Source organism: Rhynchophorus ferrugineus, unplaced genomic scaffold, assembly GCF_030347505.1.
Source record: "Rhynchophorus ferrugineus isolate W39M unplaced genomic scaffold, kcgeb_rfMv2 rfM1, whole genome shotgun sequence".
Classification (NCBI taxonomy): domain Eukaryota; kingdom Metazoa; phylum Arthropoda; class Insecta; order Coleoptera; family Curculionidae; genus Rhynchophorus; species Rhynchophorus ferrugineus.
This window is the reverse complement of record NW_027472580.1, coordinates 36,694,713-37,791,598: the sequence shown is the minus strand read 5'-3', so window position 1 is coordinate 37,791,598 and position 1,096,886 is coordinate 36,694,713. Positions and strand designations below refer to the sequence as shown.

General features: G+C 32.4%; 27 protein-coding genes, 7 long non-coding RNA genes, 1 other non-coding gene and 1 pseudogene across 62 annotated transcripts in view; 15 read left to right on the top strand and 21 right to left on the bottom strand.

Annotated features, from left to right (window-relative positions):
• The window catches only part of LOC143193811 (odorant receptor 49b), a 9,828-nt gene extending 570 nt beyond the window's left edge, over positions 1 to 9,258 (bottom strand). Inside the window, exons 1-3 of the mRNA XM_076400214.1 lie at positions 8,482 to 9,258; positions 5,265 to 5,364; positions 5,112 to 5,210 (exon numbers count right to left, since the gene is read on the bottom strand). Of these exons, the coding sequence (XP_076256329.1) occupies positions 5,112 to 5,210; positions 5,265 to 5,364; positions 8,482 to 9,236 (954 nt within the window). The 5' untranslated portion in view covers positions 9,237 to 9,258. The remainder of the gene's footprint in view (positions 1 to 5,111; positions 5,211 to 5,264; positions 5,365 to 8,481) is intronic.
• A 15,022-nt stretch (positions 9,259 to 24,280) lies between these two features.
• On the top strand, positions 24,281 to 38,775 carry LOC143196722 (lactosylceramide 4-alpha-galactosyltransferase). 2 transcript variants are annotated; one of them, XM_076404672.1, is made up of 5 exons: positions 24,281 to 24,483; positions 27,737 to 27,898; positions 31,943 to 32,129; positions 34,883 to 35,125; positions 38,307 to 38,775. In XM_076404672.1, the coding sequence occupies exons 1-5, from the start codon at positions 24,330 to 24,332 to the stop codon at positions 38,575 to 38,577; spliced, it is 1,017 nt and encodes a 338-aa protein (XP_076260787.1). In that variant the 5' UTR covers positions 24,281 to 24,329; the 3' UTR covers positions 38,578 to 38,775. The 2 variants fall into 2 exon arrangements, with proteins under 2 accessions (XP_076260787.1, XP_076260798.1); XM_076404683.1 differs by lacking the exon at positions 27,737 to 27,898.
• Positions 38,776 to 40,902: 2,127 nt separating this feature from the next.
• Positions 40,903 to 58,330, top strand: LOC143196717 (lactosylceramide 4-alpha-galactosyltransferase). The gene is made up of 7 exons (XM_076404642.1): positions 40,903 to 41,024; positions 41,078 to 41,302; positions 41,683 to 41,871; positions 43,143 to 43,304; positions 43,379 to 43,565; positions 52,724 to 52,966; positions 56,035 to 58,330. The coding sequence occupies exons 3-7, from the start codon at positions 41,688 to 41,690 to the stop codon at positions 56,333 to 56,335; spliced, it is 1,077 nt and encodes a 358-aa protein (XP_076260757.1). The 5' UTR covers positions 40,903 to 41,024; positions 41,078 to 41,302; positions 41,683 to 41,687; the 3' UTR covers positions 56,336 to 58,330.
• On the bottom strand, positions 58,324 to 59,220 carry LOC143196721 (uncharacterized). Its single transcript, XM_076404656.1, has 2 exons — positions 58,813 to 59,220; positions 58,324 to 58,761 (listed from the first exon to the last, which is right to left on the bottom strand). Exons 1-2 carry the CDS (start codon positions 59,195 to 59,197, stop codon positions 58,397 to 58,399), a joined length of 750 nt encoding a protein of 249 aa, XP_076260771.1. The 5' UTR covers positions 59,198 to 59,220; the 3' UTR covers positions 58,324 to 58,396.
• Positions 59,221 to 71,074: 11,854 nt separating this feature from the next.
• On the bottom strand, positions 71,075 to 78,479 carry LOC143196575 (para-nitrobenzyl esterase). The gene is made up of 11 exons (XM_076404353.1): positions 78,328 to 78,479; positions 78,141 to 78,275; positions 77,922 to 78,080; positions 77,732 to 77,867; positions 75,370 to 75,564; positions 75,112 to 75,320; positions 74,918 to 75,056; positions 73,306 to 73,475; positions 73,118 to 73,247; positions 72,930 to 73,062; positions 71,075 to 71,342 (listed from the first exon to the last, which is right to left on the bottom strand). Exons 1-11 carry the CDS (start codon positions 78,370 to 78,372, stop codon positions 71,150 to 71,152), a joined length of 1,644 nt encoding a protein of 547 aa, XP_076260468.1. The 5' UTR covers positions 78,373 to 78,479; the 3' UTR covers positions 71,075 to 71,149.
• A 42-nt stretch (positions 78,480 to 78,521) lies between these two features.
• Positions 78,522 to 88,414, top strand: LOC143196581 (uncharacterized). Its single transcript, XM_076404383.1, has 2 exons — positions 78,522 to 78,690; positions 88,039 to 88,414. The coding sequence occupies exons 1-2, from the start codon at positions 78,619 to 78,621 to the stop codon at positions 88,270 to 88,272; spliced, it is 306 nt and encodes a 101-aa protein (XP_076260498.1). The 5' UTR covers positions 78,522 to 78,618; the 3' UTR covers positions 88,273 to 88,414.
• On the bottom strand, positions 80,288 to 95,696 carry LOC143196569 (pyrethroid hydrolase Ces2a-like). The gene is made up of 11 exons (XM_076404340.1): positions 95,562 to 95,696; positions 95,374 to 95,511; positions 95,155 to 95,313; positions 90,162 to 90,297; positions 89,910 to 90,104; positions 81,848 to 82,056; positions 81,643 to 81,781; positions 80,971 to 81,143; positions 80,794 to 80,923; positions 80,606 to 80,738; positions 80,288 to 80,547 (listed from the first exon to the last, which is right to left on the bottom strand). Exons 1-11 carry the CDS (start codon positions 95,607 to 95,609, stop codon positions 80,352 to 80,354), a joined length of 1,656 nt encoding a protein of 551 aa, XP_076260455.1. The 5' UTR covers positions 95,610 to 95,696; the 3' UTR covers positions 80,288 to 80,351.
• On the top strand, positions 91,690 to 93,343 carry LOC143196583 (uncharacterized). The gene is made up of 2 exons (XR_013005771.1): positions 91,690 to 92,043; positions 93,289 to 93,343. It is a non-coding gene; the product is annotated as an uncharacterized LOC143196583 (long non-coding RNA).
• Positions 95,697 to 99,604: 3,908 nt separating the features above from the next.
• On the bottom strand, positions 99,605 to 113,555 carry LOC143203180 (uncharacterized). Its single transcript, XM_076415350.1, has 22 exons — positions 113,397 to 113,555; positions 109,937 to 110,071; positions 109,717 to 109,881; positions 109,524 to 109,656; positions 107,120 to 107,314; positions 106,873 to 107,066; positions 106,672 to 106,810; positions 106,446 to 106,618; positions 106,258 to 106,387; positions 106,075 to 106,207; positions 104,197 to 104,386; positions 103,381 to 103,446; positions 103,186 to 103,320; positions 102,961 to 103,125; positions 102,758 to 102,893; positions 100,971 to 101,165; positions 100,703 to 100,908; positions 100,510 to 100,648; positions 100,281 to 100,453; positions 100,099 to 100,228; positions 99,909 to 100,041; positions 99,605 to 99,852 (listed from the first exon to the last, which is right to left on the bottom strand). Exons 1-22 carry the CDS (start codon positions 113,442 to 113,444, stop codon positions 99,660 to 99,662), a joined length of 3,306 nt encoding a protein of 1,101 aa, XP_076271465.1. The 5' UTR covers positions 113,445 to 113,555; the 3' UTR covers positions 99,605 to 99,659.
• A 9,887-nt stretch (positions 113,556 to 123,442) lies between these two features.
• Positions 123,443 to 129,921, bottom strand: LOC143196579 (carboxylic ester hydrolase-like). The gene is made up of 8 exons (XM_076404367.1): positions 129,795 to 129,921; positions 129,605 to 129,737; positions 126,185 to 126,379; positions 125,937 to 126,133; positions 125,738 to 125,876; positions 125,510 to 125,682; positions 123,633 to 123,764; positions 123,443 to 123,574 (listed from the first exon to the last, which is right to left on the bottom strand). The coding sequence occupies exons 2-7, from the start codon at positions 129,717 to 129,719 to the stop codon at positions 123,639 to 123,641; spliced, it is 945 nt and encodes a 314-aa protein (XP_076260482.1). The 5' UTR covers positions 129,720 to 129,737; positions 129,795 to 129,921; the 3' UTR covers positions 123,443 to 123,574; positions 123,633 to 123,638.
• On the bottom strand, positions 129,774 to 130,139 carry LOC143203094 (para-nitrobenzyl esterase-like). Its single transcript, XM_076415255.1, has 2 exons — positions 130,014 to 130,139; positions 129,774 to 129,959 (listed from the first exon to the last, which is right to left on the bottom strand). The coding sequence occupies exons 1-2, from the start codon at positions 130,137 to 130,139 to the stop codon at positions 129,774 to 129,776; spliced, it is 312 nt and encodes a 103-aa protein (XP_076271370.1).
• Positions 130,140 to 136,440: 6,301 nt separating this feature from the next.
• LOC143196564 (cilia- and flagella-associated protein 43) lies at positions 136,441 to 153,598 on the bottom strand. The gene is made up of 21 exons (XM_076404327.1): positions 153,336 to 153,598; positions 153,122 to 153,281; positions 152,853 to 153,063; positions 152,686 to 152,805; positions 152,490 to 152,622; positions 152,282 to 152,427; positions 151,985 to 152,227; positions 151,606 to 151,926; positions 151,326 to 151,554; positions 149,277 to 149,747; positions 149,046 to 149,223; positions 148,754 to 148,991; positions 148,522 to 148,704; positions 148,228 to 148,464; positions 144,839 to 145,140; positions 144,587 to 144,781; positions 140,302 to 140,533; positions 139,961 to 140,236; positions 137,759 to 137,902; positions 137,420 to 137,703; positions 136,441 to 137,361 (listed from the first exon to the last, which is right to left on the bottom strand). The coding sequence occupies exons 1-21, from the start codon at positions 153,565 to 153,567 to the stop codon at positions 137,223 to 137,225; spliced, it is 4,674 nt and encodes a 1,557-aa protein (XP_076260442.1). The 5' UTR covers positions 153,568 to 153,598; the 3' UTR covers positions 136,441 to 137,222.
• Positions 153,599 to 153,986: 388 nt separating this feature from the next.
• On the bottom strand, positions 153,987 to 163,523 carry LOC143196513 (guanine nucleotide-binding protein G(q) subunit alpha). Of its 9 annotated transcripts, none has more exons than XM_076404251.1 (10): positions 163,342 to 163,504; positions 162,716 to 162,822; positions 161,796 to 162,494; positions 160,681 to 160,865; positions 160,038 to 160,192; positions 158,454 to 158,582; positions 157,234 to 157,363; positions 157,028 to 157,181; positions 155,692 to 155,799; positions 153,987 to 155,159 (listed from the first exon to the last, which is right to left on the bottom strand). In XM_076404251.1, the coding sequence occupies exons 3-10, from the start codon at positions 161,911 to 161,913 to the stop codon at positions 155,077 to 155,079; spliced, it is 1,062 nt and encodes a 353-aa protein (XP_076260366.1). In that variant the 5' UTR covers positions 161,914 to 162,494; positions 162,716 to 162,822; positions 163,342 to 163,504; the 3' UTR covers positions 153,987 to 155,076. The 9 variants fall into 9 exon arrangements, with proteins under 9 accessions (XP_076260366.1, XP_076260405.1, XP_076260373.1 ...); XM_076404316.1 differs by adding exons at positions 155,423 to 155,534; positions 159,261 to 159,389 and having other exon boundaries at positions 155,038 to 155,159; positions 161,796 to 163,504; XM_076404290.1 differs by lacking the exon at positions 158,454 to 158,582 and adding an exon at positions 159,261 to 159,389 and having other exon boundaries at positions 162,716 to 163,523.
• On the top strand, positions 163,460 to 166,464 carry LOC143196504 (ATP-binding cassette sub-family F member 1). The gene is made up of 8 exons (XM_076404239.1): positions 163,460 to 163,736; positions 163,789 to 164,470; positions 164,543 to 165,001; positions 165,062 to 165,299; positions 165,372 to 165,546; positions 165,603 to 165,781; positions 165,845 to 166,078; positions 166,136 to 166,464. Exons 1-8 carry the CDS (start codon positions 163,571 to 163,573, stop codon positions 166,394 to 166,396), a joined length of 2,394 nt encoding a protein of 797 aa, XP_076260354.1. The 5' UTR covers positions 163,460 to 163,570; the 3' UTR covers positions 166,397 to 166,464.
• Positions 166,465 to 167,504: 1,040 nt separating this feature from the next.
• rdx (BTB/POZ and MATH domain-containing protein rdx) lies at positions 167,505 to 204,852 on the bottom strand. Of its 4 annotated transcripts, XM_076404165.1 has the most exons (10): positions 204,508 to 204,852; positions 204,018 to 204,051; positions 203,193 to 203,426; positions 175,098 to 175,251; positions 173,529 to 173,650; positions 171,761 to 172,040; positions 171,523 to 171,700; positions 171,123 to 171,301; positions 170,919 to 171,061; positions 167,505 to 169,665 (listed from the first exon to the last, which is right to left on the bottom strand). In XM_076404165.1, the coding sequence occupies exons 3-10, from the start codon at positions 203,204 to 203,206 to the stop codon at positions 169,521 to 169,523; spliced, it is 1,215 nt and encodes a 404-aa protein (XP_076260280.1). In that variant the 5' UTR covers positions 203,207 to 203,426; positions 204,018 to 204,051; positions 204,508 to 204,852; the 3' UTR covers positions 167,505 to 169,520. The 4 variants fall into 4 exon arrangements, with proteins under 4 accessions (XP_076260280.1, XP_076260288.1, XP_076260297.1 ...); XM_076404173.1 differs by lacking the exon at positions 203,193 to 203,426; XM_076404182.1 differs by lacking the exons at positions 203,193 to 203,426; positions 204,018 to 204,051 and having other exon boundaries at positions 204,508 to 204,621.
• Positions 204,853 to 205,068: 216 nt separating this feature from the next.
• LOC143196492 (post-GPI attachment to proteins factor 2-like) lies at positions 205,069 to 207,039 on the top strand. 3 transcript variants are annotated; one of them, XM_076404217.1, is made up of 5 exons: positions 205,069 to 205,383; positions 205,432 to 205,527; positions 205,647 to 205,752; positions 205,804 to 206,022; positions 206,079 to 207,039. In XM_076404217.1, exons 1-5 carry the CDS (start codon positions 205,216 to 205,218, stop codon positions 206,225 to 206,227), a joined length of 738 nt encoding a protein of 245 aa, XP_076260332.1. In that variant the 5' UTR covers positions 205,069 to 205,215; the 3' UTR covers positions 206,228 to 207,039. The 3 variants fall into 3 exon arrangements, with proteins under 3 accessions (XP_076260332.1, XP_076260323.1, XP_076260342.1); XM_076404208.1 differs by having other exon boundaries at positions 205,432 to 205,593; XM_076404227.1 differs by having other exon boundaries at positions 205,221 to 205,383; positions 205,458 to 205,593.
• Positions 207,025 to 208,053, bottom strand: LOC143196486 (surfeit locus protein 6 homolog). The gene is made up of 2 exons (XM_076404194.1): positions 207,882 to 208,053; positions 207,025 to 207,829 (listed from the first exon to the last, which is right to left on the bottom strand). Exons 1-2 carry the CDS (start codon positions 207,997 to 207,999, stop codon positions 207,057 to 207,059), a joined length of 891 nt encoding a protein of 296 aa, XP_076260309.1. The 5' UTR covers positions 208,000 to 208,053; the 3' UTR covers positions 207,025 to 207,056.
• Positions 208,054 to 208,496: 443 nt separating this feature from the next.
• On the top strand, positions 208,497 to 213,683 carry LOC143196451 (nose resistant to fluoxetine protein 6). Its single transcript, XM_076404134.1, has 12 exons — positions 208,497 to 208,728; positions 208,832 to 208,984; positions 209,044 to 209,246; positions 209,300 to 209,564; positions 209,616 to 209,812; positions 209,868 to 210,031; positions 212,353 to 212,521; positions 212,576 to 212,769; positions 212,822 to 212,951; positions 213,003 to 213,192; positions 213,242 to 213,384; positions 213,447 to 213,683. The coding sequence occupies exons 1-12, from the start codon at positions 208,626 to 208,628 to the stop codon at positions 213,546 to 213,548; spliced, it is 2,013 nt and encodes a 670-aa protein (XP_076260249.1). The 5' UTR covers positions 208,497 to 208,625; the 3' UTR covers positions 213,549 to 213,683.
• Positions 210,191 to 212,210, bottom strand: atms (RNA polymerase II-associated factor 1-like protein antimeros). Its single transcript, XM_076404144.1, has 4 exons — positions 212,016 to 212,210; positions 211,290 to 211,955; positions 211,056 to 211,231; positions 210,191 to 211,001 (listed from the first exon to the last, which is right to left on the bottom strand). The coding sequence occupies exons 1-4, from the start codon at positions 212,090 to 212,092 to the stop codon at positions 210,277 to 210,279; spliced, it is 1,644 nt and encodes a 547-aa protein (XP_076260259.1). The 5' UTR covers positions 212,093 to 212,210; the 3' UTR covers positions 210,191 to 210,276.
• Positions 213,684 to 221,240: 7,557 nt separating the features above from the next.
• LOC143196636 (apyrase) lies at positions 221,241 to 262,655 on the bottom strand. Of its 2 annotated transcripts, XM_076404508.1 has the most exons (10): positions 262,534 to 262,655; positions 262,390 to 262,477; positions 240,182 to 240,401; positions 239,910 to 240,107; positions 235,253 to 235,463; positions 234,995 to 235,192; positions 234,776 to 234,933; positions 230,282 to 230,372; positions 230,062 to 230,220; positions 221,241 to 221,634 (listed from the first exon to the last, which is right to left on the bottom strand). In XM_076404508.1, exons 2-10 carry the CDS (start codon positions 262,425 to 262,427, stop codon positions 221,312 to 221,314), a joined length of 1,596 nt encoding a protein of 531 aa, XP_076260623.1. In that variant the 5' UTR covers positions 262,428 to 262,477; positions 262,534 to 262,655; the 3' UTR covers positions 221,241 to 221,311. The 2 variants fall into 2 exon arrangements, with proteins under 2 accessions (XP_076260623.1, XP_076260615.1); XM_076404500.1 differs by lacking the exons at positions 262,390 to 262,477; positions 262,534 to 262,655 and adding an exon at positions 243,139 to 243,329.
• Positions 244,955 to 245,614, top strand: LOC143193806 (uncharacterized). The gene is made up of 3 exons (XR_013005104.1): positions 244,955 to 245,026; positions 245,114 to 245,320; positions 245,377 to 245,614. It is a non-coding gene; the product is annotated as an uncharacterized LOC143193806 (long non-coding RNA).
• Positions 262,656 to 262,888: 233 nt separating the features above from the next.
• Positions 262,889 to 456,068, top strand: LOC143196663 (uncharacterized). 6 transcript variants are annotated; one of them, XM_076404580.1, is made up of 6 exons: positions 277,617 to 278,142; positions 278,765 to 278,866; positions 307,066 to 307,213; positions 307,269 to 307,357; positions 394,177 to 394,351; positions 455,929 to 456,068. In XM_076404580.1, exons 3-5 carry the CDS (start codon positions 307,071 to 307,073, stop codon positions 394,209 to 394,211), a joined length of 267 nt encoding a protein of 88 aa, XP_076260695.1. In that variant the 5' UTR covers positions 277,617 to 278,142; positions 278,765 to 278,866; positions 307,066 to 307,070; the 3' UTR covers positions 394,212 to 394,351; positions 455,929 to 456,068. The 6 variants fall into 6 exon arrangements, with proteins under 6 accessions (XP_076260689.1, XP_076260682.1, XP_076260695.1 ...); XM_076404574.1 differs by lacking the exons at positions 277,617 to 278,142; positions 455,929 to 456,068 and adding an exon at positions 262,889 to 263,141 and having other exon boundaries at positions 306,976 to 307,213; XM_076404553.1 differs by lacking the exon at positions 307,066 to 307,213 and having other exon boundaries at positions 277,994 to 278,142.
• TRNAT-AGU (transfer RNA threonine (anticodon AGU)) lies at positions 271,408 to 271,481 on the top strand. The gene has a single exon. It is a non-coding gene; the product is annotated as a tRNA-Thr (tRNA).
• On the top strand, positions 455,934 to 737,135 carry rdgA (retinal degeneration A). 5 transcript variants are annotated; one of them, XM_076404422.1, is made up of 24 exons: positions 455,934 to 456,073; positions 548,959 to 549,343; positions 577,451 to 577,800; positions 577,860 to 578,043; positions 588,722 to 588,951; positions 635,197 to 635,335; positions 645,490 to 645,693; positions 661,110 to 661,239; positions 668,889 to 669,016; positions 677,383 to 677,526; positions 677,595 to 677,804; positions 685,540 to 685,750; positions 694,776 to 694,968; positions 695,025 to 695,127; positions 711,175 to 711,261; positions 717,883 to 718,084; positions 718,144 to 718,269; positions 718,328 to 718,526; positions 718,586 to 718,729; positions 720,520 to 720,570; positions 720,747 to 720,810; positions 723,764 to 723,918; positions 732,128 to 732,291; positions 736,744 to 737,135. In XM_076404422.1, the coding sequence occupies exons 2-24, from the start codon at positions 549,026 to 549,028 to the stop codon at positions 736,791 to 736,793; spliced, it is 3,786 nt and encodes a 1,261-aa protein (XP_076260537.1). In that variant the 5' UTR covers positions 455,934 to 456,073; positions 548,959 to 549,025; the 3' UTR covers positions 736,794 to 737,135. The 5 variants fall into 5 exon arrangements, 4 of the variants coding, with proteins under 4 accessions (XP_076260537.1, XP_076260554.1, XP_076260567.1 ...); XM_076404430.1 differs by lacking the exon at positions 455,934 to 456,073 and adding an exon at positions 456,444 to 456,506; XM_076404439.1 differs by lacking the exon at positions 711,175 to 711,261.
• On the bottom strand, positions 489,159 to 489,949 carry LOC143196705 (uncharacterized). The gene is made up of 3 exons (XR_013005797.1): positions 489,812 to 489,949; positions 489,448 to 489,745; positions 489,159 to 489,295 (listed from the first exon to the last, which is right to left on the bottom strand). It is a non-coding gene; the product is annotated as an uncharacterized LOC143196705 (long non-coding RNA).
• Positions 591,762 to 592,160, bottom strand: LOC143196708 (uncharacterized). The gene is made up of 2 exons (XR_013005801.1): positions 592,032 to 592,160; positions 591,762 to 591,972 (listed from the first exon to the last, which is right to left on the bottom strand). It is a non-coding gene; the product is annotated as an uncharacterized LOC143196708 (long non-coding RNA).
• Positions 602,766 to 618,527, bottom strand: LOC143196713 (uncharacterized). Its single transcript, XR_013005802.1, has 2 exons — positions 618,444 to 618,527; positions 602,766 to 602,840 (listed from the first exon to the last, which is right to left on the bottom strand). It is a non-coding gene; the product is annotated as an uncharacterized LOC143196713 (long non-coding RNA).
• LOC143199904 (uncharacterized) lies at positions 695,348 to 701,926 on the bottom strand. Its single transcript, XM_076410033.1, has 3 exons — positions 701,512 to 701,926; positions 700,239 to 701,422; positions 695,348 to 695,401 (listed from the first exon to the last, which is right to left on the bottom strand). The coding sequence occupies exons 1-3, from the start codon at positions 701,924 to 701,926 to the stop codon at positions 695,348 to 695,350; spliced, it is 1,653 nt and encodes a 550-aa protein (XP_076266148.1).
• Positions 737,136 to 740,856: 3,721 nt separating the features above from the next.
• LOC143196624 (mannosyl-oligosaccharide 1,2-alpha-mannosidase IA) lies at positions 740,857 to 836,194 on the bottom strand. Of its 2 annotated transcripts, none has more exons than XM_076404477.1 (10): positions 835,594 to 836,194; positions 834,035 to 834,232; positions 748,406 to 748,624; positions 744,601 to 744,780; positions 744,331 to 744,544; positions 744,051 to 744,275; positions 743,854 to 743,992; positions 743,651 to 743,795; positions 743,477 to 743,593; positions 740,857 to 742,479 (listed from the first exon to the last, which is right to left on the bottom strand). In XM_076404477.1, exons 1-10 carry the CDS (start codon positions 835,945 to 835,947, stop codon positions 742,360 to 742,362), a joined length of 1,911 nt encoding a protein of 636 aa, XP_076260592.1. In that variant the 5' UTR covers positions 835,948 to 836,194; the 3' UTR covers positions 740,857 to 742,359. The 2 variants fall into 2 exon arrangements, with proteins under 2 accessions (XP_076260592.1, XP_076260600.1); XM_076404485.1 differs by lacking the exons at positions 834,035 to 834,232; positions 835,594 to 836,194 and adding exons at positions 748,905 to 749,317; positions 749,562 to 749,771.
• Positions 786,065 to 800,583, top strand: LOC143196648 (catalase). Its single transcript, XM_076404519.1, has 9 exons — positions 786,065 to 786,196; positions 791,802 to 791,935; positions 792,001 to 792,135; positions 792,989 to 793,044; positions 794,599 to 794,792; positions 794,849 to 795,181; positions 795,237 to 795,476; positions 800,103 to 800,342; positions 800,398 to 800,583. The coding sequence occupies exons 1-9, from the start codon at positions 786,140 to 786,142 to the stop codon at positions 800,539 to 800,541; spliced, it is 1,533 nt and encodes a 510-aa protein (XP_076260634.1). The 5' UTR covers positions 786,065 to 786,139; the 3' UTR covers positions 800,542 to 800,583.
• LOC143196655 (15-hydroxyprostaglandin dehydrogenase [NAD(+)]) lies at positions 820,181 to 825,892 on the top strand. The gene is made up of 5 exons (XM_076404532.1): positions 820,181 to 820,473; positions 820,525 to 820,771; positions 821,164 to 821,336; positions 821,456 to 821,607; positions 825,592 to 825,892. Exons 1-5 carry the CDS (start codon positions 820,266 to 820,268, stop codon positions 825,763 to 825,765), a joined length of 954 nt encoding a protein of 317 aa, XP_076260647.1. The 5' UTR covers positions 820,181 to 820,265; the 3' UTR covers positions 825,766 to 825,892.
• A 28,472-nt stretch (positions 836,195 to 864,666) lies between the features above and the next one.
• LOC143196592 (fibrillin-1) lies at positions 864,667 to 1,029,459 on the top strand. The gene is made up of 45 exons (XM_076404407.1): positions 864,667 to 864,869; positions 879,740 to 879,897; positions 922,934 to 923,016; positions 923,077 to 923,187; positions 926,738 to 926,842; positions 926,908 to 927,003; positions 927,080 to 927,274; positions 927,334 to 927,585; positions 927,657 to 927,812; positions 927,867 to 928,085; positions 929,348 to 929,590; positions 929,649 to 929,798; positions 929,852 to 930,096; positions 930,150 to 930,318; positions 930,374 to 930,552; positions 931,753 to 931,978; positions 932,034 to 932,342; positions 932,402 to 932,743; positions 932,805 to 932,960; positions 934,527 to 934,751; positions 934,803 to 934,878; positions 934,939 to 935,105; positions 935,160 to 935,353; positions 935,412 to 935,563; positions 939,189 to 939,349; positions 942,894 to 943,142; positions 943,199 to 943,404; positions 943,463 to 943,712; positions 943,768 to 943,926; positions 944,114 to 944,422; positions 944,481 to 944,621; positions 944,678 to 944,940; positions 946,737 to 946,978; positions 947,031 to 947,170; positions 947,230 to 947,522; positions 947,583 to 947,715; positions 949,706 to 949,954; positions 951,982 to 952,179; positions 952,233 to 952,358; positions 952,416 to 952,655; positions 958,348 to 958,512; positions 972,703 to 972,908; positions 1,005,135 to 1,005,374; positions 1,024,559 to 1,024,762; positions 1,028,578 to 1,029,459. Exons 2-45 carry the CDS (start codon positions 879,752 to 879,754, stop codon positions 1,028,800 to 1,028,802), a joined length of 8,595 nt encoding a protein of 2,864 aa, XP_076260522.1. The 5' UTR covers positions 864,667 to 864,869; positions 879,740 to 879,751; the 3' UTR covers positions 1,028,803 to 1,029,459.
• On the bottom strand, positions 964,634 to 965,223 carry LOC143196701 (uncharacterized). 2 transcript variants are annotated; one of them, XR_013005792.1, is made up of 2 exons: positions 964,902 to 965,223; positions 964,634 to 964,839 (listed from the first exon to the last, which is right to left on the bottom strand). It is a non-coding gene; the product is annotated as an uncharacterized LOC143196701 (long non-coding RNA). The 2 variants fall into 2 exon arrangements; XR_013005793.1 differs by having other exon boundaries at positions 964,634 to 964,818.
• A 3,988-nt stretch (positions 1,029,460 to 1,033,447) lies between the features above and the next one.
• Positions 1,033,448 to 1,035,613, bottom strand: LOC143196618 (phenoloxidase 1 pseudogene; annotated as a pseudogene). Its single transcript, XR_013005776.1, has one exon. The product of XR_013005776.1 is annotated as a phenoloxidase 1 pseudogene (transcript).
• A 9,078-nt stretch (positions 1,035,614 to 1,044,691) lies between these two features.
• On the bottom strand, positions 1,044,692 to 1,062,981 carry LOC143196444 (nose resistant to fluoxetine protein 6). The gene is made up of 13 exons (XM_076404120.1): positions 1,062,739 to 1,062,981; positions 1,056,112 to 1,056,296; positions 1,055,826 to 1,056,061; positions 1,052,293 to 1,052,369; positions 1,052,031 to 1,052,242; positions 1,051,807 to 1,051,976; positions 1,051,549 to 1,051,714; positions 1,050,106 to 1,050,290; positions 1,049,528 to 1,049,657; positions 1,046,795 to 1,046,978; positions 1,045,035 to 1,045,177; positions 1,044,864 to 1,044,984; positions 1,044,692 to 1,044,803 (listed from the first exon to the last, which is right to left on the bottom strand). The coding sequence occupies exons 1-13, from the start codon at positions 1,062,935 to 1,062,937 to the stop codon at positions 1,044,709 to 1,044,711; spliced, it is 2,103 nt and encodes a 700-aa protein (XP_076260235.1). The 5' UTR covers positions 1,062,938 to 1,062,981; the 3' UTR covers positions 1,044,692 to 1,044,708.
• Positions 1,062,982 to 1,074,209: 11,228 nt separating this feature from the next.
• LOC143193799 (uncharacterized) lies at positions 1,074,210 to 1,076,234 on the top strand. The gene is made up of 2 exons (XR_013005101.1): positions 1,074,210 to 1,074,344; positions 1,075,860 to 1,076,234. It is a non-coding gene; the product is annotated as an uncharacterized LOC143193799 (long non-coding RNA).
• The last annotated feature ends 20,652 nt before the right edge of the window (positions 1,076,235 to 1,096,886 follow it).

Sequence of the window (1,096,886 nt, the reverse complement as noted above, 5' to 3'; positions counted from 1 at the left end):
TCGTCTAGTTTATAGGCATTGCAGAGGTGCAGGAAAATATTACCTACCATTAATTCTGAAAAGGTAGTTATTTGGGAAAGTTTTGTACTTACTACACCTGAATGATTAGTTGATAACGAAGAATAATCTGTCAAAATATCAAAGAAGACAAAAGCAGATGTAATAAGAAATAAAAGAAAATAGTTGAAAAGTATATATATATATATATATATATATATATATATATATATATATATATATACTTTAAAAAACGACAAAATATTAACATCATTGAGTTTTTAGATAATTGAGTCTTGATTTCATTAAATACGGTGGTGATTTTTTAGTGCGTAAACCATTTTTCAATTAAATATATTAATCTTGCCTTTATTTGGAAATATGTTCTATTGCAAGTTTTATTGTATTGTGTTTAATTAGTAAATAATAGTGCGAAAAGTATAAAGGAATGTATCTACAAATTACAAAATTTTATTTATATATAATACATTTGCATTATCCAAATATGTGGTAGTTTAGTAAATGTTTATAGCATAGTCAAGTTTTGTTATTTTATATCCTTTAATTTATAATTAAAAATTTAATATTATGGTATATTTTTCTTTTTACCTCCTATAAAATGTTTTGTAGATTAATGTCATCTTACTGTTTTCTAAAAGTCTATATATATATTCTCTTTCTAGGTCTTTTTATATATATACTATATATATATATATATATATATATATATATATATATATATATATATATATTATATATATAGTATATATATATATATATATATATATATATATATATATATATATATATATATAGTATATATATATATATATATATATATATATATATATATATTATATATAGTATATATATATATATATATATATATATATATATATATATATTATATATATATATATACTATATATAATATATATATACTTTACTGTTTACTAAACTACTTACTGTTTGTTGTTACTGTTTTCTAAAAGTCTATATATATATTCTCTTTCTAGGTCTTTTTATATATATACTATATATATATATATATATATATATATATATATATATTATATATAGTATATATATATATATATATATATATATATATATATTATATATAGTATATATATATATATATATATATATATATTATATATAGTATATATATATATATATATATATATATATATATATATATATATATATATATATATACTTTAAAAAACGACAAAATATTAACATCATTGAGTTTTTAGATAATTGAGTCTTGATTTCATTAAATACGGTGGTGATTTTTTAGTGCGTAAGCCATTTTTCAATTAAATATATTAATCTTGCCTTTATTTGGAAATATGTTCTATTGCAAGTTTTATTGTATTGTGTTTAATTAGTAAATAATAGTGCGAAAAGTATAAAGGAATGTATCTACAAATTACAAAATTTTATTTATATATAATACATTTGCATTATCCAAATATGTGGAAGTTTAGTAAATGTTTATAGCATAGTTAAGTTTTGTTATTTTATATCCTTTAATTTATAATTAAAAATTTAATATTATGGTGTATTTTTCTTTTTACCTCCTATAAAATGTTTTGTAGATTAATGTCATCTTACTGTTTTCTAAAAGTCTATATATATATTCTCTTTCTAGGTCTTTTTATATATATACTATATATATATATATATATATATATATATATATATATATATATATATTATATATAGTATATATATATATATATATATATATATATATATATATTATATATAGTATATATATATATATATATATATATATATATATATATATATATTATATATAGTATATATATATATATATATATATATATATATATATATATTATATATATATATATACTATATATAATATATATATACTTTACTGTTTACTAAACTACTTACTGTTTGTTGTTACTGTTTTCTAAAAGTCTATATATATATTCTCTTTCTAGGTCTTTTTATATATATACTATATATATATATATATATATATATATATATATATATATATATATATATTATATATAGTATATATATATATATATATATATATATATATATATATTATATATAGTATATATATATATATATATATATATATATATATATATATATATATAAGAAGAAGAAGTTTGGTTATAATTAATACAGTGTTACCCACGATGTTCCAAGCAATAATGAGAATATTCAAATATTTCTAACAGTGGGGATGCGCCAGTGCAGTATATTCAGTCTACCGGACTACGATGATTTTTAATGTATCCTCGCTTTACTCTGCGCTTGTCGCGGGAAATTTCGTCATTGCACATCACAATATTAGATTTGAGTAGTCAATCCTCCACCGCCCGTAACCCGAATTTACTACATAATCCAAGATTTATGCTGGTCCGTGTGCATATAAAAATCAGTGCACTTGTAGCTCGTGGATGTAATAATCTGTGCCGAAATGGGAATTTTGATAAAATGTAAACGATGTAAACAATAATCCATCGGACCATACCACATTTTTTCAACCATCAAATATTCAGGTTATATGATGTTCTTTTCTTGCTTAGTATTGGCTTTTGTTATAAAGGGATTCTCAATCGAAGTCCCTTCATGAATGTTAACTTTGTGTTGTTGAAACAGTGTTACTGGAGTGAGTGCTGAGTTCTGATGTTATTTTATCATGGTAGTTTAATTTGTCAGTATATAGTCGGTCTTTGTCAGTTAACTTTGGGTTTCGCCTATTATTCCGCTGTACTAGCGATAATTTACCATGTTTTGTGTATATTGTCATTACAGTGGTTACTGTCGCTCGTGAAACGTTAAATAATTCACTTTATAGCACAGATGCTTCCGCTAACCAATCACCAACGATTTGCCCTCTTTCGATACCGTACATCGTACGTAATACATTCACCAATCGTTTCTTTCAACAGAATAATACGTATAACATACACTGCGATCTAGTCTGCAAGACTTGACATGTTATTGGGCAATACATATGCGTCGAAATAGTTACACAGAAGCGACATGCAATAATATATATTCTCTATTCAAAACATTTGTGACGCACGTCATCAAAATGTACCTATCGAAAGTTGTAAATTCGTTTTACAGTCAGGCAATATTTTCCTTCCCATTTTATTCTATTTAAAAAGAGATAAAATGCTGTTGGACAAGTTTGAACATGTAACAGAATGAGCCCGCAAAAGTTGTCCGTGAACGGGTGATCAATCAGCTGTATCAGAGTTGAAATAGTCGAAATATATAGAAACAGTAAGTAATTTTTTTCAATCGAAACATAATTTAATATAATTATTTCTGAGAAAATTGTTAGTGTGGAAAGTATCCATAAAAAGCCAAAATATATGCAGCTATTTGAGGGATATAGAACATTCCTTCATACACTGTTGGGTAATATAAGATTTAAGTGGTGTAAATATAACTCACGAAGGGATTTCATGGAAATTCCAGATATTGCTTTTAAAAGAATACAAATTTGGTACAATGGGTCATTCATGGCAAGATAATAAATATAGTGTAAAGACAACAAAAGTTAATGGAAAAAGGTAAACGTTGGAATAACTATTGATTAGGTTTTTTTTGGCATAACATTTATTAATAATTCATTGCAGATCTATAGTTCTTCATGCTGGAAAAAGGAATAGTTTTACTCCTGGTGCAGAATTAGTGTTTTCCTCTAAGTCCAAGGGTGCCTAGCATGGAGAAATGAACCATAACTTTTTTGCAGTAGTTTGAAAATCAGGTTTTAAAGAACTTGGAGGAGCTATCAGTTATTGTTATGTACAATGCACGATATCATCGTACATTGGTGGACAAGATCTCAATAAGTACGTCAACAAAGGCTGCAATTTAAGAATGGTTTAATGTACATCAAATAAGTTTCGAAGAAACCACGTTAAAAAGTGAACAATTTCAAATTGTTCCTCGGTAAATATAAACGAAATATTTAATTGAATTTTATGTAATTTACTTTTTTAGAAATCAGCTTGAGAAAAGATACATGGTAGATCAGATGGCTGAACGTTATGGCCACAAAGTATTTTGTGTTCGTCCCTAGCACTGCAAATTTAATCCAATTGATATTGCAAATAATTATTACAATAGATATTCCGGTCGAGGTGGATATTCAAAACAGAACTGTCTGGATGTATGCAAAAAGGCATTGTCGAAAATAAGACCTTCACTTTGGATGAGCTCGATCAGACACATTGAAGAAGAAATTGACAAATTGTAGAATCATGAGTAAGTTTTTGATAGATTGAAAATAATCATGATGTTATTCATTGCTCACAATTACAAGTACAGGAAATGAATGAAGAACCAACTAATATTCAGTATACAATTAAAGTACTTTAACTTTGTAGGAAATTATATATGATATAATATATGAGTGGAGTGTGAAAGCTTTAGCATTAAGGAGGATGCAGTTATTAAATGTAGTTTTATCAAGAAAGATGTATGCAGATAGTAACAGGACAAACTAAACATAAATATAGTAATATCATAATGACTTTACAAGGACACATTGCATCGAAAGAAACAAGAACTAAGCGTAACACATAAATATCCTCTCTAATGAAAGTAAAATACATTACTCAGACATACAATTGTTAATTAAGTGGATTAGGCCTTCGGGGGATACCACTACATAAAAAATCACGCCTAGAACTCTACCTTTACTAGTATGGAAAAAAGTTCAATGTAAATATAATGAAACAACTCTAACCTATAAATTATTGTGGTTGTATAATTAATTATAGTTTTAAGTTCTTCCATAATATAGGCATTAGATGTACTATAATTTTATTATAAATTATAATACATAACATTTTTGTTTAATTATTTTATTTAGATTAGAATTTTGTTATATGTCAAAGACAAAGGGTACTAAAACTCAGAGTTAATGCGGTAACATTGCGACGTTTTGACAGGTCACGTGGGTACACTGCTGCTTTGAATTGAATATACTATATTGCATTTTGTTCATGTTATATGTATTTCATATTATGTTAGCTAACCCCTGTATATATTTATTCATTAAATCTATGTTTAATTTGATTATTAGACTACCAAATTACCTCTAATTTGACTTCATTCGAGACCCACGCCAATGCAAACACTTGCAACAATTGAAGACTTAATAAAAGTATGGCGTAGAACAGATACACTGATTTTACCTAGAGAAAAATGTTAATTAGATTTATGGCACCAATTTATGTTAATTAGCTTACCGTTACTAAATAAAATAGTACAGATGCAACGTTTGCTGAATTTAAGAGAAAATCGATAAATACCACATATCTTACCGATTTATTCAAGTTATCTACAAATCTGAAAAAAAGAGTTGAAATATCTTTCTTTATAACATCTTTCTGTGTTAAATTGTCTTAAAATTTATTATTAAAGGTTCGTTTCTAGTTACTAGTTTTGATCATCTAGGAAATATTTAATTTCCAGAGAAATGAAGAACTTTTCTGAGTGAAGTTTTTAAGACTGACTAGTATTACTCGGTTAAGTAATGTGGTCGCGACAGAAAGAAGTAATAGAGGCAATAGATAATTACGAAAAATCTTATATTAATAATCGACCCAATTACATAAATTCAAATCCATTTGATTGTAAAAATCCTCTAATGAAGCGGTACCTTCTTTGCCACAATATGCATGCATGTATAGCGACCGCTACGACCTGTTACGCAATAACAAGGCAATTAGTGATTATACACAAATAAGTAAATACTAAATATACATGCTACATTGGTGGCTAAATAGAACTAAACAGACTATTGCACGGAAATAACACAGCAGGAACTCATGGAACACCATTTGGTCGACATTTCTATAAGAATATGGATGGGGATACTTAGACCCTAATAGTACAGAACAACACTGCATGGACATGCGTGTACCACTTAAGCCGTAATATGTAAAATTGAAAACTTGTAGGTACATGTTGTAGGTAAACTACAGAGAATCTTCCAGACGAAACACCTACTAACCTGAAGTGGTATATATGGAAATTTTCAAATTTTCCCAAATAAGGATGGATTCATTTTCCCCCAGGCAGTCATTGATTCACTGTTATTGGTCATTAATTCTGAGGTGCAAGTATATGGGTACAACAGGTTTAACAAAAGTTCAAACACAGATACGTTCCGTAACAGCTTGATTTTGAGAGGACCGTCGAGTCCGACCTTTGGAGCTACAACCATGTTACCAACTATTAGTGTTATGTAGTTATGGTTTAACAAGTGAACATTAAGACGATCAAAATGAAGAGCTCTTATAAGACCTCTTCAAGTTTCTTTCAGGTTATGGTATCCTTTTGTACTCCATCATTCTCATGGCCCTTTTTAACATCCATCCAATGTACGGAAGTCTCCACTATCTACTTGTGCTCCACTACACAGTTGTCCATCTCTCATTCAAATAAAATCATAAAAATAATAATCATAGTATCATAAATACTCTTCTCATAACAGGAAGTCCTATATAACATAAGATGTATTTCTTCTAAGCGGACGCATTAAGTATTTTCCTTCCACTTTACAATACTCCAAAATTGGAGTATTGTAGAGAGAATGCTACAACCCGTTAGCCAATCAGACATTCACCAGCATGGAACCGGATATTGGTAATATGCATGGAGTGGTAGAGTGTATAAAAGGCCAGCATGACTATGTATCTGTTTCTTTTTTTTGCTATTTCCGTTTTCCTTATTCTCTATTGTGCACATGGTGGGATCAACAAGATGTAGTAGATGATTAGATCAATAGATGCTCGTTGACGTCTATTCACTCAGTGTTCCCACCATATATTGCGCTCTCTGATTAGCACTTGTTGTTAAGTAAATAAGTTGTTAATTAATCTATGCTATACAATTTTATCAACTGAAAAATTATTAAAATACATGAAAATATATAATAATAAATTGGTATATTAGTATTTGGTTTAAAATATGATAAGTAAAGTATTGTCTCTACCGTTGTTTCGACAAATTGTCACTTCTTTCCGTTAAAATAAAACGATTTAAAGGTAAATTAAAAAATTGTTAAATTCATTTATCAATTGCATATATTAGTTCTCATTTAACTCCTATAGCCTAGAGTCTTCATATACGTTCTGCAATGTTAATTATATTTGATTTATTTGTAGTATTTAAACTAAAAAGCAACAATATACAAATAGAAATCATAGTGCGATTATATAACAGGTGGCAAAAGTCCTGCTACCATTTTGACTCCGTGTCATCTTGGTTGTGTGACTCAGTTTCGCTTTAACCGTTGTGCTGTGTAGATATCCAAATTTTATTATGGATAAATATACGCCACAAGAACGAGCAGAAATAGTGACAATATTTGTTGAAAATAGTCGTTGCATTATTGCCACTCAGCGGAAATTGCGTCAAAAATATCTTGATCGTCCAAAGCCTCACAAAATCACAATCTATCGAAACTGTACGACAGCCGATAGGCCTCGTTCTGGAAGACAACGGACGTCTCGTAACACTAAAAAAGTACTTCTCGTGTGCGATAGTGTTGCAGAGTTTCCCAGTTACATATTTCTGCACTCAGTTTAAGGCGAATTTTGAAAACTGATTTGAAAATGTTCTCGTACAAAATCCGATTAGTCCAAAAATTGTTACATAAGTACAGTAAGACAATTCTAAGGTGTCTGGTGAAATTTAAGATTTTTGGTCTAAACTGATAATGAGCGATGAAACCCATTTTTTTCCCAGTGACCATGTCAATAAACAAAACAGTCAGGTTTTGGGAAACACAGAATTCCCAATTAATTTATGAAAGATCATTATATCCACTAAAAACAACTGTATGGTGTGGTATTCATGCTGGAATAATCATTGGTCCCTATATTTTTGAAAATGACCAAGGTGTTGCTGTTACTGTTAGTGCTGAACAGTATCAAGATGTGATTTGAATTTTTTTTGTGCCTGAAATGGAAGAGCAAGGATTAAAGGACCTGTGGTTTCAGCAAGATGAGGCCACAGCACACCCAGCTCGTTCAACAATTCTATTATTTAATGACGATTTTCCACGAAGACTAATTTCGCGAAGTTGCGATTTAGCATGGCCAGCCAGATCTCCGGATTTAATAACACTTATGGTATAACAGACTTATTTTTATGGTTTTTTTTAAATCAAAAGTTTATGTGAATAAGCCCAAAGACAATATTCCTTAAAATGAGCCGAAATCGCGGTCAGCATTTAGCCGATATAATTTTCCAATCATAACGAAAAAAATCTATAAAGGCCAAATAAACATTTTATGAAAACCAGGCTTACTTATTTTTCTTTGAACAAATTTATAGATAATCGAAATGGTAGCGGGACTTTTGTTCCACGTTGTATAAAACGGGCTATGCATAATCAATACGACGTGAATTTAAATCAAAATGGATTTAAAGACAAAAATAGTGTTCTGTACTTACTCTATTGATTTTTGATGTTGTTTAATTATAACCTTTAGGGTTGCTTGAATATCAGTACCATATATGCCGACGAAAGTATGGAATTTCTTAATACGTAAAGACAATGTCGACAATTGCAAAGCGGAAAATATTATTAACGTGTACATAGTTATCAAACACATTATATTCAATACTCCTCCTATTGTTGCGGTATATAAATTATAAAATAGAACGACGACAATGTACTTTTTCATGTCGAAAGGAACGTACAGTTCATACATGAAGCCAGCTTCATTCAAGTCCCATTCAGCTACACCAACTTCCCATAATTTTGCAAGATGAATTATCACAAACGAACTTATGGTAAAAAATGTTGCAATAATAACGCCAATATTTAGATACCTATTATTTTTCAGAATTTTTCGGTAAAACATCTTCACTTCCGCATCGTCTGACGATTTTAAATCAGCTTCGAATTCCAAAAGCGATAAGAACATTTGCGGGACTTTATTTTTCAGGTAGATTATCAGCTTGAAGGAGAGCAAGATTATTGTCACCACTAGAGATCCACTGCTGGATACTCTTCCAGCCGCCTTATGGTACAAAATTAATCTTACCCATTCAATTGTTAACGATAGGGTGATGGAAAATACAAAAATAATCAGAATATACTTGTGAATCATGTACAGTCTCTTTCTAACGGGATTTTCTATCAGTTCTGAAGGCCATATCCCTATTATTAACATGCATATCTTAGGAATAGAAACAAGACTCATGTTTCTATTGGCGTAAAATTTAATCAACACTAATAAACATTAATTGGGTTTTAATATCTCGACATGCATTATATAGTCTTTCTTTGTTGTCTATTATTCAATTAATTAAAGGTGTCAGACAGTGTGAATTGTCATTAAAATTGAAAATTATATGTTAAATACTGAAGTTAATATATATCTATACTAAACTTTCGCTAATAACAGTTTGACAATAAATAATTTCATAAATACTTCATATAGTCGTGAAATTAACCGATGTCTTAATGCTGAACGTATAATAATTACTGTATATAACTATTAATTATTAAGTTGTTGGAGACATTATAAGCAACCTTATAATTTTTGGATTAATAAAGGTACTGTTTGAAAAACAAGATGTCGTCGAAACCTCATATCGTATAATTGGACAACATTCAATAATACACACGCACGCACACATATTATAAGTATGAGATAATAAATAAAGTTATGATAAGGAAAAATATACCAATAAGATTGAAATCCAACTAGTTTGACGATTATGGTAAGAATATATTTTTTTTATTAATCTTTTGGAACCTCAACAACCTGCCCGTGGCAATAAGTATTATTGTTTGATTTCTGTTATATAATATAACCATCCTAACATGTAGAAGATCACTTCAGTAAGTGATCTGCTGTACAACTTATAATCTAAATCTTATTCGAGATACTATTCTAACTTCTTTTAAAGTCCATCCTAACTTACTCTAATGACTATTCTAACTTATTCTAGAAATTATTAAATTTCACTGTGTCTATTAACCAGTTCGTATGGTAGTTTGCGTTTGAGCCTACGCACTTCACTATCATCGCGCACATTTAACTGTTTGGCGAGTGCATTAGGGTGCACTAATATTCTTTTAGAGTACTTCGCACTAGTACCTCAAATCACACTCGTTATAGGTTTTATGTCGATATCGCGTTGAAGCAGTTTGGACACGTAATATGGGGCATCGACGATGACTCTTCTGGAATCTGTGGAGGATATCTATGTTAGATTTGCTAGTACTACCCCACAGTTCAGTACCATAGGTCCAGATGGGCTTAAGTATTGACTTATACAGCAAAACCTTGTTATCTAATGATACTTTAGATTTACGCCCCATTAGCCAATACATTTGGTTTAGTTTAAGCCCAAGCTGTTTGTGTTTTGTCACTATGTGTTTCTTCCAAGTCACACGTCGATCAAAATGTATTCCCAAATATTTAACGCTGTCTGCTTGCGGAAATTCATGATTATTCAATTTTATTGAGGGACATGTTCTTCTGCAAAGGGTGAATGTCATATGGATAGATTTTGTCTCATTTACTTTGATACGCCACGTTTTCAAAAAAAATTGAATTTATTAAGATGGAGTTGGAGGTTTTTTGTGGCTGATATTGGATCCTCGTGTGATGATAAAACCACTGTACCGTCAGCGTATGTTGCAATAGTAGTGTTTCGTGAGGTGGGTAGGTCAGCTGTATACGTAAGATATAACAATAGGCCGAGAACAATGCCCTGCGGAACACCCGAATATATGGGCTGTAGGTCAGTGTATTCATCACCCTGTTGTACAATAAAATGTCTGTCTGTTACGATTTCAGCAATTGAAAGTGCGTATGGGGCAAAAGCTTTTTCAATTCAACGTGCAGTCCAGTGTGCCACACCTTGTTGAAGGCCTGAAAAATATCGAGAAATGCAGCGGAGCAATATTTTTTATCGTTTAAGTTTTTGTTAATTTTTTTGACTACTCTATGTATTTGTTCTATTGTTTCGTGTTTATTACGGAAGCCAAACTGATGGTCTGGAATAATACTTCTCTCCTCTGCGATTAATTTTAATCTCTTAATGTATAGTTTTTCGAAAACTTTTGAGATGACTGGTAAAAGTCTTATAGAACGATAAGAGGAAGCATCTTCTGATTTTTTTCCAGCTTCCAGAATCATAGTAAATTGAGCCACTTTCCAACTGCTAGGAAAATAGTTAAATCTTAGCATGGCATTAAATATGCATGTTATTAATTTGATGGACTGAGAGCTCTTTCAAGATTCTTCAGTAATTAGGTCAAAACCAGGAGCTTTTTTATCATTGATTTCATTAAGTATTGTTTGTTTTATTTCCTTAACAGTAAATTTCTTATGTGGCAGATCCATTTGAAACGGAGTGTTAAGAAAGTAAATTATATTATTTTCTTCTCTTGCGGGTATTTCAGATGGGTACGGATTAAATACGGTTTTTAAGTGTTTAGAGAAAACTTCCGCTTTATCTTTATCATTCCTAGCCCAGATATTGTTGTCAATTTTAATGGGTGGATTATGTTGTTAAGGTTTTTAATCTATTTTGTTACTTTACATAGAGAATATTCCGTTGCATCAGTTGGCATGGTAAGAATATATCATAAAACATTTATGTTTACACAACTTTAGTATTCTATTTATATATTTCTGAAGAGATTTCAAATCTTTACAATTCTGCTATAACCACAAAATCATCAATAATTTTCAGAATATATATTCAGTACCAAGGGCCTATAGTAAGTATATATGTGAAAATTTCATTGGATGGACAGACATATTAAAACCATAAATTAAAAATATTACCTATATTTAATGGCATAAGATGTTTAATGGAGTCATCAAGTAATTCATGAGTCAGTGATGAAGACAAGTATTATATAGAGAGGTAAAAGTAAAAGTATTAATAATATGATTACTACTTTGAAATTGAAATCTTTTTTAACAGTTTTGAAATTATTTTAGAAAAATTTAAAAGAACTATCAGAAAAGGGTAATAAAACTATTAACATTTAATACTATGCTACGAATTAATTACTTCCCTAGTATCTGGAAAGTAGCTAAAATATTAATGATTCTTAAACCAGGAAAAATATCAGAAGATGTGACCTCCTACCGATCTATAAGTTTATTAACGATAATCTCGAAAGTTTTCGAGAAATTATACATAGAAAGCTAAACTATATATTAGAAAAAAGAAAAATTATTCCAGAACAACAGTTTGGCTTTCGCAATAAGCATGGGACAATAGAAAAAGTGCATAGATTAGTAAACAAAATAAACGCAGATCTAAATGCCAAAAGATATTGTTCGGCTGCTTTTCTAGACATATCTCAGGCTTTTGACAAAGTATGGCACACGGGCTTGCAGGTTAAACTAAGGAGACTTCTCCCTCATCCGGACTATCAGTTACTAAAATCGTATCTCACTGATAGACATTTCATTGTAAATCAAGGCGATGAACATACCGAATTAAATCCCATATATTCAGGAGTCCCGCAAGGTAGTGTACTGGATCCAGTACTGTATCTTCTGTATAGGGCTGATCTGCCCACCACAAAAATAACTACTGTGGCAACATATGCAGACGATACATGAAGATCCAGTCACAGCATCAATAAACCTACAAACCCACCTGGAGCAAATACAATTATGGTTGAAGACATGACGCATTAAAGCCAATGAAACAAAATCCACGCATATAACGTTTACCCTGCATAGAAGAACATGTCCACCAGTGAATATCAATCATCGTCAACTCCCCCAAGTAGATCATGTTAAATATCTTGGTATGCACTTAGATCGACGCCTAACCTGGAAGAAGTACATACTCTCTAAACGAAACAACGGGGTCTAAAATTATATAAATGTATTGGCTCATCGGGCCCAAATCCAAGTTATGATTAGATAACAAGGTATTGCTGTATGAGTCCTTACTCAAGCCCATTTGGGCATATGGAATCCAACTATGGGGTACCGCTAGCAAATCTAATATATGCATCATTCAACGGTTCCAAAATAAGGTGTTGCGTGCCTTTGTTAATGATCCGTACTGTATTTCAAATAAAGTGATACAACACGATATTCCTCTAGAACCTATAACGAGTGTAATTCAACGTGTTTGTGTGAAGTACTTCCAAAGAGTGTCAGTGAATCCCAATATACTCGCTAATCAGCTAAATATGCGACGTTATAGTGAAGTGCGTAGACTAAAACGTTTAACACCACCTGATCTGATTACTGGACATATGTAGACTTTAGAATAAGCTTTAGAATAAGACTAATTAATTAAGATAATATTTTATACAGAAGATTGCTTAATGAAATGATTTTCTACATGCCGTGTATATATAATATAGACATAAGAAATACTTATTGCCAATTGTGGACTCACGAAGAGTAATAAAAAAAAATTTGCTAGAAAGATAGGAGAAAGTTGTAGAAAATGGCGGAAAATGTTTTGACGAAAATATATTGTACCGATTTTTCTAAATACATATTTAAAGCAGAATATATTGCGTACTTTTTTCTTTATATTCAGATTTCTTGGCAAATGGAAACATCAAAAACGTTATGGAAGTTTATTTTCCAGTATTAACTTTACAAATAACTTGATTGTCTCTTTCATCCCTCAACATATCTAAAAAGTGACAAATTCTATCTTCTTCCATCCAACTGAATTTGAGCGATAGCCTCAATTATGTTGACCTTAAGGGTATCCGTCGATTACAGCTTATTGACATGAACATAAGACTTTGTAAAAATCTCACAAGAAAAATTCAGAATCAGGTCAATCTCGGTGCAAAATTTCCTACTGGAACCATATATGTATATCGTGTGGTGAAGCTCGTGTCGTTTAGCATCGTTCCACATATAGCAATTATATATCAAAACTTAAAAACGTAAGCTTCGTCGCTAAATACATTTTTTAATAAAATAGAAAATTATAAATACTTAATGCCAAATTAGTGTATTTAGTTAATTACAATTTTAAAAATACAATTGAAACGGAAAGCTCTAGCTATCTAGCTCTCAACTGACATATAAAGATCTCTTATAATTTCTGGCAATTCTTATTCAGTAAAGTGCAGTGAAGGAATTGTGACTTTACCAAAATATTGTATATTAATATTTAGAATAAGACTAATTAATTAAGATAATATTTTATACAGAAGATTGCTTAATGAAGTGATTTTCTACATGCCATGTATATATAATATAGACATAAGAAATACTTATTGCCAATAGGGCAGATGTGGACTCACGAAGAGTAATAAAAAAAATTTAGACGCTAATATAAGGGCTAATAGCTTGTAAAATAATAAACTAAAAAATAAACTTGTTAACAAGTACTTTGGATCATAATATATGTTTGAAGAAGTGGAATAACATACTGATAGCACAATGATATGATAACTGATGTCAAAAAAAATAACATAGGTTAGTTACTAAAATAACTGTATTTAATAAGTTTTTACCCTATATTTTAGGTAGAAAGTAGATACTCAAGAATATGTGGTGTTATTCGTCCTTAACAGTATTATTGTTTAGAATGAGGGCGGTTCTTCCACTAAGAATTGCTCCCGGTCATTCTTTAATCTGCAAAAATTAGCTGCAGTCTGTAACTGAAATTGACTTCCCTGGAGATAATGTAAGGCAAAGAGGTAGTGAATCCCGGCATAATTATGGTAATGATTTACTAGAATTATTGTAGGTGGTATCATCAAATGGTGATATTTTTCATAGAGTATTGCAGTTTATTCTTTCTAATTTTTTTAAAATTATTTATTAAATCTCCATTTGTTATTTTCATTTTATCATTCTTTATTTATTATTCTGTATATCTTATTTTCTATTTATTAAATAATAATATAATAATAATAAAATAATTCATTATAATAATTTATCTTTACATTAATTTTTAAATTAAGGAAAATTAAAGATAATAGTTTTATGGTTTCAACTGTAAGGTATAAATTATAACTATTATCTTATTTAACAGGCCAATTGAAAAGCCTCCGGCCTGATACATAGATGGCGGCACTAGAAATCAATCCATATGTTTTTTAGTTAGTTTTTTTTAAATAACCCTCAAAAGATGCGTGTATAAATTTGACAGCTATCGGATCATTAGTTTCTGAATTATAGCATTTTGACTTAAGCAACTTTTGTTATTGTAAAAAAATGGATAAACAGGAATATCGCGTGTTGATAATTGTGGATACTGCTGGATACTGCCCCAGGAAACTCAACCATCAAGGATTGGTATACTAAGTTTAGTGATGAAATGAGAATCGAAGACGGTGAACGCAGTGGACGCCCAAAAGAATTTGTTACCGATGAAAATATTAAAAATATCTACAAAATGATTTTGAATGACCATAAATTGAAATTGAATGAAATAGCACACACTCTAAAGATATCAACTTAACGTGTATATCATATCATTCACGAATACTTGGGTATTAGAAAACTCTGTGCAGAATGGGTACCGCGTGAGCTCACTTTTGACCAAAAAGAACGACGAGTTGATGATTCGGAGCAGTGTTTGAAAATGATCGAGCGTAATAAACCCGAGTTTTTGCGTCGATATGTCACAATGGATGATACATGGCTCCATTTCATTTCACTCTGAAGTCCATTCGACAGTCATCCGAGTGGTCTCCATACGATGAACCCGCTCCAAAGCATGGGAAAAAGCAACAGTCGGCTGCCAAGGTTATGGCGTCTGTATTTTTGGATGCGCATGAAATAATTTTCATTGACAGCGACTATTACATAGCGTTATTGGACCGTTTGAATCACGAAATCGCCGAAAAACGGCTGCATTTGAAGAAAAAGAAAGTGCTGCTTCACCAAGACAATCCACCTTGTCACAAGTCAGTGAAAACGATAGCAAAAATTCATGAATTATGCTTCGAATTGCTTCCTCAATTACTGTATTCTCCAGATCTGGTCTCCAGCGACTATTTGCTCTTCTCAGATCTCAAAATAATGCTCGCTGGGAAGAAATGTTCGTCCAATGAAGAGATGATCGCCGAAACTGAGGCCTATTTTGAAGCAAAGGACAAATCGTACTACAAAAATGGTATCGAAAAGTTGGAGGGTCGCTATAATCAGTATATCATCCTTGAAGGAATTTATGTTGAATAAAAAAAATTGCCAAAAAAAGACTGACTGAATTTGACTGAAATTTGACCGAAGTTGTTATATCTGCTGGCTCTTGGTGGTAACGTATAAAGCGAGTGACCTTTGACTTTTTCTTTGTGCGCATTGCCCATTCATAATAGTAAGTACACAATAGTAAGACTATTGTTTATTTATTTATTTGAAATTTTGGCTTTATTCTAGCGAGGCCTACTAACTCTAGTGTGAAAATGGGATTGGAATAATGATCCCATATATATTTAATCGTATTTTAATATTCGGAAAATAACAATGACATAATATAATAAAAGTCATTATATTTCATTTCTATTTCATTCCAATATAGCGTTACTATTTTTTTTCCAACCCTGGCATAAGTGAGATGGTGAATCAATCTGTATGAACTATTTAACCATTGCATCCTTTTTAAATACAATAACAAGTTTATTTATCTTTATTAAGAAATATTTTATTATTGGGAATATTATTGTTCGTTGAAACTTGAGTAAAATAAGTTTTGACAATCAAAAGCCTTGAACAAATATCAAGAGACTTAGAAAATTTAAAAAAGTCAAAAAAGACCCAATAATTGCCAAGATATCATAAAAGAAGTCCTAATAATTTTTTTATTTATCCATTAAAGTGTTGTTCTTTTTACCTATTACGTTAATAAAGAATCTTGAAAAATTGAGTTCCAAAATATTAATGTACCATATATTATTATTTCTAATTCTACTATAAATAAAGCATAAAATCATATATATTATATATAAATCTATTATTTAAGCATACATTTGGCACATTATTTTCAAGATCGTGGCTAGAATGGGAAAGCCAGAACTAAAACCAGTCGAATGAAACTAGTAGGTCTGAAAATGCTAATTGACAGTACACAACAGTTGGTGGTAAAAAGTAGTCAATTACTAAACAGTCGATAGTTCTCAACGCTACTATTAGGATTAAACCTTGGTTGTTAAGATTTATGGATTTGTTAGAAGTTTTCCAGTTGGAAACAAGGATGCTTATTTCCCATATGACGTTAAATAATTTTTTATAACATCTTTATTAGATACTTTTCATTATTACTCCTTTTCATTTGCACTGGGATTAATTCACAAGCAAGATGAGTGCGACAAAATACATCAATATGTATTCTTCAATTATAAAATTATAAGAACTTATAGCTATATATTACATTAGAGTATGATTTAGTAATCTTCTTTCGTGTTTCAAGGCGAAATCTTGGATAACTTCGCAAATTCATTTGATTTCCAGGTCATTGTGCAATTCTTCGTTGATTACGTAGCGATAGGCATTGGTAATCAATCGTAGAATCGTTTTTTGACAGCGTTGGATGACTAGTTGATTTGATTTTTTAGTGCAATCCCATATTTGTACCCCATAGATCCAGATTGGCTTTATAATTGTCTTATAAATCAACCTCTTTGATTTTAGATCAAGTTGAGAGTATCTACCGACTAACCGGTATAGTTGTTTTGTTTTGGTTCTAATGTGTTTTGTTTTTTGTTTAACGTGATGTTTCCAATTTGATCTACGGTCAAGATGCATGCCGAGGTATTTAGCTGATTCTGCTTGAGGAATCGGACACCCATTGAGTGATATAATTAAGTTTTTATTATTTCGCCGCAATGCAAAATTAACGTGGACAGATTTGGAGCTATTAAGTTGAATTTTCCAATCTTTCGTCAATTTGTTGATTTTGTTGACTGTTACTTGTACATTTTCTATTACCCTAGGCAGATATATGTCGTTTGCCATAACATTGCGTCATCAGCAAATACTCTAAGTAGTGTTTCTTTTGTTGTTGGAATATCAGCAGTGTAGAGCAGATATAGGAGAGATCTTAAGACGCTACCTTGTGGAACTCCAGTAGAAATAGTTTTAAATGTTGAGAACGCCATTTCGTGCGATACTGTATACTTTCTTCCTAAAAGATATCCTCGAAGGCTTTTTCAATAGCCGCAGTTACTATGTGCACTTGATCGATTGTTGAATGGTGATATCGAAAACTAAATTGGAAATCTGGTATTATTAAAATGTTTTTAACACGTTTAAATATTTTATTCTATATTTATTTCCCAAATAGTTTTGATATTGTAGGTAGCAGCGAAATAGGCCTGTAAGATTCGACTTGTTCTGCAGGTTTGTCAGGTTTGTTGAGTATAATTATTTGTGCTACCTTAAAGCATCCCGGAACATGCTTCAGTCTGAAACAGGCATTAAATATATATGTTAACATGATGAATGCTTTTCGTGGCAGTTCTTTCAATAATCCAGGTAAAATGTCATCTATACCAGGTGCCCTTTTAGGATTGAGGTTACCAAAGGGTTTGACGTCTTAAAATTATGCGCCTTAATATTCATATTGCCTGCCAATAAATTAACTCGTTCGCTATTATAAAATAAAAAATATATGACTTTTCAGTTAAAACATGTCAGTGTAGAATTATTTCAATTCTCTTTTGAAAATTATATAGCTGGTGAATGGAGGTAGGATGAAATAAAATTGTTATGATTTACATGATGTGATCGTTATTTATTGAGGTTAAATATAAATATCAAATATAATAGAAATAGCAAATAGATAAAAGGCAGTTTTATCTGAACAGACGCCTGGGCAGTCAATTGTGGCACATCTGAACTGAACCTGGTCAGTGACTGAATGATACAAAGTACCCTTCAATTGGTTTTGGTCAAATGGTCCTTTGCTGATTTTTGTTTCGGGTTCACAAACGGGATGCCTGATTCTACGTGAATATTCCCGTTTCTCGTAAACCATGGAGCAATTAGTACGCATTTTTTCGAATGGGAACACTTGAAGTAGTGCTAAATAATGCTAAGTTGTCTCTCGGAGGTGTACTTGAACCACACTTGTGCTCTATTAAGACTGATCGGACCAGCATTTTACATAGAGTCGTTTTCCGGAGGATAGGAAGTTTACTTCATGTTCCAGGTATGAGTGAATTAGGGACTCTTCAATGAATATCTTATATTATAAATTCATGTTTGTTGGTATGGTTTATATAAAACTGCAATTTTAATTAAAATAGCCGTGTGGCCGAATCGTGACCATTATGAACCCGGACAACAAAACGAGTCCTCACTGTATCACTTGTGAATCGAGAGGGCGTTTTGTTATCACCTGTTCATATTAAACTCGACATTATTAAGATTTTTTTAATATCAGGGGTAATCGCGAAGGACCGCCTTTCCAATACTTGACTAAGTTGTTTCCAAAATTCGAATCACACACAAAAATCAAAGAAGGAATATTTTGACAGGTCTGTCGTAAATGAAATTTAACGGCTGATACAAAGTTTATCTATAAATCATCGGTTTACAAAGACGTAATATATGATTTGTTGTAAAATTACCACAAGATCAGAGTTAAAATGTTTCTCAAAATACATTTTCTACATTCATATCTGCATTTTTTCGCGTGATGCGACGAGCAAGGAAAGCGGCTAGATATAGCAGAAATCGAAAGGGGAGGCCAAGGATTTTGGGACGAAGGCGTGATGGGCGATTACTATTGGACTATAAGGCCAGGCGCAAATTGAACGCAGCTTCGTGAAGTGACGCAGTGATGGCCACTGTGGGATAAAACTGCCAGACACCGAAACAGCGCAAATACGGTTGTAGTTTTCGCCTCGCGGTAAAGCTGTACACAGTAGTAGGCTAGGTACAATGGCAATTGATACTTGGCACTAATAACGACTGAACTGGAATTTAGTTCTGGACCTGATTCAGAAGACGGATTCGAATCTTAAATGGTAATATTTATCTGCCAGATGGCTAGTAAAAGGTAACTGAGAAGTTGTATCTAAAAAGAAGAAATAATCACAGATAGTTTACTTTAAATAAAGAATTTAGTCAAGGATTTTAATAAAAAGAATTTAATCCTCATCTAGTTTGCACGACTTGTATCGTACAAAAATTTTTCGGTAGCTATAGTCTATTCAAAGTTTTTTAGTAATAATGCATCATGGATATTTGTGACATCGAAATATTGCAATGTTGCCGAATTAACTCTGAGTTTTAGTTCAGTTTGGCTTTGACATACAAAAAATTCTAATCTAAATAAAATAATTGAATAAAAATGTTATCAAATATAATTTATTTTAACACTATAATTTATAGGTAAGGGTTAAAATCTCTTATCACTATTGCTTCCAAGAATTTTTCATCGCCGCCTGGTTGTTGGATGTACGCTAAATTATTCAAAATATTAGTTATAATTACTACAGGTTATAAATCGGCAAACATTATTTTAGCCTTTTGATTATTTTGATAATTAAAGTCGCTGCGTAATATATCATATTACTTTGTTTGAATATGCCGAAAACAATAGATATTCAGGGATACAAATTGATTGCGGCTTTAATAGGTTATTTCGAAAAGGAAGGAGATAATGGAGACCCCCTTTTGCTGGTAAATTCCGTTAAAGAGATTGATGATATTAAATAATGTGTCACCACAATTTTATAGAAAATGTTTTTTAGCGGGTTGCTGCCGGGCTAAATATGACTGTGAGTACTGTGTGTACATCGCTTACAAAATGAAGAATAATACGTTAAATTCACCCAAGAAAACCCGCCTACATACAAAGTGGGTGATGAATTTTGATCATCTTGATATTGGCTCTATTCGAGACCAAATATACGAAATGTATAAGAAAATTGTAAGTATACAAACTATTTTATTACAGACATTACCTTAAAAATAACTAAATTTTTAAAGGCATAAAATAAGACCAAGGAAGATAAACTATTTGAATTTATGTATCTTGATGAAACTTGAATATTTCAAAATGGTTCACTATGGCACTCTTGGCAAGACGGTAACAAAAAAGTGTAAACACAACAAAAATTGGTGAAAAAAGGTAAAGGTTACAATAGCATTCGATTAGGTTTTATTGATCATTATATTTATTAATAATTAATTGCAGATATAATGTGGTCGAGAAAGATATTCCATCAAAAACTATTTGGATATGTGGAAGAAAGCATTGTCAACCATAATACCTTGGGTTTGGAAGGACTCGATTAGATATACAGAGGAAGCAATTGATAAACGGTGGAATTGTGAACATGTTTCAGACAGATTAGAAATTAACTCTCGAATGAAAGTAATATACGTTTCTCAGATATACAATTTTTAATCAACTGGATTAGGCCTCCAGGGGGATACCACTACATAAAGAAACGCGCCTAGAAACTCTAGTGTGGAAAAGAGTTTAATGTAAGCAAAACAAATCTAACCTACAAACTTCTAACCTACTTACATTATAGCTTCGATAATATATGTATTAGATTTACTATAATATTGAAATAAATCATATTTCATAATATTGTTGTTCAATTATATTATTTAGATTAGAATTTTCTTGTATGTCAAAGCCAAACTGAACTAAAATTCAGAGTTAATGCGGCAACATTACATTATTTCGACGTCACAAATTACCATTACGCATTATTAAAAAAACGTTGAATAGAATACATTATTCCCCAACATTTCCAGATTTGGCGTACGCGCACTCTCCTGTATATAATAAATCATAGAACAGAATAAACTATATGGAACTATGTTGTCTTTTCCAACGGCGGTCTGTTCTTTTCGAGTCGGTCGATACGGTCGAGATCAAAACAACTAACAAATCTAGAATATTTAGATTTTGTGTTACATTAATAATTCTATATTAATAATTATTAAATTGTTGTGTTATTCTTGGTGGTCAACATATATTGGTTTTAAAATATGAATGAACAAGAGTAAGTGCAGAATGTTAAGGTTAAATTTTTAAAACTTATAAAGTCCATACAGCATTAATTTTATTTATAGTGGGAATTTTAGCTGCCAAATTTATAACACATCATCTTCAACGACCTGGAATAGGTCATATACGTCATATATATATGTCATATATGTCATCAACATATGTCAAAATTTAATGATATTAAGAACAGAGAAGAAAATGATACTTGTTGTGTTGGAATCAAGTCATTAATGAGGTTTGTTCGTCAAGTAGCAAAAACTGTAGTAATTGGTAATAATTTGTGTTTCATTTTAAATAGAATATATTTTAGTAATTATTTAAATTTTGTTTTATAGCTAGGATGTAGCTAGAATTTGTTGAGTGTAAAAGTCGAATAATCTGAAATTCAGAGAATCAGAGAATAAATTAGACAGCATTTTGCTAAGGTATAGAGCAGTGTACCGTGATACTTTGAAATAATTAAATTTGCTAACAATGATTAATCAATGACATCCTAGTGATCTAATGTCAAGGAAAATACAATGCATTATTATATAAGAGTATAGGTAAATAAATTATTGTTTTGTAAAAATAATGATGTAGTGACTGAGATTTCTTTCATTTTAAGGGTAAATGTATAATATGTTAATCGAAAGCTCGAGGTAGTCAATTTATTGTTTTTGTTGGTTTGTAGATCAAGAATATGTGTTACTTCAAAAAATTTCAATGTTTATCTCTCTCCTTATATAGAGTTTCAACATTAAATCAATTATTTATCATATGTGTGTTTTTATTTATAAAAAATAATGGTAATGTGTAATGATGTTTTTATAAAACTCGAATAGTTGGATATATATTAATTATATTTTTATTATTTCGTTCTATTCAACACTTTTTTAAACAAAATGTGTTATTTCCAAAATTTTACCATTTTTATTTACCTCCTGAACCTATTTACCTGCTTAATATATTCAACATTAATTCCAATAATTGCTATAAAACATAAATAAATAAAGCTGTATATACGCATGCGCCAAACTCGGATTTCTCTTCGTATCTCCGAATAATGTATCCTCACAAAATCTCGCCGTGACTCACGATGCATCACCTCACCAAACTGCTTCTCATTTTGCACCTGGCCTAATGTGTGAAACAGATCTCAAACAGTATAAAAAACTCAGTTCAACCTCCGTTATTATCTGATTTATACTCAAGTCAAAAATAATTAAATAATGAATTTATTGAATATTTGGAAAACTAATTTTAAAAAAACAGGCTGCTGATTTTTTAAATTTTTTAAAAATATATTTTAAAATCTCCTTTTATCGACTATGGGTTTATCTGGACTGGACCTAAGTTTAACGTGGGCTCCGAACCACGGTCCTCAGCATTAAAGCTTACCGACTGGCGAGTGACCGACTTACATGTCAGGATAGTTATATTATATAACGGAAATCATGTAATAATAATTATTGTCATCGGGAAGATTGGTAAAGTTCTAAGAGATTAATAAAAAATATATTTTAACTAAAGGAAAGCATGCATTTTGTCTAGCTCTGTTACCTCAGTCATTATGAATTCGGCTAGAAATTGATATAACATAACTTTATTTTCTGATGAAGAATTACAAGGAACTAAATGGCAATCACACCACTAATATATGGTAAATATACTATACTATATATACTATATATTGGTAATAGTATAATAATAACAAAAATTATCTGGAAGGACAGGTACTAGACTGGTATAACCTTCGCTGATGATAGAGCTTGATATATAAAATTAACGTCTGTGCTTAGAAAACCCATAAAGATCTTTATATCTTAAGGTCTCCTTTTTATCAACGAGGTTTTGTCTGGACTGGTGCTCAGCATTAAGCCTACCAACTGGCGAGCCACGATCTTACCCAGTCTGGTTACTGGCGTGACTGGGATCATTTTCCTTGTCGAATTTTACACTCTTGCCTAGAACATTTATATATAAATTTTAAACAATCACAAACATAAATTTACGACCATGCCCCAGTAGGATTCGAACCCGCGGTTATCGCAACAGTAAGAGGACTGTCCCATCGCCTTTACCACTGCGCCATCAAGCCGTCTGGCTTCTGGTTTGAACTCAGCATATTTGTACTCTCCCTTCACAATTTACCATATAAACAGTTTTTAGTTGTTGACATTCAGAACCATAAATACTTACGTATTTGTGTAATCAGATCATATATCACCAATTTGATACTTAAAGTAATGAACAAATATATAAGTTTCGCTTATCATAGCATAAAAGATAACAAAAGTATACAACTATGTATTATATTTTTGAGTCGGTTGTGATAAGTATTTATAAATCCATGCATCGAAGTACATAATATGTATTTTCGACGGACGTGTTTACTGCGAATATTTGTTATTTTATTTCTTATTTTGAACATTTTTTTGTTGTATTTGAGCAGAAAAATTTATATATACAATCAGTATTATTGCTATTCATTAAATGAGCTTGACGAAGTACTGGATATTCAAGGTAAATACATTTAAATATTTGTTTTGTTAATGAAGTATTTTTAGTTCGAATTACATGTTAGTTTCTAGGAATAATATTACAAAACATAGTACCGTGAGTATTCTCGCTGTAACAGCTGTTGAAATTTTAAAAACAAACATTTTTAATTATTCTTTTCCCATACAAATGTTACATGTTTTTTATATGTATTTTAAAGTCTCCTGTTACCAACTATGTGTTTATCTAGACTGGACCTACCGTTTAAAGTGGGCTCCGAACCACGGTCCTGAGCATTAAAACCTACCGATCCCAGAAGACATCCGGTCTTACCCAGCCTGGTTACTGGCGTGACTAGGATCATTTTCCTTGTCGGATTTTACACTCTTGCCTAGAATATTTACAAATTTCAAATAATCACAAAAATAAATTTACGACCATGCCCCAGCAGGATTCGAACCCGCGGCTATCGCAACAGTAGGAGGACTGTCCCATCGCCTTTACCACTGGACTACCAAGCCGGCAAAATGTTTCATGTTGTTATAGTTACTATATGTTTACTATATTCATATATGGCACAGTATTCAATAATTTTACATCATTTTGAATGACTGAATAAGCATATTAAGTTGTTCAATGAGTTAAATTAAAATTTTGTTCATGCTTTTATGAAGAGGAAATATTAACATTACTGAATTTTTAGTCTTATCATCAACATATTTTACATAAACAATCTAACTCAATATATTAAATTCGATGATTTTGATATTTCTTTACATAAAATAAGTGCTTTCCATATTATATTACCGAGTTTTTCAATGAATATAGACGCGAATCAGGGAAATCTCAAAACTGCATTTTCAAGATTAATTATTTTTGATTCGTTTGTTGATATGAAGAAATCTGCTGCAGAAGCCCATCAAATACTTGATGAATAAACTGTTTTTTGACATGTTTAATTTTGAAAATATTAATTAATTTCGAAATGACTGAATATATATATATATATATATATACCCATATCATAAATACTATATGTTTTATTGCAAAGAAAAAGATATTTTCTCTAACTGGCGATGAAAAATGGATCTACTACAACAATACCAAGAACAAAAATTAATCTGTTAGTCCAGAAGAGCCATCTATATCAATATGAAATATTTATAACCATAAAGTCTTGCTGTGGATTTGGTGGGAAAAAGAAGGTGTAGTATATTACAAGCCGCTAAAACGAAATGAACTTATTATTACAGATGTATACCGATGCCAATTGAATAAATGAAGTAATATATTGTTTCAAAAATTACTAGCAATAGCGAGTAACCGGGGCAAATTCACCCTCTTGGATACGTTCCAAGATTTCTCTTTTCTGTTCTGGCTTGATACTACTATTACTACTAACGATGATACTAAACCAACCGTTCCACAGCTGAACAGAGATTGCTATTGCTTCAGCTTAGTTTTCGGAATATGGCACCCGCCAACAGCCGTTATGGCACACGAGGCCCCGACGGAATCTTTCTAATAAACTAACCGTGATTCCGAGAACTTGAGTTTATCCATGGCGGGGTAGTGTCGTGTGGGAGAAAAGTTAGAATTACAACGACAGAAAAAAGATCGTTGCAGTCTGGAAAGAGGGGATGTATAGCGGTGAGGCATATCCAGCAAATCTACTAGCTAAGTATGTTCTCTGAAGATATGAAGCTGAGTTGTTGTTTATTAGAAGCGTAAGCATCAAGTTAGACAAAAAGCAAAACACATTAGAACCCAAATAAAACAACTATACTGGTTAGTCGGAAGATACTCTCAACTTGATCTAAAATCAAGGAGGTTGATCTATAATACAATTATAAAGCCAATTAGGACATATGGGGTGCAAATATGGGGTTGCACTAAAAATTCAAATCAACTAGTTATACAACGCTGTCAAAACAAGGTTCTTCGATTGATTACCAATGCCTATTGCTATGTAACCAATACAGAACTGCATTATGACCTGGAAATCAAATGGATTTGCGAAGTTATCCAAGATTTCGCCTTGAAATACGAAAGAAGATTACTAAATCATACTAACGTGGAAGCAATACAACTGCTGGACAGCGCGCAGGATGTCAGGAGATTGAAGCGAACAAATCACATGAACTTATATAAAGTGTATACATTTAGTGTAAACTATAGCTATAAGTTAATAATTAATATATAATTATAATTTTATAATTGATGAATACATACTGATGTATTTTCTCGCACTCGTCTTGCTTGTTAATTAATCAATTACATAGGAAAAGTAGTAATAAATTAATTGCAAATTAAGATTGTACTAAGCGTATCTAATAAAGATGTTATAAAAAAAATTAAAAACGTGAAACATGAAGTGCATGATTTCTGAAGTGTCAGTTTCTTTGTGAATTGGATAATTTCTGACAAACCATGAATCATTGAAAATTCTCTTGAGAAACTTATTTTGGAAAACTTGAAGCCCTTTAACCGTGTTTGATATCATAAAATTAAAATAGACATTAGTATTAATATCTTTTACAATAAGCATTTGGTGGATCTGCTTTTTTTGCAGAGAAGAGTAGATAACAGATTTGCTATTTCTGATCTGCGAGTACAGACAGTTGATTCGTCAACTGCTAAGTTGTGCGATAATATTTTGCGAATTTGAGCTGGGTTTTCATCCAATAAGTTTTGCTATTCATTGTTTTCAAACTTCAGGTCATTCTTTTATTAGCAGTAAAATCATCACGTTTAAATAATTATTACAAAAACCCACAACTGGAATATAACAAAACAGTATCAGCATACTTACTAAAAGTGTTCGATGAACTTCGATGAAGTCAATTGTCTTCAAATCAAACATCAAAAGTAATTAATGTCGAAAATCAAAAATTGAGCATTCCTTTATTAGAATCTAGCGAAAAGTTCTATGTAATAGTTCGGTTAAGTTATTTAAGAGTTGTTTTCGTTAACATTTCACCAATAGATACTTAATATAAAATTCAATACATTTAGGACATTTCTGATTTCTTCCTTTCTTACGAGTAGGGATGCCGAAAAAATATCGATATTTTTGCCCGATATTTTTTTGACCGATATATAGATATGTTTTTCAACCGATATTTATTAAACATTGTAAAGCATTGTAAGATTTTTAACGGTTTTTTTGTATTTTGCTATTTAATTTCAAAGGTTTTTTTTATAAATATCTAAAACGATATATCGATATATTTCTCGCCAGCCCACGTCCCTACTTACGACTATGTTGATTTTTTAGATACAGACGTGAAGAACGACTCAGTCATTTTTTTCTTGGATACAACTTGTGATTTATTCATAAATGAAACAATTATGATTAGATCACGCCAAGCGTGCGCTATAGAAAGTGCGGCTTTAATGAACCCACAAAAAACAATTTATTTACTTCATTCTTCACCTGGTAGGTATAATACGAGTACAGTTAACGATCTTGCATTATCAATTTTCACGTAGCATTAATATTTTTTGGCACGAAAATTTAGTTTGGAAGCTTTCTCGACTTTCGTCGAATTGCAACCTGAATTGCCAAATTTACACCGGTAGGGAATAGGGTTTTATATACAAAAAAGCCGATCGAAGTGCATCGATGTTAAAATTTAAAATGTATTTAATATATCATAAGATCAAGATATCATCATGAATATCAGCAGATTATCATGAAATATAAGCAGGTTTAGTGTAAAAACAAATAATTTTATCGATACCTTTTTAATGTTTTGATAATCTTAATATTATTACGATTTAACTGCCACGGAGTGGGATTTGACTTATTATTAACAGTAGAAGGTAGTGTAAAAGATTAGAAAGACATGTGATATCTTAATCTTGATAAAAAAAAGGTCAAATAATTTAACTTCCAAACAACTTTTTTGCACATATGGTAGGTACAATAAAGATATGCGCAATCTCTTAAAAAATATCGATTGTTCTGAGCCGTGACATTTATTTTTTTTTGTTCCAAAACCTCTATTTTTTAATAAATAAAACTAATTTCACATAAAAAAATACTGTAAATTCAAATTAGTCATCATGCTGATATTTTTTAATTACATTGATTTTTAACGGAAAAGTGTTTCTATAATAATTCTTATTACTCTTTATTCACGAGTTCGAACGGTAAGGAACAGTGGTGAACATTTATGAGTTAGTTAAATAAAATCTAGGAACTGAAAGAAACATATTAAAAACTATTTTCTATACATCGATTTAAACAAGTGAAAATCAGAAAATGAGATGTGGCAGAACTTTTCTTACTCAAGTGAACAATATATCCTTTACAGTTCTTGCAACTTGCAACTGAGTGTTATCATGGAATATGTTGATTTGACGCTTGTTACTCGCTATTGTTGATATTTTTGAAGCAATATATTGTTCAATTATACAATTGATGTCGGAAGACAATTGCAATAATTGTTTTATTCAGTTTTAGCAATTCGCAATACCTTTACCTTATTGATCCCACTCTATACATAGTAAGATTTTATACCCTATGCCCGATGGTTCTTCAGTACTAACCCAAGGTTTTTTACCAGCGTTAGGATCTATCCACTGGAAATGATTATCGACTATTTATTAATAGAGTACCTTTTTCTATCGACTGTTTCAGTTGCTGTTTTTGGTCCGACTGACTTTACTACTTTTTACTAGTGATTTTTTCAATTCTGCACCTTTAGTTACTATTTTCGGTTCTATTAGCTCCATTCGATTAATTTTTAACTTTCTAGATCTGTCGTATTAGCCGCGACACTGTAAATAATGTATTGAATTTATGCTTACATAGATTTATGTTGTAATATATATAGTTTTATGTTTCTTTTTGTAGTTTGCTTATAAATAACAATATATTGTACATTAATGTAGCATCATTTTGGAGCGCTATTCTTCAATAATATTACGAAATACGATAAAAAGGGTAAAATTGTGAATGATAAATAGTAAAATGCTTTTGACTATTTTTATGGCAATAATAGGTATTTGTTTTATTGTCCTTTTCGTTCCTATCTAACTCTCTCAATTGTTGTTCAAGCCTTTGTTGTTGTTTGTCAAAACATTTTTCCTAAAATCTTGAAAGCTAAATTTAGTCTTTTTTTTCGTTTCTATCTAGCCTTTTTTTTCAAAAGATTCCACAAATTTCATCGGTTCGAAACAATTTGAAGAAATTTTTCCAGTAGCAGTTGTTAAATTTCGTAAAAAATATTAACAGTGAAGATGTATTAAACTATATTCAATGTTTATACTAACTACTTCTAATACATTCATTTTCTGATAGAAATTCTTGATAATAATTTTTGAAATAAAATTCTATAATAAATATAGATAATACAATGGAACTTAAACAAAACCTAAAAATTAAAGATGTACAATAACCATAACCAACCAAATACTAAATAAAAACTAAGTGTATACCTACCTAATCATAGAAAAACACTAATCTATGACATAACTAAAAATGATCGCACAATAATCACCAGACCCTTTTTAAATTAAATAAAAGTTTTATCTTTTATTTAACGGAAATATTTTCCTATTTAAAAAATTAAATTGCCAAATTTTGAAAAACTCTTTTCGAGTAACCCATATTATTCAGGTAATATCATTTTATTAACCCAATAAATGGCATTTCCAAATACTGCTTAAATTGTAAAGTTATTATAGTACCTGGTGTAATTATTTCTTCCATTCTAATTACTTTTTTTTATCAAAATATTTCCATATGTCAATATATTCTGCGTCATTAGTTGTGTCTTGTATTTCGAGTTGCGGAACTGTATTTGTTTTTTTCTGTAATAATTTTTTAAATCGCTTCAGCATTATCTGTAATACCAAATCCTGCTTTTCGTGTTAATTTTTAAAATTGTCAGTCTTTTATTCATGACACAAAATTGCAGATAGCAGAAGTTGAAGGTTCTCTTTCAAAATATTCCCAAACCATAGAACGTTTCGCTAAACGCATCGTTCTACAGAAACTTAATAAAATAATAAAAAAGATTTATCTGTCTTTCCTGCTGATGAAATAAATCTTAACCAAAAAGCATCGCGAACATCTATTTTTTGTATTTTTTTGATAGTCATGAAAATAGATTCTTAAATAATAAAGAAAACTTTTCCTATCAGAAAATTTATTTATTAGAAATATTTAGTATAAATATTGAATATAGTTTGTCACCTCTTTATCATTAATATGTATTTACAAAATGTAATTGCTACTGTAAAAAAAATTTTAAAATCGTTTCGAATGGTTACAATTTCTGGAACATTTCGTTTTTAAATTTATTTTTCAGGAGTTTAGGAAAGAAGTTTTAATATATAGGTTAGAATATATATATATGTATATATATATATATATATATATATATATATATATATATATATATATATATTAAACATATATCTATGTAAGCCTAAATCGGCACATTTTTGTCAAGGTAGCGTCTATGACGACAAAGCCAGAATATTAAAAAGCTTTTAAATTAAACTAATATAACAGAAAATATTAACAGACTGAAAATAGTCGAATGAAACAGTCAAAATAAAAAGTAGTAAATTATTAAACAGTTCATAGCCATTTTCAATTGATAGTTCCAACGCTACGTATTTTATCTATTTATATAATATAAGCACTACTGCTTTTTGTAAAAGTGTATACATTTATAACGATCATTTTATTCTTAACACTACTGTAATATGTCTACGTTTTATTTATATATCTGACTATTAATTTATTGATTATGTTAATTATATGTTTGTTTAAATAATTATTATTTGCTATTAAATGATACAAGTAAAAGAGGTTAATGCGAGAACTCATATATTTACGAGTTCATATTCGTACACCTTCGTCTCGATTACTTTTTGTCTATCGAATGATTTGAATGCTTTCCGACTATTAGCTGTTTCCTTTCGATAGTTACCAACTCCAATACAGACCGGCATATCTAGACAGTATTTCTGAATTATGCGATGATAATGCATCATCTGAAACAGTAATGGTCACTCTTCATATTGAATTGAACTGAACACAGAATCGGTAGTTATATTTATATTAATATTCTTTATTCGATACATTGAACACTATGTGCTTCTAGGTATTTTCGAGCTCAAAATTAATTATTTAAGAGAATGGATAATCAAAATTATGTTGACGAAGCCTTATTAAAATGATATTCCTAAAAACAGCTGCCGAATACTGTTAAGTTAAAAAAAATACTGAAAATAAATACAACTCTGAAAACTCTTATTCCTCGTCAAACATTAATTTTCTTTGAAACTTTGTATCAAATATGTAGAACAGATGTTATAAATAAAAAGTAAAGTGTATTGCTACTGATGTTAAGTCGGAGACAAATATTTTAAAAAGGGCAGAATCATATTTGTAATTGTAAGAACTATTGTCAGCAATATCAAGAATTTTAATGATGATTGTAATACAGAAATATTGTTTCAGGTTGGCTTATTGAAAACGAAACCATATCCAGCCAATTGCTAAATTCCCTGACGCAATATTCAAATATAAACATTCGACATATAAATCTAGATCGTTTCGCTAAAGACTCGCCAGTGGAAAAGCTCTGGAAAAGCAATGAAGTTTACAAATCGAACTATCCGAGAAAACACATTAGTGATATCTTTGGGTAATTACTATTTTTAATTCATTTTTTAAAATGTAAAACTTATTAACACAAGACTGTTACTTTTTGTCAGTAAACATTTTTACGTTGAAAATGATTATCTTCATCAAACAAAAAGGTTTATCTACGTTCTGTTTTAGTGTTATCCACATCTAGTTTCAATAACTCGATATTTGAACTTAAAATTAGCCTCTCCTGCGATTGCGATTTTCTTCATTTTCTAAATAACAGTCGATATCTGATTATTTTGGTAACTGAAATTATTTTTATAGTATATGGGGTACATCTACCGTACTTTAATCTAGTTGCTTTTATTCTCCAAGTCTGGGTCCAATTATTTATATTGTCAATTGACAGTTGTAATTCTCAAGTTAGTTTCTTCATTTTGTCTTCAATAACAAGTATCACAGAATAGTTTGCAATTATATTTATGATAATCAAATAAATGGCCCAACATACATGCTTTAATATATTGTATTGTTAAGTCTTATTTGACTAGATAAAAATTGAAACTTGACTTGATTTGAGTAGAACAGGCATTATTTTGAAGGCAAAGTAATGTGTATGTGTCAGAATTTCTCCCTATAAATATTTCCAGTTTTTTCCGAAATATTTTTTTTTACTTGATTTACCAAATCAATCCTAAATCGTAAAATGTTGAGAGTAATTTAATGGTAAATTATGTTCAAGTTCAGTTTTATATGGTTTAAGATTTCCTCCTCCTAATGGCCAGCGAATGCTTCAGCTTTTTGCTAATCGTTGATGGCAATTTCCATACAGGTATCTTATAAGTAGGTTGTTCAAATTTTATCGATTTATGTTACCGCGGATAATTATTTATGAATTTTCAAGTTTTCCAAATTAAATGCTAAGCTAATTTAAGTACCAGCTTACGATTTAAGTACCACTACTTTGGCTATCAAGCCATATTCATAATAATGAAAAGATTTTACACAATATTATTAATTTATCAAAGGGTGTAAAAATATATTTGAGATAATGGCGCCTCCTTATGTGCAGCTGCAGTTCTTATCTGATCTGAAACCAAATGAAAAATAATAAGAGGATAAATATATTTAAAATAATTTTAAAAAGTTATAAAATTAAAAATCTAATAAACTATTTCATCAAATATTTCATTTTGTATCTACTCTTATTGTTGATATACTATAGTCTTTGAATAGTCGTATCATTTTTAAATTAACTTTTAATAAAGGTTTCTGAAAATGTAGTTTAGACATTCTTTCAAACCGCATTTCAAAGTTTCGGTATATAAATACAACTACTTTCAGTAATTTACCGACCAATCTGCGGTTGCTGGATGGTATAAAGGCTTTTAGCTTCATCCAAAAACTGCTGATACTGTTTTCAAGCTGTACGAGAGTTGAATTTGTCTCTGAAAGACTGCTCCGGTTCTGGCTTCATCTATGTTGCTAAGTATGAAAATTTCGAGATAGGTTCTAATAATGAGACAAATCATGATGACCCCAACAAATTACTCGAATTTGGTAAAAACGTAAAAGAGTTTCTTCAACATTTCATTCACAGATGAATTAACATCACATATATATTAATAGAGCAATCCACCAAAAACTGCATCGCAGTCTCCCAAGTCATTTGTCTGCTATATCAAGTCAAGGAATTATTTTCACATAGTTGTTGGAGGACATTTCAGTACAGACGCAATGTGTACATTCCGAATACCTTATAATAATAGGTTATATGGGAAATGCGAAAACTGGAGTAGTCATAGCGGAAACAAATCTTTCATGAAGATGGAGCAATTAATAGCCGAAGCAAGGAAAGAAGAATAAATAGTAGCCGAGCCAGCATCGAATGGCAAACGAGAAGTACAGATCTAAATACAGCAGATTTATTTAATCTTTTGTCGTAAAATTCACTTGAACAGAAAGAACATAATGACAAATTTAATGTTCAAAATTATTGTTTTCTATAGGTAAAAATGTAATTTTGGCGTTTTAATTTGTTAAATTTTCGGTTTTGGCACAACCTAAATGAAATTCTTTAAATATTTGTAAAGTGTTTTTCCCTCTTTATAAATGATTTTATAATCAATTAAAATATAAAACGACCCGACGAAACGACGAAGCTAGGAGTTGTATTTTTTATGGAGCGCAAAACTCATTTTTATATACACATAATAAGTTATAACTATAAGCACTATAACCCGTCCAATAAAATATTCTAGTCGTGTCATAGATAACGTCAGAAATATTGCCAATTGCAGTTTGTAATTTGTTTGTTTTAAATTTAGAGTTATACATTCTACCTAGGTTAGTTCTGGTCGGCCATATACCAAAGCTTTGAAAAATTCTTCAATGCATTGGTGCTAATAATAATTAGAGGTTATAAACTGGCAAACGTAAACTAAATTTAAAAGCCGATGCGGCAACATTGTGACGTATTGACGTCATAAACTTTGATAGCATGACTCACTCATTTTATTGGATCGCGTATTCTATTATAAAAAAAAAGATTTATTCGGTTACATGTTCCGACGCATCGGGCAGCATTTTGTCTCTTTCTAATTAGACAAAATGAGAAGGAAAAATCTGCTCCAAGTTTAAAACGAATCTTATATTTTTACTCAATGCAGAGCAAAATAATGTGTGTTAATTGTTTTATTGAACGTGGTATACATATTATATATAGAATTATTTTTTATCAATTAATTAATATATAGTATAATCATTTATAACGATAACATATTAATAGTGATATCAAAACTATTTTAGAGTATTATTGCTTTGGAGATACGGTGGTATCTATATGGACCTAGATGTAATTGTTACTAAAAATTTGGAACTATTACCAGACAATTTTGTTGGTGCTGAACCAAATTCTGATGTTAATAATGATATAATTGGTTTCGACAGCCAGACTAATGGTCATGAATATGCTCAGGCAGTTTTAAATGAGTTGGCGGAAAATTTTGATAGCCAATCGTGGACCGGTAATGGAGCACGTATATTTAATAGGTAAGACGAGTAGTGTACGGTAATAACTTATTTTAAGTTGATAAGTTTCAGACAATTTTATGTTCAAGTGATTTTTTAAAAGTTCTATCATAGCAATAAACAGTATCTTATCACATAAATAGGATGGGGGTTATCTATGAAACAGTATATCGCATAAATGACTACCATATATTTGCCTGCACATACATATTTTTAATAAAACAATTTCATGACTATAAGTATTGCTTAAGCCAGCTTGGTTGGCACAGTGGTAAAGGCTATAGGATGGCCCCCATACAGTTGCAATAGTCGCGGTTTCGAATCCTGTTGGGGCATGGTCGTAAATGTAAGAGTGCAAAATCCGATAAGGAAAATGATCCCAGTGTGCCAGTATCCAGGCTGGGTAAGAACGGATGTCTTCTAGGTTTCTAAATTGGTGACTCGCCAGTTGGTAGGCTTAATGCTGAGCACCAGTCCAGACAAAACCTCGTTGGTAAAAAGGAGACCTTAAGATATAAAAAATAATTTTGCTCATATTAGTTGATATAGTCATGAATATCCTTCTTCAACAGACAAATCGTTATGGGTTTTGTTAGCACAGATGTTCATTTTAAATATCATGCTCTATCAGCGAAGGTCATACCAGATATTTTTGTTATTATTATACTAATACCAATATATAGTATATATAGTATAGTAGTATATTTACCATACATTAGTGGTGTTATTGCCATTTACTTCCTTGTAACTCTTCATCAGAAAATAAATTTATGCTATATCAATTTCTGGCGGAATTCATAATCACTGAGGTAACAGAGCTGGACAAAATGCATGCTTTCCTTTAGTTAAAATATATTTTTTATTAATCTCTTAGAACTTTAGCAATCTTCCCGAGGACAATAATTATTATTACATGATTTCCGTTATATAATATAACTATCCTGACATGTAAAAGATCGCTTCAGTAAGTGATCTGCTGGACAACTTATAATCTAAATCTTACTCTAGATACTATTCTAACTTATTATAGGGATTATTAAATCGTATGTGTCTATTAATTAATTCGTATGGCAGTTTGCACTTGAGCCTACGCACTCTCATCGCGCACATTTAACTATTTTGCGAGTGTATTGGGATACACTAATAATCTTTCAGAGTACTTCACACTAACACTCCGAATCACACTCGTTATGGGTTCTATGGGGATAACGCGCCGAATCAGTTTGTTGAAGACGTAATATGGGGCATCGACGATGACTCGCAACACATTATTCTGCAACCTCTGGGGAATAGCTATGTTAGATTTGCTAGTAGTACCCTACAGTTCAACATCATAGGTCCAAATGGGCCTAAGTATTGACTTATCAACCAAATCTTGTTATCTAATGGTAACATGGCTCAACACACAATTTGACTTTGACTTTAAAGCATTAAATTCCAATTCTTTAGGCCGTAATTAGACGAAAAAAAAATGGCATGAATAAGTTTGCTTTTTTATTTTGGAAACCGCTTGAAAGATATTTTTCAAAATCTATGATGTTAATTTTTAATTGAAAATGAAACCATTTTAATGAACATTTTAAGTTTTACTATCAAAATAACTTACAAAAAAGGAGACGCTTTTACTTTTTCTTTTATGTTCATAGGTACTATTTCTTAATAAACCCCAAATATGGTTTCCCATCGTGTTTTCATAACTCCTTGATAAGGTTGTTCGAAGCTCATAATGTCCTGTTGAAAACATTCTCCTTGCTCTTCTGAATACGCTCCCATATTTTTGAATTTATTTAAATGAACATGCAACTTTTAATGACATCTTGTAGCCCATGGCATATATTTAACTAGCTTTTTGTAGTTTTCCGCTTTCCTATTTCCTAAAAATCCAGAAACGACTGCTTTGAAAGTGTTCCAACTCGCTTTTTGATTACGGTTCAACAGCGTTGGAAATTTCTCATCGGCGAAAATCTGCCTGATTTGCGGACCAACAAAAACCCCAGCCTTAACTTTTACTTCTGATAATTCCGGAAAAAATTTCCTCAAGTATTCAAACGCTTCTGAGATTTGATCCAGTTTTTCAACAAAGTATTTAAATAGAAATAGAATTTAATATGTCTGTTATATTTTATTCACTATTTAATTAAGATTTACTGATGACCTTCCAAACATCTTTTACAATTATTACAAGCAACATGTGGAGCCCATGCTTCGTAGGCTTCACAGAGAACGTAAGATTTATTTAGTTCGTAATTTAGATTTAGGCCCTATCAGCCAATATATTTGGATTAGTTTAATTCCAAGCTGTTTGCGTTTTGTCACTATATGTTTTTTCCATGTCAAACGTTGATCAAAATTTATTCCAAGATATTTAACGTTGTCTGCGGAAGTTTATAAAAAAATATAAATAAAAATCAAAATATAAATTTCAAATTACAATATCGCATGTGTTTAAAGGACAAAATATTTTAAATTTTAATTACTTTCATTTAAAATCCAAATAAAATCAGGTGTTAGGTTATGTAAATAGAATAGGATTAGTCGAGGCAGCAAATTAACCAGTAAAAGAGGAATTTTCCTTAATGAACGCTAAAATTTTAGATATATTATCAGACTAAATATATTCTAGGTCCACATTTTTAATGGATAATGATGTCCTTGCTTGCAAAAACAATAAAATCATCATCTTGTTACTACCAGGCATTATTTCACGTTCTTTTTTCTAATTTGATTTTCGAAGTATGTATTGCAAAGCTTTGATTTTCTGTCATCTTTTCTGATGCATGACGTCAATATGGCTCGATTTATTCCAGGTGACAGTTTAAAAAACTTATCAAATTTTCTTTATAAGGTTTATTTTAGTTGAGATGCTATAACAGTAAAATACTTGTAATTGCTATCCTAAAGCTGTTCTAATCTGGTTCCTGTAGATTTTCTGTCATCTTTTCTGATGCATGACGCCAATGTGGCTCGATTTATTCCAGGTGACAGTTTAAAAAACTTATCAAATTTTCTTTATAAGCTTTATTTTAGTTGAGATGCTATAACAGTAAAATACTTGTAATTGCTATCCTAAAGCTGATCTAATCTGGTTCCTGTAGACGTCAAAGTATTAATCGGAATTAATTAGCCATATTACGAAAACTAAATATATTTACAATATATAAACAATTATACAATAATTTAACTTAATTTTTTTCATTTTTAGGTTATTGAAACAAAGGTGTGACCAAAAGATTGAACCTGCCGCCGTAGGAAAAAATCGCAAATGTTTAAATGTGTTACCACAAAATACTTTTTACCGCTTTAAATATAGCGAAGAAACCGACTATATTAAAAAAGAAATTGAAAATAGTTACGTAGTTCATTTTTGGTATAATCTCAGTGATAACACAAATATATCTCTCTACAATGATTTACTTTACATGGAACTAGCATCTAATTATTGTCCTGAAACTGCACGTCTCTATTATTTCTAAGTTTTGTTAATTATAATTTAACTTATATGAACTATTCTGCAATTATTAACTGATTTGATTTGAAGCTCAGAAGTGAATGAAGAGTAATGATAATTACAGACTGAACAGAAATCTATATTAATTAATATAAATAACTCATTATGAAATATTGTTATAATATGTTTCTTTTATTTATATGAAATAAAAATATTTATTCTAGTAGAAAATTCAATCTCATTCCCTCATCATCAAGTGTACAATATAGTCTATATAAAATAACCTTACTACTCTGATCAAAAAAAAAATAGTAAGAATTTTTATATTTTGGAAAATACATACTACTATATTAATATCGAACATTCCTTTCTTGTATATTAATGCAAATACAACAGAACAGTAGTAATAAATTAATTTAAGATTATACTAAGCATATCTAATTTAAGATATAATTAGTAGAACAAATTATATAAAACGTGAATCGATTCTGAATTAACTCTCTTAAAACTGTTAAACATTAATGAACTATTAATAAAGAAGCTATAAATATCTACAAAAGCAAGGCTGTTGAAATATTAACAAGCATTTTTGTTGGACAGCCTTCAGTAATATGAAGTTAAATCAATTAAAATAATGTTGTAAAGTGAAAATCGGTATTGTGATTGGCCTTCTTACATTCTTATAAAACATACCGAATCATACTACTCGCACCATGGTTGTCCCTGGTGCTTGGAAAGAAATTCTGGGGAATACTTGCGTTTGTCTTACCAGTTAAGTTACAAGTTCTCCTTTTTCTTAAAACAAAGGACAATCTTAATACCTAATGGTGAAATTGAAACAAATTTTTACATAATTCACTAAAACATACTTGTATTTGCACGATCATTTAATAGTACATATATTGGTATTAGGTTGCAACGCCACATTTGTACTCACCGGATAGCCATGTTCGACTATTTATTCCAGCTTCTGCAAAACTCTCTTAATGGCATTAAGCTGACTTTAAAACGTCCTTATGAAATTAATTTGCTTAATTTTTCATCTAAGAAATTCAGTGATAGTTTAAAGAAAAAAGTGGAAAATGAATAAGTATTAGTTGTGTATTTGTCATTATATTAGCGATATTTTTTGTTGAAAATGGAAAGTGTCAACAGTTTAAAAGATTTTTATGTTAATGACGAAAAATGGCCTGAATAATCAACAAAGTTGATGACACTGAATTGCAAAGGACAAAATCAGAGCAAAATTCAATGGACCATTGCGTAGCCACTTGATAAGATCGATGATTGCGTGGCTGTCAAAACAGCATCGTTATTTTGACAGGGTTTTGCCATAATATCAGAAAGATGCCAAAACATAGCTAAAGGATATAAAGATACATATAGTACCTACCAACTTTTCTTAATAAATGCATTTTGAAAGTTATGGAAAGTGAAATTCATAAGTGAAGGTTGTTTTTGGTCAAAAGTAAGCTCGCGCGGCACCCTCTTTGCACAAACCTTTCTCATACCCAAATATTCTTGAATGATATGATGTAAACGTTCAGTTGACATATTTAGAGTGTCTGCTATTTCATACAATTTCAATTTACGGTCATTCAAAATTACTATGTGGATTTTTTTAATGTTTTCGTCGGTAACAACTTCTTTTGTGCGTCCACTGCGTTCACCGTCTTCGGTGCTATATATACGCTATACATATACGTTCATTTCACCACGTCTAAACTTCGCATACCAATTCTTGATGGTTGATTTTCATGCACCAGTGTCCGGAAACTCGGCACCAAGCCAAGTTTTTCTTTCAATTGTATTTTTTCCGTTGAAAAAGAAAATTTTTTTCAACACGGGAAATTCCTTTTTAACCATTTTTTCACAATAACAAAAGTTGCTTCACTGAAAATGTTATAATTCACAAACTAATGATCCGACAGCTGTCCACTTTTCAATTGACCTAATATTTATGTCTATGAGAGCACCCTCAATCCACCTTTTGCCACCCTACAACTTCAATTGCGATACTTTTGCACAAATGAACGTCAAACGGTCTTCTTTTCTTGATAATTAATTTGATTCCGGTTAATACAATTAATTCTAAAGAAAGCAGCCGTATTATCTCTATAGAATCCACCCGACTGCAGTAGATATGAAATATGTAGGGTGTAAATTGATGATACACACAATTACATAATTCGGATAATTTAGAATTTTTAACTTCATCAATCTATTTTGAAAACAAAGTCAAAGTACTAATCGAACAACACATAATGATTATACTATCGAAAATGCAATATAAATGACTAATATCGATTACAATTTTGTCTCTACACTTATAACAAGTATTTATTTATCTTCGAATAAGTGGGTTAAAGAACCACAGGTGAACCATTCGATTTTCTTCGATTGGTGCTAACAATTCAAACGATCGAATCAAACGCATTGAAAAAGCGGTCGTAGTGTTTGGCCGTGCAGAAGGTATCTCCAAAGTCAGCCATTTAAGTTATATCTTTATCATTATCTAATTGTAGCCAAAGAGGTGTCATTTACGAGCAGCTGGTAGCTATCGGCTAATGAAATAGTGAGTGAGTCAACCAACAGAACTGTCTTCAACTAATTCTTCAATTGAAGGCTAGCCCTTCAAAAATTATATAGGGCCACTCTTTGATTTCTTCTTGGTTGATTCATTAATTTTGTTGACCCGTTGTTAGAAGTTTGGAAGCTTTGGAAATGTTGGAGAATCTCCAAACCTTAAGGTAACACTAATGATAGTAACAGTAACCTTAAGATTAATCACTGCTCGTTACGAGGAGACTCTAAAATATTTGAATATATGTTATTATATATATATATATATATATATATATATATATATATATATATATATATATATATATATATATATATATATATATATATATATATAATTAAAAAGAAATCAATTCAAAATAATCAGAAATTATTAGTGGTTCTGATCTTAAATCATTATACAAATAATGTACAATAGGTTATCTGATACTAATATGAGATATATACCATATCAAAGATAAAAGTATCGTTGGTGTTAAGGTATTCGATAAATAATTTAGTACACTGTGAAACAGTTAAGTTTTTGTTAATATTATTTTCTGTTTAGAAATAATGTACTTTCGACGGCCACCTTCTGTGAATTTTTTGTGCGCTGGATTTATAATTATCTGCATTTTGATATTATATTACAATCGGACTTCTTACATGTATAAACAATATTACAAAGTTGTTAACTCAAAGCATGAATTATATTGTCATTCATTGGATGTGCTCGATAAATTGGTGGATATTCAAGGTAATTTTTACTTGTATTTTTATATTATTTTCATGTATATTTATGTTGGTTTTTACAGTAATTTTATTATACCTGCTCATAAGGAATCATGTCGAGCACTCCCTAATATTAATAGGATTTTTTAATTTTATTTTTAACGCTAATACTGCGATTATTTAACAGGTGTTTTCTAACTGATGTCGTTAGGGTTAAGTATGTAGTGTTATTACTTGATACATATATCATTTTATTCTACGACACCAAGCTTCAAAGACACACATATTATATTTTGTGGAAGGAAGACCTTCATAGATTTATACCTCTTTGAAAATGACAAGTTCCGTGTCTGAATAGGTGTATTTGCGGCATTATTTTTCTTATTTGATTAAGAGGAAAATGCCGCTGAAAGTTATCGTTTGCTGGTAGAAAATTATAGTGAGATTTAATACATAGTAAGACCATCTGTTATAAATCCTTTAAAAATTTTTTAGTTTTCTATAACATGCATGGCGGTACCATTTCGAAAAAACGCTGTAGCCAGCCAAGCCTTACTGTATAGATGAGAACATGTAGTAGTCCGAAGGTGATATGTCTGGTGAGCACGCTATATGTGAAGATCATCTTATTCAAGCTTTTTTTGTAACAATATCCCATTCATTTTGTTGAATTGAAAGTTGTTAGCACATGTTGGTAGAGAGCTGCCAAAAATATTCTGCTTCAGTATCGATGTGAATGGCTTTCATGGATGAACTTTTGACTTTTTGTGCTTGGAATTGTCATAGTAGATCCATTTTTCATCGCGGGTTATAATACGCCACAGAATTTTTTTTCTTTTTCTTGCCGAGCAATAAATGCGCCATGTTGAAACGATTCGAAATGTCACTTTCATTCAATTCGCTTATTATCCATCTTTGTGCCTTTTAGAACTTTCCCATCGCATGTAAACATCTCAAAATAGTTTATTGGGCCAGCGTGAGCTGGGTTTTCGCCCAATAATTTAAAATTCATTGACATTATTGAACTTGTTTGATCCTCCGGGTCGTCCATTTTCAAATCGTTGAAATCAAAACTGATATTTGGGATATAACAGAGCAGTCATATTGGTATCAATATTGGTTTTGGAAAGTGTTTGGTGAACTGCAGCAGATTTTTCATTCAAAACCATTAAATTAATAGTTACGTTGGATTGTTTTAAATTTGCTTACTTGATATATTGAATTTTCGTTAACAGTATATTATTTTATTATTTATTATTAGTTATTTTATTATGAACTTTGAACTATCTTTTTCAGATACACATGTAAAAAACGATTCTGCTATATTTTTTCTGGATACATCTTGTAATTCGTTTATTAATGGTAAAATCACCATCACAGCACGTCAAGCTTGTGCTGTAGAAAGCGCAGCTTTAATGAATCCATATAAACAGATATATTTATTGCATTCCTCACCCGGTAGGTAATAAAACATTTAACGAGTGAACGAAGAATTTAAAGAAATAAGAGATAACTCTCCATTGTTATTGCAGGTTTGTTGATCGACGATAAAAGTGAATCGACTCAAATACTAAAATCCTTGGGATCCTATTCGAATATCAATATTTTACACATAAATTTAGACCGTTTTGTTAAAGGTTCGCCGGTAGAGGAACTCTGGAAAAGCAAAAAGGTTTACGAATCGAAATTTCCATTAACTCATATAAGTGATATTTTCAGGTATGGAATAATTTTATCCTTATATATACTATAGTAAGAGGTCATTGGAGGTATGTAAAATATAAATCTTGGCGTTAATAGACTTTTTATGTTATTATCATGAGATATTGTTATTTAACAAAGTAATGTAATCAGTATTTTAGCGAAAGTTCAATGGGTCTCTAGCATTGGAACAAAAGCCCTTTTGAATGCGATTATGTATGCTTTTTTCTATCATATTTTTTCTATTTCTATTTTTAAAGATATTTATTGCTTCTGCGGATTAAAGTACATAATTGACACAAGCTATGTGCATTCTAATGCAATAATGTATCTAATCTTCAAATATTTCTGATTAACGATAGGTAATATATGATATTAGTTTACTTAAAAAGGGCGAGATAGTTTAAACAGTTGATAAATATTGATTGAAAAAATACGATACAAGTATTTAGGGATAATTACTCCATTCCTCTTTACAATCAAGTCAAATATATAAAACATAAAAATAAATTTACATCATTCAAAATTAACCTTTCCTTTTGAAATTAATAGAATCCAGTAATTAATCCATTAATTAATTCATAGATCGAGTCTTTTCTTTCCCAAAGAGAGTTCAAGAAAGAATATGACACGGTTGAAGGAAAAAAAAATTAGGCGCATCTTGGAATGAGAAATAAACTATAAAAGTCATAAAATAATTACTTTTATTATACTCTATCATTGTTACTTTATAAATATTAAATTACATACAGTTATCTCTGTCCATTTCCCCCTCATAATTAATAAGGCAAGGAATTCATACATCTTCATGTCTTATTACGAATATAAGAATAGCCGATTCGTGCATTTGACTAAAATAGTAATTACTATTTTCACTTGATGTTTTTTCGACTATCGGCTAGTTCCACTGTTTTAAGTCAATAGTTCAAACACTAAAAGAAACAATAAACCAGCAGACTCATTTGATAAATGGCGTCGGGCATATTACAAATTGCAGTTTCTAAAAATGCAAAATCCCTTTCAAACCCAAAATAGATTTATACTTCTTATCTTATCCTTCTTAAAATGAAGTATTTTTCAGTAATAGGTACGTTCCAATTCCGAGTCCGTACATATTCAAAATAATAGAGAATTTTTACCTAATATTTTATTGTTGAGTTATCTATTTACATTTATTAAAACGAATTTCTTATTTTATGACGGATATTAATTTTATTGTTGCTACCTTTTTTGTTAAACAGGTACCTATTCAAAACGGAAACGCTTTTCTAATTTATTTTATATTGATACTAGCAGATCCGATAGAAGTCCTGTCCAAAAATAATTTTTCGTACCGAGTGATGTGATCAATTTCTTTCGATAACCAACGATTTAAATTTGTGCTTAGACATACGCGCAGTAATGCCACGTCGATGCTTCGATATTTGATCTGGCAACAATAACATATTAATTTCATCCCAGTTTGGATTGCACGAAAATTTGATAAACAAATCTAGGTGGATTACCAGTATATGATGATGGCAGTATATATGCAACGCCGATCTTGTGGATATCAGTTGTTCCATGTAGGTCATTGATGTTAGTAAAAATGTATACCATTCCCAGAACGAAGTAAGAGTGTTGACCATCGAAAAAAATATTGATATATCGCTGTATCGGAGAAAAAGAATATCGATATATATTTTGCAACAAGTATAAAAATATCGATATTTTACAAAAAACATGTCTATATTTTAAAGAAAAATTAAAAATAGTGAAATATTTTTAAAACCTTTAAAATTGGTACTTTATTAAAACTATATTTAATTTATTTTCAAAAAATATCTAAAAATATCGGCTAAAAAATTATCGATATATTTTCTGCATTCTTAGAACGATCGCCTCTTAACTTAATATCTTATCGCCATAACTTAATGTATCGCAATCGCTTACTTTCAATTTTCGCACACATATCTACGATGTATTGAGGAAATAGATGGCGATTTCGGAAAATATTACTATTTTGATTGCTATTATATTTAATATTTCATTGGTACGCATCATTGATCGGTATACGTACAAGTTCATAGCTCTAACTTTCTTGTTAATTTCTGCGCTTGAACAATGAAAATTTAAATAAGATGTAAAGAAATTACTTCTACAAAAATATAGTGTAAATGTTATATTGTTACTTATATATATTGGACCTGTCCTTGAATTCCCTTGCCTTATGTTTAAATAGCAGCTATCTTCTCCTTTTCGAAATATTAATAGATATTGCTAAGCATTGTAAGAACGATGAGCCTTAACAATTGAAACTTCATTAACAGTTGGTACATGGTATCTCCTAAGTTCTCCCCATATGGTACTTTGTTTGGTTTAATGATTTCTCTGGTGATTTTGTAATCTATTAAAAATGTTATAATATAACTGGACCAATTGATTTTATGATGGTTATGATGTTATGATTTTATGAAAACATTCCCAAAGGTATCACAACTTCTTTCCCCCTTCTGCTCAATGTATAAAGAGTATGTGTTAAATTCACCCACAAAAAAGATATATAAATTTTTTTAATTGTTATATGGCATAGAAAACAAGGAAAGAATTTGATGGTCCACTTGACTCTGAATCTTGATGTTGATTCAAAATTAAAACCACACACTTTCAATTTGTGCTACTACAAATGGTGTCATTTGAAAGCAGGAATTATTTATATGAATTTTATGAAAAAACAATTTCGATTGAGACGATTTAGATTGAGCTAATTTTGTATTCAATTCAAATGATACTTTTCCTGATGCACAACAAGGGCCGTCCGATTCAATTTTATACTCGAATATATGGCAATGTTTGAATTTGCTCCATAATGCCAACGACAACTTGTGCACATAACGAATAGTCTATTTCGGCGTCATTTTTGAAAGTAAAGTGACTCTGGTTGTCTCAATTAGCTCGAAGACGTTGATTGTTTTGCTCTCTCTTACTGCATTATCTGTAAGTCGACCAATATTTCCTGTTTATCCTCAAAGACTTGGCATTTTGTTACAATAAATACATAAAAAAATAAATGCAAGTAACCCTTTATGTTAAAATTAACAACAATGTACACGAAATATCACTAATATAACTAAATATAATGGGATTAATGCTGGCAATGAGTATTAATAATAATAAGTAATACTTTAAAATATTACCACATGTTGGAAATGTTATTTTTGGTTCTTAATATATTACTGTAAATTAGCACACACATATCTGAGAGACCGGATTTTTTTTATTACTCTTCGTGGAAGTATTTCTTATGTCTATATTATATACACATGGCATATAGAAAATCACTTCATTAAGCAATCTTCTGTATAAAATATTATCTTAATTAATTAGTCTTATTCTAAAGCTTATTCTAAAGTTTGCATATGTCCAGTAATCAGATCAGGTGGTGTTAAACGTTTTAGTCTACGCACTTCACTATCACGTCGCATATTTAGCTGATTAACGAGTACATTGGGATGCACTGACACTCTTTCGAAGTACTGCACACAAACACGTTGAATTATACTTATATATATAGGTTCTAGAGGAATATCGCGTTGTATCACTTTATTTGAAATATAGTACGGAGCATCAACAATAGCACGCAACACCTTATTTTGGAACCGTTGAATGATGGATATATTAGATTTGCTAGCGGTACCCCATAGTTGGATTCCATATGCCCAAATGAGCTTGAGTGTAGACTCATACAGCAAAACCTTGTTATCTAATGATAACTTGGATTTGGGCCCGATGAGCCAATACATTTGATATAATTTTAGTCCAAGTTGTTTCCGTTTAAAGAGTATGTGCTTCTTCCAGGTTAGACGTCGATCTAAGTGCATACCAAGATATTTAACTTGCTCTGCTTGGGGTAGTTGACGATGATTGATATTCACTGGTGGACATGTTCTTCTACGCAAGGTAAACGTTATATGCGTGGATTTTGTTTCATTGGCTTTAATGCGCCATGTCTTCAACCATAATTGTATTGGCTCCAGGTGGGTTTGTAGGTTTATTGATGCTATGACTGGACCTTCATGGGATGCTAAAATTGCTGTGTTGTATGCATATGTTGCCACAGTAGTTATTTTTGTGATGGGCAAATCAGCCGTATATAGAAGATACAGTACTGGACCCAGTACACTATCTTGCGGAACTCCTAAATATATGGGATTTAATTCGGTATGTTCATCGCCTTGATTTACAATAAAATGTCCATCAGTGAGATACGATTTTAGTAGCTGATAGTCCGGATGATGGAGAAGTTTCTTTAGTTTAACCTGCAAGCCCATATGCCATATTTTGTCAAAAGCCTGAGATATGTCTAGAAAAGCAGCCTAACAATATTTTTTGGCATTTAGGTCAGTGCTTATTTTGTTTACAAGTCTATGCACTTGTTCTATAGTCCCATGCTTATTGCGAAAGCCAAACTGATGTTCTGGAATAATTTTTCTTTTTCTATTATATAGTTTAGCTTTTTTATGTATAATTTCTCGAAAACTTTCGAGATTATCGATAATAAACTTATAGATCGGTAGGAGGTCACATCTTCTGGTTTTTTTCCTGGTTTAAGAATCATTAATATTTTAGCTATTTTCCAGATACTAGGGAAGTAATTAATTCGTAGCAAATATAAATGTTAATAGTTTTATACTCTTTTCTGATAGTTCTTTTAAAGTTTTGCCAGTAATGAAGTCATAACCAGGAGCTTTTTTAATATTAATCCCTCTCATTATTGTTTTTGACCGTTAATTTCTCGTGCGGTAAATCCATTTGAAATGGCGAATCTAGAAAGCTAGTAATTTTATTTTCCTCATGTTTATGTAGTTGAGACTGGAAAAGTTTAAAAACATTTTTTAAGTGCTTTGATAAAATGTCGGCCTTCTCTTTATTGCTTCTAGCCCAATTATTTTCGTTTATTTTAATGGATGGGTTATGCTGCTGGGATCTCCTAAGCTTTTTTGTTGCTTGCCAAAACGAATAGTCTGTAGCCTCAGTTGATGTCAAGTTTTCTAGGTATTCTTGAATGCCTTGGTTTTGTTCAATTTGGATTAGTTCTTTCAGCTCTTTTATTGCCCTATTAAATTTTCTTTTATTCTCTTCAGTCCTTTGCTGTTGCCAATTTCGTCGTAACTTTCTTTTTTCTGCTATCTTGTTCTGTATTGTACATATAGATATATGTGTATTTTTTCTTGAAAATGTTTCACTGTTAGGAGTCGCGGAATATGCTGCCTCTTGTATATTTTTTGTAAGATTTATTGCTGCTATTTCTATATCCATTTCAGTTAGTAACGGTAAGTTTAGAGAGATATTTCGGTCTAAGTTTTCTCTAAATGAGGTCTTTGATGGTAATTTTTGAAGAAATTGTTACTATTATTGGTGAATGATCAGAAGACAGGTCGAAACATGATTCTACCTGACACTTTTTTACATCAATATTTTTTGTAATACAGAAATCTATTTATCTGGCTTTTTATTTTTGTCTGAAGGCCAATATGTTGGTTCACCAGTAGAGATATGTTGTAAGTTATCTGTCTTTATTGCTTTTAGCAGTTCTCTACCTTTTGAGGTTATTATTCTAGAAACCTACATTAAATGTTTTGCATTATAATCTCCTCCGGCTATAAATCTTTTACCTAGCGTACTGAAGAATTCTTGAAATTGTTCTGCCTTGTTGTTACGTTTGGGTGGGCAATAAATCGCAGAAATTGTTAATGGTCCATGGACTTCCTCTATGGTTATACTGGTGGCTTGCAGGTAGTCTTTGCGGAATTTTTCTTTTTCGAAATGCTTTATATCATCTTGAATTATTATGGCTGTACCTCCATGTGCTTTATCATCGGGGTGATTTGTATGATAAAGTTTATATTTAGGAATTTTCAAATAATTTTTGTCCGTAAAGTGTGTTTCGGAAACTATCATAATGTCAATATTTTGTTCAGTTACGAATATTTTTAGTTCCCTGGCGTGTTGTTGGAGCCCATTGGCATTCCAGACGGTGATTTTGTAGCTATTGGTTTCAGGCATTAAGCAAATTTGCTGACGACAGTTGTGAGTAGACCAAGCATCGTACTCATTTGATCCATTAGTTTGGCCATCATGTTTTCTAATCTAGAGATGTTGCTAGTTTCGGTAGGTTGAGAGGTCGTCTCTCTATTTTGTGCTGAACCATTTTCAACCATTTGGGCATAAGTTATGTCTGATTGACTTGGTCTGGTGGGTAGACCGGTAGGTGTAGATTGTTTTTGTTGCTGTTACAGTTAACAAATTTCACTTTTTCATTGCGAACTTTACGAGTACAATTTCCTGTTTTGTGTTCTCGTGCACATTTTACGCATCTATATGATTTGCGACAGTAAGTCTTTGTGTGCTCGTACGCTTGAGACCTCGTGCATTGTGGTATAATTCTTTTTATGTGTGGTGGTTCGCATTTAATAATATTATTTTCCAATTTGGTGATTTCATACACCGCCTTATTATTTCCGTTAAGTTTTATATCAATATAGAATATAGGCAGAGGTTTTTTTGTTGCGCAATGTCGTATATTGTGAACATTTACGACCTCGTGGACTTTTTCAGCTAGTGCTAACTTGATGGTGTTAAAGTCGGTCCCGTGATGTAATCCTTTTAACACAAATTTAAATGTTCTCTCGGATTTTGGCTTGAATGTATGGTATTGGGTGTCTCTTTCATCTAATTCTTTTACTAGAACTTTAAAATGCTCCGCTTCGAACAATTGAATTTTTATTGTTTCATAGCTCACTCTTTTAATTGTGTAGTTCGTAGTAATGGTTTTCAATAGGACATGGATGTGTTTTATTACTCCTACCTTATAGACTGTTATTGGTGGTGGTTTGGGAACAAATTTTTCTGGGCTTGGTTGTATATTCTGTTCAATTTCTTCCGACAGGTTGCTAAAGCTGTTTTTTGTCTCTATCGGTTTTTGTAACCTATAGTCACTGATTCTTGTTTGTTTCCTCGCGATTTCTTCTTCTGCTCTTCTCAATCGTTTTTTGTTAATGACTGTAGTCCATTCTGATGGTGGAGTTTGCGTAATTGGTGATTGTTCTAATCTTGTATCAAAGTGTGCAGGTGATTTGGTTGAATCGCTGTTGTTTGCCATTTTTAAATTTTTAATAATTTATTTTATTTACTTCCAGAGGATAAAAAATAAAATAAATACATTGTTTATTTCACGCACTTCATTTTTCACTTACCTTATTTTTTGCACTAGTTTTTGACCAGAAATACTATAAATGAATTTCAAAAGACTGTTGTAAAATAAGTGGAAATAAGTTTAAAACACTAATAAAAATGAGATGCAGTCTTTTTGTCTGGTCACGTAAACACGTCTTCACTACACTTTAGGTCTGTTGAGAGACGGGTAGCCGCATCTGTTATGCGTTTTTAACACTCAATTAAATAACCGTAATAAAATACTGGGTTTTTATAAAAAAATGTATATTTCTAGAGCTTGGAGCGTATTGAAAATACGTCTTCTCCCTATGAATTTTGGAACCGGACTGACAGACCAGATAAAAACATTAGTGTTATGGGAATTAAGTTCAATTTTACTGGATGTGTTAAATACGGCATATTTTACTTTTAATATTACAAATAACATATTAATACAATATAATATTTCATTTATTCAAAGTAGAGCCACCGCAAACGTTGATGCGGCAACATTCCGACGTTTTCACGTAATTCATACATTTAAATACGTATTTATGAATGAATACGTAAGTAACGTGATATTAAAAAAACAAGTAAATTTGAAATTTATAAAGATATATTTCCTTATACTGCATCCAAATTAAACGACATGACTCAACTGAGCCGGTACCTAACAGAAGATAACAATGTTATGGCTAATATAACACGATTTATTCTCTATTTTCTCATACATATCCAGATCCTGTCAAGTTATTCTTAACCGAGTTATGCTAGGACATTGTAAATTTACCCATTCCCATGCTGCTGACAGGAAGCCCCCTTCTTCAATGCCCTCGCTGTGATTTTCCATACTCAGTATGCCATATACTTTTAGAATGTAACTCTGATGACATTATGAACCGAACTTAACTCCCTCACTCTCACTGTCTACCAGGTTTGAACCTCACCTCGGAAAATTTAAGTTTCTTAGATTCCTTGAAATCTTTAATCTACAACATGATATCCGATTACAAATTTTGATATTCAAATCCACATTATACAGATGTAAGTACAAATAATAAATAATAAATTAATTTTACAAATGGCACTTTCCAATAGAAACAAAGATGTCATAAAATGTTTTAAACAAATTATGAGTGCCCTAATTAGTAATAGAGGGATATTGAGGAATACGTATTAATGTATTTATCTCACACTCGTCTTGCTTGTGAATTAATCCAAGTACAAATGAAATATAGTAATAAATTAATTTATAATTAAGATTGTACTAGGTATATCTAATAAAGATGTTATCAAAAAAGAGTAATAGAGGGATGATTGGAAGACTAATGTATTTTTTCTTTTTAAATATATTGGTACGTATTACTTATTACCTAAAATATGAAGAAAACCGTTAAATACAGCAATTTTTACAAAGGCCACTTATTTACATATGTTATTCTTTGGGCACTTATCATTGAATTGTCCTTTGTTTTTGTCCAATTTATCTCCCAATAATGTGGTTTGCCTTTTTAGTGCATTACTTAAAAAATATTAAAATAATATATACTTGACTTGACTGTGACTTTTCCATCCAAATTATTTTATATGATAAATGATACAATGGAATGACTGCCAAAATAATATTATTATATAGATATACCATATAACAAATATACATTTATTCCACTCTATATAATCCTTCGAATTTCAATTGTGAATTTTGTACTCCCATGTAACGGTAATATATTTATTTACAGTTTTTTTATTCTCTTATCTTATACTGAAATTTCCACGTATCTATATTCAGCCTTTTCCCTAGAAGTGAATATATTTTCTGGTCGAAAAACACCAAAATTGTATAAACAACAGAGTTTTATGAGACACGAGTGTGTATATATATTTGAATAAAAGAGTTTTTAAAAATTTAGTTATGGGTTTAAAATAGTTTCCCATTTTTTGTTCTCTTATTTTAAATTTAAGAGTAAATTGACTTTTTTCAGAGTATTGTTGCTTTGGAGGTATGGTGGCATATACATGGATCTGGATGTAATCGTAACTAAGAATCTGGAATTGCTACCCGCAAACTTTATCGGTGCCGAGTCAAAGTCAGACCTTAACAACGATGTTATTGGACTCAGCAGCAAATCTGTTGGCCAACAATTTGCTCAAGAGCTTCTAGAACTACTTAATAAAAATTATAATGGACAGTCATGGACGGGTAACAGTGTATCCATATTTAATAGGTAAAATAACTGTTATAATATTAATTAAAATATCCTATAAATTAAATATTTCTCTGCATATTTATTCTAGTTTATTTTACTTTTAATATTTATATCGCTGCATATATGAATATTTTATAGTTCAATCGCTAATTAACAGGTCAATTAAAAAGTCCCCTACCTACCATAGTAAAACGTAGTTTTTTTTTACTCAATATAATTCCTTTCGAGGGTGAAGCACTGATTATAGCGACCCTCCAACTTTTCGATACTATTTCTGTAGTACGATTTAAACTTTGCTTCAAAATAGGCCTCAGTTTCGGCGATCACCTCTTCATTCGACGAAAATTTCTTCTCAGCGAGCATTCTTTTGGGATATGAGAACAGGAAAGAGTCGCTGGGGGCCTGATCTGGAGAATACGGTGGATTAGGAAGCAATTCGAAGCCCAATTCATGGATTTTTGCCATCGTTTTCACTGACTTTTGACACGGCGATTTCGTCCTTCAAACGGTCCAATAACGCTATGTAATAATCGCTGTTGATGATCCTTCCTTTTTCAAGGTAGTCAACGAAAATTCTTCCATATGCATCCCAAAAAATACAGACGTCATATACTTGCCAGCCGACTGTTGAATGGCGTTTTCCCACGCTTTGGAGCGGGTTCATCGTCTACAGTCCACTCGGATGATTGTCGATCGGACTTCGGAGTGAAATCATGGAGCCATATTTCATCCATTGTCACATCGACGCACGATATCATTTAGAGTGTCTGCTATTTCATTCAATTTCAATTTACGGCCATTCAAAATCATTTTATGGATTTTTTAAATATTTTTGTCGATAACAACCACTTTTGTGCGTCCACTGCGTTTACCGCCTTTGGTGCTCATTACACCACGTCTAAACTTAGCATACTAATCCTTGATAGTTGATTTTCCTGGGGCAGTGTCCGGAAACACGGCATCAATCCAAGTTTTTACTTCAACTGTATTTTTGCCCTCCAAAAATAAATTTTATCAACACGCTAAATTCCTTTTCATCCTTTTTTTCCACAATAAAAAAATTTACTTCACTCAAAATGCTATAATTCACAAACTAATGATCTGAGAGCTGTCAAATTTATACACGCATCTTTGAGGGTTAACGCTAACTAAAAAACATACAAATTTGTTCGAGCTTAGAACTATTCTATTTCTACATTGCGAGAATTTTAACTTTAATTAATATTTTAATCAAATGTATCTACACAATTATGTGATAAACAAAGATAACTGTTAATTTTTAATCGCCAAAACACTGTCCAATTTAATGTCGATTATATAGTTTGTGCTTGGGCTGCCAAACATACACATGTATTTCTCTTCGAATGAATTTCTTCCATGCCTCTGGGTTGTTTTTATCAAATTTCCTAGTTGGTTACCACACCAGTCTTCATAACTTGCTCCTTCAAGTCCACTTCCGCCTTACATTAGTCCATGGTCTTCTGGCATCACTGAGGTATCATATTAATTGGTCACCACTATCCCAATTTTTTGCTTCTAATATTGTACTCAATTTTGTTTTCTCCAGTTTTCTAACTTTATCACCTTCACCTATTACTTTAAACTCAATCATTCACTAACATGATTCTGCTTTATGAGCTTTCTTCTGTTCTTTATCTCTATACTCCAAATCAATTATTAATGGGTGTTCACCTTTGTTTTTTCTTTTCTTTTAACATTCTTCACAGTTCCCTCTGTTTTATTCTTCTTTTCATTTAGACCAGATTCATCAGAATCAAATCCTATTATGTTTGTTATTTCCATTATTATCAGATTCATTATCACTCCATTTCTAATTTGAAATCAGAATCTTTTTAATATAACCCAGAATGGTCTAAGTGCTGTTCGTCTTTATCATATCTTAAATATTTTTGCTTAGGGTTTTCTTCTTCGTCTTCGGATAAAGCTAATCTTATCATTGACTTGTTTTAATGAAAACTTATCATCTTCAACTGTTGGTGTCTTTTCTGTTGAAATAAGCAGACAATAGGAGACATATAGCTTATAGTCGTCTAATTTCCGAAATTAATTTCCGTCTGTTGCATACAGCTATCTTGTGACTTCCACTTTCTTTCATGTATATATATATATATATATATATATATATATATATATATATATATATATATATATATATATTATACCGAACTAAAAACTTTACCTAATCTCCATTCCCCTGCACTCTCCGTCATCACCCTACTACTTCTCATTTAACTAACTCATGATCTTTTACGATTCACTTATGAATCTGGACGAGACGGAATTAATATACCACTTATGGCCTTGGAACAAAAGAGAAACTTTATTTTGATCCCTGGTAATACTCACTCGATACAAGTCACAGCGTCCTCTACTAACTTTTCTTTCTCCTTTCTATACTGGCTCTTGTATCGAGACAAGTCATATATTTAACAGAAAGGATTAGCGACCGATTACGGTAATGGGCAAAATCCGAAAGACGGGAAGCTGGGTGCTATATCAATGGAATAACCGGCAAATGGAAAATCAAAAAATCGTGTTTTAAATTCTACTTAAAAGGTATGACAAACGGAATTATTTGGAAATCCCTAGCGCAAAAAATTATTGTTATTACCATACAATAGTAAAGCCGGCCGATCGACTTCAATACCAAATCGTTTTGGTTGCCAATACTTTGAATAAATCAATTTTTCCATTTTCTTGAATATTATGATTTTTTTCCAAAAAAAATCGATAATAACTTTCCTGTTCATTTGCTAGTTGAAGTCTTATTATATGACGTTTAAAATTAGAATATTCTGTATTACTTAATTAGCGGTGTGAAAGAAGGTAATTAGTGGGTAGTTAAATTTAAGAGATTACTTCTTCATCAAAAATCGCATTAAGATCATCTATACACTGTTGTTGAATACGTCCAAAGTCCTAACTACAGCAATCCCAAAATACAAAAGGCGCACTATGCATTTTAAAATGAAATAAATTATAATTTTTTACGATAATCGTAACCTGTATTAATCATCACATTTTACGTTAATAGACAAATAAAATTAATAGATTATCCTTTTTAGGCTGGCAAAAAAATGGTGTGACAAGAAAGATGTATCAGCTACAGTTGGAATGAACTGCAAAAGCATAAATATACTCAAGCAAAAGGTACTTTACCCTATTGGATATAAGAGCTGGAAAAAGTTATTTGATGATAAACAAGTAGACGCTTTCAAAAAGGATATCACGGAAAGTTACGTTGTTCATTTCTGGAACAAAATGAGCGGCGACACAAAAATACCGATTTATAGCGAAGTACCTTATTTGCAGTTAGCACGGGAATATTGTCCAGAAACTCTTCGTAATTCACTTTATTATTTCTAGAATATTACTCGACTATTTATAACGTACTTAATATTTTGTGGTCTTAACAATTAAAATATTATTTGTTATTTATTTGTATTATGAAAACGTAAAATATAGGTGTAAAATTACAATTATTTACAATCTCGCAATATTCTACTTTATATTCCGCAGAAAGCTCGCCAGATATGTCCGTCGATTAAAATTGAAAATCTTGAACGTGGGATTGAAATTAAGACGACTATTATATAATACATATAAAATAAATAAATTCCTATAATTCCTATTCCAGAATGACAATAAAATAAAATATATAGTTAAATGTAGAGAGTACTTTCAATATTCTATTGTAACATTTCATGCACAAAATACTGCAATAAAAGATTTGATAATATCTACAAATGAAGATTTAAATAAGAACAAGAATTTTAGGAAGAATAATACTCAAGATTCTAATACTATATAAACATAGACAACTCTGACTTAAAATATTCCTTATTATTTCTTACAGTGATTTTAAAACTACCAAAACGTCGCAATATTACCGCAGCAACTCTGAGTTCTGGCTCTGACATATAACAAAATGTTAATACAAATAAAATAATGAAAGAAAAATGTTATGTATTAGAATGTATTTTAACATTATAGTACATTTAATGCATACATTATCGAAGAATTTAATACTACAATTAATTATACAGCCACAATAATCTATAGGTTAGAATTGTTTTATTATATATACACTGAACTTTTTTCCACACTAGTATAGATAGGGTTCTAGGCGTCTTTTTTTGTTTATATTGTAGTATCCCCCCAAGGCTTACTCCACCTAATTAACAATTGAATAACGAGTAGTGTATTTTACAATGAGTAATGTATGTTACTTTCATTAGAGAGCCTATTTATGTTTTACGCTTAGTTCTTATTTCTTTCGATGGAATGTATCCTTGCAAAGTCATTATGATAATAATATATTTCTTTTTAGTTTTTTCTGTTACTACTTGTATACATCTTTCTTGATAAAACTACATTTAATCACTGTATTTTCCTTGCCATATCTGCAAAACAGTTAGTATTATTTCTCTTCTCATACATGTTAACCAAATGTTCATATATATTCTGAACAAAAACATACATATTCATAAAGATTTCACACTCTATAATACAATTTCTCACAATCAAAGTATATTAATTGTAATTGTCAGCATTGAATCATAAACCAACATTCATAAAGTTTTATTCAATCACTGTTAGTTTCAGAAAGACTAATCAAGTTAATAACTAAGCTGTTTATTTCCATTCTATCAAGAACCTGCTCAAAATTTTACCATTTATTAATTTCTTCTTCAATGTGTCTGATCGATCTCGCCCAAACCGAAAGGTGTTATTTTCGACAATGCTTCTTTCCATAAATGCAGACAATATTTTCTCTCTACGAGGTGCGAGGGTTGCAGGTGATAATTTCAATAATATAAATTATTTGTCAAGACTTTTACGAAACATTCTCTATGGGAATCAATTTGTTAAAATGGGCATTTCCAACTTTTTCGACGGTCAATTTATCAATAAATTATTTGGTACTGGTCCCGCTAATGCTAAAAACAGCCTTAATTCTACCTGAATAATAATATATTTTAGAAAAAATTCATAGATTACATATTAATAACTTTTCTGAATACTAAACCAAAAAGAGATATCCCTGGAATCAGTCGATCATCGATTTTATTAGATTTATCTCGAAATGACTCGCAGGGAAAAGAAAAGAACATGAATAACATAAAGCTAAAATAATTAACTGAATGAAGAAAAAGAGGAACAGTTTACAATTAAATGAGTAACACTTGAGAGGGAAGCACAAGAGGATGACAGGCTAAAGGAAAATGACAAGGCTAATATCTTATTTAATGCATTATTTTAAATATTATTTATAATACTACTTACATAATACTACTTGTTTTCTACATTTTTATACAAATAAATTAAATTTTTGAAAGTAAATTATATTTAAATTTCCAACACCACGATAGTTTTAATTAAATCCCGTAAATAATACATTTATACGATAACATATTATGACTTATATTAAACAATTATTCCTCCACCGAGCGCTGGTTCTTCGCGCAAATGCATGTTTAATATTTCGTCCCATATTTCTCTCATGAGTGCATTAGAAATAACTTGAGGTTGTGCTAAAAGGTTGGTTAAGCTATTTCTAAACATTGTACCTGATCTTAAAGTTGATAGGGAATAGCTCTCATTTTGAATGGCTGATTCGACTAAGGCGTGGATCTGCTTTAAGCTAATGGGACCTGAATAAGAACACTTTCTCTGGGCTTCTTCCTTAGATCCTATCATCTTGAAAAATTTACTAGATCGTATCGTCGTTTGGGAGAATATAAATTGATTAAGTTTCTTGCACCGTTTTATAAGTGAACACAAAACTTTTCCTTGAATTACATTAGATGTAAGACTGCCCCAACAATTCTTCACTACAATACTTTTCAGATTAGGATTGCATTTTCCTACTTTATCAGCTATCAGATTCATATCATCCCTGTCTACAAAACAAACGTGTTCCAATAAAGGCGAGTGTTCCAGCCATCGACACAATATGTTTGTGGGTATATTCTTGTCAGCTAATATTTTTTTCCATAAGGTAGGCGTAGATACAATACTATTCCATCTTTTACATACTGGCTTCACATTCTTATATAGTTGTTCGTGCGGTAAAAATGAAAATATATACACTAATATTTCGTCAGGCAAAAACGAGAAATGATTTGTATATCTCAAACGTTTCGTCGGTACTGGATCTGCTCTATACGTTTCTTCGTTTCTTAGCCTAGTTGATCGAGTTATATATGTACGTTTCATAGGATTCATATTTAGATATTAATATTGACAAGAATTTGGCACAACCGAAATAAAGTTGACTCAAAACGTCTTTGTCAAAAATGTCACCCTTATTTGTCCGTGTTTATTTTTTCTGCATCTGCTGAAAGACAAAATGCACATTTCATTAAAGTGTTTATTAAAATAATCAAAATTCAATTTATAGTGAACCAACTTACATTAGGGTTAATAAATTGCATTAACATTAAGTAAAATAAATACGAGTAGTTAAACTTACCAGGTCAGAGATGATACGTTTTTTCTGATTAGAATTTATCCATCCGAGTTTGTTTACTTAATCTGAATTTAACGAAGAATACCTGGATACGAACAGGAATGTTACACTTCATACACTGTTCTTGTCTTATCTTGGACAACTTGTAGACTCTTTTAGTTGAAAAGAAAGCTCTACCTATTCTAGTGAAAGGTGATGCCACTCTATTGCTTTATACTGGTACGGATTATGATACTCCCTTCTTAGGTACCTGGTGGTGGTTTAGTAGGTTGGGCCAAAGAACCCAGGCCTCTAATTCGTTGAATATTTTCAAGGGGCGGAGAACACCTCAAAGCAAATTATCGGAAGTTCAATTCATTAGACTCAACTAGTGTTGGGAACTATCGGCTGAAATCGACTATCGACTGTTTATTAATTGACTTCTTTTTACTATCGACTGTTTCAGGCGTTATTTTTGGTTCGACCGATTTTACTACTTTTTCGGCCCAATTGATTTTGTTTCTATTTACTATCGACTGATTCAGTCGTACTAGCAGAGACCTTGACAGATATGTACCCAATTTATGCTTACATAGATTTATACGTAATATATGTAGTTTTATGATTTTTTGGTAGTTTGCTTGTAAATAAAAATATATTGTATATCAATATTATAATATTATATATATATATATATATATATATATATATATATATATATATTATATTTTGGAATGATATTTTTCAAGATTGTTAATGTAATAGGGTAAAATTGGTAATGATAAATAGTAAAATATTTTGACTGTTTTTCTGACAATAATAGGTAAAATTTCGATTAATCTGTCGATTTTTCTTAAAAAATATTTCCGTTCAATAGTAAATAAAGCATTTATATCATCTCATTCAAATCATTTTCAATTATATCATAAATTAGTTTTTGATAATATGGTTGGGTATTTGTTTAATTTTTATATAGGTTTTATGGTTATTATACATCTTTAGAACTTTAGATTTTCTAGAAGTTCTATTGTGTTGTCTATAATTATTATAGTGTATTATTTGAAAATAGCAATTAACACATAAAAATACAATAAAATATTTGTGGAGTATTATTCCATTCCATAGAAAAATTGCATTCCTATTTACACATCCACAGCACATTCAAATATAAAAGTAATTCTACTTCGTATAAAATTAAATTATAAATTGCATGTTATATATAAATATTATAATAATATTCAGTAATTATTTTTTCCCTCTATCTTTTAAGTTAGTTTGTGAAGGAATTTATACATCTCCATCTCGATTATACTATCGTTGGAAAATATTAACACATATATAATTAACTGCCACAAGCAATTGTCTCCGTTCTTTCCTCTCCCACAATTTATACAGGAAAGGATTCGTACATCTTCTTCTGACATCACGAAATGAAAAAAAAACATATTCCCAATACCATTATAGTTTATTTGCACCCATATTACGTAATAAACTTATTGTACATAATATAGTAATAAATGCAATATTCCAATTCCCCGACAAATCCCCGCAAGTCTTTCTTTATACTATGAATATTTGAAAGTTTTACTATGTACATATTTATACACATATACATTATACCTTTTACTTTGAACTAAACTGTAAATACAATAAATTTTAAATCAACTTTCGATAATTATTATGTTGTAAAACCAATGAACAAAGAAAGTGAAAAAGAATTTGGCAAATAAAACACAATATTTTTTTGTGAATTTACAAGTGAAAAGGGTATATTCTAAAGAAAAATATTTTTGAAACTTTTTCTATTCGTAATATTTAAAAAATGGTAAAAAATTGCTTTTTTTACTTTGATACAATAGAATGTATAGAAAGGCTCGAGTCTTCCAAGAAAAATGTGTTTAAATTTTCGTTATTTTTTATATATATACTGCGTTACTAAAAGAGATGTGTTTTTTAATTAGAATTTAGTTTAAAATATTTCATTTAAAATGAATTCTAATTTTCATATTTACTAGTCTTTAAATAAGTTTCCAGCACTTCCTTTACTATTGTAACTAATGTAATAATTTTATTAATGTTTGAGTATTGCTTTTTAATTTCATAAGGCTAAATTTCTCCGTCGCGTAACGATATACAAAGAAATATATATTAGAGAAAAGTTTTGAACACCAGTTATAAACAAGATATATGCGCTTGCGTAGAGCTTGTCACGAGAGCGCTTGTTCACTCAGACTATTAATTGAAATAAATGAAAATGAGCATGTGCTAAACTGAAATTACCTTCAATTTACAGTATCCTTTTGAAAATCAAATGCGAGTAGTTTTCGGAAGAACAGGTAGGCTGGGTAGACCGGACACGACCGTTCACACCGATAGAGGGGTATCGCAATATCGATGTGAACGGTCGTGTCCGGTATACCGGTATAAATTTTAACTAATTTAATTTAATTAAAATTTAAATTTTTATGGTTATTATACATCTTTATTAATGTTATATGTTATATGATTAATGTTGACGTGAATTGAATAAACAATTCACGTCAACACTTCACTTATAAAAGAAAATTTAAATTGTCAGAAAAATATATCAGGATTGAAGTAAAAGTTTAATTTTTATCAGTTTTTCATCGCCATTTTTGCTACTATTTTTGATGGACACACCCCAGTAATCAATCGACCACCGAACTGATTATATTTTAATTGAAGGACTGTCATTTACTAACCAAAAATAAATGGATGGTTAATTACAACAAAATGTGTATAAAATTTATAATTGTCTTTAATATTACTTATAATATAATTGTATATTATTTATCTCATACATCGTTTAATATTCTCACTATAAATAAAATTGATGCTCTTTGGATATTTTAACGTTACAAAACTTAACCAATGTATGTTACAATACTAAAAATAACACAAAAATTTTATTGTTATTAGTATAAACTTGTTAATACATCAAATATGTATAAAGTCAATATATTTTTTAAATATCTAAATGCTCTAGGTTATTTGTTTTCACTCAATCAACGGTTAATTTTAAAATGGCCGAATATACACTGTAGGTGGAGAAAGAGACAGTGCAAATAGCTGGTTGAGCCTACCTGCTCATTCGGGGCTCGGATTTGATTTTCAAATGATCGACTCATTAATCGCTCTTACCAGCACCTTTGCTCATATATCTTAAATGTTTGTAAACGTCGGAAAGAGCTTTACAAGTGGAACAATGGCGTCTTGAACGTCAGACACATCACCGCCTCCAGAAAGTCGCCCCAGCTCTCCAACAACCGAGGAATTACCGGAAATATTGGACACACCCACTAAGGATCTGCGAAAAGAGAATACAAACCTGAAAAATGAGATCATACAATTAAGAGTACAGCTCAACAAGTAGGGAGACGAACTCATCCCAATGCGGATGTTGTTACCCTGGCCGGACCTACCCCGACCCAGCCAGTATATCAGCCTCCAATGCGACGGGAAGAGGAAGAAAGGTTCCATCACTCCGCCACAGCCAAGTCAGTTGCCGAAGGCCGTCAACAAGGAAAGACAGGCTGCTGCAGTAAAGCGAGCGATCAAGCCGATTACCTAACCCAACCAGCAGAGAATCAAGGTTAACTTGCAGCCATCCACCAAACTAATGAAGCTCCCATATATATTGAAAAGCATTCACTTCATTCCTTCTGTCCACCGTCTGAAAAGGCAATCCGTGTGACCATCCGCAAGATCGCCAAGGCTTTCATCCAACATATTTTCAAAGATAGAAACTCATGTCAGGAAAAGTTATTCAGGTCGTTGGGCCTATTGAAGAAAACGACCTCAACAACCTTACCAACATATGTCCATCAATCGTGAAAGTGAAAGAACTCCAGAGAGGCAACGATCAGTCTGTAGCTGCCAACCTGCTCCTAGGAAACCCAAACCAACCAAATCCAGACCAGCTTCTGCTAACACAAATTCTGCCTGGAGTAATGACGGGTGCAGGAGAATAGTCCAAAAGCTTTGCTTCTCTAGCCCGACTAATCCCACCAATATCCCACTCCAGCTCAAGTGTAACTTCCTGCACTGGCGGCGGGTCTACCAACTACCTTCAAGCTGCACCAGATGATCAGCATACTGTAGTTCTTTAAATCATTCGGTCTTTCAATAATCCCTTGCCAATATAGCCGCCTAAGCATCAACTCCCATCTGTTCTTGAATTCGGTTCCCATCTAACTATAAGCAGTCTTTTACTCGTCGTAGTGGCTGTTTCCAAAGTGCTAAAAATCATATCGTGGAACACCAATAGCATACGCAATAAAAAACTGAATCTGAAACTCACTCTTTCTTTTTCGGACATCGATATATCGATCCTTATGCAGAATATTTTTCTAAAACTCTTCCACCGTTTTTCTCTTTTTGACTATATATGGTATATAGGAATGAACATGTCCCAGCTAGCGGCGATGGAACCGCTATCCTAGTTAAAAAAGGAATCAAACACAACCTCCTGCCTCCACTTGTATTGTATTATCACCAAACATTGAATCTATCTCTACTCGTCGCCTCCTTGTACTCCCGTCACTTCCTTGTAAAGGAAATAGTCCGCGCACGAACTTGCATCCGTCCGTGCATAAACTTACAGCTCGATCTCGCCCTACCGGACGATCCTATTCATCACCCCGCTATTGGACAACGCTACAGTCCCAGTATTCTGTACTATTCATTCTCCAGAATATCAATCGTCTTTCTAATGTACAAGTTATCGTCGACACACTCTTTACACTCGAGCCATCGTCCGATTATATTAACTCTCAGGGACTTCTGCGCAGTGGAAATCTCTTCCACCGAAAGTTTAGGTGGAATTTCCAGATACAAAAGTCCCTCCAGAAAGATCAATGTATTGTCAATCTGCCGTTCCCGCTCACCAATCGGGCCAGCCGACTTTATCTTTCAATAAAATCTCACCTGTACAAGATGCTGGCTCGGTCGATCGTTCTATATGGCTCCAGTGTCTATCTCACTCTTGGTCATGTGGAACCGCTTCAAGTTTTTCAGAATAAAATTCCCATGAGAACAATTATTGAAATAAACACCTTTATCGAATTTCCCGCACAGACCAGACATTATATACAATATGTATGCAACAAAAATGCCAATGCATCGATAGTGCTGAGAGATTTCATCATTGTGTTTTACAGTTAATGAGTGAATACAAAAACTTGTAATGTTTAGTTAAACTGAAATCCTTCGTCAAAAACATCACCAGGCATGTCAGCTATCTATAAATGCCTAAGTTTTACCAGCTTATCAGCAACTGCATTACGTATGAAATGATGACATTTATCTATATGCTATCCTTTACGGTACATTGGATTCACAGACAACTTAATAGTGCTGTAATTATCGTTAAATAATAATTAACGACTCCTATTAATTCAATCATTAAAAAGCCCCAACCGTAGGTTAAAGCTTCAAAAACTTCCATATATTCTCCCTCACTGAACGACAACGCATTGATTGGAATTTTTAAATAGTATAAAACCCTCTTAGCTTGTTTATAATGAGCTTCATCGAAGCAATTATAAAATTGACTTAAATAACTAACCGAATAACTTATACCAGGTCGCGTCAAAACAGTAAGACACATTAATGAACCAAACAGCAATTTCTCATTATATGATTTTTCACTTTTTCCCAGGTTAATGCTAACATCTATTGTCGTACATGCCGGTTTACAATCTGACATATTGAATCGTCTTAAAAGTTTATAAATGTACTGTTGTTGGTTTAAACAAATTCTATTCTCTAATTTTATTCTTTTTCTCGATATTCAGACTCATACTTGTCCTAGATCTATAAATTTGAAATGCTGCTCTAGCTCATATTTTAAAATATTGATATCTGCAACATCATTAGCAAAAAATAAAAAACTATTAATATATAAAGTTACAAAAGTCAATAAGCTACCTCTAATTTTCGTACATAAACAAGGTTCTTGTTCACACTTTTCATATTCCAATTTTTTAAATTTATTGTCAAAATAATTTTTTCTTCTAAACAACCACTTGCACTGCACTATTCTCTTTTTATCATGATTATCAACTAGGCCACATGCCTGGTCTTCATGATTCAAGACATGATGCGAAAATTTCTTATGCCTGAAATGGAAGAGCAAGAACTAGAGGACGTCTGGATCCAACAACTGCATTACGTATAAAATGATGACGGTTATCTATATGATTAGATATTTTATGATACATTGGATTCACAGACAACTTAATAGCCCTGTGATTTTCCTTAAATAATAATTAACGACTCCTATTAATTCAACCATTAAATAGCCTCCTTTAAAGCTTCAAACACTTCTCTCTATTCCTCCTCACTGATCGACAACGCAATGATTCTTTGCTTTCTGCATTCCGACGATATCATGGAACCATAAAGTTTGCGATCATTTGAATCTGCAGCTTCAACAAAAAATTCCGTATTAACTCCTTGGAATTTTAGGCCATGCTGTTTGGTACATTTCAAATAGCGTAAAACCCTCTTAGCTTGTTTCCAATGAGCTTCATCGAAGCAATTGATAAATTGACTTAAATAACTAACCGAATAACTTATATCAGGTCACGTCAAAATAGTTCATATTTTAGCAAAACATAAAAAGTCATTAATATATAAAGTTACAAAAGTCAATAAGCTACCTCCAATTTTCGTATATAAACAAGGTTCTTGTTCACACTTTTTATATTCCAACAACAACATCAACCTTTATATACCATGCTCTGACAGACTGCTTTAGATCCTATATAACCTTATTTAATTCTAAACACTTATTTTTAGTTTTAGTTTTAAATTTTTTAAGTAACATCATATACACATTTTCCTTTAAAGTTCCATTCAGAAAAGTTGTTGCTGTAACATCCAAATATATAATATCCAGATCTTGTTTCACAATCTAAACACCCACCTGCACTGCACTATTCTCTTTTTATCAGGAATGTCAACTAGGCCCCAACTAGGTCTTCCTCAAATTAATTCAGCTCATATTCCATACCTTTCCTCCATTTATCACCATCAGGTTGTTGCAAGGCCCCCTTGACAGTTTTTGAATCTAAATGTGATCTTTTCAGATACATACAAGTGCAGTAGTTTTTGAACTTCTTGGGTTTTAGAATCCTTTACGATCTTCTTAATACTGGTACACTTTCTTATTCAGAAGTGAATCACTTTCATCGCCTAAATAATCATCCTTAATATGATTAAGATTATCTGAAGGTATACCTTGGATATATCATCAACAATGCGAACTCCCACTGGGATTGATTTTTGGTTATTATTTGCTTCTGGGTTTACTTCAGCAATATTCTTCATGATGTTCATATTTCTGTTAGTAAAAACTGAATTTTTTATAGGATTATATACTCGATTACCTTTAATTTATGTATCATAACTTACAAAATACATTTTCAGCCTTCTTGACTCATTTCCATCGTTTTTCTTTGAGAACGTGAACCATGACTTAGCTGCCAAACATTTTTACGTTTTTAACATCAGGTACTCTCACTGTTCACAGCTCCCATGGAATTTTACTCAGCCCAGAAGTTCTCTAATTTTGTAACAAATGGCATATATTAAGCTTTTGAGAGTAGGGTTCTCTTAATTCTCTCGGACATGTCATTCTGTTGAGGAGTGTAGAGATTTGTCTTTTGATGAATTAAACCATTCAATGCCAATTTTTGCTCGAACTTCTTGCTGCAGAATTCACCACCATTGTCTCACCTCAATATTTTTATTATTTGTTTCCGTCATCTCTCTTTTCGTCATTCGCACCATGTGTTTGAAAATCCTAAAATATTCTATAACTTAATCTTTCGATTTTAAGAAGCATACAACATCCATTCGTCCAAAATCATCATTAGAGTTTATGAAATACTTCGATCCACCTAGCGAAAGTTTTTCCATTGGACTACATAGATCCGTTTAAATTATCTCCGACAATTTCTTAGCTCTGTGCCCTTAATCTTTAAATGGTGCTCAATTTTACTTATACTCACATCATACTTGACAATTTTGTTGTCTTACGTTTAAAATTCCTGCATAATTAAGTCCTTCAACAACACTACACTGCTGCTGCAATGCTGACAATAAACACCTATTAGCCTTCCATCTGTTGAATGTATAGACATCTCACAAATCTGCTGTCCCGACTAATCTGTTCTGCTTGTTAAATACAGAGTTAAACTTAACAGAGATTCCATTTCTAATCAGTTGACTAACTGACAATTGTATTTGTAGCTAGAATTAGGACACACAACAAATTTTTAATGGCAATATTCTACTTATCCGGTCCTACAACTGTCGTTAGATTTGTTTTCCTTGAACAAATCACAGGAACCTTTGTTTTATTGCCCACCATTATTTGTTTCAATTCAATCTGGCTCTGAACGTACTTCAAATATACAATTGCAGCAGAATCTATATACCAGTCTGACTTGCTTAACGAGCCATTCAGAAAATATGCACTAAAAGCATTAGAACTATTCTTCGCCTTGCCATCATCTTTCTCCTTATTGGAACATTCATTTTGGAAGCGTTCGATTTGTTTGCAACTATAAGACTTTACTTGCTTTCTGCTTGTGCCGAATTTTGAGTGTTTATTTGCATTTCAGTTTTCCGCTAATGCTATTTGCTGGCAAACACGCTTCCACTGCTACTGGCATCTACTTCAGTATTCAGTAGTCTGTTTTATAGAGTCTGTTTAATCTTCATCCCAAACTGCTCTTTCGTTATTATTTAAAATTTCAAATGGCAATTTCTTTGGTAATACAGCTAGCAATAGTAATCCGATCAATTCATCATTTATATCGAATACAGTTCTTCTTAATTTCTGTCCTGTCAAAACATTTATTGTCAGACAATGTCTTCTTCAACTTGTTCGAAAGCACTATAGTCATTCTCGCTGCTTGGATATGAAAGTATAGGGATCGTTTCCTTCCGTCGATTGCCAAAATTAACTTTGTCTTGGCGACATGTTCTTCTATAATTTCCGATATACAATTGGAAAATTACTACAAAATCAGATAGTTCTCCATATCGAACGTTTACTCATCATAATTTTCTCTTCCTTTCAGATTAGGAATATTTATAGTGTAGCTAGCAGCCATTCTTGCGCAATAATTTTAATTTTAAATTACTCCGAAATTGTACAGTCACAGAAACACGTGTTTTCAACTTTTAGAGGTTAGAATAGTTTACAAAAGGCCTAGGCCCATAAACTATTGAAATGAAACACCTTTGTCGAATTTCAGGCACAGACTAGACAAAATGTACACAAAAAGAAAAACCGATGTGTCGCTAGTTCTTTCTGATGGCCGTCATTAGGACATTAACACATCCAACTCTTCTTGACCTTATTCCATCGCAGATGATACCACTTCGCCGTAGTCTTCCTCCCATCGTTCTGACCTTTTCCATCGAACGATTAACTCAGACAGTAAACCTCATGCTGTGGTGACGACGCCATGCCCTCATATGCCTCTTAATACTGTTACAGGTCACGTACACTCTCTTTACCAACAATACAAAGTATCAGCTTATATTGTGGAGTTTAGTAGGCAGCCTCTACATAACCAGTCCAAGTCCATTATTCCTGCGGGTGTCTGAGACTGCGTATCCGTAATAGGATTCCGTTTCCCGATTTCAGCAAGCAAAAAAACTTAAGTCAAGAATGATACAAAAATTCCAACGCAGTTCCAACCTTCCAACCGACAGGCGCAGTTTCAGATATGACCTTTTCATTTTAAACAAGGTATATTATTATGTAATTGTATAGATATATTATTTTGCGATTTTATAGATATATTAATTATTATATGATTGTAAAGATAAGTGGAAGCTTGTTATTTGAATCTAAGGGGGACATCACACAAGAGAGTGGGCGTAAGAACTCTACCTGATGGGAGGTATGGAAGAGAGTTTATCAGATGTTTTTATAGAAATAAGAAGTGGGGCAAAAATCCCGCTAATACTTTGATTGCACTTACACGCCATCTCGGTTGTGTGACGTTGAGCTTAGTTTCGATTTAACCATTGTGCTGTATATACGTCCAAATTTTTTTATGGATAAATATACGCCACGAAAACGAGCAGAAATAGTGACAATATATATTGAAAATAATCGTTTCATTATTGCCACTAGACACAGTGCCTCATAAAACCACAATTTATCGTTTATATAAGAATGTTTGAGAGTACGGCACACAGGCCTCGTTTTGGAAGACAACGGACGTCTCGTAATGCTGAAATTGTGGCTCTGGTACGCGATAGTGTTGCAGAGTTTCCAGAAACATCAATTCGAAGACGTAGTTACCAGTTAACACATTTCTACACGTAGTTTAAGGTCCATTTTGAAAACTATTTGACAATATCCCCGTACAAAATTCAATTAGTCCAAAAATTGTTACCGAGAGGTCCTGATCAACGAGTTGAGTATAGTAATGTAGTCCTAAGGCTGTCTGGTGAAATTGAAGATTCTTCGTCTAAATTGGTAATGAAGTATGAAGCCCATTTTCTTGTCAGAGTCCTTATCAATAAACAGAACAGTCGGTTTTGGGGAGCACAGAATCCTTAATTAATACATGAACATTATTGCATCCACTAAAAACAACTGTATGGTGTTGTATTCATGTTGGAAACATCATTAGTCCCTATTTATTTGAAAATGACCAAGCTGTTAGAGTTACTGTTACAGCTGAACGATACCAAGACATGATTTGAAAATGTCTTGCGCCTGAAATGGAAGAGTAAGGACTAGTGGACATGTGGTTTCAACAAGATGGGGCCACAGCATACACAGCTTCTTCAACAATTCACGAAGACTAATCTCGCGAAGTGGCGATTTAGCATGACCAGCCAGATCTCTGGATTTAACAGCACCAGACTTTTTCTTATATGGTTTTTTAAAATCAAAAGTTTAAACGAAATTGGAAAAATTCAGTCTCAGGTGTTGCAGAATGTCATGAAAAATGCCTTAAAAAGAGCCGAAAGTTGTATAGCGAATCGCGGTCACCATATAGCCGATATAATTTTTCAATTATAACGAAAAAAAAACGTAAAGACAAAATAAACTTTTTATGAAAAACAATATGTTGTATAACTTTGGTTTGTTATTGTAATGTTTGTATATGTAATAATAAACACATTACAATTGTTATCTTACATATTATTTTATTTTCTCTTAAAATTATTTTAAAATATATTTACAAAAGTTTTTTCATATTACATTTATTATATATTATAGAAGATGAAAATTGTTTCAAAAAAAAAAATTTGGGAATTCAAGATAATTTATTTTATTTATATTAAATTCTTCAAATATACATACAATTTACATGAACTGCCAAATTCAAATTATTGTGGGTATACCTGGCGTTTCTACGACTAGCCTCTTATAATTTATTTTTATGGAGCTAGTGGCAATATTTGGAAAATGCGGTTAGAAGAGATTTTCAGAAACAGTTTTATATATTTATAACTAAACACCTAATTATGAATGATATAATCATCACTAAAGTGGGTGTATCAAAACTTCCCAGTTAATATCTTAATTTTTGTAGAGACGATGAAGATATATTATTTGTTAACAGAATATACAAATAAAAATATATCTAAAATAGGTATAATTCCATAACATTTAATAGTTCAATAAAATACATAATAAAACGTTTGTATTCAGTTTAATGGCACTTTTAGAATGTATTATATGGCCTATATGAATAAGTCTCCCATATACTGTCCCAGAATGGTATATCTTTCATTTTAGGGCCTGCGTATATTTCCATGTCGTCTCCGATATCCAGTACTTGAACGTTGCTAGGTGTTGTAACTGGCCATGTGATATTTTGAAGCACATCGGAGTTTGAACCATCTGGTGTGGGATTTCTAAAATCATTAAAAAATTATTTAAAATCAAGTGTTACTCAAAATACTCAATAAGATACTAAAAAGTATAAATTATTCTCTCACTGTTTTGTGTATTCATAATGAAAATAATATGTCAAAAACTAATAGTAGCAAAACATTCTTTATTTTAAGTATCAATATATTATACAATATAATCAGAAGGTACTATGCTTGGTGAGTGCGGCAGAACTTCCCATTTGACCTTCAACAGCGTATTCTTCACTGCTCTGGCAACGTGTGATCTAGCGTTGTCATGCTAGAGGATGCAACAATACATCGTTCAATCAGGTTACAGTTCATCGAAATTATTCAATTGACATCTGTAGACATCTGCAATCAGTTTCATTTGATTTTAGCAGCTTGCAATACACCATACCTTGCTGATCCCTCCATATGTACAAGACTTTATAGCCATTCTACTTGGGTGTAGATGTTGAGAGCCCTCCTGGGCTAACCGTGACTTTTTGTGCATGGAAATGTCGTAGCATGGCAAGCAAATAAATTGCGATATTGAAACGGGTTGAAATGCCATTTTCTGTCAATTTGTGTGGCAGTCATTTTCCCTCCTTAGGGATCTTTTCCACCGCATATAAATAACTGGAAACAGTTGATCAAGTGGTAAACTGTCTGAAAACTCTTTGAAAGCGTCAGTTGGATATTCGTCCAAGACATGCATTTCATTATATTCGACTTTCTTGACCTTCCAGGCTGATCTTTGCTATTTTCATTGAAACCAAAACCTATAATTATGATATGACGGAGCAGTATTGTTTCTGTTTTTAAAAATATTTAATAACTTCTCTCTTTAACTAAGACCACAAAAGCAATGGATGTTAAAAATACACTTTTCAGCACTCCATGATTATTGTTTGTTATACGGAATAGTTCACTAACACTAACTTAAAAACTGTTATTTTATGAAAAGCAATTTAAAAACAATTGAGTTTAAGAGTTAGGTTAAGTTATTTAATAGTTAGTTATATTAATACTTATTACCAATAGATATCGCTGATATGTGATATATGATTTTTACTTTTACAAGCAAACATAGTGTATTAATATATAGTCAAAAATATCGTCACAAAGTTTTGAAGCTTAAAAATATCGTTAAAAATATAACTATACAAACGTTAACTCTGTCTTCAAAATACAACGCTTTTATCTAGTGCTACTGCTATTTGAAAACACATACGTAGAGGAATTTAATTTTCTATTGGAGATTATTCTCAATAAATAATTTGTTAACGTTTGTTAATCCAAGGGAATAAAATGGCGAGTGGTTATTAGGCAGTTCTGCAGCATTCATACATTCATCTATATAATTCATCATATCGAACGAATAGTTAAAGTTCAAATAGATTCAAACACTAATTATTTGCAATTTCACAAATGAAAAAAACGGGACAGCCTTCCTAAATCTCGTCAGGCTTTTCGATAAAAAATAAAAAAATAACCCAAGCTTAGTTTATATTGATAATATAAAAATTATCGAAATAGACTTAGGGTTGTTCTGTTAATTCAGACGAGAAATTGTAAAGTGGATTTCAGCGATTAATAATTACTTACAAAGTTTTGACAAAGTTACTCCACAAAGTTACCATACGCTGTCTTGTAAGGAAATCTTCATTTGTTTTAAGTGGGCTTACAGTGATATTAAAAAAATACGGGACATCAGCACCATGCGAAACTTTACCAGCACCTAGAAAAATTGACCATACAATAACTATAGTAATGCTTATATCATTTTTTACTACCTGGTATCAAAAAATGTCCTTTACTTGGCGTACCATAAAAAGACAGTCTATAAAAGTATACTGGCACGTACTTTGATTGAAGAAGTGCCTGCTTGTACGTGGTCCTGACGAATCTATCATCACTATACCACTAGAAGATCAATATAGACGAGTTAATAGAGATTCGCAAAAATATGGCTCAAACTTACATTAAGAACTGCAGCCAGGTTACTACTATAGTTTCCATCGCCGACATAAATGTCTTTAATTTTTTCCCCAATTTCTTGTCGATCGACTCCATCTTTTAGTGGCATGTTGGGTATCAAGAGAGAAGGAGACGCGTCAATAGAATCAGCATTATTTTGTAAATCATCTTCCGCTGCAAAAATCAAATAATATATTTAAACTCAATTTTAATGAAAAGAAATGTATAAAAAATTATATAAAAAGCTATATTGTTAAATTTTATCACACAATAACAAATGTACATCAAAAAAGATCAGCAAAGAGTGGCGTGATCAGTCAAGAAACATTCAATGACGAGGAATTAGGATATTAAAACGAGAGATAACTGAGTGCAGCATTTAAAGATTGAAAGAAATACATATTTTAACCCGATCACCTACTGTATACTACAAAATTCGTAATAATCTATATATCATATTCAGATATTTCTAATTCCCGATTTAACTAACGTTAATCTATTTTTATTATCAATATTTTTAAAACAGAGGTTAATCGGTTGGCGCAGGGGTAAAGGCGACAGGACGGTCCACCTACTGTTGCGATAGTCGCAGGTTCGAATACTGCTAGGGCATGGTCATAAATTTATGTTTGTGATTGTTTAATATTTGTGATTATCCTAGGCTAGAGTACAAAATCCGAAAAGGAAAATGATCCCAGTCACGCCAGTAACCAAGCTGGGTAAGCCCGGATGTCTTCTGGGATAATTGAACAGAGGTTTTTTAAAAAACAATGCTTATAATAGTTTCAAATTCAAGAATAGTGGGATAGAGTAGTAACTAATGATTGAAAACACAAAACACACACAAGAAATGACAATGTTCGCAATAAAGCAATGAGTTTACAAGAAAACTTCAAGAAGCAAAAAAAGTTAGTTCACAATCAATGTAATATATAAGACATAAAACTTGGGACCAGCGTCAATTCAATAAATTGAGCGACTTATTGTCAGAAAGACCAACGGTAACACGTTGCAAGAGTTGTAAGGGATGCACTGTTGCAGGCCGAATACGAAGTTCTAGTGCACCCAGTCTATTCATCAAACATAACGCCATCTGATTATCACTTGTTCAGATCGAGGCAACATGACTTGGCTCGTACACGGTTTCGAACAATAATATAATGCTGCAGCATTATCACATTTGATGAAAGCACTTCATCAAATAAGCGATCACAATGCGAAAATGAATCGATGGTTAGATTTCTGCTGTACCAACATAATTCTTTCGACACGGTATCGCCGTTGTGCCAGAAAGATAGGAAATAATTATAGAAAATGATGGAACATATTTTAGTTAATCCATATTGTATGAATGTGTTTCAACAAATGCCGTTTTAAAGTGAAAACATCATCAGAATACATGCATAATAGGAACTTGACCTATTATTAGGCGCTTGTCTGAATAACTAACTTAATAACTAACAGAGTCTACTTTCGATATTATAGACAACTGCAAAAAATAGTTTGTATATAGAAAGAAATATTATTTAAATTCACAACCCTCAAAAAATCTGCAATCAATTTTGATAAGCTTCAATTCTAAGTATTTTAAGTTTTAACTAATATAATTATTTTACTGCTATAAAAGAACAAGGATTCTTCCGAATTGTGACCGATTATAATAGGAACTTGGTTAAAGTTTCCACTCTCCAGTACTTCGTACATTGGCTCGGTTAGGAAAGAATCTTCCGATTCTACTTCCAAAATGGTGGTGAACTGCAAAAGATATTTTTAATATAAAAACAATTTTTATTTAGACTTTTAAACTCACAAGAACTCCCAGATCGTTAGAATACTGCATAAAGTCATCAGCAGAAACTGATTGCAGAACTGCTTTAACATCACTGGAACTACTGCTGTCCGTTATTGATGAATTAATCCTACTAGCTATAGCATAGGCAGAAGATCTGGCTTGTGTGGGAACTTTAAAGAAATCGCTTAAAGAGTTTCCGCTTTGCATTATAGCTCCTCTAAACAATCCTGAAATATATAATCTGCAGATATGGTAAGAAATATTAATATTTTCTACCTTTTGATTTTGGACTGACAATCTGATAACCAACAGACATAGCACCGGCGCTCTCACCCATAATCGTAATTTCATCAGGATTTCCTCCAAAATAATGGATATTCTCTTTGGTCCATCTTAAAGCCAAGTTCTGATCTTTTAAACCAGCATTGCCTAGTATTACATCGTCGTTTGTTGACAGAAATCCAAAAGCACCTAAACATAATGAACAATAAGCGAATATTATATTTAGATTTCCAGAGAGAAGTATTTAGAAATTTCCGGTAACGTTTTGTCATCAATCGATATACAATAATTACGCGGTAACATTTATAATTGATATTAAAAGTGGATTATAAAAATGTTACCATTAATGATACACTACATCCGAATATAAGCCCCGGAGTTTTCAAATATTAATCTAGTGTTATGTTAGTAACTGCCATGAAATTTATTTAAAATTGGGTAAGTAAATACCATATCAATTAGTTATCGAGAAATCATCACGTATGTTATATTACGAATGTAATTGATAAAATTTCTAAGAAAAAGGAGATTCGTTGATCATTAAGATAATAGGTTAAGATTAGAATAAGTGATAATTGCTTCTAGAGTGATTCCATATGCGAACATAACAAAACACTTGGACATAATCTATGAGGATGCCAAACACAAGTGAAAAAGAAATGTTAAGAAGAAACGAGCAAAGCTTTGTATGGGGCTCAAAATTATGTGAGAGTTATTTGGACGACAATCCGAATTATCATCTCAAACAAATTATTATTATATATACAAATTATTTAGCTAACATATTTCAACCTAATGATATAGAATCTACAACGAATACATCTCGTGTTTATCAACCCGATGTAGATCTAAATCTAATTTCTCCATTGGAAGTTGCCACTGAAATTGATAATCTCAATCCTAAAAAGGCACCTGGAATAGATGACATTTTACCTGGATTATTGAAAGAACTTGTACGAAAAGCATTCATCATGTTGACATATATATTTAATGCCTGTTTACGACTGAAACATGTTCCGGGATGCTTTAAGATGGCACAAATAATTATGCTCAAAAAACTAGCTATCCAACGCTGCAAAAACAAAATTCTTCGATTAATTACCAATACCTATCGCTACGTAACCAACGAAGAACTGCACGATGAGTTGGAAATCAAATGGATTTGCGAATATATCCAAGATACCCCTTAAAACACGAAAGAAGAAGATTCTAGCGTGGAAGCAATACAACTACTGGACAACGTGCAGGATATCAGAAGATTGAAGCGGACCAAATCATACGAACTTATATAAAGTATATATCTTTAGTGTAAACTATAGCTTAAGCTATTATAATTTCATGATTGAGGAATACATATAGATGTATTTATCTCGCACTCGTCTTGCTTGTGAATTAATCCAAGTACAAATGAAATGTAATAATAAATTAATTTATATTTAAGATTGTACTAAGCATATCTAATAAAGATGTTATCAAAAAAAAATATATATATACAAATGTTGAAGCCATTGTGGACTTACGGTATGCATCTCTGGGATTGCGCAAATAAATTCAATATTAATATGATTTAAAAGTATCAAAACAAGGTTCTTTGCTGTAGCATTACATCCACAAAGACTTAAGGCTACAAACAGTCAGCGGAGAAGCTATGTGTGAAAACTATGCCTTGTTCTAAACTTATGTGATGTGGAAACCAGTGGGTGTGTGTACTCAGTAGAGTGCTAATTAAAACTGGATCTTAAATCTACACTTTAAAACCAACATTAAGAAAAAAAAAATAATTAAATAATTTTTAAAAAGTAACTAAAGAAAAACAATTAAGAATTATTTTCTTAGTATTCGTGAAACTGATCCACTTTTTGATTGTTACGACTTAGGAGATCAAAAATAGTTATCTTGTATAGCTATAGTAGAATCTGTCGAAGTAGAATTTAAAAATAGCCGACTTGGTGATGATCCCAGTCACACCATTAACCAAGCTGGGTAAGAATGTCTTCTTGGACGATTTCTAAGTTGGTCACTCGCCAGCCAATAGGCTTAATACTTTGGCACTTTGGAAGATTTAATCAGATTTATATATTTATAGCTGAATAAGAGGTATTTTCTTATTCCGTTACCATATATAACCTCAGAAAACACTCATTGCGTTGAACTATCTACTCCCTATATTTTTATAGGTTGCCATTTATTCTTGTCTTTGAGTGATCTCTGGCCTAGATCGATCCTTGTTTGCTTTTAAGGATCAACATTTTTATTATCGTTGAATATTAACACTTTTAGAAGGCCAAAAAATTATATATGCATTAGACAATGAGTTATTATATAATTTAGATATGTATTGGTGTAATCTACGTACCTACTCTGTAGTTAAATGTGACTACAATGATACCCTGTTCAAGAAATGCAGTCGGATCGGTATTAATGAAATCACCAGAACCTGTTTGTAAGGATCCGCCATAAATCCAGAATAATACGGGACGATTTGTGATACTCTGAAAAAAAAAACAATTAATATTAATGTCTTCAAGGATTATGTTGTTTGCCACATTATTGTTAATGTCCTCGGGAGAATATACATTAACGAAAAGGCAATCTTCGCTATGACCAGCTGGTATTGCCGGCCACTCTGTCCAAGTAAAGTAACATGCAGCCCTGTCTTTGCTACCATCCAAAATACAATCACATGGAGTAGCTTTGACAGGAGGCTGAAATAAGTTTAATTTTAAATAAGTTATTAGATCGATTCGGCACTAACATAATAATACCATAAACCTCAATTCTCCCACTGGAGGTTCACCATAAGGTATACCCCTCCACGCATAAAAGGTTTGTCCATTGGTAGAAGCAAAAGTAGTGCCTTGTACCTTTCCAATAGGTAAATCAACAATCAAACCTGCAATCTATCGGAAATATTGTAAGAAGGAATATTAAAGTCAGCATTATAATACTTACACAATAATCTAAGAGAAAGGCAGCCAAAAATATTTTTAAAACCATCTTCGATATTCTCTTAAAACAGAACTGTGCACATTCCAATAACGTATACTTTATATATCGTATTGTAGAGTCATATTGCAATTTTAATATCCCCACTGTCACTTTATCTACAACAAAATCACATTAAAAGTAAATATCAAAATAAAAAATTATCTGGTCAATTGTTACTGATAAGCATGAGAAACTTTAATAATTTTAATTTTATAATCAAAGTATCATAATTATTACCTATAACAATACGAATAAATGGATATTGTGGTCGCAGAAAAGAATATCCTTCAATTCAATCTCGAAACAGGCCCAAATTTCGACTTTCTAGTAAGTTAAATGATATTTCTGCTTTTTAATTATATAGCTAATAGCCACGTAAGCCACGGATATTTCCGAATTACTTACTCTAAACAAAGACAAGCGGTAGCCTTTAATAACTCGTCAAAACTGTGAGAATTTTGATGGGAAGTTTTAATATATCTCACATATATTTCAATCCCTGTAGAACCATCTTTATTAAGTTAAGCTCATTTGAAAAGGAATCTATTAAAATCATTTGATTTGGTTTTCCCATTATGGATCTGCCCGAAATAATTATAATATAACAAAATATTATCGATAACATATTTGGTTTAAATAAATTTATTGTCACACTATATAAAACCAAAACAGTTTTACTAAAAATGCCCCAAAATTTTTCCTCTTTTTAATTTTCGTATGTTTTTTAGTCTAAAAATGTACTACGCTTTTATTAAAATTGTACCTACTTTTTCATATTATTTTTAATTATCACCACTATATTATAACACATCATTTAGTATATGTTCTTTGCCTATATTTCGTTTTTGTTTGCGTCACAATTATCAAAATAAATGTTAGTTAGAGTTATTTAAACAATATTTAGAGACGAAGCCGTATATTTAGATGAATGCTGTATATGATGTTGCTGCATATGGCAATGCATTTTCAAAAAGTTGCTGCTTGTTATGGATTTTATCACTCGGTGCGCTCAAATCGACGACAAAAATTAGAAAATTAGTTAATTAGTTATGGTTTATTTATTTTAATTTCAATACCAACCCATTCTTACACTAATATTTCTATCAGTTATTTAATTTTTTTATGTTGGTACAGAGTAGCATCAATATCAAAATGATGCGTAATATCACTGAAATATAGATTATTTATATGAGTTCTTGTTTGATTGGGTTTACATTTCATATCTGTTATCCATTCTTCCTCCAAAAACATACTGTTCGCAACTTTCTAATGGTAACCGAGCTCATATGCTATTCGTTTATCTCGCTAAAAGTCAACAACGGATTCCCTTCCCTTTAACACAGGTGTAGTGTATAAAAAATTTAAAAAAAAAACAAAAGATCAATCAAAACTGATTCATATATAGGAATACATATATATGAAGATTCGAAACTGTTTCATGTTATTACATCGCTTTGCCACACCATATAGCTTTGAATTAATAAAATGACTAAAGCATTGATAAGTGACGGTTTGCCTACTGTTAATCTCAACAGCATATAGTCAGAACAAGTAGAGCAACTGAAGTACTTGGGATTTGATAAGATGGCTCGTGTTGTGGAAACCAGCTCCTATAGCAACTTATTATACCAATTCTGTCAGAATCAGAAACTTAAATACTGTAACATTTTAGCATCTGTAAGCTTAATTTTTTTCAAATGCCATGCTTAAACCAAATTCTACATATTTCTGTCCGAGATCGTACTGGAAATCAAGTAATTCGATTAACATATGACATTCAGCGTAGATTTAGACTTCGACAGGTCAACATTGGTCAAGATCATGATCAGTGGCGATATTTGGTGAAAACTTCCACCAGCGGCAGCGTATTCACGATAAGTAGACACTGTCCAGTTATGGATGGATGATAATGATAATCATATAATAAACAAAAATGAAATTAATTTATTTAAATATTACTGTATTCCAACAGACTTATTTATATAATATTAAAAGGTATTATATGGTCTGTAAGAGTAAGTATTCCATATGTGATCCCAAAATATTAATTCTTTGACCTTCTTGCTTTTCCTTAACACTAATTTGTCACCGATATCTAGTTCTTCTACATCACTAGGTGATACAGCACGCCAGACGATGTTTTCAAGTATATCAGCTGCTGGACGATCATCAGGAGTAGGATTTCTATCAATATGATAACTGTAACAATTTTAGATAACTTACCAATATCTTAAATACTTACGAAGTTTTTATAAAATTACTCCACAATGTTACCAGACGTTGTCTCGTTATGAAATCTTGCTCAGTTTTAAGAGGAACTCTCGATACATTGAAGAAAAAAGGTACATCTGCACCATGTCCCACTTTTCCAGCACCTAAGATCATTATTGTTAGCAATTGTTCAAGCACAAAGACAAAAATTAACATTACCTGGTACAGAAATGTGTATAGAACTTGGTGTACCGACAAATGAGAATCGATAAAGGTAAACAGGCACATATTTAGACTGCAGCACTGCTTGTTTATAAGTTGTCCGTACGAATCTGTCCTCACTTTGCCACTAGAAGCTTAATTTTGAGCACTATTTACTCTAGAAAATGTACTTACCCTAAGGACAGCCGGTAAATCATCAGCAAAAGATCCATTCTTTCCAACATAAAACTCTTTAATTTCTGCAGCTACTTCTTTTTTGTCTATATTATCTCTTAGTGGCATATTTGGTACTAGTTTCTTATAATCTTCATCTAATGTTTGGCCTTTTTCTTTTAAACTGTTTATGTCTATAAATTGAAAGTATAAAAAATTGGTAATTTATATTGGTTTGTTACGAAAAGTTCATTCATTATTACTATTATTTCAAAAGAAACAATACCGAGAATGTCAAGAATACTTGGGGAATATAACATAAATTGAGGCAACAGACTATTCATATTCATGGAATTCTGAAAAGGCACCATCAGTATATATATATATATATATATATATATATATATATATATATATATATATATATATATATATATATATATATGTATGTATATATATAATTTTATGTAGGTAATATAGCGATGTAGCTGAATTAGGTCTTCACATTTAAGCCATTCAATACGAGTTTACATATATTGCAAAAATGAAGTGCTCCGTTTTTTACTTATTCCACCACCAATTTCTTCTCAATACTTATGTTAGACAATTGTATCAATTACAATTGATAGCGATATCTCATGAGATTCAAATTTTAATTTTTGATATCATTTTATTGTAATTTTATAAACTTACCATCGTACCAAGCCAAACACTCTTCTGAGTTGTATCCAATGATAGTAGGAACTCTAACAAAGTCTCCATTTTCCATAGACTCGTATACCGGCCTGGTTAAAAATGAACTCTCAGATTCCACCTCCAAAACGGTGGAAAACTTTAAAAGATATTAAAATTATTTATAATTACGTTAAAATAAATTCTTCCGAAATAATTGCCTCACCCGTGGCTTTATTCCGTTGGCATAGCGTATTATATCTTCAACAGGTGCCGATTGTAGCAAATTTTTCACTTCAAGTGAGCTATTGGCTTGAGTTATCCTGGGATCAATTTTGCTTGCCAATAAATAGGTTAGGTATTTGGCTTGTTTAGTCGTTTTAAAGAAATCACTCAAAGAATTTCCACCTTGCATTATAGCTCCTTTGAATAAACCTAGAATTAGGCAGAACGTGTTACTATTACGTGCTTGTATGTATTTTGATCAACGACACTATTGGTGTACATGTGGAGTAACTGTTCACTACGATAGTTTTGACATTTGATATAGTTTGACACAAAAAATAACAGTTTTTCATTTAGAATTAATGATTTATTCAGTGTATATAGACGCTAATCATGGAACAAAAAATTGCATTTTCGACATTCATTACTTCGTTATTTACAGTAGTTTAAAAATTTATAGTGATGCTGTTCCATCTATTCTCGGTTTTGATTTCAACATTTTAAAAGTATGATTGTTTTAATTAGATGGATTTGATGAACCGAAAAAGGCAATGAATTGCAAGACCTATTGAATGACAACCTAGCTCAAACTCTTAAAGAAGGTTTAGGTAGCTTAGTAATAGATGAAAAAACTGTTTTCAAAATGGAGGCAATATAATTTTTCCAATAGTTTAAACAATGTGGTCTCATAGCCTGAAAAACAAAGAAAGAGTACGATGGCATTTTCTATGACGATGGCAACTATGACAATTCCAAGTGCTAAAAGTCATGAGTTAGTTCAAGATAGCCATCCACATCGCGGTATGATGTGGAGGAATCAATAAGGTGTAGAGTGTTATGAGTTGCTAAAACTGAATGATATTGTAAAAAACGTATTGTAAAAAATCAGCAACAGTGAGTAACATATGCAAAATAATAATCTTTCACAGCTATGTTCTTCTGCATATTACATATCTGCATATCTGTGGGGAAGCATTGTTGCAGCTCGACTAAGAAGTTCTGCCGCACCTAGATACTCACTAAACAGAGCATCATCTGATTACCACTTATTCAGATCAATGTACCATGTCAGTCATGGCAAACTGTTTCAAAATGCAGAAGAAATGAAAAAATAGATGGATGATTGCATTACTGCCAAACCATTATCATACATGCAATATGGCATTACCAACTCTTGCCAAAATTTTTATTAATGTATATATTGTACCAGTTTTTAACTGTCTTTCTAAGGTGAAAAAATGATCAAAACGTACGAAAGCATCTAACATTGATCTGTCCACAAAGAGCGAGAATTTCATTCAACAACTGTATCCACTCCATAAATAAATAATGTAAAAAATGGGTTTTACTGATTTTAATCAAAAATGTACTCAATGCAAGAATTGCCTTTTATATATTGGGATTTCCTAACAATCGACCTTTAAAAACCATTAAAAAAAACGTGAAAAATGAGCGATTATTTTCAATTACTTTCGATGTAGACTAATTGAACAACACTGCATTGATGAAATTTTTGCGATAAGGAACCATCAAGATCTTTTACCTCCCTTATGGACAAATAAACACGGAACAAAATCTATATTCCGACAGATATAGATTTTAGAGAAATGTTTTTGATATCTAACATAATTAAAAAATAAGTAAATGTGAAAATAGGAAAGGAAAAAATACTATTAATGTCGTAGTTATTTGTTATATATACATTGATTTTTAACATGAATAAAATTTCTTTGTTTTTACCAACTAGGATTTATCTGGACTGGACCTACTGCTTAACATGGGCGTCCTCGACACATCGCCGTCCTCGACATTAAGCCAAAGGACTGGCGAGTGACCAACTTAGAAATAATTCGAAAAGATATCCGGTCTTACCCAGTCTGATCACTGACATAACTGGGGCCATTTTCCTTGTCGGATATTGCACTATTGCATTTTGGACAATCACAATTATAAACAATCACAAACATAAATTTACAATCATGTCCTAGCAGGATTTCAATCCGCTACTATCACAACAGTAATAGGATAGTCCTGGCGCCTTAACCACTGCCCCAACCAATACTGCTAAATACTCACTTTTGATGGATGTTGAGCAGAAATGAGCATTTTTGTTTTTCAAATTAGTTTTATCTAAACTTTCCAAATGTTACCGAATGAGTTTTGCGGGCATAAGCAAATGGAAGTTGAATTTTTATGTATAAATATTAAAAACAAAAAAAAACTAGCAGCCATTCCAGAAAGAATATGGAAATATAATTGATGTACTTTATGAGAAATGTTTGAATGGAGTGGAAGAAATGTTTTACAAAATGGTTCCAAGCATAAACATATTGATTTTTCATAAAATCACTCTGATATTAGGTTGATATTGGTTAGCTTTTAACCAGTTCAAATCTGAATCCGGGGTGATGATGCATTGTATTTTTATGTACTAAATCTGTAGATTGTTAATCCCAAGCCTTTTAAGTGTTAGTTTATTATATATATGATATATATATTGGATATAAAATAAGTTATATTTTATCATATATATGAATGTTCCAAGAAACATAATATATTGTTTTTCTTTCGATAAGAGATTACTACAAGCACGTGTGAAGTTTCATGTAGATTTATCTACTCATTCATATGTTTACAGATGTTCAAAGTTCACATGTCTCCTGTGTCCGCAGTATTTTTATACAATGTTATTTATTTGGATATTTTTAATGTCGTTCAAACTATTATTAGAAATATATAGATAACTCATCTTCGATCGGAGGAGTTAAAATTATAATCGTAAAAATAAAAATCCTAGTGGAAATAACGAATATAACAGGTCAATTGAAAAGTACCCGGCCTGGCACATAAATGGCGCTACTAGAATTAAATCCATATATTTTTTAGTTAGCCCTAGGGTTAGGAAAAGATGCTTGTACAAATTGGACAGCTGCCTGATCATTAGTTTGTGAATTATAGCGTTTTCAGTGAAGTAACTTTTGTTATTGTGAAAAAAACGAATAAAAAGGAATAGAAGGTGCAAAAACTTGGCTTGATGATGAGTTTCCGGACAGTGCCCCAAGAAAATCAACCATCAAGGATTGGTATGTTAAGTTTAGCGTTAGTTATTAAAAACAACGACGAGTTTATGATTCGGAACAGTGCTTGAAGATGATCAAGCGTAATAAACCCGAGTTTTTGCGTCGATATGAGACAATTAATGAAGCATGACCCCATCATTTCACTCCGAAGGCTAATCGACAGTTATCGGAGTGGACTGCACACGATGAACCTGCTCCAAAGCGTTGGAAAATGCATCAGTCGGCTAGCAAGGTTACGGCGTCTATATTTCGGGATTCGCATGGAATAATTTTCATTGACTACCTTAAAAAAGAAAGAACAATAGCGTTATTGTGCTGTTTGAAGGACGAAATCGCCGAAACACGGCCGCATTTGAAGAAAAAGAAAGTGCTGCTTCACCAAGACAATGCACCGTGTCAAAAATCCATGAATTGGTCTTCGAATTGCTTCTTCATTTACCGTATTATTCAGATCTGACCCCCAGCTACTACTTCCTGTTCTCAGATCTCAAAAGAATGCTCGCTGGGAAGAAATTTTCGTTAAATGAAGAGGTGATCGACGAAACGGAGGCCTATTTTGAAGCAATGCACAAATCCTACTACAAAAATGGTATCGAAAAATTGGAGGGTAGCTATTATCAGTGTATCACCCTTGAAGAGAATTATGTTGAATAAAAAAAATTTGCCCAATAAATATGTTTTACTATGGTAGGCCGGGGACTTTTCAATTGACCTATTAAATAAAATTTATCATCATCGTTCATCGAGGAGAGATTTCATCAGTAGCAAAATTCGGCGAAATTTATTAGACAATGTAAATGGTATTTCATTGATGGAATGGCACAGAAATGTGTCTTCAACTAGATCTTGATTTACTGACATCATTTAATTGATGATATTTACAATGTTGATGATCCACAAGTTGACAGATACTAATACATAACTATGAAATAGTATTTTTCTTATCAAACAGTAATATTTATTGAACATAACAAGCTGGAAATACCAGGTTATTATTAGTTTGAAAAAAACAAAACATAGATAACATATTACAAAACAAATAACATCAAGTATCATTATACATGGTACGGAAATATTAGATCTCGTGAAATTCTAAATAGAAATATCTTATTCCCCATCTTTGTTATTTGAATAAAATTAATATATTTTAAGACTCTCTATAAATAATTAAATGTATGTTAATTAAGTATTACATTAAAAAGTAAATATTATCATTGAATATATTGTTTATTTATTAGATATTTGCATATACTACAATCATTTAATCACTTTAAAGATGCATTTCTTGAGATATGTTAATACAATAATTAATTAATCAAAATATTTACCTTCGATGTCTTTTTTCTAAATACTTTTTGTCGCTCTTTACAATACGCCACAAAAATGTCTCGTTTTTTACTCGACAAGCAATGAAACTGTAAAGTTGAAACACTTGGTAATGACATTTTTGGCCAATTAGTATGGTAGTCATGGCAGCCAGGCTCGTATCTTTTGCATCTTTCCCATCAATTAATAATCTGTCTAAATGGTCTTTCCAAATTTGAACTATGTTTTCGTGGAATAAATCTTGTAATTCACTGCCTTCTTGCCTCTGAACTCCTGAACTTTCTTGATTCTTTGGACTTCCTTTTGTCATTGACATCAAAATCGAAACCAAAACCAATAATTGGGATATGATGGAGCAGAATTACCATAAGTTTCTAAAAGTGTTAGATTGGTTTCCGATAGATTTCTTCTAATAAAATAACAAAACTAATTAAAATTAAACTTGAAACATTGTTGAACAATTTTGATTAGCTTTTGTATACACTGAAAAACTCAATAATATTTAATGGAAAACCATCAAATTTAGAAATTAGATTAGTTTGTTTAATAGATGCTTAAATTGATATTTCGTAGTTTCACCAGTAGATGTTGTTAATCTATATACATAAAAATGAATCGTCGTTCATTACTCTCGCTAAAACTCGAGAACGGCTGGACCGATTTGGATAATTTTGGTCTTGAATTATTTGTGGAAGCCCAGGGAAGATTTAAAAGGTAAATAAATATGAAAATGCTTGAAATTAAAAAAAAAACAACAATTTTGTTTTTTCTTTCATGAATCCCCCGTCATTCAGAAATCAAATAGAAAGAATAGTTTAAAATGAATAGCTAATTAGAATTTTTATAACTTTATTCTCAGAAGGTAAAAAATAAACTAAATTTTAGCTAACTACAGTTGTTAACTATCAGATTATTTTTATGTGGATTAACTACAGTTGTTAACTATATATCATATTATTTTTATATCTTTTGGTCACAAATTAAATTTCTAACGGCTACCATAATTTTTGACATTTGAAAACCAACTAATATGTCGATCCATCTTCTATGTCGATCGATACCTCAGACAAAGGGTGCATCCTTCTATATTTTTGAGTGACGATTACCACTACGTCCGCGAGAACTTTCTTAACTTCGCTGATCCTTTGTGATAATGACAATTCAAATTGACATATTCAAATTCAATGTCAGAATTGCGTTCTTTAGAGAGTGGCAATGAAGTAGATAGGCTTAGAATACAACGAGTTTATGCACATCAAACAGAACAACAACGAGCACGACATAATGAAATTGAGCGATTATGCAGACACAGTGCTCCTGTTATCCTGGAACAAGCTGCATTTCACTATGATGCGACAATAGATTATTGTGCCGACAAATCGGTAAAAATGGAGGAAATGACAATAATTTGTAAATATCGCAAGGCGTTAAAATACAGTGGTGAATCTAGTGGATTATGTTGTGCTGGAGGCAAAGTGAAATTGCCACAATTGGTTCCACCACCAGATCCCTTATTCTCTTTAGTGTCTGGGATTGGAAATAGTTTTATGCACTTCTTGGCCAACATTTAGAAATATAACAGCTGTTTCCAGATGACATCATTTGGCGCTACACATATTATATAGGACAATTTCATGCCTACTTTCAAAGTATACCATAATATTTTATCTTATTAACTATGTATCTTCATATCTTTGTTACTTATTGATGTAGAATGAAGTATTACAACCATTTTTTATAATATTCAAGTTCAAATAATTATAGGACAAATCTTTAAAAATTACAGATACAAGGACAAATTTATCACTTACTGGGGGCACTGTTACCACTACCAGATGCAGATCATCAATTTTTACAAATATATTTTATGGGCAATTCAGATACGGAAGTTGATAAGCGTCGTGCTCATAATCCAATAGTGAAGAGAACCATTGTCCAAGAATTACAAATGTTTCTTCGTCAGAACAACAATTTGGTAAACATTTTCAAAATAGCATTGGATCGAATGCCATCTGACTGACAGCCACAATATTGTAATTCGAGCTGATCGAGCACTTGCCAGTTAACACACAAGGAGGTTTAATTCACTCACCATTGACGAAGTGGCTGTTGTCATTGTGGGAGAAAATTTACAATCTAGAGATATTGTGCTTCATCGTCGGAGTAATAATTTCAAACATGTATCAAAAACACACAGAACTTATGATGCGTTACAATATCCTTTGATATTCCGGCAGGGAGAAGATGGATACCATTTTAATAACAAAAAATGGTAAATCAAGTAACAGGTAACTAGAATGAACAAGATTAAATAATATTTTTAAATTTAGCTCATCTAAGTAACAAATTAAAAAATATCATTTTTGATTCCAGGTGCTGAAACCAACAAAAAGTTTTAGTATTTTGAATTTCTATTCATGCAGGCTCATGATCCGTGAAGATGAAGTAAATCATATTTTGATGTGTCGACGACATTTTCATCAATTTGCAGTTGACATGTATGTCAAAATTGAGACTAAACGATTGACATACAGCCATTTGAACCAACACCAGCTTCAACCAGAGGAATACATTCATCTCCGCGATACTATAAATACAGATGACAATGTGAATAATGTGGGAAGAATGACAATTTTGCCAATAATAGGAAGCCCGCGCCACATGCACGAATATACTCAGCATGCTATGTCATATCAGGTCTTTTATTTATCGATTGAGGCAGTACAAAGTCTGCCCAGTCAGCTAATAGATTTATAATAACCTAGTTCATATATAAAGTAAATAATATATTATATGTTCAATAACAACTGTTAAACACTAATACTAAACTTCTGATTAAGTTTCTGAGTAAGTCATCGAACATCCTATATTCATCAGCAATAGAATCAAAGTTTCGACGGCTTTTTAACAGCACCTAGACCTATCATAAGAATATAACCTATGTATGTATATATAAAATAATTCTTTGTTTGTAAATTATTTAAGAACATCTTATAATGATTAAGTATAAAGGGTTTAAAAGCAATGGAGATGCATAACAGAATAGTAAATATGTTGTACAAAAACAATGTGTTGTAAATACAATATTATCTGTGAAAACGAATATAATAGTTCTATTCATTTCATTAGATACAATGAGCAAAACTGTATGCCTCTGAATGTTACGGTCATTGTCGCATTCGCTAATTTTTAAAATCGATTTCGTTTTATAAAATCGAATTAAAAAAGTATCACTTATCACTCAAGTTCCGTCTAATTGGAAAATCATTAAATTCAGATTATTATTAGAACTGTTTGGACTAAGAGGTCAATAAGATAAAGCACCTACTTACACAATTCAGAAAACCATAGCTCAATTCATAAAGTAAAGCATTAAATTTCAACTTATTAGCCAAGCTTGGCTCCACTTCATTTTCGACACTTGCTATACCCCAAAAAACTAACTCATGGAAAACCATTTTCATCAAACGAATGAAAAACGGTTGAAATACTATGAAGAGTTCATTGAAATAATTGTATTAAAATTAGAATATATATTTCTAACTATAACTTCGCTTTTTATTTCTTTCATTGATCAACATATATTTATACGCTGCTTAATTTTGTTACGTAATATAAATATAATTAAAAGATAGAAACATTTATGCGCTACTTTACCTTTTGATTTAGGACTTATTAACTGAGATCCCACAGATATTCCTCCGGCACTTTCACCCATAATGGTAACGTCTGAAGAGTTCCCGCCAAAGAATTCGATATTATCCCTAGTCCACACTAAAGCCAGCTGTTGGTCCTTCAATCCAGCATTACCTAATACGACGTCGTCTACTGTGGATAAAAATCCCAGCGCAGCTATTAAATTGAAAAAATCCAAGAAATTACATTTAATAGGAATATTGAATATCATACTTAAGCGATAATTTATAGTTACAACAATCAGTCCTTGTTCAAGGAACGGTGTTGGATCAGTGCAAATAAAGTCGCCGGATCCTTGCTCAAGGGCACCGCCATGGATCCAGAATAATACGGAACGATTTGGTTTAGTCTAGAATGATATTAAATATATCAAATTATAGAACTAGAACCTTTTTATGTACAGCCGATTATGATAGTACTTTAAAACTTTTCTACGTATCCACTTATGCACCTATTTTTTGGTGTCTTCATAAGAAATAAAGCGCTAGTCAGGCAGATCACGACACATATGTCGGAGTAAGTAGTAATCAGGAGGCGCAAGGTCTGTAAAATACGGCAGGTGGGGTGCACTTTCCATTTTAATGTTTCCAAGTATGTGTTTATCGGTTTTGCAACATGCGGTCGAGCATTGTAATGCTGAAGAATCACTTTGTTGTATCTTTGCTCGTAATCCGGCCGTTTTTCGCACCGTGATAAGCTCAAATGCATCAATTATATTCGCTAGTGATCCCCATTGGCGGTTTCATCAAGTAATGTCTTCATCAAATTATTATCTACAAATTTTTTAACTGTCCAGGACGCTCTTCTGTATCAAAATCACCACATTGAAAATTGTAATTGCATTTTTATTATTTCATTTTATTCAAAAATTGTTTAAGATGTTATTTCAAAAAATTTTTCAATATTTATTTCCTTCCTTATATATATTTACAAGATTATATCAAATATGTATCAAATATATAAGTATTTTAAAAAAATAATTTATATACAAAAAGAAGCCAGTAACTGAGGGTGTATAAACCCATGCGTTAAACTCGAATTATTGTCTGATTTCAAAGTTAATGGAGCACAATGTAATGTAATGTAAGTAATGCATGCTGGCATAGCGATTTATTGAAACATCATCGTATTACGAATTTTATTGGTGACGTTATGAAAACACCGCTCATATACAGCTCGGAGATTTGAAACTTTCGACATTTAGAAACAAATGTCATTAGGAAGTATATTCCACATTATATTCCGACCACCTAGATCAATTAGGTAATGACAGTCGATAAATTTCGGTTGTTTCCGCCTGATTTTGCGACGTTGCAAATTATAAACGATCGAGAAGTAGAATCCTGTATACTACGGCAGCCATTATTAACTCTGATACTAGTCACAGTTTTAGAACTACTTGACTGTTTATATCCAGTGTTATTATATTATATTTATTCTTAATTAAAATGCTTACTTTTTACATTAAATTAGCTTAAGTATTGTATGGTTTTGTAACATTAATAATTTTTTTGTTTATAGATTATTTGTTATTGTGTTGTTCATATTTCGTTTATAAATAGTAGGCAGTAATGCTGCGTACAGACCGGGCCAACCAATGAGATTCGGCGTTGGATACCGAACATTCATTTACCTTCGATAAAACGTACATATTGCATTTGTTGTTACGAGCAAAGGTTCGTTGGGCGTAAATCCGAATTTTTTAGCGACGGCGGCGATTATAGTATATATATATATATATATATATATATATATATATATATATATATATATATATATATATATATATATGTATATATATATATATATATATATATATATACCTTCGGTCCACACCGCATTCGTCGATCCGCATTCATTCATTTCTTTTGATGTTACCGACACAACGGACTGTAATAAAATGCCAAAAAAACCTTCGTTGGCCGTTGTCAAACCGTTCAAACAGAACTAATAGTGTCCCAACAAAGAGCGTTTTCCGGGATGCGGTACCGACGCGGCACCTAAGCGGCACAGACGCGGCACCTAAGCGGCACAGACGCGGCACCAACGCGGCACAGACGCGGCATCGACGCGGCACAGACGCGGCACCGACACGGTACAGTATTTTTTTTTTAATCATTTTATTTTATTTTATTAGTATTGTCCCATATAGAAGAGTGATTCTACTAATTCAATTAGTGTTACAATATCATATTTAAAGCTAGACATTTTCTTCTTTTAACCTTAAAAATATCTCTGTACACAATAAAAATCGGCGTCTACACGAGTGGAGCGATTGTTGCTCGCCGACATGTCGTTTCCGGCAACGACACGATACCGACATATCGGCGAGTGTGAAAGGGTTCCATTTGTTTACGTGAGATTACGGGTCGACCGATATCGGTGTCGTGTCGGTGTTGTGTCGGTGCCGACAAATGTGAAAACCCCCAAATTCATTCGTTGTCTTTCATTGGCTCGGTCTGTACGCAGCACAATGGCTAAAACATATATTCATGAATATTATCAAAAACAGTGGCAGTAACGGTTATGCATGCTGGCATAGCGATTTATTGAAACATCATCGTATTACGAATTTTATTGGTGACGTTATGAAAACACCGCTCATATACAGCTCGGAGATTTGAAACTTTCGACATTTAGAAACAAATGTCATTAAGAAGTACACATTATATTCCGACCACCTAGATCAATTAGGTAATGACAGTCGATAAATTTCGGTTGTTTCCGCCTGCTTTTGCGACGTTGCATTGTATAAACATGTATAAACACATCCTGTATACTACGGCAGCCATCATTAACTCTGATACTAGTCACAGTTTCAGAATTACTTGGCTGTTTATATCCGGTGTTATTATATTGTATTTATTCTTACTTAAAATGCTTACTTTTTACATTAAATTAGCTTAAGTATTGTATGGTTTTGTAACATTAATAATTTTTTTGTTTATAGATTATTTGTTATTGTGTTGTTCATATTTTGTTTATAAATAGTAAGCCGTAATGCTGCGTACAGACCGGGCCAACGAATGAGATTCGGCGTTGGATACCGAACATTCATTTACCTTCGATAAAACGTACATATTGCATTTGTTGTTAGGAGCAAAGGTTCGTTGGGCGTAAATCCGAATTTTTTAGCGACGGCGGCGATTATAGTATATATATATATGGTCCACACCGCATTCGTCGATCCGCATTCATTCATTTCTTTTGATGTTACCGACACAACGGACTGTAATAAAATGCCAAAAAACCTTCGTTGGCCGTTGTCAAACCGTTCAAACAGAACTAATAGTATCCCAACAAAGGGCGTTTTCCGGGATGCGGTACCGACGCGGCACAGACGCGGCACCTAAGCGGCACAGACGCGGCACCTACGCGGCACCGACACGGTACAGTATTTTTTTTTTAATCATTTTATTTTATTTTATTAGTATTGTCCCATATAGAAGAGTGATTCTACTAATTCAATTAGTGTTACAATATCATATTTAAAGCTAGACATTTTCTTCTTTTAACCTTAAAAATATCTCTGTACACAATAAAAATCGGCGTCTATACGAGTGGAGCGATTGTTGCTCGCCGACATGTCGGTGCCGGCAACGACACGATACCGACATATCGGCGAGTGTGAAAGGGTTCCATTTGTTTACGTGAGATTACGGGTCGACCGATATCGGTGTCGTGTCGGTGTTATGTCGGTGCCGGAAGATGTGATAACCCCTAAATTCATTCGTTGTATTTCATTGGCTCGGTCTGTACGCAGCACAATGGCTAAAACATATATGCATGAATATTATCAAAAACAGTGGCACTAACGGTTATAATGTGGCGAGACATATGAGAAAATTTCATGCAGAACACACAAACTTCTTTATATTTTAGATATAATTAACTTTATAACACAAGTACGGCATGAAAATGACTTTTGTTGAATTACCTGGTGTAATTCACTAAATAATTTTCGGAGCGCTGGTTCGAGTTAATAAATAAGTCCTTCTTAAATAAGTCAGTGACTTACGAAACTGGCATCATTTAAATTCCTGGGTATTCTTTATCTTTCTTTTAATATTCTCGGATCAATTACTTCAAGTTCCATCTCGTCTATTATCAATCACCTTCAATGAATTTATAGGTGTTTTCTTGAAATAATTAAGACTTAAAAAAGACTTAAATTCATCTTCAATGAATCGATCATCATTTCGATAGATTGATATGGATTGAATTCGCCTGCTATTCATCAATTAAACTTTCTAAATATGTGATTATGATACAATGTTGACAATTTCGAAGATAGGGTGATGAGAGTGGAAACAACTAAAGGTGTGTATATAATTAATATACGATAACTGTAGGAAGTTGTATTGTAAAGTGTGAACGATGTATGTGCAGTCGTTTAGAATTATATATGAGCATTAGTTTAGATTGTATGAGGATAGAATGAATACTAATAATACTGTTTTGTAGATATGGCAAATGTATTAATGAGAATTCAGTGAGTAATTTTATCAAGAATGGTGTATACAGGTAGTAACAGAGGAAACAAAAAATACAGTGATAACAAAATGACTTGCCAAGCAACTACACCATCGAAGGAAGAAGAAACGTAAAAAAGCAAATATGCTCTCTAATAAAAGTAAAATACGTTTCTCGATATGATATTCTACGATATACAAATTGTTGATTAGGTAGGTTAAGCTATCAGGAGATACCATTACATAAAACAACGCGCATAAAACTCTACAGTATGGGTGGTGTAGAAAAGAGTTCAATATAAATATAATAAAATAACTCTAACCTTTAAACTTTTGTGACTGTATAATTAACTGTAGTTTAAATTATTCGATAATACATGCATTACATGTACTTTAATGTTAAAATAAATTATATTTAATAACATATTTACATCAATATTTTATTTAAACTAGAATTTTGTTTGACGTCAAAGTCAAAATAAACTAAAACTCATTGATGCGACAACGTTACGACCTTTTGACGTCATAAATTGAGATGACATAGGTTGACTGCTTCTTTGGATATACTATAGTTATTAAATGTATGAATGTTAATAGCCACTATATTAATAATAAATAGATTTAATTCAGGTATATCCGATTCTTTTTAATTTTACTATATTGAACTAACACTTTCCCTAAATATAAACAGCGGCACCCAAAATACATTAGAGGAAAATATAAAGCTTCTTTACCTTCTCGTCAACCTTTTCTGGCGAATAAACATTGACAAATAAGCAATCTTCGCTACAGCCAGCTGATGGTTTAATAAATGGTTTTCCAACATAATAACAACCTTTCCTATCTGTTGTAGCATTAAGAATGCCTTCCCATGGTGCTACTTTTACTGGGGGCTGTTAAAATTGTCGATCATAATATAGAATAAAATTAAAGATTTGATGAAATGAACTTACCATAAATCTTAACTTTCCTAAAGGAGGCTGTGCATACGGTATTCCTCTCCATGCATAGAAAGTTCGCCCGTTCGATGATGAAAATGTGGTGCCTCTCACACTCCCGTTAGGTAGATGCACCAATAATTCATCTGCAAACTAAACACTACACTAAAATTATTGCAACATTAACTCTGAATGCAAATTACACAAGAATAGAATATAAGCAGGAAAACGAAGCTACCGAATGAGTTCATAATGGATAAGAAGCATGTGGTTATATTAATTGAATAATTTTAACAACAATGTCTTATATTCAGTCTGTGTGGTTACATCATATTCTGCTAATTATCAAAATTATCAATATTAAACAAAATAACTCGAAAGCTCATTGCTCATATGGCCAGATTTAAATAAACAATTTCAAAATTAAAAAACAACAAATCTCAAATTAGCAACAAAGTAACGAAATCGTTCTAAATATAAATATTTCTCTTTCTGTTATGCTTTAATTATCTATTGATTAAAAAAGTATAATAAACTCTACATAGTGATACCAATTTAAAATTGTTTTTTTTTAATGTTTACGTATTGTGTTTGTCCGCAAAGTTATATCATTAAAATTCAATAAAACGGTCAATTCCTATCAGTTTTAAAAATTTATGACGTCGCCACGTCGCAATGTTGCCGGATTAAATCAAACGTTTGTACTATTTTGATTCTGACAATTAACAAAACACCAGTTTAAATAAATATTCAATAATCAATTCAAAATAACAGTGACACGAGTGTCAATATATGTCTAAAGTTGTAAATTAATTTTACAGTTAGACAATATTATTCTTGTCATTTTATTCTATTTAAAAAGAGATAGAATGCGGTTAGAGAAGTTCGAACATGTAACGGAATGAGCCTGCAAAAGTTGTCCGTTTGTCAAACTTTTTAAAATTCTTCAAAATATTATAATTACGGGTTATAAACCGGCAAACGTTGTTTTAATGCATTGTTTTAATAAATTTGAAATTGCCGCGGTTTTTATTGAAAATATTTTTTGCACCTTGCAGCGGCACTTTATATTAGTACGGACACGGTCACTAAAATTAAAAGAAACATAAAAATCAATATAACCTTAAATTTGCCAAAAAGAAACCGTGTTTATTTATTGTTTAGTTATTGTTTCAGAGATCAAATATACGAAATGTATGAAACAGTAAGTAGTTTTTTTCAATCCAAACATAATATAATACAATTATTTCAGAGAAAATTGTTAGTCTGGAAAGTATAAACAAAGATTCAAAAGATATACAGCTATTTGAGAAATGTAAAACATCCGTTCATACATTGTTGGATAGTCTAGGATTTAAGTGGTGTAAAGATAAACAACGAAGTGGTTTAATGGAACTTCCAGAGATTGCTTTTAAAAGAATACAATTTTTAGAAAGATATAACAATATCAAGAAAGAATCATATCAATTTATATATTTAAGGAGCCATGAATATTTCAGAAAGGTACATTAGGTTGCTCATGGCAAGATAGCAATGATAATAAATATAATATAAAGACAACAAAGGTTCATGAAAAAAGGTAATCGTTGCATTATCGTAACCGTTGAATAACTATCGATTAGGTTTTTTAGTAACATTTATTTTATTGCAGACATATAGTTCTTTATGCTGGAAACAGGAATGATTTTATTCCTGGTGCAGAATTAGTGTTTCTCTAAGTCCAAGGGTGACTACCATGAAGAAATGAACCATAACTTGTCTTTGCAGTAGTTTGAAAATCAGCTTTTAAAGAACTTAGAGGAACCATCAGTTAATATTATGTACAATGCACCATATTTACCATATATATATATATATATATATATATATATATATATATATATATATATATATATATATATATATATATATATATAGTACACTGGTGGAGAAAATCCTAACAAGTTCATCAACAAAGGCTGCAATTAAGGAATGGATTAAAGTACATAAAATAAGTTTCGAGAAAATCATGTTAAAGAATGAACTATTTCAAATTATTACTCGGTAAATATAAATGAAATATTTAATTGCATTTTATGTAATTTACTTTTTTAAAATTAAACCTGAGAAAAGCTATATAGTAGATCAGATTACTGAATGTTATGGCCACAGAGTATTATGTCTCCCTCCCTATCACTGCATTTTTAATCCAGTTGAGTTGATATGGGGTGTTGCAAAGAATTATTACAATAGATATTCAGGTTGAGGAGGATATTCAAACCAGAATTGTCTGGATTTATGAAAAAAGGCATTGTCGAAAATAATACCTTCGGTTTGTATGAGCTCGATCAGCACATTGAAGAAGAAATTGACATATGGTAAAATCTTGAGCAAGTTTTTAATAGATTGGAAATAAACAGCTTGGTTATTAAATTGACTAGTATTTCTGAAGGTGTATTACCAAGACAGGGTCATGAAAGAGGAAACCACTGAAGGTATACAATTAATATACTTTAATTGTAGGGAATTGTATTAAAGAGTATGAAAGCTTTATGAACATGTGTGTTATTGTTCAGAATATACATGAACGTTTGGGTTAACATATATGAGTAGAGAAATAACACTAACTGTTTTGCAGATATGGCAAATGTATTAAGTGATTAACTGATGATACAGATAGTAACAGGACAAACTAAAGAGAAATGTAATAATATCATAATGACATTACAAGGATACATTGCATAGAAAGAAACAAGAACTAAGCGTAAAACATAAGTATGCTTTCTAATGAAAGTAAAATACATTATTTAGTTCTACAATTGTTAATTAAGTGGATTAGGCCTTCGGGGATACCACTACATACCAAAACGTGTCTAGAACCCTACTCATACTAGTGTCAAAAAGTCTATCCAAAGTTGGTGTGAACCATAAATAAAATAAGGAGACAATAAAACGTTATCAAATATATATAATTTATATCAATATTATGGTATATCTAATGCATATATTATCTAACAATTTAAACAACATTTTACAGCTACAGCCACAATAATTTATAGCTTAGAATTATTTTATTATATATACATTAAACTCTCTTCAACACTACCCATAAGATATTCTAGACGCATTTTTTTTTATATAGTGGTATCTCCCTGGGTGTCTAATATACCTAAATAACAATTGTATATCCAAGTAATGTATTTTACATTAGAGAAATTTGCCTGATGATATTTACGTTTAGATCTTGTTTCCTTCGATGGTGTGTTTCCTTGTCAAGTCATTATTATATGAGTGTATTTTTTATTTCTTTTCCTAATACCTTTGGAAACCTTTCTTAATAAAATTAATCACTGAATTCCCCTGAACGCATTTGACATATCTACAAAACAGTTTATGTATATTCTCTCCTAACACATTTGAACTAAATATTCATGTATATTCAGAACAATTACACACGACATAAATCGTTCACACGCTAGAATACTATTTCTACAATTATCATATATAACGTATGTACACACTTTTTTATGTTTCCACAATCATCACCCTGTCTTGGAAATAATAAGCTTTGAATCATAATCCCATATTCAGAAAGTTTCACTCAAGTTAATAACTATTATATAACTATATAACTATAGCTATTCATTACCAATCTATCGAACGTGTGTTCACGACTTCATTATTTCTCAATTTCTTCTTCAATGTGTCTTATAGAGGTCAGGTCATCCAAACCGAAGGTGCTATTAACGTTTCCTGTTTCAAGCTTGAAGCATATATTATGACTAATAAAACCTAATTAATTGTTCTAACGTTTACCTTTTTCTATTAACTTTAGTTGTCTTAACACTATTTTTATTATCATTTTGCCATGACCTGCCATGACATGAGTGACCGTTGGATTATAAGATTAACTAAATTTAAATAAACAATACCAATAATAACAAATAATTTTACCTACTTATATACTTCATTTATTTAAAGTCAGTACTACAAATTTAATAAATATTTAAAATATGATGATCAGTTATGTATTAATTATTATTATTAATTAATAATTATTAATTAATGATCAGTTATTATGTCATGATCAGTAATTTATTAACTATTGTTATTTATTATTCTTTTACAATTCAGGAAGCATATCAACCAGCAAAACAACACCTGTTTCACTAATAATCCAAAAAAGCAACATAATTCATACTATTGCCGAGTTTTGTATCGTTTATTATCTTAACAAAAAAATTAACGCAATAAAACAAACAAGAGATATACACAACAGATATAATTCGTGTTATAATATATCGTTCATTTATATAACAGAATTACATTGTATAATAAGGTCTGTAAGAATATCTGTCCCATACGGAATCCCAAAATTTCGTTTCTTCTATTTTCCGACTTGGTTTCATAACGAGATCATCGCCAATGTCCAGAAACTGAACATTATCAGAGGTGGTCACCTCCCATGTAACATTTTGAAGCAGGTCAGAAGACGCATCGCCTGGGGTAGGATTCCTGAAACCCAGAATATTATTTAAAAAATATAAAATCCATTAAATCATTTAACTCACAGAGTTTTGGCAAAATTGGTCCATAATTTTACCATTCTCTTTCTTGCCAAGAAATCAGCATCGGTTTGTAACGGAGACACTGATATATTGAAGATATAACCGACGTCATCAGCATGCCCAACCTTACCAGCACCTAAGGCATCAATCGTACAATAATGTGTGTTCAGGTGTTTATTTATAGTAATATTACCGGGAATTTTAACATGATTTTTACTTCTTGTACCATAAAAAGAAAACTGATACATATATACCGGTGTATAATTAGACTGAAGAATGGCATGCTTGTACACACTTCTCACGAACTGATCATCGCTCCACCACTAAATCAAGAAACATGGAATATAGAAATTATCTCTAACTGTTCTAACTCACATTAAAAAAAGCCGCCAGATTCGATTCAAAAGATCCTGATACTCCCGTGTATTCTTCGATTATTTCCTTGCCAATCTGTATTGGATCCGTACCGTGCCTTAATGGCATATTAGGAACAAGCAATTGTGGGTTCGTTTGGTAATAATTAGCTATTGTCTGACCTGACTCCAAATCTAAAAAATATATTTTAATCAAAGGCCATGGATACGATATACTAGTCACCGCTAACCAGTGACATATGAACATGTCTCTTCTGAATTATGTCCTATAATAATAGGTACCCTAGCTATGTCACCTTTTTCTACAACTTCGTACATTGGTTGAGTAAGGAACGCTTCCTCGGAATGCTCTTCGAGAATAGGTCTAAGCTACTGGACAAAACAAATTCATAAATAACTTATATAAAGTTAGTTAAATATTACCGCATATCCGGAATCAATTGTAACATTCAAAACTAAATCAGCAGGAGCTTGTTGAAGAACTGATCGGACCTCTTCTGATGTGTTGGATTCTGTTATAGAAGAATCAATAACTTTAGCCAGATCGTAGGCGATTTTTTTGGGATCGTCAATGGTAAAATAATTGGTTAATGGGTTTCCACTTTGCATTATTACTGCTTTAAAAAGATCTGTACCAAAACATTGGTTATGATGGCGGCAGAAGAATAATTATGTATGATATGATACGCACTGCGTGACTTTGGGCTCACGATGTGGTAACCTGAAGACATGGCGCCGGCGCTTTCACCAAAAACTGTAAGATCGTCTGGGTTTCCTCCGAAGTAGATTATATTCCGCTTAGTCCATTTCAGAGCCAGTAATTGATCTTTCAAGCCGGCGTTACCTGGTATTATTTCATCTTTGGTTGAAAGGAATCCAAAAGCGCCTTTAAATACAAAATAATAATTATAAAATATAATAATGATAAGTTAACTCCTCATCAATCGTATTCTAACTGATATGGTGACTTCTGCTTAAACAAGTACCGTAGTTTCTACTTAAAACACTACTAATTATTATATTATATTATTTATTATATTATATTACACTGCTAAATTAATTTAGTAAATTAATTATTAAGTGGTATTTTCATCAGAGATATCTATTGATGAAAATGCGTATGACGTATGCGTAAAAACTATAAATTTAAACAACTATTTCTAACGATTCACCCGAACTGCTAAATTATATAGTGACATTTCTGTGCATAAAGTAACAATTTTCCATTTGATGTTATAGAATTATTCAGTATATACAAACATTAATTATGAAAGGCTCAAAATCGAATTTTTGAAAATCTGCTGCTGAAGAACATTAAAGTTCGAGAACAATGAATCGGAAGATTTATTTTTTCAGCCCAAACACTCAAGAACTTTCAGACAGCTTAACAATTGATCAGTCAAGTTTTTCTGAATTTAGAATGCTATGCTAGATGGCTAGATACACTTTAATTATTATGGACAAAAATTTAAAAGGATAGAAAATGACTATCGCACAAATTGAGTGAAAATAGCATTTCCAACCGTTTCAGAAACGCGATTTTATTGATTACCTGTCAAAAAATAAAAGTTTTCAGTATCGTATTGTGACTGACGATAAAAAGTAGATCCAGTACGACAATCGCAAGTGTCAAAAGTCATAAATTGTTTCAGGACATAAAGTATTTCTGTGCATATGATGGAATCAGGAATTTGTAGTTTATTACGAGCTGACAAACCCGGATAAAAACGTTTCTACAGCGAGTAAGAGACTCAAAATCATCCATTTGTATGGCAATATGTTCTATGCGTTGCAAAAGGTGTGAAGCATACACTATTACAATTTTAATGGGAAGTTCTGCAGCACTCAGCGTATTGGAGAATAGGAAAGTATTAAACATGGCGCCTTTCGATTATCACTTTTTCGAAAGGATGCAGCATTGCTTGACTGGTATATATTTTCGAAATACTGAAGAAGTGCGAAAATGGATCGATGATTGGATCGCTGTCAGACCAGCATCCTTCTTTCATCGCCTTGTTACCTGAAAGATAGCAACAAGTTATAGAAAATTATGGAAAATATTCTAATTATTATATATTATATTAATTGATGCCTTTTTAAAAGTCAATCAAAGAATTTTTAAAGTTAGAAGTAGGTCAGAATACATGCAAGCATCTAAAAATATTGACTGGTTACATAGTTACACCAACTGGGCTAATCTTTTCTATTTCTAAGGAGAATCTATTGAGGTGAATATTCCCCTTTCCTATTTCTATAATCCAGTTTTGTTCCCCTCTTATTGTCAACAATAAACAGCAAAAAACTTAAATACATTAAATGTAATATATCCCATATTTCATAAGAACGTTTTATGTCACTTGAAATTTATCCCTATGCCATATATTCAAATAGTAAACATTAGGAAAAAATATATTTGGAATCCCTTATATATATATATATATATAACTATTAAATATTTACTAACTATAAAATATTTACTTAAACGGTAATTAAAGGTGACAACAACAACGTCTTCTTCTAGAAGAGGGGTAGGATCAGTGAAACTGAAATCCCCTGATCCACTAACAAAACCTCCCCCGTAAATCCAGAACATGACGGTGAGATTGGTACTGGCCTAAAACAAGGGTTACTTCTATAGTAGTACTATGAGTATATATAAAAAGTTATTGATAATAGCCTACATTTTTGCTGACATCAAATGGTGTATATACGTTGATGTAGAGGCAATCCTCACTGTTACCGTTTGTCGGTGTAGGATCTCCGTCATAGCTAACAGCGAAAAGGCATGCAGGGGCATCTTCAGTACCATCCAAAATATCATCCCAGGGATCTGGTAATTGTGGTGCCTAAAAGAAGAATATCTATAAAATATATTCATACAATATATAAAACTTTTTACTACTTACCAAAAATCGCAGATCTTTTAGTGGTGGTTTGGCAAAGGGTATCCTTTTCCAAGCATAAAACGTTCTTCCACTTGGAGTATTTATGGGAATCCCTCGTATTTTACCATCAGGGATTTCAACAATCAAATCACCAACCTCAAAAACACACATTAATGTAAAAAAACTAAATTTGCCTAAAATAAAATCACATCTTACCCCAAAATGAACTAGAAAACCTAGGATAACAAAATAATAAAACTTCATTATTTTAATAATGTTAGTGTATTAGTAAATACTATTTTTAAAATATTTTATTATCATCGGTATCAAGGGTTTTGTTTACATAATTTCTCCACTTTAAATACTAATTAAAGATGATAATATATATAATCTGTAATAACGTAAAATTGATTATTTTGAATAATAATGTTAGCTTTATGATTATCTATTGTTGATTATTAAAATTTGATGTTAACGACAAAAAATTACCTGGAGGATTAAAAAAGTCCGAGATCAATGAATTAACAAACTTATTACAGTTATTAAAGCTGTAGAATAATATCAATGTACTCTCTAGGGAGTTCACTTTGATTACCACTTGTTCAGATTAACATGTAACAAACAGTGTTGCTACAGATTTTTGTAGCAAGATTGTTTTTGCGATATGATATTTCCACGTTGCCAAAAATATAGAATAAAGTTGACGAAAATGATGAAGAATAATTTGATTAATAATAATATTAATTTTACCAGTAAGTTTTATTATGCAAAAGCAAATACTTAATATCTGGGTTAGAATAGATGTTTTTTTCGAAAGGACAGTTTCACAGGGTACATCAAATATTTCTCACATTATGTGAAGGTAATTTTTTTCTTAGTTGCTGGGGTTGGTTGAGCAAGAGGGTAACGTAATTTACGTAACTTCTGGGATATATGGCCATAGAATATAATTAAAATATACAAACATGCATTTATTATTGTTTAACAACACAACAGCATCATTTGTTTTATTAAATAGATGTTGATAACCTAATAGGTATCATATGGTCTATCAGCGTAGGTTTCCCAGATGTTATCCCAAAATGTCATCACTTCAGCCTTCCTGTAAGGCTTCATTTGCAGTTCATCCCCAATATCTAGGAGGTTGATGGTATCAGGAGTCACAGGTTCCCATTTAACCCCGGCCAAAATATCCGAAGATTCATCATCTGGAATTGGATTCCTAAAACAACACTTGCTTAATCAAGTAAGTCGTGAATCTAAACTAAAATATATCAAGTAAAATTATGTGGGTTTTGGCACATATGGTAATGCCACCTCTATTGACAGATATGTTAGTATCACTTTTGTCTCAGAATTAGGAAATATTGAATAAATATTACTGATATGTTTGGTTGCAAAACAACTCTGTGAATAAAACATATTTAAACCTGGAAGACCACAAATGTACATGTAGTGATAAAATCATCTAATGAGGATCTTGAAATGGCCACATGTAACTGAAAAACTATGGAACTATATTTCATGAAGATATGTTAAGAAGTAATGTTACAAAAATAATCCACAAACTAATGAGGTACTTAAGGAAAATAACCATGGAGCTATTTATGAATAATGTTATTCATTATCAATAATATGCTACAAGGCTTACATTATGAATTTTTTAATATTAATTGGGTATATATTGGAAAAAATTGGTTTAATATATTATAATCAAAATAATCAAATTTTTGCATTTCTTCGATTCGTTCGCGGTTCGATTTGTTAAATTCACGTCGACAGCCATTTGTATTAAAAGTTTTATACGATATGCGCAGCAATGATCATCAATATTCCACTTCGGTGTCAATATGGATGTCTCCGTAAAGATTTTTCTATCATATCGAATTACGCATCTTACACAGCGGTCTTCACAATTCCCAAAAAATATTATCCCAAGTTCTGAACACGTACGACATACCAGCAGCGACGTCCAATAAACAATAATGATGATTTGGCCACCCCGAGACTGAGTACTGACCATCATTCGATTCAAATGTACCACCATCATAGAAAACACTATTTCTATATAGTTTATACACCAACAATGAATAACGGTCACATCATGTAATTATCACTGTTTTATTTCGTTCTACCTTCATTCACCGAATCATAACTCTCAAAGCTCTCCTGGACAGATCCATGATTACTTGCGATTGAATTTGTAGTAGTAGAATACACAATTGAAAACTCTTCTTTTTTTCTGATAAAGAATAAAATTCTCAATTTGCAAAATAGCTATTTTATCTGCCTTTAGATCTTTCCAATTGCATGTAAACGCCTCGAAACAGTTAATTCATCCAATCAAGCTAGCCCTTCGTCCAATAAATATTGCAATTCATTATCTTCGAACTTTTTTGGTCCTTCGTTAGGCCATTCTTTTTGTCAATGATACCAAAATCACCAAACCAATAATTGGGATATTGCAGAGCAGCATCACTACTAAACTGCCAAAAGGTATTTTATGAGCTTCGACTGAAAACTCAATTTTGACCGTTCTATTATAAGCACTCAATAATACTAAATTGCAAACTATTATTTTACTTAGGAAAACATCAAAATCATCTAATAGAACAACTATATATCAGGGCAATAATATGTCACCAATAGATATTGCTGATCAAAATGCATACAAGTATAATACTGTATTACTAATATATTGGTTAATATAAGGCAAACAATGACCTCAATATTCTGATATAGTTCTATTAATCTTTTTTTATGATTTTGATTAAATAATTATCAACTGAGACAAAAGACATGAATGTATCAATACTGTAGATATTAGAACTCAGTTGTAATTAAAGTTAAACCAACAAACTAATAGGAAACCTATCCCATATAAGTGTTAGTAATAAAAATATGAATTACTGATATTTAGCAAAATTAGTCCAAAGTTTCACCATCCTGCTTCTGGTTAGGAAATCAGCCTCAGTTTGCAGAGGTATTGTACTAACATTGAACAGGTATGCCAAGTCATCAGCATGGCCAACATTTCCAGCCCCTACAAGAAATATTCCAAGGCTCCTTTCAATTTATTATTTAACTATTTACCTGGAATTTCCTCATGACTCTGACTGGTAGTACCATAAAACGATAACTGATACATATATACCGTAGAATATTTTGACTGAAACATGGCATCTTTGTAACAACTTCGTAAAAACATATCGTCACTCTTCCACTGAAACCAAGTTGATCTGATAAAAGTTCGAAGTCAATTTGATTTAGAGTTAATTTACATTTAGTACTGCTGCCAAGTTGTCGCTAAAGTTTGCATTTTCTCCAGCATACTTGTCGTGTATTTTCTTGCCGACTTCCGTTTTATCAACACCATTTTTGAAGGACATGTAAGGCAATATAGTTGTTGGATCGGAGTCCATTGACGCTGCCGTTTGTTCTAGTATAGCTCGACCTACAACCAGACAAATATTTTTTATTTCATTAAGAATACGTTGCATAAATTACTGGGTAGGAAAGTAATAGCCTCCTCCAAATTATGTCCTACTATTACGGGCACTTGGTTGTATCTTCCCGATGCCAGCAGTTCGTATCGCGGTTCGGTAATAAATGCTTCATCTGTTTCAACTTCCACTATTGGAGCAAACTAGCAATTAAAATGTTACCGCTATCACTAGGCATATCAATTTGGCTGTATAATAAACTTACAGAATAAACTGAACAAGCATCACGTAATGTTTCAGCTTCGATACTCTGCAAGACTTTTATGACTTCGCTAGACGAGCTGCTGTTGGTAATCGATGAGTTAAAACTCTGAGCTATACTATAAACCGTTTCAGATGTTGCAGCATCAATATAAGTCAAAGCTGTACCGCTCTGCAATATGGCACCTACATATAAACCTACAATAGCGAATTGTTTATGATATTGATTTAATTAAGATATATCGAATAACCTTTGGTCTTGGGACTAACTAAATGGTTACCGACAGACATAGCACCAGCACTTTCTCCAAAAATCGTAATCTTGTTGGGATTTCCTCCAAAATAGGCGACGTTGTCCTTGGCCCATTTTAAAGCTAACAGCTGATCCTTCAATCCAGTATTGCCAGGAAGTACACTATCTCCAGTTGAGAGAAATCCAAAAGCGCCTATTTTATATAAAATAAATAAGCTATATCACTGCTGTATGTCGTAATATAATTAAGGTGTAACACTAATATTTAATAACTTGTTAACTTTATTTAATTATTTTATTTTATAGATTTATTTTCCTGACTGTATCGTCGAAGATCTTTTTTATAATATAATTTTAAAAAAAGGTAGAGAATTGCTAATTTCATAAGAGTAATTGAAATATAATTTTATAACATCTATATTACGTTCTAACGCAAGCACTTATTCATCGTCATCAAATAATTCCTCTGAGAAAGGCCCTTCCAAGTGAACGTTAGAAATTACCGCTAGGTAGGTGAGACATAGCAGCATCCCTTGAATACACGTTATTACGTTTCTGACGATGACAGAGCCTTATTTAAAACGAACTGTAGAGAATATCTCAATAAGATTACAGAAACGAAAATTTTTCATGCATCAAATGGTATAACAGCAAACCATCTTAAAAACCTCACTAACAGGCATCTATCAGAACTTGCTAACATCATCAACTAGATCCTGAGGTTAAAGCATTTCAAAAAGAACTGGAAATTTGCGCTTGTCGCTGTCATTCCTAAAAAGGATGCCAAGTCCACTCCATCTGACTATACACCCATCAGCCTGATTAGTTCACTTTCCAAACTTGCCGAAAAAGCGATATTATATGCTTTAAACAACTTCACAGACGCATATCACATAATCCTAAACGAACAATTCGGTTTTCGTGCCAAACATTCAAGCCTTCATTAAGTAAGCAACAATCCACCAGGCATTAACGGTCGAAAAACTGGAGCTATCTCTTTAGATGTGTCCATCGAGAGCTCAAGAATGGCACCACGGTCTAATATTCAAAGCGAAACAGCTTGAATCTACCAAATGACCTAATCTCCCTGATAGATTCATACTTGGAGCGTGAGGATCCGTAGTCAGTCTCCTCTCGTGAAGAGATTTCCGCAGGAGTCCCGCAAGGGACTCCAGTAGCCCCAACCGTATTCAACCTTTATATGGCTGATTTCCCACTCCACAAACATTCCCACACAGCATTTTATACAGATAATACCGCTTTTTACACAATCGGTTATAGTCTCGACGCTATGCGCAACAGACTTCAAGACCAACTGAACCAGGCGATTGCGTGATACAAATTCTGGCGGCTGCAGATAAACCCGAGCAAAACTCAAGCTATTCTCTTCCACGACAAGGAGTGAAAGGAGTTCCACGCCTATCGCCTCGAAATTGATAAAGTCCCTATCCCTTGGCTCCAGAAAGTTTCATATATCCGTCTCCAGTTCGACCGCAGATTTCAATGGTCAGCTCAAATACAGCATACTATTTGCAAAGGCAATGACGTGTACAACCTACTATTTCCACTCCTCTGCAGAAAAAGTAAACTTCCAACCCCCAGAAAGCGACTCTGTACAAAATGCTGGTTCCTCCATAAAGCTCTACACGAGCACAGGTATGTCTCTGAGAAACAACTTGAAATACTCTCGAAGTGTTCAAATTCAAAAAAATCCGCTCGTTACTCAATGCCCCGTGGTTTATCAGGAACGTCAACACTTACCCCAAATCAGTCATCCTGTTTGTGAAGAATTTCACGAACATGCTCAGTGTCAGGCTCTCCATAGGCGCCTTAGAGCACGACAACACCTTGATTAAATCCCTACCCATCCACAAACCTCGGTAGTAAACCAACTACAACAAACCCAGTCGTAACCCAGGGTGTCTGTCGTCCAGCAAAGGATCATTTGGTTTTAACTGGTCATCATGGAATAAGAAAAAAATGTTCGCAAGCATTCAAGATCACTTCACAATAAAGCATTCACGACAAAGCATTCATGAAATATTCACGACTAGTTATTAGCCAACTTTGTAAAACAAGATCGATCCGTTTGATCAAAGATAGTACGGGTAATTTATAATGTTACATTGTATTGTAGCTGTATACACATGTAATCTATGTAATTAAGAAACTGTTTACTTGTATTTAAAGAGAGATCCCAGGAACAAATCGATGTCTGTTTCATAAATCACTGACAGCTTTAAAAACGACTTATTTTTGACCCTATCGAACCAGCGTTCCGAAAATTATTTAATGAATTAAACGAGTAATTCAACAAGATCGAAAATAAAATGTTTACAACAAAGTCTTAAATATATAACGATAAATATACAAAAATTGTGTTTGTTATTAAGCAATATTACCAAGCCTGTAGTTGCAGGTTACGACAATAACGCCGTCAACAAGGAAAGGCGTAGGATCGAAGAAGTTAAAATCACCAGTCCCAGATGCGTAACCACCACCATGGATCCAGAACATTACTGGATATCCAGAGGGCTAAAAAAATAGTAAGTTAGTAAGTTCATTTAACACAATACTTCTTTATTTAAGACAAACATCATTCGAGGGTAATCTGGGAGCGTATACATTGGTAGTCAGACAGTCCTCACTATTTCCGGAAACAGGTAAAGGATCATTTGGAAATGAATAAACGAATATACATGCTGGACCACTAACAGTTGCGTTTAGAATTCCTTCCCACGGTTCTGGTTTCTGAGGGGGCTGAAAAGTACATTGGCGATTGGTTTTAACTAAACAATTAGATTCATAACGTTACCAGAAATCTCAGTTCTCCAACAGGTGGTTTGGCATAAGGAATCCCTCTCCAAGATCGAAAAATTGCCCCGGTGGGTGTCTGGTATTCGATACCTAATACCGCACCATCATCAATCTTTACCACCATATCGGAAGCCTATTCAAAATAAATTAATTTCAAGTGTAACTCCTAAAAATACCTTCTAGTTACAGATGATAAAGAAATAAAGTAAAAATCTATAACAGAAAACGTAAAAAGAAGGCAATATTGATAAGTCTTGAATGATAATTGAGATACATCGTTTAATTTTTTAATATGCCAATGAGAGTATAATAATATATTCATAATAAATAATTTTTAATAATTAAAAGTGCTAATAATAAGAGGTATAATAGGTCAATTGAAAAGTCCCTGTCCTGACACATAGATGGCGCTACTAGAGTTAAATCCATATGTAGCCCTAAACCTCTCATCCTAAAAGATGCGTGTATAAATTTGACAGCTGTCGGATCAATAGTTTGTGAATTATAGCATTTCCAGTGAAACAACTTTTGTTATTGTGAAAAAAATGGATAAAAAAAATTTCGCGTGTTGATAAAATATTGCTTTTTGAAGGAAAAAATACAGTTGAAGCAAAACTTGGTTTGATGCCGAGTTTCCGGACACTGCCCCAGAAAAATTAACGATCATGGATTGGTATGCTAAGTTTAGACGTGGTGAAATGGGCACCGAAGACGGTGATCGCAGTGGACGCCCAAAAGAGATTGTTAGCGATGAAAACATTTTAAAAATCCACAAAATGATTTTGAATGACCGTAAATTTAAATTGAATGAAATAGCAGACACTCTAAAGATATCAACTGAACGTGTACATCATATCATTTACGAATATTTGGGTATGAGAAAGCTCTGTGCAAAGTGGGTGCCGTGCGAGCTCACTTTTGACCAAAAACAACGACGAGTTGATGATTCGGAGCTGTGTTTGAAGACAATCAGGCGTAATAAACCAGAGTTTTTGCGTCCATATGTGATAATGGACGAAACACGGATGAGTCACCCGAGTGGACTGCACACGATAAACCCGCTCCAAAGCGTGGGAAAACGCAACAGTTGGCTGGCAAAGTTATGGCGTCCGTATTTTGGGATGCGTATGGAATAATTTTTATTCACTACCTTGAAAAGGGAAGGACCATCAACAGTGACTATTATATAGCGTTATTGGCTCGTTTGAAGGACAAAATGGCCGAAAAACGGCCGCATTTGAAGAAAAAGAAAGTGCTGCTTCTCCAAAACAATGCACCGTGTCACAAGTCAGTAAAAACGATGGCAAAAATCCATGAATTTGGGATTCGAATTGCTTCCTCATCCACCGTATTGTCTAGAGCTGCTCCCCAGCAACTATTTCCTGTTCTCAGATTTCAAAAGTATGCTCGCTGGGAAGAAATTTTCATCCAATGAAGAGGTAATCGCCGAAACTGAGACCTATTTTGAAGCAAAGGACAAATCGTACTACAAAAATTGTATCAAAAAGTTGGAGGGTAGCTATAATCAGTGTATCACCCTTGAAGGGAATTATGTTGATTAAAAAAAACTAATTTTGCCAAAAAAAATGTTTTACTATGCTAGGCCGGGGACTTTTCAATTGATCTGTTTTAACAAGTGCCTGGCGTTAACAAGAAAAACGTACCTAAACACACAATTCTATTGAAGAGTATGCCACATGTTTTCAGAAAAGAAATATTTTGGTACCAAGTTTCCATATTTTCAATGTTAATGAAAACATAAGACGTTTTAATGTAAAGCCAAGGAATATGTTATAAAATCTAATAATTGGATGTCAACCTCGGGAATATTGCTATAGGGACGTCAGCGACCAAGATTATTAATTCTTCTAATGTCGATTTTTCCCTTTACACCATAGTTAAAGAAGTTAAATAGATTAACAAGTTGTTTCGGTATTTTCAAGCTAATAAACAAAGTAAACCATGCCAGGTTTATGCCAAAACTTTGCACCTCAATGATAAAGTATTAATCTTATCAATAGGCTTCGTACAATTAACTTTAATATAATTTGATAAACTATATTAAGTTCATAAAATAGAAAATATGCCAAGTACACTATTTTATTCATAGATATCATATCGCGTCATTAATAAAAAATTTGAAATATCAGAAAATGTTCTGAAAAGAATCAAACCATCTAATCTTGTGTAGTGTTGTGTAGTGAGGTGCATGTAATAAAAAATACAGCAGTGACATGTATAAACAATATTTCACCAGAAACTGAGATAGGTGCCGATGGGTCCTCCTAGTTATATACCTATATTTAAGTTATCATAAAGACAAATTGTAAGCTAGACGGAAATGACTAGTAACAATGTAATAATTAAATAATAAAATAAAAAAATCTAAAAAATTAATATAAAATAATCTCATTTTAAAAATTGCTAATTACTGAACTGTTTCAATTAGTGTGATACAATGGGCATTAATAAATTTAATTTAAACTAAATTTATTTAAAATTATTTTAATAATTTATTTTAATTATTTTGATACTTGATAAAATAAATATTAATTTAAATTTTAAATTAAATATCGATATCAAATTTTATTAAATAAAACTAATATCAATTTACAAAGATTGTGCATTTAGTAATGATTAAATTTGTAAATATATTGTTCCGACACATATATTGATATTTTCCAGACATAAAAATGACAAGAACCAGAAGAAAAAATATTTCTAGACATAAAAATTATATTCATCAATACGATTTCCCTTGTTTCAATGAATAAATGTGTTCTCTATATTATTTTAAATTTCTGATTTTCTCTTTTCTGGGGAGGTATGTGTGCAGCATACCTTCATGATGTGCTAAATCTGGCGAATAAATTAGACTCAACTCAGTGTCTAAATGGTACTCGAAAGTATATTTGTTTCATGATGAGGCAGCACAACTTGACTGTTCAATATATGATGGTACGAGGGGGAATCAAATATAAACGGTAATTTAACTAATTAGCTTAGCACATAATTCCGGGCTAGATGATTCGATACTCGAATGTTCTTTGATTTATGAGGAGGGTGGAAAACCTTCGTTTGTTACACAACACATTATCATAAAGTTTTTAACCAATGAAGGCGTTAAACCATCTGAAATTTTCACTCATTTGAAGGTACAGTTTTGAGATTAATTATAATTATAAATTATAATATTAAATTAATTATAAATTGTTTAATTTGTGTATACCATTCATCAATAAATTTATTTTACAAAATTAACGTTTATATTTAATTCCCCCGTATTATGAAATTAAAAAAAAAACGCTTTTTATGTAATGTAATATAATTTAATATATTATGTGTTTAAACATATACATTCTATAAAAATGCTTAAAATTTTCTAATAAATAGAATAAATGAATATTGAAAAATATAAGTCATTTTACTTTCTAGCAAAATTTATCAGGATAACTTACATGAGCTCCTAATATAAAAAATGTTGCACAGACTAGAATGACAATCATTTTGCTATTGATATCCGTATAATAAAATCTACGTTATTATTCTCCAGATCTGTACGTTCAGTGTTATATATTATACAATAAAATCAAAATGTGTGACGAATATTGTTTACATATAATTTTATCAACATCCACTTTCAAATTGCGACTAGAAATACCGAGAAAACCAAAATAAAATTTCGACTTCACAATGAATAATAGATTATTCTATTAGAAATTAATTAGCTATTGCTTTTTTCAAAAAAAAATAGTGTTTTTTTAACAAATAAATGGTATCCGGAATTTTACATAACATTTGAATTTATCCACTATACATGCAGTAAAGTGTTGTAACTCAAAATACAATATGACAATTTACATATGTGATCTAAAAATGTGATATGTGTCTGTCAAAAATTGTAAATTTTACAATCAGACAATATTTTCCTTCTCATTTCATTCTACTTAAAAAGAGATAGAATGCTATTTGACATTTTCGAACATGTAACGGAATTAGCCCGTAAAAGTCGTCGGTTTGTCAAACGTCTACAAAATTCTTCGAAATATTATGATTATGGGTTATAAACTGTCAAATGTAATTTTAATAAATTTCAAGTCGCCGCTACTATCACAAAATATTGAGAATCTGTGTCTTGTCTTGTGTCTGCGTTTTATGACTATTAGTAATCCTATTTAAAATGTCAAAGCCGTTTCACAGTCAGAGTCAACAACTTATTGCGTCTGTAATATGTTACTTTGAGCAAAAACGAGATAATGGGGGCCCCCTCTTGCCATTGAACTATTTCAAATTGTTAATCGGTAAATGAAATATTTAATCGTATTTTATGTAATTAACTATTTTAAAAATAACCCTGAAAAAAAGATATATGGTAGATCAGATTGCTGAACTTTATGACCACAGAGTATTACATCTTCCTCATTATCGAGATCGAGAAGGGTATTCAAACCAGAACTTTCTAGATTTATGGAAAGAATCATTGTCGACAATAACACCTTCGGTATGGATGAGCTCGATAAAACACATTGAAGAAGAAATTAACAAATGATGCAATCGTGAGCAAGTCATTGATAGATTGAAAGTAAGCAGCTTACCAAGACAGGGTGATGAGAGATGAAACAACTAAAAATCAGTAAATTATTAATATATTTTCACTGTAGGAAATTGTATTATAGAGTGTGAAAGCTATATGTGCATGTGTGTTATTATTCAGAATATACATCGACGTTTGGTTAAAATGTATGAGGAGAGATATAACACTAACTCTATGGCACTTATGGCAAATGCATGAAGGAGAATGCAGTAACTAAAACTAGTTTTGTCAAGAAACATGTATAGAACAGTAGTAACAGAACAAACTAAGAAGAAAGACAGGAATATCAAAATGACTTTGCAAGGAAACATTGCATCGAAAGTAACAAGAACTAAACGTAAAAGGTAAATATGTTATCTAGTGAAAGTAAAATGCATTACTCAGATATACAATTGTTAAATAGATGGATTAGGCTTTCGGGGGATACCACTACATAAAAAACGCGAGTAGAACTCTACTTCACGGGTGGTATGGAAAAGAGTTCAATGTATATATAATGAAACAGCTCTATCCTAAAAATTGTTGTGGCTGCATAATTAATTGTAGTTTTAAGTTCTTCGATAATATATCCAATAGATGTACTATAATTTTAAAATAAATTATATTTAATAACATTCATGTTTTCTTATTTTATTTAGATTAGAATTTTGTTATATGTCAAAACTAAAATGTACTAAAACTCAGAGTTGATGCGGCAACATTACATCATAAATTTAGGTCACGTCTGTCATTGCTGTGCTCTCAATCAGGCAAAATGGTTGTGCAAGAAATTAGACTCATCAGACAATAGGCTCATCATATTAGCTTCGGAAAGTTTATAGTTAGTAGTTTAGTTGTTTATATGACATAAGATATTCAAATGTCCTTTTCCATTATACTCATCATTACTTCAACATTAAAGCTGATAAAAAAGAGATGGTAAATGAACTGACAACCATCTTTAAATAAAGATTTTACAACTCGGTTCCAACTTTATGAATGGTTGTAGAAAAATACTTTTGAAGTCTACTAAAGATTTTCTTGGATCATGTGCACCATGTTATCTCTACACTGTACATATATCTCGACATTTATATGGGTCGCCAGCCATAACAAGTGGAACCATTAATGGTTGATACATTGCATCTTCCAAAGTGCTCTCCATATGATACTTTGTCTAGTTTAGTGATAATCACAATTTCCAATAGATAACAACTATCTATTGGAAATTGTGTTGAACAACTGGATCAATTGCGTTTTTTAATTTGAAGCACCTCGCTAACCTTAAAATAGATTTACAAAATGTTCGCATCGGGCATTCATACAAAGAACTTATTTGGGCCTGAATCTTGAATGGTGATTTACGACGATGTTAATTGGATGCAAGAATTGAATTTACGAAATTTACGCAAAAACAATTTCTATTGAGATGTAACTCCAGCTAATACTGTTTTCAGTGGTTCTGGTGGCATATTTAAAAATGGAAGTGAAGATTTTGCTGATGCGCAGCATAAACCAGTCGATTTGCCTTTGTATTTAAATGACACTCTTTACATTTTATTTTCTACGTTGCCGATGATGACTTGTGCATGTGACGATTTCGAAGTCACATTCGAATGTGCTTCTTGTTTTTTCAATTTATTAGCTCCAAGTCGTCCATTGTGTTGCTCTCGGCTTCTATTTAGACGTGTGTTTGCAGCTGTCACCATGAAAGTATTGCTCTAACAGATGAAATGAAAAATATTTTTTTTAAAATCCTGGAACCTTAAATATGTTAAAGACCGGCATTCGAAGGCACGAGCACACGGACAACCCAAAAACGGACCTCAGAAACGGACATTTTTGTTATGTTGTTAGATTGTATATATTGTGCAGTTCTTTAGTACTATTCGGGGAATAAACTACTGTAAAGTAAAATCTATTAAAGTTTTATTTCTGTTGAGTTTAAAAGTTTACATCAGAAGTGGGATTAAGAACAATGCGTTCACAGTGAATTATAGTGACTGTACATGTTGTTTAGAAGTAGTGTTTAGTGTGTAAACCGATGCAAAATAAAATCTATGGGACGAACAAGCATGAAAATAATCGTTTCTTTAAATTCTGAAAAACATGGGGTGGATTATGATACAAAGGCGGATTTGGGTTCTTACACAAATCAGTAGACATGACAATGAGGCACACCAGCAATTTGGCTTGATGTGGAATAGCAACAAATTGGCTGTCTACATAGAGATCAACAACTTGCAACTAACAAGCGACAGCCAAGGGAACAACGACCATAGTAGCTGCTCATGGTCAGCAGAGACCTTGGCCAACGATAGAATGAAAACGAAGATTAATCATCTGGGTCAATTTCAATTTGCAAATAATTTTTGCCTGATTATCTAATTTTACTGGATCATTTTTGTAATAATATTTTAAAAAAGTTAACGGATAATGGGCTCTATCAAAATGTCTATAGAAGTAAAGTACATAATATACATAATTAAGTACATAGTAACTCTGAATTTCTGTTCGAGCTGTGTCTAATCAAAATGTATAGAGAAGTAAAGTACATAGTACCTCTGAACTTCTATTCCAGCTGTGTTTGATCAAAATGTAGTCAATATAATGGCAAACCAGCTATATAATGTTAAAAAAAATTAAATTACTAGTTCAGACAAATTCTCTTGGGTGTTGTTGTTTCAGTTTCGGCGCGATGACGCACCGGTAGCAGGATGGCGGTGTAAGCAGAAAATATGTTAAGGACCGGCATTCGAAGGCATGAACACGCGGACAACCCAAAAATGAACCTCAGATATGAAAAAGGGGAGTCGACAATAATCCGGCGGCGAGGCGGACGTTTTTGTTATATTGTGTATGCAGTTCTTTAGTCTGCTGTAAAAGTTTATATATATATATATATATATATATATATATATATATATATATATATATATATATATATATTTATTTATTTATTTAAACATCAATATTAATTATTCAACAATTTGATTGACATTGTTGCCAGATTGCCAATCAAGACTGTAATTTGCACAGAAAATATTATCATGAGCATATTAATTCTAGAAGCTGAGAGCAATACATTTGCTGTGTAATACCCATTTGCTGATATATTTTAAATATCTTCACCTGATAGTGATTACGTATTTACAATTTTTTCTTTTAATTTGGGAAATACATACCGATATATTAATCCTCTACTCGCCTTATTTGTGTATTGATGCAAATACAACAGAACAGTAGTAATAAATTAATTGTAAATTAAGATTGTGCTAAGCATATATGATATAACATGTAATTATTTTAAAAAACACTATTTAATTTTAAAAATAAGATGATGGGGACGATTATGAAGGTCAGTACAATTGATATAAAAATCATTAAGATTAAGTGGCCCATCTCGAAATAATAAAGCAATAGATCTATATCAATATGGATAATATTTAATACAACTAAAAAACATATTTTATCTCGAGTATATACTATTAAATATATGATATATTGTTTACCGAAATTCTTCACTCAGAATTCGATTTAATGAATGATTCGTTTAATATAAAAAACTTTTTTAAAAGGAATTGAAGCAACCAGTTCAAAACTCAAGTATTAAATTACTGATCTACATTGAATACACTTAAAACGACACTGAGTATTCAGTTGAATTTTTTTTTAAATCATGTAATTACGGATACTGTTATTTTATGCAGAGAAATGACAAAGCATCGAATATTAGGTTAGATTGATTAATAATTCCTTACATTGATACTTCGCGTTTTCACAAATATGTATCGCTAATATATAATATACTAACCTAACAACGAAATAATAGGTCGGATATAATTCCTGGAAGATAATAAGGCTGTTCTTTTTTTAATTCATTCAATTAATTGGAATCAAATTAATTATCAAGTAAAGAAGGCAGGTTGCGTCGGATTGTCAATGGTTCCGCAAATGAGTGGAAAAATGGAATTCGGGCAAAATATGGCAGCTGAAGCTGTAAGCTCACAAAAGGTGTGTTGAGGGTGGTCAATGATCACTAGTCATAAACTATTCCAAGTAAGAAACATTCAAGCTTTGAAAAATACCCCTAGTCCAAGTATTCCCGGCATATGCATCGCAGTTCAAGGTGTAAGGCCCACTGAAGTTGGTGTAAATTTATATAGTTTACTGGAATTTTAACAGAGGCTTGCACTTCAGGGCGAACGGCTACCAAATGCAGATTGTAAGGGGATACCATGGAAATTTCTGTAAAAACGGTGCCATTTCGAGGATCGTTAAAAAACTGGCGGACGAAGGTATAGGTGATACTCAAACATAATTTTACAAAACTGTAAGCTGTGCAGACGGAATAATAACCACGTACATCCCTGTAGCCGTTTCTTTAGAAGGGGGGTGTTATGTAATATGGTCCAGACTATCTGTTTTTCTACTTACCTGACTGATGAAGTGAGAATGGAGTTGGTCTGAAAACCGACCAACCTCAGCGTCGCTTTATATCGCCCTTCAACCAGTCCACCCATAATTGTTGTTATTGTTTGAAACCATAGAGTAATAGAGATGCAACTCAATAGGGGACTCTGGCGCAAAGTTGTGTTTTACCCAACATCCAGGGGGCGCCATAATGGGTCATTCAAATAATTTGATTGGTCAATTTAAATCCCCATTATAGGTACCTGTAAGAAAAATATTTTACTATGAAGACATTTCATTGGCTCATTAGTAATGTTTAGCACGTGACAGCCTTGACATCATGTTTAATGGACCAATGAAATTTAAATAAAAAACATTTTTTTCTGAGTTAAATTTATTAAATAAAATTCAATTAAATATAACTACAATATTTAAAAATAAAGAAATATAAATATAATCTATAACAATAAATATAAGTATATAATGTAAATGTATCTACAAAATATAAATATAATATAAAAATAAATATATCTATAATATATAAATATTATATACATATATATAAAACCGTAAGCAAAGAACTTTGGTGCATTGCAAATCGAAATAATCTCTTCCGTCTTTTTTCTTTTTTATATTTGTTTTGTGCCATCAATTTAATAGGATCTATCAGAGTATTTCTGTTTTCTTATACTGAAAATAAACTTTGAGTCTTTCCCTCTTAATATTCTGTTCACCTGTTTTACTCAAAAATATATAGCACACCTTGTTAGTACTTTTAATATTTTATCCCAAAGTTCATTATGGAATGTACAATTCAAGGGTTTTAAATTTACTTTTTTTAAACATTTGACAAAAATTTTGTTATATTATCGACGTGGCAAAATCGCTGAATAAAATAAGACATAGCTCAAAAACCTACTGACTGATAGTAAAGCAGTTTTGTTGGAGTCTGGGACACGAGATATTGTCTTACCTCTATAGAATCAGACTCAATTTGTGGGTTTACTGATTTATTCATAATTATATGTCACACCTAATTTCTTTTTTTAAAAGTTTTACTAAATAACCTGAGATGTACACTGTAAAACTTTATATGCTCTTATAGGAACATCAGGACTGAAGTTATAGCCAAGTAATTAACGGTAAGAATGAGCAGAAAGGGGAATACTAGCTGAATGAATACAAAGTTTACCATTATTTTCTGGAATTTGTTCAAATGTCGATGATACTTGCTTCGAACACCCTGGCTGTGGGCCTGGAACGATGAAAATAGGAGCACTACAAAAAAAGTAAGACACTTTAGAAATTAATGGTAACAATTATGAACAGAAATGTGACTGATCCCTTCAATTTACCTTCTATATCGTTTTGATTTTGATCCACTTCCATTTGTACATATTCTGGGCTCGTGGTATTATTTTCGACATCACTAAATTGTTTATAAGTACTTAAAGGAAAGTTTAAATATATCACAAAAATGTCTAACATGGTAACGATCATAAATCTGTTTCATGTCTAATCCAACCAGTTTAGGTTTTTTTATGTAACAAAATAATAATTATTTTATATAATAATTATTTAATAATATATACGTTATAAATATCTAAGCACACTGTTCTCTATATAGGGCACATTGAAAATGGTGTAAAAAATAAACAAACTGTAAAACAATATGAACCAATCAGATCACGTCGCGGATCTTAGTATAGCGAATAAAACAAGTAATATGTTAAAGGTAGCGACATCTACATGTTTGACGTCGCGAAACATTTCGCCAAAATTTCGTATGAAGTTAAATCTCTATTTCTTAAATTAATTTCTTTATCTCTATGTCTAAAACCCTTTCATATAATACAACTTACCATGAATATTTCAAAAAGGAGTCAAGGTAAATATCTTGTGCGATTACGTTTCACCAAACAAGATTCATTTGGACTCCTAATTATTTCGGCACTTTATATATTGCAAAATAAATATAAAAATGGAGGAGTATGAAATTTCGAGAAAAAAAAAACGTATACCCAGAAATATTTAATCAAATTGATTTTTCTAGCTTTCTTGCAAAGTTGTTCAATATATTTGGAGTACAGAATATAGATTGATAGAGATTAAATTATAAATAACTAAAATGAATCGTATGGATGGTCAGCATAAGTTTCCCACAGATTGTCCCAGAATTCTGTTAATTCGACCTTCCTGCTGGGCTTCATTTGCAATTCATCACCGATATCTAAGAACTGAACATCATCAGGACTCACTGGATCCCAGGTTACGCCGCTAAGAACATCCGACGTTTCATGATCAGGAATTGGATTACTAAAAAGTATTTGTAATAAATATAAATATTACACAATAGAGCAACAAATGATAATTAGCGAAAACAAGCACAAGTGAAGTAGTGAACAGTTATCATATAATCTAGACTATCTAGACTTTGATTTTAACAATACATAATTGTACAAACTATTGTTAATTCTTTATGCCAAATATATAATTTGATTTCCATGGTTCCTTTCTGACAAATCTATTAAAACTGGAGCTGTGAATTTTCATTGGTTACTGTTTTATTCTTAAGTGTTTTAATTATAGCCTCTCTATAATCCATAATAATTAAATTAATTTTGTAATAATGTTTAATAACATTTTACAAAAATTATATCCACTATATATGGCTTTACACAATTAAAAATCCAAAAGTTTTATTTGTTTATGTTGTTCAGTATGCCAAAGAGATAGATTAGTAAAATTGTTAAATATGTTTATAAAACTCCTATATTTGTATTAAAAAATACCGTTTTTATAAAGTTTTTATCTGCCTTTTTAGAGCTTTATGACGGTATTCTGGGTCTCTCTGGAAAGTCAGTTCTTCACATTTTATTGCCGTTGCCTGGTCCCTAGCTGATTTAGAAAAGCAAAGCAAAGAAAAGCAAACCCTTATAAGTAACTATTGGTTCCAACAAAATGTGATTAGCAGACAATATACTTTCAGAGTGGGTGTGACATACACGCCATCTTAAATAGGGCAAACTACGACAAGTTTATATTCACGTTAAGTTTTTCAAATAAAATGGATCCGTATGATCGAAGATAATTGGGCTATTTTATTGTAAATGTAAGAATAATTAAGATAAATGAATAACGAAAGTGAGTTTATCATCAGGAAATATATCGCAATACTCCCCAAATATTCCGAAAGGAAAACTGAAAATCCATTAAATTTTTACCTTTTCCTTTAAATTCCAACTTTTCTTCGTAAGAATATTTAAAAAATTTCTGGGCATTAATTGAATTAAAGACCACTTCCATAGTCACAGTTGATATTGTTATTATTGACTAACCGAAAGTCGCGTAAAATTCCGATACAGATAACCGACATCACATACCATACGGCGCTGGACTAAATGTAGCGATATCTCCATTTAAATATCGGCCTTGTTTTAGACCGTTTTGCCGGTCAGGGGGTAGCGGAGCACCGCGCGGGTGTTTGAAGGAGCTGACAGAGCACGATTGTGTGGCCCAGATAAATAATAGCGATAGCGTTAATCGGTTGCCTACCGACGGTATGTTATTGCACTGCTACACATTATTGCACTTATCCAAGTTCTTTATCATTTAGTATAATAATAATTCGCGAATGCTAAGTGGGGTATTTTAGTATTTTATTAAGGTTACATAATTATTTTTTGGGAGCTACTTTAAATTTTTTTTTGGAAACACTGCAGCACTGCATACACTAGCCGCAACTGATTGCAAAAAAATAGCGAATACCCAGGAACAGAATCACTTATTTATTGACTCTATTGAGCCAGTGTTCAGAAAATTATTTAGTGAATTACACCAAGTAATTCAACATATGTCAATATGTTATAATTCAATATATGTAATATTTCAAAATTTATTTTAACATTGTACAGTAAAAGTTTGACATAGCGTAACTAACGAAATAACATATTCGTCAAAAATAAACCCTAACAGATTTCACAATATCTCATAAGCAACTAAACAAACATTGGTACAATATATATTGATCAAAATATTTTCCATCATTTTCTACAGATTTTTTACATATTTCTGGCGATACCGTGTCGAAAAAACATAACGATCCAATCATCGATCCATTTTCGCATTTCGAAACCGCATACCAGCTAAGCCACGCAGCATCGATCAGACCAAATAGTAACCAGAAGGCGCTATGTCCGATAACCACCTCAGAGTCAGCAGAATTTCATTAGAGCTACAACAGTATATGTACAACTCTCGCATTGTCATGCAAGATGATGATTTTGAGCATCTGTTACTAGCTACTATTAATCTTTCTTGCAACAATACGTCCAAAAATGCAACTTTAAGCTATCTATATTTTACATCAAAGAAATGTTAAAATCATCGAATTTAACAATTAGGATAGATTATGTGACAGATGTTTATATTGATACTTCGCTTTTTCAACAAATGATTCGCGATTAAAAGACAAAAGCACAATTTTAGTACTCATCAACTTTACAAAAATACTTTACTGGTATTTAGCAAAATTAGTCCAAAGCTTAACCATTCTACGTCTCGTGAGAAAATCAGCTTCAGTTTGCAGAGGTAGTGTACTAACATTGAATAGATATGGTATATCGTCAGCATGTCCTACATCTCCAGCACCTTTTATATTAAATATTGTTTACAATGGTTGCCGCATTGTTGAAGTTTAAATACATACCTGAAATTAAATCACGACCGCGACTTTGACTACTAGTGCCATAAAAAGATAATTGATACATATACACTGTGGAAAAATTTGGAGTATTACATCCTTGTAGCAACTTCGTACAAAGTAAGTGTCGCTCTTCCACTAAAAATAAGTTGCTCATTTAACAATAACACAAATTTGAGTTAGATTTTGAACCCGAGCAGATGAGAACGGTTCTTAACCTTATTTGACTCCCTGAACCCGAAGATATTCAAGCCGTGTGTCAAGATTGGTTCTAGTTTTTATCTCGTGCGTAGTGCATAGTGATATCTCGTGCATAATGGCAGCACTGCGCTCTTATCACTGCTCTCAGCTGACGACGTTGGATTAAACATTATTTGGAACTTATTTTTCTGCTATGATTGTGCTTCGGAACGATTTAAATTATTTTTGTAGATGTTCTATGCTCGGTAAACTGAAAGAGGTGTAGTAAACACTGACAAGTTATATCTATCAAAATTGTTTTGTAACGAATTCAGAACAAGATTGTACGTGTGGATACTTGGTACAGCTGTTACATAGATGATTACTACTTTTGCTCGAATGTCGTCGGTATAATTGCAAAAATAACACAATATAAACAGCCTGATATATCATCTGTATCAAAGCCAATTCAACGCATGTAATGTAACTGTAATTATAATATCATTTAATTTGGCAAAGTAAACCGATTTGGTTCGCGATTTGAATTTATGGAAACAAAAGGCAGAGTTGCTTGCATCACGATTGCAGGAATGGAAACATCTTGACACTGAAACACAAGTCATTATATACAGAAATAGAAAGCACGTGATTTCTCAGTTCTACAGAAAAAAAATAACATATGTTTTTACAATGCTATCCAAGGTTTATTTGATGTGGTGAATACACCATATGATCGAATTGAATGGCGTTTGTTCGTAGATGATTATAAGTACAGTGTACAGAAGCTCCAAAAAAACATCCATTCCGATTACTCATGCAGTATAAAGTGCGGAACGCTACGACACAGTCAGATTTGGTCAAAATCAGATACAATGATAAATTAATGGATCATTTGTGGCGATCTAAAGGGCGCCACTAAGAAATATTGAGAAATACATTTATTTTACTTAATTTCGAAATAGTAATCTATTGGCTGAGATGTAAGCTGGATTCACTAAAATTTGTTTGTTTTTGTATCGCGACCCATCCGTGCATTCATCATCATTTTATGAGAAATGAGTAGACGAGTCATACCAATTATGAGTCAGGACAACAAAACCTGTTCTCTACGCCACATGTGAACCCATAGGACGTTTTATTACCACCTTTACACATTAAATTTGGCCTTATTAAGAACTTTGTAAAAGAGCTCATCACAGAATCGGCTTTCGAGCACTTAGACAAGTTTTTTCCAACACTATCATACCCAAAAATCAAAGGAGGAATATTTGTCGGACCTAATATTCGAAAATTGATGTCTGACGCAAGTTTACAAAATGTTTAATGCCTGATAAAGCAGCAGCATAGGCATCGTTTCAAAGTGTGAATAACACAGTGTTATAATATGAGCGTTTACTACTAGATCTTAGTGCATGAAACAAATAAAATGAGAAGCTGTATAAAATACTCAGTTCAACCTCTGTTCGTTTCTGATTTATAATTTTCAATTCAATATGTGACCGTTAATGGTCAAAAATAGTAAAATTATGAATTTATTGAATATTTCGAAAACTAGAACCAATATTAAAGAACGAGTTGCTGATTTGGATTCAGCCTTCCAATTGACCTTATGAATGAAGGAATAGCTTTTTGTTGCTCAAGTCCAAAACCGTGTATACTTGTATACGTATAATTATAAAGGTATCAGTAATAGCAGAGCTTACATTAAGCACTGCTGCCAAATCGTCACTGAAACTTCCATTCTCACCAACATAAGCTGCATGAATCTTTTCGCCGATTTCTGTTTTATTAACTCCATCCTTCAAAGGCATAGTTGGTAACATTGTGCTTGGATCGGAGTCTACCGATGCAGCAACTTGCTCGACAAGAGCAAGAGCTACAATAACATTAAATTACAGCTACTCCTACTAAAGAGAAAATATATATATTACTAGGGAAAAAAGTCCAACTTTCCTCCAAATTATGTCCTAAGATAATAGGTACTTGATTGTATGCTCCTGATGCCAGCAATTCATATCGAGGGTCGGTGATAAAGGATTCATTTGTTTCCACTTCCAACAATGGGCCAAACTAAGACAAATTATTACTTTGTGAGCAATAATAATCGGAATTGTTAATTAATAAACTTACACTATAGCTTAAAGCAGCATCTCGCAATGTATCAGCTTCGATGCCTTGTAGAACTTGTATAACTTCTCTAGAATCACTGCTACTAATAATAGAAGAATTATAACTATGAGCCAAAGCATAAGCATTTGTTCTAGGCGTTCCAGAACTGATATAAGTTAAAGCGTTACCGCTCTGCAATATAGCAGCAGTATATAATCCTAAGAAAACAGTCCAATAAACTTCCTCATTTCAAAAAAATATCTAATTACCTGTAGTTTTAGGGCTGACTAAATGATCACCAACAGACATCGCACCAGCGCTTTCACCAAAAATCGTAATACTATTGGGATTTCCACCAAAATAAGCAATATTATCTTCCGTCCATTTCAAAGCCAACAGTTGATCCTTCAGTCCACCATTTCCAGGAAGTACACTATCCTCAGTAGAGAGAAATCCGAATATACCTATATTAAATATATTGAAGTTAATCAGTGTTACTAGTTAAATTTACAACATGATTAAACGACTTAAGGGATGAGTTTCAACATTTACTGATATCAGTTGTATAAATATCAAAATTGAATCAAAAAGAATTGTTAGACAGATATTTTCTGCCACAAAAAGAAACTTATAATATATCCAAATAAGTTTTGTATATACGTCATCTATATTTGTGACGTCAAAACGTCGCAATGTTGCCTTATCAACTCTGAGTTTTAGTCAAATTTAGCTTTGATATACAACAAAATTATAACCTAAATAAATTAATTAAACAAAAATACTGTTATCAAATATAATTTATTTTAACATTAGCGTAAATCTAAAGCATATATTATCGAAGGACTTATAACTATAATGAAGTACACAGTTATAATAGTTTGTAAGTTACGGTTATGTTCGATTATATTTACATTGAACTCTTTTCCATATCACCCATGAGTTAGGCGTGTTTGTAGTTGTATGTAGAAGGCCTAATCCAAGTAATATATTTTAGTATCATTAGACAGCGTACTTCCTTTTAACTCTTAGTTCTTGTGTCCTTCAGTACTGTGACCTTGTAAAGACATTTTGATATCAGCGTATTTCTCCTTATTTTGTTCTGTCAATACCTGTATACATCTTTCTTAATAAATTTAGATTTAATTAATGCATTATTTTTAATTCATTTGCCATATCTGCAAAACAGTTAATATTTTTTCTCTCCTGACACATTTTAACCAAATGGTCATGTATATTCTGACAATTACACACATATATGTGGAGATAAATCTTTTACACTCTACAATAATATTTCCTACATTTATCATATATTAATTATATACGTACCTTTACTTGTTTCCACTCTCATCGCCCTATCTTAGAAATTGGCAGCATTGAATCATATCATATTTAGAAAGTTTCTTTCTAGTGAATAACTAAGCTGTTATATATCTAATATTTGTTCACAATTCCATCATTTGTCAATTTCTTCTTCAATGTGTCTAATAGAGTTCATCCAAACCGAAGGTTTTATTAATCATTCCTGTTTTCAGCGTGAAATACGATATATCTGCAATGAATTATTAATAAATGTTATGACTAATTGAATTTAAATCAATTGTTATTCCTACGTTTACCTTTTTCCATAAACTTCTGTTGTCGTAACATCATTTTTGGGTATATTAGTCCCATTCTGAAATATCCATCTCTCATCTAAATACATAAATTGAAATAATAAGTCTTCCTTCATTTTATTATATGCTTTTAAAAATTGTATTCTTTTAAAAGCAATATTCGAAAGTTTCATTAAACATCTTCCATACTTTTCAGATAGTTTCTTTTGAAATAATTGTATTAAAATATGTTTGTATTGAAAAAATACTTACTGTTTTTATACATTTCATATATTTAATATCTGAGTTCGGAATTTTAAGTTAAGTTAACTTAAGTGTTTAAGTTAAGAGTAATAATAAGCAATAATTTAAAAAATGTATCAAAACAAGCCAAGTATTACAATAACTTTGGCCGGTTTATAACCTCTTATCACTATTGTTTTGAAGAATTTTGAGAATGTTTGATAACCGGGCGACTTTAGCAGGCTAGTTCGGTTACACGTTCGAACTTATCAGACAGCATTGGGTCTCTTTTTATGTCTCTCATTGCCTGATTCTAATACGAATTTACAAATTGCAGTAGGCAATACATTAAACATCTTGATGACGTATGTACAAAACTTCTTTGGATGGACTATAAATGTTTTCTAACACACATAAAGGCGAAATTACTTTAGAAAGTCAAAAAAAAATATTGTAAATCGCAAAATCATCATGATCGTTTTACTTGGAATTTATTCCAAGTAAAAATACTCGGGTTTCCTTTTTTTTTCGAACAATCGAGATGCTGAAATTTTTAGCGAAGGAAATATTATCCTCTCACCAATAACATGTGGATAGCCTTATGAACTTGGCAATTAATTGTGAAATTTCATAAGAAGCCAGGACAAGATTATGAGCTTGAGTTTCTTATGAAAAAATAGACTCCATATTGTTTTTTCCTATTATTTAACTCTCCCTTCTTATTTACGAAGAATTCTTTTGGCTTTTCTTTATAGTCAGGATGTTTTAGTTCCAAATGCCGCTGCAACTTTTCAAGGTTTCATTGGTTCGTTGGATAGTTCGACATTGCAAATTACACATAACGGTTCGTTATCTGTGCCCTCCATGTGCCAAAGCCGAAGTGGGTGTAATATTTAAGATATTGTCGGATCCATGACCCCTTTTTCTTTTTTGAAGATTCATTTACCTGTTCACCGTGTACCCGTTTGTTGGAATCAATATTAGAACTTGTATTTGGCTGTACTAACTCACTATCACTCAAGAGTTTACTTGTGCAGTTCCCGGAATTGGAACTTTGTTTTATTACTCATTTACTGGTTACGAATATTTACGATGCGTCGATAGATTGTAGGTATTATTTTAAAACAAGGTGGGAATGTTGTAACCTGATATTTTATTTTGATGGCCCGATACCGGGTCTAAAGTCCCTATACCCTGGCTCCAGAAAGTTTCATACCTCGGTCTCCAATTCGACCGCAGATTCCAATGGTCAGTTCAAATACAGCACCCTATTTGCAAAGGCGTGTACAGCCTACTATTTCTACTCCTCTGCAGAAAAAAATAAACTTCCAATCCTCCAGAAAGCGACTCTGTACAAAATGCTGGTTCCTCCAGTCTGCCAAGAGCACAGGTGTGGTACAGGTATGTCTCTGAGAGACAACTTGAACTACTCCAAGTGTTCAAATCCAAAAAAGTCCGCTCGTTACTCAATGCCCCATGGTTTATGAAGTGTAAGGTCCTCCATAGGCGCCTTAGAACACGACAACACCTTGATTAAATCCCTACCCATCCACAAACCTCGGTAATAAAGCAACTACGACAATCCCAGTCGTAACCCGCAAAACACTCACTATCCCAAACCCGAAGCGACATCAGCAAAAAACCATTTGGTTCTAGCTGGTCATCATGGAATAAGAAAAAAAAAGATACTGGGTCACGATCCCACAAATGGGAATATTTGGTCTAAATTATAGACTTGCAAATCATCTCAAAACAAATTCATTATAAACAATTTAAAAAACTATTTTCATTAAATATCTCTAGGATATTCAACTAAAATCGGGTTTAAAGTTTAAAAGGTAGAAGCAAATTTACCTAATCTATAATTACATGTCACAACAATTACGTCTTCGACCAAGAATGGCGTGGGATCGAAGAAATTAAAATCACCCGTGCCAGATGCAAAACCCCCACCATGGATCCAAAACATCACCGGATATCCAGATGGCTGAAACAAGTATAAAATTAACTGATTCGTTACGATTCACGGTGGGCCGAAACGAACATCATCGGAAGGTAATTCAGGTGCATATAAATTGGCAGTGAGGCAATCCTCACTGTTGCCAGATACAGGTGTTGGATCGCCTGAATACGAATAGGAAAATATACATGCCGGTCCATTAACAGTTGCATTCAAGACTCCATCCCAGGGATCTGGCTTCTGAGGAGGCTGAAAACACGTCAACCTTCACGGTTCAACCAGAACTGCAAATTGAAAACTCACCAGAAATCTCAATTCACCAACCGGCGGCTTCGCATAGGGAATTCCTCTCCACGATCGAAATACTGCGCCAGTAGCGGTCTCATATTCGATACCTAATAAAGCGCCGTCTTCAATCTCCACAGTCATATTGGAAGCCTATAAATAAAAAAGAAAATTGACATCGTCAGTGTGAATATTATATTTAAATTAAATCAAATAATTATAGTAATTTACATACATAATTATTTTCGTGTTTAAATAACTCAAAAATACTAAATAAAAGCTCGTGCAGGTAACAAGATGCTAATAGATACTTGTGCTTGATTGTGCTGGCAAGCAGGTGGCCTATTTTAGGCAATAGTCTCTTGGCCTTTCTAATTCTGGTCAGATTAATATGATCCATAATATATTTTCAACAAAAAAACTGAACCTATTTCAAAAAATAAATAAGGAATTCACTAAAAGTTAAAAACATAATCAAACTTAGATTTTTAACAGAAAAAAAGAACATTTTAAAATAAAATATGTACATAATAAGCTTTATTATAACTATGCTAAATAAAAATAAACAAAACCCTTATTTAACCTATCTGCTACAGGTATTTCAATTTCTACTATATAGACACAATTTAGCTTAATACACACCGAAACCTATTTTTCTAATTACAATATTATTTTAACTACTACCTGACTACTTTGAAGTCGGTGCCGAACCCAAACAGTTATATTAATTTCGATTTGTTTCGTTGGTAATTTAATTTTTTGTATATGTCCCAAAATTATATTACTATGTTTGTATTTTTTGAGCTCAACTTCAAATTCCAAGTTTGATTATTTTTTAATTTTTAGTGAGTCCCTTATTTATTTTTTGAAGTCCGTTCAGTTTGTTTGTTAAAAATATTTAATTTTTTCTTTTTAGTGTTAGATATTTACTCAATAAATTACGCAGTTATTTTATTTAATATTACAAGGGGTAGGCCAAGTAAAAGTGCAGCCGGTATGAAGAAAAATAGGAATAACGAAACAATGATTGAAAATAAGAAGTGCTTCAGGCCTAGGGATCCGCTACCTTGTCTAGGTGATTTGACAAATGTTCTATCTAAACAACAAAAAGTTATTCCGACCTCCGTTTGGGAGCAAAACACTTTAACTAGTACACCATAGAAGTAGTTGTGTACTGTATTTCTATGACGTCATTTAAGCTACAGTTTGTGCTTAATAAACAAACTAAGTGGCTTTTGCACTGAACGATATCCGATTTTCCGTCACATCAGCTGACGGAGAAATCAGTGAACATACATTTTAAAAAAATATACAGCCGAACATAGAAACTTCTCCTTTTTCGAAATTGGTTAAAAATATATTATAATGATCAGTATAGTTAAAGATGTACCTGAAAACTGACTGTTCAGAAAATTATAAAATTAAAAAATTGTTAATAAATTTTTGTAATTATAATATAAATTTAATTTGGAATATTATCCGGTGTGAAGAATCATGTCAGTCAGACAAATCGATCCTGTTCGAATCACTATAGGAAAAGATTCAACAAGTTCTCATACACGTTATGGATCTACGTGACTATTTAGCCAACATAATATTTACTATGTAGGGCAAACAAATAATTTGTAAACCTAATGGCGTCTGTCATATGTATCATCGTTTTCCAACTTGCTTATAACTACTCCGTACAAACTAATGGTTCGATCGGTTCATCTGTAGGAAGTCCAAATATGGTTGAAACATATTAGCAGCAATACACTTAAAGAGATTCAGAAGTTACAAACAAGGAACAATACTGAATGCACTTTGGTACATCAAGAATTTTAATTAAATAATTAATAAATCCGCGATTACTTTTCCTCAAACCCTTCTGTTCATGAGATATTGAAAATGATAATAAAGCATACAATAAGTACTATTGCATTATAATTAGGGATATTTTAAGAACTTATAACAAATTCGAATGCTTTTAAAGGATTTACAAGAGATTGTGTTATTATGTATTAAATCGCATTGGGTGCATCCAACTTCATTTTAAAACCTCACTGGTACGCTTTATTTTTCAGTGTATGTTATTTTATCGAAGCGTAAACAAAAAATAATTTCAGCGCGTTTAAAATGTCTTAATTTTTAGTTTTCATTTTAAGTTTTACATTTTTACTCCAATACAAATTCTTCAAAAAGGCGACTGAAGGTCATTGAGTGCAATGTGAGACTTATTTTTCAGTGTATGTTATTTTATCGAAGCGTAAACAAAAAATAATTTCAGCGCGTTTAAAATGTCTTAATTTTTAGTTTTCATTTTAAGTTTTACATTTTTACTCCAATACAAATTCTTCAAAAAGGCGACTGAAGGTCATTGAGTGCAATGTGAGACTTATGTCAACCGTGCTCCATCGATTTCAATATGTGAATATTGGTTTTAAAATTGGTGATTTTGATTCCGAAGACAAAGAGCGTTCTGGACAGTCAAAAAAATTTGAAGCCGAGGATCTGAAGGCATACGTGCATGATGATCTTTGTAAAACGTCATTTCCAATCACTTGAAAACCTAACCACATGTTGCAAATTAAAATGGGAAGTGTTACCCCATCCGCCGTATTCTCCAGACCTTGCTCCTTCTTATTACTACTTATTCAGACATATGAGTTACGACTTGTCTGAGCAGCGTCTCAGTGCTTACGAAGATACCAAAAAATGGGTCGATTCGTTGGGAAAAGTAGAAATCCTTTAAAACTTATTTAGAAGCCATAGTTAAATCAAGTTATGGAAGGAATAAAATTAGGTCTACATACTAATTTTGATAGTAAAGTTTAATCAATTCTACTCGTTACTCAACACTAGTATTCAAAGTTACTCACACAACAAAAATTTTTGGCAACCATAATTTAACCAAAATGACCACTAATTCTATTAAAATTCAAAGGCCTTAATTGAAAAAGAACGTACGTACTAGAACTCTGCGCTTTGCGTAGGATTCAATTTCCATTGAGGTTTGGGCTTGTAATGTTGTGGTTACTGGTCCGTAATATTATAAAAATATTCTTGATGGAGCCATCAACGGTGAATATATTATAGTTCAAAAATTTTGTGTTCAAAAAATGTAATTATCAAAAAAATTCTTTACAGAAAATTTTACTTAGTAGAGTATTTCAAAAAATATAACTTAATTATTACTAATTCCAACTTTTAAAATGCTGTTATAGAAGATACAACAAATATGTAGAATATTCGTAAAAACCTACCGAAATAATAATGGAATACCAAGCAGTTCTATTGATAACTTACATGAGCTCCAAATAGGAAAAATGCGGCACAGATGAGAAAGAACAGAGTTGTCATTTTGGTACATTTATCACTATAACCAAATCAAACTTACTACTTCTCTGGGTGTCGGTATCGGTTATATAAATCAAAGTATGTGACGATCTGTGTTTACATTAAGTTTTTTGATAGCCACTTTGCAAATGTAACTGGAAAACATCAGAATGAGTAAAAAACAAATATTATTAAGACTACGTGGTGATTATTTAAGGATTGTCTGATTCAATATTTACTTTAATGTAATAACTAGACCGACATCAATATATAATGGTGACCAATAAGTCTGGTGAAATATTATTAAATGAACAGTTAATTCTTGATTGCCAGTAACTAACAGTAACTCATTAACTACCAATAGAGAAATGGAAAATAAAAAATATAACTAAACAAACATTAACAATTGCCGGCGACGAACTAGTTACAGAAGTCGTGATCCATCTAATCCTTAAACAAATAACAAAAATTTTATGTGGTTCGTGTTTTTGGCCGCATTAAAAAAAATGTTTTTCAGCTATTTTTGAAAATAAGCTTAATTAATCCTATTTTCTACAAGAACTCGAATTGTTTTTGGTAAGTGATAACATTTATAGCATTAACATGCCAAATAATTACGAAAGTATTTGTTCGAAAAGTAGTTGTGATTCTTAAAAAAGATAGAATACACAAAATGTGTCGTTTATTAGATCCATCAGTATGTGTCCTAATTTATTTCATTGAAAAAGAGTGATGTTTTAACGTTTTAGGTTCATTGACCAAGACTGAAGCCAACGAAGAAATTGAGACGCAAACAGCTACCTAAGATACGTGAATTGTTAAATAAGCCGTTGAATATCCAAAAAAATGGCGGCTATAGCATCAAAAATGTTGTAAGCAGCATCAGTCCCTAAAAAGACTTTTGTTTAACAAATGGATGGAGATAAATACTGAGTTGAACTAAATTTATAGCACATCTACTCCTCAATAAGGTAAATGAATTTAAATGTATGGCCTTACGTTCACAAAACATGAACGTCGTTAAATATTTCTAGTAAAAAGGACAGGGAAGTGGATAAAAAGAACTACCCCCAATTTGAATAGCCAAATTCACAATATCGTCGTCAAATTAAAGTGCAAGAAGCAATTGAGGCTACAAATGTAGCACATGGTCCAGTACCTTCAATTTCCATTGATTGTGACTAACAGTAACAAAAATTAACAAGACCTGGTTATGATTTTACATACATTAATTTGGTATATATGACTGATATATTGATTGATTGAGTGATATTTTATCAAAATTTAAAAAAAAAACAATTATAGCAAATCTGAGATGACAAATCAAATGAATCCCAGTAAGTTTCTGAAATTCATTTTAAAACGTAATAACAATTAAAATATGAATAAAAACTATTATATATTCTAGATGTGACAACATAAACAAAATAGGATCATTTTCACAGCTTAAATAATGATGGAGAATGTAAAATGTATCTTGTGTTAGAACCGATTTGGTGAAGGTGTTTGGGCAATTAAAACACTGGATTCAACTGAGTCTCTCTCTATTTATTTCGACAAACATATCGGCCAAAGCCCCAACACAGAATGAATCAAGATGGCGGGATCTTCATCCTGCCCGGATGGCATTAGTACGAGCATGCGCCGTAGCGTTTATTATAATTTACAGGAAACTACTAATCGGCTATGCAACCATACATACATCGTCAGAGGATGTCAGATGTAGGCGCACCCACCGAATTATTTATATATCCTACACTTGTTATCTAATATTAATACGCTACGTTAAATTTGCATTGCATTTTCCTCTATTAATTATATCTCACCTTTAGTTGTTTCCACTATCATCACCCTGCCTTGAAAATTTTCACAATTGAATCATAATCCCATATGCAGAAAGCTTCATTCAATTCAATGTGCCTGATCGAGTTCACCCAAACCGAAGGGGTTATTAACTATTACTGTTTCCAGCATCAAGAACAATATGCAATAAATGAAATGAAAAATGTTATGACTAATAAAACCTGATCAATTGTTCCAACCAACCAACTTTTACCTGTTTTTCTTATTCAATGTTTTTTATATATTTGATCTCTGATAGAGCTAACATCAAGCTAATCTTGATTCGTCATCCTCTTCGTATAAGAACGGTCTCTTTTTCAGTGAATCCAAGATTATATTTTTAATTTTTTCAGATATTTCAGTGACCCTGTCCATACTAATATTCAATGCAGCTGAAATATAGGTCTTATATAGATGTTAAAATTAATTTGAAGCATCTTACAAGACAAATTAATTAACATAGCATTTCGTTATTTTCCTCAATAACATTATACATTTCCCGCATTATATTTTATTTTAGTTATCTATATCTTAACTATTTCATAACAGAAAATCACTACCGGCTATAAATTATGCTTTTTAATTGAAAGAACAACGATCTCAGTACTCTATAAAACAATTTTTCAACCCAAAAATACTAACACGCAATTTTTAAAATCGGTTACAAATTATTTGGAAATATTTAAATGGAAAGCCCTACCACATTCATCGTATTTTCTAGATTTTACTCCTTCTAACTACCTCTTTTTAAGGTTAATGAAATATGATCTGTCAGGGTGAGAATTCTTCAGAGTTATTTTGCAACAAAATAACTGATTACATTTAAAGACGGGAAAGTATTCTGAAATAAATATTTGAAGTATTCAAGTCGCTTCTCACGTATCTTTCTACTATGCCTAATATCAATGTGACTTTATGAATCTCGGTGATACTCATTGTTCTGTAACATCAGGACCACTATGGAATCAATCAATTCAGGAAACCATTATGAATATTAATATTTGTTAAATATAAACTTTTATTCTTATTTATCAGTTAGGTGTTATAACCAAAAATATATTTGGGCGCATTCCTGCAACTAGGCGTATGTTCATACAACCTTATTAAAGAAAAATATTTATATCAAATACGCTATCAAAATTCAGCCATACTGAATATCAGGAAAGTAAATAAACGTTTCTCGTAAAGATTTACAAAAAAACATTATGCTCATTATGCTATTTAATATATTGCTTTGCGTTGTGGCTATGTTATGGAAAGTAAGGAAAGAAATAAAAAAATACCATGCGTTAAATATTCGTTTTTATTGTTACTTCTAGTAACTCCTGAACATCTTTCGTAGATAGTGGTAATAGTAAATTATTTATATTTTATATTTTCTCCATTATTCCCATTTTACATATACTAACATCATTACATCACATCGTCAAATTATCTAACGTAACATTAAGATGATATTGCATTGAACATATAGGATTAAATAGAATTTGTTTTTACAGTCACTTAAAACTAGCTATACATCTAGAGAATCCTTACAGTAATAATACTCATGTGCTAATTAAAAACGCTGTTTTTTATAAAATGCACTTCTCTTCAAAATATCAACTTGTGTTATTCTTTTGGGCCTGTGCCCTAATCGATTTTTGCGAAAAGTTGCATTAATTCAGTATTAATAAGGGAATGGAGACTGTCCACCTGTCTTCTAGCGGTACTATTGACTTCTTGAGTAACAGTCAGTAACTCTCAAGTAAGTCAGTAATTATATTAGCTAACTCACGCAAAGTCACTTTTCGATCATTAAAACAGATTTTGTGTGTTTTTTTTTATGTTTTCTTGTGTTCCGCCGTGTTTGGATATCCCTAGGTTCTGCATCATTGAGTAACAGTCAGTAACTCTCGGTCTTGGTCTCGGTGCAAGTAATCACCTGAGTGCATCTAAGTCATTCAAGATAAATCATGTATCTCTCAAGTATGAGGAAAAAGCACTTTAAATGTTCTATAACCTATATATTAAAATGTACTATAAATAACAGCAACATATGCATGTGAAAAAAGATTTCTTAAAAGTTCAATCCAGGATTTTGTATTTAAACGTGGGGAAGGTTCTAAGCCTGAGTAGCTCCAGTTCGGTTTGAAGCACAAGAATCTCGTTGTGGTTCTCCTGGATTTTCTGTACCAGCACATTTCTCCTCAGCATTGCGGATAACCTAAAAGCACAAGAATAAACCAATATGTTATTCATCACTATTGGTCGATTAAGCTTGCCTTGCCCGTAATACTTGTTGTTCTTTAGCTTCGACCTCCCAATCCTTTAACAAATTAAAATGTGACACGTCCATATTTACTTTCTTGATGGCCTCGTCTAACTCCTTATTGTTCTCATTGTACTGCTTCAATTGCTTCATGATTTTTTTGTATTTCGCTTTCTTATCATTAATTCTGTTCTCGTAGGCGCTGGCCAATAATTCGATTTCCATTTCATATGACTCGACCTCCGGTTTCCTTCCCAGTGATTTATTTTTTAGATAAATCTGCATTTCCTTGGTAAACTATTCAAAAAAAATTAGTATTTATCCAATATCGGTGTCAACTAACAAACCGAACCTTGACAGTATCAATATCCTTTTTCTGCTCTATGAGATCGTTGATCTGCATCCTGATTTTCATGTGTTCCCACTCCGTTGCCATCATAGCTCGTTTGAAATGCATGTTCTTTTGTATAGTTTTCAACTTCAGGTTACCGGCGTTCTAAACGAAAATAAAATGAAAATAAATTTATTTCAAAAAGAGGATTTTAATATTCAGTTTTGAAATGAATTCATAATGTTTTCCAAAAGAAGTTTTATTTAATTTATTACATCGTTACTAGTCCTTACCGCCTAACCTATAATTTGCCTTTACGATAACTTAAATCTAGGCATACATTTAGGAGGGCCCATCGGTCCTACCTTAGTTTATAGTGTAATAAGGTTTATGTATTAGCACTGCTGTGTTAATATCAAATGCACCTCGGTACCACTAAATGGTTTAATTCTTTTGAGTGTGTCCTCATATCTCCTTGCAATTCTCTTGATTTCCTGAGTGACAGTTAGCATCTGAAGGTCTCGGCGTAAGTAATCAGTCCTGTAGTATCTCGGTGCACTTACAATATTTTTCAACACTTTGTTCAGGAAAAATTCTATAGTATTTATATGACTTTTCGAGGAACATCCCCATAATTGCATTTCGTATGTCAATATACCGTAGGTTTCAATACTTGCTTGTATAATACCAATTTATTATATACTGATAAATGTGATTTTCTTCCAATTAACCAATATATTCTCCTATATTTTATATTTTAACTACAGTTATTCTTTTACTACTCTTTTTTACATATTCCTTCCAGCGAAGTTTTGCATCAAGATTCATTCTGAGATACTTAGCATTGTTGCTGTATGAAATAATAGTATTATTTATTGTCATTGGTGCTTATGCGGTCTGATTATACGTGAACTGCAAATTAACAGATTTATTTTCGTTAATTTTTATTTTCCAAGTTTGGATCCAATTATTTATACTGTCACTTGCCTGTTGTAATTATTCATGTGGCTTCTTCGCTGTTGTCTCCGAAAGCAATCGCAAATCGCTATCAGAGTAGGTAAAGAATTGGCTTCAATACACTTCTTTGTGATACACCTGCTTTAGCTTCTTTTATTGTGGAATAGGCTTCCTGTTATTTAATTCTAAATGTTCTAGCAATAATGTAAGACTATAATAGTTCAGTATATTGTTTTGGTAACATTTTATGTAGCTTATGATACCTTATTGAAGGCTTGCGCTAGAGCTAGGAATAGAAAATTAATGAACATACATGTTTACCTCTATAGGCTTTTTTAATTACATCTATTATTCTATGCACCTGGTCAATATTCAAATATTTGTTAAAAAACGCAAACTGATGTGTAGGTATTAGGTTTTTCCTCTCTATAATTCCAAAAGTAGATAATACAGTATTTAATTGTTCCCTCTGGTCACTATATTAAGCATTCATTTCAATATATTTCATTTAGTTACAGAGTATTGATTAAAGTTAATCTAAACTTATTTGATTAAAGATATATACTTTACGTTACTGTTTTTGTTTTGATAAAAAAGTACTATTACAGGTTGAATTATATTTTAATGGAAATCATGTTCAAATCCAGTAAACCAGTCCAAAAAATGTTGCACCTTTTAAAAGTAATGATTTTGAGTTGCTGGTAACCAACCAAACCAACCTGGATATCACCTCAACTATAGACAAATATCCAAAAACAACTGAAACTGATAAAAAAATAGAGGAAATTTGCTCCTTCGGGAATTGAAACGCAGGGAGACTGGGAATCTTTTTTGTTACCTAACCTACAGCGACAACAAAGGAATTAATTCAATAATTAATCAGATAATCTTTGATCTACCGATCTATCAAAACAATTGCAAGTGTAGAACCGCTAATATAATTCCTTATGAACTCTTAACATCAAACTATAGAATAACCGAATATCACTACCAACTACAATTGATACGATCAATCCGTGTATTGAAAGAGAAATGATCGGAATATTGCCAAAGATACGCTATCCTGCATGTCTCAAAATCAGCCTAAAAATATATAAAAACACTAGAATAGGAAGTCTACCAACCGTATTCTCCCAGATTTTGCTCCGTTCGCCGACCATTTGTTGCTAGCGATGGAAAATATTACTAATAAAAATGTCATCAAAAAATAATATAAACTAATTCCAACATCCAATAAAAGACGGCAGTATTCATTCGATATCTTACTATAATCAGATTGTTAACGTGTTCGATCTCAGATCGCTGTATTAAGATGGCATCATCGAAATCGCTGAATAGATCACCAGTTAAAGGTATCTCCACCAATCCTCTTCGCAACACCACCTGCACCTGTCTGTTGTGCATCAAATACAACCTAGCCGCCCTCGTATCTTCCAGCTCTTGATTCAGAGAGGCAATTTTCTCTTTTTCCGTAGCCATGCGCTTCTGGAAGGTGGATATGGTGGCCTCCCCATCCATGATTTGAATTTGTGCAGCTCGACACTAGGATAACTATTATTATATTATCTTCGTATAGTTTGATGAAAAAATGGAAAATTGTATCATACCCGTATATCATACTCGATTCTCATTCGCCTCTGCTTGCAAATTAACTGCCAAGTGCTCTCGTCTATGGTTGGTGGTAATCCGACAAATTGATCCAACTGTTCTAGGGATTTCAAATAGTCTAGACATTCCTGCGTCATAGCTATGGTTGTTTCGTTAGTCATAATCCCCTTTGCCAATTCGTTCAAAACAGTTGCTGTTGATATATTTCGAAAATTCACCTTTGGCCGCCTTCTGTTAAAAGCAAAAAAATACATTCAGTATTGTTATGTTGTTTTAAACCAAAAAATCCTGTTTTAACTAATTTATGATAAAAAGAAAATAAAGTCCCAATAACATTTTCTTATTACCTATAATAATTCTAATCTATTAAGTGCTTGCGTGTATTTTGATCATCGATATCTATTGGTGAAAATTCGAAATATATATTTATAACTTTGACATGCGAAGTTTATAAGTTATAATATATAAAAGGGTTAATTGGCTTTAAAATGCTATTTTATTTAAAAAAAACCCAGGGTCACTTCGGCTACTGCATGAACGACACTCTGTTCACAGACTGAAGAAGACTACACCCTGGGAACTTGCTGTGCAAATTCCAGTAGACTGTGTTAGTTCACAGAAGGTTCAGTCCACCTTTAGTAGACTTGACCATGAATTGTTATGCTTGCGCCGAGAATCCAAGAATTAGAAGTGTTTTTCAAACCATGAACGTTTTCTAATTGGAATATTTTATGACTAGGGATCATTCAGCATCTTGAATTCAGCTTTTGTGACCTTACAGATTCAGCTGCCATACTTTTGCCCATACTTTTAACTACACTATGAATGATTCAAGTAACTGCGGAACGATTACCAATCCAAACTCAATATGTCTTATTTTATTAATAATTAATTTGATTTCGGTTAATTGAATGAATTTAAAACAGAAATTACTTTAAATTGTTATTTTATTTAAGAAAAGAAGAGGAGGCTAGTTAAAGATAAAAAGAGCGATACAAAACGGCACTGAGGATTTAAATCTATTCGAACATAAACCAAACCGTTTATCTCTATATTTCACTCATTACCGTCTTAAATGTAATTCACATTTTGCAAAAATGCGAAGTATTATTATAAACAACTGTTAAACAATATAAACTAACACATGGGCTGAAAAGTCCCAGGCGTAACAAAGAAAAAGCGTTTTTTGTTCAAAATTGGCTAACGTAATCTCCATCAAGAGCCACACAATCATTCCAGCACAGCTCTAACATTTCACTACCACTTTTGTAGAACGATTTATTTTTTGCCTCAAAATAGGCCTGTCACCAGTTGCTGTCTACTTAGATGACGATCGTTTTGATTCTGGAGTGAAGTGATGGTTCCATGTTTAATCCATTGTAACATATCGACGCCGGTTTGTTACGTTTAAACATGGCCAAACACTGCTCAGAAACATCAATACGTTTTTTTTTAATCAATAGCGAGCAAACGCGGCACCCACTTTGAACAGAGCTTTCTCATAGTCAAATGCTCATGCAATATAACACCAACTCGTTCTTTTGATATCTTTACGTGCTAACTTATATTAGCTAACTCACGCAAAGTCACTTTTCGATCATTAAAAAAGATTTTGTGTGTTTTTTTATGTTTTCTTGTGTTCCGACCGTGTTTGGATATCCCTAGGTTCTGCATCAGTGGTGTCTCTACAACGACGTTTGGAGTCAGCAAATCTGATTTTTCAAGCAATTGCTTCCATCGAACGGTATTTTTCCCATCAAAAAGCAGTGTAAAATTAAAACACAAAATTGTTTTTGATCCACTATTTTGAAAACAATAAAAGTAGTGTCACTCTTACCACAATAACTTACAAATGTATGAGTAAAATATCATAAGCCCATTTGGGCATATGGAATCCAACTATGGGGTACCGCTAGCAAATCTAATATATCCATCATTCAACGGTTCCAAAATAAGATGTAGCGTGCCATTATTAATGCTCCGTACTATATTTCAAATAAAGTGATACAACGCGATATTCCTCTAGAACCTATAATGAGTGTAATTCAACGTGTTTATGTGAAGTACTTCGAAAGAGTGTCAGTGCATCCCAATGTACTCGCTAATCAGCTAAATATGCGACGTGATAGTGAAGTGCGTAGACTAAAACGTTTAACACCACCTGATCTGATTACTGGACAGACTTTAGAATAAGACTAATTAATTAAGATAATATTTTATACAGAAGATTGTTTAATGAAGTGATTTTGTACATGCCATGTATATATAACATAGTTATAAGAAATACTTATTGCCAATGGAGCAGATTGTGGACTCACGAAGAGTAATAAAAAAAATTTAAAAAAAAAGAAAAATGTCATGAAATTTTAATAGCTTTCTTTTGAATGTAAAAGTGGTAAATGCAATAAAACTAGCACCTTCTATGTGTTAGGCTCGGAATTTTTTAAGTGTTACGACTTCAATCGCTGGCATTACGATCTTTCGACTGAAATTGACTATCGACTGTTTAGTAATTGACAACTTTTTACTATCGACTGTTTCAGTCGCTATTTTTGGTTTGACGAATTTTACTACCTTTTACTAGTGACTGTTTCAGTCGACTGTTTTCAGTCGCAATTTTCGGTCCGATTGATTTTATTACTATTGACTATAGACTACTTTTAGTTTCATACTTAGCTTTTTAGTACTTTTAGTTACTATTTTCGGTTCTACTAGCTTCACTCGACTGATTTTTAACATTCTAGTTGTTGTTCTTTTGATTGTCAAAACTTATTTCCTAAAATCTTGAAGACAAAATTTAGATTCGGAAGGTTCCAGAAATTGAATCAATTCAAAAAGATTTGAAAACGTTTTTACAGTAGCAATTAAGTTTCGTAAAAAATATTAACCGTAAAGAGGTTCAATATTTATAATAAATAAATGTATGTAACAATGTATTTTCTTGGCTATTAAAAAATGCAAGAAAATAATGATGGCCGCGACACTTTTTAGTTTATCAGATTTATTTTATCAGCAGTTAAGGCGGAGAAATCTTTTTTACAATCTATTTTTATTATTTTATAACTTTTCAGTAGAATAATGTATTCAGCTAAACATTCTATGGTTTGAGAATAGTTTGAAAGAAAATCCTCAACTTCTGCTGTCTGTAATCCTCGATTTAAAGAATCAGTATTTGGTATTACAAATAATGCTGAGGCGTTACAAGAAATTATGACAAAAGAGACATATTCCATTCCAACTTTAAAAAATGCAAATATAGTACTACAACTCGAAATTCAACACAAATACTTACGAAGAATGTATTTCATTTGAAGACATTTGGATACTCATAAATGCTCATTTGGATACACACTGGCATGCTCATAAAATGATATTACTGGATTTATCAGCTACATTAAAAATATTCTGCTATACCTTCTATACCCTCCAAATAAGTTTTTTCAAAATCTGCCCAAATTATTAACAATCAAAGAATTCTCATCACCGAATGAACATGTATATTATATTTTTAAATAGTGATTAAAAATATTTCCGTTCAATAGTAAATAAAGCATTTATTTTATATAAAAAAGCTATAGTAGTTATTGTGCGATCATTTTTAATTATGTCATGGATTGGTTTTTTTCTATGATTAGGTATATGTTTATCTATATCGTCCGTATATCTCCGTCGTCTTTCCTCTCTCACAATTTATGCAGGAAAAAATTCGTACAACCCCGTCTGACATCACGAATGGAAAAAAAACAGTTGAACAGTGCATTTGTGATTGCTAGTTTTTTGACTATTGACTGTTGCGACTGTTTTTAGTCGATAGTTCCCAACGCTAGTTTTGACCTTCCGCTACATAAATTTTTTTCAGTTTTAAATTAGTGTTATTGAATTATTCACTGGGTACAGACGCTAATAATGGAACGCTCAAAACTAAATTTTGAACGTTCATCACGTTGTTTGATTTGAAGATATCTGCTGCTACAGCACTTATCGGACGAAAACTCAGCTCAAACAAACAAACAAAACAATAACTCTATTTTAATTAGGAGTTAATATCAATGACAAAGAACGACCTGAAGGATTAAAAAAATCGAAGAGAACGAATTGCCTTTGGCATTGCAGTGCACTTATCGAGCAATAATTCAACTCAGACTCTCAAAGAATTTTCAAAAAATGATCATCATATACGAAAGCACATAATAGATCGATCTTATCCTTATGTTGATATACAATCAATACTATTCCACACTTTAACATTTAAAAATAATAACTAATATAATACAATTCACATACCTGTATAATTTGTAGGACTGTTCCTGTACTACAGGGGACATATCCTGAAACTCCTTCCGGTAGGCCTTCTCCAAATTCTTCTCTTTGGACTGCATCATGTCCAGATTGACTTTGCACTCATTTAAAGCTTCCTGCATAAAGGCAATCTTCTTCTGGTTCTCTTCCACGGCACACTCATACAATTTAATATTGGCTCTAAAAGTATTAGCAAATCAATTAATCTGGTGCAAACAAGAAGGAATTAGTACTGACATTATTTGAGCTTCTTGCTCGTCGAGTTTTATCCGTTTGTTTTGATTGAACCTAGCTCTGTTCACCTGCAGGTTCTCCTGATTCATACCTGAGTCGATGTAGAACTTATACCTCGTACACTCATAGAGTTTCTGGTTGAATTTCCTGATGGAATCGCGGACGTTGGTAGCAAGTTTAACAAACTCCGCCTCCAGCAAGGTCTTGTACTTTTCCCTTTCAGTTTTCAGCTGAACCACCTTTTCCTCGTAATCTCTTATAGCTCTCAGGTCGTCCTCGTTATATTCTTCTGGCAATTTTTCTAGCTGTTAAAAAAAGATAAATTAGCACTGTAAATAAAATACACGCCTACGTATAGATCAAAATCAGTTTGCATGGTCTAACCAGTGCTGGCTCGGAGACTACTTTTTTGATTGGTTCAATTAAATTTCGCTACAAAGGCATTTGATGGGCTAATTTCTCTAAACCGATTGTTTGTTTCTATGGTTTGTTTAAGGCGCCATTTTTGTGTGTCTGTCATTGAGTACGATCAGCATTATTGTGCCTTAATTATAATCACTATTACTTGATTATAATGTAGGTAATGGATTATAATGTATCTTCATTCTCAAAACTGTTATGTATCCAGCGTACGTGCGAAAATAAAAAAGAACAAACATCGTTTTCCTTGGAAGAAACAACCTAAGTTAGCTAGATCAAGAATGTGTGTGTGGCCTAGCATTGCTTTTATCTGGTATATATACAATTATTTATATAGAGCATTTGTATTCATATATATTGTTATTTACAAGAATACAGGAATAAAAGGTGTCCAAATTGTGCAATGGCAAAATAACATTAAAGGTAAATGTGATTATACTACATGAAAAGTTTTGTTATTTTCGTGTCATTAATTAAAAACTTAATTATTTTGAAGGGGTTCATTTAGTCGAAACAAATATATATTGGTTAAGATACTTACGAATAATTAACATTTTGGCTTAAGGCTCCTTAACCAAGATAACCTTTTTAACAAGGATGTTAAAAAATACATTAATATAAAATAAAATAATACAATTTTGTGACTAACAAGATGAGCTTGTTTTTATAGACAAGAGATTATCTCATGATTTTTTTATTATACTGTTAATAGATCCTTAAGTTGTCTGTTTAACTCCTCGATTTTACCATAATAAGAGCACAGCAGTAATTTTGATATATATCATACATTTTCATTTTTTGTTGCTGGTCTTTAAAGTATTACTTTTTGGTATGTTTTCTCCATTCTGATGTATATCATACAATTTAACCGTTTTAATTATCCGTTCCACAATTTTCACAACCACATTGTAAAAATAATTGTAACTTTCCTCATTACATATTTGTGTCGAACAAGTAAGTAAAATATTAACAGACACAGACTTCCAGCTGGGTTGCTTTTCTTTCAGTATAAGGGAACAAAAAGATAGACACTTTAATACATCTTATTTAAATTTATAGCACTAAAGAAAAATGAAAAAGGGAATAGCGCTATAGACAATTTTGATTATATTTGCCAGGAGATATGTTGTGTTTTCAAACAGTTAGCATCATCTACATGATTTTTTCTGTTTTCTTCTCGTTGACATAAAAAATTACATACATTACACAATATTACACAACTTATACAGCTTATTCTGTTTCAGTATTCTGTCGATATTTATTACAGCAAAACCAAAGTACTGCAAATGAATGCGTTTGTCACGATTTTTCCACGTTTGCTGAGCATATGCTGCTGAGCACCACACAAAAAAGTAACAAAAAAAACTTTGAATCGACTTTGCAACGTTGTCTTTGCATCTGCACACGTTCCGAAGTACAATCACAACACAAAAACAAGTTCCAAATTATGTTTAATACAACGCCGTCAACTAACAGCCGTCATAAGACAACAGTGCTGCCACCATGCACGAACCCGAAAACTGGAACAAACCTTGAAACACGGATTGAAAATCTGATTTCAGCATATCAAACAAATCATCTGCCGATTTAGTGGCGCAGTGGTAAAGACGATACGACGGTCTTCCTGCTGTTGCGATAGTCGCGGATTCGAATCCTGCTGGGGCATGGTCATTATGTATGTGATTGTTTAACGTTTGTGATTGTCTTTAGGCAAGAGTGCAAAATCCGACAAGGAAAATGAGGCTGGGTAAGACCGGATGTCTTCTGAGATGATCTCCAAAGTTGGTCACTCGCTAGTCGGTAGGCTTATTGACGAGGATCATGATTCGGAACCCATATTATACAATAGGTCCAGTCCAGATAAACCCTAGTAGATTAAAAGGAGACTCTAAAATATATTTAAAAAAAGATAAATCATCTGCTCGGGTCCATATGTTGACCCAAATTTGTAAACTTGTGTAATATATAATAGTATCATTTCAGTCATTGCTTACTCTAAAGGATAACAGACACCCACAGAGATATTGTACATCAAGTACAGAAGAAATAAGTGAAATTAGTAGAGCGTAGAAGACCCGGATCCAGCCATCTAGTCCATCTTCCATAATGCAGAAGATCATAAGCATCTGGGTTAATATATTTAGAGTGTACTGGTACAATTTATGTTAATCAAAATACCATCATTTTATACAAATGTTCGCATCTTTCTTGGTGATGGCGATATAGTATTGAAAGTACTATGTTGATTTGGCAGTGATCCAGTCATTGATGGATTTTCGCACTTCTTCGACATTTCAAAACTGTATGTCAGCCAAGCCATGCTCCACAGATCTGACATACAGGTACCAGTGATCGTACAAATGGTAACCAAGAGATGCTACACAATACGTCACAGAAAAATATTTTTTTGCCTGGAAAGCAATGAAACGGCAATTTTGAACATTTCGAAATGAGATTTTCAGTAAATTCATGATATTAACCTATTGAATCTTTCCCATCGCATCTAAACCTTTAGAAACAGTTTTTTCATCAACTGCAAATCTGCGTCAAAGCTGTTTCTTTGAGATCTTGAACTGAATTTTCGTTCAGTAAGTCTTGCCATTCATGGTATTTCAACTTTGTTGGTACTCCAAATCGATTTTTGTCAAGAGCATCAAATTTGCTACTTTTAAATCAATTGTCATAACTCAATTACTTAATAATATTAAATGAACATCTGTTATTTTATTTAGATTAGGTTGTTTAAAAGTTGGTTACATTGATACTTTCACTAATATCTAGTGCTGATTAAAAAGCACGCAAACATCAAATACATGATAGAGAACGAACTAAAAGATAGAAAAAATAATCTACGGGCTAGAATGTTTTCCAGAGATGTCTCTGAACACTATGTCCATACTCTTATGCTGATACTAACTTCCGACATGTACTTATGATCACTATTGATCACTTTACTAATTTTGTTCACTTACCATGCACTTGGGTTTGGAGACATCTTTCTTAAGCTCGTCCTCCCATCGAATCTCCAGTACACCATTCATCATAGCCATCAGGGCTCGTTCCCGAAAATCATCCGCAAGAAGCAACAACCGCAAACGTTCCTCTTCAGCTGCTTTAGCATCCAGGATGGCCTGTTCACTGGGTGAGACGTATGGCCTAATTGGTATCTCGTCCTCGGTCACTTTCAAAATTGTTTCTGGATTTTCGGTCTAAAGATATGACCGTCGGTAAAATACATCAAGACATCCGACTTAGATCAAACTGACCTGATTCCAAACTGGATCCTCAATATTTAAGCAAATTTTATTTTCCGAAAAGTAGTTGTACTCGGAAAGTATGTGCTTCAGACGGGCGTTCTTCTCTTTCACGTTGTATACTTCTCGTTCCTTTATTGCTCGAGTGTTCCTGAAGCACTTGTTATAATTCTGCTTCAGCTTGGTTACCTCGATCTAAAAACACCATTTTAACACAAAATTCCTCCAAAAACAAACGACGTACCTCCGCCACTGCCTGCTGTAAGTCACATTGATAGAACGATGTCAACTGCCTCTGTTGATAGTGTCCAGGGCTGATGTCAATGTACAGTTGCGATACCGAACCGGCCAAAGCGATCTTAGTTTCCAAAGATTTGGTGGAATCGATGTCGTCAATATCTTTCAATCGCCTTAATGCCGACAGGCCTGAATAGTCCTCTTTAGGTGCGGTTGGTCGTTTATTAAGCGACTCTAATACTTTTCTGAAAGAGAAACACGATAAAAAAACATATTTATTCCCCGTCGCTTATGCATACTCCTTAGATAACCAGACCCAAGGCTCAAAAGTGTCCTGACTGCTAAGAAATTGCTCTACTTTTCTTTGCTCCTCAATCCAACTCAACCTACTTAATTTCTCATAATTCTCTGGCAGTAGACAATAATTGGTTGCTTTGACAGCACTGAATATACCAAGTATATTTTCCCATTGAACTCCTAAATTAACATCAAAAATCACATAAAAATAGATATGAAGAAAATTGTTATACCCATTTTTTCCCAATAATTTTTGATGATGTAACTGGATACTTTGTCCTGAGCTACGACGAGACATTTGAGATATATCTCTGTCTTCTTGCAGTCATCTTTGTTCTGTTGCTGTTTTTTATTGTACAACGTCGTATCGAGATAGAACTCCAACAAATCCAATTTTTCATTTTCGGCCGCGTCTAGATTCTGATCTACTAGACTTACTAAAGATTTCTGGATGCTATGAAATTCCTTTAGTATTTTATGCTTTTCCACGCGGCATGTCTCCTCTTCCATCTCAATCCTCTTCAACCGCTGAATATCTTTCCAAGACTTATTGCCAAAACGACTCTCCACTGTAAAACCGAGGGTGACTCGTTTGAACATCACTGCTATTTTTGGAGACCTTAGCAACTGATTGATGCGTTGTTTCATGTCCATATCGTCAGGATCGTTTCTTATAAGAGTTCCAGTAAGGACATTGTCAATCCCTAAAATGTTTTGCACATGTTAATAAAGTTTTAAATTTACTGAATCAACGGAAGAGTCGTATTGGTTCTTCAATCTTAAATAAAATAATTTACAGTTGATAGAGAAAGTCATATGGACACCATGCAATATATAGTCTATTCAAAGTTTATTTGTATATGCGTCATTGAAATTTATGACATCAAAACGTCGCAATGTTGCCACATCAACTCTGAGTTTTAGTTCAGTTTGAGTTTTAGAACACCTTGTTGCATATTGGCAACACTGTTTCCTTGTAAAAAATGCAAGGCGTATGTATTGCTTAGTATACATGATAAGGATTGTAGGTTATATTTCAGTGTATTCACGCTTTGTTCCGCGACGATTAAAATAAGCGATCGGTGAAATATGTGATATTTCAGACTTCGAAAGAAGGCAAATGATTAGTGCTTGATTACAGGATATTTTTTACGAGAACAGCAGAGTTGTTTAACGTTTCACAAGCGATAGTATCCATAGTAATGACATACACAAAACATAATAGATCATCATGGGCGACCAGAAACAGTGGCTGAAACACAAACTTAAATGATAGCGACTGACAGACTTTATATAAAAAGGATTGTTGCCAGACAAAAATTGCGAAAAAAGTGACAGCAGAACTCATCACTCACTTGAGTAACACCGTTTCGACAAAAACGCTATAACTAGAGCTCCACAAAGCTAATATTCAGGGAAGGGCTGCGATCACAAAATCCTTTATAATGGAAACCAGTGCTAAGTTACGGAAGATGTAGTAGAACGGTCATAAAACAACTACACACGTTCGTCGTTTTCAGTGTTCCTATAAAGGGCCGAGATAATATATGAAAAACCCCAATAGAAGCCTACTGAGGAGGTTCATACCACTCATTCATATCACTGTCATTACTACTACCAATACTGTACTCTCACAATATCTCGACATCCTAAATGAAGTTCTTATTATGACTACCAAGCACTTCCATATTTCAATGAATGACTTAAAAACTTAAAAGCTTACAAACTTGAAAACTTAAAGCACACAATAAAAACTGGTAGTTCAGACAGAGAAAAATCAAAAACTTGGATACGTTGGGTGTACTGATTACCTAGCAGTAAAGAAATATGGGTGAAATTATGACGAGTAATAAAAGGTATATTTTCTTGGGTTTCTTGGGACGGGTAATCCCAAATATAACAGATCATTTGTACATCACCCCACTATTTCAGCGCCATAACAGAATATCCACTCCACATTCATACAAAAAAGTGTATCTGGCTTCACAAAATATATGTGGCGGAAAATGGTGTACTTTATTCCACACTCTAATATTGGTCAGCTATGTGTTGCCTACAGCCAATAATTAAACTGTCATTTACCGTCTTCAACACTTGATGTTGGTCATTTAAGTGCGCTGTTATGCAATCGATTAGCATTTTTAGCATAACAAAAAATGTTTAGTACTAACAATTTTTCTTATGACTAATTCAATTAGTTGTCATTAGTTATCACCAGCGTTATGTCAGTAGGAATAAATTATTTTATTATTCCGTATTTATCATCAGTCCTATTAACTGACCTAAAGATACAACGATTGTTCCAGTAGGATTTACTACAGTCTTCTTGACACCCTGCAAGTAGCAGTGATGCGGCAAACACATCCCGATCTGTTCACGGAATTCGAAACACCGTACTATTATAAAACCATCGTAGCCCCAAGTGATCCCGTAATGCTCGCTGATTCCGACAGAAAAATGCTTGATTTGATGACCGCTTTTAATTGTTTCTACGGTAGTCATAAATGGTGACTAAAAGTAAACCTACAGTGGAAATAACAAACAGAACCATCAAGAAAATACCCCTCTTTTAGTTTCCACTATTTCAAAGTATCGGGTGTTGATCGGTACAAGATAAAAAACTCGATCCTTTTGTGGTCCTCTCTTGGGAAGTATACTTCTAAAAAGACGATCGTTCTCCTCGAAAGTGTACTCTTTCTCATTCACCACCCGATCATCCACAATGCAATAGCGAACCACCTTGTTGCCAGCATAGAACTTGTTCGATGTAATAGGTAAGGTGAAAAAACGTATCATATTCTGTGAGTAAACCATGAAGAAGTCGACTACTTGTACATTGGTTTCTAAATGAACAGCCACATCAACCTGAGTTCCCGGAGTACCCTACATTAAAAAAGTAGATTTAAGCATGTCATTACTATAATAAATAATTCTCACTCACCCTAATAATAAAAAACTCTCCAATATAATGATTTCCAGTAACAAACATATAACCCTTTTCGAAATAAGTGGTCACCACCAAGGGGTTGTCTGTTAAGTATAAATTGAGAATCACTTCTGGTTTATGTACATTGTACAATGACACCAAATTAACCTTTCCATCTTTGGTACCGATAGCGATACAAGGAAATTCCGGATTAGATGCCAATGAGCAAACTGGGTAGTTCAAAGTCAACTTTGATATCTACAGAAACAAATCATAGAATAATATGTTTTAGTGACAATTTCGTTCACTAACAAGTTCCCCATTAGCGACATTATAAACCAAAAGAATAGAGTCTTGGCAAAGTGTTACAACGTACTCTCCTGCAGGATAAATCAAACATAAATCCATAAAATTTGACTCATCTTCTTTCACGATTTTTAGACTATCAGAGCTATTGCCTAGAAAATTTTATTTTTTGCAGAAACCAATATATATTACAAAAGAATAAATATATACTGACCAAGTTGTACAATTTCATAATTTTCTGTTAAAGCGACACATCTATCATGTTTGTTACAAAATATTCCTAATAATTTTCTATTAATCTCATATTTCCAATCACAAACCCACTCCCCTGAAGACTTCTTGTAATGCTGAAAATCGCTATATATCTTATCTTAATTCAGAATCACAATATCAATAAATTCCGTTCCAACCTTTATTTCCATATTAGGACCCATAATAATCAATCCATGTAAAAACCAGCCCATGAAAGTTTGTAGTGAACCTTCTTCAGTAATTTCCATTACTTTTTCCAAATAAAAATCACGATCATACTGAAAAAGAACTTGATATGTTTGCATTGATAAAATGTTTCACTCACTGTATAAACGTTTCCTTTGGAGTCGATAATATAACAAAACCCATCAGAAGTCCATAGGACATCCATGAATGGTGCTGGTTTTAATTCTCCAAATTTTACCTCGTGCTTACTAAAAATCGATGATTTACAAACTGTAAAAACGTCCCAAATAAATAATTTGTCAGATCCGACACCTAATTGTGCTAGATACATTGGTCGGCCATAACTACATCTACAAAATAATAATTTTGTCCAGAAAAGAAAATAATGGAACAAAAAATTAAAATTACTTCACAATTTGGTTGTCGTATATTAGCTCATTTTTAGATTCGGCAAACTTTTCGAGTGTCCTCCAATTCCAAGCAGTAACCGTATAATTAGGCATATCACCGAGGGAAAACAATAAAGAGGTCTCTGAAAACTCCAAACACTTCACACCCTCCTTAGGTCCTATTTATATAAAAATAAGAACAAGCTTGTGTTGGTATATTCACAAAATCAAACCTGAAAGCTTGGCGACTACATGAAATTCAGGATAACTCCTAACAAAGATGAATGGTTCCTGGCACAGTTCAGCATATGCAAAGATAAAAAGATTGCAATGTCCTGTAACACATTTGATACCATCACCATCTTTCCAATGGTTATTAGACATCATTTGATGCCGCTCTCCAGTTGAAAGATCGATAAATTCGATGAAACAACCTCGACTATAGAGAAGAATACTTTTTCCCATAAAATGAACATCTTCTATGAAACCAATCTTCGCCCACCTTAAATTATAACATATTAACGTACACTTTTCGAAATTATTTAAATCTTACAAAGAACGACTGTCAGAAGCTTTCATGTTGCAAATTATTTAGTAATGAGTTGTTATTTTTGTCGCCATAGCATCCGATAGTTCGAAAAATCAATTTAAATAGTACCGACCCTACGAAATTAGTCTGTTTAGAATTGCATCAACTTATTGAAGTTGAAATCAACAAATAAAGCCCACACTAATAAATAACAATTATATATTTTATTAAAAAATACTAAGTAAACACAATTTCATCATTTAATAATTCATTTGAATCACCATATTTCATAAAAACTATCCGTGCTATTGATATCCAGATATCCACAAATACTAAATAAAAAAATAAAAAACAATTCAGAAAAAAAATCTATATTTCGACAAGAAATAATTTTACAAATCATGTTCTGCCATTCACCCATCATCTCATATTTTGGAATTTTTCCAATGATCCTCTTATCCGTATTACACAAAAACCAAGCGTCTATATATACTTATAATTTGCCTTTTTTACTGAATGTACGCAAACAAAGCTCACTAACATTTTGTTTTTCCATTTTTTTAACGATTTTGTTGTTACAATAAAAAAAAAGGAGACAAAAAAGGAGATACAGTTATATAAAGATACAGTCAGAAAAGACTGATTCTAAAATGTTTTCAATTAAGAGAAAGGGGAAAATTAATTAGGCGCACTTTTAGCTAAGTTGGGGAGCGGGGATTGTTATGGTAGGGAGGGACTTGCTGCGATTTCCTTTTGGTTGAATGGTAACTTTGTGTGACGTAAAAAAGTAGAAAAAAAATTAATTGTTTGGAAGGAAGAAGGGTGTTGGAGGGGCCACTTGTATAAAAATCATTCCGTCCATTGCAAACATCCCTTTATAGCAGCCTTTAGTGCAATAACAAAATAAAAATAACAAGAACAGAAATAATAATAAAAAAATATACAATCATAATAATTGATTGCTAAAAAAAATTAAAAAATAACAGCCTGATAAAAGGCTGCTATACAAAAAATTCAGGAACTTGCACTTGATTTTTCTTTTTTTTTACTATTATGACCGAAAGTTTTGTTTTTCTCCTTACAGGCTATATTTCTACATTAATTTAATATAATATATATAACAATACTATTTATAATGAATCAAGTCAAGATTCGCACTGTTAAATAAAAAACACTGGCTTTAATCCATATTCCTGACCATTTTTCTATGTGTATAAAAATGGCACACTAAGCTAAGCGCACACATGACACATATTTTTTGATAATCGACAGTTATTAAAAACATCACAATAAGTTTTTGTTTCAAGTTTGGTGTCTTCTCCCCCTCCTCGAACAGATGGCGGTTCCGTCGCAGGGGGCAAAGGGGGAGGGGCGATTAAAACAGATCACAATTTTGTTTGTTTCATTCTTTTTTTTCTTTGAATTTTTTTCTTACAAAACAGCTCCTAGACCAAGTTATATTCGCGCAAATTGGACTGTAAAATTGTATCTTTAACAGCTGCAAATACGAATTTTATATTTTCCGTATCTGAAAAAAGTTAAACATTGTATTAGAATTTTAGTTGTAACTATAATAAAAATGGCACAGAAATGAGCATTTTTGTGAGTCTGAGATAAAATAACATTAGCAAGCAGCACAATTGTTGAACAGATCATCACAAAAACGCCATTTTTCCTAATAAACACAAACAGTAATGCTGACAATAAATGAGAACGTGCTTTATGATCAAAAAGATGATATGACATTTTTTGAAAGCAAATATTTGAATTCTAATTAGTTACCATGCTAACCTGATCATACCTGTTGAAAATTTCTTTACTTAAGCTAAATTAAATTCTTTTAGAGCTGTTTGCATGATGGTATCCTTAACAGCACAAAACACAAGTTTGATATTCTCAGTATCTATATGTGTTCAAATTTAAAAACGTGATCCATTTCATGAAAGCATGCAAAAAAAGTTTAAAAAACACCATTCAATAAAACCATATAATTAAATAGGGAATTGAAGGAAGCGAAAAGCCACATGCCACCATATCCACTACTAAATAAAAGCAAATACCTGTAGCGCAAGTAAAATGGGAATAAATAATTTTTTCACTATCCGGGTTTAAATCCACAAACATCCTCAGTATGAATTCTCTAGCGGCAATAGCATCTCTTTGCGGACCTGTAGAAATCAAGCATTAGTATAAAAAGCACTTTTAACTATTAACTCTAAGGACATTTCCTCACATTAACAATAATTCATTCATTCATAAATATTTCAAAATAAATTAAATCTTAAAATCTGCTATCTACTAGGACTGTGATTTGATTTCGAGGTATAGAAAATTGATACTTTATAGAATCGAACATTCCTATGATAATTGTCATGACGAAGTGTACACAACATTTTAACGTTAAAATTTAAACGTTCAAAACTGTTTAATTGTTTCCAGGTTCAAAATTCAAATAAAAAAAAAACGATGGACCATGTGTACGTTAAGTAATTAAGTGATTTTAAGGCTCTTTTTGAATTGCTAAGAAATGTGAATTTCCACACAATTAACAAAGAACTAAACTGATCAACAGAAAAATTTCAAACAATTGGAATCACTACGAGTGATCATAAGTAATGCATTTAGGCCGATCATCAACAGAAAAAGTTATAGGCAAAGATGGAGCGACGAGATTATGGAATATATCAACACTCGGCCACGTGGAGGCGTTTAAAGGGGTACTGCCACTTTACCTGTCATATTTACTAGACATATACACGTGGTTTTTGAAGAATACTATCACAACTATCATTTTTGAAGATAACTGAAAATGAGGCGACTCTTAAATAGATCTATTTTCCTAATCAAAATTGAAATAACACACAAGTTCTAACAGTAGTGTTAAATATGGAAAACAATCCATCTAAATCAATTCAGTAATTTAAAAAGATGCCAAACTGTACTAATTATGCCCAGAAAACATTTTGAAAAGGAAAAGAGGTTTGCAAAGTTTTAGATTTGTGCAAAAATTACTGCATCGATTTTACGTTGAACCTAAAGTAATTCGAAAATTTATATTATTAAACTTACAATTAGGAAACAAATTGGCTGACAAATTTTCTATTTTGCAATTTTAATAACAAATAGTATATTTAATAAATACACTGCACATACTAAAATAGCTTTTACTTAATGCTGCTGCATATTCTAGCCAAAAAAATATATGGAAGTGTTTAACCTGTCGCAGTTGTAAAATGAGAATAACATTGCCGGTCAGGATCAGGATTTTCCTTGAGATAAACCTTCAGGATGTATTCCCTGGCAGCAATGTGGTCGTGTTTAGGACCTTTCCAGCAATTGACATTGTTTTTAAAAACACATTAAGGAATAAAATTAACATATAAAAAACATATTTACCATCATATTCTGGAAAATAATCCACGAGATGCGAATACATAATTTTCTCCTCTAACAGATCTTTTTTGTTCAAAAACAAAATGACTGAAGAATGTTGAAACCAGGGATAGGTGATAATTGTTTTAAAAAGAGCTTTAGATTCCTCCATACGATTCTAAAAAAGAAAAACAATGAAATATGTTTTTTCTTCAATATAGTGATCTTACCTCATTCTCAGACTCAAACAAAATCTGATCGTATTCACTTAAAGCTACTAAAAATATTATGGAAGTTACATTTTCGAAGCAATGTATCCATTTTCGTCTTTCGGATCTTTGTCCGCCCACGTCTACCATCCTAAAACATACGGATTTTTTGAAATACTATCAATATCAACTGTTTTGTGTTGTAACAGTAACAAATGTCAGTACATGCACTGGAGTTTAATGTAATACCGCGTAGCATTCAATCAATATTATGATTAAATGCAAGTCTGTAGATACATAAATCCTTGTTCATAAATGTCAAGTCGATTTATATATCCACAAATTTGGTTAGTGTTAATGCAAAGTATATATTGTTTAAAACTACATCTATTCCTAAAAATAAACACAAAATTAATACGTCTAAGAGCCAATTAAAAGTTGCGTCCATCTAAAAGCGTCCAACAGAAAAACGAAGCAAAAAAAGCGTCAAGCGTAAATCGATTTGTACAAAAACTGAAGACATTCAGTTTTATACAGGGGGAGATTCGTTTCTACCGTTGAGCAAATCAACGAATTCGATCGCGACGTATTATCCAATTGTTACCATTCTATATTTATGAAAGAATATTATTTCGAATACGCTTATCTAAACTACAGATGTATACATTAAATAGGCAATTTTATGACAAAAAAATACTGTGTTCACAAAAATACTAGCAATAAAAATAAAAGCTGATACTTTGTGGTTTTATTTACGGTAAGATGTTTTGAATATTCCCAATATTTTTTTCATAAACAAGGCACATATCACAATATTTAAAATGGTTTGGTTATCAAACAATTGATAAAATCACCACATTAACATATACATCTGTCTTTTTACTTTAACTAGATTGGAAAGAAAGAAAACATATTTCTGTTTATTATATATTAGATTAAAAAATTTAATGATGAGATATATTTAAATGATTAGTTGTAAGTTTAATAATCGGAACTACAATTAATGTATAACTAAAACTATGATTGGCCAGAAATATATAGCAGTTGCACTAATTATTTCTTACCAATCTAATAAAGACATATTATCATTAATATGACTCAATGGAACTTAATGTAGTTTATCCGTCAAGAACTCCAAAACAATTTTAGTAATTTTGATTTAACTTGTTCTATGATCACAAACTCTGACTAAGAAGAAGTAAAATGTTACCCCACCATTAAATATTTATTCAATGTCATACCTAAAGATTATGCTGTCTAGATCGAATGGGTACTCGATGATGCCAGTGGTTGGTGCCCTGGCCCTAAGGATGTCCTGTTCGGTAGGCAGATACTCGGGCGCCCTTATTCGCTCCAGATCGCTAAGATAGCTGTAACCAACACAACAAAAGCATGCCACATGCAAAACTTTCAATGTGAGGAGAGAAAAACCGTCTAATTCTAACGTACGTTTACTATCTAAAAACAGTTCTTTTCATCCTCGCTAAATTACAACAGTACTGCTTGATATACCAGTATTAGGTGTAGGCAAGAATTTCAGTTCTATTATTGAGTTTAAATGAAATGTAAAGTAAAATGAAATTTTTGCCATTTATACATACATACAGAGGTACGTATGTATATGGTATATTAATATTATCCGAAATAATAGAAGTTAATTAATACATGGATATTAACCGTACCGTAAATCTCCCGCCTTAACTACCGTAAAAACCTTCTGCAAATTGCGCTGAACACATTGAAAAGAAAAAAAAGTGCTAAAAACATCGAAAAACACATGGTTTGTGGGTATCACAAAATCCAATACAGCAGAGGGAAAGAAAAGGCCATACAATGTACAAATATCCTGTTTGGTTATTGAGATATATTATGCATCTGTACATTGTATCATATCGTCTACTATGTTGAATATTGCGACCATAATAGTGATTTATTCAGCTCATGCTGTGCTCAGAGTTTGTTCTGTATATTTTGCAGCCAGTCTACATCGAGTTAAAACAAAAAAAAACAGATATATAGTGAATATTTCTCTGTCGCAGGAACAGTACCTAAACCTGATTTCATCTAAATCGAAGGGGTATTCAATGATGCCTGTAGTGGGTACTCTCACGCGAAGAATATCCTGTTCAGTGGGCAAATAATCGTAGCTGGCGACTCTGTCAATTTCCATCAAATAGCTACAAGACACAGGGTGATAGTGAGTTAGAAAAAGGCAATCAAATCTTTCTTTTAGGTTGTATATGGTGATATACCCTCTTGAACAGTTTTACAGCAAAAATTACTCAGAAGAAAAGGCTAAAGTAGGAATAATACTAAATATTTACTAAAATGTTACATACCATAAGTTTTTTTCATAAATTAATGAATATTGTAGAACGATTTAAAATAAAATACAAAAAAGTAGAAGTTTGAATTTGAACTACACCTGTTAAATTAAGGAATAATTTTGATGCTAAAGTTATAAAGCAGTTGAATTAGAATTTCAATCATATTGAAAAAATATCTGATTAAGTTTTAGTATTTAGCAATCAATAAGGAGTTAGAAATACCCAGTTCCAAATCCAATAGGCAAAACGGATTAAAAAGGGAAAGAGTAAGCTGGAAATATAAGAAAGTTTTTGAACTGCAGGAAATTACGAACGGCTTTAATCCAAAGAACAAAATCAAATAGAGGATATCCCATCCACAAATATTGTATGATAGTACCACCTATCAACATGACACATAATGAATGACTCCCCTCATTAAGAAAATCGCAATTGTTGATGGTCCCTTAAAATAAAAACGGCCGGTAACGGAGGAGGAAGTAACAAAACGAAACTTACTATTTGGCCGAATCTGTTAATTGGTACTCTCGGCGGCGGTCGTAGCATTCTTGTATGCCACTGTCGTTCCAAAGATCCTTTATTGCATCTACAAACGGAGACTCAAACGTTGTCACTGTTTCGTAGTCAATGCTTTTTATCAGTTCGGCTTTTTCCTGAAACAGAAAAATAAGAGTTAATATGATGCTAAATATAGTCAAAGCCATGAAATTAAAAACATTCACTAATTCGTATTTTTTAACTTCTTGGTTTAAAATAATAATACATACTAATAAAACCTGATATCATGTGTTTTTATAATAAAGTACTACTTAAATTAACTTTATTATATTCTTACAGAATAATTTGACTACATACCAAAAAGAAATGACAGGTAAAATAATTTTTAAAAAAATTCTGTATTGATCATTTGAAGTAAACGTTTTGCAAAAAAAATTGAAATTATTAACTGAATATAATTCAAAACAAAAAAATATTACATCTTACATGATTTTATCACGCAATTAATTTAAGTAAAATATAATACGTAGGTATGTATGCAATTCGGGAAAGATAAACAAAACGATCGCGCTCAATTTCTAACATGATTCACCATTACTAAATATAATGAAAACATTCCCCTTATATTTATAAAACTACTTACCGGACTAGATGGCTCTGCATACTGGATTTTGAGTAAATCCATGGCCTTGATCATACTTTGCATAGCCATAAAGATGTTTTGGAAAACGAGCTTAATAAAGCCCCTCTTGTCTTCATCCGAATAACCCGCACCGTGGATAATTCTCATCTGCTTGATGAATGTCGATTTTCCAGATTCTCCTGTACCTGTAAATTAAAGATCATTTTTATAACTACAAAGATATGGCTTTATTTTTTAAATAAATTAGGTCGTATTATATATATATATATATATATATATATATATATATATATATATATATATATATATATATATATATATATATATATATATATATATATATATATATATATATATATATATATATATATATATATATATATATATTCGTATTATAAATTTGTTTTGTATGTTCTGTAGGTGTAAAAATATATTGTGATAAAAGTATATATACAGACATGATACATTAAAATGTATTAACCGATAGGTGATTTGATTTTTTAAGTTTTCTTAGATGTGACACTAATGTATAATCATCGTGTTCCGCGTTTTAACACGCTAAAAAGGTCTCGTGGTAATTTTAACACAATTAATAACTTAATCTGACCTAGGTCAAATAGTGATAAGATAACGCATTTTGTTGCTATTGCTAGAGCTGATTAACGAGTCTGGGAATGTGTACCGATACGAAATAGCTTACACGAATCTACATCTATATTTTTGTAATTAAGGATATTATTATTCATTGCTGTCCGAAAATCGGAAAATCATCACTAATCCCATGAAACTTAGTAAATTTTAGAAAATTTTAATTTGATAAAAATGTGAAACCATATCGGACGTAAATGATCTTGACATATACAAAAAAAAAACAAGTCAAACTACGTTTTGCAATTTTGAAATAGTCCAATAAAAACCGCAACAGTGTACATAAATCATCCAGAAGGTTATTTTATTTCTCATATGAAATGTTTTACATTCATCTAGTTGTCTAAATATTCGTCAACACTTTTTTGCATTTTGCAATTATAAAGAATGACACTGTGAGTGGTATCGTCGAAAAGGGTCACAGGATTTAGAATCAAGGGCCTGGGAAATTGAACTGGACTACGTACCAAGTAGGAGAAGCTTGAGCTCCCGGCGGGCATCTCGCTTGTCCCTGCGGAGCTGCTTCTCGATCTCGGCATTAATTCGTTTTTGCTCCCTCGCCTCATCTGACTGACAACACTGCATGGTAGATGGGACCTGGCACTTCTGCTACGGCTACCATCCACGCCAACCAATGAAAACACACCCACTACAGACTGACACTTCCTGGAACAGCCATCGTTGACGGGCTCTGGGTGTGGTGGACAATTCGATGGCTTTATAACGACCTTATTCCCTGCTTAATCCAGTTAATCTAACGAGATTTGGGAAGCCACACGAAACGTTGTCCGAACGTAAAGTCGATTAGAACGGCGGGCGGTAGCGGCACTGAACTGGCAAAGCGGAATCGGTCTCGCTGATACAACGATTCCGTACGGTGAGTTTATGGAACGCGCTACAGTTTCCAGCCGAGGAATTCAGTCACGAACGCTCGCAGACGACGAAATTGTCCATCATTTCATTTAACACTGCTTTTAAAACAATTACACCTTAAAAAAAAACCCATTTCACGAGACGGATACAGACAGCTCTTGTCAATATGGCGCTGCCCTGGCCGCTTAACGAGCTCAATGCGCAAGACAGGAAATGCATAGTTCCTTTTTTGGCGCTTATTTAAAAATTAAGTCACAATCTACTTCACTCATTGCCAGGATCATTTCTTTAAACTGCAAAATTGTTTTAGAGAAATATAATTACTAAGAAGTATTTACTCTATGAATCAAACATAATACTATATACTCAATTAAAAAAAATAATAAAAAATTATCCCATAAAAAGTGTATATAATTTGTATTTTTTTTTCTTTTAAGGAATAGGTAATTTCCTATATATATTAAAGAATTCTATCTCATAATTTTAATTTTATGGTCATCCTCAACATCTCTACCTGCCTTTTTCAAATAGCAAGGACACGTTTTATATGCAGCTGTCAAAATTGATACATTTGTGGTAGTTTCCATAACAACGCAATGTATTTTTATCTGTGGAATATATCTAGGGCAACTATGTATTACTTGTTGTTCATTTTTTATAATTGATATTCCATTTTTATTCTATCTTGCATTTATAAAAAAAATAATTAAATAGTCTATAAATTGTTTACTAATTTGTTATCATAATTGTCTATATTAAGATTGCAACAAACTTGGTTAAACTATGGTTTTAATTGTATTTTTGAGAATTGATGAAATAAACTTATTAGGAAAAATTAATGCCAATTTTATAAATAATAACGTTAGATGTCACTAGTTTATATGTAAATATTTAATAATTAACTTCTAGTAACGTACCACAGATTTTTAAAATAAAATTGGCATGTCATATTTTAAATGTATGCTATATTAATAATGAAAAACCAAGTAAATGAAATACTTCTTTTAATGCCATTACATTAGTTCCCCAAATTTGAATAAATGTTTGTATAAAAGTTTTAAAAACTTTTTAGATATTTGTTTGTAATTTAAATATGATGTTAAGATTTATTAATATTAGTTTAAATCGTATCAATTATACCGAAAAAGCAACAGCTGTTTAGATAGTGACTATCACAAATGCCAAGATATAGTGTCTATCTGTCTATCTCGTTTCATTCAATACACAATCACAATTATAGAATAAAGAAATTCTGTATTCTATGATCACAATACAACGCAGAAAATGCACAACAATTAATACTGACAGGTCAGAGAAACCCTAACCTTCTTTTTAGGTTCAACGTTTTCCATACAAAAACGCTCCAAAAATGTCGAAGAAACGTGGTAACAAGAAAAATAAGGACTTTAGTGAAGATTTTGACACAGAAACGTCGGCTCCCATTGTTGATAATAACACTAAAAATAAGCCTAAAGTTGGTAAAAAAAATAAAAAGGGTAAAATAGATGATTGGAGTGACGAGGATGCAGAAACAAGTGAGTTAAGTTCCTCCTTACTCTAAAATCTTTTAAATGTGAATAATTTTAGAATTATCATTACCCGACGATGTCGAGGAAACTCCTAAACCTGTCCAGAAAAAGAAAGCAGGCAAGAAAAGTAAAAAGAAGGATGATGATTGGGCTGACAATGAAGCAGATGTTGACCTAGATATACCTGCAGATGAACCAGAAATACCTCATCCAATAAAGAAAAGCTCTAAAAAGAATAAAACAAAAGCTAAAGAAATATTGAGTGAACTGGATAATATTTCTGATGCAGAGGATGAGGAAGAATCTTTTAAATATAAAGTTAATGGGGAACAAAAAACAGTTGAATCAACAGAGATTAAAAAGGAGGCAGTAGTTAGTAAGACATCCAAAACCCAGGAAGATGAGGTAGATGATATTTCTGATCAAACTAAAGCTATGGAAATAAGCGAAAAGGAAAAGAAAATTACCCATAAGGAAAAAAAAAAGTTGAAAAAACAGCAAGATTATGAAAAACAAATGGAAACTATGTTAAAAAAAGGTGGCCAAGGACATTCTGAACTAGATAGTAACTTTACTGTTTCACAAGCTCAAAAAACTGCTGGTCAATTAGCTGCTATGGAAAATGCTGTAGATATTAAGATTGAAAACTTCAGTATAGCAGCAAAAGGAAAAGATTTGTTTGTAAATGCAAATTTGGTTATTGCCAATGGTAGACACTATGGTTTAGTAGGACCTAATGGGTGAGATTAGTTGTTCTTAAGCTTTAAATGATATTGACTGAGTTAATACTAAAGCTTATAATTTAATTTTAGCCATGGGAAAACAACATTATTACGTCACTTAGCTCAAAGAGCTTTTGATATTCCTCCAAATATTGATATATTATATTGTGAACAAGAAGTAGTAGCTGATGACTTTTCAGCTGTAGAAACTGTCTTAAAAGCTGATGTAAAAAGAAATGAATTACTATCAGAACAGAAAAAGCTGGAAGAACAATTTAATGCTGGTAAACTTGATGTCCAAGAAAAGCTAAATGAGGTTTATGCAGAAATGAAAGCTATTGGGGCTGATTCTGCTGAACCTAGAGCAAGAAGAATTTTAGCTGGTCTTGGCTTCACTAAAGAGATGCAGGACAGAGCAACTAAAAACTTTTCTGGTGGTTGGAGAATGAGAGTTTCTTTGGCAAGAGCCTTATACATTGAACCAACTCTTTTGTTGTTAGATGAACCTACAAATCATCTAGATCTAAATGCTGTAATTTGGCTGGACAAGTAAATTTTTTTTATATAAATTTTTATAAATATTATATTGTTATTATATTTTAATTTCAGTTATCTGCAAGGATGGAAAAAGACATTACTTATTGTATCTCACGATCAGTCTTTCTTAGACAATGTGTGCAATGAAATTATTCACTTAGATAATCAAAAGTTATATTATTACAAAGGCAATTATTCAATGTTTAAGAAAATGTACATGCAAAAAAGAAAAGAGATGATTAAGGAGTATGAAAAGCAAGAAAAAAGACTAAAGGAGATGAAATCTTCAGGATCTTCAAAGAAACAAGCTGTAGGTTATTTTAATTAATTATTAGTCGGTAATTAATAATTTTCTACGTTGTTAACAATGTTGTTGCTTTAGGAAAAAAAACAAAAGGAAGCGCTTACTCGTAAACAGGAGAAAAATCGAAGTAAAATACAAAAACAAGAGGAGGATAACCAACCAACAGAATTACTTCAAAGGCCCAAAGAATATCTCGTTAAGTTTAGGTTTCCTGAGCCTCCACCTTTGCAACCTCCAGTTCTGGGTTTACATAGTATATTTATAACAAATTTCCCTCTATATTTAACTAAAAATTAATGATTGTTGTAGATGTTACATTTGCATATCCAGGACAAAAACCACTTTTTATTGATGCTGATTTTGGTATTGATATGAGCAGTAGAGTAGCTATAGTAGGGCCTAATGGCGTCGGAAAATCAACGTTTTTGAAACTTCTAGTCGGTGAACTATCTCCACAAAAAGGCGAGACACGTATGAATCATAGGCTGGTAAATTTAATATATATCAATGTTCTTTCACCCAGATAAGTTACAGTTTTTATTTTATAATAGAGAATAGGACGATTCGATCAACATTCAGGTGAACATCTTACAGCTGAAGAGACTCCTTCAGAATACTTAATGCGATTGTTCGATTTACAATATGAAAAAGCTAGAAAACAGTTAGGTACTTTTGGTTTAGCTAGTCATGCTCATACTATTAAAATGAAGGATCTTTCTGGTGGACAGAAAGCGAGAGTCGCAATGGCTGAATTATGTCTTAATGCACCCGATGTTCTGATTTTGGTAACAGCTGGTGTAGTTTAAATTAATATTATGTATGCATAAATATATTTGTTTTAGGATGAACCTACCAACAATTTAGATATTGAATCCATTGATGCGCTGGCTGAGGCAATTAACGAGTTTACTGGTGGAGTTATTATTGTGTCCCATGATGAAAGACTGATAAGGGAAACCAGTTGTGCCTTACACATTATAGAGGATCAAACAATCAACGAACTAGATGGAGATTTCGACGATTATAGAAAAGAATTATTGGAGAGCCTTGGTGAAGTTATCAATAGCCCTAGTATTGCTGCCAATGCTGCGGTCAGTCAGTAGTCACCAGATTCAAACTTGTTATACCCTAAATTTTATAATGAATTGAATAAATGAAAGGTGAAAAATTACGCATTATATTAATGATACTCGTTTTATTTAGTGAACTTAAATCCGCAAATTAAATTGTGGTCAATTTTTGAGAGAAATTATTTTAAGGCAAATTTAAAATGTTTCTATTTTTCTTCTATGATCTTCTCATTACTATGATTTCCTGATATTTTCGGGTACAATTACATATATCAAGACATCAGAAAAAGTTTCCTGCAAAATGAAAATTTTCACCTCGAACCTAATGTCAGTCCTCTTTACAGTACGTGCAACTTCTACTAACCTGTTATTAATTACAATCTTTTCATATGCAATAGAACGACATAACAATAAGAGAGTAGTGGGGTTCTTTCTTATTTATTTCTAAACCAAGTGTGATGTAAAAAATATTAAGGAATTACAAAATTATGAGTAATACCTTCAAAACTGTACTTCACTAATACATGTACACTTCTGTTCTTCTAATAATTCTCAGAATTATTTACATATGCCAGGATATCATGAAATTAAGAAGATAAATTTTACCTAGAAGATACGATAATTATCAGGAACAAAAATTCACCTCCTTAATAACCTATTTTCCTGATTTATTTTGGTAATTTCTCATGTATTAGGCGCGCATAACTTGCAGAGAGAAATTTACATAGTCACAATTTTTTTTATTTTAAATGTTACATCAATAGTATTAGTAAACTTACAATAATCGGCAATTATAAGTTTAGTAATACAACTAATTTACCTTTCATAAATAACCATATCAAAAATATTAGCAACCACAAAAGCTATAAGAGCTACGTAAATTTTTTTAAACTACTAAATACATCGTTCTTATTAAATTATTATAGTTCCCAATATTTGTTATATTGACAGTATAATTATTATTAATCATCTTAAGCAAGATAAGTATAAGGAAGATTTAAGATAAGAATTAATTATTATAAGGTACGGGTTTTACAAAAAAATGTTACCCTGTTCCATAAACTATGATCTGTGGAAAAAAAATGGAAAATAATGCTTATAGTAAATAAAAAGGTATTGGTATTGTATATCAAAAAGCAAATTATTTATAGAGAAATTTATTTATTAACAGTTTCTTTTAACAAAGATTTTCACAAATACACTCAACAAAGCAACAATAACGACACCCGCTTGATTTTTATACAAAGAGTAAAACAATTTTTTTTAATTTGAAGCTTTATACATACAAACAATGCGGCTGTTCACGTTTCTTTTCGATTATATTTGAAAATTGTAAAATGGCGTCTGAAAAGCTGGATAGACAAGAGTTGCCCACTGTTGTTGCTTTGTCGTTCAATTACGAAAAAAAATGTTCGAACTCAACTTCGACGTACGTTCACTCGTCCACAGCTCACTATGATCGCGTTGATTAAATAACACTAGCACGGTACAAAGTGACTTATTTTTCATTTGTTTTCCTACTAGCAATAGAGCCGGTTATAATTTCTAAACACGTATTATTTTCAAGTTCGAATTGTAAATTTATTTACAAGGAAAAAAAATAAACAAAAAAAAACGGGGATCGTTTTGCTTTCTCTAAATAATCATATACATATATATACCACAAGAGATCATGAACAATGTACATAGGAAAGCGGAGGGTTTCGATCGAAAGCCAAATATGTACAAAAAAAAATTGACGCTAGACGTCTAGAGAAATTTTACAACGTCGATCGATGTTCCATCCGTTTCTATTATTTTTTATTTCTTTTAAAACTTAAATAAATGAACAAAACATATATAGGGGGAGATAACAAGTCCCATTGTTAGGAACAAGGTGTGGTCATTTATATCACATATCTGTTAACCCTTTTCTATAAGTTTAGACAGTGAGCTATTTCACATCACAAGAAAGCCTGCTAAAATTTCAATACATTATTTTATATATAATGAATGATAATATAATCAAATATGGAAGAGTTCTATTATTTTGATAGTTATTATTGGTAGTCCCTTGATAGATAACTTAAAGATTTTTTTATATTAAAGCAGGTTTGATAAACATCATCTTAGTAATATTGAAAGGCACCTATAAAATTGCTTCTACAGTAATAGATCAGAAAAGAAATTTCAACTGAAAATTGGTAAACTTATACAACTAGAACTTCCCTAAATAAGTGAAGTTTGTTTAATATCCTTAAGTATATTCACTGGTAACTTTGTTTCTATTTTCAATATTATCAGTCGTTTTTATTTACATTTTTAGTAATTTGATTTGTCTGGTACCTCAATTTTTCAAATGTAATGAAAATTAGGAATCAGTAAGAATATATGTATTGTGAACCCTGTGATTTTTATTTTAAGAGGCTTCCTTGTTTTTTGTTTTTTTTTTGCAGAAATTTCAACAACTACACAAAAACTAACAATGCAAATAATTTATCTTTGATAAAAATGTACAACAGGGTTGATGCTTGAAAATGACATCTAAACTGTTCGATGATAAGAGTTTAGCAGAATCGAAGCGAAATTCATCTAAAACAATAAAAACGCGAATTTCTCACACGATGTAGGCGCATAATAAAACCAAAGAAAGCCAAAATTTCTTCTATTGAACGCAAAGCGGTAGACTAAAACGATCGACTCAATAAAGAGAACAAACCGATATTAAGGGAAGGGGCGTGGCGCGGGAATAGAAAAAACGCAAAATTGAGGTAGCATCGTTGATAAAGTCTGTTTGGGTAATGCGAATAAACGTATATTGAGATTTTTATTTCTAACTCAACACGGGTCAGCTCACTGTCGCGAACTCGCACAAACGACTCGTCGATTTTTCCTTTACTTCGAAAGTCACAAAAATCTATTTTTATAAACACTAAAAGCTAGTTGTACAGAGGAAGGGGGAAAGAGGTCCATCGTTTTCTGAATGAATTTTTGTTGTTCTGAAAGCGATAGTAACGCTTCATCCGTACATTCGGTGTCGCGTTTAAGGGGCGGAAGGGGGTAGGAGGAGATCGCCCCGGGTACGAACGGGGTACTATTAGTTTGGCGATTGATTCCAACCCCCTGGATTTGAACACATTCAAGACAGTCAATTCGGGAGGCTGCAGTCTCGGGGGTTTCAGCTCTGCTTCACCCGCTTTCGGGGCGGCCCTATGGGCGGTATCTGTTGGGTGGCTAGGGCTCTGAACGCCTCTGCAATGAGGTGAGGGTGGGTTTGGATCATTGATTTCCAGCCGGGGGTATCCATGACATCTGTGGCGTGACTAGAAAAAATATGGAAATATTTTTGAAATAATGGTTTGAACTATTTGTGTATTTATATATAATATATACATACTAACCATTTACAACTTTTAGAAACACACCATTTTTGGCTGACTAGTTTTAGTTTTTAGTAAAAATAATAAACATATTGATATTGGTGTTTATTATTTTTACGACCCTGCTTACAATAACTTAACAATAATCAACAAAATGTATTAGTTCTTTATCAATTGTCGCTTATTTTGAAAATGGCTCATGTATCTTGCCTATGTACTCTCTGTACATCATCTGCCTATGTACTCTACATCGCCAATTGTATTAGGCTAAATTGAAGTACTATCTGTACTTTGAACCAGAAAGGATATTTTATGCGCCAAATTGCAGAAATGATCCGAGTTATATTTGGAAGTTGTATATTATAGTCTTATATGAAAGCGTGGTACTGATGGAAATCAAGACCGGAAAAGATATTTAAATGAAACATGAAACAAACCGGTTTCAGCGACAACTGTAAATAAACATTCACTATCTGCTAACCTGAGAGGTTGCGTAGTAGCCAAAAAAAGAGACTAACTAGTACTAAGAGGAATAAGTGTGCTAAAATACAGAAAAATCTGGAGAAATATCCTATGGACGGATGAGTGCAAATTTCAAAATGCGGAATCTAATAGACGCGTTTTTGTGCGCCGATCAGGAGGCGAACGGGATTCAGTAGGTGGTGGTGGTGTTATAATTTAGGTAAGCTTGGCCATATAATTGAAGCTGGTGGAAAATTGAATAAAAAAGGCAATTTAATGAAGTTCTTATTTTCCAGTAAAGCAACGACCCTAAACATTCGCCAACTTAGGGATTATTCAGGGATTTGTATAGCAAAAACCAAATGAAAGAAATGTGAAAATAATAGCCAACACAATCGCCAGTCCTTCTACAAACGCGAATCGAGCTCAGCACAGTTGTGGGAATACACCGGACTACGAGTACTTAAATAAGTTAATAAAAATGATGAGTAACATTTATGAGTGGTAGTTCATATATGCACATAGAAATTAAGAATTATATATTTGGTGGAATGGTTAAAACAAAATAATAAAGACAAATTTACTTCCTTAATCTAACTACGATAAATATACAATGTGTTAGGAACAACCATATCCAACAGAAACCGTTAACATTTTTGTTTTCATAGTATATTCGAAAACAAAATAGAAACCGTGCGCTATGTTATGTAACTGAACAAACGGTATGTACTTACGTATTAATGAAATCTATTGCTTGGGCTTTCAGCTGATCGGCACTATGAAGGTCGGCCAAAATTAAAATTTCGGCTGCGTTTTCTATCGACAAGTTCGTACAAAGCGCCTCTTCGCACATCACCTTTAGCCTTTCCAATGCATACTGTGAAACATTAACAAGATTATCGATAAATGATCAATAATCAATCAGTTCATTAGCTTACTTTATCTGCCGCTGCTAACAAATCGTCAGCCATTTTTTCCAGGTTCGACGCCTTGCCTGTGTATATGAATCTCAGCATCTCTCTTAATACTTCATGGTCTACATCAGTGATGTCTACCCTATTATGCTTTCTTTCTTCCATTTCATGCTCGAACATTGCTTGAAAGACTGGACTTCGGGCTGAAACAACGTTTTGAGGAGATCAGTATGTGAATTTTAAGTGCAATAATTATTAAATACGTTTAATAGAAGTTGAATGAAAATGCCATTAATCATCTTTATCCTGCACATTTGATTAAGTTGAATACACTTCGGTAAATTTTTCGCAATTTTGTTGATAGTCGACAATTCTAGGATTTTCGAAACATTATTGATATTCGTTTTCATCATAGGTTACTCACCTGCTAATATCGCTTTATGTGCTTGAAACTCCCTCCCCGCCACTGATAACGTCACATCACTGAACTTCTGATTTTCAAATAAAAGTCCTAAATCATCAGACAGTCTACATTCTGGCACTTTAAACTGTATCGTATTCGATTGTCCTGATATATTTACACTATCAGCAACAACGCTCACCTATAAGGACATACAACAATTAGTATTTTTATTTTCTACATAAACCGGAAAATTAATTACTTCGCAAAATATCGTGAGTTTGTCATCTGGTAGCAAACCGTTTGCTTCATCCAGCAAGAAGTCTCTCCTGATGAACTTCTTGAAGCCCCAATCTTTGCCCTGGACGAACCGATAGGCTCGCTGGCTCTCCATGGCTTTAGTTTCTTCCCTCTTCGCGTTCAATATACTAAACTTGAACTTTGCACGAACTTCACTTTTATTACAAGATACCAAAAGTAAATAAAGGGAAAGGTAATCTTTACTTTCTTCGTCTAAACCTTTGGGATTTACTCGTAAACACCTACACAAAATAAATACAAAACAAATTAACATATAGTTTAGTTAGATACGTCTTTATATTTCCTGGTATATTTATAGCAACGTTATAATTAATGTTATTGACGTTCAATTATAATGTATTTTGATGGAAAACTAGTATTGAGCATAGTCTAAATAATGGATTACTTTGCAATATGAAAAGTTGAATAGCAGCCATATTTTATATAATAACATATCTAAAGCCGCTTCATATAGCACATAAAACTAAAAAAATGTTATGCGTTGCCCCATCGATTATTTCGATTATATCCTAGACTATAAAAAAAACACAGATTTCCATAAAATTATAAAAGAATAAAACTGATTATATTACTTTAAAAACACAAGTGCCATTGTGTTATCTGTTGTCGGGTTAATTCAATCGATTTCGAAGAGGCTATTTCAACCGGAAAGATAAACAATTCAAGTCAAACAAAACACAGCATTAAGCCCCAATCCAGAAGCTATGGGTAGACATAGGCCACAGTAACTTAAAAACAGAAACATTCATTTTCACGTATCACAAAAACAAATATCCAAAGACTGTTGTTCGTGAAATTTTAAGATTAATCAATTTCTTCATAGAATAGCGATTGATGATGAAAAGTGGTCGAATTCTGATAATATTAATGTAAATTTTTTTTTGTTTTCATATTGAAGTGTTACAGGATAGTCTTGGAGTCTTTTTTTGTGTATTAAATATCGTATTGCTTATAAAAGACCAGACAATAATTTTGTTAACAGTGTTTTATTTAACTGCATCAATCAATTTAATTGACTGACAGTCAACGAAAAAATTCAAGATATAAATAATCACAGAAAAGCAACTGCGGCTCAATAAAAATCGCAAGGCCTCAAACGTACCATAGTAGTCATTCTTGAGGATAATTAAATATATATTGATAATTTAATGTATGTGTTCTATCCAGCATCAATAACAAGAATTATAAGGGCATGTGGCACCAATCGGAACAAATGAATCCAGAAAGGTACGATATAATGGCCGTTTATTATAAGGCTCCGTTGATATGAACCAATCGTGATGAAAGGATTAAAAAAACACATAATAAACTATACTCAGCTGGTTCTAAAAGACCCTTCATTATCTTCACTATTAAAATTAGTGTTTGGACATAATGGATTATCTGAATACATTAGAAACTAATGTAAATCTGATCCTAACTTTTAATAATAAATTCTAACTGAAATGGTAATATAAAATTGTTAATTATATTCATTATCCAATATTCAAGAATGATAGGTATTGAATTTTAAATTTGCCATCATTAGTTATGTGGCTATAACTATTTGTTGGGTAACTTTTAAATTAGTATAATCAGTTAGTAAAATCATAATATGCTCTTTTAGTTACTTATATAATTGCAGAATAATGTGATTATTTTGTTATTATTTGTTCTGTTCCATATAATAAGAATGACGAGGTCTAAATAAAAAACTGAAAAAATCTTACCACTTCAATTTGTCGTTTGCCCCGGCCGAAAAAGTTGAAGATTTCAGCACCTCACCCATTTCTTCTCGACAGAAGCTGAAGTTGTTTATAGTCCACATATAACTAAATTTTACTACTTTCACCTGTAAAAAAATTATTAATATTTATTAATTAAATTAGAATTAGATTAGAATAAAAATTGCTGGGACCAACAAGTCGCCAATACAAAGATTGTTGCTATCAAAGCGATCGTAACACGGAAAACGGAATCAAATGGACGATGAAGTGAAAGGAAATCGGAAAGATAAGTTACGAGGATGCCGATTATCAGGTTAATAAACGCAATGGAGAGAAACGTGACCGCCCATTTAATGTTACTAAAGCTATCTTTTTCATTTTCTCCCGTTTATATATCTGCTATTTTTTATTGTGCCTCTGTACGGAATTGTTAACCTCAACGATGGTCATCTAATACAATAATAGAAACCAGTTCACGTTGGATATTTTGGCCGTGATTATTACTCGCCAAATCTGCTGGTCAGGCAGGCTTCCTGTAGCGTGAATGGTGATGGTCTCGTGTTATGACCATGTGTTTCGCAGTGCGTCAGATTGTCTTTCGCACTACCGTTGTTCAATCATGTGTTGACTCAATTTCCTGGCTATCGGTACGCGTGAATCTGGGATAGCGCAAAATATGTTTCATTTATTCCAACGGATAATTTTTATTTATCTGAATTGAATCTGTTGTCCCTTCTTTATTCCCAATATTTTCGTTCCTCTTTTGTCCTGTGCAACAACAGATTATTATCTTGTTCCGCGATCGACAATATGAATATTTAATATAAAAAATCTTTAAATTTATGAAGGGAGTATATCTGCAATAAATATACATGAAGTAAAATATTGGTATTGGATCCTCACTATTACCACACCCGGGGCATGTGTGTGTTTTACCGCATTCAAGTCTGTTGATGCATCAGGAAAATATTCGTTGCTTATAGTGTATAGGAAATGATCCCATTGAGACTTATAGTGGTGAGATACGATGAAATACCAGAATCACGAAAGACTAAAATTGTTTAAAACAAATCACTAGTAAGAGAATATTACAACTCGGATATTAAAGAATAGTGTGAATTTATCCATTTCATTGGTGTCCACATTTTCTCTTAAAGTTTGGAAGCAACTGTTTGCAACTGAAGCAACAAAAAATTGATATATCAAGTTAAACTAGTTTTCTAAAAATTGCAGAATATATTGTTCAAACATTAAAACAAATCGTTTAAAACGTTTCTATACTATCGCTGCTTATGAATCTGTATTTCCGTAGTTGAACACCACACATTCATAGAATACCAATAGAACTGTTAATGTCCATTCCTGTAGTTTAATCTTAATACAAAATCTAGAGTTTCTCTCCAGTAGTCAACAAATTTGTGAGTTTAATATTTAATTTATTCTGTTCTCTCCTCGCTTGTTTCATATAATTAACAGAACATTTTAAAACATTAAAATGCTATAAAAGAGTATACACATTATTACGCATTACACATTACTAAGCATGATATCACATCTATGATCAATACTAACCTGAGTATAACACCAATTCTCAGCAACTGGGGTGTTGACTTCTTGGGGTGGCGGACTGGGCACACGGCTTACCGCCATCGTACTCGTCGGGTGCAGGTTGGAGGTTACCCGGGCGTTCTGCCCGGCACTGGCACAGTCGCTCACCCCTGGCAGCCTGTAACATAAAAATACTTTATAGTCTATTCAATAATGGTTCAGAAAATATCATAATAAGAAAGAGAAAAAGGTTGAATCACCATTTTAAATATTAAGATAATGTATATATATATATATATTCTACTTCAAGTTTAATATGATAATGTAATCATATTAAACTTTAAGTGTTCTATTCATTTGGAACATTTAAATATATTTTTTGTGTAGTATATACATTTAGGTATTGGTTATTAAAAATAATATAATTGGGAATATTAATGTAAAATATAGTATATTATTAGTTATTACTGATTAATTGTACTTAATTAAATGTTAAAAAAGAATATTATGACAATCACCTATATCTATTTTTGTAACTTGTTTGAGCTAACATTAAGAGAAAGGCATAACCCTAAATTATTTTCATGCTAGCTCATGCTCATAGTTGATTAGATATTGAATATTTTAGAAAGTTTTGCACAAAATGTATATCTATAGTTATAATTTACGTAAATACAGAGCGGAAACGTGGTTAGAAATTTTAAGAAAGTTTTATAATAAAATTTAATTTATTTTAGGTTTGCAAAAGGTGCAAAATTTTTAGACCAGTTTTGCATAATAAGACTTCCGGTGAAAAATTATACTTTGTGCTTTCCACCGATGAAATGTCAAGCTGCCAGAAATATGCTGTACCAGTTGCTCAAGAGCATTGAGTGATTGGATTGCAATGATCTAGGGTAAAGTGTATAACCTTAGAATCATTAATAATTTAACGGAGAAATAACGATTTTCTGAAAATATTATTGAGGACTCGAAAAAAACGTTGTATATTAACGCGAATGAATCTCCATGGATTTAAATTAATATAGTTTAAGGAATAAGATAGTTAATGTATATTGCGACCTAAGAATGGGATTAACCCAAATCGAATAAATATGTGAAATGTTTATTGCAGTTAATAAACATACCGGGACACCTTTACTGATAAATAATATGATTAGATACTGTAACCCAGTTAACAGCAGCAAGAAAAAAAATATCTTCGAAATGTTTGTACATATTTGTAGAGTTATAGTAGAATATATTATATATTTACAAAAATCATACATATGTTGATTTCATTTTTAAACAGCTATCAAAATGATCAATACTCATATTGTTCACATCCAATTTAACTGCTGGAGAAACCGCTCTATAACGGCCTCCAAGAAACCGAAGAAATCCATGAGACTACAACATTGATTAGCGGCGACTAGGTGGAGCGAGGACCCTTTTTCGGATCATTAGCCGGTAGCCCTGGGTCCTCTTGCGCCGGCTGCGAGGCCTCGTCAACGCCGGTCACGAACGCAGCAGGAACGTTCTTGAGGGACCCGAATTCCTAACGTGGCTATATACCTATACGGGGAGAAGCGAAAAATTCTCCAAAGCGCGCGGTTCGGACTGGAACCTGATTATCGAACAAAAGGTGAACCTCACCGCCGGACGTCCCCAAACAAGGATAAAAGAACGACCTCAACACGTAGGAAGTCGATTATTTGGCGTGAAGCCGGACTATTGAGAAAACCAAAGCTTTCTACGATGAAATTTTAACACTTTCTCTCGACGGATTATATACTTAACCGAATAAGTGTGTCCTTTTTCTTGCTAGTTACATCCACACATAACAGTTACGCGAATAACGTTGTCAACATTAGAAATATATCTTATGTGACAAAGATGGAACATTCCAACTAATACAAAAATAAATCATCACTAACATTCTTTTTGGACAATTACTACTGTTTTATTATGACTTCATCAACAAATATCAAGAGGATTTTGTTAATCGCAGTAGATGTTAAAAAATCTTCAAAAACAAAAATTAATTATTCGTCAGTTACACGAAACTAGACAAGGCCAAAATATTTCAAGGATATTTTACATTTCTTAGCCATCAGTAAAAGTTTTGCAAATTTGGATGCCGACTTAAAAAAATAGACTTAGAAAATTATTTAGCACCATCCTCTCGTGTTTATTATTGTACTATATTAAAAAACCAATGCTAAACACAAAAATCAATTATTCTTTAGTTTTAGACAATTTAAATGAAAACAATTAAAGGATCTTTTATATCAGTAGTTTCGTAAATGTAGACAGAGATCTGATGAACAATTTGAATTCCGTTCCACAAATTAAATAAAAATAAAATTACTTACTACCGCCTTCTCGTATTAGTTTATATTTTCTTATCTGCTATATTTAATCACGTATTACTTAGTTTATTTTGTTCGAAATTGAACTTAGTTTAATATGTTAAAATTAAGTATTGTGTCTACCTACAGTTCTTTGTTCTTGCTCTATTGTAATTTATTGATCCCACTGATTCCACTGATTTTTTAAGAAAGCTATGACTGAAATGTAAAATTGTACTTGTAATTATATGGTGATTATTCTAGCGTCAAATATACCGAAGCTGCTCAATAAAACAGAAAAAAATGCAGTACATTGCCAATTTCATAAGCGCTCCGTTGTTTTACTTTAAAAACATCGCGTTTCCAAATTTTCGCTGTTAATGTAAGCGTAAAAGTCATCATGTTAGGTAATCGACACGCACACCTACGAAACACAAAACACCACCGTGTCCTACTTTGTCTAATATCTGGGACGGTACAAGCTATAATTTCGTTTTTGGAATATCTTCTGTTATTGTTTTTCGGCGACCTTAACGTTCAGTTCCTCTAATTGTGACCTCAAAACCAGAATTAAGTACAACACACCAAACTGCTATTTTTCATGCTCGTTAAGCGTTCATGCGATGTCGCTCAAATCGAAAAATAACGGGACCGACCGATCCAGTTCTGACTCCCGACCGATTCTGATGATTTGGGATATAAGATCAAGTACTTGGTAAGAGTGTCTTTTAGATATATTTCAGTTGTTACGTCATTGTATTGAATATTTTATAGTTTGGTTTGGAAACCATAAAATAAGTCATAATCTATAGTTTCATTCAGAGAAGATGTTTATGCGACAATTTTATGTCTTTTATGTTATATATTTATGAAGAACGCAATTTGGGCATAGACAAATCTACGCTTTTCCCATAGGAGTTCGATTTAACGGCTAAGTTAGTCAAGCAAATCCTTCAACTTTTAACCCTTTAAAACATGTAACTTTTAAATAATCTAGAAATTAATGAATCTAATCAATACCTGTATCAGATAACACCTAGGGCATGTTAGTTATTCATCAACTGAATAAACGCATCTCCCATTTAAAAAAAAATATGTTATACTAAAACTTTCAGGTAAAATATCAATAACATATAAATTTATAATCAACTTTCAATCTACAGCTGTTCATGTACGTTTTTACTTTTAATGATTTTAAATGTTAACATTTAACAATTATAAATTAGGTGAACCTTGATAATACATGCACAAGTACCATTTCAGTCGTTCATTGCAGGACGAAGGCCTCTCGAGCCTAGTTCCAATCTAAACGCTTTCCTTTGCCAACCAGGTCTATTCGATTTATTTCGCAAATATCAATTCACCTTGTCTTCAATCTATGGATGTTTGAATTTGGTATTATTCGTCATTTAATAAGAAAAAAATAATTAGCATTTTCTTTTGTTATTTCAATACCGGCCAAAGGGGAAGGTGAGCTGAGCTGAAACGATTCGGTTTAATTGAAATTTCAAACTCAACAAAGTGCTCTTTAAATTTAATTATCCGCCTTATTTGCACGTGTGTATATTCTTTAAAAACGAAATGATTATTCAAAGAGAAAGTATTGGTGGGAAAAAATAAAGGTTAACACTTTATATTGATAAAAAAAACCGGCTACTGCTTTGTGCTTTATTTTGACACGTGTTGCTACGTTATGGTCACGTGCATCGATGAACCTTTCATCATTTATATCCTGTTAATAGTCATCGAGAGAACAGCTCCAATGACTAATTCGATTGGAACAAGGAAACGGGCGAGGAAATCTGGCAACACCGCGACTAGTATGCTCGATTATCTCACACACGCACACGGCCACGCTTGGTTTGAGCAGCGAGACAGCGGAGTGAGAGGGGGCGACCCGTAAGACACTCCCACTGGCCGTTGTCATGACAATCGCCGAGCGTCGAGCCTCCACGAGGATGTCACAACCGTACGGAGGGGATGCTGACATTTTATTGCATTAAAAGGGAGAGGGTACCTTGGGATCGTATGGTTCCCTTCTCCTTTTAACCGTCGGAACCACAAATCTATGACATGGAGGGCAATGACAGCTACAAGGGGGACTTTTTACATGGAGAAATTTATCGATATTTATGGATACTTTATAGCAGTTGGATTGAGTTTAGAGATTGAATATCAGATATGACAAGGAGATAAACGATATTTAAACAATAATTTGTCACGAGTGGTTAATTAATCGGTACGATGTACGAATTTGAGTTGAATATAAGGTCGTAGGATGGCATTGGACTAATTTTGGCCAAGTCTGATAACAGTTATTTTTCCTAATAGAGATCTGAGTGTTCAAGGTAACTTGGAAGGCGTCTATTTCGCACAGGCCACTAATTTTTGCTTATTTTGACTATAGCTGGTTATTCGATTGCGAATATATGCCAACATATAGTTAAGGTTAAATGTTAACATGGCCAAATAGCAAATAGTAATTAGCTCAGTATTCAAACGAACGTAACTGCTTTAATGTAGAGTAGAAAAGTTTAGTTACATTAGTAAGTATACATAAAAAGAGCAGGCTAATTCTTACTAATAGTATTGTTATATAAATTTAATCGATAAAGCTTTCACTTTAAATCATCCATTATTTTTAATTGAATAATTCAATGTTAATATCTAGAATAATACATTTTCCAATATGTTATTCCCAATATATTACTTAATATTAATTGCCCCTCAACAACATATACGTAGTTATAGAGACAGAACATAATACGATAATTTAATATTATATTATTCCAGGAATATAGTTCGATAATATATTTATACGACTTTCACATAAATAAAGTTAAAAGTAGATAATGATAATCGAACTAAAGGAAAAATAATTTAACATTCATGATTGTCATGCTAACTATTATAGCAGTATATAGTTCTAATTACTTTTAGATTGAGGAAATATAAATATAATTAAAATGTGAGAAAAACCATACAAATGACAAACTATTCAAGCATCATCATTTAAATAAATCAAACGAAATACTACTTGAACTTTTTACATTCCAACAATTCGAAACATTTTAATTAGTGAAAGTGAGTGAATCAAATGCAGACCAAGAATAAAAGCGGATGGTTAAAATGAACCGTCTATCGTGCTCATAAAATAAATAATAGTCGCGATCGTTACTGGTTTGACTCCTCGGACGTTAGTTTTGATTTTTACTTTTATTGTGGCCGTCACCAGACAGTAATGATTTGAAACTTGTTCACACGCTCTAAGAAAAACTTGATTTTTTTTAATCCCCGAAGGAACGCCTTTGCATAAGTTGGTGCGTAAATTTGAGTTTTGTTTAGATTCCCGGCGAACAAACGCCGGCTACGCTATTCTCCCCCAATTTTAAACCGCCGCGTTGGAACAAGAGGTGCCGTGCCTCTTTGTTACCTTGGCCGGGTCCTTATTGAGCGAGGGTCGCAGTTCGAACCCCTTTCTCTACTACCCCTCAATCCGATGCCGGCCTGTCTTCCCCCAAGACGATAAGGGGTGGATAACCGTTCGCTTTAGATACGCAGGTTTTGCTCGACGAGACTGTACGAATGAAAAATAAATTCGTTGGCATGTTGGAAACAAAATAATAGATAATTAAACACTTTATTTACAATTACATGTTATTTTATAATTCTATTTACTGATTAAGAAGCAGAAATCAAGAACCTTTTTCCAAAATTGTTTGGTACAAAAAATTGCAAACAAATTACAAAAAATATTTTGTTATGTATATCAGATATTATTTTCATATAACTAAAAGTAATCTAAAAATAATATATAAAATCAGGCTGGTGGGATGGCAAATGGACGCAAATGCGGTAGATGAAGAACAAACCTATAATGAAATATTTTGATATTCTTGCCTGAAGTTATCTGTTATAATATATAACAATTATTCTCCATGATGGAAATAAAAAAACATGTAAAATATTTATCTTGCTTCTAAAAATAAGGATAAAAGGAATAAAACAAGGTCAATAATAGATATTTTACATTTTTTATTATCTAGACCAAAATCTTGAATCTTGTTTGTTTCGAACTTGGATTATATTTGAACTATGGCTTGAAATTTAGCAATCAAAACTCTTCAAAATCGATATATTTCATGAGGTCTATTTAAATGTAACTGGATGAAAAACATGGAATCAGTCGAATATTTAAAACTGACTACTTTGGCGAACAGTTATTAAAAATGTTAGGGCAGATATGAACAATCAATATCTGTCGATTCTGTAGAGCCCAAAATTAGAACCATTATATTCACTGTACCTGTAAACATGCGTACGACGGGGAACAAAGTGATACACCGGACAAAAAGTATTTATCATATTATGGTTAGTAAGTATGAATTAATCAAAATAAATTAGGCAAAAAGATTTTTTAGCCAACTTAGTGATATTGTAAACGCAGAACTTACATTAAGGGTGAATACTTGCTGCATAACGTGAACATTGCCAAAATGGTAAAGCCAGTAAATTTATCATAAACTCTACATAGCGATTCTGATCCGATTGTGATTAAATTAGGGCTCTTAAAAGCATGTAAATTACAAATTTTGTTCCAAAATTGACTTTTTGACAATTCCATAAAATATATGCAGCAATCATGAAGTGATAATGCATGTAAATAATCTAAAAGTTATTCGAACATTTTAGTGATTTATGATACGGAAAAGCAACACACAGAACAACTCCCCCATTCCGATTTGGAGACGTAGCAAACGATAACATCATAATAATGGCTAATTACAGCAAAATAAAATTAAAACATAACGGCACCCACGCGACTTCGTCGATACTACCGCACAAAAAACAATCGACCTTCTAACCTTGCCGCCATGATTCGCGAGAGCTTTCGGCCTTGTATTAATTCGCACTAAGATAATTTTTAAATAGTTAATTCATTTGTTTGTTCCTCGTGTACCAGCGGAGCATCCGCCGCCGATCGGCACAGGACGACGCGGTATAGGATGACGGTGGCAAATTGGTGGGGGTACTAGGCTTAAACAGCTGATATCAGTATTTAATTCTGTTGGCAGCTTGAAATTAGTTTTGTTTACGAATTGAATATATCTAGAAATATAGACATACGAATATACTTTTCATTCAAAGTTGAAATTAGGAAAGAAAACAATCCCGGAATTAAATAACTCGATTTAATCAAAACAAAATTCCCAATAAGCATTTCGGTATATAAGTTGGAAATTATGGAAAATAGGAAGAATTGATCAAGAAAAAATTCGATAATTTTTCTCAAAAATCGATCGACAAAAATACTTCTTGCTGGTTCAAAACTAACTGAGATCTTTCTATTTGTCCAGCAGGGAAATTTTCAACGAAGGAATCTCAGCTTTGTTGCTTTTTATGCACGATGTGGAAAAAGATGATGAGAACCTTAAACTACATACTTTTAGCCGAAAAAAGCTGACGTCGAAAACGTTGTAAAAATTATATGTTATTTCAACTTAAAATTTCAATCGTGTCCTTCTCGAAACTCTATTTTTGAAGTTGGTGGAAATTATTTCTTAAAAAGCTATGAACTGATTTAAAGCCGGTTAAAATTTCACAATTTTTTCAAAATAACACTGTCTAGTGTTTGAACTAGTTTGTCTAGTGAGTGTATATTTTATCGCAACTGCAATCGTATTTTTTATCGTTTTCATCAACGTGTTGAAAATTTGCCCAAAAATGCATTTTTTTGATCAGAACTCTGCCAAAAATCCTAATTTCAATTATTTTCCTTTGAAGTACGAGATGTATACATCTAATAAAAATATTTGTTTTTTATTTTCAGAACAAATTATCCTAAACCACGATGAGAACTTTTTTTTTGGTGGCTAAATTTTCAAAAGAAAAGCACAACATTTCACAATGGATTTGTTAGATATTTATCTTTGATTTACTAGATTGTTTGAAATAAATATTTGATTTTATACATTTAAAAAAAAGTTGTAAATTTTTTTTTAGTCTTCGATACCCCCCCAACCCTTCACGTCAAAAGCCAATGAACAAAACGTTTATAAGTCTACACGGAATAAAATTCATTCAAACAAAGTACTTTATTTCAATTTACCAACGCTGTGCAGCAAGGACAACTTCAAAGTGACGGTTCTAAAACAGTCGACAACGTCCTCGCTTGAATCGAGATAGTTGAAGATCTGATGTTCTGATCTGGAGAATTGAACGAAAGAGTCATGTTCCGTTTCGAATATTATTTTACAAATTTGTACATAACAAAACGTATTGATAGTGACACATTACATATCAAAAAACTACAACAATTAGCAATGCAATAGCCCTGGAAAGTAGAGTATTTTAGTACACTGACATTCAATTAAATTAGAAGATTTTTTACCTGCAGATGCATGAACCACATGGCAAATCGAAGATACGGTGTTCAAACGAAAAAAACTAACGACTCTTGCGCTTTTCAAGAACTCCCATTCATCTCATCAGATTCTGATTATTGTACAAATCTTACAGAAAAATGTAACAGCGGCTTAAAAAAGCGTTGCGATTTAAAACACCCCTTTAAGCCCATAACGTTAAGGGTTCTCCTTAATTTACCGTAGGCAGCGCTCTTTCACTTTTAAACTACAAATGGCACATCTATTTAATATTCTTAATATCCATAGCTAATTGTTGTGTTCGAGCATCTAATTGAATGACAAAAAGACGATTATATAGGAAAAATGTGATTTTGCTAAGACGTGACGATCGACCAACTAACCCGATTATTATTTGACTTAATCGATGCCGCATGGCCTAGCCGAGCAGCTATTTTTTTTTTAATTTTTATAAAGGTACCCGAAATCATAAACAGTTTATTTGGTTATAGATGGATAGTTAATCTACATATTTTATTTATAAATGGATGAATATTGGAAGCTCATGTTAGTAAATGAGGCAAAAGTTGGAATAATACATGTTTTTCTGATATTCCGTACGCTTGAATAATTATAAGAACCTTTTCCGACTCATAAGAGGTTAAATTTTATGACACATCACTTAAGATCATTATGGAAGAAAATGGTAACTGTTCCAAACAATTTTATGGCTGTTTCTTTCGGTTTAGTATGTGATGTGGGTATATCGTTCGAGATAGTTTCAGTGCAACCCTGGTAGGCGCCGAACTTACATTGCGCCAGCCGCATGACCCCGATCAGATCAGAAAAGCTATTCAACAATGTCGGTAGTTTCACTTTTACGCGTAGGAGGGCACTTTTTGTTGGACATTTCTTCTGCCGCGCTCGGCCGCTCACACTCTTTCTAGCCTACTTTCCGATCGATCACTATGACAGATACACAAAAAACTAGGCTAGGTTATTGGGCAACGTCCTGTTTAAAGTTAAAACAAAGCGAAATATTCGTTAAACTCAATTTGAGATTTTTTCCAGCAACGAAAAGTATACAAAGAAAACCAAAGTCCTTGTCATTGCGGAATTATAATTGGTCTAAAATATTGATATATATAAAGACTAGATGATTTATTTATATAAATATTGATTAGGATATTTCATTATAAATTTACATGAAATAATAGCAATACAAATATCTGATTATTTGTCCTGACTCATACATGGGCAATACAATAGGCTTATAAAAACCGTAGTGCGTATTTCAAAATCTATCATCCGCATTTAATAAAATAACATTTGTAATTGATTCCAGTATTACTATAGAAAACGATATAAAATTATTACGTACCTTTATTACAATAATATCATCATTCCAATTATTGTTTATTCAAACATTTTTGTAATTTAAACATTTTATCATAATAAAAATATGACTAATAAAAACAGCAACAGTAATAATTCAATATTCATACTACATTAGGACAACTACAGTCTGTTTTTAATTTAATATTATAAAATTATTTTCTTGTCAACCTCTATACATAAAAACAGAAACCTCATCCAATTCCAGACACAAAATTAGCCAAAAAGGACACAGAAAAGATGATTAAACTAGACCATTAGGGTGAATCACACATGACAATTAAATAGATTAAGAAAGATATAAACAAATATTCAGAATACACTACAAAATTACACATAATAAACGCTAAGACCACATCGAAATAAATCAGATCAAAAACGAGACAAATCAATCGACTCGATTTATAGAATCAAACGGTTTACCTTACAGGCACCCTAAATATCGATGATAAAACCATGTCGCTCAACATGATCGTGAGCCACCTACGCGGTACTTCGCCACCGAACAGATTTGAATCAACTGAACGGGCGGGCCTGTGAAATTTGCGATTACCAAGGCTGTTTGTTATCTGGCGAGATAACACAGGTTTAGTCCAAAAAGAAATAATAACGGAAATATATAAATTATGCTTAGGTATTAAAAGTAAAGGAGGCTAAGCAAATAAAAATAATCGTGGAGGTTGATATATATATATATATATATATATATATATATATGATATGATGAATTGTGAACCTTCAATTCGCCATTTACTATGACGACATGAACAAATCAACGAAATTCTGGTAAAAAAACGCATTATTTTATCTTAATTCCAAGTAAACATATAGACACAAAATTGTTGGTAATTTTGTGAATTGTATAAATTCTCGGTAAACGTGATTCAATGTACAATTTAACATTTTTTCTATACATAAAAATATTTTAATTAGGAATGTGTATTGTTATTAGGACGATATTCTGGGTGTTCTAACACGTAGCGTCGATGCAATAGCGCATCTATTGATAGATAATAAAGTAAATCTATACAATTGAGTACTTGTAGCCTTTTACCACGCTAAATCTCTCGAAAACATGACTGACTGATTGATTTCAACTGATTAAAACATTGAAACCAAACTACTTCAAAACTAATATTACGATGATATAAAAATCGAAAATGTTCATGTTTAAGTATTGGTGGGACCAGCCATATCACATAAATAAAACAAAAACATGGTAGATTACAATCTATCGTAGCTCTTTAGTCGATCATTGAAAAACTAAAGACTATTAGTAGTTAATATAAGCACATGATAATGGAGCTCGATGGTATAGAAAACAAGAGATTTATGGAAATAGAAACGATATCAGTGCCGTATTTTCAGTGATGGTAAATTTAAAGACCTTGAAACCGCTTCGACTAGGGCAAATACACTGAAACTTGAACACAAACCTCATATAAACAAGGTAATAATTTCTAAACATACAGTACTGTGTCAACGAATAAAGAGAACTTGAAAAATATATATTCAGTCACAAGAGAGATAATTAAAATAGATGCTTTGAAGTAAATATTTTTAAAGGTAGACATTATAGGTAACACGACCATTATCACTACTACGATCAATGAGCTAGATGACTATTTTTGAAAAATTACTTTATGGCCATTCTACGTATTTACTTTAACCGGAATAAAAGTTATTTCTGAGAAAATTGAAATGAAAGAAGAATTGACGTTGGAAATAATGTAACTGCACTGGATGGTAAAATATAAATTAAATAATCCAAATAAAATCGAAACATGTTAAAAAGTTCAAACGGAATACGACAATGATGGTTAGGGAACGGCAAGTGACGTCAATATTTCCTAGCGCTTCTGATTGGTGTTTGACTTAACATGTCGAATTTTGAAATTTTGTGTCTTTATTTCTGCTAAAATCCTAGTAATCCCAGTTTTAGATTTAAAATAAATCTATTTTTAATAATCTCTCTATAGTATATTATTATTATAAATCAATATTTTTGTGATTATTCTATTATTCAACAACTACCGTCAAACGTAAATATTTTGATTGGGTGTAGGAATTTAATAAAAAATTGCTTCTCTTCATTGCAAAAATATTTAATGATACTTTTGTTTAAATTTGATAATTTCAAATTTGCCTTATTTTCGACACGATATAATAATAAAATGTTACAAGAACATTTACATTGCCATTACATTGGTAGTCATATTTCTTAAAGTCCTACATAAACATTGAAAAAAAAAAAATAAAAAAAAGAGTTCAGTTCATTAGTAAATGGGATGCCAAACTCAGCCTTCAACAAACCAAGTGTATAGTAGAATTGATTTTAATATTATTAAATAGAAAAATCAATTTTATTTTTGATAAAGTGAAACTAAAACATGGGGTTTTGCCTCTACCAATACAACTCTACTTTCACACTCATATTCAGACCACCCTTGAGAAACACAGAATACTGATGTAGTCGAGAAGAGAAATATAGTTAGAAAATAAAGACTTACCGTGGCTGAAGCAACAGCTCGAACACGCTATCGGAAGACGACACCATGACACTCACAGAAACACACTCACAAGAATAAACCTCGCTACGACACTGAAAGGAATTGGCTTCCAAAAAGGTACTGAGTGACAAGCTACAAAGTTGCCACGGTCTAAAATGTATGCCTTATGGCCTACCTAAAAAAGGGATACCTTTATATTATAAACAAGATCTAGGTAATTTGTAGAATTGCTTTTAAGTTTTATGATCAATGCACACAACGATTTAGAAGAAACAACCCAACTCAGCAATAAAAAGTTATTTTGGGGACCATCACAATGTGGTAATATAAATTTACAAATAAAATGGCAAATAAGAAATCGAATTAAATTTAGGAGAAATATCACCCAACAATATCAACAGCCTATTGTAAAATAAATACATAAGAATATTTAAAATATGATAATAATAATAAAATAACAGAGTTTCAATTTTATATTAAGTCTTAGAAGCACAAACCCATAAACTTTAGTACCTTTAACAATGAGTCTGTTAGATATTGTGATGGGCACAATCAATCTATCCCTATTACTGTAAAAGAAGGCGGGGTCAATCAAAAGGCCACATTTTTACGGAATATTGGAGACCCTAAGAAAAATACCTGCACAGAAACTATTCAAAATGGGAGAAAACCCAACCATGCTCGTACGGTATGACAATAAGATTATGAAAGTAAAAAATTTCAAAGTTTGAAAACGAAATAGAACATAAACAACAAATGTAACGAAGAAAACAAATTTACGAAAAAAATAAAGTGGAATTAATTGCGGATAACTAAAATAATTTTGAAATATAGGAAATTACTTATAATCAATTAATGTAAAATTTGCTAACATGATTCTCCATTATATATTAACATTTGTAAAAATATAAAATATACAATTTAATAGTTGAATAAGAAAAATTATTGGGCAAGCAAACCTATTAAAATAATTAGATATTCAGTCTGATAGTAAAAATAATAAAAAATTAGCTATCATCTAAAAGATGATGTCAAGTGCATGAAACAAACGAAAAAATAAATCAGCAAGCAAGCAGCGAAATGATCAGTAAAAATAACAATAATGATTCATTATAATTAGTTACTGCAAAAGTTTTTAACTTTCTCTTTCACAATAAAATCAATAAATACTGAAAACAATCAGTCCGAATATTGAATAACTTCGAGAAAGAATTAGAAAATGTAGGTTGGATTAAAATGAGTAATACACCTCAAACACAAAAAATGTCGCCGTTTTGATTTACAAATGACATCTCAAATACAAAATCTTCAAAATCATGAATAAAAATTATCGACTAATTTTTAAGTTGGTCAGGAAAAGGTCATTAGATGACTGTTAGATGTCATTAGATGAACAGTAATAAAAGGTTATATTTTGTATATTTTAAAATATTTCAGTGGTCTCTCCTGTTTTGCGTTGATTTTCGCTAGTTATGCAAAAAACAAATGGACAATAGTTAGTTAGCAGAAAGAAATGCCTACATATTTTTGAAAACGCATTTGTCCGCTGATTTAGAAAGAAAACAACTATTAATATTCAAAAATTTCAAAATCCATTTTGAAACGAAAAAGTGAGGAATATTGTAGAAAATTATATAGACGAATGTATTATTTATCAAGAACTTGTCAAGAACAATTTTTTTTCTACTCTGCATGGTGAAAACATCGATGGTCGGGGAAAAGTCGCATTACATAAACACTAATCGAAACCGAACGAAATTCATTAACGAAAAACAAAAGACGATCGCAATCGGTTCGATCTACCTTATTATTTTTAGAAATCGTACTGGCGGCGACCGGAGAAAGTGGGTATATCTAATGTTGGAATAGACCAGAAGAGATTTCACTAGGTACACGAAAGTACCTAGGCAACGTGAAAAATTGTCCCTTCTAATGAGGAAACAGAAAAAAAAAGGCGGTCGACGAGCGAGCGAGCGACCACTGCTCTCTTCGCGTTTCACGTGTTCGTTTTTAAACCGAGCTCTAACTGATTTTCTATAAAAATTCAGATAGTTTATATTTGGTGCACGGGAAAACGAGAACACCACGGGCGATTTGCTGCAGATAATTGTTTTACATGATGCATATGAGTTCAAACATCTGCCCTAATATTAAGAAAACATATGCGAAGAGAAAATTTAACGCTTTACTCTACAGTTTTATAGTGCAATCTACCTTGACTGTTTGAATTTAATGTGACTCAGGTTTGTTCATAATAAGACAAACTTTGAAGATACTTGACTGCAAATTTTTAAGATAATATAATTAGAGAAATATAAAGTTCTGTCATTTTACTGAAAGGTAAACAACATCTTTTTCTTAAATACGAAGATGATGCTATCAAAACACGAAGGCCATCAAAGGCCATACCAAGACTCACAGTAAACATACCCAAATGATAACTAACTACAAAGAAGGAATGTTCTGATAAACCGAAGGAATTTGAAAACCAGGAATTGGTTCAAATCAAACGAATTTATCGCGTCAAATTACTATAGCAAGATACATTTAAGAAAGCAAAATTTAATAATAATACTAATATTAGGCTGACAAAAATAGTTTGGTTTTGAAAAACAAAATATACTATGCCCTGAATGTTTTAACTGAAATTGTGAACGATAAGTTCACGTTTACATGAAGTATAATGAGCATATTATACAGACTACAGAAAAAAAATGGTTTTATTTTACGGGAAGAAGAGGTGATTATTCAACGGCGATTCAAAAGGACACTAAGGATTCTATTAGATCTGTTAGAAAACAGACCAACCAGTCTCACTCGTTAAGTCAGGACTGTATTACATAACATATATAGTACGTTTACTACTTTTATAATAATGTTGGAATATAGATCTTTCTGAAATTAATTCAATAAAAGGTCAATCAGAATACAACTATATACGGCACATATTAAAAGATATTAGTAGGCTATCGATAAAAGTAACCTATTTTACATACGGATGGCGTTTATTTGAAAAAAAATTGATCGAAAATATGAACTATACCAACATAAAATTTAATAACTTTTACCGAATTTCCACAAAAAGAAGCGTTTTGATTTACAACAATAAATTATTGAGCGGCAGAACTTAAACTTGGCTGTATGCGCTATTTGGCAAAATACAACAGTTACAGCAATTGGAAAGACAAGTGACAAAGATGACATATCACAATTTTTATTATCTGGACTGGGGCTCTCGGCATTTTATGTTAAGCCTATCGACTGGCCTAAATTTAGAGATCTCGTCTTACCCAGCCTGGTTATTGGTATGACTGGGCTACTAAATTGGAAAATTCAAAAGATTATTTAAAAAATGGACTCTCTCCGATTATTTTTGCTATTAAATCTTAAAAAAAACTGATAGATAGAATATTTCAGTTGGCGATGGTCTTACTACACTTTTTGCTATATACACACACATGTCATTGACGTCACTGCAAATAGTGTAAGGAGTTAAAATGTACATAGTCTATTAAAAAAAACATTTCCCTTCAATTATTTTATTTAGATTCGAATTTTGTTGTATGTCAAAGCCAAACTGAACTAAAAAACATTGCGACGTTTTGATGTCACAAATTTAGATAACGTATGTACAAAATAACTTTGAACAGACTATATATACTCTGTCCAATAAAATAGCCAATGCACGTCATCAAAATGTATGACGTCAGCACGTTGCAATGTTGCCGTATCAAAATGGAATTTTGGTTTAGATTTATCGGTCTATAACCTCTGATTATCACAAACTTTTGAACAATTTTAGATTCATTTGGTTACATGTTCCGACACATAAGAGAGTATTTTGTCCCTTTTTAACTAAGGTAAAATGAGAAATAAATATCGGCTCCGAGTTGAAAACGAATGTTATATATTTACAAACTCCGTCTAGCAGTATATTCGACGAAGGACTATATAAAATATTCATGTAAATCTGTTATAATTTTATTGTTTCTCGATTTAAGTCGGGTATTTCTCAAATTACACTCGCATAATTTATTGTTGGGAAATGTTGTAGCAGAACTAGTCAAACTAATATTATTAATTGATGATTAATTACGTCAAACGTACCTTAAGTTGAATTAATTAAACTATACATGCAATATTTAATAGTGCACACTTGCACAAATTACACTAGCGACATATATTTAAGAAACCAAAATTTGCATTAAAGAAAAATCATCGTTATAAAAACAGAAATGGGAAAAAAGCAACCTGGCTTTTACATATAAAAAAGCTATTTTTCATGGTGCTAATATTAAATACTACAAGACCTAAACCATAAACGTGAAGGTAAAATGCCTCAAAATTAATTCACAGTCAATCTTCTCTTCACAAAATACATTAATATTATGTAAATGTACATAATGGAATATTCTATGCTGTTACTTCGATATTGAAATATACCATATTTATAATATAGATCTGTTGATGCAAGCTTGATTTTATTTTGAGTTAATTTGAAATCCATTAATTTTACTAAACTATTGACAACTGGATTTACATTGTGATTAATTGTTTTTCAAAAAGAAACCTTAGCCAAATGTATTTCTCAGCTAAATACGATCCACAAAAAAGTCAAACATCACCAAACTAAATGCATTTATTATTCATTTTATTTAACTGCGTCTGTGCGCTCAACCACTCAATCAAATATTACATATTGTTCACTTCTCTGTAGTATTTGTTATGCTAAATACTCTTTGCAAAGCGGAAAAGGAACAAAGGTAGTAATGATTAATACCAAAATGAATAAAATATAAAAATAACAATACCAAATTACTAAAATTACAAAATAATGTTAGTGAGATAATAATACACTAATGTTTGGTGACTTATACGTCATTCCAGACTGGGTAAGATTCAAGTCGCAACTACAATACATTTCGGTATCGAGTTGCCCGAACTGATATCCGATAACTATTACTCTGAGAACTTCCGCATGAAGTTTCATATTTCTTTCAACAATTATTATTGAATAACTATGATAAAATTATATTGACCCGAAAAATAGAATAAAAAACATTTTATAATTCCAGATATCAGAAGATAATTATTAGCTGATATAGAGGGAAATTTTTACAAAAAAACAACGCCCTACTGAAACTCAATAACGAAATTATTTGATTTCTAGTAAATTTATAATACAATTTACGACGGATAGTTAAATGTCCTTCCTGAAATGTAGCATAGGAACGATAATTCAATTTAAAAATTTTGACCTAGTAATACTTGACGCCAATTGATACTAAAAAATCAACAAAGAAGTACTCATAGTTAGATTGTCCGATTTGCCCGATTTTAGCCCGTTAGATTTCAGAAGTCGTCACCGGATCCACTTCATGCATCACTGGTGGCGGATAAAGAGAAGTAGAAGTAGAAAGAAGCACTTGTTGGGAAAAAACAACGAGAGCGCCGCCATCGTCGGTACTTCGTCGAAATCGATCGGCAGTGAGCGTCGATAGTTTTCGAGGTTTTTGGAACGGCATTCTGAATGGTTGGCTTTCTATATTGGTGCTAAACTAAATTATTTCGTTAATCTGCAAGAATCGTTCACTCGAAACGCATTCCAACAAATTTTTCATTCATTCCGGTAATTTAGTCCCCATTTTCACGTTAAATATATGCATGAGTTGAAATATTCTTGGCCTGATGAAAAGTCAGCTTTGTTTTTCAGTTAAAGTCAATTTATTAATACAGTTTTCAACAAGAAAAAGAATGAAAGCGTATCTATTTGGTATCTGATTCAATTGATATAAGTTTGCTATAGTCAAAAATAATAATCGCTCTAAATCACTGTCAAACATTTGTTACATTTATCTTAGTAAAATAACTTCATCTGATGAATTCAATGATATACCATAGAGCTCTTTAGAACATAAAATAAGAGTTGAGTTATTGACAATAAGTTCCTTATATATCCGTGGCAACGTTAGTGGCACCTATTTCTGTATCAAAACGATATGTGCATAATATTATAAATTCTACCTCTGTACTGACTGAATCACTTAACGTCTTGAAATGGAAATAGTATGTATATAAGGTTAACAATAACAAATTAATGGACCAGAAAAAAATATCAGCGGACACTTAACAAAAACGTGGAAACTCACCTACACTGCTGATTTTCATTGGTTAGGACAAAGCACTGAGCACGTACTGTCATCACACAATACGATATTTATTTTGAACGACGGACTCACTTGAAAAAACACGATGAGAAACTGTTTATAGTTTTGGTATCAACGAGCAATAACTAAAAAATAACCAATCGTTCATTTCGGATATTGACCTGTACGGCGACTGATAAATTAAACATCCAAACTTCTAATGGATAGACTAGATTTTAAAAATCCTACAAGTTTTTTTAAATAACTTCATTAAAATTTCCAAGAAGAATTACAACTGTAATAAAGTTATCAGTACAACAATTAGGCTAATACCGAAGGTGTATTTAGTATAATTACTGTTCATTCCATTTTCAAGTTCATTCTATCAGTCTAATTTTCATTATACTAATGGTCTGTGTCTATACGATAACATCTAATATCTAATAATTTGGTATAATAGTCCTGACATACAAATAAATGTGATTATATCATTTTCAAAGCCATATAATTCAAATTTTTATTGCTATTAATTATTAAATTCTATTTACTTATATTTCATTACTTTAGTTTATTTACAGTTGTAAAGGAAAACATATTACGTAAGACGATGTTTTCTAGTTTTTGACTTCTCCCCACTATGTAAGAAAAATAAGGATAGGTTGGACGACTCCTTCCCCCCCGGTTTAATATTTATTATGTGAGAATCTAAAGGAAATAAAATACAGGTTTGGTTTGTTGAGAACTATCAAGACCCGTCCCATCCCTATTATTCTATCAGCGATAATCAGTAGGGTTTTTCCGATATAACCCGTTCGATCATTTATTGAGCCCATTTTCGGCCAGCGTTCTGTAACGATGTTAACCGATTTGCCCAAACTGAACAATATGCATGTGAACGATATGTGACGAATAAGCGGAAGTCATGTGAATATTCTACATGAATGATTTGGCCCTTTTCGAAGACTTCTTTCTACGGGTTTTCATTATCACAGTCACAGTAACCACTCGATGTAAAATTGCGGCTATAAGTTGATTCTGTACGATGGATAGGTTATATAGCGGAATTAATAATTATAATCATTATTAATAATATCAGTTGAAATTTATTAAAATCGGACAGTGGACAACACTTTAACAGCACCAAGTTTCAACAAGTATGTAATGACTTTCAAGGATAACTTAAAACACTGCTACTCAAACAAATATGTATTTTAGCTTCCATTGAAGATTACGGTACGATATATAGTTTCTAACAAGCACTTCGCATCGGCTATTTAGAACAAAATTATATTGAACTTTGTTTAAAGCTGCTAATCTAATATCAATATTTAAACAATATTTAAACTATCGTTCCGCATTTTCAAATGCAATATTAGATTAACAGAAACGCAATAATCTTGTCAACAGCGAAGAGCCATCTAGTTTGGATAATTTTGTCGAGCAAACATAAACTTAGCCCTCCAGTAACGGTAATAACACGTTCGAAAATGCGTTATTTAATTCGGAAAACGAAAAAATGTGTAAAAGTGTGTTTTGTACATTCGACCTTCCCAGTAGATTCGGCCTATCTGTTTATTTTAAATATTATATTGACCTTGGTCATAATACACTATTTATAACGCACTAAGAATAATTATCATAGGCGCGAATATTTTTATTAAACGAAAATATCGACAATGACGATCAGGAAAAAAACGCGTATTTGTTTGAACTAACACGTTATATATTATATTAATAGACTATTGCCTGTATTTTTGAAATGAAATCGTTTTATTCGTGGTATTACCTCATATTTTGATGTTTCGCGGCGGCACTTATTTGTTGGCCAAGCATATAATGCAATAACTAGATCACAATATATTTTGATTTATATAATATATTTAATATAAGATACTCATTTTACTTCTCTTTTATTTTGAAATATCAAATATAACTTGTTCAAAATTAATAATAGGCATACAGTTTTTGTATTTTGTTTTTGTACACACACGTCCAGGAATTATAATAGTTATAAGGGAAATTTTGTTCTATATAAATCATTTCAAAATCTAATCATTTGAAAACTTCAAAGAAGTTTTGGAATTTTAAACGATCGATCAATAGAAATAATAAAATGTGATGTATCTCATGAAGTTTAGACCATTGGCCATTAAATTAACACATTTGAGGATCATGAATAAAACATTAAAGACTCAATTAGTTTGTGTATATATAGTACGTGTACTACTTTCATAATAATGTTGGAATACTGATATTTCTAAAACGAGTTCATTAAAGGGTGAATTGAAGTACAAGTTTATACAGTACATATAAAAAATATTAAACTGCCAATAAAAGTCACTCATTTTACATGCGAATGGCAGTTATTTGAAAAAAAACATGATCAAAAATACCAACTACACCAAAATGAAATGTAATAGCTCTTAACGAATTTCCATGAAAGGCTGCGTTTTCAGTTACAACAATAAAATATTGAGTGGCAGAGTTTAAACCTGGTCGTACGCGCGACTTAGCAGAATATTACAATAGGAAAGTCAAATTATCAAAATAAAATATCATTCACATAATGGTTTAAAATTATGGACCATCAGGCTTTACCCAGACTGGTTACCGATGTAGCTGAGATCTCACTCACTGATCTTACTCGTAGCACCATTCAAAACAGATGGAAACGAAAGAAAAAGCCACAGGGATGGATGTGGCCGTTATCCCGGACAGTTTATAGTTCTAATAAAATTATGAGGATAGCCTGTACCTTCGCCCACCCGCAAAAAAAAACTATGATCGAAAATAAGAACTACACTAACATAAAATATAGCTCTTACCGAATTTCCTCAAAAGGTAGCGTTTTAATTTACAACAATATAATATTGAGTGGCAGAGGTTAAACTTAGCCGTACGCGCCATTTAGCAGAATATAAAAATTGGAAAGACATATAACAAATATGACATGTCAGAATTTTTATTATCTGGACTGGATCTCTGTGGCATTTTAATCATATCAAGTGGCCTAAACTTAGAGAATATTTGGTCTTACCTAGCCTGGTGGTAGTGGTTGGGATGGTTGCATTAACCACAACGGCTGCCAAGCCGTCAGAAATTGTGAAAAAAATCAACAGAAAAATGAAAATCGCGAATATTTCAATTATATCGAATTATTTATTTAATGACTCCCTTTTTGATTATTGTTGCTATTCAAGCTTTAAAACCGATAGATAGAACACTTCAGTTGACGATGCTCTTACTACACTTTTTACTATACACACAGATATCATTGAACGCCACTGCAAAAAGTATAACAAGTTAAAATGTATATATATTATGTCCAATAAAACAGCCCAAGCACGTCAAAAAAATTTATGTCGTCAGCACGTCGCCACATAAAATTAAACTTTGAAATTGGAATCCAACATTTGCCAGTCTGTAACCTCTAATTATTGTCACAAACTTTTGAAGAATTTTATAGATTGATTCGGTTACATGTGGGACATACAAAACAGCATTTTGTCCCTCTTTAACTAGGGTAAAATGAGAAAGAAAATACCGCTCAGAGTTTAAAATGAATTTTAAATGTTTACAAACTGCGTTTGTAGTATATTCGACATCATCTATGACGTAGATTGGCTGTTTTATTGAAAGGACTTCATAAAATGTTCATCTAAATGTTACATTTTTATTGTTTCTCGGTTTAAGTCGTGTATTTCTCAAGTTACACTTACATAACGTTTTGTTGGGAAAATATCTAACAGAACTAGTTTAAACTAGTATTAATATTATTATATGATTTGATTAATGTTGGTCAAACGTACTTTAAGTTGAATTAAATAAAATATATACGCAATATTTATTAATGCACACCTTATATAAATTCGCATGACGTATCTTATTCGTCCAAAGATGACGCTCTGTTGGTTGTATCCGCTATCGGTCACTGGACGATATTTAAAACCGTTTTAAGTACAGTACTTAATCCAACCGTATTTGAATCTGCCCGGTTTCTGACGTAAAACGCCGCTTGCTTAAAAATCTGTCCAGGTCCACACTCCTTGCGAAAGGATCGCCGTTGGTTGCCGTTTTATTGTTTAAATAATTTCATGCCAAGGTATAAGTCACATCTTTTGACCGGAAAGCACCAAAGGTTGAACGAAGGTCAATTTCGAATCGCTAAAAATACACTGACAAAATCGTACACACACTCAAACAAAACGCGAGAGCGTCCTTTCGAAAAAAAAAACAATAATCGACGAGTTTCGATAAAAACGTAATGGTGCTATAATGTGGGATTTCTAAGGTTAACGAGTATAAATTTAGTTGATATGGTGGAATTCAGTAAACCGCGTGGTGATGAATAATATTTTTAAGGTTTTCTTCTAGTAAACGGATACCGCAAGACGGAAAGGAGTATGGTTAATATAGAACAACATCGATAAGAATAATAATGTACAAATAAGCTCCTTTTCAAACATTTTTTCAATATTCAAGGTAATTTAAAAGGCAATATTTTTGATAAATTTTGTATAGCCTAGTATTTATAACTAATAATTTGGTTAAAATAAATATAATTTAATAATTTTTCAACTCATCTACTTCATATTTCAAAGCATTATAAAAGTACAATGAATAGCTTTCTATTAATATTACGAAATCTAATTCATATCAATTTTGTAACCAGTAATTTAAAGCATATTGACTAATCATAATTTATCAATTTATGTATACAATATATTTGAATTATTATATCACAAATCAATAGCTTTTTATTAATTTTATGAAATCTATATTTATATCGCATTATAGACAAAGTATACATTGCCTAATATATTAGAGCCATAAATTAGTTTAAAAGGATTTGTTTTAATTCAAAGCTTTATTGTGAAAAATCCCTACAATGTATTTTATTGAAAGTATTGTCAATCGATAGCCACTACTTTTTTCCTTTCAGGCAATTTACGGATTCCATCTTGAAAGAACAATGTATATTCGGGGGTTATCCACGAATCGACTATTTCTCGATATCTTAATAAGAAGTGAAGCGCTGTTAGAGCAGGTCACGGAACAAGTAGTAAATAGAAAGAGTAAGGACTGGAGAATATGACGGATGAGGTAGCACTTCCCATTTTAATGTTTGTAAGTATGTTTTCTCCAGTTTCACAACATGTTGCTATGCTGGAGAGTAACATTGTTGGGTCTCTGCTCATATTACATTAATTAATTGTAGTCGATAGCGATTACCATTGATGGTTTTTTCAATTATTTGGCTGTCCAGAACGCATTTTTTTCGGTGTCAAATTCATCATTTTTAAAACGTCGAAACCAGTATTTACATGTAGAAGTCGATGGAGCATGGTTGCCAATTTCTTCATGCGATTTACTCTGTACAAATTGAGAAATTTTCAGTACACTGAAAAAATTGTTGCTCGCACTTCGACGAAATGGCACTTAGTGGAAAGTGAAGCCTGTCAGTGATGCTTCAACATCAAGTTAGTTGCATATGAACCTGATGCGATTTAAAACATTAATTTATTGAAAACATAGGTTATACATATACAGTGAATAAATAATGTCTAGTTATATAAAATATAAGCAATCTATATTATTTATTTCAATCTGGCCCAATTCATATAGTCTTTTTCAAGTTCGCTCATACTTTTATTTAAGTATATATTATAATGTTATAAACTTATCTAATTTCTTTTATTCTAAAATATATAAATAATACAGTTAAAAGTCATTTTTTATGTATTACTAAATTTGTAAAAATGTTCTTATAAAGTTAAATGAACTCATTCACATGTAGTCTAATATTTTACTTCCCATGTTCGGCACTATATTATGTACAATGGGTTTATAGTCAACCAGTAAAAACGCTGTGATAAAACTTGAGGTATTTAATACATACATAATCATATTATCTAATAGTAATTAATGTTAAATATGAAATAATTTTGTATTTTAAGAATATAAACTTTTAATATTATAGTTAAAAATGTATTTTAAATAACAAAAAAACTTAAAATTGTTGGTGTGACAATAACTGTCGCAAATACTAGATTTTAGGGATTTTAAAAAAATGTAGCTTGTTATTCCTGACCATACAGTACATTTGTCTTGTTAGATAATTTTTTTTTTGAATAGCAAAAAATTTATATATTTATAATCCATATGAATGAATGCATATAAAAGTGATAATTAATAGAGATGTCATATAATTTGGTTTTAGGAAGGTCCTCATATTATGGATTATCTTATTTTATCACCAATGTTTCCTTGTTAGTTAATTCTGTTACAAAAATTAGAGCAGATAATTATTTAAACAATAATAATGGGGTGGCACGAAAATAATTTCTGAATTCTAAAAACGAAGAACGAATTTTAAAAACTGTTATCTACTAGGCCGTAACACTATCTAGGCAAGTTCTACGAATCCCCCAGCTATTTCGGCAACGTCGCATCGCTGTCGTATTGTTCTTGGGGCCGATGGACTCCCAGAGGGTCTCCAAGGCCTTCGTGGCCGGTCATCGTCCGCCGATGGCATCTCGTGCCATCTTTTCCGCTTATTCCGCCCGTTTAGAATTAGAATCATGTTCAAATCTCGAGCGTTCGCCCAGGCTCCGCGATCTTAGTCGCATTAAAACCTACGATAACAGATAAGGCGAATATTTACTATGGGCTCGAAAACAACAACACGGAATTGAAGAGACGTTGCCAACAACTTCCGTCCGGAATCGCTGGGCGGTCGATTCTATTACAACAATGTTCGAGATTATTTTTTGAAATTTGAAAGTCGATCGCCTCCACCGTCGGTGAAATCTGTGAATCAGATTTCACCTTTTGCCACAGAAGCGCGTAGAAATCGCGAAGAGGATTCGTGGATTAATAATCGGCTTGGATCGTTTCGAAAAAGGTTTCATCGAGGGGTTTCCATCGGATTTTCTCCGAGTGGCGACGACAACATATAGAGAAACGCCTATAGAAAGCAGCAACACAACTTTTAAATAATTTCAGTTGCGTAATTAAGAAATTACTCAATTAGAATTATTACTGCAGCAATATGGTAAACTATGGTCTATTTTTCATGGAAATGAATAAAATTACAATCAATATTACTCCAATGACACACAACCAATTCGTTGTCTTAAGAAAAATGTCGAGATTGATCCAGTCGTTGAACAGTCGAGTCTGACCGAAAACCGGGTCTTTTATTGTAAATCTCCCTATCCAATATCCCATCCATATATCAATTACTATATTATTTATGAGTTGTTCTACCAGTTGGGAGGTAATCCATGAACACAATTTCTTTTATTTCCGAAAAATTTGTTCCACGTTACTCCTTAGCTTCTAACTTTAACAAAGGTAATCTCTGTAGCCAAAGTCTCATCAAAAGAGAGAAAAAGGCGAACAAAAATTATTGTTTAAAAATAATATTGTGTGTTTACTTAAAATAGTGTCTAGTAAACAGTATAACAATCTGTTACAGAGTCTAGTACAAAGCCTAATTAAAGTGTCTAGTCTCTAGTAAATTTGTTAAATCTTTTTATTTTTGGAATATAAAATTTGGTCAAGAGAAAGGGCTACTACCGAGCTAATAATGAATGATTTTTGTTCTATTAAAAATTAGTAAATATAAAATATAGAAACAATCAAAGAAGTCTTACTGGGTGGAATATTTATAAGATACTGTCTATAACCACAGAAAATAATGGCTAATGACAGGTAATACTTATAAATTAAATCAAATGTATACAATTTATCGCAATAAATAATAATGTTAAAATTAAGTTGTACATATATACAAAAATTAAACAAAAGTATCCATTTTTAGAGACAAATGGTGGCGTTATACACAGTATGTTTTGATAATTTTTTGCACATATACAATTTATTTCTGTAAATCGTCATTTAACTCCGGAATAGAATCAATTGCGTTATGAATTTTTATCCGCCATCTATATTCACCTGACCTCGGGGTCACAGAACAGCCCGTGGGAAAAGATTAGCGTGTCTAAAAATTAAATAGATCTTATATGAAGAAAAATGATAAACATGTTGAAAAAAGCTGTGCCCCTAAAAAGAAATTATATTAAAAGATATGCCAAATAAACAGGAATAATTAATGTCCGTCATATCAATAAATAACATATTATTTAGTTACCGAGATTTCCAGTGGCATTTTAAAAATAAATTTAGAAAAAAATTGAGATTTCTATTATAATACTGAATAAAAACGTTTTACAAACTTTTGGGTTTAAATTTGAATAAGATCTACCTGAGTTAAGGAGTAGAGAGTTAGGTGCAGCTGTTATTCAGCACCCCCAGAAGAAAATACATAACAAATAATAAAAAGAGATGCCAGGTGAAATTACATTTATGTAAGGAGAGTAAATCAAGGTTAAATGTGTGCCTTACTCGTATTTAGTTCTTAACTAAATATTGCCCTTTTTGAATGCTTATTCAGATTTATAACAGGCACAATATACAATATATTTTTTATAAAGACAAATTGAATAGTTTGTAGCAAAAAGGTTATCATTGTTACTATATTCTTCGAAAGTGTTAATTTCTCATTTTTTTTATTGAAAGACATTTATATAAATCGAGCGAGTATGACATTAAACGCTAATAGATTTTTTTATTGTTAAATTGGAACGTCCTTATCTAGAAATCGAGAAAGTCAATGTAGGCTAAGCCAACATCAAAAATAAACGAGATTTTATAGTTGAAATTTAAAAAAATCGTACATCTCCGTCACCATATGATACACGTTATAAAATAGAGCCCAGGTTGTTAAATAGCAACTGACAAGTTGCTAAAACATATATATTACTTGACAATCCCTTAGAACATGTACACACATACATTCATTGAATTGCACGCATAAATAAACGAAATAAAAAAAATTAAAATCTTCGAAACTAGAACAACTGTATTTAGGACACCGTGTAGTAACCTCGATCTGTTCGAACGGAGACACACAAACGAGAGCGACAAAGTGAGAGAGCGGGTCCACTCCATGAGAAGAAGAAGAACACAAAATACACAGCAGACAGGCGTTTCGATTACCATTCACCCCCAAATTCGACCGAGGGTTACTTTTTAAATGGTTCCAATCGAAATGAGGTTATGTATGAACCGTAGTATTTCTTGAATTATGGTTGGCATCATTGGAAGCAAGAGAATCGCGTCGACCCTCGACTATATTAAAAAAATTAGGCTGTGACGAGGTCAGGCCAGACGGAATGTGCAGGAATTAAGGAAAATAATGATTTGTTTGGAACCGAGAGTCCGCGGAAAACAATTGTTTTAATTGTCAAAATAATACTGACAACTCTGGAAAAAATTGTTGAGTGAATAAAATAAAATTTCAATAATTTACCTGGCTAAGGCCATCTTGACAAGGTAATCCACAGCAGTAAAAGGATTAATACACTGGGGCTCTTCGGACGACACAATTTCTGGTATTTCAATCAGCACTAGCACAACCGGGTTAGACTAAGTAAACTATCGATAGGACAACACTATTAATTCCTTTAGGCGACCACAACTTCCCGAAGCGGCAGATCGGATCTGCTCAGACGTTCTGGCACAAGGACAAGCCACATCCTACACTCTATATTAAATGGAAACAACTGATGGTAAACTGATTTCCTATACAGCCAGACGGAACACGCGTCTTGTTCTCCCCCACTACCAATAACCGAACATCAACGAGAGTGAGACGTTCGGCTTATTGCCACAATTCGTAAATAGTCCTAGCTATTATTGACGTCATTGCCAAATTTACCCCAAAATCCTAACACTTCAGAATTTCTTCGTTACAAATAAAGTAATATATAGATATTTCCAAAAATATGTAATGTTTAATAATAATTGTATTCCACTAAACTGCAATATAAAACATAAATTAATAAAATACAAGACAAGAAAAATGTAAAACCAAATTATTACAATTTAATATTAATTATTATAATTAAAGAAATGTTATAAAATTGAGATTAAGCATCTATTTGATTAAAAAACAATAAATAATAATATAGACATGACGTTTAGTGCGTGTTATTTTTTTCTAGTTATCTAAACCATATGTTAAAATTAAATCACCATTCTTTTTTTAACAAATGCAATAATAACGCTCTCTGAGATAGGTAAATATAACAATCTGATTATTTATATGGAGTAAAGAAATCAATAATAAACTTACTATACTTTTTTCTTGAAATTCATTGCTGCTACTCCTAAAACAGAAACAACCTTATATAAAGATGAATAAAACATTGATTTATTCCGACATACAATTGTATCGTATTGTTTAACATTATTTAATTGAAAATCGTACAAAACATACGTTCTCATTTATCATTGAGTTGCAAAATAAACACAATTTAGCTTTTCTTGACAATGCAGATGAAACGAATTTAGTATATATTTATCGGTGTTTTTCTGTAACAATATATGAATTAAGAATTCTATAAAATCGCTATTTTCCGGTCCCCACCCCTGATCCAGTACCTTTCTTGTAAAAAAAACACATACAGACACAAAGGGCATATTCGGACTGTTTCAAAATAAACTTTCACAAGAGGTAATGTTTTAAATAATTAGCAAGTTGTAAATGTTTATTTGCCACTTTGTTCAAGCTGTATTAATGAATGCAAAGTTAACCTTCAAATAAAGTATTAAATCCTACTCACCAGTTGTTGCATAAGGCCCACTGCTACGATTGTACAGTGAAACTTGGACAACTTTCGCGTGGCACAGTTTAATAAAAAAACTGTTCCAATTTTTTATTTACCGATAAAACTATTCCAAAACTGCGAGTCAACAGATTATAGTTCTAAATTTAAAAATATATACACCACACAAACAAAAACTTTGTCGTTTGACAGAAGTAATTGTGACTGACAGATATAAATCAGTAAAACTTTTGTTTATTCTAAACTAGACACTTTTATAACAAGTTTATTATGAATCAAACTTAATTTCAAAAGTTGCTATTAAAAGACAACAACAAAATACATCATCCCTTTTTAATGATTAAAGTCAAATGTCATTTCCAAAAATCTATTTCCGAACGTACTAAGAAATTAGAAAAACCGTAAGAATAATTAATATATAAATAAAATCTCGGTTTTCGAACTCAAGCTGTTATGTTGATAAGAATAAGTATTTACTGAGGGATAATTGATTTTTTAAAAGATTCGGAACACACTTAAAGTATTTCTGTTACCGTTCCAACCGAATTGTTACGTCAATAGCCCAATTTTTGTTGACATTTATTTAAAATTTAAGAAAATTATGTTATAAGCAAAAATGTATTTTTAGTCATATAAACATGTTACGCTTATAGCTATTAACGTTTTATTTATTTGAATTTGAACGTTCGAAAGATTCTTAGAAAAATGGAGGTTGAAACAACAAAAAATCGAAAAAATGTCCTAGTTCACTATAAAATTAATTTTAAATATGTATGTCTATGTACAGTTTCTATACCTCTAGGAGCTCTTATAGTTTGTTTCATATCTGCGTATATATTTCAGTATGATGATGTTCATGAAACCCATTGTAAAGTAAGTATCTTTCAAGATTATAAAGGTTCTTTTATAGGAAGGTTGTAGGTTTTTAATATTGTACCTTCCATAAGTGCAGTGACTGGTATCAGCCCTCAGAAGTATATTTGGAGAATCAGTATTGCACTTCATATTGGACCAAGGGTAATAATATCTGCTGTGTATAAAGCATATCAATTTAACATGATTAATCCACTAGGAGATCCTACGGTATTTTTTAAGTCTGAAAATATTGATATTAATAAAAATTATTTTCATTTTAGCTGCAATATAAAGCACAACTTTGGTTAAATACTGCATATTGTTTAAATTTAATTGAGGCTGCAGCATTATGTGGCGTCACTTATATATCTAACCGAGAAAACTATCGTAAGTAGACATATTAAGAAGGGGAAATAGATATACAAAAGTATGTTTTAGCTGTACATGAGAAGCTGTTCATTACCTTTATGGTGAGTAGTTTAGGACATATGATTGCCTGTATTAAAGGAACCCAGTTTGCTGCCAGAACAAGACAAGGCATGGAATCAGTTAAATCTGGATTAAAATATAAGAAGGATTTGTTTGTACTCTCTATACTGTGTACTATTGGCTTAATATTCTTCTTCCTTCAGCATCGTTTATTCTGCTTCCGAATGGGTATGGGAAAATTGAGTTACTTAGATAAAATTTATTGTGATGTAATATTTTCCTAGCTTTCAGCATGTTTGCTCTATGTGAATATGTCATAGCAGCTGCAAATATGGCTTTTCATATTGCAGTAATCTCAGATTTTCCTACTGAAGATTTAATGGTTGCCAAACTCTTGGAGGAAAATTCTAATGATACCAAAAAATTGTCTTAGAACCACATATTTGTGTCTAAAATCATTTGATTTACTTGGAATAAAACCAAATACGAGCTAAATAAAGCAGAAATTTTGTTACAGCTTTACCATATACTAAAGAGATTCAAATGCACAGTATTATAGTATGATTAAAAAATACACAATCCAGTAAGGATTACCTGTAGTGCATAGTGTACATATAATAAGGACATCCTTAAAAATGTTCTGCTTTATTTCTCAAGCAATATATAATGAAATGTTGGTAAGTGAACAGCTGGAAAATATTTGATTGCCGTTTTGTTTTAAACCAAAGATTATGTGATATTTTTGAAACTTTTCTAGTCTACTTGTTTTGTAAGTAGCAATAAGATTTTGTGATACCTATTTTGGCTATGTATTTATTTAGTTAGAGTACCTGATATGTTAAGAATTATGGCTAACTGCTTTTCTGAATGTTTAATTTAATTGGAGCAGTAGCCTAATATATAAAGGCTTCATTTTTAATATTAAGTTAAACCATCTGCTACAGTGGTTTACAAATATCCTTTTTTGAAAAATTTCACCCTAACATAAGACACTGTTTAGATAAAGCACCTGTTATATAGGGGTATGCATTATTTGGAAACCACTAAACTGCGTCTAACTGCTCTTGTAGCGATATAGATTCTTTTCATTAAAGAAAAAAGTAAACATATAAAGGAATATTTAAAAAGTCTGCATAATAGGGACTTCCATATTTATAGATCTTACATTTAGGTGTTGAAGGTGTTTATTAAAACATACTTAATTCAAATTTTTTGCACAATAAAACTCCATTTACAAAAGAAAAACTTGTATTATTTATTCTTTAAAAACCTGGTATAATTTTTCCTCTCTTAGCTGCATTTTTCATCTTCTTCACCTTTTTATCCTTCTTCCTTCTGTCAATGTTTTCTTTCCTTTTCTTTTGTTTTTCTTCTTTTGCCTTTTCTACACCTTTAATTCTAGTATCCCATTTTTTCTTACTGGATTTCACTTTTTGATCTTTCTTTTTTACTGACTTTTTTAATAGTAAAGGATCATCTTTAACTTTTTGTCCTTCAGCTTTGGCTAATGCATTTTTCCAAGCTGTTTTCTCTTTAATCTGTACCACTTCTGCTATGTTACCATCCTTTTCGAGTCTGTCCAATTTTTCTTTTTCTTCATTAAGTTTCTCTAATATTTTTTTTGGATTCTTCTCTTGTTTCTTTTGTTTTCTTTTTCCTAAGTTGGCAAAATCTATTTTGGAATAAACCAACTTATTTTGACTATTAAATATAGGCCTGTTGTCTTTTTCCCCTTTAACTTTGCTCTCAGTTTTCATTTTTGACTCATCATTTTCATTTTTGGCGGTTAATTTCACAGCTCTCTCCAATTTTAATCTGGCATTCCTCTCATCTTGTTTATTTTTCTTTTTAAGACGATTTTTTAGATTTTTCTTGGTCAACTTTTCTTTGTAGGATAGCTTTTTCTTATTACTTGTTATGGCTTTAAGTCTTTCTTCTAGTTCCTGTAATGATTTTGCTCTTGTTTTATTACCAGAATTTGTTAGTTTAAATTGTTTTTTACTTTGATTGTCATCTTCGTTATCTTCATCTTCGTCTAAAATTATAAGTATATAAGTATATATTTGAAATGAAAATATATATAATACCTCGTCTTTCTGGAACTGCTGCTATTGATAACAAATTCGTTATGAATTTATTTTCACTACGCAATATTTCTTCTATTTTCTTTACGTCGAATTTCATTTCTTTTTCCAGTAATTGCATTTTGTTGTTTATGGGAAACGTGGAAGATAAACATAAATTACTTATAGGTTAGAATATGAATTTATTAAATCCCACTGGTGTTTCTTTTCGGAACTAAAGTCAGAAAAAAATATTTTAAAATTTTTCTTTGACTATTTTAAAGTACATATTGTATTTAAAATTATTATCAGTTATTATTATAAATAATGTACTTAAAAGAATTGCATAAATTCTAAATTTATTTTCCAAATATTGATATTTCTACTTTATTGTTTCCTTTTATTTCTTTCTTTGCGAAATAAAATAGTATATGATTTATATGCAAATGTTGAAATATGTTTAGCTGACATTATAGGATATATTTAAATTAATCTTAGAATTAGCTATGACATTTTGGAACATTTGTTCATTAAACTAATAAGATTAAATTATCTAGAAGAATAATAGGGTTTAAACGAACAAATTACAGTATTTTGCTAATATTTTTTTTTAATTTAAAGCGGTACAGCATTACATTCAATATTAAAATAGTGTTTTGAAATAATTTAAGGAAAGTTGTACCTAAACGTGGTATAAAGCTATACGCCTTTGCGAAATACACCTCTTACGTTTGCAGAAGTTTTAAGTTTGTTAAAAACATTTACAGAATGCGTTTCGTGCCGCTGGTTGTTCTTGCGTTTTTTTCTTGTCCATATTCTGATGCCTTGCGACATCACCCGGGCCTTGCGTTGGTGAATGGGACATGCAAAAGTAAGTGAAGGGTATATAGACGTTACAATTATGTATATTTCTCATATGGATTATCTAATAGTATTGAACATTAATAAACGTTATTCATTTTAAAATATTTTAGAATTACCTAAAGGCAAAATCGATATTTATAAGCAATGGTTAACTTTTCCTTTAACTATATTTGATAATGTTAGGAATATATCACGAACATGTCAAGAAAGCTATGAAGAGTATCTCAGTGGCTTTTATGAAAATGATCTATTATCTATGAAAAGTATAAGTTATATTGAAAATTCTTAATAGGCATAGAACTAACATGTAATAATATTACAGTGTATGATGCTTCAGCTAAGGTACCATCCGGTATTTTAAGAGGAAATGTTAATCAGTATGGTGATATGGATGAGTGTTTGGAGGTACCAAAAGCATGGTACTGCTTAGTTGATATCGATTTGAGAATATTTTGGAAAGGAAGCTTTGCTAAATATGAATATTTGGTTCAGTCCTTTTATAGCATCAGAGATACATTTTATGACGTATGATCATTATACAATTTACATTATTTTATTAATTATTTATATTTATACAGCCGGGTCATAGGGTTCCTGGGTTTACTTTTGTAAAATGGGGCTTGTGTGTACCTCGTAATTGTACTCCTAATGACATTATGATGGCTGTGAAACAGAAGCTCAAAGTTGATTCAAATATAAGAGATGGTTTATGCCAAGACACCTTTAAAAACCACCAATGTCATTCTTTTGGTTGCTTGGCCACTTTAAAATTATTTATTCTGATACTATTTTTAGTGTCTACATCCACATGTTTTTATCAATTTAAACCATCCATTACTACAGGTAAGTATTAATTTACGGTTTATCTTAGTTATATTTTTACTATCGTTTCAGATAATAAAATTATGCAGCTATATTTTGGTTTTGCTTTACAAAAGAACTGTAAAGCTTTAATTACAATAGATTCTAATGGTACCGGAATTAAATGCGTCCATGGCATTAGAGCATTGTCTGCACTTGCTTTATTGATGTCTCACAAAACTATGGCTTTGCTATATAATCCATATATTAACAGAAATTATTTAGCTCAAGTATACATTTATACTATTACGAGTGAGTAATTAAAAAAAAAGATAAATATTTTAGACGCAGGCCATGGCATGGTCTATTATTGGACGAAATGCTATTTTATACACGGATTGTTTTCTATTAATTAGCGGTCTCTTGAACGCTATAACTGTTTTTAATGAGATGGATAGAAATAAGGGGACAATCAACTTCAAACGGAGATTAATTTCAAGATTGTTTAGGTAATTGGTGTTTAATAAAATCATATGGAATTACATCTATCTTCATAATTCATTCTTTTAATTTTTATAGTAAGTCTATGAGTCTCGTTAAATTCATATATATCACATTCATTATATGTAATTCCTTTAGTATGTACAGATAATTTTGCTTAAACAATATTAATTTTAAAAAGTATGATTTATTTAAGTCTCATGTTAAAACATATTACATTGAAAAAATCTTCATATCATGTTATATAAAAATACTATTCACTTTCGGATCCTGAACCTGAGCCAGAACGAGATTCAGAACCTGATCGAGATTTGGAGCCTGATTTAGACCTTGACCTAGATCTTGAAACTGATCTAGAAGGTGATCGACTTTGTGACTTGCTCTTGGATTTTGAACGAGATCTGGATCGTGACTTTGAAGGCGATCGTGATGCGGACTTCGAAGAACGTGATCTGGATCTGGACCTTGATGGAGATTTTGAAACTGATTTGGAGCGTGACCTTGACTTAGACCTCGACGCAGACCGTGAACGGGATTTGGAACGAGATTCCGAGGGTGATCTGGATCTCGACCTGGAGGCAGATTTTGACTTTCTTGATGATCTGGATGATGCTCTGGATGTCCTGCCTTCTGCATTGCTCTCATTTCCACTTTCTTTAGCTTCCTGTTCATGTTCCTTATCCTGTTCTTGATCAGATTCACCTTGGCTTTCATTGCCTTGTTGTTCATCCTGTTCTTCCTGCTGTTCTTCTACCTCCATTTCTTCATCCTCCTCTCCTGGTGGTTCCAGCTGTTTTTCTCTATATCTTTGCATTCGGAATTCATTAGCATTCATTGGTCTGTGTTTGACAACAAGTCTGGTGTTACTGGGGCCTTGACCAACTTTCTGCCTTCTCTTACTGAGTCTTACACGCGTTTCCAACTCATTATAATATATACCATCCTGTCGGACCACAAAGAAGTAATTTTCTTCATAACCTGTTAAAAACTATACTTAGACACAGCAAATATTTAATACATTTAAAACCATACCTTTACTAGCTTTACTTTTAACATTCCAGTTATACTCTCTGGCCATTTTATACTCATACTCTTCGTCATCTTGATATGGAACATTGTTGGTGAAATCTTCTCTGCGTTTGTTCAATGTATCTTCAGTTGGTAGGAAATAAGCCACAAATTGTTCACCACTTTCGTCCATCACACCTCTTTGGTGAAAGAAAATATGGTTTTATTAAAGTTTAAACAGAAGAGAGAAAAATTTACCTTATCATAGCTTGGGACATTTCTTCTATTTGAGCAGGAACCTGTTTACCTACCGGAGCTGGATCTGAATCAAATATAACTTGTGCACAAGGATATTTCCACAAATTGAAATCAGGATATAAAGGCAATATTTCAACCGGCGTAACATTAGGTTTACTATAATGTTTTTCAATAGGTATTTTAGAGTCCGAGAATGTTTTTTCAATAGCACCAATCTGCGAATCTCTGTCCATGTAAAGTGTTTCATTGTTAAATGACTTTTTAATACTGAAACCAACTTTGGCTTCCACTTTGTCCATAGTTTGTGGTTGAAACCGGGTTTGTTCCGTGGAAATATATTCAGTTCTACGCAGCCATGAGACAGATTTTGCATGATGTCTTGACCTTTTTGAATCTTGAGGTGTTAAAGTGTCTTCTTCAAGCAGTTTTTCATCTGCAGCATCTAAGATTGCTTTGGGCTCCACAGCATAAATGTCCTTGTTAATAAGATCAATACTAACACCTAAATCATGCTCTGTTAAAACTTCATACCTATAATTTCTTTCTAATGAAGTGGGATTATATTGAATAAATCTTGAAGATTCAAAGGGGTATGATATAAATTTTAAATCGAAAGGAATGTCCGGAAGTGTATTGCAATATTTTACTTTGCATATTAAGTCGGACCTAAAATTAGAAAAAATATTTTCTAAAAGGTACAGGTAAAGTAATAGGAATTAAACTTACCTTTTTTCAACTGGTTTTGTGGGTCTTTCTGGACGCTTTTCTACCGGATTGGATCCATTCTGAATTGTTGGAGGCATTTTTCTCTATTTATTTTTATTTCACATTAGAATACGCCTTTATCTTTCGTTGTTAAAGAAAATTTTTGATAGATACGATAGATGCTAAATACTAGGTTAAGTTATTTTCTTCTTCTTTACGGAAATGTAGATATATTGAAAAAAGCGCCATTTTTTAAATTGTACAGTATCCACACAATTATGTTTCCGACTTGTTTATATTGTATCATTTTTTAAATAATTCTATTAGACAGAATACCTCAAGTTAAATTTTATTTTAGAATACTTCCCAGTTTATTTAGTATTATTTTGATATGTACGTATTTATTACCTCTTATGGGCTCAGGACCTTTATGGCCTTTAGTAATAAATCACCACGCAGAGTTGTGTAAAAAATATATGTACAGGAATATTTTGTTTATACATAATTATTTCGGCTTTGACAATATGGTAAGTTTTGAATTTATCAATTTATTATATTGCTTATAATAATATTCATTTAAGTGTTTGACCCATACACACCAAGTGGGTATAGATATGCAATTATTTTTGATTACACCCTTTATTGTTAGTCTCTTATATAAATTTGGACGTAAAGGCGTTTATATAATAGTTTTCCTTAGCGCTGGATCAACAGCATTACGATTTTGGAGTATTGTCAAATATAATTTAAGTTATATTGTACATTTTGGAATACCGTAAGTTTTGGTTAAAATATACAAGAATGTTACTGAAGAGAATCTTATATAGTGTTTCAAGAATGTTTCGCACAGCAGATTATTCTTATATTTTACCTACTCATAGGGCAACAATATATTTTTCTGGTGTTCTTTTGGCGTATACTCTTCGTACACATAAAAGTTTCTCCACAAGGTCTAAAGTAAGGATTACATGAAATAGAGAACGGTAAATTAAAATACTATGATTTTAGGGTAGACATCTTTATATTGGAATTATTATGTATATATTAGGTTTTTTAACGTGGTTTGGTCCATTTAATACATCATTTAGAGACTATAAATATAATCGATGGGAAGCCGCGTTCTATGGCGCAGTGGCTCCAATTACATGGGGTACAACAATTGCATGGATCATTTTTTCAACCGAAAAGAAAGTTAATGGTAAGTGAGTAATATTTACTAAATGAAAGAGATGACGGTGTGTTTCAAGGCCTGTTCGAATACATATTAACATGGAAATATTTTCAATTTTTTACGAAAATTGCCTACGCTGTATATCTCGTTCAGTTTCCAGTGTTTTTTTACAATGTGGGGATTACTAGACACGTGGGAGAGTTTAAGCACTCTTTTATGGTATTTTTATTTACTTTTATTTGTTGTTTGATTTTTTGACGCATAATGCTTTAATGTTGTAGCTACCACCTGGAGAATTAAGTATAATCCTATTGTTGGCAACTATTTTAACTCTCTGTGTGGAACTGCCGTTTCAAAATATATTTAGGGTGTATTTTAAATAGTATAATTCTATCTACGTTGCTTGAAAATTAGTTTTACTGGCTGCGGTGAAATCATTAGATGTTATAATTAGTACATTGTTAGTCATTAACTTATAAAGTATATTATTTTTTTGAATAATAAACGTATTAATTGTATTGTATTATTTTTATTTTATCTTCGAACTATTGCTCATTTTCTGTCATGCTTTTATTCTATCAACATATTGGATTTACAAGAGATAATGTTACTGTCTATTAAATCTCATCGAGTAAATCACATTTGTGGGCAGTTTTACTTAAATTTCAAGAAAAACGAATGCTGTTTGAAGCGTATGGCAACCATGTTCCATTGATTTCAATAGGTTAATATTGGTTTTGACTTTTTAAAGATGGTTATTTTGACACTGAAGATAAAGGGTGTTCTGGACAGCCAAAAATATTTAAAGGCATTACTCGATGATAATCCGTATAAAACGCAAGAAGAATATGCAGAATTGTTGGGAATAACACAAAAAACCGTTTCTAATCGCTCGAAGAACATGGGAATGATCCAAAAGCTTGGCTATTTTGTGCCGTATGAACCAAAGCTAAGAGACATTGAAAAGCGTTTGGTCATTTATTAAATGCTGCTTCAACGGCAAAAATCGGAAAGGTTTTTAGCATCATGTCATTACTGGTGATGAAAAATGGGTTCACTCTGATAATCGAAAGCGAAAAAACTTATGGGGACCACATGTCGTGCATCAACATCAACGGCAGTTTAAAATGTATTTATAGGTCTAATATTATGTCAGTACTGTTACTACTATTTTTTGTTAATTGAGAAAATTAATTTTCAAAGGGAAATTGGTAAAATGAGATTGGAATCCGCAGTGCTCAAGGTGACAGGCTCTTCTACTGCTGTAATTGTTTCTTGTGTACAATTCGTTAGGTAAAATCATCCGTCACTCCGTCAAGTTGGGCAAGATTGGTTAAGCAGTAGGTGCAATTTGCCACTGGGCATTCTAAGAAATCGGTTAGGTGTCTGCTGACGTGATGACATTTTGGGGCCTCGGTTATATTAGTGTGGAACTGAACTGGAAGTATCGTCTGAACCAGCGATTCAGTGATTTCTTCCATGGCCATTTCTCTTCGATAGCTTAAAGTAGATTTCAAGTAAATTAAAAGCTTTTGTTTTAGCATCCTATACGTTTGATAACTCATATCCGATTCTTTCTAAGATCCAAGACTTGTCGATCTTTGTTGTATTATTATGGACTATTGAAAAGTAATTTATTTATTTTTAATTTTAAAATTTAGAATGGTTAAAAAATTGGATGGGGTTACAGGTTATCAAAATTTAGCGCTAATCTCTCAAATTTTGTTGAGTCATAAAGATATATGTTGTTTATTTTGAGGCTTATGCTCCAATCGCATTGCATTTGGTAGAGGAGAGTTGAGTTACTGGTTACGAGAGCTCCACATGATGAACATTTTCTTTTTGAATCCATCAAATACTTTTCCGTAATCGTTCGTTCGTTTCAAAAATTACTTGATAATAGTTCGTGTCAGCAGTTATCAAAAAATGAAAATTCAGCCTTTTAAAATTCTTATTACTAATTGTTTTATAGTGGACGTTTAGTTCCGTAGCGCTTCATTTTACGAAATATGTCGGTTTACCCCGCTTCATCTTTACCATTTACAACCATAAACACTACATACTTTTCGATAGAAAATCTCTGGTGCTTCCTTGAAATTTTTTTTTTATTACTCTTCGTGAGTCCACAATCTGCCCTATTGGCAATAAGTATTTCTTATGTCTATATTATATATACATGGCATGTAGAAAATCACTTCATTAAGCAATCTTCTGTATAAAATATTATCTTAATTAATTAGTCTTATTCTAATGCTTATTCTAAACTCTACATATGTCCAGTAATCAGATCAGGTGGTGTTAAACGTTTTAGTCTACGCACTTCACTATCACGTCGCATATTTAGCTGATTAGCGAGTACATTGGGATGCACTGACACTCTTTCGAAGTACTTCACACAAACACGTTGGATTACACTCGTTATATATTCTAGAGGAATATCGCGTTGTATCACTTTATTTGAAATATAGTACGGAGCATCAACAATTGCACGCAACACCTTATTTTGGAACCGTTGAATGATGGATATATTATATTTGCTAGCGGTACCCCATAGTTGAATTCCATATGTCCAAATGGGCTTGAGTATAGACTCATACAGCAATACCTTGTTATCTAATGATAACTTGGATTTGCGCCCAATGAGCCAATACATTTGATATAATTTTAGTCCTAGTTGTTTCCGTTTAGAGAGTATGTGCTTCTTCCAGGTTAGGCGTCGATCTAAATGCATACCAAGATATTTAACATGCTCTGCTTGGGGGAGTTGACGATGATTGATATTTACTGGTGGACATGTTCTTCTACGCAGGGTAAACGTTATATGCGTGGATTTTGATTCAGTGGCTTTAATGCGCCATGTCTTCAACCATAATTGTATTTGCTCCAGGTGGGTTTGTAGGTTTATTGATGCTGTGACTGGATCTTCATGGGATGCTAAGATTGCAGTATCGTCTGCATATGTTGCCACAGTAGTTATTTTTGTGGTGGGCAGATCAGCCGTATACAGAAGGTACAGTACTGGACCCAGTACACTATCTTGCGGAACTCCTGAATATATGGGATTTAATTCGGTATGTTCATCGCCTTGATTTACAATAAAATGTCTGTCAGTGAGATACGATTTTAGTAGCTGATAGTCCGGATGAGGGAGAAGTTTCTTTAGTTTAACCTGCAAGCCCGTATGCCATACTTTGTCAAAAGCCTGAGATATGTCTAGGAAAGCAGCCGAACAATATCTTTTGGCATTTAGGTCGGCGTTTATTTGGTTTGTCCAAATAAACATAAATAAACATAAACGCATAATATCCATGTTTGGAAGTCTATGCACTTGTTCTATAGTCCCATGCTTATTGCGAAAGCCAAACTGATGTTCTGGAATAATTTTTCTTTTTTCTATTATATAGTTTAGTTTTTTTATGTATAATTTCTCGAAAACTTTCGAGATTATTGGTAATAAACTTATAGGTCGGTAGGAGGTCACATCTTCTGGTATTTTTCCTGGTTTAAGTATCATTAATATTTTAGCTACTTTCCAGATACTAGGGAAGTAATTAATTCGTAGCATAGCATTAAATATATATGTTAATAGTTTTATAGCCTTTTCTGATAGTTCTTTTAAAATTTTGCCAGTAATTAAGTCATAACCAGGAGCTTTTTTAATATTAATCTCTCTCATTATTGTATGTTTAACTTTTTTGACCATTAATTTCTCGTGCGGTAAATCCATTTGAAATGGCGAATCTAGAAAGCTAGTAATTTTATTTTCGTCATCTTTATGTAGCTGAGACTGGAAAGGTTTAAAAACATTTTTTAAGTGTTTTGAGAAAATGTCGGCCTTCTCTTTATTGCTTCTCGCCCAATTATTTTCGCTTGTTTTAATAGGTGGGTTATGCTGCTGGGATCTCCTAAGCTTTTTTGTTGCTTTCCACAACGAATAGTCTGTAGCCTCAGTTGAGGTCAAGTTTTCTAGGTATTCTTGAATGCCTTGGTTCTGTTCGATTTGGATTAGATCTCTCAGCTCTTTTATGGCCCTATTAAATTTTCTTTTATTCTCTTCAGTCCTTTGCTGTTGCCAATTTCGTCGTAACTTTCTTTTTTCTGCTATCTTTTTCTGTATTGTGCATGATATATGTGTATTTTTTCTTGGAAATGTTTCACTGTTGGGAGTCGCGGAATATGCTGCCTCCTGTATATTTTTTTGTAAGATTTATTGCTGCTATTTCTATATCCATTTCAGTTTGTAACGGTAAGTTTAGAGAGATATTTTGGTCTAAGTTTTCTCTAAATGAGGGCCAGTTAGTTCTATTATTGCACAGAGAAGGGGGTTTATCTTTGATGGTAATTTTTGAAGAAATTGTTACTATTATTGGTGAATGATCAGAAGACAGGTCGAAGCATGATTCTGCCTGACACTTTTTTGGATCAATATTTTTTGTAATGCAGAAATCTATTGTATCTGGTTTTTTATTTCTGTCTGAAGGCCAATATGTTGGTTCACCAGTAGAGATATGTTGTAAGTTATCTTTCCTTATGGCTTTGAGCAGTTCTCTACCTTTAGAGGTTATTATTCTTGAACCCCACATTAAATGTTTTGCATTATAATCTCCTCCTGCTATAAATCTATTACCTAGCGTACTGAAGAATTCTTGAAATTGTTCTGCCTTGTTGTTATGTTTGGGTGGGCAATACATCGCAGAAATTGTTAATGGTCCATGGGCTTCCTCTATGGTTATACTGGTGGCTTGAAGGTAGTCTTTGCGGAATTTTTCTTTTTCGAAATGCTTTATATCATCTCGAATTATTATGGCTGTACCTCCATGTGCTTTATCATCAGGGTGATTTGTATGATAAAGCTTATATTTAGGAACTTTCAGATAATTCTTGTCCGTAAAGTGTGTTTCGGAGACCATCATAACGTCAATATTTTGTTCATTTACGAACATTTTTAGTTCCCTGGCATGTTGTTGGAGCCCATTGGCATTCCAGACGGCGATTTTGTAGCTATTGCTTTCAGGCATTAGGCAAGTTTGCTTACGACGGTTGTGAGTAGACCAAGCATCGTACTCATTTGATCCATTAGTTTGGCCATCATATTTTCTAATCTTGAGATGTTGCTAGTTTCAGTAGGTTGAGATATTGTCTCTCGTTTTTGTGCTGAACCATTTTCAACTATTTGGGCATAAGTTATGTCTGGTTGACTTGTTCTGGTGGGTAGTGGTAGATTGGTAGTATTGGATTGTTTTTGTTGATGCCTTTTTTCCCTTAAGGCAGGATAGAGTTTCTGCTGTAGTTGCTTGTGAACTGCGCAACCCTTGTAGTTCGCTGGATGATTTCCGTTACAGTTAACACATTTCACTTTTTCATCGCGAACTTTACGAGTACAATCTCCTGTCTTATGTTCTGCTGCACATTTTACGCATCTATATGATTTGCGACAGTAAGTCTTTGTGTGCCCGTGCGCTTGACACCTTGTGCATTGTGGTATAATTCTTTTTATATGTGGTGGTTCGCATTTAATAATATTATTTTCTAATTTGGTGATTTCATACACCGCCTTATTATTTCCATTAGGTTTTATGTCTATATAAAACATAGGCAGAGGTTGTTTTGTCGTGTGATGTCGTATATTGTGAATATTTATGACCTCGTGGCCTTTTTCAGCTAGTGCTACCTTGATGGTGTTAAAATCCGTCCCGTGATGTAATCCTTTTAATACGAATTTAAATGTTCTCTTGGATTTTGGCCTGAATGTATGGTATTGGGTGTTTCTTTCATCTAATTCTTTTATAAGAACTTTAAAGTGATCCGCTTCGAACAATTGGATTTTAATTGTTTCATAGCTCACTGTTTTAATTGTGTAGTTCGTAGTAATGGTTTTCAATAAGTCATGGATATTTTTTATTATTCCTACCTTATAGACTGTTATTGGTGGTGGTTTGGGAACAACTTTTTCAGGGCTTGGTTGTATGTTCTCTTCAATTTCTTCCGACAGGTTGCTAAAACTGTTTTTTGTCTCTATCGGTTTCTGCAACCAATAGTCACTGATTCTTGTTTGTTTCCTCACGATTTCTTCTTCTGGACTTCTCAATCGTTTTTTATTAATGACTGTAATCCATTCTGATGGTAGAGTTTGCGTTATTGCTGTTTGTTCTAATCTTATATGAAAGTGTGCAGGTGATTTGGTTGAATCGCTATGGTTTGCTTTTTTTTTAATTTTTAATATTTTATTTAATTTACTTCCAGAAGATAAAAAAAATAAAATAAAAACATTGTTTATTTCACGCACTTAATTTTTCACTTATGTTATTTTAGCACTAGTTTTTTACTATAATACTATAAATGAATTTCAAAAGGACTGTTGTAAAATAAGATGAAATAATTTTAAACACTAATAAAAATGAGATGCAGTCCTTTTGTCTGGTCACGTAAACACGTATTCACTACACTTTAGGTCCACTGAGAGATGGATAGCCGCATCTGTTATGCGTTTTTAACACTCAATTAAATAACCGTAATAAAATACTGGGTTTTTTTAAAGAAAGGTATCTTTTTATAGCTTGGACCGTATTGAAAATACGTCTTCACCCTACGAAGGTTGGAACTGAACTTCCTTGAAATTTAACTGACATTTTATTAGTAAAAATGTTGTCTATTACTAGCGCCCATATCCTGAGTCTCTTGAAGATCGAGTCATTTTTTCAGTCATCATATGGTAGGGTAGTAATGAAGAGAGTTTCATAAAGTGGGATAAGTTTTGAGATTCGCATAAGTGTCATTTTCAGTTTTGATTTCATTATGTTTTTGTAGTTCGCCACAGAAGCGAAGTTCCCATAAGGGTTGGACTCGAGTAAGACATCTAGATCATATTTGAGTTCATATTAAATCACAATCTCTTTATTGGTAGCTCCCTTTTCATCTGATATTGATTATCCGCATGCTATAGTTCCGATAAAGGTATCCGTATATATCTATGAATAAATGATATCCGATGAAGTTTAACGCAAGTCTTTATTGAGAAAGAAAGAAATTCTATTCTTTATTATTGCAACTTTTTAACTTTTTTTTTTCAGAAAAATTGGTACCATATATATTAACCAAAATGTTTTCCATTATTTTAACCTCGCAATTTTTTTTTCAGAAAAACTAGTACGATGTATATTAAACAAAATTTTTCATTCATTCTCTACAATTTTTTCCTGTCTTTTTGAAAAAGCGATGACGAAGAGCGATGTTGGGTTGGTAGCAATGCAATCATCACACTTCCTTAGAATTTGTAAACCGTGTGCTAGACAAGCAATGTTGCACTGATCTGAACAAATGGTGATCAGAAGGCGCTGTGCCTGGTGAGCATCCCGGGTGCGGTATTATTTCCTATTCGAACTGCAACAATTCTTGCAACGTGTAGCCCAGCATTGTCATGCAGGAGGATTACTTTGCGTATGTATGTAATGATACGTCATTCAACTTGTTGACATAGGTAAACATCTGCAGTAACATTCTCGTGCGGTTTTAATAGCTCTTATGCATTACATCTTGCTGACACCATCATATGCATAGCAAGATTTATGAACATCAATAATCTTCTCCGGAGCCGATATGAACTTCTGGAGAGACCATCATTTTTTTTGTCAGTCACAATAAACCATAGAAAACTATTTTCTTTAATACCTCCACGTATGATTTGAACGCTCTAACCATTGCACCATAGAAGTAGTTGCCTGCGATATTTTCACGACTTCTCATATGATATGGTTAGTATTTAAAATAGCAAACTAAATGGTTTTTGTACTGAACTACTTCAACGAATCAACGAAGGGAAAGAATGTTGAAAATGCAATTTTGAGCCTTCTATGATTAACATCTGCATATAGGATTAACTCGATAATACTAAATAGAAAACTGTTATTTGTTATGTGCATTGTTTGTGCTACATCAGAATGAGATTGTCAAAAAGTTGCCACTACTTTCCACTAAAATAAAACAGTTTTAAAGTAAATTAAAAGTATTTATAAGTTTTTATATCTATCAATTTTCTAACTTATATACAGGGAAAGACTGAAATAAAAACAAATATGTACAAAGGAAGATTTTTCGTTTTACTTATTTTATTCATATTTATATAACAATTTAGGTTTTATCAATAAATTTAATCATTAGCTTTATAGTTGATATTGTTATTACTGATTACGGTTATTCGTCCTTCTTCTTCTTGAAATACCGGAGACCGACTGGCTAAGAACTTGGTGAAAATATCCATATCCATTTGACCAATCACCACGTTCTTCAAGTTATTGGATAAAGCATAAAATCCATCACCACCTCCGGTAACGAACGAGGGCGTAATTATGTTGTAAGTGGCTTCTAGATCCAAGTTTTCGTACACCGGTACATCACATTTTTGACAACGTACTTTAACGCTTTGTACTCTGTTGCCTTGAGGACGAGTTAAGTTGTAAACGACGTGTATGCCTAGAAATAAATGTTAAGTCAATCTAGATAAAATATCTAATTTATTGGTTTTCCCCAAGAATAATGGCGATTGTTTATTTTTAATGAAAATATTTGTTTTATTGGTTGAGTTTATAAATAATAACTATATTCGAAAAATTGATAATCAGAATTCGCTGATGGATACTATGTTGATAATCCAGTTAAATTTGACATTAATTCGTTCTACAATGAATGTCAACAATGAATTAAAAAATATTTTTAACAATAAAATTCAACCGTCTTCAAAAAATAAATAAGGAACTCACTGAAAAAAACAGTAAAAAAATTACTAAGAAAGTAAAAAATAATAAAACTTCAATTTTTAACAGAATAAAAAACGTATGTACCTAATAATCGTTATTATAACTGAATAAAAGTAAACAAAAACCTTATTTAACCTATCTACTCTACGTATTTTATATTCTACTATATACACACAATTTATCTTATCTAGCTAAATCTATTTATCTATTTACAATATTATTTTAGTTACTACCAAGTTATCACTTTGAAGTCGGTTTATTTCGCTAAAAATATTTATTCTCTTTTTAGTTAGATAGTTACTCAATAAATTACGCAGTAATTTTATTAAGTATTACAATGGGTAGACTAAGTAAAGGTGCAGCCCCTATGAGGAAAAATAGGAATAAAGAAACAATGTTTGAAAATGTTTCAGGGCCCGGGGCCCGCTACCTAGCCTAGGTGATTTGACAAATGTTCTAACTAAACTAGAACAAAAAGTTATTGTCCTCGCGGTGAGTTGAACCATTACACCATAGAAACAGTTGTCTACTATATTCCTACCAGGTCTTATATGCTATGGTTAGTGCCTAAAAAGCAAACTGAATGGCTTTTGCACTGAACGACTTCCGATTTTCCGTCACTTCAGCTCGGCAATAACAGTAATACACAAACATCTATTTATTTTAGATAAAAAATAATAGTTTGCTATTGTAAAAATCAACTGAATCCAATTATTTATTCAAGTATTTGACATCAGTAATCCAGCAGAAAAAGTGACATCTACCGCCGAAGTCGTAAGCCGAATTGACCAAGTTGCTGTAGCCTTTGTTTCTCAAAGATGGTACATGTGGAACAGCTTATCTTACCAATTCTTCTGTATGGTTGTGAGGCTTGGACTCTGTAAACTTGAGTTCTTTTAGATGCGGTGCTTAAGGCAAATTCTGCATGTTTTTCTTCGTGATTATATTAGTAACAAAGTCGTCCGTTTCAGATGTGACAATCAGTGCACAGTTGAGGAATAAATTCAGAGACGTAGTTTGCCATGTCTATCGAATGAAAGGTGAATGCATTCCTCACAGACTTCGGTGGTTAAATCGCCCTTATATGTGGAAGATACGGAATAGCCTCCAAAAAAGATATGGATCAAAAGATAGGGGAAAAGCATTGTTAGAGGCTAGAAAAGCAACAGCAGCCTATTGGTTGAGAAGTATGATGCTGAGAACATTTGTAGAATGGATATTTAAATTTCGTGACTGTATGTAATTGATGTCCACAAGAATGGATTGGGCTGGGTAACCTGTTAGTTGTTAGTGTTTCGAAATGTATATTCGAACTATATGAGAAAAGCAACCTAGATACATTTGTTTGAATCATGTTTTACGTGTTAGACACTAATGGTAATTCTGTCACAATAGACTCTAAACATTTTAGGCAGGTCTTCTAGGAATAGCATGTTGGACGTTCTAACTAGAGGATTCGATCTTGGCACCCTGAATCTTGGAATAGAATCTGCTATACCAGCCACGAATCTTGTATGATTACATATGATTGATTTACATCTTCTGGGATTTTAACTCCGGTTAACAAACATTTTTAAAATCGCTGAGAAAATATTGGCTAAGAGTTATTGAAATTAAATTCCTTGAAAGGAGTTTAAATTCACTCCCCCTTAAATTCTAAACATTGAATATATTATTCCTATTATTTGTTGGATTTTATTTTCACAGTACGAAAGGTTAAGAGATTTAAGTGGCATATTGTTGAAATTTAATTTCGTTTGGTTTATATCGACGTTATCCTTGAATTATCTGTTAACAATTCCGAAATCCTGAAGTTAGAAGAAATAACAATGATATAATCATCTAATATTAACACAGAAAAAGAACATAGTTTTATCTCTTATATCCCAACGGTGCTGTTATCTTTTCATTATTTGATTTTTACGCTCGTTATATCTTTGTCTCTTTAGGCAATTGGCAATTTTCAGATTTTTGTCTTATTCCAACGCTATCATTCGTTGGGGTTCTGTGCGGTTGGTATTGCAATACACAATATATATTTATATCTGCTTAATGAATGAAATTTTTCTCTAAAGCATATATTTTTTAAATCATATTGAAATTATTGACTATTATTTGAATTTCCCCGCATACTTACTTGATATACATACTTTATATTACATAATTTATAGCTTACTTGAATATACAAGCAATTTGTAAGAAATAATTACCCACGTTGCCTATTGATTTGATAAACTTAATAAATTTTTATAGTCAACATTATTTTCAATCCACCAAGACATAAAATGACAAAACAATATAAAGATATCTTTTCAAAATGGTTTTATTATTGGTGGAGACTTTAATGTTAAACATACAGCTTGGGGTTCACGAATAATAACACATGGAAAAGGAAACGAATTAATCAAAGCCATTAACCTTACAAATTGTAATTATCATTCAAGGCGCGAACCCACTGGAGGAGACCTGCTGGATTTATACATTTTAAAAGGGATCTTATTAAATCAAATTAGTACAGAAAGCTTGTGCGATCTAACATCTGATCACACTCCAGTATTGTTGTTGAGAGTATTGTTAACACTGGGCGCGACAATCCTAAGAAAAACATAAAAGCCTAATGTTACCAACAAATATAGTAACTGGGACAAATTCAGATTAATACTGCACGAAAAAATCAGTTTAAAAGTAAGACTTAAAAGTATAGATGATCTTGAGCAACAAACCAAAAATATAATTGAACAAATTCGGTCATCTGCAAAAGATGATACCCCAATGGCGATAAGAAATCAGAATATGAAGTAATTTAGCCGCTCCAAATTAGAGAAATGATAAAAGAAAGGCGAAAAGCTAGAAGAGTATGGCACGGAACCAGAAATGCTGCAGACAAATCTACTTTTAATACGATTAGTAATCAGACGAATCAAAAGATCAAAGAATATGAACAGAATTGCTTTCAAAAATATGTAAATGAATTAAGCCAGGAAGCAGACAAAGATTATTTGCTATGGAAAGCAACTCGAAGAATTAAAAGACCAATTATTCGAGTACCGCCAATTAAAAATGATCGAAATGACTGGGTTCGTCATAGCTAACATATTTCAACCTGATGATATAGAATCTACCATGGATACATCTCTTGTTTATCAACCCGATGATAATTTCTACATTGGAAGTCGCCACTGAAATTGATAACCTTAATCCTAAAAAGGCACCTGGTATGAATGACATTTCACCTAGATTATTGAAAGAACTGTCACGAAAAGCAATCATCATGTTAACATATATATTTAATGCCTGTTTAAGACTGAATCATGTTCCGGAATGCTTTGAGGTGGCACTAATAATTATGCTCAAAAAACCTGATAAACCTGCATAACAAGTCGAATCTTACACGTCTATTTCGCTGCTACCTGCAATGGATGGATGGCAAATCAAATGGATTTACGAAGTTATCTAAGATTTCGCCTTGAAACACGAAAGAAGATTACTAAATCATACTAACGTGGAAGCAATACAACTGCTGGACAGCGCAGAGGATGTCAGGAGATTGAAGCGAACCAAACCATACGAACTTATATAAAGTGTATACCTTTAGTGTAAACTATAGCTATTAATTAATATTAAGTTATTATAATGTAATAATTTAGGAATATATATTGATGTATTTTCTCGCACTCAGCTTGCTTGTGAATTAATCCAAGTACATAGGAAAAGTAGTAATAAATTAATTGCAAATTAAGATTGTACTAAGCGTACCTAATAAAGATGTTAATAAAAAAAATATTTTCATAACATTAGGTTGTTTAATAGGTTCGTGTAACGTCAGTTTTTCTGATATTTCTTTTTCTTTATATCAGGTCCTTAATATTTCAACTTTCACAAGAACCAGAATTTCATGTCAAAATGAAATAAAATTCGAACATTTTAAAAGCACAAGTTGTGTGCACAATATTTGTTAACCAGCAAAAATACTTTCTAGTGCGACTTAAAAAGAATTAATAGTATTTTGAGTGACGTTTTATCACTAGTGATAACGAGTGTTCGATCTACCACATTAATACTAACAAGGTTACGAATCAGACAAGCGAACATAGCTGCGAACCAAGCTTTCGAACTCCAATCAAAAGTTGGCTAAGAAAGTTAATTAATTTAGATCATAGATAATAGATAATCAAGAGTGAATTATTTGAACATGACTTTACATGTTACATGAACTCTTACTGCTACAATATTCTTATGCAGGACTTGCCAAAGTTTTTGTTGAGTACAAAAATTGGTGGACAACAATTAATATTCACAACAATTAATATCCTCCATAGTGACAAACGTCTACTGTGTAAGGAGAATGAGGACTTCATCATTCTACTAGCCGACAAAAGGAATGCTAGGATCGTCCTGTACAAACGGGAATACATACAAAAAATGGAAGACCTCCTAACTGATAACGGCATTTATAAGCTTTGGAAAAAGTATATAGTAGTATTTTCCTAAACTAATACGATTTTGAGCAAACAATTACAAAAATCTTATCTCCTCGAGATTAATTTAACCGCGTTTCGCCAAACTTGCAGAAACATCGAATCTACGAGTGGTAAAACCTAGAATCTCGAATGGGGTCTTAATCTCGCTAAATACCTAAATGAATTTCTACAGGAACTAATAGATATCAATCCGTACCAAATTAAAAAGTCTGCACGGTCACAAACGAGATTCTTGTTAGTTTTGATATAGTCTCCCTTTGTACCAAAGTTTCCATAAATGACACCTTAGAAATAATCGAAAAATTAGTATATATATCAATAACATTTTATTTCACATATCACTTTAAGTTACCAAACGAAATAAAAGCCTGTAGACATATAACAGTGCGGCCAGTAGTATCTAAGGTTTTTGAAAAACTTCTGTTGAAAAGAATAAAACAGATCATAGAGAGAAAAAACCTAATACCAACACACCAGTTTGGATTTATTAACAAGCATTCAACAGTTAACTAGGTCCAGAGAACAACAGATGTAATTGAGAAAGCCTACGAAAGTAAAACAGTATGCTCAGCTGTATTCTTAGATGTAGCACAAGCCTTCTATAAGGTTTAACATGAAGGCCATGTTCATAAACTACAGAAAATGTTACCAAAACAACACACCGAACTACTAAAATGTACTGGGGCCTATACACTTTTGATATACCACAAATGGAGAATATTACGATGGCTACATTTGCTGATGGTACTGCGATTATAGCTGTCGGAGACAATAGTGAAAAAGCTACACGAAAATGACAACAGACAAGTGACAGTATAAATAATTGGACACAAGCTTGGAAAATAAAAATTAACGAAAGTAAATCTGTGCATGTGCAGTTCACCTACAATCAGACCATACAAGCACCAATAACATTAAATAATGCTATCATTCCATATAGCAACAACGCTAAATATCTCGGAATGAATATTGATGCAAAACTACACTGGAAGAAACATATGAAGAAGAAAGGAAAAGAACTGGAATTGGAAGAAAATCACAATTATCAGTACATAATAAATTGCTATTATATAAGCAAATACTGAAACCTATATGGACAGACGGAGTTCAGTTATGGGGATGTCCTGCAAAGAGTAATAGAAACAAAATATAAATTTTTCAGAACGGAGCCCTGAGAAGTATTGTGGGAGTACCCAAATACTACAGGACTGATTACCTATATCGAGACCTTCATATACCCACAGTCAGTCAAGAAATCAAGAGAGTTGCAAGGGGACATGAGGAAAGACTCCATTCTCATGAGAATATTGAAGTATTGCAACTTTTGGATAGAACCGGAGTAGGACACAGACTCAAAAGAATCAAACCATCTGGGTGTATGTAATAAAAAATACAGCAGTGACATGTATAAACATTATTTCATCAGAGACTGAGGTGGGGCCGATGGGTCCCCCTAATTATATACCTAGATTTAAGTTATCATAAAGACAAATTGTAGGATAGTCGGAAACGACTACTAACAATGTAATAATTAAATAATAATAAAAAATCATTTTTATCTTTCCTATAAAAGCCAACATCTTCACGAAGCATGTTAAAAACAAGACATTTGCCAGTAAACTTCTACTTGATTAAGAAATGAAGGCACGGTTTTAAAATTCAATATCCAATTTACCATAGGGAAGGAAAATAAATTCGAGATTCCTTTCCTAGGCATCTTAGTTAGACGAAAGAACTATGTTTAATGGGTATATCAACTTTACAGGACACCAATGCATACTGATATATATTTTGAGGATACGTCACATTATGATCCATTCCCCTCATAGTTCATTAGCCTTCATTACATCCAAATTAGATTCAAATAGAAATGGAACTCAAAACGGATACAGCTTGAAAGATACATAAAAATATCTTCCAAATGAAGAACAATATTCAACATTCACCTACTACAAAAAGACCGAAAACAGAAATAGCTTCTGTTCAGTTCTTCTGTTTATTCAAGGAACAGTATTGGAGACAGATTGAGACAGTATTGGAACGATACTAAAGAAACATGTTATTAAAATTATATTTAAATCACACACGATAATATCTCAGGCGTTCGCTAATCTCAAAGCTAAAAGGGATCTGTTAAAGGTAGGTGTACAAAATCCTCTATGAATGTAGGAAAATATATATAGAAGAAATTTGGAGGATCATCAGTACACGGATAAATAAAGTCAAAAATGTGCGAGAGACGGACACACCGTCCAGTTAGCTAAACCCCGGATGGATACTGGCCACTACATGACTGAGGCTGTCACTGCGCAAGGATTTTCCGCTCTATTTTGAGAGGGTTTTGAAATGTGCCACTCCTATAAACTCATTTTGTATAATTAATTCTAGAAGAAGAACATATGGTGTTACTGTGTATTAAATCGCATCGGATACATTTGTAACTTATTTCATACTGAAGCCTCACTGATTGATGACTGAAGCTTCATTTATCAATATGCATGGAATGCGAACAAAGTTTTTTTTGCCATTATGCTGAATGTGTCGTTTTTTCGATCGATTTGAATATGTGTGGTGGTTTTGACACTGAAGACAAAGATCAGCAGTTCTAGACGGCCAAACAATTCTTAAAACTAGGATTTGAAGGCATTACTCGAAGAAACCATCAGTGCGAATGGCTATGAACTACATTGATGTGTTTGAGGCTAGTACGGTTGGAATACGAGTAAACATACAACAATATTATTGTTCAGTATGACAACGCTCGACCTCATGTTGTGAATCTGGTGAAAACATGCTTGGAAAATTAAAATGGGAGGTTCTACCTCACCCGCCGTATTCTCCGGACCTTATTTCTCTTGATTGTTACTTATTCCGATATGTAAGTCGTGACATGGCTGAACAGGGCATCACTTCTTAAGATGATATCAAAAAACTGGACCGATTCGTGGACAACCTCAAAAGATACTTTGTTCTTTCGAGATGGAATCCGTAAATTGCCTGAAAGAAAAAAGTAGTGGCTATGGATGGATAATAATTTGAATAAATTACATTGTACCGATTCTTTACAACAAAGCTTCACACTAATATTAAAAAATATCAAAATTATTTCAAAGACAAGGGTTGTAAGACCAATTCGATCCCAAGCCACTCGCCAAACAGTTAAATGTACGCTATGACAGTGTAGTGCATAGGCTCAAACGCAAACTACCATACGATCTGATTAATAGACACACACAGAGTGAGATTTAATAATCTCTAGAATAAGTTAGAATAGTATTTAGAATAAGTTAGGATAAACTTTAAAATAAGTTAGAATAGTATCTAGAATAAGATCTGGATTATAAGTTGTACAGCACATCACTTAGTGAAGCGATCTTCTAATGTCAGTATAGCTATATTATATAACAGAAATAATGTAATAATACTTATTGCCCATGGGCAGATTGTTGAAGTTCTAAGAGATTAATAAAAAAATCGGACTATAAAAAACAGACCAGTCAGTACAGGCCTTACGCCCTGATGATGTCGATGAAGTCACCAAGTTGATTAATCAATTTACTTGTTAAGTAATATGTCTTGACAATAAATATTATTATATTGTTTTTATTTTTGGCGACATTACTTTTGGGACAGTTAAAAAATGGAAAAAGCATATTTTATACCGGAGACTTGTAACAGTTTCAAATCTGACGTGACCCTCTGGGTTTGGTACTGTTCGGTGGTTTGTTCCAACACTTCCTTAATGTACTTTCCTTGGAGTTGTCCAAAATCCACTGTATTGCTGAAGGGTTGTGCCGTTAATACGTCGCTGTAGGTGATATCTGAAAGAGTAATCGAATGAGACCGTCTGTGAAAACAAACGTGAAAATAAATCGCATATACTTCCTATTTCGATGGAGTCACGTAATCCGCCCGCGTTTATGAACGCTATGGCCGCCTTAGTCCACGCTCCGGCCGGGGCGCTTTGGGCATACTGAAAATATTTATTTTAATTATAGAGATGCCTGCGAATAGAGACGTAGTTATTTGGTTGTTTTTCTTGGACTATCGTGAAATACTATGCGTTTTGCGTTATTTTTATATTATGATTTCCATAAGGATTGTAAATTTATTTCGAGAATTTTTTTTTTAATTTGGCTTTTATTTTGAAAAAAATCTATAGTCTATTCGTTTGAGAATCAGACAATGTTTTCCTTCTCATTTTGTTCTGGTTAAAAAGAGACATAATGCTGTCTGATTAGTTCGAATACGTAAACGAATGAGCCTGTGAAAGTCGTCCGGTTATCAGAGGTACGCAAAATTATTCAAAATATTAGTTATAATTACTACAGATTATAAACCATCAAACGTTATTTCAGACATTGGATTATTTTGATAAATTTTAAATTGTTCCGTAATATATCATATCAATTTGTTTGAAAATGCCGAAAACAATAGATATTCAGGGTCACAAATTGATTGCGGCCTTAATAAGTTATTTCGAAAAGGAACGAGATAAATTATTGATGATATTAAATACTATAAGTTGCTGCAATTTAATTGAAAAATTTTTTTAGCGTGTTGCTGCTACTCTGAATATTAGTGTGGGTACTGTGAATAACATCGCTGACACACTACAAAATGAAGAACAGTACGTTAGATTCAACTAAGGAAACTCGTCTACATACGAAGTGGGTGACGAATCTTGACCATCTTGATTTTGGCTCAATTCGAGATCAAATGTACGAAATGTATAAGAACAGTGAGTACACATACTATTTTATCGATATAAACATCATGTAATAAAATTTTTTCAGAGAAAATTGTCAGTCTGGAAGGTATACATAAAAGAGTTAGGGACATCCAGCTTTTTGAGGGATGTAAGACATCCCTTCATGGTGTAAAGATAACCCTAAAGATAAATTTTATGAATTTGTGTATTTTGATGAAACTTGGATATTTCAAAATGGTTCATTGGGGTACTCTATGCAAGACAGTAACAAAAAAAGTGTAAACAACAATTGATGGAAAAAGATAAAGGTTACAATAGCATTTGATTAGGTTTTGTTGGTCATAATATTTATTAATAATTAATTGCAGATATATTGTTATTCATGTAGTGAATGAGAATGGTTTTATTCCTGGTGCAGAATTAGTGTTTTCCTCCAAATCCGAGGGCGACTACTGTGGAGAAATGAACTATAACATGTTTTTGTTATATTTTCAAAATCGATTGTTAAAAAACCTAGAGGAACCATCAGTTATTATTTTGGACAGTGAACCATATGTACACTGGTGGAAAAAATCCCAACATAGCATCAACAAAGGCTGTAATGAAGGAATGGCTTTCAAAACATGAATTGAGTTTTGACGAGACCATCCTAAAAGCTGAATTGTTACTTGGCATAAATGAAATATTTCATTACGTTTTTTTTTGCTTTTTTACTTTTTTTATAAATTATCCCGAAAAAGGATATACAGTAGATCAGATAGCTGCACAATATGGTCACATGGTCACACACATAGTATTATGACTTCCTTTCAGCCACTGTATATTCAAGCCAATCGAGTTGATATGAGGGGTAGCAAAAACTCATTATAATAGACATGCTGCTCGAGAAGGATATTCCTGAAGAACTGTTTGGATACGTGGAAGGAAGCATTGTCGACCATAACACCTTCGGTTTGGATGAACTCGATAAGATATACAGAGGATGTAACTGATAAATGGTGGATCGTGAACATGTTTTAGACAGATTGGAAATAAACTGTTTAACGGTTGACTTGGACAGTAACTCGGAAAGTGACTAAAGGAAACTTTCAGGATATGTGATAATGCTGTGCAATGCTGCAAATTTATGAAACAGAGTGATGGGAGTGGAAAGAACTAAAGGTATGCACATAATTAGAAAAGCATAACTGTAGAAAATGGTATGGTAGGGTATGGAAGATTTGTGTGCATAGATATTATTGTAAATGTTCAGAATTAAATATGAACATTAGGTTAGAATGTATGAGGAGAGAGAGAGGATGATGAATACTGACTGCTTTGTATATATGGTAAATGCATTAGGCAGAATTCAGTGATTAATTTTATCAAGAACGGTGTACACAGGTAGTAGTAGAAGAAATAAAAAATACCGTGATATCAATATGACGAAGCAAGCACACCATCGAAGGAAACAAGAACTAAACGAGAAAAGTAAATATGTTCTCGAATGAAAGTAAAATACGTTTCTCAGATTACAATTGTTAATTAGGTGGATCAGCCTACAGGGGGATACCACTACTTAAAAATATGTGCTTGTAACTCTAACTCATAAATGGTGTGGAAAAGAGTTAAATGTAAATATAATAAAGCAACTCTAACCTATAAACTATTATACATGTGTTCTTAATTGTAGTATTAAATCTTTCGACAATATATGCATTAGATGTTCTATAATCTTAAAATAAATTATAATTGATTATTATTATATAGATTAATATATATATTAATCGGCTTATCGAAAATTTGCCTCCCATTTTGAAGAAAATAGGGGCACCTGGAGGCGTGTAATTTGCCATTTTTAAAGCTTATATCGTGAAATATTTTTAGACCTAATAATTTGTGTAATATGAGGAATAAATAAATATATTCCAATAAAATTAAAAGCGCCCAAATCGAGCAACCTGGAATAGACGTTAGATGAGTGATGCAAAATATATATACACAAATCCGGTGGGTAGCCTTGTTGGCTAAGAGTTTGGCTTACAGACAGACGTACTGGAGTCGAATCTCGCTTGGGGTTAATTTCTTTTTTAATTAAAATAATTTATAGTATTCGTTAAAATGAAGTGAATGTTTGTCTTTTAAATTTGAAATGATATTAGAACGGAAAGTAAGTTATTAAAACATTTAATTTTAGGCAGTGTTTTGTGTTATTTTTTGTTATTCCCATATTGTTGGAATTATGTCAAGTTTGGATAACAAATGATTAAAAATAATATGGTCACATAAAGTTATATTTTACGTTTTTTGCAGAGAAAACAAATTAATGTGCCCGATTTATCGGAAAGTATATACAGCTATTAAAGAAACATCCGATGTATGTGAAAATATTGTCCCTACATAGATTTATTCGAGAATAACAAGAATCGTCTGTTTTCTTTGCTTACAAGATATTCAAATTTTCGATATCACAATATTGATTTCATTTGATGTCTGGTGAAGAAAAAGAAAAAAAGAAAAATTGTTCTTGCTTCTTAATTAAGTTAAATTGATGTTAAGTTTACCGGGAGAAGGCCAACATTTTCTCAAAACACTTAAAAACTGTTTTTAAATCTTTCCAGTCTGAGCTACATAAAGATGATGTATACGGGCTTGCAGGTTGAATTAAACAAACTTCTTCATCCGGACTATGTTACTAAAATCGTATCTTACTGATAGACATTTTACTGTAAAACAATGTGATGAAGATACCGAATTACATCCAATATATTCAGGAGTTCCGCAAGGTAATGAACTGGGTCCAATACTATATCTTCTATATACAGCCGATCTACCCACCACAACAATAACTACGGTGGCAATATACGCAGACGACACAGTAATCTTAGCATATCATGAAGATCCAGTCACAGCATCAATGAATCTAAAAACCCACCTGGAGCAAATACAACTGTGGTTGAAGACATGTCCACCAGTGAATATTAATCATTATCAACTCCCCCAAGCAGAGGATGTTAAATATCTTGGTATGCATTTAGATCGACGCCTAACTTGGAAGAACCACATACTCTCTAAACAGAAACAACTTGGACTTAAATTATATCGAATGTATTGGCTCATCGGGCGCAAATTTAAGTTATCATTAGATAACAAGGTATATCTGTATGAGTCTGTACTCAAGCCTATTTGGTCATATGGAATCCAACTATGGGGTCCCGCTAGCAAATCTAATATATCCATCATTCAACGGTTCCAAAAAGTGTTGCATGTAATTGTTGATTCTCTGTAATATATTTCAATAAAGTGATACAACGCTATATTCCCCTAGAACCTATAACGGGTGTAATTAATTCAACGCGTTTGTGTGAAGTACAAGTTTGTGTACTCGCTAATGAGTTAAATATGCGACGTGGTATTGAAGTGCGTAGACTAAAACGTTTAACACTATCTGATCTGATTATTGGACACACATATACTTTAGAATAAGCTATAGAATAAGACAAATTAATTAAGATAGTGTTTTATACAGGAGATTACTTAATGAATGATTTTCTACATGCCATGTGTATATAGTATAAACATAAGAAATACTTATTGCCTATTCGGCAGATTGTGGAAACACTAAGAGTAATAAAAAAAATGTATCGGAAATACTGTTATAAATATTTTAAACTGTAAATTCTTACCGCATATACATATGCATCGGTAACGAAGTTACCCAAACTGCATTCCCGATAGTAACATCCGCTTTTGGATAATTTCACCAGAGTGGAGCCTAACTGTACCGAACCTTGTAAGTCTACTATTTCCTTCCAAGGGCCCAATGCCTCAGTCGTAGCTTCATCTATAGTGATATTAAAATAATTTTTATAATTGATTTATTTATGGCGCATTAATCTGAATACCTTGAACGATATCGTTATCGATAAATATAGGCGATCCATCATACGTTACCACCTCGCCATCATCTCCGTAATACACAGATATATTTCCGACATATTTGGTATAGGCGGATACCTGTACGATAAGAACGTCTTTATTGTTTTTGCTTTTTACCACGGTGGGGTAGGGTCCTGCCGGCGTATCGGGTCCAGGCGGATTTTCTGAAAACGTCCAACATCATTTCATCGACATCATACTTGTCTACAATAGAATTTTACTACCTCCAGTATAAAGGAATGTGTGAGAATGGCCTCCCACGATCAGACCAATCTTTTCACTGGCATTGGCCGCGATTATCTGATCGATATCGTATCCGACATGGGATAGGACGATGTTCGTGAACACCCCCTCCTCTCTGACCAAACGTTCGGCTTCCTCGTTGACGCTGGCTGATTCTGGATAGAAATTCAATTTGCCAGTTGAAGATATTTCCTGTAACAGTTATTATTTATTAGATTTTAAATTCCAAATACGTTTCACAAGGCCTGGAGGTGAAAATAGAAATTGCATAAATTGCAAGAGGTTTATCTTGAGTTTGATTGTTATATTGAGGTTATCTAGAAAGACTATAAGACGTATTCTTGTATATTCTTTAATTAATTATCTGTCATTTATATTTTATTATTTTTTGTGCCTTTCGCTTACTTGTATAGAAATTTTTTAAGCCAAGTAAGAATTTAATTAGTTTTATTTAATGTGAGTTTTATCAAAAATATTTTAATAGTTTTGTAAACATAAATAAGCTATTAGGTTTTATGTATTAGTCTGTATCACCCAATAGCATAGCGAAAGGTGGGGGAGGGAGCAACATTTCATAATAAATAATAATAATATCCTGTAAATACTATTATAATAACAGGTCAATTGAAAAATTCCCGGCCTACCATAGTAAAACACATTTTCTTGGCATTTTCTTTATTCAACATTATTCCCTTCAAGGTTAATAGATTGATAGCGACCCTCCAACTTTTCGATACCATTTTTGTAGAACAATTTCTCCTTTGCTTCAAAATAGGGCTCAGTTTCGGCGATCATCTCTTCATTCAACGAAAATTTCTTCCCAGCGAGCATTCTTTTGAGGTCTGAGAACAGGAAATACTCGCTGGGTACCAGATCTGGAGAATGCGTATGAGGAAGCATTTCGAAGCCCAATTCATGGATTTTTGCCATCGTTTTCACTGACTTGTGATACGATGCATGGTCTTGGTGAAGCAGCACTTTAATTTTCTTCAAATGCTACCTTTTTCGGCGATTTAGTTCTTCAAATGGTCTAATAACGCTATATAATAGTTACTGTTGATGGTCCTTCCTTTTTCAAGGTAGTCAATGAAAATTATTCCATGCGCATCCCAAAATACAGACGCCATAAACTTGCCAGCCGACTTTCGACGCTTTGGAGCGGGGTCATCGTGTGCAGTACTCGGATGACTGTCGATTGTATATCAACTCGTTTTGAAGTGAGCTCGCGCGGCACCCACTTTACACAGAGCTTTCTCATACCCAAATAATCGTGAATGATATGATGTATTGTCAATCAAAATCATTTTGTAGAATTTTTTAATCTTTTAATCGGTAACAACATCTTTTGGGCGTCCATCACGTTCACCGTCTTCGGTGGTCATTTCACAACGTCTAAACTTAGCATGCCAATCTTTGATGGTTGATTTTCCTGGGGCAGTGTCCGGAATCTCGGCATCAAGCCAAGTTTTTGTTTCAACTGTAATTTCTCCCTCGAAAAACAATATTTTATCAACACGCGAAATTCCTTTTTATCCATTTTATCACAATAACAAAAGTTGCTTCATTCAAAATGCTATAATTCACAAACTAATGATCCGACAGCTGTCAAATTTATACACGCATCTTTTGAGGGTTAGGGCTAACTAAAATACATATGCATTTAATTATAGTAGCTCCATCTATGTCTCAGGGGACTTTTCAATTGACCTCATATATATTTTTGATTCACCTACGATTCGATCCAACTGAAATGAGGATAAAATCTGAGAGCTGAGAGTGTCGATATTGCAATTATAAAGGTAAAAATTATGATAAGGTCGTTGTTATGGTTGCAAAGCATTCAGGAGGTCGGTAAAGAATTAAAGAATTTCAATTCGTACCCTGCTCACATAATTCATTAAACCTGGTAAGTTTAAACTTTACCACATTTAAGTCGAGTTCAGTACTCTATTCGATACATTAGAACGTTGCTATCCATATTTTCCGTGTCCACACATGAAAGAGACAGGCAAAGGCTTAAACACACGATCACACACTGTAACTTTGCCAGTCAGCAAATGCAGTCATTTTCCTTTCTATCTTTTCTAGGCCTCTGGACATCGATGCTACATGAAGTGAATGATGCTCAAACATGTTTTCAAACAATAGGACTTGATATAAGATTGTGCGCCCAGAAAGTAAATGATTTGCACTTGTTACTGATAGTGAAATGAGAGAAATTGACAAATGGGCCTAAGTTATGCAAACAAGATGTGAAGAGCGTGGCATTTCCTGCAGATTTGGACAATACTAAATGTAATCCACTATATATTTACTGTAGACTGTCATTGCTATGTCATTGCAAAATATTTATTGTGAAATTCAAGTTGATATATAACCTATTCAATATTAAAATGTTGCTTCGAATATTCTTGACAAATAATATTTGCAATGCTAGCTAAGATATAGCTTTTTCAAAATTTAAATTTATTAAAAATTATTTAAGATCACAGTAAATTAAGGTTAATCAATCTGGTTATCTTGTTTGTGGGGCTAAACGTGCATTGCTTTAGGTATTGATAGATCAATAAAATACTTTGGTCTTATAAAAGGCGACGAATAATGTTCTATCAAGATATTTAAGTTCATGAATCAAGGACAACAGTGGGTAATTTAAGGTTAACCAATATGGCTATCTTGTTTCTTGAGCAAGAGGTGTGTGATGTCATAGATATTGATAGAGCAATAAAATACTTTGGTCTTAAAAAAGTCGACGAATAATGTTCAATCAAGATATTTAAGTTCATGAATCAAGGATAACAGTGAGTAACTTAAGGTTAACCAATCTGGCTATCTTGTTTCTTGAGCAAGAGGTGTGTGATGTCATAGATATTGATATAGCAATAAAATACTTTGGTCTTAAAGAAGTCGACGAATAATGTTCAATCAAGATATTTAAGTTCATGAATCAAGAACAGCAGTGGGTAATTTAAGGTTAACCAATCTGGCTATCTTGTTTCTTGAGCAAGAGGTGCGTGATGTCATAGATATTGATAGAGCAATAAAATACTTTGGTCTTAAAAAAGTAGACAAATAAAGTTAGTTAGTTAAGGACAGAAGTTTTGTTTTAATTCTAACAAGTATATTATTTTTCAATAAAAATAATAATTATTTGTAATTTGTACGGTAAATAATAATGACAGTTGAAATACCAAAATAAGAGGGCGGCAAACATTATTGCTACGCCACTGCTTTAATAAATGGGACATCAATGGACAACATTAATTATCATAAAAAAATTTTAAATGGTCATCTTGGTCAATCTAAAAAATCAGTTTAGTATATCAGATCTAGACACCAGGACTATAGTTTACAAGGTATTAAAGTAAGTTAATGCTCTATCTTATGTTTTAAATAGTTGATTGATTGGTTAATTTTATGACCGGTATTACGAAAATACGATTATTTTAAATACATTGCTTTATGTAATCTATTCCGGCTAAATATAGGAAGCTTGAAGTGCAGCGTTTATCATTTCTTCGAAGTGTAATCATATTTTTGATATGTAAAGTGTATTCAATATGATTTAACAGCTGAGTGTAAATATTATTTTTTAAATCAAAAAATCATGAGTACTTGCTATCACTTGCAGATGTTTACAAAAATACTATGATAAAAAGGCAGACATAATACTTTCGAATATAATAAAACAATACGTTGTTCAGCGATATATTGATGTGATTGACGATATATTGTCTATGAAAGCCTATTTGGAAATATTCAAATAAAAAGTTCTATCACACATCTCAGTAATGTATACTGAATGCGAACTTCCTATTTGATCTATCACAGTGCAAACAAAAATCTTGCAACGCGTGGCCGAATGTTATCATGCAAGAGAACGATTTTACGTTTGTTACTTGCTATTCCTGCTCTTTTTTGTAACAATACATAGATCAATATGTTCGTCGGTAGATAACTGCAGTAACAGTTTTACTCTGTTTTAGGCTCGTTTTAACAATACCTTGCTGTTTTCTCTATATATACAGCGAGATTTTATTGTTACGAAGTTTCCACTTTGGTGTCGATGTAGATGACCCATGACTTTTTCCACATGGTACTGTTGTAATATTGGTATTCTACTACAGTGTTAGTGCAAAACGTCAGAAAAGATCTCTCCTTTTTTTCCTAGGAAGTAATGTAACCGCAATGTAGAAACGGTTCTAAATAGCATTTTCGTCAATTCTTGTGGTTCCTACTTTCTCTCCATTTGGATTATACCTATCGTATTTAGATGTCGATAACTAGTCGGTTACTGAAGGATGTTTGAGAATTTAAATTTGGTTTTCGTTTAATAAGTCTTCGAACTTTTTTGATTCTTCAGACTTTTCTTTGTAATTGACATTAAAAAAAGTGATAAATCATTAAAAAAAACTGATAAAAATTATAAATAAAAAATTGATTAAATCACCACCTTTTAATCGTTGAACCAATAATTAGAATCAGCTCAGCTTTGGCAGCAGATATATCAAAATCATCCAATTTAACACTTGGGTTTGATAGTTTAACAGTTGTTTACATTAAACTTCTCATTTTCACTAATAAATATCGCTAATCAAACTACAGTTAAACACCTAATAAATATTTTAATCATCTTACATATGTTTTTGCATAGAGGACACCGATGATTCCAATTTTTTTGCCATCTCTTTCCACCACTACGCTCTTAGTGTAGATGTTTTGAATGTCCGGCTCATCACTGTCATCGATGTTGGCGCAAATCACTGGCGCCTTCAAGCTTTTAATGAATGGTACGACACCCGGTATGCCATCATCGAATTCGTGGTTGCCTAGTACCTGTTACGAGAACAATTATACTAAATACTAATAAATACTAATAGACTAAATAAAGTATGGTTGTTAGTGCTTACGATAGCATCGAATGGTAGTTTATTGAGGAACTCTTGGGTGATGTTCCATTTGAACAAGGTGTAATACAAGGTCCCCTGAAAATTATCCCCTCCGTTTAAGAGAACAGATTTTGGTTTGGCAGCCAACAATTCTTCTATTTGTGTGGTGACTCTGGCGAATCCTCCTATGCAAGTGGAGGCGTCATGGCATACGCCAGAAGATGTAGTAGTTTCTTCAAACCTAGAAAAAGTGTGCATTGAATTATATTTGCTTTAGTAGTAGATGGTTGAATAAGAATTGCAGGTATGTCGTTTACGATGATAATATTTATAAACAAAGGGTTTTTATATTTAGACAGGACAAATTTAACAGTTTGCGACGGTATTGTACTTCTTGCGGGGTCTATTTAACCTATTGTTCATTATTAAGTCATTAGTGCAAAATCACCATGGAAGGTCAGATGATTCGTATATTACAGAAATGCTAGAACAGCTGAGAATATCGTGAGTCATTTCCTCGTGATGCACAAGCACTCGACCTTTTACATTTTCAACTTGGTGAATCTTGCGTTCAGTTGTAACAAGAAAAGTCCTATTGACGCATGAAGCCAAAATCCTAACCATTTTTTTACCTAACCAGTTTTAGTATTTTTCTGGGTCGTACGCAACAGTCCTATTTCAGTTTCGAATGTGTCGACTTAGGACCCAACAAATCACCATTTCTAGAAAGTGTTACTTTTGCTATTTATTGAAATAAAGTATTGCAGTAAATCATCGAATTCGGTCATACATTTACCAGTTATTTTGATACAACATTCTGACAAACCAAAGAAGGTTAAAGATGAAGAATTTCAAGTTAATGCGCTAAAAAAAAATAAAAATAAAAATAAAAATAAAAATCCGACGGAATAAAGGTGTTTTATAGCATTATAAACTAATTTTTTTAACGTAACTATGTTCGACCACTTAGTACACCACGAGTAGTACTTACATATTTTTGAATAATATAATATGTGGAAACAAAATATTTTTTTTCCAAAGTCTGGGACTTTCAAAAAAAATTGCTGCTTTGATTCATAGTCCTTATAGAGACTAGATTAAGAGGAATAAGAAACAGACACTATGCTACTGTGATCAATAAGTGAAACAAAATGCAAATGGGTTGATTACTACTTTTAATCAACTCAAAACAAAGCCCTAGAAATGTTTTTAAAATTTAGCCAACAAATTAATGCATTAATGTGTGCGTAGGTTTATTATTACGATGGAAATCTCAAAAATTATCAACCTGTGTATCTGACCTTTTGAAACGAATAATTATCATATATTGCGGAAACGACGTATGACACTAATATTTCTTAATGACAGGCCCAGCGAAAGGAGCCCATAATAATCCAAATCAGGATAATTGAATTTTTGTATATGTTAATTTGACGTGCTTTCGTTAGTTTGCAGTTTCTGAATCGTATCCTTATCTAATATAATCCTTATCTCATTTGTTGTAACAATACACTTGATGACGCTTAATTACAGAACACAACGCGTAATAAATCTATGGTTTGGCTCTTAAAAAGCAGATGACCGTTTAAGATTCAAGTTGTCTAGATTGAGTTAATCCAAATGATAACGTATCAGTGGTTGTATGTGGTTTTAGCAAGGCCTGTAATTATCGCTAGACCATTTCTCGGCTTCAGGCTTCGTTCGTTGCCCTCCACACGTTTTCGCCTTTCCTTCAGAAAATTTATACAATTGTCATCATAGAAGATCCACTTGTCATCACCAGTCACAGAAAATTGTTCTTTTTTTGACTGGCAAACAATGAAACTGCGATTCGAAATGGCATCGAAATGGCTCGGTTCATCTGGTAGCCATTTTATAAACTCTAACTGGATTTATCCCACCTCTTGTTGACTTTTAGAAACAGCAAATAATTGCCGGTCTAAAATATTTGCTGTAGTTAGTTAACCACCAATAAGTGCTTTTTATGATTTTGAATGTTTTGGACCTGAAAATTAACCCACACCATGGATACTTCTAATTTCGTCAAATAGTTTTCCAAATTTACAGTTTCATTTTAATTGAAGGAATAAAATTATACAGTTTTATTTCATTGGACATTATTCGTTAAGATAAAACACTCTAGGACTACTCAAAAACGTGATTTTTGATACAAATACTTTAAATTAAAAAAAATGCACGCACCTGGCATGGAGATTGTTGATATGAACAATGAATAATATATATGGAAAATTTCACAATAAATAATAATGATATCTTGTAATTATCTGAAGAATTTGATATATTTGACGCAGTTACGATTCGGGCCAAGCTTATAATAAGGCTGTTGTTACGATTGGAAGGCATTAAAGAAATTAATCCCAAAATTAAACCTGGTTTGTTTACATGCTGCCTCAGTTGGGGGGAGTTCTGTCACTATTTTCAGCACAATAGAACGTTACTATTCATTTTTTCCATGTTCACAAATCGCCGTGACAGGTGCAAGCTTCAGAAGCAGGAATGTCAGGCGATGCAGTCATTTTCCTCTCTTTGTTTTCTGTGGCTCTGGTAGCCGATGCTGCATAAAGTGAACACAAATATATTTGTACACAAAGGGACAAAAGAGAATGATGTAAATGCTTTACAGATAGTACTGATAGAAAAACGAAAGGATTGGAAAGATGACGTTGCAACTTTTTTGTTGAATTTTTTATTATTGTTGAAAATCGAAAAACATATTCTCATTGTTGAACGAATGAGTGCAAGTGAATATTATTATCGACGCTATTATATTAAAATTTAAAACAGAGCAAACAATCCACCTATTAATAATTTTGTCCAATATTTTTTCAAATTTATAGAAGCCTTTTAATTAATCGAATAAAACTACGCAGTTATAATTCATTGGACGTTATTCATTATGATAAGACACTACTCAAAAACGTGATTTTCGATATAAATACTTTAAAAAATGCACTCACCTGGCATGGAAATCGTTGATATGAACAACGGATAACTCGAACAGATTATCTTTGACGGGAATGGCCAGAGCAATACCAAAAAATATAAAAAATATACTGGTCCGCTCCATGTCCCAGGTAATTTTTTATCGCACTGCAACGACGTCCGAGTGGTTAATACATCATCGTGGCGATCAGTTCGATATATATTTCAAGTGATCGTTTTTTTCTCTCTCGATGATAATTTCTAAAAGTTCCTTATCGAGCGTTTCTGTTTATGTTCAGATAAGAATCTTGTAGTAAAATCGGGCGGATTGTTTTAATTAATGACACGAATTTTGTGCGATGTCGACAACACATGTTTTTATGACTGATGATAATCTCAAGTTATTACTAACGTATTTGCCCTTCATAGAAATATTTAACAAAAATTAACATATCGTTTAAATTTTCTACAATTGTATGTCGATACAAATAGTTTTTTGTTCTATCACTGTTGCTGGTTTTCAATTATTAATAATTCAAATTTCCTTAAATGCTAATCATTTCTCTTCATGAATAAGAATATTTTGTTTCAATAAAAAATTGTTCCTTATTATATGTTAAGGATTGTTAACTTTCTTCTATAATTTGCAGATTCCGATGTGCAAAACAACTAAATAATGAATCTTAGACTTCGACCGATCATATAAGTCAGAAAGCGAGGCCTGTTGTGGTCTCCGATTTGCAAGTTGCAGAATCGAACGTGAATATCGGACGTGGTATTTGGAATATTAAGCGAAAAGAGTAAATGTCGACAATGTTTAAAAAGTGGATGAAACTTTCGCAAAGTCGTATGACGAGCATGTAGTGTTATACCCCTTTAAAATCATTACCCAAAGAAGGCGTAACAACTTGACCAATAATTGAGATTCCAGAAACTTTATTATTTAATTATTGGACAAATTACTATTTGATGATTTTTTTTTGAAATTACGATGATTCGCCTTCTGTCCACGTAAATTTGACAGAGAGAGAATATAGAAATAAACCATAATTATTCCGAAATAGAATAAATGAGGCGCTAAAAATTCTAAAAACTACAAAGGAATGTTTTTTTAGCAATTGTCAGAAAGAGCAGGCAAGATCTATACAGAATCGCTAACCGTGTATATAAGATTTTCAAAATCTGTCAGCTTATAGAGGAACGTATTAGATGAAGAAAATATGTGACTATTGTTGTAGCAGATGTTCTCTTCGCCGACTTTCAATTTACTAATGGATGCAATTGTAGTAAAATTATTCTATATTAGCTACGAGGGTTAATTTTACAATTTAGCTTAGCACGTAATTCCGATCTAGAGGATTCGATGCTCGAGTGTTCTTTGGTTTCTTAGGAGGGGAGAACTGGTGTGAGTAGCAGGTGGGCTCAGGATACATCGCTTAACAAATATCTCTACCTGCGCACTATCCTTAATAGAAATCCATAGAAAAGAATAAACAATGTTGCCTTCCTTCATTATCTAATAGTGGTACATTCTTTTCGAGTCGATCGGTGCGGTCGATCAAGTCAAAACAACAAAAAACTTTAGAATATTTAGATTTTGTGTTACATTAATAATTTTATAGTTATAATAATTAAATTCTTGTATTATTCTTGGTGGTTTAACGTACAATGGTTCTAAAACATTAAAGAACAAGGGTAAGTGCAGAATGTAAGGATAAATTTTTAAATGTTATAAAATTCAAACAGCAATTAACTGCCAAATTTATAACACATCATTTTCAACGACATCGAATAGGTATTAAGATATGCCAAAATTTAATGATAATAAGAACAGAAAAGAAAATTATTCTTGTTGTGTTGGAAGTAGTCAAGTTATTAATGAGGTTTGTCCATCAAGAATAGTAGCAAAAATTGTAGTAACTAGTAATAATTAGACATTTATTTCAAACATAATATATGTAATTTTATAGTAATGAATTTTATTGTAATGATTTAAATTTTATTTTATAGGTAAAATAAGATGTAGCTAGAATTTGTTGAGAGTGAAAGTCGAAGAATGTGAAATTCAGAGAATCAGTGAAGAAGAAATTAGACAGCATTTTTGCATTTGCATACAAAAGTAGACCTGGATCAAATAAACAAAATATAAAACTATCAACGACATCCTAATGATCTAATGGCAAGGAAAATAGAATGCATTATTATATAAGGGTATAGGTAAACAAATTATTGTTTTGTAAAAATAATGATGTATTGACTGAGATTTCTTTCAGTTTAAAAGTACGATCATTCATTCGTTTTAGGCTAGTAAATGTACAATATGTAAATCGAAAGATCGAGGTAGTCAATTCGAAAATGGGGTTTATGAATCAAGAATAGTAGCTATCATAGATTCATATTTGGAGATTTTTAGGAGAATTTCACTGTTTTCATATATAGTGGTTGCTTTTTCGTTTGGTTTTAACTGTTTTGGCTAGGTTTGAACCAAACGATGTTGATCTTTTTTATGGTAATGCTTATTTATATAGTTCTTTGAGTTCTTGTTAATTGTTCAAGTATGTAAATTAATTTAAATATGGTGTTTTTAGAAAAAAATAGAAAGGCATATAGAAATTATTTTTATTATTTCATTTTATTCAATAATTTTTTAAATAAAATGTTTTATTTCAAAACTTTATTTATTAAAAATTTTAATAATTTATTTATAAAAAATAATTTATATATAAAAAAGGAGTAAGTAAATGAAGTTGTATATACGCACAAGCCAAACTTCTCATTCAAGTATTCTCTGTTTGAAACATAAATAGAGCCCAGTAAGCGCATGCATCAAATCCGGAGATATATGTGGAATAATGTATCTTGCTGGGTTCGGTTCTGTCTGCAGTACAGCCATAACTGAGCGTGAGTTACTTCCGTCGAGATTCGTTGCACAACGCATTTTCATAGAGTTTTTAACCAATGAAGGTGTTAACCCATCGGACGCACAAACAAGTCTCACAAATGACAACATCCGTGCTGTTCGAGAGCTTATTGAAGATGATCATCGGTTAAGGATTGAAGAAATCTCATCTTAAATCGCGCATCGAAGCAAATGACGAGGTATCCCTATTCGAGACGTCATTGTATTCATGACAACGCCAGACCACACGCAGCAGTTTTAACTAGGAATAAATTAGAAGAAGTACCCTCGAGTAGCCTCCTTGTAGCCCTGACTTGTCATCTTGTGATTATTTTTTGTTTGTGCCTTTGAAAGAATCACCAGGAGGCAAATTATTTGAAAGCAATGAACAACTAAAGGAGTAATTGCGCAACTGGCAGAAAACTCACCCTCACACTTTTTTTGAAGAAGGAATATTCAAGCCTCCAAATCGGCAGCAAAAGTATTTAGAGGATGAAGGTGACTACATTGAAGAATGTAAAATGTTTATTTTGTATATAGCATTGATCGATACATTTATTTTACAAAATTACCGTTTATATTTGATTCTCCCTCGTATATTTGCGCTCTCATTATATTGGTGTTTAGGCTTTAAATATTTTTCACTTTATTCAAATAGTACATCGAGGGATAGTATTTATAACTGATCCTGCCACTGTAAATCTCAACGGCATTCAGTTAGAGCAAGTTCAGCAATATAAGTACGCTTTCTCCCCCCTAAGATACAATGTGTTGGAGCAAAGAAATATTATAATCAAGATTAAAATTCTGCTCTTCCAACCAGAAAATCCTTCTGTATGGATCTTTTATTGACTTGAACACTATCATAGTTCTCTTCACATCTCCAAGCTTGTTTCTCTTTGAGAAACCAATCCAGAGATGCTGTGGTTTAAGCATGACTGTCGCATTTAAGGGGCATGAATTCCTCCCTATTTTGTGGCGAAATTTACCACTGTATTATATTGAAAGATTTTCGGGTCATTTTCCTTTCTTCAGAATCTTTTTCATAGCTAGTTGATCTGTAGAAGTTATTGTCATGTTCTTTCATAAATTCGCTCACCATTTCTATCATATTATTTATATTGAAATTATAATTTATTCGCCATAAGTTTGAAGAAGAAAGCTATTATCTTCAGTTGTAAGTTTCTTTTAATAATTCTAAAGCATAAAATTGATGCACTAGTTGTAATGCTTTTTTAGAGGTCTTTAATAATTAATATGACATGTAATAGATTAAATCTGATAACCTGTTCGTTTTGAAAAGATAAGCATATTGTAAGACAGCCAGTTCAGTTAGCCCACTTCATTTGTTCGCGTTCAGTAGTATTCAATTTCAATAAGAAGTGCTCTGTATTGATAATAGAATTATCTTCGGACAGTTAAGACATTTTTCTTGATTTGATGTTCAATTTTTCTTCGTATGCGTTTAAGTTTAAGTTGATTATTCATATTTTTATTCTACACTCGTCTTGCTTGCATATTTATGCAAGTACAAATGAACAATACTAATAAATTAATATTGTATTAAGCATATCTAATCTAAGGTTTAATTAATAAAAAATATTTTTATTCGTGTTTTTTTGTGAATGGATAAATATGAAGATGTTTTTTTCCAATAACAGTCAAGGTTTTTTCTTTCGAATGTACGTTTCATCTAATTATACAAATTAAATTTTTTACAGTATTTGCAATAGAATTTGAAATTCAATATTAATAATAATAGTGTCTTTTTTTACATTATATATTATTGAGGGATGATACAAGTGTTGCTTTTTATTCAACTTTTTAATTTGATGTTCAACAATTTCGAGAGCGCCATTTCGATTTTCGGTATTATTTGTTTTTTTGGTTATGCTTCTCATTATACTGAAGTTGAACTGGTTGTCTTTGATACCAACTGTTCACATACTGGAGTTCGGTTATGAGTCATTGAATTTGATTGACCTTGTCATGCTTTATTTCTTGTTTATCTTTATTTATGTGTTGTATGTTGGTTCTGTAGCGACCTTGAGGCATGTCGAATTTTACATAGTGGAATAACGGTCTTCAAAATACCCAGAAATATAAACCCAGATGTTGAATACGGGCGGGGTGCCAGCAGCGCCAACTAGAACCCGATAACGAATAGCTGACAACCCCGAGACGTTTATCTGGGATGTTATTGAAGGGTATTTCCATTCCTTCAGTACTCGACCATCGTTTGGTTTAGACAAGCTTCGTCTCCAGGTAACACCGCTGCCATCCGTTTTATCTATTTTGTATTTTCCACATTTTTATATTACTTCAATAAATAACGGTCACATAATGCAAAACACCATTGTTTAATTTCTTTTTACCTCAATTCACTGAGCCATGTAATTTACCACATTTTTATATTAAACAGTATTTTCCACATTTTTATATTACTACAATAAATAACGGTCACAGAATGTAAACACCACTGTTTCATATCGTTTTACCTCCATTTCTGAGCCATTTAATTTACTCTAAAGTGGTGACCCCGACTTGATCTTTCGCAAAATTGAGTTTGGACTAGTGAATGGAGGGTACGTGTAACATGGTGTATTTTACGTGGCCGTTATATTTTTTGTTTCAACATTTTCAATATTTTTAAAACTATTCTACTTCGATTTTACTTTTGTTCCTTCAACATTACATTCATTCAAAAATTTGTTCCTCATTGAATTTTATTTTAGTGCTGGAACAATGAACCTTAAAATTCATTTCATATTTTTAAAAATTTTTGTCCAAATTTTATTTCTTTCACAATGTTTTGAACTCTTAGAGATTTTTACATTACTGTTTAATCATCAGCGTCTCGGCCAAACATTTCTTTCGGCACTATGTTTAAATCATAATGTCTTCCTTCGCTCGCCGTCTCAGTCATAATGGCAGACATTTTGATTTGAAAGGCTTTGGGCAGCTTCGGTCGGATACCGTCGTTAGTTGTTTTTTCTGAATTACCGTAACGTATGTGACTACGGATTAGTCACGGAGCCGCTCCAGAAGCTAGGTACCGATTGCAGTCACCGTAGACTCGTCATGTCTTCGCCGAGGTACCAGAATTGCCAGCGTCTCGTCGTTGAAGAAAATAAGCTACCACGTCGTCGAACAATCGATCCTCCCACAGCTTCGATTACGGGAGCCTTGTCCGTAAAATAGCTGGTTTTCAACGTCGTCAATGGACCACATTCAAGTGCCAAAGCGACGATGAAGCAACAGTATCTGTAAGACTGGAAGATTCAACGGTCGTACCAGATCGCAACCGTACCAACCACAACCGTTTCGATTTATCATGTTTCAAAGCCCTTTTCATGTAGCATATTTTGTTTGGTATATCAGTAATTTGTATTTGATTTTTTTCATACATTTTTGTATTTTTATTTGCCTAAAATAATTATATGTATTTGTATGGCAGGGGAGTATTGTAGCGACCTTGAGGCATGTCGAATTTTACGTAGTGGAATAACGGTCTACAAAATACCCAGAAATATAATCCCAGATTCCGGTAATCCCCTGGCAACCACGAGACGTTTATCTGGGAAGTTATTGAAGAGTATTTCCATTCATTCAATACTCGACCATCGTTTGGTTTAGACGTGCCACCATCGACTGCCCAAGCCTCGTCTCCAGGTAACACTACTGCCATCCGTTTTATCTATTTTGTATTTTTCAGATTTTTATATTACTTCAATAAATAACGGTCACATAATGTAATCACCATCGTTTCATTTCGTTTTACCTCCATTCACTGAGCCATCTAATTTACTCTAAAGTTCTTTATGTCTTGTTTGGTTAACTCCGCTCTCTTCTAGCCTTGTGTTGAACTTTTCGGATATTTTTGTGTTGTTAAAATTAAATTCTGTGCGAGGTGATTTTGATGACTAACGTGAAGGTTATAAGTTAATCCCGGAAAGTTATTCACATTATATTGTCTTGTGTAGACACCGAAGCGGAGTATCATAGTCACAATGTTTTGCTGTGCATATAGTGGCATCAGCAGAATGTAGTGTATTACGAGCTGCTGTAACCGAATGAAACTCAGACTGCAGATATGTACGACGTCAACTAATCACATTGAATGAAGCATTGTGAAAAAAAGGATCAGTAATATACAAACGCAATACGTTATACATTATACGTTATTTTCTTATCTCGCCCACTAGGCTCACCAGACAGTGTCTTCTGATCACGACTTGTTCAGGCCGATGCAGTATATCTTGGTTGGCCCACGGTTTCCAAATTCTGAAGAAGTGCGAAAACAATTTGTTGATTGAATTAATTGATAACGGGAGAAATTTGTAGAAAATGATGGAATATATTGTAAATATAGTAAAATCAAAACTGGGAATCACATCATATATAAAATAAAATACTTGAGAACATAGGAGTCTTATACCATTTATGAAAATATCTTATTTAATGATTTAATGATGTATTATCTTAAAAATGAAAAAAAAATTATTAAATTTATGTTAATATTTTGAATAATATTTTTTGATTTTTCTATTTTTATTTCTTATATTATCTTATATTTTTTACTTTTCTCAAGTTTTTTAAAAATGAAAATGTAACAACCTAACAGTTTGAGTTAAAATAATTATTCAAAATGATTAAGTTTTATGTGAAATATATTATTTACCTTATTGAAATTTGTAACATTTTGTAAAAAAGCTCTTTACGGGTGTAACACTAGTTAAATATATAGCGAAAACAATAACAAAACTTTTTCCAATTCTATTATGGTAAATAAATATGGATAAAATATTTAATAAAGCTGAAATAGACACAACTGTAGCGACGTGGAAATGTGGTTACAACAAAATAAACAATTACAGGTCACTATAAAGTAGAGTAAAACTTAAATTAAATTGGCGTCAAATCACTTAATTTTGAATAGAAGATATTTGTCCATTTAGAGGTATTGTTTGACATTTAAATATTCTAATATTGATTGAAAAGAAAAACTATAACAGAATCAGCCGAAACCTATCGCGCGATCCTTAGGCTTTCGACTCGATAAAAACTAACTGAGTGCTAAAGATCCCGACAATTAAATATTTACGATGTTCATAGGACATTAAAAAACATAAAATGAACTTATCTGATTTAATAAAATCAATTTAAACGTAAAAAAATGTGCGCAGATTTACTTCCAAAGAATTTAGAATGGTTTTTCCTGAACCCGATATATATGCAGACTAATCACATTTGTGGTATATCTTGCATTGATATTAGTAATTATAACGTAAATATGTAGTTTTTAACAAAATAAGGTCATGTAGAACTGAATTTGTAAAAAAAAAGAAAAAATAAATTAGCGCTTTAAATTTTAATTAGTAATATATTAAATATAATGATTTTGATAAGAAAGGTGTAACTTGAATTGTAGTGTTATATACGAGAGTTGTTCAATTAGAACCTAGTATTGTTTGATAGACAGAATATATTTTAAAATACCACGTATTTGTTATATTCTCTCTAAAAAATACAAGCCGAATTTAGATAAGTGTTCGTTTCAGTACTTCCAATTATTGGAATATTTGGAACTACTGAACAATCGTTATTTGTTAAATCTTCCGAAATTTATCCGGAATGCTGAGGTAATTTATAAGTTAATTAATATTGTTTAGCAATGTGGATAAGCACTGATGATTTAATATATTGTAACAGAAACATGTAAATTTTTACAAAATAATTCCATATAAAAAAGTCTGTGATTTAAAATTTAATTACAATTATTTTAGATACAATGAGTTTAATGTGAATGATAATTGGAACCTAGTATTATATGGACATGGGACAAAAAATATGAATAAAATTTCTTTTACTTTTCAAGGCCACCTATTTTTTATATTAGAAATAAGAAGACTATTTTTCTTAGAGTTTCTAAACTCTAAAAGCTAAGTAATTATAATCATAATTTTGGTGAGTTTGAAAATAATGAACATTCAATAGATACTGAAACTGCCGAATTTTATTAAGAATGCAAAGGGTATTATATCTAATCCTTTCACAATACATCAAAAAAAGTTTAAAATTAAGGTAACGGCCAAAATAAGTTTCAATAATCTTACAAAATGCATTTGATTGAAGGGGTTATGTATGTCATTTGTCAAGGATACATTATATGGCAGCACTATTGATGAGATTTGGGTCTATTAAATGATCCTGAGTTAAAATAGGAGGCTAGCGAGTGCTAATGATGTTCATCTTGTACCTCACAAAAATATAATTTATCGTTTGCATGCGAATTTTCGACAGTACGGTACGTCAGCGGACAGGATTCAGTCTGGAAGACAACGGACGTCTCGTAATGCTCAAAAGGTGGCTTTGGTGCGCGGTAGTGATGCAAAGCCTCCAGAAATACCAATTTGGAGACGTGGTTCCCAGTTACACATTTCTGCACGCAGCTGAAGACGAATTTTGAAAACCGATATGCAAATATTCTCGTACAAAATTTAATTAGCCCAAAAATTGCTACCGAGAGATCCTGATCAACGAGTTGAGTACAGTAATACAGTCCTAAAGCTGTCTGGTGAAATTGAAAATTTTTCGTCTAAATTGATAATGAGCGATGAAGCCCATTTTCTTCTTAGTGGCCGTGTCAATAAACAGTCGGGTTTGGGGAACCCAGAATCCTTAATTAATTCATAAAACATCATTGCATCCATAAAAAACTATATGGTGTGCTAGAAACATCATTGGTCCCTATTATTTTGAAAATGACCAAGGTTGCAATTATTCTTGCTGCTGAACGGTACCAAGTCATGATTCATAATTTTCTTGCTTCTGAAATGGAAGAGCAAGGACTAGAGGACATGTGGTTTCAGCAAGATGAGGCCACAGTATACACAGCTCGTTCAAAAATTCAATTGTTGAATGACGTTTTTAGACGAAGACTAATTGCGCGAAGTGACGATTTAGCATTGCCATCCAGATCTCCTGTTTTAAAAACACCAGACTTTTTCTTATGGGTCTTTCTAAAATCAAAAGTTTATGTGAATAAGCCCCAAACGATTCAACATCTTAAACACAAAATTTGTCACGAAATTGAAGAAATTAAGCCTCAGATGTTGCAGGATGTCATGAAAAATGCCTTAAAAAGAACCGAAAGTTGCATAGCGAATCGCTATTTAGCCGATAAAATTGTTCAATCATAACAAAAAAAAAATGTAAAGACCAAATACACTTTTTATGAAAACTAAACTTATTGTTACACGTTGTAGATAATATAAAATTGCAAAATTTGCAAAATTTATTGTAAATTTTCAGTCCATCGCTTTTTTAATATACGATTCATAAGCCCTTTTGATCTTGTCTTACATATATTCATTCACTGATATATACTGATGACCGATTCATTGATTTATATCATGATATTGATTTATTTCAAATTTTCAATAATTTCTGTGCTTCATTTGTATAATATAGAAAATCTTCACAAAGCTTCGTCTTTAACTAATCTCCAATAAGACCCGATAATAATTGAAGACACTATTAAATTGCAGCCATTTTTGTCTTAATGCAGTATCAATATTTCTTGTAGCAACGTAGTTAACTTGTAGTTAATGACGGCATTTTCTAATTAAAATAATTATTTTATTTTGACTAAATCAGTATTAATATGTACCCTTCCCAAACATTATTTTTTTTCGTCTCTGTTCTGTACATTGGTTAATCTATAGAACAATAAGCCACTGTGTTGTCCATCTTCTAAACTGTTTAATTTAATCGTTTTTTAAAGTTCTTCAATTTGTGGACACAGCTCCTATCCCTCTATGTGAATCTGTTGCTAGAATAAGGATTTTGCATCTCTTGAGCGTTATGTTCTGTTGTTCTTTAATTCCACTAACCGCCAATGCCAGTTCGTTTGCGTGTTGCACAATACTCTTTTGATACTTTATACTAAAACTAGCGACCCGCCCCGGCTTCGCACAGGTGCAATGCTGATACTAAATTAAATACACTACAGAAAAAATATGAACGTTGTATATAAAAACATAGCGGCCCGCTCCGACTTTGCACGGGCATAAAATATATATGCCTATGTCACTCAATGAAAACATGATTAAAATCGATCTAGTATTTTTGGTTCATTCATTACTGCCCTTGGCCTGCACGCATTAAATTTGGAGTAAAACAATTCCTCTTCCCCTATACTTACTATGAAGATTTCCTGCTATCTTTGGAATATCTAAATTCATACAATTTTTATTACATTACACATTTTTAAACGCAAATTTTAAATTTGTAATATCTCCGAAAATATTTGTTTAATTTACATGCTGTAAGGAACCATATTGATCTATATTAATTGGACACTGGTAAGGATTAATGCCGTATTGCTTAAAATAGCTTCGTAAATAAGCCATTTTCTCACGTAAAAAGTAAACAATAAAAATGGTTAATGTGGGTTATCCCTAAAAGATAAACATATACCATCGCGGACTTTTTTGTAGACCTTTTTATGGTGTACAATACTGTAGTACCTTAATTTGATCTAACTCGTAGGGTTAGGCAGCGTTTTTGCTAATTGCTAAATAAGTCTAAAAAAATAGGTTAATTTACGACATCACGTTAGAAACGTCTAAAATTAGCAATGTTGCCTTAGTATATTATGCATGTATTATACATATAAACCTTCCTCTTGAATCACTCTATCTATTGAAAAAAACCGCATCAAAATCCGGTGCGTAGTTTTAAAGATTTAAGCTCACATAGGGATATAGGGACAGAAAAGGCGACTTTGTTTTATACTATGTAGTGATGCATTATCTCTTGCTTTACTGTTCGTACACCGAGATCCAGATACATATACTTATTGAACATGTCCCTTAAAGCCTCACTCTTGAACATTTTCAATATTTCTATATAGCTGTTGCTTGCCATATTTGTTTTTTGTTGTGTAATTCAATTGTATTTAGATAGTTGTACAGTAACAAAAACGGTTTGTTTTTTCTTTCTGATTGCAGATATTTTAAATCAATGAAAATGACAATGAAATAATTTAGAGTTTGTTTTATATAGGATGTCCGAAATGTCTCATATTTTTTAATTGAATAATAAAGTACCTATTACACATGTACTATTTTGTTTAAAAAACTGTATAATCACTGTGGATAATTGTGTCTAGTTATGTGTTGGTTTCTATAGACATTTTATTAAATTGTTTCATGGGTTGTATTTCTTGTGGAATATGCATGCCATATGTCTAAGCTTTCGTCATATTACCTGAAGAGCAGTAATATATTGAGGATAGATATATTTTTTTTTTGATGATCATTTAAGATCTTTAAACATCATACGCAGCAATTTCGAATGTTGGATGTACCATCAATGTGAAAATAAGCTTCGTTGTTGTTAGAAGTACAGTAACAAAAAATAACGTTCAATAGTTCAGTGGTAATTCAGCAAAAGCACCCGTAAGTAACACATAAAAATATTCTTAATTACATTGCGTGCACTCAGAATATGTTTTAATTTGAATGCAGCAAGTACTGAATTTTGTCGCACGCTATTATAATAATTTTATTTATCTGAGTTGTTTGTATGTTGTTGAAGGGGGCAATTTTTGTTTCCGTGTTAGGTTGTTCATATACAAAATGTTGGAATAAGTGTATTGAAGCTTATATTATATTTTATTTGCAAATATTTGAGATTGGAGTATTTAAAAATATAATCCAAACCATAAAAAATTGGTTCAAACTATCATTTATCATGATGCCTTGTTTACTTCTTTGAGCAGTAAATGACATTTTCAAGTCGATTGATAGTTGAATGCAGTATTCTGCAGTTATCCTGCCTTGAGTCTCCAGGAGTTTCGTAATAACGTACTCACTATATAATCAAGATAAGCTTGTTTTTAAAGAAAATGTGGATGTTTTGGCGTTCATACCGTTGGTTGCTCGGGTATCTACCCGCTTAATTTGTTACAGTTAAATATTTTTGTTATAGTTATGTTATAGTCAATACTATTACCACTCTTTAAATATATAATAGCTCAATTAATCTTGCCAAGAAAATAAATTAAATTATATAACTGTAGAGATATTTTATAACATATGCTAATAATATTTTCAAGCAAGATATTTCTGGACTGATTCCTATTTTTTTTAAAACTTTCTCAGATTGTTAAGGTGGATATTTTCTAGCGTTGGAAACTATGGACTGAAAACAGTCGAAACAGTCGATATTCGCAAAACAGACGAAACCATTGATGGTCAAAAAACTAGCGACTATAGTAATTACTATTTTCAGTCAAATCCAAGGTTCGACTATTTTTTTAATTTGTGATGTCAGACGAAGATGTACTAATGCTTTCCTTTGTGGGAAATTGTGCGAAATTGTGGGAGAGGAAAGGACGAAGATTATTGCTTGGGACAGTTAATTTTATATGTGGTTATATCTTCCAACTCTAGTTAGTATAAGCGAGAAGGAGATGTATAAATTCCTTCATGAACTAACTTTAAAAAAGAAAAGGAAAAAATAATTGCTGAATACTATAATAATAATAATACATAACATGCAATTTATAATTTAATCTTAAATGAAGTAGAATTACTTTTATATTTGAATGTTCTGTGGATCTGTAAAGAGAAATGGAATTTCCCTATGGAATGGAATAATACCCCACAAATATTTTATTGTATTTTAATGTGTTAATTGATATTTTTAAATAAAATACTATAATAAAAAAGACAATACAATAGAATTTAAACAAAACCTAAAAACTAAAGATGTATAATAACCATAAATACTATATAAAAATTAAACATATACCTAACCACTGAAAAAAAATTAATCCATGACATAATAAAAAATGATCTGAATGAAATGATATACAATATATTGCTATTTACAAGCAAACTGGCAAAAAAAATCATAAAGCTACATATATTACATCTAAATCTGTGTAAGCATAAATTGGGTACATTTTTGTCAAGGTCACGGCTAGGACGACAGAGCCAGAACGTTAAAAATCACTTGAGTGAAACTAGTAGAACCAAAAATAGTAACTAAAAGTACGATTGAAACAGTCGATAGTAAATAGTAACAAAATCAGTCAGACCGAAAATAGCGATTGAAAACAGTCGACTGAAACAGGCACTAGTAAAAAGTAGTAAAATCAGTCGAACCAAAAATAGCGACTGAAATAGTCGATAGTAAAAAGTAGTGAATTACTAAACAGTCGATAGTCAATTTCAGTCGATAGTTCCCAACACTAATATTTTCTTTATCTCACATATATTATGAATGTTTTTGTATTTCATTTATAATTTGCTATATCTTATACAACAATTTTATAAAAAGTCTGTAATATTTGTTCCATATGGGACATGTCGAATTTTACATTTTGCCATAGCGGCCAACAAAATATTCAAAAATATTATCCCATATATTGAACACGTTCGGAGCGAACCTCGAGGTATTATCATAGGATGACATTTAAGGGTACCTACATTTAAGTGCCTCCATCGACTGCCCAAACGTCTACCAGGTAATACTACCTCGATCACTATTTTTGTGTTTCTATTCATCTTTGTATCAACACTAAATAACGGTCATAAAATATCACTTTTTATATCATCCTACCTCCATTTACTGAGTCATAATCCTGGAACATTCTTTAAATAGACGTTTTGTTTTGGCATCCTTGTATTAGCTTGTTGGTGTTTTCACACATAGACTATAGACAAATATTGCATGTTGTCTCTTTTTCAGAAGTTTTTTTAAATAGCCTGAAATAAGACTAAAATACAATATTAGACTCTTGTTTTCCTCAGAGCAAAATTCTCTGGAACTGAAAATATAGACTCAACTGGTGATTTAACAATCTCAAGTGGTACTAGATCTCCCGTTAAAAAAGAATATAAGTTATTTACCATGTTCATCTTCTTCACAATTTTCTCCAGGAGAATGATGTGAAAAAATTGAAGTGATGAGCCCTTTTAAAGATTTCTCGAACATACTAGGGGAAGGATGCTGTTTCTACCTTCATGACCTCTAATTGATCCAACAAAATTCTTTAAACAATCTTGGTTAAGATTTGTTAAACAGATGTAGTTATTTATAAATTTAGACAGAATAGATTTCTTTAAGGTAATAAATTACCTAAAAGTAGCAATTAAATTTTTAATTGATGGCACCATAACAAATATTTTCTTAACAAGGCAATCAAATTTAAATATATAATTCCTCTACTATAAACGAACAACTTGGTAGATTAATTGAATTTTATTACTACTAACATCTTCATAAGGTTTTGATTTTCCGTAAACAAACAATATATAAACAGACACGTAGTAGATAGATAATTTTATATGTACCTGATAAAACCAATGATGGATATGCATTTACCCTAATACCTGTTCCTGAAGGAAGGGTAATTCTAAATTTTTCACGAAAATGTCCATAACAGACACCATGACGTTGATATATTTGCATTGTGGTTTATCCAGGTAACTTACTACTATTTACTTAATCAACCCATTTTTGGAAAGGAGCGAGATCATTCTTTGGGAAACGATGTTTAATTTCCGTAGTAGATTTTTACCCCGGTACACTACATCTTTTACTACAATGACGCATTGTCATCAATTTTTATATTATTACTCCATAATAATTAATGTAAAACAGAAAATATGCATAACGTAAAACGAAAATTTTGTGAACAAAACCAAACAAAAACCAAAACTTACAAACAACACACATAAAAATGGACGTCCATAGAAAATGCTGACTTCACATAATTTGATCGACCAATCCCGTTTCGTGTTAGTGGCGGCAACAGGAATTTAAACTAGCCAATCACCATTTGCGATCGCAGCGCTACAGTCGATTGAACTAAACAAAACATTTCCCCAAGGTAGCCTATACCGTGAAATTTCTATTTTTTCTATGTCATGCATCTCCAAACTTTTGAGACAATTCAAGGTGTAGCTGGTCATTAAGATTAGAACCATGCCTTCTAAAACGATTTTATTAATTATTACATGTTCTATAAGACGCAATGCCCGCATCAAAAGTGCTACAAATGGATTCTCTTGCTTAAACATATTATTGTCATTCGTTGTTGAAAGTTTTGTTAAATATATGACTTGTCTCGATACAAGAGCCAGTATAGAAAGGAGGAAGAAAAGTTAGTAGAGGGGGCTGTGACTTGTATCGAATGGGTATAAATTACCAGGGATCAAAATAAAGTTACTTTTTTGTTCCAAGGCCATAAGTGGTGTATTAATTCCGTCCTGTCCCGAATCATAAGTGATTCGTAATAGGTTATGGGCCCAGAATTCTCAGTGTAAATGAGAAGTGGTAGGGTGACCACGGAGAGTGCAGGAGAATGTAGATTAGGTAATTTTAACTTTAATTAATAATTTAATCAAATGAATCTTCACAATTATGTGATAAACAAAGGTAACATTAAATTTTCTTCTTAAAAATAATTCTCTCTTTGAACAATCATAGAAATAGTCGCCAAAACACTGTCCAATTTAATATCGATTATATAGTTTTTTCTTGGGCTGCCAAACATACACATGTATTTCTCTTCAAAGGAATTTCTTCCATGTCTCTGGGTTGTTTTTATCAAATGGTATGAATCCATTAAAACTTCCTAGTTGATTACCATACCAGTCTTCGTAACTTGCTCCTTCAAGTCCACTTCCGCCTTACATTAGTCCATGGCCTTCTGGTATCACTGAGGTATCATAACTAATTGGTCACCACTATCTCCATTTTCTGCTTCTAATATTGTACTCAATTTTGTTTTCTCCAGTTTTCTAACTTTATCACCTTCACCTATTACTTTCAACTCAATCATTCACTAACATTATTCTGCTTTATGAGCTTTCTTCTGTTCTTTATCTCTATACTCCAAATCAATTATTAATGGGTGTTCACTTTTGTTTTTTCTTTTCTTTGAAAATTCTCCACAGTTCCCTTTGTTTTTTTCTTATTTTCATCTAGACCAGATTCATCAGAATCAAATCCTAATATGTTTATTATTTCCATTACTATCAGAATCATTATCACTCTATTTCCAATTCGAAATCAGAATCTTTTTAATACAACCCAGAACTGTCTAAGTGCTGTTAGTCTTTATCATATCTTAAATATTTTTGCTTAGGGCTTTCTTATTCGTCTTCGGATAAACCTAAATAATCAGGTTCTTGATCCATTACTTTATTTAACTTTCTCATATCATTGATTTGTTTTAATGAAAACATATCATCTTCAACTGTTGGTGTCTTTTCTGTTGAAATAAGCAGACAATAGGCGATATATATCTCATGGTCGTCTAATTTCCTTTCTTCTAGTATTGGTTTCCTCCAATTTAGACAAGATAGGTTCATTTTTATCAGGTTCGTCATCACTGTCTGTAATCTGCTCATACTCACATTCTTGTTTTCTTCTTCCTGTTGCAAAACTATCTGCATCGGTTTACTCACAGATTCTTCTTTGAAATTTTCTATGCTCGCCTTATATTGGTCTCTCTATATATTTTCTAAATGGTATATCTTTAGTTATTTCTTCACTATTATCCATATTGAAGTTGACTTCCATTGGCGTACCAAATTAATATGCTTAGATGCGATCTTGTAACTAACAAAACTTATATCCTTTAAATTATAACTGTAAATTATTTCTCCACTTTTGCTGGTGTTCATATTAATTTCAATTGGTGTAACAACCTTCTACGTAGAATTCCTCAAGCAGTCGTTAAATTATGTGTTTTTGATGAATCTTAATCTCTTCTATCGCTGCTTTTTCTATTCCAATAAATTGCTTAACTTCATAAAGACTTTCCATTAAGTCCACTATTTGTTCTTCGTGTCCTTTTAATAATGAGCCATCAATGAACATAACGAGATGAACATTATCTCATTTCGTGTTCCAACCTTTAGATGAATTTCTCAATCCATACAAGGCTCAATTTAATTTATGGTATCTTCTTTCATTTATAATATAATCAAACGTCAATTTGATTTATCTTTCACTTTGGATCTAGTTGTGTTGAATTGATATTTATATCAAATTCTAATGTTTTCTAACTAAACTCTTCTTCATTGGGTTCAACAGCTTTTCATTCTACCTGTAATTCTGTTGGACCCCTTGTTTCTATACTTCTCTGGTCTTTGCAACTAACACATGGTTGATTTTCTAAACTCTTCTCCATTACTAATTACTTTATTGATTACAATATTTCTTTATCCTACCGATAATTATGTTGGATATTATACACATGATTAATTTTCTAAACTCTTAATTACTCCATTACTATTTACTACCTTGATTACAATGTTTCCTTCCTTCTTACTGATAACTCAAGATCACATGTTTCTAGTTTTCTGATGTTCCTTCTGATGGTCATTAATCATTGAGTGCTCTAGTGCTCCGAAATTAATTTCCGTCCGTTGTATACAGCCATCTTGTTATTTCCACCTTCCTTCGTTTATATATAATTATATAAATATATATATATATATATATATATATATATATATATAAAAAACTTCAACTAATCTACATTCCCCTGCACTCTCCGTCGTCACCCTACTACTTCTCATTTACACCGAGAATTCTGGGCCCATAACCTATTATGAATCACTGACGATTCGGGAAGGGACGGAATTAATACACCACTTATGGCCTTGGAACAAAAGAGAAAGATTTACTTTTAACCCTGGTATTTTATGCCCACTCGATACAAGTCACAGCGCCCTCTACTAACTTTTCTTCCTCCTTTCTATACTGGTTCTTGTTTCGAGACAAGTCATATATTTAACAAAATCAACTATTTTTAGGCGGTTACAAGCGACTGTAAAGATTCAAAAGGAGGGGAAATGGCTGCTAACTGAATTCACTAAAAATACCATTTTGAACTGTCTGTATATAGCGGTTTCACTGCTTGCTAGGCAAAAAAAAATTCATGGGTTAATTCAGGAGAGACATCCACATCGACACCGAAGCGGATTATTCATGGCCATATGATCTTGTTGTGCACAAGAAGAGTAGTAATCAGTAAAGTATAGGTATTAAACTATTACTGTGGATGTCTACCGACGACAATTGAACAAATTGAAAACACCACTAATAGCGAGTAACGGACATCATATTGCTTGACACTGTTACAGCTCGAATGGAGCTTTCTGTTGCATCCAGCGTGCTCATCACACATAGAGTCTTCTGATTACCATTTGTTCGAAGTAGTGAAAATTGAATGATGCCGGGATAATAGTTGTAGAGAATGATGGAACATATTTTGATTAATTTATCTTGTACCATTTATTCTCGATAACTGCTTTTCTATAGTGAAATAATGATTAGAGTACATGCAAGCACTTACCAGAAAATGTTATTAATGTTATAAAGAATGAATAGCATTTCAAATCAACAATAACAAATGTCTTCATGACAATGTGAACTTAATTCAACTGAAAAAAATTAAATGTGATTTAATTTAATTATTTTTAATTATTTTAAACGTTACCTTGACCTGATCGTCGCTACTTTTGAACAGTTTAACAGTTCGGCCTTAACAATTTCCCATTTAACGAATCTATTAGCAGGAGAGGCGTCGATCTTATCGTTAATTAAATGCCAGACACACAGATTGCCTGACATAACCGGCCGATGCTCACCATCTCTTTACGTTAAATAATCTTTCAGTGAAAGTAAACCAATGTACAATTGTATAATAACCGTTACGTCACGGCACGATGTAGGCCGTACGAAATTCTGACGCATCACTGCGAAATTCTCATCTCGCCCGTCTGCCTTACCAGCCTTCTCCCATCGTCATCATGAACAATAGCAGTATCGCTATGCACCTCTGGGTAATGTTTATATTTATTAGAATCAGCGGCGGCACCGGTACTATTATATGTGGTAAAACTGAAGACCTTGAAGGTTTTTCGCTGCCGTGGAAACCATTTCGCGGTCGCCGATGTAAAAAATCTTTTTTTAATGGTGTTTCTGGTGTAACTGGTAAGCGGTGACGCTGTACAACTGGTGCGGTCCTCTATACGAAGAACCGACGTTTTCGATTGTGGTGGTCACATTGATAATGAAGCTATTTTGTTGTTTTAAAGTGTATAGGTAAGTGTGCTTTAATTTCAGCCTAGACAGGTGGAATTGACAAATTATTTATTTGATTTTGTCACAAATTAAATATTGATTTAGTTCAGTTACTTTTATTCCCATTATTATAGATGTACGCAAAATGCCACAAAACTTATTTATATATGAGATCGTTGGATATATTTTTTGAATAATATATAATATATCGAAGATAATGTTTTTGAATTTGGAGATTTTGCTCTACAAGATTAATAGTTTTAACAAGTTAAGTTTTCCCTTAGTTCTGACTGGTTCGAACGGCACAGTGCGCTCTTGTTGTTTTGATACATGCCTCGAGTTAAGTCTGGACGTGCTTCTATATTCATGTGATTTGACGTCATTTTAATATTGCGTTTTTTATAAACACCTGGAAAAATTGTTTAAATACAGGGTAAGTTGTGTGTTCTCCTATACATTTAGCTTGTTGTTTTTTTTTAATTCCTCCATATTATTTTATTCTTATAGGAAATAGGGGTTTAAATCCCCTCCATACACTTTTTGCAGCATTAAAAAATACTAACGCGTTAAAGGGACTGTAAACCAGACATAAACCAACCACGACATGTTCGAGTGCGAGTTTAAAGGTCTTGAATTTTTATATCTTGAGTTTTTTTAATGGAAAAAGAGTTTCGTTCAAAAATTGCTTTTAAACTAGCAAGATAATAACGAAACATAAAAGTTCCTGAAAAGCAAAATAAGTTTACGTGTAAAAAATAATTCTTCATTAAGAAAAGAGGTCACAACATTCACTTTATTTCCTATAATTAGGGCCTTTTAACTTCTGGCTCTTTTCAAAGCACTAAATATATTTTAGTCAAATGAAGAGCTAACAATTGTCATACAATGGCGACATCTGTAAATTTCGTTTCACTTTAAAAACTTCTACTTTCTTCATTGTGCTGCGATGTATCCTTTTTTTCAATCATTAAATGAACTGTTAATTAAATTGATTAAACTGCCGTATTATATCTATATTGTGGTGGTCAAAACTACAAAAAGATCCATTTTAAGATTGGATTCGTTGTTGTTTAGATACTTCTAATAATGGAATTTAATTAATATTTGATTAAAATAGTATTATAGCCAATAGCTTGAAAGCTACCATTTTTAGCAAGAAAAAGCAGTATCTCGATCAAGTTAAGCATCACATTTTACATAAAACCTGCAATTTTCATAAATATATCTTTAGTAAATCCACCCTTATGAGAATAAGTCTGAAAAAGGCATAAAATCGTCAATTTTCCTGAGTATGTTTGTCATGTATGTTAATTGTCCTGACATGGAAAAAGTGAAAAAAATTATTAGATCCCAAATTTACTTTAAACTGCCATACTATAGCAATATTGCGTTGATAAAAACGACAAACAGATCCATTTTAAGATTGGGTTCAATGTTGTTTAGATATTTCTAATAATGAAGTTTAATCAATATTTGACCAAAATAATATTATAACCATAAGCTTCAAAATTACCAATCCTAGCAAAAAAGCAATATCTTCATGAAATTAAGCATCAGATTTTATACCAACCCTGCAAATTTCATCAATATAACATTATTTTATTTAGATATATATGAGAATATGTTTGAAAATGGCCTAAAATGGTCAATATTTCAAAATTACATCCAATAATTTTTAAAATACCTTCATTAACAAAAATTAAGAACGACTGTATCATAGATAGATCATATAAATAGCTCTAATATCATCAGTATGTATTTGTCAAAATAACATTAGCTCTCACTTTCTCATTAAACATCAAATGGTATACAGAAATCTCAAATATCATCAGGATATGCGACTCGATTCATTTATGTCTTTTGCTTATTAACATCGATAACACAATTTTGCTATGGAAGCACAATCTATTGTAAATTTTTAGTAATTCCGTGATATATGAGTAAGCTTCAATATACGGGTGGTTGCGGCTTTGTTAAACAACGGTAATACTCTGTATATATATTAATTTTTATGTGAAAATTATATGTGAGTATATTTAAGTAAATTTGTGTAATGTTTTAGCATTTTTTCGCCAGATTTGGGTCTTTTCACGCTTTCAAAACACATAAAAATCTCTAAATCAAATGAAGAGATCTGTAAATTGGAAGACAATTGCAATATGTATACCGAAGTGAGCGAAATTATATTGAAAAATAATTATTTTTAATATTAAATTTGTTTTATTCACTTCTATTTCCTAAAATGTTGGCATCTGCTCGTAAACTTTTTGATCTCATTCTCAGTCATAGGAATCTACGGGTAGAAGTAAGGCAATCAATTCTGACTTTAAATTTCATAGTATATTTTGAACAAATACGTATATCACAATTTTCCTTCAAAAATGTACTTTAATAGAATAATTAATAGAATAAATCAGATTGTCGCCTGATTGACAAACATCTTTAACAAACATATATAACGTTGCTTGATTACCGCTGGTATATGATACGCTTCTTACGCACATACATAATTACAGATGATGTTAATTTATGTCTATTCATTCAATAGGCTATTTATTTTCTAATTTAGAAAATTAAAATCGAATTTTAATGATCATTAAGACAGAAAATATTGACGTTGATATTATTTTAAGTAACATTAAAATCAACAGTAAATAACAATCGCATCGAGAAATATTTGTGTCATATGGTGGATTCGATAATATCCAATGAAACGCTATTGTTTTGTTATGAATCTTTAATGTATATGGTATTAAAACAGGAGTGAATTCACCAAAGGGGTGCACCAGTTTAAGTCATAACTTTAGTAGGTTTGATATGCTGTATCTATTGTGCAGACCTTCTAGAATAACAAGTCAATTGCAAAGTCCCCGGCCTACCATAGTAAAACAAATTTGTTTGGCAAAATTAGTTTCTTTTATTTAATATTCTTCGAACTTTTCGATACCATTTTTGTAGTACGATATGTATTTTGCAATAGGCCTCAGTTTCGGTGATATCCTCTTCATTCGACGAAAATTTCTTTCCAGTGAGAATTCTTCTGAGATCTGAGAACAATAAATAGTCGCTGGGGGCCAGATCTGGAGAATACAGTTCATGAGGAAGCAATTCGAAGCCCAATTCATTTTCGCCATCGTTTTCGCTGACTTGTGACACGGTGCATTATCTTGGTGAAGCAGCATTTTCCTTTTCTTCAAATGCGGCCATTTATCGACGCTTTCGACCTTCAAACGTTCCAATAACGCTATAAAATAGTCGCTGTTGATGGTCCTTCTTTTTTCAAGGTAGTCAGTGAAAATTATTCCATGCGCATCATAAAATACCGACGTCATAACCTTACCAGCTGACTGTTGCGTTTTCCCACGCTTTGGAGCGTGTTCATCGTGTGTAGTCCACTCGGATGACTGTGGATTGAACTTCGGAGTGAAATGATCGAGCAATGTTTCATCCATTATCACATATCGACGCAAAAACTCCGGTTCATTACACTTGGTCATCTTCAAATACTGCTCCAAATCATCAACTCGCCGTTGTTTTTGGTCAAAAGTGCATTTTGCACTTTGCACTTTGCACAGAGCTTTCTCATACCTAAATATTCGTGAATAATATGATGTACACGTTCAGTTGATGTCTTTAGAGTGTCTGATATTTCATTTCAATCTTCAATTTCAATTTACGATCATTCAAAACCATTTTTTAGATTTTTTAAATATTCTCGTCGGTAACAAACTCTTTTGGGCGCCCACTGCGCTCACCGCCTTCGGTGCTCATTTCACCACGTCTAAGCTTAGCATACGAATCCTTGATGGTTGATTTTCCTGCGGCAGTGTCGGGAAATTCGGCATCAAGCCAAGGTTTTGCTTCAACTGTATTTTTCCCTTCAGAAAGCAATATTTTATCAACAAGAAAAATTCCCTTTTATCCATTTTTTCACAATAACAAATTTATACTCGCATCTTTTGAGAGTTAGGGCTAACTAAAACACATATGGATTTAATCCTAGTAGCGCCATCTATATGTCAGGCCGGGGACTTTTCAATTGACCTGTAATTGTTGGAACTCTCCCATGTAGTTAGTATGTAGCAAACTAATAACCGGATTAGTTTTATTCTCATTAATCAATATTTTACAACATTGTTAAGCATTATTTTTTATTCTTAATTGGTAGAGTATCAAGTTTTAATTATAACATATAATCATGTCATTATAGTTCAATGCAGGGTGCACTTTTAAATATGTTGTTAAAACTATGTGGTTTTACACCAACAAGTGACTCATTGTCCAAGAAGTCATAAAAATATGGTTGTATTAGTGATTAATGGCATTGCTGTAAATGAAATTTTGGACTCAAAATTTTAATAAAATTAACCCAGTAATGGTACATGTATACTAAAGCCAAGGCCAACTAAACAACAAGCAACACACACACTACAACCCGGATGTTATGCTATGACATCACAGAACGGAAGGATACACTACTATTATTAGACTACATCAACTCGCTAAATAATTTCACGAATAAGATAATAATTGACAATCATCTCATCAAGGGAAAACAGTACCACAGTCAGTTAAACTAGGAAAATTGTTTAGTAGCACCTTTCAGTATATAAAGGTTGCTGCTTAGTAATTGCTAATATCTTTGTTAATAATTTTAATGTATTTTATTAATGAAAACATGTATAGTAATATATTACTAATTCTCACCTGTTTGTTTATCTTTAACGTCGTTTTAAAACATGATTCACTTCAAGTGTTTTGATACTATAACAAGTTTGTAACATATATTTTAATTAACATAATTTTACATATCTAATAGTTTGAAAAGTGAAATTTTTACTGTGGAACACTGCTACAGGCAAAAACAAATGCCTATTTCAAAAATTTGGTCGTAGTAACTTTAGCAGATCAATTGAAGCATATTATATGTTAAAGCAATTATTAACATACTACCAAGAGTGACTTTTTGTTATTGATTTCGAGATGTTACAATCAGGCCTCTTTAAAATATTTTGAATTGTTATTGTGTTGCGTAATTTTATAGTATCTGATTTTTATATATGCTACTGACGCAATAATTTGTAGCTCTTTTTCAGGCGGCCAGACAATTTCGAAGTTTTACCTCGAGTGGGTTGAAGTTCAAGGTGTCATCAAAAGAGGTTGAAACCTTCGGAATTATCAGTGTGCCTCGAAAACAACTTTTTTTAGTCACCTAAATAATACCACATAAGCTAATGGTTAATATAAGTTCAAAATTTATATAAGGACAGAATTTATAGTTAAAATTTAATATAATTAAAAGATGTCTGGGCGGGGTTTACCACTATGTTAAAGGTTTCTGACAGCTGATTATATGAATGATTATATTATCTTGTAAAAATATCGAAACTGGTGCTTTATAGTACAAATCTTCTTCAAAGAGCCACATATATCACAGATACAGATTGTTGCCGGTCAAAGCTACTTTGGTTGACTTTTCGTAATAGCCTATTATCCTTCAATACGAAAATGTCGGCTGGTATAAAAAGATGTACTACTAATACTACTAATGATATAATACATAATTGCCTGCGAACATTATTTTGGTGAAATTTAAAGTTTTTAATATAAAAGGATGAAGTAATAATTATGGAGTATATAAGGCATTCAAAATACATGTTTGTTCATTAGAATCAGAAAAAATTAATTTTATTTAAAAAATCGAATAAAATATTTTTACATTAACTCTTTAGACAAGTGATAATCTGTTTAAAATCCAAACTTCAAGTATAGGGTTTTTCAATTTAGGCGAGCCAATGCTGATAGTGACCGCTATTTTGACATTTATTATATAGTATTTGTTTTAACAGATGTCAAGTCATCGGAAATGGATTTCGAATGAGTGAATCCAAATAAAACAAGTTTGTTATCTAAATGAATCTTCCCTTGTGGGACATCGCACGTATTGCAGTAATTTTATGATAGTCGAAAGTTTTGTAACTAAATTCACGACGAGCAGTTCGATCAGCAATCAACCATCGTTGTGAAATCAGAACAGCTGAGGATAATGCCTCTTGAATGTGTACAGGAAAATTTGAAGCAGTCAATTTCTGGTCTTGTATAATAATTTGGACAAGTTCCAACTGGCTCAAGAGATCCTGCGCTCTTCAATTTTTACTGAAAAATCATATTTAGCAATGAGTGGCATTTCTCTGATGATGTTACATAAATATCAAACATATGAAGCTATGCCACAAAACACCTGGTTCATCAAGTAGCAATGAATCCCTAAAAAATAATGGTATAGATCTATTCAAATGAAAAAAAATCGTTTATACCTCATATATAACATAGTTTGTTCAATTTTATTTCAATGTCGGTCCACCCTTATTGAAAAGCTTCCTTTTGGATCATCTTATCTTTTCATCATCTTATAGCAACTTATGTTATCTTGTAACAAACTATAGAGCCCTCAATAAGTGGTATATCTTGTACATAACGTGAAACGAAAATATAACTGTATTCATCATAACATCTGCGATAAACTTATATTTTTAAACTCGTGAAATTGACTGAAGAAATTTAATTCTTAAAAAATCTAAACATAATTAAATTTATGTAACAAATTCTTCGAATCACAAACATAAATATAAATTAGAATTTATATGGCGGAACTAGATCAGTGTATGTACCTTGACCAATATATCTTAGTGAAACTAAGATTAAAATGCGAGGAATGCTTTGGCCAGGTGTTGGGATCATTTTTAAGAACATTGTATATTGTGATATAGTAAGTTCAAAGTCCAAATAAAAAATGACTTGAGTACTTGTACTGTTGATTTTTCCTATTAGCAGATAAAACATCATTCAATAAGCCCTACATTTGACAAACATGTCAATTGAAAAGTCCCCAGCCTGACACATAGATGGCGCTACTAGAATTAAATCCATAAGTTTTTTACCCTCAAAAGATGCATGTATAAATTTGACAGCTGTCGGATCATTAGTTTGTAAATTATAGCAATTTGAATGAAGCAACGTTTGTTATTGTGAAAAAAATTGATAAAAAGGAATTTCGCGGGTTGATAAAATATTGCTTTTTGAAGGGAAAAATACATTTGAAGCAAAAAATTGGTTTGATGCCGAGTTTCCGGACGCTGCCCCAGGAAAATCAACCATCAAGGATTAGTATGGTAAGTTTAGACGTGCTGAAATGAGCACCGAAGACAGTAAACGCAGAGGACGTCCAAAAGAGGTTATTACCAACGAAAACATTAAAAAAATCCACAAAATTATTTTGAATGACCGTAAATTGGAATTCAATGAAATAACAGACACTCTAAAGATATCAGCTGTACGTGTACATCATATTATTCACGAATATTTGTGTATTAGAAAGCTCTGTGCAAAGTGGGTGCCGTGCGAGCTCACTTTTGACCAAAAACAACGACGAGTTGATGATTCGGAACAGTGTTTGGGCTTCGAATTGTTTTCTCACCCGCCGTATTCTCCAGATCTGGTCCCCAGCGACTATTTCCTGTTCTCAGATCTCAAAAGAACGCTCGTTGGGAAATTTTCGTCGAATGAAGAGGTGATCGCCGAAACTGAGGCCTATTTGGTATCGAAAAGTTGGAGTGTCGCTATAATAAGAGTATCACCCTTGAATGATTATGTTGAATAAAAAAATAATTTTGCCAAAAAAATGTGTTTTACTATGATAGGCCGGGGACTTGTTAATAAAGTAACAAAGACACTCAACTAGGACACTCACTCAAAATAGGATTAACTTTGGCAATTAGTATTTGTATGAGTTCAATTGTTTTGAGTTCAATTATTCCAGTTGCCCCTAGAACATTGTTTTGAGCTCTCGAAATAGCGAGTAATCAGAGAAGGTTTTTACTGTACGGTGGATGGCAAAGTACGATTCGTTCGAACTGTTACTTAAAATAGAGATTGTCTGTTATTTTGTGGACAAAATATGTATGGTAATGCAGTAAGAAAACAGTAAGTAAATTTTAACAACAATATTTGATAAACAAAATATTGTATTCTTCCTCTTTCATTTCATCCTTTCTTAGTTAATATTCTAGTTAGTGTATTTTTATGTTAATTTATGAATAAAATTCTATATATACATTGCATTCTCTACATATTGAACTTGAACTTTATTTTGTTTTGATTTTATCGAAATAAAATTTTGAATGTCAATTGAATGTCAATGAATTTTATGGTAAATAATTATTAAAAATATTGGATTTATTTATAAATGTCTATCTTTAATACTTGTGTGTACTAAACGCTTAAACAAGGCGCCGTGGCTTAGTTGGTTAAAGCGCCTGTCTAGTAAACAGGAGATCGTGAGTTCGAATCTCGCCGGTGCCTGTGATTCTTTTTTAAAATTAAATTATCATTTTTATATGGACAAAGGCAGACCAGTAGCTATAAACAATATAGTTGATATATCGTTCATTTATTTAACAACGTTTTGTACTTGTTTATGTACATATTTTGCGTTAGCGTAAATATTTATTTGGAATATTGTGCATCAAATTAGTGTCTATTTTTTATTTAATTTAAAAAATAAATACGTTCATATAAAATATTATTGGAACTGATGATTAACGTTTGATTAAACTTAGAACTCGATAAAAAATAAAAGAAACAGCTATTCTTTTGTTATTGTTTGTTTTTGTGTCCTAATTGTTCTCCGTAAATGATAAGAGTTTATTGTACCCTGCGCACCTTTGAGCGACTTTTCCTTTCCCTTTTGTATCGTTTAAAAATTAAAATAATGATTAAAGTTAATCGATCTTGTGTAAATAATGCGTGACAGTGTGAATGAACCCATAAGATAATAAACCACGTGCCGTCGTTTTATTAAAAGTCGATTGGAACGAACTTGAAGAACCAGGAGGGGGCTTCTTCCTTGTTCCGTCATTGGATCCTTATTCGGAATAGGATGGTTTTCAAATTCTCTGAAAAAGGTTTTGTTTAATTTAGAGAAGTCATATCTTTCATATTGGTGGTTATGTCAATAATTTTTTAAATTTTCGCGTAGGGCATCGACAAATTAATTATTTATTAATTTGTTTATCTGGGTGACATAATCTTATTATATGTAGTATTAACGGTAACATCAATATAAACTTTATTAAGGAAGGAATTTAAAATATATTGCGTATTTTTTAAATATTTTAGTTTTTAATTTGATATATTTTTAGACATATTTAAATTTTAAGCTTTGTAGTGAAAAATCGATACAATATATTTTATGCAAAGTATTATCCATGGATACCGCTACTTTTTCATATCTTTCAGGCAATCTACGGATTCCATCTTGAAAGAACGATGTATTTTTTCATATTATCCACCAGTTGGTCCTTTTTTGGTATCTTCACAAAAAGTGAAGAGCTGCTCAGTCTGGTTACGATTTATATATCGGAACAGGTAGTAATCAGAAGGAGGAAGGTCTGGAGAATACGGCGGATGAAGTAGAACTTTTCATTATGTTTTCACCGGTTTTATGCAATAAAATAACAGTGCTGTGTCTTTGGTAATATTCTCGCTGTTTTTCACGCAACACCCGGCTCAAACGCATATATTTTAGTGGATACCGCATTAAGCTGATCTCATTAAATATAGAGCATTAGCTTGGAGCTATGGATATTCGGCTTTGTTGTTAATGTTAATACATGACCAGGTGAACCCATGATTGTTTCGCTTTGGATTATTTTAATGGATTCACTTTTTCGCTTGGCTTGGCTTCTATTCATACAGCATGAAATATCCAAGCATTTGGATCATTATCATAAAATGGTTTCTCGTGTTACTCTCAACACTTCTGCATATTCTACTTGTATTTTACATGGGTCATCATCGAGAAGTGCCTTTAAATCCTTGTATTAAAATGTTTTGACCGCTCAGAACGCCCTTTTTCTTTGGTGTTAAAATCATAAAATCATCATCTTTAAAACGTCGAAACCAGCACTCACACATTGAAGTTGATGAATTATGGTTGCCATAAGCTTCACGCACCACTCGATGACCTTTTTTTTATCTGGTCTAAAATCAGGCGATGGAATGCATAACGCTTACTTGGTCGCGGAGACTTGCCCTGGAGTGACAAGTTGGACCGGGTTATGTGGGACTGCCTCTGGGCTTACCAAACATTAAACCGAAACCGCCTCACAGATGACACTTGTGGGTCGCTACTGCTACTACATTAAATTTGCGGATATGGCACCCGCTGATCAGACAGCCGTTATTGGGCACGAGGGCCCGGCAGATAGTGAACTAATTATTGATTCGCAAACTTGAGTTATACTGGATACAGTCGTATGGGGCCAAAAGTTATGACTGCAGCGACGGATAAGGTGGTTTCGGTCTGGAAAAGGGACTTGATGACTTTCAGCCTCCTTTTCTTCAAACTGAAATAAAATAGTAAAACCTCCGGAAATGCGAATGATATATAAAGTTGGTTACAAATGTACCCGATACCGTTTAATACACAGTAACACCATTTGTTGTGAATAATCTAAAATTAATTTATAGGCCTGATAGTCTTACATTTGCGGTGTTTCGTAATTGAGTAATAGATAATTTAATCTAATAATATGTCCTTTTATTTTATTAAACTAAAATTAAACAAGCTATTATAAACTACCGAATGTTTGCTATGTTTTGTGGTTGCTTTGGGCGAGTTCCACAGGGTTCTGTCCACTCAGTTGAAACTTTTATTTAGGTGTGTAGTGGTAGATTTTAACTAACATATCAGTTAATAAGTTTCGAACCTTACATCCATATTACGCCACATCTAAATCTAACCTAGTAGCTCTAACTTTCAAACGTCACGTGTCAAAATTTCATGAATAATTTGGCGTTTAGATTAGCAGACACAGTGGTTTTTGGTGATATTTAATTTCATTAAGTATCACCAAGAAAAGTGATATGACCGCTTGAATTATTCCTATACTCAAAAAGGAGATAATAATACACTATAATAAACATTGTAAAAACTATCGATTTATAAGTATAGTATCAGTTATTGGGGTAGTATTTATAAAAATCAAACAAATGGGACTTCAAATAATTTGGTGAACGACAAGCCGAGAAGAGTAATCGGGATTTAAATCGAACCCTGGATAAGATTTGCGCACCTTTTGCCAGTATAAATACAGAGGAATGTGTTAGACGTAGAAAGCCTGAGATAATCGTTTTTATTTATTTTTGCTCTGTTTTCGGTTGGGCCTCAATTTGGTTAATTTTGGAAGCTGAACATGGTCCCTTAAAATTACTTCTTCAAGCATCTTACGATGGTTCCATTAGCTGTGTGCGAGTGCGAAATCTTTCTTAAGGAGATATCTCTATATAGATTATAGAATAGACATACTTAGAATGCGATTTCCCATCGTATAATGTTTTCTAAACTAAATCGGACGTCCTCAGCGAGTTTATTTATTATATGGGAAAATTAAAAAAAAAATATTAAAAATATTTATATCACAGGGTAACAGAATTTTAATGAAATATTTAATTTGAATACTTGTTAACATTTGAATGTCATATATTTTTTATGGTCACTATCCATATTATATGTCGCCATGTAATTTTTTTATTTTTGCTGTCCTATTTACTCTTTCATCCGTCAGAACAAGCAACGTCTAATTATTATTTTTCTTATTACATTGTTTTTTTCTCAGGATGTTGTACACAATTAATCGTTTTTAAAAAAATCACCATTTGCTGACATAATATCTGAATGAGAATATTCGTTAAATTTGCTTTTGTTCAACGTTTATCAAAAAATTAAAAGATCTAGAGAGACTTCTTCGCACACAAACGAATTGAACCTTCTTGTTCAAAAACTTGATGCAGGGGATCATAAGAGGTTTATTGAAGTTTATCATTATTTGCTTCACAAAGATGTCACAAGCATTTTGGTTACAAGCATGTTTACGGTTATGCCCATTTAAGTTCCCATTCTATATTTCTATGTTTTGTGAATAAAGCAATTGCTACTTTGAGAAAACCTCAAGTACATTAACAACAAGAAATAATGAGAACATAGGGTAATAAAGAGAAAACTCAATCTTAAGGGGTCTCTGGAGAAGAATTTTGCTACGTCTAATATTTATATGGGGTTATAATTGCCAATTCAATTTGTAATTTGATTGGTCCATATAGATACCTGTAAGGAAAAAAATTGCTGCGAAGACATTTGATTCGTTCTTATAAAATTAAAGATTGCCACACAGATTTGCCACATGGCAGCCCTGACGTCCCGCTTTATTGAGCAATAAAATTTTAATAAAAAACAGTTTGACTTGCGAAAAAATAATTAAAATATGAAAATAAATATATATAAAATGTAAATTTATCGATAAAATATAAATATAATATCAAATATCTTTTTTATATTTGTTTAGTGCCTTCAATTTAGTAGGATCTATCACAGTTTTATAATTTTAACTTTAAAGAGCTTTAAGTGATTTTTCAGATATGCTTGTTAGGAAATGTATATTCCTGAATCTATGAACTCTAATAAATTCAGAAACATTTTTTCAAATTATCTTTGTTAAGTGGTCAGTTCGGAAATTTTAATATTACCGATCCATTTTTTAAAGACTCCGAATAATTTTTCAAAGGAAAACATGTTGATTTTTTTTGATATCTGTGCATCCGGGTACACAACACTTTCTAGATCTAAGATTCATTATACTTATATTGTACTACGGACTAGTATTATAATAACTAATGACTAATAATGTAATCACCAAACCGTATAAAAAACCTATACATAATTTTGTATGTAGATAAATCGAAACAAAATAAACCAATTAAATACCTTCGCGACTCTTAGAATAGTCATTAAAACAAGTAATAAGTTCAAAATACTGAAATCTAAATATTGGACGTTACGAAACATTTCTCCAAAATTGTGTATAAAGTTAAATCTTTATAGTCTATTCAAAATAACAGTGAATTCACGTCATCAATATGTTTAATGTATTGCCTGTCGCAATTTGTAAATTTGTTTTAGAATCATACAATATTTTCCTTCTCATTTTATTATAGTTATATAAATATTGATATAATATATTATATATTTAAAAAGAGATAGAGTGTTGTCTGATATGTCTGATAAACGTTGTTATAACGCTTTGCTTCTTTTGATAAATTTCAAATTTCGCTGCTTATTAGTACTGTGATTGAAAATGCCTAACTCCAATCAGTTATTTCGAATAGGAACAATATAATGGAGGCTTTCTCTTGCCAGTAAAATGTTAGAGAGGTAAGCATTTTTGCTCTTAATTAATAAATTGCTGCGGTTTTTATTGAAAACCTTTTTTAGCGTGTTGCATCTATAGAAAGCTTAGAGATATGCAGCTCTTTGATAGATATAGAATATCCCATCATACACACTTGGGTAATATATGATTTAAGTTGTGCAAAGATATACAACGAAGTGACATGATGATAATAAAAATGGTATTAAGGTTACAAAAGTTGGAATAACAATTGATTAGGTGTTATCAGTCATAACATTTATTAATAATTAATTACAGATGTATTGTTATTCATGCTTTTACAGTTTGGATGAACTCTATTAGATACATTGAAGAAGAAATTGATAAATGAATAAATCATGGACAAGTGTTAGATAGATTAGAAATTAACAGTTTAATTATTCTCTTAAATGAAACATTCTGCATGTGGAAAGAAAAGAATATCAACTATTTTGCAGATATGGAAATGCATTAAGATAATGCAGTGATTAAATCTAAATCTAAATCAGGTAATAAAAACAAACTGAGATGAAATACAGTGATATTAAAATTACTATATAAGCAAATACTGTAACTAAGGCAACAAGAACTAAGGGTAAAAGGTAAGTATGCTCCCTAATAAAAGTAAAATACATTACCTGCATGTACAATTGTTAATTAGGTGGATTAGACCTCCAGGGGAAAGCCTTATATAAAAAATTCGCCTAGAACTCTACCTACTTAGTTCATTGTAAATATAATAAGACATATTTGTATAAATATTGTGTATTAAGTGTACTGTAATGTTAAAGTGAATTATATTTTAGATTAGAATTGAACTAAAACTCAGAGTTAATGCGGCAACATTGCGATGTTTCAAGTCATCAGTTTAGATGACGCGAGTGTACTATTTTATTGAACGGACTATATTTTCTCTGTGAATGAGATTGACATGACAGTGTCTCGGGGTTAACGGGCATTGTTTTAAAATCGTTTGTTCTTATTAAAACGTGAGATTTTAACATTTTTGGGATACCTTTATATGTCACATAGTTACAGAAGCAATATACTTAATTTAATTGAATAAGCTCTTATCATTTTATTGAATCAAGTGGGACGATCCCCGTGGCAAGACGGTCGAGCGTTTGTAAATTAAAAACGTTTTTTTAATGTTCGCTTTTGTTTTATATTTAGATCGGGACGATTCGCATTTGAATCCCGCCTATCTAAATATAACAGTTATGCGACGGTTAGTTTGACAATAATTCGAGAAGTAAACAGTCGCGATGGCCGAAATTGAGGCGTGTGGCTCGCGTTTCTCTCGGTGTCTGGCTGGTAAAATGCTCTTTCCTTGGTCGTGCAGTGTTTTTGTTGGACGAAACAACTAAAATCGGGAACAAAACCGGCATGACCGTGAATCAGTTTGTTTGTCGTTTGTTTCACGGATTTTCAGGTTTCCAGAGTAGAATAAATTTGTTCCTTGTACATTTTTGGTTCTAGTAGGTTGCCGTTTTGATTTGTTAATCGAATCAAAACAGAGGCATCTCAAACCTTCCGAACAAGACTGTCGTTTCGCTGGTTTTATTAAAACATCATTTATTCCAGATTCTAATCAAGTTTCGTGACATAATTCACATAAGTTGTCTTGCTAAATTATCGTTTTCCTTCACTTAATGATATATTTCGATGAATAAGAATCGTGATGTGAAGTGTATACTGAAGTTGCTTTACATGAACGGCGTATATATGTTTTTGACCAGAAAATGTGGTCATTACGGGTAAGTTTCAGCACCGCCATTAATATGTCTCGACTGTGAGATCAATTCGATTTTGTTTTTTCTGAGAGCCATCTCGAGGTTTCAGCTACTCGTCGGTAATTTTATTGCCAATTTGCGAAAATTCTTTGATCGTTCCCGAGATTTATTTATCGAGATTCATTTATCTTCGGGGAAATTCACGGCATACTTTAATAATTATCGGGGAAGCGCAAATTGATTAGGAATAAATAATCCAAACAAAATTAGCGGTAAATGTAAGTTTTGTTATTTATATTACTTAAGAAATTATTTGCGGTCATGTGTATTTTATGAAAACTAGCCATACTTGTAATATTTGGAACTGTAGCTGGAAAAATATATAAATTTTTTAACCTTTCGAGGTTGATAAAATCGGTTTTCAAGGAAATTTAAAAGCGGGTCAGCATCGTTAAATTGTGCTTTATTTCTGTGAAAACCAATTAAGCTATCAGGTTTTTGTTGTTTTGCGTTTCAAGAGAAACTAAAACGGACCTGTAAATAATATGCGAAACTAAAACTGACCTGACTGACTCCCATTCGTTATGATTAAAATTATGTTTTTGACGAAATTATATTTATGCTGACCTTGTTCGTTTTGTTGCAGAATGAGCGATGGGAAACATGCAGGAAACATGGGAATATTTTCGATACAGGAACAACATCCACCGGTTCGACTGACTGGACACAGATGGCGCGATTCACGCAGGTAATAAATCATACGGCATTATGATCGGTTGATGTATAGAGCCTAATGTTTTATTTTAAGTTTAAAGTTGGTCGTCATTATATCGATGTATATCGATTATATTATGTTTTTTAATAAAACTATGTATTCATCATTTTATAGAATTTCTTCGTAATATACCGCGTCAATAAAACTGTGTGTAATGTATGTTTTGAGGTCTGTTTACCTATTTTCGCAAGTTCGGATAGTAGGAGTATGTTACATACCCCTTGTAAGGTTTAATCAAATCTTGCAATACAATATAATTGCTTTCGATTTATTATTCGCTATTAATGACCTTGCCAGTGACAGTCTTTGATTAAAATTGTTCCACGTAAAGATTGGGTTTTAACTCTTATTGTATCATATTTGTTATGCCGCTGATTATTCTTTCTTCTTCTTTTATTGCTCGGCAGGAAATAGAACGATGATAGCAAGGCGATTTACAAATTACCGTTTTAATGGATTTCAACCATCAATTCTAAGTTCTTTACATGCTTGAGCTAGATATATTGGATTCATGTTCAAAAAGCTTGTGACAATTGTCTAATAATGCAAGAAACTGTCTAAGAAGTTTTGAGTTTTTTTTTGGTTTTGAGAATTCTGTTTTCAAAACGTTATTCGTTAAATTGAATGGTTCCGGCAGTTGATTTTTTAAAATCAAAATTGAAAAAGTTATTACGTTGATTAACCGTGGGACATTAATTGGGTGAATTATTTTGGGCGATTTATTTTTAGCTAATATAAATTATAAATAAAACATTAATACAACAATAACTGACTTAACAAAAACTATTACTTGGGAAATATTGATTTATAACAAACTAATATACAAAATGTCACATCTATTAAATTGCGATTATTTTTTTGTTGCCAATTCTTCACAGAGAGAACCCACTGTCTTCAAATTTCTTCCTACTGAGTTACCTCTATCAATTAGTACTAGTATTATGCAATAAAAAAGTGAAAACTAAATCGAACATGTCTGAAAAATGATGAATATTGCAGATTCTTAGCATATGATTTTCAACAAAAGTCAGCTCGAGTTATATTGTGCGCGTTTTATTTACAGAGTGTGTCCGTAATATTTCTGTGTATTTTATACCTCTGTATAGTAGTGCTATTTTGCTTGCCTAAGGTAGAAGGGTCCCATAGGTTAAAAGTAGAAAGTTCTAGTTTCTCATCATCATGTCGATAAAATATTAGCGCAATCCCCAGACCTCAACATAATTGAACCGTTATGGGGAGTTTTAGAAGAGACAGTGTAAATATAAACTAGTTTGCTCGTCATTGTTGGAGAACTTCTTCGATAGCTCCCGTAGTAAATTACCTTTGGAACCCTTTTTATTTTTTTAAATTTTTAGCACTAGCGATTTACAGACTGACGCTAACTTCAATTTGAATTTATTACTCACAGCTTACGTTTTCAGCTAGACTTGGATGCAACTAATAAAGCACTCACCGTACTTACTAGTAATTCATTAATTAACTTATTTACACTCTTCTCAACTGGACCTCTTCGACTTCGACCTCTTGAACGTTAATATTTCACACGATGCTCTCTAGCTGCATTGTAACGTGACTCCCCTCCACTTGAGAGAATATTATATTCCCATCAATGGATTTACAAATGTTCCCAGTAAATACTCATTAACTCTGGAAAGTATTTTCTATGAAAGAACTAAGATTCGGGATATGGCGGCGGTGGTAAAAAAATGACATAAAAAGGGTACTCAATGCCCTAAATATAAATTTACAAATATGAGCAACAAAGGCCGTTGGTCCATTAATAGACTCTTAACATACAGTGAGAAGTTTCTACTCACGATTTTTAAATCAAGATAACAAAAAACCTGTTAGAATATTCAGTGTCATATTCATTGGTTTGACTTTTGTCTAACCAACAACAAGTTTAACACCCACTTTTGAAGAGTCGATCAAAAAGATGTACGGAGCTTTTGTTCCGGATGCACATTTTTAGTTGTAGTAACACTATTTGTGAGTATTGATAATACATTGATGAAATTTATTCAAATTTAGTTTCAATGTCCCCATATTCCGATGCTTTATGACTAACCATCTGAGCCACTTCAATAGGCAATTGGTATTTGAGTACCCTTCGCTGTAAACCTGTCAAAATTCCGGTAGACTATAGAACAAAACATGTTTCCTCAATTTCCTCGAAAACTTGGTTTTGACAAAATTTTATTCAATAGTCAATATAAGTACATCACAGACAAGAAGACGTTTGATAAATATCAACAGTAGCCGTAGTAGCAATATTTTGCTAAAGGATTCGTTTGATTATAGGTTAAGTGTATAGAAGATTCATGCTCCAGACAATTAATCTAATATTTCTGAATATAAATTAGTGCAATATAATATTAGACTCTATATATTGTTGGTCATTATATAATTTCTTCTACGTTTAACATGCCTACATCTATTTTAGTCGTGTTTTATCACAGAAACAAACTTTGGTTGAAACATCTTAATTCCGATTGAGATTTTTTAATGTTGTATTTTCTTAACAGATCAATTGAAAAGTCCCCGGTCTGACACATAGATGGCGCCACTATAATTTAATCCATATGTTTTTTAGTTAGGCATAACCCTCAATAGAGTGTATAAAATTGACAGCTGTCGGATCATTAGTAGTGATTTATAGCATTTTGAGTGAAGCAACTTTGATTATTGTGAAAAAATGGATAAAAAGGAATTTCGCGTGTTGATAAAATATTGCCTTTTGAAGGGAAAAATACAGTTGAAGCAAAAACTTGACTTGATGCCGAGTTTCCGGACACTGTCCCACGAAAATCAGCCATCAAGGATTGCTATGCTAAGTTTAGACGCGCTGAAATGAGCACTGAAGACGGTGAACGTAGCGGACGACCAAAAGAGGTTACCGAAAAGTATTAAAGTATTACCGACAAACATATTTAAAAAATCCACAAAATGATTTTGAATGACCATAAATTGAAATTTCTTGAAACTGAACATGTACATCATATCATACGAATATTTGGGTATGAGAAAACTCTGTACAAAGTGGATGCCGTGCGAGCTCACTTTTGAACAACAACAACGACGAGTTGATGATTCGGAGCAGTGTTTGAAGATGATCAAGCGTCCAATCGACAGTCAGCCGAGTGGATTGCACACGATGAATCCGCTCCAAAGCGTAGGAAAACGCAACAGTCGGCTGGCAAGGTTGTGGCGTCTGTATTTTGGGATGCGCATGGAATAATTTTCATGGACTACTTTGAAAAAGGAAGGACCATCAACAGCGACTATTATATAGTGTTGTTGGACCTTTTGAAAGACGAAACCGCCGAAAAACGGCCGCATTTGAAGGAAAATGATGTACTGCTTCACCAAGACAGTGCATCGTGTCACAAATCAGTGAAAACGATGGCAAAAATCTATGAATTGGGCTTTGAATTGCTTCCTCATCTACCATATTCTCCAGATCTGGCCCTTAGCGACTATTTCTTGTTCTCAGATCTCAAAAGAAGGGAAGAAATTTTCGTCGAATGAAGAGGTGATCGCCGAAACTGGGGCCTATTTTGAAGTAAAGGGCAAATCGTACTACAAAAATGGTATCGAAATGCTAGAAGGTCGCTATAATCAGCGTATCACCTTTGAAGGGAATTATGTTGAATAAAAAAGACTAATTTTGCCAAAAAATATGTTTCACTATTGTAGGTCGGGGACTTTTCGATTGACCTGTTATCTTTGTATAGTTTTACTATATGCGAGACAGTTGAATATATTGACAATATTAGTAAGTAGTAGTAAATAATATAAAAATTTTAACTACCGCTAGTTTATTTAGGTATTATTATATCTGTAAATAGAAAAACCAGAACATTATAGTACATTGACAGTGTTGCTCTGATTACCGGAACAAGGTTACCAAAGGACAAAACCCATCAACATAATATGGCCATGATATAACTGCTTCTTTTATGATATGTAATATAATTATGTTTAAAATTTTATTTAATTGCCAAACGTTGTAATATATTCACTACTACAAAAATAATATAAGCCGGCTAGTTGGCGCAGTGGTCAAGGTGACAGGATGGCTTTCCTAGTGCTGAGGCAATCGCGGATTCTAATCCTGCTATGGTATGATCGTAAATTTATGTTTGTAATTGTTTAGAATTGTTAATGTGCAAATGGCAAGAGTGCAAAGTCCGACAAGGAAGTTATTTTCACGCCAGTAACTATACTCGGATCGGGTGTCTTCTAAATTAGGCTCTCTTAGACTTAATGCCGAGGATCATGGTTCGAAACTGACGTTAAGCGGTAGGTCTAGTTCAGATATATAACAAAAACATATAAAAATTAAATTGAAATTTAGAAAAAATAATTTTTTGGTTAGATTTAATAGTTAATAAGAATCAATTGCTTATGTTCATACAAAAGTGAGAATCTTGATTTTTAAAGCTTCTTGACTCTTAAACTATTTATTGTATTTTTTTAATGAGAGATATTCAATGCATGGCCGCAGCTCCCATGCCTCTGAGACTAGCGACGTCGTATCTCTAGAGCCTCACGAGATGTTGTCCTCTTTTGTATGGCACCAACAAAGCTAATTTGTATGCTTGTGGAAGTTTTGCACACCGAGGTCCAGATACATAAATCTGTTGCTCAAGTTTTGAGTAGTATTGAGGATTTTCCTTAAAGCCTTGCTCTGGAATCTCTTTAATATTTCAATATTGCTGTTGCTGGCTGTCCCCATAATTGAATGCCGCGTATCCAGGTTGGATTGATGATGTATTTGTATACCATAACTTTGTTCTCATTGCTTAAATTGGAGTTAAATGAAATTGGTATTGTTAATCAATTCACAGTAAGGAGTTTGCTATTGAGTTCTTTACTCTTGATCCAGATGTACTTCTTCCAAGTGTGGGTCCAAAGTTTTCGTTATATAATTTTACCGACGGAAAAGTTTCATTTCTCAGAGTGTAAGTAACATGACTCTCTGGTTTGGTTTCGCTTTATTCTGCATTCTTTAAACCATTTCTAGAATTTATTTGCACGTAGAATGCATTTTCAGTCAATTTGCGTGCTAACCATTTTCCCTCCTGTTGGATCTTTGCCACATCTAGAAACAGTTGAATCATCATCTGCCACAGCGCCTGAAGTTTCTTTCAAAGTTTAGCCTGGGTTTTTGTGGAATAATCTTGCAATTTATTGCCTTCAAACCTTGTGGGCCCTTCAGGCCACTCTTGGCTATTCACATTAAAATCGCCATGACCGAATCACCATAAGTTTATAAGCATTTTATGAGCCTCAACAAAACTTTGAACGTTCCATGACTAATGTCTGTTTATATTCAATTACTCTTATTATGAATAATACTAAATGGAGATATGTAAATTTATATTAAGACATATTAATGGATATTAATTATGATTAATCAACCTGCTGATTTGCTACATTGTTTCGATTTGATTGATTTCTTTAATTTTATATATCGGTTGATCAATATATATATATATATATATATATATATATATGTATATATATGTATATATATATATATATATATATATATATATATATATATATATATATATGTATATATATGTATATATATATATATATATATATATATATATATATATATATATATATATATATATATATATATATAAAACGATCAAAATGCACTTAATATTTACAAAATAGTTACTCAGTTATACAAATATACACATTAGACGTTCTACAAGGTGATTTGAAAATATAATAAATCAGTATTTTGAGCATTACTATTCACTATCACTGATTGCGGTAGTGATATGACCGAAATAGAAAGAGATGATAAATAAGACAAGTTTACAAATTCGGATCAACTTCTGGACCCGAGCAGATGAGGACTATTCTTAACGTTATTTGATGCTCGGAACTCAGATCTTCAATCCGTATGTTAAGATTGGTTCTGGTATTCGAGTTCTATAACTGCTATAACTGCTGACGGCGTTGCATTGAACATCATTTGAAACTTATTTTTGTGCTGTGATTATGCATCGCAACGTGTGAAAATGCAGAGATAATGTTGCAAAATCGAATCAAAGTGTTTTTGTCTTACTTGTGGATGTTATATGCTCGGTAAAAGTGGGTAAAAGTAAAAGTGGGTATCGAAATTATTTTGTGATGCGTGCATTACAAAGCTATACAAGTGGTCACTTGGTGAAAATGTTTATTTTCATTTCTGTGTCAATATTATAGAGAGAATAGAAAGCTAATGTAGATGATTGGTATTTTCGCTCGATGAATGCCCTCAATGTAAATACAAAAAAACACAATATAAATATCCTGACGTACCACCCATTGACAATATGTCCACATACAAGTGCAAGAAATGCAAGTACCAACTATACAAAATGTTTAACATTTCATGAAGACGTAGATGGACATCATTTCAGCAATTGTTTTTCAGAACTTTCTCGGTAACCAAAAATCACCGGATTATAATCACGTAATCGACAATTTGTTGTAAACTTGCCACAAGATTCGAACTCGTATATATCTCAAAATACATTTTCTGCATTCATATCTTGATTTTTTCCTCAAAATTTGGGTGACACGAGCGACAAGCAAGGATATCGATTCCACTAAAATATAACAAAAATGGAAAGACGATACCATAGATTTTGGGACAAAGGCATGATGGCCGATTACTGTTGGACCCTAATGCGTGAAACAGATTCCAATCATTATAAAAGACTTAGTTCAATCTCTGCTCATTTCTGATGTATACTGTTTAATTCATTATAGTCAAAAATAAGTCATAAATGATTATATAAATAATACATCAGTCTCCAATTTATCTTATAAACAGCTCTTGATTTCTCAGGTCTAAAATCATGTACTACTTATGGTATAGGTGGAAAATAAAACTAGTGGTAAATTAATAAATATTTCTGCTTTGTTTTATAATTGATTGAACATCTTCTACCAATAAAGCCTCTATATTTTTTCTTGCATCTAATTTATCTTGTAAAAATTATCGATTAAGCTGATATGTTTAAACTGTTTGTTATCATGTTATATTAGGGTAATAATTGACGTAATAATGCGTATTAAATTTTTCTTTCGGTCGATCTTGATTAATTAGGCATTATATAGATTGATAGATAGCCAACATTATTTAATACTGATATAGGATAATCGGTATATTTGAAAAAAGAAATCAAAATAAATAAATTGAAATCTCCCAAATGAATGGGTGATGAGTAACGTTGGTTTGGAGATTTTTCGGGTTGTTTGTTGTTTTCATTCTCAGACGTCTGCAGGAATTTACGAATGTCAGATTTAAGAGTTTGTTTATCGTCCAGTTGGAATATTTTGCCTTTCTATTTATGATGTGTACACGTTCGTTTTTGCCATTCGTTTTATTTCAATCTACTTGCGTTCGATACGCGGCCTTGTTCAAGTGGGTCTATATTTGATTACTGGTGTGGTCTGGATTTTTAGCTGGATTTTTAGCCATGAAGCTTATCACAGAGCTTGAAACATCTAGGTCTGACAAAAACTAACTGGAAACTCGATGCTAGGTTTTATTCTATTAGGTGATTAAAGATTAGATTTATTAGAGAGATTGGTACAATATGTAGGGCTAAATTTAAACCCAGGGTGTAAAATGAAAGTGATATTTAAATTAAATAACATAAAACAATCTTACATTTTAAATTAAACAATCTAACATAATTTTATATCTTAAATATAACAAAGCAGATATTAAAATAAATGATATAACAGCTACTTCACTACATAGTATAAAACAAAGTCGCCTTTTCTGTCCCTATATCCCTATGTGCGCTTAAATATTTAAAACTACGCAACGGATTTTGATGCGGTTTTTTCCAATAGATAGAGTGATTCAAGAGGAAGGTTTATATGTATCATATATGCATAATATACTAAGGCAACATTGCTAATTTTAGAGGTTTCTAACGTGATGTCGTAAATTAACCTATTTTTTTAGGCTTATTTAGCAATTAGCAAAAACGCTGCCTAACCCTACGAGTTAGATCAAATTAATGTACTACAGTATTGTACACCATAAAAAGGTCTACAAAAAAGTCCGCGATGGTATATGTTTATCTTTTAGGGATAACCCACATTAACCATTTTTATTGTTTACTTTTTACGTGAGAAAATGGCTTATTTACGAAGCTATTTTAAGCAATACGGCATTAATCCTTATCGAATTAAGTACCTTAAATACAGTGTGCAATTAATATAGATCAATATGGTTCCTTACAGCATGTAAATTAAACAAATATTTTCGGAGATATTACAAATTTAAAATTTGCGTTTAAAAATGTGTAATGTAATAAAAATTGTATGAATTTAGATATTCCAAAGATAGCAGGAAATTTTCATAGTAAGTATAGGGGAAGAGGAATTGTTTTAATCCAAATTTAATGCGTGCAGGCCAAGGGCAGTAATGAATGAACCAAAAATACTGGATCGATTTTAATCATGTTTTCATTGAGTGACATAGGCATATATATTTTATACCCGTGCAAACTCGGAGCGGGCCGCTATGTTTTTATATACAACGTTCATATTTTTTCTGTAGTGTATTTAATTTAGTATCAGCATTGCACCCGTGCGAAGCCGGGGCGGGTCGCTAGTACACAATAAATGGCAAAATAAATAAAGCAAATTCTAAGCTTGCGAGATCTTGATATCTAGGTGGTTAGGTAACTGTTCTGAAAATGTAATCAAAATGTACCTGGTCTACCAAGTTTTGTTGATAAATGTTAGATTGAACTACCTATGAAATATAACAAGATTTGGTAATTACATGATGGTACTCACAGTTAATATGACTTCGAGTAATTTTTTGTGCTGTTGAATCATAGTACTGATAAATAATTGTACCGACATGTATTGTTATTGCTAATGGATGGTATTGATAATATTAATAACACACACTATAATTACTAATTACTACAATTGATGCGTTTGAGCCAAGCACTGTGCTAAAAACGGCTGGAATACAAACAAAGACACAAGAATGTTATTCTTCAGCATAACAATGCTGAAATGCTATCCCATTCTCCATACTTTGCTCTTTCCAGTTATTACTTGTTCCGTCATAGTTCGATTGGGACGGAATCTATAAATTGCCTGAAACTTGGCTAAACAATAGTTTCAATAAAATATGTTAACAGATATTTTACAATAAAGCTTTAAATTAAAATACACCCTTTAAAACTAATTTAGAGGCCAATAATCTCTATAAATAATAGTGAAACTTGTGAAAATAAGCAAGAGCGTAAAGGACCATCATTTCAGTTAAGCCAGTAGCTGGCTTAGAATGAATGTTTTCTGAAATGGTCTGTAAGTTGGCTATTCCCCAGTCGTTAGACTTAATGCTGAGGATCGTGATTCGAACTCTTCATTAGGTACTTTGGCATCGATCTTTAAAAAACCCCAAGGTTTATGAGACTAAAATCTATATATTCATTTTTCTGTTATTATTACATTATTAATATATTACTATTTCAGAAATAATTATTGGTTTCCCTTCTAAATATTTTGGAAAATCTATACCCTCAAAAGACAGACATATTTAGTATTTAGTCTTTAGATATCCTGGATTCATAGAAAAAAATAATATATTTGAACCTGTTGTAAGCTATAGCATCAAATATAATATATAGTTAATTCAAAATAGCAGTGACACGGGAGAACTGTCAAAACGTCGCCATGTTGCCGCATCAACTCTGATTTAATACATTTTGGCTCTGACATATAACATTTTAAAATAAATAAAATAATTGAACAAATATTTTATTAAATATAATTTATTTTAACATTATAGTACATCAAATGCATTTATTATCGAAGAACTTAAAACCACAATTAATTTTACAGCCACAATAATATATAGGTTAGAGTTGTTTTATTATATATACATTGAGCTTTTTTCCGCACTACTATCGGTAGGGTTCTGGCTAGTTTTTGTATGTAGTGGTGTACCAGGAAGGCCTAATCCACATAATTAACAATTGTATATCTGAATAATATATTTTACTTACTTAATTTACTTTTACTTAATGAATAAATGTTATGACTAACAAAACCTAATCGATAGTTATTCCAATATTTACATTTTCCATCAGCTTCCGTGGCCTTTAAAATATTTATCATCAGCTTCCGTGGCCTTTAAAATATTTATAATCATCTTGCTATGAGCAACCCAATGTAACATTCTGAAATATTCATGCCTCATTTAAATCTATAAATTGATATATTTATTCCTTGATTTTGTTATATGTTTTTAAAAATTGCATTATTTTAAAAGCAATCTCTGTAAGTTCCATTAAACCCCTTCGTGGCTTATCTTTGCACCACTTAAATCCTATATTATCCAACAATGTATGAACGGATGTTCTACATCTCTCAAATAGTATATCTTTTGGATTTTTATGGATACTTTACAGACTAACAATTTTCTCTGAAATAATTGTATTAAATTATGTTTCCATTGAAAGAACTACTTACTGTTTTATACATTTCGTATATTTGATCTCTGAAACACCAAGCTGATCTTGATTCGTCACCTGTTTCGCATAAACACGGTTTCTTTTTGGCGAATTTAAGGTAATATTGTTTTTTGTTGAGATATGTTTGTGACTGTGTCCGTACTAATATACAGTGCAGCTGCAAGGAGCAAAAAAATATTTTCAATAAAAACCGCGGCGATTTCAAATGTATTAAAACAAAGAGTTAAAACAACGTTTACTGGTTTATAACCTGTAATTATAATATTTTGAAGAATTTTCAGATATTTGGCAAACGGACAACTTTTGCAGACTCATTTCGTTACGTGTTCGAACTCCTCTAACAGCATTCTATCTCTTTTTAAATAAAATAAAATGAGGATAAATTATATATTGTGGATAATATTGTCTGATAGTAAAACGAATATACAACTTTAGACAGCCACATATTGACACTCTTATCACTGCTATTTTCAATAGACTATATTTGTCATTCAGAGCCTAATGTTGAATAACAAAATAATGTTGTTAATAATGAAATAAAATAGTTGCAAAAACGCAACAAAATCTTTGAGATGTTAGAACCTTTTACATAAAATCTTATAAAAAGATATTTTATTTTAAGCATATCTGTTATTGCTAACAAAACATATTTGGCAATATGTTGTAAATTTAAAGCTTTTTGTGTTTATAGCTGCATCACAAAACCTTGATTGTTTTTTAGCATTTATTCCACTTGTTTCGTCACAGGTTCTTTTAAATTATATTTTAGTCTCCTTTGAATCTCCCTTAAGATAAGCGCGCTGCGCCGTTGGGACGAAGCGTATTTTTTTGACATTTTGTATTCATTATATATTTATCATATGTACTTTTTACTTCAATTTGGTAAATTTTGTAAGGTGGAACACACACGACTGTCAGATACATTCATTGCATTATTATTCAAAATAAAAATGGTAATAGCACTATTGCAAGCCGAATAAATTATTAGATATTCCAACGGATTTTGTAATATATCTGAATTAGTTTTCATAAAATCTGACGAATATCGAATAATATTGCTTTAATGTTGTTAGTTCTCAATAGTGGTAAGGGCTTATCAACTTATTTCTAACACTCTTCTAAAATAGAGCCAATGTCAATGCAATGCACAACGTCACAAAGTTGCATTGTTGCCGCATCACATTTAGGTTTTGGTTTATTTCGACAGTCGAAAATACTAATACTAAAAGTCGATCATAAAATACTAATATAAAATAATTGGACAAAAATAACCTTATAAAATATAATATTTATTATAGTACATTATAATAACATTATAGTACATTATATCTAATGGATAACATGTCAATTGAAAAGTCCCCGGCCTGACACATAGATGGCGCTAGAATTAAATCCATATGTTTTTAGTTAGCCCTAACCCACAAAAGATGCATGTATAAATTTGACAGCTGTCAGATCATTAGTTTGTGAATTGTAGCATTTTGAAAGAAGCAACTCTTGTTATTGTGAAAAAAATGGATAAAACGGAATTTCGCGTGTTGATAAAATATTGATTTTTGAAGGGAAAAAATACAGTTGAAGCAAAAACTTGCTTTGATGCCGGGTTTTCGGACGCTGCCTCAGGAGAATCAACCATCAAGGATTGGTATGCTAAATTTAGACGTGGTGAAATGAGCACCGAAGACGGTGAACGCGGTAGACGCCCAAAAGAGGTTGTTACCGACGATAGCATTAAAAAAATCCACAAAATGATTTAGAATGACCGTAAATTGAAATCGAATGAAATAGCCGATACTCTAGAGATATTTATTGAACGTGTACATCATATCATTCACGAATGTTTGGGTATGAGAAAGCTCTGTGCAAAGTGGGTGCCGCGCGAGCTCGCTTTTGGCCAAAAACAACGACGAGTTGATAATTCGGAGCAGTGTTTGAAGATGAACAAGCGTAATAAACCCGAGTTTTTTCATCCATATGTGACATTGGATGAAACATGGCTCCATCGTTTCACTTCGAAGTCCAATTGACAGTCATCCGAGTGGGCTGCACACAATAAACCCGCGCTAAAGCGTGGGAAAACGCAACAGTCGGCTGACAGTGTTATGGCGTCTGTATTTTGGGATGCGCATGGAATCATTTTCATTGACTACCTTGAGAAAGGAAGGACCATCAACCGTTTGAAGGATGAAATCGCCGAAAAACGGCCGTATTTGAAGAAAAAGGAAGTCCTGCTTCACCAAGATAATGTACCGTGTCACAAGTCAGTGAAAACGATGGCAAAAATCCATGAATTGGACTTCTAATTGCTTCATCATCCGCCGTATTCTCCAGATCTGGCCACCAGTGACTATTTCCTGTTCTCTGATCTTAAAAGAATGCTCGCTGGGAAGTAATTTTCGTCGAATGAAGAGAATTCGAGAATGAAGAGATGATCTCCGATGAGGCCTATTTTGAAGCAAATGACAAATCGTACTACAAAAATGGTATCGAAAAGTAGGAGGGTCGCTATAATCAGTGTATTACCCTTGAAGGGAATTATGTTGAATAGGAAAAAACTAATTTGGCCAAAAATAATGTGTTTTACTTTGATAGGGCGGGGACTTTTTAATTGACCTGTTACATCGAATTATATAGAGTGATTCGGTTACATGTTCTGACCCATTAGATAGACATCTGTCTCTTTTTAACTAACTAATAATACTAATTTGTAAACTGGCAAGGAAAAATCCATTTTGAGTTTAAAATGAATTTTACGATTTTACAAACTTAATTGGCAGTACATCGAGGTTCATTTATGATGTGCATTGGCTGTTTTATTGAAAGGGCATCATTTTAAAATGTATTTTTCGATCGAGTTTATTTCTAGATTTTATTTATTTGTATTTTTCAATTCGAACCATTAATTATTAATCTACTCGATTTCCTTCGGATTGAGTGGATATTGGTTACCTTGGCCCCGGAAGCCTTCAAATACGCCAACTAAATTTGTCCCTTAACAAGATTAAAGTCGAATTAAAAACGTTCTAATCTTATTTGGCTTAATCCCCAACGCAAGGACGCGTCTGGCGTGACTTCGAGCAAGACATATCCACTTCTCAGTCGCTGTAAGTTTCCAATCGTTTGTGTTGCCTATCCTGGCCATCATGGACGATGAAAATACTCTTCAAGTTCCCGAAGCTGTAGAGAACGGTAGTCACGAAACCGAAGACGAAGCCGAAGAAGAGAATGAAGACGATGGGTCAGTATACCGTTCGCGTAGCGAGTATTCATTGTGGAGAGGTTGAAATTCGGATCATTCTTAATTTTGTTGTCGTTGTTATATAGATTGCTTAGTCTGGCAAAAATCGGACGGAGAGTTATATTCGATGTCAATACTAAACCACTACCCGTAGTCAAAAAGTAAGAGTTGAATATTGTTCATTGTTTTCAGCACCTTTTGCGCACCTTAAGATATGAGTCTAGTAAGTCACCAGCATTCATCCATCACGTATCACTTTTTTCATGTTCATAATACTTCAGGTTTCATGTTTCGGTTGATAGTTTTTTCGACATATATTTTTAGAATATTGATATTTATAATTTAGATGAAGCGAGAAGTTGTTTAGAAGAATATATGTATTTATAGTTTAGATGTATAACCCGGTGAATTTCATATCACCCAATTATCGGCGAATTAAACCAGATGTTATGTCAGATGACATCCGATAAAATGTTATTTGAGCATTTTAACCAAATTGTTGTTCTTACGAAGAAAAATTTGTAGTTCTTGGAAAATAGCTTGCTTTTCTGGTGGATGGTGAGCACAAGGCCTATTTTTTGTATATTTTAAAGTCCCCTTTATACCAACGAGAGTGTATCTGGACTGGGCTTACAGTTTAACGTGGGCTCCAAACCAGGATCCTCGGCATTAAGCCTACCGACTGGCGAGTGACCAACTCTGGGGATCGTCACAGAAGACATTCGGTCTTACCCAGCCTGGTTACTGGCGTGACTGGGATCATTTTCCTTGTCGGATTTTACATTCTTGCCTAAGGACAATCACAAATGTTAAACAATCACACATAAATTTACGACTATGCCCCAGCAGGATTCGAACCCACGACTGTCGCAGCAGGAGGACCGTCCTGTCGCTTTCACCACTGCGCCAGCCAAGCCAGCACAACGCCATAATATATATTTGTAAGAATTCATGATTTGCATTTGGTGGTAAATGCGCCCCTGATAAATGACAACTTTGTTCTTGTATCAGCAATTATGTTAACTTAGTTGTAAAATGAATTTGAATGTTGCCATAACACTTTTATTGTATAATACTTTGAAAATGAGTATGAAATTGTCCTATACAAAATGAATTGTTCCAAACGACGTTATTTGGAAACAATTAATACATTTTTAAATGTTGACCAAGAAGTGGTTAGAATCATTATCTACTACAGAAACTAATGAGTGTAATAAACCTGGTGGTGAGACCAATTGTGGCGATTTTACTCTTCCACTGGCACAACATAATCAATTTCATTTACCGTTGTATTTTAGTACCCTACCTCAAATATAAGTCATTTGTTGAGACCATAATCTATTTCCAGATTTTAGTGGAATACTATTCTTTCCCAGCTATCAGGGGTGCTGCGGAATTGCTCAATCCACTTGATTTCCAGTTAGTCCCTAATCTTTAGATGGTCATCTGTGCAATTAGCATGCTCGTTGCCTGTTTGATTGACTTTGAAGACTTACGTTAGAGCGTCTCCTTCTTGCTATTGCTAAAATAAAGGTAAAGAAAGTTTTCGCGTACAAAATTTGTGACTAAATAGTGACAAATATGAAATATATTTTGAAAATATGCGTTACCATAAGCAGTCACTAGATATTTCAACTCTATTTGTGGTAAATGTTTACAACATCAACTAGAATTCGATTCGATAGTCATAGAGTAGTAGAGAGAAATCTCCATAGGGGCCTTTAGAGCAATACAACGTCACGATATTTTTAAAAACACCTACGTTTGTATGAAATATAAATAGTGGTAAAGTATTAAACGGCCAGTACCAAGATATTATCTAGAATGTTTAAATGTATTATATATTCTAATCGCGGTTTGTTAATAGTAGCCGGTAGTTTTAATCTCTATTCAATATTTTTAGTCACAAAATAATTTTCCGGGTGTAGCCATAAATATTTGACAACCAACAAAATTGTCGATCCTCTGTGACAGTCACACCTGGTATGGGTAAACAGACTTCTTATTTATACTATTTCCTGGCAATTATTCTATATTTTATCACCGTAAAACTTTCCTTGGACTCTTACAAATATTTCAAAGCCAAAATTAGTCAAGTCGTTTCAGCGGTTTTCGAGTTATATGCCAGACAAACGAAGAGCAATTCATTTTTATATATAGAAGAATATTTAAAACTATTTGGAATAACTATTTGGAAAATTGTTAATGTGTCAGTATTGTTTTAGAATGATATGACAATATTTTAACTTTTGTCTATATCTGGTCTATATAGTAGGCAATAAAAATTCGTAGCTCAATTCGTCCAATTTCATTTGTATTATATCGTCAACTTGTAATACGGTGCATTATCTTGGCGAGACCGCAGTCGATCCCATAACACCATATAATATTCCCTAATAACAATTTTGCCATCCCGAAATACAGAGGTCAGAACATGGCTGACGTTAATGTTTTTGGTCGTTTTCGACGGCTTTCACTGATTGTTGTTTACTCAGCTGACGAGTCTCTGGTTCATGCGTATTGTAATGGATCCCTATTATATATTAGGGTAAAAAAATCTGTTCCTTTCGCTTAAATAGAGTTCAAGGTAGAACTTTATATAATCGATGCTTTCATGTCATTGCCAAAAAATATTGTAAATATTGAACGTTTGATTTAAATACAATGGCAAGTATGATTCTAAGGTTAGAAATACTAGGTTAGATTTACGAAAATTTGAAGGCGGTGTCATCTAGATGTCAGATCCGGGAGTTATTGACTGATATTTTAATTCTTAATTTTTAACAATTAATTATAATTTTAATTTTTTTTTCAAAAATAATGTTTATATTCATTCATAAATAACAACTAATGATGTTGTGTTATTCTTTGTAACGTTTGACCATTTCTTTTATGATTTCGGTTGATATGGTTTCAATATAAGATAATTGATTTAGGCACTCCGTTATTGGAACCACGGAAACTTCTAGTTATATTCACACTTATTATATATATTGATAATTTCATATTATTTTTATTCACAGTTCTTCTACCTTTCAGTTCCTCCTGCAGTCTTCAAACTTGTTCCAGACCCTTTTCTAAAATATATATTTTTTACAATTTTCAGTTCGAAAATCTATTAGCAATTTTCTATATAAATTAGAAATTTTATTAAGCCTATAAATTATTTTTTAACGATATTTTTTAATTTGAAGCTTTATTGACAAAAATCTATATAATAAATATTATTTAAAGTATTGTCTGTACATAGCTGCCATTTTTTCCCATCTTTCAGGCAATTTACAGATTCCCTATCATTTTTTCCCATTTTTTACTTATTTTTTTATATCTTTATAAAAACTCAAGCACTGTTCCTACATATCACGATTTATATGTCGGTAATCAATTTAAGAAGTAGTAATCAAATAGAGCTAGGTATGGAGAATAAGGCGGGTGGGGCAGTACTAGCCATTTGAGTGTTTCCAAGTATGTTTTCAATGGTTTTGCACCACGTAGTCGAGCGTTGTCATGCTAAAGAATAACATTGTTGTGTCTTTGCTCAAATTCCGACCATTTTTCGGATACTTCTCGGCCCAAACGCATCAATTGTAGTCTATATCGATCCCCATTGGTGGTTTAATGGAGTAGTTCAAGGCCTTCAAGTTCTCGTTTTCGAAATTTTTTGGCTGTTCAAAACCCTCTTTATCTTTGGTGTAAAAATCACTACTTCTAAAACGTTGAAACCAGTATTCACTTGTTGAAATCGATGCATTCAGCATTCGATGTCCTTCAGCCGCCTTATTAATATTGAAGTAGAAAGTAAATGTTTCCACAAATGCGATTTACTCGATGCAAGTTCAAATAATTACAGCGCACTGAAAGCAGTTTTGATAACTCTTCGACGAGATGGCATATATTGAAAAGTTAGTGAGGCTTCAACATGAAGTTGGTTACAAATGTACCCCATGCAATTTAATACCAACAATTGTCTGCAATTTTTGCAACAAGCAATTTAATAACATCATGTTGTAAATCCTTTAATATTAATTGAAAGGCTTGATAAAGTGTCTAAATATGTCTATGAAATTTGATGTTCCCTGTACATTTACGGAGTTATCTGATGATTTTCAGAAAAAAATATATTAGAAATACACTAGGAGAATAAAATTGTCTCTAAATGATGATGATAATGTAAATGTACATGTAAATGTATGTTATTTAATATCGTCACACATTTGCTATCCAACTTCCAACAAAATTATATTTAATAAAAGTTTAACAGTGCAGTTCTGATATTAATATAGTCGCAGGAGTCTACGATGGAATATAACAAATTTATGTCACCTGTTTTAAATATTTTAAAATCATTTGAAAGTCCATATATTTATTTATATACTTTCGATATACAGTACTGTTAAGATACGTTTAAGATTAATATACGTTAAGATTTGTTTAATTAAATTTAATAATAGTCTAACTATACAGTTTTAACATTAATATAGTTACAGGAGTCTCCGATGCAATATAAAACATTTATGCCATCTATTTTAAATATTTCAAAATCATTTGACAGTCCGGACATTTTTTTATATACTTTTGATATACAATATAGTTAAGATGCGTTTCAAATAATTGTAAGCTGAACATACTAAATATAAACTCCAGTTCTAATAACACAAGTCAAATATAATAATATATTTTTAATAATTATAATACTGTATTATTAATTATCGGTTAAATATCATCAATTAACCTAAATGCAATTTTTCTGAGCCTATGGACTAACCATAGATTCTATAATTCCAATCGAAATAAAAAAATAAAATGCGAATTGATTTTTCCTTTATCATTTTGTTCCCCTGGATGAGTTGAATGGACGGGATGGCCTTCGAGCTTTTTTTTGATGAATGTAGTGGAAAATTTGACGTCACGAGCTCGACGCAGTAATAAATGTACAGATTTGTCAATGGATACGATAAACTTCATGTCAGTCTCGTGATTTGTGTACTGAATAGATTTCGTTTCGTTGACTATACCGTCATAAAATGGAAATAGAAATAAAGGAAATAAAAATGAATGATAAAGATAGAGAATAGAAATATTTTTATGTTCAAATCGATTTTATTGTTAATATTCGATCGATTTTCTAGTAATGAATGAAGATGATTACTTGTGTTAGTCTGAATAATGCGGGATGGATTAATTTTTTTTATTTAATTCTGTAGTTTTGTGATCTAGAAAAAAGTGGTAGTATCGTCTTTTGTTATCGGTCATTGGTCTATCTATTTTTTGTTTTTTTATATTAACTGTGAAATTTAGAATAATTTTTTCCATTGAAAGGCAGCATTTACTCAATTTTTCCTTATTTGACGTCACTTCCACTCTAGATCTAATATGTACCCGCATACTGCTAATTTTATCTTGCTTATGTTTGCAATATTCTTTCGAACTAATCTATAGTCGCGCTTTATATTTATGGAATTTATGGAAGTTTTAGTAACAGCTTAGTTATGAAACAACGAATTAGTTAATTCCAGCGGTGTTTTTTCATCCAATGTTCTACTGGTGAAATATGGCTGTAAATATTCCTGTTTATAATTCTATTTATTTTACGACGTAAATCTTTCTATATCTTTTCTGGCAAGTATGGTAATTGCCATTTAAGTTCAATGGTAGATTTAATTTTATTTTGATGTTAAAGTCTTTTTCGATATTATCTTGAGTAATCTTAAGCTATAGTAATAATTTTATAAATGAGTATTTCTATTTAGAACGAGATCAATGACTAAATTCATCAATAATTTCGGTGTATGCCAGATATTACTTACTATTAAATTATGATTAATTTATATATTAGATGGTTGCATGTATTCCGATAAATTTTTCACATTAAACATTGATTTATTGAGAAAAATTGGTATTATGTGTACTAATCAAAATATTTTACATCATTTTCTATAGATTTTGTCCATTTTCCTTCTAGTACGGCGATAAGGTATTTGAAGAACCAGACTGGTTTGAAAGCGAGCCAATAATCGATTAATTAGCTAGCCAAACTGCAAGGGATCGACTTTATGCGACTGTTACTAGCTGTTGTTGTTTTTTTTTGCTACAATACATCGTTTAATTTGTTCTGCTGACGTTAGTAGACATCCGCCGTAAAAGTTTCATTCATGAGTTCGAGAAAGTTCGTTTTATGATTCTTCCAATTGTCGTAGTATATCCATTTTTAGAAATTCTTCTTTTCCGTCTGGCTGGAAATGAAACCGACACGTTGAAAAGATTCAAAATGACATTTTCAATCAATTCTTGTCGTAACCATTTAAATCCTTGTATTGTTAGGCTGACTGAAATTACTTAGATAGTTTGAGCTAGTTTTTCAACTAACCAAGTCTTGCAATTCATTGTCTTCGAACTTTTTTGGCTTTCCAGGCCGTTCTTTGTTATTGACCTCCAAATTGCCACTTTTAAATTTTTGAAATCAAAATATGTATTTGATATATGACAGAGCAGTATCACTCTAAGCTTCAAAAAACATTTTCAGTAAATGTAATGAATGATTGATTAACATTTGTATACAGTGGATAACTCACTAATACTCAATGGGATAGTGTTGTCTTATATAGAGAAATGTGTGTCAAACCACTATGGATAAAACTTGTACTGTTAAAATAATTGTAATGAAGTTATAATGAAAGTTCATTTTTACAACTGTAGATCTATTTTTAATTTCATAAAATTCATAGAATAAAAATTCAGGTAATGACCATTTCATTTACCCATTGAACAGTCTAATATTGCGTCACTGTGGTATAGAGTTATGGGGACTTCTATCTTTCATATGCGCTCATTATCTGGAGCTAAATTATATTTTATTAACCTTTTTTGTGTTTGTATGTATATGCATATGTATTGTATGTATATGCATACATCACGTCAACCTCTTGCGTTTTTAGTGACCGGACCTACAGCTACATGGGCTCCGAATCACGATCTTCGGCATAAACCTACCGGCTGGCTAGTGACCAACTCGGGCATCATCCCAGAAGACTAGTCTAGTCTTACCCAGCCTAGTTGGGATCACTGATTTTTATCGAATTTTTTAGTTTTGCCTAAGGATACACAGAAATGTTAAACAATCACAAATACACATTTACGGTCAGGCCCCAACGGGATTAAAAACCTCGACTATCGCACTAGTAAGAGGAACGCCCTGTCGCCTTTACCACTGCGCTAAACAAGCGGGCTCTTTCTTTTTAGTGTTGTTTCTCGTCATCTACACTATTTTTGTGGGTTTACAGCTTTTTATTTTATTACAACCTAATTGAAGTATGTCCCCGTCTGTTGCCTGTTATCGGGAATTGCCCTATTATAGGAATTTCATTTTCTTATTCAGAATAAAGTAGTAAATATATTTTAGTAGTAATAATATTTTTGAACATTTAGTAAAATCATTTTATACACTGCAGAACTAATTTTGGAGCTGGAAGTAAATAAGTAATAGAATACATGTTTTGTCTGATAGGATTGATTTATAATATATTTCCAATTCTTTTTATGATACTTTATTTAAATTGTACTTATTAATGGTGTAATATTTGTGAGATTACCAGACGCCGATTTTAAACTTCCCTTTTACATTTGTACTCGCTCATGCCTTTTTTAAGAAAGAAATATATAAATATATGTAAGATAAATAGAGAAAAGAACGCTTAAGAAATATCGAATATATAAGATTAATTCGCCATATTTTATCATTCATTAGAATATAACCAAAATTACCATTCAGATTCCATTAAAATAGATTTGAAATTTTTAGATACAACAATCCACACATGTGCACAATTCTGACTTAGACCTATTTCGCGTCTAGAACAACGCAAATAAAGTGTTACCGTCAGTTTGTGAAATTCAAATTAAATTTTATTCTTGGATTACCTCCAAACTAACAAAAAACACTAAAATCAGATTATTATTGAAACTTTTTCAATCAAATGGATGGCAAATGATTTCGCCAGTGTGACAAATTCAGTAAATACTTTAATTCATTCAAATATTATTTCAGAACAGGTTATTTGCCATATATTATGAAACTATTTAGCTCAATTTAATCTTATAACCTAAAAATTCTTTTGTTGAAAATTATTTTTCAGAGAGGAGCAGCTATTTTACAAACCCATTGGAATATCACTACTTAATTCTCAAACCGGACCATCTTTCGAATATCACTAGAGATATTCTACCAAAGTTTGAATTGAAAAACCTGGCAATAATTATTCCACGTTTTAATTTTACCCATGTGAATTCTTTTTTTTCGATACTTCATATATTTGTTCTTATTAGCATGGGTTGATAAACTTCGAATATACACTGTTCATAACATTCATAACATTTACTGTTCTTCTATAAGTCCATTGGAGACATATGCAATTATACAAATTTTAACTTACCTACAAGACAAGTTGTTACTTTTATAACGAGGAAAACATTAAATTTAAAGTCTAATTATGATTTTAATCTCCATTATTTGTTCCGGGAATCTGCTTTTATATTTTCCTATTATCAGGCAACGGAATAATCTCGCATGTTCATATGCGTCCGCTGAAAACAACAACAAAAAAAAAAACGATACAACAAAGACTACCGTTTTAATCCTCTTACGGCCATTATCGTGTTTTCGTTTTCGTTTTATATTTATTCGATCCTCTTTTTGTTTTCTTGTTGATTCTTTTCGGGATTACGTTCTGTTACATGCAAATTGCTTTATGATTTGCGGTGGGTCTGGAGGGGGATTGGTTCGTGTGCGGTTGAAGCCGTCTGGAGCTTCGCTGACAGCAAATTGAGGTTGGTTAGGGTGCATGAAAAGACCGGCAAATAGTGCTATTTACGTTACCTTTCATTAAATGGTAATTGTAATGAAAACGTGGCTTTCTGTGCAGTCTATCGTAAGCTATGAAGTTGGCAAAGCCATCACTAGTCGGATTTTGAACTCATATATTTTCTGTGAGTTTGACGTATAGATTTTGTTCAGTGAATTCAAGCTATCTGTTATTACGCAAAAATATCTAATTATATTTAAATAAACCAAATAATACTTTTATTTTTAAGAGAATAGCGCGAACACAGGTCACAGGTTGTTTGTTAAAACTTAATACTTGAGAATATTGACAATTTGGATTTGAAACTCTGTCTCTGTCATAAATATTGAAATTTAAATATACACATATATATATATATTACTGTGGTCAAGAATAATTTTTTAAATATTTTAAAATCTCCTTTCTACCAACGAGTCTCTTCCGAACCATGGTCCTCGGCATTAAGCCTATCGACTGGCCGGTGACCAACTTGGAGACCATCCAAAAAGATATCCGGTCTTTCCCAGCCTGGTTACTGGCGTTACTGCGATGGTTATTTCTTGTAAGATTCCAACCCGCGACTACTATACCAAAAGTAGGAAGACTGTCCTGTCGCCTTGATCACTGTGTCAATGAAGCCGGCACGAATAGTTTTGTTACCCTTGAGTTAAAAACATTTATGTCAATAATTTACGAAACTATGAACAATTTTAGTGTGTTACCCCTGTTTCATTTTAATCTTCATTTTGATATTGTACTAAGTATGAAAACAAAATAAAAAGTTTATTCTTATATATGAAGTTGTTACTCAAGATTATTACTAATAGTTTTGTTTTAGCACTTAAAAGAAACTATATAGAAATTGAAAAATGTTACAATTCTGAGAAATATAATTTATAAGCTGGTCGTATATATATTTTTTAACATTAACCTTTTTTTAAAGCCGTTAATCCATCATGATATGACGATCTTATCTACCTTGATACCTTTCTTTCAGCAATTTTACATTCTGGTGGAAGCGCTCTCCTTGTTCCTCACTATAATATCCCAGGTTTTTAAGAAATCTATCCAAGTAACTCTGTAGAAAGCGTAACTTTATGCTTATATTTGAGTCCCTAAATATTTGAAGTTTGTCTATATTTTTTTCTCAATTTATTTATAATATAGAAACTCAAGTTTCAGATTCAGTTATATCATCTATAAAGTCTGTATCTCTTATCAATGTCCGAAGGCTATTAGATTTGAGGGCTTTTAGATATTTCCGTTTTTATACGCAGCTCACCTCAGCTTATTCTTATTCCTTGTCCAACGCTTTGTGGATCATTTTGGTTGAGATCATACCAACCCTTTGAGGCTTTATCAACAATTAAAAATTCTCAATTCTCAAGAGCAGCATATCTTGTTTCCAGTGAATTTGCTTCGCTCTAATATCTGTCTAGTAAATAAATAAAGCAAAGTTATTTTGTGTCTTCACTTTGCTTACTAAGCAAAAAAAGATCAATCAACGTAAAGCGACCATTTATGTTTATTCTAATTATTTTTTTGAAGAACCATTTCAATATTTTGATATTTTTACTTGAGTATAGTTGAATGTGCAATTGCTATTGATGCTACTCGATTTCAGTTATGTTTTGTATATTTTAAAACATACCTTTTCAGCAGTTACCAATGAAGAGCTACTAATCAGTAGATTTATATTCCATTACGCTCATATATAAAAGCTGTTAATTTTCATTAAAAAATGGTAATATTTCACCTTTTCATGTTCTATATACTGTAATTGTAACATTCGGCCAAATAAATTATTTTTTCCGGTTTTGAAGCTTTATATTCTTGTTTTAATAAAATTAATTTTGTATTAAATCGTTGAGCTTTTTTAAGAAATCTGCCATGACGCAGATGTTTCATCCTCGTTCTTCTTGTAGATTCTCATGATAATCCAAAACTTCTATTTTTCCAAGGATCTATTTTTTCAATTCTTAATCTTAAATAATCGGTATAACCATCCTTGACTGTCTGTGATATTTCGTGTCTCTTTTGTTGTATGAATAACAGTTAAATAACAGAATATTAGAATATTTATCAAGGCTATATTGGCTTTTTCTAATAAATTTATTTACAAATATTTTTTTACAATTTATATAATTAAAATTAATCTAAAGTTGTAGAATTATAAATTTATCTGAAAGCGAGACATATTGCGAGATCACATGATATATTTATATGTGATAAATCAGATTCACACAGATAACAAACACGTAATAACAATTCGTGTTTTAATGAGTCGATTTAGACTATTGATTATTTTAAATATAAAATAAGCCAAAATCATAAATATACGAATAATTCAGTACTTTCAGGTTGAAATGCTACATAAATCTGTAAACATGTCAAGTGCAACAACAATAAATTGTTTTTCAGTTTTTCTTAATACATGGATTAACTAAGTTAAATGTAAAAATAATTTTGAAAAGTTTTTTGAGTGTCTGGACGGCAGTCGAGCCATGACTGACGAATATAAAAAAATATGATTTGATAGGAAGAAATGTCGCAAGTAGTTTAGTGAAATCTTCTTTCGAAGATAAGAAAACGAAATGTTTATTTTTAGTATTAATTGGTATATGTGACTGGTCATGAAAAATTGCACTAGTTTTATAGTCATATACAGAAAACATGAGAATATCTACTATCTACAAAGTAAAATATCTATAAAGATTGTAAAGGTTAATAATTGCAGTGTATTTCGAGCAAAAGTTATTAATTTAAATTTAATATATTATATATTTCATGTATTTTTTTAAAGACCATGTAATAGCGAGTTTATTTCTATTTTTCATTCCGTCAACGTCATAAAAGTACATAAAATGATTGCTGAGCTAAATAGATTAAATATAGAAAAGTTATTATACACCAAAATGTTTATTTGTTATATAACGTAACCTAAAAATGTTTTTCATCCAGCGTGTAAGAAAGCATATAAATGTAAAGTACATCAGGATACCTTTGCACTGTAAACAATCTTTGATGTCACTTTTGGGTTATTTGCCTTTTAGTCCAGGCTATCGGGGAAATACTTCTAATATTCCTTGCGTATACAGAGATCAAGTTTTTATTGAAACTTAATCATTTTCGTTTAAAGTTTGTGCGAGACTTGAAAGCGAATTTTGTAAGTATTAATATGTATTTTGTCACATTCAAGTGACTTAGATAGACTTGGTATATGACTGAATGTTTATGCTGATATATGGGATGAAAAATATAGTGGCTTATGTATATATATATATATATATATATTTATTTATTTATTTATTTATTTTCATCATTTTATAAAACTATAAGATTTTTCTCGTAGTGTAGGCCTTTTTTATCGGGTGTTTTTTCCAATTGTATCCGAATTGTTGAGGAGGCCAATTTGTATCTATTGATAAATTTGGCGTAACATCGTAGCTGGAAGGAAACTGGAATGTCTTGGGAACAAGGGATCGACAGCCAAGGAATCGAATAAAACGAGATTTTGGCCGAGTCTTACTTTAATTTCTGTCCGATTTCGGCCAATTTTGATTCGATTTCGTCTAGATCGAAATAGCGCCAAGGCTATGTATGAACTGGGTTTGGTATTTTAGGATACAATATTAAGTTTATTGTAATAAATCAGTTATTGAATTAGAATAATGATACGGCTTCTATTATTAGAGTGCTTATCGTCAATTTTAAAAATTAAAACATAACTGTTTATTTTTATTAATATTTAACGGTTGTTATTTATTGAGTATAAGAGAAATTTCTTACTATATTTTTGACCGGTCAATTTAGATATGAATTGAAGCTGTTTGTGATGTTTGGATGAAATTCTTTTTTCACATTTTTTATGTTTTATTTAATTTTGATTAATTTTACTTAGGTTGCCATTATGCATAAAATATATTGTTCATATATCTGATGTGGCTTCCAAAGCTTAGTAGTGTGATACGGATATGTGTCATGTAATTCTTAATGACTACTAGCCGCATAGATCCAACTTTAAAGGTTTGTCAAAAATGTCACTACTTTTGAAAACGCTTAGAGAGTATGTTTTTTTTTTGGGTAGATATATCAATATTTTTATTTTCAAAATATCGACGTATATTTTATAAAATATTGATATTTTTCTTGGTTGTTGAAAGAGAAATCGATTTTTTCCTCCGATATTTTTCTCGGCGGTCCATATCCCTATGTGGTAGACCTACGACATATGAAAAATCAACATAGTATTTACGTGCTAGAAACATTTATTTCTGATTCACATTTTCAAAATGTCCAGGTTGTTCTGCGTTTTGACGATGATGAAGTTACCAATGTTGTTTCTGTGGATGTTTTGCCGGTTTATTGCATATATGGCAATTATATTTGTTAATAGAGCTATTCCTTGTTAAAATATTATCATAGCGTCTCTTTAACTTGTCTATAGTATTTGCTTTGAGTTCAATTGGATCTTGTGTGAGTGCTAGTCAAAGCCGAATTATGGTGCATGTCGAGGAGGTGACTGTTTTGGGTTCTTCTGTAATCTTTCATGGATCAACTGTACTGAAGTTAACACTTCATGTATAACGCCGAAATCAATATTCGCGCATCATTATTTACGGAAAATATTCATGATAAATTTATAGCTAATAAAACTAAATTAGTAATAATACAGTGCAGTAATTCATTAGCTAGAAGTTGGTTTAAATTAGGTATTTGAACCAGCATTACATTATATTTATAACATTTAATTTTAATATTTATTATTTAAATTTTAACGTTTTTTATTTATTGAGGAATTCATATTGCTGTATTTATCTCGCACTCGTCTTGCTTGTGAATTAATCCAAGTACAAATGAAATGTAGTAATAAATTAATTTATAATTAAGATTGTACTAAGCATAATAAAGATGTTATCAAAAAAAAGGTTATTTAATATTGGTGTATATATTGATTCAGCTTCATGAAAACGTTATTTTTTATAAGTCAGTTCGTTGTCGTGACAGTGACAATATAATTCCAGGAGTTTCGATTTCTCCATCGACGGCCCTTAGTCTGGAATAAGGAATAAAATCCGTTAGTACGGTTTGTAATATTTTGCCTCAAATTTGAAACCAGTCAACTAGGAAAACTTGATGATCTTTATGGCTAGAATCTGATAAAACATTTTATTATAAAATGGAACAAGCAGAACGCATACATATTCTGGTATTGTACAGTTTCTCTTTTGATAAGTGACATGCTGTATGTTGTGCTCTGTGGACTCCATCTTCTTATACTAACAGAAAAGTATTACAGATTGTCGCATTATATTTTGATATAAACATTGGTTTTACCTCAAAATTCAGTTCAGAAATTCTACAGTATTTTAGAATATATAACAGATATAATTTTTGTTTCATACTGTTCAAGTGTTGCATATAAATTGACATGATTAATCAGGTAAAAATAATAGATAATGCTTGTTCTTATTGTTTCAGGTGAGTTAATCCGCTTTAAAACGAGATATTTAGATGTAAGTAATAGATGAATTAAATATTTTTGATTTGATCTTGTTATGACCTTTAAAGATGAAATGATTCTTACACTAAATGCACGAATTTTCACAATCGATGCGTATTTGCTACGTTTAAAACATTTAGCGACGATATCGATGGTTTGTCGGAAACTTCTTAAAAGCTTTTTACTGCGAATCGAACAAACTCTGTCGGCTTTCAGGTAAGGACTGTAAATTATTGTCGGTATAAGATGGCTTGATCCGATCTATTTTTAGTTCTTTTCGTCGTTGGGAGTTTGGAGGACGTCGCGGACGATGTGGAGAAGTTTGGGAGAAGTGGAGGCGATTAGCGGCGACAAAGTTCGGTAAGTAGCATTCGTGATACCGTTTACGAGACGTGTTCAATAAGTTAAATTTAAGATATTGTTTAAAATGTTTATAAAGCAGTTCATTACTCATCTTTTTACGTTCATATACTCCGATGAATCCATAGTAGATCGAATTTTTGTTAGATATATTATCTACTTCTAACTGGTATATTTTCTTATTCTATTAGAAAGAGAAAAATACTGCATAGGGAGACTTTCTTTTCAATTGATTCACTTTAAATATAACTGTGTTATAACTTAATCGTTTTGACACTTCTTTACACACATTAACAGTTTTCCATTTGGTATGATTGAATTATTTAGAATATACCGACGATAATGACGATAATCAACGCTCAATATTGAATTTTCAACATTTATTATTTTGTTGTTTGAATGGAGGTCAAATAAAAATATTCGATGAAGTGCTTATTGGATAAAATCCTAGCTTAAACTCTCAAAGACATCCGAAAGGAGCGACAATATATACCATAACATCTCAGTGTTTCAAAATCGCGTATTTATTGCTTACCATGCAATGAAGAAGATGAGTATTGTTGCAAAAAGATCAGCAATAGCGAGTAACAGACGCAACGTTCTTATTTCTTAAAATAATGCTCGGCTCAAGCCTAACAACACATTGAAAGAGTTGTGAAGCAGTACGAATTGCAAATTCTGTCATATTTATATGCTAAAGAAAATTGATATATGATTAAACTGCTGCCAAACCAACATCTTTCTTTTGATAGAGTATCGCCATATTGCCAGAAAGATGGAAAAATGTCTTGGAAAATATATATATTGTTAAATGTGAAAAATTATCAGAATACATGCAAGTACCTAATAGATTACCCTTTTCTGATATATAAATATACAGCACGTGTTTGAACCATTTTGCAGCTCATGTTGATGGTATTTTGGGTTCAATCTATTACTTTCTACTGATTGACTGGCTAATATAATGATTTCGAATATGTAGATTTTTAAATCTAAACAGTAAGTTAAAGGTTGGAATTACACGTACCAAAGGAAAAACAACCTTTTAAAACAAGGATACACCAATTCACAAACAGATTAAAATGTTTAAAGGTTAATTGATAAAAATGCAATATAAAATAGAAAAATAATAAATAGTAATAAAGCAAAACAATAAAAGAAGATTTGTACAAGATTGATCGTACGGAATCGATCTAATTTAGGAATGCAATTCTGATCTAGCGGAATATTGAATATTTTACGAGATCAATCCCGGAGCAAGAATTTGTGAATGAATGAATTTACTTAATTTAGGCGCTTGCTCTATATTAACTCTCAATATTTTAAATAATTCTTAAAGCGTTTGACCCAAATTCTCCTGTAGCAAGTACATTTCTATTTCACCATTTTCCACCATATATATATATATATATATATATATATATATATATATATAGAATCAAGATCATATATAATAATAATATAATATCAAGAATAATATCATTATATCAAGATCATAATAATTAGAATAAAATAGAAAAACTACAACTAATAATATTATAATATTGAATATAATAAGTCCAATATTGGATGTTTCTTGCTTAAATGTTGGATTAAAAATTTGATGTTAAATAACTTGCTTTAATATATTTACTATTCACCAAGTAGGTCTGTTCTTTTAATTATTTTAGATTATTAATTGCTTTATTTTATATAGAATTTTCTGTAGCAGTGATAATTAATACATTTATCAAATCGGTACTACCATTTTTGTAGGTAGTGACAAAGTATTGTTGAAAAATTCAGTAACACTTACTATATCGTTATTATATCAAGGTAATACCGAATGATAAACTTTGTGATAACATAGTAAATATACTGAAGTAAGTCAATATAGATGTATTTTGCTTTGTTCTCTAATGCTCTAATATTCCACCTCATTCAAATTCTCCAGGAAGGGAGTGTTAGGCTATAATATGTTAGTCCATAAGTGTAACTTATGCGATTTCAATCATGAATTTCGGACTATAATAAAACGTTAAACATAGTTAGGTTGCATTGACTCCTAAGTATATATGCTGTAGGGATAATCTAAACTATATATATTTTAGGGTACAGGTGCGGTTAGATAAAGACAATATCTTTGATGATTTATTTCCGTTCAAATGGAATATAATTATATGCAGAAACACTATTAATTTTTGACGAGCAGATATTATACAATAAACCAGATATTAAACACTAAACCAGATATTATACACTAAACAAAATCACACTATATGAATATAAAAATAAAGAAATGCACGTGGCAGGGTTACCTTCAGATGTTACGAACAGTGGCACGTCTGATCACTCTCGGGATCAGTCGGGAACGGAAAGAACATCGAGGCGTCGCGTCATCCCCTAGCTTCACCACCCGAGGTTGCCACGTCGTACCCTCTGTCAGTACCACTTGTTGCCACCTCACCGTGGGTGCTAACTTCAGGTATGTGCAACGCCTCGAGTAGATCTGTGGGCTGCTGATAATTGCGGGAAAATTCGAAACATCTGACGGTCGCTACAGTACTCCCCCACCAGAATTTTACCGACAATGATTATACAGATTACATATACGAATACAAATACACAAATACCTACAAACGTACCCTAATACCTTACATATATTACCTACGTAATACTATATTAACCTAATAAAAATCTCGATACAAATAAAACAACATCTATCTATATCTAACGGATGAGCAATATATGTCACCTAATACAAAAGTAATATTAAAAGAATGACATCCTAGCGATAATTCTAATTGCGTAATCCTAATTTGTGATTAAAAAAAAAACAAACAAACAACAAAAAAAACTATTATCTAGACAAAAGGACCCTACACCCATATACTGTACCATTAGACATTTCTACCTGGGTTGATTATGGATACCCCGCCTGATACCGATCGGGAAATCGAACCCGTCTTGCTGATCGTCTCAGTTGTGGAGGGGAATGGGGGTCTGGATTTTGTTGCGTCGCCACGATCACTATTCCGTCATCATCTAGATCGCTTTCTCGTGGTCTGAGGTTGTCGTTGATACAGTATGCTGGTTTCAATCTATCGATCGACACCGGGACTTGTTTTCCTCGCATTAAAAGTATGAAGACTTTTTCACTGCGAGAAATTACTTCGTACGGTCCATCGTAGGGCATTTGCAGTGGCGTTTTGGGGCTGTCGTGACGTACGAAGACGTGCGTAGCTGTGGCAAGGTCTTTGAAGACGAAAATCTTGTCGTCGCCGTGTCTTGTTCCTTCAACTGGTCGCAACAACTCGAATTGCCTTCGTAAATTGCGCACGAACTCGACGGAGTTGTCTACCTCCTTAGTGTTGGTTACCAGGAATTCGCCTGGCAGCCGTAATGGTTCGCCGTAAACCATCTCTGCTGTAGTGGATTGTAGATCCTCCTTCCACGCAGAACGAATGCCCAGCAAGGCGGTTGGGAGGGCTTCCGTCCAGCGGTCAAGTTGGAGGCACTTGATCGCGGATTTTAATTGACGGTGTAGGCGTTCGACCATACCGTTGGCAGCTGGGTGGTAGGCCGTTGTCCGCAGGTGCATGGTTCCCATGAGATGATTAAGGCAACGGAAGAGTCGAGATTCGAATTGTCTGCCCTGATCTGTAGTAATCCGAAGTGGAACACCGAACCGCGCGACCCAGTTGCTGTAGAAGGCCCTTGCTACGGTCTCTGCTTCCTGGTCTGGTAGGGGAATCGCCTCCGGCCACCGAGAGAAACGGTCACCGTGGGAATACGGCATTACAACCAAATCTACGTGGACATGTTCGAATCGGCGAGAAGGCATTTGAAAGGTGCCGATCGCAGAAGAGACGTGTCTGGTGATCTTAGCTTGCTGGCACTGGGTACAAGCGCGAGCCCAGGTGCGACAATCATTATCGATGGATGGCCATACGTACCGTTCCTTCATTAGCCGTACTGATGCTCTGACTCCAGGATGTGACAGCCCATGAATTGCGCTGAAGGCTATCCTGCGGAAAGCTTTTGTTAGAAATGGTCTAGCGGTTGGTGTCTTGACATCGCAGTATACCGCTGTAGTTGAGCCGGGGATGAGAACTCTTCGCATGTCCAAGCCCGTGTTATCATTTTCCAAGTAACTGCGTAACTCCTCGTCTCGTTCCTGGGATGCTGCTAAGGCCTCGAAATTGACTGTTGGTGATGTAATCTCATCGATGCGGGAAAGTGCGTCAGCTACGATATTATCCTGCCCGGAGATATGTTGAATGTCTGTGGTGAACTGACTAATGAAATCGAGACGCCGGAACTGGCGCGGAGAACATTTGTCGGTCTTCTGACGGAATGCGAATGTCAGCGGTTTGTGGTCTGTTAGTATCGTGAAGTGGCGTCCCTCTATCATATGACGAAACCGCTGCACAGCACTGTAGATCGCTAGTAATTCACGATCGTACGCACTGTATTTACACTCCGCTTGGTTAAGTTTTCTTGAAAAGAAACCAAGCGGTTTCCAATGGTCTCCTGCGCGTTGTTGTAGGGCGGCTCCAATGCAGTAGTCTGAAGCGTCGCATACCAGTGATATTTCTGCCCCTGGTTCTGGATGTGCCAGTAAGGTTGCTCGGGAAAGCTGATCTTTGCATTCCTCGAATGCTTTTTCTGTTGCATCATCCCACTTGATCGGTGTCTTTCCTTTGATGTTGTTCTTCAGGAGTTCGTTGAGCGGTGCTTGGGTTCTGGCTGCTCTGGGTATAAATCTCCGATAAAAATTAATCATACCCAGAAATTGTCTTAACCCTCTCGCCGTTTCTGGCCGTCCAAACTCCCGTATAGCAACCACCTTGTCTGGGAGCGGCTCGGTCCCTTTTTCTGAGACCCGATATCCGAGGAAGTGAACTTCGGCTAGTCCAAAACAGCATTTACTGGGATTGATCACCATGCCATATTGCTGCAGACGCTCGAACAGAGTTTGAAGATGTTGCCGATGTTCCTCCTCTGTTGTTGATGCCACCAGGATGTCGTCGATGTAGGCATAGCAAAAATCAAGTCCCAAAAGTACCTCGTCAATGAACCGTTGAAAGGTCTGTGCCGCATTTCGAAGACCGAAACCCATGACTGTAAATTCATACAACCCGAAAGGAGTTGTAATGGCGGTTTTCGGGACATCTTCGGGTGCCACGGGTATTTGATGGTATGCTCTCACTAGGTCGATGGTTGAAAATACCTTTTTCCCGTGGAGTGTCTGTGTAAAGTCTTCAATATGCTTAACAGGGTATCGGTCTGGGATGGTGCGTGCGTTGAGCGCTCTGTAATCACCGCAAGGACGCCATTCATCGCCTTTTTTGGGGACCATGTGTAACGGAGAAGACCAGCTACTCTGTGACGGGCGGCATAATCCTAGTTTCAACATGGTCTCGAATTCCCTCTTGGCGTCTCTTAGTCGGTCTGGAGCCAAGCGTCGTGGTTTCGCAGCTACTGAAGGTCCGGGTGTCGTGTTTATATGGTGTACCGTCGCGTGTTTTATGGCGGCAGTTTTACACGCTCCATCGGGTCGAGTGATTTCCGGGAACTTCTGAAGGATGTCGTGATATCGCGAACTGTTGTTTATGAGTTTTATACTCGCGATATTTTCGTACTGCGGTTGTCTCCCGTTGACACTCATGCGCGTATTACGGTCCACCAATTTCCTGTTTCTCAGATCAACTAAAAGGTCGTAGTGAACCATAAAATCAACCCCGATAATAGGCCGCGACACATCCGCGATAACGAAACTCCATGGAAAATTGCGTCGTAAACCGAGATTTAACGTCATTGTCTTAAAACCATACGCCGCTATGATACTGCCGTTCGCCGCAGTCAGATCGTAGTTCGTTTTTTTCCGATGTCCGTTCACCAACCGCCGCGGAAACACGCACAAATCCGCTCCTGTATCCACCAGGAATTCGTGGTTGCTGTTCCGATCTTTGACGAACAGGCGGCGCGTGATATGATGGCCGTCACTTGCCGCCATTAGTGACCGCCCGGCTGGTTTCCCGCATTCGCGCTTGGGCTTCTATCGTAACGGCACCCCGGTCTGCACTTCCGTGCCCTTTCGGCGTAATTGTAATGATACCAGCACAAACCATCGTAGAGCTCGCCACCGCGAACCCGAGACCGGTCGCGACTTGAAGAGCGCGACGATGCCCGGGTACGGAACGACGCGCGTTGGTGCTCTGCTACCTCGTCAACTTTGGCTTGCAGCCCGTGAATCTGCAGCCTCAACCGCGCGAATTCCTCCGCCAATTGGCTCCCCGAACTATTCGTCGGTGCCGTACCGCCTGCTGGCCGCCACGAGCCTATGGAGTCTTTGATGTTGTCAGCGATTTTCGCCAGGTCTTCCAGCTTGGTGCTCCCTTGCTGCGCCGCGATACTAGCTCGGGTAATGGGGTCTAGTTGGCTCATCCATATTACTTTAATTATATCCTGGCCCGCTGCGTCCCCTGCTAATGACTGTAACCGACGGAGAAACTGCGACGGGGTGCGGTCACCGATTTCTTCCCGTTCGAGGAGTTGCCGTGTCCGGTTCTGGATTGACAGCCCTAAGCATTCCCGGAGCGCCTCTTTTAATTTGCTGAATGGATCTTCAGCTTCCGGTGGGGGATTAAATAAGAGGCCGCGCACCTCCTGAGTATAGATGGGGTCCAGTGCTGCCCCTACGATCTCAAACTTTTCGGCACTTGTGGTTATCCCTGCGTGTTTCAAGGTCCCACAGAACCACATCTCTGGATCGTTCGGATTGAACGCAGGCAATCTGATGTTTGAAGCCGACATGATGCTTTACAACGAGTAAACCAGACAACAAAATGGCGTCGCAAACCAAAAAAAAAAAACTAAACCTTCAAGAATCGAAAATAAACCAGAAAAAAAAACGAAATGTGGAATATAACACGATATCGCACGTCGTGGTCACCAATTTAGGGTACAGGTGCGGTTAGATAAAGACAATATCTTTGATGATTTATTTCCGTTCAAATGGAATATAATTATATGCAGAAACACTATTAATTTTTGACGAGCAGATATTATACAATAAAACAGATATTAAACACTAAACCAGATATTATACACTAAACAAAATCACACTATATGAATATAAAAATAAAGAAATGCACGTGGCAGGGTTACCTTCAGATGTTACGAACAGTGGCACGTCTGATCACTCTCAGAGTCGGGAACGGAAAGAACATCGAGGCGTCGCGTCATCCCCTAGCTTCACCACCCGAGGTTGCCACGTCGTACCCTCTGTCAGTACCACTTGTTGCCACCTCACCGTGGGTGCTAACTTCAGGTATGTGCAACGCCTCGAGTAGATCTGTGGGCTGCTGATAATTGCGGGAAAATTCGAAACATCTGACGGTCGCTACAATATTATAAATGCATATATGAATATTACTTTCATATCTCAATATAAATTTGACGTTTTTAACAATTTTTAATTAACAAAACCGAAACGAACGAAAGAACTCGACAAGCGTTCTTTTTATAGTCAGCTAACAATGGGAATATAGGCAGCAGCCTTTTAAAACTCCTTCCACATTATCTACGGCATTATTTTTGGTCTTATTTTGTTCGATGGAGAGCCCTTTATATTTTGCAACGTTTCCTTTTAGTTTAGCTAATGGATACTGTACCGGTTTTACATCAGCAAAATAAGAGGTTCCCGATAAGAATGGAGAGAACAGAAAAAAAATGGCCACGAGAGTGAAATGCGTCCGGCATATTTTCGAGAAAAGACCAGTCTCGGGCGGTTTATTTTCCTTCTCTCGGTATTTTTCCATTGTGCCGTTATCGGAACAAACACTGCAACAATCACGGTCTCTCGCAACCTCGTAGAAACATAATTAAAACCAAACATCATCCGAATCTAACGAATGAATGCCGCCCGTTGCAAGATAGTCCCTGTTTATCGGCTCGAAATCATTAGTCTCCATGCTCACTCGAACGGATAATGGAAAATCGATGGATCCGCCTCGACGCAATGTTAAGATAAATTATAATGGCTTAACAGATGTGGAAATTATCTGGGTCTTTCATCATTCAAACAGGCGCCGAGCTCCTTTACGCTGAGATGACTTTTTAAATTTCCATTGACATAATTTCCTCTTTCGTCGAGGAAATACATAAATTTTACCGGCTGAATACTGAATGAGTTTGTTGTACATCGGCAAAAATATGTCGTTACTTTTGGAATAGAGAATGGATAATATCTAGTAGTCTCAAATTTGGTGCTGTTTTTATTGCAGAATGGGAATATGTAATATGTCGTTGTAGTACTGCTGTTTAATTTTTTTTGCATGGGATGTTTTATTATAATGTTTCTTTTTCTTTAGGCTCTGACATAAAACAAAATTTTAATATAAATAAAATAATTGAACAAATATTCTACTAAATATAATTAATTTAGCTTTATAGTACATCAAATGCATTTCTTATCCAAGAACTTAAAACTACAACTAATTTTACAGCCACAATAATTTATAGGTTAGAGTTGTTTTATTATATATACACTGAGCTTTTTTCCACACTAGTATCAGTAGGGTTCTAGACGCGTTTTTATATGTAGTGGTATCCCTCGAAGGCCTAATCCACTTAATTAACAGTAACATTTAAGTATATCTGAAATATTGTAATTTACTTTCATTAGGGAGCATATTTGTTTTATGCTTAGTTTTTTTTCTTTCGATGCAATGTATCCTTGTAAAGTTATTATGATATTACTATATTTCTCTTTGGTTTGTCTTGTTACTATCTGTATACATCTTTCTTGATCTGTATACATGTTTCTTATGAAACTACATTTAATCACCGCATTCTCCTTAATGCATTTGCCATATCTGCAAAAGAGTTAGTGTCATTTCTCTACTCATACATGTTAACCAAACGTTCATGTATATTCTGAACAATAACACACATGCTCATAAAGTTTTCACACCCTATAATACAATTCCCTACGATTAAAGTATATTAATTGTATACTGACCTTTAGTGGTTTCCTCTTTCATCACCTTATCTTGGTAATTGTCAGCACTGAATCATAAACCAACATTCATGAAGTTTTATTCAATCACAGTCATTTTCAGAAATACTAGTCAAGTTAATAACCAAGCTGCTTATTTCCAATCTATTAAAAACTTGCTCAAGATTCTACCATTCGTCAATTTCTTCTTCAATGTGTCTGATCGAGGTCATATAAACCGAAGGTTTTATTTTCGACAATACCTCTTTCCATAAATCCAGAGAATTCTGGTTTGAATATCCTCCTCGACCTGAATATCTATTGTAATAATTCTTTGCAATACCCCAGATCAACCCAATTTGATTCAAAATGCAGTGATAGGGAGGGAGACATAATACTCTGTGGCCATAACATTCAGTAATCTGATCTACTATGTAGCTTTTCTCAGGCTTAATTCTAATAAAGTAAATTATATAAAATGCAATTATATATTTAATTTTATTTACCGAGTAATAATTTGAAATAGTTCATTCTTTAATATGATTTCTTCGAAACTTATTTTATGTATTTTAAAGCATTCCTTAATTGAAGCCTTTGTTTATGAACTTGTTGGAATTTTCTCCACCAGTGTACTATATATATATGGTGTGATATGGTGCATTGTACATAACAATAACTCATTGTTCCTCCAAGTCCTTTAAAAGCTGATTGTCAAACTACTGCAAATACAAGTTATGGTTCATTTCTTCATGATAGTCACCCTTGGACTTCAAACTTGAAATAGAGAAATATGTCTGCAATGAATAAATTTTATGACTAACAAAACCTAATCAATAGTTATTCCAACGTTTACCTTTTTCCATGAATCTTTGTTATCTTTACACTATATTGATTACCATCTTGCCATGAGCAAGCCAATGTACCATTCTGAAATATTCATGGCTCTTTTAAATATATAAATTGATATAATTCTTCCTTGATTTTGATATATGTTTTTAAAAATTGTTTTCTTGTAAAAGCAGTCTCTGGAAATTCCATTAAACCCCTTCATGGGTTATCTTTACACCACTTAAATCCTATATTATCTAACAATGTATGAACGGATGTTCTGCATCTCTCAAGTAGCTGTGTATCTTTTGGATTTTTGCGGATACTTTCCAGACTAACAATTTTCTCTGAAATAATTGTATTAAATTATGTTTCGATTGAAAAACTACTACTGTTTTATACATTTCGTATATTTGATCTCTGAAACACCAAGATTGATCTTGATTCGTCACCTGCTTCGCATAAACACGGTTTCTTTATTGGTTAAATTATCCAATAATTTTAGGTTATATTATTTTTTATTTTTTGAGATATTTTAGAGACCGTGTTCGTACTAATATATAATGCACTGAGCTGTAAGGTGCATTTTTTAAAATGGTAACCGCGGCGATTTAAAATACATTAAAACAAAGCGTTAAAACAACGTTTGCCGGTTTATAACCCGTAATTATAATATTTTGAAGAATTTTCAGACGTTTGGCAAAAGGTCAACTTTTGCAGGCTCATTCCGTTACATGTTCGAACTTCTCTAACAGCATTCTATCTTTTTTTAAATATGATAAAGTGACAAGGACATATTGTATGATTGTAAAACCAATTTACAACTTTAGACAGACATATATTGACACTCGTGTCACTGCTATTTTGATTTGACTGTATAATTTTCAACATATTATATAGCGCTAATTGTAAATCTACTCTTGTTTTTTTCTTGGAAACGTTCTACATTTTATGAATTGATCAGATGGAGTACAAACTGAATTACAAACGCCTTAAAATATATAGTTTGGTAATGTTGAACTTGGTTGTGAAGATTTCAATCCCAAAAAATTGCTAGGCTGAGTTACGAGTATACGTTCTCATTTAGATTATATTTTAATCTATTTGGCAGTACCACCAGTTAGCCAAAGTTCGTCAAATTCAAATTAAACGGTGTAAATAAATAAAACCGTATTTTAATACACACACACACACACACACACAAATCAGAACCTAGATTCCTTATATTTGGTTTAACTTGACTTGATTTGTCAACGACTTTTACAATGAAATATCAACAAAAAATTTTTTATTTCTCAACATTTTCTACCTTTTTAGTTCTTTCCAATTAATTCTTTCAAGTAATTTCTCGGGTCCTCCAAAATAAGCGCTTTTTCATTGATCACGTCTTCATTCGAGCCAAATCTTTTACCGTCCAGCCATTTCTTCAGATATAGAAACAGGAAATAATACGGATAAACAGAAATAACAGGGTGATAAATCTGGAGAAAGTTCTGAATGGCCTGGAAGTTTATAGCCCAATATATGTATTTATGATATGGTTACTACATATGTATGCACCGGTGCATTTTTTTGATGGGACAACTCTATTTCTTTGCCAAAAGCAGTCCTTTGTTTCAAATTAACATTGTATTTGAAACTCTGAATAATATTATCCGGTGATAATTTAACCCTTTTTAAGATAATTCATATGAATGACACTGCGTTTGGGTTTGATTTATCGACAGACAGAACTCGGAGATACCTACTCTTTTGATTGTTTGTAGGTCTCAGGGGTTTTGTGATGTATACACGTCTACAAAACGCTAATCAGATGATTGCGATTATGGGTTTGTATAAGTAATCACATTAATACAAAATAGGATGTACAGCTTTAGCTGTATACATTTTTAGATCTCCAATATCATTTCATACATTTTATCGACGATTTCTAGTGTTTTGGCGTTATTTGTGCTGGTAACACTTCCACCAGTTCATCATAATAAATTACTTATTAACCACTGAAATTGATGTCTTTCGGTGATTTTTGCGCAAAAATCAATTCTTAATCAAAACTGCCCGAGAAACACAAACTAATTGATGCAGCTTTTCCAAAACTTGACGGTAGTTTGTCGATAGACGGCAGTTGAAGGAAACAATGACGGATTTAAAGTTGCCTCGCTGGAAATTCAAAATGTCACTGACTTATCAAACCGCCCTCCCATCCGAACTTCATTCTCTTTGTTAAAAAATCTAACTTGATTCAAACTTTGTTAAAATTTGTTCTTGACTTGAACTAGATCAAATGAAATAGTCAAATGAATTAAAAATAAAATACTGAAAATATTAAAAATTCTGTTATTAGGAATATTTGTTATGATATGTTAATATATCTGAGATCATCAAAAGAAAATGTTGCGACTCAGAAGATTATTTTAGTAATGTATAAATATATTAGGAATCCTCACACTATCAATACACATTAGAATCTCTAATTATTACGTAAAATTATTAAAATAACGTATAAATTGGTGCTGTGCCCATACAAACCGTACAGTGTGCAGATTTCGAGCATTTTGAGAATGCAGTTAAAATTACAGTGTTTCAAACGTAAATTTTTCTTTCAAATCCATTTTTGTTTCGCAGAAATAATTTTTAATCCGGGTGAAGTAAATACGTAAAACTGTGATAAAGCAGTTTTTCAAAAGTAGCCTATTCAAACACACAGAAAACACGAAATCATTCGTTAATAATGTTCAATAATAACATATATTGTCCTTTAGTAACAGGTCAATTGAAAAGTTCCCGGCCTGACACATAGATGGCGCCACTAGAATTAAATCCATATGGTTTTTAGTTAGCCCCAACGTTCAAAAGAAGCGTGTATAAATTTGAGAGCTGTCTGATCATTAGTTTGTAAATTATAGGATTTTGAGTAAAGCAACTTTTGTTATTGTGAAAAAAATGGATGAAAAGGAATTTCGCGTGTTGTTAAAATATTGTTATTTGAAGGGAAACAATACATTTGAATATTTTGAATGACGGTAAATTGAAATTGAATGAAATATCAGACACTTTAAAGATATCAACTGAACGTGTACATCATATCATTCACGAATATTTGGGTATGAGAAAGGTATGTGCAAGGTGGGTTGAGCGAGCTCACCTTTGACTAATAACAACGACGGGTTGATGAGTCGTAGCAGTGATTGAAGATGATCAAGCGTAATAAACCCGAGTGTTTGCATCGGTATGTGATAATGGATGAAAGATGAGTCCATCATTTCACTCCAAAGTCCAATCGACAGTCATCAGAACTCAAAAGAATGCTCGCTGGGAAGAAATTTTTGTCGAATGAAGAGGTGATCGCCGAAACTGAGGCCTATTTTGCAAAAGCAAAAGACAAATCGTACTATAAAAATGGTATCCAAAAGTTGGAGGGTCGCTATAATCAGTGTATCACCCTTGAAGGCAATTATGTTGAATAAAAAAAATTTTTGTTTTACTATGGTAGTCGGAGACTTTTCAATTGAATTGTTATAACAACTAGTTACTATTTTATTTACGTATTCCGAGGTTTTGTGTGGTTATAGGTATATTTTTCAACGGTGTTATAGTTAATATTTGATTATTTTATCATTGCTCTGTGTTTTCTCGGATATATGCCAAGTCTGCAATCATTTAAAATACATGATGCCCGTTCTATTGTTCCTCTCCGATTAGCAGTGGTAGTCAAACGTGCAGCACAACCCTCGCAGCCACCTTCCCCGCGCCGCGTCTCCTTCTTAACTGTGTACCTTCTCCCCGTCGTGTGGGTCGGGGGAGGCAGCGGCGATATCCCCTCGCAGGGCGCAGGACTGCCATGAGTCCTGCCGGTCGACACGAGACTGAAACCTCAGTCAGTGTCTGTGTTGTCGAGCGCGTTGAGCTATATTCCGAACGGCGAACACGATACATCGAGAACGAAGAGGATCGGAAAGGATCACCATCCACTGGGGTAAATATCCATAGCACTGTTATAATAAGATCTGGCGCGCTAGGAATAGGGTGGATATTGGAGGGTCGGGGGGGACTATGGCGGGTTTCGGAAGTTTCGTTTCCTGTCTCTCGGTGTGATTTAAGGGCATTTTACCAACGGGGGATTCCCTACTGGTTGTTATTTAAATAACGCGACATTTAAATTCTAAAGTGAAGTTTCCAATATATAATTTGCTGGGTAATTAAGATCGTATAAATGGATTAAATAAGTCTGTTTCCTTTTTTTTCTGTGTTGTCATCTGCAACATGTGGTTGTACATAAACTATACTGCTCTATCGAATAATGAAGTTTTATTTGTATTCAAGTCAATGACTTTCTTTGGAGATTTTTTTGATATTTTGTACTGTAAATATTCTCTGTTATTATGTCTTCAGTATCAAAGGCTTTTGTTCAGTTATCATTTGTTTATATCTTGTTGCATTTTGTTATTTATTATAACGTATATGAACTACCAATACTATCTGAAATTCTATTGTCTCTAATAGGGTTTTTATTTTTTAAATGGACACCAGAATATTTTTAAATTATGTATCTGATGTGTGACCTTTATAAAAATAAAGTCGTGAATAATACAAGAGGATTACGAAACGAAAAATTATCTGTTAATTACAGGTTAAACACTCATCAATTTGAACTCGTTATTAATAGAATTGCTAACATTTTTCGAGAAACTAAAAAAAATGCATTATATTTGAATTAATTATTCGTAAGGGTGTGCTAACAAATGATAATAGTAAATTTATCCAAAAACTGAACTATATCTAATCATATTAAATAAATGGCAAGTATTTTTTTCTAGACAATTTCATATAATACTGGAAATATTAATAATAAAGTCACTGGGTTGTGCAAAACTATTCTAAAATGGTTATTCCATAAGAAAAATTTAATTGTAAATAATATCTTTATTCAGTAATTAGAAAAAAATGCTCATCTTGTTTTGTTTAATCAAGATTTTTTCAGTTATCATCAGTTTATGTTTTGCTGCAGTTTTATTACAGTGTATATTAATATAAAATTGTAATTGAGTTTTTCTATTTTTTGAATACAATCAGAAAACAATCAGAATTCAATTAGAAATGTGATTTGTGGCTATTTCAAGAATGGAGCCGTGAATATTACAATTGCCTTAAAAACTGTTATTTTAGGCTTTCAGGAAAATATGTTTTCGGAAAATTATATGATAATTACAGTCTAAGCGCTAATAATAATAATAATAAAAATAATAATAATAATAAAAGAAAGAAATATCTTGAAAGCAATGATATAACACTGGACAGTAAAACCACTGGGCGATGTAAAACTATGCATTTTCGGAACGGTTATTGCATCATAAAAATTCAATTATCAAGGCCAACCTTAAATCTATTTAGTGTTATTCAAGAATTAAGAACAAAACGCTAAATCTTGGATGAGCTTTTATATGTTTCTATTTAACTGGCTGAGGTTTCCAATTCATTGATGATTAATTAACTTAATTGCTTAAGGTTATATTTAATGCATTACAATTATATTACAATACACATTACAATTATAATGTAAGTTTAGTGCTGTTTGGGTTAACAAATTAAAAATTTCACATATATTTTATAATATTTCCCATTAGACAGCATATCATATTAGATATTTTGTCTTTGTTTTGTTGTGTCGTTTTAAATCGTCGTTTCTTTGTTAAAAATAGGTACAAAATGTATGTGTAGGTAATTATTTATTTAAATTAACAATTACTTTAGACTATTACAAGTTAATACTTGATATAAGTTGGTCCATACATATTGTTAAGAATGTAATTGAAGGTTTAATTCAACGGTTTGAGGAGCTTATAACAAACATCTGATATATCAGATCATCAGATAATCAGATAATTTCACTGTGTTGATGTGCTAGGCATGCCTAGAATTTTTTTATAGTTCATGTAGACCATCTATTATTTATTGTCAGCTACTAAGGAATGCAAGTTTGTACTGTTTTGTCTTAAACTTACAAGTTAAAATTATTATATTTGAACCTATATAAATCTGTGTATTATACTAGAGCATGTTAAAGAATGTACCGTATTAACATTTTATTCCACCTTGGGAAAATTATTATTATATTTGGTTTTTTACATATTTTCTAACAAGAAATTCTCTTGTGTAATTATTTTTGTGTAAACGCAATCAAAACTTTTTGAGTAATTAGTTATTCTGTCATTATTATGAATGAGTCATCAATGTTTAATATTTAGGCGTATTTTCATTAAATTTGGAAAACTTTGAACATTAACTTTTGGGCGTAGTCTTCTATTTTCTACCACTAGATAGTTCTCTATTATCATATTTCTGCACTGCTCTGATCCAAATTTTCTAAAACGTGCCTCATTTCACTTCTTTGAAAAATCATTCTGAAAAATGTTTTATCCATTCTTTTGCATGTTAGCTTTGTGTAATTGTAAAAATTAATTAAGTGATATAGGTTTGTTTGTGCGGATGCAGATAGGTAAAGGGGATGGTTGCCTAGGTTTCCCACCGGAGTAGCATGGCCGCTGATTCTCTGGTAAATAATAGAAACATTTTATTCGTTGACATTATACATGAGGTAAATCATGTTCTATTAACTCAACATGAGTTTTGTGTAAATTTTTTTTGTGAAAGCTTACTTTTTATATATGTTAAATTGTGCGATTATTACGGCTGCGAGGACTGTCTACTTGACGATGAGATGGCGTGTTTATGTTAAGACGCATGATGGCGTGATGAGTGATACATCTAGATCTAGGGGTTTGGTATGGTTTGGTATATAATGTTGGAATATATTTAAACCCTCGCTATAGTTTTGTGCTTCTAGCTGTTCAAAAAGTCCCTACATAGTCTTTCCATAAAATAGAATACTATTTAATTTAAATAGGTAAATGGAAAGTTTTTGTTGTTTTAAAAGTAACACAATACAATAGATCTTATTAAAGTACAAACATTTCAATGAAATATTTGCGTAATACATTAAAAAATAAAATTTACTCTTAGTTTTTGCAGTATAATTGTTATAACTATAAATATGAATAACTTTGCATTGACCCGCTCATATCACTTGAAATGGGCATATACTCAACTAAATAATATAAGTTATATAAAAGAATTTTTATTTCTGAAACTTTTCCTTTGTTATATATTGTAAATATATAGTTCAACTTTATCCACATTATATTTGAATTTATTTATGCATTTTTTTATTTTCCCCTTTTGACATTCTTGAGAAAGAAGGCAATAAGAATATAATATAAGGCAAGAAATAAATAAGAACAGCCGAATATAAACATACAGAGAACTGAAGAATTTTTTTCCCGAAAACTACTTTATACTCTTAATGATGATTAGTGTAGAAATAATTACTAAAAGCCCTAAAATCAGCTCTATAGTAATTTGGCCAACGTAGCTATACAAATCTCTAATGTTCATAGTGAAAACCCCATTTCATATACATTTAACAGCTATTAACTTCATATTTAGGGAAAAACGGAAAACTGAAATTACTTTCTCGCTAACCTAATACTTATATTGAAGATTATCTTAATCTAAATTTATATATGCCCTAAAAATCGAGCAATAAATTTAGTTAATTGACTTTTACGTGTGTTTCGTTTTATCCTCTTGGATATCCAGTTTGATTTTTTCGTAGTGAGACTTTATGGTTCAACCACATCGGGATCATTCGACGAACCGTTAAACGTTCAAATTTCTGAACAGTTTCGAGACGGTTGAAGCTCCATAAAATTACCCGTTGACGAGCTATGAATAAGGTTGTAAAAGTTTACTAGACGTTGAATAATATTACATAATAATATTTTTTTCTGCCGCTGAGGGACTATTGTAAAATTTCGATACGAAAGTAGAAACGGGCTGACAAAGAAGTATTTCCGTTTTACCGTATTTCTATGTTTACTTAATTTCTTATACGAGTCTTGTTATTCTAGCTTTTAGTGTGCAGTGATCAAGATCCTCGGGAAGGTTATGAAGACCTTTCTTAACTACAATTCGGTATATTGTTGCACATTGTGAGCATGACAGTATTCGTGTCGGAATGGTCCTAATTAACCTATTATGTGTTCCATTTATGAATAATCTTATTCTGTTTGTGAATTTAGAGACTAATGACACCGCCGTCTCTCAGTTGTTTCTGGCAACTGTTCAACATCTTGTTTTTGGAACTGTTTAAAGCAAGATTAATACGGGAATGGCTGAAGACTTTATTTAATTACAAATTGGTATACTTTTGTAAATTGGAAAATATTACTGAAGTATGAATTAACCTATTATTGATGCCGGAAGCTCCGTTTATGAATCTTTCGGTGATTGTGATCATGAATTCAGCGACTAATGGCACCTTCATTTCTTGATTATTTGGTCGGTTCTGACCATGTGGTCATTTTAATTGGGAATTTTTGCACAGGGGAGGTTCTCAATAGTCACTGGAAACTTCCGCACTGCTTTGACGGATTTGATCTGACGGAAGTTCAACGTATATAACTTTTTGTGAGGATGAGAGCTCTTTTAATAAGTAAATTGGTTTCAGTAGGGGAACGTTTACTGTAGAAAATTATCGCTTGGGTTTTTTTGTTGATTAATTTGCAGCTTCCAAAATTTGGACCCTTTGTTATATTTACATGCTTTTGAAGTTTGAGGCGGTTATTTTTGGTTGTTTGGTACTTTTCATTTTCTTTTACAGTATTTGTGTTTCTGCTGGTAATATTTTGATATCATACAATTTTTTTAATCATAATGATTTGAAGAAGACCGCGAGGTAAGAAAAAATGTGAGATTGAGGTTTAGGTATTTCATATCATCATTGCCTGTGTTTATAGGTAATATATAAGTTATTCCGAATAAAGGCGCATGTTGTCCGGTGGTATATATAAAAAAAGTCTTCTGTTTAACAGCTGGTAAAATATCAATTTGTCTTAATCGCCATTATAGTGATATTCACACCAAAGACAACCAAGATAATTCAGATTATTCTTGTAGTGAGATCAATGTTGCTCAATATTGCTAAAAAAGGTTGTAAAGTTGGTTGATAAGATGAACTGATAAAAATTTACCAACAACTAAATTTTCATATTCACAAAAAACCATATAGAAATATATGTAGAGTACAGGAGAAATATTACCAACGAAAACATTTATTTAAGAAATATTTTTTTTATGAAATAAAAGACGTTAGAACAGTTAGGCGGCCAATGCTATATCGAACAAATATTGCTTGACTATTATTTTCAGTAAAGTGTCATTATGATAATACATTACCATATAGCTGCTGTAACTTTTCACTATATGTTTGAAAATAAAATTAGTTAATGAAAAAGCAGTCGATATCCTTCTTATATTTTTTTAAATAATAAAATAATTAAAAAAAAGCTTATTATATAACAGAAAATGTTTCAAATAGAGGAATATATTAATATTTTTATTAGGCTTTGTTTTAGTAGTATTTCTAAGGATATCTGACTGTAGGCTCTTACATTACATTAGAGTTTAACTCTTTTTTGTATGATACTATATATTAGGTCTCGTAAGTATATTATAATAATAAATTATAAGTGCAGCATTTTGCAAGTGTTTTGAATGGTTTCTTCCTTTCTTGCAAATTTTTTTAAAAATGGAATTCAATTTTTGTGTGTTCAAATTGTTGTGTATCAATATATACTATTGTATCTGCCGGACCTGATATTTAGTATTGCTATTTGATGATTTGGCTATAGTTTTGATTTTCTCATCAAAAGAAATATGAAGATTTACCGCATATTAAAAACATTGATTTAAAACTTACATTTCCAATCCAATTATTATTTAACATATTTTATCCCAACTGTCACAATTTTTAAAGTTTTCTCTATTAACACAAATTATTTCAATGTTAAATAAAATTAAACTAGTTAAACTAGTTTTATAAATAGAGAAAAAACCCTCCTTGTTAAAATAATGGATTTACAAAACTTCTTTGTGGCGTGATGGTTTTTACGAAATTAATTAAGCACTTTAGATGTACTCAAAGAGAAACTTGTAGTCTTTAAAAATTAGTTATTTTTTTAGGTGGGAAGTCCGTTTTTGAATAAGCAATTATGTGTTTTAAAAATAATTTGATATCAGGCTTTATAACAGATGGTGTTACTGTGTATTAAATCGCATCGAGTGTATCAACTACAGGTTGAAGCTTCACTGATAAGCTTCACTTTTTATAATGTTATTTCATTCTTTTGTCGAAGTGTGAACAAAAATATTTTTCAGTGTGTTGAAAATGTCTGTATTTCTACAGAATAAATTGCATTTGCAGGAAGTTTGACTTTTTACTTCTATTTGAAGGTCTCCGATTGCATTATGAAGCTTATGGAATCCATGCTTCATCGATTTCAATATGTGAATACTGATTTCGATGTTTTGAAAGTGACGATGTTGACACCGAAGACAATGGACGCTCTGGACAGCTAAAATAATTTCAACACGAATTTTTGAAGGCATTACTCGATGAAACCATCAATGGGGGTCGAAATCAACTGCAATTGAAAAAACTGTGTGAAAATATACTTTAAAATGGGAAGTGCTAGATTCTAGTGAAATATTTTCCAGACCTTGCTCCTTGACCTTGCTTCACTTCTTATGAAAGTACCAAAAATAGATCGATCCGTGGATAGCTTCAAAAGATACATCGTTATTTTGAGATGGAATCCGTAAATTATCTAAAAGATGGGAGAAAGTAAAGATCGATGGACAATATTTAGAAATGAAATACGTTGTACGAATTTTTGGCGATCAAGCTTCAAATTAAAAAAAAAACCTTTAAAACTAATTAATAGCTTAATATAATTTTTTGTCTAATGAACATAGTTTACTTGAAAATTAATGTCGCATAATGACATGATGGTCTTGGTTTATTAACAAAAATGTTCGCAAGAAACCTAAACGTTTTTATTGAAATATCACCAACAATAAATGATATTTCTTCATCTGCTTAGTATTCCATAGCATTCAAACATGTTATTTAAAAAGAAAAATGCGTCTCCTCTCCCCTTTACCGTATTAAATCTCCCAAAAGCCTCACCATTTCTCATTGTGTCATATTGTTCATCTTCCACGAAAGCCTCATATCTTTCCTTGTTCCTTCTTTTCTCGCTACAGCTCGTACGGTGAACATACCCCAGTAATTTGAATCGGTACGATACGACCGAATGTCCTTACTTGGTGGGGAACGACAATCCGAACAACTCCCCACGTCACCTTCTTCCCTTATGAATTATTCCGTCGGTAATTTTCATCATGACTTGTTTCCGAAAAAAAAGCCGGAATTTTTGCCGCAGTGGGTTATATAGTAGGAGGAACACGTTTCTAATTATCAGCGTAAAATCTTGATTGATTATAAAATATCAGTTGATTGATTTTTTATAATTTGACGTCTCCGAATTAGGAGAAAAACTAGATGTATGGGGAAATTAAAGTTTCCCTCTGTTACCTTTAAATGGTGAACACTCATTATAAATCGAAAGTCCCAGCATTGATTTTTGTTTTTGTTATATTTATTAGAATTACTGTTTAACGTTGCCTCCAAACCACATTAATCGATATTAAACCTACCCATTGGCGAGTGACTAACTTAGAGATCATTCGAGAGTACATCCGGTCTTACCCAGCCTGGTTAATTATGAGCAATCACAAAAATAAATTTGCAACCATGCCTAGCAGTATTCAATTCCGTGACTATCGCAACAGTAGAAGCACCGTTTCGTCGCCTTGACCACGGCGCTAACGAAGCTGGCTAAATGGTTATAATTTAACATTTCGTCCTTAAATATTTAATTACAGTGGTTCGGAATTGTGATATCATCCTAATTATATTCCCGAATAAAGGTTAATGTTCAGTTCAAGCTTATTTAACAGAACCTGATGGGTGACAAGAAGCCATTGAAAATAAATAATCTCTTTTAACGCCTAAGTTTAGCAAATACAGTACTTCACAAATTGCTCTTGCCTCTTACAGTACGCTAAAAGTGCGGTAATTACTGAGGGAACTGAAATAATTGATTACTGAAACATATGATTACTAATTGAAGATTATAGCCAACTTGGATGATCGTTTGAAATAATTTTACAGACTTGTTAAACTAATACAATTTAAATTTCTTGTTTAGCTACTTTATTTTGTCTTTTTATTAATATTTATACTATTTATACCTAACTGACATTTTTATTTTTCCTATATATATATATATTCTATATTTGTTGTTGTGACTATGGAGTATTTCGATAAGGGTGTCTTGATGAAACTTTTTTTATTTAGAAAACTTGTCTAAACCATTTTGTACGGAATATTACATCATTTAATTATTTGTAGCGGTCTCTGATGGTGGCTCGGACCTGAGTGGTCCAATTTTCAGTAACTCCGACGTATAGACCTCGCTGAATTTGAGTGATCTGAGTTTGAAGCTTATGTTGCCTTTATAAGCATTAGTATTGCAACTTGTTTGACTTTAAGATTTTGGAAAACCCCACAAGAAATAATCTAGGATCAGATATCACTATTTTGGTACGTTGGTTCACAGTTCACGTTATCTCAGGAAGTGTTAACCATACTCTCAAATCGTTTATGCATGCCAATCTCGGCGTTCTCTAGATGGCAGCACATAATAAATTATTTTTAATTTAACATTGTTTCTCAATCCAAAACCCCTTTCCAACTGGATCAGACCGGATGTCATCTGAGAAGTTTCTGATTTAGCCATTAACAGTCGTAGGCTTGTCAAGAATCATGCTTCAGAGTTCCGTTTCAGCAATAGACGAAGATAAACCTCGTTGGTAAAAAGAAAAGCCTTCTTTTTACAAATTACTTTTTACTTTATTTTACTTTTATATTACTTTTTTCTTTAATAATAAAATAAAGAAAAGAAATAATCAACATCGCCGTTTTGATTTGGATGTAGATTCGGAGAGAATGTCAGATATTATTAATAATAATATAATTATAATAAAATATTATGCAAAAAATCATTGGGGAAAATATTACATTTTGTACGTGTCGTTTGTACATACAACGTATCGCTGGTATCGTTGCTTGCATATTTGATGTTATAAAGGAAAACAAAAGATTAACGCATATAAACAGAGTTGCTTCGAAAAATATGTAACATAAGTGAATTAAGCCCGGAAGCAGACAAATATTACTCGCTTTGGAAAGCAACTCGGAGGTTTCAAAGACCTATTATTAGGGTGCAGCGTATAAAAAATAATAAAAATGAATGAGTTCGACCCAACGACGAATTATTCGCAGGACATTTAGCTAATGTATTCGAACCGAATGATAATTAATCTACAATGGATATAAATCCTGTTTATCAGCTCGATGTAGTGCCCTAAATCTGATTTCATCAATTGATGTTGTCACAGAAATTGACAGCAACCTCAGGCCTAAAAAGGCTCCTGGAATTGATGATATTTCATCTGAATTATTAAAAGAGCTACCATGAAAAGCAATAATCATGTTGATATATATATTCAATGCCTGTTTGAGACTGAACCATGTTCCAGAATGTCTTAAGGTTGATCGAATAATTATGCTAAAAGAAACTTGACAAACCGGCAGGACAAGTTGGATATTACAATATGAAATATATACTGATGTACTAATCCTGTACCCGTCTTGCATGTTTATTAATGCAATTTGTAAATTAAGATTGTACTAAGCTAATATTTAATGTTTTAACCAGGCTGGGTAAGACCGTATGTCTTCTAGCATAATTTTTAAATTGGTCACTCGCCAGTTTGTAGGTATATATATATATATATATATATATATATATATATATATATAACAAATTACTCGCCACGATGATCGATACGCTCTTGCATATGCTTAAACCAATTTTCAAGGCATTTATTCCATTCTGAATGAGGTATGTTCAAAACATTATTTTTGAACGCTTTAATAGCTTCTTCGGCCGATGAAAATCGTTGACGCAGTTTATTCTTCAGGGATGGAAACAAAAAGAAGTCATTGGGTGCATTCTCTTGTTTGAGAGCTCGCATTGTCATGAAGAAGAATAATCCAGCGTATCTTGTTTGTTTTTCTTATTTCACCGAAAACTTCTGGCAAACAAATGGTTGTGTACCATTCAGAATTTACTGTTCTACGATCCTCTAACGGCACTATTGCAATATGACCATACACTCGACTTTCGCTTACATTCGGGCTCAAACGAATATATTTATGATTTGTCACCTGTCGCGATTTTATAAACGTCTTTCGAAGCACTGTGATTGAATTTCTTAAGCATTCTTCTTTGCACCAATTGACACGAGCCTTTTTTTGAGCGATTGTCAAATTGTGTGGGATCCAACGCGAACATAACTTTCGCACATCTAATTTTTCATGTAAAATCGCTTATATGCTTGTGGAACTATTACTTAGGGATGCCTGAATCTCATAATAGGTGACATGACGATCTTGCCTAATCATTTCACACAGCATCGATGTTTTCTGGCACCACAGCCGACAAGCCACAGGCGAACTTCACGAAACTCGGCCAGCGGCCAGCGAACTACGACCACGATTGAATTCACTAAACCAGCGATATATGGTGGTTTTTGATGGAGCTTCATTGCCAAAAGTCAAACTAAGTTGATTGATTCACTCTTGTTGTTCGAAAATGCTCACGATTCAGTTCCATTTTTTGCCGAGACGAAACTTTCATCTAAATATAAAATAAACAAATATCGTCCGTGCGACAAAATGTTCTGAGTACTAATACGAAAAATAAAATGGCTATATTGGACACACATATAAGAAAAGCGTTTTTCACAGACTATTATATCGGCGAATAAATTGACGTTTATTGAAAAAATAAATATGGTGGCTTTTCAACCCATTTGTTATATATGCATAGGTCTTCCTTATCTTTGTCGCTGTTTATTGGGGGTATATGCAAATGTGAAGTCGTTAAATGCGATGCTGTTTTGTTTTTCAAGTCGTGGTTTATGTTTGAAATATATCAGGGCAAGTATGCGTTTCCCCTCCGGATTCGAGGTCAAAAGGGGGGTTACTGTATAATTATACGGTCTGGTACAGTTGGAAAATTATGGGTATGAAACTCATTTTAGTGTCGCAAGAGTTGATTAAAATTTGTGTGTCTTTTGAAAGAGACTACAATGAAATGTATGGTTTAAGAAATATTATAGTGGGTATGTTTTATTTCATTTATATTTTTATCTGAAAATTAGCACTGGAAGTAACTATATTTTAATATGATATTCCAGGTCTTTTTTAGATAAGTCTTCTCTAGATAGAAATGTTTTAGATTCTAAGACCTCTTTAATATAAGCCATCGATTCCTTTAAATTAAGTAATAAATTTTATTTATGATTAATATTATTTAAACTAAGTAACATTTTGCTTTTTATGTTATTCTTTTGTATGTCACATAATACAAATATTCTTTAACACATGTTGAAGTTCGCTCCTAAATAGACGTTAAAAAATAACAATCCTGAATATCCCTATAATAAGTAAAAATATGCAATATTATCGAAAACAATAAAATTTGGAGTTATTACCTAGCCAAATGGTAGTTGGAGTAAAAATTTCATACGTATTACCATGTAAAAAGTAGCATTTGTCTTTTAGTTAATGTATTTATGTTAACTAACAATGCACTTGTTAGAGTTTTTCGTCGTTTTTAAGTAACGGTTGTAATAATTTTATCAGGATTTAATATTTCCATTATCATGTAAACCTTCTAATGTAAACAAGTATAAGTTTGCAGTATAAATACTTTGTTTTGGTATCGATGTTGATGTTGATGTGGATAGTATCCCTTTTGATTTTATTTCTTATTTTTCATTATGTAGTATATATTGAAGTAGTTCTTTTGCTTGCAATATTCAGCAAATAATACTTTCTAGAATAATAAATGAAAATATAACGGAGAGAATTTCCATTTAATGCGAAAATGAAACGAAAAGTGTTGTGTGAAAAATTATAGTTGAAACCAGAAGAAACTTTACAAACGTTTGGAAATGGAAAAAGCATTGTTCATCATCAGCTTCTTGAAGTTGGCCTAACCAGTAACTCTTTACTGTCAGCTAGTGATGTAATTGAAGCAGACGATTAAAAAAATAACCAGAATTTATTAATAGAACTTGACCTATACTTATAGGATTAACACTAGTCCACACATATTTCTCATGATTTTTCAAAAATAGAGAGTGACTTATTGGGAAGTTTCGATGTATCCAGTGTATATCAATAAATACTGCTTGAAATTTATGTGAATAAAATTACCTTGAACAACATTGAAGATACCGACATTTTTTCCCCAACCCCTTATATTTTATATTATAATTAATAAGAGTTGCCGGAAATTGTCTCCGTCCAGTCTTTTTGAAAGTCAATTACGACAATATGATTCATTTATAGAACACCGAAATTCTACCGCTGGCGGTAGTCGCGCGCTAACGGGATTTTTTAAAACTCAGTAGGACAATTTAATTAATTAGATAGACCGTTGGCTGTAGTCATGCAATTAGAAGTTTTGTTAGCAAGCGCTACCTGAATTGTTTGATTCATAAATTTTACGAACATTGTCTCTCTTTCGCTTGTAAATACCGCCTTTTTTTAAATAACTGGTGCGCTTTATGTTTTAGTGAGCTTTTTAAAAATTTCGCCGATGTTTGAGTAATCAGTGCAAATTAATTGTTTTAAATTATTATGGTAAGCACTAATTAGGGAGTGTTCATAATAAAGTTGAGTCTTTTTTAAAATTAATATATTAAATATTATAATATTAGAATGATGATGTCATAGAATATTTATTTTGCTTTTTAATCGAAGTTTTTTTCTTTGATAACATATTTATTAGATACGCTTAGCACAATCTATATATTATAAATTAATTTTTACTATATTTTATTTGTACTTGGATTAATTCACAAGCAAGACGAGTGGGAGAAAATATATCAATAAGTGTTCCTCAATTATAAAATTGTAATAACTTAAGCTATAGTTTACACTAAAGGTATACACTTTATATAAGTTCCCATGGTTTGGTTCGATTTAATCTTCTGATATCCTGCGCGCTGTCCAGCAGTTGTATTGCTTCCACGTTAGTATGATTTAGTTCTTGGATAACTTCTTCCTGGAAATCAAATGGATTTGCGCATTTGATTTCCAGGTCATCGAGCAGTTCTTCGTTGGTAAACGTAGCGATAGGCATTGGAAATCAATCGGAGAGACTTGTTTTGACAGCGTTGGATGACTAGTTGATTTGAATTTTAGTGCAACCCCATATTTGCACCCCATAGGTTTAAATTGGCTTTATCATTGTCTTATAAATCAACCTCTTTGATTTTAGATCAAGCTAAGAGTATTTTCCGACCAACCAGTATAGTTGTTTTATTTTGGTTCTAATGTGTTTTGCTTTTTGTCTAACATGATGTTTCTTAATTGAAGTGTGTATAAAATATTTTCATAAATCTACACTACCGGAAATTCAAGTAATTTATATTTGAATATCTCCTGTGTTCTAACATTTCTATGCAATAAAAAATACGTAACAGAAACAACTAACAGAAATATTCGAACAAAATAATTAAATTAAAAGCTATTCGAATCGAAGTGTTATGATAAAGAGAATAGAAGTTTTATTAATGATTAATTTCATCTGAGATTTATACAAATTAATTTTAACAGAAAAAATTGCATAATTTCATTAAAAAATTTTTTTTTATTACTCTTCGTGAGTCCACAATTTGCCCTATTGGCAATAAGTATTTCTTCTGTTTATATTATATATACATGGCATGTAGAAAATCACTTCATTAAGCAATCTTCTGTATAAAATATTATCTTAATTAATTGGTCTTATTCTAATGCTTATTCTAAAGTCTACATATGTCCAGTAATCAGATCAGGTGGTGTTAAACGTTTTAGTCTACGCACTTCACTATCACGTCGCATATTTAGCTGATTAGCGAGTACATTGGGATGCACTGACACTCTTTCGAAGTACTTCACACAAACACGTTGAATTACACAAAAAAAATTAAATATAGAGTTAAATCCTCAACTCAAATCTAGAATAATAATAATAATTATAATATATAATAATATTTTAAGAACTTCTATTTATAATATTAATACAAAATTAATGCCAAAGAAAATATCTAATTTTATATTGGAAAACTACTTATTTTCGAGCTATAATCTTAATAATAACTTGGAACCTTCTGGTTGTAGTTTCTACAAGGCAAGACTTTTTTCTAAGGTTTGGTGGCGCAGTAGTAAAGGCAATAGGACGTTCCTCCTACTGCTGCGATAGTCGTGGGCTCGAATCCTGCTGCGGCATGGTTGTAAATTTATGTCTGTGATTGTTTAAAATTTGTGATTGTTCTAGGCAAGAGTGTAGAATCCGAAAAGGAAAATGATTCCAGTCACGCCAGTAACCAGGCTGGTTAAGACCGAATGTCCACGTTAAACTTTAGGCCCAATCCAGATAAACCCATAGTTGGTAAATGGAGACTTTAATATATATATATATATATATATATATATATATATATATATATATATGTAAATATAATATTATATATATATATATATATATATATATATATATATATGTAAATATAATATTATATATATATATATATATGTATATACGTATGTATATATATAAAGACTTTTTTCTATAAGAAACGGTTTATGTGAAACAAGTTATATGTGGAATATTAACAAAATTATTTTTCGGATATAAGACCCATCTATGCTTTTTATGGAATATAATTGGAATGAAGCTGAGTAATTCTCAAGGACTATATCGCATAGATCCAGCTAGTCAGAATTTGAGCGATTGCCTGGATTATGTTGACTTCATCTTCATTGGACCATTGCCGGTTATTAGTAAATATCTGATTTAACGGACAGAGTGGAAGGGAATAGATCACGGGGGCGTTAAAATGATCTTGGTGGTTAATTTATGTATAAAGGATGACGTGATAGAAAAGCACGGTCTAATGATGAAAACAATTCTTAGATGCATTGAAATTTTATGAAGCTCGTGCAGCTTGGCATGGTTTCATATATGGGAAATATATTTGTTAACACTAATTTGATAAAAATGTATGGTGACTTATAAGAACTATAAATAATAAAATATAAATATAATAAAAAATAATAGAGATGCTATCAAGGCAATAAAGCCACCACAGGCTGCAACATCTGTAAACATAAAAACAATATTTGAAACATCTAGAGCGAATTCTTTTGAGATTTGAGAACAGGAAATAGTCGCTGGAGGCCAGATCTGGAGAATACGGTGGATGAGGAAGCAATTCAAAGCCCAATTCGTGGTTTTTGCCATCGTTTTCACTGACTTGTGACACGATGCATTATCTTGGGGAAGTTGCACTTTCTTTTTTTTCAAATGCGGCCGTTTTTTCGGCGATTTCGTCCTACAAGCGGTTCATTGACGCTATGTAATAGTCGCTGTTGATGGTCCTTCCTCTTTCAAGGTAGTCAATGAAAATTATTCCATGCGCATCCCAAAATACACACGCCATAAACTTGCCAGCTGACTGTTGCGTTTTCCCACGCTTTGGAGCGGGTTCATCGTGTGCAGTGCATTTGGATGACTGTCCATTGGACTTCGGAGTGAAATGATGGAGCCATGTTTCATCCATTGTCACATATCGACGCAAAAACTTGGGTTTATTACGCTTAGTAATAATTAATTAGTATACCGCACCAAACTGATTCCATCAAATACAGATGCATGACCAGCTGGTCTTCATGATTCTTTTTTGTTTTAGATTATTAGATTATGGATCTGCTTTTCATTGCTAGTAACAATACGATACAAAAAACATTTCCGATTTTGTCGTTAAAATAGGATTTCATACATGACCAAATTCTTTCCAACGTCTTTTGGCTTCAATTCACAGGAAAATAAATATCCAAGAGATTTTCCCTCAAGAGATTGGAAATGGATTTTTATGTTGCCCCAAAAATTCTCGATATTGTTTACGAAATTAGTATTCTCATGTTGAGATCGATGGAGTACGGTTACCATAAGCTTCACAGAGCATTTGATGATATTTAGTTACCTTTTACTTCAGATTTAAATAAAATGTAAATCTTCCCGAAAATGCGATTTTTTGTTCACACTTCGACGATATTGAAAAGTGAAGCTTTCCACCGAGGTTTCAATATGAATTTGGTTACAAATGTACCCGATGCGGTTTAATACACTATAACATCATCCAGTTTAAATCCTTTAAAATTCGTTTATACGCCATTATATTTTCAAAACATGAACAATTATTGTCTTGTTCCATACTGTATTTATCCGATTGTCAAATATCTTTGAACAGAATGTAAAACCATTAAAGTAATTTTTCCCTGTGGCTTTGATCATTTTTGTCATGTCATTATTAAGAAATGATTAAGAGAATATATTAAGATCTTTTATTAAGATTATTTGCATTAAGAACTCTTTTCATCGTTCTAGTTCTCTCAATCATCTAAGTGTTTGGTAGAACGTTCGATATTCACGTATCGATGTGGCAACTTTCAAATAGACGGCTTTACTATTTCAGTAGGCTTCTCTTTCTATAGTCTATACAAAGTAGCAGTGAACCTATGTAATCTCAATTCATGACGTCAAAACGTAGCAATTTTGCCACATCAACTCTGAGTTTATTTTCGGTTTGATAATCATATATTATCGAATAATTTATACTACAGTTAATTATTTTTTATGTAGTGGTATCTACTGGAGGCCTAGTCCACCTAATTAACAATTGTACATCCAAGTAATGTATTTTACTTTCATTAGAGAGCCTTTAAATTGAGATTTACCTTTTAAAATTTAGTTCTTGTTTCCTTCGATGGTGTGTTTCCTTGTCAAGTCATTTTGATATCAATTTTTTTTGTTTCTTCTGTTACTACCTGAGTACAGTTACTACCTGTATACACACATCTATGCACATAAATCGTTCACAATCTAGAATACCAATTTCTACAGTTATCATATATTAATTATATACACACGTTTAGTTGTTTCTACTCTCATGACCCGGTCTTCGAAATTGTCAGCATAATCCCATATTCAGAAAGTTTTCAGAAAGGTTAATTCAAGTGAATAGTTAAGCTGTTAATTTCCAAACTACCTAAGATTTGTTCATGATTTCATCTTTGCCAATTTCTTCTTCGATTTGTTTGATCGAGTCAGTCGAGTCCAGTCAAGATCTATACCAAAGGTGTTATTTACCATTCCAACTCAACAATTCTAAGAAGAACAAGAACAATATATCTGCAGTGAATTACAAATAAATGTAATGACTAATAATACCTAATCAATTGTTATGCCAACGTTTACTTTTTTCCATTAACTTTTTTTGTCTTAACACTTTTTACTCATCATCTTGCCATGAGTTTCCCAATGCCCATTTTGAAATATCCATGTCTCATCTAAATACACAGATTGAAATAATGAGCCTTCCTCGATTTTATTATATGCTTTTAAAAATTGTACTCTTTTAAAAGCAATGCCTGGAAGATCCATTAGGCCTCTTCTGTATTATCTTTACATCATTTAAATCCTATATTACCTAACAGTGTACGAAGGGATGTTTTATATGCCTCCAAGCTTTATATCTGAAACCTCTAAGCTATCTGTGGATACTTTCCAGACAGTTTCCTGTGAAATAATTGTATTGTATTATGTATATATTGAAAAAACTATTCACTGTTTTTATACATTTCATTTATTGGATCTGTGATAGAGCTAACTTCAAGCTGATTTTGATTCGTCACCCACTTCATATGAGGACCGTTCCTTTTCGGTAAAAACAAAATTATATTTTTTATTTTTTGAGATATTTTAATGACCGTGCTTATACTAATATTCGCCTCAACACGCTAAAAATAATTTCAATAAAACCCGTTGCAATTTAATATTTAACAGTAAAAATATTTACCTCTTTAATGAAATTTATTGCCAAGAGGGGTCTCCATTATCCCCTTTCTGTCCCAAGTAACTGATTAGAGACGCGATCTGTTCTGTCTGGCTTCAGCATTTTCAATCGGAGTAATAATAAGCAATTTGAAAGTTATCAAAACAAGTAAAGCGTTAAAACAACGTTTGTCGGTTTATAACCTGTAGTTATAACTAATAATCGAGTAATTTTGCAGACATTTCACAACCGACGACGAACGACATTCGTTTAAGTGTTCCAACGTATCAGACAGCTTTGTATCTCCTTTTAACTGGAATAAAATTAGAAGAAAATTATTCTCTGATTCTAAAACTAATTTACAAATTACGGCAGGTAATACTGTAAACATCTTCATAACGCATGCTCATTGATACTTTGGATAGACTATAGCTTTAGTCTTCACCTAATATATCTATTTAATTTGCGGCATTTCTCGACATAGATGAGTTTTATTCTTTTGAGTTCTCCATCTGTAAATATTCATCGGTGGTAGCAAACTCAAAATTTGTTTCAGATATTGTTGTTTCAATATATGTATCATTTAGAGGCTCTTGTACCTCGAATTTATATGTTTTTTTTATCCGAAACTTCTTCTGATGCTTTAACTCATGATTACTGTCTCTCATAGGATTAATCCTTTTTATTAGATGTATCATCAATACTAACCCTTTTAAGAGCAAATACGAGTAAATATATGCTGGGTTAATTAATCTATTTATGTTTTTCGTTATTTCGTTTTCTTGCAAAATATCTAAATATCTATCTCCATTTCCAATTCTGTTGTTCAAAAGGCTTATCGGATATTCCGAAAATGTCACCTGATACCTTTCTAGACAAGCAAATAATCTCCAATTATTCGACCCTTCGTTAATCCAGCAGCGGGTGAGTCCCGTAAAAATCGGCGTCGGCAAGAGTTAGGGCTAAGCGTTTAATGCGCTAATCGAATCTTGCTCGGCGACGATTCGTTTTTGTTTATTTTAAGATCGCTCTCGAGAAAAAACATTCGAATATCGCGATCGATCTGTACAATGTTTTGCAATAACAAAGGCTCCCGGTTGGTAGGTGGCTTATTAACTGTCGTGTTTATTTGCTGTCGCTGATCCTGTTTCAATCAAAATATTTCGGCTGGTTTTGCCGGGAATTTGCTGTAAATAATTTTTTATAGCGAATTTCAAATTAAATGTTGTATAAGGGGGGGGGGAGGTTGGAATGAAATTTGTATTGTACAAACATAAAATAGAGAGAACTTAAATAGGAATTTTCTATACACAAGTGGTCTTTACAATCTCTACTAATCAGTTATATACTAAGAGAGTCGGTAATTACTTTCCGACTTGTGTAACTTGTGTTGCGATTTGATACAAATGTCATTTTAATCTTCTGATTTTGACCTCAAAACTAAAAATGAAAATGTCACATTTTGTGCCTGAAAAGGTGCATTTGCACTACTTTTCTTGTTTCACCAAACCAAAAAAATCACTGAAAGTCATCGTTTGCTGGTATATATTTACGAAGAGCATGCTTCACCCACAAGCACATATGAAACGTAGTTTCGACTAATCAAATATTGTAATATCAACGTTTAAGATCCATAATGTCCTGTTTGGACGAAAACGCTTCAACGTGTTAATTTGGAGGGGTTATCAATTCAAGTCACAACACCAAATCCAACATAATTATCAGAAAGGTTCAATTTGAAGAATCGAAATTTGTGATCGATGACAATCAGTGAGAAAGATCTAAAAGATGGAAAGATGAGTGCAACATGAATTGAATGATAGGAAATTAGATAATCTAAAAATTCGAATAAGAAAATCAAATCTGAAATGCTTGATATTGCATGTATGAAAGGAAGGCATTTCTGCAACGAATAATAACGGGCTATGTAACACAAGACCTTGTATATGGTAGGACCAGGTTGGTATCGAGGGGTTGGTATGATGAACTGTTGAAATAGTAACTTTTTAAATAGTAGAGATTTGACACTAGCGTAGTATGAACTATTTAAGAAAATATTAGATGTCTTAGACCGATGGGTGGATTATGTGTTATGTGTTGGGTTGGCATAGGTTTTGAAGGAAATACAGAAATAGAATTCATTTACGGAAAAAAAAAGTATAAGTATATATAATGTAGTAAGTAAGTATATATATATATATATATATATATATATATATATATAATATATATATATATATATATATATATATATATATATATATATATATATAAATAACGAAAGACTAAATATGGAACTCAAATTGCCCGAATCAGAATATATAAAAATAAATCCCTTATATAATGCTGCCGAAAAGGTTGATTGAAATTGTAAGAGATAAAAGAGGAAGTATTCATATTGGAAGTAAATAGATACAGAATTAAATTATTACAGAGTTAAACATATTAAAATTAAAATTATTAATTAATTTTTTACCTAACTGTTTTAAAGTTTTGTCGCGTTGTATGGGTATCAAATCTATAGAAAATAGCAAAACTATTATATAATTAAATAAGTAATAATAAACAAGTAATTGTAATATAATCTATGTAACCTTTGTAGTATTTACATGGATAGCTTTTAGATTCTACAACTAAAAGCTAATTATTTATTTTTATTAAGAGTTGGAATGAGAAGGCTGTAGTGTGTTAAATTTTTGTCGGAAAGTATATTAGGAAAAACTGAAAATACTTTTTCGCCAACCTAATATTGTATATACTAATTGCATTGCATTGAACATTTTTATAAAAATTTTTCTACAGATATGTTAAAAAACATTTTTTAGAAATTTATAATTTTATTACATATTTATGTTTTTCTTAATTTAGAAACAGTCAAGAAGAGAATCATTTTTTTTTGTCATCACATTAACTATTACAAAACAAATATTCAAGACCTGGTTTGTTTCGTTGTTTTTATTGTATATTAATTGTGTTTGATGTATTTTATTTCAGTGATGAACGAGGAAATTAAATATTTATTATAGAGAAAATATAGCATTTAATCCCATAATTGTATTATTTTAATATTGAACCTTTATTTCCTTTCATATATTTTGAGAATAGTATTTAATGATCACTATAATAGCTTTAGTTTTTGTTTAATGACTATCCAAACATTAACTAGGTAAGATGTTTTACTGAAATTTATTTTAACATTAAGGCTATTATAATAAATAATATTTATGATGTTTTTAGATAGGGGAACGAAATTAACGATTGTCCATTAACATATTTCATTAAATTGCTGTATATTATTTCATTAATTGCTAATAGCCTAAATAAATAATATATAATCCCTCTAATTAAACAGCCAATCCACGTCATAGATGACGACGAATATATTGTCAAATGCAGTTTGTAAAATGTATAGTTGTTTTTAAAGTTGGAACGGATTTTTCTTTCTCATTTTACTCTAGCTAAAAAGAGACTCTTCGATAATAATTGGGGAAATAAAATGCACACATTTTGATTTTGAAGATTATTTTAATAAAAACCTTAGAAATTTGTACGTGCAACTTCAATACTTTATTAAGTAATGTACAAATGGGATTTTATTGACACTTGTTAAAGGCTTGAATTTAATTAAAATTTTTCTTTGTATATTGAGAATATATGATCGTTTAGTAGTGAAAAGCAGTGAATGTGCAGTGAATGTGGGTTAGAATTTCATTCTTTTCTGTTTAGCTGACACTGGAAATTTATGGAACTAACAGGTCAATTGAAAAGTTCCCGGCTTACCATAGTAAAACACATTTTTTTGGCAAAATTAGTTTCTTTATTCAACATAATTTCCTTCAACTGTGATACACTGATTATAGCGACCCTCCAACTTTTCGATACCATTTTTGTAGTACGATTTTTCCTTTGCTTCAAAATAGGCCTCAGTTTCGGCGTTCACCTCTTCATTCGACGAACATTTCTTTTCAGCGAGCATTCTTTTGAGATATGAGAAGAGGAAATAGTCGCTGGGAGGCAGATCTGGAGAATACGATGGGTGAGAAAGCATTTCGATGCCCAATTCATGGACTTTTGCCATCGTTTTCACTGATTTGTGACACGGTGCATTGTCTTGGTGAAGCAGCGCTTTTTTTTTCTTCAAATAAGGCCGTTTTTCGACGATTTCGTCTTTAAAAAGGTCAAATAACGCTATCTAATGATTGCTGTTGATGGTCCTTCCTTTTTCAAGGTAGTCAATGAAAATTATTCCATACGCATCCCAAAGTACAGACGCCATAATCTTGGAAGCCGACTGTTGCATTTTTCCACGCTTTGGAGCGGTTTCATCGTGTGCGGTCCACTCGGATAACTGTCGATTGAACTGGAGTGAAATGATGGAGCCATGTTTCATCCATTGTCGCATATCGACGCAAAAACTCAGGTTTATTATGCTTGATCATCTTCAAACACTGCTCCGAATCATCAACTCGTCGTTGTTTTTGGTTAAAAATAAGCTCGCGCGGCACCCATTTATACAGAGCTGTCTCATACCCAAATATTCGTGAATGATATGAGGTATACGTTCAGTTAATATCTTTAGAGTGTCTGCTATTTCATTCGATTTCAGCAATTCAATTTACGGTCATTCAAAATCATTTGTTGATTTTTTAAATGTTTTCGTCGGTAACAACTTGTTGTGGTCGTCCACTGCGTTCACCGTCTTCAGTGCTCATTTCGCCAAGCCTAAACAAAGTCTAATAAAGTTTTGTTTCAACTCTATTTTTTCCCTTCAATAAGCAATATTTTATCAACACGCGATATTCTTTTTATCTATTTTTTCACAATAGTTGCTTCGCTCAAAATGCCATAATTCACGAACTAATGATTCGACAGCTGTCAAATTTATACACGCATCTTTTGAGCTATCTTTTTGCTAACTAAAAAACATATGGATTTAATTCTTGTGGAGCCATCTATGTGTCAGTCCAGGAACTTTTCATTTGACCTGATTTTTGACCTTGATTTCATGAAACATTTTTTTGCTTTAGAACGAGTATAAACAAATAGTCTGGAGCTTATAACGATGTAGAATTACATTAGGGGCCACGGATATGTCATAAAATGTGTAATTATAAAACAAAATCATTAAACTAATGTATAATTACAGGTATTGTACCTGATTCAATAGACTTAACAACCCCCTCCCCCTCAATTGCGATACTTGTACCAGAAATGCATAGAGTACGGGCGTTTCTAAAGCATAAATGTTCCTTAATTCTAATGGTTTACGGAAATGGGACTTTGAGTCCCTTCAGTCCACGTTTGGTGACCACAGATCTTAAACTGCGATACCTTAACCTGCCATTTGCTATGTCAAGAAATACTTCGAAACTGTGGAACTTTTAGTTAAATGTAAAATGTTAAATGTAAACACATTACTCGTTACAATATATCACCAGCATTACGGGCAATGCATATTTGTTTATACTGTGATGGTAGTGTGTCAAATGAAAGAAATACATACGACAATTAGAAGAAAAACAGAGAGAAATTTTCTTACTTCTCGAATGTACAAATACACTTGTTTGGAGATTTTATCGGTGTGTAATTACATTAGGAACCCTCACACCATCGATATGCAATAGAACATCTAAATATGAAACAAAATCATTAAAATAACATATAAATAATACCTGTACCTGTTATAGAGTGAATTTAAACTAATGCTCTCATCCATTTTTTGCAGATCCGGATAAAGTAAATGTGTAATAAATAAGTTTTTAGAAATAATAATCTAGCCTATTCAGCTTAAGCTAGTCTAATGCATTAATTCCGCACTCGTCCAGTTTGTGAATCAATCCAAATACAAATGAATTGATTTTCGTCTTAAAAACTGAAATAAAGTTGCTAAATCACAGCAACGTGGAATCAATTCCACCAACTGGACAACAGGAAATCAGAAGATTGAGCGTACCAAAGCACACGAATTTGTTTAGTGTGTAAGTGTATTCTTAACTTTAGCTTAATTTAGTTTTATTTTAATTTGGGAAATACACTGATGTATAAATCTCGTACTCGTCTTGCTGGTGTATTGAGGCAATTGTAGGAATGTTCGTCTGGTCGGTCGTAATATGTGGCTGTCTATGCTGTCGTTTGTCCGAACACGTACTATTATTTTGTGGAATTCGCATGGGAGCTGAAAACATTGGTTGAATAAAAACTTGTTTACTTCATGTTAAATGTAAATGAACTACGGAAGCGCTATGGAAGAGGTACTGTTACAAGGGGTACGAGACGTTTTTTTTCTCTTTTTTGCTGATCATACCGTCGCTTCGAGTTTGCTGGGATTGTCGTAGTTGGTTTTCTACCGAGGTTTGTGGATGGGTAGAGATTTTATCAAGGTGTTGCTGTGTGTTGTTGGTGTTTTTGAGAACCATACACTGAGCATGTTCGTGAAACTGTTCACAAACGGGATGCCTGATTCTAGGTGAGTGTTGACGTTCCTCACAAACCATGGGCCATTGAGCAACGCGCGGTCTATTTTGGATTGGAACACTTGGAGTAGTTCAAATTGTCTCTCAGATGCATACCTGTACCACACCTGTGCTCCGTAGAGGCAGACTGGGCGGACTAGCATTTTATACAGAGTCACTCTCTGGGGAATTGGGTCGCTCTTCCCACGTCGTCGTGGTGCTGTTTTATAGCCGGGAACCGCATGGTACCAATCCACCAGCGTTGCCAACATTTCAACCTAATGTAGGTGAATACGTGGTGGTCTAAAGGGTCGTTGCGGTCGCGAAACATGTACAACAGAACAGTAGTAATAAATTAATTTATAATTAAAATCATCAAAGTGGATCTAATAAAAGGTGACGATAATGCCTTCTTACTAATCTGACATATTACCAACAAATGATTTCGTGACAGATACCAATTTCAGACAACATGGAAATGAAAGCGCGTTTTTTTATTATCATGTCTGTAATATTACATGTTATTATTACAAATCATGTAGCTAATTAGTTCTGAAAACGTAACGGTTTCGCAGCGGTTGTTCGATATCGATCATTCGTAACCCATATGCTGATCGAATCGGCGGCGAAAATGAAATGAAACCCAGCGCGTGATTTAATTCGAATAGTTTTAGTTTCTTCGCCGCCGCCCTCGCATTCAATCAAAGCGCATTTACCGAAGACGGCAAATTTCGGCAATTCGAACAATCCCATTAGACACGGGATCGTTCGCGGGAAACAAGAGTTAATAACAAGAAGTGTGGATGTCGGGCGGGAGGCGAGGTTGTACGGCAGCATTCGTTCGGTGCCGGGGGAGCCACGAGTTATGGTCAGGGGGTGGCGGTGGTGTACCGTTCGTGGGGATCGTTTAATTAAATTACCGCGAAAAACTTCCGAAAGCCCACAGAAAGAGGCGGAATAAGTACGTGCCCGCAGGATGGATTTGTGGCATAAATAACGAATATAACCGCAAAAATTTCGCTACGATTGTGCGCAAAGTACAATACTTCGTCTTCTATCTCTGTCTTCGTCAGCAAAATTACAGGTCTAGATTCAAAGGGATCGGGAAGGAAAAAACGGAAGAATAATTGAACGCGCAGATTTAAGGGCTTAAGAAATACTTATTTCCATTATATATATATATATATATATATATATATATATATATATATATATATATATATATATTTAATTATTGTCTGAAGTGATAAAAAAAATCATTTCATACCAGTTTGGATTGCGCGTAAATGTTATGAACAGATGAACATAACTCATGGCGTTTGGAATATATCCATACATATGACATGGATAACCAATATAATAATGGAAGAATATATGCGGTATCGATGTTGTCGTTATCAACTTTTCTGACAGCGAACGTTTCGGTAGACCGAAAAAGTTTGACGAAGCGAAACTGCAACAGTTATTGAATGAGGACATAACGTAAACTAAAAAACAATTGGCAGAAACATTAAATGTAGACCGAGAAGCGATTAGGGACCGATTATGAGCAATGGAGAAAATTAAAAAGATGGGAAGATAGGTGCCATCGCAATTGAATGACAGGCATATGGCAAATCGAAAAATTGCTTTTGAAATGTTGCTTCAAATGTTTGATCGGAAGGCATTTGTGCATTGAACGATGACGGGCGATAAGAAGTGGATTTATTTTAAAACCCTAAGTGCAAAAAATCATCGCTATCACCTGGCGAAGTGGTGGGACCAGAATAGCGTGGTTTATTACAAATTGTTGAAAGGTGATGAAACAGTTAATAGTGATCGCTATCGACAAAAAATGATCCACTTGAAACATGTATTGATCGGAAAATGTCCAGAATAAGCCCGAAGTCACGGTAAAGTGATTTTACAGCATCATAGTGAGCCGTCTCATAAAGGAATAACTTTTCACACCTGTCGTACTCTCCAAATCTCGCCCCGTTCGTTTATTAACTTTTCCCATGAATAGGACACATGCTTTAAGAGTAGCACCTCGCCAATTTCGAGTAATTAGAAATTGGCTCGATGAATGGTTTTGGTGTAAGTACAAACGGTTTTTTTGGTATGTCATCTATAAATTACTTGAAAGATGGGCAAGATGTATAGAATCAAATGGCCCATATTTTGAATATGTAAATCTTTTCATCTTCTTGAAAATTGTATAGATTTTTCTGAAGAAAAAAAAACGGTAATGACTTTGCTGTATACCTGGTATGTTACTGATGATGGCCTCATGCAAATGTATGTTTCACAGAAGGAAGTTCCACTTCATTAAACTTGCGCTGTATACGTGTATTTCGACGTTTAATTGTGGATTTCCTGCCATAACAATTGCAACGTCATTAAGAGTAGATACATTATATCTTTCTACAGGTTCTCCATATGGTACTTTGTCTGGTTTAATGATAATAAAGAAGTTATCATCCAGTTTTGCTTCTCGTTATCCATAAAATGGATTTGTAAAATTTTGAATTGGCATCAGGCATTGATAAAGAACATCGGCAACAAAGAATCAATTTGATGGTACACTTGACTCTGATGTTGATTCAAAATTACAACGATTTTTCTAAATGATTTTTGTTGCTCCAAATGGTGTCATTTGGAAGCAAGAATTCGATTGAGATGTGGCTACTACTATAATGGAAGTGAAACCGTTCCTGATGCACAGCAAAAATTGACCGATTGACCATTGTACTTGAGTATATAAAAATATTGGCATTTTTTCCATATTTAGGATGACGACTTGTGCACATGACTAATAGTCTATTTCGGTGTCTATTGTAACGTGACGTGTCTCTCGTTGTCTCAATCTATTGGTTAGAAGACGTTCATTGTGTTGGTCTTTACTTTCATCTAAACCTTTTGTAGTTGTATTTAGCTGGGTAACTATTTAAGTTAAAATTAACAAGAATGTAGAAGAAATTTTGCTAATACAATTAAACATGTTGAGAATAAAGCTGTTAATGGGAAAATTTCAATATGTTATATTATATTGGCAAAGTTAATTTTATTATTCAATATATTACTGCTAATAACACACACACTGTATAAAGTAACATATATAATGAAAGGGCTAAATGGGTAAATAACTGCAAAGCCGGATGATTACATTAGTGATCTTAATCTGAACTTAAACGAAGACAGAACGATTTGCTTTTAATATTACAATTAATATATCAATATAATTTAATACTAGTGATCGCCGTGTGGTCGAAATTCGATCACAGTTTATTTAATTAACCATGTTTCTCGCATAATCGAGTAAAAGGACTAATTTAAAACTTATATGTTGCTAAAACTAGTTTTGACAGTATTTTCAGTATGAGATCAGAAAAGTTTTTGATACATAACATAAAGTAATAAATGTAACACTCACTAACATTTTTTAAATTGCACTTAATTAAATCTAATTTTTATTAACTCTTAATAATCAACAAAGGATTAAAAGTGTAAATTACTATGCTACTAAACATTATAAGAAGGTATCATAAGTAAGATTAGTTTTAGAACTCTAACAACTTCGGAGCATCAAATATAAGTATACGTGATATTTCTTTACTTTTCAGTTATAAACAAAAAAATGGAATAATAAATGAAGTAATAAATACCTGTATAGTGATACAGAAAATATATGAATGAATCAATTTCGAAATTGATATTTGATTTTACCGTGTATATTAGAACAATAACGAAAACAATACGTAATTTATTTTTACAATATAGAAATGTATATTGAAGGAATGTATTTACAATCATTAAATTTTCTGACTGATTTTCTAACTGATTTCTGACTGACTACTGATTTTCCAATTTCATCTTTTATCCATATTTCTCACCTAAAATACATATTAACAAGAACAAAATATACACCTGATCTGGCTGATTAAAAGAGTAATATCTTTACCTAAATTTTTTAATAGAAATGCTTTTGCTTGTTTATTTTACTGTTCGATCTCGCTCTTGCAGATATCGCATCTTTAGTTTGTCTTCTATAGCTTTCATTTATCTATTGCTTTCTACTTTGTCTTATGCCCAATGTGCCCCAATTAAAATTATATGAAACTATTTTATAATTTTTAATATTCTAGGCAATATTCCTTTTAACTCTTGTACAAATTAACGTATTATTACCTGCAATATTCGGTTAGTGCTTTGTTAAGAAATGCATTTACAAATGAAACATATTCAGACTGGCTTTTTTTATATAAGTATATGTTTATTTGCTTGCTAAGATTAACAAAATATGACTTTTGCAATTGATTTTCATGACTTCTATTTGAAATATATCGCTGCGTAATCAATGAGAATTTGGTTACCATTGAGCCCAAACGAATGTAGGACGCGAACCTTTTTTCTGTCGAATAAGGGACGTTACATGCTACACAGAAAACAAGGCTAACGGCGTCCCTTTCGCTACAGCTTGTTTACGTAGGCGCCTATATTATTTTCTTCCTTTCCATCGTTGCTGTAAATTAAATATACTCAGGTTGAGATTTATTGTTTTGAAGACGGTCAAATTTTCTCCCAGTTTTGTTTGGTCAAAATGCGGGACTCAAATGCGAGTGAATTGTTTCAACACTACGCACAACATATACATTGGATCGATTTTTCTCTTTGAAGGATATTTATTGTATTGTTTTTTAGTGCAATTCTGTTATACGAAAAGTTATATTATGCAGCATATTTATGTATGATTGGATATATTTATATATATATATATATATATATATTCTACTGACAGCAAGCTTCAACGATATACATATTATGTATTGTGAAAGTAACACCGTCATAGATTTATAACTCTTTGAAAATGTCAAGTTTCGTGCTTGAAAGCGTGCATTTGCGGTACGCATTACTTTTCTTATTTAATCAAACGAAAAAAGTTGGTGAAAGTCATTTCTTGCTGGTAGGAACGATGAGCATGTTCAAACCTTAAAAACATTTGAGGCGTGGACTCGACAATTCAAAAGAGGTGATTTCGATGTGCAAGAGAATGAACTTTCTGGTAGATCGAAAAAGTTTAAAGATGCTAAAATTGGATGAAAATCCAACCCAAATTCAGAAACAATATATAGAAGCATTAAATGTGGCTCAAGAAACGATTAGCGACCGATTACGAGCAATCGGGAATATCCAAAGGATAGGTGCTACATCAATTTAATAACAGGGAAATGGAAAATCGAAAAATCCTCTGTGAAATGCTGCTTCAAAGGAATGATAAATAATTTCTGCATCAAATAGTAAAGGTGATGAAAAGTGGATTTATTTTGAACACTCTAAACACAAAATATCATGCTTATGACCAGGTGAAGTTGGCCGATCGACTGCAAGGTGAAATCGTTTTGGTCGCATGCTCTATGTTTGGTGGGACTGGAGTGGCGTAGTGGATATTAATTATATTACCGGGTTTGAACAATTCGTCATCATTAAATTTTTCAAATTGATCATTTATTGTGGATAGAGATCACTATCGTGATCGAAAAAACGTCCAGAATGGGCCTGAAGACACGGTAAACGGTATGTCTCAAAAGTAAAACCGATCAAGGAAACACTTGGATGGGACATATTATCGAACCTGCTGTTCCCTTCAGTCCTTGCACCGCCTGACTTTCAAGAAAGTGTTATTTTATGCAGAGTCGCACTTCGCCAATTTCGAAGAAGTTAGAAAATGGCTCGATGAATGGTTTGGTTAAGTACAAATTTTTTTTTTGGGATGGCATCATTAAACTGCCTGAAAGATGGGCAAGATATATAAATAGAGACAAATGACCAATTCTTTGAATAAATACAATTTTCCATTTACTTGAAAATGATGTAGTTTTTTTCCGAAAAGAAAAATTGGAATGAATTTCCGGTTTAATTGAATTTTATAGGTAGGGACTTTTTTGTAGTGGTGTAAAATTTATTACGGAGTGAATTTAGATAAACTTAGAGTAGATTAATATTGTGGTTTAAGATGACTTATTTATGAGTGCTGACACTTGCTGATGCGGCGTAGTTCTAATCAGACATAGAAAATATGCCATACAGCCATGCTAACTGCTACCACAGAATGTGCGATATTGGTCCATTTTAGTGATTTACGATTATTAAAATTGCAATGTATACGCTACGCACTGATACTATCGGTCCCTTTCTCTTATTAAACAATTATTGGATCAGTTTCAGAAATAAATTTTAATCTGGATAATCTTTTGAAAATATTTGAAACAACTAAAGAATGAAATGAAAATAGCCTCTTATTAGTTGCTTCTTACATGAATTATGGCCATATTTTCACTTTACACAGTCACTTATATATAGGTGCAATATAATAGGTCAATTGAAAAGTCCCCGGTCTACCATAGTAAAACATATTTTTTTGGCAAAATTAGTTTTTTTATTCAACATAATTCCCTTACTTAAAGGATGATACAATGATTATAGCGACCCTCCAACTTTTCGATACCATTTTTACAGAACGATTTGTTCTTTGCTTCAAAATAGACCTCGGCTAGTTTCGGCGATCACCTCTTGATTCGACGAAAGCTTCTTCCCAGCGAGCAATCTTCTGAGATCTGAGGACAGGAAATATTCGCTGGGGGCCAGATCTGGAAAATAGGGTGGATGAGGAAGCAATTCGAAGTCCATTTCATGGATTTTTGCCATCGTTTTCACTGACTAGTGACACGGTGCATTGTTTTGGTGAAGCAGTACTTTTTTTTTCTTCAAATGCGGCTGTTTTTCGGCGATTTCGTCCTTCAAACGGTCCAATAACACTATGTGATAGTCGCTTTTGATGGTCCTTCCTTTTTCAAGCTAGTCAATGAAAATTATTCCATGCGTGTCCCAAAATACAGACGTTACAGTTCCCACGTTTTGCATCGTGTGCAGTTCTGTCGGATGACTGTCGATTGGACTTGTGAAATGATGGAGCCATGTTTCATCTATTGTCACATATCGATGCAAAAACGCAGGTTTATTATGCTTGATCATCTTCAAGAACCGCTCCGAATCAACAACTCGTCATTGTTTTTCGTCAAAAGTGAGTTCGCGCGGCACCCATTTTGCACAGAGCTTTCTCATACCCAAATATTCGTGAATGATATGATGTACACGTTCAGTTAATATCTTTAGAGTATCTGCTATTTCATTCTATTTCAATTTACGTTCATTCGAAATCATTTTGTGGATTTTTTATATCTATTTTCCTTGATGTTGGATTTTTCACATCTAAAATTCCAGAATCTGGAAGTTCATTGAGACCGTGAGCTGGATTTTCGTATAGTAAGTCTTTTTGTAGAATTTACTGTCTTCGTACTTTTCTTGGTTCTTTAGATGTTTCGTGTTCATTGACATTGAAATGACCGGTTTTTAATCGTTGAAACCAAAAACGACAATTGGGTTATGTTGAAGCAGTATCGACAAGTTTCGAAAAGCGTTGGATCAGTTATGACATATTTCAAATGAAACAACAAAAGGCATGAATGCCGTAGATGCATTTTGATACATACGCTGAAGAGTTCAATTCGAATGAAATATTAAGATTAAGTTAGTTATATATCAGTTGTTTCAAATTTTCACCAAATAAAATATGCATAAGCACGTAATAATTCTCTGTAGAGAAGTGGCAATTGGATTTTTAGAAATTAATGTTGCACCATTTAAGTATTATGAATTTTGCATTTTTTTGAATGTTTTAACTATTAAGTTTTTTGTTTATGTGCCGTCAAAAATAAACAAAATTCGGACTGAACTAAAATATATTATAACATTTAGAATAGTAAATCCCTTGTGTAAAGGATGTGAACGATAACGGTTGATGATGGATATATCGAGATAAACCTAAAATGCATTTCAGCATTCCAACAGTTGTAAACGTCAAAATATGTCGACCAAAACGCTTTACCGTCGACAACGTTCAGTTATATAACGAAACCAATTCTTTCTCGAAAAAATGTAACAATCATCCATCTAACTGACTGCTGTTTCGTGCTTTAGCGGCATGTCGGGAGATATAACAGCGAACTCGAAATATTTGCAAGACAAAACGTCCGGCTGCTTTGGAAAACCCATCATCGATATGCTGAGCATATACTTCACGCCGGCGACGACTCCGCTGTGGAGGCGGTGCAGTTACTCACAGGAATTTTTCAGGATAATATTAACATTCTCTGTAGTTTCAGCAAATGGGTTTTGCTATATATATATATATATATATATATATATATATATATATATATATATATATATATATAAATTCTATATATATATATATAAATTTTGAACTATGATAATATACCGAAAAATCTGTTTAATTTATCCTTATAATCAAATTAAATTAGGTGACATAAAATATATCAAAAGTGGACCCTACGGGTTATAGTATAGTTAGGAGCAATATTATATATATATATATATATATATATATATATATATATATATATATATATATATATATATATAATTAGAATTAAGTAATTAATTCTAATTCTGTTTCCATCTTTAGATTTAATTTATTATATTATTTTGTTATTAAATTACGAATAACGAATTAAACTCTTCGATAATGTGTGACAAATCAGATATTACAGTTCTTGTCTTAAGGTTTAAGTCCACGACTAGAATCACCTCAACTAATTTAAGTTCTTCAGTAATGGTTAAGATCTAAAAGGATGCTTCGGCAGCTTCACATATTTTAAAAACAAATCAAAAGAAAGGTGATGTTAGATGATTTGTTAGGTCAACTGTATAGTCAAAGTCTCCTTACATTCATGAGCCTTCAAACGAGGGCTTTTTGATAGTGTATTAAGTGACAATAAGTGAACGTTTTCAAATATGACAATTTACTCAAAATTAAAAACCTTAAATTAAAAGTGGCTGTGGCTACTTCTGCTTTCCTCTTTTCCGATTTTTTCCAGTCCCGATTTAAAATTGTATAGGTTAAACTCTCTAGTAATCTATGATAAATATGACTTTACAGTATTTTTCTTTGAATTATTATTAGATGACGGCATGTATTTTGATCAGCGATTTATATTAATGAAAATTAATAAAATCAATGAAAAAACTTTCTTCCCTATAGTAACAGTTTGTCATTTAGTATTATTGAGTTATTTTGTGTATATAGTTTCAACATCGTGAATTAATCGTTTACTAAAATTTTCTGTGATGTATTGTGAGTGGCGATGAAAAACGGGACTCCTATGAGTTATTCTGTGTGCAGATGCTAATCATGATACGCTCAAAATTACTTTCTTCGACGTTACTGTACCTTCTTCTCTTTCTATTGTTTGACTTGAAGAATTCTGTCGAAGCGCATTATATACTTTTAAAAATTATGGCCATTCTACTCTTTCATATTCCAATTGTCAGTTTTGGCTCCAATTATTTAAAAGTAGGACTAAAAAACTTCGAATATAACTAATTGGAAGGTTTATTGGATGCAAACCCATCTCAAACTCTCAAAGAGCTTTCAGACAGGTAATCAATAAACTTTTTCCCGAAATTTACAAGCAATGAACATAAAAGAGGGAAAACGGTTACCACACGAATTAACCGAAAATGTCCTTTCGAATGGTTTCATGATTGCGATTGTTTGCTTATTACAAAAGTTTTCTCAGGTTTGTTGTTAATGGCAATGAAAAGTGGATTTACTACTATAATTCCCACTCAAAAAGTTATGAGCTACGACCATTACGAATTGGTATGGCCAACTGTAACAATTAACTATTTGCATTGTATTGCGGCAAATCGACCAGCAATAGCGAGTATCAGATGCAAAATCATTCGTGACCACGCTTAGCTGTACGTTGCTAGAGTTGTGAACGATATAGTGTTATAGTTCGAATGGGAAATTCTACCATACATAGGGTAATCATTAGACATAACGTCTAATTACTTAATCATTTAATATTACAATTTTATTTTTGTTTTTAACAATATATGTATGTGTGCTATTCGAAGCATAAAAATTAAGAAATAATTATTATATGCAGAAATTAATGTCACATATATTATATTATTAAGCGTTAACAAATAACAATTTCTTCAGTAGTCAAATTAATTAAGTTAGATTTTCTTTCATCAAAACATTATTTTCAGGGTAGCTATGCAGACGGTCAGTGACAATATTTATTAATTAATATACGAAATATTTTTGTTCGTTATTCGTCGTAAGGCCCAAGAGAAGAAAATTAACAACTTTCATCGGAAGTTTATGTCCTACATTTTTATTTTAAGAGAAAAATATACTCGACAGATAGATTATGCGTTATTTACATTTATAGCATTTTATATAACACTTAATTTAATGCGATTAATGGTTGTTAATAACAATAATCTGATAGAGCATAATGTTTACATCATAAATTCAGTTTCACTATTGATGGTGGTATAATTGACGGTATTATAAAAACGCAAATAATTTGGCAAATACATCATTTGCCAATTGACTTCATTCTTGTTTAAAATTTGTTTTTATAAGATAGAGTAGTGCTGATATTATATTTTAGATCAGTCTGCCGATTTGATCTTTTAACATAAATTTTAGTATTCCATTATTAACTTTTCAACAAGTAACTGAGCAACTTGTGTGGATCCTCAGAACTATTATTACGACAGTATTCTCTTGACGATGTGGGCCAAGGGGATTTAAAAAACTTAAAAGTGAATATTTCGATTTACATATTATAGTTAGTGGCTTCTTCAACTTCGGCTTTGCCAAATTCCAATGGTCTACGATTGAATTCAATTAAGTAGCACTTCAATTAATTTCAGTTTGTCAATAGTATTCTAGTGCAGTATTTATAAAGTAGTCTAAAATGGTCACTGCCTGTGTAACTTTATACTGTTTTCGAATTTTTCCAATCTATGGACTAGGAGCATTTTTAAAAGCAGATTATTTAAGCATATTTAGCTAGCCTTTTGCCGCTATACAGTTAGCTTAATGATGATCGGATCCGTAAAAGATTCATGAAATTGAGCTGGATGAAACTATTTTTCCAATTTGGAGGATACAGGTGCGCTATTTTGCATGAACAATGTATATGTATTATGCATTTTATATATTTGGATTACATAATACGTTTCGAATGTCTCTTTAGATTTATTATCTATATATTATCTACCAAACGATGTAAAAGCCACCATATTTGTCGTAAAATGGATACAATGTGTCAAATATTTTATCATTTGCTCACCTGCTTAAATGTCTAATAAACAAGTAATTCAACAGAGCTCTATTTATTTAATATACACATTAAAAATATATTACCCTTTATATAGATTTTACCTTTCCAAATATAGATGTATAAATTATAATTTGACGAAAATAAAAAGTGATGAAAAATATATAACAACATGTTATAATAACGATCGACACACAAATTTCTCCTACTAATTTAAATAAATTTTACGCTTGTTGTATCGTATAGTGTGTTGGTAATCTTTCCATTAAATTTTCGGGTGACAGATCACCAAAAAACCCTACTACCAAATAAATTGTATTTTAACATATTTTGACAGTTTATTTTATGTACTTTAAGCCATTCCTTAATTGCAGCCTTTGTTGATGAACTTGTTGGTATCTTCTCCACCAGTGTATTATGATATGGTGCATTGAATAGGACAATAACTGATTGTTCTTCCAAGTTCTTTAAAAGCTCATTTTTAAACCACTGCACAAACAAGTTATGGTTCATTTCTCAATGGTAGTCACCCTTGGACTTAGAGGAAAACACTAATTGTGCACCAGGAATATAACCATTCCAGTTTCCAGCATGAAGAACTATATGTCTGTGATGAATTACTGATAAATATTATGATTAACAAAATCTAATCGATAGTTTACCTTTTTCCATCAACTTTTGTTGTCTTTACAACTATATTTATTATCATCTAGCCATGAGTGACCCAATGTACCGTTCTGAAATATCCATGTCTCATCTAAATATACAAATTCAATATAATGATTGAATGTCTGGAAGTTCCATTAGACTCCTTCGTGGGTTCTCTTTATACCACTTAAATCCTATATTACCCAATAGTATATGAAAGTATGTTCTACATATCTTTCATCAACAGCTGCATATCTTTCAGCTTTTTATGGATACTTTCTAGAGTAACGATTTTCTCTAAAATAATGATATAAAACTATGTTTTGATTCAAAAAACTGCTTACTGTTTTTATACATTTCGTATATTTGATATCTGATACAGCTAACATCAAGCTGATCTTGATTCGTCACCCGTCTCGCATAAAGACGGTTTCTTTTTTCGCGGATTTAAGGCTATATTGTTTTTTAATTTTTGAGATATTTTAATGACCGTCCCTGAAGTAATATTCAGTGCAGCTGCAAGATGCTGAAAAATATTTTCAATTAAAACCGCGGTGATTTGAAATTTATTGAAACAAAGCGTTAAAACAACGTCTGCCTGTTTATAACCCTTAATTATAATATTTTGAAGAATTTTGCAGACGTTTGACAAACGGACGACTTACCGTTATTCTAATTAATGTTGAAAATATTGCTATAAAATTATATTAGAATAGGCGCAGAATATTGGTATGTGTTCGAAGACAGAATAAATAGTCCCTAATTACGAGTATAAATACGCATAAGAAATTCTTTCCTCCCGCCGTTATAGAGGACGAGGGTGTACTTCTCACATGGAGTATTATTGTTACCTGTTATTAGGGACGAAAGTACGTACTTTCGACCGAGGTATGAAAAAAAATGTTTCATCATGATAACACATCGTTTCATTTAGCAGTGCAGTCTTCAACTTCTTTAATGCTGTGACGAGAGTGAATCAGATAGTCTCATTCTGATAATAATTTTTATAGACATTGACTAAATGCTTATAAACTATAGGAGAGGAGAATGTTTAAGTATGTTATTGTGAATGCCGATTACTTTAAACTTATTTAGGATAATATAAGATATTTAAGATAATTATGAAAAGCTATATCGAATACTCTATTCTTAATAATCCTAACTAATAATAGTTTTGTTTTTTTTAATGGAAAGCTAAAAGCACAAATCGAAAAATGTTAATACATATTTTACAAGTCTTGAACAATATTGCGAAGACAGAATCGGGACCTTTAGCAATGGGTCTAGAGTGAATACAAGCCAAGTGGTCGTTACGAACTAAAGCTGATGAGTCAACCTGAATGGTAAAATGAAAGCCCGTGTTAACTTTTTTACATGTTTTTTGTTTCATTGTTTTTTCTGCCACGGTGGATCGCAATTAAGCAAAATTGTGTCTGAAATTACCGAATAGAAAAAAATCGCAGGATAAGGACGTCATAAATGGTCGGCTTTTATCAGGCGGGAGACATATCCGAGCAAATTCGAGAAGAGTACCAGGGAGCGTTTCACTGTTGGAAAAAAACTTTTTCAGTTAAGACAAAGCTGAACGTAATGGCGAGAAAAGCGCCATCGTGAAGTACGTGCGAGACGGCGCCGATTTTGGAAAGTTTCTTTTTTCCGCGCCTTCCATCAACAGATTAAAACTCGCGTTTTTCTCGGCCTTTTCAATCTCGACCAACGTATTAAATCTGAGCTTAGTGGGGAATTAGGGCGTCTTCGACTGAGAAATTATATTTCCAAGACGACTATAATAAGGTTAAAAAATCTTTAGTGGCTGTCTGAATGTAAATTTTATTCGAATAAAAAATATAATTATATATAATGGCAATTAAAAAAAATTATATATACATTTTTTAATAGAATTTTTTTTAATTAAAAATTATTTTCTATTATTTGGGGTAAAGAGATGGTAGTGCATTGATCAAGGTCAACGCGATAGATCTGTGTTCGAATTTTGCCCAGAATGAGGATACCTTTAACCTATTCACACCTAAAATAACATATTTTGACACAAAAAATTGAACCGACTTGACCCAAACAGTTATATTTATTTAGATTTGTTTTGTTGGTAATTTAATTTTTTGTGTGTATGCTAGAGAAGATTAATTCTTTGAGGCTGATGTATTTGATGAACAACAAAAGTTTGCCAGTACTTTGATTTAGTTGTGAATTTTGGTATTTCCGATGAACCTGATATGTGTTAATAAGCTGAAATGATATTGAACAGTCAATGAATGATAATGCCGTAATAGCGGCCATTTTTCCCTAAACTTATGTGCCAACGGAACAAAACAAGATCGTTAGAAAGTTGTTGCGAATAGAGCGCAAAGTAATTTCCGTTTAATGTCTCATTTCGAATCGCGGGAGGGACGTCGTAAACTTTTAACGTACCGACATGACGACGAAAATAACTTTTCAAACTATTAGTCGGTTTTCTACCGAAACTATTGCGCATTCTGAGCGAAATTGATACTTTCAGTCGGCAACTTGCCATTCTTTAGTGCACATTTTCCCAATATCTGCGATATCAAGGACATATATTATTGTAATTAGCCCGGGCGGGGGAAAGGCGATAGAATTACTGTGGTCTGCTTGTTTACAAACACTTTAGTCTATAGACATTTATATCAGTTAAGTCATGGCTCATAATTCATTTTAAATATAAATTTATATTAGTATCGATTTGAAGCTTAGTTTCACGGTTATTTTAAATGTATTGAAATAAATACAATATATAATAAATACTAGATGCTTGTACGTATTTTGACCAACGATATCTAATGATGAAAATGCGAAGTACCAATGTAAACAACTGTTAAACAACACCAGTCTACAACCTAGAAATTAGTATAAGAATAAGAAATTAAAAACCAACTCAATAAAAATTCATGCAATTTGTACATAAACATGATTTATTAAAATTCCATTATATCTTGATGGATTATATCTTGATCGTTCCCCTTGTTCTTCTGAATTAGTTTTCATGTTATTCTTAAATTTATCCAAAGAAGAATGTAACATGTGCATCTTTAGAGACATTCTAGATCTGATGACGTAGAAATTCAAAATCATGTCAGTAATCAGCTCGTGAACTACATTCTTAAAACTGCTCCAGGCTTTCTTTCTTCTCATTGCTAAGTAATCTCGGGAAAATATCACAATACAACACATTTTTTATTTGAGGGCCTGAAGGTCTTGAAATATTTGAAAGCTTCGAATTCATGATTAAGAACCTTCACAAATTGTTTAATAAGATCGAATTTAATATGCAATGGCGTCGTTAATGTATTTTGAGGATCGATAATTTTCTCCTATTTAATATTGTATTTTCCTATTTCGTACTTGGTACGTTCAGGTCAATATTTTCGGCAGTAGTGACCTGCATCATTCCTGCCATTACACAGGCAAATATAACAAGAGTATTTAGTGTATCCATCTTATAGTTCAGTTTAAAATACACAATCTTGAAGTCTCCAATGACTTCTCATTTGTATTCCATATATCTATTAGCAGTTAATAGCATTATAATACTGTCGTAATTTTCTTTGAGATATACGGAATGTGTCAATGGAATAGATCGAAGTTTTTTTCATTGTCTTGTAAAACAACATTTAGAGTTTTTGTTGAACTCTCAATAAAAAGGTCCCATTCAGTTGTACGAAAAGGAATACTAAGTTCTTTAAATAAATCTTGTCATGACAAAAACGTCGTTTTCTTTCGGGGGATTTTACAATTCAAAAATAACAATCTGTATGATAGTGACTTGGTTCCCTCAGAATTATTGACACTGTAAACTTTATTGGTCTTTTTTCACTTCTGTACCAGCCTACAATAAGATGTCCCATAAAATTAAAAGATAAAAGAAAATAAACTAACCGTCCAGAACATATTTTTAGTTCCATGACACATATGGAGCCAATCTTTTGACTTTTAACAGGTAGATTAAAGTAAGCTTGATAGGCTTCTTTAAATTTGTACTTGAATTGTACTTTTTTTCTCTTACTTTAATAAATTCGCCGCAAATATAGCAAAACGGGTCAGCGTCTCGTTTACAAACTCTCAAATATATCAGAATATATTTGTCTACTGCGACTAGCCTATTTATCAGATATAGCGCTTTCTGATTTCTGTACAACTGAAAAATGGATTCACTTCAATTCAGATAGTTCAATTAACTTACAGTACCTTAAAAGTTGGTTGCTATCTAACAGGTTAGATTTAAATCGTATATATTTGGAAACGATTATTTTTTAAAGGAATGTAATTTTAATCCATCCAACTAAAGCACATCAGTAACCTTAATTTTATATTTGTTGAGATAATAACCTTAATGAATAATGTTTATCGATAGTTTGTCATCTTGATCGAATCACCAGCAGAATTAATATTTTTTGGACATTTTTTTTGTTTTATTTTGTTTTGTCTTTTTTATCAACGAGGGTTTATCTGGACTAGACCTGTTGCTTAACGTGGGCGGCTCCAAAACACGGTCACTGGCATTAAGCCTACCGACTGGCGAGTGACCAACTTAGAAATAATCCCAGAAGGCATTCGGTCTTACCCAGCCTGGATATGGGCATGACTGGGATGGGTTATTCCTTATTAGATTTTCCACTGCTAGCTATAAAGACGTTTACAATTGCATTCACAAACATAAAGTTCATCCATGCCCCAGCAGGATTCGAACTTGCGACTATCGCAACAGTAGGAGGACCGTTCGACTCAGCATATCTAAATATATAAGTATGGAATATTATGGCACATATGTAAGTATGGGGTTTTAGGCTACCGTTCAAAAATTATATATACGTTATTATTAAATTAACAAATAATTAGTGAATTTAATATGTTCCAGAATTATCCCGTAATCATATTGAATAATTTTGTTATTAATAATTGAAAAATAAAAAAATAAAAAATATTCGATTTTAAGAAGAAAATTAAATATGAAAAAAAAAATCGAAGGTTTACTAAAGCCCTTGGTTTTTTCTTTCTGTAACTTCCTCATTAAAAGCTTGTTAATCTGATATATTACTACCGATAGTGTTATCGATCAGGAGTATTCGAAAACAACAAAGCACATTTTCCGGGATTTGGCGACGATGTCAAAATATTACCGACGGGGAAAAAATACGAATCCAATTTTTGGTTCGGTTAAGTTGACTTACGACCCAGTGTAAATGGGAACGTCTAGATACACTCGTTGCGAGCTTTAGGCTTTTAGCCGCCACGATAAATCCAAATAACAGATGAAGATCTACATTGACAGCTTTTACGACGAAAATACATTGTATGAATAAAACATAATTGTATTTGGCGTAAAAAATATGTGGAATTTCTTTTTAATTTAAAGACTAGCTTAGTCAACATAGTCTTCGATATATTCACATTTTTTACCGACATATTCGATCAACGATTTCTTACAAAAATATTTTTCCAGATATATATGCCGTTGTATCGAATAACAATAAATTCGCAGATTTAGTTCGTAAGCTAATTCATCTGCTCCTTCGAATATCAATATTTTTTCTTATGCTCCAAATAGAGATGCCGAAAAATATCGATATATCGATGTTTTATTTAAAATATGTTAATATTTTTGGCCTATATATTGATATTTTTGCAGATTTGTGGAATACTTTACTTTTCTTGCTTCACCATAAGTAAATTACGGTAAGCATGCTTCTACTCTAAGAACATGTGATACATGATTTTGACGTGATTCCAATGTATTAATTTTAACGTCTAAGGCAAGGACTGTTGAAAAAACTGGAAAGAAAATGTCTATACATATTTTAAACATATAACTCCTCATATCAGCCAGAGCAATCACCTTCCTCCTGAAGAAACGGTCAAGCGGATGTACGTGGTTAGGTCTGGGCATCTTACAGTTGTAGTTAAATTATTTGTGAGTATCGCCTATAGTTTTTCTCGCATTGACTAAACAGTTAAAAGCTACTATTTAAAGAATTTAACATTCAGAAAAACTTTATTAAATAGTCAACCAGAGCAATATCTTATTTCAATCACATACCTAAAGAAACGGCTATCTATTCACAGAGTACACACATCGAAGACTCTGTTTTCAATTAAATTCATTTTGTTGAATTAATTAGTCAATATTCTTATTTTTAAATTATCTTTTAAATATGAACAGGTTGTCTTTGGTCATAAGAGATAAAATCCAAACGGTAATAGAAAGAATCTTGAAAAAGTGAATATTTCACCTTTTTGAACTATTACGTATGAAATATTGTTATTTTTTTAGAATAACATCGGATCTGCCTGCAAATTTGTGCTTTTTATTTAAGTGCTTCTTATGACAATCCTTCACAATTTTAATGTCTCCCAGAGTCTTTTTTAACCTTTCTGGATAAAATAGGAATCTAATCACGATTATTCTATATTTCAATGTAATGTTTTTAAATTTACAGCATGTCGTTTATTTATCTGGAATGACGATTAATTGTTCCGCAAAATGATCTTTCATTATTTTCATTAAAATGTTTATTAATTGTTCTACTACCTAAATATCGAGGCAATTCCCAATTAAGCTTGAAATATAAATAGTTAGTTGTAACATCTTGACTGGATATTGGAAAGTTTAAGATAAAGTATATTTTATATGATACTGCCTTATGTATAGATAATCAGTATATTGTTTATTACAATTTGATATTTGAAACCATATTTGAAGGTATCATTAACACTAATGTTGTATAAATTATTGATGATATTTTCAACAATAGGGTATTACAGTTCCATAAAGAAACGTTTCTTATTATTTGACAAAACTTCACAACATCAACTCAATTATTTTCTTTCTTACAATGTATTTACCTTCTAAAATGTCTAAAGAGTCACCGGAATATCGAGACAATATTTTTATTTTTTATTTTTGTTCTGTTTACTTCAATACTTTCGGTTGAACTTTAATCAACTTTGTTGACATTGCCTGCTGTTAAATTAAAAAAAAGTTTTCAATAACAGAGAAAAAAAAACAAAAGGCTTTTAGCAAAATTCATAAATCATCCTCGGCGACAACAACGAATAAATTTTGCTTGGCCCTGATTAAATTAATAACAAAAAATAAAGGACAAGCAGAGACAAAAAATATCCAGAAAAAAACAAAAGCATTGTCAATTATTATCGGACAGTATTAATAAATACTATTAATAATTTTATCATTTTTTAAATTATTCATAATAATACTTTTTTATATAGTATATTACTGTGAGGGAAGACGTAAAATTGGGGTTGTAACTCATTAAGAGTTCCCGAAGCTGGCTTGATTGGCGCAGCGATTAAGGCGACAGAACGGTCCTCCTACTGCTGTGATAGTCGCGGGTTCTAGTCCTGCTGGGGTATCGTCGTAAAATTATATTTATGGTTGTTTAATATTTGTAATGTGTCCTTAGTAAGAGCGTAAAATCCGACAAGAAAAGTGATCCCAGCCACGCCAGTAACCATGCTGGGTAGGACCGGATGTCTTCTGGGATGATTTCCAACTTGGTCACTCGCCAGTCGGTAGGATTATTGCTGAGGACCGTTGTTCAGAGCTCACATTAAACAGTAGGTCCAGTCCAAATAATAACTCGCTGGTAATAAAGCAGACTCTAAAATATAATTTTAAAAAAATAGTTCCCACAATATTGTGAATTATAAAAATATAGTGCGAACTACTATAAAAATGCAAAATTGAAAGTTCAAAGAAATCGAATTATCATGGGACATAACTCTCATTGTGTATTTTTATTTAGTTATTACAACGATTATTATGTATATATTTTATTTTAAAATGTTTTTTGTTCTATTAAAAATATCAGTTTGATTAGTTTTTAATTTTTAGTGAGTTTCTTATTTCTTCAAGTCGGTTTAAGCCTTTAATCTGCGATGCCTCTTCTATGCATTTGGTACTTAACTTCATGGTTTTGGCCTCCTATAAAGCGTTAAAAGCTCGTAAGACTTCATCGTCGCACTTCATCGTCGCTTCTGAGTTCAAAGGCTTCTGGATCAGTTATGATATCTATAAGATCTTCATCTAAAATAGCAATGAAAGTTTTCGTTAAAAATGCAAACTGCTATAAAGTTTCACTACACTTTTAAGTTGCTGCTATTTCAATCGTTTGAGGTTCAGTATGTTTTCAGCCAAATATAGGAGCAAAAGTCCATATTAATAAATTCAGTGATTCACTATTATTTTGGGTTTCTGAATTTTAACTTTTATACTGTAAATTCTAAGATCATAAACTATTGTCAATCGGCGTTCTTTATTTTTGTTATATTTTAAAGACTCCTTTTTACCAACGATAGCTTTTCCAAACTGGACCTACTAACGTGGACTGCGAACCAGGGTCCTCGGTATTAAGCCTACCGACTGGCCAGTGACCTACTTAGAAGAAATCCGGTCTTACCCGTCAGTCTGGTTACTGGCGTGACTGGGATTGTTTTTCATTGTCGGATGTTCCACTGTTTATAAAGATTAAATCGACTTTCTATTGGTATTTCTTATAAAAATACTGTTGCTTTTTCGTCAATTGTTCGATCCGTTACGGCCGAACTGGCTTAGAGAGAGCGTTACTAAAACAGCTATACCTCAGAAAATAATTAAATTGTGAAAATTCCTCTTAAGGACATATTTTTAAAGGGCTCAGCTTTGAAAATATGAGAAGATCGATTTTTCAAAATTTCTAAACAAAAATTCCCCTTAATTATATTGAACTTGAAAAAGATGTTTGTGTAAATTTAATTCTGACATAATCAACACATTCGTTGCCTCTGGTGATTTATGTTTATTAACCTTCACGCACCTTCAGGTTAAACCTTCACGTACGTTAACACTCGAACAATATACCTACTATAACGCCATAGAAATATTGTAACGTATAACGGTATTCTGTTGCGGGCGCCAAGTAGGCGTCCTTAGCACCATAGTAAACAATTGGCGGGCGCCACCGTAGTGCCAGACGTATCGAATATGTTAAACAGTATTTTTCAAATATTCGGAAGTGTACTCTTTCGAATAAAAAAAGAATTTTGAAAATCGGTCCATAATTGACGGAGAAATCGGCGAACATACATTTGAAAAATATATATACAGCCGAACATAGAACCTCCTTATTTTTTGAAGGTGGTTAAAAAGGGGGCAAAGTCTTGTAGTCTAAGCGTATTAATATATAGAAAAATTGGCATCAAAGTAAATGTTTGGAGCTAAAAAACTCTTAGTTTATTGTTATATCTTATATTATTTTATATTATTATATTATGCAATAACAAATATTCTTTCGTTTGTAAACATCTACATAGGCCATAAAGTAATCATAACTTTTAGCTAAACACATTTGAATTAAAGTTGTTATAATATTAATATTTTATATATATATATATATATATATACCAACTATGGGTTTATCTGGACAGGGCCTAAAGCTTAACGTGGGCTCCGAATCAGGGTCTTCAGCATTAAGCCTACCGACTGGCGAGTGACTCATCCCGGAAGTCATCCGGTCCTACCCAGCCTAGTTACTGGCGTGACTGGGATCATTTTCCTTGCCGGATTTTACACTCTTGCGTAGAACATTCACAATTACTATTCACAAATATTAAACAATTACAAACATACATTTACGACCATGGCCCCAGCAGGATTCGAACCCGCGGCTATCGCAACAGTAGGAGGACCGTCCCATGGCCTTTACCGCTGCGCCACCAATAATATTAATATTAATTTTATATACTCGTTCATATATAGCTTCGATCAATTTTTTAAGTGAGGACTTGTATAAGTAGGTTAATTGTAAATCAATAAAACTTAATGGTTTTTAACACAAATTTATTACACTGAATTTTGTTTTAGTATATTAACGACACAATGAGAAATTAATAATTGTAATGTAAATGAGTGATGATTAATGACAATTTAATTAAGTGTAAACAAAAACTATTCCAATCAAAATACTATGTGTACTAATAAATCATGTTAAAATGATTTGATGTAAAATAGTACATCGTAAGATTTTGTGTCAGCATATTCTTAAAAATCTGTTTGAATTTTGGCTCAATTGCTCAAATTGCAAGTTCAATAAAACTTAGATAAGAGATTTTGAATGAGCTGGAAATGTTCAAGGTTAAATTGAGATAGTGATAAAAGTAAATAGAAAGTACAGTGGAGAGATAATTGTCAATAACGTACGTTGAATAGATTCCATGAATAAAATCTTGAGCATATATGTTAATAAAGTTATTAAAACAATATTATAATATGTAAAAATAGTTAGTTAGTGAGCTAATGTATGAGAAACACACACGTATATTATGTTGTCTGATACTGACATAACAGCTGCAATTTTTAAGAATAAAGTAAACATAAATTTAATCTAAAAAAACCATCTGACGTCATTACTCTCGCAGATATCATGTGGAACCTAAAGATTGTCAAAATATATCGATATTTTTCATACAGATATAGTATCTATATATCGTCTATAGATATATTTTTAGCAAATTAATATTTTTTCCGGCCCAATGAAGATTTTCTTGATCTTCAGTACAACAAACCTAAAAAATATCTCCATATTTAAGCGCCCATGCATCGATATATGAAAAATATATTGATATTTCTCCGATTTCTTTGTACCACCTCTCACTGCAATGACATCTAGGAATGCAGGAAACTGGAGCATGCGCAAAGAGTAAATCGGTAATATCACTAGTGAAGCTTACTGTACGCTCTGGTTTTGAAATGAATTTTTTCATGTATTCTATTTCCTCGAAAAATGGAATTTCTTGTTTTCATAAATATTTAAATAAGTACACGTATGTTGATTGAATATAGATGGTTCTGCTAACTAGTAAGTAATTACTCTATTGACTAAATAAATAACAATATACAAGATAAATCAGATACGCTATATTCATACATAAATTGCACATATTTTGTATTGTGGATTACAGAATAGATTGAAGTTAACTCTAGCGCAAATTTCGCTTATGGAAAAATATAATTTATTTTCACATTATGATGATTTATTTTCTATGTTGTGCCAATAGATATATTGTAATAGTAAATGTAATTTCTGTTGCTCTTTGATTTTCGTAGAGTCTATTATCTCGAGTAATATTGGTATACCATATATACGTTCCATATATATCTTTATTTTGAACGCATTAATGTTATTTGATTTATTTGCATATAACAAATGGAACAGTTTATCTTAGTAATAATGGTTCAAATGAAAATACTCTAGATGTTTTAAGGTTATAAACAGTGATACTACTGACGGAATAGTGAATTGAAATGAAGTGAATTTTTTATTGTGATATTATTGTTGTAGAATATTAGTATAGGGTTGTTTTAAAGTCACATTTCTTTCTTATCTTACATCATCCAGTATTTCTCAGTTATTTAAAAAAGTTTTAAATAATTTGGCAAATGTCAGGGACCATGATATGTCAGCTATCACATGTTGAAGTCCAAATTCAGTCATATTATGAGAATGACTGAAAAATAAGCAAAGATCAATGTTCAATGATCAATCACCACTATTCCACATTTAACCAAATTGCCAGTTTCTACTACATCCCAGATATATGGGTTGAAAGTAGAAAATGGCAATGCGGAAGAAGCTTTCACTATTCCAAGATACTTGCAGGGTATGGCGAAATTTCTTGAGACAGGGCTACAATCATGGACCCTTCTACAAAATGTTGCCAGGATATCTTCAAGGGAAAAACTTCTCGTGAGCCTCCATTTCGTTTTTTTTGTAATACATGCAACAGTTAGGTTCTTTTGGAAAATAACTTAGAATATAATTTTTTTATGACGTTATGTTTGACTGATAAGCCAGTTTCTTTGATTTTAGGTCAAGTTGAGATTATCTTCGGACTAACCAGCACTGTTCTTGATTTTGTGTATGATCTGCTCTGCTTTTTGTCTAACATGATGTAGAATGTGTAACTAAAATACCACCATACTTTAAAATTTTAATCCATATAATTTAAAAGAAACTAACAGCATATGTATAACATAAAAACTAACAATTCTGGCTTTGTCGTATTTGGTGTTATTAATTAAGATTAATTAAGAATATAATTAAGAATACAACTAAGAGATTGTTGCCTTGACTATAATTATTAAATCAACTTTTTTATTTTGAACTATTTTTCAACGGATATAAAGATAATTGATTGTCCAGTAATATTTTAGGTTCTTATAATGAATTATTGTTTCTCCTCTCTGATTTCCATAAATAAACCATTTATTTTCTTAGGCAATATTTTACTGTATAATATTTTCATTTTTTATTAGCTTTTTTAGTCCCAACCGAAAACTAATTTTCTTGTCTCCCTCGCCGCCTCCACCGTTTTTAATTCGCCCGGATTTCTCTTTTACTTTTGTTCCGTACCTCCCGTCGCCCAGTTGAATAACTGAAAGGGCGGCACCGGTGCCCTATTGAAATATTCAGCATTGTAATTTTGTCCCAGTTTTTGGGGTTGGGAGGACATCGGAAATCTATACTGGGATTCGTGGCGAAGCCTTTCTTTATGTTCGGTTTTTATGCGTTTCTTACGGATGCCATGCTTTTTTCCTGTCGGTATTCTCGTTATATTGGCGCTGGTTTAATATTAAACGAGTCCTTTAATTATGCAGTATTGCAGATAAAGTTTGCGTCGATTTATAGGTAGTTATATCGGCATGCCGTTCATTTTTTATTTACTAGTCTTCAAGTACATTGTTATAACGTATTATATATTCTTTTCTTTATTAGATAGATTTTTTCGCTATCGATTCAGTGTCATTAAACCAGAATATCTATATTTCGTCAGAAACTGTTATTGTGTGTTTATACAGATTCTCAGAAGCCAAATGAGCCGTTCGATTAAATTAATTTAATTAAACATCAAATTCCCTGAGATGTGTATAAGTTATGAAATATTAAAGGCTAAAAGAACAGGAAAAACGTTTATTTTACGTTTAGGATCTAACAGGTCAATTAAAATGTCCCCGGCCTGACACATAGATGGCGCTACTAGAATTTAAACCATATGATATTTAGTTAGCCTTAACTCTCAAAAGATGCGTTTATAAATTCGACAGCTGTCGGATCATTAGTTTCTGAATTATAGTATTTGGAGTGAAGCAACTTTTGTTGCTGAATTTCGCGTGCTGATAAAATATTGCTTTTTGAAGGGAAAAAGTACAGTTGAAGCAAAAACTTGGCTTGATGCCGAGTTTCCGGACACTGTCCCAGGAAAATCAACCATAAAGGATTGGTATGCTAAATTTAGACGTGGTGAAATGAGCACCGAAGACGGTAAACGCAGGGGACGCTCAAAAGAGATTGTTACCGACGAAAACATTTAAAAAATACAGAAAATGAATGGTTCAAAAATATCAACTGAGCATATACATCATGTTCACGAATATTTGGGTATGAGAAAGCTCTGTGCAGAGTGGGTGCCGCGGGAGCTCACTTTTAACCAAAAATAACGACGAGTTGATGATTCGGAACAGTATTTGAAGATGATCAAGCGTAATAAATCCGTTTTTTTGCATCGATATGTGACAACGGATGAAACATGGCTCGTTCAGTAAAGTCCAATCGACAGTAAACCAGCTCCAAAGCGTGGGAGAACGCAATGTGTGCGGGATGCGCACGGAATAATTTTCATTATATTTTCATATTATTATTCATTTCATTATTCATATTTTTCATACCTTGAAAAAGGAAGGACAATCAACAGCGACTATTACATAGCGTTATTGGACTGTTTGAAGCATTAAATCGCCCGAAGAGCGACCGCATTTGAAGAAAGAGAAAGTGCTGCTTCACCAAAACAATGCACCGTGTCAAAAATCCATGAATAGGGCTTAGAATTGCTTCCTCATCCATCGTATTCTCCAGATCTGGCCGTCGGCGACTATTTACTGCTCTCATATTTTAAAAGAATGCTCGCTGGGAAAAAAAATTCATCAAATGGAGAGATGATCGACGAAACTGAGCCCTATTTTGAGGCAAAGGATGGAGGGTCGCCATGATCAGTGTATCGCCCTTGAAGGGAATTATGTTGAATAAAAAAAACGAATTTTGCCAAACAAATGTGTTTTACTACGGTAGGCCGGGGACTTTTCAATTGACCTGTTATTTTATTTTATGGAAGTGGCGATTTCTTAAATGGGTAGAGCCATTACGACACTGATTGTTTAAGCCTTTTAGAGATTATCTAAACTCCTATCTCTAGACGTCTCACTCATTACAATATCCAGTCTTGCATAAAAGACATGGTCTCATTTTAATGAATTAATCACGCGATACAATACGTCCATCCTAAAGAAGCGACCAAATGTATGTATGTGGTTGTTGTCTCGTTTGCACAGTTTGTTAGTGGTTCTAATAAAATTATTTTTGAGTATCGCCAGTACCTTCGTCAGCCAGTTTTCGAAATAGCACTGTTTCTATCCATATTTCTATGGCATACCCTGTATGCAATGAACCAATATTATTCGGCTGATACATTAAACTTTATTCCACTTTTGGTGACCTTACACACTGAACTGTAATGGCTGTGTTGGTAATTCACGAACTAGGGGTGTCTTTCAAAGCCTGAATGTCTCCTAATTAGAATGGTTTATGGCTAGCGTTCTTGGTGCACTTTCGATCTACTTTTTCTCGAAATTTTTTCTCTGTTTGCCCAAACTCCACTTAACAACACCTAGGAATGTTTCGAGTAACTGCGGAACGATTACCGATCCAACGTCTACCTACCTTCTATTTATTTCCAGGAAATAAAATAATTTTAAAGTAAAGTACATTTTTGTTATAAAAATCACATTCCATACATAAGGCTGTTGTTTTTTGAATTCGTTCGATTAACTGGAATCAAGTTACTTACTGTGGAGTAGCAGAATCTGTAATAACTTGTTGTTACAGGCTATTAAGACTTGGAAAACCATTCTATAACATTAACATTTGGGTGGAATAAAAATAGTGGTATTCTGAAGTTCCTCAAATGCAAATTGCAGACGAGAATCTACAGGCAATATTCACAAATAATTTTACTCTAAACTGTCTAGAAAGGCCAAAAACCACCTAAATCCCTTTGAAGAGGGATGTATTATATTGCGCTACTAATACGACTTTAATTGCAAATAAGACGGTGTGTGTTAATATTATAATGAATGATGTGATTAGTGCGTTGTGTAGATATAGACGTTTGCTTGAATATGATTAAGCCACCAGTATCGTTTGTACTCTGGTCTATTAAGCCGACGATTATTTTAGTAAAATAAAATAGTTCTAAGTAATATAAAACTGTTTATTTTAAAATTTTACGCATTTCATAGTTTAAAAGATACTCTTTAATGTATTTTATCTTTGTTCATTGTTAACTTCAACGTTTGGTAATTATCATTTGGTATATATGTTGTATTCGTTTGTGTTTGATACATGTCGTATTTGTTGTTAAGTTCTTTAGTTAGATTTATTTTATTTTTACCATTTTATTTTCTATAGAGAAATATATTACTGAAAAGGAAGCCATAACAACAATATGTTTCCTTTGTAACGAATTAATAACGTTGGAAACTATTTCATCCACTTCTATTCGAGAGTTAACAGCGCAAAATACAGAAAGAGCTATGGAGTCAAACGAGGATACTTCGTGAGAAATTAGGATTTAATGCGACTGTCCAAACGCGAGAATGGAATGCGATAGAATGTTCTGCTACAAAGTCAAACTTTTAGTTGCCTAATGTTGAAACTTTGTGTTATTTATGGATTTAAGAATAGTTATTTATCAAATAAAGCTAATTGAATAAAATACGAACGCTAATAGAACTAATGATATTTAAATATTGTTTAATCCATAAAATATAGATTACATCAAATATTTATAAAGTATATTCTAGAAATTCATTATAGAGGCACTTATTTCTTAATACGCAGTTTTTAGTGACTTTGCCATTAGTGAAGAAAAGAGTCCGTCAGCATGTAATATTCAACGAGTCACCTTGTCTCAAAATACACTTGTATTTCTCTCCTATGTCAGCCTCTTTGATTTTTTTTCTCACTGGCCTTGATGCTTAGGTTCTGAGACACAATCCTCAGCTGAAAGCCAATCAATATCCAAGTGACCAACTTAGAATCTATTCCAGAAGGAGATATCGGGTCTTATTCAGTGTGGTTAGTGACGTGCCTACGGACAATCAAAATGACGTAATTGGTATTTTCATAATTATAATTTTATTTATATTATCATAATTTTATAGAACTGTCTTGTCGTTCTAACCACAGCTGTTTTCTTTTGGTGATAAATCAATTAGGGTGACTATTTTTTATGCTATTGTGTAGATAAATTAAGGAATAAAATTAATTCGCTGTCAAATTATTCGACGTATATATATAAAGGCCACCGTATTGTTGATAGTAAATACTACTGGAATATTTTTCTTTGATAAGGGCCATTGTCTTTTGAAATACAGCTGATCTTTTTAGAGGATAAACCATAACAAGGGACCTAATTGAACATTGATATGAAGTCTAAAATATTCTCAGATTAAATTACCCCTTTCTTTCCTTCCCTTTCTTTTCCTTGCCAGGTGGTAAATATTTGAATACCGAATATACATTTTTTATAGAAATATTATAAAGCTCGTTGGATCTTTATTGAATTACATTTATGGTGTTTATATTCTTAGATATTTTTATATCGTCATTTGAAAACTATTTACTATACGTTCTTCACTTGTCCAAGAAGGTGTTGCGGCTGAAGTATGATATCACTACCACTTTTTCAAATGTCCTTAGTATTTTCTAATTTTATTTGCGGATCAAAAAAAATCGTGTTTAAAATTGAAATTCACTACAAATAATTTTGAATTTTGACTCCCATTTGGCCATGTTTCACTGAAGTCGAACTGAAGAGTTTCTTATAACCTAGTAGTTTAAAATACAATACTACATGCAATTATCAAAATACGATCTGAATAAAAGAAATTGTTAAAGCAAATATTGTCAACTTATAAAACATATATAAAGAGTGTTTCTTTTATATCATTTACAAGTTAGTATGATAATAGATTTAATTGTCAGAAAAATTTTATGGTGGAAAACATCCTCTAGTAATTTTTAACGGAATTTTCTAGTTTATTGCCAAGCATTTTAGGTATTTTAAGTGAACTAAAAGAAAACAGGATTAACATTAACTATTTCTTACTAGATATGTATTAATGTTTAAGGAATACATGAAAAAGTGAAATCTGAATTCAAAAAAATGGAAAACTCGAAAACTCTTATTATGGAGAAGCACAAAGAAAAAGTAAAAAAATGATTTGTTTGTCAAACTACGGCCGCTTGCAGAAACGTTTGCATTTCCAAATTTTTTATAAGTAGTAAAAATCAAAATAACTTTAGTTTACTTTGTACCATAGAAGAATATATACAGAGCACACATTAAAGTAAATCGGTTGACTAGAACTTGAGATTGAGTAGAATTTTTTCGAGAAAATCACGTTTAAAGTTTTGTTTTTAGATTCCAAAGTTTAGATGCCATGCTTTTTAAACAGCTATATCTCCGGAAATAATGTAAACTCAGAGGAACCCTCTTAAAAGCATATTCTTAAACCATTAAGATATTAGTTAAAAGAATATGAAAAGAAAATCAATTTTTAAAATCTATAATACAATACCCTCTTGATGTATGTTAATATGTTACTTGGACAATCATATGAACTCTTGTTCTCCAACTAAACAATTTTAAATGTTGCTGAGCGAGCAGTCGTGAGGTCTAAGGGTATAGCTTGCTACAAGAACTTATTAGAATTGAGCCTCACCAAAACTTTCTTGGGGCGAATGTAACTCTTTTCTTCCAACACTCAACTATCTGCGCAATGGTTAATTTTATGTTATTCTATGTGTCTGTTAATTAGTTTGGATGGTAGTATACGTTTTAGCCTACGCACGTCACTGCATCGCGCATATTTACCTGATTGGCTAATGCATTGGAGTAAACTAACACACTGGGACTTTCTCTGAGTACCTCATACTAACACTTTAGATCATACTTGTTATAATTAAATACATGGGATTGACGATGGTACGCAGAACTTTATTATGGAAATTATAGATAAATTTAAACAAGTTTTAAAATTTCTAACCTCTGTTGCTATTGTATACATTTTCAGTTGCATCTAGTACTGATATCAATTATAATATGAGATTCACGTCAAGCGGATCCTATTTGATAGTTTGCAAAACAGCTTTAAGGTGTTCAAGTATCGCAAACCCAAAAATGACATCTTAATAAATGATCTGACGAAAATAAGTTCCGAAAATGATATAATCATTAATTTATCGTTAGTTTTTGCATTATAACCTTCATTAAATCTATTGAAATAAATATTGTTTCTTAATAAAACTGTCAAGAAGTTGAGCAATTAATTGAGGATTCCTCTGATGTTTGAGGCCGGCTTGGTTGGCGCAGTGGTCAAGGCGTCAAGACGGTCCTTGTACCGTTGCGATAGTTGGGGGTTGGAATCCTATTGGGGCATGATCGCAAATGTATGTTTATGATTATCTATAATTGTTACAGTCTAAATAGTAAGAGTGCAAAATTCGACATGGACAATTATCCAGTCGCGTCAGTAATCAGGCTGTGTAAGACCAGATATCTAAGTGATTTCTAAGTTGTCACGGAGCCTGGTGCGGATTCCGCGTTGAGCAGTAAATCCAGTCTATATAACAGGTCAATTGAAAAGTCACCGGTCTACCATAGTAAAACACATTTTTTTGGCAAAATTAGTTTTTTTTATTAAACATAATTCCCTTCAAGGGTGATTACTGATTATAGCGACCCTCCAACTTTTCAATAACATTTTTGTAATACGATTTGTCCTTTGCTTCAAAATAGGGCTCAGTTTCGGCAATCACCTCTTCAGTCGACGAAAATTTCTTCCCAGCGAGCATTATTTTGATACCTGAGAAACAGGAAATGTCGCTGGGGACGAGATCTGGAGAATACGGTGGATGAGGAAGCAATTCGAAGCCCATTTAATGTATTTTTGCTATCGTTTTACTGACATGTTACACGGAGCATTGTCTTGGTGAAGCAGCACTTTATTTTTCTTCAAATGCGTCCGTTTTTCGGCGATTTCATCCTTCAAACGGTGCAATAATACTATGTAATAGTCGCTATTGTTGGTCCTTCCTTTTTTAAGGTAGTCAATGAAAATTATTCCATGTGTATCTCAAAATACAGACGCCATAACCTTACCAACTGACTGTTGAGTTTTGCTACTTTTTGGAGCGGGTTCATCGTCTGCAGTCCACTCGGATGACGGTCGATTGGACTTCAGAGTGAAATGGTGCAGCTATGTTTCATCCGTTATCACATATAGACACAAAAACTCGGGTTTATTGCGCTCGATCATCTTCAAACACTGGTCCGAATCATCAACTCGTCGTTGTTTTTGGTCAAAAGTGAGCTCGCGCGGCACCCACTTTGCACAGAGCTTTCTCACACCCTAATATTCGTGAATGATATGATGTAGACGTTCAGTTGATATCTTTAAAGTGTTTGCTATTTCATTCAATTTAAATTTACGGTCATTCAAAATTATTTTGTGGATTTTTTAAAAGTTTTTGTCGGTAACAACGTCTCTTGGGCCTCCACTACGTTCACCATTTTCGGTGCTTATTTTCCCACGTCTAAACTTAGCATACCCTTCAAAAAGAAATATTTTATCAACACGCGAAATTCCTTTTTATCCAATTTTGTCACAATAACAAAAGTTGCTTCACTCAATATGCTTTAATTCACAAACTAATGATCCGACAGCTGTCAAATTTATATACGCATCTTTTGAGAGTTAGGGCTAACTAAAAAACGTATGGATTTAATTCTAGTAGTGCCATCTATGTGTCAGGCCGTGGACTTTCCAGTTGACCTGTTGTATATAGTAGCTAAAGAGTGGGTAAAAGGATGTTCTAAAAGATTACAAACAAGAAACATCTAATGTAAAATCCTCCACGATTTTAAATAGTTATAATAATCAATAAATATTTTAAAAGAGCTATATATACAATTTGGTCTGGAACGTATCTGAATAGATATTTTTATATTAGTATTTATTCAGAATTCTATATTTAACGAATACCAGCCTTATCTAGAAACTAATTGGTCTGCACTTAAACTCGTTATCGAAACTATTTGTCAATAATCGATAGACACCCCCGCATGAGACATCGAGCCTATTAAACATGCAATAAAAATAATAACACACATACATACCAATAACTAGAAAGGACGCCCATATTTACACTGTCTAGATAACGAAATATCTGGTTAATCAGAGAAAATTAACAAATAAACCGATTTTTTTCTTTGACATTGCCATATGGTGTAATGCGTATACGACACGGAATTCAAAACATCAAAGAAATACGACTGAAACAATATTTTAATAATATATTATTTTCATGACATGTTCCCTTTCTCGGTAATGATGCAGAAGCTACGGAAATATGTACTGCTTTTTACGGAAATATAATTACGTCAGGGAGGGTCGAGAAGCAAATTCCTTTCAAAAGTCGCAGAAATAACCTTGACAGATTCTTAAATTTTATGTATTTTTGGTATATTTCAATGGATATTTGGAAAATAAGATCCATTTCGTGTCATATAATCCACGTGTCCGTGTCCAGCAATCATTTCATTTCGTTTTATTAGCTTTTTGTTTCATTATTTATTTTAGACCGAATCGTGGTTTTGTAGATACGATTTTTGCAATTCGCCAATTTTTGAAGAGAAGCATTAGATGTATATAGCGTGCGATTATCGTTTCTATTGATTTTTGCTTTGCTTTTGACATATTCTTATTTTGTTCACCTTTTGTAGAGGAACTTCTTCAGACATCTTACGACAGTTCTATTAGCTTCATGCGAGTTCAATGAAATTTGCCAAATTTATTTGAGACCCGAGTCAGTATTCACCGAGGAGATATCCCTACACTGTTTATTTAACATAACATAATTGTCCACTAGAATTATGCGAAAATATTTTACGAAGTTGAAAAGTTTCTAAGATCTGATGATCATTGATGATAGTGACTTACCACAATTTGTTGATACATAAGTTGAGGCTTCTAGTATTTGTTTATAGTATTCTTCATGGTATAGTTTGCATAATGCTTGAGAATAACACATAGGCTGAAAAGTCCCGGGCTTAATACGTAGATAGCGCTAATTTTATTGTAATCGCTATTTTTTCAATTAGTACTAGCCTTGAAAAGAAAGCTGTTAAAATTGTATGATATTCTCCTCATAAGTTTGAGAGTTATTGTAATAAGGATGACAGCAGTTTTGTTATTTTCAAAACAATAGTTCAAAAATAATTTTGTGTTTCAATTATACACTACTTCTTAACGGAATAAGATATCAAAACATCATGTTGGTTTTATACTGCATGAGCATTTAACTATGAGAAAGCTCTGTTCAAAGTGGGTGCCGCGTTTGCTCACTGTTGACCAAAAACAAGCACGTGTTGATGATTCTCAGTACTGCTCGGCCATGTTTAAACGTAACAAAACGGGATTTTTGCATCGATATGTGACAATCGATGAAATATGGATCCATCACTTTACTCTGGAATCAAAAGGATCGTCATCTGAGAGGACAGTAACTGGTGATAGGGCTATTTTGAGGTAGAAAACTGGTATTAAATTATTAGAGTGGCACTTGAATGATTGTGCGGTTCTTGATGAAGATTATGTTCATGAATAAAGTAAATTTTGAATTAAAAAAACCGTTACGCCCGCGACTTTTCAGCCCATGTGTTAGTTGATAGAAAGACCAAGTAAATTCTAATGAGATCCAGTTAGATCAAGTACAGGAGTTTAAGTACTTGTGTTGGTGTTGAGGGTTGTGTTACTTCGAGATTGACATGAGATTGGAGTCTGTCCTTATGTCTCCTTGCAATTCTCCTGATTTTCTGGATGATAGTCGGTATCTGAAAGTATCCGTGTGAATAATCCATCCTGTAGTATAATGGTGCATCCACAATACTTTTTTGTGGAGAATTTGTATTTTATTTACATTAGTTTTCGCGAAACATCCCCATAATTGAATTCGGTATGTCCATATAGGTTTAAATACTTGCTTATATAATACCAATTTTTGTTATCTGATTATTGTGATTTTCTGCCTATTAACCGATACATTTTCGTATATTAACTCCAGTTCTATCCTTTTCCTTTTTACATGTTCCTTCCAGCGCAGTTTTTATCAAGATTCATTCCGAAATACTTTGCGCTGATGTTATATGGAATCATATTATTATTTATTGTTATTTGTGCTTGTGTAGTCTGGTTATACGTGAACTGCACATGCACAGATTTACATCCGTTAATTTTTATTTTCCACGTTTGGGTTCAATTATTTATACTGTCACTTGCCTGTTTCAATTTTCACGTGGGGTTTTCGCTATTGTCTCCGACAGCAAAAATCGCAGTATCATCAGAAAATGTAGCCATCGTGATATTTTCCATTTGTGGTATACAACATGTATAAAGTAGGTAAATAATTAACCCCAATATTCTTTCTTGTGGTTCACCTGCCTTGGCTTCTTTTATGATAGAGTATATTCTGGCTGTAACGTAAGATTTAAATAGTTGATAGGATAAGATAGAATATAGCTGAACATACCTTTTTACCTTCGTTTTCTATGCACCTGGTCATTTGTCGAATGTTTGTTAACAAATCCGAATTGATGTGTAGTTATTAGGCTTTTTCTATCTATTATCAGTTTTATCTTTTCATAGGGCCTTAGATATTACAGGTAACATTGAGATCGTATCGGCTTTTATTTCATTTCGTGACTTTTCAGGTTTTGGAATCATGACAATTTCAGCCATCTTCCAAACGTCTAGAAGTGTGGTCCCTTGCTAGTTTTTGCAGGAATTGTCCTGTTATTAAGTCATAGCCTGGTGATTTCTTTGGATTAATGTCAACTTTGGTTACTTTTTTCAGCGTGATTAATTCAATCGTCGAATTTTCGCATTCTGTTACCAGCAAATTCTACTCAATATTAGTTTCATTATTTTGAAGATTTTCTCTAGATGGTCAACAAATGTTTCTGCTTTTTCTTTATTGCGTTAACGGTGGTGGTAGAATTATACAATAAAATAAAATAATGTAGGCTTCTATACAAATTATATTAAATTAATTAATGTCTTATTTTGAATATATTATCATTAATTTGAATAAAACTAACGATTTATCCCTAGCAGTTCGACTTTATGTAGACAACTGGTATAAGTTCGTGGTGACTACTAAATGTAAACGGAAAACAGAGGGATGTAAAAAAGGCGAGCGCGTGAACTTGTTGTGGGAACAGAATGGAAACAGGCGATGCGGAAAATTGTTGGTCGAAAATTGAGATCAAAAGGAAATGTAATTATATTCGGGGAATATTATTTCTTGCGTGTGTGCTGTCTGTTTTTTCCTCTCCTCGTATTGTTTTTTATTCCTGACGCGGTTATTTTTAGCACAACGTTTTTCATTCCTCCTTCGTGCGCCGTTCTAATTGACCATATAAGTGAATATCATCAAAGAAAACCTTTAATGAGTTTTTTTATTATTTTTATTTTCGCGTAATTAATTAAGAATCTGGGAGCGAGGCTGCCACCAATAAATCATCTTTAAAGATCCTGTCTCATAGCCGCTCACGCTCGGGGACTAAACCAACAAACACGTCGTCCCCCGCTGTCCTGGCCTCGTTCACTCTCACCGCCTCACTTGTCCGTCCCGCAAAACGGTCTTAAATATAATCCATCAAAGTCTTAGAGCGCCACCATCCTTTCCAGTTTTTATTCCGTTCCTCCCGCCTTTCATCTTGCGCTCTTACGGTCATTACGCGATAAATAAAGTTACATTTTAGGTCTATCGATTTTTCAGCTTCAAGACAAGCCTGAAGTAGGAATTCGTTGTTTTTGTTATTTGTCGGTGCTACGATTATGGTCTATCCAAAGTTGGTGTGAACATACGTCATCTCAATTTATGACGTGAAAACATTGCAAGGTTGCCACATCAACTCTGAGTTTCAGTTTATTTTATCTGTGACCTATAACAAAATTCTAATCTAAATAAAATAATGAAACAAAAATGTTATCAAATATAACTAATTTTAACATTATAGTACACCTAAAAACTACAGTTAATTATACAGCCACAATGTTTATGGGTTATATTTATAAACTATTATCTACTATTGTTTTCAAGAATTTTGCATACGTTTGACAACCGGACAACTTCCACAGGCTTCTTCGTTTATGTATTCGAACTTATCAGACAGCATTGTGTTTCCTTTTAACTATGTAATTGATTAACTATTAATTAATTAATTAAATGAATAAAGTGAGAAGGAAACTATTGCCTGATTCTAACGAATTTACAAATTGCGATATGCAATACATTAAATAATTTGATGACGTATTATATTTCAAAATATAAATACTCTTCGAAGATATAGCAGCCTTTGCCTTTTGAACAATTTTAGTTGTAAACAATCACGAACATAAATTTATTACCTCGCTCCTGCAGTATTTGAATCCGCATTTGAAGGACTGTCCTTCAACGCACTTCTTCTAAAAGGGTGCCGTTAAAATCCCCAATTGCGGGTGATTTATCTCTTGTAAGTAGTATGGTCTTTTAGCGTTTATTTCTAAGTCTTAGTTTATTCTGATGTATGTATTTATGTATTATCTTGTATGTATTCTCATGATTTTTTATTTTAAAAAATCATATATTGACAAAATTCAGTCTTTTTCGACAACTTTCCAAATTTCTGGTAATATAACAATGGGTCGATTTGAACAAGTAACAATTAGAAGGCACTCTGTCTGGTAAGTATACAGCGTGGGACAGAATTTCCCTAGTTGAATTTTTTCTTTATTTTTTCTTCTTTGTTTCTCTTCAAAGTTCTTTGAAAGTTTGAGTTGTAGATTCGTCCATAAGTCTTTCAATTCATTCTTGTCATAAGATTTTAAAAGTGTTCGATATATTTTGGTAGCAAAATTATTAAAAATAAACAATCGAAATACAATTTTGAGCGATTCAAAATGCTCTATATACCGAATATCTCAATAATACTAAATGGAAAACTATTTTTGTTAGTGAAATATCAAAACAATCGAGTCTAACAGTTAATATAAGTTCCTTATATTGAACAATATCGTGAGTTCTATCAATGAACTTTATCAACAAATTACTTATACCTATTATGTGTAAGTCAAGTATTATCAAATTTAACCAATCGATAATATATTAATATGCTTAATAAATGATCAGACTTGATTTTTAATTAGTTTGGGTCAGTAAAGGATTCTTAATTAGGAAGAGGAAGGTCATCAATTTAAATTAAGATTTTGCGAGATGACTGACATTTTTGGAGATAGTTTGAGTCCCAGGATCTACTACTACTTTAAGCATGAAGATGTAGCTCAGATAATTGCATCTAATATAGTATATTACAACAATTTATGTTCATTATCCTCATCTATATCATATATATTGGCTTGTCCAGTGCAAATAGAAGTTATCACTATATAACAATGTGTTGTTGTACGATCAATATTTTCATTCAACAGTTGAAAATAAAGATTTCTGTGCCATTGTTAACGATTTATACTATGTCACGTCTAATGAAGTAATGCAGTGCGATATCCGTTAAGAATCCATAAGGACTGTGTTTCAAAGTGTTTGTTTTAAGTACTTCGAAAGAGTGTTAGTGCACCCCAATGTATTCCATACTCGAAATCTCAAGATCTATATCTATATGTTCAGGTACAAATAAGTCAGTCATTCGAGTGGTCCTTGTATATAAATAGTGAAACTATCTTAATATACCTAAAAGAATTTGATCATTATTAATGAAATGTATTCAAACTCAAAACTGTTCAAATTGAAACCCACTTGTGATGAAAAAGTAACGTTGCTGACCATAAGCAACAAGTGTCAGATACGATAGCCTATAAATACGCCACCTATAGTTGTAAATCCCGCAAACTATTACTAATTCCTACAGTCCTGCTAATAGTTAATACTCCATTATCTCCGTAATCTGTACCGCTAATCCGACAATACCATTGTTGTTATTTATTGATAAACACCGATGAACATAACTCTTGAAGTGTGAAGATCCGTTCCTTAAAATTAATGTTATAGTTAAACCCATCTTGATTTCTATCGTTCAAATAAACCATATCCTTACACCCACAGTCTCCTCGTCGCCTTTATCGCACAAATAATTTATTGATAAATCCTTTTGAAGTCTACCTCTTAACCATCGGCGTTGTTTACGAATCCGTGTTCGATTAAATTGCGGTTTTATCCGGGGGAACATCGGGTGTTGGACGTTTGATTTATTTGCGTTTTGGTTTTGGGTCCTGTTGCGCCAAATTTATCGCCATATTGCCCGACGGCCTCACCTTTGTCTTCTCCCGGTCGGATCAGTTTCGATATAGATTAAACCGCAAACGAAAAACCAGCTAAACGCGTTTGAAATTTGAATCGAATGGATTTTCTAATTATGTTTTTTTTATTAATTACATCTTACATTAGATATGCTTAGTACAATTTTAATTTACAAATTAATTCATTTCTACTGTTGTGTTTTACTTGCATTAATACACAAGCAAGGCGAGTACGGGATTAAAGCACCAGTAAGTATGTCCCAAATTAAAATAAGACTAAACTACTTAAGCTAAAGTTAAGAATATACTTACATATTAAATAGGTTCGGGTGGTTCAGTTCGCTTCAATATTCTGATTGCCTGCGTGTTGTCCAGTAGCTGAATCGTTTCCACGTTGCTGTGTTTTAGTAACCTTATTTCATGTTTTAAGGCTAAATCTTGGATCACTTCGTATGTCCATTTGATTTTAAGGTCATCGTGCAGCTCCTCATTGGTTACTTTGCGATATAATACGTAGAACTTTTTTTGGGTGCGTTGGATTTCTCATTAGTTTAATGTTTCAGTGCAACCCCATGTTTGCACCAATAGGTCTAATTGGCTTTATTATTGGCTGGTAAACCAATCTCTATGATTTTAGATCAGGTTCTTCCGACTAACCAGTACAGTTGCTTGGTTTTGAGTCTAATCTGCTTTTCTTTTTGTCTCGGACTGTACTGTCTGGACTCTCTGTATCACTTGACGGATATAACTAGGTTTTTGTCATTTCACTGCGACGTAAAATTAACATGGACAGGTTTCGAGCTATTAAGCCGTATATTCCAGTTTCTAGTCCATTTGTAAATCTTGTTGACCGCTTCTTTAATTTTTTCTACAGCCTTAAACTGGGATACATCTTTTGCCCTGATGACAGTATCGTCGAAAAATGTTCATATTTTATGTTTTTTTGTTGTTGGGATATCAGCAGACCCAAGATACTACCCTGGGCATCTACAGCCGAAATAGGTTTAAGTGATAAGAATGCCCTTGTGCCTTGTGAATGCCTAATTTAATTATAGTTTTCAGAATTTCGTAAAAAGCTACAGTGGAAGGAAAAAATAATACGAATACATGATATATACACAATCTTTAACATAATTACTTTTAAGACAGCTGTAATTCTTCTGGAATATATTAGTAGAGTATGTGAATAGTTTCCAACGGAATGTTTTCTCATTCTTGTAGCAAAATATCCGCCAGTTTCTATAATGATGTTGAGGAATGGAAAATTGAAATCTGTTGATGTTTGGAAATTATTCTGACTAGGAAAAATGTTTAATAATTTTCTAATGCCTTTTAAACCAAGACTGAACCATAACTGAGCCGCCTAAATCATACCTGAAATGAACTGCATGGGAGAGCATGGTATGAAGCAGGCAGTCCGGATTATAGACTTCTTTTGACGTACCATGTTCTCGGTATGCTGTCATTATATCGATCATGGGAATTAGAAATAAATAAAAAGAAGGAAATTATTATTTTGTAATGTTATCTAATGACCGAATAGTAATGTCAGACGATTTCTGAAATATCTAAAGCACATAGCAAGTCGTAATTACAAACACAATACATTATTTTTAGTTTTATATCTTGCTAATTTCTTATTTATCAATTACATATAGGGATTACATATAGAAATTACATATAGATCACTATGTCGGATTTTTTTTTTCATTATGAAGATGGATATTATTGGTGAACAGTATATTACAACATATTCAAAATATCTTTCTTTTATTTATCTGATTCTTAATTGTTATTCAATTTAATATTCTGATATAATAATATATGAATAAAATTATTTCCCATTATTTTCTAGAACTTTTTTCCGTATTTCTGGCAACATAGCGATACCGGGTCGAATAACGATATTGGTTTTGCAGGATTCCAATAATCTATCGATTTATATAATATATAAGCAGTTGCTAGGTGTTTCCCAGAACGAACTTGCTGCATATATAAAAATATTTATTTTTCATTGAGAAAACGGAAACTACATCTACCTAACTCAATATGTTATTGGTTAAGAGTAACGTTTATCTCTACATGTTAAAACAGATGCACATGCCATAATTTTTCGTATAAACACCGTGAAAAGTTCCACGAATATATTATCAAAATTATATTAAGTTCGCGCAATGGATTAAACATTGAGCCACTGCACACCATAAACCTTCTCGATTACGCGTAGCGGCTGTTTGCCGCCGATTGCGCACGCCATTGGTCGAAATGTATTCAGTACGTCAATAAAAGCTTTTACCCGTGCCTAGATCGAACAAATTTAGCAGCATAAGGTCATCTCCACGATGCAAGACCTCTCTCTGGTTTATACCGGATTTATCTTTTACGTCTCTTATTTCTTTGGCACGTGGAAACGTTCTACTTTCGCTCTTATGGTTCCTGTCTTATTCTTTTTTTTTTGTTCGCCCGTCGTTCGTCCCGTCCCGAAATCAAGTCACGAAATATCTTTTGAATATATTACGGATAAATTCCAAAATAAATGCGTCTCGCTTTATATTAAAATATCTAGGTGATGTTTGGTTCTATTATTCCGGTGGTGTAGTCTATGATCAAATGACAGAAACGAATGCTTTTTTAACGATTTCTTTTTGACGCACAGAAACTATCATTTTATGTTATTGGTTTTTTTATTACATTGGAAGACACACTCGAGATATGATGATTTTTGTTAAGTAATATACTGAAATATTAATATCAAATACTTTTCTTGCCTTAATGCCTTACTTCAAATGAATTTTTGTTAGCAATAAATGTATTTGCTTGATTTACCTGAAATTGGTCGTGTCTAATTGTTTTTATTAACAAACTGATTCTTTAAAATCAATTCCTTTAAAATAATTCTTTTGGTGTGTTATAGATAGCGGTAATAAACCATACATTATTTTGCATTTATAATGATAAAAATATCAAGTAAATAGTTTTGAAATGCCTCAAAGTAGAGTTACGTGACATAGCTGATACCTTCTTCAAGATATGAGACTGGAGTATATTTATAATTTAACATTAAAAATTAACCATGTATAACATGGAACGATCGAATCGATGTTGGAACCGCGTTAGTTAACATCGTACTATAAATACATTCGCCCATGATATATTGCACTGTTTCCATATATCAGCGAAAATAATCCTATACTAACTTGTACTAAAATATGTACTCAAAAAATCATCCGCTCAGTGGCAGCAGCAAATGACAACTTTCCAAGGGAACAAAACAATAATAGTTCACTTATTATACATCTACGGGTTAATGTTGGTTCACAATAATACACCATATAGTTGACCGCCGCAATTGACGTCGGTAGGAACTACAGGAACCTACAGGAACAGTTTCATTCCGTTCTAGCATCTTGTAATACAATACCCTTTGTTGATCCCACCATATGCGCAGCAAAAATTTATGGCCAGAATATTCCGCTCCGGTTTCGATGCGGCTGGCTTTTTTGGGACATAACTTTTCTAAAACTCTTTAATGAACTTTAGCATCAATTTTTTTCAGGTTAAGCAATACAATACAAATAATCATTGTCGAAAATACACTTTTGAGAGTATAATGTCTAGTGTATTTTTACATACATAAATAACTCAATAACAATACATGGAAATCTGTTATTGTTTGTTGCGTTATATTATGTTAGGTTGTTTAACAGTAATTTATATTGCTATTTATTTCTTTTATATGCTATGTCTATCAAAATACATATCATTAAATTACAATTAATTATTAATTATAATATAGTACATTTAATTAACGACAATATTTTGGCAAAATATAAATGAAAACATCCGTATATCAATAACAATTTACGGGTATTGGAAATGGTCTATTCTCAGGAATTGGAAATGATAATATCGAAAATTTTATTATTTAACGTCATTTATCAGTATTAACAAACGTCAAGTCCACTCATATAATAATTAAAACGTTAGTATGACTTTTTGTTTATAGCCATTTAATAATAATTCAACCGACACACCAACCTGTTTTTAATCAGAATCAACCGAAACATAATTAGTATTACACACAATTTCGGAACAATTTATAACTTCTGTAATCGCTCGTGGAAAGCTTACCAATATGTCAATAGCAATATCATATAAATTTAAATATTATTGTATCATAAAATACCTTTTAAGTAATTTATTTTATGTCATAATTAGACTTGCTATGTATCTATCAACTTTATACATAATCATCATAATCATCCTTCATTCAAATGTACCTTCTCACCTTCCTTCAATAGATTATTGGAATATTTTCAAATAAAATTCATATTAAAGATAGAAAAAGCGCATATTCTAACTACCGTCGAATAAGCCTTCCAAGTTCTTCATAGAAAAAATCGAAACGTCATCCAGCACTTATCAATCCATCAAATCGCAAGGTTATCAGGTGAAGTAAACTGTACTTTTCAAGAAAATAGCCCAATGGGAGTTGTCACTTTAACAGAACAAAAGGCCTTTGACAAAGTATGGCATCATGGTTAAATTTGACATAGCCAGTATTCTTGTAAGCCTGACACAGTCATATTTGGAAACCCGTTCATTTCAACCCAAAGTCGGTGATTCTTCTTCTGCTAAGAGATTCAAGTACTCTAGGTTTCCTCAGGGTCCCTCACTTGCACTAGTATTGTTTAAATTGACATGACGCTAAATCTACAGTTGACTGAAACTTGAAGCTGTCAAATGGCTCAATTTTCAACAATTAAAAAACCAAGCAAAACTTTTCCACCATAAACGTTTTCGTACTGAAGCCAATTTAATTGAAAAAGCTCTCTAAACGTTTAGAATTGAGTTAATTTAATTATGAAATTTTGGTTATGATCCTATGAAAGATGGAATACTAAAATGGTATCGAGTTTTTAGTTTGATGAATAGATGATATTTAACGAATATCAGTAATCTAGTAGAGTATTGTTAAAAGGCCACTTAACAGAAATAACAACACATATTTAACTGAAAATATAAAAGCAATTTTTTATCATTCTAATAACTTTTCAAATTTTTTTTAAATTGATTATATAACAGATTTTTACTCTCAAATAAAAAAAATGATCTCCAATTTCGACGAATTTGGTTTAAAAAAATGTCAGGCGACAATAATGGATATTACCTCTCAGTATAATCGACAGTCCTTCATTTTTTAAATGATGTTTCCATTTCCGATGGAAACTCGCTTAATTTAGATTATTTTCCTGATGGATTTGCTTTGGGATAATGGGAGTAATAGACTAGACAATTACAGATAAGCAAAACAATAAAATAAAATATTAGAGTACATGGACTGTTGGAAAATTTTTAATTATATAACAGATCAATTGAAAAGTTTATATAATAGGAACGGATATAATGGAAATGAATAGTAAAAAATACATGTATAACCATTCGATCCTAATACCTCGTATGTCCATAATTAAATATTGTGTTACGGTGGGTTTAGTGATGTCATTTTAATATTTTCAAAGTTAAGGAATAATTATTTTATGAGATAGAATGTTGTTTAAAATGTTTAGACGCTACGTAAAGGGTCAATTGAAAAGTCCCCGCCCTACCATATTAAAACACATTTTTTTGTAAAAAATTTTTTTTCAACATAATTCCTTTTAAGGGTGATACACTGATTATAGATATATACTTTTCGATATCATTTTTCTAATACGATTTGTCCTCTGCTTCAATCGGCGATCACCTCTTCATCGAGCATTCTTTTGAGATCTTTGATGATCAACAGGAAATAGTCGCTGGGGGCCAGATCTGGAGAATACGGTGGATGAAGAAGCAATTCCAAGCACAATTCATGGATTTTTGGAATCGTTTTTACTGACTTGTGACACGGTGCATTGTCCTGGTGAAGCAGCAGCTTCTTTTTATTCAAATGCGCCCGTTTTTCAGCGATTTCGTCATCCAAATGGTCCAATAACGCTATTTAATAGTCGCTGTTAATGGTCCTTCCTTTTTCAAGGTAGTCAATGGAAATTATTCCATGCGCATCCCAAAATACAGACGCCGTAACCTTGCCAGCCGACTGTTGCGTTTTCCTATGCTTTGGAGCGGGTTCATCGTGTGCAGTCCACTCGGATGACCTCTTTTGGGCGTCCACTGCATTCACCGTCTTCGGTGCTCATTTCACCACGTCTAAACTTTGCATACTAATTCTTGATGATTGATTTTTCTGGGTCAGTGTCCGGAAACTCGGCAGCAAGCTAAGTTTTTGCTTCAACAATATTTTTTCCAAACGCAAAATTTCTTTTTATCCATTTTTTTCACAATAACAAAAGTTGCTTCACTCAAAATGCTATAATTCACAAGCTACAGCGACAGCTGTCAAATTTATACACGCATTTTTTGAGGGCTAACTAATAAACATATGGATTTATTCTACTAGCGCCATCTATGTGTCAGGCAGGAGACTTTTTAATTGACCTGTTATATATATTTTGTTTTGATAGGGTTATTTTAAATATCAAAGTTATTTGTTATTGAATATATAAAAATAATATAGAATAATAGAAATTATAGATTAAAGATAAGGTTAAAATGGATATTCTATTTATTTATTCATGAATAATACTATATATTGATGAATGAAGTAATGATTGCACAGAACTATTTGTCATTTTAACATTTTGGAACATCTTGTCTGTATAGATTTACCTTCTACTATGAAATCCAATTATTTATCCTAATTTCGTTATTAAAAATTTTAGATGGGATAACAATATTGAATTTGAGTAAATGACAAATAGTTAACATCCAATTGTCATATGTTGCTAAATAACATTGGATAAAACCTTAGCTGATACATTAGTTATATCCATTTTTTTGAATCTCATATTTTCGTTATATATCTGTCTGTAATCATCAGCTAAATTAATTTTTGTCAGTCTGTAATATTTGCACCAACTCACAAATATATTTTTTATTCTTAATAATGCTTTCAGTAGAGAGGTGTTGTTATGTTATGTTTGGAATAACATTGTTGATTCATTGTAATATTTCATGCAATAACCCATGCTGGATATATTTGAGAAATACATTAAATAAACAGTGGTACCTATTTTGAGGTCATAAAATGTACTGTAAATGTTTGAAACTGAATTTTACGTTTCTATGGTCCTTTTTCTAAAACCTACCTGCAAGATAAATAGAAATAGGACGATTTAAGATAAAAAAACAAATACTCCTAGATTAATAAACTAAAATTGAACGGCTATTCATATTACCTTTCGTACAAAATTTCAAAATATGTCCATTACTTGAATATTCTGTTCATGTAAAAAAATTCGGAAGCGATAGATGAATGAAACAAGACATCCAGCTTGATAGTCCTGTCTCCGTTGTTCCCAGTTCTAAGCCGCTAACAACGTTTGACTCGGTCAAAGCAATTTTCTATAATCAAGTTTTTTTCAAATGATCTCTGGAAAAGGAAGGAAATTGGTTTCCAAATGTTAGTTTCTCTTATTTTTTAATATATAGAGTAATATCGTTGCTATAAATAATATATTGAAATAAATAACATAATCTGAATAAAACACAATTTTTATATCTGTTTTTTTATTGGTGATAAGGTTCAATAATCGACCCTGAAGTAATAATATTTTACTATATTTCTTATGTAAGCTGTAACCTACATCCTATTTTGTAGTTTATATGTACATTTAATCCAATAATTAATTTGAGTTCATTATTTTACTGGTATATACTCTTTACATCCTCTTGTATTTTTTAAAAGCCTATTTGATGACTTTTGTTGGAAAAGTACACGGCAGGAAGCACAGAGCAATACACATACACATCAGTTGTCCAGAAAACTGACATGAACTACCGAAATGCATTTAAATATTTTCATCACGTGTAGCTAATAATGATATATAATTCTGAGGCTGAAAAATAAGAATAGCGGATACTTTACCAAAATTCTAGAAGAATGTAGTCTGTAGCTAAACAATACCTCTTGGCATTTAGGCTCTTATTTATTTGTTTGTTAATGATATGTTCTAAGCAAGATAAAAGTTACATGTAGTCTATCTAAAGTTATTTTGTAGATACGTCATCTAAATTTATGACGACAAAACATCGCAATGTGGCCGTATTAACTCCGAGTTTTAGTTCAGTTTGGTTTTATCGCAATATTTTAATCTAAACAAAACAATTAAAACAGTGTTATCAAATATTATTTATTTTAATATTATAGTGGAACTAACGCATATATTATTGAAAGACTTAAATTTACAATTAAGTACACCGTTATAATAGTTTATAGTTTAGGTTAGTTAATATTTACACTGAACTCTTTTCCATACTACCTATGAGTTAGAGTTCTAGGCGCGTTTGTAGTTGTATACACTACATCCCTAGATACACCACCTAATCCACCTAATTAACAATTATATATCCAAGTAACTTATTTTACTTTTATTAGATAGTTTAATTATTTTTTTACGCTTAATTAGTGTGACCTTAGGTATAGTGTTTCCTTGTAAAGTCATTTTGATATCGCTGTATTTCTCCTTGGTTTGTTCTATTAATATTATTTTTTGACCAAACTAGATTTAATTATTGCATTATTCTTAATGTATTTGCCATATCTGTAAGGGGGTTACTATTCTTTGTATCTTGATACAGTTAAACAAATGGTCATGTATATTCTGAACATTTACACACATATCTGTGCACATAAATCGTTTACACTCTACAATATCATTTCCTACAATTATCATATATTAATTATATACCCACATTTCGTTGTTTCCATTCTCATCAACCTCTCTTAGAAATTGGCAGTATTGAATTACAGCATATTCAGAAAGCTTTATTCAATAACTAAGCTGCTAATTTCCAATCTATCTAACATTTGTCTAACATCAACACTATTTTTATTATCATGTTGCCACGAATGACTGTTGGGTATATTGGTCCCATTCTGAAATATCTATGTCTCATTTAAATACATAATTTGAAATAATAAGTCTTCCTTCCTTTTATTATATGGTTTTAAAAATTTTAATCTTTTAAAAGCAATATCCAGAAGTTCCATTTGAGGCTCTTCGATACTTTTCAGACTAACAGTTTCCTTTGAAATAATTGTAATAAATTATATTTGTATTGAAAAACTACTCACTGTTTTTATACATTTCATATATTTAATCTCTGAGTGAATACCAAGCTGATTTTGATTTGTCACCTGCTTCATAAGAGGACTTTTTTTTTCGGTGAATTCAACATCATATGTTTCATTTTTTTAGATATTTCAGTGACCGTGTCCATGCTAATATTCAATGCAACTGCAGCACGACCTAAAATATTTTCAATAGCAATTGCAGCAAATTAATATTTAACAATAAAAATGCTTACCTCTCTAACAAATTTTACTGACAAGAGGGAGCCTTCATTATCTCGTTCCTGTTCAAAGTAACTGATTAGAGAAGCAATCTGTTCTGTCCGGCTTCGGAATTTTCAGTCAGAGTAATAATAAGCGGAGATTTGAAATTCAAAACAAGCAAGGCTTTAAAATAACGTTTGCTGGTTTATAACCTCTTATCACTATTGTTTTAAAGAATTTTGCATACGTTTAATAACCGGACAGCATGGACAGGATAATTCGGTTGCACATTCGAACTTATCAGACCGTATTTTGTCTTGTTTAACTAGAATAAAATGAGAAGGAAAATATTGTATGATTCAAAAATGATTTTACAAATTGCGGTAGGTAGTACATTAAACATCTTGATGACATATGTATAAGGAAACCTTGGACAAACTATACGTAGATTTTGATCATTGACACGCCGGAAATAAGTTTTCAGTTGCAGAGGGTTTTTGATATTATAATTGTAAATAATAATAAATAAATATAATTGATAAATACCCTTTATCAAAGTATGAGATGTTATAACAGAATCCATCAATATCTCTTAACATTTAGGTCTCTATTTGGATCGATAATCTATGTATTTATTCTATAGTTCTCTGTCTATTGTGAATCCAGTTATATTCTGTTTCAAGTTTTTATATGACGTTATCACTTCTTGTGTATTTTTTTATTATATATATTTACTTATATGAACTATGTAATTCTAAATGTATTCAATTAGCACTCATTATTGTTATTTTGTTAATGTAGTTTATAAATTTGTTATATTTTTATTTCATTTTTTTTTAAGGCAAAACGGCAGCATTTTTGGTAACATCCAGTTAGATGGCCTGGTGGAACTAAGAACTAAACACTTCGTCAGGAATATGTGATCGATTTGGACATAACCAAAGATGTGACCAGTTCGATTCTGATATATTTTGCAAAACGGCCCAACATTTGCAAACCTCGAGGATATTTTGGCGGTAAGTTTAAGTCCTATTTCTGAATAAAAACAAGAAAAATTGTAAGTGTATATTAATAATTTTTTCATTAAAATATTAATTATTTTACAAATGGAATAAATCAAGAGGTTCTCCGTATACTTTAAAGAATTAATGCTAACAAACGCCGGCCTTTTCGAAATTTATTTCGAGCTGTGTAAATCCAAACATTTTCCGTTTCCGGTGAAGTTTAATAGCCATTAAAATTGCAAATTGTACGATCCCGCGTTATAAAGGATATCTGTGCGGTGTGCGCGGTCTCTAGCAATTGCATTTTTAATTAAGCGGACCATAATTAGTCGCAAATTGAGAATAGTGAAGCCAATTAATATCTAATGTGCTATAAAATTAGGGGCAGGTATCTTAAATTGGAAAAGTTTTGCGACCATTTTGTTCTTTTCTACGAGTCGCAGGGAGCAGGAAGAATATTGTATCTTAACAATGGCTTAAATTTAATGAGCTGTCTTAATGTTCAACATTGATTTTATATTAATTAGCCCTTAAACTTCTTATCTCTTCTCAACTGCTCTATTATTCAGGAAATATTTTTATAACACTATTTTTTTATATAACAGGTCATTTGAAAAGTCCCCAGCCTAGCATAGTAAATTATAGCATAATTTTTTTGGCAAAAAAAGTTTTTATTTTATTTAACATAATCCCCTTCAAGGATGATACACTGATTATCCAATTTATTATACAATTTAAAGCCCTCCAACTTTTCGATACCATCTTTGTAGTGCGCTTTGTCCTTTACTTCAAAATAGGCTCAGTTTCGTGGATCACCTCTTCAGTCGACGAAAATTTCTTCCTAGCGAGAATTCTTTTGAGATCTGATTACTGAAATAGTCGCTGGGGGGCAGGTCTGGAGAATACGGTAGATTAAGAAGCAATTCGAAGCCCAATTCATGGATTTTTCACACGGTGCATTGTCTTGGTGCAGCAGCACTTTTTTTTCTTCAAATGCGGCCGTTTTTCGGCGATTTCGTCCTTCAAACGGTCCAATAACGCTATGTAATAGTCGCTGATGATCCTTCCTTTTTCAAGGTATACAATGAAAATGATTCCATGCGCATCCCAAAATACAGACGCCATAACCTTGCCAGCCGACTGTTGTGTTTTCCCACGTTTTGGAGCGGGTTCATCGTGTGCAGTTCACTCGGATGACTGTCAGTCGGACTTCGGAGTGAAATGATAGAGCCATGTTTCATCCATTGTCACATATCGACGCCAAAACTCGGGTTTATTACGCTTGATCATCTTCAAACACTGCTGCGAATCATCAACTCGTCGTTGTTTTTGGTCAAAGTGTCGCCATGTTTTTTTTAATATTATTTGTAATTTTAAAAATAAAACATGCTGAGTTCGACGGATCAAGTTAAACTGAACTGAATAACATATAATACTTTTAGTTAGCTCTTTAATGGGATATAATGTGTGTTAATTTACATAATGAGTAATAATAATAACATTGCTAACATATACAAGAATTGATATTGACCACATCGGTACTTGCATATATTCTTCCATTATTATACTGATAATCCGCGTTATATTCAAGATGCCATGACTTTTTTGTGCACATACGTTAGACCAGATCTCTTCATAATATTTTCGTGCCATCCAAACGAGTTGCAGCCAGGTCACTGCACGTCTGTTCAAACAAAAATTAAAATCGTTGATAAAATTACACATCACTCGGTATGAAAAATGGCGTTTGAACCGGGCAATCTCTGTCCGCTTAGATACAAAATCATGGTTTCATCAAGCTTTTATCCTGTATTAACGGATAATACCTATCTTGTATTAGTATGTTATGGTACTAACGGTAATATCTAAACTCACGTATAACATTTCTAACAAGACGGTGGACAGTATTATATTAAAACCTTTATGAGCACTTCATCTGAATTTTGATCTCAAATGGGTTATAATATTTGAGTTTTTTAAGATCTTGTAAGGATTTCTCGTTCATTTACTTTCAGTGGAGATTTTATATATATTTCAGCCTAATTAGCTTTTGTATTTAAATATAGTTCATAATACATATGTTAGCCAGTACTGTCAATAATGATCAATTATAAAAAGATTACAATTAAACAAATACTATAAAAATAATCAAATATAGATAATGAACTTTTAATATCCGGATGATTATAATAGTTGTTGTGTGACATATTTTTATCATTTTGAAGTGGATTTTTAGATTTAAAATAATCACGCCATTGATTAAATATTTTTTAAGTTACTTTTATATGTTTTTAATTAAAAGTGAAACTTAAAGTTCACAATTTAAAACTCTACGCCTTAATTTTTTCTTTTCTACGAATCTCTTTGCATGAATTTAAGTTGCATGTCATTTAAGAACACGCTAATTGACTGACTTCACCAGCAGAAATTGCCGAAGCGACACACCATAATAGTGGACCTGCTCCTATGTATTTTGATTAACTGCATGTTTTGGTACATATACAAAATATCAATATACATAATTGTTAAACAACCTAACCTATTTATTAAATTCGATAGTTTTGGCATTGATGACTCTACACAATAACAGTTTTACAGTCTCTTGATGTTATAGAGTTATGGTTATAAATTAAAATAAAATTTTCGACATTAATTATTATGTTATATTATTTGAAAAAATCTACTGCCGAAGCCCATTAAACACTTTTAGAATTGTACGATGATGCTCTGGCATATTCCAATTGTTGGTTTTGGTTTTAACAATTTAAAAGATTTTAATGTCACTGACAAATAATGGTCTGGAAATTGCAGAGATTGTAAAAACAATTGAAAATGATGAAAAAATCAGGCCTATAAATTAATTGTAAAGAATCGAAAACAGATGGTGGAGATGATTGATAGGCTTTACTTTTCAGTATGTGTCATTTTTGTTGAACTTTGAATAACACATTTTTTCAATGCTCTGCATTTATACCGAATAAGTCGTGTTTGTAAATAGTTTTACTTTTTTACTTCAGTATTAAGAAAAATGCGACTGAAGGCTATCGACTGTTGTGTGAAACTTATGGCAACCATTCTCTATCGATTTTAACATATTAATATTAGTTTAGACGTTTTAAAAGTGCTGATTTTAACATTGAAAACAGAGAGCGTGCTGAATAGCTAAAAAATCTAAAGACGATGGTTTAAAGGATTAACCGATGAAATCATCAATGCAGCATTGCGCGATAAAACAGCAGGAATATGAAAAAAAAACACAAGAAAAAATCTTTCAGCCGAACTATGCTCGACTAGATATTGCAAAACCGATGAAAACATATTTGGAAATATTAAAATGGGTGTGTTACCTCATATGCCGTAATCTCCATACCTTGCTTCTTCTGATTACTAGTTTTTCGAATATGTGAGTCGTGACCTATCTGAGCAGCGCTTCAGTACTTTTGAAAATACAAAAAAATGGTTTGATTCGTAGATAGCCTCAAGAGATACATTGTTTTTCGAAATCAATCGGCCAAATAATATCCCTCCACTAAGAAAATTGTATTGTAAAACTAGATATCTATTGTTTGAATTTTTGTTTGTTGTGATGAATTTGTTTGGTAGTTTGAAGTACTACTATTTCGTAGAAGGAATTTCCACGGCAACACAAAATACTGATTGATTTGAACTCATTTATTTATGTGATAAAGATACACGTGGCTGATAGGATGACACGATATTAGGTTAGGTTAAGTTTGTACGGAACTGGTAAGTCAAGGAATGAAATGAGAGAGTGCCACTCTTTTTGGGTTGATCAAGTTACCCAACTAGTACCAAATGGCCTTTTACTGATATTGCTGTTGATTGAAAGAATATAAATCTATGGGCGACAGAGAGCATGAAATACGACTGAGACTGCCACTTTTAATAGCCTATCGCAAATGCTGAAGGGTAGGGCTTTGATCACCGAGTTTTGGTGCTGAAAGGTGCCTTACGCTTTTGCCGTATTCTTCATACATTGCTTATTATAATTACTACCACTTCCAACATATGAATCGTGACCTATCTGAGAAGTGCTTCGAAACATATGAAAATACCAAAAATCGCAAAATCGCAAAACAGCCTCTAAAGACACATTCGTTTTTCGAGATGGAATCCACAAATAGCTTCAAGATGGGAAAATGTAGCAGCTATCGGTGAACAATAATTTTAATAAAATACTTTGTGTCGATTTTTCACAACAAAGCTCGAAATTAATAAAAATCCTTTAAAACTGCTGCATGGGCCACTCTATATATAAGGTATGTAAATCTTGTCTAGCAGCATTGTTAAATATATATGCTAAAGTAGCGCCGAACAAACAAAATTTCACTAAATAAATTGGATCTAACAGATAGTTTACCAAAGGCTCAATTTATATTTCATCATTAACGGCATCCAGCGAATAAATTCTGCACTTATCCTGCTCGCCCACGGTATCAATGAACATGTAAATTAAATGAATTATCGGGATATAATACAAAAATCCTTTTGATTTCGATTCGGCGGTGGTCAGTTTCGGGTATCGGCCGGATCATATTATCCTCGGGGCGAACCGGCGGTTTAGTAACGGGATATTTTTTTGCATAAAAGGTAAAACATAACCGAAACTATTTGCCGTCTATTGGGATGGGTTCTATTACGGTAAGCCTCGTAATGGAGAGATCCAGTAAAAATATAGTGTTTACCTATCCATTTAACGAATTGATTTGGAGAAGCTATTGAACTATTGATTACTTACTTGGGATTTACAGGTTTACTCTACAAATTCGAGGATGACTGTTCACAATCGCATATAACATAGAATGATTATTGATTTATCACCGCTCTAAAAAAATCTAAAAAAAAGAGTTTTACTTAATATGTTCTGATAAAAATAAAATAAAAATAAAAATAAAAATTAAATAGCGAAATTAAAGATTTGCGAAACCTATCAAGCATACTGCAATCTACCGTTGAAAGTCAAGACTTTTGCAGATATGTTTTTGAGTTTAAGTTAATTTTCTTTTCTTTTTTCATTGTATGGAACCATTCATTAAGTTGTGTGTTACGTCTTATTGTAGGGTGAACTCGTAGGGTGTTAACTCTGAAAATCTCAAAGATATAATAAGAAACTTTTTTGTACCAAAAAATAAAGCAGTTATTGCCATCGCGGTTAAAACAATGGAATTTATTTAATTCTGATGCTCAAATATCCAGTACACTGAAAGTATGATGGGGGTTATATTTGGGTGTTGAGAAAATAAGATAAGATAAGAGAAGCTTCTGTTGAATATGCCAAGAAAAATAAAACTGTCAATTTTTAAATATTTGGTCTCTATTTTATAACAAATAAATCATATTTTTTTATAACATCTTTATTAGATACGCTTAATACAATCTTAATTATTATTATTATTACAATTAATTTATTACTACTTTTCCTATGTGCTTGGATTAATTAACAAGTAAGACGAGTGCGAGAAAATACATCAGTATGTATTCCTCAATTATAAAATTATAATTATTTATTAATTATTAACTTATAGCTATAGTTTACACCAATAATATACACTAAATGTTCACACAAGTTCGTATGGTTTTGTTCGTTTCAATCTCCTGACATCCTGTGTGCTGTCCTGCAGTTGTATGGCTTCCACGTTAGAATGATTTAGTAATCTTCTTTCGTGTTTCAAGGCGAAATCCTGCACAACTTCGCAAATCCATTTGATTTCCAGGTCATCGTGCAGTTCTTCATTGGTTACATAGCGATAGGCATTTGTAATCAATCGAAGAATCTTGTTTTGAACAGCGCTGTATGACTAACTGATTTGAATTTTTAGTGCAGCCCCATATTACCACCCCATAGGTATAAATCATAAATGGATGTTCGTTATTTTTTAATAAGTCATTTTTATGTATTTTTATTGAGTTGATTTTTAGATATTTTTCACACATTAAATCAAATGCAGAACAATTTCTTGTTCTTATTCTTATTTATAGATATAGAAGCAACAAAAATTAGATACACATGTCCCATGCGCAAAAATGCTGTAGACCGGTGTGAACTTTGGAAATATCAATAACCATTCTATTACAAGTCCAAATATATATATCTACCGATCCGCCAAATAATATGCTCCCACTAAGAACGTTGTATTTTAAAACTAAATATCTATTGTTGGAATTTTTGTTTGTTGTGATTAATTTGTTTGTTAGTTTGAACATACACTACTATTTCGTACAAGAAATTTGCACGGCAACACAAAATACTGATTGATTTAAACTCCTTTATTTTTGTGTTAAAGATACATATGGCCGATAGGATGACACCATATTAGGTTAGGTTAAGTTTGTACGGAACTGATAAGTCAAGGAATAAAATAGAAAAGAGAGAGATACTATTTTTGGGTAAATAAAGTTATCCAGTTAGTACCAAATGGCCGGGTGACAGAGAGCATGAGATACGACTGAGACTGCCAATTTTAATTACCTTTCGCGAATGATGGAAGGGTAGGACTTCGATCAGCGGGTTTTGAGGCTGTAAAGTGCCATACACTTAGCGTATTCCTAAAGCTTTTCACTAATGGGATATCTGATTCGAGGTGGGTATTCACGTTCCTCACAAATACCTGGGGGTAGGCAAGTTGTTCCTCAGAGACGTACTTGTATAGGAGCTGATATGTTTGAGTTGAGATAAAAAAATAATATTATAGAAGCCAATGCTATAAACTCACTTAGCAATATTATAACTACAGGTAGAGACTTATTTGTATTGTAAAAAAACAGTGCATTTTTCGACTAAAGATTTATTATAATAGGTAATATAATAAAAGCTAAGTAACCTAAGATAGTGTTCGTAATTTTCAATTATAACCGAATATAACTAGGTTTATATTCTTATTTTTCCTATATTTTTAACTAATAAAATCTTTAATCATCAATTATTTCTTCAATAACATATAATTAAACAAATTAGTTTTTGTTACTGTATCTATATTTCCAACTAATGAACTCAGTATCTTTATAAAGTCTCATTTGGGAAGGTTGAATTAATATGGTAACATTTTAGGGTTAATCTTTTCATGTAAAAGGGCCCTTAAGCACATCTCGGGTCATAGCTGTTTTGGGTTTTGAAATGTTAGATGGTTTAATATTTGAATAAGTATATTTGAGTGTAAAATATCACAAATTATTTCGCAGGATCATTATAAAATATTCATTTTGTGTAAATTTTTAATTTCTTGAAATTGTGCAACAAAGGAAAGCGACTTAAAGTAATTGGTGGATTTAGATTGACTGTCTTCGAGGTATTGGAAAATGGATCAATTTAAATGTTCTGCGTTTATAACCATTTAATAGAGCGATTTTTCTCTTTAAATTTGTTTCTAATGATTTGGTTCAGATAAAATTTTTGTTTAAAGTCGGTACATGTAATTTATTGTCGATCTGCGATATATGTTATCTGTTAGTTACATAAGGAGCTCTATAATACAAATTTGAGTTAGAATGTACTTTTTTGCAAACAAAATTTGAAGTATATCGGGGGCTTTAAGAAGTTCATATTGTACATTGGAATACAATGGTCAAGTAGTGTGTTTTCATTTTCCCAATTTTTTTATTTTATTATTTATATTTGGTTTAATTACAGCTTACTTATACTTTTTCCGTATTTGTATTCATTGAGTAAATTCACCTTTTGCCTTAATGATTTATCTTCTCTTTTCCTTGATTCTGTTGATATGTTTGTTATGTGTCTAATGAGTTGTTGTGAATTTGTTGTTGGATTTATTTATTGATTTTTTTCGATGAAGCCATTTTGATTTCTTTCGTTTGGTACGTTCAATAATAGAGGATTTGATATCTTGTTGTAACATTTTTCACTTTTTTATTCTTCGTCGTATTTGCGCATTACGATATATTCAAGTATACATATGAAGATTGATAGAAATATGCTTACCAGTAAATATCATGGTACTTCCAGATTGGACTACTTCCGGTTTACAACAGTTTCTAGTTTATAATCTCTAATTAATATCATTAACGTTTTGAATAATTTTGTAGACATTCTCTATGGACAAGTTGGACCGAGTTATGTGGCATTGCCTTTGGGCTTACTAATACACTAAACCGAGACTGCTTCACAGTTGACCCCTCTGGATCGCTACTGCGACTGCATTAAATTTGCTGATATGGCACCCTCTGATCGGGCAGCCGTTACTGGGCACGAGGACCCGGCGATTCTATTTACTCGCGAACTTGAGTTAACGCACGACTGGATACTGTCGTATGGAAGCAAAAGTTATGACAGCAGCGACGGATGATATCGTTTCAGCCTGGAAAAGGGGGAGGTTAGCGGTGACGCGGTGCTAAGCTCCCAGCATGTCCACCAGCTCGCGTACAAGCGCGTTTTCAGAAGAACATGAGCTGAGTTGTTGTTTGTAGAATTATTGAGATATGAAGTGTTTGATTTCTGGAATGTCAGATTCTGCTTATTTAGGAAAACTTGAAGCTGTTTCGTCTGGTTATGTGTAACAAATTTGAAGTAGACATTAGATCCGTCGAATTAACATCTTGTATAATAAGCATCTGATGGAGATGGGAAGCTTGCTAAAAAGGCAGCTCAAAGAAGATAGCAGGTTTGCTATCCGAACCTTTCTGGATTGCTTTCTGGATTTGGGAATTCCAACCCAACCGTCTGTCGAAGTGAAGACCTATATACGTAACGTTATCCAGCCATGGAATTTTTGCGGTGTCGTTACAGTTGCGAGACGCCCAGTGCGTAACGCTTCTTATGGAAAATGATGGCCTGGGTTTTCAGTTGGTTGATTTGAAACCTCCAGAATTTGAACCACTTGATCGCATGATCGAGCTGCTTCTGTAAACGTTCATGAATCATAACTTCAAATCTGACTTCCGTGAAAAAGCATTGTCGTCAGCGTAAAACGCGACGTCAGTGTACTCTTTTCTCGGCAGACCTTTTTTAACTGGGTAATCGATATTCCGTCGAAACCTGGAGATTTTCTCTAGAGGCATTAGACACGAAATGATTGAGGAGAAAGGCTGGGGTTTCTGGTCTTTTGATGGAGTTGGATTCGTTGATGACTGTGCCTTTTTCTTTAGATTTAGTGTTCTCAACGGGGCAGAGGTATTTCATCTGAGCCTCGTAGGTTTCTGCGAGGAGCTTGACTTTTTCTTGGTCAGTAACTGCGAAATTTCCTGTAACCGCTGACTTCAAAGGGGAATGACAAACATGAATGAATGTCTTTCCCAAGGGGGGCCGTCCAGTATTTGGTGCGCGAGAAATGAGTTCCATTTCATCGCTCGCCAGGTCGAGACGGCCTCCCTTACCCCTTGCATGCTCTATTCACCTCCCTTTTGTCTGCAGCATCAAGGGTGACTGCATAGACCATTTTTGATGCAAATTTCATGTTTAAGAGAAGCGGGAAGGTTGTTTCTCCACGGTTGGGGTTGTGGTGAAATTTTGACTGTGGCAGATTCGCGAGCAGACTGAATATCACGAGTTATCTTAAGTACAGCTTCCTCCAGCTGTTCTTGAGTATTAATTTTTGGAATTGAATCGGACTCCAGTAGATATTGGTAGTGGAAGAACTGCCAATCCCCGGCGTTTTTCCTGAATCTTGTGAGTGGGACTTGAGTGGTGGCGTAGTTTCCGAGTTTGAGACGGACAGGACGATGATCAGAGTCTAGTTCGTCGAGGACTCAAACTTCGGAAGGACGATTTACATTTTAAAGAATAAAGAAATCGAGGACTCTTGCTGCTTCTTGAGAAGCTGCACTGGGGTAATGTATAATCAGGAAAACTAAAACATACTGCATGCGAAAACTAACAAGAGCTTAAATAACAATGGAAACATTTTATATTATATATTTATTTTATTAAAATAAATACTTCATTAATATACTGTTTCATAATGTTTACCATTAATTTATTTCGCATTAGCAGTTTGTTATGCAAATATGATATATATCTAGTTATGCCAGTCACTATTGCTATTAGGCGGTTAATTTTTTTGTCATGGTACTTGGAAGTTCGAGACCTGTCCATTGTTTGAATTTCCAGCGATTTGAAAGTATAATGTCGGCAGCTAGCGTTTTGTAAAGCTTTTCCATGGACTGATTATTTTATTATATCAGATATGATTTCATGCAGGTAAAATAGCCACTTTTTTTCTCAATATTATTCATATATTGTTCGTTACATATATAGCATACATGTCAGGCGTGTGTGCGACGGGGGTGAGAGGGTGGTAACGCTAAAACCGACTCCAAAGAGATTTTATTTCACAATCAAGGTAGCGTGTATCACGTAAGTTTTGAATATTTATTATCGGAAAATCGTACGTGGCGCAGTTTTGGTATCCTAGAAACGGACGTTTTAATTTTTCATGACGAAAACTAATTAGTAACATGACAGAGAAAAAATAATCATTAGCGAATAAATTATCTTTTAAATAGGTCATTATTGGAAGGGCGACGCTGAAGGAAAGGTTCCTGGTGATTAATAATTTTAGGATTGATAAGGGTCTCGAATGATGACCGACGAGAAATGCATAACATGTCGTTAATGATCACATTCAATGATCATATACTGGACTATTAAATTTTCTTCTTCTCGTTTTACTAATTGTAAAGTGATTCAGGAAATTAATAATTTTTTTTTCTTATGTTGCGTTAGATTATAGATTTTTTATATTGTCCTATATAGCTAACAAATAACGTTTATCAGTTTGCAATTATTAGGTCATTATTAGGTCATTAAGACATTAGGCAATTATTAGGCATGTATGCTGATCAGTTTTTCACTTTGCTTTTACTGAGAAATCTTGACAAAATATATATTTATCAAAATATTTTCCATGATTTTCTATAATTTTTCTCATTTTTCTCGATACCGTGAATAATGTTGCTATATTGGTAGCGATCGACCCATTTTCCCACATTTTCAGCCAGCTGAATCTATCTAAGCAAGTGATAATCAAAGGATGCTGTATCTGATAAGTACGCCGAGAACACTAAAACTTCCCTGTCTGCTGCTCTTTTTAACCGACTTCGAAAAAGTAGGAGGTGCTATGTTCGGCTGTACATATATATATTTTTATGTATGTTCGCATATTTCCCCGTCAAATATGGACCGATTTTCAAACTGCTTTTTTATTTGATAGAGTGTACTTTCGAGATGGTTCCATTGGAACCAAATCAGAATCTATTGGGGGAAGAGGGGGAAACCAACGGAAACGCTCAAATTTCAAAGGCACGTACGAGATTTTCATATATCTTTTATCTAAAATAATCAGGTACTTGTTTATAATGTTATTGCTCAGCTGATGTAACGAAGAATCGGAAGTAATTTAGTGTAAAAATCATTCAGTTTGCTTTCTAAGCACTAACCTTATGATATGCCCAAACAGTAGATAAATAATAATAAAATTTGGTGACATATACACAAAATTAAATTACGAACAAAACAAAAAAACGGCACCGACTTCAAAGAAATCTCTTGGTAGTAGTTAAAATAATATTGTAAATAGATAAATAGACTTAGGTAGGTATTAAGCTAAATTGTGTGTATATAGTAGAATATAAAATACTTGTAGTAGATAGGTTAAATAAATTTTTTGTTTATTTTTATTTAGTTATCACTACGATTATTACATACATATTTTATTTTAAAACGTTTTTTTTTGTGCTAAGAATCCAAGTTTGATTATTTTTTAATTTGTAGTGAATTCCATATTTATTTTTTAAGTCGGTTCAGTTTTCTTGTTAAAAATATTTTTTTATATCTGTTAAACTGCCTGAAAGTTAGTTGAAAATTTGAGCTGGATTTTCATCTTTCAATTTATTGTCATAATTGTTAAAATTCATAAATTAATTTTTTTAGTCCTACAAGGCGTCCTTTTTCATTGCTATTAAAATCAACATTTTTACAGTGTTGAAATCAAAACCGACAATTAGGATATAACGATGCAGGATCATTATAAGTTTCAAGAAATGTTTGATAGGCTATGGTAGGAGATTTCTTTCAACCAAACAACAAAACTAATGAATATTCAAAAAACTTGGATCTTCCATAATTATCCGTCTGTATGCTCGGAATAACTCCAACAGTATTAAATGGCAAACTGTTACTTTATGTAGAGAAATATCTAAACCATCGATTTTAACAGTTAGTTTAGGTTGTTTAATAGCTATTTATATGGATACTTCGTACTCAATATATTACATATACATTTTACCTTTATGCAATATACTTAAAAAGAGATCTAATTCCTATATATAAACACGTTTCAATTGCATTAGAATTTTAATTCCTTTTCATTTTATTAATTTCATTAGCAGTAAAATTAAAATTAAATTACATCCGGGTCTATTCTCGTTTATACAGTTTTTTGTTATATGATTTAATTCATTTCTGTCACTGTAATACGATAGTTCGAATTTTTTTTCAATGTGGATACCAAAGTTTTAATCGGTAGTGTCGGTATTATAATTTGTAGCTATTGATATGGATGTAGAATAATAACGAATTCCATATTGAATAAGTAAAACAATAATTGTCCGAGGCCGTAAAGGTTGGAAAAGAAAGCGATGTTAGTGTTTAAGATAACTATTCCGATTTTATGGCGGTGCATTTGGAATAATATAAGCAACCCAAAAATTTCAATTTTTTCTCAGCCGCGAAATTTGGATATAAAATCATTGGATAAAGGGAGAAAACACGTTATTTGAGATGCCTTTTTAATGTTTCCCAGAATCTCCGTTTAACTTAATCCGTATTATATTATTGCAATTATTTTTTGCGATATCAAAATGGGACTATGGTCATCTATTCATTATATTTGTACTGTTTTTCGTCTTCTTATTATAAAGTTACTGATGTCCAAATCCAGTGAATAAGCTGTATATTTAAATAATTAGAATTTTAGTCCCATAGTTCCATAAATTTTTTTTTGGATCTCCATTTTCATTGCCGAACTATTTTAGTTTCCTGGCGTTCTCGAAGCCCCCTTTTTTTTTAAATATAATTTAGTCACCCTTTTACGTTTTACACAAAATTTGAACGCAGAAACTTTCGACTACAGGATTGTAGTTGTTTTCATTGTTATTCTTGTTCGAATTGTGGATCGTTCAAATACATATGGTGAAAATATAAACCATCTTCATTTTTTTGCTGATGTATGGCAATATTTATAATGTCATTTGCCTAATTGTAAGCAGCTGTAAATACTCCACTCAACTTCGCTTTAGATGTTATTCTATGATATGTGATATAATACATTTACTAAAAAAAACCATTACGCCGCTGCAAGTTTCACCTTTCCGATTTTCTAAACGACAAATGCATGTGGAAATTGATGATCCAATTAATTTTATTAGATATTGGTCAACAGTTTATTGATTGTTGTCATATTTTTTTACCGCCGCATAATCTATGTTCATAAACTATAGTGTAGCTTCTGTTCCGAATAACATATTACTATTGTTGGTAAATGTCAATGTAATTTCAATTTTATGTCAATTTCATGCTATTTCTTTCGAAAACATTCTGGAAAACACTACACATGCTCGTCTGTTCTCTATTTGTGGTTGTTCGTCGATCTATATTGCCCATATGTAGGCTCTATCACGCCCACCATACATTAGTCGTGATTATCATCTACTTATTACTCGTTATGGGACTATCTAAGCAACACGTCACATTGTAACTACTTAACGTTGCAACTACTACTACTACTACTACTACTTGTCAATTGTAACTGTCTAAACTTCGATAGATTTTTAGAGCCTAAAAAACAAAAATATTTTAGTACAATAAATGTTTCTTTTTTCATTAAAAAGGAGACCGTATTAGTTTGTACTTTCAATACATGATACACTACTTTATTTATTTACTTCTTTCGTCTGTGACCATATCTCAACGAAAATAGGAGAGTGAAGAAGAAGAAATAGACAGAAACATAGAACACATAACTGTTATACCATAAAGTATTTTTGGTAATATTCAGACTGGTGTCAGAAATAAGTTACATAATTTTAAATAACTGTAGATACAGCGACAAACTTATCACTTACAATTTACCATATGCTAACCAATTCCCAGAAATTTATTTGAGGGACAGTCTGGATGTGAAAATTGATAGGCTTTGTACTCACAATCCAACAATGAACAGAACTTTTGTTCAAGAACTACAAACTTGCCTTTATTAGAAGAACAATTTAGGAAAAATATTCAAAATATCATTTGATCCGATACCATCTGATTGCCACAATATCGTCACCAGACAACTTGACAAAGCATTTGGGTTACACAAGTGGCTATTGTTATTGTCGGAAAAAATTGCAAGATAGATGTAGGTGTTACGAAGTTCCCCGGGTCATCTAATATTACACATAGATGTTAACTTTCTACACTCCGAGCATCCCATATTCTATAGAGATAATAAATTTGGATCAATTTGTAGATAACCTCCAAAACGAAGAAATTCTTGTATAAAAAAGGGTTTTTTTGTTTAAAAAGGAGACCGAACTACTTTATACTTCCAATACATGATACGTTTCCTTTATTATTTATTTCCTCTGTGAAGATGCCAAATGAAATAGGCGAGAAAGGAAGGAGAGGTAGAAAAAAAGTAGAATGCATATTGCAAAGGGCGATTTTTGCAAGGTAATTGCAGATACAAGGACAAAGTTATCATTTACTAGTTGCACCATTACCACATACAGATTCTTAGAAATATAGTTGATGGATAATCCGGATGTGGAAATTGATAGGTTTTTTGCTTACAATCCAATAGTGAAGAAATTGTCCAAAAACTACAAACTTTTCTTTATTAGAAGAACGATTTAGTAAAATATTCAAAATAGCATTGGATCCGATACCATCTGATTGCTACAATATCGTCAAAAGTGCTAACAAAACACGTGGTGCTATTATTATTGTCAGAAAAATTTGCAAGTTAGATGTGGATGATACGAACTTCACTGGGTTATCTAGTATTAAACAAACATTTTAGCTTTCTGCTCTGCGGGTATCCCCCATTGTATAGAGATATTACTGTTTGGTAAATATGTGGACAGACTTAAAAATTATGAAACTCTTGTACAATAAATATTTCTGTTTTATTTAAAAGGCAGTACGAACTAGTTTGTATTCTCAGTATATGATATGTTTCTTTCTATACCTATTTCTTTCCTCTTTGACGTTATCTCAACGAAAATAGGCGAGAAAAGAACGATAAGTAAAAAAAAGTAGAAAGTACTTGTGTAGGTGTATGATAGCGTCACCACCTGACCCATAGCTGACCCGTTAACAATACGCTTCGACCGTATCGGCTTCGTAGACGAACACAGCACAATTTGTCATAAAGAAACGTGTTCGTTATTTTTTCGTTTTTTTTTCATCTAATGTACCCTCTCTGTTTCTATTGTCACCTTTCTGGGGCGGCAATTATTCAACGAAAAAGGCCCGGCCACCGTATCCTAATTTGATGCGGGATTCGAAATCTTGACGGTGCCTCTTTATCGCGATCTAGGAGGCGCTGATTTAAAGATCGAGGTTTTATTTGTCTCTTCGTGTTAGAGGAAGTGCTTCATATAATTGAATTGTTCTTTTTCTCGCGCCGAAGGTTCCCTTTCTGCTTTTCCATCCCCTCTAGCTCGTACATTTCGAAAATGGTGTTTGCTCTCCTATAAGTGCCACTTATAGACGTTAGGGATCCCTGCAGCTTTTGTAGTTAACGCTAAAGAATAATAAAACGATAATACCTTCCTCGTTTTATCTCTTTTATCTAAATTATATAATCGATGTTAGTGATTCGGTAACTCATTTCACATGATTTATTTGATACATATTAGGTTGTTCAATAAGTTCATGTAACACTGTCTTTTCATCAACCTAGATCTAAATATTTATATTATTTCATCTTTCGTATGAACATAATAAAAATTTCATTTCGACATTATATCGATATATCGAAGAAAAAAAAGTATTAAAGTTTTTTGCAATAACAGAAAAATTTTTAAATTGATTTAAAATTAAGTACCAAAATGCACTAAACCTTTATAATTAAGGACCAATTTTATAATGCCTAATAGATAAATTTTTAGATACAATTTTAAATATTTACAGATTTAATAGGTTTAACAACTTTAGGTATAATATTTAGTAATACAATAATGCTGGGTAATATGACAAAGTTTCATTGTGATTGTTAAATAATTTGCAAAAAACTGTATTTTCAGGGGTATATGGAGCTAAAGAGTAAGATTTACTACGCAGACAAATGATTGATCGTTGAAATAACCAATAAATACTAATGGCTCGGTTTGTTGCAAACATATGTGTATATTCGTAGTTAGTGTATTTTCAATAATTTAGCTATCAATAATATATAATTGTTGTTGCGTATCTCCATAGGACATATAATATAACATAACAAATTCCAAAAATTTTTGTGTCAAGCATAACAATAATAATCTGGTAGTGATATTCATTATTAAAAAAATATATATATTTGAGAGTTTTGGGAAAAATGTTTCCAATAAAGATTAGCCCTATAAATTACATCGATGGCCGCTACTTCTTTTGTCAGCTTTTAAGCAATCTGTGGATCCCTTCTCATAATAGCGATGTAGTTTTTGAGTCTATCTATGAGTCGATCCATATTTTTGGTATCTTTAAAAATGAATAGCTGCCACTATAGAGCTCACCACTCATGTCTCAACTAATAATCAGAAGGAACAAGATCTAGAGAATAGTTCGGGTAGGATAACACATGCCATTTTAATGTTTCCAAGTATATTTTCTTGATTATAGTCTTAACTCGTATTCCTGTCATATTTCGCAGTGTTCGGCCTAAACTAAAAAAATGTACTCGAGACCGATCACCATTGTTGGTTTCATCCCCATGATTATTTTCGCTTTAGATTATCGTAATGGATTCACTTTTCACCACCAATGACAATACTATGCAAAAGGATTTTCGATTTTGCCATTAAAGCGGCAATTACATAGATACTTTTCAATGTCTCTTGATTTCGATTCATACGCCACGATATATCCAAGCTTTCGGATCATTCCTATGTTCTTTTGGACACACTTCGAGAAGATGTGTTCCGTATTCACTAACAATGGGACATTGAAAGTATTGAAATACCATTTTAAATATTACTTAAAATATTTTGTATATGGTTTCATTACTACGTACGAGAACTGTTTTTACCACCATAGTCCTCAATCAAAATAAAATGAAGATATGTGGAACTAATATTTAGTCTCCGAAGTGACTTTATGTCAAAAGAAAATTCTCATAGATTTCGTGGAAATATATTTTATCAAATAATGGGTAATACATTCTATAAAAGTTACCTTGAATGATAAATTAATTTTGTGAAAGTAATAATGTATGGCGCAAATAATCCTATTCTGTAAATATATACATATCAAAGCTCCATAATATATATATATATATATATATATATATATATATATATATACCGCTGCTATGAGAATGATTATGTCGTTTAATATTCGCTTTGAGTGAAGACTCTGCTTTGTACAATTCATTGATGATTGATTCTGTATAAGCAATTAGAATGGATACTTTTTCGATTTAGTCCGACACATTGCGTTTTATTCTTAATAATCTTCCCTCGGGTTCCTGGTGTTTATTTAGAAATCTGGATTAAAATGCATTTCTGCCACCTGACATGTTGAATTGTCTGGAAAAGAATTACACAACTGTTTCTTCCTTAAATGTTTAATTAATACCTAATACTTATTAATACCTAATACCTATAATTAATGTTAAATTAAGTACCATATTAAGTATAATTCACTTAACTCTTTTTCCAAAAACTAAAATAAAAAATACGTAATTTTTGGCATAAAAAAAGCAATGCTGCTAGACAAATTATTTAATAGCAAAGTTCTAAGAAATCTTATTTCGAATAATGTAGAGACTATAGCTTCACAGAGAATTCAGTAGGCATTAATCGCTGATATATACGTATTAAGAATGTCTGTTATATGTGCATATCCCAGTAATCCCCCTATCGATTCATAGTGATGAAATGCTTTGTACAAAGATAGGAATCTAGTCAATTGTATAGGCACGTCGTGTTTGTGACGTGAAAACTACATTTGTACTTTGCCGGAGGAAATATTTCAATAATTTGACTACAATTGGGAATATCAGAAAACTCGAATACCTACGGGGTGTTTTTGTTTAAATAAATTAAATTTAAGAAAGATTAATTATTGTATTATAAGTGTATTGTATGAAGGTACGATATTTATAAGGAAATTCTTCATAACCTAAGAGCTACACATAATGGTATTATTAATACACAAACATAAAAAACAAAATGTCAGCCTGGAATATTATTTGATGTTATATGTCGCTTGCGTGAGATTGTTTATTTCAAGAAGTCAGAATTATGAAATTATCATTACATTGTTTTAATTATGAAAATGGATGTTTTCGCGCAGCCGTTCTATTTATCTGTTTTAGATCAGTTTTATTTTTGACGAAAGACGATGACGATGAAATATTTTCGAATGATGAAATAATTTGTTTTTGTTTCAAACCACTATTTTGGTTTTTACTAAATAATATTTTAAAGTTAGAATCAGATTGAGTTTCGACTTCTTTCGAATTTTTTGTTTGACAAAAGGCTAGACAGGGAGGGAAATAATTATAATAATCGCATCGCTCTTATCCAAGGCTATCACTTTTTCACCTTAGTTTCACTTTAACAGACATACGGTTGCTCTTTATCATTGAGTAACAAAACATATTTTCAAATATGTTAATGAAATCTGTTTTTATCAGGTATAGAAGTTTAAGGTGGATTCCTTCATTTATGGTTTTCTAGTTATAGTAGTAAGCTCTAGTACATTTGACAATCATCTATCGGGGAATAAGTGAAGTTATTATATTGCAGATTTCATCACATGGGGTTTGTTTTGAGGTATTATTTCGGCATAATTGGCGTGAAAAAGGTTCAGAGGGAAGATATAACTGTACACCTTCATTTATGTTTCTGGATGAAATGCTCTATTGAGGCCTCTTTGAACCAGTTTGACACTATTAAGCTAGTTGTACAGAGATCGAAATAAACAGTAGTTGGAGGAGGTAAGGTCCGAATAATACGGCGCTTTTCTTATTATTTATTGTCGTTAGTTTTAATCGATTTTTCAACTGTTTTTGCTATTGTTGATATGTATTATTTGTATCGATGTCGTGAGATCACTCATGTTCTGTAAATTCCTCTCCAAAGCGCAGTAACTTTTGATGGAGTAAACGAATTACTTTACCTCTATATTTATGGTTTCACATACTTTTATATATCAAATGTGCTCTATATGGCTTCGTCATTGTATTAACTAGAGGTGTTCAACTTCATCTCCTCTTATATTATAAGTAGGCTCAGAGCTTAAAATATATACTCTACACCGTACTGTATATCTGATCAATTTGAAATTATAAGGCACAAAATTAACATATATAAATATATGATTAAGATGTCGAAACCATAAGAACGGAAATGCAGGCGGGAAAAGAATATTTAAATAACAATTAGTCATTCAAAATAAATTGAACGTCACACAGACTTGTATGGAAAGCAGACAAAGGTATAATATATGGTTCATGAATCAAAATATCTCGTTCTTGGTATATAACGTGTATACAATATTTTTAGATCTTATAACGATTTTTTCTCAATATTTCTGATAAAATTAACATATTACGTTTATGATTTAATCATAAATTTTTCAACAAATTTATTTCGTATAAAAAACAAATAATGAAACGTCTCCTGGAAATATTACTTGTATATACGTAACTAGTACTCATTGATCTTGGTTGTCACGGGAACACAAAAAACGTTACTTTTATACTTATTTTATTTGCTATTGAGTTACATACAAGGAAAAACGTTTAAAAAATTATCCATATATCGATATCGGCATTTTTGGAAAATATTGATATATCGATATGTCGAAGAACCATAAATATATTCGCCGGCTTGATGGAGCAGTAAAGGTACAAGACGGTAGAAGCGATAGGAAAGTCCTCCTACTGTTGCGATAGTCGCGGGTTCGAATCCTGCTGCAGCAGGTCGTAGATTTTTGTTTGTGATTGTTTAACATTTGTGATTGTCCTTAAGCAAGAGTAAAAAATCCGACAAGAAAAATGATCCCAGTCACGCCAGTAACCAGGCTGGATAAGACCGGATGTGTTCTGGGATTTCTAAGTTGGTCACTTACCAGTCGATAGGTTTAATGCCGAGGACTGTGGTTCGGAGCCCACGTTAAACTGTAGGTCCAATCCAGATAAATCCTCGTTTCTAAAAAGGAGGCTTTAAAATATATATATATATATATATATATATATATATACACAAAAAAAATATATATATATATATAAAAAACAAAAAAAAAATTATATATATATATATAAAACAAAAAAAAAAATATATATATATATATATATATATATAAAAAACAAAAAAAAAAAAAATATATATATTTATAAAACTTGATGACATTTTTTTAAATTTCAAAACAGAAGGTCAATATTTTAAAAAGCTCTAGGTTTCTGATATCAATATTTTAATTTAAGACTCGAATTCGATACAATCTTTTACAGTTATTGAATTTTTTTTAATATGGAGGAAAAAACGATATATCGGGCAAAAATAGAATATTGATATTTTTTGAATATTTAGTTATATAAGGTTGACAGGAGGATGTATAGGATAGTTGGGTTAAGGTTAAGATTGTTCCGTAAATAGTTAATGAAATAGAGATGCAAATACGTCTTGGTCCTTCATACGCCCTGAGTATATAGCACGAATCTAGGCGTACTCTCCAAAGAACTGATTCTGGTTCTTTGCTGGTGTATATGCGGTTGCCTAAGGAGTCCTAGCGTTCTCTACATTTTATATATCACGGCTATATTATATTCTATGACTAACATAGGTCAGTTATACCATTACAGCAGAAAGAAATGTTCAGTCTTTCATACTATTTGGTGATTTTACGCGCGTTGTCTTTGAACTATTTGTACAATAAGGCGCCCAGCATTGTTAATCGCTAAAACTTCTCAATTTCATGTCGAGCATTGTCATGGGGTTTTACTTCTTCTGATCAGGCTCGTCGCTCGGTTTGTTAAATTATTTCATTATATACCTCGGCATATTTAACTTTCTGGGACTGTACAAGGCGCGATATTTCATTTCAACTGATATAATCACTTTCAAAACTTTTATATTTGTAACTATAAGTTTTATAAATCACATCGGTTCTAAAAACGCTGAAAATATTTTTCCTGATTTAGAAAGTTACGTAATTCCTGTAGATGTTCAGTTTAAAAAAAGTACAAAATTAAGTCATGAAAAATTCGAGTAATACTGTAAGATATGGAATAAGCGCAATAGTTGAACAATATTGAAAGTAGATTTATAAGGTTAGATATTTAGATATATTCAGCTCATTCTCGATAAAATATGGTCTATACAAAGTTATTTTGTACATATGTCATCTAAATTTGTAACGTCAAAACGTCGCAATGTTGCCGTATCAACTGTGAGTTATAGTTCAGTTTGGCTTTGACATACAACAAAATTGTAATCCAAATAAAATAATTGAACAAAAATGTTATCAAATATCATATATTTATACATTATAGTACATCTAAAAACTACAGTTAGTTATACAGCTACAATAGTTTATAGGTTTAGGGCTGCAATCTCTTATCACTACTGCTTTCAAGAATTTCTGACATGCATACGTCTGACAACGGGACAACTTTGACAGGCTTATTCGTTCACGTTCAAAGTGTACAATGGACGTAACCAAATTTATGACGTCAATACATTGGTTTTGCATTTGGTTACAATGTTGCCACATCGACTTAGAAATTTGAATTACAAAAGTTTGCCTGTTTATAACCTCTAATTATTATGTATAATATTTTAAAGAATTGTGCAGACATTTAGGGACATGGCCTGTCAATACCAACTCAAATTTAATTTTATAGGCTGATTCGATTACATTTTTCGACATATCATTTATCGACAGACCAGAGCATTCTGTTTCTTTTTAAATAAGATTAAATGATAAGGAATAATGCGCTCTGTGTTTAAAACGAATTTTATATTTTTACGTTTGTAATTTAGCGTTTTGACAATTTGACGTCATCTATGAGGTGCTTTGACTGTTTCATTGAACTAACTATAAGATTGCATATGGAGTATGTTAATAATTGTAAATAACAGTACGAAAATTTAAACGCATAAATAATATCTTTTGTCTATAGATAGCCAGTGGAATTGTTTGCCAATGACCTTTGTTTAACCCTTTATTTGCATATTTACTCGTATTGATAAAAATGTCAAATTGTTAACATTTGTTCTACCCACCCAATTTTTTTATGCGGATATATTTCGAATGTATTGGCAACATTTTTAAGGTTATTGACTAGTGCGGTTGCTGATGCGCAGAAAAAGTTTCCTAAGTAATTTGTATAGGTACTTGCCTCAATATGTATGCTTCAAGAAATCTACAACAAAAGCTGCAGCAAAGAAATAGTTCGGTAGTAGAAATAGAATCATTTATTCAACTTGTGGAACAGCTACTGATAGAGCTCAACTTATCTGTTGTTAAGTTTGTCATTAATTATTAATTAGACTACGCCATTGAACTTTAGTTGATTTAACTTTAGAATTTTGTAGTATTATAGTATATTTAATCTATGTTAGTACAAATGAGACTGAAAAAGAAATATAAACTTATTTAACACAATATTATTATTTAACGCTGCTGAGATAATTTTCTTATTTATTTTTTATTATTATTCGGGACTTGTTAAGAGTTATGGAAAGATAACAAATAGCTAAAATTAATTGAAACAATCTTCGGTTTAGAAAATATATTTTCATCATTGATTATGTTTCATATCTTCTATTTGTGTATCATATCTTAAGGTTAGATTTAGGTTAATAAAGAATATAATATTAAGTGAATGCTTGTAATATGTAACATTTTCCTTGAATATTTCAAACTATACCAAATGTATGACCGTTTAATATTTTTCCAATACACGATATTTCATCGTTTCTGCAATTAAACCATTGTGTGTATTTACCATGCAGTTGATATTAGTTTTTGATATTTGTTAATAATGTTATGTACAATCTGCATACATTAGCTTTTACCTTGTAATTTTCTAATTCATTATTTGTATTAAAAGTAATACAAGAATTTATAGATGAATTATCTGTTGTTCATGGTCACTTATAATTAGGAATTATAGGTTATTGTTTGTAATTATTCAGAATTTAGTTCGTTGTTCATTAATTTCTAAATATCTGAATTCATTTGCATTCATTCATTTACTGATTATTGATTGGCTCCAATCATTATTTTCAGTTTTTAGCGACTAAAATTTTTGACTGTATGAATGCTAGAATAGAAACAAATGTATCTACTAATACGTTTTGCACATTCATTGAGCCTATATTTTTTGGTAATTTGGCTGCGTTGGTATTTAATTTGTTAGTTCGGCACATGCGCACTTAAATACAACCAATAACATTTAAATTTTGTTGTGTTATGTATGTTGTTGCGATTGTTTCTCGACCAACCAATATTTCCATAATTTCGTCGAAAAATAAATTCGACAATATTGTTTATAAATTTGTTAAAAATATCATTAGGGTTGTTCCTTTTTCAAAAACAATATTCTTAGAGTGATTACAATTATTCGTATTTTAGTACAATTAGTGGAAGGGAAATATTTAAATATTAAATTTATTGTTATTTTGTAAATATACTAGAATTGAAATGATTCAAATCATTATAAATCAAATTATGTATCATTATTCTATTGCTTAAATTTATTGACGTGCTTTTTTCCTCAGTAGATAACATAAAATCATTTAAAATATTATTACAAATATTAATGTCAAAATATTAATGAAAATGGATAAAAATGAAATAATATTGTTGCCTAATATGATAACACGCAATAACAAAGTAACAGCTAAATGTACTCTATAAGCCTGAATTCTGTTGCTGGAACTTCATATATTTGATCTTGTAGCATCCATGTAATTTGCATACTCAAATTTGTATAATATTATATGCAAGGTTGTCAGTATCCATATATATAACTTTTTGTTTGCGCAGTAATAGAAACACATGTTTATTTGACTCAAAAAAATTTATTTCAAGAAGAATTTATGGGGGCTGCTTTTATGGGGTCGCATTTAAAAATACAAAAAAAAACTTGCAAAGGAAAATGTTTTTCCTATATATTATTAAATATACCAGGTTACACATCATATATCTTGATAAACGTTGTGAAAAATATCAATACTATTTCCAATTAGTCTTGTACGAGTAATATTATATATCCCTTTCAAAATAACAGTGAACTAATATCATCAAAATTTATGACGTCATAACTTCCAATGTTGCCGCATCAACTCTGACTTTTTAAATTTTATTTTGACTTTGACTAATGAAAATTAAATAATATAGGTTGGGCAACATATAGTGTACTAATAGGTATTTACAGCAAGTGTTTCTAATTATTTGAATTCATACATCTTTAATGATTCAACAACTACATTTGTGTTCATCAACGTCATCTTTATGTATTATTGTGGTCCCATTTTTAACTGACTTCATTACAATAATAGTACTTCGCAAGCAAAGTAGTGGGCGTAACCTCAATCAACTTATCAAGATATGATAAAATTTACCAAGGAAAGAAGACAAAATAACGTTGGATTGGTAATCGCTTCGCAGTTACTCAAGTTGGCATAGTTTTCTGGCAAATATATCGCAGTTTAAGATATAAAGTCGTCAACGGTAAATTGAAAGTGCAACAAGTTTTCTAGCCATAAACTAGAAAATTTAGGAAACATCCATGCTTTGAGACTCCCCTAGTCTATAGATTCCTGATACAAATATCACAGTTCCGAGTAAATATGCCGAAAAAATATCGATATTGCTGTTGACCAATTTTTATCGGTATTTTTTCAAAAAATATCAATATTTATCGCAGTAGACCGATATTTCTTGTTAGTTAACGAATATTTCTTGCTGCATATAAATAACTTAAAGATATTTTTTAAATAATATCGATACTTTTCTATCTATTTATCATCTTTGAAATAAATTTTTTGGTACTTACTTTTGTACAATCTCTGGCTTATTAAAAATATCGATATTCTTTTTTTTGATATATCTATACATTTTTTAGAATATTGAAGCTGATATATCTATTTATTTTAAAACATCTGTAACAGGTAGTGTTATGTGTGTGGTTAAAGCAACTTAAAACATTTTATTCTTAAACACTAGGCGTTTTACAATTTATAATCAACACTAAATTTGTGACCTAAGCCTCGATATTATTTTTTAGTGTCCTTTTACATTGCAAATAAAAATCTAGTGTTTCTTTTTTATTTCTGAATTTCATTTTTGCAATAATAAATAAGAAAACAAGAAGTTAAAACAAAATCATGAAATTTGCAAACAATAAAGATGCGCAAAATGTTTGAGAATCACTACCGTAGAAACACTCTCTCGAAACGCCTCGACATTTCACGCTGAATGACTTGTTATAGGATGACCAGAGTGCCGCAGTCCTGACAAATGAAGATTAAACTGTCACTTTCCACATTTAGACTTCATTGATTAATCGAAACCATTTGTTGGGGCCATTTAATACGGCTACTGTAATTTCTCCCGGGAAGGAAAGGGACATTTCCACCTTTTTCCGTCTCCTTATTTATTCGATTTTTTACGTCTTGTTCAGTTTTGTTTGTAAACTGACACTGGTCGTTTTTCGTCGCCGTTTTTTTGACCCGGGCCGGTCCTCATATTTAGTCTGCTGCCTGGAAGGAAACGCAAGAACGCAATAAAACTTTATTGTCTCTTGTCCGGGTTTTTTTTTATTTTTTCCCTTCTGGTCAATTATTCATCGGTGCCCTTTTTTTATGACCAAAGTAATGACATATAAATTTAAGTGATAGCGTCCTCCGATATACTCACAACTAACAAGGAGAAAAACGTGAACCCCTATAAAACAAAAAATGGCTGTCGTAATATGTGGTAACCGTCCAGAAACCTGTTACACCATTTCTTCTGTTCCCTATGTAATTTTACTGTAAAATAATAATCCGCGTCTTTCTTCCAGTTTATTTATAGTAGATGATCCCGTAAACTTCGTATAAACGTATCTCGCAAATTTACTCCGACAATAATAACAGTTACTTAGTCGATTTTCGGAAAGTTAAACCTTCTCATCAAGTGTGTTGACGACATTATTGTTGCCAAATGACACCTATGAAATTTCAAATATTTTGACCAAATCGTTATTCTGATGATGAAACATTTATAGTTTTTGAGCAACAGTTCCTTTAACTATCGAATTGTGAGGTGATCAACGCCTATCAACTTCCGTATTCAGATTACCGATAAAATACATTTGTAAGAATTGATGATCTGCATCTAGTTATGGTAAGAGCGCTCTCAGTTTGTTATTAATTTATCTTTGTATTTGCAATTATTTAAGGATTTGTTAGTTTATTTCTGATAGAATTTTGAATATTACCAAAAAACTTTTATGGTATAATATCTAATCGTATAATCGTAGCGATGTCATTTCCAATCACTCTCGAACTCATTTGTGATATACTAATACGACTATTATCATTTTCTGTCTCGCTGGTCAGTGTGGTTAGCACATGGGCTAGCTCGTTTGACTTCGACAACCCAAGTCAGGACGTATTGTTCTTAGAAAAAGATAGACCTACTAAGAAATACCTATATTTGTATGAAATATAAACCGTCGTAAAGTTTTAAACTGTAAGAGGCGAGATCATATCTTCAGAGTTTAGTAAATTATATATTCTAATAGAAGTTTGATAATAGTGATAGGTAGTTTTCATCAAATATTCAAATGTCTTGGCTAAAAAATAAATTTGCAGGCGCAGTTCTAAATAGTTGAAATCCAGCAATAATGTTGATTCCGATCCTGATGATAGTGGCAGTAACACTTGTTTAGATTAACAAAATTGTTGCTTTTTTATTTTCATAGCAATTATTTCATATTTTCTCACCATATGAAGTATATATAACATAAAACTATATAAATCACAAAAATTTAAACTCTTTGTGTAAACTTTTGTAAACAATAACTTTTGTAAAGGATAGCCAAATTTTAATAGGTTTATATTTTAGGATCTTTAAACATATTTTAAATATATTTCGATTATAAGAACATTTGACAACAAAATCAATAATTGTGCATTAGTGTAATAATCTTATAGTATTTGTTTTATGACTAAAATACATTATTTCATCCAAACAAAAGGACAAGACATCCTCTTTTGGGTGTGCTAGAAAGTATATAACTTATAAAACATGTGAGTTTAAAACTATTTTATTTTGCGGAAGTTGATACTTGAACCGACATCGAGAGCGATACTGTCGACTCAACCCTATCCTAATATAAACTCATCTCATAGCTGACGATTTCAGCTATACTTTCTTGAGAATTGATGAAACACTTAACGTTGCCCTACTTCATTTATTTGCACTAATTATAAGAGAAAAGTGAAAATATATTTGCCAGTCATGTTCTCTGCTAGCCAAAAGGTAATCATGAAGGTTTTTCCATATCCCAAATAAGGTAGAGGCAAACAAAAGGTCACAAAACATGATCAAATACTGACCGACAATATGCCACAGAGACCTAAATACCACCATAAAGCCATAAATATACAGATATTATAAAAGCGGTATTTTGAGAAATTACTATTAGAATGACATAATTAACGATTTTACTCACTTATCTCTCCGAAATCTTTAACATGCCGTGTATAACATATGTATTTATTACAGTTTATAAGAACTACTTTCAACCTCTTATATAAATCGAATAGTTACATGTTTTCTACTCTCCTTGTTCTTCTAGATGTTTTATTTTACTCTTTATAATCATATATAGTGAAATATGTACCAGCACCTGCTTGGAAACGGCAACAAATTTTCGACCATCATAGAAATTGTTTCTAATAAAATACATAATGTATCAAATAAAATAGACTTGCTCCTTCGCAGATTCGTTCATATGATTCGAACCGATTGATTGAATATTCCGCCATTGTGAAAACTCCACAATTTTCCAATCCACGTGTGTAACCTTATTTCCTACTAGAAAACAATTTATTCTATTCTTATCCTTAAAACAATATATTTTCCCTCCAATCTAGAAAATATCTTCCAAGGGTCCTTTCTCTTCTAAAATTCAATTTTAATTTAATTTATTTCGATTGAACTTGTGCTTGGCTCATTATTTATTTATTATTATTTCTAGCTAAACCTTAATAAGGTACCCTAAAAAATATTCCAAGCAACATAGATTTAGAGAGAAAGCTTCATTTTTCCAACTTAATATATTTTTCGTTGCTGTGGCTACATTATGAAATGTAACGAATAAATGAAAAATTGTTTTTCATTAATTTTTCTTTCTCCAACGCCTAAATAAAGAAAACAAATGGTTTAACGTCTCCGGAGCACGCGATGTATATCGGCCTATGAGAGAAGCATTTGTTTCCTTGCATCTCCTGGCCGATAAATTTTCTATCGGGTATAAAAAGTTCGAAGTCAATGGACATTGTATATCTAACATAAGGAAAAACACAGTAATAAGCAAATAATACAAATATTAACCAATTTAAAATATATGTCGGTACAAAATAATATAAAGATAAAGACAAAGCAAAAACTTCACTCACTAAAATAGTTATTTTTGAACTCAATAGTGAGATACTGATACGACTATTATCATTTTCTCCCTCGCTGGTCATTTGTGCGATTAGCACATGAGGCAGCTCGTGGCGTATTTGACTTCAACGACCTAAGTCATACCATCTTATCTTTGGAAAATGGTGCAAACATCGAGAAACACCTACATTTGTTTGAAATATAAACCGTCGTAAAGAATTAAACGTTTAGTGGCGAGAAAATATTGTATAGGGTATAAAACGTTCGAAGGCAATGGACATCGTATATATAACGTAAGAAAAAGCACAGTAATAAGCAAATAATACAAATATTAACCAATTCAAAATATATGTCGGTACAAAATAATATAAAGATAAAGACAAAGCAAAAACTTCACTCACTAAAACTGTCATTTTTGAACTCAATAGTGACATACTAATACGATTATTAACATTTTCTCCCTCGCTGGTCATTTGTGCGATTAGCACATGAGGCAGCTCGTGGCATATTTGACTTCAACGACCTAAGTCATGCCATCTTATCTTTGGAAAATGGTGCAAATATCAAGAAACACCTACATTTGTTTGAAATATAAACCGTCGTAAAGAATTAAACGTTTAGTGGCGAGAAAATATTGTATAGGGTATAAAACGTTCGAAGGCAATGGACATCGTATATATAACTTAAGAAAAACACAGTAATAAGCAAATAATACAAATATTAACCAATTCAAAATATATGTCGGTACAAAATAATATAAAGATAAAGACAAAGCAAAAACTTCACTCACTAAAGCTGTCATTTTTGAACTCAATAGTGACATACTAATACGATTATTAACATTTTCTGCCTCGCTGGTCATTAGTGCGTTTAGCACATGAGGCAGTTCGTGTCATATTTGACTTCAACGGCCTAAGTCATGTCGTCTTCTTTTTGGAAAATGGTGCAAATATCAAGAAACACCTGCATTTGTTTGAAATATAAACCGTCGTAAAGAATTAAACGTTTAGTGGCGAGAAAATATTGTATAGGGTATAAAACGTTCGAAGGCAATGGACATCGTATATATAACTTAAGAAAAACACAGTAATAAGCAAATAATACAAATATTAACCAATTCAAAATATATGTCGGTACAAAATAATATAAAGATAAAGACAAAGCAAAAACTTCACTCACTAAAGCTGTCATTTTTGAACTCAATAGTGACATACTAATACGATTATTAACATTTTCTGCCTCGCTGGTCATTAGTGCGTTTAGCACATGAGGCAGTTCGTGTCATATTTGACTTCAACGGCCTAAGTCATGTCGTCTTCTTTTTGGAAAATGGTGCAAATATCAAGAAACACCTGCATTTGTTTGAAATATAAACCGTCGTAAAGAATTAAACGTTTAGTGGCGAGAAAATATTGTATAGGGTATAAAACGTTCGAAGGCAATGGACATCGTATATATAACTTAAGAAAAACACAGTAATAAGCAAATAATACAAATATTAACCAATTCAAAATATATGTCGGTACAAAATAATATAAAGATAAAGACAAAGCAAAAACTTCACTCACTAAAGCTGTCATTTTTGAACTCAATAGTGACATACTAATACGATTATTAACATTTTCTGCCTCGCTGGTCATTAGTGCGTTTAGCACATGAGGCAGTTCGTGTCATATTTGACTTCAACGGCCTAAGTCATGTCGTCTTCTTTTTGGAAAATGGTGCAAATATCAAGAAACACCTGCATTTGTTTGAAATATAAACCGTCGTAAAGAATTAAACGTTTAGTGGCGAGAAAATATTGTATAGGGTATAAAACGTTCGAAGGCAATGAACATCGTATATAAAACATAAGAAAAAACACAGTAATAAGCAAATAATACAAATATTAACCAATTGAAAATATATGTCGGTACAAAGTAATATAAAGATAAAGACAAACCAAAAACTTCACTCACTAAAACTGTCATTTTTGAACTCAATAGTGACATACTAATACGATTATTAACATTTTCTGCCTCGCCGGTCATTAGTGCGGTTAGCACATGAGCCAGTTCGTGTCATATTTGACTTCAACGACCTAAGTCATGTCGTCTTATCTTTGGAAAATGGTGCAAATATCAAGAAACACCTACATTTGCTTGAAATATAAACCGTCGTAAAGAATTAATCGTTTAGTGGCGAGAAAATATTGTATAGGGTATAAAACGTTCGAAGGCAATGGACATCGTATATATAACTTAAGAAAAACACAGTAATAAGCAAATAATACAAATATTAACCAATTCAAAATATATGTCGGTACAAAATAATATAAAGATAAAGACAAAGCAAAAACTTCACTCACTAAAGCTGTCATTTTTGAACTCAATAGTGACATACTAATACGATTATTAACATTTTCTGCCTCGCTGGTCATTAGTGCGTTTAGCACATGAGGCAGTTCGTGTCATATTTGACTTCAACGGCCTAAGTCATGTCGTCTTCTTTTTGGAAAATGGTGCAAATATCAAGAAACACCTGCATTTGTTTGAAATATAAACCGTCGTAAAGAATTAAACGTTTAGTGGCGAGAAAATATTGTATAGGGTATAAAACGTTCGAAGGCAATGAACATCGTATATAAAACATAAGAAAAAACACAGTAATAAGCAAATAATACAAATATTAACCAATTGAAAATATATGTCGGTACAAAGTAATATAAAGATAAAGACAAAGCAAAAACTTCACTCACTAAAACTGTCATTTTTGAACTCAATAGTGACATACTAATACGATTATTAACATTTTCTGCCTCGCCGGTCATTAGTGCGGTTAGCACATGAGCCAGTTCGTGTCATATTTGACTTCAACGACCTAAGTCATGTCGTCTTATCTTTGGAAAATGGTGCAAATATCAAGAAACACCTACATTTGCTTGAAATATAAACCGTCGTAAAGAATTAATCGTTTAGTGGCGAGAAAATATTGTATAGGGTATAAAACGTTCGAAGGCAATGGACATCGTATATATAACATAAGAAAAAACACAGTAATAAGTAAATAATAAAAATATGAACCAATTTAGAATACATATCGGTACAAAATAAATAAAGACAAAGAAAAAACTTACGTTTCAGGAAACGGTTATTTTAATGTCAATCAATCGGCCATATTGAGCAAGACCGGACATAAAAAAAGACCTGCCAGTTCCAGATTTATATATCCTATATTTTTACCCAAATTTGACTGCCATGTTCCATTTCAATCCCTCGGTCCTTCCGAAAGACGCAGAAAACCAGTTGGTAAATGTATACCCATCATCAATTCGTCGTTAAACTAACCTCATTCGGGGCCGTTATTCAATCCAGAATAGAAACTCGGGTCATTTGCCGATCGATCTCTCGCGGTACCGATATTTTACGTTCTTTTTTTTTTAACCGGATCGATGGCCGGCAATTTAATTTCATTAGGGACAATACAGGCAAAATCGCTTAAGATGATTGCATGTAAATCAGATGGATTCTATTAGATAATTAGTGATGATATTTTTTCTTAACGTATTTAATATTAGGTATTTGCATGTATTTTTATCGGCGATATCTAGTGATATAAATGTGAAGTATACATGTAAACAACTCTCTGTATATAAGATAATAGGTAATTTTTTTTATTTGATTTGATTAAATCTGCTGCTTATTAAACACTTTTAGAAACCTCTAATGTTGCTCATTTATGCCCCAAATGTCGGTTTTAACATTTCAAAAGTGACGATTTTGATCTCAAGCAAGAAAGGCTTGCAGGGCGAAAAAATCGAAGGTAGTGGATTACAGGACTTTTTAGACGAAGCCCCAGTTAAAACACTCAAATAACTTTCAGACTTTACACTTGATGACTCAACTGTTTCCACACTAATTGGCGAAGATACAATTAGGAATCGTGGTTTACTTGCTTGTCAGACAAAAAGGAGTTTACTGTAACTTATTGTGAAATAAATCATATGTTAATCTACGAGAGTGATACGCATCCGACAACGAAGTAATATTCATGGATATATAGCCTATTGATATATGCATATGGTGAGATCAGCAAGATACAGTCATAGGTACTTTATGCTTGTGATTAATTAGACTGTAACATCTGACAAGAAAGAACCCTCCTAGCAATTTTATTATAAATCTTTGTAGAAAAATCGATCTTTGTAATGGAATTTAAAAGGAGAATATTTTTATACAACGGCCACTCACAACAAAATCATGGACTACTACTAGAGAATCATTTGAGGAAGGGAAGATAAATTGTCTCTCAGGTCAGAACGGTTGTAGCTGATTGCCAGCAATTGAAAATTCTGAAAAATAATGTTCGTACTGCAGAATTATTTTATACATTAATAGATCACTTTGTGTCACAATTTTTAACTTTCGATTGGTGGATGAAGTTTTAATACACAATTACGGTATATGTTATGTGTCTGCATGTATATTGTTGATTTCTTAACATAAAATGGACATTTTTATTTTTATTAAAAATATTGGATACAATATAACAGTTCAATTGAAAAGTCCCCGGCCTACCATAGTAAAACATATTTTTTTGGCAAACATTAGTTTTCTTTATTCAACATAATTCCCTTCAAGTGTGGTACACTGATTATAGCGACCCTTCAGCTTTTCGATACCATTTTTGTAGAACGATTTATTCTTTGCGTCAAAATAGGCTTTAATTTCGGCGATCATCTCTTGATTCGACGAAAATTTCTTCCCAGCGGGCATTCTTTTGAGATCTGAGAACAGGAAATAGTCGCTGGGGGTGAGATCTGAAGAACACGGTGGATGAGGAAACAATTCGAAGCCCAATTCATGGATTTTTGCAACGTTTTCACTGACTTGTGGTAAGGTGCATTGCCTTGGTGAATCACCACTTTCTTTTTTTTCAAATGCGGCTGTTTTTCAGCGATTTCGTCCTCCAAACGGTCCAATAACGCTATATAATAGTCGCCGTTGATGGTCCTTACTTTTTCCAGGTAGTCAATGAAAATTATTTCATACGCACTCCAAAATACAGACGCCATAAACTTGTCAGCCGACTGTTTATGGCTAGCGTTATCCCACGATTTTGGAGCGGGTTCATCGTATACGTTCCACTCGGATGACTGTCGATTGGACTCGATGGAGCCATCTTTCGTCCATTGTTACATATCGATGCAAAAACTCGGGGTTTTTATGCTCGATCATATTCAAACACTCCTCTAAATCATCAACTCGTCGTTGTTTTTGGTCAAAAGTGAGTTCGCGCGGCACCCACTTTGCACAGAGCTTTGTCATACCCAAATATTCGTGAATGATATGATGTACACGTTCAGTTCATATCTTTAGAGTGTCTGCTATTTCACTCAGTTTCAATTTACGGTCATTCCAAATCATTTTGTGGATTTTTTAAATGTTTTTGTTGGTAACAACCTCTTTTGGGCGTCCACTGCGTTCACCATCTTCAGTGCTCATTTCATCACATCTAACTTAGTATACCAATCCTTGATGGTTGATTTTCGAAAACTCGACATCAAGCCAAGTTCTTGCTTCAACTGTATTTTTCCTTTCAAAAAGCAATATTTTATCAACATGGGAAATTCCTTTTATCCACTTTTTTTCACAGTAACAAATTTACTTCACTCAAAATGTCATAATTCACAAACTAATGATCCGATAGCTGTCAAATTGATGCACGTATATTTTGAATATTAGCGCTAACTAAAAAACGTATGGATTTAATTCTAATAGCGCCATCTATGTGTCAGGCCGGGGACTTTTCAACGCATGACTTTCTACGCGTAAAATTGCCGTTGGAGATCCATTTTTCCTTCACTATTGTGTTTTTTACCCAATACTAAAAGGCATTATCAGTGCATTTGTCTGGCAGCTATTTTCACCCCTTCTGAATCTTCCTTGGTTTTTTGTAAATATCTGGAAATAATCGGAATATTATTCAACCGTTAAGCTGTTAGAAAGTTGTTTGACAGTTTAACTGGGATTTTCGTCCAATAAGTCTTGTAATTCATTGATCAATGACTCTCTTTGCCACTGATTTAAAAATAGCTACTTTTAAGTCGTTGAAACCAAAACCTTCAACTGGGATATCGCGGACCAGCATCACCATAATCATCTTAAAATATTTGATACGCCTCGGTATAGGATTTCTTGAAATAAATATACTAAAGTAATTAATGTTGAAAATTTAATTAATAGCGTTTCATGATTAGCGTACACATATTTCATGATAGTTGAAAACTGTTATTTTATGTAAATATATCGAATTTAATTGTTATTATTGTTAGTGTTATTATTGTCGTGTTAGCTTAACATTTGTTGTGCTTTAATACATCGAACTTGCACCAATTTTTATCGCTGATTAAAATATATGCAGACCCCTAAAATAAAGTGTAGCTCGGGGACCGTAATTTCTTTATTGCACGTCCGATTGATAAACCTATTTGCTGATATGGTTGTTAAGACATTAACGTTATCAATTATAAAAATTTGTATTCGTCTAGAGATAAATAAAATACTAAAGTTGGTTAATATATTTTATATAAATTTTTGTCATCAACACTTGAAAGATGCATTTCGTCATAATAGATAATAGATTTGATCGAATTGCCGGTGATCTTCCACATGACCGATCTAACATAGATATCTAGAAGTACTAATTCTAGTAATTAGTTGAATCATCTAAGCTACTGGAGCATTTACTTCATTAACAATTAAATTATACTTAGTATTTTTCTGACTGACATTTATACAGATAAAACTTGTTGTTATTGCAAAATAAAAAGAATGGAGAGAAGTAAAAAATGACTGAATAATGGAGTAACTTGAAATATCGCCCAGAAAAATATAAAGTTCATGTATTCAAATTTATGCATCAAAATTCAGCACTTACGCGTTTGAAATTTGTCGATTTTCAAATTCAGCTCTACTGTTGTTTTAAATTGGTGTGCTTCAGTGAGCAGCCGACTCGTTTTGTTTATCTCGACCGACAAAAACATTAACAGATAATAGATAAACATTGATCGTCGTGTTTTTGTTTCAGTCCTACCGCAAACATTTCGATATAACAAATTTAGTATAGTGACATAAAGGACAGTGGATAAACCAGTTAAATTTTTGTTATTTCTAAATAAGTGAATTAAATTTTTTTCTGTAAAGTTCTCGTCTTCCTTGTCACACTTAACGGTTGTAAACAGATCTAAACAATGACTTTGCAGTAAAAATTCGGTTTATTATTATTTATATATTTTATATTAGATAATATTCATAAAGAGCATAGATGACACAAATGATTTCTATTAAAAACAATTTCTTTTTCTACTTTTATATTTTATTTTTACATTCATTCACTTATTACATTTACATGTTTATGACTTAGTGAAAATCTTGCTTGCACAGAGCAAGAATTTTTTAGTATAATATTTTTATATAATTTGAGCTACAAATAATAAAGAACAATGTTTGTTAAAATTAAGAGAGTGTTTGTTTTTTACATATGAAACTATACTAAAACGAAAAATGACTGTGTAAGGCATTATCAAATGAAGTTATTTTATTTTAAGCAGTGTTATTTCAGATTTAGTGTTACTTACGTTTATTCCCATATTTTTGGATTTAATAGAGTTATGGCGAGTTTGGAGAAAAACGATTAAGAATAATTTGGTCACGTAAAGTTGTATTTTATATTTTTTTGCACAGGATACAAATTAATGTGTTCGCATTATCGGAACTTGTATACACCTGTAAAAATATAAGTCGACAAATGTAAAAATTTGATCCGCAACATAGATTAACACAGTTCCAGAATTTTATATTTTTTTAAGTTTTATTCTTTGAACCTTGTATCAATTATTTTCATTATTTACTTTATAAACTTAAGTTTTGCAAAATCTATTTTTAACTTAGTAATAATATTAAAGAAATAAAAATTTTAATATAAAAATAAAGAAAGACATATACTTTTATCTGATGCTCTGAAGTTGCTACAGTACTTAAAATAACATTAATTATGATACTTTGTTGTAATGTTCAGTTAGTTTGTTGATTATTGAAAATATATGAAAATGGGATTAATTTAAATGCGATTTAAAAAAAATTAGTTATTTCTTGAGATAGCTTGCACATATTTTAATATAAATAAATTTATTATATTAACTAATGTTATATACCAAGTACATTTCTGCTATTATATTGAAAATACTGAAAATACAAGTTTTAGTAACATATAAGTTTTAAATTAGTCATTTTACTCTATTAAGTTGTATACACCTGTAAAAATATAACTCGACAAATATAAAAATTTGATCCCAACATAGATTAACACAGTTCGAGAATAACAACAATCGTCAGTTTATATATCATACATACATACATATATATATATATATATATATATATATATATATATATATATATATATATATATATATATATATATATACCACTGTCGTAATATATTGAATTGCATTAATAACTGAAACCTAGATATGTACTAAATAAATTAAGGATATAATTTATTTAGTTTATCCTTCGTATTATATATAACAAATTTCTTATCGAATATGATTAGTGAATCCCTTCTCGAGGAATTGCTTCATATATCATATGTAGGCTGCTTATAAAATAGAACGAAATCCATCAAGTCGAAACGTAGTACAAATCGCTTATTCTCATTAGGTAACAGTTATAAGTAATGATATGAAACTCAACTAATTATATGGGAAATAATTGAACACAAAAATGTCAAGTCGTACAAAATGTGTTTTGAATTCATAAAATATTTACTAAATACAAAAAATTTATGAGTTTGATTGGCTTATACTAATATAATAAGTATGTTAAATATTTTAGTATGTATAATCTTTTAATTTGAGAAACACTGTAATATAAGAAAAAAAAATTGATATTTTTTGATCTAATATTTTAATGCAGGTTTTGATATGGGAATAAAATTCGTTCTCGGACGAGTATTGATTAGATTTTAAGATAAATTTAATGCAATAAATTCTCGTTATTAATTAATGTTTTGAATCAAAATTAGCTAAAATGATCATTTTAGAATTAAAATTAGGTGACTTAAACGGCTATGCTGCCATTTCTTTTTCTAATTATATTGTCTTTATTATTGCCATTTTCCCGAATCACACATACTTAATTAATATTTAACAACTTACTAGTAATAATTAGCAACAATTTGTATATAAAAATGAGATTTCATTTTGAACTTTAACTAACCTTAAACTTTAATAATGACTGTAATTTTTTCTCTTTATATATATATATATATATATATATATATATATATATATATATATATATATATATATATATGTTTATGTCATGTTTTCTTCCAGTGAGCATTCCTTTGAGATCTGACAAAATTAAGTAGTCGCTGGGGGTCAAATATGAAGACGGTGGTTGAGGAAGCAATTCGAAGCACATTTAATGGATTTTTGACGCGGTGCATTGTCTTGGTGAAGCAGCACTTTCTTTTTCTTCAAATGCGACCGTTTTCGGTGATTTCGCCTTTCAAATGGTCCAGTTACGCTATGCAATAGCTGTTGATGGTCCTTCCTTTTTCAAGGTAGTCAATGCAAATTATTCCATACGCATCCTAAAATACAGACGCCATAATCTTGCCAAGCGACAGTTGCGTTTTCCCATGCTTTGGAGCGTGTTTGTCATGTGCAGTCCACTCGGATGACTGCCGATTGGACTTCGAAGCGAAATGATTGAGCTCACACGGCACCCACTTTACACAGAGCTTTCTCATACCCAAATATTCGTGAATGATATGATGTACAAGTTCAGTTGATATCTTAGAGTGTCTGCTATTTTATTCAATTTCAATTTACGATCATTCAAAATCATTTTATGGATTTTTTAAATGTTTTTATCGGTAACAACCTCTTTTGGGCGTCTACTGCGTTCACCGTCTTCGGTGCTCATTTCACCACGTGTAAACTTAGTATACCAATCCTTGATAGTTGATTCTCCTGGGGCAGTGTCCGGAAACTCGGCTTAAAGCCAAGTTTTTGCTTCAACTGTATATTTTCCTTCAAGAAGCAATATTTTATTAATATGCGAAATTCCTTTTTATTAATTTTTTTCACAATAACAAAAGTTGCTCGAAATTCTATAATTCACAAAGTAATGATCCCACAGCTGTCAAATTTATACACGCATCTATTGACTATTAGGGCTAACTAAAGAACATATGAATTTAATTCTAGTAGCGCCATCTATATGTCAGGCTTTTCAATTGACCTGTTATACTAATGCAAGTGTGTAGTATTTACTGTTACGCTTACCGATCATATGACACCTAAAACGTTTTGACAACGTCAAACGTCAAACAATATGAATTGACTTTGCAACGCTGTGTCTGAATTATCACAGATTCTGAAGCACAATCATAGCTCTAATATTATTTAGAAATAATATTTGATATATTGTGGTCAGCTGAGAGCCATATATAAGAACGCAGTGGTCCCATCATGGCTGAACTCGAAAACTTGAGTCAGTTTTGACACATAGTTGATGATCTGAGTTCAGGGTAACAAATAACATTGAATCGAGCTAATCCGCTCGGTTGTTGACCAAAATATTGCCCAAATGTTGACCAGAATTTTTATAATATACTAATAGTTTTAACAAGAGAGGTTGATCCCGTGATCCCGTTTAATTTACGAACATAAATTGTACAAAACGAAACGTTTAGTGCAAATCGATCCGATCGATTGCTCTATTTTTCCTTATCGTATAAACTTTAAATTCGACGTATATATCACGGCAAATAACTAACTGAAACCTAATTGTGCCACCTCCGTTACGAACAGGCTTTATCGGTTTTAATGTCACTTTAACGACAACAATACATTTTCGAGAGATTTTCGTTGCGATTTATTCCCTCTCTGTTATCCGCGAGCTATACGCAATCATTACAGATTACTCCTACCCGAAACCGCGACAGTTAAAGATCCCCAATTACGTTTTATTACGATCCATTAATTATTTTCGGTAAAGAATTGATTGAAGGCAACTGTTTAAACATTATCTTTCGGTTCATAAACATTCGTTACAATTAAATGAGTATAATTAATATTGGGTATGTTATATATGTTTTTTAATGTGCGAAAATTTTATATCGTTTTTATTCGTAAGTTAATAAACGTAATATTGAAGACAAAAACTTTTATTTTACTTGAACGCTATTTTATTTTGGTAGAAATAAATAGTGACTCGTTAGATCAGGGGTTCTCAACCTTTTCTTGCTTAATGACCTTTTTTATATTATTTTGGTTAGCAGAGGCCACTATGTAGGTATAATAAAAATAAACTATAATAATCAAACTGAAAATTTAATTAATAACACAATAGGCAATTACTTAAAAAGACAGTACACAAATTAGACACTTAACATATTCAATTGTTCAATTTATCTCTGTGCTCTACACACTTTTGTCACCGATTTGGACACATTTGAATATTCCTTCTTCATAAAAATTTGAGGGCTAGTTGTCAATTGCGCACATACTCGTTTACTTCTTCATTTATTTCAGATATTGTGCCTCCAAGTAATTCATTCAAGGGCCCAAACAAAAAATAATCAAAAGGTGGCAAATCAGGGCTATAAGGAGGGCGTTCGAGGGTTTCCCAATGTATTTCTTCCAATTTATTCATTGTCAACACTGCGGGGTGTTCTTTTAAAGCCAATTCGATTGGTGAAGAAGGACTCAACACTTCCATTGCAGATACCCAATTTTGATGAGATTTCTTCAATCCTTAACCGGCGACCATCCTTAATAAGCTCTCGAACACAGCACGGAGGTTTTTATTTGTGAGACTTGTTCGTGGGCGTCGATCATGGCTTTAATTTTCGACAATTTCTCGCCCATCTAAATTCTTTGACCCACGTATACACTCGATTCTGAGACAGTGTAGCATCACCAAACTGTGCCTTCAAACGAGTGAAAATTTCTGATGGTTTAACACCTTCATTGGTTAAAAATTTTATGATACTGCGTTGTGCATATGAAGGTACCTCGCACTAAGTCATGGCTGTATTCCGGACAGAATCGAGCACAGCTGCTGCCAACACCGGTCCCCCCCCCCCTCATAAACTAAAGAACACTCGAGCATCGAATCCTCTAGATCGGAATTACTTGCTAAGCTAAATTTTGTTATATTTGATTGCGATCGAATTTGATTGGTGAGCTTGCATCTTCGGCACCAGTCCCGCTATCCTAGGACTCACATTGTTACTCAAAGCTACACATAAATCATTAGATCTGTCTGTCAAACGATTCCTTCATAGGTTTTAATTACCAACAAATCAGATCCTTGTTCACAAAAATAAGTTGTTGAGAAATCCATAAAATAGCGCAAGGCGATTTCTCTAAGCTTAGTATAAGTAATTGCTTCTTTGCACCAACACGAATCAAGTGAATGCGATTTAAAAGCATCCTTGCAATTTATGCCAATTTGGAATTCATTGATTTCTACTGGATTTCTTCAGTAACGTCACCATCATTCGTGGTAAAAGGGTTACGAATTGGTTTTTGATCAACTTCTTCGGTATATTCTGGGAAGTAAGGATTGAATTCATGAAACAACCTTTCTAAGTAAGACTTGTTATTGTTTTCTTGCATATTTGCTTTACAAGCTTCATATTTTATGTCTTCTATAAATGCTTGTAATGTCGCAAATGCAGAATAATTATTTTCTTCAATTTTACATAACCACAACTGAAGTTTGTAAATAAAAGCGCAAAGTTTATCTTCAAGAAAGAATATATTTGCGACGTTTTATATACATGCTCAGTTGTAAACAGATTACATACGCTGTACTGTCTTCATTGTACTCGCTCATTGCCCAGCAACCAACAGCTCACGATCCTCTAAAATCATTCCGAGACCATATTTTGGTATCTGCGGACCACTGGTTGGGTGTAATTGGGTTAGACCGTACAGACAATACACAGTTAAATCCCAGCTGAATTTTAATATAAGTGAAACCCTTATAATATAGGTACTTCATTTATCACATTTCACATTCAAACGTATCGCAATAAAGCAATAAAGGTATAGTTTGAACAAATAAGTTACTGTAATCCTCCATTAGACGCCTTATACCAAGGATTGCTTTGCTGGTGGCCAGAATGAGTTCAAAAGAAAACACAAAAGACAGCATCGAAAAAAAGAAAAACCACTAACTAGTTGACTGTATCAATCACGTTTCATATATATTTATTGTAAATATAAGTTTATTGTTTATTGTTAATTATTAATTATTAAAACAAAAATGAATATTGAATATATTATTGAGTAGATTCCACATATTTCTTTTCACCTATAAATCACTAATTAATAAGAAGGTAGGTATGAGGTACAGAGTAGATGGAATGGAACATCCCATTTACTAATTTTCGAATAATTTTAAACTGGTCGCTTAACATGCGGTGGAGCACTATCATAATGGAGAATTATTATCCCATCTCGGTCGACTAATGTGTGGGTAGTATTGTAAATTTACTCCAGTAGTGGCAATATGACACAAAAGCAACATTTCTTGTCTCTAATGCAATATCACCTCTTACGCGATTATTTATTTGCATTCTATTTCCTGTATGATATTATTCTATGTCTGACCCATCAAATAAAAAGCTATCCCTATATATAATTTATTAGAAACAGAGTAGTCTTCTAATTCATTTAGAATATGTATGCATTTTTTTTATTAGAAAACAATCCTATTTCATTTTTTGTCCAATACCTTATGTTATTTTTGGCAGGAGATTTACTTTCAATAATGTAAGAATATAAATAATAACATAAGAATTGTTACCTTTTGGTAACATTTTGCAGACTGAAATGGATCAAAAGAAATAATCATATTCATAATCAAACAGATAACCAATATTTATTTAAAAAATTACATTAATTTGATTTGTAAAAAATTAATATACGCTATGTCTGGACTAACGCTGGATCTAAGCTCGCACTCTGACAATGAGTAATGAGTGAGGAGAAGCGAATTGAGGGATTACTTCAAATAATTTTGTGGCGATATTAGCCTTTTAGATGGAAGCAGTTCTGGACAAGACATGGATCAAGATCATGAAAATTTATATAAAATATAGTAGGCATTGTCCGAGGTTAGAAAAGTTGCGAACATCTATCAACTGTTGCGGGATTTAAGTCCCGTGGCAATAACAGCGGCATATTTGTTAAGAAAGAGCGCTAGATTGACGTTGTTGATGATGACGTGAAACATCTACGAACGTAAGAAGTAACCTTCCAAGTAACCAAGTCTAGGAGGTATGTTCAAGTTTCTTTGTTTTGAAGACTATTTTAATGGTTCTGGTCAATAATTTTAATTCTCGAAAGCAACAGAAGCAAGCAACTTGAATAACAATATTGTCACCATATCATGTCACAAATATATGATTGTTAACTGCTACTATTCTCTTTTATATGTAATGTTATACGAGTGTAATATTTTTTATGGAAAGTATATTATAGCAACAAAATATCGTTAAAAATTAGACTTTGGATTGATTCCTATTTTTATGTCTATATCAAAATAAAAAATCAAAAAAGAAATGACTACTACGTTTAGTATAAGTTAAAAAAATACAATATGTTTATTTTTTATTATAAAATAATATATCATTATAATACATTGAGAGTCTGAAAAATTAAGATTATGCTTGGGGATAATATTAAATATTTTCTCTATAACGTGTTAATGTAAGCTACTTAATTTTACAACTTCGATGTTTAAATATATCTTTAAAATATATTAGATACAATATCTGTTACCATATCTAAATAGCTATTCTATACTTAACTAGTTAGTTGTTGAGTTGGGGGTGTTATTGATCCTAAATGTTCCTCAGTACGAATACATTAACCTGGGGAACACGTTTTGAAAATTATTGCATTTTGCATAACCCTCTTAAACCGACGATTCTACTACGCGTACAAGTTTTAATCCACCCCGAGCCACCATAAGCTCTCCAAATTAAATTTTATAGGCGCATATAGTTTCTTTGATCAATTTTATAGTTTTATGGGCGAACATTTTCCGCTTAGCATATGTAAACTTCCTATGTTATATCAGATAGGATGAACTCATATAAGGTGCCTGAAAAATTATTTTTAATTATTTATAGTTTTCACTGCTTTCCATCATTTTCTACAATTTTTTCTCAACTTTGTGGCAACATAGAGATAAATTGTCGAAAGAAAAGTGTTGGCTGGGCAGTGATCTAATCATCGGCAAGTCATAATCAGAAGGCGCTTTACCTGGTGACTACACTGGCTGACGCAGAACTTCCCTTTCAATCTGCAATGCTGTATCTCTCTTGTTTTTGAATTCATGTAAACTATGGACGAGCGTTGTCATGCAAGATGATATCTTTGCCTCTGTTACTCGCTGTTGTTATTTTTTTTGCAATACGTTATGCACTTTATTAGCATTGGTAAATATATATGTAGTTGCATAAGTTCATTCAGTTTAAGTAGCTTTTAATACACTTTTCTGATTTCATTATAAACACAGGCCAAAATCTGGCCATGAATATTTCGGTATCAATGCGAGTAGCTCTGCTGAACCAACCAACGACATTTTGCATTTGGTTTTTGTGATTTTGGCGCTTTTTCTTATCGTAAGAGATTGCATGTCACACAATATAGATTCAATACAGTTGAGTTCCTTGAGTCGAGACAGTCTGAAAGTTCCTTGGGAATTTTTATTTTATATAGAAAAATATCAAAACCATCGAATTTACCAGTTAGGTTAAGTAGTCTAACACTGATCAAAATACATGCATTTATTACATATTACATAATACACATTTACATAGTAGTGAAAGAGTAATTCAAAACTGGGGCAATTGTAAAAAATCGCACTGGTATTTGAACAGTGTTACAGTTCCTAGGTAATGACATATATGGATACTTCAGAAAGTAATTTTGTTAATTCATCAGACCTTGTCGAAATAAAATATACAACTAGATTTTAGGTCTCTCAATTTAAAAGTGGTAATGAAAACTTATAAAGATAAAGATAAGCTACATACCGGTAGTTTACTTTGTGTAATATGTTTTTATTACTTTAATTTATACGTTATATATAGGATGGGGCGATAGTTCCACCACCATTGACGCAATTTCCGCTGAATGGCAATAATGAAACGATAACTTTCAATAAACATTGTCATTATTTCTGCTCGTTTTTATGGTGTATATTTATCCATAATAAATTTGGTACTACACACAGTCTACACAACAGAATAGTTAGAGCGAAACTGAGCTAAACGTTACATAACTAATATGACGCGCAATCAAAATGGTAGCGCGAGTTTTGTTCCACCCTATATAATATAATAATATAATTACAATAAGTATTATATAATTTAAGAAGTATAAAAATATGAAGAATGGAGAGTTGCTTACACCACCACTAATTATTATTTGATTTAAGTTATTATTAAATATATTAAAGATACATCCTTATAGAACTAAATTGAGGCAATGTATCCAATCTGTCTTTGGACAATCCATTTTTTAGATTTTTTTTATGATTATGGTCCGTATCTTTTTCGGAGCTGATCGGTCCAAAAGGAAGGTTTCATCATAGAAGTCTGTAAATAATTCGTTTATTTTTCTTTCGAAAAAGATGTCCAAGTCATTATAATCTGCACCTCTCAATTTGTCCCTTTTTATTGATTACTGCACCTTAAATGATTTCACTTCTAAAAGATCTCGGACAGAAATATGTAGAAAGTACATTAAGCATCGAATTTGAAAGACTTCAAGCTTACATATATCAGTCTGAAGCAGTGCTTAAGTCTAGGAACCACACAGAAGGATTGACAAGATAAGTGTGTACTGTTTCTCTCTTCCACATTCTCTAAGCACCTGAACTCCTACGCCTGCTTGAACTACATGTCGTCTCGGTCTTTTCTTCATTAATTCTTAAGTCATAAGAAAAGTCGCCTTTTCTGTCCCTATATCCCTATGTGCGCTTAAATCTTTAAAATTAAGCAACGGATTTTGATGCGGTTTTTTCAATAGATAGAGTGATTCAAGAGGAAGGTTTATATGTATAATACATGCATAATATACTAAGGCAACATTGCTATTTTTAGAGGTTTCTAACGTGATGTCGTAAATTAACCTATTTTTTTAGGCTTATTTAGCAATTAGCAAAAACGCTGCCTAACCCTACGAGTTAGATCAAATTAATGTACTACAGTATTGTACACCATAAAAAGGTCTACAAAAAAGTCCGCGATGGTATATGTTTATCTTTTAGGGATAACCCACATTAACCATTTTTATTGTTTACTTTTTACGTGAGAAAATGGCTTATTTACGAAGCTATTTTAAGCAATACGGCATTAATCCTTATCGAATTAAGTACCTTAAATACAGTGTGAAATTAATATAGATCAATATGGTTTCTTACAGCATGTAAATTAAACAAATATTTTCGGAGATATTACAAATTTAAAATTTGCGTTTAAAAATGTGTAATGTAATAAAAATTGTATGAATTTAGATATTCCAAAGATAGCAGGAAATCTTCATAGTAAGTATAGGGGAAGAGGAATTGTTTTACTCCAGATTTAATGCGTGCAGGCCAAGGGCAGTAATGAATGAACCAAAAATACTGGATCAATTTTAATCATGTTTTCATTGAGTGACATAGGCATATATATTTTATGCCCGTGCAAAGTCGAAGCGGGCCGCTATGTTTTTATATACAACGTTCATACTATTTCTGTAGTGTATTTAATTTAGTATCAGCATTGCACCCGTGCGAAGCCGGGGCGGGTCGCTAGTGTACTTATATTATGAAGAAAGCCAGACTCAACCTCCGTATTATAGAATATCACGCTATCAGCAACGAATATAAGATCGGTCAGGGTTTGTAGCACCATATTGAAGTGAATAACTTTTCATATAATTAGACATGCTCAGAATTCAAAACTGCCCAAAATAAGTATCAGTGTATACAGACCAAAACTAAACTAAAATCAATATAAACCAAAATCGCAAACTTTCTGTTCTTCGGGGGCTCTTTCAAGTTTTAACCAATAAACCAACAATTGATAGGATACTTACACCTCGATAATTTAAAAAATATTTAGTATCTTCTTAGTACCGAAACAATTATCGTTTTCTTCCATACTAACGCTACATCCCCACATCTCCAAATATATGTGAGTAAAACATGAAAAAGAATCTTCAGTTCAAACAATAATCCGTTGAAATAACCTTTTCATACAGACCTAAATATTTTATATACCGGAAAGACATTCAACTGATGCCAAGCCTAAAAGATATACCCATGTTATACTTTGCAAAAGCAACACCGCCATAAATTTATACCTCTTTGAACATGTTAAATTTCATGCCTGAAAATGTGCATTTGCATTCCTTTTCTAATATAATGAAAAATTCGACGTTTAGTTAAATTAATCTCAAAAATTCAAAAGTGGTGATTTTTATGTTAAAGACAAATAAGTTTCTGGAAAATTGACCTGATATCAAAAATAATTTGCAGAACCGTTAAATGTGGCACAAGAAACTATTAGCGACCAATTACGAACAATGGGGAAAATCCGAAAGATGGAAAGATTGGTACCACATCAACTAAATGAATGAGAGGAAAATGAAAAAATCATCTGTGAAATGCTGCTTCAAAGGAGTGATCGGAAGTCATCTGTGCCTTGAGTGAACGGTGATGAAAACTGGATTTATTTTGAAAACTCTAAATTCAAAATGTCGCCTGGCAAAGTTGACCGATCGAGTTCAAGGTCAAATGGTTTTGGTTGCAAAACAATGCTCTGCGTTTGATGAGACCTGAGTGGCGTGGTATATTACAAACAGTTGAAGCCTAGAAAGCATGAAAACACTTGGATGGAACATACTATCGCACCCGTCATGCTCTGCCGATCAATGGGACACGTCCTTGTAGAGTAGCACATTCGAAGAAGTTAGCTCGATGAATGAATGGTTTTGCTCAAAGGAAAAACAGTTTTTTTGGGATGGCATCCATAAGTTACATGAAAGATGGGGAAGATGTATAGAATCAAACGGCCAATACTTTGAATAAATACACATTTCCATATTCTTGAAAATCATGTATTTTCTTTCCGAAAAATCTTTCCGAATGCAGAAACTTCAGCTAAAATTACTCTGGTCATATGTTTCCTATTCTATGTTTGGTATCTGAACGCTATATTTTTTATATCAACTTTTTTATTTTTTTATATTTGAATAAATCATTGATTGAAAATCAGTTTTTTTGGTCGTTTTAACATTCTATTTGCTGAATAATCGATGAAAATATCGAGAGCATTGAAAATAATTCGATTTTTTTAATTTGAGTTCAACTTCAACACAAAACCGGTCGAAAAACTCGAATCATTTTTATCGAACAAATGAAACTCTACTGATGAACAGACTAATGAAAGCCACCGGTATATTAGTATCACTGTTTTGTTCGTTCTTCGAAACAATGAAAGCAATATTGTTATCGTTCCGATGCGAAAGCCATTGATTTTATGTTGTTCTTGTTATTGTTCGTTAAATAGACCACGAATCCAATTTCGAGTCACATATCTAAATAATCGGCCACGTTAAAAGTACCTTTAACAAAGGGCATAAATTATCGATATTTCAATTTCGATGGAGGGCAGAATTCCACCGGGAGCTGACCTACGTCGCGGGAAAAGGGTCCGAGATATATGGTTCGTTAATCCGGCTGCTGGTCCGACCTTGTCCGTTGCGTAAGTTAAGACCGAACGTGGTCCTTTATATTTTTTTTTATTTACTAGCATCTAACGGATGGAATCTCCTTGTGTGAAAAATTATCTCCAGCCATTTGATTTATAATTAGTCCTCCGGTTTTGGGGAGGTAGTGTGGGCAGGTTTAAGTTGGCGGTCGTGGTCTCGGGGGAAATTCAGCCCTAACGACATTAACAAGGCTTAGGCCCGAGCCGGCGTCCTTCAAAGCTTGGCCGCGCAAAGGACCGAGGTTTAACTAAGTTTTTTAATATTTAGCATTGCTGCATTGCTGTAGCTCTCGGCCGGACTGCCTATCTGCGGTTCTCTTCGCTTAATTGCTAGTGCTAGCGGTTATTTTATATTTTACTCGCTTTGTAGTTGAACTGATACTTTCAAAGAACATAAGAATTAGTATCAAGACTTTATTGTTAATTAAGACTTTTTTTTGTTTCATAATTAACTTAACATCTCCTTATAGTGTTCCAGGATCATATAAAGGAAAATTAATTTGTTTTTATATATTCTCTAACATGGCCCTTCTTGAAATGTAACTTTTGGTTTCAAGTTTTTCATGATTTGATGATTTTCAATCATATAATATACATAGAATACGATCTCCTATAATTGTGGAAAGATTTATTCGACTAAACCATCTCTGGGCACAACAGGGGGAAATTAAAATATAATATTAAAATATTTATATTATAGCGAGAATTTGAAAAATACAATTTTAATAAAACATTTTATTTAAACACTAGTTAACATTGGCATAAAACATTTTCAAAATATATAAAAAACAACATCTAATCTGACAACTGATAACATATTTTCTAGTTGTACATTGTTATTGCCTTAAAAATTACAAATTATATTATTATTCAATATTATAATTAAATAATAATTTGTCTAAAAATTACATTTTAGATTAAGAATTTTTTAAATAATGTTAATTGGTACTTAATTAGATACTATCCATACTATATGTAGCTATGCAAAATTTTTCATGTTGGCCCTTTACAGTCATATTAATTTTTTCATTTACCAGAACAAGCAACACCTAATTATTATTTTTTCTTATTACATTACCTTTGCTAGGGAGGTTGTACCACAATTAATCGTCCTAAAAAGATCACCATTTTGCTGACTGAGATGCTGTCTAAATGCGAATTTTCGTAAAATTTGGTTTTGTAGAATATACATGTTTGCCAATAAATAAAAAAGTCTAAAGATAGTTTCGCACACAAGCGAATTAAAATAGGTTCTTCATACCGTTAAATAAAATTTAATAATATAACATAATAGCAGAATCATAAAAATATATATAACAATTGTTGGTTACAATATTACCGCATATACACTTAGTTCTTCATATTTTTGTTATTATGTTTCTATATATGTCATGACTTTGTTTCAAAAGAATCTGCGAAAAAATGTGTATTATCATTTTCAATTTTCGAACCTCTTAATTTACTTTTTTTGACAAAAATATTATATTTTCATCCATAATCATCTGGTCGATATGAAATGCTGCTAATAATTCTTCATATTCGGAAACTTGACGTAGGAGATCATAAGAGGTTTGCTATTGTTTATTTTTAAAAGTCGTTTCTGCACTAGAGCATAATCCTTCCGAGAATAATTAACTTTATTTAAACTTTTACGTCCTGGAAAACAACACTTATGTTTTGGATTTAAACAAGTATTATTTACCTTAAATATAACAAAAATAAAATCATAATTACAAATTTTCTTATAATTATACACAAAAATAGAAAAAAAGTCTTTTTATAACTTATGTTTTATACAATTACTGTAGCAATTGTTTTTCTCACAGGAAGCATGAAGTTCTTCTGACTGCCCCTTTGATTATTAAGATTAATTGATGAAATAGTCTACGTAGTCATATATCTCATATCAAAATTAACATGCATAATTTTTCTTGTTCATTAATAACTTATCTTCATTAAAATTGATTGAAGATTTGCCACTATGTTCATAAAAAATATTCGTGTTTGTAATCACAACTAGGTCGAAAACAATACTTTTTTGAAGAACACACACAAGATTGATATATATATATATATATATATTATTAAAAATTCTTAATATTTAAATTTATTCAGTTAACCATGGGCGTTAAAAATCAACTATATAGAAACCAATGTTAAAATGTTAAATCAATACACGCATGTTTTTTGTCGATATTTGTCATACAATATCGCAAAATTGTTTTTATTGCCTCGTTATTGAACATATTTGGAAGTCTGAAATATATTAATGATACACGTAGTAAATTATTTCAACAAAATGATATATAATAACGTAAAAAATATAATGAATGAATTTTGATATAAATATAGTTAGAGAACCATCCTAAATACATATGCACCTATATTGTAATTGACGAGCACTTATATTAATTTAACTGTGTTTAACTGAAGGATAAATTGTCGGGCGAATTTATAGTAGTCGCTGGAGGCGGAAGGTCAGTTCGAATGCGTCGCGTTAATGGAAGTGTGAATGACATCGTCGTCAGTCTCCGCTCGGTTCGATATCGACAATCGTAAAGTTAATGGACGACGTTTATTTTCAATCGATTGAGGTTTGGAATGGTCGCTGTTCGTTTTTGTTGTAGTTGGTGAAATCGATTGGTGCGATATTGCTTTTTCTTAGTGGTAGTGGATGGTTTTCAAACAATGAAATAATATAAGGACTTATTAATATGCATTATTTGTTAATTTGATAATTTGAAATTTGGTTTATTTGGTTATTGAACGAGTTCTCTGATTAAGATATTGACATCCAGTCATATTTTTTGTTAATGTTAGAATGTATTATGTACTAGCACGTATTTTGATAAGCGATTAATGTAAACAAATATTTTAAACATTTTTCTATATAAATTCTCCATTTCATAGCATTGAGTTATCGAGTGTATACAGACGCTAATCACGGAATGCTGAAATATGCTCTCATTAGATTTTCGACATTAGTTACTTCTTTTGTTTGAATTGGGAAAAATATGCTGCTGGAGTCTCTCAAACAATTTTGGACATTTATGGTGATGCCGTTTATTTTAGATTAGTATATGAGAGCAAGCCTCATCGACATCAAATAGAATAGTAGACTGTTTTTTTGTTCCGGTCTAAAACCAGGCTGTGGAATGTATAGCGCATACCGGGTCGCGGATACTTGCCTTGGAGTAACAAGTTGGACCGGGTTATGTGGGACTGGGTGGGACCCCTGGGCTTATCACTACACTAAACCGAAACCGCCTCACACTTGACCCCTATGGATCGCTACTACTACTGCATTAAATTTGGGGATATGGCACCCGCTGATCGGGCAGCCGTTATTCGGCACGAGGACCCAGCGATTCTATTGATTCGCGAACTTGAGTTAACACACGACTGAATACTGTCGTACAGGAGCAAAAGTTATGACTGCAGTGATGGATTAAGTCGCTTCAACCTGGCAAAGGGGGAGGTTAGCGGTGACGCGATGTTAAGCTCGCAGCATGTTGACCAAGTCCCGAACAAGCGAACAAGTCTTCAGAAGAACTTGAACTGAGTTGTTGTTTGTGGAATGATTGAGATGTAAAATGCCTGATTTCTGGAGTGTCAGTTTACCTATGAATTTGATTATTTCTGACAAATCATGGAGCGGTCAAGATCATTCTGAGGAGGTTATTTCGGAAAACTTCTTGGATGTTTTTTAACTTGGTTGGGTGTAACAAACTTGAAGTAGACATTAGATCCGTAGAAGAGTACGGACCGAATTAACATCTGGTAAAATAAGCAATTGATGGAGATGGGAAGTCTGCTAGGAGGGCAGATCAAAGAAGATAGCAGGTTTGCTATTCCCGAACCTCTTTCGATTGCTTTCTGGATTTGGGAATTCCGACGGAACCATCGGTCGTTGAACGACGTATTGTTGCAAAAAAGAAGTAGCAATAATCAGTGATAGACGCAAAGTTATGACAATGCTCAACCACACGTTTCAAGATTTGTGAAGGATACATTTTCGCTCACCAGACATGGCGCCTTCTGATTACCATTTGTTCAGGTTAATGCAGCATAGTTAAAACTGCGAAAATGAATCGATTGCTGAATAGCTGCCAAACCAACATCGATCTTTTGACACTTTGCTCTGATGTTTCCAGGAATATCAGAAAAATTGTGAAAAATTATGCTTTAATGCAATTTAAAAATTCTGCATCTTCAGTATTTCGAACGTGCCTCAGTTAACCCACGACGTATTTATAATCGCAACAGTGTATACTTCACAACACTTACAAAATGTAGCTAAGCATTTTGTAGTAATATGTTTGGGAATGACTCTGGACACTATTAAATTCCTGCAAAAAATATGTCGAAAAATATTTCTTTACACCGGCATTATACAATAAGTTAATATATTTAAAATGTTTTATTTTGGTGAGTTTACATTATTTAGTTTGTATGTTAGGTGCTCGTATTCGTATGATCGTTTTCGAATTTACGATAAATATACAATACTTTACCTTTGATCTTCTGTAAAATTCTTCCAGCCAACATGCTAAGTATCACCTAAAACGTGAGTAACAGCTAGCTCAATTGTAAATTATTTGGATTAAAACTTATATATATATATATATATATATATATATATATATATATATATATATATATATATATATATGTATATATGTATATATGTATATATATATGTATATATGTATATATATATGTATATATGTATATATATATGTATATATGTATATATATATGTATATATGTATATATATATGTAAATAAGGTATTGTATATTCGGCATGTGTAACGACTCGAGAGAGGTCTATAATGGAATTTCAGCCATTGGGAAAAATTAGTTTACGAGCATCTAGCGACGCCAAATAGGAAATGAAGCAAGACCGAGGACGGGGATTTGTCGGGGCGGATCGGGCGGTTTTCGGGCGGCGACACTGGAGATTATCCAGGAATTGGGAAATGTATGGGATCGTGAACTTGTTATTTAATTGAAGCCTTATCGGATGAAGAGGTCGAGCCGGACCTTTGCGGGGCCGTCTTAAGTGTGTTTTTGTGTCTTTCTTGCCGTTCTCCAACTATTTACCTCATATTCGGGATTAATGGAGTTTCGGATGACAAGAAATGATATTTTGCGGTGATGACGTTGTGCGATCTTTCAACATAGGTATGGGCATAACAAGAAAATTATTTAGAAAAATAGTGTTTAGACGTCCAAGTGATATTCAATTATCATGCACGATGGACTTCTAAATTCTTCTTCCTCTTCTTCTCATAAACAAAACAATTTACACAGCTTTTAAAAAGTTTTTATTGAGTTTAAAAAATTAAAAAAAGAGAAAGAACGTTTTGTTTCATACTAACGTTATACAGTAGCCTAAATGTTGGGTACAAAACCTAGCCAAACGACATTCATCAGTTGTCATCAATTGCCATTAGTTGATAACTGTGGTCGTCTTTTGATAGCTTGTATTGCAAAATTGATGAAAATGGAAATAAATATGTTATTACAGATTTTATTTTAATTTTATCTAGGCCTGATTTATATATCTATTAAAAACGCTTTATTCTGCTTGAGTTTGGAGTAACTAAAGAATTCATTTGAAGTAATTTAATTTAAATTGTGATTAGTATATAATCTTAACGATAGTCATTCTAAGGAGTTTTTGAAAATACGTCATCTAAATTTGTGACGTTAAAACGTCGCAATGTTGCTTTATTAACTCTGAGTTTTAGTTCAGTCTGGTTCTAATATACAACAATATTCTAATCTAAATAAAACAATTAAACAAAAATATTGTTAATAGTTATAATATATTTTAATAAATCTAATGCATATATTATCGAAGGACTTAAAACTACAATTGAGTATACAATTATAATACTTAGTTATAATAGTAGGATAAGATTGTGTTTGATTATATTTACATTAAACTCATGAGTTAAAGTTCTAGGCCCATTTTTTTTATGTAGTTGTATCTCCTGGACGCCCAACCCACCTGATTAACAATTTTATATCCAAGTAATACATTTTACTTTCATTAGAGATCATATTTACCTTTTACGCTTAGTTTTTGTGTTCTTCGATACAGTGTTTCCTTGTAAAGAGACTTTTATATTATTGTATTTCTCATTGGTTTATTCTGTTAATACATGTATACATCGTTCTTGATAAAACTAGATTTAATCATTGCATTCTCCATAATGCATTTGCCATATATGCAAAAGATTTACTATTTTTTCTATCGTGGCACATTTTAATCAAATGCTCATGTATATTCTGAACAATTACACACATATCTGTGCACATAAATATTTGACAGTTTACAATAATATTTCCTAGAGCTATCATGTATTAATTATATACTCACCTTTACTTGTTTCCACTCTTACATCCTTACAAATTAGCAGCATTGAATCATATCATATTCAAAAATTTCATTCAAGTGAATAACTAAGCCTGTTAATTTCCGAGCTATCTAACATTTGTTCATAACTCCTTCATTAGTTAATTTCTTCTTCAATATGACTGATCGAGTTCATTCAAATCGAAGGTGTTATTAACCATAACCATTAACCAGTTTCTAGCTTGAAATATAATATATCTGCAATTAATTTTTAAAAATGTTAAGGCTAATTAAACCTAGTCAATTATTATTCTAACGTTTACCTTTTTCCGTCAACTGTAAATATATAAAATATGTAAATTCTATATTTTTCAGACTGTCAGTTCCCTTTAAAATAATTGTATTAAATTATGTTTGTGTTGAAAAACTTCTCACTGTTTTTACACATTTCGTATATTTAATCTCTCATAGAGTTACATCAAGCTGATCTTGATTCGTCGCCCATTTCGTATGAGAACGATTTATTTCGGTGAATTTAAGATTATATTTTTCATTTTTTGAGATATTTTAGTGACCACGTCCATACTAATATTCAAAACAATTTATAATATTCCAAATTAATATTTAATAGTAAAAATGCTTACCTCTCTAACGAATTTTACTGGCAAGAAGAGGCCTCCATTATCTCGTTCCTATTCAAAGTAACTGATCAGAGACGCATTCTGTTCTGTCTGGCTTCGAAATTTTCAATCAGAGTAATGATAAGCAGCGATTTGAAATTTATTAAAACAAGCAAAGCATTTAAATGACGTTTTCCGGTTTATAACCTCTTATCACTATTGGTTTGAGGAATTTTGCATACGTTTGACAACCGGACAACTTTGACAGTCTAATTCGGTTACACGTTCGAACTTATCAGACAGCATTGTGTCTCTTTATAACTAGAATAAAATGAGAAGGAAAATATTGTGTGATTCTAAAACGAACTCACAAATTACGGCAGACAATTTAAACATCTTGATGGCGTATGCACAAAATTTCTTTGGATAGACTGTATATTAGAGACTTATACTTATAGACTGTATGTAGAGCTCGGTTTAGGAATTTTCAAATATCAAACCCAGCTTTCAATGCAATACATTGCATATGACTAAAATGTACTACATTTAAAGCTACATTAAATAATTAAGATATTATAGTTAAAAGATTCAGTGTAATAATGGCATGTAACTTGTAGTAATTTAATTGTGTATATATGTGATAAGTTGGTATGTTTTGGAACTTGAAACATTGTTTTCTCAAGCTGTGTGCTGTGTAACGATCTCAAGTCAAAAGTTATTTTGTGGGGCGTTATATTCGTGGAATAACTCATCATCTATAGTTATAATAATTGCCTCATATTATACTAGAGGCCCCGATAAACTTCGTATCTTGTATATTTTCTCTGCCAATAACAATAGTCACTTTGTGGATTCTCGGTGACGACTTTTAAATTTTTGTTGACTCCATATTAATAGTCTACGATTACAATCTTTGGTAGCCGTTTGGTCTGGCCGTCTGGCTTTGGTGACCTTGAATTGTAATCTTTTGTCCAAATTTCAATATAATATGTTAATTTGCAATAGCTTCAGTCTGCCTTTGGTGGGTTTACACCTTCAACTAAGATGCATGTGCCGAGAATCCACGCGCTAGGGTTGTTTTCCAAAGCTTGATTGTTTCTTGCTTGAAGAAGCTTACGGCTAGCGGTCATTCAGCACCTTATCTCGACCTTGTGTGACTCTACAGCTTCAGCTGCAATACTTTCGTCCGAGCTCCACTTAACCACACCAACAAACCACCCTCAAACGCTTTGAGTAACTGTGGAACGATTGCCAATCCAACGTCAACCTGTCCTCTTTTCTTGATAATTATTTTTATTCCGGTTAAATGAATGAATTCGAAAGGGGACAGTCTTATGATCTTCCCGAAATCCTACCGACTGCGCCATTTATAGTATATGAAAGGGTTATTAATCACAAGAACTGTTAATTTTTTTGAAAAACTTTTTTATTTTACGGAAAGAAGTGACAACTTGTTGAATTACGACATTGAGGATTCTAATCCATTAGAATACAGACTAAGTTATTTCACTTGTTCACCATTTAGATAGCTTTAAACCAGATAGCCGTATAATCAGTCACGTATTACATAACACGTATATACGATAAATCTTATATTATAAATCTTTATGAGAACGGAGAGGAAGTTTCTGATTTTTCACCTCCAGTCGCTTTGTTTAAAGGCGTGTTACAGTGGCGAATCAAGAATTTTGATACTCTGTTTAATAAATATAAGTACAAATATTGAATAAGATCCAATTCAATACTATAATAATTTTTGAAACCATCATTAGCCCTTCGAGCGACTTTGGATTGACTTGGATAATTCTTGCGTTAACCTTTTATTTTAATCCATGTTTTTTTTAGGCTAATTCATCATAAAGGCTTCTGAGAAAGTCGTTCTTCATTCCACAAGCATGTGCAAACTATTTTTGTTGTTTTTTAAATCCTAACGATAGTATGTAATTGTATACGTTTTCATCAGTTATATCATGTTTGATATGATTTATTTAACATTTAAAAAAAGTAGATATTGACTATAGCGATGGTCTGACCTTGCCGTCGTCCCCAGTTGAGTGCCGTTGTCGAACGGCAATCAGCGAATGCGGACAGGAGAAAAATGCCCAGTCATTTTTCCCGCTGGGAAAGCTCAATTTTTTTCGCCATACCTGTTATTTTATTAAACGTTGAAAAACACCATGGCAATTATTTTTATGAATAGCCAACGGAACAAGTGATCGAGGGAGGACGCGGCAGTTGGCGTACGTTTCATTAAGGTTGATTAATTGACCGGAACATCATTAGCATATCCGATGGATTTTCGGCTTTCCGCCCGTTGATTTTCCACGACGATTCGTATTTTCTTTTACCCTCATGTTTTTTTTTTGAGACAGCGTGTCTCAATCGACGACTGACAAAAAGGCAATTGTGCGACACGAAAAAAGATGTTAGAGAGCGTTTTTATCGTTTACGATGTCGTCGTGATAGAGTCCATTTTCACTGTTCGACGAAAAAATTTCAAGCTGATTTCATCGAAATATATTCCTTTAACGGGCCTTGAATATTTTTGGCCATTAAGGTCTTATTTCCACATAATTTGGAACTAAATCTATTATAGAAAGTACCTTGTAACTGTGGTAAATGTAGCTACCTTTCTTGCGGTGCGAATTTTTTGTTATTCAATAATTGATATCAAATCATCAGCAAGAACAAATCATAATCTGTGTTACAATGTAATACTTATCACTAAATATCAAACAGAAAGTTGTTAAATTATTGGGAGCTGTGCCATTGCGAGAGAGCTATATTTATCTTGCACATTTTTTCCGATAATAACAATTATCATTATCGATTGTCAAATGCTGATAAATTAAATCTCTTCCTCCTCGCAGAGCTCACCAGCAAGTGTCAGGTCTGATGAGGATATTATGGCTTTAAAATGGCATCCGATCCAATGATATTTTGAATATTTCGACTAAATCATTATTCTGATGAATAAACATTCGTAGTTCTTAGACAATACTTCACTTCACTGTTAGATTGTCAACAGAAGACTTGTCCATAATATACACTAGTAAGAATTGAGAATCTGCATCTAGTGTTAACAGTGCTTCTAGTAAATGTTCTAGTGGTTATTAGCTTATTTCTGATTCAAATTTGAGTGTTACAAAAAAGTAGTCATTGTTCTGTACAAAACTGTTGCACCAAACTACGTAACTTGGAATCAACTGTTATATTTTGGATCGTTAGCCAAGAAGTAGTTAAAATCATTTCCCATCATAGAAGCTGATTATTTGATGGTCACTAGTGCGATTAGCACTCTTGATTGACTTCGACAACCTAAGTCAGGTTGTATTTTAATTGACTTTATTAAAAACAAAGGCATAATAGCAGTTCTGAAACACAAATGACTAAATAATAACATGGCACATTGACACATGACTAGATCATATTTAATAATATATGCCATTATTTTTCACTTATTTCTCACATTATTGAATGTGTCTAGCAGAAAATGATTTAATAATAGCGGCAGGTAGTTTTAATCGGTATTTAATATTTTTAGTCAAAATAACTTTTCAAATACACCAATTAATATTTGACAACCAATTGGTGTCCATCCTTTGCGATTGTGACAGTTAGCATAGGAAAACGAACTTTTATTATTTTCGTTTCAATTTTCCGTTCAGAAATTGTTTTAGTTTTAGCGATATTAGCGAATAAAAATTCATTTATATATATATATATTATTTTATATTGTATATATTGTATTTAATATCATTTATAGACATCATATGGAGATATATTGTATTATATCTCTATTGAGGTTTTTTCCCTTTGCCTTCAACTACATTCCAGTTTGTGTTCTTTGTAGAAGATACTAGATAGTCTATTATAGCCTAAACTTATTTTCATTTTCTTAAGTATACTACTGTAACGCAATCTCAAACGATAAAATATCGATTAGGGACCATTAACTTACTGTGTGAAACTTCGCTCATGTGGCCTGCCTCAGAATATGTCAAAGCATCCGATCACTTTGCATCTTTGATGAGGTGATCACAGAAGTTGACCCCATTCAAGACTATTTCTTACGATTTTTACTATCCATTGGTAAAAATTATAGCAAACACAAATGTATATTTTATTCGCTATAGATTCTTACATTCAGGCAGACAAATGAAAAATAATGTTTTAGTAATGTCTGTAATAACAAATAACGTTTTAATAAAGAGGTTGTTCAACCTAACAATTTTTGATTTTACATAATATTGCAATGCTTGTAAACAATGATTCCATTATCGAATCTAAACTGTTAGCTTGAGTTTGACGTTCAATTAAAATGGGTGAAAACAAAATTTGTATAAAAAACGAATTTTCCTAGAAAGATCGAATTCTTCCTTAAGAATCAGCATTCGATGAGTTCTCATATTCTTTTAATGATAAATTGTCCGCAATCAGTAAAAGTTCTTTCATTATACACTATCTATCCGCTGTGGTAAATCTTCTAGTTGCTGCTCTTTGGTTGTTAGCTTCATCGACTTTAGGCTATGAGACGGTCAATGATATGTGCGCTCTCCTTTTAGCACACCTTTCTGTAGCTATTGCAATCATCTGACAAATGGTATTTGACATTGTTAGATAATATCATGCTTTAACAACAGGGGAAAGATAAATTAAAACTTGGTTGGGCTGTATAATATTATATATTATTAGTCACTCGAAATATTATTTTCAGAATTTTCATTGTTCGAATAAAACATTCAATAACCTTTAATAAACCTTAAGGGTATTGAATAATTTTGGTGTGAGCCTTCTCTATATATTGTTAGATACCGCCTCTCTGCTATTGGATGGGCACCCTCTCCAATACCATGGATAGTCCTACTCTTTCCACTCCTGCAGAAAAATCAAATTCCCAATCACCCAGAAAGCGACTCGGTACAAGATTCTAATCCATTCAGTTTGTCTCTACGGAGCACAGGTGTGGTACATGTACGTCTATGAGAGACAACTTGCCCTACTACAAGTGTTTCAGTCCAAAAACATCCGCGCATTACTCAATGCCCCATGGTTTATGAGGAACGTGAACACTCACCTCGAATCAGGCATCCCGTTCGTGAAAACTTTCACGAACATGCTCAGAGTAAGGTTCTCCCTAGACGCTTCAGAACCCGATAACAATCTGATCAAACCCCTTCCCATCCACAAACCCCGGGAGCCAAACCAACTGCGACAATCCCAGTCGAAACCCAGGATCTCTGTCTCGAATCCGAAGCGACATCAGCAAAAGAATATTTAGTTCTAACTGGTCAATCTGGAATATGAAAAAAAAATAGTACAAGCAGTTGTCCTGGTACCATCGCAGCGATTAAATTAGATTGCACTATTAGTTCTACCGGTCCTTGGTATTTTCCTGACTAAAATCTAACAATATTGTTATATCATATTGAAGTAAAAAAAATTTAAATAAATTTGAAGAATGACGGTTGCTCGAAAAAAAAATTTAAATCAAATCGAAAATCAAATTATTTTTTGAAATGATAAAAATCAAAATTTCAAGTAAATCGGTTTAGTAGAACATGAGATGAGTTCAGAGTTTAATTTTTTGATGCCGCGCCAATAAAACATATATACCTCAAAAATAATTTAAATAAAAAAAAATTATCTTAAAGGCATTTAATACAAGAGTTATGTTTTGATAATGTGAAAAAATCCGTTTTTTTTTTAATTTCTAGACCACATACCCTCTTAATTATTTGCTCATATATTCATCCGATAATACACTTTTATTTAGTTAACCATATAATTTTTTATTTTTGAGTGAAATTATTTGAATTATTATAAACTAGATTAATAAACGGATTAAGTATATATTAACATTACATCATATGCAACATACATATATGGTAATAAATATTATTCATAATATAAATAATTTTCTGTATATATTTTCAGGTCAAAATGATATATCCTGCCAATCCGGGGCCCGGTACCGGTTCCGATTCGCAGGACGCCGACAGCATGCAGTATTAAAATACTCCGATGGCCCTTGCGGTCATTGTCGACCACACCTGTGGCTCAACACTTTGGCAGCATAAAAGTGAGTAAACCGATTGCTTTATAAAAAGGAAAACCTTTCTGTTATTTTCTCTTTCTTTTTTGTTATTCCGGGTTTTTCCGAGTTCGACACAGGAAACAAAGGGCGCGGGACGAGGGACGGCGATGTGTAGCGGAACCGCGCAAAGCGAAAGCGTTCCAGAAAGATTTATTCAAGTTTTTTTTTGCTGGAAAACTTTATCCCCCTTCGCCCTCCATTTTGCCTGCTACCGTAGCCGCTCCAGGATCAACGATACATTATTCTGGCCGTGCGGCGAAATTTTGCAGAGAAATGTTTTTGTTGTCGTATAAAATATTTGATGGAAATTTAATAAGTTTGTCGGAATAACGGGGGCGCCTCTTTTTTCAGCTGCAGGGAATCAACGAAAGAGGGAGAACATCGAATCTGGAACGAATAAAAATTATTTTTATAAAAGGTATACGTTTTTCCCTGTTATTCATATCTTTTTTCAATTACTTTTAATACCTATCCTGATATTCCACAGTTGTCGCATTGACTCCCACGTCTATTTTGTTTCCGTTCTTTAAAATTTAAGCATATTCTAAATTTGGCATATTTTAGCAAATCCTTAAACATATTATTTTTGATAATATGCAATATTGAAGGTATATTAACAGTATTTTTCTTAATATATTATTCTTGTTCTTGTTACTTAGATCATGTCTATTTCATGTTTATTTCAAAATATTTTATTATGTCTACCTCTTGATACCTAAAATTATTATCTCACAAGTGGTGCAAAAGTCCCGCTACCATTTTGATTGCACGCCATCTTGGTTGTGTGACGTTTAGGTCAGTTTTGCTATAACCATTGTGTTGTGTAGTCGTTAATATTTTATTGTGGATAAATATAGGCCACAAGAACGAGCAGAAATTGTGACAACCTTTATTGAAATTAATCGTTCCATTATTGCCACTCAGCGAAAATTGCGTCACACGATACAATGGTTAAAGCGAAACTAAGCAGAACCTCACACAACCAACATGGCGTACAATCAAAATGGTAGCGGGTCTTTTGCCCCACCTGTTATAATAGTTAATTACTAGTGATCGCTCTGTGGTTGATGTTCGACCACAATTTATGAAATTTCTCTCATAACAGAGTAAAGGAAATAATTTAAAAACTATATGTTACTAAAAAGTGTTTTCACATTATTTTCAATATGGGGTCAGAAATATATTTGAAATCTAACATTAATTAAAGTAATAAATGTAAAATAAATGTCTGCATATTAAAACATTAAAATATATGCAAACTATCTCAAGAACTAACCCACACTAATGTTATTAAATTATATTCAAGTAAACTTATTTCCATTAAGTTCTAATAATCAACAAAGTATTTATAAGTTTAAATTGATACATGACTGAACATTATCAACAAAGTGTGTATTAATAATCTTTCTTTACTTTTTTGTTATAAACATAAATATGGAAGAATAATACATATAAGTAATTTTTTTTGTATACTAAAACCCATAATAGATGAATTAAACAATTTTGAAACTGATATTTCAATTTAGCATGTACATTAAATAAATAATAAAAACAATTAGGTAATTTATTTCATTCAATTTAAATTGCAATATATATATATATTAAAGGAATGTATTTATAATCATTAAATTAACTGTTAATTTTTCAAAATTTAAGTGTATAAAGTAAATAATCAAACTAATTGAATTAATTAATATTTACCAAATTTACTATTAATAAGTCATAATTTCTTTCACTTGTCCTATGGGTTGCATCTGTCTAAATTAAATAGTGAGTTTCACTTTAACTCCTATATATCTTCATTACTTGATTTATGTATCCATATAGTCCTTATCTCTTATCCATATTTCCTACCTAAAACATATATTGCAAGAACAATAAATATACATAGGCTGATTAACAGAATAATTTCTTTACATAAATTTTTAAATAAAATTATATCATTTTACGCATTTATTTAACTTTTTGACATCTATAATTGTTAATATTTTTGCGGCAAATTAAATCTTGATGCAAAAATTAACGTAATTATTACCTGCAATATTCGGTTACTGCTTTGTTAAGAAATGCTTTTACTAAGGAAACCAGAAATGAACCACCTAAGTTAGTACCATATTTACAGAAAAATATTAAAAACCTTTAGAATTACCTCTAGTATAATGATATATTATGTGTCCAGAACTATATCAATAACAATCAGTCCTTCAGAAGAAACAATTTTTCTTAGTAATTCTCTGATCATCAGACATAAAACCAAATCAAAAGCTGATTTCCAAAATCTAAAAATTTTGTAAACAACGAAGACAGACGATTCTTGCTATTCTCGAATTTTACATTAATAAAATGCTGCGATTACATTTTCGCACATGTCGGGTTTTTTCTTTCACAGCTGTATATAACTTTTAATAAAGCAGACGCAAAAAAAATTAAAATATAATTTTACGTGGTCATAATATCCTTAATCGTTTTATACCTAATCTTGTTATAACTCTTTAATAGTTTCCACAATAGAGGAATAACCCAAAATAATACAAGATCCTAAATAACATTTTTAAAATTAAATAGCTTTATTTAATAATGTTCTAAGACATTTTCCATTTTAACGCCGTTTTAAATGTAAGTAGGGATTTGCCTTGCGATTCAAAATTTCCTGCCGGCATTTTGCGGTACAACGTTGCCATATTTTGATTTTAAAAATTAGTCGTCCATAGTTGATTTACGTACAATAGAAACGACGAATAATCTACCGTGCAAGAATGGGAGCTGGCATCACGTTAGCCGTGTCCAGTGAAAATAAAGCCACAAATATTTGTTTATATATTTTGTGTCACTGATATAGCCGCCAGCTATTCTTGGTGGCTTGATTTGGGTGTATTTCGCTTTGTTGGAATTTCTTTATTTGTAGCGCATATTACATAAACATTTTATACCTAAAAATTCTTCCAGATGAATTTGTTTTCCCTAAGAAGGGTGGAAAAATTTTTGTAAGTCGGTTAAAATATAAAAATAAAAATATTAATATATCTCGGTAATTTTGATGTAGTTATACTGAGGATTCACAGAATATTTTAAATTAACTCACTTCATTTTATTTATAAAAGGTTCCCAAATTCAATGGTTTTCCATACACTCTTATATTCCACTCAAAGAGAAGTCTTGAAGAGCGCCAATGGTTCTCGTTTGGTTTAGTTGCTGTTCGCTTGAAAGAAGTTTCGCTTGTTTACATAGCATTTTAAGTTAACTAGGGTTTCATTACTGGGCGTCATGCTATTTAGTTAACACAAGAAAAACTACCAGTATTCTGTCAGTTCAAGTTCTTATTAATTTTTTTATGTTGAAATGCAGGTATGACAGAAAGGGTACAGTCCTTGGTTTACTCAGTACAGAAAGATTCCGGATCTGCTATCCATTTTTGTACTAGTTCAACGCTAGGTACATTTGTTTGTTAGCTAATATTGTACTGAGCACTAATTTAAAATGTGTAAGATAAAAAGTAAGGAATGCTCCTAATGAATACCCTGTATATATATTCAAGGATCAACATTCAGACAAACTTAAAATTAATTCAATTTTATTTCAAGTAAGGCAACGGAAAATTGTATTGTAGCGGTTAAAAATTAAATTTTAGAGCAACATAAAAGCAAGCGATAACTGAAAGATTTCAATAATAATCCTTCAATATAACAATGTTGTTCATTTGATTATCAACATCGGCCAAAATCACAAATTCTATTTAAGTATGATCGTGTCCAAGAAATATATTTCGATGTTTGTTGAATATTGCGGAAATATGAAATATTTAACGACATTGTGGAGGTAGGTCAAAGAATGTATGCTTTGGACTGAAGTCAAAAATGTTGATGATTTATTGCGCCTGGAAAAGTCCCAATTTATTTTAAATAATTATTTTACTTTTTCTCCTGTGCAGTGTAGACTATGTTCCAAGTTTAGCCTAACGACCCTTAATTAGCAAAATTGTTATTTCAATTCTTTTATTTAATTGACTCTGGAAAAAATTGTTGACTATTTCTTGAACTTTTCTATTTATATTCTATGTTAGTGGGGAGATATTTTCATCAATGTATGATAGATGTTTTCGTCAGTGTATGTGTATCATCAATATTTTCATCACATATCTTGTTTTTTTTTGTAGGGAACTATACTTTCTGAATAGTGAGTCGTGCGGATACTCTGTAATCCATCGATCATTTAAACTCTGAACGATTTTAGCTCTCAGTGTCGACTTTCTAAAAAAGTTTTGTTAAATGGGTTCTATTTTAAATGAACCGACGCAGATATCTGCACTTATTCTTTAGAGACAAAGCTTAAATAATCTAAGAATTAAGGTTGTTATACAGTCTAAAGATAACTGTTCACTGCCCGTTCCTCCAGGCAGTAGATATAGGTGGAAAAGATTTGGACGGCATTTTATACAATATAAATAAAACCCGCAGAATTTATGAACATTTAGATGTAACCCTGTAAATATTTTCAAGTATATACAAAAGTAAAAGCTAATTCTATTTTATTTGAAATAACGCAACGGAAAACTGCATTTCAACAGTTAATATTTAAATTATAGAACAACATAAAACCAAACGACAACTGAAATGTTTAAATAATAATTCTTCACTATAATAATGTTGTTCATTTGATTCCAAGTTCGAAGTCAAAAATGTTGATGATTTATTGCGTCTGGAAAAGTCCCAATTTATTTTAAATAATTTCGGGGATTATTTTACTTCTTTTCGTATGTAGTATAGAATGAACGCATTACATCAGCCTAACGATCCCAGTCGTTCTAGCAATCTTTTTAATGTCTTAATGGTGTCCTTATTTAATGGTCCCGTACCCGAAAATTCTTTTCAAGATATTCTTCACAGGTTTACACGTTGAAAGGGAGTCAATACTTTTAGGGAAAACGAGAAAAAAAACAGTTTCGTTTTTTATCGGACAAGGAAACAGTCACAAAGGGATAGGGAGCGCGCGCGTGTGTGTGTGAGGTGGGAGCGTCGACGACGACCCAAAGGACTACATAAGGCTTTATTCAGATTATTTTCTGTGTTGATATATATCGTCACGGAGACAGTATTAAAATATTTTCTTCAGGGTTGCGGCTATTTTCCGAACCGCTCGTATTTTTGTTGGTGGACGTCGTTAAAACGTCGCCAGGAAATTAGGAATATTTAACGAGTGAAAGGCGCGTAAAATGGCAAAATATTATTTTTCGGGGATGGTCGCTTTTCGCCTCCATTAGGGAAATCGGCCGGTTAATATATACGCCGTTTTTCTGTTCTCTTGCTCTGGCAGACTGTGTCCATTAATAAATGAATCAGTGATTAGTTGATTTTCTTCGTCCTTATTTTTACAGCAGAAAGTAACTAATGGTCGTTGATTTACATTTTATACGGTATTGTGAAAAGCTGATTGGCCAGAATATTAAATAGCGGTTTTGATTGCTCTTTGACAATTAAGGTTAGTAAATGACATTTGTAGAGGTATAAATTTTAAGTTGACAATATTATTTTCTATGAAGGCAATTTTGAGAACTGCGAAATGATTCATGTTTAGTTTGGTTTACCATTTCATCTATATGAAGAATACATCGCCTATCACGTCCTTTTTATTTTCAATTCAACCTAAGTGACAGTTCACAACCACAAGACTTCGTACAGTGCCTACAGGAGGGGTAATTGGTTCTACAAGCCGTATTAGGGAGGAAGACCTGAATGAGTCAGGTTCATCCGCCGGTGTACACATGAATAACATCTGTGTTAATTGACTTTATAAGAAAATTGCGGAAAGATCTAGGTTTATAGGGTTACCAACTCCTACACATATCCTAACCAAGATTAGTACTGAATCAGATGTTCATACAATTTTTTTATTCCAAATTCTATTTGGTTGAATCGTTACGTCGTCAAAACTGTCAAATTTCGTCAGCGTAAGTAAAGATAATTCCTCCAGAATGTTACAGCAAATGGTGACCTCCTGAATTAAATTACTTGGCTTTGTCCGCCCGGTAGCAGTAGTTGTAAAGGCAACAGGATATACCTCCTACTATTGCATAGGTTCGAATTCTGCCGGGGCAGGTTTTTAAACATATGTTTGTGATTCTTTCTAATTGAAATTTACCATGTAGGAATAGGAATGTCAAATGCACCAAGGAAAATCACATTATATCACTTACCAAGCTGTGTAAGACCAAACGTCTTCAGAGATCGCATGCTCATAGTCACACCTCTCATTCAGAAGTTTATACGTTTGCAAATCGGTGGGCTTAATGTCAATTCATTGGAGATAACTGTAGGTCCAGCTGGTGTTTGTATGACGAAAATCCATATACATCTACATATTCTTGGATGTGGAAGATCTGTGCTTTTAGTTGGGTACTGCACTGTGCTCGTAAAGGAATAATTTCATACTTCAAAATTATGTACTGGCCTCCAAAATTGACCAATAAAATACCGCTTTTCTATATTTGACGGGTTATCTGAATCTGAACAGGATTACCAGCACTTTATTACTGATATACGGTTCCAAATGTTGCTAAGAGTTATCAAAGATCGGAACTCCAGATTAACCAAATTCAAATGAGAAATCAGATTCAAATAAATGTGTTTAAAAATAAACCGTTTAATAAAACAGATAGTGAAGGTCATAGATGACGCCGAATATATTACCTTTTGCGGTTTGTAAAGATATAGAAATCGTTTTAAACCTAAGGCTGATGTCTGCAATATGTAATCGAATCAGCTCATAAAATTCGATTTGTGTTGGTAATAGGGGACCATGTTGCCAAATGTCCGCCAATATCGTTAACGTATTAATGATAATAATTAAAGTTTATAATCCGACAATCGTTATAAGCCAAAATTCTAAGTTGATGCGGTAACGTGGTGACGTCATAAATTTTGATGCCGTGTATTGACTGTTTTATTGGAAGGGCTACAGTTTATTTGTATTGCCAATATGCCAATATAGATATTTATACCTGTAAAAACACGTTTATAAACATAAAATTTTATATTTTTAATGTTTATTCAACCTGATTAGTGATAATTCATTATTAAATTATCTAGACATGTCGATGTCTCTATAAAAATAAAGTAAATTAAACTTATATAATATTCTACTTTTTCTTAAAATGTATGTTAAATCTATCTACAAATCATTTAATTTTGAGTGGACGTACTATGGCTTTGATCGAAATTATAGTTGTAATTGGAAAGGAAATATATTTAATACGTATTATGAAAACGGTAAGACTTTTTAAAAGTTTTCAAGTATGTTATATAACTTTGTTCAATAGTACGAATTTTACCGTTAATCCCACCAAACTATATTTCATCCACCATCAATATTTGATTTTTTTTATAATTACGTATGATGAAGTTTTTATATTATTGCATAGTAGAGGTATTGGCTACCGAAAAAAATATAGGTATTTCGATATTTAAAAAAATATCTATATATGATTTTCGATATTTTTAAAAAACTATCGATATGTCGATATATTTTCTATAAGTATAAAATATGGTGATATTTTTCAAAAAAAATATATCGATATTTTCTCAAAAAAAAAAATATTGATATTGTTTCTGCATCCCTATTGCACAGTACTTGGCAGTATATAATTTGTTTGGTAATTCCGCGGCTTAACGACGAAAAATGTTATTTCCAGTGTGTTTTTAAATATACTTTAAAGTCTCCTTTTTATCAACGAAGATTTATCTGGATTGGACCTACTGTTAAACGTGGCCTCCAAATTACTGACTGGCCGGTGACTAACACAAAGACCATCCTAGAACGCATCTGATCTTGAAATTTCTAAGCATACATATTATATAATGAATCATATTTTTCATTGTATCAAAAAACACGTTTTAATTGCAAACTATGAGAGTAAGAGGTTGAAATAGGTTTAAGAGTTTTTTCCTTATTTAGTAATAGTAATAATTTCATTTGTTAAAGTCTATTATAAATGCATCATTTTTAAATCAATTTTCAGTAAGGTTAAAATAAATTACATTAGAATTAATATGTATATTTTTCTTGGAGTTTGTGATGAAAATTTATGAACAACAGTGTACAATAATGCGGCAAAGGATTACATGACTATTTATAAGCGCAATGAAAGTTGATATAGCCCGAGGGTAAAAAGTAAACACAGTCGTGTTTAATTTCGTTTTTTTTTCGGAAATATTTTCAGGGAAACGTGAGCTGAAAAGTTATATATTTGCACCCACTATCTGGGCAAATAAGGGCTGTGGTGGTAGAAGTGCCCCCAAGGGGAAGGGAAGGGGATCTGACCAAAAAATGTTTATGCTCAAAAATTAATTACAGTTTGCTTTTGTTGGCGACCACTTCGGTGATTAAAGCTACTCGCAACTAGGTTTAATTTGTTTCCTGCTATTTTCGTTTAACTATTACATTAGCGCTAACGAACGGTATTGTGTTTTGTACTGTGTTCATAATTCTTCATGGTTTAATCAGGTATTATTGATTTTTAATATATTAACATACAAGCACACTATTTTTAATTTTAATACATATACTATTTATTTACTCACAACTATGTCTTCGCAAGAAATGATCAAATAGATGTACGTGGTCATTGTCCTATCTGGATGGCTACCCAGCTTACTGTTGTACCAAAACTATTTGTGAATATCAATTGTACCTTCCTTGTACACACATACACAGTAATCCATGGACTAAAATGCTTTTCAAAGCATGGATGTTTCCCAATTCCAATTATTCAAAACTAAGCTACACTTTGATTACCTTCAATCTACTTTTGGTGAGCTTACAATTTGAATTATTGTAAGTTAATACTTTTACCTCTACTTCACTTAACCATTTCAAGGAGTATTTCGAGTGATGGCTGAACGGTTGCCAATGTAACGTCAACTTATTTAATATTCTCGATAAATATTAACATCTTCTATTTACATATTTTAGAATAGGATACATTCTTTTCACGCATTGGTGTTGTGTTGTAGTGTTGTTCTAGTAATTTGATGTATGTGAATATATCGTCTTAGGTTATTTGCTTGCAGACTGAGCTGTATTGATATAAGTTGGTGAGACAAAAACATAATATCGTACTGTTTTATATTGCTACTAATGGAACCTATTAATATAGCAGCCATAACTAAAGTCAATTTGGAGATTGTATAAATTCTTCGTATTCAAATTACGGGTTGATGCCATTCTAGAATTTTGTTCATTAACTTGATCATTAAAAACTGGATATACTGGTTCAGGATGTATTTAAATAAAAATCTGAATTATAAAACACACATTATAATTCTCAACTCTGCACCAAACCGTCGGTACATCGATGTAAGCCTAAACTAAAATTAGTAAAAAAGCGGCCCAGCACCGTATTCCATCCCAAGGACTCCCACTGCAAAGGTACAGAACGGAAAATAAAGAACAAACTACCGAACGAGTTGGAACACGTCTCATATTTCGGATGAACTGTGACCGATAGTCGTGGGAAACGTCCGATAAGACTATAGTTCCCGACAATCCTCGATTCTGACTCTAAGTTCGACCTGGAACTTTTAGAATTTTAGAAGGACCCAGGACCAGCTAATGGTTGTTGTTTTATCAGTCAGCCCAGCCTGGAGCTCGTAATTTTTGTTTTGTCAATCATCTTAGCCTGGAGCTAATAATTTTTGTTTTGTCAATCATCCTAGCCTGAGGCTAGTAACTTTTATTTTGTCAATCAGATTAGCCTGGAGCTAGTAATTTTTGTTTTGTCAATCATCCTAACCTGAAGCTAGTAGTTTTTGTTTTGTCGATCAGCCTAGCCTGGGGCTAGTAACTTTTATTTTGTCAATCAGCCTAGCCTGGAGCTAGTAATTTTTGTTTTGTCAATCATCCTAGCCTGAAGCTAGTAGTTTTTGTTTTGTCAATCAGCCTAGCCTGGGGCTAGTAACTTTTATTTTGTCAATCAGCCTAGCCTGGAGCTAGTAATTTTTGTTTTGTCAATCATCCTAGCCTGAAGCTAGTAGTTTTTGTTTTGTCAATCAGCCTAGCCTGGGGCTAGTAACTTTTATTTTGTCAATCAGCCTAGCCTGGAGCTAGTAATTTTTGTTTTGTCAATCATCCTAGCCTGAAGCTAGTAGTTTTTGTTTTGTCAATCATCCTAGCCTGGGGCTAGTAACTTTTATTTTGTCAATCAGATTAGCCTGGAGCTAGTAATTTTTGTTTTGTCAATCATCCTAACCTGAAGCTAGTAGTTTTTGTTTTGTCGATCAGCCTAGCCTGGGGCTAGTAACTTTTATTTTGTCAATCAGCCTAGCCTGGAGCTAGTAATTTTTGTTTTGTCAATCATCCTAGCCTGAAGCTAGTAGTTTTTGTTTTGTCAATCAGCCTAGCCTGGGGCTAGTAACTTTTATTTTGTCAATCAGCCTAGCCTGGAGCTAGTAATTTTTGTTTTGTCAATCATCCTAGCCTGAAGCTAGTAGTTTTTGTTTTGTCAATCAGCCTAGCCTGGGGCTAGTAACTTTTATTTTGTCAATCAGCCTAGCCTGGAGCTAGTAATTTTTGTTTTGTCAATCATCCTAGCCTGAAGCTAGTAGTTTTTGTTTTGTCAATCAGATTAGCCTGGGGCTAGTAACTTTTATTTTGTCAATCAGCCTAGCCTGGAGCTAGTAATTTTTGTTTTGTCAATCATCCTAGCCTGAAGCTAGTAGTTTTTGTTTTGTCAATCAGCCTAGCCTGGGGCTAGTAACTTTTATTTTGTCAATCAGCCTAGCCTGGAGCTAGTAATTTTTGTTTTGTCAATCATCCTAGCCTGAAGCTAGTAGTTTTTGTTTTGTCAATCAGCCTAGCCTGGGGCTAGTAACTTTTATTTTGTCAATCAGCCTAGCCTGGAGCTAGTAATTTTTGTTTTGTCAATCATCCTAGCCTGAAGCTAGTAGTTTTTGTTTTGTCAATCAGATTAGCCTGGGGCTAGTAACTTTTATTTTGTCAATCAGCCTAGCCTGGAGCTAGTAATTTTTGTTTTGTCAATCATCCTAGCCTGAAGCTAGTAGTTTTTGTTTTGTCAATCAGCCTAGCCTGGGGCTAGTAACTTTTATTTTGTCAATCAGCCTAGCCTGGAGCTAGTAATTTTTGTTTTGTCAATCATCCTAGCCTGAAGCTAGTAGTTTTTGTTTTGTCGATCAGCCTAGCCTGGGGCTAGTAACTTTTATTTTGTCAATCAGCCTAGCCTGGAGCTAGTAATTTTTGTTTTGTCAATCATCCTAGCCTGAAGCTAGTAGTTTTTGTTTTGTCAATCAGCCTAGCCTGGGGCTAGTAACTTTTATTTTGTCAATCAGCCTAGCCTGGAGCTAGTAATTTTTGTTTTGTCAATCATCCTAGCCTGAAGCTAGTAGTTTTTGTTTTGTCAATCAGCCTAGCCTGGGGCTAGTAACTTTTATTTTGTCAATCAGCCTAGCCTGGAGCTAGTAATTTTTGTTTTGTCAATCATCCTAGCCTGAAGCTAGTAGTTTTTGTTTTGTCAATCAGATTAGCCTGGGGCTAGTAACTTTTATTTTGTCAATCAGCCTAGCCTGGAGCTAGTAATTTTTGTTTTGTCAATCATCCTAGCCTGAAGCTAGTAGTTTTTGTTTTGTCAATCAGCCTAGCCTGGGGCTAGTAACTTTTATTTTGTCAATCAGCCTAGCCTGGAGCTAGTAATTTTTGTTTTGTCAATCATCCTAGCCTGAAGCTAGTAGTTTTTGTTTTGTCAATCAGCCTAGCCTGGGGCTAGTAACTTTTATTTTGTCAATCAGCCTAGCCTGGAGCTAGTAATTTTTGTTTTGTCAATCATCCTAACCTGAAGCTAGTAGTTTTTGTTTTGTCAATCAGCCTAGCCTGGGGCTAGTAACTTTTATTTTGTCAATCAGCCTAGCCTGGAGCTAGTAATTTTTGTTTTGTCAATCATCCTAGCCTGAAGCTAGTAGTTTTTGTTTTGTCAATCAGCCTAGCCTGGGGCTAGTAACTTTTATTTTGTCAATCATCCTAGCCTGAAGCTAGTAGTTTTTGTTTTGTCAATCATCCTAGCCTGAAGCTAGTAGTTTTTGTTTTGTCAATCAGCCTAGCCTGGGGCTAGTAACTTTTATTTTGTCAATCAGCCTAGCCTGGAGCTAGTAATTTTTGTTTTGTCAATCATCCTAGCCTGAAGCTAGTAGTTTTTGTTTTGTCAATCAGCCTAGCCTGGGGCTAGTAACTTTTATTTTGTCAATCAGCCTAGCCTGGAGCTAGTAATTTTTGTTTTGTCAATCATCCTAGCCTGAAGCTAGTAGTTTTTGTTTTGTCAATCAGCCTAGCCTGGGGCTAGTAACTTTTATTTTGTCAATCAGCCTAGCCTGGAGCTAGTAATTTTTGTTTTGTCAATCATCCTAGCCTGAAGCTAGTAGTTTTTGTTTTGTCAATCAGCCTAGCCTGGGGCTAGTAATTTTTGTTTTGTCAATCATCCTAGCCTGAAGCTAGTAGTTTTGGTTTTGTCAATCAGCCTAGCCTGGGGCTAGTAACTTTTATTTTGTCAATCAGCCTAGCCTGGAGCTAGTAATTTTTGTTTTGTCAATCATCCTAGCCTGAAGCTAGTAGTTTTTGTTTTGTCAATCAGCCTAGCCTGGGGCTAGTAACTTTTATTTTGTCAATCAGCCTAGCCTGGAGCTAGTAATTTTTGTTTTGCCAATCATCCTAGCCTGAAGCTACTAGTTTTTGTTTTGTCAATCAGCCTAGCCTGGGGCTAGTAACTTTTATTTTGTCAATCATCCTAGCCTGGAGCTAGTAATTTTTGTTTTGTCAATCATCCTAGCCTGAAGCTAGTAGTTTTTGTTTTGTCAATCAGCCTAGCCTGGAGTTGGTAGTTTTTGTTTGTCAAGCAGAGTTTTTAATTGTTGCTGTATCAAACAACTGGTGTTAAACACACCTTATAATTCTCAACTCCGCACCAAACCGTCGATACATCGGTGTAACCCTAACCTAAAACTAATAAAACCGCTGCCCATCACCATATTCCGTGCCAGGGTCTTCCACTACAAAAGTACAGAACGGAAACTAAATAACATACTGCCGAACCAGTTAGAACATGCCTCATATTTCAAATGGACTATGACCGATCGTCGTGTGAAACGTCCGATAAGATCATCATTGCCGACAGAACTTGTTCAATATTGTATCAGAGAACTATAGTTTCTTAGCTTATTAACCAGGTTTTAAGCCTATACTTTGTAGAATACGAATTAAAAACATTCCTTGAATATTTAGGACACCGAACCACTTTCGAAATCAAGTTCCGGACTTCGGAACTTTTCGACTCTATTTGCTTAGAACTTGTTTTGGCTGTACATGATGATTATCTTTTTGATCGAGTGTGTAGTAGTAGGTTCATGATTTATCTATTATCGTAAATGTAAGAAGTCTATTTTAATTTATATAATTATGCTATATCTATGTATTAATTCTGATTGGTGATATGAATGGTCGATAGGTTGTCGGTCTTATTAACAGATCTAATGTGAAATTTTAAACGCCGCACCCTTTAATATTTGTAGATTGTTATATATTTCAGGCAACTTTTAGTACCAACTTTATATGTTGTTTTGAAAAGAACCAAAGCAATTTCACTATAAACTTACTGTGACTTGTAAAAACTGTATCCTGTAAATAATGGAACGTTATATAGTCTACCCAAGGCTGAAGTGAACATGCGCGATCTCAATTTATGACGTTAAAACAATATTGCCACATCGACTCTGAGTTTTAGTTTATTTTGTCTTTGATCTATAACAAAATTCCAATCTAAAAAAAATAATGAATCAAAAATGTTATAAAATTTTATTTATTTTAACATTATAGTACATCTAATAACTACAGTTAATTATAAAGCCACAATAGTTTATAGGTTAGAGTTATAACCTCTTACCACTATTGTTTTGAAGAATTTTGCATACGTTTGACAACCGGACGACTTTGACAGGCTGAATCGTTTACGTTGTTCAAACTTATCGGACAGCATTGTGTCTTTTTTTAACTAGAATAAAATGATAAGAAAAATATTGTCTGATTTTAAAACAAATTTACAAATTGCAGCAGGCAACATATTAACCATTTTTATAACGTAGGTTCACAGCAACTTTGGGTAGATTATATGTATCAAACCGAATATTTATTGAGTGATAAAGTCTACCAGTCGGAGTTGAAGTTTTGCGATTACTATTTGAATGACATATTAAACTAAATATCTGTTTAGAAAAGTTGAAAAATCGTAGAATTAATGCTTCCGAAGGTAATTTATTATTAACTATATATTTAATCTGTTTTAGATTGAGGAATAATAAGAACCATAATAATTTATTTATTTTGTATTATAATATGTTTTATTATTTATATAATAAATAGTTGTTATTTATATAAAGTGCTTTATGTTTAAATATTAAAATTTTAATTTATCTATCTCATGGATCGAAATTATTACAATGTTTTTTCTAGTTTATTTTTTTGGTATTCTATTATGAACGTGTCTAGTAAGCTTTGCTACTATGTTTTTTATTTATATACGGAAAATTAACCCAAGTTGCCATTTCCTTGAATTGATATATCTAACCTCATTTTTCTATTATGGTTTCCTTTTGTCGCCACTATTATATATTTACTTGAAGTTTCAGGAAATGCTATTCTTATAGTATTTCTGATTTATATAACAGGAAAGTTTGTGGTATGTCTACTCATCGTTATTTTTCTGGTTCAATTCTTTTATATCCGCATTATTGTATAGGAGACTTAACTAGAAACCAAGAAAAGTTCCTTTTGCAACAATGCTTGTATAAAAATTGAATTGGTTTAATTTAACAAATCAGGAAAACTATTTTGTTGTTTTGTTTGAGTTGTTATTGTTTTGTTATCGTTGAGTTTTTATCGTTTAAAATATGCAATAAGTATATTTCTAAACCACAGTCTCATCTGATGCCCACGCTATTAACTCACTATTAGGTATACAAAACAATTATGTTTAAAAATTAATATAGTTACTAGTTTTTTAAATTTATATAAATAAGATTTATATTATATCTTAATAGTAGCGTAAACTTGAAAAAGTTAGAAAGTTTAGTTTGCAATTTAACAGGTCAATAGAAAAGTCCCCTGCCTGACATATAGATGGCACTACTAAAATTTAATCCATATGTTTTTGGTTATCCCTAACCGTCAGAAGATGCGTGTATAAATTTGACAGTTGTCTGATTATTAGTTTGTGAATTATAACATTTTGAATAAAACAACTTTTGTTATTGTGAAAAAATGATGAAAAAGGAATTTCCCGTGTTGATAAAATATTGAAAATTGAAGGGAAAAAATACAGTTGAAGCAAAAACTTGGCTTGAACCGAGTTTCCGTACACTTCTCCGGGAAAATCAACCATAAAGGATTGGTATGCTAAGTTTAGACGTGGTGAAATGAGCAACGAATCAGAAGCGAAATCAGTGAACGCAGTGAACGCCCCAAAGAGGGTGTTACCGGCGAAAACATTTAAAAAATCCGCAAAATGATATTGAATGACAGTAATTTGAAATTGAATGAATAGCAGACACTCTAAAGATATCAACTGAATGTGTAAGTCATATCATTCACGAATATTTGGATATGAGAAAGCTCTGTGCAAAGTGGGTAACGTGCGAGCTCACTTTTGATTGCTCATATTGTTTGAAGATGATCAAGCGTAATAAACTCGTCTTTTTGGGTCGATATGTGACAATGGATAAAACATGGCTTCATCATTTCACTCCAAAGTCCAATCGACAGTCATCCCAGTGGACTGCACACGATGAACCCGCTCCAAAGCGTGGGAAAAAACAGCAGGGCAAGGTTAAAGCGTCTGTATTTTGGGATTCGCATGGAATAATTTTCATTGACTGCCTTGAAAAAGGAATGACCATCAACAGCGACTATCGCATAGCATTATTAGACCGTTTGGAGGACGAAATCGCCGAAAAACGGCCGCATTTGAAGAAAAAGAAACTGCTGTTTCACGAAGAAAATACACCCTGTCAAAAATCCTAGAATTGGGCTTCGAATTGCTTCCTCATCCATCGTATTTTCCAGATCTGGCCCCCAGCGACCAGTTCCTGTTCTCAGATATCAAAACAGGGTTCGCTGGGAAGCAATTGTTGTCCAATGAAGAGGTTATCGATGAAAATGAGGCCTATTTTAAAACAAAGGGTAAACGTACTACAAAAATGGTATCGAAAATTTGGAAGGTCGCTATAATCAGTGTATCACCCTTGAAAGGAATTACATCGAATAAAAAAAACTAATTTTGCGAAAAAAAAAATGTTTTACTCTGGTAGGCCGAGGACTTTTCAATTGACCAGTTAATTACCCATATTTTATATCAACTAGTTTATTCAACTAGTCAAAAGTGGTGCTTTTGATGCCAATAAAAAATAACGGCTTGGGGACGAAAACAATGAAGTGCAATACATATTCGGGGAAAACTCAACACACGGTCTCAATGGGCTTTCCGGTAACTTAACAGTTGATGAATTAACTGTTTTCAAATGTTTATATGCGATGTGTGAATAGCTATCATACAAATTGACTGAAAACGCATTTTTGAAGCTTTTCAACATCGGGCAACAAAAAACAGTTTTTCTTTGGCGTATTGTGATTGACGATGAAAAGTGGATGTGATGTGACGATCCCAAGCGCAAATGGGTTAGTCAAGGACCCATCGATAACGAGAACGTGGAATAATTTTGGCAATGAAGCCCTCGTGTCCATATAATGGGATAGACCAAGTATTACAAGTTGCTAAAACAGAACAAAACTATTAGTGCAGATGTCTACTGACGTCAGTGAAACAAATTGAAAGAGGACTATTAATAAAGAGTACCCGAGGTACTCATTGTCTACCACGAACCACACCACAGTCAAACATATGTTGCAAGAGTTGTGAAGGATACTCTTGCAACTCGAAAGGATTCTGCTGCAGGTGATTTGGCAGACACAAGGCTTCTAGACGCTGAAAAAGATCAACATGAATCGATGAAATACAAATGAGAAAATTGTATAAAAAGTGATTCTCAATAAATGCCCTTTCAAATCGTACTGATGCTTAAGCTTCAAATATTACTTTTTGATTTTCCCGCATACATTGTCATATTGACAATGGACTTATAGAAAATAGGGAAATCCTACGACAGTAATATCTAATGGCCATAATTAAATTTAAAAACACAGATATAATAGCACATAAAACATACAAAAGTTGGCTCACTACGTTTAGTAAAAAGCTGAAAAAGGGAATCATATTATATCATGATAATAGCGACCCATGCGGTAGTAATAAAGTATTCATACACATGCTTCTTCATTTGTCCGAGCTATCTGTGTTAGTGTCCGAACTCAAGCTAATTCATGTTAATAGGTTTAAACAATTTGTTTCAAAATGTCGTTTGGAAGTAAAAAGGCCATTGAAAATGACACGACGTGAAAATGTATATGAAGATGCTTAAAAGAGGGCCCATCCCATTCACCAAACATTGCTCCTTGTGTGACACCACTTAATTTTTTACAAAAAAGACAAACATTTGGTCGATCCTTGAATTACTTTAAATTACTAGAAATTCTCGAATCTCGCTATCTCAAGAAAAAGTCATAGTAACCCCTGGAAATATTTTGAGCTAACCATTGTACCCTATTTAAAAAAAAAAGAACAAAAGCACTTATTTCTGCACCTTATATCTATATTTATCTTAGTAATCAGCACTTTATGTTATAATTTATGTATTTAATAAACCTAATGCTGTGTATATTGACTATCAGTTACAAGGCAACCTTAATGCACGATATCATATTGTACTTCGTACAACCACAGAAAGTTAATTTACAATTACATGGGGACTTCATTTACGTAGAACGCCATAATAATTAACTTTAAAGCGGTTAAAATATCAAAGGTCATAGCCAGAACCTCGATAAATTCTCTTGATTTATCTTAGTACGATACAGAAACTTTAAAATTATGTAGCACTCGTATTTGTGGCATTAGATTCGCATCGGACCGAACTACGTAAATTATACTATTTTCTGACCTCAAAACTTCTGTTTTTCTTTCGTTTCGTTCAAATATTATTAGGGAAAATACTGCAAAAGGAACCGAACCAAAGCAAAATGAGATTTTTTATAAAAGTTTTTTTATGATAGTTGTGAATAAGTCTGTATTTTTAAGTTAATATTTTCAATGTTTAGATACGAAACCAATACACTAAAGGTTTCTTTTTTTGTGTTTTTTATTCCAAATTGGGTATTCCACGTAGAAAGAATGTTTTTTCCTTTTTTATAAGTTATATTGACTTGACCCCTTTAAACAGTTTTCTTAATATTATATAATAATTACTATAGAATACTTCGTTTCCTTTTGTCTTTAATTGTGGACTAAATTGACATTTTTTCTCAGTTTAAAACCCGTGATTGTATTATGGCATGTGTGAATTATTACAAACTTATCTAAAAAGTCTTTCAATTAAAAAATATATTATATTGTTTTAGTCATGTCAACCTCTTGGATTTTTTAGTGACTGGACCCACAAGCTTAACGTGTGCTCCAACCCACGGTCCTCGGCAATAATCCTACCAACTAGCGAGTCACCAACTTTAGAAATCATTCCAGAAGACATCCGGTCTTACCCAGCCTGGTTACTGGCGTGACTGGGATCATTTTCATTGTCGAATTTTACACTTTTGTCCAGGTCAATCACGAATATTAAAAAGTGACAAACACGCCCCAAAACTTACGACCATGCCCCAGCAGGATTCGAACCTGCTACTATCGCAACAGTAGGAGGATCCTCCTGCTACCTTTACCACCAGGCCACCAAGCCGGCTTGTCCTTCAACAAAAGATGCTGTTTCCTATTTTATTTTCTAAAAAATGACCCTATTTTTTAACTTGTGTGATAGTAGTGAATAAGTTTGTATTTTTAGGTTAATATTTTCAATGTTTAGATACGAAACCAATACACTAAAGGTTTCTTTTTTGTGTATTTTATTCCAAATTGGGTATCCCACGCTTGCCGCCAAGCCCGACTTGTCCTTCAATAAGAGATGCTTTTTCCTATTTTATTTTCTGAAAAATGATCCTATTTTTTAACCGACTTCAAAAAGTTTCTATGTTCGACCGTGTATTTTTTTTATTTTTCTCGATCAATTTCCGATTTCCCCATCAATTATAGACCGATTTTCAAAATCCTTTTTTTATTCGAAAGAGTGCACATCCGAGGTGTTTCCGTTGGAAATTATCAAATTTCAAGGGAACGTACAAAGTTTTCACATATTTTTTATCTAACATAATCAGATATTTGTGTGTAACGTCGAAAATAATGTTCTGAAATGATGTGTCGAAAAATTGGAAGTAGTTCAGTATAAAAACCATTTAGTTTGCTTTTTAAACCCTAACATTACCATATGAAAAGCCGTCGAAACATTGTAGGAAACTGTCTTAATTGGGTAACTGTTGAAATGTTTCAGCTCGCACGCGTATAGTCTCTGTAATTGGTAATGATATCTTTAGATATTTCTAGATGGAGTTTGTAAACAATTAGCACTGTAGTTGTGAATTTGTCGTTGTAATTTAGACATGGAATCTATAAATTAGACTACAGGAACAAGTTTATATTAATATAAATTTAGAGATATATTGAATGTTAAAATATATTACAAATTATATATTTTCATGTTGTTATTAAGCGTAGATTGTATTTTTTATGTATATTTCATTTGGACCATCCCATCAGAAGTTTTTTATTTTGCTATGCCTAACATAATTGCGCCAAATTGTCAAGATTTTAATTTAGAGCTTTTCTTAAGGAATTCTTTATTGATAATCCTTCTTATTATGGATTTAAGCCTTTGATCTAATAGTTCGGGAAAATATGTTGAATTGAAATTCCCTGGAATAACATATTTCTTAGTGTTTTATATAGAACATTTTGTATTGGTAACCTCAAATTAGAATCATCTACGCACAGAAAAATCACACAGTGTCATTTTCTTGTAGAATTTCTGGAAGTTTATACATACTAGTATGTGTATTCTAGCAATGAAATGTTTCAGACCTTTCGAACAATACTTACCTACAGACAATGTATGAATCTAAATGTTGTCACTAAAGTCAATATTACAAAGTAATTTGATGTAATTGCGGATTCACATTTTCGTTCTACAGAGCAACTTAAAACTTAATAAAATAAAGTTTCCATCATTAATTATATATAATTCAAACCTTTTTTTGTATTGTACTTACTATTAACTAGGTAAAATGAATATTTTAATTGCCCAGTGAAATATATTTCCATCTGTATCTTCTCAAATTATCACCGTAATATTTTTTAGGTATGCCGTCGATGCAATTTCGGTTTATCTTAAAAAATATGGGTTAAGTGATTTCAATAATACTATTCTCATAGTTTCCAAGTTGCGATTGTTCTATTATTGGGCACTCTTTAAAGTCATTACCTGCCTTTATTAATTTCCTGTTAACTGTTATACTGATTATATTTTTACTTAATGTTCTACCACATTTCATCGTTAATGTGTCTGGAATACTGACTCAATTAGGTAAGAGTTCTAGTATTCTTGTTAAAATTAGTTCAGTTAGCGTCACACAGTACATTATCGACGACTGGATTCTAGTGCTAGGTTAGGTTATTTGTCTTGATAAATCCCAGTTAAATTTTTTCATTTATCTTTTCTTTCCGTGGGTTGCACAAAACAAATTATGAAATATAAGATAAATAATCCAAATAAAATCGAGGCGCCCTACAAAGTTCAATCGTTAGAATGTGGACATGATAGTTAGGAAACGGCAAGTGACGTCAATGTTTTGTAACTAACTTGACTTTGTATGACGAATTCTGAAATGTGTTTTTATTTCTGGTAAAATCTTAGTAATATCTCTTTTGATTTTAATATAAATGCATTTTTAATAATCTCTCCATAGTTCATTATTATTATAAATAAATATTTTTGTGATCTTTGTTATAGTCATCAAGCCTATTATCTGTTTTAGTATGAATGATTTAAAACTGGTAATTTTTTGATGTCACTGACCAAGAATGTTCGAAGGAAATGAATTGAGAGCACTTATTCAATTAGATTCATCATGGTAAACGGTAAAAAGATGCTAAATATTTGGTGGTATCATGTTTCAGTTGTGAAGTATCAGACAATACTGAAAATCACTTTCGTATTCCAAGCAGGTATTTTTCTAAATTATTCCAAGTAAATTAATGATAAAGCAAAGGTCGGCTATCACTTAGACCTGTTTTAGTAATATTAAACTTTCAATTAAGCTGATTTCCGGAAAAATCCATTAAGAGAATGGATTTTAAAATAACTTCTTTCAGTACTTTACAAAAGAACAAAGGCGAAATATTAATGGCACAATGGTTCTGCTACAAAAAAAATCATCATTGGTCAAAATGCCACATAGATAAATAAAGCCGATTTCAATATAAAAACACGATGAAAATTTAGCGCAGAAAAACCTCAACGCTTTTTCGTCGACCCAATACGTACGTGACTTTTTCTGTGGTTTGTTTTTGCAGTAATGTGAACAAATTTGTTTTTTTTTTACATTAACGTTCGGTATCGATCGGTAAGCGACGATTCTTCCGAATTTTTTAACATTTTTCTAAAAGCAGGTCGACATTATAAAAATTAGATTTTAACCGCCCATATATTATACAATAGTCGGCATGTATCTTACGATAATTTAAAACATCGGATGATTGATGACCGGCCCTTTCCAGGAAAAGTGATGAAATATACTTGGTATTAAGGGGAGTAATGTACGTAACGTGTTTTTAAAAATAGGTTGTTCCGGGTAGCGTCGATTTATAGGTCAGTTTTCCTTGAAAACGCCGAGTTTTTTGATAATGAAAGTAAAACTCGTTCGCCTAGTTACTCCACTGCGGACGCTTGTTAATTGATCTTGTTTTAATGTGATTTTCACTTTTTCTGTTCTTTCTTGATATAAACAGTTTTTTCAGTTATCAGAAGAATATTGTATAAAGGACGATAATTTTTTGAGAATTGTCTTAAGAATGGAATATAGATGGCAATTATTTTGTAGACATTAACAACAGATCATTAACAGCAAGAAAAAATAGCCTTATACAACTTTTCGGCCCACTATTAAATGGCTTTGTTCAATATTCTAGCTTTAGAAGTTTTTTTCTGTTTTCTGGGGTATCCTCACTGATATCTTGGCAACATGTTCTCCGGTCCATTTGTTTGTCTCATTTCCGTCCTTCCTTCCCGACCTGTTTTGTCTCTTTCATACTCTGTAAATGGCCCCTCCAACAAAGTTGTCTCTTTTCTATATATTCTATAATTTTTCAGTTTGAGACCTATTCTTATTACTAGCCTTCTATCGATTTGTTATTCATTTATGGTATTTCATTTCCACTAATTAGAAATTATCTTCTTTTCTTATCCGAACGTTAAAATCGATCTACGTCGTTCTGTGCATTTAAATTTTTATTTTGTTTGATATTTTTAAATATATTTACTATTCAAGGTGAAGTATAAATGCATAGCTTTTCCAGTTCTTGTATTGATATACTTTTCCTGGCTTCCATTATGTTCAATTTCAACTTCCCGATATTTAAATATATTTGTTTTATCTTTAATTTTTCAATTTGGATATTAAGCTTTTAAACAGACTATTCGCAACCATCTGTGTAAATGTTAGTCGACAACAAAATGAACATCTTCGAGCTAATATTGTCACAATTAGAATATATGGAAAAAAATAAAATGTTATCATATAAAGGTAAATCTGCACACCAGGAAAAGTTTCACTTCCATTATTAAGTGTGAAGTATAAATGCATAGCTTTTCCAGTTCTTGTATTGATATACTTTTCCTGGCTTCCGTTATTTTCAATTTCAATTTTCAGATATTTAAATTAATATACTTGTTTTATCTTTAATTTTTCAATTTGGATATTAAGTTTTTAAAGGGACTATGTCGCAACTATCTATGTAAATGATAGTCGATAGCACAATGAACATCTTCGAGCTAATATTGTCACAATTAGAATATATGGAAAAAATTAAAATGTTATCATATGAAGGTGAATCTGCACACCAGGAAAAGTTTCACTTCCATTATTAAATATACCGCCAGAATAATTGAAAACACTATGCTGGGGTCACATTTAAATCAGAATTGTTTTACTATGCTTTGCAATATCCACTGATATTTTGAAAGAAAAACATGGATAAATTTAAGCATTAACGAAGCAATCTAGTGATAGGTACAATATATACATTATTTTATTTTTATTTTAAAGTATGTTTTTTAAGTTTTATTTTAAATTAACTTCTCTCTATATTATTTACTTTTTATGCATTCAGTTCATCAGTACATCACCATGATTTCACAGCAATGTTTTCAAATTAGAAGTAAAATCGTAGCTGGGTACAAAAATGTTATCCCTCTATAATTATTACAATTCCTTTGTGTGTTCTTTTATGTATCGGAATGTGGCATTTACCAACTTTGTAAAGATCAAAGTATTAAATACAAAAATACTTATAGAAAAGGATTGTTTTTTAATAATAATTGCACACTTCTGAAACTGAAGGGCTAAAATCGAGACTAAAAGGACTAAAAAATAGCATCAAATAGTTACCTTTGGACAGTGTAATAATGTTTCGCGATTATCTTTTATAACTACTAGCCTTGCCAGTTTTGGTTGGTTAAAAAGTTTATGTGATTAAGCCCCAAATATTCAACATCATAAAGACAATATTCGTCACGAAATTGAAGAAATTCAGCATTGTAGGTGTATCCTGCAATACATGTCATGAAAAATGCCTTAAAAAGAACCGAAAGTTTACCATTCAGCAGATATAGTTTTTCAATCATTGAAAGAAAATCTAAAGACCAAATAAAATTTTTATGAAAACCAAAGTGTCTTACCTTTTCTTTGAGCAAAGTTATAGGCAATCAAAATGGTAGCAGGACTTTTGCCCCATGTTGTATAACTGAGTTTCTACTACATACTGTTTTAACTCGTATTTCTATTGGTTGTAAATGTCAATAAAGATATATAATATACTAGTAATATCGTTATTATACACTTAGATTTATCATAGGATTCACAAGTTTGTTGAGAAAAGCTACTCAAAGTTGTGAGTATATTACCTAAGATTGGTCTTATAGTCCTCGTATTATTTGGGATAGTTTTGGAATTAATAAAACTTTAAACTTTGTCGATGTTTTCTGTCGAAATAGCTTCCTAATGTCGTAGAGAAGAATGTAGAGAAAACATAATAGATAGAAGTCTAACCATTTGCAGCGGAAAAGCAAATTATAGTTAATTTTAAAACAAATTAATTATGATTATGTTTCTGTTTTTGTTCCGTATGAAACATATTTTCTTTATAGGATAACAAACAAAATATCGTCCATCAAGTGTAACAACTAATTGAAATCAATCGGAATATATTGTATAATTTATCAGCTGTGATATTTTCCGAACTGGATATTTACAGCATGAATATTTCATACAATTATTTGTTGATTGGTTTTTTATATGGAGAGGTGGAAAATAGTTCACGTTTATGCAACTCAAAATGGCCGACTTGTTTATTTTTATTTAGCGTTGTTTTTATTCGTCGCTTTTTTTTCTCTCGATAATAGAAAAAAATCGGTCGTTGATTGTAACTACATTGCTATTTTATTGTTTGTTCCTTTAGGGTTTTATACTGATCACGTAGAAAATATCGTTGTGCTTTTTCATGAATTTTATCCCGGCCGTGTTTCTGTGCGAAGTTAATAAAATGTGTTTTCTGTCGAAATCGTTCCAGAAAGGGCCCGTTTGTTGACTCGACAGAAGAATTTAGAAAGTAATTTTCCTGTGTAAATACATATACAATTGGAAGTATTTATATTAAATTATTTAACAACGGAGTAAGACGAAATAATCTATTTTTGTTACGTTCCGGATAGTACGAATACTTGTTTAATCCCCGTTTTAATTCTATAGTTGTATTTATTCAATCACTAGTGAAAAAAAATTTGAATATACTTAAAAATAAATATAACAAATAAATAAATAATAGAACTAAAAACTGGATATCATTTTAATCGCGTAGCACAAGCCTTCCATAAAGCATGAGATAACGGCCTTGTTCATAAGCTACAGAAAACTGAACACACTGAACGCAGAGTCAAGCAAAAGGAAGCTTACTCTACAATAAAAGAAGCTAAAGCTGACGTATCACAAAAAGCAAAATTACAAAAAGCTGGCATCGTGTATTGGGGACGGTTCCTTACCTACTCTACACATATTATATACCTTAAAATATAACAACACTATATTCGTATTTGCTGATGATACTGCGATTCTAGCAATCGGAGGCAATAGCGATAAAGCCACAGAAAAATTACAACAGCATTTGCCTGTTGACCGACAATATAAATAATTGCACCAAAAACCTGGAAAGCACCAACAACGATAAATAATAATATAATTCCAAATAGCAACGCCGCTAAGTATCTCGGAATGAATCTTGATGCAAAATTTAGCAGGAAGGAATGTGTAAAAAATGAAAATGAAAGAACTGTAGCTAAAATAAAGAAAAATGTATAGGTTAACTTGCAGAAAATCATAATTATGATTTTGTACAGTACATGCTAGAGTGCTGTTATACAGGCTAGTCCTGAAATGCAATGACATACGCAATTCAACTATTGCGATATTCCGCAAACAGTACTATAAATACAAAAATATAAAAGTTTTCCAGGATATAGTCCCGAGAAGTATTCTAGGTTCACCCAGATACCACAGGACTGATTCTTTACACCGAGACCTTCAGATTCCGAATGTCACTCAGGAAATCAAGAGAATTGCAAGGAGAAATGAGGACGGACTCCATCCTTAGATAATACCAGAACAAGAGACAGAGTCATAAGAAATACTTACTGATGTATTAATCCCGTACACGCCTTTTTTGTAAATTAATGCAAGTACAATAGAACAGTAGTAATATATTAATTTGTGAATTAAGATTGTACTAAGCATATCGAATGTAAAAGACATAATTAATAAAAGTTTGTGTATTGTCGTGTAGTAAGGTGCATTTAATAGAAAAACTGTGTTAATAAACAAACATTAATACACCAGAGTGCCGGTAGGTCCTCCTAGATATACATCTAGATTCAATTTATTGAAAGAATAAACTATATGACTATCCTGCAACGAATAGTATTAATATTATAAATCAAAAAAAACAAAATCGTTCACCTTTCGTAATAATATAACCAAAGTTTCTTAATTAGATTAATCATTTCATCACTGTGGATAAAACTTGGATCTGCCGTTGTGATTATGAATTAAGGGTGGTCTGAACCAGGTTTGTTTAGCTCCGAAGCGATCTTGTGTCTCAAAATCGACCAAAAATATATAATCGTTAGTTGGTCATAGAATTTTGGTTGTAAATTACCTTTAAACTAGCAAAAATCCTGCGTATATAGGAAAAAAACCGATAAGAGATAGAAAAATTGTTTTGAAAAAGCTCTCAAACGCCATTATTAAAATTGATTAATTAGAATACAAATTGTTTTAACAGCCAACTTATTAATTAGATTCTTTCCATGGTTTTTGACTCCTTATACAGTAAAATATTGTATTTCGTGGAAAGAGATCTTTGTGTAACTATAGAGGGGTATATTGTAAGCTTGTTGAAAAACAACTACATATATAATAGAAGAATACAGTTATCTTTGCCCTAGGTAAGGCCAAATTTGTGCGAAGATGAAAAAGTATGTTTCATGGTAATCATAGAGTGACATAAAATGTAACAAAGATATGCCACTATGAAGTGTCTACTGCAAATTAAAATTTGAAATAGTTTTGTTTCATCAGATTGTATAATTTATAACGATATATAAGTGACATGCAGATGGGCAGCAAGACAGGAGCCCACTCTACACAACAATCTACTATTTTCAGTAAACTGCAACACTATACAATATAGTACATCTTACTGCATGTTTACAACACTAATTCTTTTTAAATAATGCGTCGCGTATATATTGTTCAGTTTACATGCTAAGTCTTGTATATTATATTTTAGTGTATTATCTGCGGCGGTTAAAATAAACAATCGATGTCGAAATGTGCGATCTCGCAGTTGTTGTATTTTATGTATCGCATTTTATGTATCCACGGTAATGACACCTGACACAAAACATGGAGGAAGCTTCAAAATTAACTGATAGAGATGGAAGAACATTATAAAGGATTATGGCCAGACTACACTACCGCTGGAAAAGTACTAAAAACTATAAAACTAACATTCATGGAAGGGCTGCGATAGCAAAACCCTTAATAAAGGAAGTCAACGCTAAGCTGCGAAAAAGTGGAGCGACGATCATAATGATTGTATGAATGTTGTATGGTCCGATGAATCGTTGTTTATATTATTTCCTACAAATGGCCAGCTACAGTCAAACATGGGGAAAATCGCCATATTGCCAAACACTGCCATATACGAATATGATAATTCGGCCATACACATAGCCATAAAGGATCATTCTTTGTTTGGCGAGTATCGGTAAACTATTAAACATATTCACTGGAGATCACAAATGAATTTGGTACAAGAATTGTATAACATTCCATTGGAAATTATTCAGGGGCTATCCTGAGAAAATTTGCAGCTGCTTTAAAAGCAAATTGTGGCAAAAGCTTGAGTGATAACGTTTGAATACTATGATTCTTTATCGAAAAGTGATCACTGAACATTATTAGCCATTTATTTAAAAAATAGATATAATGAATCACAGAACGCCTTCCTTACTCATTGAATTTCGTAATTTATGATATTTGAACCGGGTTCTACTCAGAATATCTTAAATGAGGCTGTAAGTAAAATAAAAATATTTTGGTAACATGCTTAAAAAAGACGCTTGAGAATTTGGAAGGAAAAAGTAAGTGAAGTGTAAATTAATTTAGTTTTAATACTCCAACTTTATATGAATATGTTTATACATTCCCTTAATATTCTCGCTCAGGTGAATCATAATAGTGCAAGTTTTCCGCACAAGTTACTCAGTAATTTGCGGAATGTTGGATTGTCTCTACTAACAAATCTCCTTTACTTTTTCAAGTCGTTTAAATGAAGCCCTTTTCTAAATTCGTTAAATTCCGACCATTCCAACGGTGTTCTCCCTTTTGTGTACACAGCGCACATTCAGATTATAAGCAAACATAAGTTTTTGAATCTAAATTATACGGGTGGAACATGATTGGACGAATTCTAACGGTTCAAACAGAAAAATTGCGAGTAAATAAGAGGAGACGCATAATTATATAGGTATAAAGTCGGTTGTGAGTTAAAATTCCTCAAAAAATCAAACCCCTTCCTTTATCTTTTTAGCTCTGTGAATCGTATAAGAATTTTTACGAAGAAATACGTCGAGATCGTTCAGATGAGGTTAATAAAAATTATTATCAAATCAAATAATGACTAAGTTAAAATATTTTAAAGTATCCTTTTTAACAACTTATGTAGACTGGACCTATTGCTTAACGGCATTAAGCGTATCGATTGATGAATCACCACTTTAGAGACCCTCCCACAACCATACTCAGCATATTTATTGGTGTGATGGTTATTTCTTCTCCGATTTTACACTGTTATCCAGAGACATTTATATTTACAATCACAAACAGTATATTATGTAATATACATGCCCCGCCGTACTCGAACTCGTGACTATCGCAGAAACTGGATTATTACCGTCCTGTCGCCATAACAACTGCGACTACTAAGCTGACACAACATATATTTAAATTAGATATTATTATAATAAAGTTGTATTTTACTTTTTAAAATAAATATTTTGGGGCTTTTGAACTTCATATTATATAATATACTATTAGGGTCTCAAACTACTTTTATTACCACGGATACTATGGTATTTAATAAGTCTTGTCGCACGTTAACAGAAGTTTATTTTTATAATTTGAACTACATTATCAGATTTATGAACTCGAGTACACTTAAGTAATATATAGGGTCCATCTTTGTATTAAGTATTCTGAAAACTATCCAGATATGTATTTACTATTGCTACAACAATTACGCGCGATGTATAATATGGTAATACCAAAAAGAGCAACCATTCTTGCTTTTGAAGAATGCGAAAATTGTTGATGTATTGTCTTGCCAAGCAACCTAAAAGCTTGTGGTAATAAGGTAATATTTTTAATAATTCTTTTGAATATCAATTAACAAAAGCACCAATATATATGAGATAGATTATGATTATATTATGATCATCTAGAATGATAAGATGACGCATAAAATCCGCTAGCCTATCTAGAGGTCTAAGGATATTAATTAAATACTCATCTGTTAATCATTGATCGAACTTTTACCTGAAAAGCCATTATCTTTTTATTTTTCAATTAAATATTGACCTATAGCGCTATCTATGGTTGAACGCCAAATTTATTGAACAACCTGTTATATTTTAATGCATTTGTAGGAAATATTTGGCATTGAGCTTACCGTCATATAATGTTAGAGTAACTTCGTGTTTTACTAAGAGATATGAAGATATCTAGTCCCATACCTCTAGTAATATTTATTCAGTGAAATCATACATAGTACCATTGAAAAGATGTCGGTCTATCTCTATATTTTACAGAATGTCATTTATTTTTCCAATGATCGGTCGGCTATGGTGAATGTCAACTTTTCATCAAGATTTCCGAAACGCGAGCAAGCAAAGTACACGTGAATTCACATAAACACTCTGTAGTAAATACTCTACAGTAAAGATCACACAAATTTCTGTGAACTGGCATTAGGTTGTTTTCTTTTTGGCCGTAAAACACAGCAATTTCTCACTAAGTAAACGAATGTAAGTAGCGACATCTACAATGTTTTTTTTAGACTATTACCTTTCAAAGGCGTTTATAGTACGGCTTCAATGATTAAGTGTCACTAAAGATATGCGACATTTAAGTCATTTAATATTGTAATACAATGCTACGCAAGAGAACGTTTATTTTAGGGGATTAATTAAAAATTTATTAATTATTAAAGTGCATAATTTGGAAATATTTTTACTAAAATAAAATTGACCGAATGTAAACGCACTTACACACTTATATTAAAAAAGGAATGGCTGTCAATTGCAGAAACGAGATGGTAAACGTTGAGAAATGCTCAATTGCCTGGCATTCTTGTGCCTCTTGGGATGATTTGATAGGGATACAGCTTTATGTACATATGTTTAGTATAGTTTTTTTTATTACTGCAGTACTTTATTTTTTTGTAATTTTTGACCAACATATTTTTCAAATTAGAGTAATGCTTCCTGCATTTTTTAAGTGGCGAAACTCCAGAACCATATAAACTTTATTTTGAGACATCTTGTATATTTACTTTTTCGTTATTACTTTAGTTCAATACGCCTGGTTTTGCGCTTTTTTCTATCTTTGCGTAAAAAATGTTTGTTCCTCCTTTTAATATACTGGAAGTAAGTGATCCTGTCAACAATAACATCATCATATCAGATATTTTTTTCTTATTATCAAATAAAGCGAACATGATGGATAGTTAAGTAATTTGTATTATTTCCTATAATTTTGTCAAAACAACAAAACAAATAAAATGTTTTCCTTTTATACCACAGTTATATTATATCAGTTGACAAAGCACTATCTATGCAAATGTGTTTTTCAACATATATCATGCTTTGTAAATTCAATATTACTAGAGACCCAACTTTGATCAACTATAAGTATGTTTTAGTTTTCTCTGTTGCAAGACTTCCAGAAAATCTATTGTTTATACTCCGATTTGTGTTCTCTTCCTTCTGGTGTCAGTTTAAATATTTATTTGAAAGCATTCTCATGCGTTTCATTGTCAGATAATTTAACATAATATTCTGTAGCTTTTTAATCATTTTGAAGGGATGGAAATTAGCTGAATATTTATTTTTTATCTGTTTTAAATGACTAAAGTTGTTGATAGCTGTGGTTATGTTAATTATTTTATACTTTGACATGGGACATATATTTAGAAAATATAAAATATATTATTTCAATTGGAAGCAGTGACGACTTGAAGTCACCTACGCACTAACCGCCACTCAGTGCCATTTTGACTTCAAATGAAAGCTTATAGGTAGCGTTGTGAACTATCGAATGAAACTGACTATCATCAGTTTAGTAACTGACTACTTTTTATTATCGAATGAAACAGTAGAGTGTCTGATTTGTTACTATTTTCATTTGCGAGTACATCATTCGAATGAAATATTAGTTACTTAATACTGCCTAGCTTTTGGTGTCCTGCCTTGATCTTCTTAGCTGTGATCTTGAATATAGTGTGACTAATGTATGCTTTTATAGACTTATATGTATATAGATGTTTTGTTTGTAATACAATTGTAATTAGCAATGTACTCTAATATAGCACTATTTAGGAATACTATTTTTCAAGAATATTTCTTAATGTTAAATGTAACAGGGTAAAATTAATAATATTTTGATTGATAAATAGTAAAATATATTTGATTGATGTTATATTGACAACCACTAGGTAATATACTTTTTGACTTTTCGAAATCTGTTATTGTTTGTTCCTGCTTTTTCTTCTAATGAAGTTCTAATGAAGCATAATTTTAAAATATATACCATTAACATTAAATAAATTTACTGTTTTATTTAATTACACGGGACTTAAATAGTGGATTTATTTATTTATTATACTATAATATTAAAATATTATTGCAGTTAATATTAAAATATGACAAAAATATTTTTTGCCTATTCCATTCCTGTCTTGTTTTAAACTAACACTAAAATATAAAACAAAAAAAACTATTATTTCCAACACAACCCATTAGAGTCCACCAATTACAGCTCTACTGATCTCTATCGAAGTTAGTATGAGAAGGAATTCGTTTGTCTTCGTCTCACTTATAACACAGTTAAAAAAAACATTCGTAAGTACAAATTCGAATGAAATAATAATAACCAATTATATTGGTTGTATTATGCCATTGTTAGTTTCGAAATGTTAAAATATGATGATGCATTTTTGGGATCATTATTTCACTTCTTTTTCCTAAATTGTAAAATTGCACTAATATTAATTTATTAAAATGAAGTTATATTTACTGACCAGAAATCCAAATAATTATCGTTGTACTATTCTCTTTCAAGGTTAACACGAAAAGGCATTCCTATTTCTCTGTCTTATGTCACGCATAAAAAAATATTTGAGGCGTGCATTCGACTGATACTGATAGTAACAATTTTCATTCCTTCACTTTTTTGACTATCGACTGATTCGAATGTTTTCCTACTATCGATGTTTCGGTTAATTTCATACGATAGTTCTTAACATTATTATAAAGAAAATACTTGTCATTATCATCTGAACAACTAACCTCATATATGCGGATATGAGCGGCATTTATCCATGCAATTTTGCGTATTGTGTGAATTTAGTAATTTATTAAATAGTGTAGTGATAACATGACATTGAAGAAGAATTATAGGTGTTACAGATGATTGAACAATTTAATTGGAGAAATTGTGGGAAACAAATATCGAATATATATAGTCTATCAAAGTTTTTTTAGTAATGCATCATGGATATTTGTGTTAACTCTGAGTTTTAGTTCAGTTCGGCTTTGACATACAAAAAAATTCTAATCTAAATAAAATAATTGAACAAAAATATGAAATAGAATTTATTTTAACATTATAGTAAATCTAATACATATACTATGGAGGGACTTAAACCTACAATGAAGACACATCTATAACAGTTTGTAGGTTAGATTTGTTTTGCTTGCATTCAACTCTTTTCCGCACCTCCTTCCTTCCTTGAGGTAAAGTTTCTAAGCGCGTTTTTTTATGTAGTAGTATCCCCCTGGAGGCCTAATCCACCTAATTAAAAATTGGATATCTGAGAAACGTATTTTACTTTCATTCAAGAGAATATTTACTTTTTTCGTTTAGTTCTTGTTTCCTTCAATGGTGTGTTTACTTGTCAAGTCATCTTGGTATTACTGTATATTTTATTTATTCTGCTACTATCTGTGTACACCATTCTTCATAAAATTAATCACTGAATTCTGTCTAACACATTTACCATATCTACAAAACAGTTAGTATTCATTATCTCCTCATATGTTGTAACCTAATGCTCATGTTTAATTTTGAACAATTACAATCTTATCTGTGCACACAAATCTTTCACGCCCTACAATACCATTTTCTACAGTTATATTCATTAATTATGTGCATACCTTTAGTTGTTTCCACTCTCATCACTCTGTCTCAGGAATTTCTAGCACTGCACTGCATTATCACATATCCTGAAGTTTCCTTCAGTCACTTTCACTTTGCCACTCATTGTCCAGTTAAATCACTAAACTGTTAATTTCTAATCTGTCTGAAACATGTTCACAATTCCACCAGTTATCAATTACTTCCTCTGTATGTCTAATCGAGTTCATCCCAACCCAAGGTGTTATGGTTGACAATGCTTCCTTCCACATATCCAGACAGTTTTTGATGAAATATCCTTCTCGACCAGCAATATATCTGAAATTAATTATTAATAAATATAATGATCAACAAAACTTAATTGAATGCTATTGTAACTTTTACCTTTTTTCCATCAATTTTTGTTGTCTTTACACTTTTTTTGTTCTCTTCTTGCCAAGAATGCCACAATGAACCATTTTGAAATATCCAGGTTTCATCAAGATACACAAATTCAAATAGCTTATCTTCCTTGTCTTTTTTTATACCTTTAAAAATTTAATTCTTTTTAAGGTAATGTCTGGAAGTTCTATTAAACCTCTCCGAGGGTTATCTTTACACCACATAAACCCTATGCCCTGTAAGAGTGTATAAAAGGATGTTTTACATCACTCAAAAAGCTGCATGTCCCTAATTCTTTTATGTATATTTGTCAGACAGACAATTTTCTCTAAAATAATTCTATTAAATTATGTTTATATCGATAAAATAGTTTGTGTAGTTACTCTTCTTATACATTTCGTATATTTGATCTCGAATAGAGCCAATATCAAGATGGTCAAGATTCATCACCCATTTTGTATGTAGACGGGTTTTCTTGGGTATCTAACGTATTATTCTTCATTTTGTAAGCGATGTTATTCACAGTAATATTTAGCCCGGAAGCAACCATCTAAAAAACATATTCAATAAAATGTTTGGGACTTATATTATTTAATATTAATAATTACCTCTCTAATGGAATTTATCAGCAAAAGGGGGCCTCCATTATCTCGTTCCTTTTCGAAATATCCTATTAAAGCCGCAATCAATTTGTGACCATAAATATCTATTGTTTTCGGAATTTTCAAACAAAGTAATATGATATATTACGCAGCGACTTAAATTATCAAAATAATCAAAGGGCTAAAATAACGTTTGCAGGTTTATAACCTGTAGTAATTATAATTAATATTTTGAATAATTTAGCGTACATCTGACAACCAGACGGCAACGGGCTGTCAGATGTATAAAAAATTCTTGAAAGCAATAGTGATAAGAGATTTTAACTCTTACCTATAAATTATTGTGGCTGTATAAATAACTGTAGATTTTAGATATGCTATAATGTCAAAATAAATTATATTTGCTAACATTTTTGTTCAATTATTTTATTTAGATTAGAATTTTTTTGTATGTCAAAGCCAAACTGAACTAAAACTCAGAGTTAATGCGGCAACATTGCAATATTTCGACGTCACAAATATCCATTTCGCATTACTAAAAAAACTTTGAATAGACTATAAAACCCCTTCATTCATCTACCCGGCTATGTGGATCATGTCACAATTTCTGGGAAAAGAAAATTTTAATTAATACAGCGAAATTGTTCGGTTGACAAAAATAAAAATTATTATCCAAACAAACGGTAAATTAAAAAAACGCCCCCTTTCAAAAAAAAAAACGAAATTTATTGGACACGTGTCAAATACGTTCATCGGGCTAATTGGGCCGTCTGTTAATTAGACTTATACCATCATTAACGTTCGGATTTTGGGAGGGAATGGAAATAAGCCGCGATTAAAGATAAGCCCTTGGCGGAAAATCAATAGGCGTTTTATATCAAAACGATTTGCTTATTATTATTTATTAGATCGGGTTTGTGATCGGTGATAAATATTGTTACGTATTTACATAAAATTTAGCGGCACCGATAATTTTCTCGTATAATTTCAATAAAGATTAACAGATTCTTGTACGAAATTTACACGTCACTATGTAGTGGAGCTAATTTAATTAGAAAAACCTTCGGAACTTTGTTAATTTTAGATCAGTTTATCCGGGAATACGGACACCAATCAATTGCTCTTTAGCAGATAAATTGCCTTTTCTTAATTAAACCAAAGTTGTGATTAGTTTAGGGTAATTTTATTTATTTTACCTTTAGAGGCTTTTAAAGGTTCAATTTAATTGACATCGATTATTAAATTTATATTTTTTGTGTACTAAAAGCGTCCCAATTTTGTGAGGTCTAGCGTATAATCACAATGTATTCATGCTGAAGAATGACCCTGAAGATTGTAACAAAAATGTCATTTAATTACAATACGTTGCTTTTTGGCAATCAATAATCGCCAGTTACGCCAATAATCAGGTATGATAAGGTAAAGTGCTACAGACTAATGTTTAACATGTTGGATCTATGGAAAGTTAAATATATTATTAGATATACCAGATGGGTCTGTTATACCTCTATGTTGTTCCGCTAAAGAAAACATGTCATTTATAATAGATAGTTAACTTTTATTTAGTCAAATTATTGGCCATTTAATCCTTTCGCCCATTTTCAGGTAATTTATGGATGGCATTAAAAAAAAACAGTTTCTTCATTCCCATCGATACGAAATAGTTATAGTCGAATAAAGCAAGTTCTGGAGAGTATGGCGGGTGCGATCCAGAACTTATCATCCATGTGATCCTTATTCTGTCTTTCAGCGTATTGTGGACGTTTTTTAACTAGTGCAGCGTTACAAATAATAATTTGTTGTCGCTAGCGATCTGTATTAACTATTTTTTCTGTGGTGGTGACCTTAATATTTGATGCAGAAATTGCTTCCTTTCATACCTTTGAAGCATAAAGATTCCTATCCAATTTTTTTTTAGTTTGTTATGTTTCCTCTTAATTTAATTCCTACGATTTTGCATCGTCAAACGTTTTCGGCTAGCTAGGACCTTGTTTGTTTTGAACATCGCAATCACCAAATTTGAATTGTCGAAATTACGTTTCATGTGTTCTTATAGTTGGAAGACGCTCACCGTAACTTTCTGTCAGCAAATAATAACTTTCAGCGCTCTTTTTCATTTGATGGAGTAAGAAAAATAGTGGATACCGCAAATAAACGTTTAAAAAAACTAGATATTTGCAAATATAGACCAGATATAACAAATCGTAGAATTGCATACTTAGCCCGTAAGATATGTTTCAAAAACCAGAAAGAAATTACCAGCACACCTGGTGTAACATGAGATTACGCCAATATGATGCCTTAGAGCAGAATAGTTTTGCTGCGTGCTAGAAAGTTTTGTCGTGTTATGTTTTTATAGTTTCAATTACATTATCAAATAGACTAAAGTACATTTTATTATTTAATATAGTCTTGCTGAGCTTTAGTACACATTTTGCCTGTTGTATCCTAATTTATAGTATTCATCATGGTAATGAATGTTTGGATTACTGTCGACATATTCTTTCACGATTCTTATAGCTATTGCTAAATCACATGGTGGGAAGATATTTACCCCTTCTACAGTGATATATAAATTTTGTCGATCGGAAATCGGTTTAATTTCATTTCATTTCATTATATATATATATATATATATATATATATATATATATATCCTCAAAATAACTAACAACAGTTTATGTTAATTAACTCTTTGTTAATTCATATCGGGGTAAATATATTAACAGCCGGCTTGATTCGCACACTGGTAAAGGTAACAGGACAGTCCGCCTATTGTTCGTATCCCGCTGGAACATAAATTTATGTGTGCGATTGTTAAATATATGTGATTGTCCTAGGCAAGAGTGTAAAATCCGACAAGGAAAATGATCTTAATCACGACAGTAACCAGGCTAGGTAAGACCGGATGTCTTCTGGGATGATTTTTATGTTGGTCACTCGCCAGTCGGTAGGCTTAATGCCGAGTCTGTAGTTAGGAGCTCACGTTAAACAGTAGGTTCAGTATAAATAAACCCTCGTTGGTAAAAAAATATATAAAAATATATATTTTAACGAGTTGTAATAAAAAGTGAAACGGCGAAATTATAATTAAAGTCTTAATCGAAGTTATCGATATTATAAGTAATTATGGTTAACTTATATACATAAAGATTATTGTAATTTAATGTAAATGATATTATAAAACAATTAATATTAATATGTTGAAACTGTCTTAGCTGATGCGGCTTTTGCTCAAATAACCTTATTTAAAGAAGGCTTGGTAGCGCAGTTACCAAGGTGATGGCATTTGATAAGGTCGTACTAAATCTATAAACTTCGTTATAACCTGTCTTTTGATTCTGAATCCTTTTTCAAGTCATCTGCTTTGATTATCTGGCCATCATGTGGTGACTAAACCTCTCTTCACACTTCTTTGCGAACTCAATTAGCGAGTAAGCCTCATTTGTAGAAAACTCTAACTGTACTTATTCGAATAATCTAAATTGAATAAAAATCTGTTGATGGAACATAGATCGATTCAATTTAGAGAAACATAGTAATGTTGACTTAAGTTAAATATGATGCCCTGTTTACCAGAAATGGCTAGTTTGCTCTATGATTCGTGGTCTAGCCAAACTGTACTCGCCGAAAAACAAAAACAATTAATATTTCTATAGTTAAATCGTTTTCCACCCTATTTTGCTTCCTAAAGTCTCATTTTCAATATCAAGATTATATTGCAAAATATATAATGAAATATATGTTTTATGATCTGAGATTTGTTATGCTATTCAATGTTAAATTTTAAATAAAGCTCTCTAGAGGTGGCATGTCGAAAGACGAACGCGTCCGAAATTCAACCGAAAAAAAAGGGAGAAAGAGAACGCCTAATTTCGATTATATTAACCTTCGTAGAATGGCGCTGGATCTAATTTCCCTGGCAATAAAAGCCAGCCACATTACAAATTCAATTAGTACGAAAAATATCGTTTGTAGAATATCTTATTAAAGAGGCAGGTAATTTATGTTGGCGTGGCTATACGTGTTCTTTTGAGGTATTAATAGAAAAATTATTTATATATAAATTTATTTTTTGGGCTTTTGAGGGTTCCTCTTATACCAATTTTGGGTCGACTGGCCTTTATATTATCATATAATAGATCTATTGGAGACCCTGACTTGACCTGTGATCTGGTGACATCTAATGAATGATTAAAATTATAAAACAATATTATTATTAGCTCCATATGTCCCTTTTCCGGTAAAGTGGCATTTATTTTAGAACAAAATATACAAATTAGTCAAGAATTTTGTAGTTATTAGTCTTTGCAGTACTAAGAGTTGTGAGCAGCCACTTGACTTATTCATAGAAAACTTTGTACTCTTAAAAAATTAAATTAACTTGTGAATATTTATTGATAAAATTTTTCATAATTTTTAATGTAGATTATCAACAGTGTATCGATGAAATAAATTCTGTATATCCCCAGCAATTAAGACATCAATTACAAAATTCACTTCAATAGTATATTTTTGACTATAATTCGTATTTGTAAAATATTTTTGGTAGATTGGGAACTTTTAGCTGATATATATCGTCGAAAATTGGAGGTCCATAAATTTGCCTTTAGGTCGTGTTTATTGTTGGATTACACCGACTATATAACCAAATGCGGTTTTATTGACATTTTATTGTTATTTCTGATAAATGAGGCACCGGTCCGAATGATCCGTTTTTATTCCTATTAATTTAGTAAATTGGATCACTATAAATCACTTTTGGAACCTTTTAATTTCTTCTATTTTACTATAAAGTTTGAGGGTAAACTTTTTGTTAGACTAGGAACGTAATCAAATAATTTTTTTCGATACTAAGTTAAAATATGTGCACAGCTTCGAAGCTATTAATCTGTTTTTATTATTCTGTCATCAAGAAATAACTTGACTTTTTATCTTCAGGAGCGTTCCTAAAAGACCATAGTCAATTTCTAGTTTTAAAGTACTATTTATAATAACTCCATAGTCTTAGCTACGATTTATATTATATTTTTTGTTGGAATTTGATATTTACGTTGAGAAAACTAAAAATCTTTTGATAATATCCAAGTGTCGATCATTTTTCTCATATAGCAAATTGATTAATTGAGTCATATAATATTCTAAATAAATTATAATAACACGTTATGTGTTATTTTCTCTTTTCTGTATATGAAGCCTGATTACCTTCCAGTACAGGTACCAAAGTATTAAAAGCAATGTGTTGAAATATGGAAGAGCAACATTCGTTGCACTGAAATTGATTTAATTGCAAGTGTATTTTTCTCTTCTTCTATCGCCTTTCGCAAAAACGTAGTTTAAAATATTTATTGATTTGTCAAGTTAGATTAAGTTACATTATGGAATAACCTATTCTGAAGCTCATAGAGTGATATAAAATTGTGAAGATTTATGCACATGAATAGTTCAACTTAGAAATATTAATAATACAGGTGATCAGCTGCAGGCTTCTTAGTGGTACCTAGAGTACGCATATTTATAATCGATAATGATGAGAATTTTCTTGTTGATACCTATCAGATGATTACGGTAGCTTTTATTCCTGATGATCCATCCTTAGTGTCTTAGTGATAGTTCTGTAATTTGAGGCAAAAAACCCGTGCCTCTAACTGAAAACAAATGTCCAAATATCCGCCTTTTTGAGTAGGTATATAAATGGGTTCACAACTCACGATTCAAAATAACTGATTAACTATACGATAAATATAAATATAGTATGCTATTAACAATAGACTTTCTCTAGAATCTGTACGTTGTATATATATATTAGAATTTTCAACAAACCTCGATCTCATCTCTGCAATCTTGCTTTTATGATTATAATGCTTATATATATATATATATATATATATATATATATATATATATATATATATATTAGATGCAATATAGATACCTATCGCTGCGAATTAAATCTAAGAAAAAAGAAAGGATATGAAAAAAATAACAATAACAAAAATAGTATCCATACTAACCTTATCCCGTTCGCTTCCTGTTTCACCAAGAACGAGGTAGAACGACATTGGACCCAGGAGGCTAACAACCACAGGTGTTTTGAGATTAAAGTTGATCTTTTCTCCTCCCTTCGCATTCCTTCCCTTTTCTACTATGCCGTAGTTCTTAATCGAATGAGATTGGGTCACTGTCGTTTTTCGGTCACTTGATGACTTCGCGCTCACCTGCTCATTGTGACCATGGCTTAATTTTAGTCTGCCACATACTGAACGATTGTCCACGCCTCATCCAGATAGAGCTATGTATAGGCTGTAAAATTTTAGAAATGGCTTGACAGGAGAAAATGCAGACAATTTCTACGAGAGATCGATTTTCTCCCTAGAATATAGCCTATGCTAAGTTTAGTGTTACTGGCCAAATAACCATTACCACTTCGGCATGGGTGCTGATGTGTGCTGTCTGGATAGAACCTTTACTTCGTTATGGCTATGTTTGTGGTCCTGTATTTGTGTTAATTTTTAAATTGTATGTACACTATTTATACTTTTAGCTCTCCTGTTTGTGTTATTAATTTTGAAGGAATATAAGAATAGGAGTTTTCAAGAAATCAGATTTATTTATATCTGTATTTCCGCTCATAACATTGTAAAGTTGGCCAAACTTTCATATAACCTGGGCCTGACGCCTTCATTGAAGCTTTTCAATTTTTTAAAGGCGCATTTCCAGTTAAGAACCACAACTTTTAAAAATGTTAACGGCCCAATAAATAATAAATTTTTCACTACCACTGTCTGTAATTACTACCAATTCTAAGGCATACCCTCTTAAAATACTCCTTCTCCCCTCATTTTTATTGTAGTCGAGTTTATATTCCATTTTCATCCATTTGATTTTAGGAAACTGGGCCACCAGAGAAACTTTCTTATTTATTAGTTTTTTTTCGCTCCGTCCGCAAGCGTCGTTTGCTTTTGAGACGGAGGGAGTTTGACTTTGTTCCCTTTCTTTTTAACTGCGATGGAAATCGAATTATACTTTTCTGAGAAATAAAGTAATTCCTAATGCAATTAACGTGGACGTCTCCGTCCTGCTTCATATCTGGGTTCGAGTGCTTTTCGTCTTTTTTTCTGTTTGTTCGTTTTGATGGTCGGTCTGAGTTTCTCGACGATTATTCCGGCGCCGGATAATATTGAATGTTATACTGAAGTTTCTTTGCTTTTTCTGCCGAATTAAAATGCTTAATTTACTTGAATAAAGAATAATGATTTATAATGCAAATATATTAAACACAATTTGGAGTAAATATAAATATTTTAATACTTGATCGTATCATTAAATGAGGATGTCATTATGCAAAATTATTTTCTAGATCATATATATTTTTCTTTAACTTTGAATACTTTTTTCGTTTCGGTTCTGGATAGGTGTCGCCTTTAATGACTAAAATAAGGGGACGAATCACAATTGTTTTAAATCTTCAGGATGGGCGCTCTGATGTTGAGTGATTTTAACTCAGATTATAAAATTTAAGCAATTGCCTGCTGCCTGCCTGTTTAAACATTAAATCCGAGAAGATAACATGCCTGATAGGGTTGATCTCACAGCCCTTGTCTTTGTTGAGATTATTATTTCGTTCAAACAGTATCCATGGTGAGGTGACCACATAATTAAGCTCATTCATTAAGTAATTTGGTTCTGGAGTGGTATTGCCTTTAATGGCTAAAATAAGGGGACGAATCACAATTGTTTTAAATCTTCGGGATGGGCGCCCTGATGTTGAGAGTTTTTTACTCAGGTTATAAAATTTAAGCAATTGCCTGCTGCCTGTCAGCATTGATTGATCAACCGAACAGGATTCTGCTTGTTATAGTCCGTTCAAGCATTAAAACCGAGAAGATGACACGCCAGATAGGGTTGATCTCACAGTCCTTGACTTTGTTGAGATTATTATTTCGTGCAAACAGTATCCATTGTGAGATGACCACATAATTAAGCTCATTCATTAAGTAATTTGATTTGGATGCCATGATAGAACCTTCATTCATTGCAGCTAAGGTATCAAAATGCTTTAGTTCGTACATAATAATTATCACTAAGAAATTATTCGAAAATATTCTCAAAAATATATTGAAAGCTTAGATAAAATTATCTATTGTGAAATGGAGTATATGGTTTATTAAAAACAGCATTGAACCAACGTGATCTGAATTGATGTCGTAGTACATTTTGACTTTGACATATAACAAAATTATAATCTATATAAAATACTGAAACAAAAATGTCATCAAATATAATTTGTTTCAACATTGGAGTACAATTAATGCATTTATTATGGAATAACTTAAAATTACAATTGATTATACAGCTACAATGATTCATATGTTAGAATTGCTTTATTATATTTACATTGAACATTTTTTCGCACTAGTATTGGTAGAGTTATAGGAGCGTTTTCTTATCTAGTGGTAGGCCTGGTAAGTTAGTGGGTAGTGGTAGGTAAGGCCTAATCCACCTAATTAGCAATCGTTTTTCTGAGTAATGTATTTTACTCTCATTAGAGAGCATATTTACTATTTTATGCTTAGTTCATGTTTCCTTCGATGCAGTATTCCCTTGTAAAGTTATTTTGATATTACCGTATTCCTCCTTAGTTTGTTCGGTGACTACTTGTATACATCTTTCTTGATAGAACTAGATTTAATCACTACATTCTCCTTGATCCTCCTTCAAATGTATTTTCAAATAGTTAGTATTATTTCTCTCCTCGTACATTTTAACCAAACGTTCGTGTATATTCTGAACAACAACTCATGCACATAAAGCTGTCATACTATATAATATAATTTCCTACAATTAAAATATATCAACTATACTGACTTTTAGTTGCCTCCTCTTTCATCACCCTGTCTTGGTAATTGTCGGCATTGAATCGTAAACCAACATTCATGAAATTTCATTCAGTCACTGTCACTTTCAGAATCACTACTCCAGTGAATAATAAAGCTGTTTCCAAAATATTTTTGAAAATCGGTCGATAATTGACGGACAAATCGGCGAACACACATTAAAAACATATATGCAGCCAAACATAGAATCTCCTCCTTTTTTGAAATCGTGTAAAAATGATTTGATATTGCATTTTAAGTCAATTTGATTGGAGGTCCCTTTTGGATCTTTCCTAACCCATGTCATTGTCTAGAAACAGTATATTCATCAATTTTTAGACTGCCAGTGTTCTTTGAGAGTTTGAGCTACATTTTTAGGTAATGTCTTAATATTCAATGTCTGCGACCTCTTGTGGTTTCACTGTCTGTTATTTGTTATTGACATCAAGTTCACCACGTTTGAATGGTTGAAATCAATACTTAAAATAGGGATACGAGGCGGTAGTGTCACCATACATTTCTGAAAGTTTTTGATATTTCTTCAAACGAAACCACAAAAGTAATGAATGTTGCAAAATGTAATTTTGATCGAATCGTTCTACGATTTGCGTCTACTTTACGTAGAAAAATATGGAAACCATCGAGTTTAATAGTTTTTTACTCACTCTTTCATCAATATATACCGCTGATAACACATCGAAACACGTAATATTTAAAAGAATATTATCCTAATATAATGGTACCATTAATCAATACATAATGAAATAATGCATATAAAATAAAGTGCTTAATTTTTTAAGGTAGATAGACACAGTCGATAAACCGCCCAGTCCAATTACTTTAGTATGGAAAATGAATATTAATAACGTCCTCTTTACCGCGCATCATAGCCGATATTGGGTTTCGTGAGATATCACGCTTTTAAACTACCGATAGCGTAAATCCGGAATATTCGAATAAGTCATCAATAAAACATGAAGTGCAATCTCACTAATGACAGGCCTCAGTTGCAAAGGAAGTTCTTCACTATTGGCGCAGTAAGTTTACAAGTGCATAACGATATCTCTAAGTGGATCGATATCAATTTTAAAATTCTTTTAGAGGTAGCTAAATCCGTTTAATACTAAAACTGCTGATAAAATTTTATAATATAGAGGGTTTTTCAATTGTCATGGTCGATATTTCAACAGCCTTTTGTGACTTTTTTTGGTCGTGTGAAAAAGTCACTTTTTATTTAAAAAATTTGTTTAATCTATCTTCTGAGTCCCAACTTCTTTGTACTGCGGCTCTGGGAAGCTTCTGATGATAGTATAGATATACAGGTAAGTGTGGATTTATATGTTCTTGATAGGTAATTGTGAGTGGACAACAGATCTCGCCGCGTCATCTGCCTGTTCATTCCCAAGTATCTCAATGTGAGAGGGGATCCACACTAGCATTGGCAATAGTGATCGAAGAAAACTTAGAGATTTGGAGAGTATTTGGAAACTGACTATACTTCAGTTCAAAGAAGCAATCCTGGAATTATAGAAGCATGCGAGGATGAGCCATTTTCCCGTTGGTAGACACATATTTTAGGGTCTAGTATATGACGTATAATTCAACGATGACTATCGTGCCCCATGCAGAGAGCCTTAAAAGGCAATACTGGATTTAAAATATATTTGAATAAATTTGTTATTAACCCTATATATAATATTTAAAAACCTTATTCATTTTAAATTATTATGAAATCTTTGTAATCTTTGTAATGATCGTTTAATAAGACTGTATAACCGTAAACGTTGCCTTCTGAGATTTTCGATCTAGATTGCATTTTTTTTGGTCATATTCAAAAATAAAACGGCTCTCTAATACTATAGTATTAACAGACGAATTTTTCTCCTGTAAGTTTTTAAAATATTGACAGAAAGTTAGATAAATGTCAGATGTATTTTTGCGACCATTTTAGTCGTACTCTGGATTAATTGAAGCTATCATTTGTATCATCTTTAATGCTATTCAAATAAAAAGTTCGCAACATATTTTTTTTAATCTGTTCTCGTATGTCCACAAGGCCTTAAGCATAATCTATGGTCAGTAAATACATTAAACGATTTGCGAAAAAACACCAAGTGAACATAAACCTTCAAATACTACAGCTACTTGAGTGATCTTACCAAGAGTTTGAAGAGATATAAACCCTCTTGTACAGTACAGTTAAGGTATGTATGGAAAAATGACCCTGTCACAAACTTATGTGGGATGTATAAGTGGGAATCCATCTATTAAGCTCTATTTATGTTCAAGTCTGACTGAACATTAGATTTAGACTTGAACAATAGTACTAAAAATATACTAGATAGTTAAAACCAATTATAATATAAGTAGCAACCATTTTAAATAAAAATAGTCCTATTATTTTCTGTTTATACAACACAGCTGAATCATTCTTTACGCCTTTATAATCCTAAATTAAATAAATTATAACCATATCTCACTATCCAAACCAAATTGAGACATGTTACATGAAAGCTAAACCGAATATATAGAAATTAATATGTACAAAACTGAAATTCCTTGTCGATCTAAAAACGAAAACGGAAATGGTATTTAGTCGACGCCATCCTTTAAAAATTTAGAGAAAAATGTATACCCACCATAATAAAATATCCTTTGGAGGTCTTAAAAAATTCCTTTAATGCAGTAAAAAGACTTGACTGGTCCCGAACCAATTACCCAATAATTCCTATCGTTGAAAATGGAACAAATTATGCAAATGTCCACGAGGAGCGTCTCTCGTTCGGTCCATCCCGGTCTTCGGATGAGGGAGAGACTCGCGCGGAGAAGACTTATTTACAACTTGTTAACAGTCATGTTTTTTTCGCGCCCAGTTTGCCTCTTCCCTTCGCAGCACTTAATCGCCCACAGCTTATTGCCCCGTTCCAATGTGATTTATGCGTTTCAGGCTCAGTTTGCTTTCCGTGAATATTTTCGAATCCTTCCCGGCAACACACCCCCCAATTCGATGGAGGGGGGTGGGTATATAATTAAACTTCCTCCCGTTGACGGGTCCGTTAAAAATGTCGTTGTTGGTTTGTCAGCTAGGGGGGAAGAGAAAGATGTACGGCAGATCGACGGCTCGTTTCCTGGTCTATAAATTTAAATTTAATTAAAAGTCGTAAGTAATTAGTATCATTTAAAATAGACACTAAATAACGGGCGGGTTTTATCGATATTTCCGGAAACATTGTGGATAAAATATGTTCTGATTTAAAAAAATACATTAATACTTTGCTCGGATTTCTCGACTAAGTAGCTGCATTGACTGAATCTGTTTTATACTTGAGGGGATTTTTTCAGATACATTTCGCATTAACTATTATTAATTTGATATTATCAGTATTACCTAGCTTCCACATCCTTGTGAGACTCATTTAGTCTGATATAGTTTATAAATTTTATACCCATATATGATGGGTCTTTTTTCATTTACGTTTCATTAAATAATCTTTGACTTCTATTGTTGAGTCTTCTATCTTCTCTTGTTTTCAATATTTCATTATATAGGATTGATATCAGATGATATATTGATCTAATCATATTGATCAGATCTAATCAATATATTGCCAAATTTTATCTTGAAAAAGCAGTATCCCCTAGCTTCTATATCCTTATGAAACCCATTTAATCTTGAATTATATTTATGCTTTATATATACGTGGGGTGTTGAGTTTTCTATCTTCTCTTATTTTATCTTATTTTCAACATAAAATTTACATTGGAATAAATAAGATTGATATCAGGTGGGTCTAAATAATATATTTCCAAGTTTGATCCTGAAAAAGCAGTAATCTCTAGCTTTTATATCCATATGAGACTATAGAGGATTCGATGGTTGAGTATTTATTGGTTTATGAGGAGGGGGGAAACATTGAAGGCGATCACTGGTTAAGGATGGATTCATATATTGATACCTGATTTGTTACAGTCGACAAAATTGCGTATCATCAAAGCAAACGACGGGGTATACCCATTCGAGACGTCATCATTCTTCATGACAACGCCGGGTCACACACCGCAGATGTAACCAGGAAAAAATTGGAAGAAATACGCTGGGAAAACTGTCGAGCAACTTCCTTATAGCCTTGACTTATCACCTTCTGATTATTTTTTCTTTGTGTCCTTGAAATAATCACTTGGAGGCAAAATATTTGAAGGCAATCAAGAAGTAGAGGGGTATGTGTCAGGTTGGCTGACAACTCGCATTCAAACTTTTTATGATGAAGGAATATTCAAGCTTTCAAACTGGTGGCAAAAGTGTTTAGAACGGAGGTGACTACATTGAAAACTATTAAATATTTGGTTTAGTACCATTGATCATTAAACTTCTTTTACAAAATTACCGTTTATATTTGATTCCCCTTCGTATGTAAGCTTATATAGGGTGAAGCATTTTTAGATTTATATTAATAACAAAATAACAGATATTCTTAAATTATTATTTGATTATTTAACTAATTGATCTGTACAACTTAACATTAGTTATAGAAAATGTTTACCTCATTTTTTTTCACAGTATATTATTAATTGTTTGTGAATATTGTGCGAATAACTTGATCTTGTATGTGTTGCATCTATTCGCAACTTTCTACAATTTTGTACTTGTAAAACATATCGATATTATGTACCCTTTATTAAATTTTTGTATAGGCCCTGATAGAAATGAACATAACATACCCGTGTGCTTTACAATATTGGAATCTGTCAAATCATTGTCTAAGTCTAAGTCTAATAATATTTCTTTTACATTTTGATAGTTTTTTTTGTTATCATAATCATTAACGTTTTGGTTGTTTTAATGAGTTAACAAATAATCTAACAATATTGATTCCTCACAATAGACATACATGGATTGGACATAAAAATATGAACATCATGCATATAGTTCATCTTGTTGCATGTTGGTAACACATTGAAGAACACACCATTGACGATTATATCTCAGTATATTATACACTTTTTTCTATGACTGATAAAACAAGAGTTGAGTTGATAAAAATTTCATAAGAGACAGTATCCACGGTGATTATAACATACGCAAAGCATGGATGAACATCATCGGTGAAGAGCAATAGTGGGCGAAACCCAAGGTTAATTGACAAAGACCTATAACGCTAATTAGCGCGACAAAAGTGACTGCAAAATTCAACGCTTGACTAATACTGTTTTGACAAAATCTCTTTAGGTAAATAAATGATGTGGCTCGGTGAAAATGAAACAGTGGTGTTTACATTATGTGACCGTTATTTATTAGAAATTATTATTAGTTAAAAAAATACAATTAGATAAAGATTAGATAGGATGGCAGCGGTGTTACCTGGAGACGAGGCTTGGGCAATCGATAGTGGCACGTTTAAACCAAACGATGGTCGAGTACTGAATGATTGGAAATACCCTTCAATAACATCCCAGATAAACGTCTCGGGGTTGCCAGCTATCCGTTATCGGGTTCTAGTTGGCGCTGCTGGCACCCCGCCCGTGTTCAACATCTGGGATTATATTTCTGGGTATTTTGTAGACCGTTATTCCACGATGTAAAATTCGACATGCCTCAAGGTCGCTACATCTCTATGGTGGAAGCCCTTTATAATGGAAGCCATCTCTAAGCTGCAGAAAAAGTGGTGCAACTATCATAAAACCTGAACACTTGATGATTGGAAGAATGGTATGGACCGATGAATCATCGTCTACAACCGTGTTTTTGCAAAGGTTTATGTTAAAGTATAGAGTACCCCGTAGGAGGCCTATAATCCAAATTACCTGTTTCATACAGTCAAGCATAGGGGAGGTTCCATTCAGATTTAAGTGTTAATTTAATAACATAACATCTCGATATTCAGCTGGTCATTCACATCACTGACCGGATTACTGTCTCGACATCCTTATTGACGAAGAATTTATTATTCATATATAGACAAAATAGTTCGGTCTGGGTTTGTGGAGCATCAGAATCATGAACATCAGTACACCAGAATCATCAGAACATCTGCATACAACATATGATATATAGGACAAAATTGAGTTGGAAACTCGTTATTTTGTATTAATATAAATCTAAAAATTCTTCACCATATATAAGCTTACATACGAAGGGGAATCAAATATAAACGGTAATTTTGTAAAAGAAGTTTAATAATCAATGGTACTAAACTATACGAATCTATTTCGTCAAGACTTATGGTTGTTTTAAAGACTTAAAATAAATAAATATTTTGTATATTTTGTTGTGCGTCCTCTAGAAATCTAGTATCCCAAAAAGTGATTTTATATATTATATAGAATACATTTATTACATTAGCTGTACTCGGTATGTTTTGCAGAACATTTTAAAAGTTTCTTTTCATATTCTTATGTTATAAATGGTTCATTATTAAATCTGCCTTTCTAACGTATGTATATAAAACATATTTACGACCCTGTTCCATGTTTGCTGTTTTTGCTTAATGTATTCGTTATATTTGCGAAATGGATTTGTTCTTTTTTGGTATACATTGTAGAGTTTCAGGTTACCAGACGTGGCGTTGTATCGATTAACCCGTAAAAGAGCCGAAGGCTGAGTGTTTGTTTATTTGCGATCGCGTCTTGCATGGCTTTCATACGTCGTAACCCAGAATTTTATGATGCTGAGGCTCTTCGACAATGTTGTAATTTACGACCAAATTGGAGGAATCTATTGGAATCTGGGTCGTTTGAGGCCGGTTTTAATTATAATAGAAAGATTAACGCACCTGCTTGTTTATCTGAATGTTTGTATTTAATTAATTTTTAAAATAGTAAACATTTTCTGTTATATTAGGTGTTTACCTGTATTGTGATTAAGTCATACCTGTATTGTGATTGCCTGTATACTGTCTTAAGGTTTTTTACATGGCTCGGTGAATGGAGGTAAATCGAAATGAAATAGTGGTTGTCTACATGGTATGGCTCTTATTTTATTGAAGTTATAAAAATATAGAAATAGCAATAGATAAATGGCATGCTGTGTTACCTGAACTCGAGGCTAGGGACAGGCGATGGTGGCACGTCTCAACTGAACGATTGTCAGACACTAAACTGAACGATTGTCAGACACTAAACGATCAAAAGTACCCTTCAATAATCTCCCAGACAAAATAGCTCGGGGTTTCCAGATATTCGTTATCTTGTACTAGTTTGCGATGCTGTCACCTTGCCCGTGTTCAACATTTGAGATTATGTTACTGGGTATTTTGTAGACCGTTATTCTACGATGTTAAATTCGGTATGCCTCAAGCTCGTTACACTCTAAAGCCATTTACTATGAAAAATTGTTACAATATGTATTAATCAAAATATATTCCATATTTAGTACAACTTGTTCCCATCTTTCTGACAACATTGCGATACTTTGTTAATATGTTCATTTTCTTATGCCATCCAAGTCATTCTGTATTAAATTTGAATAGGTAGTAATTCAGAAAGTAGCACCTGGTGCCTGGAAGTACGCTGGATGTGGCAGAACTTCTTATTTGATGTACAATGATGTACCCTTACAACTCTTGCAACGGGTGACCTACTTCGCGATTGTTGCTCATTTTGACTGATTTTTTTCAACGATACGTCATTCAGTTTGTTAAACTGGCAGTAGATGAATGATATCTTTAGTCGGTTCATCAACATTGTTCGTCAATGTGTCAATTTCTTTCCTGATTGCCTGATTTCACAGCAATATTTTATGACCGTGAATATTGCTCTTTGATGTTGATGTGGATGGCTCTTTATTATCACTGAGGGATCCAGTTTTTATCTCCAGCAACTATACATCATAGAAAACCTTTTTGCGACTTCCAAGCAGTGAATCTGCAATATTTAAATGGTTCGAAATATAATTTTCAGTCAATACCTGTGCTAACCATTTTCTTCCCTTTTGGAAACCCAACGCATGCAACCGTTTGAAAACAATTGGTTCATCAACTACTACTGCCTGAAAGTTATTTTAGAGTTGAGCTGGATTTTCGTCCGATAGGCCCGGCAATTTGTGCTGTTCTTCGACGTTATATCAGAATCACCACTTTTATCTTTGAAACTAAATCCAGCAATGTAACTTAAATGGAACTTTAATGGGCCATTGCTATAAGTTAACAATAAATACGACGTTCGTTCTCGTACGTTCGACGTACAGAGTTCGTTGTTATAAAATTTCTTTTTGAAGTGTGATGAAAGCAAATATCCGCTGAAGCTATATCAGGATAAGGAAGTAATTCTTTCAGTTTTTCTAGAGGTGTTAATGTTTGTCTTTTGCAGTTAAATATACTACTTTTCGAAATATTTCAAACATATTCCATACCTTAGCATGGCCCAATATGAAGATCATCCTATTCTTATTGAACATTGTTGATTGCTTTTTAAAGCCATATCTTTGGAGTCTGAGATAATTTTTCTTAAGATTAAACTACTATAGTATTTAACAGGTCAACTAATCTCTTCACCTAGTTTTCACCTAGTTTTCTATCAGCAAATAATTATCTAGGTCAAATTATAAGTCAATATGTACAGCCATAAAAATGTAGTAGATCCTTACTGTAAATATAACTTAAAAATAACTTAAATAGCTTAAATTGAACAGTTTTCACTTACATGGTGGGTTATATAAATCCTAAAATAGCATTATGATATAGTTACGATTTAGTGTAGGTTTTAGAATGATACGAATGTTGCGGTTAATAAGGTGTTTTATAGAGGCTAATAAACATTTTGAATAGGATACAAAATATCTTGAATAAAATTGTATAATTGTTGGAGAAGAATAAAATCAATAAAAGGAAAGAATAAAATAAGCCAAATGATTATCACCTTAGTCTCAATGTAAATAAAGATGAATTGAAATTTATCAAAGTTCCTGAAACATGAAATTTTGAAATAAGGAAGCACCGATTCTTTGAAAAAAAACTCCTAGTCGCTGGATTTCAGGACACTCTTTATTAGCGTTTTGCTAAGGGTGCTGCGTTTAACTGCGACGTCATCTATGAATTTTTATGGAATGTTCATAAAATCCTTGATATGGAAATATTCTATTATACATTAATGTTCCACTCCTTCATTAATCATTTTAGCTCATTTAATTCGTTAGATAGATTTGCTCTAGTTTATTTATATTCCTCTTAACATTTAGAGAAACTCACCAACCTCTGCCGGCAGATATCGTGCCAAACCAACCGTATCTTAGTCCACCGTCGTCCCATTTTCAGCTTCCGTCCGAAAGCCGACACGAGTCCTAAGTCCATTACGGTCTCGATAATCGCGTTCCACAAGTTTGGATCGCTCACATTCGCATCGGTACTGGTGGCCAAATATAGTCGGTCTAAACTTTCTGTTGTTATGAACCATCACGGTTTTTAACACGTAACTAACTTAGGGAGGCTGTAAACGGAAAAAGAACAAGTGGGGTTTAGACGGCCGTATTTAGTCGAGATAATATCGTTACAATGTCTTTAATGCGATTAAAGTGCAGTATGTATGTTTGGATGAGATTATGCAGTTTACGTATGGTGCAGGAGAAAATTTAATGAGCTAAGCTTTACGTTTGGATTTTGTAATTAACGATTTTATAAATAGATGACATAAAATCGTTTTGAAGAATTTTTTTTATTTAAAGTTTTGTTGTGAAAAATAAATGTATATATATATATATATATATATATATATATATATATATATATATATTGCAAAACTAAATTCTGTTTTACTGCTTTTTATTTAAACATCATCCAGTTTAAAATAGATATAATATTATCAGAAAATTGAAATTAATTATAGTATGGTTTTAAAACACTGAGAAAAGTGGCCATTTAGATAATTAATTTTCAATCGATAAATTGAATAAATTTATGTTATTATTGTTCAGTAGATAATTAATTTTAATGGTGAACTGTTTCACTGAAACTGCATTTCATTAAATAATTAGGAATAATTTTAGTAAGTTAACATTTAGAATATTACTTAATATAGATAACATTTTAATATAAAATTGCAAACGCTATAACCCTTATTTATTACAATTACATATTTTTCAACATATATCTAAAATTCTATTTGGGATATTTTAATAGCTTCAAATTAAGCTTAGGTATCTTAAATGATCATTAAACATATTAATAAAATATATGATTTATGTTAACCTGAGTAGAATTGGTCTATTCTATAACAATTTCTGATTTAGGCAGTGGTATAACACATAACTTAATAATACGGACTCCTAGACTTGTTACAGTCTGACATCTATAAACTTGAGGTCTTTCAAATGAGATGATCTAGGCAAACTCTATATGTTTCTAATCTAATTATTTGTTTAAAATATGATAATCAGCGAACAGTTGAGGAACATTTTCAGAAATATAGATTACAATAGTTTGGAGCCTGTGGAATGAATAGTGACTGAATTTCTCACATATTTCTATAGCAAAATCAGGAAAATAGAATACGACCTGAAAAATAAGGGACCAACACTGCTGAGGTAGGAACTTCTGCGATCTCCTATGTCTAAAGTCCTACAACAGCACCGTATTGGCTGAGAACTGGCTCCTCTGGCCTGGTCTTTTATCTATAGTTTAAAAATATATCAAAAGAGTACTTCAAGTAAGAAAGCATTCTTAAATAATTTTTCTGGGTATCCTGGCATAGTTTTTATATTAAAAATTGTCAATTCATCATAACTTTTAAATTAAAGGAATATAAAGCAAAACCGATATGTCATTCAACTTCAAATGTTTCAAAGTTTCCGGTAGGATTCACATTTGCAACGAGGATTAAGAATGCATAGAAAAAATCATTATATAAAAAATATATTGTGTAACTAAAAGCAAAAATATGTTATATTAAATATATTGTATTATTGTACGTGGCATTGCAATAACTTTGTCTGCTGATTAATTTTGTATATTCATTAATAAATAATTTGGCCTTATTGTGCGTTTCTCAGTGAAGAGTAGTTGCAGGAGTATTCCCAAGACACTATCCTGCGGAACTTCAACCGCAATGGCAATAAGTATTGACAACTGTATACTAATATAATCAGAAGTAATCTTAAGACTTGATGTTTGAGTTTAGAATTTCAATGTAGAAAAGAGGCAGCCTAAATTTAGCTGTTCACTGAAACAATTATTGCTGTATGAAAGAGCGCATTATCATGACGAAAAAATAATTAATTGAACATAATTTCAGCAAATTCCGATAATATAAAAAATAATCAAAGATGTTGAACACGGGCGGGGTGCCAGCAGCGCCAACTAGAACCCGATAACGAATAGCTGGCAATCCCGAGACGTTTATCTGGAATGTTATTGAAGCGTATTTCGTGCGTGCCACCATCGACTGCCCAAGTCTACTCTCCAGGTAACACCTCTGCCATCCGTTTTATCTATTTTGTAATTTACACATTTTTATATTACTTCAATAAATAATGGTCACATAATGTAAACACCACTGTTTCATTTCGTTTTACCTCCATTTACCGAACCATCTAATTTACCCTAAAAATCCTCTAATATTCTGTTGTATTCAATTTTATCTTACCTTGTTATTCCTTTCTTTCTTATGATTTTTAAGAAACAAATGCTTATATCTGATTTCCAGTTCATCATTCCCTAAAGTTCTATAGACCTAAAGTCTCTATAGAAAAGGCAAAAATGTGCTACATGTGGATGATGTTCTTTGTAAATTCTATTATATACTTGCCAACTATTGGCTTGGAGAAACATTGTTTTACTGTATTTTAGTATTTTATAACTGTCTGTTTAAAGAGCAAAGCATTTTGTAACTTCAATACAGTAACTGATTTTGTTTTATTCTGGATTAACAATCCTAAACTAATAATTAATTGAATATACTAACTTATATATACTTACTATATTAACTAATATACACTAAAGGCAAAAAAATGGATTTGGAATATATCATTGATTACCTTTATGTGAATTGATGTATACATTTGCCATTATAACAGGTGGAACATTTATTATGTATAAATATACGCCACAAGAACGGGCAGAAATAGTGACAATATTTATTGAAAGTAATCGTTTCATTATTGCCATTCAGTGGAAATTGCGTCAAAAATATCTTAATCGTCCAGTGCCTCACAAAACCACAATTTATCGTTTACATGCGAATTTTCGACTTGAAGAGAACGAACGTCTCGTAGCACTGAAAATGAGGCTCTGGTGCGCGATAGTGTTGCAGAGTCTCCAGAGACATCAAAGTGGCTCCCAGTTACATATTTCTGCACGCCGTACAAAAAGCAATTAGTCCAAAAATTGCTACCGAGAGATCCTTATCAACGAGTTGAGTACAGTAATGCAAACCTAAGGCTGTCTGGTGAAATTGAAGATTTTTCGTCTAAATGGATAATGAGCAATGAAACCCATTTTGTTCTCAGTGACCACGTCAATAAACAGAATAGTCGGTTTCGGGGAACTAAAAATAACTGTATGGTGTGGTATTCATGCTGGAAACATCATTGGTCCCTGTTGGAAAATGATTAAGGTGTTGCCGTTACTTTTACTGCTGAACGGTACCAAGACATCATTCCAAATTTTCTTGTGCCTGAAATGGAAGAACAAGGACTAAAGGACATGTGGTTTCAGAAAGATGGGGCCACTGCACACACAGCTCGTTCAACAATTCAATTATTGAATGACGTTTTTCCACGAAGACTAATTCCGCGGAGTGATGATTTAGCATAGCCAGCTAGAACTCCGGATTTAACAGTACCAAACTTTATCTTATGGGGATTTTTAAAATTAAAAGTTTATGTGAATAAACCCCAATTGATTCAACGTCTTAAAGACAATATTTGTCATGAAATTGAAGAAATTCAGCCTCTGATGTTACAAAATGACATGAAAAATGCCCCAAAAAGAACCGAAAGTTGCATAGCGAATCGCGGTCGCCATAAGCGGATATAATTTTTCCATCATAACTAAAATAAATGTAAAGACCAAGTAAGCTTCTTCTGAAAACTAAACTGACTTATCTTTTCTTTGTGCAAAGATATAAGCAATCAAAATGGTAGTGGTATATATGTATATATATATCATATTTCTTTATTAATATGATATTTTAGTATCATTTTATAATTTCATTCGTAATTCTCGTGAATGTGGATTTATCTATAATTCTTGGGAATAAATAAAACTTAAATAAGTTACTAAGAAGTGTCTCTTAATTCATTTTATATTTTATACCATAAAAAAATATTTAAACAATTTCCAAGATAATTGTAATTAAATTCAGGTCTATGGCTTATACTGCAGTCTGCGTTTCACCAAGTCGTATTATGCAAATATAGGTATGGGTTTCGGTAGTTTAGTTATGAATTAAATATGTTGACGATGAAAATTTCGACTGCTGATATATTGGAGTTATTATCCAGCGAGATGGCGCCTCTAGCATCGCTTTATAAGGTTAAATACGTTCCGATGTGCCGTTTTACGAGGGTAGATGTTTCAGGCATATGTTAATGACAAGCCATTAAGGCACACGTGGAAAATTTACAGCCAAAAGGCATTTTCCGGCTTTTCGTTATATTTACGCGGCACAAAGCGTGAGCTGTTAGCGTTTCAATATTTATTTTGATTATAGTAATTGTGTATCATTGAATAAAATCGCTCAACAAATATCTCTACCGATGCTATCCACTAATGAATATTGGTCATATATTGTTTTGTTTTATTTATAGAGTGTGTTCAATGACGAAGCCCAAAATTCTGACACTAGAAAAAAAAAAGAAAATAATTTTTAAAAGTTCGCTATTAAACGGGTTTTGTGTCAAATAGTTTCCAACTGTTTTTCATCTATTGTTATGTACCCCTGGGGCTGATAATGTAACTCTCTTTTGAATTAGTTGCTGCTCATTACGGTCTTCCGGTTCTACAGTTTTACTTCTTCACATTTTCAGAATTTGTTACGACAGATAACGTTAATTAGGCTACGCCGTATCAGTAGACACAAGTAGATACATTGTATACATTTTTAACCGACTTTGAAAAGGGAGGAGGTTCTATGTTGAGCTCTATATATACATTTCTTTTAATGTATGTTCGCCGATTTATCTGTCTATTATGGGCCGATTTTGAAAATTCCATTTTAATTCGAAAGAGGGTACTTCCGAGGTGGTCCCATTTGAACTATTGTAAGGGGGAGGGGGAGGTGTTGAAGGGGTAAAACCGAGGTAAACGCTCAAATTTCTAAAGAACGTACAATGTTTTCACATATTTTTTATCTATAACAATCGGACACTTGTATTTAATGTTATTGCTGAGCTGATGTGATAGAAAATCGGAAGTCGTTCAGTTCAAAACCATTCAGATTGCTTTTTAAGTACAAACTACAGTATGCCAATGTTTTTATTGCGTGATAATTAAAGCGCTTAGTTTTCAAACGTAGGTTACGTGTTCGATTCTCGATGGGGACAATAACTTTATTTTCTAGTTTTGTTGGACCGTTTGTTATTACAAGGATTATTACGTACACATTTTATTTTAAAATGATTTTTTTTCGGTGTTAAATGTATAGCTTTTATTATTTTTTACTTTTTAGCCACTTTCTTATTTTTAAAGTCGGTTCAATTTTTTTTGTGAAAATATTTTATTTTTTGAATAATTCTCCATCATTTTAAAAATATTTTTAGCAACCAAGTTCTGTTTTGTAATAATTTTTGTTGTTTATTTAATATACTTTCTGAAAAAGCTGAAGAATAATTTTGAAATAATTATTTGATAATTATTTATATTATAGTTATAAATATTTATTCAGCAATTTATAAATATTACTTTCTATTTTTATTCATTTTTATACATTTTTTATAAAATAATTTTATCTCAAAATAGGCATATGTTTTGAGTTAAATACTTTTTTGCAAATCTATTTTTATAAAATTCGAATAAACAATAATGGCTATAAGCCAGATTTGGCATATAGCAAAGGCGTTCGAGCAAAAACAGACATCTGAACATTCAATGGGAACCTCAAAAAATTAATCGCTATTTCATTAAACATTTTATTTTTTAGAGGTACATTTTTTTGTACTTCTTTAACTTATATTTTAAAGTTTTCTTTTCACCAACCAGTGTTTATCTAGACTGGACCTACAGCCTAAACTGGGCTCCGAATTATGGTCTTCGGCAACCATCCTATTTAGATTTATCTTTTAGACTAGGAGTGTTGGCCATCGAGAATAATATCAATGTTTTCATATACCGAAATTTTATAAATATCGATATATCGCTTTCGATATTTCTAATATTATTTCTGTAATTACATTATATTATATATCAATCAATACATTATATATATATATATATATATATATATATATATATATATATATATATATATATATATATAGATTTCCAAATAATATTTCTATTTTTTTACAATATATATTAATATCTATATAAAGCCTTGAAATTACAAGATACATCAACAATACAAACCATTAAAATTAAGCACTAGTTTAATTAAGAGGTTTATTAAAAATAATTAAATGGTTTTTTTATCATTTTTAAGGGACACTTTAATTTTTTTAAAATGGATCCAAAAATATCGACTTACAAACAGGTGGTACAGGCTATTATTAGGTACACAGTACAGGTAGTATTACCGTGACTGGGATATTTATTCTTGTTTTATTTTACTTTATGATGATGGGTAGTGTAATAGACAAAGAAATGATGAAACAATACTTTTTAATTAACCATTTTAAAGCTTGTTTTGATTTGACATAATAAAATGCGAGCGAAAAATATTTATATTTTGAAATATATTAGAGCTCTTCAAATTGATAGAATACAATGCATTCCAAACAGCGGCTAAATTCGATTTCAAGAAAAACATTTAGTTCCCTTTGCATTATCTTTTTGAATTTGGAATTTGAATTTAGCAAACAGGTAGCCTAAAAAGCTGTTGACAGAAACGAACTTGAATTTTTAAAGAAAAATTCACAACAGAACAACATTTTAGAACAAAACGGAATATATTTTTTACGTCTCTGCCATGTTCTTATAGAGTCTTGCTTTGGTTGCAATTCATGCATTTTGCATGTATCACTTTTGAGATACCGTTAATTTATAATAGTTCAATTCTTGCTTCATATTGCTCAGTTACGTGTTTTAACACTTTATAAATATTGCGTCGTTTATTTATCAGTTATATATCGGACCTTCGGATTCATCAGTATTTAGCATACTATATAAAAACAATGTTTATAATCTCATTAGATTTAATTAACTGAGCTCTTGATTCATTATTTCATATTTCATCTCAGTCTCGATTATAGGTTATTGTCATGAAAGATATGTTTAAACATCTAAAGCACATTGTTGCTGACCTCTGGCCCAATCGCTCCGAAACTTGTTAGAAGAAATTTTAGGACGAGTGTACCGTAATGTCGGGGAAATATTGTCCACGGAGACACTCAGTAAAATTAACACGTTGTTTGCGGTCGAACGAGCGAAACCGAACCTGATCGAGAACTAATTATGCAGCAGATATTGAAGAGGACAGGCAATTATAACCGGTGTAGGGTGGAGAGAGGGCGGCAGACAGATTGTTATTATAATCAAACGTATGTTTTTAATCATTTTGTATTATCTGTTGTTACCGTATACTTTTTATGGTTACATGTTATATGAGATATGCTTAATACGATCTTAATTTACAATTTATATTGTTCGGTTGCAGCAATGCGTAAACCGTCTTTCGGGATGGTCGGGGGAAAACAGTTTGTTCTTCTCCTCTGGTAAATCACTCAGTGTTCACTTCTGCAGGAAGAGAAACTCTCGCTCCTCCCATCAATCACTCACATAAATTCCTGGATGAATGAGTTTCACCAAGGACGATTTATTGGGCCCATTCGACGCCGAATTGCAGAAAAAAACGGCCCCATTTGGCGCAGAAATGCTGGCGAATGGTGGCTGTTCCACCTTGACAAAGTACTAGCTCACATCTCCGCGCTGGTCACAGCCAACTCTGTTGAATTGGGCCTACGAACTGCTGCCACATCCACTATATTCTCCAGATTTGGCCCCTGCGACTTGTTTTCGTTTCTGAAGGGATACAATAAAAGTAGACTTTTTTTTGCCTTTTATATTTTATATCTTGTATTTAATATACTCGTTCACTTATATTTTGTTTGAATCTTATGTTATTCTCTAAAATTGCAAATAGACCATAAATAAGAAATGCTGTGCTATTGGTTTAAAATGATATTTCCAATTTAACCTACCATCAAAATTTTTACCAATGTATTTCAATCATATAATTAGAGGTTTATTAATTTACCGTAATTCAAAATTGAAACGAACACATTTCGACTTTTTAAGTTGTATTTTCCACTCTCTAATCGATTAGTGAATCTTATGAACTGCCACTTGTAGTATTTCTATAGCCCCATGCAGTGATATATATTTTGCCATAATGATTGTGTCGAGGGAAAATATTCCAGATAGTGTATTTTGTGTAATTGCCTTCTAATGCGATTAATTTTTTTTAAAGCATTTGAAACAATACTCCATTGGGTAAATTATTTTTTTCTTCGAAGTAGTAGGATTGAATTCATTCTGAGCAGTTGCTAAATGTAATTTCAAGAATTTCAGTTATGTTTTTTAGGTTTGAATTTACAAAATAGGCAGAAATTTGACGAATTCAAATTTTCAAGATCTACTGTAATAGCTTTGAATTTTTAATCAAAAGATCGCAAAGTGCCGCTGTGTGAAAGATTGCATTATCAGCCCATAATTTCAGACTCTGAACAAACAGCTTTATGTAAATAACACATAACAATGCTCTTGCATTAAATTTTATAATGAACGACATCTCGACTTCTACCTCTTATTATAGTTCTAATAATATCAGGTTGGGGAAAATTTTCATAGCTTCTAATAGACTGCTTAGGTTGGCTAATAGAAAGTGGCGTCATTCCTTTACTCAGGTAATAGTTGTTTTTTATGTTTTTTCTTATTATAGAGTAGTAATTTTAATAAGCTTTTACATAAGATATGAAATAAAAGGGTGATAAACAAACCCTTCACCACGTTATTATTTTTGAAAGATTTGTTCATCGCATAATTACATTTTTAGGAACAAAAATTATATCATACTGAAAAGATATACAACTCCATCTCTTGTCGCTTTAGTCACAATAATATCAAGTTCGGGAAAATTTTCGTGGTTTCCTAATGGACTGCTTAGGTTGGCTAATGGAAGATGGCGTTATTCCTTTCCTCAAAGAAGTTATTGCGTTTTTCAAAATTAAGATTCCATAAGGTCATATTCCTAAATCTTTTTCTTACTAGGCAGTAATAATTTTAATGGGCTTTTACATAAGATATTATATAAAACAGTGATAAACGCACCCTTGTTATGCACGTTATTTTGAAATTTTTGTTTATCGCATAGCTACATTTTTAGGAATAAAAATAAGAACATACAGAAAAGATATATAACCCCATAAATTTCTTTAAATATATTCAAACATCTTCACGCTTGAAGTATTGTTGAGAAGGAGCAAATAAAATTGAATAAATTTATAACTTATGTCACGCTAAAATATAAACACAGAGCATGTAAGATTAATAAAAAATAATATTTGTAAACTCTTCTTAATATTACAGCATATGGTTGGGTATTGTCATGTTGAAGAATAACATTGTTGTGTCTTTGATCGTTTAGGGTAATGTGGTGTTTACATTATGTGACCGTTATTTATTGAAGTAATATAAAAATGTGAGAAATACAATTAGATAAAACGGATGGCAGCGGTGTTACCTGGAGACGAGGCTTGGGCAGTCGATGGTGGCACGTCTAAACCAAACGATGGTTGAGCACTGAATGAATCGAAATACCCTTCAATAACATCCCAGATAAAAACGTCTCGGGGTTGCCGCCAGCTATTCGTTATCGGGTTCTAGTTGGCGCTGCTAGTACCCCGCTAGTGTTCAATATCTGGTATAATATATCTGGGTATTTTGTAGACCGTTATACCACGATGTAAAATTCGACATGCCTCAAGGTCGCTACAATCGTATTCCCGCCATTTTTCGCGCAGTGCATCAATTCATCGATAACGATCTCCATTAAAGGTTTCAACAAGTAATATCTTGAAATACTCGTCTTCAAATTTATTCAGGTAACCAAAAATCTCTTTATCTTCAGTGTCAAGACCACCATTTTTAAGACGTCAAAACTAGTATTCACATATTGAAATCGAAGGAGCTTATGAGAGCCATAGCTTCACACAACATTCTATGACGTTCAGCTGCCATTTTCACGAAATTGAAGTAAAATAGTAATTGCGATTTACTCAGTACAAATTCAGATATTTTGATCGTACTGATTTTTTCCTGTTTACACTTACAAATGACACATACTAAAAAGTGAAATCTCTCAGAGCAGTCTCAACATCAAGCTGGTTACAAATGTATCTGATACGATTAATAAACAGTAACACCATTTATTGTAGACCCTTTAAAGTTAATTTATTGGCCTGCTGTTCTTTTTTATATACACTTCCATTTATTCATCCCCCTTTTATACCCTTTTATATGACCGCCGTACTGATATATAGTCGCAAAATACAACAAGGTTACTATTTATAGATGCAGTTAAATATGATTGGTACACCAGATAGTTGAGTATGGTTTCCTATACATAATTTAGACATAATGCATCAGTTTGTAGCTTGCCGTGGTGATTTGGCATCAGTGAGTGAACATAAACATAGAGCAAGAGAACAAAAAACAGGTTAAATCTAAACCGTCAAAACAATATGCTCGCTGCAGACTCTTTACATTGGCTTAACATTGAGCCACCCTTCCTAAACACCCTCTATTTACAATACCTGTGTACAAAAATCAATACCTATTCTTATATAGAAATATGGAAGAAATCAATCACAATCAACAAAATATATTTTCATTGTAATATTTTATACATTTTATAATATTTATTATTTATTTTTATATTTTTAGTATTATTATATTTTAAAGTCTCCTTTTTACCGATTAGAGTTTATCTGGACTAGACCTACTATATAACATGGGTTCCGAACCACGGTCCTCGACATTAAGCCTACCGACTGGCAAGTGACCAACTTTAGAAAGCATCCCCAGAAGACATCAGCTTACCCAGCTTGATTACTAACGTGACTGCCATCATTTTCCTTGTCGTATTTTGCACTCTTGCCTATGACAATTATTGATATTAAACAAACATAAATTTACGACCATTTACCCCAGCAGGATTTGAATTCACGACTATCGTAACAGTTGGTGAACTGTCCTGTCGGTTTAACTACTGCGCCATCCAAGCCGGAATTTTAATATTATTACATTTTTCTATGTTATTTTTAACAAACATATATACATTAAAAAATAGAATATATTCATTTAAAATAATATCGTAATTAACAAACATTCTGAAAGCGGAAACAATCCTAATTAACGACCTTCCCGCTTGTTTGTTTTCTTTTCTATTAGGTCATGTTCAATTGTTATAAAATAGGTCCTTGTCGGTAGACGATCCTTTATTGTTCCCCGTCTTATCTATAATTGAAACGGAAGATGTCCGATATAATTTACAGACTTATTTTTCGTTATCGAAAGAGTAAATAAACTCAATCGACGTAGATAAGAAACGTCCAGTTCGTTTCTCTCCGGTCTAGTTTCTTATTGATTGTCCTGGAGGGTCATCTTATCGTAGAAAATTGACTAGTTGAGAGTTGATTTGATTTTTTTTTATTTGTTTAAATTGGTATTTCAAATAGTTAGAATATATAGGTTGGAATATATATAGGAGCATTTACATATAACTGTATTTCCCTTTTTTTATTTTATCACTCACTATCTTTAATATATTATATATATCTCATTTTGTCGGAGCATAAGTCATGAAACATTTTTCTGAGCGCTGAATATATTATTACGGTTTTGCTTATTCTACAAATTACATCTTTTGGTGAAAATTTCAATTATTTATGCAAACAATTATTAAATAACCGAAAACTCCTATTAAAATCGGCGGTCTTAACATTTCATAAAATATCAGTATTACTTTTGATATTATTGAGTTATCTATTATATTTATACGTTACCTACAGAACGTTCAAAACTTTATATTCATCGGATTTATTATTTGATTAGAAGAAATATGTTAGATATGTTATAGAAGCATATGTGATGCTGCTTCGCCATATCTCTATTATCGGTTTTGATTTGAACGATTTAAAATCGGCGATTGATATAAATGATAAAGATATATATAGAAAGAGAGAGAAATTGATATAAATGACACCCGGAAGATCGAAATTGTTCGAGGACGAAGAAGAATTGCAAGACTTATTGAACGAAAACTCCAACCCTCATAGAGTTTTTAGATATTTTAGTATTGAAGAATCATCCTCTTGTATGACAACGCTTAACCACATGCTGTAGGAGTTGTGAAGGATACGCTGTTGCAGCTCAAATGATATTTTCTGCCACACTCAGCGTACTCATCAAACACAGCGCCGTCTGACTATCACTTGTTCAGACCAATGCAGTATGGCCTGACCGTAACGCGATTTCGAAATTCCACTTGAATCGTTACTGCTATGTTGGCAGAAAAAAGTTGGCAATTATATTGATTAATATATATTGTGTCAATTTTTCTTAATATTTTTTTTATAAAATGTGGAAAAAAGTTCAGACATAGTTAGAAACGCCTAATAAACAAAAAAATGCATCAACTTCTGTTTTAAATATACATTGAAGATTCATCATCAAATAAAAGGTCTTGGTTTTAATATTGTAGAAGTTTTAAAAATAAAATACAATTAATGATTTTGAAATCATTATAACAGCAGTCATTATAGAAGCATAAATATAGCAACAATATACAAGAACAACCTTACGTAACAATGCATGATGACATATTAAAGAATACCTAGATTTACGTGAAAAAATCTTACGTCATATGTCGTACTAACCAAATCCACGCAATTTTTTTTTTTACATGACATGTTGAATAACCTAGTTATGTCTGAAACTCAGTCTATCGAACTTAAGTAGTGGTCACAGGTTATCATCAGTTGACGCCAGTTGTCATCACTTGCCATCAGTTGTCATCAGTTGACGTCTGGGGAAATTATCGTGTGCTGGATGAGATAAATTACATGATTATAATTTTAAGACGTGGTTAAAACAAATCTGTTACCAGATGAATTCAGCTGTAAAATTGAAGTGATAATGGCAAGCAATGGTAAGAAAGCAAAACATATTAAAACAAAAAAACTCAAAGATATAAATTTTCAATACACTCTAATGTATTGGGGACTAGAAATATACTTTAAAATAGAAATGAGTAACCAAATTAGAAGTAAAGAATACATATTATTTTGTGTAACTATATTTTATGTTAAAAAATAATAGAAAAACGTTTAATACTATTATATAGAGTATTCCGTAAATAATATTTAAATGCTGACAGATAATTGCGAATATATATATATATATATATATATATATATATATATATATATATATATATATATATATATATATATATATATATATATATATATGTATATGAAAATACATTAAAATACTAATAAGGTAGACACATGTTTACACATTTTTTCTTCAACGTTTTATTTATTTATTATAGGTGTATTGAAACATAATTAATACGGTAAAAAAAATGTATTACCTCAAGAATGTTCACAAAAATATTACCATCATTATTAATTAAAAATTGTATCATTATTAATTAAAATTTTCTTTGTCGGATTTTACACTCTTGCATAGAACATTCACAAATATTAAACAATTACAAACATAAATTTTACGACCATGCCCCAGCAGGATTCGAACCAGCAGCTATAGGAAGGCCGTCCCATCGCCTTTACCACTGCGCCACCAAGCCAACAACATTACTTTTTTTAAAAAGGATTGCTATGTCACGTCAAATGATATATGGACACTTGCCATAAATTAGTTATACTTTAATTTTTTTTAGAATTGTTGAGAGAAAATTCTGTATCTTTAGTTATTTTGAAGTATTATCTATATTATATATTTATTATATTATATCATTAAAAACTAGAACTCTAAATATAATTAAAATACGATAAAAATATTTGTAACCGTTCAATTTTTTTTATAGTTCCAAAGTAACACTGAAATATAAAATTCATTTTATATCATTTAAAATTGCAATATCTCCCTTGCAACGCAGTAGAACTCAACAATTATCTCCTACTTTTCTCTCTCAAAATTAGTGAGAAGGGTTTTTTTTAATTCTGTAGGCATACAATCGGATGAAATAGTAATAAAAAGTGACGATAAAGCGTATTTCTATTAAAATGACTAATCCATTTTTACAAATTCTACTTACGATTAGAAAAAAAATTCGTTCGTTCGTTCATCGAAAATATCAACTATTTAACCGTTGTCATTCAATAATTCTTATTCTTCTTCAGTTCTTAATTCTAATATATACACAGCTGAGATTAATTGGACGCTAGAAAAACTTTGTCATGAGAAAGTCCGAATTTGTCGTATTTTTAACCGACTTAGAAAAAGGAGGAGCTTCTATGTTCGTCTGTATATATTTTTTTGATGTTTGTTCGTCGATTTCTCCGTCAATTATGGACCCTTTTTCAAAATTCTTCTTTTAATCGAAAGAGTGCACAGTGCGAAAGAGTAATTTAGTGCAAAAACCATTCAGTATGCTTTTTAAGCGCTAACCTTATGATATGAGGCGCCGTAGAAACATATCAGGCAACTATGTGTTTTGGGTGACGATCAGAACGTTTTACTATAATGCGAAGATCGCAACAAACAATACAAAAATAATAATAAAATTTTGTGACATGTACACAAAATTAAATGACGAATGAATGAAATTTAATTTGTTGCTCGGCTCCGACTTCAAAGTATTCAGTTGGTAGTAGTTAAAATAATATTGTATATAGATAGATAGGTTTAGATAAGTATTAAGCTAAATTGTGTGTATATGGTGAACTATAAAATACGTGTAGTAGATAGGTTAAATAAGTTTTTTTTAATTTAGTTATTACAATGATTGTTATGTCCATATTTTATTTTAAAAGGTTTTTTTTTGTGTTTAAAATCTAAGTTTGATTATTTTTTAATTTTTAGTGAGTTCCCTATTAATTTTTTAAGTCTCGGGTATGTTTAGAAGAATAGACAAAGTAAGCGTAACCTAATTTTGAACTTGATTGATAAATGTGAAGCTCTAGTAGCATAGTTAATTCAGCTTATTGGCTATAAAACCCGAAAATCCGGTCCGCTTGTATTACTATAATCTATTCAACTTTTTTTAGTAATGCATCATGGATATTTGTGACGTCGAAATATTGCCGAATTAACTCTGAGTTTTAGTTCAGTTTGATTTTGACTTACAAAAAAATTCTAAATGAAATAATTGAACAAAAATATTATAAAATATCATTTATTTATTTATTATTATATTAACATTATAGTAAATCTAATACATATATTGTCGGCTTAAAACTACAATTAAGACACAGCTATAATAGTTTGTAAGTTAGATTTGTTTTATTTACATTTAACTCTTTTCCACACCATCCATGAGGTAGAGTTTCTAGGCGCGTTTTTTTTATGTAGTGGTGTCCCCCTGGAGGCCTAATCCACCTAATTAACAATTGTATATCTGAGAAACGCATTTTACTTTCATTCGAGAGCATATTTACTTTTTTCCTTTAGTTCTTGTTTCCTTCAATGGTGTGTTTATTTGCCAAGTCATCTTGGTATCACTGTATATTTTATTTATTCTGCTACTTTCTGTGTACACTATTCTTCATAAAATTAATCACTGAATTCTGTCTAATGCATTTACCATATCTACAAAACAGTTAGTATTCATTCTCTCCTCATACATCGTAACCTAATGCTTATGTTTAATTTTGAACAATTACAATCATATCTGTGAACACAAATCTTTCACGCCCTACAATACCATTTTCTACAGTTATATTCAATTAATTATGTGCATACCTTTAGTTGTTTCCACTCTCATCACTCTGTCTCAGGAATTTCTAGCATTGCACAGCATTATCACATATCCTGAAAGTTTCCTCCAGTCACTTTCACTTTACGACTCACTGTCCAATTCAATGACTAAACTGTTAATTTCTAATCTGTCTAAAACATGTTAATGATTCCACCATTTATCAATTACTTCTATACTCTTATCGAGTTCAACCAGACCGAAGGTGTTGTGGTTGACAATGCTGCCTTCCACATAGACAAACAGTTTTTGATGGAATATCCTTCTCAACCACCAATATATCTGCAATTAACTATTAATAAATATAATGGCCAACAAAACCCAATTAAACGCTATTGTAACTTTTACCTTTTTCCATCAATTTTTATTGTCTTTACACTTTTGTTGTTACCATCTTGCCAAGAGTGTAACAATGAACCATTTTGAAATATTCAAGTTTGTTATATTATTTTATGCCTTTAATTGAATTCTTTTTAAGGTAATGTCTGAAAGTTCCATTAAAAGTCTCCGAGGGTTATCTTTACACCATTTAAACCCTATGCCCTGTAAGAGTGTATGAAAGGATGTCTTACATCTATCAAAAAGCTGCTTTCCAGAGAGACAATTTTTTCTTAAATAATTTTATTAAATTATGTTTATATCTACAAAATAGTTTGTGGACCTACTGTTCTTATACATTTCTTATATTTGGTCTTGAATAGAGCCAATATCAAGATGGTCAAGATTCGTCACCCACTTTGTATGTAGATGGGCCTTCTTGGGTGAATCTAACGTATTATTCTTCATTTTGTAAGCGATCTTATTCACAGTACCCACAGTAATATTTAGCACGGCAGCAATCCGCTAAAAACATTTTCAAATAAATTTGCAATAATTAATAAGCCGCAATAAATTTGTGACTCTGAATATCTATTGTTTTTGGCATTTTCAAACAAAGTAATATGATATATTATGATTATATATTTAAAAATAATGTTTGCCGGTTTATAACCTGTAATAACTATAAGTAATATTTTGAAAACTTTAGCATATATCTGACAACCGGACGGCGACCAGACGTATGCAAAATTCTTCAAGGCCAAAATTATAAGATGTTTTAACTCTTACGTATAAATTATTGTGGCTGTATAATTAACTGTAGTTTTTAGATATAGTATAGTGTTAAAATAAATTATATTTCGTAACATTTTTGTACAATTATTTTATTTAGATTAGAATTTTCTTGTACGTCAAAGCTAAACTGAACTAAATCACAGAGTTGATGCGGCAACATTGTAATGTTTCAACGCCACAAATATGCACGACCCATTACCAAAAAAAAAAACTTTGAATAGACTATATTTCAGAGTACTTACAAGAGGTCTAATCAGGTGCAGTTAGGTTTAACAGAAGATGATCCGCCTGTTGTTTATAACTTTGGTTTTACATTTATTTATCTTTAAGCCATTTGTTCTACTGTGGCATTATCGTAATTATTAACAATAGGAAACTTAATTTTTAAAAATAATATCTTGACAAAAATATTTTTTTAACCTAATATATTACCCAATTTATGCATATGTTAATTTTATTACCCAACGTTATGTACAGTAAATTATTAACAATTTGTATGCGCATATTTTTTTTTAAGAATGGGAAATATAACCATTGAAGATTTAATGCCTACCATTTTTTGTCCCCTAGGTTGAAAAAAGCCATTAAGTGAGACTCTAGAGTATATAATTGTAGCTACAAGCCATTAAAATTTAAATCATTATTTCGCGACTTTCAGCTCTGAACTTCTTCGTAGTTATTATATGAGCTGAAATATTAAAAAGTTCTGCAGCATATAAATAACTTAATAACGTTAAATAAAATTAATTTAATAAGACTTAGATTGGTTATTAGTTCTCGTTACGTTCAAAGCTTCATTGAAAATAAAAACAAGCAACGGTTCTAAAGTAGTACGGAATAGAGGAAAAATTAGCGTGACTGGTAAAAACTTTGTAACTTGTCGAATTAAAATTCTAAAAAAGAACACCAACGTAAAAATAAATTAAATACATTCGCGCCTTAAGAACCGTACAATTAAAAATTGCCATTTTGTAAACTGTTTACTGGTTTTACTGTGCTCCTGCTGTTATTAAAAAGCACCTCTGACAGAAAAGCATACTGCTCGAAGGAGCTGGAGGCATAACTTCGGGGTACGTCCATTAGGTCTTATAATTTAATGAAATTTCTGGTGAGACGGGAGAAAACTTTCATTGTCTTTTGCCGTTTGTCATCCCCGGAGTGTTCTGACGCACAATAAGCGATGAGTCGCAAGAACGCGTTAGTTGAAAATGGTCTAGGAACGGGCTTCTATTTATTGTGTATTATAACATCGTTCTTGTTACACTAATACACAAGAGAATCTACTATTATCATTATTTATGGAGGCCCACCTTTTGTTCGTGCTATTTTATAGACATAATTTCTTTGATAAATACCTGTATGATTTATATCTCACATGTTATATGTAGCTTACACTCGTATATAAGATAAGCACTAAAAACTATACTATTTTTTTATTAATAATTGTCTAATTCAAATACACTCTTTAAAATAATTATTTAGTGTGTTAGTATTAAATATTTGTTATGTATTTTGATAATTTTGTTATATATATATATATATATATATATATATATATATATATATATATATATATATATATATATATATATATATATATTGTTTCAATGTTTCCCGATAATGTTTATATATTAGATTGTTTAACATTGCCACCAATATATATGTAGAGATGTAGAAGAGAAAACAAGGTTGTAAATTAAATACATTTAATTTTCTCTCTTCTTTGAGTAAATTAATATCCAAACAAAGGACCCGACAGACTTCGTACTGCCTCAATCGATAAATAAAAGACCTAATAATCCGTAATTAATTTAAAAAAATGCTCGGTATGAATGAATTTTTATTATTATTTTCGATTAATTACACATGATGTTTCATACTTAAAAAACAGAGTTTCCCTAAAATTCTGGCTAGTTATAAGGTTTCAATTAGATATTTACAGACACACACAGTTGTGATACAGTTTGTTAATCAATTTAAAGCTTTCTAATTAACTATATTTTTTGTTTTGTTTTGTTGTGCGTAAATAAACAAGGATAACGGTTCTCCGACGCGCGAACACGCGACATGTAATTGTCCATGCGCGAAACAGGGAAACTCCAAGTTGATTCCGCAAACTTCCAACGACTGGCCTTCAGATTTATTTATGGTTATCGCAAAGGCCAAGCGTACTGGAAGTTGTAGACGTTTAAAATCGAATGGTAAATCCGTTAGAATCATCGGTATACGCGGGCTCAAGACATCCTTTCCTTTTATTTTCCTTTTATGATTGTTGCCTCAATGACGTTATTCATCATATTTATCACAAGCAGTCTTGTTCCGTAGCACAGTCGAGGTTGATTAATGTTACGCAGCATGATGACAACTTATCCTACTTTTAATTTCAAATTGTAAGGTGGTAAACCAGACAATTCCAGTGAATTGAAAAACTCCGTGGGATAGTTGACTACGTCGTCCTGGTTCATAATGGTGTCGACTGATTTGAAGGAAACCAACTGTCCCGGAAGACAATTCAGAAGGTCGCATTGAGATGACTTTTTTCCTACTGACCGTTTTCTAAATGGACTACTGTAGGGTGTCTTTCATGGATCGCAGATGAAAAGATACGCCAAAGTGCTTCGTTGCTATTTACATAGCGAACCATCTGGTACTGTGATATTTCGTCATTTGCATTGGTTACAGCGAAAACGGCCATATCGCCACCTTTGTTAACATATTTACATATGTACTTTATCGACTTCACAGAGTTACAATATTCCACATTGATGTGAGTCTCAAAAGCCTTGGATAGTATTGACTAGTATGGCATGATCCAACGATTATCTACATCAACATTTTATCCTCTTACATTCACAACTACCGATCGCCCATTTTTCGCAATTGATTGCCGACGATACAATGGGTATCCATCATTTCCCGTTATGGTTTCAGCTACCAGGTCTCTTAGGCATCGCTTGGAACACTTGCCGTTAACCATACAGGATGAACTGTAGTTGAAAACTCCGCAAGGTCCATGTATCATGTGTTTGCTACACTGCATGCAGTTTTCGGTCAACTATGGGAAAGTGGGCATGAAATTATCCTGTATGATATGTGTAACGCCAAATGATGTAATCTGGAAACAGCTGTTATATTTCTGAATGTTGGCCAAGAAGTGCTTAGAATCATTTCGAATCCCAGAAACTTAAGAGCGTAAAGGATCTGGCGGTGGGACCAATAGTGGCAATTTTACTTTGCCTCCAGCACAACATAATCCAGTAGATTCACCACTGTATTTTAACGCCTTGCAATATTTACAAATTATTGTCATTTCCTCAATTGTTAACGATTTGTCGGCACAATAATCTATTTCCGCATCAAAATGGAATGCAGCTCGTTCCAGTATCAAAGGAGCACTGTGTCTGCGGACTCGCTCAATTTCATTATGTCGTGCTCGCTGTTGTTTTGTTTGATGTGTACGAACTCGTTGCCTGTCTACTTCATTGTCACTCTCTAAGTCATCTATGGTCATCAGTGCGACTAGCACATGAGGTAGTTCTTCGCACATTTGATTGACTGCGACGACCTAAGTCAGGTCTTCTCCTCGGCATCATAAATTGTAATTAATCAAAGTGAGAAAAGTTCTCGCGCACTTAGTAAAGTTTAGTAAAGTAAACTAAAGCACAAAAAAAAGAGCACATAATTTGAAATGTTACTATCTCAAAGGATCACCGAAGTTAAGAAAGTTCTCGCGCACGTAGATTGTCGGATTCGATCCTCGACATCAAAAAAAAAAAAACAAAATTGTTGTTTTTATTTAATTTCGAGTATTTTCATATTTATTCATCTTTTAACCTTCCCTAGACTTATACAATAATTCAAGATCAAAATTATCCAAATCGGTCCAGCCGTTATCATGTTTTAGCGATACTAAGGAACAATGATTCATTTATATATATAAATATATGTATATACTAAGAAATAAAGTCTGGTTTTCGAGAATAACGACAGGAATTCTAGTGGGTTTGATTTTTTTTGTTTTTTCAACATTCTACTGCTTTTGGTTTCTGGTTGAATTTTTGTTAACTGTCTACTAATACTATCTTCGAATTTTTTCTTTCTCATTGCTTTCTACGATTCTTCTTCAATACTCATTTAAATGTTGCTTTTCGTTCTCGATGCATCGTGTTTTATCGCTGAAGCTCCTTCCTCGGGTCCTTGATTGTGAACAAGGGTGGTCCAAGAAATCCTTTTCTGTACGCCGATTCGTTCACAATATCGGCTAGAACTAGGCTTCCAGCTAGAAACTTAAGGAATTCTCGAGAGTTCCATGAACTCGGGTCTTCTTGATATTTATGGTTATAGGGGTCATAAGGTGTAACTTCTGGCAAGCTTCGTCTAATAGCCTCGGTACTTGAAACCCCATTATCCAAAATACTCGACAACGAGCCGGGATTACACTTTCTAGGTTGGCATGTAATCACCAGATATTCGATACCATGCGATATTATATTTTGTCTCCACTCCTAATTCTCTTCCAAGTCATGAATATTACAAAATCAGTTAAAGGTCTACTATATTAGACACCTGTTATGCTATGTAATACGGCCCTGACTCTCCGTCGATCTGTTTAAAAACTACTTGAATGGCGAATGAGTGAAAATGGTGGGTCTGTTTTCTAATAGACAAGAACCCGGAGTGTCGCTTTATATCGCCATTCATTCATCTTATTTCCATAAAATAATACAGTTTTTTAAGTAAAATAATACTATTTTAGTACCCTTTACCATTTTTTGACTTAAAAAGGAACATAATGTTGTCTCATGCGCTAGAACATGTAACCGAATCAATGTAAGAAATTTGATTTTTGTTAGGCCGATCCTTTTGTTAAAGATCTACGAAATTTTTTAAAACGTTAATCATAGTAATTAGAAATAATTGGAGGTTGTACACCGGGAAACGATGTGAACCAAAAGTCGAATTTAATGCGGCAACATTGCGATATGCTGATGTCATAAATTATGATGACATGCATTGACTGATTTATTCGATAGACTCATCCGTCGCTTAAAGGCATTAACAATATAGTAGTAAATGGGTACTTATTAGTTTCAGCACATTCACCATTGCGTTAATAACTATAATTATATGATAAGACATATTGGCTTTGCAATAAGATGTTGGGATTAGTGAACGCCAGTATAAGAATTGGTTAATTAATTCGAGATTCGTAATATCGTTGTTCTAGATGAAACTTATCCTAGCCAATAAATCGCTGAAGTCATAGAAATTCTTTGCATATATCCTTTTCAACTCGCAACACTACTATCGAAAAAATAACAGGCTATAGGTCTGATAGGTGCATACTGTTGAACCGGAACGAAATCAAGACATGATTATGGACGGTAAAAAATTCATTCATTCAAAAATTCACCCACACGAAGCATCACATATGTCATTAATGAAATAATTAAAAACAAAAAAACATTTTAAACAATACTGTTATATGACTTTTTATTTTTACTTTGACTTTCGTTAAGACTTCATCTTCTATTGCGACCATCCATTCATCAAATCGTAGCCTATTTTTCTTCAACAACCTAAATCTCAATACAACTTCCAAGCAGGTAATCGCTCTTCGTCAGTGCAGTGTGGGGGTGGTGCGTTGAACTAATTCGGTGTTTCCTTCGGGGGGTTTTACAAACTAATAAGGAGATACGGGATATACTAAACCAAGAGGATTAATGGGGTTAATGGAGGGGGGGGGGGGGTACAAAGAAAGATGAGATAAAATAAATCTATATAACAACTTATATGGTACAATATATACTACCTGAAACTAACAGGTCAATTGAAAAATCCCCGGCCTACCGTAGTAAAACACATTTTTTGGGCAACTTTAGTTTTTTTATTCAACATAATTCCCTTTAAGAGTAATACATTGATTATAACGACCCTCCAAATTTTCGGTACCATTTTTGTAGGACGATTTAACCTTTTCTTCAAAATAGGCCTCAGTTTCGTCGATCACCTCTTCATTCCACGAAAATTTCTTCCCAGCGAGCATTCTTTTGCGATCTGAGAACAGGAAATAGTCGCTGGGGGCCAGATGTGTAGAATACGGTGGATGAGTAAGCAATTCGAAGTCCAATTCATGGATTTTGGCCATCGTTTTCACTGACTTGTAGCACGGTGCATTGTCTTGGTGAAGCAGCACTTCCTTTTTCTTCAAATGCGGCCGTTTTTTTTGGCGAGTTCGTCCTTCAAACGGCCCAATAATGCTATGTAATATTCGCTGTTAATGGTTCTTCCTTTTTCAAGGTAGTCAATGAAAATTATTCCATGCGCATCCCAAAATACAGACGCCAAAACCTTCCCAGCCGACTTTTGCGTTTTCCCACGCTTTGGGGCGAGTTCATCATGTGCAGTCCACTCGGATGACCGTCGACTGGACTTCGGAGTGAAATGATGAAGCGTTGTTTCATCCATTGTCACATATCGACGGAAAAACTCGGGTTTATTACGCTTGACTATCTTCAAACACTACTCGGAATCATCAACTCGTCGTTGTTTTTGGTCAAAAGTGAGCTCGCGCGACACTCACTTTGCACAGAGCTTTCACAGACCAAAATATTCGCGAGTGATATGATTTACACGTTCAGTGGATATCTTGAGAGTGTCTGCTCTTTCATTCAATTTCAATTTCATTGTCATTCAAAATCATTTTGCGAATTTTTTAAATGTTTTCACCGGTAACAACCTCTTTTGGACGTCCACTGCGTTCACCGATTTCGGTGCTCATTTCACAACGTCTAAACTTAGCATGCCAATCCTTCATGGTTGGTTTTCCTGGGGCAATGTCCGGAAACTCGGCATCAAGCCAAATTTTTGCTTCAACTGTATTTTTTCCATTCAAAAAGCAATATTTTATCAACACGCGAAATTCCTTTTTATCCATTTTTTCGCAATAACAAAAGTTGCTTCACTCAAAATGCTATAATTCACAAACTAATGATCCGGCAGCTATTAAATTTATACACGCGTCTTTTGAGTATTAGGGCTAACTGAAAAACATATGGATTTAATTCTAGTAGCGCCATCTCTGTGTTAAGTCGGGGACTTTTCAATTGACTTGTTAATAATTAACCCTAATTGAAATAGTATCTAAAACTAAAGTTCTAATAAAAATAGTATTTCAATCTTATACGAATCATGTCCATTACTATTTCCTAAGAGTTCAGACCATGAAATCTGATAATACAAAAAAATCATTATATTATATCCTATCCCAAAATAATATTTTATCTTAAGATATCCCGAAAGTATCTCCTATCGTGAATAATCCCGTACTAAATATATCTTAACCTGAAATATACCGAAAATATATCCGTTCCGAAAATATATCCAATTGAAATAACTAATATTGCAGTCTACACATCAGAAAGAAAATAAAAGGTTTACTTCCACTGAGGATTTACGAGTTAAAGGAACCTTCTTCCATAGGATTACTCTCCGTTCGGTAGACGCCCATTCCACGGCGCGTCTCCCCAGAAGCCAAACGCTCAACGAGGCACCTTTTCTGATTTGATGATTCGAATTCAGATAAGATTTACGGCGTTCTGCAAATTTGGCAATGTACATGAAAAGGCTACATTAATTTTTATCACGAAAACGCTACAAAATGTTCATCCATGACCGAATGAATTTTGTCAGTATATATTTCTCAAATTATATTTTTTGTTGTTCTTTGATTCGTGTGATTATCATGCTTCCAGTTTCTCCATCAACGACCACACAAATCTCACGTTCAGAATCATTTAGGACCATGAATATATCTATGGCATTTCTATACTAATACTTTATCTTAAATTAATAATATAATCAAAAAAAAAAAACACGACGACTGAAAAAGACTCTTTACTTTTCCTACAACCCTAGTAACTCGTTAAATAATATGCGAAGTAACTTTGGAGTAAAGAGAAGTCTCATAGCCTAATATATTTTGTATTTGTTGTCCTATCGTAACTTTCTTTCAATTCTGTCTCTTCAAAAATATTCTTAAATTTACTTAGTTCGTGGCAAAATTTATCACTAAGTTTTGGAACAACTGCAATTAATTTTGTACCTAAAATAGGATCCCTAAACTTGGTATTGGAAGTATCAAACTGATATTAATATATTGTTAAAGTTTCTGTATGTATTTCACGTCGAAATATTTAATAATGGAAGATTTTTAATCTAACTGCATACTGACTCGATGGAACATTTGACAAAAACGACATAATTCGGTGGAATATTCCGTGAAAACTATCTAGATTTCAGTGAACTGAAACTAGTTCTCAACTTTGATAATTTTAAAATATTCGGGTGCATTGTGAAGAAATTACTTTAAAAAGATGAGTTGAAAGCTATGAAATAGATCAGAGCAATAGTTTCTATTTAGTTTCATTCAAATAAACTTTATATTATACTACTTTATGTTGCCCATAATATAAGGCAACGGTTTTTGCAATATTCCTTAATTTATAAATGATGTTGTTAAATTTTAGGGTCATGTAAACATGTAAACATCCGTAGCTTTTCACTACCCTTTAATTTTTCCACCATTAGTTGTTTTCCTTCTTCTTTCAAGGCATCTTTGTAAATATAAGTTCTATTCGTCCAGGTGATATATTAGATTACTACTAATCGGAAGCGGTATTTAAAATATATATATATACATGGCATGTAGAAAATCACTTCAATAAGCAATCTTCTGTATAAAATATTATCTTAATTAATTAGTCTTATTCTAAAGTCTACATATGTCCAGTAATCAGATCAGGTGGTATTAAACGTTTTAGTCTACGCACTTCACTTTCACTTCGAATATTAAGCTGATTAGCGGGTACATTGGGATGCACTGACACTCTTTCGAAGTACTTCACACAAACACGTTGAATTACACTCGTTATAGGTTATAGAGGTATATCGCGTTGTATCACTTTATTTGAAATATAGTACTGACCATCAACAATGGCACGCAACACCTTATTTTGGAACCGTTAAGTGATGGATATATTAGATTTGCTAGCGGTACCCCATCGTTGGATTCCATATGACCAAATGGGCTTGAGTATAGACTCATACAGCAATACCTTGTTATCTAATGATAACTTGGATTTGTGCCCGATGACCTAATATATTTCATATAAGTTAAGTCCAAGTTGTTTCCGTTTAGAGAGTATGTGCTTCTTCCAGGTTAGGCGTCGATCTAAGTGCATACCAAGATATGTTGTATGATTGAAGACTTATTTGATTGAGATTTCTCCAAAAATGGTCTTTTAAAATAATAATATCATCAGTATATACGCAAACACTTAATACATTGGATATTAAATTAAATATATTATACGATATTTTGGGTGTTCTTCAATAGACCTCTAATAAAATAGGTTATTTCAAAATAATTAAAATAAATTGCTAGTATTTGATCACTTGAAGAGCTGAATGAAAAAATAAAAAAAATCCATAAAAATAAACTCCACTTAATAAATTTGGAAACTAAATGTTTCATAGATAACACAACGAACAGCATCCCTGTTGATTTCATCCCTAAGTGATTTCTGTATAGTATTGAAACGCGTTTTATTTTAACTCTTACTTAAAAACTTATTCTGTTTTAAGTTAAAACTGAAACTTAATTATTCTCAAAACAATGCCCAAACATGATTTATTTTTGATTGCTAAATATTATACAATTTTGGGAAAAAATATTGACCTTGATAAGTGTTATAGAAACTCAGCTATGTGCCGAATTTATTTTACAAAGATCGACGATTTTGTCTCAAAAGACATAAAAAAGCTCACAAAATAATGTTGGGTAATTGGTCGAGAATGCCCGATTTTATATCAAAATTTTAGTGAGATTTTGAGTAAAAGTGTATGGGTTTTAATCCCATAGGGTCAAAATTAACAATGTGCGGACAAGACAACAGGCAAGATAACAAAGGTTAGATCGACAACTAAGTACCTACTAATGAAAGCCGATAGTTATAGTACAGTAATCCCTCATTACGCGCGGTGTCACCAACCGCGGTTTCGCTTTTCTATAATTTCCTCCAATCAAGGAAGGAGCTCGTTGAAATTTTCCAAAATAGTACAAATAATGAATCAAATGATGAACACTTCTCAAGAATTAGCTGAAAAATCAAAATCAACGTCAATCAACGTATTTAACTTAAAAACAAATTAATAAGGTATTGTCATCTGCTCATCAACTGCAGTATTGGGCTTTGGACCTGGATTCTTCACTAGAACAAAGTACGAAATTTAATCATGGTCTACAGGATTTACTACAACCGTATAAAGAAGCGCAGAAAGGCCTTAAGGAAAAAAAGAAACAGCCAACTATACTTTAATTTTTTTAAAAATAAACTTTGTTTTGTTTCATGTGTATTTTCTAAGTGACTTGCGTACTATAGGTGTTTTCTGTTACTTTATATTTTTATCAGCAACAATTTTTTAAAACATTAAGTGAAAATATGTTTTATATTTACGTAGTTTTATATATAGATTTTTCTTCATTAATGAGTAATCAAATAAGTTCAACTATAATTCTAAAAAATTACATGATTCTCTCCTATAATATTTTGAATATGTATGGATCCTTCATCAACCGCAGTTTCACAAACCGCTGCTGTCTTATCGGAATATAAACCCCTCGGATACCGAGGAATTATTGCATACATATTACGACTCTGTTTCAAATAAACTTCACAAGCAAGAGAAAACGCGCGATAAATTAGTCGACTTATTATTTTAATAAATTTACCCAAGTGAATAAAAAAATTTAAAAAACTTCTGCACATACAAGTGAAACTACAAGTCGGTCAAATTGACTGGATTACTTTTTGAAATATTACTTTTTTTCCTTTTAAACTATTCCTTTTACCAAAGAGGATTTATCTGACTGGACCTACAGTTTAACGTGGGCTCCAAACTACGGCCTTCGGCATTAAGCCTACCGACTGGCGAGTGATCAACTTAAAAATAATCCCAGAAGACATCCGGTCTTACCCAGCCTGGTTACTGGCGTGACTGGGATGACTTTCCTTGTCGAATTTTGTACTTTTGTCTAAAGGCAACAGCAAATCTTGAACAATCACAAACATAAATTTACGACCATGCCTCAGCAGGATTCGGACCCGCGACTATCACAAAAGTCGGCTCGAAATATTAACGGAGCTATCCATCGTAGTAAGCTATCCATCGTAGATCGACGACAAGCCGTTCTATAAAAAAGAAGTGGACAAAATAAAGACAGAAAGAGATTAACAACGTCGCATTTATAAAAAATAATGTGATTTCCTTCATTAGAGTGTACCTACAATGATATGCAAAACTTGCTATTGGAGTTACTAGACTCGTATTAATATATTGTTAATTTGCCGTATATATTTCGTTTCGAAACATTTAACAGAATGCTACTGGATTTTTAACCAGAAGGCACACGGACCGGACGGTGGAGTGATGAAAACGACAGAGTTTAATCGAAAATTTCGTGAAAACTTCCTACGTTTCGACGAACTAGTTCGCGTAACTTTTCCAGCTGAATTTAAAGTTTTCGAGCGCATCTCCAAGAAATTATACTTCGAACTGTTTGAGTGAAGGTTTTGATTGCTATTAGGTAGATCAAATCATCGTTTTCAATTTGGTTTAATTCAAATGAAGTTTTGTATTATGATGTAGTATTTGAAACACAATGAGTATGTTTTGTTTAGGATATGGAAACTATTTATCATACTATTCCCTATGCCGATAATTTTAAAATACAAATTATTGGAATAATTTTTCTGCTTGATTTAAACTGAGATTCGACCTTGAATATAAAGCAATAGCATACTAAGCCCCACAAATAATTCCAAAGTATTTTAAAGGACTTTCGAAATTTTCGAAGTTTCAAAGTTCTCGTTGAATTCTACTACCAAGTTTTGCAATAACTGAAATAATTTTGTTCCTAAGACGGAATCGAAATCTACTCATACCAGTATTATATTCGATATTAATATATTTTTAAACTTGGTGAGTGTATTTTATAAAGTAACATTACTGTTCGGAAAATGAAATTTCGTAAAAATATTCCAAGTTCCGGTTAAGTAGGCGGATTATTTCTAGCCAAGTTTTTCTTAATTATAACTATAACTATAATAGTATTAAGGTGTATTAAAAATATTTAATACTGTGGATTCGAACTATTCTTTTTGTTTTAAGTCGGCCTTCATTAAGAAAAAAAGTGGTACAATATACAAGTGCCGTCCTATAAGTACTTAGCCTCACCGCCCGATGGCACTACCTTCGCCAGACCATTTTACTGTCATTTGCTGTTACATTATCGACTATTATCGAAATTTTAGGTGAATCGGATTCGTAGTTTTGTTCTGACTGCGTGAAGACTAATATCGGTCGATGATTCGATTCTTGTTTTTGGAAATAACACATCGAAATCAAAGAGCGCTAGGATACTAGGTACGGTGACTCTTCACATTGGATGGCGTTCGTCGAAAATAGGTTTGACTACTTTCAACGTTGGTTTTGGATGAGTCACGTTCAGGTGCCTCGAAAACGGCTACCACGGAGGATAAAATGACAAAAATTCACGATGTCGCATTGACTGACCTTCGATTCAAGGTGTCCGACAGTAGGAATCTCAAAAAACCGCGTAGTTTATATCTTGCATGACATTTTAGGCATGATAAGGTTGCCGGCGCGTTAGATTTGCTCACTACTAACAACAAGTGTAACCGTGAGACCAATTCAGAGCAGTATTTGACGCTGTTCAAGCTCAATCTGAAGGAGGTTCTGCATCATTTCATGTCATATTAACACTAAAATATCCAGAACTATATCAATTAATATCAGTTCTTAATCGAGAAAAAATTGTCTTAGCTATTCCGTGATCACCAGATACAGAGTTTTTTTAAAGCTTCTTGCGAAAATATAAATACCATGTAAACAAAAAGAACAGACGAATTTTGATATACTCGAATTTTGTTAATCTATGTCAGAATGCATTTTTTGCACGCGTTGGGTTTTTCCTTCACAGGTAACAACAACGAAAAAGCCGAACGAATAAGACACGTTAATTTGCCCTTTCTACAAAAAATGTCAAATGTAACTTTACATGATTATACTATTGTATATATAGTCTATTCAAAACAGTAGTGACACACATGACCTGCCAAAACATCGCAATGTTGCTGCAGCAACTCTAAGTTTTAGTACATATTGGTTCTGACATAACAAAATTCTAATCTAAATAAAAAAATGTTATGTATTATAATTTATTTAAACATTATAGTACATCTTAAGTAGTACACAGTAATTTATAAGTTATAGTTGTTTTATTATATATACATTGAACTTTCTTCCACACTAATATAGGTGAAGTTCTAGGTGCTTTTTTATATAATGGTATCCTCTGAAGACCTAATCAACCTAATTAAAAATTGTATATCTGAGTAATGTATTTTATTTTCATTAGAGAGCATATTAATGTTTTACGTTTAGTTTTTGTTTCCTTCGATGCAAATGTTTCGTTGTAAAGTTATTTTGATATTACCATATTTCTTCTTAGTTTGTCTTGTTACTACCTGTATACATATTTCCTGATAAAACTACATTAAAATAACTGCATTCTCCTTAATGCATTTGCCATATCAGCAAAACAGTTAGTATTATTTCTCTCCTCATACATTTTAACCAAATATTCATGTATATTCTGAACAATAACACACATGCTTATAAAGCTTTCACACTCTATAATATAATTTCCTACAATTAAAGTATATTAATTCTATACTGATCTTTAGTTGTTTCTTCTTTCATCACCCTGTCTTGTTAATTGTCAGCATTGAATCGTAAACCAACATTCATAAAGTTTTATTCAATCACTGTCACTTTCAGAAACACTAATCAAGTTAATAGTCAATCTGTATGTTTCCAATCTATCAAAAACTTGCTCAAGATTCTACTATTTGTCAATTTCTTCTTCAATGTGTCTGATCGAGCTCACACAAACCGAAGGAGTTATTTTCGACAATGCCTCTTTGCATAAATCCAGACAGTTCTGGTTTTAATATCCTCCTCGACCTGAATATCTATTGTAATAATTCCTTGCAATACCCCATATCAACTTAATTGGATTAAAAATACAATGATAGGGAGGAAGAACTCAGTCAAATCTCACGCCTCCAGGTGCCCTCACTTTCCCCAAAAGGGGATGCAATATTTTCGCTATGCCGATTAATATATAGATTAAAAATATACATTTCAAATACTCGATACTGAAAACATCAGTGCTAAGTATATGGCATATCGCGTCTTGTGTTTCCGACCGGTTTTAATCGAATAAATGGGCTTAAATGGGCGTACAAATTTGCGTGGCTTGGGATTGGAAATATCTATTTCCGAAAACAATACAATGCATGAATCGTTATTGAATTATCAAATGAAAGAATCATAGTACGAAAAATAGTTGAGGCTTCAAGAAAATCGCAGTCTTTTTAGTATTCAATTTTTATCGACGCATTGTGAGAGGTCAAAAGAAGGGAACCATATGTCACGCCCCAATCTAGAGCAACGGCCTAGTTTTTGGGATTAACTTTTTATTTTTTCGTTGAAGAAAGTAAATTCACAAAAAGGACCATTTGAAGAAGAAAAATAATCGAATTAAAGTTAAATATTGTAACATCCACCATATTCAGAGGATTTAGAATGTAGATTTTTTGACTTCCAAAATTTAAAAAAGTACTTTACGAACAATGAAATAGGAGGTTATCGCTCCAACGGGTGCCTTTTTGAACATATTTCAAAATAGTACTTTTTAAACACTTTAGAACTTTTATGAGCTTTAAAGAATGTTTAAACAATCTGCAGAAACCTATGAAATATTATATAAATTGGCGATAAAAAGGAAAAAATATTTTTTGAACATTATTTTAAAATATATTTTAAAAACTTGTTGAACAACCGTTTTATAGAACATCGTTTATGTACTTTTAAGTTTATTTAAACTGAATAAATATTTGAGCAGTGTAAGTAATTGCTATTATTATCATTCTGCCCCTAAACGCTTCTGCTCTTAAATGATGGTCCTGTATTTATCTCAGCGAACGCAACCAACAACTAAATCCATTGCCTTGTTGAGATAGGGATTAGTCGTAGACAAGGGACGATTCTGACCTCTATCTTGATTTATCTACTGGCATTTCCATGGCTATATTGCCACTATCCATCATATCTTAGGCCGGACTTTTTTTTATGGCTCTTCTTACATTCCCTGTCTCGCGCTCTCTTTCTTTTCATCAGTACGATCACTTATCACTTTAATGAAAGAAGCATTAATTTTCCTTAAGTATTTTCATTATGCGAACGGGCGAGATACAATTACAAAATTAAAAATGATAACAAAGTAAATATTATACCATAAACGTAAAGCTCAAATCGTCATAAATACATACATATATATATATATATATATATATATATATATATATATATATATATATATATATATGTAGGTAACTATTAAATAAATAAAGGTAACTGTTAAATTCGATTATATTTATTTCTCTTCATAAACCAAAAATTTTCCATCAAAAACGTTTAGAAACAAAAACTCACATCACAATTGTCGGTTCTGGTTTCAAAAATTTAAAAGTGCCGAGTGGACAGTTCCAAGACTTATTAAACGAAAACCAAGCTCAAATTCTCAAAGGACTAGAACATTCAGACAATTTATCAGCAAATGAAAATGACTACAACAGGTACTGATTGCATTTTAACATCACGATTATTTGTCAGGAAAGAAGAAGTGTTTTCTGTGACTGACAATGAAAAGTGTAATGAAAAAGATTCAAGAAAATCGTGATTAATTTCGTCACCGAAGCCACATATTCATGAGCAAAAATTTTGCTGCGAATATGATGGAATCAACAAGGTGTAGTGCATTACGAGTTGCTAAAACCGAACAATGAAAATGTTGTTGCAGATCTCCACCGAAATGAATTGGAACAATTGAATTATTATTATTCAATTAATACATTGTTACTAGTCGTTTCCGTCTAAGCTACAATTTGTCTTTATGATAACTTAAAACTAGATATATAACTAGGAGGACCCATCGGCCCTATCTCAGTCTCTAGTGAAATAATGTTTATACATGTCACTGCTGAATTTTTTAATATATGCACCTCACTACACAACACTACACCAGATGAGATGGTTTGATTCTTTTGAGTCTGTGTCATGTTCTGGTGATAGCCACAAGCTGCAAAAATATTTCAATATTCTGAGAGATGAGAATGGAGTGGAGTTCTTCATGCCCCATGCATTTCTCTTGATTTCTTGACTGACTGTGTGTATCTGAAGGTCTCGATGTAGGTAATCAGTCCTATAGTATTTGGGTGCACCCACAATAACTCTCAGGACTTTGTTCTGAAAAATTTGTATTTTTTTATGTTACTCTTTTCAGAACATCCCCATAATTGCACTCGTATATCCATATAGGTTTCATTATTTGCTTATATAATAGCAATTTATTATATAGTGACAATTGTGATTTTCTTCCAATTAGCCAGTACATTTTCCTATATCTCAATTCCAGTTCTTTTCTTTTCTTCTTTATATGTTCCTTCCAGCGAAGTTTTGCATCGAGATTCATTCCGAGATATTTAGCGTTGTTGCTATATGGAATGATAGTATTATTTAATGTTATTGGTGCTTGTACGGTCTGTTTATAGGTGAACTGCACATGTACAGATTTACTTTCATTAATTTTTATTTTCCAAGCTTGTGTCCAATTATATATATTGTCACTTGCCTGTTGTAATATTCGTGAGGCTTCTTCACTATTGTCTCCGACAGCTATAATCGTAGTATCATCAGCGAATGTAGCCATTGTGATATTTTCCATTTGTGGTATATCACAAGTGAAAAGTAGATAAAGTATTGGTCCCAGTACACTTCCTTGTGGTACACCTCCTTTAGCTTATTTTATTGTAGAGTAAGCTTCTTCTTGTTTAACTCCAACATTCTGGTTGTAATGTATAATTTTAATGGCTCGGTGTGTTGTTTTGGTAGCATTTTTTGTAGTTTATGAACAAGGACTTCATGCCAAACCTTATCGAAACCTTGTGCTACATCTAAGAATATAGCTAAGCATACTATTTTACTTTCGTATGCTTTTTCAATAACATCTGTTATTCTGTGGACCTGGTCAATTGTTGGGTGCTTGTTAATAAACCCAAACTGATGTGTTGGTTTTATTTTTTCCCTCTATGATCGGTTTTATTCTTTTCAACAGGAGTTTTTCAAAAACCTTAGATATTACTGGCTATAGGTTTTATTTCGTTTGGTGTCTTCCTAGGTTTTGGGATCATTATAATATCGGCAATCTTCCAAATGTCTGGGACATGTTTTAATCTAAATGCTGTATTGATCAAATTGGTGAGTTTTATAATCATCTCTCTTGGTAGTTTTTGCAATAATTCGCCGGTTGTTAAATCGTAGCCTGGTGATTTCCTGCGGTTAATGTCAGTTTTAATAACTTTGGTTAACTCCTTCTGCGTGACTAATTCAATCAATGAATTTTCAGCTTTTATGTCCGGCAAATTATGTTCAATATTAGTTTCATGTGGTGTGAAAGTATTTTCTAGATATTTAGCAAATGTTTCTGCTTTTTGGTGATTGTCACGTGCTCAATTCCGACATAGGTCTCAGCTTGGGATATTTTGTGGCTTTCCAGAGTGAGTAATCAGTTTCTTATCATCTGTTAAATTTCTCAGATAATCATTTATGGTTTTGTATTTAATTTCCAGTATTTCCCTTTTCAGTCTTTGTGTTATATTGTTTAAACTATTTTTATTTTCAGGTGTTCTGTTTTTTTGCCACTTTATACGTATTTTACGTTTTTCAGCTACCATTTCCTTCACTTCTTCTGGATAATTAATTCCTTTAGTTGTACTCTTAATTTCAGGAGTATTATTCCAAGCAGCTTGTTGAGTATCTATTACGAATATTTCTGCTTCAAAATATAATTGTTCAGTTGTCTTGAGGGGTACATTTAGTTGAATTCTTTTGTTAAATTCTTCAGCAAATCCTTCCCAGTCTGTTCTTTTATTTGTTAACGTTGGGTTTCTTTCTTTTCTTATTATATTTTCGCTCAACGTCAGAATCACTGGCGTATGATTTGAACTTAGCTCAAAATTTTCTTCCACTTTTATATAGTTGAATGTTATGTTTCTTACTATGAAGAAATCTAACAGGTCTGGGGTTTTTTCTTGATCAGTCTGCATTTAAGCCATTTTGGTTTAGTTCTGCCATAATTTTTTTAAGTTTTAGCTGTTAATGGAAGCCCCCTTGCCATAACTTTGATGTCTTTCGTTTGTTTGTCTTCATAGGAGTGCCATTGCAGTTTCAGAAACTCTAAACAATCTATTATTTTTGTGAATGTTATACGACATTCGGCGTTTAGTTTTATTTGTCCATTGTTTAGTACCGTTCCTTTGAATGTAGTTGGACCTCATGTTTCGTAAAGCAAGTCAAAGTCGGTAACATTACTTACGATAATTGGGGATGACCAGGGCATTCTAATTTCTTTATTCTGTTCATTGTTTTGTTTTATTTTTATTTGCTGTGGTGAAGATCCTGGGGAATTATTTGCTTTTCCTTTTTTATTTTTAATCGTTATCCAGCCTACCTCTTTCTGCAATTCTTCTTCATCTGTTTCATATGTTAGAATTGGAGTGCTTTTGTTGGCTTTATTGTTGTTTTGTTCTTGCCATCAGAGCTTTGTTTATTTAATTGTAGCTGGAGGGCATTTATTTGTTTTTGCATATTGGCTAATGCAGTTTTCATTGTAGAGTGCCTGTTCGTTCTGGGTTCTAGTTGTGTTCTCTAGGTTCAAAACTGCAATATGTGATACGCCTGATGTCGATATTTCCATTTTATCCATTTTTTGTGCGGTGTTCTTCTCCATATATTTTTTTACTTATTGTTGAAATAATACGGTTATTTTTATGTTTCAAATTATCCTTGAGTTTTCGACCCTTAACGTTTTATGATATTTTGCATTTATTTTCTACTATACTGACCTTTTTTCCGATCGCACTTTCACTTTTTCACTAGTCTTTAAAATGTTATTGTCAAACTTTCTTTTAACGCCGCATTTGCTACACAGATGTTGCACTTTTGTTTTGTTTTACTGACCGTCTCTCCGAACACGTCTTTGAACGACATGACTTGAACCTCTAGACTTTACCATTATTATAAACAAATTTAAAATAACCTGAATCTAAAATATAATTATCGTAGAAAACTTTTTTTTTAAATTTTTTCAATTGATAAGGAATATTTAAATGTAGAGTTGCAATTAAAGAATTTATCTGGCCCTGTGTACATGTTGTTTCTTAGAGTGGACACTGTTAGTGACAATACTTTTATGTACATGTATATATTTAGTTTTTGTAGTTTTTAAAGTTTAGTCATTCAAGTTATACATTTATTTTTCAACAGATTTTCCGTCAAAATCAGCAAATATCTTCTTTAAAAAGACCTTTTTTCATTCTTAGTTATGAGACGGTATTGCACCTATTGCATAAATATTTAACTGTGTTTCCATATTTCAATAATAAAGCCGATACATCCTTAGGCTATTTGGTATGTGGAATATTCGTATTTGTCACTCACATTTACTATGTTAATCGCTTGTAGCGTTAATACAATGCTCCCTAGGTGTTTCATCAGCTATTCTGGTTTTTAGATTCGTAGCGACGAATTTTTATTATCCATCTATAGAGTATATTCTATATTTATAATACCACACTTGTCACCAACTTTTAAACGAAGTTGAAGAATGTCTGTAGAAATACCTTTATTCAACAGTTAAAAATTCGATAGTAGCAACATATTAAACTCGCGTTAACATAGCACTGAAACTTCCATATTTTTTCAACACGAAGTACACTGAATGCGTAACACATTGTATGCCCTAGGTAAGAAGAATATCACTTCCACGAGACTACCGGATGGTACTGGTACTGCTACAATAGTAACAGCTTCGAATACCGCTGGAACATAAATCCGCTTCCAATTATGACTGACATCAAGCAATCCCTTAATGGCCAGTACCATCGTATTTTGTAGATTGTTTTTTTTTGTTTTAGACTTTTTTGTGTTTTCTTAAATTATGACCTTGATTTGATCATACATTAATATTTCATTCAACAATTTTCTATAGATTGTACATACATTTTTAACATGTTTACTTTGTTATCTCTAAGTGCTAACTCTATAGTCTCTAAGTGCTAACTCTATAGTTAGATTATTATCTCATTTAATTTGATTAACAAAAGAAGGAAACATATAAACGTAAAACCATTACAGTCGAGAAATCTAGTTAAACACACTTTATTAGAAATATCATTTATTTCTCCTACGCACAGCATCCATTTTAGAAATCAATTCGTAGATTCAGTGTTAGCGGAAAGGGTAGAGGTTACATATAAGTTATTTAACAGTTGGGTTATTAGGGATTTTACTAATAAATCGGGGAGATTAATTTATAGTAATAATCTATTTTAGGAAAGACAAATCTTTCATTTTCTGATAAATATTTGAATATATTAATTCCGCAAATGCCATTGTTATTAAAATGGTATTCCATGGTAATAGAAAAAATATTAATTTTAATATACAGTTGAATTCTTTTGAACAAACATATGAAAACTTAATTAAAAATTAATAACATGGAATAGCGTTAGCATGGAGGAAATCTATAATAAGTTTTGCTTTGGTGAAAAAGGATTTTCATTAATTTTAAGAATTTTTGATCAATGCTTCAATTGCCGGGAAATGCTTATAACAGCCTATAGAGTTCTTGTATAGAGTATATAGAGTTTAAATCATGATCTTTTAACTTCAAAACTATTTTATTTTAACGGAACGATATGGCGATTTATTTGAGTCGATTGCACAAACCACTTTGCCGCTCGGATTATATTCTAATTAAATCTCTCTTAATATCACGAACCTTTAATCTCACAAACAAGCACTAATAAGATGTAATGATTACATTTTATACTGATTTAGCCAATTAACTAAAATTCTGGGTTTTTCACTATCCAAGGGCATAAAAACGTAAGAAAAAAATAAAGGATTAATATGAGGGCAGACAGTGTCAAGTCAAGTCAAGTAACGAAAGTTTGTAAATCAAGCTTGTAAACCCAGTAACTTTTTGGATAAAACAATTTTTTCTTCGTAATCGTAATCTGCCTTTAAATAAATATATTATTCCAGAGTTTTTCAATTTTTTATTCCTTCCGAATAATAGGTTTTGTCACAGCATTCAAAATTGGTGTTTGTTTCAGTTTGTTTACCTCATTTAACCAAAATATCTTACCGCTCAACCAGGGTTTCAACAGCAAATAGTCGCATGAAACTAAATCTGGTGAATATGCTAGATGAGGTAGCAATTTCTAGCCCAATTTATAAATTTTGGCATAGTGACCATGAAAAATACTTAGATTATTCCGTGGTCTTTGGTATTGTGTCATGTATTCATGTTTTGCCAACTGTTATGAATTGGAATAATGAAAGTACATGATGATGAATTAATAAATTTAACTCTACTCCATGAACTGTATCGACCATTTCTGGAGTGGCGACTGCTTTAGGGCGACCTGAACGTTGGGCATTACTTATGCTTCTACGACCAAAACTGCACTTAATAAACTAGTACTACTTAGTAAAGTCACTGCTTAACTATTGATACTAATGTTGTAGAGTCCCCATAATGGTTCCCAGTTGCCACCATCTTAGAGTAGTCTATTTGTAGATAGCAGTTGAGGAGGGCAGTGATGCCTTGGAATTATTGGGCGGGAAGTTCAAAACGTCACGGACTTATCAATCTGCCTTCATAATATCCAACAATCATGGAACACTTAGCATTTAGATATAGAAAATGTTCGATTATTTGAAATGACAAAAAAAGAAAATGGCATCGACAACCGAAACTAAATTTAAATTAGCCAAGTTGTTATATTATTCACTTACTAAGATGTGGTTTCTATTATAAAAAAATATTTAGGTGAAAAATCTATCCCCAAAAGCAAACTGTGGATTAATAATAGCTTTATTTTTGAAAACATATATAAAGGAAATATTGGCATAGATTGCTTTTGTTTACTTTCTGTTTATGTGTTTATATGTTTATCTGTCGCAGAACTCCTCGCACATTCTTTACCAAATCTCGCCATAATTGCCGGTCGGCCACAGGTCGTATATAATTAGTCTATTTTTCTGATGTCATTCTATGATATGTCGATATCGCCACAAAAATCTCTGAGAAATTCATTAATTTCTCATTCGACAAACATGTCCAAACCACTGAAATTGACAGAAATAAATTTGTTTTTTTGTTTGTCTGTCACACCCACGCTATATGCAGCAACATTTATAATCAAGACAGCAATCAACGGTTGGTTCTATTAATGAGGCACACTATATCCCATTTCTCTTACTTCCTGTTAAGGTTTTATAGGTTGGAGTAATATCGGTGTTTTAATTTAAAATAGAGGTAGTTGTGAAACTCCAATCTTTTATCCCATTCCTCCAGTTTTACCATACGTTGTAAAAATAGAAATAAATTTATTTAAACAACTTTATAAGGTGTTTTAAGCGGTTGTTTGTATTAGGTTTTTGCGAGTACTCGAATCATTTTTCTGTTTTAAAATTGTGAAAAATTGGTAAAATATACGTTAATAAGTATTTTCCATCATTTTATACATCTTTATCACATATTTTTGGTAAAATGACGTGTCGAAAGAACGATGTTGGTTTGGCAATGATTTGATCATTAATCTATTTCTGCACTTCTTTACTTTTATGTTGATATTGCATATTTTGTCAATTCGTGTGGTCGCCATTTTTTCTCATTTTGTATCTCAATTGATAAGCTGTTTGAAAGTTCCTTGAGAATTTGAGCTGGTTATTCACCAAATAAATGATTGTCATCGAAATTTTTGGTCCTTCGGAGGGTGTTAATGAGCCACCACTTTTAAATCAATGAAACCAATATCTGAAAATTGGAATCTGATCGAGCAGTATCACCATGCTTGATGTGACTTTAGCTCAATATTTTCTCAAATAAAACAACAATAGTAATAAATACCATAAATATAATTTTGAGCGTTCCATGATTACACATAAACTTTTTAAATAATACTAGATAGCAAACTGTCATTTTAAGTAGGGAAGTATCAAACCCATCGATTTTAGCAGTTACGTTAAGCTAATTAACGGCTATTCTCTTTAATACTTTGCTTTTCCTATAAATATCACTGATAAAAAGACATACAAGGACTTAATAATTAGAATATACGTATATTTTCTATATGATTCAAATATATGGCTCCTATTATTTGGAATATATTTATTGATTAATAATTTTATGTTACAGTATCAAAATGAGAAAGCCGTGGTTTAATATGATGGGTGGGCTACGGCACCGTGCGGCCCGCTGAGACATGCAGAGGCTGAGAACTACCTTCAAGAGGTCGCGCACGCCAACCGGAGCCGAGATGAAGACCCAGAGCAGCTTGGAGGTACCGAAGCAGATCCGGTCGGCCTCCTTCGATGAGATCCAGTTGGAGGCCAAGCGGATCCAAGCGGCGGCGGCAGCGGGCAGTGGTCAACCGCCCGACGGCCAGGCTCTCCTTCGGGTGCCGCAGTTCGAGCAGAGATCGCGCAGCGTCGACTCAGCCTCCGCCGAGGAATCTGGATCCTTCTTGGAAGTGCCACCGAGAAGGTTCCAGAGGAGGCGGTCATCTGGTGCCAAGAGTCCCGTAAGTATAATGTATTATAGTATTTTGACGTCTATTCATTTTAATTTTTCTGAGGTAACCAAAAATTATGACAATATAGTTATGACTTAATATTTACCTGGTGTACCGGAAAGTCATTACCAGTTTTTCTAACAGATGTCGCTAGGCTTATGTATGGAGTGTTATGATTTCACACATATATCAATTTATTCTACTAACATCAAGCTTCAAAGCTATATAAGTTATATTTTGCGAAAGTAACATCATCATAGATTTATACCTCTTTTAAAATGTCAAGTTTCGTATCTGAAACGTGTATTTGCGGTACGCTTTACTTTTCTAATTTAGTCAAATTATTCAGTCATCGTTTACTAATAGACACTTAAGGTGATTCGAAAAACTGGTGATTTTGAAATGCAAGACAAAGAAAGTTCTAGTAGTCCGAAAAAGTTCGAAGATGTGAAACTGAATTAGTGGATGAAGGCCCAACCCAAACTCTAAATCGAAAAACTCTAAAACTATAAAACGATTAGCGACCGATTACGAACAACGGGGAAGGTCCAAAAGATTAAAAGCTGGGTATCACATCAATTGAATGACATGCAAATTGAAAAATCATCTGTGAAATACTGCTTAAAAGATATGATTGGAAGTGATTTCTGCATCGAATAGTGATGGGTCATGGAAGCGTAGAATCTTATCATCTGGCAAAGTCGTCTGTTCGACTCCAAAGCAAAATCGTTTCAATACAATGCTCTATGTTTAGTGGGACCAGAGTGGCGTGGTGTATTACGAACTGGTGAAACACTTAATAGTAATCGCTACCATCAACAAATGATCAATATGAATCATGCATTGATCGAAAAATGTCCAGAATTGGTTCGATACAGGCTAAAGTGATTTTACGGCATAATAACGTGCCGTGTCATAAAGCAAAATCGGACAACGAAATGTTGAAAGCAGTTAGCTGAGTTATATTATCGCACCCATCGTACTCTTCAGACCTTGCGCTGTCCGACTATCAACTTTTATCATCAGTGAGACACTGGTTTACAGAGCAGTACTTCGCTAAGAAGGTAGAAAATGTCACGATGTATGATTTTTGCTCAAAGGACAAATAGTTTTTTGTGGTGGTATCCATAAATTGCCTGAAAAATAGGCAAGATGTATAGAATCAAACAGCCAGTACTTTGAATAAATACATTTTTACATTTTCTTGAAAAGTATGTAGTTATTATATATTATGTATATTATTATGTATGTTTTATTTTCGAAAAGAAACGGTAATGACTTTCCGCTACGCTTCAAGTAGACACGATGCAAGAAATCCTGCTGCACATACTCCATGTAGATACCTAATAGATGAAGATTTACGACAGTATGGGACACGTCAATTGTCAGGACTTTAGTTTTTATTTTTATTAATTCTCAAGCCGTATGGTTCTGCCATGCAAACTATATCATCAGAATGCTGAAATCCTCAATATCCCTATCAGCGAATATAGCGCGATGATCATATTGGTCAAGGCATTTGTAGTATCATATTGAACACCATATCTGTTAAAAAAATCGCATAATTGCATCAACTACTACCTATATTAAAGGGCAGTGGAGAGAAGACGTCTGCTTGGCGAACACTGGCTTCCAAAGCTGTCCAGAGTGAGTGCAACGTTAATTGCACGCACTTCAACTATTCAAATAGTTAAATCCAAATAGGTTTTATAACTATAATCCAAATAGGTTTTATAAATATATTCTGACGAACTCTTACAGTTCTTTTTATTTATAATATTTGCTCTTTTTTTCTAATATAATGTAATTTTTAAAATGGCTTATTTCCTTTGTACCACGATTCACAAATAGAAATTAAATCCATTAAATATTTTACTTCATATAGTGTGTGATGTGCTGTTTGCTTTCTTATGTAAATGTTTCTAAAATGATTTTCTAAAGGTTGAAGTTCATCTGAAAGATCTACATTTCGGGAACGAATATATGCAAAATTTTAACAATGGCGTTCTCTTAATGTTCTTAATAATTATTAGTGTTGAATTTTTGCTCTTTAAAAGTAAAATATTTAAATATGACCAAAATGACTTGAAATTTACAGTTCCAAAGGGCAGTGATTTTGACTGAGTAATATGCTAACGCCTATTAGGAAAAATCAAAATTGTCTTTGCCCCAAATTTGTAAATTATATACACTAATAATTAATTTTGATCTAAAATATGTGTTCTGAGAATGTGTTCCAAGAAGTTAATATAGCCAATGCAAACGAGATACACTCTTTTTATCAAGCTAAAATGAGTATTCGCCTTTTGAATAAAGCGACTTGAGTAAAAATACGCATGCACTAAGATAGCAAAACCATAGACTTTGCTTTCAAATGTTTACAGAGTCTGTTTACCGATATGTATTGATTAAAGTGCAAAACATTAATGTAAACCTAACCTTAAAATTCGATGGATTGGCATTTCTCGACAAAATAATAAAGTAAAATAATGATATGCCGGCTTGGTGGCGCAATGGTAAAGGCGATGGGACAGTCCTCCTACTGTTGCGATAGCCGCGGGTTCGAATCCTGCTGGGGCATGGTCGTATATTTATGTTTGTGATAGTTTAAAATTTGTGAATGTTCCAGGCAAGATTGTAAAATCCGAAAGGAAAATGATCCCAGTCACGTCAGTAACCAGGCTGGGTAAGACCGGATGTCTTCTGGGATGATTTTTAAAGTTGGTCACTCGCCAGTCGGTAGGCTTTAATGCTGAGGACCATGGTTCGGAGCCCACGTTAAACTGTAGGTCCAGTCCAGATAAACCCATAGTTGGTAAAAGGAGACTAAAATATATTTAAAATATAAAAAATAATGATATTTCATCTATTGATTTCGTGTAGGTCGTCATTGATTTTATTATTATTGAATCATTGTATATCGACCCCAAACCACGGATAAAATAATATATTTGACATTCAGTACTTTTGTTGTCTCATCTGAAAAAATTTACTGCCTAGGTGCGTCAACCACAGTTAGAAACTTGTAGTATTGCTGATCCATCATACATCACCCGTTGGTTTGAGTTTCAATAAAATAAAGTAGTGATTTTTATGTCAATGACAAAGAATGGTCGGATAACCAAGAAAGTTCGAAGACAATTAGACAATATTAGACGAAAAGTCCAGTTCAAATTCTTAAAGAACTTTATTACAAATTAGTAATTGATGAATAAACTGTTACTAGATGTTTACGTGCGATAGGAAATACCTAAAAAAAGAAAAAAATACTACCAAATGAATTTCCTAACAATGCCATTTTGAACCGTTTTAAGATTGCAGTTTCGTTAATAATTTAACTGTTACAGCAGATGTCTACCAACATAATCTCTTAAAATTTTATGAGAAATATACGCTATCTGAGATCGGTTGTTTGTGGTGTTTGTGTAGATCGTTCAAAGATGGTGATACTGACTTGAGAGTTGTCTTTTATACCGACAAGAAGAAAGCCGATGTGACGAATGAAAGGCATTACTGGATGATGATCTATGAAAAATACAAGAATTTATTTAGAAGAGATTTATTTAGGTTTGAAATCTATTAGAATTATTTATACACAAGCAAATTGAGTGGACATGAATTGAAGCCAAGTAAAGTTGAGAAGGTATTTTATATATCCTAAATGTTGCTTTACCTTAGAATCAACATTTGTTTTTGACTTACGGCGTTATAAATAATTTATATACTATCGTAATACAAAGTGAAAAATAGAACAGTATTTACGTTGCGCTTTTATGAAGTAACATTTTCCAACATTCTTAATTACTTTAGGGTTGTCCGTATTTTGATTTTTCCAGTGTTGATATCAGTCCCTTAAAACTTTTAACTCATGTTCATTTGGGAGAAATGCTTGGCGCATTACTTAAGTAGCAAAAACTTTGAGTACTACAGAAGGTTCTATTGGCCATAACCGCCAATTAGCTATTTTTGTAAGACTATATTACTACGTGACAGGTAAATATATCAAATGCGAGGGAGATTGTAAAGAAAAAAACTTAATATAGCTAATGAAAATAAGAGACTTTTGTTTAATCAAGCTAAAATGAGTATTCGCCTTTTTTTGAATAAACCGATGTGAGTAAAATAAGTATGCACTAAGATATCAAAATCCCAAATGTTTTTTTCAAATGTTTACTGAGTAAACGTTTAAAAATTTGGTTGATGATTATTATTAGCGATTTATTTTTAAAGGTTTTGTGTAACCCTATGTCCTATGTCATCCCTCTGTCACCGAGGGACCCGACCGCCTACTATCAAATATAGGTTACTGGAGAAAATACTAAATATCTTTGTGTATCGATCTATTGTGGTGGTAAGGTATTATTTCTGTAAATAACGTTTGACGTGTGTCGTGTCGCGTCCTCCAAATAGTGTGAATGTGAATAGTGCCGAGGCTGAACCAACATCCCCGTTCTCTCGTCGGTCAGACCCCACGTCGACACGTACATGTAGTCGAAACCGAATATTTTCAATTTTACGCCGACGATGGTGCAATCCTCGCCGAAGTATCGATTCGGGATTAGAATGTGTAGGTTTTCCGATCGAAAATCGGGGTAAAAATCGGTTATTTGCGGCCACAACGTTCCATAAACGGATATGTGGGAATAGAACGTCTAAGATCGATTCTGAGCGGTATGTAGACTAAATGAAATTATTTGTTAACTTTTCAATGTATAAGAAATCACTTAATATTATTATTATAAAAATATATTTACCCCCTTTTTTGGTAAATGTAGTACATAAAAATACCTGATGTACCGGAAAGTCATTGGCGCCTTTTTGCAGAAAAAATACATAATATTCAAGGGAACAGAAAAATTTACTTATTCAGAGAATTTGCAATTTAATTTTATCCATCTTATACCTTACCTTACCTTCAGGTAATTTATGGATGCCATCATAAAAAAACCTATTTGTCCTTTGAGCAAAACCGAAGATTCGAAATTGGCGAAGTACTACAAGCACGCGCGTGTCACATTGATGCGAAAAGTTGACAGTCGGATGCAGTAAGGTCTGGAGAGTACCGTAATATGTCCCATTTCAATGCTTTCAAAGCTTCCTTGACCGGTTTTGCTTTATGAGATGGTGCGTTAACGTGTTTAAAATAACTTTACCGTGTCTTCAAACCCATTTTGGTTTTTCGTTTTTCAATCAATACATGGTTCAAATTGGCCATTTGTTGTGGGTTGCGATCACTATTAACTATTTTACCACGTTTCAGCACTTCTTTATACAGCGAGCTACTCTTGTCTCACCAAATGCAGAGCATTGTCTTGGGATCAAAGAGATTTGGCCTTGGAGCCGATCGGCCGGTTTCGCCAGGTGATAACCACGATTGTTTGGGCGTTACAAAATAAATCCATTTTTAATCACCCGTCACTATTCCATTAGAAATTAGTTCTCATTATGCCGTTGAAGGAGCATTTCACATGCAATTTTTCTACTTTTCACTTATATGCCATTCATTTGATTTGACACCCATTCCATACTTTGGATTTTCCTAATTTTTCGTAATCGGTCGCTACTCTTTTCTTGGGTCACATTTAACGCTTCCGCCATGGTTTTTCAGTTTGAGTTGGGTCCTCATCTAATATCGCTAGCAGTTTTACATCTTCAAGCTTTTTCGTTCTACTAAAACATTTTTTGGTTTGCTCATCGAAATCACCACTTTTTCATCATCACATGTTTTTAAGATTAGAATATGTTGACCCTAAGTTTCTACCAGCAAACGATGACTTTCAGCGGCTTTTTAATTTTATGAAATAAGAAAAGCAACGCGTGCCGCAAATACACGTTCTCAGAAATGAAACTTGATATTTTCAAAGAGGTATTAATTTATTGTGATGAATATGATGAAATATAACATGTATAGCTTTGAAGCTTGATATCAGTAGAATAAAATGACATATATGTCAAATCATAACATTACATATTTAAGTCTAGCGACATTAGTTAGAAAACCGGTGATGACTTTCCAGTACACCTGGTACATTATAAGTTTTTTTGCACATATATTCAGAGGAAATCGTACTATTAATTTTTTTCAAAATGCTCTCAATGAATAGAAACGACTTTCATCCATCTTTCAGGTAACGTAAGGATAACGCTTTGAAAATATTACTCGTCCTTTAAGACAATCTAAGAATTCACCCCATTCATTTTGATTTTATCTTAGATATTGAAGTGCTGCTTGTCAAGACCATCATTCACTGATTGGAGTGAGATATAGTCCTGGAGAACGCTTTCCTTGGTTAGGTTTTCATTTAATCTTTTTCATGTTGCAGAAGTTATTTCATATCAAGTTGCATATCATATTAATTTCTATAACAGCAGCTTGTGTTCAGTACTTGAATTAAAAAAGCTTTGATTTGAACTTTAAAATTAAACTGATCGCCCATGCTTATTTACGTTATACTGATAACAATAATAATAACAATATTTAATAATTTAAACTAGTCTAGGTGTTGTGCTGCAGGTGTTAACTCTTAACAGAATGAAAGAGAAAAATATGTGAGGTTGATGCAACATCGCTAATACTTGTTTACCGTTATTGTTGACTGTGTCCATTCTTACAAGATGATATTTTAATTTAGACAATTTTATATTTCTTAAAAGATTCCACAGTTATTAGTTTTGTGGCCTGGTTGAAGGAAATCTGTTACCAAAGCTTGCCAAGCACTTATGGCGATGCTGATTCATCATATCTGAATTTTCGATTTTGGTTTGGATTATTTAAAGTAGTAATTTTGATGTCAATGACAAAGCACGACCTGGGTGACCAAGAAAAACGACACAAAAGACAAAAAAGCAGACAATGAATTACAAGACTTATTGGATGATAAACCCAGTTCAAACTCCCAAGGCACTTTTACACGGCGCAGTTGATGGGTTAACTGTTTTCAGGAGTTTAAATGCAGTGGTAATGATCTAAATGAGATGCAGTGAGTGATCTAGAAGACACAATTTCCAGACTACATCATAAGATATTTATTTAAATCATTTAATCATTGAGTAGATTTCAATAATATTAAAATTATTTGAACGCAAGGAAACTGGAGGTTATGCATTAAGGCTGATTATTGTTGACAACATATTTTACGTGTTCTAAATGGCGCTTTGCTCCAGAAAAGACCCAACAGTTGTTTTTAGCTTATGTTAATATAAAAACACAAAATCAAAAAATTTTGAACGTTCTTGTTGGCCTTGGTTGTCCGTATTTTGGGTTTTCCAGTATTGATATCAGCTCAAGATCGGCGAAATAACTGGCACATTATTTAAGTGACGAGAACTTCAAATATTACAAAAGGATCTATTGTCAGTAGTCGCCATTTAGGTGTTTTGTAAGACTCTGGCACCAATAAAACGTGGTCGCGTCCAAAGCACGCTCCACAGCCACTGAATCACTAAGACTCAGGCAACTGAGTGAAATACTCCTAGTTCCCCTCAGATTCGTTGCATTCACGTTATATCATGAGCTGGTAAATTCCATACTTTACTTCATTTGAGCAAATGGAGATTGGTTTGATATAGAGTCGCAAAATGTAACTTTTTGTGAATTACAGGGAATAAAAAAAATAAACATACATAATATAAATAAATGGAATAACATAAATAAAATAAACCACCTAAAATATGAGAAAATCATTCGTTATTGGAAAAAGACAAAGGAGAATTCTGGATATATCGAATACATTTTTCATTTCAGTATTTAATTGTTTCCACAATATATATATAAAGCATATGCCAATCCATGACTAATATTTCATTCACCAATTTTAATCCTCAAAGACATCTGTTCGATTTTCATATTTTTGAATAGTTTGCAGTAATGATTTCATACATATTTCTTCGATTGTTACGTAAAGACAAAAGCTTTTATTTACTACAGATTAAATTTTCCAATCTGCAACCAAGTATCAACAATTTACTGCCACCGATAGCAAAACTCAAAATAAATATTTTATTAGCAAGTTCTATTCATCAATATAATGATTGTTATCCATATGTATAATGATTATAATCCAATATAATGGATAAATAGTAAATGAATGCAATATAATCAATCACGAATGCATATAATAAATTCTATTTAAATTAATTTATTGATTCAATTATTACTAATTGATGGAATCTCCATTTTACTTCTGCCTTTTTCATATTTATTGAATCAATGCACATGTGGATGTCAGATTGAATACAATAATTCTAAAATTCGAACGAAATTCATTATATCCCATTATATCTGTTTGACATTGTTATAAGATTCGTTACTGTAATAGATTTCATATTTTTAATATTTTCCGTTTAAATTTTGAATAAGGCCAAGATAATAATAAAAAGTAATTTTTTGTAATCGCACAACATTGTGGCTTTCTTATGTTGAAACTGAACCCTAATTGTTCAATTGCATATGAGATATTGGGATGTGAACTGTCAAATCTTACGACTTACACCAGATATAACCTTTAAATAGCTTAGAAATAAATAAGATTTGCTGCAAATTTTGTTGCATATTTTTAATTTAAAAGTCTCTAGCTGAGAAAAATAACCTTTGTTAATTTACTTCAAACAATGCGCAGACTTATAATGATTGGTTTAAATGCTTAAGAAGGAGTTAATTTTAATATATAAATATAAATATAAGATAGAAAAGTAAATACAGAAATATTAATTGCTATTCATAAGTTAGTAGTAGTAAAAATGACAATTTTGTTTTACCATACATGGTTTCACTGTTATTGTCTTCAATAGTTTCACTGTCACAAAGGATCGAAATTTTTGTTGGTTGTCGACTTGACTTAGGTCGCCGAAGTCAATCAAATATGTGACTAGCTACTTCACGAGTTGTATTGAGATGTCACAATTGATGATTGTGTTCGAGAGTAACTAGAGATCAAGTAGATAGGCTTAGAATAAATTGAGTTAGTGTACAACAAACAAAATTGCGAGCACGACACTATTGAATTGAGTGATTCTGCAGACGCTCGCTAGATTATCGTGCTAACAATTCAGTTAGAATTTGACAAATCGCAAGCGTTTGTCAATATTGTAAGTTACTAAAACACAGCGGTCAATATACTGGGTTATGCTATGGTAACAGAAAAGTAAAATTGTCACAATTGGTTCTATCACCAGATCCAATATGCACATACGTTTTTGAGATAGGAAATGATTCTAATCACTTGGCCAACATGCAAAAATATTATAGTTTTTTTCAAATGACGCCATTTTTGCGCAAAACATATTATACAGTATTTGCAGATACAAGGAAATATTTATCACTTACTAGGAGCACCGATACCCCTACTAGGTTAGACGTTACGGTCACAATCCAACAGCTAACTATTGACGAAGATACATCGTTGGCTAAAGCTTTCTTTATCAGAACAACGATTTAATTAAAATATTCAAAACATTCTCATCAGACCTGAAATTAGACATCGTAGGGCAAAAGTGCTGATACCATTTTGATTGCCTATAATTTTGCTCAAATAAAAGAAAACTAAGTTTGGTTTTCATAAAAAGTTTTTATGGTCTTTACATTTTTGCTTCGTTGTGATTGAAAAACTATATCGCATTTTTCATGACATCCTACAACACCTGAGACTGAATTTCTTCAATTTCGTGACGAATATTGTCTTTACGATGTTGAAGCGTTTGGGGCTATTTCACATAAAGTTTTGATTTAAAAAAAACCCATAAGAAAAAGTCTGGTGCTGTTAAATCCGAAGATATGACTGGCATGTTAAATCGCCACTTCGCGAAATTAGTCTTCGTGGGAAAACGTTATTCAATAATTTAATTGTTGAACGAGCTGTGTATGCTATGGCCCCATCTTGCTGAAACCATATGTCCTCTAGTCATTGCTCTTCCATTTCAGGTACGAGAAAATTTTGAAGCATGTCTTGGTACCGTTCAGTAGTAACACTAATCGCAGCCCCTTGGCCATTCTCAAAAAAAATATAGATCAATGATGTTTCCAGCATGAGTACCACACCATGAAGTGTTTTTAGTGGATGCAATGATATTTCGTGAAGTTATTGAGGATTCTGTGTTCCCTAAAACCGACTGTTCCGTTTATTGACGTAGCCATTGCGAAGAAAATGGGCTTCATCGCTCATTATCGCTTTAGACGAAAAAATCTTCATTTTCGCTAGACAACCTTAGGGTTGCTTTATTGTACTCAACTCGTTGATCAGGATCTCTAGGTAGCAATCTAGAACTATTTGAATTTTGTACGGAAATATTTTCAAATCAGTTTTCAAGATTCGCATTAAACTGCGTGGAGAAATATGTAACTAGGAACCGTGTCTACGAATTGATGTTTCTAGAGACTCTGCAACACTATCGCGAACCAGAGCCACCTTTTCAGCGTTCCCAGACGTCCTCCTTCCAGAACGAGGTCTGTCTGCTATCGTACCGTACTGTCAAAAATCTGTCACATGTAAATGACAAATTGTGGTTTTGTGAGACACTGACCGATTAGGATATTTTTGACGCGATATCCACTTAGTGGCAATAATGAAACGATTATTTTCAGTAAATATTGTTACTATTTCTGCTCGTTCTCGTGGCGTATATTTATCCATAATAAAATTTAGATATCTACACAACACTATGGTTAAATTGAAACAGAGCTAAACGTCACATAATCGCAATCAGATGGCGCGCAATCAAAATAGTAGCGGGAATTTTGCTCCACCTATTCCTGGCTATACAAGTTGCTATAATTGATAGATAGATAGTAGTAAGATAGATGTAAGTGATACCACGTTTACCGGATCCTCCAGTATGGTATATTTAATTAAAAAAAAAAAACAATAAAGGATGTTCTGGGGCACCAGAAAAAACTTAAAGAAAAGAGAGGCGGAGAATAGGTATTGCTCAATAATTTAACATGTCAATTTGCTAATTGAACTAGCACAATCTTTAGGGTCGACTAAAGAGAAGAGCAGAAACTGGACATGGAGAATAACCAAGATCATATTCATAAATTCAATCAATCATAGTTTTTTGCTTGAGTCTCGAAAAAACACCCACTATGTTTTACCTTATAAAATAATAAAACGATATTGCTGCAATATTAAAGGCAAAAAAAATGAAACTATTTGGATTTTTCTTTCATTTGCCACATCCAGTTTCGTTCGGCTTTTAAAATGTCTTTTTCACGTCTCAGAAAAAGACACAATAGCAACAGCGGAAATGTATTTTGAAGGTCTTCCCAATTTCCCACTCCTGAATTCAATATCGAAGTTCAGAACGTTAAGTTAAATTCAATCCATAAAATCGTGTTTTTCATATAAGAAGACAAGATTTGTTAAACAACTTAGTGTGTTTTACATTGAGAAAATGGAATACTCTTACAGAGACATGTATGGAGAAAATAAAAATAATATATTATGCCTCAAAATTGCTTTGAAATTGTAAATATATCAGCTTTATCGAACCAATATTATTCTTTGATTCTATAGAGATAAAAGCACACTTATGTCGTTTTTATATTAACGTTACAAGAAAAAAGAACCGTGTATCCATTTATCCAACCATCTATTCATGGTTAAAAATCAATCTAATAACGTTTCCTTTCGAGTTGCTACCCATCCAGAGTGTTCCAAGGAAAATATAAGCATTTTTTTCTTCGTCGGCTCGCAGAAGGAGGAACCCCTTTATCGAGGTTCGCCAGTTTTTATTTCCAATTTTTTACCAGCATAGGGAAGGGGGGAGGTGGGTGAATGCGGTCGGTGTCCGGACTCTGCCCGATTTAAAAAACTTTCGCATCAATACCCGCCCAGTATTTTCGCCGGAGCCTTTTAACGACAGCCCGGTGTAGTTTCGTATTTCGGGTAAATTAAATACGAAGCGAATTCAATTTGAAAATTTTAATGAAAAATATTTCTCGTCACCTTACCGATAAATAATATGCTGCTTCATTTTAAGGCCCCACGTTTTTATGGGGCCGATAAATTGTTTTTGAATAATGAATATAATTAATTGTTTTTTGCTAATCTGTCGCTCTTTTTAAGGCACTTGGAGATTGAATATTCATAGAAAAGTATTTTCATCAGGTGGTGGTTTCTGATATCGAACTGGTAAGAAAAAGTGGCCACTATGTAGTGAGAAAATACAAATTTTGTTATTTCTCCATCTTCTGTTCTAATTTTAAGGTCCGGTTTTTGCTAATAAAAAAATAAACCTAATATAATATAAGGGAATTTTGAAAACATTCAATGACACAATAATCCACGGATCCTTTATCAACGTAACATTAATGATATATCCTGCATGTATTTTGATCAACGATATCTATCATATATAAATGTACACAACTATTAAAAAACTTAATTAAACTGTTATATTTGATGGTTTTGATATTTATCTATATTTTTCCATTTAGTATTATTAATTATTTGAGAAGCTGCTGTTAAAATGTATTAAACCATTTATAAAAACACAGATTTCCAGTATGGATTTCGAAGAAGCATTTGAAGAAGAGAAATACTGCTCTACAATATTCCAGGACGTCTCACAAGCTTTTAACCGATTATGGCATTTAGGTTTAATGTACAAAATGAGCAAATTGCTACCATGGAAATTACTCTCTCAACTGCTGGTTTCAAATATTTTCGAAAGAAAATTTAGAGTCTCGTATGAGTGGAAATTCTCAACACTTAGACCTAATTCGGCTGGAGTTCCATAAGGTAGTGTCTTGGGACCACTCCTATATCTGCTCTACAATGCTGATATACCAACAACAAAAGGTAACTAAATCTACGTATGCACTAGAAAGTGGAAAATACAGCATAATAGCTCCAAATCCGTCCATATTAATTTTGCGTTGCGGTTGTATAACAAAAATATAATTATATCACTTGACAGATGCGCGATTTCTTAAGCACAATCAACCCAATACCTCGGAATATATCTCGATGGTAGGTTAAATTGTAAACATCGTGTTAGACAAAAAGCAGAGCAGATTAGACTCAAAGTCAAACAACTGTACTGGTTAGTTATAAGATACTCTCAACTTGACCTAAAATCAAAGAGATTGATGAATCATCAAACCAACTAATAATCCAACGCAGCCAAAATAAACTTTTACGTTTAATTACCAATTGCTACGTAACCAACAAAGACCTGTACGATGACCTCGAAATTAAATGGATGCACAAAGTGATCCAAGATTTCGCCCTAAAACATGAAATAAGGTTGCTAAATCACAGCAACGCAAAGAAATCAGAAGATTAAGCGAATCAAACCACACAAATTACTATGGTGTATAAGAGTATTTTTAACTTTAGTTTAAGTAGATAATTTAATTTTTAATTTTATTTTAATTTTGGAAATATATACTGATGTATTAATCCAGTACTCTCCTTGTTTGTGTAATAATGCAAATACTACAGAACAGTAGTAATAAATTAATTGTAAATTAAGATTGTATATCTAATCTAAGGTATAATTAATTAAAAATATTGAGTTATTTAGCGCATATATGGACGCTAATCATGAAACCATTAAACGCTTTTGGAATCTTGTTGTTATGTTACTCGATGATATTCCAAAAGATGGTTTGCATTTCAATGATTTGATAGTAGTGATTTTGATGATACTGTCCAAAATGGTTTTGAAAATTTTCTGTAGCGTATTGTGACAGGTGACGAAAAGTGGATCTGTTACAGCAATTTCAAGTACAGAAAGTCATGGGTTAGGCCAACGTCAATTAAATAAATTGAAAAACTTTTTGATATGACAGCACTCAGACACAAGTTGTAACAGTTATGGAAGCTATACTGTTGCAACTTGAATGAGATGGTCTACAGCACCTAGCTTACTCACAGGCACCTTTGTGATTACCGCTTGCTTAGCTGGTGGGCGGTTTAGAAGAGCAAAAATGGCTAGAGCCTGCCAAACCAATATTTGTAGAAAATGATGAAAACTCTTTTGATTAATATTTATTGTACCGAATTTTTTTTTCAATATATTCCTTTACAAAGTGAAGAATTTCTTAAAATACATGTAAAAAAGCATGAATATTTTGATAAATTTTGCCTTAATACTGGTTATTTATATGTCACCCAGTTTGCTTTAGCTGACCGACTAAATTACAATGTTTGTAAATAAATTTTCATTGTGTGTATAGGTTCTGCTCTTGTTTGGAAGATTCAGTGCACAAAACACAGAGGAATTAGAAGTGTATCTCTCATGTATTATCTGTGAACAAGTTTAGCGTTCATTTGCCACCAGATGACGTGAATGACAATATCAGTAGCGGGAAATTTAAAATATTTTATTAATAACTAGCGACCCGCCCCGGCTTCGCACGGGTGCAATGCTGATACTAAATACACTACAGAAAAAATATGAACGTTGTATATAAAAACATAGCGGCCCGCTCCGACTTTGCACGGGCATAAAATATATATGCCTATGTCACTCAATGAAAACATGATTAAAATCGATCCAGTATTTTTGGTTCATTCATTACTGCCCTTGGCCTGCACGCATTAAATTTGGAGTAAAACAATTCCTCTTCCCCTATACTTACTATGAAGATTTCCTGCTATCTTTGGAATATCTAAATTCATACAATTTTTATTACATTACACATTTTTAAACGCAAATTTTAAATTTGTAATATCTCCGAAAATATTTGTTTAATTTACATGCTGTAAGGAACCATATTGATCTATATTAATTGCACACTGTATTTAAGGTACTTAATTCGATAAGGATTAATACCGTATTGCTTAAAATAGCTTCGTAAATAAGCCATTTTCTCACGTAAAAAGTAAACAATAAAAATGGTTAATGTGGGTTATCCCTAAAAGATAAACATATACCATCAGGGACTTTTTTGTAGACCTTTTTATGGTGTACAATACTGTAGTACATTAATTTGATCTAACTCGTAGGGTTAGGCAGCGTTTTTGCTAATTGCTAAATAAGCCTAAAAAAATAGGTTAATTTACGACATCACGTTAGAAACCTCTAAAATTAGCAATGTTGCCTTAGTATATTATGCATGTATTATATATATAAACCTTCCTCTTGAATCACTCTATCTATTGAAAAAAACCGCATCAAAATCCGTTGCGTAGTTTTAAAGATTTAAGCGCACATAGGGATATAGGGACAGAAAAGGCGACTTCGGTTTATACTATGTAGTGATAATAATAGTAGTAATAAAAACAGTGCACAAAACACAGAGGAATTAGAAGTGTATCTCCCATGTATTATCTGTGAACAAGTTTAGAGTTCATTTGCCACCAGATGACGCGACTCACAATATCAGTAGTGGGAAATTTAATATATTTTATTAATAATAATAATAGTAGTAATAAAAACAGTGAAAATATAAATACAATAAAAGTTAAAAATACATTTTATTTAAATATATGTAAAATTTAGATTGCAAATATTATTTCAGAGGAAAATTCTTAGAATTTTTTATGTTTAATTTCATTTATTTATTATACTAACAATACATTAAAACGTAATATAACAGATTTAACATAAAACTTATACTTTTAAATATACAAAGTTTAATAAACTATTGAATATGGAACATTTTATATTACCTTAAATATAACTCGTACAATACAATGATCGTTTTTTTGAAAAATTAAAAAATTTGGTGATATAAAATATTTGGCAGATTGCTTGTTAAGGTAAGTTCTGTGCATAATTAACTAGAACAGTCGAGATATCATTTATCAACAAAATAAAAAAATATCTGGCTTTATCAAATTACATCCATCATACTGACATATTTGGATCAATGTTTTCCTTCTTCTTTGCTACAGCTAAAATAGAGACTACATATAATTAACAATTTAAAATATTTCTAATCTAAACAACTGAAAATCGCATCACTGTTAAGCAATACTCTTCCACATTTGGTTTGAACTCAGCCTATATAAAATGTACACTACAAACCCTTTTGCTCTTATTTAAGACCTCACCAGAGATTCCCATCTGTTTTTCATTATTTATTGCTATAGAGCAGGATGCCTAAGAAAGCTGTATATTCTATTTGTAACGATTCTACATCCTGGGACGCAACACCTGAGATATCTTAAGATTTAAACAAATCATTTTAACTAAAAAATAACCATAAAATCCCAGTTAACAAAATAAGAATATTTAACACGTAAGTTTATAAGCTTTTTAAGCCTTGTTAAAAAATGCTCCAATTCGAAAGAGACTCTTTCAACAAAATCTTTGTCGACAAAGATTAAACCGACATTCCTTGTCTATGGGAAATATATAATTACCAAAAAAATCCAAAATATACAGTAAATGTTTGATTATTTCCATCAAATATAAACACACGTTCTCTGCGCCCTCTTGTTTTCTAGAATAGCCTTCTGAAAGCAGAAAGTGTAAAATGTCAGCTTTGCTACCAAATTTATATCTCCAGTCACCTAGCCGCAAATGAACAAACTAAAACATTGTTTCGCATGCGCCGATTTAAGATACTCTTCCCAATATCTTGTGGTTCAGTGGTTGTAGTCGTATTCCATGAACGTGATCTAACCAAGTTCATAAAAATGTGTTTCTGTAACTTCTAAATTTCCTAATTTCAGTAATAGAACTTTGAGTAACTTTAGTAATGAAATAGAGTAGAAATCGTAGTGCGTTTGATATTATAAACTCAGGGAGATATTTTTATGGGCTATTTAATTATTTATTCTGTAGATTGTATAAGTTGAAAATTACCAGGTGATATAATTTCACCGGAATAATGCTATGTTTTTCAGTTTCCAGTTTTGATTTTTATTATGATGAAAATATATTTATTTCTGATATTATATCGAACCCATTTTATTTTAGTATTGAAATAAATGTTTATAATGCAGTAATGTAGAAATAATCATCATCTTTTAAGTGAACAAACATTATCATCTTGTACATATTTCCTTTTTATCGTTAAACTCGTTCGATCATTTCTATCCATTTCTTCACATATAGCTCGTGTCTTCCAATCAACTTTCGTAAAATTACTAATGATCATCATAAAAAACAGTTTGGTTTGAAATAAAAATGAATCAATCATTCTTTCCTTTTTGCACAATACTGGTACATTTGTAATATAAAATATTATAAATGTCTTATAATGACCCGACATGGTTCTGCCATATTAATAATTAATTATTAATATAATTAAATTAATTGATATTAATTTCGGGGTAATTGATATTAATTTCAAAAATTGTATTGATGTAAACAGATGTTTTTAATGCATCTTTGTGACTTTATTTCGTTGATGCCTTAACCATATAAGGAATTCCGAGTATTATCAGGTTGATCACTGAATAGACACTTACATAATCTTAGAAAACAATTTTCTAAACTTATATATTTCTGTTTAATTTGTTAAAGTTTTTTATTATAAGTTTGTGTAATAAATTTACAATAATATTTTTCTCCGCGAATTTCATCTTTGCATGTTGAAGCAAATCATTTGAACTATTTATAAAATCATACATGGGGGAACTTTATACAACATAATTCTATAATCCGGATTCTACATTATGAGACACGGACTATAAAATTCATTTTTAATAAATCTTAACATAATTATATAGACTGTCCCTTTTTGTTCCACTGCTCCAGCTTCCCATCATAATGTGTCCCAAAGGATTTTCCCAAGTTTCTTAGGTGGGACATAGACATAATGTACTTCTCCGCTCTTCCCGGCCACACCTCTTGAATGCCCTAAAGGATACAGGAACTGGCAGTCAAAAACTATTTATAAAGGGTGGTCGAGTGCACGGGTTTACAGCATCACTGGGAAATTTATTGGGTAAAATGGACGTTTGAAAGTCGATAGAGCTCAACACACATACATTTTTTAAATAAAAGCTTATATAATAAATACCTATACCTATAGTTTTCTCTAGAGAGCGGTATCAGATTTTTAAAAGTAATATATTTCTGAAATACGATGGTAGTAGGTATGGTAGCTAAAATTAATTGACACATACTTCTACGAAGTGATTTTGGCCTACCAATTAACCCAATAAATTTTAGTAGTGGACAATAAGTACAGAAACGTGTTCTAGTGTCTATGTCAATGTACTGTTATTATATATTTATTAAACTATTTTCTATCGATGTTCATCGTAATTTAAGAATAATTTATAGTGCTATTTTATATATCTACTTAAATTTATTTTAGAAAAGAAATTTGAGAAAAACAACTTAGGTTCGGATGTTGCAATATACCACTATTATATTATTATATTAATTATAATAATATATAAAATATTTTTAGCAAAAAATTGCACCCACTTCAAAAAATAAATAAGAAATTCATTTTCAAAAATTAAAAAATAATCAAACGTAATAATAATCGCTGACTTTGAAGTCCGCGCCGAACCCAAAAAGTTATATTAATTTAGATTAGTTTTATGGTATTTTAATTTTTTGTATATCACAAAATTCTATTATTATTTTTGTATTATTTGGGCTTCAAAGTCAACGATGATTATTACATATATTATATAAAAAAATTGTCTTAAAAATCTGAGTTTGATAATTTTTTAGTTTTTAGTGAATTCCTTATTAATTTTTGATGTCGGTTCAATTTTTTTTCTAATTTTTTTTTCTGGATTTACTGCTAGATATTTACTCAATAAATTACGTAGTTATTTTATTTAATATTACAATGGGCAAGCCAAGTAAAGTTGCAGCCCGTATGAGGAAAAATAGGAATAAAGGAACAATGATTGAAAATAAGGAACCCTTCAGGCCCCAGGGTGCACTATCTAGCATAGGTGATTTGATAAATGTTCTAACTAAAGTAGAACAACAAAAAATTGTTCTACGGGCCGGGAGTTGAACGCTTGACCTCCGTTTGGAAGCTAAAGGCGTTAACCATTACACAATAAAAGCAGTAGTACAATAAGATCAATATTTCTATGAGATCTTATGTGCTACAGTTAATGCTAAAAAACAAACTGAATGGCTTTTGTACTACACGACTTAGACTATCGACTATCGACTCAGCGATAACATTATAAACAAATATCTGATTATTTTAGATAAAAAATATGTGAAACTTTTGTACGTGCCTTTGAAATTTGAGCGTTTCCATCGATTTCCCCCCTTTCCCCAATAAATCCTGATTTGTTTACAAGAGGACCACATCGGAATGGTACTCAGAAATTGGCGACCATACATTAAAACAAATAAAAAAAAAATAATATATATATATATATATATATATATATATATATATATTATATATGAAATATATATATATATATATGAAATTACGAGAACAGTTGAAGTATATTATCACTAATGGATTAAACATCTTGTTATAACTTTGGAGAAATAAGTGCATGTTAATTTTAAGGATGACTATGTTGAAAAGTAATTACGTGATCTTAAAGTTTAACATTGTACTTTGAGATATTTTTTGGCGATTTTATGATTTGCTTTTGTTCGAGTTCTATAAATAGGTGTACAGACATAACATATACTGCTGTTTAGCCAACCCTGGTTCTATTGATTAATATGTTAGGCGTTTAATAATTTATATATTCTAATTTTTTTTTCCTTTTAGAAAGGTATTTATAGAGTTTATTTAGAAATTGGTACTGTATATATTAATAAAAATATATCCCATAACATCTGTGGATATACTATATGACGACACTGTGTCAATAGAACGATGGAATTTGGCAGCGATCTCAACATTTCAAAACAACGCGACAGCCAAATCATGTTGCACTGATATGAACAAGTGGTATTCTGAAGGGAGTATCGTGAATGGGGTGGAACCCATTCGAGCAATAACATAGAACCCTTAACTCTTGCGGCATCTGGAAGAAAATTGTCATGCAAGGTGATGCTGTTTTTTACAATAATAACAGGTCAATTGAAAATTCTCCGGTCTACCATAGTAAAACACATTTTTTTGGGAAAATTAGTTTTTTTTTTAATTTAACATAACTCCCTTCAAGGGTGATACACTAATTATAGCGACCCTCCAACTTTTCGATACCATTTTTGTAGTACGATTTGTCCTTTGTTTCATAATAGGCCTCAGTTTCGTCCACCGCGAAAATTTCTTTCAATAGGCAATATTTTATCGCCTTTAATTTCTTTTTATCTATTTTTTTCATAATAACAGAAGTTTCTTCTAATGATGATCCGATCGCGGTCAAATTTATACACGCATCTTTTGACGGTTAAGGTTAACTAAAAAACATATAGATTTAATTCTAGTAGCGCCATCTATATGTCAGGTCGGGGACTTTTCAGTTGACTTGTTACGCCTGTCTGATACCACCGTACATACATTTCATCGCCAGTCACAACATGCCACAGAAAACTCGTATTTTTGCCTGACAATTAATGATGACATGATGTTGATGATACTTATGGTAACATTTTTCTATTCTTGAGAATTTAAACTCGATTTTCGTCCAATTGTCATGAAAGTCGCCAATTTTAAATCATTGAAACCAAAATCGGCAATTGAGTTATGAAATTCGCTATAAGTTTCTAAATAATTCAAAAAAAAAAGTAACAAATCTCGAAAACACAATTTTAAGCGTTCCATGATTAGTGCCTCTCTACGCTGAATAACTAAGTAACACTATATGGAAAACTTATGTATATACAATTTTGTTGTTTACATATATTAACAAATCGTTCACATTAATATTTCGCATTTTCACCAAAAGATATCGTTGTTGATCCAAATATATACAACCATCAGTATATATATTCAGTGAATAAGTAATAGTAATTTAAGTTAGTAATAAGTAACGAGTAATATATATTCAGTGAAATAATTACTGTCGTTCAAGTAATGTAAACTGATATATTTTAAAATTTCATATTGTTAGAACAATAGATAGGCCTATATATATAGATATAGATAATAGGCCATAGTCAACAATAGAATTAAATTAATATTAGTGATTTTGTATCAACCTCTAAAATTTTAATTTACTTTTTTAACGTGGTATTGCTAAGGTTAAATATTAGTCGCCAATAATTTCAATGACTTAAAGATCATAAATTATAGTCTAAGGCAACAAATGTGATAAATCATTGTCGGTAGATATTATCAAAATATATGCAGGCTTATAATATCTTCTCGTATATATTTATTCTCATATATGTATTAGTCTTGTAAAGCTAATCTGATATTAAAAAGAAGAAATAAATTTCAATTTATACATATTTAGTATTGAATTATATATATTTAAAATTACAAACTATGATAGAAATGATATAACAAAGAAAATATATTTGTTGTTATGGACCGATAAAAGTCAGAATTCAGAATCAAAATACTATCACGTTATAGTGTACTAGAATTAATTAAAAATAATATTTTTACCGCCACAATGCCAATGTTAACGAACGAATATTAGTTTAGCAGATTTAGAAGATTATTAATTAGAAGGAACTAATAACGCATAACCTACTGCCAAATCACTTGTTGGTAGAAATATACCAAAAGGTTTTAAACAATAATAAATGATTATTTAATTGTAAAGAATGTTCTGATTACAGAAATATTGATTTTCAAAGAACTTTTTATCAAATACAATATGGACTTAAACAAAAAAATATATCTATACATAAACAATAAAATAACCCTGTTTACCACGACGTAAATATTTCAACTAACTAAATAATCTTAAATTTAAACTGGCGTTCTCTTTAAATCTTCGATAACGATGAAATTCCAGATGGCGATAAAACCGGAGATTTAGTTTTTTCCCTGATAAAAAAGTTCGTCGAGGTGCCAGAGAAAAGAGAGAAAAAAAAAACCAAAGAAAAAGTGTATTTTGATAGAGGATTGTTTTTAACAGATTTATTTGTTATTTCGTAATAAAAAATGAAAAAACTTTGACGGTTCGTAAAGTTTAAAGGCGTCGTCTGATCGATGTTCTTCTAATCTTTTTTATAGAAGATATATAACCTGTTCAATTAATAAATCCTTATTGAAAAAGGGTAGTTTAATTAGTTTTCAAGCATATTGGAGGTGAATTTAAAAATAATCAGTGGTAGCGAAGATGAGGTATGTCTTGTTTCATTTACATGTATTTATTAAAATATATGCAAGTTTCCGGAACCTGATCAAAGATTACTTATAAATCAATAAATTCTTCACAACTACAGCTACTTTATATAGGCTTAATAGCAAATCGGACAGAAAGCTATGTTATTTTTTAAACTATTTTAGTCACCTCGGTCATCAGATTTTTCAAAACTGATCTTTTAACTAATTTTTATGAGATTTATTATAATCCAAAGCTTACATCGAAAGACTCTTACCTTTAACAAAAACCACAACGCGGATTCCTAGGTGATATGATTTTTCGTATCTGTTATGCTAGCAATATATAACTAATGTATAAAAGAATGTATTGTAACATATTTCTCTATTCGTGTTGATATAGGAGGATGTCAATATTTTCGAATATATCATATCTTCCAATCGACAGCAATGTATGACCAAGTACGCTTTTTATTTCTAACAAAATCCTAGATTTTTGCTGCATTAAAAATGTCACATTTTGTTCATGAAAAATTATATATTCATCGAACATTTTACTTCATCATTACTATATGTTTAAAGATCCTCCAAAAAACTATCCTTATATATGGAATATTTATGTGGTCGCCCCAAATATTTCAAGCGTAACGTAATAAGAGGATAATATTTGGGCAACAAAAATCTAGTGACCAAATATTGGAGAATGAACCAAATACCAGAAAATCTTACAAGCTTATTAAATATTGATCAATCAATAATTTCCAGATGTTTGAAACCTATTAGAATTATTTAAAATCGTAAACTGAGTGTTACTTTTATTGCATTGTATTGTATTGTATTTATTATAGCGAATTAAATCTTAAGAACTCTTCAAAGCTAAACAAGTAATGCACAAAGAATGGTAAAATCTGTAAACCGAAATATGAGTCTATTTGAAATAGCAGTAATATCCCAGCTTATTTTATCAGTACAGAATAACTTATCGGCGCTTTATTTAAAGTGAATACATAAAAAATTAGGTCGATTATTTAAAACTTTTTTGGAAACTGAAAAATGGAAACAAGTTATCCATGTTATTAAAAGAAAGCTTTATTTTCAATAAAAAATAGTGATAACTTTTACACACATCCACCCATAAAAAAATAGCTAGAAAAATGATTACATAGTTTTTCTAATTTTTATGACAAAAGTCGTTATGTTTGTTTAACAAGTTTCGTATATTCTGATTACACTGGATATATCCTATATACTTTATCCTATATTCTAAACCTCCCATGTTGGGAAGATTAAAAATATTTATTATAGCTAATTAAAGCTTCAATGATCTCTTCAAAGTTAAACAAGTAATGCACAAAGAATGGTAACATTTGTAGAGCAAAATATGAGTCCATTTGAAATAGCAGTAATATTCCAGCTTCACCAAAAGATATCGTTGTTGATCCAAATATATACAACCATCAGTATATATATTCACTGAATAAGTAATAGTAATTTAAGTTAGTAATAAGTAACGAGTAATATATATTCAGTGAAATAATTACTGTCGTTCAAGTAATGTAAACTGATAGGCCTATATATATAGATATAGATAATAGGCCATAGTCAACAATAGAATTAAATTAATATTAGTGATTTTGTATCAACCTCTAAAATTTTAATTTTTAACGTGGTATTGCTAAGGCTAAATATTAGTTGCCAATAATTTCAATGACTTAAAGAGGATAAATTATAGTCTAAGGCAACAAATGTGATAAATCATTGTCGGTAGATATTATCAAAATATATGCAGGCTTATAATATCTTCTCGTATATATTTATTCTCATATATGTATTAGTCTTGTAAAGCTAATCTGATATTAAAAAGAAGAAATAAATTTCAATTTATACATATTTAGTATTGAATTATATATATTTAAAATTACAAACTATGATAGAAATGATATAACAAAGAAAATATATTTGTTGTTATGGACCGATAAAAGTCAGAATTCAGAATCAAAATACTATCACGTTATAGTGTACTAGAATTAATTAAAAATAATATTTTTACCGCCACAATGCCAATGTTAACGAACGAATATTAGTTTAGCAGATTTAGAAGATTATTAATTAGAAGGAACTAATAACGCATAACCTACTGCCAAATCACTTGTTGGTAGAAATATACCAAAAAGTTATAAAAATAGGTTTTAAACAATAATAAATGATTATTTAATTGTAAAGAATGTTCTGATTACAGAAATATTGATTTTCAAAGAACTTTTGGACAAAAACAATATGGACTTAAACAAAAAAATATATCTATACATAAACAATAAAATAACCCTGTTTACCACGACGTAAATATTTCAACTAACTAAATAATCTTAAATTTAAACTGGCGTTCTCTTTAAATCTTCGATAACGATGAAATTCCAGATGGCGATAAAACCGGAGATTTAGTTTTTTCCCTGATAAAAAAGTTCGTCGAGGTGCCAGAGAAGAGAGAGAAAAAAAAACAAAAGAAAAAGTGTATTTTGATAGAGGATTGTTTTTAACAGATTTATTTGTTATTTCGTAATAAAAAATGAAAAAACTTTGACGGTTCGTAAAGTTTAAAGGCGTCGTCTGATCGATGTTCTTCTAATCTTTTTTATAGAAGATATATAACCTGTTCAATTAATAAATCCTTATTGAAAAAGGGTAGTTTAATTAGTTTTCAAGCATATTGGAGGTGAATTTAAAAATAATCAGTGGTAGCGAAGATGAGGTATGTCTTGTTTCATTTACATGTATTTATTAAAATATATGCAAGTTTCCGGAACCTGATCAAAGATTACTTATAAATCAATAAATTCTTCACAACTACAGCTACTTTATATAGGCTTAATAGCAAATCGGACAGAAAGCTATGTTATTTTTTAAACTATTTTAGTCACCTCGGTCATCAGATTTTTCAAAACTGATCTTTTAACTAATTTTTATGAGATTTATTATAATCCAAAGCTTACATCGAAAGACTCTTACCTTTAACAAAAACCACAACGCGGATTCCTAGGTGATATGATTTTTCGTATCTGTTATGCTAGCAATATATAACTAATGTATAAAAGAATGTATTGTAACATATTTCTCTATTCGTGTTGATATAGGAGGATGTCAATATTTTCGAATATATCATATCTTCCAATCGACAGCAATGTATGACCAAGTACGCTTTTTATTTCTAACAAAATCCTAGATTTTTGCAATAGCATTAAAATGTCACATTTTGTTCATGAAAACATTATATATTATCGAACATTTTACTTCATATTACTATATGTTTAAAGATCCATTCCACAAAAGTATCTTTATATATGGAATATTTATGTAGGTCGCCCATATTTCAAACGTAAAATAAGGATATATTTGGAACAAAAATCTAGGGACGAACTATTGGAGAAAGAACCAAATACCTAGAAAATCATTACATAGCTTATTAAATATTGATCAATCAATAATTTCCAGATGTTTGAAACCTATTAGAATTATTTAAAATCGTAAACTGAGTGTTACTTTTATTGCATTGTATTGTATTGTATTTATTATAGCGAATTAAATCTTAAGAACTCTTCAAAGCTAAACAAGTAATGCACAAAGAATGGTAAAATCTGTAAACCGAAATATGAGTCTATTTGAAATAGCAGTAATATCCCAGCTTATTTTATCAGTACAGAATAACTTATCGGCGCTTTATTTAAAGTGAATACATAAAAAATTAGGTCGATTATTTAAAACTTTTTTGGAAACTGAAAAATGGAAACAAGTTATCCATGTTGTAATTAAAAGAAAGCTTTATTTTTAATAAAAAATAGTGATAACTTTTGCACACATCCACCCATAAGTAAATAGCTAGAAAAATGATTACATAGTTTTTCTAATTTTTATGACAAAAGTGGTTATGTTCCTTTAACAAGTTTCGTATATTCTGATTATACTGGATATATCCTATATACTTTATCCTATATTCTAAACCTCCCATGTTGGGAAGAATAAAAATATTTATTATAGCGAATTAAATCTTAATAACTCTTCAAAGTTAAACAAGTAATGCACAAAGAATGGTAAAATTTGTAGACCAAAATATGAGTTCATTTGAAATAGCAGTAATATTCCAGCTTGTTTCGTCAATACAGAATAACTTATCGGCGCTTTATTTAATATGAACAAATAAAAAATTAGGTCGATTTTTTAAAACTATTTTGAAAATTGAAAAATGGAAATAGGTTATCCATGTTGTAATTAAAATAAAGCTATATTTTTAATAAAAAATAGTGATAACTTTTGCACACATCCACCCATAAGTAAATAGCTAGAAAAATTATTACATAGTTTTTCTAATTTTTACGACAAAAGTCGTTATGTTTGTTTAACAAGTTTCGTATATTCTGATTATACTGCATATATTCTATATACTTTATTCTATATTCTAAACCTCTCATGTTGGAAAAATAAAAATAGTTGCAACCTTTTTCTGGATATGCCTCGTAAATATATTATATAATATTTACTAGAATTCAACTAAATTCTTACTACTCTTACTTAAGCGGCTACCGTTACATTTTAATTAATGTCAGAACTTTGTATGCCTTTGATATAATTTAAATCGATACTTAAACGTGGCTCATATAAAATCAATTTAATCAATTTAATTTTAATTTATTTGAAAATAAATTACCTTTTTATATAATATTTATATATGTGTCATTTTAAAGGTGCGAGTTTCTAATAACCGAAGTTGCAAATAATAATGCTAGCTGTAATGAAAGGATCTGTAATATAGATTAAATTGGATAATTTGCCTAAAATAGTTTATAATAATTTACAGAACTCATAAGAAAGCTATGACGATCGTATTGATTTGCGTGCAACTTTCTCTAAAGAAACATTTTATAAATATAAATTATGCGAAAAAACTTAACATTAACTTAAAATTATTTACTAAAAAAACATGTTGAATTTTCCATAACCAGATCATTTGAAAGCAGCTTCAATTTTACAAACATCAGACTGAAATATAGTACACCTTTGGCGCCAGATGTATTTGTAAAATGAAGTGAGGAATGTTGGTCTAGATTTTAACACTTCCTCTCTCCTGTATGCACCATCTTAGAGAAGCAACAGATCCTAAAGCTTAGCCGAGTCGGTTTATTACTTCAGCTGTAGATGTAGTCTTCTTCTGTATTACTGATTCAAATAATTAAACTCCTGCTCTTACACTAACTGAATACCGTTGAAATCTACAACAGCCGATGATTCGTCTATTGTGGATGTTTTTGGTCTTTTCTTTATCAATACGCAAACCAAGCTATACCTTGAAAAATGCTCGAAACCTCAATATCTGTGTCAGCGAACATTATGTCATTCAAAAAGTTCGTAGCATCATGTGAAACACGACGTCTCTTCTTAAATACTTTTCGCATAACTGCACCCACTGCTATATTGAACAGCGATCGATATAACTTTTTCCTGATGAACACCGGCTTAGAACTCAGATGAATTCAACAAATCATTACACATTAGTATAAAGCCAATGGGACCATCGAAATCAAATAGTCACATTTCCATTTCAACAATATTTATACAAATAATTTATATTTAGATTCAGCTTATTGATATCAGAATGTACAAAAAATGGGTCTCCGGTAATTCTTTATAGAGCAATTGTTTCAATAATGAACTAGTTATGGAATTATATTCGTAAATTAGAGACTTATTAATCTATAGGTGTGGTTTTTTTATGTATGTTTAAATCAGATTTATTATTCCAAAAATCATATGCAAACTATTTTATTTAATTTGTTTTATTGGCTCATTTCTCTTAACTAAAATCTATTTGCTTCGCTACAGAAGTACAGCTACTTAGGGTTTAACTTTTATAGCTGTGGTATAAATATAAATGTAAATGTGAATGTGAATAAATACTAAGTCATAATTATATTGTATTGCAAGTTATTTATTGTAGATATTGTTTATTGATATTAGATTAGCTATTGCTTATATCTATTATATCTATTTGTTTAAAGGTATGTGTGCATTGTGCCTGCGTGGAAGAGTACAACCGTTTGAATCCACCGGAAGAGCCACCACCTGAGGGCAGCGAGCGTCCGCCCTATTTTAGTGGCAGCGATTCTTCTAGCGAGGCGGACGACGAGCTTGGCGACAGCAGCCGCGAATGCAGCCGTGAAAATAGCGGTACAGATTACAGCCGAGAGAACAGCGAAGACCCACCCGAATGTCGCATCACCGTTACGCTGTCGCCCACGTTACCGTCGCCCCCCGTTCAATCACCCCCGCCCATTCCATCCTCGCCTGTGATAGAGTTTTTTCCGCCGGACCCAGAACCGGAAGTACCTCTAACGCCTACCCAGACCAGGTACTCCTCTAGCATCCAATATTTCAAGAAATTCTGAAAACTTACATTTTGTTTTTCAGGAGGAAATCGATTCATCGACAGGAAGCCTTTTTTGCCGAACCCACCGGCACTTCTCTCGAGAATATGTCAGAAGGCAATGCTTCTGAACCTTTCTCAGAAGGTACATCCGAGGGCGCTCTTTCAGAAGGGGATGCTGTTAACACTACCATTCCTGGCCTGGTTGTGAGGGATATATATTTGCAGGTCTGTACAAAACCTATCATAATTCATATTTAATCAGCTTACATATAATATAGAAGATCAATATAATAAATGTACCTACTTGCGTAAATGTAAACTTCAAATATTATTCCAAAAAAACTATTGCTGAACTTTACTGTAGGATAAACAATATGGTTCATGAATTATAACCTACAAATAATGCGTTCAGTAAAACAGTGAATTCACGTCATCTGAATTGACGACGTCACAATGTTATCGCATCAACTATGAGTTTTAATTCATTTTGGCTTTGACATACAATAAAATTCTAATATAAATAAAACAATGACATTAAATATAATTTATTTTAACATCACAGCACACCTAATGCATATATTATCGAATCACTTAAAACTACAAATAATTATACAGTTATAATAGTTTGTAAGTTAGGATTGTGTTTTGTTACATTTAGAGTCAACTCTTTTCGACACCACCTATGAGTTAAGGTTCTAGAAGCACTTTTTATGTAACGGTATACCCTGGAGTCTTAATCCACTTAATTAACATTTGTATATCCAAGGAAGGTAGTTTACTTGCGTTAGAAAACATATTTACCTTTTACTTATGAATTATTCTTTTTTCTTTCTGTACAGTGTTTTCTTGTAAAGTCATTTTGATATAACGGCATTTCTTCTTAGGTTATTCTACATGTATACATATTTCTTGTTAACACTAATGCATTTGCTATGTCTGAAATACATTTAGTATTCTTTCTCTTCTGACACATTTTAACCAAACGCTCATGTGTATTACCAACAATTACACACATATATATGCACATAAATCTTTCACACTCTACAATAATATTACCTACAGTTATCGTATATTGATAACATGCTCATCCTTTGTTGTTTCCATTCTCCTCGACCTCGACCACACCATGTCTTGGAAATTATTAATATTGAATTATAATCCTATATGCAAAAAATGTCATTCAAGTGAATAACTAAACTTTGATTGATTTGCTCATTTTTGTATCATTTATCAATTTCTTCTTCAATGTGTCTGGTCGAGTTCATCCAAACCAAAGGTCTTATTAAACATTCATATTTCCAGCATGAAGAACAATATATCTGCAATGAATTATTAATAATATATCAAATTTTATTTCCTTAAGACCATTTTTACCTAATCTTGCCATAAGTGTCCATTGGGTATATTGGCCCCATTCTGTAATGACCATGTCTCATCTAAAGACATAAACTGAAATAATAAGTATTTCGTTGATTTTATTATATGCTTTTAAGAGTTATGCTAAAGTTTCATATTATTTTAAAAGCAATATCTGAAAGTTCAGTTAGACCTATTCGTATCTTTATACCTCTTAAATCCTATTACCCAACACTCTATGAAGAGATGTTCTGTGCCTCTGAGAGAGCTACATAACCTTAGGCTTTCTATGGATACTTTCCAGACCAGCAGTTTCTTCTCGAAAAAACTACATATTCATATTCAGTCCATTCATATTCATATTCATATCCATATTCAGTGCAGCTGCAACACGCTAAAAATATTTTCAATAAAAACCGCAGCAAATAATATTTATCTCGTTCCTGTTCGAAGTAACTAATTAGAAACGCAATCCACTGTGTCTGTCTTAGGCATCTTCAATAAGATTAATACTGAGCAGCGATTTTAAATTTATCAAAACAAGCATAAGGCTTTGCGTTTAATAATCAAATCACAAGTTAATATAATCAACGTTTTACGGTTTATAGCCTGTAATTACAACCAATATTTTGAAGAATTTTGCAGACGTTTGACAACCGGACGACTTACGTAAGCTAATTTGGTTAAAACGAGAATAAAAATATTAATCTATTATCTTGTTCTAAAACTAATTACAAATTGCGATAGGCAATACTTTTGATTAAAATAATTTGTAAGTGAAGTATTAACGGTATTGATCTTTTTATATTAAGAGCTTGCATGTATTGATACATTTTTCATTTTAAATGCTACAATATATTATTGAAAATGCTTTTTTGCCAATAATCCCCGTATTGTATCGTATCGCAAGAACGACATTTGCCAATAATGAAATCATTGATCTATTTGTACAATTTCTCAGTATTTTGAAATCGTATATCAGGCAGTTGCATCAATCTGAACGCGTACTAATCAAAGGATCCTATGTCTAGTGAATATGCTGTTCAATTCAAGCTGCAACGGTCTCTTATTCACAACTCTTGCAACGTGTGGCCAAGAAGATGTCTTTACTTCTTTTACGGGCTATTTGATCCTTTTTGTAACAATACGTCGTTCAATTTGTTTAATTAATGACCGTAAACATCTACAGAATGACCCCCTCTATTAATCCATAACCTTTTGCATTTGAGATAGTCAAGATTCGTCTAAGCACCTAATATATGAAGTATTTACTTATCTTTCCTCATTTTTCACAATGGTATGAATCAGAGAGATCCAATTTTATTGCCTCACCGCATGGCTTAATATTACGTGCTTTTTGAGCCATTTATCATTTGCGACTTATTGGTATACGATCAAAACACCCCATAAGGAAATATATACCGAGATCGAATCTACGAGAATAACCTTAACCTCAATTTTTTATTCACAGTGAGTAACGTGGCACCGGTGGTGAGGCCATCTTGACCATCTTGTGGAAAATATATGTCTTCTACGTCCATATCCTTTAATTTAATCCAAAAATTATTAGTTATCATCGTTTTCTAATGCTCCTTTGACTGTGATACCTCACCAATGTTGTTTTGGTAAAATACAGATAAATGGCAATGCTTATCCAATAATCCAATATTCTCATAAAATAGTAGCTTTTTCTGCATACATTGCAACCTAATGAACCTCGTGTACAGTTGGTGTCTTTTCAAAAATTCTCTTCATCGTTAATAATTATTTTTCTTTTACAATTTTCCATCTGACTAATTTTCATTTTTACGAATAGATTGATAATAAACTTCAGCAAAGTACAATCACAATTGTACTTATTCACAAACATAAATTCACGACCATGCCCCTGCAGGATTCGAACCCGCGACTATCGCAACAGTAAGAGGACCGTCCTATTGCTTGACCACTGTGCTAACTGAGCCCGCGCTAGATTTTATTATTAGAAGAATTGGTTTTACAGCTTTTACCATAAGTGTTTAGTTGCGATGGTGAATACACAAACTCATTATGTACACAGCTTTGTGAAATCTAAAACTTATTCTAAAATATATACTTATATTTAAAGTCCTAATACGTAATTGTGGTATTATAAAAAATAAATTAAAAATTATATTTTTATTATTCATACTCTAAATGTTCCTATATGAAACGTTCAATAAAATTGATATCATAAGATCAAATAAACCACTGAGAACAGAGAATGCAATAAAAGAAGGGATGTTTCAGTCTGTCGGGCGCAAAACTCTTCCGAAATCGGATTATGATAATAGAATTACGACAGTGAATGTCAGCGAGACAAAAAGTCATACGGTCTTTCGTGTCGGAACTAGTTACGTTACCGTCATGTCACACCGCGCGATGATATTTTAAAAACCGGTTCCGGCGCCCCGCTTTTTTGTTTCGCATTCGGCAAATATCGTAAATTTTACGAAACGTGAAATATTTAATTCATTTTTTTTTGCTTTAGTCACCTTTATTCCGCCTGTCACGTAAATGGACTGGGACATGCCAGATAGCAATTCATCGCGTTATATAATACAGCAGGACTTTCTATATTGTACGGGGTCGCTTGACGAGGAGGCAACTCATGCAGGAAGTCATTTTTATACCAAATTAAAGCTGTGCTTGCGCTATTTCACTTATAAATGTAAATGGAACATGTTATATCATATTATTTTAGAGTCTATTAACTTAATTTATACACTGCGATCTCAACCGTCATTGACAAACCCATAACGCTTACTGCTGTACTATAATTTGTTCTGTATTACTTGAATCCAATCTCTCCAAACATTTAGCTTAAGAGATGATGGTTTTTTAATTTTACAACCATTATGATCTATTTTCATCTCTCATCTTGATTATCACGTTAGACAAAAAGCAAAACATATTAGAACCAAAATAAAACAACTATACTGGTTAGTCGGAAGATACTCTCAACTTGATCTAAAATCAAAGAGGTTGATCTATAATACAATTATAAAGCCAATTTGGACCTATGGGGTGCAAATATGGGGTTGCACTAAAAATTTAAATCAGTTAGTCAAACAGCGCTGTCAAAACAAGGTTCTTCGATTGATTACCAATGCCTATCGCTATGTAACCAATTAAGAACTACATGATGACCTGGAAATCAAATGGATTTGAGAAGTTGTGCAGGATCTCGCCTTAAAACACGAAAGAAGATTACTAAATCATACTAACGTGGAAGCAATACAACTGCTAGACAGCGCGCAGGATGTCAGGAGATTGAAACGAACAAAACCATATGAACTTGTGTGAACATTTAGTGTAAACTATAGCTATAAGTGAATAATTAATAAATCATTATAATTTTATAATTGAGGAATACATACTGATGTATTTTCTCGCACTCATCTTACTTGTTAATTAATCCAAGTACATAGGAAAAGTAGTAATAAATTTATTGTAAATTAAGATTTTACTAAGCGTATCTAATAAAGATGTTATAAAAAGAAATCTTGATTAAGAAACAGGACTAAAATAACTTTAATGCAGCTAAATTGTATATAATATCAGGAATATTTTCTAACAAATAGCAACGTTTACCTCAAAGCTCAAACCAAGCAGTGATCTTTTCACTCTGCACTCCGTAGAATCCGAGTTGAATTTATCATTAGTGGTCAAATATTTTTGTCCGATATTAATTACTCTTCAAAATATATTTCACTTGGTCTATATACTAATGTCATCATGAATCCGCAGCCAGCGCTCGACTAGAGTATTTAGTTTTGAAACGATACCCAACTATTGTTGGCTGAAGATTTCTGACACTCTTAACCAAATCTCGCCACTGTTGGCGATCGAACATAAGCACTCTGGCTTAGAAAAATGTTAGTTTCCTATTTTTCAAATTGCTATTTATAATCTAAGACGTGATATTCTTATGATCCATCCAAAAGGTCGATTTTGTCAGAGTATCTAATGAATCCGTTCACGTTTCATTCGATAGATAGATCCAAAGTAGTATGATCTGCGTCTCTGCATGTGTTCATGCAATACTGACTCTCGCTTCTTAATTGAACGACTTTATTTCTAAAATGATTTCGGAGAAATACATGTGGAATGTTTCTTAACCATCACATTTGAAAGGATTCAACTTTACAGATATCAGATTATAACGGTGTCCAATTTTCGAAGCTATATAAAAGTATTCGCAAAGGAGGCGTCGCTGGAAATTGCCGTATTTTAATCTTCATTATAATATTTCTTCTCTTGAAGGTCCAACAGCTTGGCTGATTGGGCTTATTGCTTGAGCGGTAAATTCCACTTCTTCTTCTGTATGGCTGATCATAAGTACTTGAACTCATGCAGTTGATCTAATTAGACCCCGTTGAACTTTAGAATAGCAGCCAATCTGCCAATCTTATCAATAATTTGATCATTTCATCATTAATTCTCAAGTCATTATATTCAACGTCATGTCTGTTTTTAAAAACTAATAACATAAGTGCCCTAGCACATTTAATATATTCCTCCATAAACTTGTGCAGTGGTGTTCGAGCTACATCCAGCCTGTTCTTCCGGGCTTGTTTGTTCGCGAGCTCTTTTAATTCTCATTTATATTATTTTCATTGATATCTTTTCACCATTATTACGAGACTTATTCGTCGATAGTTTATACAAAACTCCTGTTGATATAGAAGGTATTATTACTTTTTTTCTGTCACTCTAGAGCATGCTACACACCTGAGATTTATTTTTCAAATGAAAGTTGCATAACTACCAATTCGATCATGCAATCATTGAGTGTTGATACTCCCATTTATAAGAATTATTTTGTTTTAATGAAGTGCGAAATTTCCCTTATTTAGAGAATTACCTTATTTTTTTCCTTATTTTAAGGAATTACATTTCAATTCATTGCTACATTTTAAATATTCTGTGATAAATTTTACTATTGTATTTATTCTTTTATATTGGAATATATTTTAAATTAAAGTTACGTTTATTGAATATATCATTTCCAACTCTAAACATTTTACAAGCTGACATTAATTTATGAAATTCTTTTTCATAATATTTACGTTCATAGCAATGTAAACGTTTTATATATCAGCTTTTACCTTCCAAACGAATGTCTAGAAAGATTTAAAAAAAAGTCACGGTTTCCAAGAAATATGACAAGTTAATATTACTACTTTTACGTTTTATTCTGTCTATTTAAAAATATGACAGGACAAATGAGAAAAAATATTCTCATTTTTAATATTTTTTTCTATAATTAATATATATATATATATATATATATATATATATATATATATATATATATATATATATATATGTATTGATATGCATTGGTTTATAAATTAGGCGATTTTTTATTTGAAGCTTTATTGCGTACAATGTAGTTTATTCAAAGTATTGTCCTTCGATAGCCACTACTTTTTCCTTTCCTTCAGGCAATTTACGGATTCTATCTCGAAATACCGATGTATCTTTTAAGGCTATCCATTGATCGACGCAATTTTTGCTATCTTCATAAGAAGTCAAGCGCTGCTCAAAGAGGTCATGAGTCGTATATGAGAACAAATAATAATTAGGAGGAGCAAAGTCTGGAGAATATGGCAAGTGCTCTTTTTCTGGCCATTTTTCACGTAATGCACAAAACCAAGCTGATCTCACCAAATATAGATCAGCTTGGAGTCATGAATATTTGATTTTGTCGTTTATGTTGATTCATGACCAGGTGGTCCCCATGACTTTTTCACTTTAAATTATCGTCCAAACTGGTATTATAGTGGATGTATTTGGCATTACTACACATAATACGATGCAAGAAACATTTCCAAGTTTCCCGTTGAATCAACATTTTATGCATGATCAAATTCCTTTCAATATGTCTTAGCTTGAATTCATACGACACAAAATATTCAAGCTTTTAAATCATTCCCATATTCTTCAAGCCATTGACAATGATTTCGTGCGTGACTACTAACAATTCTGCATATTCTTTTGCGTTTTACACGGATCATGATCGAGTATAATGCCATCAAATCTCCGCCTTCAATTTCTTTTTGGCTGTCGAAAACGCTCTTCGCCTTCGATGTCAAAATCATCACATTTAAAGGATCCAAACTAGTATTTACATATTGAAAACGATAAGCTTTATACAGCATTCGAAGACCTTCAGCCGCCTTTTTCTTCAAAGTGAAGTAAACAAGTAAAAATTTTAGCAAATATGATTTACTCCGTACAAATTTAGATATTGTTAGCGTACTGAAAAACATTTTTTGTTCACACTTTGACTAAATAGCAGATACTGAAACGTAAAACCTGTCAGTTAGGTTACAACATGGAGTTTGGTGTAAAATGTACCCAGTAGGATTTAATGCACAGTAGCAGTATCTGTTTTTAAATTTTCTAAAATTAATTTATGGGTATATAATATATCAATACTCAGTTCAGTCGAGATCAGTGGTTACAAGCCAAAATGCAGGATATTACACTTTTTAAAATCCTGTGGGTCGAAGAAAAAAATATCGTAATCCAGACAAACATCCCGTTATTATTTTACCAATTCTTGTAGATGGCTTCGAGTCGTGAACATTGTTACGCTTTGACATTAGAAGAGCCTCAGTATCAGAACTCTCGCCATAATGATTGCGTAACTTCGGCTAGTTTAAATTAATAGCGCGGCTTGACTTCTCCACACTTCTTTCCACAGTTTTGTATTTAATATAACTGGAAAAACTCCTATAAAGAATAATTTCTGATCCAAAACTATTGCTAATAATACGTACAATTACAATTTGTAATTTAACTTTATTTTTAACTTAAAGTTTGGTACAAAAATAATATAAGTATTTTTTTCGCTACATAAAATATTTATTAATAGAAGATAATTTTCAAGTATTTTGTCCGAAATTAATTTTAGAAGTTAGGCAGTATTACAAAAGCGCTTTAACTAAGGACTGAATAAGTACTTCAATTTTTCAGTAACATTGAATTTCTGCTTAAGTAAATACAAAAAGGTAATAAAATCTAGTAACTAATTAATTAAAAAATTATTTGTTAAAATAAAAATGCGCGATACTGCTGTTAGAAAATACTTTTTAAATAAATTAAACACAGGTTTTTCAATTTTCCTTTTCAAGTGTATTTCGTTTCCGTTAAAATAATCCCACTTGGTTATAACGTATTTATGACAACGCTTTTGCAATATTTCCTTGGTCGACAGTTTTGCTCGATGGAAGGAATTCCTAGTGAAGAACTCCATTATTTTTGCAGCCAATCTGTCAGTTATCAATAATTTGATCATTTCATCATTAATTCTCAAGCCATTATATTCAACGTCATGTCTGTTTTTAAAAACTAATAACATAAGTGCACTTGCACATTTAATATATTCCTCCATAAACTTGCGCAGTGGTATTCGAGCTACATCATTCTCATTTTTATTATTTTCATTGATATTTTTTGACCATTATTACGAGACTTATTCCTCGATAGTTTATACAAAACTCCTTTTGATATAGAAGGGATTATTACTTTTTTTCTGTCACTCTAGAGCATGCTACACACCTGATATTTATTTTTCAAATAAAAGTTGCATAACTACCAATTCGATCATGCAATCATGAGTGTTGATACTCCCATTTATAAGAATTATTTTGTTTTAATGAAGTGCGAAATTTCCCTTATTTAGAGTCTTAATTTCAAGAAAGTGCAATTTCTAATTTATAGATCCTTTATTGGATTCTAGCTAAATTTTTAGTAGTGATTGCTTTGTAAATTAAAAGTTATTTTGGTAAAACTTGATGTTTTAATTACCGAAAATGCGGATTGATTCTTTTCATATTTATTATTAATTAAACATATATTAACATACAACTACAAGTAAATTTTAAACGCAGAGGAATTTCCAAGAATAAAAATATGGGTACCCGCACTGACATATTTTTCTTGATGGAGAATATCTGCCCATATGCTTTACACAGCAATTCATGTTTATCAATAAGTACTTTCATTTAGGTGACTTAGCATTTAATTAACATTAGCATTATTCAGTAACGTTGAATTTCTGCTTAAGTAAATACAAAAAGGTAATAAAATCACTAATTAATTAAAAAATTATTTGTTAAAATAAAAATGCGCGATACTGCGGTTAGAAAATACTTTTTAAATAAATTAAACAAAGGTTTTTTAATTTTCCTTTTGAAGTGTATTTCGTCTCCGTTAAAATAATCCCACTTGGTTATAACGTATTTATGACAATGCTTTTGCAATATTTCCTTGGTCGACAGTTTTGCCCGATGGGAGGAATTCCTAGTAAAGAAATCCATTATTTTTGAGTATTATTATTTTTTTATTCCAATTAAACCTCTTCCAGATGTGCCGATCATTACTATCCAGTGTTTGTAATATATTTCACTAGCCATAAAGTATGCAATGTTTTGATCTAATGCATATGTCCTTTTATTTTTGTGACGTTAACCTCAAAACTACGCTAATTACGCTACTTCAAGATAACATCATTATAGATTTATAACATATACAGTTTTGTGTCTGAAGTCAAACTGTAATTACTTTATGTTATAAGTATCTTTCTCATTTATTGATAATAGGGTAGTTCGCCTAGTGTTACTGGAGTGGGATCTGTTGGAAGGATATTTTTCACTGCAACATTTTTAGGGAGTACATATTTGCAAGTAAAATTAAACAGGCTACTGATTGGTCACTGCCAATTTACACATTCCTTCCTAATGAATCGGACTGAGCGACCTCTGTGTTCCAATTGTGAGGAATTGTGAATTGTGAGAGTTAAAAAGGAAATATCAGATTCCCATGTTTTGGTGAAATGCAGAACTGCATTAACTGTTAAAAGAATTCATGGTTTACCTGATTGATTGAAGGATGTGTTCCTGCCTCAAAACCTGCCCGAATTGTTTGATTTCCTCAAAGAAATCGGTCGGTATTTTGAACTTTAAATATTATTTGTCGCTATGGACAACAAGAACGATCTGACCTGTTTATTGACTGAAAGGCGTCCACAACACACTCAAAGATATGATATTTATATATACAAGTTTTGAAATGATTTGAATAAGAATTTTTATCGCACCCGCCATACTCTCCAAGCCTCGCACCATTCCACCACCATCTTTTAGCATTGATGGGGCAAGTGTTTTCTTGGGATTTCGAAAAAGATTAAAAAATGTCTTAGTGAATGGTTTAACTCAAATGACATTCCTACATTCTCTGAGAAATAAGCAAAATTTATAAAATCAAAAGGCCAATATTTTGAACAAATAAAATTTAACTATCCATTTTAAACAATGTGTTTTCCGTGGCGAAAAAAATGGAAATGACTTATAGATATACCTAATATATCTTTCAATATATGTTGAATAAATATATTTTAACACACTTCAAAAAAATATAATGAAAATTAATTTAACATCAATTTATGAATATTCCTTTTCTTAGCATTTCATGTTTCGAATAATATGAACACCCTTTTATTAAATCTTGTCCATAGGTGCCTGATCTGAAGCGAGATCGTGCCGCCTCGGTGGACTCCTGTTTTTCCAAAGTATCCGAGAAAAAGACTGAGGAATTGCAACATTCCGGCGTCAGCCTGGAGGTGCCCGTCGGCCCGAACGTGGCGCTGCGATCGCGCTCCGTTGACATCGTACTGCCCACCGACGAGCAGGCCCGCTACAAGGCCTTGGCCATGGCAGCGCCCACCACAGCGCAAGGACAATATAGGTAGGATTATCCCACGACCGATTTTGTTTCTATTTTAATTATGGCCCTTATCGATTCTAAATAAAGATTAGTTTTGTTGTCCTTTTTTATTATTTTTAAGGATTCTTATTTACAACATTACATTATACGAGCGTGGGTAATGGATTTTTGTTCATTTTATAGAATCCGTAAGAAATCCATTTAAAACTATATCTGCCATTATTATTACATATATAAAAATGAAATCAGTAATATAGTTTGGTGTAGGACATTTATAAAATTATATTATATTAGCCCGTACGTAATATTACCCCGATGTCCTCCTCAAGCCAACTTTACATGAGTGACCCCCATTATTTTCCAAACATTCTGATTTATCAAGATCAAAATCTGTTATGGCGACGTACCGAATATTCGTAACAAGTCAATTGAAATTGACACATAGATGGCGCTACTAAAATTAAATCTATATGTTTTTTAGTTAAACCTAACTCTCAAAAGGTGCGTGTATAAATTTGACAGCTGTCGGGTTATTAGTTTGTGAATTATAACATTTTGAGTGAAGCAACTTTTGTTATTTTGAACAAAAAATAGATAAAAAGGAATATCGCGTGTTGATAAAATATTGCTTTTTAAAGGGAAAAAATACACTTGAAGCAAAAACTTGGCTTGATGCCGAGTTTCCATAGACTGACCCAAGAAAATCAACCATCAAGGATTGGTATGCTAAGTTTAGGCGTGGTGAAATGAGCACCGAAGACGGTGAACGCAGTGGGCGCCCAAAAGAGTGTGTTACCCACGAAAATATTTAACAAATCCACAAAATGATCGTAAATTGAAATTGAATGAAATACCAAACACTCTAAGGATATCAACTAAACGTGTACATTCATTCAAGAATAATTGGACATGAGAAAGTTCTGTGCAAAGTGGGTGCCGCGCGAGCTCACTTTTGACCAAAAACAACGACGAGATGATGATTCGTAGCAGTGTTTGAAGATCAAGCGTAATAAACCCGAGTTTTTGCGTCTATATGTGACAATAGATGAAACATAGCTCCATCATTTCACTCCGAAGTCATCCGACAGTCATCCGAGTAGACTGCACGCTCTAAAGAATGGGAGAACGCAACAGTCGGCTGGCAAGGTTATGGCGTCTGTATTTTGGGATGCACATTGAATAATTTTCATTGACTACCTTGAAAAAGGAAGAACCATCAATAGCGACTATTACATAGCGTTATTAGACTATTTGAAGGGTGAGATCGCCGAAAAACGGCCGCGTTTGAAGAAAAAAAAGTGCTACTTCACCAAGACAATGCACCGTATTACAAGTCAGTGAAAACGATGGCAAAATCCATGAATTGGGCTTAGAATTGCTTCCTAATCCACCGTATTCTCCAGATCTGGCCTCCAGCGACTATTTTATATTCTCAGATCTTAGAAGATGCTCGCTGGAAAGAAGTTTTCATCGAATAAAGAGGTGACCGCCGAAACTGAGGCCTATTTTGAAGCAAAGGACAAGTCGTATTAGAGAAATGGTATCGACTTTTCAATTGACCTGTTATTAACTCATGTTTCTTGATGTACCATGTCTTATCAAATTTATATTAACTATATTAAAATATGCTATAGCCGTAGTGTCTCTTAAATGCCGGGTCTCTAATTTTTGGTGACCATTTTTTTGTATACCAAATAAATACTAGATCGACTGAAAACATCGCCAGTGGCCGCGAAACCGTGCAGGGGAACACTAAAACCTAATTTGGAAGCGGACCTCAATGTTGATCAAATAATCTTAGGCAACTCAAGTCGTATTAGATGAATGTTAAGAGCCGTAATTTGCCGTATATTCAACAATAGCAACTCAAAGGAGGTCCACCAGGTGACAATGTATCCACAAAAAGCTAATTACAATTTTGCGTTGGGGATGTCATTTATCCTCCACCATAATGTCATCACCGTAAATGGTAGAAGTGGTAAAACAGTCATAACGGATTTTTTTCTCCAAGCTGGCGCTTTTATAGACCACAAACTAGGCGCTTTTGAGGGTCTATGTGACGGCCGTTGCAAACTGTAGCACTCGAATTCGTTCCGTTATGAAAAACTATGGCGATGAAAAATGTTACATTCCATATAGAATAGCACATTCTATATACCTCGTTTTATTCTATTTCAATGTTATCCCTTATCGAATGCCTCTACAATTTCTAATTTTAAATAATTTTTCTATTATACATCATGAAAGATAACCTTGTTTTTTAAATTCAAATTTCTATTGACGTAAGAATATTAATTAACTAATCTTAATAATTTAGACTTACATGCGATTTTAAAGGATAGTCTAAATCGATCTTGACTATCCATCACGTATTTCTGCCTATAAGGGCTGCCTATACGTTCTATTTACTTTACCCACATTTTTTCTATTGCTTAAATCACTGTGTTTTATTGATATTATTGAAGGCATTCTCTTCCTTCCTGCATGGTCTGGATTATTGTTTGGATGAATTACTGGTCAGTTAATGATTTATTTATTTATTAATACAAAATTCTATGTGGTTGACACAATAACGAGAAATAAATAGGTTAAGGCCAAGGTTATAACGGCACAGGAGACAGAAGGGTATCGGCGCCAGGACGAACAATATAGTATCAGCTCGCATATATAGTCTATTCCAAACAGCAATGTACCCACGTGATCCGAATTGATGACGCAATGTTTCCGCAACAACTATGAGTTTTAGTAAAATTTAACACATAACATTCTAATTTGACACATAGTTTCTTTGACACATAAAATTCTAATCTAAAAAAATAATTAAACAAAAATCTTATCGAATATAATTTATTTTAACATTATACTACATCTAATGCATATATTATCGAAGAAATTAAAACTACAATTAATTATACAGCCACAATAATTTATAGATAACCCTTGTTTTATTATATTTACACTTAACTTTTTTCCACACTAATATAGGTAGAGTTCTAGGCGTGTTTTTTTTATGTAGTGGTATCCCCCGAAGGCCTAATCCACCTAATTAACAATTTTATATCTGAGTAATGTATTTTATTTTCATTAGAGAGTATACTTACCTTTTAAACATAGTTTTTGTTTCCTTTCATGCAATGTTTCATTGAAAAATCATATTGGTATTACTGTAATTCTCCTTAGTTTGTTCTCTTATGCTACCTGTATACATATTTCTTGATAAAACTAGATTTAATCATCGTATTTTCCTTAATGCATTTGCCATATCTATAAAATAGTTAGCATTACTTGTCTCCTGGTACATTTTAACCAAGCATTCATGTATATTCTGAATAATAATACAGAATCTATCAAAAACTTGCTCACGATTCCACCGTTTGTCAATTTCCTGTGTCTGATCGAGCCCATCCAAACCCCAGGTGTTGTTGTGGACAATACTTCTTTCACTCTTTAACATTGTTTCTCAAAACTGATTTTATATACTTTAAGCCATTCCTCAATTGCAGTCTTAACCACAGCAAAATCATGTTATGATTCATTACTCCATGGTAGCCACCTTCGGACTTAGAGGAAAACACTAATTCTACACTAGGAATAAAACCATTCCTGTTTCCAGCATGAAGGAGTATATGTCTGCAATAAATTATTAATAAATGTTAAGACTAACTAAACAAAAACAATAGGTGTTCCAACGTTTACCATTTTCCATCAACGTTTGTTGTCTTTACACTATATTTATTATCATATTGCCATGAGTGACCTAATGTACCACTCTGAAATATCCATGTCTCATCTAAATATGAAAATTGATATAATAACTCTTCCTTGATATTGTTATATGTTTTTAAAAATTGTATTCTTTTAAAAGCAATGTCTGGTAGTTTCATTAAACCTCTTGGTGGGTTATCTTTACACCACTTAAATACTATATTACCCAACGTATAAAAGGATGTTCTACGTCCCTCAAATATCTCCATATATTTCAGCTTTTTATGGATACTTTCAAGACTAACAATTTTGTCTGAAATAATTGTATTAAATTATCTTTCGAATGAAAGAACTACTTACTGTTTTTATACATTTCGTATATTTGTATTCTGATACAGTTAATATCAAGTTGATTTCGGTTCGTCACCCGTTTCTCATAAAGGTTTCTTTTTGGTAAATTTAAGGCTATATTGTTTTTTATATTTTGAGATATTTTATTGACCGTGCCCATTCATATTCAGTGCATATTCAGTGCAGCTGCAGCAATCTAAAAATGTTTTCAATAAAAATTGCGGCGATTTGAAATTTGTTAGACTAGCATTGGTATAGTTGTATAGCTCTTGGAAAACAGTACGTTAGTGATGAAAATCAAATTTAAAACACATTTTTCGCAGTTGTTCGAATCTATGGTGATTTGACTGTTATCACTTTTAACGCATTGTCTCAGAAGGTGCTACTTTAACGGCAAGTGATTATTGTCATTGCATTTAAGCAATCTAGGAACTTAAGTATAATGGTTCAGTAGAGAAGAAAGTAAATATGCAGTTTTATTATGTATGAATAACTAACATGGTAACCTGAATATTGAAAGTCAAAATTCGCTTATTTCGGAATATCCTCGTGTCCTTCATGTTACTGTGGACCTATAAACAATCCCCGAGGGGTCAACAATTTTAGGTTAACAAGCATCGTGCAGAATTAAATCTATATTTTACTATTGCGTTGGGTTTGTTAAAAATAAGCAATAGTATTACCATAATTTTTCTATAATATTTCGTACTTCTGAGGATATAACATTAAAAACCATTAACGAATACAAATAAGCGATTAAATTCATTCATTTCATTTAAAGTTCCTCAACACTGGTAAGGTCCACAGAAGTGTTGACTATTATCTGTGTTAAACAATTCCATTTTAATAATGATGATAATCTGAATCTCGCAAAGCTTCAAGTTATTTAAAAATCCTAACAGCAGAAACATAACGCAGAACAATATTCATTACGGTCCGTTTAATTTTTAATCAAACCTCTCTCTTTTGCATTTGAAACAAGAAAAATTGAGACCGTACTCAACAATTCATAAAACCGACAATTAATCAAACGGAATGGCTAACGATCCGCGTCGAGTAATCTTTTATGGTCGCGCAAGGTCGACGGATGCGACCCTCCTCCAACGGGTGACCGATTCTGCCGAAGGGTACGTAATAACCCTTAAATCGTATTTTGATAATGAATAAAATATGCAGGCGCTGTCCCGTGGCGGTAGTGAAATAGGCCAGCTTTCTGGTGGACGGAGAAAAAGGATTTACCCTATTTCGCTTATCAAAAAATAATGGACAGTAGGAACGAACGTGGCGTCAGCGGGACGGGGAAGGGGGCGGTTTAACGGCCGTGGGATTGGGAGAAATTTGCTGAGTCTGTCCCAAAATCTATAAATAATTACGGTATCATGCTAATATCGTGAAATCTGTCCGCATAGCAGGTATATTAGTAGAAATATGAGCATAATTTGATTTTGATATAGTCTTGATTATTTCCCAATAATAAATCTGGCAAATAAAGTAACATTTTGTTATCGGGAAATTGAACTAAAATATTCAATTAACTGTAGAGTTCAAACGAGCGTTACCTTTTATATTTCGATATTGTTTTGGACACCTGTTAGCAATTACTAGCTGGCATTAATATTGCAAAGCTTTATATTTTTTACTGTTTATGGATTTAGGGCATTTCGAGCATTAAATATTTATTTTCAGTAGAAATTATACTTTTATTAGATATTTTTTGTATATTCCAAAAATTGACATTCCAATGACTTGATAACTCAACAATAATGAGAAGAAAAAAATGTCGTCAGATTTTATAAACCGGCTTGAACAGCTAAATGTTTGGGTACTTTTGTATTACAAATGTTAGGAAAAACTAGGAAGGGAACCCTCCTGGAATTGCGCGGCCGCTACTTTGGATGTTGCTGTATCAAAACGTGTAAAAATGAATACCGCATATTAGACAAAGCTCTTAAGAGATTAAGCGGTAGAAGCAAAACTACCAACGACTATATTCATTAAATTTAAAAGCAACTAAAAGGCAGAGCGGTCCCTCGTAAATTCAAGCGTGTCTCAAACGATGGAGAGTGTTCTTTATGCAACTTTGTAATCATAATCTACCACAGGGTTTAGCAAGTCCGCTCACAATTGAAATTCCAGAAACTTTATTTCCTGATAAAGAGCCAGCAATGGACGAATTGCGAACCGCAATATAATAACCATTATAAAACCGTTGGTTTCGACTAACTTACGATAGAGATGATCAAGACCAGCGGGGATAGCAATAATTCTATATATCCTAAAAAAGGTGACAGTAAACAGTATAAAAACTACTGAGGTTTAAGTCTCTATCGATTGTTGGTAGGATGTTTGTGAAGATCATATGAATGAGGTCGTGAGGAGACAAGCTGAGAACAATCGATATGGGGTCCGCGCTGGTGTATGCTAAGGAGACGTCGTCTCGCCATTGCGTTCAAAACTGGATCGATTCTTAGATCGGCCTAAAAACTAAGTGCATTTTTCAGTGTGACGTCTGAAAATTACCTGAATATTTGGAGTTAATGTGGGATAATAATTGAATAAAATAAAACCATAAAAGCCCATAAAACTTACTTGTGCATCTTATATTAAAATACTAAAATAAAAATAAAAATAAATACTTTTAAATCAAAAGAAAGTAGTAAAATATTTAATAGGAAACAAGAAGATATTAAATATAAAATGACTATTCCTCTTTATACCCTTGTCAGAAAGAACGGAAAGAGGGGTGTGAGAGAGGTCGAAGTAATTCATTCTAAAAATAAGATGTGAATTATTCAAAATTTGGTCATTATTAATTCTTCCAAATCCGAAATTATTGTCATTAACATTATATAAAGTTATTCCCCCTCCACAAAGTTAAGAAACTACATATTGTCCTTGATGATAAACGTTTTGCCAATAAATGTATTTTTTAAGAAAAGTAAATAATAAGGTTGTAAACGTAGAATTTTCAAATAATAATGTTATTAAATGATAAGGCTATGTACCAGTTCTATCGATTTGTAAATGTTAATATTAAAAAAATATATTTAATTTACAATAAATGTGAAACGAGAAAATGAGTTTTAAATAGATTAAATCAAAAGAAAATATTAAAAATTGCTTGGATCGAAATAAAAAAAGCCCTGAGGTAGAAATTTACTTGAAAAACGTGATTATTTATTATTTCTTTATTAGAATTGAATGGTAGAAGTCTTATTTTCGAGGAAAATCATACACCACTGAATGTTAATTTCAATGGCCATTAAAATACTCTACTATTCTTCATTAAAAATATCTGGTTAAGACATAAAAATTTATTTTTAATATTATAAATTAAATATCATCCAAATTCACTAATGATTAATGTACGTCACTACTTTTTAGTAGCTTTTTGCTAACTTCTAAATTTGGACCAAACCTCTTTCCTTGGAACAATTTTTTCTTTTCTTGTCTTAAACCTTCCTCAAGTATTTTGCAGTTGTTCTATTAGTTGGAATGCCGGCGCAAAATTACTTGAACCAGTGTTAGCCAAGAATCAGTAGTGGTGAAATCAATATTTTATTCAATCAATAATTATGAAATTGTTGTTTCAAAGTTTGAACTGTTAGATTAGGTTTAAGACATTTTGGAAGTGGTGTTATCTATATGTCAGGTCCAAATTTAATGGTGTTAGAAACAAAAAGAAAATTGTACAGCGATTCGTCGAATATTCCGTTGCCTAACCTTTCTTTTATGGTGCTCGGAATTAAACTCGAAAAGATAAAGTGCTGTTTACTTTTGGGTAGTAAATGATATATTGCGTCTATTAGAAAATGTGTGTTTGTTTTTCCCCAACCATTGTTGACTGGTCTTATTTTAGAGGCGTACGGAGCGGCCATTCGCTTTTCCAACGGCCATTAAATCCTCGAATATTAGTTTGTTATTTCTGGCAAGGAGATGTCGGCGCTCGCCGATGTAACGCTCGTGCACCTGGAAGCAAATATTTGGATAATTGGGTGACCGAATGGGCGACCCTGTACGTTTTCGCGCAAAACTACGAAACAAAGTACCCTCAGGTTAATGTCATAAGTTGTGTTATTCGGTATGCTGGGTAAACAACAACTGCTGAGTGTGATCTCTGTATACATTAACTTGGATATTATGTTAAACAATTTTATATCATCATTGTTTACTGATATAACAGAGCCGTCTAACTCTAATTATTGTCGTGATAGGAATTATTATATAAGAAAATAGTCAATTTTGTATTGGGTTTAGCTACAGTTCTGTATATATTATGTCATATGCGGGAATAATTTATAAGATACAAAATTTTAGGTGCTTGTATATGTAAGAATGTTCGTTTTTCATGTATATTGATTTGTTGGGTCAAGATTGATTTATTAAAACTCAAACTCCAACAGAAATACATTTATTTAACACCTAATCTTCCATTTTTTGACTTCCCAAATTTGATGAATTTTCTTATTTTTTTTCAATTGGAATTCTTGAGGTTCCGTGATGGCAGGGGTGCGGGGAGCGCGAGGGCCCCACTGGTAAATTTTGGCCGTTTGACTAATTAAGGGCTGAGGTTATCGAGGTGCGAGCACCTTTGAGAGGGATTTTAAGAAGGGGTTTTCAGAAAGAGCTGAGGATTCTAGGAATTTGTTGAAAATATGGTTCACAAAATCAGTCACTGGTGGACTATCTCTCTCTATGAATTTGGGAAACAATTTTTCTCGATTGTTGTTGTCTTTTAAAGAGAACGCTATGTTCTTGAAGTTAGTCAATACTGCTAAATAATTTTATTGGGTACAATTTCTGAACGATACTCCCAACTTTAGAACCGCACGAAATTCAAATTACATACTGCTACTTTCACTCCCCTTTCAGTCACTTGTTACGTCACTAAAAAAAGCATGAATGATATGTTATACAAAAATATGTTGCTAAGATCGACCGGGAACCATTGCCTGTCCTGAATAATCTTCTGTAAACAAAATTTTACATTAATGTTAATTCAAAAATAAATTATTTAATTAAATCTACACTACTGTCAACTTAGTCTCACAAATTCTAACTTGTGAAAATTGACATGGTAGTCAAATCGAAAGTCATCCGTCTCTTCAGTAGTGTTGAAACTGGCCTTTCCATTTATTCCGGGGACTTTCTTCTTCGGCAGAATTTCCGTCTCCTGTCTGGTTCAGGTTTGGCAATTCTAGTTCATCTGAAAGCAGGTATTTTTACTTTTATCCGCAAAGTGAAATACTTATATGTTCTTTGCAGTACATGGTATGGCTCTTCGTAAGCAGGTTCCAGTTGTTTTTCGGACTCTTGCTTCTTAAAATAACATATAGAATTGTTTCAAATATTTTGGTATAAAGATAGATTCTCTCCTTGATGTTCGGGCTTTGGAGTTAATTTTTCCATTTGTTTTATCAGTTCAGATTTTAGTGTGCCCTTTTCCTCTTCTTTCTTTGATTCTCAAATCTAAAATTATCCTAAAGGTCCATCTCACAGAATTATAGGCTTTAATGCAGTTTTTACTAAACTATGCAGATTTTCAACCATACCATTTGCAAGGGTGGTAATCTGTAATATGTTGAATTTTTATTCTGCTTCTGCTAGACTGTGTAACACTGCATATTCGAACTGCCGACCTTGATTTGTTATTAATATTCCAAGTACACCAAATCCAAAGATCCAATTTTCGTAAAATACCTTTGCACCTATATGTGCAGATATCTCCCTTGTTTGGAGGACCGTCCAGGTTATGAAGCGATCAATCATTGTGACACAGTAGGAGTATCCATTTGATGGTGGAAGAGGTACAACTATATCAATGTGACAGCATAGAATCGTTCAACTAGCTCTAAAAATCTACGTACTTCAGACTAAATATGCAGACTTACTTTATTTTTTTGAAAATTGATGGCTTCAGTTCATTTTACAATATTTCTGATGATTCCAGGCCAAATAAATTGAGCAACTGTTTGCTTCACTGTGACTCTAACTCCTAAATATGCTAATCTATGTATATAGTGAAAAAACTCCTCGCGATAATATCCTGGAATGTACGGTCTAACGTTATTAGTTGATGGATCGCACTAAAATTCTTTTCCACACTGCAATGTACATTTCTCGAATTTGCTGTTGGTTTTATTCCTTATCAAATCTCCTAGGTCCTTATCCTCTTCTTGAGCAACTGCTACCTTGTCAAGATTTTGATTTCCTGAATTCTTGACAATGAATGAACTACAACATTCTCAGGTCCTCTAACATGTTGAATTGCTGTTGTGAATTGCGAAATATATTGTAAATGCCGCTATTGCCTTGGATATACCTTTTTGTTCTTTTGTCTGGATGCATAAATTAGTGACTTGTGGTCTGTTCGGACTGTAAATACCTTTCTTTCAAGAAGGTATTTATGAGGTTTCGAGTGAACATGTCTAATGTTATTAGGAAATTGTTTGAACATATCATTAGAACAATTTACTTTATGGCATTTTCTATAAGTGATATCATAATATTAGACTAGGATCTCAAACTAAGGGAACACCAAACTTACACGATTACAATAAATGAAACACGGCTCCACCATTTCACTCCGAAGTCCAATCGACAGTCATCCAAGTGGACTGCACACGATGAACCCGCTCCAAAGCGTGGCAAAAACGCAACAGTGAGCTGGCAAGGTTATGACGTCTGTAGTTTGGGATGGGCATGGAATAAATTTCATTGACAACCTTAAAAAAGGAAGGACCATCAACAGCGACTACTACATAGCGTTATTGGACCGTTTGAAGGACGAAATCGCCGAAAACGGTCGCATTTGAAGAAAAAGAAAGTGCTGCTTCACCAAGATAATGCACCGTGTCACAAGTAAGTGAAAACGATGACAAAAATCCATGAATAACCTTAAAGGTAGCCTTTAAATACGACCATAAAAAAAGGAAAATATAGCTACTAGCAGTGGCGACTCGTTGATGATGAAAGGATGCACAAGAGTTATTAGGTTGTTGAATTTAATTTGATCAACGATTTCTATTGGTATCAAGTATCAATGTAAAGAACTATTAAGTTCGATGGTTTTTACATTTCGCTACCTAAAGTAACAGTTTTTCACTTAGTATGAGTTATTCAAAGTATACATATAGTAATAATGGAATGCTCAGATTTTCTTTTTAGACATATATTACTCTCATTGTTTGATTTGGAGAAATCAGCTCCGGACCCCCAAACTTTTAGAAACTTTTAATGATGCTCTTTAAACGATTTAAAAGTGACGATTTTGTGACTATTGACAAAGAACGTCCAAGAGGACCTAAAAACCTAACTCAAACTCTCAAATAAATTTGAGACTTGAATTGATTTCTACTTATTTAGATCGATACAGCATGGCTTGTATAGCACATGGTTTTAAAATGCTTTAAAAAATTCTAAAATGAAGTGATTCGGACAATCTAACATCATTTTTTCGACACGGTATCACCATGTTTGAAAGGTGGGAGAAGGCTAGAGAAATAGAGAATATTTTTATTAATGTATAATATAAACATATTTTAATGTAAAAATAATCAGAAACACCTAATATGTATGATGCCAGATGTTGGGAATACTTTAACATGAAACAAAATAGTATACAAAGTTGGCTTTAATTAACAAAATATCTATGAATTAGAAATACTAGCATCTTCAAAACATAATTTAACAAACTTTTTATAAAATGAATACACTTTATTCTACGAATTGCTTAAACATCATCAAAACGGATTTTCCATAGCAAACGTCTTACTTACCGGGAAATAACTTAGTCAGTAGTATACTATGACTGTCAGTTGTGAAATAAAATAATATACATGATAATATTGCTACTAATCTATATGAGGTTCGTGTTGTGGTGTAAAATTTATGAGTAATCTAGAACGACCTGTTGAATGGCATTGATAAACAATATACTGTTAATTAAAAAATAAATCGCTTCTGGCACAAGATATAAATATAGTATGCAGAATGTCCATGAGATTTTTTCTAGAATTTTGACTGATCAACAATCACGTAAAATAAAGCAAACACTTATGTATATTGAGTTAACCAAATACGTTAAATATTTCATCTAATTATGAAAATAAAAATTTAATTTTGAGGACAATAATTTTAGTTAGACATAACTCAGTGGTTAAAATTCAATCATGATTCATAGCTTCAATTTTGTTTGTTTTTTGTAAACCAATTTTTCTGTTAATCAATTATTGCATATATATTTCAAATTTGCTCTGTTGCCTTTAGTACGAGTATTAACGTATGACATGAATATAATATATGACATTCCGCATACATTATAATATATTAATGTTTTTCATTTAAATTTTTGTGTAAAGAATGTTTTTTAAATACTTGCGTGAACTGTTAAATGGCGTTGATCATTATATTCTAAAATAATTGAAATGTTCGAAACCTAACTGCATCTACGTGCATCTGATCATATGTAATGAATAACTGTCTGATCTTTGTTTTTTAAACTTATTTATTTTTCTTATTTATATTGCCTTTGAATTCAATGATTTGTTGTCCGTAATGATCAGTATTAATTCTCCTGATTTCACCAGACTGAGAGCATGGTCTCTCGACCAACGCGGTTTGTCTGGCTTCGCCAGGTATTAACCATGACTTTTTTCGCTAGGGATTCTCGAGATAAATCCGTACCCATTAGCATTCGTTGCAGAAATTACCTCCTCTTACACCCTTGAAGCAGCATTTCATAGACAATTTTTCGATTTTCTAATTGCCTACCATTCAGCTCCATGTTATCTATCTTCTATCTTTTCTTTTCTTCTGATGAAACAAGAAAAGTAATATATGCAACTAACGCACTTTTTAAGGAACAAAACTCGACATTTTCAAATAATTATAAATCTATAACGCTGTTATTCCGCCAAGGAACGCAACTTATATGGATTTGACGTCAATATCAGTAGAATAAAATGACATACGCATCAAATCATAATATTTTATACTTATGACTAGTGGTAACTGTTACAAAAAAAAGTCATTACACGATAAATCTGGTATGTAATGTTCTAATATATAGTAAACATAAAAGAGACTTATTTTATTACATTGCATTTTAACGCAGAAAGGAATAGAAATGAAAATGCCGCCTTGATGTTTATGTATTAGCTTGCAATAATAACCATGGCCTCAATAGATAGAACGATATAAAGATCAAATTTCTCTTTAGTTTGGGAATTTATCCAGTTAGATCAAATTTATATTATTTATTGAAATTATTTCATGGCTTGATTATAAAAATGTTGACGTAAAATGAAACTAGAAATGCAACTACTTTGTTACAAATAGTATACATCACTAAGTATGCATATTTTGGTCAAAAGAGAAAACTCGCATTGGAAGAACTACTTTAACTACGTCTTCTGGTGTAATGTCGATTTTGTCGATCCATTTCTATTCTTTACAACTACAAAAGATAAATTTCAAATTATATGTCATTAATCGAGACTATAAAGTCTTTTTAGATATACACTCTTCATTACCATCTCTCTTTATCACAGTTTAAACTTTAAACTATAATCCCTTTGGTTAAATCCTTATAAACACCATTCCATTCAGTTATTCAATAAAAGTTGCATACATTTTTTACAATTTGTTCTCTTATTCTCAATATTCGTGACACTCTCCAATTTTAACTATATATACGCTAAATTTAAATTAGTTTGATATATTTTTCTGCTTAAAGCTCAAGTACTCCTGATTCACCTTCACCCTTCACCTTGAAACATATAATTCCGACTAATGCTGATTGTTCCGCATCTTCCAACGATCTAGTTCAGTCTCTTGAGGAGAAATAGAAGGCACTAAAAGGTGAAAATAAAATGAGAATAATCTCGCACATCAATTTATACAGCTTATAAAATAATCATATAGGAAATGCTGTGTAGTTTTTAGAATACATTCTCGAATAAAGCTCTAAAAAATCTATAGTTTTTAGTAGTATCGAATTAAACAACCACCAATTTGTTTATTGTTTTATTGTGTAACTGCTTATTTATCCACCAATATATTTTTCCATCTTGGTATAATTTTTATAAAATAATACAAAATTCTCTTTAGTTTATGTATTTTTTCTATGTACCTTCTAACAACCTTCTTTGTGAAGTTCCTAACAGCAATTGATAAATGAAATAACGTTCAGTCGACTATATATTGATATATTTGTCTTTGGTTATTTTAAAAATATTTAATGAACATTGAAATCATTCAGTGACTGATTCTGACTGTTGTTTCCAATATGTAATGATAAATTCAAGCCACGTCGCTTGAACAACAAACGCATATACACTCTCCCTCCAATACTTCTTCTTCTGCAAAGTTCTTATAAAATTTGATTGATATTTATATTCGTATTTTCTGAAATTTCATTATACAATTGAAATTATTTTGTGGATTTTATTATTTTACGAATTTATTTTTCTTTCGGCATCGCCACCATTATAACGCCATCTTTAACTAAATGTATTTCTCAAAGAAATATGGATATTTAAGCAATAAATACGTCAAAAACAACCAAACTAAAATGAAATGATAACTAGACATCCATATTAACTTCCCTGTAGTCTTATTTTAGTTAGTAGGCTTGCGACAGCATTCAGGTTTTTGCTACTGTCGATGTTATTAATGAGCGTAACTTCGATAAAATTTTATATTTATTTTGTTATAATTTATTATATTATCACCGGGTCAAGATAATATACTAGATACCTGTAACAGAAATGCTGAGAAAAAAAATGGACCTGAAAGCTATTGAACTATCAGTGGATATCTACAATAAAATATGAAAAGAGAAACAAACCTCACAAAATTAGCAAATAGCACTTCTTGCCCCGATACTTAAAAGGGGAAATAAAATAGACTATTATAATTATAGAGGGATTACTCTGTAACCGCCTAAAATTAGTAGATAAGTCACAAGCAGAATTGCAGAGCGTTACTGAAAAGAAGTAGATATATTTAGCTTTAATTGATTTGGCAAAGACACCTGACAGAGTCAGAAGAGAAATATGTATATTAGATCAAAAAAGTAAATAACAAAGATGTAAGAATAATTCAAGAAATATATAGGAAACATATTAATGCCATCATTGCACAGAACATGAAATTAAAAATCTCCCAAGCTCAAACAGAACTAAAACAAAGTGGTCAAACAAATCCAACCCTGTTTGGATAATATTAATAGATGCAATAATAAAGAAATGCCAAATAGACAAAACAGCCAAAAAAACTACTACATATATGGTATATAAATATGGAAAAAATTTAAAAAAATAAAATAAAAAATCGATACGAGCTCTTGCAGACGATCTAATAATAACCCTGGCTAGTCCAATAACCCAGTAATAACACCTAAACGCAGAACACCAGAAAATCTTAAATAGATGAAATATGATATAAAGAGGATATGGAATGATAACGAATAAAAACAAAAGAAAGTTATGATGATGGAAGAGCCATAAATATCCAAATTGAGTAAAAATAGACCAAGTAAATGCATTTAAATATCTGGGTATAGAAATCGGAAGCCATGAGATGGAAATGAAAGCAAAATTGGAAAAACCATGAATTTGGACTTCGCTATAAATAGCTAATTTATAAATTAAAAATATCTAAAACAGAACTAAAACAATTTATAGATAAACAGTGGAAGTATGCATAGAAAGACAACTCAATTTTTGGGACACTTACAGCATATGTAGAACACAAAACACAGGAAAAGAAAATATGATAAATACGGATAGAGGGGTAACTAAGTAGGACATTCTAAGTGAACCTGGGATGAATGCATCAGTGAAGAACTTCAGAAGGGGACAGAACCCTGATAGAAGCAAGAAGACTAAGTGGAGACAGAAAAATATGAAAAGAATGTTTACATAAAGAAGAGAAATAATATACAATAAACATAGTACACGTATGCTAATAAGTGGTACAAAAGGTGATTTTGAGGTATTTGAGGGCTTCACAAAATGAAATATCAGTAACCGAACAAAATTATATGAAATATAGATAATAATCTGCATTAAATAATCAAAAAATATTATATAGTATTTCTAAAGAAGACGACAAACAGCAGACAGTTCAATAATGGCTGTCAATTCTTTAAATACCCGAGATAAATTAAAGGAACCGCTCCGATTATTTGCTTTAATGTCGAATGGTTATAAAGTTCGATCGTCCGATAATTGAAATTTTATTAATAAACCTTTATTGTGGGAGAGTTATTTCTCTAAGTCGGGGCTGTGGGCGTTATTTAGGCGAAAATCATCAAAAACAATTAAATTCGGGAATAAACATCGGCTTAATGGACACACAGAAATAGAAATCTCCGATCGCAATCAAAACGGATCGTAAAATATCCGATTATTGTTTATAATTCTTAATTAAAACATGTAAAGTAATAATTAATTTTGTACATCTGTTGGAATTGAGTATTATTTAATATGTACGTTGTTGAATTTATATATGTACTTTTAAAAACCTTGGGATTCATATACAATAATAAGTTAACGAAATATATAAATGTAATGAATACCTTACACCTTGATATTATACCTTGATATATTAGGTGTTTCCTATACTTAGATCAGTGATAGCTATTGATGGAAAAGCTAAGTATCAGGGTAAACAACCGTAAAGCCACCTAACCTAGCTGCTTGTTTTGATATTCCTCTATATAAAATAATAGTTTCACCTCTAGTACTACTGATTTATTCAGTATATAGACGCTAAATAATGGAACACTCAAAACTGCACGTTTAACATTCATTACATTAGGCGTTTTATTTCAAGAAATCTGCTACCGAAGCCCACCAAACGTTTCTAGAAATTTATAGTGATACTAATCCATCATATCCTACATCGTTGTCACTTTTTGTTTCAACGATTTAAAAGTGATAAAAAAATACGATATGAAGCGATATTAGAAATAGGATCAAGAACCGATTGAATGGTTAAAAAACTTTGAGAAGTTTGAAAAGAGAAGAAAATAATTTCAGAACTTAGACGAAAACCCATCTCGTATTCTGAAAGAATTCAAACAGCTTAGCAGTTGATGAAGCAATGATTTACATACATATACATGCGATAGGAAAGATCCAAAAGGAGGGAAGATGGAAAACAAACCATTAATTAATTGAAAAATGTGATATCTTTTAAAATTCGCGGTTTAATGGCTTACCAGAAAAAAATTAATGTTTACTGTTGCGTATTGCAACTATCGATGAAAAGTGGATCAACAACAAAAATTCCAAATACAAAAGGCCTCTGGACCATGAGATCACGAAACTAAATATTAATCGCCATAAAGTCTTTCTGTTAATATGCAAATCAGCATCAAGATATAATATATTACAAGCTGCTAAAAGCAAATGGAAAATACTACTATATTCAGACATAGTGCCTTTTCATGACCAAAGTTCCAACCATTAGCCAACAAACTATAAAAATGTATCAGAATTCATATATGTTATGTAATACGGCACTGACTATCCGGCATTGTTAACACTACCTGAATAGTGAACGAGTGAGACGAATTTTCTAATAGATAGATAAGAAATCCTAGTGTCGCTTTGTATGGGCATTCAACAAGCCGTCTCCTCTTCCGGTAAAATAAAACAGTTTTTAAGTGATAATTTGAAGTTATAGTTATATGTTTAAAACCCTTTCACATGTTATAACTGACGCAGATTTTTTGAATTCAATCAATTAACCGGAATCCAATCAATTATCAAGAACAGGAGACAGATTTAAATTGGATCATTCTACAGACATTACTTATGACATAAAAGTATGAGGGCTCTGTGTGTTTGATTATTTTTTGTATTTTAGTGGTTTCCTTATTTATTTTTGGAAATCGGTTGATTTTTTCTTAAAAAAGATTTTATTTTTCTCTTTTTAACGCTAGATATTTACTCAATAATTTACGCAGTTATTCTATTAAGTATTACAACGGATAGCCCAGGTAAAAGTATGAGGAAACATAGTAATAAAGAAACAATGACGGAAAATAAGGAACATTTTAGGCTCTGTGGCCCGCTGCCTAGTCAAATCTAACAAATGATCCAGCCAAACTAGAAAAAAGAAAGTTGCAGCTTCGTTGGAAATCGAATCTGAGACCTCCGCGTATGAGCCTAGCGTCTTAACTATTACACAACGATTGTCTACTATGCTTTTATGATATCCCATATGATATGGTTAGTGCTTAAAAAGCAAACTGAATGGCTTTTACACTGAATTAGTTCGGATTTTTCGTCACATCAGTTCAGCAATAAGATTATACACAAATATCTGATTATTTTAGTTAAAAAATATGTAAAAACATTGTACGTTCCTTTGAAATTTGAGGTTTTCCCTCGATGTCTTCCCCTTCACCAAAATTGATCCTAACTTGGTTCCAATGGGACCACCTCGGTAGTGCACTCTTTCAAATAAAAATAAAGAATTTTGAAAATCGGTCCATATCATGCATGGCGAACTTACAAAAATATACAACCGAACATAGAACCTACTCCTTTTGAAAGTCAGTTAAAAATATACTTACACCTCATGATTACTAGTCACAACTGTATATTTTATCTAGTTTCCCACTTCAAATTATGAATAGTCCTTAATTTACTTTAAAATTGATAATAACTAATCAAAAATAATAATCAACGATTAAAAGTAAAATAAATTAATTAGAATCAAGTCATAGAATCTTCCAGGAGTTCTGTTAACTAAAAAGATACAGTGAGAAACTATAAATATTCCCAAACTAACTAAACTAAACGTTTCCCGTTAAAAGTAAAGAGATAAAATAGAAAGTTTTATGTTCTTACAGTTCTTGGTCTAAGTTTTAGAAAAGTTGCTGGGGAAACTTAAAGTAGTATCTATTTAGTAGTTCACACTCGCTAAATGTTTGAAGAAGAAAAAACTCTGGCGAAAGGAAGTGTATTTGAAATTATAACATTACAGAATAATTAGCTACGAACACGTCTCAACGATACGATATTTTTGTGGAATGGTTGTTATGTAATAAAAGAAATTTTGAAATCATCTGATAAAATGAATTTAAAAGGCATTTAGTGGGTGCAACGTTTACACAGTCAAACGAAAAATAGCGTTTACGCTGTGCTCTTTTGCTTAATTAATTGGAACAGTTGCATCATTATGTGACAATTAATGAATCATCGATTCACACGTCGACTGTCTCATTTCACACTGTAATGCAAATATTAAATCGTCGAGTGGAAGCTGTCAATAACAAAGGTTGTGTGCTTCGTGTTTTGGAATAAATTCAAAATTTTCAAATACATTTGTCCTAGCCAATAGACAACACGAAAATTAGACCTAAACGGGATTTTTCGTAGTTCCAATTTTTGACACTTATAATATTCGACATTATCATCGGACAAAAATTATTTAATTTCAAAAAAATTGAACATCACAATAATTTTTTTAATTCCTGTGCTACTGTTGTATATAAATATATTCCAAAGTGTTATTTTCGACAATAGCGGTACATTAATATGTTTAATGTTTCCATAAAAAGCGTTTATTTATGAAAGTGAATAGTCAAAATACAGCAGCAATCAAAATTCTTTTTCTCTTTGATATTTTTCTTCAAAATGCAGCCGTTTTTCGGCCATTTAGTCCATCAAATGGTCCAATAACGCTATGTAATAATCGCTGTTGATGGTCTTTCCCCTTTCAAAGTAGTCAATGAAAATTATTTCATGCCCATCCCAAAATATAGACGCCAAAACCTCCTGATGATCCTGGCCTGGCCTAAATATATGACTTGTCTCGATACAAGAGCCAGTATAGAAAGGAGGAAGAAAAGTTAGTAGAGGTCGCTGTGACTTGTATCGAGTAGGTATAAATTACCAGGGATCAAAATAAAGTTTCTCTTTTGTTCCAAGGCCATAAGTGGTCTATTAATTACATCCCGTCCCGAATCATAAGTGATTCGTAAAAGGTCATGGGTCCAGAATTCTCGGTGTAAATGAGAAGAAATAGTAGGGTGACGACGGAGAGTTCAGGGGAATGGAGATTAGGTAAAGTTTTTAGTTCGGTATAGTATATATATAATTATTTATACACGAAGGAAAGTGGAAGTAACAAGATTGCTGTATGCAACAGACGGAAATTAATTTCGGAGCACTAGAGCACTCAAAGATCAATGATCATCACAAGGAACACCAGAAAACTAGATGCATCTGATCTTGAGTTATCAGTAAGGATAGAAGGAAAGATTGTAATCAATGTAGTAAATAGTAATGGAGTAATCAACAGTTTGCAAAATCACGTGTATAATATACAAGGATCAGTGAAGCACTAGTAAACTAGTAACATGGGATCCAACGGAATTATCAGTAGGATAAAGAAACATTATAATCAATGTAGTAATTAATAATGCAGAAGACTTTAGAAAATCAACCATATATAATTTACAAGCACCGGTGAAGCAATAGAAAAACTAGATACATGGGGTCCAACAGAATTATAAGTAGGATAAATGAAAAGCAAGGACCAGAGGAATATTGAAAACTAGAAACAAGGGGTCCAATGAAAAGAAGAATTTTTAATTTGTAAGGATGGAGAACAAAGTTACTTAGCAGAGTTTAGTTACAAGTTTTAGAATTTTGAAATAAATATCAATTCAATTGGAAACTTGAGAAGATGAATAAACCTTGTTCTATATGCATAGAAGCTAAAGCAACCAGGAGCAATTTCTACAGCGAGAATAAGTGCAATCGGAGAGTTAATTCATTGATATGTATAGGCTAATATATTCTTCATGTTATAAAAAATAATTTCGAGTAACATAATTGTTTTAAAGGATATGATATTGATTAATTAATTAACATTTACTTACGAAAAATATTTTAAGAAAAGTAAAAAAAATATGAATTTATATTGGGGATTTTTCCAGGGGATTCTTGCATCAAAACTTATACTAAGTCTTAATAATAAAGAAAAACATAAGATATAAGTTCAACGATACATCTTCACGGAATTCTTGACCAAAGTTTTGAACAACTTTCCAGGAAAATTTAACAGGTATTAACCTCATTCGACCAGCTCGTGTAAATTATTTTCAATTACTAACTTAACCTTTTGTGAGCTCGCGCACGTTTAACAACGAAATAACATGCGTGGTAACTCTATCGCTTCTCTAAAACAATTTTTTCGCTGCGACTGAAATATGGGAACGCGGCCATTCGCTTCGGTTATAATTAGTTTTTAGATTTTCGACGGATGTTTTCCGATAAATAGACTAGTAAATGAAACGCGAGTAGTTGTGTTTCGTGCGAATTTTCGGAACAGAGTGACGTCAAAGAAGAAATAATTCATCCAGGGTCCCAATCGATTTCCTGCTCTAACATTTGCTTGTTTTCACGGAGTACGCCTCCTGTTACTTTTAAATATTAACAATAACATTCTAACTTTACAAAACCAAACTTTACCAAACATTTGCTGATACTTAATTACGTAGCCTTAAATTATGACAACCATGACGTTATCAAAATATTACGTTAAGTTTACAAGTTCGAGTCAGCTTTTAAACCCGAGTAGATGAGAAGATTGCTGTGTGATTGTGTTTCAAGATTGGTTCTAGTTTTCGGGTTCACGCATGGTGGCAGCACAGAGCTCTTATAACAACTTATAACATCTCTTGAAACTTATTTCGGTGTTGTGATTGTGCTTTAGAACATGTGAAAATACAGAGATAACATTGTCGTCGATGTAAAGTCGATTGAAAGTGTTTTTGTTGCGTTTGTGGATATTATATGTTCGATAAATGTCTAAAAATGAGTGCGTATTTACATTAGATTAATTTTGCTATAGTCAGAACTGAGAAGCCATAGATACAGTAATTGTTTTGCCACTTGGTGAAAATATATGCTTTTCATTTTCAGTGTCAACGTCATGAAAAGAACAGAATATTATGTATATGATTAATGCCGTCAGTATATGTACAGAAAAAAACACAGTATAAATATATTGACGTATAATTAGTGTCGAAGACTGTTCCATGTACAGACAGAACTAAAAGAAAACTTTAAGTGGCCAACAAGCCACTAAAAGGATTCGTTATGGAAAAAAAAAATTTAATTCTGCAAGCTGAAATGAGTCATTTGATTCAAGTGAAGCAGTAGCATGGGCTTCGTTTCGAATTGTTGTTCACAAATTTTCGGTAATCACTGGATTACGAGCACGTAATCGACAATTTGCTGCAACCTTACCGCAAGATTGGAGCTTGAATGTCTCTCAAAATACATTTTTTACTTTCACATCTTGATGTTTTCTCACAAAACTTGAACAGAACGCAGAGCGGTTAGACCAAGATATGGTGAAAGTCGCTGTTGGATCCTTAATATATATGAAACAGATCACCAAGCAGTATAACAGACTGAGTTCAGTTCTCTGTTCATTTATGATCTATATTTTCTAATTCAATAAATGGTTATTAGTGGTCAAAATTGTAAAAGAATATATTTTTGAATATTTAATGAAAACTAGAACTAATTTAAAAAGTGGGCTGTTGATTTGGATTTAACCCACCAATTCAGCTTCTCTGCTAATTCTGCTAAATACGTCTGTTAAACGATTGTCAGCTCATTTTAGTGTTTTTAACTGCTCAAAACTACGTTATACGTTGCTTAAGATATAGAACGATTAACATGGCACTGAATATACTTTACCCATGCTAAATTACAAAATTTCTTTGAGATATCCCAATAATGAGACTTTAAGTTCCTTAGCGATATATCTGAATACAATACATTATACCAACTTATTTGAATAAATATTCAAAGGTAAAAAACAACTAAAAAAACCTATTATGTAAACTATAAGGTTCACTTTAACAATTTAATATCTTAAATAAATAAGAACAAATATCAAAATAAAGGATATAACAACTACCTATAAAATCATGACAATAAATAAGGCTAATTCTGAGTCTGTCGATGTGATGGTCGGGTTACGCTTCTGAAAACGTATCTGAGGAACCAATTTTCGATAACTAATGTAAAATTAAAAATACGTATGAAACATAACAATAATTCCCAATTACCACGAGAGATTCTTCAGGTAATTAATTGTGCGGTCGGATCAAAGTAATGATACCGAGAAATGATGGTACTGGGAATATTAATAACAGACAATGATTCATCGAATAACGAGGGTGATTAATAACAATCTTTGTCAAAAGTAGTCAGTAACAGTGCCAGATAATAGCGATAACTGATACCAATAAAAAAAATGTTGGGATGAAGTATGGAATGTGCGCACGGTATGAAATAGAACGACGTACCAGCTTCTAACAATAATGTAAGTTAGTAGGCACTACTAGTCTGTGGATGTGAAATAAAGGCAAGGGAAGTACACGCGCCAGACGCTGCCTCTAGATTTAGTAAGCCTTGCAATGGGAAACACAAATGTGCACACAAAGATGACACATAAGAAAGATCCATTGCCACCAAGATACGTCTGGAACCACTTTCGGTGGCGTTTATGCTTACAATTTATGATAATCCATTACTATGCGTCAGTTAATCAACAGAGTTAAAAAATGTTATGACTATCTAATGTCCATTGGACATTCTAAATATGTCATGTGTCAATAACAATCCGTGAAAAAGCATCCACAATGTTGCCAATCACGGTAATTTTCCCTGTTGTTGGATATCAACAAATATTACAAATCCTATAAATAAAAAGATACAACAACCTAGGTGGAGTTTATTTCACACTATTATTGAAACCTTTTTGCTAAAAATAAATACTCCAAAATAAAAAGTAAGTAACTACCATAAATATTAAAACGATTTATGACTTCCTTGAATGGTACATGTCTTTGTTTTAAGAAAAAAATACAAAGAAAGTATAACCAAAAAAGTCGCTCGTATACACGACCCCGCAACAAATCTTGGAAAGAAATCACCCAAATTAATTAGAGATTTCCTTTTATTACACAATATTAACCACGTTTCCTTTCTTGTTGCTTTAACATCTCTAGTCTCAAATTCCGAATCATGTCACGGATATTTTCAGTAATTTTGTATCTTCCTTACGGTTAATACTTCAGGCGTGGCTTGAACCAATTTAAGCTCTATCTATTTTTACTTTAACGCCCTTTGTAATGGGGCTTTTATGATATTGCAACTTATAATTTTCACTAACGCTGATTGTTTCACATTCTCCGACGATCCACTTCTCACGTCTTTTGTTTATTTTCGTGACGTAATATCCCCGTAATGATGTCGCCACCCGGGCAGAAATAAAAGACTGCAATAGGCGTGAAGAAAATGGGAATAATCCCGCGCGTCAAGCTATTCAGCTTATATTCATTAAGAATGAAACAAGGCGAAAAGAACCTGAGCTAAAAATTTGGAATATGCGACCAAGAGGTAGTGAACAGAAGATAAGTTTTTATCAAAATTATGTAATCGTTTTAACTTCTTTGTTTATTAGTTAATAAGTACAAAATAGTGTCGCGAAAAGAATAATCTTTCTCTATTTTATAAAATTAATTTTCAGTGGAGTTATGACCTGAGTTATTTGAATGGTATTGGATGAGTTTATTGGTAATTTAACTGGTACAGTTAGCTCATTACTAATGTTCTTCCGACTTATTAATTCTTTTCCTACCTCATCTTTATAGAACAAACAGCAATTTTGCTCCAATTTAAATTAATCACATATTAATTAATATTTAAACTAAGCTCTTTATTGACTAGTCCGCCCTTTACTCTAGTAATTTAACTACATTAAAATTATTACTCGGACAACAACGTTTTCCTAACTCATGAGACTTGATCCTCTAGAACTTTCTGTTAGATTTCGTATTAGATTTGTGTGGTCTAGAAGCTGGGTATCCTCGACCTTTGCATGGCTGAGTAATTTTTGTTCCAGTATCCATTTGAAGGTCTCGATGGATGTCTCCGTTTTGGCAGTATTGTATATCAACGATGTTTCTTAGTGCTTTATTCTGGTAGTGCTGAATCATTTGAATGTTGCTCTTGATTCCACAAACCTATACTTTAAAGCCCAAATGGCCTTAAGCCCAAATGGGATTATTTAGGTATAGTTTTTTCTATGTAGATAGCTTATAATTTCTTCCAAGTATTCATTACATTTTCTTCAGATTAATGTTAGGCTCAAGGATCTAATTCTAACCTATATGTTCATCATACATTGCAATCGTATATTTCACAAGTTCTTTTCTGATTCTGCCTGAGACTATGACTTGAGTAGTATAGCAGCGAAATTAGGTTATTTTTAGATATCACCAAAAAAGTAAAAGCACAGTTTTTATGTCGTATAATTGAAATGGAGTCAAAATTATGGACAATTATGTGATATTTGTTAGTATGAACCTTGTTGTTCGTACTTACAATATAACAATTTTTAATTATAGTATGCATTGTGGGAGAAAACCCAAGTGATGAATCAACAGCGTTTATAAATTTCTTACAAAATAAATGGGGAAAGACAAAAAGTCAGTTTGACAACGATTTCAATTTACTCTAATAGTTAGCGTGAAATACACCAGAGAGTTTTTACTATTTACTTATTATCAAATGTTGTAAATCCTTTAAAATTAACTTATAGGCCTGATAATAAAATACACATTATTTCAATAAATACATCTCTTTTATCCAACCAAAAAATAAAAACATAATCTTGCAGATATTACACCCAAAATATATTTAACAAAAAAATGTTACCGCGAAAAATATGATATTTCTGGAGCACTAAATGAAACTCGAGTAATTGTGTTTTGTACGAATTTCGGAACAGAATGACGTCAAAGAAGAAATAATTCATCTAAGACCCCAATCCATTTCCTGATCTAACTTAAATTCGCCATTGTTTTCGCAGTGTTCGCGTCTTGTTACTTTTACCATATTCATATCTGACGCAGTTCTTAACTTTGCTGAAGGCAACATTCACTAATATTTATATACGTGGGCGGACGTTGCGGTAAACTCGGCTAACGTCATTAAAATATTATTCATTTCATCTATTGTTTTACTTTCATTGTAAACATGTTACTGGAGAAAACATACAAATATATTGGTAATTCAAACAGAGACAATTCTCGTCATAAAATTGTATATAACCAACAACGGCCTTTATATTTATTCATATGTTATACATGTAATCAACGATCACAGTTCCTGTTAAATGTATCCTCGGATATAATCGCATTTTATACAGTTTTATTAGCACTAATACGGTATTATCAAGAATGTAGAGGCCATAAAAATAGTAATGTTTACACTGCTCACGTGTTCATATTTATTTGAAAAACAAACAGAAAATAAAATATAGCCACTATTATTATCAATCATACAAACTATAATTCCACTTAAAATATAATTTTTAATTATAATAAATTTATTATTGATATTATACTGGGTTGGAGAAAATATATTTTTAAGCCTATTTATTATCAAAGCTAATTAATTAACATTAATAATTGATATTTGTGCCTTTTCTGATAATTAGGCCAAACACTTATTATCACCTTCCTTGGTATCAGTAAGAGTTTTGTCACCATTTGAAACCTTCTGTGGGCTTTGACCTCAATGTTTTTTTGGGCATTATTTTCATGCGTGATTCACTGGTTATCCACCCGTATCATTTATTTAAAAAATGGATCCTTTAATTTCGGTATAAATTGACATATAGATATTCGTTTCATTAAGCATTTTCTGTTTAGTTCCGTAATGATGTTGCGAGATGAAATATTTTGGTCTACTAGATATTTTGCAGAATTTAACGAATATTTCAGACAATTGACTGACCAGGACAAGGTTCATCGTTAACACCAAAATTTCAGGAAAGAAAACGAACAAACCGATTCTGAAACCTGGGTTCAATTAAAGACTAATTATTACAAACGTCAGGCAACTTTTCAAACAAGGTACAATATTACTTAATTGAAAACGTGTTACTACAATGGATATGGTAAATTTTATTCAACTATTTTAATATGCACCAGTACTGTCGAAAATAAATACTAATACTGTATTAAAAAATAATCATTCGCTAATCTTTCTTAAATATATGACTTATATTTTAATGTACATAGTAAGAAAATTTCGTAAGCACTTTAAGGTGATAAATTATGCTATAAAAATCAAACTTTTGCGAAATGAGTTAAAACAGATAATTCCAACGAAGCTTCTTCTGGCGAATTATTGAGTGACAATCCAAGTAAAGCACACAATTAATTAGTTAAGGTAAAGCTGAATATATAAATTGGTGATTGATTTATATTTTATTGAGGATAGGCGACTTAAAAAGTGAAAGTTGCCTGGAATTGAACATGAAAGGAAACGATGACCATTTTTGCATCCAAATATGACTAATGATGGAAAACGATACGAATCACTATAAATGATGCGAAAACATAAAATGTATAACAACAAGTTATGCGTTGTGTCGTGTGTGCGAGGCCGAAAAATTATCAAAATTTTTCGTCGATATTTTTTTTACCCAATATATCGATATATCAATCTTTTTTCCAAAGAAATATATATATATATATATTTGTAAATCAGTTTTGTTTGAAAGCAAAATATCGATGTCAATATTCTAGAGTTTTCAATATTCTAGACATTTTGTGTTTGCTGATATAACAGTAGAATTGAAATGTCCCCGGCCTACTATAGTAAAACACATTTTTTGACAAAATTAGTCTATTTTATTAATTATTTTATTAAATTAGTGTTTTTTATTCAACATAATTCCCTTCAAGGGTATTACACTGATTATAGCGACACTCCGACTTTTCGATACATTCGATTCATTTTTGTAGTACGATTTGTCCTTTGATTCAAAATAGGCCACAGCTTCGGCGATCACCTCTTCATTCGACGAAAATTTCTTCCCAGCGAGTATTCTTTTGAGATCTGAGAATAGGAAATAGTCGCTGGGGGCCAGATCTGGAGAATATGGTGGATGAGGAAGATATTCGAAGCCCAATTCATGGATTTTTGACCCGGTGCAGTCTTGGTGAAGCAAGTGCTGCTTCCTTTCTCTCCTTCTATCTTTCTTTTTCCTTCAAATGCGGCCGTTTTTCGGCGATTTCGTCCTTCAAATGGTCCAATAACGTTATGTAATAGTCGCTCTTGATGGCCCTTCCTTTTTCAAGGTAGTCAATAAAAATTATTCCATGCGTATCCCAAAATACAGACGCCATAACCTTGCCAGCCGACTGTTGCGTTTTCCCACGCTTTGGATCGGGTTCATCGTATGCAGTCCACTCGGATGACTGTCAATGGGTCGATCGATGTTTCATCCATTGTCACATATCGACGCAAAAACTCGGTTTTATTACGCTTGATCATCTTCAAACAGTGCGCCGAATCATCAACTCGTCGTTTGTTTTTAGTCAAAAGTGAGCTCGCGCGCAACCCACTTTGCACAGAGCTTTTTCATACCAAATTATTCGCGAGTGATATGATGTACACGTTCAGTTGATATCCTTAGAGTGTCTGCTATTTCATTAAATTTCAATTTACGGTCATTCAAAATCATTTTGTGGATTTTTTAACGTTTTCTTCGGTAACAACCTCTTTTGGGCGTCCACTGCGTCCACCGTCTTCGGTGCTCATATCACCACGTCTAAACTTAGCATACCAATCCTTGATGTTTGATTTTCATGGGCCAGTATCCGGAAACTCGGTATCAAGCCAAGTTTTAGCTTCAACTGTATTTTTTCCTTTCAAAAAGCAATATTTTAGCAACACGCAAAATCCTTTTTATCCATTTCTTTCACAATAGTAAAAGTTGCTTCACTCAAAATGCTATAATTAACACACTAATGATCCGTCAGCTGTCAGATTTATACACGCATCTTCTGAAGGTTAGGGCTAACTAAAAAACCTATGGATCTAATTCTAGTAGCGCCATCTATGTGTCAAGCCAGTGACTTTTCAGTTATTTTCTATATATCGATAATTTTCCCCGCGGCAGACATCCCTATGGCGGAATTAAAAAGTAAAGGAATTTGAAGCAATTTATTGCCTGGTAAATTCCTAAAGTATTTTATAGATTTTAGAACTGATCAAAAATTAGTTTTATTTGGAAGATTGAACATGTAATGTAAAAATAAACATATTTTACAGACACCAGTGGGCAATATTTAGATTAAAATCAAATTAATTTTCTAATTTAAACTACATTTATTTTACAATATTTTTAAATGGCTGTATATTTCTCAAACGAAATTATATTTAGCGCTCTCTAGCGAATGTTTATATATTATATAAGCCAATAATCAAATTAGATCTAAATAAGAGTTAATAATGCGCTGTAATAAATTAAGCTGAAAGTAAAGCGGATGTTATGTAAAAACAAAGAAAAAACACCATTATTTAATCACTGTCAGCTGACTTAAAACTTACCAGGTAGTGGTATAGACGGAGCGGCACACGACGATGCAAATAAATCTGACTGCGCCATTGTTCAGTACATCGTAGGTACGTCTTTTACGACGCCAGTGTAGATTACACATGCAGATAAGCAGCTTAAATTCGAACATTTTCGCCGACAAATGCCAACGAACGCGTTAGTTTTCGCGTCGCTTCGCTCTGTTAAGCTGGAAAATGCTCGTTCTCCTACAGCGTCGCCGTCGCGGTGCAAGAAACCCATCGAATTCGTGCTAGAAAGTGCAATAGAGTGCGACGATCGTAACATAACGACCACACGGCTTAGTAATTTTAAGTTTTATCGGAAAGAGAACGACGACAACGTAAATTTACTTAAGATTTTCTCCAATATTCTAATTCGATTCTCATTTTCGTTAACGTTCAACTGTCAATAAAGTTGTTATCTATCAGCGGAAAATATTTAAAAGGTATTTTAAAGTAAAATACATGTATCACCAGTATATATAAAAAAAAATGCTAAATTTGATTCTTAAAAATTATTTAATGAACATATTTCTTAATTGAAATCGTTAGAACATTATTCAAATACCATTAATATTCCTGATAAATTGAACCATCGTAATAAATAGGATTAATACTATTAATTATTCAAATTAATTATATAAACGCATATTTCTTGTGTGAAATCGTTGGGACATTATTCAATTTTTAAAATTAATTACATCTTATATTAGATATGTTTAATACACTCTTAATTTATGGCTACTGTTATGTTGTACTTGTATCAGTACGCAGGCAAGGCGAGTATGGGATTCTCAAATTTGGATTTGGTTCGTTTCAATCCTCTGATTTCCTGCGTGTTGTCCAGTAGCTGTATTTAGTACCATATTTCATGTTTTGCGGCGAAATATTGGATAAGTTCTTAAATCCATCTGATTTCGAGGTCATCGTTCAGCTCTCCGTTGGTAACCGTAGGCGACATATATTTGTAATTAATCCTAGAACTTTGTTTTGGGAGTGTTGGATAACTAGTTGGTTTGATGATTTAGTACAACCCCATATCTGCACCCCATGTGTCTAAATTAGCTTTATAATTGACTGATGAACCAACCTCTTTGATTATAGGTCAAGTTGAGAGTACCTTTCAACTAGTTACTTGATTTTGAAGTGATAATTAAGTTTTTGTCATCTCGCCCCAATGCAAAATTAACATTATACATAAATCTAATTTTGATCTATTTCATAGAAACTATTTAAATTGATGAATGATGTATATATTTTTCATCCATATTGATCTCTTATCAATCATATACCATTTATCGTCATCATTCAGTGTTTTTTCTGCTAATTCTCTTTAATTTTCTTGTAGATTTTCTCTTGCATTATAATTTGGTTCTCACTTTTGTTAACATTCAGATCTCAATGAAGTTATTACTTCTCAGAGGCATATATTTAAAAGGTATTCTTAAATAAAACACGTGTTATTCACCAGTTTATATAAAATTAAAAATTGAAAATTTGAGGGTCAAAAATTATTCAAATATATGTTTATTCTTTGAAATCGTTGGAAAATTGTTCAAATACCACTAATGTTCTCGATTTGTTGAATTATCATAATTAATTGATTAATACTATTAATGATTCAACTTCATTTAACCAAATTTTAAAGATATTTTTGAGATCTATACTTCCTTGAAGTTTTTCTACATATATCTAGTTATGATATATTTCAGGAATAGTGTTCTGGTATGTTGAATTTAAACTTGTTTAGGTATTTTTAGATTCATTGCATATAAAATCTTGGTAACTCTTTATTATTAAGCACTCCAACAAAAGCTATTCTAAAGAAGCTTCTATATACTTTCGGAGTATATCGACACATTTCTTATTTATTCCCATCTCCTTGATTATTTCGATTTCCTTGTCTTTTCTTTATTCAATTAAATATGGTATTAGTAATTTTGAGTTCTCTTTATGTTCTCCACCTAAATATTTTTATATTTGTATTACACTAACTTGTATTCTTCCTAATTTAGCAGTAACTACTAAGACATTTGATCTATTCCTTTCTCTCATAGTGTTTCGCTTACTATTCTTTTGACTTTTTTCTATCTCCTTTCTTGGTGGGTGTACCCTCAATTTTTATATATTCTCCTATTTTAAATATTATGAGGTATTTTTCTTCTTGTTTCTCTCTAGTTCTTGCACTGTTATTCCTGATATTTTTATTACTTGTTTATCATCTCTTTGTTACTAATTTTTTTAAATACATTTTAAATTTTCCTTTTACAAACTATGGTTTTATCTGGACTGGACCTACAGTTTAACGTGGGCTCCGAACTACGGACCTAGGCATTAAGCCAACTGGCGAGTGGCCAACTTAGAAATCACCCCATAAGTCTTACCCAGCCTGGTTACTGCCGTGACTGGGATCATTTTCCTTGTCGGATTTTACACTTTTGCCTAGGACAATCATAAATATTAAACAATCACAAATATAAATTTACGACCATGCCCCTGCAGGATTCCGCTACTACCGCAACAATAGAAGGACCGTCTTGTCGCCTTTACCACTACGCCACCAAGCCGGCTATTACTAATATTTCCTTCTATTTCAATTTTCTATTGCTATATCATCATCCACCATAGGATTTTCATTAGAAAAGAAATAATATTCACCAAAAATTTTTAACGTCAATGGTGGTTCTCATCTCCCGGGAATAACTATTGGTGATTATTGCCGATTATGATATAGTTTCGTATTAAAACGTTTCAAAGTGTTATTATCATTTTAATTCATGAGTGTTTATTTTAGTTGAATACTTGTTCAGTTATCAAGAATCTTCCTTGTTAGTTCTACTTAAAAATCTCTCTGAAGAAAAAGAAAAATCTGTACAAACATATTTTTTTTATTCACAAAATATTTTTATCTATATATTTATATATTCGCATGACTTAATCAACATTAACAATAAAATTATATGAATATAATAACACGAATAAGACAAAGTATGTTTTAAACAAAAATATACAAAGTCAATTGGTAATCACTGATGCAAGGCATGTCGAATAACGAATAAAATAACTTTCGTTTCCTAGGATACACTTACATGAGTTTCTTCAATACCTGTGTTAAATTTTCTCTACTAGCACTCTTTTATAATATGACAGTGGTTTGTGTTTTGTTTCCGTAGTCATACTTTGAGGTATTTTGAAATTGCTATTAATATACCATGTCGCCATGTTAATAACATGTTAACAGTTGACGGATATTATTAATATTTTCTAAACAGTCTTCTAAGTTCACCTCCTCAGTTCTGGTTAGAATCTTGGTAACTTTTTGATCTGTTTAATGATAGGGAACCTTCCTAACTTCTGTTTTTGTCATTATATTTATGTAATACCTCTTATTAATCTCATCATTGTCGTTAACAATTTTCTTTATATTTACACTATTACCTCGCAAATGAGAATTATACTCAACGGTACTGCATGTCAACACTAGTGTAGCAGTAGGTAGTATTTTAGTGCTTGGTCTAGCAAATATTTTGTTTAATTTATTTAATATGTCTGCAGTACCCATAAAATCAAGTAGTAAACGAAAAAGTGTCCTCATATTTCACTTTTTATTGAATCGACATTCGAAGCTCAGAATATATAAATTATTTACATTTTCGAATCGAGATATTTCGCGTACATTTAACATACCTACATTTAATTGCAAAATCTTACGATAAGAGATAACCACAGAGTTTTGTACGAATAGGAATTTGGTTACGAAATCTAGTATATATAATTTCATAGTAATTAATCCGGTTTATCCTAAAATGCTTAATGAATTTCACTATAATTTATTTACGTTTTCTCCTAAATTTTTTCGAGTTTCCTATTGACCCACTTCATAATTAATTTATTTCCTGGTGATTTAATTTTAGTTGGTCATCAACATCTAACTCTAGTTCCATTAATGGCAGAGCCTTTTAATTAAAAGTTAGATATTTTGGGCGATCGAATTAGTTTATCCAAACTTTTAATGAACTTTACTAGCGTATACACTTTTCATTGAGTACTTGAACTTAATTTAATTTACATATGATTCATTCACGAGTAACTTTATTACTCAAAATTTTTTAAAATATATTGAAGCTCGAATTGTATTTTTATTTATAGTAATAATTGTTTATTGACACATCTCAAGTTACAAGCTATTTTTAATGAAATTTCCTTTAACTAGATCTAATATTGCTGATAAATCCGTATGTTATTAATTTTAAATCTATGTTTATAAAAAGGCACCAGACAAACGATGTGGCTACGGAACATTTAATTATTTAGAGAACCGGATTTCGTAGAAAAGTAAAATTTCATAGTTCACGGTTTTTTAAATAAATACTATTTGAGCTATGTTATCATTTCTTGAAATGTAATTCATTTTAATGTGACTACTGATATAACAGTATTTTATTTGTAAGTGCAAATTTGTAAGTGCAAATTTGTAGATACACTAGTATATTAATTCTAAATTAATAAGTAAACTTAGTAACACTAATAGACTATACTAATATTTTATACACTAAAAAAATTTAAATTAAAACTTATAAATTAGCACAACTTTCGAACAGATATTACTTAACTATATGTAATATATAAATAAAATAAACAATAAGATAATGAATTAGCATACTATTATATTTATATTAGGGGTACAAATTGAAAACTCCAATTTATAGGTTTAATTAATATGTACTTCTTTCTGAACGATTTCCAAGGCTATTAATCGATGTAAAATAATTTATTATTTATTTATTTCTCTAAAACCAGATTCACTGAATATTTACTTTTAACTTTCTTTGTAATTTGGTGGGCCTTGTTAACTATTTTAAAAATTCTCGATATTGTAACCAACTAGTTCCTAGACCTTATGACTTTTTATAGTTATTTACTGGAATTTTTCATTAATTAGTTAGCTCTCACTATCATATTAAAATGAACAGCAAGCGATTTGAAACAGACATTTTTTATTATTTAATACTGTAATACTAATGTACAAAATTTGATTTTGCGTATTCATATACTCTATATCGTAAATTATAATATAATTAAAATATTATTAACACTCATAATTGATATAGCAATAAATTGAGTTGTTAATGAATTTAATTCGATCGAACTGATTTATCAGACATTTTAATTAATTACGTTACAATTTATTGATTTCATAGAGTTTTATTAAATAATGTTAATATCTTCGGCGATATTTTTCATTATTGGTTACTCCTTGGAAAATTGTTCAAGTACAATTAATATTATTTATCACCTAATTTACTCTAATTAATTAGTATTATTGTTACAACAATCATTCAATAATTTTATTGATAACAATATGTTATTAATGACGGTAAGTTCCCGTCTCAATTGAAATTGCAAAATATCAAATCATATTCAAATATTATTTTTTCTAGTAAAACAATATTTTCCTACTTTGTAAACTGTAGTCGTCTCTCCTAGACGTTCATTTAGCGCAAGTAAATCACATCAAGATCTTCGCTTCTAAACTCTTCCAACACTATCCATTGAAATATTCGCAATGCGTGTACAATAAACATCAATTAGCGATTAATTTCCTTTTATATCAAACATTTTCCCGTAAACATTCCTGTAACTAATCAAAATAAATTACTACAAAGTGGAATAATAATTTTGATATTTTAACGTATTAATTTTAGATACCTATTAACTGATACATATACATTACTGATACATATTGTACCTGTTGCTCTGAATTGCCTTATGATTAAACAGTACATATAGCGCAAGACCTCAGTTTAATTATGTTTATTGAAATAAATTTCAATAGAGAATAATTTTGCTTATACTAATAGATTCTATAAGCTGACTTGATTTAATTAATTAATTTCATTGAAATATTAATGAAATAAAGTTTCTGGAATCTATACCGTTTATATATTTTATCAAATGTCAATGTAATGTATCACGTTGAGTTCTTGGGAAACTTAGTAACCTGTAGCCACATTAGTCAAGATTCACCAAGTTCAAGTATTTCAAGTTCAAGTATTTCAAGTTCAAGTATTTCAAGTATATCTTAAATCTAGAGTTCGAATTCCAGTCGCCCTTACAATTATTGAATCGAAGTATTTTCCTAGCATATCGATATATTGACTGAATAAGAATCGTAGTTCTTAGACCGCATTAATTGACAACTCCAGTACAGAGATGCCGTTATTCATATAACAAATTATTCTCAGTTCATATATATTATAATATTGACACTAATAGTCAAAACAATAAAACATCCGATGCACGTCGTCAAAATTTACGTCAGTACGTATTGCCGTATTAACTTAAAATTTTTGCCGGTTGGTAACCTCTAATTATTAAAACTAATGTTTTAGCAAATTTTATAGACACTTGACAACACTGTCGACAAGTATAAACACAAATCCAGTTTTATAGACTAACTTTGCCATTTTTTGGGTATTACGAAAAGAAATAATAAGAAAAAAATAATTGGCTTAAGAAACGTTTAGACTAGAAGTCTTATACCAGATACAGAAAATAGAATAAACTATAGTATATTCAAAGTTTTTTTGTATATACGTCATCAGGATGTTTAATGTATTGCCGCAATTTGTAAATTCGTTTTAGAATCAGGCAAAATTACTAGTTAAAAAGAGACATAATAGTCTAATTAACATAGTCCGAAAACGTAAATGAATGAGCCTGTCAAAGGTGTCTGGTTGTCAGACGTATGCGAAATTCTTGAAAGCAAAAATGATAAGAGGTTATAATTCTAAACTATAAACTATTGTAGCTATATAATTAACTGTAGTTTTTTGATGTACTATAATGTTAAACTAAATTATATTTGATAACATTTTTGTTCAATTATTTTATTTAGACTAGAATTTTGTTGTATGTCAAAGCCAAACTGAAATAAAACTCAGAGTTGATGCGGCGTTTTGATGTCACAAATTTACATGACCTATGTACAAAATAACTTTGAACAGATTGTAGATTTTCTTTGTCTCGATAATCACACCTCAAGTTATACGACTAAACTTGATCTGTGCATGAATTTTTAAAATACCTCAGTAGATTATAAATGTTAGCGATGCGAATTATATGAATATTATATGTTCTAATATATGTATGTATATATATATATATATATATATATATATATATATGTACTAATATTATATATAGCGAATTATATGTTCATTAATAATAATATGTTTTATACGATATTTTTAAATAGAGCTTTAATTTTTACAAATACCAATACATTATTCAAAATCTTGACATCTAAAAGAACATATTCAATTCAAATGAATTAATGAATGTCTTAACACAGCATAAAAGAAACCTAAATATTTTAGAATGGATCAGTTTATTCAAGTTTTATTTAATGCTTCCCTGTTCCCGCAACTATACGCTAACATTTTCCCTCATGTTTCTCATCAGGGCTGCTCTTCTGGCTTATTCATTTTTGAAACCTTTTCTCGATCATAATTGACGTATCTTTAAGAAAAATATCTTCTAAAGAAACATATTTGATGTTGGGAACTCAGAGTTATTAGAGAGTATATAAGAAATCGCCCACATTTGATTCCTTCAAAAATAGTTTCGGATTGCCGCTATTTATTATTTAACGACTCCTTCGGAATTGTCACATACCTTTTGAAATACTCACTGTACATTGTACTGCCATTCTAGCCTCTAATCCTCTGAATATATGTGTTGTATTATCATTTCTTAGGTATTACCTCCGATTTGCGTCTGTACAACCACTGTTTACATTTGAAAATATATGTATGTAAAAGTATGTTCGACCTATAAATGCATTCCATTGATTAGCTGATAAACGCTAATTAGCTATGAAAATAGGCTACATAAAATATTTTTAACAAATAATTAAACCGATTTCAAACAATAAATAAGGAACTCACTAAAAATAAAAAATAATCAAACTTACATTTTTAACACAAAAAAAGTATAAAATAAAATATGTACATAATAGCCGTTGTAATAACTAATTAAAAATAAACAGAAACTTTATTTAACCTATCTACTATTAATATTTTATATTCTACAATATACACACAATTTAGCTTGATACCTACCTAAACCTATCTATCTATTTATAATATTATTTTAACTACAGGGTGTATAGGTGTAAAAAAATATTTAAAAAAAACTTATTGCAATAAAAACATCGATAAATCGTTTTCGATATTTTTAAAAAAATATCGATATATCGGAGAAAAAAATGTCTATTTTTTTCATTAAGTATCAAAATATCGATATTTTACAAAAAATTATATCGATATCTTATAAATCACTTAAATTTAGTGACTTGTAAAATTAAGTGCCAGTTTTAAATGTGTATATATTGTAGAATACAAAATACGTGTAGTAGATATGTCAAAATAAAGTATCTGTTTATTTTTATTTAGTTTTTATAACCATTATTATGAACATATTTTTTTTAAGCTTTACTTTTTACATTGAAAATATAAGTTTGATTATTTTGTACTTTTCAGTAAGTTCCTTATTTATTTTTTGAAGTCTGTTTAATCTTTTGTTAAAAATATTTTAATATTCTCTTTTTAGTGTTAAATATTTACTCAATAAATTACGTAGTTATTTTATTAAATATTACAATGAATAGCCCTAGTAAAGCTACAGCCCAAATGGGGAAATGCGAATAAATAGAATATAGAAACAATGATAGAAAATAACGAACATTTCAGGCCCCGGGATCCGCCACCTAGTCTAGGTGATTTGACAAAAGTTACAATCAAACTAAAACAAAAAAACTGCTGTCCTATTGGGAATTGAATCATCGACCTCTACGTATCAGTTCAACGTTCTAACCATTACACCATAGAAATAGTTGCCAACAACATTTCTACGACGTCTCGTGTGATAAGGTTATTGCTTAAAAAGCAAACTGACTTTTTCACTGAACTACTTCTGATTTTCTGATTTGTTTCCAACGGGACCACCTCCGAAGTGCACTCTTATGAATAAAAGAAGAATTTTGAAAATCGGTCCATAATTGATGGACATCATCATTACCCACTGTCTAGACGTTACGATCATTCGAATCAAACTAAAGAATTTTGAAACAAAAAAATTAATTAATATTTTCAATAGTTCTTACCTGAGATTAAACCACTTATTTTTTTCTTTTAGATGTAAGCTACAAAAATAGAACGAATAATATTATCGGTTTTATTGAACGAAGTTTAAATACAAACCAGCTATCCTGTCTGAATATAAGCCTAGCTTCGTGTTTTGTATTACATTTAATAGGGTTTCCGGGAGTTTTATTAATGTTTCCCTTTTTAATAATGGAATAAGGTAAATGTACGTTATTATCAAAGGGAAAGCGGTTATTAAAAGTTATTGAGTTCGTAGATTTAACGCGAATGTGATTAATCGATTTTTGATAGTGTTTAATATCCCGTCGCTGTTGTTTGAACAAATATATGTCGGCGCGATATTTTGATTTGATTAAGTGAATTATCGCCGAGTGAACAGTTTGGAATCGTTGCGGATTGATCGATAAAGGTGCGCGATAATGATGAGAAAACGGAAGCCTTTGGTCAGAAACAGATCTATCTACTATAAAAATCGACTCAGGTGAGTACTCTATCATGCTTCTTACTTTGCGCCATCACGTTAACATATTTAACGTCATTTCAATAATTTCTACCTCTCTTCTCATGCAACGTTAACTAATATAATCTTTTACTCTAACATATTTCTCATATTCTCTATTTATATATCTTCTTAGCAAAACTATTATGATCATGTTGACCAATTCCTATTCGTATATTAAATCTTTTTTATATTAATATATATTTATTACATTGTTACTAGTTGTTTACGACAAACCTACAACTTGTCTTTAAGATAACTTAAATCTAGGTATATAACTGGGAAGAAGCATCGGCCCTATCTTAGTCTCTGGTGAAATAATGTTTATACATGCCACTGGTATAGTTTTTATTATATGCACCTCACTAGTCTTCTTTTGAGTCCGTGTTCTGTTCTGGTAGTATCCAAAAGCTGCAATACTTCAATATTCTCATGTGAATGGAGTCTTTCCTCATGTCCCCTTATAATTGTCTTGTTTCCTTGACTAACTATGGTTATATGAAAGTCTCAATGTAGGTAATCAGTCCTATAGTATTTGTCGGTACATGTTAGTACATATATTTGTCAGTTGACAGTACATGTATCAGTCCCTTGATAATTGTGATTTCCATTTAGCCAGTACATTTTCTTATATTTCAATTCCAGTTTTTTTCTTTTCTTCTTAATATGTTCCTTCCAGCGAAGTTTTGCATCCCGATTCATTCCGAGATATTTAGCGTTGCTGCTATACGGAATGATAGTATTATTTAATATTATTGGTGCTTGTACGGTCTGTTTGTAGGTGAATTGAACATGCATAGGTTTACTTTCATTAATTTTAATTTTCCAAGCTTGTGTCCAATTATTTATATTGTCACTTCCCTGTTGTTTTCGTAAATTTTCGTAAAGGATTCTTCAAAATGTAACCATCGTAATATTCTCCACTTGTGGTATGTCATAAGCGTAAAGTAGATAAAGCATTTGTCCCAGTACACTTCCTTATGGTTGAATTTAGCTTCTTTTATTGTATAGTAAACGCAATGGTAGCCCAAAATAGGTTGTTACCGACGAAAATATTTTAAAAATCCACAAAATGATTTTGAATGACCGTAAATTGAAATTGAATGAAATAGTAGACACTCTGAAGATATCAACTGAATATGTAAATCATATCATTAGTGAATATTTGAGTATGAGAAAGTTCTGTGCAAAGTGGGCACCGCGCGAGCTCGTTTTTAACCAAAAACAACGACGGATTGATGATACGGAGAAGTGTTTGAAGGTGATCAAGTGTAATAAACCCGAGTTTTTGCATCGATATATGACAATTTATGAAACATGGCTCCATTATTTTACTCCGAGGTCCAATCGACAATCATCCGAGTGGACTGCACACGATGAACCCGCTCCAAAGCGTATGAAACCACAACAGTCGGCTGGCAAGTTTATGGTGTATGTATTTTAGGATACCCATAGAATAATTTTCATTGACTACCTTGAAAAAGGAAGGACCACCAACAGCGACTACTACATAGCGTTATTGGACCGTTTGAATGACGAAATCGCTGAAAATCGGCCGCATTTGAAGAAAAAGAAAGTGCTGCTTCACCAAGAAAATAAACCGTCTCACAAGTCATTCGTAACGATGGAAAAAATCCATGAATTGGGCCTCGAAATGCTTCCTTGTCTACTGTATTCTCCAGATCTGACTCCCAGGGACTATTTCCTGTTCTCAGATCTCAAAAGAATGCTCGCTGAGAAGAAATTTTTGTCTAATGAAGAGGTGATCGCTGAAATTGAGGCCTATTTTGAAGCAAAGGATAAATCGTACTACAAAAATGGTATCAAATATTTGGAGGGTCGCTATAATCAGTATATCACCCTTGAAGGGAATTATGTTGAATAAAAAAAACTAATTTTGCAAAAAATATGTGTTTTACTATGGTAATCTGAGGACTTTTCAATTAACCTATTAAGAAAAAGTGAGACATTTGAAAAAAGTTGGGTATATAATTTCTGATGAATAATTACATATTCCTTTTAAACTGTGGATAATTGGTTTTGAAATAGTAAACACAGTTTATTGGAATTATAGCATAAAAATTCGTGAATTTTTTTGTTTTGTTAAAAACAGAATAGTGCGTGAACATCTTATACTTTACAGCCGTTTCATTTCCTTTTGATACGAATATTTTTTTAGATAAAACAATTTTGATCCAAAGGAGGTTATAAACCGTTGCTTAGAACCCCATGATTCATTATTGCAGCAAGATGAACATACAACAAGCCACACTACAACGACATATTACAACTATCTAGCAATACTTTTTATTTAATTCTTTGAGTCTTTTGAGTTTTGTGTTCTATTCTGGAGATATCCACGAGTTATATCATTTTGATATTGACATGAGAATGGAGTCTCCCCTCATGTGTTCTTCCGTTGATCTTGATTTCCTAAGGACTTTGTTTTGGAAAGCTTGTATTGTATTTGTATCGCTTGTTCCGTAACATCCTCATAATTGCATATGTCCATATAGGTTTTAATACTTTTATAACAGCAACTTAGTATGTACTTAAAAATTGTGATTTTCGTCCAATTAACAACACATTTTCCTATATTTTAAGTTATTGACAAATTATGAGAAAATTTAATATGATGCTAATTATCATCACAAGAGTAGTAAAGTTCGTTTATTTTTTTGTGACTGAAAGAAATAAAGTTTGTATAAATAAAAATAAAGTTATAATGTTTTTACAAAAGTTGCATTTACAACTTTGAAATTTACCATAATTATTATTTTATCAAGGCCATTCTTGTGTCAGATTATTGTCAATATTTTTCCCTCATTATTTTACTCAAAACCATTGTAGGTCCAAAACTTCAGTGAAATATTATCGATTCCTTCTGCTCGTATATTTCTCGTAAATTACCCACCACTCCGTCTTATTAATATTTTACTGAACGTATAACGCTCGAAACCATTACGTTTGCTGCAACTTTTATACAGGTGGAAACTGCAGCCGTCGTCGACCTTAAAATCGCGGAATTTCATTTTTCCGCCTGTTTTCATCCTGCACTTGCACCCCAAGCGTTGCTGAGTTTTAATGAAGTTAATTGTTTGAGAAATTTACGCTTCTTAAGATTCTCTCGAAGAGAGATTAAAGTCGACTTTTGCTATGAAAGCAAACGGGATCTATCCATAAAGTTTCAGGAAAAGTGACGTATTTGAATGATTTTTGGTTGGAAGTCGGCTTGTTAACTTTGCTATCAAGATATTATAAGTATAATATATCATATTCCTAACTTCTAGAGAGCATTAAGTATTGTATTTACTAAAACGTATAATTTTTGCAATCCAACGACTAGGATTAGAGTTAATTGAAGCAATTTTGGACATTATTTGCTACAATTATCTTTAACAATTTTACCATGGTTCCTAAACATTTGATATCACTAATTAGTTACATAGTGTGATATTAATGTTAATTCTATTAAGACTTATAAAACTGCTAAAACAATCTTATTCTCAACACCAATCAGGAGTTTATTAATTTAAAAGCAACATTTCCAAAGCACCCTGTCTCTTTCTGTTAATCTTTTTTGATACATTATTATACACGTTTATCTTTAGCAGCAATTTACTGTGATTTGAATTTGCATAGCAGCAAAAGTATTTATATATTTTTAGGGTAGATTAGATGCCTCGATGAATAGAGGTTAAACGAAATGAAACAGTGGTGTTTACATTATGTGATCGTTATTTATTGAAGTAATATAAAAATTTTAAATACAAATGATAAAAAAAGGCTGGCAGCGGTGTTACCTGGAGACAGTCAGTGGTGGCACGTCTAAACCAAGCGATGGTCGAGTACTGTATGAATGGAAATACCCTTCAATAACATCCCAGATAAACGTCTCGGGGTTGCCAGCTATTCGTTATTGGGTTCTAGTTAGCTGCCCCTCCCCGCCCGTGTTCAACATTTGGGATTATATTTCTGGGTATTTTGTAGACCGTTATTCCACTATGTAAAATTCGACATGCCTCAAGGTCGCTACATATTGACGCGGAATAATTATACATTAATGGATAATACTAATTAGAAAATTATTATTTTATATAGAAAAATGTCTAAATTATCAAAAATTGAACAGTTAGGTTGGGCTATTTAACAGTTGTTAACGTTACTACATCGCACTTTCAACAATATATATCACTGATCAAGATGTACGCATACGCCTAACATAATATCCACAATATTTTTAATAGTCCAGGATCTAGTAAACGCCAGACGTTGTTTTATAAAAGTTGAGTTCCTACAAAAGCAGGCCATGTATAATTCGCTATTATAAAAAGCTTATCGTAGTTGCTTTGACAGAGCCCACCATGACCGATCTTCACTCCATATACTTTCTTAGTAATAGAAAATCTAGATATCTTGGGATACTCTCAAAATATAAGGCACTTTTCATTAATAATAATAATTATCCTCTAATATCCTATAATATAAATCCTCCTTTGTGACCGAATAATGGGTCAAAGATACGTGTTTATATGCCGATCTAGGTTGTGATCGATCAATATATGTGGGACTCACCATCAAGTATTTATTTTTTTAATTTAGTGATTTGAATATTCATTTAGATATGTCTGTTTCTGTTAATAAACCTTTAAATTAGGTCAATTTTGCTACTTCATTTTAAATTTTTATCTAAAATAATACTATTTTTTAAAAACCCAAAAAATATTTTTTTTGTGCTACTATTTCGCTATCTTTATTTTTTCATAAAAATATCCATATATTATTTCAAAAATAATAATAAATAAAATTCTTGTGAACTATATCCATGAGTAAATAATAACAAATGTGACATATATGTATATATATATATATATATATATATATATATATATATATATATATATATATATATAGAAAGCATACTTATAATAAACGGTCATTACATATTTCAACTCTATTCTTGGCAAGTATTTACTCGAACGCAATTACAATACGATTAAACATTATAATAGTAATAATGACGTCATATTTGACATATATATCCTTATTTTTAACTTGATTTCCACGGTTTCGAATCGATATTTCGACGACCTTCCAAAAATCTACATTTGTATGAGATATAAATTGTGGTGAACTATTAAATAGCAAATTACAATTCATAAACATTTACCGAAGCAGCTCGACGATACGGTCAAGTGGCTCAAATTCTGGAGGTTACAAAGCAACTCCCTGAAAACCCAGGCCATCATTTTCCATAAGAAGCGTTACGGACTGCGCGTCCCGCAACTTAAGATCGTCACCGCAATAATTCCATGGCTGGATAACGTCACGTACCTCTTCACTTCGACCGGCGGTTCGGTTGACATTCCCAAATCCAGAAAGCTATCCAGAAAGGTTCGGGGATAGCAGACCTGCTATCTTCTCTGATATGCCCTTCTAGCAGACTTCCCATTTCCATCAAATGCTTATTTTACATGCTTATTAAGATGTTAATTCGGTCCGTACTCCTCTACGGATCTAATGTCTACTTCAAGTTTGTTACACCCAACCAGGTCAAACGGCTTCAAGTTTTCCAAAATAAGCTCCTCACGAGAATATTAAATGCTCCATGGTTTGTCAGAAAGAATTCAATCATTCCACAAACAAGCTCAAGTTCTGACTCAATTCACTCAACTCAGCTCCAGTTCTTCTGAAAACGCGCTTGTTCGCGAACTGGTCGACATGCTGGGAGCTTAGCACCGCGTCACCGCTAAACTTTCCCCCTTTTCCAGGCTGAAACGACCTCATCCGTCGCTACAGTCATAACTTTTGCCGCCATACAACAGTGTCCAGTTGTGTGTTAACTCAGGTTCGCGAATCAATAGAATCGCCGGGTCCCCCTGCCCAATAACGGCTGCCCGATCAGCGGGTGTCATATCCCCAAATTCAATGCAGTAGCAGTGGCGATCCCCAGAGGTCAACTGTGAAGCGGTTTCAGTTTAGTGTATTGGTAAGCCCAGAGGCAGTCCTACATAACCCGGTCCAACTCGTCACTCCAGGGCAAGTCTCCGCGAATAGATATGTGTCATGCATTCCACTGCCTGGTTTTAGGCCAGAACAAAAAAAACTATTAAATAGTCACTGTCGATAATTTATCTTCAATTTTTAATATATTATAGATTCTAATTGCGGTTCAATAATAGAGGCTGGTAGATTTAATAAGTAATTAAAATTTTTAATTATTATTTTTTAATAAGTAATTAAATCCTTTGTAATAGTGAAATAATCGAGTATGGGAAATTAAGGTTGTTATTTTCACTATTTCCCTCGCAATTATTCCATATTTTCTCACCAATATAAACTTTTCCTGGACTTTCGCAAATAGTTCAAAACCAAAATTAGTCATATTACTCAAACGTTCTCGAGTTTTAGTGAGACTAACGAACAACAATTCATGATTATATATATATATATATATATATATATATATATATATATATATATATATATATAAACTTATTATTACACTTTCCCATTACACTATATCTTTAAGCTGGAACAACAATTCTGTAAAAATAATCACAGAATTGACTAATATAAAAAAAAATCGCATCAAACACCAAAAAATGCTTTTATAAAATAATATTTAGCTAATCAAGTATAGCATGATCAGTCTATTTAATTTAAAGACCTAATTTTCAGATGCAGAACAAAGCATAAAAGTTTCTTTAAGAAACAAAATCCCGATAAATCGTCGTTGGAGTAAAAGCCAGAAGGAGGGAGCACCTTTTCCAATAGTAAATCGAGGAAAACTTAGAAAGAAACTTCCTCTCCGATCCTCTATAATTAGTCAATTACGACTAATACTCGAGGATTTCTTAACTTCGGCCCCTCCCTCGGACGGACCGAATGGACCCGGTGGGCAAAAAGAAAAAGAAACTCGATTTTAATTGAAACTATGCCCTAGGGGCGACCTTAATTTGTTCCGGTATCGGGTATCGGTGATTATTCGAGTTGAATGGTCATAACAAGATCAAAATCGCTTTTAGATCGCATTATATCGCGACAAGTTTTTTGAGATTTGTTTTTGGTTTCATTTCAGAAAATCTATATCCGGTACAGCTGAGAGACAATTAAGAAGTACACCGGACTGGGGTGAAATTGCCATCAACGGAGATCACTTATGGGTTCCTACTTCGGTTTCGGGTGATTTTTGTTATGTTGGCGACACTGATTGTACGGTAAGTGATTTGATTTGAACACTCCGTGTGAACGCTCCTTCAATTTTTCAAATGATATTTTTTTATTCTGTATCAACTAGTCAATAAAGTGTTGGCAGATTTAAATTACCACACCACTCAACATTATAATAAAATATCATAAGTAAGATTATTTTAAAAACTGTACCAATTTCAGAATATCAAATATACATCAAAATAGAAAGATACTTTTATGCTATAAACATAAATATGAAATAATATAGGAAGTAATACATGTTTGTATATTAAAACAATTTTGAAATTAATATTTAACTTTAATACACATAAATATAAACAATTAGTGAATTTATTTTTCATAATTTAGAAATGTATATTAAAGGAATGTATTTACGATCATTTATTTAACTAATGATTTTTCAAAGCTGAAATCTATAAAGTAATAATTAAAATAAATGATACAAGGCTCAAACAATAAAATGTCCTATAGTTATTTGCATATCTTTGTAATAACATTACTCATTAATTAACACCTTAAATTTTTTCAATACCTTAAAATGTACAATTTTGCTGATAATAATTCAAAATGTCTTCAATTTGTCTTATATGTCCTATCCATGCAAATAACGTAGATAGTTTCATTTTAACTGCTACTATTTTATCTTCGTTACTTTATTTATGTATTCATGCAGTTTTTATATTTTATCCATATTTCTTACCTAATATATATCTATAGTGCATACAATAACTACACTAGGTTTATTAAAAGAATAATTTATTTACCTAAATTTCTAATTAAAATTGCATCGTTCTTTGCTTATTTATTCCACTCATTGATATCTACTGCTTTCTACCTTGTCTTATATCCCACATGGAAACTAACAACTCACCAATAAATTAGGATCTAAAATTTTATGAAACTATATTATAATTGTTAATATTATTTGCAACATTCATTTTAACTCTTGATGCACAAATTTACATATGTATTACGTGCAATATTCGGTTAGTGCTTTGTTAAGAAATGCATTTACTAAAGAAAGATGGAATTAATCATAAGTTAGTACCACTAAAATTTACAGAAAAATCTTAATAAACTTTAGAATTACCTCTAGTACAATCATACGTTATTCTCAGAACCATATCAATTACTATCACTACTTATCAGTCTTTAAGCAAGAACATTTTTCCTGTTTTTCTGTTTCTAGCTACTTTCTGTTCACCAGACATTAAATCAAAAGGTGATTTTAAAATTCCAAATATTTTATAAACAAAGAGGTTAGGCAATTTTCGTCTTTCTCAAATTTTGTTCATATATCATGTAATAAAGCGGACGCACAAATTTGTTCTTACTACTGAAAATTTAAAATGAAATGAACCTTACTATTCTTAATCGTCATTTTATCAAAATTGACCATAACTGTTTAATAGTTCCAACAATACGGGAATAATCGATATTCTTCTTCCCGTTTCTTTCCGTTTTAATATCGTTTCAAAGGTAAAATTTAAGAATTTGACTTCCGACACAAAATTGCTTTTTGCGGGACAACGTTGCCAGATGTTGATATTAAAAATTACGCGTTCGTAATTGATTGTCGTACAAGAAAAAAATGGTAACACGTCGACCGGAGTCTAAATGATTTGTTTATATATTTTGGGTCACCGATCTGGCGGCTACTCCTGGTTGCTTGATTTAGGCGTATTTCATTTTATTGGAATCTATTTATTTGTAGGGTACATTACACAAGACCGTTAAGGTTAAAACTTTTTCCTCGATATAAGCTTTAACCGTGGTAAATTCCTTGCCTCCAGATACCCCCGTTTTCCCTAAAAAGAGAGACACAATTTTCACTAAATCTGTTAATACGTAGATTTTAAGAATTGGCTATGAAATATTAATCATTATCTGAATTACTTCAATATGTAGTTTTCGGTATATCTGAAGTACAAAAATTATTGCTTGTTTGTATGGTGAACTCTACTATCTACCCCAGCTCCGAGACCAAGCCATCTAGTATATACTCTAAATTAAATAAAAAAGAGAAATAGTTATAAAGTTTTGTGACAGTGAGCTTCTGTAGTAAAGATTATTTTTTGGCAAAAAAGAGTTTTTATTTCTCAACATAACCTCCTTTTTAACTCAACACATTTCGTCCAGTTTTTTTTATTCTTTGTAAATAATAGATTTTCTCAATACCATCAAAATAGGCGCTTGTTTCAGTGATTATTCTTCATTCAATTCAAATTTCTGGCCACCCAGCCATTTCTCCGGTTTGGAAACAGTAAATAATTAAGGGTTAAATTTGGAGCGTTGGATGTTGGAAGGGTTAGCAATTCGTAGACCAAGTTATGGATTTTGCCATGGTGACTACCTTCTTGTGCTCGAGCATAATCTCGATTGGTTGAGACAACAGCATTTTTTATAACTGTGGTAGTTTTAGCTTCAAATCGATATCAAGACTTTGCAAAAACTCTGAATGATATTCCCCGGTGGTCGATTTACCTTTCCAAGGTTATAGATGTTTTTTTCTTTATTTTAGTGTGTCCTTTTTATCTACTAGGATTTATCTGGACTAGACCTGCTGTTTAACGTAGGCTTCAAAACACGGTCCTCGACATTAAGCCTACTATTAGAGTGATTAACTTGGAGATCATTCCAAAATCTATACCGTCTTACGCAGTCTAATTACTGGCGTGACTGGAATCATTTTCCTTGTCGGAATTTACACCCTTGCCTAAGGATAATCACCAACGTAAACTAATGACCTTGCCCCAGAAGTGTCCGAACCCACGACTATCGCAACAGCCACAGCATCGTCATGTCGACTTTACCACTGCACCAACCAAGCCGGCAGATAATTTATGTGAATCATATATGACAGACTCAATTTGGCCTTCTTCAGTGTAATTTCACCCAGAAAAAATCACTGTTTTGATTATTCCTTGGTCTCTGGTGTTTTATGATGTATTCATATTTCATCAACGATTGCAAAACTTTGCATTCAGATTATGGCTGAACATTGCCAAGTACTTCTTTGAACGCTATGTACGATTAAACAATTAGTGCTGTGATCGGGTGTCAGCAATTGCAACACCGACCACACGGATAGTTTGTTTTATATCAAATATGCATGTAAAGTTACTGGTCAATTGAGCCTCAGCCACTTCACGTACTTTCATTCTCTGATCATCCAATGTTATTCAATGTATTCTGTCGACTATTTCTGTGTTTTGTCTATTTTAAATTATTCGAGTTAGAACAAGAGATGTTATCTGCCGCCAATAGCTATCAATACAAACGCAGAAACAAGAAACAAAAGAGCGCAGACTTCTCAAAATCTCATAAATAATGGTCAAAAGTAAAGTCAAAATAGTAGTCTATGGATGGCAGGGGTGATGCTTTTAAAGTTACAGCTCCGAAAATTCAAATTGTTTGTTTGACCTCTATGCGTTACTGAAACGTTGATTCGATAAGAATGAAATTTAATGAATGATTCTACTTTCTGTCTGTGGAAAAATCCACATATTTTTTTATTAATTTCTTAGAACTTTAACAATCTTCCCGTAGGCAATAAGTATTATTATATGATTTCATTTATATAAAATAACTATCATGATATGTAGAAGATCGCTTCAGTAAGTGATCTGCTGTACAACTTATAATCTAAATCTTAGTCTAGATACTATTCTAATCTACTCTAAAGTCTATCCTAACTTATTCTAAAGACTTTTCTATCTTGTAGAGATTATTAAGTATCACTCTATGTGTTTGTTAATCAGTTCGTATGGTAGTTTGCGATCGTATGGTAGTTGCATACGCTCTGCAATGTCATCGCGAACATTTAACTGTTTGGCGAGGACATTAGGATGCACTAACAGTCATTCAGAGTACTTCGCACTAACACTTCTAATTACACTTGTTATCGGTTCTAAGGGGACATCGCGCTGAATCAGTTTGGCGGAAACATAATATGGCGCATCAACGATGACTTGCAACACATTATTCTGGAACCTCTAGAGGGTTAGATTTGCTAGTAGTTCCTACAGTTCAATACCATAGGTCCAAATGGGCCTAAGTATTGACTTATACGGCAAAACCTTGTTATCTAAAAATAATTTAGATTTACGTCCTATCAGTATACTAAGTCAGTATACTTAGTTTAGTTTAAGCCCAAGCTGTTTGCGTTTTGTCACTATATGTTTTTTCGACGTTAAACGTCGATCAGAAGGCATTCCCAGATATTTAATGTTGTCTCTTTGCTGAAGTTGATAATTATTCAATTTTACTGAGGGGCACGTTCTTCTACAAAGGGTGAATGTCACATGGATATATTTTGTCTCACTTGCTTGGATACGCCACGTTATCAACCACAATTCGACTTTATTAAGATGAAGTTGGAGATTTCTTGTGGCTGATATTGGATCATCTGTAATGATAAGACCACTGTATCATCAGTTTATGTTGCAACAGTAATGTTTCTTGAGTTCGGTAGGTTAACTGTATACAATAGATATAACAATGGGCCAAGAACAGTACCCTGTAGAGCACTCAAATTTATTGGATGTCTATAGGGTATGATTTTAGAGCAAAAGCTTTTTCAATTTAACATGCAGTCCAGTGTTATTGTTTTCCCTTGTTGACGGATTTTTTTTGTAATTTAGGTTTTTATTAATTTTGTTGACCAATCTATGCATTTATTTGTAAAAGTTGCAGACCTCGATATTAACATGGGAATGTTTCATGTTTTGTTACAGATCTCTTAGTTTCCTCTACTTTGTTCAACATGAACAATATGTTAAAATCCGATAAGGATACTCTATTTCAGAGATATTAATATTTTCTATGTAAGGGGTACTACTACGTTGAATCCATTGAGCTTCAATTTGATTTTTAGTTATTCGTAATATTTTCAGACACCTCTAATAAAGAGCCAACTTGCTCTATCATTTCTATTGTCACCTATTTCCCCTTCCCTTAACGATAAACTGATACTAGTTACTTATAGCTATAGTTTACACTAAAGGTATACACTTTAAATAAGTTCGTATAGTTTGGTTCGCTTCAATCTCCTAACATCCTGCGCGCTCTCCAGCAATTATATTGCTTCCACGTTAGTATGATTTAGTAATCTTCTTTCGTGTTTCAAGGCGAAATCTTGGATAACTTCGCAAATCATCGTGCAGTTTTTCGTTGGTTACATAGTTGATTTGAATTTTTAGTGCAACCCCATATTTGCACCCCATAGGTCTAAATTGGTTTTATGATTGTGTTTTAAATCAACCTCTTTGATTTTAGATTAAGTTGAGAGTATCTTCCGACTCACCAGTATAGTTGTTTTATTTTGGTTTTAGTGTATTTTGCTTTTTATCAAACATGATGTTATTTTAGTTAATGCCACTAAAATAAAAATTTAACAACACAGTACAGGAATTAGTCAGTAAAACTTGTAAATAATTGGATTTATAACAAACAACTGTAGAATTTGTCATTTATAATTAAATATCTAATTTTGCAAAAATATATTCTCCGAAAAAGAGTTGCAAATTTAAAATTTACTCTCTTTGTAAACACTGATTCTTGTTCTCGGAGAAAGACAGACGCTCGATCTTTCCTGCTGATACGTATTTCGCTCCGGCGGTAAACTGGCACCGGTTAGTAATATGAAAAGTTTCCGATTTAGAAGTTCGGGAATTTTTCGATAAAGCCCGCTTCGAGCGTTAAATTCGATTTACGCTTGCCTTCCCATCTCTGCAACTTTATATGTACCGGATTACGACCAGACAACGTCCGATATTGCTCTTCAGTTTGTTATCGACGTTAGCTTTGTAGGTACGTTCTTTCTATCTTAGCGTCACTGCTGTTATATATTCGAAATATCTTGCCTCTGATCGATTTTTGACGTTACCCGCTTCACGGTTGCATTCTCTTCTTTTATGAAAATGATGCGAGCCGGACGAAGTTCGGCTTTTTTATTAATGCCAATCTATAGGTTTTAAAAAGTATTAGAATGGAGTCACGGAGAGAATATATTATATATTTAAAGAATAAAATGGACTCGTCCTTTTCAAGAAGCGAAGTTATAAAGAGCTTTTCTACTCTTTTACTGTTACTATACTTGAATTCTGAATACTTTTCTAAAGAATTTTATACTTTATGCAACTACTACAGCGTTAGTATTACGAGAAGGTCTCTCGTTGAAGTATCACTCCTCCAATGCATTTAAACTACTTACACTATCTTCGTTTATGATAATATATATATATAGGCTTAAGTCAAAGACAAATTTTGCTTCCATCTCAGCATCAAAGCAACTCTTGTCCATAGTGATTTTTTTATTACTCTTCGTGATTCCACAATTTGCCCTATTGGCAATAAGTATTTGTTATATCTATATTATATATACATGGCATGTAGAAAATCACTTCATTAAGCAACGTTCTGTATAAAATATTATGTTAATTAATTAGTTTTATTCTAAAGCTTATTTTAAAGTCTACATATATCCAGTAATCGGATCAGGTGATGATAAACGTTTTAGTCTACGCACTTCAATATCACGTTGCATATTTAGCTGATTAGCGAGTACATTGGGATGCACTGATACTCTTTCGAAGTAGTTCACACAAACATGTTGAATTATACTCGTTCCTTCTTCGTATGTTCTAGAGGAATAACGCGTTGTATCACTTTATTTGAAATATAGTACGGAGCATCAACAATGGCACGCCTTATTTTGGAACCGTTTTATGATGCATATATTAGATTTGCTAGCGATACCCCATAGTTGAATTCTATATGACCAAATGGGCTTGAGTATAGACTCATACTGCAATACCTTGTTATCTAATGATAACTTGGATTTGCGCCCGCTGAGCCAATACATTTGATATAATTTGAGTATAAGTTGTATCCATTTAGAGAGTATGTGCTTCTTCCAGGTTAGGCGTCGATCTAAGTGCATACCAAGATATTTAACGTGCTCTGTTTGGGGGAGTTGACAATGATTGATATTCACTGGTGGACATGTTCTTGATGCTAAGATTGCTGTGTCGTCTGCATATGTTGCCACAGTAGTTATTTTTGTGGTGGGCAGATCAGCCGTATACAGAAGATACAGTACTGGACCCAGTACACTACCTTGCGGAACTCCTGAATATATGGGCTTTATTTCGGTATGTTCATCGCCTTGATTTACAATAAAATTTCTATCAATGAGATACGATTTTAGTAAGTAATATTCCGGATGAGGGAGAAGTTTAACCTGGAAGCCCGTATGCCATACTTTGTCAAAAGCCTGAGATATGTCTAGACAGTGTTTAGTCCATAGCGATTAAAGGACATTACATTCTAATATATGTTCCCTTGCTATCAAGCGGTCAATATCCATATTACCTATTCTATTTATAGTTAAGTGTTTGTCTGAATTTTGATAATCTTTTCACGTTAAAGCAGCATTTATTGAGAAAAAATGGTACATTACAAATTAATAGATTTTTTTCATCATTAAGTTTTATCCATCTTTCTGTTAACAAGGCGATACCGTGTCGAAAGAAGGATGTTGATTTAGCAGTTGTATAATCATCGGTTTATTTTTTGCATTTCTTTAACATTTCGAAACCATATGTCAGTCAAGCCATACTACACCGACCTGAACAAGTGTTAATCAGAAGACGCAATGCGGTAGAATGTTTCATTTGAGCTACAACTATGTAACTTAACATCATATCTATTACAAGTGATTCTTGCCTATTCATTGCTATAGCTGTTCTTTTTGAAACAACATGGTCTTAAATTATACAGGCAGATATTTGTAGTAATATGTTAGTTTCATTATATTTTAGTAATGTTTCATACACCAATATAATACACAGACAATATATGGTCACTCCGCTTCAATATCAATGTGGATGGTTTCTCTGGAATAACTCACGATATCTGACGCTTGGATAGTCGTAGTCGTCGTAATATATTCACTTTTGATCGCCAATCTCAGTACTCAACAAAAAACTTCTTATAATTCATTACCAATTTATTGTCTTCAAAAATATTTGGCCTTCTACTTTGTTCCCTTATTAAGACGTCCTCTTTTAAATATTTGGAACCAAAACTAATAATTAGGATATGACGGAATAACATCACTCTAAGTGTATAACAGTGTGTAATGGATTTCCGCAGCAGGTATCTTCAAATAAAACAACAATAGTAATGAATATCAATAATGCAATTTTGAGCATGTCATGTCTTACGTACATATGCTGCTATTATATGTAGACAAATATCAAAATATTTGAATTTAACAGTTAGGTAGGTCTTTTAACAGTTATTTAGACTGGCACTTCGCATTTGATCATTAGATGTCGTTGATTGAATAAAAATGAGCTACCAAAATATATAGCACAAGGTGACCTGTATATCGGTGATCTGTCGATGCCTTATCTTCAATATATTTCTCCATTTATTTACTTCTTATTATGCATTACATTAATTTAGAAATATTATCTCTGGTAACTACTTTCTGTTGTTTGTCTATCAGTGTTAAATTATCTTAAACAATATGACACAGAAGGTGAACAAATCCATAATCTATGAGATCTAGCAAGTGACAGAAAAACAGACTATTCTCCCTACAAAGAGATCATGTTTCTCCGCTTATAAGAAAACTAGGTGAAAACAGGACACCTAACATTCAATAAAAATCTAAACCATTCCCTGGTCACTCAGAACAAATCCTCATATAAAACGAAAGTGAACTTGAATATAATTTACTGTTCGATTAGTAAGAAAATTCGACCATTCACTTACATTCATCAGCATCAATCCAAATGTGTATTATTTAATAGCTGGACAAGTTCTGAAAAATCTACCAAGAAAGGGAATTCAACAACTTACCAACTTGATTAATACAGAACTTCGACTAAAACATGATCTAGATGTTTGAAAAATGGCTGAAATTATTGTGATCGGACAATCAGGAAAAGCATAAATGCTCTAATTGATAGTTTTTAAAAAGCTATTCTTGAAAAAATTAAAAGCATTTATGGAAAGAAAAAATCTAATCCTGTCGTTAACCATACACGTTATTGAAAAAGCAAATGATAATCCTTCCGCAAGGTTTAACATAACGGACTTAGCCATAAACTTCAGAAAATGATACCAAAACAACACACTGAACTCCTAAGCTCTTAAATCTAAGCCAAAATATTTACAGTGCAACAAGAGAAACCTTATTCTATAATAGGAAAAGCTAAACCACAGGGAAGTTTATCAACAGTGAAGGGAGCCAACACTGAAGATATAACAAAAAATGCAACAGGCGAGTAACAGTATAAATCACTGGACCCAAACATAGCAAGTAAATGTTAACAAAGGCAAGTCGGTGTGTATTAAATTTATATATAATCAAATTCCATCAAGAGATAATATAAAATTTCGTGCAAATTTAGCTTCATTAATTCGCAATTCTAAACAAAGAAACACGTCAATCAAATAACAGTCATAATACAAATTTATCATTAATTTGAATATTCTTATCTTTATTATATTAGCAGAATTCATTCTGTCTCATAATGTTACCGACATATTATCAATTTTTTATATATTTATAATAACACATAATGAAGTATTTTTATACAAAAAATAATCATTGATGTATTATCATGTATATAATCATCAATGACAACTATCATTTCTACAATACTCAATATTAAAACAAAAAGGTAATAAAAAGGAAAAATACTAAAATAATGATAAATTGTTTAAGGGAAACTGTCGATATAAATTATATTTGTAGAATTACGTATTAAAATATAATCCGATCGAATCAGAGCCCGACACACAACAAACTTATCAGTTGCCTATTTGGAAATATTAGATTGCCGAAGTCTTTGACGTCGCTGTGCTGAACTCAATCAATCGTCTCTTCAAGAATTGAAAGGATACCCCGAAACCCCAGGCTGAAATGGACGCAAAAGAAAATAACACGTCCTTCCATCATCCTCATTTATTCTTTTGTTTTCTTTCTCTCTACTCTCTAACATCAATAAAGCTCCAATTAACAAATATAAATTATAGTCGACTGACACACATGACATCTATATGACAGGATTATTTTCTTACATCTATTAAAAACTGGTGTTCGAAAATTAATAATATCATTTTTCTTGATTATATTTTTCAGAAACATGGGCCCAGAATGAAATGTTCAGCCTGTAACGTAATCTCCCATCAAAACTGTATCCCAGTACTCACCAACAGGCAGCGATTCACCTGCAAGCCGACGTTTCGGGACGTGGGCGTGCGCCAGTATAGGGAACAAACCACTATTCAACACCACTGGGTCCATAGAAGATCTGAAAAAGGCAAATGCAGACACTGTGGCAAAGTAAGTTATGTTAATTATATTTAATTAGAAAGTAGCTGTCTAGGCGTTGTCCTATCTGAGTTAGGAATATTCAATTCGAACTAGGAATAAAAAAAATAAAAGATGTATTTCAAAAATATAGTGCTTATTGTAATGTCTTTTAATACACAATATTGTTAGTTTTATTTTCTCGTGAGTAAATAAGAAATGTTGATAGTTTTCTATCTTTTGAACTAATAAATTCACAATGAATCATTAATTTTAATTGAGAACATGTATTTGATGCTTACCAAAAACGGATTAATAGAATTATGAATGACAACGCCCAATGGTCCTCGTATTTAAACAGGAGTTGAGAGGCGATACGAAATATGTCTCCGAGGCATTGGGCGGAACCATTTAAATAAACATTCCTCTTTTAAATCAGCAACAAAATATACCTACGATATGCTCATGAAGGTGGTGAACGATGGAACTGGCGGAAAATTTTTGTTAGATGTTTTCTTAGTTAGAATTAGTAAATCTGGTATAACTGAAAAACGTTCTTGTTTTGAAATAAAATGTCAATGATTTTGGAAACGACATGATCGTAAGGAATAGCACTTGCATTTGTTTCATCGGGTAATGGAACTACGTTGTTGGAAGGTGGTCCGGCTGAACAGCTTATACAACACTTAAGCTTCCCGGGAATAACCTTTTGAATAAATACACGATGGCCAAAGCGTGACAACAAAGAAAATTTATAGCAAATTTGACAAAACAAAAACAAACAAGAAGTGGCAAAATGGCAAAGAAGAAGTCTTTGGAGGCATAGACAGACGTAAACGTAGACGTTACGTACTGATGCAATTCTAATAATAATGGGTGTTTATAATAATTTAAAGGTTGTGCTAGGCAACTAGTTCTAACATAGAATTTAAATAATTCAAAGAAAAGAATTCAAAAAAGCAATTTATGGAAACCAATGAATCTGCGCCAGTCTCACTTAGACACCTACGCAAAAAAATCCAGGGGTTTCATTTCTAAACTTATATGCCTTGCATTGAGGACACACAACGTTAATTGGTCAAATAGTAACGATTTACTGCGAACTGTAATTATAGGAGAAGATTGTCGCGTTATAATTAAATGCAGCTCAGTAGAGTTTAAGCACAACATTTCTATATTATTTCTTTCAATTCCATTCGTTCCATTTAACGTTATTTCGCCCTTCGCTTTGTTTGTCAGTTTGACTTGCAACAATGCGACTTCTTCGACCTAAATTAGTACGTCTGAACCAAAATAAAATAGAAATAAAAAAACGACACCCTTAATGTTACTGTATAAGCATTTATATCACGTGTTAGTCTATTAAAACTTACTAAAGTCAAGTAGTTTTTACTACAAGGCCTGATTGCTAACTGCGATGAAACAAGAAATCGTTCAACAATCTCAAAACTGGGTAAACGTTCAGATCAAATGTGTTGTGCTGTAAGAAATTAATAAAGATATCTTTGATCTATATATGCCGATCGATAAGCTGTTAAACGTCACTTGTCAAATTGTCAAATCCATTTATATAATACTTTATAATTTTTCTTACATTTCATTTTCTGTTCGATTTTCTTAATTTTACTCTCCACAAGAATCTTCTAAATGTAGTAGAAAACTTAAAGAAAAAAGATCGGAAAGGTCGTTCTTAAGTCATATCGTGACCAATGCATATAGGGATTCATTTTCCTCAGTTCACAAATTAATTTCTATTGATTTTTCGCATGAAAGGAATTTTCCAAAAAGTATTATGGAGAAACAAAGCCGTACGTTTAATTTAATATTGAGTATTGTACTTTTAAGTATTTTCAATCTTTAGCAACTAGTTTTTCTCATATTTCGATATTATGGGATTTCCACGGCAGAAGAACGCCCCTGTTAGTTAATTTCCCTGATAGATTCATACTTTACTTTATGGAGAGCTTTCTTCACAACCGGCTACAAACCCTACGGTATTCGCGACAGACTCGAAATCTAACTGAACCAGGAGATTGCGTGATACAAATTCTGGCGGCTGCAGATTAACCCGAGCAAAGCTCAGGCTATTCTGTTCCACCGCAAGAAAGAGTTCCGCGCCTACTGCCTCCAAATTAATGAAGTCCCTATCCCCTGGTTCCAGAAAGCATCATACCTCAGTCTCCAGTTCGACCGCGGTTAATGGTCAGCTCAAATACAGCACGCTATTGGCAACGGTGTGTACAGCATACTATTTCCACTCCTCTGCAGAAAAAGCAAACTCCCAGTCCCCCAGAAAGCAACTCTGTATAAGATGCTAGTCTGTCCAGTCTCCCTCTTCTGAGCACAGGTGTGTTACAGGTACATCTCTGAGGGACAACTTGTACTACTTCAAATATTCCAATCCAAAAAAGTGCGCGTGTTACTCAGTGTAAGGTTCTCCCTAAGCGTCTTAGAATACGACAACATCTTGATCAAATCCCTACCCATCCACAAACCTCGGTACATAACCAACTACGACAATCTCAGTCGAAACCTAGGGTCTATGTCGCCCGCAAAACACTCCACTATCCCCAACCTATAGCAGCGTCAGCAAAAGACGAACCAAATAGTCTAGCTAGAAAATTGACGCAATGCTTAGTTTCTTCACATGATACAAGATTCTCCAGATAGTAATGAGATAGATGCACGTATATCGAATATAGAGGGTAGGGTGGAGCGTTTATTTAATGAATTCTAGTTAGATTTTCACAGATTTTGCGGGCGATGATAAACAAATGTGTGAAAATTAAAAATCACTAAAATTTATGTTATGTTGTTAACAGGTATCGAATTTTACATACGACTGTTTTTCATTAAATAATATACATCGTTATTTTACCAAAATTACAATCTGAACAAATAATTATTCAGTGAAGAATTATTTATTTACCTATTCAAATTATTTCAGTATATATAAAAAAAACTGCAAATTTTCTCATTAGAATCTCTTAGGATCCAAAAAATAATTTATACTATTGTTAACGTGGTCACTAGCACTACGCTTAGGTTTTACACAGGATACATTACATACATGCGTATATTAGGCCCCATTTATTTTTTAAACAGAGAATAATTCAAGTTTGGCGCTTGCGTATATACCGCTTGATTTACTTACTTCTTTTTTAATATAAATTATTGTTTATAAATAAATACACACAAATTTATAAATATTTGATTTAATGTTGAAACTATATATAAGGAGGGAAATAAACATTGGAAATTTTTTGAAGAAGCATATTTTATATCAAAACTAATTGCATAAAATAAGATAATAAGAATATAATTAATATATGTCCATATCTGAACAGTTAACATGAACTCCAAGAACCATATATATAAACATTACCACAAACAAGACCAAAAACTTTTATATTAATTCCAGCCAATATAGTTAAAACCGCTAGAGCAGTGAAATTGTCCTAACAATCTTCATATATGATCCCTACTGCAATTTTTGCCACTATACTTAATCCACAAACCATTAATGAATTAAAGACCTCGAGCTTTCAGTTAACATATTGTATATTTACTAGCCTAAAACGATTGGATGATTGTACTTTTAAGCTAAAAGAAATCTCCAGTTATTATTTTTACAAAACAATAATATATTTATCTAGACTCTTATGTAAAAATATGTTCTCTTTTCCTTGTTTATCAATAGATGATTAGGATGTTGTTGATAGTTTTATATTTTGTTTATTTGATCAAGGTCTCCTTTTGTCAACAAATTTAATTATTTCATATGATCACTCTTCATTAGTTTTCCATTCTGGCCAAATGCTATCTAACGTCTTCTTTTCTGATTCTCTGAATCTATCATTCTTCGATTTTCACACTCAAAAAATTCTAGCTATATCTCACCTTTAAATTAAAAATTAAATCATTACTAAAATATATCACGTTTTAAATAAATGTCTAATTACTACCAGTTACCACAAATTTTACTACCAGTCTTGATGGACATACCTCATTAATGTATTAACTATTTCCAACACAACAACAATCACTTTCTTCTCTGTTCTTGTTATCACTAAATATTGGCATATGCTGATACCAATTCGACGTCGTTAAAAATGATGTTGTAGGAATGTTAGTCCGGTCGGTCGGTCGGAATGTGTGGCTGTCGATGCGATTGTTTATCCGAACACTCACTACTATTTTGTAGAAGGAATTTGCACGAGAACTGAAAACAATGGTTGATGAAATGCTTGTTTATTTCGATTTAAATTGATACATGTGATCGATGGCAGAATGGATACACAAAATATATGGACTTTTTCTATGTAATTTATATGTTTTGTGAATGGATAGGTGTTTAGGTTAGGTGAAGGGAGTACGGTAGCGCTGTAGAAGTGGTACTGTTACAAGGGGCTAGAGAAAAGAAATGGGAGCGAAATGTCGTCGTGATGGTATTTCATAGCCAGCAACTGCATGGTACCAATCCACCGGCGTTACATTTGAACTTGCTGTAGGCGAATGCGTGGTGGCCTAAAGGGTCGTAGCGGTCGCTACAATGTGTAAATTTGACAGCTACATTCCCACTAAAAATAAAATTAATGCTTTTCCTTCCATATTTTTACTACCATTCTTGATGGACATACCTCATTAATGAATTAACTATTTCCAACACAACAACAATCACTTTCTTCTCTGTTCTTGTTATCATTAAATTTTGGCATATGCTGATACCAATTCGACGTCGTTAAAAATGATGTTGTAGCAATATTCGTCCGGTCGGTCGGTCGGAATGTGTGGCGATGCGATTGTTTGTCCGAACACTCACTTCTATTTTGTAGAAGGAATTTGCACGAGAACTGAAAACAATGGTTGATGAAATGCTTGTTTATTTCGATTTAAATTGATACATGTGGTCGATGGCAAAATGGATACACAAAATATACGGACTTATTTTTATGTTTTGTGAATGGATAGGTGTTTAGGTTAAGGGAAGGAAGTACGATAGCGCTGTGGAAGTGGTACTGTTACAAGGGGCTAGAGAAAAGAAAAGAGAGCGAGAGGTTATCGTGATGGTATTTTATAGCCAGGAACCTCATGTTACCAATCCACCGGCGTTACATTTGAACTTCCTGCAAGTGAATGCGTGGTGGCCTAAAGGGTCGTAGCGGTCGCTACAATGTGTAAATTTGACAGCTAACATTCCCACTAAAAATAAAATTAATGGTTTTTCTCCCATATTTTAAAACCAATGTATGTTAAATCACCAATAATATAAAAAAACAAATTAATTATTATTCCTATAGAATTATTAATGTAACACAAAATCTAAATATTCTAATTTTTTTTGTTGTTTTCACTTGATCGACTGTACCGCCAATGGAAAAGGAAGACGATATAGTTTATTCTTTTCTTTGGTTTTCTATGCAGGTTAGTAAGCATGCGCCAAATCTAAAAACATTTTTGAAGTAATGTATCCTGTCGATCATAAGACATTCTGTCAGACATTCTGATTACTACTTGAATAAATAATAACATGTCACAATAAAGGCCCATTTTATATCGTCGTTGACTGTTTTTCCACATTTAAAAATTTTGATTATTATGATTATTAAAAGTTATATTTATACATTCAGTAAGTACTAACATCGAAAGGCATTTTTGAAAACTTAATCTAAGAAAATTAACCCTAATAGTTTTTTATAAAAACTGTTTTATTAACATGATGGCAGATCGTAATTTTTTATCGAGTATGGTGAAATTTATTGAACAAAATTACGATTTTCCCGACGCATGGTTCCCATCTCAAGGCAGGTGTCCAATTATTAAACCCGAACAGCGATAATTCATATCTAATTTCCGATTTCAATAAATAAAAGCCACAAGTGAAAATAAAATACGACGCAACCGCCCAAATCTCCCCTTGGTCGAAGCGAATCTCGACGATACGGTCCCGTAGCGGCTGGCAGTAAAATCTGCGAGATAGGGAACAGATCGGCGAAGGACAAGAAAAAAAAACAGTATAGACGTCATTGCGTTACGTCAGATTGCGAGGGGATCCTTTAGACATGTCACGTCCTGTCAAAGATAGCGTCACAGCGTCGCTACACATATTTTCTCGGTCATCGCCAACCCACTACTGCCGATTCAATCGATTCAATTGTTTTTTTTGTGAAAACTTTAGAAAACTTATTCATTCAATTAAACATTATAGCGATTAGTTTTGATTTAATCCAATGTGCACAAAACATTAATAGCTATTGATTGACTCTGACTATATAACTAACTGACTCTTCACATATTTCATGTATTAGGTGCTTGTATGTATTATTTAATTATCTATATCTGTCTCTGGTGAAATAATGTTTCTACATGTCACTGCTGTATTTTTTATTATATGCACCCACTACACAACACTACACAAGATCAGATGGTTTGATTCTTTTGAGTTTGTATGCTGTTCTGGTGGTATACAAAAGCTGCAATACTTCAACATTATCATGAGAATGGAGTCTTTCCTCAGGCCCCCTTGCAATTCTTTTGATTTCTTGACTTACTGTAGGTATCTGTAGGTCTCGATACAGGTACTCAATCCTATAGTAATTGGATGCGCCCACAATCCTCCTGTCAGGACGTTGTTCTGAAAAATTTGTATTTTATTTATGTTACTCTTTGCAGTCTAGTCTTTCGTCAAGATTAATTCCGAGATATTTAGCGTTTTTGCTATATGAAATGGTAGTATTATTTAATGTTATAGGTGCTTGTACGGTCTGAGTGTAAGTGAACTGCACATGCACAGATTTACTTTCGTTCATTTTTAATTTCCAAGCCTGTGTCCAATTATTTATATTGTCACTTGCCTGTTATAATTTTCATGAGGGTTCTGCACTATTGTCTCCGACAGCTATAATTGCAGTGTCATCAGCAAATGTAGCCATCGTAATACTCGTACGTAGTAGATAAAACATTGCCCCAGTACACTTCCTTGTGGTACATCTACTTTAGCTTATTTTATTGTAGATTAAGCTTCTTCTTGTTTGACTTTAGAGTCTTTTAACATTCTGGTTGTAATGTACTATTTTAATAGTTCAGTATGTTGCTTTGGTAACTGTTTTCTGTAGTTTATGAACAAGGCTTTCATGCCAAACCTTATCGAAGGTTTGTGCTACATCTAATAATAAAGCTGAGCACACTTTTTTACTTCCGTATATATATATATATATATATATATATATATATATATATATATATATATATATATATATATTGATTTCAATATATAATAACAGATGTTCTTGTTCTGTGCACCTGGTCAATTGTTGAATGTTTGTTAATAAACTTTGTTGTGCTTGTTGCTGTTGATATTAGGATTTTTCTCTCTATGATGTATGTATTTATTTTAATCAGCGGTATCTATTGGTGAAAATACGAAGTATTAATGTATACCTATTAAACAATCTAACTTAACTTATAAATTTAATAGTTTTGACGACTCTCTCTATAAAATTTTATAGTTTATTTATATGGCGCGGTGAATGGAGGTAAGATAACATCAAACCGTGGCCTTTACGTGATGTGACCGTTATTTATCAATAGATACAACGGATAGCGGCGGTGTTACCTACAGACGAGGCTTGGGCAGTCGATGGTGGCACGTCTGAACTATGGTCAGTGACTGAATGATCGAAAGTACCTTTCAATAATCTCCCAGGTAATCGTCTCGGGGTTGCCAGCTATTCATTGTCGTATTCTAGTTGGCACTGCTGGCCCGTGTTCAACATTTCGGATTATATTTCTGGATATTTTGCAGACCGTTATTCCACCATGCAAAATTTCCTGCTTTGTATTAATGGGTTATTCAGTATATACAGATGTTAGTCATGTAATGAGAGAAAAGGTCCGAAATGAGAAAAATTAGTAATACACAAAATTGGCCGAAAATATTATTTAAAATCGTTTCAATATTGCATTTTAATAGGTTTCATTGCTCGCTAAACAATAGATGAACCTACCACAACAACCAATAAATCACAACCTTAAAAATTCGAGGAGAGCCATCTACATTGACACCGTAGGGGAATATTCATAGCTATGTTATAAAGTCTTGCTATGTTTATGGTTATGAATAGTCTTGCAAATGCTAGGATCAGCAAAGTATAATGTACTATTAGCTACTAAAATAGAATAAAACTGTCCCTGCAAATATATACCGACGTCACTTAAACGACGAATTGTTGCAATAGCGAGTAACACACACAAAGTCATCCTCTTAAATGACAAAGCTCGTCCAGCAAGTGGTCTGAAGAATACAGTGTTGCAATTTAAAGGGAAAAAATACATTTTTAAAGTGAAATAATTCTTAGAAAACTATCACCTAATAAAATTTAGGCAACAACAAGCTTAATTGGAAGGGTCCTAACTTTAAGTAACTCCGGAATGTTTTGTCGGGACAAACTAAGGCTTGTTTTTCCATGCCAAACCATTGTAAGCCTATTAATGAATCAATAGATTTACTTAATATCATAGAACTACCTTAGGGCTTACTACCATAACACCACCCACCACTGATCCTTTGATTATAGCTGCCATGAAATTAGGTTGAAAAATGGCATCCATTAAGGGGGACAAGGGCCCTGCGGGACCTGGATGAAACTGCAGTCGTACAAGTTTATGATAGTAGGAAAAAAGTTACCTCAAGAATAAAAGATAGGCAGACCGCCGCTAGAGGAAACCTAACAGATCGGTCAGCTTCTTGATAAATTTCCAATTAATTTGGTAGTTCCTGTCGAACCAAAAAGAATCCAAGATATGACTGAATTTGTTTTCGAATATTGGAAGGCATTTCATTTGTGAAGGTGTAACAAAATTGAAGCAAAAAATAGACCAAGACCTACAAGCACTTGATTGCCTGCTAGATCTGCTGATGAACGAATATTTTTTTCTCTCTTAACTTAAGGTTTGATAAAGAGGCCTACGTCACCTACACTCACACTATATCTTGGCATAGCCAGTTCAATAAAACAGTGATCTGACGTCATCTAAATTTATGACGTCAAAACGTCGCAATGTTGCCTCATTAACTTTGAGTTTTACTTCATTTTAGCTTTGACAAATAACTAAATTCTAATTTACATAAACTATTTAAATAAAAAATGTTTTATCAAATTTAATTTATTTTAACATTATAGTTTAGGGACGTAATCTTCTGACTCTAACTATCTAATGGCTTCGACTCTATCAATCAGAGTAATAATAAACAGCAATTTGAAATTTATGAAAAGAAGCAAAGCGCCAAAACAACGTTTGCCGATTCATAACCTATAATTATTATCACTAATGTTTTCAAGAATTTTGCGGAAATTTGATAACCGGACAACTTTTGTAGGCTGATTCGGTTAAATATTCAAACGTATATATATCGATAGCAAGCAAGGAATATATTGTCTGATTTTAAAACGAATTTACAATTGCGTTTACTGTTAATTTGAATAGGCTACACTTAGTAATTTAACTGTAAACTATGCCATAAAAAGGTAGAAGAAAACGTAGGCTTTGATTACTGTAGCTAAAATTACTGTATAGAAGTTAAATTATTATTAATTAATCAAGTTATTTGGTAATATATTTTATTTAATTTGATTTAATCAAGCTTTTATAAATTTATTATATCTAGAAATAATTCCTTCGAACAACTTCGATACATAATGTTAATATAGAAGACGATTTTAATTAAATATTGATGCTTTGTTAGCTCTGAGGAATTTCTCCTTTTGAATGTTTCAAATGAGGAGAAGGAAAAAATATCCTGTTAAAATAAAGGGCAGATGCTATTATATGTACAAATAAATGTCTGAAGGAATTTCGAAAAAAAAACTAATAATGAAGAGTGTTGTTAAAAGATATTAATCTTTTGTTAGCGGTAGGACTTTTTAACTTACTTTTAAGAGTTTAATGGAAATGTTATCATTACTTTTGGTATCAAAGAGCTTGAAAGTTATGAATGAGAATTAGAAGAAAGATCGACTCGACATAAAAGGTTGTTAGAACTCAGTGGTGTGCGATAAGAAGGTATAAATATTTTAGAATGAAATGGTAAATCATCAGTATGAATAGAATAAAAGGAATAAATCACGTTCGTATGCATACAAATAAGTTTATATGTGTTTAAAAGTAAAATTTAATGAATACCACATAAAATATACAAACAGATGTAAACAGATGTAATTCTAAGAGAAATAAAGTGCATTGTTTTTTTTTTAAATATTAACCTTGACTATTGATACAGTCTCCATGCGTTGGAACCTATTAACATAGCATTTTTTTTCAATCAGTTCTTCCATACTCTAGCCAGTCAAACATTCCATTGTTTGAGCCGATATGTGAGTTACTGGAGTGATGGAGGATAATTTTCCTCTTCTTCCACTTCTTCCGATTTTTCAAAAGACTTTCTTCTTTTTCTACCATTCAAAATTAACACCGCTACGTAATCGACAAAACTAAAATAAACAACAAACATTCGTTTTAATGTTTTCTCTCCGCAATCAACTTTTAGTGTAATTTAGCTTGGAAGACTCATATAGTCGATTTATATATTGTTTCGAGCCATTAGATATGTTATAAAAGGGAAAAGGGCTCACAAAAACTACTGATATATCTAAAAACCTGTTCTATTTCAGCGCTCTTATCTATTAGAATACTTTTTTTGAAAAAAGAGCTGAAAGTTGCATAGCAAATCGCAGTCACCATTTAGCCGATATAATTTTTCAATCATAGCGAAAAAAAAATGTAAAGACCATATAAACTTTTTATGAAAACCAAACTTATTTATCTTTCGTTTGAGCAAAGTTATAAGCAATCAAAATAGTAGCGGGCCTTTTGCCCCATATTGTATATTTAAAATAGATGGCCGCGATAGTTAGAGCCATACCCATGCATTACGTAATATATATCAATGATTCGTTACTTGTGTAGATATCACAGCAACATTTGTCAGATTTTGCGAGATCCAATGAGAGCAAACGTTTTTATAGCCAAATTTTTAAGCAATTATTTATTAATTCTCATCATCTTAATGACCAAAATGCATCAACTTGAGAAAATTTCAAATCTAAACGTCAGATAATATTTGACAAAACTTAGTGTCTCCAAAACAAGAAATATAAATAGCATCCCCCATAGTAAATGACTGAGGTAAATATAAGTTAATATACTTTGGAATAAACTCATAGACTGGGCCACTAGGGCCAACAGATGTTTACATAAAGACCAACTTAAGTGTTCAATGAACACTTTAAGCAATACATTTGATTTCAATCTCACTTTCAAAAGTATACATGTTTTATTTTCTAAATATTATTATTTTTCCACAATATTTTTTCTCTCCTTTTTTCTGAAATAATTAATTTTTTTACTGCGTTTCGTTTAATTCCTCAAATACATATTTTTCAAATTATTTTAACAACCTTAAAGCTTCTTCTGTAATTTTTAACCGACTTCGAAAAAGGAGGTTCTATGTTCGGCTGTATATTTTTTTAATGTATGTTCGCCCATTTCTTCGTCAATTATGGACCGATTCTCAAAATTCTATAAAAATTTAAGTTTGATTATTTTTAATTTTTACTGAGTTCCTTATTTATTTCTTGAAGTCGGTTCAATTTTTTTTGTTAAAAAGATTTTTAAATGTCAATTCAAAGTTTCGGACACCGAACGACTAATCTACGTAAGTTACTTAAAACCTAAAGAAACACAGAGATTAATATACCACCCACGATAATCAACCAAACAGAACTTTCAACATTGCGTTCTATACGATTTACAAAAATGAAACAATCTTTATGAAGTTTCACGTTTGATTATTCGACAGTATTTTAAGCTCTGCTGATGAAGATTTAACACAAATGCGAACTTACAGCTCCGCTAGTAGTCACCTAAACATCTATCTCCAATTTTTCGCACAAAATTTGTAAAATTCAAAGGACTAAGTAAAATTAAATCGGTAACATCGTTCGTACAATCGCTGATGCGACAACGCGTCTCCTCAACTCCTATTTCTTAAAAAATATTTCAACTGAAGAAAACTTTCTCTCCACCCACCCACATATATAAAAACTTTATATAATTTTAATCCATTATGGGATTTACGTCAATCCCAAGAACATTTAATAAACCAGTTCGATTTTAGTTGGTCATTGTTATATCCTCCAACCAAAAGTTTGATGTATGATTGTTTGTTTTGCCGAAACTTGTAGCCTCAGACGTTGGATTTTATATCGACCTTCGTCAACTACGCCCAGACATTCGATGTTACGTCTTAACAGCATTAACCGGCGCTAATCCCTGGTGAAGGAGTAGGTGGTGAACGCGGAGAATTTAAGCGTGGGGACTCCCCCCAATTAAGAAGGGTATTAATATATTTGAAAGAGGTCGCAACGGTGACGTCCATAATTGGCACGAAGGGAAATGCGATGACGTTCTGTTAAAGCATCGGAAAGATCAATTATAACTTTAAGCACAAAAATGTAACGCAGGAACTTTACTAACATCGATTACTTGCTGAAATGTATGGTAAGGTTTCAATACTTTCAGTAACTTAAATAATCAATTTTAACGATAGCAAAGAACGTTGCGGAAAACCTAAGATGTTCGAACACGAACAGTTTTTGCGTTTGAGTTAAGCTTTGAAACTGAAAAATTAAATTTACTTGATACCAAGTAACATGACATGCTGCATAACATAAGATTTTACGTGGGAATGACTACGGAGACGAAATGACTAATTGATGAACACCTCATGTTACCCGCTGCATTTGCCAGATTGTGTTCTTCCTGATTGCTAATGATTTCAAGTAAAAGCTCATAACCGCTCGGAACAACATTTTATATCGAATGCTGTGGAATGAGAGAAAGTATTAGCTATATTTTGGCATATTATTTTAGCAATTAGAATTATTTTGGTATTTCTATAGATGTTAATTTTTATCAGAAAATGGTTAATAATTGTCCCATAAAACTCTATAATAAAAGTTTTAAACTATTTATGGACTACTTCGATGAAATATATCGGCTTATCTTTGTCATACCATATTTAAAATCAGCAATTCCCAGAAACCTATTCTGATATTAGGTTTTACTTAAGTCCTCATCACACACGATATAAACTCCATAAGATTTTCGATGAATCTCAGTGGTAAAAAGCAAAATATGGCAAAAATTATCTTCCGGAATCCTAATTTTCAAAGAGCAACTTTTGACTGAATAAAGGAATGACACTACCTTTATATATGGTCAAGTTACGAATATAATATATATTTTTATATTATATTAATAAATTATAATTACGCAAAACCATTAATTTACTTGAAAATATTATTTTATTTAACGTGAAAAAACAGGCGACTTGTTGAACGGCACTACCTTCGAATTTTATCGGTAATTAACATAGTAGTTAAAATAATATTGTAAATAGATAAATAGGTTTAGGTAGATATATATGTATAATATAAAATACGTGTAGTAGAATAGGTAAAATAAGGTTTTTGTTTATTTTTATTGAATTGTTACAACGATTAATATGAACATGAATGTAGCAACACGTTGTATGTTGTTTTAAAATGTTTTCTTGCGTGTTGAAAATATAAATTTGATTATTTTTTACATTTAGTGAGTTCCTTATTTAAATTTTTGAGGTCGGTACAATTTATTTGTAAAAATGTTTTATTATTTTATTTTTAGAGCTAGATGTGTTTTTGTGCTACTCAATAAATTACGCAGTTATATTATTAAGTATTACAACTGATAGGCTAACGATGCAGCGCGTATGAGGAATAGAGACACAATGATTCAAAATAAGAAACGTTTGAGGTCCCGCGGACCGCTACCTAACCTAGATGATTTGACAAATGTTCTAACCAAACCAGAACAACAACAAAAAGGCGACATCCCCGCCGGGAATCGAACCTTCGCATGCCAGCCGAACGTTCTATTCACTACACTATAGAAGCCGTTTCCTGCAAAATTTCTACGATTTTCAGCAAGCTGGTCGGCAAATATCTGATTATTTTAGATAAAAAAATATGACAAATCTCTGTAAGAACCTTTGGGATTTGAGGGTTTCCCTCGATTTCCCCCACTTTCCCCCATCAGATCTTGATTTGATTCCAGAGGGACCGATTGGAAAGTGCACTCTGCGCATTTGGTGGCCTTTCTCGCTAAACTGCAACTTCTGTTCAAATTCCAGTAAACTATGTTAATTCATAGCAACTTCAGTCCACATTCGGTAGCCTTACACTATGAACTGTGGTGCATGTGCCGGGAATCCTCTAAATAGAAATGTTTTTTAAAGCCTGATTGTTTCTTAGTTCAACTTCAACCAACTTTTTGTGACCTTACAGCTTCAGCTGCAATATATTTGCCCTAACTCCACTTATAAACGCTTGTAATAATTATGGCTAGGGTTTTATGGCTAGTTGAGCACCTTCAATCCACCCTTTGTTACCTTATAGCTTCAGCTACGAAGCTACGTTTGCCCGAACTCCACTCAACTACATCAAGTAACGCTTCGAGTAACTGCAGAATAATTTATAATCCAACGTCAACGTCTTCTTTTCTTTATAACTAATTTGATTTCGGTTAATTGAATGAATTTAAAAGAAAACAGCCTTATGATAGTGTTGGAATCCTACCGACTACGCCAGTTAAAATAAATGAAAGGGTATTAAAACAAAAAATTATTAATTTACAGGAAAATATGATCGGATAGTCTGGGTTAACTGTTCTAAAGCGCATGTTTCTATCCGAATTTCGAGGATATACTCTAGCTATGAAGAGCTTTCAGTCACATTAAATATTAATGATCATACTAGATGCGTCTGCCTACATTAGTTTTAAAAACAAGTTATATTACCGGTGCTAAAGGTATTTTCGATATTCTTAGATTCCATTGTGTACCCTCATCACTATAACTATTGTATTTTTGTATTGTTATGAAGAGCTCCCTTTAGTGTTCGAATATTCGAATTTTCATTTCAACAATTCGAAAAAACCGACAAAGAACGGGCTGGAAAACTAAAGGAGTTCGAAGAAATGATAACGGATAATATATGATAATGACCATAATTTCTAAAGTGTTTGATGAGCTTCAACACTATATACACTAATTAACTCAATAATGTCAAATGAAAAACTTTTAGGTTATATTTTTTAATAGTATACATTTAGTTACATCAAAATATATTCTTAATATATTTTAGCAATTTTTTATAATAAATGCTTTTTTAAAGTAAGAAAATTAACAGAATACGTGCAAGCACTTAATGTATAAAACTTAGACAGGAGGGAAGGAAATTAAAAAATTATAATAAAAAATATGGTGGAAAGCTCTAAAGTAAAAGCCCATTTGTGACTAGATGAGCGCATTAGTTCGTAGTAATTTTTATTTAACTACTTTTTTGTTTCAGTCATTCCAGTCGAAGTTATCATTTAGTTCCAAGGAAATTGTGGCAATCAGTTGCTCCTGGTGTAAGACAGCTTATCACAATAAGGAAAGCTGCTTTAATATTCAACGAATCGGCGAAGAATGCAATCTAGGTAAGTGCAACACGAACCCATAGTTTTCTTTTATTCATTCAACGATTATGGGCGTACGGCTTACGACGACTGTTTTAAATTTACAGAACGAGATATTAGAAAATAAAATATTAGATGTGCTTCACTTTTATTTCTCGTGGCTACCTTCTTATTTACTTTAACCACTATTCTCGATTAAAAGCAGTAGTTACTTTCTTTCGGTATTAATAGTATCCCGAAGTTAATATAAGACCGAAATAAATATATAATTTCTTGCCCTTTGTCGGTTTTTTATTTGCTACTAGCATGTTATCATTAAATGATTAATGAATTAGGAAGCTATCCGTAAATTAATTATCTCGCTTCCGTGCTTCACGTTTTCAACCTTTATTTATTATACTATTTTTATGACATTTATTACATATATTTTTAATAAATCATGGTTTATTGAAAACTATTTCTATAAATGTTTTATATAATTAATATAATAATTTAATGGATATTTTGAATCACTGGAGTTCCTAAACCGATCCTAAACTGTCCTCATAAAAATATTCGACAGCAAATCGCAGTGGCAGTACATTTCTTCATTTCCTTTGAAGCCACTCTGGCTGCATGAATTGTTGTAAACGTCATCCTGTAGGAATTCATTGACAGGAATTTATTCACAGTATGTGGTTTAGTGGTTTTGCTCTTTGTGTTGCCTGGCCTTAATATTTAATGTATGTCATTGGTAATTATTTCAATGGGCTCCATATATATTCAAGTAGTGAAATACTAGAGTGCTTTACTTCATAAAATGGTACATGCTACATACTGGCCTCTAGCGCTATATCGGAAAATTGATGTAATGATGATGTTGTAACTAAGCCGCTGAAAAAAATCTTTCATAAGACAAATGTTGTGCACTAGCTTTTCTACTGGCATTGGCAGTGAGTAAATATTAATAAAAATTTTAACGTTATTAATATATAACACAATAAGCATGAAAATGACCTAAAGATGACTCCACTTCTTAACTTTACTAAACATAACCTATAGTTTATTCAATAAAACAATCATCTAATCTTAAGACTTCAAAACCTCGCAATGTTGACGCATTTAACTTTAACTTTCAGTTTATTTTGGCTTTTATATATAGCAATATTTTAATGAAAATTAATAATATATTAGATTAGAGTATATCTAATGCATATATTATAGAAATACTTAAATTATAGTTAATTTTACACCCACAATAGTTTTTAGGTTAGAGTAGTTTTATTTTATTTTCATTGAACTCTTTTCTAAAATACCTATGATATCTCCTGAAGGTTTAATATACCTAGTTGATGACTGTATATCCAATTTTACATTCATTGAAGCGCATTTTTGGCTTTTTGTATTTAGTTCTTGTTTCCTTCATTGCTGTTGTATTTCCTTGTCAAATAATTTTGATACCACTGTATTTACCCGTTATTTTTTCTCTTACTACCCATGAATATTGATCTTGATAAAATTAGATCACTTTATTCTCTCTAATGTCTTTGCCATATCTGCAAAACAATTAATATTCATTCTTTCCTCAAACACAATTACAATAATTACATACATCTATGCACATAAATCTTTCACACTCTACAATACGTTTCTACAGTTATATTAATTATATACTCATCTACAATTGTTTCCACTCTCATCACCCTGTCTTTGTAATTGTCAGCATTGAATCATTATCCTGCATTCAGAAAGCTTCATTCGCTCGCTGTCCCTTTCTGAACCATGGACTTGAGCAGGTCAATAACTAACCTGTTAATTTACAATCTAATACTAGTTTACATTTCCACCTTTTGTCAATTTCTTCACTATTTTATTGAACTATAGTTGTCCTAACTTTCAAATGACAGATATGAAAATTGCAAGATAATTGAGAGTTTAGTTTAGATTTTAGAAATATATAACGATCTGCGTTTCGAATTGCTTTACCATCCACCGCATAGTTAAGTTGTCGCCCTCAGACTACTGGTTATCTATGAATATCAAAAATATGTTGCAGAGGTTAGGCACAAATAAAAATGTGATTGTCAAAGTTGAAGCCTATTTTAAAAGCAAAGACGAACTATTCTATAAAAATTATACAAAAAAGCACTGGATTCAATGTACCCTGTGTCTCTTGTTGCACCGTATTTAGATGAAAAAAGTTAAATTTTATCTTAAAATTTCTTTAGGAGTGTTGGTAGTAGAAAACTGTTGCGTACAAAAGCTCGCTGTTGGCGTGAAATGTGCGTATGGTAAATTTCAGAAATCATCTAACAAGATAGTTTATTTCCCACATTTTCATGTTAACGTCTAAAAAAATTCAGAATTCTAAATTTTACAGGTAGTCAATTATATTATAATTATATTGTTCACTATAGATGCATACAATTTTATTCATTATTTGTTAAAATATCTCATAATTATAATAAACTTAACTATTTAAGCTGAATTAATATCAGTATGTAGTACAATTTTACTACACGCTTATTGAAAAAAGAATTTGTAGACAAAAGCATACAAAATAATAAGGAAAGCTATAAATTTAAGTTAGTAAAAAATTGTACATGTGCTTGCTTACCTTCCAGTCACCTCCATAAAGTAATCCTACTTTTCTTCCATAGAAGTAGTTTTCTTCAGCTACTTTCCTTTTACTTGTTTTTCTCAATTATTGAATATGATACTGTACATTGTTTACAAGCTTTGAAAAGCGCTATTCATTATCATTAGTATGGCAGGATTTCATTCACATTAACAAACACAGTGCAAAAGAAACAGAATATTGATTTAAAACTATCCTTTCAATTTTCCTGTACTCCTTTTTTGTTACGAAACAATTGCTTTCTTCAATTCAACTTCTAATTTTTCTTAAAGTTGTTTTGAATACAATGGGTTGGAGTTTTTTTTATGTTTTTCAAATCGAAATTATGTTATTCATATACATTTTAAACACTAATCCATGATTCATATGTAATTTTGATCTCACCCTTCTTTGAGTCTTCTCTGGCCAATCTACGTTTTGCACCTGTCTGTGAGTCTTCTTCGGACTGTGACAATAATCCTTTTTGAACATTATTGCCGTAGATTATTCAATTTAAGTATCGAGCCTCTTTTGGTATTCAGTTTTATATAAATGTTTCAATACAATTTTATGATTCCATAGCAATGCTGTGAGTGTATTTCAAATTATTGAAACGAAAACGAGAGAACCAATTCTGATATTAGCGTTCATTAACACCATAAACACCACCAACGTTTTAATAAGCATGTACTGTACGTTTACCTTTTCAAAAGTAAAAAATCAAAATATGACAAAAATGACCTTCTGTATGCTGTATTTTCAAATTGCAACTGGATTATGTTGACCAAATAAACGAATACCGCTGAATCTAGAACATTTTATATGTACGTACATATTAAAAGTCATCTTTTAAGAAAAATCGAATTTCCATAAGTAATTGATCTTCAATTTCATGATCTTCTAAAGTAGTCTTCCCCCTTAAGTACAATATTATAGAGAAATTGTATTTTCCAAACCAATCCAGTCGTCCAAACGCAATATATTAATAATGTTACGAGCATAAATTGATGCAAGATACAAGACAAATAATGTCGAGAATATATATCATAAAATAGCTTATAATAACGTATCAGTAATTGGATATTCATATTAAATAGATTATCGACACTGTGAGTTTCTCCTTGTATTCTGACCTAGACAGTTTCACTTGAAGCCCAGATTATTTTTTGTTTTTGTTTGCGAAACCAAAATACTATCGGATCTATAAATTAGGATCATTTAAAGTTTCGCCCCTGTGTTCTAACGCGTATAAATAATAAAATAAATTCGGGGGATGAATTAAAAGTTAGGGTACGTTTTATTGCCCTGTTTGCGCCTTTTTAGGCCCCCGTCTCGTTATTTCCAGTTAAAGGCTCCAAATTAGTACGGACAGAAGTTGGCCTTTATGGCAACTGAAGACGGGGAAGGTACGAAGCCACACGCCGAAATAGCCCCTCCCCGTCACTCTTCCTCTGGAGACCTCTTAGACCTCAATTTACTAGGAAAAACACTTTCTGCTTCTACGTGGGCGATTTGTTACGTTTCTAATTTTCCATTGTAAAATTGTTACGGTAGAAAGTGTAAGACTTACCTGTTCAGGAAATATCACCCTTCTTTTTCTATATATTGCAATAGTATTTACAAAAACATAAGAGATCAATAAACCCCCAATCTAACTAAGAAAAAATTGTTTAAGTCATGTAACTTTCAAAGTATTTTCTCTTGAACAATTTGCCTTCCCTCTGAAGCATATTTTTGGGATCTACAATAATCCAAGAGCTACTCAAAATGGTGACGAAGTATTTGGAAGCGTATTTCATTCAGTTTAACAATAGATTTGATCGACTTGAGACACTGTGTATATTTTTTGTGAAACAGCACTTTTTATTCTTCTACTCGAAATCAGTCAAATAACGCCATCTAATGTTCGTCATCGATGATATAGTCCTGCCAATCCAGTTTACGGTAAATATTTCATCCATTTTTACATAGTGATATAAGAAACCCGTTTAGTTTTTCTTGAAAAACTGAAAACGGGTCTTGTTTTACTCAAATATGGATGCAGCATCGAATTATCTTATAAAATTGTTAAAATACTACCCAACGATATGTATGGTGTCAGTCATAATTTCACTTCGCAGCTATCAAAAACTATTTTATGGATCTATTTATATTTTCTGAAACAACTACCGATTTTAAGTGACCATAAGTTTCAGTGTCATCACATAACATCAGTGCCGCCACTGTTTATATGACTGTTATACACTGTTTTTCTACATAAAATAACATTTTCCCATTTAATATTGTTAAGTTTCGGTATATAACACAAAAGCTAAAAAGTCCCGGGCCTAACATATATATGGTACTAGTTTTATTCAACTCACCACTATATCAGTTAGTACAAACCTTAAAAAGAAAGCTGTTAAAATTTTATGATATTCTACTCATAAATTTGTGAGTTATTGTGCTAAGAGTAACACCACTTTTTTTATTTTCAAAACAATGGAACAAAAACAATTTCGTGTTTTAATTTTACACTGCTTCTTGCTGAAAAAAAAACAGTTCAAGGTTAGAGCTTAATTTGAAAAGTGTTATAAGGACGCCACTCCATTAGAAACAATAATCAAATGTTTGCTAACTTCAAACATGGTCGTAGAAACACCAATAATGCAGAACGCAGTGCACGTCCAAATGAGGTGGTAACACCAGATAACAAAAAAAAAACTAGAAAGTCATTTTGAATAATCGAAAATTGAAGTTGCGTCAGTTAGCTAACGTCGTTTTATATTACACGAGCATTTAACTATGAGAAAGCTCGGTTAAAAGTGAGTGCTGCGTTTGCTCACTGTTGACAAAAAACAAGAACGTGTGGATGATTATGAGCAGTGATTGGCCAGCAGTTGCATCGATATGTGACAATAGATGTAACATGGATGTAACAATCGTCATCTGAGTGGACGTTAAGCTCCCGAAAGCATAACAATCAGCTGGTAAGATTATGGCCTTGGAATTTTGGCAGCAAAGGCAAATACGAAAAACAGTCAACATAACATTATATAGCGTCTATTGGAGCGTTTGAAGGACGAAATTGCAAAAATGCGACCGCATATGCCAAAACAAAATTTTTGTTTCATCAAGACAACGCACCGTGTCATAAGTCAATCAAAACAATAACTACATGAATTGAACTTTGAATTGCTCTCTCATACACCGTATTCGCCATTGGGCTTTGGAATGATTGTGTGGCTCTTGATGGAGATTAGGTTGATGAATAAATCCAATTTTGAACGAAAAACACGTTTTATTTGTTACGCCCGAGACTTTTCAGTCCATTTCTTAAAATCCGTAATCAATACATTTATTGTTTGATTTGAGGAAATCGGCTGCCGAAGCACATCAGGCGAGTTTAGAAACTTACGGTGATGCTGCTCCATCACATCCGAATTCTGGGTTTAAATTTCATTAAATACGGAGGTCATTTAACTACACCACTTATCAGGCGAAAACCCAGTTCAAGTTCTCAAAAAGCGTTTAGCTAGCTTAGTAGTTGAAATTACTGTTTCCATACTTTTAAATGCAATGGAAAATATCCAAAAAATAAGAAAAATAACTACTACTAAGATGGCTAAATATTCTATCGAAAATTCGAAAATGCCTAGCGTAAATATCCATTCATTAGCCTTGAAGAGTCATAAGGTCTTAAAGAGCATATGTTGGGATCAGCTGGGTGTAATTTACTGTAAGCTTCTAAAACCGCATAAAACTGTTAGTGCAGATATCTACCGACGTTAATTAAAGAAATTGAACTGCGTGTTGTTGGAAAAAAGGCAAGCTGTAGTAACGAATGCAAAGTCATTCCCTTATATGACAACGTTCGGTCACACCTTGCCGGACACAATATTGCACCATCCATACACTATTGTGATTATAATTTGTTTAGATTGCTACACTGTAACTTATCTGGAAAAAGTGTAAAAATGAATCGACGATTGGATTGCAATCGAAACTGTCTTTATTCTTTATTTTGTAAATTATAACAACTATTTGGCTAGATCCTCTGCAACTAGTAAACCAATAATTGGAATGATATAAAATAACACAAACCAATTAAAGATATATATTTATTATATTTTCTCTGTAGAAATTAATTATTACCTAAAATGGGATTGCAAAAATATAACTTTATAAGTGTAGTCCATCTTCAGCCATTACATTTTCTAATCCAATCTTTCCAATATTTAAACGCCTTCTCAGAGTTATCCTGTTTTTGTTTTTAGCCCATTTAGAGTGCCATTAATAGTTAAGCCTAGATTATCCCACGAAAAGCTTTTTTTTCTTCTAGCCATTAAAGTCAGTAATATTTTTGCCAAAACATAATCCCCGTAAGTTTTAGAAATAATCCTATGGAATCAATTTTTCTTAAATATTCTAATTTTTAATCAAAAAGACCATGTATAGACCTCCCGAAACCTTTCAGACGATTTGTTATTCAGTTCTGTGAAAAATAAATTTAAACGTCTTCCTCAGAAGTGTCTCCCACAAGATTCCCATTCGTTCTGAATATTTTAGGAATTTATTTATAGGAGACCCGCTCCTCAGTAAAATTGTAGCGAGAAAAAAACTTGGTAAAGGATTGGTTCGTCCAAGTCGTATTCTGCCTTTTTTCTTATATAATTTAGTTCGGTGAAAAATACATTTAAATGGCATTTAAAGACGCCCTTCTCAAGAGAGTCTCCCGTAAGTTGCCCATTCGTTCTGACTATTTTAGGAATTTATTTATGCGTCTGGTTCTTGTTAAAAGGACGATGGAACGTGGGAGCCTTAAAAAGGCATTTTTACCGCCGTCCTCCTCTAGACACCCGGAACGAACGTACCCCCAATTATTTATTTACAATGATTCGAGAGGGGTGGGGGGAACGATTCTCCACGGAACAACTGGTTTGGAGAGATGGAAAAATTCATGGGGCGTAACCTACCGTAATAATAGATGGAAATGCGGTGGCAGAAAAACGGTTATGGATGTTTCAAAATAGTCATAAAACGTTCGAAACCCTCTTTAAACTTTATGGTCTAAGTGAGTGTTTTTTTGTTGCAGGTGTACATAGTAGCATAATAGTTCCTCCTTCCTGGATAGTCAAGTTACCGAGGAAGGGTAGTTTTAAGTCTAGTTTAAGAAAAACACCCAAGAAAAGAGCTTCCAGTAAAAAAAGAGTTAGAGATAAGGTAAGTTATTAAATGTTTATTTCCATCTAATATTGTTCCATAGGTCACGTGATATTTTGTTCTCCTTTTTTATTAAATATTATTAATTATTTTAATGATAATATTAGTTTTTGGGTCACTTTTACTATTTTTAATATAAGAATTTTATACATTAGTCGCTTGCATCTATTCTGATCCTCTTTTCACTTTAAAATTTATGTATAAAAAAATTATTCAACATATATTAATCAAAATATATTCTATAATTTTCCAGAACTTTTCCCTTTATATAATAACTTAGCGATAACGCGTCAAAAGAACAATGTTTCTTTTTCGGCGATCAATCGGTGTCAGTTATCGAACCATTTTCATAGTTTTCAGCATTTCAAGATCGTGTCCTTGTCAAACCATCCTGCATCGACTTGAACAAGTAATATTCAGAAGGTGTTAAGTCTAGTAAGAATGTTGGGTGCGGCAAAACTTCCTATTGGAGCTGCAACAGTGTATCCTCCACAACTCTTACAACGTACGGCCGAGCATCGTCATGCAAGAGAATGACTTTGCATCTGTTATATAATATTACTGGTTTTTTTGCAAAAGTACTTCGTTCAGTTTGTTCAATGTCGATGTGGATGGCTCAAACCATCACTTTTGCCTTTAGAATTGACGTAGTAATTCCACTACTCATCGCTCGTCACAATACGCTACAGAAAATCCCTTTTTTTGGTTGGCAACTAATGAAACCGTGGTAACGAAATAATTCGCACTTCACACCTTTTGTCACTTAGTGTCAGATATTTTGCAATTTATTATCCTCAAGATCCTCTTTAAGTCCCCCAAAACATCAAAATCGCCACTTTTAAAGCCTTTGAACCAAAACCGCGAACTGCTTAGCATCACAACTTTCTAAAAGTATTTGATAGGCTTTCGCAACATATTTCTTCAATTCAAATGTTTTTTTATTCAAACCATTATTTTATATAGAGAACTGCCAAAATCAAAAGCAAAGATATATAACATTAATCTATATATCCCTAATCAAAATAAATGCAAGCACCTCCTACATACTAGATATTTGGAAAAATACTATTGCCATTATATCTAGGTTATAAGATGAAAAGATGGACCAAAGACAACGATTTTATTATACATTTTAAAAATATAAAACTTTCATTGTTTTCATATTCACTTATCGACTCTCTATTATGCACATTAAATTTGTAGCAGAAGTTACCATTAACCAAAATTAAATCATTTGCGAAACTTTTATGATTGACTTTCAAATTAATATTATCATTTTATAAACCAAATTCCTAATCAACTTAAATAATCACCCAAACAATCAAATTTCAACTAATCTAATGAATTGTTGAATTAGTTGCTGAGTATGCTCGGTGGTATATGATACTATTAGGTTGGTCGTTTTATATTATGATTGATTACTAGAAGCATATCTAGGCTTACAATGAGTACTATAATTAATGTGGCACTGTGTATTGAGTTTGGGTCTATCACTTGCGACCTTGAATCAAAAAAATAAAACATATGCTAAAAAGTGACTTGAGCCTAATATTTTGGCAATGAAGAAAATTTGATCCCCAAAATTTTATAATTCTTGGCATCGCTTCCGCTCCTCTTAAAACGCAAGCTTTTGGAATGAGGGTCCAGCAATATCGAAACTGCTAACAACGTTAAGTGATCTTTAGTTCGTTGTATACCATTTGTGTTATATTAATTGTAGATCTCACCATAGGCAGAGCTTTTGAAATAGTGGCATAATATTTCGTAGATGTCTTTCTCGGCATGGCGTCGATATATCAATATTTCTGGATTATGGTTAGATCATTGCAATACTAATTGTATATGATACTATTGATAATGTAATGTTCCGAAATAAAGTCTATAAATTCAAAGGCCGCTGTATCGACCATATATAGATTTAAGGATATTATTAGATATTCAAAAATATATTAAATACGTCGGATTCATATTAATTACGTTATTAAAAACTTTGAAACTTAATGTATGTCGCTTCCATTAGGATCTATAATAATTGGCGATTATGAGATATTTTAAACTCCGACAAATCGTAAATTTAAATCTGAACGATAAACATTTAATACGATTGCAGCAAAAATAGAAATGAAAATTACTCACTTACAAGAATTGTTCTCGTCCTAACATTTGTTGACGTGTATGTTGACAACCATAACTAATTGATTTAAAATTGATCTTGAATACAATATTTTCTAATCGATCATGTTCAGATTGTTTATCAAACTATAGAAAGATTATTCCATGATTAATCGCATGTTTTTTTAAATATTTGTGACCAGATATATTCTCAAGGTATAATCAAACTGATTTCAATATAGAAAGAGATTATTTCTTTATTATCAATATGTTAAACGATAACGGAATTTATACATTAAAATTGTATTAAAAATTTGTTAAACTATGCAATGTTTAATATGTATATATATATATATATATATATATACAGATATGCATATGTATATATATATATATATATATATATATATATATATATATATATATACAGACTATGCACTTATCGGTTCGACGGTCAAATCGACCTGGGTTGTACAACTTGTACTACAAATTGCATAATGTGATCTTGGTTGAAATAGACCGATAATTTTTTTGAAAAATGTCAATAATATCACTATTATTCTTAATAATAGTGACTTAATTCTATAAGTTAATAAGAAGTAGTACAGATTTTGTTTCTTAATTTCTTATGAGTATATCGCGATCTCGACGGTAATAACATTTTCGATTTTTTTAAAACTAGCCACAACACTGTTGAAATGTGATCAAAAATAGCGTGAACAACCAAAGTCTCAATGAATAACAAATGAAAAGACGTTTTATTATCTCATCTACGCCTAAAAAACAACTTTTATCGGCTGGACACCGCTGGCACATAAGCACTTGAAAATAAATCTGTTCATTAATAGCTTCAACGGACGTGCCGTTTTTGGGACGGCAATGTACATAAAAATATTAAAGTATGTTAAACACACTTCACTGCACTAGAAGATCAAATAATTTGATATTTTTGATTCTGTGCCTTGACTGGAGTGTTATCCAGTTTGATGTCTTTTAATATCTCTTATCTTGATTTCTTGAGTAACAGCCGGTGTCTGAAGATCTCGATATAAATAATCACTCCTACTGTGTAGGAATTTTTATCTCACTTGAGTCTTTTTTTTTCTTTTTAATGTGCTTCTAAATCTAAATCTAATCTCTCTAATTTGAGTTAAAAAGTTATGAAACGCATAGGGTTTAAAAACTTTTCATGTCCGTAAAATCTAATTTTATTGTTAGGCCTGTAAATTACTCATATGTTATGTATGTATTTTATTCAAAGTATTGTCCTTCGATCGTCACTACTTTCTCCTAATTTTGAGGAAGTGTATAGATTCCATCTCGAAAAAACGATGTATTTTTCGAGGATATTCTCGAATCGGCCTATTTTTTAGTACTAAACAAGTAGCAATAAGAAAGAGCAAGTTCTGGAGACTACAGCGGATAGTACAAATTCAAACATTTGTACTAAACAACTAACTGAAGAAAATGTTTGCTGAAACTTCGACGAAATGACACATAAGGAAAAGTAAAGTCAGTGAGGCTCTAACATGAAGTTGGTTACAAATTTACCCGATGCTATTTAATACACAGTAACACTATCTTTAAATCTTTTAAAATTAATTTATAAGCTTCATAAAGGGACGCAAATAAAAGTAGCGATTTATTCAATCGACTGTACGAACAATACAGTCTTTATAATCATATTCTGTTATAAACGAAACCTTAAACTTTAAATACTTTACTCATTAAATCTAAAACCTGACAAAAATCGGCCGTTTTTTTTCAGATAAAACAGCACCATAATAGGGCCATATAACGTATATTCGTTCTCAATATACTTCGATGCTTTCCTTATGATTATGAAATATTCATGACGCTGAAAAACTTTTTTAGCTAAGAACGCGCCATTCTCGTAACTCCACAGAACTAAATGTCCTCTCTGGTAAATATCAACATTGTATGTAATCAAAGAGTATGTGTTTTCGAGTTCACGTAAAACTAACTTCTGACGATTGACTTTGAGCAAACAGTCGGAGTGCAAACGTTTGTGTTCGATAAGAAAATGTTAACTAAAGAATGGCGTGACCGAAATCGTTGAGTGACCGCTCGTTTCACACGCAATTTTATTACGCCATCATCGACTGAAAAGCGTCTTAATTGTCGTCGGCGTATTTTCGATTCACAGTTAACAATACAATATAACAGGACTTATGATTTAATAATGAGAATGGAGTATATCTCATTAAAACACGAAAAGAACGAAACAGGAAAAAAACGAACAGCACGATACACTAGACTTAATGTTCATTTAAATTAAAAAGGGCCCTTTTAATTATCATGGAAATGTATATGAATATTTTATACTTCATTAGGATCAAAGGATGTAATGGCTAAAAGTTAACCATCGTGCAACAATAAAAAATATGCAAAGTAAGGTATTCTTGAAACCTAGATTTATTATATATGAACAATAGATACTATAATCCTTCCAATAAAATAGCCATTGATCAATGGCTGATGTCATCAAAATTTATGACGTCACAATGTCACAATGTTGCCGGATGCAACTTAAGTTTTCGTTTATTTTACAAAACATTTTTTTTATTTAATTACATTGTTACTAGTCGTTTGCGACTAACCTAAAATTTGTCTTTATGATAATTTAAATCTAGGTATATAACTAGGAGGACCCATCGACTCTATCTCAGTCTCTGGGGAAATAATGTTTATACATGTCACTGTTGTATTTATTATTATATGCACCTCACTACACAACACTACACAAGATCAGATGGTTTGATTCCTTTGAGTATGTGTCCTGTTCTGGTGGTATCCAAAAGCTACAATACTTCAATATTCTCATAAGAATGGAATCTTTCCTCATGTCCCCTTGCATTTCTCTTGATTTCTTGACTGACGTGGGTATCTGAAGGTCTCGATGTAGGTAATCAGTCCTATAGTATTTGAGTGCGCTCACAATACCTCTCAGGACTTTGTTCTGAAAAATTTGTATTTTATTTATGTTACTCTTTGCAGAACATCCCCATAATTGAACTCCGTATGTACACATAGGTTTCAGTATTTTTTCAGTTTTATTCTTTTCAACAGGAGTTTTTCAAAAACCTTAGATATTACTGGCAGCAGTGATATAGGTCTATAGGCTTTTATTTCGTTTGGTGACTTCTCAGGTTTTGGGATCATTATAATTTCCGCCATCTTCCTAATGTTTTAATCTAAATGCTGTATTGATCAAGTTGGTGAGCTGTATAATTCCCTTTCTTGGTAGTTTTTGCAGTAATTTTCCTATTATTAAAGTGTAGCCCGGTTTTTTCCTAGGGTTAGATTTTTTGTGGCTTTCCAGAGTGAATAATCAGTTTCTTTATCATGTGTTAAATTTATCAGATTGTCATTTATAGTTTTGCTTTTAATTTCCAGTATTTTCCTTTTCAGTCTTTGGGTTATATTGTTTAAGCTATATTTATTTTCAGGTGTTCTGTTTTGTTGACATTTTTTTTACAATTTTCGTTTTTAGGCTACCATTTCCTTCACTTCTTTTGGATAAATTCCTTTAATTCTGGAGTATTATTCCAAGCAGCTTGTTGAATATCTACTACGAATTTTTTTGCTTTAAATAATTTATTTAACATTATAGTTTATCTTATGCATATATTAGCGAAGGAGTTACAAGGAAGTAAACTATAGTATGTTCAAAGTTATTTTGTACATACGTCCTTTAAACTTGTGACATCAAAAGGTCGCAATGTTGCCGCATCAACTCTGAGTTCTAGTTCAGTTTGGCTTTGACGTACAACAAAATTCAAATCTAAATCAAATAATTGAACTAATTTTTATCAAATATAATTTATTTTTAATATTACAGTACATTTGCATACGTCTGACAACCGGACGACTTTGACAGGCTCATTCTTTTTTACGTGTTTGAACTAATCAGATAACATTGTGTCTCTTATTAACTAAAATAAAATGAGAAGGAAAATATTGTCTGATTCTAAAACGTATTTAGCGAATCAAACGAATTTTATAAACTGCGACAGGCAATACATTAAACATCTTGATGACGTATGTACAAAAAAAGTCCCTGCAAACAATACTTCATAGGTTAGAGTTGTTTTATTATATATACATTGAATTCCTTTTCAAACCACCATGAGTTCTAGGCGCGTTTTTATATAATTATGTAGCATCGGATGCCTACTCCACCTAGTTAACCTAGTTAAGTATATCCATATAATGTATTTTATTTTCATTTAAAAGTATGTTTATCCTGCTACGTTTAGTTATTGTTTTCTTCGTTCCTGTATTTTCTTGTGAAGCCGTTTTGATATAACTGTATTTCTCATTATTTCATTATCTGTTACTACCTGTGATATTACTGTATTTCTCCTTAATTACTTCTGTTACTAAATGTGTCTAGATTATCATTCGTAAACTTAAATTTAATGACTGCATTTTCCTTAATGCGTTTCCCATATCTGCAAAAGACTTAGTATATCTGATCCATTGACAATAGTATACATTCTGTTAATCTTCTAGATTATATAATAACTATAATAACTAACTAATAATTGTATAATAACACGTACAATATTACTTCTGTAAGTGATGTCCTGTAGAAACTTATAATCTAGTACTTATTCTAATCACTATTCTACTTTATTCTAAATACTAACCTCATTATTTAATTCTATATGTCTATTAGTCATGTCGTTTGATAGCATAACTTTTAGTCTATAATATATTTTTTGAAACAAATATCAATATTTTTGGCCGATATTTTTTTGACCTATATATCTTCGATTCGATATTTTTTTCGAAAAAAGTAAATATATTTCTTAAACTTCACAAAAAAAAACATTTTTAATTATTTTTAACAAATCTTTGAAATTGGTATTTTAAAGGTTTATTACTACCATTGCTACTTTATATATGTATACATAACTATTATAACAAATAGTCAGTTTACACCATAGCTGTATATATATAGAAGAATATATATATATATATATATATATATATATATATATATATATATATATATATATATATATGTATATATATATATATATATATATATATATATATATATATATAGCTGTAGATATATACTGACACAATATACTGAAAATCGTGCGAATTTGCTTTACTCAGTAGAGTATCAGAAAGCACTTATAGTGCATCCACAATAACAGCCAATGTACATTATAGAGGACGCCTACAAATTGTAAAATTGTAAAATTCGTTTTAAACCCGGTGTAGATTTTTCCTTCTTATTTTAGTTAAAAAGAGATAAAATACTACCTGATGCGTCGGAACATCTAACCAAATCAGTTTATAAAATTGAATTTGGGTTGGTACTTGGTAGTACCTACTAGACATTTGGCAACATGACATACTGGCCAGGTTGCCAAATGCCTGGAAAATTATCCAGTACGTTGATGATAATAATTAGGGGTTATAAATGGGCAAACGTTGTAAACGAGAACTTAGATTTGATGCGGCAACACGCTCTCAAACGCAGACAATCATTCAGACAATTTTATCTTTGATGTTCTTTTTATGAGACCATTTTGTTTGAAATGTTTTGTGTTAGATTTCTATTTATAAAAAAATAGTTTTAACAAAAAAACTGAACCGACTTCAAAAAATAAATAAGGAACTCACTAAAAATTTTAAAAAATCAAACCTAGATTTTCAACACAAAAAAAGCTTTAAAATAAAATATGTACATAACAATCGTTGTAATAACTAAATAAAAATAAACAAAAAATTATTTAATCTATATAATGCACATATTTTATATTCTACTATATCCACACAATTTAGCTTAATACCTACCTAAACCGGTTTTTTCATCCCATCAGCTCAACAATAACATTATTGCACAAATATCTGATAATTTTATATAAAAATATGCGAAAACTTTGTGCATGTCTTTGAATTTGACTGATTTGGTTCTAATGGAACTACCTCGGAAGTGCACTCTTTCGAATAAAGAAGAATTTTGAAAATCGGTCCACAGAGAAATCGGCGAATTAAAAAAATATACAGCCGAAAATAGAACCTCCTCCTTTGTCGAAGTCGGTTAAAAAAGGACAAATATAGTAATAAATATTAATTGACATGAACATACTTTCCTTTTAATTAAATTAAGCCAAATTTGTTTCATTTGCCTTTGCGTGCTTTTACTATTAAAAATAAATGAATTTAAACTATATCTAATACTTAAACAAACTGTAACAAATTTGTTCCAGGATAAAGAACAAAAAGCTTTTGTAATTAAACCAATTCCATCGACAAACGTAACTCCTGTGATTGTGTTCATCAATCCGAAATCGGGAGGCAATCAGGGACTAAAGCTGTTGCAGAAATTCCAGTGGTTACTCAATCCACGACAAGTAAGCATTCAAGATTTGTTATTTTCCGACTGTTAAGTATCACATATCTCTTTTGTTAATTTGAACAGGTTTTTGATTTGACTCAAGGAGGACCTCGTTTTGGTTTGGAATTATTCAAGAAGGTGCCGAACCTGCGAGTTTTGGCTTGCGGGGGTGATGGTACCGTTGGCTGGGTATTGAGCGTCATCGATCAAATTGGTATGAATCCACCGCCAGCAGTTGGTGTACTTCCTCTAGGTACAGGAAATGATCTAGCTAGAGCTTTGGGTTGGGGAGGGGTAAGTGTTATTAATTTAAGTATTGTTTTCTAAAAATTAAATTATATGAATACGTTTATTGAAAAATGGTTCATTCTCATATCACAATCACTAAAAAATATCTAAGAATAACAATTTCAATTGAAATTAATTCTTATTTCCAATCAGTTGTTTCAGATATGTATTAATATACAAAAATTAATGTTTATTAGAGTCTTCTGTTTTCAACCATATTGATTCGTTTTCCCGAGGACCCAAGTCAGGGTAATCAGCGGGGTAAAAGATTTTTAAAATAAATTTAGGTTAGAAAAATATAGTAGAAAATGTTCATTATTAAATATACATGCTTTTGTTGCCATAGGCTGTACGATAGTACGAAACCCATAATAGTGAGATCCGTACAGAAATATATATATGCATAATATATAAGCAGAAATTTGTACAAAAAGGAAACAACAAAAGATCAGCAACAAGTGAGAACCGAAGAAAACGAGAAAATGTAACAAAGCAATACAAGAACCGAAAAAAACAATGTACTGTAATGTCAAGAACACTTGGAAAATGTTTTTCCAATTATCCTAAGGAAGTTATCTATTTTAAAAAGCAAGAAAAATTTTCAAAATGTGCCAACAGCGCAGACCACCAGCTTAAAATAATAACAATAAATGGGCTAAGAACAATAAACTAAAGGCTGAAATTTTATCTAATCACTTAAAAATTCCTTTCCTGCTGTGCTCTCTGCAGATGAAATAAATGATGAATAAAATTATCAGCGTTCTAAATCCTCAATTTCAAATGTATTTATCAGTGTCAGAATCAGAAAAGTACCTAAAATTAATAATATTTATATTTAATTTAAAATTACGAATGAATTACTTTCTTATAATTAGGGAAATGGATTAAATAGTTATAATTCTCATGTCATTTCCTATAGGTTTATCACCTATAATGCCGTCTACCTGGTAATTATACATCAAAAGGCTTAATATTAGGCTCAATATTAGGAAAAATAAACATTGTTCCAGGACAAGCAAATTGTCTTATAAGATGCAAACAGTTATTCTTAGTTTAGAAGATATCGCTGTACAGATCAGTTTTAGGCCCATTTGGTCTAATGAAGTGATACAACGCAATATCTCTCTAGAACCCATACGAGTGTAATCCAAAATATTTGTGTTAAATTCTTAGGACTATTAGTGACGTCCAATATACTAGATAATGACAGTGAAGTGTTTAGTCTAAAACGTTTACTACCATCCGATCTGAATAATGGACAGAAATACATTTAAAGTAAGCTTTGAAGTATATAGACCTTCCAATAAACCGGACAATGCACGTCATCAATATTGCCGCATTAACTCAGAATTTTGGTTTATAACCTTTACTGGTGGTTACAAATTGAATTAGTCCTGAATAATATCACTAATGATTTGAAGAATTTTGTAGACATCTGACAACAGTGTACTGGCGACCATTACCAATACAAATTGAAATTTACAGACTGCATTACTTCATTATTCGGTTACATGTTCCGATGCAGCAGACAACATTTTGTTTCTTTTTAACTAGTGTGAAATAAGAAGGAAAAATTTGTTCCAAGGTTATTGATTTTGCATTTATAAAAATTGAATTTGGCACTATATACAACATAATAATTCAAGGTAATACTAGAAACATTTATTGTCCAATGGGCATATTGTTTAATATTGCTACGTCATCATTATGGATTATTACATGTATCGGAGACTTTCCAAATTCTGTGTAAAGAGCCGAGCTAAGTACTTTGGAAAAAAATTGTTATGTCAGACCTAAATTTCTGAAATTTAATCATAGATTAATCTGATATGGAAACTCACTATTAACCCCTTCGCTAAACAATAGACGATCGGCAATAATTGTACCGTTCGTTACGCATATTCCCACAATTTATAGCTGGAGCGTTAGATCTTACGTGCCGTCGCTCTGTTTAATTACTTCAGATGCGGCTGCATTGTGGAATAATCGAGTGGATGCCTTAGCACTAGAACGTCTAATGATTCAGAAAATCGATACGTCGATATCGGTCTCATCCATCAACCCCGCGACAGCGTACGGAGCCGGTTCTCTATTAATATGCTTTTAAAGCGGTTGAAATTGCCGATATAAAATATATCAAACTATTGAGGCAGCGCGAATTTCGAGACTAATTGAATGAAATCGGGGTAAAATGAAATAATTCGAATTAAATGCATGTTTATATGTAATTTTATCCATTAAGTTATTATACATATATTTTATGAGAAAATGAGTATAAAAAATGTATATTTTTATTTTAATTTATGACGTTTCCTTTATTTTATACCGAAAATATTTGATTGTAATATTAATTATAGTACTTAACATATAGAGATTTTATATAAAAGCTAGTATATAAATAAATATAATTAAAAGGTAATAAATAAATATTGGAAATATTGTTCATTGTTTTCTATAAACTTGCGCAATCTTTCAGACTGATTGATACGTTAATCATGATCATCAATCCATATCCCGCGCTCGGGAAGAGTGTTTCGCCCCAACTTGAACCAATACACTCTCATTGGTGCCTCAAGACAGAAGGCAACATTCTTCAGCACATTGGCTCCTATTTTTTTCATTTTCCATGATTTGGTCCATGTTTTTCTTTTTAGAATACTCGAGTCGAAAGGTCGTTTCCATCACAGAAGTGTGTGAGGAATTCTTTCATCTTTAGATTTAAAAATATGTCCAAACTGTCATAATCTGCGTTTCTCGATTTGTTTCTTAACTGTGAATAGATTGCCGCATCTTAGACGAATGAACTCAGCTTCATAAAGTAATCCACAAATTTAAGTACGATTGATAAATATTCAGCGTATAGGTGAACTTTCAATCACAAGTTGAGTAGAATTCAAGGCTACGCAAGTAACATGTAGTTGAGCATTCAGTGTCAAGCACGTAGTATAACAATTTTATTTAAGTCTTAAGTTTCCTGGTAATCAGGCAAGGTGCGTATTCCTTATTTGATTTTCCGCTGTTGCCTATAAAGACATTTATAATTACAATCACAAACATAAAGTACATCCATCCCCGAGCAGGATTCGAACCGACGACTATCAGAACAGTAGAAGGATCGTTTTATTGCCTTGACCACTGCGCCAACGAAGCCGGCTGTTTGTTGTAATTTTGCATCTTCAAACTTTAGAGACTGCCAAATGCACATCATATCATCTTAGAAACCCAAAAAACTGCGATAATATTTTTATTTTAAAAATAATTACATTTCGACAGAAAAAAGTAATTTAAAAAATTTAAAATTCATACGTCTAATTCAAATTGAGAAAGCTTCAAAATTGGATATAAACCTCTTCATTTGACCGAAATGATAGCTCTACAGGGAGCAAAATCTAGGTTCGTCCATCGATCGATGGACGAAGAATATATTGAATGGAATAGCAGTTTGTATTCATCCAGTTTATGGATTTTTGCCATGGTGGTTACACGTATTTGCACCCGTGTATTGTCTTAATGCAACAACAATTTTTCTTCGCCAAATGTGGTCATTTTTGCTTCAAATAAATATCAAATATGTTCAAAAGTTCCAAATAATATTCGCTGGTCGTCGTTTTATACTTCTTGAGATGATATGTCCGCGGTGATTTGAGGTGTCTACGGTGTTAGCCACCTCACATACCTTCATTCACCGATCGTTCAATATCAATCACTCCGTGGATTTTTTCCATTTTTATTATTATAAATAAATTATTTTTATTGTTATAAATAAAACAGTCGTTATTTACATTATGTGATCGTTATTTATTTGTATATAAACAAATACAGTAGATAATAGGGAGGTGCGCTGGGTTTACCTGCAGCCGGTTTGGGGAGTCGATAGTGGCTCATCTGAACTGAACGATCCAAAGTATCCGTCAATAATATCCGAAATTAATGTCTCGGGTTTCCCAGATCTTCATAATCGTACTAGTCGGCGCTGCTGGCACACCGCAAACGTTCTGGGATAATATTTTCTGGGAATTTTGTAGACCGCTGTTCTAAGATGTAAAATTCGACATGCCTCAAGATTCAAAGAGTCTCATCAAACTGCCCTCGTACTTACATTCCGTATAAATAATATTATAATTACTTATTTTATTATTATTATAATTATATATAAAGTTTTCCAGTCAGTTAAAATGGTAATTTTTAAAATATCATTGATAGTTCTAAAACAGAATGCATTTATTATTTAGTCTATTTGTCTGCTAAACAAATAAAACGCACTATAAAACTCAATGATGCATTTTAATTAACTGATTTGTTCATATTTTAATACGGCAAAAGAGGGAATGGGGAAAAGAACAAAAGGGAGTCCAATCCGATCGTTTGTTCTCGTATTTATTTTATATGCTCACAATAAGCGAAATATAAATTGATTTTTATTCGGATACTGTTCCGCCATTATGGTGGCGGGGTTCCCGGCTTTTCACCCGGTTATTTACTTGATAATTTCACAAATTAACTGCTTGTCGATGAATATACGATTTCCCAAACTGAATCATTACAACCTACGTGCACACGTGTTTTATAGGAGTACAATCAACTGGCATTAAACAAAATATTTATTATTCAACATTTAGATTAAACAATACAAAATAAACATTGTTTGCCGTTATTTGCAGAGCGAGAGGGAGATTTAATGGGGGAGGATTTAACTTAACAAAGTTTACGTTAATTAATCAACCATTTAGCGACTCTAATTTATATGACAATTATCGATTTATGTAAAAAAATATGTTTTTATATATAACCGTAAACCCTAGAGAATATAATCACTCAATAATTGTCTTGACAAATAGACCGCATCACTGTTAACAAGCTCATATAATTTCTGGGTGGTGCTTTAAATGATATGTTATGTATCAAAACGCCATGTCATTTCAGCTACAACTTATTATGAGTTTAGTTAAACAGCTTATATTATTTAAACCGAACCGGCACTTTCCATTGTGACAACCAACTATTATTACAATGGTATTCTAAATTTAAACATCTGACACCGAAATCACTCAAGTTCAGCCAGTATTTTGGAAAACACTTTAAAGGCTTCAGTAATATTTACAATAGGCTAGATGACTCTAATAACAAAAAGAATCACAAAAATATTGATTTGTAATAATAATATACTATTGAGAGATTATTAAAAATATATTGTTTTTTAAATAAAAGTGGAATTACTAATATTTTACCAGAAATAAAATCACAAAATTTCAAAATTCACTATGCTAACCGTTTCCTAACCATCATTTCCGCATTCCAATGTTTGAATATTTTAGAGCGCTTTGATTTTATTTGGATTATTTTTCTTACATTTCACAGTTAAAAAATTGGTTTTATACTGCCAACGGAAAGAAAATATAAACGAAAATATTGAACAAATAACCCAAATTTGCCCAGAACCGATTCGCCATTGGTGACTATATAGTATAACTATAACTGGATCAATAATTTTGAAAAGAATACTAGAATTTTTATAGAATTGAAGTAAGTGAATATACCAGAGACGAGAATTAACTACGAGATGTGGTGTAATATTGAAGAACATTAAGTAAAAACATTACCAGTATGACAGTTGGCAAGAACATTAATAAGTGTAGGTCATAGAGACCTCATAGAGAGACAAAACAACAAAAATAATTGACCAGGTCCTCAGAATAAGAGATGTTATTGAAAAACAGCTCCACCAAAAAGACTCCACTCTCATGAGAATATTGAATGCAGCTTTTGCATACCACCAGAACAAGACACAGACTGAAAATAATCAAACCATCTGATCTCGTGTAGTGTTATGTTGTGAGGTGTATATAATAATAAATACAACAGTGGCATGTATAAACATTATTTCACCAGAGGCTGGTGCCGATGGATGAAAGACAAATTGTAGGTTAGTCGGAAATGACTAATAGTAATGTAATAATTAAATAATAATAAAAAAGGTAATAACTCTAAAGAGTACCCAATAATATCACAATTGTCAGTTGGGAACTGTGAAAATAGTATTATTAAAATTAAGTGCCCTATATTTACAAAGAATGTATGATTATAATTTGAAGATACAGATACATATATATTTAGAAGGGTTACCAAAATATTCATTTTATCTAGTTGATAGTTACTACACAAAAAAAATTTAAAGCATATACATTTGACAGATGTGTAGATGAATAGATGAGAATCTCCTGAACTAATCTATGGCACTTGGCCAACATTAAAATTATGATATTGATACGGTTCTAAGTGATATTTTCAGCCAATTCGTATGGCAACCATTTGTTCTCCTTTTGTGCCTTTCCCATCGCATGTCAACGTCTGAAAGCACTTGATTCATTAACTGTTGAGCTGCCTGAAATTATTTAAGAGGTTGAGTTGGGTTTTTATCTGACAAGCACCAATTTAAGTGACAAAATAATAATTAAAAATTAAGCAATTATCTTATTTTGATTCTCCGGCCATTTTTTGTCATTACCAATTGGTTTACAAATAATGATATGACAAAAATATCGAATTTGAGAGCTAAAATAGGTTGTTTAACATTTATTTATATTGATATTTCGTATTTGCTCCGATATATATCGCTGACAAAAATGCATGCCATCGCCTAGTAATATTCTTTTTTCAGTCATAATTGCTATCTCACATCATTTTCAAGCTTACATTCTTACTGCTATGAAAACTACTAAAAATAAAGACAAAAACAGGTCTATATTGGTTTTAAAAATTACGTTTTCAATAGAGTTAACAAACATTTTTGGTTTGACTTCGATCCACATTAAATAGTAGGTTTGTGTAAGTATTATTGTACTAAGAACCATTATTTGTGAAAATATTAATTTCATCTTACTCAATCAAAAATTAGGCTATTTAGTGTAAAGTCTTGGTGAAATATCTTTACTTTGAAAACAAGCATAATTTAAAAGACTTAATAAATAAAAATATTGCAAAAGTTATTAATATGTAACAGGTCAATTGAAAATTCCCCGGCGTGACACATAGATGGCGCTACCAGAATTAAATCTATATGTTTTTTAGTTAGCCCTAACACTAAAAAGATGCACGTATAAATTTGACAGCTGTCGAATCATTAGTGTGTGAATTATAGCATTTTGAGGGAAGCAACTTTTGTTATTTTGAAAAAATGGATAAAAAGGAATTTCGCTTGTTGATAAAATATTGAATGAAGGGACAAAATACAGTTGAAGCAAAAACTTAAATTAAAATACTGTAAATTAAAATACCCTGGAAACCTTTAATCTTAATGGATATTGTGGAGCTATTTCAAACTCTACACCACTGTGCTCATTCCAAAGTAGTTTATAACAAACTAAACAAACTTTAGTAATATTTATCCGACCGGTTCCTGAAACTCTTCTGGAAAGAAGATGATTTTAAATATTTAAATCACATTAAAACTATAAAATAAAAGTCGAAATGTTTTAACGAACACAGACGCTGGAGCCCACGCACCACGGGGAATAGCGTCCGCCAAAACATTCTTCGCCGTATTATTCACACTCTTTTATTTCTCTCCTCTTTTCTTTAGATAAATATACCGATAGCTTTTAGTACATTTATATAAAAATATTATATCAACAGTATTGACCGGGTTTTAGGAATCGAAGAAAAAGCATATTTATCGTCTGAAAATATGTTAATTAAAATGAAAACAGAATCCTAAAAATAAGATCCTTTTTTATTATTTCAGGGTTATACCGACGAGCCCATATCGAAAATTTTATCAAACATCAGTCAAAGCGACACCGTCCTTCTGGATCGGTGGTCGCTGGAGGTAAAGGCGAATGGACAGGCCGAGGCTCCCGAAGAAGGCAAAGACAATCTCCCTTTGAATGTGGTCAACAACTATTACTCTCTGGGTGTTGATGCTCATATTGCATTAGAATTTCATGAAGCTAGAGGTATGTTAAATTAAATAATTATAGCTGCTAAAAATGTATACAATAAATTGATAAATAAATTGTAAAAAAAGTTCTAAATTAAATTCAGGAAACAAATAAGTTTAATACTTAATTATATAAAATATCTAACATATGGCGTTTGTTAATTATATGGTTAACAATAGAAACAAACAGCTTTATTTTTGCATCTACATTGAACTATAAAGTAATTCTAAAGCTTAACTGTGAAAAATTGGCACAATGTATTTTATTCAAAATATTTTCCATCGATAGCCACCATACTTTATAATCTTTCAGACAATTCCATTCATTACGAATTCCATTTCGAACGATGTATCTATCGACACTATCCGCGAATCTATTAACCCTTTGAAATTTGCATAAACAGATAGGCGACAGGTCACGATATGTCGGAAGAAATAATCAGAAGGAACAAGATCTCGAGAGTACGGCGGTGCGTGAGATAGTACTCATTTTAATGTTTTCAAGTATGTTTTCACCGGATTGGCAACATATGGTCGAGCCTTTTCACTTTAAAGTATAGCATTGTTGTATCTACTCGTACTGCGGCTGTTTTCGTGTATCATTATCAATTATAGTCAATAGTGATCACCGTTAATGGTTTCATCTAGTAATACCATCAAATCCAGAACGCTCTTTGTCTTCGATCTCAAAATCATTACTTAAAACATTGAAAGCAATATTCACCAGTTGAAATCGATGCCGACACAAAATATTCATATTTAAAAAGATATATTATGTATGAGGTAGAATAATAAGGCTGTAATATTATATATTTTGTACAAATATTACCAATTTATTTTTGATCTTCAAACTTATGTTGAAAAAGAAACGGTCAAAGATGCATAAACACCATAATTTTTTTTGGGTATTGTCATATAGTCGTTGGGTATATATCGTATTTGGGTGAAAATAATATATATATATATATATATATATATATATATATATATATATATATATATAATTGATTTTATATATTTTACATAGCAAATAGCCTTTCCGATGATTTCACTCATCTTGCCAAATAAATGTTGAAACTTAGTTGTAATTGTGTGTTGAAAAAGATTATATTATATTATAAATTTATAATCGTATTGTAAATACGGAAACTATAAAATAAATACTCAAAATGTAGATAACATAAAGTTGCCGCAATTATAAATAAAATACATACAATGGAAACAAATCTAGATAAATTAACAGACGTCTGTTACATTAGTACATCGTTACTGTTACATATAAACACTCGAAAGGATGCAATCAGCCTACTTCATCCAAAACCCTGTCCGTAAACACCTCTAAATGATTTATTAAAAAGCCACGAATAGTGCGAACGTAAACCTATTCAAAACCAGCAAGGGTTAAATAATATGAATCCTCAACTGGAAACATACAGAATAATATAACTAAGGAATTTAAATAACTAAATAAATAACTAGTTTGACAAGTATACAAGAATAAAAATAATAGAAACATTTAAGAATAAAAAAATTTAAAAGGGTTGTAAGAGAAGCTCACGACTATATAGTTGAAAACAATTAGAATATAATTACAAAGTTAGAAAAAAGTGCCGTCCACATATTCAAAACCAAGTACTACTTTGTTTTCATAATGTTCCATGAATAAGTTGGCTATTACAAGAGATAAAGAGGAACCCATTGGAAAATCTCAAATATGCGATTTTGCTGTTACAATAACTAGTAAATGTTGAAAAAATTAAGAAGAAACTTCTAACCAACATATGAGAACTCTCTTAAAACATTAAGTATATATTTTGTCAGCAACAGACATTTCTATACATATATTCTAAAATCCCATGAAGGGCAGACATGTTATTTTATAAAAGTAGGATTACACACTGGAAGAATAATTAATTATTAAAAAATGTTAAATGATCTTAACTGATAAAATATAACAAACTTTATTTTTGACAGTGTTTACAAAATAGTATTCAATTAAATATTTGCATGTTCTTAAAAGACTGTATTTGTAGGATGGTAAATTCCCGCCAGATGTATATTATATTGTAATTATATTTGAGTGATATGTTATAAAACCAAGCAAATGGCGTTTTAAAGAATTTCACCCAACTTGGAATAAGATCTCATATACGTATTATAAATTGACACCAGCGATTCATAATATTATGTTTAACTGTATTAGTTACAGGCATATTAAATAATATAAACTTATTGCAATTGTAGTAAATTATATACAACGAAAGCGAATCTTGATATGGTAAACGACTGTTACATTAGTACATTGTTACTGTTAATTTTAAATACTCGACACGAAACAACCAGCCTAACACATGGGCTGAAAAGTCCCTGGCGTAACAGAGAAACCACGCTTTTCTTGTTCAAAATTGGCTTTATTCATCAGCGTATTCTCTATCAAGATCCACACAATCTTTCCAGCGCCGCTCTAACACTTCAATGCCACTTTTGTAGAACGATTTATCTTTTGCCTCAATATAGGCCTCAGTTTCAGCGAAAACCTCTCTATTCGAGAGAAATTTCTTACCCATGAGCATTTTTTTGAGGTCTGCGAACAGCTAGTCGTCTCTGGAAGTCAAATCTGACAAACACGGTGGATGCGGGAGCAATTCGAAGTTCGATTCATATAGTTTTGCCATTGTTTTGATTGACTTGTAACACGGTGACTTGTCTTGACGAAACACAATTTTTTTCTATGCGTATTTTTGCTGTCGTTTCTTTACAATTTCGGCTTTCAAACGCTCCAATATGTCTAAATAAGGGAATTCAGAATAGATAGTGTGAAGTAATGTAAAGCATCTGGGAAAGGAATCTGGCAATTGTTCTCACTCCATGGTGAATTGGATGCGAATTGTTTCAATATTGAGAATTCTGGTGCCAGGAAATGGTTGATTTGTACAAATAAAAACAAAAGTCCACATATTTACATTAAATAGACTTTTTAGCGAGGTGTTGGCTAGTGTCGTATTTTCAAAATATTTCATGAAGATGTTGGCTATTGTAGGAGATATGAGAGAACCCATAGCGACACTAGATGTTTTAAATATGTTAGATGCTCATAAAAGCTTTCTTGGATTTATGTGCATGGAGAACACTATTTTTATGATAGTCAATAGATATTTTTCGAATTATTCTATTAATTCTAAAGTCTCATACATGGGAACTTTAATAAAAATGAAGACAACGTCTGAAAACTTATATATATATATATATATATATATATAATTGCGTTCAAAATAACTGCCATACTACATCGACTTGTTAAAACTTATGGTAAATAAATGATGTCAATTTCAATATGCAATATTGCGGGTTTAAGAAATTTGTAAATGTTCCATTGTTCAGCAAGGCATTAGTAATTGAAAATTAATTACCACACCCCACTCTCAAATGTATCTTTCGACATCAAAAGGTTGTTCCAGAGAATTACTGTTTAAGTCACAAACCAGTTACAGTCCTTCTATAAAGAAAATATAAAAATATTGGCCAAGCCATAACTGTGCTTGCCTTGAAGTAAACTTGAAATATAACAAACCATTATTAGAGATTCCATTTCATCAAAATATCAAGAATAATCTTCAGGTTCCCTAGTTCATAATTTGCAAATGAGAGTTAGCTCTAAGTAAAAGACAGATTAATTTCGCAATAATTGTAACCAAAAGGGACGCTAAATAAAGGAATAATTACTGCGAAATAATTCCGTCTTCGCCATACCCGTCGGCCACAACACAGGACGATTTTTGCCATTCAACAAGTATCTTATTAAGACAAAACCCTCTTCTGGCGGTCATTAAATACGTCGGCGTCCCGGCGCGTTCGGCCTCGAGCCACCAGCAGCAATTTCGTTTACCTAGAAGCTGGGCCGACGCTGCAGCTTTGTCATTTGGGGGAAAGATCGAGAAAATAACGAGACATAACGAGTGGGGGAGAAGAAACGCCATAAAAGAGCTTTGGCAGCTAAAAAACGGTCGGCCCAGCTCGAGCCCCACGGTCATCGTTTGTTGGAATGGTGCCTTTGGTGGAACTGTTTCTTTTGTTTAGGCTTCGATAAAAAAAGAAAAAGGTACCATGAGGGAATATGAAACAATACCGAATTATCTCACTGTGTAGTCGTTACTACCGACGTGTCCTTCAAATTCAACTTAAATTAAAACAAAAACTTCGATATTAGAAGAATTTATAAAAAATATTAATCGAATAATTAATTATTTAGTTATACTTAGATTGTATTTAAGAAATATGAACAGCAGGGAACTGGATACAATCAAACTGGAACTGGATCAAATTCTTTTATAAAATTTTAAGCCTTATTCGTCGTTATAAATGATATACTTCTGAATTTTAAAAATGATCATATTTTATATTAGACCTTTAAGATAATTTTAGAAGATTTATCTGTCACCATCTGTTGGTGTTGCTGGGTATTTGGGTACAATTGTAACCAATTTCATATTGAAGCCCGGCTGACATGATTTACTTTTTAGTATGTGTCATTTGGCCGAGTTGTGGGCAAACATTTTTTCAGTTGAAATTATCTGAATTTATACCGAGTAAATCGAATTTCCAAGAAATTTTACTTTTTACTTCAATTTAAAGAAAAAGGCAGCTTGATGTCATCGAATGCTCTGTGAAACTTATGACAAACATGCTCCATTGGTATCAATGTGAATACTGGTTTCGACGATTTAAAAGAGGTGGTTTTAACACCGAACACTTAAGAGCGTTCTGGATAGCCAAATACAAAGTAAGGATATTATTCAATTATGATCCGTGTAATACGCAAGAAGAATATGCAGAATTATTGGTAGTAACATAACAAACTATTTTTAATCGATCGAAAAATATGGAAAAAACCGAAAAGCTTGGATATTTTCTGTGGTATGAATTGAAGCCAAGAGACAATAAAAGCGTTTAGTTGTCGAAGAAGAAGGTACCATGAGAGAATATGAAACAATAATCAATTATCTCATTGTGAATTAGTCGATAATGACGTGCCCTTAGAAGAAGTTATAATTTCTTAAAATATATTAATCGAATATTTAAAACTTTAATTATACTTAGATTGTATTTAAGAACTGGATGCAGATATGGATAATATTAACCCAAATTATGCGTCAAATCCGCCCATTATTGGCGGGAGGTTTCAATTTTATAGGCAGGTTTAAATAAATATTAGGCTCATAAAATTCTTTGATATGCTTAATGTGGTCGATATTTCTGAATAAGTACGTCATTGATGTCAAAGCTTTTTCAAGGAATTTTCAACACATCAAGAACAACGGAGAACAGGAAGAATTATATGGAGAACTCCTGTGGTCGTTATCACTACATAGTATAAAACAAAGTCGCCTTTTCTGTCCCTATATCCCTATGTGCGCTTAAATCTTTAAAACTACGCAACGGATTTTGATGCAGTTTTTTTCAATAGATAGAGTGATTCAAGAGGAAGGTTTATATGTATAATACATGCATAATATACTAAGGCAACATTGCTAATTTTAGAGGTTTCTAACGTGATGTCGTAAATTAACCTATTTTTTTAGGCTTATTTAGCAATTAGCAAAAACGCTGCCTAACCCTACGAGTTAGATCAAATTAATGTACTACAGTATTGTACACCATAAAAAGGTCTACAAAAAAGTCCGCGATGGTATATGTTTATCTTTTAGGGATAACCCACATTAACCATTTTTATTGTTTACTTTTTACGTGAGAAAATGGCTTATTTACGAAGCTATTTTAAGCAATACGGCATTAATCCTTATCGAATTAAGTACCTTACACACAGTGTGCAATTAATATAGATCAATATGGTTCCTTACAGCATGTACATTAAACAAATATTTTCGGAGATATTACAAATTTAAAATTTGCGTTTAAAAATGTGTAATGTAATAAAAATTGTATGAATTTAGATATTCCAAAGATAGCAGGAAATCTTCATAGTAATTATAGGGGAAGAGGAATTGTTTTACTCCAAATTTAATGCGTGCAGGCCAAGGGCAGTAATGAATGAACCAAAAATACTGGATGGATTTTAATCATGTTTTCATTGAGTGACATAGGCATATATATTTTATGCCCGTGCAAAGTCGGAGCGGGCCGCTATGTTTTTATATACAACGTTCATATTTTTTCTGTAGTGTATTTAATTTAGTATCAGCATTGCACCCGTGCGAAGCCGGGGCGGGTCGCTAGTATGTTATAAATAATACACTTTTTAATTTTAAAAATTATATTTTATATTAGGCCTATAAATTAATTTTAAATTGCATCCGGTACATTTGTAACCAATTTCATGTTGGAGCCTCACTGACAAGCTTTACTTTTCAATATATGTCATTTCACCGAAATGCGAACACACATTTTTTCAGTTAAAATTATCTGAATTTACACCGAGTAAATCGCATTTCCTTTCGTTTTCATTTTACTTTTATCTCAAATTTAAAGAAAACGGCAGCTGAATGTCATCGGATGCAGTGTGAATGCCTATGGCAACCATGCTCCATTAATTTCAACACGTAAATACTGGTTTCCACGTTTTAAAAGATGTGATTTTGATACCGAAAACAAAGAGCGTTCTGTATAGCAAAAAAAAAGTTAAGATATTATTCGATTATGAACCATGTAAAACGCTAGAAGAATATGCAGAATTATTGGCAGCAACATTACAAACTATTTTCAATCTTTAAGAACATGGAAATGGCCAAAAAGTTTGAATATTTTCCCAAGCCAAGAAACATTGAAAAGCGTTTGGTCAAGTGTGAAATGCATCTTCAACGGCAAAATTGGGAAGGTTTTTTGCGTCGTATCAGGACCGTCTTGTTAAGCATCAACATCAATGGCAGAGCCGAATTTCCATGGCTCGAAGCTAATGCTCCGGGATTAGCTTGGTATGGTATACTATTAGCTGTTGAAATCTAATGAAATGTGAGCCGAACACTGTACAGAAAACGGAATACAAGCAAGACGACAATGTTATTCTTCAGCATGACAACGCTAGACAACATGTTGCCAAACTAGTAAAAACATAACAATTGAAATGAAACCATAGATGAAACCATTAAAATGGAAAGTGCTACACCACCTGGCGTATTCTCTAGAATCCTTGCTCCTTCTACTTATTATTTGTTTTATTGTTGCTATTGTGTAGTGTTAGTGGCAGTATTGATTATTACTTGTTCCGACATATGAGTTCATAACCTGTCTGAGCAATGCCTCACTTCCAATGAAGATACCAACAAAGTGGTCGATTGAAAGATAGCCTCAATAGATACATTGTTCTGTAAATTGCCTGAAAGATTGGAAATAGTAGCGGCTATCGATGGACAATACTTTGAATAAAATACACTGTACCGATTCTTCACAATGAAAATTCAAATTTAAAACTTATAGGCTAATAATATCCGTAAAAATATACATAAAAAGTTGTTAATGTTACGCATGTTAATATTTAGTTACTGAAATAAACTTTGAAAAATAATTATTTGATAATAAGTATTATTAAATATTAATGAATTAATATACGATATTAATTCCAATTCTAATTGAATCAAGACAACAAAGAAGTATATAACATCTGGCACGTATTCAGTGGGCCATAAAACTTTACGACTTTCTTTATTTTTTGGAACAAATATTTTTTTCAATCGGGCTACGAGAAAAACAATAGAATTAGTAGAATATTCTCGACAATCAAATATCAAAACTAGGTTAATGTGGTCGACGAATCTTTCGAAGATGTTGATTTGTAGAAGGTTTTTAAAAGATACTTATTGAAGTAAATAAAAATATGTTGTATAACGTAAATTAAAAGTCAATAAAACCATGAAAGTTATTTTTGTTTTTGTTGTTGCATGTTGTTTTATACCGGAAAAATTATTTATCAATAAGTAGCCACTTATCAATGATGTATGTGTTATACCACGTAACTGCGTCAAAAGGGTTATGTGATTAAGTTTGGTCTGTTTTCTAATGGATAAAAACCCTTAAAGTCATTTTATATATCAACAACTTCCCTCTTTTCTTAATGAAATAAAATAGTATTTTAAGTAAATTAAAGGTTTTTCGTTTTGTTTTAAGTCCCCTTCAACTTTTATAACTGGCATAGTCGGTAAGATTCCGGGAGGATTATAAGATTGTTTTGTTTTGAATGCACTCAATTAATAATCGTGGCCATGTATTTAAAGGCCGAATGGAGTAATGAGTGAGATGGTTGTAGTCTGTTTTCTAATAGATAAAAACCTTCTGTGTATTTTTTATCGTCGTTCAACAAATTGCCTCTTCTCTTCTTAGAATAGAATATTATTTTGAAGTAAATTAAGAAATTTTGTGTTTTAAATCCCCTTCAGATTTCATAGCATCAGAGTACACTGTAGATGAACCAGAACATCCCTTCAGACCCTACCAAACATTTTCCTGTCATCAATATGGGTTTTTGAAGGCCTTTGTTAGAGTAATAGGCGCATTAGGAATTGCTTGACACTGAACTTACCATCAATTTGACTATCTATTATCAAGAACAAATACAATCGAAGAAGGCGATTAAAATAAACAATTAAAATTAATTAAAAACAAAGATTAACATCATATAGATCAGACCTTATACCATCCTACCATTTGTTCTGATCCTTTAATTGTGTAAAACTGACTTCAATTGTTCAATATTTTACAGTACATCATTTTACAGATCAAAAAAAGCACATGCATCATTGATTACTGATTTAAACTGTATATGCGTAAACCTGCTTTGAAAAACATAAATATCCCAAACCCATTAATTTCAGCTAAATATTGATCCTCCGTTAGCATATTGATTCTAACCTATGATGTAACTGTAACTAATGTAACTAAGTTTGGTTGCCATTAATTTGTGAAGGAGAATTTCCCAAAGACATCATGTATAATATCAGAATTATTATATATTACAATACTATAAAAAATATCAACTTTCAAAACGATATAAAATGATTCAAAAATATTAAAAAAATAATTTCATGTTTCAGAGGCCCATCCAGAGAAATTCAATTCCCGATTACGAAACAAGATGTTTTACGGACAGATGGGCGGCAAAGACCTGCTGAAGAGGAAGTGGAAGGGCTTGGCCGACTTCGTGACGTTAGAATGCGACGGACAAGACATCACCCCCAAACTGAAAGAACTCCGAGTACACGCAATTGTATTCTTGAACATCGCCAGGTACGAGATCTAACGAGAAATGACTCCCAGCAGAATATTATATTATATTCTTTCAGTTATGGCGGAGGGACCAAACCATGGAACCGATCGATGGGTTCGTCGGAACCCAGCACCGAAGACGGACTTATCGAAGTCCTGGGACTGACCACATATCAGCTTGTGAGTAAGTTAGGGATAGTTCTCTTTTCTGTGAATTTTCTGTGGTTCATCTTAGTAGTTCATTTTTTCCGATTTTCTGAATATCGTATTAGGAAACTTTCATCTGTCCGAAATAAAAGTAAATCGTTTTGTCCAGGAATCATTATGGCCTACTTAAAATAAATCGGTAGGCAGTGCAAGAAATAGAAAGAAAAGGGAAGTGCGTGGGAGAAAACCTCCATTAACCGACGCCTTTTTTCTTTGGCGAACTTTCATCATTAGGAACTTCTTCTGTCTAACAGTCGAGAAAGTCTATATGGATTATGTTTGATTGGACGTAAGATTAAAATATCCATTCTTTATTGGTTTCGATAGATATAACTACTGGATTTAGAATGCGACCTTATTTTTTATATACATTGGTAATTTTATTTTTTAGAACACTTTCCGTGACTGGAATAAAATATGCGAACTAAAGCAGCGATAGAAGATATGCCTAATCAGATTGTACATCAGAATCATCGCTACTCCAATTTAGATTTCGGTATTGCCTAGAAAAATATTGTGGACACGGATATTTTTATATTTTATAATATAAACACTATTTTCGCGTAAATTTCTTTATTGAAGATGCCTATTATTTTATATATTCTATTTTATATGTTATATAACAATGTTTTGTTCATCAAAGTAAATATCTTATAATAGCCTCTTCATGTATTTTGATCAGCGATATAGATATTGCTGAAAATCCAAAGCATCAATATAAACAACAATTGAACAATTTGACATAATCGTTAAATTTAATGGTTTTTGACAGTTCTCTACATAACCTAACACTAATTATGGAATGTTCAAAGTTTCGTTTCCCAGATTAATTACTTTTCTTGTTAGATTTTAAAAAATATATTGCCCAAGCCCATAAAACTATTTTAAAAACTTATGGTGATGGTGCTTCGTCACGAATCAAAATAATTCGAACACAATTAATTGCTAGATTTATTGGGTGAAAACCGATCTCAGGCCCTCAAAGAACTTTTAAACAGCTTAACATTTGATGAATCAACTGATATTTACATACGATGAGGAAGGTTCAAAAGGAGGGAATATTCCTACCACACGAATTGATTAAAAATGTAATTTTGAACCATTCCAACATCCCTATTTCACCGCTTAGCAGATATAAAAAGAAAAGTTTTCTATAGCGTATTCTGAGTGGCAGTTAAAACTTGATCTATTATGACAATCTCCCACGTAAAACACCATGAGTTAGTCCTGGAGAGTCATCCACATTGACACCGAAACGAATATGTTATTACCGACATCAATTGCACAAAATAAACGACATATTGTTGCCTCAATCTCCTCAAAACCATCCTTTGTATGACAAAACTCGGCCACATGTTGCAATTTTACACTGTTTTAGCTCTAATACGAATATGTGATACTAGATCCAGCTTACTAATTGGTTCAGCTTCGAAATAATGAAGAAGTTCGAAAATAGATCACACGGGTCAACACAAAATTTGACTTTAACTTTAAAGCATTAAATTGTTTAGGCCGTAATTCGACTAAAAAAAATATATGGCATTAAAACTCAGTTTAGCTGGCATATAGCTTTTTGACTTTGACTTTAAAGCATTAAATTCCAATTGTGTAGGCCGTAGTTCGACGAAAAAAAATATATTGCATTAAAAAGTTTGCTTTTTATTTGGGATGCTTGCACGATGTTTTTCAAAATCGGAGGTGTTAATTTTTAATTGAAAATGAAACCATTTAAATGAACATTTTAATTGTTTTTATTAAGTTTTACTATCAAAATAACTTAGAAAAAAGTAGAAAATAATTTAAAACTGCACGCTTTTACTTTTTCTTATAATATTATATGTTCACAGGTACTATCTCTTAATAAACCCCAAATACAGTCTCCCATCATGTTTTCATTGTATTCATATATGTATAATATCATCAAGCAAATTCCACTGTTGAGAGCCTAAAAGCTCTGCTTTACTTTTTGGCAATTTAAAATTCCGAATTAAATCATTTAAATCTTCTGTAGTAATAAATGGTATTTTGGTGGTTCTGGTGTAGGTAAAAACTCCCTATCGGAATTACTTTTATGAGAACTAAGAGATGAGCTACTTTTCCGCAATAATTTTTTCGGTGACTCACTTACTGGTCCTGTCAGATCATGTACGACTAGAGCAGAAAAGAATTCCAGATCAATGTATTCGATAGGTTTCGCATTTTCACCTCTACATCTTTAACTCGGATTCACAATGCAAAAATAGCAGTCGTTAACGTGATCTTTTGGTTCTCGCCAGATTCTTGGTGTTGCAAGTTTCATTAACCTTTCCTTTCCTCGATACCAACATAAAATATAGAAATAGAATTTAATATGTCTATTATATTTAATTCACCATTTAATTAAAATTTGTTGATTACCTTCCAAACATATTTTACAATTATAACAAGCAACATGTGGAGCCCATGTCTTGTCTCGATTCCGAACAGGACACTTAAAATATGCTTCGTAAGCTTCACAGAGAACATATAATTCATATTTTACGTCTCGATCTTTTACAAATTGCCCACATATATAACAAAATGCAACAGCGTCATATCTACACTTTCGCAACGACATTTTAAGGCATTCTAGATTTGTACAAAAGACCTAATCGTTGTTTATCACTCTAGTGTCATCTATCAGCGCTGTGTACTTTTAAACCCCACTCTGATCGCATGGTATTTTTAAATATATTGAAAACTAGCTGACCCGACAGACTTCGTCCTGTCAAAAAGATTTGTAATGTAGCAGTTTTTGTGCCTACGTATTTTAAAAAATTCTCATGAACAGAACCATCACCCTGGTGATAGGGCGTTGTGAATAAAAAATAATTAAATAAAACATATATAAGGATTTAAAAGTAAGTAATCGCTTTATTGTTAATCATGTGAATCATAATTATTATTATTATTATTATCATTGTAGTGCTTTGTGGTATACGATGTTTTTTGTTTGATTACCTGGCGCATAGATAAACAAATCTGATGGTTTTCCAACACGGGAACAGGCAACATACAATTGACCATGTGAGAAACATGGGTTTTCTAGATTAATACCACAAACACTTAATGATTGCCCCTGGGACTTGTTTATAGTCATAGCAAAAGCAAGCCGCACTGGAAACTGTAGTCGTTTAAACTCAAATGGCACATCAGTCGGAATCATTGGGATGCGCGGTATGAGAACATCTTCTCCTTTATACTTTCCTTTGAGTATAGTTGCTTCTATCACATTGTTTAGTAATTTTTTTATCGCTAACCGTGTACCGTTGCAAAGACGCGGTTGGTTGATATTTCGCAACATTATAACCACCGATCCAACCTTTAATTGAAGATTGTGAGGTGGCAATCCTGGCAAATCCAGCGAGTTTAAAAATTCCGGTGGATAATTGACTACATCATCTTGATTAGTAGCCGAATCAACTGATTTATATATCCTCAATTCGCCTGTAATTTGTTCTTGAATTTTGAAATTTAATTCATTTACATCTATGTTTTTTGCAGCCAGTATAGCTCGTTCGCTCAACCAATCATGGTTTCTGTAATTTTGAGAAACATCTGGAAACACCTTCTGAATAAGTTCATCTTTTGATCGAGTTAACTGACAAAAACTTTGAGGAAAGTTAATGCAGCCAGTCAACATGTCTATAGGAAATTTGCCATTACCAATGTCAATGAGTTGTTTAGAGAATATGTTTCCAGATTGGTCATTTTGCAACTCGACACGCATATTCTTGCTTAAATGAAGTACTTTGACATGTTTCCACAAATTGGAGGACTTTAGACATGCATTGAGTTCATCAGCTGGCGTTGATCGTGGAATCACTGGCAATGTTTGACGAAAATCTCCTGCTAATAAAATCATTGCACCACCAAATCGGTTATTATTGCTACGTAGATCTTTTAAGGTTCTGTCTAAAGCCTCCAAAGATTTTTTATGTGCCATCGTGCATTCATCCCAAACAATCAATTTACATTGCTGCAAAACCTTTGCCATTGCAGAGTTCTTCGAAACGTTGTAGGTTGGAGTTTCATTGCTTTGCATATTTAATGGCAATTTTAGTGCTGAATGGGCTGTTCGACCACCTTCAAGCAAAGTTGCTGCTATTCTCGACGAAGCGAGTGCAAGTGCAATTTTATTTTGTGAGCGAATTGTTGCTAATATTAATGAAATCAAAAAAGTTTTTCCTGTACCACCAGGTGCATCTAAGAAGTAAATCCCTCCAGTTTCATCATTTGTTACTTTCATAAGAGTTTCAAATACATACTTCTGTTGTTCATTTAACAGTGGAAGATTTGTTTGAATTTATTCTTTCAAAGCGTTGAGATCATACAGTCTTTCTCGATGCAACTCTTGGTTAAAAGCGTCATGCATTGGACGATTGGGCGCGGTCAGGCCTAATTGAATTAATAGTTTGTTTGACATTATCAAGCACATGTCCTCAATTGAAATCAATGCTTCATTGTAAATTTCTTCACTGATTTGTATATTTGGATTTCCCATTCTATTCCGTATTTGATACAAAATATCATCACACATATAATCTTTGTACTTCATCCACAAATCAATTGGGTTTGATGGGAAGCATGTAGATATGATTATAGAAAACAATGTTCGTATTTGATGAGCGTGTGATGATATTACAGCATCATTGACAGTTTGATCCCAATGAGCGTCATTTTCAAGCAATTGCAAACGTTGACAGGCTTCTCTGTAGGATCCACACAATTCACCATCAACAGTTCGTAACTGTTGGAATGATGTTGGGCCACGTACATTGACTAATAGCAGTCGTAAATAAAAACATTCATCATTGCTTGGATGTACTAAATAAATCCCGCCAATCGCATCGGTGGAATATACATCTGTATATTCTGGAACTGGTTTTCCTTGTTTCCGTCGTATAAATCTCCTTGAGGATTGATTCCAGGTATAATATTTTGGCATTTCAGAATATAGCAATGTTTGTGCGAAATCATCGTTTTGGCATGTCTCAAAAAAACTGGTTAATGTAGTAAATGGTGGCTGAGCAGCTCTTTGTACTGCGTTCTGTGCTGTAAAATACACTCTTTGTCCATTTTCTAAATGCACATGTTAAGTGAACAACAGAAGGGTGTCTCTCATGAATAGGAAAAGAAAATATTCGCCAAACTGCTTCATTACTACTGACATAGCGGCCCATTTGGTATTGGGTAACTTCATCATTAGAATTCTCTGCACCAATTCCAATCACAGCCATATCACTCCCTTTGGTTACATATTTGCAAATGTATTTAATCGATTTCACTGAATGGCAAGATTCAACGTTGATGTGTGCTTTGAATGTCTTTGATAAAATGGGTGAATATGGAACAATCCAACGATTATCTATTTCAATATCTTGTTGATTTAATTTGACAATTGTTGATTTTCCATTGTCTGCTGTCGATCTGCGACGATACAATGGATAACCGTCATTACCAGTAATTGTTTCCGATATTAATGTCCGTGGATATCGTTTTGAACATTTACCATCCATCATACACGGTGAATTTTGATTAAGAGTTCCACAGGGACCATGTATCATGTTTTTGATAACTACCTCATGCAATCCAGGATCTACTTGTACATTAGGGATTTCAGCTGATATCACTGCATCAACTTCATATGGCCTTATCTTTTCAACCAACCAAATCAAAATGTGTGCATGTGGCAATCCTCGTTTCTGCCACTCCACAGAATACATCCAGCAGCGTGTCTCACCAAACACATTATGTTTTACGATGAAATTCATTAAAGATTTCAACTTTTGTCTAAAGACTCTGGCTGTAATATCATGACGATCAATGGGTGATTGCCCAGGGAATAACTCCTGCTTAATTTCTATCCATTGCGGATTGCATGTAAATGTGATGAACAAATCTGCTGTACCATAATGACGAACATACGACATGGCATCTTGAGCATATTCGTGCATATGCCGAGGGCTTCCGATGTATGTTGCTGGAAGAATAGTCATCCGACCGACATTCTGTGCATTTCCATCAGTATTAATCGCATCTCGAAGGTGAATATACTCTTCCGATCGGAGTTTGGTTTGATTCAACCTGATGAATGTTAATCTCTCCGTTTCAATTTTAATATACATGTCAACAACATATTTGTGATATAATCGCCGACATTTCAATATGTGATTATCTTCATTTTCCCGAATCATTAGGCGGTATGAATAATAGTTCATTGAACTGACTTTTTTGTTGGTTTCAGAACCTGTAAACAGATTTTGTTTTAATACCATTCAAATACATAATATAGTGACTGAGATATTATCGCCATAGCTAAACTAATATTTTAGTTACCTGTAATGGGATTTATCATTTTTATTGATAAATCGTAGCCATCTTCACCTTGCCAAAATATAATGGGATATTGCAGTGCATCATATGAGCGGTGTGTTTCCTTTATACGTTGTAATTGATCATTCCGACGATGTAAAACAATATCACGGGATTCCAAATTTTCTCCAACTACAACGATAGCAACTTCATCAATAGTTGGTGCATTAAAACGTCTTGTATGTTGACCTGCAGGTGTTTTATCAGCTCTGATTACAATTTTGTGATTATCGGATGGCATCAGATCCAGGGCAGTTTTAAACAATATAATCAATTGATTGTGTTGATGAAATAAAGTTTGTAATTGTTCTACAATAGACCTTTTTACTAAATTGTTATGTGCACAACGCAGATCAATTTCTTGTGGTGAATTGGCCATAAAATAAATTTGCAGGAATTTGTTGTCGCTATCTGACACTGGTAACAGTAAACCTGCTCTGTGATATATTTGCCCTTGTATCTGTAAATAAAAAAAATATTATGGTGTGGTATAAATTAATGGATTGGCAGTGATCAATCTTAAATAATATTTGATCTTAAAAAGTATATATTTAGTTTTAACTAATATCTATCAAATATAAAATATAATAAAAGTGTCACTGAAACTGAATCACCATATAATATGATGACTAAGTGATATATTTCGTAATGATTAAGAAATTGAAGATTAGTAACACATCTTAACTTTGGTGACAGAAAATTTTGTTCGCTAAAATCATTATTAGTAACTGCTATAATACATACCTTGAAAGTTGGCATAAAATTTTCCCGAACTGCATTTGTTGCCCCAAATGAAGTCATTTGAAAGCAATTGTTATATTGTTGGATATGTGTCAAAAAGTGTATAGAATCTGTTCCTATTCCTGAAACCAATGAGTACAATGGTTCTGGTGGTGGATCCAATGGTATCAATTTCACTTTACCATTTGCGCAACACAATCCATTGGCTTCGTTTTTGTATTTTAATGCCTTACAGTGTGAGCAAACCAAGTTCATAGAACCAATAACAACACATTGGTAGTTACTGTAGTCAATTGACACATCGTAACTGAAAGCAGCTCGATTCAAACTTGCGCGATTATTAGTTGAATGTCGCGCTCGCGCTTCACGCGTTTGTGATATCCGAATTCTTTCACGTTCATTTCCGTCGTCACGTTCTTGTGCAGTACGATTAGATCGGGTAATTAGCTTGGTTTATAGCATTTCTGGTTCTTCTACCTAAATTGCTTCGTCTTATAGGAGGCATATCAAATATAAATTATTTTTTCACTAATCACGAACTAAACAAACACTAACTAACTAAACACTCTGCACAAAACACGATATACGAATTTGTTTCGTGTATCAGTTGACAATTCATCTGTCATCTGTCAAAAGTCATCTGTAACAGACAACTTTTTTTTTTAATTTGATATGACTTGAACTCAAATCCTTTTAAGCCGTACGAATTGTTTTATTTATTTAAAATTTGGATATTAAAAATAATAAAACACTGTTGGTAACGCGGTTTTTGTTTGACTGATGTAATGACGTGGAAACTGATGCATTTTATCTCGCGTGCCGAAACTAATACAAAAGAAACGCGAGTTTCGGAACGCGACATTAAACTCCTCCAACTATGTATTCTGTGCTCCAACGCACACACGCACATTGTTTTGATAGATATGATCTTTGACGTTAGGAACACACCTACATTGCTTAGACAACAGTGAGTGCTTGTAATTTAATATGAACTGTATACCATAGCAATAAAGCTCAAATTGACTACGTTTTAGTTACAAATCATTTGTATGGGAAAAAGAAAAGGGCTATTTTTAGGGTTTTTCCAGCAATAATTCTAATTTTTCTCGCCGTAAAAACCATCCTTGAACTTCAACGAACATTTTAAAAAAAGATTTGGCCAAATTGGTCCAGGCGTTGTTGAGTTATGCGCTTACCAACACATTTTGCGATTCATTTTTATATATAAGATTATAATTGTAATTATAATTATAAATTATAAAAAATTCAAATATGAGTATTATTACTATAAATATTGCAAAAGCAAACTTTATACCAAAAAAAGGTGTTTTCTTTTCATTTTTCTTCATAACTAAGCGGAAAATCATAAAATAAACTTTAGGACAAAGAACGAATTTTTTTTCCTAGAGTCGTGTTATTAGATTACTAATATATATCACTATACACAGATATATATTATATTAATTTATCGCATTTTGTACATGAAATGATTAGAATATATAGAAGTACCTAATAGTATTGTGGCAATGTTTGTCTAATAGGTCGGCTGGAATGTGTGGCTGTCGATGCGATTGTTTGTCCGAACACCCACTACTATTTTGTGTAAGCAATTTGCATGAGAACTAAAAACACTGGTTGAAGAAATACTTGTTTATTTCAACTTAAACTGATATATGTGTTGGACGGAAGAATGGACAGGATATTAGGTTAGGTAAAAGAAGTACGGTAGCGCTGTGGAAGTGGTACTGTTACAAGGGGGTAGAGAAAAAACAAGAGAGCAAGACATTTTTTTTCGTTTACTAGAATGACCAGCTAGAACCAAATGGTCTTCGGCTTATGTCGCTGCAGGTTAGGGATATGATTGTTTTGCGGGCGGATATGATTTTTTTATTTTGTTTTGAGACCCTAGGTTACGACTGGGACTGTCGTAGTTTACTACCGAGGTTTGTGGGCGGATAGGGATTTTATTAAGGTGATATCGTGTTTCTCTAATTCTGTCCCTGACTTCTCTGACTGCGCGCTGCGCCGTGCGTTTATCCTCTGGGTCCAGTGTGGCGTGAGCTATTCTCACTAATCGGTTCTGATTCGTTCTTTTAGTTCTCGAAGGAGGTTAAATTAAAACGATTCAGCGCTACTTGTTTTAGTTTCCCTGTCTGCGGCTGTCTGAATATCTAGAGTGAATTTCGTTACTGCATTTTCTAGATAGTCTGAGGAATTAATACTTGGGATAGATCCCGTCCGTTGAAGCTCGAGTTGAAACAAACTCCAGTCAGTGGTTTTCATGGGTTTAGGGACAATGGAACTCAGTGAAAAGTCGCTGATGGTGAGGAGGATTAGCCTGTGGTCGGAATCGAGATCTTGGAGTCCTTGCAGGTCAGAGGCTTGATTCGAATTTTGATAGATAAAAAAGTCAATTATTGTTGGACGATTGGGGGAGTAGTGAGTTGGTTCGCTTGGAGCAATTAGCCCAAGTTCCATTTCATCTCTTATCCCGGCGACGCCTGCACCAGCAATATTTGCTCTGCTTGTGCTCCAAAGTGCATGGTGTACATTAAAATCTCCTCCGATGAATTTGGAGGTATTTCCTTGAAATAATGACTTAAATTCATCGTCAATGAATCTATCGTTTCTTCGATAGATTCATGTGAATTGAATTCGCCTGCTATTTGATTCGATTGCTATGGAAGTATGTTCATTACTTGAGAGAGATTGCGATTGCAGTTGGATGTGCTTGATGTTTTTTGTTTTTGTTTTTTTGTGTTGAGAGAGCAAGACGTCGTCGTGATGGTCTTTTATAGCTGGCAACCGCATGGTACCAGTCCACCGGCGTTGCCAACCTTTGAACTTGCCGTAGGTGAATGCGTGGTGGCCTAAAGGATCGTAGCTGTCCCTACATCATATATTATTTTATCTCAAGATAATATCTTTATACATTTTAGAAAATAATTTTACTCTTGAATAAGAATGAGATCTACCTTTTTAGATGACAAACAGTTTATGCCTTAAACCAAATGGTAAAAGTAATGGATTTGAAGTACACATATGCAAACGTATACATTGTAAATCAACTAAATCCAATATGAAGTAGTGGTTGTATGATATAATAATTTTTAACCTTTATTAAACAATTTTTGGATTCCAGAACAGTCTGGTTGCTATTGGAATATATTGTCAGTCGTTTTGCAAAAGTTTCATAAATCAGTAGTTTTAATCCAACCCTCTACAAAAAATGTATTTACATATACGCAAAATAGATATTGGCATATGCGGCAAAACTTGATTAAAAAGTAGGCAACACTGATACAAGCCTGGACGACCATTTTAACCGAAATTGTTTTCCATAAATTATCAGAGGTTTTAAGCTTTTGAATAAAGTAACTATCATCGAAAAATATTTTTAAAACAATTATTTTAAAGTAACAGATGGCCTACGGTGTAAATCTTCTGATGTAAGCTTTTTGTCTATTTTTCAGCAATATTAAACGTTAAAAGTTAACAATAGAATTTTTAAATCTTTGACGAGTCACCTTTTTAGCACCTTCTAGCAACTATATCGAATGGCAACTAATTCAAAAACATAGAAACGAATTAATAACTGATCTAATTTAGAATGAATTTAAATAACCTTCAATAAAAACAAAATATTAACATTTCCCTATAACAGTGATGTGAAATCTTCAGTGACAATATCAAAAGCAGTAAGTTTTTTATAAACTGCATTCATTTCAACACAATAATTCGGTAGTTGGTATATGGATTAAAGAAATTATGAGCAAGCAGGCTTGGTTGACATGGGACATGATCGTGTACATTTGGTTTGTGATTGTTTATAATTGTGTTTGTCTAAAAGTCTGCTGGGTTGATTTCTAAAGTTTGCCACCTCGCTAGTTGGTAGGCTTAATGCCGAGAACCGTGGTTCAGAGGCCATGTTAAACTGACATCTAGTCCAGCCAGATAAACTCTAATTGCTAAATAAGGGACTCTAAAATATAACCAAAACCAAACTATAAACTGTATCACTAATCAGTTTATTTTACAAAGTATGTTACAAAGAATTCACAATTATTAGATGCACTGCTTTATTTTGTTCGATTAATATTAAGAAATATTATTCCAAAAAAAATAATGAAAAAATTAAATACATTATTACATAGTTAAATAGCTACTGATGAATAAAATACACTATGAGTCTTTTATTCATAAGATATAACTTTCTAAGAAGAAGACAGGACAGACTTATTACTAAAGTAGAAGTAATCGAATTAAACATATTTAATTCACGATTAATATAGAACGTTGACGTACCATGACCGTCTCCCGACATGCAGCTGACATCTCTTGATTCGTTCATCCATCAAAACGGACGTCCCATGGGCGACTTCTGTCCTTCGCATTTAATTTTAGGATATGATCGATGTCGCGAAGCGAAAATATGCAAATGCCAACCATGACCTTGGAGGCGTAGAGGGGGGGGGGGGGACTACGATCCGGAGAAATTTTTACCGCCTACACGGACCCCCTTCGGTAAACAAGGAGGCGGCGGCGGCGAGGGCGAATGGTTGAACTTTCTTAATTCAAAATTCGCTCGCATATTGCTGCATAACGTGAAGGCAACCGAGAAAAATTAATTCGAACTTTCGCCGCTGATCTACCTGTTATTCGGCGTACTTTGTTCCAAACACTCGGGGCCATAAGGCTTGATTAATTACCCACTCACTAAACTTTCAATTTAGTTTACCGAAAATGATATATCATCATATAATGTAAGTGATAGTTAATCACAAAGGATTTCTAATAGACGCTATTTCTAAAACAAAATTAATATTGAAAAAATGTATTTAAGAGAATCAAGCCGTAATTATTACAAATAAAAAATTCTAAAAACATGTCTGTTTACGAACAGTACAAACTTTTATGAACATAAGGAAAGTTATACAGTCGACTTTCGAAACAATCTGACATTATCGGATAAAAGAACTTTTAAATTAAGTTATATTATTATTTAAATGTTATTAGTCTCATAAATATAGAGAACAAGGTAATGGAGTTGGACAATAGAATTAACTATATCATAACAGAGTTCAAACCGAAGAGTAGATCCCTCCAATATTTTGGATAGTTGTTCAAAAATATTTTTCTACAATAAATTCAATTAGTTCTAAATTACTTAAAAAAATAAAAATATTGTCATTAAAATATCTTAGACTTGTTGTTTCATCAACTTATTTACACTAATATTTCACATCTGTCTTGTCCAATCCGCGTTATAGAGAAACTGGACCGCCTCGACATTGACATGGTGACGAAATTTTTATTCACGACTCTAGGCCAGTTTTTTGATGACCTGGCTAATGATATCTATTTTCAAATTTCTGTGAAGACCACTGCTTGTGAATTAGTGATTGATATTGATATGTGTATACGTAGTAACTTATTTTATGATGACAGGGCAGAATTTTTTCAAATAATCAACACATTATTCTACATTTTAATTTCCAGTTTTTTCTCGTATTTTATGTGAACTTTCCTGCGCAGTTTCGCGTCCAATATGATTCCTAAATATTCTGATTCTGATTACCCTGATGTTGATATTCTGATGATGAATATATAGTTATTCTGATGGAACATGTTCAATTCCTTTATTTGTATTCCATTCATTGGTCCAATTACTCATTTTGTTACTAACGTTTGCAAATGTATTACTGCTTCCTCATGACCTTTATATGGCGTATCTGTCAGTATTGTCCGCAAAAGTAGTTATTATGTTATATTGCAATTTAGAAACAAGGGGGTACATAAGTTAATACATACATAGTTACATAAGTTGTTCCAACACACTGTGGGGGTTACCCTGTGGCACTCCCACTTTCATATATTTCATTTCCTAATAAACATCCTCATGCTTAACCCTGAAGACTCTATCGTTCATGGCATGCCTTATAAAAAGCCTGCGATATATCTAGAAAACACTTCTTTTCGCATATGATAATTTTCAGTTGATATATCCGTGATTCTATAAATTTGGTCTATCGTTTTATTTTATATTTTAAAGTCTCCTTTTTACCAACGATGTTTTATCTCGACTAGACCTACTCTTTAACGTGGGCTCCGAATCACGGCCTTAAGCCTACCGACTGGCGAGTGACCAATTTAGAAATCATCCCAGAAGACATCCGGTCTTACCCAGCCTGGTTATATATATATAGGTATCAGGTTTTTACGATTCCTTTATCTGAAAATATCTCCTTTAATTATGTCATATCTATGTCTATCCAATAAAACAGCTAATGCACGTCATCAAAATGTATGACGTCAACACGTCACAATGTTGCCGCATTAAGTTAGAATTTTTATTTATAACATTTGCCAGTTTGTAACTTCTAATTATTATCACTATTAGTTTGAAGAAGTTTAACAATAATATTGGTCAGTATCAACACAAATTTAATTTTATAGACGGTTACATGTTGTGATGCATCAGACAGAATTTTATTTCTTTTTAACTAGAATAAATGGGAAGTAACAATCCACTCCGAGTTTAAAAGGAATTTTCCTGCATTTGGTGTACTCGCCGTCAAATATGACGCGCATTGACCGCTTTATTAGTAGTACTATAGGAGCCTTTTTAGAGCATTTTTAGATTTCTGTTGCAAATTATTTTAAAGTAGTAAATCTAATATAGTCATTTTTCATAATAATTTTTTTACAATATTGTCTGCGTAAATGAGTCCTGGAATTTCAATCATGGTTTCGATCATCATTATGATCGACATCATATGTTTGACAAAGAACATCGGCCTGTATGTTATAAACTAGTTCATTTGAAACTACCATTGGTGAACTCTAATCGTAAATTCAGGAAAAACACCAACTTAGGAATATAGAAAGTATTAGATCGATTAGATTAAAATATAAGTTGATTATTTGACTTCGAATAACTTGTAAATTGAAAAGTCTCCGGCCTACCATAGTAAAACACATTTTTTGGCAAAATTAGTTTTTTTTATTCAACATAATTCCCTTCAAGGGTGATACACTGGTTATAGCGACCCTCCAAATTTTTGATACCATTTTTGTAGTACGATTTGCCGTTTGCTTCAAAATAGGAATCAATTTCGGCGATTGAGCATTCCTTTGAGATCTAAAAAAAGGAAATAGTCGCTGGGGGCCAGATCTGGAGAATACGGTGGATGAGGAAGCAATTCGAAGCCCAAGTCATGGATTTTTACCATCGTTTTCACTGACTTGTGACACGGTTCATTGTCTTGGTAAAGCAGCACTTTTTTTTCTTCAAATGCGGCCTTTTTCGGCGATTTCGTCGTTCAAACAGTCCAATAACGCTTGTAATAGTCGCTGATGGTCCTTCCTTCTTCAAAATACAGACGCCATAACCTTTCTAGCCGACTGTTGCGTTTTCCCACGCTTAGGAACGGGTTGATTGTTTGCAGACCACTCGGATGACTGTCGATTGGATTTCGGAGTGAAATAATGGAGCCATGATTCATCCGTTGTCACATATCGACGAAAAAACTCGCGTTTATTACACTTGATCATCTTCAAATACTGCTACGAATCATCAACTCGTCGTTGTTTTTGGTCAAAAGTAAGCCTGCGCGGCACCCACTTTGCACAGAGCTTCCTTATACCCAAATATTCGTGAATGATATGATGTACACATTCAGTTGATATCTTTAGAGTGTCTGTTATTTCATTCAATTTCAATATACGGCTATTCAAAATCATTTTGTGAATTTTTTAAATGTTTTCATCGATAACAATCGTCTTCGGTGCTCATTTTACCACGTCTAAACTTAGCATACCAATCCCTGACGGTTGATTTACTTGGAACAATGTCCGGAAACTCGGCACCAAGCCAATTTTTTGTTTCAACTATATTTTTTCCTTTCAAAAAGCAATATTTTATCACCACGCGAAATTCCTTTTTATCAATTTTTTTTCACAATAACAAAAGTTGCTTCGCTGAAAATGCTATAATTCGCAAACTAATGATCCGACAGCTGTCAAATTTATACACGCCTCTTTTGACAGTTAGTGCTAACTAAAAAACATATGGATTTAATTCTCGTAGCGCCAACTATGTGTCAGGCCGAGGACTTTTCAGTTGACCTGTTATATCGCCAAATAGATGAAAACAATTACTAGCGGCAAATAATACTTGTACGCATTTTTTTACAATAAGGCCTTGAATAATTTACAACCCTTATGATACAGAAAAGTAAAAAACTATTTAAGACAACTTTGATACAAAATTCTGAAGAGAAAGAAAGAAAAAAGCTATTTACGTGGAATCATGATAAATCAGGCAAACAATACCCATCGTATAAAACATAAAACCATACAGTCTGTTTTGTTCTATTTAACTTTCTCATATTATTCTTGACGTTATCAAGTCCGCCCTTCAGTTCCTTTATTAACTCGGTCTGAAGGTGACGAGGACGGCTTTTGAACCACGTCTTCTCGAAATCAGACCGAAATCCGACTGGCTTCAAAGAAATTTCCGCGAAATTTTCCTTTCCAACTTTGTTCCGCCTCTCCCCCCTGATTCGCTACTGCTGCCGCCTTCGTTGTTGTTGTAGGCCCGATTCGAAAATTCACCCTGCCGAATGCTAATTGCGTTAAATCTTATTTTCACTTGTTATGCAAAGTTGGTCGTTATTAGAGTATAATGTTATGTTTGAGCGTAATTTCAGGGAAACTTCTCGTACTAACCAGGTTGTTAAGGGCGAATGTAGCGCCGCTGAATTTGTTGCTCTTTGATGTATATTATTTTCGGTTGCGTAATCAACGCGGATGTTGGATTAATGCGAGTAATTTTTGGGTGTTCAGTTGCTGCACGGTGATTATTAAAATTAAATTCTGTTTCAGCCGTTGCTCCAAGCTGGCGGACACGGTACCTGTATTACTCAGTGCCGATCAGCGAAAATTGTTACATCTAAAACGATACCCATGCAGGTAAGAACCAGATTACATTTACATTTTATACAACGTATGAACTATTGAGGTATTAGTTTCGTACCAAATGTTGGGTGTTTATGGAGATCGCACAAATGAGAACTCGCGAAGATTCAATCGGAGAAGAGCAAGCGGGATAAGATTTGTGTGTACACTAGCTAAATGTGGAAAGCATACGGTTTTCGTTTTTATTGATTTTCGCTTTACTTTCGATTGCATATACTGGCCCCCACTCTGGTGAGTTTTTGGAAGATTTTTTTGTTCTGACCTAAAACCAAGCGGAGGAATGCAAGACACATACCTGGTGGCGGAGACTTGCCCTGGAGTGACAAGTTGGACCGGGTTAGGTGGGACTGTCTCTGGGCTGGCCAATGCACTATATCGAAACCGCCTCATAGTTAACCCCTATGGGTCGCTACTACTAGTGCATTAAATTTCGGGATATGGCAACCGCTAACCGGGAAGCCATTATTGGGCACGAGGATTCGGCGAAAATACAGTTAGTGAAACTTACTATAGCTGCTGTCATATGGGGGCAAAAGTTATGACTGCAGCAACGGATGAGGTCGTTTCAACCTGGTAAAGGGGAGGTTAGCGGTGACGCGGTGCTAAGCTCCCAGCATGTCGACCAGCTCGCGAACAAGCGCGTTTTCTGAACAACTAAAGCTTAATTGTTGTCTGTGGAAGGATTGAGATATGAAGTGCTTGATTTCTGGAGTGTAAGTTTCCTTATGAATTTGATTATTTCTGACAAATCATAAGGCGTTTAAGATTCTCTTAAAGCGCTTATTTTGGAAAACTTGAAGCCGTTTAACTTGGTTGATTGTAACAAACTTGAGGTGGACATTAGTTCCGTAAAGGTATACCGACCGATGGAGTATGCTAGAAGGACAGATCAGAGAAGATAGCAGGTTTTCTACCCTCGAATCTTTCTGGATTGCTTTCTGGATTTGGGAATGCCAGTCGAACCGTCGGTCGAGGTGGCGACCTAGGTACATGACGTTATCCAGCCATGGAATTTTTGCGGTGTCGATCTTACGTTGCGAGATGCGCAGTGCATAACGCTTCTTATGGAAAATGATGGCCTGGCTTTTTGAAGGGGTTGACTGGGGTTGACATCCAGAATTTGAACCACTTGGCATGATCGAGCTGCTATTGCAAATATTCTTGAATGGTAACTTCGAGCATGGAGGCCGTGAAGAAAGCGGTATCATCAGCATAAAATGCTACGTCAATGTGCTCTTTTCTCGGCAGATCTGAAATGAAGTGTTTAAATAAGGCTGCGGCCACGTTTTGGCAGCTGAACATGTTTCTCTAAAACTTATTAAACTTCTTGAGGAGTCTTACGATGCCTTTATTATTTCCGTGCAAGTGCGAAATACATTTTCAAATACATTTGAGGTCCGAACCGGTGTTCACTATTGAGACATCGTCACTCCACTGCTTTTCACATTAATGGATGCAGTTATGCGAAAAAGAGCTGACACAAAAATTACAAGACAAGCAATTAGAAAACAGAAACATTATCTGTGAAATGCTATTTCAGATGCATCAAAGAGAGTCATTTCTGCTGAGTCATAGTAATGGATGCTTAAAGGGATTTATTTCGAAAATTCCTCGCGATAGAAAAAATAGCAAAACCGAGCCATCTACTGCAAGGCTAAATCGCAGTATTCCAAGACCATGCTCTGTCTCTGGTAGGGCCAGATTGGCGTCGAAATAACTTAACTATTAACTCTTATCGCTGGATTGGAAGTTTTATAGTCTCCAGACCCGGCTCTATCCGACTAACACTTTTTGACGTAGATGAGATACGCTTTTTCAGAATGGCACTTTCACAGCAAGTCGATTCCGAAGAAATTAATTGGATTTTTTTTTGGTTTGGAATAGCATGCATAAATTTCCTGAGAGATGAACAAGTCGTATAAAATCAAATGGCTAATACTTTAAAATAGACATCTTAATAATCCATTATAATTAACGTGTTGACTTTACCGAGAAAACCAAAAAGTAATTACCGACACAAATGGTAAGCCAGAATTATATTATTGGTAAGTCAGACCGACAGCTATTTGTTTTAATTCTCAATTTTTGTTATTTCAATCATTTAAATTCGAAAAAAATTGGAACTGACCTATTCACCTTATCTAACGTCATCAGACTTTTGGCCTTTCGCGAAACTTAAAAACTACTCCGAATTCAATTCTTGTTAGAACTACATTTTGTAACTCGCTTTATTTCAAAAATACCATTTATTTTAAAGGTGACCTAGAAAAACTAATCAGATTCCGTTGAGATTTGCAATATCAGGTGATGACAACTGTCAGTATATCGGATTGTTCTTAACTTATTCTCAACCGATAAGGTTCTGTATAACGTAAACATTTGACTTACCCAATATCAAATCAGTCCAGAAATGTGTGGCTTTATACTGAGAGCTATATTGTTTAAATACTTTTCACAACGTTGCATTACATAGAAAAACATCTGTAGTAAATAGTTTCACACTTACCCACTGTGAGTCCATTGTATAGGATCCCATCTACCCTTACTTGAAGAGTTTAATAATTTTGAGGAGAATATGTTCAACTTCCAAAACTCTCCAAAGTAAGTGCAAGTTTATACAGTACGTATTTTATTCGTGATTATTTGTTTGTTCGTCTGTTTGCTAGCTCCTTAATAAATCATTTTCCCCAACAATTGAGTGGATACTTGTTCTCTGACATTTTTTACAATCTCGACTATTTCCTGGTATTACAACATTTATTGTCTTTTTAATGCTGACGGTACTCTCTTCGATAGACTTCAGTGGTCTTGCCGCACTTATTCATATTATTGCTATTGCACCTAATTCGTCCATTGTTAGCTCGTCCTGAGAAAAATAAATTTCAGAAATGTCCATTAATAGCGAAGATACTAATCTCCGTGGTGGGACATGATTGTTGAGCTAAACGAAAGACTCCGTCCATCAATAGAAGGGACCCATTCTGTATGTTATCGTTGGTAGATTTATACCTATCGAGTATTCCAACAAGTATTTGTACAACGTCCAATATTTAGGCTTCGATACAGTAATCAGCTGCCACGTCATTCTGAGAGGTCTCTTTCATAAATTCATTTTTACACAACATCTCCATTTAATTTCCAGTATTTTTCTAAATCGATGAATGTGATTGCTTTTTCTCTTCTACAATCTGCAGACATAGAAATAGACAGACATTTCGCACATATGTGAACATATAGACATTGTTCGCCAATTAATCATGCATAGCTCAAAAAATGTCTGCTTGCTGATTCTTTAAAGCTCCTATCCTTGGATCCAACATTGTAGGGCGTACTCATTCGATTTCTTGTACTAAACGATACTTTTCGAATAGTAAAAGGGAATAATAATATTCGATAGAGAAAAACAAAATAATTCTTAATTATTAAAGTTGTTAGAATAACAATAAGAACTACCGAGAAATACCGAGACCACGGAGAGTAAAGGTTGAAAGAATCATCATTTTAAATTTACATTCTAAAATAAATAACTGCATGTATATGTTGTCTTCGACTATGTATATGACGATATTTTACGTCGTTTTTCCATCTCCCTATGGAACAAACAATTGAATGAAAACAGCCAGAAAATAAAGGGACGTTTGAACAAATATTTATTTATGTTTTCGTTCATGCGAAAAATTTAATATGAAGCTCGGAAAGGGAGGTGGTCGGTCGACTCAGACGAAAAAAACCCCACCACTCTTATTGAAAGTTATTTTTCGCTTAAAACGTTCCTTCTTCGTATTTATGTCTCCGTAACACGAACGCCTATACCGGGAAGAGGGTATTCAATAATGTCCACCGGGATATCTTCAATATGTCAGGTGAAAATATGATTCTGTCTAGGTTTATACATTGTCGAGTATTGTGATATGTGAAACAAACAAATCAAAAAGTTTGTTTGTTTCACAGAGTTCTAAAAAACAATCACGAGGCAACCCATGACTAGGATGACCTTTACTAGCCTTCAGGTATTTTTATAGTATATATTGATGGTATTTTTATAGTATATATTGATATTTTTATCAGAATATGTACTGAGGTTTTTTTAAAATACAAGTTCTATTTATTTTCTTTAATTTGACATACCTTAAGTCACTATAAAATTAAATTATATTTTCGCGCCATTATTTTCTACAATTTGCAAGGTTAACGTTCATCCTACAGTATTTGCATCAAGAATTATATTACGGCGAATAAGTATTTTTCGTCAATTTATTTGGACTTTTTACTATTCGCAAAACACACAAAACCGCTTCATGTATACCATTCATTCAATTAGGAAGATTAATTTAGTAGGCTTTAAAGACCATTTAAGAAAGAGAAATTAATAACTGTTTCAAAGATGTATACATTTCCTCTAAGAAGGGTTACAATAAAAGAGAATAAATTCAATACATTTCCTCTTAGAAGGGTTACATTAACAAATTTGGTGAAATGATCCGTTTAGTATTTATTCTTTTTAAATATTGCTATTTTATGAATATATTATCAGGCGTGTATATGAATGAAGTATGAACCATAGAGTAATAGAGAGGAAAGTCTATGACTGCTGGCGAAAAGTTTTGCTTTGCCCAATATTCAGATGGTGTTATTTCGGCCATTAAATTAAATTGGTTGGCCAATTAAAATCTGCATTATAGGCACCTATAAAAAACATTTCGCTGAGAGGACATTTATTGGTTCTTTGATAAAATTTGCCACGCAGGTGCGGCACGTGACAGCCCTTACATCACGTTTAATTAATCAACAAAATTTAAATAAAAAACAATTTAATTTCCGATTTTCTGATATTTGACAAAAATATGTTATATTATCCACGCAACATCGCGGGATAAAATAAAAGAGATAGCTCCAAAGACGTACTGACAGTATAATAAAACAATTTTCTGGGGCATAAGAAATTAACTTGATTCGTTTATTCATATAGGAACATTTGGAATTGAACATTTTGAATTTATTGTATTTATTCTTTATATATATATAGAGCTATCCCCTGTTAGTATAGAATGTGAATTATCTATAAAGCCCTCATGTTCATACTCTTAACAATTTCTTAAAGACAAATGAGATGAAAAAAATTGACTTATGTCGAGCGCTTCAAATGATTTCTCAAACATACTAGCCGAAGGTTGTATAATAGATCCAAAAAAATTCCAAACTATCTTGATTAAGTAGCCTTAAGCTAATATATTTATTGGGATAATTACACTTTTTTTTCTTTAATGAAATGAACCTCTCAAGATAGTTATTAAATTGATGGCACTTTAACAAATTTGTTCTTATGTTACTTGGGCAATACAATTTATACCAACAACAACAAAACATGCTGTAACGATCATAAATTTCTTTTAACATTATCAGCCATCTTTAATGACAATCAAATAGTTTTTCCAACGAAAACGATTCTTCATTTCTTTACTATTTATGCATCCGAGTACACAACACTTCCTATATCAAGAATTCACTTTACTTATTATATACTAATGAACTAATAATTTAATCTCTAAACGCACTATTCCTTGCGTCAGGCATACTGAAAATCGCGCTTAAAATAAATAAACAAAAAACGTGCTATAGAAACGAAGTGAGCCAATCATATCCCGTCGCGGCTTTCAGCATAGCGATTAAAACAAGTAATAGGTTAAAAGTAGCGATATCTAGATGTTGGACGTCGCGAAACATTTCCCCAAAATTTCCTATAAAGTAAAATCTCTGTTTCTTTGTGATATGAAAAAAAAAATCTTTTCAGTGCGTTGAAAATATTTTGCTTAAAATTTACTTTTTACTTATTTTCAAGGCGGTTCTTTATCGTGTTAATATTGGTTTTGACTTTTCAAAAGTAGTGATTTTCACATTAAGACAAAGAGTATTGTTGACAGCCAATAAAATGTAAAGACGAGGATTTGAAGACACTCTTCAATTCATGGGGATCTCTATCAACTACAATTGATGCGTTTGGGTCTAGCACTAACAGCTGGAATACGATCAGGGTCACAACAATTTTATTTCTTCAGCTTGACAACGCTCGACCACATATTGTCTGAAAGATTGGAAAAAGTAGTAGCTATTGATGGACAATTCTTTGAAATTAAACACCTTGTACCAATTTTTACAATAAATCTTCAAATTCAAAAAAAAAAATAATTTGAAACTAGTAATAAGTTTAATAGTATATTGCAAAATTAGATATTCTTGAGGAGATACGTGCCGGATCACGAATATTTTCATCCACATCTGTGTAAATGGGGGATAAAAAATCATTTTTTAATCAAGATTATCTCGATATCAGTGAATATATTAACTTAATTAATTGATGATGAAACAACATTATATATATATATATATATATATATATATATATATATATATATATATATATATATATATATATAGATGATCCATCAGCAATTACAATTATTTTTTGTGACGGTACATTGTAAACAAATATAATATAATATTAAAATAAAACTGTTAAGGCTGTGAAGTTTCCTGTTTTTTTATTTATTTAATTTAATTGATTCGTCAAAAGTAGTTGTAACAAATATATAGTATTAAGAACACATATTCATACAGGTAGATGGAGAGGCTTGCAAACTAAAACCATCAGTAGTTACACTAACTCATCTCAACAAAGCGCCAATGTTGGCAAAGAGAAAGTGTGGCAAAGTGATGCCTCCACAAGCTGCCTTGGAAAACCTGAAAATATCGGTCCACAAGATCAGTATGTCCGACTACGAGCAACATCACTACGAAAAAGAACTGTTGGCCCAGGCTGGTAAATAATCAAACATTTGAAGCTTAACTCGATGCACGAAGAATATTTCATTTTTGCAGCTGTGACAGTTGGTACCATTGAAGTGAATCCAACGGTTGATCTCGAACACGTCAGAGGCATCATCAACAACATAATCGAAGACAACAGAGATGTCACTATTTCATCGGAGTGGTGCTTTGTCGACTGTATGATTGTATTCCGATTTACATATTTCCTTATAAGTGCTATATTTTCAATTTCCAGCCTGCACTGCTGAACGGTTCTTCCGCATAGATCGAGCTCAAGAAAATCTCCATTACGTATTAGACATTGCTAGTGAGGATCTCTATATACTAGAGTGTGGTGGTGGTACCGTTCCTCATACACCCGAAGATGAAACTGCGGCACCCTCACCCAGTTCCAATCACCAAGCCCCCCACGTCATCCCCGAGATGAGAATAAGGTAAAACTTTGATTTATTTTTCGGCAATTAAATGTATAAATACGACTTAAATGTTGCAGTGATGAAGGTAGTTTGGACTCACCAAGTGATCATCCGCCGATGTCACCAAAAATTCTCCTATCGCCTGATGATGGGCAACAGGACGAAACCCAGGACCATAATCAATCGATGCCAGATACAGAGCCATCAGTAAGAATCAGGAGGTAAATGGGGGAACACGAGGGGGGTAAAGATTTTTTAAATATATTGCACATAGACAGTATTTATCGTTATTTATTAACTTTTATCTTTTGACCTATATTGTTACGGTATTTCTGATTAGTTTCTTTCTCTATCGCTATATACACAAGATCTGCATGGAAATGTTCTACTAGTTCGTAATGAGAATGCAGTAATACGATCCCCAATACGAAAAAAATACGTTTTTATTATTGCGTTGTAAAATTTTTATAACTTTTTTTCAAAACAAACAGCATAACAATTTCAAAATTTACGACACTATTATTTTACATATGTTAGATATAACATTTAACCTTGTTCAGTTCAAGATAATTCTACTCAAACTACACGAAGATATATAAAACTAAATTGTAACTAAGGCTTAAATAATTTTAAATTTAATAAAATAAATTTTAAAACAGCTATTATAATTTTAGCTAGTAATTATAAAAAAAATAAACGTAATTCCTTTTGTAATTATATGTTGCATTTAATGTTGGAATGTATTCATTATTTCTCGATGTTTGACAGCAGATAGATCTACAGGTCTACTTGTAAAATATTGTTAACAGTACATTGATTAGACATATAAAGTGCATAGTTAAGAGTGTTTCAAAATAACATAGTCTTTTACTACATGAAAATGCCAAATATTCTACCATACAGAACTAAAACTTGAAAAATATTTAAATGAAGATTTATCAATAATTTTGAGTTAATCAAAAGCAACGTAAATGAAGAGATGTTCAAAGGCAATATCAAACTTGTTAGAAACACAGCACCAGTCGTTTTTGTATTACATTATTATGACTATATTGTATTTAGTTATAATCAAATATAAATAAAAACATACCAATGACATATATTAAGTTTAGTGCTTCATCAAAATCGACGTCAAAAAGGAATATTATATCTACGCTAGCAAAGTGTGTTGAATTATACAATACTAAGATTTCATTAAATTGATGTAAGGTTTGGCACAAAAAAAAAACAGATTGGGCGACTAAATTACTAAAATATTAATTTTTTTCCATAATGTATTTAAAAAGACCATCTGCTATATTATCCGTCGAAACCCATTTAGAACACAGCAGATAGGAGGTTCTGCCCTACCCTCTATATATAATGAAATGGAAAGAAAGTAAATTTCGTGTTTATTATATTCTCCAAGCATAATTTCGTTTTGCTAATTTTTTTACATAAAAATTTCAAACAATACTCAATGATATATGTGCCGTTTTGATTAACGCCCTGTTGCCATCTTTTTAGTAAAATCATAATTACGTCACTCCAGAAATTGTTTAACCAGCTAGTTCTGTCGTGTTGCCTCTGAAAGATTCGGTTTATAGTTTGGACAATTTATTTCCAAATCCACCACATCTAAACATCCCCTTCTGGCATCTCCATTTCCAAAACGTAATAAATTTTAACTGAATAACTATGAACTATTAGCTTTCATACATTTTTCTTCATTGCATAAGTACGTATTACTAGAAATATGTGACTTTAAAATCATATATTAGGAAAAACCACAAACCACTTTTCCACAACTTTAATAAGATTTTTTTGAGTAGTTCCCCATTAATAACAATTTAAGTAATGTAGTTATTGAACGAGAACCACATTTAAAGCAAAAAGAAATCTTTTGCATATATCCAATTTAATTCAATTATTTTCTATCTTTAACTGAACAATCTTATTTCTCAGTACTATCTTTCTCTCTATTTTCCTATTTATCTCATTTTTATATCACTAATACCTATTCTGCATGCAGCATCAGTGAAAGATTATTCAGCTTGAACCAGGAGTCGTACAGTGCCTTTAGGTAAGTATCTAAAATAAAATCGAGTCACTTTCAATCAACACCATAACACTACCTGTTTCTCTTTATCTCCAACAACATTGATGCACATATACACACGCATACAGACACAGACACAAACACATGTTTCATTTGTTCAGCTCCCTCAACTCGGACTGATTTACGATTTTATGTTGAAGCAATATAGATACGCGTCCCAACGAAGAATTATTTAAAGCAGCGAAAGCGGGCGACTTACTTTTGGTAAGTAACCAGTTCGTAAGAGTTTTTACGTAGTTGGAATACTTTTTATGGTCGAACGAAAGGACAGAGGTGATACTTACCGAACCGCCCTTGTAAAAAGGGTGAATTCGCCCGACTGCACGTAAAATATTAAAGCAAATATTAATTCGCGGGCCTGTCCCTTTGTTTATTTGCATTGAATCAAACGTACAAAGGCCTTGAAATAATTTGTATGCCATAATTTTCAGAAACTGGTTCTTTGTTAAACACAACAGATGTAGTGTAAATATTACTATACATATAACAAATTTCCTGAAAGTAGGACGAATTAATATATTTAAATTGTTACTTAATACTAATATTCCTCTAGAAAAATTACTGCGGTCTTGTGAATTTGCTATTTTTTAACTGCTTGCATGATCATCTTGTCCTTCATCTCTATTGACGGCGCTCGGGGAGAGTGTGTATTTCTCAACCAATTGGATACTACCAGATGACAGTAAAAGGACCTCAGCTCAACAGCCGTTGATTGCCCAGAATTTCTCATACGCATTTATTCTAAACTGGCACTTATAGCAATTTCACGTTGTTGTTTACGACAGTTGTGGTTAGAAAGTAATTTTTGGGTATAAGGTATGAATTATTAGGTATAAGGTACAAACTATTAGTAAAATGTTATAATTTTGTAACAGTAATTTTGCAAATTGCTATGGAACACAGGGATATTTATGTTAAATAGTATTAAAATATAATTTGTTTGAAGATTATAGTAATGGTAAGAATTAGAAATGATCATATTTGTGTACTTTGTACCTATAACTTTCTGATTTTGCGGATATTTCAAAAGATTAACAAAAAGTATGTGTTTAAATGAAATGTCATGCATTTTTAAATATAAGATGTAGTTAATAGAAAGCATGAATAAAATTAATATAATATTAGACTTGAAGCTTTGTGATTTATTATTTATCTCCAGGAGAGCAAAAAAATGTAAATAATAATATATATGGTATAACAAATTTTATTGCATTAAATAGAATGCAATGAATAGAACAAACAAAACAAGGAATCTAAGTAAGATACAGACACAAACAATATAAATAAAATATTTATTTTGATACAGTATACCTAACACATTTCTTTTCGTTTTATCCTGATATTTTCCTTCAAATTTGCCTGAAGTCTGTAAAACCGTATGGGTTGCGTACTTTGCTTGCATAAATTTCGTTTCGTCTGTTTCATTAATGATTTTTGTCATTTCTTATTTCATTTGCGCTCTAAGTTCCAGATTTTTTATTTTTCTGTTGCCTTGAATGTTCTTTATAACATATCATGAACATAAGAGCGTTTGTGGCCTGGTTCCCATAACTGTTATCTAGATTAGAATACACTTTAACTAAAACATACCATTTTACTAATAACTTACAAACTAATTTTTGCATTATTTTCCGTTAATTTTGTCTATTAAATAATAAATAGTTATATTACCTTAACAAACTTTTGTAAAAATAAAATTAACCTAAACATTAGTTGTCAACTACAACTGTTGTAAACGTGTGACAGCGTAATATGTCAAGCTGGTTTAGAATAAATTAGCATGAAACAGTTTGCATGAGTTGTGGCCAATCAGCACGCACCCTGGGGTCTTTTTACTATCATCTGATGCAGACACTTCCATAGGATTTCATGGAATCTCCCTACTGCTAGTATTTTTCAGATGGCTCTCCATGAACTTGATCCAAGGTTTCTGGAGTTGTTTGTTACGCTTTTTACCATAAATCTAAATTTGTCACAGAAATATGTAAACTCATTCACCTTAAATTCGATAGACATGTTCAAGCTATTGCAATGTGCGTCTCTCAATTTGTCCCTTCATCTCTGTTTGAATTGTTGATTTTAATGGAATGACTTCATTTCTAACATGATCTCCAGAATTTACCTTAATTATTGCTGTAGAGTAATATAGGGAAAACTCAATAGGTGTCTCTGAAGAAAAGTTTTCTAATAGCAACATCCAAATGGTACTGTGATCGCCATTCTCGTTATTTGATTGGTTAATTTATATACTGCATTTCACATTTCTCTAGTGCCTTTAATTTAATATGATCTATTAGAGCTGTGTCTTTTTGTTTCATTATATTGAAAACACATCCTTCCCTGTTATAATTATAACAAATTCTTTATTGCGAAAATGTGTTAGCACTTAAAAGCACTTGTTATTCAGTATATATTTATTATATTCTTAACATAATTACAATATTTTATCCTGAAACCGACGCACTGAAAAATAAAATAACGAAATTTAATATTTTATTTTAAAAAATATATTAAAATTACTCGATTTCTTCTCTTCTGTTCATAAAATAGAGAATCGAAATTTCCAGCAATTTGGCTGATCCAGCTAATTACTTCAGCCATAGATGCAATCATCACCGACCATTAAAAGAAGTTTGTATTTCTATATTGAACTCCATGTCTCTTTTTAAGTATTTTTAGTATAATTGCATCCACTGCTGAGACGACATCACTTTGGCAAACATCCACTCAGACCTCTAATGAATTGAACAAATCATTTTGTACTTTCATCAAGTGACTGATTCCATAAACTGTTAGATGCCGATTTACTTTAACTATCACTGTATCAATTTCAATTTTTTGTCTCATATAAATCATTTATTAATAATTGGTGTTCCATTCCAACAGCTTTATTTCTTCATTGTAAATATATCTTTATATCCTGGCACTTTAGATATTCATTATCAAATTCTGAATATCTATATCTGTTTTAGCATCAGATATACACCAATCAAGCAATATATCTCAACAATTTTTTTACAGGGTAGGTATTGCAAAATAATATTTAAACAAAAATATTGTATTTGATGCTACTAATTTGACCATGTCATCTAGCTATAAATAATAAATCGTAACACTATTTTCTAATCCTATTTTATAACTGTTCCGTGTATTCTAGCTCAAGAGGCTGCATAATCAGGGATACTCTCTTGAGGCGAGGGACGCCACAGGGCAGACTCTGCTCCACCACGCGTCGCGTCACGGTCACCAGGATGTCGTGAAGTACCTGCTGCGCCACGCAACCACCGTCATCAACCAAAAAGACAACAACTTGTAAGTGGTCAACTAAAAACACAATAATTTAGTATTGATTGCGATCAAACTAGAATTTATTAACGATGATTAAATGCCAATATTTAAAAAAAATTAAAGCATCCAGCCAAATGACCAAAAAAGATAATGTTCCAATAAATTAATATATTAGTTCTATAAATTAGTTTTAAATGATATTCTTTAATTGGAAGCTTTATTTTGAAAAATCGGTACGATGTATTTCATTCAAAATCTTTTGATATATCTTTTGATGCTATACAGGAATCGATCCATTTTTTGGCATCTTTATAAGAAATGAAGCGCAGCTTAGTCAGGTCACAACTCATATGTCAGAATAAGTAGTAATCAGAAGTAACATGATCTGGAGAATACGGCTGGCGGAGTAACACTTCCCATTTTAATATATCCAAATATATTTTCTCCGGTTTTGCAACATGTAGTCGAGCGTTGTCATTGCTGAAGAATAACATTGTTGTTTTCGCATTCCGACCATTTTCCGAACAATACTCAGCTCAAACAAATCAATTGTAATCGATCCCCATTGATGGGGATTATTAAATTTCCGATTTAGTTAAGCCGATCCCACAAAATCCAGAGCATTAGTTTAGAGCCATAATAATTCGGCTTTGTCGTTGATGTTGATACATGATAAGGCAGTCCCCATGATTTTCTCTCGATTTATGTTATCGTAATGAATTAACATTTCATCATGAGTAACAATACTAAGAAAAAACATTTCCGGAAAAAATATTGCCGTTGAAACAGCATTTCACACATGACCAAACTCGTTTCAATATCTTTTGGCTTCAATTCATACGGCACAAAATATTTAAGGTTTTGGAACATCCTCATGTTCTCCAAGCAATTGGAAAGGGTTTCTTGTGTTACTCCCAACAATTCTGCATATTCTTCTTGCGTTTTACACGGATCATCATCGAGTAATTCCTTCGAATGTCACTTTTAAAACGTCGAAACCAGTATTTCCATGTTGAAATTAATGTAAAAACTTTAAATAATAAGGAAAAACTTCTCACAAATGTGATTTACTCGGTACAAATTTAAATATTTTCAACTGAAAAAAAAAATTTTGCTCACCCTTCGACGAAGTGACATATATTGAAAAGTGAAGCCTGTCAGTGAAGTTTTTTACAAAGGTACCCGATGCGATTTAATATGTTAAACCTTAACATCGTCTGTTGTAAATCGTTTAAAGTTAATTTATGGGCCTAATGTATTGCTTTTCAATGTTTGCCTTTAATTTTATATACATGAGAAAAAATATGAGAATGAATTCGTAAAAATATTATGTAAGAATATTTAGTACTAGATTATTACTAAAAACGAAGTAGTTTAGAACTCAACAACAGCTATGTTATATTTACAGAAACACGCCCTTTACATAAAGAACGACTGAATGTATGCAAAGCATTTTAAGTAGGGCTTCAAGTTGACACCGTCGGAATAATTAAGAGGCTTTTCCCTATCAAGTGCCTTAAACTAATGAAATTGAATTTGATGTACGCATTCATCAGCTCGCATACGGGCTTTTTACACTCTCACGCCCCATCACTATGCAAAGTAGCAACGTATAAAATTAGAATAACTTAAAAGTAATTTATAAATAATTTCTATTGCGTTAAATATAGAACGTATAGCAACAGTCAGGCACTGAAACCTCCCCCGCATGCTCCTCGCCGTCAGGTTCCTTCGCGAGCCCTTCTCAAACAATTTCAGAAATATTAATCCTTTGCTTTGTTTATGTTTCCGTACCAAATTAAGAAGATCAAAAGGATTTCCGGCGGAAAACTGGATTCGCCCGGTTTGTTCTCCAACCTCTTTTACTGGCCCTTTTTACAATCCGGCCAACGATTTTAAGATCGACTTTACGACAGACGTTAAAAATACATCAAGATACTCTTCCGCTACAGCGCCGTTAACATTTACGTCTCGCGAATATCCGAATAAATTTTATTGAAATCGGCGTTTTTAATCACCCCAATAACATTGCAAAATGAGTCTGGATAGTATAGTGCATTATTCTACCCACAACCTACTACTAGACTAGCTAGCATAATTACTACTAGCATTTCACATTTCTCTAGTGTCTTTAATTTAAAAGGATCTATTAGAGTTATCTTTTTGTTTTATTACATTGCAAACAAATTCCTCGTCCTTCTCTGTTATAATTCTAATATAAGTTCTTTATTGCAAAAATGTGCAATACACTGAATAATAAGTATATATTCAAATTATTAACATAACACTTACAAAATTTATCCCGAAGCAGAGGCATTGAAAAGGCAAATGATGAAATTTATTATTTACATTTTTAAAAAAAGTGTTAAAATTACTCGATTTCCTCTCTCTTATACTCATATTTAGAAAATCGAAATTTTCTGCAATTTAACTCATTCAGCTTATTACTTCAGCAACAGATGCCATCATCACCGACCGTTAAAAGAAGTTTGTATTCCTATATTGAACTCCATATCTTTTTTTAAGTACTTTTCGTATAATTGGATCCACTGCTGTGTTGGAAAGCAGTGTAGAGACAACATCACTTTGGCAAACGTGCACTCAGATCTCCAATAAATTTAATAAACCATTTTATACTTTCATTAAATTTAACAATTTTTAGAAGAATATATTCTGCTTTGAAAGCTACTGATTCCTTAAACTGTTAGATGCCGAACTACTTAAACTATTACTGTATCAATTTCAATTTTTCTATCTCATATAAATCATTTAATTATTAATAATTTGTGTTCCATTCCAACAGCATTATTTCTTCATTGTAAACATATCTTCATATCCTAGGCCATTAGATATTCAAAATGATTCAATTCATTAAATGCTGAGTATCTATTTCTGTGTTGGCATCAATATATATATATATATATATATATATATATATATATATATATATATAGAAGGTATAGCAACAACCGGCACTGAAACTTCGTCCTCCTTCGCATGCTCCTCGCCGTCAGGTTCCTTCGCCAGCCCTCCTCAAACAACTTCAGAAATATTAATCCTTTGCTTTGTTTATGTTTCCGTACCAAATTAAGAAGATTAAAAGGATTTCCGGCGGAAAACTGAATTCGCCCGGCTTGTTCTCCAGCCTATTTTACTGGCCCTTTTTACAATCCAGCCGACCATTTTAAGATCAACGTTACGACGGACGTTAAAAATACATCAAGATACTCTTCCGCTACGGTGCCGTTAACATTTACGTCTCAGGAATATCCGAATAAATTTTATTGGAATCGGCGTTTACAATCGTCCTAATAACATTGCAAAATGAGTAGGGCAGTATAGTCCATAGTTCTACGTACAATCGAATGGAATTTTTCAAAAGTATCGAATATAAATTTGGTTACTTTATTTGTAATCTAAGATTAGGGAGTTGTATGTATTCCCTGGATAGATCTTTCCGATAGACCTTTTTGAGCGATGACACACGTTATGAAATGGAAAATGGTTTTGAACACAAAAACTATTAATATACTTGAAAAACTATTTTATTTCAGGAAAGAAAAGGTGGTACAAAACGACGCAAATGATTTAAATCTATTCGAACATAAACCAAACAATCTGTAGTCCGTCCAATAAAATCTATAGTCCTACCAATTTCGTTTTGCCATAATCAGTTTATAGAAACGTAAAAATCCCTTTTAAACTCGAAGCATTTTTTGTTCTCATTTTACTAATTAGCATTACTCTTGTTAAAAGGAGACAGATTGAAGTCTGATGCGAACATGTAACCAAATCGGTCTATAAAGTTCTATTTGTGTTGGTACTGGTCAACACCGTTGTCATATGACAATGTAAATAAAATAAAACCGCTCTAACCGTAAAACTATTATGGCTGTTTACTTAACTGTAATAATATATAAAATAATATATATTTTATTATGTTATTTTTGTTTCATTATTTTATTTACATTAGTATTTTTATGTCAAAAAAAAACGAAAACTTAAATTTGGCAATGTTGTATTAAAAATTTTAACTATGTGCATTGGCTGTTTAGATGTCTCCCTCCCCCTCCCATCGTCTTCGAATAATATTAGGTAGGGCCGTTAACAATCATATTATATAACAACCTCCTTGCTAAAGCAACGACCACAAAAATTAACGTGGTATTTGTCCCGTCTGAACAGCTTAGAGTTCTAATAAAATTAATTTTGAGCATCACATTTATTTGCCAGTCTGCCTGTCTCCGAAGAAGATCTTCGAAGGGGCACTTTTTCTACACAAATATCCATGGCATGGCTTTATGGAAGTTTTAGTGACTCCATATTCCAAGATCCAATACTATTTTATTCCAGTATTATTTCATTTAGGGAAATAAGAGCTGATTTGTTGAACGGTGATACAAAACAGCACTGAAGATTTAAATCTATTCGAACATCAACAATAGCGAACTGCCTAAGTCTTACTCATCGACACCATTCAACCACATAAGCATCCCACCTCTTCTTCGAATAATCGAAGTCAGTCCCTCTAACAGTAGCATATAACATGTATAACAACCTACACAACCCATTACTTTTTACCCTTGAAATTATCGCAATAAATCTATTTTTCATCACAATTTTCTATTTCTTCTAAGCAACGAAACTGCGATATTGAAACTGTTTGAATAGCATTTTCAGTTAACTTATAAATAATTTTTTTTATATATTTTAAAGTCTCCTTTTTACCAACGAGGATTTATCTGGACTAACGTGGGCTCCGAACCACAGTTCTCGGAATTAAACCTACCGACTGGCGAGTGACCAACTTAGAAAACTTCCATACTGGCGTTACTGGGATCATTTTCCTTGTCGGATTTTACACTGTTGTCTAAGGACAAGCACAAATATTAAACAATCACAAACATAAATTTACGACCCCAGGAGTATAACAGTATGTGGACCGTCACCTTAACGACTGCGCCAACCAAGCCGGCTTTAAAAGTAGTTGTTCCATCAACTGCTGAGCTGTTTAAAAGTTATTTCAGCTATGCTTTCGTCCAATAAGTCTAGCATTTCCTTGCTCCAGGCCGTTCTTTGTCATTGACATTAAAATCACCACTTTTAAACCGTTCAAACCAAAACCGGCGACATTTCTTTAAATCCAATATCAAAAATAATTAATATTCACGACTAGCGTCTATATACAGTGAATAGCTCACAAATACTAACACTTATTTTATGTAGTTAGAAACACCAACAAATTTAAATGTTAGGTTAGCTTGTTGATATTATAACTTTTTACTCACTTTTGTCAATAGATATCGTTAATGAAAATACATACAAGAACCTAATAATACTTCGCAATCAATTCTCAACTTGTGTACTTAAATTACACAGGTCTGCAAAAAATTCTAAAAGCTGTTTAGGTTGGTTTTCTGACGTAATCTTTATGTTTTTGAATATACTGAATCCATAAATGATTTCCTTTTTAACCAACTTTGAAAATGGAGGATGTTCGACTATTTAGTTTTGTTTGAATGTATATACGCCGGTATTTCCGTCAATTATGGATGGATTTTTAAAATAATTTTTTTATTCGAAAGAATGCACTTCGGAGATGGTCCCATTGAAACCAAGTCTGGATCAGATGGGGGAAGAAGGGAAATGGAGAAAAACCTCAAATTTCAAAGGCATATATATATAGCTTTCACATATTTTTTTATCTAAAATAATCAGATACTTTTGTATAATGTTATTGCTGAGCTGATATGACGGATATTCGAAATTCATTCATTCAAAACAACTGCTTTTTAACAGTTGATTATAAGATATAAGACGAATACCCTAAAAAATTGCTTCTATGGTGTAATTATTAAACCATTTAGCTCCCAATCGAAGGTCACGGGTTCGATTCTCGGCGCGGAAAATGATTTTTTGTTGTTCTAGTCTAGTTAGAACATTTGTCAAATCACAGGTATCGGACCACGGGGCCTAAAACGCTCATTATTTTCAATCATTGTGTCTTTATCCTTATTTTTCCTCATAAGGGTTGCACCTTTACTTGGCCTACCTATTGTAAAATTAAATGAAATAACTGCTTAATTTAATGCGTAGATATTTAACACTAAAAAGAGTCTTCTTAAAATTAAATTACGAATGAAATAAATCTAATTTGTTGCTGTCTGTTGTTGTTTGCTAGACTCTCTGAAACGTCCTAGAGTAATTCGATGAGAAAAATTTCCTCATTAGACAACCTCAAATGCTTTCAACATTCTATTAACGATTTATTTATAGTTAGGGTATTCATGATTGCCTAAAAATTTCTCTATGACCTCCTTGAAAGCAATTCACTCCTCTTTTTAAGGATCCGGCATGGTCATGATAAATCTCTGAGAGTCCTTGAAAATTTGAGACTGTATATTTGAAGTAATCTAAATCTTTGGAAAGTGTATGGAGGAGTAGTATGGAGGAAGTATATATGAAGTAATATTTTCGAAGGAAGTTCTTTTGAAAAACATTAAGTTCCTTCGGCGGCCAAGCTAGGGAATTTGGTAGACCTAGCTCGTTGTCTTCATATTTTAATTAGCGAAAAATCAATTTCAAGTTCTTGTGGGTTTGTTTGAGGTGTACGGAATGACCTACAGGAATTGAAGCATAGAAACTGACGTTGTGAAACAGAACTGCTAAGGCTTTTAATGAATGAATTTTTAATGAATTTATGAAAAGACGCCATTGTGCGATATCGTATTGAATATAACAGGTCAATTGAAAAGTCCCCGGCCTACCACAGTAAAACACATAATTTTTTTGGCAAAATTAGTTTTTTTTATCCTTCAAGGGTGATACACTGATTATAGAGACCCTCCAACTTTCCGATACCATTTTTGTAGTACGATTTGTCCTTTGCTTCAAAATAAACCTCAGTTTCTGCGATCACCGCTTAATTCGACGAAAATTTCTTCCTAGCGGGCATTCTTTTGAGATCTGAGAACAGTCGTTGGGGGCCAGATCTGGACAGTACGGTGGATGAGGAAGCAATTCGAAGCCCAATTCATAGATTTTTGCCATCGTTTTCACTGACTTGTGACACGGTGCATTGTCTTGGTGAAGCAGCACTTTCTTTTTCTTCAAATGCGGCCGTTTTTTTGGCTATTTCGTCCTTCAAACGGTCCAATAACGCTACGTAATAGTCGCTGTTGATGGTCCTTCGTTTATCAATTTTCAAGATACAGACGTCATAACACTCGGATGACTGTCGATTGGACTTTGGAGTGAAATGATGGAGTCATGTTTCATCCATTGTCACATATTGACGCAAAAACTCAGGTTTATTACGCTTGATCATCTTCAAACACTGTTCCGAATCATCAACACGTCGTTGTTGTTTTTGGCCAAAAGTGAGCTCGCGCAGCACTCACTTTGCACAGATCTTTCTCATACCCACATATTCGTGAATGATATAATGTACACATTCAGTTGATATCTTTAGAGTGTCTGCTATTTCATACAGTTTCAATTTACGGTCATCAAAATCATTTTGTGGATTGTTTAAATATTTTCGTCGGTAACAACCTCATTTGGGTGTCCAACGCGTTCACCGTCTTCGGTGCTCATTTCACCACGTCTAAACTTAGCATACCAGTCCTTGATGGTTGATTTTCCTATGGCAGTGTCCGGAAACCCGGCATCAAGCTTTTGCTTCAACTGCTTCCTTTTTTTGCTTTTCCTTTCAGAAAGCAATATTTTATCAACACGCGAAATTGCTTTTCATCCATTTTTTCGCAATAACAAAAATTGCTTCACTCAAGTTTCTATAATTCACAAACTAATGATCCGACAGCTGTCAAATTTATACACTCATCTTTTGAGGGTGTGCTAACTAAACTATGGTTTTAATTCTAGTAGCGTCATCCATGTGTCAGGCCGAGGACTTTTCAATTGACCTGTTATGTATATTCGTTTTCAGAATAACAAAATACATAGAAATCTGTTGAAAATACACAAATAGCTTTTTATTGCAGAGCTGAGTAATTAATACACATTTTCAATTGACGGCTTATGTTTTTTTTTAATTAATTCGCCAACCGCAATCGTTTTTTTTAGATATCTTGTAGTTTTAAGAGATAACGACATTACCATTCTACCATTTGATTCGCTTCCAAATTGTATACAGGAAACATACATTCATGAAAAATTAATTACTTGGTATATGTACGAATAATCTGGTAATAACTTTTTTGTTCAATTCCAGAGGTCAAACCGCCCTTCATAAAGCGGCGGCATATAAGTGGCTTAGTATCTGTTGTATGCTGGTGGCAGCGGGCGCCAACCTCGACATAACTGATTATCGAGGCAACACTCCTCGAATGCTGGCGACGCAGGCCGACGACCATGACCTAGCTGCCTATCTCGAAAGTAAGTATTCGCCTTTTAGACACGTAGGCCTTTCAAATAAACCACCCGCAGAACGCTTGCAGGGACCTTCAAGTATTCGGAGAGAGATAAAAGTCACCCACTCTCCACCCCCACAATTTTTCATCTAACACAAATAATTCTTAACGCAGGGGAGCATTCACCTCAAAATATCTAAAAACACATGATAATGAACTTGTAATTCTGATGTTACCTAAAATTTTAATTAGATAAATCTGTGTGTCATGTTTTCTTCGCCTGAAAAATATACTGTCGCAAATATTTTTTTCAGCTTTTAGTATCGGAAATATTTTGCTAATTGCCGGTGTATCTATGATGCCATTAATACCATTGTTACTATCAAAACAAGCAGTACTTAGAGAGTGCTATGTTAGGATAATAAGGTGAATGAATCAAGATTTCCCAACTAAGCTTTTTTGAGTAGTCAGTGTGTAGTGGAGAATATGATGAAAGACAAATCTTTCTTATTATTCAACAGCATACTATTTCTAGTTATCCACCATAATTTGAAAACAACTAATTTTAACTAACTGATGATATGATGGTAACTAGTTCTTCGTGTCACAGCGTCACCTTTTTTAGCATCAATCCTGGCTACGCAAAAGCTTTGTTTCCTTTGTTAATTCGATTTACCAGGTTTTTCGTGCTTAAGTCTAGTTATCCATCGAAAAATTGAGAATAAAGATTTATTATGTTGTTTGCTATAAATAAAAAATAAATTAAAAAATTAAAAATATCGATGTTTTTATATCTTTATATATAATATTTTTATAGCCTCCGATATATTCATATATTTCTCTGCGACCGACATCCCTAGTTTTTCGATTTGGTTTTCAGGTATTAGATAATTAAATGACTCATCTCTCCATTACCAAAGCGAAACGCCCTTCTCATTATAGTAATATTTTCTATTTCGTCTTCATATGCAACAAATGTCCAACCAATTCACCAATTTCCACATTTATAGTCTAAAAATATAACGTGTGCCACCTTTCCAATAAATATCTAGTGGCGTTGCTCTATTATTGCGTTCACTATTCACTGCATTGTTCAACTAGGGGACTGATATGAATATAGGTAAGGGTCAAAGTTGTAGTGTTTCCAATGGTGACTGACTGACCGCATGGTATTAATCCTCCATCCGCATTACCAACTTTTTTCCGTGATTCAACTGGTTCTTTGCTAGTAAATTTAAGGTTATATAACGGATTTTAGCTGTAGCCACAAGTTATTTACAACTGATGCCATCTATAGTGAGAAACGCCACAAAGGTTTTCCCATACCTAATTTAACATCTTAAATACTTTCATTCAACAAAGAAATTACCTCTGAAATGAACAACCTTTTACCAACATTCTAAAAGTAATGCTTAAAAGCAAGTAAATGTTACTTATTATTCTAAACGAAAAAAACAAAACATAAACAACTAATGACCATATAAATATGTCTAGAATATATGGTTGATGAATTAAAAGCATCTATACAAGACTTACAATTATTTACGACTCTCTATACGGACATACAGATTTTCCAGTGATACACTGTTTGTGAACTACATCAATTTCAGCACAAGAGACCTGTAAATTAACGTTCGGCTGCGTACTAAAAAAATCTATATGCAATATATCACGTTTAGTCGGCCAAACTGTCATTTATTTATTTTTGATTAAGTTTCTTTTTAGTTGTGGCTCTGGTGTATTTACCACACGCCTCTACTCATTGTCCATATATTCTATAATACTGACTGGCCAGACAAATTACGTCCTGCCCGAACATTAGTTTTTCTACTAAATGGAATTTATTTTGATAATAACGTAAAGGTAAAAATTTGTTTTGTATCTCATAAAAAAATCAAAAAAATTTAAAAAAAAAACACAGAACCAACAACCTGGTCCAATTATGAATCTAAAGCATACTCGGACCCACTCAAAGACAGTGGCGCGTAAATACGAGGGTGGTTTAAATATGATGGAGACAAATGGTGTAGATGACACGCATGTATGTTTAGAAGGTCGTGCCTTGAGTATGTAATAGCTGGGCCCCTTACGAACAGTGTGGCATAGCTTTCGTTAGGAGCGCATGTTCCACGCGAGTGCTACGACCATGAGTGAACGTCGAGGGCCGACCGCCGTAGCGCAACGTATTGTCATTCTAGTTAAAATCTTCAAATATGATCAACTATGATCGCTACTATTCTTGATCCACAAATTCCATTAATGAATTGACTACCTCCAGCTTTCGATTAACATATTGTTCATTTACTAACCTAAAATGAGTACTTTTTTAAGCTGAAAGAAATCTCAGTCAATAATCATTATTTTTACAAAACAATAATTTCTTTACTTATACTCTTATATAATAATGCATTGTATTTTCCTTGTCATTAGATCATTAGGGTGTCGTTGATAGTTTTATATTTTCTTTACTTTATCCAGGTTTACTTTTGTTAGCAAATTTAATTATTTCATAGTATCACTGTACACTATTCTCACATCTTAGCGAAATGCTGTCTAATCTCTTCTTCTGTGAATTTCACATTCTTCAACTTCCATTCTCAACAAATTCTAGCTATATGTTACCTATAAAATAAAATTTAAATCATTACTAAAATATGATGTTGAAATGATGTTTGAAAACTGATGTTGTTTGGATTTTATAACTTTTAAAAATATAACCATACATTCTGCACTTACCCTCGTTCTTCCATCTTTTAAAACCAGTGAATGTTTAACCACCAAGAATAACACAACGATTTAATTATTATTACTATAGAATTATTAATGTAACACAAAATCTAAATATCCTAGATTTTTTGTTGTTTTTACTTGATCAACTGTATATATCGACTCGAAAAGAATGTATCGCCATTAGAAAGGGAAGACAATATGATTAATTCTTTTTTTTTTTGGCCTGGAACCGGGTAGGGGAATCCTGTTACGGATACCTGGTGGGGAAGACTGAACTGAAGACACTGAACCCCACCCTATCAGCTGATCCAATGACCCTAACTGATACTTCTTACTGTTCAAGGCACAAGGGCCAGGCAAGGACGTGGCGTCGTTATCACACCACGCAGCTTGCGGTACATGAGTTAATCGCTCGCCGGAGAAGGTCGAGACAATTTGGAGTTAGAGCACAGCGGGGTAGTGTCGGCTGTGACAGAATAAGACTACGAAGAGCCGAATGAGTTATTGGCCTAAAATATCGGTCAGCTCGGTAATACATCTATTGTCCGAGAGACGAACAGTGGAGAAATATCTCGAGTAAACCTCAGATATAATATCGTGAACTTGGGGGACGTCTGTTTCTCTATGAATTTGATTGTTCGTGACGAACCAGGGTGCATTGATTATTTTCCTGAGAATTTTGTTTTGAAAGACTTGGAGACGTTTCACCTGGCTAGGCGAGAGTTATTTTAGATAGACACTGGAGCCATATAGAACGACTGATCGAACCAGCATCTTGTACAGGAGAGATTTTATAGAAAGAGGAAGCCTGCTGGCCCGGTTGATAAGCGGGAACACCAAATTAACAATACCTTGACCTTTATGGAGGGACTTTTGAATGTGGGAATTCCACCTAAATTTGCGATCGAAGACAAGACCGAGATAGGTGGCTTCTTCTGATCATGTGATTTCGGCGTTCTCGATTTTAAGACGCGAAATGCTCGGTGCAAAACGCTTCTTGTGGAAGAAGATAGCCTGGGTTTTCTGTGAATTTACCTGCAACCTCTAGAAATGTAACCACTGGTCTCATCGAGTTGTTTTTGGAGTCTGCTTCGGATGTGCGGTGCTACTCTTGAGAAAGCAAAGTAAGCAGTGTCGTCTGCGTAAAAAGCTGCCTCAACTTGTGGTCTCCTAGGGATATCTGAAAGAAAAATATTAAATAGAGCGGGTGCCAGGGGGGAGCCTTGTGGAACTCCTGCGTCGATGGTTTTCCGGCTAGAGAGAATATCTTTAATCTTCACCTGGAACGATCGTCCTGACAGAAATGATTTGATAAGAGCTGTTAGGTCATCAGATAGACCTAATCGGATGCATTTCGCCACTAAGCCTTCGTGCCAAACCTTTCACGTCGGTTTAAAGCACAATTGATTTTTGCGGCCAGCCGATGGGCTTGATAAACTGAGAGAACTGAGTGTTTGGCGCGGAACCCGAATTGCTCATCTGGAATGATATTGTTTGTCTTCATAAAATCATTAAGAGCATAAAGAATTGCTCTTTCAGTAAGTTTGGAAGGTTCATTCTTTTATATGGTTTATTCCATACAGGAGAAAAGTGTGGTTATTTTACACTCCCCCCCCCCCACATACACATACCTTTAAGTCCCATCGCCATTCATGTATACAAAATAATATAGTATTCTATTATATTTAACAATATATATTAATTATTATATTTAATTAACTAATATATATATTATTTTTATTTACAGGTCAGGAGAAATTCACTCTAGTCTCATCCGACATGGGCACCGTCGTATGATAGCAATAAAATAATTTTTCGACTACTCCAAATTGTTCAAACTGTAACTTTCTTCTATTTGCCTTATTACATTTTAGATAACGTAAGATAACGGCGTCAGCCATCTCGAGCATAAATCGCGGCAAACTAACCGGTCCCCTACCTTGACGGTTTCCCGATTTTGCTTCAGCATTGAATCTTAATGAATATATTTAATGATGAAAAATTAAAAATGTGATATTATCATACAATTACTTTGTAACGTTATAAAGTTCAGGCTACTCAAGAGGCCTCCCCTGTTACATCCTGATCGGTGCCGAGTTTTTTGCTGTACAAAGAAAAATATTTTTATATTTTTCCCCCCCTTTTTAATTTGTCAGGATGTAAGAGGCGGACAGGGCGCCTTTATCGTCGAACCTTTTAAACTTATAGATGTGTGTGTCATGTATAAATGAAAGTTCATATATATTTTTCTGCTTGAAACTTAACCGAGATTTGACATCGATCGAAAGTCGATTTAAACATTTTTAAAGTTAGTTGAAAACATATCAAATATAATGAGAAAAAAAAACAAAAAACATCAAGAACATTCCTCGTTTTAACAAATCATTTTAGTCTAGGTCATAGATTAAGTATAACTATTTTCTATAGTGAATATGGAGGCAATAATTGTTACTTTGGGTGTACATATTTTATATACTTAATGAATTAATTGTAGGTCGATGACCCTTGAGTTCAGGGACATAAATTATTTGTAACTGAGTCTAGACAATCAAGGTGGCATCGTATAGGTTTGTTTATTAAACAATAATGACAAGTTTTATTTAGTTAAATTTAAAGTTATTTAATACGTTTTAAATAATTTCTGTTCGAAATAAAGCTTGACATTTATTCCAAAACCTATGTGTCTACTAGCTATTCCAGACTTAGTTACCATTTTCCTGCCACCAGAGATTTTTACCCCACCAGAATCCCCGGCGGTCTTATGTCTCCGAATTCGACAGGTCATAACATCTATAAGTATTTCTGTACAGAACTGTAAATGCGTTTATACAAGACAATCTCTTGCTCTAGATATCATAAGCGATCGGATATAGATATAAATAAATCAAAACCAGCTGGTCTCGAATTAAACGAGAAATTATTTGAAATCAACTGGGTTTAAAGGTTGCCTTTGCTACCAGCGAATGCACCTTTTTATAATAAAAATATTCCCTTTTAAATAATGATATATATTCTTTCGTGGTTTTGGAACTAGTAGAATAGATAGTTATTTTCTTTTATTTATAATAATCACCCTATATTATTCAATTGCATTGCAAATAGGATTTGAAGTTATAGTTACTAGGTAATAGAAAACATATATTTGTACATAGGAATATTATATTTCTACTAAAGTTCTTTTCATTTACACACACTGAAGCAGTAACTTTTTTATTAACGCCAAAGGAATTCACAACATAGATGTTTTACTATTTGAGTACCATAGAATAAATAAACAACTGTTTATATAGACAGTATGAATGTCAACAGTTTTCTTATAATTGATTTTTCATAAAACTCGCTAAATTCTTTCACTAGAACTGTTGATGAAAATGTGATGATTATTAATGCTATAAAATAAGTTCAACAATTCTCAATATATACGGATATCAGTTGGACTGTTTTGTAAGTTGTTCCTTGTTAAATTTTATGTTTGACATTCAATTGATATCTGCTATGTGATATTTTACTGATTCTGTACATAATTATTGCCAAATATGGGCGGTGTATAAACTACTTCAGATTAAATATAGTATTCGAAGGAGTTAATTGTACATAGGCATTTTATTTAATTGCTTAAACATAATGAATATGGAATAGTTAACTTGTTTTCATTTTGAAATAATCTCTCACTTTGTTATAATACCAAATTCTAGTCTCTATATGGCAATATTTTCTTCCTATGCCAGAGTAACAATAAATAATAAGAATAATAAAAATTATGATAATAATAGTGGAGTATACTACCTTTTTTGCACCTTAATAAAAAGAGGTTTTTTAGATATAGTACGTGCTTTGCTGATTTTTTTCCTGAGTTCTTTTGCTAGAAAACTTAAGGGTCCAAATACGTGTCTCTTTAACAACTATATGATACAACGTTTATTTTGTAATAATCATAAGGAACATTGTACTGCAACACTGAAAGTAAATATACAAGTAATATCATTTTACCCCAAAAATGTGCAGCTTAATTTTACCAGTTACATTCAGTATTGCATCCCTAAATTGTACAAATAAACAAACCAAATTTCCAAGATACCTTTAGATTCATAATATATATATGCACCCTACTTTCTTATACAATAATACACACTGGTTTAGTACTTATTACTATAGATAACTTAGATTTGAAAATTTTTAAAATTAAATTATTTATAAATCACAATGAATAAAGCAAATCTCCTTGATATTCTTTGTTTTTTTTTATTACCCCATTACTTAACAAAACTGCAGTATTAATCTGAACATATTGACTTATATTAATAAAACATTTAATAGAAAATAATAGTGTTTAATAATGTTTTTCTTCTGTAGTCTTAAAAGTTGAAAAATTTTTAATAAGAATCAATTTTTTATGGAACTGGATCATTAAGATGAAAATCACTATAAGAACATAATAACTTCTATTCTAGACTAATATTGTTAATCCAAACCTAGACACTAAAATTCTGTAGAAAAAATGTTTTCTAAAATAAATAAAATGCTTATAACAGTGGAGGAATATTTAGGTAGATCTAAGTAAATTATAAATAATGTAAACATTATATAACAATCGATATTTTTTAATCAAGGTAATGAAATATGATTTAAATAGCTAATTACTCATAGTATTGAAAGTTGCATAACATAACTTATAACTATTAGTTATACATCCTCTCACACGAAAAGTTTAATCTAGTAATTATCGAACGGACTCTCTTATCGAAAAATTGGAACAAATAAAAGATATTCAGCAAGTTCCAAAGCTCCCACTGTCTTAACAATTTTATATATAATAAAATACTTATATATGCATTAAATAATTTAGTATATTATTACTACGAACATTCTATCACAGTAATCATCTAAGGAAATTTTCCCATATATAATCATTAATTCATTCCCCATTACGTTTTTAAAATTGTTATATTTCAGTAAACGTACGTTACTCAACTAGTGCTTATTACTATTACTTTTAATATTACCAATAACAAATAAATTTATATAAAAATGCAACAATTGAGGAACATATCGTTTGAAATCACATCGTTTCATAATTAATTGGTATTTCGAGTTGTTATGTAGACCAAATGTAACCTTGTGTTCAATTATGTTATTTTTTTTAACTAAATTAAGTTGCAAATTTTATAAAAGAGTATAAACTATATAGTTTCATATTTTCAATAGGCTATTGTAGCTTCGATTGTTAACATCATTAACAATATTTCACACTCTGGTAATCGAACCCAACCGAAATTTCTTTCAGTTGCTAGAATACAATAATATGGAAGATAAAACAAGTATATCCAATATAGCGTTCATACTTCAATAGCATGATATAAATAATATTCCGTATAATTTATAAAAATTCGCTTTAAGCAATCAATAAAGATTGGTTGATGTCAAATAACTTTCTGTTAACCAAACCTGAAAAGTTCAATTTTGTCACGCTATAATATTGCTTGCTTCTTTGTCAATATTATGTCAATTTGTTCTCAAAACATATATAATCTCCATATTTTCTAAGATGGAAATTGCATACAAATCTCGTTTAGAAACTCAATTTAAAAATCAATCTCCAATTTCTCAAATTGGAAAATTTATCTATAATTAGTACAAAAATAGTATTTACTGACACAACGATAACAGCTAAAATTAATATGCCCAAACTCAGCTATGAACAAAAACAATTGATAAGACAGCAACAAGTTTCTTGAAAATTATCTAATAAAAAATGTGCGAAATTATTCCTTCACCCAATTTATTATAATGTGGAATTATCTTAAATGATTCTGTTAAGTAATATGTTTACACATAAAAGAGGTCAAATAATAAATAGGTCGACAAATAATTTAAATATATTTTAATCGAATTTTTACAATTTCACATAACTCTACATAAAGTATATAATAAAAAAAGTTACATAAATTAAACATTAGTTAATCGTTTATATATATAAAAAATACTCATAATAAAACTCAGTACCTGAACACCATAAACAGCTATGATCATTTCCAAAAGTTTTACACTTATATGCAGAATCGAAAACAATTCGACATGTTAGAGGAAATTGAAGTGTTAGTAGATGGAGACCTTTGGTATATCCTTTCTTAATATTAATGGAAAACTTTTGGCAATGAATTACAATAAAGTATATCCTAAATAGAACTCTATCATATTATATAATAATGTCCATTCAATCTCATTTACATAATATTTTACAATTTGCTAATAAAATTATCAATTTATTATATCTATTAGTTTAATTGTTAACAATACTATTTACACAGTAACTGGAGGATGTTCGTTCACATAAAGAACGTATATAATTTGACTTTGAAAATACATTCACAACAAAAATCCACATTTAGAACAGCTTACTGTGGTTCTCCAACGTGCGAATTAATTAAATACCATCAAGTTTAATTATGTACATCAGAGAGCCAACAGTTCGCTATTTGCCTCTTTGTCGGCCCAAATCCAAACAGGCAGGAACAAATATTTGTGCTAAACATTTGTTTACACTTTATGAATATGTACATTTGGAATAATGATTTGGCTGGAACAAGGAGGCACATTGACTCTTCACTTGATTTCACTCTATATTTAAAGCCCACTTACCAAACACGAACTTAAAATATTTACAATAACTGTTTTACTGATAACTGTAACAGTAAAAAGAGGAAAGATAAAGTGGTGAACCAATAAAAAATTAATAAAAAATGGAGTTTTAAAAATCGTGCATTTATTGGGGAGATTAGAGAGAAGATAAGAACGTGAGTATATGTAAGTTACTGTACAAATTGGTTTGTCCTTCACTCTAATCTCTTCCAGAATAAACTGGATCACAGATGTGCTAAAGGTAAAATAAAAAGAAATATATGTGATCTGAACAAACATGGTGAGACTGTCATGTCATTTTCATTCAATATCCTATTGGAAATCCTAATTGTTCAATAGCTACCATAATATATAAATGATAGATTGGATAAATTATATCAAAACTCCAGCATGAAACACTGCTTACTTTTATAATGTAAAACATCTGAATATGCATAACTCTGTTAACTCTACGCAAAACAATAACACGTCAGGGAAGAGCCTCTTTAAGTACTTTGGACGGCTGCAACACCGTCATCATTATAATGTCCAACAAAAACAGAAATAAAAATAACTTTGTATCACTGCGTCGTATTTGGGCTTGGCCATTTTGTTTTCACATAGTTAATAAATAAATATCTAATGTATATCAGTCGACATGGCCTCAAATTTGCTAAACTCTTCTATGACCCCAACTAACGACCATTAATGGTTACTTATCAACATTTTAGCTACAATGAAGTCGTTAAACTGATTCCCTGTAGAATGGATTTACGCCTTTGATTGGTAAAGGATGTGCTTCTGTATTGAACACCCACTGATCGAACGGAAACAGGTTATCATCTGAGAATAACAGGTACAAATACTGAAAAAAAGGAGAATCGTTAATTTACTAAATCGATAATATTTCATAAAAATATTAACAAAAAATATCAATAAATTACACGAAATTAAATTATTTTTCAGCTTTGCGGAAAGAGTGTGCTTGCATGACATTTTTGACATAAGTATGTGAGCTCATTTAGCAGTGAACCAAAATGATGGTTCCTCTTATTCTAAATTATATACACTCATAAGCTCACACATAAGTATCGGGCTATGGTGAAGATGGAATTGTATCCAGGATTATATCGAAAAAATAAAATCAGTGTGGCAATCCGAATATAATGTGACAATTATGAACAAATTCGATCCACCCGATGTGTACAAGGGATGCATATTTGACATTGATTCACATGTTTTAATTATCATCGTTTTGAACTTACTGAAGGAAGGCCGAAACATTTGATTGGATTAGGAAATTAATAATGGAACATGTTAAAAATACCTACATATTTATATTTACCCATTCCCAGGGTAAATATCTATCTATAAAACATAGTTATCTATATATTTTGTTATTTTTCCTTTAGAGAATGCCAGTGGATTTATATTCGTCTGTTAACTGTGTTAATCCTAATAGGTTTTACCTAATTCAGTAATTGTGGTTTATCTAAGTGCAGACCACATATTTGGATTATAAGGTTTATCATTTAAAATCTTTTTTAGATATTTTGAATGGAAACATGTTATTTTTGAAGTAAGTTACTAGAAAGATTACTCTTGAAAAATAATTTCACATAGTTTAGTGATTATTTGTCCATGTCTATTTTATCTATATATTAGTTTATCTACGTCCATCTAAATAAAGCGAAAACCATTGTAAAAATTCATCTTCATAATATTGAATGGGTTTGTTTTCCATACATATACCATTATAACCCTGTCCTTAAGAAAATAGAATTTTGTTTTACCGCTGGTGCATTTTAGTAGCAGTATTAGTTTCCAATATATTATTATATCAATATGGCGTTTAAACTTACTTTTAAGGTTTCAGCTAAAAAGAAACTCTGTTGTACATCATCTTGCTGAGGTTCCTCTGAATAAACGTTTTTAAGACCACTATAACCACCAGGAGCTCTACAGTACTTCTCTAAAGCCTAAAAATATATATTCGTTATTGAGGATTTTTCAGTTATATTAAAATATAAACCAACCTGTACTGCTTCCCAGCCCCAGTCTCTGTATTTCTCGTCTTTAGTTAATCTGTATAGATAGAAATAGGATTCAATGACTTCTGGACGTAAGATGTAATATTTCTCTGAGCTTTTCAGTGCTCTAGCTTCAGCACCTTCTGTAAATCTGAAAAAGAAAAAGTAGATTTGAAGAAAAGGAATAATTTATAATTGCGAGTATTCACCTGAATGATTCTGGGCCTAATTTGGTGTATGATCTATCGTAAGATTCGTGGCAAGTATGCGTAATTTGTTTAGCTACGTCCATGTAGCGAGCAGACATGTCGTTGTTTAGTGTTTTAGCGGCCAATGCTAATAATCCGCCTGTTAAGAAAGATTACATTTTATATTCAACAAAGATTGGTTGTCTGGTAATAATTACCCGAAAAGCAAGCAAGATGGTCCATTTTATGCTCTACTCTGTCAAATTTCAGTTCTGCGAAATAACTCAAGCCACTAGGTGAGGTCTGTAACATGTGTTTCATTACGGCTGCCATAGCGTCGTCAAACATTTGCCTAGCTTCAGTGTCCTCTTTCGAACTCTGTAACCATGCTTTCAGGAGGTACTCATAGAAGCTGTCACCAAGGGCTCCCATAGACATGTGATCTGAAATAACAATAACACTGAACATCTGTTGAAAAACAGAGTGGTATTAACTTACGTTGTCCCCATTTACCACTCCTTGGATTTAAATAATTGGGATAGAGCCCATTGGGCTTGTCAATTTGACTCAGAACCTGCCTGACTTTGTCCACTTTGTTCCTGTAGATAGTGTTACCAGTAACATCGCTAAGGTAGGCCATTTCTAAATGTAAAGTACCGAATTCTGACAAAATACTGGAACTGCCACTTGCCCATCCGTAATTTTTGCTCGACTAAAAAAATAAGAGGTTATATGATCAACTGACACCGAGGGAAATTTTCGACTTACCCCAGTTTTAAAGTTCACCAAAGCATTGGGTATACCGGTGGGGGTGTTAAAAGCAGGAAGAAGTTTATCAGCGATCTGCTGGGCCTTGTCCCTGAATATAGTGTCTCCAGTGAGAGCATAACAGGTTAGTAAACCTCCCACAAATCGAATGTTGACTTCAAATACGGACACATCAGATAACTGAAACATAAAAGTAGAAATTAATACGACAAACAAAACAAAGATTTTTAAAAATTTTATATTACCATTATTGTCAGAAAAATAATATATAATTAGTAATCTAATAACTCATTTAAATATTACTGAAACAGTACACTAAACAATTATTATAACATGTAAATATTAAAATTGCTGTAAATGAATGCTACTATAATATGATTTTCTGCAGTAAAAGTGCACTTTTTACCGTTTAATGTCAACATAAGCCTTGTTAATTTTTTAAAAATGTTTATAATTTGATTGTTAATTTTTTAAAAATGTTTATAATTTGATGTTTTAACGAACAAATTTCGATATACTGAATTTGGGATATTTTATAGCTTCAGCTAATTGCTGACAGAATCAGAATAACCTATTGGCAGTACCATAGTGGAATATTGTTTCTCAATATCATCAATTTATTTGCCAATAATCAAAGTACTGTACCCATTTGTGATATTGTTAATCTTGATTGATGTCTTAAGTTTAGAGATGTTTAATTGTAAGAATTTTTTTAGATAATTACATCTTACATTAGTTTCGCTTAGTATAATCTTAATTTACAAATTAATTTAACAGGTCAATTTGAAAAGTCCCCGCCCTACCATAGTAAAACACATTTTTTTTGACAAAATTAGTTTTTTTATTCAACATAATTCCCTTCAAGGGTGATACACTGATTATAGCGACCCTCCAACTTTTCGATACCATTTTTATAGTAGGATCTGTCCTTTGCTTCAAAACAGGCCTCAGTTTCGGCGATCATCTCGTCATTCGAGCTTTTCTTCAGCAACGAGCATTTTTTTGAGATCTGAGAACAGGAGGTCTCTGGGGGCCAGATCTGGAGAATACGGTGGATGGATAGATTTTTGCAGGAAGCAATTCGAAGGCCAATTCATGGATTTTTGCCATCGTTTTCACTGACTTATAACATGGTGCATTGTCTTGGTGAAGCAGTACTTTCTTTTTCTTCAAGTGCGGCCTTTTTCGGCGATTTCGTCCTTCAGACGGTTTAATAACGCTATGTAATAGTCACTGTTGATGGTCCTTCCTTTTTCAAGGTAGTCAATGAAAATTATTTTATGCGCATCCGAAAATACAGACGCCAGAACCTGGCCAGCCAACTGTTGCATTTTCCCACGCTTTGGAGCGGGTTCATCGTGTGCACTCCACTCGGATGACTGTCGATTGAACTTCGGAGTGAAATGATATCTTTAGAGTGTCTATTTTCTAGTCTAATCAATTTTATTCAATTTCAATTTACGGTCATTCAAAATCATTTTGTGGAATTTTTTAAATGTTTTCGTCGGTAACAACCTCTTTTGGGCGTCCACTGCGTTAACGTCTTCGGTGCTCATTTCACCACGTCTAAACTTAGCATACCACAATCGTTGATGGTTGATTTTCCTGGGACAATGTCCGGAAACTAGGCATCAAGCCAAGCCTTTGCTTCAACTGTATTTTTTCCCTTCAAAAAGCAAAATTTTATCAACACGCGAAATTCCTTTTTATCAATTTTTTTCACAAAAACAAAAGTTGCGTAATGCTATAATTCACAAACTGATGACCCGACAGCTGTCAAATTTATACACGCATCTTCTGAGGGTTGGGGGCTATCTAAAAAACATATGTATTCAATTCTGGTGGCGCCATCTATGTGTCAGACCGGGGACTTTCCAATTGACCTGTTTTACACTGTTAGTATTACTACTGTTCTGTTGTAGTTGCATTAATACACAAGCAAGGCTAGTGCGAGATTAATACATCACTATGTATTTCCCAAAAATTGTAAAAACTGAGGATATTTTTTCTAATCCTATATTTTTACTAATTTTTAGATATTTTACATATTTTTCCTATACATATGCTGAAAGTTATTAGATGACTTTAGGTTGAATAAATTGTAGTATTTCCAGATATTAAGACACTGGTGGAAATTTAAAATATAATTATTTCAAATAATTGGAAAAAATTATTTGCAGAAAAATGCTGTCTATCTCTATTATATTATGTAAAATCTTACTGAAAAAAAGCGAGCAACATTTATTAAAGCAAACCGGTACCAAATCATATTTGCCAAATAAAATATAAACAGGTTATAACGCCCTAAAGCCCGCCCGTATCTCGATAAATGTAGTTAGAGAAAGAAATGAACAACTTCCGCAAACCTTCGCTTTGAATATTTGAAAAGCGACGTCTCGATAAAAGTGACAAAAAAAAAACAAGCAAATCCGGGAAAAAATTGCAATTTCACCACGCTTTTCCAACGACAGAGTAAACAGACAATAAACGGAAATACGAAAATATAACCGAAGATATACAAAATACAAAACACTAGTTACCAGAAAAGTTTTAAGTTAAATCGATCAAAATAAACATATTTTATATTTTAGAATTATGAAACAAATTATATCAAGTGTGCTGAATCATGTGGGTTTCGATTAATTTTTTTTTTTTTAATTTAAAACTCCTGCCTACTCTGATTTCTATTTTAATAAATCACACTCGAATACCCCCTACACATTTCAGGATATAATTTCATTATTCATATGATAAAGCTCAATGCTGTTTTTATTTAATGGGGTTTCATTTTGGTCTCGGGACATTCAACATTTGAGTGATACGCAGGTAATATGGATGGACGTGTGTAGCGATTCACAGGTCGAACGAAAACGAGTAAACATGTCGGTCGCATCTATTTATACTCGCAATGCGGGGTTTCATCAACGTCAATTTATTTAAGGATATATTTTCCTTGTTTCCTCTTTTCCTGGATAAATTCGTTTCGCACAACTCCCAATTTCATCCCCATATAAAATTTATTTAAGTCGCCTTGTTTGACCATTACTCTTCCGTGGGAAAAACAAAAGCCGCAACCGAGCACTGACATCCCTGACATTCCTACGGGAGGGAGCGAGAGAGAACGACGATGAACGAGGGGAACGATTCTTTTCCATTATCTCTTCCTGATTGATTACGACCAAGGTTAAATATCGAATATATGTGGGTTTTACTTTTGATTAGACATTTTCTTGTTTTTAAATAGAATTATCGGAAGAGGCAACATTTGATTTCTATCGGTAAAATTAAAATGAATAAAAGCAATGGCACAAAGTAATATGACTAGGAAATAGCATTACCGTTTTTAATTTGATAGTTTCCATAGGATGTTATGATAGTTTCCATAGGATGTTATGAAAATATTTGCTAAAATAAGGAAAGAGGATAATGATATCAGATAAAAAATTGCGTATAAATACGTAGGAACTATTTGCAGTATACTGATAGTTATATCAACTACAAAGCATTGTCACCGGAACGTTATAACTACAATATTTAACATAAACATTTAGGTATAAATACTACGACTAAAGTACAAGAATTAAAAAGTGATCAATTAAAATTATGTTGTATTTAATTAATAATAATATCAGAAATCCCAATTCATAGACAGTGTTTAGTGTTTTAGTAAAACTTGACCAGCTTGAGTGATATTTTCGAATGTGAATGTGAACTGTTGAAACATTTACATTTTCTTTGATTGCTTTAATTTAAATACAAAAAATGTTATTATGTATTATTTAATCTCTAAAAAATTAATACGTACCACATTGTCTACGTCTAATTCCTTGGCAACCCACTCCCTGCCTTGGTTAAATTCATCCATCATTCCCATGATATACAGGGTGTCTAGGCCATCGAGAATGGAAGCGCCCAAGGGTTGGGTACCGAAGACGCTGTGACTGTGTCCTCTTTTGGAGACTGGTTTTAGTTCGTTTTTACCCCAAGCATAACGGACATAGTTCTCCCAAGCGTGTTTCATCATCTGAAATATCGACATATTAAATAATTCTTAAGCCATAAATAACTGGAGGTAATGAAATGCTGTGAATAAGTTTGTTAGAGTTGGTGGGTAAATTTTACTTTGTGGTAAAAGTGAGTTTCTTTCTTATTACCAGTAGAATTTCTGGTTGATACACTTATAGAATTCAGTACAACAAGATAGTAAACATAAGCCGACAAAAACATCGGTTCCGACTGACTTACGAACGCAATAAACACAAAACAGAATCAAATCGTCGGAATGTTTCCGTCTCAACATTTACCTCTTTGACTTTCAGTTTTCTCAGCGCGTTGTCTTTCACCGATTCCAAATCAGGCGTGTCATTTAAATCCTGCCATTCCTCTACCGATTTAACCACAAACTGCCCTTCGTTCGTGTCATCGCCACTGACACTGGATGTGCTACGCTCATCATCCAAATTGGGAACGTTCGCCGGTTCGCTTTCCGAAATATTGAGACTCGTCTGGAGCACTATGGTGGTGTCGGTGTCGATGAAAGCGGTGGCATTTCGCGAAGCGTTAATCAGCTTGTTAAGGAAGGGCGAGTCCGTGACTAAGGTTTTACCGTTGGACGGTAGAATCGTGACGGGTTGATAGGGCTCCGAAGCTCGTTGACGCCGAGACAGATAGACAGCAGTAAAAGCCATCACCATGACAGTTCCAGCCAAACCACCTCCTAGTTAGGAAAGGAGTTACATTCAATCAGCGTATCTCAATAGTGCATGGATACAGTAGTAAAATATCAGAAAAAAAGGACCGAGAATCTAATGTAATTGATATCGGAATAAATTAAATTAAAAAAATAATTGAAATTTGAAACTAAGGAGTGATATTACAGGTTGCTATGTTTAAATTTGACTTAAAAGTCTTTAGATATTTTACTACGCTAATGTCACAGCCACATCTCGAGTATTCCTTACCTACACCACGGTTCATAGCGAAACAATGATAGTATCAACCACTAAACAATCGAAAACAATCACCGTAATTCGAAACCGACCAACCGCTCTGTTGCTCTACGAAACGTAGCGATCCTGCCGCCTGCCCGCTCAGTTAGCGACTGGACGGACGTACGGCCAAGACGAGCGACGACAAAACCGTATTCAAAAGAAGATCGGACGACAATGAGCGGCCCGCGAAAAAGAGAAATAAAGAAAACACCACACACATGGATGCTGCCGGGTAGTCATCATCGTCCACGCTCCAGCTTTATCAGGCGGAGGGGAGTTTTACGATCGCACCCGTTAATGGGGTCATTTTCGTGACAAACGTCCTCGCAAATCGTTATATACCAAAGCGCACACAGAGAAAAAAGAGGAAAGATTGTGCAAATATGTTACGATTCCCTGGAGAAATATGGTTAGCAGATTAATTCTACAATGGTTCACATCATTATTCATTTATATTTGGTATAATTAAATATATTATTATTTAATTAATTATGTAATTACGTAAATAATTATACTAATATATATATATATATATATATATATATATATATATATATATATATATATATATATATCACACTTCATATACACTTCACACCGTTTGATTAATTTTAACAAACCTACTTTTAAACTGCTTAGATAATATCGACAGTTTTTTTGGGTCTATATATCAATACTTTTTCTTAAAAAATCTATTTTAATTGAAAATTTACTATTTAATTATATATATATATATATATATATATATATATATATATATATATATATATATATATATATATATATATATTTATAAGTTTAAAATAATAAAATAATTTAAAATTATAAATTTAAAATATAAGTTTAAAAGTAGGTTTGTTAAAATTAATCAAACGGTGTGAAGTGTTAAGTTTAAGTTAAAAGTATGTGAGAAATATCTTTAATTTCTTTTTTCGGCATTCCTATCTCAAATATAGATACAAAAGTTGGTATATGCAAACTAAAACATAAAGTTTCCAAAACGATGTGGCAGTTCGACGGACGAATGTTTTGAATGATAAAATAATTCAATGCTACTAAGTTGTTCGATTTTTACTTTTCTTCATATTTCACATGTGTTATTTGAACCTTTTATTCACTTTCAAAAACAAATCCATTCCTAAAATATGTGATGTTGTGAATTCATGATATACATAAAAATTGCTGTAATCTTGTGAACACTCTCGTACTGTTTTTGAAGCTTTGTGTCTACACTAAACCAAACTCTTTATATTGCTGAATAGCGTGATTAATTATACATTAAGTTTCCAATAGACCACTGTAAAAACGATAAATATTATGTTATTTTAAAAATAGTTCAATAATGTGTTAATGTAGTGTTTCATGCTTATACATTTCATTATACACTAATGAAATACTTCTGGAATGAGCACGACTGTTACTAGTTAAACTAGCTCTACTTCGTTTGAGTCATTTAGCAGATAAGGGAATTCCACCAAGAAGTTCTGGGTTAATTAAGTATTAGAAAGCTTCGACGAATTCACTGATAACCGACTAATAATGTTGAGTGCCCTTGGAGGCAAAAAATCTGATTGATATTTTCTTATATTGGAAGTAACGCAATTCGAGATTTAAATAATAAACGCATTATTAAAAGAAATTAATACGTATAAATATATTTATAACAAACAAATATTTTAACAGCGATAATTATTTTTAGTTATAATAAAAATAATCTGCTACAGTATGCCTTAATTGGAGAATATTGTATTTCGATTAACGCAATGTTTTCATTATTGACTGGTTACGTTATCGATCGTCTGCTATAGTTTCTTGGAAGATTAAACACGTATTATAAACAAGTATTTAAGATCAGATCGAGATAAGTTATCCGAATTAATGAACAGAGTATCAATTCATTTTCTGATTGTTTAATTTTATGTGCTGTTATATGTTAAATATTTTTATTATTCTTGATATCTTTAACAGTTACCCTTGGATATTAAGACAATTAAAAAAAATACAGAACAGGAAATGTATATCATCAAAAATGTTAAAATTGGTACTATACCAAGCCTGAAATAAAATGCAAGAACAACCTTAGAAAGTCTTCAAACACAGTCGTCAAAAAAAAATATTGACTACAAAAAATGTAATGTTGATGAACGCGTGTGAAAAAATTGGCTATATATTTCATATTAAACAACTATCTAGCGTTTGATTTCAATAAAGTAGTCGCAGGAAGAGAACTAACTAGCTAGACATGAGTAGGTCAACAAATTACTCGCACGCTTCTGGAACGAATTAAAAAATACATGGATTGAAAATCATAGAAAGCAATGGGAAACAGGATGGTTGCAACCGATCGCCAACTGTGGCGATATTTGCTGACGGCTATCGATTACCCTTGACAATGATGAGATATAACTTGGTACTTGTCCTTCGAACTGGTTTTGAACCAAAGGAATTAATGAAAACATATGTGTGTTTCTGATAAGAGTGATTATTTACACCGGTGGATCATTTTGGTCTCGGATTTAGTTGGTATGAACATATTTGTTTAGGACAATAGCAACAATCATTAATGCAGGTCGGGTTGATCGGCAGTTGTGAAGGCGACCGGACGGTCCACCTCTGCTGCGATTGTCGCGGGTTCGAATCCTGCTAGGGCATGGTCGTAAATTTATGTGTGCGATTGTTAAATAATTGTAATTGTCCTAGACAAGAGTGCAAAATCCGAGAAGAAAAATGATCCCAGTCACGGGGCCAGTAACCAGGCTGGGTAAGACCGGATGTCTTCTGGGATGATTTCTAAGTTGGTAACTCGCTAGTCGGTAGGCTTAATGCCGAGAACCGTGGTTCGAAGCACACGTTAAACTGTAGGTCCAGTCCAGATAAACCCATAGTCGGTAAAACGAGACTTTAAAATATATGAAAAGAAACAATCATTAATACAAAAAATTATATTAATAATTATTAGAGGAAATATTGCCCGATGGCTCAATAAAATAAAAATAATTCTGAGTCTAGTTATTGAAAAAACTTATTATCCTGATTCTAAAGCATATTAGTGTATTCTAAATTCATTCGTTCAACTTCAAGATTAAGGTGAACAAAAATGTGAGATTTACATTTAGTTTTCATACTTAACACATTCGCGGTTTTTTTTATAAACATTAAACAAGAAACTAAAAATTAACCATTTCAAAATGATAATTTAAAATCATTTCGTTAAAGCTTGCGATGGCCTTGCAAAAACTCTATGCCTATCACTGTCTACTGCGTGAATGGGGAGCACGTGGTCCGTCGAAGATCTATCGCCCCTTAATTTCGATTCGATTTAAATTTTTAGGACGCGGATGGCGGGCCGTACGTCAAAAATCGCGATCGAGTGGAACATCAGAGGCGGCTTTGCTGGCGCGCTTGCAGCTCTGTTTGTTGAACTCCCGAGGAGGTGATCGAAAAAGAAAACCGCAACGACGGGCCGGTTCTAAATATAATGGGGTTCATATCTCGTTCGGAATGAAAAAAATACGTCGATCGTTATTTATAGACGATCGAGGAGGTGGTATCTTTTTTGATTAAATGCGACACTGACATATAACTGGTCATAAAAAATAAACATATTTCGACTTAAAAAGTCCTCGACCCAACTGATCAAAACATCTTCGTTGGGTAAATATTTATATAGTGCCAGTACTAGTCACCGCCCTGTGGTCGAAATTCGTTGAAAATGGTTGATCATGTTTCTCATAACAAAGTAAAGTGAATAAGTTAAAAATCATATGTTACTAAAACTTGTTTTTACAGTATTTTCAATAAAAGTATGTATGTATTTATGTAGAAATGTATATGACGTATAACAATAATTAAAATAATAATTGTCTGTATATTAAAATAACTATCATGTAATCAAATCTAATTTCCATTAAGTTTCAATAATCAACAGTATTTATAAGTTTAAATTACTACACCACTGAACTTATAACAAAGTATAAGTAAGATTATTTTCAGAACTGTAACAACTTCAGAGCATCAAATATGAATACACAGAATATATGAATAAAATTATTTTGACATTGCTTTGGCTCTAGCATGTCTATTAAAGCAATAAGAAAATTAATTTTTTACAATTTAAAACCACAGTATTTACATTCATGAAATTAACTATTGATTTTTCAAAACTTAGGTCTATCGGCTTCGTTGGCGCAGGGGTAAAAGAGACAGGATGGCCCTCCTAGCTGTTGCGAGAGTCGCGAGTTCGAATCCTACCGGGGCACAGTTCTAGATTTATGATGTGATTGTTTATAGCCGTAATGGTGCAAAATTGGACAAGGAAAATGAACCCAATAAGAGTGATTATTTACACCGGTGGATCATTTTGATTTCGGATTTAGTTGGTATGAACATATCTGTTTAGGACAATAGCAACAATCATTAATGCTGGCTTGGTTGGCGCAGTTGTAAAGGCGACAGGACGGTCAACCTACTGTTGCGATAGTCGCGGGTTCGAATGGAATATATTATAAGCTTTTTTAAACGACCATTAGCCACTTTTACTTGGTAAATTTTGTTCCTAGCTTACATTATTAATATGATTGTGAATTAGTGCCTTCTTATATCCTTTTGAATAGTCTCTTTTTATTTACTTTTGTAGCGACCTTGAGACATGTCCAATTTTACATAGTGGAATAACGGGCTACAAAATACCCAGAAATTTAATCCCAGATGTAACACGGGCATATCAATCTACCCTAAACTTTTATTGCTTTTCCATAGATGAAGAATAATCCTCAAAAATATTACCGCGCTGAGCCCCAAAATTCTAATAAAAATCGCTAAATATCTAAGTTAAATAACTGAGCCTTTATTAAAACGGGAACATAAACAGTTAAAGCCGAGCTAAACCTTTGATTTAATGAAAGTTGGTATTTGAAACCACCGATTTCAGATACACAGCAAGCAATTTTAGTGATAGAACAATAGCCAGGTGGTCGTAATCTCCATATTTAGTAAATTTGGTCACATGGTATAATTATTATATATCAATATGCATTCTGCTTTCAAATGTACTGATGAATATGTATATAAAACCTTTCTAAAAACTCGACTTTCGATAAAACAGATATAAATAGTTAAAATATTGCATTTAAATTAACTAACCACGAACTTAATAGATAGTTATATTATGGTAGATAGGTTGATTATTTACGAATACAATTTTTGGTGTTGGTCTCGATATTATGTCCCTTATACTGCTTTGTTATAGTTATATTAAAAGAGATTTGGACCAACTGTAGTTTGCAACATAATATAAATCTAAAAAGAGTATGTAAAAGTCTCTAGCAATGTAAAAGAAAATCACTCAACAGAAACATACAAAAAAATACATAATCAATAATTAAGAAAGCATAAAATGAGCGAAAAAATAAGATATATTCTTGAATAACTGGTAGCAGTCATTACGAAGGTATTGTGTCATTCGTGAACCTCTCCCACTGTTAAATATTTTCTTGGAAGAGGTTAATTATTTAGAAATTCAAGATCATTAAAAAATGCATTTAAAATGTCATTCTGTCGTATTAACCGACTAAACAATCATTTCAATCAGTTCTGTGGTACTTCTAAACTGTTTATAATGACCTTGATATTACTTTAGGTCCGCCTTCAAATTTTTGGTAGCGCAGCAGCAGCAACACTAGATCTAAAAATATCCGTGGGAGGGACCGAGAAAGAACGCGAAAACGGAAAGGAGAGAAAAAGGAAGCGTCACATCTGTGATAGACAATTTGTGCGGACGCAGGTATAGAGCCGCAAGAAATTTTCCCATGGAATAATACCGACGGCCACGACGTCCGACGAGTTCAATAACATTTTTACAATCGCCGATCGTGGATCTGCCGTTTCCTGCAAAATCGTTTCGAAATGATTGCGCAGGATTTCGTTTTTCGAACTCCTAAGCGGAAGTATATTCGTTTTATATTTGGATTATTTCTCGTCGAGGCAGACAGCGACGTTAATTGTCCAATGCATCGGGCCACCTACGTTAATTGACGTCACATATCGGACTGTAGGATTTATATACTCTAACACGTTGATCGATTTTGAGATTCATATTTATCGCCAGAAATATAAATAATGATTTAAAATATAAAATCTGCGAATAAGTTCTCGAAACCGTATGTGTACCTCACGACGGTACATTGGACAAGAAAAAAAAATAGAGGAAAAGTAGAGAAAGGAGAAGAAAATGTTAGGTGCATGATTTAGGGATGTTGGCCGAGCCACCATGAAAAAATCGATGTTTCAATATATCGAAAGTAATATTTTTAATAAAACTATAAAGTGAAGTGCCAATTTTAATTTTAAAATTTATTGTAGATCATATGTTTATATTTTATTATGTACATTATATTTTTGAAAAAAATCGATATATCGATATTTTTCCGGCATCCCTAGTATGATTTAAATTTAGGAGATCTTTTCTCAAGCTTAAAATTAAATTCATAAGTTATATTTGAAGTCGGTACGAGCAACAAATTAGATTTGTTTTGTTCGTAACTTAATTTTGAGTACATGATACAAAATTATATTTATTACTTTTGTATTGTTTGGGCTTGGCATCGACTTCAAACTGATCAGCTGGTAGTAGTTAAAATAATATTGTAAATATATAAATAGGTTTAGATAGGTATTAAGCTAAATTGTGCGTATACAGTAGAATATAAATTACGTGTAGTAGATAGGTTAAATAAGGTTCATGTTTATTTTGTATTGTTATTACAACGATTATTATGTATACATTTTATTTTAAAACTTTTTTTTGTGTTAAAAATCTAAGTTTGATTATTTTTTACTTTTCAGTTCCTTATTTCTTCTTTGAAGTCAGCTCAATGTTTTAAAATATGTTTTTCTCTCTTTTTAGTGTTAGATATTTACTCATTAAATAACGCAATTATTATTAAGTATTACAACGGGTAGGTCGAGAAAAGATGCAGCCCGTAAGAGGGAAAATAGGAATAAAGAAACAATGATCGAAAATAAGAAAAGATATTTTTTTAAAAATATATTTTAAAGTCTCCTTTTACCAACTATGAGTTTATTTGGACTGGGCCTAAAGTTTAACGTGGGCTCCGAACCACGATCCTCAGCATTAAGCCTACCGACTGGCGAGTGACCAACTTTAGAAATCATCCCAGAAGACATCCGGTCTTACCCAGCCTGGTTACTGGCGTGACTGGGATCATTTTCCTTGTCGGATTATACACTCTTGCCTAGAACATTCATAAATTTTAAACAGTCACAAACATAAATTTACGACCATGCCCCAGCAGGATTCGAACCCGCGGCTATCGCAACAGTAGGGGGACCGTCTCATCGCCTTTACCACTGCGCTACCAAGCCGGCTGAAAAATAATTTGACAAATGTTCTAACCAAATCAGAACAACAACAAAAAGTAGTTATTCCCGCCGGGAACCGAGCTGCGCGTGTGAGTTGAATGCTCTAACCACTACACCATAGAGGCTGTTGCCTGCAGTGTTTCCACGGCTAAACGACCTTACCCTAACGACCCTTACTAAAAATCCTCAAAAACCTCTGAAGGGTTTAGCCGTTCAATACCTGCTTGTATGGTCAGCTTACCTAAATAACTTCAAAGTATACAATTAGTTGTCCCCATAATACTTAACGAAATATCTTCTAACTCCTAACCGTTGAGGAGCTGTGTCTTCCGTCACATCAGCTCAGCAATGATATTATACACAAATATCTTATTATTTTAGATAAAAAAATATGTGAAAACATTGTACGTGCCTTTGATATTTGAGGGTTTCCTTCGATTTCGCTGGATTCCAACAGAACCTGACTTGGTTCCAATGGGACCACCTCGGAAGTGCACTCTTTCGAATAAACAAAGAAAAATTTTGAAATTCGATTCACAATTGACGGAGAAATAGGTGAACATACATAAAAAATATTTAGTCGAACATAGAACTTCCTCCTTTTTTGAAGTCGGTTAAAAATGCTGGAAATATTTGTGTTAATATACATTCTACCAGTATTTTTAACTAAATGCATTTTTAGTTAAAAAGTGATCAGAATACAAGAAAATACCTAATAGAAAATAAAGGACAATATTTTCAAGATTAAGTTAATTATATATGAAATATATTTGCGGAAAAAAACAATAATTAAGTCATACTCACACACCTAATATAGAGTTTAAAAAAATGAAGGTATTTAGTATACAATACAATTTCCTTTCCATTCTTTTTTTGAAAAACCTCCACAGAAATATGCCATTGTCAGACTTGGCAACTTCCTCGGCTTGTAAATTTCGCATTTTTATTTCACAGCCTTTCCCGCTACAAGAAACAATTCCTCGGTCTTTTTTTCTTACCACGGCAATTAACGACGTTTATGCTAAACCTACAGCGTTCGTTCGGCATTCCATTCATGTAAACGTTCTCCAATTTCAGAAACTTATGTATGTAATTTCCTGCAAATTGCGCCACTCTAAAATTACCCATAAATTTGGACTTTTTGTCTTTCATTTGCTTCGATACAATGTCGTGTACAACATGTTTCATTGTAGGTAAAAAATCGGACAATACCTATTAGGGTGTGGGACGATCATTGGTATCTATTTATCTTTGTTTTAATATTGTGACGTGGAAGAGGCAATCAATATGTTGTGTTAAAATTCTATAGTCTAAAACTGTATGTCTTAAGATTGTTGAATAAAATTTTTATTGAAGTTTTAGTAGTTTTTTTTTAACTAATTAAATCTTACATATATGCTTAGAATAATCTTAATTTACAATTTTATATATTTTAAAGTCTTCTTTTTATAAACGAGGGTTGATCTGGACTGGAGCTACTGTTTAACGTGGGCTCCGAACTATGGTCCTCGGCATTAAGCCTACCGACTGACGAGTGACCAACTTAGAAATTATCTCAGAAGACATCCGGTCTTACCCAGCCTGGTTACTGGCGTGACTGGGATTATTTTCCTTGTCGGATTTTACACTCTTGCCTAGGACAATCACAAACATATATTTACGACCATGCCCCAGTAGGATTCGAACTCGCGACTTTCGCAACAGTAGGTGGACCGTCCTGTCGCCTTTACCACTGCGCCAACTAAGCCGGCTACAAATTAATTTATTACTACTGTTCTGTTGTATACGTATTAGTACACAAGGAAGGCGAGTACTTAATTAATACATCAGTATGTATTTCCCAAATTAAAATAAACACTTAACTTTATTACGGTTAAGAATACACTCTAACACTACACTAAACAAGTTTGTGTGATTTCAGTTTGTTCGCTTCAATCTTTTTATTTCCTGCGTGTTGTCTAGTAGCTGTATCGCTTGCACGTTGCTGTGATTTAGCAAACTAGTTTCATGTTGTAAGGCGATATTTTCAATCACTACGTATATCCATTTGACTTCGAGGTCATCGTGCAGCTCTTCGTTAGTTACGTAGCCATAAGCATTGGTAATTAATCGTAGAACTATGTTTTGGCAGCTTTGGATATTAGCTGGTTTGATGTTTTAGTGCAACCCCATATTCACAACCAATAAGTTCAAACTGGCTTTATGATTGACTGATGTACCATTATCTTTGATTTTAGGTCAAGTTGAGGGTATCTTCCGACTAACCAGTACAGTTCCTTAATTTTGATCTGCTCTTCTTTTTGTCTAGTATGTTTCCAGTTTAACCTACTATCGAGATGGATGTCGAGATATTTTTTCTTGTACTTTTTCTACAGCTTTAGGTAGAGATATCTCTTCTACCACGATAACTATGTCGTCCAATGTTCCACGCACTGTGTTTTTTGTTTTTGTTGGAATATCAGCAGTGTAGGGCAGAGACAATAGTGGTCCAACACACTATCCTGCGAAACTCTTGCCGAAATATTTTATTATGAATATGAGAGTTCAAGAAATATATTACGCCATGGGACTGTATGCTGCTAGTAAATCCATTACATCCGTATTGCAATAATTTTCTAGTGTTTATTTACAAGTGGTAGCAAGTTTCTACAATTTAAGATCGCGTTCAAATGAAATCGTCATCTACCTTTATATAAAAAGAGAGAGGGAGAGAGAGAGATAGAGAGAGGGAGAAAGAATATATATTTACTTATATGGGGAGTATAATTGGAAACCGATAAAGCCCCTCAAGCACAAATCGGTTATGGAGCGCATCGTATTTTTTTCACGTGTGGGGTAACCTTTAAGGCATAATGACTGCGTTTACACCGTTATTTGTACGTCGTTAGAGACGGTCCTGAGACGGAGTGGGTCTCAATTGGCGGTGCCCCGGGGCCCCCGTGCACCTTCTCGTGACCGAAGACTACAGAATATCGAATCCGACGTTCGAGTTCGTGATCTGCTCTGCTCGTGTTTTCCTGGTTTCGCTCGAGATCTAGACAGCGTTAGAAAACAAATGGACAACAAGGCCCGGGGCATGGGAATCGGCCACGGGGTTGAGAGACAAAGGTATCGAAGCTATCAACGTGATATAGTTCCGTAATAATGTTTAGAACTTCAGTTGACAGAATTTAAAACTAGTAGAATTAAAAATTAACGAATTTTTTTAAAAATAATTTTTGGATTCCCTTAAAAATCATTTTAAGTAATTAATCAAAAAATTATAAAACCATTATTTTGTACTAACATAAATGCGAAGTACTGAATTTTGGAAGAGTAAACTTTAAATTAAAAATATTTTACGAAATTTGTGGAGTTGGATAATTTTCTGCGGTTTCTTATTATGTATAGCACACGATATATACAGCTTACAGCAGTAATAAATGTACAAGTAATTATAATAAGCAAACTTGATATTCAGTGAGAAACATTACTATCTGTAAAAAAGATGCAGATCGTAAAAAATACAACTGATGGACCCTTTAAATATATTTTAGGTTGAATACAAAACGATCTAATGAATCGAATAGAAAATGTTGAAGAAAAATAAATCCATTACCAGTATTCAATAAGTTCACAGAAATAACATATTACAGTATATTCCTCAACCTTGTTACATTCCTAATTCATTTACTTTAGAGATGGTTTTTGGACTGCGTAATCTTGAAATGAAAAATGATTTTTGTTTGTGCATTTGGTGTTTTTTTATGATTTTTTGCATCTAATGAGTACAAAAAGTTAAATAATAATTATTCTTTATTGTCTTACCAGTTCGTAACATAATAAACTGATGAAAACATTTTCTTAATAGATTTCTGAATGGGAGCTTGCTTGTGCGAAGAAGGAGAAGAGATGAAGCACACATATCAATCTTTAGTCTTGATTTTATGATAGCAGAATCATCTAAGACTTATGTATAGTGATGAAACGACACAAACTCTTTTAAAAACCCGTTTTTCTCTCCCAATTCATTTTCGGCTAATAAGACATTATCAAATTCAACGTAAATTTTCTTGATCTAAGGGGGTACTACATTAATATTTCATTTATGTAAATTGTAAATAAAACTGATCTTCTAAACATTTAAAAGTTTATATTATCATAATAAACATATATTTCTCTTATATAAAGGTTACATTAAAGCGTTTGACATTTTTCTATGTAAAACAAAAAAATCCATTTAGTATTACTGAGTTGTTCAATGTACAGAAGCGCTGACTACGAAACCTATTAAATACTTGTACTTAACGGTACCTTTTACTTAAAAAGACACAAGGAATGGCAGCTGTGTTACCTGAATACTGGGTTTGGGCAGTTGATAGTGGCAAGTCTGAACTGAACGATAGTCAATGATTGAATAATCGAATGAAACCCTTCAATAATATCTCATATAAACGTCTCGGGCTTGCCAGATATTTGTTATCCTTTACTATTCGCCGCTGCTGGCACCCCGCACGTGTTCAACATCTGGGATTGTATTTCTGGGTATTTTGTCGACCGTATTTCCACAATGTAAAACTCGACATGCCTCAAGATCGCTACAGTAGTATAAATCAAAATTGTATAAGGAAGACATTCCAAGGAAAGAAATGGCTAAATACTTGAGTCTTCACTTGGATCGGTTAACAATCCCCCATTTGGCAACCCCGACGTTTATCTCGGAGATTATTGAAGCGTACTTTCGATCATTCAGCCACTGACCATAGTTCAGTTCAGACGTGCCACCATCGACTGTCCAAGCCTAGTCTTCAGGTAAACCCAGCACCGCTTCTATTTAACTATTTGTATATTCAACATTTTGCTTGTGAAAAATCAAAAACACTGTTCATTTTTCATCATTTTTACTTTTACCTTCACTCACCGAGCCATATAAACATTCCTAAAGTGGTAACCCCGACGTGATCTTTCGCATAATTGGGTTTGGACTCATAAATGGAGGGTACGTGCAACATTGAGAAATAAAAATAAAATTTTCAATAATTTTAATGCGATTGTTTATCCATTTTATGTTTGTTCCTTCAACATTACATTCTTTCAAATATTTGTTCCTCACTGAATTTTATTTTAGTGCTGGAACAATTAACCTTAAAATTCATTTCATTATTTACATTTTATTTTTTTATTTCTTTTTACGATCTTTATTTCTTTGACAATCTTTTGAACTCCTAGAGCTTTTGACATCACTATCTAACCATCAGTACTTCGGCTAGACATTTCTTTATAGGCTATGTTTAAATCAGTGTCTACCTTCGCTCGCAGTTTCAGTCATATTGACAGACATTTTGATTTGAAAGGCTTTGGGCAGCTTCGGTCGGATACCGTCGTTATTTGTTTCCCTCAATAACCGTAACATATGTGGCTACGGATTAGTCACAGAGCCACCCCAGAAGCTAGGTACCGATTGTAGTCACCGTAGACTCGTCATGTCTTCTATCAGTATCGCTAATGTCTGGTCAAAGAAAATAACCTACCACGTCGTCGATCCATCGAATCCCCCACAGCGTCGATTACGGGAGCCCTGTTCGAATATTAGTTTGTTTTCAATGTCCTCGATAGACTACATTCAAGTGCCAAAGCAACAGTACTAGATATTGTACAAATGTTTGTTAATAAATGGGAAAATATGGTCAGAATACGTGCAAGCACCAAGTACGATGATCAATTTAATTCTCTTTGCTCGGGCATTTGCCAACTTTGTTTACCTCCCTCATCTTACTGATTTTAAATTGTTACTAAACATAAAATGAAAAATCAGTCTATTTAAAATCCGATCGGAGCGTAACCTTTATAAAAATAATGTCGAAAATACTAACAACAATAAAACCTTGTAGAGAATCAAAAAAATTAATATTTAGATTGCATGGATAAACAAAATACATAAAACAGAAAATATATCGATGATTCGGCGGCATTGAAATATCACTTTCGTAGTTACATGGATTGAAAACGCAGTGGGAACATTTATTCGTCGATTTTAAAACAAAATAAACATAGATTGATATCACTAGAGTTGAATTTCAGCCGTGCTATCTAACACGAACCAATAAAACATTCTTGGGTTTTCTTGCGGAATCAGCGATAGGTCGCGTGATTAGAGCGTGCGAGCCCGGCTCTCCGATAATGAAACCAGAAGGAAAAAATACGTTCTAGGTTGCGATCAAGCGTCTTCGAAAAGTGGGCGGGACTCAAATTATTGTCGAATGTTGATTGTCGTCATCAAGTTCCACCCTTCGATAATTGTAAGCATAAATCCACTTGTCTTGCCATATTTTTAGAAATATTGCACAAGTTTGCTTTATTAGCAATTGGCACAGCAGATAAAAATCGCAAAATATTGACCATGATATTGATGACCTCTTTTCTAAAGAGAAATAAAAAATACCGATATAATTATGTTTTTTTTAATGAATATTAACTATGATATTAGTATTATCAGTGGTAACTATTTGGTAAATTTTATTTAAATTAAAAAAGTGGACCATTGTGTTCAATAAGCAAGTGTATAGCTATATATTTTTCAACAGTGTAAATAAAAATTAAATGTCGTGTAAAATTATTAATATTATCTATAAAGGCATAATCAGAACTTTAGGATTAAGTTTGTAGCGACCTTGAGGCATGTTTTACATCGTGGAATAACATAACATATATATATATATTCAACATTTGGGGTAAGGGGATCAACTTAAGGGGATATATATATAAGCAAAATTATACAAAAAGTGCGATTGAACAACGAAAATATTTGTTTCCAAAAAAGTTATAGCGATTTGACCAGTTTTGATTTTCGCGCCCAATTAATGTCGGTCTTTGCGCGCTATCATTGTCGAACGAAAGAGGCGTAAGAGAGCGGAGGTAGTGTTTCTAGTGTCGCTAGCACTAGTGTCATTCTAGTGTCGTCGTTTGTAAACGAGACGCTGACTTCAACCTTACTTCAATCTACCCTTCAAAAATCAAGACAAAAATTGGGCTTCACGTATGTCATGTAACTCTTGAAGATGTTCTGCAGGATGAGTTTATTTTCTTTTCTTTATTATATGGAACCATTCATTAAATTATGTGTTACATCTTATATTAGCTGGTACAGAGGTGAAAAAAGAGCAGTGAAGTTTGCAGGGCCAAAAATGTTTGAGTGACCATCACACATATGGTTATTTTTGTACTGTAAATCATTTTAAAGGTAGAAACTCGAAGAAAACATCTTACCCCGGTCTACCACCGATAACCGCTCCCATACCCCATACAGACAAAAATCCTGTACGTGCTCCTTCTGTATTGGAAAATCCAGTACTCCCTGAAGGTAGCCAGCCAGCACGGAGTTCAATCTGTATTCGTACATTCTGAATTCGGTATTAAATCTAAACCAGGAATACCACATTTCGTCAACTATGATGATCTCAACGACTTAATAAGAGACTTAGATCTTCCAAAAAATAAAACATAATAGGAAAATTAAAACTAGAAGTTCCTTATATTTAAATAAATCACTTTTATGTACACATATTATGTATTTTTATTTAGTTGGTTTTTAGCATTTGTTTACACATAAAATCAAATGCAGAACTATTTCTTGTTCTTATTCTTATTTCTAGGTATAAGAAAGTCAGTTTGAGTGAGATTTCAAAAATTATTTTGTGCGATGTCTTACTAATATGTATGAGACATGAGCATGGAATAAAAACAAGAGATTAAGGAATGGTCTGACTCCGAAACGAGCTCGTGTTCAAAAAGGCAAGACTCTTAATACCCCGTGATGTTGGCGTTGTTTTTTGAGAAACGAAATATTTTTTTACTCCCTGTGAGAAGTACACCCGTGCCCTCTATAAGGGCGGGAGGAAATATTTTCTTATGCGTATTTATACTCGTAACTAGGGACTATTTATTCTGTCGCTACAACAAGCTGTTGTTTACCGGTGTCATTAACGTTGCTACCTCCAACCTTAAAAATAATCATTAATGTTGTTTTGTCGTCACTCGATTCAATAATCCAAAAAAAATTAACAATACGTTATCATCTAATGAATCCACGGACGAGGAAGATGTTATACGGAATTTTGATGTACAAGCGCGATTGATAATAAATACAGATACGTTGTCCAAGAAGTTTATTGATGTCGGAGGTAGGCATCAAAACATGCTTATCAAAATTTAAATTTCGGCCCTTGTGATGTAATATACTATTTATTCGTTGTAAAACAAAAGTAGCTAAATAATGTACTCATAATATTATTATAAACCTTTTAGACTACTAAGATGCAAAAATTCGTAGAAGAGAATAACGATTAACAGAATTTAAAAAATTCGAAAAAAATTCATTTTTTCATTTCCAATCGTCTAGTATGTTGAGTTCTCGATTGTTGAAGACTATGCATATACACTTAGAGCAACCTAATGATGCAGAACTGCAATATCACATATTTCAGTATGTCTATATAATATGTTAGGTGCTTACATGTATTTTCATCAGCGATATCCTTTGGTGAAAATACGAAATATTTTGTAAACAGCTGTTAAATTCGATGGTTCTGATATTGTTATGCATAACTTAACATTTTCCCATTTAATGTTATCGAGTTGTTCAGTGTATACAGGCGTTATTTCGGGAATTTCCGATATTCAGTTGATGAGTCAACCATTTATAGAGACGGTTATTTGCGATGGGAAACCCTGAAAATGTATTATCGAACAGTTTCAATATCGCGATGTCATTGCCTGTCAGCCTAAAAGAAGAGCGTATTATTGTATTTCTGTGGCGTATTGTGACTGGTGACGAAAAGTGGATTTACTAAGACAATCTTAGTGTAAAAAGGCATGAGATATTGCAAGAGACTTATACAAATTGACACCAAAACAAAATATTCATGGCTATAATCTCTTGTTGGTGTAGAAGAACTGCAGATGTCTATCGATGTTAATTGAATAAATTGAAGTACGTATTGTTTCAAAAAATGTGGTGTTGTTGTCAGATATGAGCATCTTCTTATTCACACGGTTTCGAAATGTTAAAGAACTGTAGAAATGGATCGATCACCAACTAGGGATGTCGGCCGCGGATCAATCTATATTAAAAAATATATCGATATATCGCAAAATAAAAGTTATCGATATCGATTTCATTTGATATTTTTAAAATAAAGTACCGGAAAACGCAATAAACCTTTAAAATAAAATACCCAAGCAGCCCATATTTTTATATATTATATTTATGAAAAAATATTGAAAAAGATCGTTATATGGGACAAAAATATAGATAATTTTTGAAAAACTACGGGATATAGGAAAAAAGTTGTAGAAAATTATGGCAAATATTCCATTATTTGATTAATATATATTGTAGCATTTTTTTTTAATAAATTGTTTTTTAATGTGAAAAAATAATCGGAATAGATTTATAATAAATATTAACTAAGGTATTGTAAAGTAAGGTATGTATCGTAAGGTATCTGGATAAGAAGAAAATAAAGCGAGCCCTGAAAAAATAATATGAGTGAAATATTCAGGTCCACTAATATAGGAAAACAAAACAGCTGGATGTTGTCTAGTATACAGACGAAAATTTGTTTTATGATTTGCTTTCCTTCTTAGTACTATGGTGGTATGTTTTCATGAGAAAGTTATATAGTTTGCATCAAAATTTAAAAAATTCGTAACTTAAAAGTGTCAATGAATAACCGATGATAAAAGATATGAACAAACTGGTGGTGGAAAAGAACAAGCTATTAGCCTGCCAGGCCATAAAAAATTATTGAAAATTAATGATGAAGGCTATCTGACAAGGAAATCAGAAAGAAACACTTTCTAAATCGTGTCAAAAATTTAATGTGCTTTGACTATTGGGTGCCGTGAATCGAATGTTAATTTTTATTATCACGTTTTACTTCATATTTTTATGATATTTTTTGAAATATTGCATAATAGCTTCTTTTATAATTAGCATAACAGATAAATAAATATCACATTTTTTGATGTTTTGCAATTCTTGATGAATGGAACAGATGTATAAATTATGTATTTGTTGACGATTATATTCAGATCTTTCTGCGCCAAAATATAACATACCAACATATTACGTTCTGATGAGTATTAAAGTATGCAGTAGCATCAATATGGCGTCAATTTTACTGGGCACCGTTAGACAGTGGCGACGATGTGGGTGAATCGTTGGTAGAATTTTTAAAAAGGCGATGACCTACCTTATCGGTCTACACAATAGAATCACACAATTGTACAGCGACTGTGTAATCATAAAAAATAAAGTAAGTGTTAGATTTTAAATATACTATAAAACTAGAATTTCTCCTTAGCTTCTATTATATCAGGTAGTTTTTACATAATTATTTTAATTGTTAAGTATCAAGATCTATAAAAATCTATTTATGATGTTGAAAATCAAAAAGGGTTACTTAGTTTTATTATTACAAAAAACTAAACGGTAATGGTTGTGAATAATAAAAAGTACTTTTAATGTTATGTAGAATATATAAAGTTATTGTTTATATTTTGATCATATTTTGCGATATCTATTCGTGAATAGTATGAAATAGTATAATCTAAAGGTTAGATTCGATGACCTTTTAGGTGATTGTATGTATATATCTCATTTAGTATGATTGAAGTCCATCAAACACTATATCATACTCCAATTGCCGGTTTTGGTTTAAACAATTTGAAGGAGGCGATTTTGATATCGATGACTATAACACTGCTTGGAAGATAAACGTAGACAATGAAATGCAATATTTAGTGGATGAAAACCCAGCTGAAAAATCTGAAGAAATTTTAGCTAGTATAACCATCCATAATCCAGACGTTTGTATGCGATGGGAAATATCCAAAAGGAGTAAAAATTCGATTTCGTATATTCCGGCAATATGTTCTAAAAGTTGTGAAGTATACATTGTCGCAGCGGAAATGAGAGTTGCCGTACCTAATATATTCACTAGGCACCTTTTGATTACCACTTGTTCAGATCGGTGAAGCACGGCTTGGCCAACACAAGGTTTCGAAATTAGGAAAAAGTGTGGAAGTGGATCGATGACTGAATCGTTTCCAAATCAACATCGTTCCTTCGATACGGCCTCAACATGTTTCCAGAATGATGGGAAAAAAATATAATGAATCAAATAAATTTGAATATACTATAGAATATATACCTTGAGGCATGTCGAATTTTACATCGTGGAATAACGGTCTACAATATACCCAGAAATATAATCCCAGATGTTGAACACGGGCGGGGTGCCAGCAGCGCCAACTAGAATCCGATAACGAATAGCTGGCAACCCCGAGACGTTTATCTGGGATGTTACTGAAGGGTATTTCCATTCATTTAGTGCTCGGCCATCGTTTAGTTTAGACGTGGCACCATCGACTGCCCAAGCCTCGTCTCCAGGTAACACCGCTGCCATCCGTTTTTATCTAATTGTATATTTCACATTTTTTTATATAGCCAATAAATAACATAATGTAAACACCACTGTTTCATTTCGTTTTACCTCCATTCACCGAGCCACATTATTTACCCTAAAAACATGATATTAAAGAAAAAAAATAACAAAAAAATCCTGGCGAATTGATAAAAATAATATATAAAAAATAAACTCCTAAAAACTATCTTATAACGAAATATTACTAGACCAGTAGCTGTTAAATAGAATTTAACAGCTCCAAAACGCACTATTAATAAATTATTGTGTAAACAACCGATATATTAACACAAACAATGTTAACACGATTCGTGTATGTAATTTACGATTGATAAGACATCGCCTGATTCTTGTTTTTGTTGTGTTATCGACGGTCAGCTTACACATGTTCTGTGCATGCCTAGTCGGATTTCATACAAACGAAATTATCGATGTGGAATAACAGATGATAAGTTTAATGGGGCGGCGAACGGCGTTCAGTATTCAGTTGTAAAACGTCCATTGAAGGAAAACAGTCCCCGTCACGTGCGTGTCGAATTCCACGAGATTGAAATATATATATATATATATATATATATATATATATATATATATATATATATATATATATATACATATATACATATATACCAAGAACGCCAACTGGAAACCAGGGAATTACGGGAAGGCATCAATTTTCAACTGTCGCGAACTCCCCTTTAATTTTGGCATTAATGTTTTACAGTCGCTGCATCTTCTCTCCTTGGGCACTGGGTGTATTTTTAGTTGGCAGTCCGTTCTCGGAGCAATATCAAGAGGAACGAAAAAAACTGGTTCAACTTTCTCTCTCTTGCCGACGTCCTTTTTTACCCCGTCCCGCGATGTGTTTTATTTGACTATTCGTCGTAATGTCCCAGCTGTCACAGCGTTTATGTCGGTTTTCCTCGGAGTCAATATATATAGTCTTCCGTCTTGGGCTGATGTTCAGATGCGCTTAATAATTTCCCACAAGGGAAGTATTCATATTTTGGGCGACTTTTGAAATCCATACAATCAGGGCTGGGGAAAAATACGTAATTGAAATACAAATATATATTTTGTATGTATAATTCAGTTACTTATGTAGCGAATTGAGGCATGTCGAATTTTACATGGTGGAATAACGGTCTACAAAATACCCAGAAATATAATCCCAGATGTTGAACACGGGCGGGGTGCCAACTGGAACCCGACAACGAATAGCTGGCGGCAACCCCGAGACGTTTATCTGGGATATTATTGAAGGGTATTTCGGTCATTCAGTGCTCAACCCTCGTTTGGTTAAGACGTGCCACCATCGACTGCCCAAGCCTCGTCAACAGGTAACTCCGCTGCCATCCTTTTTATCGTTGTATTTTTCTCATTTTTTATATTGCCAATAAATAACGGTCACATTATGTAAACACCACTGTTTCATTTCGATTTACCTCCATTCACCGAGCCACATCATCATTTACCCTATAGTGGTGACCCCGACGTGATCTTTCGCTAAATTGGGTTTGGACTCGTGAATGGAGGGTACGTAGAAAATAGTGTATTTTACGTGGCCGTTATATTTTTTTTTGTTTCAAAATTTTAAATATTTTTAATTCGATTCCTTTTCAATTTTACCTTCAAGATTCATTTTCATTTTATTCCGATTAATTTCATTATTTCCAATTAATTCTTTAAAATTTTTTTTTGTCAAAATTTTTATTTCACAATCTTTTGGAATGTTTTTGCATCACTGCTTAATCATCAGCGTCTCGGCTAAACATTTCTTTCGGCGCTATGTTTAAATCATAATGTCTTCCTTCGCTCGCCGTCTCCGTCATAATGGCAGATATTTTGATTTAAAAGGCTTTGGGCAGCTTCGGTCGGATACCGTCGTTATTTGTTTTTTATGAATTAACCTAACGTATGTGACTACGGATTAGTCACAGAGCAGCTCCAGAAGCTAGGTACCGATTGCAGTCACCGTAGACTCGTTATGTCTTCGCCGAAGTACCAGAATTGCTAACGTCTCGTCGTCGAAGAAAATAAGCTACCACGTCGTCGAACAGTCGATCCTCCCACAGCGTCGATTACGGGAGCCCTGTCTGAAGAATAGCTTGTTTTCAACGTCGTCGATGGACCACATTCAAGTGCCAAAGCGACGATGATGCAACGGTATCTGTAGGACCGGAAGATATCAACAGCCGTACCAGATCACAACCGTTTCGAACTATCATATTTTTTCAAAGCCCAGTTTACACAGCACATTTTGTTTGGTATATGTTTTTTTTTGTATTTGATATTTTTTGCAAACATTTTTGTATTTTTGTTGAAGTAATTTTATGTAAAATTCTGGCAGGGGAGTATTGTAGCGAATTGAGGCATGTCGAATTTTACATGGTGGAATAACGGTCTACAAAATACCCAGAAATATAATCCCAGATGTTGAACACGGGCGGGGTGCCAACTGGAACCCGACAACGAATAGCTGGCGGCAACCCCGAGACGTTTATCTGGGATATTATTGAAGGGTATTTCGGTCATTCAGTGCTCAACCCTCGTTTGGTTAAGACGTGCCACCATCGACTGCCCAAGCCTCGTCAACAGGTAACTCCGCTGCCATCCTTTTTATCTTTGTATTTTTCTCATTTTTTATATTGCCAATAAATAACGGTCACATTATGTAAACACCACTGTTTCATTTCGATTTACCTCCATTCACCGAGCCACATCATCATTTACCCTAAACTTAAAAAATGTAATTTTTATTTCAAATACCTGACGCTAATGTATTTTGTATTTAGTAATTCTAATACTTATTGCTTCTACAGAAAGTAAAATATTTTTACAAAAAAATTGAACCGAATTCAAAACATAAATAAGAAACTCACTAAAAAGTAAAACGTAATTAAACTTAGATTCTTAACTAAAAAAACACGCTTTAAAATAAAATATGCACGTAATAGAGGTGGTAAAACTAAACAAAAATCAGGCACCGACTTCAAGGTGCCGAGCCTTCAAACAATACAAAAATAATAATAATAATATAATTTTATGTCATAAACACAAAATTAAATAAGGAACAAAACAAACCGTTATTTTTCTCTTTTTAGTGTTAGATATTTACTCAGTAAATTACGCAGTTATTTTATTAAATATTACAATGGATGGCCCAAGTAAAAGTACAGCTCGTATGAAGAAAAATAGGAATAAAGAAATAATTATTGAAAATAAGTAATATTTCAGGCCTTGGGGTCCGCTACCTAGTCTAGATGATGTGACAAATGTTCCAACCAAACTAGAAAAAAAGTCGCTGTCCTGTTGGGAATCGAACCCACGACCGCCGCGTGTGAATTTAACGTTCTAACCATTGCACCATAGAAACAGTTGTCTACAATGTTTCTACAGCTTGTCATATGATGAGGTTAGTGCCTAAAAAACAAACTGAATGGGTTTTATACTCAACTACTTCCTATTTTTCGTCACAGCAGTCAGCAATAACATTATACTCAATTATTTGATTATTTTAGATAAAAAAGATGTGAAAACCTTGTACGCGCCTTTGAAATTTGAGGTTTTCCCTCGATTTCCCCCCTCCCTCCAACAGATCCTAACTTGGTTTCAATAGGTCCACCTCGGAGGTGCACTCTTTCGAATAAAAGAATTGAAAATCGGTCTATAATTGACGAACATACATTTAAAAAAATATACAGCTGAACACAGAAGCTTCTCCTATTTTGAAGTCGGATAAAAATATTATAGTTTGGTTTTGTTGGGACATAACGTGTTTTGGACGTAGACTGTATTTACTGATTGCTAAATGTCAATGTATTCTTAATTGGTTGTCTATTTATATGTCTGCATACCTTCATTTTAGTCTAAGACAGTTTAAGAGTATAACCTATTAGCTTACATAAAAGTTATATTTACAACCTATTAGGTAAATCACAGAAAAGCTCTTGTAGGCAACTAATTTGGATAAACATAAACACTTGTTCATCTCGAACTGAATATCATCGTTCATTTCCTTTCCCTTCCCAAAAATAAGAAACAGCCCTTTGGTCCCATCCCTTTGAATGTAAGTGGTTGTTGCCCCGTCTGGACTGCTTATGGTTTTAATAAAATTATTTGTGTTTATCGCCTGCACCTTCGTCCGCCAGTTTGTTTTTCATTATCTTTCGATTATCACTGTTCTGCAAGCATTTCTATGGTATACCCTGCATGGAATGGTTTTGTTAACTTTTGTAACTTTTTATTTTAAGTCTGAGAAACTGCAATCTGCCTTTAGTAGTCGTACATCCTGAACTGCAAGCTTCTGCCTAAATTCGAGTATATTATGTTGGTTCACAACAATTTCCACCTTTTACACCCTGAACTGCGATGCTTATGCCGAGAATCCATAGAATAAGGTGTTTTTCAAAGCTTGAGTGTTTTCTGATTGGAAAGCACCTTCAAGCTATCTTTTGTGTCATTACAGCTTTAGCTGCGATATTCTCATCCGAATTTCTCTTAACTCCAATAAGGAATGCTTCGAGTAATTGCGAAACGATTACCAATTAAAAGTATATCTGTTTTCTTTTCTTGATAAGAAATATGATTCCGGTTAACTGAGTGATTTCAAAAGGGATACTGTGAGTTTAAATCTAACATATTTAATATAAACCATACCCCTATGTCCAGACGTCTCACTCATTACACCGTTCAATACTAACAAAAACATACAATCTCGTTACTTTGAATACACAGTCCCGGGTCAATAGCGTGATATAACAAAAACACTTAACAGTTGAATTGACAAGCCCCAGCCTGACACATAGATGGCGCTACTAGAATTAAATCCATATGTTTTTTAGTTAGCCCTAACCCTCAATAGATGCGTGTATAAATTTGACAGCTGTCGGATCAATAGTTTGTGAATTATAGCATTTTGGGTGAAGTTATTGTGAAAAAAAAATGGATAAAAAGGAATTTCGAGTGTTGATAAAATATTGCTTTTTGAAGGTAAAAAATACAGTTGAAGCAAAAACTTGGCTTGGTGCCGAGTTTCCGTACACTGTCCCAGGAAAATCAACCATCAATGATTGGTTTGCAAAGTTTAGACGTGATGAAATGAGCACAGAAGACGGTGAACGCAGTGGACGCCCAAAAGAGGTTGTTACCAACGAAAATATTAAAAAAATCCACAAAATGATTTTGAAAGACCGTAAATTGAAATTTAATGAAATAGACACTCTAAAGATATCAACTGAACGTGTACATCATATCATTCCCGAATATTTGGGTATGAGAAAGCTCTACGCGAGCTCACTTTTGATCAAAAACAACGATGAGTTGATGATTCGGAGCAGTGTTTGAAGATGATGAGTTTTTGCGTCGATATGTGATAATGGATGAAACATGGATCCATCATTTCACTCCGAAGTCCAATCGACAGTCATTCGAGTGGACTGCACAGGATGAACCCGCTCCAAAGCGTGGAAAAACGCAACAGTCGGCTGGCAAGGTTATGGTGTCTGTATTTTGGGATGCGCATGGAATAATTTTCATTGACTACCTTGAAAAAGGAAGGACCATCAACAACGACTGTTACATAAGTTTATTGGATCGTTTGAAGGACGAAATCGCCGAACAATAGCTGCATTTCAAGAAAAAGAAGGTGCTGCTTCACCAAGACAATGCACCGTGTCACAAGTCAATGTCAAAAATCCATCCACTGTATTTTCCAGATCTGGCCGCCAGCGACTATTTCCTGTTCTCAAATCTCAAAAGAATGCTCACTGGGAAGAAATTTTCGTCGAATGAAGAGGTGATTGCCGAAACGAAACTGAGGCCTATTTTGAAGCAAAAGACAAATCGTACTACAAAAATTGCATAGAAAAGTTGGAGGGTCGCTATAATCAGTGTATCACCCTTGAAAGGAATTATGTTGAATAAAAAAAACTAATTTTGCCAAAAAAACGTATTTTACTATGCTAGGCCGGGGACTTTTCAATCGACCTGTTATGTTTTCCATAGAAGTATCTTATGACCATTATTTGCATAATACTGTGCGACGTTTAAACGAGCATAATTTGTTATTATTAGAGTATTAGAGTATACTTTGTTATTATAAGGTTAAATTTGGTATACGAATGGATAATGACGTTTTATTTTCATTGGTTAGAATCAGGACAGCACACACTTATGGAACCAATATTCCTGCTTGAAGGATATTTTTCTAATAAAAAAACTCCTGTTAATTCAGAATATTTGTGAAATATGAAATATTTTTTATTCTTCAATCATTGTCCTGAAGATCAGTACATCAAAAGCAGCGCCAATAAAATAATACATTTGGATTAATATCTAATGAAATGATACAATTTTGAGAGGTTATTAATTGCTTGTAGATGCTAATCTTCTTTACAGTCTTCTCGGATTTGTTTTTGAATCTTAAAATAATGTTACTTTTTACTCTACGAATGTGATACTAGCAATAACACTATGAAGCATCTACAATATTTTGCTTTATACTAAAATGTTATTATACTTTTTTTCCGTTGTATATTGAGTTGTATAGCGATTATACTTTGTCGGTACATTATTTGTGTTGAAAATTAGATAAGGCAAATCTGTTATTATTAAGAATCATTCATCTATTGTTATTGTTTTTCTTTAGATCACGATATAAAGCAATGATGAAATATAATAATATTTATTTTTATTGTGTGCTATTGTTTTGTAACTTGTATAATCTGTGCTACGATAAATATAATCGTGATTGACCATGGTCAATGTTAATTTGAAAAGGAATGAAGGTGACCTAATATTAATTTATTGCACTTGTTTGGTAACAGATCTTAAGATTTTTATGTCTATTTTATCGTAAGATATATTTATTTTATTCGTCTATTTGACAAGTTGGGTTTATCTGGACTCCGAAATACGGATGTTGTGGATATCCGCATCTGAATCCATAATAAATAATTCACAGCATTTGCGAATGCGGATCTGCAGATCATGATCAGAAATTAAGGGCGCCATTAAATTTTTAATTTACCTACCAAAAATATAATTATAAAATGAGCATTGAAAGTGGAACTCGTTGATCGAAAAGGAGACTAAAAAGTAGACTTAGCTGGTTTCATTTAATCATATAAGAGTTATGTTTGTAAATTTCTGCATTCAAAATATCACCATTCCGAACTTCAGTGATTTGTTTTGCAAAGATATATTAAGGAAACACTATATTAACAAATTTTATGACACACATACCTACAAAAGGTCTACAAAAAATAGGGACGTAATATAACATATTTTTAAATTAATTAAATCAAATTATCAATCATACAATATAATTAAATTATTCCCAGGAAGATGTTCAGCATATACATTTTATTTCAAATATATCGATGTTAACCAAGCATTGTTATTTGATTATATAACGTTATATGTTTGATAGGTATTTCAATGCATCCAAACTATATAAGCTTTCTCACATGTTATTTAAAATTAATAAGAAAGGTAGCAAATTGAGGTGGACATATTAATCTTAATAGAAATTGTTACAAAACAGCTTTTAAATGTTACTAGTTATAATATCTGTTGCTTACATTTAACGTACCACTTTCAATATCTCCTAACGAGAATTAACACTAATTACAATATCCATTATTATACAGTTTTGAATAATGGATGAAAAAAAATGTAGTAAAACTTATGGTACTATAATAATATTAATATTTTAGACTGCGAAATATTAGATTTTTTGTTTATATCATGTCACCTTATTATAGGTTCTCCAAAAATGACCAATGAATATTTTATTAGAAAAAGTAGCGAGTATAACTTAAAGTCTTATTAGTTTACTTTGACTAGTTCTCTTTGGTTACTTTTATATCATTTTCAGAAAATTGTTTTGGGTAAATCAAGCTGATAATTCTAACTAAAGTTCAATAATATCTTTACCTCATATAGGTCATAAAGGACTGCGTTTTAATTTTGACGTACTACGCTTTTCTGTTTTATGGATGTGAATATATTTTAGAAATGTTAACATAGCATTTCATGAAAGAACTAAGTTGACAACTGAAACTGTAATTGGCTTACTGATAAAGCTGCTCATTTATTCTTTTTGTTGGGGCGACAATGCTAGTATGTTACCATGCGTAAGTTCTGCGTTGTTTTTAATATACATGTAAATGTATGTATTGAATTAAAAATTAAAATTTTCCAAATTAAATGACTAAGTGACTGACAAAATAACTGTCACTTTAAAATAAAACAAAATAAAAACCTCTCGAACAAAGCTGAAATTGTAAAATTGCATATCTTGTCAACTACTTAACCTCTGGATATCTCTCATTTAAGATAATCACCCTTACAATGAAGCTAATGAAACTGTAGTCTATTTAATTATATTTGACCCCTCTCTCGTAGGACGGTAATTAATAAAAAAATTGGTGTATTTTAATCGCCGAAAGAAAGTCTCATTCTGCGGATAATTACTTAAAATAACATGCCCCCTGACATTTACCACGATCCCGATCTTATTGGGAACGTTCCTGCCGTCCCGGCGATGACGTGATCGAAAATGTTCCACCGTCCGACCATTAATTATGATTGCTGGTAAATTTGTCCAAGAAAAAAATGTAATCAAACCGACAGTAATTTTAATTGGCCCCACCGATAAAATTTTAATTAATCACTTCACATCGGCAGTATAAAGTTAATGAACATTATTTTAGGCTCCTGGACGATAATAACTAATAAAAGCCTACAGCAGCAGTTACAGGATTAATAAATTATACATTTTTTGGAGATATAATTCATATGTTTTGTGGTTAGTCGACCAGTATGAGAAGCAACTGTGAATTTAAAATCTACAAAATAAATTTCAATAACATTTTTAAAAAATTACGCAACAAAAAATTATTGATCTTAATCAGAATTTTATACCAGAGTAAATATATTTTTGACACCAAGATATTCAAGAATAAATTATTCTGCAGACCTATGCCAATAAGCCACCATTGATCGATGCCCTTAGTTCAAATTCTAGCGGATATATGCGGTAAAATGATTGAAAATTGGATCACTCGGATCTGCGACACTGTGAAATGGACGACATTTGGATGGACATTTGAATGATTTCAAATTCTATAGATAATGACACATACATCTCATATAGAGCAGGTTTCATTTCATTACAACAAACACTCGTCTTTATTGAAAAAACTTACCTTTCATCGTAATTATAATATATCTGAGATAAAAATAACAAATATTATTTATTATCAATATCATTATATAGAATTAATAATCATATCAATATTGTTTCAATAGGAACAATAAAAAATAATTATTTTAGATACAAATTCGTTTTAGATTATATATATTTAAAAATAAGAAAACTAAGTTGAATTAATTTTTAGTAAAACACCTGATGTTTTATCAAAATTAAATAGGTGTAGTGTTTAATAGTTAATTATATAATATATTTAAAAAAAAATGAACCGACTTCAAAAAACAAATAAGGAACTCATTAAAAATTAAAAGATAATCAAACTTAGATTTTTAACACAAAAAAAACATACATAACATAATAAACATACAATAAACAACGTAAATTGTGTGTATATAGTAGAATATAAAATACGTGTAGTAGATAGACTAAATAAGGTTTTTGTTTATTTTTGTTTATTTATTACAATGATTATTATGTCCATATTTTATTTAAAAAAATTTTTTTTATGATAAAAATCTAAGTTTGATAATTTTTTAATTTTTAGTGAATTCCTTATTTATTTTGTGAAATCAGTTAATTTTTTTTTGTTAAAAATATTTTACTCAATAAATTACGCAGTTATTTTATTTAATATTACAATGGGTAGACCAAGTAAAGGTGCAGCTCGTACAAGGAAAAAAAGGAATAAAGAAACAATTATTGAAAATGAGAAGCGCTTCAGGCCCCGGGGACCGCTACCTAGCCTAGGTGATTCGACAAATGTTCTAACTAAACAACAACTTCTTCAACAAAAATGTATTATCTCCGCTGGGAATCAAACCCGCGATCTCCATTGGGGAGCTAAACGCTTTAACCATTACATCATAGAAGCAGTTGTCTACAATATTTCTACGAGGTCTTATATGCTATAGTTAGTGCTTAAAAAGTAAACTGAATGGCTTTTGCACTGAACGACTTCCGATTTTCCGTAACATCAGCGCAACAATAACATTATACACAAATATCTGATTATTTTAAATAAAAATATGTGAAGAAAACTTTGTACGTGACTTTGAAATTTGAGCATTTCCCTCGATTTCCCTCCTTCCCACCAACATATCCTGATTTGGTTTTAATAGGATGACCATGAAGCGCACTCTGTCGAATAAAAAAAGAATTTTAAAAATCGGTCCATAATTGATGGAGAAATCAGCGAACATACATTTAAAAAATATATATACAGTCAAACATAGAAGCTCCACCTTATTCGAAGTCAGTTAAAAATTAAATAACAAAAAAAAACACAAGTTAAAAGAACATAACAGTATCATATATTATAAAATATATATTGAATTAGAGATGTCAAAAATCGATACCTGAATTTTTAGGGTGACAGCTGTTTGAATTAAAAATACTGTATCAGAAATAGGTTGGTAAGTAAATTTGGATATAACAAATTCACTAAATTATAAATGCAATTAGTACACCAAATTATTACGATTACAAAATACGATGTAAAAAAATTAAATAAAATATGTTTAAAATATAAAATTGGTAATAAGCAGTTCTCCAAGATATCGATAAAGCATACCTATTATACTTATATTTCAAATCCTATGCCAGAGTTACAGAAAAAGATGTGTTTTTGTATAAATATTTTGTATAAAGGTCTGCCGGCTTCAAAAATTCTATAATTTTCTCAATATTAATTCAAAAATTTAGAATTTCTCTAAATTTTTGCCAATATATGACACCTAATTTGACAGTATTGCACATCAATCAGAATTGCTTTATCTGTGAGCCATCATAATATATCTTTCGCAAGTAGGGGAGGATCCCATTCAAAAAGGTGTTCGTGGACCGCGTTGCAATATTCCAGTCTCAATGTGATCGTTGATGATAATTATATTCTGGTAAAAAAATCACCTAAAGCAAATTGTTGTCGATTGAATTTTGGTTTAGTGGGACTAGCTTCCTATATATATTGGAAACATGGGTATTGGGATCTCTGTTACAAAAGGAGTGAGGTTCCACTATCGACTCGTTATTATCGATATACATCGGAACCGATAAAAACAGACTGGATGTAAATAAAATATAATGGCAGGTTTTTAAATTTAATGGATATTACCAGAGGACATGAAGGATGATTAGATTCAATTTGTTTTAATGTGTTGAATGAATTATTGTGATTGCGAAGTCCATTGTTGTTTTCAAGAAGCTATCCAAAGCTTTGGTTATGGCATATAGCTCCGCTGTGAGAAATGGTGTTTTTCTAAAAAGGCATTTGAAATCTTAAAATCTATGAAGCCATGAAGTAAAAGCAGTGCAGCATGTGAATGCAGTGATATCTGTGAGAATTTTTAAGTAGTGCACAGCTAGAGTGAAAAAAACGAAATTATTGGCTGTAGATGAGAGTTGTAAGTGCATGAAATATCCTGGCGAGTAAGAATTAAGTACGCCGATCATCTCAAATCGCAAATGAATGAACGCATAAACAGTCAAGACTGACCCTCACATCCTAAAATTAAAGACCATAAATTATTATTTGCCATTTTTTAAAAATATTAAGAAAGAAATATTGGTAAAGGGGATTTATCTTTTCGTGTAGGCAGCTTTACAAGTTCGGTTATAGTCGAAACGAAATGTTATGTCCGATGAAAGAGAGGTCTCCAACGCGAATTATTCACCAAATACGATAATATACAGCGGGAGGTTGGGTACTCGAGAAAAAAAAACCGTTCTCCGGCCGTCCGGATTAAGTCGTCTCGGATTGAATTAAAAATGTCGGGCGTGAGTTTTTTGCCTCCGGTGACCCATCGCGCGCACTTAATGGACCATAATTAAGATGATGGCCTTCTGGGCAATTGAGACGGGAACCACTCTAATGGCCATATTTACAGAGCAATTAAAAGCGAAACGCTCGGCAAGAAGAGATATCGATGGTTTACGTAAAAATTGACGTAGAGTGTCGAGGAGTTTTCGACTGTTGTCTAGCAAGGATTCGTATTAATCAAAGTGGTTGATTTCTTGTCTCATTTGGAATTAGTTCTGTTATAGGAGGACATGGACTGATTCTACAACCATATCTTCCATGAATGTTAGTAATAAATACGCAATGCCTGCAAAATGGATTTATATTAACGATAAATATTTGCAAAAGGATCCAAAATTATTATTAATAGTTTCTAAATGTAAAAATTCGTGAGGAAAAACCCTGACAAAGATAAGTCAATTAAAATATTAACTGCTGCGACTTTGCTGCCATCCTAGTTATCATATTTAGCTCCTTTTGACGAATGACTATCGGATTATTACTTCAGGAAAAATTCAATTAATAATAAAATGTTTTTATTAAATGCTATCGTATTTCACAATGAAGTTAGTTTACTTACTGTTGGGCCACTCGTATTAATAGGAAAATTATAAAAATATTGTTAAACTATTTTTTTCACTTCTTTTAGAAATATTTTTTATTTCTTATCTTCAACTATAACTATGTCTAATGAATTTGTTGATGTTTATTAATTACTGTTATTAATTGTTAAATAAGTAATTTTTTTTATGTATTTTAAAGTCTCCTTTTACCAACTATGGGTTTATCTGGACTGGGTCTAAAGTTTAACCACGGTCCTCAGCATTAAGCCTACCGACTGGCGAGTAACCAACTTTAGAAATCATTCCATAAGACATCCGGTCTTACCCAGCCTGGTTACTGGCGTGACTGGGATCATTTTACTTGTCGGATTTTACTTTACTTTTTAAATTACTCTTACCTAGAACATTCACAAATTTTAAACAATCACAAACATAAATTTACGACCATGCCCCAGCAGGATTCGAACCCGCGGCTATCGCAACAGTAGGAAGACCGTCCCATAGTCTTTACCACTGCGCCTCCAAGCCGGCTAATAAGTAAAATTGCATTAAACATAAGGCAACATCATTGCGATTAATTTAGTTTATGTATTTAACTGGTTAAAATCTAAATTGTTATTATCATTAATACAAGCACCAATAACATTAAATATAATACTATCATTCCATATAGTAACAACGCTAAATATCTTGGAATGAATCTCGATGCAAAACTTCGCTGGAAGGAACATATAAAGAAGAAAAGAAAAGAACTGGAATTGAAATATAGGAAAATGTACTGGCTAATTGGAAGAAAATCACAATTAGCAGTACATAATAAATTGCTATTATATAAGCAAATACTGAAACATATATGGACATACGGAGTTCAATTATGGGGATGTTCTGCAAAGAGTAATATAAATAAAATACAAATTTTTCAGAACACAGTTCTGAGAGGTATTATGGGTGCACCCAAATACTATAGGACTGATTACCTACATCGAGACCTTCAGATACCCACAGTCAGTCAAGAAATCAAGAGAATTGCAAGGGGAAATGAGGAAAGACTCCATTCTCATACGAATATTGAAATATTGCAGCTTTTGGATACCACCAGAAAAGGACGCAGAATCAAAAAATCAAACCATCAATATTAAAAAAATCAGCAGTGACATGTATAAACATTATTTCACCAGAGACTGGGATAGGGCCGATGGGTCTTCCTAGTTATATACCTAGATTTAAGTTATCAGAAAGACAAATTGTAGGTTAGACAGAAACGACTAGTAACAATATATTAATTAAATTAAAAAAAAACTATTCCTGTTTTAACCCTATTATATATTTATTATTCTTGTTTCTTAAAAAATCGGTTACATGTTATTTTTCAGAATATTATATTACAGTATTATATTATTTTTTGTATATTCACAGATTACAAGCAACAATTGTTAGATGTACTTTTATTTATTCTGCTATTAAGTTATATTATCTAAATGTTATTTAATGGTACTAGGAACCTATTGTAATTCGTTTTTATGTGACGCTATCTCTAGGATTTTTTATTTATGGGCCAAATAATACATAAAACCAAATTTAATGAAAATTAATTCTCATTGAGATTGATTGATTCTTTTTAAAAGTACTAATTCTACACAACATTCCGAAAATGTCAAGGCATGTAATCAGAAAAATAATAATTTGTGTTGCTTCTTCTGGTGATTGAAAAAATAGGATTTTAACGACAAAAATGAAAAAATTTGTATGGTGACATATTAACATAATTAATAAGTGGTCTAATTATATACATAAAAAGCAGAAGAGGTTTTGCAATTAAAATTCAAATGTGTAATTACTATATTTAGTAAATATAAATCTTGAATTATCAAGTATATTTTGAATAGATTCTTTTTAATTTATAGTTTTTCTTTACAATAATGTATTAGTAGTCAGATTAGATACTGTTTATTGATGTATGTTTAAAATTTTTATACCAGTGTTAATGTATTTAAATAAAATATTTTAGTAAATCCTATGTTTAATTTCCGCTAGTAATAAATATTCTCAGTTGGTTAAGACGGACAAAACTTCATATTTTATACGTTCTATGTCTGTTTATTTTATATAAGATAACATAACCTAAAATGTCAACGAATGTCACACTTACTTTTAACCAATCCCTTCATACACATTTTAAACCAATCACGATCCAGTAAGATCGAATTTTCGTGTCTTTTAGGTCAACATATAAAGTAACGCATATGCTAATGAAGAATTTATAATATCTTACTGATGGTATTTTTGGACATGATTGTCATGAACATTTTTTTTTGCTTTATTTCAGAAGTGTAATGGACGGCGAGTTTGGACGCGAAGAAGATATTTTTTTATTGTTTGTTATTTATAAATATTCATAAAGTGTCAGTTGGCTACAGGTCTACGAACGAAACAATCGATAGCTATTCCTGATCCGAGGCCCTCTAAAAATTATCTATTCAGAAGATCGACCAAAAAACACGAGCCTTATCGATAGAACATTGGCCGCGGTCGCCGCTAACAACGACGACGAATTATTTTCGGTGACTGATAAATGGCCGCCCTGCGCCGAGAAAATATTTATCGACTGCAAGGTCGTTAATTATTCTCCTGCTGATGTACTTCACCGGTAGTTTATGTTATCGATCGGCCGGAGATGGGACATGGGACTGGTTTCGATACGACGGTCCCTGAAGGGTACCGGATAAACACGAGATGTTCGGTATGAGAAATTACGACGTTACTGAATATTTCATTATAACGAAAGGGAGAGAAAAAAAAATCGAAAATTTAAGATATGATAACGAGCATGGTCATTTACCAGAGATTAAACTATGTTAAAGATCCACTTCATTTAACATTCTTTCGGGCTTCCAAGAACAAAAAAAAAACAGCAACATATTTTTAAATTAACTGGGAACTTTTGTATACTGTTTGATGTATGTATTTTTTATACTTGATGATGACTAATTCAATAGTTTTTTGCTTTACTTGCTCCAACGTTTTCAGGATGCCAGAGAAATAAATGAGTAAGAAACTAATAGTTATTTCCCAAAATATCATTTTTTGGGCTTTTATATGGCTTCAGAACATGGAAAAGCCTTTATAATTGGTTACTGGTTAGAAGAGAAGATGATTGCCAGATACAGTATGATTTCAGGGTAGGTATGACATACAGGCCACCTTATATAGGGCGAACCGAGGGGCTCCCACTGATTCACAACAATTCATAATTCATGTTCAAGAGGTCGAGTTGAGAAGACCTAGAAAAATCATCTCCTTTATGACTGACTGATAACCCAATCTCTTTCATTTTAGGTTAAGTTGAGAGTATCTTCCGGCTATCCAGTACAGTTGCTTTATTTTTTGAGTCTGATCTGCTCCACTTTTAGGCACATAATGTGACTGTTGAATTGTCGACATTTTCGGAATTGTAAATAAAAAGTATTTTGTTTCAACATGTACCAAGTATGCATAATGAAAGCTTTCAGAAATTAATTAATTTCTTCTTAAATATTTTCTGTTTCTAAACAATACCTACAAAAGTTATGAACACACTGTCTTGATTACACATGGGAGTGAAATATTTTTAGAGCATACCCATTTTGTTAAAGACTATATAAATTTAATATCGGAAATAGTTGTTTTCAGCCTTATGATAAAGATAAGATAAATCGCGGCGCATTCACCATGTTTCTTAAAATGTTTTTATTAAAATATCTATTATAACATTAATATTTTTGAAGATAATTAAATCATATCCAGTTTAAAATTGGACAGCAAATGAGAACTTTCTTCTCCTACATAAATATCACATAAAAAAAGTCTGTTGAGTTATTTGTAGTATATACGTCATTTAAATTTGTGACATTAAAACGTCGTAATGTTGCCGCATCGACTCTGAGTTTTAATTCAGTTTGGTTTTGACATATAATAAAATTCTGATCTAAATAAAATAATTGAACAAAAATGTTATCAAATATAATTTTTTTTAACATTATATTACATCTAAAAACTACGGTTAATTATACAGTCACAATATTTTATAGGTTAGAGTTATAACCTCTTATCACTATTGCTTTTAAGAATTTTGCATACGTCTGACAACCGGAGGACTTTGACAGGCTCATTCGTTTAAGTGTTCAAACTAGCTGGACAGTATTGTGTCTCTTTTTAACCAGAATAAAATGAGAATGAAAATATTGTCTGATTCTAAAACGAATTTACAAATTGCCGTAGGCAATACGTTAAACATCTTGATGACGTATGTACAAAAAACTTTGAATATACTATTTATGTTATTCTTGTATGACAGCTTATAATATTTGTTCATTGTAAAAAATTTAACTCAACTATGATAAAATAAAACATGAATGTACTAGACATGAAAACATGAATTACATTTTACAGCTTGTTACTTTCTGGTATGTTGAGCACCGAGAACGACAACGGAATACGTTGGCCGTCTCTTTCTCACGAGTTCAGGAAGTTGTGGTCGTCAACAAGAAAACCATAAAAGCACAACAATTGCGCTTGACGATTAGGAAATGCAATAACACCATTTTTCCTTTGTGCACCTCTGCAGCTAACCAACAGAGTGACCAAACAAAAAATATTTAGGCCGTTCTTAATGAAATAGTAAAAAAATAAATAAAAAACACAAATAAAATAGAAAAGCTAATCATTTTAGCTTCTGACATGTTTGTTGGCTTTAATGATTACTGTTAAAACATTTATTATTTCTAGTTGTATGTTTCAGATTATTTAATATTTATAATTATATAGTTATTATTTACTATTACTCTGTTTTAGTCAATCTAATAAAACAAATGTATGCAAATTTAATAAAATTATGTTAAAAATGTATTAACAAAAACAGGAAAAGTGAAAAGAAATTACAATGAGAAATAACTAACACAAATAAAGACTTTTAGTTTCACCTGGTATAGTATTACAACCTGCTATACAAACTATTCAAATGCGTATCTATAGGAAATGGTTTTAATGCACCAACCACATTGTCCACATAAATATTCTGCATATATATAAATACGAAAAAAAATGTCTGATTATAGTTAGGTTTCAATATATCGTAAAGTTATACAAAAAAAATGTGTACTAGAGACGCTGCAGCAAGGCAACTGGAGGAATGGAGCAAAAACAACCAGGTGGGTAAACATCGATTTATTCATTATACCATTTTTAGAGTTTTTCCATATTAATAAAAAATATCAAAAAACAAAAACCAATAATGTGGTACTACACAATTTTCCATCAATGCGACTTTAGTTATAACAATGAATTAGGTAACATTCTATATTCTTTTGATTAAACATATTAGCAAATAGACTCAGTATATACACCACCGTTCAAAAGCATGGAAACGCCCAATTTTTTATTGGCAAATCCTGAGATACAAAATACTACAATCGATTTTGAAACAAACATGTTGGTGTTTATTGATAATCAACACAATTACTAGTTTCTTATCACTTATCTCTTTACAAAAAATACTGTCGCATATGTTTTATAATCACAAAGCTTATTAAATTTACAATTGTTGTTTTCTTAGAACGGGTGGATTTAGTAATTGCCTTTATATTGATTAATAGATCTTTAAATAGTGGTTTACAATTTCAAAAATATTAGTTTCTAGTTCAATGTTCTTTGAGGTGTCCAAGTACAGTCCAAAAGGGAACAGATTCAAGAGAACAGATCTTAAACAGAAGAGTGCGAGTGCTGTCTGTACTTTGAAGCATTCTATGCGCAAAACTGTGCTTTTACATGATAACGACGTCTCAAATATATAACAAATATAGAAGATAAGTTAGTTGTAATGTTAGAGAAACGAAATCGACATTTAATTGCGCCTACAACTGTTTGGATATGTACGAGTGAAAAAATCGAGACTAACTAGTAATCATACGAGAAATAGACTAGAGTGGACTGAAACACATTAAAACTGGATGAAAAATGTCAAATTTAAGGGATTAATCGAAATATCAAATCAGATTAGGTTTTTCATCGGCTCCAATGAGCTTAGAAGTAGCTATTGTAAATACTGTTAAGCATAGTGGTAGTAATACACCCGGTCATATAATTAAAATTGATGGAAAACTGATTGAAAAAAGCTATCTGAAAATACTTCAAAGGAGCAAATCTAGTTGGCCGGAGTCTTGTTTTTTAACAAGATAATAATCTTAAACATTCGCCAAAATGATGTCAGCATTTTTTATAGTACAAATGAAACGAAGAAATTTTAAAAATAATGAAATCAATCAATCGCCAGATTTCTCTTTAATCAAATTAGTATGGGATCAACTTAATAGAAAAATGAAGAATCGATGCCTGGGCTGGACTCCGAACACTTAAATAAAATAATAAAAATAATGTATAAACATTGTGAAGAAGTTTGACCTTTTTGACGAGGCCAAAATTTAACGAAAAATTTATCAAATTCTTTTTAGTGTACTAAATAAGGGCCATAAATTATAAAGGATTTATAACAGATGGTTTTACTCTATATTAAATCCCACCGAATACATTTGTAACCAACTTCATTTTGAAGCTTCACCAGCAGGCTTCAGTTTTTACTATGTAATTTCGTTGAAGTGTGAACAAAATATTTTTCCCGTGCATCGAAACAGATTGAATTTGAACCGAGTAAATCACACTTGGTCAAAGTTTTTTTTTACTTCAATATGAAGGAAAATGCAGCTGAAGGTGTGAAGCTTATGACAATCACACCGTGTCGATTTCAGAATGTGGAAACCGGTTTGATGAAAAAAGTGGTGATTTTGTTAGCAAAGACCAATAGCGCTCTGGACAGACAAAAAAAATGAAAGCCAGAATTTGAAGGTATTACTTGATGAAAACATCAATGGGAATCGTTATCGACTACAACTGATGCGTTTGAGCCAAACACTGCACGAAAACTGCCTCAACAAAGTTATTATTCAGTATAGCAACGTTCAACTACAGTGATACAAAACCGGTGAAAACATACATATGGTGGAAACATTAAAATGGGAAGTGCTACCCCGACGTATTCTCTAGACCTTGCTCTTTTTGATTACTACTTATTCCTACATATGAGTCGTAATCTCTTCGAGCTGTGTCTGATTTCTTATGCCGATATATTTAACTAAAATTTATTCTAATGTTCGATTAAGATGAATGTAATAAATATCTCTAACTTATCAATAAAAGACTATAAAATATGTCTTTTTTTCTGTTAATTACTTTATTGTTCCCAAACTTTCGAACGGTAGTGTATGTGAGACAAATGACGAACGTTTCCTTACGATCTGCCCGGTTAACTGACCGCCCTGAGGCCGTAACGTTCACCGTCTCCTGCGAGTTTTTTCCTATCCATTCTCTCCATTGACCTTATCGACGTGCCACCACGCGCTCTCTCTTTCTTTTAAGCCACCAGAGGATGAGCCATACTGAAGTATCGGCATCCACGTTTCTGACCGTCGCATTCTCCGCATTGCTTATTAATGAATCCCGTGTCTCGGCGAGGGCGTGCGCGGACGTCTCTGTTCTTCGAATCGTCTACGCGCCGGCCAATTATTCCACGAGAGCCGCCGATCAAGGGGCGGTCGGAGGCGGCGGCGACCACGACGACGGTGGCGGCGGCGGTGATCGCGACCCCGATGACGTCGCGGAGGAATTTTTCACATTTTCTGCCCAGTGTCGTTAACCTCCAAGGTCGTTTCTAAGTGAATCGCTGGTGATGAATGCGTTTTTTCTCTTTCGCCGCCTTGTTTTTGCTCTCGGTCCCGACCTCATTGCACTAAAGCAGTCTTCGGATTCAATCTCTTCGGATTCTTCTTTATTTAGTTATTCATTGTCTGTTTCATTTGAAGATAGACGTTTTGTATTTGATTGCACTACTTTCTTGTTTTTTTTTGTAAGTTTTGTTTAACCGAAATACAAGGTTATTTATGTTCTATATATATGGACTGAAAAGTCCCGGGCGTAACAAAGAAAAAATATTTGTTCAAAATTGGCTTTATTCATCAACGTAATCTCAATCAAGAGCCAAACAATAACAGCGCCGGTCTAACATTTTAATACCATTTTTGTAGAATGATTTATCTTTTGCCTCAAAATTGCCACCAGTTGCTATCCACTCAGATGACGACCGTTTTGATTCTGGAGTGAAGTGATTGGTCCATGTTTCATCTATTGTCAAATATCGACGCAAAAACTCGGGGTTGTTATGTTTAAACATGGCCAAACACTTCAACTTCACTTTTAGACCATTCAAAACGATTTTGTGGATTTTTTAAATATTTTCTGATGTTACTACATCAACTGAACGTCCACTGCGTTCTGCATCATCGGTGTCTCTACAACCCCGTTTGAAATCAGCAAACCAACGTTTTATTGTTGTTTATGATGGAGCGCAGTTTTTATAACACTTTTCAAGTCATTGCTTCGCTTGAGCGGTATTTTTTCCCATCAAAAACCAGTGTAAAATTAAAACACTGAATTTTGATCCATTGTTTCGAAAATAACAAAAACAGTGTCACTCTTGGCATAATAATTTTATAAGTGGAATATCACGAAAATTTAACAGCTTTCTTTTGAAAGTTCGTACTAACTGAAAAAGCGATGAATGCAATAAAACTAGCGCCGTCTATGTGTTAGGCCCGGGATTTTTTTCTATGTATATAGAATATTGCGTTATATATTAATTAGCGACCCACTATTACCCCTTCCACCGTTCACGTGGATTACAAAAGGTCGGTTTTGGAGTGCTTAGGGCACATCCCCCTCGGTACCACATCGTGCAGTTTAGATCTATCATGTAATAAAAGCATTTCAGTTAATATAAACGCATTTATTCTATATTGTTCACAAGTTGACATTAAATTGGCAATCGTTCCTCAGTTACTTGAAGTTTTTCTTGGTGCAGTTAAATGGAGTTCAGGCAAAAGTATCACAGGTGAAGCTGCAAGGTCACAAAAGGAGGATTGATAGGAAGGTGCTGCAAATTAATATAGTACCATAGGAATGTGAGTAAAAGCAGTGTCATTTCGAAGATGTTTAAAGGCAAAGTGGCAAACGAATATACAATCGATAAAACAATTTTTATAACAACTATAAGCTGTCTGGACGGAATAACGATCACGTACCCTATGGTCGTTTCTTTAGGAAGGAGGTGTTATGTAATACGACCTAGACAATCCGGCCATCTGTTTTTTCATTACCTGAATCGTGAACGGGTAAGACGGGTTGGTCTGTTCTTACCCTCAGTGTCGTTTTGTATCGCCGTTCGACAAGTCGCTTTTCATCACTCCTTCTTTGAATAAATCAGTTTTCGAGTAAAACTATAGTTTTATATTAAAATCGCTAATATAATATATAAAATATTAGTGAAGATAATTTCTCGCCACTGATAATACTCTACCACGATTAATATTTCATGCAAATGTATATATTTTTTGATACATCGATTCGATAACGCGAATATCAAATGAAAAATAATGACATATATGATAAAACTATATGCTAATGCGAATTTTAATTCGTATTCTAATTGTGGTCGAGTAAACATTTACCAACAATCAAGTTGAAATATGCAGTGATTGTGGTATACCATACTGTGTAAATGTATTTCACATTTATTATTATTTAGTCACAAATTTAGTGCACGAGAAGTTTCTTTATTTTTATTATTAACAATGCCAAGGAGAATACTACTTGACTTAGTTGTCGAAACCAAACCAATGTGAGACGAGCTACCTCGTGTGTTAACCGCACTGATGACTTGCGAGGGGATGTAAAATGATAAATAAAAAGAATAAAAATAAAATGATAACATAAAATTCAAATGTATTGCTTTCTACAAAACTTTCTAACTATGCATAGTCAGTGTGTTAGAACTACCATTATGATGCATACAATATCGCAAAAATATAAACACTAACTATGAAACATATGAGGGCTTGATATACGGAGTGTCAGTATAGAGCTAAATTATAAGAATTAATATAAAATTTCTAATGATATTATCAGAAACTGATGTAACTATAATAATATATAGATTACAATAGCATGATGCCCACTTTTAATGAATATATTTATAAATTAAAAACCAATGAATGATGTTTTTTCCTCTGTATTAATTTAATTACAAACTATGGAACCAAATCAGTCTTTATCCACAAATTCTACAGAAATACTTTTAGAAAGATTATTTAACGGCCAAAGTCTTAAACTGATGAAATAATTTGAAATGGAGCTTTATCATTTTGATTTCATGTTCTAAAATATTTGATAGAATTGAACTAATGATACTTAATTGAACTTTATTTGTGTATATATGTTTTAGTTATTCACATCTGATATAATTCAACGAATTACTGGATATTTATGTCATTTAAGTATAATTAATTAATTACGAGAGTTTGTTTTTTACAATATAACAACACATTACTGTTATCTTTACCTTTAGTACTTCACAATAACATGACTTTTATTTTATCACTTAGCATGAATAGAGTAAACAAATAGATAATTTCAACGTAATTGATGTTCCTAGAGATGAATTGTTCTAAGTAACGCGATTTTTTATACATTATTTTAGATTAACTTGTAATATTAAAATTGATAGCGATATGCTCCTAACCAGTAAAAAAATGCCAAATCGTTAATCGTGCGCTATGTCATGAGAACAACTGTTGCATTTGGATATGCAGTCCGCCTAACGCTATGAAACTACCGTATTTGAATATATGTTTCTTTTTACTATTTTTATAGGATAAGGTTGGTTACGCTAGGAATAGCGCTGGGGTAGCAATAGTGAATCCAGCCACAAGTTTGACTATTGGCAAACATGGGTTGATACCTTTGCGTGACTGGCAATTAGTTGAACGTCTTGGACATTTCCATAGGTGATACATTCAATTTTTTAAAAAAGTAAACTATTTCGAAAGTAATCGTTTATTCCACTGCCTAGGGAACGTATTCCAGAACGAATAGTACATGCTAAAGGCGCTGGAGCTTTCGGAGAGTTCATCTGTACTAGAGACCTCAGTAAGTACACGTCATCTAAAGTATTTCAGTTGAGCAACAAAACCCCAATAGCTGTTAGGTAAGTACATGTATCACCCTCCTTAAGATATTTTTTGTAGTAATGATAATTATTTATTAAAAATGTGTTTTGCATCAACCTGAAAATAAATTATCGATATATCAATCTTTAAAAAATATATAGTCTATTCAAAGTTTTTTTGTACATACCTCCTCAAGATGTTTAATGTATTGCCTGTCGCAATTTGTAGATTCGTTTTAGAATCAGACAATATTTTCCTTCTCATTTTATTCTAGTTAAAAAGAGATACAATGCAGTCTGATTAGTTCGAACACGTAAACCGAATGAGCCTGTCAAAGTCGACCCGTTGTCAGACGTATGCAAAATGCTTGAAGACAATAGTGAGGTTATAACTCTAATCTATAAACTATTATGACTGTATAATTAACTGTAGTTAGATGTGCTATAAATATATTATATTTTATAACATTTTTGTTCAATTATTTTATTTAGAATAGAATTTTGTTGTATATCAAAGTCAAGTAAAACTCAGAGTTGATGCGGCAACATTGACGTTTTGATGTCACAAATTTAAATAGTAACGTATGTATAACAAAACTATGATGCCAAACTATAGGCATATATGAAAATATGGATATTTTAACGAATTATTACCTGATAAACAAAATAAATATTTTTTATATATTTTTGATATTCGTCTAATCTAATCAAAAGGTATAGATAAGAAGCATTTTAACAGCACATTCACCATGTTCACCAAAACATTACTAAATATTAGTAACATGCTGGATATTGAAAAGCCTTTAAATTATATTTTATACATAAATATTTATATTATTACACGCAGGGTAAGTGTAAAACATATTAAATATTTAATGTTTACCTTTTTTAGATTCTCAACGGTAGCCGGCAATATGGGTTCAGCAGATACCGTCAGAGACCCGAGAGGTATTCATTTATATTTATACATTTATTTATATCAGGTGTAGTGCCTTTCCTGTTTTGTAATAATACTAGCTATAAGCATACAGTGTTATAATTAACCTCAAAACTACAAAACAAGTTACGTTCTGCCAAAAGAAAACAGCGTCATAGATTTATAATTTTTTGAATTAGTATGGCTTAACTACAAGAACATGCGAAAAGTTGTTTGGTCAAATAAAAGAACGTCTTGGTAGACTGAAAACGTTTGAAGGGCGGACACACAAAAGCCCAAAACAATTGCCAACAAAACAATTTTGAAATCACTTCGATATAAAGTTTTATCGTACTAGTCATGCTTTCCAGACATGGCTACCACAAACTACAATTTTTCGCATGGATAGCACTTTCTAAGAAGCCGATTTCGAAGTTGAAAATGGTTCGACGAATAGTTTAGCCTAAAGAGAAGTTGCTCTTCTGAAACGGCATCCATCAATTGCTCGAAAGATGGGCAACATGTATAGATTCAAATATCCATTATGTTCTCTTTAAAAAAAAAAAACAAACAGAAAGATATTATCGACACATCTGGTATTATGTTGAGGCAAAAGTTATACAGGTGTCTTGAATGCTACTACTCTACACACTCTATTAGTAGGGATGCAGAAAAATTATCGAAATATCGATATTTTTGGCCGATATATAGATATTATTGTAAGCCAATAATTTTTGATATGTAAAAAAATTAATTATATTTCTTTACTAAACTATTTAAGATTTTTTTATAAACCGTTTAAATTGGTAATTTTAAAAATATCGATAATTTTTCCCTCCGATATCTCGATATTTTTAAAATTTTTTTAAAAATATTGCAACTCTACTATACGACTACATTATTGCAATTTGTATTTTGTATATTTATTAATAAGCATTTCGCTAGTATACCATTACTTTACCAGTACAAGTTTAGATTTTTAGGTGAAAAGTAAGGCTTAAAATATACGGAACCTTGAGATTTTTCAGAAATCTTTAATCATGTTCAATTCTATCAAGTATTTTAACAACATTCTTGTATCTTGTATCAATAACTAAATCATTAACATATTATATTACCTAAGAATTGACTCGAACTCATTTTAAGTTTTCAATAGATCACATAAAACATGCCTAGAATAATTATATATAATTAATGTTGTCAGATATACGATCTTATATCTCTTTTTAGGTAAAAACAATATTTCAATCGTGGCTAAATAAAAACATGCAAACATACAAAAATAAACAGTATAGTATTATAATTATAACAGTAAGAACTCTGAAATAAAATGCAAAGGGATTAATGAATTTATTCATATCAAAGTTTTTTAATAGCCTAAACAGTTGTTGAATTTGATTTTGAAGTGGTTGCGTAAAATCTAGAGTTGTCGCCATAATTCCGGACTTTTGAGGCGAATAGGTTACACAAACCATACATAGCTTCAATAAAATTCATAACCAATAACAGAACGATCTTTATATGTTACTGTTTTTGATCATACTAGTATATTGCGTTAACATTACAGCAGTAGTGTTAATGTTCAGGTTTTGCGATTAAATTCTACACCGAAGAAGGGATATGGGATTTGGTAGGAAACAATACACCCATTTTTTTCATGAAAGACCCCATTCTGTTCCCCATGTTCATTCATTCTCAGAAACGAAATCCTGTTACTAATCTCCGGGATTGGGACGCTTTCTGGGACTACCTGTCATTGACACCGATGAGCGTACACCAGGTGAGACTTACGAATAACATTTTTTGTGTTAACAACAAATAAATCGATTCTCCAAGGTCATGATCCTGTTTTCGGACCGAGGAATACCGGACGGCTTCAGACATCAGCACGGTTTTGGTTCCCATACGTTCTCGCTGATAAACGGTGACCGAAAATTGACGTGGTGCAAGTTTATATACAAAACCAATCAGGGAATCAAGAATTTGGAGCCGGCGACAGCGGAGAAGCTGGCTGGGTCGGATCCGGACTATGCCGCTCGTGATTTGTACAACGCCATAGCTGAGGCCAATGAGAAATCGAAGCCGTACCCGTCGTGGACGATGTACGTTCAACTGATGACGCCCGAACAAGCTAAAAAATCAAAGTTCGACCCTTTCGACATAACCAAGGTAATTAGCGAGAAATTTCGTGAGTAATAACTTTAGATGAATCACTTAAAACTAGGTGTGGCCTCACGGCGAGTTTCCCTTAATAGAAGTAGGCAGATTTGTGCTAAACAGCAATCCCACCAACTATTTCTCACAAATCGAGCAACTCGCCTTTAGTCCGAACAATCTCACACCAGGAATCGGAGATTCTCCCGATCGATTGTTACAAGGGCGGATGTTCTCTTATCAAGACGCTCATCGGTATCGGTTAGGCGCCAACTTTCAACAGCTTCCCGTCAACCGACCACCGAACGGAGTGAGTAGTACCCATAATTTGATCGATAGTCGCTAATTCGCGCCCGTCCTGTACATCTACCAGCAAAAAGTCTGTTTACTGGCGTTCTATATTAAAGAGGTACGCGGTTGGTTTCCTTCGTCGTTTCTTTATATTCCTTTATAAAATTATAAGTCTCAACCTGTATAGTTTCCTGTAATTTCGTAATCAACAGAGGATAAAATAAAGTACCGGCACACGAAGCAATAACCTGATAGAAAATAGATATGTGTGCATGTAGATATGCAGGATGGGAACATTCGTTACACCGTGAATATAATTTTTATTAATAATTATTATTCGAAAAAAATGCAGTTTTTATTCCATATTCGATAAAGCATTATATTAAAATCGTGATGTAACAAATATTTTTTAAATCAATTATACCTTACATTACATATGTTTAGTACAATATTAATTTACAAATTAATTTATTACTACTGCTCTACTGTACTTGCATCAATACACAAGCTAAATGAGTACGAGACAAATAAATCAGCATGTAACAAGTGAGGCAAAAGTACTGCTACCATTTTGATTTCGCGCCACCTTGGTTATGTGATGTTTAGCACAGTTTCGCTTTAACCATTGTGTTGCGTAGATGTTCAAATATTATTATAGATAAATATACGCCACAAGAACAAGCCGTAATAGTGACAATATTTATTGAAAATAATCATTCCATTATTGCCAGTTAGCAGAAATTGCATCACAAATATCCTAATCGTCCAGTGTCTCCCAAAATCAAAATTTATCGATTTCATGCGAATTTTCGACAGTACGGCATGACAGCCGACAGGCGTCGTTCTGAAAGACAACGGACATCTCGTATTGTTGAAAATGTGGCTCTGGTGCGCGATAGTGTTGCAGAGTCTCCAGAAACATCAATTCGGAGACGTGATTACCAGGTACACATTTCTGCACGAATTTTAAGGCAAAGTTTGGAAACTGATTTGAAAATGTTCCCCTACAAAATTCAATTCGTCCAAAAATTGTTACCGAGAGATCCCGATCAAGGAGTTGACTACAGTAATGAAATCCTAAGATTGTCTGGTGAAACTGAAGATTTTTGGTGTAAATTGGTAATGGGCGTTGAAGCCCATTCTCTTCTCAGTGGCCACGTAAATAAACAGAACGGTCGGCTTTGGGGAACACAGAATTCTCTATTAATTCATGAAACATCATTGCATCCACTAAAAACAACTGTATGATGTGGTATTCACGCTGGAAACATCATTGGTCCCTATTTTTTGAAAATGACCAAGTGTTACATGTAGGCATGATTCGAAATTTTCTTATGCCTGAAATGGAAGAGCAAGGACTAGAGGACATGTGGCTTCAACAAGATGGGGCCACAGCACACACAGCTCGTTCAACAATTCAATTATTGAAAGACCTTTTTCCACGAAGACTAATTTCGCGAAGTGGCGATTTAGCGCAGCCAGTCAGATCTCCGGATTTAACAGCACCAGACTATTTCTTAAGGTTTTTTTTTTAAATCAAAACTTTATGCGAATAAGCCCCAAACGACTCAATATCTAGAGATAATATTCGTCACGAAATTGAAGAGATTGAGCCTCAGATGTTGCAGGATGTCATGAAAAATGCCTTAAAAAGAGCCGAAAGTTGCATAGCGAATCGCGGTCTCCATTTAGCCGATATAATTGTTCAATAATAACGAAAAAAAGAAGTAAAGACCAAATACACTTGTTATGAAAACCAAACTTACTTATATGTTTCAAAATGGTAGCGGGACCTTTGCCCCACTTGTTATTTACGAATAAAAATAAACTAATTAAGCTAACATTAAGAGTAACACTTATACACTATAAAAGTTCCTACGGTTTGGCTCGCTTCTCTCTTATTATTTACTGCATGTTTTTAGTTGTAGCTGCATTGCCTTCACGTTGCTGTGATTTAGTATATTGGTTACGTAGAGATAAGCATTGGCAATTAATCGAAGAACCTCGTTTTGGCAGCGGTAACATAAATATAACTTTAAAATTTTTGCTTCTTCTGTTAATTCTTTTTCCGGTCAGAATAAGCTTCATTCACGAGAACTTTCTTTAATTTGGATAAATTTGTAGTTTATAAGCTGACAATACTTTAAATAATACATAAGATTCCTATATCTCATAATAAATGATTCTCAGTAACAAAAAAAAACATAATAATTGGTATTCCCGATTATGAGGTATATTCAAAAAGTAGGGAAAGCTCTACAATTTCGCGTGGTATGTGTAGCTGATTAGCATGTTTATGTTCTGTTGAGGCAGAAATTATGTAATCAGAGTGAATTTACATTAAATTTTGTTATAAAAATGGCATAAAATGCAACAACAAAATAAATGTTTTCAAAATGGTCGAAGACTTTAAAGTGGCAAGTGCATGGGACACTCATACTCGCGCATAGTACATCAATGACTGATTACAACATGAAAAGAGTGAAGTAATTATTTACGGATGATGACCGATTTATAATTAGAGTTGCTTTAGACGTTCATAGCTTTGCGTCATGATAATGCACCTGTTCATATTTCATTGCTTATTTTTGCATTTTTGGGAAAAAAAAAACATAGCAAACATGCCCATTCCCGTGTAATCATGTTCTAAATAGAAGCTCCAAAAAAGTTCGTACTACTATATTTTTAAGAGGGTTTTATGTTTGAGATAGATGATAATTGATCGTAAAACTATATGCGTTATTCAAATATTTATAAAGATTTAACTAAACAAAATTACATTTTACAACAAAAGTATTACATTTTCCTAAGTGTCATGTAGTATATAGTCGTATTTTATATAAAAGTTTGTTTTTACATTTAAAACAATACACTATTTGGTAGTAAACGAGGTCATTTGAGCTACCAAGACGAATATCGCAGAGGTCGGCAAACTGAAACATCACATTGGAAATGGCGATGAAAATCACCAAAATTGTACTGAATAATTACTCAATGCAAATGCTTAAAATTAGTAGGTATGTTGGGAATTTTAAGAATTTTGCCGTCTTTATTCATAACGGAACAAAAACAGAGACGAAAACGCAGAAGAAATATGTTGAATAATGTTGTCAGCACGACTAGTATATGTGCTCGGAGTAAAAGAACATTTTAAAAACAAAATGATAATGAATCAAGTAAGCAGGTTGTAAACTAAAATCCACTTGATATCACTGACAAGTACACAGTTAGCAAAGCGTGATCGAGTAATGATTAGATATAAAGTATTTTCCCATGCTGTTACGTATCTATTCGCGGGTTCTGGGATCTGTTTAAGATAATAATACGCTGAGACTATAAATCGACAATAAGGCCACATAGTTCCAAGTTGTTATATATTATTAAACCCAAGACCTTCTTGTTCTTATATCATAAATCAATGAGCTGATATTATCTACTCGCAGCTGTTGCTAACTGATAAGCAGCATTTATCATAAAATCTATTCGAATAAGTGAATGCAATAATAATTTCGTATTTATTCCAAATAAGTTTTATCACTCTTTCGAAAAAAATCCTGTCGATAAAAAATCCGAGTCTATAAATAGTAGTGTTAACCCAATACGCGTAGATGATTTAAATGTTTCTCAATATTGACGAAAAGCGAGGACAAATTCGTGATGTAATGACCGATATTCCTGCTCGTTTATTTTTAGAGAGCGGTGCAACTGCAAACATCTTAATTTCCTGGTTCTGAGCATCGATTTATAGACACTTTCCATACGTAATAATCAAAAATAATACACTTTCGAGGTGGTTATTTAAGCTTGTTAACGAAGAACTAAAGTGGAGAATGCTAGAAAACATTTATGTAATGATTTCCTATGGTTCAAAGATCTCTCAAGTTTGTAGTACTTATTTCTATTCATTCGTTTTTAGAGGGCCTAATATGGACATTCGATATAAATTTTAATCAACAAACTGATGTATATTTATAAAATGACTTTATTTATCCATATAATTTGCCTCAACTTCATTAAATTTATTAACGAATTTATGGAATCGGTCACTGTAGTAATATTCTCCCAAATAAACCTTTCCGTTTCTTTCAAAAAATCACTTTCATTATAACTTCCCTTAACTACACTACACTTACTATCATGAATTTTATCAATAAATTTTCGTTTGTTTAGAAATAATTTCCATGAAGGAAATATGAGAAGGGCCAGAGGTCAGAGAGAGGTACATTTGTAAAAATTTGGAGGTTGAAACGCTTCGTATTTTGTATTCACGGTTTTTAGAGATGGTTTCTTGATCCTTCCGAGTTCCCAGGTGTTTTCTTTTGGAATGGATAATTTTTACTCTATGAAGCGAGTTTTTTTCACAAATTCTCGCATCTAATTGGACCAAAAGTTTAAAATAATTATCTGGGTTTTATTTGGATACTTATTTTGCCACCAATAAACTGATGATAGTAATCTTGCCAATAATAAAATATAAATTAATTAAAAATGTACGAATAGAAGACGATGTAACTAGAAATTATTTAGAAATCTGTTTGAAAAAATATAAAACAGCGCCGTCGATAAAAATTATAGTACTATCCTTAGCTAAGTTGAGTAACACCCAATTTCCAAATAATTATTCCTAACCTATTACCCTGTTAAGGTTGCAAATTTCGATCGTGACGGAATGATGTGCATATTCAGTCAACAAGGAGCTCCCAACTACTACCCGAACAGTTTTGGTGGCCCAAACGCTGATCCTGAAGCTGCTACGTGGACGCCACCTCCCCAGCATTTCGATGGATACGAAAACTATTATCCAGAGTACTACGAAGAAGATAATTTCTCGCAACCCCGAGTCTTCTGGGAACGTGTCCTCAATGAGGGCGCTAAGAAGTCCTTGGTAAGTTATTAGAAACCCTAATAAAACCCAAATAATAGTCAAATTCATATACCAGGTGGAAAATTTAGCAAACTCCATTAAATGCGCCAACAAAAGTATCCAGAAACGTGCTGTTGAAGTTTTTACGAAAGTGAGCGAAGATCTAGGTACTAAACTAAGAAAAAAGCTGAACCAAAATGATCGCATAGTTCACCTTTAACTTGAGAATGTAAAATAATACAATACATATTTAAATATATTATATGAAAATAATTTTATTTAAACCTCAAAATTAATAGTTCGAATTAAAACAGTTTAAATTTTATAAATTTATAAGTAAATTTATAAAATGCTCGTTTTTACTAATCGTTTTTATTAAACCAAATATCATGGTGGTTACATTTTATAAAGAATTAATAGTTATAGTGCATATCAAATACCATCAAATATTAATATTTATGTCTATTTCAAGGTCGTCGAAATTCATTAAACATTTTTGATTTAAACGAGTATTCCAGCAATCAAGTGAATAATTGTCATTTTTTTTACGTCGGAGTTACTTGATGATTTTACTTGACAATCTCTTAAAAATAGTTTTAAAAAAAGTTTAGAAAAATTCTCAATATTTACGAACTAGATTCATTTTAGATAGTTTCTGATATTCAAGATTGGGGCTAACCTTAATATATTTATCAACGATATCAAAGTATTGTTTCAAAATATTAAGTTTCAAATCATCACTTTTCTAGAGTAATTTCATTTAAATTAGAGGTTAACCAGAATCAAATTTACTGACGATATTAAAAAGTAGATGAAAGCATTATCAAAAATTACTTTTTTTAGAAATCTACTTTAAAAAACAATATATACAAAGAAACTTTTTATGCATTGATTTATCCCTAATAAATAATCAATTGATTCTAATTTTTATCTAATAAGTTTATTTCGTATATTCTCCTAAATCATAATTTTGCAATATGGAAACATTGTCAGTTCTTGCAAAATTCGCTGAACTTTACACGGAAACGCTTAAATGGAAAATTTGGAATAAAATATATTGTACTAAGTTATTTCAACAAACATAAACCCTAAATTTATTTATACATTCTATGCAAAAAATCTTATTTTTTTATATTTTGAAGTCTCCTTTTTGTCAACGAGTGTTTATCTGGACTGGATCTACAGTTTTAACGTAGGTCCGAACCACGGTCCTTGGCATTAAGCCTACCAACTGGCGAGTGACCAATTTAGAAATCATCCCAAAAGACATCCGGTCTTACCCAGTCTGATTACTAGCGTGACTGGGATCATTTTTCTTGTCGGATTTTGCACTCTTGCCTAAAGACAATCACAAACATACATTTAGAACCTTACCGCAGCAGGAGAATCTAATTTAGACAATTTACAGAACCAAATCATAAGAAAATACCCTTAGACAAGTAGTAACTTAACTGACATTAAATTATATCCTTTGTAGCGACCTTGAGGCATGTCGAATTTTACATAACGGTCAACAAAATACTCAGAAATATTATCCCAGATGTTGAAAACGGGCGGGGTGCCAGCAGCGCCAACTAGAACCCGATAACGAATAACTGGCAACCTCGAGACGTTTATCTGGGATGTTATTGAAGGGTATTTCGATTCATTCAGTGCTCAACCATCGTTTGGTTTAGACGTGCCACCATTGACTGCCCAAGCCTCGTCTCCAGGTAACACCGCTACCATTCGTTTCATCTAATTGTATTTTTCTCATTTTTTTATATAGCCAATAAATAACGGTCACATAATGTAAACACCACTGTTTCATTTCGTTTTACCTCTATTCACTGAGCCACATCATTTACCCTAAACCTTGATGTTACATATTTTACTAGAAAAAACATTAAAGCTTTAGTTTATTAATTATATACAATGCCAATTATACGGAAGAAAAATATATTACTATGATTACTAGGATTCGATTAATTGAGATAAAAAAATGTTACCTTCCTTAAACTTCTGATTTTTAGTTTTTATAGCAATTCGCTATAGAATCAATAGTCATCTTCCGGATAAAACGAATTAGTCCACCGTGACTATTTTTTTTGCCATGGAGCAAAAAAAAACGATCGGAAATTACCAAGAAAATTCGAGCTCTGCCGACTCTAATGACCAATGACAATGATGGAAACATAATTGAGATGGATTGGGAAGGAAACGTGGCCCCACCTTTGTTATAGCAACTAATATTTAAAAAACGACCTACGGTAGTAAAATCGAACTAATAGAGATGGAAGCCACGTTAAGACGTGAACAAATATAAGAAAAAAAACAATAAGTTGTGTATGACAGGCTTTCATTATTGACATAAGTGTTTGTTTTTGTATGATACCGAAAATGTCAATTATGTGATTTATTATCTTAAATAAACAAAGGTTATAACAGGTATTATGTTTGTTGACTTTATATTACCTTAACATACTGTTTATTATCTTCTATAAAAATGTTTAAAATACATTTCTATATTAGGAGTTTGTTTTGAATTATCAGATCAGATATGATTGTATATAATCTTTTCTGCATCATTTTGTAAAATTCTTCCCTATTTTTATAACAACATGGCAATACTGTATCAAAAGTATTGACTTCTATAAAAATGTTTAAAATACATTTCTATATTAGGAGTTTTTTTTAATTATCAGATTATTGCACATAATCTTTTTTGCATCATTTTGTAAAATTCTTCCCTATTTTTATAACAATATGGCAATACCGTATCAAAAGTATTGGCTGATTTGGCGGAGATCCGATCATGGCTTCGTTTTCGCACTTTTTCAACATTTCGAAACAGTGCTGCATCGAACTGAACAAGTAATAATCAACATAGGCGGCATAGTTTCCCATTCAAACTGCAAAAACTCTTGCAACGGGTAGCCGTGCATTGATATACATAAGGATAACCTTGCGTCTATTACTCGCTATTGCTCGTCTTTTTTGTTACTATACGTCATTTAATTTGCTCAATAACGCCATAATACGCCACAGAAATCCCTTCTTATTTTGCCAGGCAAACAAGAAAATCGACATGTTGAAACGGTTCGGAATACCATTTTCTGTTAATTCGTGTGTTAGTCATTTTCGCTCCTTTCGGATCTTCCCATGCATCCCATGGGATGTCGAAAATTTATTGAAAGCTTGAGCTGAGTTCTCGTGCAATAAGTCCTGCAATGTATTGTAATTGAATTTTTTTAATCCACTAGGCTGTTTTTTTTCATTGACATTAAAATAACCTCTTTTAAATGATTGTTAAGAGTAAATATGGCTCGGTGAATGGAGGTAAGATGAAATGAAACAATTATGGTTTACATGATGTGACCGTTATTTATTGAAGTTATATAAAAAGTGGAAAATACAAATATATAAAAGGGATCGACGCTGGGTTTACCTGTAGACGAGGCTTGGGCAGTCAATGGTGGCACGCCTGAACTGAACGGTGGTCAGTAGCTGAATGCCGAATGATCGAAAGTACTCTCCAATAATGTCCAAGATAAACGTCTGGGTGTTGCCAGATATTCGTTATCGTGTGCAAGTTGGCGCTGCTGGAACCTCGCCCGTGTTCAATATCTGGGAATATATTTCTGGGTATTTTTGTGACTGTTATTCCACGATGTAAAATTCGAAATGCTTTAAAGTCGCTATAATACTCCCCATGCCAGAATTTTACATACAATTATAAACAAAACAAAAATATAAAGTATGATAAAATTAAACACAAAATACAGATATATCATAGAAAAATAAGCATACTGCTTACAAAGAGCTTTGAGATATATGGATATGATAAAACAAAACTTGATTTATACGGAAGACAAAACGGATTATGTGTGACGTGTGAATATTGGTATGGTTGTGAGCTGGTACGGCTGTTGAAATCTTTCGGTCCTACAGATACCGTTGCTTCATCGTCGCTTCGGCACTTGAATCTTGTCTATCAACAACGTCGAAAACAAACTATTTTTCGAACAGGGATCGCGTAATCGACGCTGTGGAAGATTCGATGGTTCGACGACGTGGTAGCTTATTTTCTTCGACGAGATGTTGGCAATTCTGGTACCGCGGCGAAGACATGACGAGTTTACGGTGACTGCAATCCGTACCTAGTTTCTGGGGCTGCATAGAGCAGACTAATCCGTAGTCACATACGTTACGGTAATCGAGAGAAAACAAATAACGACGGCATCCGACAGAAGCTGCTCGAAGCCTTTCAAATAAAAATGTTTGCCTATATGACTGATACTGCGAGTGAAGGAAGATATTCCGATTGAAACATAGCGTCGAAAGAAATGTCTAGTCGAAATGCTGATGATTAGATAGTTATGTCAAAAGCTCTAAGAATTCAAAAGATTGCCAGAGAAATAAAATTTGGAAAACGGATTTTAAAAAAATGAAATGGAAATAATGAAATGCATTTTAAGGTTCATTGTTCCAGCACTAAAATAAAATGTAATGAGAAACAAATATTTGAAAGAATGTAATGTTGAAGGAATAAAAGTAAAATTTTGTATCAAAAAAAAAAAGAAGAAGAAAATGATAACGGTCACGTAAAATACACCATGTTGCACGTACCTTCCATTCACGAGTCCAAACCCAATTTTGCGAAAGATCACTTCGGGGTCATCACAATTGAACCTCAAATATGACAAAATGGTATATTCATCGATTTCAGTAATTATTTCATGTAAATTTTATGTTATACTTAAAATATAAACAAGAGAACAGACTGGAAAGGATTTTCTGAAGAAGTGAACAACCGAATTCAACATTTACTTAACAGTACAATTACTGCAAAGTCTATCAAGAAAATGAATTATACAACTCACCAACTTGATCAATACAGATTTTTTTTTTAAATAAAATCGATTATAGAAAGAACCGAATACCGACACAACAGTTCGGGTCTATTAACAGACAATAAACAATAGACCAGGAATAACAGATGCAACCTATTAATGTAAAAAGGTATATTCGTGCGTTAGCGTGTCCGTCAATACGGATTGGCATACATTTTACTACATATCAATCCCTTCCAGTTTAGAACATTACTCTACATCAAAGAGTCGTTCTAAGGTTGATTTATTGAAACTCTCGTTTTCGAAGTTTACCGAATATATTACACTAAATATGTGAGAGTGTATTATCCGCACCTAAAACTTTTGATTATTTACTATGTACTTGGCATATAAATAATCTAAAACCGATTATTGCTCCAGTAAATATTGATGCTATACCTGAACTGATACTGCAATTTCACTAATAAATATCGCCAGCGTCGTGAGATTAAGACATCCTTGAGCATTAGTTGGATCAACATATATTTAATATCAACTCGCTTTAAGCAAGTACTACCAAACAGTCCTAACTTGACACTTGGCAACTTAATAAGTCCCCTAGTTCAGGAATAAATACCGAAGCTAACGTTTTCTGACATTTAATAAAAATAGAATGTTTTAAATCGAAATGGATTGTCAAAAATTGTTTCGGACGTATGGGTACATTGATAAATAATTATTGATCAATAATTGTTTTTGATTGTAAAAGTTTAATAATTATTGGTTTTGTGGCGACCGCCACGACCCTTTAGGTCACCACCAATTCACCATCAACAACTACAAAGGTTGGCAACGCCGGTGGATTGGTACCATGCAGTTCCAGGGTATAAAAGACCATCAGGACGACGTCTCGCTCTCTTTTCTTATCACCGTCCCTCTGTAACAGTACCACTTCCACAGCGCTACCGTACTTCCTTCACCTTAACCTAATATCCTGTCAATCCTCCCATCGACCACATATATCAATCGCAAGTTAAAATAAACAACTTTGATTCAACCAGTGTTTTTAGTTCCCGTGCAAATTCCTTCCAAAAATAGTAGTGAGTGTTCTGATAGATAACCGCAGCGGCAGCCACACTTTTCGACCGATCGACCGACCCGACGAACATTCCTACAGTTTTATGAATAATTTATTTTAATAACTTTTTCGATAAAATGTCCATAACAATATATTAAATTACCAAGTGTTTATATATAACATCTCTTATACAGTTTGCCTATTGAACTGCCACGGACTATTACGAAATTAAAACAGGTGTTCCAATATCAGATATCTATTCTCATTATTTATAAGGTTGTATTAATTGCTTCAAAGGTGCATATTTCTAGTAATACTTCATTCAATAAAGCCATACTATTGTGCGTTTGAAAGAAGATCGTCTATAGATAATTCTAGACAGGTAATGTTATTTGTTTATTTAATCAAAAATTATTACGCCTTGAAAATAAAGATTACAGAATATTTTCGTGAAATTTTCAAAAAAGTGTGTGGTGTTTATGGTCAGAATTGGTTTGTTCACTTTCGTTGCGGAAATAATGATTTTAAAAATGAACCTTGCTCTGGCTGCGCACACCTTTTAAAAATATAAGTGTTAATTAAGATTGGATATTGAAAGAAGTTCGATGTTTGGGCCCGCAAGAACTAAAAGTGAAAAACTTATTACGTTTTTTCATTTTATTACGTTTCTTATTACGTTACGAACTTTTCATTCATGAATCGCGAAACGTAATTCAGCAATTTTTGAAAGGAATAATTACAGGCAATGAAAAGTAGATCATGTACGACAATAATTTATGAAAAAAATTGTTGGTGAAATTCAAGTGCACTGATTCCAAAGATGATAAAACAAATACTACAGGAACATAAAAAATGTTATACTAGCTGTTTAGGTGGGATTCCAAAGGATATATTCAACAACAAATGCGATTGAACCAGGTAACTAAACAAACAGAATTTATCAATAAAACACTAAATTACACCAATGTAGAGACAATATAACAGGTTAATTGAAAAGTCCCCGACCTACCACAGTAAAGCACATTTTTTTGCCAAAATTAGTTTTTTTTTACTCAACATAATTCCCTTCAAGGGTGAAACACTGATTATAGCGACCCTCCATCTTTTCGATAGCATCTTTGTAGTACGATTTGTCCTTCAAAATAGGCTTCGGTTTCGTCGATCATCTCTTCATTCGACGAAAATTTCTTCCCAGCGGGCATTCTTTTGAGATCTGAGAACAGGAAATAGTCGCTAGGGGCCATATCTGGAGAATACGGAGGATGAGGAAGCAATTCGAAGCCCAATTCATTGACTTTTGTCACGGTGCATTGTCTTGGTGAAGCAGCTTTTTCTTCTTATTCAAATGCAGTCGTTTCTCGGCGAATTCGTCCTTCAAAGGGTCCAGTAATGCTATGTAATAGTCACTGTTGATAGTACTTCCTTTTTCAAGGTAGTCAATGAAAATTGTTCCATGCGCATCCCAAAATACAGACGCCATCACCTTGCCAGTCGACTGTTGCGTTTTCCCACGCTTTAAAGCTTACTTCACTCAAAATGCTATAATTTACAATCTAATGAACGACTACTGTCAAATTTATACACGCATCTTTTGAGGGTTAGGGCTAACTACAAAATATATGGATTTAATTCTAGTAGCGCCATATATGTGCCAGGCCGGGGACTTTTCAATTGACCTGTTATACTGGAAGCTTGTTTTTACAGAAGAGTTGCATATTTTTAATTAATCGCATATATTTAGAGGGACAGTTATAAGATTCTGAAGTCAAGCTCTTGGTCTCGTCTTGTCTAAATAAAATTTTATTTTAGTGGGCCATGACCGCTAAAAATGGCCGACGACGACGAGGAAATGGGGGTATAAACGGACTGAAGCAATAAAAAAAACGAACGGCATATGCAAATCCGACTTGATTCCGTCAGAGATTAACGTATGGGGAGACCTTTACGATTTACGCCGTCTCGGGCGGCTCCTGTCGATGTCGTCTCGGACCCTCCACGAAATCAGATATCACCTCTCCATTATCCATTGTGTCGCGTTCGAGTTGGGTCCTCGACCTCGCGCATAAATCTATCCACGACGTCTTTTTCAGATGTCCGCCAAGCGATTTAATGGACACGTCGGTACCCTCTTGAGACAAGTATTGTTGTCACCGATATCAATGAAATGGTTGATATAACTCCGTCGCGGTAGCCGAGTGCCGAAAAAGGCTCTCCTAGAAGCTCGTACCCAGAGCAAACTGTCAAGCTTAACAATTTACAGAGTATAATAAAAGCTCCCGGCTCCGCCTTTTATTTATACTGATTGTCAAGTCACTGTCAACAATTAAGGCCTTCGTTAATCTCTTGTATGTCTTGAACAGCATATATTAACACCCACCTTATGCCGTACTATTTGACGTATTGCGCATGCTCCTCAAATATTTTCGTGACCTTGCCAACATTTGAATGGCGGTGGCAACGCGATATTGTTTACGAGAGTAGTCAGGTGGTGTTTTTAGGTTAATGTTATGTTTTCATTATTTTTCAATTAGTTTATATAATTATTTGTCATTTAATAAATGACATTAGCAGCAAATAATACGAAAATAGTGTGTAATGTATGAATTATTCATAAAACATTATAATTTAGTAACACTAATTTTGTAAATTAAGTTCTATTGATTTTAGTCATGTCAACCTCATAGATTTTTTAGTAACTGGAGCGGACGCACAGTTTAACGTGGGCTCCGAATCACGGTTCTCGGCATTAAGCTTACCGACTGGAGAGTGACCAACTTTAGAAATCATCCGAGAAGACATCTGGTCTTACCCAGACTGGTTACTGGCGTCTGGGATCATTTTCCTTGTCGGATTTTACACTCTTGCCTAGAACAATGACAAATATCAAAAAGTCACAAACATAAATTGTACGACCATGCCCCAGCAGGATTCGAACCCGTGACTATTGCAAGAGTAGCAGGACCGTCTCGTCGCCTTTACCACTGTTATGGAATGCTATGGAATAAATGGATGATTATGTCAACTAATATCAAAATAGAACCACTTATCTGTAGTAGTAGGACCATAGTAGCTAAGAATGAAAAACGTTCAAATTTGTATACGTTTATAAATTTCTGATATCGTAGATGTTTGAAAAGATTAATAAAAGGAAAATGTCATGGATTTTTAAAATAACGTAAATGTAAGATGTAGTTATTAGAAATTGTCTTAAATAAATTGATGAGTAAGATTACGCTGAAGAATAAAACCGATTATAGAGAGAACAAATCTAATACTTACACCTGGTTTGGATTTATTAACAGATATTCAACAATTGATCAGGTATATAAAATGGTAGATATAACTAAAAAGGACTATGGAGTTAAAAGCTATCTTTACCTATATGCTTAGATGTAGCACAAGTCTTCGATAAGATATGGCACGACGGCCTTGCCGATAAGCTACAAAAATGTTACTGAAGCAACCCATTCAACAATAAAAAGTTTACATTATAGCCAGAATATTTAGAGTGAAAAAAGAGGAAGCCTACTTCATAATAAAATAAGCTAAGGCAGGTATACCACAAGGAAGTGTATTGGGGCTAATTTTTTACCCACTCTACACATGTGACATCCCACAAATGGAAAATATCACGATGGCTATATTTGCTCATGATACTGCAATTCTTGATCTCGGAGACAATAGTGAAGGAGCCACACGAAAATTAAAAGGGGCAAGTAACAAGTAACATAAATAATTGGACCCAAACCCGGAAAATATAAAATAACGAAAAAAAAAATTTGCATGTTCAGTTCACGTAACATATAATACAACCGCACAATAAATAATACTATCATTCTTGACGCAAAACTTCACTGGAAAGAATATATAAAAAAGAAAAGGAAAAGACTGGAGTTAAAACATAGGAAAATATATTGGTTAATTCAATTATAAATTATAATAACTCTAGCTATAGTTTACACTAAAGCTATACTCTTTATATAAGTTCGTATGGTTTAGTTCGCTTCAATCTCCTGACATCCTGTAGTATTATTATGTTAGTATGATTTAGTAATCTTCTTTCGTGTTTCAAGGCGAAATCTTGGATAACTTCGCAAATCCATTTAATATCCAGGTCATGGTGCAGTTCTTCGTTGGTTACGTAGCGATAGGGATTGGTAATCAGTTGAAGAACCTTGTTCTGACAGCATACAACGACCAGTTGATTTGAATTTTTATGAATGAATGAATTTATGAATTTTTAGTGCAACCCCATATTTGCACCCTATTGGTCTAACTTGGCTTTATGATTGTCTTATAGATCAACCTCTTTAATTTTTAAATCAATTTGAGAGTATTTTCCGACTAACCAGTACAGTTGTTTTATTTTGGTTCTAATGTGTTTTGCTTTTTGTCTAACATGATGTTTCCAATTTAATCTACCGTCTAGATGGATTCCAAGGTATTTAGCTGATTCTGCTCAAGGAACCTGGCATCTATTGAGTGATATAATTAAGTTGTTATTATTTTGCCGCAATGCAAAATTAACGTGGACAGATTTGGAGCTATTAAGTTGAATTTTCCAATCTTTCGTCCATTTGTAGATTTTGTTGACTGCCACTTGTCCTTTTTCTATTGCCCTAGGCAGAGATATGCCCTTGGCAATAATAATTGTGTCATCAGCAAAGGTTCCAAGTAGAGTTTCTTTTGTTGTTGGAATGTCACCATTGTAGAGCAGATATAGGAGAGCTCGTAAGACACTACCTTGTGGAACTCCAGCCGAAATAGTTTTAAATGTCGAGAACGCCATTTCGTGCGATACTCTAAATTTTCTTTCGAAAATATATCACTCCAGCAACTGACAATAGTTACGAGGTAACAATTTGTTCATTTTACAGATTAATCCCAAATGCCAAACCCGATCAAAAGCTTGTGAGACATCCAGCAAGATTGCAGGGCATTATTTCTTTTCCTCAAAGGCTATTTCAATAGCCGCAGTTACTCAGTGCACTTGATCGATTGTTGAATGGTGAGTTCGAAAACTAAACTGGAAATCTGGTATTATTATAAAATTTTTAACACGCTTAAATATTAGTTTCTCAAATAGCTTTGATATTGCAGGTAGTAGCGAAATAGGCCTGTAAGATTCGACTTGTTCTGCAGGTTTGTCAGGTTTTTTGAGCATGATTATGTGTGTCACCTTAAAGCATTCCGGAACATGCTCCAGTCTTAAACAGGCATTAAATATATGTTAACACTTCTTTCAGTAATCCAGGTGAAATGTCATTTATACCAGACGCATTTTTAGAATTGAGGTTATCAATTTTAGTGACAACTTCCAATAGAGAAATTAGATTTAAATCTACATCCGGTTGATAAACAGGAAACCTATCCATGGTACATGCTATATCATTAGGTTGAAATATATTAGCTAAGTATTGTGCGAACAATTCAGCTTTTTCATGGTTGCGTCGAACCCATTCACTTCGATCATTTTTAATTGGCGGTACTCGAATAATTAGTCTTTTAAATCTTCAAATTGCTTTCCATAGCGAATAATATTAGTCTGCCTCTGGTTTTAATTCACTTACATCATTTTCATATCACTATATGTTTCTGTGGTTAGGTAATGTTGGTCATGTGTGATTTGCGTTCAGAGTTTCTTAATTGTAACAAGTCAATTGAAGAGTCCCCAGCCTGACACATAGATGGCACTACTAGAATTAAATCCATATGTTTTTAGTTAGCCCTAACCCTCAAAAGACGCGTGTGTAAATTTGACAGCTGTCGGAGCATTAGTTGGTGAATTATAGCATTTTGATTGAAGCAACTTTTGTTATTGTGAAAAAAATGCATAAACACCAACTATTTGAAAGGAACAAGTACAGTTGAAGCAAAAACTTGGCTTGATGTTGAGTTTCCGGCAGAAATAGAAATAGAAATATTTGCAAAATTAAATTCATTGTGTGGTGTATGAAATAAATTTGCTAAAAAATATGTAAATATATGAAGGCATATTTAAGGTCTCGTTATCCCGAGTTTATCTATTTCTATTCTATATATTTTTTCAGTCAATCTATTTATTCTATCTTTTCACTCCATCCATCTCGTTATCTCAAGTAAAGACAAGAATGTCACCTTTTCGTGAATATATTAAATGATAACCAAATACTTACTAACGAATTGCAAATTTAGCCGGAAAAAAGAAAAGGATCTAACAACGTTTATGAAAAGTTAAACTTAGCATAGAAGATGGCTATTTTCTTGAACTGTGGTTATAATTCATAAACGCACAACATGATATTTTAAAAGTTGAGCGACGAAGCGTGTCTGCAATAATTTACGAAGTTAATTAATCGTCTCTGAGATAATTAAACCTTTAAGCAAATATTAAAAAGTAGCTTTTTCCTCATCACACACACAACTCTGTTGGTAAAGAAATCCAAAGAGGGTTATTGATAACTAGCACAAGGATTTCTCAGAACAAGTCAAGATACGGAATTTTCAGATGAGTTCTCGCGTAATCGCAACTACGTTATGGAAGAATAATTTGGTTGGATAGTTAAAAAGACCACTGAATGCTATCAGGGCTCATGTTAAGTACTATGTTAAGTGGTCCCATCTGGCATTTTCACTCATGAATAAAATATGGATAAGTTAAAAAACACAGTCGAGTTTCTGATAACCAAGGCTAACATCGACAAATCATATAATCAGCTTCATAGTAGTTATTTATTAATTTCTCACATTCAGGAGGCGAATAAAATAGTCACGTTAGCAATACGTATCCAATAATTTAAGATACTAACTTAAAGGTAGATATCAATCTAATCTTGTTTGTTACATTTCAAGTAGCAAATAAAAAAAGATGATCACAAGTAACAATTGCTTGGTTACTAATTATCTCAAATATAACGTCGTTAAACTAAATCTCTCTTATCGCCGTGAGATATTAAATAAGTATAATGCACAATCTAAGAAACTGGTTTAAAATTAACAGATATTTTTTCGCTTGATAAAAATAGGTCGTAATACCGATTGGATACGAAAGGATACCGTTAAAATTATAACCGCAAAAAGTAGTAAAGTTATTTTTTCACCAATAATTACGCGACCTAATTAAACTGCCGCCCAGTATCTGTAAATTAGAAGTAACTGTTACGTTTCGACAAAAAAGCATCAGACAAAATACAGACACATACAGCTTGCGTTTATCATTATTTCGCTCATCCCCAGTAATTGTTCATGTAGGCAACAGCGGTAGTCGTTCTTTTTGCTCTTCTTTCACTTAACAATTTCACGAAGTAACTGTTTATTATAGATAAAAAATATATATAGCAAAATAACTCTATTAGATTAATATTTGAAAGTACTTTGAAAATATGGTTTTAATAATTGTGAACTAGATACAAGGGAGCTTCGAAATGTTTTTTATAAGTTTAATACTAGGTGTACAAATAAGTTTGAACTCGTCGATAAAAATATGCCAGACCATATACCATATCATAAGTTTATATAATATCTGTCATCATTCGAGGATACGTTGGCCTGTCCAAGTTGTAGCGATCTTGAGGTATGTCGAATTTTACATCGTAGAATAACTGTCTACAAAATACCCAGAAATATAATCCCAGATGTTGAACACGGATGGAGTGCTATCAGCGCCAACTATGAAACGATAACAATTATCTGGCAATCCCGAGACGTTCATCTGGGATGTTATTGAAGGGTATTTTCGATCATTCAGTCATTGACCAGCGCTCAGTTCAGACGTGCCACCATCGACAAGCCTCGTCTGCAGGTAAACCCAGCACCGATATCTTTTACTATTTGTGTTTTCTTAATATTTTATATAGTCAATAAATAACATAATGTAAACACCAGTGTTTCATTTTGTCTTACCGCCATTCGCCGAGCCATATAATTTACCCTAAAAAGTATTCTGGTCTTAGATACCACTAGCTTCCAATTTTTTCAAATCACTTACTATTAATTTGATACATATCTTTTTTGGAGCTGCTTGTTACGTCTTCCTTCCAAATTTTGATAATGAAGTCTGAGAGGATCTCCAATGCTAGTGGAAAGACATCCCCAAACCATTGTATTATAATCTGCGTCGTTTGTTTGTTTTGCTCAATTGTGTATTGTCACATATTAATAGAATATCTTCATTTTTAATAACTAGGCGAGAAACATGCAGAATTTGTCTTAAACATACCTTTTGAAAGAGTTTAAGCTTACAGATATAAGACTGTAACATTCGGAAGATTGGATTTTAGTCTGGACTATCATATTTCGTCTTTTCCAGGCCCCCTGTCTAAGAATCAAAGCAAACTATACAACATAGTGAAGAATGCTTTAAGCTTCAACATATTTATCAGCTACATAGTAAGTATAATAATTATTAATACTGATCACTGACACTCTGTTAACAATATAACACATTAGATTTTTTTAAATTAATTTTCCGATTTTGGGTTGAATAAACATCATTTGAGGAAACTCATGTCTATAACAGATCAATTGTAAAGTCCCCGGCCTACCACAGTAAAACACATTTTTTTACCACAACTAGTTTTTTTTCTTCAACATAATTGCATTCAAGGGTGATACACTGATTATAGCGACCATCCAACTTTTCGATACCATTTTTGTAGTACGATTTGTCTTTCGCTTCAAAATAGGCCTCAGTTTCGGCAATCACCTCTTCATTCGACGAACATTTCTTCCCAGTGAGCATTCTTTTGAGATTTGAAAACAGGAAATAGTCGCTGGGGGCCAGACCTGGAGAAGACGGTGCATGAGGAAGCCATTCGAAGCCCAATTCATGGATTTTTGCCATCCTTTTCACTGACTTGTGACACGGTGCATTGTCTTGGTGAAGCAGCACTTCCTTTTTCTTCAAATGCGGCCGTTTTTCGGCGATTTCGCAAAGCAATAGTCGCTGTTGATGGTCCTTCCTTTTTCAAGGTAGTCAGTGAAAATTATTCCTTGCGCATCCCAAAATACAGACGCCATAACTTTGCCAGCCGACTGTTGCTTTTTTTCACACTTTAGAGCGGGTTCATCGTGTGCAGTCCGTCCACTCGGATGATTGGACTTCGGAGTGAAACGATGAGGCCATGTTTCATCCATTGTCACATATCGATGCAAAAACTCGGGTTTATTACGCTTGATCATCTTCAAACACTGCTCCGAATTATCAACTCTCGCATACCCAAATATTTGTGAATGGTATGATGTACACGTTCTGTTGATATCTAGAGTGTCTGCAATTTCATTTATTTTCAATTTACGGTCATTCAAAATTATTTTGTGGATTTTTTTAATGTTCTTGTCAGTACCAATACCAATTTGGGCGTCCACTGCGTTCACCGTCTTCGGTGCTCATTTCAACGTCTAAACTTAGCATACCAATCCTTGATGGTGGATTTTCCTGGGGCAGTGTCCGGAAACTCGGCATCAAGCGAAGTTTTTGCTTCAACTGTATTTTTTCTTTCAAAAAGCAATATTTTATCAACACGTGAAATTCATATTTATCCATTTTTATCAAAATAACAAAAGTTGTTTCACTTAAAATGCTATAATTCACAAACTAATGATCCGACAGCTGTCAAATTTACACACGCTCTATATCTATATTTCGCACCATATAAAGATAAGAAAATTAAGATGATTTGTGCATAGCCGCTTTCAACAAGGTAATAAATGCTCTATTTTCATACTACAACTTCCATTCCAATATATTATAAAATAAGCAATATGATCAATATAACCTTTCGACTTGATTAAAACATAAGTAAAATTAAAAACATAAGTAGCAAACAACAAAAATATTTATATACCAGAATAAATTATTTATTTAAAACTTTATTATACCATTCTATCACTATATTGCCATCTTTATTAAGGAAAGTTAATATTGAACGGGAACTCCATATATTGAAAAAACGAAAAAAAGGAGAAGTGCAATTTTTTCAAATGTTCAAATATAATCAGTCACCTTCTAATGATCAAAACTATTTAAAATATTAAGAAACAATTAACAATTCGTAGCTGCTTCTTATTTGTTGTCGACTGTTTATAGCCTTATATTAACCTTAAATAGCATTCAAAAGTGGTCAGCTTGTGATAAGAATAAACATGTGGTTTGCAATGCAATGCTAGCTCTAGATAAAGAAACAATTGTGATTGACTTATTGCATATTATTATATTTGTTTAATTATTTATTTATTAACATCGAATGCCATTCTTGGTTAATGGTGTAATCATGTCAGATTTGTCATAAAATCTGAATGCTATAAAATGCCGTATTTGCAGGCGTGATAACAGTTCACAATAAACATTCGTAAGGTTTCATATGTGTAGTATACGTGAAGTATTAACGACAAGACCTTGTCACGTTGTTGCCACTGTTTATATAATAATGGTGTAAACACATAGGAGATATTTAGAACGCGGACATGTTTGCATATGATGTCACACACCAAACAGTTATAAAACATCATCGGTAATTGATTTATTTACATTTGTATTTTATAAAAGACTCTCAATTCGGTACAAGTTAAACGAATTCTATCGAAAAAAAAGTGTTAGGAAAAAGTGATAAAATTTGTAGTATTGTTTATTAGGAATTTTTTCCACCCAAATAAGGTGTCTCGATAATTCCTTTCCGGTTTTTTTCGCTAAAGAAAACACGTTATTTACAATGGATATCCAAAATCTATTTATACAAATTATTGGTCATTTGCTTCTATTCATTTTGCTCATCCCTCAGAAAGATCAAATTGATCATTTGCTGTCGATATTACATCAGAATTCACCGATTTTGTATGTTTCAATAGTTTATAATATATGACACCAATCTGTTCCCGTCAGACACAGCGCATGGTGTATCGATCAAAGTGATTTGGCCTTGCAGTCAATGGGAGATGATAAGATGATATTTTTTGTTTGAGAATTTCGAAATGAAACCATTTCATTGCCCGTTAATATTGGATGCAGAAATGACTCCATTTCACATCTTTGAAGCAGCATTTCGCTGACGATTTTTTAATTTTCTAATTGCCTTAGATTCAATTGACTATTATCTCAGATTCAACTTTCCTGTCAATTGTTTTTACTTCCTTTTCAAATATTTTCGACCAAGGAACGTTCTTTTTTATCTTGAACATTGAACATTGGTTGGAGCACTGGTGAAGGCGACAAGATGATTTTCTTGCTGTTGCTATAGTCGCGGGTTCCAATCCTACTGGGACGTGGTCGTAAATTCAATTTTGTGATTTATCCTTAGGCAAGAGTGCAAAATCCTACAAGGAAAATGATCCCAGTCACGTCAGTAACCAGACTGGGTGAGGCCGGATATCTTTTGGGATGAATTCTAAGTTGGTCACTCACCAGTCGGTCTTAATGCCGAGGACCGTGGTTCGCAGCCTGCGTTAAACAGTAGAGTAGGTCCAATCCAGATAAACCCTGGTTGGAAAAAAAGGAGACTTTAAAATATATGTATAAAAAAAATCACGTTTCACATGGTCTTATGGTTGGAGCATGACCATCCTAAGTTTGTACCAGTAGACGATGACTCTCAGCGGCTCTTTTCTTATAGTGAAATAAGTAATGCGATGTCACCAGTGCACATGTTTCTAAATCCTTCATTTCAAAAATTATAAATCTATAACGTTGCTACTTTTATCGGAACGTAACTTGTGTACTTCTGAGCTTAATGACAACTACTTATAGCTAATGAAATCTGTTAATACAAAAACCGGAAAATAATTATTAGCATACCACGTACTTCAATGTTATTAGTTAGCTTTTAATTTTTTCATCACGATTGTCTACTAATTTAAAAAACTGTTTCGGAAATCGAAATATACATCGAAAAAATTGAACTCAATAACGGCTTGGAAGTTAAAAAACACATAAAAATGTGATTTGACTGAAAAGTAGATAATTAATTTTTATTTTGTATCAAAATTCGTACTATTTTTCGATAATGCTAGTAAAACAATAAAATTCAGACGTTAACGATTAATTTTTGAATACTGAGTGCAGGTTAAATCAAGAGTACTTTTTTTAATGACATTTTTCTTGATTCAAGATGAGTCATTTGAACGTAATTTCAAACAAGTAGTTTAATATTGTTAAGAATTTCGTGCCGTAGAGTAGTTTTGTTCAGTGATATTTATTTATAGAAATTGGCACTATCTATGAGGCGAATTATATTATTGGTATAATGAAATCCTTGTTTGAATCACATAGTTTAATGATAATTATTACCACATAGAGGATATTCATCAACACAAACATGATATAATATCATTCCTGAGACCAACAAATATATTTTCCTTAAGTATTAAACTCGGCGAAAATGCAAGGAATAATGAAGAAGTGATATCTGATTTTGTAGAAGACATATGTTAAATTTAAAAAAAAAATAACATCGAAATCCGCAAAAGCTGTGTAACGTAAAATAAAACATGGATAACAAAGATTAAATTATTGAATTCAATACAAGATAAAGAAAAGCTAAATCGTACAGATTTATAGATAATATTAACGCACATGCAGTTATTACCTTTAGAATTCAAACTCAGTAAAATAATTATTTAAGAGATTATATGAGTTTAAAATAATAAGAACATAAAACACTTAATGTATTAAGGTTTTTGGGTATATACGAGGAGTGTTCGAGAGTAAACAGGGCTTATTAAAACCGAAAATATGATTTGACTGCTATGAAGATTCAATTTAATTTCCATTCATTCCTATAATTTTAATGAATTTTAGATGTCACTTTTAGGTTCGTCCATCGATCATGGACGAACCTGTCACTTTTTGTATTGCAAATTTCAGTTTGCTAAGATGTTGGTGGTTAATTTGTCATAGTGATTGATTTGACATTGATGTATAAACCGCGTATATTATTTGCGAAATCTACTACGGGACGAAAATATGCTGCCTGTTTATTTCTAAGCTACAATGTTTACAAATATGTCAATAACAGCACAGGATGAAGCATTTAACGAATTATATGAATAAATGCGAGCAAACGACTTGACAATCTATAAATAAAAATGATAGAAAAAATAAAATGAGTAGAAATCTATAAGTCTCTCAAATAATGGTAGCCGAAAACGACCGGGTAACCATTAATTTAGAAACAAAAGCGCATCCCTTTGAAATCTATGAAAAATCAGAAAATTGATCCACTATCATAAGCCGTACCTGTGATACATTAACGATAGTTTAAAGGATCAGAACCTCTCAATTCTATTTCATAAAGTCATGTTAAGTTCGGAACGGACCACGTAAAAGAGCATTCAAAAACATTCAACAGGCATAAAACAAATAACTGTTTATTTAAAAAGTATTTATGTGTTATGACGTATTTTTTTAAGAACTAACAAACGATATAAAATTTTTTGTTGATTTGCTGTTTCTTATCTTGAGAGCGGCTGCTAATAATAACTAGTATTATATATGATACATTATATATGATAATATTTAGTTTTCAATATCATTTTCTGTAAATTAATCTAAGCTGATTTAAAATTAATACCGCAAAAAATAAATGTTTATTGATGATAAAATTACTTATAAGTTAGCAAAAAAAGATTGTATCTCTTTATTTATTGTAGAGATAAATAAATCAGTAAAAAATATTACAAAATAGTGAATCACTACGCTGTGACATTCCACATATATATGAAATATTATCCCAACTGAACTAATATGTTGGTCATCTGTCGTTGACAAATTGCCTTTCATTTATATACTTTACAGCTTTTTAAAATCAGCCAGTAGGAACAGAGGTAAGAAAATGGACAATTGGCGTTTTTAAATTGAAAAAACCTACCTTACAGTTAATAGAAGATAAAATCCGTTAAATAAGTATTAATTTTGGCGCCCAAATGGGAATAACACATTGATAAAACGGAGAAAACAATTATTTCTGCTGATAAAAACTCTGCTACCAGATAAAAAATGTAAATCAATGATGAAGTCACATTGACATGCATTTTTATGCCAAATGACACTGTCATTAGATTCTAATGGAAATTTTCTGATAAAAAATGTTTTTGAGACAATTCATATTCAAGCATCAAAACCGTATAAAGATTGCTGGATTACAGCAACTATTTTCGCATTCCGTGTATAAAAGTCATGATGAAGATGAAGACACTGAAGGGGATTTATTTAATATACAACATTGTACAGCCATTATTAATGGTGGAGCTTCTGGTATAGGCCTTGCGGTAGCAAAACAATTTCTCCAAAAAGGTCAACGGAGCCTTATAGTGTTTTTAATTATAATTAAATTGAACATTTTAGGTGTGCAACGATTATCAATCATGGATATCGATGCTGAGAAAGGAGAAGACGCCCAAGGATCCCTTTCTAAAACGTTTGGAGATGATAAAGTATTATTTTTTGAGGCAGACGTTACTAACGCCAAAGAACTGGACGACGCTTACAGAAAATCCATACAGTTTCACGATATTCCTGATGTAGTGGTCAATTGTGCGGGAATCATCGACGATACAAAATGGGAGAAACAACTCAAAACCAATATGGCCGGGTGTGTACAGTTTTACCACTAAAAAATATCAAAACAAAATGTTAATGATCTATTCGAAAAACCCTCGTAACAAAAATATTTTAAAATATCAGAATATTTTTTCAATGCATAAAACTGTTGCCATATCCTGTCAGCACATTTATCAATTTCTGAATGAGATTAATACGCTACCCTAACCTATCCAGTTGTTAATACATTATGTTCGTTCTATTTTTATTACTTATGTATACAAAATATAAGTCGACCGAAAAAAAGTCATTTGTCATATTTAGATACATAAATTAACTTAATGTTTTGATTAAACGAAACCCCTAGAGAACTACGACAACTGACGGCGTTGCCAAATTGTGCAACTTATATTCGAACTGTTGAAATATATGTGTTTGTTTTAGGTGCGTTATCGGTACACTATTGGGAATGCAATATATGTCAAAATCAAGTAAAGGTTATGGAGGAATTGTTACCAATATCAGTTCTATATTCGGAATTACGCCATCATCCGGATATCCTCTACACACCATGACACAATTTGGTATTTGCGGATTCACTAAAGCTATAGGCTGCGGTAAGTGTGATCGGGTATGAAAATCATATCGCACTATTGCTAAAAATAAGATGTATTTCAAGAATACGGAATGCGGTTTAATCGATTCGGTAGGAAGCCGTAAAACGGAATGTTTTCAGGAATCCATTTCACCAGAACCGGAGTGAAAATCTTCGCCCTCTGCCCTGGCCTCACCGACACCCTAGCCCTGACCGAAGCTCCGAAAAATGCCATTAACGATCGTTTCGCCCAAGAGTTCGCCGACGAAATAGCCGACTCTAATCCCCAAAAGGTACCCAGGCAGGTCGATTTGCATCAGCGTCATCCTGCATTTTGTATTAGTGCTTAAATCCATTCCCATTCATGCGAAACCACAAATCCGATTAACTTTTGATACAAGGACGGTTGTGTTTCTCGACAGCAGCGTTAACGTGCGTTATATCAAGCCAACCGAAAATATTTGTATCGAAATTATTGTAATATTGTAACAATTGTTGAACTGAAATATTGTAATTGTCACTACAAACATTTTGTTAAATATAATTGATTGGAAGTTCGATTGGCCATTGTAACCAATATAATGTAAATAGTGTTTTGATAAATAGTAATTTTGGATAGAAGCAACATAATCTGAAACAATGTTGGGTACTGAAATATATGTAACAGGCCAATTGAAAAGTTCCCGGCCTACTATAGGAAAACACACTTTTTTGGCAAAATTGGTTTGTTTTATTCAACATAATTCCCTTCAAGCATGATACACTGATTATAGCGACCCTCCTACTTTTCGATATCATTTTTGTAGTACGATTTGCCCTTTGCTTCAAAATAGGCCTCAGTTTCGGCGATCACCTCTTCATCCGACGAAAATTGCTCATTCTTTTGCGATTTGAGAACAGGGAATAGTCGCTGTTGGCCAGATCTGGAGAATACGATGGATGGATAGATTTTTGCCAGTGTTTTCACTAACATGTGATACGGTGCATTGTCTTTTTCTTAAAATACGGCCGTTTTTCGGCGATTTCGGCCTTCAAACGGTCCAATAATACTATATAATAGCTGTTGATGGTCGTTCTTTTTCAAGGTAGAATAAAAATTATTCCATTCATTTAGACGAATCATCAACTCGTCGTTGTTTTTGGTCAAAAGTAAGCTGGCACGGCGCCCATCTTGTTCAGAGCTTTCTCATACCCAAATATTCGTAAATGATATGATGTACACGTTCAGATGATATCTTTAGAGTGTCTGCTATTTCAATTTATAGACATTCAAAATCATTTTGTGGATTTTTTAAATGTTTTCGTCGGTAACAACCTCTTTTGGGCGTACATTGCGTTCACCGTCTTCGGTGCTCATTTCACCACGTCTAAACTTAGCATACCAGTCCTTGATGGTTGATTTTCCTGTGGCAGTATCTGGAAACTCGGCATCAAGCCAAGTTTTTGCTTCAACTGTATTCTTTCCCTTCAAAAAGCAATATTTTATCAACACGCGAATTTCCTTTTTAAACATTTTTTTTTCACAATAACAAAAGTGCTTCACTCAAAATGCTATAATTCACAAACTAATGATCCGACAGCTGTAAAATTTATACACGTATCTTTTGAGGGTTAGGGATAAATCTATGTATCAGGCCGGGGACTTTGCAATTGAACTGTTATTTGATTCAAAATGTGCCAATAGAGACAATGCTATTCAGAAAATTCAGAACTTGTAGTATACTAGCATATATTTAGATCAGAGGTACCTATCAAAGAACTAGAGGTTAAATTCTATGGTATATACATTTCTCTACAAAAATAACAATTTTCCATTTAATATTATAGAGTTCTTTAGTGTATATCGACCTTAATTATACAAGGCTTAAAATTGCCCTTTCGACATTGATCACAATTGTTTGATTGCAAGTTTGCTGCCTAAGCACATCAAACTCTTTTAGAAACTATTTTTGACGAAAACATTCTGATATGAATAACAAAGACCGGCTTGAGGAACAAAAAAAATTAAAGTAAATGAGTCGCAAGTCTTACTGGATGAAAGCCTAGATCGAGCTCTCAACCAACTTTCAGGCAGCTTAGAAGTTGATGAATCAACTACTTCCAGATATTTACAAGTCACGGGAACGTTTTAACATTGCGGTTTCATTGCTTGTTGGCCAAAAAGAATGATTAAAAGTGAAAATAACCAACCTTAAAACATCAACAACAGTGAAGCGAAATATTTATCAGCACAAAGTTGTGTTGTATGTACAGTGGAATCAGTAAGGAGTTAACATTTAATAAAACTGTTACTGCGGATGTTTGCCAACGTCAACTGAATATACTGAATTACTGTATTGATGCAAAAAGGTCCAATAAAAGTATCACACGTAGAGTGGGAAGTTTTATCGTACCCAGCGTATCAGCCAGACATAATTCTCTCCTATTATTACTTGTTCAGATTGATATGCAGCATATAATAGCTGGGACACATTCGAAATGCAGCAGAAGTGAGAAAATGGATAGATTTAAAAAATCCCTTTTTACAGCAAATAAATGATCAGAGTATACGCAAGAACATCAAATAATCTTCTTGAATCCGTCGTTTATTTAATAATAATAGAAAGAAGCGAAACAAATCCGACATAACCTGTATTAACGGTGTACAGAAAGGCGTCTATTTAGATAATGTCATTCAAAATAATTACAAACCTATAATATCAACAACAGCGTGTGTTGTTAACATATTGCGTTATAAGCAATTAAATCCTCTCGAAATTGTTTCATTTAACCACAACAAGCAGCAATGAATAGTGTTAAAATAAACATTGAAAGAAATATCTTGTATAAGATCCGACATAATTGTGATCACTACAGGTTACACATTACAGGTATCAATAAATTACATAACCATAGTTTTATAATAAAATGTAATTAAATTTGAAGTTTTTAAAGAGAAAGCAAGTTGTGTACACGATGCGTGCAAATAAACTAACAAAAATGCGAGTTAAAAATACGGAAAGATGTATCAAAGCAGTTTTTTGTGGATACGAAATGAGTATGGCGTTCAGAAATAGAACAAGAAAATACTAGAAGTAATTATTATTTTGGGATACAAAATTTTTTGGAGAATTTTTTTGGGAATTTTGATCGTAGGTTGGAACTAGAAAAACAATAAACTCAGTGTTTTAGACCAACGAGAGCCAATATTTCACAAAAAACACGACCCGGTTTACATAAGAAAACTGAACCACAAAATGGTACAAAAATGTAGCTCCTCACACAATTCAGGAAACCATCATAGTGAATCAAAGTAAAAAGGGTTTCAACGTACAGATTATTTGCCACATTTTGCTCCTTATAACATCTGGTTTCTCTTAGGCTGACCGTGTGAATTAAAAATTCATGTACAAAATCTACTTGTAAAACAACTTTCATACAGAGTAACTTTTATTGAATGCACTGATTTATTGTGTTTGTAGCCCAGTATTTTGAAAACTGAGAATTGATGATTGAATTCTTTGATTGATCAAGAATACTCATTGATCACTAATACTTTCTTGGACAAAACCAGTAAGAATAATATAAAGTATATTGTATGATTAATTAAGATCGATGAAGAAAGAACTAAGATTAAATGCCTTGTGATTTCAATAAAAATATAGATGTGTAGTGATTCACAACTGATGTGTAATCCCAATAAAACAATAATATTTGATTTTTTATATACTCCATAAAAAATCCTGAGTGTCAAAATAACATGTGGAGGTGACCTTCTTTACAACCACCGAGAACTTCATTAAAAATACTAATGTTCCAACGCTAACTATCATCTAAAACAGTTAATTCCTAGATTACTGCGAAAATAAATTACACCTCATGATTTGGAACGATACAACTGGTAATTAGGGAAGGTCTCCATACCTTATTCGAGAACCTTCGACCCCACAAACCCCCGTGGTCCATCCTTTACGTCCCCTTTCACAGAAATCTCATTTCAACTGTTAAATTATGCAATACCAAATAACATGGTTTAAGAAAAACACCTAATGTTAAAACGAAAACGAAAAACGATTTGATTTACAAGGTTCGACCTAGGCGGTAGTTAAATTGTTTATTTAAGAACTGAATTAGAGGCAATGTTTCTTCAAAATCCATTTAAGTCATCAATATCATATATTTTCTAATGTAATCTGAAATGTACAACGGAATGGGAGTGACGTTGATATAATCGACCTTTCTACAAGTAGTTAAAAAAATTCCTTGACCTGATATATTTTATTATCATTTTTTAATAGACGGAGAGTGTTGCTCGCGGTCTGACTGATATTTTGGACGAAGCAAATCCTGGATCTATTTGGGTAGTGGAAAACGATAACGCACCATACGAAATCATCTATCCGGGACCCCTTCTGAATTTGAAAAAGGACACACAGAGGAACCGAGACGAATATGCCTTTAACACTACATAACTTGTTCGAAATGCCAATGAAACCAATCACGTTCGACGTCGATGGTTCGACAAATCTTTTTGTTTATCCAGTTCCATCATATCGTTTACATTGCTCAACAAAATAGATTACATTTGGAAACATTAAACTGATTATTTGGACAACTAGTAGGTTGTTACACGGAGTATTGACAAAAAATCAGTTAACAATGCTGAAAAGCAAATAGCGTAATTGGAATTTAATGGCGGAATGACGAGCCGCAATAGATAATTTCCTGTTATCTATTGACAATTTCAAACCTAATATCGTTCGACAACAAATTTCCGGTCTTCTAAACATAATGATATTTCGGAAATTATTTTAAAATATGTTATTATTCGATGCACATATATTACAGTGAACAAAAAAAATAGTTAGACGGGTACTCCCCTTCCACCTTGCGTGTAATATAACTCGTTCAATTTTCGAAATCGATTATGAATTATATTTTTGATATGAATATGAAAAACTTTGACAAGTTTTAAAAAATGCATTGTGCTATTCATACAAATTGTAATATACCTGGATAAGGGTTATTTAAATCTGATAGATCTTTTCTCATTGTAATGAATGATGTGCGATTTTGTTTTTTAAAATTTTGGCTAGGCTTATATCATATCTAAAACCTATTCAATTAAAATTTTAATTTTTGTGCGATTATTCGCCTATAAATTAGTTTTAAAGTTTTTTTTTATTTGAAGCTTTATTGGGAAGATCGGTACAACGTATTTTATTCAAAGTATTGTTCAACGATAGCCGCTAGTTCTTTCAAACTTTCAGCCATTTTACCGATTCCATCTCCAAGCGAGATCGAATTCCAATCGAAAGAACGATGTATCTCTTGGGGCTATCCACGAATTGACCTATTTTTGGGTACCTTCATAAGAAGTTAAGCGCTGTTCAAACAGGTACAGGCTCATGCGTTACCACAAGTAGTAATCAGAATGAGAAAGGTCTGAAGAATACGGTGGATGGAGTAGTACCTCTCATTTTAATGATTTTAATTGTTAGGTGTCAAAATAATCGGTAATAAATTCTGTGTTTAAAATAACTTTTGAAACGTCTAAACCAGTATTCACAAGTTGAAATCGATGGAGAATGGTTGGCATAAGCTTTATACAGCATTCGATTACCTTCCGCCACCTTTTTCTTTAAACTGAAGTAATAAAGTTAAACTTACCGCAAATGAGTATAAATTCAAACAAATTCAATCAATATGAGTATAAATTCAGTCACTTCGACTTCGAAATGACACATACCGAAAAATGAAGCCTGCCAGTGAGGATTCAACATGACGTTGGTAACAAGTGTACCCGTTGTGATTTAATACGCAATAACACCATCTGTTGTAAACCTTTCGAAATTTATTTACAGGCCTGATACATGTTTTTTAAAACTCTCTTTTTACCTATTGGGCCTATTGCTTAACGTGGGCTCCGAACCACGGTACTCGATTAACTTAGAGACGATCCTAGAAGACATCCGGTCTTACCCAGCCTGGTTTCTGACGTGACTGAGATGGTTGTTCCTTATCTGATTTTATACTGCTGCCGAAAGACATTTGCAAATACAATCACAAACACAAAGTATATCCATAAAACTTCATATCGTAAGATTGAACATCCGTCAATAGTATAACCTTTTTTTTATTTTTTATTAAACATATCGTTTTGCTATACGAATTTTGAGAGGAGTAAATTGTTCGGAGTTTATTGTTTCACCGATAGGTTTGAGTAAAGAATTGAAAATAAATTGACGAGAAAAACTGGTTATAGGTGTAAAATTTTAATGATAATATTTTGTAATAGGAAATGATTGGACATACATGAAGATTTACATGAAAAACCGCACTTTACTGGTTATATTTACTAGGCTGTTGATTATAACTTATTTTGAAAGATGACATATGATAGGTTTAAGCAGCATTTTATGAAAATACGAAAAACTGAGTGCATTCGTGGATATTTCCAAAGGAATAAAGCGGTAGAAAGATGAACAAAATAAAGAAGGGGTTACGTTCTAGAGAACAAAATAACGGAACTGTTTCAAAGAAGAGGTTGGTAAGGGATATAGAACACAAATGAGAAACAGTCAAAAAAATAGAAACACATTGCGTCAATGAATAACTAGTAAAAAATTCAGAGTTACAGATGAATAGCGTTTTTACATTCTGTGACAATAATGTCGTATTTATAAATAAAAACGGTAACTGTAATAATAACCTACTGAATAGCCTCATGCTACCAAAATACATATTTTTCGCATGCACTGAAAGAAAAACATAAAAAAAAATTAATTATATGAAATAATAACAAACCTAATTTTTAGGGGAAAGAAAAATTACTCGAATAAAATTCAATGGTATTAACAAGTGAATTTAGTGCCAATACTTGAAGATTGTACGTCCTACGTAATTCCCACAAAATTAAAACTATTCTTTCGTTAAATACCAAACCAGTCCTGGAAAGCCTTGACATCGATAGCGTTTTAATCACACTAACAGTGCTGATTTCTTTTCAGGTACATAAGAACAAATGCCGAATAAATACCAAACTATTTCTAACAGTGTAGATACTATGTTTTAACATTTATTTCTATTCGTTATGGAAAACAAATCTGAAAACGTTCCGAAATATATAATATTACAATTGAAGATATCAAGCGCACATTTAAGCTGTTAAACGTGTTGAAACACGACTGAAACTCGGCGTTGTAATGGAAATAATGTTTGTATCGCAAAACAAATATTAGTGAATTGTTTTAAATTTCTAATTCCCAGTTGCTGAAAATAATATAATTTTTTATGTGGCCTTGATGGAATGTGTTTTGTGAGAAAAAAATATTTCATTTTTAAGAAATTCAACATTTATTTATTCATATACATTTTTCAAAGAACAATATCTAAACATATGAAACTTTTTCCATGATGTCAAAATAGTATATGTATGCCAGATCGGAGACTTATTGAATAATGTATAACATCACATTCTATGTACGCAGTTAATTTCTGGTGATTATTTTTAAAAGCAATGCCTGATAACATGTATTATAACCAGCGATATTTAATAGTGAAAAAGTGAAGAATTCATGGAAACAATTGTTAAACAACCTAATCTAACTGCTGTTATATTCGATGGTTTTGATATTTCTGTACATAAAATAACATTTTTCTTTTTAGTATTATTTATTGTTGTTTCAACCCATCAAACACAAAATACTGGGATCTGACAGGAAATATCGAAAAGGAGGGAAATTGATTGAAAATGTCAGTTTCAAACATTTCAACATTGTCCTTTAATGCTGCCAGGCAAGAAGAAGAGTTTGTGGAGTATTATAATTGACAATGAAAAGGGAACCTACAGTAACAATGTCAAGCATAAAAAGACAAAGGTTATTCCAGAACAGACATCCTCATCAACACCGAAGTTGAATATTCATAGCCATAAAGTCTTGATGATGCCAACAAGGTGTAGTTTATTGCGAGCTGCTAAAACTAAATAAACATGTTACTGCAGATGTCTAGCTCGTCAGCTGAATACAGAGTAATAGCAACTAACGCACGTTTCAAGCATTATGAATAATACGTTGTTCTAGTTCGAATAGGAAGTCATGTCATACTCAACATACTCACTAGGCATAGCATCTTCTGATCGCCTAACTATCTCAAATCGGCAGAGCCTGGCTTGTCTGGTACACGGTTTCTAAGTGCTAAAGAAGTGCGAAAATTGATCGATGCCAAATAAAAATCGCCAGGCATCGCCATGTGGTCAGAAAGATGGAAAAAGTTGTAGAAAATGATAAAAAATGATGAGAATACCCAAAAACACATAAAATGTAAATATATAGTTTGTTGGTTTGGAAGGTTCTAACAAACATAATATTTCAGTTTTACTATCTGAAACCAAAAGAAAAAAAATAGAGAAAGAGGATTTCGTAATAACAAAAAAAAAATTGATTATATTCAGTATTCAGTCGATAGTTCCCAAATAAACCATGAACTATTTATTTATCGTTTCTTTTGAAAAGTATTGTGGGTATAAAAATATAATTGTTAAAGGTCAGAAAATCGCCGATTATAAATTTTAAACGATTCAGCATCTGCAAAATTTGAAACCGCAATTATATACCGCCTGCAGATTCATTTGACAGCAGGAACCTCCACGCACTTGCACCACACCATGCACATGTAGCTGAACGGATTCAAACAAAAATGATGGCAATTAAAATTTCCACAGCCCGGCAACGATACGACCGAAGACCCGCATTAATATACCAGATGTTGGTCAAAAATAAATTACATAATAAACTCTTCTCAGAAATGTATGCCACACACACAGTTAAGTAGCACGAATTATATATATCCTTCCAGAAGGAAAAAAGTCAGTTTCGATCGTCACGCACTGCCTAGATATTTATTAGCTACAACTTTTTAATATCACAAAAAAATAACTATTAGTGGAACTGTTTTAAATTACGGGTGCCAACAGAATCTCTGGCATTCCTTTTAGACGGTAACAAAAAGAACTCTTGTTATCACTGCTGGGGAACGTTCTTACATTGCGGTAGGAACGAATCCATTTACTAGGATTAAATTCTATTTAATTTATCGGTTAGGCGATAAAACAGATCGTGTGGCATTTACATTTACATGTATTTGAATGACCCGGAAATAGAGCAGTGATATAATTTGGGCGATACATAGAAAGGTTTTAAATTTTTAAAATAAATTATTTCTTATGTAACAATTGAGATATATCGACATAAAGCTCCGCCTTTGTGAGTGATTTGCGTTAAAATGCACTTAAAATTGAAGCCTTTGTAAGTCAAGGATGAGAAACCTTGATATTGGGAATACAGCACTAATTTAATATACGTAACACTCAATAAGCTTCCGATGTAACTAAGAAAGACAATTTTTTCCAGAACTTCTAGTCTAACATTATCTGTTTAAATTATTGGTGACAGGCATTGATGTTTATTCAAGAAAATTATTTCACTTAATATTTTACTGAACCGCTATATAACCTGATTACCATAGGACAATATTTTAATAACAATAGAATAATGCTGATAATAAATTTGATGTTGCTCTGAAGCTCTAAATGAAAGTAAATGGGGAATCGAACAATTACTAATGAAGATTGGGAAAATATAAATTATACAATAGAAAGTTGAATTTAAATGTTGATGGATAGATGCAAAAGTGGTGGTTAGTAATAGAAAACATCAGGACTGATCCTCTTTATGACTTTTCAAATACAATGCTAATTTTTACAAATCAATTTACATAACTTAACAAAATTTATTTGTTTAACTCTAGTCTGTGGTTTCCATGGAACTTAACAGAATTATGTCTTCTAGATTATTTGTATGTTTTAGTTCTAGCAGAGATGTAATTCATTCATTCGTTCTAGCAACATATCTTTATATTCATTTATTGTATCTGTGGTGTAAAGTATCATCCGTTCAACAAAAGAAGGTCAATTCATGAAAGTAAAATTATCTGATTTAAAATATCATATCGTAAGACAGGATATAACACAACCTTCAAATATTGTTGAATTTTGTATGTGTCACATTTTTTCTTTTGTTCTATATGACTCTTGAAGCCATTGATCGTTATTTGCGTGAAACTTTATTTTTATTTTACAATTTGAAGGATTTTAAAATGGGTCAAATTGTTTGTTTCTAGTAAAGAAAACAAGTCACAAAGAACGGTTCCAAAAGATTAAAAATAATAAATATGTAGACTACTGAATGCTAAAACCGAGAAAACCGTCCCAACCGCGGTATTCACCAGACATTGTCGTAATTAATTCGTAATTAACTATGGACAACATTTTGATAGAAATATATTGTACCAATTACTCCAACTAAAGCTTCCTTCAAAGTTGTAAAGAAATTCTCCAACTCTAAAATCCCTGAACTTATTTGCACGCCACATTATTATTATTCTTACCATCGCCACGCAGAATAATATTAATGAAGCCCTTAAATCTATTAAAATTATACACCTCGTATATATGAAATAAAAAAAATAAATGAAACTGTTACTGTAGATCTTCCGACATTTAAACATTTTTATGAATAAAGCGTTATTGCAAAAAGTCACCAATAAGCTTTTTGATCACCACTTGTTCATATTAACGCATCATTTGGCTGGTCCATGAGTTCGAAATGCTGAAGAAGCTCGAAAAAGCACGGTACCTCGGTATATTCCGAGAACAAACTTGCAGAAAATGAAATGATGAATATTATATCTACCATATTAATAGATTAATAGGATTCGTTTAATAAAGACATATTTAACGTTTCTATCGTAGCTTAATTTTTCCATTGTTTTTTAGAATGAGAGATAGATGGATTATATAACGATTAATCAATTCAATGAATGTATCGAACGTATTAAAGCATGCGATATTTTTTCTCAGATATTAGATTAACTTAAGTGTTATTGACGCAATCGTAGAAACAAAAATCAACTAAATAACAAAATAAGACGTGGAAATATCGCAGTTCGATGGAAAGCATTCATTCGAAAGTTTTATTTGATTCTTTATTACGTACAATAAAAAAAACAAGGCTAGCGTTGAAAACCGAGATAATACCGGAAACCGTGTACCTGCTGTACAAAATTCAACCGATAACGAACAATGTGACACGGAATCAATTGTAAAAAAATAAATTGGGATAAGTAGCCTTATCTAGAGGTAGGCGGTATCTCTTTTTATTCCCGATATAATAATAAACTAAAACATGGAGTACATCGATGAAAATTACACGCTGCCGCATATAAATCCGTCGTCCTAAATTTCCTTTATTGCTAGCAATAAAAATGTTACCAGCGCCGTAAAAGACACGAATAGGATGACTCAACGGAAATTTTTTTGGAATCTCAGAGTGGGTTCGCATTCACTTTTAGTTTGATTTTTATGGTATATTCTTTGTATGATTTATGTTCAATACCTAATAGTAAATTTCTAAATCAAAGGTATCACCTTTCAAATTATTTTTTTAGTTAATTTTAAAATAAAACTAAGAGTAAAGAAGCAGTGAAGAAATACATTTGGATATCAAATTTGTTTAGGCCTCACTTATTGTAATTTACCATTTATAAAACAAGACAACAGAAAAGTGTTTTCATTTGCTAAGAATTCGCGCTGTAGATGTGTCAATTCGTATAATTACATTTGTTGTCAAAATCGACCTTGTGGATTGCTGGATTTAATATTTTATTCATGCCAGTATTCTGATCAAAATCATGATACTGAATCAAAATAAGACTATACAAAATAAGTGCTGTGATCCTTACGGCACTACTCTTCTAAAGCGAATTAGGGTCCTACCACCGAACAAGAAGCCTTTTGAATAAAGAATTTCGCTTTATTGAACAAAAAACTAATTTTTAAACAAGAGACCATAGGCTTTTACACAGCCACAAGGAATATAATTTTTTTAAATGCTACACTTACTAATTATGTTAATTTGTCTAAAAGTTATTGTATAACATGGTGATTTACTTATCAACATTTCAGTTTAATGTAGTTTGATGTTATAAATAACTTAACATCTGAGAATTGTTTAGGGCCTACTTTGTATAAATCAAAAAACAATTTGTATATATTGAAAGACATATATGATGGTGGTTTTAATATAATAAAAATGATGATATAATTCTTATTAAACTACATACAGTATATTTTAAAGGAATTGGGCTTCATGTAAGTTTATTTAAAATATTTGTAGCTATTCTCTCGTAACAAATTATTTTGGTATGTACTACAATACAGGTGATAGTATACACATAGAAGATAAGACTAAAAAATTCGATAATACCTTAAAGCTACTGATGAGATTATAGATAAAGGTGATTAAAAGCTAAAATGTTATTTGTTAAAATAACTACAATATACCAAAATATTGTTTTGTTCACTTTATTTACTTACAAACATCTCTAAAGCTTTTTCATTTTTTAAAACAATTTAAAGTTAAACAGTTTAATCTAAATATACATACATTAATAAAAATAAAAATATAATCTTATTCATAATAAGATTTTTCTTCGGATTTAGTATTCCTTTTTTGATTTTTTTGCATTCTTAAATGTCATATGTTTTTAGAGTATATGCAATACTGGTAACACAATATAATTTACTAATATAATGTTTACTATCTTGTAAAGAATTTAGAAACAAAATATATATGAGATTCTAAGAATTTCTCTACTTCTGCAAAATTATGTTTGACTTACGTCCTTGACTTTATCCCTTTTCTTTCGAACTGCATCATCGCTGTCTTCACCGCCCTGTCTTATTGGATAATTCTTGGAAGGTCCTGGTGCTATGGTGGTCACCACTGCACCTGAGGGAACGCCCGGTTCCTTCTTCTCGGTGACTGCTTGATCGGGCCTCTCTAGAACTTTTAGCTCATGATCCTCCTCTATTTTTGCCTAAACCAAAGAAAGAACTTATTAATGGTCTAGTTTAAGTGTAGTTTATTTGTTGTGAGCCGTGTAGGTAAAACATATGTTATTTTGAGTCACATTTTACGCTGGCGCCTGAAACGATTCTCATTCCGTATTTATTGAAAGTATGCCAAGCATTTGTAAATTTTGAATACGCCTATACGCGTAAACGTAACTATTTGCATGTGAAAATCGAGAGTATCTCAACGGTATTTAACGAAGAAGGACAAATTTAGCCGAATACCGTTAGGTTTTTGCGGAACGAGCACACATAAGGTTAGACAATAGAAGGAAGCATCTAAACCGCCGTTTAAATATTTGATGACCCACTTTTTTCGCCTTTTTGATGTTTCTTGTTGAATCCGTTTATTCTCGTGCTCTACATTCATGGACGCAAACCAGGAGCCATCAAAAAGTATCAACAAAATAATGTATTTCATTAATTTAATTATATAAAAACATATCGAACCATAAAATAATATAAATCAATATAAATAATTGAAAATATTAGCGCAAAGATCTATCATTAAAATAAATGAAGAATAAAACTGCATATTATATTAAAAGTAAACAATATTACCATGAGTTATCATGACTCACTCTAAAAGTGGTCGGTCTACTTTAATAAGGAATTAATTGGGTCAATTAATTATTAAATAAAAAGTCTTGTCTTGGGCGTGTTATAATTAATTTTCTCCGTATATTCATCTATATTTGTAAGTAATAAGATATGTTATAGAATTATTTAAAAATACTTTATGCTTTCACGTTTGGCCCAAAGTAGCACTTCCTATATTTAGGTAAAATTATATGGGTGGTTTTATGTGGTTCATTTCATTACATGGTTTCCTAATTTTGTACCGCCGTTGGTCTGAGTGGAATTACCTTTCTACAAACGATTACTTTCCAGTTTAATTCAACCCTACGATTTCTACCATTCATAAAAACCATTGTCACAATAAATATATGTATATATAATTAAGTACATATGAACGACGTAGTTTAGAAGTAACCTAAACATTATCCTTTCGTTATTTTAGAGTAAAAAATTTGATTCGATAATAAAAAAATGTATAAACGTTATACAGATATGGATTGAAAAGAAGTAGGCCTATTAGTAAACAAAACAAATATACATGTCAAGGAACATAACCTCATTCTATGACTTGAGCAACTATTTATTCACAGTCTTTTTCAAATTTTAGATAACCCAGCCGTGACTGGGATCGTGATCTTGCCATTCCAGCGTAATATCGAGGCTCGATGAACGATGTTTATCATTGTTTGGAGTTTGTACTCGTCGATGAGGATGACATTAAGTAAAATTAAAAACTGACTGTGATTACCTTGAGTTTTTCTCGGTCGCCGATAATATGGGGGTCGTTTTTCGCATCATCTTCGTGTCGGAATATCCTCTGCGCTTCCTTGGAGTGCGTGTCGTCTAGTTGGGGTGGCGGAGGGATGAGAAGATCAGGTCCAGAACGTTTGATTTGATCGTATACCTTATACATGCTCTCAACGCGTCCCCCCGAGTTCTTAAACTCTGGTAAGTAGAAGAATGTGGTGAAACAAATCAGGCAAAAGGTCACTACCACCATACAAATCACGGACCGTACCCTAGAAGGGAAGGAACGCCTTAACGGCACCGGCATCCCGTTCACGAATCGCTGGTACGTCGGTAAGATACCCGTCGCGCTCATTTTCTATACGTTTTCTGTCGTACAAGCGATCCTCGCGATTTTCTTATATTTTCTATACGGATCGAACGAATTTCACCCCGCAACAAAACCACCAGCCTCGACACCCGAAAAGGCTAAACTGACAGACAAGACAGCTGGCCGATACACAGTTTTCTGCTTCGATACGATTGCGACTGTGTGTGTGTACAGGTGGGAATTGGTCGAGATGAAAAAGGCTGCACGACAAATTAAGGATTGGTTCGAGACTATGAGGCGACCTCTAACATTCTCTCGGCGTAACTCCGATCGTATTGAATGATGAGAATTTAAATTAAATAGAAATGGTGGTGCCATCTCGTACGTCTCACAAGAAGCCTTAAGATATCTCTTAAAAAAAATTAGAGACCACTATAAAATAATTTTATAACTTGTTTTCTCTCTAAATAAGATCTTGAGAAACATATTTTAATATTAAGATTTAATAAAGATTATATGAAATATCAAAATTTAATCACTGTTTAAACTAATAGTATAGCGCTCTCCATCATTACACCTGTGGTATATAGGGTAGTTCGGCAGAGATGGCGCTATAAAACTTTTTATATATATGTGAACTGATTCTTATGACTCTATAGGCCACTACACATACAACTATAAGAAAGTAGCGGTTGGTAATAATCGAGGGTTGTTACAATACAGTCCGAGGAAGTAAAATATTAAATCAAAGCATACAGTAATTTTCACCGATTGACCTGACTTTTGCGGATTCTCAAATATTTCAAAATTTTCTGTATTCCTGCCAATCATTTAGCCTCCATAAACTTTTAAGGGTAGTGGTAAGATATTTTTGTTAATTTTATGTTTACGTTATTCTTAGATTAGTTTACATAATTATTTATTACTTAACAGTCACTAATTAGCGTGTATAGTTACAAATGTTGTAATTTAGTAAAACTAATTTTATCGATTGCTAAGAAAAAAGTTTCTTTATGTTAAATTATCTGAATATTTGTAAACACATTCATATAGTCTGTTGTTTTTATAAGAAAAGTCATCCTGCCACAGCTATAACAGCAAAAATTCGAGTAGAATTGATGAAGATTATTTTATGCCCCAGAATAAACATTTCTCTGTCTCTTATTACAGAAATTATTCATCTTGTTTTTAACTTATATCCCGTCGATTATCCTGTCGACCCTATTACACTTGAAATACAAAAAATATGTAAAAAATATTAAGTCTTTCCGTTTCTGTGCAATTTGACTTCAACAACAGTATATGGTGATTGATGCAATCAAGAAAACAATTCCTCATTCTTACATATAGAGTGGGAAAAAAGTCTCGGTAGCTTTTTGATTACGCGCCATTTTGGTTATGTGTACGTCCATTCTGTCAACCATTCTGTTTTGTAGACTTCTGTTCTATATTATTGAGACGAGTTCAGTACAGTAATGCAATTATCAGGCTGTCTGGTGAAATTGAAGATTTTTTGTCTAAATTGATAATGAACGATGAAGCATTTTCTTCTCAGTGGCCACGTCAATAAACAGCACAGTCAGTTTTGGGGAACACAATTAATTCATGAAACATCATTGCATCCACTAAAAACAACTGGATGGTGTGGTATTCATGCTGGAAACATCATTGGTCCCTATCTTTTTTTTAATGACGAAGGTGTTGCTGTTACTGTTACTGCTGGTAACAAGACATGATTCAAAATATTCGTGCGCCTAAAATGGAAGAGCAAGGACTAGAGCACACGCGATTTCAGCAAAATGCGGCCACAGCACACGCATTTCGTTCAACAATTCAATTATTGAATGACATTTTTCCACAAAGACTAATTTCGCGAAGTGGCGATTTAGGGTGGCCAGCCAGATCTCCGGATTTAACAGCACCAGACGTTTTCTTATGGGTTTATTTAAAATCAAATGTTTATGTGAATAAGCCCCAAAGGATTCAACATCTCAAAGATAATATTCATGATATTGGAGTTGCAGGATGTCATGAAAAATACCTTAAAAAAGCCGAAAGTTGTATAGCGAATAGCGGTCATCATTTAGCCGATACAATTTTTCAATCATAACGAAAAAAAAAAAAAATATAAAGGCCGAATAAACTTTTTATGAAAACTAAACTTGCTTATTTGTTCTTTGAGCAAATTAATGGGCAATCAAAATAGTAGAGGGTCTTCTTCTTTCAGGAGCGGCCCGCCATTGTGGCCTCTTTTAGGGGGCAGCAAAACTTTCAAATAAATAACAATAATATTTCACAATAAATAATCATAATATTAATAAACTGAACATAAAACTGGTGAAGGAATTTTCAAGATGACTCTGAGCAAGCCTGAAGCTGATGGACTCTAACATATATAAGCTGTAGAACTCAAGCAAATGGTAATGTTGCTGTTTTGACTGGAAGGCCTTAAGGAGTTCAGTAACTAATTCAATAAATACATCTCGAATATCACAATAATCTCTTGTATCTTGCTCAAATAATTAGTTAAAACTGGTTTGTTTCATGCTGGCTTTCGTGTTCAGTAACTTTTTTCGATACATTAGAGCGTTGCCAAATAATAATATAATTTTTTGCGAAAACAAAACAAATCTAATTTGTTGCTCGTAGTGAGTTAGACTGATCAATTGGTAGTAGCTAAAATAATATTGTAAATAGATAAATAGGTAGGTATTAAGCTAAATTATGTGTATATAGTATAATATAAAATACGTGTAGTAGATAGGTTAAATAAGGTTTTTGTTTAGTTTTATTTAGTTATTACAACGACTATTATGTAGATATTGTATTATAAAGCATATTTTTTGTTATTTAAATCTAAGTTTGATTATTTTATTACATTTTAGTGAGTTCCTTGTTTATATTTGAAAGTCGGTACAATTTCTTTGTTAAAAATATTTTATTTTTCGCTATTTAGTGTTAGATATTTACTCAATAATCACGGAGTTATTTTATACAAATATTGTATTATTTTATACAAACTAGAACAACAATGAAAAGTCATTGCCCCCGTCGGGAATCGAACCCGCTACCACTACATATACTTCTATAAGCAGTTGTCTGCAATATTTGTGCGGCCTCCCATATAATATGGTTGTTAGTGCTTGAAAAGCTAACTGACCGGCTAACTGACTTTTGCATTGAACGACTTCCGAACTTCCGTCACATGAGTTCAGCAATAAAAATATCTGATTATTTTATATATCAATCAGCCTGCCAAATTCGTCCCGTTTTCAAAAGTCTGGAAAATTCTCTATAATTACAATAACTACAGGTTATAAGTCACAAAATACAGACATTTTCCTTTTTAAGTTAACAAAAACGGTATTAGTTATTCTGTGGTTATAAACCGGCAAACGTTGTTTGAATTAGGGAAGCAGAAAAAATATATCATATTATCGATATATCGATATTGTTTTTGGAGATATATTTCGATAATTTTTTAAAATAAATCAAATATAATTTTTAATAATTTTTTAAGCTAATGACTCACTATTTTTATTTTTTATACTTGATGCAAAAAATATATCGATTTTTTTTCTCCGATATATCGATATATCGATAATTTTTCGATGGTCGACATCCCTATTCTGAATGCTTTGCTTGTTTTGATAAATTTTAAATCGCTGCTTATTATTATTCTCATTCAAGAGGTAAGCATTTTTACTCTTAATTATAAGTTGCTGCGGTTTTTAATGAAAATATTTTTAGCGTGTTGCAGCCGCCCTGAATATTAATAAGGACTGTCACTGAAATATCTCAAAAAATTAAAAATATAATCTTAGATTCACCGAAAAGAGACCGTCCGTATACTAAGGGGGTGATGAATCAAGATCTGCTTGATGTCAGCACTATCACAGATCAAATATATGACATGTATAAAAATAGTGAGTAGTTTTTTGAACGTATCCTTAATGTAATACAATTTTTTTCAGAGGAAACTGTCAATCTGAAAAGTATCCATAGAAATCTTAGAGATATGCAGCTCTTTGAGGGATGTAGAGCATCCATTCATAAAGTGTTAGGTAATATATAGGGCAAAGTTAACCTACAAAGAGGTCGAATGGAACTTCCAGACATTGCTTTTAAAAGAATATAATTTTTAAAAGCATTTAATAAAATCAAGGAAGACTTATTATTTCAATATGTGTATTTAGATAAGACATGATTATTATATAATTATATATTATATAAAAAGAATATCAATATACCCAATTGTCACTCATGGCAAGATGATAATAAAAATAGTGTTAAGACAATAAAGGTTCATGGAAAAAGGTAAGCGTTGGTATAAAATTTGATTAGGTTATAATATTCATAACATTTATTAATATAATAATTCATTGTAGATATAATGTTCTTCATGCTGCAAAGAGCAATGGTTAATAACACTTTCGGTTTGGATGAACTCGAAACTGTTTTGCCGATATAGCAAGTGTATTAGGGAGAAGTAGTGATTAAATTTGGCTCTATCAAGAAAGATGTATGCAGGTAGTAACATAACAACCTAAGGAGAGATGCGGTGATATTAAAATTATTTTAGAAGGAAACACTGTACCGAAGGAAATTAGAACTAAGCGTAAAAGGTAAATATGCTCTCTGATGAGAGTAAAATATGTTAATTGGATATTAGGAGTATTAGGCCTCCCGAGGATACCACTACAATAAAAAACCTGATTGGAACTCTACCTCATAGGTTGTATCGAAAAAAAGTTAATGTAAAAATAATAAAACGCAACCCTAACCTACAAACTGTTATAACTGTATAATTAATTGTAGTTTTATGTCCTTTGATAATATATGCATTAGATGTACTGTAATGTTAAAATAAATTACATTTTATAACAGTATCTTTTATTTAATATTCTAATTTTGTATTTTTAACTGTTTAATTATTTTATTTATATTAGAATTTTGTTGTATTTCAAAGCCAAAATGAATTAAAACTCAGAGTTGATGCGGCAACATTGCGACGTTTTGATGTCATCAATTCAGATGACGTGAGTTCACTGCTATTTTGAATAGACTATTTTGAATTGTCTATGTTTTTTTTTACCATGGGAATTTATATTAAATGAGATGTACTCCGCAGACAATGCCACGTAAAATAAGAGTGTTTGGTTTTATAATCTATTTATTTGAGTGTTTTTGGATACAAAATATTTTAAATTTTTCTGACTGGTGCGTACACAAATATGTTTTATAAATAATATTTCCTGATGGGTAATAAAATGATCTAGAATTGGCGAAATAAGAAGCATGGATTATGGACTAGAATAGCATATCTGTCGGAATCACTGCGATGCTTGGTAAGGTGCCATTCATTTATTACGTAAGACGATTTTTGTTTGTTGTTGACCCACCCTCCCTTATGTAAGGAAAGCTAATAATAGACCGAATTCCCTGTTTAATATTTATTACGTTCTCCTCAAATTGTATGACATAATAAACCAATGGTTACAACTTTTAATTTTTCTTTTAATTAATACTTCGGTGACAGTATTTGCTGTCTTTTTCCTTGAAAGCCTATAGCAGTGATAAAGTATAGTCAATTGATACTTCTGAGAAGAATGCTGGAGAAGATAGTTTTTAATATCAAACCGTGTCTCGATATGTCAAAAAAAGTCAAGTGAATTAAAGAAAGAAATAACTAGAATATTTATGTCTTGATTTATAGCAGCACCGAACTTAAAATTGTCTTCTCCTCTGGTATTATATTGTTAACTATTTTACCTGTATACGCGTATTGAACTTTAAAGTCAATTTCTGTATATGTCGACATTGAACTAATTTATTTAGTTAAATTAAATGAAAAAATATATAAGTATAAGTAATTAATTTAGTTAAAAAATATGTAGAACAGACATTTATCATTATTAGCCTTTCATCCAGAATTCCATAAATATGTGTATGCTAAAACGTTTCAATAAATAGATTGTCCAAATAAACACATTACGTAGGATCCAAAATACAACCATAAATTAACGATACATAGAAGGCGATCTTCATATATAAAATTGTAACCATGTTTTGCCCGCTTTTATTTCCGGAGGATAATATTTATAGCGGGAAATTAAATATTAGTTATGTAATATATTAAATATTAAATAAATTAATTAACACTTGAACGAAACATTTTCAAAGCACACTATCATCACATAATCTGACAAATGGCATGTTTAACTTGATTTTCTTTGCTTTTTCTATCGTATTGAACTGATCCCTATCTGAATGCAGTTTTGGGCACACATTTCTTTGATTTTTGGAGAAATACTTGTAATGCCTTGCATGCTATGTATTACATTAACCATAATAAAATACCGACTATTTAAACTACAATTAGAAATTATATTATGTTTATAAAATTATTTTAGTCTATAAAATCCAGATCTGAAATGCAAAGAACAAACTTTCTGTAGTTATGTGGGAGCTCATAAAATATTCTCTTAAGTTTATCATTATTTACATTTAAAAACTATTTCTAGGCCAAAGCAGGTTCTTGTGCTTTTGATAAAATACATTTTCTTAAAATTATACACGAAAAAACAAATTTAATCTAAGATCTCAGACCAAAACGTAGAACCAAAAAAGAATGACAGTAGTTTTTGGTTTTACCCCCGGCCCTCTTGAAGCTAAGGTGAACTACCTAAGGAAGGACCATCTACAGCGGCTATTACGTAGCGTTATCGGACCGTTTGAAGGACGAAATCGTCGAAAAACGGCCGCATTTAAAGAAAAAGAAAGTGCTGCTTCGGCAAGACAATACACCGCTTCACAAGTCAGTGAAAACGATGGTAACAATCCATGAATTGGGCTTCGAATTGCTTCCTCATCCACTGTATTTTCCAGATCTGGCCCCCAGCGACTGTTTCCTGTTCTCAGATCTCAAAAGGATGCTCACTGAGAAGAAATGTTCGTCGAATGAAGAGGTGATTGCCGAAACTGAGGCCTATTTTGAAGCAAAGGACAAATCGTACTATAAAAATGGTATCGAAAAGTTGGAGGGTCACTATAATCAGTGTATCACCCTTGAATGGATTTATGTTGAATAAAAAAACTAATTTTGTCAAAAAAAATGTTTTAATATGGTAGGCCGGCGACTTTTCAATTGACTTGTTATGGTTGCTATTGCATCTATTTAACTTTTAATGCCTGTTTTTGTGGCTACAACTAAATATTTAAATATATTTGATGTTGACGTCTTTTGGACATTTGGAACTCACTTTTTAATTGTTTATATTTCCATACGAAATATGTTACATATTAAAAAATATTTTCATGTCTTCTGGGCTACCATTAGAGTCAGATCAGTTAACGATTCAAAGGTTTGGGACTGGATATTAGATAATATTTATTTATATTTCTTTTTTTATAGATTTTGTCTCAGGAATCGTCGCGATTGTTCGCAGAACGACGGGTGTGTCATCGACGACAACCAAACAAACATTCAGTTGAAGTATTACTTAAATAAACAAAGATTTAGCAGTGTTTCTGTGTCCGTGGCATTTCTTTCAACAATAACAATTGGTAATGAGTATTTAAAGCCAAAAAGCAAAAAAGAATCGTGCATTCGCTACACATGATAAACGTGTGTATTGAAATATATATTTTTGTTCATCGATTAAGCATCAGTGGGACCCGCAGAAATACATAATTGACTTCTGAATTAATTAAATTAATTGACTGTTTTGTAAAATATCTTAGTCTCTTACCCAAAAATGTTCTAATATTTTAATTATGTTTTAACAGTAACAACAACAGCAACATTTATAACTAATTGAATTTATGAGAACATCTTTAAATCCGCAGTAATTTGCTTAATCTGCAACAATAACACAATAAGCGTTAAAAAATGGAAGCACACATTTATAGATCGCTGGCGTTGATTCTGTTGTGTCAATAATTATTGCTTCTGTCATAGTTTTATATGTAGCACTTATTGTTTATAGCTATTTTAAAATCTGTGTCGTGCTTTGAAATATGTTCTTTCTACAGTGGCGTAGAAGTACTTAAGTTCTATTAAAATGTTATTGTTTACTATATAATATTGGCATTACTCATGAGATGCGATATCATTATGTTTTATTTATTTACAAGATTTGACTTGAAAACTATAACGAATACAAATAAATCAAGTGATGTTAGTTTGAATCAAATCCATGGGAACGATTATGATTGTACGAACGGTACTGATATGCAGTAAAGGTTTCATGAACTGTGTAGCATGTAGTATTGTCTCTATTGTTAGGCAGGAAGAGCCTGGTTATCATGACGCAATATTGAGCACTAGCAAGAATTACTGCGTGGTTACAGAGACCAAAATCGACACCAAACAGTAAAACATTGTGGGTTAATTTGTATCTCGCCAATTACATGTGGGTTCTTTGAACCCCTATTTAGATGATTAACAAAGTCATCGAAGTTAACCATTGGTTTATATGGTGTTGCTTGTAAAATCAGCAAATATTGTTTATTGTTTACCCATTGATCTAACTCCTAAGTATAAGCTTCCAGTAAATGGAAAACTAGGTATGCTTGTTATTAATTGTTGAAAAGTCCAGTTTAAATTTTTTGCATGTAATCATCATCAATTTAAATGAGAGAGTGTCATTTTCCAAATTATTTGCAGTATCCTCCTTCAAAAAATGTCGATTTCTTCACAGAAGTCTATGAGTAATTGTCTCACATTCATATGCTGCGTCGCAAATTTTCCGGTCATTGCTCGTTGCTCACTAGCTTCATCAGCTATAGGCGCTCTTTGGGTTCTTTCATAAATTTCAGCAGATTTTCGTGCCCAATTAGGTTCCCATCGAATTTATTAACCGTATACTAGTCTGAATTTTTAATTTCTAACATTGTGTGGTAACTACAATTTGAGAAAGTAAAATGTGGTTAGGTGACGGGAATGAATGTCGAAAAATTATCATAAAGCTTTTCATTATCAGAAGAATTATAATTCTAAACTCATTAGACCAAAATACTTTTTAAATTATACCGACTATATCAACATCTTACGTTCAAAATTTTAATACATTGTCTATTGATATGACAATGACTGTGTCCAACGCCACATTTTAACTGGCAAAGAAGAAAAAGGAATGAATTTATTTCAGTATAAAACTATTCTAATGTCAACTGTTATTTCTAATTAATTAGTTATATATTAACACAATAACATACTTTTTATGGTTAGCTGACCAATACATTTTTTAAACATTTAAGAGTTTTTAACAGGATTTAAGAAACAGTTTAATAATACAGAATAACTCAAATATTTAGCAAAAGTTGTCGCCATATATAAAGAAAAATTGGTCCTTTTGTATTCTGGCAGATCGATTTAAATCGACAAAAAAATATCGATTTTTGGTTTCAAAACAAGCCTAACCTCAACACCTGTAATACATAATATATTTATTTAGAAAATTAGTCAGTTAGTCAGCCAGCTACTTTTTTCGGATGAACAGATGAATGGCGGCAAATTAAAATATGGCATTCATTCTGAGACACCCTTTATTTACTACTAGTTACCGATCACTGTAAGTCTCAATATGGCGCATTACAATGGCGACTTAAATATATGTAACCAACAAAGGCGTAGAAAAATAAATGTTCGGTGCTTTTAAACGTGACAGAAGGACTTGTTTTTGGATTAGAGATCAGACAAAAGGGTCGTAAGGGCAAAGAGATTAGATGGGATTTGGCAGGTCATATATAAAGAAGAAATGGTAAATGAGTTACTCTACCGACTTGCATAAATATACTTCTGGCTGTTATTATTTTCAAACTGCGCTTAAAGGCAAGATATATAAGATAACAGGATGTTTTAGTAGATCAGGTTGTGCAATTTCTATTTGATCGTCCTTCCTAAGCAAACTAACGTAATCTAAGTAATATGTTTTGCAGCAAGTTTAGTTATTTGTACAATATTCATATTGTAACCATGAGAATATTAAGGATAATCAATAATTCTATTTTAAATAAAAATTGTAATTCTGTTTATCACCTGAGACGAAGAAAATCAGAGACAAAAATCCTTGAACAACTTAATCGCTAAATTCGACTATTTTGTTATTTTTCTACATAAAATAACTATTTTCAAATTAGTACTATTGAATTATTTTTTTTATATATATTTTAAAGTCTCCTTTCACCAACTAGGGGTTTATCTGGACTGGGCCTACAGTTTAACGTGAGCTCCGACCGACTGGCGAGTGATCATCATTAGAAATCATCCCAGAAGATATCCGGTCTTACCCAGCCTGGTTACGGGCGTGACCGGGATTATTTTCCATGTCGGATTTTACACTCACAGGACAATCACAAATATTAAACAATTACAAACATAAATTGACGACCATGCCCCAGCAGGATTCGAACCCGCGACTATCACAATAAAAGGAGGACCGTCACCTTCACAACTGCACCACCAAGCCGGCGGAATTATTTTATTGTAATGACGCTTATCATGAAACGCTCAAAATTGAATTTCCGAGATAATTTACTACTGTTGTTTTATTTGAAGAAATCTGCTATCGAAGCCCATCACATTTTTAGAAACCTATGGCGAAAACCTTCGTTATATCCTATCGAACTTTCGGTTTTGGTTTTAATGATTTTAAAGCGGTTATTTTGAAGTCAATAACAAAGGATAGTACGAGGAACAAACATTTTAAAAACAGTGAATTGTGAACAAATTCTTAGTGGATGAAAACCATAGAGAAATAGTGATTTAAATTTATAGGAAATTTTAGGTGAAATGTTTCGTGACGTCCAACATGTAAATGTCGCTACTTTTAACTTATAACTCGTTTTAATCGTTATGCTATGAGCCGTGACAGGATCCGATTGGTTCACTTTATCTCTATAGTGCTTTTATTGTTTATTTGTTTCTCGGCGCCATTTTCAGTGTGCCTCACCTAAGGAACGGTGCATTTAAATTTTTATAACGTTTAGAGATTAAGCTATTAATTCATTAGTATTTATAAGTCGGTAGTATAATAAGTAAAGTGAATTCTCGATCTAGAAAGTGTTGTGTATCCTATGCATGATACTGAATGCATAGATGCATAGATATTAAAGAAATGCAGACTCCTTTTACTTCAAAGAAGTAATTAGCTGTCTATAAAAAATGGTTGATAATGTTAAAAATCCAAAACTGTCTGGATTAACCATCAATGAAATTTATAACCGTTACAGCGTGTTTTGTTGTTGTAAGTTGAGGTACGTTTATTCCTTATTAATATGTCATTATCATATAAAATATCAAATATTTTTTTAAAATTTAGAAATGAATCCCTTTCCGAAATAAGCTAAACAAACGGTCATATACTTTTATTCTTAGATCAATTTTTTGATAGTTGAAATTCACTAAAATAATAGCTTCTGAATGTAAACTTTTAACCTAGATTAACCAAAGTTCAATACACTAGGAATTTTGGTATAAATCGATTCAGGAATTAAATAGTGCCCTAAATTTTATTGCCCAAGTAAGAATAAATTTGTTAAAGTGAATTCAAAGATTAAATAATCATCCTGAGGGGTGCATTTCATTAAAGATAAAAATAAGGCTTAATTGTTTAAGCCTTATAGTTTGGTCTAAAAATTGGCTAAATATATTGGCTTAAGGCCACGTAATCAAGATAATTTTTTTGGGTCTATTAGAGTTCATGGATTGAAGAATATACATCATTGGGCTAGTATGTTTGACAAATCATTTTAGGCGCTGATAAGTTAATTTTTGTCATGTAATGTTCCTTTAGGAAATTGTTAAGATGATTAATTTCATACTAACGAGGGATGTATTACAACGAGTTGAAAAATTGCAACTTCCCTTTATACATTCAATTGCAGATGTTCCTATATGAACAAACGAGGCAAGGCAATACCACACGCCCCGCAAAAATTGTTTTATTTTACTATGAGCAGTTCTTCGAGCTATATTTTTTATTTTATCTCATCATAACCCCACATTCATAATATAACATATTTTTTTGTCAAACAACTTTAAAAAAGTGTAAATTTAAAGCATTTTAATTGTACATTATTTAACGATATTCCAGATAGAATGTTAAATATAATATGTACTATATAATTTTAGATAAAAAAGGTAAACATAATTTTAACAGAGAAAGACTCAAAGTTTGCTTTCAGTATACGAAAACAAATAGTCAGGACTCTAATAGATATTATTAAATTGTTCGCCTTAAACAGGTATGAAAAAGGAAAAAAAATTGAAGAGATAATTTTGATTTGTTCCAAAGTTCTTTGTTTATTATAATATTTATATTTTATAGATATATTTACCATATACTATATTTTAACTATATTGCGTATATAATTTTCAGTTTTACGTATTATATTTATTTCATTTATTGAATTTTATTTCATAAATTTATTTCAGATATTAAATTGTTGTTTAATTAAGTTTTATTGATCAATTAAACGTGACGTCAGGGAATTCACGTGCCAAACTTTATCAAAGAGCTAATCAAATGTCTTCATAGCAAAATGTTTTCCTTACAGGTGTCTATAATGGAGATTTAAATTGACCAATCAAATTATTTGAATGACCAATTTAGCCCCATCTAGATGTTGGACACAGCAAAACTTCTCTCAAAAGCCCCCTATTGAGTTGTCTTTCTATAACTCTATGATGAAAACCTAGCCCAAACTCTCAAAGAGAGTTCAGGTAGCTACGAAGTTGTTAAATCAACTGTTCCCTCGCGTTTTCATGTAGTGGGGAAGATACAAGATTATGGAAAATTTTTGCCATACGAATTATGTGAAAATGTAACTTCCGGGTAAAAAAATATTATTTGTGGTGTATTCCAAGGCCGAAACGGAATATTAATGGCCATTGTCCTGGCAATACTCAAGATCTCCTGTGCATATGCTGAAATAAGTTTGGTTTAGTGTACTGCAACATGGTAAAACCGAATACTACTGCCACTGTCATCTACAGTCATATATCTACCAGTCGGCTGCGAAGAAACGCGAAAATTAATGGACGATTGGGTCGCTGTCGTTTTCTCGATACGGTATCGTCATCTTGCGAGAAGAATTGGAAAACGTTGTATAAATGTGATGGAAAATATTTTGACTAACACATATTGTTAATTTTTTTTAAATGCCTTTTTAAGATGAAAAGTAATCATAATACATAGAAATTCTTGATTATTAACTGAGTTTTATATAGAATTTATTGGGCGATTATAGGATTTTATTTGTAAAAATAACATATTTCGTCGAATTATACTCTAACATTTCTAAACCAATAAAAACAGATTAGTATGAGTAGCTATTTAACTAAGCTATATATATTATATTATAAGATAAATAGAAGGTTTTTAAAATTTTGAATATGTTGTTTTATGTATTTAAGTGAAAAGCTCTAAATTAATTTAATTGTATGTAATTTAATTAATTGAAACTTATATAGTATTTTTGAATCCTTATTGTTATACTATACATTAACTTTTTTTTTATTATGATTTAAAGTCTCCTTTTACCAACTATGGGTTTATTTGGACTTGACCTACAGTTTAACGTGGGCTCCGAACCACGGTCCTCAGCATTAAGCCTACCAACTGGCGAATGACCAACTTTAGAAATCACCCCAGAAGACATCCGGTCTTACCCAGCCTGGTTACTAGCGTGATTGGGATTATTTTCCTTGTCGGATTTTACCCTCTTGCCTAGGACAATCACAAACATACATTTACGACCATACCCCAGCAGGATTCGAACCTGCGGCTATCGCAACAGTGGAGGACCATCCTATTGCCTTTACCACTGCGCCACCAAGCCGTCCATTAACTTTTATTACCAATTACCAATTTTAATTGTTTTAGGTTTTAATATTCTAAATCAGAAAATTCAAGCCATTTAAAGCTTGTAATAAAATTTATTTGTTTGTAAAATGACTAAGGTTAAGGCTCATTCTTTTTGGCTTCGATATTTTAAATCACGAAATTTAAGCTATTGAATGCATATAATAAAATTGGGAGTATAATTTGGAGAATTATTAATGTTAAAGCTTCTTTTTGGTAAACTGATCGAATTATGAGTTACTTATATAATTGAAGTTTAAACTTATGCTCACTTTGGACATAATGGACAATATTTTGTTGCAAAGTCGAATTTTCTAAAAAGATAAATATTAAATAACGGTGAGAACTTTCGCAAATATCCAATAATTTTTTAAATTCATTATTTCCGAGTGCGCATCGAAAATACTTCCGAAAAGTATATATTTTCGGTTTTGTTTTTAGAAATGATTACGCCCCTGGTAACGGCATTTGCGGTAAATCTTCTTTTAAACACAATTTAAAGTATTTTATGGAATGTGGGTGTCGATAAGCCCTCATTAAATAATCTAAAGATCCAGAGATGCGTCGTAGCTCAAACCTCGACAGTCATCTTTCGATGTTAGTTCACTCTTTTTAGTTCACAGAAACGTCGGAGCAAACCAGGAGAAGTTAAAGACTCACATCACTTTACTGCAGAGACATAAATGAGCAAAAAGTTGATCGTATCAAACATTCAATGATCTTTATGAGGTGAATGCTGGAAAATGAATGCATGATTGGGTCGCTATCGTTTTCTCAATACGGTATCGTCATCTTGCGAGTAGAAAAAGTTGTATAAATGTGATGGAAAATATTTGGACTAATATATATTTTTCCAATTTTTTTCCAAAAATACTGGAAAACGCTGTTCTACAGTTAAACACAAATTAGTGCCTTTAAATCGTAAATAAGGTCATTAAACAAAATATTTAAATGTATTATATCACTTCACATTTCCGTAAAATTGCTTTCAGTATGGAGGAGTAAAAATATATTGATTAGCATGACCATGGAAAGCTGTATCATTTTATATATTTTGTAATGACAACAATTTAATATCTGCATGTTATCGAAACATATGTTTAATTGCACAAGAAAAAAAGCCATATATGCGGAAACCTCACCTTAATATAGATTAACAAAATTCGAAAATAAGTGAAATGCTCACAAAAATTCTTGTTTAAAAATTTTGATAGGCTTCGGCAGTAGATTTCTTCAAACAATTCCCGAAAATATCGAAAATTCTATTTTGACCGTTCCATAATTGCAGTTTATATTGAATAATTCAATAATACTAAATGAAAATCTATCGAATCTAGTAGATAGGTTAGTCTGTTGACATTGATACTTCGTATTTTCGCCAACAGATATCGCTGATCGAAATACATGAAAGTATCTAATATTAACAATAAAATAATTTGACTAGTAACAAGAGGGGACTTAAAAAATATTTAACTTAAATTATACATCATACCTTAAAAGAATATTAAATAAAAGCATTAATTTTCATTTTGCAATATCACGCTAGTTCATATCTCGCTGCAACGTAGGATATCAAAATTATTTGAGCATTTTGGAGATGCATTTGAATAAAAGCAATACTGCCGTGCAATATTCCTCACGATGTCTCACGAGCTTTTGGCCGGTTATGGCATTTGGGAATAATCTATAAGATGAGCAAATTGCGACTGTGGAACCGATCTCAACTGCAAAAGCCATATCTTTTAAATCCAAATAAAATTTAGACTCTCGCATGGACGGGCGTTCTTAATACTTGAACCTATTTCTGCTGGAGTATCCCAGGGTAATGTGATCACTACTGTATCAGCACTACACTGCTGATATCTCACCAACGAAAGAAATAGTACCTGATATTTGCCGACGACATAGTTGTTATGGCAAAATATATATCTCTGCCAGAGGCTGCAGAAAAACTGCAGGTGGCAGTATAACAGGATCTACAAATAGAGTAGAGACAGTAAATACATCTTAATAGCTCCAAATCTGTCTATGTTAATTCTATGTTGCAGCAAAACTACTCAAGCAGAATGAGTTAAATACCACAGCATCGAACTTGATGGTGGACTAAATTGAAAACATCATGTTAGACAAAAAGCTAGGCAGATTAGACTCAAAATCAATCAAACTGTACGGGTTAGTTGGAAGATAGTATTAAATTGACCTAGAATTAAAGAGATTGGTTTATCAATCCATTATAAATCCAATTTGAATTTATAGGATACAAATATAGGGTTGGAATAAGATAGCAAACCAATTTCAATAAGTAATTATGAATGGTTATCGTTGTAAACTCGTTTTACAGTTAGACACATTTTCTTTTTCATTTTATTGTATTTAAAAAGAAATAGGATGCTAGTTGATAAGCTCGAACATGTAAGGGAATGAGCCAGCAGAAGTCGTCCGTTTGTCAAGCGTCTGCAAAATTGTTTGAAATATTATAATTAAGGGTTGTAAACCGACAAGCGTGATTTTTTACGCCTTGTTTAAATAAATTTCAAATTGCCTGTTATTATTAGTTTATTTTAAAATGCCATAGCCGTTACACAGTCAGAGTCACACAGTTACACAGTCAGAGTCAAAAACTGATTGCGTCTGTAATCAGTTATTTCGAATAGGAACAATATAATTGGAGCCCTCTCTTGCCAGTACAATGCCAGTGTTAGAGAGGCAAGCACTGTTAAATATTAATTGCCGCGGTTTTTATTGAAAATATTTTTTAGCGTGTAGCAACTGCACCGAATATTAGTACGTGCACGGTTACTAAAATATCTAAAAAAAAACAATATAACCTTAAATTATCCAAGAAGAAACCCTCTTTATGCGGAACGAATGACGAATCAATATCGGCTTGATGTTAGCTGTATCAGAGTTCAAATATATGAAATGTATATAAACAGTAAGTAGTTTTTTCAATCGAAACATAATTTAATACAATTAGTTCAGAGAAAATTGTTAGCCTTAAGAGTATTCATGAAAAGCTGAAAGATATGCAGTTATTTGAGGAATGTAAGAACAGCCCTTCATACATTGTTGGGTAATATACCAAGAGCTTTATTAGAACTTCCAAATATTGCTTTTAAAATAACATAATTTTTAAAAACAACATATAATCAAGAAAAAATTTGTTGTATCAATTTGTATATTAAGATGAAACAGGGATATTTCAGAATGGTACATTGGGTCACTCATGGCAAGATGATAATAAATATAGGGTAAAGGCAACAAAAGTTGGATGGGAAAAGGTAAATGTTGGAATAACTATCAATTAGGTTTTGCTAGTCATAGCATTTATTCATAATTTATTGCAGACATACAGTTTTTCATGCTGGAAACAGGAATGACTATATTCCTGGTGTAGAATTAGTGTTTTCCTATAACTTCAAGGGTGATTACCATGGACAAATGAATGAAAGATGTTCAGATTGAGAAGGATATTCAAACTTGAATTATCTGGAATTAGAGAAAGAAGCATTATCGCCAATAACTCATTCGGTTTGGATGACCTCGATCGGATACATTGAAGAAGACATTGGCAAATGGTGCAATTGTGAGCAAGTTTTTGATAGATTGAAATTGATGAAGAGCTTAGTTACTTGCTTGAGTAGTGATTCTGACAGTTAACGGTAGGAAATTATATTACAGAGTGTGAAAGCTTTATGTACATGTGTACTATTGTTCAAAATATACATGAACGTTTGGTTAAATTAAATGTATCAAGAAACATGTATAGAGGTGGTAACAGAATAAACTAAGAAGAAATACACTAATATCAAAATGGCCTAATAAGGCAACATTGCATCGAACACACACAGGAAACACGAACTAAGCGTAAAAGGTAATGCTCTCTAATGAAAGTAAAATACATTACTCAGATATACAATTGTTTACTAAGTGGATTAGGCCTTCAAGGGATATCACTACATAAAACAAATCACTACCACTCTATTAGTGTGGAAAAAAATTTAATGTAAATGTAATACAACTCTAACCTATAAATGATTGTGGCTGTATAATTAATTGTAGTTATAAGTTCTTTGATAATATGTGCATTAAATGTACTATAATGTTATTATAAATTATATTTGGTAACATTTTTGTCTAAATATTTTATTTAGATTAGAATTTTGCTATATTTCAAAGTCAAAACGTATTAAAATTCGGTATTTGATGCGGTAATATTGCATCATCAATTCAGATCATGTGGGTTAACTGCTGTTTTGAATAGACTATACATGCGCTAATCAAGAAGCGTTTAAAATTACTATTTCTACACTCAATACTTGTATGATTTGATTGAAACATATGATTGAAGCTCATCAAACACTTGTCGTGATATTGTTTCGTCATATTGAAACTGGCGGTTTTGATTTCATGGTCTTCAACAAAGAGCCTGGAGGATTAGGAAAGACTCAGCACAAACTCTCCCAGAACTTTCAAACAGCGTAACCGTTAATGAATCAATTGTTTTAAGATGTTTATGTGTCGTGGAAAAGATCAAAAATATGCGGCTATACATATTTACCGAAATTGCCATTTTGAACATTCTGAACTGCAAAAAGAAAGCGTATTGTGATTAGCGGTGAAAAGTATTAGAGTCAAAAACTATCAATGTAATATTTATAGCTATAAAATCTTGCTGTGCATATGGTGGGAGCATCTGTCATTGTGTGGATGTTTACCAACATTAATTAAGTAAATTGAACCGCGTATTGTTGTAAAAAAATAGCAAGAATAACTAGTAACAGATAATTCATCTTCTTAATACCATCATATAACACTGTTGCAGCTCGAATAGCAAGTTCTGCCTTATTCGCCAAATATAGCGCCTACCGACTGTCATTTGTTCAGATGGATGCAGCATGGTTTGGGTGGTGCACGGTTTCGAAATACTGAAGAAGAGTGAAAATGTATCGATACCAAAATAACATCGTTCTTTCGATACGGTATCAGAAAAATAGGTAAAATTTGTAGAAAATGAAGGAGAATATTTTGATAATATATATTGTACCAATTTGTATCCTATTCCAATAGCAAAATTTTGAATCAGCAAAAGTTATTCTGTCCATATTAGAATGTAAAAAGGGTTAGTACATTTTTTTTGAATAAAAGTAAATTGAGAGGTTTTATAATGGAGCTGAAAATAATATGAGTTCCTCCGCAGATTTTTTGAAACAGATGAATTTTTATCTTCAACTTCAGATACAGAGATACCAGACAACACAACATAAAAAGACGAAAAACGAAGTGTACATGTGGTAATATTGTAGGCAAGAATTATTAGATTGTTATGTTATATTTATACATTGAGTAGTTCTTGTTTGTTACAATATATTTTTTTTGCCCATCTTATTATTATTCTGCTATTTTTATAATGTTATATTATCTCAACATTATTTGACCTGTAGTATCAGGATATTACTAATATTATTTACTAATATCTATTTACTAATATTATTATTTTATATTGACTTTTTTATTTATTAACAAAATTGTAAACAATGCCCAATATTCTTAAAGATATATTATATATGGTAAATTACGATATTTATGCTATAATTAATTTGTTTATATGTTTTAATTTCTCCTTTTTACCAACGAGGGTTTATCTGGACTGGGCCTAAAGTTTAATGTGGGTTCCGTACCACGGTCCTCGGCATTAAGCCTACTGACTTGACTGGCCAGTGACCAACTTAGATACCATCCCAGAAGACACCCGGTCTTACCCAGCCTGGTTACTGGCGTGACTGGGATGGTTATTACTTGTTCGGATTTTCCACGGTTCCTATAAAGACATTTACAATTACAATCCACACATATAAGAACATATAAACACAAGTACGACATAAAGTACATCCATGCCCCAGCAGAATTCGAACCCGCGACTATCGCAATAATAGGAGGACACTCCTGTCGAGGTAACCACTGCGCCACCAAGCCGGCCTATAATTAATTGTTTGGATCTTTCAAAACAGGGTATTGTAATAGGATAAATAACAATTGTGAGCTTTGATGGATGAAAAATGTTAATATAATTTCATATTGCAATTTTACATGTATTTTTATATTGCTATTGTGCACGTTTGGAACGTTCAATCATTGAATTTGATTAAATGACTGAATTTGATGACATGAATAAACATTTCAGTATATTGCCATTTAAAATTATCATATTTATTAAAATTAAAGATTGTTAGGCAATATAGTATTTTGAAAATGTTTAATTCTAATACTAGCAATATTTAAATATTTTTAAAATTAAAATTCTTTTTTTAAGTTGCCGTTAATAAATATTTGACGTTTGACGTGCCCTCCTTACTTTGAATTTGATGACATGAATAAAAATTTCAGTATATTGCCATTTAAAAGTATCATATTTATTAAAATTAAAGATTGTTAGGCAAAATAGTATTTTGAAAATGTTTAATTCTAATACTAGCAATATTTAAATATTTTTTAAATTAAAATTCTTTTTTTAAGTTGCCGTTAATAAATATTTGACGTTTGACGTGCCCTCCTTACTTCGCGCAAAATTGACTCACATTTCTATATATGGTTGCCTTCTATGATTTTTATGTAGACTAGATCTAGACAGTCGTCGTTTCAGATTCGTTCGCTTTTCCGGAAACATGCGACCCAATTCAGATCATCGTCAAGTTAAATTCACACGCTACTCGGCTATAAAAAAACGAATGAGCAAAGAGTGGAACAAACCAAATATTAAACGATATTTATCCCGCGTACGCTTGAACGTGCATTCTTACAGTAATACATAAAGCGTTCTACTATGCTTCTATCAAGCCAGCTTGAACTTTTATGATTCGATAGTACACCCATAAGTGGTGTTTTTATCGGCACCATTATGAAACGCCAATAAAAATCATCTGGGGGATTTTTCATACAATCAGTGCGTTTAAGTCGCGAATAAAGTTCGATGTGAATGCATCATGCAATATGTAAATATATTAGGCGTTGGAATTAGTACTTGGCCTGTATTTAAAAGATAGTACTATTAATATGGGAGTCTGTCATTCTATTCAACAATATATTCCTTGTAAAAACAGCCTTATCATTTCATGCATTCTTTATTTCTGCAGATGAGCGAACTTATTAAATATATTTTTACTTTTTAAAAATGTTAGAAAGCGCGCAAGAAGTTTAATAATGAAGAATTAGGGAAATTTTTCGATTAAAACCGATCAAGTCAAACACTTCAAAAACTATCTATTTTTTACTTGGCATTATTCAACAAAATTGTGTCTCTCCCTAATAAAGTGGGTCTAAAGCATCACTGTACTGCAGGCTTCTGTTTTCAAAGCTCTGATATATTAAAAATAATTGGAAATTTTTTCAAAAAAAAAAAATTAAGAAAATAAAGTACCTAAATGGCAACTGTTAAATTTGGTATTGGTATTTGGGTTTGCAATTTTTTTAAATTACTTCACATAATTTCGTTTCTGAGGAATAGCATTTCTATATATAATACTAGAAAGCAGATTATTAAAATTTTTATTTTTACTAATATACTATATAATTTATTACAATATATTAAGTAATATAATTTAATTGCGTTTTATTTTTTACCAAAAAAATGTTGTCCACACATTCGGGGAAATATCATATTAATTATTATATCAATAAATTGGAGAACTTTAAGAGACAAGTGCGTCACTAATAATAAGTAAAAGCTGTCAATTTTTTCTGCCGATTGATAATCAATGACTTTACATATCTTGCAGCTCTTAAATAGATTTACAAATGAACACAAGTCTATTCCATGAACCTTTTAGGAATTATTTTCAGGTTATGTAAATTTAGTTTAAATGTATATTCCTTTCTTGGGTGCCTCTAGTGTATTTCATCCTACTAGCCGGTAGCTTCTCTTGGAGCTTGTCGCTAAAAGTTTTATTATGCCACTGAATCGTTTGTTATTCCATCACAATTAAGTATTTTGAAGGGAAACATATTGAAGACTAAGGAAATCGAATAGTAGTAAGTCTAAATATTCTGTGCTGCTTTATCATTTAGTATTTTTAAATGTCACTTCTGATCTAGAATAAATATTCTTTGTAAAAATCCTACCGCTACTGATAACTTCAGACTGTAAAAGACATCAACTGTTTTCAAAGCTCCGATATATTAAAAATAATTGGAAATTTTTTCAAAAAAAAAAATGAAGAAAAAAAGTACCTAAATGGCGACTGTTAAATTTGGTATTGGTATTTGGGTTTGCAATTTTTAAAAATTACTTCACATAATTTCGATTCTGAGGAATAGCATTTCTATATATAATACTAGAAAACAGGTTTTTACAATTTTTATTTTTACTAATATACTATATAATTTATAATAATATATTATATTACCCTAAGTAATATAATTTAATTCCGTTTTATTTTTTACCAAAAAATGTTGTCCACACTTTCGGGAAAATATCATATTAATCATTATTTCAATAAATTGGAGAACTTTAAGAGACAAGTGCGTCGCTAATAATAAGTAAAAGCTGTCAATTTTTTCTGCCGATTGATAATCAATGACTTTACATATCTTGCAGCTCTTAAATAGATTTACAAACGAACACAAGTCTATTCCATGAACCTTTTAGGAATTATTTTCAGGTTATGTAAATTTAGTTTAAATGTATATTCCTTTCTTGGGTGCCTCTAGTGTATTTCATCCTACTAGCCGGTAGCTTCTCTTGGAGCTTGTCGCTAAAAGTTTTATTATGCCACTGAATCGTTTGTTATTCCATCACAATTAAGTATTTTGAAGGGAAACATATTGAAGACTAAGGAAATCGAATAGTAGTAAGTCTAAATATTCTGTGCTGCTTTATCATTTAGTATTTTTAAATGTCACTTCTGATCTAGAATAAATATTCTTTGTAAAAATCCTACCGCTACTGATAACTTCAGACTGTAAAAGACATCAACTGTTTTCAAAGCTCCGATATATTAAAAATAATTGGAAATTTTTTCAAAAAAAAAAAATGAAGAAAAAAAGTACCTAAATGGCGACTGTTAAATTTGGTATTGGTATTTGGGTTTGCAATTTTTAAAAATTACTTCACATAATTTCGATTCTGAGGAATAGCATTTCTATATATAATACTAGAAAACAGGTTTTTACAATTTTTATTTTTACTAATATACTATATAATTTATAATAATATATTATATTACCCTAAGTAATATAATTTAATTCCGTTTTATTTTTTACCAAAAAATGTTGTCCACACTTTCGGGAAAATATCATATTAATCATTATTTCAATAAATTGGAGAACTTTAAGAGACAAGTGCGTCGCTAATAATAAGTAAAAGCTGTCAATTTTTTCTGCCGATTGATAATCAATGACTTTACATATCTTGCAGCTCTTAAATAGATTTACAAACGAACACAAGTCTATTCCATGAACCTTTTAGGAATTATTTTCAGGTTATGTAAATTTAGTTTAAATGTATATTCCTTTCTTGGGTGCCTCTAGTGTATTTCATCCTACTAGCCGGTAGCTTCTCTTGGAGCTTGTCGCTAAAAGTTTTATTATGCCACTGAATCGTTTGTTATTCCATCACAATTAAGTATTTTGAAGGGAAACATATTGAAGACTAAGGAAATCGAATAGTAGTAAGTCTAAATATTCTGTGCTGCTTTATCATTTAGTATTTTTAAATGTCACTTCTGATCTAGAATAAATATTCTTTGTAAAAATCCTACCGCTACTGATAACTTCAGACTGTAAAAGACATCAACTGTTTTCAAAGCTCCGATATATTAAAAATAATTGGAAATTTTTTCAAAAAAAAAATGAAGAAAAAAAGTACCTAAATGGCGACTGTTAAATTTGGTATTGGTATTTGGGTTTGCAATTTTTAAAAATTACTTCACATAATTTCGATTCTGAGGAATAGCATTTCTATATATAATACTAGAAAACAGGTTTTTACAATTTTTATTTTTACTAATATACTATATAATTTATAATAATATATTATATTACCCTAAGTAATATAATTTAATTCCGTTTTATTTTTTACCAAAAAATGTTGTCCACACTTTCGGGAAAATATCATATTAATCATTATTTCAATAAATTGGAGAACTTTAAGAGACAAGTGCGTCGCTAATAATAAGTAAAAGCTGTCAATTTTTTCTGCCGATTGATAATCAATTACTTTACATATCTTGCAGCTCTTAAATAGATTTACAAACGAACACAAGTCTATTCCATGAACCTTTTAGGAATTATTTTCAGGTTATGTAAATTTAGTTTAAATGTATATTCCTTTCTTGGGTGTCTCTAGTGTATTTTATCCTACTAGCCGGTAGCTTCTCTTGGAACTTGTCGCTAAAAGTTTTATTATGCCACTGAATCGTTTGTTATTCCATCACAATTAAATATTTTGAAGGGAAACACATTGAAGACTAAGGAAATCGAATAGTGGTAAGTCTAAATATTCTGTGCTATTTTATCATTTAGTATTTTTAAATATCACTTCTGATCTAGAATAAATATTCTTTGTAAAAATCCTACCGCTACTGATAACTTCAGACTGTAAAAGACATCAACTGTTTTCAAAGCTCCGATATATTAAAAATAATTGGAAATTTTTTCAAAAAAAAAATGAAGAAAAAAAGTACCTAAATGGCGACTGTTAAATTTGGTATTGGTATTTGGGTTTGCAATTTTTAAAAATTACTTCACATAATTTCGTTTCTGAGGAATAGCATTTCTATATATAATACTAGAAAACAGGTTTTCACAATTTTTATTTTTACTAATATACTATATAATTTATAATAATATATTATATTACCCTAAGTAATATAATTTAATTCCGTTTTATTTTTTACCAAAAAATGTTGTCCACACATTCGGGAAAATATCATATTAATAATTATTTCAATAAATTGGAGAACTTTAAGAGATAAGTGCGTCGCTAATAATATGTTAAAGCTATCAATTTTTTCTCCCGATTGATAATCAATGACATTACATATCTTGCAGCTCTTAAATAGATTTACAAACGAACACAAGTCTATTCCATGAACTTTTTAGGAATTATTTTCAGGTTATGTAAATTTACTTTAAATGTATATTCCTTTCTTGGGTGTCTCTAGTGTATTTCATCCTACTAGCCGGTAACTTCTCTTGGAACTTGTCGCAAAAGGTTTTATTATGCCACTGAATCGTTTGTTATTCCATCACAATTAAATATTTTGAAGGGAAACATATTGAAGACTAAGGAAATCGAATAGTAGTAAGTCTAAATATTCTGTGCTGCTTTATCATTTAGTATTTTTAAATGTCACTTCTGATCTAGAATAAATATTCTTTGTAAAAATCCTACCGCTACTGATAACTTCAGACTGTAAAAGACATTAACTGAAAAATGCCTGGAGGTAATGGTTTGAAACCTTTGTTAATTTGTTCCGACAATATACCCTCCATTATCGTATGCTTAACTTCGACATTGTTCATACCCAAGTCAAATTCCTGTTCAATTATATAAAAAAAGTCTTTCTTACGCAGACTTCTTCATTAATGCCAAGAAAATTGAATACTAATGATAATTGTTAACACAGAAAATATAATTTCAAACATTCATTTCTAAGTAAGCCAACGTTCGTTTCATGTGCTTATCAAAATAGTGAAATATTATTATTTACAACATGGTGATGCTGGTTAACATCACATACAAAATTTTTTGAAAAAAAGCACTATGCTCGGAAAATTATCATTATTATCTCCTAGTTATTTTTCTCCTCCTTTTTTAGAAAAATATTACGGGGGTTTCGAATTGAAGTTTGGGTCTTAGGGTGACCTTGTTTTAATATGTTTTTGCAAATGTTTTTCTATACTAGTTAAATTTATTTATATTGAACTGTTGGCGACAGTTTTATGATGTTTTTGGCAACTTTAGATGAACCACCTAGAAGCCTACTTATTATTCTGATTTAATTCACGAAAAGATTATAATGATGTTATTTTGGAGCCAATTATGGAAATTAATGACAAATCGAAGATATTTTTAAATGTTACACCAGAAATCCAATCACCGTTAAATTTATAGGACGTTGTATAATAAAATACTATAGGGCCTATCATTCAGCAAAATATCTTGGTTGGATTGTAGCCAGATAACTTTAAAAACTACGGGAAAAATTTCAGGAAAATATGTGAATCTGTTTGAAAACCAGTCAAATGACAAGGAAAAAAATCTATGAGAAAGCGCGGGAGAATTTTTCTGTCACCTAACACATCCCCAGTGCAAAAAATAGTACAACAGACAATAGCTATGCCTAAATAGTTTAAGCAAACAGCAACCAAATATAGCATATAAAACTAAATTAAATGCATCACATAATATGTTTTAAATAATTCTAGAATTTATATAAACATAAAGAAATAATAAAAACAATATTAGAAAATATGTAGTAGAATTTAAAATATATAAACAAACTATTATATATATCTTAAAATATTTTTAAAATATTAGAATTAAAAAAAACTTGAAATTAATAATAAATCAGTCGATAAATCAAAGAAATAAAAATATCAGAACCAAAAATTGACAGATGTGTAATTTGTAATCAATTACCAGTTACTATAATAATATTGTATTGTAATAACAAGTTAATTGAAAAGCCCCTGACCTACCGTAGTAAAACACATTTTTTTATTCAACATAATTCCCTTCAAGGGTGATACACTGATTATAGCTATCCTCCAACTTTTCGATACATTTTTGTACGATTTTTGTACGATTGTGATTTACGATTCGTCCTTTGCTTCAAAATAGGCCTCAGTTTCGGTGATCACCTCTTCATTCGACGAAAATTTCTTCCCAGCGGGCATTCTCTTGAGATCTAAGAACAGGAAATAGTCGCTGGGGGCCAGATCTGGAGAATACGGTGGATGAGGAAGCTATTCAAATCCCAATTCATTGAGTTTTAACATCATTTTCATTAACTTCTAACACGCATTGTCTTGGTGAAGCAGCACTTTCGTTTTTTTTAATGTGGCCATTTTTCGGCGATTTCGTCCTTCAAACGGCCCAATAACGCTATGTAATAGTCGCTGGTGATGGTCCTTACTTTTTCAAGGTAGTAAATGAAAATTATTCCATGCGCATCCTAAAATACAAACGCCATAACCTGGCCAGCCGACTGTTGCGTTTTCCCAAGCTTTGGAGTGGGTTCGTCGTGTGCAATCCACCATGGAGCCATTTTTCATCCATTGTCACATACGCTTGATTATCTTCAAACACTGCTCCGAATCATCAACTCGTCGTTGTTTTTGGTCAAAAGTGAGCCAGCGCGGCACCCACTTTGCACAGAACTTTCTCATATCCAAATATTCGTGAATGATGAACGTGTATATCAACATTCAGTTGATATCTTTAGAGTGTCTGCTATTTCATTCAATTCCAATTTACGGTCATTCAAAATCATTTTGTGGATTTTTTATATATTTTCGTTGGTAGCAACCTTTTTTGGGTGTCTACTGCGTTCACCGTCTTCGGTGCTCATTTCAACGTCTAAACTAAGTCCTTGATGGTTAAATTTTCCTGGGACATTGTCGGGAAACTGGTCATCAAATCAAGTTTTGGCTTCAACTGTATTTTTTTTCTTCAAATAGAAATATTTTATCAACGCCTGAAATTCTTTTTTATCAGTTTTTTTTACAATAAAAAAAAGTTGCTTCATTCAAAAGGATATAATTCACAAACTAATGATCCGACAGCTGTCAAATTTATACACCCACGTTTTGAGGGTTACGGCTAATTAAGAACATCTGAATTTAATTCTAGTAGCGCCATCTATGTGTCAGGCCGGGGACTTTTTAATAGATCTGTTATATGAAACATGTGAGATATAAGCAATACTTGTAAAAATCTAGTTTTACAATTAGAATGCTAAACTAGACAGTATGAAAGGAGGGATTACCTCAGAGTTAGGATGCCTCCTCATTGATGGGATATCCTAACATTGAAATATTGAAAGATACTTCAATGTTTGCTATTTCAGTTTCATCATATATACATTCTGGAGATAGCCACTTATCAGTGCTAAGAGTAAACAACTACAAGATGTATTCAGACAAGCTAAATTTAACTGACCTAATTAGATTGTTAATGAGGTATTTATTGAGTGGTTTGAATTATAAGACTTATTGAACTAATTCTGGAAAGCTATTCATCTGGACACCGTGAAATATTGATGGCCATCATACATAGTGCCTACTAATTAGTAATTGTTTAGATAGATGTAGCATGAATCGGTATTTGCATCGCTAATAAATATGTTGCCAGAAAGATGAGAAAAAAGAAAATGATGGCAAATATTTTAATGTATATATATATTGTAACGATTTTTTTAAGTAAATGCCTTTTAAAACTGAAAATATAATTAGAATACGTGCAAGCACCTAGTATATCAAAGCAAAGTCGTGAGAAAGTCGAAGTATTCTCAACGGTCCATGGTACATTGGAAGTAAGGAAAAAAGCTTAAAACAAAATATTTTGTTTGAGTTTTTTTTAAAGCTTCAAATTGTTTTTTTCTCGGTAATAATATAACTTAAGTTTCGTCTTTCGTATTGATATGCTAAGTTCATTCGCAATTGTCATTTGTACGTCATCAAACTGTTGTTAGAAAATCATTAAAAAATAGGGGAAAAAAGTTTTTAAGAATGTATGGAAATATATATGAGGAGCGCCTCTTCAGTAAGTTACTCCCCCCATATTTAGAAAATACATAACTATCTCTGTCTCATACGTACGTCACATACGACTCTCGCGTCCGTTCGTACGCACCAGAGAATTGATATCTGGCAGCGTCAATCGTGTAGCCGCCTCAGTCGCTCTTGGCTGTTACAACTGTAAGTTGGTGTTGAACGATCGACATAGCGACATCCCACGCGTTCATCTCTCGTATCATTCTACGGAAGGACATCACCATGCTGTGTCAGTGATAAGACTTTTGCGTGCCTGCCACACAACGAACGCGTCAAAAGAACTTGCTTTCATCGCACCCTGTCGGTTTTGTACTCAGGATTCGTGTGAGTATTATTAGTAACATTACTGCCAAATTGTTATTACATTGAAATTAACCTTTAGATAACAATATTGTTGTTTATTTGAACCGAATTCGAATGTCCCAAAAATTATGTTTCGATACTTACTACAATAACAAACATTATTTTAATAAAACATCAATCAAACTTGTTGAGTATTATCAAATATTTGTAGTAGAATAAAATTTAATTGGATTACATATTAAAGGTTGTAATTCTGAACTCATCTTTATTCTCTATTTTCGATTGTCTTTTATGACTTTTTTTAAAGGCACTATTGGTATATCAAGTTTTTGAAATACTTCTATTCATCTAATCTTCTCCCGTAAAAAGTTGTATTCAAGATCTGGACGTTGTTGTTTTATCAAGGTTATTTCAAGACTTCCTGCTTTTATTCCGTTTTTTATTTATCGAGTAGATGTTTTCTGGATATTGTCTATATATAGTATGTAAAAAATAAGACTGTTATATTTTAATTAACTAAATTGTAAACAAGTGTCATTTTATTAACAATGGTTGTTATCTAAGCGAAATTAGGGCACTTAATGTACAGTACAAATGTATCCCTATGTTTATTTATTAGATCTTTTACAATATTCTTTTTAATTTATAGTTGAAGAAATATTGCCATTCTTATTATGTATCTATTATTATATCATTACCATTTTAATTCACATAGTAATGTAATTTATGTATATGAGAAGAATTGGATAATATATGATTTTAATGGTCAACGAATAACGATAGCTCAAAATCAGTGGTTAAGTCAGTTTTATTCTGTAAGTCATGCTCATATTCTGTACGATGAAATATATGTAAGAGAAATGTAATTAAAGAAAATAAAATAACTCAGCGATTTACTTGATATGGTCAAAAATGAATGAGATATTAAATAAAATTTTTGACTGTTATTTAGTTTATATTTGCTCAAAGAATGAAAGTAACTCTCTTTTGTTGAATATTGCATAAGACCTCTGCTTGAAATAATATGAGCGACAAAAACTGATTAAAAACTTTCATTTGAAGCCGTACGAGGGATGGAGTGTGATTGGATACACATTTTCCACTATAAAATCGCGTATTAGTGGAGTAGACTAATGGAAATCGCCAGTTAGAATTATATTAACGAATTTATTTTATATATATAATAAAAGGTTATATCAAGTGAATTTTGCTTCATATTTAAAACATTATGTGATCATCAGAATCAAAATTTATAAAATTCATTTGTTAATTTATATTTCGAATATTTACATAAAAATGAAGACCTGTGCTTCCGGATTATGTCAGGAATTCAGAGGTTAAGGACATCTTACTTAATGATTTACAAATAGAAGGTGATGTGATAAAGATATTTTGTCGCGTCTTCGTTGATATAATAAGTGTTTTCATATAAATGCTTCATTCAAAATTATTACTTATAATCGAGACTTCAGTATAATTCATGAGGTGTGAAATTCAGCAAAAAGCTACAGGTTTTTAATGAATATTTGCTTCTAACTGGTCTAAATTATAATAAACTGATTTTTTTTCTCATGATAAATCCCTATCCCATCTTAATCTAAAAAATCACTTTCTATGTATTTTTATTATATTACTAGTCTTTTATTATAACTCTCACTTAAAAACAGTTTTACGTACTCATTCATTCTTATATTATAGTTTACATATGTTAATCAGTCTGTGGTCTAAATATCAAGAAACAAGCGTTATTCTACCGACCAGTTTCTTTTAAATTCCGGACCGTTCCCAATTGATAAATAACGATAAACAATACTAATGTTCCACTTTAGACTCTATTCGGATCCCGAAATATCGTTTTCTATTTTTCACGCACAATTTTGCGTGTTTCACAACCATTCTTATCGGATGTTCTGCGCGGGCCAAGAAGTTATCGCTAGGAAATAGAAAAATCGACACGGAACCAAAAACTAGATAAGGTCGATACCGACAGTCGACCGTCAGGCTTCGATTCTTTTGTTGTTATGGGAATCATTTGAGGAATAAATGTTGAAGTTTTTACGTTCCTTGTGCCCTAAAACATTCAAAATCGTTTTGGATGCGTGAGAAGATTTTTTTTGGATGATAAATTTGAAAATAACATGCCTGGTTTCTATAATGTATGGCTTAATTTAAATTATTTTACCATATTATCCGGTTTTTCTTTTTTTTTAAATTCTAATGGTCGAGGATTTTTAGAATAAATATGGTAGTTGATTATGCAATTGGTTTTTCGCAATTTTACTGTTCTTTACTTGCTGTGTGTGCTGTCCATCGTCCCGAAACCTACAACAAATAAAAATGTGATAATCAGAAATTTGTTCATTTTGGGTCTATTTGTACTTGCGCGCAATTTTTTCTTATTTGAAATATAGTTATTGAATTATGAGTTTTTGAAACTGGCCAAATGTTCATATTGCAATAGTTTATAATAAAGAATAAATGAAAAAAAATTCTCTCCAAAATCTCATTCTTAAATTAGATTCCTAGTTTGATTTTTTTCTCTGTTAAGTTAATAAATTTAAATGAAATTTTCAAATGAACATTTAAAAAACTGCGATTATTTTAATTTCTATTTTATTTGAAGAAAACTAGAGTTTAAGATATTAATACATTTTGCTATAAAATATGATCAGGCGGAATAGTATCTAAAATAATTTAGGAGATGAGTCGACTGATGATGTGCAAACATGTTAAGATGTCGTTGCATGTCCATAATATTGATTATGTGCTAATATTTTACCTTGGTGTTGGTGTTAAGTTTATTTAATGTCTAACTTAGTAATAGAAGGCAGCTAAATTTATATTATGTGATATTTAACATATAGTGAAAATGAAATATGATTGGCAGCTCCATCTCTTTAATATGAAAAAATAACTTCATCGTTAAATATTATTTAACAGAAATACAGAGAAGTAATATATACAATCCAATAGCCAACCCCAAATAATTTCTCTGACAGTTTCTAAATATCGGTCAGTATGGATAAAGTACTATTTATTCTAACTAATGAAGGCATGGTTATAAAACGAGCCATTGTTGATTGCAATAATAAAATAATAAAAATTATGAAATTAAATATGTTTCTTTTGATAAAGCATCTTGTTATTTACTTATAGATTATTATTACAAATATGTATGTATCAATTAAAAATTAGTTCAGAATATGTATGCATTTATACATAAATAGGTGATGTCAGAGCAGTTTAACTATCTCGGTTAAAAGACACTCGGTGCAAAGTGTAAACACTCTGATTTATTTCCTAAACGAATTTAAATCTCAAAGCCGTATTTATAGCAATTTTATAAAAAAAAATTATATGTCTCAATCTTTATTTTGCAGTTAAAAAATTAAATAAAATAATTGAGAGAATTGTAGTCGAAAAAATTGTACACCCTCATCCTCCACGTGCCTTCAGACACCTTTAAGTGCCTATTAGTGCTCTTCGTGTCTATTGAAATTAATTAATTCCAATTTAGTACTAAAGGAAATGCTGAATAAAAGATGATTTTGCATTTGTTGGACTCTGCTAGAGTTCGTCGTTCAATTTGTTGGAGTGGATATCGGTAGGCTTCTGCAGTAACATTTTCACCCGGTTTGGTCCCAACATATGCGCAACGAGATATTGTGGCTATGAATATTCTGCTTCGGTGGCGATGTGGACGGTTTTTGTAGACTAACCATAATAACAGCACATTACAGAAAACGTTTCTTTTTCGGCTGAAAATAAATGAAAATGGTCGAAATTACATTTGCAGTCAATTGATTCCTCAATTGCCGAGTTGCTAGAAAGTTCTTCAGGAGTTTTGTCTCTAATTTCAGTCTCTAAACTTTTTTGGCCCTCCAATGCGTTTTTGTCTTTGACACAGATATTTAAAAGGGATTATTTCAAGCAGCAGTATCACCATAAGCTGCGGTAGTAGATTTCGAAGCAGACAACCAAAGTAAAGAATATCGAAAGTGCAATTTTGGATATTTCAAAATTAGCGCCTGTGTATGCTGAGTAATTCGACAGTATTAAATAATAAATTGTTACTTTATATAGAGTAATGCCAAAACCATCGAATTTAACGGTTAGGTTAGCTTATACATTTTACTTTACGCATTTCTCTGACATCGCGTAAATTTAACTGTTTGGCGAGTGCATTGCGGTTAAGTGAGACTGTCTCGGGTTATTTTACATTACTAACAGGTCAATTGAAAAGTCCCCGCCCTACCACAGTAAAACACATTTTTTTTGGCAAAATTAGTTTTCTTATTCACCATAATTCCCTTCAAGGGTGATTCAACACTGATTATAGCGACCCTCCGACTTTTCGATACCATTTTTGTAGTACGATTTTTCCTTTGCTTCAAAATAGACCTTAGTTTCGGCGATCACCTCTTCGACGAACATTTCTTCACAGCGAGCATTCTTTTGAGATCTGAGAACAGGAAATAGTCGCTGGGGGCTATGTCTGGAGAATAGGGTGGATGAGGAGTCCAATTCATGGATTTTTGCCATCGTTTCCACTGACTTGTGACACGATGCATTGTCCTGGTGAAGCACCACCTTCTTTTTCTTAAAATGCGGCCATTTTTCGGCAATTTTGTCCTTCAAACGGTCCAATAACGCCTTGGACTTCGGAGTGAAATGATGGAGCCATGTTTCATGCATTGTCACATATCGACGTCTATTACGCTTGATTATCTTCAAACACTGATCCGAATCATCACTCCTCGCGCGGCATCCACTTTACATAGAGCTTTCTCATACCCAAATATTCGTGAATGATATGATGTACACTTTCAGTTGATTTCTTTAGACTATCTGCTATTTTATTCAATTTCAATTTACTGTCATTCAAAATCATTTTGTGGATTTTTTAAATGTTTTCGTCGGTAACAACCTCTTTTGGGAGTCCACTGCGTTCACCGCCTTCGGTGCTCATTTCACCACGTCTAAACTTAGCATACCAATACTTGATAGTTGGTTTTCTTGCAGTGTCCAGAAACTCGGCATCAAGCCAAGTTTTTGCTTCAACTGTATTTTTTCCCTTCAAAAAAATATTTTATCAACACGCTATTATCCATTTATTCGCAATAACAAAAGTTGCTTCATTCAAAATGCTATAATTCACTAACTAATGATCCGACAGCTGTCAAATTTATACACGCACCTTTTGAGGGTTACGGCTAACTAAAAAACATATGGTTTTAATTGTAGTAGCGCCATCTATGTGTCAGGCAGGGGACTCTTCAATTGATCTGTTACTTTAAATGGTTATGAATATAGCTTTATATTTATATAGGAATATTCCTTTGAATTATTTTATTAGAGTTGCAGCAATCCTGCATCTCTAGATGTGGGTTAGAACAATATTCAGGTCGCTGGTGTATTAAGTTAATATTAGTGACTATTTATGTGTGCCCTCATTCAGTAAGTTTAATGTGGGGAATGGTGGTTAAGAGCTTATGTTGAACTACCCAAATAAACATACAGTAAACATCATCAACTCCATGCTCCTGCGAATTCTTAAATATTTCCAAATTTCGTGTATTCCTGCCTATTATTTAAGTTCCTAGTTCCCACGCTTTATTTATGACAGCAGTGGTTAGGTGGTATACTTTATTAATTTTATGTTTACGTTATTCCAGGATTAGTTATCATAATTATTTTTTAATTAACAGAGAAAATATGCTGCAGGCTATGTGTGTTGCGTTTTTATATGTAAAGACGCATTTACTATATATGATTTACACGCCGATGGGCAATACTTCTTTCTTCGATAGGTAAGATAGTTCGGATGTCCTCGACGCGATCAGTTGTGGTGTTTGACATTTGTGAAAAGTTAGGTTAAGTTAGAATATAAGTGGGAAAAAAGTAAGCATTGTAAGATAGAACAAGAATGTAATCGTTTAAGGTAAGACATGTAGTCTGTATAAATTAAAATAAGTGAATAAAGTTCATAAACAGTTCAAAATACAGTATATTATTTGGTGAACAGAAATCGCGGGTTAATCGCCCCAACAATGTGTGTAAAGTAAGAATTATAGGTAAAACGTAATAATTTACTAACAGTAATTTTGGAGATTTTGCTAAGGAACAAAAGTTTATTTGTGTAAAATAATATCAAAACACTGAGTAATTTGAGGAAATTTCGGCAAACTGGCAAACATTTCGGGTACTGCTACAAATGAAAAATTTGTTTAAATTTATATAATTGCCAGTGCCCTGAAAATAATATCAAAAGTTAGTGTGTAAACTCATTCATGTTGTTGGTTTATTTATAAGAGAAGTGTATTTGTGTATTGGAGTATCGGTGAAGATTACTGTATGCTGTTGAAATAAATCCTAGTTGGTAAAGAAATATTCTATAAAATATTAAAATAAATATTTTGTTTTAGTAATTCTTCATAATAAAGCATCAAATGTACAAAAACCGTCTTAAAATTACAATCTTTTTAGATACACCACAAACAACAAGTAACAATCCGACCCGGAAAATGGCTTCAACAAGAGTTACATAAAGCCGAAACAATATTATCGGTGTAATTAGAGAGAATTGGACTCGTTTACGCGGGTCGCTGTAATGACAAACAGGAACGAAAGACGCGAGGGCCAGTGACAAACGAGTTATGTCATCTTTGAGTTTGTTTGTAAAATATTCGTGGCAAATTATGGCGATTAGAGCACCGGGATGGCGCCCTCCTCCCCCCCTCTGCCCTGCCCGCCGATGTAAATAGAACTGTTATGACATTACGGCTCGGAAAAGGTTTAGCGCGATGCCTACAGAACAGTTTATTGTGGCCCACGAAAATAAAAAATAACGGTCATTTTAATTGAAGAAGTACCGACTAAGTGTTTATGTTATCGGAGATACTGTTGTATTCCGCCTTGTTACTTTATATGCAGTTTAATATAGCTGATTAAAATATCAGAATTTACATTTTAGTTAGACGCATGTATCAATAATATACACGGCATGAGGTATTTAAATTTAAAGGTTTTTTTTGTGATTAATGGCAAATTTTAAAATTTCCATTTTAAATCTGTAATATTTTTTGTAGTAACAGATGATTTCTCTGGTGAAGATGGAATATATTTCGATGTGATTTAACCTTCGATCTATTTTTATACTTCATAAAACTAAGAAACTATTTATATATATATATATATATATATATATATATATATATATATATATATATATATATATATATATTTGTTTTTAATATATATATGGGATATGAAAAACTTCCAATCTATCTTTAAAGGAATGAAAAAAATTTTACTCATTCTCTGAATATTAATTACAATTTTTACTTTAAGGCCAACATTTGAATTAAGGTGACTTATTTTTATTTTTAACGATATAATGAACGTCTTACTGCCCTTAAAGTTTTTGATTATATATACGAAGGTCACTATTTATTTTTTGGGAATAGGAAAAAACAAATAGTTAAGCTGCGAATATATTTTTATTGTTTTTCAAAGTACTCGCCACGATGATCGATACACTCTTGCATACGCTTAAACTAATTTTCAAAGCATTTATTCCTTTCCGAATGAGGTATCTTCAAAACACGATTTTTGAATACGCTTCTATAGCTTCTTCGCTCGATGAAAATCGTTGACTACGCGTTTCTTCTTCACGGATGGGAACAATAAGAAGTTATTGGGTGCCAAATTAGGGCTGTACGGCGGATGGACCCGTCAATTCGATATTTTGAGTGCTCAAATAGTCTCTTGTTTGAGACGATGTGTGAGAGTTCGTATTGTCATGATGAGGAACAATTCGGCGTCTCTTGTTTGTTTTTCTTATCTCACCGAAGACTTTTGGCATACAAATGGTTGTGTACCAGTCACAATTTACTGTTCTACGATCCTCTAGAGGCACTGTTGCAATATGACCAGTTTTCTCGAAGAAACAGGCCACCATTTTCTTTGAAGTGCTTCGTGCGCGAACAACATTTGTTGGATTTGGTTCATCTTGAAACACCAATACAGTCGACTACTGCTTCCTTTCAGGATTATACGAATATATCCATGATTCGTAACCTGTCACGATTTTATAAATGTCTTCCGACACGAGCCTTTTTTTTGAGCGATTGTCAAATTGTGTTGGATGGAACGCGAACATAACTTTCGCATAGCTAAGTATTCTTGTAAAATCGCATATATGCTGCTGTAACTAATTCTTAGGGATGCCTCACAATAGGTGACATGACGATCTTGCTTAATCATTTCGCACACAGCATCGATGTTTTCTGGTACAACAGCTGATTTTAGACGACTTTCACGAAACTCGTCGGACAGCAAACTACGACCACGATTGAATTCACTAAACCAGCGATACACGATGGTTTTTGATGAAGCTTCATCGCCAAAAGTCAAATTAAGTTGATTGATGCACTCTTGTTATGATAATCCACGTTGAAAATCGTAAAAAATCATCACACGAAAATGTTCACGATTCAGTTCCATTTTTTCTGAGTACGTATATCATTAAAAATGTCAAACTTTATAATGGAACCGTCAGATGGACTCACATGACAGCAGTGTTGCCAATTCCAGAAATATAAATAGTGACCCTCGTATATGTTCCGTTCGCCAGTTCTTATTGAATATATTCAAATTTTGTTTTCCTGAGTTGAGTGTGAATAAGTTTTTTTTCTTGATTCCGAAATAATTTAACTTCTTACGAATATATTCTCAAGTTATGATTAAACATTTTGTAAGTTGAGGTATTTTCATGGTCAAGTCTGTTGGCTAAATTAATTGAATAAGGCTCTAAGTGACGTATACTATACCTGACTCAATATACCGGGTTTTTAATTTTGATGATAGTATAGTTTAAAAATCCAGTGATTAGAATGTAAATGACTGTTAAATAACTTAATGTGAATGTTAAATTCAAGGCTTTTAACAGACATGTATAGAGACGCTCATAATTGCGTTTTCGAAATTTCATTACTTATTTATTTCAGTTGAAGAAATATGCAGCTGAAGCCCATCCAACCCTTTTAGAAACTTATGGTGATGCGCTTCGTCATATCTGAATACTCTAATTGGGTTCGATTTACAAGTGGTGATTTTGATATCAATGATAAAGAAAGAGCTCATGGAACAAAAAGTTCGAACACGATAAATTGCAGTACATATTGGAAGCTTAGAACATGATGAATTAACTATTTCTAAACGATCACATCCAATGGAAATATTCAGGGCGGAGGAGAATGACTACCATACGAATTATTTGAAAATGCCACTTCCAACTCTTTTGACAAAATAATTGCTAGCTACACAAATAAGAAGAGAGCGATGAAAAATTGATCTATTTTCATGCGCAAAAAGTCATGGTATAGTTCATGGTCTTGCTGTGTAAACGGTGCAATCATATAGGCGTGGTGTGTTATGAGCTACTTAAACTGAATGAAGCTGTTACTGCAGATACCCAGTTATGTCAATTACTAAATAAACGATATATTTTTGCAAAAACTACCAGCAATAACGAGAAACAGGCATGACATGATATTGTAGAAGCTGTGAAGGATTCACTGATGCTGTTCGAATGGGACGATTTGTGGAATCCAGCTTACTCACTAGATATAACGCCTTTTTGTTATTACTTATTAAAATTCATACAGTATGGATTGGTTGGTGATGGTTTTGAAATGGTGAAAAAGAGCGAAAATAGTTGGATATCTGACAAACGGGTGTCGTAATAGAAGGACGAGAAAAATCTAATAACTAATAATTACTTAGTGCCTCTAAATCTAAATCTAAATAAGTTACAGTTTCACTATGTTATGTCCCAATTCGATTAGTAAATTAGATTTGATTTTCATCATTGGTTGTTTCCTTCAAGCTAAATGATACATGTTACTAGACATATATCAGTATTTCTTTCCGCCAGATAATTTTAGATTCACTTTGTTTTCATTTTAAATCATTCCCATGTATTTTGGCAAAATGTGGTTTTATACTAAGACTAACATAATGCAATCTATAGAGCTCTTCGTTTATGTAATATGAGTTGCAAAACACATGTGGCTGTATTGTGATGTAGGAAATTCCACAAGTTTTGAGTTTGATAAGAAATGAATTGAACATCTAGTTGAAACGCTAAGCGTCTCGTGCCCATACGACTCTAAAAGTTATTTTAGGCGTTGTTTCAACTATCTAAAACAAACCAAATAGTTAAGAAGTAGTATGAACCTGGTACATGCATTAAATTCATAACAGTTTTTTCGGCTTCTGCGAATTTACTGAAAACATTCACTGCTAATGACTGTCAAGCAAATATTAACAACAGAAGAACGTATTTAAACTTAAAACTCTTTAGTTTTGTAAAGGCGCAAATAAAAGCCAAAATCTTTTTTTAACTGACAACCGTTAGAGTAGAGTTATTTGCTTGTTTATTCAATGACTATGGTTATCCTCATATCTCTAAAAATAGTCTTATATCAGTAAATCTTATTCATTTTCTTAATTAATCCTGTTTTAAACTAATATAAATAATAAAAACAATAATAATAATAACAGGTTTGTTAGTCCACATAGTTATTTTGTTATTTGTTATATTATGTTTTACTAAATTTTACATTAGATATGCTTTATACGATCTTAATTTTCAGATTAATTTATTACTACTGTTCTGCTATACTTTCAGGAATACATAAGCAAGACCAGTGCGAGATAAATACCTTTTAGGATAAATCATATGGCTCGGTGAATTGAGGAATAACGAAATGAAATATAAAATAAATTGTGGAAAATACAAATATAAAAAACGAATGGCAGCGGTGTTATCTGTTGACGAGGCTTGGGCAGTCGATTGTGGCACGTCTGAATTGAACTATGGTCAGTGACTGAATGGTCGAAAGTACCCTTTAATAATTTCTCAGATAAACGTCTCGGGGTTGCCAGATATTTGTTATTGTGTGCAAGTTGACGCTGCTGGTACCCCGCCCGTGTTTACATCTGGAATTATATTTGTGGGTATTTTTGTAGACCGTCATTCCAGGATGTAAAATTTGACATGCCTCAAGGTCGTTACAACCTCTTATGTAATACCTCATATACATCAGTATGTAATTCTCAAATTAAATTTGATTTAGATTACTAAAGTTAAAGTTAATAGTAATATTTATATACTATACAAGTTCATGAGGTTTAGTTCTCTTGTGAATTTCTGCGAGCTCTCCAGTAACTGTTGTATTGCTTCCACGTTGTTTTGATTTAGTAAACTTATTTCTTGCTCCAAGGCGAAATCTTGGATAACTTAGATTGCGAGGTTATTGTGTTGTTCTTCGTTGGTTTCGCGACAAGCATTGGTAATTGATCGAAGAACTTTGTTTTGGCAGCGTCGGATTAGTAGTCGGTTTGATGTTTTAGTGTAACCTCATATTTGCACCCCATTTGTCCTAAATAGGGTTTACAGTTGATTGATACACTAATCTTCTTGATCCTAAGTCAAGCTAGGATTATATTTCGACTTGCCAGTATCGGTCTTTAGTTTTGAAACTGACTTACTTTGATTCTTGTCCAGCGTGAGTTATCTTGTATTACAATATATTTTCTAGAAGATCTGCATCAAATTAATTTAATCAGGAAACGTTCGTTTTGATCATCGTTGAGAAAATGCGATTTTAAGCTGCCCGATCGATCATTATCTCAACAGGAGCAGAATTTGACGGTTTTCGTGACTGGAGAAGCGCATTTTTCTATCTCCGACCAATTAAAATGTCTTCCCGGCATAATTCCGAATAGATTCGTACGTGCTCGCGGCGCGCCAGCCGCTGTCAATCACTGTCCGTTTTCATTAACCGACAGCGAGCACGGGATTGCGATCGTGCACCTCGTCCTCAATGAATAAAACATAAATAATACACTACTATGGTCTTGGTGTACCGTCCTAATCTCGGGAGCGGTCACCCAAACGATTGTGCATCGTGATTTCGGTTTCCGATTGCGCCACACTTACGTAACCGTTAAATCTTCGACAGCTCGAGAGACCGACCAAATTTATGTGTATACGCGTACAAGAGAATTATTTCTTTATTTCCATTTCTTCGATTCATTCCAGTTTCGTTTCACATATTTAACGGCTTATCGTAACATGGGTTTATCTAAAATTCTTCCTCCATCTGTCAGTTAATGTTTTCTTGGTTATTTTTGTTTATTAGTCGTACTATTTATAAAAGGAATGACTCATCAATGCCTGACCACGATTATTGCTAGGAATACGTTTTGTCAAGTCTAGTTTTTATTTTTTAATGAAACGTCGTTTTTTTGTTAAAATCAATTAAGTAAACCCGATGATCTATATTATTGTTTTATTTTATAATTTATTGCTTTGAGGATGCTTGTTGCTTCATTTTTATTGTTACAATGGTCCATCCCAGTGAAAATTGCCTTGTAGTTTACAATTTTTTAGATACAGATTTCAACATATGAATATTTGTGAATGTTGGGATATTATCATTGTAAAGTTTTAAAAGCCATGTTAAACTTAATGTAAACGTAAATTAATCAATAAGTTGACATTTTCCTGTAAAACTGGATTATGTACATAGGAATCCTTGAGAATTCTACTGTAGTGCTTCAAGTAGACGTGTAACTAAGTCTGTTAGTTCATGCTTCTCTGTTTATTATTATTTATTTAATTATAATGAAGTTTTTAATAAGAATGACTTATCACTGTTTGACTACAGTTGTTGCTAGGAAAGAGTTACCTGCTTCAAAGAAAATCTGTTTGAGTTTTGATTGATTTCTTTTGGTGTACTGAACACAAAATAATGTGAAAAATATTCCAGAGCTTTAGCTTTCACTAAAAAAATAAGCTTTAAAGCAATTTTGTTTTATAACGGCGGTTTCAATTCTTTTATTTCTGTAAGTCAATCCGCACACATCACAGACAATTACAAGAACTTGGAATTGATTTTTCACAGATTAAAATAAAACAGCGATGATGGGCAGGTATGCGATGATTTTAAAAATTTTTGCACGTTGCCCATACAACAACTATCAACTTGGGTTCTTTTGTCTATATGATAGCAGATATCGAGCAAATAACCGTACCAAAAGGAATTGGCCGCCGATAGTGCTTAAAGTTGGTGAAAAGAAACATTACTACCTCCACATAAAGTTATCTGACCACTGCTGCATATACAGTTAGGATTGATAAAGTAATTGCTTCAAATACATCATATATTTCCTGACATACCGACACATCGTCAAAATAATTATAAAAGCATTTCAAGTTTTAGACCCCCTAATGAGTCTAAAGTTACATTTCCTTTATTTCGACTTCAACTACTTTCCGAAAAATTTGGGAAATACGAGCGAAGAGTAAGATGAACGATTTCACCAGGGCACTAAAAAGAAATTATACCAATGAGAACTGGCGGTCTCAATAATATCGGACTGTATTGGATCAGCTATTGATTGTTGAAACTTTTTATAATATTCGGTGTGTACCATAGGATTGGTGTTTAAAAATGGTGTATAATGGGATATTACAGATTTTTAGTGATAAAATCAGGAAACCATAGCTACATTTAACAATAAAATAGGTGTTACGGGCATTAAACTTGATGTTATAAAATGGCCTAATTATGGGCTAAATCACTTTTCCTTCAAATTTAGTCCTTAAGATTATTTTTTAATACCAACATCGTAATTGATGATTTCCCCTAAAATGTCATAATCTGCGTGCCGCAGATCAACGTTTTATTTACGTCTAAAAATTAAATACTTTTATCCATAAATAATCATAATCAGTTCTAATGTTAGATTAAGACCATTCAAATGAAAATATTATTATTAGAAGCAATTAATATGGATTAGAAATTTTTAATTTATCTATTTGGGATCCTATTATTTATAGTTTTATAGTATAGTTTGCACAGTCGACCTAATAAATCACCACTTCTTTCTTATATATAAAAATTTTAAAAAGTTTTAAAACCTTACTAATCATTTTTTAACTCCCATGTTTTGAAAGATACCTACCTCTACATCATATATTCCTGATATAAATACATTCCTGACTGATGGATACCTGAAAGCATCGTAGTTTAAGGTGTAAAGTTAACAAAGTCGGATCGAAGTTGTTATAAATTAATCAAGTTTCGAATTTGGGCAGAAGCTTGTATTTCATAGTATATGACCACTAAATACAGATTACTAGCTGCTAAGGAGTTGCTTAGCTCTGGATCGGTGGAGTTTGATAACATCAAAACCGAAATCATTGCAATTCGAAAGATCATTATACTCTCACTAAAATTGAAAGCTGTTGTGGGACAACGGCCTACGTATATCTCTTTGGTCGTTTTTTTCAGGAGGTGTTATATAGCGTGAACGATTTGTGTGTGATGGTTTGTTGTCAGGTGATGTAATGATATTTTTACACTGTAAGGGTTTCGTTTATATTGAAACTGGATTGGTTCACCAGTATTGTCTATTCAATCGGTCAAAGAAACTACCACTTTATTATTTTCACAAATTACCGTTATACTAAAACAGATTTCTATTAAATCATAAGTTTTTGCTTTAAACCTTACACAACTTGTATGTATATGAGTTTTCGGGTTCTATGATCCAATTTTGATGAATACTTCACGTCAAAATCTATTAAATTCTATTGGGATATTTATATGCCGATGGAGATCATAAATTATTTAGCAGCATTGTTATAATAGCGCCAGCTAAATTAACACAACAGCTTTGGTCAATTAAAAGCACTTAACGAGAACGAAACGCGGTGTAACATTTTTCCCTTCCTTCTAATTATGAGAATTCAAAAAGAATTATCACAAATGGGAGAACTGTATATATGATATTTATGTTTTTTTATATTATTGCAGGTAGAACTGAAGATGCCCTTCAAAGGGCAAATGAAAAGCGCGATCTTTCTTCTCATTTATTTAGTGAGTATCGCTTCAACAGATCCTGCTAAAAAGCACCTCAGGAACTTTCGGGATGATGATGAGGGAGCTTCACTTGGATCTATAACTCCTGGGGGGTGAGTAAATTTTTCGTTCATGACATTTCGTACTATAACATAAAGTAACATTAGATTAATTGTATTTATAGATTTATTAGTTGAGAAGAAACTTTCATTTTAGTTAATTTTTTATTTAAACAAAATATACAATACATCTATGTCTTGCTATGGGAAAGCTCGTTAAGTTTATTGATGTTTGATAATGTATAGAATCACTTAGATTTACTCTTTGGGTTTTTATGTATTTTTATTTTATTTTAATTTCTAAAATCTTTAAACCTATTTGAAAACTGGTGAAATATTTATTCTACCAATACGACTCTTCTATCATATCTTTATTTGAAACTGTCCAAGAAATGGTTTTAATTGTTTGTAGCAATTATCAGGAATATCTGGAACTCTCCAGGTTATACTTAGTTGCTTTTAAATAAAGTTCTTTTTTCGGATCACCATAGTTGGAGTTTTGGTCAAGACTATTAGAATCAATTAAGAAAATTCGATTCTACTTTATATATCTGATAAAAATTCCTTTCTTTTTATCGTTAGAATATAGGGTCACAGAGAAAATTGCCTTGTAACTTTTTATATATAGGTTTTAATATATGCCTATTTGAATGTCACAATATTTTCAAGTTGTCAACGCCATATAAAATTTTAAACATGAATTAAACAATAGGTTAATAGAGTGACACGTTCCTGTATGAATTTTGATAATGGTGTGAATGATCCTGTAATTGTGTTAGGGTAATATCTCTATTAAGATGCTACCACAAAATTAAACATTTATAATATATTGATATATTTCCAACAATCGATGAATATTAAAAAGATAACACAACGAGGCTCCCCTTTGTACATTTTAGTTTGTGGGAATAATCTGGAAGGTCTCTGAAGCATTTGACAGTAGTCTGATATCATTGAAACCCTCCATTGTTCTTGGCATCTTCTCTTTATCTTTTTAATGTTCCAGTGAAATCGTTTATTTTGATCTTAAATCACATCTTCCAAATTTTACGGAATATAGACGGGGTGAGAAATAATAAAATTTCAGTACTCGATAAGGCAACGTAAAGCTTGAGATTCTCTTTTTTTTGACAATTTGCTTATAGAGTTTTTAAGAATGTCTACAAATTTTCTCTGTGACTTTCTTAAAAACAATCTTTCAAAAACACTTTTCAACACTTTTCGTTTTGAATATCAGTCATAGTCGTGATTAATTGTGGATCAGTCATAAGTCGTCAAATCTTTGGTCCGGAATACACCTTCCTTCATCTTTGTATTTGAGAGCCCGGGAGCTTTGAAACTGTAAACTGTATTTGAAGCACGCTCCATCTCTGGGAAGCGACTTTGCAAATTGTTTCATCAATCCCAACCTGATGCCATCAGGCCAATGGAGGTACATCTGGCCAATCATGGTATTCACATTTTAATTTGCGAAGAATCAATTACAACTTCTTGTAAGACCTGTTTTATGGTTTCTCTTTGATAAATCTATGAAATGACGTTATTGTGATATATTGTATTGGTTTTTAAACGCACACATAAAAATATGGAGTGAATCCTTTTCACGATATCTAAACCAGGAGGAAAACATTCCTGGTAGAAGTAAGCAGAAGCAGCACAAGCCAGAGAAACCTGATTTCCTGGATTTTTTGAAAATATTATAATTTTCGTTTTCAGTATACCAAAATATATTAATATCGGTTGATAATACTCATATAGCTTTTTTTGCATACCTGGGTAATAGAATTATGAGTGTTTATGTGGCCTAGTTAAACAAAAATAAGAATTGATATCACAAAATTATGTTTTTATATGTAATAAATTGTGCGTTAAAGTGTGGGGTATATTCAATATGAAGATTATCTTATTTGGGTTAACAAAATGTCGTTGTAGTATGCACTTTGTATATATTTGTAAATGAAAAATAAAGTCATTGTTTTTCTAACCGAGAACAGCTCTTTATATACTTTAAATAATTATCAGTGGGTGTGACATATATTCTGATTACCTAATATATTCTCGAACTTAAAATTACGTAACTGGGAAACTATGATATCCAAAATGGTATCAGCAACGAAAGCTTAGAAAATATGTTTCAAACAAGATTTTATGCTGAAACTTGTTAATATTATGAAAATAATTTTGTTTACTGAAACTAATGGCAACTATATATTTTATACATTTTTGGAACATTAAATTAATATTTATATTAATATTTTCTTGAAGAATATCCCAAAGCAAGTGGTTTAAATTTTTACAATCCTTATGCGATTGTGTCACAAGTTACGATTGACTATGATTTTAAATAATTTTTGAAATATATGTTTTATTGACATTTATTCGAAAAATTTAGTAGAACTCTAGCTATAATTACATAACAAAAAAATAGTGACAAATATAGATAAAAATAAATTCAACAGTTTTACGACAGTTTTACATTTATACGGTTTCTATTTTTATTTATTTGTCAACTTAAGGTTTCACATTTCATTAGTTACTTCAGCCAGATTGTTAAAAAATCATAAATGAAAGAAGAAATACTCAATGAGGTTCTTGGCTTATGACTGGGCTGGATTAACAGATACATAAATGACTGCTAATTGTAATCATTGTGATTATGTAAATGGCGGCCAGCTTCAAAAGCTGGACATATTCAGATTGTGCCACAGGTTTATTACTGTTCTTATTGTTGATTTGAACTCATTGAATTTAAATTAGTAGAAAAAATATATCTTTCTATTTGCAAATGTAAATCTTCCTTGATCAAGCAATATTAACTTCGGGTTTATCCTCGTATATTTTGGTTTTTAGCCGATGAAATTGGAGTTCTCTTTGTTTTCCTGAGGACTAATTAATTCGACTACGAGCTGAAATGGGCAACGACAACTGAAAATATGTTGGAATAATTTCGAGATTGCGCAACCTTGATAGTGGGATATACGTAGCTCTCTATCAAATAGTTTGGTTCCTGTTGGAAAAAATGCGTTCGACAACGCGTGGGATATCTAGAACAGAATGATAGTGGCTTATTTTAACTATACATTTGCCTTATTTCGTTTAAAATTAACATATCTGGTCATTCATTACGCACATTATACAGTATGAATGTGACAACCGTGAGAAAAATTATATTATTTTATAAGTAACAGGTGAATTGAAAAGTCCCCGGCCCACCATACTAAAACACATTTTTTTGACAAAATTAGTTTTTTTTATTCAACATAATTCCCTTCAAGGGTATACATTCCAACTTTTCGATATCATTTTTGTAGTACGATTTGCCCTTTGCTTCAAAATAGGCCTCAGTTTTGGCGATCACCTCTTCAATCGACGAAAATTTCTTCCCGGCGAGCATTCTTTTGAGATCTGAGAACAGAAAATAGTCGCTGGGGGCCAGATCTAGAGAATACGGTGGATGATGGAGTAATTCGAAGCCCAATTCATGGATTTTTGTCATTGTTTTCACTGACTTGTGACACGGTGCATTGTCTTAGTGAAGCAGCACATTCTCTTTCTTCAAATGCGACCGTTTTCGGTGATTTCGTCTTTCAAAAAGTCCAATAACTCTATGTAATAGTCGCTGTCGATAGTCCTTCCTTTGTTAAGGTATTCAATGAAAATTATTCCATGCGCATCCCAAAATACAGATACCATAACGCTTTGGAGCGGATTTGTCGTGTGCAGTCCACTCGGATGACTGTCGAATGGGCTTCGGGGTGAAATAATGGAGCCATGTTTCATTCATTGTCACATATCGACGCAAAAACTCGAGTATATTACGCTTGATCCAACACTGCTCCGAATCTTCAACTCGTCGTTGTTTTTGGTCAAAAGTGATCTCGCACGGCACCCAATTTACACAGAGCTTTCTCATACCCAAATATTCGTGAATGATATGATGTACACGTTCAGTTGATATCTTTAGAGTGTCTGTTATTTCATTCAATTTCAATGTATGGTCATTCAAAATCATTTCGTGGATTTTTTAAATGTTTTCTTCGGTAACAACCTCTTTTGGGCATCCAGTGCATTCACCGTCTTCGGTACTCATTTCACCACGTCTAAACTTAGCTTACCAATCCTTGATGGTTGATTTCCTTCAACTGTATTTTTCCCTTCAAAAAGCAATATTTTATCAACATTCGAAATTCCTTTTTATCCATTTTTTTTCAGAATAACAAAAGTTGCTTCACTCAAAATGCTATAGTTCACAAACTAATGATCTGACAGCTGTCAAACTTACACACGCATTTCTTGAGGGTTGCTGAAAACTAAAAAAAGGGCTAACTAAAAAACATATGAATTTAATTGTTATAAAGGATTATTATTTTAGTCTCTTAATGGGGAAACCACATTATTTACTATAAAGGAACGAGTTAACTGGGAAGTTGATGAAACTCTTCAACATTTGCGTAGATTACGATAATTTCAAGATAGTTTTTAATGGATTAATGGCTATTGTTGGTTACCTTTGTAAATTTGTATTTAGTGCATAGCGTACCCTTTTTGGGACATTTTTTACTACCACCGAATTACCCCGAATCCTTGTTATTTCACGGCGTGGAAAATATAAAACTACTATACGTATATAATAAGGAAGATATATAGACAACATATATCATAATCAGAAGATTGACAACTTTTAATTTTTGTTGTTATGTTTGTTGAATTTTGTTGTTAACTATATATATTAATTTAGATTTGTTTTGTTGTTAAATTAATTACATGATTATATTATTATATTTGCAGTTTGGGCTCAGTACCGACTTTAGAGTGTCAGTTAATAGTAGTTGAAATAATATTGTAAATAGATAAATAGTATTATGTAGGTATTAAGGTAAACTGTGGCTATATAGTAGAATATAAAATATATATAGCAGTTAGATTAAATAAGGTTTTTGTTTATTTTTATTTAGTTATTACGATTATTATGTACATATTAAATTTTAAAATGTTTTTTTTTTGCGTTAAAAATCTAAGTTTGATTATTTTATAATTTTTTGTGATTTCCTTATTTATTTTTTGAAGTTGGTTCAATATTTTTGTTAAAAATATTTTAATTTTCTCATTTTAGTGTTAGATATTTACTCAATAAATTACGCAGTTATTGTATTTAATATTACAATGTGTAGGACAAGTAAAGGTGCAGTTTGTATGAGGAAAAATAGTAATAAAGAATCAATGATTGAAAATAAGGAACGCTTCAGGCCACGGGGTCCGCTATCTAGCCTAGGTGATTTGACAAATGTTCTAATTAAACTAGAATAAAAAAAATATTCCCCATGCCGGGAATCGAACCCACGACCTCCGTTTGGAAGCGAAACTTCTTAACCATTACACCATAGAAGCAGTAGTCCACAATACTTCTACTACATCTTATATACTATAGTTAGTGCTTAAAAAGCAAACATTATACACAAAAACATTATACACAAAAATCTGATTATTTTAGATAAAAATATGTGAAAGCTTTGTACGTGTCTTTGAAATGTAGGCGTTTCCCTCGATTTAACACCCTTCCCCCCTATCAGATCTTGACTTGGTTCGAATGGGACCATCCCAGAAGTGCACTCTTTTGAACAAAAATAATTTTACAAATCGGTCCACAATTGATCCAGAGCCTGAAACATTCCTTCATTTCACCATTATTATTATATATTCATTATATTTATTCCTATTTTTTATCATACTTTTACTTGAGCTATCCATTGTAATACTTAATAAAATAACTGCGCTATTTATTGAGTTAAAATCTAACACTAAAAAGAGAAAAATATTAAAAAAAAAAATTGAACCGACTTCAAAGAAAGGAAATGGCTAAAAAGTAAAAAATAAGTAAAAATAATAAATAAAATTAATAATCAAACGTAGATTTTTAACACAAAAAAATGTTTAAAATAACATATGTATATAATAATCCTTGTAATAACTAAATAGAAATCAGTTTGAAGTCGGGGCGATTTAATTATTTTTTATTTTATAACAAGTTTCTTAATTTTAAAGCCGTTTCAATTTTATTTGTAAAAACATTTTTTTACTTTACTATCAATAACGTTTTCCGTTACCATATTCATTAGCTGTAGGAATATCAGTGTAGAATCTGGAATGTGGCTATTAAAAGTATGTAAACCAATTAAGTACTTATCGCGTATGTTGGGTTAAATCGTTTCAACGATCTAAAGTTTATTATCGCTGGCGTTATAGTTCGCTAAACTGGCGATAATTTCGAAAAAATATTATTGTTTCGTGTCACGAGCTCCAGTCTTTTAATTACGTCGGCTACGGTAAAATATTAAGTGAAGTATAAAGGAGAAAAAAGCGAAGAGAAACGAGGAAATCGAAGGGAGTGATATTTGAGCCTTCGGTTTACCGCACTACCGTTTCAATCTGACCTCACTAAAGAACAAAAAAAAACGGCGCTGTTCTCTGACTTGTCGTCAATTATCTCTCACCGACGAAATTCCCGGTTGTTGTTCTATTGGTGAGTTGACTATTGTGTACTTTGGTTAGTGAAAATGAGGATATGTTACTTCACAAGTGTCTCCTGATTTGGCGTATGGGCATATTGAGCCCCATTTAATTTTAAAACCGAGAATAATCCGAGTTTGGAGCGTGCAATAGAGCATTATTTACGTTTTTTTTCATCGAGATTATTAGATTTAATGCCGAATATATATAAGCAGGTAAATAGGTTCAGAAGGTAAATTAAAATGATAAAATTTTGGTTGGAATTTTGGAATACATTTTATTTGCATTGAATACATAATAAATAATAAAAAAATAATTAATATATATCCAGATATTCTGTTTTTTTAAACATCATATTACACATCATGATAATTTCTACATATATTTAAATATGTATACACAAATTTGATAAAAAATTGATTTAATGTTGAAATTATATATAAAGAGGGAAATAAACATTGAAATTATTTTGAAATAACACATTTTATTTAAAAAATTATTGAATAAAATTAAATAATAAAAATAATATCTATATGACTTTCTATTTTTATAAAAACACCATATTTAAATTAATTTAAATATTTGAACAATTAACAAGAACTCCAAGAATCTATAAATAAACATTACCACAAAAATGACCAAAATCGTTTAGATCAAACCCAGCCAATATAGCCAAAACCAAACGAAACCACCACTATATATGAAAGCAGTTAAATTCTCCTAAAAATCTCCGAATATGATCAAGTGTGATCGCTACTGTTCTTGATCCACAAACCCCTTTAATGTATATCTCGAGCTTTCGATTAATATTGTAAATTTACTAGCCTAAAATGAATGGGTTATCTTACTTTTAAGCTGAAAGAAATCTCGGTCAGTACATTATTATTTTTACAAAAGAATAATTTATTTACCTATTGTCTTATATAATAATGCATTGTATGTTTCTTGTCATTAGATCATTAGGGTGTCGTTGATGGCTTTATATTTTGTTTATTTGATCCAGGTCTTTGTTAGCAAATTTAATTATTTGTTATTTAACTGTTCTTAAATTTTATCTAATTTATTTTCCTCTGATTCTCTGAATTTCACATATTTCGAGTCTCACTCTCAACAAATTCTAGCTACGTCTTAGCTATAAAAGAAAATTTAAATCATTACTAAAATATATTATGTTTAAAATGAATGTCTAATTATTACCAGTCACTACAATTTTTGCAACTATTCTTGATGAAGAAACTTCATTAATGGCTTGTCTACTTCCAACACAACAGCAATCATTTTCTTCTCTGTTCTGGTTATCATTAAATTTTGGCATATGTTGATATCTATTCGATGTCATTGAAAATTATGTGTTATAAATTTGACAGCTAACATTCCCACCATAAATAAAATTTATGCTGTTTTGATTTTATGCTTTTAAATTAAATTGTAGCTTCCATTCTGCATTAAACTTGTTCTTCCATATTTTAAAATCATTATATGTTAGATCACCAAGAATAACACAACAATTTAATTATTATCATTATAGAATTATTAATGTAACACAAAGTCTAAATATATAAAATCTATAAGATTTTTTTGTTGTTTTGTCTTGATCGACTGTACCGATCGAATCGAAAATAATATACCGCCATTAGAAAAGGAAGGCAATATAGTTTATTCTTTTCTAAGGTTTACTCTACGTAGGAGAGTGCGCATGCGCCAAATCCGAAGATAGTTGTGAAGTAACGTATCTTGTGAAAATATATATAAATGGATTGAAATTATTAAATTAAAGCTATATTGAAATAATAGAATAGAACTTTTAATCTCATTTTGTCTAAAATATTATAATTTTTATTTGTTTTCAATAATTTAAATAAAATTTCTATCAAGGAATAATAATCATAGAGAACTAACTCTGGCAAATATTGTGGGTCAAATAATTTAAAATTCAATTTAAGCAACTTTGTCACTGAAATAAGCCCGATTTCGATACTCGTTTGACAAAGTATATATTTCATTCACATATATAAAAGTTCAATCCTAAGAATAGTATTCAGTTGTTTCTTAATTCCATTTTAATATGCTCTTTAATTACTTAGCAGAAAAGTAGCAAGATGTACATTATGAATTCTTTCTGTGGGCCTAAATATTAACAAGCAATATTATTTGTGTGTTATGTTTCGTTTGCGTGAAGATATCCTTATTAAATTTTAGGAATTATGACCTGACAACTATGATCTAATGGATTGATAATAATTTTGAACTCATGTTATTTTGTATTTTCGTCATAATAATGCTCCTTTTGACATAACAGTAGTTTAAAGAAGCTCCTTTCAGTTTAAAAACAGAATAAGGCATGTTTTCGAACCTATTGAGTTGATTAGAATTACATCGAGGAAGGCCTCGAAGGCCAGAAATCGAATTGCTTATCTTTTACTTAAAGAGTTTAAATAAATTATGTCATATATATGTAATATATTCTTTTCTTATATTATATTTATGTTTAATATATTCTTACTATTTTTTTATTACAGTATAGAAATAATTAAATTCTTTGGCATGACTTAAAGAAGATCAGGAGAAAGTGGGCAGAGAAATTATGGTAAATATAAAATACTGATGATGTACGTGAATGCGAAAACGAAATAAAAACCATAGGGCATATATATGAAATAATTTTAGATGAGAAAGAATTCATTAGGACACCGACTGAATTTATAACTATACTTCTGAAACAATAAATGGATTTGTTTCTTCCTATACTTTTTTCTATAAATTTGAGCAATTTAATGTACTATATTAATTTAATGTACTAATTTAATGTATTGTAATTATTTAATGTACTTATTATTTTAAAATTATCAAGTAGTTCAACTGAAATCACATCAACTCTTAGCACCAAAATAAACCAAAATAAAGATCGTACTGTTTCAGCGACCGTATGGAATATTGCACCGTCTAATTGGCTACAGATTGTCTACGTCAATATCACCCCCCGTTAATTCAAACAGCTAGAATTTCATTCCAGTAAGAATTGTTACCTGATTAGGTTAATTTTCGAAGAAGCAAAGTTCCAAAATCGGTACCAAACTAAAAAATACCATCATATCATTTCATATTGGAGTGTGTCTCTGAATTCCAAATTTTGAAATTTGGATAATTAACAGAGACAACATGCTTCATCCATTTGATTTAACAACTCCTCCAGCAATTAACTTTCCAGAAGTTATTTCCTGACGACGAACTAACATTAGAAAACTCTTTCTGTCTTGATTGGAGATTGAACACTGTTACATTCTGATATTTGTAAGCTCAGGGTCTTTTAAATGTGATGGTTAAAGCAAATTCTACATGTTTCTCTCTGAGACCATGGTGGAACTAAAGCAATTCATTGCGACAATCAATGCACAATTGAAGAACAAATTCGGAGACGCATATTACACTAGCTTGAACATATGTGTTGAATGAAAAGTGAATGGAGTCCTCACATACTTCTGTGGCGAAATTGACCTTTTGTATAGAGGATACAGAAGAACGCTTCGAAAAAGACGTAGGGCAAAATCAAAGAAAATGATCCGAAAAATAGCAAACCAACATTTTTCGAGGCCAAAACAGTTGCAGCTGATCACCAACTATAATGAGATTTTGTGAAAATTTTTCAGAGACCTGCGGCTTAAGAGCAGCGTATTGGTTGAGAAGTGATTATCCCTCCAATGATAGGTAATGGATTGATGGTGATGATGATAACCATCAATAATAATAAATAATAAAATAATAAATTAATTGTGTTAGTATCAACGTTTAATTAATTAATTAGTTTAATTATTTAGTTTAAATTAATGTATTAACTAAATTATTTCGTCGAAAAATTTTTGAAGACGATTTTTGGAAGAATTATAACAAAACATTTTTTTCAGTCCGCTGAAAATGTCGGAAGGTTTAACTTCTTTACTTAAGTTTAAAGCAAAGGGTGGATGAAGGTAATCGGATACTGTGTAAAGCTTATGATAATCCTGCTCCATGAATCTCAACATATAAATATACGGTATCATTCAAAAGATCATTCATTCGAGATGGGATCCGTAAACTGTTTGAAAGATGGGAAAAAAGACAGTGTACCCATTTTTCTCAATGAAGCTTCAAATTAAAAGAATCCTTAAAACGTTAAAACTAATTTTTAAGTCCTAGGAATATTGTAGAATGTTTTCTTGCTAAGTTATGAAATAGTTTCTTTTTTAATCTGCAATGAATTATAGTTTAAAAGTTCCCAAAGCGACGCTACAGGTCTCTATCCGTTCCAAAAAGAGAAGCGGGCGATGATCAGCGAGCGCAATCGTTAACAGTCGTGTCGTGGCGGCAAAAATGGCGTTTAAGACACACGATATTGTAATGGAAGTAAACGGGAGATAACGCAAGTAATTACATCTGACTCTAGAATTACACGCCGGAGCCTAATTAGTTTACATTTGTTTTTGTTCCTAGTGTCGGTTTCTCAGCTGGATGATCGTTTTTTCCTCTTGTTCTTCGCCCGTCGTCTCGTTCACTCGCGCGCCCGCTCGCTCCGTCTCCATTTTTCGACTGCCTTGTGTTCCTGCCTCCGGGCGGTAGTGACGGCTGCCAGTTGCGATGATAAATTCTCCAGTTCGATCCGCTGAACGTTGAATTAACATCGTCATTTCGCTTCGGCCCGTTTAACGCCATCGGATCTCGCGTGCAAGGCTCCGATTTCAACGTTTATTTATTTACCATGTCTCTATTAATCAAAAAATCTAATGATGATCACATGGAACTAAGTGGAAAATAGAATACAGTCGAACTATTTTCATTTTAATTTTCAAATTCCTCATTCAGATTTGTTATTATTTTGTTCCTAATGATTTTAAAAAAAGTATATACCTACAATGTCTTCGGGGGTTGCTATATGTATTTTGAGCCTAGTAATGAAAATAATTCTATGAAAATTCAATGAATTCTATATTCTCTATCATGGTCAATATAACATTACATGCTCTCACATAAATTTACATGCTCTTAAATCAATCAGGCTTCTTTGTTTTGTCATTGGTTTTTTGTCATTTGGCCCCAATGTGCATTGCATCGTCATTCCGAAGAATTATTCTTGGCTGCCGCTTATTTTTTAATATATTACGAAGCAGTTCTGGTAAACAAATAGTTATGTTCCGTTCAGAATTCACTGTTTAATTTTTGAACCAACAACACGGTTGCTGCAATTTATACTGAAGAAATAAGTGATTATTTGCATTTCTCTTCATTATTATTTTCTATCCTTTCTATCTTACATAATCATATCTGGATTTATTAACTTCTAAGCTGTTTTAAAATTATTTGAGAGCTTGAGATAGGTTTACATCAAAATAGTCTTCTATCCCATTGTTTTTGAACTTTTTTGGTCATCTAGGACATTCTTTGCCATAGACCTACAAACGCCATGACTAATAGCAACATATATTCCTAAATACTTTTGATGAGTTTTTATTTATTTGATTTGATGGGTGAGCGGCAGATGTTAAATCAAACAACAATTTATCGAAAATGCAATTTAGTGTTTCATGATTAGTGTATATCTACACTGAATACTTATATAATACTAAATGGAAAACTCTTATTTTAGGAAGAGAAATGTCAAAATCATCGAATATACTACTTGGATTAGATTGTTTGGCAATTGTTTACATTGTTACTCGCATTTTACAGCAATGGTGAACTAATTTGTAATTTTCACTAATATAGAAGCAACTGTTCGCTTCTAAATTATTAGATCATATTTCTCTCAAGGTCAAGTTCTTCAATTAATTTAAATATTTGTGTTTAGATCAAACTCAACAGCTATCGTCTGATAGAGCAGCATCATGAGAACCTTTCTCAATTTTTTAAACAACATTCAACAGTCATTCTCACGGGTAATACCGTTAACTGTTGATAAAAACATATTTGTATTATTAATATTACTAGATTAATATAGCCAAACTATATGGGCATTACTTGTTTATATATGAGGAGGCTGTTATCAGAAAACACTAAGAATTTGCTGATATGTCAATTCGTTTTTGCACATCTAAGTATAGTTATACATACATAATCATTTAAACGAATGTTAGCTTCTAGATCAACGCCTCGATACTTAGAATTTTTGTTATGTAATGCTTGTACGGCCCGATTATCACAGTTTAAAATAGCGTGAACGGTGAACGGGTTGACCTGTTTTCTTATAGATAAGAACCCTCAGTGTCGATGATCTAGTACATCTAGTACTAGATACATACTAGGTATATCTAATAGTGATTTACTGTACAAAATATAATCTAAATCTTATTCTAGATACTATTCTAACCATTTGAAAGTCTATCCTAACTTATTCTGAAAACTATTCTAGCTTATTCTATTCTAGAGATTATCAAATTTCACTCTATGTGTCTATTAATCAGTTCGTTTGGTGGTGTACTTCACTGTTATAGCGCACATTTAACTGTTTGGCGAGTGAATTGGGATGCAATAATAGTCTTTCAGAGTATTATGGGGCATCCACGATGACTCGCAACATTTTATTCTGGAAACTCTGCATATCTATGTTAGATTTGCTAGTAGTACCCCACAGTTTAATACCATAGGTCCAAATGGGCTTAAGTATTGACTTATACAGTAAAACCTTGTTATGTAATGATAATTTAGTTTTACACCTAATCAGCCTGTGCATTTGGTTTAGTTAAATCTCAATATGTTTGCGTTTTGGCAATATATGTTTTTTTTTCATGTTAAACGTCGATCGAAATGCATTCCCAGATATTTAACGTTGTCTGCTTGCGGAAGATCATGATTATTCAATTTTACTGAGGGACATGTTCTTCTATAAAGCGTTAATGTCACATGGGTAGATTTTGTCTCATTTGCTTTGATACGCCACGTTTTCAACGATAATTGGACTTTGTTAAGATGAAGTTGGAGGTTTTTTGTGGCTGATATTGGATCTTCGTGTGATGATGAAACCGCTGTATCGCCAGCATATGTTGCAACAGTAGTATTTCTTGAGGTCGCTAGGTCAGCTGTATACAATAGACATAACAATGGGCCAAGAACACTGCCCTGCGAAACACCTGAATATATTGGGTGTAGATTAGTGTATTCGTCAACCTGTTTGACAATAAAATATCTGTCTGTGAGGTACGATTTCAGCAGTTGAAAGTGCATATGGGGCAAAGGAAAGATCATAAGGTTCTTTTAAATTTATTCAATTAACCAGAATCAAAATAGTTATCAAGAAAAGAAGACAGGTTGAATCAGTGTTTACTGATGTTGTTAAGTGGAGTTTGGCCAAAACTAGCGTAGCTGAAGCTGTAATGTCACAAAATGTGGGTTGCAGGCACTCAAAACCTCTAGCCATAAACTATTAGAAATACATCCCTAGTCCGTGGATTCTATACACATGTATCACAGTTTAAGGTCTAAGGCCACCTAGGGAGGACTGAAGTAGCTATGAAATAACATAGTCTACTAGAATTTAGACAGAAACTTGCTGTTGGGTGAAGGGCCACCAAAGGCGGATAGGACAGTAGCTCAGTTTCTTAACCGCAGAGTATATCATGGGTTACCATGGGATACCAAATTTGTGTAAAACCAGTGCTATTTTGAAGATCTACAAAGGTAAACTGGTAGACAAATGTACAATCGATAGTAACTATTTTGTCGTTCCTGTGGCTGTTTCTTTTGGAGGGAAGTGTTACGAAATGCCTCGTTACGGTCCTAATTATTGCGATGGTGAACGAGTGAGTCCCTTTGTATCGACGTTCAACAAGTCGCTTCTTGTTTCGGTAAAATAAAACAGTTTTTTAAAGTAAATATATAGTTCATGTTTTCTAAACTCCTTCACATTTTATAACTTGTTTATATACTAGTTTAATTTCCTGCAACTTCTTTTTCAAATTTTATTTATAAATAACCTTGTATACGTTATATTATCAGCTATATTGTTTGGAAGCATTACTAGTAATAGGTTATTCAAAACTAAGGATGATTTTAATGTTGTCTCATCAGGGTTAATAGCTGATCAACTTTCATTATTATTATTGAAAATTGGGTTTAATTCATTAACGATTCAATAGAACATTCCAATTTTTAACGCAGACTAATTGAAATCATGTTACCAAAATGAAATATATCAAAACTAATCTAAATTATAATTTTATAAATTAAATCATGAGTAATCATCCGCGTATCATAATATTATATTGTGATTTGATGAGGTACATAATTAAACTAATATTAAAATTGTTACCAAAAATTAGGTCATACTTTTTTTTATGGATTATTATTGAATGAAAATGTACTCATAATCTAAAAATAAAAAAATGGAAGCAACCGTACCAATTTTACGGCAAATTTTCGCATTCCAAAGGCTTGTGTAGGCTCATTATCGCGATGATTATTAGTCCGCATTAGGCGTCATTATTCCATGATGATCGGGACTGCTTTAATTTTTCTTTCTGTTGCATTTAATATTAAACGGCGCGACCTTAACCGCAATCGAGGAAATTGCTTCTAAACCATATTTAGCCGGATAATTTACGCCCACCGAATCTATTTTCCACTTCCTCGCCTGGCCGTAAACGTTAGAAATAAATCGCGAGCTCCTATTAGTCTTATTCTTAAAGACATCTGATTTTCCTTCTAATTTATTTTCGTGTGCACTTAAAACAATAGAGAGAAAGTGGATTTAAATAATGTAAATTGCCTTAGTTTATTTGTTGCCTGTTGTGAAATATCCAATAAAAAATATATTGTTTAATACCACTTATTTTTTCATTAATAATCATTCCATGATCATTGGAAGGAAATATGTTTGCATAATGTTATTTCCCAATATAGCTAAATAATGCGAGATGTGGGATAAGGGATCGATTTATTAAATTGACAAAACACGTGATAGAATATAAATATTACAGGGTGTGTCCAGTTTAAAACTTCATTTTAAAAAGTTTAAATAAAACAGAATTAATTGTTAATAAAATACAACATTATTAAACTATTTTAGTTTAACGAAAATAAGTGCCTATTTTATGTGTATATGGTCTATAATATGGCCTATTTTATCAATTAGCTATATAAATCACGCTGTATAACAAACACCTCTCTCTAGAAACAACTATAGGGATGTACCTAGTCATGATTCAGTCTGGACAGCTCTCAACTTTATTTAAAATTTTACAATTATTTATAGTATATTGTTGTATATATTAATAGTATACCATAAATAATTTTATATTTGTCAGTCAGTTTGTCTTTGATGGACTTCTAAATTATACAACGATTATCCAAATTTTCAAGCTTCGGTGTATCTCATTTAGTTTACGACTGACCAACTAGCCAATTTCAATTTGGTTTTGGTAGTAGCATGCACTGAATATCAAATTTCTGACCAAATACCTAAAGTAGAGTATAAAAATCACGGAGTAGGAGTATTTCTGAAAGCATAGATGTTATTAATTTAACAGTTCATTGGTCACATCCACATTTGGTCTACGCTAATTTTGCCTGAACTCCACTAAATTATGCAACTTATACGTATCAAACATAGTTCATAATTTCAATTAGTTTTTTTTTATAATCTAAAATAGCTTCCAAGTGTTCTATTATTGTATATCCATCCACATATTTTTGCATCAGTTGCGTTTCAAAGTTGTGGCCCAATAACTGTAGTTTTCATTGTTTACATAACTTTGCGCAAATGAAAATGGGCTTAGTTACTGAACATTAGGTTATTTTGTATATGTTAAGTCTTAGCGACTGAGAAACATATGAATATTTCGGTATATCGACATTTCAAAAAATATCGGTATATCGGAGAAAAATATCAACATTTTCTTTTACAACTTCTAGGAAAAATATCGATATTTTACTAAAGATGTATCGAAATTTAAAAAAAAAATAAAAATATTAACATATAGGCCCAAAATATCGATATTCTCTCAAATATTGTAAAAAGTAGCGATATTTTTAATGAACCTCTAAAGTTTTTGACTTTAAAGGTTTGTTAAAATAATTTAAGAACTTGGCCTTAAAAATGTAATGAGAGAATACTTGTTCCTAAACATAAAAATATTATGTCATTATCGATAATATACAGAAAATTAAGAGAAAGAAATTGGACCGCGGCCTCCAGTCAAAAAAATATGGAAAAACGTTATAATTTGTAATATTGCACTTTATTTCATATTATGAAAAAATAAAAGTGAATATTATTTAAATGTGGAATTTATGCCGAATCAGGAAAATATCCTCCTGAAATTAGAACATTTTATTTGAATTATTGGATGAATTGATAAATTGTCATTGGCAACCTTGATAACAACGCTCAAAATGGGAGGTTTCTGCTGCACTCAGCTGGTTTAGAAAGGAGGGAAAAGTTGTAGAATATCATAAAAGAAATTTTGATTAATAAGAATTCTTAGCTAATAACCTTTTTTTATGTAAAACAATAAGCAAAGTACATGCAAACCTCTAACATATATTTTTCGTAAAAAAATCGTCAAATTTAAAATATTATATAAGATATTTTTACTGGTAATATGCTTTTAAAGACTAATTTACTTATCGTATAACCCTTGTATATCTTTAAATACTTAAAACTCCCCCAGCCTCTGTTATTAATAAAGTTGAAAGTAGCGCTTCAAAGACGACATCGTTGCATTTATTGTTATTTATTGTGAGGCATCAATTAAAAGCTAAAGCAATTACCAGAAAGACAGAGACATTTCGCGTCCCGCCCATCCGTACCCGAAGAATACCCAATCGAGACGCGTACACGCATTCCCGCACGATTAATCAGCGGCTGCGGACGACCGAAGAAGAAGCCCAGGATATAGATCGGTGAAAAGAAAACGTCGGCCCGAACGCCGCATGATAAATCGTCTAATTCCTTCTGATTAGGCTTGTTGGTAAATAGGCTTTTCATTAATTAGTGCTGTATAGGTTGAGGCGTGTACCATTAGGACTCGAACATGCAGCGGATTAGGGCCATTAGGCTTAGCGATGGCGTTGGTAATTGTTGGCGCGGACTCGATAAACCAGATACCACGATCGATTGTTTAATTTGCAAGAGCGCACGACAACGCACTAATTATTTTCAAGAAAAGCTCGTGTATCTTACTGAACAATCTTCATCCTTTTGCCACACGTCTTGACCGTAGTTTATATAGTATTGCGCTAATGATGATAACAATTTTTTGTTGGATTTACCATAATCTTATATATTCAATCTTTTATCAAAATTAGTCATAAACATTCTATATATTCAATGAACTTTCTATATATTATCTTCATAAATATCATTTTATCCGAAGATATATGTCATATACCTCTTATTTATCAGTTCATAGTTACCAGTTAGATATTTTTAAAATTAAGAATGATTTTCTTAGTTGCACGCTTCACATTGTATTCGTTAAGATTTTTCTTCTTATATTAAATATGCTTGGTAAAATCTGAACTTACAGATTAATTTATTACTACTGTACTGCCATCAATACACAAGCAAGACCAGTGCGGGATAAATACATCAGTATTTAATTTCCAAATTAGACCTCTTAAACTAAACTTAAGATTAACGCTGATACACTAGACAAGTTCGTGTGATTTGGTTCACTTCTACCTGCTGGTTTCCTGCGCGTTGTTCAGTAACTATGTTGTTTTCACGTTGGTGTGATTTAGTAAACTTGTTTCATTTAAAATGAAATATTGGATAACTTCATAAATCTATTTAACTTTGAGGACATCGTGCAGTTCTTCGTTGGTTACGTAGCGATAAGTATTGGTAATTAATTGAAAAAGCTTGATTTGGCACCGTTGCCTTACTAAACGGTTTTATGTTTTAGTACAATCCTATATTTGCACCCCATAAGTCTATATATGCTTTATAATCTTCCAACTATTCAGTATAGTTTTTTGATTGCGAACCTCATCTGCCGTCATATTTATTTTAGATGATTTTTCCAATTTAATCTATGTAGTTGCCGAGGTATTGTTGTTCGAAATTATTAAAAACCCGTAATATTTTTAGGTATCGCAGCTTGTATTCATTTGATTATTTCTTTTCCTTTCCTAATATGAAAGTTTTGTAACAATCAATTATAGTTATTTCATGTTAGAGAATAAGGCCTTAACATATTTTAGTAATAAATATTCACCATATACTAGTGAAATTGTTTTTCCAACGAAATATGCTAATTAAGAATATTATGTCGCTTAAAATGATGTAACAATACACATGATGTACACTGTAATAATATATTATCATTTTGATTCTTACTTTAAAATATAGATATATTTTATAGTCTTATTTATAGATTTATAGATATTATTCATTGAATTTCTGCAATGTCAATTTTGGCTCATTGTATGAGATATCAATATCTTGTATTATTCCTGCAATTTAAGGCTTGTTTTAATTGTTTTTGAGTATATCTTCATTTAATTTCTGACAAGGTTCTTTTTATAAAATTATTACTACATAATTCATGTATTTTATAAAATTCCTTTGGTAGTCAACAAACAAATAATTATTTTTTTAAATGGATAGCAATCACTTATAATAGAACCATCTAATTGGATTTTACACATAAATTTAAGCACTCAAGTAGTACTTTTCATCGAATTTAAAGAATGATAAGAGTTAGAAAATAAGAGTTGTTTATGTTTTGATAATATTGTGGGTTGAAGGAAACTATTTTTGGTATAACAGGAAAATTCACAATCCAAGTAATTCACGCAATGAAATGCACTAATTCAAAATGTATTAATCTTTAATACAGTAGCAAAATACAGGGAGATACAGAGAACCTCAATGCTTCTGTAGCAAACTTGATTGCATGGGTTGAGGGTTGAATAACTAAAATTTAAAAACGTGGACAATAACATACATTTTGAAGAACAAAAAAAACATCAACCTAATCATTAAGTAATATACTGGAGTTGAACTGAAGGAGTAGAGTTCTAAGAATGAACTATTTTAATTGTTTAGAAGTTAAAGCGTACTTTAAAGGGAGTATATAAAACTTATAAACTGTTATCTGGTTTATACTTATCTGGGAATAACATTTTAAAAGTTATTATAGAAAAGTGAACTTGAGTAAGATGCTTCTTTTCCCTTCATATTCTATATATTCAAAGAATTTTTTGGTCCATGTGATTGTATTTTATAAGTTCAGTAGTGATGTTGACAGGGTTGTATGTAAACGCATACTCTATTCTTCGTGTTGATTCCCCAACTGATTTTGGTTGACATTATCAGGGTGGTCTTTATGGATAATAGATGTATTACTGAGGTCCAAGGTCCACGTTAAATCATAAGTCTCGCGTGACTAAAAATGGTTTTGTTATTAAAAAAAAACCAGTCAACCCATCTCATATATTCATGAGTCAGATTATTTTGTTATATAACTTATTTGTTGTATTTCAGAGTAATAATTATTAATTTCTTATATATTACATATTTTTCTGCATCATTTAATTAATAGTAGTAGGTAGATTTTGAGTAGGTAGTTTCATTGTTGTGAGTACATATCCATACATACTATACATTAAATATATTTTTACGGGTAGATAGCCTGAAGATATATAGATTTTATCGACACATACTAGTCACTTTAATAATGCTACATTGAAAACTTATCTATATAATTATTTTATTTAATGTCTAACTGCCTCAAGTCTTTGTTTTTAAAATTGCCTGGAAAATTATGTTAAGATGATTGTATTGTAGACGAAAAACAATTGTTGATAAAAAAGTGAGATTATAGGGCTTGTATTAATAGGTAAACGTTCATCATTTGATACATTGATCGCAAAATAGATGGTCGTAATGATATCCTGGCTAAGTTAAATGGAAATAATTAAGATAATCCGCAGAAGAGGAAGTCGGTACGTCGATGGTCCCAACACTAATTAAAGTCTTAAGTGGATCCTCTAAGTGCTCATCGGTAATGTCAATGATCTCCAGTCTGGAAGAGTTTTTAACATCGAATGTTTTATATATGTATATATTATATACGTGTTTTAGTTTCCAGATTTTTGGATTTGAAAATGTTAGGCCATTCTAACTGTTATTTTAGAAAGTGCCGTAGTTTTAGTGAAACAAAATAACAAAAAGTAGTAAAAAAAAAGCTTTTAATTAATATATGATATTGTAATTGAATCAAAGAGATCGTCGACTGAGTAAATTGTCATCGATAAAATCGTCTAAAATATCAAAAATATCTTAAAAGTTATACCACTGTTACAGACAGGTTGATATATATGGTATACTAAATGGATTAAATGTAGAAATAGACTAGGCCTTAGATAAAAATATAAAGTGCGGTTTCACTGAAACAACACACATTGTCGTTGATCGATATTAATGGTTAATTTGACTAAATTAATCAAGTTTTCCAACGACCAATCAAATAGACTACTAGTTCAAATGAACAAGTAATTATCGACGGTTATTTTGGGAGCAAAAACAAATATTTATCAAAACACATTTTTGTGGAAAAAGCATTTCAAAAGTTGACGAATCCGACGATGACAAAATTTTAATGAAACTGTTTTTCAACAAAAACCTTATACATTAAATTGGTCGTGTATGGTCATTTGTGTGGATTAGTCTATAATATCAATATATCGTTATATGAACTGTAAAACTATTTAGCATTATCATTATATTTAACATGACATTACTATTCTGGCAAGTAAAAGGGGAAGTCAGTGGCGATTTGTTGAGAAATAGTTGTTCGTATAACAACAGTAGTAGTCCCCCCTCATTCAAATATAATCTTAGCTGAGTTTATTTACAGTTTGCATTACATTATGATTCATATTGGGCATGATAGCGTTAAATAAGTGATTTAACGTTTTATTAAATGCTATTATCCACAGATGACTAATTTGTCTTTTAGTTAATTGTACCATACTACTTGAGCGCTTTGTTTGTGCCGATAATAATAATATAAACATTTATTCTTTATGAAAGTAAAACATAAACAAACTTCTCCTTGATACATAGTAACAGAATATCTAGAGTTAAAACATTTTTATAGTAAATATTGGATCAATAATTCTGATTTATCATTTATTCTCATGAGCAGATAGGTTAATTATTTGATTTATTCTCCTTTAGGTAGAATTAATACAGTCATCAAAATGGATATTACCTGGGTTTGTTATAATGAAAATACCTTTAAAATAGATCAATACTAGGTTTGGGAACTTTCGACTGAAATTGACTATAGTCTGTCTAGTAATTGACTACTTTTTACTATCGACTGTTTCAGTCGCTATTTTTGGTTCAACTGATATTACTACTTTTTACTAGTGACTGTTTCAGTCGACTGTTCTTAGTCGCTATTTTCGGTCCGATTGATTTTATTACTATTTACTATCGATTGTTTCAGTCGTGTACTTTTAGTTACTATTTTCGGTTCTACTAGTTTCACTTGATTGATTTTTTACATTTTGGCTCTGCCGTCATAGCCGCGACCTTGACAAAAATATGCCGAACTTAGGCTTACGAACGAACTTATAGTTACTATTTATATATACCCTTGATATGTAATATATATAGTTTGATGATTTTTTGGTAGTTTGCTTATTAATAACAATATATTATGAAAGATTCAAATTGTGAATGTTAAATAGTAAAATACTTTTGACTGTTTTTATGGTAAAAATAGGTAATTTTTTTATTGATTTTTTGGTTTCCGATCTAACTCTCTCGATTCTTGTTCAAAAATACAAGAAAACAATTATGGTCGCGACATTTTCAGTTTATTTTAGCTGCAGGTAAAGCAGATTATTCTTTTTTACTATCTATTTTTATTATATTATAACTTTTCAGTAGAATGATGCATTCAGCTAAATGTTCGTTAACTTGGCTGAGAAATGGTTTGAAATGAAAGGGAAAAGTTATAGAGAATGATAGAAAAGCGAAAAAATAATCAGAAATATAAAATATATATGGATCTAACTGACAGAAAATTAATTGAATATTTTCAATATTAATTGGTTGAGTGCAGTCCATTTTTAGAAACACTAATTGAGCATCAACTCAGTGACATCCTTCCAAATCAGTTTCTGGACAGATAAATTTTACGACTATTCATGACCACAAATAAATTAGGGCTTATTAATTTTAACGTTCATAAACGGTTTTATAAGGTCGTAAAACTATCCGGACTTGAAATGTGATATCCACACAGCCATTACGTTCACCAGCAGTAAGAGTATCCAGTTCGAAATGTTCTAATAGATCTTAATATAGTATAGATGTATTAGCAACTTGTTCTACAAAAATATATGCTATTAATAACTTTTATAGACATAGGGTTATAAGATATTTATAAGTATACGATATTTTTATATAACTATTATTTCTTTGTTTTTGTTAATATCATAAGTAAGTTAGTTTTAACAAAGAAAAGTTTAATTGTTTGTATCCTAGGACTATTATTTTTCCAGTTTGTGTATTCATTATTCAAAGTATTGTCCAACGATAGCCGCCTCTTTATCCCACCTTTCAGGTTATTTACAGCTTTCACCTTAAAAGAACGATTTATCTTTTGATAACATATTCACAAATCGACCCATTTTTTGCTATCTTCATAAGAAGTGAAGCGCTACTCGGACATGTTGCTACTTATATGTCGAAATAAGTAGAAATTAGAATGAGCAAGGGTAGCACTGTCCATTTTAATATTTCCGAGTATGTTCACTCGTTACATATGGTTGAGCACAGTGATGCTAAAGAGTAACATTCTTCAGTTCTGTCATTGCTTAGAGATCCCCATTGAGATTATAGAAACCTATAGTTTACCATACCAAGCTGATCCCACCAATACATTAGCTTGGAGCAATGGACATTCGATTTTGCTGTTGATGTTGAGCCTTGACCAGGTGGAGCCACTTTTCATCACTGGTAACAATATGTTGCAAAAAATCTTAAAACAAAAAACATTTCAGACAAAAGCCTTTCAATGTGTCATGGCTTTAATTAATACGGCACAAAACATCCAACCTTTTGGATCATGATCATGTGCGTCAAGCAATTCGAAATTATTTCATGTGTTCCTCCCAATAATTCTGCATACTCTTCTTGGGTTTTACATGGATAATCATCCAGTATTGCCGTCAAATTCTCGTCTTCAATTTTTGTTGGCTGCCCAGAATCCTCGGCCTTCGTTTTCAAAATCGTCACTTTTGAAACGTCGAAAACAGTAATGACATGTTGAAATCGATGAGCATAGTTGGCATAAGTTTCGCACAACTTTAAATGATCCCTTTCTTCATCAAATTGAAGTAAACAGGTAAAACTTCATGCAAATGCGATTTAATTGATATACGTTCAGATATTTCGATTTTGCTCACACTTCGACGAATGGGCACATAGTAAAAAGTGAAGCCTGTCACTGAGGTTTCAACATGAATTTGGTTACAAATGTACTCGATGCGATTTAGTACAAAAACAATCTATTTTAAATTCTTTATTAATTTTTAGGTGTAATTCTTTAGAAATAAATATATCATAACAGGAAGAGACTGAAGAAAAACTCAATTATATTTTTAGAGGGAAAAGTAATTTTGGTTTGTCATAATAGATATCTGTAGAGTTACATCTCTAGTGATTCTAGATGTAAATTGGAAAGCAATTGTTCCTCATGATCTGCTTTAAACTGGCTATAAACTATTAATTCTACTTTCTACTGTTAAAGTTAATACGATTAAAGTTATTAAAGAGGATTAAAAAATGACAATTTATTAATTAATATTAAAAGCGTTGGTTTCCATTAAAACAACGTTAGATCAGACATATCTTTAGTGACTCGGTAAAAATTGAGAGATATGGTCTAGGGAATTATCAATTTTCCGGTGTTTGAGAAACTCAATTAATAGTGTAAAACTAGCTCCAAGAGAAGTTAACTGTTACACTTCAAGAGAAGAAAGTCAAATTCTCCTCAAATCCGTTATAATAGTGGTTTTAAGTGATTTATCGGGGAAAGTTACTTTAAATATGCATATATAGTCAATCATACACATAAATAAGTATAATTAGTGTAAATATTAAATCATCCCAACAATACTATTTTATTAATTAAGTCTACGACTATCTCTCTTGAAATATGCCTTTTAAGATGGTAATTTGTGTGTAATAGTAAAGGATATATTATTATATTATTACGTATATTATATAAAAATTACATGTTATATACAGATATCTACACATTTTACCTACAAATACGTAACAAATAGATATTTTTAAGAAGGAGCAACCGTATAACTTTAACGAAACTAATAAATCTCAAAACTCAATCGATATAGTCTCCTTGAAATTTTTATTTGCCTAGCAATGAGCCATGTCGAATGGTTGTTGCAAGTTGTCTGTTTCGGAATGTTTTGTTAAGTTTGGATATGACGAATGAATAATTGACTAATAATTATATGGTGTTTTATGAAGAAACATCACCAATTTCCTTCTGAAATACTAAAAATAATAATAAGTTAAGATATTACTACTTGATTTCCTTATGAATTATCCCCTTTTAATCATAAACAATATATCAATATCTACAACATGTCTATCTTGAAACTTGTACTAGCTATATCGTACCTATGCCGTACTACTATGTCGTACTACATGTACAACCTATACAAGAAATATTCAATTCTTGCCTCTTTATTATGGAATTTTATTTATTTCTATCCTATGCATTGCTATAATCTAATCTAACTATAGCTATCAAAGATTAACAGAAAAGAATTGACAAAAGATATATGTTTTTTTAATAAGGCTCATAAAATATTTTTTAAGTAACCGCAATTAATTTCTATTGAAGCGAATACATTTGAAAATGTTTAAATTAATTTCGAAACTAAGTGCTACTATTTGAAGAAGATATCAGGATATGGCCCAATAAAAGATAGATAAAACGAAAGATTCAATCTTAAAATATACGAAACCCGATATCCAGTGATAACATCAAAAGTAAGAGATACCGCTTTGTATCAACTAAATTAAGCGATATAAAACCAACAGACAAGAAAGAACTAAACGGGTATTACGATTTACGTTTTCGTAATATAAAGGAGGCTGAATGACCATTGTAGGTTAAATCTAATAGTAGATGAATATATAATTTTGTCTAATGGTATAACTGCCTCAAACTAACCATGCATTATTACGTTAAACTTCATTAGTTATGCTAAAGGTGAACAGAAATTCGACCTCAGTATATAATTATGCCAATTTGAATGGAATTATGCCCTTTAAATCACTGACCTGGTTTTTTTTCGTACAGTCTTATTAATATAAGGGAAAGTTAAAGTAATTTTATTCTTTGCAAAAGTTAAAGAAACATTGTCAATAATATTTTAATCGCAACTATACATGCATGTAATATATAAACAATAAAAATATTTAATGACGTTGGATTAGATCCTTATAATAATTTAAACTGTTTCATAGAGAGAAGAAATCTAATACGAGCATAATAGTTTGAGTTTATTAACAAGCATTCAACAATTGACCAGGTCTACAGAATATCAGATGTTATTGAAAAAGCCTACGAAAGTAAAAAAGTATTCACAGCTATATTCTTAGATGTAGCACATGCTTTCGATAAGGTTTGGCATGAAGGCCTTTTAAATAAACTACAGAAAATGTTACTAAAACAACACATGGAACTACTAAAATCGCCTACCTATAGCCAGAATGTTTAGAGTTAAACAAGAAGAAGCTTACTCTAGAATAAAAGAAGGTTAAGTAGATACACCACAAGGAAGTGTATTGGGGCCAATGTTTTATCTATTCTATTCTTGTGATATAACAAAAATGGAGAATATTACAATGGCTACATTTGCTAATGATACTATGATTATAACTGTCGGGGAGTGAATTATATCTCGGAGTGAATCTTTATGCAAAACTTCGCTGGAAGGAACATATAAAGAAGAAAAGAAAAGAACTGGAATTGAATACTGATATTCTGTAAAGAGTAACATTAACAAAATACAAATTTTCTAGAACAAAGTCCTGAGAGGTATTGTAATCGCATCCAAATACTATAGGATTGATTACATACATCGAAACCTTTAAACACCCACAATCAGTCAACAAATCAAGATAATTGCAAGGGGGCATGAGGAAAGACTCCATTTTAGTGAGAATATTGAAGTACTGCTACTTTTGGATAGCACGAGAGCAGGGCACATACTCAAAAGAATGAGACCATATCATTTTGTGTAGTGCTGTGCCGTTAATAAAAAATACATCAGTGACACGTATAAACGTTATTTCACCAGAGACTAAGATAAGGCCGATAATAATAAAGACAAATTGTAGATTAGTCGAAAACGACTAGTAACAATGCAATAATTAAATAATAAAAAAAATTATATTGTTAAAATGTTAAAAATGCAAATGTTATAAATCCTATTTTAATAAAAACGAAACCTCTATAATATAAATACACCACTCATCATACCACGTCCACAGACACCACACTGATTTCTTAGAATATCCATTGACGTATTAGTTGCACTATGTGACACGTTCCTACTGAAGAAATCCCGTCTGGGCAGTTTTCAGTTGCACTAAAATTACTTGTGATTATTGTTGCATCTTGCCTGTGTGTTGTCTTGTGTTAGTCGGCCAATTTACATTCGTTGATCTTCTGTATACCACTATTTCTACTCTAATTTCCATGCTATACACTGTATGGAATGATTTCTTCCTTCGTGCCGTCCTGTTTTTCTACATTGAAGCCTTATTGACTTCAAATTACTTCAGTATACCCATATATATTCTGGTGGTGATAGGTATTTTTCAAATCATGCGGTATTCCAATTCTAATAGTTTATGAGTAGTGGACTTTAAACATCTTCAATCCACTTCAATCTAATTTAGTGGCCTTAGAGCTTGAAATGCGATAATGTTGCCCGAACTCTTAGCAACTGTTTAACAATTGCCAATCTAAAATCAATCCTCTATTATAAATGAAACCTTCATAATTTAAATATACCATCTGAATTAAACGATTTTCAGTGACTAAATGATTCAAAGTACCCTTAAATAATCTCCCAGTTAAACGTCTCGAGGTTGTGAGTTATTCGTTTTCGCGTACTAGTTGGCGCTGCTGTCACCCCGCCCGAGTTCAACATTTAGGATATTCCTTATTGTTTTTCAAAATATTCTCCATGAAACCCTATGCATTTTTTCAGGTGTTAAAACCAATTTTCGTACCACTGAACTCGCTTTTTTAGAAACAAAAATATAATTGGGCGCCCAAACAAGATTGTACGACGGATAATGCTCATATTTAGGATGGTAAAAAATTTAACATTTTATATTATCGTGTTGGAGAATGATTCATGTCTTCAAAATAAAATGCTTCTTGGTTATTGTCTAATCTTATTAAACAATATGAACTTTTTCAGATATTCTGTAGTGTTAAGTAGTGTTGAAACTGAATAAACTGAATGATTAGTTTTGCTGATAAGTAATATTATAAATTTGTGAAATGCTACACAATAATTTATAGTACTAGGTTAAATGCTAACACAATTGATCACCTGTATTTCTAGTAACATGGCGATATTGTCGCGAAATAATGATGTTCGTTTGGCAATGATCTATCATTTTTTGACACTTAAAAACTGTGGTGATTACACCATGCTGAATTAATCTAAACAATTGGCCATAATCGAGAACTATTTCTAGTGGGTACGTTGGGTATGGCAGAGATTCCCTCGCAGAACATCTACATAGCGACCGCTACAACCCTTTAGGCCACCACTATTACGTCTATATTAAGTTCAAGGGTTGGCAACGCTGGTAGATTGATACCATGCGGTTCCAGGCTATAAAAGACCACCATGACTAAGTCTTGCTATCTTTTCTTTTCTCTATCGCCTTGTAACATTACCACTTCCATAACGTTTCTGTACGTCCTTTACCTAACCTACTATCCTGTCCATCCTCCTGTCGAACACATGTAGAATTTAAGATCGAAATAAACAAGTTTTTATTCAGCCGGTGTTTTCTGTTCCTATGCGGATTCCTTCCACAATAGTAGTAGTGAGTATTCCGACAAGCAATCGCATCGACAGCCACACATTTCGACCTACCTATAGATATCGCTGATCAAAATACATGCAAGGACCTACTAACTATCTGAGGAATTTGTATTCACTAGATCTGTGTTCAATTGATTCTTCTCGGACTGTCACCATCCTGTTCATTATCCTATATTTTCTTCCTGATTCGTTTTCTTGTTCCGTTGCGTCTCGTCGATAACAGAGGGCCTCTTTATCGTCGACAGAATCGGTCAATACGTCTTTCTTTTCCATTCGAGAGCGTGGCAATTCCGTCAATTCGATGGTTAATTAAATTTCGCATAGTTTCGCGTCGCTCCTTTCCGTACAATATTCCCATTGTGCGGGGACCGCGTCGAATAGAGCGAACGAAATAGTGCATTGGCGGCAGGCAACAGGTGTGCGCGTCGGTTCGAGTAACGCGACACCGACGACTAATCGGCGAGGGCGATATCGACGCTAACGATGCGCTCGAATTGCAACGATTTGATTCGTGGGTATATGCGATTTGATTGGAAATATTGATAAAGTGGGTATATGTTCTTGCACTCACGGAAGATACTATTTAAACAGGCATTCCGATCCAGAGGTCTAAATTTTATGCGTCAAAATTCAATGAAAAAGATTTATACTATCCATTTGTTATGAGATGTTTATTAATGTTTTAAGAATAAAACAAAATATTTAAAACAAGTAATGCAAAAACTTACTTAAACTTAGGCTATTGAAGCTAGGCGTATTTCCATCCCTCTTTCTGAAATTAAAAAAAATCGTACTAAAGACATAATCTAAGAAAATAATCTAATGGTGGGTACAGATCTAAGCCGTAGTGCGCATGCACTTTGCTTTGTTCAAGTGTTCGCCGCTTGAGCGCGCGCGTTGGTTCTTTCAGCGCTTGGCGACGAACAGAACGCAGTTCTAGGAGCCGCGGATTCGACCAACAAATTTGAGCGAATGTGGGAAAAATTGGCGGGATTATGAATAACATATGTTTTGGTTTCCAGAAAATAACTCTGTTTTTCCTTGTAATTTAATTATTACATAAAGATGTTTTTGAATGATAAATATGTATTTAATATCCATTAATAATTAATAATAATACATATAATTATATAAAAACCTCATAAAGAACACGAAATGACCACGGTGATTTTTGCTCTTTACGTTCTTGTCCAATTTGCCAATTCGTGCAACCAGCACCACTTTTACTATCAGCAACGCAATCAAAACACCATCCTAGTCAGTCGTGGAACATGGAACTACTTGGCGGGATAAACCAAGTTCGTGGTGAAATAACCAGTCGATGATGAAACCACCAGTTCATTTAGTCAGAGACTTTTTTCTAGAATTTGAAGAAACTTACTAGGACTCGGTCATCAAGCAGACTCTACTAAATGCCGAAAAAGGAAGAATCCTCTGTACTGTACTACGAGGAAGCGCATAGAGTACCATTAGCCACATGGGCAAAGGGAAATCCGTTCACGGGTGTATAGCGTACAGGGTACCGTTTGTAATAATATACTCTCTCGAGGCAATACTATCGACTAAAACCTTTTCTATTTACCAATTCTAGTTTACTAACATCATTAGATTAATATATTAGTAATAATCTTAGGTAGAGTTTACCTGCAATTTTATTTAAATTAATTTAATAAATACTTTTAAAGTGACTTTTAGAAGAGATGAATACACGTGTGCTCTGAGCTTCAATAGGGGATTTTCTAGAATGCTTAGAAGCAACATAGCTCGCAGTGCAAAACCGTCAGTTTGAGATTCATTACGTCTGAAAGAAAATGAATGAGCTATTATGCATGTACCAGTAATAATATCCATCACGTTAAAAATTTTTAAACATGCTAAAGAACTTCCATTGGCAACAGCTATATAAATATTAATTTCAATTGTCCATGTTCCAGTATGTATAAGCTTTAGAGCAATAGTCCATATTAATGAATATGGAATAATTGTGCCAGCAGCGCCATCTAATACACGATAACCAGTATCTGGCAACCCTGAGACGTTTATCTGGGATATTATTGAAGGGTACTTTCACCATTCGGTAACTGACCATCGTCCGGTTCAGACGTGCCACCATCGACTGCCCAAGCCTCCACAATTTATAGTTTTATTTTATATAGTCAATAAATTAACGGTCAGACTATGTAAACAACTACTCAACGTTCTATCTCCATTTACCGAACCATATTAAAAAACCCTTAATGGTTTTTAAGTCATTATGGTTTTGAGCTTTTTGACTTATGCATCGTAGTAACGACAATATTTCGTGCACTGCTTTAATTACTGTAAATACTATTGTCTTTTACTTTAAAGGGGTATGTTGGTTTCCACGTCAAAAAGGTTGAAAATTGTCGTTTATGAAAATTTAATTTTTGAGTTCTCCAATTGATCTGTATCATTTTAATCGATTACTTAGACATTAAAAACATTGTTGCTTATATCCTTCAAGACAACTATCGGTAACATAATAAGTTCGATACATTTATTATTGTCAAATCCGGTATCACATTCATAAAACTGATTTTACTGGTAATAAGGTAATAGTCTATAAGAGAACAGTCAACAAGTTCGTGAAAGGTGACTTAAACCCGAAACCAAAAATATTTTAGGGTAAATTGATATGGCTCGGTGAATGGAGGTAAAACGGAATGAAACAGTGGTGTTTACATTATGTGACCTTTATTTATTGAAGTAATATAAAAATGTGGAAAATACAAAATAGATAAAACGGATGGCAGCGGTGTTACCTGGAGACGAGGCTTGGGCGGTTGATGGTGGCACGTCTAAACCAAACGATGGTCGGTTACTGGATGAACGAAATACCCTTCAATAACATCCCCGATAAAAGTCTCGGGGTTGCCAGCTATTCGTTATCGTGTTCTAGTTGTCGCTGCTGGCACCCTGTCCGTGTTGAACTTCTGGGATTATATTTCTGGGTACTTTGTTGACCGTTATTCCACGATGTCAAATTCGACATGCCTCAAGATATCTACAAATAAAATAAAATAAAAATTACAAGATGGGAATTAGTGCCAACAAAACATAAATTAATATTATCGGAACGTCATCCTGTGTTTAAGAGAAAATTCGTTGAATAATGCTAAATTTGTGGAAATAAAAGCTTTGGATTTAGCATCAAGATAAAACAATATTTCGTATGATTTATTAGAATGTTTCTCCAAGAAACAGTTTTTATTATATAATATATATTATATTATATAATCATTATTATATCATTATTGAATAATCTATATATAAACAAAAATAAAACACAAAAACTATTATCTTACTTAAAATTTTTATTTTATTTTATAGAAAGAAGATACACAGCGATATTGAGGCTTTTTTATACATTTTAAAACAAACTAAACGTCTATTTACGAATATTTCACTCAAGCACACAAATACACGCACTTGCACATACCAGGGTTCTATTACTTGCACGATATAAGATAGTGGATAGAATTTTGAGTATCTAGATGTCAAATTATGCTGCCAGTTTAAAACTATATAGAACAAATTAATTTCGTCCCTACTGATAATACTCGTATAACGACCAGACTTGCCCATTTAATTAGCAATGTTATGAGTGAATATCTCAATGCAATTAATTTTCAATTTCTTGTTTGGCCGAATCAAAGCGTTTTATGTATAAATGAGTCGATCGCTAAGCAACGGATTCAAAAGCAGTCATTGCGGTCTGTAAACGCAGTCGTATTTATTGTAAGGATAACTACCGAACTTCAAACAGGCTTTCCTTTCAAACTCGACTCGTTAAGTGGAAGTTGTAAAGATTGGCTTAAAAAGTGTTATGGGTTATATTTTACAGTATCTGTTGCCACCAATAATGCAATACGACGAATCCAGCTGTAAGTGAATATGACAGTAATCTATATTTTGTCGACTCTGTTATATTATATGACAATATTTGCATTTCAGATTTTTAGGCTTTTAATTTTACTGGTTAAACTAATTTTCTATAAACCATGTAAGTATAAATATAGTTTACTTTTGTGGCATAGATCAATCTAAAGAAAGCACCATGCTTAATAATCGGGCAAGTGCTGAAGATCTGGGGATGCAGTTCTTGTAAGACTTCATTGATAGGAACATATCAAAAGGAAAAGAACTGGGCTTGAATTAAAATTTAAAAAAGAAACTTAAATTATCTGTACATATAATAAGTTGGTGCTGTAAAAGCCAACACAAAAGCCTATGTGGACCTATAGAATTCTATGTTCTACGAAATGTAATTTCAACAACATCCTTTTGGATTTCAGCTGTTATAAAAGAAAATAAATGAATTCGCAACAAGACATGAGGTAGAGTATTTCCTGTTAACACTAAAGTGCTGCAACTCTTGGATAACAGTGAATTAGGACGCAGGCTTAAGAGAAAAAAATCGTGTGATATTGTGTAGCAAAGTGTACTAAATAGTAAAAATACTTAGAAGTTATAGCGACCGCCACAACCCTTTGGGCCACCACGTATTCACCTACCTCAAAGTCAACGGTTGGCAATGCTGCTGGACTGGTTCCATGCGTTTCCCGGCTATAAAAGACCACCACGACCTAACGAACATTCCTACAAAGTGTAACTAATTTACTTATTTATTATATACTTACTTTAATTACTTATTATTAAGGCACTTTAGAGACAAATTGTAAATTCGTCAACGACTAGTAATCATATATTAATAAATTTAAAAAAATTATGAAATTTTTTCAGATATTTATCATACTAAACAAAATTTATCTTTACATTATATGTTAAGCAACTTCATTATAAGAATATGAATGGGCAATGCCTTCGAATACTTATTGAATTTATTGCTAGATGATAGTGATTAATTTTTCCTTTTTGCAAGCTATCGTATACTTAGTATCATTCATATCTTATTTTGTTTTGCCTATGTTCGTCTAAAAGCAAGAATAATAGTCTAAAGAAAAGAACAAAATACACAGAACTTATTATCTTCTGTTTGTGCTTCTGTCGATTCGATATTTTTGCTCCTAATCTGTTATTCTCAACAAAATCGTTTTTAACCATTTAGCTCTATATTGTCGTTTATCAGTGACTGCGTCTAATAAGAATATTAAATAGATTTATTGACACTGTGTTTATTGTCCATATTATTTGTTACTTATGCGTAAAAAAAACATTAATTATTTAATTATTTATTTAGAAAGTATTTATTAGGTGCTTGAATATATTTTGATCAGCGAGTCTATGGCCAAAGACAAATGAACGACTCAATATAACTGCAAGTAAATTATATGGTTTTAAAACTTTTCTACAGAGTATAACAGTTTTTTATTTAGCATCATTGAGTTATTCGTACCATTTAGTATTATAAAGTATACACAGACACTAGTCTTGGAATACTCAAAATTGTATTTTCGACATTCCTTACTTTTGTTGTTTGGTTAGAATAAATCTACAGTTATATTCCAATTACCAACTTTGATTTATAATTAATTATTAATTATATAATTTATAATTAATTATTGATAATTATTTAATTAATAAAGCGGTGATGTTCAGATTGATGCAGTATAGCTTGGCTGATATACGGCTTTGTCCAACATAGATTTTTGGGCATATAGTCACCATGTCGCCAAAAAGATAAAAAAAATAATGCCAATTTTTTCAATATGTACCTTGTTCAAGTAAAAATAATCAGAATATATGCAATTGTCTACTAATACAAATATTTTTAATAGCACAAGTTTGTATACATAAAAACCTATCGGTGAAAATATTGTTAATGTATAGCAAAGCAAAAAATAATCAACAAGATATTTCATCGCAGATCAAATATACTAGATATTCCAAAATGAAATAATAAAAACGACTACACCATCAATCATAATCTCCATGTTAATAGTGATTATCTGCAACCGTGGTAATTTGATGGCACATTTTCGCATCGTTAACGAGAAACTGCGAATGGTCATTTTTGCATCTTCATCTAAATAGAGATCGGTCTAAGTGTGATTTAAACATGATTCGAATTCGTTGCGTCTAGCTGAACTGTCAACCAGGAATATTATTTAATTTGTACACCCTGTTTGCTTAAAATTTTCTTCTGGAGAGTCTTCCCGATAGTTTTTGGTTCTTAACGATGATAATGTGCCCTTATGAATTTTTATTAAAAATAAATTTTCTTCTTTAGCAAATGTTTTATTCGCTTGATTTAAATCCTTCGAGTCAGGCCTAGGATTTTCAATAAAAAACTAACTCTTATTATTCGAATTCGTTGTGTCTAGCTGAACTGTCAACCAGGAATATTATTTGCTGGCTTGGTGGCGCAGTGGTAAAGGCGATAGGACGGTCCTCCTACTGTTGCGATAGCCACGGGTTCGGATCCTGCTGGGGCATCGTCGTAAATTTATGTTTGTGATTGTTTAAAATTTGTGATTGTCCTAGGCAAGAGTGTAAAATCCGACAAGGAAAATGATCCCAGTCAGATGATTTCCAAAGTTGGTCACTCGCCAGTCGGTAGGCTTAATGCTGAGGACCGTGGTTCGGAGCCCACGTTAAACTGTAGGTCCAGTCCAGATAAACCCATAGTTGGTAAAAAGATACTTTAAAATATATTTAAAAAAGGAATATTATTTAAATTGTATACGCTGTTTGTTTAAAATTTTCTTCTGAAGAGTCTTGCCGACATTTTTTGGTTCTTAACGATAATAATGAGAGCAAATCTCGTGAATTTTTAACAGGAAAATATGAAGTAATTAAAGGAATCCTTTAGAAATAAGAGTATTGTTAGACATATCTTAAGCTAATGCCACTCATCATGTAAATCAATTATTTGGGAAATTATTCGTCAATAACTATTTCACTAACGTTATATTAGTTGTTGGCTGAAAAAATTAATTGTTTAAATGTTATTACACGTTTCCAAATGTTATATAGTTATATTACTGAAATTTTATTCTACTGGAATTAACTTCATAACTACGGAAGTTACGTTTCACCCAAGTAACAGCGTTATAGATTAATAATTTGTTGAATATGTCAAGTTTTGTAGCTGAAAACGTGAATTTATGGCACGCATTACTTTTATTGTTTTATCAACATAATGAAGTTGAAAGTCAGAAGTTGTTCGTAGAGACCTAGAGTGAGTATGCTTCAACAATAATAAGATGTGAAATGTGGTTTGTTGAAATGTTGCGATTTCTATGTTCAAGAAAAATACCGTCCTGGTTAGCGGAAAATGTTTTAAGATGCGGAATTATTATTGCAATGAAATTGTTATGCAGCAAGGAGTTATTGGATGAAAACCCAACATTAACAATTGACCAAAAAAGAAGGGGAGATATAATATAGGTGCCACATGAACTGATTGATATGGAAGTGGAAAAGCGAAAAATCGCCTTTTAAATCCTAATTCAAAGATGTGAAAGGAAATAATTTCTGCATCGAATAGTAACGGGTGGTCAGTTTATTTTGAAAATTCCAAGTGAAAAAAGTCATGGTTATCACTTGGTGAAGCCGGTCCATCGACTACAACGTCAAATTGCTTAGATCGCCAAGACCATGCTCTATGTTTGGTGGGACCAATTTGTTGTAGTAAATTGTTAATTATTGAAATATGGAAAACCTAAAGTTGTTTAATTTAAACTATTTAAAGAAAAAAATATAGTTATATTTACCGACAACAAATGATCAATTTGAACCGAAAAACGTTCATAATATGACACGATAAGATGATTTCTCGGGGCAGGTGTCATATAGCAAAACCAATGAAAAGAGTATTGCAATCACGTGGATGGGAAGTTTTATCGCGCCCGCCGTGTTCTCCAGACTTAACTCCATCGGACTATCGTCTTTTCTTATCGATGGGACACGCAATTGAAGATCAGTACATCGCCGATTTTGAAAAATGGTTTGATGGATAGTTAGGTGCAAGGAAAAACTGTTATTTTGGAGTTGCATCCGTAAATTGTCTGATTCCATGGTGCCAAATATCTACAAAATTCTTCAAAACATGATTTTCCCTACTCAGTCGTGGCAGTGGAATTTGAAACTTTATTGTATTTTCTGTTCTATTTTTGTTCTTAAGTTGACAGGATTATACTGTCGGCTTTGAAGATTTCAGATTCTACTTGGTGAGTTTTCTTGCTTTCACCGTAGCGGTCTTTGTGCTTTTTTATGTTTTCTTTTTTGTTTCCTGAAGAAATCATTAAAAAAATTTTTTTGTAATTTTTTACGTTTTTAGGTTACTATGCTACAGCTTTACTAATTTGTGGATACTTTTCCAAGCACTTATTGGAGATATGAATAATGCGCGGAAAATATGGGTATATTGGCATCTAACCGTAAAGTTGGTATCTAAATCTAATGATGATGATATCTAAGTCTGGTCGGAACTTCAAAAATTGAACCAATTCACTTTGATGTTCATAAATCCACGTAAAATGTATGTCGTATGTATTTTTACTGCTAAAATAATTTTAATTTCTTGTTTCAATCAAAACTATACCTTGTGTAGACAACTTCATGGAAATTAGCTCCATTAATTAACTCTGAAAATTAAGTCCTGTGTTAAAATTTTAAACGTTGACTTTGAAGAATTCAACATATTCTCTAGGTTTACACCACTTGTAACTATTGCAGATTTTTACCTATCTGCAGATATTAGCAAGCGATTTGATTTCAACGATCTTTCATTTTCTTTTATATTCGCTGTAAATACATCAAAAGCTCAAGCTATTTCCAGTGCTTCATAAATCTTTGACAGCACAAACATTAGATGACGAGTTGCGAGCTTATGCTATGCTAGATTCTAATCAATATGGCCTAGAACTTCATGAAAATTCATTGTTGAGGGAAAATACTTGTTTCCCAACATAGCAATTGTAATGTCCTTGTTGCTGATCTAGCGAAAATTTTGAGTGCTTACAAATTTCAAGAAAAGATAGCCGTAATCAATATATAGATACCGCAGTGCCTTAATTGTGACAAGCAAATATATTAAGAAATTGAGTGCCAGTGATAAGTTTAAATCATTAAACAAAACGTTTGCAAGGAAAATATAAAAATAAATACTCTATTCTATATCATGAAATTTCCAAGAAAAAAAACACATATATCATGTACAATACAGAAAAATAATGTTACGATGGAATTGGCAACAGCAAAGGACTGAGGAGAATAAGAGAAAATTTAGTAGGGCAATAAACGAGCTGAAAGGACTAATTCAAAATGAACGAAACCAAGGCATTCAAAAATACCTAGAGAATTTGACACCAATTGAGGCTACAGACTGTTCGTTGTGGAAAGCAACAAGAAAGCTTAAGAGACCCCAGCAATATAACCCACCTATTAAACAAGCGAAAATAATTGGGCTAGAAGCAATAAAGAAAAGGCCGACATTTTCTCAAAACATTTAAAATATGTTTTTAAACCTTTCCAGTTTCAGCTACATAAAGATGACGAAAATTAACTTACTAGCTTTCTGGATTCGCCATTTCAACTGACCGCACGGGAAATTAACGACCAAAAAGTTAAACAAACAACAATGAGAGAAATTAATATTAAAAAAGCTCTTGGTTATGATTGAATTACTGGTAAAATTTTAAAAGAACTATCAGAAAAGGCTACGAAACTATTAACATTTATATTTAATGCTATGCTACGAATTAATTACTTCCCTAGTAATTAGCTAGAAAGTAGCTAAAATATTAATGATTCTTAAACCAGGAAAAATACCAGAAGATGTGACCTCCTACCGGCCTATAGGTTTATTACCGATAATCCCGATAGTTTTACTACCGAGAAACTATACATCCAGAAGCTAAACTATATAATAGAAAAAAAGAAAAATTATTCCAGAACATCAGTTTGGGTTTCGCAATAAGCATGGGACTATAGAACAAGTGCACAGACTTGTAAACAAAATAAACACTGGCCTAAATGCCAAAAGCTATTGTTCGGCTGCTTTTCTAGCTATACCTCAGGCTTTTGACAAAGTATGGTATACGGGTTTGCAGGTTAATCTAAAGAAACTTCTCCCTCATCGGGACTATCAGTTACTAAAATCGCATCTCACTGATAGACATTTTATTATAAAACATGGCGATGAACATACCGAATTAAATCTTATATATTCAGGAGTTCCGCAAGGTAGTGTACTGGGTCCAGTACTGTATCTTCTGTATATGGCCGATCTGCCCACCACAAAAGAACTACTATGGGAACATACGCAGACGACACAGCAATCTTGGCATCCCATGAAGATCCGGTCACAGCATCAATAAACCTACAAACCCACCTGGATCAAATACAATTATGGTTGAAGGCATGGCGCATTAAAGTCAGTGAAACAAAATCCACCCATGTAATGTTTACCCTGCGTAGAAGAACATGTCCGCCAGTGAATATCAATAATCGTCAATTTCCCCAAGCAGAGCAAGTTAAATATCTTGGTATGCGCTTAGATCGACGCCTAACCTGGAAGAAGCACATACTCTATAAACGAAAACAACTTTGACTGAAATTATATCAAATGTATTGGCTCATCGGTCGCAAATCCATTGGTGGTATGCAGCAACAAGGTGTTGCTGCATACTGTATGCAGTTTTTGTTATTTTTATGTTTCTGTATGAGTCTATACTCAAGCCTATTTGGCCATATGGAATCCAACTATGGGGTACCGCTAGCAAATCTAATCTATCCATCATTCAACGGTTCCAAAATAAAGTGTTGCGTGCCATTGTTGATGCTCCGTACTATATTTCAAATGAAGTGATAGAACACGATATTCCTCTAGAATATATAACGAGTGTAATTCAACGTGTTTGTGTGAAGTATTTCGAAAGAGTGTCAGTGCATTCCAATGAACTTGCTAAGCAGCTAAATATGCGACGTGATAGTGGAGTGCGTAGACTAAAAGGTTTAACACCTCCTGATCTGATTACTGGACATATGTAGAATTTAGAATAATCTCTAGAATAAGACTAATTAATTAAGATTATATTTTATACAGAAGATGAAGTGATTTTCTGCATGCCTTGTATATATAATATAGATATAAGAAATACTTATTGCCTATAGGGCAGATTGTGGAATCACAAAGAGTAAAAAAAATATCATGAAAAGACACCATATAAATATCATATCATGGATTGAGACTCGTTTCACTTCTTAAAATAATTTTGAGAAGAATTTGTGGGAAATTAGCAAATTTTTCTCCCCAATTTGGGGAATTTGACTTGGATTATTGGGAAATTTGACACATTGGCATCAATAACCCTGCTATGTACATTTGTTTGTCTCTTGTAGGAGACACTATGTATGAAAAACCTTATAAATGTAATATTTTAATGGTATATATTACTTTAATGCTTTTCTGTATGATTAAATCCCAAAGAAAGAATTAACACGGAAAGAAATTAAGTAACCGCAGATGAAAAGTGTGTAAAAGGTTTTTTATAGCTCCGATAAAGCTTATCGCGATTCACCTAATTCCGAACACTTCCACATCGACCGCGCGGGGTTATAAAAAAACCATAAAACGCCTTTCGATTTGTCGTCGGTTAAATTGAAATCATATATAGGGTATTCTAAGTGAATCGTAATTGCGTACTTTGCGTATGTAAACAAGCGATATATCCGTTGTTTACGTTAAGTTATCGTTCGGATTTTTATAGTATTCGTGTAGTAATGTTGCCGAACGGTTAATCGGGCTCGTACCAAAGATACAAAGGAACAATTTAAGAACCGATACCCGCCTCATGCCTCTCTTCCACCTTAATTATGATGAAATAAATCTGTACTGGTACGACCTTAGCGATGTTAACGCCGATTTATTTTTTAAATTAAACCTTCAATATCTGCGTGAAATATGGCTGGCGTTACTCCCTGATGATTTTGGTAATATCGAAAGTTTTTAAGATTAACAACTTACAAGTTACTGATACTGGTAATTCGTTTTATCGATGGGATATGATGAAAATATTCGATGACTATGTGGGGAGTATTGCTTCTCCTTTAATCCATAGCCGGCGCTTCGATATAGCACCTATTTCTCAAGTAATTCGCTGATGTCGGTGTTATTTTGGGTAACATTTTCTTTACCAGCGACATTCCAGTATTACTGACCGATTTCAAATGTTCTTACCTGATTGATTATATTTTGTGTAATCAGAATAGTGCTAACATGTACAATAGCGCTTAGTGAATAAGATGTGATAAATATATGATCGACCAGTCGATATCTGGGTGGATGGTCTGGGTATAAGTAATCAGTGTGATACCTGCATAGGAACTAAACAAGAAATCAAACCTGTATCAATAAACACCTGTTATGTTGCTAAAATGTATCAATATAACTTTCTTTTTTGCTAAATAACTGAAGATAATATAAAAAAGGATTTTAATTGAAATATTGAAAACATGTATGAGTAATTTTCTAGCAATGCCTTCAAATCCTTGTTTTTAAATGTTTCTGGCTGTTCAGAATGCTCTTCGTCTTTGGTGTCAAAGTAACCGCTTTTGAAACATCTAAACCAGTGTTTACATGTTGAAATCGATGGGAATGGTTGCCATAAGCTTCACACATCGATGATCATTTTCTTCAAATTAAAATAAAAAGTAAACTTTTCGTAAATGCGATTTACCCAGAACATAGTGACGCACTGAAAACATTCCTTGTTCATACGTCGACGAAATAATACATACTGAAAAATGCAGCCTGTCAGTGAGACTTCAACATGAAGCTGGCTACTAATCTACTAGATGCTAATAATACATACTAACACCATCTGTTGTAAATTAAAAATAAATTTACAGACCGACACAAATTTAACATACGCTAGGTAAGATCGTTAGATATACTATCCTGGTAATTTTGATGATGCTGTCACTGTTAGAAATCACTTTTGATTGGAGACGGGACGAAATTAATAAAACCACTTACGGCTTTGGAACAGAAGAGAAACTTTATTCACATCGCTGTCTTTTTTAATATTTTTGAACAGCCTCGATACAAATTACAGCGCCTAATTATTCTTCTTCTTTTCTATATTGGCTCTTGTGTCGAGATAAATCATATATTTCATCTAGAATATATTATCATTTTTATTCCTAATTTTAGTTTCAGTTTCAGTAACAGTTCTATGCGACGCTTTTTGAAAAAGTACAGCGATAACAAGTTTTGTTTATTTCGTTGTGAAATATTGTTAAAATGGAAGTGTTGATCTCCTGATACCGTTATTTAGTAAATATTTATATTAACAAATATAATTAAGATATAAATATTAAATATTTAGGGCATTATTCATGACTTAACATAGCTTAAGAATATATGAAGAAAAGACGGAAATAAATACGCCTTATATTAAGGGTCGCCTACAATTATAAATCACAATAACATTTGGTCAGAGAAAGTCATAATGTTCAGGTATTGGAGATTATCAAATCAAGAGCAACTTTTTAATGCAGGTGATGACGAGATTTGGTGAAGATTGATCGTCCTGAAACACCAACAATAGCGTATTGGTTGATAATATGATGATGTCCATGATAATTATTTCATTTAAGAACAAAAAGGTAAAAAATAGTTCGAAGAAATGAAAAAAAATTAATGTATTTAATAAAAAACATATTATTTTATAAGTTTATGAAATACAAGTAAGGCGTTATATCCGAATAATATGATACATGTTAAAAAAATGACAATGTAATTCATTGCATAATAACACATGGTTATAATACTCGTTAACTTAACTATAACTTCTGTTAACGAATAGCTCGATTCTAAATATTTAAAGCAAGCACCTAATAGATACTTGAAAAACGACTTCAGTTACGTATTCCCGCAACATGTTTTCAGTTTTCACAGAAAAAAAATCAAATAGAATTGAAGATGAACATTTTAAAAATAGCTAAATAAACTATAATTTAACTATAACTCGTTTTAACCAATAACATATATGTTTTAACCGACAGACATATATAATTAGACTAATAAGTTTAGAAATACTATTGGTTCCTTCATGTGGCCAAATACCATTGGTGTAGGATGGATAACCTGCATTTAACATTTTTAATTTTTAATATTTTAAATATACATGCAAGAAAAATGATTGACTTTTATTCTATCTGAAAAATTTACGCTGAAAAATTATATTATTTTAGAAATAATTTTCTTTCTTGGTAGCGTAAACTATAAAAAGGTTATGTAAACAATCAACATTAAAGGTTATTGTTTATAAGAGTAAGAATATATACAAAATATTTTAGAAATAAAACTAGGCATTATGAACACTTCTACAGTTACTTTTCATTCATGATCTTATATAACATCATATTTTCCTACTTGATATACTGTATGATTTTTCATATATGACCATATATGCTCTTAAGAATATCTCCATTTTAACATCGCTCATCAATATTGACGTACAGATTATTTGAAAATGTTTTTATTTTTTTCCAGACCAAATGTATGTAGAAGCAGAGGGAGAACATTTTGTTGTCCAGGATGGCAAAGACATTCTACTCTAGGATTGTGTATAATACGTAAGGTTTTAATTGTTGTTAATGAAGATTTTAAATAAAATTTATTTGGATATTTTACAGCTGTATGTTCAAGACCATGTAATCCCGGGCAGTGCATATCGCCGAATGTCTGTTTATGCAGCGGAGGACAGAAAGCTGCAAGTTGTCAAAACTATAAACACAGTTACTCAGGTTTGTTTTTTATTACCTTTAAATATAATTTTAAAATTATATAAGCCGTCTTGGTGGCGCAGTGGTAAAGGCGATAGGATGGTCCTCCTATTGTTGCGGGTTCGAATCCTGCTGGGGCATCGTAGATTTATGTTTGTGATTGTCTAAAATTTCTGATTGTTCTAAGCAAGAGTGTAAAATCCGACAAGGAAAATGATCCCAGTCACGCCAGTAACCAGGCTGGGTAATACCGGATGTTTTCTGGGATGATTTTCCAAAGTTGGTCACTCGGTAGTCGGTAGGCTTAATGCTGAGGACCGTGGTTCGGAGCCGACGTTAAACTTTAGGTCCAATCTAGATAAACTCATAGTTGGTAAAAAAATGCTTTCAATCAACTAATAAAATCAACTGATTAACTCTATTAATTGCAAAATATTGTTAACCAATTATACGGCATTTTTAATTCCATGATATCATTTAATAATGTGCAAAGATTACTGGTAAATAAAAGAATATATTTAAATTATGCATGTACAGTATGTTTATACGATAAAACAATCATTATATCATCAACAGTAAACGTACAACAGTATTTATCTTGTTGTTTGTTGTTTTTGGATTTCAAATCAGCTATATTTTCAGCTAATTTCCGTGATTTTCTATGCGAACTAAAATGTTTTATTAGATCAATCAGAATATTGTTATTGAGGTCATTGGAAATATGATCCAATTGTCTTATTTGTTGTTGTAATATCAGCATTCTTATTTTTTTCTAAGGTATATAAGTAGTTTATCAATACCAATATGTAAAATAGACTAGTATTATTATTATATTGTACCAATATAATAGTCTTTCTCTAGTAAATGTATTACAATGTTTTAAATCATCCAATGACATAGGTTGAAAGTTATTTGTATTATTTTAACTTATCTTTTGTCAGAACTATACACTTTTTACTAATACACTATGTGGTGGTTTCACTGAGCCTAAATAGTTGTCAATCTGGATTGGCATTCTTGAGTTTTGCAATGCTTTTGTTGGATACTTGCATGCATTTTGATTAACGATATTTATTGGTGAAAATGCGAAGTATAAACGTAAAGAACTGTTATATCACCTAAACAAGCTGTTAAATTCGGTCGTACTGATATTTCTTCTACATAAAATAACAGTTTTCAATTTAGTGTTATTGAATTATTCGGACGCTAATCAACGAACCTTGATTGATTTGAAGACATCTCATTCCATCAAATAATTTTAGAAACTTATGGTGCTGCTGCTCTGTCTTATCTCATTTGTAGGTTTTGGTTTCAACGTTTTTTTTTTCGTTTCAGCGAAAGAAGTTGTTTTTATGATAAGGACAAAGAATGGTCTGGAGGACCAAAATAGAGAAAATTATCAGAACTAGCCGAGAGTGCTATTTCGAATCACTTTGAAGATATTGGTTTAATTGCTCACCAGACACAATAGAATAGATTTCTGTGTATTGTGGCCAGTGTCATTGTGGGTGAGACTAATGTCTACAGAGACACCGAAGCACGATATTTTTATCCATAATATCTTATTGTGTATATGGTGGGATCAGTAAGGTATTGACTATTATCAACAGCTCAAATCCAAGAAAATCTTTACTCTGGATGTCCACCAATGACACTATTTTTACACTAAAACATTCGGCTACATTCCAGCTATGAAAGATATAATTGCTGATTTATGTGCTATTTCTATCCGGCTCGAAAGAGTGTGTTGAATCGATAACTGCTACTTCTATCCGGCTCGAAGGAGCATGTTGAATTACTTGAAGCATGTTGAATTGAAATAATTCCCGCACCGCTGGTTCAATAGGGTCAAAAATAAGTTATTCTTAAAGGTGTCAGTGATTCACGAAACTGATATCAATTAGTTCCTGAGTATCTTTCTTTAAATAAAAGTAAACTCTTTCTTAATTACTTATATTACTTATGTAGACAGTTAACAACAAGTTAACAATATAATGCTACACTATAAAATACCCGAACTATTTTCGTTCATAATGATCGATCTGATTTTACAAACTTGACTAATAATTAGTCGTGAATGTAAACTTATCGTGAATGCTTGCGAACTTTTTTTTTCTTTTTCCATGATGACCAGCTAGAACCAAATGGTCTTATGCTTATTTTGTTTCGGGTTCGGGATAGTAGTGTTTTACGGGCAACAGAGACCCTGGGTTGCGACTGGGATTGCCGTAGTTGGTTTACTACCGAGGTTTATGGGGGGGTAGGGATTTAATCAAGGTGTTGTCGTCTTCCAAGGCGCCTATGAAGAACCTTACACTGATCATGTTCATGAAATTCTTCACAAACGGGATGCCTGGTTCGAGTGGTGAGTGTTGGCGTTCCTTATAAACCATGGGCCATTGAGCAATGCGCGGACATTTTTGGATTAGAACACTTGGAGTAGTCGCTTTCTGGGGGATATGGAGTTTACATTTTCTGCAGAGGAGTGGAAATAGTAGATTGTACACACCATTTCCTTTGCAAATAACATGCTGTATTTGGGCTGACCATTGGAATCTGTGGTCGAATTGGAGACTGAGGTAAAAAAGATTCTGGAGCCAGAGGATAGGGATTTTATCAATTTGGAGGCGATGGGCGCGGAACTCCTTCTTGGGGTGGAACAGAATAGCCTGAATTTTGCTCGGGTTGGTTTGTAGCCGCCAGAATTTGTACCACGCCGCTTGGTTCAGCTGGACTTGTAGTGTGTTACGAATAGCGTCGGGACAATAACGGGTTGTGATTGGACCTCTTGGTTCGCCTTATTTATAGTTGCGTGTATGTCATGCCCACTCTGAAACTATACAGTATATGACATTCACTATTTCTTAAAACCAATAGTCCACTTACAAGGGTTTTTCCTTTCCCGAGTAAACTAGGCCAGGCAGCGACAATAAAATGTTCTGCCAGAGAGACCAAAAATTCATAGGGCTATAAAAAGTAGATGTTATGCACGTTTTTTTGGGAAATAGATGTAAGAATGTTATAAACATATTTAACAATGTTTCGGGTTTATCTCTCTGAAATCCTGAACAACAATATTGCAGCACAAATGAGAATTTTTATCGTAACTAGCGATATCGCCAGATATAGCGCCTTCTATTTACAACTTGTTCAGATGGATGCAACTTGACTATGTTGACAGATGGTTTTGAAAAGCCGAATAAGTGCGAAAAGTGTTCAGTGATTAAATCGCTGCATAACTGGCATAGTTTTTTTTTGTTACGATGTCAACATTAACAGCATATTGATAAATAAAGATGGGAAAAAGTTAGAAAATGATAAAACATATTTTGATTAAGGCATAATTTACCAATAATTCTCAATAAATACCTTTAAACTGAAAAAAATATAGAGAATACATGCAAGTATCTAATAGATACATGAACGACGATTTCAGTTTACGCATTCCCATATAATTTTTTCAGTTTTTGCACAAAAATAATCAGTTAGGCCTGAAGATGAAGGAATGTGAAAATTATTTTTCATTGAATATTTTAAATATAACGATTTGATGTATTTGTACATTTTATAGATGAAGACGGGAGACCGTGTCGAGCGATCTGTATGAATGGTGGCACTTGCGTCAACGGACAATGTAGCTGTCTTGCAGGCTATACGGGAGAATTTTGCACAGAACGTATGTTTTGCTTATTTAAAACTGATAACTATTGATAAAAATGACTTATTGACTATCGTTTACAGCCATTTGTGAGGAACCATGCAAAAATGGAGGAAAATGCATATCGCCAGACAGATGTGCTTGTTTGTACGGATTTCAAGGAAGTCATTGTGAAGTAGGTGTGTAAGTTTTCGTTGTATTTCAGTTTCTTCCCATCAAAGCACGTCTAATACTAATATATTACTCCTTCTACAGATTACAGAACTGGGCCATGCTATACTGGAATTAAAGGAGCTTTATGCGTCAGCCAATTGGAAGGAGTTGTATGCACTAAAACCTTGTGTTGTGCTACAGTAGGAAGGGCATGGGGTCACCCATGTGAACATTGTCCGTCCAGACTGGAATGCGATACCGGATTTCTAAAGAACCAGAAAACAGGAGAATGTGTTGGTATGTCTACTTCTTTTTTATAAAATGATAACTACTTTTTGCACTATGATGTCTTGTAGATATTAATGAATGTGAAGCGATTCCTCATCTGTGCGCTGGAGGTCAATGTGTGAATAGTGTGGGCTCCTTCACTTGCCAATGTCCACCTGGGCAGTCGCGCAACATCCAGACCAATCGTTGCGATGATAAGAACGAATGTGAGGAAGAGGAGGGCATCTGCGAAAATGGTTCTTGTGTTAATACTGTCGGCGCCTTCTTCTGTCTCTGTCATCCTGGTTTTATCCAGAGCCAAGACAAGAAATACTGTATTGGTGAGTTATCACTGAGAAACATACCTGATGCAACGTCTGAATATACAGGATACTTGAGAGACTATTTTTAGATGGCAGGCAAGGTTTATGTTATACCCAGCGTACACCTGGAGGGTATTGCAGAGATGAACTTCAGTATCGTCTGTCGAAGAAGGATTGCTGTTGTGGACAACACGTGGGTCAAGGATGGGGGGACGATTGTACTCCATGCCCAGTATATGGAAGTGGTACGTATTATAACTGATGTATAAACAGACATGACAAACAATGTCGTTTTGTAGATGGCCACCGAAAATTATGCTCCTCCATTCCTCCCGCTTTGTTTGAGAGCAAGAACATCAGCATGACAATGCCAGAACCACAAAGAAAAATCACACTGGTAGACGAGTGTATGCTTCGGCCCGATATTTGTCAACACGGCAAATGTGTTGATCTTGTTCAGGGATACGACTGCGTATGCGATCCAGGTTACCGGAAGGGAAAGTCCCAAGTGTGTGAAGGCTAGTGCTGAATTTTTGTTATATTTGTAACATAGGATAATATATATTTCTCTGATTTTTAGTATTAATATTCTCTAGTGTTCTAATTTTATTATTATTGACTACAAGAAAAACGAATATGTTGAATTGATCGAGAAAATCTGTTCCGATAATAATTTTTCACTAAAAAACAACCAATTTGTGAATTACCAAATATTTTTCGGATTTCAGGGTGTACTTTTCTGATATCTAGGTTTCTTCTCAGATTCTGTTACCTTTACCCTTTACTGGAAGTGACCCCGCCTTCTGAGCTGTGTTTTTTGCATGTGTTCTTTTAAGGCTTTATGATGAGTTCTTTTCTTATTTCTGTGTTATTCATACTCTCTCATAATTTTTTTCTTTTTTTTATGTTACACAGCCGAACGTTAGAATTGTCTTATAGTTCATTTTCATATATATTTTAATGTTTGTTTTTTTGATCTTTCTTTTTCGTAAATCTTGGATTCATTGCGAAGAATTGATCCATAGCTTTTTCAATTATGCTCTTGATTCCCATTTCCGGGTTTTCATATTTTCAAGTTCTATTCCCAGATATTTTAATTAATTTACTTATTCTATTTTGACTTGAAATAACTGTTATGAACAATGTTGAGCTTGGGATTCTCTTTGCCGCTTGAGTTCTGAAACTGTTATCTTATTGTCTGTAATTACATTATGTAATGTTTGGCCTGTAAATTATGGTATATATTTTTGAGAGGGTTTGCACTTTTTCGCTTATACGATATACATATATGTACACCTTATGCTGAAAATATTATTCTGTAAACTTCTTGCCTTTCGAAATTCATTCTGCTAATCTGTCAATGATTTTAGCTATAAGTTTTCATAGCAGTGTATAGCACATTGGTATATCTAGTATATAAATTGCTTTCCCTTTTTCGCCCTTTTTATGCAATGAAACAATGAGTATCATTTGCTATTTTTGGAAGGCTTTTCTTTCTTACTACACTCTATTGTAAATTTCCAGCAACACCCCAGAACTTGTAGTCTTTTCTTAAAACTTTTTGGTACTATTTTATCTTGTCCTGATGCTTTTTGAAAAGCACCGAAAATATTTTTAATAAAGTAATTTTAAAAGGGTACTATGAGTCAAATGTTACAAAATAGTTAGTTCAAATATTATATTCTTTCAGTATAACTATGTTTAATCATAATCATACCTATGTATATTTAACAAATTCATCTTCGTTTTCTTAATATTTAATAATTTATTTTAAAAATAGATATCAACGAATGCAACGAAGGAAAATGTTTAAATGGCAGATGTATCAATACCCCTGGTGGATTCAATTGTCTTTGTCCTGCTGGGTTCGATGTTTCACCAGATGGTACAATGTGTACAGATCACGACGAGTGCGCAGAAATCGGAATGTGCACTAATGGTATTTGCATTAATATGGACGGAAGTTTCAAGTGTCAATGTAAAAGCGGATTCAAATTGAGCTCCACCGGATTTGCATGTGTTGGTTAGTTATTGATTGGATATTTTTACAGTAATTTTGGGTAAGAATTAAACATTTTCAGACCTCGATGAGTGTTATGAAAATCCACGAATCTGCTTAAATGGACGATGTGACAATACACCTGGATCATATACGTGCCAATGTCTTCCAGGATTTATAGAATCAAGTGATAAAACTTTCTGCATCGATATGGACGAATGCTCTACAACTGGTAGCTCTTAAATTAAATATATATAACAATCATATTTTTCTTAAATATCTCAGGAATGTGCGACCACGGGAGGTGTATCAACATGGAAGGTTCATTTAGGTGTGTCTGTGACTCTGGATATCGTCTTGGCGTAGATGGTCGGCATTGTATGGATATAGATGAATGTATCAGTAATCCTTGTCAATTTGGTACATGCTTCAACACTCCTGGCAGCTTCAGATGTGAATGTCATTCAGGCTTTAGCTTGGGTGCTGACGGAAGATCTTGTCTGGATACCCGAAGGGACTTGTGTTATCAGGTAAATCAACATACTTTAATTCAAAATACATCGTTAATATAAATTTTATAAAGGAATATCGCGATGGACAATGTATTAATCCTTCAACTACAGCTGTTACGAAATCTAGTTGTTGCTGTTGTACTATAATATCAGGAAAACCAATGGCTTGGGGACAGAATTGTCAACCTTGCCCCATGCCAGGAACCACTGACTTTGATCTTCTTTGTCCTCATGGGCCAGGTTAGATTACGTTTCTTCATATACCTACAGTACTTATTTATCAGCTCCCAAATAGGTTCGACATTTGACGGCAATGATATTAACGAGTGTGCTCAAAATCCCAACATCTGCCAGAATGGAGCCTGTGAGAATCTGATTGGTACATACCGGTGCATATGCAATCCGGGATATGAGGTGGATGAGTCTGGAAAAATCTGTACCGACATCAACGAGTGTGAAGTGGAAGCAAGTGTGGTAAGAATAACTCAATTGAAATTAGTTAATGGAAAAGTCCCCGGCCTGACACATAGATGGCGCTAATAGAATTAAATCCATTTTTTAGTTAGCCCTAGCCTTTAAATGATGCGTGTATAAATTTGACAGCTGTCGAATCATTAGTTTGTGAATTATAACATTTTCAGTGAAGCAACTTTTGTTATTTTGAAAAAATGGATAAAAATGAATTTCGCGTATTCATGTATCCTAGCTTTAACCGTGGTGAAATGAGCACCGAAGACGGTGAACGCAGTGGACGCCCAAAAGAGGTTGTTACCGACAAAAACATTTAAAAAATCCACAAAATGATTTTGAATGACCGTAAATTGAAATTGAATGAAATAGCAGACATTCTAAAGATATTAACTGAACGTGTACATCATATTATTCACGAATATTTAGGTATGAGAAAGCTCTGTGCAAAGTGGGTGCAGCGCAAACTCGCTTTTGACTGAAAACAACGACGAGTTGATGATTCGGAGCAGTGTTTGAAGATAATAAAGTGTAATAAACCCGAATTTTTGCGTCGATATATGACAATGGATGAAACATGGCTCGATCGTATCACTCCGATGACATATCAACCGAGTGGACTGCATATGATGAACCCGTTCCAAAGCGTGGGAAAACGTAATAGTCGGCTGGCAAGGTTATATAGGTTATAAGGTTATAAGGTTATATAGGTTATAAGGACCATCAACAGCGACTATTACATAGCGTTATTGGACCGTTTGAAGGACGAAATCGCTGAAAAACTGCAGCGTTTGATGAAAACGAAAGTGCTGCCTCACCAAGACAATGCTCCGTGTCATAAGTCGGTAAAAACGATGGCAAAAATCCGTGAATTGGCCTTCGAATTGCTTCCTCATCCACTTTATTCTCCAGATCTAGCCTCCAGCGACTATTTCCGGTTCTCAGATCTCAAAAGAATGCCCGCTGGGAAGAAATTTTCGTCGAATGAAGAGGTGATCGCCGAAACTATTTTGAAGCAAAGGACAAATCGCACTACAAAAATGGTATCGAAAAGTTGGAGGCTCGCTATAATCAGTGCATCAGCCTTGAAGGGAATTATATTGAATTAAAATAAACTAATTTTCCTATGATAGGCCGGACACTTTTCAATGAACCTGTTCAATTGAAGTTAAGGTTTTTAAAGTTTATTGCTTAAAAAATCACTAGATGTGCGGTGGAGGACAGTGCAAAAATACACCTGGTAGCTTCCAGTGTATATGTCCAACTGGTACACAACTAAATCCTCACATATTCGTATGCGAAGATATTGACGAGTGCAGAGAATTGGGACCTGAGGCGTGCTTCAATGGAGAATGTATTAATACTCAAGGTTCTTACAAGTGCGAGTGTGAGCCAGGATTTATCCTAGATAACACGGGAAGAATATGCATAGGTATGTGTTTATTTCTTATTTAAAATCAATACGTATTATTCATTAATTCCAACAGATAATAGAAAGGGATCTTGCTGGACTAAAATGAATCACGGCCGATGTGAGAATAACTTGCCTCAGCTCAGCAGAAGAATGGAGTGTTGTTGCTCGATAGGAGTGGCGTGGGGATCACCTTGCGAAAGATGTAATCGAAACGAATGTAATGAATGTAAGCATGGTTACGCTAAAATCGATGGAAAATCTTGCACCGACATCAATGAGTGTGATTTGAATCCCAACATCTGCAGAGGCGGAGGAATTTGTGTAAATACCGATGGAAGTTTTACCTGCACCTGTCCACCTGGTTTAACTCTAGACGAGACTAGTAAATTAGTCAGATTATATATAGTTTGTAGCACGGTTTCATCATAAATATTATTTTAGGAACACATTGTTTGGATATAAGGGAAGAACCTTGTTTTACGCGACACAAACATGGAAAATGCACTCACGCTATCGAAGGGCTCTATCACAAAGATCTTTGTTGTTGCTCGTCAATAGGAAAGGCATGGGGTCACAAGTGCGAATCATGTCCAAGAATAGGATCCGCGGCTTACCAGGAGTTGTGTCCCAGAGGACTCGGATTTCTGGACAGGAAGGATATAAACGAATGTACAGAATTCCCGGGGATGTGTCAAAATGGCCGATGTAGGAACACAATAGGTGGTTATAATTGTAGATGCAACAAAGGCTACGATTTCGATGATACAAAAATTAAATGTGTTGGTTAGTATATTTCCTGACGTACTCATAACTCAAATTTACAATCATGCTGAATAAATTATAGATATTGACGAATGCAGTATAACAACAACGAATGTATGTGGAAAGGGAATTTGTAAAAATATTCCTGGTGATTTTTTCTGCGAATGTCAGGAAGGTTACCAAACTCAACCTCCAATGCAGACCTGCATGGATATCAACGAATGTGAAGAAATACCTGGTAAAATTGTTAATAGTTAATATAGAGACTGTGAATTAATTTAATTGTGTGAAAAAATGGATATGTGTTACAAAAGAAAAAGGCAGTTGAAATTTTAGACTATATGTTTTAATAGATTTTATCTTTAACCTCCAGGAATTCAAAAAAGTTTAATTTCATAGAATACAATTAAATATATTTCAAACCCTTATAAAACTTTTATTGTAACAGGTGGGGCAAAAGTCCCGCTACTATTTTCTTTTCTAGCTCAGTTTCACTTTAATCATTGTGTTGTGTAGATGTCCAAATTTTATTATTTTTTATTTTATTACGAAAATAATCGTTCTATTATTGCCACTAAGCGTAAATTGTGTCAAAAATATCCTAATTTTTTTTTTCGACATTACGGTACGACACCAGACGGGCTTCATTCTGGAAGAAAACGGATGTCTCGTAACGCTGAGAATGTGACCCTGGTGCGCGATAGTGTAGCAGAGTCTCCAGAAACATCAATTCGGAGATGTGGTTTCCAGTTACATATTTCTGCACGCAGGTTAAGTCGAATTTTGAAAACTGATTTCAAAAAATTTTCGCCTAAATTGATAATGGGCGATGAAGCCCATTTAGTTCTCAGTGGCCATATCAATAAACAGAACAGTCGGTTTTGGGCCACATAAAATCCTCAATTAATTCATGAAACATTATTGCATCCACTAAATATAACTGTATGGTGTGGCATTCATGCTGAAAACATCATTGGTTCCTATTTTTTTCTAAATGACTAAGGTGTTGCAGTTATTGTTACTGCTGAACGGTGCTAAGACATGATTCGAAATTTTCTTGTGCTGAAATGGAAGAGCAAGGACTAGAGAACATATGGTGTCAGCAACAATTCAATTATTGAATTACGTTTTTACAGGAAGACTAATTTCGTGAAGTGGCGATTTAGCATGGCCAGTCAGATCTCCGGATTTAACCGTATGAGACTTTTTCTTATGGGGTTTTTTAAAATGAAGCTAGGTTATCAAAGTTTATGTGAATAAGCCCTAAAGGATTTTACATCTAAATATACACATATAAAAACAAAATAAAAAGAACCGAAAGTTGCATAGCTAATTGCGGTCACCATTTAACTGATATTATTCTACAATCATAACGAAAAAAAAATGTAAAGACCAAATAAACTGTCTATGAAAACCAAACTTACTTATCTGTTTTTTGAGCAAAGTTATAGGTCAAAATGGTAGCGGGACTTTTGTCCTACATTGTATCTTATTAAATGAAATGAACAAAAGAATATCGAAAATTGTCGAAAATCCTTTATTATAATCGAAGTATTTCAACTCTTTCGGTTTTATCTTGCAAGATTTCAAGGATTTTATTTTTAATCATTATCGTTTTTTTTTAATTTGAGTTTCTAAAGCTTCATTCTTGAAACAATTTTGATGGACTGATTTTGATTGTACCAACAATATGGCTTAAGATAGTTATCTATAAAAAAAGCTCAATATTAATTCATAGTCCTACTATTAATACTAACTAAATATAATACTATAAATATAATATTATTAACATATAATATTTCAGGTCTGTGTAGGGGAGGTAGATGCCTTAACATTGAAGGTTCTTTTAAGTGCGAGTGCCCTATAGGTCACGAACTTGCTTCAGACAAAAAATCTTGCAAAGATATAGACGAATGCTCCAGAACTAGCGGGATATGTTCCAATGGCGTGTGCGAGAACATGATGGGTACTTATCAATGTATATGTAATGAAGGATACCAGCAAACTGGCCAAAAGTCTCATTGTGAAGGTTAGTTTTTCATTCGAAGTCAGTGAACATATGGTATAATTTATTTTATAGATATTGACGAGTGCGAATTTGAACCATGTGATGATCTGTGCATTAACACACCTGGCAGTTTCTCATGTTCTTGTGGGTATGATGCGGTATCAAGGGATCCACCTGAGTTGAGTAAAAATGTTGTGTGTGCTTTTAGGGATGGTTACCAGCTGACTCTAGACGGTAAGACCTGTGCGGATATTGATGAGTGTCACGAGAATCCTCGAATATGTAATGGTGGTAAATGTACCAATACAATCGGAAGCTATATCTGTCATTGTATCGAAGGGTTGCTAGCTGGACCATCAGGAACGTCATGTATTGGTATGGCTTAGGTCTACTTAAGTATAATCTGAGATACTTAATTGTCCGTTTTAGATATTGATGAGTGTAAACAGAATCCGAACATTTGCGGAGCTGGTGAATGCGCAAACACTCTGGGTTCTTTCCAGTGTAGATGCGAAGAAGGTTATTCAGTTAAACCTAAAGGTGGGCCACAATGTACCGATGACGATGAGTGCTATTTAGGCACGTATAACTGTGATGAAAATGCTGATTGTATCAATAATCCCGTAAGGACTTGATCACACGAGTGAATAATTATTCATAATAATCGAATTTACAATTTAGGGATCATATCAGTGCCGCTGTTTGGATGGGTTCACCGGTAACGGCATTAGTTGTCGAGATATCAATGAGTGTCTCACCAATAACGGAGGATGTGATCAGAATGCTCAATGTATTAACAACGATGGTTCTTTCAGATGCGAATGTGATTCAGGGCAAGTCATTATATTTTATCCTCAATAAGTAATCTAATATATCCTTATATGTATAATTCTTCTGTCCGTGTGTATGTAATTGAATACCTTCTTAAATAGTTTGATAAATATTGGCGAAATTTTGTAGGTGTGTGGATATTTATGGGAATTTATAAATGGTCTATAGTCGTAATTAGTCTCGGTAGGTAGCTAAGATAAGGTTCCAAGAATTTTTTATAATATAAAATAGAGCTTTTTATTCGCTGCCAATCTGGAATCAAATACTTCCCTAGAAGCCGACTACGTTTTTTCTGATTACAACAGTAAAATATTTCCATTAATATTTTTTAACGTGTGTTCAGTCTAAATTTTAATATTTTTTGATAATTTTTTTGTATCACGCCCCAGAGCATGCTCGGCATTGAGGTCAAATTATATTGCCGATGGCCGCATAAGGCGCGAGTTAATTAAATTAAAATTAAATTAAATTAAGTAAATTAAATATTATATTATATTGATGTATTTTAAAAGTAAAATGTGTTGTTTTCGACAGTTCGAGTTAAACTGAACTTAATTCCTTAACATTAATGTATATTCGGCCACGTAGATATCTGCTGACTCTTATTATTTTATGGGCTATAGTTTGTGTTACATTATACAATATGTGTTAATTTACAGTAATATATTGATTAATAAAAATAAAATTGTCAACGTATAGCAATATTTTGAAATATCATCAGTCAGGTTTATGTTGCTGTTATATTAGTGAAATTGTGCACACATTCCTGTTGATTTTAGCTTAAAAAGTTGTTTATATTCTTGTTTGGGCGTTTTCACACCTGCCGGCATGACACGACACGACACAGACACGACACAGACACGGCACCGGCGCTGCACCGTGTATCCTTTTCATAAGTATTGTTCCATATAAGACTGTCATTCTACTAATTCAATTAGTATTAAAATATCATATTTAAAGCTACACATGTTCCTCTTTTAACATTAAAAATATCTCGGTACACAATAAAAATCGGCGCCGACACGAGTGGACCAATTGGCGAGTGTGAAAGGATTCCAATTGTTTACGTGTCATTACGGGTCCACCGATATCGGTGTCGCGTCGGTGTCGGCAGATGTGAAAACGTCCTTTATTGTTAGTTGCTTATTGTCTTCAAGGGTGAACAGGAAATATTAATCGATGTACACATAATGCATAAATAGTCCGTAACTATCGGTTAACGTAAATTTAAGAGACCAGGTTGCAAATACATGTGTGAATGAAAGTCGAGAGCATCATAATGAAAGTCTTCGAGCTAATAGATTGAGACGAGAGGCACGTCACGTTCGAATGTAGCGCTGAAATAGACTGCGCGAATCATCAGCAATATGAAAAAAATGTAAACATTGTCATGCAGTTAATTACAAAGGTGAACCGGCGGGTATTTTCAGCTCATATGGAAACGTTTGACTTCTTCTATTAACTATTCCAGCAGACCTTTGAAAACATTATTAGCTGGAGCCACATCTCAATCGAAAATGTTTTTGCGTAAAATTCGTAAATTCAATTCTTGCACCCAAATGATATCATTTGGAACAACAAAAATTGTTCAGAATAAGGATTGTGTTTTTTTAAAATCAAAACCAAATGATCCATTTGTTCAATACCGTTTCCAATAGATTACAAAACGGCATTTTCCTATTGCGCCAGCTATATCATCAATGCGTTGTTGATATGTGTGCGAAAATATAAAGGGAGCGATTACGATACATTATGTTGAATCAAGCGAAGCTTCGTTCTGAGAACTACCGGTTGTAAGGAAAAAAATACATAAATTTCAAGAAAATGGAAACATTTATTTATTCAGAGTATTAACCATTTGATTCTATATATTTTGCCCATTTTTTGGGTAATATATAGATGCCATCCTAAAAAAAAACTGTTTATCATTTGATCAAAACCATTTACCGAGCCATTTTCAAACTTCTTCTAATCGCGTGTCTCATTGATGCGAAAAGTTGATAGTGGGATGGGACAAGATCTGGAGAGCACGGTGGGTGCGATAATATATGCCATACAAGTGCTTTCAACGCAAATGCTTCCTTGACTTTGCTTTATGAAAAGGCGCGTTATTGTACTGTAAAATCACTTTGCCGTGTCATCGGACCCATTCTGGATGTTTTTTCGACCAATGCTTACACCTAATTACTCATTTATTATTGGTAACGATTACTATTAACAGTTTTACCAGGTTTCAAGAGTTTATAATAAACCACGTGACTCTGGCTCTACCAAACACAGAGGATTGTCTTGCGACCAAAACGACTTGACCTTGGAGTCGATCTTTTGGCTTCGCCAGTGATAAATGACTTCTTATCATACCTTTGAAGCTGGATTTCACGCACGATTTTTCGATTTTCAATTTGCCCGTCATTCAATTGATGCGGCTTCCATCTTCCCATCTTTTGGATATTTCTATTGCTTGTAATCGATCGCTAATCATTTCTTGGGTCGTGTTTAATGCTTCTACCAATTGTTTTTGAGTTTGGGTCGGGTTTTCAACCAATAACTCTTGCAGTTTCGGATCTTCAAACGTTTCTCTCTTCCAGAACGTTATTTATCTTGCACATTGAAATCGCCACTTTTGAATTGTCGAATCCACGCCTCACATGTTTTTAGGGTTAGAGCATGCTTATAGTAAGTTTCTATCAGCAAACTATGACTTTTACAGTGGGTTTTTTTCTTTTGATTAAACAACAAAAGTAGTTCCTTGCCGCAAATGTTTTCAGATACAAAACTTTATAGTTTCAAAGAAGTATAAAACTATGACGGTGTTACTTTCGCAAAATATAACATACATAACTTTGAATCTTGATGTCAGTGGAATAAAATGGCATGTGTATATGTGACAAATGAATATGTGTCAAATCACAACATTGCATACTTAAGTATAGCGTTAGTTATAGCATCATTAGTATATAGTATAGCATCAGTTAGAAAAATCGGTAATGACCTTCCGGTACACCTGGTACATACATTTTCTTGATGTTGCCATTAGCAAGGTAGATGGAACAATTAATATCGACAAAATCGGTATCGCATATATTAATAGTTCGCTTCATATGCAAGAATATGTTTAAGTTGTCATTATTTTTGTAGGCGTATATTATCGACTACATTTTTCATAACATTGTAGTGAATTGCACTGGGGTACTGGGGTGATATTAAAATCGTGTTGTGTCTAAGTTAAACATCAAATCATAGGCATGATATCATTGCACACGTGTTCAAACAAAAATGAAAGCTCTTGATAAACTTGATTATATATCACTGGGTATGAAATATGACATTTGAACAGGACCACATCTGTTGGGTCTGTTAGTAGTATATTCTTCTGTCTCTGAGTAGGCTGCTAAACTCCGCTTAGATGGTTGAGATTTTTTTTGTGTTTGTTTATGTGCATTCGAGAATGGTTTAGATTCACAACTGGACCCGGTAGGTGGCGCTGCGAAAAAGCTACAGTATTTTTTCCATAAACATTTTTTGATTATATAAACATATCACACTCTATGAAATCTGAAGTAAAGATAACTTTTAAGTTTCTCTTAATGTAATAGAACATTTTTTTTGATTTCGATACTTTTTCAGATTTAAGGGAGATGGTTACAATTGCGTGGACATAGATGAGTGTACCAACGATCCTAGCTTATGCGAGAACGGCCAATGTTTGAATTACCCCGGTTCATTCCGCTGCGAGTGCGAGATGGGTTTTATGCATCCCAATGAGGCTAACGAGAGGGCTTGTGTCGGTCAGTACGAAAAACGTCTTTCCCGCTGACGGTGAAGGAACCCGAAGTCCCCTAATATCTGTATTTTTACTAACCTCCATTAAAATAACGCAGCGAATGGACATGCATTAACATAGAGTATAGGATAATGTAGACGCTACTAACATCGGTTTCAGAAGGAATTTCACACGCTTTTAATCTTAACCAGTAGGTATCAAAGCCTACAGTATATTCTTTAGAGTCTATTAATATAGTTAGTACAAAATACGACAATAAGATTTCAAACCGTCTGGGTATATTAATTTAAAAAGCAGTAATTTTAATGGATTTTTTATTAACTAATATATATTTTACAGTGAAACTACATCATCGCATGCAAATTATATTTACTTTGTGGATGTTTGTACTAGATAATCCACAGTAAATGTTTAAATATAGCTTAAATGAGCTTCTTCGTCAAAAATACATTTCAGAATCGTTGCTTTGCATTGGAAACTTTAAAATTCAAAACTGTCTGATGATTATACTAGATATATATTCAGTCTATATTAGTTAATAAACAATGCAATACATTGAGACATTTTTATAAAATATTAAGTAATCATTTTGGAAGAATATATAAGTGTGTCGGTAATTTCTTTCCGAATACTTTTCTAAAGAAACATATTATTTACAATGAATAGTTAAAATATATTTATTCAAAATGTTGGTAATTTTATGCTCATCTCTTAGAAAATGTATGGATAAAATTCCAAGATAACAATTACCCCCTTGAGCTAAATCTTTCATTAAGCCATTTTCTAACTTATGCGGAATTGACTGCTAGAAAAACTGTTGCTCTGCAAACACGTGCTCCATTTCTTTCATACCAGTTTACTGACGATTTTTTTGGCCATTCAATTCATTGGACGTCATTCAATTCATGTGACACAGATATTTTCATCTTTTAGGTCTTTCGCATCATCATCTTTCACTTTTAATCATTCAAAAATACTACTGAACTCAACATTCAATTTTACTGCCAATTGTTTTTGAGTTTGTGTTGGATTTTCATCTGATAATATAATAATTCTCGTAATACGTTCTCAATTTTTGGAGTTTGCTTACTGTATCTATACATTTTCCTGTAAAACAGCTAATGCACGTTATAGATGACGCCAAATATAATTGTAAAGGCAAAAGTTTATAAAAAATGTAAAACTCGTTTTAAACTCGGAGCGGATGTTTCCTTCTAATCTTACTAGTTAAAGTTTCCTAGCTAAAAAGAGAGAAAATTCTGTTTGATGCATCGGCAGATGTAACCGAATCAGCTTGATCAATCATCAAATATCTATAAAATTCTTCAAAATGTTCGTAACAATAATTAGAGGTTATAAGCAAGTTGTTATAAGTTAATACGGCAACATTGACAGATACGGATCAGACACGCTGACGTCATATATTTTGATGACGTGCAATGGTTTTTTGTTGTTGGACTATATCAGCAAATTATCTGCCTACTAAATGGTTATTTTCAGCGACATTTGCTCTTGATGAAACATTTGATAACATTTTTGTCAGACATTTGATGAAATATTATTTTTCATTAATGTGCGCTACAAATGCACGATTTTAGGTATATACCGAACACTTTCGACATTTTCAAAAAATTATAAATCTATAACGCTGTTCTGTATTTAGGCGGAATGCAACTTGTAGTTTTGAGGTTAATGCCAGTAGAATAAAATGACATTTATCAAATCATAATATTGCATAACCCTCGCTAGTAAAATGGGTTATAAATACCGGAAAGTAATTACCGACACACCTAGTATATCTTAAACTAATGTTTTTAACAGTATTTTACCTATATAATAAACTAAATCAGTTTCAACTTAATTAATAATGTTTCACGTCACTTAATACATCATATTTTAATATACCTTTCGTTATAAGTTTTTTGACATATAAATATTCAGTTTGAATTCATCATTTTTTGTGGATATGAAATTTTATAAGAAACATTGCTATCAACAAAAATCTATCTTCATAATAACGACTACTCTATTATATTAATAATTTTTCGATATTCCATTCCGATGTGTAACAGGTCAATTGAAGCCCTGATGAATGAAGTCCCCGGCCTAACACATTAAAATCCTTTTTTTGGCAAAATTAGTTTTTTTTTATTCAACATAATTCCCTTCAAGGGTGATACACTGATTATAGTGACCCCCCAACTTTTCGATACCATTCTTGTAGTACGATTTATCTTTTGTTTCAAAATAGGCCTCAGGCTTGTCGATCACCTCTTCATTCGACGAAAAATTCTTCCCAGCGAGAATTCTTTAGAGATCTGAGAACAGGAAATAGTCGCTGGTAGCCAGGTCTGGACAATACAGGGTGAGGAAAGAATTCGAGGACCAACTCATGGATTTTTGACACGGTGAATTACCTTGGTGAAGCAGCACTTTCTTTTTCTTCAAATGCCGCCGTTTTTTGGCGATTTCGTTTTTCAAACGGTCCAATAACCCTATGTAATAGTCGCTTTTGATGGTCCATCCTTTTTCAAGGTAGTCAATGAAAATTATTCCATGCGCATCCCAAAATACAGACGCTATAATCTTGCTAGCCGACTGTTGGTTTTCCCACGCTTTGGAACGGGTTCATCGTGTGCAGTCCATTTGGATGACTCTCGATTAGACTTCAGAGTGAAATGATGGAGCCATCTTTCATCCCTTTGTAGATATTGATGCAAAAACTCGGGTATATCATGCTTGATTATGTTCACTGCTCCGAATCATCAACTTGTCGTTGTTTTTGGTCAAAAGTGAGCTCGCGTGGCACCCACTTTGCACAGAGCTTTCTCATACCCAAATATTCGTAAATGATCGGATTCGAAAATTGATGGAATGATGATGTACACGTTCAGTTGATATCTTTAGAGTGTCTGCTATTTACTTCAATTTCAATTTACGGTCATTCAAAATCATTTTGTGGATTTTTTAATTGTTTTCGTCGGTAAAGACCTTTTTTTTAGCATGCACTGCGTTCACCGTTTTCGGTGTTCATTTCACGACGTCTGAACTTAGCATACCAATCCTTGATGATTGATTTTCCTGGAGCAGTATCTGGAAACTCGGCGTCCAGCCAGGTTTTTGCGTCAACTGTATTTTTTTCCTTCAAATAGCAATATTTTATCAACACCCGAAATTCCTTTTTATCGATTTTTTCCCAATAACAAAAGTTGCTTCACTTAAAATGTTATAATTTACAAACTAATGATCCGACAACTGTCAAAAGTATACATACATCTTTTGTGGGTTATGGTTATCTAAAAAGCATATGGATTTAATTCTAGTAGCACCATTGATGGTGCCGGTCAGGCCGGGGACTTTTCAATTAACCTGCTATTTGTTTCTCATTACATTTGAATAATTACTAATATATAGAAACTAAAATGCCCATAGTAGAGTACTAGAGAAAATTATATACCATAAAGATGATGTTTTTTTATTAAAGTTCAACTACTATTAAAATGACTTAGGGTAAATTTTGTAGTTTAACCTTGAATATTTTATTTAAGATATCAATGAGTGCGAAATGTTCAACAATTTGTGTGTATTTGGAATTTGCGAAAATACCTTGGGAATGTTCCGTTGTGAGTGCCATGAAGGCTACAAGTTGGATGGATCAGGAGGAAATTGTACTGATATCGATGAATGTGAAAGTCCTCTGTCTTGTTTATACGGAGAATGCTCCAATACTGAGGGTAGTTTCAAATGTGACTGTCCACCAAACTATGAATTAATAGCCGAGGGAAATGCTTGTATTGGTAAGAACATTATTTGTCAACAGTGATAAATATATACTTATGATTCATTATAAAAGACAGGAGAACATCTCGGTGCTTTATGGAAGTGCAAGGCCCAGGAAGATGCGATGAACCAACTGCAGACTATGTATCTAAAGCGTCTTGCTGCTGTTCTGTAGGCAAAGCTTGGGGTCCCCGCTGTGAATTATGTCCATTACCAAATAGTCAGGAGTATCAACAACTTTGCCCTGGTGGTCTTGGTTATAAACCAAACGATATTACCGTAAGCATCCAAAACTCAATCTCAATGTTCTCACGTATAATATTAATAACATTTGTAGGTAGTTTTAGAGGATATCAACGAATGCGAAGAACACGAAAATATATGTGAAAATGGCCACTGCACTAATACCTTTGGCAGTTTTATGTGCTCGTGCAATGAAGGTTTTAAACTTGACGAATCAGGATTCACCTGCATCGATATTAACGAGTGCGAGAATCCCAACATCTGCAGTGTAGGAGAATGCATCAACGAACCAGGGAGATATTACTGCCAATGTCCGGAAGGTTATATGCCTCTCCCTGGAAGAAGTATGAAGTATCGTCAATGTTTCCCCCTCCTGACTTACACGTTGGTATTTTTTAGGAGAATGCGTGGATATGCGAAAGGACATTTGTTACCTGAGTTACAACAGATGGAAGTGTTCAACTCCAATGACTCAGAACCAAACCAAAAAGGTGTGCTGTTGTTCCATGGGTCTGGCTTGGGGAGAGCCTTGTGAACGTTGTCCAATTGTAGGCACCAGTAGGTATAAATGAAAGGACTATATTATTAGGATCATTAAAATTGTTTAGAAATTCTCAATATCTTTGAAGTCATATATATTTTTAAGAATGTGATCTTACCTAGCAAATTTTTAGTTATATATATACCGATCCAATTTTTTTCACAAACGAAGAAAATAGTTTTAGATCAAAATTGAATGTTTTAGGTGAACATAAATCTCTTTGTGGCCAAACCCCTGGTTTTGTGGTTAATCCGATGACAAACAAATCGATTGAAATCAACGAGTGTGAGCTGATGCCCACTATGTGCAGTCACGGTCAATGTATGAATACACCCGGAAGTTTTGAATGCATGTGCAACAGAGGATATATATACGACGATAACTCCCATCAGTGTATCGATGACAATGAGTGTAACAAAAATCCTTGTGAAGGCAATGCTCAGTGCGTTAATCTGCCCGGCAGTTTTGAATGCAAATGCCCTGAGGGTTATAAACATGGATCCTCGTTTATGGGTAAGAATGATAAGACAATTCGATGTTATAGGTGGCAGGTTGACAAGTTTTGTTTCAGATTGCGTCGACGTAAATGAATGTTTGGAACGACCTCAAGTATGTCAAAATGGAGAATGTAAGAATTTACAGGGCAGCTTCCAGTGTCTATGTAACACGGGATACCGTTTAACTCCATCTAGAGACACGTGTGTTGATATTGGTAAGATAATATTTCGAGAAAGAATAATTCCTATTTTATGTGGTCGAAATGTTTAGATGAGTGCGTCAGACATCCCAATATATGTAACAACGGTACGTGTATCAACCTGATCGGCAGCTATAAGTGTCATTGCACCGTTGGCTTCAAACTGAGCAACAATAACGACTGTGTGGACATAGACGAGTGTCACATGATGCCCTATCTGTGTCGTAATGGCCGTTGCAGGAACAACCTGGGATCCTTCACTTGTGAATGCACTACTGGCTACTCTTTAACTAGCGATAAACATAATTGTAGAGATATCGATGAATGTCACGAGGTAATGTTCATCAGAAAATATTATTAGGCTTATAAATTAATTTTAAATGATTTAGAACGGATGGTATTACTATGTATTAAATCGCTTTATGCTGAAGCCTGATTTACCTGCTTTACTTTTCAGTATTTGTTATTTCATTGAATGTGAACAAAAATTTTTTTCGGTACCTTAAAAGTTTATTAGTTAGTTACCATCTTCCATCGATTTCAATATGTTAATACTGGTTGCGACATTTTAAAAGTAGTGATTTTAACACCGAGGATAAAGAGAGTTTTTAAGTGAATTTTATTTGGATTTGAAGGCATTACTCAATGATGATTCGTAAAAAACTCATTCTTCTTGCGTATGTAGATTTGTTGTAAGTAACACAAGAAACTTTTTCCAATCGCTTAAAGAACATGGGAATTATCTAAAAACTTGGATTTTTGTTTTTTTTTGTGCGGTATGAATTGAAGACCAACGATTTTGAAAGGCGTTTGTTCATGTGCGAAATGCTGTCTCAACGACAAATTAAGAAAATTTTTTGCATCATATTGTTACAAATAATAAAAAGTGGATGTATTACGATAATCCAAATCAAAAAAAAAAAAATCATAAGAAACTGGTTATGCATTAACATCAACGGCAAAGCAAAGTATTTGGAGGGATCAGCTTAGTGCGGAATGCTATGAGCTGCTATAACCTAATGAATCCATCAATAGGGATCGCTATTGACTATAATTGATGCGTTTGACCCATACATTGCGCAAAAAACGTTATTCGTTAGTATAACACTCGGCCATATGTTGCAAAACCTGTAAAAATATACTTTGTAAACATGAGAAGTGATACTACAGTCGCCTTATTTTCCAGATGTTGCTCCTTCGGATTACTGCATTTTCCTATATATGGGTGGTGACCTGTCAGAGGGGCGCTTATCAAAATAACAAAAAATGGTTCGATTCGTGAATATTGTCTGAAATATGGGTAAAATAGCGATTAACGATGGACAATACTTTGAATAAAATGCCGATTTTATTTTTTTATAATAATAATTTTTGAATTTTGCCGATTTTTCACAAAAAAATCACATAAAAAATTCCACTAAAACTAATTATAGTCTGTTATATAATTATTATTTATTAACTGGCTACTATAATTGTAATTGTTTATACAATATACTTTAAGTTCTATTCGTTACAAATATTATTTTCACAACGGCTAGGCTCTGTTTTTTTTATAATATAGTACTCCCAAAAATTTGTGACAGAACAAACAATATTTTTATCTTAATTGATCCTAAAAAATGCACGTGTCTTATGGGTCTCAAATTATATATTGCCAGGCTTCCAGATAATTTGCTCGATAATATCTCCAGTTATTGAACAAGAAAATTGGGAGATATCATTTGGAGATAATATTTTTCTGCCAAAGTAACACTTAAATATATCTTCACACTATGTTTTTCACCACATTTAATTTTATTTATGCCGAAGCAGGCTTTAGGATCGATAAAAAGTCGAAATTAAATTCTCTTCAAATCTTAATAAATTCCCGCCCGGCACGAAACGGTTCAGTGCCGAAATAATGGGCTGCGATATTCGTGTTTCTTGGCCCGTCAAGCAAGTCTTTTAATATTGTCTGCCGAGAGAAAGTGCAGTTAAAAGGGGGTGAAAGCATCGTTACTTAATTACGACAAGACTTCGTGAGATGAGCCCGCTTTTAACTCGAACGACTTGATGTTTTTATTAGCCGACAAATTGCTACTGTATTATTCAGCGATTCGGTTTCACACGATTCATCGAAATCTTGTTTAGATCCCCGGTACTTGCCCGGCGCCAGGAAAGTGTACGAACGTGATGGGTTCGTACATCTGTACCTGTCCGATTGGGTACGTCTTGGATCCGGACACCGGTTCGTGTGAAGATGTAGATGAATGCGCTGCCAATGAAGACATATGCGAGAACGGTATTTGTACGAATACGGATGGTGGTGCGTTCTGTACCTGTCCCGAGGGATTCATTTTGGATCAACAAACTATGAAGTGTATTGATGTTAGGTAAATAAAAAAATATATATCCAAATTTTGGTGATATATGCTTGGTATTCAGGCAGGACCAATGCTACGACTTGTATACCCAAGGACGATGTACTGAACCAAGAGGAATGCAGATTACCGCGAAAGAATGCTGTTGTTCGAAAGGTGCTGCCTGGGGACGTTACTGTGAACGATGCCCTAAAGAAGGATCTCGTAAGAGCTTAGATCATAAAAACTAAAAAGAGTTGAATAAATTTTTTCTTTTCTAATAGCGGAATTCCAGAAGATGTGCCCTGAAGGACCTGGACGTATGGATTCGGGAAGTGATCTCAACGAGTGTGATCTGATGCCCAATGTATGCGACGGCGGTGAGTGTGTCAATACGGATGGCTCCTTTAGATGTGACTGCGCGTCGGGATATATTCTGGATTCTACTGGGAAGAAATGCGTGGATGAAAACGAATGTTATACCAATCCAAACATCTGTGGTAATGGGACATGTACTAATGTTATTGGAGGATTTGAGTGTAGTTGCAACGATGGATTTGCCTCAGGCCCATTACAGGTATAGTACAGAAATTTGTGAGATATGGAAAAACCTAAGAAAATGTAATTTGTTTATTAGGTCTGTGAGGATATAAATGAATGTCAAGAATTAGGTAATCAATGTGCCTTCAGATGTCACAACGTACCTGGTTCTTTTAGATGCATTTGCCCTTACGGATATGCCTTGGCACCAGATGGCAGACACTGTATAGGTATAAAAAAATTAAAAGTATGAGGGTTTTCTGTGTAATTTTCATGAGGTTTTGTTGAATTTATAGTTTTAATTTATTATTCGGAGTATGGCTAATGGGAAATTATCTTTTATTATCATATTTAATGCAATTTGTGAATGCTATAATCAAAAATGACCAATTCTTTGAACCCAGATATTTTTATAGTCGGCTTGAACTTTTCTTCATTCACGTAAAAATCATCATCTTTAAGGTGTTGAAATCTGTTCTGTTCTGCAATATTTAATTCAATAATTTTCATTAAAAAATTATAATGGAGATAAAGTGCAATATGTTTTTGCCAAGGACAATAAATACAACTGGTATTCATGCAGCAAAAACATGTCATGACAAATAAAAAATAGTCCTGACTATATTATTGTGCATGGAAAAAGAAAAAATCCATTATATTTTTAAATTTAAAGAGATTTGTGTAGAAATACAAATGTTTGCTTTCTATTTCGAAATACAAATTGAATTTACAAGATATATGATATTTGCATTCAGTTGTTTTCTTTTATTTTAATGGATGTTTAATGCATTTTTACCTAGTTACATGTTTTTATTTTTTAAACATAATCACGCAAAAATCAGTTCCTGTACATATTTTGTTTTTCTACCATTTATTCGATATGTATGTGTGCTTTATATTCGTTAATTCCGTTTATCCGGTATATCAAAAGGGCACTGTGACACACAAACATTCACATTGGATATCTAACGGAATTTTATTCAGAGTTTTACAGATAGAATGAAACGATCAGTATGGGGGGCGTCATTTGCTAATTCGGTTACATAGTTTTGACATGTCTGTTAAACGTTGATTTTAGTATGTGAACATCATAAAATAAAGACACAGAAGGCAATATATCATGTAAAAAGTTGGAGCCAAGTATTGTTCGTTTTAATCGCCAGCGGGTAGAAATTTTAAAAATAATTTCAACAAAAAATATTTAAATACCAATTAACGTTTCAATGAAACATTTTCAAGAAATAAAAAACTATCTGATCTGACAATCCTTATGTTTCACAAATATGAAATTTTTTTCATTATCCCACTATTATATTTTTTATGGGAATATACTGAAATAGTTTGTTCTTTAAGACATCTAGTTTTTGGTATTGCTGGTCTTGTAGTTCCCATGTATACAAAATTAAAGACACATATTTGGCTGTTTGAAAATAATCTGTGGAGAAATACATGCTATGTATTTGAATTCCATTAGGTACATTAACCATAATGAAAAACGTATTATTTAAACACTAACTAGGAAGTGCATCTTGTTTAAGTAATGACTTTCCACATTTGGATCCACAGCTATGCTGTCTAAAATGTAAATATTTGTGTAAGAGCTCATAAGAGATTCTTAAGATTCTCCTTAATTTATTATAGTTTATTTTTAAAGGCCATTTCTGAGCTAGAGCAAAATGCTTTGGAAGAAAATGCACTCAATTTGAACCTTCACATCCTGGAACACTACACTTTTGTTTCGTTTGTAGATTTAAACAAATGATCTTTACCGTAAATACTATATATGTTAAAGCAGAAAATGTCCTTAAAATTATATACAAAAATTTATCCCAACAAATACTATACAATATCAGACCAAAGTACAGAACCAGAAAAAATAAAGTCATCAGTTCTTCTTATTTTTATACCTTTGGCCCTCTAGTGATTAAAACTTACAATGTGTATATGGTTATGATTTCACCTATTTAACTTCCAATTCTGTATTCAGTGGTGAGCATTTAAAGATTACAGTAGATTACGAATTCGTAATAGTTTTATATACAGAACATACTAAACCTTATAATTATAAAACAACAATCAAATAAAAAACCAATTAAAATAAATATAATATATAATGAATATAACATGCCTTCCTATATTCATATAATAAATATAAGATGTTAAAACGTTAAGTAACAGATGCGTTTCATGTTAGTACAACCAATGTATATTATTCTTTAGACGTTGACGAATGTAACACTCCTGCCAATAACTGCCGATTTATGTGTAAAAACCTGGTTGGATCGTTTATGTGTATCTGTCCGGAGGGATACAGCCAAGTAGGATACGGTGACGAATGTAAGGATATCGATGAATGCCAATCCAATCCCAATATATGCGAACACGGACGATGCATTAACTTACAAGGATCCTTCCGATGCGATTGTCTTGATGGTTATGAACATAGCGAAGATGGCAAGAGCTGCATAGGTAAAATCATCAGCCTATCCAATAGAACAGTGAACCAACGTCATCTAGATCTATAGCGTCACAACCTTTCAATATTGCTGCATAAACTTTGAATTTTAGTTTATTTTGGTTTTCGCCTTAACAAAATTTTAATACAATTAAAATTACAATTAAAATAATGAAGCAAAAATAATTTTATCAAATATAATTTAATCAACAAATTTAAACTATAGTTAATTATACAGCCACAATAGTTTATAGGTTAGAATTGTTTTATTATATTTACATTGAATTATTTTCCACACTACGTATGATCAAGAGTTCTAGGCGCATTTTATGTAGCGGTATCCCCTGGAGGTTTTATACACCCAATTAGCAATATTATATATAATTAACGTATTTTACGTTTAGTTCTTGTTTTGTTGCTGCGTTTTCCTATTTCGTATTCGTTCCTATTTTATTACTATCTATGTAAAATTTTCTCGATAAAATTAGAGTTAATCATTGCATTTTCTCTAATGCATTTGCCATAATGCACAACTAAATGCATATATATTCTAAACAATTACATACATATCTATGCAAACTCAAACCTCCAATACGATTTTCTAGTTGTCCTATATTAACTATATACCCAATTTTAGTTGTTTCGACTCCCATTATTCTATCTTGGTAATTATTGGCATTTGAATATAATAAAGCATTGGATCATGAACACTCATCCCCAAAGATTCATTCGGCCTCTGTCACTATCTCACTATCATCGTTAATCAGATCAATCACTAAATTGTTAGTCAAAGACGTAATACTCTATGGCCATATTGTTGAGCCATCTGCTCTACCGTGTACCTTTTTTCAGGCCTAATACTAAAAAGTAAATTACATGAAATGCAGTTAAACCTTTCATTTGTATTTACCTAGTAAAAATTTGATATATTTCACTCTTTAACATGGCATTTTCAAAATCTAATTTATATACTGCAAGCAGCCATTTCTTAATTATATCCTATGCGTTTGTGGATCCACTTGTTGCATCATCACTACCAGTGTGATATAGTATCGTGCATTGTCCATAACAATAACTGATGGTTGCTCCAAGTTCTTTAACAGGTAATTTTCAAAAAAGAGCAAAACATACTGCAGTTCATTTCTCCATAGTAGTCGCTCTCGGACATGGAGCAAAACACTGCTACCTTAATAAAACCGTTCCTGCTCCCAGGATGATGAACAATAATCTGCAATTAATTGTTAAAAAAATAGTATGACTAACAAAACTTAATGAAATCTTATTCTAACTTTTTCCGTCAACTTTTGTTGTCTTCACAATCTTTTTATTAGCGTCTTGCCTAGAGCAGCCAAATGTCCTATTTAAAATAAACATGTCTTTTGTATGGATTTTTTGTATACATTCTCGTCACACAAATGGTCTTATCTGAAATAACTGTTAATTAAATTGGGTTTATATAAAAAAACACAGTCTTTCTATACATTTCATAAATTTGATATAGCTTCGTTTGTGAATCTTTTCATTTCCATGAATTCAGCATTATAGTATTTTTCAGTTTTTGTCATAGTATTTACGGTAATACTCACTGCAGTTGCAATAAGCTAAACATATATAAACCGCCCCCTCTATTTGTTCCTATTCGAAGTAGCTGACTAGCTTGCCTCTCTGACTGACTATTTATAGACTTCGGCATTTTCAGTCATAGTAATCACAAATATTAAGCAGCGATTGATCTAAACAAGCAAAGCTTGATGCTTACCAGTTCTGACAACTAATATTTTAAAGTTTACAACCGTTTGAATACTAGGCGAATTTTATAGGCTGTTTCTGCTATGTGCTTGTACGCACCAGGCAGCATTGTATCTCCTTTTAAATAGAATAATATGAGAAGATAAATTACTATCTGACTTTTAAATGGTTTTAGAAAATTGCAATAGACAATATATTATAAATCGTGATGACGTGACTTCATTGTTATTTTGGATAGACTATACACAAGAATGAATAGAGTGACGGAAATCCGATTATACAATAATTCTAGATCGTCGAGAGGGAATATGTTATCGAAATAGGGAATGTGGCAATCAGAACGGTCACTACTTGAAGAAATCAACTAAAGCTAACTGCTGCTGTACTATGGGAGAAGCTTGGGGTCCTAGATGTGAAGCCTGTCCGTCTAGGTTCTCCCTGGAATATCAGGAACTCTGCTTGGAAAGCGGTTATTTGATTACTGGCGAAGGTATGTTCCCCAACCACAATAATAACACAATGTTTTAAATAATAATTGTGTAGATATCAATGAGTGCGAAACGATATCGGACTTGTGTAAGAATGGCATGTGTATTAATACCATGGGATCCTACAGATGTATTTGTAACAAAGGATACAAAACCGATCTATCCGGATTATATTGCATTGGTAAGTTTATTTCGGACGTGTTCATATCATAAAATTTAATCAATTAATTTTCATTAGATATCAACGAATGCGAGGGCAAAAATTCACCCTGTCAGCACAACTGTCGCAACACCGACGGTGGCTTTATTTGCTCCTGTCCCAGCGGCTTCCTTCTCAACCCTGACGGGACCACGTGTCGTGACCTGGACGAATGCTCGACGGGACAACACTTGTGCCAACAAAATTGTATTAACACGCAGGGTAGCTACACGTGCTCTTGCGACAAGGGTTACAACCAGGTCGGCGATAAATGTGAAGGTATGTGCTGAATTTTCATTTGAACACGAGGCTAATTTTTTTCGTGTCAAAGTTGACGGGCAGTCCTGGAACGGATTTAAGACCAATCCAACGTGGACACGGTATCGGGAGGGATTAAACTATCAAAATAAATAGAAAGGGGGAAATCGGCGTTTTGTTCGTTTCGTTCCCTGGTGGCTCCTGTCCCTTCCGGGCCGAACAAATCTAATATTATACGTTCTGCGGCCAAATATTTACTGGAAAAGTTTGGAAAGGTGAATTCTCATGGCGCCTAACACGCCAGAAAGCTCACCTCTCATGATATAATATCAGAGAAATAACATACGCACCGGGTTCGATCAAAATATGAATCTTAAAGTTGTGTGGTAATAATTCAACTATTCTTTAAGGGTTTCATTAATATTTATTGATGTTTGACTACATCCTTGTAAAATTTTGTATTAAACGAATTCGTAGAAATGAAAGATCAGGTATATAATTAATAACAGGTCAATTGAAATATCCCCGGCCTGACAAATAGATAGCGCTACTAGAATTAAATCCATATGTTTTTTAATTAGCCCTTACCCTCAAAAGATGCGTGCATAAATTTGACAGCTGCCGGATCATTAGTTTGTGAATTATAGCATTTTAAATAAAGCAACTTTTTGTTATTGTGAAATAAAATGGACAAAAAAGAATTTCGCTTGTTGATAAAATATTGCTTTCTGAAAGGGAAAAAATACAGTTGGAGCAAAAACTTGGCTTAATGCCGAGTTTCGGGATGCTGCCCCAGGAAAATCAACCATCAAGGATTGGTATGCTAAGTTTAGACGTGGTGAAATGAGCACCGAAGACAGTGAACGCAGTGGACGCCCAAAGGAGGTTGTTACCGACGAAAACATTTAAAAAATCTACAAAATGATTTTGAATGACCGTAAATTGAAATTATATATGTATAATGAAATATCAGACACTATAAAGATATCAACTGAATGTCTACTGAATGTGAATATTTGGGTATGAGAAAGCTCTGTACAAAGTGGGTGCCGCGCGAGGTCACTTTGGCCAAAAACAATTATGAGTCGGAGCAGTGATTGAAGATGATCAAGCGTAATAAACCCGAGATTTTGCGTCGGCTACCAAGGTTATGGCGTCTGTATTTTGGGATGCGCATGGAATAATTTTCATTGACTACCTTGAAAAGGGAAGGACCATAAACAGCGATTATTACATAGCGTTATTGGACCGTTTGGAGAACGAAGTCGCCGAAGAAAGGACGCATTTGAAAGAAAAGATTATGCTGCTTTACCAAGATGATGCACCGTGTCACAAGTCAGTGAATACGATGGCAAGAATCCATGAATTGGGCTTCGAATTCCTTCCTCATCCACCGTATTCTCAAGATTTGGCGCCCAGTGACTATTTCCTGTTTTCATATCTCAAAAAAATGCTCGCTGGGAAGAAATATTTATCGATTGAAGAGGTGATCACCGAAACTGAGGCCTATTTTGAAGCAAATGACAAATTGCACTACATAAAGGATATCGAATGGTAAACAATTTAATTAATGCATAATATTTGTCTTTCTGTTCATTCAAATGTGCTGACACATCAATTTTTAGTTGCTTGTAAATAAATTATGCATTGAGAGGAAATGAAATTTTGGTGATGTTCATTTCATATTAGAAAGGTATTTAATGGGAATAACTGGTATAAAACGTGTATTTGTCGAATTATTTTTCATTATTTTCGGCAACTTTTTCCAACAACAACAACATGGCGATACCGCGACGAAAGGACTACTTATGCTTGTGAGATTTGGAGGCGATTCCGTTATCGCTATATTCATTTTGCATTTCTTCTGCATTTTGAAACTACGTGTTCTTTAAACCACGTGGACTCGATATCAACAAGTGGTAATCGGAAGGAGCTATGTCTGATTAGTACGCTGGATGTGCTAGAAATTCCCATTGGAGCTACAATACTATCTTTCAAAACACTGGCAACGTATGTTCGATTGTTGTCATGTAAGAGGTTAGTTTTGTCTGTTGCTCGCTATCGTTGGCCTTTTTTGCAACAATACGTCGTTCATTATATTCAATTGACGTCGTTGAATATCTGCAGCAACAGACTCATTCGATTTTAGCAGCTCGTAATACGCTATACTTTGCGGATCTCACAATGTGCACAGCGAACGCTTTGATGTCGATGTAGATTGTTTTCCTGGAGTAATTCGTGAATTTCTGCACTTGGGATCATCGTAGTAGATACATTACAGCAAGCACTCTTTATTCGTCTTTCTTTACATGACAAACAATGAAATGGTGATGCTAAAATTGTTTGAAATTACATTTTCAGTCAAGTGGGTGAAGGTGAAGTTTCTGAGATTGTTTCGTCAGTATATTTCTTCAAATCAAGCAACAAAAGTAATGAATATCGATCGAATAACTACCAGTCTCTCTGAATAAAACAGTACAGTTTCAAAAAATCATCAAAATCGATTTGGTTACCATTCTAGTTACATTATCACGATTGCGTTTTGTATGAATATAGTTAAAAGTCTATACATTCTGATTTCTATTAATAAATTATACAAAAAATGTTTAACCCCTTAATCGATACACCAGGGCCAGTGTTACAGCGATGTATACGTAATTAGTCTTTAACCAAAGACCCTTTTTTGTTCGTTACAAACCTTCGAATATAAATAAACTTTAGCGCTGTTAATCTAACCCTAAAAAGGCCGATTCTTCTCCCGACCAGACGTTGTGCCGTAAGGGGGGGGGTTCCGCCATCCAGTGAGTTACGATCCGCCCTTGTCGATAAATACTGTTGTTTGCGCCAATATCTCAACATAATTACCGACCGTGTGTGGTTAGCCCCTGTTGACTCTAGAAAATCCCTAATGATTCACTTCGGATCCTCGCTGCCTCCAAGATACCGACTGGTTGGGTTGGAGGGGGTTGAGGGGAGCCGCGGTCACGGGTTTCACCTTCTCCGTTGGACTTAACCGGTAAATATTTGGCATCATTCGATTTGGATTCCGGCGAAGCGGCGATTTCGTGTAATTGTTTGTTCGGTGGCGGGTCACGTGTTTACCATTCTCCAGGAGATTTAATAGTTTAAGCATGAGCTAAATAATAATAATAATAGTTCACACTAAATCGTATTCGAAAATGAGAAAAATTAACTTATAAGTTTTTCAAGATTATTTATGTATGCTATTTTATAGTTATATTAATGAGGTATAAATAACAGGTCAATTGAAAAGTACCCGACCTGGCACATAGATGGCACTACTAGAATAAAATCCATATATTTTTTAATTAGCTCTAACCCTAAAAAAATTAATGTATAAATTTAATAGTTGTGGGATCATTAGTTCATGAATTATAGCATTTTGAGTGAAGACACTTTTGTTATTGTGAAAAATATAGATAAAAAGGAATTACGCGTGTTGATAAAATATTGCTTTTTGAAGGGAAAAATACAGATGAAACAGAAACTAGGCTTGATGCCGAATTTCTGAATACTGCCCCAGGAAAATCAACCATCAAGGATTGGTGTGCTAAGTTTAGACATGGTGAAATTAGCACCGAAGGCGGTGAACGCAGTGGACGCCTAAAAGAGATTGTTACCGACGAAAATATTAGAAAAATCCACAAAATGATTTTGAATGACCGAAAATTTAAATTGCGTGAAATAGCAGACACTCTAAAGATATCAACTGCCACTTGAATACTCAATATTTGGGTATGAGAAAGCTTTGTGCAAAGTGGATGCCGCGCAGGCTCACTTTTGACCATAAACAACGACGAGTTGATGATTCGGAGCAGTGTTTGAAGATTATCAATCATAACAAACCCGAGTTTGTTCGTTGGTATGTAACAATGGATGAAATATGGCTCCATCATTTCACTCCGAAGTCCAGTCGACAGTCATCCGAGTGGACTGCACACGATGAACCTACTCCAAAGCGTGGAAAAACTGAACGGTCGGCTGGCAATGTTATGACGTCTATATTTTGGGATGCACGTGGAATAATTTTTATTGACTACCTTGAAAAAAGAAGGATCATCAACAGCGACTATTACATAGCGTTACTGAACCGTTTGAAGGAGGAAATCGCCGAAAAACGGCTGGATTTGAAGAAAAAGAAAGTGCTGCTTCACCAAGACATTGCACCGTATCAAAAACGCATGAAATGGGCTTTGAATTGCTTCCTCATCCACCGTATTCTCCAGACCTGGCCCCCAGAGACTATTTTCTGTTCTCAGATCTTAAAGGAATGCTCTTTGGAAAAAAGTTTTCGTCGAATGAAGAGCTAATCGCTGAGACTGAGGTCTATTTTGAAGGACAAATCATACTACAAAAATGGTATAGAAACTTTGGAGGGTCGCTATAATCCGTGTATCATCCTTGAAGGGAATTATGTTGAATAAAAAAACTAATTATTCCAAAAAAATGTGTTTTACTATAGTAGGCCGAGGACTTTTCATTTGACCTGTAATCACAGTGATATATCACATTTTATTTCAAAACAGGATGAACAATACACTGAACTAAAGCGGTATATATAAATAATCATGGGTGTTCATGATTGAGCAAGCATTTTATGTTAAAAATTTGGGAATGCTTCTAGATCGATGCTTAACTAGAAATAAGCATTTACTAATAAAGCGTAAATAAGATGGGCCTACCCTGATTCAGATGTATTCGCTTATAGGGCGTAAATCTAAATTATCTTTATATCACAAGGTATTGCTCTATAAATACGTAGAATAGTTTTTAGAAAAAAGTACAATAGTAACTAAATTAACTGCTAGGTTATAATATCTCATGGGGTTCACACGTATATTGTGTAAGCTATATCGCAGCAAATACTTACATCACTCTAGGCAGACTGTGGAATGCTAAAAGAACAATAAACTGGTAACGTTACGAAGTTATTGAAAGCATTTTTGGGCATAGTTAAGTGGAGTACATAGTAGTTGAAGCTATAAATTCACAAAACGCGGATATAAAATGCTCAAAAATCTCTAGTCATAAACTATTTTAAATAGGAAACATCCATGTTTGGAAAGACACTCCTAGAACATGCATTTAACACAAGCGTCGTAGTTCCGGGTGTAACGCTGTCAATGGTGACCTGAGGTTGCTGTGAACTAACATAGTCTAATGTAATTTGGACAGAAACTTGTAGTTCAGTGTATACGACCGCTAAAGGCAGATTGATTTTGTTCAGCCTTAAACGATTGAAATGTGCAATCACCAAAATTTGACAAAACATTCCGTATAGGAAATCTGAGTAAAACAATGCAATTTAGAACACCATCAAGGATAATCTAAGCATGTAGTTATGATTATAACTTACAAATACTACAATGTTACTATAATTATAAGCTGCGCAGACGGGACAACGACCACTGACATCCTTTTGGTGGTTTTTTTAGGAGAAAGATATATGGCGCGACTGATACGGATCTGTTTATTTAAAATTAAAGAAAATGGCGTATTTGTGTCGGACTGGAAGGCTATACCGAGTAAGGTATCTAAACCTAAGTCTAGTTTACATTGGAATAAATTGTTAGTTCTCCTAAAATTATAAAATGTATTTATTTGTTTTTAAATCTTGCACATTTTATGTCTTCAGAATTATTTGATATTATAACTCAAGAACTATTTGTTATTAATGCTTTCTTCTTTGTAGATATTAATGAATGTGAAAAAAATCGAGTGTGTCCCAAACCAGGCCGTTGCGTCAATACACTGGGAAGTTTCAAATGTATCTGTCCTCGAAGGTTCAAACTGGACTCAACTGGGACCTATTGTACTGATACTGATGAGTGTTTGGACGATAGCAAGTGTCCTGAAGGTAAGATCAAATTCTATCGATTTATGACTTAAGTTAAATGATTTGTATATTTGAACTTTAATATTTGAGTATTTAAAAAATTAATGCAGAGATTTTTATTATTTAGAAGTTAAAGTTTTGTTACGGTTGTACGCATGATGCAGCATACGTGAATATCACATCATTTCCTTTAAATAATTTTTAGTTATTTTTGTTCTGCAGTCATTTGTTTATATGTTCTTTAATAACGCGACAGTGTATGTTCTAATCCATGCAATTTTACCGACATCTTATTCCTTAATTGATGGTTATTATAGTACAATACTTGGTCAGGGTATTGAAAAGTAACATGATTAATTAGTGATAATAACATAGAATGTTAGGTGTAATATGGAATGTGAACTTTATTTCAGTTTACTTCAAAGTTGAACTTGTAAATGAAAATGGCTTTAACAAATTATTCTTACTGCACTAAAATAATACCGTATTACTAATGGGTAATTTTAATTTTCTCTCAGTATCAGTTATAATTTAAATATTTATTAAATGTTTCCTCCATATTAGACCATATTAGTGTTAAATGTATGTTAACATATTTGGTTTGCGAGTTTCTGAGAAATGGAAGTTATTTTCAACATGGTTCAGTTAAAAGTCTTCTAATCATATAATGATACGATTTCATATCAAGGTACTACTTATGATGCAAAATGAGACAATAGAGCCAGTTCATAACTAACGTGAAGAAATGTACGACGCTGACATCGCTTACTCTTCTTTTAACCCACTACTTTATTAAACTAGTGATTTATTGTTGGGAAATGTCGTCAACTTTATTGATTTCTAACACAAGAATCGTAGTTCAGGGTCTAAGGTCGCAAATGTGAAATGAAGTTGCTGTGAATTAACTTAGTCTACTGAAATTCGCTAGAAGATTGCACAGGTGGAAATTGGGATTGGGACACCAAAACTTAGAAAATCATTCTATAGAATCTACATATAAATTTGACGGATGAAGGTTCAGTTATGATCACAGATAATTTTACTATTGTACAACGGAGAGCTGTTAAAATGGGACAACAACCACGTACATCTTCTGGTTGCTCCTTCAGGAGAATCGCTTGTGCAGGCCATGAAGTAAGTCGTAATTTATTAAGTAAATTAAAGTGATTTGTTTTAAACGTTACACGTTTCGAAGATACGAAATAAAGAGTATGAAAGCTCGTGGAAATAAGACGAACATTTTAAGGCACAGAAATGAAGAAAATAGGCTAATAGTTATAATAATTTGACTTCGGTTTTTAATATGTTTTCCCTTCTAAATACTTATTGATTCCATTAATATAGTGGTTTCCGAGAAAGTTTGCGTAATAATGGGTATTACAAAAATAATTTTTACTTCTTCAGCACCAGTATTTCTCGTATATTTTTGCGCAAAATCTTTCCAATATAACTTTATATATAAATAAATCATCAATCATTTTATTCATCAAAAATGTTTATTGATGCAAACTACAAACCGCAAAAATGATTGATTTTATTGTAGAATATACAAGAAAGGAATTTATATTCCCGTTGTGTCGTAATCGTATCCAGTCGTCGATGCACCGTCGATTCCTAACGTTCTGTTTAACAAACTATTTCGCGTCTGATTTTCTGGACCATCACGTCCCGGCGAAATATGAAAAGTTGTGTCGTTTATCTCTTTCCATTTCCGGCACCGATTGGACGTCGCCGAGACAGGATTGAGTTTTTCAACCGGACCGTTTCGTTTTTTCCTCTCGATTCAGACGTTTGTTCGCAGGAAAATATTCAATTTTTCCGACCTGGCGGACGGTGTAGAGACGCGAGATGGGAATGGGATTCGATATGTTATCAGGACTGCACGAGCAAATTGAAAAGTTTCATACTTGGAGTTAAACAATTGTCCTGGGGGAATTCAACTATAGATTTGTGCCTTGCCGAGTGTTCGCGCAATTGATTCGAATAAAGTTGAATGAATAATAGTGAATGAATTTCAGATTTAACATTTATCCAACAATTGATTTTAAGATAAGTTAGTATTTTTGCTAGTTACAACAGTCAAACTATTAATATCACGAGTCAACACAAAATTTGACTTTGACTTTAAAGCATTAAATTCCAATTCTTTAGGCTGTAATTAGATGAAAAAAATATATATATGGCATGCAAAAGTTTGCTTTTTTTATTTAGGAAACCGCTTAAATGATATTTTTTAAAATCTGTGGTGTTGATTTTTAATTAAAAATGAAACCATTTAAATGAACATTTTATTTATTTTTATTAAGTTATACTATCAAAATAACCTACAAAAAAGTAGAAAATAATTTAATTTTTCATAGGTACTATCTCTTAATAAACCCCAAATATAGTCTCCCATCAGGTTTTAATTGTATTGGCCTTGATAACGTTGTTCGAAGTTCATAATGTCTTGGTGAAAACGTTCTCCTTGCTCTTCTGGATACGCTCCCATGTTGTTTTTGAATTTATCTAAATGAGTATGCAACATATGAACTTTTAACGTACCTTGCGGCCCATGGCCTTAAATTTTTTTAGCATATTTTCAACTAATTTTTATAGTTTTCCGCTTTGTTATTTCCTAAAAATCCAGAAATGACTGATTTGAAACTGTTCCAACTCGCTTTTTGAGTACGATTCAGCAAAGTTGGAAATTTTTCATAGGCGAAAATAAACAAAAATCCCAGCCTTAACCTTTGCTTCTGATAATTTCGGAAAAACGCTTCTGAGGTTAAACTGAAATTTAGAAATAGAATTTAATATGCCTATTATATTTAATTCACCATTTAATTTAAATTTGCTGATTACCTTCCAAATATCTTTTACAATTATTACAAGTACTATGTGGAGCCCATGATTCCGAACAGGACAGTTAAAATATGGCTTCACAGAGAACGTGAGATGTATTTAATTGGTATTTTATGTCTCGAATAAATTGCTCACATATATAACAAAATGCATCAGCATCATATTTACACTTTCACGACGACATTTTAAGGTATTCTAGATTTGTACAAAACACCTGATCGCTGTTTATCACTCTAGTGCCATCTATCAGCGCTGTGTGAACGTTTAAACACCACTCTGCTCGCGCGGTATTTTTAAATGTATTAGAAATAATTAAAATTTATAGAAAAATTAAATATGAGTATTATTACTATAACTATTACAAAAGCAAACTTTATACCAAAAAAGGTATTTTCTTTTCGTTTTTGTTCATAACTAAGCGGAAAATCATAAATAAAACTTTAGGACAAAGAACGAAACTTTTTTAATAGAGTCGTATATTCTTTTGTAATATGTGAATGTATCATCATCAACACATAGCCGCTTGGGGAGAGTGTCTGCTGTTAGAGCGATCGGCTGCAAGTGTTTTGATCTTAGAGCATATTACCCTACAATTTTTTAGTTCGTTTTTTATGATCTTGGTCCATGTCGTTTTCGAAGATGCTCGCTGTCTCTTCCACCCAGAAGGTTTATTACACCGCAGAAGTCTACAGGGAATTCGTTTACCCTTCATTCAAAAGACCTAATCTGTCGCTCTGAATTTATTCCTGAACTGTACAGTAACTGTAGCATCTTAATTGAGTGACTGCATTTCTAATATGATCTTAGTGAGAAATATATAGAACCCACAAACAACAGTTTAAGTCTTATAGAAGAATTAGTAAAATAATCGCTCAAAAAGATGTATATTAGAACAACATAGTTCTTTTTAAATACTTTTCACATACAGGGGTGGACGAAATAATATGAACACCCGAGTTATACTAAATATTTGTTTATTAATAAAGCATTGAGCCAATAATTGCTTTTATAAAATATTTTTTACAAAAAAATTGAACCGATTTCAAAAAAATAAATAAGGAACTCAAAAGTAAAAAATAATCAAATATTTGAAATAATCAAAAATAATAATCGTTGTAATAAATAATAAAAAGTAACAAAAAACTTATTTCACCTATCTACAACACGTATTTTATATTCTACTATATACACACAATTTAGCTTAATACCTACCTAAACCTAGTTATCTATTTACAATATTATTTTAATTACTACCAACTGATCACTTTGAACTCGGTTTTAAAAGGCCTTCTATTCTGTTGAAAATCTAACTTTGATTATTTATCTTCACCTTTTAGTGATTTCCTTATTTATTTTTTGAACTCGGTAAAATGTGTGGACCAAGTAAAAGCGCAGCCTAAAGGAACAATTATCGAAAATAAGGAAGGCTTCAGGCCCCGGTGTCCGCTACCTAGTCTAGGTGATTTGACAAATGTTTTAATCAAACTATAACAAGAGAAAGTCATTGCCCCTGTCGGAAATTGAACCCGCGACCTTCGCATGTGAGTTGAACGCTCTACCCAAAACACCATAGAAGCAGTCGCTTGCGGTATTTCTACGCCTTTTCATATCATATGGTTAGGGGCTAAAAAACAACCTGAACTGCTTTTACACTGAACTACTTCCGATTTTCCATCACATCAGTTCAGCAGTAACATAATACATAAATATTTAATTACTCTAGTTAAAAAAATATGTGAAAACTTTGTACATGCCTTTGAAATTTGGGGTTTTCCTTCGATTTCCCCCTTTGCTCCCATCTGATCGTGACTTGGTTCCAATGGGACTACTTCCCAAGTATACTCTCGAATAAAAAAATAATTTTGAAAATCGCTCCATAATTGACGGAGAAATCGGCTAACATACATTTAAAAAAATATACAGCCGAACATAGAAACTCCTCATTTTTTGAAGCTGTTTTAAAACGGCCGAAATTCTAAGCGGAATAGATTCGTAGAGTGTATGAACAGTTGGAAAAATATCCTGTTCGTGTACCAAATAATACGAAGATCTGCTCTAAATCTTTCCATAATGGTTCAATTATGTTGAGGTCTAGTGGTCTATATGGAAGTGTTTGGCATTAATATGCTAGTCATAATAAGAATGTAATTTTTGAGGGTGTCGATAATTTGATTCGCACTAATTCGGCCAGTAGTGTGAATGAGACGATCAGCTGAACACGATGATATTGCTGCCTAAATCATAACAGAATTTCTCTTATGCTCAACTGTAGGAAGCAAACAGTCTGGAAGGTAGGCTTTGGTGTTCTTCATACTTAAACCCGACCATTCTTTCACATTCTTCAATTCATCAAGTATCCAGGTATTATGATCGTTGCACAAGAGTACAGTGATTGTCGAATTTTAAATGAATGATTAATTTCTAATACAATCTCAGAAGAAAAGTATAGAAGTTCTCTTAAGCATCGCATTTGAAGGACCTCAAGATTGCAGATGTCAGAGTCTAATAGTGTCTCTGACTCATACCGAAAGGCTTAAAAGATAATCGTTGAAAAGACATGGATTTTCAGTACCGATTACAATAATTCCTCTCTTCTACAAGTACTATGTTAGGAAAGTAAGAGCTCCTGCAAATTGGAAGATTCCGCTTGTTACTATAGCCATAGATGCAAATTTTTTCTCCTATATTACTCCTCCCAAGTACTCGAACTTCTGCATCTGCTGTAATTGCATCCGATTAAGATTTACACTAGCAGGTGAATCATTAGCTTTAAATTATTTGGGTATTTTCTTAATTCAATTTCTTCTTTCAATTTCATTAATTCTTAGGCCATATGGCAATATATTAGATATTATAGGATATTAGCAAACATCAGATCCATCAAAAGGTTTGTAGCTTATATTGAACTTCATGACTGTTTTCGCAAACTTGTCGCATAATTGGATCCACTATTATCCTGATCCACTACAGTATACTCTTGGCGTACACCGACTTGGATCTCAAATGAATTTATCAAGTCATTTCACACTCGCACATGGAATCAGCGTAAGATGTCTGAAGAAGTTTTTAAATAAACAGTGAATTAACCAATTCAATTATGCAAACTGAATAATCGACGACAAGTTAATACTGACCTTTCTTCGGCTTTATTATTGACCCTAAATACATGTAACTATATTGTGTAAACCAATGCCAAATAAGGAAAATCATTTCAAAGCACAATATGTGTGTTTAGTACACAAATTAAAGAAGCACCACTATTATACAAACAGAAAAACGACATTGTTATGTTAGATGGTATATTGATTAGTCATATAATGCAAAATTCATGAAAATCTTCATGGAATTGCTCAAATACTCTAGTCATCATCATCATCATAATCAAAACAAAGCTGACGATCGGAGGGAGTGTCTACTTCTCCATCAATACGCTACTGTTGGTGCTACAGAACTTCGAATGTTCTTCACTCTGTCATGTTCTGCCTTAAACGAATGACATAATTTCTAAAATGATCTCGTAGACAAACATGTAGAATTTGCATCACTCTGAAGGACATCAAACTTACAGACTGAAATAGTGTCCAAGCCTCGAAGCGATACGGAAGGGTTGCCAAGATAAGTGTTGATAAGAGACTGATTAATAATCCCAACTGGACTCTTGTATTATTACAGATCTCATGTAACTGAACTCTTGCACTTCTTCTAAATGTTTTCAATACTTTGATCTTTTCTCCATTATTCTTCATTATTTCTCAAGTGACATGGTTTTGCAATGAGAACTCTATCTTGAAACGTTACAATAACTTTAACATCTATAATAACAAATATAGCACTCTCATTAGCGAATATCAGATATGTTAAGGAATTTGTGGTGTCATACAAAACTTTTCGTATAATCGCGTCTTCAACCATGTTGAAGAGCAATGGGAAGACCACATCTCCTTGGCCAATACCGTGAATGAAACCATCATAAGATGCTTGAAGAAGTTCTATAGTTGAATTTTGATGGAAATAATCTATTCAATTATCTAAACGGCATAAAACATCGACGACAAATTAATAATGACAATACTACATGCTTAATAAAAGAATTATAATAATTTCCATGGCCAACTAGACGGAATGAACGAGACCAGAAAAGAGTCTGTACTGCTCGGAATGGAATTATCTAATCGGGAAAAATTAAATCGGAGAAAGATGTATAATAGCCGGCGGAGAAGGAGGCCGAGCTGTGGCGCGGAACGATAGTGAATGGGAATTATAATGAGATGCCCCGAAAAGCCAGGCGGGAAAACCGCGAAGAGCCGACAGACGAGGGCGGAGAGCTTTTGAATTTAATTTTTCCGAATGTATTTTCTTTTTGTCAGTTTAATCACGCAAAATATGAGCACGCCGCCAAAATATTTTCGCCTCCCTTGCGACGAAAGGCTTTGCTAATTTGTTCGTTTTCATTCGGAGCGGGTAATAGAAAAACGAATGTACAGGAGGAACACCGAAAATTGCCAATATGGGAGGAAACGTAGAGTGTAATTTTATTAGGCATGGTATTTAATTTTTTCTTTAAATAAAGTTATCACTTTGTGCTACGTAGAACATTTTGTTTTCGGTCAAGTTCGATGATTCTAAATGCTTTAATATTATTTCAAGGAATCCAATTTTCACCTTATAACACTGAATGTATTGAAATAAATGATAGTTCGATCTAAATATTGCGTTTACTAATTCTTAATTGGCCATGTAATATATTATACTAGCTGCTTAGCACGGCTTCACACGGGTATATTAATGAAGAAAATGAAATCATCTCTTTACTGTACGACAATTTAATTGCGTAGCATTATTATCAGGATATATTACTTCACAAATATCTCCGGATTTGGCGTATGCGCATATTAAGCTTCATTTAATTTTAAAACAGAGAATAATCCCGGTTTGGCGCAAGCATACATATAGCTTTGTTTATTAACATATCGTGATGTGATCGTATGATAGTGATAGTGATATCGTGACAGATTTATTGTTGAATATATATATATATATATATATATATATATATATAGCAGTTCAAATTTTTTTGAATAAAATGAAATAATAAAACTAATTTCTATATGCCTTTCTATTTTTATAAAAGCACCATATTTAAATTAATTTGCATATTTGAATAAGTAACAAGAACTCCAAGAACCATATAAATAAACATTTCCATAAAAAAGACCAAAATTTTTTAGATAAAACCCAGCCAATATAGTTAAAACCAAAGGAAAAAGCCAGCACTATGTATGAAAGCAGTGAAATTGTATTACAACTCTCCAAATATGATCAACTATGATCGTCACTCTCCTTGATCTTCAAATCTCATTAATGAATTTACTACCTCGAGATTTCGATTAAGATGTTGTACATTTACTAGCATAAAATGAATGGATTATCGTCCTTTTATACTGAAAGGAATTTCAGTCAATACTTCATTATGTTTACAAAACAATTTATTTACCTATACTCTTATATAATAATGCATTGTAGTTTCCTTGTCATTAAATCATTAAGCTGCTGTTGATAGTCTTATATTTTATTTATTTGGTCCAGGTTTACTTTTATTAGCAAATTTAATTATTTCATAGTATCATTATACACTGTTCTTACATCTTAGCAAAATCCTGTTTAGTTTCTTCTTCTCTGATTCTCTGAATTATATCATTCTTCGACTTTCACTCTCACCTAATTCTAGCTACATTTTACCTATAAAATAAAAAATAAACCATTACTAAAATATATTATATTTTAAATAAATGTTTAATTGTTACCAGTTACTACAATTTTTGCTACTGTTCTAGCTGGACAAACCTCATTAATGACTTGACCACTTCTTACACAACAGGAATCATTTTCTTCTCTTTTCTAGTAATCATTAAATTTTGGCATATGTTGATACCTATTCGGAGTCGTTGAAAATGTGTGTCATAAATTTGGCAGCTAATATTCCCACTATAAATAAAATTGATGCTGTTTGGATTTTATAACTTTTAAAAATTTTACCCTTGTTCTTCCATATTTTAAAACCAATATATGCTAAACCACCAAGAATAACACAAGAATTTAATTATTATTATGGAATAAGACAATGCACCGTGTCACAAGTCAGTGAAACTCATGGCAAAAATCCATGAATTGGTCTTCGAATTGCTTCCTCATCCACCGTATTCTCCACATCTGACCCCTAGCGACTATTTCCTGTTCTCAAATATAAAAAGAATGCTCGCTGGGAAGAAATTTTCGTCGAATGAAGAAGTGATTGCCGAAATTGAGGCCTATTTTGAAGCAAGGACAAATCGTACTACAAAAATGGTATCACAAAGTTGGAGGGGCGCTATAATCAGTGTATCACCCTTGAAGGGAATTATGTTGAATAAAAAGAAGAAAAGCCAAAAAAATGGATTTTACTATGGTAAGCCGGGGACTTTTCAATAGACCTGTTATAGATCGATAGTTTTGAATATGTAGTATAAACTGTATAATATGTTACCGAATTAATATATTGAACTCTTAATCTATATCACATCCAGGTTGTTTAGATAAGAAGCTAAATAAGAAGAAACTTTCCCAAAAATAAAGGAAAGAAATGTACGTATACGAGAAGTCAGTGTAAAAAAAAAGAAAGTATCTTGGGAAGAATTTTCATATCAAACTTGGAAGGGACACATCAAAAAGATATCAACAGAATATTAGTATTTCAGAATAAAGTCCTGATAAGTATTATGGAGGTCCTCATATGCTATAGGAACAATTACTTACACCGAAACCTTGGGATTTCAATTATCATAGAGAAAATTAAGAGACTTGCAACATGAGGAATGATTCCACACCCATATTAGTACCGAAGTATTGCTACTCTTGGATGACACTAAATTAGTATGCAGACTTAAGGGAACTAAACCGTGTGATCTTGTTAGTTATTTACTAAAGTGCGCTAAATTGTAGCAACACTGAAAAATGCTACTAACTTTTATTTTAGTAGGGAGTAAGTAAATGTCAATGTGAGTTAATCGGCATCGGCTAGTAATAATATATTAATCAAAAAATATAAATATTCTTCCTAAATAATAATGATTTTATGATTATTTTAATCAGAACAATAACCGTTTGGTCGTCAAAATAATAAATTTAAAATATAACTGTATATTTTAATGATTCCTACAATCCTAACTAATACTTGAAGGTCCTATTCTTAACAGATGTTCAATATTATTATATGAGGTCACATTACATCTAGTGGTATGTTCTTTTATTGCATGCAAGAGACCTATTTGTACAACGAATATATACAACAACTAATACTGTCAATAATTCTTTATTCATTCTTCATCTTTACTCACTTTTCCATACTCTCAGATCCAATGGGATGTATATTAACCAAGATGACGTACGTGTCAAAAGTTATGACGGTTACGGAGAAAGAAAAACGTCCCAGTACCGAGCGCCGCATGGCCATACGAGGCGAAACACCGTTCGGTAAATGATATCGTCGCTTCTCCGGAACCTCTACCTCCGCATTCGAACCATGAACGCACACAAACTCGTGCCACAAAGTAAAATAAAACGCGCCGAGTGAAATTAATTTCGCATTAGGCGCGAACGCACGATATGGAAATATATACAAACGTGGAGATTTAAAATTTAAATTTTCCTTTTATCGAACGGGACCGGTCGGCATCCCTCCGGATGCCATCAATCTCGAATTACACCGTTCGTATTTTCGCGACGGTAACGTGGATTCTGATTCGAAATGGTTGTTTGTCGGCCGATCGTTGTTATTTTTGTTTCGCGGATTTCGCTAGACGATTGATTTAAGCGGGAACGTTTCCACGCATAGAATATAGGAAAAGGCATTACTGAAAATGTTGTATAGTAGGAATTACTAAAGCTTGTTTACATTGTTGTTCTATCCGAGTATTAAAATATACGTGCATTGTGAGACGATTTGGCTGTTTCAGTACTTTTTTATTAATATCTAGAACTTCAGCAATCTGCCCGTGGGCAATAGGTAATATTATTCCGTTGTATAATATAACTGTCTTGACATCTAGAAGATCGCTTCAGTCAGTGATCTGCTGTACAACTTACAATCTAAATCTTATTCTAGATAATATTTTAATTTATTTTAAAGTCCATCCTAACTTATTCTAAAAACTATTCTAGCTTATTCTAGAGATTATTAAATCTCACTCTATCTGTGTATTAAGTAGTTCGTACGGCAGTTTGCGTTTGAGCATACGCATGTCACTGTCATCGCGCACATTTAACTATTTGGCGAGTGCATTGGGATGCACTAATAGTCTTTCAGAGTACTTCGCACTAACACTCCGAATCACACTGATTATGGGTTCTATGGGGATATCGCGCTAAACCAGTTTGTTGGACACGTAATGTGGGGCATCGGCGGACTCGTAACACTTCATTCTGGAACCTCTGAAGGATATCTATGTTAGATTTGCTAGTAGTACCCCACAGTTCAATGCCATAGGTCCAAATGGTCCTAAGTATTGACTTATACAGCAAAACCTTGTTATCTAATGATAATTTAAATTTAAGCCCTATCACCCGGTACATTTGCTTTAGTTTAACTCCAAGCTGTTTGCGTTTTGTCACTATATATTTTTCCATATCAAATGTCGATCGAAGTGCGTTGATATTTAACGTTGTCTGCTTTCGGAAGTTCATGATTGTTCAATTTTACCAAGGAACATGTTCTGCTACAAAGGGTGAATGTCACATTTTCTAATGGGAAGATTTTCTCTCATTTGATTTACTACGCTACGTTTTTAACCACAATTCGAGTTTGTTAAGATGACTTTATTAAGACCATTGTATCGTCAGGGTATGTTGCAACAGTAATGTTTCTTGTGGTTGGTAGGTCAGCTGTGTAAAATAGATATAACAATAGGTCAAGAATACGGCCCTGCGGAACACCCGAATATATTGGGGTGTAGGTCAGTGCATTCGTCACCCGGTTTGACAATAAAATGTCTGTCTGTGAGGTACGATGTCGGCAGTTGAAATTGTGTATTGGGCAAAAGCTTATTTAACATGCAGTCTAGTGTGCCACACCTTGTCGACGGCCTAAAAAATATCAGGAAATATAGCTGCGCAATATTTTTTATTGTTTAAGTTTTTGTTAATTTGATTGACTAATCTGATCTTCTCTCTTCTTCGCGATTATTTTGAGTCCCTTAATGTATAGTTTTTAGAACAGGTTTATAGGACGATATGAGGAGATGTCTTCTGATTTTTTCCCAGGTTTAAGGTGTTAGCATGGCATTAAATATGAATGTTATTAATTTGATGCTCACCGAGAGCTCTTTTAAGATTCTTGCAGTAATTAGATCAAAACCAGGAGCTTTTTTGGCATTGATTTCTTTAGCTATTGTTCGCTATTGTTTTCTTCCTTAACAGTAAATTTCTCATATGGCAGATTCATTGAAAACGGAGTGTTAAGAAAGTCAACTATGTCATTTTCTTCCGTTGTGGATATTTCAGACGGGTACGGATTAAATGCTGTTTTGAAGTGTTTAGAGAAAACTTCCGCTTTACCTTCATCATTCTGAGCCGAGGTATTGTTGTTTATTTTAATGAGTGGATTATGTTGTTGAGGATTTTTAATCTTTTTTGTTTCTTTTCAGAGAGAATATTCCGTTGTATCAGTTGGCGTTAAGTTTTCTAAATAGTTTTGAATTCCTTGATTTTATTCCTTATTAATTAGAACGTTCAGCTCTTTTATTGCGTTGTTGAATTTTCTCTTGTTTTCTTCTGTCCTGATTTATTATCAGGGTTTTCGCAGGTTTCCCTTTTCAGCAATTGTTTTTGTTTATTTGTAGTTGAAATATAATTAAACTTTTGATATGTCGCGCTATTAGGAGTTGCGTACCATGAGGCCTCTTGTATAGATTTTATTATTTGTTGTTGCTACTTCCGTATCTCTTTCTGTTTTGAGAGGTAAATTTAGGGATATTAAACTGTCTAATTTCTCTCTAAATAATGGCCAGTTAGTTTTGGTGCAAGCAGATGCAAAAAGCTGTTGCAGTAAAAAATATTTTTTCCTTATTTTACTGTCAATTTATTCCATATAAAAAGCAGGCAATGATGAGTTTCATTTTCGAAATAATTTTCATTGTTTTATGACTTTGCGCTCTTGTCTACTCGGATGACTGTCGATTGGACTTCGGAGTGAAATGATGGAGCCATGTTTCATCCATTGTCACATATCGACGCAAAAACTCGAGTTTAGTACGCTTGATCATCTTCAAACATTGCTCCGAATCATCAACTGTATTTTTTCCCTTCAAAAAGCAATATTTTATCAACATGCGACATTCCTTTTTATCCATTTTCCTCACAATAACAAAAGTTGCTACACTCAAAATGATATAATTCAGATTTTGAAGGTTAGGGCTAACTAAAATATATATGGATTTAATTCTAGTAGCGCTATCTATGTGTCAGGCCGGTGACTTTTCAACGGATCTGTTATTATTGGTTGCTTGATTTGAGCCGATTTCGTTTTTTTGGAATTTACTGTTAAATATGTGGCGTATATTATTCAACAATTTTAGGACTAAAGATTATTACTCCGTATAAGCTTTAACAGTGTCAAATTCTACGCCGTCCACGGTTCCTTAATAAGGGAGGCAAAGCTTTCGCTAAGCCAATTAATATATGGATACGCCTTAGGAAAATATGTCTAATATTACTGAAAATTGAATCTTAATAATTCTTTCAAGTTTGGAGGAAACTTTAGGTTGCATTCCCTCGATAATATTTTAGTTTATATGTTCTTATTAGTACTAATTGAACTTGATTTGATATATATTAAAGCCTAGTTGGGATTATTTATATTATTATAGACGTTTCATTTTTAAATCAATAATTTTAAGATATTATTGGAGTTTGTCCGTTTTCTCAACCAAATGGTTAGCTTTATTAATTAAAACAATGCATTTTAAATTAAATTGAAAACATTTTTTCATAATACCCTCTGAATTAACAGCAAATTCATATTCGCATTGATTAAGAGTAGTTTGTTTTTTGAAATATACACAATTGGAATTATAGAAACCTGAAGTTTATAGAAGATGTCGATCATATATTAGTTTCCATTTTACCAGAAAAAAAAATCTGTATAATAGGAAGCCTAACGATCGCTGATAGTATATTTTACACTAATATAATAGCTATAATATTGAAGATAAATAAGTAATGAGAGTTACAAAATATGTTGAGGTATTCATTAATAAAATTTATTCAAATGCAAGAATATAGATTTATCGAAATAAGAATAATTGAAACTTTATTTATATTGTTATTTTCTTACAGGATGTCAAAATCTGGTGGGAGGATACCGATGTGGCTGCCCTGCGGGTTACATCCTGCATCCGTACTACAACCAGTGCGTGGACAACAACGAGTGTCTCACCAGCCCCTGCGGCGCCACCGGAAATTGCTTTAATACGCCCGGAAGCTTCCGGTGCGGCTGTCCCGACGGTTATCAGTTCGATAGCAAACTCAGTATCTGTATTCAGGTGAGTTCCCGTTTCCTGTAGGTCTCGTTTTATCTCGACCTTATTCTCTGCGCTTATTTCCGGCCGATTGTCCAAACAAATATTTCGTTTGCCACTGTTAAATCAGATGTTTCTATATGTTTATTTTATTACGAAGTTCAACAGTATATACCATTATATGTAAATATATTTAAAATAAATCTATAGAAATTTAATAAATACAAGGTAATACCTCAGAAAAATAAATATTGCACGATCGTCTCTTAACAAGACCTTAGGAATGTAAGACTCGGCGCTCGTAACATTGAAAATAATTAGCTTGATTGTCATAAGATCTACTACACAGCTTCCAGTGTTTTAGATATATCCATTACTTTAATTTTTATTGTTAATGGAAGCGAGAAACTTTTGTTCATTTAGAAAAGTTTCCACTCGTCGTTAAACAATTATATTTAAAAGGCTTAAATAATTAGTTAAACAATTGCCATTATATAGGCGTATAAATTAATTTTAAGGGATCTGGAACAGATGTACCTTTGTAACTTTAGGTCGAAATCTCACTCACAGGCTTCACTTTTCGGTGGATGTCATCATCCTCGAAGTTAAACATGTTTTTTGGACGTTGAAATGCAATAAAAATAAAACAATGAGTGCAATGAATTTGAAAGTGAGCAAATCGCATCGGAAATTTTTTTTTACTATAATTTGAATAAAAGGGCTGCCGAAGGTCATCAGAATAGTATGTGAAGCTTATGGTATGATCTCTCGATTTCAACATATGAATATAGGTTTCAACAATCAAAAAGTAGTGGTTTTCTTACCGAAGGTAAAGAGTGTTCTGGACTATCAAAAGAAATTGAAGACGAATATTTGAAGGCATTGTAAAACGCAAGAAGAATATTCACAATTGTTGGGATTAACACAAAAAATTATTTCCAATTACTTGAAGACCATGGGAATGATTGAAAACTTGGATTTTTGGTGCTTATGAATTAAAGCTAATATACATTGGAAGGCATTTGGTCTTGTAATTGCAATCGTATCGTATTGTCACTGTTAATGAAATGTGGATCCATTACGACAATCTAAAGCTAAAAAAGTTATAGGGACCATCCGATCAGCATCAACATCAACGGCAAAGCCGAATATGCAAGCTAATCTTCTCTATTGGCTCTCTTATGGTCGGAATACGAGCGAAGATACGATGTTATTCTTCTGCATGACAATGCTCCTGGAAAAACTAATATGAAAAGTGCTACCCCGCTCGCCTTATTCTCCAAACCTTGCTCCTTCTGATTACTGCTTATTCCGACATGACGTGACCTATCTGAGTAGCGTTTCACTTCTTATAATTGTACCAAAAATAAGTAGATTCGTAGGTAGCCTCAAAACATACATTATTCTTGCGAGAAATTAAAAAAAATCTTTAAATCTAATTTATAGGCCGATATATCCAGAAAGGATGAGCGTCATTCAATACATCTTGAGCACTACATCCACTTCCGATATAATAATATTTTTTAAGTAGATTTGGAACCTTAGAGTGGAATCTTTGATTGCTTTCTTCAAGTATCTGCCTGTTTGGAAATAAGCTTTAATTTTCATTAAAAATGTAGTTTAGTTATTTTATACGAAAATTTTCAAAAACGCTTTATGAATAAATGGTTATTTAAATACCTATGAACTAATTTAAGACTAAATATATAACGGAGGTAAATTCTATTTAGATTACAGGTCCAAGAAAAACTAATATGGGTTTTTCATAATAGAAGGTTCTAAAGTAACACATATCTATTAATATTTATTACAATATACACCATAGAGAGATTGAAAAGTAACAGGCCTAGACATTTCAGATATAAAGTTAGTGTCATTACTCAATCAAGAGCAATTGTTTTTTTAAAAATTGAGATTGCAGAAGGTCATTTTTGATATAGGTTTTTGATTTAAAAAATGTAACACAGTCTCTAAAAATTACATGATGTTTGTGGTAATGAATGTTTAAGTGAACGCCAGTGTCAGACTTGATTTACTAGAAAGATGAGTCTCTAAACCTAACTGGCCATTGTTCATTGAGGTTCAAATTCGAAGAAAAATTTAATGGGTCGAGTTTCCGTTTGTGAAATGATTAGCTGAAAGAAGTACCAAGCGGCGGGTTGTATCATAAATGCGACAAAAAGTAATCGATCAAATTATTGAATAGTACTTGAAATATATAAGAATGAATTCGCTTTGAAAACATGAAAAAAAAACAAAAGTACTTTTTCGCAATCCTGTGCGGGGACCTAGATTTGGGGTTTTAATAAAATGACAATCCAAAATAGCTCAAGTGTGTTAGACCCGACTAATTAATAAAAAACGATTTTAGAACGGGTTTCAGAAGATTTATGACAAATATTTAAATAATAAGCTTATATAAACCTTTAAATAATCTATTTTTATAGATAGCGATAGCGCTTAATTGATTAAATAAATAATCATAAGAATGTACTTACCTTACGGATTATTTTGTGCACATAGAACTGGTTCAAATAATTCGGAAAAATTGCTTGTAGCCGACGAAAATATGTTGCGTGTTGCTTTTATTTTAAAGGTTCTATTTAGACTAAAACAAAGTTCGATATGGGGATTAGGTATGCTTGCGATAATATGCTAAATATGAAAAATAGGCAAAATATTTTGCGACAGCCGAGAAACAAAAATAATATAGCTCTAAGTATTGTCTAAAAGGAATAAATTATTAACTGTACTTTTTTTAAACGATTAGCTTTAGGTATATAAATTATGTTCGATGATTCTCTTAGATCGACATTGTTTGACTTCAGAATCGTAAAGTAAAGTAATTCTAGTTAAGCAAGTTTTTTGATGACTACTGTTTCGGACTGTTTAGGAAATGACCTTGAAATTTCAAAGATGTTTAGGGACCCGGAACTTTTTTGGATTATTGGTATCTTGGGTCATATATAAAATGATGGAATTTGTTACGAGGTTCAGTCATAATATTTGAGTTCATACATTATTTCTACGAAGTATTGTTTGAAATAATTGAAACTTCTGTTTACGATTACACATACATACCAGGCTGTAAAATTTTGATAATTTGGTGAAGTATAGCCCATCTAACTATTTAATTTGCAAGAAAGCAGATATTTGATATTGGCTTTTGTTGGCAATCTAACCATGATGGGATTTGATTGACACTTGTGGAACGCTTGAATTTAATTAATATTCTTATTTGTATTTTGAGAATATAAGTTCATTCAGTACTAAACAGCAGTGAATGTTCAGTGAGTTCAGTTAGAAGCCCCTTTTCTTCCACATGGTTGGCATTCAAATCTTGTACAAACATATACTGACTTCATGCATACTTGTACTAATAAACTAATCACGTTATATTAAATTTGATATTACGTGGTAACCGAAAAAACAACAAAATTATTAGGGACTCATTACACAATAAACTAAACAAATTTGGCCTAACCTCAAATCTTATCCACAGTGTTTTTTACCTCGGTATTACGTTAATTACACTTTAGTTATAATTTAAGGTATTTAAAATAATAAATACTTACGATAGAAAATTGCAATTGCTGTGAATATATTACCGGTGTTCAAATTATACCGGCTGGTTCTCGCCTTGCAATATTAAACCACATATCTCTAACATATGTCTGCCTTTGAACGAACATATACATTTTTTTATATACTGATTAAAAACTGAACTCACTTTCAAGTTAAATTGCGTATATAGACATCAACCACGAGGGAAATCATTACTATTTAATACGAAAAGATGTAATTGCACCACAAAACTTTTAATTAGTTACAGAAGCAAACTGTTTTGATTATTATCAGAATTATGTTGATATGATTATAGATTAGCATAATAACAAGAATAATAACCCAAAAATGTAGGCAAAATTACTTTTGTTTTTGTTTTGTCAGTTGTTTTGAGCGTTGCTTCTAAAGAGTTTCTCTCTAACTATGTTATGTAATATATGTTTATGGGAACTATCTTATGTATATATAATTTTATTTCTCACATTACTGTTTTCAATGTTCTGAAACAAATAATAGTAAATGATTCGCACAGCTTGAAATGACATGATATTATAAATAAAACACCTTAAACAACTAAATAAATTACCACAAAAATATTAAAAACTGTAAGCATTATAAGCAAAGATAAATATCAAGTTTAACCAGAGATAATTCAGTTAATATATTATCATGTCAGATAGAGATACAGAGAATAAACAAAATAATATGGACACCAAACATATGCACAGCATTTGTTTATTAATAAGGTATTGAACACCATTTGTCTTTAAAACAGTTGCAACTTTTTACCAAAGAGTGCCTGAATAGTTTCCAATGGAATGTTGTCTCATTCTTATACCAAAACATCCGCCTATTGCTTTAATGATGTTGGAGATGGATATCTACTCCTCGTTCTCTATTGACGTCAAAGTCAAAACTATTGACGATATTGTGATGTGCATCAAACCAAGATTAAAGTGTGTGGCTGTGTGTTTAGGTGTATTATTATCTTGGAATAAGGCCGTACATGAATATGCTAGTGATAACAAAACTTCATTAAAGATAATTCAGTTAATACATTATCAAGTCAGATGCACATACAGGGAATGAACGAAATAATATGAAAACCTAACATATGCACAGCATATATTTATTAATATGGTATTGAGCCACCGTTTGTCTTTAAAACAGTGCCTGAATAGTTTCCAATGGAATGTTGTCTTATTCTTATATCAAAACATCCGCCTATTGCTTTGATGATGTTGGAGATGGATATCTACTCCTCGTTCTCCGCTCTAAAACTCCTCATAACGGTTCAATTATGTTGATATGTACATGATACAACATATGTACAGCATTTATTTATTAATAAGGTATTGAGCCACCATCTGCCTTTAAAACAGCTGCAACTTTTCGCAGAAAATTACATGAATAGTTTCCAATTAAATTTTGTCCGATTCTTATACCAAAACATCGGTTTATTGCTTTAATGATGTTGGATATGGGCTTCTACTCCTCGTTATCCGCTTTAAAATTCCTTATAACGGTTCAATTATGTTGATATTGAGAATTATGCCGGCCAGGGAAAATTATTGACGATATTGTGATCTATTATCTATATATTTAGTGATTAAATCTTGGAATATGGTAGTTCCTGAATATGCTAGTGATAACAAAATTTCATCATTGAGGTTATCGATATATGCATTTAAAGTGACCTGGCCAGAGATGTGAAGGAATATTAGGTGAATACTACGATATTACCCTCCAAAATTATAACGAAACCTCCTCCGTGCTTGACTGTAGGAAAAAATCACTCAGGGTCGTGGGCTTTTTTTGAGGTTCTCCATATATAAACCAATAAATAAACCACATTGTTCCGTCATTAGGTGTTTAGGTTTCATAATGCTTGTACTGTTTATTTCGCTGCATCCTGCATCATTTGGCTTCCATTATAAAGGGTTTTGCAATTGCAGCCCTTCTATAAACGTTAGCTTTGTGGAACTTTCGCTGTACTATTTTTATCGAAACACTATTACTCAATGTGTGTTGGGTTGTGGTGTTACTTTTTACGGTAGTTTTATGGTGATTCTATTGTTGTCTCTCAGTAAACTTTGGGTTTCGCTCACTTCTTCGCCGATTATGTTTTATTATCTTTTGTATATGCCGTCTTTACCGTGAACACCGTCATTAGTGAAAGGTTAAACAATATGTGAGAGATCATACATTTTACCAAATGCTTATTTAACCAACGCAGATCAAAACGCATAAGACATTGCTATAGTAATAGCTACATTTTGCAAGTTATTTTTAATATGAATCTAATGTGTATATATATATATATATATATATATATATATATATATATATTTATATATATATATATATATATATATATATATATATTGTAAATAGGATATCAAATACGTTATTGGAACTATTTCCTATTAAATTACTGTTAATCATTCTTGTCACATTGAAATGAGTTTTATTATTAGCAAATATAGCGCCTACTATACACACTTCAAAATGAGGTATATATAGATATTATAGTACAGGAGCTAGCGACGTTCAGAAATCAGGAAATTCAGGTAAGCTAATCTTTTGACATTTGATCTCTTTCACTCTCTCGGTCAGTACCCGGCCCATATGGCTGGCGGCAGGGGTTGCGTTTACTAGTGGGCATCTTATCTGTATAGGTAAAAATTTTAAATTTTTAAATTAATTAAGAATTGATAATTTTTTATTACTTTTGATAAGCTTAACAAAAATATTTAATTCATTGCCATAAATTTTGATAATTGTTTCTAATATGCCAGTAATTTTTATATGGTAGTACTTAAGTATCAAAATACGTAAAATTAATTTGCAAGACAATAATTCTATTGTTAAATAAGGAACACTGATTAAGTCGGGAAATTAAAATACTTATGTTGAAGAGAAATGTTAAGGAAATGTAATTAATTTTTTAAAAATTTTTTTAAAGAATATCGATATATCGACATATCGGTCAAAAAAATATTGATGTTAAGCCTATCAAAAGTCATTAATAAAAGTTATCCATTCATAATTAATTTAGAAATTGAATATTTTACCTGTACATGTATTATGCGCACTGGTAAACGCAACCCATGCCACTAGCCAAATGTAGCAGGTGCTTACCGAGAAAGTGAAAGAGATGACATCTCAATAGATCAGCTTACCTGAATTTCTCTCCTAAAAATGTTGCTAGCTCTTAGATTATTATTAAATCCTTCTCGGTTGATCGACTCTTCGCTAAAGTCAGATCTTGTATTTTTCAACTGTTATTACATATACAAAATATAATATTACTATTAAATATAATTATTACAAAAATGAGTTGAACAGATCAACATGAACTTCACGCGAGTTTATAAAATAATATTATTTTGAGAACACATTTAGTTATTAGGTTATTAAATTGTCAAACATAACACTTAAACGGAGAGAAGGTATAAAATAATTTTTTTTTTACTTTATTTGTTTCTTATTTCAGACATCATAAACCAGTTAATCAAATTTTTACTTTAATTTAAATATATTACATATATATCGAACAAAAACAGATACAACATGTAAATACAATAACGATTTATTATTAAAAGATCTTTAATTTTCTAGGATTAAATAATTTTCTGTTTCGTGAAATAACTACAGTATTTCAGAAGCCATTGTTCAGCAAAGAGCAAAGGTTAAAGTATACCACCGTCTCAACAAGAATCCGATATTTATTTCCGTTCGTATTCGACCCGATACATCTCTCGAACGTCGTTTGTCTTCGGTGGAGTATGTTGTTTCATATTGCGGCGCCATTTCAAGTGTTGCATCCGAAACAAGGCCGATGCCAAGGTGTTTATCAAAAACTGGCTACAGATAGCTGGGAACTGCAATATAACTTTTCTTATTTGCATGGGAAATGAGCTGCCTGGGCGGAAGCGAATGATATTTTGTTTACGGAATGTTTTCTGGGGGAGAACGGGACAATGTTTGGTTATCGGTAAATGGCGAAGAATTATGTGCGTTAGGCGCATGTACATTGTGATAAACACGAAGTCTTTTTTAAAATTAAATGCGGTTGTAAGATGCTATCGTGAACCTTAATGACTTGCCTTGAAATTGTTGGTGAAACATGTATGTTTTTAATATATTTTACTCCAAAATATTTTTAATAACTATGCTGTACGTTTGTAAAAATATTCTGAAATGATGTCGGAAGTATTAAATTATATAAGGTGGCCCTTTTGGTGAGGTACGTCTGTTAGTTACTAAAAAGGCGAGGGTTCGAATCCTGCTTTAGGAATAACAGGTCAATTGAAAAGTCCCCGGCCTACCATAGTAAAACACATCATTTTACTAAAATTATTTTTTTTATTCAACATAATTCTCTTCAAGGGTGATACACTAATTATAGCGACCATCCAACTTTTCGATACCATGTTTTGTAGTACGATTTGTCCTTTGCTTCAAAATAGTCATTTTCGGCGATCACCACTTCATTCGACAAATCTTTCCAGCGAGCATTTTTTGAGAACTGAGTACAGGAAATAGTCGCTGGGGGCCAGGTCTGGAGAATACGGTGATGAGGAAGCAATTCATGGATTTTTGTCATCGTTTTCACTGACTTATGACACGGTGCATTGTCTTGGTGAAGCAGCATATTCTTTTTCTTCAAATGTGGCCGTTTTTCGGCGATTTCGACCTTGAAACGGTCCAATAATGCTATGTAATAGTTGCTGGTCCTACCTTTTTCAAGATAGTCAATGAAAATTAGTCCATGCGCATCCCAAAATACAGATGCCATAACCTTGCCAGCCGACTGTTGCGTTTCCCCACGCTTTGGAGTGGGTTTATCATGTACAGTCCAATCGACAGTCATCCGAGTGGACTGCAGAGGGAGGAGTGAAATGATGGAGCCATATTTCATCCATTGTCACATATCGACGCAAAAACTCGGGTTTATTACGCTTGATCATCTTCAAACGTCACCCACTTTGCATAGAGCTTTCTCATACCCAAATATTCGTGAATGATATGATGTACATGTTCAGTTGATATCTTTAAAGTGTCCGTTATTTTATTCAATTTCAATTTACGGTCATTCAAAATCATTTTATCGATTTTTTAAAATGTTTTTGTCGGTGACAACCTCTTTTGGACGTCCACTCCGTTCACTGTCTTCGGTGCTCATTTCACCACGTCTAAACTTACCAATCCTTGATGGTTGATTTTCTTGGGGCAATGTCCGGAAACTCGGCATTAAGCCAAGTTTTTGCTTCAACTGCATTTTTTCCTTTTAAAAAGCAATATTTTATCAACACACGAAATTCCTTTTTATCCATTTTTTTTTTCACAATAACAAACGTTGCTTCACTCAAAATGCCATAATTCACAAACTAGTGGTCCGACAGCTGTCAAATTTATACACGTGTGTTTTGAGGGTTAGGGATAATTAAATAACATATGAATTTAATTCTAGTAGCGCCATCTCTGTGTCATGCTGGAGACTTTTGAATTGACCTCTTAGATGTTTAGAATCGTTTAGAAGAAGTACTGTAACATCTGATACCAAGTAATAATTTCAGTTATCGTAGCAACGTATCTGAGTCACACAAGATCGTGCCCATGTTGATCATTAGGCTAGGGTAGCCTAAATAGGGGCGTTTAATTTTGACAGTACAAAGTTAATAATGCGGATGTTTTTTGGGGATGTTTTATAGTAGTGTTTTTGAAATTGATTCCGTTTTTTTGCTTAACATTTAGCTAGAATTTCTGCAACATTTTGGTATTATTGGAGTATGTTACATTTTTTGCAAGTATCTCCATATAATAAATTTGTTAGGCTTATAAATAATGGCTAATATAAATAATCAGTGATTGTAAATAAATTTTTAAATATTTCTTTGTATGTACAAGATTATATAGAAATGCATATACATTATTTTATTAAAATATTGTTGTTCATTAACCATTGCTTTATCCCATATTTCTGCTAACATTTGAATTTTGTGCTGACAAAACATATGTTAATATAATAATTTTCCGGTAAACAATTATAATAAGCTCATTTTTGGCCTTTAGTATAATAAAATAAGAATAAATTTTTAGACCTGATTAAAAATACTACTGCGGATGTTGATAATGTCTTTTTAGGACAGAAAATAGTACTGACAATTGTAATGAGAAATAATAACAACGATAGACCTATTACATGCTACCATATAATACGGCATACGGAGAAGGTATCAAAAGAAAATGGATATGCGACATATCTGCTTATATCACTAACGCCAACTATAGTTCACGTGCAATGGGCTTAGAGGATGAGAGCGTGTGGTCAATAATATTCTTCAAAAATCCTAGGTTTTAATATCGATATTTTATGTTACAACTCAAAGTTCGATACTCTCGTTTATAATTATCGATACTTGTGGTATTTCCTGGGGCCTAAACCACCTAATTCATAATTTTATATCCAAGTAAGGCATTTTATACTCAACAGAGAGCATATTCACCATTTTACGTTTAGTTTTTGTTTTCTTCGTTGCAGTGTTTCTTTGTCAAGTGATTTTAATATCTGAAGTGATCTGATATTTGAATCTGAATTATGAAAAATTGTGTATCTCTTTAATTTCTTCTGTTACTACCTTTCTAATGCATTTTCCACATCTGCAAAACATTTACTACTCCTTCTTTCCTCATGCATTCTAACCAAATGCTTATATTCTAAAAATATACACAGAACTCTATGTACACACTTATCTTATGTTAATTGTATCTTTATAGAATTATACCTTTACTTGTTTCCATGCCCATCACTCTGCAGGGGTAAGAGGCACCGTTGGATCATAATCGCCATTCAAGCCAATGACTAAACTATTAATTTCCAATCGATCTAATACTTGTTCATGATTTCACTATTTAGCAATTTCTTTTTGGGTGTGTCTGCTGGAGTTAATCCAAGTCGATGATGTTATTGTAGACGATGCTTTTTTCCGCATATCCAGAGAGTTGCTTGTATATATTTCTCGGCCTACATATCTACTGCAACAATTATTTGTCTTATCAATTTGATTGGATTGAATATGCAGTGATAGGAAGGAAGGGACAGGAAGGAATACTGTGGCCATATTACTCAACCGTTTGATTTACTATGTATATTCTAAGCCAATTTCTAAAAAAGTAAACTATATAAAAAGCAATTAAATATTTTATTTGTAGTTATAGAGTAATAATTTGAATTAGTTAACTAAATAGTAAATACTTGAATATTTCAGCCTTAATTACATCCTTTGCTTCTTGTCGATGTTTCTTACTGGGATCTTTTCCACCTATGTATGGTGTATTGTCCATAACAATAACTGATTGCTCCTCCATGTTCTTTAACAACTGATTTTGAAAGCAGAAAAAATGTTATGACCTTTAGGTTTGGAGGAAAACACTAATTCTGGGCCAGGGAAAACTCCCGTTTGTAGCATGAAGAAGAATATATGGGCAATGAATTATGAATAAATATTAATGATAACAAGAGCTAATCAAGTGTTATTCTAACGTTTACCTTTTTCCTTGAACTTTTGTTGTCTTTACTCTATTTTTATTTTTTTGTTCAGTTTTGAAATATCAATCTCTCATCTTAATACACAAATAGAAATAACAAGTCTTTGTTGATTTTATTATGCATATGCTTTTAAAAATTGTTTTCGTTTAAAAGCAATGTCTTGAAGTTCCATTAGATCTCCTCGAGGGTTATCTTTACACCATTTAAATCCTATGTTTCCTTATGCAAATTCTATTTTTCTATGAATATCTTCCAGACTAACATTTTCCTCAGAATTAATCGTATTAAATTATGTTTAAATTGAAAATATTACTCTTTTTTTGCATTTCGTGAAATTAATAAAGCTTACAATCAAGTTGATCTTGATTCGTCTCCTATTCCATATGAAGATGGTTTCCTTTCGGTCAATCCAGTATTCTTTTGTTTTCCAATTTAGAAAGATATTTTAGTCACAGTGCAGCTGCAACACGGTAAAAATACTTTCAATAAATATCGCAGCAGCTTATTAGTATTTATTAACAAGATGGGACCTCCATTATCTCATTCCTGTCCGAAGTTACAGATTAGAGACACAAACTGTTTTTGGCTACTACTATCTGGCTGGATTTGAAATTTATTAAAACAAGCAAAGCATCAAAACAACGTTTTCCGGTTAATAACCTGTAATTATTATGTTTTGAAGAATTTTGCAGACATTTGACAACCGGACCACTTTTGTAGGCTAATTCGGTTTTAACTAGAATAAAATGAGAAGGAAAATAATAAACATTTTGATAACGTATGAATACGAATAGATTATAATATTTTTTATTGGTGCGGTACTGCCGGAACGGTTGGAAAAAGTTGTCAAAGATGATGAAAATTATTTTTATTGAATATAACTTACAGCATCAATTTTTCTCAAAAAAAAAATCAGGAAAAGAAATTCATATTACTATCATGGTAATGTAACAAATATATTTTTTCAAAACTTTTTATTCTTTCTTGACCGCTGATATATTCATCTAAATATATTCAATGCCAGAAATTGTTACTTTTTTTCATTTTTTTGCCATTCAGAGATCCTAGTCTTGGCATCTGCAGTTTTCTTGTATTAAAAATAATTGCGGCAATTAATGAAATAGTTCCGCCAATGGTTATTACATTGAAGAAGCAATCATACTATTGATGGCAGTTCGAGAGAATGGAGAGCCTGCAACGTCGTATCGATCGGTTTTCAAATAATCATTCTTCTTGTCGTGTTCTCCTCTGGCGACATCTGAAGGAAAATTAGCCACGGGCGGCAATTAAAGCCCTATTTGCATTTGAATCGGACGGGCATCAAGCAATCCGACCGGTCTGTGTTTTGCCCTGTTTGAAAATCCCGCACCGGTGAGTGGGACGGTCGCGGATTTTCATAATAATGGTCGTTCGTTTGGTTAGAGTGTAATTTTTACGTCGAGTTATCCAATTGTATCTAAAATGAATCCTTAATGACCTCATTTAAATACAAGAAACATAGCCCATCTTGAGTATTTAGATTTTATTGTATAATAAGTATAATGAAGAAGATGCTTCCTTATAACAACTTTATTAATATTATATAGTATTATAAACTATTTTTTTGTCATGAAATCATAAGGAAAATTCTTCCGGAAAACCTAGACTTTCTCTGGGGTATGAATAATTTTCACCCACTAAAACTCTGTTCCGGCTTGGTAGCTGCAATTGTTGAAATTGCTGCGATAAAGCGGATTGGTAAAATCTGAGAAGGAATAACCATACCGGTGACACCAGTAACCGAGCTGGATGAGATCTTCTAGGATATTATCTAAGTTGGTCACTGGCTAGTACATAGGCTCAATGCGGAGGACCGTGGTTAAGATCCCACGTTACGTGCTAAATCTAGTTAGTAGATAGTAGATAAATCCTGCTTGGTAAAGAGGAGATATAGAGAGGAGAGGAATTAAAAGGATTTTAATCTTTGATCTCTCCCAATGCTGTATCAGGTTAATAGAAGACACCCATAACTGCAACTGGCTAATTTGTTAGTAAAAGTCTAATAATTCAGACCGCTGCTGGATTAGTTTTTCGAGAAAATAGTTGAGCAATAAACTACGCTGAATGTCGAGTGAATTTGGAAGTTCACAATCAGGATTCGACCGAGCAGATCATTTTGTAAAACTAGTAGTTCAATTAGTTGAGTAAAATTAATTTGAAGCAGAGTACTAGAGAAATAGCGGGGAGCCTATTGTATCAAGAGATGAGGGCTTACAAAATACATATTACTCCATTTGTTTCTTTGATAAAATTAAATTATACTGTAAAACATTATACGTGACTGTAAGCTTGAATATACTTATCTAGGAAATAATTAACAGTTAAAGCTTTTTAACAATTTTTTTGGACACATTCAATGTAACTAGAGACTTTTATCTTTAAAATAACACCTTGTCTTTGCTATTATTTCTTCATTTAAGCTAAATTTATTTTTTTTATTGTTACTATAGAGATTTTGAAATATGAATTAGTTCTGAATACTGTTAATTAGTGTAATACTGAATTATGCAGAGTGTTAGTTTTGTTGTCTGGCACATTACTGTCAATAAGTTATGGGTTTCAATGAGTATTGGCCGTTTCTAGATCTCAACAAGGAGAAAACTCCGGGCACAGATGGGAGTGTCGTTTGTGCTATAGGTTCAATAAGTTGCCTCTTTCCTTCGTTTAAATAAAATAGTTTTAAGTAAATTAGGAGTTCTTGTTGGCGACATCATACGTCTGTTCTCTTTTTAAATTTATTACATTAACGTTCGATTGGCGATCGTTTCGCAGCATTCTTTGGTGTGGTTAAGTGGAGTTCATGCAAAAGTATTGCATCTGAAGCTGTAAGGTCATAAAAAAGGGAGTGAAAGTGCTCAAAGACCAGTAACCACTAACTATTCCAATTAAGAAACATTCATGCTTTGAAAAACACAGTACTGGCGATACTCAAAAATAATATATTTTAATATTTTTTAAATCCTTCACATTTCATAACATATATATGTTTGTGTAAAATTTATCAAAACTTTTATGTATATAAATACTCAGGTGAATTGTTATTGAAAAAATTCAAAGACACAATCGTTTTTACAGGACCAAGATATGTTGGAGCACACTCGTAAATTCGTATATTTTCCTTGCTTGAAATCAGATAGAAAAACGGTGAAATTTTTAATAAAAATTTACTTTTCGTCGACCTGTTTTCTCCGAAAACAATTTACCTTGTTTGTCTCAACGAAATTGTACGAGATCGGCAGAAATTCCTGTCGATATCGGGACGCGCCGGATGCCAGGACCCTCTCGTTGCCGTTGATATATAGCGTCAATAAAATAAAAAGAAATATATCTTAAACATGGGCTGGGTACTCGACAGGAACCGCATAATCTATATGTGCCAGAGTGGAATGGAGATGAACTTTTCAATCTCATTTTAGGAGAATTATATTTTGTTTCTTTCTGTAAAAATAAGTACAAAACGGAAAACGATTAAAATGCTTAGAAATAAAAAAACTCAACTGAACTAAACAACAACAAGTTTACTTAGGTAAGAAATAAGCGATACCTGGCCACCTCAAAACTAAAAAATGTATGATTAAAACTTATCGTACCAATCATAAGTTTTAATCTATATTATAAAACGTAAAAACATAGTACGTATTTATAATAAAACCAGACCTACCTTGAATAGAAAAGATAACTGAGATCATAACTTCTAATTTTTGATACCATATGGCCAACATCGTTTTAGATATTGAACCATCATAAATTGAGCCAGCTTCTGCCCAAATTCTAATACACTATGTTAGTTCACAGTCCGCTAACAACTACAGGCCTTTGATAGTCTTACATCCTGGTGCTGATGTTGGGGATTAGGCTAGCCATAAACTAATTGGAATGGTTGTTGGATAGGGATCTTTGAGCACCTTCAGTCCTCTTTTTCTTAATTATTTCAATCGACCTTACAACTTCAGCTGCGATCTGTTTGCCTGTGTTCCACTTAACCACCTCAAGAAAGGCTTCGAGTATTCGAGTTTAAGCGTATTATAATACACACCAAACCCCTATACCATTCAGTCTTAAGATAAACACACTTCCGCGTTGCTTCGAATACACTTATATGTTCCTTCTTGTCCAGCGCTGTAGAAGACGCACGATATAACATGGATAGGGATGGAAAGCACCTTTCTTAGTTAAAAGTTTTTATTCCAATAGAAAGCAATTGTACAGGGTAGGTGCAAAGTCTCTATAACTTTTACCAAACTACTTTTGACATTAACAGCACATTTCTCCAAAAAAAAAAACAATACAAGAAATTATTTATCTCCGTTCTATTGAATTGCTGTTTACTTGAATGATGTAGACTAATATAATTTTATTGAGGTCTAGATTACCACGTGTGTTTGAAAAGCTGCCGAATTTCACTGCACAAGAGATACTGTATTTGTTTTAATTTCTTGGCGACGAGAGTCAATTATTTTATACTAGTCCGATGTGCATCCGAACAGAGTTTTGCTTTATAACTAATTATTTTAAATGATTATTTTTGTTTATCTAATAGTATTTGCTAACATGGACCTAAGAGGTTCCATATGGTTCTATGAATATTTACATTTTTCTCGTCGATATTTATCCTTCAGTTGATCTCTCTCTTGGTGGTGATTTCAACAACCTGACAACCTTTTTCCACTCACTCATATAATATAACAGTTTTTAAAGCAAAACTAACTATAACTGTATCCAAGAGTTGATTGTATGATGAAGTTTTATAGTATTATTAAAGTTGTGCCAATTTAGGTTAGAATACCTCTATTTTCATCACAATGCATTTTAAACTCATAAATATTTCTTGTAATGTTATAGAAAATGTTTGTTTTTACATTGATGCTGATTTTTTACGCAAGCAATTTTAGAAAACGTATCTTTTTACCACAGTCGGCCACATGACACAATAACAACTTTTAAATTAACTTCTTTTAAATGAACTATCTTCTGATTTACGGATAGCTAACACTATTTAGCACCATAGCTTCAAAAGTTTACAAACTTTGCTTTATAATTAGTTAAGAAATATGATCAACTTAACGCAACAATTTTGTTATAGGTACAATTAGTTTACATGTTAGGAAACAATAAGAGACTTAAATAAAATTAATCCTTATTGAAACCTAAACTTAACTATATCAAATATAACTTATATCAATAAACTCTGAGTATAAACAATGGCTATATAAAAAGGATCAAGTCTAAGTTAACGAAAATAAAACAAAAAGTTAGTATAATTTTAGCAGACTGATCAGAGTTCTGGCATATGTTGTGATGATAATCGTTGCATTCTATATGAGACTAGATTTCACATTTTCCTCTTCTTGTGCTCTCCAACACAAAGGAGACAAATATTTTTACAATTCGTTTTTTTCTTTTCCATCACCTTTCCTCTTATCGTCCCCCTTGCCTAATTTACAGTTTAAAGATACTTTGTTTTATCTTTTCAGTCGTCTTAATTTGTCTTCATTTTATTATTTAGTGGTCTCTTTCTCAAGCTCATCTGTGCAAATAATAGATTTTTTGGTTCTGGAACCTTAATTTCGGAGAAGAGCTTATACTGCTTCAGAAGCATCCGCGTAACTTGCGATATCGTTCTAATCTTTTACAGTCTCGCTCACACGTTTTCTAGGAATGTAAAACCAAAAACAAATAGTTACTTGTGGTCCTTAGTCCACAGTGGTCCTTAGTTGGATAACCTTAGTCATTAAAATTCTCACATTGTGCCCACTCCCTTGTTCGCAAAAAATATTCTAATATAATATGAAAAACGCCCATTATTTTTACTACAAGAGTAAAACAACATTTGACAAAAATGATCGTATGACCTTTGAAAATACATATCAACATAAAAATATAATACAGGCCTGCGTAAGCGACTCTAGTATCCGGCGGTTACACAGTAATATGAAACATGTTTCTACGTGTCAGCCGCGCCTCTTGTACCCTTCACCACACCACTATTACTTTTGTTGATATAAACCATGTTACAACAGCACGCTATTACAATCGTCCCATTATTCACTATTACCCAGATGTCAATCAGATGTATATATACAGATGTATACTAGATGTATACTAGATGTATATTAAATGTATACTAATAAATAAATTAGACAACGTATTGTTAAAAAAAGACCAGCAGTAGCTACTAATGGACGTAATGACAACGCAAGGCCACAGTTGTCATTGTTATACTCATAGAGATATATATTATAGAATATATATATATATATATATATATATATATATATATATATATATATATATATATATATATTATAGAATGTTAACTTAATACAAATAATTTCAGAATTGTTTTGCATAGTCTCAGTAGGTAGGCGCTGAGAACGTTATTTTGTTGAATTTCATTGATTAGTTAAAAAAACTATTACAGTCATCTGTAAAGAAAATATTTTATTCAGTAAAGCATTTCATTTTACTTACTTGTTGGACACAAAAATGTATTGAGGCAAGTTATAATTATTTTTACAATGTTATTGTGAAAATTGTGGAACGGATCATTAAAACGGTTAAATTGTATGATATACATCAGAATGGAGAAAACACACCGAAGAGTCATAAAATTAAAATGTATGATGTATATAAAAATTACTGTTGCGCTCTTATTTAATAAAATCAAGGACTTAAAGAGACAGCTTAAGGATTTATTAACAATATAATAAGACAATGATGATATCTCTACAAATTGTATTAGTTTATTTTGTATTAATGTCTTTTTTTAACAACCTTGTTGAAAAGGTTATCTCGGTTAAGAATCCTCTATTCAAAATATTAATTATAAGTATCTTAATCAATAACATTTGTTTCAAGAAAATGAACTCCTTCAAAATATTTAAGTTTTTAATTGATGACACTTTACAAACAACTAATATAAAGGGTTACAAAAACTTTTCATGTAGTGTAATCACATTTACCTTCAATATAAATTTATGATCGCCTAATTTGGACACATTTTGGTTTTAAATTGTGGGTAATGAACACAAATTCTCTATATAAATAATTGTATACGTATCAGATAAAAGCAATGCCAAATCACACCCACATCCTTAATCTAGCTAACTTCTATTCTTTCTTCCAAGGAGAACGACGTCTGTTTTTTTTTATTTTCGTATATACACTGAATACACTACACATACATTATAATCAAATAATAGTTGAATGAGCCAATCAAATGACTTTGTAGGCCAATTCAAATAAACTAATCAAAAGAGTGGTTTCAGACCCAGGATTAGTTGTACCACGCAAAACATTTCTTCGATTTCGCCTATTATCATATATATATATATATATATATATATATATATATATGGTATCAATCCACCAGCTTTGCCTACCTTTGAACTTGTGTAGATGTAATAGTAATCAACATGGGCTTAAACTTCATTACTATAATGTTAATGGTGAATGCTATTGGGATACTTGCCTCCAAGCATAAAAATTGTGATGTTCTCATTGCTGATAGTGGCGTTCTTGAAAGCATCCGAGGAACGAAAATTTAGTGTCCTTAACAATTTTTAAACAGAGAACTACAATAATCTAAATACAGATACTGTAATGCCTTTAATGGCAAAAAAGGAAGCAATTAAGAAATTCGACAGCAAGTTTAATCCAACAAGCAAAATGTTTGCAAGATATAGTATAGAATAGAAGATATAGTCTCTTGTTTTATGCTTATTTACAATACCGGACAAATATTTTCCAGATTTTCTTGAAAATATTTATTATCTAGTCAGTAGATATTAGGTGTTTTCTGTATCTGTATCGGTTTTGTGTATCTTTTTTTCTTTTTAAAAAGAATTTTATTAAGAAATATTAGTACAATAAATATTAAATAAAATATTTTACGATTTTAACTTTTTCTCATCTTTCTGGATAACATGGCGATACCCTGGCGGAAAAACGATGTTGGATTGTCAGCTGCTCTATCACCTCTCATTCGCACTCCTTCATGCCGTACACTTTCATTGCAATTTTTAACTAAGCCATTTTGCATTGATCTGAACAAGTAGTAATCAGAAGGCGATGTGTCCGGTGAATATGCTGGGTGCGGAAGAAGTTGCAACAGTTTATCCTTCACAATTATTGCAGCGTTTTCCTGCTAGTACAGGGACGTTATGTTTGTGATTATTTAACACTTGTGATTATTCTTAGACAACAGTGCAAAATTCGACAAAGAAAGTAATCCCAGTCACGTAATTAGGTTGGGTAAGACCAGATGATCTACAAGTTGGTCAATCGCCAGTCGGTAAGCTTAATGCTGAGGACCGTGGTTCGGAGTCCACGTTAAACTGTAGGTCCAGTCCAGATAAACCCTAATTGGTAAAAAGGAGACTCTAAAATATGTTTAAAAAATATTTATTGCAATGCGTGACCGAGCATTGATTTACAAGAGTTACGTTATTTATTTTTTTCTGCTGACGTCGATAGACTGTTCCACTAGTAATTTCATTCACTTTTAGCACCCCGCATTTCACTACATGCTGATTTGACCATATGCACAGCATGACTTTATTTATGTGAGTATTCTGGATTGGTGTCAATGCGCTTGGAATAATCCATGACTTCTTACCTTTAAGAGTATTGTAGCAGATCCTTTTCTTACCATCAATGAAAACTCTTCTTTTTACATACCAAGTTCTTTCGATTCATGTGGTAGTAATTTTTTATTGTTTTCGATTTTTTCCGCCCCATATAAACACCTGTAAATAGCTACTGCTAAGCTGTCTGATTTCGTTCAATAATTCATGCACCTTTTGGTTTTTCATTGGTCATTCATTGACATTGATATCAAAATGACAACTTTTGAATTGTCGAATCAGAAACCAACAATTGGGATAAGATGGAGAAATATTATAATTTAGGGTAATGTTATATGTCTCGGTGAATGGAGGTAAAACGAAATGAAACAGTGGTGTTTACATTATGTGACCGTTATTTATTGGCAATATAAAAAAATATACAAAATACAAAATAGATAAAACGGATGGCAGCGGTGTTACCTGGTGACGAGGCTTGGGCAGTCGATGGTAGCACATCCAAACTGAACGGTGGTCAGATACTGAATGATTGGAAATACCCTTCAATAACATCCCAGATAATCATCTCGAGGTTGCCAGCTATTCGTTATCGGGTTCTAGTTGGCGCTGCTGGCACTCCGCCCGTGTGCAACATCTGGGACTATATTTCTGGGTATTTTGTAGATCGTCATTCCACTATGTAAAATTCGACATACCTCAAGGTCGCTACAATACTCCCCTGCCAGAATTTTACATGCAATTATTTTAAACAAATAAAAATACAAAAATGTATAAAAAAAACAAATACAAAATACTGATATGCCAAACAAAATGTGCTGTGAAACCTATGATAAATCAAAACGGTTGTGGTTGGTACGGTTGCGATCTGGTACGGCTGTTGATATCTTTCAGTCCTACAGATACCGTTGTTTCATCGCCTCTTTGGCACTTGAATGTGGTTGATCGACGACATTGAAAACAAGTTATTTTTCGGACAGGGCTCCCGTAATCGTCGTTGTGGGAGAATCGATTGTTCAACGACGTGGTAGCTTATTTTCTTCGACGACGAGACGTTGGTAATTCTGGTACCTCGGCGAAGACATGACGAGTCTACGGTGACTGCAATCGGTACCTAGCTTCTGGAGCTGCTCTGTGACTAATCCGTAGTCACATAAGTTACGGTAATTGAGAAAAAGCAAATAATGACGGTATCCGACCGAAGCTGCCCAAAACCTTTCTAATCAAAATGTCTGCCAATATGACGAAGACGGCGAGCTAAAGAAAACATTATGATTTAAACATCGCGCCGAAACAAATGTTTTAAAATACACCATGTTTACTCATACGCATACGCACGTACCCTCCATTCACGAGTCCAAACCCAATTTTGCGAAAGATCACGTCGGGTCACCACTTTAGGGTAATGTTATATGGCTCGGTGAATGGAGGTAAAACGAAATGAAACGGTGGTGTTTACGTTATGTGACCGTTATTCATTGGCAACATAAAAAATGTAGAAAATACAGAATATATAAAACAGATGGCAGCGGTGATGCCTGGTGAAGAGGCTTTGGCAGTTGGTGGTGGCACGTCCAATCTCAACTGTCAGATACTGAATGATTGGAAATACCCTTAAAACAATAATACCAATAACATCTCAGATAAAAGTCTCGGGGTTGCCAGCTATTCATTATCGTGTTCTAGTTGGCGCTGCTGGCATCGCGCCTTTGTTCAACATCTGGGATTATATTTTTGGGTAATTTGGACACCGTGCCTCAAGGTCGCTACAATAATCTTCTAAAAATGTTTTATGGACTTTGATTGAATGTTAAAAATGCCATTCTGAGCGTTCCATGATTAGCGTCTATAAAATAAAATGACAAAATATCATCGAATTATTTACATTTATACTTATTTACATTTTTATTAATTTATATTTCTGAACAAAATACATGCAAGAATCTAATATAGGTTCAATAAACTGGTACACCACCTGCCTCAATGTTTAATACTCACACTTCATTTTTGATTTGGTATCTATGTTATTTGATTTATTAAGCTATATATTAATTTTCACTAGTAAATAAACCGTCTTTCTGGGGAACCTAATATATACGAGTAGTATTTCCGGCGACACACATAAACACAAAGTTCAGTAGGTAACTTCACCGTCCGGATATGATGGCGTTCGGCCGTCGACGGCTTGTGATTTATACGGCGCCCTTGAATTCGCCTCGATCATTGTGCGCCAGTTAAATTTGGCGTTCAAATGTCGCTTCAAATTGAATTTATAACCTTCGCTCATTAATCTGGGACTGATGCGGAGCGGACAGTAAATTTCGGGCCCGGGTCAGCAGCTCTCCCCGGTATGGTCCTCCGAATCGATGAAAAATGAATCGCCCTGCATCAATAAAAATAACACAATAAAAATTTTATGACCGAATAGGATTTCGTGTATGGGCGGGGTAAATATACTTTTTAATTGAATTCAACCATCATACGGTCGTATAAAGTTCGTCTTGGATAAATGTTATCGTATCTGCTGTAAAATCTCTGGTCTAAAACACATAACAATTTTTATAAAAAAAAACATTTCTAAAGGATTCCTATTCATTATAATTTGAGTTCTAGTGACTTTAGTGATATTAGTTCTTATAAATTTAGAAAACACCTGTTGTTTCTGTGAGATTTATGGTTAAAAACACATAACTATTTTTATGAAAAAAATCATTCCCAAAATATTCCTGTTCACTATAATTGAAGTTCTAGTGACTTTAGTAATATTATTTCTTATAGATTTAGAAAATAGCTGTTTCTTCTGCGAGATTTATGGTTAAAAACACACAATTATTATTATAAAAAAATCATTCCTAAACAATTGATATTCACTATAATTTAAGTTCCAGTGACTTTAGTGATATTATTTCTTATACATTTAGAAAATACCTGTTGTTTCTGTGAGATTTATGGTTAAAAACACATAATCATTACTATAAAAAAATCATTTCTAGACAATTCCTATTCACAATAATTGAAGTTCCAGTGACTTTAGTGATATTAGTTCTTATAAATTTAGAAAAGACCTGTTGTTTCTGTGAGATTTATGGTTAAAAACACATAACTAGTTTTATGAAAAAAAATCATTCCTAAAATATTCCTGTTCACTATAATTGAAGTTCCAGTGACTTTAGTAATACTATTTCTTATAGATTTAGAAAATACCTGTTTCTTCTGCGAGATTTATGGTTAAAAACACATATTTATTTTTATAAAATAATAATTCCTAAACAATTGCTATTCATTATAATTTAATTTCCAATAACTTTAGAGATATTATTTGTTATACATTTAGAAAACACCTGTTGCTTTTGTGAGATTTATGGTTAAGAGCACATAAATCTTTTTATAAAAAAATCATTCCTAAAGCATTCCTATTCATTATAATTTGAGTTCCAGTGACTTTAGTGATATTATTTCTTATACATTTAGAAAATACATAACTGGAACGATTAAAAACACATGACTCTTTTATTGAAAATATCATTCAAACGATTGCTCTTTCTTATAATTTGAATTTTAGTGATTTTAGTGATAATGTTTACGATATATCAAACTTATTAATTTTAACGGATTTACAAAAGATTTTACTCTGTATTAAACCACATTAGGTACATCTGGAACTAACTTCATATTTAAGTCGCACTGACAGGTTTCACTTTTCAGTATGTTTAATTTCACCGAAGCCCAAACGAACAATTTTTCAGTGCGTTGAAAGTAAATGTCTGAATATGTACCGAGTAAATCGCACTTGCGGGAGGTTTTACTTTTTTTACATAAATTTGAAGAAAATGGCGGCTTAAAGTCAGCGAATGCTGTGGCAAGCTTATTTCAACCATGCTTCATCGATTTCAGTATGTTAATTTTGACAGTGAAGACAAAGAGCGTACTGGACAGCCAAAACAAATTTGAAAACGAATGTTTGAACATAAAATCACCAATACCGGCGAAACCATCAATAGGAACCACTATCGACTGCAATTGATACGTTTGTGTCAATTGCAGTCATTTTTGGCTACTTGGAGGAATTAAAATGCAAAGTGCTATAAACCTGTTGTGTTCTACAGACGTCGCTCTTTCTGATTGCTAGTTCTTTCAACAAACGAGTCGTTACCTGTCTGTGCGGCGCTGCATTTCTTATGAAGATTTTAAAAAATAGTTTGATTTGTGATGTAAACGTAAACTGCGTAAAAGTGACAAAAGGCAGCGGCTATCGCTGGATAATACCTTGAATAAAGTAGATTGTCCGATTTTTAACAATAAAGCTTCAAATTTAATTAATAAAACAGTAACAATTAAAACTGTTTTATAACCCTAATATATAAAATCATTAAGCAAAACCTTAAAAAAGTCCTCTATATTAAATAACCGTTACTTTTTAATGAGAATATTAGTAATGAAGTAATTAACACGCAAAATTATAACTTTTAAAATTCATACTCAGAATATAATTTTTATTAGAAGGCTTTTTTGATATTGAAATTGTTAAACATCATTATTAACTAATTCAAAACTATCAACTTATTGGGCAGAAAATCTCACACATTTGATAAGCTCTGGACAGGTATCATTGGAGATGATAAAACGACAAATTAGTTGACATCAAATTAGCCTTCACTAGGATTTTGTTATTCAGTTATTTTCTTTTATTGATTGTTATATATTTATATTCAAAATTCTAAAATGATTCTCCATAAGTGATTGCTATTCTTTCTCGTGCTAACCATAGATCATGTTGGCAGAACTTTTAAAGAAATATCTTGCTTCTAGCAATTCTTCATAGTCCTCAACTTCAACTTTCTTCATTCCCGTGTATACGTAATGCATTTTCCTACTAGATTATAGGGACCACTATCGTCTGTAATTGATACGCTTGTGTCAAGCACTCCACGGAAAATCGACGGTATACAACCATAGACACAACAATGTTAATCTGCAGAATAACAAAACCCGACCATATGTTGCAAAACCGATGAAAACATATTTAGAGGCATTAAAATGCGAAGTGCTATCCACCCGTTATGCTCTACAGACGTCGCCCTTTCTGATTGCTACTTCTTTCAACAAACGAGTCGTGACCTGTTTGTGTGCGTTGCATTTCTTATGAAGATATTAAAAAAAATAGTTTGATTTGTGGCTAGCCTCCAAATATACATAGTTATTTCGAGATGGAAATCGTAAACTAAAACGTAAACGTAAAAGTGACAAAAGGCAGCGGCTATCGCTGGACAATACTTTAAATAAAATATATTGTCCGATTTTTAACAATAAAGCTTGAAATTTAATAAATAAAACAATAACAATTAAAACTGTTTTATAGCTCTAATATATAAAATCATTAAGTAAAACCTTAAAAAAGTCCTCTATATTAAATAACTTTTTAACTTACTTTTTAATGAGAAGATTAGTAATGAAGTAATTAGTTTATTATAATTTTATTAACACGCAAAATTATAACTATTAAATTTCATACTCAGAATATTTTTATTAGAAGGCTTTTTTCATATTGAAATTATTAAACATCATTATTAACCAATCCAAAACAACAAAAAAACTATCAACCTATTGGGGAGAAAATCTCATACATTTGATAAGCTCCGGACTGGTATCATTGGAGGTGACAAATTAGTTGATATCAAATTAGCCTTCATTATGTTTTTGTTATACAGTTATTTTCTTTTATTGATTGTAATATATTTATAATTAAAATTCTAAAATGATTCTCCATCAGTGATTGGTATTCTTTCTCGTCCTAACCATGGATCATGTTGGCAGAACTTTTTAAGAGATGCCTTGCTTCTAGCAATTCTTCATAGTCCTTCTCAACTTCAACTTTCTTCCTTCCTGGGTATACGTAATGCATTTTCCTACTAGATTAGACTCAGCATACACATTTTAGGGTAAATGATGTGGCTCGGTGAATGGAGGTAAAACGAAATGAAACTGTGGTGTTTACATTATGTGATCGTTATTTATTGGCTATATAAAAAAATGTGAAAAATATAAATAATTAAACGGATGGCAGCAGTGTTACCTGGTGACGAGGCTTGGACAGTCGATGGTGGCACATCTAAACCAAACGAGGGTTGAGCACTGAATGAATCGCAATCCCCTTCAATAACATCCCAGATAAACGTCTCGGGGTTGCCGCCAGCTATTCGTTATCGGGTTCTAGTTGGCGCTGCTGGCACCCCGCCCGTGTTCAACATCTGGGATTATATTTCTGGGTATTTTGTAGACTGTTATTCCACGATGTAAAATTCGACATGTCTCAAGGTCGCTACAATACTCCCCTGCCAGAATTTTACATACAATTACACTAAGCTGGTAATATGGTAAATCGAAACGGTTGTAGTTGGTACGGTCGTGATCTGGTACGGCTGTTGATATTTTTCGGTCCTACAGATACCGTTGCTTCATCGTTGCTTTGGCACTTGAATGTGGTCCATCGACGACGTTGAGAACAAGTTATTTTTCGGACAGGGCTCCCGTAATCGACGTTGTGGGAGGATCGAATGTTCGACGACGTGGTAACTTATTTTCTTCGACGACGAGACGTTGGCAATTCTGGTACCTCGGCGAAGACATGACGAGTCTACGGTGACTGCAATCGGTACCTAGCTTCTGGAGCTGCTCTGTGACTAATCCGTAGTCACATAAGTTACGGTAATTGAGAAAAAGCAAATAATGACGGTATCCGACCGAAGCTGCCCAAAACCTTTCTAATCAAAATGTCTGCCAATATGACGAAGACGGCGAGCTAAAGAAAACATTATGATTTAAACATCGCGCCGAAACAAATGTTTTAAAATACACCATGTTTACTCATACGCATACGCACGTACCCTCCATTCACGAGTCCAAACCCAATTTTGCGAAAGATCACGTCGGGTCACCACTTTAGGGTAATGTTATATGGCTCGGTGAATGGAGGTAAAACTAAATGAAACGGTGGTGTTTACGTTATGTGACCGTTATTCATTGGCAACATAAAAAATGTAGAAAATACAGAATATATAAAACAGATGGCAGCGGTGATGCCTGGTGAAGAGGCTTTGGCAGTTGGTGGTGGCACGTCCAATCTCAACTGTCAGATACTGAATGATTGGAAATACCCTTAAAACAATAATACCAATAACATCTCAGATAAAAGTCTCGGGGTTGCCAGCTATTCATTATCGTGTTCTAGTTGGCGCTGCTGGCATCGCGCCTTTGTTCAACATCTGGGATTATATTTTTGGGTAATTTGGACACCGTGCCTCAAGGTCGCTACAATAATCTTCTAAAAATGTTTTATGGACTTTGATTGAATGTTAAAAATGCCATTCTGAGCGTTCCATGATTAGCGTCTATAAAATAAAATGACAAAATATCATCGAATTATTTACATTTATACTTATTTACATTTTTATTAATTTATATTTCTGAACAAAATACATGCAAGAATCTAATATAGGTTCAATAAACTGGTACACCACCTGCCTCAATGTTTAATACTCACACTTCATTTTTGATTTGGTATCTATGTTATTTGATTTATTAAGCTATATATTAATTTTCACTAGTAAATAAACCGTCTTTCTGGGGAGCCTAATATATACGAGTAGTATTTCCGGCGACACACATAAACACAAAGTTCAGTAGATAACTTCACCGTCCGGATATGATGGCGTTCGGCCGTCGACGGCTTGTGATTTATACGGCGCCCTTGAATTCTCCTCGATCATTGTGCGCCAGTTAAATTTGGCGTTCAAATGTCGCTTCAAAGTGAATTTATAACCTTCGCTCATTAATCTGGGACTGATGCCGAGCGGACAGTAAATTTCGGGCCCGGGTCAGCAGCTCTCCCCGGTATGGTCCTCCGAATCGATGAAAAATGAATCGCCCCGCATCAATAAAAATAACACAATAAAAATTTTATGACCGAATAGGATTTCGTGTATGGGCGGGGTAAATATACTTTTTAATTGAATTCAACCATCATACGGTCGTATAAAGTTCGTCTTGGATAAATGTTATCGTGTCTGCTGTAAAATCTCTGGTCTAAAACACATAACAATTTTTATAAAAAAAAACATTTCTAAAGGATTCCTATTCATTATAATTTGAGTTCCAGTGACTTTAGTGATATTAGTTCTTATAAATTTAGAAAACACCTGTTGTTTCTGTGAGATTTATGGTTAAAAACACATAACTATTTTTATGAAAAAATCATTCCTAAAATATTCCTGTTCACTATAATTGAAGTTCTAGTGACTTTAGTGATATTATTTCTTATAGATTTAGAAAATAGCTGTTTCTTCTGCGAGATTTATGGTTAAAAACACACAATAATTATTATAAAAAAATCATTCCTAAACAATTGATATTCACTAGTATTTAAGTTCCAGAGACTTTAGTGATATTATTTCTTATACATTTAGAAAATACCTGTTGTTTCTGTGAGATTTATGGTTAAAAACACATAATTATTATTATAAAAAAATCATTTCTAGACAATTCCTATTCACAATAATTGAAGTTCCAGTGACCTTAGTGATATTAGTTCTTATAAATTTAGAAAAGACCTGTTGTTTCTGTGAGATTTATGGTTAAAAACACATAACTAGTTTTATGAAAAAAAAATCATTCCTAAAATATTCCTGTTCACTATAATTGAAGTTCCAGTGACTTTAGTGATATTATTTCTTATAGATTTAGAAAATACCTGTTTCTTCTGCGAGATTTATGGTTAAAAACATATATTTATTTTTATAAAATAATAATTCCTAAACAATTGCTATTCATTATAATTTAATTTCCAGTAACTTTAGTGATATTATTTCTTATACATTTAGAAAACACCTGTTGCTTTTGTGAGATTTATGGTTAAGAGCACATAAATCTTTTTATAAAAAATCATTCCTAAAGGATTCCTATTCATTATAATTTGAGTTCCAGTGACTTTAGTGATATTATTTCTTATACATTTAGAAAATACATAACTGGAACGGTTAAAAACACATGACTCTTTTATTGAAAATATCATTCAAACGATTCCTCTTTCTTACAATTTGAATTTTAGTGATTTTAGTGATAATGTTTACGATATATCTAACTTACAAATTAATTTTAACGGATTTACAAAAGATTTTACTCTGTATTAAACCACATTAGGTACATCTGGAACTAACTTCATATTTAAGTCTCACTGACAGGTTTCACTTTTCAGTATGTTTAATTTCACCGAAACCCAAACGAACAATTTTTCAGTGCGTTGAAAGTAAATGTCTGAATATGTACAGAGTAAATCGCACTTGCGGGAGGTTTTACTTTTTTTTTACATAAATTTGAAGAAAATGGCGGCTTAAAGTCAGCGAATGCTGTGGCAAGCTTATTTCAACCATGCTTCATCGATTTCAGTATGTTAATTTTGACAGTAAAGACAAAGAGCGTACTGGACAGCCAAAACAAATTTTAAGACGAATGTTTGAACATAAAATCACCAATACCGGTGAAATCATCAATAGGAACCACTATCGACTGCAATTGATACGTTTGTGTCAATTGCAGTCATTTTTGGCTACTTGGAGGAATTAAAATGCAAAGTGCTATAAACCTGTTGTGTTTTACAGGCGTCGCTCTTTCTGATTGCTAATTCTTTCAACAAACGAGTCGTTACCTGTCTGTGCGGCGCTGCATTTCTTATGAAGATTTTTAAAAATAGTTTGATTTGTGATGTAAACGTAAACTGCGTAAAAGTGACAAAAGGCAGCGGCTATCGCTGGATAATACCTTGAATAAAGTAGATTGTCCGATTTTTAACAATAAAGCTTCAAATTTAATTAATAAAACAGTAACAATTAAAACTGTTTTATAACCCTAATATATAAAATCATTAAGCAAAACCTTAAAAAAGTCCTCTATATTAAATAACCGTTACTTTTTAATGAGAATATTAGTAATGAAGTAATTAACACGCAAAATTATAACTTTTAAAATTCATACTCACAATATAATTTTTATTAGAAGGCTTTTTTGATATTGATATTGTTAAACATCATTATTAACTTATTCAAAACTATCAACCTATTGGGGAGAAAATCTCACACATTTGATAAGCTCTGGACTAGTATCATTGGAGATGATAAAACGACAAATTAGTTGATATCAAATTAGCCTTCACTAGGATTTTGTTATTCAGTTATTTTCTTTTATTGATTGTTATATATTTATAATTAATATTCTAAAATTATTCTCCATCACTTATTGCTATTCTTTCTCGTCCTAACCATAGATCATGTTGGCAGAACTTTTAAAGAAATATCTTGCTTCTAGCAATTCTTCATAGTCCCCAACTTCAACTTTCGTCCTTCCCGTGTATACGTAATGCATTTTCCTACTAGATTATAGGGACCACTATCGTCTGTAATTGATACGCTTGTGTCAAGCACTCCACGGAAAATCGACGGTATACAACCATAGACACAACAATGTTAATCTGCAGAATAACAAAACCCGACCATATGTTGCAAAACCGATGAAAACATATTTAGAGGCATTAAAATGCGAAGTGCTATCCACCCGTTGTGTTCTACAGACGTCGCCCTTTCTGATTGCTACTTCTTTCAACAAACGAGTCGTGACCTGTTTGTGTGCGTTGCATTTCTTATGAAGATATTAAAAAAATAGTTTGATTTGTGGCTAGCCTCCAAATATACATAGTTATTTCGAGATGGAAACCGTAAACTAAAACGTAAACGTAAAAGTGACAAAAGGCAGCGGCTATCGCTGGACAATACTTTAAATAAAATATATTGTCCGATTTTTAACAATAAAGCTTGAAATTTAATTAATAAAACAATAACAATTAAAACTGTTTTATAGCTCTAATATATAAAATCATTAAGTAAAACCTTAAAAAAGTCCTCTATATTAAATAACCCTTACTTTTTAATGAGAAGATTAGTAATGAAGTAATTAGTTTATTATAATTTTATTAACACGCAAAATTATAACTATTAAATTTCATACTCAGAATATTTTTATTAGAAGGCTTTTTTCATTTTGAAATTATTAAACATCATTATTAACCAATCCAAAACAACAAAAAAACTATCAACCTATTGGGGAGAAAATCTCATACATTTGATAAGCTCTGGACTGGTATCATTGGAGATGATAAAACGACAAATTAGTTGATATCAAATTAGCCTTCATTATGTTTTTGTTATACAGTTATTTTCTTTTATTGATTGTTATATATTTATAATTAAAATTCTAAAATGATTCTCCATCAGTGATTGGTATTCTTTCTCGTCCTAACCATGGATCATGTTGGCAGAACTTTTTAAGAGATGCTTCTAGCAATTCTTCATAGTCCTCCTCAACTTCAACTTTCTTCCTTCCCGGGTAAACATTACGCATTTTCCTACTAGATTAGACTCAACATACACATTTTGTATTGATAAAAATGTCAGAAGGGCTAACGCCAAGACAATATGGAAGATAGTTCTTATAAATGTTTCAATGAACGCTTTTATTTATTTTTTAAAAATATTTTAAAGTCTCTTTTTTAGCAACGCGGGTTTATTTGGAGTGGACCTATTGTTTAACGTGGGCCCCGAATGACGGCCCTCGGCAGTAAGCCTACCGACTGGCCAGTGCCTAACTTAGAGACCATCCCAGAAGACATCCGGTCTTACCCAGCCTGGTTATTGACGTGACTGGGATGGTTATTTCTTGTCGGATTTTCTTCTGCTGCTTTTTAAAGACATCTATAATTACTATTACAAATATAAAGTGCAGTATCAAGTACAAATACAAGCAACAGTAGGAGGACGTTCCTGTCGCTTTGACCATTGCACCAACGAAGCCAACATATATAATTATTCTTAATATTTTTTGAATTGTTTCAGATTAATTTATTTTAAAAATTCAAACCTTAAGAAGCATCTTTGCAGTATATGTTATAAACTTTATGTTTCATCGACTGAAGCAAATTATATTGTATATTTTGTGTGCTGTCATTGTTATATATAAATTTGTTAGTTCAATTCTTTAATTAGCAATTATCAAACTTATTAAATATTCCTTTTTGATACGTAAACTGCTAATAGGCCTTCTATTCCATTCCCCTTTTTTCTTTTTATTAAATAAAAAGGCGAATAACGGAAATGTCGAGATAATGAAGACGATGAAAATATTCATATTTGTTAATTCCCGAAAAAAAAGCTCCGCTCTTTCGTTACAATTCCAGTCGCAGGAATTATTTCGGAAATTTGCCGAAATAAGAGGAATTTCCATTTTCCATTAGCGTAAGGGGGCGGAATTAAACGAGGGACGGAGAGGGAACGCGCCGAAGGGTTGTTTCGGTTTTATAACGAACAGATTTAGTGTGGAGCTCTGGGGCTTGGGGAGCAAATAAGGGGATACAAATCGGTTGGGTTACGATGTGTTGTAATTCAAATTAATGGAAGTCTATGGTTTCAGGTTGCAGCCAGCTGTTTGAGCGCGCCTTGCGCCTTTGGGTGTACATCTTCTGGATCAGGATACAGTTGCGGATGTCCTCAAGGCTATCAGAGAATCGGGCAGGGCCACTGCTTGTCAACTGTTACTCCTGCACTTGCCAGCTATGACATAGGAGATGTTCCCACTTATCCAATAGATGAACGTTATGGTAGTGCATCTAATGATAAGCTTATTACTACGGAAGGATGCTTCTCATGCCAGGTAAGAACTGATTAGTAAGAATAACAATTTATAATCGAATAAAATTGGAAGATAATTTCTTTCCTAAGAACTTATCAGCATTTTTTCAGTTTTTCTGATTTGAAAATAGAACTGATATATTCCAATTACTATGTGAAAACATATATCTTTGTATTAATTTGAAGAACATTTTATTTATTTATTTTTACGCTCATTGTGTGTTATTGTGAAGGTTTCATCCGTTTATTGAATGTTCTTTTACGTTGTTAATATTCTGTTATTGCGAAGGTTTCATCCGTTTATTTAATATTCTTTTACGTTGTTAAGATTTGCTTTTACAGTTCAATACCCTGTGCAATTATATATAACACTGACTGTGTTATAAAGTATTAAGGGCTATACGGTGGGTTTTTAACCAAAAAGCCGAATTTCTCAGTCACTGGTTTGATTTGTGTGTGATTTTGCAGTATTAGTTTACCAACAACAGTATTGTTTACAAGTTTACTGAACTACGATAAAATTATCCACTAGTAGTTTTCAATTGTGTTATTTCACCACAGACAATACTATAGATTTTGTAGTACGAGTTGTACTACTAGTTGAGTAGATAATTTGACCATAAAGAAATAAAATGATCTAAAAACTGATTATTGCAACGTCGACACATATGAATATGAATTTGATGAAATTACACTTTAGTAAATCATTAGATTTTAAAAGTTATCATAGAGTTGACAACGACGTGACTTTAACTATTATAATGTAACTCTATAATTTAACTTATTAGAATTATTAGCCTTATTAGCCGAAAATAACGAAACAAGATATAAAAATAAGAAAGGCTATTAATGTTGACAACTGTCAAGTTTTATGACGACCTCCCCATACCTTCTTTAACCATTTCTTCGAATTATTTATCTGTAGATATGCCTTTGGTATCGATTTCTGAGTAGAAGTTAATCAAAGTACCATAATATTGATTCATATATATAGTGCCTTTTAAGTATTATACCTCGTGTTAGCGCCTTTACCCCTGTTTTCGAATCACCAAAAATTTAAGTACTTAGAAATGAACACGCTCATCAAACTCGAATAATAAAATATGGTTTGAACTGTTTATGAACTACTATTGAATAAACTTTTAATTCAATTAATTAATTGTTATGCTAAATGACTTTATTATATTTTATGTATATACTACTTGCTTCTTTACCATATATCTCCTTACTCTCTTAACATAATTTTTTTATATATGTCTAAATGGTACATTTCATTATATTGAGGGCATCTGAACTACTTTCAAACCATAGACGGAAGAAATATTTCCCATCGACGTATCAACTACAAGTAATAAAAGCGTCTTTATATTCAAATTCTCTCCTATAAGTTACAATATTACTTGTGTGACCTACCTCTGTTACTGTTTGAATCATATAATTAGATTTCTCTTAGACCTATAACGTCGACGATCTTTCAACAACTCGTATACTTGGCAATTGGTCGTATACCAAACACGATTGCACCAATTTTTGACTGGTCAAACTTCTACGCGATACAAATGCATCTTATGATTTGTTGTACGACGGTGCCGAGGACTAAGAAGTTAATCATTTCGAGTGATTCGACTTGGATTGTACAACTTTTCGTACAACAAATTGCATAGTGTGTCGGTCGTTTAGCTGTATGATACGACAGAAATTTCAATTGGCAGATAGTAACAGTAGGTTAACACAATTTCGAAATATAAACGGCCCGGCCTCATTTAAATATCGTTTTTCTTGAAAACTCTTCGTCGTTTAAATCGATTATCTATTTAAGCGGGACATTACTCTCACTTCAGCAACTCCATAAATATAATCTTCCTAGCAGTACAACCACTTCTCGGGACGTAGTTTAACCTCTCTGGCCCCTGCCACCCCGTTTTCCACCACCGACAACGAGTATTTAACACTCCACGTTTCCCCAACGGTCCCCATCCATCAGGGCACGCTTTACGCCCCACACCCACGACCTTCCACTTCAGTTGTCAGGTATCCGTTCCCGTCGTCCCTTTCCCTAAGCAAGTTTGCGAAAATAAGATTTGCTCATTGCGTCTGGAGCTCAATCAGAAACGGAAGCACATAAACTACCGCCCCCCTCATCCCGCCCCGACGAGGTCTCCGGGGGTATGTGTGTGCGAGTGTGGGCGTGTGAGAGTGCCGGGGGATATTTCCTGCTCGTCCTTAACCTGACCGTAGCCGACGGCCGTGCTCCTAGTCCTAATCAAGTTAGACCCTCCCCCCGCCGCTCTTAACTTGTCCGTAAAGGGGCAGGCGGATTAAGTTAAATCTTGGCGGTTTGGTGTGAAAGATGACGGCGATTTGCATGAAATTATCCGAGGCTTCAGAAAACTGAACCGTTTTAATGATATTTGTTTTCAAAGTGTTAACATTGGATGTTAATTACTTTGAACTATTGAAAAATCAGAAACGTATTCTCGTTTTCCCAGTGATCCGTCTAAAACGATTTAATATTGCTATTTGTTCTTATAGTGGCTCCATTTAGCCACTTTAATTTTTTTAAAGGTTTGCCAACAGATGAATATATTTTCCTTAATTTTTAGTTTATTTTTACTTTAAAGTTTTAAGGTTCATGAGTTGTATGCAATTATATTGTTATTTAGTTTTACGGTCTTCTTCACGTATTTTTATATTGGTTATTGTGCCTTCTTAGTTTCTTGATGTTTGTCTATTTCGCTCGTAATCCAAGATATTTTAGAATTTTAATACTTGAAAGAAGGTTGATTTACAGATGAAAGAACATAATTATTGATAAAGCCCAATCTTCGCAGACAGTGAATACTATCACGGACATTAATAAATTAAAGCACGTTATACTCCATTAAAAAAAGTAGCTCTCAGCTCTCTTATGCCTTCAATCAAAATACATTATAATGTGGAGCAATCATATTTGATGAATACGACAATTTAAATATATTAGTAGTTACATAGAAGTTAATGATGATTATTTTGTAAAAGAGTAATTATCATTTCATATTTATCCATTGCCTTTGCTGCAAATATATATAGTATATTCAAAGTTTTTTTGTACATACGTCATCAAAATGTTTAATGTATTGCCTGCTGCAATTTGTAGATTCGTTTGAAAATCAGACAAAGTATGCCTTATCATTTGATTATATTTAAAAATAGACACAATGCTGTCTGATTAGTTCGAACACGTAAACAAATGTGCCTGTCAAGCTTGTCCGGTTTTTAAACGTATGCAAAATTCTTCAAAGCAATAGTAATAAGAGGTTATAATTCTAGCCTATTATAATCCAATATACTGCTGTATAATTAAATATAGTTAGATGTACTATAATGTAAAACTACATTATATTTGCTAACATTTGTGTTCAATTATTTTATTTAGATTAGAATTTTATTTCATGTCAAAGTCAAACTGAACTAAAACTCAGAGTTGATGCGGCAGCATTGCGACGATTAGACATCAGAAATTTAGATGACGTATGTACAAATTAACTTTAAATAGACTATATATTCCGTTGGCTGACCATTTTTAAATATACATTTATAAATGTATTTAACATTTATGAAATGAATCTGAGAAATATATTATTCGCAGAACCTATTATGTATAGATTTCACCTATATGCTGTTCTCCATATAACCTTTGACAATGCTAAATCTCATATTTCTTAACAATATTCTTAATGATCCTTTCTATATCGTGTTAATTTATTGGTATTAATAATAGAATGTTAATAAGATATAATATTTATTTTAATAAATCAATCTCATAATTACGTATAAAAATGAAATGAAACAGTTTTAAATGACATCTTATGCTACACAGAAATCTCATGTCCAACCGTTTATAAAAAAATAATTTTTTAACGAACATTAGTTTGCTTCTCTGTAGGATTCCTGTCACTATAACTTGAATAAATTTGTTTCCCAGATTGAGATTGATTTTCCTGTTGTCCAGTAACGTAAATCCGGACAGTGTATTTCTTAAGTCTAAACCTCAAATATTTAATTTACGGTTATGAAACTGTTAAAATTATTGTTGCAAAATCAATTGTATCTCAATGCATAATAGTGTAGCAGGTGTCTGCTGATTACTGGTATTTTTAAAATCCTCATAAAAATTTTTGCGGATTCTTTTGTAATACTACCTGAATAACGGGCAATTTTCAATTGTTATGTTGAACATTTGAATATAGTTTATATAAAGATTGTTAAAAAATTGTTGGCATATCAACATGTTTTTAATGGTTGCTAATTAGATAAACATATTAAGAAGTTGAATTTGTTTTCTTTGTTTTCTTCCGGTGCAGTGATTCGGCTTCGTCTCGTCACTATTACAATATTGTCATTAAAATAAGTATATTTATTGTGAAGGTGATAATATTAATTTAGTTTTCTTGTTTGCTTTTCGAATGTATTTTAAGTTAGAGGTAATTAATATTTCTGTTGTCTTATGATCAGTTTGTAGACCAAAATGAATGTTGAAATGGATCGATATGACATTTCTACATTCCTTTTGTATTTTTTTCTAAGCTATTTAAAACTATTTTTGAAGTTTAGCTGGGATTTCTTCTAATAACTTTTACAAATGATGGTGTTTGAACATTTTTATTCAATGTTCAAATGGAATATGACGCAGGATTTGAAAATATAATTTTGTAGTAAATGGTAAACTGTTATTTTATTTAGAGAACCGCTAAAGTCATCGAATTTAATGGATAGTAGGTTAAGTTGTTTAATTGTTATTTAGATTAATACACTCTCATCGCTGATCAAAATACATGCAAGCACCAAAGAAGTACATAAATTTGATTAATTGGTGCTTTGCAATCACAATTGTACATTGTATCATTTTATTTTCGTCAGTCATTTACTCGATTTATAAAAAAGCCTATGGTTTTTATGCGCGTTGTATTTAATATTTGTAATTAAATATTTTCTCCACAATTAATGTTATATATTTAATGGAAATTATAATATATATATATATATATATATATATATATATATATATATATATATATATATATATAATTTCTAATTATTTGAATGTTAATTTTAATAAATATTTATTATCCACTGTTCATTTTCGAGCATCCCTCTGCAGGAAAACGCTGAAAGAACCCAAGATATAATACATCTTTCTTGAGACCTGTATTTATTATGGACGACTCAAATTGGCAATTTGCCTTTGTTTATTAAGTTTTCTCATTAACGAGCTGAAACTAATTACGAAAACATTTCATTTAATCACTTAATATTGTTAAAAACAATTCGTTTCTCATCAGGCTTCCATCCAATTAGCCGAAAATAAGCGTACAATTACGTCTCCCATCCAGCCTCTGCCCGTTCCCTATCGGCCTCTGTCTCCACCCCCAGCCCATCGGCAGTTGTTTCCGAAACCCGGAGCCGAACCCACCCTGCGAGAAAACAAAACGGAGACTTCCAATTTCTTACTCGAGCGTTTTTACGGCGAAATTCTATTAGTTATCTCATAATGTCGGCGAGCAGCAATTTATTTATCCTTTAAGTAAAGGGAATTTCCTGCGGTTAATAGGTCGATTATCAGGCGGGAAACGTACGCCGAATCTACGAGCGTGGAGAGAAAAAATACTCGATAAACCGGAAAATGGCGCTGGTGGATTTTCGGGTTTGTTGATGTGCTGTTTTTTTTGGGTCAATCTCAAATGAAACACAATCGGTAAAAGATTACACAGAACCGCTATGGCGAGCAATACAGGGCCACAAATAGGCTACAAATATTTATCTTAGGTTTCATTATTCGGACGTTCAATCTGACGGAATACTATACACAATCGCCGAATTTACTTTTCATGTTTATTCTTGATTCTGTTTTATGCGGATCTAAAATGTTAGGATGAATGGTAAATGTAGTTGATGTTTTTCTTGCATCAGCTTTAATATCAGTCAATTTCTTTTAGGCAATAAAGTCTACCCTGACTATATACGACAAATCCTGATCTCTCTGAGAGTTGCTTGGCCTAGGCTAGGCTAGACTCATTGAGAGCATATTTACCTTTTTGGTATCAATTTAGCTTGCGATTTGTACTTTACTCATATGGTGTGGAGACTCTATTTTCCAATATTTTTTTCGACCATGCTAGTGAGAAATAATTTGTCAAATTTATTTGTCCACGCCCTTGTTAAAGTTATGTATTCGGTAATGATAGTGATATATCTGCTGATATAGATTTTGAGGCTTCGGTCGTTCTTCACGATATAGGTCGCATTGCATAGCTATATGGCTTGAGAATGTACCACAATAAGACATATTCATAACTAAATGATTACTATTATAAGTCTCAATGGTAAAAGTAATAAACAAATAATAAAAAACACGCCCTGAACGATACTGAGTAAGAGATGTGAATAATTTAGGAACCATTGACGATCCAGCATAAAAATGTAATACTTTGAAACGAAAGATATAACAGGTCAATTGAAAAGTTCCCGGCCTAACATTTTGTGGATTTTTAATTTTTTTTTCATTGGTAACAACCTCTTTTGGGCGTCCACTGCTTTCACCGTTTTTTGGAGCTCACTTCACCACCTTTAAACTTATTATACCAATCCTTGATGGTTGATTTTGCTGGGCCAGTAACCGGAAACTCGGCATCAAGCCAAGTTTTTGCTTCAACTGTATTTTTTCCCTCCAAAAAGCAATATTTTATCAACATGCGAAATTCCTTTTTGAAAATCCATTTTTTTTTACAATAACAAAAGTTGCTTCACTCAAAATGCAATAATTCCTAAAATAATGGTCCGACAGCTGTCAAATTTATAGATGCATCTTCTGAGGGTTAGGGCTAACTAAAAAACTTATGGATTTAATACTAGTTGCGCCATCTATGTGTCAGGCCGGGGACTTTTCAATTAACCTGTTAAATCTATGACGGTGTTATTTTCGCAAAATATAACATGTATAGCTTTCAACCTTAATGTTAGTGGAATAAAATGACATATGTATCAAATAACAACATTGCATATTTAAGTCTAGCGACATCTGTTAGGAAACCCGATAATGCTATTCCGGTACACCTGGTATTGATTTATTTAAACTTCTAATATAACTCAGAATAATTGTTTATGTACATGGGATATAATGAAAGTCATGTTAAAACGCTTCAGTCTGGATTGAATAAAAAAACCTCCACGATACCTCTGTGCTTTTCCCTTGCAGATCGCCGCGTCGATGTAAACGATTTCGAGGAGGGGGAAAGCCTAAAAGAAAAGGCAATTAAACCGAACGGGTAACGCCGCAAACTCCACCTAATCCTGCACAAGCGACCTCTTCCGTTCCAATTAGCAACACGGTCGGCCTTTTTCCCTAACGACTTACGTGTCTTGTCGCGTTCGTCTCGCACAATAATCGCAACTTAATAAACATACACATACGAGCGGAGAGCGCTAAACACTTTTAAGCCGCTTAAAGTTTCAAAGCGTCGTCTGTCGGGACAACCCTGCGGGAAAATGGGGGATTGAGGGGGGCGGTCGAGCAGGTTTTTATCGTCGCCGCCCTGATTCTGGAGGAAAATAGTTAATTCGCTTTAGCTGACGTCGAGATTGTCCGGCTGTTGGGGCTGTACGTGTCCGATACAGTACGCGGGATTAAGTCTCTTCGTTTCGGAACTTCGTCCGTGTCATCGGCCGGAGACAGTTGAATTCTTGCGAAGCGGTAACATAATCTATAGGTTCTGAGCCTATTATTATGTAACCTGAAACTCAGATGCAACTTTAAAATATTTTTAAATTATTTATTTTGATACACAAATTAATTTATTACTACTGATTTGTTCTACTCTTAAATTTCCAAATTACATTAAAATTAAACTACTTAGGCTTAAGTTAAGGGAATACTTTACATAATATAAGTTTTAGGATAGACAGGAAATACGAAATGTATTTCCTGTCTATTGTCCAGTAGCGGTATTGTTTTCACCAGGTTATGATTTAGTACCCTTATTTTATGTTTAACGGCGAAAGCTTGGATAACTTCGTAAATTCATCGGATTTAGAATCATCTTGCAGTTCTGCTTTTGTTACATAACGATAAGGATTGACAACTAATCGTAGAATTTTGTTTTGGCAGTGAAGGATTAGTTGGTTTGATGTTTTAGTGCAAACCCATATTTGCACCCTGTAAGTCGAAACTGGCTTTATGATTGTCCAATATCTTTCATTTTAGGAAAGTTGAGAGTACCTTCTGACTAACCAGTACAGTTGCTTGGTTTTGCCATCTCTAACATGATGTTTCCAATTTAGCCTACTATCGAGATGTATGCTAGGGTATTTTGGGCTTCCGTCAAGTGATATAACTAGGAATCTGTTATTTTGCCGCAATGCAAAACTATCATGGAAATAAATTAACATTTTGAAGCTATTAAGCTGCATTTCACATCTCTAGCCCATTTGTAAATCATATTGATTGCCACTTGTACTTTTTCTACAGTCTTAACCAGAAACATCTTTTGCTATAACAACTGAGTTGTCGATGGATAGTCCTACACTACCCTGGGGAACTCCAGCCTCAATCATAGTGTTGAGAATGCCACAGTTTTTTTTTTCAAAAAGATGTGATTTCAGCAGTTGACAATAGTTCCGCGGTAGCAATTAGATCATTGGATTGGTTGTGGATTAGTACCAAATGCCATACCTGCTCAAAAGCTTGTGAGACCTCTAGGAACAGCCTCTGTTCAACATACTATGAGCTCTTGGTCGATTGTTGAGTGGTGATTACAAAATCTAAACGCAAAATCTGCCAGTTTTATCAATAGCTGTATAATTAATTCAGTTACCTTAACATTTTCCGGGACATACTTCAGTCTCAAACAGGCATTAAATAAGTATGCCAATATGATGATTGATTTCCGTTGGAGCTCTTTTAATAGGTGAAATATCAAAAATTCTAGTAGTCTTTCTAGGATTTAGATTATCAATTTCCGTGACAGTTTCTATGGGAAGTATCAGATTTACAGCTACGCCGAACTGGTAACAGGAGTTCTATCCATTGTATATTCTATATAATTGAGTTCGGTAATATAAATATTTTGCGAATATTTCAGCTCTTTCGTCGTTGCATCTAACCCATGCATTTCGATCATTTTTAATAGGCGGTACTCTAATAATTGGTCTTTTAGAACCTCATAGCGAGCAATCCAACTTCGTCTTTCTTTTATGAAATTCCTAATTTCAATATGGTAATTTACGTCATATTCTGATCCTCATTCTCTTGACGTGATTACTTCGTTTGTAACTGACCGGAATTGTTCAAGTTTTTTTTCGGATTCGTTGCTCAAGCTCGTCTATACTTTTCAATCTTATGTTTAAAATGATTTATTCATGGAATGTTTTTTTTAAAAACTTGTTTCATTTAGTAGATTTGTTAGTAATGTTGGTTTCTTGTTCAGGATTGTCGTACCTTGTGTTAACAATACTGGAGTGTGATCAGATATTATTTAGTACACGCTTTCGAAAATAAAATTAAAATGATTTTATATAGCGCTTAATAATTTTTGTGATAACATTGTTAAAATATGTAATATACATTTAAGGCGATGTTATGTCAGTCGCTTGATGAGCCAATTCGCCTCATCTTGAACTTTTTAATTTTCAACTTTCTTCAACTTTTTAATGTTTTAATTTCTATTAAGGAAATATCATTTAGTTTGCTACATTTAATTGTAGTTCTTACAGTTATAAGTGAATTGACCAGATTTATATCAAAGTCGAGTCATAAGGAACCAAGATATTTTAGAGATTATGAATTAACAATTCAAAGAGTTTATTCTAAATCTTTGTCTAAGTAAGTTTTTATCGAATCGATTAAGAGCCATCATGGTCTTGAATAAATAGAAAAGGTATGGGCGATTTTCAATCTTTATTTTAACTCTAAAACGAGAATTGATATATCAATGTGTTACATTGTTATTATATAAAGAAAGTTAACTAACTACATTTACCTCTACCTCTCATATAACCTCTACTATATGTATCACATTTCCTGTATCACTGTTCCGTAGGCTCTTCGCTTACATTACTAAATATTTGCATAGGGAAGAATGTTCATTGGACCAAGAGCTAGTACTAATCGTGGAGGTGAGTTTTGATAGTATTTCAGATTATTACTTCAGATTAAAAGTTTAGCTAGATTTTGATCTCAGTGGTCTGATCATTTTTCTGAGTTCATGTCTTATAGTTGGATGTTTGGAATTAATGTTTTATGTTTCATATAGAAATCTACAATTCAGCACTACTTTGGCAACCGAAAATATATGAATTGTTATATAGATATATATATATATATATATATATATATATATATATATATATATATATATATATATATATATATATATATATCTATATTTCAGTGTACTGTACGTTTTATTCTGCGACAGATAAAACAAGGGATGTGTCAAATGTGTGATCAATAAAATCATTCAACCATCGTTTACATTGTTTTCTACAAACGTCCGTATTCATGTATGGAGAATCCCCCCCAAATAAGCCTATAAATCAAGCATGGAAGAGGTTCCATTAAGATTTGGGGGACAACATCGTGGTATTCATCTGGTTCTTTCATTCAAATCACTAACTGTATTACTTGCAATTAATATCACAACAATAAACATAAGAATGGGAAAACATTACGTTGGAAATTATTTGGACAGTCTACGAATCTGTTATGCGAAAAATTTCAGTTATTTTAAATGCAAATGGTGGCTCAACGCCTTATTAATAAATATATATTGTGTATATGTCGGGTATACATATTACTTTGACCATCTCCTGTATATATCACTTATTGCGATAACTATCAATTTTATTCTGGATCGGAATATGGGGTTAAAGCTTTTCTGTTCGAGAAAGAGCTCGCAAAGAAACAAGCCGGGCAGCGCAGGTAGGATTTAGACCGACTCGCGGTTATGCATATAAGATTCTCGCACTCCGTCAGTTAACGGAGTAACTTATTACAGAAAGAAATCGCATGATTGTTGTCCAGTGTTCGCTTTTTACTGTATATACTATCACTCGCTTTGGGCAGCTTCGGGCAACATATTCTCATAAAAATATTAAATTTCTCAGCTGCGTACGAAATGATTTGCCAGATTTATATTTGATGGCGAGCCGGTGTTCGCCAAGGATATGTACTCTCTCCGCTAGTTTTCAACAGAGTAGTGGATTCAATTATATGAGAATTGTTTGAAAAGGGGCATGGCAACTTCTACGATTCAATGAAGATGCGGTAATTAGTGCACAGTTACGGGACAAATCCCGAGATGCAGATTGCAATGATTTGGCATGTTTTTAGAATAAAAGGGGAATGATGCTTTATGTATGGAAGATGCAGATAGCAGCTCCGAAAAGACAAAATCATAGAGAGCGGTAGGAAAAATAGGAGCAGTGGCGAGATTTGGTGGAAAACATTCGATTACCGGATGCAGATTCATCATTATTATCACCAATTCGTAGCCGGCGCTGTTGGTGCTGATGGACAAATATTATTCGCTAAATATCGCCGCACTTGGCGGTTGGCTGCAGCTGTTCTGCTCTCGGAAATACAAGTCCGCTATTTTTCATATCGCGGTCATATGATCTTGGCCCATGTGTTTTTCGGTACTGTTCGCTGTATCTTCCATGGAAAAGATCGATTTCTCCACATAATTCTTTGAGGAATTTGTTCACGTTTCATTTAACGGACATGTCCAAACTATTTCAATTTAGGCAATCTAGGAATCTAGAGAATCTAGTGTTCCTCAGCTGTGTGTTACTGAAGGTTGCATCTTAAAATAATGCATTTATTTCTAATACGATCTCGGAAAGAAATATGTGCAGTTTGCCTTAGACATCGAATTTCAACGACTTTAGGTCTACAGATGTCAGACTAACAGTGTCCAAGTCTCGGAGTCATAAAGAAGGATTTCCAAGATAAGCTTTGTAATGTAGCGTGTGTGTCCCTGTCGCTTGGCCTATTCTTCCAATTCGGTTTATTACTTATTGCTTCAAGCGCAGACTATGGAAAATTTCCAATTATCGCCTACAGTAATTTGAACAGTAAACAAGTTATAAAAAGATACATAAACAAATAGTTTAAGAATGTTACTGATATCAATTTAATATAATAAGGATACTCTTGATTATATCTTATGATTATAATAGACCAAAACTAGGTTGACAATATTAACTTTATTACACCTAAGTAAAAAATTGCCGCTATTTTTGTACAGCATAGAATTCGGCTATTTTTACATCCGAGACCTCTACGTATTTAACCTCGTTACTGTACCAAATTAAACAACCATAAGGTAAAACCGGGCGATTCTCTGAACACACATCTACGCTACACTATTCCATCCCTTGTCTAATCTCCGGATTTCGTCTTTTTCGTCCTTGTCGAACGGCGCGGCCCGTTTCCCCTCGCCGTATTTAATCAGAGTTAACCCTCGACCACCATCAGCATTAAGAAGTCCCCAAACAAGCGTTTAAACATTAAGCAGACCGTTCTTTATTGCTTTTTTATTTGCCGGTCGCGGTCGTGAGGCCACTCGGACCGACACAATCCGTCTGATTGTCCGGTTAATATTTAATTTCGGAAGGCGAACTTTGTCCCCTTCGCTGTTACTACCGCAAAAGTCGTCGAAAGGTCCATTAAAATTCATTAGAAGAAGATTCCAATTAGCTATTTATCTCTAATTTATATGAAGTAATATCCAAACAAGGTTCATTTGTTTTCATATTATGTTTCATTTATTATCTTGAATACTATATCTAACAGGTCAATTGAAAAGTTCCCGGCATACCATAGAAAACCACATGTTTTGGCAAAATTAGTATTTTTATTCAACATAATTTCCTTCAGGAGTGATTCACTGATTATAGCGACTCTCCAAATTTTCAATACCGTTTTTGTAGTACGATTTGTCCTTTGCTTGAAAATAGGCCTCAGTTTCGACGATCATCTATTCATTTGACGAAAATTTCTTTTCAGTGAGCATTCTTTTGGGATCTGAGAACAGGAAATAGTCGCTGGGGGCCAGATTTGGAGAATATGGTGGATAAGGAAGCAATTAGAATCTCAATTCATGGATTTTTGCCATCGATTTCACTAACTTGTGACATGGTGCCTTGTCTTGCTGAAGCAGCACTTTCTTTTTCGTCAAATGTGGCCTTTTTCGGCAATTTCGTTCTTCAAACGGTCCAATAACGCTACGTAATAGTCGCGGTTGATGGTCGTTCCTTTTACAAGATAGTAAATGAAAATTATTCCATACGCATCCCAAAATATAGATGCCATAACCTTGCCAGCCGACTCTTGCGTTTTCCCACTCCCAGGCTTTCGAACGGGTTCATTGTCTACAGTCCACTCGGATGACTGTCGATTGGACTTTGGAGTGAAATGATGAAGCCGCGTTTCATCCATTGTCATATATCGATCCAAAAACTCAGTTTTATTACGCTTGATCATTTTCAAAAACTGAATGTGTTTTCAATTTCCGAATGATTAACTCGTCGTTGTTTTTGGTCAAAACTGTGCTCGCGCGGCTCCCAATTTGCCCAGAGCTTTCTCCCTTTTCCCTTTCTCCTCATTTTCAATTATGTTGACCCATATATTCGTGAATAATATGATGTACACGTTCAGTTCAGTTAATATCTTTAGAGTGTCTGTTGTTTCATTCAATTTTAATTTAGGGCCATTCAAAATCATTTTGTGGATATTAAAAAATCCAGTTTTCGTCAGTAAGATCCTCTTTTGGGCATCCACTGCGTTCATCGTCTTCGGTGCTCAATTCACCACGTCTAAACTTAGCATACCAATCGTTGATGTTTGATTTTTCTGGGGCAGTATCCCGAAACTCGGCATCGAGCCAAGTTTTTGCTTTAAGTGTATTTTTTCTCTTCAAAAAGCAATATTTTAAAAATAAATATAAATGAAAATGTAGCTGAGTGACCACTTTTCAAAGACAAGGGTCAAATTATATATTCATAGGAAATATACCCAGAATTGGTTGATACTTCTTCAATAACAGACAATGACAATGATATTCAATAGTAAAGATGGAATAGCCGGGATAATTAACAGCAATATTAGAAAGAAGCAGTCAATAAGTCTTATAGAATAACCATGATGGTTATCAACAACGTCATTTCACAGTAGTCAATAATAAAGACTGACAATCATAACAGACAGCGGGTAATATCAATAACTAATAGCAATGATAAACCATGAATAAATTATATCAAAGGAAGCAGATACACGAGTTCCAACCACTGAGGTTATTAGGCCTCGCTATTTTCAAAACCTATAATCTCAAATAAGCCAAAACTCTTGATGTTGTGCACTCATTTCCCCTAACTCTGATTATGATGAACGTGCAATGTGCACAAAGGAAAAAGCCAAAGGCAAACATATTAAATCTGCTGCCACCAAGAGTCAGCAGAAACTACATTGAATGACCATGAATGGCATAAATTAACAGGTCAATTGAAAGGTCCTCGGCCTGACACATAGATGGCGCCACTACACTTAAGTCCCTTTATTAAGGTTAGCCTTAACCCTCAAAAGATGCGTGTATAATTTTGACAGCTATCGAATCATTAGTATGTGAAATATAGCATTTTGAGTGAGCTTTTGTTATTGTAAAAAAAAATGGATAAAAAGTAATTTCGCATGTTGATAAAATGTTGCTTTTTGATGGGAAAAAATACAGCTGAGGCAAAAACTTGATACCGAGTTTCCGAGTTGATTTTGAATGACCGTAAATTGAAATTGAATGAAAAAGCAGATACTCTAAAGCTATTCAACTGAACGTGTATCGTATCATTCACGAATATTTGTGTATGAGAAAGCTCTGTGCAAAGTGGCTGCCACGCGAGCTCACTTTTGACCAAAATATGTCACAATGGATGAAACATGGCTCCATCATTTCACTCCGAAGTCTAATCGACACTCATATGATGAACCCGCTCCAAAGCGTGGGTAAACGCAACAGTCAACTACCTTCAAAAAGGAAGGACCAATAACAGCGACTATTACATAGCATTATTGGACCGGTTGAAGGACGAAATCGCCGAAAAACGGCCGCATTTTAAGAAAAAGAAAGTGCTGCTTCACCAAGATAATGTACCGTGTCACAAGTCCGTGAAAACGATGGCAATAATCGATGAATTGGACTTCGAATTGTTTCGGCGGAAATGTTCGTCGAATGAAGAGGTGATCGCCGAAACTGAGGCCTAGGACTTTGAAGCAAAGGACAAATCGTACTACAAAAATAGTATCCAAAAGTTGGAGGGTCGCTATAATCAGTGTATCACCTTTGAAGGAAATTATGTTAAATAAAGAAAACTAATTTTGCCAAAAAAAAATGTGTTTTACTATGGTAGGCCGGGGACTTTTCGATTGACATATATAGTTGCAACCATAAAACTATTATCTTTAATTTAGACTAATTTAAGAATTATGGAAAAGATACGAATAAATAATAAAATACAGGATAATAAAATAGATAAAACACAATAGCGACATGTGCGACAAGAACCATAAGTATAATACCATAATAAAGGAAGCAACAGTCCCGCCTGGTTCACTTCACATTATCATCTAAATCTTTTTAATATATAAATCGCACAGAAATAAAAAAAGGTTTAAAATATCCAGTTTCAGACGGAATCATCAGTACCATGTATATTCAGAACGATTTAAGATTTTATAAACAAATAAAACTCTCTTTTACAGTGTAAATTATCAAATGAATTGAAATTTATATAAAGTTTAAGGTGAAAACCAAATATTAACAGTGCATATTTAATTAAATTAACGTGGCCAGCTTAAGGATATTTTTACAATTATCTAAACCACCAACTGATAATCCCTTCCGCTCCGAAATTGACTTTGACCCAGGACAAAACAAAATTAAAGCGATACGGCCGTCCAATATCATCGTCGTACGTGTTTCTTCCACTATATCTTTATCGGCCACCGTTCTACGTGAGCTGTCGTTTAGTCCGCGCGTTTTATTTTATTATATATTGTTTACGTTCTGTGGTCCGTTAAGGATGAATCAATTTTGTCAAGATTTCTCGCGTTGTTTGCTTCATATCGACCGGCAGGAACACGCAAATCGCCAATCCGAATCGAATTAATAAGATGTAGCATTTTTCCCCGGTGAAAATAACCGTTCTAAGATAATTTTTCATCCGTCAAATTAGACGTAGCAATATCCTCTTTTTCTCCGTTATGATTCCTGCTTTTTTTCTCAGCCCGCTAAATATAAGGCCTGATAAAATTCCATTTGGAAATGTGATTAAGTATTAGCCGGCATAATTTAATTCATGACCGTGTGGCTCATCAATCATTGAAATTGTGGCTTTTTTATATTAATTTTTCGTGTACCAAGCTCTATCCGACATAAAGGGGGTAATCATTATAATTTTTTAGTCTATTATTGTGATAATATTTAGGGCGTATTACTTCTAACAACACCATTGGATACAGAATAATGATTTGCCGTACTGGATACATTTAGTCGCAGGTTAGCACACCTCTAAAGGAGATGTAGCATATTGCTGGAAGGATTGTTTGGTTATCTCTGTAGAAAAAAACGTTTAGGTTCGCTAATAATAGCCCATCAATAAATATATAGCGAGTTGCTGACATTTATCCAGATAAAGTAATATTTTTCCATTTAGTATTAACAGGTCAATTGAAAAGTCCCCGGCCTATAATAGTAAAACACACTTTTTTGGCAAAATTACTTTTTTTAATGCAACATAATTCCCTTCACGGGTGATACACTGATTATAGCGACCCTCCAACTTTTGATACCATTTTTATAGTACGATTTTTTCTTTGCTTCAAAATAGGCCTCAGTTTCGTCGATCGCCTCTTCATTCGACGAAAATTTCTTCCCAGTGAGCATTGTTTTGAGATCTGAGAACAGGAAATAGTTGCTGGGGGCAGATCTGGAGAATACGGTTAATTGAGGAAGCAATTCGAATCCCAGTTCATGGATTTTTACCATCGTTTTTACTAACTTGTGACAAGGTGCATTGTCAGCCGACCTTGCCAGCCGACTGTTGCGTTTTCCCACGCTTTGGAGCGGGTTCATCGTGTGCAGTCCACTCGGACGACTGTCGAGTGGACTTCGGAGTGAAATGATGGAGCCATGTTTCATCCATACAAAAACTCGGGTTTATTACGCTTGATCATCTTCCAACACTACTCCGAATCATCAACTCGTCGTTGTTTTTGGTCAACAGTTTAGAGTGTCTGCTATTTCATTCAATTTGCATTTATGGTTCTCGTTGGTAACAATCTCATTTGGGCGTCCACGGCATTCATCGTCTTCGGCGCTTATTTCATCACATCTAAACTTAGAATACCAATCCTTGATGGTTGATTTTCCTGGTGCAGTGTCAGGAAACTTGGCATCAAGCCAGGTTTTTGCTTCAACTGTATTTTTTTCTCTTCAAAAAGCAATATATTATCAACACGCGAAATTCCTTTTTATCAATTTTTTTCACAATAACAAAAGTTGCTTCACTTAAAATGCTATAATTCATTAACTAATGATCCGACAGCTGTCAAATTTATACAAGCATCTTTTGAGTATTAGGAGTAACTAAAAACATATGGATTTAATTCTAATAGCGAGTATACAAACATTAATCATGTTCAACAGTCCATTATCAATATTCATATGGTGATGTTGCCCTGTTATATCGTAACAGGGCAACATTGATTTCTATGATTGAACGGTGGAGATTTTAATATCAATGACTAAAAAATGCCTGGAGGATAAAAAAATTAACCTATTGTAATATATAACATAAACCTATTGGATGAAAACCAAACACTCTAAAACTTTTAGATAGGTTAGAATATGATGAACAAACTGTTTTGTTGTCATCAAAATGTCTATCACAACTAACGGAAAATGCCATTTCAAGCCGTTTCAGTATTGCGATTTCTTTACTTGCCAGGGAAAAAAGAAGAGCTCTCTGTAACGTATTGCGACTGGTGGTAAGGAGGCATCCACTGCGACAATTCCAAGCCGAAAATGTAATGGGTTAGCCCAGGAGAGCCATTCACAATGATACTCAAGGGAAATTCATGGACATAAAATTGCAGCAGAGCTGCGAAAATAAAAACTGTTGCTACACATGTGTACCAACGTCAATAAACCTAATTGAATGACGTACCATTGCAAAAAAATGCTACCAAAAGTAGCCAGTATTAAACGCCAAATCCACACGTTATTAGAGTTATGTAGAATATACTGCCGCAACTGGAATGAGAATTTGTGATTACTTATTCAGATCGATGTGGCAAACTAGAGCGTTTCAGAAGTTGCGTTTAATCACGCACTCGAATTCTACCTGAACATGATTGTAAATTATTGTTTTAAATTTAGATTTTTTCTAAGTTGGCAAGGACTTTCGTTTTACACACACAATATACTACACTACAATACACATACTACACAATTTTCAAGAACATGAAAAAATATATTTCTTCAAAATATTAAAATCCAAAATATCGTTCGGATTTTCCCCATTGCTTGTAATCGGTCGCTAATCGTTTCTTGGGCCACATTTAACGATTTTGCATTATTTTTGAGTTTGGGTTGGTTCTTCTTCCAATAGCTTTTCAATTATATATATATATATATATATATATATATATATATATATATATATTTCCACGTCCAAGGAAAGTTCTACGGATAAACATCCGGTGCCATTATGGGTTTCACCATACTTCCTATCATATATATATATATAATCGACAACTTGATAGGATAGTTTAAAAAAGATATATTTTTGTGGATTTATGAAGTCCTATATTCTATGACCCAAATAAATTCTGGCCACATTTCCCCTAGATATTATATAATAAGATTAGAAAGAAGTTCATAACCTACCTATTCTATATAATCTAACTATTTTTAGTTTTCAAAGAAATCGAAAAGATTGAATTACCTCCAACTGTATTAATATTTCTTCGAAAATATATGCTGCAAAATATGTGAAATATATTTGTTATTGGTAATATTTCCATATCTATGGAAGATTCTATAACAACGTCCAAAATAAAATTCTTTAAAATTAAATACCTTAAATATAAAAATTGCTATTTTTTCGTCTTATTTTCAGGTCAATGGTCGACACCGGCGCGATTCGAGACGTCATCAGTTGAATAGATCGACCCTCAATGATACAATCGAGCATCTATTCAAGAGACACTTGACCAAACGACGCACACGAAGACATCATCCCACTGACGAATTGAATTTGAAAATTACTTTGGAGCAAACCAAACATCGCATCAGGATTTTGAAAATGCAACCATCAGTCAAGGTAATGCCATTTTTCTATAAATGGGAATTTCGCTGTTTCATTCGTTCATTGGCTGTTTTGGCACCACATCAAGATAGAAAATACTATTCAAGAAGAGCAACTATACATGTTTGATCAACAATTTTTGATTTCCTCCTCTGAGTGTATTAATGTGGGAAATTTAGTAGATGAATATTTTAAACACCACCACAGTTTTCCTCTAATCTGCATTATACTCAATAGTTTCAGAGTTCGAAGAGTTCAGTAAAATTGTGGTGCTCCAGAGCAAATCTCTATTCTCAAAAAATAATCATTATATTGCCGTTTGTTTCAAATCGCAATGTATGCATTTTTTTCTAGATAATGATTTATGATAATTGAGTTGAGAGCATATATTGAAAGATGCCTTGAAAATTAAACTAAAAATTATTTTACCACTTTTGATTATGTTCTATTAGGTATAAAGAAAAATTGGGGTACTCAAAGAAAAATACTTATCCTTAATCCTTGACTAAATAAGTTCTAAATTCAAATTTAAACTTTGGTTTTACGAAAAATGGTATAAAATTTTAAAAGATATGGAATCGACTGATCTATATTTATATAAAAAAGTTGATGTAATATAGTGAAGTTTCCTTAATATATTGAGAACTCAAGATGCTACTTATTAATATTAAACTTCATAAATTCAACCTTGGCTTAACACTCCATAAAGAACTATAATTGCATTCCAAGACAATTTCTGGATACTTTGGAGTACGTTAGTTTCTAATTCTTTTTTTGATACTATTTGCACCCTATCCATACTTTTCCTCTTTATTTCACCTATCGTTGTTCTTTTAGCCCATTTGTTCTTTGAATCTGTTCTTGTAATTGTTGTAGCTTTTTATTAAAATACTTACTAATAGTTCTTTTGGCTACTGAAGGTTCTATACGATTGGTTTATTCCAATTTGTTGTTTTTTTAGTTTCATTTACTTTATCCGCTTCTTTGAGCCCTTCTTTTCGCTTTTTTAGTTTTCGTTCTTAAATATTAATAAATCTCTTATATTAATTTATTCTTGAATTTTTTGTTCTATGGCTTCTATTAGATATGGTTTTATGAGTAGTGAGTTTCCTCATCTCTCTTCAATGTATCTAGATTTAATTTTGTTGTTTATTGTTTGTTATTATAGTTAATTCAAAACAGCAGTGAACCCACGTGACCTGCATTGATGACGTCAAAACGTTGCAATGTTGCCGCATCAACCTTGAGTTTTAGTACATTTTGAATTTAACATATAACAAAATTCTAATCTAAAGAAAATAATGAAACAAAAATGTTATCTGATATAATTTATTTTAACATTATAGTACATTTAATGCTTATAATATTGAAGAACTTAAAATTACAATTAATTTTACAGCCACAACAATTTATAGGGTAGAGTTGTTTTATTATATTTACAATTAACTCTTTTCCATACTAGTATAGGTATTTTACTTTCACTAGAGGGCATAATTACCTTGTACGCTTAGTTCTGGTTTTCTTCGATACAATTTTTCCTTATAAAGTCATTTTGATATTACTATATCTCTCCTTAGTTTGTTCTGTTACCATATACATCATTTCTGATAAAACTAGACTTAATCACTGCATTCACCCTAATGTATTTGCCGTATCTGCCGTATCTGCCATATCTGCAAAACAGTTATAATTATTTCTTTCCTCATACATTTTAACCAAACATTCATGTATATTCTGAACAATAACACACATTCACATAAAGCTTTCAGACTCTACAATGCAATTTCCTATAGTTAAAGTATATTAATTATATACTAATATTTATTTGTTTCCTCTTTCATCACCGTGTCTTGGTAATTGTCAGCATAGAATCATAAAACAATATTCATAAAGTTGAATTAAATCAATGTCACTTTCAGGATGACTACTTATGTGAATAACTATGCTGTTTAATTTCCATCTATCAAAAACTTGCTCACGATTCTACCATTTGTCAATTTCTTCTTCAATGTGTCTGATCAAGCTCATAGAAACCGAAGGTGTTGTTGATGACTATGCTTCTTTCCATAAATCCAGAGAGTGGTGTTTTGAATATCCTTCTCGGCCTGAATGTCTATTGTAATAGATCTTTCCAATTCCCGATGTCAACTCAATTGGATTAAATATGCAGTGATAGGGAGGAACACGTAATATTCTGTGGTCATAACGTTCAGCAATCTGATCTACCATGTATCTTTTCACAGGCTTATATCTAAAAAGGTAAATTACATAAAATGCAATTAAATATTTCATTTATATTTAATGAATGCTAATTTGATATAGATTGTTCTTTAACATGGTTGCTTCAAAACTTATTTTATGTACTTTAAGCCATTCCTTAATTGCAACCTTTGTTGATGTACTTGTTGGGATCTTCTCCAGCAGTGTAATATGATATGGTGCATTGTCCATAACAATAATTGATGGCTCCTACAACTTCTTTAAAAGCTGATTTTCGAACCACCGCATTAACAAGTTACGATTCATTTCTCCATGGTAGTCACCGACTTAGAGAAAAACACTAATTCTGCACCAGGAATAAAACAATTCCTGTTTCCAGCATGAAGAACAGCAATAAGTATGTGTGCAATGAATTATTAATAAATGTTATGACTAACGAAACCTAATCTACAGTTATTTCAACGTTTACCTTTTTCCGTCAACTTTTTTTGTCTTTATACTATATTATTTATTATCATCCTGCCATGTACCAGTGACCCAATGTACCTTACTGAAATATCCATGTCTTGTCTAAATATACAAATTGATATAATAATTCTTATTTGATTTTGTTATATGTTTTTAAAAATTGTATTCTTGTAAAATCAAGCTCCACTAAACCCCTTCGTGGGTTATCTTTAGCCCACTTAAATGTTATATTACCCAACAGTGTTTGAAGGGATGTTCTGCATCCTTCAAATAGCTGCATATCTTTCAGCTTTATATATATATATATTTATATATATATATATATATATATATATATATATATATATATATATATATATATATATATATATATATATATATTCACCAGACTAAGAATTTTCTCTGAAATAATTGTATTAAATTATATTTCGATTGAAAAAATTTCTTTCCTTTGACCTTTGATACAGCTAACATCAAGCTGATCTAGATTCGTTACCTGTTTCGCATAAAACGGTTTCTTTCTGGTGAATTTAAGGTTATATTGTTTTTTATTTTCTGAGATATTTTTGGTGATCATGCCCGTAATATTCAGTGCAGCCGCAACACGCTAAAAATATTTTCATTGTAAACCGCATCGATTTGAACTTTATTAAAACAAAGCGTTAAAACAATGTTTACCGGTTTATAACCCGTAATTATAATATATTCAAGAATTTTGTAGATGTTTGACAAACTGACGACTTTTGCAGGCTCATTCGGTTATATGTTCGAACTTGTCAAAGATCATTCTATCTTTTTTTAAATAGAATAAAGTGAGAAGAAACATATTGTCTGACTGTAAAACGAATTTATAACTTTCGACAGGCATATATTGATGACATGAGTTCTCTGCTGTTTTGAGTAGACTACATATTGCCTTGTTTGTTTTTGCAAATATATTTATCTTTATGTCTTTATTCTTGTCACTTTTTATGTTTTTTTATATGTTTATATCTTATTTATTGAATTAATCTATTTTTTACATTATTATGATATTCGCCATTATTATAAGAATTTATTCTAACTTTGATCATTATTTACTATCATCCCACCTTATCATGTGATTTTAAATTTATGCAATTGTAAATATAAATCTCTTGCAGAAACCCATGGTATACGAAATCGTGAAAGGAAACGAGCACAATAAATTCCAGCTGGTTAACAAACATGGTATCTGGGCGTTGCACTTTAAGAGGCGTTTGAAGAAACCCGAAGAGTTCAGCCTGCTGATCCATGGCAAACCTGAAGATGAGGAGAACGACACCGCAGAAGATAGTTCTTACGAAAAACCCTTAACACTAACGGTGAACATTGTTGTCACCGAGTGAGGGATAGCTCTACAGTTTAGTTAATTTATTTCAATGATATAAATCTCGTTATTACAGAAGTTAGACACTCCGAAAACGAATGTTTTCTCTATACATCACTGCCAAATTAGAAAAAATATTCGACCAATATAAAAACAGTAACATTCCCGAGAACAGTGATCTATTTATCGTCTGTCTTTTTTTGTTGTTTTTTACTAAATATTTATTCAGTTATAGTGTGCTACTAATAAAGGTATGTCGAATATTTTAGACGATAAACTGCCATATGCTTTTTTTTAATTTGATTTTTCCATTTGTATAATACGTTGTGTTCAATGCTAAATCCCCATTCACATGATAATCGTTTAACGTGAATTCACAACTATACGAATTTTATATGATGTGCAAATGGGGATTAATTGCTATTATAGTTATATACTAATTGTATTTATAGCCTATAATTAATAATGTAAACGATCAAATAAAATAATTTAATCTGTTCAATATATCCTGATATTTTAATTGTTTTTCTGAAGCTATTCTAAGGTATATTTATGAACAGCTGTACAAAGCCTTTAATGAAGTTACCCCAAATATATAAAAATGAAGAGAAGCTCGCTAAAATACGTGTAAAAAAGTGCTTTTAATTCTAATTGTAATAAAATAGATTTATTTGTATATTATGTTCTTTATTTTATTTTTTTTCTATCCTTTGGTGTTTGGTGATGTGGTATCAAAACGATTTTGTTTTATTATTCTGTTCAAGTTTTGAGATGTGAAACCTTTTTATTAGGGTTATATATTTGAAGAAATACATTGATTGATAATCTTGATACACGTAATAAAAGTTCGAATTTGTTGGAAGATGCAGTTCAAAACAAGGTAAATTTTCATGGAAAGTCGCTGAATCATAGAAAGATAGATTTAATATCATATCCCGACAAGGCTACGTTTACACCCTCCGCATAGCTCGGACCTTGCCCCTACACATATTTATTTTAATAATATAAAGTAGTTAGACGGCTTGGTGGCGCAGTGGTAAAGGCGATGGGACGGTCCTCTTACTGTTCCGATAGCTGCGGGTTCGAATCCTGCTGGGGCATGGTCGTAAATTTATGTTTGTGATTGTTTAAAATTTGTGAATGTTCTAGGCAAGAGTGTAAAATCTGACAAGGAAAATGATCGCAGTCACGCCAGTAACCAAACTGGGTAAGACCAGATCTCTTCTGGGATGATTTCTAAAGTAGGTCACTCGCCAGTCGATAGGTTTAATGCTGAGGACCGTAGTTCGGAGCCCACGTTAAACTTTAGGCCCAGTTCAGATAAACCCATTGTTGGTAAAAGGAGACTTTGAAATATATATATATATATATATATATATATATATATATATATATATATATATATATATATATATATATATAATATCAATTCTGAGAAACCTTTTTATTAGGATTATATATTTGATGAACTACATTGATTGATAATCTTGATACAAGTAATAGAAGGTCGAATGTGTTGGAAGATGAAGGTCAAAACAAGGTAAATTTTCATGGAAAATCGCTGAATCATAAAAAGATAGGATTTATCAATATCATATTGACGACAAGGCTACGTTTACACCCTCCGTATAGCTCGGACCTTGCCCCTACAATGGACACATGAATTCATTTATATATATATATATATATATATATATATATATATATATATATATATATATATATATACATATATATATAAATATGCTATGTAGTTTTTTTTAATGATGTCCAAGGTATGCAAAGCACTTGATATAAATTTAATAAAAACTTTATTTAATATATCTGCTAGACGTATTTTATATTCTACTAGATACATACAATTTAGCCTAAACATATTATATATTTATAATATTATTTTAACTACTACAAATAGATCACTTTGAAGTTAGTTTCTTATTTATTTTTTGAAGTCGGTTAAAATGTTTATTATATTTTGATTTTCTCTTTTTAGTGCTAGATATTTAATCAATAAATTACGTAGTTATTTTATTAGGTATTAAAATGAAAATGGGTAGACCAAGTAAAGAAATAATTATTGAAGATAAGGAACGTTTTAGGCCACGGGATCCGTTACCTAGCCTAGATGATTTGACAAATGTTCTAGCTAAGATAAGCTAGATAACAAAAAGTCAACCGGCCCCCGCCGGGAATTGAACCCACAAATTCTGCGTGTTAGCTGAATGCTCTAATCACCACATCATAGAGGCAGCTGTTTGCAATTTATCTACCACATTCCAGCTGGTTAACAAACATGGTATCTGGGCGTTGCACTTTAAGAGGCGTTTGAAGAAACCCGAAGAGTTCAGCCTGCTGAATCTCATATTATATATTTAGTGCTTAAAAAGCAAATTGAACCGCTTTTGCCTTTAACGATTTTGGTAGGCAAGGGCTTACTAAGAATTAATTAGCTTACTTATTATACAATTAGTTGTCTGTACGTACCTATAATATTTAAAGAAATATCCTCTAGCTCCTAACCGTTGATGAGTTGTGTCTTCCGTCACATTATGGTTAGCCATAACATTATACATAAATATCTCATTATTTTAGATAATCATTAAGATCTCTCATTAAGATAGATATTTGAAAACTTTGTAGGTGCCTTTTAAATGTGAGGGTATCCCTCAATTTCCCCGGATTCCACTTTCAGATTCTGATTGAGACTACAGCCAATGGGACTATCTCAGAAGTGCACAGTTTCGAATAAAAAAATAATTTTGAAAATTGGTCCATAATTGACGGAGAACATTCTTAAAATATTATATACAGTCGAACATAGAACCTTGTGCCTTTTTTGAAGTCGGTTAAAAATAACAGATTTTGTAGAAGATAATAATAGTTCGTATTAAAAAAATATTTACATTTCTTGGCACAAAAGATACTGTAATTCACAAGAGGCACATTAGTATATGTGTAACACTGTTCATAGTTTACGTATATCTATATTTCAAAACATGGTGAAAAGGTTTACTGGGAACCATGAGTTCCAAAATAAGAACATGGGGTTACCTGAGTTACCAGATGGATCAAATATTCGATCTATTTCTGGTATAATACGTGCCACACTAGATTATGGAAGCTTTCTGTACAACACCTCTTGCCCATGCTACGAATGCTTGAAGCAGTTCAAAATCATGCCCTAAGACTGGCTCTTGGAACATATAAATCTGGCCCAGTTGTTAGTCTAGAATGTTTTGCTGGTATTGAACCGTTTAAATATAGACGATTCAAGCTAATTCTTAGAGTAGCCTCCATATTTTGCTCCATACCAACAAGCAACAAAATACTAAATCTATTCGTTATTCTAGAGGACCCATAAACAGCTATGCCTACTCCCTCGGACCACTTCTGGAAGGCTCTGCAGATTGTACAGGAGGATGAGCCCGGCGATAGGTTGATTTGTACTCATTTCCTGGACTCTATTCTGGCAATTTTTAAACACTCTATTATTTTTTGGATCCCCAGTCATGTGGGCATAGAGGGTAATGAGAGAGCAGACAAAGCAGCTGAAGGAGCCACTCTAAGTGTTACATATATTCGTAGCTTTCCATATTATAAGGATCTATATCCCATTATTACGACTAAAATGGATAGTCTTGTTCAACTGAAGTGGGACTTGCTACAGGGCAATAATACATTGTGGTTTATTAAGCAAGGTTTTTTTGCTTCTTTAATATTATCTACTAATATTTATAAGTACGTCCTGTTAAATAACTAGCTTCTTTAGGATAATAATTGGGCATTGTCGGTTCTCACATTCGTCTCTTATAACTGGCGATGTTCCTCAGTTGTGTGATTATTGTGGAATAGTAAATAGAGTTCGACATGTTTTACAATCATGTGAACCTCTACGGTCTATTCGAGATAGAGATAACATACTTAGAAATCTGGAAACTCTTTTCACTTCAAATCACATTTTCACACAATCACATATTTAATTTTATTTTGGAGAAACCAAACTATTTTATATTCATATAGCTTTACGTTATGTTTTATCTCTTGCTTTGGTTTCAATATGTTAATATATTATGTATTATGAATTATATATTTTTATATTATTATTGGTCTATAAGTGCTTTCAAGTTAATTTTTTTATTTATCTAGGTATACTTAATAATATATATCACAGTCCTAATAAAATAAATACACGTTTAAGTCACTAAATAATGCAACAGTGTTGTAGTCACTATAATCAAAAGAAAAATCCTGGTATAAATTTCACCGTGAAAAAAAAAATTTGAGTGAAATGTTAAGTCAATAATGTTAAGACTGTGACAAGTGATGACTGTGCCTGCATGGTAGGTTATATTATAGTTTTCCAATTCCACGGTTATATTTGAAATTTAAGTACACTAATGTAGACAGTAGCTTTTTTTGAGAAAGGTTTCATTGTTTGGCAGCAATACTGATTTCTATTTATGGACAACCGATTTTATCAATGTTATTTTTACTATAAAAATGTTCAAATATTTGTAACTCTTAACTTAAAATGTAAAATAGTTTTTTTGAAGCTATAAGCATATTAAAGTTAGATTTTATTATTAGGTTATATTTTTTTATTTTAAATTAAAACCTAGCCGATATTGAATTATGAATGAAATAAAGAGGAACTAAAAAGCTTATTTGATGATTAAACATTTATTCTAATTCCAATACAATTTGTTTTACAGGTTCATCAATGAATTATACATATTCTATTGTTTTGGCCTGAATGTGCGATTTTCGAACTGAATGGCGACATCTTGAACTCTCATGTTTGATGTTAAGAACTGTTGTAGCGTATCGACTCCGTCTCTTGGCATCCTGTCAAATGGATATCCCATAGAACGCCTGTCGGGGTATAGTTTGTCCTTTACGCCACAGTAAGAATAAGCATCGTTACATGTACCAGAGGTATCTTGCTGAATCAGATCGTCATTAATATTAGATATCATCACAAACAGCTGGCAAGCGAAACCTTCGGCACTGCCCTTAGGTATCAGCAAATTAGCCGGCCAACCACACCCGCAGAAGTTAAATTGGGCTAAATCGTTACCGCCAACAGGCCTTGAAGTGTCCAAGTCTCGGTAAGTCCTTTCGAAAGGAATAGTAACAGACGACTGATTGGAATTGCGAGTAATTGTATTCTGGCCTTGTTTCAAATTAACTAAGAACTTATCCAATTCAATAAACATTAAGCGTTGATCCCTGAAAAGCCATGGGTTGCCTCTTTCATCAAATTTGGGAGCCAAGAATATACGACAGGTACCTTGGCGAGCGTTATTACTTTGAACGCTAATTTTGTAACTGAAGGGGCGATGCTGTAAGTGAGTGAAACGAATGAATACCGATCCTCGAGGCTGGAAGTCCATGCCTCTAGAAAGGTCAACATCGGACTGTTGCCAGAATGTTTGCAGGCGGTTTGCGGAACCGCCCTGAACCTCCAGTTGAATATCCTGAATGACGACACCGGGATTGTTTAATTCGTTCTCGCTGTATCTTGGTAGAGCGGATTTAAATTCCTGGAATAAATCGTCAACAAATGCATGCCACCTGTAAAATATTGGGTCTCTCATGGCGGTGGCGGAGTCTCCCATAACACCGAAGGATTCCAGATGACGATGGTCAGGATCATGAATGTACGACAACATAACGTGTCCCATGTTGTGCACGTCGCCGTAGAAATCTCTGTTGATTGAGATGACGCTGGATTCAACGATATTACCTAAGATGTCAATGCCTTCAGTAGCGGTTAAAGGCACCGAGTTACCACTTTTGTCTCGTACAGCTCCTGAATGTATGGCGTTGTAGATACGATCTCTCCATCGTTTTAAGTCATCAACGTCGACAATAATTCCATCTACTTCACGTCGAACATTTTGTAACGTTTGGTTGGTAACACGAGAAGGCCATGATCTACTTGCCACCAAACTATCCAGCTTTGGAAAATAGGCTTCTTTGATTGGTCGATCCCAATCGATCAGCCGCTCAGTACGCTGCATTCCGTTGCACAACCTCTCAAAATTATAACGAGCCATGACTTGTTGGTGCATGTAATAGAAAAGTTCTCCTCTTCTGTTCTTATTTACAACGCTAACGCTGGCTTCGAAGGGATACACCAAGTGCCAGTGCCAGTGGTGAAGATTAAGACCAATGTCCTCACGGAAATAGGCCAATTTATGTTCCTCCTCTAAATCGGAAGCGGTGAAGTCCTTAGGGATTTCAATGGGCATACGGGAACCTTCAGGTACCACGTTGGCTTCCTCGCGAGCCTTTTCAAATACTTTGCTGTCAACGTATTTGTCAGGGAATAAGCGTATGATTGATGGTATATCCAAATCCTGGGTGTCACTACGGTGCAAGATGGCAACGGACAATGCATAGTTGAACAAATAGGGATTAACTCGTTCTCTAGCATACACTGCGACGGCTAATAGATCATCGACATTCCTGACGCCCAAGAAGATGTCAATCAGTCTACCAGCGTACAGGCGATGTTTGGGAATAAATAATGAAAAATTGGCATCTCTTTGAAGTTCCAAAATCTCTCCTAAATTCGGAATAGAAATTCGGCTCACTGATACGACTTCGTTGGCTTCTTCGCCAAAACGATTGGCCAGCTGAGTACCAAGAGGACGATACCTGTCGCTGAGATATTCTGCTGGAACGTCGAATGCCTTCCTTTCGTCACCCTTGGGAATGAAGATGGGCTCTTTCGGACGATCGAACAACAGCAGAAGGTCTTTCTTGTTGGAAGTCATGGTTGAGTAACTAAGCACAAATGTTAACTTGACTAGTTCAAAAGTCAAACTGTGATTTGAGCAGTAAATCCGTTCAAATTTATACTGAAAATTTTGGATGTGTTGACCACAACTTCAGAGATAAGTCCCAAAATTTGTTTTTGGTGCTACGTAGTAAACAACAGTGAAGCGTGAGATATTTTTCTGATATCGAATATCTAACTGTATTATGCAATTAGATATATTTCGGTCTTTTGAATTAAGTATTGTGTAGAAATTTTAGAACAAAGAATTTAGTATAAAAAATATTTCCTCCTTATTTCGAAAACATTACATATTAATCGTATGTTGACAAGAACGAAACATTGAATATTAAATATTTGGACAGTTGTTACATATAGAAAGAGAGTTGCAATCTCCAGTTTATGTCCTTTGTTTTTCTTCTTAGAAAAAATAAGCAGATCTTGTTATCTTTACATGGAAGTCCATCACTCTGCAAGACACTATTACTGTTACCTGAGCCTTAGAATTTTTGCCTACTCTCGTTGCAAATTAATATATCAAATGGGATCACTCAATTTCGACTCGCTTAATTCATGCTCTTAGTCATCTTTATTTTGAATCTCCGTATCATAGAATGGCGAAGACTTGCTAGGTTTGCTTTCTTTTAAGCTATCTATTTTTCATATTAGGTGTATACATTTACAGGCTATCAGATGGAAATTTGACGCGTTTCACTATTCCTTTTATGTATTGATATTTTAAAGGCCGGCCATATGAAGTCGTAGAATATGCAGTATGTAAAACGACACTTGTATTATTTCATTTAATTTAGTAAATGAACATAAATGAGAACAGTCTATTTTTAAGTGAATAAATTCGTTTTGAGCAGTGCTATTAGTAAGTTAACAATTGATACACGTCCACATTGTTCATTTAAAATAAATAATAAATTATTAGTCACACTTAAATACATGCATTGTGTAGTTTAAACATTTTTCCATGTGGTTTTTACTCATATTTGTTCTTATCTAAGTCATTGTCTAATAAGCATTTTAATTATAAAGCACTAACCCCTCCTTTTGAACTGATATTAGGTTTTTCCTTAGTTCCAGGATTTTACGCGGGATTACGAGTACTATAAAGATCCTATATTTTTCATTTAGAACAACAAAAAGTTGTTAATTAGATTGAAAAATGTACGATAGTAAAAAAACGTTGCGATAGTAAAAAACGTTTATAATTTTTTTAAAATGCCTTATTTGGTCGGACTCATAATTTAGTATTTTAGTACTATATTATACTATTCAAGTGTTCATTTTCAAGTTTTTAATTGTATTGTGTTGTATTAATTTTTAAGAGGCGACAAGTGATATATTCTCATGTAAAAATTAATATATTAATTGATCTAGTATTTTATCCTTATACAAATCAAAATTGATATAGCCTATGACCCTCCAAATTTTCGATATCATTTTTGTAGTACGATTTGTCCTTTGCTTCAAAATAGGCCTCAGTTTCGGCGATCACCTCTTCATTCGACAAACCTTTCTTCTCAGCGAGCATACTTTTGATATCTGGGAACAGGAAATAGTCGCTCGGGGTGAGATCTGGAGAATGCGGTGGATTAGGAAGGAATTCGAAGCCCAATTCATGGATATTTGCCATCGTTTCACTGACTTGTGAAGCGGTGCATTGTATTGGTGAAGCAGCACTTTCTTTTTCTTCAAATGCGGCCGTTTTTCGGCGATTTCGTCCTTCAAACGGTCCAAAAACGCTATGTAATAGCCGCTGTTGATGATCCTTCCTTTTGAAAGGTAGTCAATGAAAATAATTCCGTGCGCATCACAAGATACAGACGTCATAACCTTGCCAGCCGACTATTGCAAATTTCCACGCTTTGGAGCGTGTTCATCGTGTGCAGTCTACTTGGATGACTGTCGCTTGCACTTCGGAGTGAAATGATGGAGCCATGTTTCATACATTGTCACATATAGATGCAAAAACTCGAGTTTATTTTGCTCAATCATATTCAAACACTCCTCCGAAACATAAACTCGTCGTTGTTTTTAGTTAAAAGTGAGCTCTCTGCATCCAATTTGCATGGAGCTTTCTCATACCCAAATATTCGTGAACGATATGATGTACAGGTTCAGTTGATATCTGTAGAGTGTCTGCTATTTCAATCAATTTCAATATATGGTCATTCAAAACAAAATCATTTTGTTGATTTTTTAAATGTTTTCGTCGGTAACAACCTCTTTTGGGCATACACTGCGTTCACCGTCTTCGGTACTCATTTCACCACGTCTAAACTTAGCAAACCCATCCTTGATGGTTGAATTTCCTGGAGCAGTGTCCGGAAACTCGGCATCAAGCCAAGTTTTTGCTTCATCTATATTTTTTCCCTTCAAAAACCAATATTTTATCAACACGCGAAATTCCTTTTTATCCATTTTTTTCACAATAACAAAAGTTACTTCACTCAAAATGGTATAATTTACTAACTAATGATCCGACAGCTGTCAAATTTATCCACACGTCTTTTGAGAGTTAGGACTAACAAAAAACATATGGATTTAATTTTAGTAGCGCCATCTATGTGGCAGGCCGGGCAGACTTTTCAATTGACCTGTTATACTTCTAATGATTTTAAAAGAGTTCGATTTTTTTTCATGTCTTCAAAGCCTAGCCCTCTAAAAATATATCTTTAAGAGGATTTTTTCAATTTTAAATTATTTTAGGAGATATAGTATTTAGCGGCAAATATTAATCGCAGTTACCAAGCGATTTGCTTAAAATTTGTTGTAAGCCTTTCACTATTCCGTCTTGTATCGTATCGAACATAAATCATGACAAAAATATGATATTTCCTATTTTTACAAGCTCGGTTTTTCGAACAGTCTTAATTTGGCGAGAAAAAATTATTTGGCTCAATTTAAAGCTTAGAAAATATGAAAATGTTTTAAAATTTCTAAACTAGTATATTAAATATATTTTTAATGCGTATATAAAGATTCTACTGATGAACAAAAAAAAATGATATAATAGTTTTGCAAGTTATAAATTCATATTGTTGGTCAAGCGATCATAAGAAATATTATTTGTTTATTGCGTCTGGTCTGCATTAAGCTACAATAGGGGGATATTTTCACATGGAATTGGGCTATTAAGGGTCGGTTGAAAAAGTTAAAACTGATTCGAAGTAATAGTTTACAGGCTATTCTGGAAACTAAGCTCTACTACTGTTTTAACGACTGAAGCACATTTGTAAAAATAAATTTTTTTATATATAGCATTAAAAATTGAATCTGAATTCAAGACTGAATTATTAAATAGCTAATATAAATAGAAAAAGTTGAAAACATATCTATAATTTTCAAAATAAATTAAACAATTTATCTATTCTCACGGACGTTTATACAGTTATCACTCAATTTCGTATATTGTGTTGGTGTCAACATATAATATTTAGATGAATCTACAACACAAACATGTACACACCTTATCTAGTTTCTCGGCTTTCCAAACTTTGATAATAAATTATTCTCATCGCCGAATAATAGAAAACCTCAAAAATATTTTTCGGAACACTAATAGAAAAACAACCATTCAACGAGAGATCGTTATTTCGCTTCTGTTATTGATAAAATTCTTGTCTTCGTCTAGACGTAAATATGTTCAAAATATTTTATACATATATTTGAAGAAATAGGGTTGTAAAAAACACTAGCAAAAAATTATACGATTTCTTTTTATTGCTTCTTTATACTGACGGATCGAATTTAAAATTTCTTGTATTGCGCTTTCGTCTATATATAGGAATATGGATTTTGTCGACTGATTTTTTTTAGCCACTGGGTCAAGAATCATCATCATCGAGGATGGAGGTTGATTGTATATGTGCTCAGAAAATTTATCTATTATCTCCTTCTATAATTTGAAAGTGTTTATCCAGCTGCTTAATAATTCTATCAATAATGACTCTTTATAGAATTAAATAATATAATTGCATTTTCTGTCTTCTTTAGCCAAATGTATACGTAAAGAACTATTTATTTTAACATATTTATTATGAAACAACTTAGAACTATATACAAAATGAAATATATTATATCATATAAGGACATTTAAATTCAAGATAAAAATATTGTATTGTAAAATTCTACCATTGCGATGATATTGATTACGTTGCTCGATATTTGGTTTGAAACTTTTTTAATACGATTAATTGATGATTGCGAAACGTTTAAAACAGATTTTCGAATTAGTTGGATATATCGTGTTAAACGTTGTTCCTTCTACCTCGAGTTCCTGATGGTGGAGGTATATCTCTGGGGCGGAAAATCTTATTAAAAAATATAATTGCATTTTCCATCTTCTTTAGCCAAATCAATACCTAAAGAACTATTTATTTTAACATATTTATTATGAAGCAACTTAGAAGTATATACAAAATGAGATACATTATAAGATATAAGGACATTTAAATTAAAGATAAAAATATTGTATTGTGAAATTCTACCTTTGCGATGATATTGATTACGATGCTCGATATTTGGTTCGAAAGTTCCTTAATATGATTAATTGATCATTGCTTAACGTTTAAAACAGAGTTTCGAATTAGTTGGATATATCGTTTTAAACGTTGTGCCTTCTACCTCGGGTTCCTGATGGTGGAGGTATATTTCTGGGGAGGAAAATCTTACGAAATTGGGTCATTCTTTCTTAGATCCTCTCAACTTTTTGGGAGCACCCTTTTACAACCTCTTAACTCAACTCACCGGGTTCGAGTTGAACATTTTACCTATTTATTGACATGTTATGATTTACTTCTAATGATTTTAAGAGAGTTCGATTTTTTCATGTTTTCAAAGCCTAACCCTCTAAGAATATACCTTTAAGAGGATTTTTTAAAATTTCAATTATTTTGGGATATATCGCTACTTTAATGACGCGGCAAATACTAAACGCGGTTACTAAGCGATTTGCTTAAAATTTGTTGTAACCTTTTCTATATTCAGCTTCTATCGTATCGAACATAAATCATGGCAAAATTTGGATATTTCCTATTTTTACAAGCTCGGTTTTTCGAACAGTCTTAATTTGGCGAGAAAGAATTATTTGGCTTAATTTTAAGCTTTGAAAATATGAAAATGTTTTAAAATTTCTAAACTAGTATACCCCCTTAAGCTCAAATAATGTTATTTTAATGAAATTTTTTCTAACAAACAATGTAATTCAAGTATATATTTTTAGTACATAAATAAAGATTCTACTGACGATCAAAAAAAAATGAGATGATAATTTTATAAATTATAAATTCATATCGTTGGTCAAGCGATCACAAGAAATATTATTTGAGTATTGCGTCTGGTCTGCATTAAGCTATTATAAGGGGATATTTTCACTTTGGTTTAGGATATTTTTGGGTGAGTTGAAAACTTTAAAATTGGTTCGAGGTAATAGTTTACAGGCTATTCTGGAAATTAAATTCAACTACTGTTTTAAAGACTGGAACACATTTGTAAAAATAAAAAAATATATATAGTTTTAAAAATTGAATCCTAAAGACTGAATCATTAAACAGCAAATACAAATAGAAATAGTTGAAAACCTATCTATTGTTTTCAGAAGAAATTAAACAATGTATCTATTCTCACGGACGTTTATACAGTTATCACTCAATTTCATATATTGTATTGGTGTCAACATATAATATTTAGATGAATCTACAACACAAACATGTACACACCTTATCTAGTTTCTCGGCTTTCCAAACTTTGATAATAAATTATTCTCATCGCCGAATAATAGAAAACCTCAAAAATATTTTTCAAAGTATTAATAGAAAAACAACTATTGAACGAGAGATCGTTATTTCGCTTCTGTTATCGATAAAATTCTTGTCTTCGTCTAGACGTAAATATGTTCAAAATATTTTATACATATATTTAAAGAAATAGGGTTTTAAAAAAAACCAGCAAAAAATTATACGATTTCTTTTTATTGGTTCTTTATACTGACGGATCGAATTTAAAATTTCTTGTATTGTGCATTCGTCTATATATAGGAATATGGATTTTGTCGACTGATTTTTTTTAGCAACTGGGTCAAGAATAATCATCATCGAGGATGGAGGTTGATTGTGCATGTGCTCAGAACATTTATCTATTATCTCCTTTCATAGTTTAATTATCCATCTGATTAAGAATACTATCAAAATATGACTCTATGGAATTAATATATACGTAAAGTAAAATAATTAATACGTAAAGACCTATTTATTTTAACATATTTATTATGAAACAACTTATACTAGTATACAAAATGAAATACATTATAACATATAATGACATTTAAATTACAGATAGAAGAATTGGATTTTAAAATTCTACCATTGCCACGATATTACTTACATTGCTCGATATTTGGTTTGACACTTCTTTGATACGATTAATTGATGATTGTGTAACGTTTAAAGCAGAGACTCTTTCGAATTAGTCGAATATATCGTGTTAAACGTTGTTTCTTCTACCTCGGGTTCCTGATGGTGGAAGCATATTTCTGGGTTGGAAAATCCTACCAAATTGTGTTTTTGTTTCTTAGATGCTCTCGACTTTTTGGTGCATATGATTATTTATTTAATAAAATTCTACAGCCACCTGGTTCACCTGTTTAGATTTCCCCACAAATTTGGTAGATATATTTAATTTTAACCCATTTAAGCTATCATTATCTTTCTGTAATTTACCAAATGGGTGGATAAAAAAACTTTGAAATAAGAAATCAGACTCCTAAACTATCCTAGACTAATCCTCCATACATATTTAGAAAAATACATAATCAGATACATTATTTATTTATTTCAAATTAATTAAACAATAAAAGAAACTATGAGACTTAATAATCCACAAAACCAATTCTAATTCCTAAACCACTTACATTTTTCTTTACAAATGTTTATTAAATTCAATATGCTACATAAATATTTCATATATATAGGTTTAAAGCGATAGGGTAGTAAAAAATTAACATAAAATTGTACAGTCTCTCTTGATTGCTTCTTTATAAGGTGATCTAAAAAATAAAATAGATTGAAAAAATTAATCTACTTAAGACAGTGAAGCTATTAATAAAACAATAATACTGTGTTATATAATTTTTCAAACAAAGAGAAGATTACTAAGTGTTTTGAATTCCTTATTCCATTATTAAAATCATTTTCTATTAATATGGTTATCTAATACGTCACGTTTCTTAGTAATAGTGTGAATAATATTTACGCTAAAAGCTGTTTTACTTTAAAATGGCAGCCGATATCTATCCTTCCATACCTATTGCATAATCAGTGATTTTAAAAGAAAAGTATGTTAATATCAAACTAATTTTAGTATTAACCAAATACAAAGAATACAATTGGAAGGTTTGTGCTAATTTAAAAGTTGTTACAATATAGCTTGGACTATAAGGAGGATTCACGAAGTATAGTTGTTTCCCCCTGTTTATGGTATAGTAGAGACACCTAAAATTACTATGAAGATAAATTTTGGCCAAAAGGAACTAACTTTTTAAAATGACGTTTGTAGTAAATTAAACGTTAAATATGAATCTCTTAGTCCCCAAGAAAATCTGGTTCTTCTACAATTAGGTTTAATGAAAAATTTTGTCAAGGCCATGGATAAAAATAATAAAAGGATTTTTGTATTTGAAACCTGTTTTCTCTGAATTAAGTGATACCAAATTAAAAGAACGCATCTTTTAGCGTCTTGATTATCTCTGAAAAAAGTAATTTATGAATTTTTAGGTAATCTTAAAACTGAAAATGCCGAGTTTTTAATGAATAACTTGTTACAAAAATTTTAAACGATGGGGTACAGAATGTCTTTTAAAATATATTTCTTGCATTCTCAGTTCGATTTTTCCCCGCTAATCTTGGAATGATGAGTGACGAAAAAGTGAACGCTTTCACCAAGATATAAAATAGATAGAAGAGCATTGTCAAGAAAGATGGAGTTCTAAAATATTAGCAGATTACTGCTGGTTTGTAACGAAAGAGGATTCTACTGTTCAGAATATACGGTTCATTTTTTCTATTAACCACTTAAACCTGAGCTATCTTGATACATTGTCAATTTGTAAATATATATTACTAATTTTAAATAAAATTAATAATATAAGTATATAAATATAATTTAAAATTTCCATACTGTCTTCATTAATTTATATTACTTTAATTTATCATAACCTTTTATCTTAAAATGGTAGGTGTCACAAAAAATCCGTTTAAGTTTTTGTGTTTAGCAGTTACTATTTGACAAAAAGCCGTTTTATTTCATGCTATAGAACAAAAAAAATTGTCGTACAGCCTAATAAAATAATCCCAGGGCATCTATATGGCTAATATATTTTGGGTTTGTAAGATATGGCATGAGATATTTAATTATGAGTTAATCAAGATGTTACTTTGATCGTTTAAAGAATTGTTAAAATCTCGGAAACGAAAGAAATAAGAGAGATAAATACAAGAATAGAATATTATTAGGATATTATTTATCCAAGTGCCATATGCTAAAACAGAAAAATATATAGGAATTATGTTGGACATGAAGCCCCGCTGAAAATTTAGAAGAATATATTGGCTATTTCGAGACATTCTATTCTATCAAAATACAATAAATGTACTCGATTCTTGATGGACATGTTTCTGCCTTCTAAATTATATGTTTTTTATGTTTAGTAATTTAGGACTGCATAATAATAATCATTATCAGATCGTAAGTATATTTTTAGATTGTAATTTGGTTACATCCTTGAAATATTATGTAATAAAAAACTAAATGAGCGAACTATAATAAAAAATGAATAGAGGAAATGACTTAAATTATTATATTTTTCATTATTAGATATCTTCTAATTTAGAGTTGTAGAAGTGGTAAATTTCTACTTTATCGGTATTGGTAGATTACAATTTCTTAATTAAACTTAGTTTTTTTATGTTTTTCCTATTTTGCTATTTTGTTGAGTTTTCTGAATTAAAGATAGTTATAGATACAGTAATTATGCAGATTAGAATGCAGTTTTTTTTAATAATGTACGACTGGTATAGATGATCACAAACAAAATAGGATAGGAAAAATGAAAAAATAGCATACAAACTATCTTTATTGTTTCTTTGTTTTTAAACTTTGAACATGTTTCGCGGAATATACCACTAGCATTTTAGGTCTGCCATGATTGGAAGCGGCCCTCAGGGCTTCTAAAACAAATAATTATACATGAACAGTTTGCTAAACTACTAAATAAAATAATACTGTACCTTCGCCGTATTTATACTTAAAGCACAATTTTGAAATGTTAATGAATGGAGATTCGAACAATAAACACCAGACTAGGCCCATGCCTAGGGTGAATGGTAAGTCACCCAGGAAATCATGCAGCTAAAATATGAATAAGAAAACTATTGTTTTATCGTTTGGGCTAATATTACCGATTTAAAACTGTCATTTGATGTAACTGATCTTTTACTGCCTTCGAATATAGCAATAACAGCAAAATGCACAAGATATATGCTGTAGGAGAATCTTACAACAATTTTAAATGGTTTCCATGATAAAATCTCATTGAAAATTCCTAAAATGAAAATTATTATAAATATTTATAAATATATAATTATATATAAAACATAATAAACAAGTTATACTCGTGACGCGTCGACGCGATTGTTCGCCCGAACACTCATTACTATTTTTGTTATATGTTCACATTTGTTCGACAGGACGATGGAAAGGATATTAGGATAGGTTAAGGAAATACAGAAGCGCTATCAGAGTGGTACTGTTACAGAGGGTAGAGAAAAGAGAGAGAGGCATCGTCGTGGTGGTGGTCTTTTACAGCCGGAGATCGCATCGTACCAGTCCACCAGCATTACCAACATTGGAACTTAATGCAGATGTAATAGTAGTGGCCTAAATAGTAGTAGGTAATAGGTAACTCTGTAGCGGTCGCTATATAGTTATAACTAATATATTTTAAAGCTGTTTTCAAAATTTATTAATAATTTTTCAAAACATTATTTTCGATTCATTTTGAAGGGCAGAACTGAAGAAGTAACGACGAAGAAAGACGCAAATTAAATAAAATTGAGTATTATGTGATGGGTTTATGTGTTAAATATATGTTTTAACTAGGATTTTAACTTCAAGATATTATCATCAAGAGCAATTAACGAGAACAGAATATCCAAAAGAATTCTATTAGATTCATTCATATATTGAGAAAGATAAAAAGAGAGGGAAAGTTACCCCTACACGATTTAAAAATTTGAATCATATTAATTTTCATCCCATTATTTTGAATCGTTTCAAAATTACGATTTCATCCAGGTAAAAAAATTATTGTGGCGATGAAAAATGTATATATATATTGATTGAATCATGGATTACGCCATAAGGTTTTCCTGTGGAAATGGTGGGATCAGTAAGGTGTAGTAAAGTAAACCAGCTGTATCTAATAACCCAATAAACTGTTACTGCAGATATCCACCGATATCAATTGAATAAACCGATCTACATATTGTTGCAAAAAAGACTATCAATATAGCATCTCATAAAAACATGTATGTATTCCATAGAGCGATAAAATGACATGAAAATGTTTAAAATAATGTTTCAATTGCCGATTTGTAGGGTCACTTTTCAGTTGAACGAGTTTACTTACAACCCATTTTATTAAACATATTGATCATGTAGATTTGAGTTCCTGTAGTCTCTAAACCTTTTTTCCAATGTCCAATTTAATAGGCGATTTTAATAAAATGTAACAAAATATTGCTTTGATTTTATAATTCCACATTGATGAAAAGGTTAATAGCAGTTATCCAAATTGAACATTATTTCAAGGGATTGGAGTTGTGATTTGTTGAATCGACGGTACCTATGATACAGACTATTACTATTACAAACAAAACTATTAATTGTAAACATATTACTCATATAATTATACTGACTCACTATATCGATTTCTTGAACATACTTTAGCGTATTAGATGCGATATATGAGAATGAAGTAAGACTAACAATGCGAAATGGCGTAAATTATGTTGATATAATACCTAATAACTCCAAGGGCATATGTTATATATAATATTACCTTATATAATAAGATTTTACATTATAAAAGGTCTTAAAAAGTTTATTTTATTAATATATATATGCAACTATAAAAAAAGTAACAGCTTTCATGACTCACCTCCATGGCCGGTCGAACAGAGGAAAATAATGGTACAGATCGCCAACGACCAAAGCGGTCCGGTCAGCGAATTGTACATGGCGGAGGTGTGTTCGTTGTACGGTTCGCGGATCATTAAGTTGCTGATTAGGGCTATGGCGAGAGGCATGCAAATGGAACACGACCAGAGAACGATGACCAGGGGCTGAAATTGCGAAATAAGGACGCAATGTATTAGTGCTGATTTATCGGAATAGGAACTGGAGACAATGAGAAACGATCTAGACTACTCGCTACTGGATTAACTCCATTTCATTATGTTCCCCCTTTCTCTCCGTTATTCTGTTATTTTCGAGTCATTTTATCCAATATCGAATTAAAGTAAAATTGTTCCTGCCAACGCAAAAGTTTTTCATGGTTTTATTGTTTAATAAAACCGTACAAAAATGTAGCATTAATAGAAGTAAACATTGATGTGAGGGTATCATATAAATATTTTTAACAAGTATAACACATTGAACATTCCTCCCAAAAAATCTGTAGCCCCTATTATTGAGAAGTATTGAAAAGTATTGACTAATGGCGGATGTTCAGCTATTGTAAATCATTTAGTTAAGTAAGTGTAAGGCATTTAGTTAGAGGAAGTGTAGCAGTTCGAGCACCAGGTATCACTAGTACTTTTGTGATGAAATAAGCCTTTCGGGTGAAAAAAGCAGCGGGCAATTCCTGAAAAGGCTTGGAGCAAGATTACGTCATAGAAACAGATCTGAAATGTAGGAGACTCACAGTGTCCGAAGCTAAAATGGTTCCGGCAAATTATCAACAGTGGCGAGATTTAGTAAACATGTTCGTATTTCTGCTGCGTCAACAGATGTGTTGGATGATAAAGAGACATCTTTCCATGCGCCGGTTATATATCAATGATGATGATGACTACCTCCATATTTTCCAATATGTGTAGCATGGAGCTATATCATAATAATACATATTACTATAATTGGCGTTTGGGAAATATCGACTGAAAATAGTCGAAACAGTCGATAGTCGTAAAACAGTCGAACTCGATAGTCGATAGTAAATAAACTAACGACTGAAAAGAGTAATTAATATATCAGTGAAATGCACACTTTCACTGTTTCTCTGTTCAGAGATAACAGACGGAGATATACGAATTCCTTCCCATACTAATTTTGAGAGAGTAAAGGATGGAGATAATTGGGTGATTCTTTATGTTGTACAGATCAGTTCACTTTAAATAATTTTAAATTGGCAAGTAGCAGTGTGGAAATAGGAATAGAATAATGGTCGCAAATATATTTAATAGTATAAGGTTTCTTTCTATTTAATTCCAACATGTGCTTACTATTTTTTTTTCAACAGTGCTGTACGTGAGACGGGGATGCATATATTTGTTTTTAAATTTCCTTTAAGGAAGAAAATGAAAGAGGTAACTGCTGTAATTTATTACACTCAAAATAATAGTATCATTTTGAATAATGTAAAATTATTTTTATATTTTATATATTTAATGATGACCACTAAATATTAATGTCGTATTTTCTCAATTAATTTTTATTAACTATTTAACCATCGCACCCTTTTTAAATACAATTATATTTTCTTTATAGCTAAGAAGGAATATTTTATCATTAGGAATATTATTACTAGTTAAAACTTGAAGAAACATCGAGAGTCTTAGAAATCTTGCAGTTAATATTATTTTTCTATTGGTCTATCAAAATATTGTGTTTTTACCTTATTACATTAATGAATAATCTTGAAAAATAGAGTTCCAAAATTGTGGCATATTAATGTACAATATATTGTTATTTACAATCATACTACAAACAGAACATAAGACCATATATATTACTTATTAATCTAGGTGAGCATAAATTCGGCACATTATTTTTAAGGTCGCGTCTAGGATGGTAAAGCGAAATCGTTAAAATCAGTCGAATGAAAATAGTAGGTCCGAAAATAGTAACTGAAAGTACATGACTGAAACACTCGAAAGTAAAAAGTAGTTAAATCAGTCGGGCCGGATATGACAACTGAAACAGTCAATAGTAAAAAGTAGTCAATTACTAAACAGTCGATAGTCGTTTTCAGTCGATAGTTCCCAACGCTAATTGTAATATTTCGACGGTTCTGAATTGTCTATAAATTATTTCAATTTTTGAAATTTCAAAAAATAGCTACCAATAATTAAAATATCTTTAAAATCAAATATAATACTCAGCTTTATCAGATTCGAATTGAAAATATAGCCCGTCTATATTCCTCAGACGTATTAGAATATTGAAAAATCAGTTAGACCTTTGTATATTGCAATTATTGATATTTTCGAAACATTTCTCTACACATAAGTAATGTCTTACGAATTTGTGTATGCACTTCTTCTAAAAGTTGATAAGCTTAGTTTTTTGTTTATTTTTTTAAATTTGAATCGCATTGTGTTGTATAATTGCGAGCACTAAGTACGCTGATGCTGATGACGATCGGATGGTATACTATTAAAAACTTATTAAACAACATAAGTGTTACTTGCTATATTGTATACCGTTAAAATGTCATAATTTAAGATGTGTAAGTTACCAAGAGACATTATTATTTTAAAACATTCTGGAAATACTGTATAATAGGTAAATCTCTCAATGTACCCAATCAATTTTTAACTTAAAATTAAATTATTTAAAAGGTGATATTTATTGTTATAGGTATCCTTTTTTATGTCAACACGTAACAACATACCTTATGGATTCTTATGTGCTGATAATGGTAAAGAAGATATCCTGTGATAACTCCAAATACCCAAACTGGTAATCTGGAGAATGTCGATCCGTATACCATAAACATATAATCCTTAAAATCTCGGGACATTCTGAAAATTCACAATTTATTTATAAAACAAATAATCAAGAAGAAATCATACGGGTAAATAAATATTCAATTGTATAAACAATTAAAAATATATAATATTAAACTTTGCATTTCAAGTTAAAACATATGTTGTCAACTATGCACTATCAACACACGGGATGGGAGACCTTCATTTATCTTCATCATTCTTTTATCTGTAATTAGAATCTGTTCTGAATATTAAAATAAACATTTGTCTGATTAGCAGAAGCGATATATAGCTGTATATAGCTTACAATATAACAAGGGTTGCTCTTCTTTAAAATGTGAATGGTTCTTGAACAAATGTTTCAATTTAGCGACTGACGTTTCCTTCGAAAATTTTAACGTTAAATGTTGTCTATTCTCAGAACATCTTTAAACGCTATTTGTATCGTTTATAAATTTACAGTGTTGTAAAACTGACTTACTCTAGTAATGTCCAAGACAGCTTGTAGTGTATAGTCACGAAGTGTGTATAGATTCTGGATAGAAAAGACAAAGCCAATAAAAGTGTGATGGTTTTTCTTGGATATTTAACAAGACCCATTGTTACAAGTGGTGCCATCATATATAGCTGACTATCCATGGAAAGGTACCAGCTTTGAGGGACACACTAAAATAATAATATATAAACATTGTACATAGCAAACAAAAAAAGGCCTAAATATAAATCTACTATTAAAACCATATAAACTATCACTTATTTTTATCACATGTTATAAAAATGCAATACTTTTTAGGAAAAGAGTTCCTTTAAGCTTGAAATTTACACAGTCGTTAATTTCTTAATTATTGGCTTGTTAAGCAAACAATTAAGTTTATTCAGCAATATCGAGGATACAACCTACAATCTTGCTAAATACCTAAACTAAACTTCTCGAACAGATAACAGTCCGTATCAAATTAGTAAATTGCTGATTCTATACATAAAATACGGGCTATTCGTTTTCCCTTTCTTTATTTATATTTTAGTATATTATATTTATTTGTGCCTCATCAGTAAGACTTTGCACGTACCAAAAAACCTCCGCCTCTCACAAAACACTGTGTTTCATTCCCATAATTCCACTTCCAAGGAAAGTTCTACGGATAAACATCCGGTGCCATTATGAGTTTCACCATACTTCCTATCATATCTAGAATCTTTGTGGAATATTTTGAGAAGAGGTCACTAGCTAGTTGCTCACTAAAACTTTCTAAAGACTTTAGATATGCAGACACCTTTGTCATTTGGAATAATAAAATAGACGAATTCAACATCTTCTTGATTAAGTTCATTCAACATCCAATTCACCAAAAAAACACATCGCAGATTCAATTCTTAGAGGAAAGGCCAATTATCAACTACTATATTACGTTTGTAGTATATTAAAAAATAGGGATAGATATCCTCATAGTTTTAGTCAATAAACGCAGCCCCAATTCTGTCGTTGAGATATTCATAAAACAAAACAAATTTATTTTACATCCTTTTCATTTACAAATCCAAATTACTAAGTATACGAGGAATTAGGAATTTTAGTACTTAATTTAAAGGTTTATTAACAATACGCTAATAATAAAATGTTTTGAGAATATTGATATTATTTTTGGACCAATATATCAATATTTTTACTTTTTATACCCATATTCTTCTCGGAGGCCAACATGTAACATAATTAAAATTCTTCAAAAAACATTTTTTTTGACTTTATTTCACTAACAAAGTCGCCCAATCCACTCCTGGATTGTTATAAAAAAACAGTACCTGTTTAACTTGATTGATGACTATCTGATCATTTAAATGTGCATTTATTATTATTGCTATAAATTATATTAAAATTAAAATTAAAATTATACTAAAAATAAATAAAATGTATTTATCAACTTACCATATATTTCGGCATCCAATTATTGGTAAATGTTAGAGTGAGCCAACCGGTATAGCGACAAAAATGCGACGATCTAAGTACGATCATAGACCACAGCGGCCCGTCTGTAATATATTTGATAATGCTAACGTAGAATAGGATAGTAGCCAGTAACGCCGGAGACAATCTGCAAAAACCCAATACCAAATGAATTCAACCCGATCTCATCGAACGTCGATTATCTATGGAAATGAATGCAAAGTGGCCCGTGACACTCACCTAGTTATCCGCATCAAATAAAATATATACCACGGTACCGGCTCGCCTCTCGGTAGAATATCCCTGATTTGCATATATTTGTATGCTAAGAGCAGACCGCTTATGGCTAGAAAAGTGTCCACGGCAAACGGAGCCATCAATAGAAACAATGCCGGAAATGTCTTACGCCACTGGAAAACATCCGAACTTTTACATGTGGAAAATATTTTCCGACTCAGACCTACCTCGAAGATGTCGATCATGTTTATGTTGCCATGGAGTGTATTGAAAGCAAACCGGTGTCCGTATACGACACAGATCATGCTGATAACCTTCAGTCCGCTCATACATCCGAAAATATCCTCGTTGGTGTCCTTGGGTCGTTCCAGGACTTTACGAAGGTTTTTATTTAAGGAGAATGCCACGAGGCAGTCCTCCAAAAATATATTCCTAGGATCTGAAAATTATTTCGTATGAACTAACAAGAACAAATCTAATTTTTTTTACCTTCGACATACTGGTAAATGAGTACATCATAGATTGTGGCTAATCCAACAAAAGCTCCAAACAATATGGCTGCTAAGCTAAATATTAAAAATATACTGATTTATTAAGTGCGTGCTTGTATTCTGAAGAGTTTTTTAACATTTAAAAAGAATTTATTGGGAAAATTGTACAAAGTATATGATTCAAATTATATTGCATATTTTTATACAAATTCTTTCCATCCTTTTGAAAACATGGCAATACCGCCTCGAAAGAATGATGTTCGTTTGGTAGCGATCCAATGGTCCACACTTCTTTGGCATTTAGGAACCGTATGTCAGACAAGCCACGCTGAATTGGTTTCAACAAGTGGTAGTCAGAACGATGCCTGGTGAGTACGCTGGATGCGATAGAACTTATTCAAAATACAGCAATGTATCCTTCTATCTTCTCTCTTGCAATATATATGGACGAGCCTTATAATGTGAAAACGTTTTTCGTCTGTTACACACTATCTTTTTGTAACAATATGTCGTTCAATTCGTTCAAGTGATGCTAGTAGATATCAAGAAATCGTATTATATTAAACTTTGGTGATTCATCTATATCCACAGCACCATTTTATGCCCATGAATGTCCTGCGTCGGCGAACTGAGGAGGACATCGACATCCATGAAGATGGCTGTCCTGATTTTTCTGCCATAACATTTTGCGCTTGGTATTGTCCGAGTATATTCATTTTTAATCGCCACTCATACTACTATACAGAACACTCATAATTTTCCGCCTGACACACTATGAAACCAAAATTCTGAAACGGTTCGAAATTGTTTTTTTTTCAGTCAATTCTTCTGGAAGTAATTCTCCCTTCTTTTAGATCCGTCTAGTAACAGTTCTTTCTAGGTTCACTTCTAAGCTTTCAGAAAGTACTTAAAAGTTTATGACGCGTTTTCATAAAATTAGTCCTGCAATTCATTGACTGAAATGTTTAAGACCTTCATGTCAGTTTAAACCAAAGTTCACAATGGAGATATGACGGGTTAGAGTAACGATAGCTTGTAGCAGGGTTTGCATTGATACTTCTTATTTTCACCTTCGGCAGAATTATTCAAATCAAGAACAAAAATAAGGAATATCAAAAAGGTAATGGTGAGCGTTCTATGATTAGCATCTGTATGTATTAAATAACTCAGTAATACAAAATGGAAAACAGTCACTTTATGTAATGCCATGTAAAAACCATCAGATTTAGTAACCTAATTTGTCTAACTGTTGTTTGCATTTATACTTCTCATTCTCACCAACAGATATAGCTGGCAATACTACAACATCTACAATACACGCAATACTTAATAAAAAGTTAGATATATGATTTATGCTATTTATTAAGTAAGTTAGGAATATTGTCTCGAAATAAACTTGAAGGCTTTGAATACGATTTCATCGTTAAATTTATGCACACCAGCTATTATTTTGAACTCTTCTTTAAGGTATCTTGCATTAGTTAAAACAATTAGTGTGATGAATATAATATAGCATGTGTAGCAGAAATTCTCATCTCGATGTTCGATGCTGGGCAAGTATTTTCACACAAGCGATGCAAGGCCTAACATTGTTATGCAATAGTGTTCCTGCTTTCTGGCTTCTGAAAACTTTGTACCAATCCAGTGTATCAAAAACACTAGAACTGAATCTGAATATTCAGAAGATGTTTCCCTTGTTCAAATTCATGTAGTTTCATCAGTGTATATCAATTTCTAAACTTGTCATTTGGCTGTAATAAACTTGTCATTTGGCAATATAATATTGCGTCCGACAATGACAATATTTCGAATAAATTGAAGTCTTCATTTAATGTACTTAAAATGGTGGAATTTAGGTCAATTTATTGCCACTTTGAAAGGAGTAATACTATTATGCCTCTTTCGTAGAAGGCCTTGCCTTTACTGTAAGAGGACCTGATATGGTCGATTTTATAAGTCTGTCTTAGCGAATTTTTACCATCAAAATAGTTCCCGTTAGACAAGTGCAGGTGGTAAAAATAAGGAACTCTCAAAGCTTCGAACTAGTTGTTAGCCACGTATTTAGCCTGGCGTTAATATGATGAAAACCAATTCTTATACTAGTGATGATTTTGGACGACCGCTTCCTTTAGATGCTTCTGTTCTTCACAGTAAAGATTCGAATTAAGAGTTTGGCCGTAGAGGTGTAACTTATAGTATATCATTACTCGCCAATTTCGCCAAACGCACAGTAAAGTCTTCGTGATTACACCGGCTCACTGCACATCGACCACAACTATATTTACTTGATGATATCTCTAGTGATCCACTTTTAATTGTCGGTTATTAGTTGCTTGAGAAACTTTTGTTGCTGTTCAGTGAAGATTCACATATAGAAAGTTTCTGTCCCGGAGATTTTTTTGGTTTAATTTGTGCGGAATTTATGCATTGGTTCAAATTGGATTTTTTTGTTTCAATATATAGTTACTGGACAATAGAAGTAATATTTATATGACTACGGTCATTTCCATTGTATTATTCACTCAATTCACTTAAGAAAAAATTCAAACAAAAAATATTTTTTAAAAAAAAAAAATGAATCGACTTATCAAACAAAAATATCAACAAGTAACTCGCTAAAATGTATATAACAATATAAACTATATAAAATAAATAATAACTAATATAAAAATAATAATAACTTAGAGTATTAACATAAAGATACAAATGCAAAAAAACAAAAACAAATTAAAATAAAATATGTACATAATAATTGTTGAAATAACTAAATAGAAATTAGTTTGATGTCGGTACCCTGCAGTTATATTAAATTACATTTGTTTTACTTCTATTTAATTATTTGTTTATCACATGAAAGTATATTATCATGAAAGTATATTATCATGAAAGTATATAATTTTTGTATTGTTTGATGTCCCCGTGACCTCCGTGTGTGAGCTTAACGTTCTAACTATTATGTTACACCATAGAAACAGTTGCTTTCCATGTTTTTACGACTTTCCATATGATATGGTAAGTGTTTAAAAAGCACACTGAATAGCTTTTACACTGAACTACATCCGAGTTTTCATCATATCAGTTCAGCGGTAACTTTATACACAAACATCTGATTATATTGTTAGATAAAAAATATCATTGTGCGTGCCTTCCCCCATCTGACCCTAACTGGTTCCAATGGAATTTGGGACCACCTCGGAAGGGCACTCTTTCCAATAAAAGAAGAATTTTGAAAATCGGTTCATAATTGACAGAGAAATCGGCGAATATATATTAAAGAAAATGTACAACCGCACATGGAACCTCCTCCTTTCTTGAAGATGGTTAAAAATAAAAGTTGTCAAATAAGTATTGTTGTATGAAATGCCAGCGTTCCAATGCCATGTAGTGTAAACTGATCGAACTTTTACAACCTAAGATAGATGACTATCTTGGGTTGTAAATTGTCATCTATTAGAAAAAATAATGAATTTCTTTTCATTACACTTAACACATTGTTGATGATTACAGCAACTAATTACTAATTATACTTACAGGACGTAGTAGTCGAATTCATAAACAAATGGAACTTTGCCTTTATAAATGCAAAGATTATCATTTAACGTAACATGCAACGGTATTTTTAAAGTATTCTCAATATAGTTCCATAACTTTTGAATGTTGGTAGTACTGCATGATTTCGGTAAACAAACTCCATAAATTATATTAACAAATTTTAATAAATTATCCAAGTCCATCCCTTCCATTATTCCATACTCGTCTTGTATAATCTAGAAGGAAATAAATCAAGAAACTGTAAATCTGATATCAGTGCACATACATGAGCCAAATTAAAATTCCTGGAATTATTCTTCTCGAATGTTAAGAGCACAGTACAATATTGACCTTCGATGAGCGGACCATCTCCTTCTTCAGTTCGTATAGCAATACACTGATCAAAATTACCTAAGTTGTGTGTTAATCCATTTAATATACCAGGTTGGAGTTTGGCAGATGCATCCAACACTACAATTAAAAACAACAAATAACATGTACATTAAAAATATATTAATAAACTGTAATATATTATAAAACTACTTCAGACTTAAAATGAGTAGATTTAAATGTGTTTAGGGTATAAAATATATATTTTTAAAAAGTGGTAACTTGAGAGAATAAATCTTGTAGCATTTTTATATATCACATCTCTCTCATCGACAAAAAGTGATATTCTTCGATCTATTGCTTCATCTAGTTTCGTATCGTAGGAGCCAAAACTTATGTGTAATTGATTTATATATTTGAGTATAGAGTTATAATATAGGCCAAGACTTAGTTCATTGTTAGCTCATAATGTAGGTGTTTTGGTGATAACTGAAAACTGTAAAATGAACGTTAGCATTATAATGTCTTTTTCATTTGCTGAAATACTAATATTAGGTCCAATACTTTGTCTTATTTGTAAATTGATTAACTTGAAAATATTTTTAGAGCATTTTCGAACAATAATATATCATCGACATTGTCGTCGATTTTTAGAAAATTTTAAAGCATTTTCCTTTTTAACAACTATTCTTGTAACTATAATTATGCGTAAAAAATTATGAAAAATGGTAAATTTCGTTGGTATAAGTATTACGGTTATCTAGTCAGATTAATCTTTTATATTCTAACTTTTATTGATGACTGTCGACATACATTTCCGAGGCTTGATCATAAACGCCAGATCTCAACACCAAATGCATTCTTACATCAGGTTTGAGATCATATATTTTATATCTACCGTCGGATACCTTGACAGTTTTTATTACAAACGATCATTGTTATGATTAAGAGTTTTATTCTTCAAGCAGATAGTACTTAGTGATATAAAGCTTTTTAAACAGCAAATAGAATTGATGAAATAACATATCTTTTTTTCGTTTAAGTGATTTTGTGTTAATTCTGTTTAATAATATTCCGTTTCTTGAATGAACTTTCAGAATACCGTTTTTATAATTTTTTTCACAAAATTTCGTTACAGATAGATCAATTGGCGATGGAAGCACTAGAAATTAATTTTAACGTGTTTTTTTCGACTTGAAAAAATTCGACTTCTATATTCGGCTGTAAATATATTTTTTTTATGTTTGTTCGCCGTTTTCTCCGTCAATGATGAACCGATTTTAAAAATAATTTTTTTATTCGAAATGTGCACCTCCGAGGTAGTCCATTTGGAAGCAAGTCAGGATCTTTTTTTGTGGGGGAGGGGAAGGGGACAAATCGAGGGAAATCCTTAAATTTCAAAGGCATGTAAAAAGTTTTCACATATTTTTGTTATCTGAAACGATCAAATATTTGTATGTCATGTTATTGCTGAACTCATATAATGATGGAAAATCGATAGTAGCTCAGTTTAAAAATCATTCAGTTCGCTTTTTAAGCACTAACTATAGCATATAAGGAGTCGTAGAAATATTGCGCAAACAATATAAAAATAATAATAAAATTTTGCGATATATACACAAAATTAAATTACGAACAAATATAATTTCTTGCTCGGTACCGACTTCAAAGTGATCAGATTGTAGTAGTTAAAATAAAATCGTAAATAGATAAATATGTTTAGGTAGGTATTAAGCTAAATTGTGTGTATATAGTAGATTATAAAATACGTGTTGTAGATAGGTTAAATAAGGTTTTGTTCATTTTTATTTACTTATTATAACGATTATTATGTACATATTTTATTCTAAAATATTTTTTTGTTTTAAAAATCTAAGCTTAATTATATTTAAACTTTAAACTTTTAGTGAGTTTATTATTAATTTTTGGAAGTAGGTTAATTTTTTTTGTTAAAAATATTTTTGCTGTTTAAGTCTATACCTTATATTGTTTACTACAGCTATGTCATATTTAAAGACAGAAATGCTAATAAAAATGAACAAATCTAGTGAATATTATATTTGTTAGCTGGCTTTTATTACATGGACAGTTTATTTGAGGTTAAATAATTTTATGAAACGTAAGGCGCTGACATAAATATATCTATAGATTATTTGTTAATTAATATAAATTTCGCCATTTTTATATATTTACTAAATTAATTTCACTCTGTTTAGCTAATCATAAAGCAACTCATATTCTAAAAAAAAAGAAGTAGGCGGTGAAACAAGAAAACAACACAAAAACAAATAGGCAGTAAGCGTAATTCATTATTTACCGATTGTTTTCAATGCCATATTTCCCATCTTGATCCGACGGGTAAGAGAAAAGCGGCCAAGAGAGAGCAAAAAAAAACCACGCAAACTAAAAATCTTGATTGGCCACTTCATTCGTTAAATTCGTGAAAAATACCGTCAATTTTTCCAGCGATTTGCCCGCCAGACAAGCAATTTAATCCGGCGAAACCATGGAAACATTTTTCTCCTTTCAAATTAAAAGACGGAATTCAATTACGTCAAGACACTGAATAAAAGTATAATTCTTTCGCACGATGAAGAACGGTACGGATGAAGAACGAGCCCGGAAAACGTTACCGAGGCGGTCGGAGCAAAATCCTAAGAAAAAATTAGCGGCGATGATAACGTTCCCTTTTAATTGCCGTCGTCGGTTTGCTTCGTTCTCGTTATAATTGCGTAGAAAATTGGAAAATTCGCAAAATAGGCCGAATAGAAAGTTTAACGTGGGATTAGTATTTATAATATAACACATTTGTTGTTCCACATATGAACCAAATATATTGGCTCACAAGGCGTAAATCTAAATTATGATAAGATATTGCTCTATAAGTCAATTCTTAGGCCAATGTGGACGTATGATATCTAAGTGTGAGGTATAACTACCAAAAATCCAACATCCTTCCAAAATAAAGTGCTAGTGGCCATCGTTGACGCCTCATATTATGCCAAAAATAATTCAGCGCGATATCCCACTGGAAACACGATTGCGATCCGCACTCCGAACCATGGTCCGTGGTATTCATCATCCCAGAAGATATCCGGTCTAGGTTACTGGCGTGACTGGGATAATTTCCCTTGTCGGATTATTCCCTATTGACTAAGCCAATAACAAATATTATAAACAATCACAAACATAAATTTATGACCATGCCCCAGCAGGATTCGAACACGCAACTATAGCAGCAGCATTTGGACCGTCTTGTCGCCTTTACCAACGCGCCAACCAAGCGGGCAGGAATATATTTAAGAAAAATTATTTTAGTACTGAAAAATTATTTTAAATAAAATGTATAATACTCTATCAACGTAAAGGTTAGTGCTGCTTTTTATTGCAAATAAATTAGTAATATACGGATTGATGTTTTACTTAATTATAATCTCAAATCTGATTGCAATTGTAATCTGTTTCTATATTCGTTTTTAGTGTAAACAAGAGCAGATATGTGTATGCGAAAAGCAGTAAATGCTTCAGTGTTACTTCTGTTATATTTCATAAACTTTTTTAAATTCACTCAAAAATTTGATAAAGAAGTTTCTTTCGAATTACTTTTAAAAACTGAACCACATGATATTTCTAATAACTGATTGATTGTCATAGCGCTGTCAAGCCGATGTTATCTGAAACATCTGCGTTGAAAGAGTCTGCTATCTTATTATTATTTCTGTCAGGTTCCGGAAAATAATCCCGAAAAGAAGACCTCACTACGATTAATCCAACATCAAGTTTTTTTCTTCATAGTTTCTATGTTATCTTCATCTTGGGAAATGTTATTGTCTCTTCCTTGTAGACAGCTCGTTCAGGACACTAAAGATATCAGACAAATATGGCACCATATTTATACCGTTATTATTAGCTTATCAAAGATATTGAAATAATTAAATGTTCATAGAGATTGCGGACCCTCATGCACATACTTGCGGACTCCTAGCAGACTCCTAGAGGTTAAAAAACATTTCACTAGCCAAACCAAACCAAGCAATTAAATGTGCACGATGTCAGTGAAGTGCGTAGGTTAAAACGTTTACTACAATTAAACCTGATTAATAGACACATATAATAGATTTCAGAGTAATATAGAATATATAATAGTAAGTATATTAAATATAATATTAGTTTATGTTTGTACAAGAGATGATTTATTGAAGGGATCTTCTGCATATCATTGTTCAACATATATGATCAAATACCTATCGCCACTTTGGTAGATTGTGAAATGCTAAGTAATTTCCTAATTTTCTGGTTCAAAAAATCAACTAACTGAAGTTTCGACCGAATTATCTGGCGTGTTTGAAGGATACCTTGTAATATATATTACTATATTGCATAAAGACATGACATATTCGTTGAGAAAATTACATTTATAAAACAAATAGAACTTGTATTGGCCTATAGATTTGATTTCAAGATTTTTTTAAATTTGAAGCTTTATTGTGAAAAACCATTGATAGCCGCTACTTGTTCCCATCTTTCAGGAAATGTATGATTCTCTCGAAAGATCGAGCATCTTTTGAGGTTATCCACGAATTGATTAATTTTTGATATTTTGTAAGAAATTAAGTCCTTTTTAGACAGGTGGAACCCATATGCCGGAATAAATAGTAATTATAAGGTGCAATTAAGCAGTCTTGCTCGTATTCCGGCCGTTTTCGTGCATTTCTCTATACAGACCCATCAATTTTACTCCATAGCGATTCCCATTGATGGTTTCATTGAGTAATGCCTTCAGATCCTCATATATATATATATATATATATATATATATATATATATATATATATATATATCTGTCTGTTTATATGTACTAATTTAAATTTTCTTATAAATTAACTTCATGTTTAAACTTTAATACAAGGAAATAAAACAGTATTTATGTACAAGCATTTAAAAAACAAAATTATAATAGTCATTTGCTAGCATCCCGAAATATATATGTAGGGCAATAGATATTTGCGTCTAGAGGCGTATATAGAAAGGTATATAAATTCAACATGATGTTGACGGTTTGGAACTGGAGACACTCCCCAGTCTGCACTTTCTTAATAAGCGATTGATAGTCATTGTTTCCACACTTATCGTAGTTAGGGGAAGGGTCTCCTTGTAACAAATACGCATGTATCAGCCTACAGTGACCCATTTTTAATCAAGCTATATCCCAAAGGTTATACGTACTAATAGCTGTTGGATGTATATCCTGATAGAAAGTTTATTGACACAATGCAAGTTATTTAGCCCCTGAGGTCCCAGTTTAGATCATCCAGCTACTTGAAGATACCTGCAGTATATGTCCTTAGGTTTTTGTCCACCAAGTTTATTGCTCCAATGTTAGACAATATGTGTTTCCAGCCTATTAAGTTATTTCTGTAAATTGATTTTCCTCACTTTTGAAGTATTCTTTATTTCCAGTGTATAACAGATACCAATGGGTGAAGAATCAAAGCGAGAATAATCTATATATTAATAGCATTAAGCCTATTGAGACCATAGCAATCACTATATTTTAATGACCGGCGTACCTCGTGAATCGCCAAGAGCTTAAAGGGTAACAAGAACATCACCACTCAATATTCATGTTATTGTGAGAAGTATTACTGTTGTAAGTCTCGATACTTGACCCAATAGTATATTTTATTACCATGCTATTATTATTGTTAGTAATAAAATAAATTATATTCACTTGTACGAAGAACGTCTGGTGAATTTGAGAAATTATGTCTATACATAAGAATATTAAGGCATTAATTCTAGATTATATTAATTCAGGCTAGTTGCCACTAAAACAATACAAGACTACACTTTTTGCTTATCGAGTTCCCCGAGACAACATTCGTTAAATATATCTTAACCTTCGATACGGAAGCAGTATATATCACACTAACTAATTCATTTTGAATTACTAACAAATCTAACAAATCAATATATTTTAAGTGATAAATATAAGTGGCGACTAGTTGAAACTATGAATGCAAGGTGTATATATATGTGGCTACCGCCACGACCCTTTAGACCACCATGAATTCACCACCAGCAAGTAAAAAGGTTGTGAACGCCGGTGGATTGGTATCATGCAGTTCCAGGCGATGAAAGACCATCACGACGACGTCTCGTTCTCTTTTCTTTTCTCCATCCCCTTGTAATAGTACCACTTCCACAGCGCTACCGTACTTTCTCTACCTAACCTAATATCCTGTCAATTCTACCGCCGACCACATGTATAATTTAATATTAAAAATAGACGGTATTTCTTCAACCAGTGTTTTCAGTTCTCGTGCAAATTCCTTCCAAAAATAGTAGTGAGTGTTCTGACAAATAATTACAGCGGCAGCCACACATTTCGACCGGTCGACCCGACGAACATTCCTACATATATATTATATAGAAAATTATCTATACAGAACTAAATCGATGTTGATATGTATGGCTGGAACACCACATTATCGATAAAAACCAAATATAGATTTTTAACTCGATATATATGATATAACAATTTTCTATTCAAACTTGTAGACTAAACTTTCTATTTACTTACTTCTCAAAGCCCATAACTTTTTCATCTGAAGAGCGTCTGTTATGAGAGCTTTTAAATGTTGAGAACAATGACTCTTGGCCGGTATGACTCTATCGAGGATTTCAGCCGCTTTTAGCTTCAAAAATTTCACGTAGAAGGGTAATATCGAATACGCCGAGAACACGAAACAGAACAGCAGCAGAAATTTTATTACTTTCATTGTAATTACACCCGCGTTCACCTACTTCGTACTTTCTGGTTCCTGTTTATTATCAATTCTCGAGTCCATTAGGAGTATCTTGTTTGCAATTATTTCCAGGTCGATAGCGGCGGTAATTAGGCTTGTGGCTAACAACATAATAATTATAAATAATATCCTAAAAATAACATTTGCGTATATTTTTTCTTTTGGTTGGAACACATTTTATGATGAGCGAGGAAACGAGTAGGAAAGAACTAGGAAAAAAATAACGGTTATAACAAAAATAATTTCTTAAAATGTTTTTCAAGGCGAGTTTGTCTTACATAAATTTCAAAAACTAATCCGTAATATATGTGTCGTTTGGATTGATGACCTCTTGCATTCTCGATAATTTCAAGTGATTTTTGTAAGCATCTTTTGGATCCAGCCTTAAACCATTAAGCGAGTTGTTAAGAGAGTCGAACAAATGGCAATCGAATGGGACGATGTTCGGGCAGTAAAACTTCTCAGCAAATTTCACTTTATTTTTATACTAAAATGTCTGTGAATATTGTTGTTGTGATAGAAGAAAACTCAAACTATCCATTTTCACCAAACACTTAACATTATATTCCTTAGCATCAATGTGGGCATTGCTAGTATTTGTTAATCCGTCGCCTTTAATCAGTCGTCTTTCCTTTGCTTCACCTAACGAATCACAGATCGAAACTCAGTTTATAAAATTCTTCACTGTTGTGGAACTCAAGTACCGATATTTTTCTGATATCCAGACTTATGCAAAGGGTTGAAAACTGTTAGGTGGTTGATGTTTAATTCCACGGTGGTGTTACGAGATGAAATATATATTTTCTATATAATTTTTTCATAAAACGATTGAGCGAGATTCACCTTTAACATGGATTTTTCTGGAATGAAAATGAGAAAATCGATACAGACAATAGCATTCACTTAAGCACTCATGATAAATAACATAACTGTTCGATGAGCCTGTGCTCCGTTTTCCCTTTATGAAATTCACATTATGACAATTAATAAAATCCTTTCAGAATTTTCACAATTTAAGTTTCAAATGCACGTACAAAATTTTCAAATATTTTTTATCTAAAATAATCTGATATTTGTTATCGCTGAGCTGATGTGACGGAAAATCAGAAGTCATTCAGTACAAAAGCCATTCAGTTTGCTTTTTAAGCACTAACTATAGTATATAAGACATTGTAGAGAACTGCTTTTATGGTGTGATGGTTAAAGCGTTTAGCTCCCAAACGGATATCGCGTGTTCGATTCCCGGCAGATACAATAACTTTTTGTTGTTGTTTAGTTTGAACATTTGTCAAATCACCTAGGCTAGTTAGCGGACTTCGGAGCCTCAAGCGCTCCTGATTTTCATTCATTGTTTCTATATTCCTATTTTTCCTCATACGGGCTGCACCATTACTTGGCCCAGCCATTGTAATGTTAAATTAAATAACTGCGTAATTTATTGAATAAATATCTAATACTAAAAAGCGAAAAATAAAATATTTTTAACAAAAAAATTGAACTTAGACTTTCAACACAACAAAAAAACATTAGTTAGGTCCTTATTTGTTCCTCCTTATCCTCAGATGTTTATCAAGATATGATAAGAAACGCGCTGGCGCGTTGTGACTACTGATGAAAAGTGTATCCACTGTGACAATTTCTAGCATAAACATCTACATCGAAAACAATCCACATCGACACCGAAGCGTGACCATCGCGAGCATAATCGTGGCCATCTGTCAAGTCTTGCGGTACATGTTAGTGTAGCAGAGATATGTAGTATATTACGAGCTGCTAAAACCGTATTGTATTTTACTTTCGTTAAAGAGCATATTTACCTTTTTATATTTAGTTTTTTTTTCGTGCAGTGTAGTGTTGCCTTATCAAGTTATTTTAATATTACTCTATTTCTTCTGTTACTACTGGTATAAAATCAGACTTAATCATAGCATTCTCCTAAATGAGTTGCTATATCTGCAAAATAGTTAGCATTCCTCTTCTCGTCATACATTCTAACCAAATGTTTTTGTATATTCTCAGCAATTACAAATCTATCTATGCATAAAACTCTACAATATTATTTTCTACAGTTATCCTATATTATATACAAATCTTTAGTTATTTCCATACTCATCACCCTGTCTCGGTAATTGTCAGCACTGAATCATAATCTCGCATCCGGGAAGTGTCTTTCAGTCACTGTCTTATTCTAATAACTATTCAAATCACTAAGTTGTTAATTTCCAATCTATCTAACATTTGTTCACGATTCCATCATTTCTGTATTGACAGACTTGCTTGTATATCCTTCTCGTCTATTTCAACAATTATTCGCCAGTTGATTTGTGAATTCATATTCATGTTATTCGATTGAATTGAATATTGTTTTGAATTGGTTGATTTGAATTCGCCATATTGTTCAGCCATCTGTTTTTTCTATATATTTTCTTTAGACCTATTTCTAAAAAAGTAAAATATATAAAAAGCAATTAAACATTATATTTATATCACTGAGTAATAATTTGAAATAGTTTAGCATGGTCTCTTGTTTTATTTATAATAAAAAATTCCTTAATTACAACATTTCTCGATGCATTTGTTTCGATCTTTTCCACCAGTGTACAGTTCATTGCGCATAACAGTATATAGGGTTGTGCAGTATATAACAATGTGCCAGTAATGAAACCATGCCTATTTCCATGAAGGACAATATATCTACAATGATTCATTAACAAATATTATGACTGACAAGATCTAATCAAATGTTTTTCAAACATTTACCTTTCTCAATCAACTTTTGTTGCTTATACGCTATTATTACTTTGTTCCATTTTAAAATAATGCTATCTCACCTAAATACACAAGGTGACATAACAATCCTTCCTTGATTTTAGTATATGCTTTTTTCAAAACCATTCTTGTAAAAGCAGTGTCTAAAAGTTAGATCTCTTCGATCGTTAGATTCCTTTAGATCTCTTCATGGGTTATCTTACATTGCTCGAAGAGCTGTATATTTTCAAGCTTTCAATGGATACTTTCCAACTTTTTTTTTCTGATTTAATTGATTACATTATGTCATATTCATAGTGAAAAAATTACTTACTGTTTTCTTACATTTGTATTCGGCCAATCCAAGATTTTTATTTTTGAGATATTTAGTCACAGAGCAACTGTAATACGCTAAAAAATATTTCCAATTAAAACCACAGCAATTCAGTACTTAAAATGTCAATACTAACCTCACCAAGGAATTTTACTGGCAATAAGGAGCCTCAGTTATCTCGGTCCTGTTCGATGTTACTGATTGGATACGCAGTTTCTATCTGACTCTGACTATCGATTAGCTTCGTCATTTTCTATTAAAGTAATTGTAATTATTATCACTAATGTTTTGAAGAATTTTGCAAACATTTGATAAACGGGCGCATTTTGTAGGCTGATTCAGTTACATGTTCAAAGTATCAAACAGTACTGTATATCTTTTTAACTAGAATAAAATGAGAAGAAAAATATTCTTAAATTCTGAAACAAGTTTTAAAATTGATGTAGGGAATATACTAAATAACTTGAAGAAAAGTTATCACTGTTACTTCGAATAGACTACAGATAGAGCTTGAAACCAACAGTATAAATCTATTATTTACCTTTAGGTTTCTAATCCACTTAAATTAAAACCCGCCAATAAAATGTCCTATCGTAAAAATTAGAAAACCCCCAGTAGAAGCGTTACTGATGGTTTTCCAACCACAAGGAACTTTCTTTCAATTTCCACTGTTCTCCTTTCAGGAGGGTGTCACTAATCGGTAATCGCCCAGTCCAGGCAGGGTTCCAACAGAAAATCAACTAAACGCTCCCCGGCGTACCTTTGCAAATATATAGTAACTCTCGATATAATTCTTAAATTGTCTTTAGAGGATCAACTCAACCGATCCATCTGTGGTAAATCCAGCAACATAAATTCAGATTTCCAGGTATTGTCTTTGAGAAAAAAATTATTTAATTCGTTATTTTTGTATCATGTTATAACAGGTCAATTGAAAAGTCCCCGGCCTGAAACATTGATGGCGCTACTAGATTAAATCCGTATGTTTTTTAGATAGCCCTAACCCTCAAAAGATGGGTGTATCAATTAGACAGCTGTCATATCATTAGCTTGCGAATTATAGTAATTTGAGTGAAGCAAGTTTTAGTTCCTTCTATCATATTTTGTACTCCAAAGTACGCCTATTAAAAGTACTATTCGCATTTTGATAAAAATATTTAAAAAATTTATGCCAAATGATTTTGACCGTAAATTAAAATTGAATCAAATAGCAGACACTAAAAATATCAACTGAACGTGTACATTATATCTTCCACGAATATTCGGGTATGAGAGAGCTCTGTGCAAAGAGGGCGCCGCGCGAGCTCACTTTTGACCAAAAACAAGGACGAATTGATGATTCGGAGCAGTGTTTGAAGGTGGTTAAGCATAATACACCCGAGTTTTTGCTGCTTGAGTCGATATGTAACAATGGATGAAATATGGATACATCATTTCACTCCTAAGTCCAATCGACAGTCATCCGAGTGGACTGCACAAGGATTATCAAAAGCAACTATTATAATTGGCGAAAAATGGCCCCATTTGAAGAAAAAGAAAGTGATGCTTCAACAAGACAATACACCGTGTCAAAAGCCAGCGAAAACGATGGCAAAGATCTATGATTTGGGCTTCTAATTGCTTCCTCATCCACCATGTTCTCCAGATCTGGCTCCCAGCGACCAATTCCGGTTCTCAGATCTCAAAAAAATGCTCGCTGCGACGAAATGTTCGTCGAATGATGAGGTGAACTGAGGTCTATTTTGAAGCAAAGGGCAAATCGTACTACAAAAATGGTATCAAAAAGTTGGAGGGTCACTATAATCAGTGTATCAACCTTGAAGGGAATTATGTTGAATAAAAAAAATTGCAAAAGAAATGTGTTTTACTATGGTAGGTCGGGGACTTTTCAATTGACTTATTATTATTGTAATTATTTTGAACTATTTCTAGAACACTTTTAAAATAACGCATTTTAAAATCGTAATTTTTAATTTTTAAATCTTGATGGTTATATTAAAAGAGTGAGTGATAGACGAAGGAGCGGTACAGAGCGAGAATGAAAAAAAGCGAAAAAAAGTTAACTTCGTCGCTTAAACCAAAACACCCCTTTTTAAATGACAAACTTCTCCCCTTTTCGACCCCGACGCGCTGCAGTCATAATTCGTGTCGCAGGCAGCAGAAGGAGCGGCAGTTCACCTGCTAACTTTACGCCTTTTTCCCACCCAGCAGCTCCTCTGACTGCAGCGGCGTCGGCGGGTGGCGTGGCAAGGGTAAACTCGTCTGCTCGTTAACTCCGGGTCTCCCCGGCGAAGAAAATTAAAATCATCGACCGGCTCAGAAATAAATCAGTCCCCCGGGCTACAAATCCAAAGCTTTTACCGGTCTTCGGGGTCATTAGGTAACAGACGGAAAAACAAGACAAAAACGGTCAAACCTAAAAAAATAACAAGGGTTTCGAACCGGTTTCCATCGACACTTGATTGCTGCCGTATCCAGAATTGGTTACGCATTAACGATAAATTGTCAAAGGTCATTTTCTTTTGGTTAAAGATAAATTGACTAAATACGTACAAAAAACCACTGTAGGATTTTTATATGTACAGTTAAATTACAACATAAAAACATAGGTCTGCAAAAAATCCAGGAGCTATAGGTTTCGTGGCGTAAACTTTATGCTTTTGGGTATGCTGAATCTGAAAATAAAAATAAAAATGTTTCATAACAATTTAGCTATGTTAAACTATTACCCTATATATGTTTTTATTTAATATACGTTCACTAGCATACACTAAAACCTCTTTTTTTCAAGTGAGGCTCCTCTTTAAAGAAAGTTTCTCTGTAGCGTCCCAACAATAGTCTTATATATAAGTCTTGATATATTTTCATCTCACCCATCTCTTTAATATCCTGACGTAAGGTCTTTCAACTTGCTCTTCACTCACATCTTCTAAATTTTCCGGAAAGTAACCAAGGTAGTAATGAAGAAAATGTACTTTTACACTAATTAGGAAATCTGCAGGTTGAAATGCTTTTAGAATTTTTTAACGATTTGTTTATAGTTAAGGTGTTTATGATTACCTAAAGATTTTTCTATGACGTCCTCAAAAACAATCCATCCTTTTTTAAGATCCCTCATGGTTGTGATGAACTTTGGGTCAGTAATAAGCCTTCTAATATCTGGTCTGACAAAAACACTTTCATTCGCCTTTGTTTTTGGCAGACCAGGAAACTTCGAATATGTATTTGTTGAAGTTGTCTTTTACAAATTGTTTCATCACTCCTAATTTTGCATGTTCAGCGGTGCCTTTTTTAAAGTGTACCGTTGGAACTTTTTTTTAGAATATCTAAAACAGAAGAAAGGCACAACAGAAGAAGTATTTTTCGCCTTTTGAGCCTTGAGGTAGGCAACTTAGCAGTATATTTGGAAAGATACAAGTATCCTACAAAAATATTTACGCGAATCTAAATAGTGGCAATGTTGACCCATTTGTTTAGGAAAATGTAATAAAATAACTAATTTGATGATAAGTTCAGATGTACTTAAATATGTCAGAATTTTTTTATGAAAAAGACCAACAGTTTCAATATGTGACGGGTTCTCAAAATCTTATAAATCATAGAGCCAATTTGAGAAAATTTGCAAGGGGAAGCTGGATAGTTCTCTGCTTGCCTATTGGCAACTTAAAGCAACTTCAACTTATTGGTTGCCGTGATTTTCATTAAAACATTGTTTAATTTTTTTACATAATATCCTTTAAGTTCAATACACTTGGTGCAACGTTGTTCAGAATGTCATAGAGATAAATTAGTGTTTTTAGTGTCGCTAACAGTCTAGCATTACTAGTTCAAAATGGTTTCGATAGTTTGTAGACGGGATATTAATTCGTTTTGCTATGTATGTGGCGAATTCATTAAAGTAAGAGAAAAAAGTAAGATTTAAGTACAAATATAAATATTTACAAAGTCTATCAAGCTTACTTCAATCTACCTGTTAAAAAGCAAGGCAAAAATATATCATGTAACTCTTGCAGATATGATCTGGAGGGTGCGTCTATCTTCATTTATTTTTTTATTGTGTTCATTTATTAAGTAATGTATTACATTTTATTGTAAAATTTACAGTGCCACAAATTTGGAGTGAACCAATATACCATCGCACTCATTGTTATTTTTGCATTGTAAATCCACTTAAAGGTAAAAATTCGAAGAAAACATTTTAATCTACCATCGGGATCCATGGCAATACCCTATACATAAAAAACTTCTCACTCATTCTCAAGATGTATCATCACATAATTTATCACTATCCGCACATTCTGAATTCGGTAATGAATCTGAACCAAAAATATCACACCTCGTCAACTCTGAAAATCATAATGACTTAATAAGAGATTGAAATCTTCTAAAAAATAAAGCACAGTTATTGGCATCTTGGTTAAAAGAATAGAATTTACTTGATTCTGATATTCGAATAAACAGTACAGCACGGAAAATTTGGTGAACCTGACAGGAAAAGTAAAACTGGTCATTTTTGCACATTTCAAGTATATTTTAAGGCTTATAAATCATAAATGGCAGTTTCTTATATTTTAATAAAAAAAATTAGGTAAAAATATTCTGTATTTTTATTGAGATGGTTTTTAGAATTTTTCACACCTAAAATAAAATGCAGAACTATTTTTTGTTCTTATTTCTAGATATGAAAGAAACAAAAATTAACTACATATGTCAGGTGATGGAAAGTACGACCACCACAAATATAAAAAATCATGAATTAGGCCAGGAGAGCCATTGGCATTGACACTGAAGCTGAAAAGGGATCGAAAATTGAATTCCCGCCAAAGTAATATCGTTTTTTCAACACGATATCTCCATGTTACCAGAAAGATAGGAAAAAGTTGAATAAAATATTGGAAAATAATTTGATTGTAAGAGATAACAATAATTTTCCATAATAAAAACCTTTTCAAAGTGGAATAATAATTAGAACACCTGCAAAAACACATTAATTGGAAGTACTTAAAATGCATAAAAACTATGGACGTAAAGAAAAAAAGAAAAGTTTAATCGTATAAAACTTACCTTGACAGTTTATTTAGACGTGACGAACATTATACTGCCACAAAAACCATAGCTGTGACTAAAGTCTACTCATTATTCAAATATATAAAACACGAGACTCAACTATAACAGCGTCATTCCTATTTGAATGAGAAAACAAACCTTAAACAAAAGCTTAAATCGGCAGTACATTCGGATAACCCTTCGCCGTCGTAAAGAGCGAAACGTTCAATAGATTTAAATCAACAGTCGTTTGCAGACAATCAGAATTTGCATAATAAAAAACAAAACGCCGCCAAACCATTGTTCCGGATCGTTTTAGATGAGGACAATTTCATCTTCTAACGCGCCCCTCGCCCCTGTCGCCCGACGAGCCCTATAAAACACCTTTTCTCCCGTAGGAAATTTTATTATCGGCAGTTGTGCCCCTCGCGCACTTTCTGTTTTACTGCCAGTCGCTGAGATCGCGTAATTAAGCTGGTTTACGATCACTTCAAGAATGTTCGTCAACATGTTCGGATCCAATGTCTTGAATTTGACGACTCAAACTTCATTATATCAAGTTTATACCTGTAGGGCGGAAACCTATGGGTACTGGTCCCATCATTCATTTTTGACTCGATTAAGTTTACTGACTTGCTACCGTAGAAATTACATATTAACTACCGACACAAACCTTAAAGTTATGTAATATTCTCGTTTTCCTTCATGCCCGATGTTAATGAAAAACTAAGCTGAATTAGTTTTTCTCTTCGAAAGTTTTTTAATGGACTGCCGTTGGAGCCTTTTCACTTGCTTTCAATTCACTTTTTGCCCTGATGATACAACTGATGATTTCAACTAGAATTTCTTGCACTAATTACAATTTAAGTGAACCACTGCTTCCTTTCATACGGGTCTTTCTTCTCGACACTGACCTCATGAATTATCGGGAATTATGAGTTTTACGAACTTAATTGAAAGACTTAAAAAGTGAAAGAGGATTAAAACATCTCGGTTCGAACTATTTAAGGTGACATAACAGGTCAATTAAAAAGTCCCCGTCCTACCATAGTAAAACACATTTTTTTGGCAAAGTTAGTTTTTTTTATTAAATATAATTCCCTTCAATACACTGATAATAGCGACCCTCCAACTTTTCGATGTCATTTTTGTAGTACGATTTGTCCTTTGCTTAAAAATAGGCCTCAGTTTCGGCGATCACCTATTCATTCGACGAACATTTCTTCCCAACGAGCATTCTTTTGAGATCTAGGAACAGGACATAATCGCTGTGGGCCAGATATGGAGAATACGGCGGATGAGGAAGCAATTCGAAGCCCAATTCATGGATTTTTGCCATCGTTTTCATTGACTTGCGACACGGTGCATTTTCTTGGTGAAGCAGCTTTTTTTTTCTTCGAATGCGGCCGTTTTTCAGCAAATTTGTCCTTCAAACGGTCCAAGAACGCTATGTAATAGTCGCTGTTGATGGTCCTTCCTTTTTCAACGAAACATGCGCATCCCAAAATACAGACGCCATAACCTTGCCAGCCAACTGTTGCGTTTTCCCACGCTTTGGAGCGGGTTATTGTGTGCAGTCAACCCGGATGACTGTCCATTGGTCTTCGGAGTGAAATGATGGATCCATGTTTCATCCAGTGTCACATATCCATGCAAGAACTCAGGTTTACTACGCTTGATCATCTTCAAATACCGCTAATTCGAATAAACTCGTCGTTGTTTATGATTAAAAGTGAGATCGCGCAGCACCCACTTTACACAGAGCTTTCTCGTACCCAAATATACGTGAATAATATGACGTACACCTTTAGTTAATATCTTTAGAGTGTCTGTTATTTTACTAAATTTCAATTTACCGTTATTCAAAATAATTTTGTGAATTTTTTTAGTGTTTTCGTCGGTAACTACCTCTTTTGGGCGTCCACAGCGTTCACCGTCTTCGGTGATCATTTCATCACGTCTAAACTTAGCGTACCAATCCTTGATGGTTGATTTTCCTCGGGCAGGGTCCGGAAACTCGGCATCAAGCCTAGTTTTTTCTTCAACTGTATTTTTTTCCTTCAAAAACCAATATTTTATCAACACGCGAAATTCATATTTATCAATTTTATCACAATAACAAAAGTTGTTTTACTCAAAATGCTATAATGCACAAACTAATGATCGGACAGCTGTCAAATTTATAAGCTCTTCTTTTGAGGGCTAGGGCTAACTAAAAAACATTAATTTAATTCTGGTAGCGTCATCTATGTGTCAGGCCGGGGACTTTCCAAATGAACTTTTATATGTCACTGGTACTTACAAATTATACTGAATTTTCCCATCACCTTCTGTTCTAGTCAAAGAACAATTATAAAGGTTTTTCCTTATATCAAATAGACCAGAGACCAGGTAGCGGTCACATAACATGATCAAATACTAACTGACAATATGCCGGAGAGACCAAGGATTAGTGTTTTAGGAAATTTTACACATTTAAAAAATATAAAATATTTTACACATATAAAATATAAAGAATCTTGTCTGAATTTAGTTGTGTGTTTTTTATTTGTCTGTCCAAGACAGTATAGGGTCGTTAGAATAAGTCGTCACTTTTTCTATTAATTCTAAATAATTTTTAAGTAGATTACATATTTTCCTTTTAATCAGACACGTTTTATTACTTGAAATGTAGAAGTAATAAAAAAATAGCAACACTGTAGCATATTTGAATGGATAAAGGTAATAAAACTAGTACTTGTATTGAACACAATAGTTAAATGTAATAATAATTCTTTTAACATTTTATATAATGACCATATTAACTGGTTGATTAGTTTTTAAATATCCCAAGGTTCAAAGATTTACTGCCAATTTATAGTCAATTACTACAAAAAGATGATATGATTAATAAAATTAAAATATATATATATATATATATATATATATATATATATATATATATATATATATTCACTAAATACACTTAAGATATTAGGAAGTACTTGCGATCTTCCTCACCATTATATATAAATATTATCACTGTTAATTTTTTATTATAACTTTATCAGCGAATATATTTAAAATAATTTTTGGACACCTGTTATTTATTATATAGTTTTTGTTATCTGTTGGAGCGCACTAGCAAACGAAAAATGGTGACCGCATGTAATAAAAACAGTAAAATATTAAAATACCTATAAGCTGTCGACTTGACATTGATCAAAATGAGTCGTGGAATGCTTATCGCAATTTTAGTTATGTACATTGCCTGTAAGTAGAACGCCAATTCCCTTTTAAAAATAAGTAAATATATAGATAATTGTTAGAAGATTATAAGAATTAAAGTTATATATGTTAAACTTATAGCAAACCTATAATATTGGTAAAGTTGTAGGAAAATACAATTACACCGTAAGAAATATTTTATTTCCATATTATTTTACTATTTTTTAATAATATAGAAATAATATTTTCTACTATATTTCCCAGTAGAATTTATAATATTTGTAGAATTATAGATGATAAAACCGCCGATAACCGAACAAAATAGATTAACATTATAATCAATATGATTTTTCATTATCGTAGAAATCAATCACTAATAATTGTATAAGTAAAAAATAAATATTCCGAATCGAGTCCGATTATATTACAACATAATAAAAATTCAATTATAATCACAAAGAAATGTAGCGTAAAGACAGTCTTGGTCAAACAAACTGTGCGCGATTCAAGAATATGACCTACTTCAATATTAAGAGAATAAAAATAAATACCAGGTGATACTGTAGATATAAGAATATTTTAAATAAAGTTATGATTTGATAATTTTATCGGTCTTCCAATAATAAAAATACACACAGTAACTGCAACTATCCTGTGGCCGTTCGCGTCCTGGCTCAATATTAGGGATTCCAGAACAATATCGATATTTTTGGCCGATAGATTTTTGACCATATCGGTATTTATATTATTCCATAATTTTTCAGGAAAAATTTTAAGATATTTCTTTAAAAAATTAAAATTCTTTTAAATATGTTTAATAGAACTTTAGAATTGGTATTTAGTTTTAAAGGTTAAAAACATATGTATATATATATATATATATATATATGCTATGGAATAAAATATTCACAATCTTGTAGCTCAAAGATACATTTATGTTTCTTATTCCGTTATTAACTTGTTTTGATAATTCAATTTAAGAGAAAAACATATTTATATATTTAGTTGATGTAAAAAGCTTTAAGACAGTTACTTCTTGGACTGAAGTCTAGTTCATAGTCTCTAGTCTAATTCATAGTAACAGTATAGTACATCGATCTATATAACATCGTCTTTTTTACTTTCATGTATCCTTTAAATAAATAGTTTTTGTATGGTTGTATTAAAGATACAGCATATGTCAAATATTTGCTAAAAGACGGTTAAAGAAAATTAATAGCTTCAAAGATAAAACCATAACAGATTAATTTCTCGATCGAAAAGAAAACGAACACAAAATTTTCGATGAAATCGACCTAGTCGATTGCAAGATCAATATGTTCTTGCATACACAAATTCCAAGTGTAATATTATAAGTTCTATGTTTGAACTCTCGAAACCTTCAGCATATTTTAATACATAATTCTGTATGAGTTTTTAACTTTATTTTTTATTGGTTTTAATTTTGATGTAAACCGGTTTGGAATTTAACAGCTTTTACGCTTATGAGTATCTCCTGACCAAATATAAATGTGAGTAATACTAAAATGATACTAATACTAATATAATTATTAATTTCAGCTATTAATGGATTCTTGATATCAGTACGTTTTCTTCCTATCGAACCAAGAGTAACCAACATCATTTCCATTCCTGGCTTACACCCATCGAATCTGGTAAAGAGCGTCGAAACGATAGTTGTTGATGCTTTAAGGATCAAGGAAAAAATTACACTCTTTTATAAGGGAAGGATCCTGGACGTCAACAAAAGATTGAAATATTATAATATAGGCGACAGTTCGGTCTTGACAGCCAAACCGGCAAATTAACTCGGTTCATTTCGTCTTTCCATTTAAGATGAATAAATACGCCGCCATCGAAGACGGGATCCAACAAGGCTGTCTTATCAATTGTGATATTGATCAGCCGCATGTCATCAAACAACGATAAAAAGTATTTTTCTTTTTCATTTCTTTCCCTCTCCCTTTTCCGACGGCCCAAGGACGCAGCTGCAAAAGCAGTAAAATAACACGAATGGGGATTTTTTTATGATCGGGGAACAATAAAGCGAACAAATGAAAATATCTGAATTAGGTGCTTTTATAGAGTATCGGGGTTAATATAATGTTCCGGACTTAATTGGAAACAAAAACTTTATAGTTATTTTGCGATCATAAATATCGCCGTAGGTAAAATTATTAGGATATATATATATATATATATATATATATATATATATATATAATTTTAATTTATATATAGGAGAGAGAGAGAGGACATATAGGAGAGAGAGAGAATTTCAGTATAAACATTATCGTCTCTTGTGTTGGGTTTCTCGGGTTTTTTCAATCTCTATTGCTTCGTGTATTGTTCTTTTTGATTTTTGCAATATGCTATCTTTTGTTTTTGAATCGCTTTTTACCAAAATCGCTATTTACCGAAATGGTCTTTGTGCTCTTTTTATGTCCTTCTTATGGTAACCGTTTATTTATTTTATTAACAGTCCCTGTGAGAAAATAATTACTTACTTGTTATAGTCTTTACTGGCTGTAATTGCATTGGGTAGTGGTTGGTGACTGTTTGTACAGGTCTGTTTGCGGTATAGTGGCATTCCGAGGGGTTTAATTTTGCTGTCTATATAGTAGTATATCCATTAATACAATCAAGGAATTTTTATTTGCCTTCTTATTCATACGAACATATTACAAAATATCGTCATCATATCTGGGATATAGGAGTAATTTATGGCTTGCTGATTTATTACTCCCATCCCATCCCTACTTATGAACTGCTGCTTCTATGACTTGTTTATAGCGTTGTTTTTGAAGATGAGGTGGTTTGTCAAGTTTGTGGAATTCAGATATATTGTAATTTCTTAGGAAGGTTATACCTGTTTTTGTCCATTATACAGATGCGTTGGTGAAGAACGATATAATCTTGAAGCACTATAGTAGAGGTCTAGTTCAACAGTGTTGTCTCTATGCTTTTGGTGAAGTAGCTTGCGTTTTTACCAAACGATTCTGCTTATTTAGCATAGAGTTGTAGCTGTTTAATTGAGAATCTGGCAAAAAATGATATAGTGGAGCTTGCAATTGGGCTCAGTTCAGCAGTGAACACTTTTCGAATACCTACAAAGATTTTTCAATTGAGATCAGCTGATTTTGTCCATTCTAATGTCAATAAATCTTGTCAATTGTTAATTATAGAAAATAGGAACGTTTATATTACTGAAAAGGGTTTAAAAACCACCATGAAATGTTCTTAACGATCTGTTCATTTCGTTATTAAAATATAATCTAATTTTAATAAATCTATGCCCTTGATGAATCCGAACGAACAGTCCTTCAGTTATTCTGTTTTATTTTACTTTAAGGCCTGGTTGTAGATTTTCTTCTATATTAGTAAGACTCATTGCACACGGGTATTAAAAAAAATAAAGTAGGGTTATTAACCCATATGGGGACAGTACAAATCAAGAGTAGACAGTACAAGAGTAGATTCAGTAACAAAACTAATAAAATTAGTTACATGCTTCTGTAAATTAATTAAAATTTTTGTAATTAGTAATCTTACAATTTATTGGTCATTTAATTTAGTATGTAATTAATTAGTCATGTGAATTTGACTTACAAAAATAATCAGTATGTTATCTAACTAAATACTTTATTTTCAAAACAGTTTTTCCGCGTTGTTTGTATACATGAATATAAATGTGTGGAAGTCTATTTATAAGGGACATAATGGGCTAAAATTCTTCATAACTATTTTATGCATTGACTATATTATGAATTTAAAACGTCTACGACATATTTAATAGTCCGAAAGTTACAGAATGATAAAAAACAAAAATCTAGTTCCCGTATAGAAATCAAAGCCTAAACTGGCGTAGTTTAGCAATTAAATATATAAGTACTTTTTAGTGCTGTTTTGTACATTTTAGTACTCTTTTATACCTTTTAGTAATTTTCTGTTATAAAATGTTATAAAATATTTATCTTTTTATCCAAAGCGGTTTTGCAAAATGACGATAATATTTTGATGTTATTTAAATTTCTATTATAATAAATGTTATTATTCTATGATAACTAAATAACTACTTAATATGTTTGAATATAAAGAGCACATCAACAAGCTTATAAACAAAAATATCTATAACTAAATTTAAAACATTGCCTACTTTAATAAGCTACTTGAACAAAAAAAATTGTATTAATTTTTTTTTCGGAAGGGAAGAATTGGCCCATTGTTGTTCTCTATACATTTATCTTGGTTAGAGTATCTCAAGGGAAAACCACACGATAAGAGATAAAATGGCAGAAGTCTCAGTAGGTCAAAGGCATTAAAAAGGCCTTTTCATTCAGTGGATTATTAATTACTTAGATTACTTGGAAAGTCCCTTTTTATCCCGTGATATAAAGATCTTTCGTTGACTCACTGACCAAAGCTTCGGTTTCGCTACTACGATATTTAATATTCATTAAATCGTTGAAATTAAAGTAAAGAATAGCCTCTCCTAAGATAGCTTACACAAATATGATGAAACAGCAATGCGATTCAACACAATTTTTTTATATTAGTACATATTTTAATATTATTTTTATAAATAAATATAATAATAGGTATCTTAAAAGTAATAGTCCTTAAATGTTTTTTCACTATGCATTTTTGGTAGATTATTTTTGTTGCATCACAACATATTTTTCTATATATTTTTTCACATGTAATAAAATTATTCACGCCGGCTTACTTGGCGCAGTGGTTAAGGCTACAAGACGGTCCTCCCATTGCTGTAACAGTCGAGGTTTCAAATCCTGCTGGGGAAAGATTATAGTGTATTTATGTTTGTGTATTTATGTTTTTGTTAAGAAAATCATTCCAGTTATTGCCGTAACCAAGTTGGGTCAGACCGAATGCCTTCTGAGATAATCTCTACTACTCGCCAGTCGATAGGGTTACTGTCGAGTAAGTATAATGAAGTCAAAAATGCCAAAAAGATAATATATGTTCTCAATACATGAATATGTCTTGTCAAATATAACGCACGAAAGTTTTTTCTTCAACCTACTTACTATCCAATCACCAAGACATTCGTTAAAAACTGTAATAAACATATTTTGACTCGGAAGCGAGATAGGGTGTGGCCAAACAATTATTAGTTTTAATTTTTTGGGATTAAGAATACATTTTTTGTGGATCTTTTGACAAAACAGTCTCAGTTCTCAGTTTGTTCTTGTGACTTTTTGTACAAGTAGAATGTAAAATTCAAGAGTGAATATCTGATTTACAGCATAAAATCATGTATTTTTTTACCAAGAAAACTTATCCTAAACAGCACAAAAGCTCACTGAAAATTAAATCATAGAATTACGAATTTTTAAGCCAGATGTGGTTCCTTCTTAATTCTTGATTCTGTCAAATCTTTATTTTTTTTTTCAAACTAATTTTTTTGTTGTTTTTTATCAAACTAATGTTTTTATCAACTATTCAAATCACGCAATAGTGGCAAATCTTAATTTATAAAATTAATTTATTGCTATTGTTCTGTCGTATATATTGATGCATATATTTGTATGTATATGTTCAAGCAGGATGAGTGTGTTATAAATACAAAAGCATCTATTTTCCAAATTAAATTACACTACTTAATTCAAAGATAAGATTGAAGACCATACAATCTCATTTCGTTTGGTGCGCTATAATATTCTGATTTTCTGTGTGTTGTATAGTAGCTGAATATTTTCTACGTTGTTGTAATGTAGGAACCTTATTTCATTTTTAAATCGATGTCCTGAATAAGTATTCGTAAATCTATTTAATTTCGATGTTGTGTAGGTGAGATACGTTGGTGATATAGTGACAAGCGTTGTTAATCTTTTTTAATTATTTATTAATTACATTGCTACTAGTCGTTTACGACTCTCCTACAATTTGACTTTATGATAACTTAAATCTAGGTATATAACTAGGAGAACCCATCGGCCCTATCTCAATCTCTGGTCAAATAATATGTATACAGGTCACTACTGTATTTTTTATTAAATGCACCTTACTACACAACACTACACAAGATCAGATGGTTTGATTCTTATGAGTCTGTGTCCTGCTATCGTGGTATCCAAAAGTTGCAATACTTATTGCAATATTCTCATGAGAATGGAGTCTTTCCTCATGCCCCCTTGCAATTCTCTTGATTTCTTGACTAACTGTGGGTATCTGTAATATCTGGGTGCGCCCACAATACTTCTCAGGACGTTGTTCTGACAAATTTGTATTTTGTTTATGTTACTCTCTGTAAAACATCCCTATAATTGAACTCCGTATGTCCATGTAGGTTTCAGTATATGATTATATAATAATAATTTATTATGTACTGATAATTTTGATTTTCTTCCAATTAGCTAATATATTTTCTTTTCTTTTTTTTCATTATATGTTCCTTCCAGCGAAGTTTTGCATCAAGATTCATTCCTAGACATTTCGTATTGTTGCTAATGGAACGATAGTATTATTTAATTATTTTGGTGCTTGTACGGTCTGATGGTACGGTTGCCTGCATTAGTAATTTATCAAAGAATTTTGCTTTGGTATCGTTGGATTATTGGATCGTTTGACGCTTTAGTGCAACCTTATGTATGAACCTCATAAGTTCAAATAAGTTTTTAATTGATTAATAAACCAATCTGCTTTGCTTTTTGGCTACCGCGATTATTTCGAAATGTGAATGTTAACCATAAAATGATATTATAGCAAATATTTTGAGGAACGACGTAAATTAGAGAACAATATATGTATAATTATAGAAAAATTAACACATCAATTGTTTTTCTAGTTACATTTAGAAATTGCAAATTATTGATATTGTTGAAGTAACTTAGATAAAATATTGTTTTCGTCAAAATTTAATATTTAATAAAATTACATCAATATGTTTTAAAAAGTATATCTGAAATGTTGTATTAAAGTATATAGATATATGTTATACCAGGTTTTCTATGTATGTGTTAGATATTCTCGAGAATTATCGTTTCGTCGTGTACCTTTCAGGAGAAAAGATTAATATGTTGAAGTTTTCAATAAGTTTCCGTTAAGACTAATTAATAACATCCTCTAAGATGGGATCATTTTAATGGTAGCCGGGGAATTTTAATCGCTAAGTAAAATATTCACGACGACAGAAGGGAAAATTAATGAAACTGCGTGTCCTTGCTTTTCATCGAGAAGAAAGACTTTCATCAAAACTGGAAGTTGCGGCTGGAGAAATGGGTGTGGAATTTTAAATCTCCCCCTCTAGCCAACCGCCGCCTTTAACGCCCACTGGGCAACATGAATAACTTTCTTGATAATGTGTGTTAACGTTTAAAATGAGGTTTGGTTAAGATTCCTCGTCACATAATCCACCAAGCTGTTTATACAATCTGCCCGCTTCCTGTTATTTTAGATTTATGAAGACTACAATCAATAATTTAACATTCAACATTCATTCATTCTCACTGAAAGTAATAATTAGATTTTAGTAGTAATTTCTTTAATTAGATTACATTACATGTGAATTTTAATATTATTGATCAATGAAGTATAAAATTTTTTAAAGGGATTACTATTTGTTGTTTATTTTAACTATTTTATCTAGTATGTATAAACATTAACTCTATCATTATCATTTTAGATATTCTGAGTACACTACTTCACAAGATAATATAAATCTATCTTAGCAATCAGTGATAAGTTTATTTAACCTTGTCTTAATTTTCTTAACTTCTATAATTGGATGCGATAAGAGGTAATTCTTTCACTCTTTTTATGGTTAATATAATTAAATTTTATACGGCGAAGAACTGTATATAGTTAAAATTTAAATATAATATATACTACAAATACATAACATTAAATAAAATAATTGCACCTATAGATAGGCAACCGCACATGCCTGTTAGTTTGGTTCCCGATATTTTTTCTGCGTTGCCGATCTGCGTCTATATTATGTAATAGGTTCATGCAACTTGTCGATTCTGCCAGAACTTTCTTTTATACAGTAGATTCACAGTTTTAGTTTTGTTAATTTTCTTTTAGCACTCTAACGTAAAATTACATACATTTTTCTTGATTTTAAACAATACTATTTAAGCTTTATTACTCTTAATTATGTCACATTATACAACATATTAATTAAGTAATAATGGCAAAGCAATTAAATTTACCAATAATTATTGTCAAAACACAGAAGTAACTGTTCTAATCTGTAACTTGAAAGGTTTTAAAGGATCAAGGCACAAGCCAAACAGGTGAATATATACGGAATATAATGTGTCCATGTTCGCACCTAAGATGAATAATTAAATAAAAAATATATATTCCATAATACTTGTTATTCTTTTGAAAAAAAAAACATTATTAACTTAACATATTTCGAAAAACGTTCGTCATTTTTATACAAAATTTTGTTAGTGCGGACTATTTAAGACTGAATATATAACTGGGAAAACCTATTGATCCTTTACTTATTATCTACAATATTAATCTTTATTTGTTGATTTATACTTTGCTTAAATATGTTATTATAGGTTCTGTTAAATGGATTAAACACATTGCGCAAGATAAAATAATTTGTTTCTTTTGCGTTAATCCTCTTCCTAAAACTTTTCAGCATTTAGTGACACAGTTTTTTAAAATTGATATAATTCAATGCTAAAGAAGATATAATATATTCTGATAATTTTAAAAATTAGGTTCAATATTTAAACATATTAAAAGTTCTTTGATGTGAATTCTGTTGATAATAAATTTTGTTGACATATTTTTACCTAAATATATCTTCAAATAGAGGTATTCTAAAATAAAAAGTAGACATTTATTGGCTGAATTATGTACATATATATATATATATATATATATATATATATATATATATATATATATATATATATAAGGTGCTAGTATTTATACTTTTGTGATCTGATGGGATATAATCTATGCTTATGATATTTTCTTTTAACAACTACTCTAAGAAATATTGTCTTATCTGCTTGAATTTGACCTGATTAACTTATCTAAAATACAATAATATTCATGAATAACTCACTCTGAAATTTTACACAGGGTCAAAAAGAAAATTGGCAAATATTGTCCTTTCAATTAAATGGTAAATTCACGTCTTATACATTTATAACGTAGCAATGTTGCCTCATCAACTTTTTTTTTTGTTTTAGTTCATTTTGTTTTTGACATATTAGTAAATTTTAATTTAAATAAAATAATGAAACAAAAAAAGTTAACAAATATAATTAAGTACATTGTAGAACATCTAATATATCTCGCTCCTGTTGAAAGTAACTAATTACAGACGCAATCTTCTGACTCTAACTATCTAATGGCTTCGGCATGTTCAATCAGGGTAAAAATATGCAGCACATATAAATTGCTTAAATTAAATTGAAAACGAGCAAAGCGCCAAAACAACGTTTGATGGTTTATAACCTGTAATTATTATCAGTAACATTATGAAAAATTTTGTAGACCTTTGACAACCAGGCGAATTTTACAGGCTGATTCGGTTATATGTTTGAACCTATCAGACAGAATTGTATTTCTTTTTAACGGGAATAAAATGAGATAGTATATTGTCTGATTCATTCGATATCGTGATAACGAGAGTTCACTATTACTTTGAATAGATCATACTATAGCATGTACACTATTGACATGGTAAGTTGTTTACGTAAAAGTTCCTACTTCGTATAGATGTAGTAACCACACCAATATCTTTCATCTTATTTTCAAAACCTTACGTGATAAATATATTTTTAATTTTGTATATATTTATTTTAATAACAGATAAATAATAAATCATTCATTAGTGAGTAAATGAGCAATCACAATCGGGTAATTTTTTTTGTAATTTTTATTATGTATTTAAAATGCGATATTCAAAATATTGTTAAGTCATGTATTTAAAACAGTATGTTGTAATGTAGGTTTGTTGTATAATGTTTGTTTGTAATTATATGTTGTATATAGATAAATTGGTTTAGATAGATATTAAACTAAATTTTGTGTATATAGCAGTATATAAAATACGAGTACTAGATAAGTTAAATAAGGTTTTTGTTTATTTTTATTTAATTAATTATTAATTTATTATTTAGTTCAATATCCAAGTTTTATTGTGTTTTATACATTTTAGTGAGTTTCTTATTTAATTCTTGAAGTCGGTCCAATTATTTTGTTAAAAATATTTTATTTCTTGATGCCTGTTGTTGATCACTGCATGAAAGAAAAACAGTACAGTAATCATTCTTTTTACTAGTACTGCTACTCCTGCTACTTCTAGGCATTATTTAATGTTTTACATGAAAATGTTTTACATTTAAATTAAATCTAATTCATTATTTAATTATTTCCTTCTTGCAATCTGTTGAATTTATTTCATAGTGTTATTTTTGTGGAAAATGCTCACATTACTCCAAAACCATACGTGATAAATAATCGTTTTCATATATTTGTTTTAGCGTCTGATAAATAATAAATGACTCGTTTCAATATCGTTCTTTTCAAGCTCCTTCATAGTAATATTAAACGTTTTGAAGTACCGAACAAATTAGAATTTTAATTACGAAATAATATCATGGCCATCTAAAGTTTAAATATTACCATTCAATTTCGAATTCTTAAGTACTGTAGGTACAACTGTATAATGAGATGACTATTATCAAATATATTCAGCCGTTTTTGTCAATTATAAACTCTATATAATATATTTTGCTGAACCGGCCAATACATTTTCAAGTAACCTCCTTCATTAGCATTTCCATTTTTACCTCTCAAAGACAAACTCGAACTCCAATCTCCGAGTCAAAAGCGTTTTCCGGGAAGTCATCATTAACTTTTTACATTCCCTTAACGACAATCTCAACTTCCGCCTCCTCCCACCCCTTTCTTCGTTCCGACATTCCGGTAAAAATCCCCATTTACCCCTCGGTTTCCATTAAGCGCCCGCTCCCCCAATCCCACCTCGTCACACCAGACTAATTAGTTCCTCATTAGATCGAGATTTACAAATTAGCCGTCGCCGAAGAAGAACCGGCACGTCACAAACCGATTGATTCGGAATCGAATCCATCCAAGACGGGCGCTGGAACGCTGGGGTGGTTGGTTGGTTGGTGGAGTAGATTCGTAACAGGTTGACGTATCGTTGTTCTTTGAATGGGTGTCGGGTGGAAGTCCGCCCCCGCGGTTGCCAATGGTTTTAAGAAGAGGGGGCGTGAGGGGCAGGGAGGGCAGGTAATTAAAAAGAGCTTCTTCGGGCAAGCTGCAGAGAAAGAAAATCAGGGAGGTTTGATATAATTAAACGAAATTCGCCTTCGACGGAGTGAAACAACTTATCCAAACGAATTAATTATTTAATTTATAAAGTTCTTGCGCCGGAGGAAACTTTGATTGTATATTTTATCGTGGAGGGTAATGGGAATGTTTTATTCTTAAGTGATATAGTTTTGGAAGAATGTTTCTTAGACGGTTTTGGGCGATATCTTATTGGTTAATAATGCGTTATTAAATCAATATTTATTTAGTTTCCAAATAAACTCTTTGGTCATTAATCGTAATTAGCTACATATGAGGCATAATAATTTATATTAGCGAGTAAATGGCGAAGGTGCTTAGTACACCTTCGTATGGATTTGAATGATCAAAGCTAAGCAATGCTTGTTTTAAATAAAATAAAAGTTGATTTTGTAATTTTATCTATATATTAATCGGCCTAGCGAAAATTTTGCGTTACTTTTTGAGGAAAATGGGAGCATCGGGAGAGAAAAATTTGAAGGAACACAATAAATTATTAATCAGTAATACTTTTTTTGCGAACACTAATTTCAAATGTACTATCAGGCTAACAGTTCATGCAAACATGGAAAAATAAAAAAATAGCCTGAAGAACACAATCTGGTATTATTATACAAGGATGGTAAGTTCTTTTTTATTATTTTTAAGTCTAACTTCACTTCTGATGCCTATGGTTGATCACTGTGTATGGAAAGACAATAAAATCTTAATTTTCTTTACTAGTAGAAGTACTTACTCGTTACATTATTTCATATTTTTTAAATTTGCATCAAAAGCATAAATTAAAAGGTATTAGGTTCCTTGCTTCTTATCCGCAATTTTGTGAATTTATTGAATGAATTGAATTTATTGATATCAAATGATATAAAAGGCATTATTATCTAATTAAAACCAGTTTGGGGTTATTAACAAGCATTCAACAATTGCCTTCAATAAGATATGGCATGACGTGTTTGTACATAGGAAAATGTTACCGAATTAAACCCACTGAACTATTAAAATCCAACATTACATCCCAAACTGTTAAAATTAAACTAGGACACTAGGAAGCCTACTTTACAATAAAAGAAGCTAAATCAGCTGTACCACAATCTGTAAATCAATATTTTACTTACTCTGCACACGTACCATACCACAAAATATTACGATGCTTATGATACTGCCCCTCCTACTGTCAGACAGAATAGCGAGGAAGCCACCCGAAAAATACAACAGGCAGTTGACAATACAAATAATTTGAGCAAAACCAGGAAAATAAGAATAAAATAAATTAAATAATTAGGCCGCATTAGCACCAGTTACGATACAGTTCAATATAGTAACAACGCTAAATATCTTCAGAAGAACCGTAACTTAACTTATGATGTATATGTAATATGTACAAAATTATAGGAAATAACTTGAGTTCAAATATAACAAAATGTATTAGTTAATTGAAAGAAAATTAATGTTATCAATACATAATAAATTGATGTTATACAAGTAGCTATTCAAACCTATACGGACATACGGATTTTAATTATGCTCAAAATGTTATATATATATATACATATATTACAAGTTTTCTAGAACAAATAAGTGAGAAGTAAGTACACTCAGATACTGCAGGACTGATTATTTATACCGAGAACTTTAGATATCAACTATCACTCGGGAAATCAAAATAATCGCAAGGAAACATGAGGACATACTTCGTCTTTATCTCATTGTTGAAATATTACAACTTTTATACAACACCAGAACTGAACACATACTCAAAAGAATCAAACCATTTTATATTGTGTAGTGGAGTGTAGTGTAATGAGGTGCATTTATTAGAAAACAGTGGCGTTAACACAGAACTATTATTACACTAAAGATTAATATAGAGCCTCCAGATGGCAACGACTAGTACCGATGCAACAAATAAATATTAGCAAATAGTTTTAAGAAATTATCAATTATATTTTTAAGAAGAATCTTATTAAATTACAAATACCAAAAACTCACAAGTAATTCAAATAATGCCCAACTCTGTTAATGATCTTAAATCACTTAAACAAAATACTTCCGATGCAGTATCTAAAGTTATTAATATACAGTATCTCCAATAGACTCTTCAGGATTAAAATATGGACGAATATTCTGACTATAACATTCAAAAGTGTTCCAGACAGTGTTACACACTGGGACATCCTCTATCCGTTCTATTTCAGTAATATATCTAAACCAATTATAATAGTTTCGTTCGCAAATTGCTACTAGCAGTGGACAAAAACCAAAACTTCATACAGTTAACCATACAGTAATAAATAATTGCGAATATAGATAAACTAACTCAAATATGTTCTTGCACACTTTGCCAACAAGAGACTAAGTAACACACCGCTCGGAATTTAAGTAATGTATAGCACTAACATACCTTATGAGAATAGATGTATGGAGCGAGTTAAAAAGACTTATTTTGGAATAAAAAGATACATTACCAAAGAAATATATTTGTGTATTTACCTAATGTGGACTTGCAACGAGATCTAGGAAGCTTTACATTTAAATTAAAGAAAATGTTTCTCGGTGAATAGCTAAAATGCCCAAGTGTTTTAAGTGCAATATATGTAGAATGAGATAATAGAACTATAGCTTACGGTTAAATGATCTTAATGTATCTTAACTAATAATTGTTAAAAATAAGTTAATGATTGATCTTAAAAAATCAGTTTTAAATCATTAGATGCCACAAAATTCAACTCACTTTATTATCTATTTAATGAGCATATCACTGTTTAAAATCAATTTATACGAAGATATATGTTGAGGAAGTTTTCCGAGCTTTTATCTACATTGGGTTTTTAAAACAACCTATACGTTTCTAAGCTTGGTAGTTCAGTCTTCACCCAGCCTTGATTGCCAAGATTGGCCCACCCTGTGTAGATAACAATATATTACAATTAAACATATCAATAAATATTTAGTACTTTAATATATAACTTTTAATAGTTAACAGAACAGCAGACAAATGAATAAAATTGATAAGTTAGACGTATAACCTAAGGTTATTAATATACGGTATGGAATAAAAAATTATGGAAATTAGATACTAATTATTATTGTAATATTAAATTTATATTAATAGATAATAAGTTTATTGTTGGGTTACCGAAGTTTGTGTCAAGCCTGGGTCTATATTAATAAATCGCACTTGGGTTCGCTGGTGCTATATCAAGCTTGGTTCTTTTGTCGAAACTTGACAACTTCTAATTTGTATATCTTAACAGTAATTATTATTTATTCCTCAGATTAAAAATGGAAATCATAGAAACTATCGGGGAAATTGATACTGGATCAAAGATCTAAACCCAGCAGGCTAGATATAGTACTAATACTGAGAGAGATAATATTAAGAACCCGGTTGTTTGAACAAAATCAAAAGTATAAAGGAGTGGTAAAGGTCGTACTTAATTAATATTTTCATATTTTGATAAATAATAAAAAATTTAAGAAAATTGGTATCTTAAGTCATTTTATGTTTCTTTAATAAATTGTAATAAAATATACCTATTATCGAGTTATTTCTTTGTTTTTCTATATTGTACCTCTTTTCAAATCTATAAGGCTTAAGCAACTTGAAACAAAATTAAGATAAAAATAAACCTGACGAATGAAGAAAAGCAAACGAAGAACATTCTTAATTCAGTATTAAAATTATAATTTAGTTGACACCATATATTTTAAGATCGGTAGAGGATTATTTCATAAAAATTGCGTGTTTAATTTTACGGCATTTTTGAGATATAATATTTTAAACTCCTTTGAAAGACAAATTCTTCTTTGATATAAAATAAAATGGGAGCTTTGAACAGAATTATAAAGCAATTTAAATAATCAGGAAACATTAAAAATGTATTGTTTTTCGGACAATAATTCTAAATTTATACAAAGCCCATTTTTGTCCCTATTTTTGTATTTCGTTTCATTTTTATTTAAACAATATTGTCAAATTTGAAGTTTTGGCTATTATTCGGAGATCATCAAAAATATTTATTTATTCTTACTTGTTTATGTATATAAGTTATAGAATGTGAAAGGGTTTAACTAAAAAAATATTCACTTTATATACAATTTTATATTTTTATTTAAACCTTTTCGACGTATTTTGTTTTCTTTGATTACAGTATAGTCTGTAATGGTCACGCGATATAACCATCCTCCTAAGAAAAATACCTCAGGATGTACGTGGTCATTGTCTCATCTATAGCTTATAGTTGTGGTAAAATACGTTGGAATATCGCCTGCTAGAGGTGAGTACCTTTGCCCGCGAATTTAACTTTAAGAAATTTATCTTCTAAATTTCTGTTTCTACTCAAATTTCTAGGTATCATATGGAATGGTTTTGGTGGCTCCTAAGGAAAAAGTATTAATTTACTTTATATTTTATTTTATGTAAATAAGAGGCAAAGAGATTGAAGGCCGAAATAAATTGGCATTGGGTGTTAAAGCAAACTCATTTCAATTGTTACGCCGTTCAGTCCTAAAGCATATGGCCCTCGCAATTTTTCTAATATAATTGGGGCCGTAACAGTTACATGATATAACATGTCTATGGGTTTTATCTACATCAACCTCGTGGATCTTTTAGTGACTCGTCTTAATCCTACCGACTAGACAATGGCCAATGTACAGAAAATCTGCCTTTACCCAGCCTGGTTACTGAAACGATAGAGATGATTTTTTTGTTGGATTTTAGGCACTCGGCCAGGGATAATCTTCGATGATTACAGCTATACAATATATATGTATATATGTATATATATATATATATATATATATATATATATATATATATATATATATATATATATATATATATATATTAAAGCTGTTTCTTTCAACACACATTCCTTTACTGTAACATTTTGATTGTTATCAAGCACCTCAAATGTTTCTTTAGAAGTACTCTAGAAATAGTCATTTGGATTTAAATAAAGACTATAAAGAGAAATTTCATGTTGAAGATTACATTTTTTATGATATTAAATTGTACTGGGAACTATTGATAAAAAAAGTCGTAAAACATTCGAACTATTGGATTGTCAAAAACGGAGATTAAAATTAGCAATTTTTATTATATTCGAATGCACACTTATGAGCGTTTTTTATGATTGTGACATTGTTAGAGATGTTCGTATTGCTTTCCCGTACCAATTAATAAGTTTGAAAAGCTAAAAAAAATTAGAAAGTCAATCAAAAAGGGCATGTCTTACAGTTGAAAAGAAAACATATAAACAGTAAAAGGTACTTTATTATTTATTAAATTTATTCAATATTAACCAAAATTTTATTAATTTTATTCTGTTACATTAAACTTAGTCTTGAAGATCTCCTAAATGCTGCTATATTAATGTACTAATATTATTTGTAATCATAACACAACCAAAATTAAAACTATATGTTTACATATAAACCCATACAAGCATAAATTGACAAAAACTAGTAGTTAGCATAAAACTAGTAATGAATGAAACATTCGAATCTTTAAGTAAAAAAGTAAAACGTAGTCAATTACTAAACATTTCATAATTGATTTCAATGAATGCTTTCAAAAGCTATTATTAAGTACCTGTGATGATCCTGTGGTCGATATTGGACCACAAATAATTAAGTTAATCATGTTTCTCACAAAATGGGAGTAAAGGGAAAGAATAAAGAGAATCGTTTGAAGGTAATATCTGTAACTGTAACACTCATTAACATTTTTAAGAAACATGTAATTAAATATAATTTTCATTAAGTTTCAATAATCAACAAAGTGTTGATAAGTTTGATTATTTTCAGTATTAAAATAATCAAATATATTATCTTTCTTTACTTTTATATTATAGATATTAATAATAAGTAATAATAAGACTAATAAATCAAGTAATGTTTGTATATTAAAACTGACGACATATAAATAAAACCATTTTGATATCCATATTTGACTTTCGGATGCAATAATGAAGATAATTAGGTAATATATCTTTTATAATTTAGAAATTTATATTAAAGGAATGTATTTACAATCACTAAATGAATTATTGATTTTTAAAAACTTAGATCTATAAAGTAAAAAAATAATCAAAGTAATTGATACAAGGTTCAAACAATAATATGTCATATATCATATTGCATTAATCTCTAAACGCCTTTATATTTTCAGTGCCTTAGAATGTTTATAAATTTACTGTTAATAATTAAAAGTATTTCTTCTATTGCTCTGATGTGTTCGATGTATGCAAATTATATATTTAATTTCATTTTAGCTGCCGCATATCTGCATATATTCAAGCAGTCTATATCTTTTATCTATATTTCTCACCAACATTAAATCATCAGATATCAAATTAAATCAAAAACTAATTTTGAAAATGGTGTTTGAAGCTGATTTTGTAAACACAGAGGACAGACGATTCTTGTTATTCTCGAATGTTGTTAATCTATATTGGAATGAAATTTTGGGTATGTTGGGTTTTTCTTTCACAGCTGTATATACCTTTCGATAAAGTGGCCACATTAATCTGTTATCTCTACAAAAAGTGTAAAATATAAATTTACGTTATCATAATATTCTTAATCGTTCTTCATCAAAACTTGCCCAACTCTGCTAAACTTGCTAAACTCTGTAATATGTTAGTTCCAGCAATACCGAAATAACGGAAAGTAACAAAAATACTACTTTAAAAACACTAGTACTGTTGAAAATGAAAAAAATTTCGTATAATAATGTTTTAACATCGTCACTTTCCATTTTAATATTGTTTCAAATGTAAAATTGCGTGTCTTCCGTTTTATTTATTTTTTTTATAACATCTTTATTAGATAGGCTTAGTACAATCTTAATTTACAATTAGTTTATTACTAATTTTCCTATGTACTTGGATTAATTAACAAGCAAGATGAGTGCGAGAAAATACATCAGTATGTATTCCTCAATTCCGTTTTATTGGCATTTATTTATTTGTTGTGGATATTTCGCAAAAAGTTTAGACCAAAAATTTCTTCTTCGATATATGCGCTAACCGTGCCCTTCATTTAATTTTACATTAATTGTTTTTAAATCCAAATAGTTTGAACATAATATGAACTAATATGCCTTCTCGCTTCTTGTCTGTCTTCTATCTTGTTAAATAAACTAAGAAACATGAACCAAAAACTTCATTGTTGTTGTTCGACAAGTTCTCATAAACTTTGTCTGCATAATCTTCTAGCTACGTGGTACGTCAGATTATATGGAAACCTGTTAAACAGTTATTAATATCATGATGAAATATTAAGATCTTCATAGGACTAAATCTGCAAACAAAAATTGCTAAATCGATTTAATGGCTGCCCAACAACACCCGCTACAATGCCCTGGATAACAAACTTGCCTACAAAATGCATTTCCAACCCTTGTTCTTAGAGGGGGCGGGATATCCCGTTTAACTATCTGCTAGACGTTGGGGCGATTATCGCGACTTGCCGCCGTCCTCTTTTTACGTTTTGCAGCTCGTCTGTAAACTTTGAGCAATTAAATTCGTCCGGGAACAGTCGTAAAAACACGACAAAGGGGATGCCGCGTGGGAATTATATCCTACTTATATTAAAGAGATAACGGGCGGCCGATGCGGAATTTTGAGGCGCGGCCTGATTGTTTCTGAGATGGAAAAACATGAATTTATGCACAGCGTTCCCAACGCAGGAACTAGAGATGGAGCAGGTGGTGTCGGATGCCTTTCTCAATTCGAAATTTATTCGTTAAGGTTAACTGACTGATTGTCAAGAATAAGAGAAACAAATTTAAATATGTGTATAGTCCATCAAAAGTAGCAGTGAACTCACGTTATCTAAGTACATGACGTCAATACGTCGCAATGTTGTCGCATCAACTATGAGTTTTGGTTCATTTTGGGTTTGATATAAAACAAAATTTTAATCTAATAAAATATTTAAACAAAATAATTTTGTCAAATGTAATGTACTTTAACATTATAGTGTATCTAATGTATATGTCAGCGAATGATTGAAACTACAGTCACATTAGTTTGTAGGTTACAGTTATTTTATTATATTTACATTTAATTCTTTTCCGAACCTCCTATGATATCGCCTGGATATATATAACCTATAGTATAATAGTAAGTAATGTATTTTATATTCATTAGAGAAAATATTTACCTATCTTTATGTTTAGTTCTTTTTTCCTTAGCTGCTGTGTTTTCTTTCTTTCTGATATCACTACTCAGTTTAGTTTCTTCAGTTGCTACCTGTGTACATTTGTCTTATTATTATTATTTTCAGTTACTACATTATTCTTAATGCATTTTCCATATATGCAAAACAGTTGGTATTCATTCTGTCCCGGTACATCCATAAAGTCACAGCTTCTCTTATTGCTCTTTATGGTTATGACGGCTAAGAAGTTTTCTTCTTTGAATCCTTCTATAGTGCAGAACCGCATAAAAAGTGAGTACTAATATATAGAATATATATCCTTGCTAGAATCGTATGCAACACTAAAGTACTTGCAATTTTTCAACCTGTAAATTACCGCCTCAAGCATGACGACCACTGCTCTACAGGAACATGTTGAGACTGGGGATGTCGGCATTCTTAAACCGCACGTCCACTTACTTCACTCAGTGCTACTGGTTTTTATACTGTTCAAGTCTTGTCTATTACTTTTTTATATAATTTATTATTTGCTTCTTTACTGTCCGTACACCGAGATTCAGATACATATACGTGCTTGCTGTGCGCCATAATTGAATGCCGTATATCCAGATTGGCTTGATGATGGATTTGTAGATCATCATTTTGTTCTCATTGCTTAAATGTGAGTGTCGAGTAGTTAATCAACTTAAACTACGGTTCCTGTTGTTAAGTTATTTCTGCTTGGTTCAATGTGCTTCTGCCATCTTAATCTATGATCCAAGTAAAGGAATAAGTATATTCAATTGGATAAACCATTTCTCGAGTTTTTTCAGATAGCATTGGAGTTGGAATACAGCAGTTTTTGCGTCGGAATACACTGAAAGGACGGAAGTGTACGGATTCGAGTGTATTTCGTCCAAAGCAGAATATTTGTCATTATACTTGATCATGAAGCTCCTTCGGTTGAGGTTGGATAAGAGTATATGGTAATATGAATGTGGAAGCGCCTTTTTTAAATTGCATGCCAGTCCATCATGCCAGATTTTAACAAATATTTGACTTATGATTAGGAAGGTAACAGAGCAATATAATATATTTTCCAGGTATCTACTGGTGACGTCTACAGCGCGGTGTATTTGGTCGGTCGTTTCATGATCCTCGCGGAAACCAAATTGGTCACTGAAAATTATGTTGTTTAGGTGCTTCGTCACTCTGTTTAGAACATATTTTTCTACTACTTTACCAATTACAGAGAGCAGACCAATATGTCTCCGCGAGATCCTCTTCTGTGGTGGTGTGCCTAGTTTGAATAAAATTGGGAGGACTTTTTTCAAAATTTTAACAATTTTCTATTTTCCTGGGTTCGATCTTAAAACGGATGTTAGATATTTTGAGGACGCTCATGATTCCCTTAAGTGGTAGATTTTTTAAAATAGCTGCGCCGACAAGATTCTAGCCTGGTGGTTTTCCTTCTTTGAGAATTCTTATTTCTCTCATATCCTCTTTAGGTTCGACTTCGGCTGTGTGTTCTTGATTGGACTCTGAGAATGGCTGAAATACTATCGATAATTAAAGGAAACAAATACAAAAAGTCAAAATAGTACCCCCAAATTTTGAGATTATATTTTGAACAATAAGGGCCATATACACATCAGGGTGGGTAACTTTTGAGATAAAAGTATTGCTCTAGATCAGTGTTACGCTCTCAAGCTCAACACTTTTGAGAGCTACCAAATTATTACAGTAAGCCTTTTTACACACAAGTTATTAGTATATGTAAATTATTTAATCGGAATTCGAACACTCAAATTAAAACATTCTAAGTTGTACACGCATAGGTATTTCCTTTGTAACAAGTAAAAATATAATTTAAAAGTCAACTGCTGCAATACTTTGTAATGTTTCTCTCTCACCGTCAACATTATACTCGTGTAACTAAACATTATAGAAACCATGGTGATTAGAACGAGCGTATAGTTTATTGTCAGATTAAAAAATTTTTTATAAAAACAATATTTTCAATAGAAAATTTACAACTCACACATATTTTGATTTTTAGTGGTTGATACTCTCTGCCTTTATTCAGAATGTTTCGTTCAAATTTTCCCTCAAAGTAAGTTTCAATTTTCTAAAGCTCTATACTGTTGGTTTTCTTTAGCCAACATTTTATCGCCGAACCACATATCTTCGTCGAAAATGGCCTAGAATTCTGTAAAACATGTTTAAATAAATACATTAAATCCGAGGAAGATTGCTATTACAAGGAGTAATATTTTAACATAGGCCTCGTGTTTTTCTTGTCAAAGTTACTTTTTCGTATTGATTTTACCACTGGACTATGATACGTTAATGTTAGCGTGTTGTCATAACTGTTTTATTTCATCTGAGATTCCTATTGCGTTCAGTTATTTTTTGTTTCATTCCATCAGTACCTCTGCTCCTATGTCAACAATATAAAATGTATTAAAATAAATATCAAAATTAATAAATTTTTATTGAGAATGCTCAATAGATTTTCAAATAGAATTTTCAATAGATTAGGAAGTGATGATATATATATGCATTTTGAACCCTCTCTCACCCTTTGAAGCATCTTCAAAGCTGAGAAATGCTAAATTTGAAGGATTGACTAACATACACATGCAATATAAAAAGAACGTAACAATAGGTTTAGGGGGGATAAAGTATACAATTCTTTTAGTGTTTAATAAATGCCATCAGCGAGATATATCCATAAGAGGTTCGCAGAGAACGTCCATCATGGGGAACACCTTATTCCTAAAACCACATGTCGTCCAAAAACATATCATTAAATTTGAGCGAAAAGAAGTTGGTTATCGCCTTTTCTCATTGCTGGGAAGAATAATTAAGAATTAATGACCAGTCTAAAGTTCGAAGAAAATTGCACTTTTTGTGGAAGCTCTGTTACCTAAAGAACTGAAGGGTTGGTGCCGTTCCATGTAGTTATTTATTGTTAACCACAGACTTATAAGGAAATGAAATTTTATTTTTTGAACGAACCACTCAATCGTAACAACTCGTACGTAATAAACAACTAGTTCAAACAAACGCCAACAAAACAACGTGGTCTCCACATACCGCTCGCCTTTGTCGAAAGGCTCT

Coding starts and splice junctions, on each gene's coding strand:
- LOC143199904 (XM_076410033.1), bottom strand. CDS start 701,926: ATGGCCAATTCACCACAAGAAATTGATCTGCGTTGTGCACATAACAAT. Junction 701,423..701,511: donor AATGATAAATCCCATTACAG/GTAACTAAAATA, acceptor ATCTGTTTACAG/GTTCTGAAACCAACAAAAAA. Junction 695,402..700,238: donor TTAGAAAATGGACAAAGAGT/GTATTTTACAGC, acceptor CTCGACTGTTAG/ACAGAAGAAGTTCCTAATGA.
- LOC143203094 (XM_076415255.1), bottom strand. CDS start 130,139: ATGACTGTGGAGATTGAAGACGGCGCTTTATTAGGTATCGAATATGAG. Junction 129,960..130,013: donor TTGGTGAATTGAGATTTCTG/GTGAGTTTTCAA, acceptor ACGTGTTTTCAG/CCTCCTCAGAAGCCAGATCC.
- rdgA (XM_076404422.1), top strand. CDS start 549,026: ATGCAGAGGCTGAGAACTACCTTCAAGAGGTCGCGCACGCCAACCGGA. Junction 635,336..645,489: donor TTGGCGACACTGATTGTACG/GTAAGTGATTTG, acceptor TATATTTTTCAG/AAACATGGGCCCAGAATGAA. Junction 732,292..736,743: donor CCTAGCTGCCTATCTCGAAA/GTAAGTATTCGC, acceptor TTTTATTTACAG/GTCAGGAGAAATTCACTCTA.
- LOC143196564 (XM_076404327.1), bottom strand. CDS start 153,567: ATGGGAAAAAGTATTCTTCTCTATAGTCGAGGTTGTTTCATCGAATTT. Junction 151,927..151,984: donor GAGAGTTTTTTATTATTAGG/GTGAGTGAGAAT, acceptor TTTTTAATGTAG/GGTACTCCGGGAACTCAGGT. Junction 148,465..148,521: donor AGGATCCAGTTTGGAATCAG/GTCAGTTTGATC, acceptor TCATATCTTTAG/ACCGAAAATCCAGAAACAAT.
- LOC143196655 (XM_076404532.1), top strand. CDS start 820,266: ATGTTTTTGAGACAATTCATATTCAAGCATCAAAACCGTATAAAGATT. Junction 820,772..821,163: donor CTCAAAACCAATATGGCCGG/GTGTGTACAGTT, acceptor TGTTTGTTTTAG/GTGCGTTATCGGTACACTAT. Junction 821,337..821,455: donor CACTAAAGCTATAGGCTGCG/GTAAGTGTGATC, acceptor GAATGTTTTCAG/GAATCCATTTCACCAGAACC.
- LOC143203180 (XM_076415350.1), bottom strand. CDS start 113,444: ATGATTGTCATTCTAGTCTGTGCAACATTTTTTATATTAGGAGCTCAT. Junction 109,657..109,716: donor CCAGATTACCCTCGAATGAT/GTTTGTCTTAAA, acceptor CTATTTTTTTAG/CCCTCTGGATATCCAGTAAT. Junction 104,387..106,074: donor ACTAATTTTGCTAAATATCA/GTAATTCATATT, acceptor GTGTTGTTTTAG/GAATCCAATTCCAGATGATG.
- LOC143196569 (XM_076404340.1), bottom strand. CDS start 95,609: ATGAACTCATTCGGTAGCTTCGTTTTCCTGCTTATATTCTATTCTTGT. Junction 80,924..80,970: donor ATTTACCGGCTGTCCTTAGG/GTAAGTACATTT, acceptor TTAAGCTTCTAG/TGGCAAAGTGAGGACAGATT. Junction 80,739..80,793: donor TATACACATTTCTGTACCAG/GTAATGTTAATT, acceptor TAATGATCTTAG/GTGCTGGAAAAGTGGGACAT.
- LOC143196663 (XM_076404545.1), top strand. CDS start 278,051: ATGAATAAGAATCGTGATGTGAAGTGTATACTGAAGTTGCTTTACATG. Junction 278,867..307,268: donor AGATGGCGCGATTCACGCAG/GTAATAAATCAT, acceptor ATCTATTTTTAG/TTCTTTTCGTCGTTGGGAGT. Junction 307,358..394,176: donor ATTAGCGGCGACAAAGTTCG/GTAAGTAGCATT, acceptor TTTTTTTTTAAG/GCAAAACGGCAGCATTTTTG.
- LOC143196492 (XM_076404208.1), top strand. CDS start 205,216: ATGGAGGTTGAAACAACAAAAAATCGAAAAAATGTCCTAGTTCACTAT. Junction 205,384..205,431: donor TTCATGAAACCCATTGTAAA/GTAAGTATCTTT, acceptor GGAAGGTTGTAG/GTTTTTAATATTGTACCTTC. Junction 205,594..205,646: donor ATCCACTAGGAGATCCTACG/GTATTTTTTAAG, acceptor TTTTCATTTTAG/CTGCAATATAAAGCACAACT.
- LOC143196636 (XM_076404500.1), bottom strand. CDS start 243,248: ATGGAGCGGACCAGTATATTTTTTATATTTTTTGGTATTGCTCTGGCC. Junction 234,934..234,994: donor CGATAACGATATCGTTCAAG/GTATTCAGATTA, acceptor ATATCACTATAG/ATGAAGCTACGACTGAGGCA. Junction 221,635..230,061: donor GAAACTGTTACAAGTCTCCG/GTATAAAATATG, acceptor ATTTATTTCTAG/GCATACACGTCGTTTACAAC.
- LOC143196575 (XM_076404353.1), bottom strand. CDS start 78,372: ATGGTTTTAAAAATATTTTTGGCTGCCTTTCTCTTAGATTATTGT. Junction 75,057..75,111: donor CTAACGATCTGGGAGTTCTT/GTGAGTTTAAAA, acceptor TATCTTTTGCAG/TTCACCACCATTTTGGAAGT. Junction 73,476..74,917: donor ATCCTTGTTCTTTTATAGCA/GTAAAATAATTA, acceptor TGATTTTTGCAG/CGGAAGATGATTTACAAAAT.
- LOC143196592 (XM_076404407.1), top strand. CDS start 879,752: ATGCCCTTCAAAGGGCAAATGAAAAGCGCGATCTTTCTTCTCATTTAT. Junction 929,591..929,648: donor CACCGGATTTGCATGTGTTG/GTTAGTTATTGA, acceptor AAACATTTTCAG/ACCTCGATGAGTGTTATGAA. Junction 946,979..947,030: donor ATGAAGTGTATTGATGTTAG/GTAAATAAAAAA, acceptor CTTGGTATTCAG/GCAGGACCAATGCTACGACT.
- rdx (XM_076404157.1), bottom strand. CDS start 185,630: ATGTTGAGCGACATGGTTTTATCATCGATATTTAGGGTGCCTGTAAG. Junction 173,651..175,097: donor AGAATTGGTGTTATACTCAG/GTTAGTATTGAT, acceptor ATTTTTTTACAG/GTGAAAGTAGTAAAATTTAG. Junction 171,302..171,522: donor ACATAAAGCGATATTAGCAG/GTGAGTAACCTA, acceptor ACGTTGTTTCAG/CCCGAAGTCCAGTCTTTCAA.
- atms (XM_076404144.1), bottom strand. CDS start 212,092: ATGCCTCCAACAATTCAGAATGGATCCAATCCGGTAGAAAAGCGTCCA. Junction 211,956..212,015: donor ACAAAACCAGTTGAAAAAAG/GTAAGTTTAATT, acceptor TTCTAATTTTAG/GTCCGACTTAATATGCAAAG. Junction 211,232..211,289: donor ATGTCCCAAGCTATGATAAG/GTAAATTTTTCT, acceptor CTTTCACCAAAG/AGGTGTGATGGACGAAAGTG.
- LOC143196504 (XM_076404239.1), top strand. CDS start 163,571: ATGTCGAAGAAACGTGGTAACAAGAAAAATAAGGACTTTAGTGAAGAT. Junction 165,300..165,371: donor GATCTTCAAAGAAACAAGCT/GTAGGTTATTTT, acceptor TTGTTGCTTTAG/GAAAAAAAACAAAAGGAAGC. Junction 165,547..165,602: donor TCCAGTTCTGGGTTTACATA/GTATATTTATAA, acceptor TGATTGTTGTAG/ATGTTACATTTGCATATCCA.
- LOC143196444 (XM_076404120.1), bottom strand. CDS start 1,062,937: ATGAAAGTAATAAAATTTCTGCTGCTGTTCTGTTTCGTGTTCTCGGCG. Junction 1,051,715..1,051,806: donor TATTTGATGCGGATAACTAG/GTGAGTGTCACG, acceptor GGGTTTTTGCAG/ATTGTCTCCGGCGTTACTGG. Junction 1,046,979..1,049,527: donor AGCACATAAGAATCCATAAG/GTATGTTGTTAC, acceptor TCGCAATTTCAG/CCCCTGGTCATCGTTCTCTG.
- LOC143196579 (XM_076404367.1), bottom strand. CDS start 129,719: ATGTTTTGGATCCATGGTGGGGGTTTTGCATCTGGCACGGGTGATTTT. Junction 125,683..125,737: donor AAGTTGGACTTTTTTCCCTA/GTAATATATATA, acceptor ATGTTATTGTAG/CTCTTGCTCTTGTCGAGCAA. Junction 123,765..125,509: donor ATTTGGCAGCAGTGCTTAAT/GTAAGCTCTGCT, acceptor ACTTATTTTTAG/TGGAAGAGCGACACTTACTT.
- LOC143196451 (XM_076404134.1), top strand. CDS start 208,626: ATGCGTTTCGTGCCGCTGGTTGTTCTTGCGTTTTTTTCTTGTCCATAT. Junction 213,193..213,241: donor AACCGAAAAGAAAGTTAATG/GTAAGTGAGTAA, acceptor GTGTGTTTCAAG/GCCTGTTCGAATACATATTA. Junction 213,385..213,446: donor AGTTTAAGCACTCTTTTATG/GTATTTTTATTT, acceptor TTAATGTTGTAG/CTACCACCTGGAGAATTAAG.
- LOC143196486 (XM_076404194.1), bottom strand. CDS start 207,999: ATGCAATTACTGGAAAAAGAAATGAAATTCGACGTAAAGAAAATAGAA. Junction 207,830..207,881: donor AGCAGTTCCAGAAAGACGAG/GTATTATATATA, acceptor TTATAATTTTAG/ACGAAGATGAAGATAACGAA.
- LOC143196722 (XM_076404672.1), top strand. CDS start 24,330: ATGTATTTTCGACGGACGTGTTTACTGCGAATATTTGTTATTTTATTT. Junction 24,484..27,736: donor CGAAGTACTGGATATTCAAG/GTAAATACATTT, acceptor TTGATTTTTTAG/ATACAGACGTGAAGAACGAC. Junction 27,899..31,942: donor TTTACTTCATTCTTCACCTG/GTAGGTATAATA, acceptor ATATTGTTTCAG/GTTGGCTTATTGAAAACGAA.
- LOC143196513 (XM_076404307.1), bottom strand. CDS start 161,913: ATGCAGTGTTGTCAGTCAGATGAGGCGAGGGAGCAAAAACGAATTAAT. Junction 160,866..161,795: donor GCTCAAGCTTCTCCTACTTG/GTACGTAGTCCA, acceptor TTTAATTTACAG/GTACAGGAGAATCTGGAAAA. Junction 159,390..160,037: donor TTAACAGATTCGGCCAAATA/GTAAGTTTCGTT, acceptor TGTGTCTTGTAG/CTATTTGATGGAAATTGACA.
- LOC143196721 (XM_076404656.1), bottom strand. CDS start 59,197: ATGAATCCTATGAAACGTACATATATAACTCGATCAACTAGGCTAAGA. Junction 58,762..58,812: donor ATGCAATCCTAATCTGAAAA/GTATTGTAGTGA, acceptor ATGTAATTCAAG/GAAAAGTTTTGTGTTCACTT.
- LOC143196581 (XM_076404383.1), top strand. CDS start 78,619: ATGGATATTGTGGTCGCAGAAAAGAATATCCTTCAATTCAATCTCGAA. Junction 78,691..88,038: donor GCCCAAATTTCGACTTTCTA/GTAAGTTAAATG, acceptor TAAAAATTACAG/ATACAAGGACAAATTTATCA.
- LOC143196624 (XM_076404477.1), bottom strand. CDS start 835,947: ATGAGCGCGACGGGTATCTTACCGACGTACCAGCGATTCGTGAACGGG. Junction 834,233..835,593: donor GCGACCGAGAAAAACTCAAG/GTAATCACAGTC, acceptor TCTTTGGTTTAG/GCAAAAATAGAGGAGGATCA. Junction 744,781..748,405: donor AATTAGACGTAGACAATGTG/GTACGTATTAAT, acceptor TTTATGTTTCAG/TTATCTGATGTGTCCGTATT.
- LOC143196648 (XM_076404519.1), top strand. CDS start 786,140: ATGTGTACTAGAGACGCTGCAGCAAGGCAACTGGAGGAATGGAGCAAA. Junction 794,793..794,848: donor CACCGATGAGCGTACACCAG/GTGAGACTTACG, acceptor CGATTCTCCAAG/GTCATGATCCTGTTTTCGGA. Junction 795,477..800,102: donor TCAACCGACCACCGAACGGA/GTGAGTAGTACC, acceptor TACCCTGTTAAG/GTTGCAAATTTCGATCGTGA.
- LOC143196717 (XM_076404642.1), top strand. CDS start 41,688: ATGTACTTTCGACGGCCACCTTCTGTGAATTTTTTGTGCGCTGGATTT. Junction 41,872..43,142: donor TAAATTGGTGGATATTCAAG/GTAATTTTTACT, acceptor TATCTTTTTCAG/ATACACATGTAAAAAACGAT. Junction 52,967..56,034: donor AGTGTATCCATATTTAATAG/GTAAAATAACTG, acceptor TATCCTTTTTAG/GCTGGCAAAAAAATGGTGTG.